We start from the raw sequence: 1153433 nt of genomic DNA on the forward strand, positions 1-1153433 counted from the left end.
CGCAGTATCAGTAGGCTTTGCGACATCAGCCTCTATGAACTCCTTTAACCCGTTATCATTCAACACTGCCTCCATCCTGTCCTTCCATGCAATATAGTTTGAGCTGCCCTGAAGAGCATACTCCAATCGCAATCCGTTGAAAGACATTGCCACGTTGATACCAAGAAAACACTGCTGCAAATTCGAATTCCACCAACTCCAAACTCAACCGCCTCTGATCTAGAATTCTTGAGAACAAAGTATTTCTCTTACAGAGATGGACTGTATGGGCTTTTACCGAATATCTCACCTTCCAAAGGAAGGATGAATCCAGAGGCTACCTGGCCCGATTACAGACTCTGCCTGAAGAAATAAGATGTAAACACTTTCTGAATAGTAGATCTGATGATCAACAGCTCTGATACCATGTAGAAATTTTGAATAATAAACACATATTCAACGGAGATTATCCTAATCATGTACTATTGCGGAATACATACACAATACATAAGCTCCTCTATGTTGATCATCAATTTAGCAGCATCAATAACAATAAAACATCAATAGCATGCACACATTAACACAATATGTAACCCGGGGAAATCTTACAGCTGAAAACCCCACACTATTTGTATATTAATGATTGAGAACATGTAACATTACATAGTACAATACTCCTCACAAGTATCCAGCACTATCTCTACCTGTTACACACAAAACTATCTCAGACCCGAACAAGTCACAGGTTCAAATCTCCACAACTGCTTTGCCTGCCTCCACTGCACAATACCTGCTAAGAATCACTCACACTAGAAATCATGTGAGCATAGGATATTCTACTGGGAAAATACTACACAATAGTCATTGGCATAACTCAATCCATGCTTGTGCAAATCCTCATGCACAACTGATAGTCACAACTCACCCTTTCACTTACCTCTGACACCTGTCTCTGTTGAACTGTCCATGCACTGAGTTAACTGATGTATTCTTTATTTACATTATGAGTTAATAATTAGTGAATTAATTAACAATCAATTCACACAACTCATCACTAGTGTATTCTCCAGTTAGACTGAATACAACTAGTTCAACTGAACACAACTCCATCAACTACACATCCAACTCCACAGAACTCACATGCATGAGTTCTAACTAAAGTCCTCCATGCAATAACTCAACTGACCCACAAAGAAAGTGTATTTCCTTCTGACAGCTGCATGTGCCACATCCGTAGCTCAAACTAAAGTGCTCTAAGAGAATAAGATAAAGTTTATAGTCCAAATATTACTAAGGGCTAATAATATTTGAATTTTCTATTTTTAGCCTGGCAGTCTAAAAATGGACTTTGATCACTCCTGCTGTGAACCAGAAATAGAAGTCCATCTATTTTTCCCAACATGATCAATCATCCATAAACAGCATTCTGCAACTCATAGACATGATCCATATGTCTAAAAATAGACTTTGCGCCATAATTTGCCTACAGGCCCACTTAGTGAAGGCGACTCCTTTCCACTAAGCTCCATCATCTTATTGCATTCTCAACACCATAAAGGAAAACACAAGTTACTTTGATTTGTTTGTTTCTAAGATAGCTACCTGTCTTAGTGGGACTAGAAGATCTGAATAGACACTAGTTTTCCCAGAAACAATGAGTACTTAAAACTACTTACACAAACTATGAAGAATTTACAATAATGACAAGATCTCCCTCAAAATTCTTATGAAAGGGATTTTTTTACAATATAATAATAAAATTTCCCTTAAAAGAGTTTACTGTTAAATCTCTCGTGCATTAGGAGCATATTCTTCCTAAAATTACAAATTCAATAGCCATATATTCAAGTAGAATTAAGGGAAATGCCTTAAAATATTTCTCGCAATATTTTTTAAATTGAACTAAGGTGTCCAAGGTAGATAGGTGATGTGACATGATTAACAATCAACCCCTATTGCCTCATAGAAAAGTATTGTATGACTTATATAGAAGATGAAATCCCTTACAAATTAGTTGTTTATTGATTTGAATGTGGGTATAAAACTTTTAAATGTGGCAATTTTGGCAACAAATCATACATAATATGATGGAAAATATCCATTGATAGGTTAAACTTCAGTATAGTCCAAACTTGATAAACATGAAAATATATATCTAATTTCAAGGATTGGTATTCTCATTATAAGTATAAGCTTCATTGAATAGTGAATGAATCTCATTAGGAATGGAAGTACTAATAATTATTTTAGTCTTATGGGTATGGAGAGTCATGGGAGTAGTTATTAGAGGATTGGAGGCCCTAGCTTGGGTTGAAAATCACATTAATTTTTTATAATGATTTTTTTTATCATCATTGAAAATCAATGTAGTGTAGGATGTGTTTGAATGTTATTCTTGTGCATTCTGACGTGAGAACATTTGTTAAGACATTTTCCCAATTACATTGATTTGTAAAGTGCCATCATTATTCCACTGGGGTAGTTCATCACAATAGATCATGTAACATTCCATCATTCCAACACAATTGTTAGGATATTCTGAAACATAGGAAATAGTTAAATATAAGTTGGTCTAGTGTATATTTAGGTAAAGTGTGTTTCTTTAGTATGTACTTTTTGTAACTTACAATCTGACGGTCATGATATGTTCTAGACATGAAGTGATCTGACTATTCATTCTCTCCTTAGTATTACTGACACTTGATCCATGGCTTGACACCCAATTGGTCCATGATCTCTATTTAAAGAGCATGGAGGGTCATTTGTAAGGTGAATGTTCATGAGAGAATCTTATGTAAAGTTTCTTTCTTTTACATTAATAAATTACCTGTAGTGGTTGCGCTGGCTCACGCCGTGGACTGTTTCCCACTTTGAGGGTTTTAACCATGTCAAGAATACTAGTGTACTGATCTATGATCTATTTGTGAGTGGTGTCCTTTGGTGTTCCATCTGAGGAACTTACCCTATAAATTCCTACATGGTATCAGAGCTATTTGAGGCCCGCATCTGTTGGTGATCCAATTCCGAAGCCAATACAACTGCATCCGATTGTCGTTTCCTAGATCTATTATTTTTTATTTCTTTCGGGCCGATAGGAATACTCTATTGTGTTAGGAGCATATTTTCCAGTGAGGAACCCCTTTCGTTTCACACGAAAAGGTTTCCAATAGCCCTAGCTAAGTCATTTTTAAGATCTTCAGGTATACAGTCTTGGTGATCCTACGTATCAGCGTTGCGAACGTTCTCAGTTTGATAGAGCCTCTTCTTTACTGGCTCAAGATTCAGCGAATTATGATCCTGACACCTTTGTAGAATCTTCAAGCCATCTAGATTGGGATGCAACTATGAATGAAGAATATCGTTAATTATTGGAAAATGATACATGTGATCTTGTTCATCTTCCAAAGGGATTAAAACTTGTTAGATGCAAATGGGTTTATAGAACCAAGTTTGGACTAGATGGAAAAGTTGATAAACATAAAGCTCATCTTGTTGCTAAGGGTTTTTCACAAGTTGAAGGGATTAACTATACTGAAACCTTCTCCCCTATTTCCAAAATGAACTCTATCCACCTTGTTCTTTCCCTTGCTGCCTTTTTCAAATGGGAAGTTCAGCAAATCGATGTTAAATCTACCTTCTTATATGGAGACTTACATGAAGAAATCTATATGGAACAACCTCCTGGATTTATGCAAACAGACTCCAACCTTGTATGTCGGTTTAATAAATCCCTTTATGGTCTCAAGAAAGCCCCTCAGGCTTGGTATGCTAAAATGGATAGCTTTCTTTTACATACTGGTTTTTCTAGGTGTCATTCTTGTTGGCATTATGAGACAAGTGTTGTCCTTGATGGAAAATCACACAAATGATAAATTATAGTGCAGCAAATTTATTTGATAAATTATAGTGCAACAAAGTTTCCTTCATGTAGAGAAAATTTCACGCACTTTTATGCAGAGAAAAGTTTATTCCATGTAGAGAAAAGTTCACGCACTTTTATGCAGAGAAAAGTTTATTCCATGTAGAGAAAAGTTCACGCACTTTTATGTATAGAAAAGTTTATTCCATGTAGAGAAAAGTTCACGCACTTTTATGCAAAGAAAAGTTTATTTCATGTAGAGAAAAGTTCATGCACTTTTATGCAGAGAAGAGTTTATTTCATGTAGAGAAATTTTCACCACTTTTATGCAGAGAAAAGTTTATTTCATGTAGAGAAAAAGTTCACGCACTTTCATGCAGAGAAACGTTCCTTTCATGAAGAGAAAATTTCACGCACTTTCATGGTTGGCTCATGGTATTAGTCCGACAGTTTTTGATCCTATGGTTTTGGCCCGTGGTATTGCATCCAAAAGTGTTGATCTCACGCACTTTCATGGTTGGTTCATGGTATTAGTTCGACAGTTTTTGATCCTATGGTTTTGGCCCGTGGTATTGCATCCAAAAGTGTTGATCTCACACACTTTCATGGTTGGTTCATGGTATTAGTCCAACAGTTTTTTGATCCTATGGTTTTGGACCGTGGTAGTGTGGAAGGCCTAAGACTATAAAAGAGGAAGGAGATCATTTGGCAAAGCATCATCGAATGAATTGAATATCTAATAAGTGCTAGATCTGAAATATTTGTGATTGGGTTATGGTGCAGATCTGGATCTGAATGAAGGAGGAACCTTAGCGCATAAAGAAGGATAAGTTCTATTGATGGGTCATAATCTTTATGCTTGAATAATAGTATCTTTGCATGATTTTGATCTGTTATATGAGGCGCATGCTTGATCTATAAATCTGACAATCTGGGTTAATTAGTGTCTGAAAATTTGAAAGAAGGAATTATCCTTTATAGATCTGCATGCAGGTTTCAGGTTGTTGAAGTAGCGTATATCTTTAAATTATGATCTAGCTGCCTCGGTCTATTGCTGTAGTATTTTGGGTTCAGAATTTGGTGTGTGGTTACTGTTACTGTGTTCTGGGTACAGCTGTCAGAGAAGTGTTTGCTTGATTCAGTACTAATTGGGAAAAGGAGATTGTTTGATGCAGATATACTTGATGATTGATTGATGTTCATGGATCCAGTCTGAAAATTTATGAAACGTGGTCCCTGGAAGAAAGAGAAGGTTGTAGCCTTCAGTAGGCCAGCACCTACATACTAGTATCTTGGCTAGTACAAGAGCTAAGAGGGTTGTAGCTATCTGCAGGTTGTAGCCTGCGTACTAATAAAGGACTGCACCAGTACAAAATCATTGTAAAAGGAGTTTCTTATTAAAAGAAGATAGAGACATATTGCAGCAGGTGGTTTTATCCCACATTGGGTTTCCACCTTATATCATGGTGTTCATGTGTGTGGCTTATGTGTGATGATCTGTTCTATTTTACTGCACCTATTTACTGTGAATATGGTTGATAATGTTCTAATGCACTCATTGAAGATCAATTAATTGAATCATAAGTTTACTGAATATACGTGGGTATTCTTAACTGAAGCAGCGTATATGACTCAGAGTATGGAAATGAAAAAGTCTTATTGATTTGATAATACTGATTCACCCCCCCCCCCCTTCTCAGTATTATTTCCAACAATTGGTATCAGAGCAGGTCCTTTGGTAGAAGCTTGATCGCTTGAAGGAGATCCGTGGAACAATGGGAAAGAAGCTTAAGAAGAAAGCTCATAAGAAGAAGAAGACATCTCAGAAGAACTATGACAGTGGGAGAATCGATTGGGGATTAGGTATAAGAAGCTCTTCAGATTTAGATTCAGATTCGGAATCATTTCAGAATGAAGATGATCTATCAGGTATGAATTTGCTATCCTCTGATGTTCCGGCTATCTATCCATTTGGAAAAGATGGAAGTGATAACGAAACAACTGAATGTGCTCTTATGGGTGAGGAAGAAGGATATCAAATAGAAGCAGAATTTAACAGGCTGAAAAACAAAATTAGTGAACAAGAAAGACTTCTGAACATAAAGAGTAGTGCCCTCAAAGAAGTTGTTACTAGACAAAAGGCTCAACGAGAGTTATTCAAGGAGAAATATCAAAAGTTGCAGGTTGAAGCAACATCTCTAAGAAATGAAGTCAATGAAAAGAACACAACCATCAAGAAACTCAGAGATAGATCCAGTTACTATGAAAGTCTTGAAGCCACGATCCGCTCTCTAAAGGAAGATCTTGAAGAATCAAAGAAGCAGAATAAAGATCTAGTCCAAGATATTGAAAAACAAGGAAATGAAGTTATCAGCTTAAAATCTCAGCTAGAATGTGCCTTCAGAATTCGTCAAATGCAACAGGATCTAAATGAAGAACAAGAAAAGGAGATTCTCAAGCTAAAGCATCAGTTGGAAGAAGAAAGGAAAGCTGAAGAAGACATGAAGAAGCAATATCTAGAAAAAGAAGAACAACTTCAAGTTGAGGTAAATATCTTGAAAAGTAAATTAGAAGAAAAGGATAAGCTCTTACGTTTTCAAGATAGTACTAAAGTCTTGGATGATATTCTTAATAGTCAAAGATCTCCTGCTATCAAAACTGGTCTTGGCTTTCATGAATCTGTTGAAGGTGAATCTAGTTCACAAGGTGAGGCAAGGAACTCTAAAGAGAAATCTAAAATGATCAACAAGGAGATAAGAGAGATGAAAGGTCAATCTCATCATCAACCAAGGAAAGAAATTCTTCAAAGAAAATCTTTTACTCCTCCTATGAATAATGTTGAATGTTATGTATGTCATAACCTTGGACATGTTGCAGCCAGATGTAGAAGAAGAAGGGTTCAAGATCATCAAACAAACAGATCATCTCAGTCAAGGTACTTTAATGGATATTGCTTTGCTTGCAATATGTTTGGTCACAAAGCTGCTGATTGCTACAAAAGGAATATGAAACATGTAAGATGTTATGCATGTAACAAGCTTGGACATATAGAAAAGGAATACAGGAACAAAGCACGGACATCACACCAAAAGGAGAAAACATCATCACACTTGAAGATATGGAAGAAAAAGGAAATTCAGTCAGAAAGTGGCGGCACAACACATTATACAGACATAACAGAGGGAGCCGGAAGTGTAAAACTTCAATCTCCTACGCAAGCTTGATAAAGGGAAGTTGCATATATACGCGAATTTGTTACTGCACAGTCGCGTATATGATTGTTTGAAGAAAGGCAGTAGGGACAGATTCAAGAAAAGGATCAGTTTTGCTCTAATTAATAATGGTTGCATTTTGCTAATGATGTGTGGATATGATGGTTAGAAGTATTTTGGTTCTAACTTGATATTGCTGATGTCTTGATACTTCTTATTAATATGCATGATCAAATCTGACAAATGGCACAGGTTTAGGGGGAGCATATGCTCTTAATGCATTGTTGGCATTATGGTTAATAGTCCTTGGTGATGATGCTTATATGGATAAATGATTCATCTTGCTATGATATGGTTATGAGTTGTTCAGATGATTCTTGGGGTTACATAGTTGATATTTAGATCATATTTGTGGATTGATTCTTAGATGGTGCATTTATATAGTGATCAGGATAAGGAGAAGTACAAAGCTTGAATACAGAACTTCATTACTTGATGATGTGTTTCTCATATGCTGCTGTCGTCATATGCATAAAGATCATGATGCAAGGTTCCTATAGCTCTTAGTGCTCATAGTTGATGATATAAAGAAGTTTTGACAAATGAGGTTGAGCTCAAGATACATAGTGCTGATACATGGATGACTACTCAAAGTTGCTTTGTTGGAGACATGATGATGAGTTCTTATCTATATGATACTTACATATGTTGATTGATGCAGATGTTCCCAAGTAATGATACTTGGATCATGTAGATCTTGATGTTGATGAAATGGCTATGGTGGTTTCACACATGATATAATGTGAATGACTCTGAATTCTGTTCAAACGGATGAATTGATGCAGACATACCTTGTTATAGGTTGATGACTTATACTCTACAGGACATTTACAGGTTGCTGATCTGAAATTGGTTGTACGCGAGTTTCATAAGGACCATCCGCGTATATACGCTTGTTTATGTGCATACAGTCGCGTATATTATAATTTGAAGGAAATCTGATATGGGTCTGACAGAGACCATCTGACACAGGTTCAGGGGGAGCAGATAAACTTCCAATGATGCATTGTTGGCATTATCTTAGAAGCTTTTGGTTCTAGCTCACAGTTGTTGCTGGTTTCAGGTGGAACAAAGATAGAGGGAGAATAGAAGGATCTCTTGGTTGCTGATCTGAATTGTGATTGACAGATGCTGCCGATATCAGTTTTGCTCTAGATATTTCGTCTCTATGTCATGTATCTCTTTTGTGGTATCTCTTTTATGGTGTCAAGGTCATGTAACGACCTATATTGGTTTCCCCACTATGCCTGGGATGAAGATGTAATGTTCTTGTTTTATCATGTGTAAACTTTTGATGTATCCCCACTTGGTTGGGTGGATGAGTCAATTCTAGTATATCCCCACGTGGTTGGGAAATGGATGTATGTATTGAGTCTTTTGGTGATAGGAAGGTCTCTTATGATGTATAGAGTCATGTTCTTGTAGAACACCTTTTTGCAGACCTTGCTTACAGACAGGGGGAGCATGAACAACATAATTCAGCAAGAGCAGAGCTTTCAGCATGTAGCATGGACAGATTGGTACACCTTGGCATATACAAAGGGGGAGCTCATTCAGATATTTCAGCAGGTACTCAGGGGGAGTATGAACAGTGGAATGCCTTTCTAGGAAAGAGAATATCTTGGTTCGCCCTTTGCCCTTGATGTCAAAGGGGGAGAGTGATTTGGTATTGTTGCCATCAAGTCCAAAGGGGGAGATTGTTGGCATTATGAGACAAGTGTTGTCCTTGATGGAAAATCACACAAATGATAAATTATAGTGCAGCAAATTTATTTGATAAATTATAGTGCAACAAAGTTTCCTTCATGTAGAGAAAAGTTCACGCACTTTTATGCAGAGAAAAGTTTATTCCATGTAGAGAAAAGTTCACGCACTTTTATGCAGAGAAAAGTTTATTCCATGTAGAGAAAAGTTCACGCACTTTTATGCAGAGAAACGTGTATTCCATGTAGAGAAAAGTTCACGCACTTTTATGCAGAGAAAAGTTTATTTCATGTAGAGAAAAGTTCACGCACTTTTATGCAGAGAAGAGTTTATTTCATGTAGAGAAATGTTCACGCACTTTTATGCAGAGAAAAGTTTATTTCATGTAGAGAAAAAGTTCACGCACTTTCATGCAGAGAAAAGTTCCTTTCATGAAGAGAAAATTTCACGCACTTTCATGGTTGGCTCATGGTATTAGTCCGACAGTTTTTGATCCTATGGTTTTGGCCCGTGGTATTGCATCCAAAAGTGTTGATCTCATGCACTTTCATGGTTGGTTCATGGTATTAGTTCGACAGTTTTTTATCCTATGGTTTTGGCCTGTGGTATTGCATCCAAAAGTGTTGATCTCACGCACTTTCATGGTTGGTTCATGGTATTAGTCCAACAGTTTTTTGATCCTATGGTTTTGGAACGTGGTATTGTGGAAGGCCTAAGACTATAAAAGAGGAAGGAGATCATTTGGCAAAGCATCATCGAATGAATTGAATATCTAATAAGTGCTAGATCTGAAATATTTGTGATTGGGTTATGGTGCAGATCTGGATCTGAATGAAGGAGGAACCTTAGCGCATAAAGAAGGATAAGTTCTATTGATGGGACATAATCTTTATGCTTGAATAATAGTATCTTTGCATGATTTTGATCTGTTATATGAGGCGCATGCTTGATCTATAAATATGACAATCTGGGTTAATTAGTGTCTGAAAATTTGAAAGAAGGAATTATCCTTTATAGATCTGCACGCAGGTTTCAGGTTGTTGAAATAGCGTATATCTTTAAATTATGATCTAGCTGCCTCGGTCTATTGCTGCAGTATTTTGGGTTCAGAATTTGGTGTGTGGTTACTGTTACTGTGTTTTGGGTACAGTTGTCAGAGAAGTGTTTACTTGATTCAGTACTAATTGGGAAAAGGAGATTGTTTGATGCAGATATACTTGATGATTGATTGATGTTCATGGATCCAATCTGAAAATTTATGAAACGTGGTCCCTGGAAGAAAGAGAAGGTTGTAGCCTTCAGTAGGCCAGCACCTACGTACTAGTATCTTGGCTAGTACAAGAGCTAAGAGGGTTGTAGCTCTCTGCAGGTTGTAGCCTGCGTACTGGTAAAGGACTGCACCAGTACAAAATCATTGTAAAAGGAGTTTCTTATTAAAAGAAGATAGAGACATATTGCAGCAGGTGGTTTTCTCCCACATTGGGTTTCCACCTTATATCATGGTGTTCATGTGTGTGGCTTATGTGTGATGATCTATTCTATTTTACTGCACCTATTTACTGTTAATATGGTTGATAATGTTCTAATGCACTCATTGAAGATCAATTAATTGAATAATAAGTTTACTGAATATACGTGGGTATTCTTAACTGAAGCAGCATATATGACTCAGAGTATGGAAATGAAAAAGTCTTATTGATTTGATAATACTGATTCACCCCCCCCCCTCTCAGTATTATTTCCAACAATTCTGACAATACTATCTACACCAAGAAAGTGGGTAAGTCTCTTATCATTCTTTTTCTTTATGTTGATGACCTTATCCTTACTAGTAGTGATCTTAACCTTATGAACCATGTGAAGTCCAACCTTACAAAGAACTTTTAAATGACAGACTTAAGACACTTGCGTTATTTTATTGGTCTTCAAGTCTTGCAATCCAAGGAAGGTATTTCCCTTTCCCAGTCCAAGTATGCTTGTGATCTTCTATGCCACTTTCACATGGGAGACTGTAAGCTAGCACCTTCTCCCTTTCAGTTTGGAGCCAAACTTTTAGTCACTTGTACTTCCCTTGAAGTTGATGCTACCTTATAGCATCAACTTGTAGGAAAACTTTTGTATCTGACCCATACCCATCCTGAACTTCCTTTGTTGTTGGTCTTATTGCTTGGTTTATGCAAAACCCACATGAAATTCATTGGAAAGTAGCTAAAATAATACTCGTTATGTTCAAGGTACCATTCAGTTTGGGATTCATTACAGTGCAGAAGCATCTCCTCTATTGGTTTGTTTCACTGATTCTGATTGGGCTGGTGACCCTAATGATCAGAATTCTACTGCAGGTTATGTCTTCACTCTTAGTTTTGGACCTATTACATGGGCTTACAAGAAAAAAAGAGCCATTTCTCTTTATTCAGCAGAAGTAGAGTATCATGGCCTCATAGAATATAGTGAGGAAACCGTGTGGCTTCGTCAAATTTTGTCTGAGTTTGGCTTTCAGTGGCATCATCCGGCTGCACTTTGGTGTGATAATAAAAGTTCCATTCATCTATGAAAAGATCTAGTCCAACATCAGCGCAGAAAAAACATTTAGTTACACATGAACTTCATCAAAAATATCATTCATGACCATGTTCTTGAAGTACAATATTGTTCAAACAATGATCAAGTTGCAGACATCTTTACAAAGGCTCTCACAAAGGTGAAGTTTACTAAACTTCGATTTATGGTTGGAGTTCAGGAAGTTGTCACTAAAGGGGGATAGGCTCTAGTGCCTCCTTCCTTCTCCTATTGTGTCATATTTGTACATCCTTCAATCCTATCCCAAGTTGTTCTTAAGGGGGGGTGTTAGGATATTCCGACACATAGGAAATAGTTAAGTATAACTTGGTCTATTGTATAGTTAGGTAAAGTGTGTTTCTTTAGTATATACTTTTTGTAATTTACAATCCAATGGTCATGATATGTTCTAGACATCAAGAGATCTGATGGTTCATTCTCTCCTCAGTATTATCAACATTTGATCCATGGCTTAACACCTGATTGGTCCATGATCTTTGTTTAAAGAGAATGGAGGGTCATTTGTAAGGTGATTGTTCATGAGAGAAGCTTATGCAATTTTTCTTTCTTTTACATTAATAAATTGCCTTTAGTGGCTGCGTTGGCTCAGGCCGTGGACTGTTTCCCTCTTTAAGGGTTTTAACCACGTCAAGAATACTGGTGTACTAATTTGTGATCTTTTTGTGAGCGGTGTCCTTTGGTGTTCTATCTAAGGAACTTACCCTGTAAATTCCTACAACAATATATATTTATTTTTCATCATTCTCCCATAATCTAAGGAATTCTCAAAAAATAAATGTATTATTCATTTTATTGAATTTGTTTTTTACAAGTATCAGAAAGCCCATTAAACATGGCTGAAAAATGGACATTATGCATAGAAGTTTCTTGTTATCCCAATCCAGGAAAAACCATGATTACTTATGTGTTATAAAATATTGCAATGAAAGATGTCCTCCAAAGGAAAAGGAGTTTACCTAGAAGGACAACAAAGAATGAAACATATTATATTGCAGTGATAGAATTCTTAGGAACAACTAGGGTGTATTGGTCCAATGGAATTGTAGTCTTCACCAATTCTGAACTTGTGTGCAACCAAATGAAAGGCATGTACCAAGTCAAAAAGGAGAAGTTAAAACAACTGCATGGAGAAGCAAAAAAATATTGCTAGTCAATTTCAATTATTTAGCATAGGTCATTGTGCAAATATTAATAGGATGTCTAGTGATCTATTGTATGGGGCAATGTCAATTCAATATTTGTGTGTGAAAGATGAATTGGTGTCAAGAATTTCTCCATCAAAATTTATTGATGGACATTGTAAAATATATTTGATATGTTTGTTTTATAGGTATAAATGTGGTGTTTTTAATGAACATGTGTTTCTTTTAATACTATACAAAGTGTGCCCCACTATGTAAGAAAAAATTAGTGAACCTGACATGTTTTAGAAAATTTTGTATCTAATTCTCAAAATGTGAACTTCAACATTTGTGTTTTTAGTCTTGAGTATATTTGAAATGAATAATTTACACCAAATAATCTTGAAGAAACCCTTGGATAGTTACATTTATTTGTCTTATTAATTTTCTGAATTCTTGATCATCTTAAATAGTAATTGTAAAGATTTTTAAATTCATCAAGTAACTTGGGTGTTTTTAAAGATCATATCGCTATATCTATATGTGTGTGTATGTGTGGATCGAGGGCTTAGAATATCACTTGAGCAACCACCACCTAATTCTTCGAGGCATAAATGGGATAGAGAATCCACTGAGTCTCATGGATCAACTAGAGGGCGACTTTCTATGCATTCCAACAAGATTGGTCATGGATCAAGGAGAGTATCAGATTAAGCAAGGTAGGGCCATCATTCATAACATCATCATCATGGTCTATATATGTTTATGTGAAACTTCTTAAATGATATTTGTTGAATCATATGTACTTATATATTGAATTGATTGTTTTTCAATTTAGCTTCATTAATTTATAGTAAATTCCATATTTTTTAGGAGTGTCTCTAATTAGGTCAAAGAGAGTATCAGATCAATCAATGGAGGACCATCGTTCACATCATCGTGGTGTAGTATATATATTTTTATGTGTATTTACTTAAATGATAGATAGGTATAATCATGTGTACATACATATATTAAACATATTTTTGTCTATTTAACTTAATTAATTATTATAATTTCTATTTTTTTAGAAGCATCTCTCACTAGGTCGTCACGTAAGGGTGGTCAACATTCTCCTAGTGGTCAACAAGATCAATCAACTCATGTACTTGGGCATGCTAGTGCTCAACTATCTCCGGGTGGTCATGAATCTCAATCGAATCATCATGATCCTCATCATTTTGGTAAACTATATAATTTAGTTTTTTTTATGTTAAAACAAATTTGTACATGTAAATGAATTGTATGTACATATACGTGTACATGTCTATCTTGCATGTGTATAAATACATTGATATGTTTTAATATTTATGTAATTATATTGAAGCGGTGAGTGAAAATGTTGGTCAAAGTCAATGTAGGCAAAGCAGGGTGATTCAAGAAGAAGACCATACGCCAACTACCACCTATCCATATGATATTTCTGATGAGCTTCCTTGGGAAACAAATGTCCAACAATGTATATTACAGAGGTGCATAGATCATTATTCAAAATTGAAGAAAAATCTTGCGAGTTTGGAGCTCCCTGCAGAGAGTCAAAAAAGCTTAGAAGTATTTGTGCACTCTCTAAGTTCATTTCTTGATATTTACAAGAACCTTGGGCCAACAAATGATTTCCTTTTAGATATGATGAGGCATAGAAAGGAAACATTGATGGGTCTCGATAAATGGGCCGAGGTAAGTAGAAGGGTTACAAAAGCACATCTCAAGTCTATGTTTAATTTCAAAGAAGGGACGAAAAGGATGATGCTCAAGGTGAAATATTGAAGCACCATGAACTAGCCCACCATTTGTATGATAGGTTCCTTGCAACGTATGGCCACATTATTTTGCAAATTTATTTTTGGGTATGAAACCTGATTATACTAACCTTCCATATGAATTTTATGGTACTGGGAAAGGTCAGACATATGAACATAAGGGTGCATTAAGGGATACTAAATTTCCTCATCCTCTGCCACCTTTGGTACCTCAACCTCCATGTCTGGTAACTTTGCAGTCAAAGATGGATGCCACTTCTCATATTTGTCGAGAAGTAAGGGATGCCATTATAGAAAACATATAGACTAATTTTAATGGAATTGATTTCGGTCTAAATTGACAAAGAGCAAGAGCTAATGTGTGTGCTAATTTTGTATATAAATCATGTAACACCCTCTTCCCATATCTACCCAAGTAACTGAACAACTAGGTTAAACATGTGATGAGAGGCTACTATGATATGAATCAACTTCCTAGGTGACCTTAAAGAAGTGGAATGGATGGAAACACATTAAATATACCTTCCACATCAACAACAACACTCCTAGGAGCCATTCCAACCACTCAGGTATCATTCCCCTAGGTCCCACTAAGTTTTTAAGTTATTAAAACTCTGGACGCTCCCATACTATGGCCATGCCAGCATCCAGATAGCTCTAGATGCTCCTACAAGCCTCATGCCTGCATCCAGGGACTATTTTCAGCAAACCTGTGTCAGAGTCCGCGAGATTTAAGGCACCTTTCAAGCCCAAAATTTTGGCCACTACCCAGAACTTATTGTAGCTTCCAGAATCCATTAAACACTTGATAACAAGACTAATAAACCAAAAACTAACTATAGGACTAGGCCTGAAAATCCCCAACTGGGACTGACATTTTGTCAAATACTTGTCATCAATGTAATCTACAGGTCAAGGATATAATACAAATCATGAATGACTGAAAACTCTTATAAGACATGAAAAGAAGGATTTCCACCTTCTCACTTGAATTGCTATGACATCAATTAGGTATTGCATCCATCATTTTAACAATTACAAGTAAATACATGAAATAACCATGACATGAACTAGTTAATTAGCCATGCTTATAACCAGCATAAAACCATGAACATAACAATGAGATAACATCCAATAAATTCACATATAAATAAGTACAAAATAAAGAGAACTTATCTTTTATTAGAAATAGGAAAATATAACCAGGTTTGGGACTTCCATGTACCACCTAACCGTAGACATGGCTGAACCAAATCTTTCTCTTAGCCAGTCACCACTATGCCATATTATAAGCATGAATGTGGGAATCATAACCAACCAAAAAGAACAAAAAAAGCATGAATTCTATCAAAGTTCTTCGCCTACACTGTGAGGAATTTTAGTGCCTCCTAGTCTCTCAGGCTTTACTGTATTCCACAATCCAATACAGGGGTCACTAGGCCCTACACCGAGGTCCGAGACCCACTCTCCAGGCCTTACCATACATCACATCCCAAGACTACTAGGCCCAACAGAGAGAAATCCATCTCTTGGCTTTATTGTATATCCCGCCATTCACTGTCAAGGATTCCTAGGCCCACCAAGGCACACAATCCTCGCTTTACCACAACCCACAGTCTGGGTCAAGGGTTACTATGCCAGCGGATTTACCACAATCCACAGTCTGGTTGATGGACCACTAGGCCATGTGTTTTTCGTTTCGGAGATCCACCTCACTCAGCTTCAAATCCATTCAACAATCCATCTCAACCAAAGTATGAGCACCCATCTCATCAAGGTTATCTGGAAATGGAAAGGCTAGGCTGAAAACGTTATCACACCTAGAAAAACCCATGCCATGAAAAAATTAGCCACATGAAATACCATGTGTTATAGACATTTTTGTGCCTTACAGCATTGAGCGTGAAATGTCCATAATCTAAGGGATCCAAAGTCCCTAAACATGTTGTTCTTACCCCTAAAGGAACAAGGCCAATAAACCACAGCAATTCAGAGAAGTTCTCCACCAAAAACTGATCAAAAACAAGTCAATTCAGGATCATTTCAGTGGCTACACTAGCTGTCTGCGCTGAATGTCAAAGCCAACACTGGCTACCTGCGCTGAATGTCAAAGGCAACACTGGCTACCTGCGCTGAGCGAGATTGGACAAGTGGCAAGTTCATTTCTCAAGGTGTCAGAACCCAGGAAGCTTCCAAAATGACACTTGCCTCAGGGAATTCGACTGGTGATGAGTAAGAGGTTCCAAATCTCCAAGTGGAAGCAAGAACCTCCAAGTGGAATCAAGAACTGACAGAGGGAGAGGACACTAGTCACATCTCAAGCTGACTCATCCTCTCTCCAAACATCTATATATGGATCTCTCCCCCATGAGATCTAGAGGCTAGAATTTTGTGAATGCAAAGAATTGTTGTTGGTTTGAGTTTAGAGCTATTGGGTGATTTGCTTTGAAGGAGGTGAAGAGGAGATTCCTTTCTGCTGGGAAGGTGATGCTGGGTTGGGCCTCATATGGTTGTATCACTTCCTGAACTTTACTTCTTCATCAATAAAGCCATTTGAGTTTCTTCTATATGCATGTATCTCAATGATGTTTTGTTGTATTTGCATATTTAGTTTATTCTAATCCTTAAACTAGTTATGAATGTATGCTTCTTGTAGTTTCCCTCTCTTGCCATTTTGCAGGAACTTGGTGTAGCTGGGCCAGTGAAGGAGCAAGCAGCTGGAAGCAAGCAGCAAGGAGTGAGATTGGATCAACAAACTAGCGGAAGACATCGGTTAGTTACATCCTTCTCCTCTATTTACATTTCATAAAGAAGAACACTTAGATAGTTTTGTCTTGTTTGTTGCTGAGGTACTATCACTCCTTAGAGTGGGATAGGGTCATTCCGTATTGGATACTTTTCCCAACAACAAATTGGCGACTCCGCTGGGGAACGTATCTTGTTGGTTTGTTTGTGTTTTTGCTATTCATTTCATAAACTCAAAGAGTGTCGAATCGAACTGCATTTGTTTTTCAAATGCAAAGTAGAGGGCAGCTACTCTAGTCCAATCACTGGGCCTGTTTATGATCTGAAGAGCTGATCCACAAGTGCTCTAACAGCTCTTAGTGATAGATCTTCATCCTCCTTTGAATCATCCCTTAGATTGTACTTGATTGATAGCTTTGATTTGGCCAAAAACTGTGATTTTAACTGCAAACCGTAGCTCAAAACCCAGAAACAATTCTCGTTTCTGCTTCAGCGCAGACCCAGTGAAGAGGTTCTGCATTTCAACGCAGGTCCCGTGAAGGCTACCTGTGCTGAATGTCAAAACCTCTGTGTTAGACCTGCGCTGAAACAGTCCTTGCCTTGTGCAGCTGTGGTTCCCTGTGTCTTTTGCTCAGTTTTTATCCCTGTTTTTGCAGCCTGTTATCAGTCAATGTACCTATCTGAAACCACCTTTCTTTGCCTCAATTCCGCCTCGGTTGTATAAAGAAACTGTATTTGTTCTTTGTGTATTTCTTACATCATTTGCAGTTTCCCATTACGAAAGTAAACTAGTCTTACTGTGACCCCTTAGATCTAGACCTGTCGTAAGTGTCGTTTTGATCTTAGGAGTAAGTTTGTTTGTTGTTCACAGTTGATTTAGCTTTTACTTTCGTCATATGGTTTGAATTTATGCATTTCTAGTGTCGAAACAAGTAAATCATAAGGTGTCTTTTGATTTTGGACAAAAACTTGTTTGTGTTTTCACTTGAAATCGAATTCAAAGTTATACAACAGCTTTCTTTATATAAACATCAATATTAAGAAAGAGAAAAGAAATACCTGCATTTGTGCATTTTCATTTGGACAGCTTGCATGTTGATTTAGGAAAAAGTGAATTACTCTGTGCTCTATGCTCTATGAGAAAAGATGATGTCTTTCTTTTCCCTTAGTAGTTAGGATTTTCATATGTTGAAAAGATAGAAAAAGCTTGTTTATCATCTTTAGACTGCATTTAGGAGTTGTACCATACATCTCATGGTGATCCAAAAAGGCAAACTTCTAAATAAGATCAACCTAAAATAAATTGAATGAACATAACAACGCTTTGAAACATAACGCACAACATAGAGGTCTAGGCTAGAGACGTGTTCCGACGTCGTTAAGCCTGATATCTTACCGTTGAGTGGTTGGGTGATTCCTCCACGGTGAAGCGATAAGTATCAGTACGGACTGTGCTCCCACGTACCGTCGCGTATATATTGGGAGACCCCTATAGGAATAAAGCCTTTATCCATAGGAAGCCGTGTCGGCCGCCCTACTGATCGCAATGCACTGAACACAGCATTCAGGAAGATCGACCGCCCGTACCCTAAAAAGTATTCTGCGGTTTTGCGAAAAGTTTGGCACACCCTCTACCTAGAACTCCAGAGCAGTTCCTTTTGGCCTTTTTCAGAGTCTATAACAGTAAAATTCCATCCGAGCATTTGTCACTTTGGGCTCGTTAAAACATCGAAGGAGACTAGAGTCATCTTTAGCTTTTTCTCGACTCTTTAAAAGTGAAAAAGCAAGTTGTGTCTAAAGCGTCGTTAAAATTTATTTTAAACGGAACAAAATCACCTCTTATTCCTGCGTTGATCTTTAGGTTGAGAAAATGGAACACACTAGCCAAGGAATTCCCCATGATGGAGATCCTAGTCCCTTCTCCTCTTCGGGAGATGTTGGTGCGCCCCATATGGCCACATTGTCGCTTCCAGGACTAACAATTGGCCTGCCAGTCTGGCTCTTCTCAACCAATGTAGTTCAGAACACCACGGTTCCTGAACAGTCGAGTCAACAGTTAGATCAGTCTAGAGCTACCCACCAGCCTTCTACTTCCTATAACTCTTCCTCTCCTCCTTCCTCCTCGCAAGGTAGAGCTGGCAAAAGCCAAGCTCCCAAAGAGAAGAAGGAGAAGAAGAAGAGAGAGAAGAAGAAGAAGGAGCCAAAGGCGACTGGGGGCAAGCAAAAGGCATCTGAAAAAAATCCACACACAGCACTGACCGGGCCTAAATCGCCATGTGTCATATGTAGAGGAGACCACTTCCATAGAGATTGTCCCTGTATTCCCCGGATACTGAGGGACTGGTCTCCTCGTTTGCACAATCCGGTAGCATCAACCTCTGATAGCCATGTTGAATGCTTACCGTCAACCAGCGAAAGTGAAGGTCCAAGACAAAGAGGGGGAGCTAGATCCCCCTGCAGACTGTGTGAAGGCGATCACGCCATCCACCGTTGTCCCTTCTTAGACGAGGCGAAGAGAGTTTTGGAAGATCGTCCGGTTTCACCGTTACGACTTCCTCCTGGATATAAAAAACTCGTGCCAAGTCCTTCATTAGTTGAAAACCCAGCTGGCCCGCTCAAGTGGTCAGCTGAAGCGTCAGTCATTGAAAATGAACCTACTGAATCCAGACCTGACGAAAGTCCAAAGGTCGAAACGGCAGTTGACCCGGTTTTGCCTTCAGAGGATTCATCTTCAAATGACACCGTCACTGAAGAGAATAAGGATGACACCATCCAGATTCTTTTCATCAACACAGACTCTGACGAGCATGGGGGCAATGTGCCCATTCCTTTATCGCAGGAAGGAACTTCTTCAGAGTCATATCTGGCCGTGTATTCGGTCCCACCACCAAGCAACCTGGTTGTGTCCTTTGACTGGAACCAACTAGGCAGACCCTAGTTGCCAGCCAGTATACCATTCAGAATTATAGTCCAAATATATAGAATGGTAATGGCTGGCACTATCATTGATGAGGGGGCATCTGTGAGTATCCTTTCCTCTATTGCTTGGAAAGCACTGGGTTCCCCAGCGCTTTTGCCTGAGATGAGAAATCTATCAGGCTTTGATAAAGGAACCAGTCGACCTTTAGGGATCCTCCCCAATGTGCCCATAACATTGAAAGGGAAGGTCGTTCAAATGAACGTGATGGTCGTTCAAGGACCCTTGGATTATAACCTACTCCTTGGACGAGACTATATATATTGCATGGGAGCCATCGTCTCCTCACTCTTTAGAGTAATGTGTTTTCCACACGAAGGAAGAATGGTCAAGCTCGTAGACCAACTTTCATTTCCGGGATCACGCATCGCAAATAGTCATATACCAACCCTAAATGGTCTGTTCAATCAAGAAATGTCTCCACCCCCAGTCCTTCTTCCCGATGAGTGCGAGTGATTCGGAAAGATGTGACTGGAACCCAGGGGGCATGCATCCTGGTCTGCTTCGGGCAGAGAAAACCTTGGGTATAAGGTAGGTTTCCGCGGGAGAATATGACTAGTCCGTACCCCGTCCGTCTAGGAAGAGGGGTTGTTCTAGAACAAGATTCTTTTGTCAAAGTTATGTGTTTGATGCAACGTGTCATTCACCTTTGTCTATCTCGGTAGACACCGCCAAGGAATGTTCTATTTAATCTACTAATGGAACAATCTTTGGGTAACCTGAAAGAGGTAGGCCTCCCTCAGTAAAACAAATGTGAGAAGCCGGAGAGGTAACCTTGAAATTGTATTTTATACCTGGGGGCATGCAAACCTTTTGGAGTGCAAGCAAGGGCGGCTATTTATTTTTTAAATTTTTAGGTCCTCCCTTTAAACCTATAGGTCTAACCCTTTAAACTCGTAGGATTAGTCGTAACCAAACTTGCACAAAGAAAGGATATGGAGCAAAGCTTTAAAGATGAAGCTCCAGTAAAAAATAGAATCTTAAGGAAACATTCTTATCTTATGACTGGTATAATCGAGCAGTTTTAGCACAAGTTCATGCTCATTAAAAAATAAACGCAAGAATCGAGCAGTTTTAACGCGGAATTTATGCTCGTTAAAAAATAGAAAAGCGATTGTGAGCAAGCTTTCCCCTAGAGTTCAAGCTCATCCAGAAAAAATGAACCGGTAAATAACCATTGTGATCGTAAATTCATCAGCCATTAAAAGCCTTGGTCGTGTTTGCACCGTCACCTCCACTTTTCATTTGGCCGATCATTCACCTCCATTTGATTGTTTACCTATTTTGAGGAACAGCTGCGAAGAGTGATTTCACCTAGCCATCCTTGTGACACTGCCGTGATTGGAAAATTCCAATCTGTACCTAGAATCAGCTGCTAACCCTGTTCATCACTCGTTCCTCAAAAGACGAGTCTTCTTTGAGCTCTTTTCATCTAACTCATAAAATATGAAAAGTTTGCCGAGTTTTGGCCTTCCAGCTCGTTAAAGAAACCGGAAGAGCTATCCCTCCTCTAGATTTTAATCTTTTTGGACCTGAGGGATTATTTCACAAAAAGATCGAGCGCTTGTTTAGTTCGGCTCGTTAAAACTATCGAAAATTCATCCCTTCTGTATTGTTTTATACTTTTTCGGACTTAAGGGATTAGATGACGAAAAAGGACCTTTGGAGTTAACTTTACGTACCTTTTCAAACTCTCTAAAAATGAAAAGGACCGAGTTGTCTTTGTCGCTAGACTCGTTAAATGCATTAAATAGCGACAAGCTTGTCTTTAGACGAGAACGAGTTTCCCTATCGCTAGGCTCGTTAAAACATAGCGATGGGCTTGCCCGAAGGGCAGGTTATAGAACAAGCATATGTTATCCTCCTCAAGCTTGACAAAAATAAAGAGGTACTGGTCAGCAATGACTGGGGAAAAATTGGGAGAAACTCAGAGAAACTTTGATGGTAACAAGTCGCTCTTGAACATGACACTTTTCATCCGTACCACAATCGGGTTGGGTTGTTTCATTCACCGGTCACATCACCATGGTCTCGCCATACCATCCATATTTGGGGTAATGCTACCGATCCATCGCATCAGTGTCGCCATATGTTCAAGAGATGTTGTTCAGAAAGAGTCAACCGTGTCCCATCCACTGCCATACATTATCCTTCATCCTTTCATGACCGCCACCCTGAATCATATGTCACAGATCGTTTTCACCTCCATCACAATCATTAGCTCCGTTCCGTGTCACTGATGTGGGATTCATTAAGGCCCTCCTTTGACGGATCGCTTCTTGTCGACATCAGCTCATTATCCAAGAAGTTGATCTAGGGACACCCCCCTCAGTACTTTGTGCCTTACAGCATTGAGCATGAAATGTCCATAATCTAAGGGATCCAAAGTCCCTAAACATGTTGTTCTTACCCCTAGAGGAACAAGGCCAATAAACCACAGCAATTCAGAGAAGTTCTCCACCAAAAACTGATCAAAAACAAGTCAATTCAGGATCATTCAGTGGCTACACTAGCTGTCTACGCTGAATGTCAAAGCCAACACTGGCTACCTGCGTTGAATGTCAAAGGCAACACTAGCTACCTGCGCTGAGCGAGATTGGACAAGTGGCAAGTTCATTTCTCAAGGTGTCAGAACCCAGGAAGCTTCCAAAATGACACTTGCCTCAGGGAATTCGACTGGTGATGAGTAAGAGGTTCCAAATCTCCAAGTGGAAGCAAGAACCTCCAAGTGGAATCAAGAACTGACAGAGGGAGAGGACACTAGTCACATCTCAAGCTGACTCATCCTCTCTCCAAACATCTATATATGGATCTCTCCCCCATGAGATCTAGAGGCTGGAATTTTGTGAATGCAAAGAATTGCTGTTGGTTTGAGTTTAGAGCTATTGGGTGATTTGCTTTGAAGGAGGTGAAGAGGAGATTCCTTTCTGCTGGGAAGGTGATGCTGGATTGGGCCTCATATGGTTGTATCACTTCCTGAACTTTACTTCTTCATCAATAAAGCCATTTGAGTTTCTTCTATATGCATGTATCTCAATGATGTTTTGTTGTATTTGCATATTTAGTTTATTCTAATCCTTAAACTAGTTATGAATGTATGCTTCTTGTAGTTTCCCTCTCTTTCCATTTTGCAGGAACTTGGTGTAGCTGGGCCAGTGAAGGAGCAAGCAGCTGGAAGCAAGCAGCAAGGAGTGAGATTGGATCAACAAACTAGCGGAAGACATCGGTTAGTTACATCCTTCTCCTCTATTTACATCTCATAAAGAAGAACACTTAGATAGTTTTGTCTTGTTTGTTGCTGAGGTACTATCACTCCTTAGAGTGGGATAGGGTCATTCCGTATTGGATACTTTTCCCAACAACACCATGTATGTCAAATATAGCAAGGAAATCAAAAATGCAAATCAATGCTTGCAAAGAATCCTACTGGAGTTGCTTGATACCTCTCTTCCTTTCTTGCTCCTTCCTTCTTCTTTCCTTATTTTGCCTTTCTTACTCCAATGCCAAGTGCTCCAAGAAAACTCGAAGTGTCCAAGAGCGATAGAGAGAGAGAGAATAATGAGAGAGCTCCAAAACTGAAATAACAAAAGGTTTGAGCAAAATCTTTCCAACTAATCGTCATAAGCCTTTTTTATCAATGAGGCCTCTTTTTCTTCATTTTCCATTATTTTCCTTCATTTTCCTCCTAACATGAAACTTGTGACCTTTCACCTTCCTTTTCTCCTAATTTCCATTATTTTCATAAATAAATGTGCCAAAAATGCCATTTTTTCTTTCCAATGCCTTTACCATTGCCTTTGCTAATTTCCTTTAGCCATTATAATATAAATGAACACCCACTAGGATGTTTTTCCCAACATTCAACTTGGAATATGTGTCCCATCAACCATGGTCTTATATATGTTTATTTTATTTCTAACCAAGGTTGTTACAGAACCCTCCCCCTTGGGGGAACACCGTCCTCGGTGTTCAATGACACATACAACCAACAAGATTTCTGAAAGGAAAACACACTACCCCTAAGCTTTATAACATAGCTCGTTGCAATATTTACAACGACCATCTACTAAAACATGACAAACATGCCATTTACTAGAGCTTGATAACAAAAATAATTATGGAATTTAAAACAAAAGCCACATATACACACGTACACATTTTCTTCATGCAACAAATAATCATATTGTCTATGGAGCTCTATAAACTAGCTTGATACAATGTTTACAATAATATACACATATGCACATTTTCTCAACCCGCAAATAAATGATATGATGCCTGCATCTAAAACAAGGGAATCCAAAGGCTTACACCTCCACCCTCAAAAGAAATGTCAAGATCACTACCTTCCCAGGAAGTCCAAAATCCACTACCAAAGTCAAAGTTTCATCTAATGTCCAACACTATAGTCCTACACCATTTTTCTTCTCAGTGAACAGTTACCGACTCATTGTTACAGGGCACCCTCCTAATGTGCATAAGGTTCCATCTGGTAATGCTAATGACCAAAACAAATCCATCCCTGGCATTACCTTCTCTACTACAAGCTGACTCGGGCAATCCATTCACCCCCTTCTGTGTAGTCACTCACCTTCTAAGTTCCCCAACATCTTCTATCTCGAGCGACCCATCCCTTGGTAAGGCTTTCTCGCATCGAAAGGTCAAACAACCAAGGCATATACCTACCTAAAAACCATTATATCGATCATAGCATGCTTATGGAAATCAATGGACACTATTGGGTACGAGTATCCCACAATGGCCCTACTCTTGAATGCTTTACCAACATACTGTTGCTTGTTCCAATTCCTTTTATTATTACTACTAATGCTTGCCATCAATTTTGACCACCCAACCAAGCATTGCATGCTTTCCTGTAACAAGCACATAACTTCCATTAGATTAAAAAAATAGAAATAAATTCAAATCATACCTCATTGGTGGCCCGTCAATAAGTTACATTTGCAATTCTATTCGCTTCCTGTCACAACAGGTCAAAATAGCATTTTTAACCAAATCATCATGTATAAACATATCACATTAACTTAGCTCAAAACACAACCATCATAGATAAAAATCATAAATCACATGTAACCATAATAAACCATAATCATAAATCACAAGTAATCATCATATACCATAATCATAAATCACATGCATAATAAAATTGAAATAAAATATTAATACTTATCCTTTAATCAATCTTTAGCTTCTACTTTTGTCCTTATTTTGTACACACACCAAATCAGTTTCCACACCAAAAAAACATCAAGTGCCTTCTCCTAACCCATGTTCACGTACACATAGTGTGCATCACATACATACAAACACACATGACATACAACACCATGCAATACCTACACCTACACTTGACATAACACACATACATCTACACCCAGTGTACAACACAACACAATACATATGCCAACATCCAGTGTACTCCACCACACAATACATACTCCTACATTCGGTGTACACCACAACACAATACATATACATATACTATACAAAGTATAGCACAACGAATACACAAGTCATGATACCATGACTACACAATGAACATACATAATACTGCATGTACACAACACAACATGTATGGCATGCACATAATACCAAATGTACACCAATACCACATGTATAACATGTACACAATACCACCTATACACATCACCACCTGCACAGTGTGTACACAACATCACATGTACATGGCACCACCTGCACAATGTGTACAAATTGCCACATGTACATCGTACCACCTGTAAAACACATACATAATTCCAAATGTACACGACACCACATGCATGGCATGTACACAACACCACATGTACACAACATCATATGCACAATATGTACACAACACCATATGTACAACATGTACACGACACCACATGCTCACAACACCACCTATAAAATCATGCACACAACACCATATGTACATAGCACCACATGTACAACATGCACACAACACCATATGTACATAGCACTGTATATACAACATGTACATGGTACCATCTATACCCAGCACTACATATGAAATATTCGCACAACACTATCTGTACCACCCTATACATAACATTGCATAAACGACATGTACACACACTATATATACACAACATTGCATGAGCACAACATCAAAGATGCAACTTGTAAAACATATACAACATATGCACAACATTAGTACCACACATCCAAAACCACACAGTATCTACTAAGAAACCTTGTTTCTAGTGTCTCTCTGCTATCCATGCTTATCCTAGCATGTCGCAAATCTCACTGCTTTCATTTAGTTGATGTATCCATCAGAGTTACCTATCATAACATAAACATAGGCATAATAAGAGAAAACAATATCAATCCATATCCACATGATACTAACCTCATAGATTTGTCAACACTACTCTTCCCACATGATTCCTCATGAACTAGGAACCTCTTCATTTCATTCACCTGCATAAGAAATCATTCCTCCACAGAATGATCTTTGATAACCCTATGAGTTAGTGACATACATACATACATAAATATATATACATATAAATATTAACATTAAACATGCATGATCCTTTCAAACAACAATATACATACATACATACATATATACATATAAACATTAGCATAAAAACAATCATGATCCATGATGGCCCTGTCTGATATGACACACACACACACATACATACATACATACATATATACATATATGGACATCAACGTAATCATGATCACAACATAATTACCAGATATCATAAGGTCAAGGTTAAGAGAACTCCCTTTATGCTTGTGTGCAACAAATGTGCAACATCGAGAACAACAATTCCCAACATAGCTAACGCATATGACACCTCAAATCCATTCACCCTACCTTTCTTAATTGCCTTTCCCATAATTGTCCTGCCATCATCCATTTACACCAATGGAATCAACCAGTCGAACTGGTTTTCATACTCTTACCTTCAAATTCCCTTACTCATGCACCGAGCTTCATTCAGGTCTTACATTACCTTCTAGGTTTCATTTATCTCTTCCTGAGCTCCATTAAATTTCCTCTTTTCCCCACCAATTCCCAAGACACTCAAAACATAAAAGGCAATACCAAGAAGCAATCAAGAGAAAACCAATAACAATATAACACCACAAACAAAGTGGTATGGCCATACACCAGATATAAACAAACCCACAATCAAGCACAACAAATCACAAAAGACCAAAAGCACAATATTAGCAATAAACACCATGACTCAATCCCATGGTTCCCAAAGCCTCCAAGAGAAATCTCAACCTGAGCCTTCTTCAATATTTCATGGCAACCTCTTTTTCCATGCAATCCCCTACATCATACAGCCTTAAACACATAATTGTCATTGCGTAAATAAACATAACAATACACTAGTTACCTTATCTTACTGTGCCAAGCACATTTCCTTGTACTGAACACATCCAATCCATCTCTCAAGGAACTCCAACTCCTTTGACATATCTAGTTATAACTAGAAACCAATTGTTATACCTGTCAAATACATATTTATGAATATAACACATATCCTCATAATGTCAGACAAAATCAAGGTTAAGAATACTTCCTATATGCAAAGCACTCATTTGTTTGGAATTAGGTTTTCCTGTTAAAGTTTCTAATTTTCCTTAGTTTAGAAACCCTTCATGCACTTTTTCTGATTTATTCCTACATACTTGTTATTTTTCTTTAACAAATTATTTACAAACTAAATACTGAAAATAAACACTAGTGCATGCTCAACATATTACAGATCAGTAACTAAAAGAAACAAGAACAAACACACCACATGACACCATTATTTTTGGACCAATGTCCCCGGAAAAACCCAATGCGGGAAAACCGGTGCAACTATCTGAGGGTTTTCTTATTAAGAAATATCATAATACAATCTGGGTGCCGAAACTAGCCTACCCAATAGAGAATTTCCTTAGTAGCTATACCTCATAGTTTGAGAGATATCTCCTCACTGAAACCCTAGAAAACCCTTCTAGCAGTTCCTTAGCACAAAACTACTCCTGCAACCCCAACGTCTGCCTAATCTGGACTGCGTCAACCCCTCTCTCTCTCTTGTTGGCCATGTGTTAGCCATTCTAGGCCTGCATCAGCCCCAGGAGGCCCTACGTTAGCTCTGGGATCCTTTTCATCAGCTGCGCTAGACCCTCTGGTGCTCTGCACAGCACTTGGCTGCCTCTATGTGGCACTGTGTGATCCCCTGTTGGCTCTGCGTCACCCTCCTTCGTTGTTGCATTGCTCTCCCAGAACAATCTCTATTTTCTCTATTTCTCTATACTTAATGCCCCTCAGCTGCTCTCCCGATCACTGATTCTATCTCTCTTAGCAAACCCCACTCTGGAGAATATAATGACTGATCATCTGGTGTACTCTCCAAGTGAACCTCAAGCCTCCTCTTATACTTTTCTCAACGGTTGAGATTAAGTCCCTAATCAATAGCTAAGATTAGACCTATCTTGATCCATGTCTTTTGGACCACTCTAACACAGATTCATATTAATACGCATTAATATTTTATTTTCCCTAAGTTTAGACTTAGGGACTCTATTAAAAATATTAATTATATTGATATCTCCTGATCTGTTTAGAATCTACCCAAACCCTTTCTGGGTATTGGATATCTCATGCGCCCCAACCTCTCCACCAAATTTCGTGGCTAGAGCACATCCTATGCTACCCAAAATCAACACTCCCTGTTAGCAAGGACTATGCTCTAGTAGTACTCCTTACTGAGTATTACTCTGATCATTCGACATTGGTACTTGTGTTGATGCTAGGCCTTCCTGCCCAACATCCTCTGCACTACTACCTATTTTACGGTTTCTGCCACTACCGCTGCTACATCTGTATGACAACTCCCTCTGCATCCATGTTGTTGCTGGTCCTTTCTCCCAGCACTACATCTGCATTGCACCTCGTCTCATCATGTTGCATCGTTCTTCCCACTGTTGCACTGTAACTCATTTACTAAGAAGTAAGTAACTGATCTCCTTGTTGGGCTAGAAACACCTAATGATGTTGAAGCTCCCTCTGCCACTAACAAGTGCTCCCTCTCTCTGACCTCTGCACTGCTGCAACAACTCCTTGCATATCACACCGTTGCACACCTCTCTGTGCCATCCTGCACTGGTGCAACACTCCTATGCCTCTCGCACTGCTGCAGCCTACTAGCTCTGTGTTGTCTCGGGACTCCTGTATTATAGCTCTCTCTATCTCTCCATCCGCATCTGTCTCTACCCACTCAGCCAGTCCTACTACTCCTTGTCGGAGCTCCCATAGCAAGGTCTAATCCAAGAGGTTGGGTACCTCAAGGATCCTGCCCCTCATCACTTGTAGTCCACCTAACTACAACTCGATGTCTCCCCACTTCTACTCAAGTGGCGCATGTGCACTCATTGCACAATCATCGTTTGTCAAAACTTCCTTCTCTGCCCATGTTGGCGCTGCCTTAGTCTCGAAAGACTCTCCCTTACTCTTCTTCCTTGGGCACTGGGTCGCATAATGACCCATCTCCCAACAGTGGAAGCACTTGATCTTGGAGAGAACTTTCTTCTTCCACTTCTCCTACTTTCCCTCAGATGTTAGGGCCACATGCTCCTCCTCCTGCTTGACCTTGATCCCTTTGCTACTGCTACCTGTATTTGACTATCGTCTAATCTCTTCCTGGCAAAGAGCTACCCACATCTCATCCCAAGGTAGGAGAATCCCTCTGCCCAGGATACTCTGGACAAACACTTCCCAATATTCTAAGACAACATTCAAGGTTGTTCTCACCATAAGCTCCTGATCTAGTGTCGCTCCTATAACAGTCAACTGGTCTCGAATCTCATTCAGTCCTCCAAGGAAGGTGTCAATCGATTGACCCTTCTTCATCTGATATGACCTCATCTGGTTCTCGAGCAGCATTCTTCTCTGCACAGACGTATGCTGGTACAGGTTATTAAGAGCCTCCCACTTCTCAATAGCCATTTCCTTCTCGGCTATATGTGGTACCACAAGATACTTGACCCCGTCAAGGATAATGCACTTGGCCCTTGCCATCGCCTCTTCGTACTTGTCATTATCATTTGGGTCAACTGGGATAGCTATCATCTTCAAGGTGAAGTTCTTGACACGATTCTTGTCAAGCACTGATAAGATTCTAGCCTTCCAGACTGCGAAGTTTGATGCTCTGTCTAGTCTATCCTGGTCTCTTACCCCATGAAGTGCCATGACGCTCCTCTACTTCCCTTCTAGAAGTTATCTGTTCGACTCCTCTAAGTCTCTACTTCCCATCTGGAAGTTCTCTTTTGGACTCCCTCTGGGTCCTGATTTCCCTCGTGGAAATCCTTCTGTCGCTTCTTGAGAACCCCCTACTCTAATCGTCTTGTGCAACTGCACTATTGATCCAGGTTCCTCGGCTAGAAACCCTTAGTAACAACTCCTCTGGCCCTACTCTGTCAAGTACTGTTCTGACTACAGTACCTCACCAACTCCACTCTACAATGTTTCTGTAGCCTTCTAGACTCCATCAACTGCCTCTCTGTGAACTGCGCCAACCCATTTCTACCCCACGTTGGCTCTACGTCACCCCAGATGGGTCTGTGTCAACCCTCTAGCCCTCTGCATCAGCAACACTAGCTTCTCTGAGGCTATGCACAGTTCCCGACTTCCTCTGGCTAGCTCTGCGTCACACTTTCTTAGCTTCTACGCTGCTAGAAACAACTTTTGTCACCTCAAGATAGATGTTTTCTGCTACTATTACTATGCACAGATGATGTCTTTTAGTCCTCCCATGATCTGCAATCATGCTCTGAAACCATGTTGAAGTTTCTAATTTTCCTTAGTTTAGAAACCCTTCATGCACTTTTTCTAATTTATTCCTACCTGTTAGCTCTGCTATACAACGATGATTTTCTAAGGTCAGAGACAGGCTTGCTCTGTTTGGTTGTGCGTAGAAGGATTCTGCATCGGTCACTATCTCCTTTTTACCCCTATCCCGCTTATCCTCCTTTAGCTCTGTTTCCTCTGTTTTTCGTATAAACTCTGCAAAATCACCCTTTCAAACCTTAAGCCCTGGGCTCTTAACCCATGAACCTGCGCCCATACAACCTTCCACCACAATTGCAGCTTTGAGGAGGTATTTTTTAAGTCATGTCTATAACATCGTCGATGGACGATTACCGATTGCCCCTATTGGATGCGATATGATTATAAACTGTTGTTAATGACTCCTTCGGGTCCATAGCTCCATCACAATCGGCGAATTTAACATGTCATCCCTTTCTGAGCTTTTGCGATTCAATCAGATGCGATATTACTATTAAATCATGTTACAATGGTGTAGTCGGGTCCACAACAATATCGCAATCAGCGCTTTCAATGTGGCAAGGCTTTACAACTTGCGATCTGCGATGGATGCGATGACAGGTTAAGTCATATTGTAATGTAGCGGCGAGTCTGCATATGTTCATCGCAATATGGGGTTTCCCTTGGCGGAGGTTCGATGCAACATTGCTAATCGCTATCGGCGATCGCAATGGACCGCTTGAACCATAGTAACTCCACTCTTGAAGTGTCGATGCGATATTCATCGGCAATCGCTAGTCGCAATGGTTCAAGGCTCGACATTAACGCAGACCATTGCTTTATAGTGATGCAATATCAGGTGTCGGACCTGATATGACTCACTACTACTGTGTATAAAGTTTCAAGTCCGCTTTCCGCCTCGGATAGTGTATTTTCCTATACTCAGTCTTTTTGCCTTTTGTGCTCCCGATGGTGTATTCCATTGTCCATCTACGCAATCCAACGGTTGATGTCTATTCCCCGTCTTGCTCATTCATCCGCCATGTAGTCTTCACATCCTCGACCTATCCCATGTATCGAAAGGATGAAGGTAACCTGTTCGCCTATACCTGATGCATTTCCTCTCCATCAACCGCTTTCAAGAGACAGAATGGCCGAGAAGGAACGGACCAACCTCGAGTAGATACACACATTTATCAGTTATGGAATTTCATCCATATCACACTCCACCTACTCGAGAAGGATGATAGAGTAGCAAAAAAGATCAAATTCATTCATTAAAGCAAGCATATTGTAGCAGAGACTCCATCAGAGAGTTAAAGCGGTTGGTGGTCCATTATGACCCCTCCACGCATAGAACAGTAGAACATTTTTGTAATCAAACTCTATATATACCCAAAAACACAATGTAATCAGGGTTGATGGTTGTTGTTTTGATGTAAGGTTCAACTTCTGGAGACTATAACTACTTTGATACTTGCAGTGTTTGGTCTTCATTTTCAGCTAATACAAGCTTCTTTTGCTGTTAATTGCTCACTTTCCACTTCTATTCTATTCTAGGTTGTGCCTGTTATGTAGTTTTCATGTACTCTTGATGTTTAGCATTAGAGGAGCTATCATCCTACCTCTGTGTTGAAGTCTAGTATGTATCATTGAATGTGTTATGTAGGTTTCTGTTAACTTAGTGCCAGAGAGCTGTCATCCTATCTGTGCATTAGGAAATAGATTTGCAGACCTTTTTACTGGTTGCAGCCGGCCATCACATGGTCTTGTGCATCTACTGGTGTGGTCAGTATTCTCCATACTCACCTAATCCTCAAACTATGAGTAATTGGTGGTCTAAAGCCTTGTAGTATGGGGGTGTTCACCCATGTCTGGAGTTAAGCATAGTAGAAGTGGTTATCTAGCTTGAAAAAGCATCATTCCTTCCATTCATCCATTTCCAACATTTAGTTGAGTTTGTAATGTTCCCGAGCATCTCTGAGATACAACCTAGGAGAGTTTCTTGGGCTGATAACACTACCTACTTGTTCTTTTTCTTTAACAAGTTATCTACAAAGTAAATACTGAAAATAAACACAATTGAATGCTCAACTTATTACAGATCTACAACTAAAACAAAAAAAAAACAAACACACCACATGACACCATTATTTTTGGACCAATGTCCCCAGAAAAACCCAATTCGGGAAAACAGGTGCAGCTATCTGAGGGATTTCTTATTAAGCAATATCATAGTACAATCTGGGTGTCAAAACTAGCCTACCCAACAAAAAATTTCCTTAGCAGCTATACCTCACAGTTTTAGAGAAATATCTTGGCTGAAACCGCAGAAAACCCTTTTGGCAGTTCCCCACCACAAAACTATTCTTGCAACCCTAGCGTTTGCCCAATCTGGATTGCATCAGCCCCTCTCTGTCTCACGCTGGCCCTACGTTAGCCTTTCTAGGCCTATGTCAGCCCCAGGAGGCCTTGCGTCAGCTCTAGGAGCCTCTGTGTCAGCTGCACTGGCCCTTCTGGTGCTCTGCGCAACACTTGGCTGCCTCTCTGTGACCTAGCATGAGCCCTTGCTAGATCTGCATCACCCTCCTTGGTGGTTGCGCTGCTCTCCTGGCACAATCGTTGCCTTCTCTATTTCTCTATACTCAGTGCCCCTCAGTTGCTCTCCCAATCACTGATTCTATCTCTCTTAGCAAACCCCGCTCTAGAGAAGAGAATGAATGATCATTTGGTGTACTCTCCAAGTGACCCTCAAGCCTCCTCTTATACTTTTCTTGTTGACATCTCAATGACCGAGATTAAGTACCTAATCAATGGTTAAGATTATATCTAGCTTGATCCATGTCTTTTGGACCACTCTAACACAGATTCATATTAATACACATTAATATTTTATTTTCCCTAAGTTTAGACTTAGGGAAACTTAGGGACTCCATTAAAAATATTAATTATTTTAATATCTCCTTATCTATTTAGCATCTGCCCAAACCCTTTCTGGGTATTGGATATCTCATGTGCCCCAACCTCTCCACCAAATTTCGTGGCTAGATCACATTTGATGCTACCCCAAATCAACATTTCCAAACATAGCCAAAGGAATTATTGCCCAATTCATTTATTTTACCTTTACCTTGTTGCAGCTAATTGTTACTATGTATTTTAACATTACCCAATGGATAGTTATATAAACACATCAATTGTTACCTTGTCACTCTAATACCAATCATGTTACCCTGCAACTGCTCACACATGTTGACCACATCCAAATATCAAGACAATCATATCTATCAATTTGAAATAAACCTTTACCAAGACTAGCAATCATGTCCTAATCCATAGTCAACTCATAGTCATTAGACATAATGCTATAACTATCACCTACTTACACAGAATTACTTTTCTCAACACATATGTGTTAGTACAACCATCTTAAAACAATATCATTTCTTCATGCAATCTTACAGACACATACTCATATCATGCAGTTAATCAAACATTCAAACATATTGTAACGTACCATGTTAGATAATTCAACTAGATGACCTAATTAAACACTTGAAAACCAAATAGACAACATAATCAAATAGTGAAGTACCAGGTATACTACATAAGCAAACACATACCTTAATTTATCTCAGGGGAGGATATCTTGTTTGCACAATCAATCTAGATTAGAATGACACAGCTTCACAACACATCAAATCAAACATAAATAAGGTCATGATATCCATAATAGTCACTAGCTAACATGTTCACATCACAAAGTCATAAACAATTATCAATCAAACATAATAATCACATTTTCACAGTTATTCTATATTAGTATGAAATAATATCACAAGATATTAATTCATACCTTATTTTCATAACCCTAACCATTTGCATAGACCAATCCAAATTAGTACGATACATATAACATCAAGATCTTAATGTAATAACCCTAATAATCAAGTTACTAGCATATAAAAATAATAAATTATATATCATGCTCATCAACAACATATAACCTAATCACCAAGCTAACTATCAGCTAACAACAACAAGCTAAGCTATAACATACTCATCAACAACATATAACATAGTCATCAATTTATCTAACATAAAACAACAATAGCTATGCATACAATCACATGTTACTATCATTCATGACTATCCGAAACATGTGCATATGATTACACTAATCAACTAACATTTATCATTTATGTAACCATAATAATAATAGAATTACAAACATATAAGTAACCCTAATGCTTACAAGAGCCATGAATCACATACCTGCATGCCTGTCAGGCGGAAAGAGTCAATTTTGCAGACAAAACCAACCTCCCTAGAAGCTAAGGCTTTCTAGTGACAAACAAGACAATCAAGCACTATCCTTCCCTAAATATGCATTTAAAATACAAGCAACCAGGTGTTTAAAGCATACCTTTAGTCCAACGTTGTTTGTAGCAGCCAAGCCTCTCCAATCCAGATGAGCTCCTCCTTCTCTTTGAAACCTGCATTCACTAACAAGAAAATGATTACATAGCACCTGAATAACTCATATAATAAAACATACTCATCATAAAGACCAAGGAGTATATGAAACAAATTATATATAACAACTTGTTGAGAAGAATGAACTTAATTGTATTAATTGGAAACAAAAGAAACCTTACAACCAGTGCCTTGGTGTTGTGCAGATCCCTCCCAGGGTCCAGCAAGAGTTCTCCTTTACTTTGATCAGCTCACCCACTTCCAAATGAAGCTAAGAAAGGATAGGAATCTCTCCTCTCAAGCTCTATAAAGGAGTCATAATTTCAGCAGCATCTACCCTTAGGAATGTTCAGCTTTCAACCTCCCTTCCCTCTGGCCCAATGCCTGTATTTATAATGCTTTGGAGGAAGTTAATCAGGTCCACCATGAATGGGATAAGCCCCTCTTTCAATGGGATAGCTCCCCTCTTCATGGGATAAGTTCCTCTTTCTTTGGGATGCATGAACCATCTGGAGGCGCTCAATACACGTCAAACCATCTTCTAGAATGCTCTAGATTTGACCACAAGTAACTTTTTTGAAGTAAAACTCGCGCCTTTTGACCTTTACAGGAGTACACACCCACCCCTTTACAGACAGAGCGTACAAGTACACAGGTATTGTGAACTTGAGGTGCGTACATGCAGGTAAGGCTAAGAGAAACTGCGTAACCAGAGTTAATTGACTTTTTAAGGACTTTCTCTCTTTCTTGGAGTTTAACATGAGGAGCAGAGGTATAAGACTTGCCAAGGAGGATAGTATGACAGTTGATGGAGCCATATTAACTGCAAATAGTCATGGTGACAAATTTTAGTGTAACAGATTGCCCCCTAAAGTGCGAAGCCTGTAGTAGATTAGGGTTTCATATCATCTAGGAAGGGTGAAGCACTTTATCATTTCAAGGATTATCTTGTGGAGAGCCCAGTCAGAACCTGCAAATATTCAACACAAAATACATATATAAGATCATATCATCGCTGAGGTAGGCATTCCCATACTCAGATTGAAAACTTTAACTAACAAACTAGCTACTGCTCTGATACAGGAATGATTTCGTAGTACATCACAATCATAGACTCATGTAGACACAGTATGGACGTAGCCATCTGTTTATGATTAGTCTACTATATAATGAATACAAAACTCCTCGCAGCCTGGATGGTGGAAACTAGATCCAGGATCTTCATTTCCACTTCCCGAAATGGTACGATTCTATCCATGCGAATAAATGAGTTGATGTCGAACATGGTAGAAACCACTTGATTACCAGTCAATGATGTAAACTGTTAACAAGTGTGAGAGAGACCACCAGTGATGTCAATGGTTCTCAAAGTACCCAGTGCAATCCATGAGATGTGAATGAATGTGTTGATGTCGAACATGTCACGGAATCCTTCTATCGAAATTCAATGATGTAAACTGTCGTCAAAGGCGAGAAACCTGCCATTGATGCATGCAGATTTCAAGGTACCAACGATTTCTAGGTCATATTTCTAGATAATGTGCTGATGTCGATAGAAAGCGACCCGTTGCAAGCAAGCCCACAACACGAAATCCTAGTTCAAGTTGAAGAAATTTAGCTGTAAAGACTGACTCAGGGATGGTCAAAATGGATGACAAGTATTTTGCAGATGAACGGTTTATTTGCAACGACCTCTTGAACACATAACGACACGACAAATGGCTTGGTGAAAATTGACCCAAAGTTAATAGCCAGAAACGGCTGAAGACTTTCAATGTGGTTTGATGAACTTTTAGGCAAAGGATTTCCCAACCCAGGTGAATGAAAAGTGTCGTGTTCAAGAGTGGTGATAGGGTTTTTCTGTGACAAAGGATAACAAGTGGGCTCATTCTTCTCTCTTTTCCCCCACCATTTCTGGTAAGTACCTCTTTATTTTTTACAAGCTTGAGGAGGATAACATATGCTTGATTATAAGCTCATCCTTCGGATGAGTCCAACTTAGTTTAGATTTAGACCCTAAGAAGGAGTGGTCCGTTCCTGTTTGTAATCAAACAGGTCCTTTACTGTGAAATTTTAACGAGTCCAGTATAGGAGAAACTCAGCGTTTTTCAATTTTAGAGAGTCTGAAAAAACTTAAGAAGACTCCAGGGTTGAACTTTTTCGTAAATTTGTGTCTCCCAAGCCCGAAAAAGTATAAAATAATACTTGAGAGAACCGCTTGATCTTTACGACCAAGGAGTACTTTCATGATTAGTGCCTCTGACCTGAAAAGTAAAAAGCGATCAAGGACACGTCGTTTTATTTCCAATATCGAATTTGAAACAAAAAAAATCTGGCAATCTTTTCGTGTTTTTATGGTCAGAAAAGGGCTATAAGAGGACCGTCTTTTAATTCCGTTTTAACGAGTGTAAACGAAACGCTCGGCAATCTTTTCATGTTTTAGGAGTCAGAAAAGGGCTTAAAGATGACTCTGATGTTTTGGTTCGTAAAAAATGACAATTTTCCCTGAAAATCCTTTATCCTGCACAAAAACCAACACATTACTCATACATGTTTAAAGATAGATAAAAATACTTCGAAAAATACCTTTTCATGGTGAAAAATAAACAAATTTACATTTATTTACCCAAAAAAACTATAAAAAGGGCTTTTACCAATTCATTTTTACCATTTTACTGTTGAGGAGAGGAAAAGGGCTTTTGGCAAGAAACTTCCCGTGGACATTGCAGAGAATCCGGCCGTCGAAATCGAACGCCGTCTCTTTCAGGTATTCTACAACATCCTCCTCTTCATTTTCATCCGTTTAGAATTTATTTTTAGGCCCTAGATTTCATTTTTTGGAAGCTTTGGGGTTTCAAGATCCACCTTTCGGGGTACGCAGGTGCCACACTAGGGACCCGCGTACCCCGACATTTTCTCAGTTGGGAAAATGTCGGGCGTACGCAGCTTGCCTTAAGAGAACCTGCGTACGCACGCTCTGTTTCTAAAGGCGGGGTGCGTACACCGCAGAAAGGGTTTTCAAACCCCAAATTCTCCAAATTGGACCAATAATGTTTTATTTTATGGATTCTAATGGATGTTTTCTGGTATGTAGATTGCCCACCATGCTTGATTGGCGCGAGAGAGAGCACGAAGATGTTGATTTGGCCGCCATTAATCATCAACCATTAATTGATGCTTTGAAGGCATGCGGCCTTTACAAATACTGGGCCATACCTGGCATGAGGGCCCAGGTGCGCTTTCTAGAGTGGTTGGTTGAAAGGTGGAATGTTCAGGATCAGTGCTTTTACATTGGAGGGCACCAGCTCGAGATAGAGCCCTCAGACATTTATTTTCTCACTGGTTTGCCCAAGAGAGGCGAACACTTGACTCTGTTCGGGACTAGGCCGGGTGGCCAGTCCATCGCTAGTCTCCGACTAGAGTGGTGTAACACTCAGAACCAGGAGAAGGGGATAGAGATCAAAACTATATCCCGAACTGAACTTATGGTGATTGCCTTTACAGTTACCAGACTTTGCGGGGCAGCCGCTTTGCACATTGCCACTAGATCCCAGATGCGGATGGCGATTGATTGCTATCGAGGCACCATTTTCAACTGGTGTGATGCTGTGTTGGCCAATTTAAAGGGCCAACTGACTAGGGCAAAAAACGGGCAACTAAAGACTTTTGGTTATGGGCCTTTAGTTGTGAGTTTTGCTTTAGAGAGGGTTCCGATGCTGATCCCACAACATCTCACTATTGAGGTTGGGCTTCCTCAAGAGCCCAAGTTGATGCGATGGGTTGCGGTTATGGCCCATCATCCTGATGAGGGAACGGGAGTTGTCCGATTTTCTCCAAAGTACTTTTACTGGTTAGAGGACCAGGTCTTTTCGACACAGGATTTTCCTTATGCCGGAGTTGATTTTCGTGGAGATCCGGACATGGTTCTTCCACCGGGAGAACAATGGGATGACACAGGTAATTCATTTTTCACAAGTTTTTAAATTATCTATTTTTTGTTTTTTATATCGTCTCAAAACTGACAGTAATAATTTTCAAAATGTAGATGTAGGCCCACGTCATCCAACCAACCTCCGGCCTTTCAAGAGGAGACTACCAGTTGCACCCGCACCGGCCCCACAGGACGCGACCGCAGAGACCTTAGCTGAGTTGGAACAAGACCTAGAGCGTCTTACGACAGATATACCAGAGACTACTATAGATGACATTCCTATCAGGCTTCAGCGCTATGTAGTCGCAGTCCCAGGACCTTTTAGAAGGTTCTTGTGTAGGGTAGCGCGTGCATTGGTGTCATATAGGGAGCACCACCAGTGATTGGATGGTCGTTTTTGTAGACACATGTGACATTTTGGTTTTTTGTACTTATCATTTTTGCCGATCATAAGGTGTTTTTCAACCTATGATCGAAGACGATGTATTTTTTGACACACTCATATCTATATATATCGTTATTACCGGCTTATCTTGTTAAACATGTGTGATGAAATGTTTGTAAATTTACATGTATCATTACTGCAAATGTCTATTTAACATTCGAGAAGCAATTGCATCTGCTAATGTATTTAAAGACCTTGGAATATGCTGATATTCAATGTAATCAAATTCACGTTCCAAGAGACGCACTCTCAAAAATAACCTTAATAACACTGGATTTCTAATGGCATAGACTCTATTAAGCTGTAATACAACAAGTTCAAAATCTAACCTCACTATCAAACTCCGAATCCCAAATGAAATAGATTCAGACAATAACTCAATCACTGCACTATATTCTGCAATGTTGTTTGTTGTTTGACCGAGGCTCACCCCATGCATAGAAACTAACTTGTCAGAGGGCGAATAGATAACCCAAGCTGCGGAAGAGATATTCTGTGTACTACGACAAGCACCATCACCGAATCCAATGTACGTTTGGAGAGGAATCGACATCTGTAATATCAAGAGTAAAACCAAGATAAGCCAGAATAACGACGAAAAACACACTCTCTAAGCTAAGCACACTGTCTAAACTAACAAACACACCAGCTAGAAAGAAAAACCTAACCTAACTAAAATCTCCATACCCATCATTTAAGCATAATACCTCTTTACGTAAAGTCCATTTTTGGGTTTACCCAAAGAGTCCCCGTCAAAGTCTACCAGCTCATAGGCCCCTTTTTCTAGCTTTCACTTGACAATATAGGGCCCATGACACATAGGAACGAATTTTCCGGCACCTAATTTATCATTAGCTTGATCATATAATAACACTAGGTCTCCTTCCGAAAACTTTCGAGGGGTCACATTTCGATCATACTGAGCTTTCATACGTTTTGCATGAGTCTCGATCGCTAATGCAGCATCACGTCGAGTCTCATCTAATTGAGCTAAGTATAATAAACGATTTTCCTCTTCGGAAGTAGCTGGAAGTAATTCGATGGCCATTTGCAGTGACTGGATTTCACATTCAATGGGCAGCATAACTTCCAAACCATAAACTAGTTGGAAAGGAGTGAACCCTGTTGATGTTTTCACTGAGGTTCGGTATGCCCAAAGCGCTGAAAATAACATGTTGTGCCAATTCGACCGATGAATACCAGTGAGTCGTCGGATCATGATAACTAAAACTTTGTTGATGGACTCAACCAGACCATTCGCTTGTGGATAATAAGGAGTTGAACTATCGTGACGCAAACCAAGCTGGCCTGTAAGTTCTGTCATCATGACGTTTCGAAAATGGTGCCCATGGTCAGTGATTATCACTTGTGGGACACCAAACCTAGAAATAATGTGATTGAATATGAAAATTGCAGCTGTCTTGCTGTCTACCTCGAATGTAGGCATCGCCTCGGCAAACTTAGTAAAATAATCAACCGCAAGGATGATATACACATGCCCCCCAGCCGAGTGAGGGTTACATGTAATAAAATCGATACCCCATTTGGCGAAAGGACCAACAGCAATTATAAGGTGGAGAGGAGTAGGTGGAGCGCGCATCTTTCAATCAAACACTTGACAGTTGTGGCATTTTCGGACCGCAGTAATACAGTCTTTAAACAAGGACGGCCAGAAGTAGCCAGCGCGCAATATCTTTTGGGCTGTGGCATACCCAGACATATGACCGCCACACGCTCCAGAGTGACAGTCATTTAGAACCCTTTCAGCCTCTTCGTGAGTTAAGCAACGTCGAAAAATAGAGTCTGCCCCACGACGATAAAGAGTATCTCCAATAATTTTGTATTGTTGGGACTGGAATCGAATTTTCCGACGTTCCGACTTTGAAACTTCGGGCCGAAAGGATTGGGTCTGGAGATAGACGATTATATCCCCATACCACGGATCTAAAGTGCTGATTAGAAACAAAGATTCGTCCGCAATGGGCTCCTCTGCCACAGTTTCCGTGTCAGCACGCGGGAAGTCACACATTAACTCTGCAAAGACTAAAGATTTCTTAGACTTAGATTTCTCAAACTCCAAGTCGAACTCCTGCAAGATAACTATCCATTTGGAGTACTTGCCCCCTAGCAATTGTTTAGTCAAAATGTAGATCATAGGGTTGCAATCCGAAATGACTGTAGTTTTACGGAGTAAAATGTAGTGACGAAAACGCTGGACAGCTTGAACGGCTGCCAGTGCCAATTTCTCCACATGTGAATATTTTAGCTCAGTTGGGTTTAACGTCCGACTAAGGTAATATATCACATGTTCCGTTCTGAATTCATCTTCCTGAACTAAGACCATTCCAATGGTGGAATGGGAGGCGGCGAGATACAAAAAGTAATCCTGGTTGTAGTTGGGAGGATGCAGCAACGGTGCATGGGTCAACGCGTGCTTGAGTGCATCAAAATATTTCTGAGCTATCTCATCCCAAGAGAATTGAGCGTTCTGTTTCAACAACCGGGTGAAACCCTTTGTAACCTCGGCGTAGTTAGGAATGAATCGACGTAAAAAGTTTTCTTTCCCCTACAAACTTTGGAGTTGGCGAAGACTCGAAGGAGGAGGCAATTTGATGATAGCTTCTACCTTCGAGGGATCGACGCGAATACCGGCTTTTGAAACTACAAATCCTAGCAATCGTCCCACTTCTATACAGAAGACACATTTGTGTGGGTTCAACCGAATTCGATAATGCCTACACCTCATGAAAATTGCTCGTAAATGGACGAGGTGGTCAGCTCGATGTAAAGAATGAGCAGGCAAATCATCGAGATACGGTTGCACAATGTGTTTGATGTCATGAAACGCATAAGACATCGCCCTTTGAAAAGTTGCTCCGGCATTCTTAAGCCCAAAAGGTAATTTGCAGTAAGCAAATGTCCCCCATGGACAAATGAAAGCCGTTTTTGGTTGATCAGCAGGTAGAATATTGATTTGATTGTAACCGGAAAAACCGTCCATAAAGGAAAATATTTCACTGCCGGCACAATCATCAATTATTTGATCGATATAGGGTGTTGGGTAGTTGTCTTTTGGACAAGCTCGATTAATATCCCTATAGTCGATGCATATTCTTATTGTTCCCTGTTTTTTGTTAACCGGAACAATATTCGATACCCAATCCGTTAACGGGATCGGATAAATGAAACCTGCTTTCAACAGCTTCTCTACTTCTGCTTTAATTGCAGCCGCTTTTCGTGGGTGAATCTGACGCAAACGTTGCCGGACGGGTTTAGCATCCGGGTAAGTCTTGATCTCATGGACAACAATCGAGGGATCAATTCCTGGCATTTCCTCATAGGACCAGGCAAACACGTCACGGAATTCTTGAAATAGGGCCTTGTATGTTTGAATTTCATCATCTGTACACGAGGCACCTATATGAATGTTCTCAACAATTCCAGGCTTGACTGAAATGTCAATGGGAATAGTTCGAGAAATGTTTCCCAAATTCAGCTCTGAATCAGGATGTTTCATTGGATTCTGAGCTTCTTTGACAAATTCAGCTGTAAATATTTATGAGAAATCATTTTCAAAACGATCAATCTCAGGTAAAAACGAAGATCTGTGATGGAGATCTTCCCATGGTAAATCGTCTACACATAGGACTTCACGAAGTTGCTCGTCAGATGACACAACTTTGGGAAATGCTATTACCTTCGAGGTTGACGTGAAAAGTGATTCCTCACGGACCACATTCATTTGGTCGATTTTGGTTGAACGCGGGTCGGTAAAAGACTGCATGGCTTCATAGGCAATCTCATATGGACTCAAAGGCATAGCATCACCAAATGAGTCTATCTCAGATTCAGAAGGGACGATCCAAGGATCATCATAAACAATGGTGTCTGATGTAATCATATGAATGGATGCAAATGAATACACTGCGTTGATTGGAGGAAAAGGAAAAGTTCCCAGTAAACCGGAATCTTTAACTAATCGTACTCCAACATCCTTATAAGGGATAGTCGTTTTACCGACATGCTGGATAGTCTCTGAAGAGGCTGGGTCGGACGAAAAGTAAGCCCGCTGGTCTATTGTTACGATCTTGCCATTATGTGGAAACTTTATTACTCGGAAGACCGATGAAACGACCGCTGTCATAGAGTAAGACCAACTGCGCCCCAAGAGAAGGTTGTAGTCTAGAGGGGCATCAACCACCTCCACATCCAGACTAACGGTTTTTCCTTCAACCCCTATAGGCAAATCCTGTAGAATGCCAAACGGATGAAACCCACGGCCATCAAAGGCCTTAAGAATTGTCGGGGATTGATTCAGTGAAGGAGAACCAAGTGATCTCCAACACTGTATCAACATAATACACGTGGAAGCTCCCTCATCAATTACAGTCCGATGAATAGGCCTGTTTTTTACTATCACTGGGATCTGGAAATCCATCTGATGAGGCAAATGCGGTGTACTATTTTCTAGATCAAAGATTATTAGGTTCGGGTCCTGAACATCAACAGCTCCTATAGCCGACAAAAGTAATTTGCGTTGTGCTGGGCATGATAGCAGCACTTCCAAAGCCGACATTGCTGAGGGTGAAACAGCTAAGTCCTCAACAATGTTATAATTCTGGGCCGCTCTCGCATGAGGATTGAAAGCAGACTTTCAAAGTATACCCTTGGCTGGTGGTTTGATTACTAAGTCCGGGTTAGGTTTCTTGATCTGTAGTGGATCGGAACCGGGAGCTGAGGTTGATGGATTAGAATGAGAAGATTCTGCTTCTTTGCCATCAACAGGACTTTTACTACCATAATCTTGCGATCGAGTCGCAATCCTTACATGAGACATCATCAATATGGGTTCTTCACTGGCACTCGAGGAAGAACCTATCATCTTACTCTCCTGCTTTGGAAATGGATCTTTCAAAACAGCAGGAGTTGGGGAACCTTTGACGATTTTCACAACCTCTACCCGATGAGGGAAATCTCTTGTAAAATGATCCTCTTCACAAATAAGACAAGGATAACGAGGTTTGCGCTTTTCGTCATTGGTTTCCGACTTTTCAGTTTTCTCCTTTGGAGTTTTGTCTGCTTTATTCTTCTTCTTGCCTTTCTTTTTCCCACCGTTTTTTGATTTAGCCGTAGATGACTCTACAGCGTGAATATCGGCAGAAACTTCAGCAGAAGATTCTCCTGTCGGGGAGTCTGGTAAGGTTATAATAGGAGAAGAATTCTTTGAGGATTTCTTCTTACTTTTAGTGTTCACCGTACCAATCATGCCATCAGCAGCATGAGATCCCGAAGGAGCAGCAGCAATTTGATTTGACTTAGGAAGATCTGGGATCTTTTCGTGTAACGTACCTGACTGAGTATAAACTAAGTCAAGGTACTGCGCTTGAGCAATCACTTGCTCCTCAGTAACTACTCCGGCCTTAGCTACGTCTTCAGTAATCTTCGGTAATAATGATTTAACAAACCATTCAGCTAAGATTTGGTCCGGGATAAAAACTTTCACTAACCGTCTTCGACGTCTCCATTCATGAATATGATCAGAAATATACGTGGACGTCGATTGTGTTAATGAAGTTAGTAACTCTGTGCCATTATCATATCTGACCGGCAACTGAAAATGAGTTAGGAACGAGGTAGCTAACTGGCTAAAATTATAAAAAGAGACCCGTGGTAACTCAATGTACCACTTGGCCGCGAGATCAATGAGTGTACGCTGGAAAATACGTAAGCGGATCGAATCATCCGAGATGGAATTAGAGGCACACCAGAGGTGGTAAGTCATCACATGATTCGACGGGTCCTCTCCAGACTTACCTTCGAACTTGGGTATGTCACTGGGCAACTTATTTGGCATTGGCGGCCAAAACGGAAGATAATTTATTGGATCATTCGTTAGGCGTGACAAGTCTGGTAAATCCAAAGTTTCGATAAACGGTAATTGCTGATTAGGATCCCTAAAACTCTGGGTCACAAGACCAGTCCCAGGAGGAGGATATCCAGGATAACTAGGAATAGGAATCACGTTCGGGATATTGTATCCTCCTGGAAAACCAGAATTAACCGGACCGTACTGGGGTTGTTGTGGTTGTTGATAAGTGTACCCAGGATACGGTTGATACTGGTAAACTGGTTGTTGGACAGCAGGACCGAATTGGTACTGTCCCTAGTACGGTTGATAAGTGAATTGTGGTTGACTGGTGACAACCGTACTTAAACCAGGTTGTCCTACAGGCATCTGAACCGTAGTTTGAAACGTGGATCCAGACAATGGTAAAGATGTCTGAGGAGTAGTTACAGAGACAGTAGAAACCGGAGCTGTCGTTACTCCAGAAGTACGCGGGGTAGACTGAACAGATGTTGCGGTAGTTGCAGCAGTCGTTTGAGATGGAGTACTAGGTGCAATGGGCGACTGAGAAACTACCGAAGGTACAGAAGTTTGAATATTAGACTGGACTGGTTGCTGGGGTGAACCAGAAACTAAGGGTTGTCCAGTTTGAGATGACAACTGTATACTTGGCTGCAACACCTGTTGAAATTGTGATGGATCCCACACTACGTTCATTCCGGGGTATTGACCCGTAACAGGTTGAGGATATTGAGATCCGTAACCAGGTTGAGGGTAGGATTGATAATTGAAAGGTACATTTCCCATACCTTGAACATAAGATTGACCTTGGGGTGGTTGGTAACCTTGACTCGAGTACTGACCTTGGGGTTGATACCCTTGAGGCACGTACTGATACTGGGGTTGACCTTGAGGTATAAATTGATACTGAGGTTGACCTTGGGGTACATATTGAGGCTGGGGTTGACCTTGAGGAATGTACTGTACCATGGGTACATACTGTCCTTGAGGTTGCCCCCCAGACGCAATTTGTGTACCTTGAGGTTGCCCCCCAGGCGTTAATTGAGGCTGCCCCGCAGGCGGTAACTGGCCACCTTGAGGTTGAGAACTGAGAATTGAACCTGACATCATGTAAATGTCTCCTATGCTCAACGGTTTATTACCATTGTTTCCAGTTAATAACCCATGTTCAATGGGTTGAGGAGATACTCCCGCAAAAGTACCAGAAAGTGACTGATACCCAGAGGGAACAAAAGGACCGCCGTACAAAAAAGATTCAGGTGATTGAGTAAACATGGACGACTGACCTGACATATTTACAGGAGTATTAATACCTCCAGGTGGATAAGGAGCACGAGGTGGAGAAAAACTTAACCCTGAGTTGTCTAAATAATTAGTTAACGAAAGATACCAAGTAGTACTTCTAGGTGGACTGTAAAAAATGGATTCACGCTCCCTTAGATCAATAGTAGGTTGATTTTCGGGGATAGGGATGCCTATTCCTTCTTCTGGAGCAAGTTCTTCAATAGCTATCAAACCAGAAGGAAGATTTCCGGTGATGACTCTTTCTACCCTAGGTGAATCAGGAACACTAGAAGTCGGAGTAACAGGTTCAGATATCTCAGGTTCTTCGCCTATATCACTAGTAGATGAAAAACTACCAGCAAGCTCGGAAACTGCAATAGCTTCAGAATTATAACCTGTTTCTAGACTTTGGTAATCAGGATGAACTACCAACGAAGACTCTCCTTCTTCAGGTGAACCTACTTTACTGCCACTAGGAGTTACAAGGACTTTCAAACCTTTGTAATGACCTGGAACTTCTTCAAGAGGTTGGCCTTGAAGTCTACGAGACCTCCTCAACAAATCAGCCACGGTTACAATCTCAGGAGACTGGCCCCGAATTCTAGGGGACTGTCTCGGTAATTCAGCCACAGTTAAAAACTTTTAACTACTGCACATGCAAACAAAGTAAAATCTCAAAGCAAACCACCTAAAGTATCTAAAGAACCAAACAAATTCAATCACACGCCTAAAGAATCTAGGGTGTCAAACCATGCACAAACAGTAACCTTCCGGACCGAAAACACTAGTTGGTGATGAAGCCCAACATCGCCGAATTCAGTACAGAAGTGGCGGGTGGAACAGTTACCCCGGCAACCTGCTTAATGAATAGACTGGACCAAGTTCCTCCACTTTAACCATCTTGAGTGAAGTGAACCCCCCAAAAAATCCAAGTGAGTCTAGCCGACGTCTGCTCCAGGTACAGTGGGATCTTCCCTCCACCGTCACCTTGGGTAGAACCCTAAAGATAATGGTCACTAAGGTCACCAACAGCAACAAATATACCTGGGGGAACAGTCTACGATCGAATAGCACGCAAGGGAAGAGTAACAAGCTCAATCCCCTTGCCGGCCCCTTGACAATAATCCAAGGTTTACTGACAAGTGACCCCAGGCTCCTCGAAAATGGTCAATCCGAGGTTTACCGTTTGTAGTACGTGCGTATCTGGTGTCGTTCCCAATGAAGGAGGATTGATCCCCTTACTGGTTCGGACACGATCTCGTGCTTCTCCTTTAAGAGGAGCTTTCCCATAACATAAATGTAACTATTGGATTTATCCTACCACAAGATGAGCTACTTGTTTGGTTTTGCTATCTTGGAGAGTTAATTACTCTCCTACTCCAAGACACTAGCCTGATCTATATTGGTGTTTCAGAGCCCTAGTAAATAAAAAGTTACTAAGTTAATTTTACTTTAAGCGTTAATTTTATGGCTTTTCTTTAGGACAAAAGGTAGTGGAGATGAAACTGATGGTGTGTAGACTCGACTCAAATCCACTAAAAAGATGCACCTAAGATGATTTAAACTATTTTTCCTTTTCAATGAATTCCCTAGCTAAGAGAGTTGGAGAATGCAAAATTTATATAAAGACAACTTTCTTGGCAATGAAAATCAAAGAAACAATCTCTTTATCTTTTCCAAAGCATACAACACATGACCACTAATTATTTCACGAAAATTCCTTTCTCTTTTCAAAGACTTCAAATGCTACTAAAGCAAACTTTTTCAAAAGAGTTTTTTGTATTTTTTCCTATATTAACAAAGCATATAAAACTACTTAACAAAAACCAACTTTGACAAATCTATGAAAATCAAATCAATTTTACCTAAAAGCAAATCTAAGAGAAATTTACCTAAAAGAAAATCTAATGAGGAAAAAGCCTACAAAATATAATTCCAGGATGTTTTACTCAGTTACAATTCAACCAAGGACCAGTTCATGCAGAATCATAAACCAGTCAAAAACAAAAATCAAAATCTTTTGTTCTTTTTCTTAAGAATGAAATTCACAGCTTAACCAACAAACTTTCTCGAAATTCCGCAAAGAGACAACACAAAGGTAGGTTTCTCACAAAGGTGGATTTTATGAAAGGTCCGACTCCTAAGAAGACTGAAAAGACCAGGGATATCCAAGGTTTTTACAACTTCTAAAGCCAAAGTCACTACAAGACCAATACAAAAATCAAACCTAGGGCTAGAACTTCTATGAATTTCACTAAAACCCTTGATGCTAACGAAACAAGCTTAGATGAAGATCTCTGACAGGTAACCAGTGGATCTGGGCAGTAAAAACAAATTAAAAACAAAATCTAAGAGGCAAAATGGAAAAAATTGGAATTTTCTCAACTTTTGACAGGGTACGCAGGCGACCTGTTTGCACAGGTGCGGCCACGCTCTGTGTACAAAGCTGCAGTGCGTACAGGTACGCACTGTGCTTAACACAGAGGGTGCGTACGACTCTCAAAACCAAGAAAAATAAAAACTAACTTAACCCTAAGCTATTCCACCCAAATTCACAGTCAAACAGTAAAAAACCAGAAAGAAATCGACTTTTCTCAAATCAAAGTAGCAAACAAAAGAGAAATCAATCAAATCCATGGATTCCCCAGCGGAGTCGCCATTTTGTCAGGCGGAAAGAGTCAATTTTGCAGACAAAATAAACCTCCCTAGAAGCTAAGGCTTTCTATTGACAAACAAGACAATCAAGCACTATCCTTCCCTAAATATGCATTTAAAATACAAGCAACCAGGTGTTTAAAGCATACCTTTCGTCCAACGCTGTTTGTAGCAGCCAAGCCTCTCCGATCCAGATGAGCTCCTCCTTCTCTTTGAAACCTGCATTCCCTAACAAGCAAACGATTACATAGCACCTGAATAACTCATATAATAAAACATACTCATCATAAAGACCAAGGAGTATATGAAACAAATTATATATAACAACTTGTTGAGAAGAATGAACTTAATTGTATTAATTGGAAACAAAAGAAACCTTACAACCAGTGCCTTGGTGTTGTGCAGGTCCCTCCCAGGGTCCAGCAAGAGTTCTCCTTTACTTTGATCAGCTCACCCACTTCCAAATGAAGCTAAGAAAGGATAGGAATCTCTCCTCTCAAGCTCTATAAGGGAGTCCTAATTTCAGCAGCATCTACCCTTAGGAATGTTCAGATTTCAACCTCCCTTCCCTTTGGCCCAATGCCTGTATTTATAATGCTTTGGAGGAAGTTAATCAGGTCCACCATGAATGGGATAAGCCCCTCTTTCAATGGGATAGCTCCCCTCTTCATGGGATAAGTTCCTCTTTCTTTGGGATGCATGAACCATCTGGAGGCGCTCAATACATGTCAAACCATCTTCTAGAATGCTCTAGATTTGACCACAAGTAACTTTTTTGAAGTAAAACTCGCGCCTTTTGACCTTTACAGGAGTACGCACCCACCCCTTTACAGACAGAGCGTACAAGTACGCAGGTATTGTGAACTTGAGGTGCGTACACGCAGGTAAGGCTAAGAGAAACTGCGTAACCAGAGTTAATTGACTTTTTAAGGACTTTCTCTCTTTCTTGGAGTTTGACATGAGGAGCAGAGGTATAAGACTTGCCAAGGAGGATAGTATGATAGTTGATGGAGCCATACTAACTGCAAATAGTCATGGTGACAAATTTTAGTGTAACAATGCCAAACGTACAAACTTATATGACGATTTTCGCTTGCCCCAAAGTCTAGTGTTGCAACCTCACTTTAATGATCTGCATCTCCTGCTCTATCTCATCCAACACATTAGCATCATAACATACCAATAGCATCATGATAACCTAATTGCATACAATGACCTCATGCACAACAACCTTCACCATAAAAATGGATGCATAACAACATATAAACACCAACACTCATAAAAAATGCATATACAACCATACACTCATGACGACACATCCCACAACAACACCATCAACCTTCACATGGTGACATCACTACAACCATGATAAACACCATGAAAATGCAACAAGCACACGGACTATAAGCATAATAAACACATAAGAAACTGACCTGAATGCATGACCAATACACCGTGCATCCAGTCCGAAGGGTGAACCATGCTCTGATATCACTTTGTAACATCCTCCTTCCATATATACCCATGTAACCAGCCAATCGGGGTAAACATGTGATGAGAGGCTACTATCCTATTATTCAACCCCCTAGGTGACCTTAAGGAAGTGGAATCAACAGAAACACATTTAAACGTACCTTTGACATCAGCAACAATACTCCCATGACCCATCCCAACCACTCAGGTATCATGCCCCTGGGTTCCACTGAGTTTTTAAGCTATTAAACCTCTGTACGCTCCCATGCTATGGGAATAGTAGTGTCCAGAGAACTCTGAACACTCCCACAAACCTGCATACCTACATGTAGGGGCTCTTTCCAGCATACCTATGCTAGAGTTGTCAGGATGTAAGGCACCTTTCAAGCCCAGAATTTTAGCCACTACCCAGAACTTGTTTTAACTTCTAGAATCCATTAAACACATGATGACAAGACTAATAAACCAAAAACTAACTCTAGGACTAGGCCACACCATCCCCAACTAGGATTGACATTCTGTCAAACATTTGGCATTAATGCAACCTACAGGTCTAGGGTATAAGACAAAGCATGAATGACTGAAAAATCTTATGAGACATGACAAGAAGGATCACCACCTTCTCCCTTGAACTGTTATGACGTAAATTAGGTCTTTCATCCATGATTTTAAGAATTACAAGCCAATACATGAAATAACCATGATATGAACCAGTCGATTAACCATGCTTATAACCATCATAAAACCATGAAAAGAATAGTGATAAAACATCCATTAAATCCAAATATAAATAATTACAAAAGAAATAGACCTTAGCTTTTATTAGACGTAGGAAAATCCAACCAAGTTCTAGACTTCCACATACCACCCGACCATAGACATGGTTGAACAAAATCTTTCTTTCAGTCATTCACCCCCGTGCCATATTCCAAGGATGAATGTAGGACTCATAACCAACCAAAAATAACCAAACAAGCATGAATGATACTGGAGTTCTCTACCTACAATGTGATTAATTTTAGTGCATCCTAGTCTATTAGGCTTTACCATAATCCACAGTTTAATCTAGGGATCACTAGGACCTACACCGAAACCCACTCTCCAGGCTTTACTATACATCCCATCCGGGGACTACTAGGCCCAACAGAGAGAAATACACCTATTGACTTTACCGTATATCCTTCCATTAACCCATAAGGATTCTTAGGCCCACCGAGGCACACAATCCTAGCTTTACCATAACCCACATTCTGGCTTAGGGGTTACTAGGCCTGTGGTTATACCATGATCCACAATTTGGTTTAGGGACCATTAGGCCATGTGTTTGTCATTTCAGATATCCACCACTCAGATTTCAATCCATCTGGCAATCAAGCTCAACCGAAGTATGAGAACCTATCTCATCAAAGCTATCCAGAAATGGCAAGGCTAGGTTGCAAAAATTGTCACACTTGGTAAAACCCATGCCATGATAGAAAATAAGTACAGGCAATACCATGCATGCCAAATCTAGCAATGAAATCACACATGCAAATCACTACTTGTAAAGAATCTTGTTGTAGATGTTTGATCCTACTCTTCCTTGCTTTCTCCTTCTTTCTTCTTACCTTACTTTTCCTTTCTTCTCCAATTCCAAGTGCTTTAAGAAAATTCTAAGTGTTCAAGAGTGAGATAGAGAGAGAGAATAATGAGAGAGCTCCAAAACTGAACTGACAAAAGGTTGGAGCAAAATCTTGCCAACTGATCCTCAAAAGCTTTTTTATCAATGAGGCCTCTATTTTCTTCTTTCTCCATTATTTCCTTAATTTTCCTCCTCACATGCAACCTATGACCTTTCACCTTCCTTTTCTCCTAATTTCCATTATTTTCATAAATAAGCGTGCCAAAAATGCCATTTTTCCTTTCCAAATCCTTTGCCATTGCCTTTTTCTAATTTCCTTTAGCCATAATAACCGAAATGAACACCCACTAGGATGTTTTTCCCAACATTCATCTTGGAATACATGTCCCATCAACCGTGGTCTTAAATATTTTTACATGGATTTTTATCTAGGGTTGTTGCAAATGAGATGAGGAGATAGATAATACACATATTGAAGAGGTTAAAGCACATGCAAAGGCTTGTCGTGATGGTTGGAAATACCTAATTGGTCATGAAGAAGAGGGCATGGGATCGACATGTGTTAATGTTTAGGGTGGATATTTTAATGTAATGTTGATTCACATATATTTTGTAAATTTTTTTAGATATAATCTAACAAGAATGTTTCATATGTTCACCATCTTCAATTAAGTCATTTGTTGAACGAAAATATAGACAATATCATAGTCCCTGTTTCAGGTTCAAATCAAGATATGTTGAGAGATGTTAGTATTTTTTTTAAGAGTTCATGTTGATACTATTAATTTACTTTTATTATATTAGTATTGTGAAGACATATTTGTAAAATAAATAATTACATATATAATTAAATTTTAACAGATTTCGATTCCATCCGGTGTTTTTGACACAACGCCACTCTCTTCCTCCCTATTAGATGTGTCAAATATTCACTTGTCACAAGAATTGAATATTTCACTTTTGTTTTGTTATAAATTGAAGAAAGTTTATGCATTTTCATGTGAAATTTTAATTTTTTTAATATATACATGTGCATGTATTGTACAGGGAATCTGTGATGATACAATGCAGGGGGGACACCACGAGGTATTGCCTGGAATTTGAAACTTGAGTTGATTACAGGGATTAAATCGTCTAGACAATTTGACAAAGTTGTCACTCGATTTTTTTAATTTTGCGAGTTTATGCATTTTCATGTGCAATTTTAAATTCTTAATATATATACATGTACATGTATTGTATATGGTATCCATGAGGGGAAAATGTAGGGATAACACCACGAGATATTGCATGGAATTTGAAACTTCAGTCAACATCAAGGATTGGATCGTCTACACAATTTTAAAAAGTTGTTATAATTTTTTTAATTTTATGAATTCATGCATTTTCATGTGCAATTTTAAATTTTTAATATATATATATATATGTACATGTGTTATACATGGCTTCCATTAGGGGGCAATGGAGGGGGCAAACCATGGGGTATTACTCAGAATTTGAAACCTTTTGTAATTTTGTTTTTATTATTAAATTCTCAATTAATTTTAAAACATTGAAATTTAATTTTAAAGTACGCAATATTATGTATATATACATATTACACATGTTATGTAGGGCACCCATGATTATGATAAGAGCATCACGATGTTGATAGATCGTATATTTCAGGGAGATTCACTTTGATGCATTTTTTTATTTGACTGTCTTTTTATTATATTTACTTTTATCATGATATAAATTTTGGACATATTTAAATTAAAAATCTTTATTATGAATTGATCTCTTTGATGCACATTTTTATTTGACAACTTTTTATTATATTTACTTTTATAGTTGTATAAATTTTGGACATATTTTAAATAGAACTCTTTATTATGAATTGATCTTTAATATGCTAATTTTGGATTTTATGTACATTTTGCATGATGAATTTCATAATGTTGGTAGAAGATAATATGGAATTGGCTTCAAATTCGTAGGTTTTGTGAAGTTACATTTTTCATGATGCATGGTTTGATGCTTAATGATTTTACGTTTAAGTTCATGAATATGAAGCAATGAAAGTAAATTTTCATTTAGTTGGTACATTTTGCATTATGATTCTTATAATGTTAGTAGATGATTCTTAGGTTTTGTTCAAAGTTGTTTAATGAATAGTAAAATTTCAAATTACAAAACATGGTACATTTTGCATTTGAATGAATCTTATAATGGTGTAGATGTCTAAAACAATCATATAAATATAGATCATTTTTCATTCATGAATAAATCATCATCTTGTATAGAAGGGATACTATGGATGTGGGTTGATACTTAGCTTTTAATATAAGGTTGCAAACCAACTTTTGATACCCTTTATAATAGTTACAATTTCCCCATACCATATTTTCATGTGATGCATGTTTCAAATTAAATTATAAGTAGAATGGATGCCACTTTGGATTTCATTATTACCCACCAAAGTTCTCATGCATCAACCTTTGTCTGGTTGTTCTAGTTAATTTGCAACTTTTTGTTTGATGTAAGGTTTCAAGTTGTAGTTTGTGAGTTTAATCAACAATAAAAATTATTTAAAACATGTTACATTTTTTATGATGCATTATTTGATTCTTAAAGGTTTTAAATTTAAATTCATGAATATGGAGAAATGTTTGTAAATTTGCAAAATTACAAAACATGGTACATTTTTCATTCATGAAACTTATAATGATGTAGATGTCTAAGACACTCATATAACTTAAAATTGCATTATAAAACATCTATTACATGTATACACTTTTCATTCATGAATAGATCATCATCTTGTATAGAAGGGCTATTGATACTTAATGTTTAATATAAAGTTGCTCAAAGAAAACACGCTATAGTAAATTTCCATTTTGTTGGTACTTTGTATGGATCACAAATGTAGAATTTTAAAACCCAACTTTTGATACCCTTTGTAATAGTTACAATTTCCCCATACCAAATTTTCAAGTGATGTATGTTTCAAGTTAAATGATAAGTAGAATGCATGCCATTTTGGATTTCATTATTACCCACAAAAGTTCTCATGGATCAACCTTTGCTTGGTTGTTCTAGTTAACTTCCAACTCTTTGTTTGATGTAAGGTTTCAAGTTATAGTTTTTGATTTTAATAAACAATAAACATTGTTTAAAACATGTTACATTTTGAATGATGCATGGTTTTATGCTTAAAGGTTTTACATATAAATTCATGAATATGAAGCAATGTTTGTAAATTTGCATTTAGTTGGTACATTTTGAATGATGATTCGCATAATGTTAGTAGAAGATAATAAGGATTTGAGTTTATTCCTAGGTTTTATGAAGTTTTTTTATCAAGTTATTTAATGAATAGTAAAATTGCAAATTACAAAACATGGTACATTTTGCATTCATGAATCTTATAATGATTTAAATGTCTAAAACAATCATATAACTTAAAATTACACATTACAAAACATGGTACATGTATATATTGTGCATTCATGAATAGATCATCATCTTGTATAGAAGAGCTATTGTGGATGTGGGTTGATACTTAACTTTTTATATAAATTTGTTCAATGCAAACATACTATAAAATTGCATTATAAAACATACATTCTAAATTACCTTGTTTGTCTTAAAGTCTGCTTTCAGATACTAAATTGTATTTTTCAGGAAATTTGAGAAATCTTAGAGATTGAGAATTAAACATTGCAATTTTGAATCAGCCGAATTTGCATTAATCTCAAAATTTGCATTAAAGTAAATGAGAATTTCAAGTATTAAATACTATGTGTGGAGCATGCATTGTTAGTTTTAATAGGTTTTGCATGAATTGCATGTATAGGACAAACACAATAAAATGCATTTTTTCTATTAATTCATTTTTTATGGTAATGTGATTTCAATAAAGTAAAATGTTACTAAGATAGAAATAAAAATATTTGAAAAGATGAAATGATGACATTAAAAAAGAAAAATTCAGTGCAAACATGATATGTGTATAATCAACAACAAACAAAAAAATTGTCATATGTTATGTCCTTAAATTATAGTAGTATTTGAGATCTTTGAATTTATTTTTAACTTAACAACAAAGCCACCATATTAATGAAAAAAAAATAATACTTAGTACTAGCCATAATGGACAACCTAAGAGTGCACAAAAAGAAAGGCTAACAATCTACTTGAACTCTTTCTCAAAGATGAATACAAGGAGAAGATATTGTTGGGTAGATCAATTAAATAAATTCTAATGGAATGCCATCCTCAATGATCCGTTCATGGTCATCTTTCAACATTCTCCATTTTTTAACTTTCAATTTTTTTCTTGATTGAATTTCTATCAACTTCATGCCCATTGCACGCACCAAGTGACTATATTGACAATTTATGGCATTAGGTTAACAGTCTTGAAAGTAAAAATGATTCTTGGTTTGATGAGTTTCTTGGAAAAAACATCCTTTTAGTATAATAAACACTCTTTCATATGTAAAATTGTTATCAGCATAGTCCTTTTGTTAATGGGTGCAAATATAACAAAAACATCCCCCGCATAATTAAAAAAAGTGTAAATTCATATCATAATTAACAAGAAATTAGTTATCAACATGTCCTTGATTTTATTATCTATTTAGATCTATATTTTAACTATTACCTAGATACATATACACAATGATTTAAAAACATTAAACACACACACACACACACACACATATATCCTTTGAAAGTAATTGAAATGTTACCTTCTCTAACAAGATCAAAAACTCGATCACCTTCATATGACACTATAGTCTCCTCTGATTCCATCTCTTCGAAGCTTGCAAGTGACATTTTCCCCTTTGTATTAAGTTTTGTATGTTGCCAAGATTTCACATACATATTGTTTTCACAAACATCATTGAATTGTGCGTCCTATATGCAAACAGGACAAACAAAAAGATTCTTTTCTTCTATCAAATGAAAACTCATTTTGATACTCTTTTGTTTTAATTGAATGCAATTTTCGAGTCCATTTTACTATTTTAGCTTCATATGTAATTGATTTATCTACACCTTGGACTCCAATATGCCAAAAAAGCCTACAGTAAATTGAAACGAGAATTTAAATATGTTATTTAAAATAAAATTTATATATCAAAGATAATCATCGATCAATTATTTAAACTATATAATTTATAAATGTTTAAATTTACAAAATTAATAAAAATTATCACATATTAAAAATATATACAAGTTAATGTATATGTGCATACATGTGTACCTCCCTTAATGGGTTAGTCTCATGGCTTAATGCAACAATGCACCATTGAATAACATGTTCAGTTGAGACTAGTCATTTTGCATAGTGGTCCATTTGATATCTTCGAAGTGCTCATTTTATACTTGCCCCTGTGCCATCATGTTCTCCTTTTCAATGAATAGTCGGAAAGAAATTCCAGCAGTGTTTAATGTTGGTTTTCATATGAAGAAGACACAACCAAAAGAATGATCATGAAGATTTGAATTGACCTGTGAATCCATCTAGCCATATCCAATGTTTATTTAATTTTATTCCACAACCTTTCAATGAGTCATAAATCTTCTCAAAGAAATGTTGTACAATATGTGTATCATGTGTACGATCATTGCTGATATAAAAATGATATTTTTTAATAACATGTCGATTCTCATTAGTGCTTTCTATATGATCAAAATTTTATTTGGCATGTCTATATAGAACATGGAAAAGCATAGATACTTGGCCAAAATAATAACAATATTCACTCTGTATTTCATTTTTTGCAACAGATGTGTAATTTTATGCAAAATCAACTATCGACAAAATGGTCCCTAGTGGAAAAATTTCACGTGATTTTTTCAATTGCAGGTCTTGCCACCAAGCTCTATGAGAATGCTTGGTGTATTTATAAATTTTTATCTCAAACTTATTCAAAAACTTTATCACAGAATTTTCTTCTTCTTAAAATAAATCATCCTAGCACTTATACTACTACTTGAACCAATTGATGTATGTATATATTCATATCTCTTCCATTTCACTTTTATGTTGGAAAGTAATTGATCATTAATATCAATGGGATATTTGTTTCAAAAGAAAGTCGAATTTCCACAATGATCACATTTTTTACTCCAACATATTTCTTTTGGTAAAACAATTCATGATTTTCTCTTCCAAATAGAATTTTGGATATAAAATCATGGATAGTTGAAGGAGGAGGTGAATTTTTCAAAAACATTTTACCAAAATTCAGGAAGGTGTCATAATATAATCGAAAGTATACATGATAACGACAACAAAAAGTGTCGTGTACGGTGATAGGTTTAACATACCATGGTTTTTGTTGCAAAAAAGTACAGATTGAGACATTAATTCCATGATTGTCTTCTATGAATTTATCTAACAACTCTATCTGAGTGGTGTCAGAGATATGTTTTACATGTTCCTCATACCGATTTCGTGTTATTCTTCGCTGTATCATATCCCTTACTTTCGGTGAAACACGTGAATTTTTCATCCAATATTCATATATTATTTTTCTTAACATCTTCTCCAAGTGTATCTTTCTATGGTTTCCTACAAATAACTATCAACAAAGCAAGCTCATCATTTGCATCTATTTGCAATCGAAATTTCCTATGCTTGTGCAATACTTTTTGTGAGGTCCCTAATGCTTTTACCATAGATTTTAGCAAATCATTTTCTTTTGTACTTAATGAAACCACTGCCTTTTGTATTTCTCTACATGCATATATATCACTTTTCTTTCTAGATCTTCCAATTGATTTTAGAGCACTATTTATATCTTGAATCACACTTTCCTTCACCTTTTTATCTTTCATTGATTTTCAAATTCCCAATACTGTTGTAGCTTCTTTTAATTTCTTTGATGTTAAGAGACCTCTCAAAATTTGAACTTGAACTGTCACATTTTCATCTTTGAAGAATTTATCAATAATGAACTTAACACGATATCATATAACGCAGTCAAATTTTTTATCTCCATGTGTGCCAGTGTCAAAATTTTCTAACATCTCATCATTGATATTGATTTCATCTATACCTATGATAATTTAATGTAAATGAGTATAAATATGTATTAAACAATTAAATTAAAATTAGAGTTCATGAAATTGAAACTGATAAATATGTATAATTTCAATAATACATGACATACATATACATACTTAAGGGTGTTTCAACTTTTTCACTTGAATCTTTTTCAACATATTCAACTCCATCATCAATCATTGGTTCATTATCTTTTTCACTTTGTCTTTCAACATTTTCAATCTCATCATCAATGTTATGAGGAAAACCTCTCTCTGTTTAAATTGCAAAATAATTTTCAAATTAGTTCATCAAATAAAAATTAAATTCCATAATACACTATTAAATTTTAAATATCATTTATGATATCTACATTTACATACTTGGTTCAACTCCTTGTTGAGATTGATTTTTCCTTTCAATATTTAAGCGTTCTTCCTTCTTTCTTTTGTAATAGTTTCTCGAGTATTCTCTACGAGCCTCAATGCCTCTAGTTTGATCATATTTTCTCTTTCAATTTCTTTGATTCCCCATGATAATTCAATCTATGTAGATTTTTAAAATCAAGCCAAAACAAGTCACTTTAGAAATCCAGCCAAAAAAACTCACTTTCAAAATTTAGCCTAAAAAATTCACTCTCAAAATTCAGCCCAAAAAACTCACTTTCATAATTTAGCCCAAAAAAAATTCTTTAAAAATTTTGCCCAAAAAAATGCACTTTAAAAATCTAGCCCAGAACAAAATTCCATCCAAAAATTAGATTCAAAGAAGTTTGGTATTCAAAAGCTACACATGGAGAATGTGAGTATGCAAATGATGTTTCAACCAAGTTTATTTATAACATTCAGATGAAACAATTGTATTAGAGGGTCACATCGTTTCAATTTCATGGTCAACGGAAAATATGGATAGATTTTTCGACCAATTTTTTTAAAATTTTAGGCAGAAAAAGGCTTTCTGTTTACTTTGACATTCGTTTGCGGAAAAAGGTAATTCAGCCAAACATTATTTTTCTTTGGCTGGAAAAAAAATTCAATCGAAAATATGCAACTCTGCAACAACTCGGGTCTGTTCACATTTCTCCAAGTTCAGAATGGTTAAACTCCATCAAATATGGTGAATTTACTTTTGAGCCAATACCAAAATTTGAAAAAATGAATTTACTTTCAATAGATATAAATTTTATGGAATTTTATAGATATTTGCTAATTTTAGCTAAGTTTCTTGTAAAATGCGTGCAAAAAAAATCTAAAGGTCATTATGATCCAGTGAAATCAAAATCCCTTATCTTTCAAAATACACTATGAAAAAATATGGAAAATGTATGGTGCATTACATTGTTTTGTTTTCTTTAATGGGTATTTTTTAGATTTTTAGGTTTCAACTAATATGTTGACAAACATGGTGTTGTGTTAAACATCTTCAAAATCTGTATTTTTTTCATATTGGTTAAATTCAAAAATTTCTAGTAATTTTGTTTTGTGTCTGTTGGTTTTTTCAATATAGTCATATCGAAATAGAGTCTTTCTAGATTGTTGCAACACATATTTTTTTCAAAAGAGCAAGGTTAACAAAGAATACACTAGGGCCAAAGGACATGACATTCTATGAATCCCTTGATTTTTAAAGAACACGCAGTCAAACAATTGTTAAGTTGACATATCGAATGTGAATAAAAAAATTCTAAAATGTAAGCAATAGAAAGCTAATAAAATTTTGACACGTTTTCTTTTTACTATAAAATAAAATTCTAAACAGAAAAATTACTTTGGCTTTCCGAAAGTTGGAAAACTTTTAAAAATGATAATTTTTTTCTAAAAAAATGGCCAAAAGTGTAACCCAATTTCACATGGTTAATCTTCCCTTTAATTCTAATTTGCGAAACAATCAACAAAAAAGGTTTATTTGAGGTTTTTCGTATGATAAAAAATCTTAGAAAGACCTAACTTTGTTCCGCTCAAGAAGTAACTGGGTCTTGTGAATATTTTGGAATAATTTATTGGGGCCACGTCATAAATGTCATTGGCGATGCTTCCAATAGTCAAAAAACCAACCAAGGTATGGAGAGGGTTATAGTGGCCAAACACACTAGGGCTACATCACTTACAGTAGCCTGACCAAGATCACCTCAGATCTAAGTGCTCCCACACCTCAACCTATAGGGAAATATGCCCTAATATTTTACCACTAAGTTACCTATGTCCAGTGGGAATGGATGAATCTCAACTTCTAGTTGTCAGTTTTGGACCTAGAACCCCTACCACAAGTCGAGAGACAACATGAAGATTTGTGATATTTACCACCTAGGTTGTGCCCCCTCCACAGGTTTATTTCCATGTATCATATTTTTCATTGGATGATGCAAGATTTTAAGCTCCCTAAAAGACAACATTCCATGTTTCAATATGAAAAACAACCATGATGACTTATGGGCTACCTATCGCCATGGTCCTAGCCTAAACTATAAAGTATCTTGTGGCCCCTGTGGGGACTTTAGTGTGTTTAGGTTAAGGTTGTTTTTAGAAATACTTTGCTTTAATTAGGGTGTGGAACAAAATATAAGCTCAAATAAATTAGGTACAAGGATTCTGGAAAAATGATACCCTTTATACAAATTTTAAGTGAGCTTAGTGTGTGGGATGAATGTGTGTGCAAGTGAAATTGTGAGCATACAAAGTCTAAATTGATGTGCATATGTGGTGATCCTTTACAATTCCCTTAATTAAATTATGCGATGTTTGTTACTTGCAAGAAAAGAAATGATGTGTGGATGATGGGCCACTTCTTTCCTAATTATACTATGTGAGCATATGTTTGTGTGCAAAATTCCAAAGTAAAATATAAGCAAGTACTATACTTGTAATGGTTATTAAAGAAAATTGGTTAGTAGTGATGGTGTGTGGAAGGTGAATCTAGTGCACATACAAAGAGTTTGAATTGAAAAAATGTGGATATGTGGTTCATGATCCTTTAATACAATCCCCATAATTACACTATGTGATGTTTGTTCCTTGCATGAAAAAAAGATGTGTGGATAATGGGCCAATTACTTGTCCAAATTATGCTATATGTGAGTACAATATAGGGAGATGAAAAATTAGTGCTTTAGGAAACATTATATTTCCATTTCCAATTAAATTGAATTACATAACTTGATTTAGTTAAATAACTAACATTTGTTGTTTATGCTTGAATCATGATTTAACTTCAATCGATGCCACAATTGAGAACAACCAATAGAGGAACCCCCATGTAAAGGATAAGAAATTTGCTAACTAGTTGAAGGTATGCAATTTGTAATATATTTGCACACTTAAAAATTTATATTTTGTGTTTTAAATATGATCCTATGTTAACAATGAAAATTTAATTCATTTATATATAAATTTTATTGATAAAAATAAATTTATATTTTATGATAAATCATGAAGTTATGTTGACAAAAAAAAAATTGTATATAAATTTTAATGATATATTATAATTTAAGTGTTTAAAAATTGTCATTTGAAATATGTATTATATAGTTATAATGTGTGGTTAAATATATTTCTATAAACAGTTAATAAAATACAATATTGCCAATTTTTTTAAAATAATTTATTTTAAACTTATTTTTATAATTTTTATGATTTTTCCAATATCATAATTCAAATTTGTAAATTTATATTTTAATCTTATTGATATAAATTTATTGTATTCAATCAACTATTTCAAGAAAATGTACCATACTACTAAAAAATTGGAATTTATTTATTCATTAAATATTGTAAAAATTTGAAAAATTAAATTCATAAGTACATATCTTTTAATGTAGATAACTCCATTTCTCCAAATTAGTTCTTCTTAGAGACATTTTTCATTTATTCAAGAGACTATATAAATCCTAAACTAAAAGTGATTTCTACATCAAAGATCAAGTTATATTTTTTGTTCATACATCTCATTCATCAAGCATTTGAATTAAAATTCAATGCCAACTAAAAGAGATTGTGAGAACAGAAGGAAAGAGAAAAATAGTTTAAAAAGAATAGGTGTTAAGAATAAAATTAGATAAATTGGAAATTAAATTGTCAATATATACCTATTTCCCAAGTAATCTAGTCCCACAAACAATAATCTCTCTTCACTCTTCCCCCAAACCATGTTTAAGAAATGAAAAAACTTAAAACCATTTGGGCATAAGATTGAAGGGTGTGTGATAAAGGTGGTCTATTGTTAGATATAACCCTAAAAGTTTACTAGCGAATCTCGGTCTGAAGCTTTGTTTGGTTTCACAACAAGTCACATTTACCAATTGAAGCATTTCAAGACCTTTCTCAAAATTACTTCTTCTTCGCAACATTTTTCCATATCTTCAAAAGACTATATAAATCCCACACTAAAACTGATCCCTATTGTAACTGGGATGGTATTATATTTTTTTTCATATATCTCATTTATAAAACATTTCGATGATTCCAATCCAATGTCAAGTAAAAAGATTGTGAGAAGAGAATGAACTAGATTTAAGTGATTAAAAAATAATAGGTGTTAGGAATAAATTATAAGATTTGGAGAGTTTACTAAAGAAGCATGAATCTACATTACACTTTGTATGTCTTTAAAAAACTTGTTCTCCTTAAAAAAAACTCACAACCTTCATGTGAATTGAAAGAAGAAACTTGTGGGGTTTTGAAAGGTAGGGACAATCATTTAGGATTCAAGGAACCATTAAATGTTATATATGATGGTGAATGTTACAAAAACTTAATACTGTTATATATGTTTAACAAACAATGTCTTCTCATTTCATGCACATTGGAGGGAGGGATATTCTCTCTCCTTCTATATCTTGACACATTTTGTCTCTTTTAACTCCTACAAGGATATAAAGTATTAATCAAACTAATGTTTATAGGTTTTGGAGAACCTATGTGACACTCATTTTTGCTAATCCCTCTTGTAAATAAATTGCCATGAATTGTAATTCATGTAAATTATATATGGAAATTATGTTCCAATGGTTTTCTTTAGTTAAATCACATCCCTAGATTTTTTGGGTTATGCTAAACCATTACAATTCGAAGGTGGTTCGTAATTTGCATTAATTGAAGTGGCTTCATAAAATTCCAATAAACCATGGTTTCAACTAGTTTTCAATAAGTTGCATGGTTTCGATTGTTTTTCAATAATTTGCATGGTTTCAAGTGGTTTTTAATAATTTGCATGGTTTCAAGTGGTTTTCAATAATTTTCACATTTCACGTGGTTTTATTTACTTGTTGATACATCTCAATTTTTAACTACATGGCATTACTTTCATTGCTTATTTTATCTTAGTTTTATTATTCATTCTCTATTTGTTTCTAGTTTTCAATCATATTTCCTAATGCATACAATATGGCGCAAGTAATATGAGAAGTGAGACAAATTGAATTACTTGTGTTTGCATGAATTTCTTGAATTGCGTGATCTTCTTTTTCTCTCAATGTCTAACGTATTTTTGTCATCCCTTCTCAATATTTTTCTTGCATTTCCTATGTGAATGGAAATTTCTTCCCTTTTCTAGATCCAAATCTCCAATTTCTCATGTTTGTTGTGAATCCTTGTGTAATTTTCATGCTCTGATATTTATCTATGAATGAATGTTTGTTGTTTTTTTTCTACATTTGAATTTAGACTAATTTCTTTTTTTTGGGTCAATAATAGAGGCTCGATTGAGTTATAGGCTCAATTGAGCCCTTAAGTTGTAGCATTTTACATAAATAACATTAATAAAAGTTGGCAAGTGGTTGGTGGTGGTTAGCCTTCCAATGGCTCGATCAAGTTATTGATTAACCACCCATACGACTTGATTGAGGGTTTCTTTAATGCTCAATCAAGAAATTTAAATTTTGAATTTAGGCATTCAAATGAGTGTTCCTAAAAATTATAGCTTTTGCACCCCTTTTGTAGATTTCTTTGCAACCCCATTTTCTACCCTAGCATATTTATGGTGAATTTGTCCTTAAGTGGTGGAGTTGATCATGTTGAATTCATTAAAGAATCCTCTATGCAATGGAATATGAATTTGACACTTTTTAATTCATATGATATTTTTCATCTAATTTCTCTTAAACATAACACTTGAAATTGTTTAGGATAATTTCAAAGGGGCTAAATAAAAAATCAGTAACATGAAATATACACAATAAAAAAAAAAAAATCAAAAGATACCACTACCTTCGTTTATGAGTCATCTTAAAAAGGGTACTCTTGGTTTTTCAATTTATTTAAAGAGTTGAAAAAAATCTTACGTGAACATGCATGTCTCCAAAATACAATTAAAATGTCACTTTTCCAACTTCGAAAAATACTAAAAATTATAATTTTTCATAAAAATAATATTTTTTTAGTATGAAAAACTTAGTTCTCTCCTTGTAGATCATGCTCATATATATTAAATTACACATTTTAGAATAAATTATGCTACGTGAACACATTCGTATCTCTTAAGATGTGCCAAAAATATCATTAGGACAACAATTTAATTCTCTACATATTGTCTTTTTACTCCAAATTAAAATTCACAATGCTTATATGAATTTTGAGGGTTGCAATTCGATGAGAGGGGAAAAACTTGAAATTTCATCGCCACGTTTGGCACAAAAGTGTAACCCATCTTCATGCATTCACCTACAATATAAAAGGCTAGGAATATTTATAAATCAAGACATCATGCCTAAAGATCAAGCTAAATTAAGCAACGAAATTCAAGAGATAAAGAAAGGAAGAAAGGAAAATGAGCAATAATTAGAAATTGAATTAAGTGTTACAATAAAAATAATAAATTGGCCATAAATGGTATGTAATGTAAACAAGATATCACACCTATCAAAGAATAAATGAATAATATTATAAATTTAGACTATGAGGATAACAAATAAAGTTGAACCTCATAATCTTTGGTTTGAAAGAGGGAAAAAAAGAAGACACACTTTCACCTATTAAGGAAGAAATACTATATAAGCTACAAATTTAAAAAACTTCTCTCATAGAAATAAAGAGGTTGAGAAAAATAATAGATCATAAGAATATGTTAATTCATGAGCCTAAAAAACTCTTGAATGTGATCCCTACTCTCAGCTCAAAACTCCAAATATATTCTCACAAGAAACTAACTCAGTCCCCCTCCAACATTGGTTAATTCATGTTAAAGGTAAGATTCAATGACCATAAATATGGCATGCCCAATTACTCTAGAAAATAATATCAAAGTATGGGTAGAAAGTCCCAAAAAAAATAAATACCATGTCAAACCTAAGAGCCATTATTTCATCATGGATGCCCTTATGATTAGGATCATTATGGAGGAATGTCACAACACTAAAACCAATCCCCTATGTTGTGTTATTGACTTTAGAAAGTGTTTGATACAATGCCTAGAACTAACCTTTGGATATGTCAGAAGAGTTAAAAATTCCTTTGAATTTGAGAGTTTTGGTAGTAAGGTTATAAGAGAACATTATTGCCAAGTTGAAGAACATTGAGTGTTGTTCTAAAGAGACTAATTTTAGTATAGGAGTTAAGAAAAAAATCCCACTATTCCCTACCCTTTTTACCATATACATTAACAAGCTAGAGGGTTGTTCATAAGAAGTAGGATGTGTCCATATGTCTTTAGCTGGAATAGAGATCATCCTTCTTCTTTGCATTGACAACATTGTTCTTATGGTGAGGAGTCCTTATTATCCTAATATGAAATTATAAATTGTCAAGGATTTTTTCTTTACTATAAGTATGATTGTTAACTAACAAAACAAAGGTTATGGAAATCTAATTGAGAAATATCACTTATGCGAACTTCATGTATGATAATAACAACATGGAGGAAATGTCTTCATTCAAATATATTGGAATCAATCTTTATCGCACTTAAAAGGAACTATATCATTAATAAAAGGATAGATGGAGGGTGGAAAGCTTAGTATGGGCTTGGAGACAATTATAAACAAATGGACAATTAACTTTGGGATAATAAGAACCTCCTCTTTAAGATTGTTGTCGCTCTTATTCATTTGCATGGTTTTGAAGTTTGGGGGAATAAAATCTCTAGAGAATCCTAGAGAAAGATAGATAAAATCAAAGAGAAATTTATAATTCATTATCTTAAAATCAAAGGCAATACGCGCTATCCTATCTCTTCATACAAGTGATACTTTCTACCATTGAGAATGTCGTTGTGACTAGGTACTTAATGTACACGAAGAATATATACAACATACAAGAGAAGAGGATTGCTAGAGTTGCTTCAAACTTCGGTCTTAACTCCTTGTGGATTAAGAAAGGTTGACATAAATATGCGAAGTCTTGTCCAAAACCATTGGAGTATGAAGGAAGAGAGAAATTTACAATATATTAAAAAATCATATTATTACATGTAAATTTAAGGAGAAAATGTAGTTTGATATATAATTAGAGGATAAGAGAAAATTAAGATACTATAAAGAGATGATTAACCATAATTTATAAAATTAAAAATATAACTTTGTTTTAAAAATTTAAAGAAGACAGTGAACATTGAAAATGCAAAAACAAACTTTAAAAAGATCTATAGATATTGGACAATTCCTAAAATGTTATGGATCAAAAGAATTTGTTATCCTTATGGCACTACAAAAGATTGGAAGTAAAAATCAATTTTTGTTTGAATGTTTTGTGTATACTCATAACAAATATCAACTTTAAAATATTTGTAACAATATTAACTTTCTCTAAATTCAAGCTTATGTGATTCATATTGTTTAGATAATTCTTCTCGTAAAATCACAATACACTTATTTTGTCGACACATTTCGAACCATCCAATGTGGTTCATCATTAAGACTAAGATGGATAGTGTTATCTAAACATGCAATTAAATAGTGTAGAGATGCAAAGAAAGGAAAAAAAATATTGCAACGATTAAATCCTAACAAAAAAATTAATAATAATACTTTATTTGAATGAACTATTAAAGAAATCATTAATTATTAAATTATATAATAAAAATTATAGAGTGTAAATAAGAAAAATATTAAAAGGATCGAATAAATAACAATGACATTAAAATACTAGAGTTATTAACAAACAAATTTATAAATATATATTAATGAATTAATAATAATATATATTTATTTATATTTACTAATATATATCTATATACTTAGTAAAATAATGAATGAATCTATAATTAAATTATAATAAAATGACAAATATATTTATTTATTAATAATAAATAAATAAATATTTATGTGTATTTTTACTTTTATATATAGAGAGAGTAAAATAAAATCAAAAATATAATAATGGAAGAAAATCATATTTTAAGAAAAATGTGTCTAAGACATATATATTATAATAATAAGAATTAAAGAGAGTGGGAAATATGTATTATAAGAATGTGTTAATAGATATATATTTGTATTTAAACAAATAAATAAATGACATATAACAAACTAGAAAAATACTATAATTAAAAGAATAAATTTTATCTTTTTATATATAATTAAAATTGTTAAGAAAATTAATTATGAATTATAAGAAAGTACCTCAAAAAATGATGAAAGGAAGGGAAAAAATAACTTTCCAAATCTTTAAATTCATTAAAAATTATGATAATTAAAAAAAAAAAAAAAAAAAAAACATTTTCAACTTTTTCCATTGAAAATTTAAAAATAAATTTAGAAATAAAATTCTATAAACAATTGTTGGAAATCTTTAATTTATATTCTTTTATATAAATAGTCAATAACATTGCTATAACGTAGAGGGCCAATAACATGGAAAAGACAAGGCATTAAGAGGGACAAATAATTCTGCGTATTGACACAAGTGGTCGTGGAGTGTTCAAATGGTTGGGAGAGAGTTGTGGTGTTTGAGATAGAATAATTGAGAAAAATTAAGACCAATAAGCATGGACGGTAAGTGAAGATGATGAGAGTAAATTATTGAACATTAGTTGGTGGGGCCAGTTGCATTGTAGGAAGTCTTACAAGTTACTTGACTGTTCTTGAATTATAATTGATTCTAAGTCTTCTAAAGTTGTTCGCTGGTGCGTGGTGTGTAAGTGAAGGTTATGAAAGGGAACATTGGATTGCTAGGGGAGGGATGCCAATTGTTGTGCTCCTTCCCTACCACATTCGCAAAATACCACCAATTCGCCCTATTTCTTGTATGATGCATGGTTGACTCACCCTCCCACCTATCATGGTAGATGGGGAATTAACTCTCGGCTCGATTTGAGTGTTTTGGTATTTGATTAGGGTTTCTCTAGACATTTTCAAGGAAGGTAGCGTTATTTTTCTTGGGCCCGATGTGTGGGAATTTCGCTGCCCCAACTGTTGTTCTCTTGATGCCCTAATGTTAGCCACCTGAAACTCAGTCATTACACTGCACTTGTTTCTTTGTTTCTTTGTTGTGAGAACTAGTTTGTGGGGGGTTTAGGGGATTTCCTATTATGGTTCAAGGTTTAGTTTTTCATGACTTATTGCTCCATTGTCATGGCACACTAGCATTTGGTATAGTTGTATGCTTTCGAGCCTCTACTAAATTTTAGTCGGTTCAATGGTGGACATGGAGGTATCACGCTCGAGTGGGTTTTCATGAGGGTAAGTACTCTTGCTAATGATTTTTTCATGCATTTTCAATTGGGTTGATGGTTTTTTTGCATTTTTTTGACACCTTTGTGATTTTTGTTCCAAGTAAGCTTAGTTAGATTTGCAAGTCAGGTATGGCGAGGTTGTGGGGTCTTCAACAACACTAATGCAACATGGTTTGTGTGACTCAATGGATTCATCAATGGTGGCTTCGTCGATGGTTATCTAGTAGGATTTTCAGTCCTACCAGCTGATAACTTTGTGTTTGTAAACACTTTCAAACCATGGGAAGTATATGCTCTTTGGTGTTTTTATGAGTCTATGCTCTTTCTATTTGTAATTTCCTATTTGTGTACAGTAAAAAATTCAGGTTTTCGTAAATTTGTAGAGGTTTTTGTAAATTAAGTCATGGTTTTAGGAAAATGGTTTTATGGCTAGTAAAAAATTAGGGATTTTGTAATTTTTTCTTACTGTTCACTAAAGATTTTGCTTAGGTATTTTGTAATTTTTTCTTAGGGTTCTTGAAAATTTTGCTTAGGGTTTTTATAAATTTTTCCTAGGGATTTTGCAAATTTTTCTTAGAGTTTTTTGTAAACCAATAAATCATTGAACTTGCACCCCTACCTGTTCATCCTGATTCACTAAAACCACACCCCTATGTGTTCATCCTAACTCACTGAAATCACACCATGCATTACTTGTTGAGGCATAATATTCCAAGACTGATACATGAGTGTAAGATATTGTAGGCTACAAAATAAACTTGTTTACTCAATTCTGAAATTTTAAAATTGGTAGAGGAACTATCCATCCTTAATCCCTTAACCTCCTACGATTATGAGACCATAGGAGGAGTTTGATCCTTTTGTAAATGTATCCATGTATGTCCTTCTACCTTAGGTTCAAGCAGAACAATCTCTTCTTGAAGGTGTTTTGTCATGTTTTAATTCAAGGTCACGATACTCTCAAACCACCTCTAAACCTCTGTAATTTATTCTTATCCCATTACCACCATCATTGGTTCTTTCTTAGTAACTTGGTTGAGATTCCATCCTCTGGATGATAAAAATTCCAATGTCCACCTAGGATAAATCTAGAGTATAGCTATTGCACACCAATTTGTGAACCTATTATCAGTGTTTAGTGCTAATAGTTGAATATACAGTCTTGAATATAGACTCAATAGCACCAATGGAGGCAAGGGGGTTACTTTGAATGAGCTTGAGAATGATTTTAGCCTTTTTTGGGATTCCACTCCATGATACATCATGTAAGCCATAACATATCTTCCATGGCATTAGGACTTTCTAGATTTATTTTATTTTTCTATATAATGTTTGGAGTATTTCAACTATTTCGATGTTTATTGTTTGTGTCTATTTTGAGTATTGATATACATTTCAAGTGACTATTACATATTGACATGAGTTGTGGAGTTAAAAACACCTTGGGATAAACAAATTTACAGAATTTGTAATACTAAGGAACTGGAGGATGAGTTCCATTTTGAGTTTGTGACTTTTCAACATGCCCATATGCTTCTAGGATTCTTAATTCTTGTCATCCACTATGTTTTGCTCACATTTTATTCTTTGGTCATAACAAGACTGTTGTGGGGAAAAGTACCCGATGCGGATGACCCTATCCCTACTCTAAAGGTGACAGTCTTTAGCAACAACTGAAAGTAAAGCTTTGATGTTTTCCTTTATGAAAGTACAGAGAGAAAGAAAAGAAGGTCAACCAACCTGGTGTCTTTCGCTTAGTCGATCCTTGTCCTCTCTCTTTGTCTCTTGTTCCCAGCTCCTTGCTCTCTTTGCCGGTCCAGCTACACACAGATCCTGCACAAAACAAGAGAGCAAACTACAAGATACATGTACTCATAACTGAAGCATGGATTAGGGTGCATCAAATATACATGTAAATACAATACATCAATGCAATACAAGTATATAGGAGAACATGCAAAACTTTATTGATAGAAAGTAACAGGGTTCTGAGAAGGTTACAACCAATGATGGCTCCAATCCAGTAGCACCTCCCCAGCAGCAAGAACTCTCCTCTTCACCTCTAGTAAAACAATCACCCAATAGCTCTAACTGTAATCCAACAGCACCTCCTTGCTTAATACAAAATTCCAGCCTCCTTAGACCTCATAGAAGAGCTCTATATATAGGAGAGAAGAAGAGAGGATGAGTCAGCTTGAGACTGACATGAAGCTGCCTTGTGTCCTCTCCCTCTTCAGTTAATCTTCAGTTCTTGTGTCCACTTGAAGATCCTTGCTTACACATGGTGATCAAGTACCTCTTACTCATCACAGGGCGAATCTCATGAACCAAGTGTCAGTTTGGAAGCTTCCTGGGCAGTTGACACCTTGCAGGATGACTGTGCCACTTGGCCAATCTCGCCCAGCGCAGGTAGCCTTCATTAACTTTGACTTCCAGCGCAGGTACAAGGAGGGACAGTTGCATTCCAGCGCAGAAACTCAGTGAAGCAGCTGACATGATCCAAAATTAGCCTGTTTTGAAGTGTTTTCAGGTGGAGAACTGATTGGAAGTGCTGTTGTTTGATGACCTTGTTCTTTTAAGGGTAAGAACAACATGTTTAGGGACTGAGGATCCCTGTAATTATCGACATTCCATGCTCCATGATGCGAGGCACAAAAATGTCTATAACAGTTGCCCCCTAAAGTATGAGGCCGTTTATCGGGTGAAATGCTTTATCTAGAGGGTCCGAAGTTCGTTCCAGTGCTGAGGAGAGTTCTTGTAATACAATACAATACAATACATTATTTTTCATTCTTTTTCATGATCTAGCTGAGGCGGGCATTCCCATGCTCAGCTTTTATAAATACATTTTGGTACATATGACAGACGATCATCTGAAGATAGACTGATAATTTTCTGCTGAAATTATCATCCTTTGAGTAGGATGATCATCTGCTGCAATGATGTACATGGCCAATGCTTTTATATTTCCTGAATATATATCGCAGCCCGGATGGATGAAACTAGATCCGGGGTCTTCAAACTCGTTCGATCTTCACTCGTACAAGTCGATCCATGTGAGAATTGCGCTGAAGTCGAACATGGAAAGACATCGCTTGATTACCGGTCAATAATGAAAACCGTTAACAAGCGCGAGAGGAATCACCAATAATGACGATGACCCTCAAGGTACTGCAGTACAATTCACGTGGCGTGAATAAAGGACTTGGCGTCGAACGCCACGCAAAATCTTCTGGTCGAAGGTCATTGAGGTATACCTGTCGCCGGAAGTGAGAAACTTGCCATTGAGGCATGCAAGCTTCAAAGTACTGATGGGGGTGTTCCTAGATCAACTTCTTGGATAATGAGCTGAAGTCGACAAGAAGCGATCCGTCAAAGGAGGGCCTTAATGAATCCCACATCAATGACACGGAACGGAGCTAATGATTTAGTGGAGGTGAAAACAGACTGTGACATATGATTCAGGGTGGCGATCATGAATGGATGAAGGATAATGTATGGCAGTGGATGGGACACGGTTGACACTTTCAGAATGACCCCTCTTGAACATATAACGACACTGATGCGATGGATCGGTAGCATTACCCCAAATGTGGATGGTTTGGCGAGGACCATGGCGGTGAGACCGGTGAATGAAACAACCCAACCCGATGTGGTACGGAGGAAAAGTATCATGTTCAAGAGTGACTTGCTACCATTAAACTTTGATGTTCTCCCAATTTTTCCCCAGTCATTTCTGACCAGTACCTCTTTATTTTTGTCAAGCTTGAGGAGGATAACATATGCTTGTTCTATAACCTGCCCTTCGGGCAAGCCCATCGCTACGATTTAACGAGCCTAGCGATAGGGAAACTCGTTCTCGTCTAAAGACAAGTTTGTCGCTATTTAATCATTTTAACGAGTCTAACGACAAGGAAAACTCGGTCCTTTTCATTTTTAGAGAGTCTGAAAAGGTACAGAAAGTTAACTCCATAATTCCTTTTTCGTCATCTAATCCCTTAAGTCCGAAAAAGTATAAAACAATACAGAAGGGATGGCTATTCGGTACTTTTACGAGCCGAACAAGACAAGCGCTCGATCTTTTTGTGTAATAATCCCTCAGGTCCAAAAAGATTAAAATCTAGAGGAGGGATAGCTTTCGGTCGTTTAACGAGCTAGAAGGCCAAAAACTCGGCAAACTTTTCATATTTTACGAGTCAGTGAAAAGAGCTCAAAGAAGACTCGTCTTTCGAGGAACGAGTGATAGACAGGGATAGCAACTGATTCCAGGTACAAATTGGAATTTTCCAATCACGGTAGTGTCACAAGGATGGCTAGGTGAAATCACTCTTCGCAGCTGTTCCTCAAAATAGGTAAACACACATATGGGGGTGAACGATCGGCCAAATGAAATGGAAGTGATGGATGAAAACACAACCAAGGCTTTTAAGGCTTATAAATTTACGATCGCAATGGTTATTTACCGAGATAGGTTCATTTTTTAATGAGCTTAAACTTTGGCGGGAAAAACTTTGCTCACACTTTTCTATTTTTTAACGAGCATAAATTCCGTGGTAAAACTGCTCGATTCATGGTCAAATTTAATTTTTTACTTTTACTGGCTTTTCTCTTTTCAAATGTAGTACTTCATTTTCAATTGCTGCAACAAATTTTGTTAGAAATGGACAATATTTGCATGAAAACGAGATTATAACCCTAATATTTAACTTTAAATTGTGTAAAAAGTCATAAAAAGGGGTTTTTACCTCTCATTTACCATTTCATTTGCATTTTGCTTGTTGGAGCTCTGGAGGTGCCTCTTCTTCCTTGATTTTCACCAGCTGATTCCGGGAGATTCTGTGGACGATTTTCGGCGCCGTTTGGACCAGGTAGGAGCTAAACCCTAGCCCTTCAGTTTCATGGTTTCCTTTTTCAGTTTCATGCATGTTTTTCAGAGTTTCTGGGCCCCAGGGGTTTCATTAGGGCGCCCTGGCATCAGCGCAGGTTCCCCTTTCGAAATCTGCGCTGTATTTCAGGCAGCCCTAAGGCAGACTGAGTTCCAGAGCAGGGGGAACACTCTCTGCCTGCGCTGGGCCTAAAAAAGCTGATTTTGCATGAGTTTTTTGATGATTTTTTCACCAGATTTTCATCAAAACCAGGAACTTACTCTTTCTCTTGTTTGATTGCAGGGAACTTTGTACAAAATGTCCCTTACATGGCGAGAACGAGAACATGAAGCAGAGGACATGGTTGCACTCCATGACCCAGTCACGGTGAACGCGCTTCGGAACTGTGACCTGCTGAAGTTCTTCCGTATCTCTAGCATGAGAGCACAGATTTCTTTACTGCAGTATATGCTTGATGCTTGGGATCCTGTTAACCAAGTATTCCAGATTAGGGGGAAGTCCTTCCCCTTGACCATAGAGGACATGTACTTCTTGACTGGGTTGTCAAGGCGGGGTGCTCCCATTTCTTTGTCAGGTACGGCTCGAGGGACTACTTCCACCAGAGACTATATCCGTCAGTATTGCCGGGAAGGTTCACAGCCGAGCAAAGACGGCAAGATCAATATCCGTGACATCACTGACAGGTCTCTCAGGTCCATTCTGTTTACTATTGGTAGGATGGCCGGTAGCGCAGCTTTACATGTTGCCAACAGATCTTACATGCAGCACGCCTTGGAGTGTCTCCAACCGAAAGTGTTTAACTGGTGTGATGCAGTACTTGTTCAGATGAAAAGTCAATTGACCAAGGTAAAGGACGGGGGGCTGAAGAACTTTGGATTTGGTTCTATTCTCACTGCCTTTGTCTTGGAGAAAATCCCATTGATGCAGCCTCAGTACATCTTGCTTGATGTGCCTTCTCCGACCGAGCCACGCATGCAGAGGTGGGTTGACCATATGTCCCGGCATGCTGGTCAACCTCATATTACTTTCACTGAGTCCTTCTTTAGGTGGTTCGAGCGTCAGGAGATGGCATTTTCTGAGTATCCATACGTGGGTATGGACTACCGAGGTGATCCGGACTTGGTGCTTCCGGATGGCGAGCAATGGGGCACTATTGGTAAAATCTCTGACCATATCACTGTTTAATGTTTTTATTCATGATGTTACTGTTCAAAACTGATCAAACTCTTGGGTGCATGCAGATGTTGGTCTTGCTCATCCAGTAGCTCGTCCACGATCGCCAGTTGTTGCCCCAGCAGCAGAGCCTGCTAGGAGAGTTGTTATTCGCGACCTTGGTGATACTGAGATACTTGCAGCTGTGCAGGAGCAGGTTGAGAGCCTTACTCGTGGTCTTCCGGATGTACAGATTGACGAGTTACCTTTACAGTTGCAGCGACACACCATCGGCGTGCCTAGACGATGGACTCGTCTCTTGCGCATGATCGCACAGACCGTGACGTACTTTCATGAGCACCACTAGGCTAGGGTGCCCCCTAGCATCTTTTTGAGTTCTAGGTCATATGACCAATTTTGTTTTGATTACAGCACATTATGTACAAACTATAAACAGCTTTATATATTTTGATTTTCGGAGTTTATTTCAGTTTATTTATGATCCACTTACATAGCACCGATGCATCTCTTTTATATATGTTGTAAATGTCTATCTAATACATAGTTTGCCAATGAATCTGTTAATGTGTTCAAGTTTCTGGAAATATGCTGGTATTGAATTGAATCAAACTCTCTTTCCAAAATCTTAACTCTTAGAAACATACGATAAATGGCCGGATTGCGGACTGAATATATACCAGTGAGTTGTAGTATCACAAGCTGTGAGTCTAGCCTAACAATTAGTCGGTGTATACCATGAGCGATGGTATCAGAGAGGAGTTCAATCAACGCACTATACTCAGCGATATTGTTTGTTGACCGTCCAATACACACACCTCTGAAACTCACTAACTCGCCGCTTGGATCAAAAATGGCCCAGGCTGCGGAGGACAAATTCCGCGTACTACGACTCGCTCCGTCGGCATATCCCACATATGTATCAGAATCATTCGACATCTGCAACAAACGAGAAGGGTGGATTACTTAACCGAAACAAACATTTTAGCGAAAACAAAATACAACAAAAGCACTCAGGTTACTATTTAGGCATAGTAACGCTTGAGGTACAACCCGTTACGGGGTTGCGCCAGTGGTATTCCGTCATAATCCATTAACTCGTAGGCTCCTTTTGCTAACACCCTTTTAACAATATAGGGACCCATCCATAAGGACTGAAATTTTCCTGCTCCTAATTTGTCGGATTCTTGGTCGTAAAGCAAAACCAAGTCACCCTCAGAGAAGACGCGAGGTTTGACATTTTTTTCGAACTGTGCTTTGACTCGTTTCTTATGAGCCTCGTTCGCCAAAGCGGCATCACGACGGTTTTCATCCAACTGGATCAATTCTAAGAAACGAGCCTCTTCTTCTGAGGTTCCGGGGAGGAGGTCAATTGCGAGTTTAAGAGATGAAATTTCGCACTGGATCGGTAATACTACCTCTAGGCCATACACCAATTGGAATGGTGTGAACCCAGTGGCGTTCTTTACCGAGGTTCGGTAAGCCCACAATGCTGAGTACAGGATTAGATGCCATCTTCTTTTATGAACCCCGATCATCCTTTGCAACATACGCTTCAGGACCTTGTTGATTGCCTCAACTTGTCCGTTGGCTTGTGGATAATATGGGGTAGAGCTGTCGTGAGATAGCCCTAGTTTGGCAGCTAATTCAACCATCATGTGATTGCGAAAATGCGATCCATGATCTGTCACTATAGCTTGCGGAACGCCGAACCTGGCGACTACATGATTGAAAAAGAAAAGGGCAGCTGTTTCACCAGTGTTATCCAATGTAGGCATCGCCTCGGCCCATTTGGTAAAATAGTCAACAGCGACTATAATATACCCATGCCCCCCGGTCGAGGTGGGGTTACATTGCATGAAATCGATGCCCCACTTGGCGAAGGGCCCAACAGCAACTATCGGCTGTAAGGGTGCGGGCGGTCTTCTGGTTTTGCTATCAAAGATCTGACATGCATGGCAACTTCTGACAGCTATTATGCAATCTTTAAACATAGTTGGCCAGAAATATCCTGCTCGTAAGATTCTTTGTGCTGTTGCATATCCAGATTGATGCCCCCCACACGTGCCTGAATGACAATCATTCAGGGCTTTTTCGGCCTCCTCATGGGTAAGGCGCCTCCTCAGAACTGTATCGATGCCACGACGGTAAAGTGTGTCACCGACGATCATGTAGTCTTTAGATTGGTATCGTATACGCTTCCCTTCCGAGTGTGAGGTATTAGGCCTAAATTTTTGGGTTTGGAGATAAACAATGATGTCTCCATACCACTCATCGCTTACTGATATCAGAAACAAATTTTCATCCACGATTGACTCTTCTGATGTTTCATCGTTGGACGACGATGGGAGATCGCACAGTAATTCCGCGAAAACTAGAGCTTTCTTCGATTTGGATTTTACAAAATCTAAATCAAACTCTTGAAGGATGGCTATCCATTTTGAATATTTGCCCCCAAGCAACTGTCGCGACAGTATATATGTCATGGGATTGCAATCTGACAAAACGGTAGTTTTCCTAAAGAGGACATAATGTCGAAACCTTTGAATCGCTTGAACAGCAGCAAGCGCTAGTTTTTCAACATAGGAATTCCATCGACTTCTTGCACTAAGACCATCGCAATGGTCGTATCTGCTGCAGCTAGATACAGGTTAAAATCTCTTTGATAGTCCGGGGCGTACATTAATGATGCTCTTACTAGACAATCTTTCAGAGCGTCAAAGGAAGCTTGCGCAACCTGGTCCCAGACAAAAGGTACATCCTTTTTCAAAAGACGAGTATAACCTTTGGCAAGTTCTGCGTAATTAGGAATGAACCTCCTCAGAAAGTTTGCTTTCCCTTGGAGTTTCTGAATTTGAAGCAAATTTGAAGGTGGAGGCAAATTAATGATTGCCTGAACCTTACAGGGGTCGAGACGAATCCCATCCTTAGAGACCACAAATCCAAGTAAACGACCAGAACCGACGCAAAACACACACTTGTGCGGATTGAGTCTTATCTTGTAATGTCGGCAACGTAGAAATATTGCTCTCAAATGCCGCGGATGATCAGTCCGCTTCCGCGAATGAGCCGGAAGATCGTCGAGGTAGGGTTGAACAATGTTCTTGATGTCATGGAAGGCATAATTCATCGCCCTCTGAAACGTCGCCCCTGCGTTCTTTAAACCAAAGGGTAATTTTCGATAAGCGAATGTGCCCCACGGACAGATGAATGCAGTCTTAGACTGGTCCTGTGGGCGGATATTTATTTGATTATACCCGGAAAATCCATCCATAAAGGAAAAGATTTCACATCCGGCGCATTCATCAATTATCTGGTCGATGAAGGGTGTAGGGTAGTTATCCTTTGGACAAGCTTTGTTTACATCCCTATAGTCGACGCACACTCTTATCGTCCCTTGTTTTTTCATAACAGGGACAATATTCGATACCCAATCGGTTAGAGGAACCGGGTAGATGAATCCAGCATGGAGGAGTTTTTCAACTTCCGCCTTAATGGCAGCGGCTTTCTTCGGATGTACCTGCCGAAGCCGTTGTCTTACTGGTTTGACATCAGGATACATTTTAATTTCATGTTCAACTATGCTCGAGTCAATGCCTGGCATTTCATCATATGACCATGCAAAGACATCTCTAAATTCGCGAAAGAGAGTACTATATATTTCCAGTTCTGAAGGGGAACAACTTTTGCCGACATGAATATTCTCAACAACATCAGATTTTGTCGAGATGTTTATGGCTATGGTTTCTTCAATATTGGATAGGTTTCTCTCTGAATCCACCGTATTTACAGTATTTGTTAGGAATTCAAACACTGAAGGGTGATAAAGGTCGTGATGAGTTTCTTCTTCACACTCTGGAAGAAGGGAACGATGGTGGTGATCATTCCATGGTGCCCCCTCAATCATCATTGATTGCAAGATTCCTTCGTCAGTCCCATGAACTTTTGACCATGGATCTAATGGGGTACCATATTCTTCGGACCTATCTACCCAAACGCTTGATGAGCGTTCATTTGGGCTCGCCTCCCATGCCCGAAACATTGATTGCTACAATATTTCAATAGGGCTAGGTGGCAACACCACTTGATGATCCATGACGACTTTGTCTTCTGCGACCTTCGACGAAGATACCATGTTGCATGTTGCTACAAACGGGATATTCCCTTCATGGAACGGAGGTGGCAACGCGAAAGTTCCCATCATTGTGGGATCTTTTAGCAAGCCTACTCCTATATCTTTTATTGAATGGTCGCTCCCATGGATCAGGGGAATGCTTCCAGTAACTTGTGAACCATTAGGGAGGAAATTCTGTTGGTCGACGATCGTAATCCCTCCTTCAAATGGGAATGCGATCTTCCTAAAATATGTCGACACTACAGCTGCCATGGCATATATCCATGGTCTTCCCAGTAGAATGTTATAGTCAAGATTGCCATCAATGACTTCAACATCAATTTCCACTGTTTTTCCTCCTAGTTCAACCTTAAAGTTATTTAGGATACCGTACGGAGTGTACGTCCTACCGTCAAATGCTTTCAATGTTGTCGAAGATCGCGACAAGGTTGGAGATCCAAGAGTTTTCCAGCAACTCATCGACATGATACATGTCGATGCGCCCTCATCAATAATCGTTCTATGAACGATTTTGTTGAGTGCTTTCACTTGGATAAGGAAAGCTAATTGCGCTGGTAACTGAGGATCATATCCTTTGTGATCAAAGGATACAAGATTGGAATCTTTAGGATCCACTCCACCAATTGCTGATAACAATGCCTGTCTTTGGGATGGGCAATTTTGTAGTACCTCAAGAGTCGACATAGCAGATGGCGATTGGGCCAAATCCTCCACTATATTATAGTGTTGCGCCACTCTGGCGCGAGGATTGAATGTCGACTTGTGAACTACTCCCTTAGGCGGCTTTATTGTTAATTCATGCGTGAGGGGGGGTACAACTTCTGCCGAAGTTGTTGTCGAACTACTGGGTTGATCTTTCCCTTTGTCGTTCGACACCGGCGGATTCCCATAATCTTTATTCCTGGTCGATATCAAAGCATCATTTTGCTTAGAAACCGACAGCATAAGCACTTGAGACGGGGAAGCATTTCCACTATCAACCATATTCTGTCCTGGGGCAGGAAACGGATCAGTCAACACAGCTGAAGTTTGGGAACTTTTAAAGAACCTCTTCAACTCAGCTTTGAACGGACAGTTCTTCGTTGAATGATTTTCATCACATATTTGACATGGAGGAAATTGTTTCTTTTGCCCAGGAGGGTTTGAAGAAGTTTTTTGAGGGGATGATCCACCTTGTTTCTTCTTCTTCCCTTTGTTTTGTTTCTTCTTGCTTCCTAGTTGATTGGAGTTTTTGTCTTTATCCGTAGATACAGCATTTACCTCCGAAGCAAGAATCTCTTGATTTGCTTTTTGATTCGAAGTCTTACAGGCTTTCTTATTCGAATCCCTTGTCGACTTAGCGTTTGCAGTTCCAACCATGCCATCACCGGCATGAGAGTCACTATTCGATCTGAGAGGAGGAGGGATTGAAAATTCCGGTCTGGGGGCATCAGGTATCTTATCATAGAGCGTGCCCGACTGAGTATACACTAAGTCCAAATATTGAGCACGAGCAATAACTTGCTCCTCTGTTACGACGCCCCCCTTGGCCACATCTTCTGTAATTGCCGGCAGAAGCGACTTTATAAACCACTCAGCTAATAGCTGATCTGGAACATAGGTCTTTACCATTCTGCGACGACGACGCCACTCATGTATATGATCAGATATATGTGTGGCCGTTGTCTGCTTGAAATTGGTTAAGATCTCTGTCCCAGTTTCGTACCTTATAGGTAACTGAAAGTGCGTTAAGAAAGTCGTGGCTAGGGAACTAAAATTGTCGAAAGAGGCTCTAGGTAATTCAATATACCATTTGGCCGCCGGACCAGTCAATGTCCTCTGGAAAAGACGAAGCCTTATTGAATCATCATTCAAGGTATTCGATGAACACCATAGATGGAATGTCATCACATGATTCGACGGGTCTTCGCCTGGATTTCCATTGAATTTAGGAATGTCCGAAGGAAGTTTGTGAGGAATCGCTGGCCACCAATGGGCATAGGCGATTGGATCGTTCGTCAATCGATGTAAATCTGGTAATTCTAAGGTCGCCACGAATGGCAACTGCTGATTCAGGTTTGGCGAGGCGTACCCAGGATACGATGGAATCGCCTGAGCAGTAGGTCTTTGCATACCAGCATATTGCAACTGATGTTGATATGACTGATAAGGTTGGTGGGCTTGGCCACTGTAAAGTGGTTGGTTTAACCCGTTCTGAATATAGGGTTGCCCACTATTCGCAAAGATCTGTTGCTCAGATCCCTGGTACACCTGTTGAAACTGAGGTTGTTGGTATTGCACCATCCATGGTTGTGAAGCCATGTTTTGCTGTGCGATACTAACTGACGGACCAAGATGCGGGGTTATGGTTCCCGTTTGTATCTGTGTCGTCCCGGCAGTTGGCGATTGTGGTTGTATTGCAGGGTCAATAGGCTGTTGCATTACAACTTGGGGTTGGCATACAACAGGCATCGATTGAACTTGCGACACGGTTACAATTGCTGGCGTCGTCGGGATACTAGACATAGGTACACATTGTTGCATAGAATATACAACTCTTGGTTGTTGGGGTATCATAGGTACCCAACCACTCGTCGTTACTTCAGCTAAACCTGAATTTGGTTGAAAATTGCCGTATGGGTATCCCCCCGGAAGAGGAAGTGAAAGGGCATATTGCCCCCCATACGGTAACAATCCTGAGCTCAAGGGTGTAGATTGCCTTTGAGGACTGGATGGTCTAAACTGATTCCCAAAGGGATCAATTTGTCTAGTTTCAACATAAGAATTACCGGGTATTATACCGAAAGAACAAACTGGAACAGACCAAGTTGTCATAATAGTCCCTGGGTGGACTCCTTCTAGCTGATGAGAGCTAGTCGGGACGGCTGGTATGCCGGCAAACATCGTTGGAATGATAGCAGGAGCTTCTGCTGTCGCTGTGCCGTTTGGCACAGTTCTAGATGTCGACGGTTGTTCAGACATTTTAAGTCTATCCAATAAACTTCCTAACGATTCTTCAGGAACTTCCTGTGGCGATGGACAAACTTCTGATGCAGAAGGAAAAAAAGTGGTACCTACTCCAAAATGAATTGGAGTATTTGCTTGCTGGTCCTCTACGATTTCCTCTATTGCAATCAGACCAGGAGGAAGAGGCAGACCGTCAGGTCCGTAAAAGATTTCTGGTGCCGAAGAAGGGGTTGCTTCGACAGCGACAGTCGTTTGAACAACAAGACTCTGTGGACCGGTTTCAGATGGAACTGGTTCAGTTACGCAAGTACTTGTTTTCAGACTGGGATCAGTACAACTGTCCCTCTGTTGCTGTTGAACTTCTTCAATGGAGGCAGGGATTCCAGAAATATTGGGAGTGACCAGAACCTCAGATGTTGTCGGAACTGTTGTTCCAACTTTAAAAGGAGATTTTGACCTGGCCAAGCGAGTTCGCTTCGTCCGTACTACTCTCGGTTCCGGAGACAAAGGTGGTTGACTCGCAAGCCTCCCTGAACGACGGGGTTTTAATTGACTTTCCTCCACGGTTGCGGATTACTTGATCAACTAAAATACAAAAAGGGGAATTATGTTTCCGTATTGAATGAATTTTATTAGACGCTTTTAGACACAACTTTGCTTTTTCATGTTTTAAGAGTCGAGAAAAAGCTAAAGATGACTCTAGTCGCCTTCGATGTATTAACGAGCCCGAAGTGACAAATGCTCAGTTGGACCTTTTCAGTTATAGAGTTTGAAAAGGGCCAAAAGAAACTGCTCTGGAGATCTAGGCAGAGGGTGTGCCAAACCTTTCGCGAAACCACAGAATACGTTTTACGGTACAGGTGGTCGATCTTCGTGAATGCTGTGTTCACTGCATTGCGATCAGTAGGGCGGTCGACACGGCTTCCTAAGGATAAAGGATAATTGCCTATAGGGGTCTCCCAATATACGCGACGGTACGCGGGAGCTCAAGTCCGTATTAGTGCTATCGTCCCTCAGGAGGAATCACCCACCTTCGTAGAGATCGACAATCACTACGTTTAACGACGCCGGAACACGTCTCTACCTAGACCTCTATTGTGAGCGTTATGTTACAATGCGTTTTTAGATTCATTCAATATATTTTAAGTTGATCTTTTTATCAGTTTGCCTTTCAGGATCACCACGAGATGTATTGGTACAAATTCCTAAATGCAGCTAAAATGATAAGCAAGCTTTCACAATCTTTTTAGCTTTGAAAATCCTAACTACTGAGGGGAGAGAAAACAATATCTTTCCACACAGAGCACAAAGCACAAACTAATGCACTTTCCCCTAGATCAGACACCCAAACTTTTCAAAATGCAAATGCAAGATGCATGTATTTCTTTTCTTTTCCTTTAATGTTGATGTAGACAAAAGGAAAACTGTTGTATGACTTTCGAATTCAATTTGAAGCGTAAACAAACAAGTATTGTCTAAATGAAAAGACGCTTTACAGGTACTTGTTTCAACACTAAAAATATATGAATTCAAACCATAAAGTAAAAAACAAACAAACTCAAACAGCCATGAACAGTAATAAAACTAGCTCATAAGATCACAAAGATACTTTTACAGTTCAGGATCTAAGAGGCCATAGCTACTAGGTTCGCTTTTCACAATGGGAAACTGTAACTGAAACAAGAAATACTGAAAGAACGTTCACAGTTTCATCACACAACTGAGGCAGAATAATTTCAAGGAGAAGTGGCTTACAGCAAGTACAATAACCAGCAAGCAATCAGCCAAAAACAAGTGCAAACAGGGCTAAGACACAAAGGGAAAGCTGAGCAAGACAATGGCTAACTGGACCAGCGCAGGTTCTAGTCTGCCAGTTTCACTCTCAGCGCAGTTCCCGAAGGGAGCACCTGCGCTGTAATGCAGACTGCCTGTGGACAGCCTGCACTGACACACGAGAGTTTCGTCTACAAAGAATTCCGGGTCATAAAAAGCTCAAAAATGCACTGTTTTTGCTGAAATAAAAAGCTATAGGTTAAGTACAGGCTAAGGGATGATCAAGAGGATGAAGATCTATCACAAAGAGTAAAGAGTCTTTTGTAGATTAGCTCTTTAAATCTTGAATTTGCTCAGCAAATGAGCAAGAGTAACAGGCCCTCTACTTCGCTTTTGATATAGTCAAAAGCTTTTCGATTTGGTACTCTTTTCTTCAAGAAATGAATAGCAAAATACTACAAACACCAACAAGATACTAGGTTCCCCAGCGGAGTCGCCAGTTTGTTGTGGGGAAAAGTACCTGATGCGGATGACCCTATCCCTACTCTAAAGGTGACAGTCTTTAGCAACAACTGAAAGTAAAGCTTTGATGTTTTCCTTTATGAAAGTACAGAGAGAAAGAAAAGAAGGTCAACCAACCTGGTGTCTTTCGCTTAGTCGATCCTTGTCCTCTCTCTTTGTCTCTTGTTCCCAGCTCCTTGCTCTCTTTGCCGGTCCAGCTACACACAGATCCTGCACAAAACAAGAGAGCAAACTACAAGATACATGTACTCATAACTGAAGCATGGATTAGGGTGCATCAAATATACATGTAAATACAATACATCAATGCAATACAAGTATATAGGAGAACATGCAAAACTTTATTGATAGAAAGTAACAGGGTTCTGAGAAGGTTACAACCAATGATGGCTCCAATCCAGCAGCACCTCCCCAGCAGCAAGAACTCTCCTCTTCACCTCTAGTAAAACAATCACCCAATAGCTCTAACTGTAATCCAACAGCACCTCCTTGCTTAATACAAAATTCCAGCCTCCTTAGACCTCATAGAAGAGCTCTATATATAGGAGAGAAGAAGAGAGGATGAGTCAGCTTGAGACTGACATGAAGCTGCCTTGTGTCCTCTCCCTCTTCAGTTAATCTTCAGTTCTTGTGTCCACTTGGAGATCCTTGCTTACACATGGTGATCAAGTACCTCTTACTCATCACAGGGCGAATCTCATGAACCAAGTGTCAGTTTGGAAGCTTCCTGGGCAGTTGACACCTTGCAGGATGACTGTGCCACTTGGCCAATCTCGCCCAGCGCAGGTAGCCTTCATTAACTTTGACTTCCAGCGCAGGTACAAGGAGGGACAGTTGCATTCCAGCGCAGAAACTCAGTGAAGCAGCTGACATGATCCAAAATTGGCCTGTTTTGAAGTGTTTTCAGGTGGAGAACTGATTGGAAGTGCTGTTGTTTGATGACCTTGTTCTTTTAGGGGTAAGAACAACATGTTTAGGGACTGAGGATCCCTGTAATTATCGACATTCCATGCTCCATGATGCGAGGCACAAAAATGTCTATAACAAAGACAATTGTGTATTTATTTGATGAAAAAGTTTTTAATTTGTTTGATTCAATGGAGTCATGATAGATCAACTTTTTAAATTGATTGTGTGGTATTCTTTATTTTCATCCACTGTGTTTTTCTCGCATTTTCTTCTCTAGTCATAACAATAAAGTTGTGAATTTTTTTCATTAAAATTTTTTGTAGTTTACTATTCAATGGGGTCATGATAGATCAACAAAATTGAATTGAATTGTGTGGTATTCTTTCTTTTCATCCATTGTTTTTTCCTCATAGTTTCTTCTTTGGTCATAACAAGAGAACTGTGAATTTGTTTAATTAAAAAGTTTTGAATTTTTTTATTCAACGGAGTCACGATGTTTGCATTGACCGAATACATGTAATATTTAGTTAGCATTGTTGCAATGTTGTGTTTATGACTCAGTATAATAGATCACTTCAACTAGATAAAATATAAACCAGCTAAATCACGAAGCAAATACCAAATTGTGCTCAACTGATGAAAGTTTCTATTATAGAGTGTTCTTTACTCTGATGTAAAATTTTGCTTAGCAATGTAATCTAGACTTGACACACAAATGTAATCCACTTGTTTTTCTTGATTTTGAATATTGATATACATTTCCGTTGGCTATTAAGTACTAACATGAGTTGTGGAGTTAAAAACACCTTGGGATAAATAAATTTGCAGAATTTCCAATACTAAGGAAGTTGAGGATGAGTTCCATTTTGACTTTGTGACTTTTCAACATGCCCATATGCTTCTAGGATTCTTTCTTTTCATCCACTACGTTTTGATCACATTTTCTTCCTTGGTCATAACAAGACAGTTGTGAATTTGCTTAATTAAAAAGTTTGAATTTGTTTGATTTAATGGAGTCATGGCATATCAACATTTTTTATATTTTTGTGTGGTATTCTTTCTTGTCATCCACTGTGTTTTTCTCGCATTTTCTTCTTTGGTCATAACAATAAATTTGTGAATTTGTTTTATTCAATGGAGTCATTATCAATCAACAAAATTGAATTGAAATGTGTAGTATTATTTCTTGTCATCCACTATGTTTTCCTCACATATTCTTCTCTAGTCATAACAAGAGTTTTGTTAATTTGTTTGATTAAAAAGTTTTACTTTTTTTTATTCAATTGAGTCACAATGTTTGCATTAGCCAAATACATGTAGAATTTAGTCAACTCAACATGTATTTTGGCATTGTTGCAATGTTGTGTTTGTGACTTGGTATAGTAGATCCCTTCAATTAGATAAAAGCTAAACCTGTTAAATCACTAATGAAATGCCAAATTTTTCTCAGCTAATGAAAGTTTCCATTGTAGAGTGCACCTTATTGTGATGTAAAATTGTGCTCAGCAATGTAATCTAGATTTTACACGTAGCTTTAATCCATCCTCAGTCATATGGAGTGTCAGTGCTTGACGATTGGGGTAGAAAATTTCTGTTATGGATAAACTACATGCTTTCCATCCTACATTTAATTGATTTTTGTCAATTTATTATTAGCCCTAATCTTCAATCCATAAAATTTAAAGAAAATGGAAAAAAAATTATACTAAATCCCGTAGACCATAATTGCTTTGTTGTGTTTGTTTGCAGAAATGAGGGTTTGTGCTTGGAATATATATGTGCTTGTAATAAGTTCTAATTTATCCAATTGAAATGGAAGCAGAGTTATCCCCTATAAGCATAGTCAATTGGAATTGAATGTATTTTTAATTGCAAGAGAAATTCATAGGTTGAAAATGACCACCAAAATAAATGGAGTAATGATGTTTTCATCCCCCAAAATTGTTTGCTATTACTGTTCATTATTTTATGGAGTTTTCAAATTATAAAAAGTAAGTTGTTTGAGATTTAATTATTCCCTCATTTATCATTTATTTAAAAAATGAAATAAAAATGTGATATTGTAAATCATTTGGTATGTAAATGCAGAAAAAAATTCCATTTTCATTCTCAGCTCGGATTTATCCATTCTAATAAACTATGAATGTTGCTTCTAAAATGGCTTTTGATTACAATGTTACAAACAATATGGAATAAAATGAACTAGACTATAAGTGAAAATCCCCATGTGACAAGAAAAAGAGGAAATCCATCCAAAATCCACATCATAATGTGGTTACAACAAAAAACATATGACACCCTTATTCTTGATGGCCTCCAGAATCTTTAATGCCCAAACTTGTTGAGTTCCCTACTTGAGCCAAGTAGGTTGGCCTACCTAATAATGGTTGATTAGGATGTGTTGGATTGTTGCCATATTATTGAGTCCAATTTTCCCCTTGTAGCCATGGAGGAATTGAGTACCCATAACTCACACTTGCGCTACCAACTGCTGCATTAAGTGGAGGTCTCTAATAAGAATACAAGGATTAACACTTGCACTGGTAGGAATATAGCAAGTGGGTAAACCCCCATTCTAATAGCGAGGGGCTTGAATGCTTATGAGGTCTTGGAATAATGGCTTATTTTCTGCAATATGGTCCAATGTGTTTGACATCATCGAAGTTTTATTAACTGTGCTTGCATAATTTTCAACCATATATGTCATCCCTTGTTCTTTTTGAAGGGGTTGTTGAGCCTTTATTGCTTCCTTTTCCTACCTTGCTAATTGTTTTTATGGTCCTTCTCTTTCCTTACTTTCTCTCTTTCAGTCCTTTCCTCTGCTCGAAGTTGTGTTACAATAGTCCTTGTTGGCTTCTTTTCCTTGGCTAAATCCTTTTTTCTTCTGTTTTAATTCTTGAATTTCAAGTTTCTTTTTTTCAAACTCAAATAATAGGGTTATATATTCTTTTGAGGTGAGAAATTGTGAACTTCGTCCCAAATGAAGATTACCTAGTGTTCCTTTCTTTTTTTTCATTGACACTCTCTCCATTGGTAGCTTTAGGAGACAACTAAGTAAATTTTCCTTCCCTGCCACCTTCATGTCATTTCTTGACATTTTCCTTTCAATATCTGGGATAAATTATTGAACTATATTGTTCTCTTCATATGATTCCTCATTTTGTGCACTATATTCTTCCATGGATCTATTTTCCACAAAAAATGAACAATTTCATTGTTCACTTATGTTGGTTGTGAAGGCATGTTCATGCTTTCTTCATTGGTTCTTGAGACATTATGTTTATTCATATTCATCATGGCTTCTTCCAACCATGATGGTGGGTTTACTTGGCTTGGCAATGTCAATTGGTAATTATTTCTTCCTAGCGCAATACAACAATGTCTTTTTCAACCACATTCTCATTGTTTGTTGCATGATCAACAAAGCCATTAAGAATATCAGCATAAGAAGTCCCATGTGCCTCAATTAGTAGAACAATCTCCATGTTACTGTCAATTGGTTTATGATTATATTGTTTTTCACTTACATGTTCATCATCATCACCATAGAAGTGTCCTTGAGAGAGGGAAATCATATTATCAGCTACAACTGCATCTTCCTATTCATCCACTTCTTCTTGCACTTCAACATTTACTTGGACATTCCCTTCTTCTTGACCATTTACATGAAATGCTTGGCTACAACCAGTATCATGCATAAGAGCATCATAATTTTTTGGCCATATTCCATTCCTCCTAAATCCAACCTTGATATTTGATGGTGTGACAGCCCTTTTAAAGGATTTACTTGCAAACTCTGCTAGCTCAAACCTTTTCACCTCAACCCTTGGATTATTTTCCATCCATGAAGCTCGCTCTGACCTGAAATAGATCTTGAAAGGGCCAAAAAACCTAACATCAAGGGGTTCCAATCTGTGAGTAGTATTAGCAAGAAACGTTAACGGTTGGATGCCCAAATTGTTTGCCTCCTCAATTATTTGCACACTAATTAATAGGTGTCTGTTCTCATGTGAGACACCACCTGGTATAGATGTAGAAAAGTGACAAAGGAAATTAAAAACAAGTTCTTTTTTCATCCATGCATGCACTTGGTTCATAATTTTGTATATAGCTTCTCAGTTGATTTTTTTCTTTGAATAGATAAAATATTGGAATTGAAGCACCAATTGCATTGACACAACATAGAATAGTTATCCACTCCCTTTTCTTAGGCAAAATATTTGGCACGTTTTAGCTCCTTCTCTTGGTAACTACTCGCAAGCCACAATTCCTTCCTATATGTAAACTTGTTTCGTCGTAGTTCCATATATGGTCTATAACATGAGAATACTTATTTTATGCACTAGAAAGAGTGCCATAGAACTTAGACACAATTGCAGGGTGTAGATTTAAAGCTCTCTCTCTGTCAAAACCCTCATCTATATGTAATACAAGGTCTGGATGCCTTTTTTTAAACCTAAACAACCATGATTTACCAGGAAACCCATATTTGAATAGGTTTAGCCTCTTGTGATGGATTTGAGCATTTGTGGATTTTAGTTGTATCAACTCTAGCCCATGTCCACACCACTCAACTACCTCAACCTCCTCCTCTTCAATCATAATTGTAGGAGGCCCTCTACGTTTTTTATGAGTGAGCCCATTTATCCAATAATGTATTGATGAGGAAGCAATATGATGATTTCTTGCAGATTCCTGAACTGAATATCCATTAAAATTTATATCATCAAGTGTAGCTAACATGTCTTCTCTTGTCCAACCTCTTATAATGTTGATCTTCTTAGTTGAACTTTACCCTTAGACTATGGTTGATGGTGGGACAACAACAACTTCTATCGGATGGTCATCCTCAACATCATTACTATGAGCATTGTTGACATTCACATCATCTGTCATGTCCTCATCTGATGAAGGGCATCACAACTTGGCACCCTTGGTCACTCACCTACCACTTCTCCTTGTACGAGAAACATAAATAACTCTTGTCATAGATGTAATTACCTGCAAATTTATTGCATGCATTTAGTTAACAATAATTGAAATTATGTTTTCCTACAAGCTATTATTATTTCTTCATTCCTACATGAAATTAACAACATGTTAGTTTATTCAGAATTTCTAGCAAATTCCAATAAAGATTTTGCAATAACATGGAATATAATAGAGACACAATTCACAATAAAAAAACAGTAATAGATTAACAAATTTTCATACATATGCCCTTTTTACAGTATCCTTGAAAAATCAAATCTACATAAGGAATTTGATGTATATCTTCAAATATATCAATAATTATTTTTTTGATAACTTTTTTTTCCACTTAAAATACTATGATTGTGTTTGCACTAGGAAAATTATTGCGAGTGTGTTGAAATTGACCAAGAATCGGTTGTGTGTCTTCAATTAAATCAATAAATATTTTGGATAAAATGTTTTATGCCTTATAATAAAATGGTGTAGACATTGGAGGAATTTCAAATAAAACAAGTGACACCTGGTTCCTTTTCTGGTTAAGATGTTGATCTGGTCTAGTTCTTTTTTATAAATTGTTTTATAACCTAATTTGTTTAGCCTCATGTCCATGAACACTGAATTTACCAACATAAAAATTGATTAATCAATTGCTTTATAATAGCTAGTGATTCTCTTATTATGGGAATGGTTATGAGTTTCCCAATATTATGAAAACTAAGAAACGTTTCGGTAAAAATCACATCATCAGAGTTTTTTCGACTTGTTTTGAACCATCCAGTGTTGTTCATCGTCACGACAAGATGCAAAACAAGATCTTGGCATCAAGTTTTTTCTTCTTTTTTTTTCACGTGTGGTTCACGGATACCCATGGTCACTGGGTAGCCATTACGTGCACAGGAAGAACTGGGTAGATCGACCCTGAAGGGGATCACACCCCTCAGCCTATATCTAGACTTGACCCCAAGAGCTTTTGGGAATTGACCCTATGACCTCCCAATTGGTGAGGCACTAATTTGACCAGTTGAGCTAACTCTTGGGGCTTTCCTGGCATCAAGTTAAATAGATGAAGAGAAAACAAAATAGTCGTTATAATATAATGGTTAGATTTGACAGAATAAATAATATTCTTAATAAATAATATTTTCATATGAAGAAAATGGCTAGATTTGAGTAAATAAATAATATTTTCATATCTAAAAAACGGTTAGATTTGACTAAATAAATAATATTTTAAAATAAAGAAATAATTATTAGAATATAATTGTTAATATTGAATTAAGGAAAATAATTAATCAAAAGGAAAATTTTAATGAAATGAATATCTAAAAATAAAAATAAAAATAATATTTAGGTCAAACCTAAATAATCAAAGCAATAAAACAATCAATAAAATCAATATAATAAAATAATAAAATAAAAATAATATTTGGGTCAAACTTAAATAATCAAAACAATTAATTCTAAAAACTTAAAAATAATAAATGGTCAAACTTGAAAGAAAAAATAAGTCAATCAATAATAATAAATAAATTGATTAATTAATTAAATAAATAACTAAATAAATCAATCAATATTGAAAAAATAATATTGTTATTCCTATATATAACACTCTCCACGCATGAAGGAAGCTCTAGGCTTGCCTCAGTAAAGGTTTTATTAAGCTACTAATTTCGTTTAAAAGGGTTGAGCATCATGTCCATGAACACTGAATTTACAAACATAAAACACGATCAATTTCTTTCTAATGTTTAGTTATTCTCCTATTGTGGGAATGGTTCTTAGTTTGCCAATATTTTTATTCCTATAGATAACACTATCTAGGCATGACGAAAAATCTAGGCTTTCCTTAGTAAAGGCTCTATTGAGGTTCTAGGATAATTGAGTTGATGTGTCTGTCTATGAGAGCATGAATTTGAGATTTGACACTTTTTTCAAGCCCTAGTCACTCCAACATTATGAATAATATCAAACAGTCCGAAACTGAAATCTCATTGAAAAATTTAGAACCAATTCTCATTGAATTTGCATAACATAGCTAAATTGATGCCAAGGAATGAATTACAAGATCTACCCAACAAACCCATATTTATAAATCAGTCTTCAGAGTAGGTAATGTGAATTTTCAACAACAACTTGAGTATCTAAATATCCACCACTGATCTAACTAAAGTTACCAAGAGGCATGACTAAGTTTGGTCTAGGGTGAGAGTTGCATTAATAATATGGTCAAAATTTGTCACAGTAAATCCTCCTAGAACCCAATAAAAATGCCTCAAATTTGTCTCAGGCACGATCAAAATATAACGCCAAAACAAATCCATTAGGTATCCTTGAATAACTAAATTCTCTTCTGAATAATAGGACTGGAACCATAACTACTGGAAACCTGCAACCTGAAAGGATAAATGTTTTATAGTTCAATGTTGTGTGTGGATTTCATGGTTTCTTATTGTTGTTTGTGCATGAGGTAGCCTACAACCTACAAGGATAAATGTTTTGTACAATTCAATGTTTTGAGTGCATTTCATGGTTTCTTGTGACAGTTTGTGTATGAGTTCATGGTTAATGAGTTTGTGCATTTCAATCGTTTCAAGTATAAACTCATTTCCAGTATTGGTATCCATGAGTTTGTGCATTTCAATTGTTTCAAGTATAAACTCATTTCCAGTATTGGTATCCATGAGTTTATACATGTTTTTGTGGAAAACAAATAGTAAGGTGCTTAGGCTATCCATGGGTGTACACACCTATTAGTTATGACATGATTTGGTAGTGCTTATGGTGGTGAGACTTGACCTACAGTGACTCACTTTGGATCTATTTGCTTTCGCACTAGATATAGGAACAATAAGAACAATTGAATTAGGCAGCCCATGAATGGAACACCTCAGAAAAAATTCTCTGATATGTTGCCCTGATCAAGGGAGTGTTAACTCATTAAGGCCTACATGTTTCATATTTAGTAGTAGTTCATGGGAAGGCAGGCCATTTTTATACCAATTTCGAATGCATGTTGAATAGCTAGAGGGCCTCAACCTTCTTGACTTAGCCTTTTGGCGCATTAGCTAAGATTAAAGCTACAAAAGAATCACACCAAACAAAACGAAAAAAATAAATCCACTTGCAACTTGCAAGGATGAAAATTTTGTACAGTTAAATGTTTTGAGTGCATTTCATGGTTTCCCGTGAGATTTTTTGCATGATCTTATACTCGAAATGAGTTTATACTATATAGGTTGTCTTGGAAAAAAATAGTAAGAATAGTAACAGTAAATGACTTGAAAAAAGATCAAGAAACCTGGGAAAAATGAAATGCATATTGCTCAAAAATTGAAATATATAAAATGAAATACATATTGTGCAAAAAAATGAAATAAATAAAATGAAACACATACTATGCAAAAAATGAAATAAAGAACCTAAATATACTATGAAATGTTCTATGTATGTCTCCATGGCTCATGAATAGTTTGAATGTTAGGAATGCAAATTTATCAAGGGTTGAACTTATATAATTTTTTGCGCTTGAATTTGAATGGTAACCAGGATTGACATGGATTGCAATCTCTCAATTTTGAGTGTGTGTTTTGGATTGATTTGGATGTGATCCAATGGCTGAGAACTTGCTATGGTTGATCCTTATGCTTTGATCTATTTTAATGGGAAATTTAATGGGTTCAGTGTCATTTATTGAATTTAATGGGTTGGGTATCATTTATTGAATTAATGGGTTGTGTGTCATTTATTAAACACAATGGGTTGAATTATTGAATAACACAACAATTATGGATCATATACATCAAATTTTCATTTGTGGAGGTGTAAATGTCCATTTGGGATACATAGCTCCAATTCAATTCAGTGGGGGTTGAAGTGATGGGTACTTTGTACAAATGAAATAGACCATTTTGGAAGGATTTATACTTTTATTAATTTCTAGTTGGGACAAGATGTTTTCTACTCTTGATATTTAAAAGACTCTTTATAGACAGTTGTGGGCCCAATCAATATCTTGGGAAATTTTGGACATAAATTAAAATACATTTGCACTTAACATTACATATTTTTGTTTAGATATTGGTTGCACATCTCTCAATTATGGTGGCTTGGTGGGACCAGTATTGTAACAACAATTGGTCCATATACAACATTAGACATCTCTCCCATAGTGCCATTTCAATTGCAAGAAGCCTTACAATTTACATGATTATTCTTTAATTTTAGTTCATTATAAGTGATATAAAGTCTTAAGCAAAGCCCTTCAATAGAAATCGTATAAGAGAAATTTTTGGCCGACGCGTTTCGAACCAACAAGTGTGGCTCATCATCAGGACCAAATGAAGAGGCAGACCATGGCAAAGGCTTAAATAGAGAGCAATGTAGAGACATAATTTCAAGTAACCGCTATATTTGAACAATAATATTTAAATTATGATATCAATTTATTAATATATTAAAAATAAATATTATTAAATAACGACTGTATTAAACGACTAGTTTTTGAAAATTAATTTTTAAATAATGATATTAATTTATTAATTTATTAAAAATATTAATAGCAAACAACTATATTAAACTGCTAATTTTTGAAAAATAATATTTAAATTAATTTATTAAAACCAAAATAATATTTAAATAATGATATTGGTTTATTAATTTATTAAAAATATTAATAAGTAACAACTATATTAAACGGCTAGTTTTTGAAAAATAACATTTAAATTATGATATTAGTTTATTAATTTATTAATTTATTAAAAACAAATATTAATAAGTATCAACCGCTAGTTTTTGAAAAATAATATTTATATTAATTAAAAAAAAAAGGCAAACAAACAAGGAGGGAAGTGAAAAATTAAAAAAGGAGTCAAGGCCCTAATCCAGACAAGATCATTTAATAAATAAAATAATTAATGGAAATAAAATAAACTAAATTAAAAATAATTAATGGAAAAATAAATAAAATAAAACAAAAATATACACAAGTCAAAAGATATATATATATATATATATATAGGGTCAACAACAAAATATGGGGTTGAGACTCATTAAACAAATAATGAAGAATAAATCAACAACAAATATTATAAAAAGGAGGTCAATACCTACATAAATAAACAAACAAACAAAATAAATCCCAAAAAGAAGCCTAAAAAACTAGGAGGACAGGGACCCAACTTCTAGTGATATTCCAACCAGCATCTCTATTATTTCACAGTGAAATAAATTTAAAAAATTGACATATCGATGAACATTTTGTGTTAAAATAATCAAAATAAACACTAAAATTGCAAAGACTAATGTTTTAGATTTTAAATTCTTACTCTAGGTAACTTAAAAAAGCATTATAAAAGAGAAAAAGAATATTTGAGGTTTGAAATTCCTACCCTAAATAAATAAAACAATAACATTGAAAAAAAAAACAACTAAAAAAATTATTAAATCTCCATATTGACCCAAAAGACAAAGAAGTCACAAATAACGTGTTGAGCCATGGTATTTTTCGTACCACAAACTAATTTTTAATAAATTTATTTTCAAACTATTCCAAATCACACAACAACTTTGGTGTGTTAGGTCAATACCTCCTCATATCCGACCCGGCTCCATACGAAGGCTATCTTTTCCTCCTTAAACTCTTCAAATTTCGTGCTTTATGGCTTTACCACAACCCACTTTCTGTGTATTTAATAAATCATTAGAAAAAAATACACGTCCTCTTACCATTTAATTGAGATTAACAACCATTTTTTCCATAACTCCGTTGAATACACCTTGAATTTGTTTTCTTTTTTTCTTAATTAAAAGAAATATTATCCCGTTGCCGCTCATCTCCAGTCATTAATGACTTCGTTAATTAAAAGAAGTATTATCCCGTTGCCGCCCATCTCCAGTGATTAATGACTTCGTTATCCACAGGACCATCATTTATGTCCCCTTCACCTGCAGTACGGAATTTTAATTTTCTTCTCTACTTTCTTTTTCCATGTCATTACGTCACTCAGAAGTAAACCACGTTATATGGGAGTCGTCTATCGAGGTGGAGGAATTGCCCGGACAGCCAAAAGTGGTCGTATCTGGGCAAAAAAAATTTCAAAAAATCTCATAGAGGCAGTGTTTGAATCATGTTTTTGATGGTGGAAATGGATTCAGCACTGTCAAAAACTTCTAGGGCACCTAAAATTTTGAAGTTTAACAACTATAACGTGGATTTACAAAAATCTTTGCCGGATTTTCTCTAAATATGACTAAATTTCCATAACTTTCTGAACAATTCCTCCTACTAGTTAAACTACGGCCTTTATATGAGTTTTTCGATAAATTTGTTGAATTTTCTTTCTTTGCGTTCAGGTTCATTTACAGGGTGTTGAAATATATTTTTCTAATATGAACATCAAATAAATTTAAATTAAAAATATTTGTTTTTAAAAAATGAAAATAATTAATAATAAATTTCCAAGTGCATTATATTATAATAAATTTATATTTTTATTAAATTTAATTTAGAAAAATGATAATTTATATTTTTGTTAAATTTAATTTAGAAAAATGATTATTTTTATTAGTTAATAATGAATTTTATTTATGGTTGATTATATTGGGAGGTGTGATATAATTTCAAATAGAAATGTTTTCAGGTAACATTTTGTAATAATAAAAAAAATGGATTATCAAAAACCTTAACTGATCTATTTTTCATGTAATTTCTTATTATTTAACAAAACACAATTGATACATAACATATATCATATAATTAAAAGTTAAAATTTACACATTAATTTTTTAAATACTTAATAATTAAAATGAATTAATATTGAAAGCAATTAAAACAGTGAGTAAAGAAACAAGTTGTTAACTTTTTCTTAAAATGAGTATCTATATTCTTTGTCAATTTTTTTCAATAAATCACATAAGTTATATAAAATAATATATCATAACTTTAATACCAATAAAACTTATATAATTTACATATATTTTATAAAATATTATTAAAAAATAATAATAAAATAAAATTTGAATTAATATATCATAACTTTAATATCAATAAAATTTATATAATTTACATATATTTTATAAAATATTAATTAAAAAAAAATATTAATAAAATAAAATTTGATTTTTAAAACTTTAAAATAATATGACTTGATAGCTTAATGGTAAAATGATTATATATATATCTTAAACGTAAAAGACACCATAAATATATGCCATCCAAGATTCCAACATTTAGAAGACACAATAAATATATGTGATTTAAGATTCCAATATATATATATATATATATATATATACAAGATTAGATGAACAATGTATGAGAAAGAAACATTCTAAATCTATAGTTTAACTACAGTGAGATTTGGAGACACTTATCATTCTTTTGGAGGGATTTGATGTTTTTTTTGCACACTGGTTGAACCTTCGACACTTATTTTTATTTTGATGGGAGTAACATATGTATTTAACTTCTTAAGTGAGGTATGATACATTTAGGAAGTGCACTTTTTATTTTACCATATTGTTAAAATTAATTTTTGTTCATGTTATGTTGAAGTTCTAATAAAATAGACAAAAGAAAATATATATTGAATATTTTTGAAGTGCTACTTCTAATAAGCACATTTTTTAATTTTGTTTTTTTTCAAAAGAAAAACTATATTATGGATATTTTAGAAGAAATAAAAAAGTACAATCCATTGGTTGCATAGCAGATTTGATAACTTAAAAAAATTGGGTTGAGAATAAAATCTCAGATATATCTTAAACCTTAAACATATCTTGAAATTTGACTAAATCTTATTTGACATTTTTTAGTTCTCTTCGTTAAGTAGTAGGTGGGCATTGTCTTTCTTTTTTTGCTAAGGCAAGAGACGTTCCTTCCCAATCTATTAACCGAAAAAGAAAAAAGAAAATAATAATAATAATAATAATAATAAATAAATAAATAAAAATAAAAATAAAAATAAAAATAAAAATAAAATAAAAAAATAAAAAAATAAAAAATATAGATATATATATATATATATACAAAAATTACAGATTTCCACCAGACAAAGTGGACCAAAAACAAGGTTGCTCACCACCAGAGGCAAGGTCCCCAACCAGAAACTGAGACCCCCTAAACCAACCGAGAAACCCTGACTAACCAATCACTGTTGGGCCCTCCCGCAGAGGAGAAAATCGCTTTACAAAGATAAGTAAACCTCGATTCCCCCGCCCCACACAACTACACAAACAATCTGGATCGTTGGACTCTGCATCTACATCCAACGGTCTAAAACACATTGCTTGGGCCCGAAAGCTGTGAATTCAAACCGCCAAAACTTAACATTAACGTTCTGCCCCAACCAATCAGCACGATGAAATCTAACCATTGATTAACATCTCTGCATCCAACGGACCAGAACGTTATCGCACCACAGAAATGCCCGAGCTTTACCATGCGATGAGGGCGGTTTACATCCCTCTCCCTCCTCCACGTGTCGTTAGGTTTGTGGAATCGCTTCCGAAAAACAGAAACCACCTTACGCTTGAGAGTGGTGCGATTTGAAGGAAACCACTTAGGAAGCGGTTTTTCCATCGAATGATGAAACTGTGGGAAAAGTAGCTTCCATTAAACTCCCAATCACCTTTCATAACCTCTGGAATGTTGAGCTCACCTTTCCACTCCTTCTTAACATGATTGAAGTGTCTGCAACCAGGATTTTCTCAGATCTTTATGGAACAAAGCCCTCTTCCTGGCCAAAGTCGCTAAATCCTAAAGTTGTAATTTCAATGCTGCTGAAGCCTGCTTTGATTTGCCTTCCACTTACATGAATGATCAGAAAGAGGGGAACCCGTCGAGAATGACTCATTGCGACCTTTCCTTTTCAGTTTTATCCCGAAACACTTTTTTTTCCTCTTCCGCGAGATTGTGACAAAGAGTTTTCAGATTGTCATTACGCATTGCTTGCCACCCTGTCACAACTTTGCCTTCCTTGCAACTAACTCCTTGGTTGGCTAGGAAATCCGCCAGATTGTTAGCCTTTCTGCGCACATGATTGAACCTGACTGAGAAAAGCCCCTAAAGGTGACCTTGAATACACTGAAAAACCCGGATTAACTTCCAATGCTGAGAGACTTTCTCCGGCTCTGAACCATAATTGATCTTTTTAACCAAGTTAATAACTAACTCAGAGTCAGCTTCAATGATTACGTTGTGGTGGTTTTCCTGCTTCAACAAATCTACGCATTGCTCCATGGCCATTAATTCCACCATGTTATTGGTGGCTCTTCCTAAATGACAAAGGAAGAGAGAAAGGATGTTACCTGCTTCATCCCGAAGAACCCCTCCAAAGCCAGCTGTTTCGGGGTTGCCTTTAGAGGCTCCATCTATATTGTACTTCAAAAAACCTCTTGGAGGAGGTTTCCAGTAATCTTTTTTAGACTCCCTATTACTTGCTATTCTGTTCTGACTTAGGGGGATGATCCCCTGCAATCCTAACAGCCTGAGAGTTCTCAAGTCTACTCCTGTGGGAGGATTTTTGGGGAGATTCCTGACTATTGAGCCTACTGTCTCCTTGATCTGTTTTAAGATCTGATCAAATAGGTGAGGAGCAGGTTTCTTTTCATTTTTGAAGATTCTCTTATTCCTTTCCTTCCATATGTTCCAAATAATGAAACTTGGCAAGAGGGTCCAAGCAAGGTTGAGAACTTCGTTATCCGAAAAATTTCTCCTCCATCTGTTGAGGGTGTTAGTAATGCTCTCCTTGTCCCTGTCAGACTGTTGAAAGATGTTGGCGAAAGCCTCCCATAGTCTAGAAGTGAAATTACAGCTGTTGAGAAGATGTTCCATAGTTTCCTCTTGGGCTTCACAGAGCTGGCATATGGAAGGTCCAAGTATGCCTCTCTTTCTAATGTTGTCCCAAGTCAAGATTTTCCTTTGAAGAACCAACCACATGAAGAGTTTGATTTTCATCCACCCTTGATGTCTCCAAAGGTTTATCTAGATTCTATTCGGAGCCTAGGAATTCAGCTCAAGGAGAACAATTTTTGCTTCCTTGATATTAAAGATTCCTTTAGTGTTGTTTCCCCATCTGAGTTGGTCCTGCCCTTCAGTCACCAAGATCATCCTTTGTTCCAGCATTTTTCCAAGAGTCTCTGCTTTTGTATTCAACATTCCATCATTCCTGCAGTCTATATCCTTCCATATCCTCCATTTTCCATTATTGTGGGTATCATCCCAAAAATCTTTCACTCTAGTCAAACCTTGGGTGTCAGTCTCATGTTTAAGGTTCCAAAAATCCTCTGTTAACAGTTTTGGTTCTTGTTGCCATTTGTCCTCCCAGAAAAGAGCAAGGTCACATTCTCTAATTTCCCAGAAGCTGTTTCGTTGAACTAAACCTTTGTTTTCCCATGCTTTATTCCATATGGCCAAGCCTTTTATGTTCCCAGACATCCTTATGAGTTCAGTGTGATTCCAGGAGCTAGCATATTTTTCCTTCCATATGCTTGCCCATTGGGCCTTGGGATTTTTAACCCACCTCCACCATAGTTTGGCCCCTAGAACTTTACTTAGGATCTCTTGGTCATCTAAGCCAAGGCCCCCATGATTCTTGGGTTTACAGATCTTTTCCCAAGAGACTAAGGCCCACTTCTTTCTAGCTTCCTCCCTACCCTAGAGAAAATATCTTTGGATGTTTCTGAATTGCTGCAAAACTCCTTTAGGGGCCGGTAGAGCTGATAGCATGAAAATTGGAATTGATTGGAGCACCGCCTTTGTTAGCACGAGTCTACCTACCAGATTTAAGGATCTGATCGTCCAATTACTGACCTTATCCTGCATTTTGTTGATCAGCGGTTCCCAAATGCTCTTTTGCAAGGGTTTCACTGTGAGAGGAACTCCTAAATACTTTGAAGGGAGAGAATCCCTCTGAAAGCCAAGAATTCTGGAGATATTCCTCTAAATGGCAATATGAGTATTAAAGAAAAAAAAATTGGAGTTGGAGAGGTTAACTTCCATACCTGAAGCCATGGAAAAATCACTCAAAATTTGTTTGTACGCCCGAGCCTCTTTGACTGTGGGGATACCTTGTAACATAGTATCATCCACAAATTGTTGATGAGTTAAAGCCTGACCATTCTCCTTTAGAGGAAGACCTTGAATTTTTCCCATAACTCTGGCATGCTTGATAGACTGGCCAAGACCTTCCATCATAAGTATGAATAGGAAGGGGGAAAGCGGATCCCCCTACCTCAGTCCTCTTGAAGGAAGAAAAATCTCAGAAGGAGAGCCATTAACTAAAATTGAAAAGCTGGAAGAGGTAACCAAGGCCATGACCCATCTCACCCAGTTGTGATCAAAACCAAACGCCATTAGCACTTTCCTGATATAGGTCCAGTTCACTTTGTCATAAGCTTTTGCTATATCCAGTTGCATGATCATACCAGCTCTCCTTGTGTTGTTTAATGAGTGGACCACCTCATGAGCTTGAATAATGTTGTCTAGAATTTGTCTGCCTTCAACATATCCTGATTGCTCCCCCGAAATTAGAGAAGGAAGCAGAGGTTTAAGTCTGTTGGCCACCACCTTGGATATTATCTTGTAAACCACATTGCACAGAGCTATTGGTCTGTATCTGTCTGGAGTTTGAGCATTTTCCTGTTTAGGGATCAGGGAAATGAAGGAGGTGTTCAGAGCTCTCAAGATGGTTTTGTTAATCCTGGAGTCTTCCACAACATTCAAAATATCTTTTTTTACAATATTCCAGCAAGCTTTAAAGAAATCTACATTGAAGCCATCCGGGCCAGGTGCTTTGCCATTCTACATGTCTTTGAGAACTTCATTGACCTCTTCTTCAGTAACTGGTCTGTTGAGGTTGTAGTTGTCCTCTCTAGACACCAGCTTAGGTATATGCTTTATTAAGTCCTTGATGTGATGTTCTCTTTCTGGATTACTTTCCTGGGCTATCTCTTGGAAGTGTTGAACTAACACCGCTTCTATATCTTCATGGGATTGTAGCAGCTGTCCATCCTCCTTTTTTATTAAGGCAATTCTGTTGTGTGATCTATTCGCCATGGTGGCTCTATGGAAAAATCTTGTGTTATGCTCTCCTTCTTTTAGCCATTGAACTCTAGATTTTTGTCTCCAGAATATCTCCTCTTGTTTACACAAGTTTTCCCAATCTTGATGATGTTTCTCCACTAGATTATTTTTGTCTTGATCAAAACCTTCTGTAATCATAGCTTGGTTGAGTTTCTGCATTTTGTTTTCAACTGATGTCTTTTCTGCAAAAATATTGCCAAAATCTTTCTTATTCCATTCTTTGAGCCTCATTTTTATGTGCTTTAATCTTTTATGAAGCAAGAACATTCTAGTTCCCTGGATCTGAAGATCTTCTGCCCACCATTTTCCAATATTACTGATGAAATCTGGGTGTGAAAGCCAAATATTCTCAAATCTGAAAGGTCTGTTCCGGGGGGTACCTATACCCTGGATCTCCATTTGAATTGGCCAGTGATCTGAGCCTCCAACAGGAAGAACACTTGCTATTATTTCCTTATCTAATAGCATTAGATCCTCAGAGATAATGAACCTATCCAACTTGGATGCTACCTGAGACTCCCCTCCTCTCTTGTTATTCCAAGTGAAGAGGCCATTGTTCGTTTCCACATCCACTAATTTCATATTGTCTGTAAAGATTTGAAATGCTAAAGAATATTTACTTAGTGGTCTGGTTCCAACTTTTTTTCCAGAAAGAGATTTTATCATATTGAAATCTCCTCCCAAGATCCAAGGTATTCTTGCCTGTCTCTCCCCGAGATACCTAAGGGAATCTGTCAACCTGAGTTTCTCCTCTATCCTTTGAGGGCCATACACATTCGTGACTAGATAGGTACTCCTGTCCCCTACAGGCTGAATCACTACTGATAAATAATTCCTAGCAGCCTCTGCATCAATTATGTCAATCTTTTGAGGGTTCCAAAGAGTGAGAATACCTCCTGCTGTATTATCTGCTTTAACTTCTAGATATTCAAACTTACTGAGCCATTTGTTATGAAGTTGCCTTAACTTTTGAATGGAACATTTCATTTCCTAGATAAAAATTATATCCGGAGCAGCCTGTTTCATTCTACTGCTAAGCAATCTCTGTTTTCTTTTACTTCCTAGTCCTCTAATATTCCAAGAAATAAACTTCATTATTAAATGTTTGTGAAGGAGTAGCTGGTCAGATCTTTCATCTTACCTGAGTCTATCATGAGCTTTCCACACTCCATCAATAGCTCATTCTACTTTTTCCTGCCTTGCTTTTTTCCTGGGTTTCTAGGTGCTAAACCCGGAGTAGATTTTATTGTTTTCACTCCTTCACTACTCGGCCTACTCCTGTATTTGGCTCCCTCCGTACTATTTTCCTGAATTTTCCATAAATATAATTGTTGTATTCTATTGAGCTCCTCCTGGGGTAACGAATCTACCCCACCAGAAGTACCCTGAATTAAGAATCCTTCCAGATCCAGGTGTTCTCTTTCCAGTATCTCCTGTAGCTCAGTTTCCTCCAGTTCCATCTCACTCTGGGTCATTTCCTGGTCCATCTCTGGTTCTGTGTCACTCCATATTTTCTCTATTTGCTTGTCATTTTCCTGTATTTTTTCACGGTTTCCTTCTTTTTCCTTCTCTCCTGTACTACCTTTATTTGCTTGATTTTCTGTTGTTTTATCATCGTCCTCTTCCAAAACTTGGAACTGGTTCCGCCTAACCTGTGGTCCTTCATTTTGTTGTATTCTTTGCCCTCTCTTGCCGCTCTTTCCTTTATGGACTACCTTGTGAAAGCTGTCCAGATCTTTCATTGTATTAGGTTTGCTTTTATTCTTTGTTTTGCCTAGAGGGCAGTCTCTGAGAAGATGCCCATGTTCATGGCATCTATGACATCTAAACGGAATATGCTCATAGTCCACCGTTTGAACCCATTCTTCATCAAAAACTTCCAAAATCACCTCATCCAGAAGAGCTCCTGATAGATCCATCTCAACACATATCCTAGCAAAGGAAGTGTATCTTCCCCTTCTAGTAGCTTCTGAAGCTTTGACAAATTTACCTATTTTGTTGCCTATAGCAGCTAATGATTCAGGTTGCCAGTAATCAAGAGGTAGAGAATAGAGTCTTACCCAGACTGGGACTGAAATGAACGTTTCTCGTTCCGGGACAAAGTTCATCTTCCAAGGCCTCATATAGAGGCCTGTTGCTGCATAGAAGTAGGGCCCTCCTTCAAACACTCTGTCTTTATCCTCAATATTTGTGAACACCACAGTGAAGAAACCCTTTGACCCAAGGTGTAGATCAATGCTCCCTTTAGGTTTCCAGTGGTATTTGATCCATGTTTGTAGAGATTTTTCTGTGGGCCATAGTCCCATGAATTTGCAGATGATTGCATAGGTTTGCATGTGCTCCCTGTGCGCCTGCAGAGCAGGATCATTTAAAACAATTCTGGGTGTTACTTCAACTTTGGGTTTACAAGGTCCCTTTTTCTTTTTCTCTTTTGTTTCCTGCCTTTTGTCATTTTCCTCCTTGTCTTTAGTGCTACTATTCTCTTTTATTTTAGCCACTTCCTCCTCCTCTTCTGTGTTATTCTCTCCGTCTCCCGTGAACTTTCTGACTTTTTCTGGGGGCTTCTTGCCCTTGTTGGCCACGATCTCCTTGTAGGAGGGAGAAGATCCCCCTCCTCCACATCCCTCCATGGATGTAAACTCCCACTGAAACTCAAACCCTGTTCGCGCGCTTATTTTCCTGCTAGTCTTTCACTCCTGCTCTCCCCACAAACTCGTGCCTAGAACTACCTCCAAATTCCACTATGAGGTGGGCATTGTCTTTCACTTGAACAAGGGAATTGATTTAGCATTTGACCATTCATGTCCAAAAAAAATGGTTGTCCATAGAGGTTAGCTTCTTGCCATTTCATTTTATTCAAAATTCACCATAATGTCATGACAAATTTAACGTATCTGTATACAATTTCACATTACATAATTAATCATATCTTGTAACATTTATTCTTAGGATGAACCTTAAGTCATATACAAATTTTGAAAAAAAAATCAAGCACCCTTGCTTAAAATGAAGGTAGTGAATAACCATGTTTCTTTATTGTTATTACATAGTCTTATCTTGATCTGAATTCTCAAGTAAGGTTTTGCTTTAGGACTGGAAAATAAACACATTTCATTGCACCTAGGACTTGCCTAGTATTCTTTTATATACAACCTCTAAATTCCATACATAATGAGATGATAAGAGGTTCATTTATGGTTTGAATACTCCATTTTGATGTAACTTTCACTCATCAAACTAGGCCTAGACATATTTTTTTATAGGATTCATTCAATGTTGATAGATAGCCCGCGGTAAAAAAGGATCAGATTTACAATGAAGTGTGATGCATTGAAGAGATTATCTAATTGCCAGCTATTCAAATAATTTGATATTGTTATGCAACATGCTCAATGTCTTAGAGAAAACAACATTATGAACATTTGGAAAAGGTTTACATAAAATGTGAATTATATGGTAGATGAAATCCATTATAACCATGAGAGAGAGATAATGGCTTATCTAGCCACTCTTGAGTTATGATCATCGAAATGATTATAGTATCATTAGTATTGGATATTTTTACTTTATGTCCACAAGTTTACAGATTATTACCATTCCTAGAGTGAAAAAATGATAATGAAGTCACATATTAGTATCCTGGGAACAAAAATGTTCATTTCTTGTATGTATCATACATTTATAGAGAAGCCTCTTTATGAATGCAATATGCAAAATTTTTAATTATATGATGTAGCTTTAATAAACCTATTTATTTATTTATTTTGTCCAATTTATTTGATTTAAAATGCATTTTTATGCAGATAGGAGTCTTACTTTGAGGTTCTTCTTAGTGACACCATAGAGATTCATTGTCCCTTACTGTAGAGATTCAAATGACGTTTATTTTTTCAAGTTTCATCACGGTTTTGTCGAGTTGGCCCATACTAATAGTGTTATCTCAAACATTATTACTTATTTCCCCATTTCCCCATATATTTATTGTAAGTTTTTGTTACTGTTAGTTTCGGTTATGAGAGTTATGAGTCATTCCAGTGAGCCTCTTTGCATGAAATCTAAGCTACATCCAAAGAAACAAGTAATCAAATGTTCAAATTGAAAGGCTTTCAACCTCTTTGTCATTCTGGTGAGCCTCTCTACGCAAAAGCTTAGCTACATCCAAAGAAGTAAGTAGCCAACTATTCAAATTGAGAGGCTTTCAGCCTCTATGAGAGGCCACTAACTGTCGTATACCCATACTATAATTCCAAAAATCAAAATTCAATAAACATCATAACACAACTGCCAGAATACAAGTGGCTCACCCACCATAATCCTCACCAACACGAATGTACATGGAAGAAAAAAGGAAACAAAATGAAAAAATCAGCCAAAAGGACCATTTTATTATTATTATTAAGTCGTTACCTATGTGTAAATTGTTCCACAGATGAAAGATCCAATTCCAATTAGGATGAATAAGCCCTCACTATTTCTAGTTGTAATTCAAGCCTTTGATGAGACAAAATCAAATATGACAACCCTCATCAAAATTTTCTTTAATTACAGTTGAGGCGACCTCATTATAGTCCACAAACATTTTGTTGTCACGAAGGAAAGCCTCAAACATCCTTACCTGCAAATGACTTCAAAATGTATTAGAGACAGATAAGAATGCCAAATTCAATTAACTTATAGTGCAATCAGAAAGTAAACGATACTCACTCTCTTATCACTGCAACTTGTTAAACTCAAATACTACAACCTGTTAAACTCAAACACTACAGAGTAACATGATCTACAAGGGAAAATCCCATGGTTTCCCCATCCTATGGAGACATGTGCAACCTGTTAACCTAAAATATTGCAAAGTAACATGATATACAAGGAAAAATCTCATGGTTTCCCCATATTCTAGAGACATGTGTAATAGTTGCATTATCCGTAACTGTTAATTCACCCATACCATTAGCTAGATTAATGCCATGTTAACAATAAGCCTACAACAAAAAGAACTTCCAAAGTTTGTTGTAAAGTAATGCCAAACAATAGTCATAGAGATTTAAATAATTGCAGCCATGGGAACAACAAGAAAAGTGCAAATGTGCCCAATGTGCACATCTAAACTTAACATAGAACTCAACAAATTTTCCATGCCCTTTGCTTTCAAAAAAATTGAGTCACCATTAGAACCAAGTTTGTAGATATCACTCCATTATTGAGATTTCCAGTTAATTTGAAACCGATAACACCATGAAGAACCATACTCATTGGATGCAGATGCATAAACAAATGTTGATAATTACTTTAAATCCATAGTTTACCAACTAAAAAATATTTTTGTGAGTCTTAGACCTATATCTAAATAGAAAAAATAAACTCGAGACCTACAACTAGATAATAAAAACACACTCACGACTAGATAACAAAAACACACTCGGCCAAACTTTAACTTAATAAACATTCAAAAATTGAAATGTATCAGTAATTGCATAATTTTAAATTGAATGACTGGTTATTTCCAATTAGTGAATTGTCTTTGTTCTTGCTGCTCTACATCGAAGAAGAATTCTTTAATTTCATTGGTGGTGGGAACGTGAAATTGGTTGTCTTTCACATTACATTTGTATCCCATTACTTTTGTAGTTGCAAAAAGTAAATCATATATTGTGAATACAAGAGGGTCATCAAAGTGAGCAATCTTTCTTCCTACCTCTCCTCCTTCTACCCCACGAGGGCTTCACTGAATGAAACTCTAACATATCACGTGCATTGGTGGCATATTAAACAATACCCTTAATTTGACTACATATTGGAAAATACCTATAAAAATTACATTGTTTAACCCCCTACCAATATGAACCCAATACACCTTACCAATTTAAAAAACCTCTATGTTCACTAGATATTGTAGGTATCCATTTTTTCATTAACATTTTGTATACCCCTTTATATATTTTCATTAACTTTGAGCTCCATTTTTTATACTTGTCAATATAAAAACCCTTTACCCCCTATATATCCCCCAATATATTATGTCATTTTTTCCTCAATATATACCCCCAATATGAATGCATGTGGTATGGTACTGCTCCCGTAGTGAATCCCCCATGTTCAACCCCTGCATGTGGTATGGTATTGCTCCCATAGTGAAGCCCCCATGTCCAACCCCAGCAGATGGGGTAGCAGTGCCCGTCTCTCTGGCAACTTTTCTATTAGATTTATGACCCAATAAACAGAAAAGGAGAACTAAACAAATGATCATTGTAAAGCCAAGGACATCCCAATAATAATCAAAATGAGTCATATAGTTTTTAATTTTCTTCCCTTTTTTCTTGTTAGCTCACTTGAGATGCTACTAGAGACCCACTTGGTGATAAGAATTGATTACATGGGGTTGTAATATTGTATCCACGCATACCCAAATTCACTAAAATAGAGCTATCATTAAATTTTCTCTCCAAGGAGGATGTAACAAGACCACTAAGCCGATTGTCACATACATTGAACCTCTCGAGATTTCTTAGCCTTACTAGAGTAGATAGGATGACACCATTTAACTTGTTAATTCATAAATCAAGTAATGACAAGTGAGTGATATCTTCAATGAACAAGGGAATCTGTCCATTCATATTATTCTGTCTCAAATTTAGGGTACCACCTATTGAAGATACCCTAATTTGCTAGGAATGGTATAACCAATCATATTGTGACCTAAAGCCAATTAGTTAAGAGAAGTAAGATTGCAGGGTTGTTCACTGAAGCTTCTGTTCAATCTATTATGGGATAGATCAAGGGCTTGAAGCTGTTTAAGTTTCCCAGCTCAATCGGAATGGGTACTTGAAACTCATTGTGACTCAGGTTAAGCAACAAAAGCTTTTTCATATTTCCAAATGAGGATGATGCCATTTAACTTGTTAATTGATAAATCAAGTAATGATGGGTGAGTGATATCTCCAATGGACAAGGGAATTTGTCCAGTCATATTATTCTGTCTCATACTCAGGGCTACCACCTTTTGAAGATTTCCTATTTTTTTGGGAATGGTATCACCAATCATATTGCGACCTAAATCTATTTGGATAAGAAAAGTAAGATTGAAGAGTTATTCATTGAATCTTCCATTCAATCTATTATAGGATAGATCAAGGGCTTGGAATTGTTTAAGATTTCCAAGCTCAATCGGAATGGGTCCTTGAAGCTGGTTGTGACTCAAGTTACACTGCAAAAATTTTCTTGGATTTCCCAATGAGGGGGGACTGTTATGTGCAAATTCCTTTTTCTGAACTTTCAAGTACCGGAGCTGGAACTCCTGCTTTCCTTCACCCCATGTATTAGGCAATGAGCCCTAGAGATTGTTATTTTAGAGGTTTAAAAATTTGAAAGAAGGATTTCAAGCTAGATCTACAGGAAATGATCCAATGAGGTTGAGTAGGTATGCAGGAAATGATCTAGTGAGGTTGTTGAAGCTCAAGTTAACTTTATATAGGTTGCTTCAACATCTAATCCCAAGAGGAATAGGCCCTCTCAATAAATTGTTACTCTAATATAGAGCTTAAATGATAGGAGAATTATCAATCCCTAGAGGAATGGTACTAGAGATCTCATTGTTGAAGAGTGAACACCCCTTAGATTCTTCAGAGAAACCAATGACTTGACACCGAACCGGCTAAGGAATTTTCATGCAGATTTAACTTTCTCAATGTTGTGAGCTAAACCACTTGCTCAATAATATGACCTCCTAGATCCCTCCATGGAATCTATATAGAGATCACTTAGCCCTTAAGACATTTGATTCCAAGCCATCCTCATGGCTCGTTGCTTCATGGGCATTGTGGAAAAAACTCGAAAAATTCTCCAACTTTCTCCTTTGTACCTCAAGATAGCCTCTGTCCATGGAAGCATTTGAGCCCTCATTCTCACGCTGATAAAGTGCCATGAGACCGCCATCACAGCTACCTCACCTATGCCTTTCCCTTTTCTCATGCATTTTCCCATTTTCAAACCATAGTTAAAAGCCAGTGTTGAAACCCAATGTTCTAAGCCCACTGCATTCCAAGCTCAAGATGAAAGTGTTCCCCTCATTCCATTCATAACTTGGCTCTGCCTAGTCTACTGGGTGAACTTCGCCTTGGCACTGAACTACATTGATATATAGCTGAAATGCAAGTATACATTTCCTAAAATCTTTAGGACCATAGAGAGATCGTTACTCATACAACCTAAAGGCTTCATGGCTTCGAGAGCTCTTTTGAATTTCTCATTCCCCACTTTTTTTTCAGCTCAAATATATCGAACTTTAAAATTTCTCAAACTCTACGAAGAGACGGGTAGACAGACATGTGCTACTCTCTCTCGCTAGATCTCCTTGCATGAAGAAAGCAGCGTGGAAGAGCAAGAGGTGATGAGTTTTTATTGTTTTATGCCCTAGTAAAATCAAAAGTGAAAAACAATCAAACACGTGCCCCTCTCTCTCTTCGGATCTCCTTGGATAAAGAACGCAATGCAACGGGAAAGAATAGCATGTCATAAGTATTTATTGTGTTACAGGGCATCCACGCCTAGTTTATTTTCATGATATAATCAGTATATATATGGAGTTGTCTATAATGCGACTTTTTGGAGATTTTGGTAATGGAATCTGGCGGAAGAAATTGAGGTTAAATCTTGATTTGTTGCAGTTAAAATGGTTTTTTAACTGCATATTTGGATTCAGCACCCTCGAAAACCCCTGGGACGCTTTCATTGTGCAGAAACTAGCTATCAAACTTGCGATTCCAATAAATTCCTACCGGATTTCGACCGGAAAAACCCGCCGAAAAGACTTTCAAAAAATCGCGTTATAGACAACTGCCATATATACCACAACTTGGTGCAAAATAAGCGATTAGAACGATTGCATTGAAATACCATTAAACTCAACGCGCCAAATAATTGATTTTTACTACACTAAATTAATGGTAAATTTATATTATGTATTTCTCACTTTTCAATGCTCTAATCCTTAAAAGTAAAAAAGGCACGAGTTTGAGGTGAAGATTTGAATTTTATATTTTCAATGTTTGATTTTTTTTAGATATATAATTGTAAAAGTAAAAGGTAAAAAGAGTAAATATTTAATTAAATTTATATTTATTTATTATAATTTTTAAAAATGAGATTAAATTTTATTGAGGATTAGGTTTAAATCTATATATTTTTAAATATATGATTTTTTATAACAGTTTTAATGATATTAGTTTGGGAGATTGGTTTACTTGATAATACTATTTTTGTTTAAATTGTCTTTTAGTTTTGATTAAATGATTTTTGATGGGTAATTGTCTTTTTTGTTTTGATTAAATGATTTTTTGATGACTAAGAGATTATGTTTTTTAGATTAAAAAGAAAAGTCAATAACTTTATATTTAGAGGTATTTGGTAGGAATGAAAGTCTACATTTATCTTCTTTTAGAAAACCATCCAATCATTTTAAGTGTTGTGTTTTTTTCTTGAATAATGGTGATTAGTGTATTAGTGAGTTACTATAGATTTTTCCACATTCAAATAAAAAAAATAAATTATTTTACTATAATATATATTTAAAGTAGAAAAAAAATTAAATCAAAACATTTCTATTGGCGTGCCTTTTCACCTTTCGGTGCAAATGCTAGTATAATATATGGAGATATTACAATGGAATATATCAAAATATCATCTAGAAACACTTGCATGAACTTGTCAAGATTTTGTGAAACCACTCCATTCATTCAACTCTTACATACACTAAGTTTATTTTTCAGTCATTACAAATTCATAATGACCAAATCATGTCTTAAATGTTTTCTTAGGAATATTATTAATTGGTGATATCCAAATCTTGGGCCTATTTTAGAAAACATTATATCTTGTTTCGTTTGATTGAATAAATCATCAAATCTAGGAAATGGATATTGATTTCCTATTATACCTTTGTTTAATTGTCAATAGTTAAAACAAAATCTCAATGATCCATCCTTATTCTTAACAAATATTATTGGTGCTTCCCATGGTAATATACTTGGTTGAACAAATCCCAAGTCTAAGAGTTCTTGGAGCTACCTTTATAACTCTCCCAATAACGAAGTTAGGGTATCGTTTAGGGGTGAAATTTCATGAATTCAATATTTTTTGGTCATTTAAAAAAATATATATATTCACTATCTCGTTTAAAAATCACATATTATTTACACAAACATAATTAAATTGATAATATTTGTCAAAAATTACGAGTTTCAATAGTAAAGTATTGTTTTTTATTGAATATTTGCCTACATATCAAATGTATCATTTTTCAAATTAAAATAGTGGCCTATAATATTATAGATAGGTATAATATTTGAATCCTTAAAAGATACCATGTATGGAGTGATCATTATCTTTTCTTATAGGTTCCATTCCCAAGTTCAATTGTGAGCACTAACTCACTGTTAGGTGGTAATATAGCTAGTTCTTTTGGAAACACATCCAAGAATTTAAATACCATAAGATACTATTATGTATTTATCACATCCTCCTTCTTATTCATGCGGAAATATTTGTCACATCCTCCTTCTTATTCATGTGGAAATGACATGCAACGTGCATCCTTTCCTAGAACATTTCTTTAATTGAATCACGACAATAAATATTAATGATACTATGTCCTTGTTAGGATTATTTAATGTCTTATATCATCTATATATATATACAATTTAACACTTCCCATGATCTTCTAACCATCCATACATATATCTACATCATAAAGTCCCAATATTGTTGAATATAATTGATGCAGGAGCATCTAGGCCTAGTCAACAATGTGATGGAGTGGTCACATGTTGTGGCTAATGCAGGTTTGGAGGAAGACTTAGTTGTTTAATTTGTATTAATTTCAAAATAAATGTAAGTGGTTAATTATTGCCTAATTCTAAACTGAATTGGGAATAAATGGCAAAGTGATCCTCCCTGTGTGGAGATCAAGCCAAGCAGTTAGAATGATTAGTTAGAGTAGGATTTGATTTCTTAAAATATAGTGAATTCCTTCATTTATGGAAGGAAATTGTTAGACAGAGCATATATGTGTTTCCTTTCTTTTCTAAAAGAGAGGCGAGACATAGAGGGAGAGGATCGAGAGAATTGTAGGCCTATGAGCAGATTAGGAACAGCGGCCACTAATTTGTAGAATCAGGCCAGAGAGGATTGAGGAAAGACTGAATAGAGAGCGAGCACAAGACTGTGTGGATTGTATTTTGAGACAGAGGTCTTCATTTGTGTAATCAGGCCCAAGGCCAAGACTCTGTAATTTTATTATGAATGAAATGATATTGTGTGTATAATTATATATGCAGCCGTGGAGATCCTCGAGTGATAGTTTTCTCTGTGTTTGGTTGATTTTGATGTTTACTCTGATTTCCATGCTTTACATTAGGAGAAAACTCAGTTAAAGAGTAATCAGTGAGTTAAATGTATCGTTTTGGTTCTGCAAGCGGAAAACCCAAAATATACTAAGTATCGGGCGCAAAACAAATTCAGATTGAGAATTCGGACTTCAAATTATTATGGGCGGAAGTTTTAATTCTATCGGTTCCATAGAACCCACATAGCATCACCCCAGTGTATTTACTTGTTGCATCGCCGAATGCCATTTACATAGAGAAATCGCGCTAAACACTTAGCGGATTCGGGGAAGCGGACTTGAAATTTTATGCACGGGAGTTTTGGGTCTTATCGGGTCTGACACATATATTGCATCACGCAATTCGATCGACGCATGTCAAAGGCCTGTCCCCAAACCCTACCGATATGCGATTGCCGACACATCGCATCAGCATTTCACAGTGGAAGCGGTGAAGTGTTTAGTTATGTGATCGCCGATAGTGATTAGCGATAATCACATCAGACCTTTACCAAAGGGAAGCGCCGATAACGCAGATCTTACGACTGCCGATGGCCGATAAGGCAATTTGATCTGGACCGTTAGATCTCGTGTTTCCAGATCGACGACCGTCAGTGCTCGATGAATTGACTTTCATGTACGGTAAGCGCGCCAATACAAAAAGGTAAGAAAATCAATGTTTTTGCGGGATTTTTCAATGTATTTCGGAAAAAGGTAGAACAGTCGGGTTGTAGTGTAAAAGGGGATCCGCTGATATTTATAGAGGCGGACCTATAATATTTGAGATCTGGGTATATGTGTAGAGCGGAGTTTTCCCGTGTATTTCCTGTGTTTTTGTGTATTTCAATAAAAGCTATGGTCCCGGGGTTTAAATGTAATATTCCGATATGCATATGTGTGGGCATGAAGCTTTAAAGGGCCATTAAGGGGAAAATGAGTCCCGATAAGGTATATTGGTTGTGGCAACCTAAGGTTGCGTCATTTTTGGTATTAGAGCAGGAAAAGAGAAGAAACTTTCCTACGAGAAGGGTGTGTTGCTTATGAAGAGTTATGATTACAAAGATACGAAAGTAGCAGTGGTCGAATGAATGGAAATGTTGGGCATAGGACTACAGTAGTAAGACTGTAGAAGAACTTTTGGAAGTTCTTAGAGATTTTAGCAGAACCTCATTCCTGCTGAGGCTTGGAATAGATAGGGACAGAGGAGTCCTTAAGAGTAGTGAGTGGAGCAACCAGAGAGAGAGCAAGATTGCTCAGTGCAAGTTCTAAAGAAAGAGGACTTGGAGACCAGGGAGAGGAGAAGCTTGGTGAGAAGATCAACTTAGAAGGAATTTCATTGGTTGCAGGTGTAGAAGCTCACACTGAAGAGAAGATGGCTATGGAAAGTCACATGGAAGGTTCAGAAGAAGGCTACAAAATGAAGGAGAAGGGTGCTCAAACAATCCATAAGAAACAAATGAGTCAAGCAAAATTGACAAGGAAATAGATGAGATAAGGAAAGAGCTCGAAGTGGTAATAATGCTGCAAGAGGAGAACCAAAGACAAGGTTGGGTATTGAAGAGGAAGCCAGTGAAGTGGCCTAAGTTGCAGAGAAGGCTGCAACAAGAACGGGTAAAGTGGTTGATGAAAAACCTTGGAGAGGCAAAGGCAGAAATGCAAGTTTCCATTTGTAGACCAGAACAAGGTGAAATTTTGGGTGAAGAGGATAATGGGAGATCAGCTGAAGATCTCGTGAACTATTGGCATAGTTCAGAACAATTAGAAGATATGTTGGAAAGGGAAGCAGATGAGGCAATGAAGCCTTGTGTTTTTTATTCTCATAGTTTATATATGTTTGCAAGATATGTAGTGGATGATGGACAGTCTGGTGAAACTGTCACAAATAGGAATGAAGCTCTTGAGGTGAAGTATGATGGAGAATGCTTTTTAGAAGAAGAAGGTGTTGATTTATTGTAGCAAAAATAATTCATAGATGAAATTCTGTTGGGTGTAAGACAATCAGATGAAGTTGATATGGACCAGAATTCTACTGAAAATACCATAGTGGTATTCCAAGAAGGTAAGCAAATGAATTTGTCTGATGGAATGGATGAAAGAACTTTGCAATATGATAGTGCAGGAACTAGGATAACTCAGAAGGATTGCCAGGAAAAGAATGAAGCTGAGGATGGAAGTTGTGATGAACTACTGGAGAGATTTCACATGGAATTAGAATTCTTGGAAAGATTGCTCAAGGAACCTGAAGGAGAAATGAAGCTTTCAGAACCTGATAAAGAGGAGATTATGGTTACTATGCATGATAAGGATGAAATGTATTTAACATTTATAGAGTTAAGTAAATGTTCAGACTCTTCAGTTAATGATGTGACTACAGGTATGGAAGACAACATTAATAAATATGATGTTGAAGTCAGAGAAATTGAGCAGAGGTTATTTGAAGGTGAGATGAAAGATTAGGAACAACAAGGGAGTTATGTCCTCAAAGACATGAAGGAGATAGAAGTATTAATCCAGCATGATGAAGATGGAAGGAACCAACAATTTAAAAGAGATGATCAACAACATGAGAATGAATTTGAGGAAGGCGTTAGATTGCAGAAGTATAGCAACTGACAGCAGAATGAAGAACAAGAGGTTAGTCTGACAGTACAAAGGAAGACAATTGAAGACCGAAGATACAGATGGAGAATGAAGAAAAGGGTCAAGTGGAAGTTATTACAGCAGAGGTGGAATGGCAAGCTGATGAATGAGTTCAGGGAACTTGAACAAATTCATATTAATTTGTTAGAGAAGGAGAGACTCAAAGGAATGGAGTCACAGTAAGAAGGGTCTGCTGAAATCCAGAAGATCTATGATGGAAGATTGGTGCTTGAAGCATCAAAAGAGGATGGGAGGTATTGTGTTTTTAAAATTGATGATTGTTATATGTTTGCAAGTCATGTAAACTTGAGGGAAGACAAGAAGTTATTGGAAATTGTTATATTAACAGGTGAAGAGATGACTACTCATAGCCATATGAAGAATAAAGAGAAAAGTTACAGTCAAGTGAAAGAAGATGTCCAGTTAGATGACATCCAAGGGATAAGTCAAAAAGAGGATGGCAAAGGAATTATTGAGATCAAAGGAATGTTTGGAAAGGAATAGATCCATTCATATGAACATAGAACAAAGGGTTTTCTCAGGAAAACCGATGAAGCTAATACAAACCAAATGGAGAATATTATGGTGTATTCGGGAAGTGGAATTCAACTAGAAGAGTTGATGATGAAATTATTTGAGGAGACCTTGGTGTCTCATAGTTTTGAAACTAATATTTTGTGTGTAAATGCAGGATACACTGAATCAAGACAACTGATTCATGTGTTCATAAGGGAAAAGACAAGCAAAGATATGATTTTTCAGAAGTTAGAAGAAGGAAATTCACATAATCTTGTGATGCAGAGGAAAGGGCAGTTGTTAAACATAACTGTAGTGAATTATGTAGATATTAGACAACTATTGAAGACTGAAGCCAAAGGAGAACAACTTCTGAAGGTTGATATAGAAGACTTTGTAGATGTTAAATAGTTATTAAAGATTATTGACCTTGAAGAAAAACAGAGTAAAGAAGGACTAAAGACAGATGATGTAGACAATGCAGATTGTGTAGAGCTTTTGGGAAAGATTCCAAATGAGATGATAGATTTGTGGCATAATTCAAGTCCTTTGAAGAGGAGGCAAGGAAACCAAGGAATAAGTGATCGGACTGTAAAATCAGAACTGAATAAGAATGAAGAAGTTGTCATGGATGATAAATATGGAGAAGAAGTTGTCAAAAGTGTTGGCATAATGAGGAAGCAAGGTAAAGTATTTGTGTTTAATGAATTGATTAACTTTGATGAAGATTTATATGCAGGAACAAGGCAATGTGAAGTCAATTTGGACCAAGGAGTTGATTCTGAAGATCAGATCGAATTAATGAAGGGGATTTATTGATGAAGAAGCAGCTGAATATGACATTTCAGATGTAGATGAATATAATGCCATAATCCTTAAGAGTGCAAAAATGAAGTTACTAGAAGAAGAAATATTCCAAGTACCTAATCAAGCAGGAAAAATTCTGAGTTTTCAAGAAATTTGTAGAATTGCAGGTATACTGGAATTTGAAGTAAGAAGTAGTGAAGTCATGAATGAGAAACTAGAAGAAGGAACTGGAATTATTGCAGAGGATCAATGGAGAAGGCATTTGTACATTTCAGAAATGTATATGGAAAATTATTGGCACAGGGATTATGATGTTCTTATTCAAGAACACAATCAGTTGCAGGAGAATAGTATTCATCATCTGAGAAATTAAGTGGACAAAGAAATTGATGAGTTGTGGAAACTCATACAACAACATTCCAATAAAATAAATAGAGGACAAAAGAAGGAAGGAAGATTGGCTAGAAAGGATGGAACAGGTGAAGGAAATGGAAAACTACAAATTAAGATGTGGGAGCCTGTCATAAACTGTAATGATGAGCAAACAACAATAAGATACATGAAAAAGACAACAACAGATAGTGAGAGCATAGCTAATGGGGCATTGTAGCATAAAATATGGAGACCCGAAGAACAACAAACAACAACAGCAATAACCGAGGACAGACTACCAAACAAAGTATGGGATCCAGGAGGACACAGATTAGAAGCACATGATCAGGAGATCATGATTATTTTTAACCTTGGAAGTCTGATGTAGGAGCATCTAGGCCTAGCCAGCAATGTGATGGAGTGGTCACATGTTGTGGCTAATGCAAGTTTGGAGGAAGACTTGGTTGTTTAATTTGTATTAATTTCAAAATAAATGTAAGTAGTTAATTATTGCCTAATTCTAAACTGAATTGGGAATAAATGGCAAAGTGATCCTCCCTGTGTGGAGATCAAGGCAAGTAGTTAGAATGATTAGTTAGAGTAGGATTTGATTTCTTAAAATATAGTGAATTCCTTCATTTGTGGAAGGAAATTGTTAGACAAAGCAAATACGTGTTTCTTTTCTTTTCTAAAAGAGAGGAGAGACAGAGAGGGAGAGGATCGAGAGAATTGTAAGCCTATAGGCAGATTAGGAACAGAGGCCACTAATTTATAGAATCAAGCTAGAGAGGATTAAGGAAAGACTGAATAGAGTGCGAGCACAAGACTGTGTGGATTGTATTTTGAGATAGAGGTATTCATTTGTGTAATCAGGCCTAAGGCCGAGACTCTATAAATTTATTATGAATGAAATGATATTGTGTGTATAATTATATATGCAGTCATGGAGATCCTCGAGTGATAGTTTTCTCTGTGTTTGGTTGATTTTGATGTTTACTCTGCTTTCCACGCTTAAATACAGTAGGAGAACACTGAGTTAAAGAGTAATCAGTGAGATAAATGTATCGTTTTGGTTCCGAAAGTGGAAAACCCAAAATATACTAAGTATCGGGCGCAAAACACATTCGGATTGAGAATCCAGACTTCAAATTATTATGGGCGGAAGGTTTAATGCTATCGCGTCCATAGAACCCACATAACATCACCCCGGTGTATTTACTTGTTGTATCACTGAATGACATTTACACAGAGAAATCGGGCTAAACACTTAGCGAATTCAGGGAAGCGGACTTGAAATTTTATGCACGGTAGTTTTGGGTCCTATCAAGTCCGACACATATATCACATTGCGCAGTTGGATCAGCACACGTCAAAGGCCTATCCCCAAACCTTGCCGATATGCGATTGCTGACACATCGCATTAGCATTTCGCAGTGGAAGCAGTGAAGTGTTTAGTTATGTGATCACTGATAGCGATTAGTGATAATTGTATCGGACCTTTACCAAAGGGAAGCGCCAATAACGCAGATCTTGCGACTGCCAATGGCCAATACGGCAATTTGATCTGGACCGTCAGATCACGTGGTTCCAGATCGACAGCCATCAGCGCTCGATGAATTGACTTTCGCGTACGGTAAGCGTGTCGATACAAAAAGGTAAGAAAATCAATGTTTTTGCGGGATTTTTCAATGTATTTTGGAAAAAGGTAGAACAGTCGAGTTGTAGTGTAAAAGGGGATCCACTGATATTTATAGAGGCAGACCTATAATATTTGAGATCCGGTTATATGTGTAAAGCGGAGTTTTCCCGTGTATTTCCCGTGTTTCTGTGTATTTCAATAAAAGGTATGGTCCCAGGGTTTAAACGTAATAAACGCTTCCAATATGCATATGTGTGGGCATGAAGCTTTAAAGGGCCATTAAGGGGAAAATGAGTCCCGATAAGGTATATTGGTTGTGGCAGCCTAAGGTTGCGTCAATAATGATAATTAAGTTACACATATACAAAGATCAACCTTCTAATCTTTGATCAACTATTGTACTGCCCATTTAACTCATCAAACCATTTCCACTTGATTGAAATCCTCTTGAATAATTTTCATCATTTTTTATTTATAATGTGTTATGAGAAATAAAACATTTCTTACTATTGGATCTATTAATAATGAGGATCTCATACCATTACTATCACCCAATGAATCAAGTACTATAAACGAATTCTTAGTTGGTGATTGCTCACCACTACATGGATCATATGGATTTTACTTGAACCACCATAGTAATCTAAGTGTATTATTGGCTAGCTCTTTTTTTTATAGGTAGACTAAAGTAAAGAAGTGTATTTATCAATGAATAGAGGTACTAAGTTAAGGTATTAAAGGAGAAAATGAGTAAGATGTTGGATTGGAGAGTATTAAAAGTAAGGGTGAAGAGTTGGGGTAAATGGTTAGAAAAAGGAGTAAAAAATATAAATAATCACAAAAAAGGAGTATATACCATATGGGAAATGAAGGGTGATAGAGGATAATACTATTAAGAATTTTTATACATAGAAAAAATAAATATTTCTCATTTCCAATCTATATATAAAGATCCTAATAGTGCTAATTTAATGGAAATTTTGAAGTTATCTATGTATTTCCCCAATTTTGGTATTGAATAAGAAAATTTCATAGTGATAGAAAAATATCTCTATAGGGAAACTATAAAATATATTATCTTTTTTTTTAATAAAGATAAAAGTTTGGGGTAAGCTAGGTGGTCAATCAAAATTTTTAATTGTTTACATAAGCTTATTGTTGGGTAAACTTGACTTGGAAAAAGAGTCAAAGTTGATCAGGTCAAATATTAGTGGTTTCAAGCACGTGGTTTAATGTACCCATGATTTTATGCCCGTGGAATTCATGTAATGGATCCTTTAAAAGGCTAGGTTAATACTCTATTGTAATGGGCTAGCGAGGTGAGTGGTGAAGGCTCACTTGGTTGGCTTGGCCAGGTTTTGGCCAAGGGACTAATGAAATTCCTTTAGCTTGGTTCTTCCATATAGTTGGGGTTTTCCTACTGTAATTATTGTGTGCATTGTTTTTATGTATTTTATATTGTATCACTAGTTTTTTTCATGTTTTCTCTCTCAATAAATACTTCTTTTTCTCCTTGGTTAATTTTAACATTTGGCATCAGAGCCTTGGTTTAGGTTTTGGCTTTAGAGGGAGCCTTCGTGGTCAAGGTTAACCTAGACTCTCTAACAAGAGTGGGTGATCCGTAAAATGACATGGATATTCCACTAGATAGTTCATTACAACAAATTTAATAAAAGTATATTTAAAATTCTGGATTCTACACTATTAGGGTTTTATTTCTCTTTATATTTTTGGATGTATATACTACTATTAATTGTGTATGTGTGTAAATTTGAATTATGCAGAAAATAGAGAACAAGGAAATAAAAACTCCCAAACCATTATTTGACACAAGATATAACCTAGGAAACCCTTTCGAGATAAAATTCAGCTGGAAGGTGAGGTCGCTCTACTCTCTTTCTCTAAAAAGAAAATGGTTGTGAGTACAAAGAAATAAGTCTTATGGTCCATCGGCTACTACAATGCACAAATACTCTTTGTGTGATCTATCTCCTATCCCTTTTGGTTATTTTCCTCATCTATGGAACAAATGCACTCCAAAATAATGGAATATGTTTTCCTCCTAGTGGATCGATTATCAAATAGCTTGATAACCTGCTAGTGGCTAGGTTTGACTACCTCAACTCTTAGCCTGGGTTACAGTATGGATCGTTTTAGAGTCTCCTTCATCATAATCACATGGTTAGCCCTTTTTTCATGAGTTATGGGATTAGCATGGCATCCTATCAAGTTATGGTGGTGAAAACAAAAAGTTCAACTCTCAAGTGACATACCTTTTGCATACGAACTTCGATTGAGGCAATTTTTGTGTCATTGGAAATGTATTTGCATGTAGAACATGCAAAAAAGGTGCTTCACTAAAGTGACAATTTTTTAACGCAAACAAATGTCATTTAATAGTTCAAAATGCTCCCATAATGTTTCAAATCCTAATTTTCCAAACTGGGTCTTGCTCGTAAAAATGGTTCTATGAGATTATTCCTCCACTTTTCCCACTCTAAAAAGCATTGATATGGATGGAAAAAATTACAATGATCCAATCTAGATCACACCTCCCCAGTTTGGAAGGATTTTGGTCCCTAAAAGCTTCTACTCAATGATGTGATGAAATTTTTCCTCCGCCTTCTCTCGGGTGTACCATTTAGATTTTCTTGGAAGTTGTCCTTTCAACTTAATATGTCAAAGGTCATGTTATCCATGTCTTGTAGTTTTGTACCTTTTTGAAAAAATTTATCTTTTGTTAACTCTGCCTGAGCATATGGTTCCAAATCTTCTACACAAGGTATAAATTTCTTCTCTTCTTGATCTAGCAAGGGAAGTTCATAGAGCTTTATTTTTTTCACATTTACAACTAAGTCAATGTGCATGAATGGAGGTAGACTAAGTATGTATGCATTATCTCCCACCTTTTCTAGTTACTCAAAGGGACTACATCGCAAAGCCTTGATTTTCTTACTAGGACCCTATAACATCTCCTTGTTGAACTGTAACCATACTCTGTCTCCCACCTGAAATGACTTCTTTGTTTTGTGGTGATCATGCCTACCCTTGTATTATTCATATGACCTATGTGGTATATCATGTACCCGTATATGTATTTGCCTGGTCTTTTCCACAATTTTTTTGACACTCAACGAATCCCTTGTGAGATCCTTTCTCACTCCTCCTTGTTTCCCATATGCAATATCCAAAGGTGAAGATGTAAAATATCCAAAACAAGTTTCAAATGGGTACTTAATAGTAGAAGTGTGGACTACTCTATTATAAGAGTTCCATTTATACACCATATTTTCATCGAAGGTATTTGGATGCTTCGCATTTTAATCCCTCAAAAGTTGCATGAAAGTCTTGTTGACTACTTTTGTCTGCCCATTCGTCTATGGATGGAATGTTGTATACCTCTTAAACTTCATGTGCATATTCTCCCACAATGCGGTCCAAAACACACTGAGAAATCATTTTTTCTTGTTTGAAATGATTCTCATTAGTATACGAAAGTACACCCAGATTTGTCCAAAGGACAAGTTTGTTTGCTTCTTTCTCATTGAATGTCTTCTTACAAGACATAAAAACACACATCTTGTTGAACCTGACAACTATCAAGAATAGGTAGTCATGGCCCTTTCTAGTTGTTGGTAAACCTCCCACAAAGTCCACGGAAATACTTTCCTAGAGATGAATAGGTATATGTAAGCGATGATATATACAATGTTTCATGTTACTAGGCTTGATGGTACAACAAATAATGCATACTTGTGAACCTAGCTACCCATTCTTGTATATTTCACCAATACACACACCTTTTCAAGTTGTCCATTGTCTTCCCTACACCAAATTGTGTTGCAACCTTGGAGGTGTGGGGCTCTCTGATTAGCTGCAAACTCTCACCATTAGGAACATACAATTTATCCAACCTGTAGAGTAACATTTCCTGGAGATGGTAGTAAACGGTTCTATCAACATCATTCACATGATTCTAGTTCTACAACTGTTGAAAGACCTCCTTGGAGTCCTCATCCTCTAAACATACCTCTCTGTATCCATCATGGGTGAATGGCTATATGTTCATCAACGTTGCTAAAGCCAGGGAAAATTTTAAGAACCCCCCCTAAATTTATATATATAATAAATGGGCGAATCTCCATGGTATATAGGAAAAATGGAAGGCGATTTTATCAATAATATAATATGTATATATAATTTTTTGGCGAATCTCTCACCAGGCATGGCGAATATTTTACTCAATTATAAAATCTTGTAAGATCTTGGTATTACCATGGGTTATCATAAACCTGGAGCTTAAAAATTACTATTAGTAATTTATAAAAATTAATAAAATTAATAGTTGATTTTTATTTTAACCAAGCTAAAATGTTTAACATACATTAAATTACAACATCCATTTTTACACTTGATTTACCAAGCCCCGAGAGGGATCAAATATTTTTTCACTCTATGCTAGTTTGCATATCATGATATTTGATACCTCTCGGGGGTTAGTAGATCCAGAGTAAAGATGGATCTATGTTGGTTTAATTCCCCCATTTAAATAGGCTACATTCTATGTGAATACCATGTGCCATTTTGGTGAATACCATGGGTCAATACCATGTGCCATTTTGGTGAATACCATGGGTCAATACCATGTGCCATTTTTATTTTTATTAATACTAATATTAGGGTTAATAATGTTTTTTGGCATGGTATTAATAACAATCTAGTCCATGGTATTTGTCCCATAGTATTTTGCCCATAGGTTTCACCTAAATATAACGCATTTTTTGAGTGTTCTTAACTAGCATTTGCACCTAATGTTGCAAAGAAAACGCTGTAAGGCATAGTGTGTGGAAGACTATTCAAATGTGAATGGGCTTTTATGGGCTTTTTTGGAAGCAAGGGTCGATGTATTTGAGTTTTAATTTGAGGAAGCCATGTCGAAAAGCGTATTTGGGGGTTAAAGTGGCTACGAAAAGGAATGCAAGTAGTCTTAAATGTCCATTGAACTTGTCTAGACCCCTCATATTTGGATTGAAATTGCGTAGTTGAAGGTGAAGGTAAAGGAATAAATTCACGCGAAACGCGAACAAGAACTGGGTTGGGTATCCATATCGATTTGAATAGGGTTATTTAAGAAATCATTAATCAAACAGGAAATTTAATTAATATGAAGACATATTGAAAACATGTATTATATTCATTGAAATAAATTGATTTTGTTAACAAAATATGTTAAAACCCATTGATAATGAATCAGTTGTGAAGACATAAACTATCAAAATGGTATTTGATCTTGAAACATCCTTTTTCAAGTTTCAAATGGAAAATAAAAATAGTGAATATAATATTCTAAAGAACTCTGTGCTTGTCATTCCATATTTGACATTGTATCAAAACTTGTTGGAGGCATCGAAGACCTGAAGTCATGATTGGCCAACCCAAGTATAAATGCCCCAAAACAGCCCTGCCTACAAATGCCCTACTTACATTTTTGCGCTTGCCGAGTTTTTACCAAGCTTCTCCTAAGATGAGTCAAACTATCGACACTCTTCTGCCTCGTCAAGTCTTTCCTAAGCCAAGTCTACTAATCTAAGTCACATCACAAAGGACATTAAACACGTAGAACACGAAAAACAAGAGTCTAATACAAGATACTTTAACCCTAAAAACAAGACACTGTCGAATACAAAACACTTTAACCCTAAAACTAAACATCAAGTACATGTCAAGCGTCCTAGAATGTCAATGTCCCGGGGACTGCCCTATTTAGTTGCTAGTTGTTAACATTGCAGAGATCCATCTTAATCGTAGACTTATTAGCGGTTGAAATGGATCTCACTGCTTAAAAATTCAAAGTTAAAATAGCTTCATGTTAATTCAAATCTACATTTTATCCTTCACCTGCATAATAAGAAAGAACAAGAGACCGTAAGAACTCTTAAGAGTCACAAAACAACAATGCAAAATACTTTTAAAGTCGAACATATAGGACTTTTCTACGGCATGTGTCCTAGAATGTCAATGTCCCGGGGACTATTGCCTATTTATTTACTGGTTGTTAACATTGCCGAGATCCATCTTAATCGTAGACTCATTAACCATTGAAATGGATCTCACTGCTTAAAAATTCAAAGTTAGGATAGCTTTATGTTAATTCATTTCTTCTTTTATGCACGTATCTTTCTGTTTTCCTCTTTCCCATCTTCTTCCTTTTTTTCCTTTTTTATTACATTACAAAACTGAAATCCATTTCCATTTTAGTTTATTATCATTACCCACACGCATTGCATGTGATATCACATCCATCCAACGGTGTAGAGTGCACCTCCAATATTACAAGTGAGATTCGGTGTAGAGTGCACCTACTATATTACATGTGATTCGGTGTAGAGTGCACCTAGCTTCTCTGGGAGCAAAAAGACTAGAAGGCCAACAACTGATCTATATTGAATCTCTGTACAATAATAGCAACTCATTTTGTTTCCCAAAAAAGGGGCTTAAAATCATCCGCATCCGAGACAATCTAGACCTGACCTCAACTGTCGTCCTGGTCACAAAGGTCTTATGAACTTCCCATGTCTGGTAACCGAATCAATAAAAATTCAAACCCTGTACTAACCTCCAAACTGCAAAAACACAAATTTCATAATTTTATAGGAAATTTTCTATGAATTCGCAGCAGGAAGGCTAGATGTCTGCCAAATTTGGCAGGCACCTTGACAGCCAAAATCCAGGTCAAAACATTAATTGGCCTCCTAAATAATTAATTATCGAGTTGCTCCCTTGCAATGCTAGATTTCAAAATCTCAGGCATCAATGCTTTAAATTATGCGCAAGCTTCTCTGCTTTTCGAAGATCAGACCCCACGGATTTCACAATTTTGAAACCTTCAATAGGATTTGTACAAAATCTGTTGAATTAGCAAGAAAAGAAAAGAGGTAGAACACAGTAAATACATACATCTGGAAGCGAGGATTGAAGATGAGCGTGAAAAGCCCAATTTAATGCCCTACCGAGGAATGCATAATCCACAAATTGCAGCGTCCCATTAAAGCCATGATCAGGCAAACCCCAAATCAATGATGGATGAATCAGAAAGATACCTTCTATGGGCATCTCAACGTGGACCATTTATTTTTCACTATTTTATGTTTCCCTACGTAATGAATAATGTTGGTTATTTGTGAGAATGGTTATTATTGATTATGATACGTAACGAATAATGCTGGTTACTTGTGAGAATGGTTATTATTGGAGCTGTTTAAACGAAAAATCATATCATCTTCAATATTTATTCAAAGGAAAATTATATTATTTATAATAATAGGTAAATATAAAATATTAGTGATCCATAAAGACATAAATTTTTACTAATATGCATTTATATGTATATTACATTTTAAATTATGTTTTTCAGATAAACTTTTAAAATTATTATATTAAATTTTATTTTTAATTTATCAGATATAATGTTTATTTCAAGATCATTTTAACTTATAAAATATTGGGAAAAAAATATATTAAAATAATAACCTAAATTTTATGTTAATATTACAAATAATTAATATAAAAATGAAATGCAAACATAAAAATATTTTGTTTTTCAGAATTTAAATCATAATCAAATTCATATGAAAACTCCTTATTATATATCGTATCAAACTGATTTAAACAGATTTAGAAAACACATATTTTTAACTCTCAACCCATTTATTACCATTACCAATCTACATTAAATGCCGCAAATCTCATACATCCCACTGAGTGCAGGGTGCACCAGCAAGGGCTAAAAAGCCGGTGGCTGAGCTCTATTGGTGTCCTTTTTTCACTCAGAGGGAGCTCTATTGATGTCAAATATCTTTCTACGGTAATAACAACCCATTTTATTCAAGATAAAACCGATAAAACTGATCCGTATCCTCCAAAATCGTGATCTGACTTCAGCTGTTATCCTGATCACAAAGGCTTTATGAATTTCCTGGCTGGAAACCTAATCAATACAAAAAATTCAAATCGAAACCCTGTACTAACCTTCCAACTCCATAAACATGAATCTCGTAATTTATACGAAATCTTCTATGAATTCACGGCGGGAAGCCTTCATGTATGCCAAATTTGGCAGGCACTCTGACAGACAAAATCCAGGCCGGAGATAGAGGCGAAAGTGTCAAATATTAACCGGCCCGGAAACTAATTAATTATCGAGACGCTGATTGGAATGCTAAATTTTAAAATATTTGTATCAATTATTTAAATTATACGCGACTTTCTTTGATTTTCGAAAGATCAGACATTCGGATTTCACAATTTTGTAACCTTGAACAGAAATTGTCCAGAATTTGTTGAATCGGGAAGGAAACAAAAGAGGCATAATACAGTACATACAGATCTCTATGAGCGACGATGGAAGACGGGGACCTAGCAATAATTGTTGGCTCCTGCGTGAGAAGCCCAATTTAATGTCCTGCCGAGGAATGCATAATCCACCACTTGCAGCGCCGATTATGAATTCCTGCCTGCGTGAAAAGCCCAGCCCAATCTAATATCCTATCAAGGAATGCATAATCCACCGATTCCAGCGAACCCTTTCCTTGAGAATTCATGCCTTCTGCTACAAGTACTCAGACTCAGAGAAAATAATTAACGGAGAAATTTTTTCAAAACACAGTACGCCTCGTATCCTGTATGCCTATCTCAAACCCCTGATATTTCGAGAAGATGAAACTATTCGATGCCAAATGAAACGCCCAAACCGTTTGGGCAACCCTTTTGAATCAACGATCAACGGCTGAAATTGTTGCAATCGTCTAACATATAATCGTGTGGTAGTTGATGGTCTTTCCAGGATGACTAGAATTGATTCCAGAAACAATCATGATCGTACGAGAGAAGAAGTTAAGAGGGTGAACAATCCCAGAATATCTTATTAGATGGAAGTGTCTACTAGAGGAGGACGCCACGTGGGAAGGAAAATGAATTTTACAGAACCCAAATCTGCAATTGCTTGAGTGCAAGCAATTTTGGGTAGAAGGGACTATAATTTCCTCTTCAAATTGAAGGGATGATGAGGGACAAAATAGCCTATCTGACCCAGTAGGCTATAGCCTTGATAAAGGGGTAAAAAACCCAATTTTTCCCAAATTGGGGCAAAAGTTGGATTGGCCGGAGCAAAAGAACTCAAAATTAGGGGTTGCACCCACAACCCCCACATCTTGAAGCCCGTGGAGAAATCTATAAATAGAGAGAAGTTGAGATCAAATGATCATCATGATTTTGTAGAGCAATTCATTTGTGTTCTTGAGCTTAGCTCTGAGGGTTTTAACTTTTAAGAGTCAAGACCCCTTCTCCTATACTAATTTTGGTGCTGAAAAATTCCACCCTAGTTAGTTCTTTTTTTCATTTTCTCTATTTGTTCTAGAACAGGGTATCTTCTATCTGAGAAGCAGTATAGTATGGTGGCAAAGCAAGCAAAATCTGGGTGGATCTCTCTGTGATTAACCTTTGAACAACATCTAAGTTCTGTGGAAAGCACCTAAACAGTAGGCGTTACTCCTGGAAGTTGAGGCCTGAACAGAAAGAAGGTCCTGAGGCTTGAAAAATCTTGTAAGGGCAGTCTGTAGCAGGTCGAAGTTATATTGAAACATTCAATTTGAGTGGCAAGTTTGGTGAACAGTAAATCATTTTGTGTATTTTTTGAGGATGCCAAAGCAGGAGTAAGCCTGCACAGGTAGACCAAGACCTCCATTCTAAAACAACATCAAGGCCACGGTGGGGTTTGTGTTACCCAAGACTCCTGTGATAGAAGTGATGTGTTCCTGAGGCAACCAAGGTCTTTTCAAACAGAGGTCTGAGGCACCGAAACTTACCTGAGGCAAAGATTCTGAGCGGACCAGAGACATTTGGAGAACAAATTATTTCCTGTTTTGGGTAGATCTGAAGTTCTGGAAAGGAATCAGTACCTGTACACAGCAGAGAGGGTTACGGTTGCAACAGTCTGAGATTTGTGGAAGAGGTCTGAGCTTTCCAAAGACAATACAGAGGCAGGAAATAAGTACGGTTTGGTGACACTTTAGGAATTTTGTCCAGACAAGAGCTCACATAGGGTTTTTGCTGTTAGGAAACTGTACTTGGATAATTTGATGTTTCTGGTTAGGGTACTTCTGTATTGTTGAATTTACTCTGATCTATTGAAACTATATTGTGGAACTTGGATTATACTGTTTGGTGGATTTGTTGAATGATATATTCACTGTTGGGTTTATTGAACTTTTATTGAATACGTATTAATTCTATTGAACTCAGCTATTGTGCAAGAAGAAGAAATATGTTGAAGCCCAAGTGCCCTAAGAAATTCTAGGGAAAAATTACCCTAGACCATTACATCATGGGTTGATGGACCAAAAATCTGGAGGGGAGGGGGAGGGGGGCAGGCATCTCCCTTTTGAAAAAATGTGTCCCCCACACTAGGGAAATGTTTTGCCATGCATTTCCCAGAGTTTCCCCCAAAGGGGGATGTGGGGAAACATTTCCCCAAGCAACCCCCTATCCCTGGAGGGTGGAAAACATGGGAGGTGCAGCCCCCACCCTAAGGAACACGTCCCCATGGAACACTGATTGCTATTAGCAACTCTGTACATGGATAATCTAATTATAACAGGCAATTGCGAGAAGGCAATGAAGCAGAATTTGATGAAGATATTTAACATGATGGACATGGGAGTTCTACATTATTACTTGGGCAAGGAGGTTTAGCAAAATCCTAAAAGAACCTTTTTTATCTCAAACAAGGCATGCATAAAACCCATTGAAAAAGTTTTAGATGACAAAGTGCATGCCTAAGGATATTCTTATTGAAGCTAAACACAGATGAAAAAAAGTAAGCCTGTCAATAGGACACTACACTGATAGCTCGTCAAAAGCCTGATTTAGTTTACAACACAACCTAACATCAATTATGCAGTTAAAAGTAGTTTCAAGATATATGGATGATCCTAAAGTAAGCCATTTGAGGGCAGAAGAGAGAATTCTATGTCACATAAAAGGAACACTGATGCCTGATTCTGAAAAGCTATTTGAGAGCGGAAAAGAAGATTCTACGTCATATATAAGGAACACTGAGATATGGCCTGTGGTATACCTGGAATGAGATAATTGAGCTGGTCAGATTTACATATTCTCACTGGGCCAGATGTGCAGATGGCAGAAGATCATCATCTGGTTTGCATTTTAGGTGGGATCAGTAGGTGGGATCATCGAATAGAAAAAAGGCAGTTGACAACTGCATTGTCCTCTGCAAAAGAAGAATATAAGGGTGAATATAAGAATATAAATGCCAATAGATGGCATCAGCGCATATAGAAGAAGTACCAAAGGTTGAGACTGCCAGCAAGCAGGATATGAATGGTGAAGCCCTAATAATGTTAGGGGCCAAACCAGAAGGTGGGAAATGGTGCTGAATATCCCAGAATCCTGCCCACCTAGAAAGAGAAAAGAAGAACATGGGCAACCACCATAGCACACAATCAAGCTGGAATTTGGAACAGAAACTGAAATCAAGATCTGAAAACTCAAACGACCAAACCCTAGAATAATATGCTCTGAGATTTGACGTAGCATATAAGTGTCTATAAGTGGCCTTACAGGCAAAAATGATTACAGGGTTCTATAAGCCTTACATATTGTAACAGGGATATTAGAGCTGTAAGTTCTGAGTTGGCCTGTGAGCTGTAAATCATTTTGAGGGTCATTAGTGCCATATAGCACAGCATCACACTATTGTACTCTTCCGTATTCTGCATTATTAAATTAAAGCAAGTTCATGTTGTTCTGCTATATGTGAATTCCTGTAAATCAATGGTAACAGTTTTCTCTAAATGGTGACAGAAGATAAAATTCTAAAAGTATAAATTCTTCCGCTGCAAGATATATGCTAATTTCTAACATGGCGTCAGAATCCTTTGATATCTGACCCTGAAATTTCTAACAGTTTTTAGTTTTGAGCTCTAATTTAACTACAAGTTTGACAGATCATAGCTAAGTATTTTAATAGTTAGATCCAAACATTAGTCCATTAATATTGGTCGGTCAAGAGATCCACCAAATAAAGCATCATTTGAAGTTAAGTATACCAATTCTCGTGTAGGCACCCCTTTGAAAACTATATTCAAATCAAAGAATTTCTTGACCTGGACATTTAATGGGTAAGTATTAGACGAAAACCAATAGGGCATGGCCAACTACAAAGATTGCAGAGTTGTCAATCGTAATAGTTGACCTCTAAATATTACTATGGGCATATTTTGAATGTCATTTGTATTCTGCATATCTATGGATGTCTCTCATTTCCTTAATGGTCTACTACTGAATAGTGAATCCTATGGATGAAGGAGTTTATTTTGGTCAGACTGCAGGTTCATGAAGCATAACCCATCTAGTGTTACTCTAAAGTGATATGATAAAACCCGCAACAAACAAAATAATAAACTTTATAAAACAGGTTTTATATGATATATCACACCAATTTCAACAATCAATGGCACTCTGGCATTACCTCCTTGGGTTGTTTAATTTTAGGATAAGTCCATCCACTCATAAGATCAATACTAGGCAACTCTAACCCTTTTGAAGCATCAAGTTGACTTAATATATCTTGAAAAGAGAGCTTCACACTTCTCAAGACCTCTTGCGTCCTCGAAGAATCATGTGCTAAAAGAGAGAGCAAGCAGCCATATTCTTCCTTTAAGTGCTTCAACTGAGCGTGTTGTTTCAACAATTTGGAAATCTGGTCATCTGCCCTTGAATGAGCTTCTCTTAACTCTTCAGTGCGTGCAGCCAGATCATCCTTGATTTTTTGTATCTCATGGTCACTTTCTGTTTCTACTGCCTTTTTTGCATTTGAAAGTGCTGAGATTTTGTTTTCTGCATCTGCTAGCTCACTCTCAAGGGAGTGCACCCTTTCAAAAACCTTATCCAACTTAGTGGCTAGTATGTTAGCTTCTCCTTTGAATTTTGTAGCTTCTTGTTCAGCAAAACCTATCTTTTGCTGTAGTTCATTCACTGATTTACCAAGCCAATCAATTTTCTTGACCGGATCCTGGTATAAAACTTCATCTGTAAAGTCAATAATGTTTAATGTCTTCATTATACTCTGTCTTGTATTGTTGCTATCAAGTAACTTCTTCTCTAGCTCGGCACAATGACTTTTTAAGGAAAATACATCTGTTTCTAGACTTTCAAAGCGCTCCAGCTCACTTGACAACTCGCTGATTCTCTGCTTATGTTCATTAATCACAGAGTCACGTAATTGCAACTCCGTTTTTAGCTGCTCATGTTCTACTATTTTTTCATCCAGAGATTGTTTCAAATTTTCTCGTTGTTGAGCTAACCCTTTTCCTTTTTTCACTGCCATAGTCAGTTTCTCCCTTATTACTGATGATCTCTCTTCTGCCTCCTCAAGCTGTACCTGTAAAGCATCCTTTTGTTTTTTCACTGTCTCTAGCTCTTCAGCCATTATTCTATTTTGTTGTATATGACTTTCTATCTCTACTCTATGTGATGCCACTGCTAAATAGACTTCTTCTTGCTTTTTAGTCATTTCCTCAAGTTCTGTAGTTTTTGTGGTCATTGCAGCCTGAAGACCCTGAAGCTCCATCATCTTTGCATCACCACTTTCCTTGAGCTTTTCAACTTCTTCAGATAATTCATTTAGCTTTTCTATGAGTTTCTTGATACATCCTTCGAGATGCTCCCCATTATTGCAGAATAAAGATAACTCCTGTAGATCTTGATCTTTCAATGTTTCAATAACCATATCCAATAGTCTCTTCATACAGTCTTCTGCAATTAAATTCCTATCAGCAATGCTTGATTCCACAGGGGACTCACTCATAGGTTGATCAACAAGATCATTGCATAAACTCTCTTTCCGGGATGCATCTTGAACTGCTTGCTCGTTTAGAGATTCAAATTTAGAATTAAGCTCCTCGAGGCTTTTCACATATTCCTGTTTTTCATAGTTTACTTTCAAGAGATTTTCCTCTAGGCTTTCTATTCTCCTCTTCGAGTCCTCCACTTCAAAGGCAGATAAGTCAGCAATTCTTTGAGCATTCTCAATTTCATGCTTAAAACAAGTTGCATCTTGTTGGGCCTGCGTTAGTGCTCTGCTGAGCCATTCAATCTGAAATTCTGGATCAGTATTTCGCATAGATGTTGGCATATCAACATTCTCAAGGATTTGTTCCCATCTTTGAATAAGATGGTTCCTTTCCAACAAAGTCTTCTCCAGTATATCTGACTGCTCAACTACACTACGGTATTTATTTTGTAGTTCCTCGTACTCTTCTTTTAGATCTTCAAGATGACTCTTCCCAGTTTTGTCATCATCCACACTTGTTTCAGACATAGTGTTATTTACTCCAAGAGATGATTTTGCAAGCCACTCAACTTTATCAATTATTTCTTTGGAGTGGATTGCCTCTGGCAAATTCATCTCCCCAAAGACATTTTCAATTTTCTGAAGAAGTGAGTCCTTGTTAGAAACTGATTCCCGAAAAGCACTTGCAGAATTCTGAATATCTTCTAGCTCTAATTCCAGTGCTTTAACACGCTTAGAAGCTTTCATTTCAGTTTCATGCAATGTATCATTTTTCTTCTGCAATTCCTGCAAACATTTTTCTAGCTCATTGGACTTGTCCACTAATGATTGTCTTAGTGTATTGCGTTCCTGAACCAATCCTTTTCCTTTAGCGATGGCCAGACTAAGCTTTTCTCTCACTGATGACAATTTGCTTTCTGTCTGCTCAAGCTCAGTTCTCATTTTGCTGTTATCCATGCTCATTTCTTTAAGATTCTCGTCAAATTTACATAAACGGTCCTTCAGTTCCTTAATTTCTTCTTCATGCTGAGTTTTAATTGAATTCATTACGTTTACTTCTTCATTTAACTGGTCTACTTCCTTTTCTTTGTAACTGAAGACTTCTCTGAGGAACACATCCAAAGAAAGTGTCGGTTTTTTTCCAACAAGTTTCCATAATTAGAAGCAAGCTCAAGTAAGCATTTATGAACCAGGTTCACTTGTGAAAAAGCTACCTTATACTCCTCAATAAGAAAAAGGAGGCTTGTCTCTAGATAAGACATTCTCTCCGAGCAAGGAACAGATGCCAAAGTCTCATCTTCAATGACTTCCTCAATGGCAGCTATTAACCTCTATGGTAGTGTCAAACTGGTGTTTCAAGTCAGAATGAAATTCTGAAGAAGCTTTCATTAATGTTTCCTTTTCTGAAAGAGATTTTCTAAGGGCATCTACCTCCAAATGTAAGGAATCTCTTTCATTTGCATTTTGGGCTGCTTGAAAAGCCATTTCAGTGCATTTTTCATCCAGTACTGTGCACTTACCACTAATCTCTTCAAGTTGGGCACATTTCTGAGATAGCTCAACTAACTTAACATTCATATCTTGAATATCTTGGTCCTTTGAAAACAAAACAGACTCAAGTTCTCTTATAGTGGGTTCAAACTGTGATCTTTCATCCAATGCTTTCTGCAAATGTTTCATGAACTTGCTACAGTCAGCGACCAGGATGTCCAATGCCACAAAAGATTGCATGTTTTCTTCTCCAACTTCACTGGACTCTGCATGCCGCAGACGATCAACTAGCTCTTCACTATGCTCAGTCATCCTCTCTTGCTGCTGGACCAACTTTCTAAGCTGATCATGGATAATAGCAAGTTGTTGTATAGCTGAATCTCTCTCCCCCTGCATCACAGAAACTCCTTAGTTTTTCAAATGAATTCTGCATTTCTGAAATCTCTAAACTATGGAATTCAAATATTACCTGCAAGATTGTACATTTTGCAAGCTGTTTTACTGTAAAACTCACAGCAGTAGCAAGCTGCAAATCAATATTTGAAATTTCTGATTCATTAATAGATTTAGATGGTTGAATGGTTTCCTCAATGTTTTCTGCCTTATGAACTGTTGAATTTTGACAATCAGTTTTCTGAACACCCAATGATGTTTCTTGGTCAGTATACTCTCCATGCAATGGTTCTGTTTGACTCTGCAACAAAGCTGAGTCGCATCTTGCCTCAGGGATAGGTAGAAAGCATTCACCCTCTACCTCTGTTAACATATGTCTATGCTTGCACACATTGCTTGCAAAATTCATATTTTCTGATGTAGCTTTATGAAGCTCAAGTACCATATCTCTCAATTGCTTATCACGTTCTGATTTTTCATCTTGCCTCCTTGATAAATATTCCTTGCAATCATATAGCTCTACAGAAAGTTTGGCATTCTCCTCAGAGAATCGATTCCTTTCTTCTTCATGTTTTTGGTGGAAATCAGCTTCTTTTTTCATTTGCTCCAGCTCAGCTCTCACTACATGAAGATCTTCAGATAGCTCTGCTCTCTCATTTTCTAATTTTTTGACCAAGACCTTGAATTCATCAAGATCATTCATCGCTTTAACCTTTTCAGCCTTTATTTCATGCATTTCATCACTAAGTTGAGATATTTGACCATTAAGTTCATCAGTCAGCTGCCTTGTTCTCATAGCTTCTGTCTCAAGTTGTTCTTTTTCAACCATTGTAGAACATGTCTCCAGCTTATAACATTCAAATCTCTTGTAATCTGTTCTTTAGCTTTAATAGCTTCATCTAGAACAGGTCTCATTTCAGCCAATTCATTTCTTACAAGCTGATTTTCTTGTTCTGCCTTTGCCATATTCTTTGCATGCTCATCAAGCTTCGTTAAAAGATTGTGATTTTCATCGTTGAGACTTTGTTCTTGAGTTCTGAGTTTTTCTAACATTTCAATATAATTTTCTTCTCTGTCCTTGGCTCTCTTGATAAATCTTTCAACTTCAACTTCAAGACAAGCCTTACCTTCTTTGATTTCACCCACTGATTCCACTCGTACATTTTGTTCAGCTTCCTTGATTTTAGAAAAAGCGGCTTCTTTCTCTGCTTCAAGATCCTCTAATTTCTGTCGCAGAGTCTTAAAATCAAGTGGACATTGATTCCCATTCTTTGTCAAATGTTCCCCATCTGTTTGAGATATCTGGGGTTTCTCTTCCAACAAACCAGTTGCTTTTTCCAAGTCTTCAATGTAAGTCACTTTTGTCTCAGAATCACTGGCAACTGCAAGTGTACCTTTCTGTTCAATGGAATCATGAAGATTCTGCTGTGTAATTTCCAGGGTTTTGCTTTGCAGCTGGGATCTCAAGTCATCCGAGGTATTTGCCATTTCTAATTTCTCCTGTTCCAAGTCATGAGCCATCTGTCTCAATTGCTCTTGTTCTACAAGTAGTGAAGCGGGTTTTTCAGCTTCTTCACCGCATGCATAAAGTTTTGATAACTGACCTTCCTTCTCAAGAAAATTACCCTTCAGAAGAAAACTAGACTCTTCCAGACTTGCACTTCTACTTTCCGTCAGATGGTCAAGCGCATCCACAAAGGACTCGTCCATGCTCATATTCCTGTTCTTGTCACCTTTGAAGTGATGTAGGGTATCAACATGAGAAGGCTGTGAACTACAATTTTTTAAAAATGCAACAGGTATATCCTCACTACACTGTCCAGCTCCCCGTAGCTCTCCATGTTCATCATTTTTCAAGTCCAGAACTGGAGACCTGACTTCCTGCAAAACCCTAACCAAAACAAGGTGAGCTTATAAATGAATAAAGACATCCTCAGTGCCCAATATATAAGAAAATCAAAACAGCAAACGAGTTTATTTCATCCCCTGCAGCAACTTTGTCCTCCAAATGAGCTTTTTGGCTCTCTTAAGAGCCTTCAGAAAAATTTAGATTTACCTGTTCTAATTCATTTGCATTATCAAACTCAAGAATTGCAAGCTCAACATCGGTGCTCTCCAGAGTGTGTACTTGCTCTTGCAATTTAGGATCTCTGTATGGCATGCTATCTTCATCTTTTCCCAATTCAGAAAGTGAATTCCCTATACCACTGTGTTCAGGTGCAAGATCTCTAACAGCATAAACACTAATTGATTCCCCTTGTAAGGAAGGAGAGTCCATATCATTGGTGAAGCTTGAAGGAGAACTATGTACGGCTACATAAGCTTCCAATCCCTGCTCTACCAGCACTTCTCTACCTTTGGAACCTTCCTCCTCTTCCCATGAAGCAGACACAATTGAACCATCAGGCCTAGAGGGACAACTGTCATCCCTGGAAAGACCATCAACTACCAAATTAATATTCTCTGCTCCCCCAGACTGATCAACCACCAAATTAATATTCTCTGCACCCCCACGCTGATCAACTACCAAATTAATATTCTGTGCACCCCCAGACTGATCAACTACCAAATTATTATTCTCTGCACCCCCAGACTGCTCTCCCATGGCAATTTCTGTCTCCACAGCACTACAGGACTTCAAATTATCACTGGTGTCTGATAACATTGGTAATACTATATCACCTGGCTCAGAATTGGGTGTCTTCCCTGGATCTGAAGCATTTTGCCCAGATAACACATCGTCCCCAATTTAATGTCCTGCCGAGGAATGCATAATCCACCGCTTGCAGCGCCGATTATGAATTCTTGCCTGCGTGAAAAGCCCAGCCCAATCTAATATCCTACCAAGGAATGCATAATCCACCGATTCCAGCGAACCCTTTCCTTGAGAATTCATGCCTTCTGCTACAAGTACTCAGACTCAGAGAAAATAATTAACGGAGAAAATTTTTCAAAACACAGTATGCCTATGCCTATCTCAAACCTCTGATATTTCGAGAAGATGAAACTATTCGATGCCAAATGAAACGCCCAAACCGTTTGGGCAACCCTTTTGAATTAACGATCAACGACTGAAATTGTTGCAATCATCTAACATATAATCGTGTGGCTTACAAGATGACAGGTAAGCAGAGAGGGGAGTTGATTTCAGAGGGAACGCCTTACGGCGTAAATATAAGGTGCCTTATGGAGTAAATATAAAAAATTGTTTTATTTGTTTACCATTTATTTATATTTTTATTAATTTACCATACCTCTTTTACAAATATGGTATTTGGCCCATAGGATTCACTTAAATAAAACCTCTTTCTTAAGCCTTGATAAATAGAATGAGGGTTATGGACTAAATAAGAGGTTTTATTTATTTACCATACGTCTAGTTTATTTATATTTTTATTTATTTACCATACCCTTTGAGTAAGTATAAAAAAACGTTTTATTTATTTACCATACTTCCAGTTTACTTATATTTTCATTTGTTTACACCCTTGCATGTATATAAGGTGACTTATGGAGTAAATATAAAAAATGTTTTTTTTTATTTACCATACCTCTCATTTATTTATATTTTTATTAATTTACCATACCTCTTTTATAAATATGGTATTTGGCCCATAGGATTCACTTAAATAAAACCTATTTTTGAAAATGGGCGAATGGATTCACTTAAATAAAATCTATTCTTGAAAATGGGTGAATGGAAGGTTGTAACTCCTAATTTCAAGGGCTAAATTTACCCTTTTTACCCTCTCCCTTAAAATAAGGTGGGCTATTTGAGGTGATTTGTAAAAATGTACTATGATACAAAATATTCACCCACTAAAAATTTAAAACCCCTTAATTTCGCCAAAGGGCGAACATTCGCCCCTAAAATTTTCTATGGCTAAAGCTATGATACTTCGTATGGGTGGCCTTCAAAACATGTTGGCCAACTTGTTTGTGATGCCATTCTTCTACTTGATCACTAAATGAAACTTTTGTAGAAACCCCATCCACTTGTAATGTCTGGTCTACTATAATATGCTTTGGGCCTATAGTACTATAGTGGTTGGTGATATGTGTGGATTACTATCTCCCTTCCCATCAAATAATGTTTTGACTTCTTCATAGCTTGCACTAGGGAATAGAATTCCTTGGCATAGGTAGTGCAGTTATGAACCTCCCCATCATTAGGGGGATTTTTAGATCTAATATGGGCCTCCTAAGGAAAATAATAAAATAATAGATAAAATAAATAAAATGAGATTTATGATTTTTTAAAGAAAAAGAAAGGAAACTACTTTATTATTGTATTTTCAACTTTTCTCCTTATAGGTTTACTCAAATGTCAAGTGAAGAAGCCCATTGGATGTGTAATTGAATTCCACATCCAAAGAGTACACACTCTACATACTTTGAGTAGACCCACATCGAAACAAATGAAAATACATAAATAAAAAAGTGTGTTCAACATGCTTTTTTCATGTATTTCCAATCTTTTTTTCCGATGCAGGTCTACTCAAAAGTATGCAGAGTGGGTAATTGTTGGACGCAGAATTTAATTTGACATCCATCAGGCGGAAACACTTGGAATTTTAGTGAACCTATAAGAAGATAATCCAAAAATAAAATTAAAAAAGTAGTTTTCTTCTTTTTCCTCCAAAATATTTTCCCTTAGGGATGACATTGTCATCTCGAATCCTATTGGTTCTTTTAAAGTTAATTTTGTTAGTATATTTCTTTTTTAGGCTCATTTATTACATCAAAATTCCCCTAATAGAAATACTTCAAAATGGTAGCATACAAACCTTCCTCCTTACATCAAGACTGCTCTCATAGCATACCCACTCACATATGTCTCCACTTCAAAGGGTTGAAACATGTTTTGTAATGGAAAAATTGGTGCTTAACTAATCTTCTTATTTAGATCCTCAAAGGCCCTCTATTGACCCTTTTCCCACAGGAAACTATTGCCACTTGTTGTTATGGCATGGATTGGTGTTGTTATTGTTAAAATGAAGCTATGAATTACCTCAAGTATTGTGTTGCCCCATTAAAACTCCTAACCTCAAAAAAATTAGTAGGAAATTTCTATTTCATGATGGACTCCATCTTGGCATGATCTATGTTCAACTCTCCTCCACCTATGACATACCCCAGATACACCAAATACTTTTGTGTAAAATCACACTTCTTGAGATTTGGTAGCAACTGATGTTTCTTTAATGTCTCCAGTACCTGGATCAAATGTGAGATGTTCTCATCCCAGGTAGCATTATATACTAGTATATCATCCAAATAGACAATAACAAATGAATCTATAAAAGGTCGCAATATATCACTCCTTAACCTCATAATGTAGTGGGTGCATTACATAGGCCGAATGGCATAACTAGCCACTCATACAAAACTTATCTGGCTTTTAAGGTGGTTTTCTAGGTATCTTATTCTCTTACTCAAATTTAGTGATATCCATACTTTAAGTCCATCTTGGTGAAGTATTTCACTTGTTGAAATTGATCTAATAGATTATCTATTCTGAGTAGGGGGTACCTGTTATTGAGCATGATTTTGTTCAACACTCTGTAATTAATACACATATTCCAAGTCCCATCCTTCTTTAGCACAATGATGATGGGTGACCCACATGGTGATGTACTCGGTCAAATGAAACCTTGTTCCATTCACCTCACTTACTTCTATAATAGACTTCTTGTACAACCCAATGTTTGGAAATAGGGAATCCATAAATAGATGGATCTCATGCTTCACTTCCCTCTTTGGTAGTAATCATTTAGGCTCACAGAACACATCCATATATGGCTGTAGAAACTCTTCTAATTATTGCTTTTTATTGTACAACCCTCCCAGGGATTCCTTGCCTCTTGCAGACTCTTCTACAAACCAATTTTCTCTTAAAAATAGTAGAATATTCTTCTTGTCAGAAATAATCAGTCTCTTAGCATGGTTGGAACTTACTAGTGAAAATTTTGACTTTCCTTTGTGCAATTTGATGGTGAACAATTTTCCATCCTTGAGGAGCCAATACCGGTTGGATCTCCACATGAAATTTGAGTAAATATGAAAGGAGATCAGCCAAAAATACAATTAAAAAAGCAGTTTTTCTTATTTCCCTTCCAAAATATTCACATGTACCTCTTTTTAAATTTAAAATATTTTGATTGGCTTATATATTATGACATGGAAATTACTTGAAAATTTCATGGGCACTTTTAGGCTAAATTTTCCTCTAATGTATGGTTTAAATGCGGGAATTGGAGTAATTTTGAGATAATTTCAATGCATGAGCTCAGAGTAGATAGCAGGGATAGATTATAGGAGGTTTTCCACCTCCTTAACTCCTCAATTAGCCAAGATCACCACTTTATCTCTCATCAACTTGAAGTCATTGGAAACCAAGCAGGAGGAAGTCATTGGAAACCAAGCAGGAGGAAGTCATTGGAAGCCAAGCCAGAGTAGTTCAAGGAAGATCTAGATCCACCTTTCCCGAGTTTTGGGAGACAAACATCTCTATTTTCTAGGGAGTTGTTGGTAGCTACTCTTTTGTATAAATAAACATGCCAAAGAGCTCATTAGGATTCAAAATTTGTTTTATGCTAGGAAGCTATTGAGCTCAAGCACTTGGCACTGGCATTTTTGACTTATTATGTGATGTATTTGATATTTCTACAATGATAATGAGAATTTTCTTATTGATCCATCATTGAGTTAGTTTCAGAGGGCTGAGGCTCTTGGGTTTGGGCTCAACCCCAATATCTTAGGTCCCTCTTGTGTATTGTTATTCCGTGTTAGCTTAGACTGTTTGTTAGTTTGTTGCATTTTATTAGAAATGAATTCCTCAAAAAGCTTGTGATTGTTGCCTCTATCTCATATCTCTCATGGGAGCATGACTTGAGGAATCTACAATCACAGCCCAAAAACACTATGTCGATGATTTCTTGGAAAATGTTCTACATTAGTTATCTTGTTTTGTACATGTTTGTTGTATCTTAAAAGTCAATTCATTGCATAGATCGTATTTTTTGGCATAAGTTAGATAGTTTCTAAATTCAACTCATATTTTCCATGGTTATGATGTTTTTTGAATGATAAGAGGGCATGTCCATGTGATGTTGTAGGATTGTTGGATCTGTAGGCAAGGGGCCTTTTCACCATCTCCATATAGGACTTCTCCACCCTCTTTTGATGAATCTCAAACATTGTTCTTGAGCTCTGTCTCTTAGGTCACCGCGAGTAGCCTTCTTAGTCCAAAACTAGACTTCTTGAAGTGTTGAGCTTGGATAGGGGTGTTCACCTTTCATCCATCTACCATAACCTACATCCACCTTGCCATCCCTTGATCTCATTGTTCTTACCTTCCAAACCCTCTCGGCAACCTTCCTGTAGTAGCTTATTTTTCCCTTGTTTTGAATTGTAATGCAAATTTGTATTATATTATAGGTAGGTTGACCCCCATCTTCGAATCTATGATCAAAGGCAACGCTTAGGTCATTCCAACCATCCTTTTTCCTTCACTACAAGAGAGAATAGTTGTAATAGCCCTCGAGAAAATTCCATGTAATAAAAGTTAATAAAGGAAAAATAATAACCATAGTTGATGAGACACTTATTCCAAGCTGAATGTTGGGAAAAATCCTAGTGATGGGGATCACTTGTGATTGGTTAATGACTAAGGAAATTGGCAAAGGAAATGGCTAAGGCTTTGGAAAGGAAAAATGGTATTTTTGGCAAATTTATTTATGAAAATAATGGAAATTAGGAGAAAAGGGAGGTGCAAGGTCACCGGTTGCATGGGAGAAGTAAACTGAAGGAAAATAATGGAAAATGAAGAAAATAGAGGCCTCATTCATAAAAAGGCTTCCGAGTATCAGTTGGTAATCTTTTGTCAGTTCAATTTTGGAGCTCTCTCATTATTCTCTCTCTCTCTCATACTCTTGGAGACTTAGAGTTTTCTTGGAGCACCCTTGGAGGGTGTGGCATACTTGGATTCTTAGAGAAAGAAGGAAAAGGAAGAGTAGGAAAGCATAAGAGGGCATCAGGATCAACAACTACAATGAGATTTTCTTGTAGGTACCGAGTTGCGTGTATGTTTTCCTCACTAGTTTTGGCATGCATGCCATATGCATGTGGAGTTTTGGTCATGATCTGTCACTGGCATGGAGGATTGTCTGGGTTGATAGTGGATTGCCTAGCCTTGCCGTTTCCTGGATAGCCATGGAGATTGTGGGTTTGTTTCCTTGCTTGTTTTGGTTGGTTCTGATGTTTCCTTAGCTTGGGTTGAGTTATTAGTTCCTGGAAGCCCTAGTTGGATGAATGCTCTAGAAGCCCTTTAACAACCTAGGTTAAGTACTAGTCCTGGAAGCCTTGGTTGGATAAAGGTTGTAGAAGCCCTTGGTGGGTTGAGTTACTAGTCCTGGAAGCCTTGGTTGGACAAACGCTCTAGAAACCTGACGACAATTGTGGGTTGAGTTACTAGTCCTAGAAGCCTTGGGTGGAACAAACTCTCTAGAAGCCCTAGAAGGCTTGCATAGAGACCAATATGATGATGGTTTTGTGATTTCCGACCATTACATGGAATCACTATTTAATGGGTTGAGGTGGATTGCCTTTGGAAGCCCTGGATGGTTTTTGATTGATGTGTTCTATTAGATCCCACATTCATGCTTCGAATATGGCATGGGGGTGAATGGTTGAAGATAGATTTGGCTCAGCCATTTTATAGTTGGGTGGATTGTGGAAGACCCATATCGGGTTTGGATTTTTCATCATCAATATGAGGTCATTTCTACTTGTATTTATATGAGTATTATAATATATTATATGTGGTTTATATGGTTGCGATTTCATGAGTATTTATGTTGCTATTATGCTGATTATTTATGTGTTTTATGGCAGAATATATGTATGCCTCTCATCATGTTTTTACTTGTAAAAAAATAATCAATGTATCTATGACCTAATGGATGAAATGGCAGTTGACGTTTTGAGGCATCAATGTTTCTTAGCTATTCTAAGCTAAGCATGACACCCCTATGCTCATATCTAATATTTACACATGTAGATTTCATATTCATGATATTTTTGACGAAATGCTTGTCATGGCTAGTAGGGGTCCAATCAAGGTCTTATTCAAGTAATTTCATTAGAACTAGTGATTTCATGTTATCTTACTGTTCTGAAGGTGTCATGAAATTCTGGGCAATGACCTGGGCTCTGGGCCTGAAAATGTGTCTTAATTCTCGTTGAAGTTGGCACAAAACTGACAAAAAGAGTCTTTGGACGCTAGTTTGCAGGCCTGTGAGAGTGTCTAGAGGTCCCTAGATGTTGGCATGTCCATAGCATGAGAATGTATAGAGGTCAACTTGTCCAAAAGTTTAGTGGGACCCAGGGGAAAACTGCATGAAGTGATGGATTGGTTCCTAAGGGTCCTATGGATGATGTTGAATGTCTGTATGGTGTGTTTCCATTAGTTCCACTTCCTTAACGTGACTTAGGAGGTAGAATCATATCATAGTGACCTCTTGTCACATGTTTATCCCTGTTAGATGGTTGCTTGGTTAGATGTGGGAGGAGGATGTTATAGAGTGGTATCAGAGCATGGTTCACCCCTCAGACTGGATGGGTTGTGTGTTGGTCATGCATGCATTTCAGTTGCATGTGTGTCTTTTACACTTGAATTCCATGTGCTTGTTGCATTTTCATAATGTTGATCATAGTCATAGTGATGTCATCATATGAAACTTGATGTTGTTATTGTGGAATGTATTGTCGTGAGTGTATAAATGCTTACATGTCGATTTATGTCACTTACATATATCATAATTGCATACTTGGTTACATTCTTGTATACTTGGTTTCATGTATCATTCTTGTAGGTTTGTTTTCAAGTGTTGTTCATTTATGCTTGATCATACATGTTTATGTATGTGTGTGGATGGTTATGAATCGCTTATTCATATTCATGCTTGCATGTGGTCAAGTGTATAGTGATGTAATGGTGGTTATTTTCATGCATGAGGTCATAGTATGCGTTCTTGTTAAGGTCATGCATTGATGACTGGACCCTACCAAGAATGATGGTTTCATGGTCATATGCTTTTGTGTTATGTTTCTATATGTTGTCCTGATTATGTTATACATTTATCACAATGATTTGCTGATATTGCAAACAAGGTCTCCTCCACGAGCTATACTAAGGTATGTTGGTTTATGGTGATTTGGTTTAGCTAACATGATATACCTTGCAGGAAGAAATATCAAATGGGTAGCAAGATGGTAGACTACAAATACTCTCCCTATGAATCATAAGTGCAGTATGGTGTTGGGAACTCTTTTGATTTGGCAGTTACATTGAGAAGCTTAAAGGAAGAAATAAGGAGTTGTGAGGTAGATAATGACATAATCATGCAGGCTTAGAAGAAACAAGCAAAGGTAAATGCAGTGATACTTTAGAGCTTGTCATATTTGCATTGATAGGGACCATGTCAGATCAACTATGATTAGGAGGACCGAACTAATGGGGAATGTGGTAGTAGGTCGCATGGTGGTCATAGGTTAGATAAACATGACATGATTAGATATGGAAGACTATTGGACACTCTGGATAGGAGAGGGGATAGACACATGTATTATTCTAGTTCTGATTCAGATAGGCACTATGATCATCATCGTTATCATCCTTATAGGAGGAGTGATAGGGGATACTTTCTGAATGAGTTTTAGAAAGATAAGTCACCTAATTTTGATGTATAGATGAAGAAACCACAAAATGCAGAGGCATGGTTGCTTGGCATGAGGAATTTCTTCAGGTTGCATGACTATTCATAGAACATGAAAGTTAGAGTGACTACATTCAGTCTCAAAGGTAAAAAATCATTTGGTGGGAAGATGTGAAGATTTTCAGATGTATTCATGAGGAGGACTTCACATGGAGTGATTTTGAGTGACTATTCAAGAATAAGTACCTGTTAGAGAGATACTTTGATGATAGGGAAAAATAATTTTATGAGCTAAAGATGGGATGGATAACAGATGATGAGCGCACTAGCACGTTCTTGGAGCTACTGAGGTATGTTCCTTATCTCACGGGGGAAAGGCCAATATTCAGAGGTTCATTAGTGGATTACCGGTTACATTTAAATATAAGATTCAGTTCAGTGAGCCTAGATCATTGGAGGAAGCCATCTGAAAGCTAAAGCATTGTTATGAACAATCTGTTATGCCCCTATACCAATAGGTGTCATATATCATGATTGACTTGGATTAGTTTTGAAATATGTTCATACCTTTACTTGTTGCAAAGGTTTTCCATATTTATGAAAAATAAAAAGTTAAAAAATGTAAAGAGGGTATGCCCTAGAAAAAGAATAAAAGGGTAAAAAGAAAGAAGAGGTCAAAAAATGAGAAAATGAACCCCAACAAAAAACAAAAGACAATGAAAGTGTGCAAGTCTAAATGCCACTACTATTTACTTTTATGTATAATAAATATTGTGTGCAATTTGTCATCTATGCCATAATCCATGGTAACCAAATAGTTTAATCCTGGTTATTCCATGTTTTCAATTTCATGTGGTAGAAATAGAGAATAAATATCTGACCAAACAGTGTAATCTTGGCAGATAAGTAGATAGGTAGAGTGAATAAAAGGAGCTCAATAGTTTAATCTGAGCCCTTGGATGTAATAAGGTTAGATCTATATAGATTTCTATATGTAAAAGAAAAGAGAGTGTGATAAGGGTTTTCCAGTCTAAGTGCACCCTAATAAAGAAGTGAAAATGCTAGGATAAAGTAGGTAGGCTAAGTATATGATGGTTGCAGAATAAATGTGTGATGAATGGTTAAGTTTAATGCTTAAATCTGTGGATTTCATCATTTGGACAAAGCATAACTCACATTGAGGACACATCAAGAAGCAAATTCAAATTTAATAATTTCCCTATCCATTTTCCCCCTAAGTTTCACTAATTTCCCCTAAGTACTAAAGGCACTTACAAAGTTAGAGGGGTTCAGAGCATTTCTCTGACTTTTGGAGGGACTGGACCCTCGACCCAATAATTGGAAATGCCTAAAGTACTTAAATCCCTTCATCAACATTTATCCCTCCACAAACTCATTCATCCCTTGATAAAGCTTTTCCTAAGTAAAATCCTATTTTACTTAGGGAAATTAACACATTCTCTATATAAAAACCCTCATATTCACTTAGCCTAAGTTTTAAATGTGTATGATGAAAATAATTTCGGAAACATTTTACTTAGCGCGCATTCATATTTTTCAAAATCATATCAACCTAAACCCTCATATTCACTTAGCCTAAGTTTTAAATGTGTATGATGAAAATGCTTTCGAAAACATTTTTACTTGGCGCGCATTCATATTTTTCAAAATCATATTAACCTTTAAATTAGTATTATTATTTAACCCCCGAAAACAACACTACTCGTGCCCGTATTATTATAAAAATCCCAAATATTTACATATCTCGTCCCGCAGTTAAATATAACCTTAATAAAGTCAATAAATGGAATTAATTAACCAATCTGCGGTTAATTAAGAACCCGAACCCCCACCATACTAAATGAGGATTAATTAGTCACCAGGATTAATTAATAACTCAGTGACCAATCAAATTGCCCTCAATATGAGCAACTCCTTTAATTAATATTGGGCCCGCCCTTCGTTATCCATCAGTCACTTCATCACCTCAACCACCGTCCGATCAGATCCCTCAGATCCGACGGCTATCGCTCATATCGCATGGGCCTTTTGGTCGACCTTTAGTGTGTGATGTGAGCGGTTTCCCGAATAGTGCTGATGCTATGTGTCAAAATATGTGTGGAATCGCATGGTCCTTCCTAAAAACCATTTCCCCCCCATAAGCGGTGCAATGAAACCCGCTTATTGCCTCCCACAAATGACAAAAAATGTCAAATCACCCCCGCTAATGCAACTTGTCCATTTCACAAACCTGCCAAAAGATTGACTTTGCATAAAAAACAAGGTGCAATCCATTTTCGTCCTTTATTCTTAAAAACTCATGCATGCAGCCACTACGTAGAAATTGACCAACTTATACGCAAACCATCAACCACCCTGAAAGTTGCTGCCTGACACCACACTAGTCCACGGTGTGCTTCCAGTCAACCAGTACACCATTACTAGTCGCTCCATAATAGGTGTTTACCAATTTTCTTCTAGAAATCTTGTTACATACTAAAATTCCTCTGCAATTACATTGAAACCCCAAAATTCCAGTGTAATTCAGTTGTGAAACTTACAGTAAAAAACTCCTAGGACCCCTATTTCACCTATCTCACTCAAAAAAGCCCCATTTTCATCTCTGAATCCACAAGAACAAAAAATGGAAACCCTTGTGGCCCTCAATGTACCTCCTATCACTACTCATAGTGATTTGGATTACCTCCCCTTAGCAGATAAAGATTTTCAAATAAAGGACCTTGAACCTGATAAAAACCCCTTGAAAATATTTTGTTAATGCTGGGACAATTACATGAATGGCTCTAATACCATAGGAGTTTGGGAATCAAATCTCCCAAGGTACATGCTCCCTTCTGTGCACATTTTCCCTGACATTATCCATCAATGTCATGCCAATTACAACCCCAACCTCAGAGCAGTAATGTCCCCCAATCAAACTGTTCTCTTCACAATTACTACTGATTCAATCAACTATAGTTTCAGCCCGACCAGAACCTCACTCCCATTTCCATTGGAGAATTACTGGAAAAATCCACCAAAATGTCTAATTCTAAACTCAGCCGTCTTTGCCACACTTTCATAGATGAGAGTCACATCCCCAAAGATCCCCCTCCCTATTTGACATGTTTTTTCATTGATATGGGCCAAAACATTGTTAATATGATTGCTAACATAATGGGTTTCAATACTAGTGAGTATGTGGATGAATTGACTCTAGTTCTCATGTCTATCTTCACCCCTAGTTAGCCTCCTACTATCAAATATGACTATGCTGCTTTCATTGCTGAAAAAATCCATGCCCAGTTCATGAGACTAGAAAATGAGAGAGTGTTTAAGTATTCTACAGTCATATATCACCTTTTCCTTTACTATCAATCTGACAAGTTTCCTTTCTCTATGCATAAGCTTGATACAAAAGGTAGCCCTAGGTCAATCATTTTTTGGACCTATATTTTCCACTATTCATCTTCTTCTCCCTATTCATACATTGACTTCATTGATCAGTTTGTCCATCTTGTAACCACCATGCTGACAGGAGTTTCTCCTCCTAGAATCAGTGATGACATCAAAAGAATCCTTCAGTTGTCAAAGCAGTATAGGATAGGTGACTGGTGTTTATACAAGAATCACACAGAGATCATAGCCTATGGGTGTGAATTGACCCCATTCAAGTTGCCCAAGTATGTCCCCATCAGATTATTATCCCTGGAGTACTACAGGCAAATAATCAACTCTAATCAAATCCATTTTATGAAAGCAAAGAAGAAAGCCCAATTAAGGATCAAAGACCACTTAGGCCCATTTGTATGCAACAACAGCAAAGTAGGGCCAGTCTAAGTGATAAGGGTTTGCCAGTCTATGTGCACCCTAATCAAGAAGTGAAAATGCTAGGATAAAGTAGGTAGGGTAAGTAGATGATAGTTGCAGAATAAATGTGTGATGAATGGTTAAGTTTAATGCTTAAATCTGTGGCTTTCATCATTTTGACAAAGCATAACTCACATTGAGGACACATCAAGAAGAAAAGTCAAATTTAATAATTTCCCTATCCATTTTCCCCCTAAGTTTCACTAATTTGCCCTAAGTACTAAAGGCACTTACAAAGTTAGAGGGGCTCAAAGCATTTCTCTGACTTTTGGAGGGACCGGACCCTCGGACCAATAATTGGAAATGCCTAAAGTACTTAAATCCCTTCATCAACATTTATCCCTCCACAAAATCATTCATTCCCTTGATAAAGCTTTTCTTAAGTAAAATCCTATTTTACTTAGGGAAATTAACACATTCTCTATATAAAAACTCTCATATTAACTTAGCCTAAGTTTTAAATGTGTATGATGAAAATGCTTTCGAAAACATTTTACTTAGCGCGCATTCATATTTTTGAAAATATTATTAACCTTTAATTAATATTATTATTTAACCCCCGAAAATAAACTACCCGTGCCCGTATTATTATAAAACTCCCAAATATTTACATATCCCGTCCCGTGGTTAAATATAACCTTAATAAAGTCAATAAACAAAATTAATTAACCAATCTACGGTTAATTAAGAACCTAAACCCCTGCCATACTGAATGAGGATTAATTAGTCACCAGGATTAATTAATAACTCAGTGACCAATCAAATCGCCCTCGATATGAGCAACTCCTTTAATTAATATCGGGCCCGCCCTCCATTATCCATCAGTCACTTCATCACCTCGACCACCGTCTGATCGGATCCCTCAGATCTGATGGCTATCACTCATATCGCACGGGCCTTTTGGTCGACCTTTAGCATGCGATGTGAGTGGTTTCCAAAATAGTTCCGATGCTATGTGCCGAAAGATGTTTAGAATCGGCGGTCCTTCCTAGAAACCATTTCTCTCCCATAAGCGGTGCGATGAAACCCACTTACCGCCTCCCACAAACGACAAAAAATGTCAAATCACCCCCGCTGATGCAACCTGTCCGTTTCACAAACCTGCCAAAAGATTGACTTTGCATAAAAAACAAGGTGTAATCCATTTTCGTCCTTTATTATGAAAAACTCATGCATGCAGCCACTACATAGAAATTGACCAACTCGTACCCAAACCATCAACCACCCTGAAAGTTGTTGCCCGATGCTGCTCCAGTCCACGATGTGCTTCTAGTCGACTAGTAGTCCATTACCAGTCACTCCATAACAGGTATTTACCAATTTTCTTCCAGAAACCCTGTTACATACTAAAATTCCTCTGCAATTATGTTGAAACCCCAAAATTCTAGTGTAATTCAGTTGTGAAACTTACAGTAAAAAACTCCTAGGACCCCTGTTTCCCCTATCTCACTCAAAAAAGCTGAATCCATAAGAACCAGAAAAGGAAACCCCCGTGGTCCTCAATGTACCTCCTATCACTACTCCTCATAGGGATTTGGATTACCTCCCCTTAGTAGATAAAGATTTTCAAATAAAGGACCTTGAACCTAATAAAAACCCCTTGAAAGTATTTTGTCAATGCCGGGACAATTACATGAATGGCTCTGATACCATAGGACTTCGGGAACCAAATCTCCCAAGTTACATGCTCCCTTCTATGCACTTTTTCCATGACATTATCCATTTTCCCACAAACTCATCCGTCTTTGCCACACTTTCATAGATGAGAATCACATCCCCAAAGATCCCCCTCCTTATCTGGCATGTTTTTTCACTGATATGGGCCAAAACATTGTTAATATGATTGCTGCCGTAATGGGTTTCAATACTAGTGAGTATGTGGATGAATTGACCCTAGTTCTCATGTCTATCTTCACCCCTGGTCAGCCTCCTGCTGTCAAATATGACTATGTTGCTTTCATTGCTGAAAAAATCCATGACCAGTTCACGAGACTAGAAAATGAGAGAGTGTTTAAGTATTCTATAGTCATATATCACCTCTTCCTTTATTATCAATCTGACAAGTTTCCTTTCTCTGTGCATAAGCTTGATACAAAAGGTAGCCCTAGGTCAGTCATTTTCTAGACCTCTATTTTCCACTATTCATCTTCTTCTCCCTATTCATACATTGACTTCATTGATCAGTTTGTCCATCCTGTAACCACCATGCTGACAGGAGTTTCTCCTCCTAGAATCAGTGATGACATCAAAAGAGTCTTTCAATTTTCAAATTAGTATAGGATAGGTGATTGGTATTTATACCAGAATCACACAGAGATCAGAGTCTATGGGTGTGAACTTCCCCCATTCAAGTTGCCCAAGCATGTCCCCATGAGATTATTTTCCCTGGAGTACTACAAGCAAATAATCAAATCTGATCAAATCCATTTATGAAAGTAAAGAAGAAAGCCCAATTAAGAATCAAAGACCACTTAGGCCCATTTGTATGCAACAACAGCAAAGCAGGGCAAGAAGCAGAGGAAATCATAGAGAGCAGGATGCATTTAAAGAAGAGATTTGGCTGGAGATATGATCCTCACAGTTTCATGTGTGATAGAAGAACAAAACACAAGTTGTCACCTTATATCCATCACAACATCCCTGAAATAGAACAATATGCTAATATGAATGAATGGAGAGAAGGAACATTGATAGAACCAGAAAGTGACAAAGTTGAAGTTGAAAATGTAATGAAAGATTTGGAGAAGAGACTTGACTTGGACTCCTTTGTACAGGTTCATGAAGAGTCTTCCCAAAGGCTAGCCCAGGAAACCGGTGCTCCCACAGCAGAGCCTTCGGAGAGGGAAGCTCAAAAACCAAGTTCCTCAACAGCAAAACAACCAAATACTACTGAACAACTAGAAAAATCATAACGTCGACCTGAAATATCTGTAGAGTTAGATCCACCACAGCAACATCCAGCTCAAACAGACATGGGTAATCCTCTAGTGTTACAAACTCCTCTAAATGAGGAAAGGAACTTAAAAAGAGACAGGGAAGCATCTACCCCTCCAAGCATACCTACAGATCAACCCTTTTCTAAGAGGCAAAGGATGAATCCATATTCAAAAGAGGAATTCATTGGAGAAACCACAGAGAGCATGAGAAGTGAAGGAGGAGATAGTCTACATACATTCCCAACTAGTGGGACACCTTCAAGCTCACAGAGGCAAGAACTGGAAAGGCAATAGAGCATAGAAGTTTCATCTCTCAGGTCTTCTTCTGAGAAGATTTTAGATATAGAGGGGAAATTTAAAGAAATCAAGACAAAGAATGAGCAACTGAAGGTCCAAGCCTATGCTTAATACTTAAAGATGGCCCCTACAAATCAAATCAGATTGATGTCAGCCTTTGACATCAAAGAGGGAAAAATGAAAATGAGTTTCTTAAAGCCCACAGTGCTGCAACCAAAATCTTTGGCAGATTACCTCAAAATTGATTTTGAGGTCTTAGCCAAAGACATCCACCCCATAGACCAGGTCTTAGCCAAAGACATCCACCCCATAGACCAGATAGAACTACACAAACAGATAGGGGAGATGGTCTATTCTACACTGACTAGCAAGGCAATGATGACACACAGGTTGAAAAATTCACTGAGCAACACTACTGCCCAATTGCAACTAGAAAATGCCTCCTCACAGGCAAAAGACAACATAATCAAATCATTGGAGGAGTTAATTATTGAGTTGGGCCATGACCCAAAGGATGTCAAGGCAGCAGAGAGCCTAATAAAGAAGAAGAATGAAGATATAGTTGCACTTAGAAAACAGTTGAAGTTGCCACCACTCATTCACCCTCAAACTGCTAAAGTGATAGAGAAGAAAAATGAAGAAGAACTTATGGACTTAGTCCTTAAGTTAAATGAGTAGCTAAAAGAAGCAGAGCAGGAATTGGAAAAAGCAGTACAGTCAAGGCAGAGTGAGTTGACCACACAGCCTCAAACTGTAGTGCCTAATAGCAGTCCCTTCCACATTGGCAACTACTTTAGCACCAAATATTCCTTTGGCAACAGCTGCACCCATAGAAGCAACAGGTACATCACAGGCAGAAACATCAAATCAGAGTATAGAGGACTTAATTAAGTCCATGGAGGAGATGAAACTCCAAGTCATAGAACTGCAGAAAGTGAAAGAGAAATTCACTACTTTGGAGCAAAAGTATGATATATCAAAAATGAATTATGCTGAAGAAATAAGAAAAAATAAAGGCTTGGCCCAACAGATTAAAGCACTGGAGAAAGATCTCACATTTGAAAAGCCTTTGGCAGATATTAGAAAGATACTGTGGACCAATATCATTGATTCCATCAATGATATTTGGTCATCAATTCAAATTATTTTTGAACAAATTGATTTAGTGAAAGTTGCTCTTGAAGAAATTGAGAAAACCAAAGAAGAACTAGGTAGGAAACTTGAAGAAACCATCATATTAATTAACTTTCTAAATAGTAAGAACAGGCAACAATTGGAACAATTAGACATTGAGGATAGGACTACTACCATCCTCGAAATAAAGAAAGTATTGACCAAAAGAAATCTGATGCAAGGCTTAGAATGCAGATGTCAGAGCATGCATGAAGACATAGATGACTTCATGAAGAAATTTGACATCTTAAGAATAAAAGGACTCCTTAGTCCTTTAGTCATCAATGATAAATTAATGGTTTAGATTGAGTATATCAACAAATTACATCATCAGGCTAACAGTCAGGCTAGTACATCTGCAGTCAAGGCATTGCCCACAGGGAAAGTTCTCTATGATGGTTTGGAGAACCTTTTTTACATTGAGCATGAAGTGAAGCACTTATTCTTAGTGCAACCCAATTTTGTGAAGTACACAGAGGCAGATGAAATCTACAGAAATTTGACAAGGACAAGAATACCAAAAGATGATTGGTGGACCAACATGACTGACATCCTATAAATTACCATGACTAAAGTGAGGTAAATAGAAATAATTACCACAGTAAAGTTTGGTAAAAAGGGTGAACAATGGTGAACAGGTAAAGAGTATCATATACAGGTGAAAGAGTATCAGTGAAAAGATAAAATCAGATGTCCAGCATAGAATTACTAGCACGACAACAAGATGCACATTCATAGGGCCTGCCTCCAACTCCTTCAACAAAAATAGGGACAACAACAATCAGTTCACATTGCATCTGTCTCTACATTTATGTAAAAGATATTTTGTTTTCCTAGAACAAATCTCCTTTAGTTATGAGATATTTTGATGTAAAATTTTTGTATAAATACTTCCTTATTCAAAGTATTGGGGGTGGATTCTTAGACATTTCTGTATACAATTTAATTTTGGAATTGAAGTGTTGTTGAACAAATTTTGTATGGCTGGTTGGAACAAAGTAATAAAGCAAAGGACTTTTACAGGACACCTGTGTCAAACAAGAAACAAATAAGTATTCTATATCTTTTGTTTTTACAGTTTTTCTGATTTAATAAATATTCATATGTGTTTCATATCTGAATGATAAATGAAAAGTTATATTTCAGAAAGAGATTTACTGCATTCTGTCCTAAAATCATTTATTTTTCTTATTGTTTTCTTCTAGGCTATTATAGGTAGGGAATTATTAATTTCTCCCTGCTTTCATAGTTTATCACTGTGACCATTTAACAAAGAATACTTAATTACTTTTTGTTAATGAGCACCCACTTTCCATCATCTTGGACCCTGTTGAAGGATTCTTAGTTGCCCTTCTTCCCTGATTCAAGACCATTTCACCCATTTGAAGCTATCATTTGTCTTTTGTTTAGCTATCTTGCCCTGTGAAGTTCTCCTTTGTTAAATCAACCTGATCCAATTAAGCCATCCTTTAGTTGACTCCATAGCCCAATGGCCTGAAATACCTTGTTCTATCCATATGCTCCCGAATTCCACCACCAAACAAAATCAAAACCCCCCAAGCTGTCATAACTAGACTAATATCCCATAAAACAAAGGTAAATTATAAAGAGAGAGCCCTCTCTGAGTACAGATTGGCTAGATTCTGTACTTAAAAGATTGGTTTGTGGTTACCTTGGAGTGTCCCTTCTTTGATAACTTCTAAGGGAAAATCTGAGTGATAACATAGTGGCGACCATACTGGGGAAAGACCAATTCCTCAGTCAAAACAAGTCTTTAAGAAATACAAAGTTTAATTACATGCATCTTGAGGATTTTATAGAAGTTATTTTTATGTTTTTATAAGAAATTGCAAAACAAAAAACCTGAAATCTGGCTTTAGAAAGAACTCGATATACTAGGGCTAATCCTAACCCTAATCCACCCCTAGTGTTCGAGAACCCAAATTTGATCCCCAGAATTGTTAGAAGACAAGAAAGTTTTACTAGCCCTTGACCCATATTAAGATCTCAATCTTGTCCGGTTGATTGGCTGTTCCTAGAAGACCTACCTTTTGAAGAGTACTTTGAAACCTCTTTGTTTCGAACTTCATCTGATTTTGAATTAATAGACCTAGTCCAAGACCCTGAGTTCATCAGAGAAATCAAAGTTCAAAGAGCTAATTTTTTGATTGATAGACATTTGCAGAACTCACCTCAATCTGATCTTACCATTGAAGGAACCCCTAATCCTTCTGTAGTCACTTCTTTTTCCGCTAGCCCATCATCTGTCCCTCATATCTCTTAACCTCAAGCCACTCCACATTTGACTTTAACCCCTAGTTCTCCATCTACACTCAAACATCCACTGTTACCCCAACTCCAGTCTTTGTTTCAACACTACTTGCAGCAATGGCTAACAGGTTTACTCCTCTTGTGCTGCCAGCTAATCTAGGTGCCATGCCCCCTAACTACCAGAGTATGATCACATTCTTTGATGGTACTGGAACCTATACAAACCAACAACATACTAAGAGAATGACTGATTATTTCAAAACTTATGAAATAGACACTGCTGATGCACAAATGAGAATTTTTGTGCAAAGCCTTATTGGAGATGTTAGAACTTGGTTCAGAGCATCAGCCCCTCAAAGTATAGACAGTCTAAGAACCCTCTACCAACAATTCATAAACAGATGGGAGAAAAGAAAAGACCCCCTTCAGATCTTATCTAAATACGAGAACCTCAAGATGGGACCACAAGAAATTGTTCAAGACTATTGCACTAGATTTAACAATGTGTATAGTTCCATTCCTCTCGATCTTAGGCCTCCACCTGGTTTAGCCTTAATAAAATTCCCTAATAGATTTGATTTTGACATGGCTTTCCAGCTGAGAGAACGAAACCCTACTACATTGGAAGATATGAAAAGCATAGCAGTAAGTGTTGAAGCCAACCTATTATCCAAAAGATACAAGGCTAGGAGTGAAAGGAAGATACCATTAAAAGAAGAAATCTCACCCTTCGAACAAAAGCTATATGCCATAATTAAAGGAATGGATAAACTAGGAGACAAAGTGGAGATAATTGAAAGGAAATCTCCTTGGGATAGCCAACAAGCTAATATAGGGAGAAATCCTAATTTTAGGAAAAATAAAAATCAGAACACTAGAAAGAATGGCCTTGACTAAAACATTAGACCCCCTTTCCAGGAGAACTATGCAGAAGCTTCACATTTTGAAGAACCTGAAGAGGATACTCAAATTAATTTAATGGGTCTGGATGAGGAAGAAGAAGTTTTCTTAAGCCAGGATGATCAAGAAGCCCACATACTCAAGCAGTTCCAAACCTAATCAGGAGAATCATTCGACTTTAGGCAGGGATATGATTCAACCATCTTTGAGGTGCACAAGAAATACAACCTAAGAGGTAGGAAAATTGATGTTCCTGAAACAAATAAGAAGACAATCACAAATCAGCCCAAAAAAGGTAAGATAATAACCAAACCCCTGCAAATTTTTTCTAGACCAAACACTAATCCTTCTGACCCCATAATTGAAGATGTCTCTGACAATAAGCCAAACAATGAACAACCTTCCACTTCCCTTCCTTCCAAGGAAAGAGTGGAAGAACCTCCAAAAGTTGATTTAGGAGAATCAACAAATCATGACTCTAATCCTGAGAAGGAGAAAGACACAGAAAACATGGCTAATCGAAATCCAAGAGCCCAAACAAAAAAGCCCTTTAATCTGGAAACAGAAGTTGGCAAGCTGAAAATTTATGTTCCATTGTCTGAATTAGCTAAACATGATGTTTACCGAACTCAAATAAACAAATCACTAAAATTATTGGAACTGAAGACTCAGTTAATCTTTTTGATGATCAACCCAAGTTGATGTTTGGCCCAGAAGTGAATGGGAAACCATTGGAAGGAGTAATTCCTCCCTTCTATGTTAGCCTAAACATACATGATAAGATTCTACACAATGCCATGTTTGACTTTGGTGCATCTCATAATCCTATGCCCAAATCTGTTATGGAAAAGCTATACCTAGACATCACTAGACCATACAAAGATTTATTTTCTTTCGATTCCAGCCAAGTGAGATGTTTAGGCTTGATAAAAGACTTGTGCATTTCATTGGTTCAATATCCTGTAAAAACAATATTAATGGACATAGTGGTAGCTGATATACCACCCAAGTATGGCATGTTGTTGTCAAGATCCTGGGGTGCTAAGCTTTAGGAATCTCTTCAACTAGATATGTCATATGCCACTATATCAGTTTTTGGTCAACCCAAGAAACTATACAGAGAAACATTAATGAAATATGTAGTAAGTAGTCAGGAAAAACCCCAAAATTTCCCCATCTACTCAGTACACTCTGATATGGATTATTTCATTATTTACAATGCTAAAACCAGTCCTTCAAATACTTTAGATGTGTTAGCAGCAGAACCAAAAGAAATTGAAAAAGAAAAATCAACTGTCCATATTCAGGAAATATCAAATAACAAAGAAAAATCAGATGACAATGAAAACCCAAATGTCATGGTTAAACAAATTCCCACTACTCCAGATACAAATTATGAACATGAAATCCTTTGGCACTTACAGTTTGATGGTTCGGTAAATAAACTAGGATCAAGAGCAGGAGTTTGGGTGTACAATTTAGAAAATGATCATGCTGATGGCCATGCCTACAGATTAAATTTTAGATGCACCAATAATATGGCAGAATATGAGGCTCTCTTGTTAGGTCTTAAACTTATTAAAATATTAGGAGCTATAATGGTGTCCATCAGGGGAGATTCAGAATTAATTATTAAACAGATTAAAGGAACTTACTTAACCAGGGATTCTAGACTAGGATATTATAGAGGGACAGTCATAGAAATCCTCAACACTTTTTTGGAAACTTAGCTTGCAACTATTCCTATAAAACACAACATGCAAGCCCACAGTCTGGCCATGTTTTCCAGCACTTGCAGATTACCATTTCAACCTAATCATTAGTATACTGCTGAGATTAGGCACAACCCAGCCATCCCTGATAATCTTAAGAATTGGCAGGTTTTTGATAGTGATAAGCAGATCAATAATTTTTTAAGTTTGGATGAGGAATTTTCTAAACTTAACATAGATGTTGATATGGTTACTAGGTCTAATCAAATAAATGAGGTAGATATTAACATTTCAGAAGAGAATTCAATAAATATGCTTCATCCTACAAATTCACACAAAAACAAATTCAAGACCTAAAACAAATAGACCTGGATGAAATAATTGAAGAGGAAACAGAGGTAATCAACTTAAAAGATAATTATTTACCCAAAGGATTGACTCCTTTGGAAGATTTGTTTGACTCTAATGACATTCCAAAGAAACCTATAATGGAGCCATTAAAAGCATATATTGAAGAGTATAACTTAGGAACACGGGATAATCCCAAATTGATAAAATTGATAAAGTCTTTACCTCCTGATCAGAAGCTAAAATATGTTGAACTTATGAGGGAATTCCAGGATGTCTTTGCCTGGAGTTATGAAGATTTGAAATCATATGATACCTCCATCATTCAGCACACTATACCTCTGAAAGAAAATCAAAAGCCCTTTAAACAAAAACTCAGAAGAATTAACCCTGTGCTATTACCATTAATTGAGAAAAAAATCAAACACATGTATGAAGCAGGGATTATTGCCCCTATTAGATTCTCAGAATGGGTATCTAATCTAGTACCTACTAGAAAGAAAATAGGGGAAATAAGATTATGTGTTGACTTGAGAAATTTGAACAAGGTCTCCCTTAAAGATAACTATCCCTTACCCAAAATGGACCATATTGCAAAGGGTAGTTGGTTCTTCCAGAATCTCACTTTTAGATGGGTTTTCAGGTTATAACCAAATCTTAGTTCACCCTGATGACCAAGAGAAAACAACATTTACAACACCATGGGGTACTTTCATGTACATTAAAATGCCCGTTGGAATAAAAAATGCAAGAGAAACTTTTCAAAGAGCAATGGACATTGCCTTTGCGAAATAAATTCATGATTTTCTTGTCATATATCTTGATGATCTCATTGTTTTTTCTAAATCAGATCAGCAGCACTTGGAGCACCTCAGGCAAGTTTTTCTAAAGTGCAGGAAATATGGTATTTCTTTGAATCCAAGGAAGTCTTTGTTCAGTTTGGAGGAAAGAAAACTGTTAGGCCACATCATTTCTAAGGATGGCATCCGAATTGACCCCTCTAGGATCGAAGCTATGTTACAAATTCCCTATCCTAGAAACATTAAAGAGTTACAAGAATTTTTAGGAAAGATTAATTTTTTAAGGAGGTTTATTTCTAACTTAACTCATTAGATCATTAAATAACATGTTAAAAAAGGGTTCAACCATTAATTGGACAATTGAGGCTAAACAATCATTTGAAGATATTAAAATAGCCTTGACAAGAACACCAGTCCTCACCAGCCCACAATTTGATAGAGACTTCAACATTTTTTCTTTTGCATCAGAACACACCATAGCTGCAGTTTTACTATAAAAAGATGATCAAGGATGTGAAAAACCCATAGCATTTTTTAGTAAAGCTCTCAGAGATGCATCATTAAAATACAAAATCATGGAGAAACAAGCTTTTGCATTGGTAAAAGCTCTTAAAGATTTCAGAGTCTATATATTATATTCTCATGTTATAGCTTACATTCCTAATGCAGTAGTCAAAGACATCCTAACTTAGGAGTGAATTGATGGTAAAAGAGGAAAGTGGATAGCTACCATCTTAGAATATGATATAGAGATAAAACCCACCAAACTAATGACAGAAACTAATTACCAAGCCCTAGACATAAACCTCATTGCAGAGCTGGATAACGAGCAGGAGATGGCGACTCCATAGATCAGCCAGGCCTTTTCGGATTCACCTTGGTATGCTGATATTATTTATGTATTACAAAACCTGTAGGCTCCTCCAGGGTTATCCAGAACCAAGAAAAGATTTCTGAAAATGAAGTCTTCAAAATTTGCATCTTAGATAATTCTTTATTTTGGAAAAATCATGAAGGCATTTTGTTAAATTGTTTATTGAAAGAAGAAGCTGACAAGGCTCTCTAAGAATTTCATGCATGGGATTGTGGAGGACACCTCTAGCACGACAACAAGATGCACATTCATAGGGCCTGCCTCCAGCTCCTTCAACAAAAACAGGCACAACAACAATCAGTTCACATTCCATCTGTCTCTACATTTATGTAAAAGATATTTTGTTTTCCTAGAACAAATCTCCCTTAGTTATGAGATATTTTGATGTAAAATTTTTGTATAAATACTTCCTTATTCAAAGTATTGGGGGTGGATTCTTAGACATTTCTGTAGACAAGTTACTTTTGGAATTGAAGTGTTGTTGAACAACTTTTGTATGGTTGGCTGGAACAAAGTAATAAAGCAAAGGACTTTTACAAGATACCTGTGTCAAACGAGAAACAAATAAGTATTCTATATCTTTTGTTTTTACAGTTTTTCTAGTTTAATAAATATTCATATGTGTTTCAGAGCTGAATGATAAACGAAAAGTTATATTTCAGAAAAAGCTTTACTGCATTCTGTCCTAAAATCGTTTATTTTTCTTAATGTTTTCTTCTAGGCTATTATAGGTAGGGAATTCTTAATTGCTCCCTGCTTTCATAGTTTATCATTGTGACCATTTAACAAAGAATACTTAATTGCTTTTTGTTAATGAGCACCCACTTTCTATCATCTTGGACCCTGTTGAAGGATTCTTAGTTGCCCTTCTTCCCTGATTCAAGATCATTTCACCCATTTGAAGCTATCCTTTGTCTTTTGTTTAGCTATCTTGCCCTGTGAAGTTCTCCTTTGTTAAATCAACCTGATCTAGTTTAGCCATCCTTCAGTTCACTCCATAGCCCAATGGCCTGAAATACCTTGTTCTATCCATCTGCTACCGAATTCCACCACCAAACAAAATCAAAACCCCCCAAGCTATCATAACTAGCCTAATATCTCATAAAACAAAGGTAAATTATAAAGAGAGAGCCCTCTCTGAGTACAGATTGGCTAGATTCTATACTTAAAATATTGGTTTGTGGTTACCTCGGAGTGTCCCTTCTTTGATAACTTCTAAGGGAAAATATGAGTGATAACACAATCAAAGCACAAATATGAGATTAAGATAGACTCGAAAGGTAATGCAAAGAATAAGGAAAAATGGGATAGAAAGTGAGAAAGACCTTGGAGTACAGATAATAAATAGAATGCAGTGCCATATAATAAGTTCAATGCATAATATAGAGGACATGGATTCCGATCAGGAGAAAAGAACAAGGACACATATTGGAAGGCTATAGAGTGTTGGAATTGTGGCAAAGATCATCGCAAGAGAGATTGTCCACAGAATCAGGGTGGTAGGCCTTAGATATACAGTGCACATGATGCACATACTTTTGGTGATGTTGGTAAGAGTAATCCTCATATTTATGTAGCATTGGATAACAAGCAAGAAAACCATCAGGCATCTATCATTGATATGTACGATAAGATTTGTAATCAAGTTATTTATATCTTGATTGACCTTGGATCTAATTATAGCTATGTTAGTCCTGAATTGGTGGATAAATGTGGTTTGAGTAAGGAATTGCAAGTAGTGTCTTGGTTAGTGAAATTGGCTATAGGTACAAAAAAGTGAGTTCATCATTGGGTAAGGGCTTATGCATTTGATTTGAATGGTATGCCTACTGCAGGACATTTGAATGTATTATTGTTGGGATCATACAGGATGTTGTTGGGCATGGATTGGTTGTATCTTCATAGAACAAAGGTTGATTTTTATCACAAATCCATTGAGTGTGTTGATTACAATGGAGAACCAAGAGTATTACAAGGTAAGGAGAAAGCCACATCAGTTAGGATGGTGACAGCTATGAAATCAAAGCATAGTCGCAGAAAAGGGTGTATGTTATTTGCAGTGAACATTTATAGTGACAAGGGTAAGGAAGTTGAGGATGAAAATGTTTTGAGTAGGTACCCAGTTTTATAGCACTTCAAAGATGTATTTCCTGAGGATAGTTTAGAGTTTCCACCTCATACGGAGGTAGACTTTTCTATTGAGTTGGTGCCAGGGGAAACTTTGGCATCAAAAGTACCTTACAAGATGAGCACACCTGATTTGGTTGAGTTGAATCTACAGTTGAAGGAAATGTTGGACAAGGGATACATTAGGCCAAGTGTATCACCATGGGGCACACCGGTATTGTTTTTGAAGAAGAAAGATGGTACTCTTAGATTATGTATTAACTACAGGCAGTTAAACAATGTGACCATCAAGAATAGGTATTTGTTGCCAAGGATTGATGACTTATTCGATCAATTGAAGGAAGCAGTAGTGTTCTTGAAGATTGATCTGAGATCTGGATATCACCAGGTACGCATCAAAGAGGAAGATATTTACAACACAACTTTTCAAACCAGGTATGGGAATTATGAGTTTTTTGTAGTTCCATTCAGTTTGACTAATGCTCCAACTACATTTATGTGCTTGATGAATAGTGTGTTGTGTCTATATGTGGATAAGTTTGTTATTATGCTCATTGATGATATATTGGTATATTCTAAAAATGAGGAAGAGCATGTTGATAATTTAGCAGCAATGTTGATATTGTTGAGAGAGCATCACTTCTATGCTAAGCTCCACAAGTGTAGTTTCTTTCAGACTAAGGTACACTACTTGGGACATGTTGTCTCCAAGGAGGGAATTACAGTAGATCCGGGAAAGGTAAGAGCCATCATGGAGTGGGTAGCTCCTAAGAATGTGGATGAGGTGAGATATTTCATGGGGTTGGTGGGATATTATAGGTGTTTCATCAGGAACTTCTCACATATTTCTTATCCTATCATGTCATTGTAGAGAAAAGGCAAGAAGTTCAAATGGATAGAGGAGTGGAAGGCTAGTTTTGAGAAACTTAAGTAGTTGTTGACACATGCACCAGTGTTAAAGATTGCAGATCTAGACAAAGAGTTTGTAGTATGCAAAAATTCTTGCAACAAAGGACTTGGTGGAGTCCTTATGCAGGATGGACAGGTGGTATGCTATGAGTTGCAAAAATTGAACCAGTAGGAGCAGAACTACTCGACACATGATCTTAAGTTGGTAGTGATTATACATGCATTGAGGATGTGAAGACATTATCTTCTGGGCAGGAGGTTTACATTGAGGAGTGATCACAGTGGTCTGCGATATCTATTTAACTAACTGAACCTGAATGGTAGGTAGTCTTGGTTGTTGGCTACGATCAATGAGTTCAATTTTTAGATCAGGTACATCAAAGGAAAAGAGAACAAAGTGGCAGATGTTGTTAGCTGGTGGATATAAGTAAATCACTTAACAGCTATGAGCTCCTATGAGATAGGTCAACAAGATGTCAGGTATATGGAGATTATGCACAGGTTGTAGCAAAGTACTAGTACAGGTACATGTGGTAGTATATGTACAGGTATAGGTGATAATATAGGTGAAGGTGATAGTATAGGTACATGTACAGGTACAGGTAGTTGTACAGGTATAGGTACAAGTGCAGGGGCACAGGATGTGAACTATTTCCTTACAGAAAATGGATTGGTTAGATTTAGAGACATGATATGTATGTCAGACAATGGTGATCTTAAAAAGGTGATCTTGAGGGAATTTCATGCGAAACCATATTTGGGTCACCCAGGTTACTAGAAGACACTGACAACAGTGAAGAGATTTTATTATTGGCCAAACCTGAAGAGGAATGTAGCAGAGTTTGTGGCTAGGTGTTTTGATTGTCAGCATGTGAAGGTAGAATGAAAGTATCCAGGTGGACTACTATAGCCAATTGTGATTCCATAATGGAAATGGGAATTCATTTCCATGGACTTTGTCACAGGTTTTCCAAGGACAGTGAGACAACATGATTTCATCATGGCTATTGTGGATAGGTTGACAAAGGTTGCACACTTCATTCCAGTGAAGTCTACATTCTCAGCTAGCAATGTAGCATAGGTATTAATTAGGGATGTGGTGAGATTGCATGGTGTTCCAAAGACGATTGTGTCAGATAGAGATGCAAAGTTCACTTCCAAGTTTTGGAAGGAGTTATTTACAGGTTTGGAGATAGAGTTGGCCTCCAGTACAACTTATCATCCACAAATAGATGGATAGATAGAGAGGGTCAACAGGATATTAGAGGACATGTTGAGGATGCATGTGATGCATCAACAACAAAAGTGGGAAGAATACCTTCCACTAGTAGAGTTTTCTTACAACAATGGTTATCAGGAATCTTTGAGGATGAGTTCATTTGAGGCATTATATGGGCAGAGATGTAATACTCCCATCAGTTGGAGTGATCTGGTTAACAGACTGTTGATTGGACCAGACATCATGGTAGACATGGAACAGGAAATGCAGGTGATTGAGAAGGATCTAAAGGCATCACAAGATAGGAAGACGAGCTATGCAGATTGGAATAGGTTGTTCAAGGAGTTTGACGTTGGGGAATAGGTGTACTTTCACATCAAAGCAAAGAAGATCTCCTTACAGATTGGATCATGTGCTAAGCTGGCACCACGATTTTGTGGAACCTTTAATATCATTGAGAGGATTGGGCTAGTAACATATCGACTTGCACTGCCTCCGACAGTGAAAGTACATGATTTTTTCCATGTTTCATTGCTTAAGAAGTATGTTAGAGATGTGTATCATGTGATTGACTGGTTCGTATTGCAGGTGGAACCAAATGGACAATTCCAGTTGGAGCGTTAGCTTATATTGAAGAAAACGGTTCTCATGCTTCAGAACGAAGCAATCGAGCAAGTTAAGGTGCAATTGAAGCACTTTGGGCCTAATGAAGCTACATGGGAGATGACAAATCAAATGGGGGCTATGTATTCTTGTTATAGCTCCAAATCTCACTCTTATGGTTTGTGATGCTGCACTCATGGCCTAGGGCAACCCCTCCTTCCAGACCTGGTCTTAAAATTTAAAAAACAATGTTTTATACCTTATACGCGACATTTCCCTAAGTTAAATGCGTGTATACGTGGGTAGGCATATACCCAACCCGCGTATATGTATTAAAACACTTAAAAAAATATAAAACTCCTTATTTTCGGGCGGAGATCGCGGGTTTTACCTGCTGATTACCTGTTAGTGCCCGTGGCCCAACTGTTCCCAACCAACTCCCAACTAAAAAACTACTTTGGGAGAGGTATAAAAAGACCTCAAAGGGAAGGCCTAAGGGAGGAGAGAAGAGAGAGAAAGGTTATTATGCTGAGATTTTTTCCCTGACCAGGTGTGAAGATCCTTGTGCCTTCTGCATTTCCCCCATTTGTACAGGAAACCCTTGTTTCCTTGTGTGTTGATGTTCATCCATTACTTGTGACATCATGGAGAAAGTCATGGAAGGAGTTTGTTAAAGGCTTGAGGCTGGACGAATCCGGAAGGAAGCTTTGCTTGGAGCTAGCGAAAGGTGACTCAGGTGAAAATATTCCATTTTTGTACTTTATTTGTCTATAATAAAATAAACACATGTCTTGGTTCTCAAAATGAATCTTCTTTATGTTATGATATTCATGTTAGAATTCATATGTGAATGGTTGTTTATATTTCATAACTAACTATCTTTCTTTATAACATGAAGATGGTTTCTTTATAAGTTTTTGTCCATATACTGCTGTGTTCTTTGGAATTGGTTGTTTTGCAGGACAAAAGGAGCAAGAGGAACTTGAAGAAGGGTTTGGACCCTTGAGGACCTTCTCAAACGTAGGACCGAAGGTACGTACCCTTATCATAGAATTTGCTTATAATAGCATAATGGCTGTGTGAATGTGTGTTTCTTTGAATAGATAACTTTCAGTCTGCTAGGGTTTCAACCCAAAAAACCCTAGGGGAACATTTCCCTCCAACAGAATTGGCAACTCCGCTGGGGACAACACTCTTGTTGTTCCTAGTTTGGGTGTTTTCAAGCCATTCAGGGCTCAACTGCCTGTTTGCTTGTTGTTGCTGTGTGGTCTGTTTTTGAACTTTAAGTTTTTCCAGTTTCTTCAGTTTGTTTTTTATTTTTCTTGAAACCTTTTATATACGCTGTTTTTCTTAGTTACAGAGGCATATATACGCTTTTTTCATTGAGTGAACCCACATATACGCAGGTTTCCTCAGCTATAGTCGTGTATACACGCAATTTGTACATCAGTACAGTCGCGTATATCTTGCAATTTTCAAGATTTGTAAATCTTTTTACCTTTGAAGGTCTCTCTAGTGGTTTCGTTTGGTCTGAAACAGTCACTGTCCAGTATCAGTTGTTAGTTTTACAGCGAGCATCTTGTTCCAAATTCTCTTTGATTATAAGAACTATTGGTCTTGTTTTTGTTGATTGAAAGCGTCATCGTTTTTTGCTAAAGCACGCAAGATTTCTTGCCAGGAATCTTGGCTGCTCTGATTCATCATGGCAGGAAGATTGATCTCAATCTTTGTGTTAATCTTGCTTTTGGTGACTTTTTGTTTGCTTGACAAAACCGTTTTTTGTGACCATCCACTTCTTTGTTTCATGAAAGTTGTTGATTGACACTTTCTTGAAATTTGTCTTTTTGATCTTTTTGGTTTTCATTGCCAAAGCTTTCATTGCTGCTTTTGATTGTTAAGAGCACTTTTAAACACATTTATTTTTGTTGAGTTTTCATCCATTGAGTGGTGTCAACTTGCAAAAGTGTTTGTTGCCTATTCTTCAATCACAAAGTTTCAGTCTTGTTGAGAGCATTTTTGAAAAGACTCTTTTGTTGTTACTTTTGAAGAAAACTTTTTGAAAAACTTCGTTTTGCTTTCTTGAACTTTGTTTTCATTTGGTTTCCTTTTAGTGAATGAAAGTGCTTTATGTTTGTCTTGAAACTTGTTTTTAGTGTTTAGACGAAATGAATGGTAGCATCTCATATTCCATCTAGACATTTTAAGTGGCAAAATAAAAAGTGATAAGCAAGCAACTTTCATTTCTTGTTTTTAGAGTAGTTTTGAATCTTGCATCAGCATATATTTGTTGCATTAGGATAGATTTGCATATCTTTTTAGGCATACATAGCTTTGTTAACTTTTGTGAGTGTGAAGCGTGAATTAACGAAAAGAAAAGAAAAATTTGTTTCATTTGAAGTTCCTCTGAACCCTGTAGAGATTACTTTTCATCAAAAAACGAAAACAAGTGCATGTGCATGTAGTTAAGTTTTTATTAATTTCTTTTGCGTCAAAAGCACCACTAGTTTCACTTCCGTTATCCCGTGACTTAAAGAACAACCTATTTTAAAATCAAGCACTAATTAAAATTCACTAAAAATTTTTTCTAAGTCAGTTACACCAACAAGTTTTAGGATTTTAGGGCCTTGGATTAGGCGAGTGGAGAGTTAACTCTCCAAGGCCATTTAAACGTCAAACGTAGGAGTCTGATTAACGAGTGAAAATCCAATAGCGTTAGGAAGACCAGGAAAGCTCCGGATCTGGGAGTTAAGAACGAGGGTCTGTGAAGACAGGGAAGAGAGATACCCCCTCTCCTACTTGTCTGAACTTACCTCAGGACTGTTCTGCCTGGCTTCTGCGACGAGTTGGTATCCATAATTGCTACTCCTAGGGATCTACACAGGTGGCTACGGAGGGGAATCCCGTGGCACCTAAGGTCGACGTTGCATCACTCTCGACAGTACTACTGGAGGGCACCCTTGCGAAGATTGGGGGCTTGCACCGGTGCAGGCTGTTGTTAGGAGGTCAGCGTAACTTCCTCTGTTACCTTCGCTGATAGGACTGGGCCGTCATTATCCCAGACTATCTTCGGAAGGCCCCTTACTCCACTTTCTTGAATTTTGGTGTCTGGTCCTCATCACCCGAAGCGGAAATACTTGGAAGTTGTTTGACTGGCTAACTTCTTTTAGGGACTTTTTAGTGAGTGCTCTTTGCTCCTTGTATATAGTTGGCTTTAGGTATTTTTGTCTAGTCACGTTTGGACTTTGTGTTCTGAGTGACTGGCTTACCACTCTACCGATCTTGAAAGGCTTTTTGTCGTTCTTTCAGAAGTTGTGGAGTTGCCTCCTCAAGGGCAAAGGTTTTGATTGCTTATCCATATTCCTTGAAAAGTTGTTTCTACATTCCCATAAGGGAAGGCTCTTTGGATCAGTTTGATATGGCTAATATTCCTGTGGAAACCAACCAAGGTACCCTTCCAAAAGGGGATCCTTGTGCTTTTCCTTTCTTTGGAAACGTTGGTGCTCCCTTGATGGCCACTTTGAATATTCCTGGGTTGAATGTTGGACTACCCGTTTGGCTGTGGTCCACTCCGAATATTCCAAATGCTCTTGAAGCTTCTCAGTTGAATGCTTTATTTCAAGGGCATCACATGGGTGCTAATTGTTCATCTTCTTTCAAAGAGAAATCTAGGATTCCTTCTTCTCCTCCTTATTGTAACAAGAAATCTAAAAAGAGGAGAAAAAGGAAGTCAAAGAAGAAGAATAATTCTATCCATTCATCTTCAACCTCTGCGAGTAATGTTGAAGATGAGCCTTCAGCCACTGCAAGTCATGCTGGGGGCACAAGTCTAGTCACTGCAAGTCACACTAACACTTCATCCTCAACCTCTGCCAGTCATGTTGGAGATGAGCCTTTAGCCGCTGCAAGTCATGCTGGGGGCACAAGTATAGTCACTGCAAGTCACACTAGCACTTCATCTTCAACCTCTGCCAGTCATGTTGGAGACGAGTCTTCAGCCGCTGCAAGTCATGCTGGGGGCATGAGCCTAGTCACTGCAAGTCATACTAGCAAAGAGTCACCAACCTCTGCAAGTCATGTTCAGGACTCTCCGCAAACCACTGCTAGTCATGTTGGCGGATTGGAGGTTGATAAGAAACCTGGACGTAGAAGTTTTAAACCTATGTTCCCTTGTAAGATATGCAAGGGAGACCATCTTACTCATTTATGCCCTGGTATTCCAGAGGCTCAAAGGATATGGTCCGAGTCTGAAAGTACTTCTACTCCTAGATCTGATATGGTTTCTCATCAATCCCATCAACCATTGGTTGGTAATGTGGTTGCACCAGTGCAATCACTTGCTAATTACACTCCTCTTTTGGGGGGTGAAGTGCCTAACAAAAGAGTCTGTTTGATCTCTAGTAGAGAGTCTTTTGGTATAGGGGGCATTCCAGTTTCTTCGAATGTTCCCCCTCCAAGTTTTAAGAGTGTTTCCTTTGATTGGGATAGTCTTGTTGAGCCTCGTCTCCCTTCTGCTACACCTTTCCAAATAAAGGTCAGAGTGAATTCCAAAAATGTCTATCGATGTATGGTGGATGAAGGATCCTCTACAAGTATTATAGCCTCTTTGACTTGGAAAGCTTTGGGTTCCCCAAAGTTGTTGACAGCTCAGAGTCAGTTGTTAGCCTATGATAGAAGACCTGGTGAATCTATGGGTGTTCTTCCTCAATTGCCTATCACTTTAGGTGGGAAGACTGTCTTAATCGATATGATGGTGGTTGATAGCCCTTTAGACTTTAATATGCTACTTGGGCGTGATTATGTCTATGCTATGAATGCTGTGGTGTCTTCACTCTTTCGAGTAATGTGCTTTCCTCATAACGGGAATATTGTCACTATTGATCAACTTGCATTTGATAATCACCACCCTAATTCGACTTTACTGCAGAATGCCCCTTGGTTTGTTCCAAGTGTTCAAGTAGACTCTACCCCGCCACGGGTGAATTATGTGGCATTGAGTCCCCAATGTTCAATCGCTTCTGAGAAGGATCCTTTGACCTATTATTCTCCTTCTTGGGACTTGGTCCCGACAGTTGACCGAGAGATTCTTCCTATAGGGACATGGGACCCCTTAATTCCCTCTTTTGATCCTTGTAGTTCTCATGATTTCTCAAATCTTGATTTGCCTTCATAGGAGGAACTCTTTGAAGCCATGAGTTATGACTACCAAAGGAGCCCTTGGTCCGATCCCTGCGAGGGGTTTGTACAGAAGAGCTATTATACGTAAGCCGAAAGGTTGCATGGTTCCTTGTACCATATTGTATATATGAGGTATGCATTTTCAAGTTTTGTATTCTATAACACAAAGATTTTATATGAAGTTTATATGTGGGATGCATTAAATTATCGTCTAGTGTTCCTATTTATGTTTACAGAACTTGGAATATTTCTCCTTTGGAAGTTTATGGTTGGTCCGTTCTGACAGGTATTGGTTCTCGAAACTGGCATATAGGTTAGGTTTTTTCGCCTGCATTGTGCACTTATCAGTTTCCTTTCCCATTTGGCCTTAAGATCAACCCCACCAAGTTATGATGCGGAACCTTCTCATTGCTTAGAAGTATCATGACTTATGTGGTAGAGCCTACCTTATCATGGGTGCCCTAGTTAGTACCTTGTTGTCGCTTGGCACTCATGCTAATTTTTCGTCCCTAGGCTCGGGAGTCCTCTGTAGTCCCACCATGACTTATGCATTGAAGACTCATTCCTCTTCACTTCTTCGCTTCGTTCTGGCCTTATACCCTAGAGGCTCCTTTGTGTTGAGTTGTATTACTGCATTGCATGTTGACCACTTGCACCTTTTGGCCTGGAGCTGGCTTCACTTGGACTCATGTTTAAGCCAACTTTTGACCATGACGACTGCAAAATAAACCTTGCATACCTTTGACTTCTGCAACTTGACACACCTTGACCCATGGAAGGAACATACCTTTGAGTGTCACTGACCAGTTTTCACCTCCCTGCATTGAGCATAGGAACATTCCTTTCCCAGGAACGTTCCTTTCCTAGGAACGAGATCATCTGTTTCACCGACACTCGTTCTTTCCACTGTACCATAGAATTATTTTATTCTTTTTCCAGCTTAACAGAAAAAGACAAAAAAATTAAATATTCTAAAAAAGAGCGGGAACAGGACAGTATTTCCATTTATTGTTGGCATCTAGAGTCAGCCGTGTCGCCCTTGAACAAAGCACTCAAAACAAAGTCTCCTCCATTTGGGCGGGATTTAGTTTGACTTAGGTATGCCTTAACCTTGTTATTGAGTCAGTTCTCCCCCGATTGGTTATCTCTTCCAATCATATGGAGGGTTCGTTCGTGCCTCCTGCATGGCGAACTTATACAGAGTCATCATATGCTGCCACATAGTCACATTGAGTCGTGCTTTTGTTCAAGGGAAGTTAGCCTGAGTCGGCCTCTCTGCGGTGTCTCTTGACTCATTTTTCAGTCGGCCATCCCTGGTTGTCAGTGTCATGTCTATCATCACATCAGCTTTATTGGTCCTTTACTCGTATCGGTTTGAGAAGGTCTACAATGACTTCTTGCTGGCGGGTCTTGTCCTTATAGACGACGACACCTTGCTCTAAGAACAGGCCTAGAGCTGCACCCTGGCCCTATTTTCATTATTGATAGGTCACCTTGTGCTCAGCATCGATCAGTATCATGGGTCTTTGACTGAGTGGTTTCCCTTGTGTTCGACATCAGCTTACATTATCACACATTGGGATTCGTGCAGTACCTTGGTTTCCATTTGACCCTATTGGTGGATACCTTGCCTCTGTGTCAGCTTTCATTATTGGTTGGTTCAGAGGGTTTCTGTCGTGCGCTAGCCACATCTTGTGTAATGCCGAAAACGTACTTCGATTGGGTTACTACATCTTTTTCGTCTGATTCCTTCCACATTATTGGCCTACGGGTTACACTCGCGCTATATTGATGAAGGATGCCTTAATGCCTTCCTTCTAGCGGATCTTTCCCTATCGACTCCGACTCATTGCTCTGGGACAAAGATCTAGAGTCCATTTGGCAGTACCTTGGGGTTTGCAGTCATTAGTGGCAGATCCTTCGCTATCGACAGTGGGAAACCATAATTGTCTCCTGATCGATAGATTCTTACAAGTGTTCGACTCCAGCTCATCTATTCACACTTGTTAGATTGTATTGGGTACCTTGACGCTCATTATCATTATCGGTGAGTAGTCTCACGTTTGTTAACGGTATACATCAATGACCGGTAATCAAACCATTTCTCACATGGTCGACTTCAGATCATTTATTCCCATGGTGTAGAAATGTACCACGGTGGTCGGTGAAGACCTCAGGTTGTATCAGCATTCATTGGTTCACTTGACAGTTGCTCCTATTGCTGCTAGTTGATACCACTCCACCTTATATGTTGCAGTCAGTCATGACGTCATTCTATATGCTGGCACCTGAGTTTGCAGTGTAGTACCATCCTATTCCATCATGATCAGTTGGTACCTTTTGGGATCATTCTTTGATATCAGTGATCCGTTGCATCTTTCAGCATCATTGACAGTCTTATATGTGATATTCAGACATGTACTTGCTCATCATGATCAGATGATCCATTATGTATCTTTCAGTCATTTATACTTGTATACTTAGTGGATCCGCTTGTACTTGTTATGTGGACATGCTTTACTTTTTCTGAGCATGGGTATGCCAGCCTCAGACAGTGTTTCTTTCTGATCTCCTTTTGTGGCTTGGCAGGCTGAATTCTGGTGAAGTCCTCCTCGGTTTTTGACAAACTTCCTTTCCATGTACTTGCATAATACATTTCGGCCATCATGTACCCCTTCTGACCTCATATATTAGGGGGCATCTGTTATAGCTCCAAATCTCACTCTTATGGTTTGTGATGCTGCACTCATGGCCTAGGGCAACCCCTCCTTCCAGACCTGGTCTTAAAATTTAAAAAACAGTGTTTTATCCCTTATACGTGACATTGCCCTGAGTTAAACGTGTGTATACGCGGGTAGGCATATACCCAACCCGCGTATATGTATTAAAACACTTAAAAAAATATAAAACTCCTTATTTTCGGGCGGAGATCGTGGGTTTTACCTGTTGATTACCTGTTAGTGCCCGTGGCCCAACTATTCCCAACCAACTCCCAACTAAAAAACTACTTTGGGAGAGGTATAAAAAGACCTCAAAGGGAAGGCCTAAGGGAGGAGAGAAGAGAGAGAAAGGTTATTATGCTGAGATTTTTCCCCTGACCAGGTCTGAAGATCCTTGTGCCTTCTGCACTTCCCCCATTTGTACAGGAAACTCTTGTTTCCTTGTGTGTTGATGTTCATCCATTACTTGTGACATCATGGAGAAAGTCATGGAAGGAGTTTGTTAAAGGCCTGAGGCTGGACGAATCCGGAAGGAAGCTTTGCTTGGAGCCAGCGAAAGGTGATTCAGGTGAAAATATTCCATTTTTGTACTTTATTTGTCTATAATAAAATAAACACATGTCTTGGTTCCCGAAATGAATCTTCTTTATGTTAATGATATTCATGTTAGAATTCATATGTCAATGGTTGTTTATATTTCATAACTAACTACCTTTCTTTATAACATTAAGGTGGTTTCTTTATAAGTTTTTGTCCATATACTATTGTGTTCTTTGGAATTGGTTGTTTTGCAGGACAAAAGGAGCAAGAGGAACTTGAAGAAGGGTTTGGACCCTTGAGGACCTTCTCAAACGTAGGACCGAAGGTACGTACCCTTATCATAGAATTTGCTTATAATAGCATAATGGTTGTGTGAGTGTGTGTTTCTTTGAATAGATAACTTTCAGTCTGCTAGGGTTTCAACCCAAAAAACCCTAGGGGAACATTTCCCTCCAACAATTCTTTCGTGTTTGCTAGTTGAGGCAAAGCAATTTTGGTATGGTGTTTTGGTATTTGTCTTTGGTATATGTTTTGGTAACATTTGGTAAATGTACATACGGATATGGATGTAAATACCACCATGATCTATGTTATAAAGCTCCAATAAAAAGTATGGGTGTCATGTAATGATGATGTTATGTTTTCATGTTGGTTTACTTCCCAGTGGGATGATTATTGTAAATACTACAACGAGCTGAGTTATAAAGCTCCATTAGTAGTATATTTTGTTTACAACAATTTTGTGGTGATAGGTGTTGTTAAACACTGAGGACGGTGTTCCCCCAAGGGGGAGGGTTTTGTAACAACCTTGGTGAAAATTCTATGTGATAAAAGTTAATAAAGGAAGAATAATAACCACGGTTGATGGGAAACTTATTCCAAGTTGAATGTTGGGAAAAATCATAGTGATGGGGATCACTTGTGATTGGTTAATGTCCAAGGAAATTGGAAAAAGCAATGGCTAAGGATTTGCAAAGGAAAATGGCATTTTTAACACATTTATTTATGAAAATAATGGAAATTTGGAGAAAAGGGAGGTGGAAGGTCATAGGTTTCATGTGAGGAGGAAATTGAAGGAAAATAATGGAAAATAAAGAAAATAGAGGCCTCATTCATAAAAAGGCTTATGAGGATCAATTTGTAACCTTTTGTCAATCTAGTTTTGGAGCTCTCTCATTATTCTCTCTCCCTCTCATAGTCTTGGAGACTTAGAGTTTTCTTGGATCACTCTTGGAGGGTGAGGCATACTTGGATTCTTGGAGAAAGAAGGCAAAGGGAGAGCAGGAAAATGAAAGAGGGCATCATGATCAACAACTATATTGGGAATTTTCTGGCAAGTACCGAGTTGCATGTATGTTTTCATCACTAGTTTTGGTGTGCATGGCATATCCATGTGGATTTTTTGTCATGATATGCCACTGGCATGGAGGATTCTCTAGATTGATAGTGGATTGCCTAGCCTTGCCATTTCCTGGATACCCATGGAGATTATGGGTTTATTTCCTTGTTTGTTTTGGTTGGTTCTGATGTTTCCTTATCTTGGGTTGATTTATTAGTTGTAATCCTTCGTTGGACAAATGCTTTGGAAGCCCTATAATAGCTTAGGTTGAGTTTCTAGTCTTGGAAGCCTTTGTTGGACAAATGCTCTGGAAGCCCTTGGTGGGTTGAGTTACTAGTTGTGGAAGCCTTGGTTGGACAAAAGCTCTGGAAGCCTGCTCGCAACTATGGGTTGAGTTACTAGTCATGGAATCCTTGGTTGGAACAAATGCTCTGGAAGCCCTGGAAGGCTTGGATGGAGACTAATATGATGATGGTTTTGTGATGTTCGACCATGAGGTGGAATCATTGTTTGATGGGTTAAGTTGGATGGTCTATGGAAGCCCTTTATGGTCTTTTATTGATGTGTTCTATGATATTCCACATTCATGCTTCGAATATGGCATGGGAGTGAATGGTTGAAGAAAGATTTGGCTCAGCCATTCCACGGTCGGGTGGAACATGGAAGTCCCACTTGGGTTTGGATTTTGCATCATTAATATGAGGCCATATCTACTTGTATTTATATGAGTATTGCACTAGATTATAAGTGGCTTATATGGTTGTGAGTTCATGATTATTTCTCTTTCTATTATGCTGGTTATTTATGTGTTTTATGACATAATCTATGTATGGCTCTCATTATATTTTTACTATTAAATGAATGATCAATGTATTTATTACCTAATGGATGAAATGGCAGGTTATGTGTTGAGGCATCAGTGTTTCTTAGCGATTTTTGGCTAAGTATGAGACCCCTATTCTAAGATCTATTATTTACACCTGTAGATTTCATATTCATGAATGTTTGAAAAAATGCCTATCATGCCTAGTAGGGGTCTAGTCAAGGTCTTATTCAAGTAATTGCATTAGAAATGTTGTTTTCATGATATCTTACTGTTATGAAGGTGTCATGAAATTTTGGGCAGTGACCTGGGCTCTCGGCCTGAAAATGTGGCTTAATTCCTAGGAACGTTGGCACAAAACTGACTAAAAGAGTCCCTAGATGATAACTTGCAGGCCAGTGAGAGTGTCCAGAGGTCCTTGAATGATGTCATGCCCATAGAATTAGAGAGTCCAAAGGTCAAGTTGTCCAGAAGTTCAGTGGGACCCAGATGTAAGCTGCCTGAAGTGTTGGATTGGTTCCTTAGGCTCCTAAGGCTGATGTTGAATGTCTGTATGGTGTGTTTTCATCAGTTGCATTTCCTTAACATGACTTAGGAGGATGAATCATATCATAGTGGCCTCTCGTCGCATGTTTACCTCGGCTGGTCAGTTGCTTGGGTAGATGTGGGAGGAGGGTGTTACAATAGAACTAGTTTATTTATCACAGAGTTTGCACAAGTAGAACATTACTTTATATGAAAGTGTGAATTAGATCGATGATGCATGAAATCTTGAGTTATGTGTTGCCAGGATAATTTCCTATTTACAAGTGAATTTGATAGATAGATGGTTGACTGGAAATAGTGTAATTTCCTTTCAGTAGGTAGTATAGATCTTGTGTTCCTTCATGAATTGATTGAGTCGAATTTACAATTTGGTAGCATCTGCAAGTTAGATTTGAAAATAATTTAATTTTTCTACATTAGAGATAGCCTTTGAATTACAATTTCAGTTGTTAATTTCCCCCTAATTCAATAGAAGAATGGTCTTCGAGCATTATTGATAAAATTATCTAGTTAAGGGTGGCATGAGTAGAACTCCATCTATGATGTTGTTGGGACAAGGTCCCCTATGGTCAATTTTGGGGCAAAAGCCCAAGTTTTGGGGTAGAAAGCCCAAGTTTTTGTTATGTAAAATGTAAAGTCTCCGCAAGTTGTGGTCGCGTAGCGCATAGATGGTAAAGTGTCATAAAGGGTTTTACCCTTATTTTATGTAAGTTGTGTTGGCTTGTAAGTTGATGTAATGGGTCAGTAAGAGCTAAGAGCGAAGAGTCTTAGAGTATAAGAGAGGCTCTACAGCTATGTGCGTAGAGGCCTAGAGTAGAGTCCGCAGCTGAGTGCGCAGACCCTTGCAGCTGAGTGCGCAGGGTAGTGTCGAGTCTGTAAGAAGAACTAAAGTATATATAAAGAGATTATTCTGGAATAATCTGTGTTTTATCTATTTACTTATGTTATGAATGAATGTATTTATGTTATAATGAATATTGGGTTTACGATTTAATACTATATTGATGAATGATTCTGCATGGTTTACATTGTTGTATGAATGCAAGTAGTAATATATGTTTACGTGATGAATATCTAAATGCCTACTAGAGATAGCAGAAACTTAAGATGATCTGGGTAATAACCAACTTATGAGTGATTACAAAGGCGCGTAAGCGGTTGATTCGCTAGTTTAGGGTTTGCGAAAGATAGTTGTCGACCTTCACAAAGGTTTAGAAGCTGATAAAGGGAAGTTATATTGATAAGCCTCAAGGGCTTATCGATCTGCACGAAGGAAGGTTTAGGGCATAAAACAACATCATATTCATCTCTGGGTGTGGAAACTTGATTCCATCATCCCCCCATACTTCTTCGGGTGAGACTTCACTCTGCACTTTGCGGGTTGATGTTGATAGGGCCAGTAGTGTAAGGGATTTGTTTGGCAAAACTAAATCTGAACCTGGGTCAGGACCCACTAAGCCAACAAATGGTTCTGTTGACGAGATCAGGATCTACATAAAGAGATGTGTGATGTTGCATCATTGGAATCCAACTAAGAAGGAAACTGATAATTGGTTGGATAAAAAGATCCATGGATTCATGGTGTGAGAAAACAGAAATCTACGATTGACGAAAGAACAATGGTTGGAAAAATATATGTACAAAAAAATACACAAAATCTTCTTTTGTTCCTTCCTGGTTGAATTATATGAGTGGGAAGCAAAATTGGCAGATGGCTAGGGAAGGTGGAGGCTTGACGGTCTAATAGTGTGGACCTCAGAGTTAGTGCGAAGATTGGAAGCCTCTAAAGATAAGATCACACGCGCCATCGATCGCTGGCTTGATCGTGTCCTTGGAGGATTGGTGATAGAATCCGTGGTCAATACCTCGGTCAGCTACAGTGAAGCAAATCAATGCTTCTTTAAAGGACCGTGAGGTAAGTATTTAATATCTTTGAATACTTGGATTAAAATGCTCTTATGTGAAAAGTGGGTTATGTGATTACCTTGATGTTTTGTGCTACACGAAGTGGAAAGATCTTCAAGGATAGAGGAAGAATAGGCCCTGAATATATCCCGATGAATGAACCTCTAATGATGATGAGGGAGTAGCACAGGCTTCACCACAGAGCACTGTCTTGTTAATAAGGCAAGGGTTCCCACGAATACCCCATCCACCCGCATGAGGGCACATACGACATAGATGTCGAGGGGGTAGACCCTATTTCAAAGCTGCCAGAGTACATCCCTTTGCGGCAGGGCAAGGTGAAGGTCCCGAAGGACCCAGATGAGGGACAATTCCTCCTGAACACACCTCTACTACCATAGAACATAACGTTTGCAGGTACGTGCTTGGTGCACATCCCACATCTGAAGCTTGAAGATTGGGATTTGGGAGACGTTGAGTGGTTTCCTCACCTGGCTACTGATACATTCATGAAGCGCATGTTTTACAAGGAGTTTGGTGTCACTGTGTTGGAGTCGATGCAATGGATTCCGGGGGTCAACAAGGCCAGGTTGTTGAGCTTGCTATGGGTGTCACACTACCACTGTGCACCCATCAACTTGACAGTCATCAATTAGTTGCTATGCTTTATGCATGGCGGGTGCTTGTGGTTGAGTGAGATGATACCAATTACTAATATGCTAATCCATAGGGTCACATTACTCCCTTACTCTGGACTGAATCCTGCAAGATCATTTGGTAGCAAGACGGGCGAGCGTGACCTCGCCAAGAAGATGAAGGACAAGTTCAAACTTGTCAAGAAGGTGCGCAATTATTCTATCTCTAATATTACTGACCCCGCAGTAAAGGTGGCCACCCAAATTTTGGCTGGAAAAATGATGAGGAAGTGTCGCGCATATGAGGTGCTGACACCAATGGTCTCATTAGCATCTCATTGTGCAAAGGGCATACAGTTCAACTGGGCACGCTACTTGTGTAGCGAGTTCCTTACGAACTGCAGGGAGGCACAAGACCAGAGTAAAACTTTCCATTACTCGTTGCTCTTATTGTCAATTGCGTTGGTCGCATGGGAGTTGCCAGAGGAAAGCCACTTTCCTCCAATTCAGACAAATTTACTTGAAGCAATGAAGTTTTCTTCACTATGGGCCACAAAGGATGTTGTGTGGGTTCGTGAAAGCAAGATCATTTGGGTGCTGATGGAGGCAAGCGTCTGCGCAACCATCAATAGCAAGCCATGGTTGTCACCAACCATTTTTGAGCAGTTATAGGGGTATGCGGAGTTCAAAGTGGACTTCCACCAAATTTACATCCGAGCGATGAAGGATATGAATAAGAAGTGGTATGATCTTCCTTACTTGGCAACAAATGATGATATTGGCCCTTGAGTGTTGGCCAAAAGATTGGCGCACAACATCAGATTTGTCCACTAGGACTAGTAAGCCCATGGAAAAGCAGAAAAGGAAGTGGCTTGATTGAAGGTTCAACAATTGGCCGAAAAGAGAAAGAAGCAGACTGAGGATAAGGCTCGAGCAGAAGCATAGCGCACTGCAAAAGAACAAGCATAACAGGAAGAGTGTGGCTCTGACAGGATCCAGAAATCCTCTTCACCACAGATGGAGGAAGAAGAGAAATCAGAACAGGGTGGTGGAGACTAGGAAAGTACTCCCTTTCGAGTGAAGTGGAATAGGGAAAAAGAAAAAGAAGGACCGTGGAATAAGACCAAGGCCTCCAAGTCATCGTTAGATCCTATCACCTTGATGGAAGGTGACTTGGATGATATTGGTGACAAGGTAAGGGATACAACTCTGGAACTGCTACAACTGTTTGAGCAACATTAGAATCAAGCACTAGTCGCCATATAGTTAGGTCTGCTCGAGCTGTAGATCCAAACAACTTGAATCCAAGCAAGTGCAGGACAGAGTAGCGCGACTTCAACTAGTTGGGCATCGGGGACCACTCAAGCAGCGGAGTTGGTTCGATCCTTGGATCTCTGGGCAGTTGCACTTCCTGATGGAGCCTTGAGCATGGAGGCAGATGCTGACAAGGCCATTGTCAGCGCGTTGAAGAACATTGGTCTGAACTTGGCCATGCTCCCTATCGAATTCCTTCACACGCTGCAGGCAGGTGTGATTACTGAACTTCAGGCCTGAGAGTAGCGCGTGCTAAGCATGTTCAACGAGAAGAGAGTCAACAATGAATAAATATTCATTGAGAAGATAGTCACACTGGAAGCATTAAAGAAGGTACATGAGAAGAATGAGTGCATTGCAACAGTGGTATCTGAGGCATGCAGAACCGTTCCAGAACTTCCTATCCCAGAAGAAGAGGCCAAGATTAGGAAGTTGGCTGTAGGTGTGCGTGATGCGAAGATAGAGATGGCCAAGGTTCAATTTGAATTGAACCTTAAAATTGTAGAGCTTGAGTTGAAGTCACAGCCTTCAAGTCCATTAGAGGTCAGATAATAGCGCGAGGCAACTATAAAGGATGCAGTCGAGATAGTAGATGCCGCAGTAAATGATTTCACTGCACTCTTTGAGCAGTCTATAGAGCTACTCACAACTCTACAGGAATATCCTAACTTGGAAAGTTTGAACATAGAGGCTCGAGAACTACAACAACAATATGACAAAGCAAGAGCAATGGTGCGCACCATCGCCATCTCACAGCGATTGGCAAAACTGTATGAGGCAAAGCAGTTGTAATAACAAGTGGAGGCAGCACAAAGAAAAGAGGTGGTCCTCAAGGCTAGATTGGGGCCTTGGCTGGATGAGGCCTATGTTCTCTCTACCACCATTGAGGAGAAGGTGTCGAGCCTACCAAGGACACATTAGAAGATAAAGGCAGGCATTGCAGGACCAAAAACCGAGCAGTTGGTCAAGAAAATCAAGCAGGCAGCCACGTAGAGCGTGACTGAGGTAGTTGTATCACAGGTCAAGATAGGAGGTCTCCGTAGCAATATCTCTATTCCTGAAGAGTGACTTGGGGGCGAGTCATGATATTTGTGTTGGGGGCCTGTTGGGACAAGGTCCCCTGCAGTCAATTTTGGGGCAAAAGCCCAAGTTTTGGGGCAAAAAGCCCAAGTTTTTCTTATGTAAAATGTGAAGTCTTCATAAGTTGTAGTCTTAGAGTGCGTAGATGGTAAAGTGTCATAAAGGGTTTTACCCTTCTTTTATGTAAATTGTGTCGGCTTGTATAGACCTACCCATGGTCTGTGGACCATGGGATTGTATAAAAAGGAGAGTCTTGGAGACTCTAAGGCACTTCAGTGAAGTTCATAATTGATGTAATGGGTCAGTAAGAGCTAAGAGAAAACACTCTTAGAGTAGAAGAGAGGCTTTGCAGATGTGTGCGCAGAGGCCTAGAGTAGAGTCTGCAGCTGAGTGCGTAGGGTATTGTCGAGTCTGTAAGAAGAACTAAAGTATCAATAAAGAGATTATTCTGGAATTATCTGTGTTTTATCTATTTACTTATGTTATGAATGAATGAGTTTATGTTATAATGAATATTGGGTTTATGATTTAATACTGTATTGATGCGTGATTCTGCATGGTTTACATTGTTGTATGAATGCAAGCAATAATATCTGTTTACGCGAAGAATATCTTAATGCATACTAGAGATATCAGATACTTAAGCCAATCCAGGTAATAATTGACTTAGGAGTGATTACAGAGGTGCGTAAGTGGTTGATTCACTTGTTTAGGGTCCATGAAAGACAGTCTTCGACCTTTGCGAAGGTCTAGAAGCTAATAAAGGGAAGTTATATCGATAAGCCTCAAGGGCTTATCGATCTACGTGAAGGAAGGTTTAGGGCATAAAATGACATCATATTCATCTCTAGGTGCGGAAACTTGGTTCCAACATCACCCCATACTGCTTTAGGTGAGAGTTCAGTCTACGCTCCGCGGGTTGATGCCAAAAGGGCCAGTAGTGTAGGGATTTGTTTGGAAAAACTAACTCTAAACCTAGGTCAGGACCCATTGAGCCAACATATGTATATAGCACTGTAACCTCAAAGTTTGTACGAACCCTGGGTTGATAAATATATTTGAGGAGCCCCTAGGAGTTGCAACACTCTTGGTGCAGTACCAGGACTCACCACTTTTTGGCGCTGTTATCGAGGATGTGTCTAGGTAGATGTTGTATCTTCTTAGGCATTGCTATCTATTTTGCAGTTAGTTTTGAAAAATCACATAAAATAAGAAAAAAAAATCGTTCCTCGTAGGAATAAAGATACTAAATGAAAATTATTACCAAAGACCCCCAAACCCTCAAACAATCGACCTTCACTCTTCTTCGGTGATTGTTAGCTTCCCTTTCTGACTACAAGGGAGTTAGAAGACCCCTTAGGTGAGAAACCTAGGATTTTTGAAGAAACTATTGGGGAAGAATAAGAATCCATTTCTTCTACCAAAACCATGGTTGAAAACATGAATGAGGAGGTTTTCCCTATCAGATAAACTATTGGAGAGGCTAGAATGAAGAATATAAGCCTTATTTCCCTTCCTCACTTCCATGGCTTAACCTCTGAGGACCCTGATACTTTTATGTTTGAGTTTGATGTTGTATGTAGGACCTATGACTATACCTCTGATGACTAGATGTTGAAGTTATTCCCATATTCCCTTGAGGATGCAGCCTTGCACTGGTTTATGGGTCTGCCTGGGGATAACATCACTACCTGGGGTCAAATTCAACAAGCCTTTAACAACAAGTACAGGGACTATTATAGGTCCAAAGAAACCAAATAATAAATCTTTAAATGACTCTTGGACCTGATGAATCCCTAGAGGACTATGAGGAGAGATTCCAGCTCAGTTATAGGAAAGTTATATGTACCCTTGATCCTGAATCACTTAAGTTAGTTATTCTCCAAGGTATTAGGGAGGACAAGTTGAAAACCCTCAACATGTTGTATGGGGGAGATATCTATTAGTTACCCTATGAATACATCAAAAAAAATTTCAATAACCACTCTAGGGCTGCTAGGAAGAAGGGTAGGGCTAGTTAAGCTTTGGTTAGTTCCTCTTCCTCCACAACATCCATCAAGAATGAAATTGGAAACATGTTGGAGGACTTTAAAAGTGAAATGTTGCATACAATTTCTTTGCAAATGGATACCAAGCAGATCAAGAGGAGACAAGCTGAAGCAGACAGGGCCTTAGCTATTTTTTTTCCCTAAATGTAGTAGAAAGCACCCAAGAAATGAATGTCCATTAAATGTCATAGAGGTATGATCAGTCTGTGAGGAACACCACGCCATAGATAAAAGTCCTTCTTTTCCTAGATTAAAAGTCTTATACCAAGGGGCAGAAGGTGGGGCTGAGGAACTCTTTTTTATAAATCAAAGGAGACCTCAAGGACCTTGGCCATAACAACAGGGTATGCAAGGTGCATCCTACTCTTATGATCATCCCAACCAAAATTCACCCTTGCCTCCTTTGTACTCTTCCACTCATCCATCAATATGGCCCACACATCCTTCTTTGCCTTATGCACCTCAATATCCTCCCTAACCTGTTAATCAACCATTTCATACATATGCTTCTCCACGTCCTTAGTGGAATAACCCATCACAAGTTTGGAGGCCTCAACTCAAAAAAGCTCCTACTTTACTGCCTCCACCTCCATATCAAACACAACTTAGTCATCCTACTCCACCTAAGAAACATCATATGCCTGCTCAACCCAATACGAACTTGAATAACAAGCAAGTACAATAGGTCTACAGTGGAGAGACATATTTCCCTGCCTATGTTGTGGATATTAAAGAAATCAACCTCAGGTATGGAAGAGTGCTCCTAGATAACCAACCTCCAGCTCCACTGGAGGATCTTAAAGAGAAAAAGGAATTATCCCTCAATAAAATCCATCTCCTTTTCCTGAGATATTGATCCATCCTAACCAACACACCCCAAAAGAGACTAAACTTCTAGGAGAATTGAAGAATATGTGTGTTAACATACCCCTCCTCCAAGCTATTACAGATGTTGCCATCTACAATAATCTTATCAAATAGAAATGTTTCAAACACCCTGGGAGTGGAAAAAGAGGCACCCCCACCATCAATGTTATTGGTCAATTATCTTAATTGATGTCGGGGAGAGTGATTTGTCCAAAATATCTAGACCCTCGAAGTCTAGTGGTAGATGTGCACATTGATGGCATCATTGTCCTTCACACCCTAATTGATATTGGGGATTCCGTCAATGTGATGACTAAAGAAACCATGCTAAAACTAAACCTCCTAGGATCCTTTAGAAAGACCACTACATTGCTGCAACTTGCAGATAGATCCACAATGACTCCTTACGGAGTTGTTGAGGATGTAATGGCCTCTATTGACACCTAGGAGTATCCCATTGACTTCATGGTTCTCCAACTCAAAACCAAATTAAATATTTATCCTCTCATCCTGGGAAGGCCATGGTTAGCCACTGCTAATTCAAACATTAGTTGCAGGGTCGGGAACATGACCATTAAGAATGGGCATTTGTCCAAACAGTTGGTATTGTACCCTTCTGCTCAGCCATCCATTGAGAATGACATACCCCTATGGTTAGAACAGGAGGAGGAAGATGAAGTGTATCATACAATATCCCATCCAATATGTACCTTATATTTTGTAATAGGAGGGGGGAAACCTGATGAGGATGACGTCATTGACGAGATCCTCCAGAAACAACCCCCCAATACCTTGCCTCTTGTTGATCTTGTAGCGTAATCTGAGGGTAATCCTTGGACTAAATTATGCTTAGTTGACCCAATTCTTGCCCATGTCAAATTTGTAGAATTTGGTCCATCTAGAACCTTCAATATTAACCCCTCTCTCAGCCAACCAAGAAGAAAAGTTGTGAAAAATGTTGAGAGAGCACTTAGATGTTTTTTCTTGGAAGTATAAATAAATTAAGGGGGTGCATCCTTTGGTTTAAACTCATCACATATACATCAAGGAGGGATGCAAAGTAGTGCACAAACTTCAAAGGAGAATGAACCCATCTCTCAAGAACATATTAAAGGAAGAGTTGAAAAAGTTGTTGGAGGCAGGGTTCATATACCCCATCTAAGATAGTGAGTGGGTGCTGCCTCTAGTTTTGGTCCCAAAGAAGAATGGGAAGTGGAGAATTTGTGTGGATTATAGAGAACTGAAAAAATCCACCAAGAAATAACATTTCCCTTTACCTTTCATTGATCAATTTTTAGATGGTCTTGCAGGGAAGAAGTTATTCTCTTTCCTATATGGATTCAATGGTTACAATCAAATCCAGATCAGCCTTGAGGATCAAGACAAAACTACATTCACATGTCCTTGGGGTACCTTTGCTTATAGGGTCCTTCATTTCAGTGTATGTTATTCCCCTGCCACTTTTCCAAGGGAAGTTCTGAGCATCTTTGTTGAGCTATTCCATGACTTTGTAGAGATCTACAAAGATGATTTCACTCCTTATGGGTGTGACTTCCTGGAGGCTCTCTCTAACAGGGGTAAATTCTTAAATAAGTGCATTGAAATGAACCTCTCGATTAGCCCTAAGAAGTGTGAATTCTTAATGAATGTAGGGACTATCCTTGGCCATTTTATATCTCAGGAGGGAATACAAGTGGAACCAAACAAATTTTCCATCATAAAAAGGGTCCCTACTCCTCAAAAGCATAGGAACATTAGGAGTTTCTTGGGCTTAGCTGGATGTTATAGGAGGTTTATCAAGGTTTTTAGCAAAGTGGCCTCACCATTGTTTGGATTGATCGCCAATGACTCAGAATTCTGCTGGATAGATAACTACTAAGAGGCCCTTGAGATCTTGAAAGAGAAATTAACCACTGCACACATACTTAGGGGCCAAAATTGGGCTCTACCTTTCCATATCCATGATGATGCATTTGACAAAGTTGTGGGGGAAGCCTTGGGACAAATAGATGGTAAGTTACCTTATGCCATTTACTTCATTAGTAAAAATCTATCTAAGGTTGAATTGAACTACACTGTAACTGAGAAAGAACTCCTAGTTATTGTACACTCCTTGAAAAAATTATGACACTACATCAATGGACACCAAACTTCTTTTCATACTGACCATGTGTTTTTGGGAAAACTAGTGTCTTGTCGAACGACTAGCCCTCTAGGTTTGGCAGCTACCCTAGAAACAATGGTTTAAAGCAATTCAGCGATTTCTTATATGTGTAATAGATAAGAGAAATATAATGGAACCAACCTGGAACTTCCGCTTAATCCCTTGCTTGATCTCTCTCCCCCTTGACAGAGCTCGCTACTCCTCTCCATACTTAATCCGCTTGGAGAGTACCTACACAAGTACAACAACGAAGAACCGTCAAACCATCGTGATCTATTACAACATAAACATTACAGAATCAGATATATAATGAACAAATGATAGCATTCACAAATGATAACATTCACAATTGCACAATCATATGGAAGAAAACTTGAAGAACTTTATTAATAGAAGGGAGAATTACAACCCAATTGTTTGATCTAGCATCATCCTCCCAGCTTCAATTCCTCTTCACCTCATGAAACAACAAGATCACACCAACAATACAATGCTCCTACCTCAATTACAAACTATCATCACTTCCTTGCAATTCACAATATTCCAGCCTCCAGATCTCTTAGATGAGGGATCCATTTATAAATGTGTGCAAGGGTGTGAGTCATCTCTGGGGTTTTTATTAGTGTCATTCCACTTGTTACAATTGGTTCCACTTGGAGATTTCTTCGATCTCTTACTCATCCCAGGGTGAATTCAGAGAGGCAAGTGGCATAGGAGAAGTTTCTAGAAGATTCCATGAGCAACCACCTAGAAAACTGTCTCAGACATTTGTCCATCCTCATCCATCACACCCTATAGAAGGCCCAAATAGTATGCATCACACCCTAGCAGTGTAGTAGTGAGTATGCATCGCACTTTGCCATTAGAGCAGTCAGTATGGTTCAGTTTAGACTAATTCTGGATGGTTTCTCAGATGGAACTTTTGGGGAATGATGTATTCAGATGACTATGTTATTTTAGGGTATGAAACAACTCTTTTAGGGGTTGATGACCCCTAGTTTATCAACATATAATTTTGGGGTTGATGTGCCCAAATATGTCTATAACAGTTGCCTCATAAAGCATGAAGTCGTAAATATTGATGTCGGGTGAAATGCTTTATCATGAGGATCCGAGGTTTTGAACTGGATGGTGACCTACATAAGTTACAATACAATACATCATCATAATATAATTTCATGATCTATCTGAGGGAGGCATTCCCATGCTCAGCTTTATAAATTCATTTAATGTACATAGATCAGATAGTCATCTGTAGATGCAGATCGGTGATTCTTCAGATATAGAGTCATCGTCCATGGTTTGGATGACTGTCTATGTAGAGCCTTTGTACATTTGATGTCTTTATATCCCTGAATATATTGTATCCTAGATGGATGAAACTAGATCTTGGGTCTTCAAACTCGTTCAATCTTTGCCCGATGTACAAGTCAATCCATGTGAAGAGATGTTCTAAAGTCAAACATGGAAATACATCGCCTGATTACCAGCCAATAATGTAAGCTGTTAACATATGCGAGAGGAATCACCGATAATGATAATGAACCTCAAGGTACTACAGTACAATTTACATGGTGTGAATATATGATCCGATGTCGAACACCACATAAAATCTTACGGTCGAAGGCCATTGATGTCAACCTTTCGCCGGAAGTGAGAAACTTGCCATTGATGTATGCAAGCTTCAAAGCACTAGAAGGGTTGTTTCTAAGTCAACTTCTTGGATAATGAGCTGATGTCAACAAGAAGTGAATCATCGTAGGAGGGCCTTAATGTATCCCACATCTATGACACGAAACAAAGCAAATGATTTCTGGAGGTGAAAATGAATTGACGACACAAGGTTCAGGAATGGCGGTCATGAAAAAATGAAGGTTGGAGGTATTGCAGTGGATGAGACATTGACTGGATAGTGGTTTCTCAACTAAATGACTTCTCTTGAACATGTTGGTGACACTGAGATGAATTGGTAGTGTTAACCCCAAAAGATGGATGGTATGAAAGACCAATGGTGAGATGACTGGTGAACAAAATAACCCAACCCAACTCAATCACAGAGATGAAGTGAAAGTGTCATGTTCAAGAGTGACCTGCTACCATAAAGTTTTCAAGTTTCTTCCCTTTTTCCCCAGTCATTGCTGACCAATACCTCTTTATTTTTGTCAAGCTTGAGGAGGATAACATATGTTTGTTCTATAATTCACCCTTCGGGCAAACCTGTCGCTATGTTTTAACGAGTCTAGCGACAGTGAAACTCGGTCTCGTCTAGAATGGACAAGTTTGTCGCTATTGTTTTAACGAGTTTAAAAACAAGGATAACTCGGTCCTTTTCATGTTTAGAGAGTTTGAAAAGGGACAAAAGGAAAACTCCATAAGTTATTTTTCATAAAATGGTCCCTTAGGTCCGAAAAAGGATAAAATAATACAAAAGGGATGACTTTTCCAATCACTTTAACGAGCTAAAAAAGACAAGCGCTCGACTTTTTCGTAAGATAATCCCTCGGGTCCGAAAAAGTATAAAATCATACAGGAGGGATGACATTTCCAATCACTTTAACGAGCTGGAAAGGCCAGTGCTCGACAATCTTTTCATATTTAACAAGTCTAAAAAGGGTTTAAAGGAGACTCGATTTTGAGGAATGAGTGGTATCTAGGGTAGCAACTGGTTCCAGTGAATTTGGAACTTCTCAAAACATGTTAATTTATGTGAAGAGGTTGGATAATAAGACCACTCATCGCAACTGTTCCTCAAACAAGGGTAAAACAACCAAGTGAGAGTGTATGATCAGCCAAAGGGATGGTGGTGATGGGAGCTACACAACCAAGGCTCAAAAGGTTGATAGAATGTCAATCACGAGGGTTTAAAAATTGAAAATGGTTTTATTTTTTGGGTTTATTTTTTGACAAGCTTGAACCATGGGGGAACTATGCTTGGAGTCAGTTTCATTTTTACATAAGCTCGAAACGACAAAACTATGCTTGAATTTCCAAGATTTTTGATTCATTGATTAGCACATCAGATTCTTTCATCAGTCGTTCGACCTACTCAAAACTCCATCAACTTGATTAGAAATACATATATATGGGCAAAAAATGAACTAAAACTAACATTTTACTTGAAGTACGTGAATAGTAAATATAAAAAGTAGTTTTACATTTCACTTTCATCATTTCATTTCAATTTTGGGATTTTCGAGCTCTGGAGCTGTTTTCCCCCTCAAATTTCACCAGTTGATTTCGGGAGATCTTGTGGACCATTTTCCACACCATCAGGACCAGGTAGGAGCTATCCCCGAGCTCTTCATTTTCATTCCATCTTTTCTTGATTATGAGGTAGTTTTTCCACTTTTCTGGGGCCCTGGGGTTTGAAGATTTCGTTCCCCAATCATCTCACCTAGCTTATATTGAAAGGTACGATGCATACTGAGCTATAAACTGGCCAGTTAGTATGCATCTCACCTTGCTCAAAGGAAGGGTGCGATGAGCGCAGAATGGCAACTTTATACAGTGTTTTTTCATCAAATTTTTGCCTGTTTTTGCTCAAATTTGGATCCCGACTCATCTTTTGTCTATATTTCAGATATTTGTTGGATCAAGATGGTTGTCACATGGCATGAACGAGAACATGAAGAGGAGGATATGATTGCTTTACATGACCAGGGCACAATGGATGCATTAAGAAACTATGGTTTGCTGAAGTTCTTCTGCATATCTAGCATGAGACAACAGATCAGTTTGTTGCAGTATTTCCTCGATGTTTGGGATCTTATTGACCAGGTATTCCAGATCAGAGGTAAATCTATTCCTTTGACGATCGAGGATATTTATTTTCTAATGGGATTGTCAAGGCATGGTGCCCATCTTTCATTATCAGGATTCACTTGTGGGGGTGAATCTGTGAAAGATTACATTCGTCAGTTCTACAGGGATGGATCTCAGCCCAGTAGAGATGGTAAGATTAATATCCGGGATGTCACTGATCGACCTTTGAGGAAAATTTTATTTACCTTTGCTAGATTAGCTGGCAAAGCAACCTTACACTTGGAAAACAGATCTTACATGCAGTATGCCCTGGAATGTCTGGAACCGAAGGTGTTCAATTGGTGTGAGGCGATACTTCCTGTCATAAAAGAATAACTATCCAAAGTAAAGAATGGAAGAACCAAGAACTTTGGTTATGGATCCATATTGATTGCTTTTGTTTTGGAGAGAATTCCACTGATGCAACCTCAAAACATTTCACTGGGGTTGCCTGCACCGAGGGAACCATGGATGCAGAGATGGGTGGATCTTATGGCCAGACATGCCAACCAGTCACAGATCTCCTTCTCTGATGCCTTTTTTGAGTGGTTCAACCTCCCGACGATGGTATTTTCGAAGTACCCATATGTCGGGATGGATTTTCGAGGCGATCTGGATTTGGCTTTTCCAGCTGCTGAGCAGTGGAGTGCTATAGGTAAAATGATTCTACCACATCTTTGTTTTTTAGTTTTATAATTTTTTTGTGTTTTTGATGTCACCAAGACTAATCAAACTCATATGTGTGTGCAGATATCGTACCAGTGCGACCAGTGGCATGGCCACGAGAAGCAGTTGACACTCCAGTAGGAGAAGCTGTAGGGAGGGTCGTCCTTTGGGATCTGGACATATCGGAGACCCTGGCAGTGTTGCAGGATCAGATCGAGGGCCTCACTCTCAGCATTCAGGATGTCAGGACCGATGATTTACCTTTGAGGTTACAACGCCATACTATTGGCATAACGAGTCGTTGGACTAGGCTCCTTCGCATGATAGCATAGGCGGTGACATGTTATCACCAGCATCACTAGTCTAGGATGTTTTTCTGCATTCATCTTGAGTTTCTTGGTCAGATGACCAATTTTGTCTTAGACACAAAACATTTTGTAAAAACCATAAACAGCTATCTACTTTTGATTTTTGGAGTTTTATTTTGGTTAAGTGCAAATGTTGATGTGAAATGCTTTCTTTACAAATGCTGCAAATGTCTATTTAACACATAGTTTGCTAATGAATCAGTCAATGTGTTTAAGTTTTTGGAAAAGTGTTGATACTGAATGGAATCAAAATGTCTTTCCAAAATCCTAAATCTTAAGAACATGCGATAAATAGCTGGGTTCCGAACGGAATAAACGCGAGTAAGCTGTAGGATGATGAGTTGTGAATCTAGGCTGACAATGAGTTGGTGTATGCGATGTGAAATGGCATCAGAGAGAAGTTCAATCAACGCGCTATACTCAGCGATTTTGTTCGTTGATCGACCAATACATATCCCCCTGAAACTCACTAACTCACTGCTTGGAGAGAAAATGGCCCAGACCACAGAAGATAGGTTTTGTGTACTACGACTAGCTCCGTCGGCATACCCAACAAACGGTTCCAAAAGTCTGACATATGAAACAAATGCGAAGTGGATTACCTAACCAAAATGACAACTCGGAAAGAAAACACTCAAAAATGCAATAAAATCATATGTACAATGAGTTTACTACACTTAATCAAGCATAGTAACGTTTAAGATACAACCCGTTTCGGGGCTGTGATAGTGGAATCCCATCATAATTGACTAGCTCGTAGGCTCCTTTTGTCAATACTTGTTTAACAATGTAAGGGCCCATCCATAATGGCTCGAATTTACCTGCTCCTAATTTGTCAGAATCCTGATCATAAAGCAAGACCAGGTCACCTTTTGAGAAGACATGAGGTTTGACATTTTTGTCATATTGCGCCTTGACCCATTTCTTATGTGCTCCGTTAGCCAACGCAACATTACGACGGGTTTCATCCAGATGGATTAGTTCCAAGAAATGAGCCTCTTCTTCAGAATTTTTGGGAAGCAGATCGATCACAAGGTTGAGGGATGAGATTTCGCACTGAATTGGTAAGATTGCTTCCAGACCATATGTTGAGTCTTGAAAATGTCATTCATTTCCATTACACTTTCACTATTATGTCCATTATATCACCTCCATTTCACCTCCATTTCACTACTATGTCACCACATTCATCCCACTTTCATTATCATTGGGCCACCTTTATGTTTTTCCAATCTTTATTATTTCTAAGCCTTTTTAAGTGAATTTGTGGTTAAACATTAGAAAATAATGTGCATATGCTTATAACTAACAAATGGGTTGAGATTGTTGACATGTGTAGGTTGAAAGGAGGCTTCTAGAAGACCCTTATGTGGCACCCCAAGGCCAAATTCGAATTTGAGTGGAAAGAATCATGGGATCATGAGAATATGTGTCACATCTCCTAATTGTATTGTAACTCTAAAAAGACATGTGTCTTATCAGTTCCTATTTTGATTAGGACTCTAGAGGTAGAGGGAGAGATTCATGGATTCTCATTAATGAGATGGCTCTCATCTTTTTGTATAAATAGGAGATCTCTCTCCTTCATTTGTTAGTCTTTAGTTCCTAGTTCTTAAGTTTGTAGTTCTTCCTTGATGGCTTTTGAAAGCTTTGGAGAACTTTGTTGTACTTTGTACTTTTGAAGAAATTGAATAAAGCTTTGATGTTCTCAACATGGAAGGAGATGTGAAGTAGATTTCATGGAGCATATTAGGATGTAAGGTAGAGTAGATTTCATTTTGTAAATATTGCTTTGTAGAATGTAAGGTAGAGTAGATTTCATTTTGTAAATATTGCTTTGTAGAATGTAAGGTAGATTAGATTTTTCATTCATGCAATTTTAATTCATGCAAGTGTGTTTAATTTTGCTTTGATTTCATAGGTGGTAGAGGGCCCCTGCCTTTTATAGTTGTCATTTAATTTTGCATTTTATTTCACCATGTATATTAGCTGTACATAACAAAGCTTTTTGATTACTGTTGTTTTACATTTTTCTCATGTATATTAGATGAACATAACAAGTTGTTTTGATTATTGTTGTTTTACATTTTTCTCATGTATATTAGCTGTACATAAATTGCTTTCAAGTTGATTGTAGATTAGTGATGCACATAGCCTTTTAATGAACTAATGACGTGATAGAATCATCTTGTCCTTTTGCTGAAGCAGCAGGGATACTGGGTCTCATAGTCATTAGCTCATTATTTGGTTATTGCATTTTATTTTGATTGAACTAGTTGTATATTTACACTTTTGTTTAAATACTAACTCCATCAATAACATGTTTTAAGTTCTTTTGAAGTGCTAAGTTTTGGAAATTACCATTAGGGACATAGGCCTTGTCTTGAAATCTTTATCCATACTTGTCCTTTAAAAGTATTCTTAAGACCTTAGAATAGGATTTCCATTTGCATTAAACACTTTAGAAAACCAACAAGAACAAAACCCCAAAAACAAACATAAACTATAAAACAACGAAGTAAGAGAAAGGTTAACTAAGCACATATAGTGCACCACACTTCATCAGTTTACGATACCCGGATTGATAATTTATGTAGAGCAATTTAAGACATTAAATTGACTAGACATTTTGGCGCCGTTGCCGGGGAAGTGTAATTAGGAGACCTTATTTCTTACATCTAAAAAAAAATTAACAATTCTTGAGTATGCTCTCCTCTTGCACTTTGTGTGATTTGGAGGATCAGAAAAAGAATTATTATGTAAAAAAGAAAAAAAATAGGAGACAAAATAAACTTCATCACTTCAATTGATTCAAGAAAAAAAAAAAAAGAGACAAAATAAACTTCATTTCATTTCCATTTTCACTCCATACCATCCATTTCATCAATAAAAGTTATTTCCCCATGATCATTTCCATTAAGATTGCCTAACTATCTCTATTTAGCTAAGTGGTTTATGTGCCAAGTTTCCGCAGCTGGAATCAGTTTCCGCAGCTGGAATCAGTTTCCGCAGCCAGAAACAGTTTCCGCAGCCACCACTCTGTTTTTCAAATTTACAGTCAAGATGTTAGTGCAATAAAATGAAAATGCAGGTATGACTAAGCATATGCTATGAAGACATGTACATGGAGCATCTACAAACATCAATAAGGAGCAATTGAGTAAGGGTTAATGGACAAACAAAGAAAAGGATTCTAAAGGTATGGGCAAAAATTCTTTCAAATAACTGGCACAATTTTGCATAGTTATTAAACCATTAAAGCTCACCATATGCAATGATTATTTCGACGACCTTACTCCATAAACCTTACATATACTCCTTAAACAGTCTCATGATTATTTTTCAGGTTCAACTTATAGATGTCTGCACTCCCACTTTTCTTTATGAAATGGCTTCACGATTCTTCAAATAATGTATCCTTCATTAGTGTGTGTTTCCTATGGTTGGATTGGAAATTTCTATAGCTACCCTCCCTCTTCAATGAATGCCTTCAAATCAACAACTATATTCATCTCAGAAGGATTTCATTATTCATATACCAATTGTGAGGGTAAGTGATCGGGTGACCTGTGACGGTTGCAGAGATAAAGCTTCTCCCTGCTCCTCCTATCAGTCGCCCCAATTCTTCAACTCTATCCCTCTGTCTAAATATCACAAGCCTAACAGGGTTGATGAACGGGAACGTATTGAGCAAGCCGGGGGCAATGTTATGTGGGCTGGAACATGGAGAGTAGGAGGTGTTCTTGTTGTATCTCGGGCATCTGGCAATCGGTTATTGAAACAATATGTTGTGGCTGAACCTGAGATTCAGGAAGCAATAATTGATGATGATTCTTGTAATTGTTGAACCTGTGTAATACACCTGCAGAATAGTAAATCAAACAAGAAAAATGAATGCAGCAATAAAAACATCAACTCAGAAAGAATGCAGAACAGAGAATTGTTAACTCAGAAAAACGTAAACAGCAAAAAAACGTCAAATTTAAAACGCTCGATTTGCCCAAATGGAAATGAATTTAGAAAAACTAAAACATGGGTTTTTTTGCCAGGTGGGTCAATTAGATAACCCAGAAACCGTTTGAGGAAATTTGTGGCGGTCTGGGAGAAATCTTCGGTTCTTTAGAGCCTCTTTTTTACCGCCGCGTGAAGAAAAACGGAAATTGAGTTAATTAACAGATAGTTTGAATGCGTGATTCAATTCCGTGTGCCTGAGGAAGAGAAATCCAATTGGGAATCAACTGTATGCTGGCATCTGAAATCCGATTACACGCTTTCCATCTTATTAAAATCAACCTGTTTAGAGACGTATTCCAATTGAACACGACTCTCTGTCATTAAATCCCATGAAGTCGCTGCCACCCATCTGTGCATGTTTTGTCACTGCCGGTTAAATGTTGGGAGAAAATGGAATAAAATTAGATGGAAACATAAGTAGAATTGGGAAAGAAACAGAGTTGGATGTTATTGCAAAACACAAAGAGGATTTGATACCAGAAGTGTCAGAATGCATGCATATTTCAGGTGGTAATAGTCCACAAACTTGGAGTTGTGAGAGTAGTCTTGTGGAGTCCAATGATAAATCCTTGGATGAATTGGACAGGATCCTTGGGATTGTTCACAGTGCTCCTTTTACTGAAAAGAGAAGAACTTTCCAAGCTCATTTGTCACCTGTAACTGATGTTGATCAAATAAAAACAATTATGGAGGCTCTCATGCGAAATTGCAAAATTACTGCAGCTGCACATAACATAATGGCTTACCGAATTATCATTCCAGAAAAGGGAACAATAATGGGAAGACAATGTTTATACGTTCTGAAACCATATCTTGTAGACAATGCAGATGTAGAAAATCCTGAAACCAATGTGTCATACAAACCGTAAAAGATCAACGGAAGTTCAGGTCAACTGTTACAACATAAAGCTGCACAAATAGCTCAGGCCAAACAATTATGTTATTATTGAGCACGAACTTAGTATCATTGACTATTTATCAGATTTTATCTGTTGTCTTTTCCATAAACCCTGTAACCCAGCTGTCTTACTTCTGTTAAACCCTCACAGGCAAACAAATTTTAAACAGAGTAAAGGATGGGTCGGTTATTAAGGATAGAAACGAAAGGGCTAAATAGTTATGATCATGGTTATAGCCTATTTGTCAAATTATAAGTCCATCAATAAAACTGTTTTGCTCCATTCACAGAGTTCCTAAATGCAGATAATAGAAAAAAATTCGGTTGACTGTTTTAGCCACTTTCCGCAGCTAGCCCAACTTTCTACAGCTAGCCCAACGTTTCGCAGCTAGCCCAACTTTCCGCAGCTGTTTTGTTAAACTCTAGGTTGCAGGTGTCATCAAGCAAAACAAGTCACATGGGTAGCTGGGGGAATGTTAGTACATGGATGGTGTCCTATTCATTTGGTCAAATTTGATGAAAAAGACCCCGGTCAAAGGGAAGTCAAATTGTGTGTTATCACTAAGTCGCCACACTGAGTCGCTGCATGTCAAGAAAAAATAATAATTTTGAATCAATGAAATGAATAAGTTATTTGCTCACTTTTCTGAAGGTATTGATTAATTTTGGATTGATGATGAAAGATGAATGGCTAACTTTTTATCCAAGATTTTTAGCTACAGAACTGTGCACATTCTGCAGCTAAAGTCCAATTCCGCAGCTATTCTCCAATTCCGCAGCCAGAAAAACCTCATTGTTCAAATCAGCCTATCTTTCTCATACAAAATCAAATTTTGATGATTTAACTATCATTGGAAAGATCTCAACAAGATCTATATAATGAGAAATCTATCATTAGAGTTTGAAATGGCAAATAATGAAATAAATTGCTGAAAAGAAGCAACATTCAACTTGGGCACCAATTTCAAAACAGGTATAAATTCTTTTGATTTTTCCTTTGAGAACTTGTTTCATTAATACAAATTCTTAGTTTTGTGTGTAAATATCATAACTAGAGAGATTGATCACCTCTCTCCTTTGATAATCTTACATTCCATTGCAGAAGAAGTATTAGTTTTTTTGCAGGTTTCAGGAGGAAGGACAAATGACTACAAGAGAATGGTGTCTCTCTAAGAGACCAATTTGTTTCATAAGAGGATGATCAGCAACAAAGAGGAAATATGCTGATGCAAAATCAGATCCAAACACTTGAAAAACTTTCAGATACTATTGTCTCCATCACATCCATCCATCACATCCATACTTCATAATAAACCATTCACCTTATTCCACTCCATACTTTCCACTTACATTCACATACACTTTCCATCTCTTTTTGTCCATCCATAACCCACAAATAAAAGCAAGAGGCTCATTCATATTCTTATTGCCCATTTCCATTGCTACTTTCCATTGCCATCTTCCATTTTCATTTTCCATTCCTTGTCATTTTCATTCCGCAAATAAGCCCTGCTTCAATGCAAATTATTGAGTCCATAGTCCTTTGAGTCTAAGTTCTTTGTAAAAACACCTTGAGGCTTGCATGCCTTAATGGCAAGTCCTCATGCTGACAAACAATGGGAATACATTAATGTCCCTTGTTCGTTAGATCTTCTAGGTGACTCGACATCAGCAAATTCATTCGTACCTAGCAAGATGTGTTTGGGCATCTTGACTCTCATTGTCATCAATGGTGAGAGTTCTCGTGTTGACTAGTGGCATCCATTAATGGCCACTAAGCCAACAATTTCCTACTATGTTCGACATCAGAACATCTTTTCACATAGTAGGAATTGTGCCAGTGAATTTTGAAGACATGAAGACTATTATTTTTAGCATTTTGGAGCAGATTCAGCAAGTTTTAGTAGAAGCAATAAAAAGTCATCCTATCTCTCTATCCATGACTCCTCTTGTTCAGCCACTTGAAGAAGAATATGATCAGAAATTTTCAGCCACTACACATACAACTCATCCATTCCAAAGGGTAAGTGAAGGTACGTCATTTTCTAACTTTTGACCATAGAATTCCATAAAAAGCTAGAATGATAATTGTTGGAAAAACATTTCTCTTCCTCATTTCATAAAATTGCCAATACCATCAGTTGGGGGGGGGGGGAATACATTCATATTCATATCTTGCCATGTCCATATCATATTTAGGAGCTCACATACTTCCAACATATATTAATTATTACATTGCTATTATGAGCATACAATGGCTTTTGAAAAGTGCTTAAAGGATAAATTGGATACAAACGAAATCATGGTTGTCACACAAGAACCAACCATCATGCAATCCAATAAAGATATACTTTGCAACAATAATCAAAATATCATTATGCAAAGTTTAAATATCAAAATAGAAGGCAACAAAAAAAATGGTTGTAACACAAGAACCAACCATGTTGCAATTCAAGTAAAACACTTTGCAGAAATATCAAGTTATCAAATGATATCATGCAAAGTTAAGCTAAAGCTCAAGGATCAAAAGAGTTAATCTAATATATATTGCATGAGGACATGCAATAGCTTCAGTTGGGGGGTTTGTTGAGTCTTGAAAATGTCATTCATTTCCATTACACTTTCACTATTATGTCCATTATATCACCTCTATTTCACCTCCATTTCACTACTATGTCACCACATTCATCCCACTTTCATTATCATTGGGCCACCTTTATGTTTTTCCAATCTTTATTATTTCTAAGCCTTTTTAAGTGAATTTGTGGTTAAACATTAGAAAATAATGCGCATATGCTTATACCTAACAAATGGGTTGAGATTGTTGACATGTGTAGGTTGAAAGGAGGCTTCTAGAAGACCCTTATTTGGCACCCCAAGGCCAAATTCGAATTTGAGTGGAAAGAATCATGGGATCATGAGAATATGTGTCACATCTCCTAATTGTATTGTAACTCTAAAAAGACATGTGTCTTATCAGTTCCTATTTTGATTAGGACTCTAGAGGTAGAGGGAGAGATTCATGGATTCTCATTAATGAGATGGCTCTCATCTTTTTGTATAAATAGGAGATCTCTCTCCTTCATTTGTTAGTCTTTAGTTCCTAGTTCTTAAGTTTGTAGTTCTTCCTTGATGGCTTTTGAAAGCTTTGGAGAACTTTGTTGTACTTTGTACTTTTGAAGAAATTGAATAAAGCTTTGATGTTCTCAACATGGAAGGAAATGTGAAGTAGATGTCATGGAGCATATTAGGATGTAAGGTAGAGTAGATTTCATTTTGTAAATATTGCTTTGTAGAATGTAAGGTAGAGTAGATTTCATTTTGTAAATATTGCTTTGTAGAATGTAAGGTAGATTAGGTTTTTCATTCATGCAATTTTAATTCATGCAAGTGTGTTTAATTTTGCTTTGATTTCATAGGTGGTAGAGGGCCCCTGCCTTGTATAGTTGTCATTTAATTTTGCATTTTATTTCACCATGTATATTAGCTGTACATAACAAAGCTTTTTTATTACTGTTGTTTTACATTTTTCTCATGTATATTAGCTGTACATAACAAGTTGTTTTGATTACTGTTGTTTTACATTTTTTTCATGTATATTAGCTGTACATAAATTGCTTTCAAGTTGATTGTAGATTAGTGATGCACATATCCTTTTAATGAACTAATGACGTGATAGAATCATCTTGTCCTTTTGCTGAAGCAACGGGGACACTGGGTCTCATAGTCATTAGCTCATTATTTGGTTATTGCATTTTATTTTGATTGAACTTGTTGTATATTTACACTTTTGTTTAAATACTAACTCCATCAATAACATGTTTTAAGTTCTTTTGAAGTGCTAAGTTTTGGAAATTACCATTAGGGACATAGGCCTTGTCTTGAAATCTTTATCCATACTTGTCCTTTAAAAGTATTCTTAAGACCTTAGAATAGGATTTCCATTTTCATTAAACACTTTAGAAAACCAACAAGAACAAAACCCCAAAAACAAACATAAACTATAAAACAACGAAGTAAGAGAAATGTTAACTAAGCACATATAGTGCACGACACTTCATCAGTTTAGGATACCCGGATTGATAATTTATGTAGAGCAATTTAAGACATTAAATTGACTAGACATTTTGGCGCCATTGCCGGGGAAGTGTAATTAGGAGACCTTATTTCTTACATCTAAAAAAAAAATAACAATTCTTGAGTATGCTCTCCTCTTGCACTTTGTGTGATCTGGAGGATCAGAAAAAGAATTATTATGTAAAAAAGAAAAAAAATAGGAGACAAAATAAACTTCATCACTTCAATTGATTCAAGAAAAAAAAAAAAAGAGACAAAATAAACTTCATTTCATTTCCATTTTCACTCCATACCATCCATTTCATCAATAAAAGTTATTTCCCCATGATCATTTCCATTAAGATTTCCTAACTATCTCTATTTAGCTAAGTGGTTGTTGTGCCAAGTTTCCGCAGCTGGAATCAGTTTCCGCAGCCAGAAACAGTTTCCGCAGTCACCACTCTGTTTTTCAAATTTACAGTCAAGATGTTAGTGCAATAAAATGAAAATGCAGGTATGACTAAGCATATGCTATGAAGACATGTATATGGAGCATCTACAAACATCAATAAGGAGAAATTGAGTAAGGGCTAATGGACAAACAAAGACAAGGATTCTAAAGGTATGCGCAGAAATTATTTCAAATAACCGGCACAATTTTGCATAGTTATTAAACCATTAAAGCTCACCATATGCAATGATTATTTCGAAGACCTTACTCCATAAACCTTACATCTACTCCTTAAACGGTCTCATGATTATTTTTCAGGTTCAACTTATAGATGTCTGTACTCCCACTTTTCTTTATGAAATGGCTTCACGATTCTTCAAATAATGTATCCTTCATTAGTGTGTGTTTCCTATGGTTGGATTGGAAATTTCTGTAGCTACCCTCCCTCTTCAATGAATTCCTTCAAATCAACAACTACATTCATCTCAGAAGGATTTCATTATTCATATACCAATTGTGAGGGTAAGTGATCGGGTGACCTGTGACGGTTGCAGAGATAAAGCTTGTTCCTGCTCCTCCTATTAGTCGCCCCAATTCTTCAACTCTATCCCTCTGTCTAAAGATCACAAGCCTAATAGGGTTGATGAACGGGAACGTATTGAGCAAGCCGGGGGCAATGTTATGTGGGCTGGAACATGGAGAGTAGGAGGTGTTCTTGCTGTATCTCGGGCATCTGGCAATCGGTTATTGAAACAATATGTTGTGGCTGAACCTGAGATTCAGGAAGCAATAATTGATGATGATTCTTGTAATTGTTGAACCTGTGTAATACACCTGCAGAACAGTAGATCAAACAAGAAAAATGAATGCAGCAATAAAAACATCAACTCAGAAAGAATGCAGAACAGAGAATTGTTAACTTAGAAAAACATAAACAGCAAAAAAACGTCAAATTTAAAACGCTCTATTTGACCAAATGGAGAAGAATTTAGAAAACCTAAAACATGGGTTTTTTTTTCCAGTTGGGTCAATTAGATAACCCAGAAACCGTTTGAGGAAATTTGTGGCGGTCTGGGAGAAATATTCGGTGCTTTAGAGGCTCTTTTTTACCACCGCATGAAGAAAAATGGAAATTGAGTTAATTAACAGATAGTTTGAATGCGTGATTCAATTCCGCGTTCCTGAGGAAGAGAAATCCAATTGGGAATCAACTGTATGCTGGCATTTGAAATCCGATTACACACTTTCCATCTTATTAAACTCAACATGTTTAGAGACGTATTCCAATTGAACACGACTCTCTGTCATTAAATCCCATGAAGTCGCTGCCACCCATCTGTGCATGTTTCGTCACTGCCAGTTAAATGTTGGGAGAAAATGGAATAAAATTAGATGGAAACATAAGTAGAATTGGGAAAGAAACAGAGTTGGATGTTATTGCAAAACACAAAGAGGATTTGATACCAGAAGTGTCAGAATGCATGCATATTTTAGGTGGTAATAGTCCACAAACTTGGAGTTGTGAGAGTAGTCTTATGGAGTCCAATGATAAATCCTTGGATGAATTGGAGAGGATCCTTGGGATTGTTCACGGTGCTCCTTTTATTGAAAAGAGAAGTACTTTCCAAGCTCATTTGTCACCTGTAACTGATGTTGATCAAATAAAAACAATTATGGAGGCTCTCATGCGAAATTGCAAAATTGCTGCAGCTGCACATAACATAATGGCTTATCGGATTATCATTCCAGAAAAGGGAACAATACTGGGAAGACAATGTTTATACGTTCTGAAACCAGATCTTGTAGACAATGCAGATGTAGAAAATCCTGAAATCAATGTGTCATACAAACCGTAGAAGATCAACGGAAGTTCCGGTCAACTGTTACAACATAAAGCTGCACAAATAGCTCAAGCCAAACAATTATGTTATTATTGAGCACCAACTTAGTATCATTGACTATTTATCAAATTTTATCTGTTGTCTTTTCCATAAACCCCGTAACCCAGCTGTCTTACCTCTGTTAAATCCTCACAGGAAAACAAATTTTAAACAGAATAAAGGATGGGTCGGTTATTAAGGATAGAACCGAAAGGGCTAAATAGTTATGATCATGGTTATAGCCTGTTTGTCAAATTATAAGTCCATCAATAAAACTGTTTTGCTCCATTCACAGAGTTCCTAAATGCAGACAATAAAAAAAAATTCGGTTGACTGTTTTAGCCACTTTCCGCAGCTAGCCCAACTTTCTGCAGCTAGCCCAACTTTCCGCAGCTAACCCAACTTTCCGCAGCTGTTTTGTTAAACTCTAGGTTGCAGGTGTCATCAAGCAAAGAAAGTCACATGGGTAGTTGGGGGAATGTTAGTACATGGATGGTGTCCTATTCATTTGGTCAAATTTGATGAAAAAGACCCCGGTCAAAGGGAAGTCAAATTGTGTGTTATCATTGAGTCGCCACACTGAGTCGCTGCATGTCAAGAAAAAATAATAATTTTGAATCAATGAAATGAATAAGTTATTTGCTCACTTTTCTGAAGGTATTGATTAATTTTGGATTGATGATGAAAGATGAATGGCTAAATTTTTATCCAAGATTTTTAGCTACAGAACTGTGCACATTCCGCAGCTAAAGTCCAATTCCGCAACTATTCTCCAATTTCGCAGCCAAAAAAACCTCATTGTTCAAATCAGCCTATCTTTCTCATACAAAATCAGATTTTGATGATTTAAATATCATTGGAAAGATCTCAACAAGATCTATATAATGAGAAATCTATCATTAGAGTTTGAAATGGAAAATAATGAAATAAATTGCTGAAAAGAAGCAACATTCAACTTGGGCACCAATTTCAAAACAGGTATAAATTCTTTTGATTTTTCCTTTGAGAACTTGTTTCATTAATACAAATTCTTAGTTTTGTGTGTAAATATCATAACTAGAGAGATTGATCACCTCTCTCCTTTGATAATCTTACATTCCATTGCAGAAGAAGTATTAGTTTTTTTGCAGGTTTCAGGAGGAAGGACAAATGACTACAAGAGAATGGTGTCTCTCTAAGAGACCAATTTGTTTCATAAGAGGATGATCAGCAACAAAGAGGAAATATGTTGATGCAAAATCAGATCCAAACACTTGAAAAACTTTCAGATACTATTGTCTCCATCACATCCATCCATCACATCCATACTTCATAATAAACCATTCACCTTATTCCACTCCATACTTTCCACTTACATTCACATACACTTTCCATCTCTTTTTGTCCATCCATAACCCACAAATAAAAGCAAGAGGCTCATTCATATGCTTATTGCCCATTGCCATTGCTACTCTCCATTGCCATCTTCCATTTTCATTTTCCATTCCTTGTCATTTTCATTCTGCAAATAAGCCCTGCTTCAATGCAAATTATTGATTCCATAGTCCTTTGAGTCTAAGTTCTTTGTAAAAACACCTTGAGGCTTGCATGCCTTAATGGCAAGTCCTCATGCTAACAAACAATGGGAATACATTAATTTCCCTTGTTCGTTAGATCTTCTAGGTGACTCAACATCAGCAAATTCATTCGTACCTAGCAAGATGTGTTTGGGCATCTTGACTCTCATTATCATCAATGGTGAGAGTTCTCGTGTTGACTAGTGGCATCCATTAATGGCCACTAAGCCAACAATTTCCTACTATGTTCGACATCAGAACATCTTTTCACATAGTAGGAATTGTGCCAGTGAATTTTGAAGACATGAAGACTATTATTTTTAGCATTTTGGAGCAGATTCAGCAAGTTTTAGTAGAAGCAATAAAAAGTCATCCTATCTCTCTATCCATGACTCCTCTTGTTCAGCCACTTGAAGAAGAATATGATCAGAAATTTTCAGCCACTATACAAACAACTCATCCATTCCAAAGGGTAAGTGAAGGTACGTCATTTTCTAACTTTTGACCATAAAATTCCATAAAAAGCTAGAATGATAATTGTTGGAAAAACATTTCTCTTCCTCATTTCATAAAATTTCCAATACCATCAGTTGGGGGGGGGGAATACATTCATATTCATATCTTGCCATGTCCATATTATATTTAGGAGCTCACATACTTCCAACATATATTAATTATTACATTGCTATTATGAGCATACAATGGCTTTTGAAAAGTGCTTAAAGGATAAATTGGATACAAACGAAATCATGGTTGTCACACAAGAACCAACCATCATGCAATCCAATAAAGATATACTTTGCAACAATAATCAAAATATCATTATGCAAAGTTCAAAGATCAAAATAGAAGGCAACAAAAAAAAATGGTTGTAACACAAGAACCAACCATGTTGCAATTCAAGTAAAACACTTTGCAGAAATATGAAGTTATCAAATGATATCATGCAAAGTTAAGCCAAAGCTCAAGGATCAAAAGAGTTAATGCAATATATATTGCATGAGGACATGCAATAGCTTCAGTTGGGGGGTATGTTGAGTCTTGAAAATGTCATTCATTTCCATTACACGTTCACTATTATGTCCATTATATCACCTCTATTTCACCTCCATTTCACTACTATGTCACCACATTCATCCCACTTTCATTATCATTGGGCCACCTTTATGTTTTTCCAATCTTTATTATTTCTAAGCCTTTTTAAGTGAATTTGTGGCTAAACATTAGAAAATAATGTGCATATGCTTATACCTAACAAATGGGTTGAGATTGTTGACATGTGTAGGTTGAAAGGAGGCTTCTAGAAGACCCTTATGTGGCACCCCAAGGCCAAATTCGAATTTGAGTGGAAAGAATCATGGGATCATGAGAATATGTGTCACATCTCCTAATTGTATTGTAACTCTAAAAAGACATGTGTCTTATCAGTCCCTATTTTGATTAGGACTCTAGAGGTAGAGGGAGAGATTCATGGATTCTCATTAATGAGATGGATCTCATCTTTTTGTATAAATAGGAGATCTCTCTCCTTCATTTGTTAGTCTTTAGTTCCTAGTTCTTAAGTTCGTAGTTCTTCCTTGATGGCTTTTGAAAGCTTTGGAGAACTTTGTTGTACTTTGTACTTTTAAAGAAATTGAATAAAGCTTTGATGTTCTCAACATGGAAGGAGATGTGAAGTAGATGTCATGGAGCATATTAGGATGTAAGGTAGAGTAGATTTCATTTTGTAAATATTACTTTGTAGAATGTAAGGTAGAGTAGATTTCATTTTGTAAATATTACTTTGTAGAATGTAAGGTAGATTAGGTTTTTCATTCATGCAATTTTAATTCATGCAAGTGTGTTTAATTTTTCTTTGATTTCATAGGTGGTAGAGGGCCCCTGCCTTGTATAGTTGTCATTTAATTTTGCATTTTATTTCACCATGTATATTAGCTGTACATAACAAAGCTTTTTTATTACTGTTGTTTTACATTTTTCTCATGTATATTAGCTGTACATAACAAGTTGTTTTGATTATTGTTGTTTTACATTTTTCTCATGTATATTAGTTGTACATAAATTGCTTTCAAGTTGACTGTAGATTAGTGATGCACATAGCCTTTTAATGAACTAATGACGTGATAGAATCATCTTGTCCTTTTGCTGAAGCAGCAGGGATACTGGGTCTCATAGTCATTAGACCATTATTTGGTTATTGCATTTTATTTTGATTGAACTAGTTGTATATTTACACTTTTGTTTAAATACTAACTCCATCAATAACATGTTTTAAGTTCTTTTGAAGTGCTAAGTTTTGGAAATTACCATTAGGGACATAGGCCTTGTCTTGAAATCTTTATCCATACTTGTCCTTTAAAAGTATTCTTAAGACCTTAGAATAGGATTTCCATTTTCATTAAACACTTTAGAAAACCAACAAGAACAAAACCCAAAAAACAAACATAAACTATAAAACAACGAAGTAAGAGAAAGGTTAACTAAGCACATATAGTGCACCACACTTCATCAGTTTACGATACCCGGATTGATAATTTATGTAGAGCAATTTAAGACATTAAATTGACTAGACATTTTGGCGCCGTTGCCGGGGAAGTGTAATTAGGAGACCTTATTTCTTACATCTAAAAAAGATTAACAATTCTTGAGTATGCTCTCCTCTTGCACTTTGTGTGATCTGGAGGATCAGAAAAAGAATTATTATGTAAAAAAGAAAAAAAATAAGAGACAAAATAAACTTCATCACTTCAATTGATTCAAGAAAAAAAAAAGAGACAAAATAAACTTCATTTCATTTCCATTTTCACTCCATACCATCCATTTCATCAATAAAAGTTATTTCCCCATGATCATTTCCATTAATATTGCTTAACTATCTCTATTTAGCTAAGTGGTTGTTGTGCCAAGTTTCCGCAGCTGGAATCAGTTTCCGCAGCTGGAATCAGTTTCCGCAGCCAGAAACAGTTTCCGCAGCCACCACTCTGTTTTTCAAATTTACAGTCAAGATGTTAGTGCAATAAAATGAAAATGTAGGTATGACTAAGCATATGCTATGAAGACATGTACATGGAGCATCTACAAACATCAATAAGGAGCAATTGAGTAATGGCTAATGGACAAACAAAGACAAGGATTCTAAAGGTATGGGCATAAATTCTTTCAAATAACTGGCACAATTTTGCATAGTTATTAAACCATTAAAGCTCACCATATGCAATGATTATTTCGACGACCTTACTCCATAAACCTTACATCTACTCCTTAAACGGTCTCATGATTATTTTTCAGGTTCAACTTATAGATGTCTGCACTCCCACTTTTCTTTATGAAATGGCTTCACGATCCTTCAAATAATGTATCCTTCATTAGTGTGTGTTTCCAATGGTTGGATTGGAAATTTCTGTAGCTACCCTCCCTCTTCAATGAATGCCTTCAAATCAACAACTACATTCATCTCAGAAGGATTTCATTATTCATATACCAATTGTGAGGGTAAGTGATCGGGTGACCTGTGACGGTTGCAGAGATAAAGCTTGTTCCTGCTCCTCCTATCAGTCGCCCCAATTCTTCAACTCTATCCCTCTGTCTAAAGATCACAAGTCTAACAGGGTTGATGAACGGGAACGTATTGAGCAAGCCAGGGGCAATGTTATGTGGGCTGGAACATGGAGAGTAGGTGGCGTTCTTGTTGTATCTCGGGCATCTGGCAATCGGTTATTGAAACAATATGTTGTGGCTGAACCTGAGATTCAGAAAGCAATAATTGATGATGATTCTTGTAATTGTTGAACCTGTGTAATACACCTGCGGAACAGTAGATCAAACAAGAAAAACGAATGCAGCAATAAAAACATCAACTCAGAAAGAATGCAGAACAGAGAATTGTTAACTAAGAAAAACGTAAACAGTAAAAAACGTCAAATTTAAAACACTCTATTTGCCCAAATGGAGACGAATTTAGAAAAAATAAAACATGGGTTTTTTTTCCAGTTGGGTCGCTTAGATAACCCAGAAACCGTTTGAGGAAATGTGTGGCGGTCTGGGAGAAATCTTCGGTTCTTTAGAGCCTCTTTTTTACCGCCACGTGAAGAAAAACGGAAATTGAGTTAATTAACAGATAGTTTGAATGCATGATTCAATTCCGCGTGCCTGAGGAAGAGAAATCCAATTGGGAATCAACTGTATGCTGGCATCTGAAATCCGATTACACACTTTCCATCTTATTAAACTCAACCTGTTTAGAGACGTATTCCAATTAAACACGACTCTCTGTCATTAAATCCCATGAAGTCGCTGCCACCCATCTGTGCATGTTTCGTCACTGCCGGTTAAATGTTGGGAGAAAATGGAATAAAATTAGATGGAAACATAAGTAGAATTGAGAAAGAAACAGAGTTGGATGTTATTGCAAAACACAAAGAGGATTTGATACCAGAAGTGTCAGAATGCATGCATATTTCAGGTGGTAATAGTCCACAAACTTGGAGTTGTGAGAGTAGTCTTATGGAGTCCAATGATAAATCCTTGGATGAATTGGAGAGGATCCTTGGGATTGTTCACGGTGCTCCTTTTATTGAAAAGAGAAGTACTTTCCAAGCTCATTTGTCACCTGTAACTGATGTTGATCAAATAAAAACAATTATGGTGGCTCTCATGCGAAATTGCAAAATTGCTGTAGCTACACATAACATAATGGCTTACCGGATTATCATTCCAGAAAAGGGAACAATACTGGGAAGACAATGTTTATACGTTCTGAAACCAGATCTTGTAGACAATGCAGATGTAGAAAATCTTGAAACCAATGTGTCATACAAACCGTAGAAGATCAACGGAAGTTCCGGTCAACTGTTACAACATAAAGCTGCACAAATAGCTCAGGCCAAACAATTATGTTATTATTGAGCACGACCTTAGTATCATTGACTATTTATCAGATTTTATCTGTTGTCTTTTCCATAAACCCTGTAACCCAGCTGTCTTACCTCTGTTAAACCCTCACAGGCAAACAAATTTTAAACAGAGTAAAGGATGGGTCGGTTATTAAGGATAGAACCGAAAGGGCTAAATAGTTATGATCATGGTTATAGCCTGTTTGTCAAATTATAAGTCCATCAATAAAACTGTTTTGCTCCATTCACAGAGTTCCTAAATGCAGACAATAAAAAAAAATTCGGTTGACTGTTTTAGCCACTTTCCGCAGCTAGCCCAACTTTCCGCAGCTGTTTTGTTAAACTCTAGGTTGCAGGTGTCATCAAGCAAAACAAGTCACATGGGTAGCTGGGGGAATGTTAGTACATGGATGGTGTCCTATTCATTTGGTCAAATTTGATGAAAAAGACCCCGGTCAAAGGGAAGTCAAATTGTGTGTTATCACTGAGTCGCCACACTGAGTCGCTGCATGTCAAGAAAAAATAATAATTTTGAATCAATGAAATGAATAAGTTATTTGCTCACTTTTCTGAAGGTATTGATTAATTTTGGATTGATGATGAAAGATGAATGGCTAACTTTTTATCCAAGATTTTTAGCTACAGAACTGTGCACATTCCGCAGCTAAAGTCCAATTCCGCACCCAGAAAAACCTCATTGTTCAAATCAGCCTATCTTTCTCATACAAAATCAGATTTTGATGATTTAACTATCATTGGAAAGATCTCAACAAGATCTGTATAATGAGAAATCTATCATTAGAGTTTGAAATGGCAAATAATGAAATAAATTGCTGAAAAGAAGCAACATTCAACTTGGGCACCAATTTCAAAACAGGTATAAATTCTTTTGATTTTTCCTTTGAGAACTTGTTTCATTAATACAAATTCTTAGTTTTGTGTGTAAATATCATAACTAGAGAGATTGATCACCTCTCTCCTTTGATAATATTACATTCCATTGCAGAAGAAGTATTAGTTTTTTTGCAGGTTTCAGGAGGAAGGACAAATGACTACAAGAGAATGGTGTCTCTCTAAGAGACCAATTTGTTTCATAAGAGGATGATCAGCAACAAAGAGGAAATATGCTGATGCAAAATCAGATCCAAACACTTGAAAAACTTTCAGATACTATTGTCTCCATCACATCCATCCATCACATCCATACTTCATAATAAACCATTCACCTTATTCCACTCCATACTTTCCACTTACATTCACATACACTTTCCATCTCTTTTTGTCCATCCATAACCCACAAATAAAAGCAAGAGGCTCATTCATATGCTTATTGCCCATTGTCATTGCTACTCTCCATTGCCATCTTCCATTTTCATTTTCCATTCCTTGTCATTTTCATTCCGCAAATAAGCTCTGCTTCAATGCAAATTATTGAGTCCATAGTCCTTTGAGTCTAAGTTCTTTGTAAAAACACCTTGAGGCTTGCATGCCTTAATGGCAAGCCCTCAAGCTGACAAACAATGGGAATACATTAATGTCCCTTGTTCGTTAGATCTTCTAGGTGACTCGACATCAGCAAATTCATTCGTACCTAGCAAGATGTGTTTGGGCATCTTGACTCTCATTGTCATCAATGGTGAGAGTTCTCGTGTTGACTAGTGGCATCCATTAATGGCCACTAAGCCAACAATTTCCTACTATGTTCGACATCAGAACATCTTTTCACATAGTAGGAATTGTGCCAATGAATTTTGAAGACATGAAGACTATTATTTTTAGCATTTTGGAGCAGATTCAGCAAGTTTTAGTAGAAGCAATAAAAAGTCATCCTATCTCTCTATCCATGACTCCTCTTGTTCAGCCATTTGAAGAAGAATATGATTAGAAATTTTCAGCCACTACACATACAACTCATCCATTCCAAAGGGTAAGTGAAGGTACGTCATTTTCTAACTTTTGACCATAGAATTCCATAAAAAGCTAGAATGATAATTGTTGGAAAAACATTTCTCTTCCTCATTTCATAAAATTGCCAATACCATCAGTTGGGCGGGGGAATACATTCATATTCATATCTTGCCATGTCCATATCATATTTAGGAGCTCACATACTTCCAACATATATTAATTATTACATTGCTATTATGAGCATACAATGGCTTTTGAAAAGTGCTTAAAGGATAAATTGGATACAAACGAAATCATGGTTGTCACACAAGAACCAACCATCATGCAATCCAATAAAGATATACTTTGCAACAATAATCAAAATATCATTATGCAAAGTTCAAAGATCAAAATAGAAGGCAACAAATAAAAAAATGGTTGTAACACAAGAACCAACCATGTTGCAATTCAAGTAAAACACTTTGCAGAAATATGAAGTTATCAAATGATATCATGCAAAGTTAAGCCAAAGCTCAAGGATCAAAAGAGTTAATGTAATATATATTGCATGAGGACATGCAATAGCTTCAGTTGGGGGGTATGTTGAGTCTTGAAAATGTCATTCATTTCCATTACACTTTCACTATTATGTCCATTATATCACCTCCATTTCACCTCCATTTCACTACTATGTCACCACATTCATCCCACTTTCATTATCATTGGGCCACCTTTATGTTTTTCCAATCTTTATTATTTCTAAGCCTTTTTAAGTGAATTTGTGGTTAAACATTAGAAAACAATGTGCATATGCTTATACCTAACAAATGGGTTGAGATTGTTGACATGTGTAGGTTGAAAGGAGGCTTCTAGAAGACCCTTATGTGGCACCCCAAGGCCAAATTCGAATTTGAGTGGAAAGAATCATGCGATCATGAGAATATGTGTCACATCTCCTAATTGTATTGTAACTCTAAAAAGACATGTGTCTTATCAGTTCCTATTTTGATTAGGACTCTAGAGGTAGAGGGAGAGATTCATGGATTCTCATTAATGAGATGGCTCTCATCCTTTTGTATAAATAGGAGATCTCTCTCCTTCATTTGTTAGTCTTTAGTTCCTAGTTCTTAAGTTCGTAGTTCTTCCTTGATGGCTTTTGAAAGCTTTGGAGAACTTTGTTGTACTTTGTACTTTTGAAGAAATTGAATAAAGCTTTGATGTTCTCAACATGGAAGGAGATGTGAAGTAGAAGTCATGGAGCATATTAGGATGTAAGGTAGAGTAGATTTCATTTTGTAAATATTGCTTTGTAGAATGTAAGGTAGAGTAGATTTCATTTTGTAAATATTGCTTTGTAGAATGTAAGGTAGATTAGGTTTTTCATTCATGCAATTTTAATTCATGCAAGTGTGTTTAATTTTGCTTTGATTTCATAGGTGGTAGAGGGCCCCTGCCTTGTATAGTTGTCATTTAATTTTGCATTTTATTTCACCATGTATATTAGCTGTACATAACAAAGCTTTTTGATTACTGTTGTTTTACATTTTTCTCATGTATATTAGTTGTACATAACAAGTTGTTTTGATTACTGTTGTTTTACATTTTTCTCATGTATATTAGCTGTACATAAATTGCTTTCAAGTTGATTGTAGATTAGTGATGCACATAGCCTTTTAATGAACTAATGACGTGATAGAATCATCTTGTCCTTTTGCTGAAGCAGCAGGGACACTAGGTCTCATAGTCATTAGCTCATTATTTGGTTATTGCATTTTATTTTGATTGAACTAGTTGTATATTTACACTTTTGTTTAAATACTAACTCCATCAATAACATGTTTTAAGTTCTTTTGAAGTGCTAAGTTTTGGAAATTACCATTAGGGACATAGGCCTTGTCATGAAATCTTTATCCATACTTGTCCTTTAAAAGTATTCTTAAGACCTTAGAATAGGATTTCCATTTGCATTAAACACTTTAGAAAACCAACAAGAACAAAACCCCAAAAACAAACATAAACTATAAAACAACGAAGTAAGAGAAAGGTTAACTAAGCACATATAGTGCACCACACTTCATCAGTTTACGATACCCAGATTGATAATTTATGTAGAGCAATTTAAGACATTAAATTGACTAGACACCATACACCAATGGAAATGGCGTAAATCCAGTCGCATTTCTCACTGATGTCCTATATGCCCACAAAGCTGAGTACAGGATTAAATTCCAATTCTGTTTGTGGACTCCAATCATCCTCTGCAACATGCGCTTAAGGACTTTGTTGATTGCCTCAACTTGTCCGTTAGCATGCAGATAATATGGAGTAGAACTATCATGGGACAATCCTGATTTGGCAGTTAATTCGATCATCATGTGATTGTGAAAATGCGACCCATGATCTGTGACTATAGCCTGTGGTACACCAAATCTAGAAACTACATGATTAAAAAAGAAAAGAGTAGCCGTTTTGCCGCTGTTGTTTAATGTAGGCATTGCCTCGGCCCATTTTGTAAAATAGTCGACAGCGACTATAATATACCCATGCCCCCCGGCCGAGGTGGGGTTACATGTCATGAAATCAATGCCCCATTTAGCGAATGGCCCAACAACAACTACTGGATGCAGTGGTGCAGGTGGTAATCTGGTTTTACGATAAAAATTTTGACAAGCATGGCAACTTCTGACTGCAATTATGCAATCTTTGAATATAGTGGGTCAGAAGTAACCAGCTCGTAAGATCTTTTGTGCAGTCATATAACCAGATAGATGCCCCTCACAAGCACTTGAATGACAATCATTCAAAACTTTTTCTGCCTCCTCATGTGTGAGGCACCTTCGTAGAACTATACCGACACCACGACGGTAAAGTGTATCACCAACGATCAGATAGTCTTTGGCTTGGTATCAAGTACGCCGATGTTTAGAGCGAGAGGTGTTAGGCCTAAAAGTTTGGGTCTGGAGATAGATAGACCAGTATATCCCCATACCATAGATCACTAGACAATATTGGAAACAGAGTCTCATCCATGATTGATGCTTGGGATGTTAAATCGTTGGATGACGAGGGAAGGTCACAAAGTAACTCCGCAAACACGAGAGATTTCTTTGATTTGGATTTGGTAAATTCCAGTTCAAACTCCTGCAAAATGGCTATCCGTTTGGAATATTTGCCCCAAAGTAATTGATGCAATAGAATGTAGGTCATTGGGTTTCAATCTGACACAATGGTAGTTTTACGAAAGAGAACATAGTGTCGAAATCTCTGTACTGCTTGAACGGCTGCTAAAGCCAATTTTTCAACATAAGAGTACTTGCTTTCTGTATCATTAAGATTACAACTTAAATAATATATAGGATGTTCAATTCTGCTATCTTCTTGCACTAAAACCATAGCAATGGTTGTATCTGCAGCGGCGAGATACAGGTTGAAGTCTTTTTGATAGTCAGGAGTGTACATTAATGATGCTTTTATCAGGGAATCTTTTAAAGCATCAAAGGAAGCTTGCACAACCTAATCCCAGTGGAAGGGTACTCCTTTTTTCAAAAGATGTGTATAACCTTTAGTGAGCTCAGCATAATGTGGAATGAACCTCCTTAGAAAGTTAGCTTTCCCTTGGAGTCTCTGAATCTGAAGCAAATTTGAAGGTGGAGGCATGTCAAGGATTTCCTGAACCTTAAATGGGTCGAGTTGAATTCCGTCCTTAGAAACTACAAAACCAAGCAATCAACCAGGACCAACATAAAACACACATTTGTGCGGATTGAGTCGGATCTTGTAGTATCGGCAACGTAGAAATATGGCTCTCAAATGATGCGGATGGTTAGTCCGTTTTCGCGAATGAGCAGGCAGATCATCGAGATATGGTTGAACGATATGTTTGATGTCATGGAAAGTGTAATTCATTACCCTCTGAAAAGTTTCCCCTACTTTCTTCAAACCAAAAGGTAATTTATGATATACGAATGTGCCCCATGGACATATAAATGCAGTCTTTGACTGGTCCTTTGGGCGGATATTGATTTGATTGTATCCGGAAAATCCATCCATGAATGAAAAGATTTAGCATCCAGCACATTCATCAATAATCTGGTCGATAAAGGGTGTAGGATAGTTGTCTTTTGGACACGCTTGTTTTACATCCCTATAATCGACGCACACTCTAATTGTTCTGTGTTTTTTCATTACAGGAACAATATTCGATACCCAGTCAGTGAGAGGAACGGGGTAAATGAAGCCGGCATGCAAAAGTTTTTCAACTTCTGCTTTAATGGTAGCGGCTTTCTTCGGATGGACAAGTCGAAGCTGTTGTCGTACTGGTTTGACATCTGGATACATCTTGATTTCATGTTCAACAATTCTCGAGTCAATGCCTGGAATTTCTTCATATGACCATGCAAAGACATCTCTGAATTCGTGAAAAAGAGCACAGTAAATTTCTAGTTTTGATGGAGAACAAGATTTGCCAACGTGAATATTCTCTACAATATTAGGTTTGGTCGAAATATTAATGGCGATAGTTTCTTCAATGTTGGACAGATTTCGCTCGGAATCTATTGTATTTACAGAATTTAATAAAAAATAAAAAATTGAAGGATGATTGAGGTTGTTTGAATAATCTTCATTGTCATCTCGAAGGTGGGAATGATGGTGGTAATCTTCCCATGGAATCTCTCCTATCATCATTGATTGGATGATTCCTTCATCTGTAGAATGTATACGAGACCAAGGATCAGAAGAGGTACCATATTCTAAAGACCTATCTACCCAAACACTCGTTGAGTGCTGATTCGGGTTTGCTGCCCAAGCCCAGAAAATTGATTGCTACAAAGATTCGATGGGGCTTGGTGGCAATGCCTCACAATGATCCTCACTATCATAATGGTCAGAACTCTTCTTAAAGTCAAATGATGTAGAAGAGATCATTTGACAGGTTTCCACTATGGCCACTTCCGCAAAGCCAGATGGAGGTGGGAGGGAAAAAGTTCCCATTAAAGAAGGATATTTTAGGAGACCTTCTCCAATGTTTTGAAGTGATTGTGAACTTCCATGGATCAATGGAATGCTTCCAGTAGCTTGTGAAATGTTAGGAAAAAAGGTTACTGGTCAACGATTTTTATTCCACCTTGGAAGGGAAATGCTATCTTTCTAAAATATGTAGACACAACGGCAGCCATAACATAAATCCAGGGCCTTCCCAGTAAGATAATGTAATCAAGGTTTCCATCAATGACCTCGATTTCAATTTCTATTTTCTTTCCCCCCAGTTCAACTTGCAAGTTACTTAAAATCCCATATGGAGTGTATGTTCTTCCATCAAATGCTTTTAATGTTGTTGATGATCGTGACAAGGATGGTGAACCAAGAGTTCTCCAGCAACTCATTGACATAATATAGGTAGATGCTCCCTCATTAATGTTGGTTCGATGAACATTTTTATTGATGGATTTTACCTGTATAAGGAAAGTGAGTTGGGCCAGTAACTGAGGTGTATATCCTTTATGATTAAAGGCCACAAGATTGGAATCCGTTGGATCGATCCCACCTATTATTGATAAAAAGGCCTGCTTTTGGGAGGGACAATTTTGCAATACCTCAAGTGTTGACATAGCTGATGGCGATTGAGCCAGATCCTCCACTATATTATAATTTTGAGCAGCTCAAGCACGAGGATTAAATGTCTATTTATGTATGACTCCCTTTGGCAGCTTTATAGTTAATTCAGGAATAATGGGTGGAACAACTTCTGGCGAAGTCGTTGTCGAACCACTAGGTTGATCTATAGCCTGGTTATTTGACGATAATGGATTCCCATAATATTTATTCCTTGTTGATATCAAAGCATCATTTTGTTTGTTTGAGATGGATAGCATAAGAACTTGGGATGTGGAGGCATGATCGATAGCAACCAGATTAGTTTCTGGGTTTGGAAATGGATTAGTCAACACCGCTGAGGTATTCGAAGCCTTCAAAATTTTTGCAACCTTAGCTCGATGTGGACATTCCCTTGTATAATGCTCCTCGTTACATATCAAACATGGAAAACGAGGAGGTTTCTTTGGCCTAGTAGGGTTCTCAGATGATTTTTTAGGAGTGGAATTCTCCTGTTTCTTCTTATTATTTTTCCCTTTCTTCTTGCCCCCTAGTTGCTTTGGATTTTTTCCTTTGTTAGATGACAAATCATTAATCTCTGAGGCAAGAGGTTTGTCATTTGTATTTTGACTAGAAACAACAAGAGATTTACCAGATGGACCTCTTGCGGTTTGCGTGCTTGAGGCATCGATCACACCGTCACTGGCATGAGAGTCCCTATTCAATTTAGGAGGAGGTGGAAAGGAAAACTCTGGTCTAGGAGTGTCAGGAATTTTTTCATAGAGTGTGCTAAACTGAGTATAGATCAATTCTAAATAGTGGGCACGAGCAATGACTTTCTCTTCAGTGACAACTCCTCCTTTCGCCACGTCCTCAGTGATAGATGGCAATAAGGACTTAATAAACCACTCAGCTAAAAGCTGATCAGGAACATACGCCTTTACCATTCAACGATGACGCCGCCACTCATGAATATGATTAGATATGTGAGTGGCCGTGGTTTGTTTAAAATTTGTGAGGAGTTCTGTTCCCGTTTCGTACCTGATGGGTAATTGAAAGTGGGTTAGAAAAGTAGTGGAAATGATGCTGAAGTTATCAAACGAAGCTCTAGGCAATTAAATATACCATTTCGCTACTGGACCAGTGAGTATTCTCTAAAAAATGTGAAGCCTAATCGAATCATCATTCAGGGTGTTAGATGAGCACCACAAATGAAAAGTCATTACGTGATTTGATGGGTCTTCTCCTGGATTTCCATTGAATTTAGGAATATCTAAGGGAAGTTTATGAGGAATCGTTGGCCACCAAGGGGCGTATGCAATTGGATCATTCATTAGCTGGTTCAAATTTGGTAATTCTAGAGTTGCTACAAAAGGAAACTATTGATTCAGGTTAGGTGGAGCATACCCAGGATAAGATGGAATCGCCTGAGCAGCAGGTCTTTGCATACTAGCATAATGTATCTGATGCTGGTAACTTCGATAAGGTTGTTGGACATAACCAATATAGTGTGGTTGTTTATAACCATTTTGAAAATGCGGCTGCCCATAACCTACAAAGCCTTGTTGCTCAGGTCCTCGGTAGGCTTGGTACTGACCAAGCCCAGTTTGAGCCTGTAAACCGAGCCCAACTGAGGTTAGGTTTGTTGGAATTGTACCAGCCATGGTTGTTGGACAATTTGCTGTTGCCCAATACTAGAAGATTGACCAAGATGTGGATTGACAATACCCGTTTGTGCCTGAGTCGTCCCAGATAAGGAAACACTAACCTAAGGTTGTGATTGAGCCGTAGAGACAAGTGGCTGTTGTATCGCAACCTAAGAGACTTGAGGTTGAGACACAATAGGTTGTGCCTGTGCTTGTGACACAGTCATAATAGCAGGTGTAGTGGGAATATTCGACACAGGTTGGATCGATTGTGTTGGATACACAAACCTTGGTTGTTGTGGTAGTATTGGTACCCAACGACTGGATGTAATTCTAGTTTGACTTGAATTTTTTTGGAAACTCTCATATGGTTGTTCCCCAGGAGGGAACAATGAAAAAGCATACTTCCCTCCATATTGCGGTAGTCCAGTGTTTAAAGGATATATCGGTCTTTGAAGACTAGTTTGCCCAAATTGATACTGGCATGCAGGATAAAATTGTTGAGTTTCAACATAAGAAATACTAGATGGGACTTTGGATGAATAAATAGGAGCAGACCATGTTGCTGAAGCAGCCCCTGAGTGGACTCCAGCTAGTGACTGATAACTAGCTGGAACAAATGGTATACCAACAAACATTGTAGGAATGGCAGTAGGAAATTTTGCCGCAGCTGCATCAGATGACACATTCATAGATGTTGATGGTTGCTCATACATGTTTAATCTATCCAAAAGATTTCCTAGCGATTCGACAAGAACTTGCGATGAAGGAGGATTAAAAGAACTAAACTCAGGAGTAGAAGGACACAAATGAATCCCAGTTCCAAAATGAAACGGAGTACTAGATGGGGAATCCTCTACTATCTCCTCTATAGCAATCAAACTAGGTGGAAGGGTAGACTTTCAGGTCCGTAAAATATTTTTGGAGATGAAGAAGGTATAGTTTCTGCAGTGACAGATGCTGGAGGGGTGACACCTTCTGAATACTAAAACTCAACTTCCAGATGTTTAGGTAAATGAACTTCAGTCTCAAAGGGAGGTTCTTGAACAACTACTGGTTCAAATGTAGCCTCGGTTTGAACTGAGATGGGTTCTGGATCAACTCTAGATGGAGTTGTTTCAGGTATAGAAGTGTCTACTGTTACACTAGGATCAGTTCCAATGTCCTCTTGTAATAATTGCGGAACTTATTCTCTAAAGGCAGATGTACCAAAAATTATCAGAGTAACTGGAGTCTCTGATGATGTCGAAACACAAGTTTCAAATAAACCAGATGAACTAGACTCAGTTAAACGAGACTGCTTTGTCCGGATTGGCTTCGCATCAAAGACAATTGACTCGCTAGTCTCTGCGAACGATGGGTTTTTGATTGAATTTCTTCCACAATTGTGGATTACTTGATCAACTCAAAATTAAGGGGAAAATAGATGTTATTCCGAATTCAATTAATTTTAAAGACGCTTTGACACAACTTTGCTTTTTCAGTTTTTAAGAGTCGAGAAAAAGCTAAAGATGACTCTAGTCTCCTTCGATTTTTAATGAGCTTGAAGTGACAAGTGCTCAGATGGACCTTTTCTTTTAAAGAGTCGAAAAGGAACGAAAGTGACTACTCTGGAAATATAGATAGAGGGATTACCAAACCAATCACAAAACTGCAATATACACCTTGGTGATAAATTAAAGAGAAATTACCAAGGACTTATGTACGACAGTCAATCTTCCCGAATGCTGTGTTCAGTGCATTGCGATCAATAAGGTGGTAGACTCAGCTTCCTATGGATAAAGGATATAAGCCTATTGTGGTCTCCCAATATATACACGATGGTACGGGGAGCACAAGTCCGTGCTAGCACTTGTCGTATCAAGGAAGAGGAATCATCCAACCATCAATGAAATAACGATGCCGGAACATGTCTATAGCCTAAACCTCTAGATATGTTGCGTTAAGTTCCAAAGCGTTGTTAGATTCATTGAAATTTATTTTAGAGTTGATCTTGCTTAGAGTTTTCCTTTCAATGGTTCACCGCATGATGATGATTATGAAATTCCTAAAATGCAACCTACAATGATAAACAATCTTTGTTTATTTTGATTAATGAAAATCCTAGCTACTAGGGAAAGAAGATTACGATTCTTTCAAACAAAGAGCAAAGAGCACACACTAGTGCATTTTCCTAAATCATATTTTCACAAGCAAACCAAAAATTCTAAATGCAAATGCATGTATTTGTTTTCGTTCTCCTTAATGTGAAAAATGCCAAAAAGGAAAACTAAATGTAGCAAAGATCTTAAATATTTAACTCAAAATGACATTTTCGACAATTTCTTCTTCAAAAGAGTAAGGAAGACTCCACGACACTTTTCAATTTTGAATAAAAATGCTTTCGACACTTCGAATATAAACTAATCAAACCAAATACATGAAGAAAAATTCAATCGACTGTCAAAGGAAGGAAGAATCCACGACACTTCTCTTTTCGACACAAAACGACAATTACGACACTTTTTGTACCAAAGCGATAGATTGATTTAAACAAATTTTCGACAAGGATTGTAAATGATGAACAAATACACAAAAAACATTCGCTAATCCTAATCTAATGGAGTTTGGTCTATGTGATGCAAGTAGGATTCAGTAAGGAGGCACTATTCATAAGCAACAAAATAACTAAACAAAATTGAAAACAAGGTCAAAAACCCTCAATTTCTAGAATGGAAAAAGAGTTCAGTCAGTCATCGCACCCGGGCTTTACAAAAACAGGGATGCATCACACTTACTATACTCAAGAGGTGTGATGCATACTAGGTTACAGTGACAGATAGTGTGATGGGCTAGGGAGCGCAACTGAGATGGGTTTTGGCTCAGATGTGCAGTTGTTTTCAATGAGTTAGGCTAGGTTTTGATGAACAGTAAAGAGAAAAGTATGAAGGAATGTCTTGAGAGATTACTGAGCTACTAAAAGGGCATCTAGATGTGCTTGTAAGTCAAATGTTTAATTCATAAACTAAACCAGAGATTGACTGAAAAAACATTCATCTACTATGCAATTGCAGAGCAAGAGCAGTTCGAAGGCTACCTAGCTAACTTCAGGCTCTGTCTATAGTTTATAAAACAAACAATAACAACAAAAAAACATATGTTCGTCCCTAGTGGAGTCGCCAATTTGTTTTTGGGAAAACTAGTGTCTTGTTGAACGACTAGCCCTCTAGGTTTGGCAGCTACCCTAGAAACAATGGTTTAAAGAAATTCAACGATTTCTTCTATGTTTAATAGATACGAGAAAGATAATGGAACCAACCTGGAACTTCTACTTAATCCCTTGCTTGATCTCTCTCCCCCTTGACAGAGCTCGCAACTCCTCTCCGTACTTAACTCGCTTGGAGAGTACCTGCATAAGTACAGCAACAAAGAACCGTCAAAGCATCGTGATCTATTACAACATAAAAATTACAGAATCAGATATATAATGAACAAATGATAGCATTCACAAATTATAACATTCACAATTACACAATCATATGGAAGAAAACTTGAAGAACTTTATTAATACAAGGGAGAATTACAACCCAGTTGTCTGATCCAGCATCATCGTCCCAGCTTCAATCCCTCTTCACCTCATGAAATAGAAAGATCACACCAACAATACAATGCTCCTACCTCAATTACAAACTATCAACACTTCCTTGCAATTCACAATATTCTAGCCTCTAGATCTCTTAGATGAGGGATCCATTTATAAATGTGTGCAAGGGTGTGAGTCATCTATGGGGTTTTGATTAGTGTCATTCCACTTGTTACAATTGGTTACAATTGGTTCCACTTGGAGATTTCTTGGATCTCTTACTCATCCCAGGGCGAATTTAGAGAGGCAAGTGGCATAGGAGAAGTTTCTAGAAGATTCCATGAGCAACCACCTAGCAAACTGTCTTGGACATTTGTCCATCCTTGCCCATCACACCCTATAGAAGGCCCAAACAGTATGCATCATACCCTGACAGTGTAGTAGTGAGTATGCATCACACTTTTCCAGTAGAGCAGTCAGTATGGTTCAGTTTAGGCCAATTCTGGATGGTTTCTCAGATGGAACTTTTGGGGAATGATGTATTCAGATGACTATGTTCTTTTAGGGTATGAAACAACTCTTTTAGGGGTTGATGAACCCTAGTTTATCGACATATAAGTTTTGGGTTGATATGCCAAAATATGTTTGTAACACCATGCAGCTGTCAAATACTTGATGAATAAGCCTGATGTGTATGGTAGAATCATCAGATGGTTTTTATTGTTACAATAGTTAGATTTAACTATCATTGACAAATTAGGAAAAGAAAATGTAGTTGCATATTTTCTATCTAGACTTGCTTTGCCTATAGGTGATGAAGGGATGGTCTATTATCAGCTTCTAGATGAGCACTTATTTTCTATCTCAATGATCTCCCCATGGTTTGCTGACATAGCCAAATACCTGGTTGCAACAAGATTTCCTCCAAATATGTCATTTAGTGAGAAGAGCATAATTTTAAGGAAGGGCACCCCTTTCACTTGGATTGGGGGAAATCTCTTCAAGCTGGGACAAAATCATATCTTTAAAAGATGTGTCAGGGAATAGGAAGTCTTTGACATCCTCTCACCTTGTCATGATGGGCCCTGTGGAGGTCATTTTTCTACCAAGATTTTTTTTTTTCAAATCTCTACAAGATGGTTATTATTGGTGCACTCTCCACCAAAATGCAAGAAGCTATACCAGCAAATGTGATTAGTGCCAGAGGATGGGGAAATCCACACCAAATGATGAAACACATATACAACCCCAGGTGGCCTTGGAGCCATTTGAAAAGTGGGGCATGGATTTCATTGGGCCAATTGATCCACCATCAGGGCATAAAAAGTACATCATTATGTGCACTAACTATTTAACAAAGTGGGTTGCGACAAAGGATGTCAAGGAAACAAAGAAGGAGAAAGTGGTTGATTTCTTAAGGGAGAATGTCTTATACAAATTTGGGTACCCCAAAGAGATAGTCACCGATCAGGGAGCTCAATTCACATCACATCTGATTGAGAATATGTTAAGGCAACATCATATCAAACACAAAAAATCTACCGCCTATCACCCTCAGGAAAATGGACAAGTAGAGGTTACAAATAAGGTATTGGAGAGCATCCTCACCAAGGTTCTTAGAAGCATGAGGAGGGATTGGGTAGACAAAATAGTGGAGGCCACTTAGGCCTATTACACAACTTGGAAAAAAACTACTTGTTTCACTCCATATGATCTAGTTTCTGGAAATAAATATCTACTCTCTATTGAGTTTGAGATAATACTTTGATAATGGTAGCCCAATTGGACTTAGATGTCAGCAAATCGCAACAGGAGAGGTTTCTCCAGTTGAATGGCTTGGATGAGTTAACAATGCAGGCCTTCCTACACACTAAATTCATACAATTGTAGAGGAAGGTTTGGCATGATAAGCATATCAAGGAAAAAGTTTTTCAAGAAGGGGATTGTGCATTATTATGTGACTCTAGGTTAAAGGATTTCAAAGGAAAATTGATGACAAGATGGTTAGGCCCATACCTGATAGAGAAATGTCATGACAATGGAGTTGTTCAAATTAGCATAGGGGTCAATGTGATTGGAATTTTCATAGCCTCCAGTCCACATCATTTCTAGATAATTTGTTGGAAAAAAAAAAGAAAAAAGAAAATAAAAGACCTAGATGAAAACCTTCATGAGGCATCTAAGACCAATTATTGGGTTGGAAACCTCTCTAAGGTGGCCCAGGAGTAAAGAAAGAAAAGAAAAATAAATATCCTTGTGTGAAAACCTCTCTTGAGGTGCCCAGGGTAGGAATACAGATTGAAAACATCTCCTAAATTAGCCTGTGTGTCTCAAAAAAAAAAAAATTAACAAAGAAAAAATAAAGAGAAGGAAGAAAACAAAGGAAAAATCCCAAGACATGGATCCACAACATGTTTCTTAATTTTTTTTTCATTTCGCGGGTTTGAAGACAGTGGAATATTTCATAGATACGGGGCCAACATCGTCAATATTCTCTCCACTCCTCCCTCCATCCACTGCATATCCACTATAAAAACTCATGTTCTCACTACTCCCCATCATCCCAGTAGCTCAAAATTCAAATTTCACCCCCTCTCTGGATTTCTACAAGAAGGACCTGTAATTTCTATAGGAAGGTCCTGTAGTGCTACAAGAGGGCTCTGAAAAGATACATGAGGGAAATCTGAATGAAAGGACCACCAAGCATGACCTTTCCAAGGATAAATAAGGTTCTCCCACCATGGTCCACCATCTATCCATCACTCATCCATCCCAGTTCATAGAAAAATTTATATTTTTCATTAAAATCCCTCCACTTTGTCTTACCCTGTAAAAATTTCTTTAGAAACACACATAGCACATCCTCTCCATTTTCAAAAATCTACACCACTCCCTCAAAGTCATAGCATCATCCTCCAGACCCTTTACATCCTTTCTCATCACCCCCATGCAGTTTGAAGACCCTAGAAGAGAAGAAAAGGATTGTTACAGGAAGAGAACCTCCTCTTGTAGTAGCTTGTGCAAACCTCATATAAAGCCATCATCTTATTTTTTTCATTAGTAGGGGGGGTGATACCAAATCATGAGGCACTATGCAGTAGTCATAACACTCCCAACAAGATTCTCTGCCAACATTGACAACTTGGACATCAACAAGGTATCTGCACACATGGCAACAACAACAGTCACATACCATAAGAAGCAAAAAAGATATATTCAAGAAAGAAAAGAACACAACAAGTTAACACCCTTCATGAAAATAAAAAGGTCCAACTCCATCATGCACATCCCTTCATCAATCGATCATGAGGTAGGCATAGGTATAGAAAACTCTCATCTCCTCCCTATTTGTAAATAACAAAAAATGCGTAAATGTTGAGAGGAGGTATTTGAATTTAATAAGTTGGAGGTGGCCAGTTAACTTGGCCATCCTCGATCAGTAAACAAAAAGTGATTTTGAGCACACATTAAACATGGAGGTGTCACATCAGTCAAGTTAGGATCACAGAGAGTCAATGTTGATTACAAGGGACGAGGGAAAGATTACTCCAAGTGGGGACAACGATCCAAAAGAGGAAACCTTGTGTATCTGCCAGGTCATCACCGAGCTCCAAGCCTAAGCCAAAAATGGAATATTATGTATTGTGGCTCAAACTATTTTATTTTTACACTCATTTCAAAAACATTTAAGGTGAGGACGAGCTCGAGGTTCCATTGAGGGGATTCGAACCCTGATGTTCCATTTCTATGGGGGGAGTTACAGGAAGCCTACAAATGCTACATGAAGCCCGAGAGATGACTACAGGAAGACTGAAGAGGTGAAGGAATGCTACCAAGAGTCGAATTGGTCTCTAATTTATTATCTTTATCCCAGGCCATGTGGTAAAAAAAAGTTCACCCTCTCCTTCATCTATCCATAACTTGTATGCTGGTGCACCCTAAATTCTACAGGAAATATTAGTCAAACTGTGAATTGAAAGAAATTTTATGGTTGTAGATTAGAGGGAATATAGGAAATTATCATCAACTAGAGATTTCAACCCTCTACTTCCACTGAATTACACATCAGAGCTATTGTAGGAAGCATCTCTCCTTCACTTAGTTGAAAACATAGAAAAGAGATGGGGGGAGGATTTAATAGAAGGGAGTCCCGAGACACTAAAAGAATCCGTATTCACCCTCTTGTGTTATGCATTTTTAGAGGACACTAGTGGCTAGGATTCTTTGAACTATCGAAGGGATATGATGATGATATTGCATATGAATTTTCCATGGCCTTGAACTCATAGAGAGAAGTCAGTGCCACCACTGTGGTGAGGGGATTAGCTATTACACTTTGTCCTGAACTAATTCATAGGGTGACAACCCTACCCCTAGGGATCAAATGGGGTAGAGAACACAAAACCACCAGTACCACTACCAAAAATAACTTATTCACTGCTAATGAAAAACCTATCAAATACAGGAATGGAGTTAAGAGGGAAAGCCTACCCTATCCCTGGAATGAGGTGGCCTAGCATATCCTGAAATACATCTCCTATGAAGGAAGGTTGAGTGTGGTCTATGGATACCAATTTAGATTACTTTATGAACTCAAGTTTCAAGTAGAATTACCCTTGCATCAAAAACTCAGTGTCCCATATTTCCTCCTACAATCCATCAGGGACATAAGTCAAAAATTGAGAGAGGGAAAAAACTAAGGATCCCTATCCTTTGGTCCAATATTTAGTGTTGGAGGAAGAGAGGTGAAGGAACAAGAAGAAGAGGGGGAAAAGACCAAAGAGGAAATATAGACAAATGCAAAGAGGATAGAGGAAGAACCAGAGGAAAAGGAAGAAAAAGAGGAAGAGGGGGAGCTTCAAGAAAAACCAAGCCCTGAGAAAACTACCAAATCTAGAGAAGTAGGGGTATCCCCAAAGCAAATGAGTTTTTCTCCATGACCCAATGAAAAAGAGGTGGTTGCAACCTTAGCTACCTTGAGCACCCATTTAAACCCAAAAAGAAGAGGCAAAGACAAGATCCCCTCTACTTTAAGACCACGAAAATCACTAGGATCAAGAAAGGAAGGCCTCAAACTCCCAAAAAATGCCCCTATCACAATTGAGGAGTCACCAAGTAATAAAAAGGACGTGGGGCCCACTAAAAGACAAGTTGAAGAGATCACCTCTCCAAAATCCATATCAAATAATCTTATAGCATATGTAAAGATGACCATCACTATATCAACCTCCTTTAAACAACCCAAGACATCTACCACCCTCGAACAAAGAGGAAAGGGGAAGCTACAGGAAGAAGAGAGCATGCTACAAGAAAAATAGAGTGTGTTATAGGAAGAACAGAGGGTTCTACAAGAGGAGAAAAATGAGAAACAAGAAGGGAAGAAGGTAACATAACAAATACAGGAGGGGTAAACTTCCCCAAAAATAATTAGAAGGACTTCCCGAAGCTTCAGGAGCCTAGTCCATAACCTAGTTTGAACTCCTATTATAAATTCACTGAAGGAGGGAGAGTTATTCCCCAAAAATTTGCAATTCCACTTTCCTTTGAAATAGAAGCAGAAAGAGGAAGAACCCACAGATGGATGCAAATTGCTAAATCTAAAAAGGTGGAAGATGTCGGCCTCATCGAAGAAAAGGTCCTTGAAATGGCAAAATAATTAAGTGAGCTAAGAGAGAAAGAGTCCACAATAAGGGAACAACTACACACATAAAATAGATGGTTGAGGGAGAAGCTGTAGGAGAAGGAAACCCAATTGGCCATAATGGAAAGCCTCTCCATGGAGACATTAAAATGTAGAAAACCATCATAGTCTTATGCACTCTTTTTCGATCCAGACCCTAGCACAAAATGGATATATTCCCTTTCAAGACTACAAACAATTCATTGAATTATGTGACCAAAGTAACATAGGAGACAAAGAAAAATTGGCTGAGTTCTACATGCATAACCTCACCTTGACTGATATGAATATTTTGGATCCTAATGCAAAGTTGGGGGACATGCAACTGATGGCCCTAGAATCTTGGATGACTAATGAAGAGGCTAAAGTTGAGGAGGTAAAGAAAGTAATGGAAAAGGAAGAAAAATAACCACTAGATATTAGGGCAGAACATATAAGCCCAATGGTTGTCATTAGAAATCATAGCATCATATCCAATGATGTTGATCTAGCACCCATATACCTTGACACCCAGGAGCAATCCATCTCACATTTTTAAGACACACTCAGGTTGTTAGGGATAGAAATCTAGAAAGTCTACCAGAGAAGATCAAATTCCTTATCCCACAGTCTCTAGATTAGGAAGTATCACTTGTTGGGTTGTGTTATATTCTTTCCATGACTAGCCCACGTAGTTAACCGGGGGGTTAGAAGGGGGGCAGAGCCCCCCCTTCGTTGCGCCGATTGCGTAGTGGGGTGAGTCATAGGGGGGTTTGAGCGGTGCAAATAACCCCACTCTATGGGGTCCAGGGTAGCACCTCGGAAAATTTTTGTTTTGGACCATATATTAGGTTGGGCAGACCTACCTATGGTTTTGTTCATGTTTTTTGCACATGGTTTTGGACACGATGGTTTTTGGTCCATGGTTTTGGACACGATGGTTTTTGGTCCATGGTATTGGATGCTTCGGCATGTATAAATATGTATTGTAACATTGAAAGGAACATAATAAAAAATCAAGCTAGTAGTCCTGATTTTGGGATCCAAGGGAAAATCTTTGTGTATATGTGTTATGCTCTCGCATTGTTTATTGTCTATCTTTTAGAATTTATATGCAGGTAATTTTTGTACGGGGTTAAAACCTACATTTTGGTATCAGATTTTTTTTGGCTTTAAGGGGATGCCTTTGTTGATGAGGGGTTTTTCTCAAGCCTGTGGTAGACCCTGTTCAGTGGGAGATCTGCGAGATCAATTCTGGTGGTGAAAGAAGATGGCGAGTAGTGGAAAGATAAAACTCGAGAAATTTAATGGTAATATTTTTGAGTTGTGGAAACTCAAGATGGAGGATTTGTTGGTGGATAAAGATCAGTGGATCGCGGTAGATCTGGGTACTAAACCAACGGGAGTGTCTGATAAACAATGGAAGAAGTTAGATCAGAAGGTAAAGAGCACAATACAATTGTGTGTCTCAGATTCAGTATTGTTGAATATATCACGGGAATCTATGGTGAAGGCTTTGTGGGAAAAGTTAGGGACTTTGTACTAATCTAAGTCTCTGGTGAATAAACTATTACTATGGAAAAAGCTGTATAACCCGAGGATAAAAGATGGAGACTCATTGATAGAGCATATGAATGCATTTAATACCGTGGTAAGTCAGTTATCATCTATTGATATTAAAATTTCAGATGAAGATAAGTGCATCAGTTTGTTGTGTTCTCTACCAGATTCGTGGGATAGTCTGGTTATTACAATACGTAGCAATGCAACTACCTTGCAGTTTGATGAAATAGTCTCATCCTTGCTGATGGAGGAAACGAGAAGGAAAAATATGGAGATCCAGAATGGTGTTGCCTTGTCTGTACGAGGAGGGTCCCAAAACAGAAACAAAAATAATTCATCGAGTGGGAGATCTAAATCTAGAGGGAGATCTAAATCTCCAGGAAAACTTGTAAAGGTGGTGTGTTGAAAATGTGGAAAGGAATGGCACTACAAAAGGGACTGTAAATCTAAAGCTCCTGAAAAAGGAAAGGGATCTGATGAGGCTCCTTCTGCAGAGGCGAAAACCACCTCAGATGAAGGCGGGGATGTGTACTTGGCTTCTTCAAGTACACATGTAGATCATGAGGCATGGTTGATTGACTCAGGTGCATCCTTTCACTTCACTCCCCATAGAGAGTGGTTCTGCGAGTATGAGAAATACTATAGTGGTGGTGTCTTCTTAAGGGATGATAGGAAGGCTAGAATCGTTGGTCGCGGAAAAGTAAAGTTGAAGTTGCAAGGTGGAAGGGTTAGAACACTTCCGGGTGTTCTACATATTCTTGCATTGGCCAGGAATCTGATTTCTGTAAGCTAGCTGGATGATGCAGGTGTAAAAATAGTGTTTGAGAAGGATACCTGCAAGATGGTTCGGGGAGCACTGGTATTGATGCAGGGAGTTCATATTGGAACTCTCTACAAGCTGCAAGGTAGCACTGTTGTTGATGGGTGCAACAGTTCTATGGTTCCTGAAAGTGGAGCAGAAAATCTAGTGGTCTATGGAGAGAAGACCATGTTGTGGCATCAAAGGCTTGGACATATTGGAGAGAAGGGCCTTCGAATACTTCATGGTAAAGGTATGGTAGAAGATATGAGTAATAGCTCTCTGGATTTTGATTTCTGTGAAAATTGTGCATATGGGAAGCAGAATCGGGTGAGTTTCCCTTTTGGTGGTAAGAGGGCGAAACATATATTAGAGCTTGCGCATAGTGATGTGTTTCGACCTGTGAAGGTTCCATCACTGGGTAAGTATGTGTATTATGTATCATTTATATATGAATTCTCAAGGAATACATGGATATATTTCCTTAAGAAGAAATCTGAAGTCTTTGATAGGTTTAAAGAATTCAAGGCTCTGGTGGAAAACCAGACAGAGAAGAAGATAAAGGTGCTGAGGACAGATAACGGTGGAGAGTTTTGCAGTAAGGAATTTGAAGAACCCTGTAAGAAGTGTGGTATAGCATGGCAGAAGAAGACTCCATATACACCTCAGCAAAATGAAGTTGCAGAAAGAATGAATAAGACGTTGATGGAAAGGGCAAGAAGCATGCTCAATGGTGCCAGGTTAGGACAGGAATTCTGGGCAGAGATGGTGGAGACAGCATGTTACCTGGTCAACAGATCACCTTCATCAGCGTTGGAGGATAAGACTCCACAAGAGGTATGGATTGGTAAGAAACCCTCTCTTTCACATCTGAGGGTATTTGGATGTGATGCATATGTACATGTTACAAAGGAGAAGTGAACCAAGTTGGATAGTAAATCTGAAAAGTGCATCTTTATTGGGTATAAGGATGGTTTAAAGGGTTATAAGCTTTGAAACCCAGTAACAAGGAAGGTTGTGTACAGCTAAGATGTGGTGTTCAGAGAGGTGAAAGATGTTATTAACATGAAGTCCAACGAAAGGAACCTGAGAAGATAGAGTTTGAGCTAAAGGAGGAAGAATCAGACTCTACGACAGAGGAGGAATTAGAAGATGAAGAGCCACAAAATCCAGGTGTGAGAAGATCAGCTCGAGAAAGAAGGTAGCTAGAAAGGTATAGTCCATCTGCTTTCTATTCAAATTTTGCTTTATATATTACTGATGATGATCCCAGAACTATGAAGGAAGCAATAGATTCAGTGGATGGAAAACTCTGGAAAGAGGCCATGGTTGATGAAATGACATCTTTGCACAAAAATGAGGCTTGGGATTTGGTGGAGCTGCTGGCTGGAAGGAAACCCATTGGAAGAAAATGGGTGTTCAAGAAGAAGACAAATGCAGAAGGAAAGGTGGAGAAATACAAAGCTCGGTTGGTAGCAAAAGGTTATTCCCAGGTGACGGGAATTGATTTTAGTGATATTTTTTCTCCTGTTGCCAAGGTAGCTTCTATTAGATTACTTTTATCTGTTGCTACTGCTTTTGATTTTGAGGTAGAATAGATGGCTGTGAAGACAAAATTTCTTCATGGGGATCTAGAAGAGGAGATCTACATGAAGCAATCTGAAGGCTTTGCATGAAGGGTAAGAAAGCACTAGTATGCAAGTTAAAGAAGTCTCTGTATGGGTTAAAACAGTCACCAAGGATGTGGTATCAGAAATTTGATACATTTATACGGGGACTTGGCTTCACCAGAAGCAATGCAGATCACTGTGTATATTTTAAATTAATTGGTGATCGTGTTATTTATCTAGTCTTGTATGTGGATGATATGTTGCTAGTTGGAAATGACAAAGAAATTATCCAGGATTTGAAGACCCAATTGTCCTCCAAATTCGACATGAAAGATCTTGGTGCTGCAAACTATATTTTGGACATGGAAATTAAAAGAGATCGGGAAAAGAGGAAGCTCTGGTTAAACCAGAGGAAGTATGTTGAGACAATATTGCAGAGGTTTAATATGCAGGATAGTAAACCGGTGAAGGTTCCTATTCCTGTAGGTGTAAATTTATCTGTTGAACAATGTCCCAAGACACAAGAAGAGGAAGAGGATATGTCCTGTGTTCCATATGCAAGTGCAGTAGGTAGCCTGATGTATGTGATGGTCTGTACTAGACCAGGCATTACACATGCAGTGGGGGTATTGAGCAGGTTTATGTCAAAACAAGGGAAGGAGCATTGGATAGCAGTGAAGTGGGTTTTTAGGTATTTGCGTGGCACTAGTGATATGGTTTGTGCTACCAAGGAAGACTAGGATTGGACAAATTTTTGGATATCCGTAGCTTTGTTGATGTAGACTGGACTAGAGATATGGATCAGAGAAGATCTAAAAGTGGGTATGTGTTTAACCTATTTGGAGGTGCAGTCAGTTGGATGAGTAAGAAACAATATGTAGTGGCACTATCAACTACAGAGGAAGAATACATGGTAGCCACTCATGCAAGCAAGGAAGCAGTTTGGTTGCAGAGATTGTGTTGAAGTATGGGGTCAGTATAGGGAGCTATAAGGATAGACTGTGACAGCCAAAGTGAAATTTTCTTGGCAAAGATCCTTGCTTACCATTCAAGGACAAAGCACATTGATGTTCAGTATCACTTTGTGAGGGATATGATAGAAGACAAAAAGGTGTTGCTGGTAAAGGTGGACACTTTGAAGAATACTGCAGATGCATTGACAAAATATATGAGCTTTGAGAAGTTCTCTTGGTGTAGAGAAAAAATGGGCATTGCAGGGTTGAATAAATGACTAAGCTCTCTTGTGGCACCCTATGGAAAGAAAACAACAAGTGGGAGAATGTTGGGTTGTGTTATATTCTTTCCACGACTAGACCACGTAGTTAACCGGGGGTTTAGAAGGGGGCCCTTCATTGCACCGATTGCATAGCGGGGGGAGTCACAAGGGCTTTGAGGGGTGCAGATAACCCCACTCTATGGGGTCCGGGGCAACACCCCAGAAAATTTTGGTTTTGGACCCTATATTAGGTTGGGGGGACCTACCTATGGTTTTGTGCATGTTTTTCGCACATGATTTTGGACGCTATGGTTTTTGGTCCATGGTTTTGGACACGATGGTTTTCTGTCCATGGTATTGGATGCTTTGGCATGTATAAATATGTATTGTAACATTGAAAGGAACATGATGAAAAATCAAGTTGGTAGTCCCGGTTTTGGGATCCAGGGGAAAATCTTTGTGTAAATGTGTTTTATGTGTTATGGTCTCGCATTGTTTATTATCTGTGTTTTAGAATTCGTATGCAGGTAATTTCTGTATGGGTTGAAAACCTACATCACTCTCCTGAAAGGTTTAGAAATGCATTGGAAAGGAAAAACCTATACAAAATACTCATGCAAATATTAAAAGTCAACTAGATTGGAGTCAAGCTCAATCCACCCTTGCTGTTAGGCCTAGAAGAAGGAAGAAATGAAGAAGAGGAGAGGAAGGAGTGGACAAAAATAGAAAATAATGCAAGCTTCTATCTTCAAGAACGTGCAACATATGAGGGGCCTTGGGATTTCTGAGAGGCCACCAAAACCATGAAAGATATGGACATACATCACTGAGTTGCTCAGAGGATGAGAAACAACTTCAGTAGGGGGTGATGATGAGTCTCATCAATAGGTATATCATAAGGGTCATAATGACATCCTCTAGCTTTAAAATTATCTCTTTCTCACATTTATTTACACTTTTTTCTATATAATGCTTAGTGAGAGGGGTGAAATATGTGTTTCTATGTCATGTGGCCTAATATGGTTTAAATGCAAGAATTAGAGAAATTTTGAGATAATTTCAATGCAGGAGCTCAGAGTAAGAAATAGGGAGAGATTATAGGAGGTTTTCCACCTGCTTAACTCCTTCAATCAGCCAAGATCACCACTTTACTCTCATCAACCCGAAGTCATTGGCAGCCAAGCAAGATGAGGTCATTGGCATCCAAGCCAGTGCAATTTAAGGAAGATCTAGATCCACCTTTCTCGAGTTTTGGGAGAAAAACATCTCTATTTTCTAGGGAGTTTTTGGTAGCTACTCTTTTGTATAAATAAACATGCCAAAGAGATCATTAGGATTCAAAATTTGTTTTCACCTAAGAATCTATTGATCTCAAGCACTTTTCACTGCTATTTTTGACTTATTATGTGATGTATTTGACATTTATACAATGATAATGAGAAGTTTCTTATTGATCCATCACTGAGTTAGTTTTAGAGGGCTGAGGCTCTTGGATTTGTACCCAACCCTAGTAGCTTAGGTCCATCTTGTGTATTGGTAATCATTGTTATCTTAGAATGTTTGTTAGTTTGTTGGATTTTATTAGAATATAATTCCTCAAAAGCTTGTGACTATTGCCTCTATCTCATCTCTCTCATGAGAACATGACTAGAGGAATCTACAATCATAGCCCAAAAATAATATGTTGATGATTTCTTGGAAAAGGGTCTACATTACTTATCTTGTTTTGCATATATTTGTTGTAGCTTAGAATTTGATTCATTGCATAGATCAAAGTTTTTGGCATAAGTTTGATAGTTTCTAAACTCAACTCATATTTTCCACCATTAGTTATGATATTTTGTGAATCATAAGAGAGCATGTGCATGCCATGTTGCAAGAAAGGGGCCTTTTCACCATCTCCATCTATGACTTCTCCATTCTCTTTTGATGAATCTCAAACATTGTTCTTGAGCTCTGTCTCTTAGGTTACTGTGAGCAACCCTCTTAGTCCAAAACTGGCCTTCTTGAAGTGTTGGGCTTGTTTAGGGGTGTTGGCCACATTTCATCCATCTACCAAAACCTCCATGCACCTTTCCATCCCTTTATCTCATCGTTATTACCTTTCAAACCCTCTTAGCAACCTTCCTGTAGCATTACAAGCCTTCCTGTAGCAATACAGGGATCTTGTAGTGGCTTCATGTAGCATGCCTGTAGCAGCTTTTTTTGCCCTTGTTTTGACTTGTAATGCAAGTTTGACTTAGCTTAGAAGTAGGTTGACCCACAAGCTTGGACTCCACAATCAAAGGCAACACTTAGGCAATTCCAACCATCCTCTTTCCTTCACTACAAGAGAGAATAACATTAGTTTCTTTATCACAAATTTGGCACAAGTAGAACATTACTTTATATGTAAGTGTGAATTAGATATGATGCATGAAATCTTGAGTTATGTGTTGGTAGGATAATTTCCTGTTTACAAGTGAATTTGATAGCTATATGGTTGGTTAAAAATAGTGTATTTTCGTTTCTACAGGTAGTGTAGCTTTTTTGTTCCTTCATGAATTGATTCAGTAGCATTTACAAGTTGGTAGCATCTAAAACTTAGATTTGAAAATCATTTACTTTTTCTATATTATAGCTAGCCTTTCATTAGAATTCCATCTACTGTGTATATAGCACTGTCACCTCAAAATATTTATGAACCTCAGGTTGATAAATAGAGTTGAGAAGCCCCTAAGAGTTGCAACACTCTTGGTCTGATACCAGGACTCACCATAGACAAGGATGCAAACTCCAGGAAGAGAGTTTGTGAGGAATTTATGAATTAGGTATATGTGGGGGGGAAGGATGGGGGATATGTTGCAATATTTCATTGTTGCAAATTTGCTTGTTCTCTTTTGTTGATATTGAGCATGGCCATATGTTCATTATTTTTTCCTTTGTGTTGATATGGTGGATTTTGTTGTCTTTCTCCCTTGTGGTTTGGTTGTGATGGTTTGTTGGGTGTGAGGAAGGAAAATGAAGAAGAAAATATCAAGAAGAAGATTTGAGTGAAAAACCCAAACCGATATGAAAAACCCTGATCAAAACTTATGAATGTAGTAAATGGGAGAAAGAGAACAAAAGGAAATAATTACATAACTAAAGCACACATGAGTGGGTCCACTTAAACAAAAACAAAGGCAAGATGTTCCTGCATCAATATATATATATCTATATATATATATATATATATATATATATATATATATATATATATATATCTATATCTATCTCTCTCTCTCTCTCTCTCTCTCTCTCTCTATATATATATATATATATATGGCAATCCGACAAGATGTTCCTACATCAAAATAGTTAGAAGACATGAAACTAAAAATATTAATAATATTTATATAAAAGTGAGGATAGTATTACATCTACCCAAAATATTTAGAATAGGGTTGCGGAGTAAATTATAAAAAAAGAAGATTATAATACAAGTAATGGAAGAGAGCTCTAAGGGTTATCTCCATTGGTCAAGTCTCGTCGTTAAATAACCTTGCCTATTGAAAGATCATGGGTTCAATTATCTTGACGCCCTTGAGGTTAGGCTTTGTGGTTGAACCAACAGGAAGTGACCCATTTTGGAGGATTATCTTGGTACAAATATTATGTGAACGTAGCAATCACCGATCTTCGGTACCCATGAACCACATAGAAGAAAAAATAGAGAAAGAAAGAAAGAATTGGAAGAGAAAAGAAAAAAAATGAAACAATTAACCCAAGGACATGAAGTCAATGATCTAAAAAATATTAAAATGAAGAACAATATTAAAAATCTAGAGTAAAAGTGTGATAACAATTCATCCCTAAAAATTCTAGAAGTAAAACTAGATATCAAACATGTTAAAATGGAAATGAATAAGCTTATAAAGTTAGACCATTAGTGTAACAAAATAAACTTGAGCCTTGTAATTTTTAGTTTGAAAGAGGAGAAGGAAGAGGAAACACTAGCTCTTATCAAGGAAGAACTATAAAATAAATTACAAATTGAAAAAACTTGTCTCATACATTCCTACTTGTCTATGGGGGATCAACCGATTGGGAAAGGAGAAGCCAAAATATAGGCTTTAGATTATGAGGGAGTACGTTTTTGATGTAGAAGGCCCCACAAGTATGGGAACTTGGTGGATTGTTCTGTCTTCTAATGGGGAATAAGAAACATAAAGGTGTTTGTTGAGGTATCAATACTGAAGGGCCTCCTTCTCCATATTCTACTAAGGAGACCCATGGTTCTTTTGATACTTTTTCTCCTCTAGAGTTTGGCTTCTTAGATTACTCTTGTGGTGACTCCAGCTAGTCCAATTCTAGCCATGCATCCTTTTGCTGACATAGGACGATCTTTATCTACATTGACTACATCAATAAACCCCTCTTCGGGTACATCTCTTCTGCCTCTCTTTGTTTCTACGATTATCAACTCATTTTATAATATTGGAAACGATTTGGAGTTGGTTTTGTTTGGTTCGAGATCTGGTATTGTGCTCACATCCCTCCCCTCAGCTTTGGCCTCTGTCTCTTGTACTCTTAAGACATCCTCCAACTCTCCCATAGTGGTTTCAGTAACAAAAGAAAATTCTCCTATATCTAAAGAGAAATCCTATCTTTATCATATTCAATCCAGAATGGTACCCCTTCCTTTTGTTGGCGCGTTGGGTGGTTTGAGGAAGTTATCAACCCTTTCAAGAGGGAATATGGGAAGGGGGCGAAAGGTACACGTCTCTCTTGCTAAGGAATGAGCACATGACAATCTTGCTACTGGAAGGAAATAATTTATTATTGGGGAACTTAAAGCATCGAACCCATTTGACAGGTTCTCCTATGACAAGTCTCTTATTCAATTGCATAGGATTAGCAAGTACCTCTAAAACAATTTCTCTAAAGTGACTAGTAGAAGTGAATGAGCCTGAGATCATTTTTCTTCAAGAAACCCTCCTTGACAATGTGGTTATTTACTCCCTTATGGAAGCTCTATTACCCAAATGGATATTTGTGGGCTCTGATGCAAGGGGATGATCTAGAGGACTAGCTCTAGCTTGGAATACTCAAATTCTTCAGGTTGTCAATTTGTGGAGCATTGATTCCGAGTTCAGGATGGAAGCTTTCTTATCATAGTTAGATTTTATATTCATCTTATCAATATTTAGGGACCATACTTGGAGAGGTTTGGGAAAAACTCGTCGATAACCCAATTTTAAAGCAAAACCCCTCATCCTTAGGGGGGATTTAAATATCTCCTTGGGGTCTTTTGAGATTTCATGCCCTAAGGCTCGGGTCGACTTCCTCACATCTTTTTTCACTTACAAGTTTCGTGAAGCTAATTTGGTAGATGTTTCTCCATTTAAATTGAAACCTATTTAGAGGAATAGATGAATAGCAATGGAGTTGGTTGCTAAAAGGCTTTATCATTTATTGGTTTATCAACACCTTCTGGATAGATTCAATCTACTTATACAATGGATCAACTCAAGGGGTGAATTTTATCACTCCTCCATTTTATTTAGATTAAAATTTCATATGAAGAAACCTTCAATTCGATTCAAAATGAAATCTAGATGATTAAAGAATGGGTAATTTGGGGCCTTATTCAAACTTCATTAGAGACCATTTGATGATAGGAGGGGCTTGGCTATGACCCAGTTTGAAGATAACTTAAAAAGAGTTGAAAAGGTGACTAAGGATTGGGCTTACAACAAATATATATGTGATGATATGTAGCTTATTGTGGTTGAACATGATCTCGAGGCTCTTTGTTCCTCTCATTGTGGTGAGTTTGATACCATTGATCGAGGATAGGGATGAGCTTAACTTACTAGAGAATAAATTCAAGGAATTTCTCATTGAAAAGGAAGCAACATGAGGACTAAAGAGTCACGCTCTTTGGCTTGAATGGAGGGATGAAAATACGAAACTTTTCCAAGCTTATGAAAAAGGTAAAAAATGGTCATGCAAATCATCAAAGAACATAGCTTTGACCTATTCGATAAAGGTTCTTTATTCTATTTCTCATTCTTCACAAAAACCGTCTATAATCAAATGGACCCACTTGTGTAGATTTGTTTGACCATCATTTGATAACTTAAACAAAAGTCATACATGAGTTTCATTTTGAGGTTTTTTCATGAGAAATTTGGTCGAGAAATTTCTTGATCTTTGTCGGGGCACCTTTGATAAACCATTCGTGCACTTCAGTGAAAAAATTAGCTTTGGCTTCTGCTAACGGTAATTTGTTTCTTCACGCATAGTTCTTCAGGGAGTTATTATTTTTTTTCTCCCACCAAAATTGTATCTATTCCAGGGTTAACATTTACGCTTGCATATTACTGTAACTTAAGTCCAAAACTACCGACAACAAAACCAATGTTTTAATACAGGGAAAATTGTACATGGTTACTAGTAGCATAGGTGTCAGGAATTCACATAGAAAAGAACACAAGTAAAGGGAAAGAGAAGAAATACAAGTAGTGGAGAACCAAAAAAAGCACATTTTATATTATATATCTTAAAATCCAATCAGAAACAATACATTGATGCATATGTAGATATTTATATCATGTCAGGATAGTTACAATATTCTAATTGTCCCACCAAACTCTAACTTAATAGAACTTCAGTTATCATCTTAAATTTCTTAAGAACTCCTTATTAGAATTATAAGTTCTTGAGCACTCCTTGTTGCATGATGATGTTTATGATGACTACATATCATTGCAAATGTATAATTGTTGCTTCTATTACTACTAAAGATACATTTGTTGGAATTACTGGGGGGGGTGTGAATCAATATTCCTTTTCAATTGTTAATTATACTAGTTAAATCAATTATATTTAGAAGACAAAATAAACAATAGGAATAGACGATTTATTAATACAATCTTTATAATGAATCAAGTACAATATATATAGGGCTCCAACCCTTTGATGAAGACATTGATCTTCAATCTCCCAGGCTCCAACCTGTTTCCAAGCACCAACCTGGTCTTTTGTGAGGCTCCAACCTCTAGGGCACTGACCCTATCTTCTCATGGCATCGACCTTGCATTTAGAGGATCCAATGCCTAGGGCACCAACCCTTCTCTGGTACAAGCTCCGACCTAGTTTCTTAAAGGCACTGATCCTCTAGGGATCCAACCCTATCCTTCAAGGCACCTACCTTGTTTGTTCGAGGCTCCAACCTTCAGGGCACCATGATGAGCCTCGGTATTGCAACAAGAATGCTGCAAATCCCAAGGCTACCAACTTTAATTATCAACCCGAGGTTCGTACAAGCTTAAAAGGTGTCGGCACTATTTGTGTGGCATACAATGTGTCCTTCCTTTGCTGTCATGATGTAATGGAGTGCATGTACTAAAATTCAAATCCTAAACTAATTGCAGAAAATGAAATATTCGAAATGGAACCTTAACCCATTGCAAGAAAGAAAGTACAAGGAAAGAGACGGAAATTCAATGCTAAATCACACCATTCCCTAATTAACTATTTAAGAAGCTATGCTAGGTAGAAATGCTAAATCAACATGAAAAAAATGCTACTATCTAAGCTGTTGGAGTAAGAAGCATCAAACAACACTAATGTGCAAGTAAAGAGACTAAACTAAATATGTTTTTTCTTTTTTTGTCTTTTTATGCAAAATCAAGTATGCAACTAATTGCTTTTGTGGATGTGGCAGGTGAATTAAGGATATTTGAGGATGGCTGGAAGGGCTATGAGATGGTTGGATGGTGTGGAGGACCCCTAGGAGGATTTTGGTGACTTCCTAGAGGTTTTCCATCAATTTGGCCTCAAAACAGGTCATTTCAGGAAAACCTACAAGATGTACTAGAAACCTACAAGATGATCTTGTAGGAATTACAAGAAACCTACAGGATATAGCAGAGAGAAAAATGTGAGGTTTCGAAGGTGATGGGTGGCCTAGGAAAGGTGTGTGATGGGTGGAATGGAGTGGGAAAATTCCTAGGATCACTCAAAACTCAAAACCAAAGTCGGGAGATGGATGGATTCAGTCAAAAATCTTTTGAAATGATGAAATTGGTGAGGGTTTAATGACCAAGGAAATCAAATCCAAATTGGATGGGACAAATTTTTTTATTAACTAGGATGTCTTAGGTACCTATTTCAAGTGGAATCACTCAAAAATACCTATGTTAATCCATTCGGAAAAAATAGAAAACATTACTAGTAGAAAATCTAGAAATTCGAGAACTAGTGAGCTTGTAAATCTAAGAAATGCCTAACCAAATCAAGTGAAAATGAAATGGGGTAACTTTTTTTATCAACTAGAATGTTTTTGTGATCTAATTCAAGTGGAATCAATTCGATTGAAGCTCGTTAGCATGCTCTAAAAATAGCAGAAATTCACTGTTCTTCGCCAAAATGGAGGTCCAACAATCTAGATTTGGGAATAAGAAGACTAATCCAAGCAACTCAATAATTCATATGAACTTCCAAATATTTTCCAAGGATGAAATAATGCTTTTGATCCTACAAAAGAACTTACATAAACCAATTAACTCAATCCTACAACAAGAAATCATTAACTCTAAATGCAAAAATAGAAAGGAATGAAAACAAGAGATGCATGTGAATAAACAATGAAAAGAAGGAAAGAAGATGATACAAAAGGGCTCTGAGGTTCCTGGGATGGCAAAGCCCAAGGAAACTCAGAGACCTATGGAGAAGAACAAGATTTAGAATCTGAACCTGACACCAATCTTCATTATTTTCATCAATAGAATTACATCCCTGCAAGAAAATACAATGGAGCTACAAGAATACAAGCTCTCTCCATAATAAATCTAATGAAAATATCTCCCCTAGAGGAAAATTCGACTTGGTACTTATAAAAAATGATTATGAATCATTCTCCATGAATGGAGGAAGCTTTCCCCACCAAAATCCCTTGATTAGTGGATCTAGTCCCCAATACTAGGAATTTGCATTAAATGGTAGGGAACACATTCCTAGATTTTCTCAATCATTCCCTAGAGGCAAATTCGACTTGGTTCTTAATAAAAATGATTAATAATCATTCCCCATGGATGGAGGAATATTTCCCCACCGAAATCCCTTGATTAGTGGATCTGCTCCCTTGATTGGTGGATATGCTCCGTTGATTAGTGGAACACATTCCTAGATTTTCTCAATCATTGGAGTTCCAAAATTTGTGCCATAATTCCATAATATCTTATTGACTTATTATTTATTATTGATCCACCAATAGTAGGGAACAAGTCCCTAAATTATCTCCTCCTCCAACTCTTCATAATCCGCCCAATATTTTCATAATATTCCACAAAAATAAATAATATTAGGCACAAATATTCAATTATTCATAAACCTTCCTAAAGAATATATTAAACTTAAAAATAATTATCTAATGCAAAAATAGAGGTTTAATGTGTTGAAGGATGGTCATAGGCCTTAATTTATGTTTTAAATTAGAGGCATGGGTTTTAATTTATGTCTAATTTAGAGGCCCATCATACCCACTGCTAAAAGTGTTGCTCATCCATGGCCTTGGTGGCCTCTCTCTTGTGCATTAAGAATCTTTGTTGTAAGCTCTACAAGGACAAGCCCAAAAACATGTTTGTTCAAAGAAAAATCATTGTTTCTTGAGACCATCAACTTACTTTCTTACCCTTATTCAAGATGATTTCTTGAATATTTTTTTGTTGAGCAAGGTCTTTCATACCCTTATCAACCTTTTTCTACCTTGTTCCACCATTTGGACACCTCTAAAACCTTCAAACTTCCTTTAGACGAGAACTAGGACTGCCTCATGTAGGATTTCTGGGTCAATGTAATTCCTACATGATCATCTTGTAGAAAACACAGTCCCTTTGTAAACCGAAGTAAAGGAGTGGAAAAAATGAAAGAAATGGTGGAGGAATGAATGGTAATGAGTGGTAAAATAAAAATGTGGGTGACAGGGGTCTCTTTTTGATCCTCCTTTGCTCTTTGACCATCCTTCTTGCTGACCTGCAAATGGAAATTTCATGAAAATGGAGAGGATGCTCTCTTTGTTTTTTTTTCAAGAATGAAATGGGATGGATGAATAATGAATAAATAGTGAATATGAAGTGGATGGAGGGCTTGAAGTGCTGTGGTGACCTTGGCCTTTGCAAAAATTTATTCTTTTAACTGTTGTCCTCATTCCTTGAAATCATCACCCTTCATAATTTGACTTTCCAATCATTGCATGAGTAAAGGAGTGAGTTGCAATCAACTAGTTGAAGGAAGATGAGATGGCTGATCCATCCTTAGCTTATAAAACCTCATCTCTCATGCATTGACAAAAAATTTCTAACTATAATATGCTCAAGAGAAGAGGTCAATAATATTGCATACCTTTACCTACATGATGGTTGTTGGAGAGACATGCATGCTGCTACTGAGTTGATTTGTATGTGCATGTGTTGGATGGTGATGTTGATGATCCTGATGGTGTTGCTAAGCTATGGAGGAGCTTCTTTGACCTCTGGATCTCCTTTAAATTGCTCACTACCAATCCTGTAGGTGTTGTTATGTATCCTATAGGTTTACATGATAACGACTTGTTTTGTTCATATATCCCAAACGGTAGATTGGATTGAGATTAAACCTTTTGAGCATGTTGCCATCATCATTATGTACCTCCCCATAGAAAAAATTTGGTCAATGGATGCACGGATCTCGAGAAAAACTAAAAATGACTGAAGGTGATGGAGGTCGATTTATTGGAAACTGTGCACTGGAATTTGTTGAAATTGCTTGGGCATGTTACTATCATCCATATGCATCTCCCCATGAAAAAACTTTTTAAATGGAAACACAGATATTAAGAAAATACAAAAATGGTTGAGGTGATGGAGGCCAATTTCTTGGAAACCATGCACTAGAATTTGCTGAAATTGCTTGAGCATGTTATCATCATCAATATGCATCTCCCCGTGAAACATATTGGAAAATGGATGCTTGGTTTACAAGTTATGGAGAAAAAAAAAATCTGCTCTATGTACTTTTGTATTCTGTAGTAAAATAGAGCATCCTGTAGGCTTTAGGACAACAAGCAAACTGAATGGTAGAAGCTTGAGAATGATGGGTGGATGGTGAAAATAAATGAGGGTGATGGATTGGCATGGCCTTGGCCTTGTTGGAGCATTTGAGCGAAGTAGGAGAAAGTCAAAATTTGACTTCTTTTGACTAGGCTTGACCAATTTTCCTTTTGGTACCAACTTGTTCTTGTTGCTTGCAGATGTTGGAGGGTACATGCGTGCACGGAGCAAAGATTATTTTATTTTTTCTCTCTTCTTTTTATCTTCTTCTAGGCCTACTAGCCGCCTCAATGAGGTTTTCAACTAGTAGGTCTGCTTAGGTGCCTCAAAGGAGGTTTTCTCCTAGGATCTTCTTTTTTTTTCTTTTTTCCAACCCATTAACCGCCCCATGCAGGTTTTCAATCAATGAGCCAATCTGAGGCACCTCCAAGGAGGTTTTCACCTTAGATTTTTTTTTTTTCTCTCTTATTTTTCGTTTTGCTTTTTTTTCTCTTCTACCCTACCCTACTTGAAAAACAAAATCACTTTCAAGTATAAGAATACTTCTAATAGAGCCATGTGCACATCAAGATGGCAAACAAAATGACGTGGAGGCTTGAAATGTATGTTTTGACATGTACCTAGATTTCAAAGACCAGACTTTGAAAGGATCAAGCATAGTTGAGGAAGAGAGTGATGCTGCAATTTAGTGACTATCTGGAACCAAACCTCAATATAACTTTCATGCCCTTGGTTTGATTTCTTATCTAGATCATTCTTCATGTCTTCTTCTGCCATGACCTTCAAATATTCATCTTTTTTCTGATTGTTCTCTTGAATACATGGAGGATTTTATGGTAAGCATGAGGGAGATTTCTCGATCTCTGATTTTGATGTTTGATCTTCATCAAGTGCAACCCATGATTCTTTGATCTTCTCTTTCAAATCTTCTTCTTCTGGATGTATTCCTTCAATGATATCAAGAGAATATCTTTTTGGCAATACTCTTCCTAGTCTATGGTGAATAACATTGAGCTCAAGAGGAGATGTTTGGAAATGTTGTACCTCGGCATTGTAAGTGGGCTGAGCTACTTCAATGTGTGGGTTTGGAAATGGTGGTACAGGTAGTTAAGTGGGAGTGTATATTTGAGATGGATGTGGATGGGGTTGTGGTTGTGGTGGAGGTGAATGGTAGGGATAACATGGAGTTGGGTATGGAGGATATTGAGGATATTGTGGATGGCTCCCATAAGTTCCTTGCCAACCTTGTTGCCAAGATTGGTTTTGGGGTTGAGATGGCCAATGTTGCCAAGGAAAAGGTGTGTTCCAATTACTTTGAGGTGGATATGCATAACCTTGAAATTGGGAATTAGGCTCTTGCACCATATCAGGCTGAATAGGTTGCCATGGTCCTCTTGGAGGTACATAACATTGCCGCATTGGCAATTGACTTGCTCCATTGTTCTCTTGGTGAAATTCCTTCAACCTTGGTAATGATGGACAATGTTTAACATCCTGTGATTCTGCAACACAAATATCAACATTTTCTTTTCCTTCATCTTGCATTCTTAACATTTCTACTTGTTTTGTTAGATTTCTAAGAATTTTTGTTTTAAAATCATCCAACAAATTTCCAAGTTTAGCTTGACTTACCGATCTTGATGTTGATTTACCTACTCTTGCTTTTCCTCTTGATATGTGTTTGCATGTTTCACAAATTTCATCAGATGATAATTGATATGCATCACCTCTACTCATGAGATTAAGGAGATCAATCCATTCATCCCTAATTGTTCTAAGTAAGAGGGTTTTTAGTGTGTCAGATCCTAAATGGTGTAGCTTTGCCCTCTTAACATTATACATGAACCTCTCTATTAGATCCTCAAGGCTCTCATCTTCTCTTTGATTCATTCTAAATATTTCTTCTTTAAGATCATGATCTTTATATTTTTCTATAAATATCTTTTTCATATCATTCCATGATCTTATTGAATTAGTCCCTAAACTCATGAACCATCTAAGAGCTCTATCCTTCAAAGTTGCCGGAAACAATCTCAGTTTTTGAGTTTTTAATAAGTAACCATAAGATCTACAAACAATCTCAAATTCAAAGAGAAAGGTTTCCAAATCCTTTGACCTTAGACCATGAAATTTTGGAAGAAAAGAGGGAGGGATGTTCTTCATGTGCACACTACCATCAATATCTTGAATGGGAAATCTGAGAGGATTTGCCTCATTGTCATCATCTCCATCCATTTCTTCTACATTCTTTTTCATCTTCTTCTTTTACCTACAAAAGTGAATGGTGATGTGGCTCTTACTGCACCACGTGATCAATTGGGGGGGTGGGTTGGTGTTGGAGATCTTTTGTTTTTTTTATGATTGAATGAAAACTATAATGTAATGCACTTTTCTACTTTTGAAATTAAATATGCCTAATGCAAATATATATATATTTTTTTTTTGCAAAAAGTAAAAAGAAATGAATTAACTAGGGAAGAAAACAATGCATACTTTGACACCTCCCCGACAATGGTGCCAAAAATTGATGAGCCTTGATATTGCAACAAGAATGATGCAACTCCCAAGGCTATCGACTTTAATTATCAACCTGGGGTTCATACAAACTTAAGAGGTGTTGGCACTATATGTGCGACATACAATGTGTCATACCTTTGCTGTCATGATGTAATGGAGTGCATGTACTAAAATCAAATCCTAAACTAATTGAAGAAAATGAAATATTCGAAATGGAACCTTAACCTATTACAAGAAAGAAAGTACAAGGAAAGAGACAGAAATTCAATGCTAAATCACACCGTTCCCTAATTAACCATTTAAGAATCTATGCTAGGTAGAAATGCTAAATCAACATGAAACAAATGCTACTATATAATTTCTAGGAGTAAGAGGCATCAAACAACACTAATGTGCAAGTAAAGAGACTGAACTAAATACGTTTTTTTTCTTTTTTTGTCTTTTTATGCAAAATCAAGTATGCAACTAATTACTTTTGTGGATGTGGCAGGTGAATTAAGGATGTTTGAGGATGGATGGAAGGGCTATGAGATGGTTGGATGGTGTGGAGGACCCCTGGGAGGCTTTTGGTGACTTCCCTAGAGGCTTTCCATCTATTGGGCCTCAAAACAGGCCATTTCAAGAAAACCTACGTGATGTACTAGAAACCTACAGGATGATCTTGTAGGAATTACATGAAACCTACAGGATACAACCGAGAGAAAAATGTGAGGTGTTGGAGGTGATGGGAGGCCTAGGAAAGGTGTGTTATGGGTGGAATGGAGTGGGAAAATTCCTAGGATCACTTAGAACTCAAAACCAAAGTCAGGAGATGGATGGATTCTCCCAAAAAGCTTGTGAAATGATGAAATTGGTGAGGGTTTAATGAAAAAGCAAATCAAATCCAAATTTGATGGGAAAAATTTTGTTATTAAATTGGGTGTCTTAGGTACCTATTTCAAGTGGAATCACTCAAAAATACCTATGCTAATCCATTCTAAAAAAATAAAAAACATTACTAGTAGAAAATCTAGAAATTCGAGAACTAGTGAGCTTGTAACCTCTGAGAAATGCCTAACAAAATCAAGTGAAAATGAAATGGGGTAATTTTTGTTATGAACTAGAATATTTTTGTGATCTAATGCAATTGGAATCAATTCAATTGAAGCTCGTTAGCATGCTCTAAAAAATAGCATAAATTTATTGTTCTTTGCTAAAAAGGCGGCCCAACAATCTAGATTTGGGAATAATAAGACTAATCCAAGCAACTCAATGATTCATATGAACTTCCAAAGCTTTTCCAAGGATGAAATAATGTTTTTGATCCTACAAAATAACTTACATCTGTAGGAATTTACAGGGTAAGTTCCTCAGATAGAACACCAAAGGACACCGCTCACGAACAGATCACATATCAATACACCAATATTGTTAACATGGTTAAAACCCTCAAAGAGGGAAACAGTCCATGGCTTGAGCCAATGCAGCCACTTCAGGAAATTTATTAATAAAAGAATGAAAATTTACATAATCTTCTCTCATGAACGGTTACCCTACAAAAGACCCTCCATGCTCTTTAAATAGAGATCATGGACCAATCGGGTGTTAAGCCACGGATCCAATGTCAGTAATACCGAGGAGAGAATGAACCGTCAAATCACTACATATCATGACTGTCGGATTGTAAGTTACAAAACTACATAGTAAAGAAACACACTTTACCTAACTCTACACTAGAACAAGTTATACTTAACTATTTCCTATGTGTCGTAATATCCTAACATCCCCCCTTAAGAACAACTTGGGATAGGATTGAAGGATGTACAAATATGACACAATAGGAGAAGGAAGGAGGCATTAGATCCTATCCCCCCTTAGTGACAACTTCTTGAACTCCAACCATAAATCGAAGTTTAGTAAACTTCGCCTTTGTGAGAGCCTTTGTAAAGATGTTTGCAACTTGATCATCTGTTGAAAAATATTGAACTTCAAGAACATGGTCATGAATGAGCTTTCTGATGAAGTGCATGTGTAATTCAATGTGTTTGCTACACTGATGTTGGACTAGATATTTGCATAGTTGAATGGCACTTTGATTATCACACCAAAGTGTAGTTGGATGCTGTTGCTGAAAGCCAAACTCTGATAGGATCTGACGAAGCCACAGGGATTCCTTACTAGCTTCTACAACACGACAATACTTTGTTTCTACTGAAGAAAGGGAAATGGCACTTTTTTTCTTGCAAGCCCATGTAATAGGTCCTGAACCAAGAGTGAACACATAACCTGCAGTAGACTTCCGATCATCAGGGTCACCAGCTCAATCAGAATCAGTGAAACCAACCAATAGAGGAGATTCTTGTGCACTGTCATGGATCCCAAAATGGATTGTACCTCGAACATAACGAAGTATTCTTTTAGCTACTTTCCAATGAATTTCATGTGGGTTTTTCATAAACTGAGCAATAAGGCAAACAACAAAGGAAAGGTCAGGACAAGTATGGGTCAAATACAAAAATTTTCCTACAAGTTGATGGTATAAGGTAGCATCAAATTTAGGGGAAGTACAAGTGACTGAAAGTTTGGCTCCAGACTGAAAGGGAGAAGGGGCTGGCTTACAATCTTCCATTTGAAAATGGCGTAGAAGATCACATGCATACTTGGACTGGAAAAGGGAAATACCTTCCTTGGATTACAAGACATGAAGACCAAGAAAATAATGCAAGTGTCCTAAGTCTGTCATTTCAAACTTCTTTTTAAGGCTGGACTTCACATGGTTTATAAGGTTGGGATCACTACCAGTGAGGATAAGATCATCAACATAAAGAAAAATAATGATAAGAGACTTTCCCACTTTCTTGGTGTAGACAATATTGTCAGAATGACACCTAGAAAAGCCAGTTTCTAAAAGAAAGCTATCCATTTTGGCATACCAAGCCTGAGGAGCTTTCTTGAGACCATAAAGTGATTTCTTAGGCTGACATATAAGGCTGGAGTTTTTTTTTATAAAGCTAGTAGGTTGTTCCATATAGATTTCTTCATGCAAGTCCCCATGCAAGAAGGCAGATTTAACATCCATCTGATGGACATCCCATTTGAAAGAGGCGGCAAGGGAAAGAACAAGGTGGATAGAGTTCATTTTGGCAACAAGGGAGAAGGTTTCAGTATAGTCAATGCCTTCAACTTGTGAAAAACCCTTAGCAACAAGACGAGTTTTATGTTTATCAACTTTCCCATCTGGTCCATACTTGGTTCTGTAAACCCATTTGATGTTTTCCGAATACACATCTGAAACAAACACCATCTCTGCAAGATACCATTGGAAGACCTATCACCATATTTTCTTTACATAGATTCTGAAGGGAGCGATATTTTAAGTGACCAAATTGCTCATGCCAAAGTTTTCTCACTTCATCATTATGAGCAACAAATACTGAGGGAAGATTTGATGACCCAAAGTTGTTAAACTTATACAACCTTGTAGAATCATCAGCAATGCCAGTAGCTAAAATCTGTCTAGGATCTCTTAGGTCCTTAATTACAACATTGTGAGGTGAAATTCAATGATTTTACCTTCACCTGAATGAGTTATCAGATATACAGATAGAAGGTTGCAGGATAAGGTTGGAACACATAATACATCATTAAATTGACCATTGTCTAGATGAACAGTTCCAGTTCCTACAACACTAATAGATCTATCATCACCAACATATATATTTTTGGTGTTACAATAATTTAAAGAAGAAAACATGGCTTTGTTTTTGTTCATGTGATAAGAAACACCAGAATCAATGACCCACTCATGAGAATTAGAAGAAGAATATACATTTAGTGCATATCCAGACCGAGATGTTTGACAAGAACATGCAGAAAGTGTTATTCCTGAAGATGAAGTTGAAGTTGAAGAGTGCTCCAAATGGATGTTATGCTTCTTCATTGTTGCTTCCAAGGCTTCCATCTTCTTAAAGCATTTGGATTCTAAGTGGCCATCTCGATTACAAAAGTGGCAATGTCTATCAGTATTCTTCCCTTTGTTTTTATTTGCCTTATCATTTTGTTGAAATTGCTTAGGACCCTTGTTCGGTTTAGGACCATTCTTTTTAGGAAATGGATTCTTAGGATTCTTTGAATTTGGTTGCTGCTAGGTAGCTCAGGCTTTCTTTGAAGAGTTTCCAAGATTAAGAAGACCAAGGTGTAAGATTTTTTCTTGTTCTCTTATTAAAGAATCACAAAAGGAATCAAATGAAGGGGACTTGTAGGCTTGTCCTTGAGAAATGAAGGCTTCTCTTGTAGAATGGAAGGTGGAAACAAACATAAAGTAGGCTGGTCCCAACTTAGTAAGAATGGAATAGAGAAGGTTACCATCTTCTTTCTTAACCTTAACACCTTCCAAGAGAAGTCTAAGGGTCTTGAACTTGGACAGAAAATCTTCAATGGAAGAAAAATTATTGGGGTCCAATGTAAGAAACTCGTTTTCAAGTTGATGGGCTCTAAGTTCATTTTTAATTCCAAAAACTTTAGTGATCTATTTCATTGCTTCATTAGGAGTATCAATTTCTGCGATATGGAATCTAAGGTCTAGAGAAATAGACATCCCTATCAACCCACATGCTTGATCTTGCCTATTTTCCCATTTGGCTACCTTATCTTCATCTTTCAGTTTGGTTTCTTGGCCTGAGGCTATTCTGTAAAGACCTTTACTTCTAAGTAAATACACAATGTAGGACCACCATTGGAAGTAGTTGGTGCTCTCAAGAATAACTTGGCATGGACTTTCAATTTTAATAGAAACTGAAGCTATAGATGATGAAACTAAGTGTTCTAATGGAAAGATCTCAAAAAATTAGGCTGGTTAAAAAAAAACGGCTCTAAAAACGACTTCCAGATGAAGAAGTTATGGCTTTTTTAAGAAAAGTTGATGAAGGTGCCGACGAAGTGCGGGAATGTGTGGAAATGAATGATAATGTTATATTAAAAAAAATCCACCCCCTTTCCAAACTTAATCTAATTATCTCAACAAAAAGAAGAATTGAACTCAAGACCTCTACTCTCATAAAGTAGCTTTGGACCAAGTGAGCTAGATTAAAAGTTTAGTAATTTTTGGAAAAGAGGACGGGTTTTTTTTTTTTTTTTTTTAGTCACTGAAGCTTTGGGCTATGTGCTTACTTGAGAAAGCTCTTCTTTCCCTACAAAACAAAAAACATAGAACCCAACACGAACATACAAAAAACCAAACCTTACGGCTTGAAGTTAGCTTTAGTTGGAAACTAAATATTTTCCTCAATGTTTCTGATTTTTCGAGATCACACTAAGGCGTGGCAGAAAAGAGCATACGCATGAGAAAAATCCTTCCTTTATGTTTCTGATTTGCCCAGATCACATAGAGTTGTGGGACAAAGAGCATACACAAAAATGAAAGGTATAAATCCAGTAATAAAAATAACAAAGAACTAAATAAACTGAAATATACAGAGAGAAAATAAATAGAAATTGCAAATAAGCATTGTATACCTCCAGATGTTAAAAATGACATAGCTAGGGATACCAAAAACCTTTTTGCATGAAACGAAAGGGGTTCCTTCTTGGAACAGATGCTCCTAACAAAATAGAGCAGACCCCTCAGCCCGAAAGCAATCAGAAACAGTAGATCTAGGAAACCAGAGTCAGATGCAGTTCTACCGGCTTCAGATTTGGATCACCAATGGATGCGGCCCTCAAATAACTCTGATACCATGTAGGAATTTACAGGGTAATTTCCTCAGATAGAACATCATAGGACACCGCTCAAAAACAAATCACAGATCAATACACCAGTATTGTTGACGTGGTTAAAACCTTCAAAGAGGGAAACAGTCCATGGCCTGAGCCAACGCGACCACTTTAGGCAATTTATTAATAAAAAATGAAAATTTACATAAGCTTCTGTCATGAATGGTTACCCTACAAATGACCCTCCATGCTCTTTAAATATAGATCATGGACCAATCGGGTGTTAAGCCACGAATCAAGTGTCGGCAATACCGAGGAGAGAATGAACCGTCGGATCACTACATATCATGACCGTCGGATTGTAAGTTACAAAAGTACATAGTAAAGAAACACCCTTTACCTAACTCTACGTTAGACCAAGTTATACTTAACTATTTCCTATGTGTCGTAATATCCTAACAACATCAACCAGTTAACTCAATCCTACAACAAGAAATAATTAACTCTAAATGCAGAAATAGAAAGAAATAAAAACAAGAGATGCATGTGAATAAGAAATGAAAAGAAGTAAAGAAGATGATACAAAAGGGCTTTGAGGTTCCTAGGATGGCCAAGACCAAGGAAACTCAAAAACCTATGGAGGAGAACAAGATTTAGAAGATGAACATGACACCAATCTTCATTATTTTCATCAATAAATTTACATCCCTGCAAGAAAATACAATGGAGCTACAAGAATACAAGCTCTCTCCATAATAACACTAATGAAAATCTCTCCCCTAGAGGAAAATTCAACTTGGTACTTATACAAAATTATTATGAATCATTCCCCATGAATGGAGGAAGTTTTCCCCACCAAAATCCCTTGATTAGTGGATCTAGTCCCCAATACTAGGAATTTGCATTAAATGGCAGGGAACACATTCCTAGATTTTCTCAATTATTCCCTAGAGGAAAATTCGACTTGGTACTTATACAAAATGATTAAGAATCATTCCCCATGGATGGAGGAAGCTTTCGCCACCGAAATCCCTTGATTAGCGTATATGATCCCTTGATTGGTGGATCTACTCCCTTGATTAGTGGAACACATTCCTAGATTTTCTCAATCATTGGAGTTCCGCAATTTGTGCGATAATTCCATAATATCTTGTTGAATTATTATTTATTATTGATCCTCCAGTAGTAGGGAACAAGTCCCTAAATTATCTCCTCCTCCAACTCTTCATAATTTTCCCAATATTCTCATAATATTCCACAAAAATAAATAATATTAGGCCCAAATATTCAATTATTCATAAACCTTCCTAATGAATGTATTAAACTTAAAATGAATTATCTAATGCAAAAAGAGAGGTTTAATGTGTGAAGGATGGTCAAAGGCCTTAATTTATGTTTTAAATTAGAGGCATGGACCTTAATTTATGTCTAATTTAGAGGCCCATCACACCAATCCTCTAGGCTCCAACCCACTATTTATGCTTTGTCTAGATATGTTTGATCATAATTCACTGCTCCCAAAATCCTCTTCATTGAGCTCTATCAACCTATAGCTTCACTGTAGTTTCCATGCTACATCATAAATGACAACTTGTCTTAATATGAAGGAGTCTTCACAACTCTTCATACTGTTCAATAGAGTCTGCAAAGTTTACCTCATGATGATCGCAAAAATGCATCATGATCTTCAATAAAGTCTCCAGGATCTACTCATGTTTTTCAACAAGATATCTACGCTAGGCCTCAATGTCTTTACAAAATAGCTCTTTGTTTCGATCCTCTATTCTTACTGTTGTGGTAACTCCATCAGGAGTGGTGCTTCAGAAGTAATTCCTTCAAAGGAGTGATTGTTGTGGCTTCAGGTTGTGTATTTAATTAAACCAACCCTTTCTATATAGTCTTTTTAACAGATTGCAGGTTGCGCTTCTATAGATTTATTATAGGTCTAAGCCTTTCAATAAACAACCCAGTCAATAGAATCCTCGACCTTCGGTTTCCTTCTTCTTTCGCTGGACCTTTGGCTTCCTTCTTCTATTTCTTCAAGTTCACAAGTTGTAATCTGTCCTCCTTCTCTGTAATCGATGCTCCGAGATCCTTGCTTGGAGTGAAGCGTTTTAACTCATTTTTTTACGAGTTTCACCAATGACCGAAAGACATGTTTATTGGAGGGAGGCTGATTTGTATATTAAAATATATTGGAGGGACCTTCATGTTACTTTTATCATAAACTTATTTATTTTACGAAAATCACATATCAACATAGCTAAAAGCATATAATGGGTGGTCCCACCTACCACATCATCACCTTAATTGCAATCAAAACTTCCCAGAGGTCTGCTCGTAACATAGTCGATTCCCCTACTGCCAACAGAGTAGATGCGGTATATAATAAATTGTTTTTGTTTAGCCCGTAGGGTCCACAACTCTATCGCAATCGCCGGTCCTTTGGGTCTATCACAATCGGCAGTCTGTTGGGTCCACACCCTTATCGCAATCGGTGGTTTGACATTTCTTTGAAACGTGTGATTCAATGGATGCGATATCATATTGAGTCATATTATAGTGGAGCAGTCGGGTCTACAGTAATATTGCAATTGGTATTTTAACGGGACATCCTTTAAGACTTGTGATATGAAAATTCCAATACAGCAGATGTGATATTTCATAAAGGTGTATTATAATGGTCCAGAGGGTCCATAACTCATATCGTAGTTAGGGGTTTTGAGCGGTGGCAAGGCTTTAAAGTTTGTGATGCAACGGATGCAATATATTTCAATAGATTTGTTACTATAAATAATTCGGGTCCATATTATATATCTCAATTGACGTGTTTTGAGCAGTGGCATATAATAGAAAATGTCGATATTATATACTGTCGATATGATTTCTCTGATAACTCTATTTATGCTCCTATGCCACAATGCTCCTCCGTTGTTTTCTTCCTTTCAGTTCTTCTTGGGCATATGTGATATGTTACATGTGATATTTCCAATATGATTCATTCGTTGTTTTCTTCTACTCTTTGGCTTTCATGTGGCTTCTCTGTGATTTTCAATGGCTGCTCTTGCTTTGACATGTTTCTCTTGCTTCGATATGCTTCTCTTGCTCCGATTCTGACTTCCAATGGCATCCACTATCTTTTCGATGGCTTCTGATGTCTTTCCTCAAATGTCAATACCTTTCCTCCTTGGGATGTTCCTTGGGTTCACTGCTTCTACTCTGTCTGTATATATATATATATATATTCAATTCATATGTTGTATTCAATACTTGGGTCCTTCATGGGCAACATTATGATCAATGGGCATCAATGGGAAACATCATGTATCACAATAATTTTCCATCACAAACACTGCCATATTGACATCAATGAAAACCTTGATTAACAATCTCCCCCTTTGTCATTTCCCTTTAAACATTCTCTCCCCCTTTGACATCAATGGAAAACAGGGTGTCCAAGTACTCCCCTTGTCAAGCTACTTCTCTTCTACATGAATAGTAGATCTTCATGGGTATGTTACTCCCCCTGTCATGGTGCTCTTATTTTTGTTCAGGATAGAAATATTGTTGCCTTATCATCAGCTAGCACATTATCCCCTCTTCATGTCTCAGAACTTCCTCATCATGGTTTCAACAATGCTTAAATATGCTCCCCTTCAATGCTTCCAAATAGACTCCAAATAGCCATACACCAAATTTCCAAGTCCAAATTTTTACGATTCTACATGGTATTCTGTTGTCTCCACAGTCATAATTAAGACGCTTTCATAGTCTAAATCAAGAGAAAATGCCACTGAAATTGTCTTTCTCACTATCTTTCTTCAAATCAGAGTTCCTCTGTATCTCTGTGATTCTCCTTAAGTTAGTAATCTATATTCGACTGCACAACATTCTCCTTTTTTACAGTTCTTTTAATGAGCCATCTTTTCCTTGTGTTCTTGCAAGTTATCTCCACTAGCAGTTTTTTAAATCCAATCTGTGACTATCTTTTAAATTCTTTCTATTGGTTGACAACTGTTTGCAATACTTCAATTATGTTAGATGTTGCCTGTTATCACTCAGGTTGTCCTTAAGCTCCTGAAAGGATACGGCCGAGGTAACCACAGACCAACTTTGGACTGCAGGTTCTAGCCCACCTGCAATCAGAGAGGTCTCTCTCTTTCTGATTTAGCTTTGTTGATGATGATTTTAGGCTAGCTATTGAGTTCAGGGTTTTGTTTAAGTTTGGTGGGAAGGATGATGCTTGCAAGTAGAGAGGCTATGCATAGTGTGATAAATCTCAAACCATTGGGCATGGAGTCGTGGAGTAAAACTGCTGGTGCGTTTTCTTGCTCACAAGAGGAATGAGGAGCAAGGTAGCTGCTCATGAAACAACATTTAAGATTAAAGGGATGGAAAGAGGTCTAAGGAATGAGAGGCAACAAAGAATCTCTCAAACAGTTTAGCAGAAAGAAGATGAATGAGTTCTGTCTAAGAGCAGTTAAGAATTCTTAGATAACAATCATTCATATGTGAAATAGATCAAACATGAGCCATAACAGAATTCATATTTATGCCTAGATCAAGAGGAAAACATTAACAAACCACAAAAACTGGGCATAGAGTGCAGCTAAGCAAATTCTAAACCAATCCTTCGTTCTGTGTTTTGAGCATATATGAAATGGAAATAACAGAGATAAGGAACACTTATTGATTCATACAGCAGCGCAAGAATTACACATTCACATCTTCAAACCATTAAACACAGTGCAGACAGTCATTCCTCCAAGCTTTTCAGCAGTCTTTGATTATAGAAAATATTCAGGCATACAGTGCGAGTCCCTTATGTGTACATTAACCAACCAACCCTTTTTACAATGCGGAGGGTGGTATATATACAAAAATTGGATACAAAAATATCTAGATGAGAAGTTAATAGCTCATAACTTCTTCACCAACTCCTAAGGAGCGGTTTATGAGAAAGTAAATGCTGAAATAAATACAAATGCAACAGTTGTTCTTTTCTGCCAGTAAATGTTGACTTTTGAGTTCATTTGAGTTGGCTAGGGCCATGCTCTCAAAATCCGCGCTTTTTGGGCTCGCTATCCCAGCGCATTGTTTCGTGACTACTCCCATCTGTTCTGCGTGCTCCTTGACTGTTTTGACCGGTGCTTGCTGCTGACCTGTAGAGCTGACCGAGATTTTAAAATAAACAAAAAGGGGCCATTACTGAAATTACCTGGGCAAAATGGCCAGCATTGCCTGCCACCAATCCTGGGGAGGTAACTGATGCTGTTGTATTTTGATAAGTGTCTCATCAGCCTCCGTATACTTGTAATAGTTGGGCGACATTTCAAACAAGTGATTGATTTCATGTTCCATGTAAAATAGGTTTTCCAGCTTATCATAAAGAGTCTATCCTGAAGGCGGCCCTGCTTCTGATGTAGAACTTGATGCGGCAGTAAGCTGATTTGTGACATAATTGTTAAGCCTGGTTGCGTATTGGTCACGTGTCAACAATTTTCCAGCGCTGGTCAGTAGGCTTGGCAATCCTTTAGTCTGCAGTGCTGCAAGCTTTATTTCAAAATTGTCCACGTCCCTTTATATTTCTCGGCATCTCGCCTCCAGAGTTTGTACAAAACTTCTCAATGTGAGCACTCTCTTTACTGTCAATATGGCCTCTGTTTTGTTCATGATATGCAGCGCTGCCAGATCTTCCTTGGTCTGATGATTTAGAAAATTGATCATTCTATTGGCCTGCTCGGGCATGTTTCCCAATGCTACCTTGGCTCTCTGAGTTTCAAACTGAGCACGACCAAGTAGTTCTACCTGTTCATACATTGCCTGGATTGACCTCCATTGGCTGGTAATTGACTGATTAATTTTGGCCCACAAAATTTTCTTTATTTCAGCCAAGGTCTTGTCCAATGACAGCTCTTTCTCCAATGTTTTAACTTTGTCCTTCAGGGCCTTAATTTCTCTTTTCTGCTCAGCCACTGTCATTTTGGACTTGTCATATTTTTCTTCCAGTTTGGCCAACTTTTCTTTGGCCTCCTTTATTTCTATTGCCTGAAGCTTCATCTCATTGACTGCTTTAGTCAATTCATCCATGCTCATGCTTGCTTCAGGTACTGCTGTTGTTGCCGCTGTAGCATCTGTAGCTGTTGTAGTCGCTGGAATAATTGGAGGGGTCACTGTTGCTTGTGTTGGAGGAACAACAACAACAGTTGGAACTGTTTGAGGTGGCTGGGAGGCCGACTCTCCCTGCCTGCTTTGTAGTGCTCTCTCCAATTTGGTAAGGCAGCTTGAAATTTACCTGGTCAGCGGAATCCAAGTCAAGAGTCTTTTCAAGATCTTTGGCAGTTTGCTCCAAAATTTCCTCTTGAGTGAATTCCTCAACTAAAGTTCCTTGTGCCCATGCATCTTGATTAGCATATTTTTTGATGTGTGGGTTTTTGCAGTGGTCATATGGTGTCAATCTATATTTGACCCTTCTGGCGTTAATAAAGCCAAGCGGGTCATAAGGGATCCACCAGAAACTTCTTTTCAACTTAAGTTGATCCTTCAATATTAGGTCAGCATCTTTCCAACCTTCCTTTTTGTTCATGATGAAGGGGCCTAAGTGGTCTTTGAATTTCAGTTCAGTCCTCTTCTTAGTGCTGTGGAAATGAGTCAGATCTGAATTTATAAGCTGCCTGTAGTATTCCAAGGCAAATAGCGTCATTGGCACATATCTTGGGAGCCTGTAAGGACAAAGCTCGCAGCCATAGATTCTAATCACAGTGTGGTCCTGATATAGGTACCAGTCACCTACTTTGTAGATCTTAGAAAGCTGTAATAACTTCTGCATTTCATAAGTTATTCTGGGAGGGGGAGCTTTCATTAATGGGTAGGAGGCTGGATATACAAACTGGTCAATGAACTCACAATATGAGTAAGGAGAATGCTGGACTTGATGGAAAATAGATGACCAGAAGACAACAGATCTTCTTTCTCCCTTTGAATCTAACTTTTTTATGGGACATTGGAAGATTTCAGATTGATAATACATGAGCAGATGATAGATGTATGAAGAATATTTGAAAACTCCCTGCCTATCTAGGTTAAGGAGCTAGTCATGGATTTTATTTGCTATGAACCTGGCATAATCATACTTGACAGCAGGAGGCTGTCCTTGGCTAAATGAAGACAATATAACCAGCACTGTCTCATCCACATGCTCACTTGTTGTGAAACCCAACACATAAGATATCATGTCTATAAGTAACTTGCCCACCTCATTGAAATGGTCATATGGCAATGGAGGTGGCTCCTTAGGTTGGAAATCTGCCCTCATAAATGTCTTAACAATTTTTTCAAACCTGGGGCCAGGGATCCAAGAGGCTTCTTCTAGCAAGTTATTCATGGAGAAGGGCAATAGTATCTGAGTCTGCTTGAAATTTATCATCTGGTTGATGGAGTCAGTAGTGATGTAGAAAAGTATGCTCTCAAATGGAGACTTAACAGCTCTCTGATTTGTCTCATAATTTGCAGCACACAGGTGAATAATCTCAGGAAAAGTGTTGACAGAGGGGAGGAAATAATGAGGTAGATTGGACTCCCATATGCCATACCTGTCAGATTTGTTTATGAAACTGTTTCTCAGCTGGAAATAGGTATGCAAATGATTTCTGTTTCCAACTAGGTCCTGAATTAGATAGTCTGTATCAGCCAGAGCCATTGTTTCAAGCTCTTTTCTTGGTAGATTTATGGGAGTGATGTTTAGAGCAGAAGGAGTGGCCATTATGTAATTTTTTGAATGATTGAGCTGAAAACTTCCCTTTTTTAGTGAATTCTCTGGGGCTATATACTGTGAAGAACAATGCAAAGGGGCAGAGGACAATTACAGTGTCAGTGGATGGATTTAAACAACGGGATAGAGTAAAATAGGGCAATGCAGAGCTGCCGCAAGATTTTTCCTGGAGGCCGAACTCTTAAACAGAACTAGCCAGTGAAATTGTAAATGGGTACAAGGTTTACGAGGCTTTTTCTGAAATGAAGGGTTTGCAGTGGTTTTGCATGAAGGTTCAAGTGCGGTAGAGCTGCCAATTGGGGAATCTTTGCAGGCTTATAGTATGTGCAGTGGGTAAAATGAAGAACAGAAGCGAAAAAAGGGGGAGATTTGACAAATACCTGGTTTAAACAGCGCCGAGAGTGGACGAACTGGTGGAAAGGTAGGCTATGAAGTCGAATTGCAAGCCGCAGCAGCTCAACTAGACGTTTCAAGCTTTGGGAATGTGAAAATGAATAAAACAGTGAGCCGGAGCCTTCAAATAAACCAATAGAAATGAACTACAATGGTCATTCGCGTTCTTCTTTAAGCAAAAAATTGACATTTGGGCGCTTTTGGCGCTTTTCCGGGATGACGTCAACATGACGTCATTGGCGGGTCCCGGGGTATGGATAGATGACATGGAAGTTGACGGGACGCTAACGTGGCGGTGACACGGTGGCAGGGCGCGGGCACAAAAGGGATGAGGTGGCGGAAACGTGGCACAGCAGCAGAGGCGAGGAGGTGACGTCACAGGGCGGACGTGGCGCTTACGTCACCAAGGGAGAGCGATAAGCGGTTTCATGGCGCAACGCTTTAGCGCCTGGGCGGTTTGGGAGGAGGGGGCTCCGCCACACCCGGGAGGGTGACACGTGGCGGGAGTACGACGACGAAACCGCCGAAGTCCCGGACGCTAACCCTCGGGCTGTTGGCGCGAGAAAAGACCTGCCCACCGTAGATCTTGGGCGGGCCAGATCTAACGGCTGGTGGGATTGTTAATACGGTGGATCGTCAATGACGGGGCCCGCGGCGCCCTTTTCAATTAATTTGGTTCGGCGGGGGTTTAAACATTGGAAATGTGGGTTTGTATGCACGCGGGGACTAAATGTTTAGCTTAATGTTCAACAGAACATTTAACATTAACTTTGGAACAGTGAGTGCGGAGGGGAAATACGAGATTTTGATGAGCGAGGGATTAGGTAAAGGTTATTAACCCAACGAGAGGTTAAGTTAATTCCAAGGTTAGGAGATATGAGGGTTAATAGGAGCCCCAAATGGACTGCTATTTCCCGGACTAGAAGACATATGGCTATAGTTCCAGGGGGGGTTATTTAATATTTTTGGGGATTTTATATAGTTTTAGTACTGAATAGGGATAGGGAAGTAGTTAGGGGGCTATATAGTACAATTAGAAGTTAATATGACTTTATGAGGTGAAAGAAGAGCAGAAGGCTAAGTTTCAACAGTAAAACTTAGACATAGGGGTAAATGAAAGTGAAAAGTGATTTTAGACAAGAAATGTGGCTTCTTTTCATTTAAGAAAGCCAACATTTACCTTGATGCTTCACAGAAATGAAGTGGAATCAGGACTTTTTGGGCAGATCCCAAGGTCTGTCAAGGGGATGTTAGTAAGGGACTTTGAGGGGGAGTGAAGGGAAATTAGACATGCATCCAGAATTCTGCCATTAAAACACTGCTTTGGTACCTCTGCCACTGATGAGATGTTCTTGCTTCTGCAACCCCAAACTACCTACCCAACCTAATACATCTAGCATTTTTTGTTACTTTAGGAAGGGTGCACTTAGACTTGCAAACCCTGATTTCTTTTTCTGTTAAACTGCCTTCCTATCAAAAACAACCCTTATTGCTTCCAAGGGCCCAGATTAAGCTGTTGGGCTCCTTCATTCTCTACCTAGCTACTAATCTGCCAAGATTAAACTGTTTGGACAGATTTTCCTTCTCTATTCTACAACAGCAATTTAAACCTAGGGAAACCAAGCTTAGGCTGTTTGGCTTTCCCTTAACTGAGAAAACTTCAAAAATGGAACTTTTGCAGCAAGAAAAAGATGAACATTTTTGGTACTTCCACTGTCAATCATGAAATATGAAACCTGTTGCAACAGGAGGCTAACAGTGGCTCCACTTGGGGATGACTTTTCCTTGTGAAAAGCCAAGAACAGCAGGTCAGACTACCTTAATCTTCAATTATTTCTGTACTCTGAAAACTTTCTCTTTGCTGGCTGTTTTATTTATATATGACAACATACCTGAAGAGCTTAGGGCCTTCACTTCGGGCTTCAACTACAACAAGTTGCTATCCAAACAAAAAACTGAAATTCTACCTACCTACCCTAGTTAGCATCTGTTTGCTGGTTAGGTAAAATGAAACAACCAGTGCAACCACTTAAGCACTTGTAGAAAGAAACAAACTGTTTGACTGACAGTTGGTGAAATCAGAAACATGACTGGGTCCCATGCTCCCATAATCAAATTTGTGACATGTAAAGACCACTGCTGATATACTTGGTCCTCATAGAGAAGATATGCTAAAGACTGTGAATTGAGAGGATCCTCCATGTACTCAGCTACAGGATCGACAAAAGCATGATGTGGGAGAGTTTCTTCTAAGCTTTCTTGGTCTAATGAAACAGCTGCATCGTCAGTGACAAACTCTGTAGCCAAAACTTCAATCTTTCCCTTGACAACATGTTTATCCTCAATCTGTGAGTCAGAAGGTAGTACAATTTCCCCATGACTTGGAGAAGGAAGATTTTGAAAAAAAAAATTGGATCATGAAAATCATATGACTGGATTTGAGAATGCCAAAGTTCAATCTCATTTTCATGTTCTCCCACAACTAAATCGAGAAGGCACATTTTGATTTGAGGCTGTTGTATTGCTTTTATCTTACTCAACAACAGTCTAACAAAATTTTCATCAAGCTCATATTCTGATAACAACTTTCTGAATTCATTTACAGCTTGTTCAACTTCATCTTCAACACACCCGGTCATCCTGTCTGACTATTATCAGTTTGAAGTGGGATTGATTAGCTGTAGAACTACTCAATAACTTTGAATATTTCTCTTTCAGGTTCGCTCCTCCAGTGGAGTCTTGATTGTGAAGATGATGTGGAGTCGCCAGGTGGATGATCAACTTTGGAGTGCCTGATCTCTGTCCACCATCAAAGATCAGAACTAAACTTGTAACAATGGTTCTGAAGGAATCTGATGTCCCTCTCTAGAAACCAAGAAAGGAACTTTTTAAAGGTCTGGTTCCTTCTCAGCAGAGATTTCCAACTTGATTTATGAAATTATCTGAGGATGGTCCCCAGCGGAGTCACCATTATGTTATCACTCAGGTTGTCCTTAAGCTCCTGAAAGGATACGGCTGAGGTAACCACAGACCAACTTTGGACTGCAGGTTCTAGCCCACCTGCAATCAGAGAGGGCTCTCTCTTTCTGATTTAGCTTTGTTGATGATGATTTTAGGCTAGCTATTGAGTTCAGGGTTTTGTTTAAGTTTGGTGGGAAGGATGATGCTTGCAAGTAGAGAGGCTATGCATAGTGTGATAAATCTCAAACCATTGGGCATGGAGTCGTGGAGTAAAACTGCTGGTGCGTTTTCTTGGTCACAAGAGGAATGAGGAGCAAGGTAGCTGCTCATGAAACAACATTTAAGCTTAAAGGGATGGAAAGAGGGCTAAGGAATGAGAGGCAACAAAGAATCTCTCAAACAGTTTAGCAGAAAGAAGATGAATGAGTTCTGTCTAAGAGCAGTTAAGAATTCTTAGATAACAATCATTCATATGTGAAATAGATCAAACATGAGCCATAACAGAATTCATATTTATGCCTAGATCAAGAGGAAAACATTAACAAACCACAGAAACTGGGCATAGAGTGCAGCTAAGCAAATTCTAAACCAATCCTTCGTTCTGTGTTTTGAGCATATATCAAATGGAAATAACAGAGATAAGGAACACTTATTGATTCATACAGCAGCGCAAGAATTCCACATTCACGTCTTCAAACCATTAAACACAGTGTAGACAGTCATTCCTCCAAGCTTTTCAGCAGTCTTTGATTATAGAAAATATTGAGGCATACAGTGCGAGTCTCTTATGTGTACATTAACCAACCAACCCTTTTTACAATGCGGAGGGTGGTATATATACAAAAATTGGATACAAAAATATCTAGATGAGAAGTTAATAGCTCATAACTTCTTCACCAACTCCTAAGGAGCGGTTGATGAGAAAGTAAATGCTGAAATAAATACAAATGTAACAGTTGTTCTTTTCTGCCAGTAAATGTTGACTTTTGAGTTCATTTGAGTCGGCCGGGGCCATGCTCTCAAAATCTGTGTTTTTTAGGCTCGCTGTCCCAGCGCATTGTTTCATGACTACTCCCATCTGTTCTGCGTGCTCCTTGACTATTCTGACCGGTGCTTGCTGCTGACCTGTAGAGCTGACCGAGATTTTAAAATAAACAAAAAGGGGCCATTACTGAAATTACCTGGGCAAAACGGCCAGCATTGCCTGCCACCAATCCTGGGGAGGTAACTGATGCTGTTGTATTTTGATAAGTGTCTCATTGGCCTCCGTATACTTGTAATAGTTGGGTGGCATTTCAAACAAGTGATTGATTTCATGTTCCATGTAAAATAGGTTTTCCAGCTTATCATAAAGAGTCTGTCCTGAAGGCGTCCCTGCTTCTGATGTAGAACTTGATGTGGCAGTAAGTTGATTTGTGACATAATTGTTAAGCCTGGTTGTGTATTGGTCACGTGTCAACAATTTTCCAGTGCTGGTCAGTAGGCTGGGAAATCCTTTAGTCTGCAGTGTTGCAAGCTTTATTTCAAAATTGTCCACGTCCCTTTATATTTCCCGGCATCTCGCCTCCAGAGTTTGTACAAAGCTTCTCAATGTGAGCACCCTCTTTACTGTCAATATGGCCTCTGTTCTGTTCATGATATGCAGCACTGCCAGCTCTTCCTTGGTCTGATGATTTAGAAAATTGATCATTCTATTGGCCTGCTCGGGCATGTTTCCCAATGCTGCCTTGGCTCTCTGAGTTTCAAACTGAGCACGGCCAAGTAGTTCTACCTGTTCATACATTGCCTGGATTGACCTCCATTGGCTGGTAATTGACTGATTAATTTTGGCCCACAGAATTTTCTTTATTTCAGCCAAGGTCTTGTCCAATGACAGCTCTTTCTCCAATGTTTTAACTTTGTCCTTCAGGGCCTTAATTTCTCTTGTCTGCTCAGCCACTGTCATTTTGGACTTGTCATATTTTTCTTCCAGTTTGGCCAGCTTTTCTTTGGCCTCCTTTATTTTTGTTGCCTGAAGCTTCATCTCATTGACTGCTTTAGTCAATTCATCCATGCTCATGCTTGCTTCAGGTACTGTTGTTGTTGCCGTTGTAGCATCTGTAGCTGTTGTAGTTGCTGGAATAATTGGAGGGGTCACTGTTGCTTGTGTTGGAGGAACAACAACAACAGTTGGAACTGTCTGAGGTGGCTGGGAGGCCGACTCTCCCTGCCTGCTTTATAGTGCTCTCTCCAATTTGGTAAGGCAGCTTGAAATTTACCTGGTCAGCAGAATCCAAGTCAAGATTCTTTTCAAGATCTTTGGCAGTTTGCTCCAAAATTTCCTCTTGAGTGAATTCCTCAACTAAAGTTCCTTGTGCCCATGCATCTTGATTAGCATATTTTTCGATGTGTGGGTTTTTGCAGTGGTCATATGGTGTCAATCTATATTTGACCCTTCTAGCGTTAATAAAGCCAAGCGGGTCATAAGGGACCCACCAGAAACTTCTTTTCAACTTAAGTTGATCCTTCAATATTAGGTCAGCATCTTGCCAACCTTCCTTTTTGTTCATGATGAAGGGGCCTAAGTGGTCTTTGAATTTCAGTTGAGCCCTCTTCTTAGTGATGTGGAAATGAGTCAGATCTGAATTTATAAGCTGCCTGTAGTATTGCAAGGCAAACAGCGTCATTGGCACATATCTTGGGAGCCTGTAAGGACAAAGCTCATAGCCATAGATTCTAATCACAGTGTGGTCCTGATATAGGTACCAGTCACCTACTTTGTAGCTCTTAGAAAGCTGTAATAACTTCTGCATTTCATAAGTTATTCTGGGAGGGGGAGCTTTCATTAATAGGCAGGAGGTTGGATATACAAACTGGTCAATGAACTCACAGTACAAGTAAGGAGAATGCTGGACTTGATGGAAAACAGATGACCAGAAGACAACAGATCTTCTTTGTCCCTTTGAATCTAACTTTTTTATGGGACATTGGAAGATTTCAGATTGATAATACATGAGAAGATGATAGATGTATGAAGAATATTTGAAAACTCCCTGCCTATCTAGGTTAAGGAGCTGGTCATGGATTTTATTTGCTATGAACCTGGCATAATCATACTTGACAGCAGGAGGTTGTCCTTGGCTAAATGAAGACAATATAACCAGCACTGTCTCATCCACATGCTCACTTGTTGTGAAACCCAACACATAACATATCATGTCTATAAGTAACTTTCCCACCTCATTGAAATGGTCGTATGGCAATGGAGGTGGCTCCTTAGGTTGGCAATCTGCCCTCATAAATGTCTTAACAATTTTTTCAAACCTGGGGCCAGGGAGCCAAGAGGCTTCTTCCAGCAAGTTATTCATGGAGAAGGGCAATAGTATCTGAGTCTGCTTGAAATTTATCATTTGGTTGATGGAGTCAGCAGTGATGTAGAAAAGTATGCTCCCAGATGGAGACTTAACAGCTCTCTGATTTGGCTCATAATTTGCAGCACACAGGTGAATAATCTCAGGAAAAGTGTTGATAGAGGGGAGGAAATAATGTAGCAGATTGGACTCCCTTATGCCATACCTGTCAGATTTGTTTATGAAACTGTTTCTCAGCTGGCAATATGTATGCAAATGATTTTTGTTTCCAACTAGGTCCTGAATTAGATAGTTTGTATCAGCTAGAGCCATTGTTTCAAGCTCTTTGCTTGGTAGATTTATGGGAGTGATGTTCAGAGCAGAAGGAGTGGCCATTATGTAATTTTTTGAATGATTGAGCTGAAAACTTCCCTTTTTTAGTGAATTCTCTGGGGCTATATACTGTGAAGAACAATGCAAAGGGGCAGAGGACAATTACAGTGTCAGTGGATGGATTTAAACAGCGAGATAGAGTAAAATAGGGCAATGCAGAACTGCCGCAAGATTTTTCCTGGAGGCCGAGCTCTTAAACAGAACTAGCCAGTGAAATTGTAAATGGGTACAAGGTTTACGAGGCTTTTTCCGAAATGAAGGGTTTGCAGTGGTTTTGCATGAAGGTTTAAGTGCGGCAGAGCTGCCAATTGGGGAATCTTTGCAGGCTTATAGTATGTGCAGTGGGTAAAATGAAGAACAGAAGCGAAAAAAGGGGGAGATTTGACAAATACCTGGTTTAAACAGCGCCGAGAGTGGATGAACTGCTGCAAAGGTAGGCTATGAAGTCGAATTGCAAGCCGCAGCAGCTCAACTGGACGTTTCAAGCTTTGGGAATGCGAAAATGAATAAAAAAGTGAGCTGGAGCCTTCAAATAAACCAATAGAAATGAACTACAACGATCGTTCGCGTGCTTCTTTAAGCAAAAAATTGACATTTGGGCGCTTTTGGCGCTTTTCCGGGATGACGTTAGCATGACGTCATCGGCGGGTCCCGGGGTACGGATAGATGACATGGAAGTTGACAGGATGCTGACGTGGTGGTGACACAGTGGCAGGGCGCGGGCACAAAAGGGATGAGGTGGCGGCAACGTGGCACAGCAGCGGAGGCGAGGAGGTGACGTCACAGGGCGGATGTGGAGCTTACGTCACCAAGGGAGAGCGGTAAGCGGTTTCATGGCGCACCGCTTTAGCGCCTGGGCGGTTTGGGAGGAGGGGGCTCTGCCACACCCGGGAGGGCGACGCGTGGCGGGAGTACGACGGCAAAACCGCCGAAGTCCCGGACGCTAACCCTCGGGCTGTTGGCGCGAGAAAAGACCCACCCACCGTAGATCTTGGGCGGGCCAGATCTAACGGCTGGCGGGATTGTTAATATGGCGGATCGTTAATGACGGGGCCCGCGGCGCCCTTTTCAATTAATTTGGTTCGGCGGGGGTTTAAACATTGGAAATGTGGGTTTGTATGCGCGCGGGGACTAAATGTTTAGCTTAATGTTCAACAGAACATTTAACATTAACTTTGGAACAGTGAGTGCGGAGGGGAAATACGAGATTTTGATGAGCGAGGGATTAGGTAAAGGTTATTAACCCAACGAGAGGTTAAGTTAATTCCAAGGTTAGGAGATATGAGGGTTAATAGGAGCCCCAAATGGACTGCTATTTCCCGGACTAGAAGACATATGGCTATAGTGCCAAGGGGGGGGGTTATTTAATATTTTTGGGGATTTTATATAGTTTTAGTACTGAATAGGGATAGGGAAGTAGTTAGGGGGCTATATAGTACAATTAGAAGTTAATATGACTTTATGAGGTGAAAGAAGAGCAGAAGGCTAAGTTTCAACAGTAAAACTTAGACATAGGGGTAAATGAAAGTGAAAAGTTATTTTAGACAAGAAATGTGGCTTCTTTTCATTTAAGAAAGCCAACATTTACCTTGATGCTTCACAGAAATGAAGTGGAATCAGGACTTTTTGGGCAGATCCCAAGGTCCGTCAAGGGGATGTTAGTAAGGGACTTTGAGGGGGAGTGAAGGGAAATTAGACATGCATCCAGAATTCTGCCATTAAAACACTGCTTTGGTACCTCTGCCACTGATGAGATGTTCTTGCTTCTGCAACCCCAAACTACCTACCCAACCTAATACATCTAGCATTTTTTGTTACTTTAGGAAGGGTGCACTTAGACTTGCAAACCCTGATTGCTTTTTCTGTTAAACTGCCTTCCTATCTAAAACAACCCTTATTGCTTCCAAGGGCCCAGATTAAGCTGTTGGGCTCCTTCATTCTCTACCTAGCTACTAATCTGCCAAGCTTAAACTGTTTGGACAAATTTTCCTTCTCTATTCTACAACAACAATTTAAACCTAGGGAAACCAAGCTTAGGCTGTTTGGCTTTCCCTTAACTGAGAAAACTTCAAAAATGGAACTTTTGCAGCAAGAAAAAGATGAACATTTTTGGTACTTCCACTGTCAATCATGAAATATGAAACCTGTTGCAACAGGAGGCTAACATTGCCAACTACTCTTGCTTCAAGCTCCATTCCCATATGTATATGTTTTTCTGAAGGTTGCCTCTATTTGTGTCCATAAGTCTCACATCATATCCCCGAGTCTCGATATTCAACTTCTGTAATAACAATAATATAGTTATTTGCCCCATTTCTTTAGCATTAGATTGCCTTCTCTACTGCTCCAATTTCTACTTAGTAATCAAGTAGAAAAAATATCTTCAACAACAGTCCATTGGATAGATAAGAGATCATGTTCTTCAATGGAGTGTTCCTGAGAAATGATCTATTAAAGAATGCTTGTTAATATAGCTCATCAAGGATTTCATAAGGACCCTTTCACGAATAGCTTCTACAATAATGATCAAGAATCACAAGCTCCCCCTAATTATATCCATGTTCTTTTTGGTAGAATCCCATTATCAAACACACTCGGACTATTAAGGATATCTTCATCAAGTCAACAACAATGTGTTGTTGGCTAGAGAGTTCAGGAGATTTTCGGATTGTATTTGATTTCTTCTCCATACTTGTGTAACTTTCTTCTCTGGCATGGTTCTATCCTGTGTAGGAGCCCAAGTCAAGTTACAATCACATGCCATATGACCAATGTATGACACTTGAAGTGCTCTATTTTGTTCATGAATAAGAGTTCATGACTTATTCTTACAAAATTCCTTCTCGGAGATTAATGGCGACCATTATAATTATTTTTGTGATATGCCCTACAATCTTTTGCCATGTGCCCAAAGTTGTATAAGAATAGAAATAACTAAGAAATATAATTTAGTACTTGGGTGATGGAGATTTCCTTGATGTACTTCTAAAGTCTTTCGACCTTGAGATCCTTTGATGATAACCATTTCTTCTTGCATCCTTGACACCATCTACATTTCTTCTTGGAGTATGATTTCTTCCAATGTCAATATCACTCTTGCCTTTGCTGGGGGCATCAACATTTCTTCTAGGATTCCTCACATCCTTGTTGTTTGAAGCATTATCATTCTTTCTTGAGGATTCACCTGCACAACCAAGACCTGATTTATCAAGGGGAGACCTTTCATGACTTAGGATGTCATCCTAGGGTTTGAGAACTTTTCAAGTTCTTATTCAGCAAGTCAACTTCGTCTTGGAGAAAGACAATTTATTCCTTCATTTTCTTGCATTCTTCATCCTTATTTGATAGAATGATCTCCATTTCCTCCTTCATCTTGGTTGCTTCACATGATTGGGCCTTAAGCGAAGTGATTTCTAATTTTAACTTGGTGATGTCATCATCCTTTTCTTCTAGTTGGGATATCATGGTGTTTCTCTCTTTTTCTGCTTCATCAACTTGTACTTCTATGAATGTCAAAGCTTACATCACCTTCTTAGCTCCTTGTGCTTGTTTCCTTGCTTCTTCTAGTTGAGAGCTAAGGGAGGATACCTCTTCCTTGTATTGACCAATCTTTACTTCAAGTTTGTTCAAGCTCTTGTTCCTTTGTTCAAGGTGGCTTGACAAGGTATCTTCCTATTTCTTTACCATATCCAATTAATTTTTCATAGATATGACTTCTTCATGATGATTTCTCTTGTTTTGATGAAATTCTTCGTTAATCTTGGCGAGCACCTCATCTCTTTCTTGTATTTGAAGCTTGATAAGGTCAACTCCCTTCCTTGTCTTGTCCTGGTCACCAACTTGTGCTTTCTTCTTAAGTTCCTCATTTGCGTTTTTCCAATTGTTAATCTCCTCTATGGTAGCCATAAGTCTAGTGAGGAGGTTTTCTTCAAAATCTTCTTCATTTTATTCATCTTCTAGATCTTATTTACCCTTGATGTTATCACTCTTATCTTTAGCTTCCTTGATGGGCTCCGGATTTCCTTCTTGTTTTCCATCATTTTCTTGACTAGAGATCATTTCAATGCTCCTTTTGAGTGAATATCATAAAGTTTATCCCATATGCCTTTTGCCGACGAACATTTTTCAAAATTGGCCTTCATAGAATCAAGTATCCCATTCAAGATTTCTTTCATTTCTCTTGTATTGTGTTCCTTGGATTCTCCATCCATCATGCTATCAACAATCACCAATTTCCAGACTTCAATGCCTTGAGTCTTTAAGAAATTCCTCATTCTTGCTTCCCATATATCAAAGTTTCCATTGAACAAAGGAGCCTTCACAAATTGATTGACTTCAATTTCGGTGGTTGAGGGAGACACATTTTTAGGAGGATTGGAGACTTTCTTCTTTGGCTTCGCCATTTGTGTTCTAATAATCAACCTTCAAGATGTTAGGCTTTGAGTGAAGGTAATATCTTTAATATCAATTGTTGGAAGTACTGAGAGGGTGGTGAATCAGTATTCCTTTTCAATTTTTACTTTTACGAGTTAAATCAATTATATTTAGAACACAAAATAATCAATAGGAATAAATGATTTATTAATATAATTTTTATAATGAATCAAGTAAAATATATATAGGACTCCAACCCTTTGATGAAGACAACGATCTTCAATCTCCCAAGCTCCAACCTATTGCCAAGCACCAACTTGGTCTTTTGTAAGGCTTCGACCTCTAGGGCACCGACCCTATCTTTTCAAGGCACCAACCTTACATTTAGAGGCTCCAGCCCCTAGGGCACCAACCCTTCTCTAGTATAGGCTCGGACCTGGTTTCTTGAGGACACCGATCCTCTAGGGTTCCAACCCTATCCTTTAAGGCACCTACCTTTTTTTTTTAGGCTCCAACCTTCAGGGCACCAATCCTCTGGGCTCCAACTCACTGTTTATGCTTTGTCTAGATATGTTTGATAGTAATTCACTTCTCCTAAAATCCTCTTCAATGAGTTCTGTCAACCTTCATCTTCACTGTATTTTCCATGCTACATTATCAATGACAACATGTCTTCATATGAAGGAGTCTTCACAACCCTTCATACTATTCAATAGAGTCTGCAAAGTTTACCTCATGATGATCTCAACAATGCATCATGATCTTCAATAAATTCTCCAAGATCTGCTGATGTTTTTCAACAAGATATCTGTGCTAGGCCTCAATGTCTTTACAGAATAGCTCTTTGTTTTGACCCTATGTTCTTACTGTTGTGGTAGTTTCATCAAGAGTGGCGCTTCAGAAGTAATTCCTTTAGAGGAGTGACTGTTGCAACTTCAGGTTTTGTATTCAATTAAACTGACCTTGTCTGTACAGTCTTTTTAATAGATCGTTGGTTGTGCTTCTATAGATTTATTATAGGCCTAAGCATTTCAATAAACAACTGATTCAACAAAATCCTTGACCTTCAGCTTCCTTCTTCTTCTTTTTCTTCAAGTTCATGAGTTGTGAACTATCCTCCTTCTCTGTATTCGATGCCCCGATTCCTTTCTTGAAATGAAGCTTTTTAACTCGTTTTTATATGAGCTTCACCAATGATCGAAATACAAATTTATTGGAGGGAGGCCGACTTGTATATTAAAATATATTGGAGGGGCCTTTATGTTACTTTTATCATAAACTTGTTTATTTTCCGAAAATCACATATCAACTTAGCTAAAACCATAAAATGGGTGGTCCCACGTTCCACATCATCACCTTAATTGCAATCAAAACTTCCCAAGGTCTTCTCATAACATAGTCGATTCCCCTACTATCGATGGAGTGGATGCGATATACAATAAGATGTTTTTGATAAGCTCGTAGGGTCCACAACTCTATCGCAATCGGTGGTCCATTGGGTCCACACCCTTATCACAATCGGTGGTTTGAAATTTCTTTGAAACATGCGATTCAATGGATGTGATATCATATTGAGTCATATTATAGTGGTGTAGTCAGGTCCACAGTAATATCACAATCGATGTTTTAACATGACATCCTTTAAGACTTTTGATATGACAATTCCAATATAGCAGATGCAATATTTCATAAAGGTGTATTATAATGGTCCAACGGGTTCGTAACTCATATCACAGTCAGGGATTTTGAGCGGTGGCAAGGCTTTAAAGTTCACGATACAACATATGTGATATATTTCAATAGAGCTGCTACCATAAATAGTTCGAGTCCATATTATACATCACAATCGACGGGTTTTGAGTAGTGGCATATAATAGAAAACATCGATATTATATAATGTTGATACAATTTCTCTGATAACTATGTTTATGATCCTCCGCCGCAATGCTCCTTTGTTGTTTTCTTCCTTTCCGTTCTTCTTTGGCATATGTGCTATGTTACATGCCATATTTCTGATATGGATCCTCCGTTGTTTTCTTCGACTCTTTGGCTTTCCTGTGGTTTCTTTGTGATTTTCAATAGTTTCTCTTGATTTGATATGTTTCTCTTACTCTAATATGCTTCTCTTGCTTCGATTATGACTTCCAATGGCTTCCAATTTATTTCTGATGGCTTCCCATGTCTTTCCGATGGCTTCTGATGGCTTTCCTCGACTTCCGATAGCTTTCCTCCTTGGGACACTCCTTGGGTCCACTGATTCTACTCTTTCTGTATATATATATATATATATATATATATATATATATATATATATATATATATATATATATATATATATATATATATATATAGATATGTTGTATTCAGTCCTTGGGTTCTTCATGGGAAACATTATGATCAATGGGCATCAATGGGCAACATCACGTATCACAATAATTTTCCATCACAAACACTTCCATATTGACATCAATGAAAACCTTGATTAACAATGTTGTTGTCACTATGTCATGAGTTATAAAAAATGCATAGATTGCATAAGGTAAAATCATGGATGTTGCGTGAGTTGCAGTTTGTGAAGTTGATAATAATGTGTGTATCCTACTTGATACGCTCAACGAAGAGTATGTGTATGTTGTGGTCATTATTGATGTTGGTTGATGGCATATGTTCCTAGAGGTTCTCTTTTTTTTATTGATGTATGGGTTGCATGGTTGATACCTATGTGTTTCTTGAGCTACATTTGGAAACGTTGTTGTTGTCGAACATTGATAAGAAAGATACATATTTTCATTGAAGATGTTGGTTGAGGATTGTGGAACTTACTATATGCGGAGAGAGCATGTTGACCTTGATGACATGAGGTTAAGGAGATGAGTTGCTGATAGAGATTTATTGCACAATCTAATGCTTAAGATACAGTTTATTTGTGGTGCTTTGAAGTATTTCATGTTTGGTCACATCATGATGATATTGGAAAGAATTATACTACATTGTCTTATCTTACACATTGATGATGATGATGTTCATGATACTGACATGTATGTTGTTTCTATTAAATGATTATGTTGTAGACTCCTATAAGGTGAATGACGGTTGTTGATGAGTCTCGTGGTCTTAATACCTCATTGTTGAGGTTCTTGTTTTTGGTTATAAGTGTCAAATATGTTTCTTGACGTAAAAGGTCATGTAAAGACCCATGTTCTAGTCATTGTAATATTCAGTCATGTATGGGCTATTGGGATCAAGTCATGTCATGTATGTAATCCCATTATTTTGGGACATTGATGTAAAATTTGGGTCTAATATGTAAACCCAATATGTTGGGTGTCTAATGTAATCATGAGTCATTCGTGATAGGAAAGGTCATTTTTGGTTAAGTCATATAGTATTGTACTCTATTGAATATCTTTAAAAGGTCTAGCATATGCTCAGGGGAGCATGGTCAATATGCATATTTCATGTTCAGTAGATCAAATTTACAACAATTAGCACTACAAAGGAAGCACTTCATTCAGCCTAGATCAACCCTTCGCAATTGATGTTAAAGGGGGAGAGAAGCTCAGTGCGTGGAGAAGAATGCTTGGAGAAAATCTTGGTGTGATTGGAGAGAAGACTTGGTGTTTGCAGGTGTGTTTGCAGATGGTGTCCAAATACCAAAATGGTTTTCATCAAGTCCAAAGGGTGAGCTTGTTGGAATTATGTCTAATGTGTTGTCCTTGATGGAAGCATACTTGATAAAGACACACTTCATTCCAACACATGCAAATGGTGGAACTCGTGCAGTTTGGTACAGATGTTATAGATGATATGGACAAAGAATTGACAAGTCAATGATAATTGGATGAAAAAAATAAGTTTAAGAAAGCATATGTGGTTTCTGTGAATAAGGGTCGGGTACATATGCAGGTCTTATGAGTAAAATTTTTGTATAGAATCTGAACCATGGAAATCTAGATATCATGGGTATTTACCATGGTATTGGCCCGTAGTAATGGTTGCAGTAACAATTATTTAATCTCGTCAAAGAATACTTACAACATTACTAAGGTATTTACCTGAGGTATTGGCTAAGGAAAAGGATATATAATAATATGGATATGAGGGTGTTGAGGATGAAAGAAAATGATTTTTCTCATGTGTAATCTAATCTAAAACAGGGATGCACCAGGAAGCAAGGAGATAACTCAGATTTGAAATATCTGAAGATATGTTGAAATATGGTGGATTGATTTACTTGTTGCAAATGTCTAAGTAGATAATAATAATAGATCTATGTTGATAGTATGATCTACATATAACGATGTATGACTGAAATAGTATGTGTTGTGAGATTTGGGTTTTACAAATGATGTGATTTGCATTGAAAGTTTTTCATATATGTATGTTGGTTTGCTTTTGAATAGTTATGTACATACACAAATATGTTTATGTTAAGTATCTATAAATTCTGTGAATTTATTCAGTATGTTAATATTTATACACATTTCTGCACATAATAAGTACGTACATATGCTAACATGCTCTATGAAGGTTGCTTATACATATTAAGGTTTGCAATGTGGTTTGATGATGACATTTGATGAGTTCTACTTTGCTTACTGATGTCTCTCAATGATATCTTATCCATGATGATCTATGTATGGAAGTATTGATCGGGTTGATTAGATTATTGGTTAATGATGATCTATGATTGGTTCAGTGATCTATGATTGATTCAGTGATTTGAGATTGGTTCAATACTTGATTCAGCGGATGGTTTAATATTACAATGTTTGAGTTCAATGTTCAATAATATGATATTTGTATGCAGGTGTTATATAAAGGAAGTGTGTATATATGCAGGTATGCTTGAGAACAGTAGCATATACATTTTGAAGTAAATCTAATCAGTTTTTGTAGTGACAACACTTTTTTTCTATGATGGTTAAGAGTGTATGGCTTATTTATGAGTGGTTGGTATGATATGGTGGTGATGGTTTATATCTATTACAAATTGGTTTGATCTAGTTCTAATGGTTGGTTGAGATTCAGTGATTGGTTTGATAATGATATAGTGATTCAATTGGTTCTTTGATTGAATTTCAAATTCAGTATTCAATGTTGTATTGAGCATAATGTTTGGTGTGGGTCTAGTATGAAAATATGATGAAAGGTGGCCTACAAGTTTTATGTTTTGAGTCGGGTGGATCCAATATGAAATATAATTAAATGTGGTCCACAAGAGGTGGTGAGGGTTAGAGAATTTAGTGAGGGATTCATATCTTCCTTCTAGTGGTAGCTGGTAAATTTGTGTAGGGATGTAGGTGCTCCTTTTTGGTAGGAGCCAGTAAACAAGATCAGGGGATTAGAGCTCCCTTCTAGTGGGTGCAGGAGAACGAGTGGAGGTTGCAGCATCCTGCAGGTGGGTGCCTGTGTTCTGGTAAGAGGTTGTACCAACACAATGACAAAGACTGGAGTATGAAGTAGCATCACTGATAAATAAAATTGGAAAGAAGGTAAATGAAGAGGATACAACAAACAAAGAGTGTAAAGAAATAACCAATTACCGTGAAGTACAAATCATCTCTCTCAAACTAGGCCTTGAAAAGTCAAACAAATGATATGAGGAGACTCTTCAAGTATTTGAAGAACATGAAAATGGGCTTAAGAAGGAGACCACTGAGTTGAGAACTCAATTAGAAAAGACTAGAGGTGAAAAACAAGTTGAGGTAAGTATTCTAGAAGGTAAGCTAGCAGAAAAGGATAAAAAATTGAGATTTCAAGATAGCTCAAAGATATTGGAAAATATTCTTAGTAGTCAAAGGTCTCCCTCCATTAAAATAGGTCTTGGTTTTCATCAAACTATAAAAGTAGAATCTACCTCACAAGATTGTGCAAGGAACTTAAAGGATAAAAATGAAAAATATGAAATTCTTAATAAAGAGATAAGAAGTCAACCAAACCAACAACTAAAGAAAGAAAAATTTGAAAGGAAATGATGTGTTCATAACTATAGAAGTATCAAACAATTTTCTCCTCTGAACAATGATTTTGAATGTTTCACATGTCATAAATATGGACACATTGCAACAAATTGCAGAAGAAGACTAATAGGAAGATCATAAGCTCTCAAGTACTCAAGTTTCTTTAAGGGATATTGTTTTTCTTGCAACATATTTTGTCACAAAGCTATTGATTTCAAAAGGAGGAATATGAAACAAAAATATTATGATTCCTCTTCTCCCTTTTCTGGTCATGTAAGATGTTATACTTGTAACAAGTTCGAGCATGTAGAAAAAATAATGCAGGAACAAGTCAATGGATCTCCACAGACAACATGGCAAGCAACTAGACAAATAATATTGTTACCAAAAGACTGCAGAAAGATGAATCTACCATCACTTCTCATATTAAGCAAAAGGAAGAAGAAAAAATTAAGTGTGGCCTTGCTATGTTCTCATTTGAAGATGAATATTAATGGCACACAGACATCGGATGCCCTCATCACATGTCTGGGGATAAGAGCAAGTTTGAATCTCTCAAGAAAAACAAAGGTGGTAAGGTTGTTCTTGGAAATAGTGCTCCAGGAAAGGTTCTAGGAAAATTTAGAGCCAAACTTGATAAGCATACAAAAGTATTTGATGCATTATTAGTTCAAGGGCTAAAGCAAAATATTCTAAGTGTCAGTCAATTAGCTGAAAAAGGATGGATAATTGTGTTTACATCAACTAAATGAAAAGTTATAAATGAAGAAACCAGAAAATTTATAGCAAGAGGATACTAAAACCCATAAAAATTATATGTGCTAGTAAAGAAGGATTCAGGGAGAAAGAAGAGGTATAGTTCCTCTTCTTCAGATTAAAAGTAAAAGAAGATGGTCCCTACTACAGTCTATTGTACTTAAAAGAATACTTCTAACAATGACTAAATGTGAGGTACATAACCTCATGAAGAGAAGGTGATGATGATCAGGTCCACAAGATCAGTAGTGTATGATCTCAGGGGGAGATATACATGAGTATCTTGGTGATGGTTCTCTATTTTTCCTTGATATTATTTTGATGATGTTTTGGTATTACTTACATTACATCTGATTAACTGACAATGAACATGAAAAGACAATACATGTTCAGGGGGAGCTATGATTATGAAAATTCAACATTTTACATTATGTACGTGCCTCTCATAAAGGAAAATCATGTATATATGCAAATTTTGATATATAAAGTTGTGCATGACTATTGGTAATGAAAATGAAGTGGCATAAATTCAGGCGGAGCTTCTCATATGCTTCCATCAATTTATTATTGGCATTTTGGTTCTGGCATTAATTTGTTACAGTCTTTTGATGATGTTCACATGATGCTTAGGAATGATGTTGATTCATGATGGTTCATGAGTTTTTTCAAAATGTTATTGTTGTTGTGTATTCTTTGATGAATTTTCTGATTGAGGAGATGGATATTATCGGATTTGACAATGAAAAATTGGCACAGGTTTAGGGGGAGCATCTACTATGCTTCTAATAGTTCATTGTTGGAAATATGAGTTCTTGAGAACTCCTTATAGAATGATGATGTTTAATATGAGTAAATATCATTGCAAATGTATGATTATTTCTATTATTACTACTGAAGATACATATGTTTTTGTCAGTATGTCATGAGTTATCAATGATGCATAGATTGCATAAGGTAAAGTCATGGATGTTGTGTGAGTTTCACTTAGTGAAGTTGATAATAGTGTGTTAATCCTAATTGATACAATTAATGAGGAGGATGTGTATGTGTGGTCATTATTGATGTTGGTTGATGGCTTATGTGGTTAGAGGTTCTCTTTGTTTTATTGATCCATGGGTTGCATGGATGATACCTATATGTTGATTGAGCTACATTTGGAAAATATTGTGTTGTCAGACATTGATAAGAAAGATGATTACGTTCATTGAAGATGTTGGTTGAGTATTGTGGCTCTTCCTATATGTGGAGAGAGAATGTTTACCTTGATCACATTAGGTCAAGGAGATGAGATGCTAATAGAGCTTTATTGCACAATCTTATGCTTCAGCTACAACTTCTTGAGGATGCTTGGAAGCATTGCGTGTTTGGTCACATGATGATGATATTGGAAATATTGATACTAAATTGTATGATGTTACATGTTGATGATGAGGATTTTCATGCTATTGACATTTATGTTGCTTCTATAAGATGATTATGTTGCAGACTTTTATATGGTGAATGACAGTTGCTAATGACTCTCATGGTCTTGCTACTTCATTGTCGAGGTTCTTGTTTTTGTCTATAAGTTTCATCTATGTCTCTTGATGTAAAAGGTAATGTAAATACCAATGTTGTAGTCATTGTAATATTTATTAATGTATGGTCTATTGGGATCAAGTCATGTCATCTATGTGATTCCATTATTTTGGGACATTGATGTAAAATTTGGGTCCAATATGTAAATCCAATATTTTAGGTGTCTAATGTAATCATGAGTCATTGGTGATAGGAAAGGTCATTTTTGGTTGAGTCATAAAGTATTGTACTATATTCAATATCTTTAGAAGGTCCAACATATGCTCAAGGCAACATGGTCAATATGAAAATTTCATGTTCAACAGATCAGACCTACAATAATCAACACTACAAAGGAAGCACTTCATTCAACCTGGATCAATCCTTTGCCCTTGATGTCAAATGGGGAGAGAAGCTTGGTGTTTGGATAAGAATTCCTAGAGAAAAGCTTGGTTTGATTGGAGAGAAGACTTGGTGTTGGTAGGTGTGTTTGCTGATGGTTTGTAGGTGTGTTTGTAGATGGTGTCCAAACACCAAAATGGTTGTCATTAATTAGAAATGGGGAGCTTGTTGGAATTATGGCTAATGTGTTGTCCTTGATGATAAATTACTTTATAAATATGCAATCGATGTCAACATATGATGATGGTGGAACTCATGCAGTTTGGTACATATGCTATAGATGATATGGACATAGAATTGACAAGTCAGTGAAAGTTGGAAGACAAAAGTAGAAGTTTAAGAAAGTATAAGCAAGTTCCTGTGAAGAAGGGTTGCATACATACATAGGTCTTGTGATTAAAATTCACATACAGATTATGAACCATGGAAATCTAGATACCAGGGGTCTTTACCATGGTATTGGCCCATCAAAGACCTACAATGATTATTTGATCCCGTCAAAGAATACTTACAACATTACCAAGGTATTTACCTGAGGTATTGGCTAAGGAAAAGGCTATATAATAAGATGGATATCAAGGTGTTGAGGGTGAAAGAAAATGTTTTTATTCATGTGTAATCTGATCTGAAACAAGGATGCACCAAGAAACAAGTAAATAATTCAAATATGAAATATATGAAGATATGTTGAAATATGGTTTATTGATTTACTTGTTTCATATGTCTAAGTAGATGATAATGATAGATATATGATGATAGTATGATATGTATATAATGATGTATGAATGTAACAATATGTGTGTTGATATTTGGATTTGAAAGATGATGTGATTTGTAGTGATTTTTTTTCATATCAGTATGCTAGTTTGCTTTTGAATAGTCGTGTACATACATGAATATGTTTCTGTTAAGTTGTGTATCAATTCTGTGAATTTATTTAGTACATTGAGATTTATATGTGGGTTCTAAACATAATAAGCGTGTACATACACTTATCTACTTCATGAAGGTCGTGTATACATATTAGGGTTTGCAGTGCAATTTGATGATGACATTTGATGAGTTATGCTTTGCTTATTGTTGTCTATCAATGATGTCTTAGTCACGATGATCTTTGTCTAGAAGTGTTGATTGGGTTGATTAGATTATTGGTTAATGATGATTCTATAATATGATGATCTATGATTGGTTCAATGATTTGTGATTGATTCATATATTTCATCTTGGTTCAGTACTTGATTTAGTGTTACAAAGTTTCAGTTCAATGTTTAGTAATATTAGATCTGTGCGTAGTTGTTATATATAGGAAGCATGTATATACACAGGTATGCTGTAGAAAAATAACGCATACATTTTGAAGTAAATCTGATCAGCATGGAAAATTTTAGGGGCTAATGTTCGCCCAGTGGGCTAATTTTCCATGATTTTTCCACAAAAAAGATTCGCCAATTTCCAATTTTATAAAAGACGATTCGCCCAAATTTTAGAATATAAAATTATTTTACCTTAAAAATCGCCAACATTATATAGAAACTATATATAAAATAATTATAAATTTGATTAATTTTACAAATATATCAATAAACATTTATAATTTGCATATTAGGGATTAGTGAGATTCGCCAATGTTTTAAACTTCAAGAAAATTTTCCATCCTTAAAATTTTCCTTGCTGATCAGGGTTTTCAGTGACAACACTTTGTTTCTGTGATGGTTAACAATGTATGCCTTATTTATGAGTGGTTAGTATGATACAGTTGTGATTGTTTATATATGTTATGGATTGTTTTGAGCTAGATGTAATGGTTGGTTGAGATTCACTCATTGGTTTTGTAATGATACAATGATTCATTTGGTTGTGTGCTTGATATTTATATTCAATATTCCATTTGGTATTGAGCATAATGTTGGGTGTGGGTCCAGTGTAAAAATATGATGAAAGGTGGGCTACAGGTTTGATTTTTTGAGTTAGGTGGCTCCAGTATGAAATATTATGAAACATGGTCCATAAGAGGTGGTGAGGGTTGGAGCCTTCAGTGAGGGAGTCAGAGCTTCCTTCCAGTGGCAGCTGGTAATTTTGTTTAGGGGGATAGGTTCTTCCTTCTAGTAGGAGTTGGTAAACAAGATTAGGGGGATGGAGCTCCTTTCCAATGGGTTCTAGATAATGAGTGGAGGTTTTAGCCTCCTATAGGTGGGTGCTTGTGTGTTGATAATATTCAGCGCCAATAAAAAATTGTAAGAATATTTTCTTTCTATAATAAGAAAGAAGACAAAGATGACAACAATGGTGGTTTTCTCCCACATTGGGTTTCCACCAAAAAAATCTTGGTGTTCTCATGTGTTGTTGTGTTTCTTATGTGTGATGGTTTATTATACTCTTATTGTTCATAGTTACTGTTTAATTAATGAATAATGAAATAATGAAGTGTTGGTTGAATATGAATATATGATGAAACATATAAACATTAGTTATCTGGTTATACATGGTTTTCATTTACCATAATCGTCTACATGCATGGGTTTCATGAATGAAAGTAGTGTACAAAAATCATAATATGAAATGAAAAGTAAAAGTGAGTTTAAAATACAAATTCACCCCAAACCCTCTGAGTATTTTTCCTAACACATAATTGTATTTGAGTCATAACGAAATGTATTTGTCAAAAGAAAGAAAGAAAAATTATTTATTAACGAAAAAATATTTTTTAGCATGGGTTTCATGCTTTATTATTTTATTTCTAGGTCAAGTCCTCCATTGTAGGATTTTAGAGTTTATGTCTTGAGTCCTAGCCCTTTCCATCATGTAATAGACCCTTCTTGGGCTTTATCTATCAAGAAAGAAATGTATTTTTATTTAAATTAAGTCATTTAGGCCTCCTCCACCAAGTCAACCTCAAGGAATGCAAGTCGGCCTTTTTCGGAGCCAAAAACCACTATATAAAGACAACAAATTGACCTCATTTGAAGAAGATGACAACAAGTTCAATTGTAATTTCTAGATGAGAAAAAGTGGAGTGAAATTTCTAGGAAGAAGAAGAAAACCCTAGCGAAGAAGAAGGAGACACTTTTCAAGAAATAAGAAGTAAAATTCTCTATATTTTGACTCTTAGGTGTGAAATTTTGAATTTGTTGGGTGGCAAAACTTCAGATCTGTAGTAGGGCCAAAATTATGGAACCTTGGGGCTGAAAATTTTGTGTTGTAGTTGGGTTGAATCTAGATGACAAGAAAATACACTAAAATTTTCATAATCATCTTGTAAGGGTGACTTAGTGGAGTGAGGAAGGTCTTTTGGCCTAATAAAAGGTCTTGGTTTGTCTAAATTTGATTTCAATCTACTAGTGGAAGAGTTTGACTAGTTTTTCCCCTTCATAGGGGTTTTAGCACTGACTGAGTGCCTACTTCCATTGTTATTGATCTTCATGATTTTGATTTGATGCTTTATTAATGAAAAGAAGATAAAGAAGAACATAAATGAAGTTAATAAGAATACAATAATATCACAAGTAATTATCAACATAAGAAAATTTTTCTGCCTTTCTAATTTTCTAACATGGTATCAGAGCTAAGGTAAAAGAAGAGAAAAAAGAAAACTTGAAGATCTATTGAAAGAAGGAAGGATCAAAACAAAGGATTCAATATCCAACATAGATACCACACAAGGGATGTATGAAGATCTCTCCAAATTATTCACCATCAAGAACATTGGACAAATAGCTAGTCTCAAGAGTGAACTAAGAACAATAAATATGAAAAAAGATGATACTGTATATTCATATTTTGTGAGGATCTCCCAAATAAGAGATGAGCTCAGCACCATTAATGAAGCTATACCAAAAAAAAAACTTGTGATTTTTGCATTATTAGGTCTACCTAATTCATGGAGATATTTTACATTAGGTATTAGCAGTTGGAAAGACACACCATCCTTTGAACAAAAATGGAATGCATGTAGTCAAGAATAAGATCACATCTCTTTAGTAAGTAAAAAGAAGGAAGAAGAAGAGGACACCACTTCAAATTCATACTCTACTCATCACAAGAAGAACGGAGTTTTCAAGACGTTTAAAGGACCAAAGAAGAAGGTTGACCTATCCAAAATTGAATGTTACAATTGTCATAAGATGGGGCAACACAAGAACCAACGTCCAGAAAATCCTAGGAACTAGAATAAGAAAATAGAAATGGATATTGATGAAGCTCCACCTAAGAAGAACAAGGACAAAGAATATAAAGCCAAAGACTTATAGTATTAAGTATTTCCTTGCATATCCTTCTATATTACTATTTTAAGTTTTGTAAATTTTGTCTTTTCTGTTTTGATGTAATATGTATTATTAGAAGTTCTTGAATTGTTTTGATAAGTTATAGGTATCCCTCAGAAAGAATGGATTAAGAGGGATCCTTCACCATTTTACCAAAATATAAGTATATTGTTCTTTGTTTCCTCTCGATTTCCTCCACACACCTAGATCTATTTGTATTATATACTCATAATCCTATCTTTTTATTTTCCTTAGAAGGAAATATTGCGGGTATACATAAGGATTATGGAGAAAACTTCAAATAAAGACTTGTATCATAAAAGTAAGCATGTTTCTAAAGAAACTCTACAATTTTTGTTAAAGAACAACTCAAGGTATAGGCTTAGACTACAATATTTGTTGCAAGATTTTCTTCATGCAAAAATGTATGCTCATTCTCATTTGAAATTTGTTTTATACTACTAACTCTCTTATGTCTAGGGTTTTGAATAAAAAATATTCTTGTTAGCGTGATTAATATTTATATTGAATCTATCCTTATCATACTATCTCTTGTTAACTTGGTAAAACCCTAACCTTATGGTTCGCTAAAAACCCTAATCTTTCAATGCTTAGGGTATGCTAATGATGAAACCCTAATCTTCTTAGGGTTTATTGATAAAGTTTATATCTCTTGTCGAAATCCTACTCTCTTGATGTTTAATTTTTTGGCAATGTTATGGTAAAACCCTAGCCTTTTAGGGTTTGTTGTTCATGTCTAGAGACCTTAGTTTTCTTAGGGTTTGGTAAATTTAGGTTTATGACAAAATCCTTTTAATAATCAATATAAAAGCCTAGAAATGGATATTTGGGTGTATGTTCTTTTGTATAATTGAAAAGTTGGCCTGGTAAAAATTTGTTGTATATCTAATTTTGAAGTTTGATTTTTTGGGTTTATGCTAAAACCCTAGTATGAGACTGATATTGATTTCTAGGAAATAACAATGGAAGCCTAGAGATGAAATGCTAGTATGCTAACTTGATTGTTCATGATTTAACTTTTGAAATCTAGGGATTGATATTCTAGGGCATGATAATGCCACCCTAGAAGTATAATATTTTTTATTATTGATATGATTTAGTTTTTATGATGAAATCTAGGGTTTGCAATGAAACCCTAGTAAATGTTGTTGCAAGAATTTTAATCTATGAAACTCTTGATTGATTATAAAACCTAACTAGATTTACATCTTAAATGTCTAAAATCTGATTTATTATGTTCCTATTATAATTACATGATAACCCTATATTGATAAAGTCGACTTCATTCTCTTTTACATATATATTTGTGTTTGGTTGTACTTGTTGTTGCAGATTTATATTACATAGTCTTCGAGATGATGAATATGATTACCTCATATTTGATAATTTAATGATGATGTTGAGCATGATGGAAAGAGGGAGTTGTGATAACCTTGATGACATTAAAGTTAAATAGATGACCTTATTTCCATGTGAAACAATGATGAAGTTTTGGAAGGTATAAATTATCCAATGTATTGTTGATAAGAAGAACATGTGTGACTGGAAGAATAAGATAGTTGATGGACTTGTCCCCTAGTTACTTGGATAAAGGAAAGTGTATATCTCCCTAGTTGAGAGGGAGATTGAAGAGAAGTAAATGACTTGATGAAAATACCAAATGGATGTTTGAAATCGGAAAACAACTGAAGCAACACCAATGGTTATTTGTGATTGATAAAGTTCTGAACAAGACTTGGATGTTTTTGGAAGAAGTGTTGAGGCTGAGTTTGGTGTTGTTGGAAAAATATCAATAAGAAAATCTTACCACTAGATGTGTTTGATATGATTATTACCTAAGCAACATTAATATATTTGAAGATTTGAAAGGTTTATATTAACTTATATATATATTTGAAATTTTATTGCTAATTGGGATTGTGATTATATAGGGTAATATGTCCATAAAAGATTGAACATTCACAAGAATGTTGGAAATGATGGACATATCTTGTTTATCTTATAGGGAAAGTTGAAGCTTCTTGAGGCAATAAGACACTTGGGAGGACATCTATTCGACCTGTGATGATGTCCATATCCCAAAGTAGGGAGGGTGGTGTTGGTCTTGGAGTTTTGAACTTGGATACACACCTAGATCCCTGGGTTGGTGTTAGAGTTAAATCTTGATGGTACCTAGAGTGGCTAAAACTTGGAACACAACTTAGACCCGCCTGATTAGATACCTTGGTCAAGTATTTAGTCTGTGGCATTGTGTGTGTTATTACTCTTCATAGAGCACATCATTTTGAGATCTTTTATGTACCTATGCATATATATAATTATTAATACCTCCCTATTTAAGAGGGAGTGTTGAAGAATGTAACTAGTGTCGATCGTCATAATTGTATGAGTCATAATGAAATGCATTTTTCAAAAAAAAGAAAAGAAAAAATTATTTATAAAAGAAAAACTATTTATTAGCATGGGTTTCATACTTTATTAGTTTATTTGTAGGTCAAAGCCTATGTTGTGGGCTTCTAGGGTTTATGTCTTCAGTCCTAGTCTTTTTCATAATGTAATAGACCCTTCTTGGGCCTTATCTATCAAGAAAGAAATTTATTTTTATGTAAATTAAGTCATTTAGGCCTCCTCCACCAAGTCGGCCTATTTGGGAGCCAAATTACACTATATAAAGACAACAACAACAACTCAACCTCATTTTAAGCATATGACAAGAAGTTTGATCTGCAATAGCTGTAGGAGAAAACGAAGAGAGAAATTTACAACAAGAAGAAGAAAACCCTAGAAAATAATATGGAGACACTTGTAAAGCAAGAATAATTCGTAATTCTCTGTCTTTTGACTCACACGTGTGAAATTCTGAAGTTGCTACAAGCACAACATTTCAGATCTGTAGTAGGGTTGAATGTCTGTGGTGTAGCTTGGTTGAATTTGGTTGACAAGAAAAGACTAGTGAAACTTTCATAATCGTCTTAGAAGGCTGACTTGATGGAATTAGGAAGGTATTTTAGTCTAGTCAAAGGTCTTGGTTTGTCTTAATTTGATTTGAATCTACTAGTAGAAGAGTTTGATTGGGGTTTCCCCTTCATAGGGGTTTTAGCCCTGGCTGAGTTCCTACTTCAGGTGTCAATGATATTCATTATTTTGATTTGATGATTTCTTGATGAAAAGAAGATAAAGAAGAAAATAAAGGAAGTTAATAAGAATACAAGAATATCACAAGTAATTATCAACATAAGAAAATATTTTTGATTTTCTAATAGAAATATATTTCTCTCTCCACATCTGGCCATCACTCATTTACTTTTTGCAAATGGTATACTCATTTTATACAATGGAGATGCTTGTGACTTAATAAACTTTCATACATCTCATCTCTTTCTCCATGGAAATGGGTATGTTTATTAACACTCAGAAATCCAATCTCTCTGTACAAAATCTCTTTGAAGAAGAGATCATATTTTGAGAGATCACTTTTAGTTTGATATTCAATTGTTTGATGAAGGTCTTAGATACCTTAGTTTTCATCTAAAGGAAAATAACTATGGGAAGGCATATTGCATATGGTTGATTAAAAATATGGATAAAATGCTTAATATTTATATCATTGTTAGCTCTCTCGAGTTGGTAGCTTGGTTATTGTAAAGACTATGCTGGAGGAAATTCATGTTTACTGGTTGTCTTTGGTTTGAATCCCCAAAGGCAGACTTGGAAAAGGCCACATAATTTGTTTAAATTGCCATGGCAAGGAACTAAAGATAATTTTGTTCTTCCAAGGGTAAAATGGAAAAAACTTGTTATTCCAAAGATGCTTGGAGGATGGGGTTTAAAAAATATCTTCTTATTTGGAAAAGAGTTAGCAACAAAAGATGGTTGGAGACTCATCTCTACAAACAATGTTTGGATAGAGATACTTTACAATAGATACATTTCCCCTATTTTGATGAAATAATGGATCAAAAGTCCTATTAAATATCGAACAAATATTTCCTTAATATGTTGGGCTGTCCTAAATACCTTTGATATTATCAATTCTAGGTTTTCCTGGAAAATTGAGGATGGGAAAATGCTTCAAATTGGTGTAGACTCATGGTCGAGGTGTGGTGTACAAAATATTATTGCTCATCCTTTGATTGAGCATCTACAAGACAAAGGGCTAAATTATACTACTTTAAATTGCAAACCTGACTATATCTTCTTTATGAAAACAAGGGTGGCTCTTAGCTAGGGTTCTTGGTTTACCTATGGATTTTCATTAAGTTTTGAATATATTTCTAGAGCCCCTCTCTCTCATGAATACGACTCATTGATAGAAGGGATGAATTGGTGTGGATTTTTCCCTGCTTTGGATATTACTCTCCAAAAATTGGTTATATACAACTTATTAGGGAAGGTCAGGACATTCCACAAAAATGGTGGTCGAAAGTGTTATGGAAAACTAGATTCCCTTCAAAGGCCAGCGTGTTTATGTGGTGCATTTTGGAACAAAAGGTATCGACTTGGGAAATGAAGGTAAAGAAGAAGAAAATTGGTTTAGGATAGTGTGCTTTGTGTGAAATTAATGATGAAACCATTAATAACTTATTTACCAGTTATCACTTTTCTTCTCTTCTATGGGATGTTTGTAGAAAAGCTTTGAATCATCACTGTTTATGGAATGTTGAAAATGTCAAACTTTTTGGAGAGAGTGGTTCTTCTCAACTGAAACTCTTCATTATAAATACCTTCCTTTAATCCTTTGCTGGGTATTTTGGTTGGCTTGTAACAACACCATATTTCAAGGAAAAAATTCTTCTCCATACAAATTTGCAGTAAAAGGTTTACATATGTTAGGTTATTTTCCTCAAACATTCCATGCATCATCTTGGAAGACCCTGTCATATCTAAGCTCTAGGAAAATTTTTTATGGGGCCTCACAAGAAGAGGGTACACGGGGTGGTGGTGGAGTTATCCATCCTATTTCTTTATAGCTCAAATTTCTTTCATATCAAGATGGGTTATGGTTATGGTTCCAATAACTTTCCAAACAAGGTTTGTGAAGAATGTATTTAGATTGTTAACATGTAAGTTGCTTGGATCAAGCTTACAATTAGTTGACATTGTTCAAGCTCAAGGAAAGGAATACATTAGCATTAGATAACCAAATGACTTATCATTTTTGTGTCATGTCTTCTATCAATTGAAAAGGATAATGTTGGTGACATGATAGAAGGCCATATTTATTGCTATATATTCATTTTTGGACTTCACTAGCATTATCGTTTTCAATACATATGTCATGACTTCTATCATCAACAATTTTATCAATAGAAACATCATTTAGAACAAACCAATTGATTTTTTCTTGGATAGAACAAGTTTCTTCTCATTTTTTATTAGTATTGTAAATAAGGGGAGAGAGGTAAACACTTAAACGTACAAGGAAATAACACTATTTTTTTTAGGTGAGAATGCAGTTTATTTTTTTATGTCATTAACATTGTTTGGAAGCCTAATTTGTTGCAAAAAATCAAGCTTCCAAAGGAAATATTGTGTTAACCCACCTATGGTTGTGATTTCTCCTATCCAAAGGAATATTCTTATTATACTTATTAATTTTGTCACTTTTATCAAGCCAAAAGTATCCCCCTTGGGATATCCTCACATCAATTAATGCCTAAAAGTGAAGCTTTTTTGGTTAAGGGTTCAAATTAAATATCCTTATTGACCGAGACTTAAAGACGAATAAGTCACAAATGACCTGTTGAGCCACAATATTTTTCATACCATGAACTAATTTCCAATAAATTTGTTTCAAAACTATTCCAACTCACTCAACAACTTCGATGAGTTGGGTCAATACCTCCTCATATCTAATTTCCCTCCACACCCCACCCCATAAGGAGACTATATTTTCCTCCTTTTATTGTCGGCACCATAGAGAGAGTGCCTTTTATTGCGCTATTTCCTCACTATGGCCTACTTTATGTTGTTTTAATAAATCATATGAAAAATGCACAAACTCTTGCAATTCAATTGACCTTAACAACCATTTTTCCATAAGTCTGTTGAATACACCTTGAATTTGATTTATTGTTTCTTCTCAATTATTGCTCCACAACCACAATGACAATGGAGCAATGGAGACTAAATTCATATTCGGTCAGAGACTATGAAGAAAAAGTATGGTCTTGTCACCCATCTTGATTCTCAAGTCCTTGATGACTTCTTTATCCACCATCATTATTATTTAATGTCCCCTTCAACAGAGAGGTTTTTCTTTCCTCTTGTACTTTCTTTTTCAATGCCATTGCCTCGCTCACAAGTAAGCCACTTTATATGAGCTTCTTCAATAAATTGATTGAATTTTCTTTCTTCACCTTCACTTACATGCATTTAGGCGTTGGTATGGAATTCAAATATATTTTCCTAGTTTGAACACCAAATAAATGTAAATTGAAAATATTTGTTTTTCGAAAAACTAATAACAAAATTTCAATAAATTTGTAATGCATTTTATCATAAATAAACAACACTGCATTATTTGTTATATTATACTAGTTATTAAATGTCAATTATTTTTATTTTTATTAATTTTGTTTGGTAGTTAATGTAAATTTGAGAAGGTAAAGTTACCATTTATTTTTGAGCTTCACATTTATAATAACCTATAGCATTGACCTATTTAATCCTTCCCAGACTTGATAGATCGAAAGTTAAAAATATATTTAAATTAATATTTTTAAAATTATTTTTAATTTCTAAATATAATTTTAAAATGTTTTATTTAATTTTGTTAATTATATTATTTTAAATTTTAAAATTAAATTTATCAGTATCCATTATTGAAACTATATACTTTAAATATAATAACTATTCTGAACAAAACTTTTAAGAACAATTAGATTAGCGTTGATTAAATAATTTATTAAAAAAATAAATTAGATGCTTATCTTCACCCGCTTTGAGGATTGCATTAAAGGAAATTCATTTCAAATATACATGCTGATAGAGAGGAAAAGATTTGGCCGACAGGTCCCATGCGTGGCAATAAGGCCTGACCCCATACAAAATTCATTAGCCATAGATTCCTCCAATTGCGTCACTATGTAGGTATCAAAATTTGACAAAGGTTGTTAAACATCATTATTTTCAATGGCCACTTCCATTGAACAAAAACTACGTACTATAGCCAACATAAAATCCTGTGGGATTCACTTCCCGTTACCTGGCTGGTAATGGTAAAGATTTTTACAGGGATATATTGCATTGTTACATTTAATGTTCTGTATTCACAAAGGGAGTTTACTCAGTACGTTGTTGTTTTAATAAAAAAAAATCATATTTCTTAAATGCAATAAATGCTTAACATGTAACTTTCCACTGGTGTCAATACTTGTATGTCAACTATGATAATAATGGTACATTGCATTAATAAAAAAATTGGAAAATAAGATCATACCCAATGAAATGGAAGCAAAAACATATTTTTTTATAATGTTCACTTTAGATTTTTTTTATTTAATTTTAAGTCAAATAGCCCATTAATGAGTAGTCAAAGTATTTACCCAATACCTTATTTTAGGATAGTAATAAATTTATATTTCCTTTATATTCAATTTTAAAAATGATCGTTTTTTATTAGTTGATAATGAATTTTATTTATAGTTGATTGTATTAGGATGGTTCATAATTTTAAGAGAGAGATGGTGTAACCTAACATTAGGTTATAAGGAAAAAAAATCATATAATTTTTTATCATTTAATATAAAAAATTAATACATAACATGAAATTAAATGTTAAAATTTACATTTTAATCTTTTTATATATTTGAAATTAAAATGAATTAACATTTATTTAACAAAATTAAAATAGTAAATAATAAAATAAGTTATTAACTTTTTTTCAAAATGCTCGTCAAATTTATTTTCTAAAATATTATAAGTTATATAAAATAACATGTCATAACTTTAATATCAATAAAACTTATATTTTTTATATATAATTTTATAAAACATTGCTAAAAAAAATTAAAATTTGATTTTTAAACTACTATGTGGTTAAGGTTTTAAAATAAAATAAGGTGGCATAGCTAGTATTCCATGGCTCTTAGTTTAATTATTGAATTTTGAAAGACATGAACCAACTACTATATTTCAACAAGGGTTGCATTGTAGATACTCTCGCTTAGTTTAAATATAGTTAAATTAGACACAAAAAACAATAAAAACATAAATAAATGAACCAACAATGTGTTTTTTTAATAGTCATCCAATATTATTAATGACCTTGGACTTATAATATGTAGACATTGAAATCAAAATCCTAAAATCATATTTCCACACCAAAAAATATTTCTGCTTTATTAAAAAAAATATTAAAACACTCATTAAAATTTAAATTATTTATTATAAATTTAAATTATTTATATTTATAATGAAAATATAATTTTTGAAAGACACTAATTTTTTATTATAAATTCACATATTAATTTGAAAGGAAAATATTTTCGACGACAGGCCTTTAGAATGGAAATAAAAAAACTTCTAAACTAGAAGCTAGAAAGGAAATTACAATCATAAATGCAAATTCTCCACCTCATGATCATAGTTAGTAAAGTGAAGTGAAAATGGTAATGTGAGACATTTGCTACTTTGGAGATGGGACATCAAAATTTGAATGTTATTGTATATTACTAATATATCAATATCAATTATTTTGATATTTTAGATTTTTGATGGATTGGTTAGGACATGAAAAACTTCAAGTAGATGATAGAAATTTTAGTGAATTTCAATAATTTTTAAAATATCTATTATTAAATATTGTGTGACATTTTTATAAAAATATTTAAATGTGATAGGATTTCTATTATCAAATATTTTGTGATATTTTTATAAAAATGTTAAAGGATTTTGAATAATTTTCAAAAATGATATTTTAGAAATAAAAGAAATTTGGTAAATTATTTTTGGAAATAAACAAAAAAAACTAAAAAAATTAATCTATAACTTTTCTTTGCAAAATCATGTTCTAAAATAGAATTAACCATAATTCTAATTATAATCATGTAAAACTTCATTCTTCACATAACTCTCTTGGGAAAATCCCTTCTACACCTACCATGCTTCATGACATATAGGTCCCATTATTATAGTTGATATGCAAATCAACCCACCGTGGATAATTTGTTCAATGCAATTAGGAGGGCACATCATGAGGGGAGTCACATTGCTCATGATAGTGAGGAGTAATATAGCACTTCTAAAGATAGATATATTGAGCATATACAAGCATATTATGCCTTGATTTCCACAAATATTCCTGGGATATGACATTTAATAGATTATCTAATTTGTGATTCTAACTATATTTGGTTTTTATTTGTATATTTATTTATTGTAAACATTCATTTGAAATTTGTATTTTTTACTATCCTTTTAACAATTTTTATCATTTCCAATTTTTGATAGGAAATTGAGATGTAAATATAAATATTGCATCTTCTCTAGGATTATGATTGACACAAGGTATTGAATTTGTTTTTAATCAAATAATTCATTATATTTTTAAATGTGTGGGCCTAATAGTTAAGAGCATGTGTTTCCTCCTAAGAGGTCACAGGTTCAAAACCAGAGGGGGGTAGAGTATGTATGCCTTCATATATTTAGAAATTTGTCAAGCGAGGAGGTAACTCCACAATGCGAATTATGATTTTTCATTAAGAGAAGTCATGGATATATACATGGAGGGAGAGACTCTTGGGCTTCACCTCCCAGTGTCCCTTCATATTCCTAGTCTCCTTATTTTCTATTTACACTATTTTACATCAATTCCCTAATCCCAAAGATTAGGTGTCAACATTCCCCCTCTTAATCTGAAGCAATGTTGGTGAGTCCAAGCATCATTCTGAATCTTTTGACCTTTTCTCTTCCAAGGTCTTTGGAGTATGTCTACAATTTTCTTATTTCTAGAACAATGACGTAGATGGATTGTCTTGGCCTCAACATCATGTCGAATCAAATGGTATTTTGTATTGACATGCTTCATTCGATCATGGAACTTTCGTTTCTTGGCCAACTTTATCACAAAAGTGCTATCAATCATGAGCAGGAGTTGAATGCATTTGTTTCTCCTACAAATCTTCCATAATTTTCCTGAGCCACACAATTTCCTTTGTTGCTTCAACTACTGCCACATATTCTGCCTCAGTTATGGAATCTGTTGGAACTGATTTTTTGTGTGATCTCCAGGAGACATCTCCTGATCCAAGACTCATAACATAACCCGAAGTAGATACCCAGTTTCTTTGTCTCCGTCAAAGTTTGAATCAGAGTATCCAATCAAACTTAAGTCACCCACCTATGTAAACTTGAGTCCAAAGTCTTGAGTTCCCTTCAAGTACTTTAGAACTCTTTTTGAAAAATTCTAATCTCCCTCACAAAGATTTTGCATAAACCTGGAGAGGATTCCAACATCAAATGAAATTTCTAGTCTGGTAATAGTTAGGTAGTTGAGACTTCCTACAAGTTGTATATACTTTGTTGCATCCTCAAATTTTTTTCCTTCAATGGATGTGAGCTTTTAATTCTATTCCATTGGAGTAGTCAAAGGATTTTAGTCATCCGTGCCAAACCTATTCAACAGATCTCCAATGCACTTTTTTTTAGAGAGGAATATAAACTTCAGATGTTGAGTTACTTCAATACCAAGATAGTAGTGAACATAGCCCAAGTCAGTCATTTTAAAACCTTTCCTCAATTCCTTCTTTATGGATGCAATGTAGCTCTCATTATTCCATGTCATCAAAAGTTCATCTACATACACCACAAGATATACAATTATTTTCCCAACTTTCTTAACAAACAAAGTTGCATCATCAAGATCATAATGTTTGAAGTTGAGTTTTAGAAGATGCTTTGTTAACTTATCATACGAGGCTCGCGGTGCTTGCCTGAGGCCATACAAGTATTTCACAGGATTGCATACTTTGTTTTCTTGGCCCTTCTCAAAAAATCCTTCTACCTGGGACATAAAAACATTATCTTTTAGATCTCCATTCAAGAATGCATTGTTTACATCTGTTTGATGGAATTTCCAACCGTTCTGAGGTGTCAAGGTAAAGAGTGTCTAGATGGAAGTCCATTTTGCTCTTTGGGTGGGGGGGGGGGGGGAGATTTTCCTCATAATCGACCCCTTCCTTCTCTAAAAAACCCTTTCCACAAGTTTGGCTTTGTGCTTATCAAGTGAGCCATCAAATTTATACTTTTTCTTGTGGACCCACTTGCAGCCAATTGGTTTGGTTCAATGGAGGATCAGCCAGCTTCCAAGTGCCATTCTTTATCAAGGCATTATACTCTTTTTGCATCGCTTCTTTCCATTCATCATGAGAAGAGACTTCTTTGAAGGAATTCGGTTCAAAATATGTAGATACATTCAATTCGCAATCATAAGAAACATCCATAACAACAGGTGAATCAAAATCGTCTACATCACTTCCATTTTTCCTAGTTAAATTTCTTGTTCTTGTGTTTCTAGCCTCATCAGGATGAACACTTTCAAGTGTATTTGTCAACCATTTTGGTGGATCTTTCTTATATAGCCTAGGATTCTCAGTTAACTAAGTTGGGTCTGAATCAAGATTGAGTCTCCCAATTTTGTCAATCACATCACTCAAATTGTCATTAGTGGCTAGAGCTTCATGTGGGTGAGAGAGAGCTTCAGAAGAAGATTCCACATATTGATCTAGTATAGGAATCCCCCATTCAAGATGTGGAATATGATTATCAAATTATTGAAACTACTTTGCATGTATGAATCTATCTAAGCGATCAATTTGTCACTCAACAACATTGTCAGCCTTGGAAGATTCAAGAAATATCACATCTCTAGATACAAAAAACTTTGTATTAACTTCCTCATAGAGACAGTATGCTTTGGAGGTATTTGAATACCCCAAGAAAATACACTTACGACTCCTTGCACCAAGTTTGTTTATTTATTCCTTAGGTATCAAGGAATAACAGGTGGAACCAAAGACTGTGAGATGTTTTACCGAAGGAATGTGGCCATACCACACTTCATAAGGAGTCTTCTTTCTAATAACATTAGATGGAAACCTATTATTTACATATACAACACATAGAACTACATCAACCCAAAACATCAATTTTACATTCTTAAAAAACATCATGGAAAGTACCATATTTAAGATATTCTATTGTGGATTATAAGGTGCAATTGTTTCATGTTTGATCCCGTAGTGGCAAAGATAGTAAGTTTATTCTTTTCCATTATCAGTGCGAATAAAGCCAATATGAGATTGTTCATCATTTTCAATCCATGCATGAAAGTTCTTGAATGTTTGAAGATCATCAGATTTTTTCTTCAATAAATAAACCCAACACATTTTGGTGTAGTCATCAATAAATGCCATCATATATTTATTTCAATTTGCAGAAGGAATGGGCATTGGGCCACATAAGTCTCAATGAATAAGTTCATTTTTTCTATGTTCTTGGGAAAGAGAAGCATGAAAATATTGTTTTCTATGCTTTCCTAGAATGCAAGCATCACATTGCTTAAGTTTCCTAGGAATTGTAGGCAAACTAGTAACACCACTTTTCTTCAAGATACGAAGACTGGCATAATTCAAGTGTCCAAATCTAGCATGCCATAAAAGACTTGATGGAAATGTACCTTAATAATAATGAGAACTGTATGCAAAGTTTTGTGCACGAGCAGAGGTACCTTGTAGCTTCAAAAGTCTTTCTTCTTCTATCCCCGTCATGACAAGTGAGTGATCTGATGCTTTTCTAACCTCAACCTTGCCATAAAACATATGAATGGAGTATCCTTTCATGTGGATATGGACCAAAGACAATAATTTTTTCTTACACTCCAGGAGATATAAAACAACATGCAGAAGAAAGTCCAGAAGACCAAGTAGTATGAGTTTGATGGTGGCAAGCCTTGATGGCTTGAGCTTTGATTTGTCTAGAAAGTATACTCCATCAAAATTTTCAATAAATTCTTCAAAATATCTCTTCTAAAAATCATGTGGCAAATTACTCCTGAATCAAGAAACCAATCATTTGTCAAAGAAGCAAGTGAAGCATTAAACAAGTCTTCAATTACTCCAATATTACAATGTGCCACAACATAGTCAGTGGATTTGGGTGCCTTACCTTTCTCTGTCATGATTTTTACATTTCACTTCATTTATTTCTTGCTCAATTCTATCCCAAGGAGACTTACATCTGGATGCATCATGTCCATATCTATTGCAACAAATTCAATGCATATCATACTTTTCTCCTTGAAACTATCTTCCCTCCCTGCCTCTAAAATTTCTTTTTTCTCTTCCTCTCCGGCCACCTCTTCCTATAGAAGAATCTTAAGTGTGATTCTTATCTCTATGTGCAAGGCACACAACTTCTTCAGTTGACACAGGAGTTGTCTTCTTCCCAAAATCCTTCTCTCTCTCAGCAAACTTCTTCTAAAGGGAGTCAAAGGTAATCTCGTTGAGGTTTCCACTTTATTTCAATGACTCAAGATAATTTGAATAAGTGGAATATAGTTCCTTGACATAATATATGAGAGGAATGTCTATTTGAAAACCAGTGGTTTTGATATCATGCATAATAGATCTTACTTTTGATGCTAAAGAAAGAGGGTCGTCATTTTTCAATTCAAGGTTGAATAATTTAATCATCAATTGGACAATTTCAAGTTCAAAGTGTGAGTCATAGAGTTCATTCAACTTCTTTAAGGCTTCAAAAGAATTTGAAAATGGTGAAATGTGGTGAATCACCTCTTCATTTACAAATGTTGAAATAAAGGCATAGGCCTTGCTATTCTTGTTTTTCCAAATGGAGATCTCCTTATCTAAGGTGGGCTTTGTAGGTTCATTATCTCCTTCTCCTACACAAACTCCTTTCCACAACTCATTGAAAATGAGAGTGTGTTTTATTTTCTGCAACCATTCAGGATAGTTCTCTTTGCCATAGATAACTACGCCAACAATAGATATTAATGAATGCATTTAAAAATGTATATTGTAAAAACAAATGTATTTTTGGTGGCAGAAAAATGCAGTTTTGGTGGCAAAAAATGCACTTTTGGTGTAAAAAATCCAATCTGATATTTGAGGATAGAGGTATTATATGGGGTATTTGTTATATGGGAGAGGGAGTGTGTGGGGGAGGGAGTATTTAGGGTAGGGAGTATATGGGCATAGGTATTAACCTGTAGGGATACGACAGTGTAGACAATGTATATGAGAACCGGACAAATTCAATACCAATGAGAATTGTATTGAATATGGTATATGGTTTTAATGTGTATGGTATAGTAGAGTGTTTTATGGTATATTGCATTAAGGTATGGACCAGGGAGACTAGGGAGTCAAGGAGTGTAACTGGTGGTATGGTGGAGTGGTGCAATGGTATATGCTATGGCATCATTCAACATAGTTGAATAACCACACAAAAAATGTGGTATAGCAACATGCAAGTCAAACGAAACATTCAACAGAAGGAAGAAGGCAACGTTCAACAAAGACAACATTTAACAGAGGAGAGGCGGGTTCCACTGTGCAGTGGGAAGAGCGAGGAGTCAGGTGACCGGTGTGATAGGAGTCAGAATGTGAGTGGTGAGAAACGGGAGTGGTGATACAAGTCGATAGTTTAAAACCAGTCACCCCAATAGGGAATAAAGATAAATCAATACACAGTCGATTTAAAAATTCATAAAATGCACCACATACCATTTCAATCAACGCACACAATTTTCAGTAATTTCAACATATAGATTTCAGACGAAACCATCATCCAACGATGCACCAGTTCAATTCTGCGTGGATGCACCAACTCACATTCATAAATTGACATAACCAAGGAGAGTGATGGAGATATGCAGGGAGGAGAACCAGAAATGTCATGGGTGTATTGTATTAAACAAAACTAATGCAAAAGCAAAAGGACGAAGAATATGACAGACTGCAGAAATGGCAGAAGGGAGTTACAAGGGTAGAAAATCTAAAATGGAGTTGGCTCTAACACCATGGTAGGCTAGGATGTAACTCCACAATGTGAATTGTGATTTTCCATTAAGATTGCTCATGGATATATACATGGAGTGAGAGACTCTTGGTCTTCACCTCAGAGTGTCTCTTCATATTCCTAATCTCCTTATTTTCTATTTACAATATTTTACATGAATTTCCTAATCCAAAAAATTAGGTTTCAACATAGTCAAATCGTTGCACGGAGTTGGGTCACCTTGTCCCACAAACAAGGGGGTCTCATACACCAATTAAATGTTTGACTTGGTCGTGACCTTAAAATTGGATAATAATAATAATAATAATAATAATATGAAAAATAAAATACTACTATATTTAAATGTTGTCTATGTAACTAAATGCTTAATCTATTCCACTTTCACTTCACTTTCTATTCACTTGTAACCTAAGTTTTGTGAACTACTTCATTTTCACTTATAGTTAACTTAAGTATAATAGAATTCTTAAAATTTAAATGAGTATGAAATTCCAAATATAAACTTATAAATTTAAGATTCAACTAATAATTATAGAGTAAATAAAATATATATTTAAAATTAAATAGGTAAATAAAGATTTCACTTTATTCATGTCACACAAACATTTCAGTATTAACCAAATGGAAATACAATCACCTCTTAAATCAATTAACAATATGATTATTTCTTTTTAATATAAATAAACTTACAATGTGTATGGAATTTGATTTTTTTAATAGGCCTCTTTGATCTTCAACTTTAAATTTGCTCAGTGAGACCTCGACTCCAACCTCGAGTCAAGGTCTACAACTACCCCGTCCTTTCCTGATAACAGAATAACAGGAATGAATATTACCAGTCCATGGAAAAAGTGTCATTCGTTAAAAACATATTCTAATAATACTTGTACAATTAAAATATCATATGTTACAATAACAATTTTTACAATATTTTAAAATACTCATTTTTAATTAAAAAGTTGTAACACAATTTGACAATGTTATAATATACGTTTTGTCAAATAATTTGATAATGGATTTCAGAGATCTGTGGCTTGAATATTTTGAATTATTGATCGGAGAGTCCACAGTTTTTGTATTTTTTACCAACGTTTCGAATCCCAAATGGAATCCATCTTCAGGATGAGAGAATGATGATTGACAAAAACGCAGCAAAGAAATCATAATAAATAGTAAAGAGGCCTATTACCTAGTAAAATAATTATTTTATTTTAAATTAAAATAAAATTTTAAAATTTATTTTATTTAAAAAAATAAAAATATTCAAGTAAATATAATTATTTTACAAAATAACTTCTCAAAAAATCTCACATAAGGACAATTTCATATTTTCAATTTCATATTAAATAAAATATAATTGAATTAATTAAATATTAAAATTTATTAACTAATATTAAAATACAATGCAATGCAATTGTTTGCAACTTTCTATCACATTAGGGAAATATAATAATACAATCTATCTTGTTTATAACAATTTATAAATGTAACATATATACAACATAAAAAATTCGCATATACTACCATGGATAGTAAGCCAATTTATGAATATTACAAGACAATACACAAGTGAAAGAAGATTTGAAACATGCATTTGGTTTATAATACTTTTAAAAAAATCACTTTAATTTTATATTTATTTAAAAATACTATATATATATATAATTTAAAAATAATTTAGAAATTGTAAAGTATAGTGTATTAGCTTTGACTTTCCAAGTTCAAACTGGATTACAAATCTCTTAGTAGCAGAATCAACATTGTGACTAGTGTATAAACAAGTGTACATGAAGGTTCAGGATGTGTAACCGCATGCCTTGGTACTCGGTAGAATTAATAATAATCGGTCATAACATATTTCTTTCCACTTGGAAGGTTGCAACTACCAACATACATTTCCATAAATATCATCTAATGTGAAATTCTCAGAAATGTTTAATATATTTGGTTAATAATGGAATGATATTTCTAAAAGGTTTGAGGGATAGTTAGGATAGTCAGGTTCCACAGAAGTTGGTGTGTGCAAGACGAAGTCTCAAAATGGAAAAAAGCCCGATCCCTAACTTCATAGTTAGGTCCAACTCCGATTGGTTTCACTGGGCCAGAATGGTATGCTGAGGATAAAAGGGCGTTTAAACATTTATCATTTCTCATCTCAATAGCTAACTTTTGTTTTTATTCATGTTGTTAGATATGCATCCACTATTGTTTTTCATGTTAATTTTTGCAACAATATTTCAATTCCACTTTGGACAACTCAACTAACTGAGATGATGATTTCATTAGATTCCTCTTTTTGAGAGGACCAAAATCGACCTAAATATCACCCAATTTGGTCAAGTGGAAGTTGAGTTTTGAATTATTTTTATTGACACATGCATTATGGAATGTGTCGGCCCTAACCACATGGTTAATTGCTTAGGTCGGCCTTAACCCCAAGTGGACCCTCATGAAAGCCTATAAATAGAAGATACCTCAACCTCATTTTGACACATTCGATCAAGATATCTTCTCTTCTCTTTTTGTCTTGGTTCGCATAGGTTTAACAAAAGGAGTTCATGCAAGGGTATAAAATAAAAGGCGTAAGGTTCGCTCTGACATAGGGTTTTCTGATCCCAGAATGTTGGCAAAGAACTGGGCATTTTAATCCCTAAATGCTGGCACACAGGCTTATGGGAGCCTCCACAGAACCTTGGACACTAGCACAGCGAGTTATCAGAGCTTCTAGGGCTTAAGGGTCAGATTGGGTTGTATTATTCCCCAAACGCTCGCACAGGGTTGTCCTAAGAGTTTGTGGGATGCCATAGGTGCTTGCAAAATAGCCTTATGAGAGCGTCCAATGCTTGAAGCAGGTTTTGGTATGTTAGACCCTGGGCGCCCTCATCTAGTTCACTTCGAAGCGTCCAGATTTGTTCTGGACGCAGTCATTTAGTTATGCAGAGAGCGTCCAGATCTGCTATAGATTCTTGCACCGCTCCTCCACCCTACGTATGGGACTCATGGATGATATTTCTTTATTAATAAGTTTCCACTCAATGTTCAACAATTTCTGACATAGTGACAATTTTTCCCAACAGTAGTCTACATTCAGTGACAACATATTACATTCTGTTAAAATTGGCAACTAGTGCCAAACTCCATGTGGGTCATCTTATTTATGGCAGCTGATATTTTTCCTTGGATCCCTCTCATCGAGAGGTGTAGGATTGATCTAAAGATCATCTAATTTTAATAAGTATTATGGAGTTATGAATTTATTTGTGTTATAAGACAATTCGTCAAGGTCGGCCAGCAACTAAATAAATCCCACATGTGCTCAACGTTTTAGTATAAAAGGAGATGACTTAATAGCCATTTATACACACACTTCTATCTTGATTTCTCTCCACTTGTCTTGGGTTTTAGTGAAAGAGAAATCTAGGAGTGGAAGCCCTAGACATTGGAGGAATGAGGCTACCCTAGCCGCACTCAAGAAGATGAAATACATTGCCCTAATCTAGAGGACGCAGTCATGAAGAGAAGCCTTAATGCTATCAAGAAATAGCCCTAACCTATACATTGGTCTCTACGCAGTCTAGAAGGAGGTCTACAACCCAATAAGCTAGTCCCTACTAAAACCCAGTTAAGGAAGACAATACCATTCCCTAGTCGTAGCATTAGCAGGTTACCTTAGACAGCGTGGAAGGGTTGTATCGACAACGTATTGAGCAGGAGTCTTAGCCGCTGTTTGGAGGGTATTTCTGGGGTTTGAAGTGCTAGAGAAGGGATCGAGTTACCTTGTTATCATGCTGCAACAATAAGGACTATTTTAGGATCATTTGGAAGAGTGCAGGGCTGTCGCAGTAAAGAGGAGACTTGATACAGCAAGCCGCAACAAAGAAAGGAAGGTCGGAGTTGTTGATGAGGGATAGACTACCCAGAAAATGTAGTATAAGGTCTCCTCCTCTATTAGAAGGGAAGCCGTAGTAAAGGAGGGCACTTCTCGGCAGATTGAAGGGTTGTTGGAAGTACCCTAACCAATCCAAGATTGCTGCAGTCAAGGACCCTATACTGAGAACAACATTGTTTTGGGCATGACCGTTAGGTACAACAATTACAACAGTACGGGTAGGACAGCTAGGCAATGGTACATACATATTTAAACAAGTGTAAGTATGTTGGGATAGTAGTAATGTTGGGTTGCTGTAAGTATAACAAGCCGTGATGGGACAACAGTACTAGCAACAATGATATTGTGCCACAATGTTCAATGGGGCAGCACAATGATGAGGCAGTGGCACAATGGGACAACAAGCATGGTGCAGCATGGACAACATGGGAAGCATGGAAAACATGGACAACATGGACAACATGGCAGCATGGCAAGCATGGTGTAGCATGGAAAGCTTGGACAACATGGATAGTTGTGGCAAGCACATGAGACAAGTTGTATGACAACATGGTTCAACAATGGCACATGGGACAACAGTGCAGCATGGTGCAGCATGATGACAAGATGCAGCACAATGATAGGTGAAGGAGTCACCTTAGAGAATCATTTGAAGCAATATGTCTTCAACTGATCTCATGTATCATCTTCTTAGAGATGATCTATGCTCTTATCTAGATAAATCAAAGTGTTGCCTTCTGTTGTAAATGTACTATCTCTCTCTCTCTCTCTCTGTTGAACTACTGAAGAACATATAAGAAGAATTGATCAAGGGTTTCCCCACATTGGGTTTTGTCCCTGCCTAGCACCACATCTTATGTCCTCTTGTCTTGGATTGTCTTCTGCGATTTATATTTATTTTCTATCTACAGTTTACTTTAATGCTAATGTGATTTCTAATCTGGAAAAGGTATTGAGCTAACTATGAAAATTGAAATAAATTTCTCTAAGTATAGAACATACCTAAAATTAACATGGTATCAGAGCTGAGGTGAAGACAATTCCCAAGCAAGAGTGAAAGAGCAACCACTGAAGACAAATGGGAAAGGACAAAAGGATCAATGGATTCCTCATCCCTCTTCAAATTCGCCAAGGGTGAAGTCAAAGCAGAGAACATTATCATAATGGTGCAACGGAAGCTTCTAATGGCCTACCTAAAGACCACTTCATTGGGAAGTCCAGATCTAAGGGTGGAAAGAAAGACATATGCCTTGTTTGTAATAAGTACGACCATTATGCGAAGGAGTGTCTGAATGGCAGGGACACATCTCTTGATGAAGATAACAATCATTCCATGGACATCTTCAATGGTCGAGGGAATGGCAGGTAATGCATGTCAACAAGGAAACGACTGACTCTTCAAGAAAGCAAGGAACCCCATGTATGAAGAATCAAATGTTGTTTCTGATAATATAAAGAAGCATTATCTTGTATTAGCCCTCTCCTTCAGATTCTTTGGGAATCTGTCTTATTGATTGTAGTGCTTCAAGGCACTTCATCAGATAGAAGGGTGATCTCTCTAATTTAGTAGAGATGGAAACAATTGTGGGATTATACTTGGAGTCAATGCCACCTATCCCGGAAATGGTGTAGGGAATGTTACCCCTAAATTGAATGAGCGTAACTCGATTCATTTACGAGAATCTCTTTATGTACCTGACCGCAACAAGAAATTGGTGTCCATTTTAGTAATGGAAGTCAAAGGTTTCAAGGTGGAATTCATCGATGGAAAGGTACGTGTTTGAAAATGAAATTTTTAAAGATGCTCTTACTCATGGATTCAAGGTTGGCAATTTATATCAAGTTGTAGGAAGTCCATTGGGGACCATGCCAGTTGGCATGTCTCATTTATAGTACCGGAGATCTACTTTATGGGGCCTTACCTGATGTGAGTCAGATGGTGACAAGGATGCCTGAATTCAAAAAGAGCATGAAGGTACATGTCTGAGATGTACCGAAGGAAAATCTGACAAGGGGACCATTCCCCTCATATAGCACGTCCACAAGTTTGAAAAAACCCAAGAAGTTTGAGATTCATGATTAGGAATCTCATGTATGCAAGTGGAAGAAAGCCCTCTATGGCTTGAAGAAAAACACCCCGGTCGTAGTATGAGAGTATTGATAGTTGTCTGATGAAGCTAAGATTCACTAGGAGTGAAGCTGATCTTAACCATTGCTTGAAGGTTGTGGATGATAAACCTCTCATACCGACACCTTTTGAGGATGACGTATTTTTGACAGGTGCAAACCCTCTCATTTGCAGAAGTAAGAGGGAGTTGGATTCTGGATGTGGAACGGTAAACTGCAAGACCGTGACTACCTCGAGGATATTAACTTTCATAAGTTATATGGTAGTGATGACGAACTAGATTTGGGAAATGCCTCTGAATTTCATAAACTCGTTCACATTGATGTTCTTGGTGAAATTCCGTCTGGACATATGATTTGCAGTTAGTATGATGAGCTCATATATGGTTGAGCCACACTGGATTGGTCCTAAAAATCTTCTGAGATATCTTCACAGCAAAATCTCTCATGGATTGACATACACTGCTGGAAATATGAAGCTACATGATTATTCAAATGCTGACTAGGCAGGCAGTGTGGAGGATCGCAAGAGCACTTTTGAGTGTTGGTTCTCTTTGGATTCTGCTTCGATACCCTGGATGAGCAGGAAGCAGAAGTTGGTTTCTATAAGCACTGCTGAGACCAAATACATAGCTACGAGTATGATCTCGTGTGAAGTTGCTTAGTTGTGGAAGCTCTTCAGTGAGATGTTTGTACACATGATGGATACCACTGTAATCCTCTGTGTCAACCGGGGGGGATTTGATTGTTGAGGAATCCCCTATTTTATAATTGCTCCAGCATATAGACATCATATACTACCTTATCTGAGATATGGTACGTCAATGAGCGAGGAGGCTCCATCGCATTGAGACTGATGTACAGGTCGTAGACATTTTGTCTCAGCCCCAGGGAAATGTCAAATTTGTTACTTTCTCGAATGACTTGGAGTCGTTGAGAGACCTTATTTTGAGGGTCCTGCATGATGCATGCATTGATCTCTGGGAGCTTCGGGGGGCTTGGGGTACTACTGGAGTAACACACGATCATAGGGTGACTCACCCTCCCATATTGGTGTGGTGTGTACAGGGTGAATGGCTCAGCCTTCCCCTTTGATACCCCGTGCTAACTTAGGGACAGGATGAGTGGTTCTCGTGTTGAGGCATCCTACCCATGCACTCTGGGACTCATGGGAAGTACCTCTCATCTGGTCAATGAGCAGGGAAATGGGGTTAGGGACCATAGTATTACTACCGATGGACACATCGTTGTATCTATCGTAATCCCTATGCTAGGATCCCCTCCATTGATTTGGGATTAATGAAATTGATCTGGGATTAGTATGAGTGGTTTGAGACACTTTCTTGTGATGTTGATCTGGGATCAATAAAACTAACTTCGGGTCAGTAAGAGTGTTATGACACACTCTCTTCATATGGAACTGACTTCGGGTCAGTAAGAGTGGTATGACACACTCTCTTCATATGGAATTGACTTCTGGTCAGTAGATAATGGTATGAGACATTCGCGGTCAATTCTTCTTCTTCATGGTTCAGCAAAGTAGAGTAGAGCTCAATAGAGCAGAGTAGAGCAGAGCAGAGTAGTGGAGGGCACTGATGACAGAGATAGTAAAATTAGACAGATGGATCAGCGGATGGAGTTCTCCCTAGTTGATAGGGAGTGCTAAAATTGGCAACTAGTGCCAAACTCCATGTGGGTCATCTTATTTATGGCAGTTGGTATTTTTTCTTGGATCCCTCTCATCGAGAGGTGTAGGATTGATCTAAATATCATCTGATTTCGATAAGTATTATGGAGTTATGAATTTATTTGTGTTATATGACAATTCATCAAGGTCAACAAGAAACCAAATAAATCCCACATGTGCTCAACGTTTTAGTAGAAAAGGAGATGACTTGATAGTAATTTGTACACACATTTTTGTCTTGATTTCTCTCCACTTGTCTTGGGTTTTAGTGAAAAATAAATCTAGGAGTGGAAGCCCTAGACATTGGAGGAATGAGGCTACCCTAGTCGTAGTCAAGAAGAAGAAATATTCTACCCTAATCTAGAGAATGCAGTAATGAAGAGAAGCCCTAACGCTATCAAGAAAGAGCCCTAACCTATACACTGGTCTCTACGCAGTCTAGAAGGAGGTCTACAACCCAATATGTTGGTCCGTACTAAAATCCAGTCAAGGAGGACAATACCATTCCCTAGCCGCAGCATTAGGAAGCTGCCCTAGACAGCGTGGAAGGGCTGTATGGATAGCATATTGAGAAGGAGCCTTAGCCGTTGTTTGGAGGATATTTCCGGGGTCCGAAGTGCTGGAGAAGGGGCCGAGTTCCCTTGTTGTCATGCCACAACAATAATGACTATTTTAGGATCATTTGGAAGAGTGCAGGGCTATCGTAGTCAAGAGGAGACTTGATATAGAAAGTCACCACAAAGAGAGGAAGGCCGAAGTTGTTGATGAGGGATAGACTGCCCAAAAAATTTAGTATAGGGTCTCCTCCTCTCTTAGAAGGGAAGCCTCAGTGAAGGAGGGCACTTATGGGCAGATTGAAGGGTTGTTGGAAGTACCCTAACCAGTCCAAGACTATTGCAGTCAAGGACCCTAGAACTTTAAGCTAAAGGAAGTGTTAAGGGTTGCCATATGCCGAGAACAACATTGTTTTGGGCATGACTGTTAGGTACAGTAGTTATAGCAGTACAACTAGGACAATTAGGCAATGGTACATACATATTTAGAGTAGCGTAAGTATGTTGGGACAACAATAATGTTGGGTTGTTGTAAGTTTACTGGGATAATAATCCATGATGGGACAACAGCAGTAGCAACAATGATATTGTGCAAATGTTCAATGGGACAACAAAATGATGAGGCAATGTCACAATGGGACAACAAGCATGGTGCAACATGGACAACATGGAAGGCATGGTAGCATGTCAGGCATGGTTCAACATGGCAAGCATGGACAACATGGATAGTTGTGGCAAGCACATGAGACGTGTTGTATGAAAACATGGTTCAACAATGGCAAATGGGACAGTAGTGTAGCATAGGGTGCAGCATGGTGCAACACGGTTAGGTGCAACATGATGACAAGATGCAACACAATGATAGGTGAAGGAGTCACCTTGGAGAATTAGTTGAAGCAGCATGTCTTCAACTGATCTCATGTATCATCTTCTTAGAGATGATCTATGCTCCTATCTAGATAATTCAAAGTGTTGCCTTCTGTTGTAAATGTACTATCTCTCTCTCTCTCTCTCTCTCTCTCTCTCTCTCTCTCTCTCTGCTGAATTATTGAAAAACATATAAGAAGAATTGATTAAGGGTTTCCCCACATTGGGATTTGTCCTTGGCTAGTGCCACATCTTGTGTCCTCTTGTCTTGGCTTGCCTTCTACAATTTATGTTTATGTTATATCTGCAGTTTACTTTAATGCTGATGTGATTGCTAATCTGAAAAACATATTGAGCTAACTGTGAAAATTGAAATAAATTTCTCTAAGCATAGAACATACCTAAAATTAACACATTCATTAGAATCAGGGTTTTATTTTCAAACATGATTAGATCTGATTCATGGATATTATATTTGTTTAGCTACATAGATAAAGTTATGGATCATTGTACTCCCTTTGTTGTATCATTTTATGACGATCCAAGAAGAATAATATTTGCAAGGGTTTTTCCGATAGTGGGGTTTGCCTTGGTCTCGCACCAATCCTAGTGTCTCTATGTGTGTGCATGCTCTTCTAATGTTCCTTTATGTTTCGCCACATTGATGATGATGATGATATTGTTCTTTCTATATAATTTCATATGCTAATGGATAATGGTGTAGATCTAAATAATGTAATGATGATGTGGGGTGAACTTAACATATTATTGAAGAAATGCAATTATTAAAGAAAAGAACAATGTAGCCCTATGAAAAATTAACATGGTATCAGAGGTGGGTTGAATAATAGCCATGGAGATCACCCCGATGATAACACCTTTGATGGAAGCAATAAGAGGATGGTGGAGACCTAAAATAATTCTAGGGTTTGAAGAAAACCCCACGCAACTTGATTATCAGGGTTTGATGGATTCTACGAGGTTAGGGTTTGAGAGAAACCATAGATTATGGAACAATATGAGATATGAAACATAGATGGTAAATGTGAAGATGCTCAAGCACTTGTGGGAGATTTTATGAATCCCTATATGGGATAATCCCTAGCAGACCTGGTTGGATACTTGAACGCAACATTGGTATATGGACCATGGACATTGATGGCTCTTGAAGATTGGTTCAAGAGGGAGATGATGCCTTTGACTTTTGTTTAGATTCATGGATCTGATTGTTATGATTATTTTTTGTACTTAATGCATATGTATTTGAGTATATGGATGTTCCTAACCTCCTTTATGAGATGTGATGAGTAGATCCTTCTTGAGGACCATTTTGAGATGTAGATCTGGAAATAGAAGAAGATGTACTTGATGAAAAGATGAAAAAGTGCTTCAAGCAGCCTATGTCTAATGAGAATGTGCATATGTATTTGAATACCAAAAGGTATGAATGGTATGTTGTGTTTCAGCCATTGGCTCGGTAAGCCCTAAGGTATGATAAGAATGTATCTTTGTTTGATGGCTCATACATGCATATGAAAGCGACTTGGATCTATGTTTTCTATCATGAAATGATGCACCTAGTGTTGAACATTTTGATCTTCTTGAATTCTATGAGGCTATCTAATGTTGATATATTGATACACTTGATGATTTGTTGACATCCATCTGTGGAAATATTTAAGGAGAACACCTTGATTCTAGTAAATGATACTCTTGATACTTGATATATTTCATAAAGAAGGATAGCTCATTGACTCTTATACATTATACTACTATGCTTGTGATAAGCATGAAGAAATCATATGGAAAGCGAGATTGACACTCTTGCTGCTTTGGTAAATTTTATTGAATGACCTAATTTATCATGAATAGCATGGTAACCTTGATGTTAGAAGTATATGTGTAATATTGATATCTAGATCTATTACTAACTATGGCGATGCATTGATGAGATGAGTAATTATGGTTTCCCTAACTTGATAGAAAGTGTTATTGTGTTCATAATCTCTGAGATATGATGTTTCATCTATCTGCATCTTTGAGTCTAACCTTTAATGAAATATTGATTTCATGATTTTGATAGCCATGATAGATATATGTTTATGATCTAACAGACTTGTTATTGCTTGACTCTAGTAGAGAAAGGTTGATGAGATCAATGAAGTAGATCCCTAGTCAGAGGGAGAATCCCTTCTCATACCACTATTTGAATTATGTACAGTTGAAATATGATTTATGTACATCTAAAATTATTGAACTATAGCAGAGTCTTAGATCTGAAGCCCGTATAGAAATTAGGGTTTCTACTCCAGACCCAGTCACAGATCTAGGAGATCTTGTCCCTCGACGTTCGCATGCTAAGGCCCAGATAGCGTCCAGGAGCTAAAGACGCTCCCATGCTAACTTGAAGGGAGTGTCGATGGGTTTGGCTACAGTAGACCATCATCTGAAGTTTTCTAAAGCTATCTAAACTCTGAATCAAGGTGTCTCTAACATATTCTGCCTCTGTAATATGATTTTTGAAGTTGTTGAGTTAAATGTTTTATCATAAAAAATGTAGTATTTTGCATGATATCAGATGTTCGCCTGGGAGATGTTAGTCTTTCATATGTGTGGAAGATAATAGCTAGATGTGCGAGCTGGAAAAGGTTGAATGTTTGTCATAATATGAACATGCAGATTGAAATTTTTTTTGCAGGTGACCGGGACATACATATAGATATGTCACTATGTTTGTAATACTAGAAGTTGGCATGATTTGGTTGATTGATATAAATGAGAAGTGTTCAATGTTATGCCATGATGATTGACAATAAATTAGAATTGATGATTGAGATATGAATTGAATATAGATCTCTATATGATTGAAAATTTTGACTTGACCTGATGTTTAATGATCTGACTTGACGATTGATGATTTTCCCTGATGTCAATGCTATGTGGGCACAATGACTTATGTTCAGAAAAATGATTTTGTTTTGGCCTCCTCGTTCTTAGCACAATGATTGAGATGTTGATAGTTGTGATTCAGCATGAAAATGGAACCTACATGACTCATCCTTGGTGTATGCAATTTCACCTAGCGAAATCTTGTTGGCATAACAATTAAATAAAGTCAAGACTTGGTATGAGATCTCCTTGTCACTCGATTGAAAGTTGATACTATGATAATGATGAATTTCATGATGGTCTATATTTGATTTATGTAAGACTAATTATGTTGGCTTAGCAAGGCATTATGTTTAGACCATTGCATGAAACAATCTCCCCAATCCTGATATGTCTATATTTGATAGTTATCTGATGAATTCAAGTTGATGATTTCCAAGGTATGGCTTTGATATTGATTATGGTTTTGGTTTTATAACCTGATGGTCTAATCTTGACAGGTGACGAGCCTCTGATGATGTAAATCAGAGGGAGATAGCTTATGAAGCTTGAAATGATGTATCATGACTCGATTGATCGATTTCAGGAATTTTTAAAAGAAATTCTATATTGTATAGGTATTGAAAATGTTTTTGAATAATAAAAGTTCAAATCCTTGGATACTCCGATTTGAAATTCTAAATGTTGTTTAATAATGAAAATGAAAATCCTTGGATACTCTGATTTGAAGTTCTAAATGTTTTTGAACTTTACAATGCCATCCGAATTTTGATTGAAGCAATGATGTTCTATTTTGAACACACACACACACATATATGATGTGCATATAACCTGAATAAATTCATGAGTGAGTTGCTTCACTCACATAGAGTTGTCACCAAGCATCCTTTGAGATATCTGCATGAGGTGTTCTATTTTTGAATGAGATATTTCTCCTATGGTATGTGACTGCATAGATGTATTTCCTACATTTGAGATTATTGTTGATAAGCAAATTTGGATGATTATTTGTAGCTATTTGAAACAAGCTCAGGCTTGTCGTTGGCACCTCCTTGAGAGGAAACATGATTATGGTATCCTTTTATAATTTATATGATTATTTATGTTTTGACATGATATTTAATTTGATGTTTTGTATGAACAAGGAAACAATTGTTATTGAGACAAGAAGATACCAAATTCGAGTATGATGATAGAAGCACTTATCGAGAATATTGAGTCAACTCTTCCTCCTTGTTTGAGATCCAAGGGTGCGGAATTGAGATGGATGGATCCTGAGGTTAAGGGAACTCGGGACAATAGGGCGTTACCCCTATATGTTACCCAAAGGGTTGAGGATGAGGATCCCCTATCTTTGTAGGGTCAGAGAATGTTTCTCCCCTATCTGGTTTTTTCACAGTATACCCTGATTGGCATTGTACCCCCAAGCAGGGCTTGTAGGGAATACCACTCCTCATTTGGCCAACACGTTGAGAGTGTACTTAGGGGTGTACAACCCAAGGCGATTATGATGCAGGTGTTCTACCACATGACTAATGAGATTCATTGTTTGGAATATTGGTAGGAAATCAAATTGGGTTGAGATTTACTCCCCTTTTGAGATTCTAAGTTAAGTATAAGCCCCCTGATGAGATCCCAGGGTCGAGATATGATCCCCCGTGTTTTTGGATATCCTATTACTAGATATGGGGTTGTAGATGTATAGCTCCAACATGAGATTCTGGGTTGATATGTGCTCCCTGATGTGGTTCCAAGTTGATATGTCCTCCCTAATGATATTCTCTCTGATGACAATCAATGATGATATTCTGGTTTGCAGCCCATTGACAGAGATTCCATGTGGTAATTTGATGGATAGAAGGAGGTAGCTTGAGCTCCCCTCTGGTAACAATTTCTTCTTCTTCTAGATCTGACAATGTTAAACATATTAGTAGGAACAATCAAGAGATAACCAAGAATAAGAAAAGGATATATTGAGATGTAAAATGATGATTTTTGATGATGAGAAACTTGATATTGACATGGAATGATGACTAAATGTTAGAGATGATTAATGATGAAACATGATGACACTTGAAGATTTCCAAATGGCATATTGATCAATGGACACATATTAGTAGGTAGAATTCTTCCTAGTTGAGAGGGAGTGTTAATTTTTGCAACTGTGTTCAAATTCCATCTTGGACAGCTAAAATCACAGAGACAATGATTTCATTAGATTCCTCTTTTAGAGAGGACCAAAATTGACCTAAAGATCACCCAATTTGGTCAAGAGGAAGTTGATTTTTGAATTATTTTTATTCATACATGTATTACAGAATAGGTCAACCGTAACCACATGGGTAATTTCTTAGGTCGGACTTAACCCCAAGTGGACCCTCATGAAACCCTATAAATAGAAGATACCTCAAGCTCATTTGGACACATTCGACCAAGATATCTTCTCTTCCCTTTTTGTTTGGTTAGCACATGTTTGATGGAAGGAGTTCGCGCAAGGGTCCAAAATCACAAGCGTAAGGTTCACTTTAACTTAGGGTTTTTTGATCCCCAGACATTGGCATTATAGTCCTTGAACACTGACACACAAGATTATGGGAGTGTCCAGGGAGGCTTAGATGCTGGTACAATGAGTTATGGGAGCATCTAGGGCTTGAGTGTTAGATTGGGTTGTATTAGTCCCTGAACGCTCACACAGAGTGGTCCTGAGAGCATCCGGGATGCCATAGACATTCACACAATAGCCTTATGAGAGCATCCAGGGATTGAAATAGTTCTGGGTATGTTTGACCCAAACACCCTCATCTAGTTCACCTAGGAGCATCTAGATATGTTCCGGATGCAATCGTTCAGTTATGCAGAGAGCATCCAGATCTGTTATAGGCACTCACACAACTCCTCCTTCATGCATCTGGGACTCATGGACGTAATTTTTGTATTTCGAAGTTTCCACTCAATGTTCTGCTGTGTCTGTCAAAGTGACAATAGTTCCCAGCAGTTGTCTACAGTCAATGACAACATATTATAGTCATTAAAATTAGGGTTTTGTTTTCAAACATGATTAGATCTTATTCATGGATATTATAGTTGTTTAGCTACATAGATAAAGTTATGCATCATTTTACTCTCTTTTGTTGTATCATTTGATGATGATCTAAGAAGAAGAATATTTGTAAGGGTTTTCCCCATAGTGGGTTTTTCCTTGGTCTTGGACCAATGTTGGTGTCTCTATGTGTGTGCATGCTTTTCTTCTATTGTTCCTTTATGTTCCATTGCATTGATGATGATGATGATCATATTTTTCTTTTAATGTAATTGCATATGCTAATGGATAATGGTGTAGATATGAATAATGTAATCATGATATGGGGTGAACTTAATGTATTGTTAAAGAAATGAAATTATCAAAGCAAGAACAATGTAGCCCTATGAAAAATTAACACGACATACACATCACCTTCAACCAAGTAGAAATTTTAAAACCGATTTTGACAACTCCATAGTCTGTCTCAACAATTTGAAACACAAAAACTTAGCAGGCTAAAAAAATTTGCAATTGTATTGCCTATCAATTTCTATCACTGCTTTCAATTAATTTCATTTAAATAAAAGCCAACATTATCATTTTCCAGCGACAAATCTACTTTTAGGGAATGTAAAGGTGAAGTATCATGCATATCACTTACAAGTCAAAGGGATTAAATAAATCCATCGTACTTCATTTTTGAGTGACAAATTTATTTTTAATAAACTTAATTGTTATATACACTGGCGTTGCATGCATTCAGGTATCATGATTTGGGTCACTCTAATGTGGGAGGAGGTTGCATCAAGAAATATGTGTTTTGACCTCCGTCCTCCAAGTTGGCGCATCAAGATGTATAGACTATGCTTCACACTTCCTTATTTCTTTTATCACTTTGCCTTCAAAGTGTGAGATTGGTGTATGTATCAACGCTGATACGAAAATGAGAGCTGACAGGTGAGTCAGATCCTTAGTCGGCAGTCAAAGTGAACCATTTCACAAATAACACATAGAAGAGAAACAGACCCCGACCTCGATGGGACCCATCGATCTAGTCGGTCTTGTTGAGAAGTCGGGTGTGCAGCCAATTTGTATTTGCCCAGAAGGGAAAGGAGGCCCGACCTCTAACTAGGGCACAAGAGAAATATGCGAAATTGTTTTCCTTCCATGTCTAAAGTAACGCTAAAAGATATCACAATAATTAAATAAATAAAAAATGTAAAATTGTACGTAATTGATATTTGCAGAAATGTGAACCATTATAATTTTCTGAGGTATGTGTTTTATGTTGTTTCGTTACATGAAGAGGTGTGGGCCCATGGTATGGATCTTTAATTAAAATGAGTGAGGAAAGAGGTTTATTTTAGTTCGGTGGAAAGAAAATGTTATCTCAAAATCAAGCCCTGGAACGCTGCAGACCAGGAAGACTTCAAGTAACTGTTTCAGACCAATCTTTTAGCTAAGGCTTAGCCTCCTTAGCCTGAGAGGGCTCTCTCAAAGGGTTTAAGATTTGTGATAATGATTGAGATGGCTAATTCTTCTATTAAACAAATAGGAATGACGCTGGTAAAATCTAAATTAACAGGCATCCATTGGGCTCATGGAGTCATACGTCATTTAGCATCAACAGTGAATTGGTTTTGCAATGAAATCAAGGCATTCAGGCTTCAGTATATATAAAGTACAGCAGACACAAAGGGACAACATATGAGTACATGAAAGAAATTAGAACACAACATGTGATTTCCAAGTAATCAAGTACTCATCAACTATAAATAACATTGAAGAGAATAAGAGGAATGCATATACTGAAGTCACTATGATTCTTGAGCAGCAAATACCATTACTGTATTACCAAAAGAAACAGAGTCTATACATAAGCTTAGCAACAAAGCTTTTTTACATAAACTTCCAACCCTTAATTACATTTCCCATTCTCTTATATATAGACCTGACTGAGATTCCTCTTTAAACATTTAGGGGAACTCAAAATCTATTTCTAATGACACCTGTTTAACTTTAACCACTTATTTAATGCAACAAACTTCAACTAAACTTTCTAGATGTCTAAATCAAATAGGATTCTAACACTATGTTATGCCAATAATAATAGCCTTGATTACAATGGTTTTCGTCCTTTGACATCTGGTTCCTTTCTACTTTGGCTGTGATGAATGTTCATAATTCCATGCTGGTCTTCAATGCCACACCTTCTTCATTTTCCTGAAACATAGGAAACTACCCTTGCTCATCGGTCTTTAGTTTGCCTTACAATTTTCGAATCCAAAGAAGCATGTCCCTTATCTTTGATTATCTAAAATGTAATAGATGGCCACGTCCTTGATGTGCTGTCCACCTCCTTTATGTGTAAAGGCAAAAACTCTTTTAAGCTTGTTTTGATATATTTTGAGCGGTGGTACATATGCCCACTTTAAGACAAAAATTTAAAGTTGGATTCGAATCCATACTTTCTCCACCTGTCTTGACCTGGTTGAATGTAGCAGCTTCCAATGATGCCTTGTATATATTACCCTTTCAAAATTTCCCACTTATGTTTCAAAACTGGTTGATTGATATTGGATTGTTTAGCTTCAGCAGTTTCGTAGCGCGCTACGAAACTGCTGAGCTCTATTCATCACCTTCAGCAGTTTCGTACCGCGCTATGAAACTGCTGAGTTGTTTCAAAAATCATAGTTTCAACCCAAAACTTTTCTATTTGAGCACTTTGTTGTTAAAACATCCTTTGAACTGTTTCAAGACCTTCCAAAAATGAATGGGAATGTTTGAAAAGATTATTCCAAGCAAAATTATCAAAACTTTGAAGCATATCCTTGAAGTGAGATTTCTTTATGGAGATCCTTTTTGCTGGTTCAATTGTATCTTTAAGTCTTCAACCTGTTTCTTCATTACTTTGATCCCAGACCTGAGGTTTGTATTTACTTTCCTGATGAATTGAGCTTCTTTTATTGCAAGAGTATTCCAGCTACGGAATTGATCATTGAAATCAACCACTTCAGGAATTTGAAACGTTTGGTCCTCCCATCTAGCCTGCATTTGGTTGAAGTAAGCTTCCTTAGCTGCAAATTTCCTAGCAGCTGTCTTCAATCTAGAAATCTCAAAATTGGCAGATTCCAATCTCCTTTTTAGATCTTCCACATTATCTTCTTTATGAGTGGCTGTTTTGCCTCTGTCCTTTCTTTCTTGAGGCTGAGTCTCCTCCCCTGTTTCATCTTCTCTTGGTGGCACCTCCTGAACTTGTTTGAACTTCCTTTTTATGGGTCTCCTGGGCTTGAAAACAAATTTTTCAACTTTCTCATCAAATTTGAGTTTCTTTGAGGCTTTAGCTATCTTAGTTTTCTCTTTACTTGCCTCTACCAAATTAGCTTGAACTAGTGGGGATTCTTCAATGTCGATGGCTTGCAATAAGTCATTTAAATCTCCCTTTGAAACAGGACTTTCTTCAATAGCCAATGACTTACCTTTTTCTTTTGCCACCTGACTCCTAGTCCTTCTTCTTTGAATTCCTTTTCCTGTGCTTGATTCATGTGTAGTATCTTTAACCTGAGTTTTTTCCTTAATTGACTGCTGAGGTGTATCCTGAATTGTCAGTGGCTTGATAGACTCTCCAACTTGTTTCCTTGCTTTTAACTTTGAAACTCTCTTGGCTCTTGTTTCTGCTTGAGGACTGGTTGTTATTGAAGGTTCTTTTGCTGCCTGAGGGCTGAGACCTGTCTTGCTCTTAAAACCGGACATGAATATAAATGTGTCCCAATCTCTGCCTACCTTCTGAAGTTCATGCAAAAACATTAACTTAACCAAGCCATGATGGAAAAGTGAAGTCTCACAAGCCTCTTTTCTCAGTTGTACCTTATCACACATTTTACTTAAGATGCGGAATAAGTAAAAAGGTAAATCAATAGATGTTTTCCCTGTGAAATGCAACAGCAGTTTGAAATGGTATGAGTACACTTTGTTATATCTCCCTTCACAGGTCAGATACTTCTGTATACAGGTGAGTAAATGGGCATAAGATTCTTTGACATAACTTCTAGGAATAGATTTGCTTAGATCTGAATTGATGAATTCCTGCTTTAGAAATTCTTTGCATGGGTTCATGTCAAATTTTAAATTTTTGAACCAATTTTCCTGCCCTCTTGGAATCTCCGTCACTGTGGATATCATATCTGGTGAGTCCTGCAATTCCAACATACCTACCTTTGAATTTAATCCTGTAAAATTAAGTGCAAATTCCTTAGTCACCTGTGCATGACCTCCCTGGAGCTTCTTGCAAAAATTCCAACATCCAGCTCTTTTGAATGCCTACTCGACCTCTCTATTCTTCAAGGTTATATACAAACCTTCAGGCTCATTTCTAAGACATTTGCCTGATCTGTGGTCCTTCTTTTCTGCCGATTCCTCCATGAAGATTGAGTGACCTGTAGGCTTGAAGTGCTAGCGCTGCTCAAACTCCAAACTCTGCCTCGCTTGAATGGCTGCCTTGCTTGATAGCTGCCTCTCTTGATGATGATATTTTCAAATTGAAATCTAGTAGATTTATTTCTCATGCAAGGCCTACAAACATCATTAAAACCAAGCATACTTGGCCTTTCTTGGAACTTGTATTTCGTGCTTATCAATGTATCTAGTGATTGCAATGATGGAGATAAGCGGTTGGAGATGATGTATGGAGTGCATAAACTGACAAGGAATGACGTAGCCATAGGTTAATTTGACAGATTTGACAACTGGGAAAGATTCACTGCGAAATGCATGAATCTCCGATTTCGCAGCGCGGTCAGTGTAAATTTTGAATAATGCGTTGCGAAATCACCTAAAACCTATCGCGCTACGGAAACACCTAATAGACCTTTGCGCTGCAAAAACACTTAAAGGGCTTTTGCGCTGCGAAACTGTTAAAAGGATTAATGCGCTGCGAAAATTCTTCAGAATGGTTACATGCACTGCGCAATCACCTAAAAGGCTGTTTGGCACATAATGATTTTGAAATCAAACTGACACATGGCTATGAGATCGGTGATGAGTGAGGGTGGCCAGTGATAGGTAAGAATGCATGCTTGACTCAAGACCTCCTAACACTGAGACTCTAAGGAAAAACGAACTCAAACTTAAACTAACACTGACCTTTATCATCAGGCTAATATGAGAAATTTTGGCATTAGAATTCTTAAGTGATAACAAATGATAAGGAAAAAAACGCAATTACACCACAAGGGAGAAGTCATATCGCTTTTCAAACAATTATTAAACTTGCACATGTTGTACAATGTACATGTTATGACAACAATGATCCAAAACCATCTAGCGGCGCAAATAATCATTACAAAACAAGGGAGCCACTGCCGTGGCGGTAGTCCCTGCCGGGGTCTGCCATAACAACAGAATACAAAGGCTCTGTGCAACATGTCTATACACTCAATATAATTATCATATGTCCAATTATTAACGTTATTCATCAAAATTAGATTACCAACAATATTTCCTATGTAGAAATTCTAGTAATTCATGCTCATAAGTTCACTCTATTACTGAGCATATTAAGAGATTCAGAATTTTGACAATCTCTCCTCAAAAATGTGAGCTGTAACTCAAATATACTCCATAATCATTGCGCAATACCCATCCAGTTACTGAGACTTATTGATTTTTATACAATAATGAACTGACAAGGAGGGACGTTGGCGTTGGAACCGAGAAAGAAAGAAATGGCAGGGCAGGGGACTTTTATTGCTAAGATTAATGGCGTGCATCGCTGGCTTGCATTACTCACTTGGGATTGCTCGCTGGTGCGAATCTATTGCTAGCTGGTAGGCTGGCTGCTTGAGTTTCTATTCCATATCTAGTTGAGCCAGCATCTTGCGCAGTAGTATCCCTTCCATTTGGTAACCTTTTCAAATGAGCTGCATAGGAAGATTTATATTCCGCGTTGCATTCCTTCTATTTCGAGCATTTACCCGTAAGGAACCAAATTACCTACAATGGCAGCTCCCTTCAAATTAAAGAAGCATAACCTCGTATTAAATCTAAATTAAGTCATTATTTTTAAATCTATGAAATCAAAAAATAAAACAAAATTCCTTAAAGTTTTGTAATCCAAGCAAGTAAATACGAACAAATGTGAAGATGATAATATCACATTTCTTATATCTGTCAAAAGGACTCTGCCACGTTTCATATATTTTTCATGCAGTTCGACGTAAAAGAGCATGTTGTTCACTTTTATTCGAGACTGGTTCATAAATCTCTCTGCTTATGCGTAAGCATTGTCGTTTGCTGCACTTCGTCCCTGCTTTATTGTTATCTGTCTGTAAATGGACTCCATCAACGCCCCTCACCTTCCCGAGGTCAGCTTATGGTGGCTACAGAGGCCGAAGTTAGAGAGGTTGCATATCCAGTTTACCGAGTGAAGGAAGAAGGCATAAGGAGGGGCGTGACGGTTAACCCACCACCGCAGAGAATTGCTTAAACCTGGTAAACGATGAATTCTTGGTCTATCCTATACCTATAGTGTGTGGTCTGGTTGATGCCAGTAAACTGATAATTCCCATCCCCTATTTTTGAAAAACTTGTTGTCACAACAGGTTTCTGGGTCATCGAGTGCAGGGAATTTTTCTTTGTGATAAACTCGGGCTATCCATGAATTCTCGTTTGTGAGAGCCGTGTTATTAAACTGACCCTGTTCCGTATCATGCAGAAAATTGCACCTCTCTCTGTAAGGACAATTGCCCCCCAAAAAGAACTTACATGGCCTGGTCTTGTGAAATCTCTGCAAATTCACCAATCCGACAATGTTTGACCCCCAACCCCCAAACGCAGTCGGCCTTCGGAGCTCCTCCGCACCGTGTGCAAAGCTACAATTGTCATTGAAGGTGCACGTCCCGGCCTCGAACGTCGCGCAGAGCTTGGTCTTCTGTAGGGAACTCGTGGCAGAGGGGCGGGGCTTGGGAATACATCCCGCCTGCGGATTCGGAGAGCCGAATGGGAAAGCAGGCTGGAGAGGCGGGGCTTCGAAGGTTTTCACTCTTTTCTGCAGCAGTTCTGAGGGTAAATTGAGCTGGTGAGCTCTGGGCTTGGCGGAATTGTTGACATTGTCCCACACATGGTCAGGGGTGGGATTAGACCCCTGCGCCGGCGGAGAAACGGGCTCGTACTCTGGCTCTTCCAATGGTCACCCATCAAGGTTCATTTCTGCGAGAGACACAACTTTTAAAAAGAGCGGTTATTGCGAGAGCTTTGTGGCAGATTACGATGGAAACGCTGATGATATTTTGATGTGGAGAAGCTCATTCGACCAGATTTCCCCTCATATACGACGACGAAAAGTATAATGAGAATCAGAAAGAAGTGTGTGCAGCATGGCGGTATCAGCTTCTTCGATTTTCAAGGGCCATTTACGCGCAGGTGTGTACTACTTCCCTGGTTTTAATGGTAGCCCATCACTACATATTGTTTACCCTGCCTTTCGTTTCTGCATAGAATACAATTCATTTCATTAACAATAAGGTTGTAGATTAACGAATATAAAGCTGCTACACTCTGCATCCCAAAACGTTGTTTCATGCATTCTTTTCTTTAGCATTTGAAATTACAAATAAATCTTAGCCGACAAAAAACTGATATGATATGACTTTTTAGGAGAACGAGAGCTTGCGAAGATGGAAAGAGCAACTCCTGGGCAGGTCAGTCTGAAAGTCTGGTATAGGACTCTTGTCCAAATTATGTATATTGATAAAGATTCTAGCTTATTCACTGAAACAAGAAATGTTGTATCAAATAATTTTCATATTTGTACCGGTTCTCATGTTGCTTACCTTGTTTGCCTTGTCTTCTGTGGTGCAGGCGCAGATGAAAGGAGTCTCCATTTCTGCCACTCCTCCATTGCTGCCACTCCTGCCATTGCAGACTTCGGCTGACAACGAAAACATTTACTGGCTCTGAAGCCTATCCAACAACAGTCTCACCGGAAACCTTCCTCCGCAGATGGTAAAGACTAATTTCATATTGTGTTTGGTGGCAAGAAGTTGAGAGGCGGTGGTAGCCAGCTACTTGAGAGGTGGCAGACGGTGGTAGCCAGCTGCCTGAGAGGTGAGAGGTGGCAGCTATATAATAAACTTTGCATAAAACGCCAACAGAGATGTTCCCAGTGCCTAAGTTTCATGTTTGTCACCACAATTTTCCAGACTTTGGATAAAATATAACTTGTCACCACATTTTTACATTGGTATAAGCGAAGCCTGCAATAAGAGGTCCTTTCCTGCCCAGCCAAAAACCTTCGTTAAAATTTTGATAGACGAAAATTGTCATTCTAAAACATCGGTCAAACGATGATAACACGAAAAAAAACATGGTCAACGAATGAATTAATGCGGGGTCAACGATCTATCGATCGCTATAGTCCCTGCTCTGCCGTAGGCAGGGACTAATAAGGCTCAAGCCCTCTCCACCAATCAAAATGTCATTATATATATATAATGTCATTATCTATATCTATATATATATATATATATATATATATATATATAGATATAGATATAATTTTCACTTTAGAAATTATCTCTTTAATTTTTAGTCAACAAGCGATAAATTGAAGGGTCAATGCAAATCATTGCGATATATCTTGCTAGCAACATGGATAATAATATTGTTTGAGGGTAAAATGATGAAATCAATATACTAAGGAATTTTTAACAACATTTTCCTAACTTATGTACATAATAAATATATGTCATATGAGATTTCAATGAAAATAATTAAACTACATATTATATATATATATATATATATATATATATATATATATATATATATATATATTTAGGATTAAATGAACAATGTATGACATAGAAACATTCTAAATGTCTCATTTTATCACATTTTATTGGGTTGAGAGGAGCTCTCCAACCCACTGTAATAGAGATGCTCTAACATAATGTTTAACATTTTGACTAAGTCAAATTAAATAAAAAGATTAATGTAATGTAAACATTTTGACTAAGTTAAATTAAATAAAAAGATTAATGTAATGTAAAATAAAAATAAAAATAATTCTATAAAAATAAAATTATAATAAAAATAAAAATAATCCATGATATTCATGTGGAATATAGTTTATTTAAAGGGGGAGATTAAACTAGCCTAGATCCATCTTAACTCCGGATCTACCAATGACCGATAGTGATAAGATCTCTTAAGATGCAAATATTTTTTAGATGAAAAGAGCTTTGATCCCTCTTGACTTAGTAGATCTAAAGTTAATATGAATATTGGCTAGTTTTTAAAATAATAAAATAATTATTTTTAAAAGCTTTATAATACACTGTAAGAGAAAATATAAAAAAATTAGGCCTAAGTATGCCCTAAAACCATTTATGGTTGGCTAGGAACTTGTTCCTCTTATAGTTTAATGGTAAGAGTGGAAGTATGCCCAGTGTTTGGAGAAACATTTATAAAAGACACATTTTTTATATGTCTCTCTTACTATTTGTTGAGGAGTTTTAAAAAAAAATATTTTTATTTATTCAGGACTGCTATAGGTATTTGAATTGAAGTTTTTTTCTTTTGAGACTGGGTGGATGGGACCACCCACCAGTGATTTGTACTGATAATCTATCACAATGCATACCTTAACAGTGCCACTGATCCAAAGCCCCTTGGCCTATTTGAATAAAATATTAAAACTAAGACTATAACTTTAGATGAAACACAAAATTTATAACAATAAGGATATTAAATTGGAATAAAAAAGCTCTATTCTCATACAATAAGAAAAATTCTATAGATAAAATAAAACTATGAAATAAAAATTAATAATCATCTTTATTGTGAAATCTAGAAGAGGCTTTTTAGACTCGTACTCCTCATTCTCATTGAATGATTAATTAACCACTTCCTGACACTCTTATACCATGGAACTCGATAGCTCTTTGAAAAATGTGTGCAGGTAGTTAGATCAAGTTTTTGTTGAGCTAGATATCAATGAAGGCCTAGAAGAAAGGATCAATATAATATTTGGTATATTAGTGTTCATACAAACCCTGGAATATAAAAATATCCCTTATAGTTTCATATATATAAGGAAACATAGCTCAAGAGAATTATCTACCTTTTCAAGGAAAGATTTGAAAGGAAAAAGTGGAAAGTAAGGAATAGGTTGAGGAAGATATGATAAAAAAAGTAGGAGAAGGAAGGTTGAGAGTTTCCTCAAAAATTAATAATTCCTACCATGATTTAGAGAGGAGGAAATTATATGGCACATCTCTTTGGAGGGAGAATGTCAAGTTGGAGGTAGCAGAGAAAGAATAGGAGACACACTTAACATTTTGAAAAACTTGAAAGGGAGAGAAATAGAAGATCAAGTGACAACTTGTTTAGAGGATTTGAAGGCAAATGAACATTATTTTTCTTTTGATAAGTCTATTGTTTTCTTTTTTGAGATTTGTCCTCCATCAATGAAATTAGTGTTGGGATTTAGGGTTAAATATGTGTGGCTTACCCCTTGGAAATGCTTTATATCCCAATGGATAAATAGTGGGGCATCCCAAGTGAGAAGAAATGGGGTAGGAAGGGTTCTAAAATATTTGGTTTATATCATGAATTTTCTCATTATCTTCCTTGTAAAGAAAATGTACACCATTCTATAGTTTCTAGGAATTGTTTTAATGAAGGATCTTTTTATAAGGGATTGATTTTGGGTATAGGTCAATGTAGGGAGGTTTGGAGGTTAGAGTAACTATTAAGTACATGTTGAGATAAAGAAAGGGAGAAAATGTCTAGGGTGATAAGGAAATTTGGGGGTTTCTTGGTATGGTTCTAGCAAAGGATCCAGACCCGTCTTTGAAAGGACATAAGAAACCCACTCTACACCATCCTAAAGATACAAAATTAAAAGAGCTTCAACAAGGAAAACAAACAATAAATATTAGGATCCTTAGAGTAGGAGAAACCCCAAGGGATGATTTGAAATGATCATTCTATATATTAATATAAAGGGTCTTGTCAACCCTTCCAAAATACTAGCATTAGCAGAATTCATCAAACTTCACAAACTAGATATAAAACTAGTGTTAGAAATAATGGGGAAAGGTAGAAAGGTGATTAGGTGTTTGAGTTATATTTTGGGATTTTGAGCTTCATATATAACAATTTTATTTTGTGGGGTTATTACTAGGTGGAGGAGGCCCATCTAATTGATTAACTCATCTATTCTTATCTTAGATATATGGATAAAGTTTATCTTTAAAGAATTGGGTTAGATCTACTGTTATGGCCCAAATCATGCAAGGTGAGATTTATAAGAAGTTTTCATTTCCTTGAATTATTTATAAATGGATAGATTGATTATAGGTGGTGATACAAACTTTACCTTGAGTTGATCAAAGATGTGGGGTGATGTTACTAGATAATATATACTATAAAATTACTTCTAACACAAAATTGAAGGGTGGATCCTAAGAATTTTTCTCCAATTGAGCTTAAGAATATTTGGAAGAATAATATGCTCAATGGTGAAGCATAGTCAAAGAGACTGGAAAGGTTATTTTTTCCAAAGAACACTCTAGTTTAAGTTCACAAGATTAAGTCTCATGCTGAAACAAGGGGCTTCCCATATCACTCACAAATGAAGACTAAACCGAACAAGCTAGCAAGTCCTTTAAATTTAAGCCAAATTTGTTTGGATGAGGAAGAGCTTATAGAGTTGGTCAAAAAATAATGGCAAGGTTAATGTTTGCAAATTTGTGTGGTGATGGTCTTTAAACTGTGATGTCGGATATTATTCCACAGTAGACATTTTTATCGCCAACGTTTTTAAGTCTAAACCAAGACCCATCGTCAGTACAATGGGTCTTCGTTTAGACTCGAAACGTCGAAAATAAAAATGTCTAATGTGAAGAAATTTCTAACATCACAGTTTTAATGGAAAGGTTTTGATGTAAACTCTAGAGAATCTTCTAATCATGAATTTGAAGCATCCTTGAAGAAAGTTTGGAAAGTGGTTGTAATTGGGCAAAAAAAACTATAGGAATTGAAATAAGTTTAATCAGAGTGAAAGGGAGATATATGAGATATTTGAAAATAATGAAGAACGTGTATTTATTGATGAAGATAGGAAACAAGTTAAAGTACTAGAGGAGAAATACAATAAGTTATCATATTTGAGAGAATCAAATTGGAGGATGAGGAATTGTGCTATATGGTTGGAAAAATGAATCAAAATTACAAAAATGTTTCCATCAATATGCTAATTATAGAAAAATAGTGATTACTATATGGAAAATGAAGAATGATAGAGGTAATTATATTACCATATGCGAATTGAACAATGATAGAGGTAATTGTATTAGTATTCTTTTAGAGATATTACGAGGTTGTTCTTTCCAATCTACGTAGAAAGAGACAGATAGGGATAATATAGTGAAAATTTTAAAATTATTCATGTATTTCCATAATTTTATCATTGAATAAGAGAATCCAATAATGACTGGGAATTTCTGTAAGGGAAAACTCTCAATTGTATTGGCTTCCTTTAAAAATAATAAAATTTTGAGGTTGAACATGTGATTAGTTAAAATTTTCATTTGGTTCTATGAGCTTGTAGAGGAGGATTTCTTAAGAGTGGTAGAAGACACTCAAATAAATAGGAAAGTTTTAGAAGCCTTAAATTCTACTTTCTTACCTTTAGTTCCTAATAAAGATAAACTATATTCAATTGATGACTTCAGGACAATTTCTTTATGCAATTGTATATATAAGATCATTTTTAAGACCTTGGTAATTAAACTTAAAAAAAAAAATCAATTATCTTTTTTATTTTATTTGCTAGGTAATGTGAGTCCTAAGATCACTAACACACCTAACCTATGCCTTGAATAGCTGCAACCTGTTGAGGCCCCAGAATTCCGTTGCAACAACATGGGCGATAACCACTCGGTCCGGACCTTGGAAGCAACTCCTTTTCCATTTGGTATGGTGACTCCGACTGGGGATAATGGGACCAGTTTCCCAGCAACAATTGATATGATGATGATGTTGGTTTGGTATAAGGTATTATGGGTAATGATTTAACTAAAATGATCTATTTAAACAATAAAACACATGCATCTATCTATTCTAACATTATCTTACTATATACACGAGAATAACTCAAATCATGCGATCTACAAAGATATCTTAAAGCAGAAGGTAATAAAGATCATTAAATTTCTATAAGATAATAAATCATTAATGATAATTATTTTGACTAAATAGTTAGGCAAAATAATTGTGGAAAATATATCGCATATATCACTTGATCATGTATTCAATAAGGAATTACAACTGAAAAATTTATACAAAAGTGCTTTGATATCAAACTATAACTCAGATTTCATACATAACACAATATAAGAAATATCACTGCTAATTCATAAACAAAACACAATCATAAAGATAGAAGTACCAGATATGAAACTTCCTACTCATGAGGTCAACAATATTGATCTGATTATTTTCAACTAAATATACTCTAAGAGTACAAAAGTGCAAATTCAGTAGAGTATCCTTCAATCTCTAATAAAATCAAGATCTTGTTCCAATTATCTCATCAAAACAGTCACAAAAGTGCAGAAGTGCAAGCTCTTGCAAATTGTTTTAGATAAAATTCTGGACCCTTCTCTAAATGCATGAGAGAGTTTTAAATGATACAAATTATGTATCAAAAAATAGATTATTACATAAAAAGCTGAGGAGGTTTCAAACAACCTTCTTCGGAATAAGTAAAATAAAAATAAAATGGAAAATAAAATGATGACAAGCTTCTTCAAATTGAATGGTCCTATTCAGTCATTCAATCCTTGAGTTTGCAAATGTCTATCATTGGCTTCACCTGGGTTGGCTGGCCAATTCTAGATCTTAATTGTCACATCAATACAATATCAGTGAAAGGTGGCACCATCTTTTGAGCAGAATTGGTTAAACAACGTAGAGTCATCCAATGACTGTGTGGTTTTACCAGACACTGGCAGTAGGTTTCTCAGTCAAGCTTAGACAATTGTTTGATTGCCTCTGCATTTGTTTTGGCACTCTCTTTCCACTACTTTTCAAATTGTTTGATGCCTGGGAGAGATTTTGGCCTACATTCTTTGATAACATTGGCAGTGTGAAGGTTTTCATTCACTGCCTCAATTATATTGTTAGTTGTACAAGTTGATTTTGTTGTTGCCCTTTCTACTTGCTTTAACTCTATGTCCCAATCTGCAAATAAGATATCCTTGTGGGATTCCTCGATATTTGGCAAATCGACTTTTCTTCCTTCTTCAAATTCCTGCAAAGAAATAAAATCTGGAATCCTCTTATTGATCTCTTCATATTCTAATCTTTGATCAACCATTTGATTGGTTAATTTATCACTTGTTTCACAATAGGTATTGATTGATGAGATTCTTTGGTAGAACATTTCTTGCTGTTGTGACAACAAAGAATTTAATTCAAGTGCCTCTTTAATGAATTCATCTGTTTGAGGGTTGTCTTTGAATTTATCCATTATAGCCTACATTTGGTGAATATGTGAGTTCTTCTCTGCAATGTCTATTTGATGTTGCACTCTCATTTTCTCAAAATCTTGTTGAAGTTGTGCCATCTGCATTTCCACTTGCCTGTTGGTGCTCTATCTTTCCTGCTCAAGTTGTTATTCAAGCAGCTGAAATATTTCTTCTTTTTCTTTAAGCAAAAGTCAAACTTCTGCTACCTTATCAATTATTGGAGTTGCATATGCGCCTACAAATTGTGATAGCTTTGTAAGATTTTCTGATGGATCAATGAGGGTGTCTTTCCATACTACCTCCATTGATTCAATTCCAAGAGTTGTTGCTGCCGATACATCCTATTTTATTTTCTTCCTTTAACTTTTTACTATAGGCTTATGTGTTGGGTTGTAGAATATGTCCAGTGGTGGTATTTCCTCAGGATGACTTCAATATCTTGAGTAGTTATAATTTCTTGTATTGTTGTTTCTGGATTTATAACTTGCTGAGTGTGTTGTGGAGTCTGGAATCTAGAAGTCCCTTCAAGACTGGTCTCTGTTTGGAGCTTTTTATTAAATTTCTCCCACTCCTGATCCAGATCAACAACTGTGATCTTTTTTGTTTGAACCTGTGTGGAACCAGTCTCCATGTGCTCCTTAGTTGAGACCTTTTCGGTCGTTTCTTCAACATTTTCCTCTATGTCCTGTTCAGGGTCTTCCTTGAGGCTTCCTTCCTTATTCTCAGATTGGTGTTCAGAGTCTTCTGAACCTTGAACTGACTTCTATTGAGATTCCTCATCAAAATTGTGCTTGGAACCTTCCTCCAGGCTTACAATGGGAGTATGTTCTCTTACTTCTTCAATTTGTAATAGGTCCGAAGCGACCTTTGTTAGCCTTCTATTTTTGTAGAGGTGGAAATGGTTGAGATCTGTTGGGTCCAGTTTTATTGATGCTAAATGTAAAACCTGTGAAAATGTCTCAGCTTTCTCAAAGAGATCATCCAACTCACCATCCTCATGAATAAATTATCTGATTTTGGCCATTGCAGTGAAACTCTTGGAGACCTTGTTAGGGTCATACGGTCTGCCCCACGTGGTAGCCAGATTTAGAGATGTGATGTTCTGTATTTCTTTTGTCGTGTGCCCAATGTCATGTAACACGAAAGCACCACATTGCAACAGGAAGGTTGGCCAGATGGATTTCTTCTTCTCTTTGAGGGTTTTGGTTATACCATCACCCATTGTTTGATAAGCAATCTAGCTTGCCAATAATTTATCCGAAACATAATATGGAAGAACATGGGGAGTTTTAATACTCCTAAAAACTCTTATATAAGTAAATAATTCCTCACCAAACCATCTTGCCACCGACAAGATGTCTATCTTTGCTTCTTCTGAAACCCTGAGGGCTTTCTTATAAAAAATGGTCTAATAAATTGACAAATTTTATAAAAATGGGAACTAAACTGTGATTCCCATAAAATTTTATGATAAACATGGATGGGTTCAGGATCCTTTAAAGTCGATTTCCATCCCATGTTTGGAAAATTTGAAAAAAAACATATAGCATACATGACATAAGAACTCATGTAAAAGGGAGGGATAACTCGAGTGGAGACAATTTTATTGCGTCTGTATTCTCTAATGGCCATAGCTAGATTGTCTGACAAAATATTACTCCATTTCATAATCATAGCATTTAGAACCACATCAATCAATGGAACCTATTCAATAGAAAACTTGGTGGTATCAGATTTTCCAAATATCCTACACAACATTGCGGCTACAAAATTGTGCAAGGATGACAGAGGTGCAATTGGGTACATACCAGTTTTCTCCCACCCAAGCTTGCTGGAGCTGGACCTCCAATTCTGCATAATGTCCATCGGGTATTCATTTTCTTTGGAAAAATACTCAATAAAGGCTTTATCATAGATCTTATGTGGCTATGGCAAGTCGTACATTTGGCTTAAATTGTCTGGTTTGAAAGACCCCATGACTTCATGCCTGGAATTTCTGAATGTTCTATATGAAATGTCCACATTATCAATAATCCATCTTACCATATCCGTGTATGGTAATATTTTCAGCCTTGCAGCTATCCTGTGTGGGAAAGAACATGTTGCTTCGAAATAGGAAGCATCAGAACTTGCATCGGCATTTGCTGTTTCTTTGGTTTCCGACCTTTGGGTCTTCTTCCTCCAGTAAATTATACATGGCCTCCCATTTTGTAGTCCCACCATCCTTATTGCATGTGGTATCGGAGAAAAGTGGAAGCATGTCTAAATCCTCTGACAAAGTAGCCTCTACATTCTTTTTTCCTTTCTTATCCATTTTTGCGAGTGTTTTCTTGTTTGGAATTTTTCTGAAATTTGGGAAATGGAGAAATAGGATAAAAACGCATAGCAGAAAATACAAGCGGAAACACAATAGCATAGTAAATTCTGAAAGAACATAAGGATGGAACTTTTATTTCAAACAAGGATAAAAATATACCTATCTTCTCGATCCGTTAAAAGAGTAAATGTAATTTAAACCTCATTAACGATGCATTAAGGCCTACATGTGATTTCCTTCACGACTCATCAAAATATTGCATAGCAAGTTTCAAAATGATATTTCAAATTGGTTTGTGTTATGCACAATACCGATCATGCAATTGCGATGAATCACAATATCGCAAAACGCAAATATTGGAAATATCACAAATCGGAATATCGGAAGGATCACAAATCAAAATATTAGAAAAATCGCAAATTGTAAATCAAGAGTAGACCAATTTAAAGATGCTTTGATATTTTGCGATTTGTGATGAGCGGCATACTTTTTACTTTATCGAGTGTGTTTTCTTAAATGAATGATTGTTCAACTGAAATGGAAATTTTGCGATTGGTCGGAGTTTATTTAAATTATAACAATCTTTATTGTTCCATTAGGTCCGGACCTCATCGCATTTCACATTTTTTTATGGTTTGCATGTTTGCGCCCTTTTTAAAAGTCGCGATGCTATTGCGATGAATACTTTATTATATAAGGAATATATTAAGCCTTAAGTTTTATAAAAATCTCAATGTTTCCTTTAGCATTTTAAGGGGGTCTTTAATTGCGTCTCGCAGATTCTGACTGATGACTAATCCTTGTCACTTCAGATCATGCGATTTGTGATGAAGCAAGAATGCCTAGTCATAAAGGGACTTGGCTTGATATCTTAAGTTTCTTTAAGGTTTTATTCTGAATGCTTTCAAAAAGGAAGCTTTTATTTCCTAAGTTTTTTGAAAAAAAATTAAAGGGTCCCCATTTATTAATACAAATACTAACTATTTATATAAGTAAATGGGGGGTTGTTGAATCAGTACAACAATTGGCGATTCACTGGAAGAACTAGTTATATCTGATGATTTTGAAATTTCTAAAACTTTCAAAATAAAGATAGTTCAGGAAATAAGAATTATATGAAATTTAAGATAAGTAACATTTCTCTCAATAAAGAAAACAAACTCACCTAATTACAGTTCACTTGATATCCTCTTCAAAATGAAAATTCCTTTGTCTATATCAGTCTTTACTTAGTTTAAAGATAAAGTAGGGGGCTTTTGCAGATCAACTTTTAAATGTACTCATTTGTCATAGGTAGAGCCTTTGTTGTCAGCGAGCATCCATAGCCTCGACGGGGTTACCTTTTAACAAGCAATGATTCAGTGTTCCATCCAGATAAGAGTGCAGTTTTTAGAGATAAATTCAAAATCATATACTTATTCTCCTCTTTCTTTCTTTTTTAAACAATTTATTTTTTTGCAAAAATTTTCTTTTTATTACTTAAAAGTCATTGTCTTGGTTTGGTGGCCAAATAGTGACAATGCCATTCACTGGTTGTAATTCAACTAAACAAGATGGCTCGTGATGAGACCCTTGTCTTTTGATTTGAATAATCTCGAGCCATTACCCTATTTTGGTATGCAATATTGGTAATGTCAGTCTATTATTTCCCTATGAACATGGTAAGCATGCTCTTGATGAGACCTATTATCTTTTAAGTTTCAGTATATTTTAGAATTACACTCTAAAAAGAGAAAAGTTTACTGGATGGGGAGAATCATTGACTCCTTAAGAGTTCTGGATGACAATTATAGAGTTGAAGATGCTTATCTGCGAAGAGTCTTTACTTTGTTAAAGATACCTTTCTTTATTGATATTAGAACAAAAGTTTCTTTATAAAGTTGGAGGTTTCTCAAAGAATAAATAATTTTGGTGGAAACAAGCAAATTTCAGAGAGATAGAACCTAGTTAATGATGCAGGAGCATTCAGGCCTAGTCAGCAATGTGATAGCATGGTCACATTTTGTGACTAACAAGGAGTTGGAAGACAATAGCTTAATTAATTTTATTTATTTAAATATATGAGAGTGTCTATTTATTGGAAAATATGAGAAAAGGGTATATGTGGCTGATTTATCCTTCCTGTGTGGAGATCAGGCCAAACAATTAGATTTATTTGGCTAGAATAGAATATGAGGAATTTTAAAAGCTTGATTTAGCATTGGTTTAGAAAAGAGTGGGTTTGAAGAGACTTTTTAGGAGAGGTTGAGAGATTTTTGGTTCTGAACCAGAAAAGGTTCATGGACCATTTTTGTATAAAGTGTGACCTCTTTGTATAATTCTGGGGTTAGAGGAGAGCGAGTGTTATGAAACCAGCTCACAAAAGATAGAAAAGAGAGATCCACGCCTTAGAATTCAGCCTCTTCGAGGGGGCAACCTCCTTTACATTACATAAATGAACAATTCTTGGATGATACAAATGAAAAAACCTCCTTTCTATATATAGGAGTCTAAGGAGTCACAATATAATCCAGCCGACCTAACAATAATAATATAAAGCCACAAAAATAATAATAGAGGGATTCTAAGGGGCACAGAAATAACAATATGTGGGTAATAGGGGCACAACAATATAGATAAGGGGTATAACTACAATAGTAATGGGGTAATCACTAGTATTATAAGGACCCAACATGCCCCTCTCCTTCAAAAAAGTGTTGTCCTCAATGCTTGAGCAGTTCTGGATACTTCTGCATCAAATTTTCATCCTCCCATGTGGAATCTTCAGCGGATAAGTTCTTCCACTTGATAAGATACTCTGAAATTGATCGATTTCGTAGCTGTCGAGTTCTTGTTTCTGTGACTGCTTCTGGTTCCAATACAATTTTTCCTTCCTCGTCAAGTTCTGGCAATATTGTTTGAACTGGGAGCTTGTCGCCTATAACCTTCTTTAATCATGAAACATGGAAAACTGGGTGCAATCGAGAAGCTGCAGGAAGCTCCAATTTGTATGCCATAGTACCAATCTTTTCCAACACCTTGTACGGACTGTCACACGGAATTGGTCAAGGGTGCGGACACGACTGACCTTCCTAGAAGTCTAAGACATTCTAATGACAAACAAGACAAAATGGAGTGATCTTTCTCTAAATACACCTTTTAGAACATGAAGACTACAAGTGTTTAGGCTTACCTTATTCCAAAACGTTGTTGTTGTAGTTTGTCTTTGCCAATCCGGATGAGCTCCTCCTTCAAGTCAATTCCTGCAACCACAAACAATCAAACAATTACCAAGCACTTGTATTTCATATAATAAAACATATATTCAACATGCAGACCAAGGAACACATGAAATAACTCATTAACACAAGCTATTGAGAAAAATAAACCAGTTTGTATTAATAACGAAACAAAGAAACTCTTACAACCTGGCCTTGGTGTTGTGCAAGTTCCTCCCAGGGTCCATCAAGGGTTTTCCTCTACTTTGACAAAGCTCACCCTCTTCCAAGTAGAATCAAGTAAAGACAATCTCTCCTCACAAAGGCTCTAATGGAAGACCTAAATCCTGCAGCATTTACCCAAAGAAAATGTATAGCTCCAACCTCTCCTCCCTCTGGCTCAATGTCTTTATTTATAGTGCTGTAAAGAGGTTATTCATGTCCACTATCAATGGGATCATCCCCCTCTATGGGTGGGATAGCTCCCTTATTGATGGGATAAGTTCCCTCTTAATAGAGATACATGAACCAACTGGAGGCGCATCCATTTCATCAAACCGACCTCTAGAATGTTCTAGAAGTAACCACAAGTAACTTTTTTAAGATGAAACTCGCGCATTTTGCCTTTTACAGAAGGACGCACCTGTCCCTTAACATACAGAGCGTCCATGGACGCAGCTTTTGTGAACATGGTCAGCGTCCCCGCAGGTAAGGCTAGAGAGAACCTGCGACCCCAGAGATAAACATAGTTTTTACAAGACTTTCTCTCTTCTTTGAGTTTGAGATGGATAACAGAGGCATGAGACTTGCCTAAAAGGGTAGCATGACTGTTGATTTGAGCCATACTAACTGTAAGTAGTCAAGGTGACATTTTTTAGTGTAACAGATTGCCCCCTAAAGTGCGAAGCCTGGAATAGATTAGGGTTTTGTAATTCTAGGAAGTGTGAAGCGCTTTATCATTTCAAGGATTGTCTTGTGGATGACCTGGTTGGAACCTGCAATTTTCAACACAAAATACATGTATAAGATTATATCATCACTGAGGTAGGCATTCCCATACTCAGATTCAAAACTTTAACTAATGGACTAACTATTCTGATACAGGAATGATCTTGCAGTACATCATTTTTATAGACTTTTGTAGACACAGTATGGACGCAGCCATCTGTTTATGATTAGTCTACATAGATAATGAATACAAAACTCCTCGCAGCCTGGATGGTAAAAATTAGATCCAGGGTCTTCACTTCTACTTCCCGAATTGGTACGATTCTAAGCATGTGATTAAATGATTTGATGTCGAACATGTTAGAAACCACTTGATTACCAGTCGATGATGTGAACTGTTAACAAGCGTGAGAGAGACCACCAGTAATGTCAATGGTTCTCAAAGTACCAAGCACAACCTGTGAAATGTGAATAGATGTTTTGATGTCGAACACTTCACGGAATCCTTTGATCGAAAGTCAATGATGTAAACTGTCGTCAAAGGCGAGAAACCTGCCATTGATGCATGCAGACTTCAAGGTATTGTCGATTCCTAAGTCATCTTTCTAGATAATGTGTCGATGTCGATAGAAAGCGACTCGTTGCAGGCAAGCCTGCAACACGAAATCATTGTTCAAGTTGAAGAAATGTTGCTGTAAGGACTGACTCAGGGATGGTCAAATGGATGACAAGTATTTTGCAGATGAAAGTTTTGCTCGCAGACCTCTTGAACACATAACGACACGACAGATGGCTTGGTAACAAATAACTCAAAGTTAATTCCCGGAACCCGGTTAAAGACTTTCAAAGTGATTTGGTCAACTGTGAGGTAAAAGATTTCCCAACCCAGGTGAATGAAAAAGTGTCGTGTTCAAGAGTGGTAATAAAGTTTCTTTTGAAATAAAGGTAGCAAATAGGCTCATTCTTCTCTCTTTTCCCCCACCATTTCTGGCAAGTACCTCTTTATTTTTAACAAGCTTGAGGAGGATAACATATGCTTGATTATAAGCTCATCCTTCGGACGAGTCCAACCTAGTTTAAATTCGAACCCTAGGAAGGAGTGGTTCGTTCCTGTTTGTAATTGAACAGGTCCTTTACTGTAAAAGTTTAACGAGCCCAGTATAGGAACAACTCGGCGTTTTTCAATTTTAGAGAGTCTGAAAAAACTTAAGGAAACTCCACGTTGAACTTTTTCGTAAATTTGTGTCCCTCAAGCCCGAAAAAGTATAAAATAATACCTGGGGGAACCGCTTGATCTTGCGACCAAGGAGTACTTTCATGATAGTGTCGTCGACCTGAAAAGTAAAAAGCGATCAAGGACACGTCGTTTTATTTCCTTATCGAGTTTGAAACGACAAAAACCCGGCAATCTTTTCTTGATTTTACAGCCAGAAAAGAGCTAAAAGGGGACCGTCTTTTAATTCCGTTTTAACGAGTGAAAAAGAAACACTCGGCGATCTTTTCATATTTTAGGAGTCAGAAAAGGGCTTAAAAGATGACTCTGATATTTTTATTTGTGAAAAATGACAATTTCCCTCGAAGTCCTTTTGTCCTGTACAAAAGCAACACATTACTCATACCTATTTAAAATAGGCAAAAATACGTCGAAAAACATCTTTTCATGGTAAAAAATGAACTAATTCACCCAAAAAACCTATAAAAAGACCTTTTACCATGTCATTTTTACCGTTTGACTTTGGAGGTTGAAAAAGGAGCTTTTGACAAGAAACTTCCCGTGGTCGCTGCGGAAAATCTGACCGTCGGAATCGAACGCCGCTTCATCCAGGTATTTTACACATCCTACTCTGCATTTCTATCCGTTTAGAATTAAGTTTTAGGTCTTAGTTTCATTTTTTGGGGGGGTTTTGGTTTTATAATGCGCCTCTCGGCGGACGCAGGTGCCCTTCGGGTGACCTGCGTCCCCCGACTTTTTCTCATACGGGAAAACGGTCGGGGACGCAGCCCGCCTTCAGGCCAGCTGCGTCCGGACGCCCTGTGCTACAAAGCTGGGGTGCGTCTTCCGAGAAGTGCGCATTTCAAAACCCCAACTCCCTCAAAAAACCACCAAAAATCCTCAAATCAATTTCTAATTGCCTTTTTTGATATGCAGGGTATTAATCATGTTAGACTGGAGAGAGAGAGAGCATGTAGAGGAAGATGAAGCTGCAATAAATCACCAACCTTCTCTGGATGCCCTAAGAGCATGCGGGTTATACAAATATTGGACCATACCGGGCATGAGGGGCCAGGTAAGATTCTTGGAATGGCTGGTTGAGCGATGGAACGTTCAAGAACAATGCTTTTACATAGGAGGGCACCAGCTCGAGATAGAGCCCTCGGATGTATACTTTCTCACTGGCTTGCCAAACAGAGGCGAGCAACTCAATCTTGCGGGGACTAGGCCGGGTGGCCAATCCCTTGATAGTCTCCGCGAGGATTGGTGCACACGTGGGGCTCACCATTCAAAAGGCATAGAGATAAAACACATCACTCTGCCTGAACTCAAAGTCATTGCGTTCACGGTCACTAGAATTTGCGGCGCGGCCGCTTTGCACATTGCTTCCGGATCCCAAATGCGGATGGCAATTGACTGTTACCAAGGCACCATCTTCAACTGGTGTGAAGCTGTGTCGGCTCATATGAAGAGCCAACTGACCAAGGCAAAGAACGGACGACTAAAGACTTTTGGATATGGGCCTATAGTCGTGAGCTTTGCCTTGGAGAGAGTTCCAATGCTGATCCCTCAGCAACTCACTGTTGATGACTTGGGTCCTCGGGAGCCAAAGCTGATACGATGGGTTGCGGTGATGGCCCGGCATCCTGACGAGGGTGCGGCAGTGGTTCGATTCTCAGACAGTTACTTTGACTGGTTAGAGGGCCAGCTTTTTGTGATACAGGACTTTCCGTATGCTGGAATGGATTTCAGAGGTGATCCGGACATGGTTCTTCCACAGGGAGAACAATGGGACGACAGAGGTACTTTTATTTTCACAAGTTTCCTAATTATGTATTTTTTGTATTTTTTATATATATCGTCTCAAAACTAATAGTAAAACTTTTTCAAAATGCAGATGTTGGTCCACAGCGTCCAGCCAACCTCCGGCCTTATGATAGACTACATCCAGCTGCACCGGTACCGGCCCCACAGGACGCGGCTGCAGACGTACTAGCTGAGTTGGAGCATGATCTAGAGCGTCTCACGGCAGATATACCTGAGACTACTATGGATGACATTCCTATCAGGCTTCAGCGTTTCGTAGTCGCGGTCCCTGGACCGTTTAGGAGATTTTTGCGTAAGGTAGCCCGCGCAGTGGTGTCGTACAGAGAGCACCACCAGTGATTGACTAGTCACTTTTTGTAGTCACATGTGACATTTTTGACTTTTTGTACTATCATTTTGCCGATCATAAGGTGTTTTCAACCTATGATCGAAGACGATGTATATATTTTTTGACACACTTCTATCTATATATATCACTATTACCGGCTTATCTTGTTTAACATGTATGATGAAATGTTTTTAAATTTACTTGCATGATTATTATAAATGTCTGTCCAACACTTGAGAAGCAATTGCATCTGCTAATGTATTCAAAGACCTTGGAATATGTTGATATTCAATGTAATCAAATTCACGTTCCAAGAGACGCACTCTCAAAAACAACCTTAATAACACAGGATTTCTAATGGCATAAACTCTATTAAGCTGTAATACAACAAGTTCAGAATCTAACCTCACTATCAAACGTCGAATTCCAAATGAAATAGATTCGGATAATAATTCAACCACTGCACTGTATTCTGCAATGTTATTCGTTGTTTGACCGAGGCTTACCCCATGCATAGAAACTAACTCGTCAGAGGGCGAATAGATAACCCAAGCTGCGGAAGAGATATTCCGTGTATTACGACAAGCACCATCAGCAAATCCAATGTATGTTTGGAGAGGCGTCGACATCTACAATATCAAGAGTAAAACCAAGATAAGCCAGAATAATGACGAAAAACCACACTCGCTAAGCTAAGCACACTGACTAAACTAACACACTTGCTAGCTAGAAAGGAAATCTAACCTATCTAAAAATTTCTCCATACCCATCATTTTAAGCATAATACCTCTTTAGGTAAAGTCCATTTCTGGGTTTACCCAAAGAGTCCCCATCAAAATCAACTAACTCATAAGCCCCTTTTGCTAGCTTTCGCTTTACAATGTAGGGCCCATGCCACATGGGAACGAATTTTCCGGCACCTAGCTTATCGTTAGCTTGATCATATAATAGTACTAGGTCTCCTTCCGAAAAACTTCGAGGGGTTACATTTTTATCGTACTGAGCTTTCATTCGTTTCGCGTGAGTCTCGATAGCTAAAGTAGCGTCACGTCGAGTCTCATCTAATTTAGCCAAGTATAATAACCGTTTCTCCTCTTCGGAAGTAGCTGGAAGTAATTCGACAGCCATTTGAAGTGATGGGATTTCGCATTCAATAGGTAACACAGCTTCTAAGCCATAAACTAGCTGGAAAGGGGTGAAACCTGTTGAATTTTTCACTGAAGTTCGATATGCCCATAGCGCCGAAAATAACATGTTATGCCAATTCGTTCGATGGATACCAATGATCCGTCGAATCATGATGACTAGAACTTTGTTGATTGACTCAACCAAACCGTTGGCTTGCGGATAATAAGGAGTAGAGCTATCGTGGCGCAAACCAAGCTGGCTTGTAAGCTCAGTCATCATGACGTTTCGAAAATGGCTCCCATGGTCAGTAATGATTGCTTGTGGGACACCAAACCTAGTTATGATATGATTGAATACGAAAACTGCAGCTGTCTTGCCGCTTGCGTCGAATGTAGGCATCGCCTCGGCCCATTTAGTAAAATAATCAACCGCGAGGATGATATACGCATGCCCCCCGGCCGAGTGAGGGTTACAAGTAATAAAGTCAATACCCCATTTGGCGAATGGACCAGCGGCAATTATAGGGTGGAGAGGAGCAGGTGGAGCGCGCATCTTTCGATCAAACACTTGACAGTTGTGGCATGTTCTGACGGCAAGGATACAATCTTTAAACATAGACGGCCAGAAATAGCCAGCGCGCAACACCTTCTGAGCTGTGGCATACCCAGACATATGACCGCCACATGCTCCAGAGTGACAATCATTCAAAACTCTCTCAGCCTCTTCGTGAGTTAAACAACGTCGAAAAACTAAGTCTGCCCCCCGGCGATAAAGTGTATCTCCAATAATTCTGTATTGCTGGGATCGAAACCGAATTTTTCGACGGTCTTCCTTGGAAGCTTCAGGCCGAAAGGTTTGGGTTTGGAGATAGATGATTATATCCCCATACCACGGATCTAAAGTGCTAATAAGAAACAAAGATTCGTCCGCAATGGACTCCTCTGCCACAGTCTCTGTGTCAGCACTCGGGAAATCACACATCAATTCCGCAAAAACTAAAGATTTCTTAGACTTGGACTTCTCGAACTCCAAGTCGAACTCTTGCAGGATGACAATCCATTTAGAGTACTTGCCCCCTAGCAGTTGTTTTGTCAAAATATAAATCATAGGGTTGCAATCCGAAATAACTGTAGTTTTGCGGAGAAGAATGTAGTGACGAAAACGCTGGACAGCTTGAACGGCTGCCAGGGCCAATTTCTCCACATGCGAATATTTTAACTCAGTGGGATTTAAGGTTCTACTAAGATAATATATCACATGCTCTGCTTTGAATTCATCTTCTTGAACTAACACCATTCCAATGGTGGAATGCGAAGCTGCGAGGTATAAGAAGTAGTCCTGGTTGTAGTTGGGAGGATGCAATAACGGTGCATGGGTCAACGCGTGTTTTAATGCATCAAAAGATTGTTGGGCAATCTCGTCCCAAAAGAATTGTGCGTTCTGTTTCAACAACCGTGTAAAACCTTTAGTGACCTCGGCGTAGTTTGGGATGAATCGGCGTAAAAAGTTTGCTTTCCCTTGCAAACTTTGGAGTTGGCGCAAACTCGAAGGAGGAGGCAATTTGATGATAGCCTCGACTTTCGAGGGATCGACGCGAATGCCGGCTTTTGAAACAACAAATCCCAGCAATCGACCTGTTTCTATACAGAAAACACACTTGTGGGGATTCAACCGAATTCGATAATGCCTACACCTCATAAAGATTGCTCGTAAATGGACAAGGTGATCAGCTCGATGTAAAGAATGAGCAGGCAAATCATCGAGATAGGGTTGCACAATGTGCTTGATGTCATGAAATGCATAAGACATCGCCCGTTGAAAAGTAGCGCCGGCATTCTTAAGCCCAAAAGGTAATTTGCAATAAGCAAATGTCCCCCATGGACAAATGAATGCCGTTTTTGGTTGGTCGGCAGGTAGAATATTGATTTGATTATAGCCTGAGAAACCATCCATGAAGGAAAACATCTCACTTCCGGCACAATCATCAATTATTTGATCGATATAAGGCGTAGGATAGTTGTCTTTTGGACAAGCTCGATTGATATCCCTATAGTCGATACAGATTCTTATTGTTCCTTGTTTTTTATTGACGGGAACAATATTCGATACCCAATCCGTTAACGGGATCGGATAAATGAAACCTGCTTTCAACAGCTTTTCGACTTCTGCTTTAATCGCAGCCGCTTTTCGAGGGTGAATCTGACGCAACCGTTGCCGAATGGGTTTAGCATCCGGGTAGGTTTTGATTTCATGAACAACAATGGCAGGATCGATTCCTGGCATTTCCTCGTAAGACCAGGCAAACACGTCGCGGAATTCTTGGAATAGGGCCTTGTAAGTTTGGATTTCTTCTTCAGTACATGCGGCACCTATATGAATGTTTTCCTCGATTCCGGGCTTCACTGAAATATCAATGGGAATAGTACGAGAAATATTCCCTAAATTCAACTCTGAATCAGAATGTTTCGTTGGATCCTGAGCGTCTTTGACATATTCAGCGGTAAAGATAGATGAAAAATCATTTTCAAATGCATCGCCCTTAGGTAAAAACGAAGATCTGTGATGGAGATCTTCCCATGGTAGATCATCTACACTTAGGATTTCGCGAAGTTGTTCGTCAGATGACACTTCTTCGGGAAACGTTATCCGTTCTAAGGGTGAGGTGAAAAGTGACTCTTCACTGACCACATTCATTTGGTCGGTTTCGGTTGAATGAAAATCGGTAAAAGACATAAGAGCTTCATAAGCAATCTCATACGGACTCAACGGCATAACATCACCGAGTGAGTCTAGCTCAGAGTCAGATGGAACATACCAAGGATCATCATAAATAATGTTTTCTGACGTGATCATATGAATCGTTGCAAACGAAGGGTCTACGTTGAGTGGAGGGAGAGGAAAAGTTCCCAGTAAACCGGAATCCTTAACTAAACCTACACCAATGTCCCTATAAGGGATTGTCGTTTTACCAACATGTTGAATACTCTCTGAAGAGGCTGGGTCGGATGAAAAGTATGTCAGCTGATCAATAGTCACGATCTTACCGTTATGTGGAAACTTAATTACTCTGAAGACCGATGAAACGACCGCTGTCATAGCATATGACCAACTTCGACCCAAAAGAAGGTTGTAGTCTAGAGGGGCATCAACCACTTCCACATCCAGACTAACGGTTTTACCTTCGACCCCTATAGGCAATTCTTGTAGAATACCAAACGGACGGAACCCACGGCCATCAAAGGCCTTAAGGATGGTGGGGGATTGGTTCAACGAAGGAGAACCAAGCGATCTCCAACATTGAATCGACATAATACACGTAGAAGCTCCCTCATCAATCACAGTCCGATGAATAGGCCTGTTTTTTACTATCACTGGGATTTGGAAAGCCATTTGATGGGGGAGACGTGGTGTACTATTTTCTAGATCAAAGATCATTAGGTTCGGGTCCTGAACATCGACAGCTCCGATAGCCGACAAAAGCAATTTTCGTTGCGCTGGACATGATTGCAGCACTTCGAGTGCCGACATTGCTGAAGGTGAAACAGCTAAGTCTTCAACAATGTTGTAATTCTGGGCTGCTCTCGCATGTGGATTGAAAGCAGACCTTCGAAGTACACCCTTGGCGGGCGGCTTAATCACTAAGTCTGGGTTAGGTTTTTCGATCTGTAGTGGATCGGAACCAGGAGCTGAGGTTGATGGGTTAGAGTGAGAAGATTCTGCTTCCTTACCATCAACAGGAGCCTTACTACCATAATCTTGCGATCGAGTCGCAATCCTGACATGAGACATCATCAAAATGGGTTCTTCACTGGCATTCGAAGAAGAACCTATCATCTTATTCTCCTGCTCTGGAAATGGATTTTTTAACACAGCAGGAGTGGGAGAACCTTTGACTATTTTCACTACCTCGGCCCGATGAGGGCAGTCTCTCGTAAAATGATCTTCTTCACAAATGAGACAAGGATATCGAGGTTTGCGCTTTTCGTCATTGGTTTCCGACTTTTCTGTTTTCTCCTTTGGAGCCTTGTCTGCTTTAGCCTTCTTCTTTCCTTTCTTCTTTCCACCGTTTTTTGGTTTGGCCGTAGATGACTCTACAGCGTGAATGTCGGCGGTGAGTTCAGGAGAAGACTCTCCTGTCGGAGAATCAGGCAAAGTGATAATTGGAGTAGTTGAAGCCTTGGAAGACTTCTTCTTGCTCTTCGTAGTCACGATACCAATCATACCATCAGCGGCATGAGATCCCGAAGGAGCAGCAGCGATTTGGTTTGACTTTGGAAGATCCGGAATTTTCTCGTGTAACGTACCCGACTGAGTGTAAACTAAGTCAAGGTATTGTGCCTGAGCAATGACTTGCTCCTCAGTAACTACTCCGGCCTTAGCTACATCTTCAGTAATTCTTGGTAATAATGATTTGACAAACCATTCAGCTAAGATTTGGTCCGGGATAAAAACTTTCACTAATCTTCTTCGACGTCTCCACTCATGGATGTGATCAGAAATGTACGTGGACGTCGATTGTTTTAGCGAAGTTAATAATTCTGTACCATTATCGTATCTGACTGGTAACTGAAAATGAGTTAAGAACGAGGTAGCTAACTGGCTAAAGTTGTAAAAAGAGGCCCGTGGTAACTCAATGTACCACTTGGCTGCGAGACCAATGAGTGTACGCTGGAAAAGACGTAAGCGGATGGAATCATCTGAGATGGAATTTGATGCACACCAGAGGTGGTAAGTCATCACGTGATTAGACGGATCCTCTCCAGACTTACCTTCGAACTTGGGTATATCGCTGGGCAACTTATTTGGCATTGGCGGCCAGAACTGAAGATATTGAATTGGATCGTTCGTTAGGCGCGTCAAGTCGGGTAAATCTAAAGTCGCAATAAACGGTAACTGCCGGTTAGGATCTCTAAAACTCTGAGTCACAATACCAGCCCCAGGAGGAGGATATCCAGGATAACTAGGAACAGGAGTCGCATTTGGGATATTATATCCTCCTGGAAAACCAGGATTAACCGGACCGTACTGGGGTTGTTGAGGTTGTTGATAAGTGTACCCAGGATACGGTTGATACTGGTAAACCGGTTGTTGGGCAGCTTGCCCAGGTTGATACTGTCCCTGGTACGGAGGTTGAACAAATTGAGGTTGAGTAGTAACAACCGTACTTGTACCAGGTTGGCCTGCAGGCATCTGGACTGTGGTTTGAACCGTAGGTCCAGACAACGGTACAGATGTCTGAGGAGTGGTTACAGGGACAGTAGAAACCGGAGCTGCCGATACTCCAGAAGTAAGCATGGTAGATGTAGCGGTAGTTGCTGCAGCCGTGTGAGGTGGAGTACCAGGTGCAATTGGCGGCTGAGTAACTACGGAAGTTACAGGGGTTTGAACACTTGACTGGACAGGTTGCGGTTGCTGGGGTGGACCAGGAACTACAGGTTGTCCTGCTTGAGGTACCGACTGTATACTTGGTTGCGACATCTGTTGACCCTGTGACGGATCCCATGTTAACATTCCAGGGTATTGACTCGTAACAGGTTGAGGATACTGAGATCCATAGCCGTATTGAGGATAGGGTTGATAACTGTAAGGTGTAGTCCCATATGATTGCCCTTGAGGTGGTTGATAACTTTGACCAGGGTATTGACCCGTAGGTTGATAACCTTGAGGTAAATACGAGTACTGGGGTTGACCTTGACCTTGGGGTTGGTATCCTTGAGGTTGATACCCTTGGGGTTGATACCCTTGGGGTTGCCATCCTTGAGGTTGCCATCCTTGAGGTTGATATTGATACTGAGGTTGACTTTGGGGTACATATTGAGGCTGGGGTTGATACCCTTGAGGTTGCCCCCCAGGCATTAACGAAGGTTGCCCCCCAGGCGGTAATTGGCCACCTTGAGGTTGGTTAATGGGAGTTGAACCTGACATCATATAAACATCACCTATACTCAATGGTACATTACCACTGTTTCCAACTAATAACCCATGATCAATGGGTTGAGGAGATGCTCCCGCAAAGGTACCAGAAAGTGATTGATACCCAGTAGGAACAGAAGGACCGCCATGTAAAAATGATTCAGGACTTTGCGTAAACACAGATGACTGACCAGACATATTTACAGGAGTATGAATTCCTCTAGGTGAAAAAGGAGTACGAGGTGTAGAAAAACCTACTGAGTTGTCTAAAAAATTGGTTAATGCAAGGTACCAAGATTCACTTCTAGGAGGACTGTAAAAGATGGATTCACGCTCCCTTAGATCAAGGGTAATTAGATCTTCATAATCAGAAACGCCTATTTCTTCCTCTGGAACAAGTTCTTCTATAGCAATTAATCCAACAGGAAGATTTTCGGTGATAATTCTTTCTATTCTTGGTGAATCAGGAACACTAGGAGTTGGAGTAACAGGTTCGGAAATTTCAGGTTCTTCGCCTGTTTCACTGGCAGATGAAAAACTACCAGCAAGCTCGGAAACTGTAACAGCTTCGGGATTGTAACCTGTCTCTAAACTTTGGTAATCTGGATGGACTACCAAGGAAGATTCTCCTTCTTCAGGTGAACCTACTCTACTGTCCCTAGGAGGAGTTACAAGGACCTTTAAACCTTCTAAATTACTGGGGTCGTCTCGAGGAGGTGAACCCCTAAGTTCACGGGATCTTCTCAACAATTCGGCCACAGAAACAACTTCAGGAGATTGGCCCGCAATTCGACAAGACCGTCTCGGTAATTCCGCCACAATTAATGATTTTTAACTACAACACACGAAAACAAAGTAAAAAATTTCAAATCAAACCACCTAAAGTCTTCTAAAGAACCAAACAAATTTGAAGCACACGCCTAAAGAATCTAGAGTGTCAAAGCACACACAAACAGTATCTTCCGGACCAAAAGCGCTAGTTGGTGATTAGGTCCAACCTCGCAGGATTCAGTACAGAAATGGCGGGTGGAACAGTTACCCGACAACCTGCTTAATGAATAGACTGGACCAAGTTCCTCCACTTTAACCGTCTCGAAGTGAAGCGAACCCCCCAGAAAATCCAAGTGAGTATAGCCGACGTCTGCTCCAGGTACAGTGGGACCTTCCCTCCACCGTCACCTTGGGTAGAATCCTAGATATTATGGCCACTAAGGTTACCAATCACAACAATTACACCTGGGGGAACAGTCTAAACTCCGACAGCATGCAAGGGCAGAGTAACAAGCTCAATCCCCTTACCGACTCCTTGACAGTAATCCAAGGTTTACCGATAAGTGACCCCTGGCTCCTCGACAATGGTTAATCCGAGGTTTACCGTTTGTAATACGTACTGTCTGGCGTCGTTCCCAACGAGGGAGGAATGATCCCCTCACTGGTTCGGACACGAGCTCGTGCTTCTCCTTTAAGAGGAGCTTTCCCAGAATGTAACTGAAACAATTGGATTTGTTCTACTCAAGATAGACTATCTGTTTGGTTTTGTAGTCTTGGAGAGTTAAGTACTCACCTACTCCAAGACCCTAGCTTAAGCTATGTTGGTGCTTTAGAGCCCTAGAAAATAAAAATTACTAGATTGATTTTAATTTAAGCGTTACTTTTAAGGTTGTTTCTTAAGTCAAAAGGTGATGGAAGTGAAACCAGTGGTGTGTTGACTCGACTCGAATCCACTACAAAATGCACCTAGGATACATCCTATTTTATTTTCTTCCTTTAACTTTTTACTATAGGCTTATGTGTTGGGTTGTAGAATATGTCCAGTGGTGGTATTTCCTCAGGATGACTTCAATATCTTGAGTAGTTATAATTTCTTGTATTGTTGTTTCTGGATTTATAACTTGCTGAGTGTGTTGTGGAGTCTGGAATCTAGAAGTCCCTTCAATACTGGTCTCTATTTGGAGCTTTTTATTAAATTTCTCCCACTCCTGATCCATATCAACAACTGTGATCATTTTCGTTTGAACCTGTGTGGAACCAGTCTCCATGTGCTCCTTAGTTGAGACCTTTTCGGTCGTTTCTTCAACATTTTCCTCTATGTCATGTTCAGGGTCTTCCTTGAGGCTTCCTTCCTTATTCTCAAATTGGTGTTCAGAGTCTTCTGAACCTTGAACTGACTTCTATTGAGATTCCTCATCAAAATTGTGCTTGGAACCTTCCTCCAGGCTTACAATGGGAGTATGTTCTCTTACTTCTTCAATTTGTAATAGGTCCAAAGCGACCTTTGTTAGCCTTCTATTTTTGTAGAGGTGGAAATGGTTGAGATCCGTTGGGTCCAGTTTTATTGATGCTAAATGTAAAACCTGTGAAAATGTCTCAGCTTTCTCAAAGAGATCATCCAACTCACCATCCTCATGAATAAATTATCTGATTTTGGCCATTGCAGTGAAACTCTTGGAGACCTTGTTAGGGTCATACGGTCTGCCCCACGTGGTAGCCAGATTTAGAGATGTGATGTTCTTTATTTCTTTTGTCGTGTGCCCAATGTCATGTAACACGAAAGCACCACATTGCAACAGGAAGGTTGGCCAGATGGATTTCTTCTTCTCTTTGAGGGTTTTGGTTATACCATCACCCATTGTTTGATAAGCAATCTAGCTTGCCAATAATTTATCCGAAACATAATATGGAAGAACATGGGGAGTTTTAATACTCCTAAAAACTCTTATATAAGTAAATAATTCCTCACCAAACCATCTTGCCACCGACAAGATGTCTATCTTTGCTTCTTCTGAAACCCTGAGGGCTTTCTTATAAAAAATGGTCTAATAAATTGACAAATTTTATAAAAATGGGAACTAAACTGTGATTCCCATAAAATTTTATGATAAACATGGATGGGTTCAGGATCCTTTAAAGTCGATTTCCATCCCATGTTTGGAAAATTTGAAAAAAACATATAGCATACATGACATAAGAACTCATGTAAAAGGGAGGGATAACTCGAGTGGAGACAATTTTATTGCGTCTGTATTCTCTAATGGCCATAGCTAGATTGTCTGACAAAATATTACTCCATTTCATAATCATAGCATTTAGAACCACATCAATCAATGGAACCTATTCAATAGAAAACTTGGTGGTATCAGCTTTTCCAAATATCCTACACAACATTGCGGCTACAAAATTGTGCAAGGATGACAGAGGTGAAATTGGGTACATACCAGTTTTCTCCCACCCAAGCTTGCTGGAGCTAGACCTCCAATTCTACATAATGTCCATCGGGTATTCATTTTCTTTGGAAAAATACTCAATAAAGGCTTTATCATAGATCTTATGTGGCTATGGCAAGTCGTACATTTGGCTTAAATTGTCTGGTTTGAAAGACCCCATGACTTCATGCCTGGAATTTCTGAATGTTCTATACGAAATGTCCACATTATCAATAATCCATCTTACCATATCCGTGTATGGTAATATTTTCAGCCTTGCAGCTATCCTGTGTGGGAAAGAACATGTTGCTTCGAAATAGGAAGCATCAGAACTTGCATCGGCATTTGCTGTTTCTTTGGTTTCCGACCTTTGGGTCTTCTTCCTCCAGTAAATTATACATGGCCTCCCATTTTGTAGTCCCACCATCCTTATTGCATGTGGTATCGGAGAAAAGTGGAAGCATGTCTAAATCCTCTGACAAAGTAGCCTCTACATTCTTTTTTCCTTTCTTATCCATTTTTGCGAGTGTTGTCTTGTTCGGAATTTTTCTGAAATTTGGGAAATGGAGAAATAGGATAAAAACGCATAGCAGAAAATACAAGCGGAAATACAATAGCATAGTAAATTCTGAAAGAACATAAGGATGGAACTTTTATTTCAAACAAGGATAAAAATATACCTATCTTCTCGATCCGTTAAAAGAGTAAATGTAATTTAAACCTCATTAACGATGCATTAAGGCCTACATGTGATTTCCTTCACGACTCATCAAAATATTGCATAGCAAGTTTCAAAATGATATTTCAAATTGGTTTGTGTTATGCACAATACCGATCATGCAATTGCGATGAATCACAATATCGCAAAACGCAAATATTGGAAATATCACAAATCGGAATATCGGAAGGATCACAAATCAAAATATTAGAAAAATCGCAAATTGTAAATCAAGAGTAGACCAATTTAAAGATGCTTTGATATTTTGCAATTTGTGATGAGCGGCATACTTTTTACTTTATCGAGTGTGTTTTCTTAAATGAATGATTGTTCAACTGAAATGGAAATTTTGCGATTGGTCGGAGTTTATTTAAATTATAACAATCTTTATTGTTCCATTAGGTCCGGACCTCATCGCATTTCACATTTTTTTATGGTTTGCATGTTTGCGCCCTTTGTAAAAGTCGCGATGCAATTGCGATGAATACTTTATTATATAAGGAATATCTTAAGCCTTAAGTTTTATAAAAATTTCAATGTTTCCTTTAGCATTTTAAGGGGGTCTTTAATTGCGTCTCGCAGATTCTGACTGATGACTAATCCTTGTTACTTCAGATCATGCGATTTGTGATGAAGCAAGAATGCCTAGTCATAAAGGGACTTGGCTTGATATCTTAAGTTTATTTAAGGTTTTATTCTGAATGTTTTCAAAAGGGAAGCTTTTATTTGCTAAGTTTTTTGAAAAAAAATTAAAGGGTCCCCATTTATTAATACAAATACTAACTATTTATATAACTAAATGGGGGGTTGTTGAATCAGTACAACAATTGGCGATTCACTGGAAGAACTAGTTATCTCTGATGATTTTGAAATTTCTAAAACTTTCAAAATAAAGATAGTTCAGGAAATAAGAATTATATGAAATTTAAGATAAGTAACATTTCTCTCAATAAAAAAACAAACTCACCTAATTACAATTCATTTGATATCCTCTTCAAAATGAAAATTCCTTTGTCTATATCAGTCTTTACTTAGTTTAAAGATAAAGTAGGGGGCTTTTGCAGATCAACTTTTAAATGTACTCATTTTTCATAGGTAGAGCCTTTGTTGTCAGCGAGCATCCATAGCCTCGACAGGGTTACCTTTTAACAAGCAATGATTCAATGTTCCATCCAGATAAGAGTGCAGTTTTTAGAGATAAATTCAAAATCATATACTTATTCTCCTCTTTCTTTCTTTTTTAAACAATTTATTTTTTTGCAAAAATTTTCTTTTTATTACTTAAAAGTCATTGTCTTGGTTTGGTGGCCAAATAGTGACAATGCCATTCACTGGTTGTAATTCAACTAAACAAGATGGCTCGTGATGAGACCCTTGTCTTTTGATTTGAATAATCTCGAGCCATTACCCTATTTTGGTATGCAATATTGGTAATCTCAGTCTATTATTTCCCTATCAACATGGTAAGCATGCTCTTGATGAGACCTATTATCTTTTAATTTTCAGTATATTTTAGAATTATACTCTAAAAAGAGAAAAGTTTAATGGATGGGGAGAATCATTGACTCCTTAAGAGTTCTGGATGACAATTACAAAGTTGAAGATGCTTATCTGCGGAGAGTCTTTACTTTGTTAAAGATACCTTTCTTTATTGATATTAGAACAAAAGTTTCTTTATAAAGTTGGAGGTTTCTCAAAGAATAAATAATTTTGGTGGAAACAAGCAAATTTCAGAGAGATAGAACCTAGTTAATGATGCAGGAGCATTCAGGCCTAGTCAGCAATGTGATAGCATGGTCACATTTTGTGACTAACAAGGAGTTGGAAGACAATAGCTTAATTAATTTTATTTATTTAAATATATGAGAGTGTCTATTTATTGGAAAATATGAGAAAAGGGTATATGTGGCTGATTTATCCTTCCTGTGTGGAGATCAGGCCAAACAATTAGATTTATTTGGCTAGAATAGAATATGAGGAATTTTAAAAGCTTGATTTAGCATTGGTTTAGAAAAGAGTGGGTTTGAAGAGACTTTTTAGGAGAGGTTGAGAGATTTTTGGTTCTGAACCAGAAAAGGTTCATGGATCCATTTTTGTATAAAGTGTGACCTCTTTGTATAATTCTGGGGTTAGAGGAGAGAGAGTGTTATGAAACCAGCTCACAAAAGATAGAAAAGAGAGATCCACGCCTTAGAATTCAGCCTCTTCGAGGGGGCAACCTCCTTTACATTACATAAATGAACAATTCTTGGATGATACAAATGAAAAAACCTCCTTTCTATATATAGGAGTCTAAGGAGTCACAATATAATCCAGCCGACCTAACAATAATAATATAAAGCCACAAAAATAATAATAGAGGGATTCTAAGGGGCACAGAAATAACAATATGTGGGTAATAGGGGCACAACAATATAGATAAGGGGTATAACTACAATAGTAATGGGGTAATCACTAGTATTATAAGGACCCAACATGCCCCTCTCCTTCAAAAAAGTGTTGTCCTCAATGCTTGAGCAGTTCTGGATACTTCTGCATCAAAGTCTCATCCTCCCATGTGGAATCTTCAGCGGATAAGTTCTTCCACTTGATAAGATACTCTGAAATTGATCGATTTCGTAGCTGTCGAGTTCTTGTTTCTGTGACTGCTTCTGGTTCCAATACAATTTTTCCTTCCTCGTCAAGTTCTGGCAATATTGTTTGAACTGGGAGCTTGTCGCCTATAACCTTCTTTAATCATGAAACATGGAAAACTGGGTGCAATTGAGAAGCTGCAGGAAGCTCCAATTTGTATGCCATAGTACCAATCTTTTCCAACACCTTGTACGGACTGTCACACGGAATTGGTCAAGGGTGCGGACACGACTGACCTTCCTAGAAGTCTAAGACATTCTAATGAAAAACAAGACAAAATGGAGTGATCTTTCTCTAAATACACCTTTTAGAACATGAAGACTACAAGTGTTTAGGCTTACCTTATTCCAAAACGCTGTTGTTGTAGTTTGTCTTTGCCAATCCGGATGAGTTCCTCCTTCAAGTCAATTCCTGCAACCACAAACAATCAAACAATTACCAAGCACTTGTATTTCATATAATAAAACATATATTCAACATGCAGACCAAGGAACACATGAAATAACTCATTAACACAAGCTATTGAGAAAAATAAACCAGTTTGTATTAATAACGAAACAAAGAAACTCTTACAACCTGGCCTTGGTGTTGTGCAAGTTCCTCCCAGGGTCCATCAAGGGTTTTCCTCTACTTTGACAAAGCTCACCCTCTTCCAAGTAGAATCAAGTAAAGACAATCTCTCCTCACAAAGGCTCTAATGGAAGACCTAAATCTTGCAGCATTTACCCAAAGAAAATGTATAGCTCCAACCTCTCCTCCCTCTGGCTCAATGTCTTTATTTATAGTGCTGTAAAGAGGTTATTCAGGTCCACTATCAATGGGATCATCCCCCTCTATGGGTGGGATAGCTCCCTTATTGATGGGATAAGTTCCCTCTTAATAGAGATACATGAACCAACTGGAGGCGCATCCATTTCATCAAACCGACCTCTAGAATGTTCTAGAAGTAACCACAAGTAACTTTTTTAAGATGAAACTCGCGCATTTTGCCTTTTACAGAAGGACGCACCTGTCCCTTAACATACAGAGCGTCCATGGACGCAGCTTTTGTGAACATGGTCAGCGTCCCCGCAGGTAAGGCTAGAGAGAACCTGCGACCCCAGAGATAAACATAGTTTTTACAAGACTTTCTCTCTTCTTTGAGTTTGAGATGGATAACAGAGGCATGAGACTTGCCTAAAAGGGGTAGCATGACTGTTGATTTGAGCCATACTAACTGTAAGTAGTCAAGGTACATTTTTTAGTGTAACACGGACCATAATACTTTGGTGATAATTTATTATCCTTCTTAGCTTGCTTTAGGGACATTTTCTTATATGGTTGTAGTCGTAGGAATACCCAATCACCTACATCAAAACTTCTTTCACTGCGATGTTGATCTGCCTGTTGTTTCATTCTATTTTGTGCCAACACGAGGTTATCCTTTAAGAGTTGGAGGACTTGTTGTTGATGTTCGATGTGATGTTCCACTGCCTGAACCTTAGAATTTTCTCTTAAATATGATGTGATTGATGGTGGTTGATACCCATAAAGTGCCATAAATGGGGTCATTTTTGTTGCTGTATGGAAGGAAGTGTTATACCACCATTCAGCCAGAGGCAACCATTTGACCCATTGTGTCTGTTTATCAGATACAAAGCAACGAAGATATCCTTCCAAACATTTGTTTACTATCTCAGTTTGCCCATCAGATTGAGGATGATAAGATGAGCTATGAGCTAACTGAGTACCAAGACAAGAAAATAATTCTGTCCAAAAATTTCCAGTGAAAATGGGATCTCTGTCACTTACAATAATCTTTGGGTTTCCATGTAGCTTTTGAACTGTTTCCATAAATGCAGTAGAAACTGTACTGGCTTTAAATGGATGTGATAATGCACAAAAGTGTGCATACTTGGTAAGTCTGTCAACTACCACCATGATGACACTCTTTCCCTCAGACTTGGGTAAACCTGTGATAAAATCCATTGAAACCTCCTCCCAACGTTGGCTTGGAATGGATAAAGGTTGTAATAGACCTGGTGTCTTAATTGTTTCAACTTTATTTTGTTGGCAAACCAAACATTCCGCCACAAACTTTTGAATATCTGATTTAAGGCCATCCCAAAAAAATTCCTTCTTAACCCTGTGGTAAGTTTTTAAAAATCCTGAGTGCCCTCCTAAGGGAGAAGTGTGCAATTCCATAAGAATCTTTTGTTTTAGCTGGGAATTCTTACAGAGGTATAAGCGATCTTTGTACCATAACGAATCATTTTTCCAGCTAAATGTATCAGAAGTACTGGAATCTTGTTGTAGCTTTCGAATAAGTGCCCACACTTCTTCGTCATTCTTCCATTCCTCCTTTGCTTCATTTATCCAATCTGGTTGGATAATAGAAATGGCACACAACAATGCTTCCACATCCTCATCCTTTCTTGAGAGTGCATCTGCCACCACATTTTGCTTCCCTTTTTTGTAGATGATTTCAAAGTCATAACCCAACATCTTTGTGACCCACTTTTGTTGCTCTTCAGAGGATAATCTTTGTTCTAAAAAGTATTTAAGGCTATCATGATCCGTTTTTACCTTGAAGTGTCTTCCCATTAGGTAGGGTCGCCATTTCTTAAGTGCATGGAGTATTGCCAACATTTCCTTCTCATAAATAGCTTTGCTTAAAAACTTTCCCTTGATTGGACGACTTTCAAAAGCAATGGGTCTTTCATCTTGCATTAGAACAGCACCAATTCCATTTCCTGAAGCATCACATTCCACAATAAAGGTTTTTGTGAAGTCCGGTGTAGCTAAGACCGGTGCTTGGCACATTGCCTCTTTAAGATGTTCAAAGGCCTTTGTTGCTTCCGGAGTCCATGAAAATGAATCTTTCTTCAATAATGTTGTTAGAGGTGCTGCTATTCTCCCATAATTCTTAACAAACTTGCGATAATACCCTGTCAACCCAAGAAATCCTCGCAGATGCTTTATGGATGTGGGGATTTTCCATTCCTTAATGGCTTTAATTTTGCTAGGGTCTACCTTAACTCCTTCATGAGATACAATATGACCCAAATATTCCACCTCCTGGACTCCAAAGAAACATTTGGATCTTTTTGCATATAATTGTTTCTCCTCCAATAGTTGTAGCACCTTGTCAACATGTTCAACATGATCCTTCCAAGACTTGCTGTAGATTAGTATATCATCAAAAAATACTAACACAAATTTTCTAAGGAATGGTTTGAAAATTGAATTCATCAAACCTTGAAATGTTGAAGGTGCATTGGTAAGGCCAAAAGGCATGACCAAAAATTCATAATGACCCTCATGAGTTCTAAATGCCGTTTTCGGAATGTCTTCAATCTTCATTCTGATTTGATGATATCCCGAACGAAGATCCAACTTGGTGAAGTAAATTGATCCATGCAATTCATCCAGTAATTCATCAATGACAGGAATGGGGAACTTATCTTTAATAGTGAGCTTGTTGAGCTCCCTATAATCTGGACACATGCGCCATGATCCATCCTTCTTGTGCACCAATACTACTGGAGCTGAGAAAGAACTTTGACTCGGTTGAATTATACCAGCCTCTAGCATTTCTGCAACCATACGTTCAATTTCACTTTTTTGGACATATGGATATCTGTACGGCCTGATGTTTGGAGGAACACTTCCTGGAATCAGATGAATAGCATGATCATGATCACGCATAGGTGGGAGACCTTTGGGAGTCTCAAATACCTTGGAATGATTGTCCAGGACTTTTTGGAGATCTGGAGAAATAGATGATTCCAATGTGGAAACATCTAGCGAACATAATTGTGCAATTACACCTCTTTGCTCCTTTTTTAGAAGCTTTGTCATGCCATTAGAGCTGATTATCTTTCCTGGTTTCCCTGCAATACCCCTTAATTCAACTTCCTTTCCTTCCACAGAAAATTTCATGAAAAGTTCTTGAAAATTAAAAGCTATTGTACCCAAGGATTGTAGCCATTGGACTCCTAGTACAACATCAGCACCTCCCATTGGAATGGAAAGCATTGGGCTAGTCAATACATATTCTCCCATGGATAGCTTGATATTATGGCACTTTCCAGAACAATTTATTGTTCCTCCATTTGCAATCATCACTTGACACTCTGGTGCTGGATATAGGAAGCAATTCAATTCTTTTGCTACCCTACAATGAATAAAATTGTGGGTGCTTCCTGAATCAATCAACACTATTACCTTTTTCTTCTTGATTTGTCCTTCTATCTTGATGGTTTGAGGAGTGGTAATTCCCGCCAATGCATTACAAGATATGGTCGGATTTATTTGTTCTTCATCTAGGCTTTGTTCCTGGAATATATCCTCTTCTTTTGACCTTTCTTGCTCCTTTTCTTCTTCCTCTTCACAATCTATGTAGAATAATTTCTTCTCAGCACACTTATGACCTTTTGTGTATTTGCTATCACAATTGTAACAAAGCCCTTTTGCTCTTTTTTCTTCCAATTGTTGTGGTGTCAACCTTGTAGGTTGTGGAAGACTATGGGCAACAACACTTCCGTCTTTATAGTTGTGAATGGTATGCTTCCTAGTTGCCATAATTTTGCTTTCCATTTTTCTTGCTAACCTGAATGCCTTCTCTAATGAATCAGGTTCCCAAAGGCGCACATCATGTTGGATATTATCCTTTAAAGACCCTATGAACACATCAATCCTATGCTCCTCTGGAATATCTTTTACCCTTATGTTCAATTTTTGGAACTCCTCAATGTGCTCCATTATTGAACCCTTTTGTTTGAGACTTATCAATTGGCTAAAAAAAGTGTTGCTTTTTGTATCCTCATAATGTGCTATCAATTCTTCCGTAAAAATTGCCCAAGTGATAAATTGTTTACGAGAACAAAGCCATTGATACCATACAAACTGATTTGGTTCCAAATATAAAGTTGCCATACGTACCTTTTGTGTGTTTTGCACATTATTGAGATCGAAGAATTGCTCCATCTGTAATATCCATGTGGCGGGATCCTTGCCATCAAACTTCCTCATATCGATTTTTGGAACATGGTGAGTCTTCGATCCAACATTAGAGTCTATGGAATCATGATTAACATTTCTTTTGTTCTCATCATGAGTTTCCTTTAGTACTCTTTCACCCTTAGTGACTATTTCTTGTAGCAACTTATCCATCTTATCATCCCTGCCATCAATTTTAGCGTCCATGCCATTCACCTTAGCTTCCATGCCATCCATCTTAGCTTCTACACCTTTCTTTAAACCATCCATCTTAGCTTCTACATCTTTCCTTAAACCATCCATTTTAGATTCTGTTGCTTTTTGTGCAAGTGACACTTGTTGCACTTGTTCTTGTAATTTTGATATATCATGTAGCATTTCTTCTTCTTCTTCATGAGTCATGCTAGAGCTTTCAGGTTCCTTACTAGGTGTTTGCATTTTCTTTCCTCGGGGCATCAGTTACCGATAATAATTCTTTACTATGCCCTTTGAATTCCTTCAAAATAAATTTTCAAACCAAGCTTAAGCAAAAATTAAAGAAAATCTACACACCTTTTTTCACTTTGTAGGAGCTCGATATTGCCTCCGATGTATCTCTGTACTTTCTGATTATCTAGTTCTGAATTTGTGACCTGTAGTAGCCCTCTGTGTCCTCTTTCCAATGCCACAAGTCTGACCCAAATTGGATTCTCCAAGGAAGAGTTATGCGAAATCTCCCACAGTGACTTGATTATAGACTAGTTCAGTAGATCGAACTTGTACTACGTGCCACGTGTCACTGTTTCAACCTTTGACTATGAAAAGTATATAAACGAAAACTACAGTCCGTCCTCTTTCTGTACCTTCTTACGAAATTTCAATCCGATGCTCAGAAAGAAAGTTATGACGATTTTCCCCAGGTCACCTGTTTTGAGTGTAATTCAGGAGTCTGCAAAAAGACCAACTCCCTCAGATCATATCTCCGAAAATATCGTGCGAAAATCTCTGAAATTCGGACCCAAGGTTCAGCAGGATTTCTTCTCAAATGGGTTTTTTTTAAGACTTCCGAAAAGTCACAGAAACAAAGTTATAGCGAAAATTCCATGATGACCTGTTTGGAGCAGCGAAACCCTAGAATCCAAAGCTCTGATACCAAATGTTATGAAACTAGCTCACAAAAGATAGAAAAGAGAGATCCACACCTTAGAATTCAGCCTCTTCGAGGGGGAAACCTCCTTTACATTACATAAATGAACAATTCTTGGATGATACAAATGACAAAACCTCCTTTCTATATATAGGAGTCTAAGGAGTCATAATATAATCTAGCCGACCTAACAACAATAATATAAAGCCACAAAAATAATAATAGAGGGATTCTAAGGGGCACAGAAATAACAATATGTGGGTAATAGGGGCACAACAATATAAATAAGGGGTATAACTACAATAGTAATGGGGTAATCACTAGTATTATAAGGACCCAACAGCGAGACAGGGAGAGGATTCAGGAGCATCTGGAAGCCTACAACAACGTAGGAGAAGAAGGCCACAAACTGGAATAATCAGGCAGAGAGGGGTAGAGAGCCTCAAAATTGTATTTATGTGTTTCTGTGTGTACATACAAAGAAAGGAATGACTTTGTATTGTTTATTGGAAATAAAAACAATGTTGCATGCTTAGTGTATAAACAGCTTGTGAAGGCCTTCAATGCTTGCTTTTCTATGTATCAGATGTTAGTGATGTTATCACTATGTTTTTTATGCTTTTTCAATGGAATAATTATCTTAAAGGATTAGTTAGTGGCCGCATTCCTTCGTTCTGGTTTCACAGGCAAGAAACCCAAAATACACCAAGTGTTGGCAAAAAACACATTAGACTGAAGAATCCGGACTTCAAATTGTTATAGGGCAAAGTTTTATTACCATCGGGTCGTAGAACCCAGTCGCATCGACCTCTGTGTGTATGTCCTCGTCGCATCGCCGAAAGTCATTTCCAAATGGAATCGCACTAAAACACTTAGTGGATTCATTGACATGGACTTGAAATTCTATGTAATGGAGTAATGAGTGCTATCGGGTCCACCATGTGTTACCGCATCGCTTAAGTGGAGTGGCACGATAAAGATTTGACCCAACCCTTGCGACTTGCGATCGCCGACTTATATCGCATCGGCATATCGGAGCGGCGTTTATATATATATATTAAAACGGCCATTGCAAATTGTGGATAGCGATAGAAATATCGCATCAGACCACCATAGCGCCGATAGTTGGGAGCCGATAGAAACCCGATCGCCGATATTGTGATCAGATCCTGACCGTCCGATCGGTCAGATCTAGTTCTGCAGCGCTAATGCATATGATTGGTTGAAGAGGCATTAAAAGAGTTGTTTTAATGTTTTGAAGGATGTTTCGGATTCTAAAGGGAAACCATTGTTTTTAAGTGATATATATATATATATATATATATATATATATATATATATATATATATATATGTGGGCATGGAGCGTTAAAGGTCTGTTAAAGGGGAAAATTAAGTCCCAATAAGGTTTTAGCATGTGGCAGCCTTAGGGTTGCATCATTTTTGGTATCAGAGCTAGCTTAACGCTCTGAAAAGATTGTTTTGGGAAACTGAATTTTAATTTCAGTAGATGTATAATTGCCTTGAAGTGAATTTGATGAAGATGAGGATCAGACTACAAAGAATGCTGAGATCAAAATGGAGAAGCAGTGAATACCTGAGGAAGGTCTGGTAAGAATGTTTAATTTGATAATTTTGCAGAGATGTATTTGAATGTCTAAAGAATAGCAGGAGATTGAAATTTCAAAGGAGGAAGTGTTTTCCTTTCAGGAAAAGTTGATTGCATGACTGATTTGATTGAGGTAAAAGGTTTAGAAGTTAAAGCTGAACAGAAGAGTGGTTTGTTGTAGCATTGAATTCATTTAAATAGTTTGAAGAATCTTGTGAAACTGAGAATGATTGAAGATTGTTTAAATATTGTTGAAGGCAATGATATTGATGATTGAAAGAACAAAGATTGGGTTTAATAGGGCTGAAAGAAGAACCACTACAGGGAATGAATTTTGGAAATTGTAGAGGCAAAACAGGATTTTCTTACAAATAGGTTATCAGAAGGAATTGATAGTATCTGTCATAAATTGGCAAATATAATTGAAACTCAGATCTAATCTTAATTGGTCTTGAAAACTAAAGAGTCCATTATGAAAAATAGAATGGGAAATAGTTGTTGGCTGTATGGAGTCCTTTGAATGGAAAGTCTAAATGAAATAGTGAACAGGTGAGTCCTTTGACTGATGGAATGGGAATTAGTTTTAAGACATCTTTGAAGGAAATATTGCAGGTTTGAAAGATACTTTGATGTGTCTTGAGATAAGATTGTGCAGGTTAGTGGAAGCAGTGGATTTGCTGAAAGGTGGAATGAGTGGTACCAGCATCATAGCATATGAGCTATGTAAAGAAGATAAGGCAAGAATAATTCTCAGATAAGTAAACATGATAGTACCCGATAGTAAACAAATTTACTGAATGAAGAAGGAAGTGAGCAATTGAAGATGTAGAGCCTAAAGCAAGGAGTATTCAAGAGGAGATGAGAACAACCTCCAACTAAGGTTGGGTAGAAGTTGTTTAGGCAGCTCCATTATTGTGATTGTGGATAGGAGATAACAATTCCAGCAAGAAGAGTACTGGGTAGAATTGTTAGTCAGTGAAAGGTTCGAGGAAAGAACCAATAGGTGCCAAAAGGCTAAACTCAGAAAAGTTTGGTGAGGCATGAGGGAGACTTGTTACAGGTGAAATGGAAAAAGTTAGTTGCAGCTCACTAGTGAACAGGGAAGGTTCACTAGAGGTAGGAAAGGAATTGATTATTGATAGTTATGACAGGGGTACAGAGGAAGGTCACAGACATAGGGAAAAGAGTGCTGAAGCAGTTGGACTCAAAGGAATGAGTAAAGAAGAAAGGTACATAGAGTTGGATGGGATGAAGGCAGAACTCAGTCATTTGGAGAAGTTGGTATTGAAAGGAATTAAAGCAAAATGGAAACAAGGATTTTATGTGGGAAGAAGAGTTAAATGGCCTGTTAGAGGATTGTTTGCTGAGAAATTATTACTTTGAACAGTTGAGAATGAAGAAATAGAATACATCTGTGAACCAGAGAAAGGATCTCTCCTTGGGGAAGGAGACAGTGATGACAATAGAGAAGAACTGATCTATATAGATTAGAATGAGAGGAATGTGTTGACAACATCCTCACAGACAAGAGGATCTCATATTTTGGGATTAATTATTTCTATGAAAGTAAAATTGCAGGTATGCAACCTAAGGAATTTGAACTTGTGTATGAAAAAGTGAAAGGATCAAAGGCAAGACAAGCAAGAAAGGAGATGCATAAGGACTTTCAAGACTTCAATTGGTGGAGGAAATTAAAAGGTATGGCTGAATGGTTGTATCTTCTTTTAGTGAAAACTTATTGGATCATATTTGAAGGAATTTTAGTATGGATAGAAGACCAATGGGAAATGGAAACATGAAAGGAAGCAAATGCATTGCAAATTTGTGAAGTGAAGATAAGGAAAGCTGACACAAAGAACTTAGCTGAAGAAGGTAAGCCAAGGAAATCTTTGAAAGATCAAAATCTTATCAGAGAAGAGGAGGAGGCATTGTTGTCTTATTTGGACAAACTGAGTGTTGGAAGAAATTGTGTAGAACAGGAAGGTATTTTACAAACTTATGATGAAGTTGCCAAGCATAGTCAAGAAGTTGCAGTCCCAGAAGTTTTCTTTGATGAGGAAGAAATTAGAGATGTTGAGAAGGAATTTCTCAATAATTTAGTGAACTATCAGAGTAGTTCAAGGAAGCATGAGGAGTTGATCATTGAGGCTTCGAATGAAGAGCCTTGTATTTTTGAAACTGACATGTTGTGTATGTTTTCAGGTTTGACAGGTGATGAACAACAATTGGACAATGTGCTTATGCATGTTGATGAAGAAGTGAGATTACTGGAAGAGATGGTTGAAACAGAAAGATATTTTGAGCATGTATTTAATAATCTCGAGAATGATGGTATTGACAGGGAATTTGTCATGACTAAAGGAGCTGAAGATAAACAAATGAAAGTTTGTGATGATAACCATAATGAAGTATTTTCAGTAGAAAACCAAAATGAAAATATTATGGAAATTGTGGAGGAATGCATGATGATGTTGATAGATGCAGAAGTTCAGGAATTCTGTGATTTTAAAGTGAATTATTTTATTGAATCTGTAAACCATGAAGAAGCTTTAGAAAACCATAATTTTGTTTCTGTTGTAGGAGAAGATACCATAACATCATTTTGTTACAATAGTATAAGTATAGAGGATGAAAAGATACTTCATAATGATATGCTCCAAGAAATCCTAGCTATTGAACCGTTGAATGATAGGCTTGTGTTGGAACAAGAAATACTGTATAGTGCAGAGGAAAGTTTTGGAAAGAGAATTGATGATAGTTTCATAGCTTTTGCAGAAGGACAATATAAAGAGTTGATGGCAGAATCACCTGTGAAGATGGAAAACCATAGTTATTTTGAATTTGACAATTGTAATGGAAAATCTGTCATATATAGGAAAGAGGAGTCATATACAAACGACATGCTCATTGAATATGAAGGAATTGACATTTTGTTGGAAAAGTTATTAGATAAATCTGATAACATAGGGGAAAAGATTATCTTTGATGATAATGGAAGGGGAGCTGTAGAATACAAACAATAGTTTGTAAATGGCAGAGGCAAGGAAGATTTGGACAGAAATTTTATAATTTATATGGTAAAGGAGAATGTACAACATACAGATGTCAGTGGAATTCAGTTAAAAACAAATTGTAAAGAGAAAGTTGAGAAATCGTGGAAGGTGAAATCAAGGGATAGCAAGAAGGAGAAATTAACCACAGGAATTTGTATCAGCGAGAACAGAGGACAGCAGCAAATTAAGATTTGGAAATCTGGGAGAACAGAAGTGACAGTGGTAGAAGAATTGAATCAGCAGCATAATGAAAGTGATGACCAGTTACAAAGTAAAGTTTGGGATACTGGATGGACAGCAGAAGAAACACATGACCAGGAGGTCATGGAAACTTTCAACTTTGGGAGTCTGATGCAGGAGCATTTAGGCCTAGTCAACAATGTGATAGCATGGTCACATGTTGTGACTAACAAGGGGTTGGAAGACAATAGTTTAATTAATTTTATTTATTTAAATATATGAGAGTGTCTATTTATTGGAAAATATGAGAAAAGGGTATATGTGGCTGATTGATCCTCCCTGTGTGGAGATCAGGCTAAACAGTTAGATTTATTTGGCTAGAATAGAATATGAGGAATTTTAAAAGCTTGATTTAGCATTGGTTTAGAAAAGGGTGGGTTTGAAGAGAATTTTTAGGAGAGGTTGAGAGATTTCTGGTTCTGAACTAGAAATGGTTCATGAATCCATTTTTGTATAAAGTGTGAACTCTTTGTATAATTCTGGGGGTTAGAGAGTGAGACAGAGAGAGGATTCGGGAGCATCTGGAAGCCTACGGTAGCGTAGGAGAAGAAGGCCACAAACTAGAATAATCAGGCCGAGAGGGGCAGAGAGCCTCAAAATTGTATTTATGTGTTTCTGTGTGTACATACAAAGAAAGGAATGACTCTGTATTGTTTATTGGAAATAAAAACAGTGTTGCGTGCATAGTGTATAAACAGCCCATGGAGGCCTTCAATGCTTGCTTTTCTATGTATCGGATGTTAGTGATTTTATCACTGTGTTTTTCATTCTTTTTCAATCGAATAATTTTCTTAAAGGATCAGTTAGTGGCTGCATTCCTTCATTCTTGTTTCGCAGGCAAGAAACCCGAAATACACTAAGTGTTGGCGAAAAACACATTAGACTGAAGAATTCGGACTTCAAATTGTTATAGGATGGAGTTTTATTACCATCGGGTCCGTAGAACCCAGTCGCATCAGCCTCTGTGTGTATGTCCTTGTCGCATCGCCGAAAGTCATTTCCAAAGGAATCGTGCTAAAACACTTAGCAGATTCATTGAAATGGACATGAAATTTTATGTAATGGAGTGTTGAGTGCTATCGGGTCCGGCATGTGTTATCGCATCGCTTAAGTGGAGTGGCACGATAAATATTCGACCCAACCCTTGCGACTTGTGATCGCCGACTTATATCGCATCGGCATATCAGAGCGGGGTTTATATATATATATATATATATATATATATATATATATATATATATATATATATATATATATATATATATATATATATATATATATATATATATATATATATATATATATATATATATATATATATATATTAAAGCGGCCATTGCAAATCACCGATAGCGATAGCGATATCGCATCAGACCACCATAGCACCGATAGTTGGGAGCTGATAGAAACCTGATCATCGATATTACGATTGGATCCTGACCATCCGATCGGTCAAATCTAGATCTGCAACACTAATGCATATGATTGGTTGAAGAGGTGTTAAAAGCATTGTTTTGACATTTTGAAAGATGTTTCATCTTATAAAGGGAAACCATTGTTTTTAAGTGATATATATATGTGGGCATGGAGTGTTAAAGGTCCGTTAAAGGGGAAAATTAAGTCCCAATAAGGTTTTAGCATGTGGCAGCCTTAGGGATGCGTCAGTTAATTTTCAAATGTTATAATTATTTCCTTAACAATCTCTACTTATACAAGTGACAAATCAAACTATTTCAAGAGATTTTTTATTGTAAGGCCAAAAGTAAATACTATTTAAATTTTTATTTTCCTAGGAAAAGTAAAGGCAAGAGGTTATCTCCTATGAAAAATATTTTTTCAAAATCTTCCCATTCACAGTTAGAGAATCTCTCTTGCTTGATAAATCTTGCAATAGGAATGTTGATGGGCCGATTTGTTTTGTAATCTAAAATGGTCCAAGCCACATTCTTTGGAATTTGGTATGCTTACCCTTTTCCTCGTGTTCTTTATCCCACTTCAATACAAGGTATCCAAGTTGAAATGATTTTGGACTTATAGAGTTTGCATCAAAGGAAGATTCAACTAACTGTTCATGATGGGCATGTACGATTTTGGCTTTCTCTCTTTCTTCTTTAAGCTTGAAGATTTGTGATTTCCTTAATTGCAAAGAAGAAGGAGTTTCTTCAATAAATTGAACTAGGGCTAGAGAGGGCATAGCTACATTTGTAGGAAGGAAAACTTCTTTCCCATAAAACAGATTAAATGGAGAAGTGCCCATTGAGGCCTTCTCTGTTATTCGATCTACCCATACAGCAAATCTTAAATATTTATGCCAGTTTCTTCGACTCTAATCAATAGTAATTCGTTTAATGATACTAATGAGGTTTTTGTTGGTTGATTCGGCTAAACCATTTCCCTGAGGATAATAGTTAGAAAAATACTTTAGTTTGAAACCTCTTTTATGAGAAAATTTTGTCATAGTGTTGCTTGTGAAATAAGATGCATTGTCAAACATCAGGGCAGTTGGTAGGCCAAATTTGGTAATGATAAATTAATCAATGAATTATATGATGTTCTCAGAATTGGATACCTTTAGTGGAATTTCTTCCACCCATTTAGTAAAGTAATCAGTTTCTATAAGGATGTATCTATGTTGCTTTGAAGAGTGAGGAATAATCTCACCTATTGTGTCCAGTCCCCATTGCTCAAATGGTTTTTCAATGTTGACCAACTGCAATGGAAATGCAAGTTTCCTTTGTCTCTCAATAGTAGTTTGACAGGTTTTTCACTTCCTTACGTATTCGTGTGCAACTTTGAACAAGATTGACTAGTAATAGCCAGCATGCAAGATTTTATGTGATGTTGTGTCTCCTCCAAAATGTCAACCAGCTAGTCCATCATGGATTTCTTGCAAAACCTTTTATGCCCCAAAATTTTCAAGGCACCTTAGTAAAACAGAATTATAATTCTTTCTAAAAAAACATCATTGACGATTTCTTATTGCTTTTCTTTTAACCTCAAAGCCCTTTTTATTTTGTAACTGGGCTACATAGGGGCATATCCATGTTTTAAATAAAAGATGAGATCAACATATTGAGATTCAGTATCATTGAGGATTACCTCATATATGTGTATATCATCACCTAAACCTTCTTCTACTAATAAGTTGGATGATCTAGCTAACATTCTGCAAAAATCTTAACCCCTAACAATTTTAGTTGGTCTAATTTCGACATCATATTCTTGTAGTGCATTTACCCAGTTGGCCCTTTTTTCTCCTACTTTCCTTTGCACCAGTAATTTCCTTACTATTGGGAATGGAACTATGATTTCGATGTGACCTTTAAGGAGAAATGGTCTGAAATGCTTTATTGGATTAAAAACAGAAAAGGCCTATTTTTCCACAGCAAAGTAATTTAATTCGACACCTTGTAGATTTGAACTAAAAAACAAGACTGGTGCTTCTATCTGTTGATCATTCAGTTGTGTCAAAACAAAAGCATCTGATGTATCTGATGCAAATGTGTATAAAACAAAATGATTAGAAAAATTGGGAGTTGTCACGGAGGGAGCGTTGATAATAGCTTGTTTGATTAGATCAAATGCTTCTCTTTCATTGTGACCCCACTTGAAAAATGAATTTTTCTTAATCATGGAATGTAAAGGTAAAACTATCTGTGAAAAGTCAGGGACAAATCTTTTTACAAAATTTATTTGACCAAAGAAATACTGCATTGATTTCTTATTATGGGGTAAGGGGATTTTCTCAATTTCCTTAATCCTTTCTGTATCAATATAAATACCCTTTTGATACGACAAACCCTAAAAGCTTACCCTCACTTAAGGCAAAATATAACTTCTTTGGATTGAGAAAGATCCCATATTTTTTACATCGTTCAAAGATCTGCTTGAGGTTGTTTAAATGGCTGCTTCTTTTCCTGGAATAGACAGCAATATCGTCCAGGTAAATAACAACTGATTTGTTAATGAGTCCTTTAAAAACAATATCCATAGCTCTTTGAATTGTGGCACCTGCATTAATCAAAACAAAAGGCATTTTTTGATAAGCATATGTTACCCATTTAGTTCTGAACGTGTTTTTTAATATATCATCTGGATGAACCACGATTTGGTTATATCTTGAAAACCCATCAAGGAAAAACATCATGAGCTCAGAACCAGTTACTGACTGCAGCACTTGTTCCATGTTTGGTAGTGGAAAGTTGTCTTTCTGACATGCTTTATTCAAATTTCTGAAATCTATGCATATCTGAATGTCACCTTTCTTTTTTCTAACAGGCATTAAATTGGACACCCGTTTCGAATTCCTAACAAGAAATATGATTTTGGCCTTAAGAAGTTTATTCAACTCTGATTTGATTTGACTTTCGAGGTTTGGGTTAATTTTACTTAGTTTCTGCTGCACTAGTTTATCATTAGAGATCATAGGAATGGTGTGTTGTATGACAGAGATATCATAAGTTTTAAGATCAGAATAATCCCAGGAAAAGATATCTTTGTATTTCTTCAACAATCGAATGAATGATGATCTTTCATCAAAGGATAGACCGAGACCTAGATTAATGTTCTGAAGCTTGTCATCAATTCCAAGGTTCACTAATTCAAATCTCAGGGTTGAGCATTGGATTTTGGCATTAGTTAACCTTCTTAAATCTATCTTTGAGATCATTAAGATCTCCTAATTTGACTATAGATTTAGGTATTGGATTTTCATCAGCCTTCTTCTTTAATTGAAGGTCATGCTCATTTTCATCTATGATTTAGTCATTGTATGACCCTTTTGATGTTAGAAAATTTACAATATCATAATCATCGTTGAAGACTTGCCAATTAGTGACATTGTCAAGAATAGATGGTCTAAAAATTAACTCAATGGAAAACCTATCAGGACTATAATCCTTAGATGTATGATTTTTGATGCAACATTAGCTAACAAATTGGCATTGGCATTTTTCATTCTAGGTACAGGAGAAATATTGAATGCCAAAAAATGTGATGTAAGATCCTGGACTAATGATTGATAATGCTTAAGATGTCTAAAGAGGCAGTGAATAGTATTTCTTACCTGTTTAATGATAATTTTTGAATCTCCAAAAACCTGCAGATATTTGATGTCGAGGCCAATTTCTTTGTATAATCCTTGAACCAATGGCTCGTATTCTACAATATTATTTGTACATTCGAATTCTAATCTGCAAGTTAACATGGTATTTTATCCTTCTGGGATGATTAAAATGCAACCAACTCCTGCATCATTGTTAGATTTGTAACCATCAAAGTATAAAGTACAAAATAAAGTATTAACTACAGGTTTATTTACAATTTTTTTACACTTGGAAGCATCTGTCTGTGAGAAATTTTCAATCTATGAGGTGACATCATTATCTAGAAAGGGATATTCATGTGCTTTAAAGTTCCCTAAAAATGACTTAGCTGAATAGTTTCCAATAATGTTATTATTGAATGCTACTGACTCATTATCACCTTCAAATTTAGTCATTGTGTGTTTCATATGTTTTTCTCGGTCAACTCGAATTTGATTTGGCTTTCCATTATATGGCAGCCACATGTGAGACCAATCTGTAGCAAAGTATCCATGGAGTTTTTCAGACCAGTCTCTACTTAGAATTAGACCATAGAATTTAGGAATGTCAGCGACCAATATATCAATTATTTGATAGACTTTGGGATTTGAGGAAAGTCGAATGCTAACTGAATTTATTTCCCCTAAGACCTTTACCTTGGTTCTGTCAAGTTGTACTATATGAACAACAAAATTTTGAGGAGTGACGTTCAACTTAGCACAGAATGTTGTCGGCATTATATTAGAAGAGGCTCTTGAGTCAATCAAACAATTGTGAAGATTCCTATTGAAAATTTCACAAGTTAAGAGGAAAGGAGGCGTATGTCTGAGAGATCTATCACCAATAAGAATAGAATTTGTAGGGTTGACTTTGTTTGAAGGAGTGGGGGGTTTACCCATGCCTTTAACATCTTGAGATACAACAACAACAGGTAGGGGCGAAGTAGGAACTGCATTTACTTCTCTAAGTAGTATTTTATGTTGTTGTTTTAGCTTGCTATGTTCATGTAGAAAAATATTGGCCCTAGTCTTCTTCATATCTTCCACAATGTTATACTCCATGGTATCAGTAACTACCGGGTATTTGATGTAGATGGAAGATTTGATGAAGATGGATTTGGCTATGAGGCCTTAGGAGAAGAAGTTTTCAGTCGATCCTGTAAGAGTATATGGAAATAATCTAACTACATAGTCTTCTTCATCGACTCAATTTAAATTGATGGCCAACATATAGTTATGAAGATGTTCCTCAGTTGGTAGTCCATCATCAAGATTAAATTTGGGCAACCATCTTTCAGGATGCTTGGGGAGAGGGTGAACAGGAGCTGCCATCGCTACAACATTGGGATTATTCCATAGTTTCACTTGTGTTTGTTGTCCTGCCATTAGATTTTGAGTGAATGAGATGATAAGAGGGGTTTGAGTGGAGGAGGATATGGATGGAGTTTGAGTTGAAGAACAGGAAGGTTGGGAGCATGGACTAGAAGAACTAGCACCAATGATTGGAATGTAAGTTGTTGGAATCGGTGGAGGGAATGAAGGGGTTTGAGGTGGAGAATGAGATAAAACCTCGCTAGCAGATGTCTATGATTCAGACTTCTTGGTTTTCTTTCAGAAAGATATGGTAAATTCAAAAGGAGGAATTCCAGTATTCTCGCTTTGAGAATGAGTCAAGGTTCATCTTGGTTGTAGAACAGAGGAAACACTTCCTTCGGATGACTGAGATTTTGTAGGATTTTCAGCTTAAATAGATATTTTCTCTAACTTCTCTATCAAAGTCTGAACTTTTGGAGATCCACATTGTATTCTAAAGAAGTTATTCTCAAATATTCACTAGTAGATTTTGGAGAGGTTTTCTCAAATTCTGATCTTGGAATTGTAGTTCTAGATGGGGATCTAGAAGTTGGAGGAGATCTAGAAGGGGAGCAACTCTTAAGATGGATTTTTTCTTTATAATCAGTTCTCTTTTCCATTCACAGTCATGGCCCTCCTTCTAGTGCCAAAATGTTGAGGCCCTGAAATTCCATTGCAACAACATGGGGGATAACCACTCGGTCCGGACCTTGGAAGCAGCTCCTTTTCTGTTTGGTATGGTGGCTCCGACTGGGGATAATGGGACTAGTTTCCCAGCAAGAATTGATATGATGATGATGTTGGTTTGATATAAGGTATGATGGGTAATGATTTAACTAAAATGATCTATTTAAATAGTAAAACACATGCATCTATCTATTCTAACATTATCTTACCATATACTCAGGAATAACTCAAATCATGTGATCTACAAAGATATCTTAAAGAAAAAGGTAATAAAGATCATTCAATTGCTATAAGATAAGAAATCGTTAATGATAATTATTTTGACTAAATAGTTAGGAAAAATAATTGTGGAAAATATATTGCATATATCACTTGATCATGTATTCAATAAGGAATTACAGTTGAAACATTTATACAAAAGTGCTTTGATGTCAAACTATAACTGAGATTTCATACATAACACAATATAAGAAAGATTATTGCTAATTCATAAACAAAACATAATCATAAAGATAGAAGTACTAGATATGAAAGGTCCTACCCATGAGGTTAGCAATATTGATCTACTTCTTTTCAACTAAATATACTCTAAGAGTACAGAAGCGCAAATTCCGTGGAGTATGCTTCAATCTCTAAGAAAATCAAGATCTTGTTCCAATTATCTCATCAAAAAATTCACAAAAGTATAGAAGTGCAAGCTCTTGCAAAGTCTTTTTGATAAAATTATGGACCCTTCTCTAAATGTAAGAGAGGGGTTTAAATAATACAAATTATGTATCAAAAAATAGATTATTACATAAAAACGTTGAGGAGGTTTCAAAAAATCTTCCTCATAATAAGTAAAATAAAACTAAAATGGAAACTGAAATGATGACAAGCTTCTTCAAATTGAATGGTCCTATTCAACCATTTGGTCCTTGAGTTCACAAATGTCTATCATTGGCTTCACTTGGGGTGGCTGACCAATTCTAGATCTCAATTGTCCCATGAATACAACATCAGTGAGAGGTGGCACCATCTTTTTAGCAGAATTGGTTAAACAACGTAGAGTCATCCAATGACTGTGTGGTTTTACCAGAAACCGCCAGTAGGTTTCCCAATCAAGCTTAGACAGTTGTTTGATTGCCTTTGCATTTGTTTTGGCAGTCTCTTTCCACTGTTTTTCTAATTGTTTGATGTCTAGGAGAGCTTATGGCCTGCATTCTTTGATAATATTGGCAGTGTGAAGGTTTTCGTTCACCACCTCAATTATATTGTTAGCTATACCAGCTTCTCTTGGTGCTTCCATTTCTTCTTTCTTTAATTGTATGTCTTAAGCTGTGAATAATATATCCTTGTGGGATTCCTTGATATTTAGCAGATCAACTTTTCTTCCTTCTTCAAATTCCTTCCAAGAAATAAAATCTGAAATCCTCTTATTGATCTCTTCATATTATAATCTTTGATCAACCATTTGATTGGTTAATTTATCACTTGTTTCACAATAGGGATTGATTGATGAGATTCTTTGGCAGAACATTTCTTGCTGCTGTGACAACAGAGAATTTAATTCAAGTGCCTCTTTAATGAATTCATCTATTTGAGGGTTGTCTTTGAATTTATCCATTATAGCCTACATTTGGTGAATCTATGAGTTCTTCTCTGCAATGTTTGTTTGATGTTGTACTCTCATTTTCTCAAAATCTTGTTGAAGTTGTGCCATCTGCATTTCCACTTGCCTGTTGGTGCTCTGTCTTTCTTGCTCAAGTTGTTGTTCAAGTAGCTGAACTCTTTCTTCTTTTTATTTAAGCAAAACTCGAACTTTTTCTGCCTTATCAATTGTTGCAGTTGCATAGGCACCTACAAATTGTGATAGCTTTGTAATATTTTCTAATGGATCAATGGGGGTGTCTTTCCATACTACCTCCATTGATTCACTTCCAAGAGTTGATGTTGTCGTTACATCCAATTTTCTTTTCTTCCTTTGCCTTTTTACTACAGCCTTATGTTTTGGGCTATAGAATATGTCTAGTGGTAGTATTTCCTCAATCTTTAAAACAATTTCTGAAGTTTGGTGTGTCGGGATGACTTCAATATCTTGAGTAGTTATAATTTCTTGTATTGTTGTTTCTAGATTTATAACTTGCTGAGTGTGTTATGGGGTCTAGAATCCATAAGTCCCTTCAAGACTGGTTTCTGTTAGGAGCTTTTTATTAAATTTCTCCCACTCCTGACCTAGATCAACAATTGTGATCTTTTCTGTTTGAACCTGTGTGGAACTAGTCTCCATGCCCTCCTCAATTGAGACCTTTTCAGTCGTTTCTTCAACATTTTCCTCTATGTCTTGTTTAGGGTCTTCCTCAGGGCTTCCTTCCTTATTCTCATATTGGTGTTCAGAGTCTTCTGAACCTTGAACTGACTTCTCTTGATATTCCTCATCAGAATTGTGCTTGGAACCTTCCTCTAGGCTTACGATGGGAGTAGGTTCTCTTATTTCTTCAATCTGTAATAGGTCGAAAGGGACCTTTGTTAGCCTTCTATTTCTGTAGAGGTGGAAGTGGTTGAGGTCTGTTGGGTCTAGTTTTATTGATGCTAAATGTAAAACATGTGAAAATGTCTCAACTTGCTCAAAGAGATCATCAAACTCATCATCCTCGTGAATAAATTATCTGATTTTGACCATCACAATGAAACTCTTGGTGACCTTGTTAGGGTCATACTGTCTGCTCGGCATGGTAGCTAGATTTAGAGATGTGATGTTCTGTATTTCTTTTGTCGCATGCCTAATGTCATGTAATGTGAAAGCACCACATTGCAACAGGAAGGTCAGCCAAATATATTTCTTCTGTTCTTTGAGGGTTTTGGTTATACCATCACCCACTATTTAATAAGCAATCTCTCTTTCCAGTAATTTATCTGGAACATAATATGGAAGAACATGGGGAGCTGTAATACTCCCAAAAACTCTGATATAAGTAAATAATTCCTCACCAAACCATATTTCCACTGATAATATGTCTATATTTGTTTCCTCTGAAAGCCTGGGGGCTTTCTTATAAAAAATGGTCTGATAAATTGACAACCTAACACCATGACAAATTTTATAAAAATGGGAGCTAAACTTTGATTCCCACAAAATTTTATGATAAACATGGATGGGTGTAGGATCCTTTTTAGTCCATTTCCAGCCCATGTTTGGAAAATGTGAACAAAAAAATATAGCATCCATGACATAAGCACTCATGAAAAGGGAGGGATAGCCCAAGTGGAGACAATTATATTGCGCCTGTATTCTCTAATGGCCATAGCTATATTTTCTGACAAAATATTACTCCAATTAATAATAATATCATGTACAACTGCATCAATCATTGGAACCCATTCAATAGAAAAATTGGTGGTATCATCTTTTCCAAATAGCCTACACAACATTGTGGCTACAAAATTGTGTGGGGCTGACAGAGGTGCAATGGGGTGCATACCAATTTTCTCCCGCCTGAACTTGTTGGAGCCAGACCTCAAATTCTGCATAACTTCCATCAGCTCTTCATTTTCTTTGGAAAAATGCTCAATAAAGGCTTTATCATAGATTTTTTGTCGTTGTGGCACGTGGTACATTTGTATTAAATTTTATGGTTTGAATGACCCCATGAGTTCATGGTTGGTATTTCTTAACATTCTATCTGAAATGTCCACATTATCAATAATACATCTTACCATATCCATGTATGGTAATATTTTTGACCTTGCAGCTATCCTGTGGAGGAAAGAACATGCTTCTTTGAAATAGGAAGCTTCAAAATTTTCCTCGGCATCTATTGTTGCTTTGGTTTCCAAGACCTTTGGGTCTTATTCCTCCAGTAAATTATACATGGCCTCCCATGTTGTAATCCCACCATCCTTATTGCATTTGGTATCGGAGAAGAGTGGAAGCATGTTTGAATCCTCAGATAAAGTAGCCTCCATAGTATTTTTTCCTTTCTTAGCCTTTTTTGTGAGCGTTGTCTTCTTTGGAATTTCCCTCAAATTTGGGCAATGGAGAAAATAGGATAAAAGCACGGAGCGACAAATACAAGGGGAAACACAATAGCACAGTAAATTATGAAAGAACGTAAGGATGGAGCTTTTACTTCAAACAGGGATAAAAATTATGTGTATCTTCTTGACTCTTGAGTTGTTAAAACAATAAATGCAATTTAAACCTCATTAACTATGCATTAAGGCCTACGTGTGATTCCCTTCATGACTCATCAAAATATTTCATTGCAAGTTTCAAAATGATATTTCAAATTGGTTTGTGTTATGCACGATACCAATCATGCGATTGCAATGAATCGCAATATCATGAATCGTAAATCACAAATATCAGAAAGATCGTAAATCATAATATCGAAAAGATCGCAAATCGAAATATCGGAAAGATTGCAAATCACAAATCGCAAATTGGGAGTAGACTAATTTAAATTTGCTTTGATATTTTTCGATTTGCTATGAGCGGCATACTTTTTAATTTATCGAGCATGTTTTCTTAAACGAATGATTATTCAACTGAAATGGCTATTTTGGGGCAGGCTGGACTTTATTTAAATTATAACAATATTTATTGTTCCGTCAGGTCCAGACCTCATCACATTTTGCAGTTTTTTATGGTTTGCATGTTTGCACCCTTTGTAAAAGTCGCGATGCAATTGTGATGAATACTTTATTATATAAGGAATATCTTAAGCCTTAAGTTTTATAAAAAGTTCAATGCTGCCTTTGGTCTTTTAAGGGGGTCTTTTATCGCGTCTCGCAGATTTTGACTTATGACTAATCCTTGTTACTTCGGATCATGTGATTTGTGATGAAGCGAGAATGCCTAGTCATAAAGGGACTTGGCTTGATATCTTAGGTTTATTTAAGGTTTTATTCTGAATGTTTTCAAAAGGGAAGCTTTTATTTGCTAAGTTTTTTGAAATTTTTTTAAAGGGTCCCCATTTATTAATACAAATACTAACTATTTATATAAGTAAATGGGAGGTTGTTGAATCAGTACAACACAACCCAAGGGAATCTAAGCCATCGAAATCACTTGGGGATCACACCCAGCTTGGGCCACTCTAGCCCTTAACATGGCTAGATATTTTCCCATTGGGTTTTGAACCAGTGACCTTTTCAGCATAGAACACCCTGCAACCATCTATTCTACGCCCCATGGACTAAAATCTTTTTCATCTATGATCTCACATAAGCAATATAATATTCAAGTAGGAAGGCATAGTCATAAAGAAATATCATTGGTAGTTTAGAAATGTATTCATATGATAAGAAATAAAAATTCAAACAACCATGGTTTTGTAATTAGATTTATCAAAGATGTATGCTAGACCAAGATGGTTATATCTAAGATTAATCCTACTACAAATTGATTTCAATTTACTAATGGTTAAATGGATAATAGGGTGTATTAGTCTAGTGTCATTTGTAATCCTTATTAATGGAGAAACCTCAACATTTATTTAGCCTAAGAAAGGGTGAAGGTAAGAGCAGGTAAGAGTTCTCATTCTCTCCTATATTGTTCTTATTAGTGTCTAAATATTCGAGTAGAGCCTTATGAGAAGCTAGAAGAAATGAGTGGATCGTTATTATCATGATTGAAAGAAAAAATTGTATAACTCATTTGTTATTTGTTGATGATATTTTACATTGTAAGAATGGTACTATAGGGCATGTGAAGAAGCTTAAGGATGAAAAATAAATATCTAGAAGTTAGTTGTTTGTTACAATAGAACGTTGAAGAAGAGAGTAACTTGTTGCGGTTCTTTGATTACATCATATTAGTTTTCAATAGGGGTTCAAATATCTTGAATATAATATAAACTAAATGTATATGGATGAAAGGATTGAGGTTTGTTATTTGGATATAGTTGAGAGAATAATCCACCATTCATATGGTAATTGGCTTTCTAGAGTGGGAAACATAGAATAGATAAAACCTCTATTCTCGTATAAGAATAACAAAGTATGACTATGGATTCTATCATCATCAAATCACAATACACACATTGTAATCATCCATGTTGTAATATTCATAAATACATACTTTATAAGCCACGGTCCATTTACTCTTATCATACTCTCGAACCATAGTACATTTAGCCTTATCGTACTCTCCCTTGTTCTTGACATTATTAAAGGGAATACTTACTCCAAAATATCAATCTTCATGGATAGAAAATTATTTATAAATTATGATTTTGTTATATATATATATATATATAGAGAGAGAGAGAGAGAGAGAGATAGATATATATATCTATATATATATATATATATATATATATATATATATATATATATATATATATATATATATATATATATATATATATATATATATATATATATATATATAGATATCATTTAATTTATCTATTCAATATTTTTTTAATCTAAAGGAATCAATGAATGGGTGAGTCTCGAACTCGAATAACACGGGATTGATTTCAACTACTATCTCTATAATCTTTAGGTGCCTACATATTTTCCTTCCACAAACATAGGTGAATTGGGGGGGTGTGAACCTCAAACCTTTGCAGACATAAACTTAATTTTCATGGCCATCTTCAATTTATATCTAATAATATTATATTAGAAATCTGAAAATTCTACACTATTACAGTTATATTAAACCTCTAGATCTGTAAATTTAACTGTAATTAGTTCATGCATGTGAATGGAATTTATGTAGAAAATTAATCCAGGTGGATATTGGTGGCCACCCACCAATTCCACTTGGACCCCCACCATTGTTTCTTTCAGTTTTTTGGTTTCCTTAATTGTAGCATAGTTTACTATTTTTAGCAGTTTTTCGGATCCTAAACTTCTGGAGTCGTTTTGAGGCCCTAAACGACATTTTTTTGGAAATATACGCCAGTTTTTTTTATAAAATCATATTTTCCATCGCAGTCCTTAGAGAGATCTTTCCAACGGGGTATCATGCGTGTCTAACGGAGATAATATGACCAACTCATGACCCCGGGAAGTTGGTTGTCCAACTAACACCAATAGGGCCCATAAACTCTCGGTTTTACATCTCCTCGGGTTAGGATTTTGGTTGTTTATGGTTTTCTCTTATTGTTCAATAATAAAAAGGCCCTTGAGCCTCATTATAATGCAGTTAAGAGGCATGTAGTTGCCACATCTCTTCTCAGAGATAAGCTACCATCGCCCGAGCTAGTTTATTTCCTTTTTTGTTTGTAAGCATATTTCAATATCACACATTAAAAATGAAGTATTATTTTTGTTGCATCTCTGTATTTATGGTTATCTCTGTAATTTGTTGCATTCCTGTTTAAATCTAGATCAATGGTATCAGAGCAGACTGCTCTTTCTCTGTTTTTCTTTGCATGTCCCCAACGAAGTCGGGATATACTAAGTTAGGGCTTGAACTGGTTGAACATTTGCAAGACCAACCTCGCAAATCTCAATGACCTCCCATGACAGATGAAAAGAAAGACGAGGGGGAAGGAGATCCTATCAAAATATTTCTCGAGGAAGCCCTCAAGTGACAAAGGAATGCGATGATGGACAACTTTTCCCAGATCCTTTAGCAGCTACCCAGGGGTGACGCATCTGCTTCCAACAGTTACTCTGGAAATGGCACACCCTTTAAGGTACAAGTTAACTTTGAAATCCCGATATTCGATGGTCAAATAGATGCAGTCGCCATAGATAAATGGTTGAATCTGCTAGAAGGATATTTTTCTGTTCATGATTTTTTGAGTTGAGAAAATATTACTTTTGCTCTTCTCAAAGCCACCCCCCACGTCAAGGACTGGTGGGAAACCTATTGTGAGCAGAAGGATGAAAGTAAGAACTCATTGTTTTCAAGCGCTCCCACTTGGAATTCATTATGGGATTCCATCAAGGAGCAGTACTACCCTATCGAGATCTATGAGGACAAATACATAAAGTGGACCACGCTGCAGTAAGGAAGGGACAAAGATGTGCCAGATTTTACCAATTTTTTTCATACCCTGCGCACGAAGTTGGGCATCAAGGATTCTGAGAAACATTTGGTACTCAAGTACCGTGGTTGCCTACATAGATACATCTAGGATGAGATGGAGTTCCTAGACATCTCCTCACTCAGCACGGCATACCGTTACGCTGTCAAGATCAAGTAGAAGTTTAAATAGAAGAAGTGACACTTTGGATCTGTGAATCAGAAGCAAGGGAAAGGTGCCCCCAAACTGCAGAACAAAGGACAAAGTCAAGGCAGAATGGCCCAGGACAACTCACCAAGGCCACAAGCAAAGGAAAACACTGCAAAGCTGAAGAAGGACATGGGAAAGTGGTGTGAGTTCCATAAGAGCTCCACCCACAACACAAGTGAGTGTTGGGCCAAGCAGTCGCTGATGGCCGAGTTGAAGGATTCATAATCAGATGCATGTTTCGATCCCAAGTTAGAATCCGATAAAAGGAATGGAAAAGGGAAGCAGATCATTGATGTGGACCCGAGTGCCACTATTTCCAATGCCAAGATGCATAAGAATGAGCCCGAAGATCCACAGGAGGGATAACGTCTTTTCCACTCACAAATGTGGGTGAAGGGTTCACCGCTGCAATTCATTGTTGATAGTGGGAGCCAAAAGAACCTCATTTCAGTAGAGGTAGTGAAGCGGCTGAGACTACGGACCATACCACACTCGAAACCTTACAACATTAGGTGGCTTCACCAAGGATGAGATATTCGAGTCCGCCAGCAGTGTCACCTTCCCTACAACATCAAACCCTTCACAGATGCAGTATTTTGTGATGTTGCACCTCTTGATGTTTGTGATGTATTATTAGGCCAACCATACTTGTGGAAGCAACATGTTGTGTATGATTCAATGCCTCATGTGTTGTTGGGAAAAGTATCCAATACGGAATGACCCTATCCCACTCTAAGGGTGATAGTACCTCAGCAACAACCGAAGAAAAGCTATCTAAGATTTCTTCTTTATGAAAGTAAAATAGGGGAGAAAGGGATCCACTAACCGATGCCTTTCGCTAATGATTGATCCAATCTTCTCTCCTTGCTGCTTGCTCTTTCACTGGCCAGCTACACCAAGATCCTGCAAAATGGAAAGAAGGAGAAACTACGAGAAGCATACATTCATAATTGATTCAAGGATTAGAATAAATCAAATACACAAGTATAACAATACATCATTGAGACACATGCATATAGAAGAACCTCAAATGCTTTATTAATGGAAGAAGTAAAGTTCAGGAAGTGTTACAACCATAAGAGGCCCAATCCAGCAACACCTCCCAGCAGAAATAAATCTCCTCTTCACCTCCTTCAAAGCAATCACCCAATAGCTCTAAACTCAAACCAACAACACTTCCTTACATTCACAAGATTCCAGCCCCCCTAGACCTCATGAGAGAGCTCTATATATAGGAGTTTTGGAGAAAGGATGAGTCAGCTTGAGGCTAGAATGAAGCTGACTAGTGTCCTCTCCCACTTCAGTTATTCTTCAGTTCTTGAGTCCACTTGGAGATCCTTGCTTCCACTTGGAGTTTAAGAACCTCTTACTCATCACTAGGCGAATTCCCTGATCCAAGTGTCATTTTGGAAGCTTCCTGGGCATTGACACCTTGAGGAATGACTGTGCCACTTGTCCAAGTACGCTCAGCGCAGGTGGCCTTCTTTGCAGTTGACATTCAGCGCAGGTACAGAGAGAAGCAGTTGACATTCAGCGCAGATGCTCAGTGGAGCAGTTGACATGATCCAGAATTTGCTTGTTTTTGAGTGTTTTCAGGTGGAGAACTGATATTCAGTGCTGTGGTTTGCTGACCTTGTTCCTCTAGGGGTAGGAACAACATGTTTAGGGACTTTGGATCCCTCAGATTATGGACATTTCATGCTTCATGCTGTAAGCCACAAAAATGTCTATAACAGTTGCCCCCTAAAGTATGAGGTCGTTTATCGGGTGAAATGCTTTATCCGGAGGATCCGAAGTTCATTCAATCGCTGAGAGGTGACCTGTAATAAAATACAATACAATACATTATTTTTCATTCTGCTTTCATGATCTAGCTGAGGCGGGCATTCCCATGCTCAGCTTTATAAATTCATTTTGGTACATAGAACAGACGATCATCTGATGGAAGACTGATAATTCTCTGCTGAAATTATCATCCTTTGAGTAGGATGACCATCTGCTGCAATGATGTACATGCCAAATGTCTTTATATTTCCTGAATATATATCGCAGCCCGGATGGATGAAACTAGATCCGAGGTCTTCAAACTCGTTCGATCTTCACTCTAAGTACAAGTCGATCCATGTGAGAATTGCACTGAAGTCGAACATGGAAAGACATCGCTTGATTACCGGTCAATGATGTGAACCGTTAACAAGCGCGAGAGGAATCACCGATAATGATAATGACCCTCAAGGTACTGCAGTACAATTCACGTGGTGTGAATAAAGGACTTGGCGTCGAACACCACGTAAAATCTTTCGGTCGAAGGTCATTGGTGTATACCTATCGCCGGAAGTGAGAAACTTGCCATTGAGGCATGCAAGCTTCAAAGTACTGAGGGGGTTGTTCCTAGATCGACTTCTTGGATAATGAGCTGAAGTCGACAAGAAGCGATCCGTCAAAGGAGGGCCTTAATGAATCCCACATCAGTGACACGGAACGGAGCTAATTATTTTAGTGGAGGTGAAAACAATCTGTGACATATGATTCAGGGTGGCGGTCATGAATGGATGAAGGATAATGTATGGCAGTGGATGGGACACGGTTGACTCTTTCTGAACGACATCTCTTGAACATATAACGACACTGATGCGATGGATCGGTAGCATTACCCCAAATGTGGATGGTTTGGTGAGACCATGGTGATGAGACCGGTGAATGAAACAACCCAACCCGATGTGGTACGGAGGAAAAGTGTCATGTTCAAGAGCGACTTGCTACCATTAAAGCTTTGAGGTTCTCCCAATTTTTCCCCAGTGGAGTCGCCAATTTGTTGTTGGGAAAAGTATCCAATACGGAATGACCCTATCCCACTCTAAGGGTGATAGTACCTCAGCAACAACCGAAGCAAAGCTATCTAAGATTTCTTCTTTATGAAAGTAAAATAGGGGAGAAAGGGATCCACTAACCGATGCCTTTCGCTAATGATTGATCCAATCTTCTCTCCTTGTTGCTTGCTCCCAGCTCCTTTCTCTTTCACTGGCCCAGCTACACCAAGATCCTGTAAAATGGAAAGAAGGAGAAACTACAAGAAGCATACATTCATAATTGATTCAAGGATTAGAATAAATCAAATACACAAGTATAACAATACATCATTGAGACACATGCATATAGAAGAACCTCAAATGCTTTATTAATGGAAGAAGTAAAGTTCAGGAAGTGTTACAACCATAAGAGGCCCAATCCAGCAACACCTCCTAGCAGAAAGAAATCTCCTCTTCACCTCCTTCAAAGCAATCACCCAATAGCTCTAAACTCAAACCAACAACACTTCCTTACATTCACAAGATTCCAGCCCCCCTAGACCTCATGAGAGAGCTCTATATATAGGAGTTTTGGAGAAAGGATGAGTCAGCTTGAGGCTGGCATGAAGCTGACTAGTGTCCTCTCCCACTTCAGTTATTCTTCAGTTCTTGAGTCCACTTGGAGATCCTTGCTTCCACTTGGAGTTTAAGAACCTCTTACTCATCACTAGGCGAATTCCATGATCCAAGTGTCATTTTGAAAGCTTCCTGGGCATTGACACCTTGAGGAATGACTGTGCCACTTGTCCAAGTACGCTCAGCGCAGGTGACCTTCTTTGCAGTTGACATTCAGCGCAGGTATAGAGAGGAGCAGTTGACATTCAGCGCAGATGCTCAGTGGAGCAGTTGACATGATCCAGAATTTGCTTGTTTTTGAGTGTTTTCAGGTGGAGAACTGATATTCAGTGTTGTGGTTTGCTGACCTTGTTCCTCTAGGGGGAGGAACAACATGTTTAGGGACTTTGGATCCCTTAGATTATGGACATTTCATGCTTCATGCTGTAAGGCACAAAAATGTCTATAACATCATGTTGTTATTATTTCTTTGTGTAATACATTATACAGGATACCGGAGGTAGCCCCGCCTACCGCCACCTCTTTGATCTCTGCTAAGAAATGCAGTAAGATCATCTCCCAGACTAGGAAATTTATTTTCTTTCTAGTTCACTCTCAAAGTAAGGGGAAGATCGTAGCCACATCCATGGCCCCTGGGAAGGGTTCCTCCACGCAGCAGAAGCAGGTGGATACGATCATGAAATGATACAGGGACATCTTCTCCTCACCGACAGGGGTACCGTTACACTGTCAAGTCAAGAATTCATTTGATCTGACTCCCAGCGCACCTCTACCCAATGGACCCATATATCATTGCTCCATTCTCGAAAATTCCAAGTACAAGTAGTGACATGATCAACATCAGGTGTCACACATGTTTCAGGTGGGCGATAAAGTTTGGCTACATTTGCAGAAGGAGCGCCTTGCTGGGCCCCACAGCAAGATTCGCCCACTTTGATATGGGCCATACACCATCACCAAGGTTGTGTGAGATAATTCTTTTTAGCTCAACATTCCCTCATTCCTTGGCTTGCACCCAATGTTTAATGTGGATTTCCTTCTCCCATACTTTCCACCATTAAGACACATTAGACATTGCAGAACATCTCACACCAACAGAGTTAAATCTAGATTGCATGGAACAAGTTGAAATTGATTAGATCATCGACACACAGATCAAGCACACTCTCCAACAGAAGATCCAACTGTATCAAGTTGTCAAAGCAGGCCAACTCCTTCACTAGGGAAAGTGGCTCACCAGGGACCAAGTTCAACAGAAGTTTCTTCATCTCATGGATGAACTCAACAAAATGGGGACCATTGCTTCCTAAGGGGGGAGGAATGATCTAAGTGGATATTGGTGGCCACCCACCAATTCCACTTGGACCCCCACCATTGTTTCTTTCAATTTTTCAGTTTCCTTAATTGTATCACAGTGTACTATTTTTAGCATTTTTTCGAGTCCGAAACTTTTGGAGCCATTTTGAGGCCCTAAACGACGTTTTTTTGGCAATCCACTACCAGCAATGTTTTCATAAAATCATCTTTTTTGTCGTAGTCCTCGAAGAGATATTTCCAACGGGGTATCTTGTGTGTCTAATAGAGATAATATGACCAAGTCATGACCCCGGGAAGTTGGTTGTCCAACTAACCCCAACAAGGCCCATAAACTCTTAGTGTTACATCTCCTCGGGTTAGGGTTTTGGTTTTTAGGGTTTGCTCTTATTGTTCAATAATAAAAAGGCCCTTGAGCCTCATTGTAATGCAGTTTAGAGGCATGTAGCCACCACATCTCTTCTCAGAGATAAGATACCATAGCCCGAGCTAGTTTATTTCCATTTATGTTTGTAAGCATATTTCAGTATTTTACTTTAATGAAATGAAGTATTATTTTTGCTGCATCTCTGTATTTATGGTTATCTCTGTAATTTTTTGTGCTCCTGTTTAAATCTGGATAAAAAGTAGGGAACAAAAAAATAATCACACATACACACACAAGATACAAAATATGCTTTGGGAAATCTTTTTGGGAGAAAACATGAATAGAAGGTGAGGTTTCTTCGCTCTCTTTCTCTGTCTGGAAAATATGGTTGCAGGTACAAAGAAATAATACATGTGGCCCATGGGATGCTATAATGCACATATACTCTCTATGTGCTCTACCCCCTATCTCTCTTGGCTATCTTTGCTCAGCTATGGAACAAAATGCTCTTGAAATAATGGAATGCCTCTTCTTCCTAGTCGCATAGTTCTAACACAGCCCAATAGCCTACTAGTGGTTAATTTTGACTACATCAACTCTTAACTGGAGTTTCAATATAGAATCTTCTAGAGAATTTTACATCAAAAACATGTGGCTAGCCCATTTTCCATGAATAATGGGAGCTGACACGGTATCCTCCTGAATTATAGGCGAGAAAATAGGAAGGGCAACCCTCAGTGGCATAACTTTTGTATACGGAATCCGATTGACACGCTTTTTGTGATGTTAGAAATATCTCTATGTGTTTAAACACATGAAGTGGTGCAAGATAAAGAAGCAAAGTTTTACACCCCAAAAATGGCTTTGGATGCCTCAAAATTCTCTCGAAAGGTTTCAAACCCCATTTTTCCAAAGAGGGTCCTTTCAGTAAAAATGATCCCATGAGCTCATTCCTCCACTTTTTCCACTCTTGATGCATTAATATGGATCACAAATAATATAATGATCCAATCTAGATCACACCTCCAAATTTTCTGAGGCTTTGGTCCCCAAAATCGTTTACTAAATGAGGTGAGGAAATTTTTCCTCCACCTTCTCTCTAGTGTACCATTTAGCTTTTCCTCAAAGTTGTCCCTTCAATCCAATCTACCAAAGGTCATGTTTCCCCTATCTTCTAGTTTTGGACCTCTTCTACAAAATTGTATCTTCTGTCAACTATGTGTGACCATATGGTGACAAATAGTCTACAAAAGATAGGACATGTTCCTCTTCTTGATCTATCATGGAAGGCTCATAGGTTTCAAATTCTCTACATTCACAACTGAGTAAATGTGCATATATGGTGGTAAATTGATTTTATAGGCATTATCACCCACCTTTTCTAGTATCTCAAAGGGACCGTACCTTAGAGCCTTGATTTTATTACCAGGCCCATTTAGCCTCTCCTTCTTCAACTATAGCCATACCTTATCTCCCATCTTGAATGATTTCTCTGTTCTATGTTGATCATGCCTAGCCTTATACTTTTGTTGTGACTTATGCAACATTTCTTGTACCTATAAATGGATCTACCTAATCTTCTCTATAAAATTTTCAACCCTCAAAGAATCTCCTGTAAGATATTTCCTTATTCCTCCTTGCTTCCCATATGCAATAGCCAAAGGTGAAGGTGGAAAATATCCAAAACAAGTTTTAAATGGGGACTTTCCTATAGAAGTGTGGACTACTATGTTTTAAGAATGTTGTATATATACTAGATCTTCATCCCGGGTCTTTGGATGCTTCTAGTTGTATCCCCTAAGAAGCTGCACCAAATTCATGTTGACTACTTCTATTTTCCCATCTTTCTATGGGTGGAATGCTATATATCTCTTGAACTTTGTTTCAATCTTCTCCCACAATGTAGTCCAAAATACACTAAGAAATCTTGTATCCCTCTCTAAAATAATGCTCCTTGGTATCCCAAAGTGCACCCAGACCTTTCCAAAGAACAATTTTGATGCTTCTTGCCCATTGATGGTCTTTTTATAGGGCATCAGAACAAACATCTTGCTGAACCTATCAACTACTACAAATAGGTAGGCATTTCCCTTATTGGTCTTTGGTAAACCTCCCACAAAGTCAATGGAAATGATTTCCCAAGGATGAGTAAGTATAGGTAAGGGATGATATATAACATGTTTCATGTTACTAGGCTTGATGGTACAAAAAACCGTGCATCCTTTTATGAACCTAGCTACCTGCATTTTCATCTTGGGATAATACACATAACTCTGCATGTTAGCCATAGTCTTACCTACACCAAAGTGCTCTGCAACCTTGGAGGTGTGAGTGTCTCTAATCAGTTGCAATCGATCACCTTTAGGAACACATAAATTATCCATCCTATAGAGTAACTCATATCAGAGATGGTAGTCAACAATGTTGTCACCGTCGTGCACATGAGTCTGACTCTACAACTATTGATACACCTCTTTGAATTCCTCATCCTCTTAATATGCCTTTCTATATGAATCATGAGTGAATGGCTCCATGTGCATAATATTCCCCGAATATGTAATATTTGATGTGGGTGGCCTTGAAAGCATGCCGACCAACTCATTTGTGTTTCCCTTCTTATATTTGATTACCAAATGAAACTATTGTAAATAGCCAATCCACTTGTAATGCCTAGTCTATTGTAGCTTACTTTGGGCTTGCAATTACTGTAACGACTGGTGACCTGTATGGATTAATGTCTCATTTCCCATCAAATAGTGCTTCCACTTCTTCGCAAATTGCACCATGGCATAGAGATCCTTGTCATGAGTAGGGTAGTTAATAACTTCCCCGTGAAATACTTCATAATGGCATCATACAACCTTCCTACTTGCATCAAGACAACTCCCATAGCATACCTACTCACATCAATTTTAACTTCAAAGGGTCGCTGCAAGTTTGGTAATTCCAGAACTGGTGCTTGGATGATCTTCTTATTTAGCTCTTCAAAATCCATTTGCGTACCTTTTCCACACTAGAACCTCTTGCCAGTTGATGTTATGACATGTAGTGGTGCTGCTACTGCTGAAAACAAGGCTATGAATTTCCTTAGGTATTGTGCTACCCTAATGAAACTCGTAACCTTAGAAAAATTAATAGGCACTCGCCATTTCATGATGACATCCATATTGCAAGGATCTATATTCAACTCTCCTCCACCTATCACATAACCCATATACACCAAATACTTCTGTGAAGACTGTCACTTCTTGAGTTGTTCTAACATCTGCAGGTGCTCCTTCAATGTTTCTAGCACCCGTGATAAATGCGATATATGCTCTTCCCGGGTAGAACTATATACTAGTATGTCATCCAAATAGAAAATAACCAGTGAATCTATAAAATGATGCATTACATCATTCATTAATCTCATAAATGTAGATGATGCATTACATAGGCCAAATGGTATGACTAACCATTTATACAAAACTTTCCTGGTTTCTAAGGCATTTTTCTAGGTATCTTCTTCTCTAACTCGAACTTCATGATATCCAGACTTCAAGTCCAACTTGGTGAAGTATTTTTCATGCTGCAACTGATCCAAAAAAATATCTATCTTAGGTAGGGAGTATTTATTCTTAAGAATGATTTTGTTCAACGCCCTGTAATCTATACACATCTTCCAAGTCACATACTTCCTCAGCACAATGATGATGGGTGACCCACATGGTGATGTACTTGGTCAAATGACACCCTATTTCAACAACTCATACACATGTTTCTTCACCTCACTTTCTTCTATAGTAGACTTCCCATAAAACCAAATATTTTGAAATGGGGAGTCTGGAAATAGTTCTATCTCGTGCTCCACTTCTCTCTTAGGTGGTAACCCTTTAGGATCTTGGAACACATCCCTATATACCTATAAAAAATCCTTCAATTCTTGTTTTTGTTTCGTAGTTCACCCCTCCAGGGATGCCTTGCCACTTATTGACTCCTCTACAAACTGAATTTCTCTGAAAACAATAAAACGTACTTCTTCCTGGAACTAATCAATTTCTTGGCTTGGTTAGCACTTACTAGGAAAAAAATTTACTTTCCTTTGTGTGCGTTGATGATGAATGATTTTTCATCCTTGACAAGGTGGTACTAGTTAGCTCTCCTCATGAATATTTCATCACAAATGTACATGTATGGAATCTCAAAAATGATTCCACATACATAAAGGGGGCCCACATCTAGATGTACTTCATCAATAAAATCATCACTGTTAGAAAATCTAATTTTACATTGTTTTGTTACCTTCAACTCTACATCCTTATTTAACCATCCTAATAGATGGGTTTGGATGATCATGAACTTCCATACCCAAATTCTTGACTATCTCTTCTCCAATGAGATTCATCTATGATCATGAGTCACATAGAGCATCAATCTTTGTCTACTTGACTTGTATCTTTATATGGAAGAGTGTGGTCATTAACCTCCTTCTACACTGATGTAAATATTATATTCTCATCCACATCCAAGCTACTTTCAACTTGGTTTATCAAATCCGTGGCCATGATATTCTTCTTCTTGTTATTTTTCTTCTTGTTCTTTGGGTTTAGCTCTGGATGGCCATCAATGTTGTAGTGGTTGCTAGGATATTTACACTGGTGTATTGTGGTTGTCGTCTTTTTATCTTTTCCCCCTTTTTTCTTCTTCTTCCCCTCCTTGGAAGCATCTCGCTTCTCCTTCTTCTTTGATCCACTTGATTGTGCTCTCTTTAAGCCTATATTTTCTAGGTATTGTGCCCGTACACAAGCCTCATCCACCAATTTGGAATTGAATAACATCACTTGCTCGTGTAGATGACAATGCAGACCCTCCAAATAATTAAGGAGTACTTCTAGGTTATTTGGATATATACTTAACATTGTATTCATCTTTCTAAATTATGTGATGTAATCCTACACGCTTTAGCTCGACCCTTTCCTAAAGTAATGCCATCGGATCCACTGGTCCTCCACATATCCAATGGGATAAAACTGTGACTTAATAATGGTTTTGAAATCCTCACACTTAGTTACTAGAGGTTCTCCCTCTAACCTTAGGGTTTTATTTTGTCTCTCCCACTAATTCAGTGCATGGCCTTCTAATTTCAACTTCGCGAATGAGATATTTTTCCCTCCCTCGATCTGATGGACACTAGAATAAAATTCTAGTTGTTGCAACCAGTCGTTCAGCTTGAGAGCTTTGATATCACCATGGTATGACTTGATATCGACTTTTGCTTCCATTTTAAATGGGGACTATGATTGGTTCACAACACTCAAACTCGATTGATCTTTTTTTGGTCCTTTCTTTGACTGGTTCTCCATTTCTCCCTGATATTTTGATCCTCGTTTTGATTTTCCCTCTGCACTCAATCCCCCATCTTCTCCAAATATCCCCAAATTTCTATTCAAGGCCACTATAAGGACGCTTACATTGTGGTTGATATCTGTGACTTGTTTTTCCAACCGTGTAAGCCTCACCTCTGCAGGATCATGAGGTTTGTTTACAAATTCGTCGTCCATGATTATGGTTTTACAATTTTCAGTCTCACCAATATAGATCTTTGTAATCTCCACAAAATACCAAAAGAAACCTTCTCTGACACTATAACATCCCAGGTGAAAATATCATGTAAGAAAAGTTAATAAACGTAAAATAAGACCACAGGAAAGGGACACTTATTCCATGATGAATGTTAGGAAAAATATCCTAGTGGTTATCACTTGCTGTGTTTATGGCTAAGGGAAATTGGAAAAGGAAATGGCTAAAGCTTTGGAAAGGAAAAAAGTTATTTTTAGCACATTTTTATGAAAATAATGGAAATTAGGAGAAAAGGAAGGTGAAAGGTCACAGGTTGCAAGTGACGAGGAAAATGAATGAAAATAATGGAAAATTGAAGAAATTAGAGGCCTCATTAATAAAAACACCTCCAAACATCAATTTCCAGGCTTTTGACAACTTTTTTTTAATTTAGAGTTAGAATTAGTCTCAGAGAGGAGAAAGCACCAAGAGGAGAAAGAAAGAAAGCAAGCAAGAAAAGGAAAGGAAAATCAATGAAAGGAAAGGAAAAGAAAAGAAGGACAAGGATCAAGTAGTTTCAGTAGGAAACCTTGCAAGTAACAGATTTCCTGTGTGATTTCCTTGCTAGTTTTTACATGCATGGTATTTGAATGTTGGTATATGGTTCTGTTGTTTTCATTGGCATGGATTTTTCCAAGATTTGACAGTGGATTTTAGCATAGCCTTTCCATTTCTAGATAACCATGGTGTGATGGGATTGTTCTCGGTTTTAAGTTTTGGATTGTTGGATGGTTTTGGAATCCAGGGTGAGGTAGTCTCAGGAAAATTCCCAAAGGCCTAGGAATCCCTTGACTGGTATTGGAGGGATATAAGATAAATATTGATGATGGAGACAGGAAAATTCCTCAAGGATGGTGAATAAATTCTAAAGCATCCAAGCTCAATTCGCTTTTATGATCTCTGCACTAGTTTAGGTGTGATCACGATATGGAGAGGGTGGAGGTTATTTAACCTCTTGATTCCATTGGTTGTCCTTGGAATAGTTTATCCCATGAGATCCCAAATTCATGCTTACAATATGGCATGGGGGTGATATGCTGAACAGAGATTTGGCTCAACAAATCTATGGTCAAGTGGAACGTGGAAGTCCCGAACCCGATTGGTATTTGCCTATGTTTAATAAAGATAAGTTTCTCTTTCTTTTGGTAAGAAAATGTACTAGTTATTATGTGGATTTAATGTTTATTCTCTCATTGTTATTCATATGGTTATATGCTGGTTATAAGCATGGTTTTATGACAATTCTTAGACATGGCTCTATTTATGTTTTCACTCATAACTGAATAAGTAATAAATGCAAGACCTAATTTATGTGAAGAAAAATAACAAGAGAAGGTAAGGACGCTTCTTGTTAAACCTCGGATGGTTTTCTAGTCCCTCATGTTTAGACTTGCATTCATGACCTTTAGGTTTCATATATACCAAGTGTTTGACAGAATGCCAGTCCTAGTTGGGGAGGATCAGGTCAAGTCCTGGTTCCAGTTTTTGGTTTACAAACATTGTCTTCATGCATTTTATGAGTTCTAGAAGTTTCATAGCTTTCTGGGTAGAGGCCTAGTCCCAACCTTGTAAAATAGCCTTAATTCTCGTAGTCGCTGGCACAACACCGGAATATAAAGTCCACAATCGCATTGATGTAGGCCTATGGGAGCGATTGGGAACCCATAATTGCTTGGAGGCATTGGCAAGGGAGCGATTGGGGCTCTAAGTCATGAAAAAGGTGAGTTTTCACAAGGGTTGGATACCTAGAGGGGTTGGGTTACTCTTGGAGGTCCTGTGGTACTTAAAGAAATTTAGTAAGGCCTTGTTGTGTCAACTCCATTTCCTTAAAATCATCTAGGAGTTTGAGTCATATCATAGTGACCCTTACCTCATGTTTACCCCGGGCAAGCCGATGAAAGTGGGTAAATGTGCGAGGAGGCATTTTAGACAATAGATGATCCATAAAATACCCTAGATATTCCACTAGAAAGTTCATCACAACAGATATGATAATATTATATTAGAAATATGAAAATTATACACTATTACAGTTATATTAAGCCTCTAGATTTGTAAATTTAACTGTAATTAGTGCATGGATTTGAATCAAAATTATGCAGAAAAGTAGAGAACAGAAAAATAAGCTCACACACACATTAGACACAAAATATGCTCTGGGAAACCCTTTCTGGAGGAAACACAATTGGAAGGTGAGGTCAATTCATCTCTTTCTGTGTCTGAAAAATATGGTTGTACGTACAAAGAAGTTATGTCTGTGGCTCGCGGGGTGATAAAGTGCATAGATCCTCTGTGTGTGCTCTACCTCATATCTTCCCTAGCTATATTTTCTCAGCTATGGAATAAAATTGTCTCAAAAGAATGGAATGCCTCTTCCTCCTCATGGCCTAGTCATAACACACCCAAATAGCCTACCAGTGGTTAATTTTGACTACATTAACTCTTAACTAGAGTTACAATATAGAATATTCTAAAGTATTTTATATAAAAAACATGTGGCTAGCCCCTTTTCCATGAATAATGGGGGCTGACACAACATCCTCTCAAATTATAGGTGTGAAAACATGAATGTCAACTTATCAGTGGCATAACATTTGCATACGAACTCTAATTAATGTGCTTCTTGCATTGTTGGAAAAATTTTGTGTGTAGAATAAGATGAACTGTTGCGGCGCTAAAGCGGTAAAGTTTTACCCCAAAAAAATGTCGTTTGATGCCTCAAATTATCTCGGAAGGTTTCAAACCCCATTTAGCCAAACTGGGTCCTACCGTTAAAAACGGTCCCATGAGTTGATTCCTCCACTTTTTCCACTCTGAATGCATCAAGATGGATGACAAACAGTATAATGATCCAATCCATATCACAATTAGGGTTATCTTGGTTGTTTTATCAAAATGGTTGTTATCTTCCCCACCCAGGTTCAAATCCTTGCTAGTGACATGATGAACTATAATGCCTTGATGCACTCTTAAGTAAGTATACTTGTGGGATGGTCTAGTACCAACAACCTCACCCTAGCCCTCAAATGTAGGGAGAGGATGATTTATTTATTTGAAAAAAAATGAAATTAAAAAATAAAAATTTTAAATTTTAAAAATAATAAAATTATTATCAATATAAAACTAGATTTTATTATAAGAATATGTTATTATAATGACATCATTTTATAAATCAACACAAATGGGTCTATATTGAATTATAGACCCTTTTTCCAGGAAAGAAAAATTGAACATTTTTCATTAAGAATGTTATTTTTACATAACATTTGATAAGCATATGTATATATTACATGTAATACTGAAACCCTAGGGGTTGAAAACCTCAGCCTATAGAACTGTAAAAACAAATATATGGGCATGCAAACCCACCAATGATTTCAAACTGAAACTATAGGGGATTAAAACCCTAGGACAAAGAACTATAAACACAAAGATATGGGCACGTAGGCCCACCAGTGAAGACCCTGAAGGGAAACATATAAAAAGCCCAAAAATTTGTCGTCATAACCCAAAAACAGACGGCACAAATGGGACAAAACACCGAAATGGTGCCAGTCCTAGAAGAAAAAACTCCAAGGGGCGTAGACATACCCAAAGAAAAAGTCCAAGGCTACAAAACTTCTAAGAAAGCCAGGAAGGCCACAACAACCCTTGACAATCTTCAATAAAAAATGGTAACCACAGATGCAACTCAGAAACTAGAGACCACGAAAAGCAAGGAACTGGTGGTTGCAAATATGCTGAGCAAATGAAACCTCACACAGAAGAACACACGACAACATTGAGCAATGAACGACAAAATCCCACACGCAACAGAACCCCCACGTGGTAGCAAGTCCAACGCACCAACATCCATATTCGCACCTATAAGGAGAAGCCTCAGTGGAAAGGAGAACCAGGGGAGGTATGAAAAGAGAGGAGGAAACTAGGTTTTAGCCATCCCACCCCACATTAGATTAGAGACCTTGCCTAGTTAATATCTTCAAAATTGTGATTAGTATCCTTGTAAGATAGTCATTCCTAAATTGTCGAGATTTGAGTTATCATACTTATTGTGAAATGATAATATTATTATGTACCATTCCTTTTTGATAAGTGGTGGATATCACTATTAAAATTTGATGAGAAAAGAAAAGTAATTAGTATGAAGAATTTTGTCTATTAAAAATGATTCATTTTTTGTTATACATTTTCATGAAGAGAAAAATATTCATTTAAATGTTTATTATTATTATTATATTATGAATACAACGTTTTCTAAAATATATTTATACTATAAGTAAATATACACCTCATATAACATTACACTATGCGTCTATATTATATTTTTTATATAATAATATGAAGTTATTATGTAGTTATCAACAACTATTCCATTAAAAAAAATCAAAATAATGAAGTTCTCATGGGTGCCATTTATTTTTAAATAAGAAAATAATTTGAATTAATGATTTTTCCATACTTATAGGTAAATTATTCTTTAATATTCATCATAACCTTATTTCAATGGAAAGTGTGCATTGTTTAATATTCATTGTAACCTTTTGCATCAAGGATATATGAATTTCAATTGAAAGTGTGTTCTCTAGCTTGTTGCGAGAGGTAAATCATTTGGACAATCAGAAAATGGAGGTGTGAAAGGGAGTAAAATACATATTATGTTTAACTTTATTCATAATTCTCAGTGGCTCAAGCAAAGATGATATCAAGATGCGAAGTATGGTTTAAGGTATTGCAGAATAGAGGAAAATGTTATTTTGTTGGATATTGATAATATTAAAAGTATTATTACATCTAAATTTAAATAGATTTAGTGGTGCAAGAAAGACTTAGAAAATGAAATGAGTCTAAGATACTACAAATAGGTGGTCATACTTAATTTAGAAAATCAAGAGTATTTCTTAATTCTACATAACACAAATAAGAAAGTCAGCATTGCTAAGACATGAACCAACTGGTGAACACAAAATATATCTAAAACATGAAACACATTCACACATAGAACAAAAACTATATTTGGGGAACCCAACTTGGAAAACCCCCTATCTTGCATTAAATCAACTGAGCAATCTGATCTATTACATAGAATCTGCTTCAAGCCTAGAGCTCTGGGCAATATGAACGATTCTCTCTCAAGGCTTACCCAACACCTAGGGAAATAAGGCTTGCTAGGAGCTCTTATTTCTTAGCACAAATCTGCCTCTAAAAATGGGAATTTCTCCTATTTCCTTGCACAATTCCCAAGATAAATGCTCTACCTTTATCCTTAAGCCTCTACACAAAAACTTGTGTACAATAAATTAATACAATTTTTCCTTCATACAATCTCAATAGGAAATTGCATGACCTACTAGGGATAAATTTAGTAGTTGTTATTGTTAATTGAGAGTTAGTTGAGTTAGCACAAATTCAAACTACTCAACTAAACTCATGTCTATCTCTATTCTAGAACTAGAGATCAATTAACTAACATACACTAGAGTAAACTCCACTATATAGCTAATTTTAGCCATCAACTAGTCCACAATTCACTGAAAGCCATCTAACTTGAATTAAATGAAAATAAATCAGTGATAGGCCACATCACACATGTTAACTGAAAAATAACTCAAGAAACTATGATACTAAATTTGAATTTGCATCTTTGACTGAGGCACATGTCAAAGAATTCATTCATTGCTACATTTTCAAAACTCCCTCTTAGCAAGGAAGGGATTCTTGGAAGAACCTTGTCCACCTAGATCTATCTCCAACTCTACCAAATTCTCTGCTATTGTAGTTGCTCCCTCTGAACTATAATATTTATTTTCTTCCTTCTTGGGAACCTACTTTGAAGACCCATTCTTTCCAACCATGCTCCATGAGTTTACAACTTTAGTCATAAGTGCCATGTACCTTGTGTACTTTGGTGTCTTCTTCTTAATGTTGGGAGACTCAACTCTCTTCTGAGTTCCCTTAACCAAATCCTCTACCTACTTAGCTTGAGCTCTCATTATAATGGAAGTCTTTGATTGAGTGGATGCCTCTACTCACCCTGGGTTATGGTCCTCATCATCATCCTGCTGGTCAACCCAACTTCCAACTAGCTTATACTGAAACTGAGATGCTGGTTGAGGCTCCATCTTGAGAGCTCTATCCTTCTCTCACTCAACCACTACATATCTACTCTAAGAACTATCTCCCTTTATGCTCAAGGATGCACATGCATCAACCTGCAATTTTTAGAGGTTCTCGATCCTGATACCAATCTACTTGACTTGTTGTGAAGCAAAGTGCTTAAGGTAGGTCTTCCCTTTGTTGAATACTACATCATACCATTTGTCTTCAAGGAATACTATTGAGAGAAGGTTTCTCTTCAATCCTAAGACATACATTACATTCCCAAGATGGAGAATGGAACCATAATCCCTATTAAAGCTTACTGTACCAACTTCTTTGGTCATGTATCAACCATCATCTCCAAGATTGATATGGAATTGCATGTCTTTTTCCTCCAAAATGCTGAAGAAATAATTATTCTCTTTCATGTCGAATGAAGCCCATGATTCAATGTACCACTCACTACATCAAACTGAGCTTACCATGCAATCTAACAAAGAGAAATATAATTCGAATTGAGAATAGAGTCATTTTCCTCTTGCTGCTACTGCAATATGATTATTGCATTTCTTGTTTGGACATTTTGTAGCATAATTTCAAAACTCATGACAATGAAACACTTAATCTTGCTAAGTTCCTTCTTTTTCTTTCCTCTGTTATGAATAGACTTAGTTTTTCATGGGCCTTCTTTCCCTTTTCTTTCTTCCCTTTTCAAGATAAGTAAAATTATTATCATATTTTGTGTCAGATGAGACTCCATCCCTTGTGCTCCTCCTTATCTCTTCTTGCATAAGATCTAACCACAGTCTCTCCCAATCAGGGAGTTTATCTCTCTCGTTCACTGCATCTTGGAAACTACACCAATATTTTTGAAGCCCAACAAGAGCAAGGCTCACAATATCTATGAGTGGAACTGTCTCTCCAACACCTCCAAGTTCATCCCTCACCTTAGAAAACCTAGATAGATATGTAAAACTGTGATCATTTTTTTCCATTCGAGTGTTCCTCAATTTTTCCCTCAAAGCAAATTTTATGGCAACATTACTACTTTCAAATAGATTAGTAAGGGACCCTTCCACATAAGGAATCATGTATCCTTCCCATGCAAATTTGGAACAATATGATCTCTGACTCCTTCTAGTATCATCATCTTATCTTTGGAGATGCCATTCTTCCATTGAGACAATTGTTCTGCATATGATGCAGAAGGTTTAGGAATACCAGTCTTGATGTATTCCAAAACCCCATTATCATCTAGCACAACCTCCATTTTTTCCTTCCATGTACATACATTCGAAGTCCCTTTTAGGACATGCTTTATCCTCAAACCATAGACTGACATGATTCTTGCACCTCTAGAATTCCGGTACTAATTGATCTTATCTTCAATGTGCTTTAAATCTGTTCAAGGAACTTGGTATCTATCTGGTTTTCATCTCTAATACCATGTAGAAATACTTGAAACCTTGCCACTGCTAATGAGAGAAAACTTATCACAAAGGACACAAAATTTCTTGACCAATAATTTGTAGAAAGAAAATAATGAATATAAACTCAATCACACATAGAACACATAATATATGTAGGGAACCAAACTATGAGAAACCCCTCTTGCTTGTATTAAATCAGCCAATATATCTAATCTATTACATAGATTTTTCTGTAAGCCTAAATCTCTCTGCAATACTAATCAATTCTCTCTCAAGGCTTTCCCAACGCTTAGGCAAATAAGTCCTGCTATGAGCTCATTTTTCCAGGCACAAATATGCCCCTAAAAATATGAATTTCTCTTATTTCCTTACACAATTCGCAAGAGAAATGTTATGCCTTGATCCTTAAGCCTGTACACAAAAAATGTATACGATAAATAAATGCAATGTGCCTTTGTAACGTACTCGACCCCTTCATTTCACATTCGAGGAATGGGGTAATTTTTTTATTTTACTAACTCCGAGACCCCAACACACCTTGAGATTGTAATTTGGAGTCTGCTCTGAAATCCTGATCTTTCGGCTACTATGTCAGTACTCTAGGACCCTAAAATCATCCAATACTCTTAAGTTGAGGTCCCCCCTAGAATCAATCCTTCTGACTAATGTGTCATGACTCTGGGACACTTAGCACATATCAAAGTCTCAATTTTAGGTCCCCCAAAATCTGACCTTTCGGTTGAAGTGTCACAACTCTGAGACCCTCAGAACATATTAAACTCTCGAATGGATGTTCCCCCTAGAATTCGACCCTCCGGGTGACATGTCACGACTCCGTGGTGATGGCCAGATCTCCCACCGATGGCCGACCGCATTGGTGTGGGTCTAGCCACCCATCCTCTATCCACCTTATTACCCTGGCTCTTCCGATATTTCTTTCCACAATATTTATGGGTTTTAGGTATCTAGGGATTCCACGTAATGCTTCACACACTATCCTTTGATGTCCCTGTAGGCCCCACAACCCCGAAGCGTATATAACAATACCTTCAATTTAACGACCCCAAGTGACAGAGAAGTTTTCCATCAACTAGTGCACCATCAACCAACGATCCCTGGTACTTTCAGTTCCCTATGACATTTAGCCATTTTCATTTATGAGTTTTCTGACCTCTATGGTCTAACCATCGCCCAACTAATTCCATGTAAACATCATCCACAACATGTATCGAACTACGATAGGTCCATGCGTCACCGGTAGATGGCTCCTTTTGGTACCCAAAACTCCCAAACTTCTTGCCACATGTCCTTCAAGACGTCATGCTAACGTCATATCTACCTGACGATAAGTCGCCATCTTTCCAGTTGAAGGAGAGTGAGGAATCACTCGATGACTTGGTTCGCATATGTTTTTACTTAATAAATGGGAACCATCGAACCCGGATCCCTTTAATAAATCATTCTCACAACACTTTAGGGTTCTGACCTGTTAAGCCCCTATAATACTAGTGACTCCCCCATTACTATTGTCATTGTATCCCTTATTGTTATTATTATTCCCCTATTGTCCCCATATTGTTATTTTTGTGCCCTTATGTTATTACTGTTATGTCGGCTTGATTATATTGTGACCCCTTAGACTCCTATATATAGAAGGGAGGTTTAGTCATTTGTATCATCCAAGAATTGTTCATTTTTGTAATGTAAATGATGTTGCCCCCTTGAAGAGGCTGAATTCAAAGGTGTTCATCTATCTTTTCTATCTTTTTGTGAGTTGGTTTCCTAACATTTGGTATCAGAGCTTTGGATTCTAGGGTTTCGCTGCTCCAAACAGGTCATCGTGGTATTTTCGCTATAACTTTTTTTTTGCAATGTTTCAGAAGTTACAAAAAAACCAATTTGATCTGAAATCGTTCTGAACTTCGGGTCTGAATTTTAGAGCTTTTATTGCTATATGTGCGGAGATATGATCTGAGGAAGTTATGGTTTTTGCAGACTCCCGAATTACATTCCAAACAGGTGACCTAGGGAAAATCGTCATAACTTTTGTTTTGAGAATCAGATTGAAATTTCATAAGAATTTTCAGAAGGAGGACGACCAGTACTTTTCAGTATATTTGTTTTAGGTACTAAGGCAAAAACAATGACACGTGGGACATCGTACAAGTTGGTTCTACTGAACTAGTCTATAATCAGGTCACCGTGGGAGATTTGTCATAACTCTTCCTTGGAGAATCCAATCTTGATTAGACTTGTGGGGCTAGAAAGAGGACTGAAACGGATATCGTAGGATGCAATTTTAGATATTCAAGATCTACAGTTGCAGAGATACAACAGATTCAATATCAAGCTCTTACAAATTGAAAAAAAAGTGTGTATTTTTTTTTTTAAATTTTGCATAAGATTGGTTTGAAAAATTAGTTTGAAGGAATTCAGAGGGAATAGTGAATAATTACTAGCATTAATTAATGCTCCGAAGAAAGAAAATGGAAACACCTAGTAAGCAACCTGAAAGCTCTGGCATGACTCGTGAAGAAGAGGAAGAAATGGAACATGATATATCAAAATTACAAGACCAAGTACAACAAATTTCACTCTCACTAAAGGTAAATGAAGCCAAGATGAATGGCGTGGAACCTAATATGAATGGCATGCAAGTTAAGATGGACGGCATGAAAGCTAATACGAATGGCATGCAAGTTAAGATGGATGGTGTGGAAGCTAATATGGATGGCGTGGAAGCTAAGATGAATGGCATGGACGCTAAGATGAATGGCATGGAAGCTAATCTTATCGTCCATGCCATTCATCTTAGCTAATTATTATCAATATAAAACTAGATTTTATTATAAAAATATGTTATTATAATGACATCATTTTATAAATCAACATAAATGGGTCTATATTGAATTATAGACCCTTTTTCTAGGAAAGAAAAATTGAACATTTTTCGTTAGGAATGTTATTTTTACATAACATTTGATAAGCATATGTATATATTACATGTAATACGAAAACCATAGGGGTTGAAAACCATAGCCTATAGAACTATAAAAACAAATATATGGGCATGCAAACCCACCAATGATTTCAAACTGAAACTATAGGGGATTAAAACCCTAGGACAAAGAACTATAAACACAAAGATATGGGCACATAGGCCCACCAGTGAAGACCCTGAAGGGAAACATATAAAAAGCCCAAAAATTTGTCGTGATAACCCAAAAACAGACGACGCAAATGGGACAAAACACCGAAATGGTGCCAGTCCTAGAAAAAAAACTCCAAGGGGCGTAGACATACCCGAAGAAAAAGTCCAAGGCTACAAAACTTCTAAGAAAGCCAGGAAGGCCACAACAACCCTTGACAATCTTCAATAAAAAATGGTAACCACAGATGCAGCTCAGAAACTAGAGACCACGAAAAACAAGGAACTGGTGGTGGCAAATATTCTGAGCAAATGAAACCTCACACAAAAGAACACACGACAACATTGAGCAATGAACGACAAAATCCCACACGCAACAGAACCCCCACGTGGTAGCAAGTCCTACGCACCAACATCCATGTTCGCACCTATAAGGAGAAGCCTCAGTGGAAAGGAGAACCAGGGGAGGTATGAAAAGAGAGGAGGAAACTAGGCTTTAGCCATCCCACCCCACATTAAATTAGAGACCTTGCCTAGTTAATATCTTCAAAATTGTGATCAGTATCCTTGTAAGATAGTCGTTCCTAAATTGTTGAGATTTGAGTTATCATACTTATTGTGAAATGATAATATTATTATGTACCATTCCTTTTTAATAAGTGGTGGATATCACTATTAAATTTTTATGAGAAAAGAAAAGTAATTAGTATGAAGAATTTTGTCTATTAAAAATGATTCATTTTTTGTTATACATTTTCATGAAGAGAAAAATATTCATTTAAATGTTTATTATTATTATTATTATATTATGAATTCCCCGGATGCGGGTGCCACGACTGCAGAAAACGAGGAGACACATGACAGGCATGTGTTGCCTCAGGCGTGAGGACATTCCCCTCTGTCAGTACGCCGCCATGGGATATATGGCAAGGCTCATTGCAAGTCGACATTCATTGTCGCATTTAAGTTACTGGGATGATAGCAGAGAGCAGTTATGGCGCTCAAGGAATGAGATTTGGTTGCAGGGCCTAGAAAAGGCGATGAGGGGGGCCAGCACAAGATGCTTCAGGCTTGGCGTTCGGCACTCTTCGCTCAGACGCTTGTATGGTCTCCGGCCCTCCGGGAGATATCATCCTCTGCTCCACTGTTTACCGTATGCAATTCTGGGCCTGAAAGGCCTCTGTGTGTATTCCGCCTCTGTTTCATCTCTAGCCTCCCGCTTGCCTCTCCGCCAATTCCGCCTTCCCTCCCCGAACTGCTCTTTAGCCTCAGTGCTCCGACAACAATGGTCCAGCCTCGAGAGCGATTGCTCAGCAGACGAGGCACTTCTTGAGGAAGCTCATCCCGGAGACCAGCTGAGGATTCTCAGCCCAGATGTTGTCGCTGGCCCTGCCATAGCCCTCTTGCAGCTCGTCCTATCCAACCCAGGCAATTCGTGGACTCCTATAGCTCTGACCCGGACTCAATTCCTTCGTCGGCATTTGGCTCAGCCATTTTTTCTTTCAACAGTTCGATGGTTAGGCCTCATATCAATGCCCATGTCTCAGTTCTATTTCTGGAGGAGGAACAATCTGTCAATGTTGAGAACCGTGATCAGGGCGAATTGCCAGAATTGGTCCAGGCCTCGCTGGGGAAGGAAGCGAATTTGGTCCAGGCCTCATCTGGGAAGGTAGTGGACCCGGCCCCCAGCCTTCCTCAGCCCCAGGAAGCATCTTCGTCTAAGAAGGTCGACATCAACTCTGACCCCATCCCTTCTGAGGAGGAATTTGGAGGATTTGGATGGACACCGATCGTCGAAGAGGAACCGGAGGAGTAGCAGGTCTCCCGCGCAGCTTCACCAGCCTCAGCGACTCTCGGGTTTTGACTCGGTGTTCGATTTATATTATTAGTTTTTAATGCCTGTTAGTGTCAAGTTTTTTGAAGCCTCTGTGTGGGATAATGCTGTTGATATTGTGTTGCCCCTGCGTGGGCTTTCTAGACTAATAGGGATAATATTAATGGAAGAACAAGGAACCCCGGCATGGAAGGTCGTAACTAGTATGGGCACCTCTGCGAAGGTAGCCATTTTTGATCTCAAACATACCAGAGTGCCAAGACCAGGCCTCTGAGGATGCATCTCTGTGACTGTAATGTATTTTTGTTCTGTATATAATAGATTAGTATTTTAACGAGAAAAAATATATATTATGAATACAACATTTTCTAAAATATATTTATACTGTAAGTAAATATATACCTCATATAACATTACACTATGCGTCTATATTATATTTTTTGTATAATAATATGAAGTTATTATGTAGTTATCAACAACTATTCCATTAAAAAAAATCAAAATAATGAAGTTTTCATGGGTGCTATTTATTTTTAAATAAGAAAATAATTTCAATTAATTATTTTTCCATACTTATAGGTAATTTATTGTTTAATATTCATCATAACCTTATTCCAGTGGAAAGTGTGCATTGTTTAATATTCATTGTAACCTTTTGCATCAAGGATATATGAATTTCAATTGAAAGTGTGTTCTCTAGCTTGTTGCGAGAGGTAAATCATTTGGACAATCAGAAAATGGAGGTGTGAAAGAGAGTAAAATACATATTATGTTTAACTTTAGTCATAATTCTCAGTGGCTCAAGCAAGGATGATATCAAGATGGGAAGTATGGTTTAAGGTATTGCGGAATAGAGGAAAATGTTATTTTGTTGGATATTGATAATATTAACAGTATTATTACATCTAAATTTAAATAAATTTAGTGGTGCAAGAAAGATTTAGAAAATGAAATGAGTCTAAGATACTACAAATAGGTGGTCATACTTAATTTAGAAAATAAAAAGTATTTCTTAATTATACATAACACAAATAAGAAAGTCAGCATTGCTAAGACATGAACCAACTGGTGAACACAAAATATATCTAAAGCATGAAACACATTCACACATAGAACACAAACTATATTTGGGGAACCCAACTTGGAAAACCCCCTATCTTGCATTAAATCAACTGAGCAATCTGATCTATTACATAGAATCTATTTCAAGCCTAGAGCTCAGTGCAATATGAACGATTCTCTCTCAAGGCTTACCCAACACCTAGGGAAATAAGTCCTGCTAGGAGCTCCTATTTCTTAGCACAAATCTGCCTCTAAAAATGGGAATTTCTCCTATTTCCTTGCACAATTCCCAAGATAAATGCTCTTCCTTTATCCTTAAGCCTCTACACAAAAACCTGTGTACAATAAATTAATACAATTTTTCCTTCATACAATCTCAATAGGAAATTGCATGACCTACTAGGGATAAATTTAGTAGTTGTTATTGTTAATTGAGAGTTAGTTGAGTTAGAACAAAGTCAAACTACTCAACTAGACTCATGTCTATCTCTATTCTAGAACTAGATATCAATTAACTAACATACACTAGAGTAAACTCCACTATATAGCTAATTTTAGCCATCAACTAGTCCACAATTCACTGAAAGCCATCTAACTTGAATTAACTGAAAATAAATCAGTGATAGGCCACATCACACATGTTAACTGAAAAATAACTCAAGTAACTATGATACTAAATTCGAATTTGCATCTTTGAATGAGGCACATGTCAAAGAATTCATTCCTTGCTACATTTTCAAAACTCCCTCTTAGCATGGAAGGGATTCTTGGAAGAACCTTGTCCACCTAGATCTGTCTCCAACTCTACCAAATTCTCTGCTATTGTAGTTTCTCCCTCTGAACTATAATATTTATTTTCTTCCTTCTTGGTAACTTGCTTTGAAGACCCATTCTTTCCAACCATGCTCCATGAGTTTACGACTTTAGTCATAAGTGCCATGTACCTTGTGTACTTTGGTGTCTTCTTCTTAATGTTGGGAGACTCAACTCTCTTCTGAGCTCCCTTAACCAAATCCTCTACCTACTTGGCTTGAACTCTCATTATAATGGAAGTCTTTGATTGAGTGGATGTCTCTACTCACCCTGGGTTATGGTCCTCATCATCATCCTGATGGTCAGCCCAACTTCCAACTAGCTTAGACTGAAACTGAGATACTAGTTGAGGCTCCATCTTGAGAGCTCTATCCTTCTCCCGCTCAACCACTACATATCTACTCTAAGAACTATCTCCCTTTATGCTCAAGGATGCACATGTATCAACCTCCAAGTTTTAGAGGTTCTCGATCCTGATACCAATCTACTTGAGTTGTCGTGAAGCAAAGTGCTTAAGGTAGGTCTTCCCTTTGTTGAATACTACATCATACCATTTGTCTTCAAGGAATACTATTGAGAGAAGGTTTCTCTTCAATCCTAAGACATACATTACATTCCCGAGATGGAGAATGGAACCATAATCCCTATTAAATCTTACTGTAGCAACTCCTTTGGTCATGTGTCGGCCATCATCTCCAAGATTGATATGGAATTGCATGTCTTTTTCCTCCAAAATGTTGAAGAAATAATTATTCTCTTTCATGTCGAATGAAGCCCATGATTCAATGTACCACTCACTACCTCAAACCGAGCTTACCATGCAATCTAACAAAGAGAAATCCAATTCGAATTGAGAATAGAGTTATTTTCCTCTTGTTGTTGCTGCAATATGCTTATTGCATTTCGTGTTTGGACATTTTGTAGCATAATTTAAAAACTCATGACAATGAAACCCTTAATCTTGCTAATGTCCTTCTTTTTCTTTCCTCCGTTATGAATAGACTCAGTTTTTCATGGGCCTTCTTTCCCTTGTCTTTCTTCCCTTTTCAAGACAAGTAAAATTATTATCATCTTTTGTCTCAGATGAGACTCCATCCCTTCTGCTCCTCCTTATCTCTTCCTGCATAAGATCTAACCACAGTCTCTCCCAATCAGGGAGTTTATCTCTCTTGTTCCCTGCATCTTGGAAACTACACCAATATTTTTGAAGCCCAACAAGAGCAGGGCTCACAATCACTATGAGTGGATCTGTCTCTCCAACACCTCCAAGTTCATCCCTCACTTTAGAAAACCTAGATAGATATGTAAAAATTGGATCATTTTTTTCCATTCGAGTGTTCCTCAATTTTTCCTTCAAAGCAAATTTTATGGCAACATTACTACTTTCAAATGGATTAGTAAGGGCCCCTTCCACATAAGGAATCATGTATCCTTCCCATGCAAATTTGGAACAATATGATCTCTGACTCCTTCTAGTATCATCATCTTATCTTTGGAGATTCCATTCTTCCATTGAGACAATTGTTGTGCATATGATGCAGGAGGTTTAGGAATACCAGTCTTGATGTATTCCAAAACCCCATTATCATCTAGCACAACCTCCATTTTTTCCTTCCATGTACATACATTCGAAGTCCCTTTTAGGACATGCTCTATCCTCAAACCATAGACTGACATGATTCCTGCACCTGTAGAATTCCGATACTAATTGATCTTATCTTCAATGTGCTTTAAATCCGATCAAGGAACTTGGTATCTATCTGGTTTTCATCTCTAATACCATGTAGAAATACTTGAAACCTTGCCACTGCTAATGAGAGAAAACTGATCACAAAAGACACAAAATTTCTTGACCAATAATTTGTAGAAAGAAAATAATGAATATAAACTCAATCACACATAGAACACATAATACATGTTGGGAACCAAACTATGAAAAACTCCTCTTGCTTGTTACATCAGCTGATATATCTTTCTGTAATCCTAAATCTCTCTGCAATACTGATCAATTCTCTCTCAAGGCTTTCCCAATGCTTAGGCAAATAAGTCCCGCTATGAGCTCATTTTTCCAAGCACAAATATGCCCCTAAAAAATATGAATTTCTCTTATTTCCTTACACAATTCGCAAGAGAAATGTTATGCCTTGATCCTTAAGCCTGTACACAAAAAATTGTATACGATAAATAAATGCAATGTGCCTTTGTAACGTACTCGACCCCTTCATTTCACATTCGAGGAATGGGGTAATTTTTTTATTTTACTAACTCCGGGACCCCAACACACCTTGAGATTGCAATTTGGAGTCCGCTCTGAAATCCCGATCTTTCGGCTACTATGTCAGTACTCTAGGACCCTAAAATCATCCAAAACTCTTAAGTTGAGGCCCCCCCTAGAATCAATCCTTCTGACTAATGTGTCATGACTCTGGGACACTTAGCACATATCAAAATCTCAATTTTAGGTCCCCCAAAATCCGACCTTTCGGTTGAAGTGTCACAACTCCGAGACCCTCAGAACATATTAAACTCTCGAATGGATGTTCCCCCTAGAATTTGACCCTCTAGGTGACATGTCACGACTCTGTGGTGATGGCCAGCTCTCCCCCCAATGGCTGACCGCATTGTTGTGGGTCTAGCCACCCATCCTCTATCCACCTCATTACCCCGGCTCTTCCGATATTTCTTTCCACAATATTTATGGGTTTCAGGTATCTAGGGATTCCACCTAACCCTTCATGCACTATCCTTTGATGTCCCTGTAAGCCCCACAACCCCGAAGCCTATATAAAAATACCTTCGATTTAACGACCCCAAGTGATAGAGAAGTTTTCCATCAACTAGTGCACCATCAACTAACGATCCCTGGTACTTTTAGTTCCCTATGACATTTAGCCATTTTCATTTATGAGTTTTCTGACCTCTATGGTCTAACCATCGCCCAACTGATGCCATGTAGACATCATCCACAGCATGTATCGAACTACGATAGGTCCATGCGTCACCCGTATATGGCTCCTTTTGGTACCCAAAACTCCCAAACTTCTTGCCACATGTCCTTCAAGACGTCATGCTAACGTCATATCTACTTGATGATAAGTCGCCATATTTCCAGTTTAAGGAGAGCAAGGAATCACTCGACGACTTGGTTCGCATATGTTTTTACTTAATAAATGGGAACCATCGAACTCGGAGCCTTTTAATAAATCATTCTCACAACACTTTAGGGTTCTGACCTATTAGGCCCCTATAATACTAGTGACTCCCCCATTACTATTGTCATTGTATCCCTTATTGTTATTATTGTGCCCCTATTGTCCCCATATTGTTATTAATATGCCACAAAGAAACCCACTATTGTTATTTTTGTGCCCTTATGTTATTACTGTTATGTCGGCTTGATTATATTGTGACCCCTTAGACTCCTATATATAGAAGGGAGGTTTAGTCATTTGTATCATCCAAGAATTGTTCATTTGTGTAATGTAAATGACATTTCCCCCTCGAAGAGGCTGAATTTAAATGTGTTCATATATCTTTTCTATCTTTTTGTGAGTTGGTTTCCTAACATTTGGTATCAAAGCTTTGGATTCTAGGGTTTCGCTGCTCCAAACAGGTCATCGTGGTATTTTCGCTATAACATTTTTTCTATGATGTTTCAAAAGTTACAAAAAAAACCAATTTGATCTGAAATCGTTCTAAACTTCGGGTCTGAATTTCAGAGCTTGTATCGCTATATGCGCGGAGATATGATCTGAGGAAGTTATGGTTTTTGCAGACTCCCGAATTACATTCCAAACAGGTGACCTGGGGAAAATCGTCATAACTTTTGTTTTGAGCATCAGATTGAAATTTTGTAAGAAGTTTCAGAAGGAGGACGGCCTGTATTTTTCAGTATATCAGTTTTAGGTACTAAAATAAAAACAATGACATGTGGCACATCGTACAATTTTGTTCTACTGAACTAGTCTATAATCAGGTCACCATGGGAGATTTGGCATAAATCTTCCTTGGAGAATCCAATCTTGATTAGACTTGTGGGGCTAGAAAGAGGACTCAAAGGGATATTGTAGGATGCGATTTCGGATATTCAAGATCCACAGTTGCAGAGATACAACAGATTCAATATCAAGCTCTTACAAATTGAAAAAAATGTGTGTATGTTTTTTTTAAATTTTGCATAAGATTGGTTTGAAAAATTAGTTTGAAGGAATTCAAAGGGAATAGTGAATAATTACTAGCATTAATTAATGCTCCGAAGAAAGAAAATGGAAACACCTAGTAAGCAACCTGAAAGCTCTAGCATGATTCGTGAAGAAGAGGAAGAAATGCAACATGATATATCAAAATTACAAGACCAAGTACAACAAATTTCACTCTCACTAAAGGTAAATGAAGCCAAGATGAATGGCGTGGAAGCTAATATGAATGGCATGCAAGTTAATATGGACGGCATGAAAGCTAATATGAATGGCATGCAAGTTAAGATGGATGGCGTGGAAGCTAATATGGATGGTGTGGAAGCTAAGATGAATGGCATGGACGCTAAGATGAATGGCCTGGACGATAAGATTAGCTTCCATGCCATGCATGGACTCTAATTTTGGTTTGAAGACCCACCATGTTCCAAAAATCGATATGAGGAAATTTGATGGCAAGGATCCTGGAACATGGATACTACAGATGGAGCAATTTTTCGATCTCCATAATGTGAAAAACACACAAAAGGTACACATGAAACTTTATATTTGGAACCAAATTAGTTTGTATGGTATCAATGGCTTTGCTCTCGTAAAAAAATTGTCACTTGGGCAATTCTTACGGAAGAAATGATAGCACATTATGAGGATACAAAAAGCAACACCTTTTTTAGCCAATTGATCAATCTCAAACAAAAGGGTTCAATGATGGAGCACATTCAGGACTTCCAAAAATTGAACATAAGGGTAAAATATATTCCATAGGAGCATAGGATTGATGTGTTCATAGGGACTTTAAAGGATAATATCAAACATGAGGTTCGCCTTTGGGAACCTGATTCATTGGAGAAGGCATTCAGGTTAGCAAGAAAAATGGAAAGCAAAATTATGGCAACCAGGAAGCCTACCACTCACAACTATAAAGATGGAAGTGTTGTTTCTCGTAGCCTTCCACAACCTATAAGGTCTATACCACAACAATTGGAAGAAAAAAGACCAAAAGGGCTTTGTTACAATTGTGATAGCAAATACACTAAAGGTCATAAGTGTGCCGAGAAGAAATTATTCTACATAGATTGTGAAGAGGGGGAAAATGAACAAGAAATGTCAAAAGAAGAGGATATACTCCAGGAACAAACCCTAGATAAAGAAGAAATGAATCCAACCATATATTGTAATGCATTGGCTGGAATTACCACTCCTCAAACTATCAATATAGAAGGACATATCAAGAAGAAAAAGGTAATAATGTTGATTGATTCAGGAAGTACCCTTAATGTTTTCGGGAAAACTAGTGTCTATTCAGAGATGCTAGTCCCACTGAGACGGATAGCTATATTAGAAACAAACAAACCAAAGTTACTTGTGTTTTCCTTTATGAGAGATAGATGAGAGAGAAGCAGAGAGTACCAACCTCAGTCTTTCTCTAGTCTCCTTGCTTGTTTCCTCTCTCCTTTGATAGAGATTTTTCCACTCCTTTCTCACTTGTCCCACTTCAAAGAACACATGTAGAGTCAAAGCAGCAAAATACCATCAAAGCATAGAGATATATAACCATAAACAATATAGGATCAGATGTACATTAACCATACAAATACATATATCAATACAAGATTCAAAGATATACAAGTATATGGAGGAAAACTCAAATAGCTTTATTGATAGAAGTAGTAGAAGAGATGATTACAACCAAGCTATCTGATCCAGCATCATCCTCCTAGCATGAAAGCCCTCTTCACCTCATAAAAAGCAAGATCACCCAACAATACAATGCCTCAAAGAGAAACCAACAACACTTCCTTACAAATTACAAAATTCTAGCCTCTTGGATCTCTAGGATGAGGGATCCATACATAGATGTTTGTAGGAGAGTGAGTCAGCTTCTGGGATTTTGATTAGTGTCATTTCACTGATAGTTCTTGGTTCCACTTGGATATTTCATGATCTCTTACTCATCCCTGAGCGAATTCAGAGAGGCAAGTGTCATATGAGCAGTTTCTAGAAGATTCTTTGAGTTTCCACCTAGCAAACTGCCTCTGCCATTTGTCTGCTCTTGCTCATCGCACCCTACAGAAGGGCTTTTCAGTATGCATCGCACCCTTTGTGTGTAGCAGGTGAGATGCATCGCACCCTCAGCATGGAGCAGTCTGTATGGTCCAATTTTGACCAGTTCTGAGCAGTTTTTCAGGGAGAACTTCTAGGAAATGATGTAATCAGTTGACCTTGATCTTTTAGGGTATGAAACAACACTTTTAGGGGTTTGAGAGCCCTTGGTTTATTGACATATGTGATTGGGGTGCAGTGCCCAGATATATCTATAACATTTAATTTTATTCATTGTAAGATAGCAAAAGAATTGAATTTCTTCCTATATCCAGCACCAGAGTGTCAAGTGATGGTTGCAAGTGAAGGAACCATAAATTGCTCTAGAAAGTGCCATAATATCAAGCTATCCATGGGAGAATATGTATTAAATAGCCCGATGCTTTCCGTTCCAATGGGTGGTGTTGATGTTGTACAAGGAGTCCAATGGCTACAATCCTTGGGTACAATAGCTTTTAATTTTCAAGAAATTTTCATGAAGTTTTGTGTGGAAGGAAAGGAAGTTGAATTAAGGGGTATTGCAGGGAAACCAGGAAAGATAATCAGCTCTAATGGTATGACAAAGCTTCTAAAGAAGGAACAATGAGTTGTAATTGCACAATTATGTTCGCTAGAGGTTCCCACATTGAAATCATCTATTTCTCCAGATCTACAAAAATTCTTGGACAATCATTCCAAGGTATTTGAGACTTCCAAACGCCTTCCACCTATTTGTGATCATGATCATGCTATTCATTTGATTCCAGGAATTGTTCCTCCAAACATCAGGCCGTACAGATGTCCCTATGCCCAAAAGAGTGAAATTGAACGTATGGTTGCAGAAATGCTAGAGGTTTGTATAATTAAACATAGTCAAAGCTCTTTCTCTGCTCCAGTAGTATTGGTGCACAAGAAGGATGGATCATGATGCATGTGTCCAGATTATAGGGAGCTCAACAAGCTCACTGTTAAAGATAAATTTCCCATTCCTGTCATTGATGAATTATTGGATGAATTGCATGGATCAATTTACTTCACCAAGTTGGATCTTCATTTAGGATATCATCAAATCATAATGAAGATTGAAGACATTCCGAAAAAAGCATTTAGAACTCATGAGGGTCATTATGAATTTTTGGTCATGCCTTTTGGCCTTACCAATGCACCTTCTACATTTTAAGGTTTGATGAATTCCATTGTCAAACCCTTCCTTAGAAAATTTGTTTTAGTATTTTTTGATGATATACTAATCTACAGCAACTCTTGGAAGAATCATGTTGAACATGTTGACAGGGTGCTCAAACTATTGGAAGAGAAACAATTATATGCAAAAAGCTTCAAATTTTTCTTTGGAGTGCAAGAGGTGGAATATCTGGGTCATATTGTATCTCATGAAGGTGTTAAGGTAGACCCTAATAAAATTAAAGCCATTAAGGAATGGAAAATCCCCACATTCATAAAGCATCTGCGAGGATTTATCGAGTTGACAGGGTATTATCGCAAGTTTGTTAAGAATTATGGGAGAATAGCAGCACCTCTAACAAAATTATTGAATAAAGATGCATTTTCATGGACTCCAGAAGCAACAAAGGCCTTCGAACATCTTAAAGAGGCAATGTGCCAAGCACTAGTCTTAGCTATGTCGGATTTCACAAAAATCTTTATTGTGTAATGTGATGCTTCAGGAAACGGAATTGGTGTTTTTTTAATGCAAGATGAAAGACCCATTGCTTTCGAAATTCGTCCAATCAAGGGAAAGCATTTACAAAAAGCTATTTACGAGAAGGAAATGTTGGCAATACTACATGCACTTAAGAAATGGCGACCCTACCTAATGGGAAGACACTTCAAGGTAAAAACGAATCATGATAGTCTTAAATACTTTTTAGAACAAAGATTATCCTCTGAAGAGCAACAAAAATGGGTCACAAAGATGTTGGGTTATGAATTTGAAATCATCTACAAAAAAGGGAAGCAAAATGTTGTGGCAGATGCAATCTTAAGAAATGATGAGGATGTGGAAGCATTGTTGTGCGCCATTTCTATTATCCAACCGGATTCGATAAATGAAGCAAGGGAGGAATGGAAGAATGATGAAGAAGTGTGGGCACTCATTCGAAAATTAAAACAAGATCCCAGTACATCTGATACATTTAGCTGGAAAAATGATTCGTTATGGTACAAAGATCACTTATACCTATGTAAGAATTCCCAACTCAAACAAAAGTTTCTTATGGAATTGCACTCTTCTCCCTTAGGAGGGCACTCGGGATTTTTAAAAACTTACCACAGGGTTAAGAAGGAATTCTTTTTGGATGGCCTTAAATCGGATATTCAAAATTTTGTGGTGGAATGTTTGGTTTGCCAACAAAATAAAGTTGAAACAATTAAGACCCCAAGTCTATTACAACCTTTATCCATTCCAAGCCAACGTTGGGAGGAGGTTTCAATGGATTTTACCACAGGTTTACCCAAGTCCAAATGAAATAGTGTCATCATGGTGGTAGTTGAAGGACTTACCAAGTATGCACACTTTTGTGCATTATCAAATCCATTTAAATCCATCACAATTTCTACTGCATTTATGGAAACAATTCAAAATCTACATGGAAACCCAAAGATTATTGTAAGCAACAGAGATCCCATTTTCACTGGAAAATTTTGAATAGAATTATTTTCTTGTCTCGGTACTCAGTTATCTCATAGCTCATCTTATCATCCTCAATTTGATGGGCAAACTAAGATAGTAAACAAATGGTTGGAAGGATATCTTCGTTGCTTTGTATCTGATAAACATACACAATGGTTCAAATGGTTGCCTCTGGTTGAACGGTGGTATAACACTTCCTTCCATACTGTAGCAAAAATGACCCCATTTATGGCACTTATGGATATCAGCCACCATCCATCACATCATATTTAAGAGAAAATTCTAAGGTTCAAGTAGTGGAACATCACATCGAGCATCAACAATAAGTTCTCCAACTCTTAAAGGATAACCTCACGTTGGCACGAAATAGAATGAAACAACAGGAAGATCAACATCGCAGTGAAAGAGCCCCACGGGGGTAGGCGAGTTGGTAATCACATCGCGGTGAAGTCGTTAGAAAGGCGGCTCTGCACTGAAGGTCACGAGTTCAAATCCCCCGGACTAACCCGGAGCTGTGGAGAGGGGCGGGCGCATGCTCCCAGTGGTTATATAGGTAGCGGTTAGAATCGACCCCGTGTAACGCGAGTCGCGAGGCTGCCCCTGTTGCCGATTCCACTGTATAAAAAAAAAAAAAAAAAAAAAAAAAAAAAAATCGCAGTGAAAGACGTTTTGATGTAGGTGACTAGGTATTCCTATAGCTACAACCATATAAACAAATGTCCCTCAAGAAAGCTAATAAGGATAATAAATTATCACCAAAGTATTATGGTCTGTACAAAGTGTTGCAAAACATTGGTACTATGGCATACAAATTGGAGCTTCCTGCAGCTTCCTGAGTGCACCCAGTTTTCCATGTTTCATGTTTAAAGAAGGTTATAGGTGACAAGCTCCCAGTTCAAACAATCTTTCTAGAACTTGACGAGGAAGGAAAAATCATATTGGAACCAGAAGAAGTCACAGAAACAAGGAGTCGACAGCTACGATATCAATCAATTTCAGAGTATCTCATCAAGTGGAAGAACTTATCCGCTGAAGATTCCACATGGGAGGATGAGAATTTTATACAGAAGCATCCAAACCTACTCAAGTGTTGAGGACAACACTTTTTGGAAGGAGAGGGGCATGATAGGCCCCTATAATACTAGTGACTCCCCCATTACTATTGTCATTGTATCCCTTATTGTTATTATTGTGCCCCTATTGTCCCCATATTGTTATTTGTATGCCCCAAAGAAACCCACTATTGTTATTTTTGTACCCTTATGTTATTGCGGTTATGTTGGCTTGATTATATTGTGACCCCTTAGACTCCTATATATAGAAGGGAGGTTTAGTCATTTGTATAATCCAATAATTGTTCAATTGTGTAATGTAAAGGAGGTTTCCCCCTCGAAGAGGCTGAATTCTAAGGCGTTCTTCTATCTTTTCTATCTTTTTGTGAGTTGGTTTCCTAACATGATCTTTTGGGATTTTGGGGTGGCCACCTCCAGTAGCTTCCTCCCCTGACAGATATGAGTGATGGAAGAGTTTTCCATCGTCGTCTCTCAATAGAACCCCGACACCCTTTACCATTGAGTCTTTGACTCTAAATTAAATTTCTTCTTAGCTTCATTCTCTATGGATTTTCTATGCCATCGTTCCGGCCAATCATGTGAGGTGGGATCTAGTTCCATGGATTGGAAGCCTCCCTTGACTATGGTTTTGACTGTCCAAATGATAAGGTTATCCCAGAATTTCCTATACTTTCATGGCCTCACTCCTCTACACCACAACAAGACCTTCCTCCTCATCCCACACGAATCGATAAAGGAACCTCAACTCTGCATCGCATAGTGTCTTAGTTGAAGAGCTCTGTAACCTCCCCGTCTACAAGATTTTTCATCCCATAGGATTCTTTAAGCTAGTCTTTCCGACTATGGATTTATCTCATGGATTTGGTAGACTCCCAGACATGCTTCACGGTTTAATGATGATTTTCTTGGTTTCTTAATATGACATTATCACGGGCTTGGTGTGGACTCCTGGGAGGTTCCTACCTCTCCTGCCACACACTGATAGTACCAAACCCTATGTTGGGCCTGTAAGCAGCTCCATGGTGCTACAGAGATCATTTGGGAACCTTGGAAGCCACTTTAGGACACGAAAAATTAGTATCCATCCTGCTGAGAATGCCAAGCTGAGGGTTATTTAGGTAAAGCTGGTAGATCGATTGGTCCCAAGAAAAATTCCAATGACATTAATGAATTTGTTTCCATGAAACAAAACTATTTGTAACTTGGAAAACAAATGACATGTAAGTGAATACAGAGCCTACTGCGCAAAGGGTGTTCCATGTAATATTCATATTAATAAAAGGGTCTCAGAACCCACTATTTTTCAAGTTTTAATCAAAGATCTCATGGCCTGACCATGACATGTAATGAGTTTTATATCTTCCTTAATAATTTATTTATGTGATGCTTGTCACATTGTTAAACAAGTATGTAGATCCACACTCAACATGAGATTGTGGCTTAGTCTTTGTTATCTTGCGATTTTTTATGCCTCTTATGCATGAGATGTTTTATGTCTACCATTAGCAATCATTACACACATTTTTTCTTTCATATTTCATACACATGCATCTACATATTCAACACATGAAAACACACACACACACATATATAACACATCCCCATAGAGATGCACCACATATGAAAGCATAATCAACACAATTCAATCCCTGAATCTAGAACCAGTGTCTACAAAACAATGACATGAGTCATTAAAAGATGAACAACATATATAGATACTTATATTTGAACTTATAGGGAAATTGATTCTGGGACAAAGAATTGCCACCCAACCCTAGACAGTTTCATCCAAACTTGTAGTTATCACCTCGAGCTAGATTCTAGAGTCTAGGGGGGTTGCTTGCTTCTGGGACAAGCACACCAATTGCCACTGAATCAGTGACTCCAAAGGACTTGCTTCCTAAATCCCACTAACATATAGCTACTTGATTGTTCAAGAAAGGTAGTCCACAGGCACATAACCTCATTTCTAAGTCAAATCCAGAATCCAGTCCAGAATCCACTGCACCATCAGGGAGGTAACCATAAGTATTCATTATTGTCTTGCTCTTCTTCTACTCCAGGATGGTCTCTTCCCAATTTATTACAGGACTCCAGAGTCTACTATCTAAATTCACATATTCTAAGGGACCCAAGTTTTTACAGGGCTCTAAAGATTCCATCCCAACCTACAACCTCTAGGGACATAAGTTGTTACAGGGCACCAAAGACCTTTGTCTCAATCCACAACCTTTAGGGACCCAAGCTGTTACGGGGCTCCAGGGATCCTATCTCAACCCATAGCCTCCAAGGATCCTAATATGTTACAGGGCTCCAGTGATTATCAACTCAACCCATAGCCCCTAGGGATCGAGAGGCAATCCCCTTATTTTCTCTTCTCTTCAACATTGCCTGCTGGAAGCTCTTACTGAATCTTCCCCTCCATACCACTCTTTTTCTGTCTCTGTATATCCTCCTCCTTTATGAATATTTATCCCCCCTATCTCCTCCTACCTATATATTTTCTTGGCCTCTTCCTTGGCCACAATTACTGTAGCATCCTTGCTAGCCTGTAGTGCATAGTCCCTCCATAAAATTCCTACCCTTTTTCTTGTGGTTGCTTCTCAAGTAACATGGGCTTGCATAATTCCTCTCGCAACTCATTTAATTTCAAGGGCTCCTTTATCAATTCATGCACCATCCAACCTTTAATCATTGTCCTGTTTTTCAGGCTTCTTCTCTGCACAATAAACCATGACATCCCAAGCAAGTGACCTCCTCCCCAGCTCTAGAAACTATGTTCCTTGTCTCAATCCTCTTTTTCTTGATTTCAAATGTTGCAAAATATTTACAATGCAATTACAATGCACCTTATACGAGGACTTGGGTGGGGTTTTAATAGTACCCTCCCCCTTGATGGAACATCGCCCTTGGTGTTCAATTTCCCATATCCAAAATAGAATCAAAATGAAACACATATTTTTTTATGGATCTTTATACACACAACTCTATACAATATTTACAATTATACATGCTTTCTCTAACCATCAAACAAGAAGGGATAATCAACTTTCATGGCATTATCCATTTCCCACATGGACTCCTCTAGCCCAAAGTAGTTCCATTGTATCTTGACTTACTATATGGCTTGGTTCTAGAGCATGAGACTCCTCCAGTCTAGAATGCGTATTGGCTATCATTGGAACTCTACTTATGTTTCCACTTGTAGCACAAACCAATCAATCACATTCTTAGAATCATGTATATACGGTTTAAGTAAAGAAAAAAGAAAACATCATGAACTCTAACTGATGGAGGTAAAGCTAGCCTATATTCTATCAATCCTATACTTTCAAGGATTTCAAATGGCCCACAATATCGTGATTCTAGCTTGGCACATGTCCCCATCCTTAAGGAACTCTTCTTAGGTTTAATTCTCAGATAAACGTGTTCTCCAACTTGGAACTCTGTTTTAACCCTATGATTATCTGCATATAATTTATGTCTATCCTGTGCCACGTTCAAACTTTGCCTTATGATATGAACTTGTTGTTCCATATCTTTAATCATATTAGGTCGTACATGGACCCTATTAATTAGATCACTCTAGCTAATAGGAGTACTGCATCTCCAACCATATAATGCTTCAAAGGGGCTCATGTTTATGGTTTCTTGGTGTTGTATGAAACTTCCACAAGTGGAATATACTCCTCCCATTTCTTCGGCTGCTTTATCACATACATCCTCAACATATCCTCAAGGATCAGGTTGGTCCTCTCTATTTTCCCATCTATTTATGGATCAAAGGTGGTACTAAAAGCTAATTTAGTTCCCAAACCTATAAATAGTTCCTTCCAAAACCTAGAAGTAAATCTAGTGTATATTTCTGACACACTCTTCCTGGGGATGCCATGTAGCTTAGCAATCTATTTTATGAATTTTTTTGCTATATCACTAACATAATTGGTGGATTTGACTACCAAGAAATGAGATACCTTGCTAAGATTATCCACCACTACCATGATTGCATCATGCTACTTGGCTATTTTGGGAAATCTTGTAATGAAATCCCTAGAGATTACCTCCCACTTCCATTCTAGAATAGAGATAGTTTGTAATAATCCATCCGGGTTCTTGCATTCGACCTTTACCTGCTGGAATTCCATGCATTTTTCCATGAAATCTGCCGCTTCCTTCATTAAATTTGGATATTTGTAGTATGTTTTAATGTCTATAAGGGTCTTTTGATACCCTAAGAGGCCTAAGTAGGTATTAACAGGGAATTATCTCATTTTCAATCTTTTTACTTAATCATTGTTAGGCACATAGATTCTACCTTTGAATCTGAGTAAGTTGTCCTCAGTGAGGTGGTATTCTCCATCTTCATTGCCTTACTGAAACCTTTCCTTTACTTTTTGGTATGTTTCATCCTTCTATCTGACACTTTCGATCCTTCCTTCCATATTTGTTACAAACGAGATTACAATTTCCAAGTGATTCACTTGGATTCTCCTGCTCAAGGCATGAACACCTTTGTTTTCCTTTCCCTTTATATACTTAATCTTGAAGTCAAACTCATTGAGCATGGCCATCCATCTGAATTGCCTAGAATTCAACTTCAGTTGTACAAAAAAATATGTGAGACCACTATGTTCTTACATGAGTGTGAACTTCCAACCAAGGAGGTAGTGTCTCCACATTTTTAAAGCATGAATAGTGGCAGCCAATTATAAATCATTTGTGACGTAATTTTCCTCGTGTTTATTTAATTTTCTAGACTGATAGTGTTATCGGGAAAAGTGTCTATGCAGAGCTGCTAGTCCCACTAAGGCTGGTAGCTACCTTAGAAACAAACAAACTAAAACTACTTTCATTTTCCTTTATGAGAAATAGATAAGAGGGGAATAAAGGGAACCAACCTTTGTCTTGCGCTTGGTTCCTAGCTTGAATCCTCTCCCTTCTGATAGATCTTCGCCACTCGCTTCCTCGTCTACCCAGCTTCAAAGAGCACCTATAGAATCAAAGCAGCATAACACTATCCAAGAACATAGATCTATTATCATAAACAATATAGGACCAGATATATATTGACCACACAAATGCATATATCATCAATCATACAAGAATGTGGAGGAAAGCTTGAATAGATTTATTGATAATCAAGAAAGAGCAAAGAGGATTACAACCAATTGTTCTGACCCAGTGTCATCCTCTCAGCAAGAAAGCCCTTCTTCACCTCATGAAATGCTTAGATCACCCAACACTATGATGTTACACCAAGATACTAGCAGCACTTCCTTACAAGATACAAAATTCCAGCCTCTGGATCTCTGGGATGAGGGATCCATATATAGATGTTTGCAAGGGGGGTGAGTCAGCTTTTGAGATTTGATTAGTGTCCTCTCTCTGGTAGTTCTTGAATCCACTTGGAGATTGATGATCTCTTACTCATCCCTGGGCGAATGTAGAGAGGCAAGTGTCACAGGAGAAGTTTCTGGAAGATTCCATGATTCTCCACCTTGCGGATTGACCCTGCTATTTGTCCAATCTCGCCCATCGCACCCCATAGAAGGGTTTTCCAACATGCATCGCACCTACTGTGTGTATTTAGGTGGGATGAAACGCACTTTGACCATGGAGCAGGTGAAATGGTCCAGTTTTGACCAGTTCTGAGTAGTTTTTCATGGAGAACTTCTGGGAGAAGATGTAATCAGTTGATCTTGTTCTTTTAGAGGTTGGAACAACAATTTTAGGGACTTAAGAGCCGTTGGTTTATGGACATTTATGATTGGGGTTGCAGTGCCCAAAAAAGTCTATAACAGTTGCCCCCTAAAGCATGAGGTCGTTAATCTGTTTTGATGTCGGGTGAAATGCTTTATCATGAGGATCTAAAGTTTTTTCAAGCTGAAAGGCGACCTGTAATAAGATACAATAAAATACATTATATTCATAATATTTTCATGATCTAGCTGAGGCAGGCATTCCCATGCTCAGCTTTATAAATTCATTTTCATGTACATAAGACAAACAATCATCTGAGTGTAGACTGATGATTCTGGTAGAGCCATCATCCCTTAGATTGGATGATTATCTGTGCAACAATGATGTACATTTGATGTCTTTATTTTCCTGAATATATATATCACAGCCCAGATGGATAAAACTAGATCCGAGGTCTTCAGTCTCGTTCGATCTTCACTCAAAGTACAAGTCGATCCATGTGAGAGATGTTCTGGAGTCGAACATGGAAAGACATCGTCTGATTACCAGCCAATGATGTAAGCTGTTAATAGGCGAGAGAGGAATCACCGATAATGATGATGACCCTCAAGGTACTACAGTACAATTCACGTGGTGTGAATAAGGGACTTGGCATCGAACACCACGCAAAATCTTTCGGTCGAAGGCCATTGATGTAAACCTGTCGTCGGAAGTGAGAAACTTGCCATTGAGGCATGCAAGCTTCAAAGTACTGAAAGGGTTGTTCCTAGATCGACTTCTCGGATAATGAGCTGATGTCGACAAGAAGTGATCTGTCATAGGAGGGCCTTAGTGAATCCCACATCAATGACACGGAACGGAGAAAATGATTTTAATGGAGGTGAAAACGATCTGGTGATATAAGGTTCAGGGTGGCGGTCATGAAAGAATGGAGCGTAAATGTATTGCAGTGGGTGAGACACAGGTGAATTCTCTGAGCGACTTCTCTTGAACATATCGGCGACACTGACATGATGGATCGGTAGCATTAACCCCAAATATGGATGGTGTGACGGAACCATGGTGATGTGACCAGTGAATGGAACAACCCAACCCGACTCGGATGTGGAGTGAAAGTGTCATGTTCAAGGGCGACTTGCTACCAATAAAGTTTCTTCAAGTTTTCTTCCCAATTTTTCCCAGTCATTGCTGACCAGTACCTCTTTATTTTTTTCAAGCTTGAGGAGGATAACATATGCTTGTTCTATAATTTTCCCTTCGGGCAAACCCATCGCTATGTTTTAACGAGCCTAGCGATAATGAAACTCGTTCCTGTCTGTATGGACAAGTTTGTCGCTATTCCGTTTTAACGAGTTTAAAGACAAGGATCACTCGGTCCTTTTCAATTTTAGAGAGTCTGAAAAAGGGACGTAAAGAAAACTCCAATAATCCTTTTTCGTCACATAATCCCTTGAGTCCGAAAAAGTATAAAACAATACAAAAAGGATGAATTTTTGGTACTTTTAACGAGTCGAACAAAACAAGCGCTCGATCTTTTTGTGTAATAATCCCTCAAGTCCAAAAAGCTTAAAATCTAAAGGAGGGATAGCACTTCCGGTCATTTTAACGAGCTGGAGAGGCCAATGGCTCGGCAATCTTTTCATATTTTACGAGTCAGTTGAAAAGAGCTTAAAGGAGACTCGTTTTTTGAGGAACGAGTGATAAATTCGGGTAGCAGCTGATTCCAGGTAAGGTTTGGAATTTTTCCAGTCACGGCAGTGTCACAAGGATGGCTAGTAGGATCACTCTTCGCAGTTGTTCCTCAAAAGGGGTAAACAATCAAATGGAGGTGAATGTCGGCCAATACAGAGTGGAGGTGATGATGAGAACACGACCAAGGCTTCAAAGGCTGATGATAATACATTCACGATGGTTATTTACCGGAAATTGGTTCATTTTTTAATGAGCTTAAACTCTGGACAAACATTTGCTCATTGCTTATGTTTATTTTTTAACGAGCTTGAATTCCGCGTTAAAACTGCTCGATATAATGGTCATTGATTTTCTTGATTTTACCATTAATAACTTTTCTCCTTCAAATATTGTACTGCCTGCTCAATTGCTTCATCAAACTAGTTAGAAATGAACAATATATGTTTGAAAAATGAGTCAAAACACTAATATTTTACTTGAATTACGTGAAAAGTAATTTAAAAGTGGTTTTTTACCTCTCATTTTACCATTTCATTTGAACTTTGGTTTGTTGGAGCTTTGGAGGTGCTTTCCCCCTTGATTTTCACTAGCTGATTCCGGGAGATTCTGTGGACGATTCTTGGCGCCGTCTGGACCAGGTAGGAGCTAAACCTGAGCTCTTCAGTTTCATTCTTTCCTTTTTGAATTCTGAGCATGTTTTCTAGTTTTTCTGAGCCTCTGGGGTTTGAAAAACTCGCCCTGGCTCCATCACACCCTTTCTATATCGAAAGGTGCGTTGCATGTTGACCTGGCCATTGGCCAGTTAGCATGCAACGCACCCAGAACACTGCTGGGGGAGCGATGGGCACAAGGAGGGAATTTTGTGCACAATTTTTCATGGAAATTTTTGCCTGTTTTTCACCAAATCAGGATCTGACTCTTCTCTTGTTTGTTTTCAGAGATTTATTGGAGCAAAATGCCTGTTACATGGCGAGAACATGAGCATGAAGAAGAGGACATGCTTGCTTTACATGATCCGGTTACGATAAATGCACTGCGGAATTGTGGCATGTTCAAGTTTTTCCGCATCTCTTGCATGAGGCAACAAATCAACTTGTTGCAATATTTGCTCGATGCATGGGATCCTACCAGCCAGGTGTTCCAAATTAGGGGTAAATCTATCCCCTTGACTGTCGTGGACATCTATTTTTTGACCGGCTAATCGAGGCGGGGTGCCCCTATCTCATTATCAGGTTCGGCCCATGGGGGTGAATCTGTGAGAGATTATGTTCACAGGTATTACAGAGAGGGATCTCAGCCGAGTAAGGACGGCAAGATAAATATTCGAGATGTCACTGACAGGCCATTGAGGACCATTCTATTCACTTTTTCTCTAATGGCTGGTAGTGCAGCTCTTCATGTGGCCAACTGGTCTTATATGCAGTATGCCTTAGAATGCCTTGAACCAAAGGTGTTCAACTGGTGTGATGCAGTACTCTTTGTGATGAAAGAACAATTGATCAAGGTGAAAAATGAAAGATTGAAGAACTTTGGATATGGTTCTATTTTGACTGCTTTTTCCTTGGAAAAGATCTCACTGATGCAGCCGTAGTATGTTTCACTTGGTTTGCCTCCTCTGACTGAGCCACGGATGCAGAGATGGGTCGACCATATGTCCAGACATGCTGGTCAGTCTCAGGTTTCCTTTTCTAACACCTTCTTCAGGTGGTTTGATCGTCAGGAGATGGTTTTTTCCGAGTATCCGTATGCTGGTATGGATTTCCGGGGTGACCCGGATTTGGTATTGCCGGCTGGTGAGCAGTGGAGCGTCATTGGTAAATTCTTTGACCATATTTCTATTTATTGTTTCTCTTTATACTGTTCTTGTGCTTTCTTCTATTAGGACTAGTCAAAACTCATGTGTTCATGCAGATGTTGGACCAGTTTGGCCAGTAGTACGCCTGAGAGTACCATCTGCCGCTCCAGCAGGAGAGGATGTGGGAAGTGATGAGCCCCACATTTGGTAAGATTTTGGGCTCATTAGGCCTAATTATCCTTGTTCAATCCTTCATTTTTCATAACTTATGCATTATTTTTCAGTATGTTTATGTCATTTGTACGAATAAGGGTAGTCACTCTTCCTAGGTGGCTAACACGTGCTCATTTTAGGTTTTTTGACACATGTTGGAGCAAAACCAAGCAATCATGGGCTAGAAGACAACCAAGCTTGGATTGAGGATTTGTAGGGGGGTTGTCTATGGCATTAAATAGCCTTCCTCGGGATCCTCACCCCCAACTCCGAGCTCCAAAGGCCACCAAACCCGGATCTAGAAGGAAACCAAACAGATTTTGGAAGGAGCTATTCACTCACAGTTTGGGCAACCAAGTCCCATAGATTTAGGAGGCCAGCTAGGGCCTCGTGGTGTATAAATGTTAAGGCTTCAGCCTTCGTGAGGGACTTTTGGAAACTCTTGCATACTTTGCACTACAGTGCTACTAGCTTTATTTTGTTCTCTTGTAGCCATTTTTGGCATAACTCTTGACTTATGATTATTTTTTGATAATGAGAAGCAGTCTGATTTGATATCAGCTCTGAGTTTTCTATAGGAGCCACAGCTCTCGGGGTTGGGCCCAACCTGAGAGTCTAGGGCCTCCTTCTTTGTACTATTATCTTTTCTTTATGCATCGTGATTTTCCTTTTATGCATTTGAAACGTGTTTCTGTTAAGCCGATTTAGCTGTGTTGGTTAAATAGGTCACTGGTTACGAATAGAATTGCTTCAGATGATTATAATAGATTGGTAGGATAATAAAAGTTAAAGCTCCAAGAAAAGGGTTGACAACACTCTCAGTTTCACCTCATCCTTATTGGATCAGGGGCTGGAATTGCAGAAACAGTGCTGCCCCAACAAAAACACTAGTTTGCTTGACCATGCAATCCTTGGTGTAGTGTTTTCATTTATAGAAGTTAGTTATGCATTCAGACCTCTGAAATGTTTCTTTTCTTGAGTGATGTACATGGTTCTCTTTATGAATAAATCTGTTGTTCATTTGTTTCATTGACAGTTAGAGTAGATTAGCTAAGACTTTGATTGTGTGCAGGACTTTGTTGATTCGGTTAAGTGTACACCATGCAGGGCATCTCTACCACTCTCTCATCCGCCTAAGCTTCGTCCAGGCCAGCTGCTCCATCTCCTAGTTAGGTTCCTCGTCTCACAACTGTTCTTTTGCCCACGTACCCCTACCTTCTTGCTCCTCCATTGTCTTAGCCTTCTTTAAGCCAAGACAGCCTTCTACACCCTCTCACCACTCCATCCATCAGCCCCTGGGTCATTTCAGGCCCCTATCCTACCTCCTTATCCATCCATGCAACTTCCTTCACTCACCCATCCTCCAAAATCCAATTCTTAAACATCCTGTAGAAATTCCTGAAACATCTTGTAGAACCCCTGCAGACTTCCTGTAGAAGCTCACAAATGAGGTTTCTTGATAGCCAAACTTTGTGAAACTCTTCGAGAAGAGTGCTAGGGACTCCTTAGACCCTCTCTGAACCTTCCCAACCTTTCCCAAGCATTTCTCCTCCTTGATCCACCCCTGCACAGCAAAAAGCCAGTTAAAAACACATGCATGATAATTCTGAGAACTTATTCAAAAATACAAAAAGATGTTTTCTTCAGATAGAGGTAGTCTAGACACATGCATTTTACCTTCATAGAAGTAATGGCATCTCTTTTAATAGTTTGCATCCTCTCCTTTGCATCAGTAGGACTAGCTGGTAGAATTAGGGTTTGCTAGGGTTTGCGTTACTTTTTGGCTTTCAGTTTCTTTCTGCAAGTAGATTAGCTTCCTTTGAGTTAGCTTTCGTCCATCAGTTAAAAAGCTTATTCTAAGAGCTCATAGAAGTTGGTTTAAGCCCCTAGCGGACTTGTGCTAGCTGACCAAGTGACAGTTGCGGCAAGAGCTAGTACTTGTGCATACAGCACCGTCACTTCCAAGTTTGTTATGAACTACCGGGTTGATAAAAGTAAAGACGGGAATCCCAGGAGTTGCAGCATTATTGCTACAATACTGGAGCCCACCATCTTTTTGGCGCCGTTGCCAGGGAAGCGTCAGAGTATTGGTGATTGCTGCTTTTCTTCTATTTTCCACTACAACCTTCTGCTAAATAGTATATTTCATTTCCATTCTGCAATTTCATTTCCACAAAAGTAGAGTAGATATTTCTTTCTTTCATAGATTAGCATTTCAATTCTGCAATTTCAATTCTGCAAGCGTAGATTAACGTTTCAATTCCGAAATTTCAATTCTGCAAGCGTAGACTAGCATTTCATTCCTGCAATTTCATTTGAGCAACATAGATTAGTCCTTTCCTGCTTTCATTTCAATTCCGCATTTTCATTTTAGCAAGATAGATTAGTTCCAGTTCAACCTATTTTAGTTTTGCAGGTACCAGAAGAAAAAAAAAAAACAAAAGCAATCAAAAGCCTTTCCATTTCATGCCTTGTAGGAACAGAGATAAAACCGGAAAATTCTTACCCAACACCCCCACCACTTCACTGAGTCACCCTTCTCTCTTCTTTGGTGACAGTGATCCAAAAGAACCTATAGGTGAGCCTCCTGAGATATACGAAGATCCTATAATAGAAGAAGAGTTAGAGAACACTCCATCTGAAGCCATGGCTAAAAACCGGAATGGTAGAAGAGAAGATGAAAGAATAGAGGGTGCCTTTCCCATCCGAGAGACCAATGGAGACATGAAAATGAAAAATATAATCCCCTCCGCTTTACCTCACTTCCATGGACTGACTACTGAAGAACCTGATACCTTCCTATTTGAGTTTTCTGTCCTTTGTCGAACCTATGACTATACAGAAGATGAGAAAAAAATGAAACTCTTTCCCTCTACCCTCAAGGATGTAGCATTACGCTGGTTCATGGGGTTACCTGGAAATAGTATCACCACTTGGGCGCAGATGCAACAAGCTTTCAATACCAAATACCGGGACTACTATAGGTCTAAGGAAGCCAAGGGATAAATCTTTCGGATGACCATGGGAAACGATGAGTCTTTAGAAGATTAGGAGGAAAGGTTCCAGCTTAGCTATAAACGGGCCAGGTGCACACTTGACCCTGAATCTCTAAAGTTGGTCCTGCTCCGAGGAGTCCCTGAAGACCTTTTAGATACCCTTCACATGCTAGCTAGAGGAGATATTTACCAACTACCTTATGAGGATATAAAGACTTTGTTTAGAAACCACTCTAGGGCAGCCCGAAAAAGAGGTAGGGGAAACCCACTTTCAGCTAGTACTACTTTCTCCAAGCATGAGTTTGCTAATCAGCTGGAGGATCTCAAAAGTGAGGTGAGACAGACCATTGCCATGCAACTTGATACATTCCGAATCCAGCAAAAGAAAGACGAAGCTGAGAGGGCTTTGGCCATCTTCTGTCCTAGGTGTACGAGGAAGCACCCTAAGAACGAGTGTCCATTACACTCGATAGAGGTATGTTTCGTTTGTGAGGAGGACCACCCCACAAACCAATGCCCAAACTTACCTAGATTTAAAGCCATATACCAAGGGACTGAGGCACCCACTGAACCTCTCTACTTCCTCAACCAAAGGAGGCCGCATGGACCTAGACCTTACCAGCAGGGGATGCAAGGGACATCCCAAGATTATTATAGCCCCAACCAATCTGCTCCCATGCCTTCTTGGGGTCCCCCCACTCATCCTTCCTGGTTTGTACCTCCTCCATGGTCTTACCCACCTCAATACCATACTCAACCCACTACTCATTCATTTCACTCACATGTCCAGCCACAGCCTCAGTGGAATGCACCTCAACCGGAGTGGAGGCCCCAGTACAACACTCCTCCCGCCAATTTGCCTCCACCACCAGCTCAACCACAACCATTACCTCCTGCTCCTCCAAGACAACCCCAAATGCCTGCTCAACTGAAGCCGAATTCCAACAACAGACAGGCCCAGCAGGTATATACTGGGGAAACAACATGCCCTACCTATGATGTGGAAATCTAGGAGATCAACCTGCGATCCGGGAAGACTCTTCTAGATCGCCAACCTCCTCCCCCAGAGGACGAGGAAGATAAACATGAAAGTGAACCCAAAGCCATTCCACCCTTTCCTGAGAGACTAACAGTAACCACACAACTCGACCCAGAAGAGAATGAGCTTCTAGGAGAAGTCAAACAGTTGTGTGTGAAAATACCACTTCTCCAAGCCATCAAAGATGTACCAATATACAACAAATTGGTTAAGGAAAAGTGTTTCAGGCACCCAGGCAGGCGAAAAAGAGATGCCTCAACTATCAATGTCATAGGACAACTGTCTGATCTTATGTTGGGGCAAGTAATCTGTCCAAAGTATTTGGATCCTAGGAGTCCTGTAGTTGATGTCCACATCAATGGCACCATCATACCCCACACCTTGATTGATTTAGGGGCTGCCATTAATGTGATGACCAGGGATACCATGCTCAAACTCAACCTTCATGGTTCCTTAAGGAAGACCTCGACAGTCCTGCAGTTGGCAGATCGCTCCATCGTGACTCCCGAAGGGATTGTGGAGGATGTCTTGGTCTCTGTTGACTCTTGGGAGTATCCTGCGGACTTCTTGGTTCTTCAACCAAAGGCAAAGCTTACTGGATACCCCCTTATTTTGGGAAGTCCTTGGTTAGCCACTGCGGATGCTTACATAAGCTGCCCAGCAGGAAACATGACCATCAAAAATGGTCCTATGTCCAAGCAGCGAGTCCTATACCCTCCTGCCCAACCTCTGCTAGAGCATGACTTACCACTTTGGTTGGAAGAAGGAGAAGAGGATGAGGTATACTCTGCACCCTTGTGTGCCTTAGAAACCCCCAGTGGAGGTCCTCAAACCGAGGATTATTTGATTGAGACCTTGATTTAGAATCCGCCTCCCAGTGCATTGTCCTTAGAGGAATTGGTGGAGGATACTCAAGCCAGTACCTTAGTGGACCTCTGTGTGACTGATCCAACCTCTCCCAGAGTTAAGAATGTGGAGTTTGGCCCCGAGAGAACTTTAAAGATGAGCTCCTCCCTATCTCCTTCCCAAGAAAAGGAGCTGTGTAGCTTGTTGTCCAGTCATCTAGATGCTTTTTCTTGGAGCTATAAGGAGATGAAAGGAGTCCATCCTTCGATCTGTACCCATCACATCTACATTAAAGAAGATTGTAAACCAGTCAAGCAACCTCAGAGGAGAATGAATCCAGCCCTTAAGGACATTGTCAAAGAAGAATTGCAAAAATTGTTGGATGCAGGATTCATCTACCCCATCTCGGACAGCGAATGGGTCTCCCCTCTGGTGTTGGTTCCCAAGAAAAATGGGAAGTGGAGAATCTGTGTGGACTACAGAGAACTGAACAAAGCCACCAAGAAAGACCACTTCCCTCTGCCTTTCATAGATCAAGTGTTGGATGGACTAGCGGGAAAGAAGTTTTTCTCTTTCCTAGATGGGTTCAGCGGGTATAATCAGATCCAAATCAGCCCAGAATACCAAGATAAGACCACCTTCACTTGTCCTTGGGGTACCTTTGCTTACCGAGTCCTTCCCTTTGGGCTATGCAACGCTCCTGCCACTTTCCAGAGAGCAGTATTGAGCATCTTTTCTGAGCTGGTCCATGATTCGGTGGAAATTTATATGGATGACTTCACTCCTTATGGGTCCAACTTCCAGGAAGGATTGTCCAATCTGGGAAAATTTCTAACCAAGTGCATTGAGATGAACCTATCCCTTAGTCTTGAAAAATGTGAATTCCTGATGACTAAAGGGACCGTTCTAGGACATACCATTTCTCGCCAAGGATTACAGGTGGATCCTAACAAAATTGCTCTCATCAAAAAGGTTCCACCTCCTCAGAAGGTAAGAGATGTTCGGAGTTTCTTAGGCTTAGAAGGATATTATAGAAGATTCATTAAAGACTTTAGTAAGCTAGCCTCGCCATTGTTTGGCCTCTTAGCAAAAGACGTTGAGTTCAAATGGACGGACGACTGTCAAAGGGCTCTGAATGAATTAAAAGATAAGTTGGTGTCTGCCCCGATCTTGAGAGGTCCAAACTGGGCCCTACCTTTCCACATCCACACTGATGCCTCGAACAAAGCCATAGGGGCAGCCTTAGGACAAGTTGAACAAAAACTTCCATATGCCATATACTTTGTCAGCAAAAGCTTATCCAACGCAGAAATGAATTATACTATAACTGAGAAAGAGTTCTTCGCCGTGGTCCATGCCTTGAACAAGTTCCGACACTACATCACTGGCTATCAAACATTTGTACATACTGATCATGCTGAAATTAGATATTTAATGAATAAACCTGATGTGAATGCTCGTATTATTAGATGGTTACTTTTGTTGCAGCAGTTTGATTTGACTATCGTTGACAAACCAGGTAAAGAAAATGTTGTTGCTGACTTCTTGTCTAGACTGGATTTACCTGCAGGTGAAGATGGAACAGTGGATGACCAGATGCCAGATGAACATCTGTTTGCTATCTCAATACTCTCTCTATGGTTTGCTGACATAGCAAACTACCTGGTCTCAGCACAGTTCCCTCCGCATCTATCCTCAAAAGAGAAGAGCAGAATCGTGAGGAAAAGTGCCTCATTCACTTGGATCGGGGGTAACCTGTTCAAACTTGGCCCCGATCAGATCTTAAGGCATTGTGTAAGGGAGGAGGAAGTCTTTGACATCCTCCTAACCTGTCACGATGGACCTTGTGGAGGACATTTTGCAGCCAAGAGGACTGCCTTCAAAATTCTACAGGCAGGCTACTATTGGCCCACGCTTCATCAGGATGTCAAAAGATATATTAGCCAATGTGATCGATGCCAAAGGATGGGGAAACCGACTCCAAGGGACGAAATGCCTCTCCAACCCCAAGTGACTCTTGAACCATTTGAGAAGTGGGGTATGGATTTTGTGGGTCCTATCAATCCTCCTTCAAGGCAAAGGTCTTACATCATTGTGTGCATAGACTATCTGACAAAGTGGGCGGAAACCAAGGAAATCAAAGCAGCGACAGAAGAAAAGGTGGCTAAGTTTTTCAGAGAAAACATCTTCTACAAATTTGGCTACCCAAGAGAGTTAGTCACCGATCAAGGAAGCCAGTTCACCTCCAACTTAATTGAAGACTTGCTCGCTCATCACAAGATCAAGCATAGGACTTCCACCCCCTATCATCCTCAAGCAAATGGGCAGGTGGAAGTCACTAATAGAGCATTAGAAGGGATTTTGACTAAGGTGGTGAGTAGCAGCAGAAAGGATTGGGCAGATCGCCTGGTTGAGGCCACTTGGGCTTACAACACCACCTGGAAGACCACAACCGGTTTCACACCTTATGAGTTGGTCTATGGGAAGAAAGCTTTGTTGTTAATCGAGTTCGAGTACAACACATTGAGGATGGCAGCTCAGCTGGACCTGGACCTCAGCCATGCTCAACAAGAAAGGTTATTGCAGCTGAATGGGTTAGATGAACACCGAATGTAGGCCCTCCTTCACTCAGAAGTGGTTCAACTTCAGAGAAAGATATGGCACGACCGGCACCTCAGTGACAAACAATTCCAGCCGGGAGATTGGGCGCTACTATATGATTCCAGACATAAGGATTTCAAGGGGAAGCTGAGGACAAGATGGCTAGGACCATATGCAGTGGAGAAGTGCAATGACAATGGTTATGTCCTTATCAGGACTATTGATGAAGAAGCCATCCCCATGCTCGTCAATGGGCATCGACTAAAGATCTACAGGAAACCTCTTTCGAGGCAAGAGTTCATCAAAACTGTGGAAAAATCAGTGCTGGTCATAGAGAAGGGTTCTGCCTCCATTTTGGGCATACCCTGAGCATCATAAAAAAATAAAAAATAAAAAATAAATGCAAATAAAAAAGATCCTTGGGTGAAAACCTTTCTGAGGCACCCAAGGCAGATGGTAGGGGTGAAAACCTCATTGAGGCGCCCCTACTGTCTCTCTGAAAAAAGAATTGGAATAAAAAGACCCTTGGGTGAAAACCTCTCTGAGGTGCCCAAGGCAGATAGTAGGGGTGAAAACCTCATTGAGGCACCCCTGTTGTCTCTTAAAAAAAAAAAAAAAAAAGAGAGAGAGAGAAAAAAGAAAAAAGAAAGAGGCAGAAACAGAAAAACAGGCTTAATCTTTGGAAATTGTTGCAGGCTGCAGGTATTCAATGCAAAAAGGTGGCCTCTCAACTCAAGGACAAGGGTCCCTACCATGCTACCAGGCAACCTCACAAACACTCCCTCCATAAACACTCATCTCTTCCAAGGTTTGGACGCAATCTGGTCATAGTTTAGCCTTCTACATGAAGCTACAGGACTTTCTACAGGAAGTTCTGTATTTCTACAGGAAACATCCTGTAGAGCCTTTGGACGGGCCAGGACCGATTATGAAGAAGAATTTGAAGCTCGAAGTCTGATGAGGAGGCATGCAACCACTCTCTTCTTCCATCCTCCACTTGTTTCACCTCCTTTCACCACCATTGCTGCCATACGGTCAAAATATACCTGCACAGTCATACCAGAACTTTGTTTTCTCAGATAAAGGAATTTCTTTGGGAAATAAACGCATGCAGAGGCTCGCATACTTACCTTTCAAGGCAATCTCAGGACCCTGCACCTGTGAACGTGACTCAATTATTTCGGCATGCACCCTAGAAGGAGAAATAGCTACAGGATGTCCTACAGGAATCCTGTAGCAGCTGATCCGGCTAGAGCACATACCATGAAGACACCCACAGCTCATGAAGCCGGTTCATGCAAAATTTACAGCCAGGAAACCGTGTCTCAAGGTCTCGTAACCAGCAGCAGCCAATGAAGAGGAGCTCCAGTGCCTGTGCCCGAAGCAGCAGCAAGCAGATCCATCATTCCTCGTCCTGAAGCCTGAGAAAAATCACATCCACGGCCACACAGGTAAGTGCCTAACCTTATTTCGTCGAATTACATAAGCTATACTCTAAAATGTGCGTAACTTTGAAAATGAACGGGTTGAACAAGTCGGGTAGCCATTCAACTGGCCACCACAACCAGTCTGATGGCCTCGTCGGACCCGAAAGGCTTTGGTTATGTCGAAAAGACAGGAAATGGACACGTGGGAAGCGTCCAGTCGGAGAGAAGCGGCAGTCTAACAAGAATGGCGACGGTAGATACAAAGGGAAGGATTCGGCGGTCAAGAATACATGCAGTGGAATGATAGCGGTGACGTCGACCAACGGGTCGACGGGGACAGCTCACCCCCGCGCCATGAATTCCGCAGCAATTCAAATCGACCGGCTAAATCACTTATGATGTACTGCAGTCATTTATTCACAACTGTTTTGCAGCCGAGTACGCGTCCTCAATTCTCTGAAGGCTATTAGCCCGAGTTCTCGGCCTGTTCCAATGTCCTGTTGTTGCACAGAGAGTCCAGAGCCACTGAAGCGTTCCCCAGAATACGTGCACGACTCCTATAGGAAGCTGCGCTACAGGAAGCCCAGCATTACGAAGCGATTTGGACTGTTCACGTCAAAGGTTGCAATTCTGGAATAAGGTAAGACTGAACATAATTCTCCCATGCAATTGATTCAAAAGGTGGTGAAGTCGACGTGTTGAAGGGGTATGAAAGTGTGAATAAAAGTCTGTTCATGAATTTACAAGCCGTTTTCTTATCGCTGCATGAGAATTGTCGTCGTAGTATGTATGTGGGATTTTCTCCGGGGTTTTGAATTAAAATTGAGCCACTAGCAAGGCTCACTAGTAGAAAGTTGTGGATTTTATATAACTGTGTGCATAACAGAGACATAGCTCTACGCTATGTCTAGAAAACCCCAAAGTTCTCCTTCTGTACACGAGCAAGCAAGCTCAGAACAACCAAAAACAATTTTTTACCATGCCGGGAGGGTTCATTAGAAAAGAGCCTTCATACTCCAAGAAATTACGGGAAACCCCTGAGGTGGTGGACTTGTTTTCCCGTGCACAATGGATTTCATTTTGTGACAAGCTTCAAGGTCACGACGACGAAATCAAAGAAGAATTCCTAAGGTCGTTGAAGCCGAAGTCAAGGACATTGGCTGTTGTCAACTTCAGAGGATTGACCCTCAGACTCACCCCACAGCTCATTAGCAGAGTAACTGATCTACCGATGGGGGTACCCTGGGATAAGGAGGAGAGAAAATTGGGTCAAAAAGCTAAAAAAGAGTTCTTCTTGCCAGAGGAACAATTTTTAGAGGACAAGAATGGAGTTCAAAGAACTAGCCTACAGCCGCTCTGGAGTGAAGTTAGCCTCCAGATTATGAAGTATATTACGTGTGAGGGGCGATTTAGCATCGTGTATGGCTATGATTTCCGGTTGCTCACAGAACTCAAGCACCAAATAGACCTACCCTTAGAGCAAAAGTTGAGCATTCCTTACTTCCTCCTGCAATCCATGATTGAATGTTCCACCAAACTGAGAGAGGGGACGCCAGACCAGCTAGCCCATCATGGGCTTATCAAGCTCCTTGTGGAAGATGTACTCCACACTTACACCGTCCCCATCTCCTTGGAAACTTTTCGGAATCTGTCTAAGGATGATGACATCCAAATTTTGGCAGAGGATCTCACTTCCTCCAGCAGCGAGGAGAAGGAGCACACTCAAGCAGAGAAGAAAGTTAAAGGATAAGAAACCCCGGGCAAAACACCAAAGAAAGAATAGAAGGGAACACAAGAGAAAAACCAAGCTGCCAAAACAGGGGCTGATAAAACCACACCAACACCCAGGGAGAAAAGACTACAGAGCAGGGTGGAAAGGACTGAAAAAATCCACGTCAGTGAGGGCACCTCTAAGGCAGCCTCAGCCAAGTTAAAAGAAAAAGTACCCTCAGCCAAGCAGGCTAAAATGCTGCCGTCTGTTTCTACAGGAACTTTAAAAACGGCTTCTACAGGAAGCCAGAAATCAGCCACTACAGGAATTTCTACAGGAAGTCCTCAAAAAGGGAAGCAGAAGAAGAAATCGACCGAAATTCTTGCTAGAGAGGCAGCAGCTGTGCTGGCTGCCCTAAGTACCTCTCCCAAGCCAAAGGAAAAACGAAAGAGGGAGACTCCTCTGTATTTCAAAGCAAGAAGAAGTGTAAGAATTAAAACCGGCAGGCCCCAACCTCCATCCAAAGACCCAATTACCATTGAAGACACCCCTACCTCGCCAAAGGAGAAGTCCCCCTCCAAAGTATCAGTCACTTATGAGCGGGGGAGCCCGAAGACATCTACCTGGAGGGAGAGAATGGAAAGATTGGGTTCACAAGCCTCTCTACAGGATGCTGAAGCCGTCCTACAGGAAACATTATCCAGGCTCAAGGAGACCGAAAGAATGGAAGGGGAGGCAGCCAAATCACCACAAAAGGAAGAAGAGGTAGAGCACATTATGGAACCTAGCCGCTAGCCCAGCTTGGGCTCTTATTATAACCTTTTGGAGGCCGGAAAAATCATTCCACAGAAATTCACAGTGTCGCTTTTCATTGCACTAGAGGAAGAAAGGGTGAGGACACACACATGGATGAGAATAGCCAAGTCTAAAGGAGTAGCAGATATAGGCCCTTTGGAGGAACAACTCAAGGAGGTAAGAAGAGAATTGGCTATGGCAAAATATGTGCGAAACTGCCAGCGAGTATTTTTACAGGAAGAAAATGAGAAGCTCAAACTACAGCTACTAGGACAGAGGAAAGAAGGGGACACAGCACCAGAGGACACCACAGCAGAACCCCAAGGAAAAGAAGGAATGCAAGCTGATCTTGAGGTACTAATCCAGCAACTACAGGAAAGAGAATTGCAGGCAAGCATAGAGATACAAGCTCTAAAACAGCAGGTGCAAGAAAAGGAGCCGCAAATGGCCTGCATGGCCAGTTGGGCAATGAACACTCTCCAATGTAGGCAGCCAGCCAAATCTTATGGCCTATACCTACGGGACCAGTGGCTACAATTCCAAATTAATGCATTGGCATAGAGGGGTATCTCCCAAATCCAAAACCCCCAGCAGTTCACAAATTTATGTAACAGTAGTTCAACAGAGGACAAGGCCAAGCTATCAGAGTTCTACCTTCATAATTTGGCCCTTCCAAATGTAACCTCATGGGACCCCAACACAGTCATGGGAGATATGAAGCTGATGGCAATGACCTCATGGTTAAACCACGAAGAAAAGAGAGCGACAGAGGTCAAAGATGTCATGAACCGAGAGCTACATGAACCACTGCTGATTAGAGCAGAGCTAGGGGACCCCACCGCATTGATATCAGCCCACTAGCACCTAGAAACCAACTCTCAGGCTTTATTAAAATACATGGATCAGCAGGCTCAGGCTATAGCACACTTCGAGGATATGGAGCGATTATTAGGGGACAATTGTGTTCATGCTTGAACCCATAGGTGGAACACATTGTCCCACAGCCTCAAAATCAGGGAATATCACACTCCAACTAGAATGAGGGAGGCCCTGGCATGGGTGCCTCTCTACAAGAAGTCCATGCAGAACCTCCAGGCCAGCTGGATCAGCCTCAAGCTAAGCCCACCTTTGCTTTTGGGATTGGTAGAAGGAAGTACAGAAAAAGAAGAGCATAAGCAGTGGGAAGAGGTGGAAAGGAAGGCCGGGTTCCATGACAGTGAGGAGGATACTACTTCAGAAGCCTGGGATGTGAGGGTGGCGATTAAAGCAATGAAAAACGAGGAGCTGGACTAGTTGCTCAGGGATGAGTAATCATTTTAGCAGGGGGTGATGATGAGCCCCACATTTGGTAACATTTTGGGCTCATTTGGCCTAATTATCCTTGTTCAATCATTCATTTTTCATAACTTATGCATTATTTTTCAGTATGTTTATGTCATTTGTACGAATAAGGGTAGTCACTCTTCCTAGGTGGTTAACACGTGCTCATTTCAGGTTTTTTGACACATGTTGGAGCAAAACCGAGCAATCATGGTCTAGAAGACAGCCAAGCTTGGGTTGAGGATTCGTAGGGGGGTTGTCTATGGCATTAAATAGCCTTCCTCGGGATCCTCACCCCCAATTCCGAGCTCCAAAGGCCACCAAACCCAGATCTAGAAGGCAGCCAAACAGATTTTGGAAGGAGTTGTTCACTCACAGTTTGGGCAGCCAAGTCCCATAGATTTAGGAGGCCAGCTAGGGCCTCGTGGTGTATAAATGTTAAGGCTTCAGCCTTCATGAGGGACTTTTGGAAACTCTTGCATACTTTGCACTACAGTGCTGCTAGCTTTATTTTGTTCTCTTGTAGCCATTTTTGGCATAACTCTTGACTTATGATTATTTTTTGATAATGAGAAGCAGTCTGATTTGATATCAGCTCTGAGTTTTCTATAGGAGCCATAGCTCTCGAGGTTGGGCCCAACCTGAGAGCATAGGGCCTCCTTCTTTGTACTGTTATCTTTTCTTTATGCATCATGATTTTCCTTTTATGCATTTGAAACGTGTTTCTGTTAAGCAGATTTAGTTGTGTTGGTTAAATAGGTCACTGGTTACGAATAGAATTGCTTCAGATGATTAGAATAGATTGGTAGGATAATAACAGTAAAAGATCCAAGAAAATGGTTGACAACACTCTCAGTTTCACCTCATCCTTATTGGATCAGGGGCTGGAATTGCAGAAACAGTGCCGCCCCAACAAAAACACTAGTTTGCTTGACCATGCAATCCTTGGTGTAGTGTTTTCATTTGTAGAAGTTAGTTATGCGTTCATACCTCTGAAATGTTTCTTTTCTTGAGTGATGTACATGGTTCTCTTTATGAATAAAGCTGTTGTTCATTTGTTTCATTGACAGTTAGAGTAGATTAGCTAAGACTTTGATTGTGTGTAGGACTTTGTTGATTTGGTTAAGTGTACACCGTGCAGGGCATCTCTACCACTCTCTCATCCACCTAAGCTTTGTCCAGGCCAGCTGCTCCATCTCCTAGTTAGGTTCCTCATCTCACAACTGTTCTTTTTCCCATGTACCCCTAGCTTCTTGCTCCTCCATTGTCTTAGCCTTCTTTAAGCCAAGACAGCCTTCTACACCCTCTCACCACTCCATCCATCAACCCCTGGGTCATTTCAGGCCCCTATCCTACCTCCTTATCCATCCATGCAACTTCCTTCACTCACCCATCCTCCAAAATACAATTCTTAAACATCCTGTAGAAATTTCTGAACATCCTGTAGAAATTCCTGAAACATCCTGTAGAACCCCTGCAGACTTCCTGTAGAAGCTCACAAATGAGGTTTCTTGATAGCCAAACTTTGTGAAACTCTCCGGAAGAGTGTTAGGGACTCCTTAGACCCTCTCTGAACCTTCCCAACCTTTCCCAAGCATTTCTCCTCCTTGATCCACCCCTGCACAGCAAAAAGCCAGTTAAAAACACATGCATGATAATTCTGATAACTTATTCAAAAATACAAAAAGATGTTTTCTTCAGATAGAGGTAGTCTAGACACATGCATTTTACCTTCATAGAAGTAATGGCATATCTTTTAATAGTTTGCATCCTCTCCTTTGCATCAGTAGGACTAGCTGGTAGAATTAGGGTTTGCTAGGGTTTGCGTTACTTTTTGGCTTTCAGTTTCTTTCCGCAAGTAGATTAGCTTCCTTTGAGTTAGCTTTCATCCATCAGTTAAAAAGCTTCTTCTAAGAGCTCATAGAAGTTGGCTTAAGCCCCTAGCGGACTTGTGCCAGCTGACCAAGTGACAGCTGCGGCAAGAGCTAGTACTTGTGCATACAACACCGTCACTTCCAAGTTTGTTACGAACTACCGGGTTGATAAAAGTAAATACGGGAGTCCCAAGAGTTGCAGCATTATTGCTGCAATACTAGAGCCCACCAGGAAGGGCTATCCTTCGCGACCTTGATGTGGCCGAGACTCTTTTAGCATTACAGGATCAGGTCAAGGGCCTCACTCTTGGTATTCCAGATGTGAGGACTGACGAGCTGCCTTTGAGGTTGTAGCGACATACTACCGGCGTGCCGAGTCGATGGACTAGGCTTTTACGCATGATTGCACAGGCGGTGACTTGTTATCACCAGCATCATTAGACTAGGGTGCCCCCTAACATTTTGAGTTTTGGGTCATTTGACCAATTTTGTCTTGGTTACAGAACATTATGTGTAAACCATAAACAATCATATATATATTTTTTATTTTTGGAGTTTTATTTTGGTTAAGTTACATGATCCTGATGCAAATATTGATGAAATGCTTCTTTTTATAAATGTTGCAAATGTATATCTAACACATAATTTTCCAATGAGTCTGTTAATGTGTTTAAGTTTCTGGAAATATGCTGATATTGAATAAAATCAAATTGCCTTTCCAAAATCTTGACCCTTAGGAACATGCGATAGATAGCTGGATTTCGAACGGAGTAGATACCAGTGAGTTGTAGTATGACGAGTTGTGAGTCTAGCCTGACGACAAGTCGGCATACGCCATGTGTGATGGCATCAGAGACAAGTTCTATCAACGTGTTATATTCAGCGATATTATTTGTTGACCGACCAATACATACCCCTCTAAAACTTACTAACTCGCCATTTGGATCAAAAATGGCCCAGGCCGCAGAAGATAGGTTCCGTGTACTACGACTCGCTCCGTCGGCATATCCAACAAAAGATTCCAATAGGTTCGACATCTGCGACAAGTGTAAAAATTGGATTACTTGACCAAAACAATTACCCTTAGCGAAAACAAAAATGTAACAAAAGCATATGGGTTACTACACTGAATTATGCGTAGTAACACTTAAGGTACAACCCGTTACGGGGTTGTGCCAGTGGAATCCCGTCATAATCCATTAACTCGTAGGCTCCTTTTGCTAATACATGTTTAACAATGTAGGGGCCCATCCACAAAGACTTGAATTTACCTGCTCCCAATTTATCGGATTCTTGGTCGTAAAGTAAGACCAAGTCACCTTCTGAGAAGACACGGGGTTTGACATTCTTGTCGAACTACGCCTTGACTCGTTTCTTATGGGCTTCGTTAGCCAAAGCGGCATCACAACGAGTTTCATCCAATTGGATTAGTTCCAAGAAACGAGCCTCCTCTTCTAAAGTTCCGGGGAGAAGGTCGACTGCGAGTTTGAGGGACGAGATTTCACACTGAACTGGTAAGATTGCTTCTAGACCATACACCAGTTGAAAAGGTGTAAACCCGGTCACATTCCTTACCAATGTTCAGTATGCCCACAAGGCTGAGTATAGGATCAGGTGCTAACTCCTTTTGTGCACTCCAATCATCCTTTGCAGCATTCGCTTCAGGACCTTGTTGATTGCTTCAACTTGTCCGTTGGCTTGCGGGTAATATGGAGTGGAGCTGTCGTGGGACAACCCTAATTTGGCAGCCAATTCAACCATCATGTGATTGCGAAAATGTGATCCATGATCTGTGACTATGGCATGTGGAACGCCGAATCTGGCGACTACATGATTGAAAAAGAAAATGGCAGCCATTTCGCCGGTGTTGTTTAATGTAGGCATCGCCTCGGCCCATTTGGTAAAATAGTCTACCGCAACTATGATATACCCATGCCCCCCGATCGAGGTGGGGTTACATGTCATGAAATCTATGCCCCATTTGGCGAATGGCCCAACAACAACTATTGGCTGCAGGTGTGCGGGTGGTCTTCTAGTTTTGCTATCGAAAATTTGACATGCATGGCAACTTCTGACTACGGTTATGCAATCTTTGAACATTATTGGCCAGAAGTATCCTGCTCGTAAAAAATTTTGCGCCGTAGCATAACCAGACGGATGCCCCCCACACGCGCCTGAATGGCAATCATTCAAGACTTTTTCAGCCTCCTCAAGGGTGAGGCACCTCCTCAGAACTGTATCGACACCACGACGGTAAAGCGTATCATCGACGATCATGTAGTCTTTTGATTGGTATCGAATATGTTTTTGTTCTGAGCGAGAGGTATTAGACCTATATTTTTTGGTTTGGAGATAAATTATTATGTCTCCATACCACGGATTGCTTGAAGATATCATAAACAATGATTCATCCACGATGGTTTCTTCAGATGTTTCATCGTTGGACAACGATGGGAGATCGCATAGTAATTCCGCGAATATCAGGGATTTCTTTGATTTGGATTTTATGAATTCCAAATCAAACTCTTGAAGAATTGCTATCCATTTTGAATATTTGCCCCCCAGCGACTGTTGTGACAATATATAAGTCATGGGGTTGCAATCTGACAAAATGGTAGTCTTTCAAAAGAGGACGTAGTGTCGAAATCTTTGTATCACTTGAACAGCCGTGAGAGCCAACTTTTCTACGTAGGAATACTTGCTTTCTGTATCATTTAAGTTTCTACTTAAATAATATATAGGATGTTCAATTCCGTTGTCTTCTTGAACTAAAACCATTGCAATGGTTGTATCCGCTGCAGCCAGATACAGGTTAAAGTCTTTTTTATAATCAAGAGCATACATTAATGATGCTTTCATTAGGGATTCTTTTAAAGCACCAAAGAAAGCTTACGCGACCTGATCCCAGACGAAGGGCACTTCCTTTTTCAATAGATGAGTATAACCTTTAGCAAGTTCGACATAATTTGGAATGAACCTCCTCAGAAAGTTTGCTTTCCCTTCGAGTTTCTAAATCTGAAGCAAATTTGAAGGTGGAGGCAAATTTATGATTGCCTGAACCTGACATGGGTCGAGACGAATCCCATCCTTTGAGACTACAAAGCCAAGTAAACGACCAGAACTGACACAGAACACACATTTGTGTGGATTAAGTCGTATCTTGTAGTGTCGGCAACATAGAAATATCGCTCTCAAATGCTGTGGATGATCGGTCCGCTTTCGCGAATGAGCCGGAAGGTCATCGAGATATGGTTGAACGATGTTTTTGATGTCATGGAAGGCATAATTCATTGCCCTCTGAAATGTTGCCCCTACGTTCTTTAAACCAAAGGGTAATTTGCGGTATGCAAATGTGCCCCGCGGACAAATAAATGCAATCTTTGACTGGTCCTGTGGGCAGATATTTATTTGATTATACCCGGAGAATCCATCCATAAATGAAAAGATTTCACATTCGGCGCATTCGTCAATTATCTGGTCAATAAAGGGTGTAGGGTAGTTGTCTTTCGGACAAGCTTGATTTACATCCCTATAATCGACGCACACTCTAATTGTTCCTTGTTTTTTCATTACAGGAACAATGTTCGATACCCAATCGGTTAGAGGAACCAGGTAAATAAAACCAGCATGGAGAAGTTTCTCAACTTCTGCCTTGATGGCAGCGGCTTTCTTGGGGTGCACCTGCCGTAGCCGTTGTCGTACCGGTTTGACATCTGGATACATCTTGATTTCGTGTTCAACTATACTCGAGTCAATGCCTGGCATTTCATCATATGACCAAGCAAAGACATCTTTGAATTCGCGAAAAAGAGCGTTATATATTTCCAGTTCTGAAGGAGAACAACATTTTCCAACATAAATATTCTCTACAACCTCCGTTTTGGTTGAGATATTTATGACGATAGTCTCTTCAATATTGGACAAGTTTCGCTCGGAATCCACCGTGTTTACATTATTTGATAAGAAATAAAAAACTGAAGGATGATGAAGGTCATCAGGAGTATCTTCTTGACAATCCGGAAGATGGGAACGATGGTGGTAATGTTCCCATGGCGCCCCGTCAGTTATCATTGACTGAACAATTCCTTCGTCGGTGTAATGCACTCGCGACCAAGGATCTAAAGGGGTGTCATATTCCTTAGACCTATCTATCCAAACATTTGATGAGCGCTGATTTGGGTTTGCCTCCCATGCTAGAAACATTGATTGCTACAATATTTCTATTTGGCTTGGAGGCAATACCTGCAGATGATCCATGCTAACATCGTTTTCTGAGATCTTTTGAATAGAAGATATCATATTGCAGGTTCCTACCATCGCCACTTCCGCCAAATTGATTGGAGGCAGGAGGGCAAAAGTTCCCATTAATATAGGGTCTTTTATTAGGCCTACTCCGATATTTTGAAGCGAATGGGGGCTTCCATGGATCATCGGAATGCTTCCCGTAACTTGGGAACTATTGGGGAGAAATGTTTGTTGGTCGACGATTGTAATTCCTCCTTGAAAAGGAAATGCAATCTTCCTAAAGTAGGTCGACACAACTGTAGCCATAGCATATATCCATGGTCTTCCCAGTAGGATGTTGTAATCGAGGTTTCCGTCGATTACTTCGACATCTATTTCTACTGTTTTCCCCCCTAGTTCAACTTGCAAGTTACTTAGAATACCATATGGGGTATATGTTCGTCTGTCAAATTCTTTTAATGTCGTCGAAGATTGTGACAAGGTTGGAGATCCTAAAGTTTTCCAGCAACTCATTGACATAATACATGTAGATGCCCCCTCATCAATAATTATTCTATGAACAGTCTTGTTGAGGGCTTTCACTTGAATTAGGAAAGCTAGTTGAGCTGGTAACTGAGGATCATATCCTTTGTGATTAAAGGACACAATATTAGAATCCTTTGGGTCAATCCCACCTATCGCTGATAATAAAGCCTGCTTTTGGGAGGGGCAATTTTGCAGTACCTCAAGTGTCGACATAGCGGATGGCGATTGGGCCAGATCTTCCACTATATTATAATGTTGTGCTGCTCTGGCACGAGGATTAAATGTCGACTTGTGTACTACTCCCTTTGGCGGTTTTATTGTCAATTCTGGAATGATGGGCGACGCAACTTCTGTCGAAGTTGTTGTCAAACTACTAGGTTGATCTTTATCCTTGTTGTTCGACAGCTATGGATTCCCATAATCTTTATTCCTTGTTGTTATCAAAGCATCATTTTGCTGTTTCTAAACTGATAACATCAGCACTTGGGACGGGGAAGCATTTTCACTAGCAACCGGATTTGTCCCTAGATTTGGAAACGGATCAGTCAATACCACCGAGGTTTTTGAATTCTTGAAGAATTTTCTAAGCTCAGCTTTATATGGACATTCTCTTGTCCAATGATCCTCATCACATATAAAACATGGATGATTTGGTTTCCTATCTCAGGAGGGTTTGCAGAAGATTTTTCAGGCGATGATTCCTCCTGTTTCTTCTTCTTCCCTTTGTTTTTCTTCTTGCCTCCTGGTTGCTTGGTTTCTTTGCCTTTATCAGTCGAGACGACATTTACTTCTGAGGCGAGAAGTTCTTCTTTCGCATTTTGACTAGAAATCTTACGGGCCTTTTTAGATGTAGCCTTTGTCGATTTCGTGTCTGTCGTACCAATCACGCCATCGCCGGCATGAGAGTCATTGTTTGATTTAGGAGGGGGAGGGACGAAAAATTCCGGTCTGGGAGCGTTAGGGATTTTATCGTAGAGAGTGCCAGACTGAGTATAAATCAAGTCTAAATATTGCGCACGAGCAATAACTTGCTCTTCAGTGACGACTCCTCCTTTTGCCACATCTTCTGTAATGGAAGGTAATAATGACTTAATAAACCATTCAGCTAAAAGATGATCAAGAAAATACGTTTTTACCATTCTACGACGACGCCGCCACTCATGAATATGATCGGATATGTGAGTGGCTGTTGTTTGCCTGAAATTGGTAAGAAGTTCTGTTCTTGTTTCGTACCTTATCGGTAACTGAAAATGGGTTAAAAAGGTTGTGGCTAGGGTACTGAAGTTGTCAAACGAAGCTCTGGGTAACTCGATATACCACTTTGCTGCCAGACCAGTTAACGTCCTTTGAAAGAGGCGAAGCCTAATCGAATCATCGTTCAGGGTGTTTGATGAACACCACAGATGAAAGGTCATCACATGATTTGACGGATCTTCACCCTGATTTCCATTAAATTTGGGAATATCTGACGGAAGTTTATGTGGAATCGCTGGCCACCAAGGGGCGTAAGCAATTGGATTGTTCATTAGCCGATTTAGATCCGATAACTCTAAAGTCGCCACGAAGGGTAACTGTTGATTCAGGTTTGGCAAAGCATATCCAAGGTAAGATGGAATCGCCTGAGCGGTTGGTCTTTGCATACCAGCATAATGCATTTGATGTTGGTAAATTTGGTAAGGTTGATGGGCATAACCATTGTAGAATGGTTGATTCTGACCGTTTTGAATATACGGCTGCCCACTATTTGCAAAGATTTGTTGCTCAGATCCTTGGTATACTTGTTGGAATTGCGGTTGTTGGTATTGCACCAGCCATGGTTGCGAGGCCATGTGCTGTTGTCCAATACTGACCAATTGACCAAGATGAGGGGTAATTGTACCTGTTTGGGCCTGTGTCATTCCACTAGTTGGCGATTGTGGTTGAGTCGCAGGGACAAGAGGCTGTTGCATTACAACCTGAGAAACCTGAGGTTGACATACAACAAGCAACGCTTGTACTTGCGACATCGTCACAATAGCTGGCGTAGTTGGTATATTTGACATAGGTAAACATTGTTGCATCGAATATACAACTCTTGGTTGTTAAGGCTGTATTGGCACCCAACCGCTAGATGTAATTCTAGCATAACCTGAATTTTGTTGTGAACTCACGTATGGTTGTCCTCCGAGAGGAGAAAATGAAAGGCTATATTGCCCCCCATATCGCGGTAATCCATTGCTCAAAGGAATTGTTTTTCCTTGAGAACCGAACTACACAAATTGACACCCTGAAGGATCAATTTGTTGAGACTCAACATAAGAGTTCCTGGATACTATTCCGGATGAACAAACAGGAACGGACCATACTGTCGAAATAGCCCCTGAGTGGGCCACCCCTAGCGATTGAGAGCTAGTTGGGACAGATGGTATGTCGGCAAACATTGTTGGAGTGACAGCAGGAAGTTCTGCTGTCACTGTGTTGGACGACACAGTCCTAGATGTCGACGGTTGTTTAGACATTTCTAGTCTATCCAAAATATTGCCTAGCGATTCTACAGGAGCTTCCGATGACGGTAGACTAATTTCTGATGAAGAAGGATATAGGGTGATCCCGACTCCAAATCGCGATGGAGTACTAGATGGAGGATCTTCCACAATCTCTTCTATAGCAATCAGACCAGGTGGAAGTGGTAGACCGTCAGGTCCTTAAAATATTTCCGGTGCCGAAGAAGGTATAAAATCCGCAGCGACAGATGTTTGGGGAATAACACCTTCCGATTCAGCTGTAGATGGAGCTGGTTCAGTAATACAAGTGTTTACCTTCACACTAGGATCAGTTCTACTGTCCTTTTTGTGGCTGCTGAACTTCTTCTGTAAAGGCAGGGATACCAGAAAAGTTTGGAGTAACCGGAGCCTCCGAAGGTGTTGGAACACTTGTTCTAACTTTACCAGGGGATTTGGAACCAGTTAAACGAGTTCGCTTTGTTTGCAACAATTTCGATTATGGAGACAAAGACGGTTGACTTGTAAGCCTCCGTGAACGACGGGGTTTCAATTGACTTTCTTCCACGTGTTATCACTTAAGAATTCTAATTCCCAAACTACTCACATTAGTTTGATGGTAAAGATTCGGTGCTAGTCTAGGTTTGAGTTTTTGTTTGCCTTAGAGTTTGAGTCGAAGAAAGTCCAGTGTCCAAGGGAAGTTTAAATGACTTATTACAGGTTATTGACTTTGAGCAGTCTCTACCAGTTCAAATTGAGTTGATACAGTCAGAACAAGAAAGCACCAAGAAAACCAAGGCCTCAAAAAGGCTTAAATTTGATGAGCCAGATGAAGAGTTTGTTTTTAAACCTAGAAGACCTATGACAAGGAGATTCCAGCAAGTACAGGAAGCACTGCCAAGAACAGAGGAAACAGGGGAAGGGACACAACGTTGGCAAAAGGAAAACACAGGCAAAATAGTCAATACATCTAAAGAAGATAATATAGCAGACCTGAAGAGCCAATTAGAATCAGCCAAGCATGAGATTGCCAAATTGAAGAAAGCTGCTAGAAGACATGCAGTCATACAAGCAAACTATTATAACACCTGGATAGTACCAGCAATCAAAGAAGCAAAGTACATCAGAATGATCAATATGCAACTGAGAGCTGGGAATAAGGTTATGAAGAAACAAATTGAAGACTTAAAGATACAGTTGAGCCAGCAAAAAGAATCTCCATAAAGAAATCTCACTTCAAGTAAGGTTATGTTTCAAAGTTTTGATGGTTTTGCTTGGTATAATATTTATTGAAGAATCAAACATTCCCATTCAGTTTTGAAAGGTCTTGGAGCTGTTGAAAGAATGCTTAAATAGTAAAAGGCTCAAAATGGCAAAATTTTGGTTGAAACTATGTTTTTTTGGAATAACACAGCAGTTTCGTAGCGCGCTACGAAACTGCTGTAGCTGCACATTATGCTTTCATGGACCAATGTTGAAAGACAAAGGAAAATATTTTTGAAGGAGAATCTCTACAAAGGATCATGTACAAAGTGTCAACATTCAGCAAGAGCAAAACAAGTAGAAGAATGATATTTTTTTTAACTTCAAACTTTATCAGTCAACTTATCAGTCAAACTGTCTTCTTGTTTTTACCAGTCAACTTCTAGAAGAAGTTTTGAGCAGTTGAAAACCCATCTCTGAAAAGTGAAAGAGGTTTTCATTCCTAAGATACTGAAGTACAAAAACCTCTTCCACTTTATTCAAATCAATTATGATCTTGGAGAAATGAAAGACTAAACTTGCGCTACGAAACTGCTGTAGGTGCAGTTTTTCAAAAAATCAAAATTTCCTGTTTTACACATCTTCTTCAAGGATCGATTCTGGGCAGCTGGAGTAGTATTTCAAAAAACCAAAAGAGGTTTTTGTTCATCATGGATTGGTTCACAAAAGCCTCCTTCAGTTTTTCCAAATACATTTTTTACGAGAAGTTATGAGCTCTGTCCCAAGACCTATTTTTCAGCCAGAACAGAGCAAGGGACAGTCTCCTAGTTTCTAGGAACACCAAAAGGATGAGTCATCAAGGGCCAGCTGGAAGGTTATGGGATTCATAAAATTCTAATTCATGGAGTTTTGTGTGTCAAAAGGAGTGTTTAATGCTTAGATAAGGTTGTTGTAATCATGATAAGGAGATACACTCCTAGTTGTATTAGGTCTCTAGGACTGCTAGTTAGGTGTCATTTGCATTTAATAGTTAGTTTTGAGTGTCATTAGGTGTCAGGTCAGGTAGAATTCGAATTTTCCTCATCCTAGAAGAGGAATCTAAGTTGTGTAAAGAGCTCTATATATAGCAGAAGAGCTGATGTACAAAGGGTGGGGAAAATTTATGGAAAAGCTGGTATTTGGCCTATGTAAGACTCATTTTCAGTAATACATGCTTGACTTTACTTCTCAGGATTCATGAAGGATTTTTTATGTTCAGAATATGTGATGTTGTCCTTTTCTTAATTCTTACAGTGGTATGGATGTATAATCACTCAGAATTCACTGAATGTGCTCTGAGTTCCTGTATACATTTATAAACTGTGCGGTCCCATATGAGTTTATGTTCTGAATGTTTAAATGCTGAATGCCCTGACTTCCATGTAGGGTTGAGTTCATTGTTGTATTGAGGTATTGTTGACTCCATAAGCCCAATGGATAGTTTTGTTTAATGTGTTTCCACCATTCATATTTTTCACAGTTGTTCTATAAGAGTTAGCCATCTTATCTTTAATCAAAATCATTAATCCATCAAGAGAGAGCCCTCTCAGGTTGAGGAGGCTAAGCCTCAGCCTAAAGTAGGTTGAAATAGTTACTTGAAGTCTTCCTGGTCTGCATTCTTCCAGGGCCTGATTTTGAGATAACACCATGATTGTGGATTACTCGATCAACTAAAAATAAAGGGGAAATATGTTTCCGAATTAAATGAATTTTAGATGCTTTAACACAACTTGTTTTTTCAATTTTTAAGATTCGAGAAAAAACAAAAGATGACTCTAGTCGCCTTCGATTTTTAATGAGCCTGAAGTGACAAGCGCTCAGATGGACCTTTTCCTTTAAGGAGTCTGAAAAGGAGCGAAAGAGACTGCTCTGGAATTCTAGACAGAGGGATTACCAAACCAATCGCAAAACTGCAGAATACTTTTTATGGTATGATAGTCAATCTTCCCGAATGCTGTGTTCAATCCATTGCGATCGATAGGGCGGCAGACACGACTTCCTATGGATAAAGGATAAAGCCTATTGTGGTCTCCCAATATATACTCGACAGTATGTGGGAGCACAAGTCCGTACTGGCACTTATCATCTCAAAGTGGAGGAATCACCCAACCAACAATGAAAACAACAGTTACCAGGCTTTATGACGCCGGAATACGTCTCTAGCCTAGACTTCTAGATGCTGTGAGTTAGGTTCCAAAGCGTTTTTAGATTCATTAAATTTATTTTATAGTTGATCTTGCTTAAGAAATTTGCCTTTCAGGTTCACCGTGTGATGTAGATGTACAATTCCTAAAATGCAATCTAAGATGATAAACAATCGTTTAATCTTCTTTTTGCAATGAAAATCCTAGCTACTAAGGAAAGAGAGATGATTTTCTTTCAATGTAGAGCAGAGAGCACACACTATATGCACTGTCCTAAATCAAACCAACAAACAGTATAAATGCAAATGCACATGCATGTATTTGTTTTCAGCCTTCTTAATGCGTGAATGATAAAAAGAAAGCTAAGCACAAATCTGAATTATTTTTCAAAGCGACAATTACTAACAAGTTTCTTTTCAAAACAAAAATGAAGACAATGACGACACTTTGCGATTTGGAATTGAAAACTTGATTTCGACACTTGAAAAACTACTAATTCAAATCAAATACAAGAGTAACAGTGTAATTGACTATCAAGAGCAATCGGATTCTCTTCTATGACTGAAAACGACACTTGCGACACTTTCAAATCAAGAAACGATAGTTCAATTACGCTACTTCTTTGTAAAAGAGAACTAAAAATGGCTCCAAAATACATAAAAACATTTACAGTTCTTTGCACAATGGAGGCGGAATAATGGCAAGGAAGTGGGTTTCAACAGAGGTATACTGACTACAAGTAGCAAAGCCCCTGAATAGAGCTGAAAGGAGTGAACACAGAAACCACAATCTAGGAGTAGAAGAGGTCTGATCAGCACACCTGTAACACAGAGAAAATGAAATGCAACGCACCTACTACACTCGGGAAGTGCGATGCATTCAGGTTCCAAACAAGAGACAGTGCGATGGACCAGGGACGAGACTTCAGTTGGGTTTTGGGTCATAGTTTGCAGCTCAGTTCAGGGATTTAGGCCGAGCAAGTGGTAATCAGTAAATCAATCACAGGGGTAGATCTAAAGAGGTTACTAGAGCTACCACAAGGGAAATTAGAGAGCTTGTAAATCAATTGTTCAATTCATAAACAAAACCCAGAGATAGACTGAAGTAGCATCGATCTACTTTGCACTTATATAGCAAATGCAGTTCGAAGGCTAGCTGGCTTGACTTCAGGCTCCGTCTGTAAGTTTATAAAGTAAACAAATGTAGATAAAAAAACAATCTACTCGCTCCCCAGTGGAGTCGCCATTTTGTTATCGGGAAAAGTGTCTATGCAGAGCTGCTAGTCCCACTAAGGCTGGTAGCTACCTTAGAAACAAACAAACTAAAACTACTTTCGTTTTCCTTTATGAGAAATAGATAAGAGGGGAATAAAGGGAACCAACCTCTGTCTTGCGCTTGGTTCCTAGCTTGATTCCTCTCCCTTCTGATAGATCTTTGCCACTCGCTTCCTCATCTACCCAGCTTCAAAGAGCACCTGTAGAATCAAAGCAGCATAACACTATCCAAGAACATAGATCTATTATCATAAACAATATAGGACCAGATATATATTGACCACACAAATGCATATATCATCAATCATACAAGAATGTGGAGGAAATCTTGAATAGCTTTATTGATAATCAAGAAAGAGCAAAGAGGATTACAACCAATTGTTCTGACCCAGCTTCATCCTCTTAGCAAGAAAGCCCTTCTTCACCTCATGAAAAGCTTAGATCACCCAACACTATGATGTTACACCAAGATACCAGCAGCACTTCCTTACAAGATACAAAATTCCAGCCTCTGGATCTCTGGGATGAGGGATCCATATATAGATGTTTGCAAGGGGGTTGAGTCAGATTTTGAGATTTGATTAGTGTCCTCTCTCTGATAGTTCTTGAATGCACTTGGAGATTGATGATCTCTTACTCATCCCTGGGTGAATGCAGAGAGGAAAGTGTCACAGGAGAAGTTTCTGGAAGATTCCATGATTCTCCACCTTGCGGGTTGACCCTTCCATTTGTCCACTCTCGCCCATCGCACCCCATAGAAGGGTTTTCCAACATGCATCGCACCTACTGTGTATATTTAGGTGGGATGCAACGCACTTTGACCATGGAGCAGGTGAAATGGTCTAGTTTTGACCAGTTCTGAGTAGTTTTTCATGGAGAACTTCTGGGAGAAGATGTAATCAGTTGACCTTGTTCTTTTAGAGGTTGGAACAACACTTTTAGGGACTTAAGATCCCTTTGTTTATGGACATTTATGATTGGGGTTGCAGTGCCCAAAAATGTCTATAACAGATAGCACATTACTCGCCCTTCCTACATTAAGACTCCACTCAGTCCCTCTTTGCAGACAACAGTACATATTACGAAATCCTTGCCAGGATCTATGATTCTCAGCACGGGTGCACTCGTGAGAATTTGCTTTAACTACTCAAAGATTTATGCACATTGTGCAATCCACTCAAATATTTTCCCTTTTCTATGTAAGGTTGTAATGGGATGTCCTATTTTGGATAAATTCCAAATATATCTCCTGTAATATCCTACAAATCCCATGAATGATATGATCTCATCCACATTCTTTGGAGTTGTCCACTCCCTTATGGATTTATCTTATCGGGATCAACTGATAAGCCCTCCTTGGAGACGATGTGCCCTAAGTAGTGTACCTATGACTAGAAAAAGTCACACTTACCAACATTTTCATAGATATTATGTTCTCTCAATAATTGTAACATGGCGGGCAAGTGTCATTCATGTTCTTCTTCCTTTTTTGAATAAACCAATATTTCATCAACGAATACAATGACAAACTTGTCCAAGTACGATCACAACACTCCATTCATTGGGCACATGAACGTGGTAGGGGAATTCATAAGCCCAAAGGGTACCACTATGAATTCATAGTTCCCATACCTTGTTTTGAAAGCTTATGAATGTCCTCTTCCTTGATTCTTACTTAATGATAGCCTGATCTCAAGTCAATTTTGGAGAAGATTGTTGCACCCCTTAACTGGTCAAAGAGATCATCAATTCTTGGTAATGGGTACCTATTCTTGATGGTTACCTTGTTCAATTATCTGTAATCAATTCATAATCTCACGGTTCTATCTTTCTTCTTCACAAACAATATTGGTGCTCCCCAAGGAGACACACTTGGCCTTATGTATCTTTTATCTAGCATTTCGTTCAGCTCTATTTTTAGCTCAGCCAACGCAGGGATGCTCATTCTATATGGAGCCTTAGATGTTGGTGTTTCTGTAAGTACCATCTCAATTGAAAAATATCTCTCTCTATGAGGAGGCAATCTAGGAACATTTGTTGGAAATACATCTACATATTTTTGCAAAACAAGGTACCTTTGAAGCAATTCATCTTCCTCATCCATTGTTGCTCTATCGACTCCCTCATTATTGGAAACATGTACTACAAAAAACGCATATCCTTTCTTACTACTACATTTGGCTTGCATAGCAGTGATCAACCTCACTGATATGGGATTTGTCTTCCCTTGCAACTCTCTTTTCATTCGTTTCTCATTCAAGCATGCTATTTCCTTTTCATACAAATCTACCTTGGTCGGGTTTACGTATGTCAATTCCATGCCCAGTAATATGCCATACCCACCTAATGGTATCACATTCAAGTGGGATGTTGTAGGCATGCCACTGAGTTCAAATGCACATGAATTCACCCAATGGTTGATTCTTCTACTTGTCCCTATTGACAATTGAACCAACCAAGGCTCTTTATGTAATTCCTTATCCAATTGGCACTTTTTTACAATCTTTGGGATGGCATAGCTATAATTAGAACTTGGATTGGTCAAAATAGAAACAACTTGTTCTTGTAGCTTACCTTCCATCTCAATGATGGATGCCTAGTGGTCTACTTTGTGGTTATCCAATGTTGTGTAAACCCTTGGCATACTCCGGGCTACTTATCCCACCATGCTTGCCTCCTGAGCATTGTATATCTTGGGTCTGACATGCTGTCGATGTGGTGTTAGATCCCTATAATACTAGTGATTCCCCCATTACTATTGTCATTTTAGCCCTTATTGTTATTGTTGTGCCCCTATTGTCCCCATTTTTTATTATTGTGCCCCATAGAATCCAACTATTGTTATTGTTGTGCCCTTATATCATTATTGCTATGTCGGCTTTGATTATATTGTGACCCCTTAGACTCCTATATATAGAAAGGAGGTTTTTTCATTTGTATCATCAAAGAATTATTCATTTGTGCAATGTAAAGGAGGTTTCCCCCTCGAAGAGGCTAGTTTTGAAGTCATTTCTCTATATTTTCTTCTATTTTGTGAGTTGGTTGCATAACAATTGGTATCAGAGCTTTGGATTCTAGGGTTTCGTTGCTTCAAACAGGTCATTGTGGAATTTTCGCTATAACTTGTTTTCTAAGACATTTCAGAAGCTAAAATTAAAACCTATTTGTACCGAAATCTTGATGAACCTTGGGTATGAAGTTTAGATCTTGTCTCGCTAAATTTTCAAATATATGATCCAATGAAGTTAGGGTTTTTGCAGGCTCCCGAATTATATCTCAAACCAGTGGCCTGGGGAAAATTGTTATAACTTTCTCTCTGAGAATCAAATTTAAATTTCGTAAATAGTTACAGAACAAAGATGACATGTAGTTTTCTGTGTATCGGTTTCAGGTTCGAAAGTCAGAAAAATGACACATGGCACTTCATACATGTTCGCTCTACTGAACCAGTCTATAATTCGACCACCCTGGGAGATTTGACATAACATTTCCTTGGAGAATCCATTCTTGATTAGACTTGCGGGGTTGGAAAGAGGACTCAGCGGGCTACCTCAAGACTAAGTTTTAGACCTTGGAAATCTGAAATTACAAAGATACAACAGATTCCATATCGAGCTCCTACAAAGTGAAAAAAGGTGTGTAGTATTTTTGAAATTTCGCATAAGTTTGGTTTGAAAAAATAGTTTAGGAATTCAAAGGGAATATTGAAGCATAATTATCATTAATTGATGCCCCAAAGAAAGAAAATGGAAACACCTAGTAAGCAACCTAAAAGCTCTAACATGACTTATGAAGAAGAGGAAGAAATGCAACATGATATATCAAAATTATGAGACCAAGTGCAACAAAATTCACTCTCACAAAAAGTAACAGAAGCTAAGATGGATGGCGTGGAAGCTAAGATGGATGGTTTAAATAAAGACGTGGAAGCTAAGATGGATGGTTTAAAGAAAGACGTGGAAGCTAAGATGGATGGTATAGAAGAAAAACTTAAAGGCAACTTGCAAGATTTGAAGACAAATTTGATAAAGTTGCCACAAGAAATTATTACTAATGATGAAAGGGTAGTAAAGGAAACTCATGATGAGAAAAAAAAAAAAAAAAAATTTAATCATGATTTCATAGACTCTAATGTTGATTGAAGACCCACCATGTTCCAAAAATAAATATGAGGAAGTTTGATGGCAAGGATCCCGTAACATGGATACTACATATGGAGCAATATTTTGATCTCCATAATGTGCAAAACACTCAAAAGGTACACATTGCAACTTTATATTTGGAACCAAATCAGTTTGTATGGTATCGATGGATTTGCTGTCGTAAACAAATTGTCACTTGGGCTATTTTACATAAGAAATGATAGCACATTATGAGGATACAAAAAACAACTCCTTTTTTAGCCAATTGATAAATCTCAAACAAAATGATGGATCACATTGAGGACTTCCAAAAATTGAATGTAAGGGTAAAAGATATTTCATGGGAGAATAGGATTGATGTGTTCATAGGGACTTTAAAGGATAACATCCAATATGATGTTCGCCTTTGGGAACCTAATTCATTGGACAAGGCATTCAGGTTGGCAAGAAAAATGAAACACAGAATTATGGCAAGAAGGAAGCCTACCCCTCACAACTATAAAGATGGAAGTGTTGTTTCCCCGAGCCTTCCACAACCTACAAGGTTGACATCACAACAATTGGAAGAAAAAAGGGCAAAAGGGCTTTGTTACAATTGTGATATAAAATACACTAAAGGTCATAAGTGTGCTGAGAATAAACTATTTTACATAGATTGTGAAGATGAGGAAGAAAAGGAACAAGAAACATCAAAAGAAGAGGATATACACCAGGAACAAACCCTAGAGAAAGAAGAAATGAATCCAACCATATCTTGTAATGCATTGGCCATAATTACACTCCTCAAACTATCAAGATAGAAGGACATATCAAGAAGAAAAATGTAATAGTGTTAACTGATTCAGGCAGTACCCATAATTTTATTCATTGTAAGATAGCCAAGGAATTGAATTGGTTCCTATATCCAACACCAGAGTGTCAAGTGATGTTTTCTAATGGAGGAACCATAAATTTCTTTGGAAAGTGCCATAATATCAAGCTATCCATCGGAGAATATGTATTAAATAGCCCAATGCTTTCCATTCCAATGGTTGGTTCTGATGTTGTACTAGGAGTCCAATGGCTACAATCTTTGGGTACAATAGCTTTTAATTTTCAAGAACATTTCATGAAATTTTTTCGGAAGGAAAGGAAGATGAATTAAGGGGTATTGCAGGGAAACCGGGAAAGATAATCAGATCTAACGGAATGAAAAACTTCTAAAGAAAGAAAAACAAGGCGTAATTGCACAATTATGTTCGCTAGAGGTTCCCACATTGAAATCATCTATTTCACTAGATCTCGAAAAAGTCTTGGACAATCATTCCAAGGTATTTGAGACTCCCAAAGGACTCCCACTTATTCATGATCATGTTCATGCTATTCATTTGATTTTAGGAAGTGTTCATCCAAACATGAGGCCTTACAGATACCCCTATGCCCCAAAGAGTGAAATTGAACATATGGTTGCAGAAATGCTAGAGGTTAGTATAATTAAACATAGTCAAATTTCTTTCTCTGCTCCAATAGTATTGGTGCACAATAAGGATGGATCATGGTGCATGTGTCCGGATTATAAGGAGCTCAACAAGATCACTATTAAAGATAAATTTCCCATTCCTGTCACTGATGAATTATTGGATCAATTGCATGGATCAATTTACTTCACCAAGTTGGATCTTCGTTCAGGATATCATCAAATGAGAATGAAGATTGAAGACATTCCGAAAAAATCATTTAGAACTCATGAGGGTCATTATGAATTTTTGGGCATGCCTTTTGGCCTTACAAATGCACCTTCTACATTTCAAGGTTTGATGAATTCCATTTTCAAACCCTTCCTTAGAAACTTTTTGTTATTATTTTTTGATGATAGATTGATCTACAACAAGTCTTGGAAGGATCATGTTCAACATGTTGACAGGGTGATCAAACTATTGGAGGAGAAACAATTATATGCAGAAAGCTCCAAATGTTTCTTTGGAGTAAAAGAGGTGGAATATCTGGGTCATATTGTATCTCATGAAGGTGTTAAGGTATACCCCATAAAAATTAAAGGCATTAAGGAATGGAAAATCCCAACATCCATAAAGCATATGCGAGGATTTCTCGGGTTGACAGGGTATTATCACAATTTTGTTAAGAATTATGGGAGAATAGCAACACCTCTAACAACATTATTGAAGAAAGATGCATTTTCATGAACTCGAGAAGCAACGAAGGCCTTTGAACATCTTAAAGAGGAAATGTGCCAAGCACCCGTCTTAGCTAGGCTTGACTTTGCAAAAACCTTTATTGTGGATTGTGATGCCTTAGGAAATGGAATTTGTATTGTTTTAATGCAAGAAGAAAGACCCATTGCTTTCGAAATTCATCCAATCAAAGGAAAGTATTTACACAAAGCTATTTATGAGAATGAAATGTTGGCAATACTACATGCAATTAACAAATGACAACCCTATCTTTTGGGAAGACACTTCAAGGTAAAAACGGATCATGATAGCCTTAAATACTTTTTAAAACAAAGATTATCTTCAGAAGAGAAACAAAAATGGGTCACAAAGATGTTGGGTTATGAATTTGAAATCATCTACAATAAAGGGAAGCAAAATTTTGTGGCAGATGCACTCTCAAGAAAGGATGAGGATGTGGAATCATTGCTTTGCGCCATTTCTATTCTCCAACCAGATTGGATAAATGAAGCATGTGATGAATGGAAGAATGACGAAGAAGTGTGGGCACACATTTAAAAGTGACAACAAGATCCCAATACATCTGATACATTTAGATGGAAAAAAGATGCGTTATGTTACAAAGATCACTTATACCTATGTAAAAATCCCCAACTCAAATAAAATATTCTTATGGAATTGCACACCTCTCCCTTAGGAGGGCACTCAAGATTTTTAAAAACTTACTAGAGGGTTAAGAAGGAATTTTTTTGGGATGGTCGTAAATATGAGATTCAAAAGTTTGTGGTGGAATTTTTGTTTTGCCAACAAAATACAGTTGAAACAATTAAGACCCAAGGTCTATTACAACCTTTATCCATTCCAAGTCAATGTTGGGAGGAGGTTTCAATGGATTTTATCACATGTTTACCCAAGTCCAAAGGAAAGAGTGTCATCATGGTGGTAGTTGATAGACTTACCAAGTATGAACACTTTTGTGCATTATCTCATCCATTTAAATCCAACACAGTTTCCACTGCATTTATGGAAACAATGAAAAATCTACATGGAAACCCAAAGATTATTATAAGAGACAAAGATCCCATTTTCACTGGAAATTTTTGGACATAATTATTTTATTGTCTTGGTAATCAATTTGCTCATAGCTCATCTTATGATCCTCAATCTGATGGGAAAAATGAGAGAGTAAACAAATGTTTGGAAGGATATCTTTGTTTCTTTGTATCTGAAAAACAGACACAATGGGTCAAATGGTTGCCTCTGGCTGAATGGTGGTATAACACTTCCTTCCATATTGCAGCAAAAATGACCCCATTTATGACACTTTATGGATATCATCCACCGTCCATCACATCATATTTAAGAGAAAATTATAATTTTCAAGCAGTGGAAGATCACATCGAGCATCAACAACAATTTCTCCAACTCTTAAAGGATAACCTCACTTTGGCGTAGAATAGAATGAAACAACAAGCAGATCAACATCGCAACGAAAAAAGTTTTGATGTATGTGAATGGGTATTTCTACGGCTACACCCATATAAACAAATGTCCCTCAAGCAAGCTATGAAGGATGATAAATTATCACCAAAGTATTATGGTCCGTACAATGTGTTGCAAAAGATTGGTACTATGGCATACAAATTGGAGCTTCTTGTAGTTTCCCGAGTGCACCCAGTTTTCCGTGTTTCATGCTTAAAGAAGGTTATAGGTGATAAGCTCCCAGTTCAAACAATATTGCCAGAACTTGACAAGGAAGTAAAAATCATATTGGAACCTAAAGTAGTCACTGAAACAAGAACTCAACAGCTACGAAATCGATTAATTTTGGAGTATCTCATCATGTGGAAGAACTTACCTGCTGAAGATTCCACATGGGAGGATGATAATTTTATACAGAAGCATCCATAACTACTCAAGCGTTGAGGAGAACACGTTTTTGAAGGAGAGGGGCATGTTAGGTCCCTATAATACTATTGATTCCCCCATTACTATTTTCATTGTAGCACTTATTGTTATTGTTGTGCCCCTATTGTCCCCATACTGTTATTATTGTGCCCCATAAAGGCCCACTAATTTTATTGTTGTGCCCTTATATTATTATTGTTATGCCGGCTTTGTTAGAATCCTATATATTGAAAGGAGGTTTTATCATTTGTATCATCGAAGAATTGTTCATTTGTGTAATGTAAAGGAGGTTTCCCCCTCAAAGAGGCTGATTTTGAATTCGTTCCTCTATATTTTCTTCTATTTTGTGAGCTGGTTGCATAACATGTGGACAATCACTTTTCCTATGGTTCCCACCACAGGTCTAGCACTAGAGTGGTTCTGGGCCTTCAATCTTGTGTTCTGTTGATGGTGGTTTCTGCACATTTCCCTTAACGACAACTTTGGCCTTTTGCTAAGATTGTATTGTCTAATTTGGATGTTTCCCCTCTTTTCTTTCTGGGTTCCTCCTAGAACAATTCCTATTTCATCTAGTGGTGTTTTTGGCTGACCAATTAATTTTAATCTCAGGCCTACACTTTTCTTGCTCATATTAATGTTCTAACTTCTTAATCACGTCCTTCAAGTTCTAAGGTTCCAACAATTCAATTTTAAATCCGAATACCATATGCAGCCCATTGATGAACCTATGAATTTTAAATTTCTCATCCTTGAGATATGGTACATACCTCAGTAGTTCCAAAAAATTGGTGATGTATTCATCATTGGTCATCTGACCCATTTTTAATTCATATAACCCTTTTGCCTTACTGTCATAGTAGTGTTTAGACAGGTATTTCTCTTCGAATAACTTCTCAAAGTCCTCTCATGTCAACTCCTCAGTAATGGCTCTAGTATTCTTCAAGTCCTCCCACTGATGTCAACTTTTCCTTTTAAGTTGTAAGAGGCGACTTTGACTTTCATATTCTTGAAATAATCATGTATCCTAAAGAACTTCTTCATCCCTAGAATCCATGCTTTAGCATCCTCTTCCTTCTTCACATCCCCATCAAATGTGGTCGACTTTTCCTTTTTAAAATCTTTAGGCATATGCTCCATTTCCTAGCTCTCTGAGTGATGGTGATGGTGAGAGTGTGGTATCTCTGAGTACCAGAACTAGACGGTTTTGTCGAGAAAGGAACCTACATTCTAGCCCTTTCTCCTGGAGTACTCAAAGGTTCTCCCCATAGTTTATTGTCCTCATTTCCCTACCTAAGCCTCTTTCTAGGTTTTCTTCCATATGCTTTGTTGGTGTTTTCTTCTAACTCACGAAGGCTTTTTTTGTCTCTATGACTAGTCCTCATTTAATATTCTCCTTGCCTCTGCTAGTTTGAGAGACTTTGCAGGATGACTGCATTGATCTCAAACTAACTTTCTAGGGCCCTTCCCAACCTCTCATTATCAACCTTAAAGCTCCTAACCTCATCCTAAAGGATTCTCAAGGTGTCCATCCAATACATGGAGTGATTCCCTCCCCCTTTCCAAACTGATCTCTCCTCTTCATTAGTTCTGACTCCATCATTGTCATGCTAGGACTAATCAGAACTATATTCATTCATTTTGGTCCTCAGAACTATATTTTCTATGTTATGTTTTTTTTTTTTTAAACACGGTCGGTTACTTTTTATATATTGCAAAAAAGGGGAAAGGAAGCTAGTTCCTTGTACAGTCCGAGGAGGGTTGGATCAAAGTAGTGCACAATAGGGAGCACAGTCCCCACAGCTACCTTGACAACCCTGTTTCTTAAAAACTTCAAAAAATACAAAAACCCACACTTAACATTGAAACAACGAACTTAACCAAAGAACCCGCACTTAACTTTGGAAAAGGCAGGCAATAAAACAAACACACGGGACTATAGTTCCGCTTTTCCACTAACTTGGCGCAAATATCAAAACTGGCCTTTAATAGACTCAATCTCCACTGTAGGTTTCCTCCATCAAATCTGACGGACACCACCTAACGCCGATCAATTCAAACTACACGTCTCTCCACAGCTATCAATCCCCACGCAATAGATCCAACGTCGGGCATTGATATCGGGTGGGTGAACCACGTAGAGAATACTCACCCGATAAAGCGGTATTATTGCCCCACCTGCTTGCTACGTGTCCAACGATGAGTGGGATCGGGGGGATCCCTCCAAAAACCACTTACTGCTTAATCTCTTCCCGATAAATCGCTCCTGCGAATTCCCGCCTTTTTGCTTTGACTAAGTCTTGCACAAGTTGGCACTCGATGACCCTTGATCTACCTCCATCGAATTCCTCTCCCGATACCTTTGCTAGCACTCCTTATCCTTTGATCTCCAGATCCAACATTTCCTATGCAGGGATTCTTGATCTATCTCCTCACGCTTGCTTTGAGGCAAATCTTCAAATTTTTTGTGGTTTCTTGTCCTAATGTATTGGTCTCGGATGAGGGAAGACTTGCTGCTGTTGAATGCCTTGCTGTCTCAGGTCGCCTAGGAGATTGCATAGGTGACCATGGAGATCTGACTATTGCTTGCAATATCGTTACTGTCCAGGTGTTCGTGGGTGACACGACTAAAGCCGACCTCGCCAAGGAGAGGAGGACAATTGGAATCTTGTTTCATCATATAGTGTAGCAAGTTGGGATTTTGAGAGTCGAGTGCTCTATGCAATGCTAATTACAATCGAGAACCTCTGTTGACTTATATTCTCTGCTTTCTTCATGTAATCTCCAACTTGAGTTGGTATTTTGATTCTTCTTTTATATTTTTTTCCCCTGCAAAATTTCTTGTGAGATTTTTCAGATCTTTATCCTCATTCTCGGTCCTCATACTGGTTCTGGGATCATGATATACTTTCTTCATAAACTTCATTATTCTCTTTGACAATCCCAATTGGTCTGTCAATTTCTTTGTTGGCATCACTATCAGCATCCTTATTTTGATTTCTCAGGACATGCTTTATGGTTATTTTTCCCAAGGTTTCAAATCTTTTTCTAATCCTTTGATAGATTTTGTTGATGGCTATGCTTTTGAATTCCCTTTTGGCATCCAAAGATGCTATTATGATAGCCGAGTCCCCTATTATTATAGGGTCCTTGATAGCATTTTTTTTTTAAAGCCTTGTGCCTAGGAGAAGGTTGTATGCTTCAGCGCTGTTGTTTGTCATTTCTCCAAGGCTCCATTCATAGTTTATTATTTTTTTCCCATTTGGACCTAGAATGACTCCTCCTGCCCCTGCTTTACCTGGGTTATTTTTTGCAGCTCCATCAAAAAAGAGAATGTGTCTCTTCTGCTCTTTTATCCAATCTGCAAATTCTTTATCATCCAGTCTTAATTTTCAATTATTGTTTGTGTGAAATTCTTTATTTTTTGTTGTAACTGCTACTTTTGCTTTGTTTTCTAGCATTACTTTGTTGTACTAGTCTTTCTCTTCTTGTTGTAAGTCATTCTGGTCCATTTTTGAGATTCCATTTGTACTTATTATCTCTGCAACTTGGCTCCAAGTTTTTGCTAGGATCTTGCCTAGATTTGGTTTTTGATCTTTGAAAATGCATTTGTTTTGGGCTAACCAAATTTGCCAACACAAGATTGAAGGGAGGCATTTCCATATCCTGTTTATTGTTGCCTTTTTTTTCTTTGTATATGGGTAGCTTTTATCCCAATTTTTATGAAGAGTTGTCAACTGAGTTGTTGGATTTATGTTTATTTCCAAAGGACTTATTGCCTGTTTCCAGCACTCTCTCGCCACCATACAGTTAATGAAGAGGTGTTGGATTGATTCTTCCTCATTTTGACACATGACACATTTTGAGGGCCCTTATATTTCTTCTTCTTCTCTTCTTCTTCCTTTTTTTTTTTTTTTTTTTTTTTTTTTTTCAGAGGTAATAATTTTACCTTTGAGAAGTGTCCATGTGAAGACTTTAATTTTGGGAAAACTCTCTAAATTCCAGGCTGCCTTCCAAAGGCTCCAGTCATTTTGGTTCTTGTGATGTGTTTTTAATCACACACATTATTAGACATTTTAAAAGATTAATTAAACACAAAATCAGGATCATGAGCTTGCATTCATGGATATTTCATGGGGGTTCCTACAGTAACAAACCAACCATGTTAACGTACATGACATTTACAAATATACATATAAAACATTTACAAATATATTCAACATTCATTTGATTGTGAAATTGGTACATAATTAATGATAATAACATATTCACAACCATAATAATGATCCCATCAAGCTTTTAGCCATCCACTAACTTACCTTAGCACAATTTCATTAACAAATAATAAGCACAGTCCAGACTGACTCAGTACCGTATAATTACTTGATAAAATTTACTCACTTTCCCATGAAAAACCCATCCAATCCAAGTATTGAACCTGGATGCTATGATACCACTCTGTAATGCACTTGACCCATTCGTTTCATATTCAAGGAATGGGTTAGTTTTTCTTTCTAACTAACTCGGTGCAACTCTAGGACCCAAACAAACCTTTAAATTGAAATTCAATGTCCCCTTAGGAATCGCATTCTCCCGACTAGTGTTGCATAACTATGGGACCATTAGATCATCCTAAACTCTCAAGCTGACATTGCCCCAGGAATTCTACCTTCCGGGTGACCTGTCATGCCTTCGAGACCCTCATCACATCCCAAACTCTCAAGTTGAGGTCCCCACTGGAAATCGACCTTCTAGTTGGCATGTCATGACTCTGAGACCCTCAGAATGTCTCAAACTCTCGAGTGGAGGTTCCCCCCAGAATCTGACCCTCTGGCCGACGTGTCACGACTCCACGACGATGGCCGACTCTCCCTCCAATCGTTTACTGCATGGGTATGGGTCTAACCACCCATCTTCTATCCATCCCATTACCTCGGCTCTTCCAATATTGTTTTTCGCAATAGTTATGGGATTTTAGTATCCCAGGATGCCACATAACCCTCCATGCATTATCCGTCAACTAGTGTGTCATCAACTGACAAAAAAGTTCTCCGTCAACTAGTGTGTCGTCAACTGACAATCCATGGTACCCTCAGTTCCCCGAGACATTCAACCATCTGCATTTATGAGATTTCTGGCCTCCAAGGTCTAACCATCTCCTGGGTGATGTCATGTTGATGTCATCCACACCATGTGTCGACTTGCAAGAGGTCCACATGTCACTTATATATGACTCCTTTGGGTACCCAAAACTCCCAAACTACTTGTCACATGTCCTTCAAGAATTCATGCTGGCATCATCTCTGCTTGGTGATAAGTCGCCATCTGTCTAGTTTAAGGAGAGAGAGGAATCCCTTGGCGACTGGGTTCGTATTTGGTTTTACTTAGTAAACGAGAACCCTCAAACTTGGAACCCTTTAAGAAATCATTCTCACAAAACTCCGGGGTTCCGACCTTCTAGGTTTCCATTGTGGCCACCTCCGACAGCTTCCCCACCTTATGGATCTGAGTGATGAAATAAGCTTTCGTTGCCTTATCTCAACATATCCCCAACACCATTTATTGTTGAGCCTATGGCTCTAAATTAAATTATCTTTCGAGCTTGAGGCTCTACGAAATTTTTTCCCCATTGTTCCAACCAATCACGTGAGGGGCAATATGGTTACACCAATCACAATCCTCCCTTGACTAGGGTTTTGACCATCCAGAGGATAAGTTTATCCCAATCTTTCCTATAAGTTCATTCCCTCACTCCTCTGCACCGCAACAAGGACTTCCTCCTCATCCCTCCATGACTCAGTCAAGGAACCTTGAATATGCATCATGTAGTGTCTTAGATGGAGAAATATACCACCTCCTTGACTGCAAGCTTTTCCACCATATAAGCTTCTTCAAGTCAGTCGTGCCGACTTTGGCTCTATCTTAGGAATCTAGTAGACTCTGAGATGTGCTTTACGGTTTCATGACGATGTCCTTGGTTTCTTAGGGCGATCTACGACATTATCCCTCTCGAGCTTGGGTGATAGATTCTCCATTGGGTTCTTGGCTCGTGAGTCTTCCCTTTCCACTAAGAGGGAATGTCGCCCAAAATGGCATAAGCAATCTTAGATCGCTTACCTACCACGGGATTGGTGTGGACTTACCTACCACATATGTAAGCATAATTAACACAATGTTGTCCCTAAATCTAAAACCATTACCTACAACACAATGACATGATTCATTAGAAGATGAATGACATACACAAATACTTATCTTTGAACTTACAAGGAAATTGCTTCCCTCTGGGTGGTAGCCACAAGTCTTCATTCCAGTCTTCATCTACTTTTGATCTAGGATGGTCTCTTCCCAAGATGTTATAGGGTTCCAAAGTCTGTTATCTCAACCCACAACCTCCAGGGGACCCATGTTGTTATAAGGCTCTAGAGATTCCATCCTAACCCACAACCTCTAGGGACCCAAGCTGTTATAGGGTTATAAAGACCTCTGTCTCAACCCACAGCCTCTAGGAACCCAAGTTGTGATAGGGCTCTTAAGACCTTTGTATCAACCCACAACCTCCAAAGACTCCAAGTTGTTATAGGGATCCAAAGGCTAACAACTCAACCCACATCCTCCAGAGATCGGGAGCCAATTCTCTTTTCTTCTCTTCTCTTTAGCGTTGCCTGCTAGAGGCTCTTGCTAAATCTCCCCCTCCATACCACTCTTCATTCATCTATGTATCTTCTCCTCCTGTATGAATGTTTCTCCCCCCTATCTCCTCCTACCTCTATATTTTATTGGCCTCTTCCTCGACCACAATTACTATTGCGTCTTTGTTGGCATGTAGTGTGGATTCCCTCCATAAAATTCTTGTCTATTTTCTTATGGTTGATTATCAAGCAACATGAGCTTGCATACTTCCTCTTGCAACTTATTTAATTTCAATGGTTGTTTCATCAATTCATGCACTAATTAACCTTTAATGGTTGTCCTGCATTTCAAGCTTCTTCTCTACACAAGAAACCATAACGTCCCAAGCAAGCAACCTCCTCCCTAACTCTGGAATCTGTGTTCCTTGACTTAGTCCCCTTTTTCTTGATTTCAAATGTTGTAAAAGATTTACAATACGTTTACAATGCAGCTTATACGAGGACTTGGGTGTGGCTGGCACAACCTTCATCCAATCCCAATAGGAAATTCAAATTGCATGATTTACTAGGGCTAAATTTAGTACCTTCTACTGTTAACCAAGAGTTAGTTAGGTTAAAACAAAGTCAAACTACTTAACTAAACTCAAGTCTATCTCTAAACTAGAACTAGGGATCAGTTAACTAACATACACTAGAGCTAACTCCACTTGATAGTTAATTTTAGCCATCAATTAGTCCACAATTCCCTAAAATCTATCTAACTCGAATTAACTAACAATAACTCAGTGATAGGCCACATCACACAAGTTAACTGACAGCTAACACAAGTAACTATGACACTAAATTTGAATTAACATCTTTGACGAAGGCACAAGTCAAAGAAGCCATTCATTTCTACATTTTCAACAGAACCTTCTATAGAGTGCCCCACATACACCCAAAATAAAACTCAAATTCAAAATATTTGTTAGAACATTCCTAACCTCTCAAGTCATCAAAAATATAGTAATATTGGAACTCTTCTCTTATTTCTTTTTGAATACAAATACAAGATTTTAAAAGTATCTAAGTTATCTCTTCCCTTTTTTAAGGCTATAAATCAATTATTAATCCATTGATTATTAATCATCATCATCATCAATAATATCAAAGGTATTGATTTATAGCATTAAATAAATTAGAAAATGAAAGAATAAATGACTTACATACACATTATAATTATTTGACAAAAACAATAATTAAAAACAATTAATTGCAAATTAAAACCAATTTAGAAAACATGAAATTAAAAATATTAATAATATTAATATAAAACTGCAATTATTAAGAGTCTAATTTTTTTAATAAATTTTGAGATCAGTAACCTACATACCAATCATTTTAAAATCCACTTATATATAAGTATAAATGATTAGTAAAGGAAATCATTTTGAAATAACATTTATATACATATATAAATGATTAGTAAAGGAAAGATATATATAGAAGAAGAATATTCTAAGTTTATAATATATAATAATTATTAGTAAAACAGTTATCCTTGTATTATTTTTAATAAATAATAAATCACTTGGGCATGCCATAGACATGCCCACTTTAATGATGGTTTTGTAAATGGTTGTTTGAATTAAGTGTTAAATAATGAGGAGACGTCAATTAAATATACTGATGTGGGACATCCTTTTCCATGTTTAAACGACGACTTTATGTGAAGTAAATAAATTATTTAAAAACAATTTTAAATAAATTTGTTGAATCTACTTTGTTGAGTGCACATTTTTCCTGGGCTTTTATGAATTATTGCTCCGCAAAGACCGCAGCAAAGCATAGAGTGAATTGACATGCACTCACGATGTTTCAGAGTTTCAGTGATAAACTATACTCTAGCACGCTATTTTTGTAGGCAATTCTTATTTTATAGACTATTGAATAGTTAATGCAGTCTGACATGCAGGCATTTAACTTTCACTCTCCCTCTTGAGGCTGCTATTTCGATGGACGTGTTTTCACTGAAAAGGCGAAAGTTAAATACCTACATGTCAGGCCGCATTAACTATTCAATAGTCTATGAAATAGGAATTGCCATTTTTGTCGACTTGTTTCATTTACAGTACGAAGATTTATTTGTAAACGTATGACATGACATGACTACGATCAAAGTGCTCCTTGCAATTGAAGTGACACCACCCACGGACTCCAATAATAAATTAATTTGTTGAATTTACTTTCAACATCTTCACTGACAGGCCCATTAGGTTTGTAATGTTTATCTCTTTTGTTTATGAACTTGTTGGTAATAGTCATATGCGTTTATTGATTTTTTGGATTTAAAATATTAATTCCTAGGCTTTATTAAACCTTTTTGTTTTTAATATTTATCTCTTGTGTTTTTTTATCCTTAGGTTTATAATATTTTTCTCCTGGGTTTACTAATTCCTTGAGATAATAATATTAAATGCTTGGATTTACTTGTTACTTAAGTTTATAATATTAATAATTCTTTTGGTTTATCATTTAATCCCTTGAGTTTAAAATATTAGTTCCTAGGGTTTATTAAATCTTTTGGGTTTTTAATATTAGTTTTTTGGGTTTATTGATTCCTTGGGTTTATTGATCATTTGTACTTATAATATTAATGCCTTGGGTTTATTGATCCCTTGTGTTTATAATATTAATAATCCCTCAAGTTTATAATAATAATAATCCCTTGGGTTTTTAATATTAATAATCGGTTGGGTTTATTCGACCCTAATATTAAGGGTTAAATATTAGTCTTAGGGTTTAATTTTTATTTTTTTCTTTGTGTGGTTCACGAATACCCATGGTCACTGGGTAGCCGCTACGTCCACGGTAAGAACTGGGTAGATCGACCCCGAAGGGGATCACACCCCTCGGCCTATATCTAGACCTGATCCCAAGAGCTTTCGGGAATTGACCCTGTGACCTCCCGATTGGCGAGGCACTAATTTGACCGGTTGAGCTAACTCTTGGGGCTATCTTAGGGTTTAATATTAATCTATTAGATCTATAATATTTATCCCTTTAGTTTATTAATTCATTGAGTTTATAATATTAATAATCCCTAAGGTTATTGATCGCTTGACTTTATAATATTAATAATCATGTAAGTTTATCAATCCTTTGTCTTTAAAATATTAATTTCTAGGATTTATTAATCTCTTGTGTTTTTAATATTGATCCGTTGGTCTTGGGTTTATAATATTAAACCCTTGGGTTTATTAGTTTCTTGGGTTTAAAATATTAATAATCCATTGGGGTTATTAATCCCTTGAGTTTAAATTATTAATTCTTAGGTTTTATCAATCTTTTGGGTTTTTAATATTAGTTTGTTGGGTTTATTGATTTTGGGGTTTATTATTCGCTTAGGTTTATCAATCATTTGTGTTTATAATATTAATCTGTTGTGTTTATAATATTCATAATCCCTTGGGTTTATTGATGCTTTGAGTTTATAATATTAACAATTCCTTGCGTTTCATGATCTATTGGGTTTATAAGATTGATCCCTTGAGCTTTCTAATTCTTTGGTTTGGTAATATTGATCCGTTCGGTTTTTATTAAATCCCAATATTAAGTGTTAAATTTTAGTCCTATAGTTTAATATTAATCCCTTAGGTTTATAATGTCTATCCCTTCAGTTTATTAACTTGTTGGGTTTATAATATTAACAATCCCTAGGGTTTATTGATCTCTTGGATTGATAATATTAATAGTTATGTGGGTTTATCAATCTTTTCTGTTTACAAAAATTAATTCCTAAGCTTTATTAATCCATTATGTTCTTAATATTGATCCCTTGTGTTTTCTAAGCCACTAGATTTATAATATTTTCCCCTTGGGTTTATAATTTAATCCCTTGGGTTTATTTATCTCTTGAGTTTAAAATATTAATTCTTAGGGTTTATTAATTTCTTGGGTTTTTTATATTAGTTTGTTCGGTTCATTGATTTCTAGGGTTTATTAATCACTTGGGTTTATCAACCACTTGTGTTTATAATATTAATATGTTGGGTTTATAGTATTAATAATTCCTTAGGTTGATTGATGCTTTGTGTTTATAATTTTAATAATTCCTTGGGTTTCATAATCCATTAGGTTTATAATATTGATCCATTGAGCTTTCTAATTCTTTGGGTTGGTAATATTAATCCATTCGGTTTATTAAATCCCAATATTAAGGGTTAAATTTTAGTCCTGCAGTTTAATATTAATCCCTTAGGCTTATAATGTCTATTCCTTTAGTTTATTAATTTGTTGGATTTATAATATTAATAGTTATGTGGGTTTATCAATCTTTTGGGTTTAAAAAAATTAATTCCTAGGCTTTATTAATCCATTATGTTCTTAATATTGATCCCTTGTGTTTTTCTTCATCCCCTAGATTTATAATATTTTCCCCTTGTGTTTACTAATTCCTTGGGTTTATAATTTAATCCCTTGGGTTTATTTATCCCTTGAGTTTAAAATATTAATTCTTAGGGTTTATTAATCCGTTCTATTTTTTATATTGGTCCTTGAGTTTATTGATTCCTTACATTTATAATAGTTATCCCTTGGGTTTGTTAATTTGTTGGGTTTATAATATAAATAATCCCTTGGATTTAAAATGATAATTCCTAGGTTTTATTAATCCCATGTGTTTTTAATTTGATTTTTTGGGTTTGTTGATCCTTTATGTTTATAATACCCTTCAGTTTACTAATTGATTGGATTTGTAATATTAAACTCTCGAGTTTATTAGTCGTTTCAGTTTATAATATTAATAACCATGTGTTCCTATTAATCCCTTGGGTTTAGTTGATATTTTTAATTTACTTAAGGTAAATAGATGAAAGATATTAACAATTATATTAATAAATATATAAAAATTATTGATGATATTGGTAAGAGATATATACTTATTATAAATAATAAGAAAATACTATTATCATGTTATATTTGAAATATATTATAGTTTGAGTTATAATTATTAATGTATTAAAAAAATTAACAATATATTATTATTACATATTTTATTATGAAATAGTGTGTGTAGTTTAATTTATAGACAAAATGGCTTTTTCCACAACCATTTTTCTTGTTAATTTTAATCAAAACCTAAAAGAGATTTTTAAAAATTTTAGTTTAAATTGCTTAATCTGCATAATTGGAGTGCCCTAGGGGTTTTTTAGGGTGTTGAATCCATTTATGCATTAAAAAATGTATTTTAAACAACAAAAAATCTTGATTTTGTATTGTATTTTGGTGAATTCCAGTGAAAAAAACTATTTCATATATATATATATATATATATATATATATATATATATCATATTTTAGTCTAATATGTAGTATGCATATTGTTAATATTATTAATATACTCCAATTAAATATATAAAATATATTGGAAATTATATTCATAAATATATAATAATTATTATGGTAAAAAAACATATTATTAATAAGAATTAAATGTTATTATTTTGTTATATGTGAATTATATTAAAGTTTTAAATATGACTATTAATATATTAGCAAAATTTTATGTAACCACTAATATTATATTAATATACAAAATAATGTTAACATAATAAGTATAATTATATAAATATAAAACGTTATGGCTATTATTATTTTTTTTGCTAAGCTTGGCAGGTCCATTCCATTTTCTATTATATAGTAAGCAATTTTACACCACACAAATTAACCAGGTGGCCTCAACTTGCCTCGAGGGGAAACCAAGTTTGTTGGCCACTGGTCAGCGTTATAAGTCATCCAAAAACAGAATTGTTTCAGTTTTTCTAGCCAGGCTAGATATGTCTCTATCTCATGTCCAAACACTACATAACTGTAAATACTAACATATGCAACAAAAAAATTAAAAGCTAACCGTATAAACCAAAATTATGCATGGGGGAGTCTAGTTCTTCTAATCCTCTGAGGCAGATGCAACGGGGGAAGGATCTTCAGTAGTAGCCCCTGACATACCATACAACTCGAGAATGCAAGGGATGTGGTGGTCAATTATGTCCATCCTAACGTCCTGTTCGTGCAGCTAGAATAGAATTTTCTCCATGTCTTTCTTGTAATTCAGTAGTCCCTAGACTGTCACTGCCATCCCCACAGAAATTTTCTCCATCGCCTTACTGAGTAGACTCTTCATTAACCCGTACATGAAAAGGTTTTGTTTAAATTGTGTGATTCTCCCTCAAGTATTACCTAGATCTAGAACAAGAGTCTTCCAATTGCCCATCTCTTCCTCAGTCTCGCTTTCTTGCTTTGCCTCCTCTTCCCATTCTTCCATCAACTTCTGAATTCCAACATTTATCCCTTCACAGTATGCCACTGCTGCTTCAACGATGAGGTGCTCTACAGATTTATGAACCTTGAGAGTTTCCGACGTGCTCGGCCCCTTGTCTATCTGGAGGGGTGGGCATCTCCTACCACGCCGGCGTCCTCTCATTGCTTGGGCCATGACCTGTTTGGCAGAGTCGTGATGACACCCAACATAAGTTAGATTCATCAATTTTTTCTTAACATACCACCTTTCCCATGCATGAATTTCGTCTCCTCCATACCTCTCCGCATGTGTACAGGCGTAGCCCATAGCCCACAGATACCAAAGGGGGGGTCTCAGACTCTTATCCCAAGGCCCATCATTATTCCCTTCCCCCTTACTATGAATTATATGTTGGTTGTCCCACTGCGTCTCAAGCTGAGCCCACATGCCCTTCCTGAATCTGGCAGGACGGCTGCAGTGATTTCATCTTCTTTCTTCCTTAGCCCATAAAGAAATGGCTTGGCCTCTCGTGTCCCTCCGGCAGGTTCTCCACATAGGGTTCCTGGCTTTCCCTTCAATTCCATACGAGTTCCAACTATCCCAGTGGTTTCTCTGTAAATTACTGAGATGGTTGCAGCCCCAGCCCCCTACCCTTAGCTTTTCCCTGCCTCTCTCTACAACCCCTAGCCCCTCTAGAATTGCAGTGCCTCTATCCTGTGTCCCCTTGGCCATAAATACAAAGCATAGACCCTCATAGCCCCGCAACCCGCTTTTTCTCCCCCCCGCAGTCATGGTTTTGATCCAATTGGGAGAAAATATATATTCAAAACCAGGCCATGGCATGCAATTTTCGTCCCCATTGCCACCAACAACATTTTATTCCCCATTGCTTCGAGCGCTTACCCCTCCCTTCCCCCCAATAGAACCCAAACCAGAACATAGATTCAATGCTGAGGCAAGGCCAAATTACATACCCGGTTTCTACTAGCGTCTTTCTGCAACCAAGGTTCCTCTCTTACCGTCGACCTTCCCTTGCTCTGTATCGCCACCTTTCTCCACAGCCTTTCCCACCTGCACTGCACGTCGAATGGCCTCGCTTACTCCACCAACCTACCTTATTCCCTTCCCCGCCACCTTGCCCACTTACCAAATAGGCATTCATGCCGAAGGACACCGCACCCCCTGCCTTGAGCATGTGAGGGGCAACGGTGATTATTGCTCGAGTACTACGCATATCTGCACCCAGCCTGGGCTGAATGACAATGACCCGCATCTCGATCAGGGGAAATGTTATGGCTATTATTATTTATATAGTTATTCATAATTAAAAATACTTATCCTTTTATAAAATACACCTAACAGTTATTAATCTGGTGGGTGGTGGATATAAGTCTATTGGCATATATCAACCACATTGGTAAATGTGGTTGTGCTAGTGTATATATATATATATATATATTGTGGGACATTTGATATCTCTCCATACATCATTAGTGACTTTTGTTATATACCACAATGACAATACCTCTCGCCCAACACACAAATTTCCCTTCCTCTCTTGATGTCTTTTCATCATATATATATATGTTTATGTACAACATCATAACTTAAATTTGAGTGAATGGATCATAAAACAGTGGAATAGTCGGGTGGACACCAATATCCACCTGGATCATTCCTCCCCCCTTAGGAAGCAATGGTCTCCATTGCATTGAGTTCCTCCATGAGCTGAGGAAACTTCTGCTGAACTTGGTCCCTAGTGATCCATTTAATTTGGTGCAGGAGTTGGCCGACTTTGACAACTCGATACAGTTGGATCTTCTGCTGGCGAGTGTTCTTGATCTTCATGTCCATGATCCGATTAGTTGTAGCTTGTTCCATGCATTCTAGATTTAACTCTGTTGGTGTGAGCTATTCTGCAATGTCAGATGTGTCCAGTAATGGTGGAAAGTATGGCCGAAGGCGATCCACATTGAACATTGGGTGAAAGCCAAGGAATGGGGGAATGCTAAGCTCAAAAGCATTATCTCCCACAACCTTGGTGATGGTTTATGACCCATATTGAAGTGAGCGAATATTGTGGTGGGCCCAGCGAGGTGCTTCTTCTACAAATGTAACCAAACATTTTTGCCCACCTAGAACTTGTGTGGCACCCGATGTTGATCATGCCACCACTTGTACTTAGCATTGGCTTTGTCCAAAATGTCATAGACCTATTGGCGGATGTGTTGAATGTGCTCAATTAAGAAATTTTCCTTGTCAACTTCGAATTGAACATGAGTCGAATCTGACTGAGTCGCTGCAAATGGCATGGCCACATCAATAGGACATAGTTGCTAGAATCTCAAGCCCACCTAAAAAGGAATGTGGCCAGTCGAGCTATGGAGAGCTCGGTTGTTGTTGTGTTGGACATATGGGAGGCTCTCATCCCATGTTCATGGATGCTTTGAGTTGTACATACGTAGAATGTGTATGATCATCATGTTGACGACCTTTGTCTGACCATTAGTTTTGAGATGGAAAGATGTGGACTTAGTGAGCTTGGTGTCGAGCATCAACCAGATACTGGACCAAAATGTACTGAGAAACTTGTCGTTCCGATCTAAGATGATAGACTGTGGGATCGCAAAGTGTACTCACACTCATTCAAAGAAGAGTTTAGCAGTGGCTTTTGTTGTGATACTCTTCTTGTAGGCTGCCATAATGGCCATCTTCGAGAATCTGTCGATGACCATAAAAACACAATCATTGCCCTGCTTAGTAGAAGAAAGACTTGACATGTAATCCACGGAGATGGATTCCCAATGTCGACTAGGGGTAGGAAACTGTGTATAGAGACCTTGCTTCTTGATGGTCGGTTTGGCAATGGCACAGGCAATGCAGGATCTGATGTACTTCTCGACATCCTATCGAAGATTCGGCCAATAAAAATACTTTTGCAATACTACCACCATTTTTTCGACCTCGAAATTCCCAGTGGTCTAACTTTAGTGTGCTTCCCAAATCATCTTCGCACGCTCACTTGACGGAACACAAAGGTGTCCCAAGTGGCATAACAGAGCATCCTGGAGGTGAAAATCTGGAACTTGTTGACCCTCCAAGAGCGTATGATATGTGTGGTCGAATTCTGGGTCGCTTTTGTAGAGAAGTGGCTAATCAGAAGTCTCGTGCCTACAAGAGTTTAGCACGGTGGTTAACGCCATGATTGGTGGTCGGCTGAGGTAGTTTACAACATTATTTGTGCTTTCCTTCTTGTACTTGATATTCAAATGGAACTGTTGTATGTATGTGGACTGCTTCTGATGGTGATCATTCTGTAACTCCCCTTGTGTCTGTATGAACTGCAGGGGTCGGTGGTCTGTGTGGATGACCGTTTCCTTCCCCAAAATGTAATGCTTCCATTGTCGGCAGGCCTGCACAATGGAATAAATCTCTTTTTCATAAGTGGGATACTTTCAGACTGTGTCTAAAAGTGTCTCACTCTGATATGCCATTGGATGCCCTTGTTGAGTAAGGACTACCCCAATAGCATATTCAGAGGCATCTATCTCGATCTCAAATGGTTGTTGCAAGTCTGGTAATGTGAGCACTGGTGCACAACAGAGGCGATGTTTCAACTCTGTGAATGCCTTCTTTTGAGATTCAGACCAAAATAATTTTTCTTTTGCTCCTACTTTGGTGACTTGACTCAAGGGCCAATTGATATGAGAGAACCCCAACACGAACTTACAGTAGAAATTGGAAAGACCAGAAAGTTGCGGAGCTCCGTTAGAGTGGTTGGGGCTGACCAATCCCAAATGACTTGGATCTTGGCTGGATCCACATTCACCCCCCATTCATCAATAATGTATCCCAAATACTAAACCTGGGTCATGCCAAAAGTGCTTTTCTCCAAATTGGCACAGAGCTTGTGTTGCCACAGTGTTTGGAGAACCTGTCGGATGTGGTGAAGGTGCTCTTCCCAACTCTGGTTGAAGATCAAGATGTCATCCAAGTATACCACTACAAATGAGTTGGTGAATGGCCACAAGATGTCATCCATAAGCCTCATGAAGGTTGTTGGAGCATTCATCAACTTGAAAGGCATAACCAACCATTCGAAAAGGCCCTCCTTGGCTTTGAAGGCAATCTTCCACACATCAGAGGGTTCGATTGGTACCTGGTGATATCTGGACTTCAAGTCAATCTTGCTGAAATATTTTTCTCCCTTGAGTTGGTCCAGAAAGTCATCAATCCACGAGATTGCGTACCTATTTCGAACAGTGATCTTGTTCAGTGTCGGATAGTCAATACATAGTCTCAAAGTCCCATCCTTCTTTTGTACCAACATGATCGGGCTCCCACGGGGTGATGAACTCGACCGAATGTGACCTTTCTGCAGAAGCTCCTGAATTTGCCTCTTGATTTCATCATTCCCTAGAATGGAGCATCTATAGATTGGTCCATTGGGTATCGGTGCACCTGGGGTCATATTGATGGAGTGCTTGACCTCACAGTGCAGAGGCACCCCTGCGAGGGAGGTGAAGATGTCCTCGTACTCCTCCACGACCTTTTCCATCTACTGCTGTCGTGCGGAGGGGACCTATCTGGAAGTTGTGGCCACCATCTTCTTCTTTCCTTAAGGGCATATCATCAGGAAAACAAATTTCCCATTTTTTGAAATGAGCTTACTGCATCATTTTGCAGTAACCAGAGAGATGGCGGTAGGTGGTGCTATCTTAGGTATCCTGTAAAACATATTTCCCAATGTAAAAATAACAATGCAAGGCCTTGACTCATACACAACATGTTGCTTCCACAAGTATGGTTGGCATAACAATACATCACAAACATCAAGGGGAGCAATGTCACATAATACCTCATCCGTGAAGGGCTTGATGGTGTATGGAAGGCAACATTGTTGGCTCACGTGCAGATCTTGTCCTTAGTGAAGCCACCCGATGGTGTACGATTGTGGGTATGTCATGGTCGGTAAGCCCAGCCGCTTCATGACCTCTGTTGCAATGAGGTTCTTTTGGCTCTCGCTGTCAACAATGACCTATAGCGGGGAACCCTTTACCCACATCTAGGAGTGGAAGAGACGCTCCTCCTCCTCTGGATCTTCGGGTTCCTCCTTCTGGATCTTTGTCGTGACAAAAGTGGTGTTGGGCTCTGCATCAATAATCTTCTTCCCTTTCTCATTCCCCTTGTCAGGTTCTGACTCAAAGTCAGAACATGCATTTGATTCTGAAGCCTTTAGTTCTGCCACCAGTAACTGCTTGGCCCGACACTCACTTGTGTTGTGGGTGGAGCTCGTATGGAACTCACACCACTTTCCCATGTCCTTCTTCGGCTTTGTAGCATTGTCCTTTGTTTGTGGCCTTGGCGGGTTGTCCTGGTCTGTCCCATCTTGGCTTTGTCCTTTGTTCTATGGTTTGGGGGCACCTTTCCCTTGCTTCAGATTCGTAGATCCAAAGTCTCGTTTCTTTTGTTTAAACTTCTACTTGATCTTGATGGCGTATCGGTACGTCGTGCCGAGCGAGTAGATGTCCAAAAACTCCATCTCATCCTGGATGTATATATGTAGGCAGCCCCGGTACTTGAGTACCAAATGTTTCTCAGAATCCTTGATACCTAACTTCATGTGAAGGGTGTGAAAAACATTGGTAAACTCTAACACATCTTGGTCCTTTCCTTGACTCAACATGGTCCACTTTATGTATTTGTCCTCATAGCTCCTGACAGGGTAGTACTACTCCTTGATGGCATCCTAGGATGAATTCCAAGTGGGAGCGACAGAAAATAGTGAGGTTTTACTTTCATCCTTCTGCTCACAATAGGTTTCCCACCAGTCCTTGACATGGGGGGTGGCTTTGAAAATAGCAAAAGTAATCTTTTCTTAGCTGGAAAAATCATGAACAGAAAAATATCCTTGCAGTAGATTCAACCATTTATCTACTACGTCTACATCGACTTGGTCCTCAAATATGGGAATGTCAAATTTTACTTGTACCTTAAAAGATGTAGAGCCTCGAGAGTGGCTGTTGGATTTGGATGCACCGCCGGTGGGCAATTGTTGAAGAATCTGGGAAAAATTATCCATCATAATGTTTCTTTATTTCTCGAGGGCCTCCTCAAGCAATATTTTGATAGGATGTCCAACTCCCTCATCTTTCTTTTCTTCCCCCATGGGAGGTCGTCGGGATTTTTGAGGCAGGTCTTGCAAAGGTTTGACCAATTCGAGCCCTAACTCCTTATATCCCAACCTTGTTGGGGACATGCAAAGAAAAACAAAGAAATAGTAGACCCCTCTGATACCACTGATCCGAATTTAAACAGGAACACAACAAATTATAGATATAACCATAAATACAAAGATGTAGCAAGAATAACACTATCTTTCATTAATACCAAATAATGAAATATGCTTACAAACAGACTGGAAATGAGACTAGCTCAGGCGATGGTAGCTTTTCTCTAAGAAGAGATGTGGCGACTACATGCCTATGAACTCTGTTACAATGAGGCTCAAGGACCTTTTTATTATTGAACAATAAGAGAAAACCCTAAACAACCAAAATCATAACCCAAGGAGATGTAACGCCAAGAGTTTATGGACCCCGTTGGGGTTAGTTGGGCAACCAACTTCCTGGGGTCGTAACTTGGTCATATTATCTCTGTTTGACGTGCATGATACCTCGTTGGAAAGATCTCTCTGAGGTATACGGCTAAAAATGTGATTTCAAAAGCATTTCTTGTAGGAATATTGCCAAAAAAATGTCGTTTAGGGCCTCAAAACGGCTCCAGAAGATGAGGACACAAAAAAACTGCCAAAAATAGTAAATTGTGCTACAATTAAGGAAACTAAAAATTTAAAAGAAACAATGGTGGGGGTCCACGTGGAAAAGGTAGGTGGCCACCAATATCCACCTGGATCACACTGATAGTACCAGACCCTAGGTTGGGCTTGCAAGCAGCTCCGTGGTGCTACAAAGTGAATTTTTGCACCTTGGTAGCTACTTTAGGACACAAACAACAGGTATCTAGCCTACTAAGAATGCCAAGCTGAGAGTTATTTATGTAAAGTTGTAAGCTTGACTGGTCTCAAGGAAAAATTCCCCTAACATGAATGCATTTCTTTCCATGCAACACAACAACTTGTAACTTGGAAAAAAATGGCATGCAAGTGAACATAGACCCTACTACGCAGAGGGTGTTCCATGTAATATTCATATTACTAAAAGGGTCTCAGAACCATCTATTTTTCAAGTTTTAATAAAATATCTCATGGCTTGACCATGACATGTAATTAGTTTTGTCTCTTCCTTCATAAATTATTTATGTGACGCTTGTCATGTTGTTAAACATGTATGTAGATCTAGGCTTAGCACAATGTTGTGGCTTAGTCTTTGTTATCTTAGGATTTTTTATGCCTCTTATGCATGATATTTTCTATGTCTACCATTAGCAATCATTACACACATTTTTTATTTTAGCTTTCACAGGCAAGCATCTATATATTCAACACACACAAACACACACACACATATAACACATCCCCATAGAGATGCACCACATATGCAAGCATAATCAACACAATTCAATATGTGAATTGAGAACCATTATATACAACACAACAACATGATTCATTAGAATATGAACAACATATATAGATACTTATGTTTGAACTTATAGGGAAATTGATTCTAGGACAAAGACTCTTCACCCAACTGTAGACAGTTACATCCACACTTACTTGTAGCTATCACCCCCAAGCTAGATTCCAGAGTCTAGGGGGCTTTCTTGCTTCTAGGACTAGCACACTAGATGTCACTGAATCAGGGACTCCAAAGGACTTACTTCCTAAGCCTGACTAACATATATTTACTTTCCTTTTCAACAAAGGTATTCCACAAACACATAACCTTACCCCAAAGTGCACACACAGTGACTCACACCCTTTTAAGGAGTCCAGAATCCACCGCACCATCAAGGAGGTAACCACAAGTATTCATTATTGTTTTCCTCTTCTTCTACTCCAGGATGGTCTCTTCCCAAGTTGTTACAGGACTCCAAAGTCTGCTATCTCAACCCACATCCTACAAGGGACACAAGTTGTTATAGGGCTACAGATATTCCATCCCAAGCCATAGCCTCTAGGGACCTAAGTTGTTACAGGGCTCCAAAGACCTTTTGTTGGGTTGTGTTATATTCTTTCCACGACTAACCCACGTAGTGAACCGGGGGGTTAGAGGGGGGGCAGAGCCCCCCCTTCGTTGCGCTGATTGCACAGCGGGGGGGCGGCAACCCCCCTTATCCGAGGGGTTTGAGGGGTCAGGTAGCCCCCCTCTACGGGGTCTGGGGCAGCGCCCCGAGAAATTTTTTTTTGGACCCTATATTAGGTTGGGTGAACCTACCTATGGTTTTCGGTCCATGGTTTTGGACGCGATGGTTTTCGGTCCATGGTATTGGATGCTTCGACATGTATAAATATGTATTGTAACATTGAAAGGAATATAATGAAAAATCAAGCTGGTAGTCCCGGTTTTGGGATCCAGGGGAAAATCTCTGTGTATATGTGTTTTATGTGTTATGCTCTCGCATTGTTTATTTTATGTGTTTTAGAATTCGTATGCAGGTAATTTCTGTACGGGGTTAAAACCTACATTTGGTATCAGAGCTGTTTTGGCTTCAAGGGGACGCCTTTGTTGCTGAGGGGTTTCGCTCGGGCCTGTGGTAGACCCTGTTCAGTGGGAGATCTGCGAGATCGATTCTGGTGGTGAAAGAAGATGGCGAGCAGCGGAAAGATAGAGATTGAGAAGTTCAATGGTCAGAGTTTTGAGTTGTGGAAACTCAAGATGGAGGATCTGTTGGTGGATAAAGATCAGTGGATCGCGGTAGATCCAGGTACTAAACCAACGGGAGTGACCGATGAAGAATGGAAGAAGTTGGATCGGAAGGCAAAGAGCACAATACGATTGTGTGTCTCAGATTCAGTATTGCTGAATGTATCAGGGGAAGCTACGGCGAAGGCTTTGTGGGACAAGATAGCGACTTTGTACCAATCTGAGTCTCTGGTGAATAAACTGTTCCTGCGGAAAAAGCTGTATAACCTGAGGATGAAAGATGGAGACTCGGTGACAGAGCATTTGAACGCATTTAATACTGTGGTAAGTCAGTTAGCATCTTTTGATATTAAAATTTCAGATGAATATAAGTGCATCAGTTTGTTGTGTTCTCTACCAGATTCGTGGGATAGTCTGGTTATTACAATAGGTAGCAATGCAACTGCTTTGCAGTTTGATGAAATAGTCTCAGCCTTGCTGACGGAGGAGATGAGATGGAAAAATATGGAGAGCCAGAATGGTGATGCCTTTTCTGTACGAGGACGGTCCCAGAATAGAAACAAAAATAAGTCATTGAGTGGGAGATCTAAATCTAGAGGGAGATCTAAATCTCCAAGAAAACCTGTAAAGGTGGTGTGCTGGAAATGCGGAAAGGAAGGAAACTTCAAAAGGGATTGTAAATCTAAAGCTCCTGATAAAGGAAAGGGATCTGATGATGCTTTTTCTGCAGAGGCGAAAACCACCTCAGATGAAGGTGGGGATGTGTACTTGGCTTCTTCAAGTACACATGTAGATCACGAGGCATGGTTGATTGACTCAGGTGCATCCTTTCACTTCACTCCCCATAGAGAGTGGTTCTGCGAGTATGAGAAATACGATGGTGGTGATGTCTTCTTAGGAGATGATAGGAAGGCTAGAATCATTGGTAGTGGAAAAGTAAAGTTAAAGTTGCAAGGTGGAAGGGTTAGAGCACTTCCGGGTGTTCTGCATATTCCTGCATTGGCCAGAAATCTGATTTCTGTAAGCAAGTTGGATGATGCAGGTGTAAAAACAGTGTTCGAGAAGGATACCTGCAAGATGGTTCGGGGAGCACTGGTATTGATGCGGGGAGTTCGGACTGGAACTCTGTACAAGCTGCAAGGTAGCACTATTGTTGATGGGTGCAATAGTTCTGTGGTTCTTGAAAGTGGAGCTGAAAAGCTAGTGGTCTTTGGAGAGAAGACCATGCTATGGCATCAAAGGCTTGGACATATTGGAGAGAAGGGCCTTCGAATACTTCATGGTAAAGGTATGGTAGAAGGTATGAGTAATAGCTCTCTCGATTTTGATTTCTGTGAAAATTGTGTATATGGGAAGAAGAATCGGGTGAGTTTCCCCTCTGGTGCTAAGAGGGCGAAACAGATATTAGAGCTTGTGCACAGTGATGTGTTTGGACCTGTGAAGGTTCCATCACTGGGTAAGTCTGTGTACTATGTATCATTTATAGATGACTTCTCAAATGGATATATTTCCTTAAGAAGAAATCTGAAGTCTTTGACAGGTTTAAAGAATTTAAGGCTCTGGTGGAAAATCAGACAGAGAAGAAGATAAAGGTGCTGAGGACAGATAATGGTGGAGAGTTTTGCAGCAAGGAATTTGAAGAATTCTGTAAGAAGTGTGGTATAGCACGGCAGAAGACTACTCCATATACACCTCAGCAAAATGGAGTCGCAGAAAGAATGAACAAGACGTTGATGGAAAGGGCAAGAAGCATGCTCAGTGGTGCCGGGTTAGGACAGGAATTCTGGGCAGAGGCGGTGGATACTGCATGTTACTTGGTCAACAGGTCACCTTCATCAGCGTTGGAGGATAAGACTCCACAAGAAGTATGGACTTGTAACAAACCCTCTCTTTCACATCTGAGGGTATTTGGATGTGATGCATATGTACATGTTCCAAAGGAGAAACGAACCAAGTTGGATAGTAAATCTGAAAAGTGCATCTTTATTGGGTATAAGGATGGTTTAAAGGGTTATAAGCTTTGGAACCCAGTCACACGGAAGGTTGTGTACAGCCGAGATGTGGTGTTCAGAGAGGTAAAAGATGTTATTAAACATGAAGTCCAACCAAAGGAACCTGAGAAGATAGAGTTTGAGCTAAAGGAGGAAGAATCAGACTCTGCAGCAGAGGAGGAATCAGAAGATGAAGAGCCACAAACTCCGGCTGTGAGAAGATCAGTTTGAGAAAGAAGGCAGCCAGAAAGGTATAGTCCTTCTGCTTTCTGTTCAAATTTTGCTTTGTCTATTACTGATGATGATCCCAGAACTGTGAAGGAAGCAGTAGATTCAGAGGATGGAAAACTCTAGAAATAGGCCATGGTTGATGAAATGGCATCTTTGCACAAAAATGAGGCTTGGGATCTGGTGGAGTTGCCGGCTGGAAGGAAACCCATTGGCAGCAAATGGGTGTTCAAAAAGAAGACAAATGCAGAAGGGAAGGTGGAGAAATACAAAGCTCGGTTGGTAGCAAAAGGTTATTCCCAGGTGCCGGGAATTGATTTTGGTGATATTTTTTCTCCTGTTGCCAAGGTAACTTCTATTAGGTTACTTTTATCTATTGCTGCTGCTTTTGATTTTGAGGTAGAACAGATGGATGTGAAGACAACATTTCTTCATGGGGATTTGGAAGAGGAAATCTACATGAAGCAACCTGAAGGCTTTGCGGTGAAGGGTAAGAAAGAACTGGTATGCAAGATAAAGAAGTCTCTGTATGGGTTAAAACAGTCACCAAGGATGTGGCATCAAAAATTTGATACATTTATACGGGGACTTGGCTTCACCAGAAGCAAAGCAGATTACTGTGTGTATTTTAAATTAATTGGTGACTGTGTTATTTATTTGGTCTTGTATGTGGATGATATGTTGCTGGTTGGAAATGACAAAGAAATTATCCAAGATTTGAAGACCCAATTGTTCTCCAAATTCGACATGAAAGATCTTGGTGCTGCAAACTATATTTTGGGCATGGAAATTAAAAGAGATCGGGCAAAGAGGAAGCTCTGGTTAAACCAGAGGAAGTATGTCGAGACAATACTGCAGAGGTTTAATATGCAGGATAGTAAACCGGTGAAGGTTCCTATTCCTGTAGGTGTGAGGTTATCTGCTGAACAGTGTCCCAACACACAAGAAGAGGAAGAGGACATGTCCCGTGTTCCATATGCGAGTGCAATCGATAGCCTGATGTATGCAATGGTCTGTACTAGACCAGACGTTGCACATGCAGTGGGAGTATTGAGCAGGTTTATGTCAAAACCAGGGAAGGAGCACTGGACAGCAGTGAAGCAGGTTTTCAGGTATTTGCATGGCACTAGTGATCATGGTTTGTGCTACCAAGGAAGACCAAGATTGGACAGAGTGTTGGATATTCATGGCTTTGTTGTTGCAGACTGGGCTGGAGATCTGGATCAGAGAAGATCTACAAGTGGCTATGTGTTTAACCTATTTGGAGGTGTAGTCAGTTGGATGAGTAAGAAACAATCTGTAGTGGCACTATCAACTATAGAGGCAGAATACATGGCAGCCACTCATGCAAGCAAGGAAGCAGTTTGGTTGCAGAGATTGTGTTCAAGTATGGGGTTAGTACAGGGAGCTATAAGAATAGACTGTGACAGCCAAAGTGCAATTTTCTTGGCAAAGAACCCTGCTTATCATTCAAAGACAAAGCACATTGATGTTCAGTATCACTTTGTGAGGGATATGATAGAAGACAAAAAGGTGTTGCTGGTGAAGGTGGACACTCTGAAGAATATTGCAGATGCATTGACAAAATCTGTGAGCTCTGAGAAGTTCTCTTGCTGTAGAGAAACAATGGGCATTTCAGGGTTGGAAAAATGACTAAGCTTTCCTGTGGCCCCCTGTGGAAAGAAAACAACAAGTGGGAGATTGTTGGGTTGTGTTATATTCTTTCCATGACTAACCCACGTAGTGAACCGGGGGGTTAGAGGGGGGGCAAAGCCCCCCCTTCGTTGCACCGATTGCACAGCAGGGGGGTCACAGGGGGCGCGGCAACCCCCCTTGTCCGGGGGGTTTGAGGGGGTCGGGTAGCCCCCCTCTACGGGGTCCGAGGCAGCGCCTCGGGAAAATTTTTTTTGGACCCTATATTAGGTTGGGTGAACCTACCTATGGTTTTCGGTCCATGGTTTTGGACGCGATGGTTTTCGGTCCATGGTATTGGATGCTTCGGCATGTATAAATATGTATTGTAACATTGAAAGGAATATAATGAAAAATCAAGCTGGTAGTCCCGGTTTTGGGATCCAAGGGAAAATCTATGTGTATATTTGTTTTATGTGTTATGCTCTCGCATTATTTATTTTCTGTGTTTTAGAATTCGTATGCAGGTAATTTCTGTACAGGGTTAAAACCTACACCTTTGTCTCAACCCACAGCCTCCAGGGACCCAAGCTATTATAGGGCTCTAGGGATCCTATCTCAACCCATAGCCTCTAGGGATCCCAAGATGTTACATGGCTCCATTGATTAGCAACTCAACCCATAACCTCTAGCGATCGAGAGGCAATCCCCTTCTTTTTTCTGCTCTTCAACGCTGCCTACTAGAAGCTCTTACTGAATCTTCCCATCCATACCACTCTTTTTTTATCACTGTATATCCTCCTCGTTTATGAATATGTCTCGCCCCTATCTCCTCCTTCCTCTATCTTTCCTTGGCCTCTTCCATGGCCACAATTACTGCAGCGTCCTTGCTGACCTGTAGTGCATTGTCCCTCCATAAAATCCATGTCCTTTTTCTTGTGGTTGCTTCTCAAGTAACATGGGCTTGCATAATTCCTCTCGCAACTCATTTAATTTCAAGGGATCCTTTAGCAATTCATGCACCAGCCAACCTTTAATGGTTTTCATGTATTTTAGGCTTCTTCTCTGCACAATAAACCATGACATCCCAAGCAAGCGACCTCCTCCCCAGCTCTAGAAACTATGTTCCTTGACTGAGTCCTCTTTTTCTTGATTTCAAATGTTGGAAAATATTTGCAATACATTTACAATGTGCCTTATACGAGGACTTGGGTGGGGTTTTCACAATCCCCTTCCCCTCGATGGAACATTGCCCTTGGTGTTCAATTTCCCATATGCAACATAGAATCAAAATGAAACACATATTTTTTTATGGATCTTTATACACACAACTATATACAATATTTACAATTATACATGCTTTCTCTAACCATCAAATAAGAAGGGATAATCAAATTTCATGGCATTATCTATTTCCCACATGGACTCCTCTAGCCCAAAGTACTTCCACTGTATCTTGACTTGCTATATGGCTTGGTTCTAGAGCATGAGACTCCTCCAGTCTAGATGGCACATTGGCCCTGGTTGGAACTCTCCTTATCTTTCCACCTGTAGCATAGACCAATCAATCACATTATTAGAATCTTGTACATACTTTTCAAGTAAAGACGCATGGAAAACATCATGAACTCTAACTGATGGAGGTAAAGCTAGCCTATATGTTATCAGTCCTATACTTTCAAGGATTTTAAATGGCCTACAATACCGTGGTTCTATCTTGGCACATGTCCCCATCCTTAGGGAACTCTTCTTAGGCTTAATTCTCAGATAAATGTGTTCTCCAACTTGGAACTCTTTTTGAACCTTATTATTATCTGCATAGAATTTATGTCTATCTTGTGCCACTTTCAAACTTCGCCTTATGATCTAAACTTGTTGTTCCATGTCTTTAAGCATATTAGGTCCTACATGGACCCTGTTAACTGAATCACTACAGCTAATAGGGGTACTATATCTCTTGACATATAATGCTTCAAAGGGGCTCATCTTTATTGTTTCTTGGTGCCCATTATTGTATGAAAAATCCACAAGTGGAAGATACTCTTCCCATTTCTTCGGCTGATGCATCACATACATCCTCAACATATCCTCAAGGATCAGGCTGGTCCTCTCTTTTTCCCCATCTATTTGTGGATGAAAGGCGGTACTGAAAGCTAATTTTGTTCCCAAACCTGTAAACGATTCCTTCCAAATCCTAGAAGTAAATCTAGCATATCTTTATGACACACTCTTCTTGGGGATGCCATGTAGCTTAACAATCTATTTTATGAATTTTTTTTTCTATATCACTAACATCATTGGTAGATTTGACTACCATGAAAGGAGATACCTTGCTAAGATTATCCACCACTACCATGATTGCATCATGCTTCTTAGCTATTTTGGGATATCCTGTAATTAAATCCATAGAGATTACCTCCCACTTCCATTCCGGAATAGAGATAGTTTGTAATAATCCTACTAGGTGCTTGCATTCAACCTTTACCTGCTGGAATTCCATCCATTTTTCCATGAATTCTGCCATTTCCTTCTTTAGATTTGGATATTGGTAGTATCTTTTAATGTATGTAAGGATCATTTGATACCCCAGGTGGTCTAAGTAGGTATTAACATGGAATTATCTCATTTTCAATCTTTTTACTTAATCACTATTAGGCACATAGATTCTACCTTTGAATCTAAGTAAGTCATCCTTAGTGAGGTGGTATCCTCCATCCTCATCGCCTCGCTGAAATTTTTTCGTTACTTACTAGTATGTTTCATCCTGCTATCTAACGCTTTCGATCCTTTCTTCCATATTTGTTACATATGAGCTTACAAATTCCAAGTGATTCACTTGGATTCTCCTGCTCAAGGCATCAACACATTTTTTTCCTTTCCATTTATATACTTAATCTCGAAGTCAAACTCACTAAGCATGGCCATCCATCTGACTTGCCTAGAATTCAACTTTGGTTGTACAAAAAAATATTTGGGCCCACTATGGTCTGACATGAGTGTGAACTTCCAGCCAAGGAGGTAGTGTCTCCACATTTTTAAAGCATGAATGATGGCGACCAATTATAATTCATGCGTCACGTAATTTTCCTCGTGTTTATTTAATTTTCTATACTCATAGCACATTACTCGCCCTTCCTACATTAAGACTCCACCAAGTCCCTCTTTGCATACATCGGTACATATTATGAAATCCTTGCTACAATTCGCTATTCTCAATACTGGTGCACTAGTGAAAAATTTCTTTATTTACTCAAAGGTTTCTGCACATTGTGTAGTCCACTCAAATATTTTCCCTTTTTTCTGTAAGGTTGTAATGGGATGTCCTATTTTGGAGAAATTCTGAATGTCTCTTGTAATATCCTATGAATCCAATGAATGATATGATCTCATCCACATTCTTTAGATTTTTCCACTCCCTTATGGATTTGATCTTATTGGGATCAACTGATACACCCTCGTTGGAGATGATGTGCCCTAAGTAGTTTACTTATGACTAGAAGAATTCATGCTTACAAACCTTTGCATAGAGCTTATGTTGTCTCAATAATTGTAACATGGCTGAAAAGTGATGTTCATGTTCTTCTTCCTTTCTTGAATAAACCAATATTTCATCGACAAATACAATGAAAAACTAGTCCAAGTACGCTTGTAACACTCCATTCATCAGGCACATGAATGTGGTAGGGACATTCATAAGCCCAAAATATAAGACTATGAATTCATAGTGCCCATACCTTGTTCTGGAAGAAGTCTTATGAATGTCCTCTTCGTTGATTCTTACTTGATGGTAGCCTGACCTCAAGTCAATTTTGGAGAAGATTGTTGCCCCCCTTAACTGGTCAAAGAGATCATCAATTCTTGGTAATGGGTACCTGTTGTTGATGGTTACCTTGTTCAATTATTTATAATCAATTCATAATATCAAGGTTCCACCTTTCTTATTTAGAAACAATATTGGTGCTCCCCAAGGAGACACCCTTGGCCTTATGTATCTTTTGCTGATCATTTCCTTCAGCTGTAGTTTTAGCTCAACCAACCCATGGGTGCTCATTCTATATGGAGCCTTAGATGTTGGTGTTCCTCCAGGTACCATCTCAATAGAAAAATCTTTCTCTATATGAGGAGGCAATCTAGGAACCTCCACTAGAAATACATCTACATATTGTTACAAAACAAGGTACCTTTGAAGTAATTCATCTTCCTCATCTGTTGTTGTTCTATCGACTCCCTCATTCTTGGAAACTTGTACTGCAAACAACATGCATCCCTTCTTATTGCTGCGTTTGGCTTGCATAGCAGTGATCAACCTCACTGATATGGGATTTTCTTCCCTTTCAACTCTCTTTTCATTCATTTGTCATCCAAGCATGTTATTTCATGTCATTTTTCATTCATTTCTCATACAAATCTAACTTGGTCAGGTATACGTATATCAAGTCCATGCTTAGTAATATGCCATAACCACCTAATGGTAGCACATTCAAGTGGGATGTTATAGGCATGCCACTGAGTTCAAATGCACATGAATTTAGCTAATGGTTGATTCTTCTACCTGTCCCTATTGACAATTGAACTAACTAAGGCTCTTTATGTAATTCCTTATCCAATCTGCACTTTTTTTTTACAATCTTTGGGATGGAATAGCTATAATTAGAGCTTGGATCAGTCAAAATAGAAACAACTTGTTCTTGTAGATTACCTTCCATCTCAATGATGGATGCTTGGTGGTCTACTTGGTGGTTATCCAATGCTGCATAAACCCTTGGAATAATCAGGGCTACTTCTCCCACCATTCTTACCTCCTGAGCATTGTAGATCTCGGGTTTGACATCTTGCTGACGTGGACAATCACTTCTCTTGTGGTTCCCACCATAGGTCCAAGACTTGAGTGGTTTTGAGCCTTTGATCTTGGATTGTGTTAAAACTGGTTGCTCCACATTTCCCTTAACAACAATAATGGCCTTCTATTAAGACTGTCTTGTCTGATTTGGGTGTTTCCTTCCATATGGGTTCTTCCTAGAACAATTCATGTTTCGTCCAGTGGTGTTTTTGGCTGGCCAATTAATTTTAATCTCATGCTTACACTTTGATTTCTCATATTAATGTTCTAACTTGTTAATCAGGTCCTTCAGGGTCTGGGGTTCCAACAATTCAATTTTAAATTTGAATACCATAGGCAACCCACTGATGAGCCTATGAATTTAACTTTCTCATCCTTGAGATATGGTACATACCTCAGTAGTCCCTAGAACTTGGTGATGTATTCACCATTGGTCATTTGACCCATTTTGAATTCATAGAAACCTTTTGCCTTATTGTCATAATAGCGTTCAGGCAGGTATTTCTCTTTGAATAACTTCTCAAAGTCCTGTCATGTCAACTCCTCGGTAATGGCTCTATTATTCTTCAAGTCCTCCCACCGATGTCAGTTTTTCCTTTTACATTGTAAGAGGAGACTTTGGCTTTCATATTCTCGTAATAATCAGGTATCCTAAAGAACTTCTTCATACCTAGTAGCCATGCTTTAGTGTCCTCTTCCTTCTTCACATCCTCATCAAATGTGGTCGACTTTGCCTTTTCAAATTCTTTAGGCATATGCTCATTTTCCTAGCTCTCTGAGCGATGGTGATGGTGAGAGTGGTTGTATCTCTGAGTAGCAGAACTAGACGGTTTTCTTGAGCAAGGCGCCTGTATTCTAGCCCTTCCTATAGGAGTACTCAAAGGTTATCCCCCTAGTTTAGTGTCCTCACTTCCCTACCTGGGCCTCTTTTTGGGTTCACCACCATATGCTCTGTTTGTGATTTCTTCTAACTCATGAAGGATTTTTTGTCTCTATGATTGGTCCTCATTTTAGATTTCCTTTATCTCTGCTAGTTTGATAGGCTTCACAGGATGACTACATTGATCTCAACCTACCTTTATTGGGCTCTTCCCAGCCTCTCATTATCGACCTTAAAGCTCCTCACCTCATCCCAAAGAATTCTCAAGGTGTCCATCCAATCCAGGGAGTGATTCCCCCTCCCTTGTCAAACTGATCTCTCTTTTTCATTGGTTATGACTCCATCACTGTCATGCTAGGACTGATTGGAACTATATTCATCCATTTTTGTCCTCATCACTGTATCTTGTATATGTTATGATGCTTGTGATGTGTTGTTAATCACACACATTATTAGACATTTTAAAACATTAATTAAACACAAAATCAGGATCATGAGCTTGCATTCATGGATTTGTCATGGGGGTTCCTACAGTGACAAACCAACCATGTTAATGTACAAGACATTTACAAATATACGCAACAATCATTTGATTGTGCAATTGGTGCATAATTAATGATAATAATGTATTGACAACCATAATCATGATCCCATCAAGCTTTTAGCCATCAACTAACTTACCGTAGCACAATTTCATTAACAAACAACAAGCACAGTTCAAATTGACTCCGTACCCTATAATTACTTAATAAAATTTACTCACTTTCCCATGACAAAACCCATCCAATCCAAGTATTGAACCTGGATGCTCTGATACCACTCTGTAATGCACCTGACCCCTTTGTTTCACATTCAAGGAATGGGTTAGTTTTTTTTTATAACTAACTTGGTGTGGCTCCAGGACCCCAACAAACCTTGAAATTTCAATTCAGAGTCCCCTCCAAAATATCGATCTTTTGGCTAGCATGTCATGACTATGGGACCATTAGAACACCCTGAAATCTCAAGTTGACATTGCTCTCGGATGTTTACCTTCCGACTGACCTCTCATGCCTCTGGGACCCTTAGCACATCCCAAAATCTCAAGTTGAGGTCCCTGCTAGAAATCGACCTTCCAGTTGGCATGTCATGACTCCGGGACCCTCAGAATGTCTCAAAGTATCAAGTGGAGGTTCGCCCGAGAATCTAACCCTCTAGATGATGTGTCACGACTCCACGATGATGGCTAACTCTCCCTCCAATCGCTTGCCGCATGGGTGTGGGTTCGACCATCCATCCTCTATCCATCCCATTACCTCGGCTCTTACAATATTATTTTCCTCAATGGTTATGGGATTCCCATATCCCAAGATGTCACGTAACCCTCCATGCATTATCCATTGGTGTCCCTATGGGCCCCACAACCCCGAGGCCTATATCAAAATACCTCCAATTTAATGGCTCCAAGTGATAGAGAAGTTCTTCGTCAACCAGTGTACCATCAACTGATGATCCCTGGTACCCACATTTCCCCGCAACATTCAACCATTCACATTTATGAGGTTTCTGACCTCCAAGGTCTAACCATCTCCCCTATGATGTCATGTCAACGTCATTCACACCACCTGTCAACATTCAAGAGGTCCATTTGTCACCTATATATGGCTCCTTTAGGTACCCAAAACTCCCAAACGACTTGTCATATGTCCTTCAAGACTTCGTGCTCATGTCATCTCTACTTGACGATAAGTCACCATCTCTATAGTTTAAGGAGAGAGAGGAATCCCTTGGCGATTGGGTTAATATTTGGTTTTACTTAGTGAATGGGATACCTCAAAATTGGAACCGTTTAAGAAATCATTCTCACAACACTTTGGGTTTCCAACCTTCTAGGTTTCCATTGTGGCCACCTCCGACAACTTCCCCACCTTACAGATCCAAGTGATGAAAGAAGTTTCATCGCCTTATCTTGACATATCCCCAACACCATTTACTGTTGATCCCCTGACTCTAAATTAAACTATCTTTTGGGCTTTAGGATCTACGAATTTTCTTCCCCGTTGTTCTAACCAATCACTTGAGGGGGGAATCTCGTTCCACCAATCAGAATCCTCTCTTGACTAGGGTTTTTATCGTCCAAAGGTGTTATGCAACCAACTCACAAAATAGAAGAAAAGATAGATAAATGACTTCAAAATTATCTTCTTCAAGGGGGAAACCTCCTTTACATTACACAAATGAACAATTCTTTGATGATACAAATGACAAGACCTCACAATATAGTCAAAGTTGACATAACAATAGTAATGTAAGGGCACAACAATAACAACTGTGGGCTTCTCTGGGGCACAATAATAACAATATGGGGACAACATGGGCAAAACAATAACAATAAAGGCTACATTGACAATAATAATAAGGGAATACACTAGTATTATAGGGGCCTAACATGCCCCTCTCCTTCAGAAAAGAGTTGTCCTCAACGCTTGAGTAGTTCTGGATGCTTATGTATAAAATTCTCATCCTCCCATGTGGAATCTTCAACGGGTAAGCTTTTCCACTTGATGAGATACTCTGAAATTAATCGATATCATAGATGTCGAGTTCTTATTTCTATGACTCCTTCAGGTTCCAATATGATTTTTCCTTCCTCGTCAAGTTATAGAAATATTGTTTGAACTAGGAGCTTGTCACCTAAAACCTTCTTTAAGCATGAAACATGGAAAACTGGGTGCACTCGGGAAGTTGTAGGAAGCTCCAATTTCTATGCCATAGTACCAATCTTTTGCAACACCTTGTACAGACCATATTACTTTGGTAATAGTTTATTATGAGGGACATTGTTTGTATGTTTGTAGTCGTAGAAATACCTAGTCACCTACATCAAAACTTATTTCATTGTGATGTTGATTTGCCTGTTGTTTCATTCTATTTTGTGCCAAAATGAGGTTATCCTTTAAGAGTTGGAGAACTTGTTGTTGATTCTTGATGTGATCTTCCATTGCTTGAACCTTAGAATTTTCTCTTAAATATGATGTGATGGATGGTGGATTATATTCATAAAGTTCCATAAATGGAGTCATTTTTGCTGCAGTATGGAAGGAAGTGTTATACCACCATTTAGCCAGAGGAAACCATTTGACCCATTGTTTCTATTTATTAGATACAAAGAAACGAATATATCATTCCAAAAATTTGTTCACTATCTCATTTTTCCCATCAAATTGAGACTGATACAATGAGTTATGAGCTAACTGAGTACCCAGACAAGAAAATTATTATGTCCAAATATTTCTAGTGAAAATGGGATCTTTGTCGCTTACAATAATGTTTGGGTTTCCATGTAGATTTTCAATTGCTTCCATAAATGGAATAGCAACTGTATTGGCTTTGAAGGGATGAGATAATGCACAAAAGTGTGCATACTTGGTAAGTCTATCAATTACCACCATGATGACACTCTTTGCTTCTGAATTGGGTAAACCTGTTATAAAATCCATTGAAATCCCCTCCCAATGTTGACTTGGAATGGATAAAGGTTGTAATAGACTTGGGGTCTTAATTGTTTCAACTTTATTTTGTTGGCAAACCAAACATTCCACCACAAACTTTTGAATATCATATTTAAGGCCATCCCAAAGAAATTCCTTATTAACCCTGTGGTAAGTTTTAAAAAATCTTGAGTGCCCTCCTAAGGGAGAGGTGTGCAATTCCATAAGAATCTTTTGTTTGAGTTGGGAATTCTTACAGAGGCATAAGTGATCTTTCTACTATAATGAATCCTTTTTCTAGCTAAATGTATCTGATGTACAAGGGTCGTGTTGTAACATTTGAATGAGTGCCCACACTTCTTCACCATTCTTCCATTCATCCCTTACTTTGTTTATCCAATCTGGTTGGATAATAGAAATGGCGCAAAGCAATGCTTCCACATCCTCATCCTTTCTTGAGAGTGAATTTGCAACAAAATATTTCTTCTCTTTTCTGTAGATGATCTCAAATTCATAACCCAACATCTTTGTGACACATTTTTGCTGCTCCTTGGAAGATAATCTTTGTTCTAAAAAGTATTTAAGACTATCATGATATGTTTTTATCTTGAAGTGTCTTCCCATTAGGTAAGGTCGCCATTTCTTAAGTGTGTGTAGTATTGCCAACATTTCCTTCTCATAAATAACTTTGTGTAAATACTTTCCTTTGATTGGGTGACTTTCTAAAGCAATGGGTCTTTCTTCTTGCATTAAAACAACACCAATTCCATTTCCTAAGGCATCACATTCCACAATAATGGTTTTTGTGAAGTCTGGCATAGCTAAGACCAGTGCTTGGCACATTATCTCTTTAAGATGTTCAAAGGCTTTCGCTGCTTATGGAGTCCAAGAAAATGCATCTTTCTTCAGTAATTTTGTTAGAGGTGCTTCTATTATCCCATAATTATTAACAAACTTGTGATAATACCTTGTCAACTTGGGAAATCCTCGCAAATGATTTATGGATGTGGGTATTTTCCATTCCTTAATGGATTTAATTTTTCTAAGGTCTACCTTAACACCTTCATGAGATAAAATATGACCCAAATATTCCACCTCTTGTACTCTAAAGGAACATTTGGAGGTTTTTGCATATAATTGTTTCTCCTCCAATAGTTTTAGCACTCTATCAACATGTTGAACATGATCCTTCCAAGACTTGTTGTAGATTAGTATATCATCAAAAAATACTAACACAAATTTTCTAAGGAAGGGTTTGAAAATGGAATTCATCAAACCTTGAAATGTAGAAGGTGCATTGGTAAGGCCAAAAGGCATGACAAAAAGTTCATAATGACCCTCATGAGTTCTAAATGTTGTTTTTTGAATGTCTTCAATCTTCATTCTTATTTGATGATATTCTAAATGAAGGTCCAACTTGGCGAAGTAAATTTTTCCATGAAATTCATCCAATAATTCATCAATGACAGGAATGGGAAATTTATCTTTGATAGTGAGCTTGTTGAGCTCCCTATAATCCGGACACATGCGCCATGATCCATCCTTTTTAAGCACCAATACTACTGGAGCAGAGAAATAACTTTGACTAGGTTGAATTATACCAACCTCTAGCATTTCTACAACCATACGTTCAATTTCAATCTTTTGGGCATAGGGATATTTGTAAGGCCTGATGTTTGGAGGAATACTTCCTGGAATTAAATGAATAGCATGATCATGATCACGAATAGGTGGGAGGCCTTTAGGAGTCTCAAATACCTTGGAATTATTGTCCAAGATGTTTTGGAGATCTAGAGAAATAGATGATTTCGACGTGGGAACCTCTAACGAACATAATTGTGCAATTACACCACATTTTTCTTTGTTTAGAAGCTTTGTCATGTTGTTAGAGTTGATTATCTTTCCCAGTTTCCCCGCGATACCCCTTAATTCAGCTTCCTTTCCTTCTGAAAAAAAATCAATAAAAGTTCTTGAAAATTAAAAGCTATCGTACCCAAAGATTGTAGCCATTGGACTCCTAGTACAACATCAACACCACCCATTGGAATGAAAAGCATTAGACTATTCAACACATATTATCCCATGGATAGCTTGATATTATGGCACTTTTTAGAGAAATTTATGGTTCTTCCATTTGCAACCATTACTTGACCCTCTTGTGCTGGATATAGGAAGCAATTCAATTCCTTCGCTATCTTACAATGAATAAAATTATGGGTACTTCCCAAATAAATCAACATTATTACCTTTTTCTTCTTGATATGCCCTTCTATCTTGATAGTTTTAGGAGTCGTTATTTCAGCCAATGCATTACAATATATAGTCGGATTCATTTATTCTTTCTCCAAGCTTTATTCCTAGTGTGTATCCTCTTCTTTTGATTTTTCTTGTTCCTCTTCACAATCTATGTAAAATAATTTCTTCTCAACACACTTATGACCTTTAGTGTATTTTCTATCACAACTGTAACAAAGCCATTTTTCTCTTTATTCTTCCAATTTTTGTTGTGTCAACCTTGTAGGTTGTGGAAGGCTAGGGGCAACAACACTTCCATCGTTATAGTTGTGATTGGTAGGCTTCCTTGTTTCCATAATTTTGCTTTCAATTTTTCTTGCCAACCTGAATGCCTTCTCCAATTAATCAGGTTCCCAAAATGTGAACCTCATGTTGGATGTTATCCTTTAATGTCCTTATGAACACATCAATATTATGCTCCTATGGAATATATTTTACCCTTATATTCGATTTTTGGAATTCCTCAATGTGCTCCACCATTGAACCTTTTTGTTTGAGATTTATCAATTGGCTTTAAAAAGTGTTGCTTTTTGTATCCTCATAATGTGTTATTAGTTCTTCCGTAAAAATTGCCCAAGTGACAATTTGTTTAGGAGAGAAAAGCCATTGATACCATACAAACTGATTTGGTTCCAAATATAAAGTTGCAATGCGTACCTTTTGTGTGTTTTGTACATTATGGAGATTGAAATATTGCTCCATCTGTAGTATCCATGTTATTGGATCCTTGTTATCAAACCTCCTCATATCGATATTTGGAACATGGTGGGTATTAATTCCAATGTTAGAGTCTATGAAATCATGATTAACATTTATTTTTTTCTCATCATGAGTTCCCTTTACTACCTTTTCGCCATTAGTAATCATTTCTTTTAACAACTTTGTGAAATCTATCTTCAAATCTTCTATGTTGCCTTTAAGTTTTGTTTCTATACCATCCATCTTAGCTTCCATGCCATCCATATTAGATTCCACGCCATCCATCTTAGCTTACATGCCATTCATCTTAGCTTCCATGCTTTTCTTTAAACCATCCATATTAGCTTCTATTACTTTTTGTGAGAGTGAAATTTGTTGCACTTGGTCACGTAATTTTGATATATCATGTTGTATTTCTTCCTCTTCTTCATATTGAATCAATTGTATCTCTGTAATTGCGAATCTCCAAGATCTGAACATTCATCCTATGGTATCCCTCTAAGTCCTCATTCCAACCCCATAAGTCTGATCAATATTGGATTCTCCAAGAAGGAGTTATTCCAAATCTCCCACGATGACCTGATTATAGACTGGTTTAGTAAAGAGAACTTGTACGAAATTCCACGTGTCACGGTTTCAACCTTAGGACCTGAAACCAATACAAGGAAAACTGCAGTCCTTCCTCTTTCTATACCTTTTTACAAAATGTCAATCGGATGCTCAGAGAGAAAGTTATTTTGATTTTCCCCAGGTCACCTATTTGAGATATAATTCGGTAACCTGCAAAAACCCTAACTTACTTGGATCATACCTATGAAACTATAGCGAGACAAGATCTAAAATTTGTACCCAAGGTTCATCAAGATTGTGACTTAAATGAGTTTTAATTTTAGCTTCTGAAACATCATAGAAAATAATTATAGTGAAAATTCCACGATGACCTATCTGAAGTAGCGAAACCATAGAATCCAAAGCTCTAATACCAATTGTTATGCAACCAACTCAGAAAATAGAAGAAAATATAGAGAAATGACTTCAAAATTAGCCTCTTCGAGGGGGAAACCTCTTGTACATTACACAAATGAACATTTCTTCGATGATACAAATGACAAGACCTCCTTTCTATATATAGGAGTCTAAGGGGTCACAATATAGTCAAAGCTGACATAACAATAATAATGACAGGGCACAACAATAACAATAGTGGAATTCTATGGGCCACAATAATAACAATATGGGGACAACATGGGCACAACAATAACAATAAGGGATATAATGCAATAATAATAAGGGAATACAATAGTATTATAGGGGCCTAACAAAAGGATAAGGTTATCCCAAACTTTCCTATAAGTTCATGACCTTACTTCTCTGCATTGCAACAAGGCCTTCCTCCTCATCCCGCCATGTCTTAGTCAAGGAACCTTGACTCTACATCACGTAGTGTCTTAGACAGAGATATCTACAACCTCCTCGAATACAAGCTTTGTTGCCACATAGGCTTCTTCAAGTCAGTCGTACCAACTATGGCTCTATCGCAGGAATCTAGTAGACTCCGAGACGTGCTTCACAATTTCATGATGATGTCCTTGGTTGCTTAGGGCGATCTACGACATTATCCCTCCTGAGCTTGGGTGATAGATTCTTAATTGGGTTCTTGGCCCGTGAGTCTTCCCTTCCCACTAGGAGGGAATGCCACCCAATGTGGCATTGGCGATCCTATCGCTTACCTACCACGGGATTGGTGTGGACTTACCTACCACATATGGAAGCATAATTAACACAATGTTATCCCCGAATCCGAAACCATTACCTACAAGACAATGACATGATTCATTAAAAGATGAGTGACATACACAAATACTTATCTTTGAACTTACAAGGAAACTTCTTCCTAGAAAAGTAATATCCACCCAACTGTAGATAGTTGCAACCATAGTTACTTGCAACCATCACCCCCGAGCCAGATTCCAAAGTCCAGGGGGTTGCTTTCTTGTGGGACTAGCACACCAACTACCACTGAATTAGGAATTCCTTCCTCAATCCCACTAACAGGAGACTACTTTCTTGGTCAACATCAAGAGTGCAAAGGCGACCAACCTCACCCCCAAGTGCACACATAGTGATTCACCCCATTGTAGAGAGTCCAAAATTCATTGAACCATCAAGGTGGTAACCACAAGTCTTCATTTTGGTCTTCATCTGCTTTTGATCTAGGATGGTCTCTTCCCAGGATGTTATAGGGTTCAAGAGTTTGTTATCTCAACCCACAACCTCCAGGGGACCCAAGTTGTTATAGGGCTCCAGAGATTCCATCCCAACCCACAACCTCTAGGAACCCAAGCTGTTACAGGGCTCTAGATAACTTTGTCTCAACCCACAGCCTCCAAAAACCCAAGTTGTCACAAGGCTCCTAAGACCTTTGTATCAACCCACAACCTCTAGGGACCTACGTTATAGAGGGCTCCAAAGATCCTATCTCAACCCACAACCTCCAGGGACCCCAAGTTGTTATAGGGATCTAGATGCTAGCAACTCAACCCACATCCTCAAGGGATCGAGAGCCAATCCCATTCTCTTCTCTTCTCTTCTCTTCAGCATTGCCTATTAGAATCTCTTGCTAAGTCTTCCCCTCCATACCACTCTTTGTTTGTCTCTGTATCGCCTCATCCTATATGAATGTTTCTCCCCTCTATCTCCTCCTACCTCTCATTAGGGGAATTTTGAGGTCCAAAATGGGTCTCCTAAGAAAAATGTACAACCAAAATAAACTTTTAAAGAACCAATAGGATTCAAGATGATGATGTTAACCATGGGGGATGATTCACCATTTTTGGAGTAAAAAGGTACAAATATTAAAAAATAATAAAATAATAAAATTACTTTTTCAACTCATATTTTCAACTTATCTCCCTAAGTTTTTGCTCAAAATTTGAGTGGGAGTACTCGTTGGATGCAAAATTTAATTCCTCATCCAAAGAGTACCCATGTTGCATACTTTTGATGGACCCTCCTACACAAACAATGAGAAATACATGAAAAAATGTGATCACAATCACGTTTTTAATGTATTTCTTATTTTTAATGTAGTAGGGTCCATCGAAAGTATGAAACATGGATACTCCTTCAATGAGGAATCAAATTTTTCATCCAACAAGTGTTTTCGTTTGAAATTTGAGTAAACCCATAGAGAGATAAGTTGAAAATACGAGTTGAAAAAATGGTTTTTTCTTCCGCCCGACCCCCCCGGCCGAATTTGATGATGTAATGTAATCTTATTTTATTATTTCAACTATTATTTTATAATTTCCTTAGGGGGCCCATTTTAGACCTCAAAATTCCCCTAATGATCTTTTCTTGGACTCTTCCTCGACCACAATTACTGTTGCGTCCTTGTTGGCCTGTAGTGTGGAGTCTCTCCATAAAATTCCTCTCTGTTTTCTTATGGTTTCTTCTTAAGCAACATGAGCTTGCATACTTCCTCTTGCAACTCATTAATTTCCATGGCTGCTTCATCAATTCATGCACAAACCAACCTTTAATGGTTGTCCTGCATTTCAGGTTTCTTCTCTGCACAAGAAACCATAACGTCCCAAGCAATCAACCTCCTCCACAACTCTGGAATCTGTGTTCCTTGACTTAGTCCCCTTTTTCTTGATTTCAAATGTTGCAAAAGATTTACAATATGTTTACAATGCAGCTTATATGAGGACTTGGGTGGGGCTAGCACAACCTTCATCCAATAAGAAATTCGAATTGCGTGACTTACTAGGGCTAAATTTAGTAGATGCTACTGTTAACTAAAAGTTAGTTAGGTTAAAACAAAGTCAAACTACTGAACCAAACTCAAGTCTGTCTCTATTCTAGAACTAGGGATCCATTAACTAACATACACTAGAGCTAACTCCACTAGATAGCTAATTTTAGCCATCAATTAGTCCACAATTCACTGAAAGTTATCTAACTTGAATTAACTTACAATAACTCAGTGTTAGGCCACATCACACATAAGGTTAATATAAATCTTTTGTGTTTATAATCATGGTCAACCATGGTCCAACATCACATTGTGATAAATATTTGGTCAATGTGAAAATCAACCATGGTGGAACATCACATTATGACAAACATTGTCTCAATATGAAAATGGATCATAGTCAACTATGTTTATTTTAGGGTTTATTAGTTCCTTGCGTTTATAATATTAATAATCCCTAGGCTTTATTAATCCCTTGAGTTCAAATATTAATTCTTAGGGTTTATTAATCGCTTGGGTTTTTAATATTAGTTTGTTGGGCTTATTGATTCCTAGGGTTTATTAATTGCTTCGGTTTATTAATCATTTGTATTTATAATATTGATGAGTTGTGTTTATAATATTAATAATCCCTTGCGTTTATTGATCGTTTGTGTTTATAATACTCATAATTCCCTAAGTTTGTTGATACATTGGGCTTATAACATTAATCCCTTGAGTTTTCTAATTTTTCCAGTTGGTAATATTAATCCATTGGGTTTATTAAACCCCAATATTAAGGGTTAAATATTAGTTATAAGGTTTAATACTAATCCCTTCGGTTTGTAATGTTTATCCCTTCGGTTTATTAACTTGTTGGGTTTATAATATTAACAATCACTTGTGTTTATAATATTAATAGTCATGTGGGTTTATCAATCCTTTGGGTTTAAAATATTAATTCTTAGGCTTTATTTTTTTTGTTGACTAGCAAAATCGGCAACGACAATGGTATCGTACTCGCGTTACACGGGGTCGAATCCCATCGACTGCCACTATAACCTCTAGGAGGAACTGCCAGCCCGCAAGAACGACCCTCGGGTAAGATGAGACTCGAACTCGTGACCTGCACAATGGCACAGACGACTTAACAGATCGTTCACTGGCCACGAAACCAAACCTCTACGGGCAATTCCTAGGCTTTATTAATCTCTTTTGTTTTTAATATTTATCCCTTGCGTTTTTTGATCCTTAGATTTATAATATTTTTCCCTTGGGTTTACTAATTCCTTGGGTTAATAATATTAAATGCTTGGGTTTATTTGTTCCTTAAGATTATAATATTAATAATTCCTTTGGTTTATCATTTAATCCCTTGAATTTAAAATATTAGTTCTTAGGGTTTATTAATGCTTGGGTTTTTAATATTAGTTTTTTGGGTTTATTGATTCCTTGGATTTATTGATCATTTGTACTTATAATATTAATGTCTTGGGTTTATTGATCCCTTGTGTTTATAATATTAATAATCCCTCGGGTTTATAATAATAATAATCCCTTGGGTTTTTAATATTAATAATCGGTTGGGTTTATTAGACCCTAATATTAAGGGTTAAATATTAGGCTTAGGGTTTAATATTAATCTGTTAGATTTATAATGTTGATCCCTTTAGTTTATTAATTCATTGAATTTATAATATTAACAATCCCTAAGGTTTATTGATCACTTGAGTTTATAATATTAATAATCATGTGAGTTTCTCAATCATTTGTGTTTAAAATATTAATTCCTAGGATTTATTAATCTCTTTTGTTTTTAATATTGATCCCTTGGGCTTGGGCTTATAAAATTAAACCCTCGGGTTTATTAGTTTCTTGGATTTATAATATTAATAATCCCTTGGGTTTATTAATCCCTTGAGTTTAAAATATTAATTCTTAGGGTTTATCAATCTCTTGGGTTTTTTATTTTAGTTTGTTGGATTTATTGATTTCTGGGGTTTATTAATCTCTTGGGTTTATCAACCATTTGTGTTTATAATATTAATATGTTGAGTCTATAATATTAATAATGGCTCCGATTTATTGATGATTTGTGTTTATAATATTAATAATTCCTTGGGTTTCATGATCTATTGGGTTTATAAGATTGATCCCTTGAGCTTTCTAATTCTTTGGGTTGGTAATATTAATCCTTTCAATTTATTAAATCCCAATATTAAGGGTTAAATTTTGGTCCTATAGTTTAATATTAATCCCTTAGGTTTATAATGTCTATCCTTTCAATTTATTAACTTGTTGGGTTTATAATATTAACAATCCCTAGGGTTTATTGATCTTTTGGATTTATAATATTAATAGTTATGTGGGTTTATCAATCTTTTGGGTTTAAAAAAGTTAATTCATAGGCTTTATTAATCCATTATGTTCTTAATATTGATCCCTTGTGTTTTTTGATCCACTAGATTTATAATATTTTCCCCTTGGGTATACTAATTCCTTGGGTTTATAATTTAATCCTTTGGGTTTATTTATCCCTTGAGTTTAAAATATTGTTTCTTAGGGTTTATTAATCCCTTCTATTTTTTATATTGGTCCTTGGGTTTCTTGATTCCTTACGTTTATAATAGTTATCCCTTGGGTTTTCTAATTCGTTGGGTTTATAATATAAATAATCCCTTGAGTTTAAAATAATAATTCCTAGGGTTTATTAATCACATGTGTTTTTAATTTGATTCCTTGGGTTTGTTGATCCTTTATTATCCTTTGAGTTTACTAATTGATTGGATTTATAATATTAAACTCTTAGATTTATTAATCGTTTCGGTTTATAATATTAATAATCATGTCTGTCTATTAATCCCTTGGGTTTAGTTGATATTTTTAATTTATAGAAAGTAAATATATGAAAGATATTAACAATTATATTAATACATATATAAAATTATTGACGATATTGATAAGAGATATATACTTATTATAAATAATAATAAAATACTATGTTGTAGATGCTTGTGGCATATGCTATATGTGTGATCGTAGTCATCAAATAGTATAAGTCTCTACATATTACCCATGTAGGGTGGACCTTCAGAGATCAGTAAGTGTTTTACAAGAAATATTACAAAATTTCAAAAATAAAATCCTTTGATGTGAATTTTCTATTTGTTGGTGCATCAAAGTCTATGATAAATTAGGGCCTATTGGCCCTTTGTTGAATATGTTCTATATAAGGCCTATGATAGTACTGGTAGGCCTGTCCCTGTCTTTGCTCATGTATCAGCCATTCACCCCTAGGTTGATGCGCTACCTCTTTTGAAAGCTAATGTGCAGATTTGTTGCACTCCCTATAAATATGTATACATGAAATTTGATTAAATTGTGGTTTTAAAAACAAAGCATCATCCAAAATGTTCCTGAGTGAATGAACATGGCATGCAGATGTGAAATTGAACCAATTTATGACAATCTTAGAGTCCCCAAAGATGTGTAAGTTTCTACAGTTTTGGTTTAGTGAAAAATATAGTAGATGACGAAACGAGATGAGCTCAGCGTAATTGTTTGTGCCTGCACCCAGCCCCATACAGATGTGGAATAAATGTGAATCTTATAGGTGGAGTAGGAGTCCCCCTCCACACCCCCGGTCTTGTGTTAAACCATTAAAATAGGCCCAGGGACGAGCATGATCTATAACTTTAGGGGTGATATTTCAGGTCGAGGTGGGTTGGTCCTCCTTCGAGATTTCATTAAAGTTGTGGCAGATTCTCGAGATAATTAGTGGCCACCTGATTAGCTTATTTTTAAAAATAATATTGTTCCTTCATAACCAGGTATTCCAGCAAAGGATCAAAGGGAGATTACGTATTTTCATAGTGGGGGATGCATTCCACCAACTATTCCACACTTCCTTAATGCAGTTCCCTTCCCATCTCTGATTGATGTTGAACATGGACAGAGTCTGCACCCATATTAGTTGTTTGATATTGGAGGACATAAATAAATGATCATTTGTTTCCTCCTCCTAGCGACATAAAACACACCAAGATGGACCCGGAAAAGATATTTTCATGAGATTAGTGCCAATGGGTGTCTTATTCATGATCATATTCCACATGAATAGGCGCGTGCGGGGCGGTGCCTTGAGTTTCCAGATCATACGCCACCAGCTTTCCAGAATAGGGGGCTTATGAGTAGCGTGGATGATGGGGTATCCTTCTTTAGGTGTGTATGCCCCATGTACTATCGAAGCCCAAATCAAAACATCCTCATCATCCCTTATTCACAAATGTGATTATGATAATGCATTTGTATATTGCCTCCACTCCTAAATCCACAGATCGGGGATGCCGAGGTTAGCTGCAGACATCCAAGATTGTTGATAAATAGTAGTATTCAACTGATCCACGATATGAGCTATGGTGACGATGCCTATGTTGTTAAGAAATGCAATCAGGTCCGGGTGGAGTTGGTACAGATTTCCACATCCAATCCATGGTAAACCCTAATGCGAATTGTTGTACCATTGCCAATTCGCGATGTTGGCCCACTCTTGATGGTCGGGAGAGTTTGTAAGACTACTTTCTAGATAACAGATATTCCATGTTTGTTCCAAGATGGTAGACGAATCCAATCCATGATATTCTGAGGCCAAATATATTTATAAGTGACGACTTCAGTCCATAAACTTTTGGTCTTCAGGAGGAGCCAACCCAATTTGGCCGCCAATGCATGAGCGAAAGCTGGGAGGTCCTTGAGGCCCCATCCTCCCCATTTTTTTGGCACAACAATTCGGCTCCATTTGATCCAGGAAAATGGTTTACCTTCCTTATGCCCCTTCCATAAGAAATTACAACAAATCCTTTGTATTCTAGATAGAATGCCTTGAGGAATCCAGCAAGTGACATCCAATAAACTGAGGTGGCTTCAAGAATAGATTTAATAAGCACCAGATGCCCTGCCCTAGACAAGAGATGATGGCTCCAGTTGTTTAACCTTTTTTCTACCTTAGCTACCAACTAGTTCTAATCAGAAATTTTGTATCCATGTAATTTTATTAGGAAGCCCAGGTATTTCAATCCTTCCTGCAACTATAGACGCTAGAAGGGGAACTTTTGATGTGCATGACGATGTTCCTGTGGAGATCATGCCGAAAGGGTAATGGTGGATTTTGGTTGGTTGATTTCCATCCCCGTGGTTGTACAAAATAATCACAGAACCTCAAAAAGAGTGTTGTAGTCATGTATGTCTCCATTGAGGAATATAAGTACATCATCCACGAAGAGGAGGTGTGTAAGTATGCATTGGTCTGCGATCTTGAGTCCCTGTAGTCTCCCTACCCTTTTTTTCATATGAAATAAGCCTGCTTAAACCTTCAATGCCTATCAGGAAGAGAAGAGGGGAGAGTGGGCATCCCTGTCTGAGTCCCCTCTCTGCATGGAAGAAGTAGGAAATAGATCCGTTAATGAGGACACTAAATGAGACAGATGTTAGATAGCACATAATCCATCACATGAAGGGAGTAGGGAAGCCAAGGTGAGTTAATATCATCCTAATGTAGAGCCAACTAACATGGTCAAAAGCCTTTGAGAGATCAATTTTGAGTATGACTCCTTTCAGATTCTTCAGCTTGATGGAGTGGAGGGCTTCCTGGGTAGTACCAATGGCTTCATGGATCTGTCAATTGTGGAGAAAAGCAAATTGTTTAGAGGATATGTTATCAGAGAGGATCGGCTTGATACAATTTGCAATGATCTTAGCAATAATCTTGTACAGATAGTTGCAAAGGGATATGGGGCAAAAATCACTAAAGGATTGAGGGGAGTCCACCTTAGGAATAAGGGCAATGAATGTAGTGTTAATGGCTTCATACAATATCCTAGTAGTTCTGCATTCCTTGATTACCTTGAGAAGATCTGGACTAATGGTTTCGAAGAAGGATAGATAAAATTCCACAACCAACCATCTGACCCCAGACTTTTATCCTTCTTGAACCATTTCAATGTGCTCTCAAGTTCTCCCATAGTGATAGGTTTGATAAGATCTTCCACTGAGTATGGATCCACAAATCTAGGGAAATGTCCAACAATTCAAATAATTTCTCTAGTGTTGCTCTAGGGGGCGCTTTGAAGAGCTGCTTGAAGTGAGTGTTCCCCAAATGTGCTAGCTGATGAAAAGTATTAGATGAGTGCCCCTATTCAGTTGGCATCTTCCATACAATATTGCTGACCCTCCTCCCCTTAGCAAAGTTATGAAATAATTTTGTGTTGTCATCCCCTGCTTGAAGCCAGATAGCTCTACTCCTGAGTCTCCATGTCTCTTCCCGATCCAGCAGAAACTTGGATCTCTGGGCCTCTAGCTCCATCAATTTGGCCTTTGCTTCAATAGTGGTGTACCCTCTACCTTGGTCATTAGTCAGATCATCAATCTGGCACTCAATGTCACAGAGAGTCTGTTCATCCCTGACTCTTTTGTCTTTAGCCTAGTTTATGGGGATTCTTTTAAGATTCACTAGGTTACGATAGAAACCCTCTACCACATAGTGATAATTTGATAGTGGATGGTCTCTCCAATAATTTGTAACTAATCTGTGATAATCGGGGTCCTTTAACCAGGTCGCATTGAATTGAAAGGAGACCTGGTCTTTTGTGATGGGCCAGCCAGTTCTAAATAGATGGGGGAGTGATTTGAGATCCCACCAAAACCCACCCACTGCCTGTAATATGTGAAGGAGACTGACAACTCTTCATTAATGATAAAACGGTCCAGTCTTCTACCTAATTCCGCATCTCCAATCCTTATGTTATGCCAGGTAGGAATCTTTTTGTTCATAAGGATATTGATAAGGTGATGTTGCTCCAATAGTAGTTCTAGTTGGTTAGAGAGGGGATCCAACTGTGAGTGATGACCCCAAGATTCTTCATGGCGAATGGTGAAGTTTAAGTCTCCTCCTAAAATGGTAATGTTGTTGATCAGAGAGAGACCTAATAGTTTATTCCAGAATTCCAGTCTATAAAGATTAGGAGCATATATATTGATAATGTAGAGATTCCTTCCCAGCTCCGAGGAGAAAATGTCCATTCCCAAGAAGGCATGGCCACCCCAAGCAGAGATAGATTTAATGGTAGGGGAATTAATTCCCAGAGCGATACCCCCCCAATCACCCCATGACATCCAAAGCTTGAAAGCTCCAACCAGGATTCAAAGAGTGTAGAATCCAGGTAATCTACTCTACCATACCTAGGGTCTCTTGTAGAAAAATAAAGTCACAAGGCTTAGAGTCCAAAAGCCTCTTCAAAGCTAGTTTTTGGGAGGGACTAGCTAAACCCCTGCAGTTAAAATATAGCCACTTCATGGGGGAACCATAGCTAGGGTTTATTTTTCTCTAAGTACCCTGTCAATGGTGACCTATCTGCCAAGGGCCACATCGACCCCTAAAATCCTAATGGCTTTAGAAACATTAGAGGGACACCCCCGAGAGGGTTTGGTCTCCATAGTCAAAGATGAGATACCTAATCCAATCGATTCTGGAAGTGTAGGGGTTCAGGAGTGGAGGTTATATGAATGAGATCGAGAGGAAGAGGATGGCCCAGATGGATTGGACTAGCCCGAAGTATACACAGCAGGGGGAGTGGTGGAATAGATAGTCGATGGGGGGACAAGTGAATAGTTGATAGGAGTGGAGATCATATAAGGGATGGATGCAAATGCTGACATTGAATGCATGAAATTACTAAAATGAAAAACAGAGGAACAGAGAGGAGGAGATGTACTCATGGATGGAGCAGTCGCCGCACCAGTTCGGGATCTTATCATGGGTAGGGATATAGGCAGAACTTGGATAGTGAAAGTTGGCCGAGAAGTGTCCCCATCTGCATCCATCAGACTGGCAGAGAAAGAAGGTTGATCTTCCACTTGTGGTTCATCTAGATGCATTTTCTTTTTTCCCTTTGCAGATCGAGGAGATGATGGTGAAACTAGAGGGCATTCCTTGTATAGGTGCCCTACTTTGTGACATCTCCAACATCAGAAGGGAACCCCTTCGTAATCAAGGATTTTCTTGCACGAAAAATGTCTCCAGTGGAGGGTGATCTTCTCCTCCAATCCTTCCCTTGTATCCAGATGGACCAGGATTCGTGCCATGGACATGTTGCCTGAAGATTTGTAAGTCTTGTCATGATCTAGATAAGTTCCCAGGGCATTGCCTATGTGGATGAACACATCCTTTAACCAAAAATGCAGTGGTAGCCCTGGAAGTCATACCCAAATCGGCCCTGCACCAAGTTGTTCCCTTTCTAGATCAAAAAGGGGGCTTCATCATTTCAATAGCACCAGGGCAAGTTCAATGTGCCAATATCACGAGAGGATCCAATCTGTATATTCCTCTTTGTGGAATCTGAGAGAAAACCACCCGCGAGTGAGAACTGTAATTGAGGGCAGCTCTTTAAGAAGGGAACCCCATATCTCCATAGTCCAGAGACGAAGACACTCCGTAGTGTAGGTTCGCCCTCTGACTCGACCCACCAAAACACTGTTGGCCATGTCCATCACCTCTCCCATCATAAGATCTTCTCCCAGTGTGAGGTTGATGTCCTTGTCAGTCGCCTTGATGCACTTCCCTTTCTTTACTTTGTTGGACCTTGGAGCCATTGGGTGGTCCTGGAAGGGGCCCCTGCTACCTTGATATGCCGCCTGCGGGGAGTGAGGGGTGCTCTTAGGGTTAGGTACAGGTATACTGAAGCAACTCGAGGGAATGGGGAAATTGAGTAGTGGACAGTTAGGGTTAAGGTTAGAAATGCTAGCCGGTGTGGTGAAGTGGGGGGAGGAAAGTCGAGGTTGAGTGATGCCGGTAGATGAGGGGGTGTTGGGGGGAGTGGTGAGTGGAAAGAGGGAGAGGGAGGGATGCAAGACGTGATGAGATTGAGGGTTGTAAGGGAAAGCAGAGGACAATCCAGACCAGAAGATGCATCAAGAGCGACTGAATTTGAGAGGTGGGGCACAGATGGCCTACGGCGGTCCGTGACAGGTATCGGCGCAGACTGCAAGCAAACAGTGAACAACAGGAACCAAAACCCGATACGGTGCATGGGCACATCCAAATATCCTTGTAGGGATTTGGGTCGGCTAAAAAGTCGACAACTTTTGAGTCCATTCCGGCAGCAGCGATGGAGTCAATGGAGTAGTAACTGTCGAGCGAAAGGGAAGGATCCTGACCACACACCGTAACAGAGAGGAATTATGCAGGTAAGAGATGGATGTGGAATGATAGCAGCTGCAAAAAGTCCACGAGGGCTTACCCTAGACCCTGAGGCGCTGCATCATGGAGGATCGGAGACATTCCTCCTCAATCCTCAATAGAACAATATATACATATATATATATGTGTGTGTGTGTGTGTAGTCTAATTTATAGATGAAATGGATTTTTTCATAATCATTTTTCTGGTCAATTTTAATCAAAATCTAATAGACATTTTTAAAATCTTTAGTTTAAATTGCTTACTCTGTGTAGTTCGAGTGCCCTAGGGGTGTTTTAGGGTACTTAATCCATTTATGCATTAAAAATTGTATTTTAGACAACAAAAAATCTTGAAATTGTATTGCCAGATTTTGGTGAATTTTGGTGAAAAAAGTTATTTCGTCTATAAGTTAGACTATATATATATATATATATATATATATATATATATATATATATATATATATATCAAAGTATTAGTATAAAATATTTTAGTTTAATATGTAGTATGCATATAGTTAATATTATTAATATACTCCAAGTAAATATATAAAATATATTGGAAATTATATTCATAAATATATAATAATTATTATAGTAAAAAACATATTTTTAATAATAACTAAATTTTATTATTATGTTATATGTGAATTATATTAAAGTTTGAAATATAATTATTACTATATTAGCAAAAATTTATGTAACATCTAATATTATATTAATGTACAAAATAATGTTAACGTAACAAGTATAATTATATAAATATAAAATGTTATGACTATTATTATTTATATAGTTATTAATAATTAGAAATAGTTAGCCTTTAACAAAATACACCTAACAGTTATTAATTTGGCGGGTGGTAGATATACGCGTATAAGCGTGTATCAACCACATTGGTAAATGTGGTAACTGTGAATCTATTTCATATACCCCTATCAACATATATTAACCACATTGGTAAATGTGGTTGTGCTAGTATGTATATATATATATATATATATATATATATATATATATATATATATATATATATATATATATATATATATATATATATATATATACGGTCTAGTCGGCCATTTAATATCACTCAATAAATCATCATAGCTTCTGTTATCTACCATAATGACAATACCTCCCCTTCCTCTCTTGATGTCTTTTCATCTTATATATGTGTGTGTGTGTGTGTGTGTGTACAACATCATAACTCAAATTTGAGTGAATAGATCATAAAATAGTTTCTCCCATGATCATGATGCTCCCATGCTTTGTTATATTTGTAGCCTCTCTTGTTGATGTGAAAAATACTAATCATTCAAGCTGGAGCCCATTGAAGGAGGGTTTATATGATCATCTCCATCCCGAATCTCAATCTCAATATTTTGTTTGGAATGGATGTTATGAGCTGGAGGAAGGTCACCATGAAAGCAACTTTGATGCTCTTTTGTCCTTTAAAATTCATATCAAAAATGATCCAATGGGAAATATGCACAACTAGATAGCTTAGAATTCAAAGCAGCTATGCTCCTCATGGTATGGTATTCATTGCAGTCAACACACTCGAAGAGTTATTTACATAATACTTCATGTTGCCATAAATGATAGTTTATTGGGGGATCCTAAATTACAATTGGGAGGTACCCTCTCACCCTCTCTTGACAACCTTTCTTCATTGTGGGCGTTGAAACTTTGTGGCAATAATTTTATAGGATTTATTCCACCTGAAATCAGGCATCTTAAAGCCTTGAGATTACTTAACCTCAACTTTAATATGCTTGAAGTATCTATTCCATCTTCATTGTCTAATTGCATAGGCCTTCGATGGATCGACCTTTTAATGAACTCCTTGAATGGGTCATTCAACTTGAAACATCTCAACTTCTAGATGAATGGTCTTCGTGGAAGTATTCCAGCTTCATTATCTAATTGCACAGGACTTTGATGGATGGACCTTTCATGGAACTTCTTGAACGGGACCTTTCCATCTGATTTTGGTCATCTAATTAGCTTGAAATATATTATCTTGGCGGTCAATTATATTCTGAGTGGAAGTATTCCAAATTCTCTAATCAACTGCACATCGCTCCAAGAGTTGTGGCTAGGAGTGAATCAATTCAGCGGTTCAATCCCTCCCACTTTCATTTGGTGTTTGATGATAAGTCTATTGCAACTTGACTTATCCTTCAACAAGTTAAGTGGTCACATCCTCTAACTCTAGGGAATCACAATCAGCTATCGTCCATCGACTTCAGTCATATCCGATTAAGTGGAGGAATTACAACTCTTTCCAATTAGTCCCAACTATTGCACATCGACCTAAGTGGAAATTACTTGAGAGAAATAATTATAGGGCTCCACAATTTCACTGGGTTATTGCACATTGGCATTTCAGTTAACAACATCAGTGGAAGAATTTCAGTGGAATTGGGGTTGCTACACAAGCTAGAGACCCTGCATCTATGTTACAACAACATCAGTGGAAGAATTCCATTGAAATTAGGATCATTGCACAACCTATAGATGTTGCATTTAAGTTCTAACAAATTGCAGAGCATTAGTCCTTCGGCTCTAGGAAATTGCTCATCCCTCAAGTCTTTATATTTGAGGAACAAACGATTGTTCGACAGTGTACCAAGTGAGTTGGGTAATTTGAAGGAGCTTACTAAACTTTCAATCCATTGCCTATGTGATACTCTGGGATATGATGACCTTGATTATAATTGTGCTCATGGAATTTTTCCAGGTTCTATCCCTTCCGAAATAGGAAATTGCAGTAATCTCTCTTTCCTAGATCTTCATTCAAATATGCTCATATGGCCCATACGTGAAACCATTACAAGATTGAATAAGCTTACACTTCTTTCCCTCAATACCAATAAGATCACTGGTACAATTCCTTAGGACATAGGAAAACTTCAATCCCTTGAATTCTTGTATTTATTTTCAAACAACTTAAGCGGACATGTTCCAAATAGCATAGGTCACTTAAAATTTCTTAATTACCTAAATTTGATTAGGAATAATATTTCAGGCAACATCCCTTCTCATATTAGTGGATTTTCCTCACTAGAATATTTGATTTTTCACAAAACAACTTTACTGGGAACATTCTTAAATCCATATGAAATCTCAAAGATTTAACGACCATAGATATTCCAATAATAATATTTGTGGCAGAATTCCTAAAATTATAGAAAAACTCAAATCTCTATTCCTTATAAATATATCAAAAAAATCATTTAGTCAAGTTTTGGGTAATATAAACTTTCCAAATTCTTTAAGGTATTTTTCAGCTCACTCTAACAAATTTTCTAGAACTTTGCCAATGTCTTTGGCCATGTGCGAATTGTTGGATTTAAGGAAAAATCAGTTAAAGGGTGAGCTGCCTCAACATATTGGAAATTTTCAAAACTTAAGAGTGATAAGTATTAGTTATAATAATTTCCATGGTGGCCTTCCCCAATCTATTACAAATATTACCAAGTTACAACTGTTGGATTTATCCAACAATAAATTCAATGGAGGAATGCCTTTTCATCTTAAGAGACTCTAGGGATTTACAATCAATGCTATATCTTCAAATATTTAAGATGAGATTACAGTACCATTTTCCATTATAATTAAAAGAACTAAATGTACTCTCACATATGTGCTTTCTACAAATACAATAATTGACTTGTCAAGAAATAATTTTACAAGAGGGATCCCTACAAGCATAGGGAGCCTAAGTGGCTTGGGATTGTTGAATTTCTCTGCGAATCAATTGGAAGGACAAATGCCTACATCACTTAGTAATATATCTACTTTGGAGGAGTTGGACTTGTCCAAAAACAGGTTGACTCAAGGGATTCCTCAAGAGCTCTCTAAATTGTCAATGTTGGCAGTTTTTTATGTTTCAAGTAATAGCTTATGTGGCTAAATCCCAATAAGCAAACAATTTTCTACTTTCAATGTAGCATCATTTCAAAATAATAAGTGCTTACGAGGATGTCCTTTAAATACATGCAATGCAAAGAGAGTGCCAATGGGAGAAGGCAATAGTAGTAAGAGTAACCATATCAAAGTGGGATGACTAAGTCATTTAGATGAAAAAATGCCATTAGCTATGAGAGTTGGGATTCGATTTGGGAGAGTGATTGCTATGTTTATATTGTGGGAAAGATATTGGATTTACTTCCCAATAAATCACAATCTTTCTATGGAGAATATCAACTTCGTGCATAAAAAGAATGTAAAGATGTTTTAGTTTGTATTTCATTGTTTTGAAATAAAGATGTTATGATTTGTATCTAATGCTTTCAAAATAAAAATTCTTTCTTTACCATTTCAATGTTTCAAAATAATCAACATATTGTAAATAAAATAATTTATAAAAATATCTATAATAATAATAAATGTTTCAAAATAATCAACATATTGTAAATAAAATAATTTATAAAAATATCTAAAATAATAATACAAAAAATATCTTGTTAGTATGAATGGTTGGAAGAATTAATAACTACACATAACAACCCAAATGCTTTTAATTACCACTATAATTCTCAATTTTCATGATAAAACCATGCTGATCATGTTACCCAATTTCAATTTAATAAATATAAACATGCTAATAAAATGATTATTTTAATAAACGTTAATATAGCCATCACTATCATAATAACATTTTTTTAATTTTCAAAATAATATATATATGAAAATTCATAATGTATTTTATTATTTATATAAAAAAATATAATATCATATTAATATAATATTTTATCATTATTATCTTAACATTCAACTTTCCCATATTTAATTATTTTATATTTGTTTTATCATTACTATCGACCCTCTACTACACCAATAAAATTTGATACACAAAACACAAAAAGGGGAAACATGAGATTTGACCATTTCTTAGTAAACATTGAACTACTTCACATGTATCATCTTTAAATTTAGTTTATGCAATTGCCCAGCATATGCTTTGTTGCATTCAAACTTTATATATGTGAAGTTTTTCGTAGAATTTTTTTTAATTTAGTGAATTATTATTTATAATTTATATGTATGAGAGAAAGATTATATTTTTTAATATTACATAAGTTTTATATAAATGGTAGATTTAAAATTTATATGACTTTTTAAAATGAGATGAAATAGTTTTTAATTATATCCAAACAAATAAATGAATGTATTTTTGTGTCTATGAAATTTAAAATAATAAATACATGTAATATATACATTTACCTATATATTTAATATAATATTAAAAAAAAACTAAAAATAATTAAAATTCAATATAAATAATAAATTATTTGGTATAGTTTACTAATATATACAAAATACTTAAATAATAAAATTACGAAAGAATACTTAAGGTTAATTATTCAAATGTAATGAGTTTGTTTTAATTTCTTTTTGATTCATTTTAGTGTCTAATGAATTTGAAGTTAAAATAAATCTATATTAATTTAATTTTTAATAATAATATATTAAAATAAAAAATAAAAATAAAAAATTATTTTTTCCTTGTAAAACATAGAATAAGGAGATACTAATTCTAGATATAAAGAAGATCATTTTTTACATCTTGTTTGGCAACTAAATTACAAAGTAGTGATAATCAAAGTCTCATAATATTTGTGAACTAAACATCTATCCTCTAAAACTATATAGTCCAGCCTAGATCCATTTGAAATTTGGATCTACCAAGCATCAAGAAGGATAAAGTCTGGAGTTAAGTTGGATCTAAGCTAATGCTCTTGCATTCCATAATGAATTTCCTCAAGTCTTTAAATAGGCTTCATCATAAGAAATACCATGGGCTTGTAAACCACCATATGATTAATTTTATTACTATTCATATTTTTTTTTGTAATTCGATTTATATTACCTCAAAATAGAAAATCACATCATGCCATATTTCACTGATCACCCATTACAAGGCAATACATTTACGACAATCCTCATCCCAGAGTCCAAAAATTAATCATAATTTTTTCCTCTTTTCCCCTTGCCTTACAGATATTAATCCATGTCGAGGAGTTACCAAAAATAGATGAATGGTGTACAATGATTGCATTTCTTTGCAACACTTCCATGAATATGAGTTCTTTAATACTTGTTGCTTCCTTATCACTATCTAAGTGATTGGATTCATGGGAACACTTGTGCCTTCTCTTCAAAAAATCCATGATTACATCTGAGTCTCTTTTGTTTTCAGTCAAGGTGAGGACTCCCTCAGCTGAGAGATGGGCTAGATCTATATGTGGCTGAGTTGAGAAAGTGGGAGTTGACTTGGTAGTAGGAGCCTTCTGATGCTCCATGTTGTCTTTTTCAGAAGCCAAAGGATTCTTGGGTCCCTTTGCTTCTTTTGGTTCTTTCCAACCACAATTATTTCTCTCATGATCTAAGTGGGAGAAGTTCCTTGAGGAAAAGGGCAGAAACTTTAAAGGTGACTGGGCTATTGATATCTCCTGCATTAAAATGAGATTTTCTTGTAGTCTACCAACTGTGAATAAACCTTTGTCCCTTCAGTTAAGGAGGATTTTATTTGACAACTCTTTACTGATAACTAGTTCCATACATATGCGTGCAAATGTGACAGTTCCCTTCTCAAGTCTTCAATGTATATTTTAAGGAATTGACCTAGTAAATCCTTGATGTTTGCTAAGATGTGTGATATAATAAAATGAATGGCTGGGTTTGGTATCCTTACCTAGAATGGAGTGGCCATATCTCTCATAGAGAGAAGATTGAAATCTGGAAACCATGGTTGAATTAAAAGTCCAACTTGTCCCCAAAACAAGGTACCCCGATCAAACACTTTATAATGATCCACTACATTTCTGAAAAATACCATAAAGAATCCTTTCAAGAAAAAATATGTGAACCCTAACCTGTATGAAAAATAATTTATCTTCCATACATCAAAAGTGTGACACATAGAATTGCCAAAATTCTAAGAAAGAAATACTTTTCCATTTCTTTCAAACCAATGAAAACTATCCATCAAGAAATGAGGTCCGTCAAGGATCACATTGACTCGCATCAACACACACAAATATATAGAATAACTTGTTCATGTGGAAAATGCTACATTGGAGGGACTGGTAGATCCTTTAGAATTAGGATGAAAGAACATGTTGCTAATATTAAACATGAACGTATTCGATCTTCCACCCTTACAGAGCACTCCAACAATACCAATCACCACATAAACCTTTAGAACACCAAAATCTTTGCCAGTGAAAACCATTATTTAAAAATATGCTTTAGAGAAACCCCGGAGATAATTAAAAACCCTAATAATCTAAACAGAGACAATGGTCTTGAAACCTTCCTTACCTTTTCCTTGTAATATCCTTACCCCATCCTCTCTCTTCTTTCCATCCCTCCCCTTCATAATTCTAAAATGACACTTGATTTAATTAAGTTAATGAAATTGGTAAATTTATTAATAAATTATAATATTAGGGTTAATTAAATATAAATAGTATAAATTATTAAATTTTATTTATATGCATTACAACTATTTTTATTTACTTCCAGTATTAAGGGATATTAATAATTAATATATATTATTCTTACCTTGAATAATAATATCATTGTAATATTATGCTTTTATAATTAAGATTATAATATTTTATCCTTTAAATTGATAATAGTACATTAATTTATGATAATTTTATAAGATATAATTTTTAATATATGATTACTAGTATTAATATATTTAGTCATTATATTATTAATATTATATTTAATAATCATATAAGATATAATTTTCAATATATTAATATGTGAATAAATTCCTTTACAAATTTTTAGAAATTAGTTAGGTTATAATTAAGATCTTTATTATTTATTGAGGCGACAATTCTCTATTTCTCCTTTTTAGCTTCTCATTTCTTTGATCAATATGTTGTTCTCTCGACACTATTTCCTTAGGAATTTTTTGTCCTAATGATGGATCCACTTATGGACCCAAAACATAGACATTCCTACAAATTGATTGTGGTAAATCTAAGTTTCAAAAAAAATACAATTTCATAAGTAGAACCAATTCCAATTCACCCTCTCTCGAAGAAAAGATGCTAAAGGCGAAAATCCATAAAATTGGAAAATAATCACCGATCGTGTATAATCTGTAGGAGCCAAGTTTGCTACAAGATATATCCACTTCAAGAGGAGTGTATTCCACCTGATCTACAACAAATGATAGCCCTAAGATATCTTTGGGGTTCTGAGGTGAAAACCCTAGCTTTAAGGTACCTTGGTGGGAGCACTTAGGCATGGGTTGAGTTGATGAGACTTACATTAGAGGAAATTTCAGCCTAAAAGTGGCCATGAAATTTTCACGTAATTTCCATGTCATAATATGTAAACCAATCAAAATCATTTAAATTTAAAAAGAGGTACATGTAAATATTTTGGAAGGAAAGGAAGAAAAACTAAGTTTTTTAATTGTATTTTTAGCTTATCTCCTTATAGATTTACTCAAATTTCAAGTGTAAGCACTTGTTGGATGCAGAATTAAATTCCACATCTAATGAGTACCCATTATGCATACTTCTGAGAAGACCCACATTGATAAAAATTGAAGATAACACACTTTTTTAATGTATCTTCAATTTTTATCAATGTGGGTCTTCTCATAAGTATGCATAATTGGTACTCGTTTGATGCAGAATTTAATTTCGCATCCAATGAGTGTTTGAACTTGAAAATTGAGTAAACTTATAAGGATATAAGCCAAAAATAGAATTAAAAAAAAAAAGTAATTTTCTTCTTTTCCCTCCAAAATTCATAACTGTTCTTTTATTATTTTAACTATTATTTTATTATTTTTCCTTAGGAGGCCACTTTTAGGCTATAATTTCCTCTAATGGCCATTTTTTATGGGCATGGAGGTTATTGGTCTATGACCATGGGAAACACATGGACAAGATGATGTGGTAGGTGTAGACTTTGCCCCCGACAAAATTGATGAGTAGAATATCATAGATGAGATGGAGATTTCTTTATGGACCTGGATATGGCACATTGAGCATTGGATTGTTGGGAAGAGTTCTTGATCAAGTTGAAGATGTGACAGAATGTTGGAGAAACGACTGACAAAGGCATGAGGAGGTGCATTCTCATGGATTTGGATGATGGTTGGACTGGACATCCAACTAGTTCGATTCATGAGGGTCAACAGTGCATGGATGCATAGTGGAGTTGAGTTGGCGTATTATAGCAGTAGCTCACATAATGATGATACACAACGGATTAGCATGATATGAGTTGCGACCGTAGCATACAAACGAGTTCGAGGGAGAAACCTTCCACGAGATGAGGTAGTATGTGTAGAAAATCATGTAGATTCACAAGCTCATGCAATGTACTAAAGCACGGGACAATAATCTACTTCTACTTTCAACCAACGAAATGCAATAGATCAATGAAAACAATATGAACAAGAAGAAGATAAATCAATGACAGATAACTCAATATGTATATGGGGAAAGCCACTTCTCAAAATCCCGCTATCTGTATTGCATATATTAGAAATATGAGTGAAGAGACAAAGTTGTTCTCACTAGAACAATTCCACACAAGTATGCTCAACTCTCTCAGCTCACAAGCAAGCTCTTGGCGAACACTTAGCCAATTCTGTAGCTCTCCAAGCCCCTAATCTCTTGCATAATTCCTAGGATGAATAACTTGTATTTAAATGGTTTTCATGCTTCCAAAACCGTGCAATTCAAACATAGGATCGGTCTCTGATGAATGCATGATATTTACACTCTAGTAAATAATACAATGAATAATACAGTGTCCCTGCACTCTAGTCTCAACTGGGTCTTTCTCAGAATCGACATGCATGAGTTTCTGATGAGGGGATCTTCAGTTAACTAGAGTGACACTTGTGGATGCACTAGTGCACCAACTGACTGTTAACTCTTATTAGTTCCACAAACAGTTTGGAACTAATTTAACTTAACTTAACTCCGTAAACTGAGTGATCTAATTTCCAACTCAATTTAAACTCATACTGGACCCCTAAAACTTAGGGAGAACATATACATGACTTTAGAAAGACTTCCAACTCTAAATTCCTAAGCTAATTAAGTTAATTAAACTTAATTAACTATTTACACGTTGCTATAAGAATAGAATTCAATTTAAATTCTCAGTTTAATTCAACGACAAATTAAACTGGAATTTCTTGTTGCCATTTCTCAACAGTATGGAGGATTGTGACAAGTTGTGGATGATGACCATGGATTGAGGAGTCTTACCCACATATAGTCATGAGCCTTGATGGAGTTTCATGCGATGGAGGTAGATAGTTCATGCAACAGGGACAGTTGACATTGGAGCTGATGACACTTTGCGACATTTAGTCTTGGCAATGGAGTTTTCCAGGATGGTGTTGTCGAGGGTGATAACATTTTTAAAGTGGGGGAGGATTTCAGGGCCTTGAGTTGGAAAGTGCCCGTGACCACCCACCAACACAGACGAGAGAGTTGAAAAATTGAATGCACATAATCAAGGGCGAGTTGGACTGACGGGCGATGGGCACGTTTAATTGAATGTGTGGGTGAGTCGGGAGGATGCATGTCCAAGCTAAGCAGGGGCACTCGAACATGTCTAATTGACAAGTGTACGATGGGGCATAGTGGTGGTTGCTCGCCCAAATCGTGGAGCGCGTGTGATGTGTAGCGAGTAGGTGAGCGATGGGCAAGTAGAGAACGTGGGCGCGACGTGCGACGAAGGGGCGAGCGACCAAGGAAAGGTGCGGATGGGAGGGCGTGTGCGAAACTAGCAAGGAGTGCCCACTCGAACACAAAACAGGTTGGATCGTGGTGAAGGGGTGCGTTCAACACAACACAAGTCGGCTGAGCAAGTCAGCCAAGTAGCTGAACGGGTCGGCTTGAAGGTGAACGGACACATTGCTTGGGAAAGCACTTGGATGAAAGGTGTATAAGTAAACAGAGGATGGAATTCATTCAAGGCATCACCAAGCAACTCACACAAGTTCATAAGATAAGTGCGAAGGAAAAGTGTGGATGAACAATTCGGATGAGTTCAGGGAATGTGCAGGGAAGTGCTACTTGGGAAGAACAATCTGGCAATCCATGAGCCCGCCCAGGGTGGGCTAGGAAGGCAAGTGTCTAGTTAAGGGAAACTTCTGAAATTTCACTAGCACAAAACTTGGGGTTTCCTGTAAGCCCACAGGCCTCTTGCATGACAAGAAGAGCCATAGACCACAGGCAAGGAATTTGGGCAGAACTGCAAGTGCCACATTTAGGTAGGGGTGACTGTTGGACGTGCAGGTAGAGTGTGGGCTACACGAACCAACAAAACAATGTTCAGGGAAGAATCACGTTCAGGCATAAGTCATATTGGGTTGCAAAAACAGGATGCATGAGTGGGCAGAAGTTTGGGTACGTTGCACGATTTGTAAAGATGAACATTGTAAATTGTAACTTTGTAAAATATTTGTAGAAGTTAATATTATAGTGGGCGAACTATTGGGATTTTCCCCTCCCTTCATAACTTGTGTGTACACTGTTGTTATTGTTGTTTATTGATACCACGAGATTTATGAAGTAAATTGTAAAGAAGATAAATAAACTAAATTTATGATAATTTTGCTGCATAACTCAAGTAGAAGAACACTTGAATAATAATTTGGCTAAGTGTTGGTAGTAGGCATAGTCTGAACACTCTAGTAGTGGTGAAACGAAAAGGTGAGTCGGTCACACACAACCCTCACAAGTGAACTTAGAGTTGCCACTAGCGTGGAGGCTTGACACTTTCCATCCTAGTATGGAAGAGATGTTGTAATGTCTAGTTATATTATGTTATCTAAACATTTTGACCTGGTCAAATTACATAAAATTAAAAATGAAAATAAATATAAAATTATTAATTAAAACATTTTGACTCAGTGAAATTAGATAAAAATAGAAATTAACCTAAAAAATAAAATTAATAATTAGACGAGCCTAGATTCATCTTAACTTCGAACCTATCAAACTCCCAGAGGGATCAAACCTTTCTTAAAGTTTTGCACTCAGAAAATAAGTTTACACCTATAGAGATTTGATCCCTCTTGACACTTCATAGATTCGAAGTTAAGATATATCTAGGCTGATTATATTAACATTTTACTATGTAAATAATACTTTTAAAAACATAATATTTTTAATATTATAATACAATTTTTTATATTGTAATATAATATTAAAAATATTATATTAACATTTTTAGCATGTGTGTGTATATATATATTAAAATTAAATAAACATATTAATAACCACGTTTTAAAAGTTATTGGATATGGCTATTAAATAAAATAATAGGAGAAGAGATTAAATTTTGATTATATGTAAATGTATTGAATGTAAAATTAATAATTTATTTAGAACAAGTGTTGCAGGGTAGCTTAATATCTTCTGCTCAAGTTAGAAATTATGTTAAAAAAAAAATTGTATAAAACATTATAACTTGTATTAGTCTTTTGGTAGGAACTAATAAATTTAGATGTCTACACATTCACACTTTTCCCCCTACATAAATAATGGTGGGAAGTAACTCTTGGTGAGTATATTTATTTACATCTTATTCCTATTCTTTTTTTAATACAAAGGCTTGCTTAAATTATAGTGTGAAGTAACTAATGGTAAATATGTTATTCACTTAAGTATGAACTATTTTTAAATATTTTAATTTTGTATAGTTTTCTTGCAAATCTTAAGAATAAAAAATCCCTATACATTATTTAAACAACATGCATGAATATTACAACAATATCTAGAAATTATGGGATAAAATATGTGATGTAGTTATCCACATGGCATTATATTGTGCAAAGTGTCCAATCAAATAAGGTCATTAAGACACTCTCATTTCTCTCCAAGGAGTTGAACAATGCTGGTAGTGGGCTCAAATCTAGAGATTACTGAAGCTCCCCAATGTTAGATGCCTTGGACGGGGTATTCAAATGCAATAATTATTGGTTGGATGGTAGGGATTTAACCTCCATAGAAGATTCTAGAATATTCTTAATAGTTACATAAATCAAAGGTTGTGATTTATTTCCAAAGTAGTTATGTCTTTTTTTTTTGCTCTTTTAATTACATTGATTAACTTTAAAAAATGATATAAGAGGTGTCATATGAAACGAGTTATCATTTTTGGGCATATGGTATTGATAAGCCATGGTGCCCATGGTATTATGACAAAATCTATTTACAAAAAATGTCATATAACAAAACCTATTTACAGGTTAAGAATCTCCATGATAAAGTGAGGATGAATTTCCATGATTAAGAATATTGTTACATGTTTTTAGAAAATGTATATTTGTGTTTAATTTATATATTAATTCTATAATTAGATTGATTAATTAAAAAAATGTCATATGAACATGTGTCATATTGACATGTGTTATGGTCTTTTGGGCATGTGGTATTAATAAGCCATGGTATTGGCTCATGGTATTGTAATAAACATCCATATAAATTAAATGGCTCATGAAAACACTTATTCATGATACATTTCACTTTGCTAAAATTAAAAAGCTAATTGATGATTTTTATTATTAATATTATTATAAAAAATTAATATATGAGTTAGAGACACAAATATAAAAACATGTAACATGATTTTAACCATAAAAATTCTTAACATATAAATAAACTTTATTATAATATATGGGTCAATACACAATCCAAAAAAATCTATATCTCTAAATTCATATAGTTTTTTATTTATTAATTAATTTAATTAAAAAAACAAAAAAATTATAATTATTTTTTAGATAAATTTCAATTTTTAATTTGTGAACATTATTAAAATTATTCTAAAATATTTTATAAAAATTAAATCCATATCATAATTTAATAATTAAATTAAAATTATAAAAACTGTAGTATAAAATAATCTAATTTTTATAATTAATAAAAATGAAAATTTCTTGCCATCATTATTTATTTATTCAGTAACGCTTTTACTCAATCCATGTGCGTTTGATGCAAAATTGGAATAGCTTTATCAACCTGCGTTAAGATTGTGATGATCGAACAAGCTGAGGTTGGGAAGTATGTGAGACTCTAGCTTAATTTGTCGAGGGGTATCGTAGTTACAACACAACTCAATTGCGTACCCTAGAATTTTGCCCATAGAGCACTGACTCCTTGTTACATTAGTGAGTAGCTTATCTAAAAAATCTGACGTCTCGAATTTATTTTACATTTTTATTTGACTTTTTATTTTTATTTTAATATAATTCACTTTCATATATTATTATTGGTTCATTAATAAATAGAGAGAATTGAAGTGAATATCTATTTATCAATTTTGCTCAAGTAGAGTCACTTTAGCTTCTAAAAGTACAAGTTTTGGTGTTTGTTCACGTAAAAGTTTGCTTTTTATCTTAAAAATAGTAAAAAATACCAAGTTAGTTTACCAGAAGATGATGATCTTGAAATAATGGTGAGGATAACTTTTCTCAATACCACTCTCGCTCATAAAAGGTACAAGTTTTGGTATTTGTCTATGCAGATGTTTATTTATTTATTATTATTATTATTATTTTTATCTTAATCATAGCAAAAAAAAACAAGTTAGCCTACCAGAATGTCCATGAAACAATGGTGATGATGATCTTGAAACAATGGTGAGGATGATCTCTTTTAGAATTCTTCTATAATGGGATAGATAAATTGTGAAATGAGTTTACCCAAACGTGGGATAGATTAAATTGTCAAATGACCTTAGCCAAACATAGTATTTTAATAAGCAGTGGCAAACAACAAAATATCAGTAAAAGACCATATGGATCCAAATAAAATTGATTACTAGTCCTAAGATTCCACACTATGAACAAAAGATGAGATAAGGCACCACACAATCCAGTTGAATATGATTACAAGCTTATTATACTTTGCCCAACATTTGTTGCTCATGGAATACAATTATCTATTATCACTATCTACCTCTAAATTAGATGAATATGATTACAAGCTTATTATACTTTGCCCAATGTTTGTTGCTCATGGAATACAATTATCGATTATCACTATCTACCTCTAAATTAGAAAAAAATTCAAATGAAGGAATAATAAAATGTGCACATTACAGTGAATCCAGTGATATAAAATCTATTATTCCATGGATGTAAGTTATTTTATTATGTTCGAGGTTTTGAAACTTGCATTGATGTGATTCGTTGTCAACTTATGATGTGAAATTGTGAATCTGTTTTGATGTGCAACAATTTGTAGTATATCTACAATATATAATTTTTACTATTTGATGCTTTCAGTTTTATATATATATATAATTTTTTTTTTAATATAATAAAGTGATAATATTTTAAATTTAAAATTAAAATATAAATATTTAACCACACTATGGAAATTTTGTTGGGCTAAAAAAGCATTAATGAGGTATGTCTATTTCACCAAAATTGTCTATACTAGCATCATTCGTTTTAAGAAACCATAGGTGCCCCCCACACAAAAGCATGTGATTGTATAGACTTGAAATCATAGGGGATAACAACACCCAACTTACACCAACCCAACAAACGATAATTAAATCCGATGTATATTTTGAGTAATTAAATGGCCCTACAGGTGATACTTAAATCCGATGTATATTTTGAGTAATAAAATGACCCTACAAGTGATAACAACACTCAACGTTACACCAAGCCTTGCCCAACCTTGGTGATAGAGCTCATTTCTCTAACTCAGACATTGGAGGTAGTAGCTTAAAATGGATTCTGAATCCAGGAAAGTTTTTTATGACAAGGATCCACTTCCTACACTATATCTCTCATCCCCACCCAATGGAAACTCTTCTTAGCATGGTCATCAGAGAAGAATATAGACAACTACAAGCTTTTTGCAGGTCAGGAAGACATCAAGTGCATTCTTAGAGATATCATATATAACTTGGATGACATAGTTGCTCAGTTTTCTATCATTGAGTGCTATATTGTCCCAAACTAAGACACTAAATCAAACTAGAACCAAGAAGGACCTAGAGTCATCAATGCACCAGCGCAACATTCTCCCCAAGCTAACTCAACTGCTTCACCAGTCATCATTTTGGACTAAGGAGTCCAATCAGATTTTGACATGCTGGATTATCTAAAGGAAATATTACTCTTGGTTTTGTTCATTTTTTTTTGTATCTCAAACCATGTTTATGTGTATATGGTTATTAGTCTACAATGATTGTCTAGTTGTTAGTAGTAGACTAGTCTACGTTGTTTATAGTATGATTGTCTAAATGTCAAAGCTAACCTCTTTTTTCCTATATCCAACTAGCTTTTTTCCATACTCTCAGTCAAGTAAATCCATAAAATTGTTATGGCACGTAAGAAGCAAATTTTGAAAATGTAATTTTTGGAAAAGTTGTAAACATTTTTTTATATTAATAGAAATCCATTGTTGAATTTACAAAAAAAACACATAGCCTTACGCCAAACCAACAAACATAATTAAATGCGGTGTATATTTTGAGTAATAAAAGATATTCACTAAATCATACAATATTTAGAATAAAGCATTATGTGTGATGAGATGGAGGAGGGAGATATATTTGGCACTATTTCTCATTCGGTTTCCCATTTTTGGTGTTGTAAGAGTTTCATAATTTAAGATCTTGAAATGTGTAAGAATGAGATTGAAATAATTAAGTAATCCATCAACCAATTGGTTTTGAATGGATTACAGAATGATAAACTTTGAATAATTAAGCTAATATTTTCAGAAATTATTGAATTGACGATTTCTCTTAGAGTTGCAGTCAAGCAACTTTGATGATAAATAACAATTTTTATTAGATGTCTAGTAAAGTAATCATACCCTTTGGTGTTTTTGTAGGATAGTCATCTTGAACTAGAAGACACCTTCCCCTTAAAAAAGAGTTGTCTTTTGTGTGACCTTTTGTACTTTCTGGTGCTGGAATCCGATGGAAAACTTTGAGGTGAAATCTTAATTTGTGTTATTTAAATTGGTTTTCTGACTGTATATGGATTCAGCACCTCGAAAAACCCATTGGGCACTTCGATTGTGTAGGGGTTACCCATCAAGCTTGTGATTTCAATAAATTCCTGATGAATTTTAGAGAAATTAGACCCGAAAAACCCACCGGAAAAGCTTCTAAAAAGTCTCACTAAAGACATCTCGCTTAAAAAAATTCAGTGTAATTATAAATTCCTAGCAAGCAAGATGTTAATTTGTGAGGGCCTAAGTTTAAAAACAGAACATTTATATGGTGAGGGTTATTTCCACATAAAGTCACATATATGTATTTGTATATTTGTTAGATATTTTTCTAGTGTTTTTGTTTTGTTTCTTTAATTAAGTGTTCAATAATTTTCAAAATACTAAATCCATTTATATCTTAAAAAGTATTTTAAAAATTACAAAAAAAAATAGAAATGAAAATTTATGATCCCTTTGAAATTTTTTTTATATTATATTAGGTCCCTATACTACTAGTGTAACCCCTTATTGTTATTAGTACAACCCCCTTATTATATTGTTGTGCCCATATAGTCCCCATATTTACTATTATTGTGCCCCACAGAAGCCCACTATTGTTATTATTGTGCCCTTACATTATTATTGTTATGTCGGCTCTGATTATATTATGACCCCTTAGACTCCTATATATAGAAAGGAGGTCTTGTCATTTGTATCATCTAACAATTGTTAATTTGTGTAATATAAAGGAGGTTTCCCCCTCGAGGAGGCTTATTTCTAAGGCATTGATCTATCTTCTCTATCTTTTTGTGATCTGGTTTCATAACATTTGATATCAGAGTTGTGGATTTTAGGGTTTTTCTACCCCAAACAGGTCACCGTGGAATTTTCACTATAACGTTTTTGCTACAAAGTTTCAAAATCTACAAAAATAACCCATTTGAGATGAAATCAATCTAAACCTTGTGTCCAAATTTCAAATATTGTTACTCCATATTTTCAGAGATATGATCTGAGGAAGTTAGGGTCTTTGCAAGCTCCAAAATTTCATCTAAAATAGGTCATCGTGGAAATTTCGCTATACCTCTTTTGCTACCAAGTTTCAGAAGCTACAACAAAAACCCATTTGAGACGAAATCGGTTTGAACCTTGAATCTGAATTTTAGATCTTGTCTCACCATATTTTCATAGATATAATATGAGGAAGTTAGGGTTTTTGCACACCCCTGAATTACGTTCCAAAAAGGTCACCTTGGGAAAATCATCATAACTTTTGTTCTGAGCATCAGATTGAAATTTCATATGAAGTTTCAGAAAGAGGACTGTACGTAGCTTTCTGTATATCAATTTCAAATACTAAGGTAAAAATAGTGAGACGTGGCACGTTGTACAAGTTCTCTCTACTGAACTAGTCTATAATCAGGCCACCGTGGGAGATTTGGAATAACTCTTTCTTGGATAATCAAATTCTAATCAGACTTGCGGGGTTAGAAGGAGAACTCACAAAGCTACTACAAGAAGAAATTTTAGAACTTGGAGATCTGAAATTACATAGTTACAATCGTTGCAACATCGAGCTCCTAAAATCAAGAAAAATTGAGATGAGGAAGTTTGATGGCAAGGATCCGGTAAATTGGATACTACAATTGGAAGAAAAAAGGGCTTTGTTACAAAGTGGAAAGAAAAATTATGGCAACCAAGAAGTCCACCCCTTACAACTATAAAGATGGAAATGTTGTCTCTCCTAGCCTTCCACAACCTACAAGGGTTACACCACAACAATTGGAAGAAAAAAAGAGAAAAAGGGCTTTGTTACAATTGTGATAAAAATACATTAAAGGTCATAAGTGTGCTGAGAAGAAATTATTTTACATAGATTGTGAAGAGAGGGAAGAAAAGTATCAAGAAACATCAAAAGAAGAGGATATACTCCAGGAAAGAACCCCAAAGAAAGAATAAATGAATTCAAACATATCTTGTAAAGCATTGGAAAGAATTATAACTCCTCAAATGCTCAAGATAGAAGGACATATCAAGAAGAAAAAGGTTCAAGAAGTGAAAGATCACATCGAGAAAAAAGAAATGAAGCCAACCATATCTTTTAATGCATTGGCCGGAATTACCCCTCCTCAAACTATCAAGATAGAAGGACATATCAAGAAGAAAAATGTTCAAGAAGTGAAAGATCACATCGAGCATCAAGAAATGAATCTGACCATATCTTGTAATGCATTGGAAGAAGTTACCACTCCTCAAACTCTCAATATAGAAGGACATATGAAGAATAAAAATGTTCAAGAAGTGAAACATCACATCGAGCATCAAGAAATGAATCTAGCCATATCTTGTAATGCATTGGAAGAAATTACCACTCCTCAAACTCTCAATATAGAAGGACATATCAAGAAGAAAATGATTCAAGCAGTGAAATATCACATCGAGCATCAACAACAAGTTCTCCAACTTTTAAAGGATAATGCCACTTTGGTGCATAATCGAATGAAACAACAGGAATATCAACATTGCAGTGAAAGAAGTTTTGATGTAGGTGATTGGTTATTTTTACGACTACATCTCAAGCAAGCTATTTATGAGAAGGAAATGTTGGCAATACTACATGAACTTAAGAAATGGCGACCTTACCTAATGGGAAGACACCCAAGATAAAAATGGATCATGATAGTCTTAAATACTTTTTAGAACAAAGATTATCTTTAGAAGAACAAAAAAAATGGGTCACAAATATGTTTGGTTATGACTTTGAAATCATCTACAAAGAAGGCAAGAAAAATGTTGTTGCAGATGCATTCTCAAGAAAGGATGAGGGTGTGGAAGCATTGTTTTATGATATTTCTATTATCAAACCAAATTGGATAAATGAAGCAAGGGATGAAGAAGTGTGGCCACTCATTCAAAAGTTGCAGAAGATCCCAATTCAAACAATATTTCCAGAACTTGACGAGGAAGGAAAAATCATATTGGAACCTAGAGCAGTCATAGAAACAAGAACCCAACAATGACAAAATTGATCAATTTTAGAATATCTCATCAAGTGGAAGAACTTACCCGCAGAAGATTCCACATGGGAGGACAAGAATTTTATACAAAAGCATAAATAACTACTCAAGCATTGAGGATAACACCTTTTGAAGGAGAGGGGCATGTTAGGTCCCTATACTACTAGTGTAACCCGTTATTGTTATTAGTACAACCCCCTTATTATATTGTAATGCTCGTGTAGTCCCCATATTGTTATTATTGTGCCCCATAGAAGCCACTATTGTTATTATTGTGCCCTTACATTATTATTGTTATGTCGGCTCTGATTATATTATGACTCCTTAGACTCCTATATATAGAAAGGAGGTCTTGTCATTTGTATCATCCAAGAATTGTTCATTTTTGTAATGTAAAGGAGGTTGCCCTCTAGAATATATATATATATATATATTATATATATATATATATATATATATAAATAATTAAATACTCCTTTGCTACCAAACTTCTCTAATATAGAATCATTATATAGCACAATTTCTTTGGTGTGAGATGATATAGCATCCTTATTTGGGTGTGATTATAGCAAAAATATTTTGTTGTGAGATGATATATCATCTTTATTTTGGTGTGAGATGGTGTATAGGGATTCTTATGAAACATTTAATAAAAAAATATAACTTGAGTTATTAATGACTATTTGAGTCGTTAAATCTTTAAGTTAATATTGATTTTTAAGATCAAATCAGGAATTAGAAAAGTAAAGATCAGTCAAAGATTTTTATGTTTGGTTTATTTATTTATTTATTTCATGCAAATGTGTATAGTGATTTTATAAAATATTAATAAATATTTAATATTATATAGTAAAATGGCTATTGATGATTAGAAGTTTAAGATGACTCAAGGTGTTTAATTTAAACATATTTAATGATTATAAGGTTTTTGAAACAGTGATAAGTAAACTAAAATAATATAAGAGGTTAAAACTCAAAGAAATTTCAAACCATAAATTTGCAGTTCAAGTATTTGAGTTTACTATTATATTTAAAGATATCTAGTTTATAGACATTGGAGGCACTGATATAGTATATGGTATGTTTAAAATTGTTTATGAAAAGATATTGTCTTAAATTATTATTATACATATATATATATATATATATATATATATATATATATATATATATATATATATATATATATATATATATATATATATATATATATATATATATATATATATATATATATATATAAACAAGAAAAAAAATTGTAATTTTTATTAATAGAAATAAAAATTACATTTTGTAGACACAGAGAGTGTGTATGTTGTGAGATTTAGGACTGGAGAATGTTAATACAATTGTGAGCAGAACAATGCATGACAGAAGCTGATATGAAGATGTACAATCAAGCATAGATAAGAAAAAAAGAAATAAAAAGGTAATTTTAAGAATCATTTTGAGCTAGATTTTTCTTTTTTTCCCTCTCTTCTTTGGACTTGTTGCCACCCATGAGGATTTGGGTCAACCAAAACCAAATCTATCTATCTTTTCCTGCCTCCAAATGATGGGGGTCTTTATCAGAGTGTGAACCCTCTAAGAAATGAGCTCATTTGGTGCCCCCCGAACCAGTTGTGGCTTGTTGTTCATGAATATCTAGTCTCAACTATGTAGGAGGAGTAGAATCAACCTGAGCCACATTCTCCCCCTCTCCAATCCCTTCGGTTTTATCTAGTTGTATCTCTGTATTTTTCATCCTCCTCTTCCTTCGAGATAGTAAGATCACTAAAATACCATCTTTTGGATCTGTTTGTCCGCTACTTTTTTATTTTTGGGATATTTTTCGCCATATGACATGAGTTCTGGAGATGTCTTGTTTGGAAGCAACATCTAAAGGTTATGTTCTCATAGTCAATAATTTTAGATCACTAAAAAATCTTATGATTTAGAGTGATATGATCTAGTAATCCTTTACTTAGATCTATCTCCACATAGATCCTAGCAAAAGTAAATATTCCTTTTTTTGTTCTTTCCAGGTCCATTTTTTTAAATTTGTCTAGTTTGTTCCCAATATCTTCAATGACTTGATGGTGCCAGAATGGAAGAGGAATATTTGGGAGCTTAACCCAAACTGGGATGGAAGTGACCACCATGGAGGTCGCATCGAAACCAGGGAACGACAGAGTAACAGATAATCCAGCTTTGCCTCATTACCATGGCCTATCATTTAGAACAATATTCAATTCTTTTTGTGTATCAAATAGGACCATAAAGAATCGCTTAGAGAAAAGCTAAATGCCAAAATTAGGTGACCATGATGAGAACACCCATTGATGTCATGTTTCTAGTTTTGGCCAGAAGCCATTAAACCTACAAATAATGGCTTTCAAATCTAGAGTTATGAATAGGGAGGATACTTGAGGGATGTTTACCTCCATGGATGGAGCTTGCTCCATTTGATCCATAATGTATGGTCCTGGGATGTTTTGGTTTTATTTTTAGGGTTTTGTGCCTTCACCTGAACTGTATCCTTAAAGGAGCTTGATGAACCAACTATTGGTCTTGAACCAAGTGCACCCTGTCAAAACCTAGTGCAAAGACTAATTGTTGAGTCTTTTGTGACTTTTATATTCTTGAAGCAAGTTTAAATCTTGAATTATTTTCCCTTCAACTTGTAAACGCTAGAATAATACAAGCAAGCTCTAATCTTGTACAATTTTTTTTTTAAGGATATTATTGTTTTTGAGATCTTGATCCAGAAGGAAGTTGAAACCCCATTGATTTTTTTATTTTATTTTTATTTTTAAATTGAAAGGGTTTGTTCTATGTCACCATAGAAAGTAGGGGAGAAGAGTTCCACTAGTAGATAATGAACCCATAAAGGCATGCCACTTAAAATTTGAAAACCCCAGGAAAATAGGGATTGTTGGTTCAAGACAGAACCCTGATGTGATGCAACTTACATAGGGTAAAATATTATAAATTATCAAGAGAAACAGAACACCTATGAAATGTATCAATGAGATTTTTGCTCCATAGTATTTTCCTCTGTGAATGTGGAGTGTAAACCTTAAAATCGTGCTAATTCATCTATAGGTGAGGCCCATTGGGGGAATATAGTCTAAGCCCTGTTGTAATTCTCCATGCATCTCAGAGTATTTGAGTGGACCGTGACTTAGGTTTTGAGAGTTCACATATGATTCGTAAGCCCCACCTGCATGGACAATATCTCCTAAAAATTCCAACGCTAGATGTAAAGAGTTGACGCAAACCGGAGAGTCGAGCCAATATGAGATAAACCTCAGTTGGAAAACAAAATAAGTTCCATGAAATATGAAGGTGTTCGCAATGTTCATAGAACCCAAAGATATTGAAACCCTAGATTCCATTTCACCTACTCCCCGATTCTCCTCCCTCTAATCTCTTAATCCAAATTTTCCCTCATTGTTACACACACACACACACACACTTATAATTTTTACTGCTACTTTTTTGAGTGTGAAGTATTATTTGTATTAATATTATAAATAAGTATAAATAGAAATTGCTTTAGCCATTTTTTTTTGTAATGTTGTTAATATATATATATATATATATATATATATATATATATATATATATATATATATATATATATATATATATATATATATATATATATATATATATATATATATATATATATATATATATATATATAATTTTGACTACTACTTTTTGAGTGTGAAGGATTATTTATTGCATTGTTATTTAATAATTATCAATATATATCTTATTTATTGCATTGGTGTTTAACACTCTTTTCTTTCAATATATACAATATTAATTACATTGATATTATGTTATATATGCAATATTTATTGAAATTTTACTTATAATTATTCAAAAAATTCTCGCATTATAGTTATAAAGATTTATTATATGGACATTCAATGCTTTACATGTTTCTTTTATCATTAAACATTCACAAACCTCTCACCAAATAAATTAGAATTTTTCTATCTATTTGATTATGGCAGTCCAGTTACAGGGTAAGCCTTTAAGGGTAAGTTGTTAAAACTCTTTAAAGAAATTTAACCTTTCTATAAACATTTTATCTTACTCCATAGCACAATTTTAACAAACCCCTTAGTGGTGACTCCAAAATATCCCAACAATACTCTATTTGTTTATTTGCAATAGCTATATTTTACAGTCTTTTTATAAGCAACTATATATACTATAAATTATTAAAAAAAGACTGATATATATATATATATATATATATAGATATATATATATATATATATATATATATATATATATATATATATATATATATATATATATATATATATATATATATATATATATATATATATATATATATATATATATATATATATATATATATATATAGATTCTTTGTTCACACAAGTACTAACATTTATCATGATGATAATGTAACGCAGTAACCCAAAAGATGGCATGCTTATTTCAACAAACCTCACCACTAGTGATGAGGCTCATCGATAGGTATATCATAAGGGTCACAATGAAATCCTTCATCTTATTAAATTATCTTTCTCTCACATTTATCTACAAATTTTGTTATATTATTCTTAGTGTGAGGAGTAAAAGATGTGTTGATATGTCATGTGTCCTAATGTGTGTTAAATGTAGGAATGAGAGAAATTTTGAGATAATTTGAGTCTAGGAGCTCGAAGTAAACATCAAAGAGAGATTCTAGGATGTTTTCCACCTCCTTAAATCCTCAAATCAGCAACATATGACCACTCTATCTCTCGTCAACTCAAGGTCATTGGCAGCCAAGCAGGACGAGATCATTGGCAACCAAGCTAGTGCAGTTCAATGGAGATCTAGATCCACCTATTCTCGAGTTAGGGAGGCAAACATCTCTATTTTCTAGGGAGTTGTTGGTAGCTACCCTTTTGTATAAATAAACATGTTAAGGAACTAATTAGGATTCGAAGTTTTATTGTAGCTAAGAGGCCATTGAGATGAAGCACTTGCGACTGTTATTTTGATGATGTATTTGGCATTTTTGGAATGATAATGAGAATTTTTATCTTGATCCATCACTGAGTTAGTTCAGAGGGTTGAAGCTCTTAGGTTTTGGCCCTGTTATCACTCCAAAATTTCTTTTGAGTTGTTAGAGAAAGAAATCATAGAGGTAACCACAAACCTACTTTGGAGATTAGGATCTAGCCTTCCTAATGCTCAGAGAGGGCTCTCTCTTTATGATTTAACCTTGTTTAGTTAATTGATTTTAGGCTAGTTATGATTATACTTGGGTTTTGGTTTTGATTTGGTGGTGGGATCACTTACTTAGATGGACAGAGGGATGTATTTTACCATTGGGCTATGGGGTCAAATGTCAAGCAAACAGGACTAGATCAAGTTCTAAAAATAGTGTCTAATCTCAAGGCTAGATGGTGAAGTGGTTTTCAATTGGATCCAAGGAACAATTAAGGGTTCCTTAGACCAGATTTTGAATGAAGTGAAGGAGGTCAACTGGGATGGGAGAGAAATTAAGGATTCTCAGATTTGAATATTAGAAGAAAACATAAAAATGATTAATTGTTCAAGATAGAGTGTACTTAAACAAATTCTAAAATAAATTTCCAGTTAATTCATTCACTTTAGATAACATTTAAGTTTGTGAGATACATAAGAAAATAAAAAATTTGACAAAGAAAATACTTCACTGTAATAGCTCAATACATGAATCTTGTAATGCAATCTCTTTATTACTTAGTCTAGTCCACTGACTTGAAAAAAATTGGTACAATAACCCTTAGGTTTCTGATCAATACAAATCTACAAATGTATAGCAATCCACACTCAATACTTTGAATTATGAAGTATTTATACAAAAATAGTTTACAAAATATTCCAAACTTTCTTGGGAATTAATCTAGGAGAAAGAAATATCTTCAAGCAAGAAGATAGAGACAGATGTTCAACTGTTGTATGATGTCCCTGTTTATTAGGTTGTGTTATCTTTATGCTCTGATATTTTGTTGTTTATTCTCTGCCTTGTTGTTGGTCTTCACGCTGGTTGTTCTTTGTACTTTGACCTTTCAACTGATACACTTTCACTTGATACACTTTCATCTGGCTGACCTGTCACTTTTCTTCTACTATGTTGTTTTCACTTTTATTGTTAACTTTTACATTTTGACTATGCATTTTACAACAAGTCATTTAACTTCTCCCATGTGGCTGCATCTGGTAACTAAATATTTACCATCTCCCTGTAGATTTCATCTGTGTCAGTGTATTTGGAAAAAGTGGGTTTATTTACAAAAATGTATTTTACCTCATGATGGAGTTAAAATAGGTTCTCAAAGGTCTGATATAGAACCTTTCCAGTAGGCATCCCCTTCATATAGGAAGTATTTACTTGATCCTTTGCCACCTCTCTTATTGTCTTGTTGTAGTCCTCCTGTGGCATTAATTTATCATGTATCACCAAGGGATTTGGTAGACCCTTCTACCTCAAAACATCAAACTTTACCATGAACCTGTCTATAGCCAGTTGCATGGTTTGGCATTTGTCCTCAAGGTTTAACATCAAAATCCTCTTGGTGAGGACCTTTTTCACCTCTAGTATTGTGTTTGTCCTGTAAACTATGTCCAATTCCTTCAATTCATATTTGTTACTGGAGTTCAGGAAATTGATTATTCTAGTGGCTTCTTCTGGCATGTCTCCTAGTTCCGTCTTAACTCTCTGTATGGCTTCTGTAGATTCTTTGACTAAGTCACTTTGTTCAAAAATTACTTGAATGGATGGCCAAATATCATTGACAGAGTCAATGATATTGGCCCATAATTGTTCCTTAGCTTGGCCAAGTGGCTCCTTTAATGTTAGCTCTTTCTCTAAGATTTTTATCCTCTCATTCATCCTGGTTGATTTTTGTACTTCCTCTTTGTGCATAATCTGTGCAAGCTTACTGTCATTTTCTAGACTTGTTATTTTTTCCTTAAGCTTGTTTATTTTTGTGGTCTGAATGGACATGTCTTCCATTGCCTTGACCAACTTACTTGCCTCATCACCTGGCTGAGCTGCTGCTGTTGTCGAACCTGTTGCTGATGTAGATGTTGTGGCAGCTGGTAGTGTTGTAGCCAGTGGAGCTGTAGGAGCCAATGAAGCTGCCAAAGTGGATGGTACTGCTGTGGTGACTGTTGGAATGACAGTGGCAGGGGCAGTCTCAAGGCTAGCCTGTTTCAGCTGTATCAAGCTGTCCAACTCCTTCTCCATCTCTTTCAACTGATCTTTCAATTGTAAAATGAGGTCCATCATTTCCTCCTAATGTGTTTGGATTTCAAGGACCTCTTTTGTCTATGGGCGCTCTGAATGAGGAAATTTTAGTTGTTTTTTGAGAGTAGAAATGTCCTCATAATTTTTCCTTATCAACTTCTCAGCAGCCTTGATATCATTGGGATCATGTCCTAGCTAAATCACCAAGTCTTCCAGTGACTTGATTCTATTGTCCTTGGCCTGTGAGGAGGCCTTTTCCAGCTTGTACTGTGCAGTGATGTTATCTAATGAACTTTGCAGTTTGTGTGCAGTCATAGCTTTACCCGTCAAGGTGGAATAGATCATCTCACCTGCCTTCTTGTGAAACTCAATTTGGTCAATGGGATGAACATCCTGGCCAAAACCTCAAAATATGTTTTCCTATAGTCTACTTATGTTTTTGGCTGTTGAACTATAGGTTGCATAAATGTCATCTGCATTTTCCCTATTTTGATGTCAAAGGCTGACATCAACTTGTTTTGATTTGCAGGTGTCTGCTTGAAGTATTGGGCATAAGTCTCAGCCTTCAACTTCTCATTCCTCAACTTAATTTCCTTATATCTATCTTTGATATCCTTCTCTTTATCCATAGGCCTGGTGAATGAAGAGACCTCCATGCTGAGCTATCTCTCAATAAGTTGAGTGTTTGATGTTGAGGGCTGGTGTGTTTCTCCTAAAGCTACTGTGCCTTTTCTTCTTTCCACCATTGTATCAGTGTCGGTGTTTTCCACTGAGTCAATGGTGTCTCCCTGTTTAGTTACATGATTAAGCTTGGGCCTCTTCCTGTAACTCATCTCAAACTATTCATTCGTGGTTTCCATAACTGAACTAGAACCTTATTCCCTGGTTCTCTTTAAATTTCTATCTTCATTGGCTGGAGTTTGTAAAATAGGAGGAATATTCATTAGTTCTCCTAATTCTGGAACCAACAGGAAGGAACTTCTATCAATCTATTTTTCTACAACAATTAATGTACTCTCTACATCAACTACAGTGATGTACATGTCTATCAAAGCATTTTCCAACCATTCTTATTGGTTGGAAAATCTCTCTATGTCTGACCTGGGATGATGAATGAAAGGGCCCAATTTGACCTTGAGCCTTAGCTTATTTATGACTCCATGAGGGTCATATTTCCACATAAAACTATTTTTCAATTTCATCTCCTGTAGAATTTTATCGGCCTCTGGTCCAACTTCCCTATTGTTACAAATAAAGGGGCCCAATTGGTTTTTCATTTTGAATTGGGTCATCTTCTTGGTTGTTAGGAAATTAACCTCATCAGAGTGTATAATTTTTCTATAGTACTCTAATGCAAATAACCTCATGGGGAGGTATTTGGGTAGTTTATAAGGGGCTAGTTGGCATCCATATATTCTTATCTATGTGTGGTGCTAGTACAGATACCAGTCTCCCACTTTACTGTTCTTGGCCAACTGTAAAACGCTTTTGATCTCTTGACTGATTCTGGGTTGAGGGCTACTGGTTAGCATATTCATAACTGGATGGAAAAATGAATCAATGAAGTCCTTGTAAGTAAATACAGTGGAGTACTTTTGGATCAATGGTGTCCAATATATGACTGATCTTGGATTGCCTTTGGTGTCCAATTTCTGAATGTTGACAGGGAATTTGTCTGATTGGTAGTACAAGAACATATGGAATAAAACTGAAGAATACTTGAAAACTCTCTTATTCGGTAGTCTAATGAATTTTTCATGCATTCTATCTGCTACGAACTAAGCATAGTTTTAAATTACAGCAGGAGGCTTTCCTGGGCAAAAAATAGAAAGGAAAGCCAGGACAATCTCATACACATGCTCATATATGGTGTACCCTAAAATGCAAGAGAGCATGGTAATAATTTGTCTGCCTCTCTAAAAAAATGGTGGCAACATATGGAGGACTATCTGTTGAGGTGTGAGACTTTTTAATGATGAAAGTTTGGATAATTTGAGCCTTCTTGGGTATGTCTAACTTGGTATAGAGGTCAAGTAAGCCCATAATAGAAAGTGGGGTCTCATTTGGGCTTGGCTGGACTTGCAAAATTTGATTAATGGATTCCGCTATGAGGGTGAACAAAGCTTGTTGGTCAGGGGTGACAATGGCTCTTTGACTGGGAATGTAGCAACCTTGGCAGAAGTGGATGATTTCTGGGAATGGGTGTCCCTATGGGAAATAGTACTTTGGCAAGTTGGACTCCCAAAGGTGAATGTCATCATTTTGGTTTAAAAATTTGTCCTTACTCCAGCTATGGAGCTTTAAAAGGTAGGCAGGGGAAGCAATGTCCTTAATTTGAAAGTCTCGGTCTACTAAGGCAAGGTGGTTAATGTCCAGGTGACGGGCTTTCATAGGTCTCATGTCCAAAGAGGTTTGGGAAGCCATGATTGGGTTTACAGATTTGAATTAGGCTTTCAGTGGTTTCAGGAGTGAGGTACAGAAGTTCTGGTACAGTGGGAGGGTAATTATAGTTTGTAAAAGGGTTTGGGATGTAGAAATAAGTTTCTCTTCAATTTCAGGAAGGTTTCTTTAATTAATTCAATTAATTAACCATTCAATTACACTGTATGTTTTCAAATTCAAGGGTCATTCTAGTTTTTTCCAAGAATACTTGGAAATTTCCTATTTGGTGTGCAAACTGGGTTCTGTGGTAATTACAGAAGGTATTGAGGCTTCAACTGTCAACTAGCTGCTTCAATTAGGTATCTGTAGCGTCTTCAGGCAGCAGAAAGTGGTCAAATTGGTCGTAGATGTTCAGGGTGTCGTAAATGGCTAAGCAACAGCTTGCAGTGAAAAACGAGCGAAAAGAGCAATTTGGGGCTTTTTCGGCCTTTTAACGGGTAACTGTCACATTTTGGCATGGAAATAATTAAATGAATAGTGGGAAGTTTTTGGTTTAGGGGGGCAGGTGGTTTTCTGGGCCATCGCACCACTTTTGGAGGGAAGGCAATACTTTTCACGAGCACATGATCTAACTTGGTGCTGCCACGTAGCAGAATAGTGCCCATGCAAAACCGTGAATCTCGCGTGCTCTCGGGCTATTATCGGTTAGACGATGAATCCGCTCAATATGGTTGTACACTGTCAGATATGGGGGTAGGAGATTAGAGGGCTATCGTGCAATTGAGTTGCATAGATGGAATCAGGAAAGTGGTTGGCGGGGCCCAGGATTTAATTACAGCAAATTGTAATTAATTAACAGACAATGTGGAGATTTTTAATATAGCCTGCGGGCTAATAAAGGTGGGACCATGGGTTATATGGCGGGGTTTTCTTTAACTACTCCAAGGGTTGGTGGGTTAAAAAGGGTTTTAGGGAAATATGAATTGAGGGATGTTAATTAGATAATGCGGGGGTATAGAAAAAACTTAGGATAAAGGGTTTTTTGTGGATTTTTAGGGGGGAAAGAGAAATTAATAAGGGGGGAAGTGATATTTGTAATGGGGAATGGGTTTCACACTAGGGAAAGGGGTTTTTTGGGAAGGAGGATGATTTTTTGAAGGGAAATTTATAGGGGAATGTGTGAAACCAAGGGGTAAAGGTAAAAATGAGGGGAAAAGAGTATTTATAAGTAATGAGGGGATAATGGGGAAATTAGCAAATAAGTATGTGGGGGTGTAGTGAAATGAGGGGAAATTAGCAAACAAGCTTGGTGAATATCCTTTCTTTCTCACAATTCATCCTGCACATGAAACATAGGATTAAGCATGATAAAAGTGCTTTTGACTTAGAAACCTTATGCACTTGCAATACTTATTCTACCTACCCTTTATTTACCCTAACATTTTTTCTTCATTTCGATGGGTGCATTTGAGCTTGTTGACCCTTTATTTCCTTTTCTTTTGATAAGCAAACTATCTAATTCTAACCTTATAGCTTCCAATGGCTCAGGTTAAACTGATGAGCTCATTTTTATTCTCTACCTAACTACTGATCTGCCAAGGTTAAATAGTTTGGCTAGATCTTTATTCTCTAACTATCAACATGAAATTTAAAGCATGACTGAGTCAGGATTAAGCTATTTGACCATCATGGATTGTGGCATTTCTGACAAGTTGCACACAATATTATTTTGCATAGTAAAGTAAAAAGTAGTGGCATCTGAATTTGCACACTTTCATGATCTATTTTTATTTCTTTTTGGGGTTCATATTTTTCACTTTTTTTTTTAATCTTTCCTCTTTCTTACGTTTTGTCCTTTGATTATTCTTTTAGGACATGCCCTATTTACATTTTTTAAATTTTTAATATGGAAAACATTTTGCAGGAAGCAAAAGTATGTATAATATTACAAGACTGACCATAACCAATTCAAAATTATGAATCCTATTATTATAGGACCTTAACAGGCCCAACCCTAGCATCCTAGGTACCTCTTATGTACTTATATTTCTCTTAGCCTAGAATGTTGATTAGTTGTTGCAGTTCAGTAGGGTTTATTCATATTTCTTTTAGCTTAGAATCTTGATTACTTGTTGCAGTTCGGTAGAGTATAATCCTTCAAAAATTCTGTGATTGTGATCCCTATCTCATCTCTCTCATGGGAGTGTGATTAGAGGACCCCACCATCCCAACCCAAAAATAGTGTGTGATTTCCTGTTTATGATTTCTAGGAAAGGTTTACATTTGGTATCTTGCTTCACATATGATTGTTGTAGCTTAGAAGGTAGTTCATTACATAGATCAAGTTCTTAGCATTTGTTAGATAGTTTTAAATTCAATTCATCTTTTCCACCCTTAATTGTAATATTTTGCAAATGAAAAGAGGAATAGGTGCATATGATGTTGCTGGGTTTTTGGTTTTGAAGGTAAGGAATCCTTCCACCAACTCCATTTAGGAATTCTCCACCTTCTTTTGATGCATGCCAACCCATGTTCTTGATCTATGTTTTTGGTCACAGCGAGCAGCTCTCTTAGCCCAAATTCGGCCTTCCTAAAGTGTCGGGATTGGCTATGATTGTTGGTCACCTTCCCTACATTCCTCACAACCTTAATTTAACTTTCCATCACTTCATACCATTATCCTTACCCTCTAAACCCTCTTGGAAAACTTCTTGTAGCATTTTAGGACTTCTTGTAGCACTACAAGAATCCTACATCACTCCTGTAGCAGCCTCTTTTAACCCTGTTTTGACCGGAAATGATAGATATCTTATTTGAGGAGTAATTTGACCCATAAGCTTGGATTCCATGACTAGAAGTACCACCTAGGCCATTCACTTCATTCCTTTCTCTACACTACAAGAGTGAATATCATTAGTTCTTTCATTCTGAATTTATCAATTGGGACCTTATTAAATATGCAAGTGTGAATTAGATAAACAATGCATGCATTATTGAATTGTGAATTGGTAGGATGATCTTTAATTTTCAATCAAACCTGATAGCTAGATGATTGATTGCAAATTATAGTAGCTTCCTTTCTGGAGTTAGCAAAATTCTTTTGTTTTTCATGAATGGAGTTAGTAGCATTTACAAGTTGACAAGAATTACAATTTAAGTTGAAAATAATTTACTTTATCTGCACTAGGAATAGCTTTTACATTATGCTTTCAATAGTTAATCTCCTTTAAGTTCAGTAGAGGAATGGTCTTGGAGCCCTAATGATCAAGTGACATAGTTGAGGGTGGCATGAGTAGAATTCATATATTGTGTATATAGCACTGTCACCTCGAATTTTGTATGAACCCCGGGTTGATAAGTAAAGTTGAAGAGCCTCTAGAAGTTGCAACATTCTTGGTGAAATACCAGGGCTCACCACATTTTGGCATCGTTACTAGGGAGGTGTCTAAGTAGATGTTATTTATGCCTTTCTTTCTGTTTTGCATTTAGTTTTGAAAAAATCACATAAAAGGAAAATAATTTCTTTCATGCCTCATACGATTAGAGACACTCTAGGAAAATTCTTGCCAAATACCCACACACCATCAAATAGTCAACCTTCACTCTTCTTTGGTGACTGTCAACTTCCTTCTCTGACTACAAGGGAGTTAGTAGACCCCTTAGGTGAACAACCTAAGATTTTTGAAGAACCTATTGGGGAAGAAGAAGAAGAAGAACCCATTCCACATAACCACACCACGAATGAAAACAAGAATGAAGAGGTTTTTCCCATCATAAAAACTAATGGAGATGCAAGGATGAAGAATATAAGCCCTTCTGTCCTTCCTGACTTCCATGGCTTGACTTCTGAGGACCCTGATACTTTCATGTTTGAGTTTTTTGTTGTATGTATGACTTATGACTATACCTCTGAGCTGGTTCATGGGTCTACCTCAGGATAACATCATTACTTGGGCTCAAATGCAACAATCCTTTAACAAAAAGTACAAGAACTATGTAGGTCCAAAGACACCAAAGAGTAAATCTTTAAAATGACTCTTAGACCCAATGAATCCCTGGCAAACTATGAGTAAAGATTCCAACTCAGTGATAGGAGTGCCATATGAACCCTTGATCCTAAATCACTCAAGTTAGTCCTTCTTAGAGGAATCAGGGAGGACATACTAGAAACCCTCAACATGTTGTCTAGGGTAGACATCTATCAGCTACCCTATCGAAAAATCAAGACAATATTCAAAAACCATTCTAGGGCTTCTAGTAAGAAGGGTAGGGCTAGTCAAGATTTGGTCAGTTCCTCTCCCTCCACAACATCCATCAAGAATGAAATTTGGAACATTTTGGAGGAGTTTAAAAGTGAAATTATGCATACATTTTCCCTACAAATGGACACCATGCATATGAAGAGGAGACAAGAGGAAGTAGAGAGGGCCTTAACTATCTTTTGCCCTAAATGCACTAGAAGGCACCCTATAAATGAATGTCCACTAAATGTTATAGAGGTCTACTTAGTCTATGAAGAAACCATGCCACAGATAAATGTCCTTCTTTTCCTGGATTGAAAGTTGTATACCAAGGGGCAGAAGGTGGGGCTTAAAAACCCTATTTCATCAATCAAAGGAGGCCTCAAAGCCCTTATCCATACTAGCAAGGCATGCAAGGTGCATCCTACTCTTATTACCATCCCAACCAAAATGCACCCCTTCCACCTTGGTACTCTTCCACTCATCCATCATGGTCCACACCTTATCCTTGGCCTTATGCACCTCATTATCCTCCCCAAACTGTCAATCAAACATTTCAGCCATATGCTTCTACACATCCTCAATGGAATAACCCATCACAAGGGTGGAGGCCTCAACTCAACCAACCTCCTGCTTTACTGTCTCCACCTCCATCTCAGTGACAACCCATTCATCCTGCTCCACCCAAGAAACCTCAGATGTCTTCTCAACCCAATCTGAACCCGAACAACAAGCAAGCACAATAGGTCTATAGTGGAGAGACATCTCACCCTGCATATGCTATGGAGATTGAAGAAATCAACCTCAGGTCTGGAAGAGTGCTCCAAGATAACCAGACTCCATCTCCACCTGAGGAGATTGAAGAGGAAAAAGAGAGTAACTCTCAAGTAAATGTACCTCCTTTTCCTAAGAGATTGATCCCTCCTAACCAGCACACCCTAGAGGAGACTCAACTTTGGGAGAATTGGAGAACTTGTGTGTTAAAATTCCACTCCTCCAAGATATTATGGATGTTCCCATCTACAATAAGATTATAAAAGAGAAATTGTTCAAACATCCTAGGAGGAGAAACAAAGACACCCTTATCATCAATGTTATTGGTCAATTATCTGATCTAATGTCGGGGAGAGTGATTTGCCCAAAATATCTAGATCCTGGAAGTCCTATGGTAGATGTGCACATTGATGGCATCATTTTCCCTCACACCTTGATTGATATTGGGGCTCTCATCAATGTGATGACTAAAGAAACCATGCTCAAGCTAAACCTCCAAGGATCCTTGAGAAATACCACCACAGTGATGCAACTTGCAAATAGGTCCACAGTGGCTCCCGAGGGAGTTGTTGAGGATGTAATGGTCTCTATTGACTCTTGGGAGTATCCTACTGACTTCCTAGTTCTCCAGCCCAAGACCAAATTCAATGGTTATCCTCTCATCCTTGGAAGACCATGGCTAGCCACTATTGATGCTTACATAAGTTGCAGGGTTGGGAACATGACCATTAAGAATGGGCATTTGTCCAAACAGTTGGTATTGTACCCTCCTGCTCAGCCATCCATTGAGCATGACTTACCCCTATGATTGGAGGATGAGGAGGAGGAAGATGAAGTGTATCATACAACATCCCATCCAATCTGTAACCTAGATGTTGTTATAGGAGGGGGGAAACCTAATGAAGATGACCTCATTGACCAAATCCTCCAGAACCAACCCCCCAACACCATGCCTCTTGATGAGCTTGTGAAGGAATATGAGGGTAATCCTTGGAATGAGTTATGCCTAGTGGAACCAAGTCCTGCACATGTCAAAATGGTAGAATTTGGTCCATTTAAAACCTTGAAGCATAACCCCTCTCTCTCATCCCACCAAGAAGAGAAGTTGTGCAACATGTTGAGAGAGCACTTAGATGCCTTTGCTTGGAGCTATAAATAAATGAAAGGGGTGCATCCTTCGATGTGTACTCATCACATCTACATCAAGGATGGATGAAAACCTGTGCACTAACCTTAGAGGAGAATGAACCCAACCCTCAAAGACATGGTAAAGGAAGAGTTTCAAAAGTTGTTGGATGTAGGGTTCATATACCCCATCTCAGATAGTGAGTGGGTATCCCCTCTAGTTTTGGTCCCAAAGAAGAATGGGAAGTGGAGGATCTGTGTGGATTACATGGAGCTGAACAAATCCACTAAGAAATACCATTTCCCTTTACCTTTCATTGATCAATTTTTAGATGGGCTTGCATGGAAGAATCTCTTCTATTTCCTTGATGGATTCAGGGGTTACAATTAGATCCAAATCAGCCCTGAGGAACAAGACAAAACTACATTCACTTATCCTTGGGTTACCTTTTCTTATAGGGTCCTTCCTTTCAGATTATGTTTTTCCCCTGCCAATTTTCAAAGGGTAGTTTTGAGCATCTTTGTTGAGTTGGTCCATGACTCTGTAGAGATCTACATTGAAGATTTCACTCCCTATGGGTGTGACTTCTTGGAGGTTCTCTCTAAAATGGGGAAAGTTATGAGCAAGTGCATTGAAATGAACCTATCGTTTAGTCCTAATAAGTGTGAATTATTGATGAATGCAGAGACTGTTCTTAGCCATACAATATCTCAGGAGGGAATACAAGTGGACCTGAACAAAATTTCCATCATAAAAAGGGTCACTACTCCTCAAAAGCAGAGGGATTTTAGGAGCTTCTTAGGCTTAGCTGGATATTATAGGAGGCTTATCAAACACTTCAGCAAAGTAGCTGCACCATTGTTTAGATTGTTGGCCAAGGATCAGAATTATACTGGTCAGATAGCTTCCAAAAGGCCCTAGAGGTCTTGAAAGACAAATTAACCACTACATCCATACTTAGAGGCCCAAATTGGGATCTTCCCTTTCATATCCATGATGATACATCCAAAAAGGTTGTAGGAGAAAATTTAGGCCAGATAGATGATAAGTTACTTTATGTCATTATTTCAGGAATAAGTACCCTAGGGCTTTGGGTTAGAATCCCAACAAAGCAGAAGCAAACTACAATAAGAAAAACTCATACAACTCAAGAAAAATTCTATATAATCAAACTACGTAAGAGCAACTGTACCTCGATTTCCTTCGTTTGAGTAGGTCCTGTAGGGTTCAGACCCTCTGCAACTCTTGATGTTCTTCAAACTTGAAAATCATTCAATTTGAACACACATAGTAGTATAGAAGTAAAGCATATTCACGAAATTGACTTTATATCATATAAACAAATGATTGATCATATATCAAAATAGCATTCACATATGAATTACAACACAATTTGATACATAAACATAGTTAATTTCAGAAACAAGATGGAGAGAATTCACCTGAGTCTTCTTCTTCTGGCTCCAAGCAGAACTGTCCTCCGGATTCGTCCTATCCCACCCTTCAACAATTTTTTTCCATAACCAAGACCATGATATCTCAAGCAAGAGGGAGAATATCTATAATCAAGGGAACAAGGGTTTCTTTAAGCTTGGGGAAGTGTATGATGCACAGGGATTCATCTGACTCGGTCAGGGATAATCTCAGTATAATAACTCTATCTCTTCTCCCTTAAGGCCTTCCCACAGAGGTGTATTTATACCTCACCCAATTAGTTTTTTAGTTGGGAAATAGTTGGGCCACGGGAAATAGGAGGTAATCAACAGGCAAAACCCGTGAAATCTGCCCATAATCAAGGAAATTTAATTTTTTAAAGTCTTTTAACACACATACGTGGATTGGGTATTTATTAACCCGTGTGTACACGCTTTTATGTTAGGGAAAATTAGCGTACATGGAATAAAACACTGTTTTGAATATATTTGGCCCCAATTCTGGAAGGAGGGGTTTCCCTAGGCCATAAACCAAGCATCACAAATACCAAGAGTGGTAAATGGTGCTATAACAGTCATTTATTTCATTAGTAAAAATTTTCCTAAGGTCGAATTGAAATACACTGTAACTGAGAAAGAACTCCTAGTTGTTGTACACTCTTGGAAAATGTTTAGATGCTAAATCATTGGATATCAAACGTTTTTGCATACTGACCATGTAGCTATCAAGTACTTGATGAAAAAGCCTAATGTGAATACTAGAATTATTGGAGGGTTGCTACTATTACAATAATTTGATTTAACTATCATTGATAAGCTAGGTAAAAAAAATGTAGTTGTAGATTTTTTGTCTAAACTTGGTTTTACTATAGGTGATGAAGGGATGGTTGATAATCAACTTCCATATGAGAACTTATTTTCTATCTTAGTTCTCTCTCCATGGTTTGTTGGCATATCCAACTACCTAGTTGCTGCGAAATTCTGTCCAAATCTATCATCCAGAGAGGAGCATAATTGTAAGGAAGAGTGCCCCTTTCACTTGGATTGGGGGCAATATCTTAAAGCTGGGACTAGATCAAATCTTGAGGAGATGTGTCAAGGAAGAGGAAGTCTTTGACATCCTCTCAGCCTATTATGATGGGCCCTGTGGAGGTCACTTTGCTACCAAGAGGACAACTTTCAAGGCTTTACAAGTTGGCTACTACTGGCCCACTCTCCACCAAGATGCAAGAAGATACACCATTCGATGTGATTAGTGCCAGAGGATGGCGAAACATACTGCCAAGAATGAAATTTCATTACAACCTAAGGTGGATTTGGAGCCATTTGACAAGCAGCACATGGATTTCATTGGGCCAATTAATCCACCATCACGATAGAAAAAGTACATCATTGTGTACACTGATTATTTGACAAAGTGGACTGAGATAAAAGTTGTCAAGGTAGAAACAAAGGAGAAAGTGGTTGAGTTCTTAAGGGAGAATGTGTTATACAAATTTGGGTACCCCAGAGAGATAGTCACCAGTCAAGGAGCTCAATTCACATCACATCTGATCGCAAATTTGTTAAGGCAACATAATATCAAGCACAAAAATTCTATTTCATATCATCCTCAAGCCAATGGACAAGTAGGGGTCACAAACAGGGCATTAGAAGGAATCCTCACCAAGGTTGTGAGTAGCAACAGAAAGGATTGGGTAGAAAGATTAGTGGAGGTAACTTCAGCATATAACACAACTTGGAAAAAAACTACTGGTTTTACCCCTTATGATTTGGTCTATGGAAATAAGGCTCTGCACTATATTGAGTTTGAGTACAATACTTTGATAATGGTAGCCCAATTAGATTTAGATGTCACCAAAGCACAACAGGAGAGGTTGCTCCAATTAAATGGCTTGGATGAATTCAAAATATATGCCCTCCTACACACCGAAGTTATCCAATTGTAGAGGAAGTTTTGGCATGATAGGAATATCAAGGACAAAGTCTTTCAAGAAGGGGATTGGGCATTGCTATATGACTCTAGGTTCAAGGACTTCAAAGGAAAATTGATGACAATATGGTTAGACCCATACCTGATACAGAAATTCCATGACAATGGAGCTTTTCAAATTAGTAACATTGATGAGGAAGGGATTCCCTTGCTTCCCAATGGCTACAGATTGAAGGTATATAGAAAGCCTATGTCCAAGGAAGAATTCATCAACACCATCAACAGAGAGGTGAATGTGATTAGAAGTGTCATAGGTTCCAAGTCACAACATTCTGAGATATTATTTTTGTTTGTGAAATAATAATAATAATAATAATAATAATAAAAGGCCTAGATGAAGACCTTTATGAGGCTTCTGGGGCCAACTCTTGGGTTGAAAACCTCCCTGAGGCAGCCCAGGAGTAAAAATAAAAAAGAAAAAATAAAAGATCCCTGGGTGAAACCTCCCTTGAGGTGCTCAGGGCAGGAATATAGGTTTAAAAACTCTCCTGAGGCAACATGTGTGTCCCTAAAAAAATAGAGAAAGAAGAAAAAATAGAAAAAAAAGGGAAATTTCTTGACAGGGAGCCACAACATGTCTGTTAATAATTGTTGTCATTTTGAAAGTTTTGAGGACAATGGCGAATTTCAGGGCTACAGGGCCAACATCCTCAAGTCTCCATCCACTTATCCCTCCATCCACTCCATATCCTCCATGCAACCCATTTCCTCACCACTCTCCACCATCCTAGTGGCTTAAAAATGCAATTCCAGGCCCTCTCTGGATTGTTACAGGAAGATTGTAATTTCTACAGGAAGATCATGTAGCACTACAGGAAGGGGATATAAATGATAAAATTTCCAAGCATGATATTGCCAAAGTTAAACGAGGTTTTCCCACCTTGATCCACCACTCATCGATCCTTCATACATCCTTGTTCAAAAATAAATCAATATATTTCAAAACTAACCCTAAATTATGTCTCAAATCCTGAGAATTTCTGAAAAAACACAGAGTACATTCCCTCCATTTCCACAACCCTACACTACTCAATGAGGGCCCTAACATCATCCTCCAAGCCCTATACACTCTTTATCATCACTACCTTGAAGTTAAAATACCTTGGAAGAGAAGAAAAGGGTTGCTATAGGATTCCCTTGTAGCAGCCTGTGCAACCATTATAGAGAAGCTAGAAGCCTAGTTTTTTCCTTCCCATCAAGTTGAGGCGATGATACCATCTCATGATGCACTCTGCCACTCCAAGCATGAATCTACAACAACAACAACAACATCTGGGATATCAACAAAGGACCTACACACATAGCAAAAACAACAGTCAAACACACAGGAGCAAAGAAAATATATGCAGGAGTAGAAAAATACAACAAGACAACTCCTTGGGTAATAGTAAAAAGGTCTAGCACTCGAGCATGTATCAATTAAACATAAATTAGGAATAAGTATGGAAACCTCTGAGCTCCTACCTATGTGTAAAATAATGAAAAATGTATGAATGTCGAGGTAAGGTATTTTTATTAGTTGGAGGTGGCTAGTTAACTTGGCCATGCTTGGTCACTGAACAAAAAGTGATTTATAAGTCATCATGCAACATGGGAGTGTCACATCAGTCAATATTAGATAATAGAGAGTGGGAGTTGATTACGAGGGACGAGGGAATGATCACTCGAAGTGGGACAAAGGTCCAAATGAGGAAAATGTGTACCTCTGCCAAGTCATCACAACACTCTGAACCCTAGCCCAAAATAGAATATAATGTACTGAGGCTCAAATTCTCTTGCATCTACTCTCATTTCAAAACATTTAAGGTAAGGACGAGCTTGGGGATACATCAAGGAGAGTCAAACCTTACTTTTTCATTTTTATAGGAGGAAGCTATAGGAAGCTACATGAAGCTACATGAAGCCTGGAAAAATGCTACAAGAAGCCTCCAAGGGTGAAAGAATGATGCCAAGGGTCGATTTGGTCTCTAATTATCCTCATCCCTAGCCATGTGGTGAAAATTAAGTGACCCTTGTCATTCATCTGTCCGTAATTTACATGTTGGTGCACCCGGAATTCTACAAGTAATATTAGTCATCTTGTGAATTAAAATAATTGTTCTAGCTATAGATTAGAGGGAATATACATAATGGTCATCAACTAGAGATTCCAACCCTATGTTCCCATTGAATTACACAATAGATCTATTAAAGGAAGGAACCCTCCTACACTTAATTGAAAAAAAAGGAAATAGTGGGAGGGGGGTTCAATAGAAGGGAGCTTACTGACATTAAAACAATTCACCTTCACCCTTATGTATTAGACATTTTCAGAAGGCATTACTGGTTAGGTTTCTTTGAGCTACTGAAAGGATATGATGATGCCATTACCTATGAATTTTCCATTGCCCTAAACTCTCATAAAAGAGTTAGTGCCACCATTGTGGTAAGGGGATTAGCCATTTCCATCAGTCCCGAGCTAATTAGTAGGGTGACAACCCTTCCCCTAGGGATCCAATTGAAGAGAGAAGACAAGAGCAGTAGTGTCATTGCCAAAAATTTCTTGTTCACTGTTGATGGAAAACCTATTGAAGATAAAAATGGAGTGTTGGGACAAGGTCCCCTAGGGTCAATTTTGGGGCTAAAAGCGTAAGTTTTGGGGTAGAAAGCCCAAGTGTCATAAAGGGTTTCGCCCTTCTTTTATGTAAGTTATGTTGGCTTTAGAAGATCTACCCATAGTCTGCGGACCATGGGATTATATAAAAAGGAAAGTCTTATAAGAGTCTAAGGAAGATCTGAGTTTTGAAGAAATTTGTAATGGGTTAGTAAGAGCTAAAAGAGAAGAGTCTTAGAGTAGAAGAGAGGCTCTGTAGCTACGTGCACAGAGGCCTAGAGTAAAATTCCACAGCCGAGTGCGCAGACCCCTTCACATGAGTGTGCATGGCAATTTGAGTCTGTAAGAAGATCTGAAGCATTAATAAAGAAGATTATTTGTTAGGTCCCTATAATAATAGTGATTACCCCATTAATATTGTAGTTGTATCCCTTATTAGTATTTTTGTGTCCCTATTGTCCCCATATTGTTATTACTGTGCCCCATAGAATCCATCTATTGTTATTGTTGTGTCTTTATATTATTATTGTTAGGTCGACTGGGTTATATTGTGACTCCTTAGACTCCCATATATAGAAAGGAGGTTTTGTCATTTGAAACATCCAAGAATTGTTCATTTATGTAATGCAAAGGAGGTTGCCCCCTTGAAAAGGCTGAATTCTAAGGCGTTTATCTATCTTATCTATATTTTTGTGAGCTGGTTTCATAACATTTGGTATTAGAGCTTTGGATTCTAGGGTTTCGCTGCTCCAAATAGGTCATCGTGGAATTTTCACTATAACTTTTTTTTCTGTGATGTTTCAGAAGCTAAAAAAACACCCATTTGAGACAAAATCACACTGAACCTCGGGTCTGAATTTCAGAGCTTTTTGAACTATATTTGTGGAGATATGATTTGAGGAAGTTGGTCTTTTTGTAGATTCTTGAATTACATTCCAAACAGGTGACTTGGGGAAAATCGTCATAAATTTCGCTCTAAGCATCAGATTGAAATTTTGTAAGAAGTTACAGAAAGAAGACGGACTGTAGTTTCTTGTATATATTTTTTAGAGCCAAAGGTCGAAACAGTGACTCGTGGCACGTCGTACAAGTTCGCTCTACTGAAATAGTCTATAATCAGGTCACTGTGGGAGATTTGGCATAACTCTTCCCTGGAGAATCCAATTTGGATCAGACTGGTGGAATTGGAAAGAGGCTGCAGAGGGCTATCGCAGATCTCAATTTTAGAACTGGATGATCCGAAATTATAGAGATACATCAGATTCAATATCAAGCTCCTACAAAGTGAAAAAAGGTGTGTAGTTTTTTTTTATTTTTTTGCATAAGCTTGGTTTGAAAAATTAGTTTGAAGGAATTCAAAGGGCATAGTAAAGCATTATTATCGGTAATTGATGCCCCAAGGAAAGAAAATGCAAACACCTAGTAAGAAACCTGAAAGCTCTAGCATGACTCATGAAGAAGAGGAAGAAATGCAACATGATATATCAAAATTATGAGACCAAGTGCAACAAGTGTCACTTGCACAAAAAGTAACAAAATCTAAGATGGATTTTTTAAAGAAAGGTGTAGAAACTAAGATGAATGATGTGGAAGCTAAGATGGACGATTTGAAGATAGATTTGAAGACAGATTTGACAAAGTTTCTACAAGAAATGCTTACTAATGGTGAAAGGGTAGTAAAGGAAACTCATGATGAGAACAAAATAAATGTTAATCATGATTTCATAGACTCTAATGTTGGATCGAAGACCCACCATATTTCAAAAATCGATATGAGGAAGTTTGATGGTAAGGATCCTGCAACATGGATATTACAGATGGAGCAATTTTTCGATCTCAATAATGTGCAAAACACACAAAAGGTACGTATTGCAACTTTATATTTGGAACCAAATCAATTTGTATGGTATCAATGGATTTGTTCTCATAAACAAATTATCACTTGGACAATTTTTACGGAAGAATTGACAACACATTATGAGGATACAAAAAGCAACACTTTTTTTAGCCAATTGATAAGTCTCAAACAAAAGGGCTCGATAATGGAGCACATTGAGGAGTCCCAAAAATTGAACATAAGGGTAAAAAATATTCCAGAGGAGCATAGGATTTATGTGTTCATAGGGACTTTAAAGGATAATATCCAACATGACGTTCGCCTTTGGGTACCTGATTCATTAGAGAAGGCATTCAAGTTAGCAAGAAAAATGGAAAGCAAAATTATGGCAACCAGAAAGCATACCACTCACAACTATAAAGATGGAAGTGTTGTTGCCCCTAGTCTTCCACAACCTATAAAGTTGACACCACAACAATTGGAAGAAAAAAGAGAAAAAGGGCTTTGTTACATTTGTGATAGAAAATACACTAAAGGTCATAAGTGTGCTAAGAAGAAATTATTCTACATAGATTGTGAAGAGGAAGAAGAAAAGGAACAAGAAAGGTCAAAAGAAGAGGATATACTCCAGGAACAAAGCCTAGATAAAGAAGAAATGAATCCGACCATATCTTGTAATGCATTGGCTGGAATTACCACTCCTCAAACCATCAAGATAGAAGGACAAATCAAGAAGAAAAAGGTAATAGTGTTGATTGATTCAGGAAGTACCCACAATTTTATTCATTGTAAGATAGCAAAATAATTGAATTGCTTCCTATATCCAGCACCAAAGTGTCAAGTGATGGTTTCAAATGGAGGAATGATAAATTGCTCTGGAAAGTGCCATAATATCAAGCTATCCATGGGAGAATATGTATTGACTAGCCCAATGCTTTCCATTCCAATGGGAGGTGTTGATGTTGTACTAGGAGTCAAATGGCTACAATCCTTGGGTACAATAGCTTTTTATTTTCAAGAACTTTTCATGAAATTTTCTATGGAAGGAAAGGAAGTTGAAATAAGGGGTATTACAAGGAAACCGGGAAAGATAATAAGCTCTAACAGTATGACAAAGCTTCTAAAAAAGGAAAAAAGAGGTGTAATTGCACAATTATGTTCTCTAGATGTTTCCACATCTGAATCATATATTTCTCCAGATCTCCAAAAAGTCTTGGACAATCATTCCAAGGTATTTGAGACTCCCAAAGGTCTCCCACCTATTCGTGATCATGATCATGCTATTCATTTGATTCCAGGAACTGTTCCTCCAAACATCAGGCTGTACAGATATCCCTATGCCCAAAAGAGTGAAATTGAACGTATGGTTGCAGAAATGCTAGAGGTTGGTATAATTCAACCTAGTCAAAGTTCTTTCTCTGCTCCAGCAGTATTGGTGCACAAGAAGGATGGATCATGGCGCATGTGTCTGGATTATAGGGAGTTCAACAAGCTCACTATTAAAGATAAGTTTCCGATTCATGTCATTGATGAATTACTGGATGAATTACATGGATCAATTTACTTCACCAAGTTGGATCTTCGTTCAGTATATCATCAAATCATAATGAAGACTAAAGACATTCCGAAAACAACATTTAGAACTCATGAGGGTCATTATGAATTTTTGGTCATGCCTTTTGGCCTTACCAATGCACCTTCTACATTTCAAGGTTTGATGAATTCCATTTTCAAACCCTTCATTAGAAAATTTGTGTTAGTATTTTTTGATGATATACTAATCTACAACAAGCCTTGGAAGGATCATGTTGAACATGTTGACAGGGTGCTACAACTATTGGAGGAGAAACAATTATATGCAAAAAGATCCAAATGTTTCTTTGGAGTATAAGAGGTGGAATATTTCGGTCATATTGTATCTCATGAAGGAGTTAAGGTAGACTGTTTAGTCAATTTAGTGTTGTCTAAATTGCTAGTATTAATTGTCAACCCGGGGCTCGTAAGCTGATGAAGTGAAGGTGTACTATATGTACTTAAGTAACCTCTTAGAGTTTTTTTTATCGTTGGGGTGTTGTTGCGGTTAATTATGTTCCTAAGATGGAATGATAATTTATAAACAAGTGAGTGATGGTGTGTGTGTAGTGTGAATCCTAAATGAGTGAGAGTGTGTGATTAGTGATTTCTAACTACTTGCTTGAAAGGAAATGCTTGAAAGGAATAAATGACTTGAAAGATCTTGAAATAACTTTGAAAGCAAATGACCACTTCCAATGGCACTAGACACCATTCATGCAGCTGCAAATAAAAGAAAAGAAAGTCACTTTTAAAACCAAAGATAAAGATTATCTCTCTCTAACTCGCTGCTTCAAACACATGTACTGTGTAAAGCACGGAAAGAAAGTAGCTTAAGTTGAATTAGAAAAGTGATTAAAAATGGGAAAAATCTGCTTTAAAGACTAGTGATAACGTTTTTCTCTTTCTAACTCTCTACTTCAGCCATATGTACTATGCAAAGTATGATTAGAAAGTAGTGAAAGAATAGTCTAGAAAGCTCTTAAAACCAAAAATCTACTTTAAAGACTAGTGATAACGTTTTGCTCTTTCTAACTCTCTACTTCAGCCATATGTACTATGCAAAGTATGATTAGAAAGTAGTGAAAGAATAGTCTAAAAAGCACTCAAAACCAGCTGCAAGTTAGTGGTATTCTGATCTTAAAAGATAACAATTTATGATAGAAGATCATTCATGTGTTAGCAGCTCCTTGAGAAATAAGATTAAAAATCAGCTATAAAAATAAAGGCAGCAACTTGAATTTGTCAACTTCAAATACCATTAGTTTGTAAAGCAAACACACACACACACAAAAACAAATCCCGGGCTAAAAGAAACCTGCAAAGAAGTAATACTGATCAGCGTGAAAGAAAAGAAAGCAAATAAATGAAACTATACATGCTTAAAGGAATGCTGAGAAAATAAGTAAATACTGAACATAAAATACTTTACAGAGGCTAAGATGAACAGGGGCCCTCTATTCATTCAGCCACAAGAAAACTCAGAGATCTGAAAGCTTCAAAACAGCACTATGTCTATTCCTCCATTTGCAAAAGTGTACAAAACAGAGTGCTAGAATAGCACTAAAAAACAGAGTTCACAACGCTCTTAAAATTAACACAAGTTCAGAAATTACAACTGATAAAAAGTCTATTGAGCGTACGCAGACGCAGCTATTTATAGACATTTCTATGATAGCCTAACACGTACAGCTACTAACTGAAAAACAACTAACTGTAATGCGTAATTATGGTTCCTGGACACATCATACGGCTGCGTGGATGAGCTGGTGCTTCTGTCGTCATGGGCAATGAATCCCATGTTGGATCATGTCACCTACCATCTGCAAACCGTGGACAAGTCACCGTTTAAGCTGACGTGACCTAGCAGCTCACAATCACCGTTAAACAGCCTTTAGTTGACCGTATCTTGACCAGCTTTGACCAGGGGTAAAGACGACGTGGATGGCTGGAAAAATGGGACAGGAACCTCGAGCACGTTGATACCTAAGTGCCCATGTGGCTCATCTGGCAAACTGACACGTGGAACATTGCGTTTAACAAAAAGGCTGCAGGATCATCAGATAGTTGCAGGATCATCAGATAGCTGCGGGATTCCTGCAAGTAAGTCAAAATCTAAACAAACGGTCATCCATTAGCAAAACTTGCTTGATCATGCTTAATGACACCTAATGTAATGATCTGGGTGGTTTTATAGTGAAAATGAGGCAAAAGTGAAGAAAAGACGAGGAAAAACTGAGGAAAATGGTAGACAAGTAGGTGTAGAGTAGAGGCTCTACATACCCCCACTACGAGGGTATTGCATGTCCTCATGCAATGAAAACACAACTCAATCCACCTGCTGGGATGCCTCTGCTAAGACATCCAATCTCCTCTTCTTCCTTTGTGTCGAAACATTAACTTTTGGTTTCTTGAACATGCATCTGAATTTTAAATTAAGGCTCTGTTTAGCCTTCTACATTTCTTCTTGAGTCTGCTGTTTTTCTTTTGCCACATGCCCATGTGAAGCAAGGTGTTATCTTGGATTGCTTTGGCAATATCAGCTTGCTGCTTCATTTCTTCATTTCTCTGCTTAATGTGGCGGTTTAGCACCTCAAGTTCATAGATCTCTTGTTTGAGTAGGTCTATTTGCTGCTCATGAGGTATGACATTACTTGGGCCAGCAGTGTTCTGCTCCAATGTTTCAAAATAGTTGTACACCTCTTGTTGAACTGGGTCAACAATTGGTGACTTCCTTGGACTGTATTCATGCTCAATTTCAGTTTCAAACTCCGGCTGAAATGGACTGTCCTCCCTTGGAGGAGTAGCTGCCTCACGTTGTGGACTATCCTCAAGGTCTGTTTTTATAGCACCCTTCTCAGGTGTGCTTAGATCAATGAAAAGTGTCCTTGTGGCTTTCCCTTTATTCTGCAATCTGCTACTCCTTCTTACAGTGGCAACACTCTGTGTTTCTTTTTGTGCCTTTTTCCTTGGTTTTTGTACTTTTACTTTCTTGGAGAGGGCAATTTTCTCATGGAGTTTAGCTAACCTTTGTGCTAAGGGCTGGCTATCTCTTTCTTCATCACTAGAATGCTCTGGAGTCTGATAAGTTTCTTGAATTATGGATTTTCCCTTGTCTTGCTTTTGTTTCTTTTTATCTTCTCTTCTCTTTTTGGCAGCTTCTTTGGCAAGTTCAGAGAGGGTTTCTGAGATAATCTCTTGAGCACTGTCCTCAGTAGGTTCAAGCTCAATCTCAGGTTCAGGATGATGTACTTCTATTTCCTCTACAGTTTGTCCTTGAACAGTTCCCTCTAAGATATCAGTTTCAGAGGTACTTTCTTTTCTTTTCCTTCTGCTTTTCCTAGGTATAGAAGTTTCTCCAGGTTCCTCAAAATGATTCCTTACAAGAAATTTCTCCCATGTGTCTTGTTTTGCTTTTAATTGTTCCTCCACTAACAACTTAACAAGACTATGATGACAGAGGTATGCTTCAATGTTTCGTGGATTCCGCTGGGCCATGGAACACATTTTCCTAAGGCTTTGGAATAGAAAGTAGGGAAGATTTATATCATGTTCTCCTTGAAATTGCAGCATAATTTTACCATGATAAACGTATAATACCCCAAATCTCCCTTCACACGTGAAAATTTTTTGCACTAACAACAATAGAATTTTCCATTCTTCCTTAACATGAGAGATAGGAATTCCTTTTGTGAAAACACTTGTATCCATACCTGGGTTTTTAAAAATCTGCTTCCATTGTTGATCCTGGACTGCCCATTTTTAAACCAACGTTCCCCGGTTTGTGGAAGAGATGTAGCCTTTGCTATGCTTCCCTCACTGACTGCAAATGTTAAATCACCCACCTCTACTTGACTGTCTTTATCTTTGAATGACCTTGCAAAGGCTTTTGTTACTTCTTTGTGGTAGCCTTTAAACTTCTTGATGCACTGTAGCCAATTGACTTTTTGCAATGCCTCCTCAACTTGAGGGTATGCCTCCAAGAATTTCGAACCTTCTGGTTCAGCCCTTAAAAGTTTTCCCATTGACTCCTCAGCTCTGTTTAAAACACGACTTTGATGGTGGCTTTACACAGTAAATCCTCGGTTCTTGTTCAGACTTTGTGGAACAGAGGATATATGGGTTTAGCAACAGCCTTAGACACAAAGAATTCACGGTTTGAACAGAGTTAAATGGTGGATAAACAACGTTAACACAGTGAAACGGTGGCTAGCGGTCGTAATACAACCGTAACATACGTTTACTGGCTATACGTGTTCACTGTTTCTCAGAATGGGCAGAGAGGAAAAACAGAGTATGGTTTATGGAGGCAATCGTAGTGAGTGAAACGGAATGAGGGAGATGGGAGAATGGAACAGCGTGAAAATGAGCGTAGAGGGTTTTGAAATAATGAGTGAAATGGCTAGATTCTCAGACTTTGGTTGTCGGTTAACACATGGCTGCGGGATGAGGACTGAGAGAGTCGTAATACGGTAGGTTACGTCATTAGGGTACAAAAACCTTAATGACAAAAACAACCATATGTGATTTCAAAAATCGTGGGTATCATGAACTGATAGACGTGGAGGATTCGTGGATATGTGGTCGCGTGGTAGAGAAAATGGGTAATCATTACAATTAGTGGCCAAAAAGACATAACCCAGAAAATTCTGCGTAATGAAATAACTATAGGTTTAAGATTTTAAAACATACCTCAGATCCGCTTTTGATTTGCCTTCTAATAATTTGCCACTAACCCTTTGTCAACTTTATTCATGACTCTTTCCTCCTTGTTATTGGTGGTTTCTGAACTGTGAAAAATTTCTCAAACAGACTGTATTTCTTTGTGCAGGTGCAGAGGGGCTGCAGAAAGGCTAAACGGCTGCAGAATTGCCAAATAGCTGCGGGAACTGCAATAGTGTCCTCAGCTGCATAAAATAACCTTAGTTGTCTGAAAAAACTTTTATTAATGAAATAAGATGGAATGAATGAATGGATGAATGGGTGGAAAACAGTGAGGTGAAGTGAGGATGGTGAGATGGAATGAGATGGTGAGATGGAATGGCGAAGTGGGATGAAAGAGAGAGAGAGAGAGAGAGATTTTTTTTTTTTTGGAAAACATGAGGTGTCAGGTGACCCTGATTTTCACCTCATGTTTTCTGCATGAGACTGCCAATCAGAGATTGGTTTTCAGGCTCATACATTTATTATTATTATTATTATTATTTTTTTTCTCTTTTTTTTTTTTTTTTTTTTTTTTTTTTTTTTTATTTTATTGAACTGAAATTGAAAGAAACAGAGATTAGGCTAATGGAGGAGAAGAATTCTTCTCCACCAGCCTCATTTCAGAATCGCCTTGGAACAACTTAACAAACTCCTCTTTTGAAAGTGGCTTGTGGTAGACTTTCAACCGGTGGCCATTCACAATAAAGGGAGTTTGAAGTTCGTCAATAGTCTTCACTCTAACTGCTCCATTATTAAAGATTTCATCAATCTCATATGGCCCAAGCCAATGAGTTTGAAATTTTCCTTTGAAGTCCTTAAATTTTGAATCAAACAAGAGTGCCCAATCACCCTTTTGAAACTTCTTTTCTTTGATATGTCGATCATGCCATTTGATTCTTTGGTGCTGAACTAGATCGGTCCTTAGAATTGCATCTTGTCTCATTTCATCTAGTTCATTTAACTGGTCCATTCTGTGCTTCTGGGCTTCTGATAAGCTCATCCCCAATTGGACTGCTGTCTTGAAGGTCTTGATTTGGAACTCAATGGGGAACAGGACTTCCTTCCCATAAACAAGTTCATAGGGAGAATGTCCTGTGGTGTTCCTCCACGTAGTTCTATAGGCCCATAAGGCTTCAGGAAGCCTTTCTGCCCAATCTCTTCTATGAAGATGAACAGTCTTTGTGATGATGCTTTCAAGAACTTTATTTGTAGATTCTACTTGACCATTCGCTTGCGGATGGTATGGAGTAGATGTTCTATGCTTGATCTTATACTCCTCCATCAGCTTCTCCATCATCCTTGATGTAAATTGGCTCCCCTGATCTGTTACAATTTCTCTTGGGACACCAAAACGAGTGAAAATATCCTTAAAAAGAAATTGAACAACTGAATTTTCAGTAGCAGAAGTCAATGCTATAGCTTCTACCCACTTAGTAACATAATCAGTACAAACCAATATATATCTGTTTTGCTTGGATGGTGGATTAATTGGTCCAACAAAATCTAGAGCCCATTTCTCGAAGGGTTCGATGCATACCTGTGGCTGTAGTGGCATTTCATTTGAAAGAGTTGGTCTCCCAACTCTCTGACAACTGTCACACCTTTTAACATATTGCTTTGCATCCTTAAAGAGAGAAGGCCAATAATATCCTAATGAAAGGATTTTATAAGCAGTCCTCTTATCAGCAAAGTGTCCGCCACAAGGTTCGTCATGACATGCCTTAAGGATGTCAGGCATTTCATCCTCCCGTACACATCTTCTGATCATCAAATCTGGTCCTGTTCTGAACAATTCATTAGAAATCCAAGAATAATGTGAACTATCCTGAATGATTTTCCTTTTCTCATTAGGAAATAAATGTAAAGGTAACTTTCCAGTAACTAAATAATTAGCAATATCAGCATACCAAGGGGTTTTGGTAGTTACTGCAAACAAATACTCATCTGGAAATTTATCCTCTACAGGAGAGTCCTCATTAGTGTTTTGGATTCTAGACAAGAAATCAGCTACTGTGTTCTGTTTACCTGGTCGATCTAACACAGTTATGTTGAATTCTTGTAAAAGCAAAAGCCATCTTGTAACTCTACCATTAGTGACTGGTTTGTTCATGAGGTATCTAATGGCAGAGTGATCAGTGTGGACAAAGGTTTCATAGCCGGTTATATAGTGTCTAAACTTGTTTATAGCATGAACAACGGCTAGAAATTCCTTTTCAGTAACAGTGTAATTTAACTCAGTAGGAGTCAAATTCTTACTTGTGTAATAAATGGCATAAGGGATCAAATCTTTTTGTCCCAAAACAGCTCCTAAAGCTGTATCTGAAGCATCAGTAGAAATGTGGAAAGGGAGTTTCCAATTTGGACCCCTTAGAATGGGTGCTTCAGATATTCTAGTCTTTAAAGCTTCAAAGGCAGATTGACATTCAGGATCCCACTTAAATTCACAATCTTTAGTAAGTAGTTTGAAAAGAGGGGATGCTATCTTAGTGAAGTTTTCAATAAATCTTCTGTAATAACCAGTAAACCCAAGAAAACTTCTAACATCTCTTTGGCAATTTGGAACAGGTAGCTTAGAGATGACTTCGACTTTAGATCTATCAACTTTGATTCCATCTCCTGAAATATGATGTCCTAAAACAATCCCTTCAGTAAACATCATAAAACACTTTTCATGACTTAAAGAAAGATTTGTTTCCTTACATCTTACCAGTACTTTTTCCAAATTTTCCAAAGCTTCTTCAAATGTATTACCATAAACTGTGAAATCGTCCATGTATACCTCTACACAATCATGAATCAGATCTGAGAAGATTCCTAGTACAACCCTTTGAAATGTAGCGGGTGCATTGCACAATCCAAAAGGGAGTACTCGGTAGGCAAAAGTTCCCCAAGGACAAGTAAAGGTGGTTTTGTCTTGATCTTCAGGTGCTACCTGAATCTGATTGTAACCACTAAAACCATCCAGGAATGAGAAATACTTTTTACCTGCTAAAGTGTCTAGTACCTGATCAATAAAAGGTAGAGGAAAATGATCCTTTAAGGTTGCCTTTTTCAATTCTCGATAGTCAATGCAAACTCTCCATTTACCATTCTTTTTGGGCACTATAACCAAGGGAGAAACCCATTGGCTATCTGAAATGGGGTAAATGAAGTTTACCTTGAGCAATTTCTGAAGTTCTTCTTTCACAATTTCCCTAAGATTTGGATTCATCCGTCTTTGTGGCTGCCTAATAGGTCTGCTGTTTTCTTCAATATAAATGTGATGAATACAAGTCTTAGGGTCGATTCCTTTCATGTCAGTATATTCCCATGCAAAGGCAGTGGAATGTTTTTGCAACAGTTTAGTTAATCCTTCTTGTTGTAGTCTTTCCAAGTTCTTGTTAATGTTTAATGTTTTTCCTGGAAAGATTTCAACTGTAGAACTACCAAACTCTTCCATTGAAAAGAGAGACATCTGTCTAGAGGAGAGATATTCAATGTCTGCATCTAACTGAAACTGTGAAGAGTCATATTCTAAAGGTATCTCAAAATTTTCTAATGTATTTAGAATTTGACTGTCCTCACTAATCTCAGAGATGGTTAGAACAGGTTGAAGAGTATCCTCATCATCCATCCACTCATCTTCTCCTATTTCTGTTATTGCCTTTGCGGGAGGATACAAGTTGAATTTCTTGGTAGAATTACCATCTGATATATACATGTCTCCAGACCTACAACTTATGAAAGCATCAGCTGTGGCCAACCAAGGTCTTCCTAAAATAAGAGGATGTCCTCCTAGATTGTTCTTGGGAGTTAAAATCATAAAATCAACTGGATATTCCCAAGAGTCTAGTGAGACTGGAATATCTTCCAATACACCATCAGGTTTGATGATTGATCTATCTGCAAGTTGCAACAAAGTAGGTGTAAAGAGAAGGTTAGGAAGTTTTAACTGATCCATGGTCTATCTACTCATGATGTTGATAGCGGCTCCTAAGTCAATCAAGGTATTTGGGATTTCAACCCCATTAATATGAGTTTTAACAATAGGGCTACCGGGATCCACATATTTTTGCATGGTAATCTTACCCATCATAATGTCTGCAATTTTTCCAACTAGATGTATCCTTTTGGTATCTCTGGTTCTTTTTATTGTTTTTTTCAAACTCAACTCCTTTATCGTCTTTGCTAGAATGGGAATTTCCTTAATGGCTGTTAACAAGGGAATCTTGATACAAACATTTTTCAATTCATCTAGAAAGCTATAGTCAGGCAACCAAATCTGCTTCTCCACTCCTTTGTCAATTTGCAATCTTTCAGGAAAAGGAGGAGTAGCTGAAGATGTGGGTTGCTCAACTAAGGGAGTTGATTCTTTTTCTTTTTCTTGAATGCTTGGGTTTTGAAGGGATGCTTCAGAACCCTTATTGACTTTGAGAGATTCTTCCTCGGAAATGCTTGGTTGTTGAGCACTTGTAGAAGGTTGGTCTAGGATTCTACCTGATCTGAGTTGTACCTCATTGAGAGGAACAACCATATAGGTAGGGAATGGTTGACCTTCCATGAGTGGTTGACCTTCCATCACATAAGCACTTTGAGGATTCCTATTATTGGGGTTTGGTTGAGGTTGAGAAGGAAGTTGATTTGGCCTCTGTTGAGATTGTAGCAAGAGTTGAGAATTTTGATTTTGTGGAGGAGGTTGTTGTTGTTGAGGGAATGGCAATGACAATTGTTGACCTTGATTTGGAAGTTGGGGAGCTTGCTGATTTTGAAAGGATTGAGGATATTGATAGAATTGGGCAAATCTCCCATAAGGATTTTGCATTTGCATGCTTTGCAAACATGCTTGGAAAGGATTTTGTGGTTGTGACCAAGGTTGTTGCCAAGGATTCCAATTTGGTGGGGGTTGGAAATTCATAGAGTTGTTAAACCCTTGATTTTGCTGCCCCTGCCAAGGTCTTCTTGCAACAAAACAAAGAGATTCAAGCGTACTTGGATCTTCTTGAAAGACTGCTTTGAGGCCAGGGATTGAAGGACATTCCTTGGTCTCATGGGTTTCTGAGCAAATTACACAGGTTTCCACAACTTGTGCTTCCGAGGGACATTCCCTTAAAGCATGCTTCTTTCTACACTTCGGGCAAAAGATAGTCATAGCCTCGACTTCTGCTTTTTGTTTATTTTGAATCTTAAGGGTATCAATTTGTTCACTAAGACTCCCTAAGATGTCAGTTTTAAATTCATCTAGCATATTACCGATTTCAGCCCTACTCACTGATCCTGTTGCAGATTTATTTGCCCTAAGGAGAGAAGGATCTCTAGGCCCTTTTTGAGTTTTTGATTTGCCCCTTGAGAGATGGATACAAAGTTCTGCTATATCATTGAGAGAAATTTGAGAAATATCCCCCTTCCCCATCATGTTTAAGATATCTATCCATTCATCCCTAATGGCTTTTAATAAGAGGGCTTTTAAGGTCTCTTCATCCAAGGTACTCATTTTTGCTCTTTTTAAATTATATTGAAATCTCTCAAGTAAATCTTCTAAGCTCTCATCTTCTTTTTGCATCATTTTAAAAACCTCGTCCTTGTGATTAGTAGGCATACAATAGTCCAAATACCTATCCAAAAAGGTTTGTTTCATTTCATCCCAGGTCCTAATGGATTGAGTAAGTAACCCCATGAACCATTTCAAAGCTTGATCTTTTAGTGTTGATGGGAACAGTTTGAGTTTCTGAGTATCATCCAGATAGTCATAGGTTCGACACACAACTTCAAATTCAAACAAAAATGTTTCAGGGTCCTCAGTTCTTAACCCATGAAAATTTGGGAGGACGGATGGTGATATGTTTTTCATGGTGGCTCGGGAATCCTCATTAACAATGGGAAACCCAAATGAGTTATCCCCATCTCTATTTCCTCCAATGGGACCTCTACCTCCTCCATTGTTATTGTTATTTCCTCCTCCTCCTCTACCTCTACCTCTACCACCTCCTTCTTCCTCTGCCATGATGATTCTCCTAGGGATTTCAAAATCTTCTGGTTCTTCTACAAAGGGTGAATGAGAAGAGATTTCTCCTTCTTCTTCAGGTGAGTCTATTTCCTCAATTACAATTGGTTTTCTTGTAGGAGAAAGAGAAGAGTCTCTTCCTAGTTCAAACTCAATAGAAGGTGTAGGAGAGTCAACTCTTGGCTCTTGAATTTCAGGAATTCTGGGACTAGGAGTTTCGGTTGGAGATAAGGGAGGTGTCTCTTGTCTATCTCTTGAAGCAGATGGACTTGTAAAAATTGAACTTCGAGCTCTAGCTAAAAACCTTCCCCTAGAATCTCTAGCTCTATGCATGTCATTTTTTATTTTATTTTCAAGTCAAGTTAAATAGTTCTTTTTCTGATCTTCCAGTTCACTCTAGGTGCAAGAAGAGAGCATACTCAAGAAACTATTAAATCAATAACTTTCTCCTTTCTGATCCTCCAGATCACTTCAAAGTGCAAGAGGAGAGCATACTTAGATAGGCTATTAACTTCTTTTCTTGAAATTTTATGTTTTTTTTTTCTTCTAAGAATATGGCTACTTAATTTCACTTCCCCGGCAACGGCGCCAAAATGTTTAGTCAATTTAGTGTTGTCTAAATTGCTAGTATTAATTGTCAACCCGGGGCTCGTAAGCTGATGAAGTGAAGGTGTACTTAAGTAACCTCTTAGAGTTTTTTTTATCGTTGGGGTGTTGTTGCGGTTAATTATGTTCCTAAGATGGAATGATGATTTATAAACAAGTGAGTGATGGTGTGTGTGTAGTGTGAATCCTAAATGAGTGAGAGTGTGTGATTAGTGATTTCTAACTACTTGCTTGAAAGGAAATGCTTGAAAGGAATAAATGACTTGAAAGATCTTGAAATAACTTTGAAAGAAAATGACCACTTCCAATGGCACTAGACACCATTCATGCAGCTGCAAATAAAAGAAAAGAAAGTCACTTTTAAAACCAAAGATAAAGATTATCTCTCTCTAACTCGCTGCTTCAAACACATGTACTGTGTAAAGCACGGAAAGAAAGTAGCTTAAGTTGAATTAGAAAAGTGATTAAAAATGGGAAAAATCTGCTTTAAAGACTAGTGATAACGTTTTGCTCTTTCTAACTCTCTACTTCAGCCATATGTACTATGCAAAGTATGATTAGAAAGTAGTGAAAGAATAGTCTAGAAAGCTCTTAAAACCAAAAATCTACTTTAAAGACTAGTGATAACGTTTTGCTCTTTCTAACTCTCTACTTCAGCCATATGTACTATGCAAAGTATGATTAGAAAGTAGTGAAAGAATAGTCTAAAAAGCACTCAAAACCAGCTGCAAGTTAGTGGTATTCTGATCTTAAAAGATAACAATTTATGATAGAAGATCATTCATGTGTTAGCAGCTCCTTGAGAAATAAGATTAAAAATCAGCTATAAAAATAAAGGCAACAACTTGAATTTGTCAACTTCAAATACCATTAGTTTGTAAAGCAAACACACACACATAAAAACAAATCTCGGGCTAAAAGAAACCTGCAAAGAAGTAATACTGATCAGCGTGAAAGAAAAGAAAGCAAATAAATGAAACTATACATGCTTAAAGGAATGCTGAGAAAATAAGTAAATACTGAACATAAAATACTTTACAGAGGCTAAGATGAACAGGGGCCCTCTATTCATTCAGCCACAAGAAAACTCAGAGATCTGAAAGCTTCAAAACAGCACTATGTCTATTCCTCCATTTGCAAAAGTGTACAAAACAGAGTGCTAGAATAGCACTAAAAAACAGAGTTCACAACGCTCTTAAAATTAACACAAGTTCAGAAATTACAACTGATAAAAATTCTATTGAGCGTACGCAGACGCAACTATTTATAGACATTTCTATGATAGCCTAACACGTACAGCTACTAACTGAAAAACAACTAACTGTAATGCGTAATTATGGTTCCTGGACACATCATACGGCTGCGTGGATGAGCTGGTGCTTCTGTCGTCATGGGCAATGAATCCCATGTTGGATCATGTCCCCTACCATCTGCAAACCGTGGACAAGTCACCGTTTAAGCTGACATGACCTAGCCAGCTCACAATCATCGTTAAACAATGGCTTTAGTGGACAAGTCACCGTTTAAGCTGACGTGACCTAGCAGCTCACAATGTTAAACAGCTTTAGTTGACCGTATCTTGACCGGCTTTGACTAGGGGTAAAGACGACGTGGATGGTTGGAAAAATGGGACAGGAACCTCGAGCACGTTGATACCTAAGTGCCCATGTGGCTCATCTGGCAAACTGACACGTGGAACATTGCGTTTAACAAAAAGGCTACAGGATCATTAGATAGCTGCAGGATCATCAGATAGCTGCGGGATTCCTGCAAGTAAGTCAAAATCTAAACAAAAGGTCATCCATTAGCAAAACTTGCTTGATCATGCTTAATGACACCTAATGTAATGATCTGGGTGGTTTTATAGTGAAAATGAGGCAAAAGTGAAGAAAAGATGAGGAAAAACTGAGGAAAATGGTAGACAAGTAGGTGTAGAGTAGAGGCTCTACATAGACCCTAGAAAAATTAAAGCCATTAGGGAATGGAAAATCCCCACATCCATAGAGCATTTGCAAGGATTTCTCGGGTTGACAGGGTATTATCGCAAGTTTGTTAAGAATTATGGGAGATACCAGCACCTTTAACAATATTATTGAAGAAAGATGCATTTTCATGGACTCCAGAAGCAACAAAGGTCTTTGAACATCTTAAAGAGGCAATGTGCCAAGCACTGGTCTTAGCTACACCGGACTTCACAAAAACCTTTATTGGGGAATGTGATGCTTCAGGAAATGGAATTGGTGCTATTTTGATGTAAGATGAAAGACCCATTGCTTTTGAAAGTCGTCCAATCAAGGGAAAGTTTTTACACAAAGCTATTTACGAGAAGGAAATGTTGGCAATACTGCATGCACTTAAGAAATGGCGACCCTACTTAATGGGAAGACACTTCAAGGTAAAAACGGATCATGATAGCCTTAAATACTTTTTAGAACAAATATTATCCTCTGAAGAGCAGAAAAAGTGGGTCACAAAGATGTTGGGTTATGACTTTGAAATCATCTACAAAAAAGGGAAGCAAAATGTGGTGGCAGATGCACTCTCAAGAAAGGATGAGGATGTGGAAGCATTGTTGTGCGCCATTTCTATTATCCAACCAGATTGGATAAATGAAGCAAGGGAGGAATGGAAGAATGATGAAGAAGTGTGGGCACTTATTCGAAAGTTACAACAAGATTCCAGTACATCTGATACATTTAGCTGGCAAAATGATTCGTTATGGTACAAATATCACTTATACCTCTGTAAGAATTCCCAACTCAAACAAAAGATTCTTATGAAATTGCACACTTCTCCCTTAGGAGGGCACTTAGGATTTTTAAAAACTTACCACAGGGTTAAGAAGGAATTTTTTTGGGATGGCCTTAAATTAGATATTCAAAATTTTGTGGTGGAATTTTTGGTTTTCCAACAAAATAAAGTTGAAACAATTAAGACCCTGGACCTATTACAACCTTTATCCATTCCAAGCCAACGTTGGGAGGACGTTTCAATGGATTTTATCACAGGTTTACCCAAGTCTGAGGGGAATAGTGTCATCATGGTGGTAGTTGATAGACTTACCAAGTATGCACACTTTTGTGCATTATCACATCCATTTAAAGCTAGTACAATTTCTACTGCATTTATGAAACAATTCAAAAGCTACATGGAAACCCAAAGATTATTGTAAGTGACAGAGATCCCATTTTCACTGGAAATTTTTGGATAGAATTATTTTCTTGTCTTGGTACTCAGTTAGCTCATAGCTCATCTTATCATCCTCAATTTGATTGGAATACTGAGATAGTAAACAAATGTTTGGAAGGATATCTTCGTTGCTTTGTATCTGACAAAAAGACACAATGGGTCAAATGGTTGCCTCTGGCTGAATGGTGGTATAACACTTCCTTCCATACAGCAACAAAAATTACCCCATTTATGGCACTTTATGGATATCAACCACCATCCATCACATCATATTTAAGAGAAAATTCTAAGGTTCAAGCGGTGGAACATCACATCGAACATCAACAACAAGTCCTCCAACTCTTAAAGGATAACTTCGTGTTGGCACAAAATAGAATGAAACAACAGGCAGATCAACATCGCAGCGAAATAAGTTTTGATGTAGGTGATTGGGTATTCCTATGGCTACAACCATATAAACAAATGTCCCTCAAGCAAGCTAAGAAGAATAATAAATTATCACCAAAGTATTATGGTCCGTACAAGGTGTTGTAAAAGATTGGTACTATGGCATACAAATTGGAGCTTCATGTAGCTTCTCGAGTGCACCTAGTTTTCCATGTTTCATGTTTAAAGAAGGTTATAGGTGAAAAACTCCTAGTTCAAAAAATATTGCTAGAACTTGACGAGGAAGGAAAAATTATATTGGAACCAGAAGCAGTCACAGAAACAAGAACTCGACAACTACGAAATTGATCAATTTCGGAGTATCTCATTAAGTGGAAGAACTTATCCACTGAAGATTCCACATGGGAGGATGAGAATTTTATATAGAAGCATCCAGAACTACTCAAGCGTTGAGGACAACACTTTTTTGAAGGAGAGGGGCATGTTAGGTCCCTATAATACTAGTGATTACCCCATTACTATTGTAGTTGTATCCCTCATTAATATTGTTGTGCCCCTATTGTCCCCATATTGTTATTACTGTGCCCCATAGAATCCCTCTATTGTTATTTTTGTGGCTTTATATTATTATTGTTAGCTCAGTTGGGTTATATTGTGACTCCTTAGAATCCTATATATAGAAAGGAGGTTTTGTCATTTGAAACATCCAAGAATTGTTCATTTATGTAATGTAAAGGAGTTTGCCCCCTTAAAGAGGCTGAATTCTAAGGCGTTGATCTATCTTTTCTATCTTTTTGTGAGCTGGTTTCATAACATTATTCTAGAAATACCTGTGTTGATCTATTTACTTATGTTATGAATGCATGAGATTATGTTATGATGAATACTGGGTTTATGCTTTAATGCTATAGTTATGAGAGAATATTTTATTTTTACATTGTTATCTAAACGCACATAATAATATCCGTTTACCCAAAGAACATCTTAATACATGTTGAAGTTATCAGATACTAAAGCCGATTTGGGCATATACAAGATTAGGAGTAATTACAGAGGTACGTAAGTGATTGGTTCACCTATTTAGGGTACGCGAAGGACAGTTGTAGACCTTCACAAAGGTCTAAAGGCTGAATAAGAGAAGTATATCGATAAGCCCTAAAATGCTTATCAATCTACGTGAAGGCATGTATGTTTAGGGTATAAAATGACATCATTACCATCTCTGGGTGTGGAAACTTGGTTCCTACATTCCCCCATAATGCTTCGGGTGATACTTTAGTCTGCGTGCCACGGATTGATGCCAAAAGGTCTAGTAGTGTAGGGATTTGTTTGGCTAATTAACACTGAACCTGGGTCAGGGCCCACTATGACAACAAATGGTTCCGTTATCAGGACCGAGATGTGCATAAAGAGATGTGTAATTTTGACATCACTGGAATCCAACTAAGAAGGAAATTAAATATTGGTTGGATAGAAAGATCCATGAATTCATGATGCAAGAAAATAGAAATCCATGATTGACAAAAGAATAATGGTTGGACATATATCTGTACACTGAGATACACGAAATATTTTTTTTTTCCTTCTTGGTTGGATTGTACGATTGGATCGCTAAATTGGCAGACGACCAAGGAAGGTGGAGGCTTGATGGTCCGATAGTGTGGACGCCAGAGTTAGTGTAGAGATTTTAAGCCTCTGAAGATAAGATCGTACATACTGTCAATCACTGGCTCGGTCGTATCATAGGAGGATTTGTGACAGAGTTCGTGGTTGACACTTTGTTAGTTACATCGAAGTAGAGTGACGCTTCTTGAAGGGACCTCGAGGTAAGTATTTAAGGTCTTTAAATACTTGGACTAAGATGCTCTTATGTGAAAAGAGGGTTATGAAGCTAAGTTAATTTTTGGAGCTACGCGAAGTGGAACGATCTTCAGGGATAGAGGGAAAACATGCCCTGAATATAGCTCATTGATGGAACATCCTCTGAGTGACAATGAGGAAGCAGCACAAGATGCACCGCACAACGTTGTTCAGTTAATAAGGTGAGGGTTCCTGCGAATACCCCATCCATCTGTTAGAAAATTATATATTACGGAGCAATGGAACACATAAAATATTGCAGAAATATAAACACAGAAAATGCACAAAACAAGAGAGACACAGATATACGTGGTTCACCCAATTTGGGCTACATCCACCCCGAATAGCCAGTCCTTCCTTTCTATTATCCAGCAAAATGAAGAGACACAACCTACAACAAATCCGCTGTAATATCCTCTGTTTTCTCTCACAGTATCACCTCTCTATTTCTCGCTCACAGAATACACATCTATATCTCAGCCTCCAATACAATGCCCTCATACAAAGAGAGGGGTTGCCTTCTAGGACAAAAAACCCTAAACTAAACATGAGTTCTACCGTCAGATCATTTGCCTAATGAACGACTCAGATTGACTATAAATTACTATACTTTTACAAGGCAATTTTGCATTTGTTTTTAGCTTCGCCCCCGAGCCCCCGCCAGGGGACCGCTGGCCCCTGGAGCCCCCAGCCAGGGGGGACAAGTCCCCCCCGCACCCCCCCACGTGGAGGGGTGTACAAATTCCTGGGGTATACATCCGGCTGAAACAAAGACCTCTGAACAATCATGCTCCACACAAAACACCATCCACACCACCTTGTTATCGGGAAAACTAGTGTCTATTCAGAACTGCTAGTCCCACTAAGACAAGTAGTTATCTTAGAAACAAAAAAACTAAAGTCACTTGTGTTTTCCTTTACGAGAGATAGATGAGAAAGAAGAAGAGAGTACCAACCTCAGTCTTTCGCTTGATCCCTTGCTTGTTTCCTTTCCCCTTTGACAGAATCTCGCCACTCCTTCCTTACTTGTCCCACTTTAAAGAGCACCTGTAGAGTCACAACAGCATAATACCATCAAAGCATAGAGATCTATCACTGTAAACAATATAGGATCAGATATATATTGACCATACAAATGCATATATCAAAACAATATTCAGAGATACACAAGAATATGGAGGAAAACTCAAATAGATTTATTGATAGAAGTAATAGAAGAGAGGATTACAACCACTTGGTCTGACCCAGCGCCATCCTCCTAGCTTGAAAGCCCTCTTCACCTCATACAAAGCAAGATCACCCAACAATGTCTTCAAAGAGAAACCAACAACACTTCTTTGCAAGTTACCAAATTCCAACCTCTGGATCTCTGGAATGAGGGATCCATATATAGATGTTTGTAGGGGGTGAGTCGGCTTCTGGGATTTTGATTAGTGTCATCTCTCTGATAGTTCTTGGTTCCACTTGGAGATTTCATGATCTCTTACTCATCCTTGGGCGAATTTAGAGAGGCAAGTGTCAAATGAGCAGCTTCTAGAAGATTCTCAGGGTCTCCACCTAGAAAAATGATTGCGCCATTTGTCTGCACTCGTTCATCGCACCCTATAGAAGGGCTTTTTAGTATGCATCGCACTTTTTTCATGTGGCAGGTGAGATGCATCGCACCCTTAGCACTAGGCAGTTTGTATCATCCTGCTTTGACCAGTTTTGAGTAGTTTTTCATGGAGAACTTCTGGGAGATGATGTAATCAGCTGACCTTGCTCCTTTAGGGTATGAAACAACACTTTTAGGGACTTAGAATCCCTTGTTTTATGGACATATGTGGTTGGGGTTGTAGTGCCCAAATATGTCTATAACAGTTGCCCCCTAAAGCATGAGGTCGTAAATCTTTTTGATGTCGGGTGAAATTCTTTATAATGAGGATCCGAGGTTTTTCGAACTAGAAGGTGACCTGTAATAAGATACAATACAACACATTATCTTCATAATATTTTCATGATCTAGCTAAGGCGGGTATTCCCATGCTCAGTTTAATAAATTCATTTTCATGTACATAGGATAGACAATCGTCTGTGTGCAGACTGATGATTCTGGTAGAGTCATCATCCCTTAGTTTGGATGATTATCTGTCTAGCAATGATGTACATTTTATGTCTTTATTTTCCTGAATATATCGCAGTCTGGATGGATGAAACTAGATCCGGGGTCTTCAAAACTCATTCAATCTTCTCCCGAAAGTACAAGTCAATCCATGTGAAAAGATGTTCTGATGTTGAACATGGAAAGACATCGCCTGATTACCAGCCAATGATGTAAGTTGTTAACGGGCACGAGAGGAATCACCGATGATGATGACTCTCAAGGTATTATAGTACAACTCATGTGGTGCGAATACATGAGTCGATGTCGAACACCATGCAAAATATTTCGGTCAAAGGCCATTAATGTGAACCTGTCGCCGGAAGTGAGAAACTTGCCATTGAGGCATGCAAGCTTCAAAGTATTGAAAGGGTTGTTCCTAGGTCAACTTCTTGGATAATGAGCTGATGTCGACAAGAAGTGACCCGTTGTAGGAGGGAATTAATGAATCCCACATCTACGACATGGAATGGAGCAAATGATTTTGTGGAGGTGGAAACGATCTGATGATACAAGGTTCAGGGTGGCAGCCATGAAAGAATGAAGCGTGAAGGTATTGCAGTGGATGAGACACAAGCTAGGTAGGTGAATTCTCTGAGCGACTTCTCTTGAACATATCAGCGACACTGAAATGGATTGGTAGTGTTAACCCAAAAAGTGGATGGTATGGTGGACCAATGGTGATATGATCGGTGAATGGAATAACCCAACCCGACTCAATCATGGTGATGGAGTGAAAGTGTCATGTTCAAGAGCGACCTGCTACCAATAAAGTTTCTTCAAGTTTTCTTCCCAATTTTCCCCAGTCATTTCTAACCAGTACCTCTTTATTTTTGTCAAGCTTGAGGAGGATAACATATGCTTGTTCTATAATTTTCCCTTCGGGCAAACCCATCGCTATGTTTTAACGAGCCTAGCGACAATGAGACTCGCTCTTGTCTGAATGGACAAGTTTGTCGCTATTGTTTTAATGAGTTTAACGACAAGGATAACTCGGTTCTTTTCAATTTTAGAGAGTCTGAAAAGAGACGGAAAGGAAACTCCAATATTCATTTTTCGTAGTATAATCCCTTAAGTCTGAAAAAGTATAAAACAATGCGAAAGGGATGACTTTTCGATAGTTTTAATGAGCCGAACAAGAAAAATGCTCGATCTTTTTGTTTAATAATCTCTTAGGTCCAAAAATATTAAAATCTAGAGGAGGGATGGCACTTCCAATCACTTTAACGAGCTGGAGAGGCCAATTGCTTGGCAATATTTTCATATTTTACGAGTTAGATGAAAAGATCTTAAAGGAGACTCATTTTTTGACAAATGAGTGATATATTCAGGTAGCCACTGGTTCCAGGTAATGGTTGGAACTTTTCAATCATGGTAGTGTAAAGAAGGTGGCTAATAGGATCACTCATCGCAAGTGTTCCTCAAAAGGGGTAAACAATCAAATGGAGGCATATGATCGGCTAAAACAGAGTGGAGGTGATTGTAAGAACACGACCAAGGCTCAAAAGCTGATGATAATGCATTCACAATGGTTATTTACCGGAGGTGGGTTCATTTTTTAATGAGATTAAACTCTAGTGGAACACATGCTCATTGCTAGGTTTAGTTTTTAACGAGCTTGAGCTTTGCATAAAATTGCTCGTGCCAGTTGTATAATAAAGATGTCTCATCGATAGGTTTATTTTTAGGGAGTTTGCACCATTCGAAATTTTTCTCCGACTCCCTTTATTATGTAAGCTAGGAACGACCAATCCTACGAGTTTAAAGGGTTAAGAATCTACAAACTAGGAAAATAAATGGTCGCTTTTCACTTTCATGCAAAAAGGTTTGCATGCCCCCAGGTATAGCGAAGTAGAGTTTCCAGGTTACCCTTCAATTTGTAGACAAAACATTTGTTATGTCGGGAAAGGCATACCTTCTGACGGAGGTATCTTATTCCGGTCTAATCACATTTTCCTAAATGAACGAGTGTGTCAAACCAGTCATATATCCTCTGTGGAAACCTACCCTATACCTGAAGTTTTCATGCCGAAGTAGACCAGGGTGCATGCCCCTTGGGTTTCAGTCACAACCACCGAATCACTCGTGCTCATCAGGTGGACAGACTGGAGATTTATGAGACATTCCTTGCGAAAAAAGACCTATTAGGGATGGCATTTGACTATTAGCTATGTGTGAACCGGGGAATGAAAGCTGGTCTACAAGCTGGACCACTCTGCCTTCATGCGGAAAACACATCACTCGGAAGAGTGAGGAAACAATAGCTCCCATGCTATAAATGTAGTCACGTCCAAGGAGTAGATTGAAATCTAAAGGTCCTTGGACTACCATTACGTTCAGATAAACGGTTTTCCTTCTCAAAGTTATAGGCAAATTTGGAAGGATCCCTAATAGTCGACTGGTTCCTTTGTCAAAGCCTGTCAGATTTTGAATCTCAGGCAAAAGCGATGGCGAACCAAGTGCTTTCCAGGCAGTTGAGGAAAGGATACTCACAGAAGCCCCTTCATCTATGATGGTACCAACCATGACCATTTTGTAAGTTTGCACTATGATTCAGAATGGTACATTAGATGGTAGTTGGGGTTTGCCTAGTAGATTCCAATCGAAGGAGATGACTAGGTTGCTTGGAGGTGGGATCGAACAAATGACCAGATACATCTCTGATGAACTTCCTTCCTATGGTAAAGGAATGGGTAGATTGCCCCCATGTTCATCGGAGTCTGTGTTTACGAAAATAATTTGAATGGTGTCGTTCTCATTCTCTTTGGTGACTGTATCATCTGAAGGTGAATCCCCTAAAGACAAGATGGGGTCAACTGCCATCTCGACTTGTTGACTTTGGTCCGATGCAGACTCAGAGGGTTTATCTTCAATGATAGGTGCTTCGACCGACAACAAAGGTGTGTCAGTCAGATTTTCAACTAACAATGGACTTGGCAAGAGTTTCTTGTATCCAGGAGGAAGTCGCTGTGGTGATGCAGGACGGTTATCCAAGACTCTTTTAGCTTCGTCCAGGAAGGGACAACCATGGAGGGCATGATCGCCTTCACACAGTTTGCAAGGAAATTTAGATTTTCCTTTCTGTTCGGTGACTTCGTTTTCACTAGTTGACGGTGTACTCTCAACATGATCGTCAAAGGTTGACGACACCGGATTGTGCAAGCGGGGAGACCAGTCCCTTAAGATCCGTGGGATGCAAGGAAAATCTTGATGATAATGGTCCCCTTTGTAGATGACACATGGAGATTTAGGTTTGGATGGTGGAGTGTGTGGATTTCCGCTAGATGATGTATGGTTGCCCCTTTTTTCCGTTGGCTCCTTCTTCTTCTTCTCCTTCCCTTTCTTCTTCTTCTCAGTTACTTGGTTTTTAGTCTTACTAGCTTCACCAAGTAAAGAGGAAGAAGGAGAGGGAGAAACAAATGAAGTAGAAGGTTGGGGGGTAACTCTAGTATCATCTAGTTTCTGATTTGATTGCTCAGGAATCACGGTGCTTTGAATGACAGAATTCGAGAAGAGCCATACTAGCAAGCCAATTGTCAGTCCCGGAAGGGATAATGTGGCCATATGAGGTGCACCAACATCTCCCCAAGAGGAGAAAGGACTAGGATTTCCCCCAAGGGGAAATCCTTGGTTGGTGGACTCCATTTTCTCAACCTAAGATCAATGAGGGAATAGTGACATTATTCTGATTAAAATAAATTTTAGACGCTTTGACACAACTTGCTTTTTCAATTTTTAAGAGTCGAGAAAAAGCGAAAGATGACTCTAGTCACCTTCGATTTTTAATGAGCCTGAAGTGACAAGTGCTCAGATGGACCTTTTCCTTTAAGGAGTCTAAAATGGAATGAAAGAGACTACTCTGGAAATCTAGACAGAGGGATTACCAAACCAATCGCAAAACTGCAGAATACTTTTTACGGTATGACAGTCAATCTTCCCGAATGCTGTGTTTAGTGCATTGTGATCGATAGGGTGGCAGACACGACTTCCTAATGATAACGGATATAGCCTATTATTGTCTCCCAATATATACTCGATGGTACGTGGGAGCACAAGTCCGTACTGGCACTTGTCGTCTCAAAGAGGAGGAATCACCCAACCTACGATTAAAGCGACAGTTACCAGGCTTTACGACGCTAGAATACGTCTCTAGCCTAGACTTCTAGATGTTGTGCGTTAGGTTCCAAAACGTTTTTATGTTCATTGAATTTATTTTACAGTTGATCTTTCTTAAGAAGTTTTCCTTTAAGGTTCACCGTGTGATGTAGATATACAACTCCTAAATATGCAATCTAAGATGATAAATAGTCGTTTACTCTTCTTTTTGCAATGAAAATCCTAGCTACTAAGGAAAGAGAAACGAAATCCTTTCAACATAGAGCAGAGAGCACACATTAGATGCACTATCCTGAATCAAAATCAACAAGCAGTCTAAATGCACATGCATGTATTTGTTTTCCGCTTTCTTAATGTGTGAATGACAAAAAGAATGCTAAGTAAAAATCTAAATATATCTTCTTTCAAAGCGACAATACTAATGATTTTCTTTTCAAAAAATGAAAGGGAGACAAGACGACACTTTGTGATTTTGAATTGAAAATTGCTTTCGACACTTGAAATACTATTAATTCAGATCAAATACAAGAGTAATAGTGTAATCGACTATCAAAAAGAGGAGGATTCTTTTCTTTGACTGAAAACGACACTTGCAACACTTTATAATCAAAAGATGACAGTTCAATTAAGCTACTATTTTGTAAACGAGAATTGTAAATGGCGAAAAATACATAAAAACATTCACAATTCTTTGTACAATGGAGGCTGGATAATGCAAAGGAAGGGCGTTTCAGCAGTGGTCTACTGATCATAAACAACAAAACTCCTAAATAAAGTGAAGACAGTGAAGAAAAAACCAAAATCTGGAGGCAGATACAGTCTTACCTGATCATTGCACCTGTAACACAGGGAAACACGGATGCATCCCACCTACTGCACATGGGAGGTGCGATGCATCCAGTCTGCCAAAAGGAGACAGTGCGATGGTCCAGGAACGAGACTTTAACTTGGTTTTTGGTCACAGTTAGCAGCTTAGTTTAGGTATTTAGGCTGAGCTAATGATAGTCAGTAACTACAAAGTATAGGGGCTGATCTAATGAGGTTACTTGAGCTACTTCTAGGGCACTTAGAATGTTTTCAAGTCAATTGTTCAGTTCATAAACAAACCCGAAGATTGACTGAAGCAACGTTGATCTACTTTGCACTTGCATAGCAAATGCAGTTCGAAGGCTAGCTATCTTAACTTCAAGCTCCATTTGTGGTTTATGAATGAAACAAAATAGAGACAAGCAATCAAACTATTCGCTCCCCAGTGGAGTCGCCATTTTATTATCGTGAAAACTAGTGTCCATTCAGAACTGCTAGTCCCACTAAGACGGGTAGCTATCTTAGAAACAAACAAACTAAAGTCACTTGTGTTTTCCTTTACGAGAGATAGATGAGAAAGAAGCAGAGAATACCAACCTCAGTCTTTCGATTGGTTCCTTGCTTGTTTTCTTTCCCCTTTGACAGAATCTCGCCACTCCTTCCTTACTTGTCTCGCTTTAAAGAGCACCTGTAGAGTCACAATAGCATAATACCATCAAAGCATAGAGATCTATCACTGTAAACAATATAGGATTAGATATATATTGACCATACAAATGCATATATCAACACAAAATTCAGAGATACCCAAGAATATGGAGGAAAAATCAAATAACTTTATTGATAGAAGTAGTAGAAGAGAGGATTACAACCACTTGGTCTGACCCAGTTCCATCCTCCTAGCTTGAAAGCCCTCTTCACCTCATGCAAAGCAAGATCACCCAACAATGTCTTCAAAGAGAAACCAACATCAATTCTTTGCAAATTACAAAATTCCAACCTCTGGATCTCTGGGATGAGGGATCCATATATAGATGTTTGCAGGGGGGTGAGTCAGCTTCTGGGATTTGGATTAGTGTCATATCTCTAATAGTTCTTGGTTCCACTTGGAGATTTCATGATCTCTTACTCATCCTTGGGCGAATTCAGAGAGGCAAGTGTCAAATGAGCAACTTCTAGAAGATTCTCAGGGTCTCCACCTAGCAAATTGCTTGTGCCATTTGTCTGCTCTCGCTCACCGCACCCTATAGAAGGGCTTTTTAGTATGCATCACACTTTTTGCATGTGGCAGGTGAGATGCATCGCACCCTTAGCACTGGGCAGTCTGTATGGTCCTACTTTGACCAGTTCTGAGTAGTTTTTCATGGAGAACTTCTGGGAGATGATGTAATCAACTGACTTGCTCCTTTAGGGTATGAAACAACACTTTTAGGGACTTAGAAGCCCTTGGTTTATGGACATATGTGATTGGGGTTGTAGTGCCCAAATATGTCTATAACACACCTCCATCTTCATCTCTGCTGCATACACCTTCACCCACACTGCCACCACCTCTGCCACCATTCAATATGGCGAATTCAGTAAAATTGCCTGTCTTCAAGGGCTTGGGAAATGAGGACCCAGACCAGTTTTGGTTTGTCATGAAAGTTGTATGGGAAGCTCAAGGTATTACAGATGATCAGATGAAGAAAGAAACATTGGTTACTGCTTTACATCAACGCGCGCTAACGTGATACATTAAGTATTGCACTGATAACTTGATGGCTATGTTGGTAGAGATTCATACCACGTTGAATAAGGAATTCAGTAGGCCCAATTCTGAAGCACAATCAATTGTTGGATTCAAGGAGATCCTGATGAAGCCTGGAAGGACACCCTAGGACCTGGATCAAATATTGAAGTGCATGATCCATGAAGCTAACATGAATCTTATGGATGGGCAGCACCGCGAATGGTTCATGGCTTTTCTCTTGCCTCATATAAGGGTTTCTTTATCACAACAAAATATTGGGACCCAAGAAGAAGCCCTGGAGATTTCGATAAGATTGAATGAGACACTGATGCAAGATGCTAACATGGGAGTTCAGAAAATTCACGTGTAGTTGCAGAACCTTTTCCTAGAATTTCAAAGTCTGAAGAAAGATAGAGTAGTTCAGCCAGAGGTGTGCGAAGAAGTTTGTTGCCTAAAATGCAAAAGTCTTCGCGAATTATGTTGGAGTAGGAGGGTCGATGCCTATAAGGCCAGAAGCTCAAGCATCACCAAGTACAGGCCCGAGCTATGGTGTGCTATCTGTCAGGTAGCTGGAAAACATGTGACAAGCAATTTCCACTTGCTCCAAAACTTTGTACAAACACCACAACAAATCTTCTGCAACTTCTAACAATCGGTGGGTCATGATGAGCATAACCATCATAGCTATAAACTAATGATGGATAGAACTCCTGCATATAGAGTGTAGGCAGAAGCTCGGCCACCAGACCAAGGCGCCGGGGGAGCGCGAGGAGGATATCAAGGGCATAGATGAGGTCAAGGTGGAGGAGAACCTAGTAGAGGCCGAGGAAAAGTGATTTTCTACAAATGTGGGGGATTAGGACATTATGCATGAGAATGCACGAACCCGACACGTCTGTCATGTCGATATTGTACTCAGTTTGACCACACGACAGAAGACTGCCCATGTATTACTAGCTAAGATATGCGAAAAAGGGGCACAACCTTAGTAGCCTACCCGGAACCTGTAGATGATGAGGGCTAAGCCTCGCGAAGAGGATCCTAATGTGAATATTGTACTACGAAGCGGAATGACAACCGATGAAGATAAAGGAAAGCAACCTGAAGAAAGTGAGTGGGTCCACAAAGCTCTAGAAAAGGAGGTTGGGTTTGATCTGGAGTGTGCGATGGAAACATTTATGGAAGCAAAGAAAATCTTCGCTGAGGCCTCTACCTTAGGAAGTCATGATAAGCCAACTAAACAAATGCACCTTTCTATGTTTACTACTTTCTTGGAGACTAGTATGAAGCTGTTGAGCGATAGCAAGGCTGTAAAAGGATTACAAGAGCTGATAAATAAATGTGCCAGAAAAGAAAATGCTCCTGATGGACCACACATTGTCAGGAAGATTAGTAAGCATAAGGAAAGAACAAGACGAGAGATGAGGCGCACTGCGTATATAGGGGAGTATGAGATGGATCAAGTTATTTTGGATCTAGGGTCCAATCCGAATGTTTTTCCTAAACAGACATGGGAGAGAATGGGGAGACCTGTGCTGCAGTGGTCTCCGATTCAGTTAAGGATGATAAATCAACAAAAGATCATCCCCATGGGAAGATTGTAGGAAGTGACAGTAGATATTGAAGGTGCGAGCATGTTGGCTAATTTTGAAGTGATTGAAATTATGGATGACAGCAACCCTTACCCTCTCGTCGTTGGGATCGATTGGGCCATTGACATGAATGCGGTAATCAATTTGAAGAAGTGGAAGATGATATTTGAGAAGAAATATCTCTGCATAGTAGTACCCCTAGACCCTACAAAAGGACCACGCTATACTGAACTGGTCCGCGATTATGAAAGCGACGATGATTTGGACCAGATTTATAAGATAACGGTGTGAGACCAAGATTGGGTGAATCTGACAACTGATGGACGTATTGCATGGGACCATGAAATTTCCTGCACATCAAATTTAGATGAGAAGCTAGAACACTGGCAGAATCATTTGCATGAAGTATCTATGTTGTTTTGTAATATGATGTCTAAATCATTGCATTGTGTATCGTTGGAGGTAAGATGTCTACCCTATCATGATGGTTTAACCGATGTTGATAATTTTTTGGATGCATTTGAAATGAAAGTGCCAGAAAAACATCGCTTCAAGGCCTTGGATTTGGCATTGCGCGCTACGCTTGCAAGATGGTGGGGTACACATAAACATAGTTTTGATGATTGGCTCGTTTACAGAAAAATGATGAGATTACGGTTTGGTCACCTGAAAGTTCGATTAACAGAGAAATATGATGGGAAGAATGATCCATGAAATCACTTGGCTAAGTGGACTAAAGTTTATGGATTGGAGCCTCAACCTGAGTGGGTGCATTTGTTCTGCCTTACTTTGGATGTAATACTGATGAATTGGTACTTGGAGACAGAGCTCCACCATGGCACTGAAGACTGGGATGTTTTGCGACAGGGATTCTTGATGACATTCAGATTTGAGGATGGATTTGAATGTATTGATGAGCCATTGTAGTCAGTCAAGGCAACGATCTTCAAAATACCGCAGGATCCTTTGGATTTGATTCAACCAGATTGAACCATGTAGTTGCGCCACACACTGGAGTGCTACAATGTTACTGTTGAAGAAGAAGTTAAAGATCCGAGGAGCATTAATATCCCAGAGACTAAAGGTCACTGCAAAGTTGAGGGAGCGAAAATTGAGAATCCAGATATCATTGCACCATTGAAAATGAGACAGGTAAACATTGGCATAGATGCAGCGCTGAAATTTGCAAATATTGGAGACTATTGGGATGATTCCACAATAGATAAGGTCACTGAGCTGCTATGTGAATATCAGGATTTGTTCCCTGCGAAGTTTTTAGATTTGAAAGGGATAATACAGGACTTGGGTGTTATTAAGATTACTTTAAAGCCAGATGCGAAGCTAGTCAAGCAAAGGCCTTACCATCTCAACCCAAAATATAAAGAAAAGGTCCACTTAGAGTTGGATAAAGTGCTTGCAATAGGTATTATTGAACTGGTGGAAGAATCTGATTGGGTGAGCTTAATGGTAGTTCAAGAAAAGAAGCAGAAGGATGAAATAAGGATATGCGTAGATCTCAGAAAGTTGAATGATGCCTGCGTGCATGATCCCTTTCCAACTCCATTCATCGATGAAGTGATGGATAATGTAGGAGGATAGGAAGCATATTCATTCATTGATGGGTTCTCTGGGTACCATTAGATCAAGATCGCACCTGGAGATAGGAGTAAGACAACTTTCGCGACTGAGTGGGGATGTTTTCAGTATATTATGATGCCTTTTGGACTAAAGAACGTGCTGGTGATCTTTCTACGTGTAGTCATCGTGGTGTTTAAAGACTTCATTCACAAGTTCTTGGAGGTTTACTTTGATGATTGGACGATGTTTGGGCTGGTGAAGTGCCATGTAGCTTGTCTACGCTTGATGTTGGATACATGCAAGAGGTATTAGATTGTGCTCAATTTGAAGAAGTGTTTGTTCTGTGTTCCTTTCACATTCTTGTTAGGTCATGTGGTATGCAGACAAGGCTTAATGGTAGACCCTGCTAAGATTGCAGTCATAATCAATTTGGAGGCACCATGAAGTGTGAAACAGTTGCGTGCAACACTGGGGCATACGAGATACTATAGAAAGTTCATCAAGGGTTATGCCCGGATTACCACATAGATGGAAAAGCTGCTAAAGAAGGATGCTACATTCTATTGGGACAAAGAATGTCAGTGGAGCCTAGATATATTAAAGGAGAAAATGGTCAACGTGTCGATCCTCATCTTCCCAGATTAGAAGAAGGAATTCCATGTGCATGTGGATGTGTCTTGTATTATGCTGGGAGTAGTACTGACACAAGTCGGTGAGTGAAAATTGGATCACCCTATCAGTTTGCACGTAGGAAGTTGTCTAAAGCTGAGAAGAATTATTCGACGATAGAGTGTGAAGGTTTGGCTATGGTGTACGTGCTCTAGAAGTTCAGACACTACTTACTAGGAGGACACTTTAAGATCTATATAGACCATTCTGCATTGATGAAAGTACTTGGTTAACAAGCCTGTGTTGGGGGGAAGATATGCAAATGGTTGTTGTTGTTTCAAGAGTATGATTTTGAAGTCATTGTGACGCTAGGACGATTGAATGTAGGGCCAGATCATCTATTGCGCATTGAAACATGAGAGGAGCTTACTAATTTGGAGGAAGACATGCCTGACGTGCAACTTTTTCTGGTGTGCATCACAAACAATCAATTTGCAGATATCATACACTTCTTGACTACAGGAACGACTCCAGAAGGGTACTCTAGTCAACAAAAGAAGGAATTGGTGGTGTGCGTGGCAAACTTTTCTGTCATTGCAATACACTTGTATAAAATGGGATCGGACGAAATATTGCAATGCTATGTGTCTGATTTTGAATGGAACAACATCCTCACTGAAGCTCATGGAGGAGCCAGAGGAGGGCATTATGTAGGAAAAGGAACAACGCAGAAGATTTTATGTGCTAGGTTGTGGTGGCCAACACTACATAAGGATTCCAAAGCTTATTGTAGGGCATGCGATACATGTCAGAGAACCGGCAGGCCATCGTGGAGGGATGAGCTACCTTTAAATATGAAGATGTCGCTACGAAAAATTGAGAAATGGGAGATTGATTTTGTAGGACCAATTCAGCCTCGAGGAAAGAAGGCAAGTGTGTGGTATATCATCCCCGTGATTGAGTATTTGACCAGATAGGCAAAGACGTATCCCGTGAAGGACTGTAAAGGGGCAACAACGACAAAATTCCTCTTTGAGTATGTGCTGACTAGGTTCGTTTTACCAAAGATTTTGATGGGCGATCGTGGTATGCATTTCATTAATGAAACAATTAGCACGTTGACGAAGGAATTCCAATTTTATCATCAGAAGAGTACGATGTATCACCTGCAAGCTAATGGGATAGTTGAAGAATTTAATAAGATATTGGATAACATGCTGAAAAATATTTTCCATACACAAAGAAATGATTGGGATGTGCGCATACCTGTAGTGCTATGGGCTTATAGAACTAATTGTAAGAAACTGAATGGACAGACACCTTTCAGGTTTGTCTATGGCATAGAAGCTGTGATGCCAATGGAGTATATTATACCTAGTCTATGCATAGCAGTGTTCATAGGAATGGCGGATCGCGGAGCCTTGGAGGAGTGGCTCTGCAGCTGACAGAGCTTGAAGAAGATAGATTTTTTGCTGGATTCCGTCAGCAAGTTCAAAAGGAGCACGAAAAGGCATGGCACGATTGATACATCAAAATGTGCACCTTCAAGGTAAATGATTTAGTTTTATTGCATGACATCAAGTTTGATAAATTTCTAGGAAAATTTTGGATGCATTGGTTGGGACCATATATCATCAAAGAGATTACCGATGATGCAGCAGTTCACCTCGTGAAATTGAATGGAGATCCATTTCCGGGGAAGGTAAATGGTAGTCGATTGAAGACATACACCGGGGATCCGTCCAGATGACTATATGATGGAAGCACAGTCTTAGCACTCTAGGCAGCTAAAAGGAGGCACAGGACTATAAACTACACTGCCCAAGTTGTAGAGCTTCCTGACTGGGGGAATAGGCGGAATGGAATAATGTCATAGCATCAAAAAAAGTGTGAGAGGAGCTACACTATAGGAGGAGAGATCGTTACGCTAGAAAGTGAACACTATAGTCATTGTTTATGATTTGACAATGAGAAAATGACTAAGAGGAGTGGGGGAGCGGCATTTAAGGCTGAATTTAAGAGGGAAACCTTTGAAAATCTGCCACCAATCTAGAATTTATGAGCAAATTTTGGGGGGAATGGTTGGATTTGAATTTGAATTTTCCTATAAATTACAGATGGTCGCCCATAGAAAAACACTTTTTATTTTGATATTTTATGTGTCATGCTATTGGTTGCCCATGAACCTTGCATTTTTTGAGGATTTGGTGGCCAGTTCAATGTTTGACAGGTTGCCTAAGGAAACCCAGGAACTCCTTAATAACCTCATGTCAGCACCCATAGAAATTGCAAGTGCTGGAGGATCCATTGCCTCTGAGGGAGCTTCCCCTAAGGTTGTAAGTGTGGAGGTTCTCGCATCGGTGCCAAAATCGCCAAGGTCGCTTAGGCTGAAGCCTATGTCAGCACGAGAGGGTCCCAAGATGAAGAAAGATAAATAGAAGCAAACCATACCGGTGCATGAGTCACCAAGAAAGCACCCGAGAAAAGAGAAGCCCATCACATAGGAGAAAGGCAAGGTGGTAGACCTAGAGGCTAATGAGGGCGCCAAAGATATTGATATTGAGGGAGTATAATATCAAAGATACTAGAATACATCCCTCCGTGCTGGGGCAAGGTGAAGGTTTTGAAGGACCCAGAAGAGGGAAAAATTCTGCTTAATACACCTCTGCTACCAGAACAGATCACATTTGAAGGTCTACACTTGGTGTGCATCCCACATATGAAGTTAGAGGATTGGGACTTGGAAGATACAGAGCAATTCCCCCACTTAGCGACTGATACTTTTATGAAGCACGTGTTCTACGAAGATTCTAGTGTCACCACGCTCGGGCTAGTGAAGTGGGTTCGGGGGGTAGAGAAGGTAGGATTGTTAAATCTTCTATGGGTGCTACATTACAATCGAGCTCCCATAAATTTTATTATGATCAAAACATTAGTGTTCCTAGTGCACGACGGGTGCCTATGGTTGGAGAGTCGGTCCCTGTAAATGACATGCTGATCCACATGATCACCTTATTGCCACATTCAAGGTTGAATCCGGCCATGGAATTTGCAAGAAATGTGGGTGAGCACGACCTTGCCGAAAGGATGAAGGACAAGTTTAATCTTGTCAAAAATCCATGTAGATATTCTATTTCCAGCATAACCGACCCTATGGTGAAGGTGGCCACCCAGATCTTGGCTAGGAAGGTAATTAGGAAGTGTCATGTAGATGAGGTTCTGGCACTAGTGGTTTCATTATCATCCCAGTGCATAAAGGGCATACAATTCAATTGGGCACGCTACTTGTGTAGTGAGTTCCTCGCGGACTGTAGGGAGGCATAGGACCATAGTAAAACTTTCCATTACTCATGGTTGTTTTTGTCCATTGTGTTAGTCGCATGGGAGTTACCGAAGGACAGCGAATTTCCTCCGATCACGTCATATTTACCAGAAGAAACAAAATTTGCTTCACTAAGTGCCACAAAGGATGCTGAGCGCGTCAAGAAGACTAAAATATTTTGGGTTCCAATGGAGGCAAGCATCTGCATGGCCATCAACCGCAAGCCATGACTTTTACCAACTATCTTTGAGAAATTGTGGAGATACACAGAGTTCAAAGCGGACTTCCATTGTATCTCCATTCGGGCATGAAATGAACTAGAATAGAAGTGGTATGATCTACCATACATCGCGACGGATGATGCCATTACAATGGTCCTCGATTGTTGGCCAGCTGAGTGGCACACAACATCGGATTTGTCTGCCGGGTATAGTAAGTCTGTAGGAAAGCAGAAGAAGGAAGAGGCATGGTCGAAGATTTAATAGTTGGCTGAAAAATGGAAGAATTAGATTGAGGCAAAAGCCATAGCAAAAGCAGAGCGCGTCGCGAAGGAATGGGAGGAAGAGTGTAACTCTGATAGAAGTTAGAAATATTCATTGCCATAGACAGAGGAAGAAGAGCGATTTGAATAGGGTGGTGCAGATCTGGAAAGCACTCCCTTCTGGGTGAAGAGGAATAAGGACCAAGAGAAGGAAGGGCCGCGCAAAAATACCAAGGCCACTAAGTCGTCCCTAGACCCGATCACATTGATAGAGGTTGACTTAGATGAAAATAGGGATAAGGTAAGGGACGTGACAACAGAACTGCTGCTGCAACAATTTGAGTAGCAGCAGAAGCAAGCTTTGGTTACCATCTACATGGTCCACGCGAGATGCAGATCCAAACTACTCAACTGTAGGTATGTGTAGGGCAGAGCAGCGCAACATCGAATAGTTTGGCATTGAGGACCACTGGAGCAGCAGAGATGGTTCGCTCTTTGGACACCTAGGCTGCCGCGCTGCCAAATGGAGCTATGAGTGCAGAGGCGAAAGTTGACAAGGCTACTGTCAGTTCTCTAAAGAATATTGGTTTGAACTTGGCCGTGCTCCCAAGTGAATTCCTTCACACGCTACAAGCAGGTGTGATCGTAGGACTTAGGGCTCAAGAGTAGCGAGTGCTAAATGCGATCAAGGAGTAGAAGGTTAACAACAGACAGATGTTCATTGAGAAATCAACAGTAATAGACTCCCGAAAGAAGGTCCAGGAGAAGAATTAGCACACCGCAGCAGTGGTCGCAGAAGCATGTAGAACCATTCCAGAACTGCATATCCCAGAAGAAGCATCGGTGGAGGCCAAGATTTGGAAGTTGGATGCAGGTGTGCGCAATGCACGGACAAAGATGGCCAAGGTTCAGTTTCCACTGAACCTAAAGATTACAGAACTCAAGCTAAGGGTCCAGCCTTCAACTCCACCGTAGGTTGAAGAACAGTGCGAGGCAGCTGTCAAGGATGTGGTCGCTACAGTAGATGCCACAGTGACAGAATGCACTGCGCTCTTTGAGAAATCGCTCGAAGTACTCATGGTTCTGCAGGAGGATCCCAACCTAGATAGGCTAAACACCGAGGCAAGGGAATTGCAGCAGTGGTATGATCAGGTAAGAGTGACGATGTGCACCGTCTCTATCATGTAGAGATTGGCAAAGATGTAGGAGGCAAAGGAATTGAAAGAATAGGAGGAAGAAACGCAGTGGAAAGAGGCAATACTCAAGGCTAGATTGGGGCCTTGGTTAGATGAGGCATATGTTCTCTCTGCCACCATTGCGTAGAAGTTGGCCAGCTTACAGACAACACAACAGAAGATCTAGGTAGGTAGCACAGGACTAGCAACAGAGTAGCTGGTAGAGCAAGTCAAGCAGGCAGCTACGCAGAGCGCAACCAAAGTTCCAGTAGTGCAAGTGGAGTTGGGAAATATTCACAACAAGATATTCACACTAGTAGAGTAACTCGGGGGTGAGAAACCATATTTTTGTTGGGGGCCTGTTGGGATAGGGTCCCCTAGGGCCAATTTTGGGGCTAAAAGCCCAACTTTTGGGGTAGAAAGCCAAAGTTTTTGTATGTAAAGTGTCATAAACGGTTTCCACCCTTCTTTTATGTAAGTTGTGTCGGCTTTAGAAGATCTATCCATGGTCCACAGACAATGGGATTGTATAAAAAGGAGAGCCTTAGAAGATTCTAAGGTAGATTTGAGTTTTGAAGAAGTTCATAATCGGTCCGTAAGAGCTAAGAGAGAAGAGTCTTAGAGTAGAAGAGAGGTTCTGCAGCTGCGTGCGGAGAGGCCTAGGGTAGAATTCCGCAGCTGAGTGCATGGACCCCTACAGCTGAGTGCACAAGGTAGTTTGAGTCTGTAAGAAAATATGAAGCATTAATAAAGAAGATTATTCTGGAAATACCTGTGTTGATCTATTTACTTTTGTTATGAATGCATGTGATTATATTATGGTGAATACTAGGTTTATGATTTAATGCTATAGTGATGAGAGAAGCTATGACTTTTACATTGTTATCTAAATGCTTGTAATAATATCTGTTTACGCAAAGAACATCTTAATGCCTGTTGAAGTTATTAGATACTTAAGTCGATTTGGGAAAATACAGGATTAGGAGTAATTACAGAGGTGCGTAATTGATTGATTCACCTATCTAGGGTATGCGAAGGACAATCGTAGAACTTTGCGAAGGTCTAGAGGCCGAATAAGAGAAGTATATCGATAAGCCCTAAAATTATTATTGATCTGCGCAAAGGCAGGTTTAGGGTAGAAAACGACATCACTACCATCTCTGGGTGTGGAAACTTGGTTCCTACATACCCCCATACTACTTCGGGTGAGACCTTAGTCCACGCACCATGAATTGATGTTGAAAGGTCAAGTAGTGTAGGGATGTTCTTAGCTAATTAACTTTGAACCTTGGTCAGGGCGCACTAAGCCAACATGGAGTCAGGAGGGAAATCCTAACCTATCCTTGGGATGAGGTGGCCTACCATATCCTCAAGTTCATCTCATGTGAAGGAAGACTATGTGTAGTCTATGGCTACCATTTCATATTGCTCCATGAACTAAGGTTTCAAGCATAATTATCCCAAGCCCAACGACTCAATGTACCTTATTTCCTCCTACATTCCATCAAGAAATTGAAACAAAAGGTGAGAGAGGGAAAGCACCAACACCTAGGCCATCATAGCCTCATTAAAATGATAGTGGAATATGCTTTGAATAAAATAAGGATCCATTTCCTCTAGTCCAAATTCAAGGATATGGATAGAGAAGACTTCATTGACACTCAAACCCTCACACTAGGTGAAACCCTAGACTATAATGCTGGAGGAAGAGAAGAGAAAGAAGAGGCAAAGGAAGAAGAGGCAAAGGTGAAGAAAACAAAGGAAGAATAAAGAAAGAAGACGAAGTAGAGAAAGAGAAAGATGAAGAAGAAGAGGAGGAGCAGTAGGAAGAACCAAGCCTTGAGAAAACCACTGCATCTAGAGAAGAAGAGGTATCCTTAGAAGAAAACAAGTTTGTCTCCAGGGTCTAGTGAAAAAGAGGTAGATGCCACCTTAGCTACCTTGAGCACACGAGTCAAACCTAAAAATAAAATGCAAAGGAAAAATCCCCTCTACTTCAAAACCATGATTAAATAGGGGAGGCCTCAAACTCCCACAGAGGCCCCTATTACAATTCAGAAATCCCCAAGTAAAAAAGAGGAGCTAGGACCCATTGAAAGGAAAGTTGAGGAGGTCACCTCTCCTGCAGCCACATCAAAGACTCCCATAGCAGATGGAAGGAAGCCTACCACTAGATCAACCTCCTCTAAACAACCCAAGGTACCTACCACACTCCAATAAAAAGGAATAGGGAAGCTACATGAAAAATAAAACATGCTACAAGAAAGACAAAGCATGCTACAGGAAGAGCAGGAGGAGCAACGGGAAGGGAAAAAGGTAACACAATAGCTACAGGAGGGGGAAAATTCCCTAAGCAAATTTGAAAATGATTTCCTAGAGATACAAGATCCTAGTCCACAACCTAGTTTGAGCTCCTATTATAAGTTCATTGAAGGAGGCATAGTGATCCCACAAAAATTTGTAGTCCCACTTTTCTTTGAACTTGAAGTAGAAAGAGGAAGGACCCAGAGATGGATGCAGATTGCTAAATCCAAGAAGGTGGAAGACGTGGGCCTTATGGAAGAGAAGGTCCTCAAAATTGGGAAAGGAGTTAAGTGAGTTAAGGGAAAATAAATCCAAAATGAGAGAATAGTTGCAGGAAAACAATAGTTCGTTGAAGAAGAAATTGCAAGAAAAGGAAACCCAATTGGCCACAACGGAAAGCCTCTCCATGGAGGCAGTACTGTGTATATTTCCATCCATCTCTTATGCATTATTCCTTAAAGAACAATGGATGCAGTTCCAAATCAAGACATTAGCACAACATGGATCCATGCCATTTCAGGATTACAAGTAATTCATTGAGTTGTGTGACCAAAGTAGAATAGAAGATAGAGCCAAATTAGTTGAGTTCTACATGCACAACCTCACCTTAACTGATATGAATGTTTGGGATACTAATGCTAAGTTGTGAGACCTACAGCTGATGGCCCTTACATCTTGGATGACTCATGAGGAGGCTAGAGATGAGGAGGTGAAGAAAGTAATGGAAAAGGAAGAAAAACAACCCCTCAATATCAGGGTAGAGCAGATAAGTCCCATGGTTGTAATTAATACTCATAGCATCATCTCTAATGATGCCAAGCTAGCACCTAGATAACTTGCCACTCAAGAGAAGGCCATCCCCCATTTTGAGGACACTCTCATACTGTTAGGGACAAAGAGCCAACAAGTATGTCAGATAAGATGGAATGCCTTGCCACACAGTCTCCAAATCAGGGAGAATCACTCTCTTGAAAGGTTGAGGAGTGCATTAGAAAGAACACCCCTATACAAAAGGGTCATGCAAATATTAGATATAAACTGAATTGGACTCAAGCTCAGTCCACCTTTGTTGTTGGGTTTACAAGAAGGAAGGAATGAAGAAGAGGAAAGGAAGAAGTGGGCAGAAATAGAGAAAAATGCAGGATTCTATCCTCAGGAGGGTACGCCATCTGCAAAACCTTGAGATGTCAGAGAGAACAGTAGGGCCATGAAAGACATGGGCATGGATGACTAAGTTGGTCAAAGGATGAGCAACAATTTCAGTAAGGGATGATGATGAGGCTCATCAATAGGTATATCATAAGGATCAAAATTCCAACCTCAAACTTATTAAATTATCCTTTTCTCACATTTATCTACAAATTTTGTTATATTATGCTTAGTGTGAGGATTAAAAGATTTGTTTCTATGTCATGTGGCCTAATGTGTGTTAAATGAAGGAATTGAAGCAATTTTGAGATAACTTGAGTGCAGGAGCTCAGAGTAAACAAAAAAGACATATTCTAAGAGGTTGTCCACCTCCTTAACTCCTCAAATCGACAAAAGATCACCACTCTATCTCTCATCAACTCAAGGTCATTGGCAACCAAGCAAGACTAGATCATTACCAGCCAAGCCAGTGCAGTTCAAGGGAGATCCAGATCCACCTGTTCTCGAGTTAGGGAGATAAACATCCTACTTTTAAGGATTTATTGGTAGCTACCCTTTTGTATAAATAAGCATGCTAAGGAGCTCATTAGGATTCAAAGTTTTATTATAGCTAAGAGACCATTGAGATAAAATCACTTGTGACTATTATTTTGATGATGCATTTGACATTTATGGAATGATAATGAGAAGTTTTATCTTGATCGATCACTCAATTAATTTAGAGGGCCGAAGCTCTTGGGTTTGGGCCCAACCATAACAACCTAAGTTCCTCTTTTGTACTTATATTTCTCTTAGGATAGAATGTTGATTAGTTTTTGCAGTTCAGTAGAGTCTATTCATATTTATTTTAGATTAGAATATGGATTACTTGTTCCATTTCAGTAGAGTTTATTCATATTTATTTTAGCCTAGAATGTTGATTAGTTGTTGTATTTCAATAGAGGATAATCATTCAAAACTTTTGGGACTTTGATCCATATATCATCTCTCTCATGGGAGCGTGATTAGAGGATACCACCATCACAGTCCAAAAATAATGTGTGATTTCCTATTTATGATTTCTTGTAAAGGTTTACATTTGGTGTCTTGCTTCACATATGATTGTTGCAGCTTAGAAGGTAGTTCATTGCATAGATCAAGTTCGTAGCATTTGTTAGATAGTTTCTAAATTCAATTCATCTTTTGCACCCTTAATTGTAATATTTTGCAAATGAAAAGAGGATCAGGTGCATGTGATGTTGTAGGGTTATTGGATCTACAGGCAAGTAATCCTTCCACGCACTCCATCTAGGAATTCTCCACCTTCTTTTGATGCATGCCAACCGATGTTCTTGATCTCTTTTTTTGGTCACCGTGAGAATCTCTCTTAGCCCAAATCCAGCCTTCATGAAGTGTTGGGCTTGGCTAGGGGTGTTAATCACCTTTCCTACATTCCTCACAACCTTAATTCCACTTGCCATCACTTCATCCCATCATCCTTATCCTCCAAACCCTCTCGACCAACTTCATGTAGCACTACAGGAATCCTATAGTAACATCTTATAACACACCTATAGCAACCTGTTTTGACCCTGTTTTGACCTGCAATGATAGAATAACATAATTTAGGAGTAGGTTGACCCCTCAGCTTGGATTCCATGACCAGAAGTACCACCTAGGCCATTCCCTTCATTCATTTTTCTTCCCTGCAAGAGTGAATAACATTAGATCTTTCGTTCCGAATTTGGTAATTAGAACCTTACTTAATCTACAAGTTTGAATTAGATAAACAATGTATGCATTCTTGAGTTGTGAATTGGTAGGTTGATCTTCTGTTTTCAAGAAAATTTTGTAGATAGATGATTGATTGAAAATTAGAGTAGTTTTCTTTCTAAAGTTAGCATAATTCTTATGTTTTTCATGAATGGAATCAATAGAATTTACAAGTTGACAACATTTACAAGTTAGAGTTGAAAAGCATTTACTTTCTCTGCACTAGGACTAGGTTTTGAATTATGCTTTCAGTAGTTAATCTCCTTTAAGTTCAGTAGAGGAATGGTCTTGGAGCCATAATGATTAAGTGATCTGGTTGAGGGTGGCATGAGTAGAATTCATCTACTGTGTATATAGCACTTTCAACTCGAAGTTTGTACGAACACCAGGTTGATAAGTAAAGTTGAAAAGCGTTTAGAAGTTGCAACATTCTTGGTGCAATACCAGGGCTCACCAACTAGAATAATTAATTTAGTTCATCTCTTGGGTTTGTATAATTTAGTAAAGCATGAGCATGGGGTTTGTGAGAAGACCCAATAATTAAAAATTTAAAGAATGAGCCACTGTATGAGGAGAAGACAATGAGAAGAAGGAATGGTAGTGGAGTTATTGCATGAGGAGCAAACATTGAGACGAATACCTATCATAGTAGCCAAGGTCGGGCCCTTCAAGTGGATATGGATAGTTGTTGGGAGCGGGATCCCCCAAGGGCAGTTTTGGGGCTAAAAGCCCATGTTTAAGTCAATTTTTGTAATATAATTGTAAAGACTTCACATTTTGTGGTCGCGGAGCGCGAAGGTATTATGTGTCAAAAAGGGTAGTTCGCCCTTAGCTTTTTAAAGTAAATTCAGCTGTAAGAGACCCACCCATGGTCCGCAGACCATGAGATTGTATAAAAAGAGCTAAGCTCTAAGTAGTTAGAGACAATGGAGAGAATGACAGATCATGTAATAGAGTGATAGCTCTGAAGAAGAAATCTTAGTATTGGGTCGTAGCATACTTAGACGCTCTAGAGCTGAGTGCACAGAGGCCTAGGGTAGAAGTCCATAGCTGAGTGCGCGTACCCCTGCAGCTGTGTGCACAGGGTGGACAGAAGTTGTAACACTTGGAAGATATAAATAAAAGGAGATATTCTACAATTTTTGTGTCTTTGTTTTTTTGATGTGTTTGGATATTTTATGTATGAATTTCCTTTATTATGCTTATATGATGCGTGAATGAATGCAATTACATTGAATAATTGAACGCAATTATGAATATATGCTTATGCGGTGTTAACTTTAAGTATTTGATGAGATAAGTGAATCACTTGCACTAATTGGGGAATATGCATAGCACGCTGCCATAGCAGAGCGAAAGTACTTGAGCAACTGGTTAGGGTTGCACAAAGGTCGATTGTACCCTTTCATGGTGATACGGAAGGATAGAATAGAGGGCTAGTCTTGCAATCCCTAGAGCAAAGTGACTTGTGCGAAGGCAGGGATAGAAGGAATCAAATGACATCACAACCATATCAAGGTGTGGAAACTTGTTTATAGCATCCCCCCATACTGCTTCGAGTGAGACTTCGGTCCGTGCTCTGTGGGCTGATGCCGAAAGGGCCAATAGTGTAGGGATTTGTTTGCATAATTAACATTGAACCTAGGTTAGGCCCCCTCAAGCCAACAAATGGTTCCGTTGATGGGACCAGAATCTGCATAAGAGAAGTGTGATTTCGTAGCACTGGAATCCAACTAAGAAAGAGATCAAAGATTGGTTGGATAGGAAGATCCATGAATTCATGGTAGAGGAGAACAAAAACCCGTGACTGACAAAGGAACAGTGGTTGGACATGTTATCACTCAAAATTTTTCCCTAGAAGTTATCAGAAGAAGGAAAAAACTGAGGTAACCACAAACCAATCTTTCAAGTATAGGCTCTAACCAACCTATGACTCAGAGAGGGCTCTCTTTATATGTTTTAGCTTTGTTTGTTGGGATTTTAGGCTGGTTCTTAAAGTTTAGGGGGTTTTGGATTTGTATAGGAAGTTGGATGGTGGAATCCTTAAACAGAAGGATAGAATGATGTCTGTGGCTATTGGGCTATGGAGTCAAAGAAGGGCAGCAGAATTGGGATTAAATCATTAAAGGGAGTGCTTAATGGGCAAGATAGCAGAGTGAAGCATAGGGTTTTAGGTCAAATGGATGAAATGATCTTAACCAGGGTGGGATAGCACTTAGGAACTCTCAAACCAGGATCAAAAGGAGGAACAAGTCATGATCATGAGCAAAGGAACCTTTTCCCTTAACCTATTCATTTCAGTAGCCTGGATAGACATCTCTTCCATGGCTTTGACTAGTTCTGCTACATTTTCTTCTTGTGCGCCTGTTTTTGTTGTAGGTTCTGTTGTGACTAGCAATGTTGTGGTAGCTGGAGCAGTGGGTGCCAATGATGTTGCCATTGTAAAAGGAACTATTGTGGATACTGTTGGGATGACATCCTTGGAAGTTGTGGCCATGTCCCTTTGCTTCAGTTGAATTAAAGTGTCCAACTCCTTTTTTGTCTCATTGAGTTGATCATTCAGCTTCAATACCAAGTCCATCAACTCCTCATGTCTAGTTTGATTCTCTATGACTTCTAGAGTTTGGGGATGTTGCAGCTAGGGTATTTTTAATTGCCTCTTAAGTGCAACAATATCATCATTTTTCTTCTTAATAAGCTGCTCTGTATCTTTTATATCCTTGGGATCTTGTCCCAATTCAATCACTAAGTCCTCTAAGGACTTGATCCTTGTATCCTTGGCCTGTGAGGAGGCCTTCCCTAACTGGAATTGTTCTGAGATGTTGTTCAGAGAGTTCTGTAGCTGATGGGAAGCTATAGCTTTACCTGTCAGGGTGGAGTATATCATCTCTACAGCCTGTTTGTGTAGGTAAATCTGGTCTATGGGATCAATATCCCTTGTCAACACTTCAAAATCTACCCTTTTGAATCTAATGTTGTCTTTGGCTTCTAGACTGTAGGCTTAACAAAGGTCATCTACAACTTTCCCTTTTTAATGTCAAAGGGTGACATTAGCCTTGTTTGGTTGGTAGTAGTTAGCTTTAGGTATTGTGCATATGTTTGGGCCTTAAGCCTCTCATTTCTGGCTTTGATTTCTTTGTATCTCTCCTTGAGATCTTGATCTTTGTTAGTAGGCATTCTAAAGGATGACACTTCAATACTAAGTTGCCTTTCCAACACCTGAGTCTAAGATGTTGAAGGCTCTTGCATGCCTCTAGATGGAGTGGTAGGCCTACTTCTCTCTGCATTTTTATTTGTGACCTCAGTTAAGTCTTCATTATATTCCTGCTCAGAGGCTGGATTTAGCCTTTGCCTCTTGTTTGATTCCTCCTGCAAATCAGAGGTGGCCATTCCTAAAGTGGAAGCCCCTTCGTTGTTTCTTTTTGGGATCTTCTCCACATTCTGAGGAGTTTGCATAATTGGAGGGGTACTCATGGTTCTTTCTGGTTCTTCTGGTACCTGTAGAAAAGAGCTATCATCAAGCTTCTTTTCTAAATCAATTAGAGCATTCTCTACGCCTACTCTAGTGCTATCTTGGTCTACTAGGGTACCCTCCACCCATTCTGTCTGATTTGCATATGCTTCTATTTCAGGTATGGGATGGTGAATGAAACGTCCTAGCTTGACCTTTTGTCTCTTCTTTGTGATGAATTCCAAAGGATCATATCTCCAAACAAAACTTCTTTCGAACTTCATTCTATGTAGAATTAGGTCTACTTCTTTGCCTGCCTCCCTAGAGTTGCATATGAAGGGGCCTAGTTGGTCTTTTATTTTGAAATTGGCCTTCTTCTTGGCATTGACAAAGTTTACTTCATCTGCATTGATGATTTGTCTATAGTATTCTAATGCAAACAACCTCATTGGGAGGTATCTTGGTAGCTTGTATGGCACTAGCATGCAAACATAGATTCTGATTTCTGTATGGTTTTGGTAAAGGTAACAGTCACCCACTTTGGTCTATTTAGACAATTGAAGGACTCTCTTTATTTCTAGATTGATTCTAGGAGGAGGGCTTCCAGTCAACATTGTCATGACTGGGTGTACAAATAAATCAACAAAATTAGAATAAGAGTATGGAGACTGAGATTGGTGGATCAATGGGGTCCAAAAAATGACTAACCTGGGATGACCTTTGGTGTCCAGCTTCTAAAGGGTGAATGGGAACTTATCAGGTTGGTAATATAAGAACATATGGTATAAAACTGAGGAGTACTTAAAAACCCTTTCATTATTCATTTTACGGAATTGCTCATGCACCCTATCAGCTATAAATTGGGCATAGTCATAAATGATAGCAGGAGGTTGTCCTGGTGTGTAGATGAACATGAAGGCAAGGATTAACTCATCAATGTATTCACTAGTGGTGTACCCCAAAATGCAAGATATCATGGCTACAATATTTTGGCCCCATGGGGAAAAATAGCAGCTACATATGGGGGGGAGTCCTTACGGATGTGTCTCTCTTCTCTAATGAAGGTTTGGAATAGTTGGGCCAATTTTGCAGAGCTAAGTTTAGGATACAGGTCCAACAAGTCTCCAATTGAAAGTGGGGTTAGGTTTGGCCCTGGCTGGAGCTGCAACATTTCATTAATTGACTTAGCAATGATGGTGAACAGGACCTTCTAGTCATGAGACATGATAGTTCTGTGACTGGGGACGTAGCAAGCATAACACATGTGAACAATCTTAGGAAAAATGTGGACTTGGGGGAACTGGTACTTGGGCAAATTTGACTCCCAAAGGCCAATTTCATCAGCATGGTTCAGGAACCTGTCCCCGCTTTGGCAATGTACTTTGAGTGGGGACTCTTGGGTAGAGGTATCTTTTATTTGGAAATCTTTATTAGCTAAAGGAAGGTGGTCCAGGTCTAAATGAGGTGTAGTGATGGGGCTTACATCCATAGCAATTGGGGCAACCATACTCAGTTCTTGTGGATTTGAGTGTGGGGGGTGATTCAGAGTTTCAGGGAAATGGAGGTTTTGCGGTTGTTTATGGCTCACCATGTTAAAATTTAAGTAAATTTGATCTTTTTTACTTAACTAACATTGTCACAAGGGTGAATTGACTTGGAATTTGACAATGGAGTTGGAATTCCAGGGTTAAATACTTGAAATTTGGGCGAAATTGATTGTAAACGGGTGGTTGATGGCGGCTACAGAGGTTCACACAGTATTGGTATGAAATGCTAAACAAGCTAGGCTATTTGTAGCGTCTGTAGAGTAATTGCAGAGGTTTGTGAGCAATTTCGATGTTTGCAGGGGTTGCAATGGCTATTCTGAATTCTCAATAACAATTGCGCGAAAAGACTGAAAAGAGGGGTAAATGGGATTTTATAGGAAAAATGGTTAATTTTGGTGGGTTCACTAATTGATGAATAGTGACAGTTTTCAGTTGAAAGGGGGAAGTGGTTTGGGAGGTCCATCGCATAGATTTTGTGGTGCGAGCGGTACTCGGGAGGGGTCGCCCGATTCCATTCAGCATTTGCCACGTAGCATCAGGGGACGGGAGGAAAACCACCTTATCGGGCGGGTAAAGGGCGGTCGGGTCAACCGGATATGGATGCGAACCATCAGATGAGGGGGAGGGAGATTGTATGGTGATCGGGAAGTGAACCTGCATAGGGATTTACCCATAAAGTTTTTCGTGGGGCCCATGGGTCTAATCATTGGCAATATGAGATTAACTTGGAGCTTAATCTCATCAGAAACTCTTTAACACAGGATTAAGGACTGAGGGTGGGATTTAAAATATTTGTGGGATATGGGGTAGTAATATAGTTTATAAATAAACTAAGGGGTGGGGTTAATTTATATAAAGAAGTTAAATATATATGGGAGAATGGGTTTATCGAGAATTTTATATATTTAATTAAAAATTTAATATGAAGTAAGATGAGCGGAAGGGGTATTGTGCTTAGCTATATGAAATGTTTTGTGCTTTCCATATACTTAGCACTTTAGGATAAATGTATTTGGTGGGTTTTGTACATAAAACATGTTTATAAAGGGGTTTTCCTAGGCAAGAGAACTTGACCTTAAGAAAAGGGGTTTTGTGAGGGGGATGAATGAATTATAAGGGAATTTCACACCTTTCCTTCTTGAGTCATAAAGACGAGGGTCCGGTCCCACCAGAAGTCAGAGAAATTCTCTGAACCTTTTTGACTTAAAAACTATAGGTATTAATATTTTTATTATGAAAGGGAAGTTAGTGAGTGTCATAGGTGTTAAGATGAATGAGGGGATGTTAAGTGAACCAAATTGTGAGTGATTACTGTTGTTTTGTTTGCCACTTATGCATATTTAAATGATGCATTTGGAATAATGACATAAGTGCTTTTTGTATCAAATGACATGATATTTCAACAACCTTTCTACTACTTACCCACTTACTCATCCTACCATTTTTTCTTCACTTTATTTGGGTGCATTTAGGCTAGCAAACCCTTATCAATCTTTTTGTTTTCCTTACAAAATAAAATATCTAATTCTAACCTTATATCCTCCAAGGGCTTAGATTACGCTGATGAGCTCCTTTTATTCACTCTACCTATCTAATGATCTGCCAAGATTACACTATTTGGTCAGATTTATTCACTACCTATATACATAAAATTCAAAGTATGAAATAGCCAAGTTTAAACATTTTGACTATCATGGATTTGTGGCATAAGTAACAAGCTGCACATAATCATTTATTATGCATAAAAAGTAAATAGTAGTGGCATTTTGACTTGCACACTTTCATGGTCTCTTTTTGTCTTTCGGGGTTCATATATTTCATTTTTTGACCTTTTCATTCTTTTTGTCCTTTAATTATTCTTTTAGGACATACCCTCTTTACATTTTTTAATTTTTTAATATGGAAAACATTTGCGGAAAGAAAAGGTATGTACAATATTGCAAGGCTTAACCTTATTCATTCAAAATTTGGACTCCTATTGGTATAGGAACCTGACAGTGGCTCCACTTGGGGATGGCATTTCCTAGTGAAATGTTAAGAACTTTGTAGATCAGTGGCCTTTGAATTTCCATTGATGTTACCTTGAAAAATTATCCTCTATGCCTCTGCATTATTGATACTTATGACAGTGAATTGTTAAAGCTTAGGGCCTTCTCTTTGGGCTTCAACTTCAAAAGTCACCATCCAATCCAGATTACACTTTTTGCAAAAAAATGAAATATGTACATTGGGAAGTGAAAATCAGTAGTTAGGTTCAAAATAGTGTTTGAGCATTCGACCATTCATTGGTCCACCTTCTGCTTCTGTATCATCCATTTCTCTTAGGAAGAAAGAATTATTACCTCTGAAAGCATAAATGACATATGGGCCTTTGCATAGGAAATCAAATTTCCCATGTTTACCTTTATTTTCCCTCCTTGAATTCCATTTTAGGACTTTATCACCAAGGTAGAAATCTTCAGCCTTGGTTCACTTATCAAAATATTTTTAATCCTTTCCTGCACAACCTGAGACCTGATATATACTTCCTCCTTGGTTTGTTGAAGATGTATTGTTTGGTTGATTCTTCTTTGGATACTATTTGGTTCAACATGCAACTCTTGAAGCAATTTCATCACTGGTGTTCCCAAGGAGGATGGAAAAACAACTTCCATCCCATAAACTAGTTTTTAGGGAGAGGTACCAATTGATTTCTTAGTGGTTAGTCTGTCTGCCCATAAGGCATTGACTAAATTTTTATTCCATGTTTTCTTATTGTCCTTTAATAATTTTTTTATGATGTTCACCAGAATTTTGTTTGAGGATTCTGCCAGTCCATTTCCTTGAGGATAATAGCTGTGGAATGGCCCAGGGTTATATGATACTCGTTGCGTAAATCTATCATTCTCTTGGATTTAAAGGATAATGCATTATCAGTAATGCCCTTAGTTGGACATCCAAATCTTGATAGAATGTTGGTTTCAAGGAAGGTTATGATAATAGTGTCAGTAGCTTTCCTTGAAGGTATGGCCTCTATCCATTTTGTGAAATAGTCCGTGGCAGTGATGATCCATTTGTGTTGGGTAGAGGAAGGTGGGTGAATTTCACCAATGAAGTCTAAACCCCATTGTTGAAAATGTGTTTCAGTAAAGATTGGCTTGAGGGGTAAATGTAGAAGCTTTTGCTTTCCCTCAAAAATTTGACATTTGTAACAAGAGGTCACATGTTTCTTTACATCAGAAAACAAGGCAGGCCAGTAAAAACCGGCTCTAAGAATCTTATCAACAATGGTTTTCCAAAAAATCCTCCACAGTCACCTGCATGAAACTCTTGTAATAATTTGTCAGATTCATATTTTAATAAGTAGTTGAGAAGAATTCCTTCATGATTTCTCCAAAACAAAGCATTGTCTAATATACAAAATTTTAAGGATTTCATCTTTAAAAATCTTCTTTTGGTCTTAGATAATTCAGGAGGAGCTTGTAAATTCAGTAAAACATAAATGATATCAGCATACCATGGTGATTCAATAAAGTCCTGGCTGATTAGTGGAGTCGCCATCTCCTCTTCATTATCTATTTGTGTAATAAAGTTTATATCCAAGGCCTGACAGTTTGATTCAGCCATGAGCTTGGCTAAATCTTGGCCCTTGATTAACTTAGTTGGTTTGATTTCTATGTCATATTCTAGAATAGTAGCAATCCATTTTCCCCTCTTTCCATCTGGACCACCCTGAGTTAAGATGCCTTTGACTACTAAATAGGAACATAGGCTACTATATGAGAATATAAAATGTATACCCTAAACTCCTTGATAGCTTTGACCAAATCAAAGGCTTGTTTTTCCATTATGTTATATTTTAAGGGGGCATCTCTCAGGGCTTTGCTAAAGAAAGCAATAGGTTGTTCATAGCCCTGGTCATTTTTTTGTAGTAAAACTGCAACAATAGCGTGCTCATAAGAAATGAAAATAAGATGAAATCTCTGTCAAATTTTGGACTAATCAAAACTGGTGTTCTATTTAAGGCTAGTTTAATGTCTTGAAAGGATTTCTTAGCCTCAACAATCCATTTTATGGTCGAATCTTTTTTCAACATATTGTTTAGTGATCTAATTAATTATGCTAGATTAGAAATAAATCTTCTAAGAAAGTTAATTTTCCCTAAGAAAGCTTGTAATTCCCTAATGTTCCTTGGATGTTGTATCTGTAAGATGGCTTCTATTCTTGCAGGGTCTATTCGGATACCATCTTTTGAAATTATATGACCTAGTAAATTTCCTTCTTCTAACCCAAACAAAGACTTCTTGGGGTTTAAAGAAATTCCATATTTCCTGCATTTAATAAAAACCTGCCTTAGATGATCCAAATGTTGGTTGTCAGATTTTGAAAATACAATAATGTCATCTAGGTATATCACAAGGAAGTCATGAATTTCTTTGGCAAAGGCTATATCCATAGCCCTTTGGAAAGTGGCTCCTGCATTCATTAGTCCAAAAGGAATTTTCACATACATGAATGTGCCCCAAGGAGTAGTGAAGGCAGTCTTGGCTTGGTCATTAGGATGAACTAATATCTAATTGTAACCAGAAAACCCATCCAATAATGAGATTCTAGTTGATCCAACTACCCTTTGCAAAATATGGTCCATTTTGGGGAGAGGGTAATTGTCTTTAACTGATACTTTTTTGAGCTTCCTAAGGTCCACACAGAGTCTGATCTCACCAATTTTCTTCCTAGTTGGCACCAAGTTTGAAACCCAATCAGAAAATCTGATTGGTGCAATTATCATGGCACCATACATTCTCTGGATTTCCTTTTCAATTGAAGTTAATAGGATAGGATTAATCCTTCCAAGTTTTTGTTTGAAAGGTTTTTTATTTTCTTTTATAGGGATTGTACGTTGTATGATGCTAGTGTCATAGGATTTGAGGTCCTCATAACTCCAGGCAAAGACATCCTGAAATTCTTTTAATAACTCAATGTATTTCACCTTTTCAGTTGGAGGTAGTGATTTCGAAAGTTTGATCAATTTTGGATTTTCATTAGTGCTTATATTACACTCCTCTATATTAGATTTCAAAGGTTCCATTTTAGGCTTTCTAGGAACATCATTTGAATCAAACAAGTCTTCCAAAGGGGTTAATCCCTTAGGTAAGAAATTGTCTTTGAGATTGATTATTTCGGTGTCTTCGTTAATTATTTCATCATTCTCAACTTGTTTTAGGTTTTCTACACCTAATTTTGTAAATTTAGTGGGATGAAATCTATCAATCTCTTCACCTTCTATCTCATTTATTTCTATTTTATCCTTAATGTTAGGATCTATTGGTGTGCCAGTATTTATATTGCTATTTACAAATTCTTCTTTTGAGATTAAAAAGTTTTTTATTTGCTTGTCATCAGCAAATATTTGCCAGTACTTCAAATTATATGGAATTTCAGGTTTATGCATAACTTCAGCAATGTACTGATGGTTAGGTTGAAAGGGTAACTTGCAAGTGCTGGCAAACATTGCTAAACTATGAGCCTGCATATTATGTTTTCAAGGAATTACAACAAGCTTGGTTTCTAAGAAAGTGTTTAGTATTTATACAATGGTTCCTCTATAACAACTTAATCTAGGGTCTTTTGTCATATATACAACATCAATTTGTTTTATAACCAGTTCAGAGTCTCCCATGACATAAACTCTTTTAGCTCCTATATTTCTAACTAATTTAAGACCTAAAATTAATGCCTCATACTCAGCCATATTGTTAGTACATTTAAAACTTAGTCTGTATGCATGGCCTTCTGAGTGATTATTCTCCAGATTGTATGTCCACACTCCTACTCCTGCTCCAAACTTATTGGATGACCCATCAAACTCAAGAAGCTACAATATTTCATGTTCATAATTTTCATCATCTAGTGCCACAAACTGTTCCTCATTTTGACTACCTTGTTTAGTGGAAAGTTCTAAAGTTTGGATAGTTTCCTCTTGTTTTGAAACTGCAATTACTTTTGGTTCTGTATCAACAATGTCTAAAATCATTTCTTGTGTTTGATCAACATTATACAGGATAAAAGAATCAATGTTTGAATGTACGGAGTAGATAGGAAAGTTTTGAGGCCGATCCTAGCTACTCACCATGTATTTCATTAAAGTTTCTCGGTACAACTTCTTGGGTTGTCCAAAAACAGAAATTGTCGCATATGACATATTAAGTTGTAAATATCCCTAAAGTTTGGCTCCCCATGATCTGGATAACAACATGCCATACTTCGGTGGGATGTCAACAACCACAATATCCATAAGGATGCTCTTGGCAGGATATTGAACTAAGGTAACACACAGGTCTTTAATCAACCCCAGACACTTTACTTGACTTGAGTCAAATGAAAATAAGTCCTTTTAAGGCCTTGTAATGTCTAGGTTTAATTTCTCCATTACTAATTTGGGCATTAAGTTGTGGGAGACCACAGAATCCAACATTGCATTATGAATAATTTTGTCATGGATGCTAAGGCTAATGTAGAAGGGTGGTATTCATCATTCTAGTGGTTTTCCATTAACATCTAGACCAAATATAAGTTCTGGTTGGTCATCAAACTGGTTAACGAAATCCTCATTTTCAGCAATGTTCAGGGTCTGGTTTATTTGTGTTTTGTAGGTTTCATTCTTGATTAACTCTGTTAAAGGAACCGAAATATTTAGTTTGCCTACCTCTGCTCCTAGATTAAAAGGTAAAGGGGCTTTCTCTATTTGAGGGCTTAGACATTTGATAGTAGGATTCTGAGTGGGATGGTCTCCTTTTCCTTTATTGGGGACCTCTTTATGTAGGCTTACAAATTTTTTGTTTTGAGGTTTGTTCACTGGTTCTTTAGGGGGAATTGAAATAGAGGGTTGGTCATCAAAAGGTTGATTAGGGGTTATATCTACAGTGGTGGGGCCAAAACGATTCTGGTTTTATCTGGGGAGAAAATGGTGGATTTTAGAAACCGGGGCTTCTTTGATATTTTTAGGTTGATTTGGCACTATTTTCTTAGTTTAGTTAGGGATATCAGAATTATTTTTACTTATTAGGTTATACTGTTTGTTCACTTCAAATATGGTAGAAGCATAACCTTGTTTATAATCAAATGACTCTCCAGACTGGATTTGTAGTTGCTGCAACTATGCAATTCTTGATCATCTTGGGTCAGAAAAACAACACCTTCATCATCTAATCCCATCAGGTTAATCTATGTGTCTTGCTCTAGGTCTTCAGGATGGGATGTTTCTGCATAATTTTCTTGGAAAGGAGGCCTAATATTCTGATCAGGTCCATTTTTTCTAGTGTTTTGGTTTTGGTTTTTCCTAAAGTTTGGGTTTCTAACTAGAGGTGCCTATTGATTATCCCACTGGGGTTTCCTCTCTATATTCTCTATTATATCCATTAACTTTTCCATGCCTTTCACGAAGCTATCTATTCTAATGCCAGAGGGTGAAGGCTCATCTTTAGTTGTTCCTCTTCTCTCATTCCTAACTATGGCTCTTTTAGCTAATAAATTAGCCTTTACACTTTGCATATCTTCTAGGGTTGGGGGGTTTCTTTCGCTGAGCTCGAATTCCATGTCTATGTCAAAACCATCAGGGAACTTTATTAATGTTAAGTCAGGTGGGGGTTTAAGATTAACTAGAATTGCATTGTATATATTGTTAAATCTGGTGCAGTAATCTTGAACAGTTTCATTGGGTCCTCTCCTAATATTTTCATATTCTAAAAGGATCTGCAGAGGATTCTTTTTCTTTTCCCATCCATTCAAAAATTGTTGATGAAATACTTCTAAACTATCAATACTATTATCAGGTAGTGATCTAAACCATTTCATAACATCACCAGCTAAAGTCTGAGCAAATAATCTCATTTGGACATCCATAATATCAATTTCATGAAGTTCAAAGTAGTTTGTCATCTTATTAACATGGTGCTATGCAGTGTGGTGTCCTATGCCATAAAATTGGATGATTTTACTTTGGTAGTCTTCTAGCATGGCACCAAGTGGAGCAGGTAAGACAAGGGGAGCATATCTATTTGCCATGGCTATAAGCTAGGAAGGGCTAAGATGTGGGGTTGAGGTACTAGAAGATGATAAAGTAGTGGAGGATGAACTAGGACTAGTAGGTGGTACCGGGGATATGATAGGTTGGTGAGGGAGTGAAGGTATAAATGGGGGTGGAGAATGGACTTCAGAAGTTGATGGGAATAGTGGTGAACCAAGAGTAGTGGATAATTTTTCAGAAAACACAATGATCTTGGGAATATAAGGGATGATTGTGGTGAATTTAGAATATACTCATCAATTGATTTGTTGGCTTTTTGGACTTCAAGGTCTACAATAAACTTAGGATCTAGGACAATATCATGAATTTCACTTTCAAACTTTGACTTAAATAATGACAAATCAAATTTCTCATTAAAGGGAAGATATTCTAAAAACAACCACTCATCAGGGAATGAATTAGCTTTAACTAAGGGTGTGTGACTAGCTGAACTTTCTTCTTTTTTGGTTTTTCTTGAAATCAGGTTGGGATTATCAACTACTGGGGGAGGGTTTGGATCTAGGTTAGCCCTAGTATAATGAGTTCTACTCGAAGCCAGAATTTTGGAATTTTTTTAATTGTTTTTCTTTTTGTGAGAAATAACTTCTAATAAATTACTTTAAGAGGCTCAAAATACATAATTAAAAATTTATTAAAGATTTATTAGGACTGAGGGTTATTCCCCAATGGAGTTGCCACTATGTTATCACTTAGAATTTTTCCCTAGAAGTTATCAGAAGAAGGAAAAGACCGAGGTAACCACAAACTAATCTTTTAAGTATAGGCTCTAGCCAACCTATGACTCAGAGAGGGCTCTCTCTATATGTTTTAGCTTTGTTTGCTGGGATTTTAGGCTAGTTCTTAAAGTTCAGGGGGTTTTGGATTTGTATTGGAAGTTGGATGGTGGAATCCTTAAATAGATGGATAAAATGATGTCTCTGGCTATTGGGTTGTGGAGTCAAAGAAGGGCAGCAGAAATGGGATTAAATCATTAAAGGGAGTGCTCAATGGGCAAGCTAGTAGAGTGAAGCACAGGTTTTTAGGTCGAATGGGTGAAATAATCTTAACTAGGGTGAGATAGCACTTAAGAATTCTCAAACCAAGATCAAAAGGAGGAACAAAGGATGATCATGAGAAAAGGGCAGTTAAGAATCCTTTACTATAGACCAGAGGGAAACTACCTAAACTAAGGAGCAATCAAGAATTCCTTAACTTAGATAATTTAGCATAATACATAAAAAATGCATAATAGTTAAAACAGAGTGCAGTGAAGCAAGCTTTGAGATATCATTCCATATTTTAGATTTTAGATACATTTAAGATTATGGAAAAAGCTTTTAAAGAAAAATGACAACACAAAAGAAGATACTTGTCTGTATTTCACACTACACATGAATCCAGTGAAATGTCCTTGTTTTATTCAATAATCCAGCTTGCTGGTCTAAACAGTGATACACTAGCTTATAGTCTTCAATCAAAAAAACTATAGAAATGTCTAAGAATCCACTCTAAATACTTCAAATTGTGAAGTATTTATACAAAAAAGTATTACAAAATATCTCAAAACAACTTGAGATGTAATCTAGGAAATATAAATATCTTCTTGCAAGAAGATGGAGAGAGCTAATGAACTGTTTCATGATGTCCCTCTTGTTATGGTTGTGCTGGCCTTTATTTTTGAAGTGTAGCCCTTTATGTTGGCTTGTTGTTGTAGAGTTTCACGCTAAAGTCTTCTTTACTTTCATCTTTCAATTGATACTCTTTAACCCTAATACTCTTTGACCCAGATGTGCTGTTTTTACATGTTTTACCTGGCTGTTCCGTTTTTACTGTGTAGTAAATTTATCCTAGTAAATTTGTCATTGTCTCCCACCACACTGCATCAGGTAACTTTACATTCACCATTCTCTTGTAGATTTCATCAACTTTAGTATACTTGGAAAAATTGGGCTTGGTGAGGAATAAATGTTTGATCTCATGCTCTAGGAAAAACAAGTTCTCAAATGTGTTATACAGCACTTTGCCTGTTGGCAATGATTTTATGGATGAAGAGCTAGCTTGCTCCTTTGCCAACTGTCTGAGCCTGGTATCATAGTCTAACTATGTCATGAGTTTATCATTGATAACCATAGGACTGGGCAGACATTTCTCTTTTAAAATCTAGAATTTAGCCATTAACCTATCAATGGCCACCTACATATTGTGACATTTTTCTTCTAAGTTAAGCATAAGCTTCCTTTTGGAGAAGATCTTTCTTATTTCTAAAATGGTTGCAGTCCTATCTTCTATATTTAGCTCATGGAGCTCATATCTATTCTTGTTGTTGATGAAGTGGATGAGTCTATTGGCATCCTTTGGCTTATCTCCCAACTCCTCCTTCACTTTCTGGATAGCTTCTGTAGCTATCTTCACTAACTCTGTTTTTTCAAAAATAACTTGAATTGAGGGCCAAATATCCTTGAAGGAGTCAATGATATTGGTCCACAACATTTCCTTGGTTTTCCTAAGTGGTTTCTCCAATGTTAATTCTTTCTTTAAGACTTTGATCCTCTCACCCATTCTCTAGGCTTTTTGTGCTTCTTCTTTCTGCTTCGGTTGAGCAAGTTTGCAGTTTGCTTCCAAACTTGCAACCGTTTCTCTTAACATGTTCATTTCAGTAGCCTGGATAGACATCTCTTCCATGGCTTTGACTAGTTTTGCTGTTTTTTCTCCTTGTGCACCTGTTGTTGTTGTAGGTTCTGTTGTGACTGGCAATGTTGTTGCAAGTGGAGAAGTGGGCGCCAATTATGCTGCTAGTGTAGAAGGAACTATTGTGGATACTATTGGGATGTGTTGGCCATATAAATTTATCTTGCGGACAAGGCCGATCTCCCTAGTATCAAAAGATATCTAGCAACAAGTAGGACAAGCAAATCTACCTTTCTATAAACATATTGTGATTCATTAATAAAAACTATAGAGGTGTTTAGACCCTAACTTAATTCAAACGCTAGTTTGTAGCAGCCATCCTTCAACCATTCGAAAGAGTTTCCTTTTGAGAACTTGCACTCACAAACAAGCACACATCAAATAACACCTGTATAGCTAATATCATAAATCATGTTCATTATGGTGATCAAGGAATCCATAAAATAAGCCATAAAACACAGCTTATTGAGAAAAATAAACTTATTTGTATTAACTTTGAAATAGAAGAACCTTACAACCTTCGGTGCCTTGATGTTGTACAAGCTCTTCCCAGGGTCCGAAACAGGAATCTCCTTTACTTTGACAAGCCTCACACTCTTCCAAATGAGATCAAAGAGGTATGTAATATCTCCTCATAAAAGCTCAATTAGGAAGACTAAGTTCCAATGGCATTTCACCTCAAAAATATTCATCTTTCAACCTCTCTAGTAACCAGCCTAATGCTTCATTTTATAGTGCAAAGGAAGGAGGTCACAGGTCCACCTATGAAGGGATAGAGTCCTCCTTCAAAGGGATAAGCTCCTCACATCAAGGGGTTATCTCCTTAAGGTATGGGATGCATGAACCTTCAAGGAGCGAACTTGCCACCTCAAGATTCCTTCCAGAAGCTTCTAGAAATGACTCAAAGTGAGTTTTTAAGAATATACTTGTGCCTTTTTTACTTTTACAGGGGTACGCACCCATAACACAGAGACAAAGCGGTCAGCTGCATAGGAGACATAAGCTTCAGGTGCATGACCACAGGTAATGCTAAGAGAAAGTGCGGAACTAGAGTTTTATAGACTTTTGAGGACTTTCTCTTATTTTCAAGGCTTGATATGAAGAACTGAGGCTTAAGACTTGCAAAGGAGGAAAGTATGAGTGGTAATGGACTCACACAGATTGTAGAATGTCAAGGTGACAATTTTTGTGCAACAGGATGACATCCTTGGAAGTTGTGGCCATGTCACTTTGCTTCAGTTGAATTAAAGCGTCCAACTACTTTTCTATCTCCTTGAGTTGATCATTCAACTTCAAGACCAAGTCCATCAACTCCTCATGTTTGGTTTGATTCTCTATGACTTCTATAGTTTGAGGATGTTGTAGCTAGGGTATTTTCAATTTCCTCGTAAGTGCAGCAATATCATCATTTTTCTTCTTAATAAGCTGCTCTATAGCTTTTGTATCCTTGGGATCATTTCCCAATTCAATCACTAAGTCCTCTAAGGACTTGATCCTTGTATCCTTGGCCTGTGAGGAGGTCTTCTCTAACTGGAATTATGCTGAGATGTTGTTCAAAGAGTTATGTAGCTGATGGGCAGGTATGGCCTTACCTGTCAAGGTGGAGTATATCATCTCTCCATCCTATTTGTGTAGTTCAATCTAGTCTATGGGATGAATATCCCTTGCCAACATTGGAAAATCTACCCTTTTAAAATCTGATGTTATCTTTGGCTACTATGTTGTAGGCCTAACAAAGGTCATCTGTAGCTTTCCCTCTTTAATGTCAAAGGCTGAAATTAGCCTTGTTTGATTGGTAGGAGTCAACTTTAGGTATTGTGCATATGTTTGGACCTTAAGCCTCTCATTTCTGGTTTTGATTTCTTTGTATCTCTCCTTGATATGTTGATCTTTGCCAGCAAGCATTCTAAATGATGACACTTCAACACTAAGTTGCCTTTCCAACATCTGAGTTTGAGATGTGGAAGCCTCTTGCATGCCTCCAGTTGGAGTGGTAGGCCTACTTCTCTCCGCTCTTGTATTTGTGACCTCAGCTGAGTCTTCAGTATATTCCTGCTCAGAGGCTGGATTTAGCCTTTGCCTCTTTTTTGATTCCTGCTACAAATCAGAGGTGGCTATTCCTGAAGTGGAAGCCCCTTCTCTATTTCTTTTTGGGATCTTCTCCTCATTATGAGGAGTCTGCATACCTGGATGGGTACTCATGGTTCTTTCTGGTTCTTCTGGTACCTGTAGAAAAGAGCTATCATCAAGCTACTTTTCTAAACCAATTAGAGCACTCTATACATCTACTCTGGTGTTATCTTGGTCTACTAGGGTACCCTCCATCCATTTTGTCTTATTTGCATATTCTTTTATTTCAGGTATGGGATGGTGAATGAAAGGTCCTAGCTTGACCTTTTGTGTCTTCTTTGTGATGAATTCCAAAGGATCATATCTCCAAACAAAACTTCTTTGGAACTTCATTCTATGTAGAATTAGGTATGCTTCTTTGCCTGCCTCCCTATAGTTGCATATGAAGGGCCCTAGTTGGTCTTTTATTTTGAAACTGGCCTTCTTCTTGGCATTGATGATTTGTCTATAGTATTCTAATGCAAACAACCTCATTGGGAGGTATCTTGGTAGCTTGTATGGTGCCAACATGCAACCATAAATTCTGATTTTGTATGGTTCTGGTAAAGGTACCAGCCACCTACTTTGGTCTGTTTAGACAATTGAAGGACTCTCTGTATTCCTGGACTGATTCTAGGAGGAGGGCTTCCAGTCAACATTGTCATGACTGGGTGTACAAATAAATCAAAAAAATCAAAATAAGAGTATGGAGACTGAGATTGGTGGATCAATGAGGTCCAAAAATTGACTGACTTGGGCTAACCTTTGGTGTCTAGCTTCTGAAGGGAGAATGGGAACTTATCAGGTTGGTAATATAGGAATATATGGTATAAAACTGAGGAGTACTTAAAAACCATTTCATTGTTCATTCTAAGGAATTGTTCATGCATCTTATCAACTATAAATTGGGCTTAGTCATAAATGACAGCAGGAGGCTATCCTGGAGTGTAGATGGACATGAAGGCAAGGATTAACTCATCAATGTACTCACTAGTGGTGTACCCCAAAATGCAAGATATCATGGCTACAATATTCTAGCCCCATGGAGAAAAAATAGCAGCTACATATGGGGGGGAGTCCTTACGGATGTGTCTCTCTTCTCCGATGAAGGTTTGGAATATTTGGGAAAATTTTGTAGAGCTAAGTTTAGGGCATAGGTCCAACAAGTCCCCAATTGAAAGTGGGGTCAGGTTTGGCCCTGGCTGGAGCTGCAACATTTCATTAATTGACTCATTAGTGATGGTGAAAAGGACCTTCTAGTCATGAGACATGATAGTTCTGTGACTGGGGACGTAGCAAGCATAGCACATGTGAACAATCTCAGGAAAAATGTGGACTTGGGGGAACTAGTACTTGGGAAAATTTGACTCCCAAAGGCCAATTTCATTAGCATGGTTCAGGAACCTGTCCTTGCTTTGGCAATGTACTTTGAGTGGGGCTCTTGGGTAGAGGTATCTTTTATTTGGAAATCTTTATCAGCTAAAGGATGGTGGTCCAGGTCTAAATGAGGTGTAGTGATGGGCCTTACATCCATCGCAATTGGGGCAACCATACTCAATTCTTGTGGATTTGAGTGTGGGGGGTGATTCAAAGTTTCAAGGTAATGGAGGTTTTGCAGTTGTTTATGGCTCACAGTGTTAAAATTTAAGTAAATTTGATCTTTTTTACTTAAATAATGGCGTCACGAGTGTGAATTGACTTGGAATTTGACAATGGAGTTGAAACTCCACGGTTAATTACCTGGAATTTGGGCGAAATTGATCGTAAATGGGTGGTTGATGGCGATTGCAGAGGTTTGTACGGTACTGGTACACACTGATGAACAAGTTGGGTGTCTGCAGTGTCTATGGAGCAATGGTGGAGGTTTGTGAGAAATTTTGCTATTTGAAGGGGTTGCAATGGCTATTCTAAATTCTCAATAACAATTGCGTGAAAAGACTAAAAAGAGGGGTAAACAAGCTTTTATAGGAAAACAGTTAATTTTGGCAGGTTCACTAATTGATGAATAGTGACAGTTTTCAGTTGAAAGGGGGAAGTGGTTTGGGAGGTCCATCGCACCTCTTTTGTGGTGTGGGCAATATTCGAGAGGGGTCGCCTGATTCCATTTAGCGTGTGCCATGTAGCATTGGGGGTCGGGAGGAAAACCACCTTATCGGGGAGGGCGAATGTCTGGTCAGCCTGATATGGATGTGAATCGTTGGATGAAGGCGAGGGAGATCGTATGGTGATCAACAAGTGAAGCTGCAAGAATATTTACCCATAAAGTTTTTCGGGGGGCCCATGGGTCTAATCATCGGCGGTATGAGATTAACTTGGAGCTTAATCTCATCGGGAACTCTTTAACATGGGATTAAGGACTGAGGGCAGGATTTAAAATATTTGTGGGATATGGGGTAGTAATATAGTCTATAAATAAACAAAGGGGTGGGGTTAATTTATATAAAGAAGTTAAATATATATGGCACAATGGGTTTATCAGAAATTTTATATATTTAATTAAAATGTTAATACGAAGTGAAATGAGTGGAAGGGGTATTGTGCTTAGGTATATGAAATGTTGTGTGCTTTCTATATACTTAGCACTTTAGGATAAATGTATTTGGTGGGTTTTGTACATAAAACATGTTTATAAAGGGGTTTTCCTAGGCAAGAGAACTTGACCTTAGGAAAAAGGGTTTTGTGAGGGGGATGAATGAATTCTAAGGGAATTTAACACCTTTCCTTCTTAAGTCATCAATCTGAGGGTCCGGTCCCACCAGAAGTCAGAGAAATGCTGTGAGCCTTTTTGACTTCAAAACTATAGGTATTAATATTTTTATTATGAAAGGGAAGTCAGTGAGTGTCATAGGGGTTAAGATGAATAAGGGGATGTTAAGTAAAACAAATTGTGAGCCATTGCTTTTGTTTTATTTACCAGTTATGCATATTTAAATTATGCATTTGGAATAGTGACATAAGTGCCTTTTGTATCAAATGACATGATATTTCTGCAACCTTTCTACCACTTACCCACTTACTCATCCTACCATTTTTTCTTCACTTTATTTGGGTGCATTTAGGCTAGCAAACCCTTATCAATCTTTTTCTTTTCTTTACAAAATAAACTATCTAATTCTAACCTTATATCCTCCAAGGGATCAAATTAAGTTAATGAGCTCCTTTTATTCACTCTACCTATCTAATGATCTGCCAAGATTACACTGTTTGGTCATATTTATTCACTACCTATAAACATAAAATTCAAAGTATGAAATAGCCAAGTTTAAACATTTTGACTATCATGGATTTGTGGCATAAGTAACAAGCTGCACACAATCATTTATTATGCATAAAAAGTAAATAGTAGTGGAATTTTGACTTGCATACTTTAATTGTCTCTTTTTGTCTTTTAGGGTTCATATATTTCATTTTTTTGATATTTTCATTCTTTTTGTCCTTTGATTATTCTTTTAGGACATACCCTCTTTACATTTTTTAATTTTTTAATATGGAAAACATTTGCAAAAAGCAAAGGTATGTACAATATTACAAGGATTAACCTTAGTCATTCAAAATTATGACTCCTGTTGGTATAGGAACCTAACAGGACAGATACCTATATATAGAGATCCACAAGATCTTTTTTTTCTCTTTTCCTATTGAGCTATACGAGTGGATTGTGAAGCTAGCACATAGCCAAGAAAGGTGGAAACTTGATGGTCCTATTGTGTGGACCCTGGAGCTAGTGCGAAGGTTGGAAGCATCCGAGGATAAGATCACTCATGCTGTCGATCATTGGCTCGATCGCATCATAGGAGGATTTGTGACTGAATTCGAGGTCGACACCTCAATCAACTACAATGAGGTGGAGCGATGCTTTTTGAAAGGACTGTGAGCTAAGGATGTAAAATCTCTTGAATACTTGGATTAAAATGATATTGTGCAAAAAATAGGTTATGAAATTACCTTGATGTTTGGGACTATGCGATGTGGATAAACTTACAGGAATGGTGGAAAAAAGGGTCCAGAGTATAGTCACTTGATTTCACCTCCACAAGGTGACGAAAAAGGGATAGCGAAGGTTTCTTCGCTAAGTGCTATTTAGTTAAGAAGACAAGGATTCCCGCGAATACCACCTCCACCCACACCACCTCCAAGTTCACCACCATCACCTGCAACTTCACCCGTACCACCTCCACCTCCATCGCAGTTCAGTATGGCAAATACAGTGAAGCTGCCTTTGTTCAAAGGCTTGGGAAATGAAGACCCGGACCAATTCTAATTCATTGTGAGGGTTGTATGGGAAGCTCAAGGTGTTACAGATGACCATATAAATAAGGAGATGCTGGTTAGTGCTCTACAATATCGCAAGGTAACTTCGTATATTAAGTACTCTAATGATAACCTGAATGTTGGAGTGGCAGACATCCAGGTAGCATTGAATAGATAATTTAGTAGGCCTAAATCTGAGGTGCAGTCGATTGTGGGATTCAAAGAAATCGCGATGAAACCAGGTGAGACACCTTGGGAATTACATCAGAGTTTGAAGTGTACAATCCTCAAAGCCAACATGAATTTGACAGATGGACAACATCGCGAGTGGTTTGTAGCTTCGATACTACCACACTTAAGGATTGCGTTATTGCAGTAGAAGATAACAACTCAGGTAGAGGCCTTGGAGATTGCCATGAGGCTACATGAAACCCCGATGCAAGATCCAAATCTAGGAATTCAGCAAATCCATGTGCAGCTGAAGAATCTATGCCTCGAGATGCAAAGTCTGAAGCTGGACAGGACGGTTCGACTAGAGGTGCGTGAAGAGGTATGGTGCTTGAAATGCAAGAGTCAGGGTCATAATAAAGACCATTGCCTAGTCTTTGAAAACTATATTGCAGGAGGAGGGCTGATGCCTTTGAGGCCATAAGCTCAAGAAGGACCTAGTGTGGGGCCTGCGTTATGGTGCGCTATCTGTCAAGTAGTCGGAAAACATGCCATAGATAACTATCACCCCCTACAAAAGTTTGTACATGCACCGCAACAGTTGTTCTACAACTTTTGTAGGTCAGTAGGAGATGATGAGCGTACTTGCAGGAGCTATAAATTGATGATGGATAGAACTCTGCCTATAGGGTTCAGGTCGAAACACAGCCCCTTGACTAGAGTGCAGGGATGGCGTGGGTAGGATTTTAGGGGCACGAACGAGGCCAAGGTGGAGGAGGACCTGGCAGAGGTCGAGGAGAGTTGATTTGCTACAATTATGGAGGACCAAGACACTATGCTCGTGATTGCACTAATCCAACGCGTCCGTCGTGAAAATATTGCACAATGTTTGATCATGAAATGGAATACTGTCCTACGCTAATAGCTAGGATATGTGACAAAGGGGCGCTACCACCTCTGCTGACTCAGAACTTGTAGATGATGAGGTCTGAGCCGCGAGGAAGATCCAAACGTAAATATAGTGCTTAGAAGTGGAATCACAATAGGAGATAACAAGGGGAAACATCCAGAAGATAGTACATGGGTTCACAAAGCTCTAATGAAGGAGGCTGAGTTCGATTTGGAGTGCACATGCAAAACCTTCATGGAAGCTAAGAAGCGCTTCGTTGAGGCCTCCACCTCAAGAAGCAAGGATAAGCCTTATCTGGAGATGGACCCCTCTATGCTCACAACTTCCCTGGAGACCTATATGAAGTTACTACATGATACTAAGGCTGTGAAAGGGCTACAAGAGCTCATCAATAGATGTGCTAGAATCGCGCCAGGTGATCCGCGCATAGTACGAAAGATTGGCAAGCATAAAACAAGGATGGGATGGGATATGAGACTGACCACGCAGATAGGAGAGTATGAAATGGATTAGGTTATTTTGGACCTGGGTTCAGACACGAATATCCTAGCAAAGCAGACTTGGAAACAAATGGGGAGACCTGCGCTGCAACAGTCTCTGATTTAACTAAGGATGGTGAATCAGCAGAAGATCATCCCCATGGGGCAGCTACAGGGGGTGACCGTGGATATTGAGGGAGTGAGTGCGATGGCTGATTTTGAAGTAATAGAGATAGTGGATGACAACAATCCCTATCCTGCACTCCTAGGAATTCACTGGGCTACTGATATGAACGAGGTAATCAATCTGAAGAAGCAAAAGATGATCTTTGAGAAGAAATCACTACGCATAATATTACCCCTCAATCCTGCTGAAGGATCGTGCTATACTGAATGATTGTGCGCTTATGAGAGTGATGAAAACCTGGACTGTATCTATAAGATAACAATGTGAAACCAAGATTGGGTGAATCCTACTATGGATGGAAGGATTACATGGGGTTGCAAGAGTTCCTGCACTTCAAACTCCGATGAAGAAATAGAATGTGGCAGAAACGGTTACATGAAGTAACTATGTTTAATTGCAACATGATGACCCAATCGATGCATTGTGTGTGAACAGAGGTAAGAAATCTACCTACTTATGATGGTCTGAATGAGGTAGATATCTTTTTGGATGCATTTGAAAGGGAGGTACCAGAAAAGCAGCGCTTCTAGGCATTGGACTGGGCACTGCGTGCTATGTGCAGAAGATGGGGTACACATAAGGGAAGCTTTGATGATTGGCACGAATGTAGAAGAATGATGAGAACTTGCCTCGGGAAGGCTAAGATGAAAATGATAGACAAGTATGATGGGCAGGATGATCCGCGCGCGCATTTGGCCAAATGGACCCAGGCTTATGGAGAAAAGACCCAACTTGAGTGGGTGCACTTGTTCTGTCATACCCTGGATGTGGTCCCGATGAATTGGTACGTAGAAATAGAGCTCCACCATGGGGCAGGTGAATGGGATATCCTGCGTGAAGGATTCATGATGACATTCAGTTTTGAGGACGGGTTTGACAGTATTGATGAAGCACTACAAGAGGTGAAAGCAACAATATTTAGGATACCGCAGGATCCTTTAGACCTGATTCAGCCTAAATGGGCTACTCAACTGAGTCACACACTAGAATGTTATAATGTAACTGTTGAAGAAGAGGATGAGGATCTGCAGAAGATTAACATTCCAGAAACAAAAGGTCATTGCAAGGTTGAAGGGCCACAGGTTGAGAACCCTGATATAACCACGTCGTTGAAAACAAAACAAGTAAACATTGGTACTGAGGCAGAACCCAAATTCATGAAGATTGGAGATTACTGGGACGACGCGACAGTGGATAAGGTCACTGAATTGCTCTACGAATACCAAGATTTATTCCCTACCAAGTTTATGGACCTGAAAGGGATAATCAGGGACCTAGGTATGATGAAGATTACATTGCAACTCGACGCGAAGCCGGTTAAGAAAATACCTTACCGTCTCAATCTGAAATATAAGGAAAAGGTCTACTTAGAGCTGGATAAGATGCTCACGGCAGGCATCATTGAGCCTGTGGAAGAATCTGATTGGGTAAGTCCAATGGTGGTATAGGAAAAGAAGTAGAAGGATGAAATAAGGATATGCATGGATATCAGGAAGCTGAATGACACTTGTGTACATGATCCTTTCCTGACTCCGTTCACTAATGAAGTGTTGGACAATGTAGGTGGCTAGGAAGCATATTCCTTCATTGATGGGTTCTCTGGGTACCACCAAATCAAAATCGCGTTGGAGGATAGGAGAAAGACAACCTTCATGACTGGGTGGGGTTGTTTTCAATACATTGTAATGTCGTTTGGATTGAAGAATGCGCTTGTGATCTTCTTGCGTGTAGTTGTTGTTCCATTCAAGGAATTTATTCATAAGTTCCTAGAGGTATATTTTGATGAATGGACTGTATTTGGGCTAGTTAAACACCATGTAGCGAGCTTGCGTGTGATGTTGGATACCTGTCGGAGATACTAGATCGCGCTCAATCTCAAGAAGTGTCTGTTTTGTGTTCCTTTTGGGAACCTGTTGGGGCATGTGGTTTGCAAACATGGATTGATGGTAGAACCTGCGAAGATCGCAGTGATACTAAAATTGGAAGCACCAAGGAGCGCGAAGCAGTTGCACGCTACCCTGGGACATACAAGATATTACAGAAAGTTTATCAAAGGCTATGCCCAGATTTCATGTGTATGCCAACGCATCATGTATAGCGCTAGGAGTAGTACTAACACAGGCTAGTGAAGAAGGGCTGGACCATCCTATCGCATTTGCAAGTTGAAGATTATCCAAAGCAGAGAAGAATTATTCCATGACTGAGTGTGAGGGACTAGCTATGGTGTATGTGCTCCAGAAGTATAGGCACTACTTGCTGGGAGGCCATTTTAAGATGTATACAGATCACTCCATGCTAAAGTACCTAGTCAATAAGCCTATGTTGGGGGGGAGAATCTGTAGATGGCTCTTATTGTTCCACGAGTATGATTTTGAACTGGTTGTGAAGCGTGGACGATTCAACACGGGACCAGATCATCTGTTGCGCATCGAAACAGAGGAGGAACCTACTAACTTGGAATAAGCATTACCTGACACGTAGCTATTTGCAGTGCGTGTTATGGATGGTCATTCGAAGATATTATACACTTCCTAACAACAGGAATTTCTCCAAAAGGATACATTGTCTAGCGAAAGAAGGATTTAGTGGTGTGTGCAGCATATTTCTCTGTCATTGCTGAGCATCTATACAAGATGGGGACTGATGAGATATTGCGATGGTATGTACCTGAGTTTGAAAGAAGCAACATCCTTGTGAATGCTCATAGGGGTTCCACAGGAGGCCATTATGTAAGGAGAGAAATTGCGCAAAATATTCTATGCACCGGGTTATGGTGGCCAACCCTTCATCAAGACTCAAAAGCATATTTCAAGGTGTGCGATGTGTATCAAAGGACTGGCAGGCCATCGTGGAGGGATGAGATGCCCTTGAATACACAAATGACGTTGCAACCCTTTGAGATGTGGGTGATAGATTTTGTGGACCTATTCAGCCACAAGGAAAGATGGGAGCAAGGTATATTATCACTGTGAAAGAGTATTTGACACATTGGGCAGAGGCATAGCCTGTGAAGGATTTTATAGGCTTGATCACTGCAAAGTTCCTCTTTGAGCATGTACTGACGTGATTTGGCCATCTAAAGATCTTGATGAGTGACCGCTGTACGCACTTCTTGAATGAGACGATCTGCATGCTAACGGAGGAATTTCAGGTATACCACTAGAAGAGTATGCCTTATCATCCACAGGCTAATGGAATGGTGGAAGAATTCAACAAAGTGCTCGAAAACGCACTGACCAAGGTCTGTAATGCTCAACGAAGTGAATGGGACCTATGCGTACCTGTAGTACTATGGGCTTATCAAACAACATGCAATAAGTTGACTGGACAAACCCCTTTCCAGCTTGTCTATGGTGTTGAAGTGGTAATGCCTATGGAATACATCGTGCCTAGTCTACGCATAGCAGCACTCACAATTACGACAAATTGCAGAGCCCTGGAGGAGAGGCTCGCGTAGTTGGATGAACTGGAGGAAGAAATATTTTTGGTTGGATTTCACCAGCAGGTCCAAAAGCAGCGCGAAAAGGCATGTGCACATTTAAGGTAAATGACTGGTTTTGCTATATGATAGTAAGTTTGATAATTTTCTATGGAAATTTAGGATATACTGGTTAGGGCCCTACGACATTAAGGAAATTACCGATGGAGGAGTGGTACAGTTGCTCAAATTAAATGGAGAACCCTTCCCAGGAAAGGTGAATGGAAGTTGCTTGAAGCCATACATCGGCGATCTGTCCATGTGACTAAATGAAGGTAGCATAGTCTTAGTGCTCTAGGCAGCTGAAAGGAGCACGGGACTATAAACTACACTGCCCAGGTTGGGGAGCTGTGTGGTTGGAAGATGGTGTGAAGCAAGGATGTGCCACTGGGTCTGCAATAGTGTGGAGGGAGCTGTGCTACCCAAGAAGAAATCACGTAGGTTAGCCGAAAAGTGACCGTTAAAGTCACTTCTCATGAAAAGATGGCAGAAGTGAGGCCAAATGGAGCGGGCGACCAGCATTTAAGACAAAATGTATGGCTTAGATCCTTGAAAATCTACTACCAATCCGACATTAATGAACCAATTTTGGGGGGAATGATTGGATTTGAATTTGAAATTCCCTATTACAAGTGGCTATCTAGTGAAAAACACTTGGCATTTTGAGAATTGGGTTGTTGCACTCTCAGGTGCACATGATCTATGAATTATTTCAAGATCTGGTAGTGAGTCTGGCATTTGAACAATTGTCAAAGGAGACACAGGAACTAGTGAATAATGTCATGTCAACACGTGCAGAAGCTAGGAATACCAAAGAAGTGGCAGCCGAGGAGAATGTGCAGGAAATCGATATGGAGGCAGAAATATCTTCTCTGGAAGTGGCCGAAGTATTGGTGGAGGTCCCTAAATCACCGAGAACACCGAGATTGAAGCCAATCCCAACCAAGGAGACGTGAAGGACGAGAAGGGAAAGCAGCCTGCCATACCAGTGCATGCATTGCCAAGAAGAAACCCACCAAAGCCCACTGCATAGGGGAAGGGAAATGCCATAAACCTAGAGGTAGAGGAGGAGGACATCAAAGACATCTCAATGGATGATGAGGATGTCAGGGTTGAAGTAGACAAGGTTGAAACCCAAGGTGCAGACCCTATTACACGGTTGTTGGAGTATGTCCCTCCATGCAATCCTAAGTCCAAGGTCTGCAAGGACATTGATTAGAGTAAGACTCCACTACGAACCCCTCTAGTACGAGATGAAATTACTTTCGACGGTTCGCACTTAGCTCGAGTGTCGATACTGAAGCTTGAGGACTAGGACTTGGCGAACCATGAGAAGTTCCTGCACTAGCAACCATGCAGATGATGCACCACATCATAGACACAAATAAGGGAATGACCACACTGGAGCCGTAGAGGTGGTTCAAGGGGGTAGAGAAGGCAGGATTGTTGAACCTGCTCTAGGTGTCGCACTACAACCGCACCCCAGTGACAGTTTTGGTCATCAAACAACTGCTATGCTTGGTGCATGGTGGGTGTCTGTGGTTGTAGGAGTCGATACCCATCACAGATATGTTGATTCATAGCATAATGCACCTGCCATATACAAGCTAAAATCTAGCTATGATCTTTGGCGGCAAGGGTGGCGAGCAGGTGCTCGCAAAATCAATGAAGGATAAATTCAAGTTGGTAAAGAAGCTACACGGGTATGCTATCTCCAGAATCTGTGACCTCGCTATGAAGGTAGCAATGCAGATCCTTGTAGGGAAGGTGATGTGGAAGTGTCACACTTACGAGGTGTCGGCGCTTGTCGTCACGCTCGCACAGCAATGTAAGGAAGGAGTCTAGTTTAACTGGTCGGACTACCTTCGCGGAGAGTTCCTGGTGAACTGTCGCGAAGTGCAAGAGCAAAGAAAGACCTTCCACTATGCATGGATCTTTCTATCGATTGTGTTGGTAGCATGGGTGTTACAGGGAAAAGTGTCTATTTAGAACTGCTCTATCCCACTAAGGTGTGACAATTGCCTTAGAAACAAACAGAGAAAAACTACTTTTGTTTTTCCTTTTTGAATTATAGATAGAGAGGAACAGAAAGACCAACCTTTGTCTTGCGCTAATCCTTCGATTCGATCCCTCTCTTCTTTGATAGTCCTCAGCTACCTGCTCCCTTGCACGCCCAACTTCACAAAGTACCTGTAAGATCACAGAAGCATAGCACTATACAAAGACATGAATCTATACTCATAAACAATCTAGGATCAGATGTAAATTGACCATACAAATGTAAAAAGCATCAATGATACAAAAGCATGGAGGAAAACTCAAATAGCTTTTATTGATAAACAAGAAAAGATCCAGGAGGAGTTACAACCAGTTGTTCCGACCCAACATCAACCTCCCAGCAAAGAAGCCCCTCTTCACCTCAAACAAAGCTTAGATCACCCAACAATCTGATGTTTGTCTCTAGAAACCAACAACAATTCCTTACAATATGCAAAATTCCAGCCTCTGGATCTCTGGGATGAGGGATCCATATATAGATATTTGTAAGGGGGATGAGTCAGCTTGTGATTTGATTAGTGTCTTCTCTCTGACAGTTCTTGCTTCCACTTGGAGACTGAGGGCCTCTTACTCATCCTTGGTCGAATTCAGTGAGGCAAGTGTCACAGGAGAAGATTCTGGAAGCTTCCATTGCCTCTCCACCTCGCGGAATGACACTGCCATTTGTCATTTCTCATCCATTGCACCCCACAGAAGGGAATTTTGAAATGCAACGCACCCTCACAGTGTATTTAGGTGAGATGCAACGCACTTAGCCAGTGGAGCAGCTGCAATGATCCTGTTTTGACCAATTCTGAGTAGTTTCTCATGGAGAACTTCTGGGAGAAGTTGTAATCTGTTGACCTTGTTCCTTTAGGGGTTAGAACAACACTTTTAGGGACTTAGGAGCCCTTGGTTTATGGACATTTCATGCTTTGGGTTGTAGGGCACAAAAATGTCTATAACAGTTGCCCCCTAAAGTATGAGGCCGTTATCCTTTTGGTGTCGGGTGAAATGCTTTATTATGAGGATCCGAAGTTCTTTCAATGCTCGGAGGAGACCTGTAATAAGATACAATACAATACATTATCTTCATAATATTTTCATAATCTAGCTGAGGCGGGCATTCCCATGCTCAGCTTTATAAATTCATTTTGTGTACATAGGACAGACAATCGTCTGAGTGTAGACTGATGATTCTGATAGAGCCATCATCCTTTTGAGTGGATGATTATCTGTGCAGCAATGATGTACATTTAAGGTCTTTATTTCCCTGAATATATATCGCAGCCCGGATGGATGAAACTAGATCCAGGGTCTTCAATCTCGTCCGATCTTCACTCGAAGTACAAGTCGATCCATGTGAGAAATGTTTTGAAGTTGAACATGGAAAGACATCGCTTGATTACCAGTCAATGATGTAAACTGTTAACAAGCGCGAGAGGAATCACCGATAATGATAATGACCCTCAAGGTACTGCAGTACAATTCACGTGGTGTGAATAAAGGACTTTCCATCGAACACCATGCAAAATCTTTCGGTCGAAGGCCATTGATGTAAACCTGTCGACGGAAGTGAGAAACTTGCCATTGAGGCATGCAAGCTTCAAAGTACTAAATGGGGTGTTCCTAGATCAACTTCTTGGATAATGAGCTGATGTTGACAAGAAGTGATCCGTCACAGGAGGGCCTTAATGAATCCCACATCAATGACATGGAACGGAGCAAATGATTTTAATGGAGGTGAAAATGATCTGGTGATATAAGGTTCAAGGTGGCGGTCATGAAAGAATGGAGTATAATGTATGGTAGAGGGTGAGACACAGGTGAATTCACTGAATGACTTCTCTTGAACATATCGGCGACACTGATGTGATGGATTGGTAGCATTAACCCCAAATGTGGATGGTATGGCGTGACCATGGTGATGTGACCGGTGAATGAAACAACCCAACCCAACTCGGACACAGAGTGGAAGTGTCATGTTCAAGAGCGACTTGCTACCAACAAAGTTTCTTCAAGTTTTCTTCCCAATTTTTCCCCAGTCATTGCTGACCAGTACCTCTTTATTTTTTTCAAGCTTGAGGAGGATAACATATGCTTGTTCTATAATTTTCCCTTCGGGCAAACCCATCGCTATGTTTTAACGAGCCTAGCGATAATGAAACTCGTTCTCGTCTATAAACAAGTTTGTTGCTATTAATATTTTTAACGAGTTTAACGACAAAGATAACTCGGTCCTTTTCAATTTTAGAGAGTCTGAAAAGGAATGTAAAGGTAACTCCAAAATTCATTTTTCGTCATCTAATCCCTTAAGTCCGAAAAAGTATAAAACAATACAGAAGGGATGAATTTTCGATACTTTTAACGAGTCGAAAAAACAAGCGCTCGATCTTTTTGTGTAATAATCTCTCAGGTCCAAAAAGATTAAAATATAGAGGAGGGATAGAACTTCCTGTCCCTTTAACGAGCTGGAGAGGCCAATGGCTCGGCAATCTTTTCATATTTTACGAGTCAGTTGAAAAGAGCTTAAAGGAGACTCGTCTTTTGAGGAACGAGTGATAAAACGGGTAGCAGCTGATTCCAGGTAAGGTTTGGAATTTTCCAATCATGGCAGTGTCACAAGGATGGCTAGTGAAATCACTCTTCGCAGTTGTTCCTCAAAATGGGTAAACAATCAAATGGAGGTGAATGATCAGCCAATGAAAAAGTGGAGGTGACGGTGCAAACACGACCAAGGCTTTAACGGCTGAAGTACTACATTCACGATGGTTATTTACCAGGGAATAGTTGTTAGCCTCTCTCATAAAACAATAATAAATCCAAAAATAAATAAATAAATTAAATATTCCAAGTTAGGAATTTGTGCCTAACTCTTGGGTTGTTCCTCTAAGATAGGAGTTAGTTTAGGTGACTCCTATATTGGTGTGTGTCTGGTGAGAAATTATCTCAACCAAAGGAGAAATTATCTCAACCAAAAGTGTCTAAGATAGCACGCACTATCTTGAAAACACTATCTCTCATCTATTTATTTGTAACACTGTATTCAATTATTGTAATGAGTGAGAATGAGAGAGAGAATAAATGAGGCTTCAAGATTTTTCCGCCAATATTTTGTGTGTAGTTTTTATGTGTGCTTAATCTTTTGTCTGAGTTAATTTCTTTTTTCAATATGTGGTATCAGAGCACAGAGATGTGAGGATTGTGAGTAATTGAGCTTATAGAGCCAAATATTGAATTGACGTGTATATGAATCAGGCTTCCCTTGTTGCAATGGCATTCGGGCTTTGCGCAAAATGCGGATGAATGGAGTGCAATAGTGTTCCTTTTCTCTGTATCCCAACTGGTTCTTTTTTTCTTCCACCATTGGAAAACTTGCAAAACCTCCGCTGCCTGGTCACCAACCTTGAGATAACCAACCTTGTAAGTCAGCTTGATAGAAAAATCCCATCGTTGCTTGGTGTTGCCATCAAGAAATTCGTTGTCATCATTTTTCCTTCGAAATCATTCAAACGGTCGCTTTGAGAGAAGTCCAAATTCATCATTAATGGTCGAGGCTCGAGGTTTCCATTGCTAACGAGAAGGATAGGAAACAATTCTATTTGTTTTTTTCCTTGCAGATTTGACTGCGAATATTCTAACAGTGTTTTTTCGATGATCGCATCAAGGCTGAGGAGTAGCACCCCAAACAAGTGCAGTTGAACTCCCATTGCTTAAATATTCGACATCTCTGAGTAAAAGACCCATGATTTATTTGTTTCAGTTTGATCATGTACCTACAACAAACAAATATGTTTTTGACACAGATCAATCATTTGAAGGAAGCTCAGCCGAAGCATGGTGGATCTGCTATGCTCAGAAAGTTCGAGATTCTTTTTCATCTAGCTTGCCAGAAGGATATTAGCCATACTATGCTTCTCTTATAACCTTAAATTGTGCTATCTCGATTGGCGATTGGTGATCTGGCAACTCAACACTTTTCCAATATAGATATTTCTGTGCAGAAACACGAAGGCACACCCAATGCATGAAGCATGTGGAGTCAACTAGCGAAACAGAATTCCAAAAATATCGACCATCATTTTGCACAAAGTTTTTTATAGCCTGAGAATCACATGAGGACTAGCCAAGGTGTGAAAGCATGAAGCCGAGTTCTGCTCTTGGTGTGGCTACTGTAGTGTCCTGAGAGTTTGTTTGTGCATTGAGCCAGCTCAGAGGTTTTCAGTGCGTTGAGCCAGGTTAAAGGGCAGTCTTCACTTACAATTTCGAATTGGTAATTTTTTTCTCTACGCAAAATGACCAAAATGATGTGCGTTGAATTTTTTTTATGTTGTTCTACATAACTTCACATGAAATTAAAAAAAAAAAATGCAATTTGACTTTGTTAAAGGAGATCTTTCATTTTTAAAGTGAATCCATAAAGTTCACTTTTTAATTCACTTCATTCAAAAAGGAAGTTCATGAAATTCGTTCACTTTCTAATTCACTTATTTAAAAGGGAATTCTTGAAATTCTTCTAAGGGATGTTTTCATAATGGAGTGATAAGGTGTGACTTTAAATTTGTAAAACCTTTTTGGAGTGATAAGTGGTGGATAATTTTGGGAGATATAAGGAGTGAATAGGAAAGAGGATTATTGCATAAGGTTGCTTTAATTTTTGAAATCTTTGAAGTGATAGATTTTTCAAAGGAGAGCTCATTGATATAGGAGGTTGAGTCAGGTTTTTGAACGCATTTTCTTCCAAATTTGTGAGTGTCAAATTCTCATTGTTTGAGAAAGCTTTCATGGCAATGTTGTAAAAGATGAAAGGTTGATGATCTCAATACTCAATAAAGACATATTATTTGTGGTGATTGTGTCCTAGATCCGCCCGAAATTGAATAAGGGGATCTAAGGTACACTGTGTGTGTTTGATGGCGCATGTGTTTTATGGCTTCATGTTTTTTCTTTTTGATTTGTGTCTAGTTTTGACACATAAATGATCTCATTTAACACACATAAAGTTCAATGCAAGCAAGCACAACACTTGTAACAGAATAGCATCAAGGAAGGATAATTAAGCTCAACACATGCATTTGCGTCACTACAACAAATAATCAAAGTTTTCAACATCGACATTCTACCTCAACAAACAAATTCACTCAATACAATTAAGTTCATGAATCTGCAGACTCCAGCATTTCAAAGCAAAGTATACATCACTAGAATCAAGTTAATGAATCTGTAAACTTCAACGTTTCAAAGCACAGTCTACATCAACATTATTGAACTTGTAATCAAACTCAAATTACATTGAATTGTAAGGGTGCATTCTCGGTTGAAACCGACACCCAAGTCTTGAATTGAGTCAAATTGAATTCATTGTAGTGAATCATTGAAATCATTGTAAGCCTTTTTGGGTGCATTTTCGACAGTGTTCGACACCCTTCCTTTAAAGCACAATTAAGTGAGTCCATGATCTTTAACTCCAAATGAAACAAACAACAAGTTCACATCTCCTGCAAGCGAGCGTGAGTATTCATTCAAGAAATTTGTGTCAAAACTGTACAAGGTTCAAACCTTCAAGTGAGCCAGAGTGAAGATCATTGAAACAACCATCAAAGCAACCAAACAAGTTCAACTCTAAGTGAGCGTGAAGTCATCAAGTAAGGCAAGTGAGCATTCACACAAACACAATCGTCATCAAGTGAGCGTGAATTCCAGAGTTTAAGCAAGAAAGTTCTACAACTCTAGCAAGTGTTCTCAGCAAGTACAATAAGCAACAAATCAAGCGAGCGTGCCATTCAAGTCCCATAGCAAGCAAGCCTGTCAAGTGAAACAGTTCAAAGCACGACAACTACGACAAGAGAGCCTGATTTCAAGTGAGCAAGTTTAGATGGCGCAACATATTCAGTGGTTACACATTCTTCATAGTTTGATCATCTCCAGTGATGAAGACATGGTGCACATCAGCAAAGAAACTCTTGCTGATCTTTCACGGCATCTACAACAAACACATGAAACCATTGAGTTTCTTCAACTAGAGTCGCAACTACAAAGAGATGAGCTGCAACAAAAGAGTGCTTCTTCCAAGTCATTCAACCATACAGATGAAGATAAAGATGTTGATTCCAAATCACTCATCCAAACAACTTCAAGTGTCGAAGTTGTTCATGGTCAAATTCAAATTTCTTCCAAACCCATCATCAAGCTCTGGGAAGAGATTCAAAATAACAAGAATCGACGAGGCTTAGGATATGTCACTGATGACACCAACTTACATATCCCAGATTATTCCAAGCCAATTAAGTTTGTGAGTGCAAGATTTCTTGACCAACTCATCTCAAAAGGTTCTGAGAAAATTGCAGACAAATAAAATTGCATGCAACCTGAAGTTCATGTTCAACCGAAATGATCTCATTGTCAAAGAGCCGGTCATATGGAAGATCAATGTTTTGATCTCCATCCGTGTTGCCATTGTGGCAAGCCCAATCATTCCTCAAAAAAATGTCGCAACCAACAAAAATCAGCCAGATTGAAGATACATTATGAATGGATCGATCCTTGGGAATGGTCATCCACAGTCAAAAGATTGTCTCAGTTCTACAACCGACTACAATCACACATAGTGCAGCCAGCAGTGAACAGATGATGGTACTCTCATGCAGTTGAATGAGGGAGTACAACAGTGAAACTCTCCTACACCTGAAGGGGGGGGAGTTCAAATATATTTTGGAGAATATTGTCTCTCATTTTAGTTGACAAAGGGGGGAAAATGTCAATGAAATTGACAAGTGATTGTCAGACTGAAAGTCTCGACAACATCAACGAAGCAGCCAGTGGGCATCTTCATCAGCCAGTGGGCATTTGTCATCAGCAGTGAGCATCAGCAAATTCGCTAGTGGGCGATCGACAGCCAAAGCAACAATGAGCATATTTCATCATAGCAAAAGCAACATTGAGTTGCTTTTCGACATCTTCAGCCAGTGGGCGATCATCATCAGCAAATACGCCAGTGGGCATTCATCAAATTGTGTCAATGGACACCGGATGTTGTTTTCAAGCAAAGGACAGTTGGATCCTTTTGCGGCTTGGCACATGATGGAGTTGTCAAGCAAGATTCAGAGATGAATCAGGCATGCATCTGATTCATGTTCTCTTCAGATTTGAGTTTTTTCCAGCATCCAGTTTTGGCGGTTTTTTCAGGCAATGCTTTTGAGGATCATTATGAGAACTTGGAAGATGGTTCCTCATTCTTATTTTGGATTTATCATTGAAGGGGGGAATGTTAGCCTCTCTAATAAAACAATAATAAATCCAAAAATAAATAAATTAATTAAATATTCCAAGTTAGGAATTTGTGCCTAACTCTTGGGTTGTTCCTCTAAGATAGGAGTTAGTTTAGGTAACTCCTATATTGGTGTGTGTCTGGTGAGAAATTATCTCAACCAAAGGAGAAATTATCTCAACCAAAAGTGTCTAAGATAGCACGCAATATCTTGAGAACACTATCTCTCATCTATTTATTTGTAACACTATATTCAATTATTGTAATGAGTGAGAATGAGAGAGAGAATAATTGAGGCTTCAACCTTTTTTCGCCAATATTTTGTGTGTAGTTTTTATGTGTGCTTAATGTTTTGTCCGAGTTAATTTCTTTTTCCAATAATAGTTCATTTTTTAACGAGCTTAAACGCGGGGGGAAACATTTGCTCATGTCTTATGTTTATTTTTTAACGAGCTTGAACTATGTGCTAAAACTGCTCGATGCAGGTTTATTTGTTAACGAGCTTGAACCTTGCGGTAACATTGCTCGAGGTGGGTTTATTTTTTAACAAGCTTGAACCCTGCAGTAACATTGCTCGTGATAAGTTTGCATGCCCCCAGAATAATAATGCAAATCAAGGTGCATTCCCCCCAAGCATCATTGCATTCAACTCGGTGGTTGGAATGAAGGTTTACCTTTGAGATTTTTAAAGGGGATTTGTTTCATTTTTTAATGAGGTTGACACAGTAAAAGAACCATCCTTAAGACTCCTTGTTTCATTTTTTAACGAGGTTGACACGAGATAAGAACCATCCTCGAAATCAACTGTATTTACAGTATTTGATAGAAAATCAAAAATTGATGGATGATTAAGGTTGCTGGAATAATCTTCATGGTAATCCGGAAGATGGGAGCGATGGTGGTAATCTTCCCATGGTGCCTCTCCTAACATCATTGACTGAATGATCCCTTCGTCTGTAGAATGTACATGCGACCAAGGATCTGAAGAGGTGCCATATTCCTTAGACCTATCTATCCAAACACTCGATGAGCGTTGATTTGGGTTTGCCCCCCAAGCCAAGAAAATTGATCGCTACAATATTTCTAAAATGGTGATGATCCATGCTAACAAAATGTTTAGGAATCTTCCGAATCCATTAGATATAGAAGATTTCATATTGTAGGTTTCCACTGTGGCCACTTCCACCAAATTGCTCGGAGGCGGTAGGGCAAAAGAACCCATTAAGGCAGGGTCTTTTAGGAGGCCTACTCCAATATTTTGAAGCGAATGATCGCTTCCATGGATCATTGGAATTCTTCCCGTAACTTGTGAATTGTCGGGGAGAAATGTTTGTTGGTCGATGACTGTAATTCCTCCTTGAAAGGGAAATGCAATCTTCCTGAAGTAGGTCGACACAACTGCGGCCATGGCATATATCCAGGGCCTTCCCAGTAGGATGTTGTAATTGAGGTTTCCGCCAATTACTTCAAAATCAATTGCTAATGTTTTTCCCCCTAGTTCAACTTGCAAGTTACTTAGAATCCTGTATGGAGTGTATGATCATCCATCGAATTCTTTTAACATCGTTGACAATCTCGACAAGGGTGGTGAGCCTAAATTTTTCCAGCAACTCATCGACATAATACATGTAGATGCCCCCTCATCAATAATTGTTCGATGAACAGTTTTGTTGAGGGCTTTCACTTGAATAAGGAAAGCTAGTTGAGCTGGTAACTGAGGGTCATATCCTTTATGACCAAAGGCCACAAGATTGGAATCCATTGGGTCAATCCCACCTATTGTTGATAATAGATCCTGCTTTTGGGAGGGGAAATTTTGTGGTACCTCAAGTGTCGACATAGCGGACGACGATTGGGCCAGGTCCTCTACTATATTATAATTCTGTGCTACTTTGGCACGAGTATTAAATGTTGATTTTTGTACTACTCCCTTTGGTGGATTTATCATTGGCTCAGGAATGATGGGTGGCACAACTTCGGTCAAAGTTGTTGTCGAACTACTAGGTTGTTCATTAGCCTTGTTATTCGACAGCTGTGGATTCTCGTAATCTTTATTCCTTGTCAAAGCATCATTTTGCGGCTTTGAGATAGACAACATAAGCACTTGGGATCGGGAAGCATTTTGATTAGCAACAAGTTTGGTTCCCGGGTTTGGAAACGGATCAGTCAATACTGTTGAGGTTTTTGAACTCTTAAAGAGTTTCTTAACTTCAGCTTTATGTGGACAATCTCTCGTCCGGTGATCCTCATCGCATATGTGACACCACGCAGGGGGTTTCCTTTGCCCAGAAGGGTTTGCAGAAGGTTTTTCAGGAGATGACTCATCCTGCTTCTTTTTTCTCCCTTTCTTTTTCTTCTTGCCCCCTGGTTGCTTCAGTTGTTTGCCCTTGTCGGTCGACACGGAATTTACTTCCGAGGCAAGAAGTTCCTCATTTTCATTTTGATCAGAAATCTTACGGGCTTTCTTAGATGTAGCCTTTGTCGATTTTGTGTCTGCTGCGCCAATCACGCCATCACCGGCATGAGAGTCATTGTTTGATTTAGGAGGAGGGGGGACCGAAAATTCCGGTCTGGGCGCGTCAGGTATTTTATCGTAGAGCGTGCCAGACTGAGTGTAAATCAAGTCCAAATATTGTGCACGAGCAATAACTTGCTCTTCAGTTACGACTCCTCCCTTTGCCACATCTTCTGTGATAGAAGGTAATAATGACTTAATAAACCATTCAGCTAGCAGCTGATTAGGAACATATGTTTTTACCATTCTGTGACGACGTTGACACTCATGGATATGATCAGATATGTGAGTGGCCGTTGTTTGCTTGAAGTTGGTAAGAAGTTCTGTTCTCGTTTCGTACCTTATCGGTAATTGAAAATGGGTTAAAAAGGTTGTGGCTAGGGTACTGAAGTTGTCAGACGAAGCTCTCGATAATTCGATATACCATTTTGCTGCCGGACCAGTTAACGTCCTCTGGAAAAGGCGAAGCCTAATCGAATCATCGTTTAGGGTGTTTGATGAACACCATAGATGAAATGTCATCACATGATTCGATGGGTCTTCACCCGGATTTCCATTAAATTTAGGAATATCTGACGGAAGTTTATGCGGAATCGCTGGCCACCAAGGGGCATAAGCAATTGGATCATTCGTCAGCTGGTTTAGATCTGGTAATTCTAGAGTTTCTACAAAGGGCAACTGTTGATTCAGGTTAGGCGAAGCATACACAGGATAAGATGGAATTGCCTGAGCAGTGGGTCTTTGCATACCAGCATAATGTATTTGATGCTGGAAACTTTGACAAGGTTTATGGGCATAACCATTATAATATGGTTGTTGATAACCGCTTTGGAAATGCGGTTGCCCATTACTTACAAAGACTTGTTGCTCAGGTCCTTGATATGATTGCTGGAATGGCGGTTATTGAGATTGAATCAGTCATGGTTGTTTGACCATTTGCTGTTGCCCAATACTGGATGATTGACCAAGATGAGGAGTCATAGTACTTGTTTGAGCCTGAGTCACTCCAGATAAGGAGGCACTAACCTAAGGTTGTGTCTGAGTCGTTGAGACAAGAGGCTGTTGTATTGCAACCTGAGAAACTTGGGGTTGACCTACAATAGGTAGCGCTCGTACTTGCGGAGCAGTCACCATAACAGGTATAGTGGGAATATTCGACACAGGGTGGACTGGTTGCATTGAATATACAACCCTTGGTTGTTGAGGCAGTATTGGTACCCAACCACTGGATGTAATTCTAGTTTGACCTGAACTTTGTTGTAAACTTCCATATGGTTTTTCTCTGGGAGGGAACAATGAAAAGGCATACTGCACTCCATATGGTGGAAATCCAGTATTTAAAGGGTAGATTGGCCTTTGAAGACACATTGGATCAATTTGTTGAGTTTCAACATAAGAAATACCAGATGATAATCCGGATGAAGAAATAGGAACTGACCATGTCGTCGAAACAGTCCCTGATTGGACTTCATCTTGTTGTTGATAACTTGCTGGGACAGATGGTATACCATCGAACATCGTTGGAGTAGCAGCAGGAGGCTCTGCTGTTGCTGCGTCGGATGACATAGTCCTGGATGTCGACGGTTGTTCAGACATGTCTAGTCTATCCAAAAGATTTTCTAGCGATTCTACAAGAAGGGAGACTAACTTCTAAGATCAACGAGGGAACAATGATGTTATTCCAATTAAAATAAATTTTAGACGCTTCGACACAACTTGTTTTTTCAATTTTTAAGAGTCGAAAAAAAACAAAAGATGACTCTAGTCACCTTCGATTTTTAATGAGCCTGAAGTGACAAGTGCTCAGATGGACCTTTTCTGTTAAGGAGTCTGAAAAGGAATGAAAGGGACTGCTCTGGAAATCTAGGTAGAGGGATTACCAAACCAATCGCAAAACTGCAGAATACTTTTTACGGTACGACAGTCAATCTTCCCGAACGTTGTGTTCAGTGCATTGCGATCGATAGGGCGGCAGACACGGCTTCCTATGGATAAAGGATTAAGCCTATTGGGGTCTCCCAAAATATACTCGACGGTACGTGGGAGCACAAGTCCGTACTGGCACTTATCGTCTCAAAGTGGAGGAATCACCCAACCATCAGTGGGAACAACAGTTACCAGGCTTTACGATGCCGGAATATGTCTCTAGCCTAGACTTCTAAATGTTGTGCGTTAAGTTCCAAAGCATTGTTAGATTCATTGAATTTATTTTAAGTTGATCTTGTTTATGAAGTTTGCCTTTCAGGTTCACCGCGAGATGTAGATGTAATTCCTAAAATGCAATCTAAGATGATAAACAAAATTTTCATCTTCTTTGCGCAATGAAAATCCTAGCTACTAAGGAAAAGAAAGACAAAATATTTTCACAAAGAGCAAAGAGCACACTCTAAATGCACTTTCCTAAATCAAGCCAATAAGACTGTCTATATGCAAATGCACATGCATGTATTTGTTTTTCGACTTTCTTAGTATATGAATGCTAAAAAGAAAGTTGATGCACAAATCTGAATTTCTTTTCAAGCGACAAATATCAACAAGTTTCCTTTCGAAATCAAAAATGGAGACGATCACAACACCTTACAATTTTGAAATGAATACTTGTTTTTGACTCTAGAAAATTACAAATTCAGACCAAAAGCAATAGTAACAGGATAATCAACCATCAACAACAATCAAACTCTTTCCTACGATTGAAATCGACACTTGCGACAGTTTCAAATCAAAGGACGACAGTACGATTATGGTACTTTTGCAAAGGAGAATTGAAAATGACTCAACAAACACACAAAAAAATCTACAGTTCTTTTGTAAAAAGGAGGCGGAATAACAGCAAGGAAAAGGGGTTTCAAATAGACATATACTGATCACACGCAGCAAAATTTAGGAATATAACTGGAAAGAATGAATCACAGAAACCAAAACTGCACAGAGCTAGTCTGATCAGCGCACCTGTAACACAGAGAATCTGAAATGCAGCGCAGGTTGTCCACTCAGTAAGTGCGCTGAAGTTCAGAATCTCTGAACAATACCTGCGTTGGGCCGGAAACAAGACTCTGTTCGGGTTCCGGGTCACAGTTTGCAGTTCAGTTCTTGGGTTTTGGCCAAGTAAAAAGCAATCAGTAATGCAACAATCAGGGGTAGATCTAAGGAGGATCTAAGAGCTATCACAAGGGCAATCAGATAGTTTGTGAATCAGTTGTTTAAATCATAAACAGATCCGGTAGATGGATTGAAGTAGCAGTTATCTACTTTGCATTTGTTATGGCAAATGCAGTTCGAATGCTACTTGTAAGTTTATGAAACAAACAACAAAGAATGATAAACAAACAAACTAATTAGTTCCCCAGCAGAGTCGCCATTTTGTTACATGGAAAAGTGTCTATTTAGAACTGCTCTATCCCACTAAGGTGTGACAGCTGCCTTAGAAACAAACAGAGAAAAACTACTTTTGTTTTTCCTTTATGAATTATAGATAGAGAGGAACAGAAAGACCAACCTCTATCTTGCGCTAATCCTTCGATTCGATCCCTCTCTTCTTTGATAGTCCTCAACTACCTGATCCCTTGCATGCCCAGCTTCACAAAGTACCTGTAATATCACAGAAGCATAGCACTATACAAAGACATGGATCTATAATCATAAACAATCTAGGATCAGATGTAAATTGACCATACAAATGTAACAAGCATCAATGATACAAAAGCATGGAGGAAAAATCAAATAGCTTTTATTGATAAACAAGAAAAGATCTAGGAGGAGTTACAACCAGTTGTTCCGACCCAGCATCAACCTACCAACAAAGAAGCCCCTCTTCACCTCAAACAAAGCTTAGATCACCCAACAATCTGATGTTTGTCTCTAGAAACCAACAACAATTCCTTACAATATGCAAAATTCCAGCCTCTGGATCTCTGGGATGAGGGATCCATATATAGATATTTGTAAGGGGGATGAGTCAGCTTGTGATTTGATTAGTGTCTTCTCTCTGACAATTCTTGCTTCCACTTGGAGACTGGGGGCCTCTTACTCATCCTTGGTCGAATTCAGTGAGGCAAGTGTCACAAGAGAAGATTCTGGAAGCTTCCATTGCCTCTCCACCTCGCAGAATGACACTGCCATTTGTCATTTCTCGCCCATCGCACCCCACAGAAGGGACTTTTGAAATGCAACGCACCCTCACAGTGTATTTAGGTGAGATGCAATGCACTTAGCCAGTGGAGCAGCTACAATGATCCTGTTTTGACCAATTCTGAGTAGTTTCTCATGGAGAACTTCTGGGAGAAGCTGTAATCTGTTGACCTTGTTCCTTTAGGGGTTAGAACAACACTTTTAGGGACTTAGGAGCCCTTGGTTTATCGACATTTCATGCTTGGGGTTGTAGGGCACAAAAATGTCTATAACAATGGGAGCTACCAGAGGAGAGCTAGTTCCCTTCAGTCACTCTAGACCTTCTTGAAGCATCGAAGTACACTTTGTTGTGGGTGACAAAGGATGCAGAGCAAGTTCGAGACGACAAGATATTCTAGATCTTGATGGAAATGAATATCAGGATAGCCATCAATCGCAAGCCAAAATTGTAGCCCATGGTATATGCTAACATGCAGCAATATGCCGAGTTTAAAGCTAATTTCCATCGCTTATCTATCAGGGCGCAAAAAGACGCTGCGCAGAAGTGGTACGACTTGTAGTAACTAACCACAGATGATGCCATCGATGTGGTGCTTGATAAATGGTTGGAGGAGTGGTGCACCACCACGGACTTGGCTGTGGGTGGAAGCAAGTCTGCTGCATAGAAGAAGGAGGAGGCCAAGCTAAAGATGGTGTAGCTAGTAGAAAAGAGGGTAAAGGAGGCCTTTGAGAAGGCCCAGGTGGAACAGACAGGAAAGGATGTAGGAAAACAAACAAGTGGCACAGAGCAGGGCTCTTACAAAGGTGCGTGATCGCCTTCACCTGAGACCAAAGAGGAGGATATAAAGTAGCATGGCATGGACCCTCAGGAGACATCTGCCCACATTAAGCACTCGAGAGAGCTGGAGAAGGGAGGGTCTGGAAAGAAATCGAAAGAAACCAAGACCTCACTAGACCCTATCACATTGACGGAGGGCGACTTATATGACATCCGTGACACAGTCTGAGATGTTACTGTGGAGGCCCTGCATCAATTTGAAAAGCAGCAAAAAATCATACTAGGGCTATCCAGACTGGGTTTCAAGAGTTGCAAACTCGTGCATCACAAGCTGGTACGGTATCTACCATCTTGGCTATCGGCACATCAAAGGTTGTCGATATACTATGCACGAAGGCTTCCAGTGCGATGGTGCTGCTAGATGGAGCACTGACCATGGAAAATGAGGCTAACAGGCCCATTGTCAGTGCCTTGAAGGGAGATGGACTGAACCTGGCAGTGCTTCCATGTGAAGCACTCCACCTCTTGCAAGATGGAGTAATTGTAGAGGTAAGGGCCCGTGAGCACCTTTCCCTCTAGGTGATCAATGAACAGAGGATAAACAATGAACAGATGGCCCTGCAGGGAAATGTTTCCATCGCTGTTGAGGCCGAGGTGACCAAACAGAGTAAGAATATCATGCAAGTCGTGGATGAGGCATCCAAAATGGTCCCAGAGTTGGCCATTACAGAGGAGGAGCCAGTCGAGGTCCACATCCATAAATTGGCCACAAGGGTGCATGACACTCGAACAAATATGGCACGGATTCAGTTGGAGCTGAACCTACAAATTACAGAGCTCCAGTTGAGGGCCCAGCCTTCAACACCGACAGAGGTAAAGGAATAGTGGACGACCGTTGCCATAGAAGCATTTGCGGCAATGGAGAGTGCAATAGCAGACTGCACATAGTTGTTTGAGCAATCGTTTGAAGTCTTGACTAGCTTGTAGGAGGACCCAAACATCCAAAGGCTAGAGATGGAAGCATGTGAACTCCAACAACACTATGACAAAGTTAAGGGCACAGCGTGAATCATCATGCTGGCACAGGGGTTAGCTAAGCTGCAGGAAGCCAAGCAGTTGAAGGAACAGGTGGATGCAGTGATGTACAAGGAAGTAGTGTTGAAGGCATGACTAAAGCCCTGGTTGGAGGAAGTTTACGTAGTCATAGGGAAAATCAAAGGCAAGCTTGTGACCCTACAAGCGATGCACCAAAAGCTTTAGGTTGACAATGCAGGAGCAGTAACTGAGAAGACAGTTGAAGATGTGAAGCAGGCAGCAGCTCAGTGCACGGCCAAAGTTACGGTCATCCGAGTAGAGCTGGATGGGCTTCACGTAAAGATCTATGTGCCTACCGAGTGACTCGAGGGTGAGTCACGATGTTTGTGTTGGGGGCATGTTGGGAGTGGGATCCCCCAAGCGCAGTTTTGGGGCTAAAAGCCCATGTTCAAGTCAATTTTTGTAATATAATTGTAAAAACTCCGCATTTTGTGGTCGCAGAGCATGAAGGTATTATGTGTCAAAAAGGGTAGTCTGCCCTTAGTTTTGTAAGGTAAATTTGGCTGTAAGAGACCTACCCATGGTCCATGACCATGGGATTGTATAAAAAGAGCTAATCTCTAAGTAGTTAGAGATGATGGAGAGAATGACAGATCATGTAATAGAGTGATAGATCTAAAGAGGAAGTCTTAGTCTTGGGCCGAAGTGTAGGTAGAGGCTTTGCAGCTGAGTGCGCAAAGGCCTAGGGTAGAAATCCATAGCTAAGTGCGCGGACCCCTACAGTTGTGTGCGCAGGGCAAACAGAAGTTGTAACATTTGGAAGATATTAATTAAAGGAGATATTCTGCAATTTCTGTGTCTTTGTTATGTTGATGTGTTTGGATATTTTATGTATGAATTTTCTTTATTATGCTTATATGATGCGCAAATGAATGCAATTACATTGAATAATTGAACGCGATTACGAAAATCTGCTTACGCAGTGTTAAATTTAAGTATTTGATCTGATAAGTGAATGACATAGACTAATTGGGGAATCTACATGACACACTACCATAGCAATGTGAAAGTACCTAAGCAGACGGCTAGGGCTACGCAAAGGTCGATCATACCCTTTCGCGATGGTACAGAAGGTTGGAATAGATGGCTAGTCTTGCAAGCCCTAGAGCGAAGTGACTTGCACATAGGTAGGAATAGAAGGAATCAAACGACATCACAACCATCTCAAGGTGCGGAAACTTGGTTCCAGCATCCCCCCATATTGCTTCAAGTGAGACTTCAGTCCGCGCTCCATGCGTTGATGCCGAAAGGGCCAGTAGTGTAGGGATTTGTTTAACGTTGAACCTGGGTCAAGCCCCCTCAAGCCAACAAAAGTAGATATGCAATATCCCTCAACACATTCAATTGACGGATAGTAAAAGGGTGTGTGGATAATTACCAAATATTAGTAGCTCTCAACATATTCAAATTTGTGATAGGAGGTTGAAAAATTATCTATGATATCAACCTTAGACGTCAAGTAGTTACACTAAAATGTGTGTTCAAGTATAGGTAGATAACAATAGTTATATGCTTGATATGACTAAGAAACAAATCCTTTAAACTCCTATCAATAATTCAATCAATGTATTTATAATAGACCAAGGTTCAAAGGATCACAAACCTAAATAAATGATACATTTTGTTTCTTTAAAGAAATATAAATCTTTATGCTTTTTTATATGTCAACCGACATAATTCATGCAAGTTCCAATCCTGAAAAATCTAGGTTGTTACACAATTTCTCATCTTTTAGGAGGATTATTAAATTACACTTCATCCTCATGCATAGGTCAACCAAACTTTGATCACATTCACATAGTTACAAATATTTATTACAAACAATTTCAACACAGCTATCACCAATGATCAATATTCTCCTTTGTCATCTTTTCTTTGCATACGTGGCAACGATCTCACATCGTGTTCCACCATAAATCAATCAACATTCAACTAACAAATAAAGCCCCATCAATTCTCTATATTTACACATACATAGTTTGGAAAGGCACACCCCAAGAATTCCTTAAAGAAATTTGACAACCTTTATGAAATTGGAATGCATATATTCAAGGTCATAAATTATTTAACTTGGCACGAAGTCATTCTTTGGCACTCATGCAAATTATAATCCGTCCAACTTAGGCTTGAATTTGATTCTTGGAGGTATCAATTCCCTTTTGTGCAGCTTGCCAATGATCTAGATCAATTAGTTTGTTGTGCATTCAATGCCATCAACTAATACGCTCTCATTCCTACAAGTAAATGATGTTGTACCAAATTGGTGTTATTTATCATTTTTGATCATCCATAAATTGACCACGTTCTTCCATTTCTGAAGATAAGTGCTTCCACTTCTCCCAGTGCTAGGCGATTTCATCTTATAATGGCACCAAGTTCAACTCAGAATTTGACCCCACTTTCCATTCAAACTCATACTCTTGTCAACGCACCATCAACGGTGACTTGCCTTCTTCACTTGATCATTTCATGTTCAGTGCATTCAACAACTTGTCTACTCATTCCAATGGTGATTTTGAACCCCATGCATGCTGATGATATAAACAATTTTCCAAATCAATAATGTTCAAATTTGATGTTCATTATATATAACATTGTTTCCTTCAATAACCTATAGCTAAGGTTCACCTCCAACACACAAAATTCCAATGAACTTTATTCTTGTACTTCTGCAATTTCAAACCATGATCACGCTTTAGATAATAATTTCAATGCTAAGGACTTCTATTGCAAAAATCATTCTTAGAGAATTAACAATTAAAATTTCCATATGTACATATTGAAGTCATCATTATTAATTATGAATTCCATTTCTTTACATGCACTTCTTCTAAGAAAATTCTTTGTCTTCTCTTGTGGCCCAATTTTCATTTCTTTTACCTTCTTGGCATTAAAGTTGATCTGGGCTTCCATGTGCTCTTGCTTGTTTATTCTCTAGCACACTCACTCTCTTATCTCCCAAATAATTTACATAAAATAATTTTATACATGGAGGATTGAAAAAAAAATAGTTTTAGATCCAAGAATCTCTCTTAGATCCACAAAAACCTCAACTAGACCCTCTAACTTAGGACTTTTTAGCTCCTCAATCTATCACTAATCTAGCGGTCCTTCATTATCTCTAACCCACTCAATACTCTAAAAAAAATATTAAGGAGAATATTTCATTACAATATTCCTCACATTCATAAAATTCTCATAAAAACATAGGTTTATACAAAATAAAGAATGAAATCAGTGTTAGGGAACCAACCCCCTTGGTAAATGGTTTGACCCTCTCGGTCAAATGACACAGTAAAAATGAAGAGCTTATTCTCCTGCCTCAAAATCCCCAAGTTGAAAGGTTTCATGGTCTACTAACCAAGAGTTGATGAAGAAAGTATGCTTGGGTCCCAAATCTTATTTTTAATTGATCGTGTTCCTCATTATGCCGTTGTTGATCCTATATATTTTTCTTCATTCTTCCTAGCTTCCATACCTTATGTTGCAACTCTCCCTTCTCCTTGCTAATGTATACTCGCTCTATCCCTATAACCAAGCCTTTGCCATCTTCCTTCCTTCCTACAAAATGTCTCTTTTGAGACACTTTCATCATCAAAGTTCTAACATTCTCAATATCTTAGTCTAACTTGTATTATGGCTATTAACAACCATTCATTCCTTGCTGGAACATACTGTTTCCCTCTACCAAATCATCAAGATGCCAATTATCTAGAATGGCTTCCCTCTTGGTCTGCATTTGCATCTAGAATGCATCATCACCACTGCCTCTTTTCTATTGCATTTTCTCCATGGGAACCTCATCCTTATCCTCTACAAAATTGTTGCAACCTACCATCATTTCATTTTCTTCGCAATTGGTCTTTAGATTGTCCAACCAATCCTCTAAAAAATTCAATTCTAGTACAACAATTTCATGGCCATGCCTTTTCTAACATGCATGGGTTTCTACAATTTTTCATGTGCTTCTTTGTTTTCCTACCAACTCTTTGGTTCCCACAAATATTCATCACCTACAAAAACAAAATACTTGTTAGTTTAAAAAACATGAGACCTTGATGTCTCTTTTGTGGTTGGCAAACATTCTTTCCTCATGCAAGATTGACTCCTCCAAGTTGTCCATCAACACTTCTTTAATTTGCTTCTTGGTGTCTACTTGCATACATTCATCATCCTTAGGTTGTTCTAGCCTCTTTTCATCTTGCATAACAGTCCTCAATGACTTTTATTCCTCTTATACTTCATTACTACTATCCTCCCCAAGGATGGGTCCCTCTTTTGGTGCACAAATGCACTCCATCTTTGCTTTTGTCTCTTGTTTAGACTCAGTCTTTCTAAGCATCCTCAACCATTTATGGATCATACTTATCATCCACCTCTTTTGGTTTCTTTCATGCAATCTCTTCACTGACCAAAGATTTATTTTCCATACATACACTCCACTCTTCAACTCTTCCATTAATGCTTCATGTAGCTACTATGTTTTCCTTTGCAACTGCTCTCTCACCTTGCTGAGTTCATCTTTCAATTGAGCCATTTCTTCCTCCCTCTCTTCATGACCCATCTTCATGCCAACTTCTTTGGCATCTCTTCCTCTTTTCTTGTGTCCTTTTGTTGAACCCTTCTCAAGACTGTTTGTATTCATCTTCACCTTTTTGTCTTCTCATTTTTGTGAACTCTTCCTCGTTCACCTGTGAGCTACAACTACGCTTATTATCTATCTTATAGCAAGTTTGTGGCTTCTAGAAACACCTCCCCAAGCTTCCTCTAAGCTTATACTTTTGGTATTCCTTGTTCCTTCTCTTGAACTCTTTTTGATAGTTCTCACCACACTCATTGTGGAACTGCCCCTCTCTTTGAAACTTCTACCCAACTACTAATGTTGGAAGTTTTCCACCTCCTTGTTCCTTTACAAAATAACCCTTCCACTCTCTTTCTGGACTGTACCTGCTTCTCGGCTTTTAAAAATTGTCTTATTATTGCAATATTTTTCTCGCTTATCCTTCCACTATCTTCACTTCCTTCTCTTTTTGGAGCACCAAATTCTGTTTTTTGGTTCTTTGTCACAATTCCTTCCAATATCTTAATCCTATTCAACTGATAACACCTATTCCTTATAACATTTTCTTCATCTTTCAATCACAAATTTTTGACTTTTGTTCCCTTTGATGGTTTCTTCCACCTTACCATCATAACTATCACCTCACTTATGGCTAGTACAAACATAATATTAATCTTTCTTTTTGTCTACTCCTATTGGAATTTTTTTTTGAAACTACATGACATCCTCCATAAAGATAATACAATCTTCTCCAATTTTCATATGAAAATAAATTCCTACTTACTACCAAACTTTTCAAAAAATATTCTTCTACATCTACAATTACTCAAAGAAAAAATGCATTAACCTATTCTTTCTTCTCCAGCAGATTAGATTTCTACTTTGGTTCAAGTCTACTTCTTTGTTTCTTAACTGGGTTTGATCTTCAATCAAACTGGTTCCTCTTTCCAATAGTTGATCTTCAAACTGCTTCTCTACTCCTTCCTCGCAGTCAATCCTCAAGCTCTCTCTTCTTCGTTGCTTGCCTTTCAATGCAGGTTTCCAATTGTATTTTCTCCCTTACTTGTTGCATTCAATTCAAACTTGTGTACCAATGCATCTTCCTCATATGGCAGTGTTGGAAGGCAATCTTCCATGATATGATCTTTAGTAATTCCATGAACAGCTCCAATACTTTCTATCGGCCATGGTTATTCCTCAATGACTTTGCTTTTTGTTTCATGACTTCTCACTATCTAATTTCTTCTACATAAATTTTACCTTGGGATCTGATACCAAATGATGCAGGCCATCATTGTACCAACATAATTCACTCAGATTCCAACCATGGCAAACCCACGTTGTTACACAATTTCTCATATTGTAGGTGGATTATTAAATTACACTTTGTCCTCAGGCAGAGGTCGACAAAACGCTTATCACGTTCACACAGTTACAGATATTTATTGCAAACAATTCCAACACAGCTATCACTAATGATCAATATTCTCCTTTATCGTATTTTCTTCGCATATGTGGAAATGATCTCAGATCATGTTGCACCAGAAATCAATAAATATTAAACCAACAAATAAAGCCCCATCAATTCTTTCTATTTACACATACACAGTGTTGAAAGTCATACCCAATAATTCCTTAAAGAAATCTGCCACCCTTTATGAAATTGGAATGCATATTCAAGCTCATAAATGATTTACCTTGGCATGAAGTCATTTTATGGCACTTATATACATTCTAATCTATCCATCTTAGGCTTGAATTTGATTCTTGGAGGTACCCCTACTAGAATGGAAAAGCTACATTACTAATCTTGAATTGTCTCAGATAGTCCTCCTTCCAAAAGATGATAGGCTTCTCTAGTTTGGTGGCAACCAGCAGGGGAGGCTCATTGTCAAGGAAGCATATAATTTAATCTCTTTTCCCACAAGACAAATTTTAGATTACTCTTGGATGTTGAGGGCTTGGAAATGGAGTTTTCCCCTGAAATTGAAATGCTTCTTTTGGTTTGTTGTTCATAATCACATTATCACATGGGAAATTTTATGTAAGAAGGGGTTCCATGGTATGGGCTGATGAAATCATTTCCTTTCATCCAGAGAGAACACATTTCACCTCTTCATCCTTTTTCCCTTTGCCTCTTTAGTATGAAATTTGGTGCTCCATATGATGAACTACCCTGTTGCTTGGGAAGGTCTGGACATTATCCCTTGTCTTGGTCGGTGGTATTTGGATCATAAATCTCATCGTATTCTAGAATTTTTCATTATATGGAGCATCTGGAAGTCTGGAAATGATTTCATCTTTGATCATGTTTTGTTGAACATTTGGAGAACTCGTTGTAGAATCCTTTCATATTACTTTGAATTTTTTGTCCCCTTGTCTTCCAATGACTCTCATCCTCCCCCTCCTAGAGACCTTTGGTCATCTTATCCTGTGGGATTCTTTGATGGAGTATCCTATTTAAACTCCTTTGGATGTAGAATGGCCATTCATATAAGCTTGAACTCTCTTATAGGTTTTATTGGCACTGTGACAAGGGATCTAATAGTCGAGTTGAACTTCTTTCTCTTTGGGGGGTCCTCCATTATGCCCTCTGGCTCAACATCCAGTCTCTCTCTGTCTTTGGAAATTCTAAATCTGTTAGTGACTGGGCTAACTACAGGGGCTCCTTAAACTCCCAATCTCTTGAAAATTGGAAACTCTCTATCAGGGATGTTTCAGTTGATTTTCAAAATATCCCCATCTTGCATATCTATCATATTAAAAATAGTGAAGCAGATCACCTTTCTAAATCGGGTTGTTGTTCTATCTTGGATTAGATCATCTTCCAATAATTCTTCTTCGGATCTCTGACAAGGGAAAGTTCCATCCATTTATAACATGGGCCATTATCTATAGAGGACCCCTTTCCTTCTCTTATAGAGCGACTTTTGTTTTTTATGGATGATTTTCCATTTTGACATAATACTTTTCAGCTGTTGTCAACGTTGATCTAAATATTTTGATAGCATGGGAATGTTCTTTTGTGTCTATAGAATCATGATGGTTGGTCTGACCATATGTTTATTCTCTATGGTGATTGAGATTTACTCTCTCTGATATATGTATTTTCTTATCCATAATAGAAAGCGATTTTTATTTGTTGACAAAAAAAATTGACCACATTCCTCCTTTTTTGAATATGGGTGCTTCCACTTCTCAAAGTGCTAGGTGATTTCATCTTACAATGGCACCAAGTTCAACACAGAATTTGACCCCACTTTCAAGCCAAACTCATACTCTTCTCAACGCACCATGAACGACTACTTGCCTTCATCACTTGATAATTTCATGGTCAGTGCGTTCAACAACTTGTCTGCTTGTTCCAATGTCAATTTTAAACAGTATGTAGGATGACGATCTCAACAATTTTCAAATTCAATATTATTCACCTATAAATTTGATGTTCATTATAGATAATGATCATTCCTTCCAGAATTTTTGGTCGAGCTTCGCCTTCAACACGCAGAGTTCCAATGTACTGTGTTCCTATACTTCTGTGAAAACCATGAGAATGCTTTGGCTAATAATTTTGACACTAAGGATTTTTATTGCCAAAATCATTCTTAGTGAATTACCAATTAAAATTTAGATACATACATATTGAAGTCATCATAATACAAAGACAACTAATAACATAATGAATTCAATTCCTTAATAATTTTGTACATACACTTCTCCTAATAAAAAGTAAATTCGTTGTCTTCTCCTATGGCTCGATTTTCATTTCTTTGACCTTTTTTTACATTGAAGCCGATCTAGGATTCCACAACCTTTGGCTTGTCTATTCTCAAGAATACTCGCTCTCTTCTTTCCCTCATTATTTACATAAAAGAATTTGATACATGATTGAAACCAAATTAGTTTCAGATCCAAGAATCTCTCTTATATCCACAAAAGCCTCAACAAGACCCTCTAACTTAGGACTTTTTAGCTTCTCAATCTATCACTAATCGAACAATCCTTCATTCTCTCTAACCCACTGAATATTCTCAAAATATTTCTTAAGGAGAAGATTTCACTACATTATTCCTCACATTCATATAATACTCATAAAAGCATTGCTTATACAAAATAAAGAATGAAATCAATCTTAGGAAACCAACTCCCTTGGTAAATGGTTTGACCCTTTTGGTCAAATGAAACAGTAAAAATGAAGAGCTTATGATTCTACACCAATTTCATTTAATGGAAAATTGTCAAATTATAAGACACTAATTTTTTTTGCAAAAAAAAAAAAGCATTAGGAAAACAACATAATTCTCCACAAATAGTCTTTTTACTCTGAATCAAAATTCACAACCCTTACATGAATTTTGAGAGCTTCAATTTGATAAAATAGTAAAAGTTTGAAATTTCATCACCACATTTGGCCCAAAAGTGTAACTCATCTTCATGCATTCACCTGATAGACAACAGAAAGAGAAGATCCTTCCTAAGGTTGCTTCAAACTCCAGCCAAAAATCCTCGTGGCTTAAGCAAGGCTAGTGTAAAGATGCCAAGTCTTGTCTGAAATCATTGGGGCATGGAGGAAGAGATAAATTTACAACACATTAAAAAATAATATATGTAATAATATTAAAAAATATTATTACATATAAATTTAAGGAGAAAAATGTAATTTGATATAGAATTAGAAGATAAGAGAAAATTAAGATACCATAAAGCGATGATCAACCATAATTTAGAAAATAAAAAATATATCTTTGTTTTAACAAGTTTAAAGAAGAAAATCGACATTGTTAAACTAAAATCAAACTTTAATAAGTCTATAGCGAAACGAGATATTAGACAATTCCTAAAATGTTAGAAGTCAAAACAAATTGTTATCTTTATGACACTATAAAGAGTTGAAAATTGAAATTACTTTCTTTTAAATATTTTTTGTGCACTTACAATAAATCTCAACTTTAAAATATTTGTAACAATATTAACTAGTTATGACTAAAGATTTCTTTTCTCTTGCATACTTTGTGTTTGTTTTGGCTGAGTTTTCACAAATCCAAACTTGGTGTAGAGTTCAATAGTCTATCCTCACTATATGGGTTTATGGGATGGGAGTTGCAATGCTTCTTTGAGCGACAAAGAGTTTGGATTTATTTCTCTTTGAATGATCGACACTTTTTGTTGGATTTTATTGTTAATACCTTTATATCATCCCTTTTGGAGATTCAAAGAAAGAAACTAGGGGTTTTTCATTTTCTAGATGCGTAAGTATGCAAAGATGGTTTTCTCAACTAAAGAAGTGATTCTAGTGAAAAGTCTTGGTAGGTGATGAATAGATAATCCATGAAAGGTCTACAACGTTCAGAGAAATGAAGGCATAATGGTTAGTATGCAATTGTTCTTCAAGTTTCCTTTTTTGAAAGGGAGTTACTCCATGATAGGTGATTTTAGTTGTTCAGTTGTGCATTGCATTGATTGGATTCAGGACCTCTTACATGGAAAGGTGAATTTGACAAAGAAACTATTAGGTGAACTATTATGGTTTCTATTTAGAAGTTCTCTTGGTCATTCTATTGAGAAGCAGTGTTATGGATAAGCATTTTTGGGAGGTTTATTTTCTTATATCATATGGATCATTCTGGTTCCCAATATTGGCTCTGAAAGAACATCATTCTATAGAATTTTCGTTCTTATTTTTATAATTGCCTCCACTTGTCAAAGGCACAAGTAGCTAAAAATTCATCTTTCAACTCTGAAGATTATTTATTGGGATTTTTGGTTGTAAGCTATTTTTGTCTCATATGTAGTTCCCTTGTTATTAAACCTGTTTTGGGGATCAAACAAGTTCAAGAATTTCCATCAATGAACTCTTTATGCTGCTTGAATTTTGTTGGGACAAAGTGTTGTACTAGTTTCAAAAGAAAAAACAGTTTGATCTGCCAAATTTTTATTTTTTGAAATTCTTTTTCCATAGGGTGAGCCAAATATGATTGTAATGATATGGTGCATGATTGAGATTTGCAATTTTGTACTAGAGTTGTGTTAACATTCCCAAAATTTAGGTTACCAACAATTGTTGCTCAAATGACTCGCCTGTTCTACATAATCTAACATTGTTTACCATTTCCAGCTCCTAGATATGGAAAGAACAAAAATGATGATACAGAGTTATCAACCAAGGTTTGATTTATTCCAAATCCTAAGGCTAAAAATTCTTTATTTCTTGATAATTTATGAAAATAATTTTCCGATAGTGTACCCGATTCGGGTAATTTGAAGGAGCTTACTCTCCTTTCGATCCATGGCCTATGTGATATTTCACACAACGATTATCCTTATCCTCAATATAATTGTGCTTGTGGCAATATTTCAGGTTCTATCCCTTCCAAAATAGGAAATTGTAGTAATCTCTCTTATCTAGATATTCATTCAAATACGCTCAAAGGGCCCATACCTAAAACCATTATAAGATTGAAGAAGCTTACAATTCTTTCCCTCAATACCAACCAAATCATGGGTACAATTCCTCAAGAAATAGGAAAGCTCCAATCCCTTGAATTCTTGTATTTATTCTCAAACAACTTAATTGGACATATTCCAGATAACATCTTAAAATTTCTTGATTACTTATATTTGAGTAGGAATAATATGTCTAGCAATATCCCTCTCATATTAGTGGATTGGCTTGACTAGAATCTTTGACTTTATCAAAAAACAAATTCACTGGTAACATTATGGATGCCATTGGAAATATAAAATATTTGAAGATCATAGATTTGTCTAATAATAATATGAGTGGGAGTCTTCTTAAAATTGTAAAAAAATCAAGTTTCTTTCCATTATAGATATATCAAAAATTTCATTTAGTAGAGTTTTTGGTAATATAAACTTTCGAAATTATTTACAACATTTTTCAGCTCATTCTAATAATTTTTCTAGAACTTTGCCAATGTCTTTGGTCATGTGTGAATTGCTTGATTTAAGGAAAATCAATTAAAGGGTGAGTTGTCTCAATATATTGGAAATTTTCAAAACTTAAGAGTGTTAAGTATTAGTTACAATAATTTCCATGGTGGCATTCCCCAATTTATTACCAATCTTACCAAGTTACAAGTGTTGGATTTATCCAACAACAAATTCAATTGAGGAATACCTTTTCACCTTAAGAGATTGTAGGGATTTATAATCAATGTTATATTTTCAAACATTAAAGATGAGATTAAAGTACCATTTTCCATTATCATTCAAAGAATTGAACATACTCTCACATATGTGCTTGCTACAAATACAATAATTAACTTGTCAAGCAATAATTTTACAGGAGGAATGTCGGCAAGCATAGGGAGCCTAAGTAGCTTGAAATTGTTGAATTTATCTGGAAATCAATTGAAGGGACAAATACCTGCATCATTTCGTGAGATATCTACCTTATAACAGTTGAACTTGTCAAAATATAAGTTGACTAGAGAGATTCCTCAAGAGCTCTCTAAATTGTTAATGTTGCCAGTTTTTGATGTTTCATTTAATAGCTTATGTGGCCCAATCCCAATAGGGAGACAATTTTCTACACTAAATGTAACAACATTTCAAAAGAATAAATGCTTAAGAGGGTGTCCTTAAATCCATGCAATGTAAAAGGGCCACCAATAAGAGAAGACAATGGTGGTAAGAGTAATAATGTCAAAGTGGGATGGCGAAGCCATTTGGATGAAAAAATGTCATTATTAACATTACGTATGGGATTTGGGATTGGATTTGGGGGACTGGTTGCTATGTTCATATTATGCGAAAGAGTTAGACATTGGGTGTTTGTTTTAACGCCCAATAGATCACAAGCTTTCTATGGAGAGTATCAATTCCCTACATAAAAGGAATGTAAATATGTTTTGGTTAGTATTTGAATGTTTCAGAATAAAGATTATTTGTTTTCTATGGAGAATATACATTCCCTACATAAAAATAATGTAAATATGACTTCTTTTCTATGGAGAATATATATTCCCTACATAAAAAGAATGTAAAAATGTTTTAGTTTGTATTTGAATGTTTCAAAACAAAGTGATTTTTTTTTCTTTTCTATTTGAGTATTTCAAAATAATAAATATATGATAAATAAAATAATCTATAACATTTCTAAAATATTATAAGAGAGACTATATTTTTTTAGAGAATCAATAGCTACACATAAGTGCACCAAATTCTTTTAAATACCACCATAATCCCCAATTTTCATGCAAAGACCATCATCACAAATTATCCACTTAATATATTAAAAAAAAAAAAACATAAAAAAACATGATTATCTTAAAATATATATATGGTAATAACTTTTAATATCATAATAACTATTTTATTAATTTTCAAAATAAATTTAAAAAATATATGTAATATGAAAATTAATAACTTGAAATTTATAATAATATTTCATTATTTATATAAATTTATTTATTTATTTCATTATTTAAATTGAAGTCATCATAATACAAAAACAGCTAATAACATAATGAATTCCATTCCTTAATAACTTTATATGTACATTTGTCTGATTTTCATTTCTTTGACCTTTTGGGCATTGAAGTCGATTTAGACTTCCACAACCTCTGGCTTGTCTATTCTCAAGCACGCTCACTCTCTTCTTTCCCTCATAATTTACATAAAATAATTTTATACGTGATTGAAACCAAATTAATTTCAGATCCAAGAATCTCTCTTAGATCCACATCCTGAAGATGAACGGCCGTTGTTGGTTCGAAACGTTGATAAAAAATAAACTTTATGCGATGTATCTGAAAGATAATCTAAATAATAGGCCCTTTAACTTAGGACTTTTTAGCTCCTCAATCTATCACTAGTCAAACGGTCCTTCATTCTCTCTCACTCACTCAAATATTCTCGAAATCTCTCTTAAGGAGAAGATTTCATTACAATATTCCTCACATCCATATAATTCTAATAAAATCATTGGTTTATACAAAATAAAGAATTAAATCAATCTTAGGAAACCAACTTCCTTGGTAAATTGTTTGACTCTCTCGGTTAAATGACACAATAAAAATGAATAGCTTATGCTCTTCCATCAATTTCATTTAATGGAAAATTGACAGACTATATGGCACTATTTTTTTTGCAAAAATAATCATTAGGAAAACAACATAATTCTCCACAAATTGTTTTTTACTCTGAATCAAAATTCACAACCCTTATATGAATTTTGAGAGCTTCAATGCCATAAAAAAGTAAAAGTTTGGAATTTCATGGCCACATTTGGCCCAAAAGTGTAACCCATCTTCATGCATTCACTTGATAGACAACACGGAAGAGGGGTATTCCTAAAGTTGCTTCAAAATCCAACCAAAACTCCTTGTGGCCTAAACAAGGCTCGCGTAAAGATGTCAAGTCTTGTCTGAAATCATTGGGGTATGAAGGAAGAGATAAATTACAATATTTCGATAATATTAAAAAATATTATTACATGTAAATTTAAAGAGAAAAATGTAATTTGATATAGAATTAGAGGACAAGAGAAAATTAAGATACCATGAAAAGATGATCAATCATAATTTAATAAATAAAAAATATATCTTTGCTTTAACAAATTTAACTAAAAAAATCAACATTGTTAAACTAAAATCAAATTTTAATAAAATCTATAGTGTAAAAGTCAAAACAAATTGTTATCTTTATCACACTCTAAAATATTGAAAGTGAATTTTTTTTGGATGCATTTACAATAAATCTTAACTTTAAAATATTTATAACAATATTAACTGTCGTAGATTAAAATTATGATAATTGAAAAAAAAAATTATCTTAAACTTTTCCACGAACAAAAAACTAAAAATAAAATTCTATAAACAAATTCTCCCATTTTTTTTTAATTTGTATACTTTAATATAAATACAGTCAACAACATTCCTATTAAGTAGAGGGGTAATAACCTTGAAAAAACATTAATAAGAAATAGAAATCTGCATATTAACCCTCAAATCGCCGGGTGGGAGCCGTGGTGAAATCATTGAGAAAAAGCAAGACCAATGGGCGTGGCGTGTAAGTGAAGGTAATGAGAGTAAAAACGGTATGAATGATCAAGATATTGTCACTTTACATTATATGAAAAATAAATAAAAAAACGGTAATAAAAACATAGAATTAACTGTTAAAATTTTGATTTTAATCTCTTTAGATACCTGATAATTAAAATGAATTAACATCGATTTAACACCATTAAGATAATTAAAACTATGAGTAAAAAAATAAATTATAAACTGCTCTTAAAATTATCTATATTCGTTGCCAATTTTATTTAATAAAATATTATAAACTATATAAAATAATATTTCATAATTTTAATATAGATAAAATTTATATATTTTATATATAATTTTATAAAACATTAAATAAAAAAATTTGAAATTAATTTTTTAAACCATCACTTAGTTAAAGTTTTAAAACAAAATAATATGGTTTGAGGATAAAAATGATGAAATTAATATACAAAAGAATTTTTACAACATTTCTCTAAGTTATGGACAAAATATGTATATATATATATATATATATATATATATATATATATATATCATCCTAGATGTCAAATTGGATAATTAAAATATTTTTTTATATATTTTTTAGAATTAGATGAATAATTTATGATAAAGAAACATTATAAATGTGTCATTTTATCACATTTTATTTTTAAATTAATTATTAAAAAAATTATAATAAAGAATAAGAGAAAATATAAGTATATAAAAAAAAATAGGTCTAGGAATTATTTTAGTGAAGGATCTTTCCATAAGTGATTTGGTCAATGTAGGGGAGGCTTGGAGGTTAGAGAAATTATCAAGTGCATGTTGAGATACAGAAAGGGAAAAAATGTCTAAGGTGATAAGGAACTTTGGGGGTTTCTTGGTATGGATCTAACAAAGGATCTAGGCCAATCTTTGATAGGCCATAAGAAACCCTTTCTACACCACCCTCAAGATACAACATTAAAAGAGCTTCAACAAGGAAAACAAAAAATAAATATTAAGATCTTGCGAGTAAGAAACCCCAAGGGACGGTATGAAATGATCATTCTATATATTAATATAAGGGGTCTTATAAACCTGCCCAAAATACTAGCATTAGCATAATCAATCAAACTTCACAAACTAGATGTAATATTAGTGTTGGAAACAATGGGGAAAGGTGAAAAAGTGACTAGGTGTTTGGGCTATATTCTAAAATATTACAACTTTGAGCTTCGTGTATAATAGACTTATCTAGTGGGGTGTTTATTGGGTGGAGGAAGCCCATCTCATTGATTAACTCATCTATTCTTGTCTTAGGTATATGGATCAAGTTTATGTTTAAATAATTGGGTTAGATCAACTGTTATGGCCCAAATGATGAGAGGCAATATTTTGATGAAGTTTTCCTTTCCTTGAATTGTTTAGAAATGGATAGATTGATTATAGAAGGTGATACAAACATTGCCTTGAGTTGATCAGGTAGTGTTACTAGATAAGATAAACTAGGAAATTACTTCCAACACATAATTGAAGGGTGAATCCTAGTGGATTATGCTCCAATCAAGATTAAGCATATTTAGAGGAATAATAGGCTCGATGGTGAAGAAAAATATAAGATATTACACAAGTGCTTTTTGTCAAATAATACTCTAGTTGAACTTCACATGATTCAGTCTTAGGTTAAAACAAGGGGTTGCCCATATCACTCTCCCATTCTTCTTCAAATGAAGAATAAGCAGAAGAAGCTAGTAAGTCCATTTAAATTTAAGCTCAAGTTGTTTGGAGCAAGGGTTTATAGACTTGGTCAAAAAATAATGGCAAGGTTTTTACGTAAACTCTAGAGAGTCTTCTAATCATTAATTTGAAGCCTCCTTGAAGAAGGTTTCAAAAGTGGTCATAATTGGGTTGGGCAACAAAAAGACTTAGGAATTTAAATAAGAAATTTAATGATAATGAAAGAGAGGTATATGAGATATTTGAAAATAATGAATAAATTGTATTTATTGATGAAACAGATAATGAGTTAAAGTACTAGAGGAGAAATACAATAAGTTACCAAAATTGAGAGAATCAAAATGGAGGATGAGGAGTTGCAGCTATATGGCCAGAAAAATGAGTCAAAGTTACAAAACATTTCCATCAATATGCTAATTATAAAAAAAAAAAAGATTACTATATGGGAAATGAAGAATGATAGAGGTAATTTTATTGCCATATGGGGAAATGAATAATGATAGAGGTAATTATATTAGGATTTTTTTTTAGTGATAGTAAAAGAGTTTGATTTCCAATCATTGTATAAACTGATAGATAGGGATAATATAATGGAAATTTTAATGTTATTCATGTATTTCCCTAGTTTTATCATTAATAAGACAAACCAATAATGATCGAGAATTTATCGAAGGGGAAACTATCAATTGTATTGGCTTCTTTTAAGAATGATAAAATTGTGTGGTTGAACATGTGAGTAGTTGAAATTTCATTTGGTTCTACAAGCTTGTAGAGGAGGAGTTCTTAAGGGTGGCAGAAGACATTCAAAGAAATAAAAATGCTTTAGAAGTCTTAAATTCTGCGTTCTTACCTTTAATTCCTAAGAAAGAGAAGCCAAAGTGAATTGATGACTTCAGGACCATTTCTTTATGCAATTGTGTATATAAGATTATTGCTAAGACCTTAGTAATTAAACTTAAAAATAAAAATAAAAAAATCATTCTTTTGTTTGTTAGGTAATGTGAGTCCTAAGAGGACCAGCATGCCTAACCTGTGGCTTGCGTAATCGCAACCCAGGGGCATCTAAGCCATCAAAATCACCCGAGGATTACACTCGAATTGGGCCACACCAACCCTTAACATTTCTTGAGTTTTTCCCATGGGATTTCAAACCATTGGCCTTTTCACCATGGAGTGCCTTAACAAAACAGCCTGTCACTATCTATTCTATGCCTCATCGATTAAAAAAAAAAATCAACTATTATCTCACATAAGCAATTTAATTTTCAAGTAGGAAGGCATATTCATAAAGCAATATTGGTATTTTAGAAATGTATTCATACTATAAAAAATAAAAGGTCAAAAACCATGGTTTTATAATTGGATTTATCAAAGATGTATGGTAGACCAAGTTGGTTATACCTAAGATTAATGCTATTGTAAATTGATTTCAATTTACTAATGATTAAATGGATAATAAGGTGTATTAGTATAGTGTCATTTGTAATCCTTATTAATGGATAAACCTCAACATTCATTAAGCGTAATAAAGGGTTAAGATAAGAGTGTTATTTCTCTCCTCTATTGTTCTAATTAGTGGCTAAATATTTGAGTAGAGGGCCTATTAGAAGCTAGAGGAAATGAGTGAATTGTTTTTATCGTGATTTAAAGAACAAATTTTCTAACTCATTTGTTATTTGTTGATGATAATTTATCATATAGTAATGGTTCTACAAGGCAAGTGAAGAAGCTTAAGGATGAAAAATAAATATTTACAAGTAAGCTCTTTATTAAAATAGACCATAAAGAAGAGAGTAACTTGTTGGGGTTCTTTGCTTATAATCATATTGGTTTTCAAGAGGGGTTCAAATATCATCTAAACTAAATGTATATGGAAGAAAGCATTGAGGTTAGTTATTGGATATAGTTGAGAGAAGAATACACCATTGTTATTGTAATTATCTTTGTAGAGTGGGAAACTTATAAAAAGAAAACATTTATTCTCATATAAGAAAAAGAAGGTATAATGATGGATTCCATCATCATTGAATCACAAAATACACATTACAACAATCTATGATGTAATGTTCCCAAATACATATTTTAGAAACCATAGTCCATTTACTGTTATCATACTCTCGAACCATAGTACATTTAGTCTTATCATTCTCTACCTTGTTCTTGACATCATTAAAGGGATTACTTCACAATCTCAATCTTTATGGATAGAGAATTCTTTCTATATATATATATATATATATATATATATATATATATATATATATATATATATATATATATATATATATATATATATATATATATATATATTTATCTTATTCAAAAAGGAATTGATAATTGGGTGGGTCTCGAACTTGCTTGACACGGGATCAATTCCAACAATTACCACTATAACCCCTAGGTGCCTACATATGCCTTTTCCATAGGAATAGGTGAATCAGGGGAATTTTAACCTAAAACCTTCTTACAAATAACACTTCATTTTCATAGCCATCACCAATTAAGTTGCCCCTTAGGCTCATTATTTATTCAATAAATAAAAATTACACTTTTTATATTAAATACTTATTTATTATTATTATATAAAATTGGAAAATAAAATTCAATTCGGGTTATCTCGAGTGGTTGAGAAGAATGTTTGTTATCTTTCCCACCCAAGTTCAAATCCTTGCTAGTGACATGATGAACTATCATGCCTTGACGAAATTTTAAATGAGTAAATACTTCTAGGCTAGCCTAATACTAACAACCTGACTCTAGCCATGATTCTAGCCCTCAAAATTAGAGAGATGTTGATTTCTTTGAAAAAGATATTAAAATTGAAAAATAAAAATCATAAATTTAAAATTATTTTTAACATAAAACTAAAGTTTATTATAAAAGTATGTTATTATAATAACATCAGTTTATAAATCACATACTCATGAGAAAACAAATGGGTCATATATTAAATTATAGACCTTCCTAGGTTAATATCTTCAAAATTTTGGTTAGTATCCTCATAAGATAGTCATTCCTAAGTTGTCGAGATTCAAGTTAATATATATGTGTGTGTGTGTGTGTGTGTGTGTGTGTGTGTGTGTGTGTGTGTGTGTGGATGTTACTATTAAAATTTAATGAGAAAAGTAATTATTATGGAGCATTTTGTCTATTAATTAGAAGTGAAAATTAATCATTTAATTGTATTTTTATTAATACAACATTTTCTAAAATATCCTTATACTATAAGTAAAACATAACTTATATATAACATTATTCTATGCGTTTATATTATATCTTTTACATAATTATGTCGATAGGCATTCCTCTTCAGGGTTGGCTTGGGCAGATTCAACCAATCACAAAGGCTTATTTTCGTCATCCTCCTTCAAATAAAAAAATGACACGTGGGCCCAATCAAGTAATTTTTGTTTGTTTATCACCACGTTCACTTTGTTGTTCGCGGAGGCTTTGAAGGCTATACACCCTTGCCCTAATTCCTAGAACCTTAGCTCCTCCTCCACTAACCATTGGCATTCAAATGGCGGTAGGGTTTGGATTTTTGTGAATCTTTTTCACTCTACGAATTGGGTTTCTGTTTTATTTCTATTTTCCATAGTTTCAAAGAAACAATATATACATTTTTAGCAAGTAAACTTCGGGAAACCATCAATGAGTGCATGGCAAGGGGGTTTAAACTTTGAAGCTTAGGAAGCATCTGTTAGAAAGAAGAGGTCAATTTTGTTGTGCATTTTTCTTTTTCTGGCTACCCTCAATGACGACCTTCAAAACTACTTAGTGCTCAATTGTTGAAAAATTTGTACCTGCATACCCTAATTTTGCATGTTGAAGTTTTATATATGAGGGAAATTTAGGAGAAATATCAATCATAAAGGGCTGAGTTGTTGTTAGTTTAATATGCTAAAAGACTTTTACTGGGAGTTTTCTGGGGAAATTCATACACTATTTTTTATTGAAGATTGTTTTTCTCTTGCATATTTTGCGCTACTTTTGGTTGAGTTTTCAAAAATCCCAACTTGGTGTAGAGTTCAATAGTCTACCCTCGTTATATGGGTTTATGAGATGAGAGCTATGATGTTGCTTTGAGCAACAAAGATTTTGGATTTATTTCTCTTTGAAGGATAGACACTCTTTGCTAGATTTTATTTGTTAATACCTTTAGATCATTTCTTTTGGGGATTCAAAGAAAGAAACTAGGGATTTTAATTTTCTAGATGAGTAAGTATGGAGAGACGGTTTTCTGAACCGAAGAAGTGATTCTAGTGAGAAATCTTGGTAGGTGACCTCTGACATGGAAATGTGAATCCGAGAAAGAAATTATCATGTGAACTATTGTGGTTTCTATTTAGAAGTTCACTTGGGCATTCTATTGAGAAGCAATGTTATGGTTGAGAACTTTTGGGAAGATTATTTTCTTATCTGATATGGATCATTCCAATTCTTGATATTGGCTCCAGAATAAAAACATTCTATATAATTGTTATGTAGTGTTCTTATCGAGAGTGTACGAAAATAAACCATTTTAGATTGTGGATGGAAAACAACCTTAACAGTAAAAATGGTTGTAAAACAATGTGGATGTGCAGCAAATGATAGAAACAAAACCTACCAAAGTCCTTATCTATGCAACAGAAATAGTTAAACAACAAAATGGAATAAGAAAATAAGCACAAATAACTCCAACAATCCAATGGAAACCAGATATAAAGAATAGATTCTATTATATGACACCTGTGAAGGGAACAAATAATATTACCAGTCCCCCAGTGTGGGATAGGTTCTTGGCTATCCTCGATGTCTTTAGCTTTGTATAGTCTCTCTCCTTTGTAATGTGTAAACCCAGCGAACAAAATGTTTGAGCTCAATGGGAACTCAAATGAAAAAGGAAAATGGTGAGCAACAATGATTATAATCAAAGTTACAATAGTGAGTGCAACAATGAAAATGATCCAAAGTGAAGTTTGGATGTAAAACCCTCCAATTTATAACAAAATATTGGGTTATTCTCGAATAATGGAAAATAATATAATATTATTAACCAAAATCTAAAATTAACCATTTGGAATATTTTATTATATTTGGTTGGAGGGAAAAAGTATTTAAATTGGTTAAATACTTTTATTTATAAATAATAAATAAATAAATGATTTATTTGTCATCTCAAGGAATGTGGTTAAGGAATAATAAACAAATAATGCTTTGTTTAAGTATTCCTAGAGGATTTAGTCAAACTTGACAAGGAATAATAACTAAATAATGATTAATTAAATATTCCTAGAGAAAAATAAGAAAAACAATGATTTATCTAATTATTTCTCATGATTGGATCAAATATGCCAAGAAATATTAGTTAAACCATGGTTTAATTAATTATTCCTAGAAGATAATTAAATAAATAATGATTTATTTAATTATTCCTCATGGGTTTATTAAGAAATAACTAAACAAATGTGGTTTATTAAGTAACTTCTTATAGTGAAAGGAATTTTACTATGGTAAAATTGGCCCTACATGGTGTACTTTGATCCATCTAGTAAGTTATGGCTAGATGATCAATTTTTGGTGATAACAGATTGCCCCTCAATGTATGAGTGTTAGGAGCAAAACGTATGACTGAAGTACATTGTAAGGACATAATCACTACACACCGAAGGGGAGCGAGAGAGAGAGAGTGAGAGAGAGAGAGAGACCAATGGAGCTAAATCCAAAGAGGATAATGACTGAGGGGGTGAGAGAAACTAATTGATATAGGTCTCCTTTTATGATGTGGTACCTAATATCAAACGAGGTAGGGGAGGCATACCCATACCCGCCGAGATAACTGAGTACAAATAATAAGGGTGCATCCAGAAAAATGAAATTGAGCACTAAAGTACATGTTGAATGGTACATGGCATACTGGCATAAATGATCCATAAAGTAATACAATATATCTCATATACATAATGCGCCTGGAAAATAATGAGTCAAGACTAAATACAATAACATCTAAGTACGTGAGACATAATGACCCTTCCCTAAAAAAGTAGGTGGGAGGGAGGGTATAACAACCAAAGAAGCCCTGTTGAATAGGAAAGGGCTTTGCAAAACTGAATGGATCGCAAGCGGTAGGAATTGAACCCATCAAATCTGTGGAACTGCGTATGAGGTTGTAGCATAATATGAAGTCATCTGGGCATGTTGGGGGCTATGTGAAGGGCCACCCCCTCATGAGGTCTGGAACATCTCACACACACCCGAGAATCATTGGTACAATCTGTTGCATCACTGGACCATCAAGTGTATGAATCGCGAGCATGAAACAATCAAGTCAAAGGGAAATGATGGTGCCCTTTTTTTGATCCAAGGCACCGAACAAGAGTGGAAGTTGGAACCAAGATACACCACCCTCTAGGTCATTCTTCTAGAATAGATGTGTTGATGTCAACATAATAGGGCCCGTCATAAGTGAGTCAATGAGGATCCTCAACTAAGACACGAGGGAAAAAAATAATGTGACTGATGGGATGACACCAGGAAAAATGGGGAAAATGGGATTGAGTGACAAACATACTACTTCCATTTTCAGAGCATAAAGTGCATGGTTGACCTGGCAATGACTGACTCAAATCCGGAGGGGATGATGGACAGCATGACTAAAGGCCAAAATGGGAAACAAGAGATGAATGGTATGAAAATATGGATGGAAGACTATGACATGATACAATGGGACACAAAACGGTCTCCATGGATGCAAAGGTGACTCATCACGGATGTTTTGAACAAGGGTGACTCGATGATTCTGCCACACAGAATAGGCATAGTGGGGACCATCAAAACATGATAAAATGATGGTTTCTCATGACAAAAATCGACAACTGAGATTTCAAGTGTCAAGGGAAGGTGTTCCCCAAAGTATAAGCGCCGCATACGAAGAAATTTTATTCTGAGAGGTGACAAAGTGACCCTTTGTGGAAAAATGGCTTTCGGGTGAAGTGTCAGATCATAAAAAATGAAGAGATACTCATTATAGTGATCGATGAGAAATTTACAATGACATTGACGATTCGTCAAACTGAGCTACAGTTGGTTGCAATGGGCAACATAAAAACTAGGGGTTTTCCTATAAAAGGGCGTTTTCGTTCCAATTTAATTCATTTTCACATTGAGCTTTGGTGAATTTGGAGAGTAGGAAAAGGACCTAAATCTTGCGGAGATCGTTGTAGAAAAAACAAACATTTGAATTAGGATCTGTGGCTTTTAGGCAAGTGACCTTACTTGTCTAAAATGGCCTTAATGCTTCTTGGAACTATTGTTCCTAGTGAAGAATTAACGAAAGAGGAAAATGAGAATGAACTACTACAAGAGGCATGGAATCATCCTCACCCACTAATTCAAACATGGGGACTATGTGGTAAAGGTGGTACGACATAGACTAGAATATTTGAAGATATGGTATCAAACGTCTACGATATGCGATGTGAATATGGCTCATCGGAGAGGCCGGTAGGAAAAACTATCTAATGAATGGGAGGATAATCAACCATACCTAGATCCGATGGGATCTAGGCCGAGACTTATGTTAATCAATTGAGAAGACAGTCAGGGGAAAACCATCATGCCCCCAAGCATAGGATACTGCCCGTAAGCATATGTGATGGAGGGGACTGATCTGGTATGCAAAGGTGGGAATGATGCCCCCTAGTAGGAGTAGTTCGTGGAGTGCCATTGTGTTCTGAGTGCTCAAAAAAGGGATTCAAGCATCTCAGCCCAACATGGGACAAGATCCTCCAAAGGATGATAAGGAGATGTAGGGTCCTATGTTCCGCCCAGTATTCTATGGGTGTACCGGATGTATTTAGAGTGGTGGACTTCAAACACATTTATTTTTATATGTCGATACATAATGTGGTTATTCATCTTTTATATGATGATTGTGGTTCGCCATTTGTTTTGGTTATGGTTGTCTTTTGTGGTATACATGTGATAAATTCCAATATAGAATATCATTTGCAATGGTATCTACATAGCTATTTTTTGCTCTAGGAACATGATTTAATGTAATGGAATCAAATTCACGTACCAAAATCTTAACTCATAGATATTTTCTAAAAAGGACTTGGTTATGCACATGATACACACCATTCAATTGCATGACAAGCAACAAGGAATCTAAATGAACATGAAGATGAAGGATGTGATGAGCAAGGGCATCGACTAACAAACCTATCACTGCATCATATTCAACCTAGTTATTGGTGGCAGATCCAATGCACATGCCGTTAGAATGGACTAACGTATGCAAGGGGGTGAAAATGGCCCATGCTGCTGAGGCTAGATTCCTAGAGAAGCAACTCACACTGTCGGCATAATCGATATACAGTGTGGATGATGGATCCATATGAAAGGTGCAAAAGACAACAAATGAGATGATGCAACCTACCTAAATGCATGACATAAATAAATACACACAAATCAATGGGATATGCTATGGGTAAAATTTCTTGAGGTAGAGTGCATTGTGAGGATTAGAAAGAAGTTGGTCTTCGGAATACTCTACAAGATAAGCCCCCTTACCCATGTCCTTACGAATGATGTAAGGTCCTAACCATAATGATGAGTGAGACAACAACGAAGGATACAATCAACACCGCGATGATAAAGGTCATTGTCAATGAGAAGATAGCGAGGGGCCTAGTATCAAACGCGTCATTGATCATCACGAGTAAGATAGGGGGAAACTTCTGGGTTCAAAAATATGGAAGGAATTACACATGATGGTGCATATCATCCCATGGGTAATCAGGGTTATTCATGATGTCCTCATCAAAATGAAAGATGGGTAGACGGGAGGAATATTGACTACATGGTGCGGTGGCAGTACCTGGTGCATCATCCTGAGAAAGAAGGTTCACATATGCATCATCTGATATGGTAGACAATGAGCTAGTAGATGGAATATCTACCGATGTTGAGACCCGGGTTTCCGACGAGGAAGGTTCGACATAAGTGTGCATGGGAACCTTAGATAGGTTTTCATATGAGGATCTCAAGGATGACGACAAGTAAAGGATATGGACTGTGGAGTCTATCATCTCGACAATGGGGGGAGGGATCACGATGGTGGGACTAGAGCCCCTCTGTTCTGGTGTAGTAGTGGTACCAGAATCCACAGGTAGCGGAGTAGATGATCCACTACGAGTGGCCTCAAAGTCATGAAGCACATTAAGGCAATCACAAAATTCGTCGAGACGAGGTCAACAACGGGAATAGTGGTCGTAATGATTGCACAAAGGACACAGGTGATTTGTACGCAATGATTTAAGTTTCTTGGCTGAATTAGGTAAGGTAAATTGGACCTCGAATATCTTAGATTCTGGAAACGTATCATTGACCAAGGGTTTGAGATGGGGAAGTTTGGGACAATTATTGGTGGCATGCCCAACCACATTACACAAAGAACACAGAGGTGTCGGCTTTGGAGGCTTGGGAGATGGAGGTGCTTAGGGAGCCTTATCCTTAGGTTTCTTCTTCTTGGCTTTGCCCCCCTGTCCAGATGCTTTTGCAACATGAGTGGGTTCCTATTGAGGTTGCAGTGGAACTGGAGCAGTAGCAAGGGTCGTAGGGATTGTTTGAACTGGGTCAAAGAATGATATGGTCTGAGATGACCAGGCAGGGTGCTTGCTGGAGGTTCAGTGTACCAGACTGGGATCCCAAAATTCATATTAGGGAGACTCAATGAAGCCATGATAAGGAAAGAAAATATTCTAGGAGGAGGAAACAAGAAAGGTATATGTCATGTAGGGTAATGTCCCGGCGGAACGGTTCTAGGATGGTTAAGGCGTGGAGGAAGAGTTCTTGGTGGGAACAAAAGAGAGACACCCACAAAAGGAGGAGGTCTTGGACGGGTGGATCCAGATGGCTCGACTGAAGTCGCAACAACAGGATGTTGTGGAGTTGACAGTTAACCACAGGTACCAGACTACTTTTGAGTAGCTCATGATGCTTGTAACATGCAAACACTCGATGAGCCAGGCTCAAATATGGGATGGGGAGGACCAGGGTAAAGCACCCAACAAGGTGGAACCTTTGTAGACTCAGGCTGAAATACTGCTGAGAGGGGTGGCATTGGAGGTACTGACTCCATCAGAATTCATCATGAGAATCTAGTAGTCACCAGGACCAGAAAGTTGGGCAGGGTAGGTTGCTTGACCTTGTTGAGGTTGAGCAGCATCAAATCCTTGTTGAGGGAAAGGATTCATAAGCACGGGCAGTTGAGATGGTGCAGGATTCTTCCATTCTTATTTTTATAATTGCCTCCACTTGCCAAAGGAAAAGGTAGCTAAAAGGTTATCTTTCAACTTTGAAGATTATTTATTGGGATTTTTGGTTGTAAGCTATTTTTACCTCATATGCAGTTCCCTTATTATTCAACCTATTTTGTGGATCAAACAAGTTCAAGCACTTCCATCAGTGAACTATTTGTGTTGCATGAGTTTTGTTGGGACAAAGTGTTGTAGTAGTTTAAGAAGAAAGAATAGTTTGATATGCACATTTTTATTTTTTTCAATTCTTGTTACATAGGGTGACCCAGAGATTATTACAATGATATGGTGCATGGTTGGCACCAAAGTTTTAGTTATGTACTAGAGTTGTGTCAAAATTCCCAAAATTTAGGTTAGCAATGATTGTTGCTGAAAGGATTCACCTGTTCTGTACAATCTAACGTTGTTAACCATTCCCATATCCTAGATACAAAAAGAAAAAAAATGATGATACAAAGTTATCAAACACGGTTTGATTTATTCCAAAGCCCAAGGCTGAAAATTGTTTATTTTCTTGATAATTTATGAAAACATGTTCTTTCTTCTTGATCATCACAACATTGGCCCACATATATGCATATTTTTGTTTCTTTTTTCTTGTATAGTTAGGATTACATGCACAATTGTGACTATTTTCCATATAGTGTGAAGGCCCATACAATGATCTATTTTTCTCTCATTTCTTGGTAGACTTTATAATTTGAGATTTTATTTGTTTTGTTGAGCCAATCTCATACGATTTTACAACATTCCTAAAATTTATTATATCCTTTCTCTTGTATGCTTAGAATTAGTGTACTACACTTTTTATTGTTTTGATGTCTTAGCAGTAGTCATTGGCCTTTGTATTTTAATGATTTTATTGTTACTGCCATAGTAATCATGTGTTTAATGGCATTCAATTTTTGTTATAGGATATTATAAAAATCATATATTTGATATCTCAAGGTGAATATTATAGGATCTTTCTGTGTTTGTTTTCAAACTTATTTGCAAGGTCTTTAGTGTTTTCATCATGTTATTGATTGGATAAACACAACTAAGATCAGTTTCTATGTTGCAACCTATTCACTAGAGTAGCTAAGGAAAAACTTAAGATTTCCCAATACATGAGATATATTAAAGCTAGAACACAGGAAACCAAACATTTCAAAAATTTTGAAAACTGAAATTTGATTAATCTATTTTTTTTTTTTATTTGTAGATTTGATGGAGGCTAAAAATCGTTAGGGTGGATCACGTAAACTTAACTCAGTCAAGTTACCCATGGTTTTTGGATCCATATTTATGGGCACCCATGGTTTTTCCCACAAAATTCATCTCCATATGCAGCCTATTTAAAGGATGATCAAAATCATGTTAAATGGATTCAGTGGCCACTGGAAACACGACAATGGCGTCTTTGGACACCCCCCATCTCTCTCGGTGCTTTGTTATTCTAGCATCTGATATTAGAGCTAGAGTGGTAAATATGAGAACCTGATGAATATTAGAGCCAAAGGTAATGAAAACATCCTGAGATTAGTAATGTGATGGTATGTCGAGTTGTTTGTGGAAAAAGTAGATCTGGTGCAATGGTGATTTGACATAATTCATGGTGTTGTAGTGGTACGATGAGAATATTTTGCAAAGATGTGATGAGGAGGTTTGGTTGTGAGATGACGATGAGAAAAATGAAGGCACAAAGGTGGAGGAAAATGAAAAAAAGTTGAGTTGCTCCAAGAAAAAGTAGAAGTGAGAACGATCGTTACTCTTTTCAAATAGGCATATGATGAAGCAAGAAAAAGGTTGAAGAGGAATGGGTTTTTTCCCATGTTGAAATTAAAGTTTCCAGATTAGTTGTGGTTAGATTTGCCATCAAAGAGGAAAATGATGGCGTGAGAGGCAACACAAATTTTAGAAAAATAAAACACCTCTCACCAGACAAGTTTGAAATAGTTGGCCATTGCAACAAAATTATCATATGAAGAAAGGTTCAGGAACACAACTCTATTGGACTAGAAAGAAGTGCATTGGAATACTAAGTGCGTTGATTGTGTGATGAGAACTTATTTTGTTGTGGTTGTGATGTAGTAGCATCCCACTTCTGAGTCAAAATGTAGTTTGACTAGACCTAGGGGTTTTCATTTACCAAGGGATTTGGTTCCCTAATTGATTGTAATTATTTGATTATTTGTATTTTCCTATGTTTGTAAGGAAAATTATATAAATTATGAATATTGTAGCTGGATCTACTCTTAGAAGAGAGATATCAAGAAAAATTGAAGTGATTTGGAGATATTGTAGGTAGTCAGATTTCTAGAAATATTTATGGATCTATAGAATCTAGAATAGGGGACTTTTGAGTAATTAGTGGATCTAGATAACAATTGAGTAAATAGAGAATCGAAACCTAAATCCGTATCAGATTCCTATTTGTATAAAAACATATAATCAAAGTAGAATGATATGATGAAGAATAGAGGTGTGTAGTGTGGGTAAGAGGAGAGTTTCGAGAGGATTTGAGGGTCGAATAAGGCCTTAAGGCTGAGTAGGGATTTTATTGTAAATCATGCCACGAGGGTCATTGCAAATTGCATGAATAGAGGAAATTATTGGTTTCGATAATTTTGTAATGTGTCCTATTAAACCATGTTTATGATGCTGAGTTGAATGTGATACGAGTGTGTTTTAGGCCTAGGTTAAACTCATGAATGATTAGTGTAGTGGAAGAATAACCTTAAGAAGCATAAAGAAGACTTGATTAGTCTTGTATCAGAGTCGCAACAGAAGCATAAGAACTCAATATTCATGATGAATATCAAGAGATTATCATTACATGGAGAATTGCAGCTAGGATAGAGTGAGTTGGAAGAATAATCTAAGGAGAGATAGGCGTTGATCATTGACCAATGAAGGATCAATGATCCATTAACCAGAGGACATAAGATTCTTTTTAGAGTACCGAACATAGAGTATAATCATAAGGGAAGCTTGAAGACAAAGGATTGAGATTAGAACAGAAGGGTGAGTGGAGAGTATAAAGAGAAAAACTAAGCCGAGTTTGAACTAGAGGAGCCAGAAGCCACATAAAAAAGCCAGAGGAGTAGAGCATAGAGGAGTGGTGTAATACTTAGTTTTTTTAGAGTCACGACATAAGTCTGTCACTTGACAACTCCAAGAGACATAACCTGAGAAGGATTCATCATTTAATAGCACCAGGTTGGAAGTCCGGAAGCCTGAGTGGAATTTTAATTTACAAGTGGGCATACATAAATTTGGGTGTCGGGCTCTGGGATCTAACAATTAGAATAGAGTTGGAAAAAAATGGATGGGAAATTGTTTGTTGACTAGATTTGTTAAAGATGGGAGACATTTGAATTGCGAGCAGGAATTTACAAGAGTCAAGAGCTAGGTGGAATCTGCCATGAGACAAATGACGGTTAACAACAATTATTTCCATTACCCGAAATAGAGATAGCCCAAAATTTTTTCTATTAGAATTTATTTATAAGCTAGGACTAGGAATAAATGGGGCCGATAGGTGGAGTATATGTGGCACAGTTTAAGACATGGAATAGTGGGGCATACTTGGAAGGTTGAATCCCAAAACTTTTATTAATTTCCAAAATTAAAAGGGAATGGGAAAGAATGAATGGGCTAAATGGCAAGGCCAAGGTGAAGGTTAATAACTATCAAAGGCATATGGAGCAAGTGTCCTAGCCAGGGTGATAATTAAATTTGTAAGTGGGTATCGAAAAGGTCAGACTTTGACTTATGTGTTAGGTGGGTTAGCCTGAAGGTTTAAAGTTGGCTGTAGTTCTTATTGTGAATTAGTTTGGACATGGTGGTTATGTTATGGGTTGGGATATTAATTTATATGCATATCTTGGCTTTGGTGGCTATGTTTAAAAATGATACTTAAATATGGTGGTTTTCTACCCCCCTTGTAGATCCTTCCACTATGTTATACAATCTTTTAAAAGGGATTTATCCACTTAAAATTGGAGTCGAAGGAAGAAGGATTTGGAATAGATCCGGGCACTGTGGGTTTAATCGAACTAGATATTTGGCAAGTCTATAATTTGGGCTTGCATCATTTGGAATCAAAGCAGGAGTGCTCTTAAAACCTTAGAATAGATAATTTGAAGGGAGAAAGCAATGGAGATAGCAGTAAAAATACTATTTCGATAGTGGGATGAGATATGATAGCAGAATCAATTAAAGGAGCTGAAGGAGGTAAAATTTGTTTATGTTTTGCACTTTATTTTTCATTTGAAGATTGATACCCATAGGCAAAGCATTGGATATTTTGGAAGGATAGTGAGCAAAATGGTGTAAGGAAAGAGAACAATGAGCAACAACAAATTCTAATAAGAGGACTAGAGCTAATTAGAGAAACAAAAAAAAATGGTTGAAAAGAGGCGATGTGCTCTTGAGGAGGATTATTTTGAAGAAATAAAGTAGAAGTTCTTTTGACCTAAAGGAAAGATTGTAAAATCTTATATGATGTTTTTATAATTAAATTTAGTTGTGAAGAATTATATATGCATATAATGGAGGGAAGAAGAGTGGTAGAAACTATGACAATTGAAACTGTGACAGAGAAAGGAGAGCATGCATAGCTCTCAAAATAGATTCTAACAAGAGCCAACAACAAAATGAAATTGTTGAAGGACAATAAAGGAGAGTGGAGAAGTGAGCAAATGAAGATGCAACAACCTAACAGCTTTGAAAGATGAGGAAAAGATGTGCTCAAGGAAAGAAGGAGAAGAGGTTGTAGTGTAGAGGACTAGAAAAAGACAACTTTCAACAAGCAGAAATTGGGTAGAAGTTGACATGGGCAGTTCCATAGTGATTGTGGGTAGAACTTCCAGACAAAGATAGAAAGAGAAGAAGAGGACACCTAGAGGAGAACTTGGTATTGTGACAAGTGGCAGACTTTTTATAGTTTGAGAAGGCTTGTTGCATCTCACGAGTGGACAAATATTGTTCACTAAAGAAAGAAGGAATGACTACTGATGGTAATTTGAAGGATTTTGAGAGGAGAAGTCACAATTGAATAAAGAAAAATTCCAAATCAACTTGCACAAAAGGAGAATGAGTAAAGAGGAATTTGAGAGAGAAATGATTGAGTTGAAAGCTGAATTCAATCATTTGAAGTAGGTTCTACAGGAAAGTCAAGAGGACCAGGGGTATGGTTGGACAATGAAAAGGAAGGTGAAATGGCATCAATTATAGAGGAAGTAGAGATAGAATATGTATGACTAGTTGAAGGAAGAACTCATAGTAGTTGAGTATGAGCTTATTGTTTTTAAAAAAAAATATTCCTTGATGAGAAAGAAGCAAGGAATGTTGAGGAGGAATTCATAGATAGTCTGATGGATTGTGAAATTAGTTCATATCAGCATGAAGAAGAAGAAATAAGGCATTGAAAGAAAAACCTTACGTATTTGAATCATACATTTTATATATGTATGCAAGATTGGTAAGTGATGATCAACTTTTAATTGATGTGTTTATGCAGGTTGATGAAGAAACACAACTTTTAGAAGAGATGGTTGAGATAGAGAAATATTGTGTGCGTGTGTTTGTTCACTATGTAAATGGTGAATTTGACAGGGAAGATACTATGATTAAGGAAATTTTTGTTATAAAGGAGGATGAAACAACATGATCTAAAGGAGATTATGCAAATATGGGAGATGAGGAATTACTAAATGAAGACATGCTCGAAGAGATTTCAATATTAATTGAAAGTCTCGTGCTAGAAAAAGAAAGCATAGACAACGATATGGTTTTTTTGGAATAGTGGCAGATAGAAAAACCAAGTGAGGGATTTTGCACAGAGGACATAGGTACAATTCAAGAAGATTTTGTTAAATTGTATGAATAATTAAATTTCTTGGAAGAGAGAAAAGAGAGCCAAAGGTTGTATATTCGTCTTGTGAAGAAAGAGTTGGAGGAATTGGTATTAAAAAAAAGGAGGAGAGAACTACAAAGCATGACCAATGGATTGACAAGAGATTTATAACTCTTATGTCAGAAGATGAGGACAAAGACAACAAAAAAGATCAACCGATGATAGAGGTTGATGAAATAATTTAAGAAATGTGGATGTTGATGAGACAAACATCCAAGAGGAGATATAGAAGATAGAGGAGGAAAACAACCAAAAAAGAATTGCAATTCAATGAAGTAATGTGTATCAACAGAGCAAGTGGAAAACAACAACTCAAAACATGGAAACCTAGAGAATTGAAGACAATAGTACAAGAACAACATGCCAAAAAAAAGGATCAATTACAAGCTAATGTTTTTGATCGAGGAGGACTTCATCAACATACACATGGTCAAGAGACCATGATATTTTTCTATCTTAGGAGTCTGATGCAAGAGCATCCTACTTTTGAGGCAAAATTTATTTTGACTAGACCTAGGGGTTTTCATTTACCAAGGGAGTTGGTTCCTTAATTGATTATAATTATTTGATTATTTGTATTTTTCTATTTTTGTAAGGAAAATTAGAGAAATTGTGAATATTTTAGTTAGATCTACTCTTAAAAGAGATACATCGAGAATATTTGAAGTGATTTGGACAAATTGTAGGTAGTTAAATTTCTAGAAAGATTTGTGGATATAGAGAATCCTAGAATAGGGGATTGTTGAGTAAATAGTGGATCTAGATGATAATTGTTTAGTAATTAGAGGATTTGATCCTAAATCCATTTCAAAATCCTATTTTATAAAAACATGTAATCAAAGTTGAACGATACAATGAAGAATATAGGTGTGTAGTGTGGTTAAGAGGGGTGTTTCGAGAGGATTTGAGTGACGAATAAGACCTTGAGGCTGAGAAGGGATTTTATTGTAAATCAGGCCATGAGGGTCTTTGTAAAATATCTATGCATTAACAAAGGAAGTTACTAGTTTTGAGTATTTTGTAATGTGTTCTATTAAACATTGTTTATGATGTTGACTCAAATGTGATACGGGTGTGTTTCAGGCCTAGGTCAAACTCATGAATGATTAGTGCAGTGGAAGAATAACCTAAGGGGCACATAGAAGACTGGATCAGCCTTGTATTAGAGTCACAACAAAAGCAGAAGAACTCAACATTCGTGAGGAATAACGAGAAATTTTCATTGCATGGAGCATTGCAACTATGAAAGAGTGGGTTGGAAGAATAAGCACAAGAGAGATTGGTGTTGATCATTGACCAATTAAGGAGAACGGCCCATTAACCAAAGGACACAAGATTTTTTTAGTGTACTAAACATTGAGTACATGTACAAGGGAAGCTTGAAGACAAAGGATTAAGATCAAAATAGAAGGGTGAGTAGAGAGTATAAAGGGTGAAACAAAGTTTAGTTTTTCCGAGAGGAGTCGAAAGCCAAAAAGCAAAGCCATAGGAGGAGTCAAGCACAGAGAAGCGACGTAATAATTAATTTGTTTAGAGTCCCGACATAAATACATCACTTGACAACTTTGGGAGATAGAAATTAAGAAGGATCTGTCATTTAAAAGTGTCGAGCCAGAAGCCTGAAAGCCTGGGTGGAATTTTAATTTACGAGTGGGCATACATAAAGGTGGCCACGGGCTCTAGGATCTAATAGTTGGCAGAGAGTTGGAAAAAAAATGGATGGGAAATTGTCTGCTTTCCAAATACATTAAATCCAAGAGTCATTTGAATTGTGAGTAGGAATTAAAAATAGTCAAGAGTCAGGTGGAATGCATCATGTTGGGCCTAACAATGGTCCCTATTTTCACTCCATTATTCACCAATATCTTCACATTTTACCTTCATGTCACCTCCATTCCACCTCCACAACATTCCATTTACCTCATTATTGGGTTATAACTATGCTTTTCCAAACTTTATTAATTCTTAACATTTTAAAGTGAATTTATGGCTAAACTTTAGAAAATAATATGCTTATACTTATACCTGTCACACGGAATCAGTCAAGGGTGCGGACACAACTGACCTTCCTAGAAGTCTAAGACATTCTAATGACAAACAAAACAAACTGGAGCTATCCTTCTCTAAACATACATTATGATATGAGAAATCAAGTGTTTCGTTCTTACCTTTGTCCAAACGCTGTTGTAGAAGTCCAAGCTTTGTTGATCTGGATGAGCTCCTCCTTTTCTCCAAAACCTGCAATCACCAACAGTCAAACAATTAAATAGCACCTGATTATAACATAAAACAAAGCATATTCAACACATAGACCAAGGAGTACATGAAATAACCCATAAACAACAAGTTATTGAGAAGAATGGACCAATTTGCATTAAAGGTAATCAAAAGGAACCATTACAACCTGAGCCTTGGTGTTGTGCAAGATCCTTCCAGGGTCCACAAGAGTCTTCCTCTACTTTGACAAAGCTCACCCACTTCCAAATAGAACAAGTAAAGATGACAATCTCTCCTCACAAGCTTCTAAATGGGAGTCCTAATTCCTGCAGCATTTACCCTTAGAAATCTATAGCTTTCAACCTTCTCTCCTTCTGGCCCAATGCCTGTATTTATAGTGCTCAAGAGGAAGTTAATCAGGTCCACCATCAATGGGATAGTCCCCTCTTTGGATGGGATCACTCCCTTATTGATGGGATAAGTTCCTCTTTGGTAGGAGTGCATGAACCATCTGGAGGCGCTCAATACACATCAAACAACCTTCTAGAATGCTCTAGAAATGACCACAAGTAAGTTTTTGAAGATAAAACTTGCGCATTTTAACCTTTTCAGAGGGACGCACCTGCCCCTTTAGATACAGAGCGTCCTTGGACGCAGATCTTATGAACAATAGGTGCGTACCCGCAGGCAAGGTTTGAGAGAACCTGCGTACCCAGAGATAAACATATTTATAAAGACTTTCTCTCTTTCTTGGAGTTTGACATGAATAGCAGAGGCATAAGACTTGCTCAAGAGGGTAGTATGACTGTTGATAGAGCCATACCAACTGTAAATAGCCATGGTGACATTTTTTAGTGTAACAGATTGCCCCCTAAAGTGCGAAGCCTGGAATAGATTAGGGTTTTGTATTATCTAGGAAGGGTGAAGCGCTTTATCATTTCAAGGATTATCTCGTGGAGAACCTGGTCGGAACCTGCAATTTTCAACACAAAATACATGTATAAGATTATATCATCACTGAGGTAGGCATTCCCATACTCAGATTAAAATTTTAACTAACAGACTAACTACTCTGATACAGAAATGATTTTGCAGTACATCATAATCATAGACTTTTGTAGACACAGTATGGGCGCAGCCATCTGTTTATGGTTAGTCTACTTAGATAATGAATACAAAATTCCTCGCAGCCTGGATGGTAAAGATTTGATCCAGGGTCTTCATTCCTACTTCTCGAATTGGTACGATTCTAGCCATGCGAATAAATGAGTCGATGTCGAACATGGTAGAAACCACTTGATTACCAGTCGATGATGTGAACTGTTAACAAGCGTGAGAGAGACCACCAGTAATGTCAATGGTTCTCAAAGTACCCAGTACAATCCATGAGATGTGAATGAATGAGTTGATGTCGAACATTTCACGGAATCCTTTGATCGAAAGTCAATGATGTAAACTGACGTCAAAGGCGAGAAACCTGCCATTGATGCATGCAGACTTCAAGGTACTGACGATTTCTAAGTCATCTCTCTAGATAATGTGCTGATGTCGATAGAAAGTGACCCGTTGCAGGCAAGCCCACAACACGAAATCATTGTTCAAGTTGAAGAAATGTTGCTGTAAGGACTGACTCAGGGATGGTCAAATGGATGATAAGTATTTTGCAGATGAAAGTTTTGTTTGCAGACCTCTTGGACACATAACGACACGACAGATGGTTTGGTGCTAAATAACTCAAAGTTAATCCCTGGAACCCGGTTGAAGACTTTCAAAAGTGGTTTGATCAACTGTGAGGTAAAGGATTTCCCAACCCAGGTGAATGAAAAGTGTCGTGTCCAAGAGTGGTAATAAAGTTTCTTCTGAGACAAAAGGTAACAAATAGGCTCATTCTTCTCTCTTTTCCCCCACCATTTCTGGCAAGTACCTCTTTATTTTTAACAAGCTTGAGGAGGATAACATATGCTTGATTATAAGCTCATCCTTCGGATGAGTCCAACCCAGTTTTGATTCGAACCCTAGGAAGGAGTGGTTCGTTCCTATTTGTAATTGAACAGGTCCTTTACTGTGAAATGTTTAACGAGCCCAGTATAGGAGAAACTCGGCGTTTTTCAATTTTAGAGAGTCTGAAAAACTTAAGAAAACTCCAAGTTGAACTTTTTCGTAAATTTTTGTCCCTCAAGCCCGAAAAAGTATAAAATAATACCTGGGGGAACCGCTTGATCTTGCGACCAAGGAGTACTTTCATAATTAGTGTCACTGACCTGAAAAGTAAAAAGCGATCAAGGACACGTCGTTTTATTTCCGTATCGAGTTTGAAACGACAAAAACACGGTAATCTTTTCCTGATTTTACGGTCAGAAAAGAGCTATAAGGGGACCGTCTTTTAATTCTGTTTTAACGAGTGTAAAAGAAACGCTCGGCAATCTTTTCATGTTTTAGGAGTCAGAAAAGGGCTTAAAAGATGACTCTGATATTTTGTTTGTGAAAAAATGACAATTTTCCCTCTAAGTCCCTTTGTCCTGCACAAAAGCGACACATTACTCATACCTGTTTAAGATAGGCAAAAATTCATCGAAAAACATCTTTCCATGGTGAAAAATGAACAAATTCATCCAAAAAACCTATAAAAAGACTTTTTACCATGTCATTTTTACCGTTTGACTGTTGAGGTTGAAAAAGGAGCTTTTGACAAGAAACTTCCCGTGGTCGTTGCGGAAAATCCGACCGTTAGAATCGAACGCCGTCTCTTCCAGGTATTTCACAACATCCTCCTTGTCAATTTCATCCATTTAGAATTTTATTTTAGGTTTCATTTTTTATTTTTGGGGGGTTTTGGGTTTTGGAAACCGCTCTGCGGGGGACGCAGGTTTCCTAAAGGCTGGCCTGCGTCCCCCGACTTTTTCCTACACAGGGAAAAGGTCGGGGGACGCAGGTTACCTTCAGGCCACCTGCGTCCCGGCGCACTGTGCGCCAAACGCAGGGTGCGTCCTCCGCAAAACGCGGATTTTGAAACCCCAAGCTCCCAAATTAACCATTGAAATTACCCAAAATTTATTTTAATGCCTGTTTGTTCATGTGTAGGGCATTTATCATGCTGGATTGGAGAGAAAGAGAGCATGAGGAGGTTGATGAAGCTGCAATCAATCATCAACCTTCCCTCGATGCCCTAAGAGGATGTGGATTATACAAATACTGGGCCATACCCGGCATGAGAGCTCAGGTAAGATTCTTGGAGTGGCTGGTCGAGAGATGGAATGTTCAAGAGCAATGCTTTTATATCGGCGGGCAACAACTCGAGATAGAGCCTGCTGATATTTACTTTCTCACTGGCTTGCCGAACAGAGGTGAGCAACTCAATCTGGCTGGGACTAGGCCGGGTGGCCAATCCCTTGATAGTCTCCGAGCAGATTGGTGCCTACCTGATCGAGACCATAAGAAAGGCATAGAGATCAAATATGTCTCTCGGCGTGAACTCATGGTCTTAGCTTTCACTGTGACCAGGATTTGTGGCTCAGCCACTTTACATATTGCTACTGGGTCTCAATTTCGGATGGCAATTGACTGTCTCCAAGGCACCATCTTCAACTGGTGTGATGCGTTGTCGGCTAACTTGAAAGCCCAACTGACCAGGGCAAAGACCGGGAGACTAAAGACCTTTGGATATGGGCCTATAGTCGTGAGCTTTGCCCTAGAGAGGATTCCAATGCTGATCCCTCAGCATCTCACTGTTGATATTTCGGGTCCTCAGGAGCCAAAGCTGGTACGATGGGTTGCGGTGATGGCCCGGCATCCGGACGAGGGTGCGGCAGTTGTTCGATTCACTGACAGTTATTTTCACTGGTTAGAGGACCAGGTGTTTGCGATTCAGGACTTTCCGTATGCCGGAATAGATTTTCGAGGTGATCCGGACATGGTTCTTCCACAGGGAGAACAATGGGATGACAGAGGTACTTTATTTTTCACGAATTTTCAAATTATGTATATTTTTTTTGTTTTTTATATATATCGTCTCAAAACTGACAATAAAATTTTCAAAATGCAGATGTTGGTCCACAGCGTCCAGCCAACCTCCGGCCTTTCGAGAGGAGACATCCAGTTGCACCGGTACCGGCCCCACAGGACGCGGCGGCTGCAGAGGTACTAGCTGAGTTGGAGCATGATCTACAGCGTCTGACGACGGATATACCTGAGACTACTATGGATGATATTCCTATCAGACTTCAGCGCTACGTAGTCGCGGTCCCTGGACCGTTGAGGAGATTTTTGCGCAAGGTAGCCCGTGCAGTGGTGTCGTATAGGGAGCACCACCAGTGATTGGCTAGTCACTTTGTAGACACATGTGACATTTTTGACTTTTTGTACTCTATCATTTTTGCCGATCATAAGGTGTTTTTCAACCTATGATCGAAGACGATGTATATTTTTTGACACACTTCTATCTATATATATATCACTATTACCGGCTCATCTTGTTTAACATGTATGATGAAATGTTTTTTAAATTTACTTGCATGATTATCGTAAATGTCTGTCCAACACTCGAGAAGCAATTGCATATGCTAATGTATTTAAGGACCTTGGAATATGCTGATATTCAATGTAATCAAATTCACGTTCCAAGAGACGCACTCTCAAAAACAACCTTAATAACACAGGATTTCTAATGGCATGAACTCTATTAAGCTGTAATACAACAAGTTCAGAATCTAACCTCACTATCAAACGTCGAATTCCAAATGAAATAGATTCGGATAATAATTCAACCACTGCACTGTATTCTGCAATGTTATTCGTTGTTTGACCGAGGCTTACCCCATGCATAGAAACTAACTCGTCAGAGGGTGAATAGATAACCCAAGCTGCGGAAGAGATATTCCGTGTACTACGACAAGCACCATCAGCAAATCCAATATATGTTTGGAGGGGCGTCGACATCTACAATATCAAGAGCAAAACCAAGATAAGCCAGAATAACGACGAAAAACACACTCACTAAGCTAAGCACACTGACTAACTAACAATCATACTAGCTAGAAAGAAAACCTAACCTAACTAAAAATTCTCCATACCCATCATTTAAGCATAATACCTCTTTAGGTAAAGTCCATTTCTGGGTTTACCTAAAGAGTCCCCATCAAAATCTACTAGCTCATAAGCCCCTTTTGCTAGCTTTCGCTTTACAATATAGGGTCCATGCCACATAGGAACGAATTTTCCAGCACCTAGCTTATCGTTAGCTTGATCATATAAGAGCACTAGGTCTCCCTCCGAAAAACTTCGAGGGGTCACATTTCTATCATACTGAGCTTTCATTCGCTTCGCGTGAGTCTCGATTGCCAATGCAGCGTCACGTCGAGTCTCATCTAATTTAGCTAAGTACAATAAACGTTTCTCCTCTTCGGAAGTAGCTGGAAGTAATTCGACAACCATTTGAAGTGATGGGATTTCACATTCAATGGGTAACACTGCTTCCAAGCCATAAAATAGCTGGAAAGGAGTGAACCCTGTTGAGGTTTTTACTGAGGTTCGGTATGCCCATAGCGCCGAAAATAACATGTTGTGCCAATTCGACTGATGAATACCAATGGTTCGTCGGATCATGATAACCAGAACTTTGTTGATAGACTCAACCAAACCGTTGGCTTGCGGATAATAAGGAGTAGAGCTGTCATGGCGCAAACCAAGCTGGCTTGTAAGTTCAGTCATCATGGTGTTTCGAAAATGGCTCCCATGGTCAGTAATAATTGCTTGTGGGACACCAAACCTAGTTATTATATGATTGAATATGAAAACTGCAGCTGTTTTGCCGCTTGCGTCGAATGTAGGCATCGCCTCGGCCCATTTAGTGAAATAATCAACCGCGAGGATGATATACGCATGCCCCCCGGCCGAGTGAGGGTTACAAGTAATAAAGTCGATACCCCATTTGGCGAATGGACCAACGGCAATTATAGGGTGGAGAGGAGCAGGTGGTGCGCGCATCTTTCGATCAAACACTTGGCAGTTGTGGCACTTCCGGACTGCAATGATACAATCTTTAAACATAGATGGCCAGAAGTAACCAGCGCGCAACACCTTCTGAGCTGTGGCATACCCAGACATATGACCGCCACATGCTCCAGAGTGACAATCATTCAAAACTCTCTCAGCCTCTTCGTGAGTTAGACAACGTCGAAAAACTAAGTCTGCCCCCCGGCGATAAAGTGTATCTCCAATAATTTTGTATTGCTGGGATTGAAACCTAATTTTTCGACGTTCCGCTTTTGAAGCTTTAGGCCGAAAGGTTTAGGTTTGGAGATAGATGATTATATCCCCGAACCACGGATCTAAAGTACTAATAAGAAACAAAGATTCGTCCGCAATGGACTCTTCTGCCACAGTCTCTGTGTCAGTACGCGGGAAATCACACATCAATTCCGCAAAAACTAAGGATTTCTTAGACTTGGACTTCTCGAACTCCAAGTCGAACTCTTGCAGGATAACAATCCATTTAGAGTACTTGCCCCCTAGCAATTTTTTTGTCAAAATGTAAATCATAGGGTTGCAATCCGAAATAACTGTAGTTTTACGGAGAAGAATGTAGTGACGAAAACGCTGAACAGCTTGAACGGCTGCCAGGGCCAATTTCTCCACATGCGAATATTTTAGCTCAGTGGGATTTAAGGTCCGACTGAGATAATATATCACATGTTCCGCTCCGAATTCATCTTCTTGAACTAACACCATTCCAATGGTGGAATGTGAAGCTGCGAGGTATAAGAAGTAGTCCTGGTTGTAGTTGGGAGGATGCAACAACGGTGCATGGGTCAACGCGTGTTTAAGTGCATCAAAAGATTGTTGGGCAATCTCGTCCCAAAAGAATTGAACGTTCTGTTTCAACAACCGTGTAAAACCTTTAGTGACCTCGGCGTAGTTTGGGATGAATCGACGTAAAAAGTTTGCTTTCCCCTGCAAACTTTGGAGTTGGCGCAAACTCGAAGGAGGAGGCAATTTGATGATCGCCTCGACTTTCGAGGGATCGACGCGAATGTCGGCTTTTGAAACAACAAATCCCAGCAATCGACCTGTTTCTATACAGAAAACACATTTGTGGGGATTCAACCGAATTCGATAATGCCTACACCTCATAAAGATTGCTCGTAGGTGGTCAAGGTGATCGGCTCGTCGTAAAGAATGAGCAGGCAAATCATCGAGATACGGTTGCACAATGTGCTTGATGTCGTGAAATGCGTAAGACATCGCCCGTTGAAAAGTGGCCCCGGCATTCTTAAGCCCAAAAGGTAATTTGCAATAAGCAAATGTCCCCCATGGACAAATGAATGTCGTTTTTGGTTGGTCGGCAGGTAGAATATTGATTTGATTATAACCCGAAAAACCATCCATGAAGGAAAACATTTCACTCCTGGCACAATCATCAATAATTTGATCGATATAAGGCGTAGGATAGTTGTCTTTTGGACAAGCTCGATTGATATCCCTATAATCGATACAGATTCTTATTGTTCCTTGTTTCTTATTGACCGAAACAATATTCGATACCCAATCTGTTAACGGGATCGGATAAATGAAACCTGCTTTCAACAGCTTTTCGACTTCTGCTTTAATTGCAGCCGCTTTTCGAGGATGAATCTGACGCAACCGTTGCCGGATGGGTTTAGCATCCGGGTAGGTTTTGATTTCATGAAAAACAATGGCAGGATCGATTCCCGGCATTTCCTCGTAAGACCAGGCAAACACATCGCGGAATTCTTGGAATAGGGCCTTGTAAGTTTGGATTTCTTCTTCTGTACATGCGGCACCTATATGAATGTTCTCCTCAATTCCAGGCTTCACTGAAATATCAATGGGAATAGTACGAGAAATATTCCCTAAATTCAACTCTGAATCAGAATGTTTCGTTGGATCCTGAGCGTCTTTGACATATTCAGCGGTAAAAATAGATGAAAAATCATTTTCAAATGCATCATCCTTAGGTAAAAACGAAGATCTGTGATGGAGATCTTCCCATGGTAGATCGTCTACACTTAGGATTTCGCGAAGTTGTTCGTCAGATGACACGACTTCGGGAAACGCTATCCGTTCTAAGGTTGAGGTGAAAAGTGATTCTTCACTGACCACATTCATTTGGTCGACCTCGGTTGAATGAAAATCGGTAAAAGACATAAGAGCTTCATAAGCAATTTCATATGGACTCAAGGGCATAGCATTACCGAATGAGTCTATCTCAGAGTCAGATGGGACATACCAAGGATCATCATAAATAATGTTTTCTGATGTAATCATATGAATTGTTGCAAACGAAGGTTCTACGCTGAGTGGAGGGAGAGGAAAAGTTCCCAGTAAACCGGAATCCTTAACTAAACCTACACCAACGTCCCTATAAGGGATTGTCGTTTTACCGACATGCTGGATACTCTCTGAAGAGGCTGGGTCGGATGAAAAGTATGTCAGCTGATCAATAGTCACGATCTTACCGTTATGTGGAAACTTAATTACTCTGAAGACCGATGAAACGACCGCTGTCATAGCATATGACCAACTTCGACCCAAAAGAAGGTTGTAGTCTAGAGGGGCATCAACCACTTCCACATCCAGACTAACGGTTTTACCTTCTACCCCTATAGGCAATTCCTGTAGAATACCAAACGGACGGAACCCACGGCCATCAAAGGCCTTAAGGATGGTGGGGGATTGGTTCAACGAAGGAGAACCAAGGGATCTCCAACATTGAATTGACATAATACACGTAGAAGCTCCCTCATCAATCACAGTTCGATGAATAGGCCTGTTTTTTACTATCACTGGGATTTGGAAAGCCATTTGATGGGGGAGTCGTGGTGTACTATTTTCTAGATCGAAGATCATTAGATTCGGATCCTGAACATCAACAGCTCCTATAGCCGACAAAAGCAATTTTCGTTGTGCTGGGCATGATTGTAGCACTTCTAACGCCGACATTGCTGAGGGTGAAACAGCTAAGTCCTCAATAATGTTGTAATTCTGGGCCGCTCTCGCATGTGGATTGAAAGCAGACCTTCGAAGTACACCCTTGGCGGGCGGTTTAATTACTAAGTCTGGGTTAGGTTTCTCGATCTGTAGTGGATCGGAACCAGGAGCTGAGGTTGATGGGTTAGAGTGAGAAGATTCTGCTTCCTTACCATCAACAGGATTCTTACTACCATAATCTTGCGATCGAGTCGCAATCCTCACATGAGACATCATCAAAATGGGTTCTTCACTGGCATTCGAGGAAGAACCTATCATCTTATTCTCCTGCTCCGGAAATGGATTTTTTAACACAGCAGGAGTGGGAGAACCTTTGACTATTTTCACTACCTCGGCCCGATGAGGGCAATCTCTCGTAAAATGATCCTCTTCACAAATAATACAAGGATATCAAGGTTTGCGCTTTTCGTCATTGGTTTCCGTCTTTTCAGTTTTCTCCTTCGGAGCCTTGTCTGCTTTAGCCTTCTTCTTTCCTTTCTTTTTTCCACCGTTTTTTGATTTGGTCGTGGATGACTCTACAACGTGAATATCGGCGGTAAGTTCAGGAGAAGACTCTCCTGTCGGGGAATCGGGCAAAGTGATAATAGGAGTAGTTGAAGCCTTGGAAGACTTCTTCTTGCTCTTTGTATTCACGATACCAATCATACCATCAGCGGCATGAGATCCCGAAGGAGCAGCAGCGATTTGGTTCGACTTTGGAAGATCCGGAATCTTCTCGTGTAATGTACCCGACTGCGTGTAAACTAAGTCAAGGTATTGTGCCTGAGCAATGACTTGCTCCTCAGTAACTACTCCGGCCTTAGCTACATCTTCAGTAATCCTTGGTAATAATGATTTAACAAACCATTCAGCTAAGATTTGGTCCGGGATAAAAACTTTCACTAGCCTTCTTCGACGTCTCCACTCATGAATGTGATCTGAAATATACGTGGAGGTTGATTGTTTTAGTGAAGTTAATAATTCCGTACCGTTATCGTATCTGACCGGTAACTGAAAGTGAGTTAAGAACGAGGTAGCTAACTGGCTAAAATTGTAAAAAGAGGCCCGTGGTAACTCAATGTACCACTTGGCCGCGAGACCAATGAGTGTACGCTGGAAAAGACGTAAGCGGATCGAATCATCCGAGATGGAATTTGAAGCACACCAGAGGTGGTAAGTCATCACGTGATTGGACGGATCCTCTCCAGACTTACCTTCGAACTTGGGTATATCGTTGGGCAACTTATTTGGCATTGGCAGCCAGAACGGAAGATATTGAATTGGATCGTTCGTTAGACGCGTCAAGTCTGGTAAATCCAAAGTTGCGATAAACGGTAACTGTCGGTTAGGATCTTTAAAACTCTGGGTCACAATACCGGCCCCAGGAGGAGGATATCCAGGATAACTAGGAACAGGAGTCGCATTTGGGATATTATATCCTCCTGGAAAACCAGGATTAACCGGACCATACTGGGGTTGCTGAGGTTGTTGATAAGTGTACCCAGGATACGGTTGATACTGGTAAACCGGTTGTTGGACAGCTTGCCCAGGTTGATATTGTCCCTGGTACGGAGGTTGAACAAATTGAGGTTGATTAGTAACAACCGTACTTATACCAGGTTGGCCTACAGGCATCTGGACTGTGGTTTGAATCGTAGATCCAGACAACGGTACAGATGTCTGAGGAGTGGTTACAGAGACAGTAGAAACCGGAGCCGTCGATACTCTAGAAGTAAGTATGGTAGATGTGGCGGTAGTTGCAGCAGCCGTTTGAGATGGAGTACTAGGTGCAATTGGCGGCTGAGTAACTACCGAAGTTACAGAGGTCTGAACACTTGACTGGACAGGTTGCGGTTGCTGGGGTGGACCAGAAACTACAGGTTGTCCCGCTTGAGGTACCGACTGTATACTTGGCTGCAACATCTGTTGACCCTGTGACGGGTCCCACACTAACATGCCAGGGTATTGACCCATAACAGGTTGAGGGTACTGAGATCCATAGCCGGATTGAGGATAGGATTGATAATTGTAAGGTGCAGTTCCCATACCTTGACCATATGATTGACCTTGAGGTGGTTGATAATCTTGACCTGAGTATTGACCTTGAGGTTGATAACCTTGAGGTAAATACGGGTACTGGGGTTGACCTTGACCTTGAGGTTGGTAGCCTTGAGGTTGATACCCTTGGGATTGATACCCTTGGGGTTGCCATCCTTGAGGTTGCCATCCTTGAGGTTGATATTGATACTGAGGTTGACCTTGGGGTACATATTGAGGCTGGGGTTGACCTTGAGGTATGTATTGCCCCATAGGAGCGTACTGACCTTGAGGTTGCCCCCAAGACACGAATGAAGTACCTTGAGGTTGCCCCCCAGGAATTAACGGAGGCTGCCCCCCAGGTGGTAATTGGCCACCTTGAGGTTGGGTAACGGGAACTGAACCTGACATCATGTAAATGTCTCCTACACCCAATGGTACATTACCACTGTTTCCAACTAATAACCCATGATCAATGGGTTGAGGAGATGCTCCTGCAAAGGTACCAGAAAGAGATTGATACCCAGTAGGAACAGAAGGACCGCCATGTAAAAAAGATTCAGGACTTTGTGTAAACACAGATGACTGACCAGACATATTTACAGGAGTATGAATACCTCCAGGTGGAAAAGGAGTACGAGGTGTGGAAAAACCTAGCCCAAAGTTGTCTAAATAATTGGTTAACGAAAGGTACCAAGTAGTACTTCTAGGAGGACTGTAAAAGATAGATTCACGCTCCCTTAGATCAAGGGTAATTTGATCTTCAGGATCAGAGACGCCTATTTCTTCCTCTGGAACAAGTTCCTCAATAGCAATCAAACCAACAGGAAGATTTTCGGTGATAATTCTTTCTATTCTCGGTGAATCGGGAACACTAGGAGTCGGAGTAACAGGTTCGGATATTTCTGGTTCTTCGCCTGTATCACTAGCAGACGAAAAACTACCAACAAGCTCAGAAACTGTAACAGCTTCGGGATTATAACCTGTCTCTAAACTTTGGTAATCTGGATGGACTACCAAGGAAGATTCTCCTTCTTCAGGTGAACCTACTCTACTGCCACTAGGAGGAGTTACAAGGACCTTTAAACCTTCTAAATGACTGGACTCGTCTTGAGGAGGTTCACCCCTAAGTTTACGGGATCTTCTCAACAATTCGGCCACAGAAACAACTTCAGGAGACTGGCCCCGAATTCTACGGGACTGTCTCGGTAATTCCGCCACAGCTAAAATATTTTAACTACTACACACGAAAACAAAATAAAATTTCAAATCAAACCACCTAAAGTCTCTAAAGAACCAAACAAATTTGAATCACACGCTTAAAGAATCTAGGGCGTCAAACCAAACACAAACAGTATTCTTCCGGACCAAAAGCACTAGTTGGTGATGAAGCCCAACCTCGCTGGATTCAGTACAGAAATGGCGGGTGGAACAGTTACGCCGACAACCTGCTTAATGAATAGACTGGACCAAGTTCCTCCACTTTAACCGTCTCGAGTGAAGTGAACCCCCCAGAAAATCCAAGTGAGTATAGCCGACGTCTGCTCCAGGTACAGTGGGACCTTCCCTCCACCGTCACCTTGGGTAGAATCCTAAAGATTATGGTCACTAAGGTTACCAACGGCCACAAGTACACCTGGGGGAACAGTCTAAACTCCGACAACACGCAAGGGCAGAGTAGCAAGCTCAATCCCCTTACCGGCTCCTTGACAGTAATCCAAGGTTTACCGATAAGTGACCCCTGGCTCCTCGACAATGGTTAATCCGAGGTTTACCGTTTGTAATACGTACTGTCTGGCGTCATTCCCAACGAGGGGGGAATGATCCCCTCACTGGTTCGGACACGAGCTCGTGCTTCTCCTTTAAGAGGAGCTTTCCCAGAGTGTAAATGTAACAATTGGATTTGATTCTATCACAAGATCGACTACTTGTTTGGTTTTACTGTCTTGGAGAGTTAATTACTCACCTACTCCAAGACACTAGCCTGATCTAAATTGATGCTTCAGAGCCCTAGTAAATAAAAGTTACTATTTCAATTTTACTTTAAGCGTTACTTTTACGGTTGTTCTTTAAAGTCACAAGGTAATGGAAGTGAAACCAATGGTGTGTAGACTCGACTCCAACCACTACAAAGATGCACCTAAGATGATTTATGCTACTTTGCTTTTTCAATGAAATTCTTTAACTAAGAGAGTTGAGAGAATGCAATTTTTAGAGAAAACAACTTCCTTAGAAAAGACAATCAAAGAAACAATTCTCTTTTTCTTTTCAAGCACACAAACATAACCACTCTTTACTTGCACGAAAAACTCTTTTTCTTTCAAAACTTTCAAAGCTACTTGAAACAAAACTTTTCAAAGGAGATGTTTTTGTATTTTCTCTTTTTAATAAAGCATGTAAACCTACCTTTAACAAAAAACAATCTCAAAAGCTACAAAACTATGAAAACTTGACTCACAAGCAAATCAAAAGAGAGATTACTCTAAGCAAACCTAACAAGGCAAAAGCTCACAAAGATGATTCTAGGTTGTTTTACTTGATCAAAATCAAATCAAGGACCAGCTAATGCAGAATCAAAAGACTAGTCAAAACAAAACTCAAATCTTTTTGTTCTTTTCGTAAAATGGAATTCAAGACTTAAACAACAAGCACTTCGAAATTGGCCCAAAAGACAACTTGATGGTAAGTTGCTCCGACAGGTAGACTTTATGACAGGTCTGACTTCTTAGAATGTTGACAAAACCAGAGAGATCTAAGGCTTGACAACTCCTACCGCTAAAGTCACTACAAGACCTACTCAAAAATCAAACCCTAGGGCTTACACTTCGATGAAATCCACTAAAACACTCAATGCTATTGAAACCAGTTCAGGTGAAGATTCTAGGCAAGGGACTAATGAATCTGGGCAGAAAAAACAAAATCTAAGAGCAAAAAGGGCAAAAAATGGAATTTTCTCAAATTTTGGCAGGGGACGCAGGCAACCCGTTAGCACAGGTGCGGACCCGCTCTGTGCACACAGCAAAAGTGCGTCCAGGGACGCACTGTGCAGCACTCAGAGGGTGCGTCCTACTGAAAAACTCAAGAAAACCCAAAATAAAACTAATCCTAAGCTAACCCACCCAGAGACAAGGTCACAGAGCCACAACCAGAAAAATAAACCAATTTTCTCAAAGCAAAGTTCACACAAAAGAAAAACTCTTCTCATCAATGGAATCTATCCTCAGCGGAGTCGCCAATTTGTCACACGGAATCAGTCAAGGGTGCGGACACAACTGACCTTCCTAGAAGTCTAAGACATTCTAATGACAAACAAAACAAACTGGAGCTATCCTTCTCTAAACATACATTATGATATGAGAAATCAAGTGTTTCGTTCTTACCTTTGTCCAAACGCTGTTGTAGAAGTCCAAGCTTTGTTGATCTGGATGAGCTCCTCCTTTTCTCCAAAACCTGCAATCACCAACAGTCAAACAATTAAATAGCACCTGATTATAACATAAAACAAAGCATATTCAACACATAGACCAAGGAGTACATGAAATAACCCATAAACAACAAGTTATTGAGAAGAATGGACCAATTTGCATTAAAGGTAATCAAAAGGAACCATTACAACCTGAGCCTTGGTGTTGTGCAAGCTCCTTCCAGGGTCCACAAGAGTCTTCCTCTACTTTGACAAAGCTCACCCACTTCCAAATAGAACAAGTAAAGATGACAATCTCTCCTCACAAGCTTCTAAATGGGAGTCCTAATTCCTGCAGCATTTACCCTTAGAAATCTATAGCTTTCAACCTTCTCTCCTTCTGGCCCAATGCCTGTATTTATAGTGCTCAAGAGGAAGTTAATCAGGTCCACCATCAATGGGATAGTCCCCTCTTTGGATGGGATCACTCCCTTATTGATGGGATAAGTTCCTCTTTGGTAGGAGTGCATGAACCATCTGGAGGCGCTCAATACACATCAAACAACCTTCTAGAATGCTCTAGAAATGACCACAAGTAAGTTTTTGAAGATAAAACTTGCTCATTTTAACCTTTTCAGAGGGACGCACCTGCCCCTTTAGATACAGAGCGTCCTTGGACGCAGATCTTATGAACAATAGGTGCGTACCCGCAGGCAAGGTTTGAGAGAACCTGCGTACCCAGAGATAAACATATTTATAAAGACTTTCTCTCTTTCTTGGAGTTTGACATGAATAGCAGAGGCATAAGACTTGCTCAAGAGGGTAGTATGACTGTTGATAGAGCCATACCAACTGTAAATAGCCATGGTGACATTTTTTAGTGTAACAATACCTAACAATTAGAATGCGTTTGTTGACATGTGTAGGTACAAAGGAAGCTTCCAGGGCATCTTTATGTGGCCTTGAATGATCAAATTCGAATTGGATAAGATAAGCCTCATGGAAAAGATCATGGAGAAAATCATGGACCTCATGGAGGAGATCATGGAGGATAGGGTTATGTGTCTAGATGGTTGAGAAATGTATGGAACTAAAAGAGAGATTAGTGGATCATCATTATGAGTTTGTTATCTCATCTTATTGTATAAATAGGAGTACCTCCTCCATTCCAAAAGGAGGACTCTTAGAGCATTGTATCCAACTTATGATGGAATAGAATAAAGCTTCATTTTACATATATTTCCATTATGTAGTTTTTAGATATAATTTTCCTTAATGTAGTATATGGAATAATTTGTCTTGTTCTTAAGAGAATTGAGCTCACTCTAAAAGGATGAGAGAAAACATGTTATTTCATATTAGATCTTATTTCATTTAAATTGCTTAGATGTTTGAGGATTTGTTTGAGATTGATGAATGAGTTTTAAATTAGAATCTTATCAGCATATGAGAGAACAACCAAGGGTCTAAGTTAGGCTCTCTCTCTATTTGATTTGCATGATAATTGAAATTCATTCTTTTGCTTTTATGTTTCAAGTATCATATGAGGAGATAATAAATAGTCTAAGTTAGGCTCTCTCTCCATTGATTTATATGGTAATTGAAATTCATTCTTTTGTGCTTTTATGTTTCAAGTCATTTCATTTCTTATGCTTGTGAATGAATCTTAGTTTAGTTTGGATTAGTACATGAGAGGACAATCAAGAGACTAAGTTAGTCTCTCTCTCTACTTGAATCTGAACAATAATTAAGTTCATTCTCTTGTCTTCATTTCAAGTTTTTTTAGTTTTATGTAATCAATGATTTCTCTATGATACTGTAGGGAAGGACAACCAGGACCTCCTTAGTTAGGAGCCTCTTCCCTTGCATATTATATTGAATCGTAAATAATTTAGCTAGACATAGAGTTAGTTGCCTACTCTTGCATATATTTTGCTGGCACCATCACAAGCTTACGAGTTTCCCTGGTTGATAATTTAATGCAGCAATTTAAGCCCAATAAATTGCCCAACACATCACAATATGGATGACCGTTAACAATAATTTTTTTCGTTACTCGAAACAGAGATAGCCCATGCATTTTTATATTATAATTCGGGACCAGGGCATAAGTGGGGATGACAGGTGGAGTATATATTGTGTAGTAGAAGACATGGAACAATGGGCCATACTCGAAAGGTTGAATCCCAAAATGGTTATTAATTTCCAAAAGGAAAAGGGAACGTGCACGAATGAATTGGCTCATGTGGAAAGGCCAAGGCCAAGGCCAATAAGTATCAAAGGTGTGTTGAGTAAGTGGCCCAACCCGAAATAGCTCTATCTCTGGTTTTAATTAAATCTGCAAGTGAGCATCGAAAAGTTCAGGCTTCAGCTTAAGTGTTAGGTCGGCTAGCCCAAAGGTTAAAAGCTAGGTGTTGTTCTTATTATGAATGGGTTCCGCCATAACGGTTATGCTATGGTTTAAGCTATGCATTTATATGAAAATATTGGCTATGGTGGTTATGTTTAAAAATGATACTTAAATATGGTGGTTTGGTATCCCCTCACGGATCATTCCACTAATTTATACAATCTTTTAAAAGGGATTTATCTCCCTAAATTTGGGTTTGGATGAAGCGCGATTTGGAATAGATCTGGGCATTGTGGCTTCGATCGAAATAGATATTTGATAGGTCTATAATTTGGGCTTGCATCAAGTTGACTTACATGTGAAATATTTAGTGATGTGAAGCTCCGTAATTTCATGCAGCAATGGCTAGAAATTGAATTTTTGCATGGTACAAATGGATGATTTGCTGGTCAAAGATGGAGATGATGCTAGGAATAACATTTACATGATAAATGCTAGCCAATTAAGCTAAAAAAACTTATTGTTGTGGTGTCAAGGTATAAGTATCTACACTTACGAAGAACAATGTTGGTAAAGAAGAAAGAGTAACGTGGTTGTAGCATGTAGTATACAATGTAATTTCTTGGTGATCATTAAAAGAAAGTATGTGAATGTCTAGCCCACTCTTCATACGAAAAATATGTAAAAAAAAATGATCACTGGAATATATTTCCCATGATTACATAGTCTAACCTTGGTCATAGCTAAATAGACCTCATTTCATGATGTTATGATGCATGGCACATGTTTTTTTTAAATTTTCCATTTAGGTAGATGATGTGTTTATGGAGTTACATGCTAGTAGAAAAAGGGATAAAAGAGGCATAGAAGCAAAATAAGACACAGTGGATTGATTTCCCAATGTGGAGGCACAATATGAAACAATTGTGGGGCTAGGGGATGGTCAAATTTTATGTAGCAAAGGCTTTGTGGAGTGTGTGAAAGTTTAGGTCGAGAAGAGACAAAGGTGATTTCCCTGTAGTGATAGCTGGTTAGAAATGAGTGTGGTGCAAATGTAAGTAACCTAGGAGGTGTTTCAAGTCCCCGTGTATGCATTTTGAGGTTGTGAAATGGAGCAATGAAATGGCACACGTGTGCACCAATTTTCAGAAAAGTAAGAAAATTTTAGGTCACGGTATGAATCAAACAAGATAAATAATCCAAGTGAGTAGTTGTGTGGAGTAAAGAATGAAGATGGAGTAAATGGTAATAATATTTAGTGAAGGAGATAGTGTGTGAAGTGTGAACACGTTAAGGGTTTTGGTCGAAGTTGTGTAATCCTATTATAGGTAGGTGTATTTCCCTAGGAAGTTGTAAGACCTATGTCCTGGCAGACATGTTGCACAGGAGCACGCATAATTGTAAGGCCTTAAGAGGTTTCTTAGGCATGCATCCTGTGCAAGTGGTGAATGGAGTCATCAAGCTATGGAATGAATCACTTGGAGAGGTAAAAATGTGGTAGGTTTACTGGTATCTTGGCTTGAAGGGGGGATGTGAAAACTCAGATGAGATGGTTGATGAATGGGATCAGGTCAATCTTGCTGGGTTGTGTTATATTCTTTCCACGACTAGCCCACATAGTTAACCGAGGGGTTAGAGGGGGGGTAGAGCACCCCCTTCGTTGCACCGATTGTGTAGCCGGGGGGGTCACAAGGGGTTTGAGGTGTACCCGTAACCCCACTTTATGGGGTTCAGGGCAGCGCCCCGGAAAATTTTGGTTTTGGACCATATGTTAGGTTGGGTGGACCCACCTATGGTTTTGTGCATGATTTTCACACATGTTTTTTGGACACGATGGTTTTCGGTCCATGGTATTGGATGCGATGGTTTTTCGGTCCATGGTATTGGATGCTTCAGCATTTATAAATATGTATTATAACATTGAAAGGAATATAATTAAAAATCAAGCTAGTAGTCCCGGTTTTTGGATCTAGGGGAAAATCTCTGTGTATATGTGTTTTATGTGTTATGCTCTCGCATTGTTTATTTTATGTGTTTTAGAATCCGTATGCAGGTAATTTCTGTATGGGGTTACAACCTACATTTGGTATCGGAGTTGTTTTGGCTTCAAGGGGACACCTTTGTTTCTGAGGGGCTTCGCTCGGGCCTGTGGTAGACCCTGTTCAGTGGGATATCTACGAGATCGATTCTGGTGGTAAAAGAAGATGGTGAGCAGTGGAAAGATAGAGATCGATAAATTTAATGGTCAGAGTTTTGAGTTGTGGAAACTCAAGATGGAGGATCTATTGGTGGATAAAGATTAGTGGATTGTGGTAGATCCGGGTACTAAACCAACGAGAGTGTCCGATGAAGAATGGAAGAAGTTGGATCGGAAGGCAAAGAGCACAATACGATTTTGTGTCTCAGATTCAGTATTGCTGAATGTATTAGGGGAAGCAATGACGAAGGATTTGTTGGACAAGTTAGGGACTTTGTACCAATCTAAGTCTCTGGTGAATAAACTGTTCCTACGGAAAAAGCTGTATAACCTGAGGATGAAAGATGGAGACTCGGTGATAGAGCATCTGAATGCATTTAATACTGTGGTAAGTTAGTTAGCATCTGTTGATATTAAAATTTCAGATGAAGATAAGTGCATTAGTTTGTTGTGTTCTCTACCAGATTCGTGGGATAGTCTGGTTATTGCAATAGGTAGCAATGCAACTGCCTTGTCGTTTGATGAAATAATCTCATCCTTGCTAATGGAGGAGATGAGACAGAAAAATATGGAGAGCCAGAATGGTGATGCCTTGTTTGTACGAGGATGGTCCCAGAACATAAACAAAAATAAGTCATCGAGTGGGAGATCTAAATCTAGAGGGAGATCTAAATCTCCAGGAAAACCTGTAAAGGTGGTGTGCTGGAAATGCAGAAAGGAAGGGCACTACAAAAGGGACTGTAAATCTAAAGCTCCTGATAAAGGAAAGGGATCTGATGATGCTCCTTCTACAAAGGCAAAAACCACCTCAGATGAAGGTGGGGATGTGTACTTGGCTTCTTCAAGTACACATGTAGATCATGAGGCATGGTTGATTGACTCAAGTGCATCCTTTCACTTCACTCCCCATAGAGAGTGGTTCTACGAGTATGAGAAATCTTGGTTGTGATGTCTTCTTAGGGGATGATAAGAAGGCTAGAATCATTGGTCGCAGAAAAGTAAAGTTGAAGTTGCAAGGTGCAAGGGTTAGAACACTTTCGGGGGTTCTGCATATTCCTGCATTGGCCAGAAATTTGATTTTTGTAAGCAAGTTGGATGATGCAGGTGTAAAAATAGTGTTCGAGAAGGATACTTGCAAAATGGTTTGGGGAGCATTGGTATTGATGCGAGGAGTTCAAATTGGAACTCTGTACAAGCTGCAAGGTAGCACTGTTATTGATGGGTGCAACAGTTCTGTGGTTCCTGAAAGTGGAGCAGAAAATCTAGTGGTCTTTGGAGAGAAGACCATGTTGTGGCATCAAAGGCTTGGACATATTGGAGAGAAGGGCTTTCGAATACTTCATGGTAAAGGTATGAGTAATAGCTCTCCGGATTTTGATTTCTGTGAAAATTGTGTATATGGGAAGTAGAATCGGGTGAGTTTCCCCTTTGGTAGTAAGAGGGCGAAACAAATATTAGAACTTGTGCACAGTGATATGTTTGGACCTGTGAAGGTTCTATCACTGGGTAAGTCTGTGTACTATGTATCATTTATAGATGACTTCTCAAGGAATACATGGATATATTTCCTTAAGAAGAAATCTTAAGCCTTTGACAAGTTTAAAGAATTTAAGGCTCTCATGGAAAACCAGACAGAGAAGAAGATAAAGGTGCTGAGGACAGATAATGGTGGAGAGTTTTGCAGTAAGGAATTTGAAGAATTCTGTAAGAAGTGTGATATAGAATGACAGAAGACTACTCCATATACACTTTAGCAAAATGGAGTTGTAGAAAGAATGAATAAGACGTTGATGGAAAGGGAAAGAAGCATGCTTAGTGGTGCTAGGTTAGGATAGGAAATCTGGGCAGAGGCGATGGATACTGCATGTTACCTGGTCAACAGGTCACCTTCATCAACATTGGAGGATAAGACTCCACAAGAGGTATGGACTGGTAAGAAACCCTCTCTTTCACATCTGAGGGTATTTGGATGTGATGCATATGTACATGTTCCAAAGGAGAAATGAACCAAGTTGGATAGTAAATCTAAAAAGTGCATCTTTATTGGGTATAAGGATGGTTTAAAGGGTTATAAGCTTTGGAACCCAGTAACAAGAAAGGTTGTGTACAGCGAGATGTGATGTTCAGAGAGGCAAAAGATGTTATTAAACATGAAGTCCAACCAAAGGAACCTGAGAAGATAGAGTTTGAGCTAAAGGAGGAAGAATCAGACTCTACAGCAGAGGAGGAATCAGAAGATGAAGAGCCAAAAACTATGACTGTGAGAAGATCAGTTCGAGAAAGAAGGCAATCTGAAAGGTATAGTCCATCTGCTTTCTGTTCAAATTTTTCTTTCTCTGTTACTGATGATGATCCCAGAACTGTGAAGGAAGTAGTGGATTTAGAGGATGGAAAACTCTGGAAAGAGGCCATGGTTGATGAAATGGCATCTTTGCACAAAAATGAGGCTTGGGATCTGGTGGAGTTGCTGGCTAGAAGGAAACCCATTGGCAGCAAATGGGTGTTCAAAAAGAAGACAAATGCGAAGGAAAAGTGGAGAAATAAAAAGCTCGGTTGGTAGCAAAAGGTTACTCCCAGGTGCCGGGAATTGATTTTGGTGATATTTTTTCTCTTGTTGCCAAGGTAACTTCTATTAGATTACTTTTATCTATTGCTGCTGCTTTTGATTTTGAGGTAGAACAGATGGATGTGAAGACATCATTTCTTCATGGGGATCTGGAAGAGGAAATATACATGAAGCAGCTTGAAGGCTTTGCGGTGAAGGGTAAGAAAGAACTGGTATGCAAGTTAAAGAAGTCTTTGTATGGGTTAAAATAGTCACCAAGGATGTGGTATTAGAAATTTGATACATTTATATGGGGACTTGGCTTCATCAGAAGAAAAGCAGATCATTGTGTGTATTTTAAATTAATTGGTGATCGTGTTATTTATCTGGTCTTGTATGTGGATGATATGTTGCTGGTTGGAAATGACAAAGAAATTATCCAGGATTTGAAGACCCAATTGTCCTCCAAATTCCACATGAAATATCTTGGTGCTGCAAACTATATCTTGGGCATGGAAATTAAAAGAGATCGTACAAAGAGGAATCTCTGGTTAAACCAGAGGAAGTATGTTGAGACAATATTGCAGAGGTTTAATATGCAGGATAGTAAACCGGTGAAGGTTCATATTCTTGTAGGTGTGAGGTTATCTGTTGAACAGTGTCCCAAGACACAAGAAGAGGAAGAGGACATGTCACGTGTTCCATATGTAAGTGCAGTCGGTAGCCTGATGTATGTAATGGTCTGTACTAGACCATACATTGCACATGCAGTGTGAGTATTGAGCAGGTTTATGTCAAAACCAGGGAAGGAGCACTAGACAACAGTGAAGCGGGTTTTCAAGTATTTGCGTGGCACTAGTGATTATGGTTTGTGCTACCAAGGAAGATTAGGATTGGACAGAATGTTGGATATTCATGGCTTTGTTGATGCAGATTGGGCTGGAGATCTGGATTAGAGAAGATCTAGAAGTGGGTATGTGTTTAACCTATTTGGAGGTGCAGTCAGTTGGATGAGTAAGAAACAATCTGTAGTGGTACTATCAACTACAGAGGCAGAATACATGGCAGCCACTCATGCAAGCAAGGAAGCAGTTTGGTTGCAAAGATTTTGTTCAAGTATGGGGTTAGTACAGGGAGCTATAAGGATAGATTGTGACAACCAAAGTGCAATTTTCTTGGCAAAGAACCCCACATATCATTCAAAGACAAAGCACATTGATGTTCAGTATCACTTTGTGAGGAATATGATAGAAGACAAAAAGGTGTTGCTGGTAAAGGTGGGCACTTTGAAGAATACTACAAAACCATTGACAAAATCTATGAGCTCTAAGAAGTTCTCTTGGTGTAGAGAGACAATGGGATTTTAGGGCTGGAAAAATGACTAAGCTCTCTTGTGGCCTCCTATGGAAAGGAAAAAACAAGTGGGAGAATGTTGGGTTGTGTTATATTATTTCCATGACTAGCCCACATAGTTAACTGGGGGGTTAGAGGGGGGGCGGAGCACCCCCTTCGATGCGCCGATTGTGTAGCGGGGGTCGGGGGTCACAGGGGGTTTGAGGTGTACCCGTAACCGCACTTTATGGGGTCCGGGGCAGCGTCCTGAAAAATTTTGGTTTTGGACCCTATGTTAGGTTGGGCGGACCCACCTATCATTTTGTGCATGATTTTCGCACATGTTTTTTGGACGCGATGGTTTTCGGTCCATGGTATTGGACGCGACGGTTTTTCAATCCATGGTATTGGATGCTTCGGCATGTATAAATATGTATTATAACATTGAAAGGAATATAATGAAAAATCAAGCTGGGAGTCCCTGTTTTGGGATCCAAGGGAAAGTATCTGTGTATATGTGTTTTATGTGTTATGCTCTCGTATTGTTTATTTTCTGTGTTTTAGAATTCGTATGCAGGGAATTTCTGTACGGGGTTAAAACCTACAAATCTCCCACAGTCAAGTTCCGGGAGGGGATTGTTAGAGTGTATCTCAAAAAGTTGAATCGATCAAGTTACCCATGGCTTTTGGCTTCTTGTTTATGAGCACCCATGGTATTCATCTCCATATGTAGCCTATTTAAAGGTCGATAAAACCCATGTTAAATGGTCTCAGTGGCCAATGAAAACACAACAATGATGTCTTTAGACACTATTATCTTTCTTTATGCTCTTTGATCCTTGCAACAACCCTGGTGAAAATTCCATGTAATAAAAGTTAATAATGACAAAAATAATAACCACAGTTGATGGGACACTTATTCCAAGCTAAATTTTGGGCAAGACATCCTAGTGTGGGTGTTCATTTGGTTTTTAATAGTTAAGGAAATGGCTAAGGATTTGGAAAGGAAAATGGCATTTTTGGCACATTTATTTATGAAAATAATGAAAATTAAGAGAAAAAGAAAGTGAAAGGCCACAGATTTCATGTGAGGAGGAAAATGAAGGAAAATAATGGAAAATGAAGAAAATAGAGGCCTCGTTCACAAAAAGGATTCTGAGGATCAGTACACAGACTTTTGTCATTTTAGTGTTGGAGCTGTCTCATTATTCTCTCTCTCTCTCTCATACTCTTGGAGGCTTAGAGTTTTCTTGGAGAACTCTTGGAGGGTGTGGCATTCTTGGATTTTTGGAGAAAGAAGGCAAAGGAAGAGTAGGAAAGTGAAAGAAGGCATCGATATCAACAACTACAATAGGATTTTCTTGTAGGTACCGAGTTGCATGTATGTTTTCCTCACTAGTTTTGGCATGCATGACATATGCATGTTGATTTTTGGTCATGATCAATCATTGGCATGAAGGAATTCCTGGATTGAAAGTGGATTTCCTAGCCTTTACATTTCCTGGATAGCCATGGAGATTGTGGGTTTATTTCCTTGTTTTGTTTTGGTTGGTTCTCATGTTTTCGTAGCTTGGGTTGAGTTATTAGTTTCTGGAAGCCCTAGTTGGAAAAACGCTCTGGAACCCTGTAACAACTTGGGTTGAGTTACTAGTCCTAGAAGCCTTGGTTGGACAATGATCTAGAAGCCCTTGGTGGGTTGAGTTACTAGTCTTGGAAGTCTTGGTTGGAAAGACGCTTTATAAGCCCGGCGCTAGCTGTGGGTTGAGTTACTAGTCCTAGAAGCCTTGGTTGGAACAAAATCTCTGGAAGCCCTAGAAGGCTTGGATGGAGACCAATCTAATGATGGTTTTGTGATATCCAACCATGGGTTAGAATCGTTATTTGATGGGTTGAGGTGGATGGCCTCTGGAAGCCCTGGATGTTTTTGGATTGATGTGTTCTATGAGATCCCACATTCATGCTTGGAATATGGCATGAGGGTGAACGACTGAAGACAGATTTGGCTCATCCATTCTACGGTCGTGTGGAACATGGAAGTACCATCCTGGGTTTGGATTTTGAATCATCAATATGAGGTTATTTCTACTTGTATTTATATGATGTGGTTTATATGCTTGTGATTTAATGAGTATTTTTGTTGATATTATGATGTTTATTTATGTGTTTTATGACAGAAGCTATGTAGGGCTCTCATCATGTTTTTACTTGTAAATGAATGATCAATGTGTCTATGACCTAATGGATTAAATGGAAGTTTATTTTTTGAGGCATCAATGTTTCTTAGCGATTCTCAACTAAGCACGAGAGATACTTTGATGATAGGGAAAGATAATGCTATGAGCTAAAGATGGGATCAATGACAGATGTGAGTACACTAGCAAGTTCATGGAGTTATTGAGGTATGTGCCTTATCTCACAGAGGAGAAGGATAAGATTTAGAGGTTCATTAGTGGATTACCAGTTGCATTCAAATACATGAGTGAGTTCGATGAGCCTAGATCATTGGAGGAGGCCATCCAAAATCTAAGGAATTGCTATGAACAATCGAAGTGCAAGTCTGAGACTAAGCCGGATTGGAAAGGTAATGCAAAGAATAAGGAAAATGGGACAAGAAATGAGCAAGACCTGAGGGTACAGATAATAAGGAGAATGCAACACCATCTAAGAGTTCAATGCATCAGATAGAGGACAAGGATTTCGATCAAGAGAACAGAACAAGGAGACAGGATGGAAGCATATAAAATGTTGGACTTGTGGCAAAGATCATCGCAGGAGATATTGTTGAAAAAATCAAGGTGGTAGGCCTCAGATATACATTTCACATTATGTAAAGACTATTGGGGATGTTGGTTAGAGTGTTCCTCATATTTATGTAACATTGGATAACAAACATGTAGACCATCAGGTGTCTATCATTGAGATGGATGGTAAGCTTTTTGATCAAGTTATTTCTATTTTGATTTACCTTGGATCTAATTATATCTATGTTAGTCTTGACTTGGTGGATAAGTGTGGTTTGAATAAGCAACTGCATGCAAAATCTTGGTTAGTGCAGTTGGCTATAGGTACAAAAAAGCAAGTTCATCATTAGATAAGAGCTTGTACATTTGATTTGAATGGTATGCCTACCACAACACATTTGAATGTATTACTGTTAGGATCATACAACATGTTGGTGGGCATGGATTGGCTATATATTCATAGAACCAAGGTGGATTATTATGACAAAATCTATTGAGTGCTTGGATGACAATGGGGAACCAAGAGTCTTATATGGTAAGAAGAAAGCCACATCAATTAGGATGGTGATAGCTATGCAAGCAAAGCATAGCCACAGGAAAGGGTGCAAGCTATTCACAATGCACATTTCCAGTGATAAGGTTAAGGAAGTTGAGGATGTAGATGTCTTGAGCAGGTACCCAGTTCTACAACAGTTCAAGGATTTATTTCCCAAGAATATTTTAGAGTTTCCACCTCACAGGGAGGTAGAATTTTCTATTGAGTTAGTGTCAAGGGCAACTCCAACATCAAAAGCACCTTATAGGATGAGCACACCTGAGTTGGTAGAGTTAAAGTTGTAGTTGAAGGAAATGCTGGACAAGGGATACATTAGGCCAAGTGTATCACCATGGGGCACAGGGGTATTGTTTGTGAAGAAGAAAGATGGTACTCTCAGATTATGCATTGAATATAGGCAGTTGAACAAAGTGACCATTAAGAATAGGTATCCATTATCGAGGATTGATGACTTGTTCGATCAGTTGAATGGAGAACCAGTGTTCTTGAATATTGATATGAGATCTGGATATCACCAGGTACACATCAAAGAGAAAGACATCTACAAGAAAACTTTCTGGACTAGATATGGGCATTATGAGTTTGTTGTAGTTCCATTCGGTTTGAATAGTTCTCCAGCTACATTTATGTGTTTGATCAATAATGTGTTTCTTCTATATTTGGATAAGTTTGTTACTGTGTTCATTGATAACATATTGGTATATTCTAAAAATGAGGAAGATCGTGCAAGGAATTTAGCAGCAATGTTGAGGTCGTTCAGAGAGCATCAATTGCATGCTAAGCTCAGCAAGTGTAGTTTCTTTCAGATTGAAGTACACTACTTGGGACATGTTGTCTCCAAGGAGGGCATTGCAGTAGATCCAGAAAAGATAAGGGCCATCATGGAGTGGGTAGCTCCTAAGAATGTAGATAAGGTGAGATCTTTTATGGGGTTGTCGGGCTATTATAGGAGGTTCATTAGGAACTTCTCACAGATTACTTATCCTAACATATCATTGCAGAGGAAAGGTAAGAAGTTTGAATGGACAGAGGAGTGTGAGGCTAGTTTTGAGCAGCTTAAGTAGTTGTTGACACATACACCGGTGTTAAAGATTGTAGATCTAGACAAAGAGTTTGTAGTATGCACATATGCTTGCAAGAAAGGACTTGGTGGAGTCTTTATGCATCATGGAAAGGTGGTATTCTATGAGTCGTGAAAACTGAATGAGCATGAGAAGAACTACCTAACACATGATCTTGAGTTGGCATAAATTATACATTCGTTGAAGATGTGGAGACAATGTCATCTGGGTAGGAGATTTACATTGATGAGTGATCACAATGGTTTGCAATATCTATTTGACCAACTGAATCTGAATGGTAGGTAGGTTCGGTGGTTGGCTACGATCAGTGAGTTCGATTTCAAGATTAGATATATCAAAGGTAAAGAGAACAGAGTGGAAGATGCTCTTAGTAGGCAGATACAAATAAATCACTTAACAGTTATGAGATCCTATGGTACAGACTTACACGGTAGGACCTTGCGGGAAAGTCAACAGGATGTGAGATATATGGAGATTGTGCACATGTTGCAACAAAGTATAGGTATAGTTAAATTTTATAGTACATGTACATGTACAGGTGATGGTACAGGTACAGGTCATGGTACATATACAAGTACAAGTGCAGGTGCACAAGATGTGGACTATTCCTTATAACAGATGGATTGGTTAGGTTCAAAGACGAGATATATGTGCCAGATAGTAGTGAGCTCAAGAAGGTGATCTTGAGGATGTTTCATGCGAAACCATATTCAGGTCACCTAGGTTATCAGAAGACACTCACAGTGGTGAAGAGATTTTATTATTGGTCAAACCTGGAGAGGGATGTAGTCGAGTTTGTGGCTGGGTGTTTTGATTGTCAGCATGTGAAGGTAGAGTGTAAGCATCCGAGTGGGTTGCTACAGCCGATTGCGATTCCAAAGTGGAAATGGGAAGTCATTTCCATGAAATTCATTATAGGTTTGTCGAGGATAGTGAGACAACATGATTCCATCATGGATGTTGTGGACAAATTGACAAAGGTTGCACACTTCATTCTAGTGAAGTCTACATTCTCACCTAACAATGTAGCATGGGTATTCATCAGAGATGTGGTCATATTACATGGTGTTCCAAAGACGATTGTGTCAGACAGGGATGCAAAGTTCACTTCTAATTATGGAAGAATTTGTTTGTAGGTTTAGGCACAAAGTTGGCCTTCAATACAAATTATCATCTACAGACAGATGGATAGACAAAGAGGGTCAACAAGATATTGGAGGATATGTTGATGATGTATGTGATGCATCAACAATGGAAGAGGGAAGAGTATCTTCCATTGGTAGATTTCTCATATAACAATGGGTATCAAGAATCTTTGAAGATGATTATGCTTGAGGCATTTTATGGGAGGAGTTGTAATACTCCCATCAGTTGGAGTGATCCGATTAACAAGGTGTTGATTGGACCAAACATGTTGGCAGACATGGAACAGGAAATGCTAGCAATCAAGAAGAATATAAAGGCAACACATGATAGGTAGAAGAGATATGCACATAGGAACAGGTTGTTCAAGGAGTTCCAGGTTGGGGAACAAGTGTACTTACACTTCAATCCAAAGAAGATCTCTTTGCGGATTGGATCATGTGCCAATTTGGCACCACATTTTTATGGACCCTTCAGTATCATTGAGAGGATTGAGAAAGTATCCCATCGACTTGTACTGCCTCCAAAAATGAAAGTCCATGATGCTTTACATGTGTCATTGTTTAAGAAGTATGTTAAAGTTCCTGATCATGTGATTGACTGGTCTGTATTGCAGGTGGAACCAGATGGAGAATTCCAACTAGAGCCTCAGTGTATATTGCAGAAAAAGGTGCTCATTCTATGGAACCGAGAAATCGAGCAAGTTAAGGTGCAATGGAAACACTTTGGGCCCAGTGAAGCTACATTGGAAATGGAGGATCAGATGCGGATATGTATCCTTCCTTGTTTGCCGGTTGAGGCAAAGCAGTTTTGGTGTGGTGTTTTGGTATATATCTTGGTATATATCTTGGTATATGTCTTGGTATATGTTTTGTTGATGTTTGGTATAATAACATATGTATATGGATGAAGACCACCATGATCTATGTTATAAAGCTCCAATAAGTGGTATGGGTGTCATGTCATTATGATGTTATGTTGTTATGTTGGTTTGCTTCTCAGCAGGTTGATCATTGTAAATACCGCAATGATCTAAGTTATAAAGATCCATCAATATTATATTTTTCTTACAATATTGTGGTTATAGGTGTTGTTAAACACCAAGGACGATGTTCCCCTAAGGGAGAGGGTTTTGTAACAACCCTGGAGAAAATTCCATGTAATAAAAGTTAATAAAGGAAAAAATAATAACCACGATTTATGGGACACTTATTCAAAGCTGAATGTTGGGCATGACATCCTAGTGTGGGTGTTCATTTGGTTATTAATGGCTAAGGAATTTGGCAAAGGAAATGGCTAAGGATTTGGAAAGGAAAATGGCATTTTTGGCACATTTATTTATAAAATAATGGGAATTAGGAGAAAAAGGAGGTGAAAGGTCACAGGTTGCATGTGACGATAAAAACGAGGGAAAATAATGGAAAATGAATAGAATAGAGGCCTCATTCATAAAAAGGCTTTTGAGGAACAATACATACTTTTTTCAATTTAATTTTGGATCTCTCTCATTATTCTCTCTCTCTATCATACTCTTAGAGACTTAGGGTTTTCTTGGATCACTTTTGGAGGGTGTGGCATTCTAAGATTTTTGGAGCAAGAAGGAAAAGGAAGTCTATTAGGAAAGCGCAAGAAGGTGTCTTGATCAACACCTAAAACTAGATTTGCTTGCAGGTATCGAGTTGCATGTATGTTTTCCTCACTAGTTTTGACATCCATCGCATATGCATGTGGATTTTTGGTCATGATATGTCACTAGCATGGAGGATTGCCTAGATTGACAGTGGATTTCCTAGCCTTTCCATTTCCTGGATAGGCATGGATATTGTGAGTTTATTTCCTTGTTTTCTTTTGGTTGGTTCTCATGTTTCCATATCTTGGGTTGATTTATTAGTTCCTGAAAGCCCTTGTCAAAGAAATGCTCTGGAAGCCCTATAACAACTTGGGTTGAGTTACTAGTCCTGGAAGCCTTGGTTGGACAAATGCTCTGGAAGCCCTTGTTGGGTTGAGTTACTAGTCCTAGAAGCCTTGGTTGGTCAAATTCTCTAGAAGCCCTTGGTGGGTTGAGTTACTAGTCCTGGAAGCCTTGGTTGGAGAAATTCTCTGGAAGCCCTTGGTTGGAAAAACACTCTGGAAGCTTGACGACAACTGTGGGTTGAGTTACTCGTCTTGGAATCCTTAGTTGGAACAAACACTCTAGAATCCATGGAAGGCTTGGATGGAGACCAATATTATATTGGTTTTGTGATGTCCGACCATGAGGTGGAATCACTGTTTGATGGGTTGAGGTGGATGGCCTCTAGAAGCCCTAGATGGTTTTGGATTGACGTGATCTATGAGATTCGACATTCATGCTTGGAATATAGCATGAGGGTGAATGGATAAAGAGAGATTTGGCTCCGCCATTCTATGGTCAGGTGGAACGTGGAAGTCCCATCCCAGGTTTGGATTTTGCATCATCAATATGAGGCTATTTCTACTTGTATTTATATGCATATTATATTGGATTATATGTGGTTTATATGGCTATGATTTCATGAGTATTTTTGCTGCTATTATGCTGGTTATTTATGTGTTTTATGAAAGAATCTATGTATGGATCTCATCATGCTTTTACTTGTAAATGAATGATTAATATATTTATGACCTAATGGATGAAATGACAGTTGATGTGTTGAGGCATTAATGTTTCTCAACGATTCTCATCTAAGTACGAGACCCCTATGCTCAGATATGTTATTTACACTTTTATATTACATATTCGTGATATGGTTGACAAAATGTCTGTCATGGCTATTAGGGGTCTAGTTAAGGTCTCATTCAAGTCATTGCTTTCATACTATCATTTGCTTGTTATATTAATGTTCTGAAGATGTGATTCAATTTTGGGTAGTGACATGGGCTCTGGACCTAAAAAAGTGGCTCAAATCCCGAGGACGCTAACACAACACTTAGCAAAAGAGTACCTGGGCACTGGCTTGCAGGCATGTGAGAGCGTCCAGAGGTCCCCGAACGTTGGCATGCCCATAGCATGAGAACGTCTAGAGGTCAAGTTGTCCAAAAGTTCAGTGGGACCTAGGGGCTGGTTGGAAGAAAGGTTAGATTGGTTTCAGAAGGTCCTAATGTTGACATTGAATATCTGTATGGAGTGTTTCTATCAGTTCCACTTCCTTAATGTGACTTAGGAGGTCGAATCATATCATAGTAGCCTCTAATTGCATGTTTAACCCGGCTTGTCGGTTGCTTGGGTAGATGTGTGAGGAGGGTGGCTACAATCCTAAAAAAAATGAACAACATTAAACCATCTGTGGAAAAACATCAAAATACAACATTTATTGATATGATGATTCATACATTATATATTTAAAAAATAGTTTACCTGAGACTGTCAATAGAAGCCTGGAACTTGGAAACTAATGATTTGTGAAACTAATAGGGCAATATAAATAGTCAATAATAGAAAAATTTCAACTAAACAAAAATTAATATAGCACTAACAATGCTAAGCTCGGTAACAACACAAGAAATTCTACCAATAATAAATAGTATACAATTATATCTAATAGCAAATTGAGTACCAATAGAAGAAAATGTGTAGCACTAGAACAACACCTGAATAATCGAAAACGAAACATTTAACCAAATACTTTATTAAGGATGTATGGACACCTACTCAACTCAAATTAAATTTCTCTATGAATGTTTCCCTTCGTCAAGAACAATATCTCAGAGACTATCTGCAATAACACATTCCTTAAGAAGGATCCCCACTATGAGATGTAAGAACTTTTTGTATGCTTATGTTCCCAACTTAGTTTCTTTTCCTTTTGTGTGTTGCATAACTATACTTTACATATAACTTTGTTTAAATAATAGAAAAGTATAATTATTTGTAATAAATTTTATCTTAGCACAAAATTGGTAACTGACAGAAATTATAAATGACTATTAAAATTTCTAATAACCCACATAAATTTCAAAATGGCAATAATGAACACTAAAGAAGGTTATGATTGGAAATGCCAACAGTTACACCTTCTCAAACACTCTTGCTCCATAACAATAATAACACTTAATGTTGTGTTTTAGGGCCCACCCATGTAGCATACCCTAATGGTAAAATATTCCACTCAATGAGATATTTTGGCAGTACCTTAGTATTCAACTTCTTCTCTAGAGTTTCCAAATGTACTATAGAATTAAAATAAGTTGGCCATCATCTGGAGGAGGCACGAATTTATTTTCTGAGGTGTAACATGTCTTAAAAGGACCAATGTGACCAATAATAGGGAAGGAATTGCTTTTCACTGAGAACTCCTTATATTTAATACGAGGTTGGTACAATATATATGTGATTATTGTAGAAAACCAGATCATCTAATAATATGTACCTGCTATGTTCTTGTTGCACCTTACTTGGTTCTTATAACATAGTAATGGCCTTCTCATCATAGGCATGTTCAACTAATATGTCTCTTCTTTTCACCTAGGTTTCACCATAAATATTACTTGTAATTTGGGAATTGAGATAACGAATATACAATCACATAATTAGTTAAATCTTAATTAAGAGGTGGAAAGAGATGCCCATAGGATTGCTAAATTGAAAAAGTTGCATCTTGATTTATATAATCAAACAAATAATAATTGACATATTAAATTTAAAGTTTTTAGTATATTTTTTATATATATATATATATATATATATATATATATATATAGGTACTAAATATAGTGTGCATTGTAACAAATATGTTGTACTTTTATTGACATCTCTATAAGAAATGATCAAACGTAAATGAGAAATTGAACTCCTCCGCTAGGTACCTTATGCCTGCAAAGATTTTCATTGTAGTGTAACTTTCTTGTTAAATTTAACCTCTTGCAACATTTTTTAGACGATATATAGAAACTCTAATTTGGATTGTATTTCAATGTCCATTTTGATTGTGTTTCATTGTCCTTAAATTTCACTTAATTATTTCCTTCCACATCCCCCCAATCCTATCCGCATTCTTTTACACCTCTCGGTGCAATTGATAGTAGTATGATTTTATTATGTAATATATTATATAGCTATCAACAACTATTCCATTAAAAAAGAAAAAATTCAAAATTATGAATTTTTCGTGGGTGGCATTTATTTTTAATTAAAAAAAAAACATTTGAATTAATGATTTTTCCATACTTCTTGTAATTTATTGTTTAATATTCATTATAACTTTTTGCATCAAGGATATATGAAGTTTAATAAAAAGTGTTTTCATTAACATGTTGCTAGAGGTAAATCCCTTGGACAATGAGAAAATGGAGGTGTGAAAGAGAGTAGAATACACATTATGTTTAACTTTAGCCATAATCACCAGTGGCTCAAGCAAGGATGACCTAAAGATGTGAAGTTTTAGTTAAAGAATTGGGGAATAGAGGAAAATGTCATCTTGTTGGATATAGACAATATTAAAAGTATTATTACATCTAAATTGAAATAGATTTTGTGGTGCAATATAGATTTAGAAAATGAAAGGAAGCTAACCTACTACAAAGAAGTGGTCATCCTTAATTTAGAAAATAAAAAATATCTTTTAATTCTAAATAGCACAAGGAAGAAAATCAACATTGCTAAAACAAGAACCAACTTCTACGAGTTTCATAGTGAAATTTGACATTGGACAACTCTCTAAACATTGTGGGATGCAAGAATATCTCATCTTTGTGACACTAAGAGGGTTGAAAGTGAAATGAACTTTCCCTAAAGTGCCTCACATGTTTCCAAATTAAAATTTAATATCAAAATATTTGTTACAACTTTCTTAACCTCTCAAATCATAAAAAATAGTAATTTTGTAACTCTTCTTTTAATGTTTATTTTAATACAAAATAAGATTAATCCAAAAGAATTTATCAAAATCACTATAAATCACAAAAATCTAAAATCAAGAATAAATAATCTCATACCATTTTTTAATACCATAAATCAATTATAATTTCAATGGATGTAATCATTAATACCAAAAATTTTGTTAATAAATAAATTAGAAAGTAAAAAAATAAATATCTTACATGCACATTATAATTATAGTTATTTAACCTAAACAACAACAATTAATAAATAATAAAACACTTTACTATGCAATAGAAATGCACACTTTAATGGTAATGGTAGTTTCAATATAAATATTATCGTTGTTTGAAGTTAAATAACGAGGAGACGCCAATTAAATAAATGGATCCATTAAAGAGTTCAGGCTTTTGTGATCCATATCAAGATTGTGAGAGATTTTTCAGCGAAAATCACATGGAGTACCATTTGTCGATGCGTTTCGAACCAACTAGTGTGGTTCATCATCAGGACAAGATGAAGAAACAGATCCAGCTTAGCATGCTAAATAGTCTGAGCGGAGCCTCCAACAGCTAACTAGACCAACGGCTAGTTTGACATTAGGACCGGGGTCAAAATTATTATATTAGTTTAATTAGTAAGATTAAGAACCAGTATCTATAAAAATAAATAAAATATTATCGAGGGTATTCAAGAAATATTAATAAAAATATAAGTTAGTTAGAATTTAGATAAATACATGACCTTATAATATATGAAAAAATTAAATGGCTAAATAAAAATATATAAAGCAATTATATTTAAAAGTATTATTAAAAATTAAAAATTAATTAATAATTAAAAGGAAAATTAGATGCATAAAGGACCTTATAATAACAGAATATAATAAAGAATATCAAAAGATGTTACGTTAGCTAGAAAAATTAGTTAAAAATAATTAGATGAGAATTTAAATGGAAGATTAGTTATATAAAGGACCTTAAGGTAATATAAGATATATATAAAATTAATTGAAATGAGAGCTAATTTCTAAGTATTATCAAAGTTAAAAGCTAATTGGTAAAAAGTAATAAACTAATAAAAAACACAATAAAAGGGAAAAATTAATTAAATAAAATAAAATAAATAATATTAAATAAATAAAAATCAATCAAAAATAATGTCAGTTAAAAAAAAATAATAATAATAATAATAATAATAACATAAAATAATAAATAAATAAAGAAATAAAAATAATAAATAAATAAGTAAAAATAAAAATAAAATAACAATAATTAAAAATAAAGATAAAAGAAAAAACTTAAAGAGGAGGGCGGAAGAACGACTAGGACGAGAGTGCAGGGACCCAACACCTACTGACTTTCCAGCCATCCTCTCTATTGAGATTGCTTGTTCTCTTTTCAATCTCAAGCGCTTCCCTAAATTTTCGATGATGGAAATGCGAGACCTTAGCAATAACACTAGCCTCCTCAATACAAACATGATGATTGGTTTTCTCAGCATGTTCAGCTAAAGCGGAAGACTTAGCTCTCCTATGCCTAAGATCCGCTGCGTGCTCGCTAATCCTTTGATTAATGGAGCGACCAGTCTCCCCAATATAGGGGGTCCCACAAGAACAAGGGATCAGATAAACGACCTTCATATCCTTAGGGTCGATCAGATCCTTCACTGATCTGAGGGACATACGAATGGTGTTCAGGGGCCTAAAGGTTACAGGGATACTATGCTTCCTGAGAATCCTTCCAATTCTATCGGTGGTCCCCTGATGATCTTTATTGCCACAAACCCCTTTATATCAAGCGAATAAATTATTAAACCAGAAACAATAAAAAAATTGCTTCGCAAAGACCGCAACAAAGCTTAGGACTGAATTGACTTCTTTCATTTTCAAGTTGGCTGTATATCCCGCTCCATACGAAATTTCCTTTTACCCCTTAATGCCCTTTTCCACCACCGGATTTCTCACAGTTGAAGTGATTTCCACGACGACCGGGGTCAATACCTGTTAACGCCCTTTTCCACCACAAAGGACAAACCACTTTATACGAGATTCTCGCAATTAATTGAAGTGACACCACCAACGGATTTCCATAAATAAATTAATTGCCTTTACGACGACCTGGATTGTCAATACCTCCCGCTCAATGTATTATATATCTTAAATAAATTAATGCAATTGAAGTGACACCACCAAGGGATTCAATAAATAAATAAATAAATTGCCTTGCATTGCTTTTTAGGCATTTTAGGCAGTTCCTATTTCCAACCCTATTGAATTATAAATGCAGTTCGACATGCAGGGGAATAGGAGTTGCCTTGCATTTATATTTCCCTCAAAGTTGACTTTGGCATGTTAGTAGCAAGGCAACTCCTATTCCCCCTGCATGTCAGACGCATTTATATTTCAATAGGGTTGGAAATAGGAACTGCCACCCGGGAGCATGGCATGGAAAGCTACGACAAGTTATCGGTTGAATGACCATCATCATGATTGTTATTCCAACGAGAAACATGTTGATACGTCTAGCTTTTTACAAACAACTTTCTAACTTGTTGATATGTGTCAAAAAAGTGCAGTAGATAAAGTGAAATCTTCCTCAATTTTTATATTAAAATTAATTTCTTTTAACCCATGGTTATTATCTCTAAAATTGGTGATAATGTTTTCGTAAAATCTTAGTGCAATAATTCTCAACCTAAAAATAATTTTTAGTTCTTCTAATCTATTCCAATGGTTAGTTCTAGGCACCATGCTAAATCTTTTTCTAATGTCAATTATGCAACACAAGATATTGGTCTTAGTATTGTGATAGTCTTATATAATATTCCTAAGCATACCAAGGCATTCATAGTAGAATGATAGCTTTTAAATCAACATGGTATTTAATTTTTCTTTTGCAATTTTCTATCCCTACATTGATCTTCTTTTCCAGAATAATTCCATATATTTTGGCTAAAGCAAGGCTAATCATAATAGTCCTATAATTAGAGGGATTTCTTTTACCCTCTCGTTTAAAATATGAACAATGATACTTTCGGTTTAGGTTTTAAGAAAACCCTATTAAACCGTTATATTGAGGAGCTTGTGAATGTAAGAGGAGGATGGGTCTTTCATTTTTTAGGATTCCCACTTGGTAGAGCATTTTAAACACCTTGGCCACTAGAGCATTTAGGATATGTGACTCAGAACATTTATAAAAAGAATTTGATCACCTAGCGAAGGTTTTTAAAAATATAGGATATAAAGAAAGAGACATTAAGAAGGCCTTTACCATAGTTAAAAGAAGAATTCCAAGCCAAACAAAATCTATTGATAACAACATTGTTAAAAAGGCATACATTCCCTACATTCACTAATAAGATTGCCAGAATGCCAAAAACAATGAACATTATCACATCCTTTTAACCCTGAATCACACTAAAATAGAAGATGAGGTATGTGAAGGATGATATTGGCAATCACTAGCAGAGAGTGGTTTGCAAGGTTTATTGTTCTCACATGAAATGATACATTGGTGAAATTGGGGGTTCATTCAAGACCAGAATGAAGGAACACATTGCAGGCATCATGAATGTATCAGATCTTCGTCCTTATATGAACATTCGATCAAAATAAAACATCATTTTTGTATTAAAGACACCCAAATTCCTACTAGAGAAAATCATTATTTTAAGAGGCACACTAGAGAGGCCCTAGAAATTTCCAAAAATCCAAGCAACCTAAATAGAGATAAAGGCTTGGAGATTAGTAAAAGTTGGCTTCCACTAATTGACCATTCATAATCCCCCTATTGTTGAACTTAATCTCTGTTTCCCTCTTCATCTCCCTTGTATTTTTTCATTTTCTTTTCTTTGCTCCCTCTTCTCTCCTTTCCCTCCTAACCTACTTTACATTTTTCCTCTTTACTCCTCTCCTCCATCCCCCTCCCTATACCTCCCTTTTTCTTATACCCCCTCTCCTCTCTTTCGACTTCTTATTTTCTAGTTCCTTCTTCCCTCCTTCCCTTTTTCCTCTAAGATATTCATCCTCGTATTTAATAATAATAATAATAATAAAATAGTTAATATTAAATATAACTATTTAATTAATTGAATTTAATAATTTATTATACTATTGAATTTTATATTATTATTAATTTATAGAATACTAAATTATATAATAATACATTAATTTATATATTGTTATTAATTTTACATATTATTTTATTATTTATATATAATTTTATATATTAATTAATTTATTAACTTTTACTTATTACGATAATCTATTATTCTAATAAAAAAATTACATTAACTTTCTTTTATTTTTCCTTCACCTAATAATTCAAGGTTTTAGCTATTTGGATTTTTTCTTGTGAAATTATTGAACCAACGCTTCTCCTCCACTTCTCTTCTCTTCTCTATCCCTTCTCTATCTTGCATTTCTAACTTTCCTTCCTTCCTTTTTCTCCTTGACTTTTATGTAATGATGATAAATCCGGTTAATAGATTCTAAACATTTACCTATCAAAATGTCTAATGTGGAGCTTACTTCGAAAAAATCACGTACCAAATCACAAGCCCACGGGAATCTAAAAAAACATATTTCTATTTCTTTAGCTTTCCTGTTTGTGAACGTTAAACCCCAAATTCTGTGTATTCTAAAGAAGAAAAGTAGTTCTTTGTAGAAACGGTTTAAATGTTGTTTACAACATTAGATGATTCATAAAAAATCTAATGTATCAATTCCAATCCCTCAAAGAAATCATATTGTTTTCTTTAATTTTTCAAATTAGAATTTTTCCTCTTAGGATCTAGCTTAGAGAGGTGTAAAAGTTTATATTGCTATATATTTTCTTCTATTTATTTGGCCTTTGTACCAATTTATCTGTCAAATTTTAGGGACTCTTTAGAGGCATCCCTAGTGGATTTTCTAACATTCTTACACCTCATTCTATTTTGTTTTTACTCAACACCTTCATAGAGAACTTATTGATGAAAGTGGAGAGGGTTATCATAAAATCATGATAGAAATCTTCAATATTGTTCTTAGTTGATAGGATACCTAATTCATTATTTAAATCCTTTAGAAAATATTAATGTTAATTTTTCAAAGATCAAATACTTTTGGCTATCATAATTCTCTTAGATGGGGTTTTGTGTGTGACAAAGTTTAGAGTTGGGGTTAAATTTCATGATTTGAATCACTCATGGTCATTTAAGATGTCAATATCTAATTTTTGTTGCCTTTGGTGATATCAGATCTGGGATATTCCCTACAATACTACTGCCAAGCCCATGGATGCAAGTCATCCTAAATGATTTTGGACATTTTTTTAAACTACTAATAAATTATCATATATTAAGAACTATAGAACATGATTGGCTAAGACCTAAACATTTTCTCAACCAAGTCTTTAAAGTTTCCTTTGTATCTACTAATTAAGCCAAAGTTCTCATCTAGTCATATAGGACTAGAGTTGGAATCATTGCTTAATGTAATACCTTTATTAGTTCTTATTCTAGTATTAAAGTCTACAAGCAATAAGATATTGCCTTCATTTCTCAATTTTTCAATATCTTATTATAATACATTATAAGGGCAATTATTATCTAGATTGTTTTTCTTATAAAAAGCAGAATTAGTAGGTGCAAAATAACATATCACTATGTAAATATTTTTGGCATTAATATGTGAAATATTCATTGCACATGTACTAATTGAGATAGTCTTTATATGAAGCCTAAAATGAGGAAAAATGTTCCTCTTTATCTCATAATATTTTCCTCCAACCATATGTGGTAGGACCTATTGTTATATATCAACCACAATACAAAACCTCCCATTTTAGGGACCTAGGCTTCTTCATGCTCCCAAGCTTCAATAAGCACTATAATATCAAATTTTCTCATGATCCAACATCATGACATGGGACCTACACTCCATGGAAAGCCACAATAGTTCCAAGAGTGGATACAAAGTGTCCTAAAGTCCAATTTTAATTGTCTTCTCTTAGCTTATCTTAACCTGAATTACTAATTCTTATGCTCAATTATTTTTCTCAATCTCTTTACTTCTATGAGACTAGTTGTTTCAATTGATAGTTTACGATGTATTTCTTACTTGACAAGAGTTAGTGTGTCCTCTCTTTTCCTCCTCTTTCAAGCCAAAAATTATGAGATTCGAGTTTCTTTTGTTGTGTTCATGGTTTAACTCTATAAGCTTATTCATTTCCTCTTTGTTAGGTTTGAGATCGTGTTTACTTTCTAGACCATTTAATTATTATTTACCTTTTCTTTTAGTTCATAAATTCGAGTTCTAATTTGATTCGTAAACTACCATGGATATTCCACTAGAAAATTCATCGCAATAGATCTGATAAATCTATAATTAAAAATCCAAAATATATACAATTAGGGTTTATTCCTCATAAGTTCATGGATATTTAGACTATTGTTTATTGTTTATGCAAAAAATAAATAACATCGAAATAACAAATCATGAAACCACATTTGACACAAAATAGATCTTGGGAAACCCTTTCAAGAGAAAATGCAGTTGGAAGGTGTGGTTACTCTAGTCTCTTTCTATGAATAGAAAATAGTTGCAAGTAAATAAAAGTAAGGCACGTGACCCATGGGCTACTAAAGTGCACAAATCCTCTCTGTGTGCTCTCTCCTTATCCTTCTCGGATACTCTAATTGTCTATGGAACAAATGGAATAAAAAAGAATGGAACTCCTTTTCCGCGTAGTGGCCCAGTTATAACACAACCCAATAGCCTACTAATGATTAGGTTTGACAATCTCAACTCTTGAACAGAGTTATAATATGAACTCTTGTAGAGCATCCTTCATCATAATCATGTGAATAACCCCTTTTCCATGAATTATGGGGATGACATGGCAACGTCTCAAATTATGGTAGTGAAAATAGGAAGGTCAACTTCAAAGTGACATAACTTTTGTATACAAAGTCTCATTGAGGTTATTCTTGCATTGTTGGAAAGTTCTTTGTGTGTGGAATAGGGTAAAAATATTTTCACTAAATTAAAATAAATTTACCACCAAAAAACATCATTTTATGCCTCAAAATTCTCTCAAAAGGTTTCAGACCCTAATTTTCCAAACTACCTCATGCCAATCAAACTAGTTTTGCAAGTTGATTCCTCCACTCTTTCCACTCTGAAAACATCAATATGGATGAAAAAAAATATAATGATCTAATTTGGATCACACCTCCTTATTTTGGGAGTATTTTGGTCCCCAAAATCATCTACTAAATGAGGCGAGGAAAATGTTTCCTACACATTCTCTTAGATGTACCAATGGGCCTTGCCTAGAAGTTGTCCTTTCAACTTGATCTATTGAAGATCATGTTTTCACTGCCTTGTAGTTCTCAACCTCTTCTACAAAATTGTGTCATCTATGAACTCTGCATGAGCATATAGTGCGAAATCCTCTAGAAAATATAGGACATGTTCCTCTTCCTGATCTAGCATGGAAGGCTCATTGAGCTTCAAATTCTCCACATTCACAACTATGTAAATGTGCATGTATGGGGGTAGACCTATCCAAATAAAAATTGTATTGCTTCTTACCCATTGGTGGTCCTTTTAAAGAGCATCAAAACATACATCTTGCTAAACCTATCGACCACCACAAACATGTAGTCAATGTCCCTTCCTGTTTGTTGGTAAACCTCCCACAAATTCCATGGAAATGCTTTCTAGGGACAAGTGGGTATAGGTAAGGGATGAAATAGACCTTGTTTCCTGTTACTAGACTTGCTAGTGCAATAAAGCATGAATATTCTTATGGACCTAACTATCTGTTCTTGCATATTGGGTGAATACACATGCCTCTGCAAGTTGGCCACTATCTTCCCTACACCAAAGTGCCTTGCAACCTTGTAGGTCTGAGCCACTCTAATCAATTTACAATCACTCACCTTTAGGAACACAAAGTGTATCCATCCTATAGAGTAACCCATGCTACATATAGTAGTGAATGGTGTTGACACAATTGTTCACATGACTTTGAATCTACAACTACTGAAACATCTCCTTGACGTCATCATTCTCTGAATATGCCTCTCTATATGCATTATGGTGAAATTTGAATGGTTCCATATGCATAAGAGTTCCCAAAGTTGCGATCTTTGATGTTACTGGGATTGAAAGTATTTCGTCCAACTTGTTTGTGCTACCCTTCTCATACTTAATCACTAAATGAAACTATTGTAGAAACCCCATACACTTAAAATGCCTAGTCTGTTGTAGCTTACTTTAGGCCTACAGGTACTGTAGTGGCCAGTGATATACACTAGTACAAATGGGGCCAAAATCTGACGGTTATTCTGATCCGAACTTAAACAGGAACGCAACAAATTATAGATATAACCATAAATACAGAGATGCAACAGAAATAACACTTCATTTCATTAATATCAAAATATTGAAATATGCTTACAAAGAGAATGGAAATAAACTAGCTCAGGTGATGGTAGCTTATCTCTCAGAAGAGATGTGGTGGCTACATGCCTATGAACTATTTTAAAATGAGGCTCAAGGGCCTATTTATTATTAAACAACAAGATAAAACCCTAAAAAACCAAAACCCTAACCCCAAGAGATGTAACGTCAAGGGTTTGTGGGCCTCATTGGGGTTACTTGGGCAGCCAACTTCTCGGGGTCGTAACTTGGTCATATTATATTTTTTTGGCACATATGATACCTTGTTGGAAAGGTCTGTCTAAGTACTATAGGATTTGTGGTATACACCATGCTGGCCTGCAGCAGACCTCAAAAAATGTTGTTTAGGGGGTCAAAACTGCTCCAGAAGTTTAGGACCTGAAAAACTGCTAAAAATAGTAAATGCTGAAATAAACAAGGAAACAGATAAAACTCAGTGGAGGTCTAGTTGGAATAGGTGGGTGGCCACCAATATCCACCTAGATCAGACATCCCCCCTTAGAAATCAATGGTCCCCATTGCGTGCAGATCCTCCATGATGTGAGTAAATTTTTGTTGAACCTAGTCCCTGGTTAACCACTTTCCCTAGTGAAGGAGTTTGCCTGTTTTGACAACTCAATATAGATGGATCTTCTATTGGCAAGTGTTCTTGATCTGCATGTCCATGATCTAATTAGTTGTGGCTTGTTCCATGCAGTTTGGGTTGAGCTCTTTTGGTGTGAGTTGTTCTGCAATGTCAGATGTGTCCAATAATGGTGGAAAGTGTGGTCGAAGGCGGTCTACATTGAACATTAGGTGCAGACCAAGGAATATTGGGATGTTGAGCTCAAAGGAATTGTCACAAACAACCTTGGTGATGGTGTATGGCCGATATCGGAGCAAGTGAAGCTTGCGGCGGGGTCCAGCGAGGCGCTCCTGCAAATGTAGCCAAACTTTGTTGCCCACCTGGAACTTGTGCGACACTCGATGTTGATCATGCCACTTCTTGTACTTAGCATTGGAATTGTCCAATACATCATGGACCTGCTGGCAGATATGTTGAATGTGCTCAATGAAGTTGTTAACCCTGTCAGCTTTGGACTGAACGTGAGTTGAATCCGCCTGAGTTGCTACAAATGGTATGGCCACATCAATGGGACATAATGGCTGAAATCTCAGCCCTACCTAAAAGGGGTTGCGGCCTGTTAAGTTGTGGAAATTCTATTGTAGCTATGTTGAACATAAGGGAGACTTGCATCCCATGTGCGTGGATGCTTTGAGGTGTACATGCATAGAATGTGTACGATCATCTTGTTGACGACCTATGTTTGGCCATCAGCTTGGGAATGGAAAGTTGTGTACTTAGTAAGTTTTGTATCCAAGATTGACCAGAGACTTGACCAAAATGCACTCAGTAATCTGTTGTCCTAATCTGATACAATGGACTGCAAGATCCCAAAGTGTACCCACACTCGCTCAAAGAAGATCTTAGCAGTGGCCTCTATTGTGATACTCTTCTTGTAGGCCGCCATGATGGCCATCCTAGAGAATCTATCGACGACCACAAAAACGTAGTCAATGTCGTGCTTAATAGAAGGACATCCTGACACGTAATCCATGGAGATAGATTCCCAAGGTCGACTAGTAGTAAGTAGAGGAGTATGCAGTGCTTGCTTCTTTATGGCTTTTTTGGAAATGGCGTAGGCGGTGCAGGATCTAATGTACTTCCCAACATCCTGACGAAGTTTCGTCCATTAAAAATATTTATGAAATACTGCCACTATTTTATCTACTCTGAAATTTCTAGCGACCTGACTGTAGTGTGCCTCCCAAATCATCTTGGCACGCTCGCCTGAAGGAACATATATGTGTCCCAGGTAGCATAACAGTGGATCCTGAAGTTGAAAATTTGGAACTTGCTTCCCTTCAAGGAGTGTCTGGTATGTGCTGTCGAATTATGGATCCTTATGGTAAAGATGTGGCCACCTTGAAGTCTCATGCCCACAGAAGTCGAGCACAACGATCAGCACCATGACTAGTGGTTGGTTGAGGAAGTCTGCAACATTATTGGTGTTGCCCTTCTTGTCCTTAATGTTCAAATCGAACTATTGCAGGTAGGTGGACCATTTCTGATGGTGATCTTTCTGCAACTTCCCTTGTGTATGTATGAACTGTAGGGGTCGGTGGTCTATGTGGATAATTGTTTCCTTCCCCATAATGTAATGCTTCCATTGACGGCAGGCCTACACAATGGAATACATTTCTTTGTCGTAAGTGGGATACTTACAGACTGTGTCTGAAAGTGTCTCACTATGGTAAGCCACTAGATGACCCTGCTGAGTAAGAACTGCACAAATAGCATAGTCGAAGGTGTCTGTCTCAATCCCAAATGGTTGTTGCAGGTCTAGTAATGTGAGCACTTGTGCAGAGCAGAGGCGATGCTTCAACTTGGAAAACACCTTCTGTTGGGTTTCGGACCCAAAAAAAAATCTTTGGCTCCGCCCTTGGTCACTTGACTTAAAAGCCAAGTGATATGTGATAACCCTAACAAAAAGTTGCAGTATAAATTGGCAAGACCCAAAAAGTTGTGAAGCTATGTAAGAGTGGTTGGGGTTGGCCAATAATGAATTATTTGTATCTTGGCTGGGTCGACATGCACACCCTTCTCATCAATGATGCACCCTAGATATTGAATCTGGGTCATGCCAAAAGTACATTTCTCCAAATTGACACATAGCTTGTGTTGTCACAGGGTTTGAAGGACTTGTCAAATATGGTGGAGGTTCTCTTCCCAACTCTTGTTGAAGATCAATATTTCATATATATACACCACCACGAATGCATTAGTGAAGGGTCGAAAGATGTCGTCCATCAATCTCATGAAATTTGTGGGGGCATTTGTCAACCTAAAAGGCATGACCAATCATTCGAAAAGGCCCTCCTTGGATTTGAAGGCAGTCTTCCACACATCGGAGGGTTCGATAGGCACCTAGTGATAACCAAACATCAAGTCAATCTTGCTAAAATATTTGGCACCCTTGAGCTAGTCTAGAAGGTCGAGCTAGTCCAAAAGGTCAAGCTAGTCCAAAAGGTCATCAATTCATGGGATTGGGTACCTATTCCAGATAATGATCTTGTTCAATACCTGATAGTCAACATTGAGTCTCCATGTCCTATCCTTCTTTTGTACCAATATAATCAAGCTCCCATAGGGTGATGAGCTTGGCCTAATGTGCCCTTCTTGCAATAGTTCCTAAATCTTCCTCTTGATCTCATCATTCTCCCGAACAGAGCATCAAAATATCGGTCCATTGGGTAGTGGCTTGCACGGTGTCATATCGATGGAGTGCTTGACCTGATAGTGTAGAGGTACCCATGTAGTCGAGGAAAAAATGTCTCTGTACTCCTCCACGACCTTGCCCATTTATTGTTGTTGTGTAGAGGAGCCCTGCCTGGAAGTCGTGGCCACAACCCTCTTCTTTCCCTGAGGGAGAATCATAAGGAAAATAAATTTCCTAGTATGGGAAATGATCTTACTACATTACTTTCAAGTGATCAAAGAGATGGCAGTAGATGGGGCTACCTCTGGTATCATGTACAAATCATAGAGTGAGGTCTAGACTCATATACAACATTTCACTTCCACAAGTATGGTTGTCATAATAATACATCACAAACTTCAAGAGGAGCAACATCACACAATACCTCATACATGAAGGGATTGATGCAGTAAGGAAGGCAACAATGTTGGCTAATGTGGATATCTCGTCCTTGGTGAAGATACTCGATGGTGTATGGCTGCAGATGTGTTATTGTCAATAGGCCTAGTCGCTTCATGACCTCTACTGAAATGAGGTTCTTTTGGCTTCTATTGTTGACAATGAACTGCAATGGAGAACCCTCCACCCACATCTATGAGTGGAAGAGGTGTTCCCCCTCCTCTAGATCTTCAAGCTCATTATTTTAGATCTTGGTGGTAACCACAGTGGCATTGGCCTCTGCATCAATGATCTGCTACCCTTTGTCATTCCCCTTGTCAGGTTCTTACTCAGAGTCGGAACATGCATCTGAATCAGAAGCCTTAAGCTTGGCCACCAGTGACTGCTTAGCCCGACACTCACTTTTGTTGTGAGTGGAGCTCTTATGGAACTCACACGATTTTCCTGTGTCCTTCTTTGTCTTCATGGTGTTGTTCTTTGCTTGCAGGTTCAGTTGGTTGTCCTGGGTTGCCTCACCTTGGCTTTGGCTTTGGCCCTATGGTTTGGGGATGTATTTTCCTTGCTTCAGATTCACATATCCAAAGTCTCGCTTTTTCTATTTAAACCTTTTCTCAATCTTGAAAGTGTATCAATATGTCGTGCTGAGCGAGGAGATGTCTAGGAACTCCATCTCATCCTAGATGTACTTGTGTAAACAATCACAATACTTGAGTACCAAATGGCGCTCAGAATCCTTGATACCCAACTTCATGCGGAGGGTATGGAAAACATTTGTGAAATCCGACACATCTTCGTTCCTTCCCTGTCATAGCATGGTCCACTTGATGTATTTATCTTCATAGCTCCCAACGGGTTAATATTGTTCCTTGATGGCATCTTGGAAAGAATCCCAAGTGAGTTCAGCTGAAAACAGTGAGGATTCCCTCCCATCCTTTTGTTCACAATAGGTTTCCCACCAGTCCTTGACATGTAGGGCGGCTTTGAGAAGTAAAAGGGTAAATTTTCCCGATTGGAAAAGTCATGAACTGAAAATATCCTTCCAACAGATTCAACCATTTATCTATTGTGCCTGCATCTATCTGGCCCTCAAATATGGGAATATCAAAGTTAACTTGTACCTTAAAAGGAGTGGCAACTCCAAAGTGGCTGATGGATGAAGATGTGTCACCTCTGGGTAGTCGTTGGAGGATCTGGGAAAATTTATCCATCATCGTGTTCCTTTGTGGCTCGAGAGCTTCCTCGAGCAATATCTTGAAATGAATTCCCACCCCCTCATCTTTCTTTTCTTCCGCCATGGGAGGTTGTCGAGGTTTGTGAGGTTGGTCGTGCAAAGGTTCAACCAGTTCAAGCCCTAACTCCTTATACCTTGACCTCGTTGGGAACATGCAAAGAAAAATAGAGAAAGAGAAGACCGCCCTAATACCGCTGATCTAAACTTAAACAGGAGTGCAATAAATTACAAATATAACCACAAATACATAGATGAAATAGAAATAACACTTCATTTCATTAATATCAAAATATTGAAATATTATTACAAACAGAATGTAAATAAACCAACTCAGGCGATGGTAGCTTATCTCTGAGAAGAGATTTGGCGACTAAATGCCTCTGAACTGTGTTATAATGAGGCTCAAGGGCCTATTTATTATTGAACAATAAGAGAAAACCCTAACCCCAGGAAATGTAGCGCCAAGAGTTTATGGGCCCCGTTGGGGTTAGTTGGGTAGCCAACTCCCCAAAGTCATAACTTGGTCATATTATATTTTTTGGTGGTGGGCTCCAGTATTGTAGCAATAATGCTACAACTCCTAGAACTCCCTTCTTTAATTTTATCAACCAGGTAGTTCGTAACAAACTTGGAAGCGACGGTGCTGTATGCACAAGTACTAGCTCTTGCCGCAGCTGTCACTTGGTCAGCTGACACAAGTCCGCTAGGAGCTTAAGCCAACTTCTATGAGCTCTTAGAAGAAGCTTTTTAATTGATGGATGAAAGCTAACTCAAAGGAAGCTAATCTAATTTCAAAAAGAAACTGAAAGCCAAAAAGAAACGCAAACCCTAGCAAACCCTAATTCTACCAGCTAGTCCTACTGACGCAAAGGAGAGCATGAAAACTACTGAAAGAGATGCCATTACTTCTATGAAGGTAAAATACATGTGTATAGACTACCTCTATCTAAAGAAAACATCTTTTTGTATTTTTGATTAAGTTGTTGGAATTATCATGCATGTGCTTTTAACTATTTTTTACTGTGCAGAGGTAGATCAAGGAGGATAAATGCTTGGAAGAGGTCGGGAAGGTTCAAAGAGGGTCTAAGGAGTCCCTAACACCCTTCCAGAGAGTTTCACAGAGTTTGGCTATCAAGAAACCTCATTCGTGAGCTTCTACAGGAAGTCTGCAGGGGTTCTACAGGATGTTTAGGATTTCTACAGGATGTTCTGTAATTTTTCTACAGGATGTTCAGAAATGGGGTTTTGAAGCATGGATGGAGGGAAAAAGGTGGAGGAATGAGTATGGAGGTGAAATAAGGGTGTAGGGGAGTTCAAGACTTGGAGGATGGAGTTGAGGAGTGGCGTAGATGCTGAGATCTGTTCAAGGAGGGATGAAACGATGTTGCACAAGAATATGAGAATCATGGCAAAGTAAGCGAATGAGGCAAATGTAAGGTAAGGGCTCTAAGTGAAGGGTGAAGCAGGTAGTTTGGATGGAGTATGGGCAGGTAAGGAAGGATAACAGATACTTTACAAGTGGTTTTTCAAACTAAGCAAACAAACACTTATAAAACCTATGACCTAGTTACTTCACTCTAATCTGACCTAACAGCAAAAGGAAATGAACATAAGTTTATTTGCAAGGAAACCATGTGAAACAACTATGAAACTAAGCAATCATAAACCTAAACATGCATCCAAAACTGATATCAAGTTCTGCAAATGAGATTCGAACACTAATAATTGCATGGTGAAGCAAAGAATGTGTTCTTGTGGGCAGCAAGGTTACATTGGTCCCAGCTCATGATTCCACTGAAGGGGAGGTGAGATCCAAAGTACTTGGTAGCCTTTTTCTGAATATATTCCATGTGATTAACCTATCAAGTAAATCTGACCATGAAGAACCTTTTTAATCATCGAAAGCAACCTAAATAACAACACAATATTTAAATCTAAATAGCAGATTTTATTCTAAGAATGCAGCAAAAACACATAAATATAAACAAAGGAGGTACTGGGCACTTGAGATGGGCCCAACCCCAGGAGCTACAGCCTCCTAAGAGAGATTTAGAGCTGGTGAAAAGTTGGATTCATCTTTATTGAGCAAGAAAAGAAGAGTTACATCAAAACTGTCCACAAGGAGAACTTGAAAATGAGCTGAAAGCAAAGCTAATCTATTGCCTAAAAATCGAAATACAAACTAGCTAACTTCTGCCTACAAAATGACTAACCATTGGCCAACTACTAGCTACAAAATGACTAACCACTAGCTAACCAAAATGACTAACTGAAATGAGGCCCTAAGCCCTCTTATTTATACAAATTGAGGACCCCAACAGTCCTCCTAAACTTTAGGGACTCGGCTGCCCAAGACTTGTAGTTAACAGCAATCCTACTTGACTTGCATGGTTGCCCTTGTGCTAATTGATTTGTTGGCCCTTGAACTCTGAGCTGATGGTGGAGAATTTGAGGTAAGGGCCCATAAATGAAGGGGACACCTTCCTACAAATCCTCTCCCTTGTTCTCCCACGAATTTGGCTGCCAAGTGCTCATTAAAACCTTCAATTTTGTCTCCAAATTGACCAAAAAGGCTACACAAAGCACCCATTAGACTTGTTGGCATAATGACTAACCCAATTCACTCTATTAGCATAAATATAATCAAAAACATGCAATAAACTAATGAGAATGGTGGATTAAGTCGAATTAGTAGGTTGAATGAGCCCAAATAATTATCCATTTTTGGGGCTCATCATTTGGCGTGTATGATACCTTGTTGGAAAGGTATCTCCGAGTACTATAGGATTTGTGGCATAAGCTTGTAGCGAACCTCAAAAATACACTATTTAGGGGTTCAAAACTGCTCTAGAAGTTCAGGACATGAAAAACTGCTGAAAATAGTAAATGTTGAAATAAAGAAGGAAACAAATGAAACCAACTGGAGGTCTGGGTGGAATAAATGGGTGGCCACAAATATCCACCTAGATCATATTCATCAGATATGTGACTTATTGGAATCGACTATCCAACACATTAGAGCTTAGCAACTCATCGCCGAAATTATGTAGAATAATCGACACTTCAGTAAACGTTGGATATTCGACAGTGCATACATTGATTATATGACACAAAAAATGACCAAAATTTCCATTACAAAATTGACACTTTGAATTTAGTTTTGAAATGCTAAAATGCGTTGGATATCCAAAGGTGGAAATTTCAGTAGAGAGGCACACATGTGTCAAATATCAGACGAGACATGTGTTTCCTTCCATCACACCAAACACAGAAATTGTGATAGTTTTCCATCATATATTTGAAATTTTGTTAGTTCAATCCAATAATAAGGATTGTCGTTGTATAATCAACGATAGACCTAGATTATGTGATGGGAGTTATATCTCTCTGGCACTTCCTTCCATTGGTATGGATTAGGTAGTATGACACTGTAGCGTTGGATAGTTAATGGGTAACATTTTTTTTTCCGGAAAGAGTGTCATATGTCTGATGCTTCGTTCTGTAAATCTTGTGTTGAAAATTTGACGATTATATTTCTTTCTAACGAGAGTGTCATATGTCTGACGCTTCGTTCCGTTGGTTGTGCATCAAATATCTAACGAGTGTCTTCACTGATAAGAGTCGAATATCTGATGGCTTGCATGTTCCGTCGCATATCCGATGGATGTCTGTGAATATATATATAATTTGATGACTTTACATGAGTATAGTCATTAAACTCAAAGTTTCAAGTGATTAAGTGATCTCGGAAATTTTCATGAATGCCTTCAAACAAAAATCCCCATTATACAAGACCTTTTACTGACACTTATTTGCAAGTGAAATCATGAGCAATGTGACTTATTAAAAAACACTTCAGAGAATCATCAACTTGAAAACAAGAAGTGATAATCAAGGAGCACAACGATAACTCAACAATATGATAACGGAGTTCGTCCAATGTGGACTATGTCTCCGGGCCCGGTGTGAAGAGTGGGGAGGTCGCCTCTTAAAACGTTGCAAGATGATGATGAGTACATGATGTATTCTTTGTAAATACAAAGATGAACCTGTTTTACTAGAGTAGCATGTCTCTCTACGAGATGTTATTCTATAAGAACTCTCACTCATAAAATCTCTCCTTTAGCATGAAAAATAATTGTCTCTCACATAAAGTGGCATACAAGGGTCCTCTCACAAAGTGGCATACATGGATCACAAAATCAAATCATCATCTCAATAAAAATCAAAATGAAGACATGGAAACAATTCATATTATACCTCCAAGTCTGGGGACGACCTGAAAATTGGCTACTTAAATGAAGGAACTTCTTGTGCCATCGCGTTCCTTGTAAAAAACCATGAAATCTAACTGTAAATGTGAGTCCTTTTTTACTCAGTCAAATCTAGGCTCCCGGAGAATCTCAAATATTCCTCAAAGATACTCTTATGTGGGTTGACTGAAATTCAGTTGCTCGGATGGAGAAACTAATCATGCCATTGCGTTCTTTACGAAAAATCAAGACAAATGAGTATAAATTTGGCTTAGTTCTGAAACTGTCTTTTTTTGGTCTCCAAGGAATCTTTCAGATTCTATGCAGATTCATGTGTCAAGGTTCCACACTCAACATTATGCTTTTGAAAAATCCACTTCGTAGATCAAAAAATCGATTTCGCCAGCAAACTCTTGGCGAAATTATGGTTCAGATGAGTATAATCTTGATATAATTCTGACTCTCTAAAAAATCAGCTCCAAGGAATCTAAAATATTCTTCAAAGATTCCATAATATGGTTCCACCACTCTAGGTTCCATCATTAATCAAGGTTTTTCCCTTGGTCTACATGTCGACATCATGATTTTGTGTGTCCACCTGGTGCTGGATTCCGCTTAATGGGAAAATCTTGATTTAAATACGTATGTGGTGGCGTTGTTTACAAAGCCCACCTTGTTGGTTGGGCTGTTATGATGTGAGTATTAAGATCACATGTTGGCAGGGAGGTTGGTGGTTCCAACCCTTGCCCAACCATACATAGTGTGAAACAGTTTTGGTGTTTGATTAAAATGGTGGAGTGTTAATTTTTGGCACGTTGTATTGTCATATGGGTGGTTGTTTAACTATTGGGTGGTATATTATATTTGGAGGTTGATCGTTGGGTAGGTTGACCTATCTGGATGTGCAGATTTGATCCCCTCCAGCCCCATTTAAATGTGTTGTGACATATATATATGGTATTTAACCATGTGGCCCATTGGGCTATTTATATTATACATTAAGTTGGGGGTTAGCAAGGTTGGTGCCCGCCACCCCATATTATTTTTATTTTGTTTTATTTTACTTATAAACACCAACCATTAAATACTCGTCGAACGGATTGTGGGGGTCATAGGAAAAATTAAAGAGGCAACAAATTCATCAATTCCATTCGCCGCAAAGTGAAAAATTTCACCCCGTTAGTGGGCACCAAATTTGGCGACTTCCACCAAATTTAATTAGACCTCCAAATTTATTTAGTGACTTGCTAAATTTAGCTAGTGGGGCCAAGTTTGTTTGCTGACTGGGCTGCCACATTAACTCTGTGGGTCCCATTAGGCCTGCTAACTTTGTTGCACATATCATCTGTACATCCTACCATGTGGCAGAAGGTTGACTTTGACTTTGAATCTTTTGTTGTTTAGTACAAACTTCAAATTACAATAAATTTCTCATATGGACTCATATTAAGGCGTCATTTGCGTGGTTGGAAATATATCACCGAGATCTATGAGTTCGTTCTAGTTTCACTACATTTTAAAGACTTTGATTTTTGAGCCTCTCTAAAGCCACCTAGATCATTCCTCCCCACTGAGGAGATTTTGGTCCTCCAAAAGCATGAACACAATTTGTAATCTGATGTACTCCCTTATCTGCACAACAAGTTCCCTAACAGAACACACTTCCTTCTCCTTCACCTTTGTATTTTGGAGCCATAAGTGATGAACCGACACCTATACTCTATGCAAACTTGTAGTAAAACTTGCAAAATACATGTTCTTACAAGACTAAACATAGCCCAAGCAACCCCATATTTGCCAAGATTTTATATCACACCCATTGTTCAAGTTTATGTTAGAATCGTAACAAAAACCATATCCAAAACCATCAACTAAAAGAACCAAAAATATCACCATGTTTCTTTCATAAGCGATGGTAAACACTTCATCACTTTTACAATTATTTCACAACATGTGATTTACAAAAATGTGCCCATGTTAAACTACTTAAAAATTCTACCCATCTCTTACCCAACCAAGTGAATGGGCTCTCTTCATGTAGTGGGCTTTCTCATTGATCAAGTTCATTAACTAGTTCCTTCGCACGTGCTTTTTCCTTCCTGAGATGTTACTTTGGATGGAGCCTCCAACATGTGTCTCTCTAATCTCCACCTATGTCACAATGGTTGCAAAAGTTCTTCTTCTACCATACTTTTCTATTCTTCTCCATTATTTAATGTGGAGAAGGGTCTTCGTGTCCTATCCTCTTTGTTTCTGCCATTCCTTTCCAACACTCAGCAACAACATGGTTATAGAAGCCACAAAAACTACATGGTTTTATATGCCATGATTTTTGCTCATCATTAACAATCTACCTATAATGAAAAAGAAATATTGAGACTTTTATACCTCGCTTGGTTGTCTCTGGTGCAATCCTAGCAATGAGAACTTGCCTTAGCTCTTCCTCTATAATGTGCATTGTCATGGGAAGATTGTGATGTGTTCCCATCATCCTCTTTCCTTTATGGTTTCAACAATGGATTGGATTCTTCGTCTGAAGAACCCCTTGCTTCTGCTACCTTCGAACACTCTCCTTAAGTGTACCCCAATCCTGCAAATCGAGGCCTTTGGACAACCTCCAATGGTTGAGTCATTCCTTTGCCATTAACACCAAATCCTCCTCCTTTATACCCCATCTTGGTAAGGAGTCTCATACCAATTCTTGTAAGAGGTATCTCAATGCTCCCAACATAAATAACATCATGAGGAGAAGTTTTTTTTACCTTCGATCCAGTTAGTGATGCATGATCATCGAATTTGGTCGGATTTCCTTTGTTGGTGGAACATTCTCCCATATGTTCCTCCACATCCTACTCTAACATAAGCCACAATTTAAGCTTCTCTCCTTTTGCATCTTGGAGGAGTCTTTGAAGCTCTACGTTCTCTACTTGAATGTAATGAATGATTTCCTCCAACATTTCAATTTTGGATCTCTTCAATCCTTTGCAAATGATGTCATTCACAATTCCTGGCAATAAGGTCAGACCACTCTGATACCACTTGATCCAAGAAATTTTCATGAATGCTTTCAAAACAAAATCCCCATTATATAAGACCTTTTACCGACACTTATTTGCATGTGAAATCATGATAAATTTGACTTATTAAACAACACTTATGAAAATCATAAACATGAGAAAAAAAGTGATAATCAGGAGGCACAACCATAACTCAAAGATATTATAACAAAGTTCGTACAATGTGGACTACGGCTCTGGGCCCGATGTCGAGAGTGAGGAAGCCACTTCATTAATTGTTACAAGATGATGATGAGTACATGATGTATTCTTTGTCAATACAAGGATGAACCAATTTTACTAGAGTGGCATGTCTCTCCACGAAATGTTCTTCTACAAGAACTCTCACTCATTAAAACTCTCCTTCAGCATGACAAAATAACAATCTCTCACATAAAGTGGCATACAAGGATCCTCTCACAAAGTGGCATACATGGATCAAAGAATTGAATCATTATCTCAGCAAAAATCAAATGAGACATGGGAAAAATGCATCTTATACCTCCAAGTCTAGGGAAGGCCTGAAAATTGGGTACTCAGATGAAGAAAATGTTTGTGCCATCACATTCCTTCCGAAAATCCATGAAATTTGACTATAAACTCAACCCCTTTCTGATTCAGTCAAATCTAGGCTCCCTAGGAATCTTAAAGATTCCTAAAAGATTCTCTTTTGTGGGTTGACTGAAATTTGGCTACTCAAACGGAGAAATTGATCGCGCCATTACATTCCTTATGGAAAATTGAGAAAAATGAGTATAAATTTGGCCTATTTCTGCAACTGTCATTTTTGGGATTCCAAGGAATCTTTCAAATTCCATGTAGATCCCTATGTCAAGGTTCCAACTTCATGGTTCCACCCTCAACATTCTATTTTTGAAAAATCTGCTACTCATATCAGAAAACTGATCATGCCATCAAACTTCTAGCATAATTCTCATTAAGATGAGTATAAACTTGGTATAATTCTGACTTTATCAAAAACCAGTTCCAAGGAATTCGAAAGATTCTTCAAATATTCCAAATCATGGCTCCATCACTGCATAATCCATTACTAATGAAGGTTTTTTTATTGATCTACGTGTTAGCATCACGGTTATGCACGTCCTCCTAGTATTGGGTTCCGCTCTTGGTTCCCCATGACTCCGCTTGGTAGTTGAATACAAAAATATCGGCTTAAATATGTATGTGGTGGCATTGCTTACAAAACCCACCTTACTATATGGGTGGTTATGGAGTGAGTATTAAGATCACATGTCAATGGGGAGGTCGGTGGTTCCAACCCCCACCCGATCATACATATTGTGAAATAATTTTTTCATTTGATAAAATGATAGAGTTTTAATTTTTGGCACGTTGTATTGTTATATGGGCAATTTTTTAACTGTTTGGTGGTATATTATATTTCAATGTTTCTTGTTGGGTGGGTCGATCTATCCAATCGGGAAGGTTTGATCCCCACCGACCCATTTAAATGTGGTGTGCCATATATATATGGTCGTTAATCGTGTGGCCCATTTGGCCTTTTATATAATACATTTGGTTGGGGGTTAGTGTTGAAGAAAATGTAACTAGGTTTAGTCTTCATAATGACATGATCTTTGTAAATGATGTCATAAAGAGAATAAACTATTTTTGTATATCTTGCCTCATGGGTTTCATGAGCAAGAAAGTAATTAGGTCAAAGACTTCTTCTTAATGTCTTTAGGATTTTATTGCTATGTCAAAGAGTCATGTCATGTATGGAGAAGCTCTTTAAGAGCCTATGTAAAAGTATTGGTGTCAAATCAGCCCTCCAAGACGAAGAAGAATCCTCCAAGATCAGTGGAGACAGGTGTTAGAGGTGGAGACTACTATCAGTTGTGACTATAGCTGTGCATGAGATTTGCACAATCAGTGATTGAGATTGCCAATGAGGATTGCGTAGTACAAGCCAAGGAAAACGAGCTTGGATCATTCCTATTCTCACATTGGATTGCACAGTAGAGGCAGGCAGACAGCGGAGGAGATTTGAACCTGTGACTTGACTCAGATCTGAGCTAGTTTGTGTGTAGCATGTGGAGATAGTATTGAGTACTTGTGAGGAGTATTGTGCTATGTATTGTTACATGTTCTCTATCATTATAATATACAGATAGTTGGGGGTTTTCAGCTGTATGCTTTCCCCAGTACATATTGTGTTGATATGTGTGATTGATGTTTCAATGTGTGCATGTGATTGTTTTTTATTCTACAAATTGATGATCAACGTAGAGGAGGTTATCTATTATGAATGCATTCCTCAAATAGTGTATAATCGGGATAATCTCTGTGAATAAGTGTTATATTATTCAAAATTTCTACACTTTTGTGAGGGACCAGAGAGAGAGAAAATTCATGGGCAATTTCATCATCAAACCCTTTAAACTTCTCAAAGGAATTCATCCAGTTTGCCCTTGTAAATATTTCCACCACTTGAGGATGTGCATGGAGTCTAGTGGAGTTAGTGGGCTCTTTTCTCATAAACCCCCCTATCATACTTCCTGTACTTCTTTTGAAAAACTAGATATGGAGGTGTAGACAAAGAATTTTGAGTGAAATAGAAAAAACAGAGGGGATTGTGTTTTTTTTTTTTTTAAACAGATTTTTTTTTTTTTATGTATTTATACCCTCTTAAAGACTCATTTTATCTTCAATTTGAGACCAACTCTTTCACATTTTGATATTCAACAGAGGGAATTCATGAACCCTACCTCTGCAAAGTAAAATTTGTCCCAAAAATCACGTTTTCTCCCTTCAAAATGACTCACTGCCCCTCCTGTAGAAGCCCGTTGTCCCTCCTATAGATTTCCTATAGGTTCTCCTATAGAAAACCTGTAGGGCTCCTGTAGAAGATGCCAAGAGAAAAAATATGGAGGAAATCGATGGAGGATGGTGGATACGAGGCTATGGGGGCATAAGGAGACTACTGTGTGGCTGAGTTACGAAGAGAAATTGAAGAAACGGTGGTGAGAATGCATAGGGAGGAGTGCTCATTACCTTTTATAGCTGTTTTCGGTTATGAGTGCTGAGCTGGCAAGGTGTATGTTGCCCAAATTAGGACCGTTGGTCCCCACCTGCTTGGTCATCATGACCCACCTTGTAATCATCCTCTCATTACTGCATCAGAGTTAACTCTTCCTCCCAGTACCTGTCCTTCGCATCTTTTGCTTGAGTTGATTGTGCGCACGTGTGGGTGATATCTCGGTTAAGTGGAGTCAACTAAATGAAGGTGGCCAAGTTAACTGGCCACCTTTCCCTCTTTCGATTTCAACCATCTTGTTGCCTTTGTATGATTCCTAATTACACAAATGCAGATAGAGGAGTGACCTAGCTACTTACCTGTAATCCAAGTGTATTTGCTACCATCGACTGTGAGGTGTTGTGGCTTTCTTTGCTACATGCCTTCATTTTCCTTCATGCATGTTGTCTCTGCTTTTTGATGTGTTGTTGTGTGTTTTTACAGGTTCTTCTTTTGTTGGAGCTGAGGTGCATGTGCCTTTTCAACCTTTAGATGTGTTGTCCCTTGCTACCAGTGCTGGACTTCCATGGGATCAGCTGCTACAGGAATTCCTACAAGAGCTCCTGTAGCTGCTTCTCCCCTTGAAACTTTAGCTATTTCACTGTGCTTGGAGCTCAAGAATGATGCCAGAGGTGGAGATGAATGATGGAGGGATAGTAGGTAAGCTTCAGGTAAAGTTAATGGTGCTTTTCCCTCTTATTTTTGTTTTTTTTTTCAAAACTGAAACACTGTTTTTTTATGTTTTTTCTTGGAAAGGAAAAAAAAATAATGATACTTGGAGTGTGATGCAGGCTTGGAAATGATGGCAAGGAGTTTTGAAGATGGTAAGAGGGATTATAGGTTCCTCATTAAGCTTTTCTTGTCCCTCAAACTGCCTCCTGTAGACACTTTTGGCTCTCTGTAATTCCTACAGGAGCCTCCTGTAGAAAAAACAGAGCCTCCTATAGAAAACACAGTTTTGGAAGAAGAGGTATAGTGGGGTGAAAGAGATGCCAAAAATGATGGAGGAAGGTGTGGAGAAGATGAGATGGATGCTAGTATGAATGTCAGGGTCCCCCTGGCACCTTCTTCTGCTCCTTATAGTCCTCCTGCAAACCTGCAATGCAATAATATTCATTTTTTTCTTTCTCTTTTTTTTTTTTTTTGAAAATAACTAGGGTGCCCCAAAGAGGTTTTCACCTTAATTACCTACCCTAGGTGCCTCTAAGGGAGGTTTTCACCCAGGGATATTATTCTTTTCCCTTTTTTTTACATCACTGGGCTGTCTCAGAAGAGGTTTTCAACCCAATGATGGGACTCAAGTGCCTCATGGAGGTTTTCACTTGAGTCCTAATTTTTTCTCTTTTTTCTTCAGTGAGTGGGTGAAGTGGAAGCTAAGACATGTTCCACTACCATCATTGTTTTATTCAAATCTTCAATAAACTCTTGCTTGGAGAGGGGTTTCTTGTAGACTTTCAACCAATGTCCATTGACAAGCATGGGGATGGCTTCATCATCAATGGTTCTGATCAGAACTGAACCATTGTCATTGCATTTCTCCACAGTGTAGCATCCCAGCCATCTTGTCCTCAGCTTGCCTCTGAAATCCTTTTATCTTGAATCATAGAGTAGTGCCCAATCTCCCTCTTGGAATTGCTTCTCCCTGAAATTTCTGTCATGCCATACCTTTCTCTGAAGTTGAACTACCTCTGTATGGAGAAGGGCTTGCAATCTATATTCATCTAATCCATTGAGCTGAAGTAATCTCTCCTTCTGTGCATGGTTGAGGTCTAGGTCCAGCTGAGCTACCATCCTTAGGGTATTGAATTCAAACTCTATTGACAACAAAGCCTTCTTCCCATAGACCAGTTCATAGGGTGGGAACCTGGTGGTGGTCTTCCATGTTGTGTTATAGGCCCAAGTGGCCTCAACTAATTTGTCTGCCCACTCTTTTTTGCTGCTACTCACTACCTTGGTTAGGATCCCTTCCAATGCTCTGTTAGTGACCTCCACTTGCCCATTGGCTTGTGGATGGTAAGGGGTGGAAATCATGTGCTGGATCTTATGATGTGTGAGCAGGTCTTCAATCAGGTTAGAAGTGAACTAACTGCCTTGGTCTGTGACCAACTCTCTCAGATACCTGAACTTGTAGAATATGTTTTCCCTCAAAAATCAGCTACTTTTTCCTCTGTCGCTACTTTGATTGCTTTTGTCTCTGCTCACTTTGTCAAGTAGTCGGTGGACACAATGATGTACTACTTCTGTTTTGAAGGAGGGTTGATAGGCCCCACAAAGTCCATGCCCCACTTCTCAAATGGCTCAAAGGTCACTTGAGTTTTCATGGGAATTTCATCCTTCGGAGTGGGTTTCCCCATCCTCTGACACCGATCACATTGGCTTGTGTATCTCCTCACATCCTGATGAAGAGTGGGCCAGTAGTAGCTTGCTTGCAATATCTTGAAGGTGGTTCTTTTTGCTGCAAAATGACCTCCACAAGGCCCGTCATGACAGGTCAAGAGGATGTCAAAGACTTCCTCCTCCCTAACACATCTTCTCAAGATATGATCTGGGCCAAGTTTGAAGAGATTGCCTCCAATCCAGGTGAAAGGGTGATTCCCCTTACTATCTTTCTCTTCTCTTTTGATGATAGGTGTGGTGGGAACTGTGTTGAAACCAAGTAGTTTGCTATATAAGAAAACCATGGAGAGAGTACTGATATAGCAAATAGGTGTTCATCTGGCATTTGGTCATCCACCATTCCTTCTTCACTTGCAGGCAAATTTTCTCTAGACAAAAAGTTAGCAACAACATTCTCTTTACCAGGCTTATCAATAATGGTCAGATCAAACTGTTGCAGTAAAAGCAACCATCTAATAATGCGAGCATTTACATCTGGTTTGTTCATTAAATATCTAATATGTTCATTAAATATCTAATTGTAGCATGATCAGTGTGCACAAAGGTTTGATAGCCTGTGATATAATGTCTGAATTTGTTTAAGGAATGCACGACAGCTAGGAGTTCCTTCTCAGTCACTGTATAGCTTAACTCTGCCTTTGACAAGTTTTTGCTTATAAAGTATATGGCATAAGGTAAATTTTCATCAATTTGTTCTAAGGCTGCAACTATTGCTTTGTTCGAGGCATCTGTGTGAATGTGAAAGGGTAGGGTCCAGTTTGGGCCTCTGAGAATTGGGGTAGTCACTAGGTTTCTCTTCAAGGTATCTAAGGCTTCTTGACAGTTTTTTGACCATATGAACTCAACATCTTTACCTAGGAGGCCAAATAAAGGAGAGGCTAACTTGCTGAAGTCTTTAGTGAATCTCCTGTAATATCTAGCTAAGCCTGGGAAGCTTCTGACATCTCTCACCTTTTGAGGAGGTGGGACCCTTTGGATGATGGGAATTTTGTTGGGGTGCACCTACAGTCCTTGTTGAGATATTGCATGACCTAGCACGGTCCTTTCAGTCATCAAAAATTCACTTTTTTCCAGACTGAGGGATAGGTTCGTCTCAATACACTTATCTAGAACTTTTCCTAGGTTAGATAAAGCTTCTTGAAAGTCAGAGCCATAAGGAGTAAAATCATCCATGTATATTTCTACTGCATCATGAACCAGTTCAGAAGATATACTCAATACCACTCTTTGGAAAGTGGTTGGAGCATTGCACAAACCAAAAGGAAGGACCTGATATGCAAAGGTACCCAAATGACAAGTGAAAGTGGTCTTATCTTAGTCTTCCAGGCTGATTTGAATATGATTGTACCCGCTAAACCCATCTAGGAAGGAGAAAAACTTTTTCCCTGCTAGACCATCTAACACTTGATCTATGAAAGGTAAAAGAAAATGGTCCTTTTTAGTGGCTTTGTCCAATTCTCGATAGTCGACACAGATTCTCCACTTACCATTTTTCTTTGGCACTAGCACCAAAGGAAAGACCCATTCACTGTCAGAGATGGGATAGATGAATCCTGCATCAAGCAATTTCTGCAGTTCTTCCTTAACAATATCTTTAATTGTTGGGTTCATCCTCCTTTGAGGCTACCTGACTGGCTTAAAATCTTCCTTGATGTGTATATGATGAGTACATACTGAAGGGTGCACTCCCTTCATATCCTTATAACTCTAGGCGAAGGCATATAGATGTTTTCTCAGTATGCTGCATAGCTCCTTCTCCTGGGAAGTAGATAGGGATGGATTGATTTTCAATGTTCTTTCTGGGCTGAACTCTATATTTTTAACACGCAGAGAAGTGGGGTTAGCCGCACAGAGATCAATTGAGGGGTTGTTTTGGGTTTCTCTTACTATGTCTTCTAATGGTGACACATTGGGAGGTGGATTCTGAATCAAATTTTCAATCATGTCATCCTCATCTTGAGGTTTTCCCCCCATGGTGATTTCTAATGTACAAAGTGGTGCAAAATAAACTTCATCCTCATCCTCCTCCTCCAACCAGAGAGGTAGATCATGTTCTAGCAAGGGTTGAGTAGGAGGAAATAGGATTAACTGCTTGGACATGTGTCCATTTTTTATGGTCATGTTCCTAGCTCGGAAGCTAATGTAGGCATCGGTTGTAGCCAACCAAGGTCTTCCCAGAATGAGAGGATACCCAGTGAGCTTTGCCTTTGGCTGGAGAACTAAGAAATCAACAGGGTACTCCCAAGAATCAATGGAGACCATCACATCTTCCACAATCCTCTCAGGGGTCACTGTGGAGCAGTCTTCTAGCTGTATCACTGTTGTGGTCTTCCTCAAGGAGCCTTGGAGGTTAAGTTTGAGCATTGTGTCCTTTGTCATCACATTAATGGCAACTCCCAGATCAATCAAGGTATGTGGGACCATTGTGCCATTGATTTGGAAATCAACTACTGGGCTTCCAGGGTCCAGATATTTTGGACAGATTATCTGCTCCAACATTAGGTCAGACAGTTGTCCTATGACATTGATGGTTGGGGCGTCTCTCTTGCGCCTTCTTGGATGCCTAAATCATTTCTCCTTGATCAACATATTGTAGATAGTCACATCTTTTATGGCTTGGAGAAATGGTATCTTCACACATAAATGCTTCAATTCTCCCAGGAGTTCAGTCTCTTCTGGGGTAGGCTGGATTGTCATGGATAGTCTCTCAGGAAAGGGTGGATTTTCTTTAGGTTCACTTTTCTCTTTATCTTCCTCAACCTCCCTGGGTGGAGGCTGGCTATTTGGGAGAGCTTTCCTGGATCGCAAGTTAACTTCTTGAATATCCACAACATAGGTTGGGCATGATGGTTCCCCAATATACACTTGTTGAGCCTGTCTATTGTTCGAATTCAGATTTCACTGGGCAGGCATTTGGGGTTGCCTTGGTGGAGCAGAAGGTAACGGTTATGGTTGGGCAAGTGGTGAAGGCAGAAGAGTGGGAAGAGAGTTGTATTGGGGCCTCCACCCCTGATGAGATGCATTCCACTGAGGTTGTGGCTGAGCATAGGATTGAAATGAATGGGTGGCTAGTTGGGCATGATATTGAGATGTGAAGGACCAAGGAGGAGGCGTGGACCAGGAAGGATGAGCAGGGGGGCCCCAAGAAGGTATGGAGGTGACTTGGTTGGGGTTGTGGTATGCTTGAGATGTCCCTTGTATCCCTTGCTGGTATGGTCTAGGTCCATGCGGCCTCCTTTGGTATATGTAATAGATTTGTTCAATGACTCCTTCGAGACCTTGATATATAGCTTTAAGTCCGGGCAAGGAAGGGCACTTATCTGTAAAATGATCTTCTTCATAGACTGAACAAACCTCTATAAAGTTCAATGGGCATTCATTCCTAGGATGCCTCCTGGTGCATCTAGGGCAAAAAATGGTCAAAGCCCTCTCTGCTTCCTCTTGTTTTCTTTTGATATGTAAGTTATCCATTTGCATGGCAAGAGTCTACAACATCTCACTCTTGAAGTCTTCCAACATGTTTCCAATTTCACCTTTAATGGACGAATTGGAAGAAGAGGTATTTGCTATGGGTTGACTCCCCCTACCTTTCTTTCTAGCTGCTCAAGAATGGTTTCTAAAAACAGTCTTTATGTCCTCATAGGATAGTTGGTAGATGTCTCCCCCGGCCAGTAGATAGAGGGTGTCTAAAAAGTCTTCCTGAATTCCCTTGAGCAGGACAAACTTCAGAGACTCAGGGTCAAGTGTACACCTGGCCCTTTTGTAACTGAGCTGGAACCTCTCTTCATAGTCTTTCAGGGACTCATCACTTCCTATGGTCATTCGGAAGATTTCTTCTTTAGTATATTTTGACCTACAATAGTCTCGATACTTGTTGTTAAAAGCATGCTACATCTAAGCCCAAGTTGTGATGCTATTGCCAGGTAATCCCATGAACCAACGTAGTGTTGCGTCCTTGAGAGTAGAAGGGAACAATTTCAACTTTTGCTCATCTTCTGCATAGTCATAAGTTCGACAGATGACAACAAACTCGAACAAGAAGGTGTCAGGATCTTCTGTAGTCAAACCATGGAAGTGAGGTAGGGTTGAAGGACTTATATTCTTCATTTTGGTGTCCCCATTGGTCTCCCGAATGGGGAATGTACCCTCTATTCTCTCTCCATTTCCCCTAGCATTTTTGTTTTCATCCATTGGCTCTAGAAGAATGTTTTCTTCTTCTTCTTCCCCTATAGGTTCTTCAAATCTGTCTAGATGTTCACCTAAGGGTTCTTCTTGATTGCGGCCACCGAAGAAGAGAGAAGGTTGGATGTGTGAAGCAGCGGATGTGTTGGGAAAAAAATTTCCTAAGTTATCTCTACTCCTACGAGGCATGAAAGGAAACATTTTTGGTTGGTTTTTTGTTTCTTTTTCCCTGCACTGAAAGAACCTGCAGAAACTAAAATTGTGATTGAATAAAACAAATTGCAACTAGCTGAAATGAACTTGTTGAATGGAAATTTGCAGAATTGAAAAGGAAAGCAAGGAAATGCAGAACTGAAAGAAAAGAAATGACTAGTCTACTTTTTCCGAAATAAACTATTAGTAGATTGTTGCAATAGGAAATAGAAGAAAGCAGTAATCACAGAATACTCCGAAACTTCCCCGGCAACAGTGTAAAAAAGTGGTGAGTGCCAGTATTGCAACAAGAATGTTGCAACTCCTAGGCTACCAACTTTACTTTTATCAACCCGGTATTTCGTAACAAACTTGGAAGCGTCAGTGCTATATGCATAAGTATTAGTTCTCACTACAGGTTGTCACTTGGTCAGCTGGCGCGAGATCACTAGGAGCTCAAACAAACTTCTATAGATTTCAGAAGAAGATCTATGTGTGATAAAAGGAAAGAAAGATTACTCTACAGATGCTATTCTAACTGCAGAAAGGAGAAAGACTGGAATGTAAAGCAAAACCTAGTAAACCCTAATTAACAAGATAATTCTACTTTTTCCAAAAACACTATGAAAACCATGAAAGAAATGCAATTACCTACTCAAGGAAGTAAACAACATCTAACCATACTATTTCTGGAAGTAAATAAGCAAAAACATATTTTTGGATTTTTATGTGTTTTTATGTGAATTTAACATGCATCTAATTTGTTGTGTGTGAGTGTGGTAGCGAACAGGTGGCGTTAGAGGGTGGTTTTGGAGCTTGGGAGGATGTAGGATGGTGTGGATGGGTCCTAGGAGGTATTAGGTGGCCTTCTGGAGGCTTTTCCCACACTCGGCCTTCAAAAGAAAGCCTACAAGAAAAACTACAGGAGGACACAGGAAAACTACATGAGGAAAATAGGGAAGTTACAGGAGGAGGCCGAGAGCAATTTTCGTTGTTTTGAGGGTGTGAGAGTGGGTGGAAAAGGTGAAGGTTGGAATGAAGTGTTAAGGCCTAAGGTCTACCATGAATCACTAGGAAAGAGAAAGATGATTGAGTTTGTTCAAGGAGAGAGGAAGAAGTTCTATGAAAAATGAAGGAAACTAGGGCAAAATTGAGGTGAGGATTGGGAGACCTATATGACATGGATCAGATGGAGGGTGTGATTGATGGTAAGCTGTCATACTGCTGGAAGAGATCTGCTACATAGAAACTGACAGTCAACCAAGAAAATCAAGCAACCAATGAAATGAGTGCATCCTAGGAAAAACAGAGTTTTGCATTAAAATGACCTAAATTATGATGTATAGAAGGAAATGCTGTAAGAAAGGAAAGCATGCAAAATGAATATTTCAAATCAGGAAGTGAACATGATAAAGAATATTTAAAACAAAGCAAAACTGGACTATCAACCTACTAGAGAGCTACAAACACTAGAAGTCCTAGGAATGAGGAAAATCTATGGTTTTGGGGCAGCAAGTGAGTCTTTGCCTCAAATCATGGTCCCAGAGGGAGGAAGAGAGGCCAAGGCACTATTTCTAGCCTTTTTAATCTTCTCTGATCACTGCTTAACCTGCTATAGAAAGCACAAATGGAAGCAAGCTACTAAATCATCAAAAGCAACCTATTCTTAACCATAAGAGAAATACATCTAACATCAAACTAATCTACAAACTGAAGTAAAGAATACAAATACAGTAAAGAGAAGCTTGGCTGCTTGAATTGGGCCCTAACCCAAGAGCTTCAACCCTCTGAGGTAACTCAGTGCTAGCTCAAAAATGATTCCATCTTCATTACCAAAAAATAGCAAGATTACATAAAACTGTCATAAAATAGTAAGCTCGAAATTTGAGCAGAGTTTACACAAGCAAAAAAAAAATCGACCCTAGTAAGGCCCTAGGCCTCTCTATTTATACATCTGAAGCTACCAACAACTTCCTTAAAATCAGGGAGGCTTGGCTACCAAAACTCGAGATAACTATCAATCATCTTCCACTTGCTCCGTTGCCTTCTAGTGCATGATTCAACTGCTTGTACTCCGAGATGAATGAAGGGGAATTCGAAGTGAAGAGCAATAAATGAGAGGGATTCCCCCCTATAAGTCCTCTCCTCTCTCTACTTCGAGTTATTGGTGCAGCTTGACCACTAGATCCTTGACTTTGACCTCGAAATCCATCAATAATCTGCTTTAAATATATGTTAGACCACATGGCATAATAACTAACTCAACTCACCCTATAAGCATAAATATAATCAGAAAATCATACAATAAGCTAAGAGAATGGTTGATTTGACTAGGTTAGGAGGTAAAACAAGCCCATATAATTACCCATTAATGAGGCTCATCAATATGATCACTGACTACCTACGGTTTTTGGTATGGAAATCGTGATTCCCAACAAGGGGTTATGGGCCCACTACGCTTCCGTTGCACCAACCTGATTGATTTGTTCAACGTTATTCTCTTCATATTAGCAGCCACAAATTTTATTTATATATTTCCAATGTTTTTTGAAACTTGGGAGAGAGTGTTATTTCTCATGAAAAATATTAACAACCATCAAAGCATGCTTATAAAAATGTGTGAGGTTGCAAGGCTTAATTTTTAGAGTTAGAGAATGTGTGATAGTTGATTGAGGTGTTCTTGATTAATTACCTGACACATAAAAGAGTTGAAGTGAAGCAGAATTGAGGAGGAGAAACAAAGGAAAAGATGCTTTAGACATTGTTAATTAATTTGAGTTTCATTACAAACCAACCCCCTTTCCATTGATTTCAAAGGGGGAGGTAAGCAGAAATAAGAAGAAATGCTTCTCAAGAAAAAAAGGGGAGGATCATAGTGGTATCAAAGCATAGGTCACGAGTTCGATACACACCCAACTTACGTTGGGGGGAAGATTGTTAGACATTGGATAAACCAATGCTCCCCATGTGTTTCGAGACATGGACTAACACCTCTCATGGATCCTTATCTTTGGAGATATGATTGTTGACTAATACCTGTGGGTTTTGGTATAACTACAATCGTGATTCCCAACAGTCCATTACACATTCTTCTCACAACCATCCTGGGTTGAATCTAAAAGGAATTGGTTCTAGGTCCTCTCCCATTTACATTATGATTTTAATTGGCCAATCGTTGGATTTGTCTTGAGGCATAATGGAGGAGGATGCATCTTGACCTGATAAAATCCAAGAGCCATGTATTAAAAACTGATCTAACCTCGCAATGATATTCGTTGCCCCACATCTTCTATTTGACCAAGTGTATTTTCCTTTTGTTGGTTTGAAGTCTAGAAGATCCCATTCCACCATAAGAACCTCCATTCGCTCTTTGAAATGATCCCTATCTAGCGAGGCTCCCTTTTTTTCCGGATGCAAACAAAGTTGTGTTAGAATCACTGCCTACTATGGATTTTTGATGCCATAATGTTTCCTTTAGGGAGATGAGATTATCTCAGAATTGAATTTTCTCATTGTAAGTTACCAAGGAATAGATGTTCAACAATTTGACTCTATCCATGGTTCCTTTATTTTCCATATATGCTGCTACCTAGTACGTAGTTGACTAGGATTCTATTAAGGAGAAGACAACATTGTCCTAGAATATGCCTAGGCCTCCTGAGGCTCCCCTTGAACTTTACGCAACACCACTGCTTTCTTTCCAAAATACCTTTGAGGCTTTCACGAGCTCAAAATCTATTAATTTTGATTCTTGTAAAAGCAAAATTGAGGCCTTCTCTAATTTAACCAGATCCTTTATATAGAGGGCCTTTTTTGGGTCACCCATTCCCCTTATATTCCAAGAGATTATCTTCATCAATTTTTGGTAAGAGAATTGGATTTCTAGCCTCCTTCCTAACTTGTTCCTCCTTTGAATCTTGATTCTTTCAAAATGTCTAAAATTTTAGACTGACTAGCCAGTTTTTTGTTGAGCTTAGCCATTTTCTCCCTTGGTCCTTTTTTGGAGTGCCTACCACTTCTTTTTCCAGTGCTCTTTGTTTCATGGTTGCTCGAGCCCTCATTTCCACTTGGAGGGAGAGATGTATTCCTAGTGATGATCTTTCTAGGGTTATCGGCTAACTGTGTTGGTCCAGATGGGGTAAAGTCCATAGGGAAAACTTGGAAAAACACTGGGCTTGATTCATCATCTTTGGACTTCAAGGGTTCTTGGACTTTAAGGTTGAGATTTGTAACTTGATCTTGAGGAGTTGGGGCTTCCTTTTATTCCACTTCCTTTGGCCACTCCAGTATCTCCCCTTCTTCTTTCATTTCATCTTCTGTATCCTCTTCCTTTGACGACTCTTGGGGAACATCCAGGTCCTCTAATTTTTTTTCACCATTCAATTGAAGCACCCCAAAGGGGTTTGCAGAAGTTGAGGGAGTAACATTGTGCGGGGAAGATGCCTTTTTTGGGGCCTATCTCCTTCTATTGCCACTTTCCTTTGGGTTTTCCCCCTGCTCATATTGTTGGGGCTGAGATACTTCTCCCTAATTTTCCTTCTTGCAACCCCTAGCAAAGTGTTTGTAGTCATGATAGACTCAACACTTGAAGGGAAGTTGCTCGTAGTCTAGGGTTTGGCAGTGCTTCCATTCTCGAATGTGAGAAATATTTCCACTTAGAGTCCCTTTTCTAAGTCTGCCTCAATGCATATCCTGACAGAGATGAACTATCCACCTTTGGGTTTTTCTCTATCGATATAAATGTCCCTACTCCATTTCTGATCGCGTTGAGACAATCATCTCCCCAATAGGAGAGAGGAAGCCTCGACAATTTCACCTAGACTAGAACAATTGTGGTGATGTCTTCTGCAAGATCAAAATCAATTGACCATTTGTTTAAGTACATTCCCCTTCTCTCAAGGAAGTAGGGGTTGTTTCGGAAGATGATCTCCTTGTCCTCCCTTGACTTGAAAAGAAATGTGAAGTATCCATTATCGATTGCATATATTCCCAATTTGCCTTTCATCTTCGCTCTCCATTTTTTCTCCACCCATTGCTCGATGGGCTTGGGAGATGGCCACATGTCGGTGAATTTTCTAACCAACACACAATATGTGTAGGCTATTGTTGCTCGACAAAATGTGGGAGGGAGTGGAACAATGAAGATGTTCTTTACCATCATGACGAAGTTCAAATTGTTGTCTTTGGTTTTTTGCTTCTTGGGAGGGATGTGATCAACACTTTGAAAGCTACTACAGTCACATTAGGCCAGGGAGGAGCCCCCCATTGCTGGCCATTGGTCACAAGGGATTGAGGTCCTAGAATGTAGGGTAAAGGTTTGCAAAGCAAAGTAGAGCGACTGTAAATTAGTCATTCATTCTTTTACTCTCCAATCTATTCACTTAGCAGAATTTACTAAACACCTTTAGCATTAATGATGATTATAATGATTAACATCCATTCTATTAAGATCATAATCAATATATGAAATTAAACAATAATAAGCTCAAAAATATTAAAAAAGAGTTCGAAAATCACCCACTTTTGATGACTTAAGAGATTAAGATGCTTTTAATGACTTAAGAAATTACGACGCTGAAGGAGGAAAATTCAACAAATTTACTCGAAAAACTCATACAAAATGGTTTACTTGTGATAAAATAGTTTGCTTGTGAACGAGGCAATGACGTTGAAAAATAAATTACAAGAGGAAAGCAAAACCCCCGTGTTGAACGGGACATAAATAATGGTGGTGGATAAAAAGAAAATATCAACAAATTTACTGAAGAAACTCATAAAAAGTGGTTTACTCGTGAGCTAGGCAATGAAGAGGAAAGCAAAGAAAGTACAAGTAGGAAAGCAAAACCTCCGTGTTGAAGGGGGCATAAATAATAATGGCGGTGGACAAAAGAAGTCATCAAAGACTTGAGATGGGCCGACAGGACCATGCTTTTTCTTCAAATTCTGTGACTGCATGTCAATTCAGTCTCCATTGCTCCATTGTGGTGATAGTTGTGGAGCAATAATTGAGATTGACTTATGAAAATGGTAGGTAATGTGAATTGAATTGCAAGAGGTTGTGAGGCAATAACCAACATAAAGTTGGCTGTGGTGAGGCAATCACGCACGAAAAGACATTCTCCGTATGGTGCACGCAACAACACTGTAGAACGTTAAATTCCAGGTTTGAATGCCATACAAATGCGTAAATGCGTGTAAGTGAAAGTGAAGAAAGAAAATTCAACAAATTTACTGAAGAAACTCATAATATATGGAAAAAGAAAGGAAAACGAAATCTCCGTGTTGAAGGGGACACAAATAATAATGGTGGTGGATAAAGAAGTCATCAAAGACTTGAGACTGCAGGGACCATACTTTTTCTTCAAATTCTGTGACTGCATATCAATTTCGTCTCCATTGCTCCAACTGCCGTAGTAATTGTGGAGCAATAATTGAGAAGAAACCAGAAATCAAATTCAACAAACTTATGGGTCACGGCCCACGGGCGTTCTAGAAAGACCCGCGCTTTGGCGTGGTTATCACGGATGGATAAAAAGACGACAGTCGGGTCACGGACGTTCCAGGAAGACCTGCGCTTTGGCGTGGTTATCACGATAGACGGCCGTTCCAGCGATAAATTACTGAAATTACGGGAAAAGGACCGCACCATAGAAATAGAAATAGAAATCTCTGTTATCATCGGGACATGGGACTTTCCTCCGTTTCCAATTGGATAAATTTGTATGGATATATGACTTCCTCCATGCTATTATTGTCATGCAGGACGTAAGCGTAAGTGATATGTTTGAATTTGATTGCCATAACCGTAAGTGATATGTTTGAATTTGATTGCCATAACCTTAAAGTTGTGTTTTGATTAACAATGACAAAAATCTGGGATGACTTTTAATGATGATTGTTATTCCAATTACTCGACTATCCCGATGGGATTTATTGGCAGCCCAGGCCCCTGCATGTCAGACGCATTTATATTTCAATAAGATTGCTTTTTATCCTCTCAATCAGTACTCCACAGAGACCTGGGATTGTCAATACCTCCCGCTCAATCCGCACATTCATTCCCCTTAGTCCTCTCTTATGAATTATTGATCCGCGAAGACTGCAACAAAGCATATCACTGAATTGACATGCATTCACGGGAGCATAGGCCGGCCGCCTTTGGTGACTTCTTTCATTTTCAAATTTCCCGTATATCCCGCTCGATACGGCCCTCGCCTTAATGCCTTTTTCCATGTTATTGCCACGGCCCTCGCCCACCACAAACGACAAATGACTTTATACGATTTTCTCGCAATTGAAGTGACGCCACCAAGGGATTTCGATAAATAAATTAATTGCATTGCTTTTTATCCTCTCAGTCAGTGCTCCACAAAGACCTGTCGGCCATTTCAAGTCAATATTTTTTCAAGTCACTTCTTTACCCACCACCACGACCTGGGTCAATACCTCCCGCTCAATACGCACATTCATTCCCCTTAGTCCTCTCTCAATGTCTTTTCATCTTCTATATATCTATCTTTGTGTTACCAAACATCATAACTGTGAGTGACGTTTGCGTTTCAATTAAAAGCGCAGAAATGGATCATAAAACACTTGCTCTCTGCAACATCATCATGCTCTCTCTTATATTCGCACCCTCTCTTCTTGCTGCTGCAACATACAATAATACGCTGGAGCAGGAGGGTAGTGCGCTGGAGGAAGGTCACCATGAAATGGACTTGGACGCCCTTCTATCCTTTAAAAAGCATATCAAAAGCGACCCAGCGGGAAAGCTGCGCAACTGGACAGTCCAGAATTCAAAGCAGCTATGCTCCAACTGGTATGGTATTCGCTGCACTCAACACTCTCTAAGAGTTATTGCCATAATACTTCCTGTTCCCATGATTGATATTGGGATTGATATTGGAGAAGAGTATATCCCTGATTATGTGGGGGATCCTAAATACCAACTGGGAGGTACCCTCTCCCCCTCTCTTGGCAGCCTGCCTTCATTACAGACGTTGAATCTTTGTGGCAATAATTTCGCAGGAGTGATTCCACCTGAACTCGGGCAGCTTCAAGCCCTCAGATTACTTAACCTCACCTATAATATGCTTGAAGGATCTATTCCACCTTCATTGTCTAATTGCACAGCCCTTCGATGGATCGACCTTTCATATAACCACATGTTGAATGGTACGATGCCATCAGAGTTTGGTCGTCTAGTCAACTTGGAACATCTCGACTTCTCTTGGAATACGCTGAGTGGAAGTATTCCAGCTTCATTGTCTAATTGCACAGCCCTTCGATGGATCGACCTTTCATATAACCTCTTATTGAATGGGGCGATGCCATCTGAGTTTGGTCGTCTAGTCAACTTGGAACATCTCGACTTCTCTTGGAATAGTCTGAGTGCAAGTATTCCAGCTTCATTGTCTAATTGCACAGCCCTTCGATGGATCGGCCTCTTTTCTACCCGCTTGAATGGGACGATACCAACTGAGTTTGGTCGTCTAGTCAACTTGGAACATCTCGACTTAAAGGGCAATGGTCTGAGTGGAAGTATTCCAACTTCTCTAAGCAACTGCACATCGCTTCAAGAGTTGTTGCTTGCAGGAAACTGTTTCAATGGTTCAATCCCTTCCGCTTCCGTTTGGGGTTTGATGAGAAGTCTATCTGTTCTTGACTTATCCGGGAATTATTTAAGTGGTCACATCCCTCCGGCTCTGGGCAATCATAATCAGCTGTCGTCCATCGACCTTAGTGGTAACCAATTAAGTGGGGGAATTCCAGCGCTCCGCAATTGTACCCGGCTATTGTACATGGACCTTTCAGTGAACAGCATCAGTGGGAGAATTCCAGTGGAATTGGGGTTGCCGCCCAAGCTAGAGACGCTGTATTTAAGTTCTAACAAATTGGAGAACATTATCCCTCCGGCGCTGGGAAACTGCTCGTCCCTCAAGTCTTTAGCTTTGGGGAACAATCGATTGTCCGGCAGCCTACCACCTGAGTTGGGTAAATTGAGGCAGCTCACTCACCTTTCAATCCATGGACAATGTGATACTCCTAATGGTGATGATCCTTATCCTAATTATAATTGTACTCGTGGCAATATTTCAGGTTCTATCCCTTTTGAAATTGGAAATTGCAGTGATCTCTCTTTTCTATCTCTTTATTCAAATATGCTCACAGGGCCCATACCTGAAACCATTACAAGATTGACGAAGCTTAGAGTTCTTGACCTCAGTACCAACCAGATCACGGGTACAATTCCTCAGGAAATAGGAAAGCTCCAATCCCTTGAATCCTTGCTTTTATTTTCAAACAACTTAACCGGACATATTCCAGATAACATAGGTCACTTAAAATTTCTTCATTACCTAGAATTGAGTAGGAATAATATGTCAGGCAATATCTCCTTTCCTATTAGTGGATTGACTTCACTCGAATATTTGATTTTATCACACAACAACTTCACTGGGAACATTCCTGAAGCAATAGGAAATCTCAAAGCTTTAAAGACCATAGATATGTCCAATAATAATATTAGTGGGTGGATTCCTAAAACTATAGAAAAGCTCCAATCTCTTTTCCTTATAGATATATCAAAAAATTCATTTAGTGGAGTTTTGGCTACTATAAATTTTCCAAATTCTTTACAGTTTTTTTCAGCTCACTCTAACAATTTTTCTGGAACTTTTCCAATGTCTTTGGCCATGTGTAAATTGTTGGATTTAAGGAAAAATCAATTAGAGGGTGAGCTGCCTCAACACATTGGAAATTTTGGAAACTTAAAAGTGCTAAGTATCAGTTATAATAATTTCCATGGTGGTATTCCTAAATCAATCACAAATTTCACCAACCTACAAGTGTTGGATTTATCCAACAACAAATTCAATGGAGAAATACCCTTTCATCTTGAGAGACTCAAGGGATTTACAATCAATGTTACGTCTTCAAGGATTGAAGATAAGATTGAAGTACCATTTTCCATTATCATTAAAAGAAGTGAATATACTCTCACATATGTGCTTGCTACAAATACAATTATTGACTTGTCAAGCAATAATTTTACAGGAGGAATCCCTGTAAGCATAGGGAGCCTAAGTAGCTTGAGACTATTGAATTTCTCTGGAAATCAATTGGAAGGACAAATTCCTGCATCAATTAGTAAGATATCTACTTTGGAGCAATTGGACTTGTCCAAAAACAGGTTGACAGGAAAGATTCCTCAAGAGCTCTCTAATTTGTCAATGTTGGCAGTTTTTGATGTTTCATTTAATAACTTATGTGGCCCAATCCCAACAGGGACACAATTTTCTACATTCAATGTAGAATCATTTCAAAAGAATAAGTGCTTACGAGGGTGTCCTTTAAATCCATGCAATGTAAAGAGAGTGCCAATGGCACAAGGCAATAATGGTAAGAGTAAGCATATCAAAGTGGGATGGCTAAGTCATTTGGATGAAAAAATGTCATTATTGGCATTAGCTATGGGAGTTGGGATTGGATTTGGGGGAGTGGTTGCTATGTTTATATTGTGGGAAAGAGCTAGACATTGGGTGTTGGGTTTACCTCCCAGAAAATCACAAGCTTTCTATGGAGAATATCGACTCCCTACATAGAAAGAATGTAAAGATGTTCTGGTTTGTATTTCAATGTTTTGAAATAAAGATGCTATAGTTTGTATCGGACTCTTTCAAAATAAAGATACTTTTTTTACTATTTGAATCTTTCAAAATAGTCAATATATTATAAATAAAATAATTTATAAGATATCTAAAATAATAAGAAAGAATATATTTTGTTACTCTGAATTGTTTAAAGAGTTAATAACTACAAATAACAATACAATTTTTTTTAATTTCCACAATAATTTTCAATTTTCATAATAAATCCACTATCATAATAATATTTAATAAATATGATAATAAAATAATTATTTAAAAAAAAAATTCATATAGCCATTACTATTATAATAACATTTTATTAATTTTCAAAATTATATATATATATATATATAGAATTATCTTTATAAATAAAAAATATAATATTTTATCATTATTATTTTATTGTTCAATTTTCTCATATTTAATTAATTTATATTTACTTTATAAATACCATAAACTCTCTACTTTTACTATCAGCTCTCTACTTCGTTTACTTTTACCATCAACTCTCTACTTCGTTGCTTACTACACTAATCAAATTGACACAGGGAAAAAAAAAAAGGAAAGGAAAAAATTGAGATTTGACAATTTCTTAGTGTACATTGAACTACTTCACGTGTACCATCTTTAAATTTAGTCGATGCCATTGCTCGACATATACTTTGGTGCATTCAAACTTTATATATGTAAAGTTTTTCTTAAAAAAATGTGATTCTTCTCACTAGTTGTCATTGAAAATGCAATTTTAAAAATATTTCTTATTTGACTTAAATTTTAATTTTAATAATTTTTAATTTTTTAATTTTTTTGTTTTTTTTATCATAAATATTTATTTGTTTAATTTTAAAATTTATTTATTTATATTTATAATTTAATGAATTATTTTATATATGAAAGATTATATTTTTAATATTATATAAATTTTATATAAATTATATATTTAATATTTATATGAAAATTTTTAAATAAAATAAAATAACTTTTTATTGTATCTAAAGTTTTTGAATTAATAAAGTGAAATGTATCAATCTATATATATATATATATATTAAAAATAGTTAACAAACTAAAATTCAATATAAATGATTTTCCATTTCAAAACATGTAAACAATAGAATTAATAAAGAATACTGAATACTAATTATTCAGGTGTAATGAGCCGGTTTTAATTTCTTTTTTATTTATCTGGGTGTCTAATAAATTAGTTAAAACAAATAGATATTAATTTAATTTTTAATAATAATATATATATATTTTTAAATTTAGAACAAGGGATTAGTAATTCTAAATGCAAAGAAGATATTTCAAATTATAACTTTTTACATCTTGTTTGACAATTAAATTACAAAGTCATGATAATCAAAGACTCACTATTTGTGAACTAAACATCTATCCTCTAACACTCTATAGTCCAGCCTAAATCTATCTTAAATTTGGATCTACCAAGCACTAAGAAGAATCAAGTTTGTAGTTATGTAGTTAAGTTGGATCTAAGCTAGTGCTCTTGCATTCCATAATGAATTTCCTTAAATCTTTAAATAGGCTTCATCATAACAAATATCATGAGATTGTAAACCAATATATATATATATATATATATATATATATATATATATATATAGTAAGCTGATTTTTATTACCTCAAAATAACAAATTTCATGGTACCATCTTTCACGGATCACCCACTACAAGTCAATACATTTACTACAATCTTGGTTCAGAGTCCACGATTTATCATAAGTTTTTCCTCTTTTCCCCTTGTCTTACAGATATCAATCCATTTCGAGGAGTTACCAAAAATAGATGAATGGTGTATAATGATTGCATTTCTTATCGACACTTCCACGACTATAAGTTCCTTAATATTTGTTACTTATCACTATCCAAGTGATTGGATTCATGGGAACACTTGTGCCAGCCTTCAAGAAATCCATGATTACATTTGAGTCTCTTTTGTTTTCAGTAAAGTTGAGGACTCCCTCAGCTGAGAGATGGGTTAGCTCTATATGTCACTGAGCTGAGACAATGGGAGTTGACTTGCTAGTAGGAGTCTTATGATGCTCCATGTTGTCTTGGTTAGAAGCTGAAGGATTCTTGGGTCCTTTTGTTTCTTTTGGTTCTTGCCAACCACAGTTCTTTTTCTCAGGATCTAAGTGGGAGAAGGCCCTTGAGGAAAAGGGCATGAACTCTAAAGGTGACTAGGCTATTGACATCTCATGCTTTGAAAGGAAATGTTCTTGTAGTCTACCAGCTAAGAATAAACCTTTTTCCTTTTAGTTTGGAGAATTTTATCTGGCAACTCTTTACTGATATCTATTTCCACAAATATGCGTGAAAATGTGACAATTCCTTCTCAAGACTCTCAATGTCTATTTTAATGAATTCAACTAGTAAATCCTTAATGTCAACTAAGATGTCATTGAAGAAAATGAATGCGTGGGTTCGGTAGCCTTAGCTAGACTGGAGTGGCCATATCTTCCATATAGAGAAGATTGAAATTTGGAAATCATGGTTGAATTAAAATTCCAACTTGTCCCTAAAATGAGGGATCTTGTTCAAACACTTTATAACAATCCACTACATTTATGAAAAATACCATAAAGAACCCTTCAAGAAAAAATAAAATAAAATATGTGAACCCTAACTTTTATGCAAAATAATATATGTTCCATACGTAATAGGTGTGACTGATAGAATTGCCAAAATTCTAAGAAAGAAAGACTTCTCTATTTCTTTCAAACCTATGAAAACTATCCATCAACAAATGAGGTTCGTCAATGATCATATAGACCCACATCAACACCAACAGATATATAGAATAACCTGTTCATGTCACAAATGCTACATTGGAGGGATTGGAAGATTGTTTAGAATTAGGATGAAAGAACATGATGTTGATATTAAACATGAATGTATTCATTCTTCCTCCCTCATAGAGAACTCCAGCAATACCAAACACCACATAAACCTTTAGAAAACTGAAATCATTGCCAGGGAAAAAATATTCCTTATAATATCCTTACTGCATCCTCTCTCTTCTTTCCATCCCTCCCCTTCATAATTCTAAAACCCCTTCATAATTCTAAAATAACACTTTATTTAAATTACTAATTGAAATTATAATTAATTAGATTAATTAAATAAATAAAATTATTAATAAATTATAATATTAGGATTAATTAAATATAAATAATATAAATGATTAACTTTGATTTATATGCATTACAACTATTTTAATTTGCTTTTAATATTAAAGGATATTAATAATTAATATATATTATTATTACCTTGAATAATAATATCATTATAATATTATACTTTTATAATATTATATTTTTATAATATTATAATATTTTATTCTTTAAATTAATAATAATATAATTAATTTATAATAACCTTATAATATATATTTTTAATATATCATATATTTACTCATTATCCTATTAATATTATATTTAATAATCATATAAGTTATAATTTTCAATATATTAATATACAAATAACTCTCTTTACAAATTATTACAAATTAATTAGGTTGAAATTAGGGTTTTTATTATTTATTGAGCTGAGAGTTCTTCATTTCTCTTTTTTAACTTCTCATTTATTTTATCAATATGTTGTTTTCTAGATACTATTTATTTAGGAATTTTTTGTCTTGATGATGGATCCACTTATGGACCCAAAACATAAACATTCCTACAAATTGACTATGGTAAATTTGACCTTCCATAAAAAAATACAATTTCGTAAACAAGACTACAAAATCCATAAAATCATAAAATAATCACCCATCGTGTATAATCTGTAGAAGCCAAGTTTACTACAAGATATATCCACTTTAAGAGAAGTATTGTCTTCCACCTGATCTACAATAAATTCCATCCCTGAGAGATATTTGGGGTTCTAAGGCGAGAACCCTAGCTTTAAGGTGTCCTAAAAGGATTTGGGTTGGGAAGAGGTGGAGGCATCCTTACCTTTGGCTCCCCCTTGTAATCTTGAGACTAGATAAACTGATTCATCCTTGGCTATGCCATATTCATGGAGTTATTTTTTTATCTTGAAGCCGCCTAACTCCATGAAAGAGCAAAAAATAACTAGTAGGGATTCCTAGCCAATATCTTATTCTAGCAACGAATGGAGATACCAGATTTGTGCCTTTGACCTGCAAGCATAAAGATCTCCTTGAGAATGGTCTCACAAAGACCATAAAATTCATCTGATCTGAGGCAAAAACCTCATCATGGCTGTAAGGAGAATCCTAAAGTGGAAACCCCATCTCTTCTCACACCAGGTCACAACGTAAGGCAGAAGGGTATTTGATACCCACGTGGTTTGTAGCATTTGGGTTTTGGAAAACCGAAAACCTGGTTGGCTTGAAAATCTGTATGACATCAACACAGGTATCTACTATACACTCGAGGTGCTTGAAGAATAAAAAGATTGTTCTGGTAGTTAAACCCCAGTATTTCAAACCTGTAACATCATATGGGTTGGCACCCTACATTTTCCAGGTGTAATCCCATATATCACTCCTTTTTCTCTGATGTTAGCCCTAGAGGTTTTGAACAATCGATTGTATGATTTCTATTGAACTTACATAATTCATATTCTCGTATCTAGATTAATATCCCATGAATTTTCCATCATAGGGCTAAGATTTGAATCCCAAGGGGGAAATCACTCCACCATCTATACTAAATCTGCATTCTTTCTTGTTGAATCCCTAACTTCTATAGAGCCCCAACTCTCACTATATTCTCATTTTCAAATAGCTTTTTTTTTTTTCTTGTTTATTTTTAATATGATTATTAACTATTAATTATTTTAATTAATTTTATTTTTAATTTGATTAAGTCAATATAAAATTATGTTACATCACATAACATTTTGCAACATTATTATGATACTACATTGTTGAATGCTTCTTCATGCAATAATAAGTAATGATATAAAAATATTTTTAATAATTTTGCAAACAATAATTAATAACACAAGGCAAGAAAGATTATAATGGAAAGAACTAATACCAAACAAACATATTATAGAAAATCCTAATACATATTTATATAGAACCTATACAGATCTTGAATGAGCTATAACTCCTTTTCTTGTTTAAATCATCAAGTGGTTGGATGTAAGAGGTGTGGTTGGAAGCCTAAACAACTTGAAATGGATATTATTAGAGTATTGACACAATTTTTGATTGAAAACATCAAGAGGAGATGATACTTAGGTCTACAATGCAAATAGATAAGTCTTCGTGAGCATTTTGTTAGAAGCGAATATTTCATGATGGAATAGGTTGATATAAATCAATTCCACATACCTTATAAGATCCTTAGTGAACCATGAAAGCCTCTCAATAAGAAATTAAAATGCAATAGATTTAATAAAGAGATATAAAAATACAATAGTATTTTGATTCCTAAAAAACATCCTTATTGATCTCAACTCAAACCTCAAGTAACATATGATGAATACCATTTTCTAAAGTATATGTTAGTTATATATGCCAAATACTAGGATGACCATAACATGGGTAGTACAAATAATAAGTGAAAAATGTTATGAAAAAATATTACTTATAATATTTGATGAAAATAAAGAGTTACTCTATTTGAAAAACTGTATTAGATGAAGCTATTATTAATAAAATTTTAGGAGGTAGAAATGAAATTAGAGTATTCATTAATATGTTGTAAATATAAATGCTATATAATAAGTTTACTACTACTATGAACTCCTCGTCTGATTAATTTAATTTATTGTTAAGATTTCAATGCATATTATTCAAACAACGATGCACTATACACATATAACAAATCCATAATAAACATTAATCACTAGATGTAAAAACTATATTTTAACCATGTAAGGTAGTTTTCTTAGTTCACATATATTATTGACAACTTAATATTATAAGGTCCATACTAATGTGGCACAATTGTGTGACGAGAGCCTTCAAAACTCTCCTTTGAAATGTGAATCCAAACTCTGTGACTAATCTGAAAGTTGAGAGGAATGTAATTTTCATCATGCCCAAACGTATTTTCGATGTTAGTATCATGAAATTATCTCTAAATAGAGTGAATATTTTTCTTTGAAAACTAATTTCCTTTTGAATTTCTTTCTATGTTATTAATCTAGTATTTACTGATTTCGAAGGCTCATTGGTTACGGTAAATAGGTAAGGTCAATCAATTAGCATTTTTGGTTGGAATCCTAGTAACACTTCAATGACTTACATGTATGTGTTGGGTTCTACTAAGGTTAAATGTAGTATGAGAGTGAGACATCCTATGTATATTAGGTAAAATAATTATACATGTACACTAATATCATTCGCTATTTTTTTTTTTTTTGCTATTTTTGTCTATCCATTATTTAAGGGTTAAAAATATTATAGATTGTTAAGATATTATAGATGGTTATTTTTTTTTTTTTTTGCTATTTTTGTCTATCCATTATTTAAGGGTTAAAAATATTATAGATTGTTAAGATATTATAGATGGTTAAGTCTAATATCCATAATGTTCTAAATAAATCTACAACATGTGTTGTGGATATTAAAATATTGTTTATCATAATTAATGTAGGGAGTCTATTACAAACTCAAACATGCACAAAGGATGAAAAACTAATATTTGAATTAGCGCTTGAATTACAATATGGTGATAAGAGAGTCATATTCAAAATCCATTCCTCTTCTACACAAAAAGGTTTCATGATATAATTTAGTGGCAAGAACTCCTATTATGAAGAACATGGAGATTAGTTCCCAGGACATGCTAGGAATGAACAAGCATACATGCAACTACTATTTTTACTTTGGAGGTTTATTGATGATGCATAACTATATATCAAAGAATGTAATGTTCCACGTCACACCTAAAGTTTGATGGATTGAGAATTTATCTAGAAAAAATTTATACTGACATGTTGATTTAGAGAATTGTTCATTTGAAACTAGTTTTTAAATACAATTAATTAATTAAATATATGAGGTATACACACACAATTTTGGATATTTCTTTTTGAATAGTTATATTTCCCAACCATCATTGTTAAAATGGATTTGTTCTATAAAATTGAATTGACACCACTCAACTAATTTCTCAATTATTGATAAAAAAAGAAAATAATAGTTATGGTAAAGACAATTATTTTTAAACCAATCTAGATCCATCTTAACACTGGATCTATCAAGCGCCGAGAGGGATCAAATATCTTGAGGTGAAAACATCTTTTTTGAGTGCAAAACTTGAGAGGAAAGGTTTGCACCTCTAGAGATTTTATCCTTCTCAGCCCTTGATAGATCCGGGGTTAAGATGGATTTAGACTGGTTGTATAATACTATATAATATCTATATTTGTATCTATGTGTCTCTTTCTTATTCCCTCTCTTTATCTAACCCCCAAAACATACACACACACTCTCCATATCTATCCATATGTCTCTCCCTCTCTCTTCCTCTCCCTCTCTCTCTCTCCCCCTTCTCTCTCACTCTCTTCCCCTTCTCTCCCTCTCTCTCTTCATTCCTCTCTTTCCCTTTCTCTCCCACCCCACTCTATCTCTCCTCCCCATCTCTCTTACTCTCTCTGGTCCTCTCTTTCCATTTCTCTCCCACCCCACTCTATATCTCCCCCCATCGCTCTCACTCTCTCTCTTCCCTCCAAGTCTGTCACTATATCCCTCCCTCTCTCATTCTCTCTCTCCCTTCTATCTCTACATCTCCATCTCTCTCTGTTCCCCTTCCCTCCCTATCTCTCTCCTCTTCTCTCTCTTCCCTCCTCTACTCTCTCCCTCACTCTCTCTCCATCTTTCCCTTATCAATCTGTCTCTCTCCCTCTCTCCTTCTCTATCTCCACTCCTCTCTCTCCCTTTACCATTCTCCCTTTTAAATTTGATCCCATTGTATTGTGTTCAAGAAAGTATCTAAATTAAAAAAAATCAATTGGTTGTAAATCATGTAAAAAAAAATACAATCATGAAAAACTTAAAAGAATCATGCACTATATTTCCCATATTATTGTTAGTCAGTTTTCTTGGTCTAATCACTTGGATCCTTAGTTAAGATGGATCTATGCTTGTTCTTAATAATATTATTTATATTATATGAATTTCACTTTATTATATATAAAAGTATTCTCACTTTTAATTTTATTAAAACATTGATTTAATTTCTATGGGAATATTTTTAGCACTAGCGAGAATAGATGGTTTAGACATATCTCAAACTAATTATAACCTTTCCCTTTTATATTTAATTAAAAAATATTATAAAATTTAATTAAAATAAAATATTTATAAAATGTTTTGATTGTGAAATAAGTTATGTTTTTTGGGCATGTGGTATTATAACACTGTCTATTTGCAAGTTAGTAACATCCATGGTAAAATGTGGGTGAATATCCATGGTTAAGAATATTGTCATATTGTTAAAAAATATTTTGATTTGTGAAATAGGTTATGATTTTTTGGGCATGTGGCATTGATAAGACATGGTATTGGTCCATGGTATTGTAACAATTCTTATTCACAAGTTCATAATATCAATGACAAAGTGGGGGTGAATATCCATGGTTAAGAATCTTTTCATATTATTATAAAATATTTTGATTGTAAAATAAGTTATGTTTTTTGGGCATGTGGTATTGACAAACCATGGTATTGGCCCATGGTATTGTAACAAATCCTATTTACACGTTAATATTATCCATGGTAAATTGAGGTTGAATATCTATGGTTAAGAATACTATCACATTGTTATAAAATATTTTTATTGTGAAATAAGTTATGATTTTTGGGCATGTGGTATTGATAAGCCATGGTATTGGCCCATGGTATTGTAACAAATCCTATTCACAAGTTAATAACAAAATCAAAATATAGCAAATTGAATTTTATTATTTTATTCACAAGTTAATAACAAAATCAAAATATAGAAAATTGAATTTTATTATTTTATTACTTTAGCGTTTTATACAGGTTAGATGTGTAGATGTAATGTAAGTATGTAAACAATTTTAAATGACAACTCAATTAAAAAAAATAAATTAAAAGTGATATCGGCATGAGTGTAAACATTTAAATGTTGACTCAAATAATAATAATAAGCTAAAAGTAATAAACAAAAGTTAAAAGTAATAAAAAAAATTAAAAGTAATATGTAAACATTTAAATGTTGGCTCAATTAATAATAAAAAGTTAAAGTAATAAAAATAATAAAATTCAATTTTTTATATTTTGATTTTGTTATTAACTTTTCAATAAGCTTTGTTACAATACCATGGGCCAATACTATAACTTATCAATACCACATGCCCAAAAATCATAACCTATTTCACAACCAAAATATTTTATAACAATACCATATTCTTAACCATATTCATCCCCACTTTACCACATATATTATTAACATATGCTTTGTTACAATAACATGGGCCAATACCATGGCTTATCAATACCACATGCTCAAAACACATAACTTATTTCACAATCAAAATATTTTATATCAGTATGAAAACATTCTTAATCATGGATATTCACTTCCACTTTACCATGGATATTATTAACTTGAAAATACGCTTTGTTACAGTACCATGGGCCAATATCATGGGTTATCAATACCACATGCCCTAAAAACATAACTTATTTCACAATCAAAATATTTTATAACAATATGAAAATATTGTTAACCATGGATATTCACCCCCACCTTACCATGGATATTAATAACTTGTAAATATGATTTGTTACAATACTATGACTTATTAATACCACATATCCAAAAGACATAACCTATTTCACAATCAAAATATGTTATAATAATATGGCAAGATTCTTATATGTAGATATTGACCCCCACTTTTTCCATTAATACTTGTGAGTAGTCTTTGTTACAATACCATGGGTTATTATTAACTTGCAAATACGCTTTGTTACAATACAATGGGCCAATATCATGGATTATTATTAACTTGAAAATACGCTTTGTTACAATACCATGGGCCAATATCATGGATTATCAATACCACATGCCCAAAAAACATAACTTATTTCACAATCAAAATATTTTATAACAATATGACAAGATTCTTAACCATGGATATTATTAACTTGTAAATAGGTTTTGTTACAATACCATGGACCAATACCGTGACTTATCAATACCACATGCCCAACAAACATAACTTATTTCACAATAAAAATATTTTATTTAAATTTTATTTTATAGTATTTTTTAATTGAATCTAAAAGGAAAAATTTATAATTACTTTTGAGATATATCCTCACGACTACTAAAAATATTCCCATAGAAATTAAATTAAGGTTTTAATAAAGTTAAAAATGAGAATACTTTTATATATAAAGACATGAAATTTATATAATATAAATAATATTATTAAAAACTAGTATAGATCCATCCTAACTAAGGATCTAAGCGATGAGACCAAGCAAAGTGACTAACTATAACCAAAGTGACTAACTATAATAGAGAAAAGAGAGTGTATGGTTTTTAAAAGCGTTTCATTATTGTATTTTAGTTGACATGATTGATCCAAATCATAGGTTTAATATTTTGAAACCATTTTTTTTTTAAATTTATATACAGTCCTAAACACAATACAATGGATCAAATTTAAGAGGGTGGGATCAAATTTAAGAGGGGAGGGGGTGAGAGAGAGAGGAGGAAAGAACAAATACATAGATACATAGAGCTGGAGAGAGAGAGTGACAAGGGAGAGATGGAGAGAGAGTGAGGGAGAGGGGAGAGGGGGGAAGACAAATAAGAGGAGGCACAAAGATGGAGGGGAGAGAGAGATGGAGACAGGGACAAAGATATTGACAAAGTTGGAGAGAGAGAGAGAGAGAGAGAGAGAAAGAGAGACAAATATGGAGGGGAGAGAGCGAAGGAAAGAGGGAGGGAGATAATGAAAGAGTTGAAGGGAAGAGAGAGAGAGAGAGAGAGAGAGAGAGATGGGGGGGAGACAGAGTGAGGTGAGAGAGTACTCAAGAGAGATAAGGAGAGGGAGTTGGAGTTAGAGGGGGAGAGAGGGAGGGAAGAAGAAATACATAGACGGAGAAAGGTGGAGAGAGAGAGGGAGAGATAGATAGATATAACGAGAGAATGTGTATGTTTGGGGGGTGAGATAGAGAGAGGGAATAAGAAAGAGACACATAGATACAAATATAGATATTATATAGTATTATATAACTAACTTAGATCCATCTCAACCATGAATCTATCAAGCATAAAGAGGGATAAAATATCTCAAGGTGCAATCCTTTCAACAAGTTTCGTACTCAAAAAATAGGTTTTCACCTCAAGAGATTAGATCCCTCTCGATGCTTGATAGATCCGAGGTTAAGATAGATCTAGGTTGGTTATTGATTGAGCCAGCATTTAAATGTTTACACTCATTGGACACTAGGGTTTATATTATTTGAACTTGTTTTATTATTAGTTTTTAATTTTTTGTTTATTACTTTTAACTTTTTATTATTAATCGAGCGAACATTTGATGGTCTACACTCATCCCCCATATCACTTTTTACTTTTTATTATTTTTTAGTTGAGTCAACATTTAAAATTGTTCACATACTTACATTACAACTACATATCTACCCTATACTGGGCTGTAGAGTGCCTCTAGGCGCAATAAAAATATGGTTTGGCTAGCCATTTGAATTCACTAAATATATCTTTCATGACCTCTTTGTCCATGATGACTTCGGTCAATTCCTCCCAATCAATACACATATTCCTCTTTCTTTTTTATTGCCTTTTCCATGTTATTGCTTCAGAACTTTACTTCAATATTGTTTGTAATATCTCCTAAGAGCATAAAGCATAATGAGTTAGCATGTTGTAAGTTGGTGAGTATAGTACCAATTCATTATATTTAATTAATAATGTAATAAATTAATTAATAAAAAAGTTCAATTGGGGTGATAACTATGTTGGATTACATGCCAATAACCTACCCTTACCCACCCTAAATTTCCTACCCTTTAGGAGGTCATGCGATTTTTAGCAATTCTATTTTTAGCATGTATATTTTTAGCTAGAGTTGCCATGTAAGATGACATGTGTTAGTGATTCGGCATTGACTAGGTAGTGACATGGATATATCTTGTCCATTTCAATGAAATACCTTATCCTTATCCTCTCTTATTGCAAGTTTGCATTTCCTTTCCTATTTTAAGAGAAAACATCATCCATAACCTTTTCCACCTATCTTATTCTTGGAAACATTATCTCTTGAGACTTAGTCCTATTTTGGGGTTTATCTATATTTCTAGTGTTAGGAATTGTATGAATGAGTTCTTTCTTCAATTATCACTTATTTTTGGTTCATATTATCCTTATTCAAGTATAATATTGGCACTAACTCCATTTTTTTACTAGAAAACTTCATTTTTATTCTAGTTAGCTAAAACTAAGGGGGAGTTGTTTTTTTTCTTCTTTTGTTAATGCATTAAAGAATCACACCTAGTGTGCATTGTTCCTCTATAAAGTGAGTGATCTTTAATTGTAATTAATTCAAGCAATGGAATATAAGTGAATTTGAATTGGTATTTTTAGTTTCTTATTCTATTGAGTGATGTCTCATTTTCTATTCTCTCTTTTTTTCTTGCTATTGCTAGTGTATTATTTTGTCATAAATAGATTATTATACTTGTGCTTGATATATTACATGGTATTAGAGCTTTTATGATATGAAACATTAAAAAATCTAACATGGTATCTATTGGGATGCAAAATTGACATCTTTTTATACCTACCTTCCCTACCTTTTCTTATCATTTTGACACTTACAAACATACCTTATAACCCTAATAGTAATCATTAACTAAAGTATGTTTCCTTTCTATTTTTCATCCTTATTATCTATTTTTTCTTGTAATTCGACATATAAGCTAACTACTTCAGAAAATTTTATGAATAAATTGACAAAGGGTTGTTATAGGGTGTGTGGCTTGCTCAAGTGATGTTACAGGACCATATATCCATGTTTTTCCTCACAAAAAATGGAGAAAATACCTTGTTGACATTTTTGATACACGTCGAACTCATTTTTGACATGTTGTTCTCCTATGTTTAGCAATGAAGATAAATTTGGATATATACTTGACTAGATCCAGTTCAACCATCGAAGGCGACTTTTGTGGACAACACAACTGGCCTAGTTGAAAAAACTAGGATTCTTAATTGACAAATCATTGTAATATTAGACAATATGTTGCAACTTGGTTTCAACTAGGGTTATTTGTTAAAAGGTAATTATCATATATTCTTGATTTAGATGACATGAGAATCAAGATATTCTCATGATGATCTTAGTCTTTCGAAAATAGGAATGTGTTTTATAATTCTAAACCAATGTACTCTATGCCTACAAGGCACACATAGAAGACAATAGAGGAGGAAGTACCACACTGTAATTTTGTACTTCAACTTTTCATTAATTGCAAATCTTTACCATTTACGGCTTCATACATTTATTTTGAGTAGTTTTTGTTGTTGTGTAATTTACTAGCCCCTGCTAGGAACAAAGGGACCTCCTTCTTAGCATGTGTTAACAATGTTAGAAATATATTAACCAAGGGGTCTCCCCAATGAAAAATCCCAATTATACTTCACACAATTTCGTGTGGGATCCCTTATGGAAATAAGGCTCGACTACCATATGTTCTCAAATATTTTCCTTGGCTACAATGTTCAACACAAGAGAGTAATGTATAGGTACTTTCAGATTAAAAAATGACTATTCCATGTGGAATTTTCAAATGAATAATGTATCAAGGTTCTTCTATTGAGAGGGAGAGAAAAAATGAGCCTTTAAAAGAAGAGTAATAATACTAATCTAGTAAAGACGTGCGAACATATACATATGAATGAATCGTTGGACAACTAGGGAAATAATTCACATAGAAGCAATGATTGTTAAAACACATACAATACACCTTCAATAAGATAAGTACAAAATTCACCGAAATATTTCAATTTCCTTAGTACAAATGAAAACAACATACATCACAAACATTCAAAGAATAATCTTACAATATTTACGAGATACACATGAAAGTGTGTTGGCTCAACGAGCTTATGAATTAAGTAAAATTTCCAAGATACATCAAAACAATGAACACCACTGGTTCCAATAGTGGAGCATTAGAGCAACCACTTTATCCTCCAAAAAAGGAATTGTTTTCATCTCTAATTCCTGGCAGGAGGAGCCAAGGTGAAAAGTCCTTTACATGACCTATGATGGTGTATATATAACAAATGAGGTGACCATTCACCTCCCTTGTGAATCTTGGACTACCCTCATGATTGTTTGACTTCCCTATGACTCTTTGACACCTTCATGAATTTTCACATTCTATCGATGACTCTTGGACTTCCACTTTACATTACATTTCTCCAATATTGAATTTACATAATCCACAAATGTGTGGAAAATGATGACTCATGACATGAGATGACATGACACTGATGATATGGACTGCATGATGATATGGAAGTGTCAATCCACTCTTATTGCTGCTATCTTTATGTCTTGTTGAAAGATGGAACATGTTATTATTCCTCCTCCTCCATAAGGCTTGAATGTAGGGAGCATTCAATGTGATCTTGATATTCATTTGTTGCCGCAATCTGGAGTCCCTTTGTATTTTCTTGATTGATCAACTTTTATTTGTAGCTATAAAGGTGTCTTATAGAAGGGTATCCTTCTTCATCTCCTTCATCATCATCCTATCCTAATATACTATAATACTTGTAATTGAAATCCACTCATGACAAGACGACATAATTCTCATAAACCCCTAGTCTAACATGCTTCATGACAACTGCTAACTAAGTTAGAACCGGGTGATAGGTTGGGATTTAGGCTAAAGGATTGTGCAGTTATGTATCTCAGGAGGCCAGGGACAAGGACTGAGCCTTGATACTACACAATGCGCATTTAGGTAGGTCAGGGATAGACATATGTATAGTTAAGGGGCTCCAGAGGTCAAGTTGAGGACTTGAGGCTTTAGGTTCCCCACTATGTAGTTCTAGAAGGAAACAGGTCGAGGGATTATGAAGTTGTGCAGTTCAGGAGGTTAAGGTCGAGGCTTGAACCTTGAGACTAAGTAGTGTGCATTCTAGACAGGACAGGGCAAGACAACTGTGAAATTGAGGGGCTCAAGGAGGAAGACTTAAGGCTTTATCCTTGAGGTTTCCCAATCTACATTTATGGAGGGAAAGAAGCCTAAGGATTGCACAATTACATATTTAAATAAGTCAATCTAGAGGCTTGTTTCTTGAGATTGACAAATGTGTAGAAGAAGGTGACTGGAAGGCAGGGGCTGCGTAGATTTGGAGCTCAAGGGTTGAGGCTGAGTATTGAGAATATAGAGTGCACAGAAGAGGGTGAATCAAAATTACGAACTGTGCATTGCATAGTTCCAAGAGGTAAGGTTGAAGCTTGAGGACTGAGACTGCGTAGTGCACTGTTTAGGAAGGCTGACTGAGGTCAAGTTGCTTGGGAAATAACTTTTCTAGATTTGGCTAAGTGTGAGATCAATGAGGTAAAAGTGAATAATGACAAAACTTGAGCATGATCACACACTTAGAACAATTTAAAACACAACATTGATCACTCATAACACATGAACAACATAATACCCCCAATATGATGACATTGCGACATCTTTCCCTAGTGCAACACTAAAGGTACACTTTGAAACAACATCGATGACACTTGTGTGACAATGCTTGAAAATTTGGGAATGAGTGCAATGTGCGACACTTTCCAAGCTAAAATAAAACACTTGCGACAGTAAGAGGAAAGTGCAAATGACACTTGAAAAATGTGAACGACATTGAAAGTGACACATGCGAGAATGAAGATAGCATGAAGATGGCACTCATTAAAGCGAAAACAAGCAAAAGCAATAGTTGCAAAGCTAAAATCAACACTTGTGAGAGCAAAGGTGTGCAAAAGCGGTAGTTGGAAAAAATCACTGAAAATAGAAGAACAATAGCAACCAAAAGTGAGAAATTTTCAATGAAAGTGCACACTAACTATTGACAAAGGATGAACATTGCACATGAAATGTTTTGATGGACTTGTGGTGTGCCTGTTGAAGCTTGCATAAAAGAGTGCACTCATGAAATTGTTGTGAAATGAGCATGTGTGAGCAAGTTACTTTGAAAATTACAAAGCATCTATCGACCATAAAGTGACTATGGAATGAACGATCACAAGATCCATAGTAGGATCCAAATTTCAAGTGTAGACAAAATTTTGGAGGATGTTTCTCACAACGAAAACCTTAGGGATCATTGGTTAGAGAGGTATGGTAGTAGTGAGATAATTTCCTTTCGATTATGATTCATGTGTGATTTACTGTTACTATTACAACCTTGTTCATGTATCAGATAATTACAAAATTCTAATCTCTATCATTCTGTAAAAATGTAGGTCTTGGACTAGTCCCTTCATTGGCGTGGTGTTTATTTTTTATTTTTTACAACTATTTTGTTTGTTTATTTATTGAATGAGTGTTTCAATAATTTCTTAAGTGTTGGTGGTTTCCAAGGCTGTTGTTTTAAGAGAGATTGTGTGACAAAGTGAGTTTTATTCTGCAACGTGTGTCTTTCTTTTCTTAAAGCGTGAATGAGAGTTGGAGTGTAACATCAAGTGTGTTCTAATTGTTGAGATTGACATTACAATGATTGGTTTAAGGTTTAATGAGTTCTAGTTTCTATATGTTCATGCATATACTTTGTGTAATAGCTTTGAAAAATAAAGCCTACCCAAATTGACAGTTATTGCGAGAGTTGGATCCAATATTCTAAATTAAAAGGGAAATTGACTTGCCCAACATTTTGGCATCATTGCCGGGGGGGCTATAAAGGTGCATATGTGTGATTGGTTTACATGCATTGATTGAAATTTTGGTAGAAGTGTTTGTAACTTTGAGGTTTTTAGGAAGTAAGACGAGAGGTAATAACCTGGGATTTGCTTCAACATACTGAAGTGGGTTCGACCTTGCGAGTAGTTAGGACAAATAGGATTCCATTGCATGAATAATGAAGAATAAAAATGTGATTCGATTGTAGAACCTAACTATGCAGGTAGGAGAGGAAGAGGAAGAAAGAAAAACAATCAAGATCTAGGAAGAGTAAGGTTTATAGAAGAGATAATCTCAAAAGCTAAAGTAGAATCATTTACTTAGGGAGTAACATCTAAGAATAAAGGATCAGGTAAATCTGCTCAACAAAGGCCAACATCACCCAAGTCTTTTGTGATCGTTGCACATGTTAGCGAAGCATAATTTTATGAACCTTCAATATCAGAGATAAGCCCTAGAGTTTCTATTCCATGTGTATCGATAGGGGACAAATATCAAAATTTTATAGAAGGAGGAGGGGGTAAAAATGAGAAAGACCTAGAATCAAGTCTTGAAGAATGACCATTTAATCATTACATTTTGGATTTAGACACTGTGGTGCAACAAATTACTGAGAATTCTATTGCAGAGGGTGTTGTGAAGTCATTAGTACCACATGGACATTTGAACAATTTGAGCAACCAGAATAACTTGAACAACCTGAGGAATCCCCATCACTGAGAAGGGAGAAATCTCCTCCATTAGGAGGGCCACCTATAAAAATTGTATAAAACCCTTAAGATTTTAGGCAGAACCAAGTGGTAGGTAGCTCGATTACTACTTTCGAGTTCCCTATTGGAAATATTCAAGGACATGCCCCAATTAAAAACATCTCTTTGTCTACACTTCCTAATTTCCAATGTAAAAATACAAAAATTCCAAATACATTTCTTTTTGAACTTGATGTCCTTTGTAGAATTTATGACTACACCATTGAAGAAAAAAATTAAAATTATTTGTAGCCACATTAAAAGGGGCTTCACTAAGATGGTTTATTGGACTCAATGGAGAATCCATTACTACCTGGGATGGAATGAAGAATATATTTTTAGAAAAGTATCAGGATTATTGTTGTTCTAGGGATTAGAAGGATGAGATATTTAGAATCACTTAGATGCCAGCTGAAAAATTGGAAGGGCATGTTGAGCACCTTTAGTATAATTTGTAGATATCTCAACTTAGTGATATGGACAAGGAAATAGTTTAAACAATTTTGATCAAGGGAATGCGAGATGGCTACCTTAATATGATAAATAATTTAGGGAAATGAGATATCTCTAAGGAAACATATGATGACATTGTTTAGCTTTGTCGAAGGAGTTATAGAGTACCAACGAGAGGTATGCCTATGACACATGTGCTTCTACCAGGATTCTAAAATCATCCAATGGTGGGGAAACACAAGTAGGAATTGGAAATTTGTTGGAGAATTTTAAAAATGATATCATGGGCTTGTTGTCTTCTTAGCTTGATGTATTTTAAGTGTTGGCCCCTGTAATATTTATATTTTCTTCCATTTAATCTCTAAGTCTTTATAACAATTCATTGTTCTTGATGACTTATATTCATGTTCTTTGCCTAATATGTTGCAAACTTTGGTAAAAATCTATTTGATCATATAATTGTGCTTTAACAAGATAAGCCATGGATGTTTTCTTTATAATTGGGCTAATAATTTGTTGGACGAGATCACTTTGAAAACATGCATTGTTAAGATCTATCGCGAACGACCACGTTGAATGAGTTCATGGAAGCTGTTCTCAATTGGAGAATCAATTATGAGTCAAAATTCTTGGTCTATTCATTGAAGATAGGAGAGTCAACCTAATTTAAGAGGAAACTTTTGAGAATGTTAAATTCTTAGGAATATTTCTTATTTTGCATATTTTTGTTATAGATCTCCATTTGGTAATATAAAATCAGAGGAATTTACCTCTGATGGTGGTTGTACTTTTGTAAGAAGACAAAACTAAAGATAGAGCTTTCGATCGTAATAATTTATCTTTAAAGGATTATAATGAAAGTATTTCTTATTTGATTTTAGCATTATCAATCATTCTTTAATTTGAATATTTGTAGAGGTAGTCTGATTCCAGGTAGTTCAAGCTCGTTTCCTAAATAAATCGATATATTGTTTGTGTAAAGTAAATTATATTAACATTTATTGTTTCCTTTTTCTGAATAGTTCTTTCCAATAATTGGTTATTAAATAGCTTTTTTATGTTTTCAATAGTAATAAAGTTCACAAGTATCATTTCACTTTGTTGTTTCTCGGATAAATGATTACTATCTCTTTGATTTCCCATTGTTGTTTCTTTAATTTGGTATTGTCGTTTCTTCATTACTGTTTCCTGATGCACTGCTATTAAAATAGATCATTTCTGATAGTCTTATGAATGATTAAATAGTTGATAAGTCTAAAATCGAAGTTCTTTATGGTGTTTCATAGTTAGAATGTTTTATTTAGTAATTAGTTGTGCATTCAAATTTCCTTTCCCTAGTTAGATTTGATTTTGCTAGAATTTCTTTGTTGCTAATTAGAATTAGACTACTTGTGTAAGAAGGACTTAGACTTTATATCAACTCATATAGCACCAACATTGGTGATTAAAATCCTCTTGCATAGATTTTTCCGACTTATTTGAGATAGAAATACAAATCCCTGGGTAGATAAATTAATGTTCAATACTTGGCTGTTTTTAAAGCAATAAATAGTCTTGACATTTTGGCATCGTTGTTGGGTAGGATGTTAAAAGAATGCTATAATACTAATGACTAGTTGTAGATGCATACATGATTCCTTGGGGGTTGGATATTGAAGATGGAAGGTAAGATCCTACACACATACCCTTGAATAAAATTGTGGTGGTGTCTACCCTCAGTAAAAAACTCCAGGTCATTTAGAGTGCATGACTAGGAAAGAAAATAAAGAAAAAAATAAAAAAGAGATAAATCCAAAACCATTTTTGTGAGTAAAAAAACCCAAGTTTTAGTTACCCTTGGGAGGTCGGCCTTTATAGATGATATCATATGAAAATAAAAGTCTCGAGGTTTAGTAGGACCCAAATCATGAAGATCCATTAAAGGATCTGTTTCTATCATTACTCTTGTGGAAAAATATTCTACTGCAACATTAGTTAAGATTCTTGAACTAATCTCGGGATTAGCAAAAAAAAAGAAAGGAGTTTTCAATCTCCATTGATCTTACATCTCAACATTCAAACTAAGAGTGAGGGGTACTCCTGCAACTTAAGATAAAGAGGAGGAGAAATAGGTAACTCAAATGTCCAACCTCCATAACAAGGGCTTCCTCTAACACCAATATTGAGGGAATGATTGTGGTTCCTAACAAAGGTAGTATTGTAAGGCCTAAACAAAGCCCATTGTGATATAGGTGGATATTGGTGGCCACCCTCCTATTCCACCTAGATCCCCAAGTTAGTTTCATCTGTTTCCTTGTTCATTTCAACATTTAATATTTTTAGCAATTTTTCTGGCCTTGAACTTCTAGAGCGGTTTTGACCCCCAAAACGACATTTTTTTGGGGTCCGCGATAGGCCCATAGCCTTAGGAATTCTCATGTAGTGAAATCTATAGTACTCAGATATACCTTTCCAACAAGGTATTGTTACACAAAAATATCGTCACCATGATTATTTGCAGTCAGTATGGGTTTATCATCACTTGTATTGTCCTCCTAATCAAGTCTCAGACCTCAGCTCTTCAAGTCAAGCTTTGAAATGAGAGAAAGACATTGAAAATCAATGAAACTCTGGTTCCGCACTTTCTCTCACTGTTACCTGCGGTCCCGCACCTTCTGTTTACAAAAACTGTGGACCTGCCCGCTCTGTCCCTAAAGGTGTGGGTGCGGACCCCTGTGAAAGTAAAAAAGGCACAAGTTTATTCTAAAAAACTCACTTTGGGTTAATTCTAGATGATTCTAGAAAGAATTTTGACGTGGATTTGCCGCTCTTAGGTGGTTCATGCATCCCAAAAGAGAAGGAGCTAATCCCTTGATGAGAGGAGCTATCCCTTTGAAGAAGGGCTTTATCCCTTTGAAGGAGGACCTAGTAACTTCCCTCCATTGCACTATAAATTCAGGCATTGGGCTGGTTGCTAGAGAGGTTAGAAGCTGAACATTTTTTAGGGTAAATGCTGGTGAAATTAATACTTCCTAGTTGAGCTTGAGAGGAGAGATCACATACCTTTTTGGCTTCATTGGGAAGAGAGTGAAACTTGTCAAAGTAGAGGAGACTTCTTGCTGGACCCTGGGGGGAGCTTGTACAACGTCAAGGCACAGGTTGTAAAGTTCTTCTTCTTTTGAATTAATACTATCAAACTCATTTTTCTCAACAAGTGTCTCATGTTATTTGTTTCATGAATTCCTTGACTTTCATGTTAAATATGTTTTATGATATTGGTTTTTTAGGTGCTATTTAATTTGTTTGCTTGTTTGTGTTTACAGATTCACGACAAAGGAGCTCATTTGGATCGAAGGAGCGAGGCTTCCACAAACTTGCGTTGGACCTAAGGTAGGCCTAAAACACTTGTTTGCCTTTGTTTATAAAAGCATATTTAGAGAAAGATAGTGTCTGATTGGTTTGCTTGTCATTAGGTCTTCTTTAGATTCTAGGAAGGTCTATCTTGTCCGCAAGATCGACTCATTCTGTGTGACAAAATGGCGACCATACTGGGGACTTGATTTTTTCCTTGTTTTTACTTTGACCTCAGAAACTGTGTTTTTTGTTTTGTTTTTGGCTTGTTGTGTGTGGAATTGGGTAGAGTTTGTAGATCCAAGGTTATTTTTCGTTTTTCATAGCTTTGGGAGAGGACCGCACCCTAGCCTTTTGACACAGTGCGTACCTATTTGCACCTTTGCTTTTAGCACAGAGAGGTACCGCACCTGTGTTAACTGTGGGCCTTCGGACCCTGTCAAAATTTTGAAAAACCTAAGATTTCCTCTGTTAGTTAGCTTAGTTTTTGTTTAGAAGTTATTATCCATTGCCCAAACCTGCATATAACTTGTCAGAAGATTTCCTTAGGTTGATTTCATTGGTGTTAGGGTTTTAGGTGAAATTCCTAGGAGTTTTGCTTGTTGGGCTTGTTTTTCATTTTGGTCTTGTAGTAGCTCTGAGCTTAGAAGCTGTAGGGACCTCATATCACCTTGGTGTCTACCAGCCTTCTTATGAGTCTGACCATTTATGAAATCTCCCCTTGTTGAGGAATCCGCTTTGTGTTTTCTCTTTACAAAATTTCGAAAAGCTTGTGTTTAAAATTTTGGATTTTCATTTTTAAAATGAAAACAAAATTGGTTGTTCTTGACTGATTTGTGATTCTGCATAAATTGGTCCTTAGCTTACATCTACCTAAGTAAAACATCCTTAAAAAAGACATCTTGTAGGCTTTGACTTCAAATAGGTTTTTATAATTTATAGATCTCAAAGTTAGTCATTTCCATAGTTTTGAGTGTTTTATAAAAATAAAAAAATATCTTTTGGGAAAAAAGTTTGTTTTTGTAGTGGTTGAGTGCTTTGAAACGAAAAGGGAAATTTTTGTGAAATAACTAGTTGTCTCGTTTTGAGTGCATTGGAAAGGACAAAAGCTCTTCTTTTAATTTGTTTGTTAAGAAAGATTTGTGTTTACAAAGCATTTGCATTCTCAAACTCTTTCTTAGTTAGAAGTTCATCGAAGAGAAAAGGTTGTTTAAATCATCTTAGGTGCATTTTTAGTGATTTTGAGTCGAGTCTTCGTACCCCGAGTTTCATCTCCACACCTTTTGACTTAAAAAAAAACCAATAAAAGTAACGCTTAAAGCAAATTTCATCTAGCAACATTTTTATTTCTAGGGCTCTGATACACCAACTTAGCTTAGGCTAGTGTCTTGGAGTAGGAGAGTAATTAACTCTCCAAGACAGTAAAAACAAACAAGTAGCTGTATCTTGTGGTAGGGAAGAAATCCAATTGTTGCATTTATGCTCTGGGAAAGCTCCTCTTAAAGGAGAAGCACGAGATCGTGTCCGAACCAGTGTGGGAATCAATCCTTCCTCATTGGGAAAGACGCCAGATATTCACGTATTAAAAACGGTAAACCTCGGATTAACCATTGTCGAGGAGCCTGGGGTCACTTGTTGGTAAACCTTGGATTATGTCAAGGAGCCTTCAAGGGGATTGAGCTTGGTACTCTACCCTTGCGTGCGTATCAGATCGTAGATTGTTCCCCAAGGTATATTTGTTTCAGTTGGTAACCTTAGTGGCCATATTCTTTAGGATTCTTCCTGAGGTGACAGTGGTGGGAAGATCCCACTATACCTGGAGGAGACGTCGGCTAGACTCACTTGGATTTTTTGGGGGGTTCTCTTCACTCGAGACGGTTAAGTGGAGGAACTTGTGCCAATCTATTCATTAAGCAGGTTGTCGGGGTAACTGTTCCAACCGCCATTTCTGTATTAAACTCTGCGACGTTGGATTTCATCACCAACTAGTATTTTCAGTATGGAAAGTTACTGTTTGTGTGTGTTTGATCTCCTAGATTCTTTAGGCGTGTGATTCAAATTTGTTTGGTTCTTTAGAAGCTTTAGGTGGTTTTCATTGAGATTTTACTTTGTTTGCGTGTGAAGTAGTTAAAAGTTTTTAACCGTGGCTAAATTATTGAGGAAGTCCCGTAGACTTCAGGGCCAACCTCCTGAGTTTTCACCGAGCCAGCTTGAAGGCTTGAAAGTCCTCGTAACTCCTAGAGATAGTAGATTTGGGTCACCTGAAGAAGGAGAGTCTTCTTTGGTAGTACATCCTAATTTTCAAGCTCTAGTAGCAGATTATAATCCACAATCAGTGTCTGTTTCCGAAGTTACTGGTAGCTTTTCATCTACTAGTGATATAGGTGAGGAACCTAAAATATCTGAACCTGAAAGTGAATTTGCTGCTACTCCGACATCGGGGTTTGCTTCTCCAGCTTCTAGTGGTCCTGGTTCACCTAGGGTAGAAAGAGTAATCACCCAAGATCTTCCCTCTGGACTTATAGCTATTGAAGAACTTGCTACTCTGGAAGAAGAAGTAGGCATCCCTATCCCTGAAAATCAACCTGTTATTGAGCTAAGGGAGCGTGAATCAATTTTTTGCAGTCCACCTAGGAGCAGTACTTGGTATCTTTCTTTAACTAATTTCTTAGAAAACCTAGGGTTAAGTTTTTCACCACCTCATGTTCCTTATCACCCAACACCTAGAGGTTATTATCCTCTGTTAAATATGTCAAGACATTCGTTCATGTTTACTCAATCACCTGAATCCTTTTTGTATGGCGGTCCTTCTGTTCCCTCTGGGTATCAGTCACTTTCTGGTACTTTTTCGGGAGCATCTCCTCAACCCATTGAGCAAGGGTTATTAACTAGGAGCAATGGTACTAAGCCGTTGAGCGTAGAAGATATTCTCATGATGTCAGGTTCTATTCCCAATCCTCAACCTCAAGGTGGCCAGTTATCGCCTGGGGGGCAACCTCAAGGTACCCAATTTGCATCTGGGGGGAAACCTCAAGGACAGTACATACCTACGGGACAATATGTTCCTCAAGGTCAACCCCAGACTCAATATGTACCCCAAGGTCAACCCCAGTATCAATTTATACCTCAAGGTCAACCCCAGTATCAGTACGTGCCTCAAGGGTATCAACCCCAAGGTTAGTACTCGAACCAAGGTTTCCAACCACCCTCCGGTCAATCATATGTTCAAGGAACAGGAAATGTACCTTTGAATTATCAATCTTACCCTCAACCCGGTTATGGTCCTCAATATTCTCAACCTGTTATGGGTTCGTACCCTGGAATGAATTTAGTGTGGGATCCATCGCAAACTCAACAGGTGTTGCAACCAAATGTACAGTTGTCATCTCAAACTGGACAACCCTTAGTTTCTGGTACACCCCAGCAACCAGTCCAGTCTAACATTCAAACTTCTGTACCTTCGGTAGTTTCTCAGCCTGGGCCTAGTACGCCTCGTACTCCGCCTCAAATGACTGCTGCAATTATCGCAACATCTGTTTAATCTACCCCACCTACTTCTGGAGTATCGACAGCTCCGGTTTCTATTGTTCCTGTATCTACTCATCAGACATCTTTACCACCGTCTAGATCCATGATTCAAACTTCGGTTCAGATGCCTGTAGGACAACCTGGTTCAAGTACGATTGTCACAAGTCAACTACAATTTACTTACCAATCGTACCAGGGACAGTACCAATTCAGTCCTGCTATGCAACATCCAGTCTATCAGTATCAACCGTACCCTGGGTACACTTATCAACAACCTCAGCAACCCCAGTACGGTCCGGTTAATCCTGGTTTTCCGGGAGGATACAATATCCAAAATGCAATTCCTATTCCTAGTTATCCTGGATATCCTCCTCCTGGGGTTGGTCTCATGACCCAGAGTTTTAGGGACCCTAATTATCAGTTAGCGTTTATCGCAACTTTGGATTTGCGTGACTTGTCGCGCCTAACGAACGATCCCATTAATTATCTTCCGTTTTGGCCGCCAATGCCGAATAAGTTGCCTAGTGACATTCCTAAGTTCGAAGGTAAATCAAGAGAGGACCCCTTGAACCATGTGATGACTTATCACCTCTGGTGTGCATCTAACTCCATTTCAGATGATTCAATCCGTCTAAGACTTTTCCAGCGCACTCTAATTGGTCTTGCGACCAAGTGGTACATTGAGTTATCGCGAGGCACTTTTTATAATTTTAGTCAGTTAGCTACCTCGTTTTTAACTCAATTTCAGTTTCCAGTCTTATATGACAATGGCATGGAATTGTTAACTTCGTTAAGCAATCGACGTCCACTTACATTTCAGATCATATTCATGAATGGAGACGTCGGCGGCGCTTAGTGAAGGTTTTTATTCCGGATCATATTTTGGCTGAATGGTTTGTGAAGTCTTTGTTGCCAAAGATCACTGAAGATGTAGCTAAATCCAGAGTTGTTACTGAGGAGTAAGTAATTGCTCAAGCACAGTACCTTGACTTGGTTTATACTCAGTCAGGTACGTTACATGAGAAAATCCCCGATCTTCCCAAGCAAAATCAAATCGTTGCAGCTCCTTTGGGATCTCATGCCGCTGATGGTATGATTGGTATGGTTAACACTAAAAGTAAGAAGAAGTCTTCCAAGAATTCTTCTCCTATCATAACCTTGCTTGATTCCCTGACACGAGATTCTTCTGCGGAGATTTCCGCCGATATTCATGTTGTAGAGTCATCTACAGCCAAATCAAAATCCGGTGGGAAGAAGAAAGGAAAGAAGAAGAATAAAACGAACAAAAATTCAAAGGAGAAACCTGAAAAATTGGAATCCAATGATGAAAAACGCAAACCTCGTTATCCTTGTCTCATTTGTGACGATGAACATTCTACAAGAGACTGCCCTCATCGTGCAGAGGTTGCGAAGATTGTCAAAGGTTCCCAAACTCCTGCTGTTTTGAAGGATCCTTTTCCAAGTCAAGACAGTAAGATGATAGGTTCTTCCTCGAGTGCCAATGAAGAACCCATCCTGATGATGTCCCATGTTAGGATTGCGACTCGATCGCATGATTATGGTAGTAAAAGTCCTGTTGATGGTAAAGAAGCAGAATCTTCTCATTCTAGTCCATCAACCTTAGCTCCCGGTTTCGATCCACTACAGATCGAGAAACCTAATCCAGACTTGGTAATCAAACTACCCGCCAAGGGTATACTTCGAAGGTCAGCTTTCAATCCACATGCGAGAGCAGCCCAGAACTATAACATTATTGAGGATTTAGCTGTTTCACCCTCAGCAATGTCGGCTTTGGAAGTGCTGCAATCATGTCCAGAACAACGTTAATTACTTTTGTCGGCTATAGGAGCTGTTGACGTTCAGGACTCGAACCTAATAATTTTCGATCTAGAAAATAGTACACCACGCTTACCTCATCAAATGGCTTTCCAGATTCTAGTGATAGTAAAAAACAGGCCTATTCATCAGACTGTGATTGATGATGGAGCCTCAACGTGTATTATGTCGATACAGTGTTGGAGATCGCTTGGTTCTCCTTCGCTAAATCAATCCCCGACGATTCTAAAGGCCTTTGATGGCCGTGGGTTTCATCCTTTTGGCATTCTACAGGATTTGCCTATAGGGGTTGAAGGAAAAACCGTTAATCTATATGTGGAGGTGGTTGATGCCCCTCTAGATTACAACCTTCTCTTGGGTCGAAGTTGGTCTTACGCTATGACAGCGGTCGTTTCATCGGTCTTTCGGGTTATAAAGTTTCCTCATAATGGAAAGATCGTAACAATAGACCAGCTGGCTTACTTTTCATCCGACCCAGCCTCTTCTGAAAGTATTCAGCATGTCGGTAAAACGACTATCCCGTATAAGGATGTTGGAGTAGGACTAGTTAAAGATGCCGGTTTACTGGGAACTTTTCCTTTTCCTCCGATCAACGCATCGTCTTCATTTGCAACCATTCATATGATTACGTCAGACACCATTGTTTATGATGATCCTTGGATCATTCCTTCTGAATCTGAGATAGACTCATTTGGTGATGTCATGCCTTTGAGTCCATATGAAATTGCGTATGAGGCCATGCAATCGTTTACCGACCCATCTTCAACTGAAATTGACTTCAAGAATGTGGTCCGTGAGGAATCACTTTTCACATCAAGCTCGGATTTAATCACGTTTTCTGAACTTGTTCACTCTGATGAGCAAATTCGTGAAATCCTATGTGTAGATGATTTACCATGGGAAGATCTCCATCACAGATATTCGTTTTTACCCGAGAATGATCGTTTTGAAAATGATTTTTCATCAATTTTTACGACTGAATATGTCAAGGAACCTCAAAATCCAATGAAACATCTTGATTCCGAGTTAAATTTGGGAAACATCTCTCGAACTATTCCTATTGACATTTCGGTTAAGCCTGGAATTGTTGAGAACATTCATATAGGTGCCTCGTGTACAGATGACGAAATTCAAATATATAAGGCCCTATTTCAAGAATTCTGCGACGTGTTTGCCTGGTCCTATGAGGAAATTCCAGGAATTGATCCCGCGATTGTTGTTCATGAAATCAAGACTTACCCGGACGCTAAACCCGTCTGGCAACATTTGCGTCAGATTCACCCAAGAAAAGCTGTTGCGATTAAAGCAGAAGTTGAAAAATTACTCAAAGCAGGTTTCATTTATCCAATCCCGTTAACGGATTGGGTATCGAATATTGTTCCGGTTAACAAAAAGCAAGGAACAATAAGAATATGCATCGATTATAGGGATATTAATCGAGCCTGTCCAAAGGACAATTACCCAACTCCCTATATCGATCAAATCATTGATGATTGTGCCGGCAGTGAAATATTTTCCTTCATGGATGGTTTTTCCGGATACAATCAAATCAATATTCTACCTGCCGATCAACCAAAAACGGCTTTCATTTGTCCATGGGGGACATTTGCTTATTGCAAACTACCCTTCGGGCTCAAGAATGCCAGAGCAACTTTTCAAAGGGCCATGTCTTATGCGTTTCATGACATCAAGCACATTGTGCAACCCTATCTCGATGATTTTCCTGCTCATTCATTACATCGAGCTGATCACCTTGTCCATTTACGAGCAATCTTTATGAGGTGTAGGCATTATCGGATTCGGTTGAATCCACACAAGTGCGTTTTCTGTATAGAAACAGGTCGATTGCTGGGGTTTGTAGTTTCAAAAGCCGGCATTCGTGTCGATCCCTCCAAGGTCGAAGCTATCGTCAAATTGCCTCCTCCTTCGAGTCTTCGCCAACTCCAAAGTTTGCAAGGGAAAGCAAACTTTTTACGACGGTTCATTCCTAACTACGCCGAGGTCACAAAGGGTTTTACCCGGTTGTTGAAACAGAATACTCCATTCTATTGGGATGAGATAGCTCAGAAATATTTTGATGCACTGAAACAGGCGTTGACCCATGCATCGTTATTGCATTCTCCCAACTACAACCAGGATTACTTCTTGTATCTCGCCGCCTCTCATTCCACCATTGGAATGGTCTTAGTTCAGGAAGATGAATTCGGAACTGAACATGTGATATATTACCTTAGTCAAACTTTAAATCCAACTGAGTTAAAATACTCACATGTGGAGAAATTGGCATTGGCAACTGTTCAAGCTGTCCAACGTTTTCGTCACTACATTTTACTACGTAAAACTACAGTAATTTCGGATTGCAACCCTACGATCTACATTTTGACCGAGCAATTGCTAGGGGGAAAGTACTCTAAATGGATTGTTATCCTGCAGGAGTTCGACTTGGAATTTGAAAAATCTAAGTCTAAGAAATCTTTAGTTTTTATGGAATTAATGTGTGATTTCCCGCGTGCTGACACGGAAACTGTGGCGGAGGAACCCATTGCAGACGAATCCTTGTTTCTAATCAGCACTTTAGATCCATGGTATGGGGATATCATCGTTTACCTCCAGACCCAATCCTTTCGGCCAGAAATTTCAAGGTCAGAACGTCGGAAAATACGATTCCAGTCCCAACAATTCAGGATTATTGGAGATACTCTTTATCGCCATGGGGCGGACTTTGTTTTTCGACGTTTCTTAACTCACGAGGAAGCTGAAAGGGTTCTAAATGACTGTCACTATGGAGCGTGTGGCGGTCATATGTTTGGATATGCCACAGCCCAAAAGATATTGTGCACTGGCTACTTCTAGCCGTCTTTGTTTAAAGATTGTATTACTGCGGTCCGAAAATGCCACAACTGCCAAATTTTTGATCGAAAGATGCGTGCTCCACCTGCTCCTCTCCACCCTATAATTGTCGTTGGTCCTTTTTCCAAATGGGGTATCGATTTTATTACATGTAACCCTCACTCGGCCAGGGGGCATGTGTATATCATCCTTGCGGTAGATTATTTTACCAAGTGGGCCGAGGCGATGCCTACATTTGAGGCAGACGGCAAGACAGCTGCAATTTTCGTGTTCAATCATATAATTGCTAGGTTTGGTGTCCTACAAGCGATAATCACTGATCATGGGCGTCATTTTCGAAACATTATGATGACCGAACTTACAGGCCAGCTTGGTTTGCGTCACGATAGTTCAACCCCTTATTATCCACAAGCTAATGGTCTGGTTGAATCCATCAACAAAGTTTTAGTCATCATGATCCGACGAATCATTGGGATTCATCGGTCGAATTGGAATAACATGCTATTTTCAGCGCTTTGGGCGTACCGAACTTCAGTAAAAACATCAACAGGGTTCACTCCTTTTCAACTAGTCTATGGTCTGGAAGCTTTGTTACCCATTGAATGCGAAATCCCGTCACTGCAAATGGCCATCGAGTTACTTCCAGCCACTTTTGAAGAGGAAAAGCGTTTCTTATACTTGGCTCAATTAGATGAGAATCAACGTGATACTGCATTGGCGATCGAAACTCACGCAAAACGTATGAAAGCTCAGTATGATCGAAATGTGACCCCTCGAAATTTTTCAAAAGGAGATCTAGTCTTAGTTTACGATCAAGATAATGATAAATTAGGCGCTGGAAAATTCGTTCCTATGTGGCATGGTCCCTATGTTGTCAAGCGAAAGCTAGCAAAAGGGGCCTATGAATTGGTAGACTTTGACGGGGACTCTTTAGGTAAACCCAGAAATGGTCTTTACTTGAAGAGGTATTATGCTTAAAGAATGGGTATGGAGAGTTTTAGTTAGGGTAACTTTTCTTTCTAGCTGGTGTGTTTTAGTTTAAACAGTGTGCTTAGCTTAGAGAGTATTTTTCGTCATTATTCCTGCTTATCTTGGTTTACTCTTGATATTGCAGATGTCGATGCCTCTCCAAACATACATTGGTTTCGCTGATGGTGCTTGTCGTAATACACAGAACATTTCTTCCACAACTTGGGTTATCTATTCGCCCTCTGACGAGTTAGTATCTATGCATGGGGTAAGCCTCGGTCAAACAACGAACAACATTGCCAAGTATAGTGCAGTGATTGAGTTATTATCTGAATCTATTTCATTTGGGATTCGGAGTTTGATAGTGAGGTTAGATTCTGAACTTGTTGTCTTACAGCTTAATAGAGTGTATGCCATTATAAATCCAGTGTTATTAAGATTATTTTTGAGAGTGCGTCTCTTGGAACGTGAATTTGATTATATTGAGTATCAGCATATTCCAAGATCTTTAAATACATTAGCAGATGCAATTGCTTCTTGAATGTTAAGTAGACATTTGCAATAATCATACATGTAAATTTAAAACCATTCCATAACATGATTTACAAGATAAGCCGGTAATAGTGATATATATATATATATATATATATATATATATATATATATATATATATATATATAGGAGTGTGTCAAAAAATACATCGTCATCGATCATAGGTTGAAAAACACCTTATGATCCGCAAAAATGATAAGTACAAAAAACAAAAATGTCATATGTGCCCACAATAAGCGATCATCCTATCACTGGTGATGATCTCGATAAGAAACCACTGCATGGGCCACCTTGCAAAGGAACCTCCCAGAAGGTCCTGGGACCCCAATCACATAGCGCTGAATTCGACGAGGAATGTCATCTATAGTGGTCTCTGGAATATCTCCTGTCAAGCGCTCGAGATGACCCTCCAACTCGGCCAAAACCTCTGCTGATTCGTCCTGTGGGGCTGGTGCGGCTGCAACTGGTTGTTTCCTCTCGTAAGGCTGGAGAGCGGCTGGTCGCTGTGGACCCACATCTGCATTTGAAACTTTTGCTATCAGTTTTGGGACGATGGAAAAATAATAAAAATTAAAATAAGGAAAATGTTGAAAATGATTTTACCTGAGTCATCCCACTGCTCTCCTGGTGGAAGAGCCATGTCTAGGTCACCACGAAAATCTACCCCAGTGTAAGGGAAGTCCTGAATAGAAAAAACCTGGTTTTCCAACCATTGGAAATACTCAGGTTTGAATTGAGCAACCTCTGTCCTCTCGTCCGGATGATGGGCCATAACTACGACCCATCGCATCAGTTTGGGCTCTCGAGGAAGCCCAGATCCAACAGTAAGGTGCTGCGGGATGAACATGGGAACCCTCTCCAGACCAAAACTCACAAGCAAAACCCCATAACCAAAGTTCTTTAGTTGTCCGTTCTTGGCCATGGTCAGTTGCCCTTTCACATTGGCCAACACAACATCGCACCAGTTGAAGATGGTGCCTCGAAAGCAATCAACTGCCATACGCATCTGGGATCCGGTGGTAATATGTAATGCGGCACTCCTGCAAAGTCTGGTGACAGTAAACGCGATCACCATGAGTTCAGGAAGGGATATGGTTTTTATTCTATCCCTTTGTCTCTAGCCTGGTTGTTGCAGAACTCTAGCCGGAGGCTATCGACAGACTGGCCACCTGGCCTAGCCCCGAATAGAGTCAAGTCTTCGCCTCTCTTAGGAAAACCAGTCAAGAAATATATGTTTGTTGGCTCGATTTCGAGCTGGTGGCCACCAATGAAGAAGCACTGGTCCTGTATGCTCCATCTGTCAACCAGCCACTGTAAGAAATCCACCTGAGCCCTCATTCCAGGAATGGCCCAGAATTTGTACAAGCCGCATGCCTTCAAAGCATCAAGCGAAGGTTGATGATTCCATGTGGTAGCATCCACGTCCTCATGCTCTCGTTCATGCCAATCTAGCATGAGGTACTCTCTGCATCAAGTAAAAAGATAAATTAGGATGCTAGAAATTATTTTGTTTGTGCCAATTTTGAGAAATTTTGGGTTAAAAACCCTTGCGGCGGGGACCGCACCCTCCGGGTTAGACACAGTGCGTGGGTCCACACCTTGTCTACATGGAAGGTGCAGACCCCTGACTTTTTCCCAATGGAGAAAAAGTCGGGGTCCACAGGCCAGCAGTGGTACACCTGCGGGCCCTCGTGCGCAGGTTTTAAGCCCAAAAACCCTCCCAAAAAATGAAATGAAAGCCTAAAACAAGAAATGAAATGGTTAAAAATGAAGAGTAGGATGATGTGGATTACCTCGAGAAGACGTCGTTCGATTCCGACGGTTGGATGTTCTGCAATCTTCACGGGAAGTTTTTTGAACAAAAGCACTATTTTCTCACCCAAAACTCAAACGGTAAAAATGAATTGATGAAGGCCCTTTTTATAAGTTTTTTGAGTAAATAAATTGCAAATTTGTTTATGTTTCACTTTGGAAAGGTATTTTTGCAACATTTTTATCCATTTCAAACAGGTATGAGTAATGTTTGCGTTTTTGTTCAGGATAACGGATTATTCAGGCGAAATCTATCATTTTCGACGAAAAAACATTTAGAGTCACCTTTAAGCTCTTTTCTGACTCCTAAAACATGAAAAGATCGCCGAGTTTTTCTTTTAAACTCGTTAAAACGGAATTAAAAGACGGTCCACTTACAACTCTTTTCTGACCGTAAAAACATGAAAAGATTTCCAGATTTTTGTCGTTTCAAATTCGATATTGGTTATAAAACGACGTGTTGTTGATCTCTTTTTTACTTTTTCGGAACAAGGGCTCTAATTACGAAAAGTACTCCTTGGTCGTAAAAGATCAAGCGATTCTCTCAAGTATTATTTTATACTTTTTTCGGGCTTGGGAGACACAAATTTACAAAAAAGGTCAACCCTGGAGTTTTCTTAAGTTTTTTCAAACTCTCTAAAATTGAAAAACGCCGAGTTTCTCCTATACTGGACTCATTAAAATTTCACAGTAAAGGACCTATTCAATTATAAACAAGAATGAACCACTCCTTCTTAGGGTTCGAATTTAAACTAAGTTGGACTCATCCGAAGGATGAGCTATAATCAAGCAAATGTTATCCTCCTCAAGCTTGTCAAAAATAAAGAGGTGCTTGCCATAAATGGTGGGGGAAAAGAGAGAAAAATGAGCCTGTTTATCATACTTTGTAACCACTCTTGAACATGACAATTTTTCACCTGGGTTGGGAAATCCTTTGCCTAATAGTTGATCAAACCACATTGAAAGTCTTCAGCCGGTTTCTGGGTATTAACTTTGGGTCAAGTGTCACCAAACCATCTGTCGTGTCGTTATGTGTTCAAGAGGTCACTGCCAATAAGCCATTCATCTGCAAAATATCTGTCGTCCATCTTGACCATCCCTGAGTCAGTCCTTGCAACTAAATTTCTTCAACTTGATCTAAGATTTCGTGTTGTGGGTTTGCCTGCGACGGATCGCTTTCTATCGTCTTCAGCTCATTATCTAGAAAGATGATCTAGAAATCGTCAGTACCTTGGGATCTGCATGCCTCAATGGCAGGTTTCTCGCCTTTGACAACAGGTTGCATCATAGACCTTCGATCAAAGGATTCCGTGACATGTTCGACATCAACACATTTATTCACATCTCATGGATTGTACTGGGTACTTTGAGAGCTATTGACATCACTGGTGGTTTCTCTCACACTTGTTAACAGTTTACATCATTGACTGGTAATCAAGTGGTTTCTACCATGTTCGACATCAACACATTCATTCGCATGGATAGAATTGTACTGTTTCGGGAAGTAGAAATGAAGACCCTAGATCTAGTTTACACAATCCAGGCTGCGAGGAATTTTGTATTCATTATATAATGGACTATTCATAAACAGATGGTTGTGTCCATAATGTGTCCACATGAGTCTATACTTGTGATGTATTACAAGATCATTCCTGTATCAGAGCAGTAGTTAGTTTTCTAAGTCAGTTTTGATCTGAGCATGGGAATGCCTACCTCAGCGATGATATGATCTCATATATATATCTTGCATTGAATGTTTTTACAGGTTCCAACCGGGCTCTCCACAAGATGATCCTCGAAATGATAAATTACTTCACTCTTCCTAAATGATAAATGAAATCCTCATCTACTACAGACTTCGCACTTTAGGGGGCAATCTTTTACACAAAAATATCGTCACCATGATTATTTGCAGTTAGTATGGGTTTATCATCACTTGTAATGTCCTCCTAAGCAAGTCTCAAACCTCAGCTCTTCAAGTCAAGCTTTGAAATGAGAGAAAGACATTGAAAATCAATGAAACTCTGGTTCTGCACTTTCTCTCACTATTACCTGCGGTCTCGCACCTTCTGTTTACAAAAACTGCAGACCTGCCCACTCTATCCCTAAAGGTGTGGGTGCGGACCCCTGTGAAAGTAAAAAAGGCACAAGTTTATTCTAAAAAACTCACTTTGGGTTAATTCTAGATGACTCTAGAAGGAATTTTGACGTGGATTTGCAGCTCTTAGGTGGTTCATGCATCCCAAAAGAGAAGGAGCTAATCCCTTGATGAGAGGAGCTATCCCTTTGAAGGAGGACCTAGTAACTTCCCTCCATTGCACTATAAATTCAGGCATTGGGCTGGTTGCTAGAGAGGTTAGAAGCTGAACATTTTTGAGGGTAAATGCTGGTGAAATTAATACTTCGTAGTTGAGCTTGAGAGGAGAGATCACATACCTTTTTGGCTTCATTGGGAAGAGAGTGAAACTTGTCAAAGTAGAGGAGACTTCTTGCTGGACCCTGGGGGGAGCTTGTACAACATCAAGGCACAAGTTGTAAAGTTCTTCTTCTTTTGAATTAATACAATAAAACTCATTTTTCTCAACAAGTGTCTCATGTTATTTGTTTCATGAATTCCTTGACTTTCATGTTAAATATGTTTTATGATATTGGCTTTTCAGGTGCTATTTAATTTGTTTGCTTGTTTGTGTTTGCAGATTCGCGACAAAGGAGCTCATTTGGATCGAAGGAGCAAGGCTTCCACAAACTTGCATTGGACCTAAGGTAGGCTTAAAACACTTGTTTGCCTTTGTTTATAAAAGCATATTTAGAGAAAGATAGTGTCTGATTGGTTTGCTTGTCATTAAGTCTTCTTTAGATTCTAGGAAGGTCTATCTTGTCCGCAAGATCGACTTATTCCTTGTGACATGTATCATACGTGTGAAACAAAGATAATATGACCAAGTTACGACCCTGGGAAGTTGGCTGCCCAACTAACCCCAACGGGGCCCACAAACTCTTGGTGTTACATATCCTAGGATTAGGAGTTTGGTCATTTAGGGTGTAATAATGTTTTACAATAATCAATAGACCCTTGAGCCTCATTGTAACATAGTTCAGAGGCATGTAACCACCACATCTCTTCTCAAAGATAAGCTACCATCAACTGAGTTCTCTTATTTCCATTCTGTTTGTAAGCATAGTTAAGTATTTTTCTATTAATGAAATGAAGTGTTTTTCTGCTGCATCTCTGTGTTTATGATTATATATGTAAGTTTTTGCATTCGTATTTAATTTTAGATCACATTGCCTCAACACCGTACTGGTCTAGTTAAATTAATGCCTCCTGAATTTGAAATCCTAGGCATATATTGCAGAATTTTTGACCAGATGGCAGGACAAGTAAATATATCAACCACACCTATGTTGACAATAGAATTTCCTATTTATGATCCACAATAAAATGAACCCATGAATGTTATACCACTTTAGGGTCTCCCACACTTTCATGGAATTTCTTGGGAAGACCTTGAAGCATTCTTGTTTGAATTTTATGATACAATTGCACCACTGATCCCCAAAAATTGAATTTTTTCTACTCAAATTTAAAGGGAGAAAAATTATGATGGTTCATGGGATTAGGAGGTGGTACCATCAATTCCTAGGATGAGATGAAGGAATTATTTCTTACAAAATATTAAGACTATTGTCGATCTAGGGATTTAAAAGAAGAAATATTTAAAATGACTTATAAAGAGGGAAAAACTCTAGAAGAGTATATAGAATGATTTTAGTATAATCTCCAAGGGTAACCATACAATACCATTCCTAAAGAAGTATTAAGAACTACCCTTATCAGAGGACTGAAAGATGAATGGTTGGAAACACTCAATTTAATATGGAAGTGAGATATTTATAAAGAATAATATGATGACATTATTAAATTGTGTATCAAGTGCTCCCGAGGAAGCGCAAGGAATAAGCATGGGATACAAGATCCCTTGATCAAAACCAACATGAATATTGGTGGAGTTTTTTTTTTTTTTGTATCCCAGAGGAACCCAATAGTTTGCAGGACACGTACCTACTAGTAAACCTTTGGGGTCTACGACATGTCCTCCTCTCCGTAAACTAGGTCACAACTTGGGGATTTGGACCTTGGATCTCTTAATTTTCATAGATTTCACATTACTTCGATCACCAATTGAGCTTCCCTGTGTGATGACTATTGGTGGAGGAGTTACTGAGGCAGAAATCGGTAATTTGTTACAAAATTTGAAGACTGATATCCTAAGTACTTTGACCACGTAGTTGGATCTTCTAAGGTAAAACAAGAATGGCCAGATACAAAACAAGCATTAGTAATCCTATATTCCCCTTGTCATAAAAAACATGCCCATAAGGAATGTCCTCTGGATGCGATTGAGTTCTATCCTATCTGTGCAAAGGAACATGCAACTAATTTTTACCCATCCATGTCAGGATTAAAAGTAGTATATAAGGAAGTTGAGGAAGATCTTGAACTAACATACTTAGTGGATAAGTGACGAAAATAACAATTTCGTCCCCCACGTATGAATAATGGCTCTCCTATGTTATTTTCTAGTCAATATAATCAACAAAGATATCGTGGACCAGCTTGGCAAAGTTAACAGTATCATGGAGAATCATGGAAAAATCAACAATACCCAACACCATCCTAGCCAAATCAACCATACCCTAGGTCTACATGGAAGAACCAACAATGCTGCAGACACCCTTGGAAAAACATGCAATACCCTTCCCAATGGACGGATCAGGGTGCTGAGGGACCAATATGGCCTCAAAACTAGAAATGCCCTTTTGGGAAAACTAATCAATCTATATAGGTGTTACCTCAGTTGCAACCACCATCATAGTTACAATCATCCCAACCACAACTTCAATTACCTTCGAACACTTTTCCATCACTATGCCCTCAACTGTCCACACAACGAAACCCCAATCTGAGTAATCGACTAGTTCAAATTTTAGAAATATTAGAACAACTTGATTCTTGTTTTACCCCTATAGAACGTAACAGAATAAAATCACAATTTGGGTGAACAATTGTCACATAAATTTCCTCAAAAGATTATGACAATTTAGAAAATGAAAAACATAATAAGGAGCATGATCAAGTTCAAATCGAAAAAATTTCAACAACAGTGACCTATGTTGGATCAGAATCACCTTTACCATCGACATTAGTACCATTTCTTGAACCTAGTAGAAGATAGACAATAACTAAGGTTATAGCTACCGGTCTTTCATTTTCAGAAAGATTGACTATACTTAAACAACTAACATACCCATAATTTGATTTAATCGGAGAATTACAAAATATGTGTTAAATTCCCCATTACAAAATATATTTGTTAAATTCCCCGTCATGCATGATATTAGAGAAATGACTATATATGCGAAGACTATATAGGAATTGTGCATTAATAAGCCTTGAAGGAAGCCTAAGGATCCTCCCACTATTTTTGTGATTGAAAAATTGTCTGATTTGATCATAGGAAGACAAATTCCTATGAAGTATGAAGATCCTAGAAATCTCGTAGTCACTGTCCAAATCAAAGGTATCAATTTTCCAAATATCTTGGTAGATATAGGAGCTATTGTTCACATTATGACAATAAAGGTTTGTGCTTTTATCAAAATTCATGAGTTAAGACCGACTCCCACTATGCTGGAATTAACTGATAAATTTATGGTCAAACCCGAAGGGATCATAGAGGATATAATTTCCTTGGTGGATTCTTGGGAGTATCTTGCTGATTTCTTGGATCTTCATCTCAAATATAAATTAGAAGGACATTCTCTTAAATTGGGAAAGCCTTGGCTTGCCTTTGTTGACACATATATTGGGTCTCAAACTAGGAATATGGCAACTTCTCATGGAACAACCATTAAGAGTCTTATGATTTGTCCACTTGGTAAACCCATCATGGAATTAGGAAACCCAATATGGTTTTCTCAAAATTATGAGGAATGGAAGCTGCCTCTTATTCTTATAATTGAAAAAACACTTACATTCAAAAAACAAGTTGAAGATGATACCATTAGTAGCTTTATTACCCAACCATCTACAATAAAATATCTAACCTGTCGAATGTTGGAAGTTGTGTTGGATAATGAATCCCAGGGTAATCACATGGAAGATTCCACTAGTGATTATATCCCTACAACAATAGCGAATAAAACATTGTCAGTCGAAATTGAACTAGGAAAATAATTAAATATTAATGCTAACCTTACAAGTTCCCAACAAGAACGATTGTTGCAAGTACTCCAAAAGCATAAACAAAATTTTTCCTGGGATTATATAGAAACGAAAGGTATTGAACCTAGATTATGTACACATCATATTTATATAGAGAAAGATGTTTATCCTATCTGGCAACCTCAACAAATAATAAACCTACATCTCAAGGATATAGTGAAATAAGAACTTTAGGAATTGCTTGATGTGTTGCACTGAAAATTGTCACCTTGACATTCTGCAATCTGTGTGAGTCCATTACCACTCATACTTTCCTCCTTTGCAAGTCTTAAGCCTCAGTTCCTCATATCAAGCCTTGGAAATAAGAGAAAGCCCTCAAAAGTCTTTAAAACTCTGGTTCCGCACTTTCTCTTTGTATTACCTACGGTCCCACACCTAATGGTCATGTCTCCTGCGTACTTGACCGTACTATCTCTGTGTTAAAGATGCGGACCCCTGTAAAAGTTAAGAAGGTGCTAGTACATTCTGAAAAACTCACTTTCAGTCATTTCTAGAAGTTTCTGGAAGGAACCTTGAGGTGGCAAGTTCGCTCTCTTAAGGTTCATGCATCCCATACCTTAAGGAGCTACCTCCTTGATGTGAGGAGCTTATCCCTTTGAAGGAGGATTCTATCCCTTCATAGGTGGACCTATAACCTCCTCCTCTGCACTATAAAATGAAGCATTGGGCTAGTTACTTGGGAGGTTAGAAGCTGAATATTTTTGAGGTGAAATGTTGCTGGAACTTAGTCTTCTTTAGTTGAGTTTTTATGAGGAGAGATTACATACCTCTAAGATCTCATTTGGAGGAGTGCAAGGCTTGTCAAAGTAAAGGAAATTCTTGTTTTAGACCCCAGGAAGAGCTTGTTCAACATCAAGGCTGAAAAGGTTGTAAGGTTCTTCTACTTCAAAGTTAATACAAATAAGTTTGTTTTTCTCAATAAACTGTTCATTCATGGTTTATTTTATGGATTCCTTGATCACCATAATAGGCATTATTTGTAATATTTACTATGCAGGTGCTATTTAATATTTGTTTGTTTGTAATTGTAGGTCTTTAAAGGTAACTCTTTCGAACGATTGGAGGTTAAATCTTTCAAACGATTGAAGGATCACTACTACGAACAAGCATTGGATCTAAGGTAGGATCTTAACACCTTTAAAGTATTTACTTATAAATCACATATGTCTAGAGAAAGATAGGTTTGTTTGTCCATTTGTTGCTAGGCTATCTACTGATACTAGGGAGATCGGCCTTGTCCGCAAGATCGATTTATCCGGCCAACAAATTGGCGACTCTACTGGGGATGCATTTGGTTTTTGGTTTGTTTTGACTTGAGAAAATTGTTTTCGTTTTTGGTTTTTGATTGATGTATACTGGCTTGGGTAGTTTTTAGAATCTGGAGTATTTTTTTTTTTCGAAGTTTTTAGGGGACTGCACTTTCTCTTTATAGACAGTGCGGGCATCTCTGCACTTTTCCTTTAGTAAACAGAGTGGAACCGCACTTGTTTCTTCTGGAGCCTGTGGACCCTGTAATTTTTTTTGAAAAACCTAAAATATCTTCTTCCAGTTAAGTTTAGGTTTCATTTAGGATTTTTAGTGTCTACCCAGATCTGTATTTTTCCTGTCAAAAATCTCTTGTGAGTGAGTTCCGATAGTATTTTTGTTTTGGATGATTTTCTAGAAGTTTTGCATGCTTGGAGTGGTTTTCACTTTGTCTCTGTAGTGACTCAAATATTAGAAGCTTGAGAAACCTTAGATCACCCTGGTGTCTTTTTGTCTTCTTGATGAGTCTGACTTGGTTGTGAAATCTATCCTTTGTGAGAAATAGATTTAGTTTTCTCCTTGCAAATCTTTGAACAAACTTTGTTATAAGTTTTGAATTTCATTTTTACAAAAGAAAACATATCTGGATGTTTTTTGATTAATTTTTTATTCTGAACAAAGGGTTCCTTAGTTTACTGAACAACTAAGTAAAACGTCCTCAAAAATAATTGAAGCTTTTATTCAATTAGATTTTTAAAAGTTTTTAGATCTCAAAATTATTTTTTTGTAGTTTTGAGTGTTTTTCTAGAACTTGTAGATATCTTTTGAAGCAAATTGTTTTTGTAGTTTCGAGTTTTGAAAAGGGAAAGGGATTTATTGTGAGCATTAATTATTAGTCTCGTTTTGAGTTCTTATTGAAAAAGACAAAAATATTTTCTTTCCATTTCCATGTTGAAAGAAAGAATTGTTTCTTAAAGAATTGCATTCTCGAACTCTTTCTTTTAGCTAGAATTTCATTGAAAGAAAAACGAATTGCTTATCATTTTAGGTGCATTTTTTTAGTGTGTTTGGAGTCGAGTCTTCACACCATCAAAGTTTCATTTCCATACCTATCGACTTAAAGAACAACCCATAAAAGCAACGCTTAATTAAAATTGATCTAGTAATCTTTTCTATTTCTAGGGCTCTTATCACCAATATAGCTTAGGCTAGTATCTTGGAGTAGGGAGTAATTAACTCTCCAAGATAGTTAAAAAAAACAAGTAGATACATTTTACTGTAGAAATAAATCCAATTGTAATTGATACATTCTGGGAAGCTTCTCTTAAAGGAGTCAATCATGAGATCATGTCCGAACCTTTGAGACAATCAATTATGTTTCATTGGGAAAGATAGAAGATTTGCGCATATTATAAACGGTAAACCTCGGATTAACCATTGTCGAGGAGCCTGGGGTCACTTGTTGGTAAACCTTGGATTGACCATATTAAGGAGCCTTCAAGGGGATTGAGCCTTGTTACTCTACCCTTGCACGTAGATCAGATCGTAGACTGTTCCCCCAGTTGTATTTGTTGCTGTTGGTAGCCTTAGTGTCCATAAAATTAAGATTATTTCCTAAGGTGACGATGAATGAAGGATCTCACTGTACCTTAAGCAGAAATCGAATAGACTCACTTGGACTCTCTGGGGGGTTCTCTTCACTCGAGATGGTTTTGTGAAGAAACTTGTGCCAGTCTGTTTCATTAAGCAGGTTGTCGGGGTAACTGTTCCAACCGCCCTTTCTGTATTAAACTTCTACTAAGTTGGATTTCATCACCAACTAGTGTTTTTAGTACGGGAAGTTACTGTTTGTGTGTGGTTTGAACTCTTAGATTTTTAGGCGTGTGATTCAACTGTTTGTTTCTTTAGAGACTTTAGGTGGTTTTATTGAAATTTTCTTTGTTTGCGTGTGATTAATTAATATTTAATTGTGGCCAAATTACTGAGACACAGGTCTTAGTTTTTCACCACCTCGAATTCCTTTTGACCCTACACCAAGAGGCTATTATCCTTCATTTATCATGTCAAAACAGTCATCTATGTTTTTCCCAATCACTAGAAACATTTTTATACGGCGGTCCTTCTGTTCCTTAGGGGTACTAGTCACTCTCTGGTATTTTTTCAGGAGCAACTCCTTGACCAACTGAACATCAGTTATCACTTGGTAGTAATGGAACTCAAATGTTGAATGCAGAGAAAATTCTTATGATGTCTGGTAGTATTCCAAATCCTCAACCTCAAGGTAGTCAGTTACCGCCTAGGGGGAAATCTCAAGGTAGTCAGTTACCGCCTGGGGGGAAACCCCAAGGTAGTCAGTTTCCTCTTGGAGGGCTACCTCATGGTTATCAACCTTCAGGACAGTACATACCCCAAGGTCAAACCCAGACTCAGTATATTCCTCAAGATGCTTATCAACCCCAGATTCAGTACGTGCCTCAGGGTTATCAACCTCAAGGTCAGTACCCAACTCAAGGTTTCCAACCGCCTTCTGGTAAATCATTTTTACAAGGAGCTAGAAATGTACCACCTAATTATTAGCCCTATGTTCAACCAGGTTATGGTCCTCCATATGTACAACCTTCTATGAGTCCATAACCCGAAATGAACATGGTGTGGAATCCACCTCAAACTCAACAGACTTTGCAGCCTAATGTGCAGTTACCTTATAAAGCTGGACAACCTTTGGTTTCTGGTCCAACCCAGCAACCTGTCCAACCTACTGTTCAAACCCCTGCACCTGGTTTAGTTCAATAGCCTGGGCCTAACTCACCTCAGACTCCGCCTCAAACTGCTGCAACTACTGCAACTTCTGTTCAACCTACCACACATGTTTCTAGAGTCTGTAGCTCTGGTTTCTACTATCCCTGCATCAATGCAAACTCCTCAAATCTCTATGCCATAGTTAGGACCTATAGTTCAGACTTTGGTCCAGATGCCTGCAGGACAAGCTGGTCCAAGTACGATTGCCACAAGTCAACCGCAATTCACTTATCAACTGTACCAGGGACAGTATCAATTCAGTCCTACTGTACAAAACCCAATTTATTAGTATCAAATGTATCTTGGCTATACTTATCAACAGCCTTAACAACCTCAGTTTGGTCCGGTTAATCATAACATTCCTAATGCAAATCCGATTCCAGGTTATCCTGGATATCCTCCTCCTAGAGCTGGTCTCATTACTCAAGGTTTTTACGACCCTAACCGTTAGTTACCATTTATTGCAACTTTAGATTTACCTGATTTGTCACTCCTTACGAACGATCTAATTTACTATCTTCCGTATTGGCTGCCAATACCTAGTAAGTTTCCCAGTGATATCCCAAAATTCGAGGGTAAGTTAGGAGAAGATCCGTCAAATCATGTTATGAATTATCACCTCTGCTATGCATCTAATTTAATCCTTGATGATTCAATTCGTTTGCGTCTTTTTCAACGAACTCTCATTCGTCTTGTCACCAAATGGTACATTGAGTTACTACAAGCCTCTTTTAATAATTTCAATCAGTTAGCCACTGCTTTCTTAACTCATTTTTAGTTGCCTGTCAGATACGACAATAGCACGAAGCTGTTAACTTCATTGAAACAATCCATGTCCACATATATTTCTGATCATATTCATGAATGGCGACGTAGAAGGCATTTAATGAAAGTTTTCATTCCAGATCAAATTTTAGTGGAATGGTTCATTAAATCATTGTTACCTAAAATCACTGAAGATGTTGCTAAGGGAGGAGTTGTTATTGAAGAGCAAGTCATTGCTCAGGCTCAGTAACTTGACCTCATCTATAAGCAGTTAGGTACTTTACATGAAAAAATCCCTGATCTTCCAAAACACAGTCAAATAACTGTAGCTCCTTTAGGGTCTCATGCCGCTGATGGTATGATTGGTTTAGTTAGTACTAAAAGTAAGAAAAATCTTCAAAGAATTCTTCTCCTACAATAACTTTTCCATGATTCCCCGAAAGGAGATTCTTCCGCTGAAGTTTCTGCCGACGTCCATGTCGTAGAATCATCTATGACCAAATCAAAATCCGGTAGTAAAGAGAAGGGGAAGAAGGAAAACAAACAAAATTAAAAAGATAAAACGGATAAAATTGAATCTACTGTTGAAAAACGGAAACCTCGCTATCCTTGTTTCATTTGTGATGAGGATCATTTTACTAAAGAATGCCCACATCGAGCAGAGTTTTCGAAATTCGTTAAAGGTTCTCAAACTCCTGCTGTCTTGAAGGATCCTTTTCCTACTCAAGATAGTAAGATCGTTGCTTCTTCCTCAAATGCCTCAAAAGAACCCGTTATGATGATGTCTCATGTCAGGATTGTAACGCGATCGCAAGATTATGGTAGTAAAAATCATGTTGATGGTAAAGAAGCAGAATCTTCTAATTCAAACACATCAACTACATCTCCTCCTGGTTCTAATCTGCTACAGATCGAGAAACCCAACCCTGACTTAGTAATCAAACCGCCTGATAAAGGTATACTTCGGAAATCAGCTTTCAATCCACATGCGAGAGCTGCTCATAATTATAACATTGTTGAAGACTTAGCTATTTCCCCTTCAGCAATGTCGGCTTTGGAAGTGCTGCGATCATGCCCAACACAGCGTAAATTACTATTGTCTGCTATAGGAGCTGTCAATATTCAGGATCCAAACCTTATAATCTTCAATTTAGAGGATAGTACACCCCGCCTACCTCATCAAATGGCTTTCCAGATTCCAGTTTTAGTCAAAAACAGACCTTGCTTTCAGACTGTGATTGATGAAGGGGCTTCTACGTGTATTATGTCGATCTAGTTTTGGAGATCGCTTAGTTCGCCTACACTCAACCAGTCTCTGACAATTCTAAAGGCTTTTGATGGCTGAGGGTTCCATCCTTTTGGTATTTTGTAGGATTTACCTATAGGGGTCGAAGGCAAAACCGTAAATCTAGATGTGGAAGTGGTTGATGCCCCTCTAGATTACAACCTTCTCCTAGGTCGCAGTTGGTCTTATGCTATGACTGCTATTATTTCATCGATCTTTCGGCTTATCAAATTTCCTCATAACGGAAAGATCGTTACGATGGACCAACTGACCTATTTCTCATCCAACCCAGCCTCTACATATAGTGTTCAGCACGTCGGTAAAATGACTATCCCTTACAAGGATGTTGGCGTAGGTTTGATAAAAGATTCTGGTTTACTAAGAACTTTTTCCTTCCCTCCTCCTAATGTATCGCCTTCTATTGCAAATATTCATATGATTTCATCGAATATTGTTACTTTTGATGATCCTCGAATCATACCTTCCGATTATGAGGTGGATTCATTTAATGGCGCGATGCCTTTGAGTCCCTTTGAAATTGCATATCAGGCTGTACAGTCATTTTCTGATTCCTGATCAAGCTCGAGGATAGTTTGTTCCTGTATCAACCTCGTTAAAAAATGAAACAGGGTGTCTTGAGGATAGTTTGTTCCTGTGTCAACCTCGTTAAAAAATGAAACCAGGTGTCTCGAGGATAGTTTTTTCTTGTGTCAACCTCGTTAAAAAATGAAACGGATGTTTGTGAGCATAGTTCCTTGTCTTGTGTCAAGCTCGTTAAAAAATGAAACAAGGATCATGGAGCATAGGTCCTTGTCTTGTGTCAAGCTCGTTAAAAAATGAAACAAGGGTTATGAGGATAGTTTGTTCCTGTGTCAACCTCATTAAAAAATGAAACAACTCCCTTTCCAAATCGAGTCTTTGATTAAGATCTCGTAAAATCAAAGTCGAGTCTTTCCAAGATCTCGAAAGTGAACTTTCATTCCATCCACCTCATTGAATGCAATGAAGCTTGGGGGGCATGTACCTTGATTTGAGTCATTATGCTGGGGGCATGCGGACTTATAACAAGCATAGTTTTTCATTTCAAGCTTGTGTAAACATGAAACCAAATCCAAGCAGAGTTCTCCATGGTTCAAGCTTGTGTAAAAATGAACTCATACCCGATTTACATCTCATGATAAGTTGATCATATGCTTTCACTTGGTTGTTTTTCCTTTCCTGAGGGACCACAACGATGAGTGGTTTTATTAGCTAGCCTCTTAACCATTACATGTTTTGAGCAGTTCCACCATTGCTGGAACCAGTTGCTACCCTTTATACCACTCGTTCCTCTAGAATGAGTCTTCTTTAAGCTCTTTTTTAACTCGTAAAATATGAAAAGATTGCCGAGTTTTTCCCCTTTTAACTTGTTAAACAGAATTAAAAAGGCGGTCCACTTTTAGCTCTTTTCTAATCATATAAACATGAAAAGATCGCCAGACTTTTGTCATTTTAGGTTCGATACTGGTTACGAAACGACGTGTCTTCAATCACTTTTCTACTTTTTCGGATCGAGGCCACTAATTATGAAAAGTACTCCTTGATCGTAATGGTCAAGCGGTTCTCTCAAGTATTATTTTATACTTTTTTGGGCTCGAGGGACACAAGTTTATGAAAAAGTGAAATATTGGAGTCCTCTTTAAGCCCTTTTCAGACTCTCGAAAATTGAAAAGATTGTCGAGCACTTGATTGTTCGAACTCGTTAAAATAAATGAATAATCGTCCCTTCAGTATAAGTTTACCCCTTTTATTCACTGAAATGGACTATTTATGAAAAAGGTACATGTTGACTAATTACGGTCAATAGAGTCATTTTTAAACCCTTTTCAGACTCGTTAAATATGGAAAGATTGTCGAGCGCTTGTCTTTTCTAGCTCGTTAAAGTATTGGAAATCTCATCCCTCTTGTATTATTTTATCCTTTTTCGGACCTGAGGGATTATTTTACGAAAAAGTACCCCCATGGAGTTTTCTTAAGTTTTTCTTCTGACTCCCTAAAATTGAAAAACACTGAGTTTTTCCTATACTGGACTCGTTAAAATTTAACAGTAAAGGACCTGTTCAATTTTAAACAGGAAAGAGCCACTCCTTCTTAGGGTTCGAATTTTAAACTAAGTTGGACTCATCTGAAGGATGAGCTTATAAACAAGCAAATGTTATCCTCCTCAAGCTTGTCAAAAATAAAGAGGTACTTGCAGAAATGGTGGGGGAAAAGAGAGAAAAATGAACCTGTTTGTTACACTTTGTTTTTTAGAAAAGCCGTTAACCACTCTTGAACATGACACTTTTTGTTCACCTGGGTTGGGAAAATCCTTTGCCTAACAGTTAATCAAACCCCATTGAAAGTCTTCAACTGGTTTCTCGGTATTAGCTTTGGGTCAATTGTCACCAAGCCATTTGCAGTGTCATTATGTGTTCAAGAGAACAGTTCAAACAAACCATTCATCTGCAAGATATTTGTCATCCATTTTGACCATCCCCGAGTCATTCCTTGCCAACATATTTCTTCAAAGCTTGATCTATGATTTCGTGTTGTGGGCTTGCCTACAACGGATCGCTTTCTATCAACTTTAGCTTATTATCTAGGAAGTTGAGCTAGAAATCATCAGTACCTTGAAATCTGCATGCCCTAATGGCAAGTTTCTCATCATGATAGGTTGCATCATTGACCTTCGATCGAATGATTCTATGATATGTTCGACTTCAGCTCATTTATTCACATTTCATGGATTGTACTGAGTACTTTGAGATCCATTGACATTACTGGTGGTTTCTCTCACACTTGTTAACAATCCATATCATTGACTAGTAGTCAAGTGGTTTCTACCATGTTCGACTTCGACACATTCATTCACATGGATAGAATCGTACTAGTTCGGGAAGCGGAAAGCAAGACCGTGGATCTAGTTTCTACCATCCAGGCTGCGAGGAATTTTGTTATTCATTATACAATGGAATATTCATAAATAGATGGCTACGTCCATACTGTGTGTACACATGTCTATACTCTTGATGTATTACAAAATCATTCCTGTATCAAAACAGTTTAGTCAGTATTGATCTGAGTATGGGAATGCCTACCTCAGTGATGATATGTCTACATATATATATTTTGCATTGAATGTTTTTACAGGTTCCAACTGGGGTGTCCACAAGATGATCCTTGAAATGATAAAGTACTTCACTCTTCATACATGATAGACTCTATCTTCATCTCTTACAGACTTCGCACTTTAGGGGGCAATCTGTTGCATTGAAAATTGTCACCTTGACATTCTGCAATTTGTGTGAGTCCATAACCACTCATACTTTCCTCCTTTGCAAGTCTTAAGCCTTAGTTCCTCATATCAAGCCTTGAAAATAAGAGAAATCCCTCAAAAGTCTTTAAAACTCTAGTTCTGCACTTTCTCTTTGTATTACCTGCGGTCCCACACCTAGTGGTCATGTCTCTTGTGTACCTGACTACACTGTCTCTGTGTTAAAGGTGCGGATCCCTGTAAAAGTTAAAAAGGTGCGAGTATATTCTAAAAAACTCACTTTCAGTCATTTCTAGAAGTTTCTGGAAGGAATCTTGAGGTGGCAAGTTCTCTCTCTTAAGGTTCATGCATCCCATACCTTAAGGAGCTACCCCCTTGATGTGAGGAGCTTATCCCTTTGAAGGAGGATTCTATCCCTTCATAGGTGGACCTATAACCTCCTCCTCTGCACTATAAAATGAAGCATTGGGTTGGTTACTTGGGAGGTTAGAAGCTAAATATTTTTGAGGTGAAATGCTACTGGAAATTAGTCTTCTTTAGTTGAGTTTTTATGAGGAGAGATTACATACCTCTAAGATCTCATTTGGAGGAGTGCAAGGCTTGTCAAAGTAAAGGAAATTCTTGTTTCGGACCCCAGGAAGAGCTTGTTCAACATCAAGGCTAAAAAGGTTGTAAGGTTCTTCTACTTCAAAGTTAATACAAATAAGATTGTTTTTCTCAATAAGCTGTTCATTCATGGATTATTTTATGGATTCCTTGATCACCATAATAGGCATGATTTGTAATATTTACTATGCAAGTGCTATTTAAGGTTTGCTTGTTTGTGATTTCAAATCTTTAAAGGTAACTCTTTCAAACGATTGGAGGTTAACTCTTTCAAACGATTGAAGGATCACTACTACGAACAAGCATTGGATCTAAGGTAGGATCTTAACACCTTTATAGTATTTACTTATAAATCGCATATGTCTAGAGAAAGATAGGTTTGTTTGTCCGTTTGTTGCTAGACTATCTTCTCATACTAGGGAGATCGGCCTTGTCTGCAAGATAGATTTATCTGGCCAACATGATGCTAATTCTATATATCCTATATCGAATTGCCAATGGGTTTCACCATTAGTTTTCATCCCTAAAAAGAACAAGAATGTTGGGTTGTGTCATATTCTTTCCACTACTAGCCCATGTAGTTAACCAGGGGGTTAGAAAGAGGGCGGAGCCCCCCCTTCATTGCGCCGATTGCGTAGTGGGGTGGGGGGGGGGGGGGTCACAGGGGTTTTGAGGGGTGCAGGTAACCCCACTCTTCCTTATATTAGGTTGGGCGGACCTACCTATGATTTTGTGCATGACTTTCGCACATGGTTTTGGACGCGATGGTTTTCGGTCCATGGTTTTGGACACGATGGTTTTTGGTCCATGGTATTGGATGCTTTGGCATGTATAAATATGTATTGTAGCATTGAAAAGAATATAATGAAAAATCAAGCTAGTAGTCCCGGTTTTGGGATCCAGGGGAAAATCTCTGTGTATATGTGTTTTTTATGTTATGCTCTCCCATTGTTTATTTATTGTGTTTTAGAATTCGTGTGCAGGTAATTTCTGTATAGGGTTAAAACCTACATTTTGTATTAGAGTTGTTTTGGCTTCAAGGGGATTCCTTTATTGCTGAGGGGTTTCGCTCGGGCCTGTGATAGACCCTGTTCAGTGGGAGATCTGCGAGATGGATTCTAATGGTAAAAGAAGATGGTGAGCAGTGGAAAGATAGAGATCAAGAAATTTAATGGTCAGAGTTTTGAGTTGTAGAAACTCAATATGGAGAATTTGTTGGTGGATAAAGATCAATGGATCACGGTAAATCCAGGTACTAAACCAACGGGAGTGTTCGATGAAGAATGAAAGAAGTTGGATCGGAAGGCAGAGAGCACAATATGATTGTGTGTCTCAGATTCAGTATCGCTAAATGTATCAGGGGAAGCTACGACGAAGGCTTCGTGGGATAAGTTAGGGACTTTGTACCAATCTAAGTCTTTGGTGAATAAAATGTTCCTATGAAAAAACTATATAACCTGAGGATGAAAGATGGAGACTCGGTGACAGAGCATCTGAATGCATTTAATACTATGGTAAGTCAGTTATTGTCTGTTGATATTAAAATTTTATATGAAGATAGGTGCATCAGTTTGTTGTCTTCTCTACCAGATTCGTGGGATAGTCTGGTTATTGCAATAGGTAGCAATGCAACTGCCTTGCAGTTTGATGAAATAGTCTCATCCTTGCTGACGGAGGAGATGAGATGGAAAAATAAGGAGAGCCAGAATGGTGATGCCTTGTCTGTACGAGGACGGTCCCAGAACATAAACAAAAATAAGTCATCGAGTGGGAGATCTAAATCTAGAGGGATATCTAAATCTCTAGGAAAACCTTTAAAGGTGGTTTGCTAGAAATGCGGAAAGGAAGGGCACTACAAAAGGGACTATAAATCTAAAGCTCTTGACAAAGGAAAGGGATCTGATGATGCTTCTTCTACAGAGGCGAAAACCACCTCTGATGAAGGTGGGGATGTGTACTTGGCTTCTTCAAGTACACATGTAGATCATGAGGCATGGTTGATTGACTCAGGTGCATCCATTCACTTCACTCCCCATAGAGAGTGGTTCTGCGAATATGAGAAATACGATGGTGGTGATGTCTTATTAGGGGATGATAGGAAGGCCAGAATCATTGGTCGCAGAAAAGTAAAGTTTAAGTTGCAAGGTGGAAGGGTTAGAACACTTCCGGGTGTTCTGCATATTCATGCATTGGCCATAAATCTGATTTCTGTAAGCAAGCTAGATGATGCAGGTGTAAAAACAGTGTTTGAGAAGGATACCTACAAGATGGTTCGGGGAGCACTAGTATTGATGCGGGGAGTTTGGATTGGAAATTTGTACAAGCTGCAAGGTAGCATTGTTGTTGATGGGTGCAACAACTCTGTGGTTCCTGAAAGTGGAGCAAAAAATCTAGTCGTCTTTGGAGAGAAGACAATGTTGTGGCATCAAAGGCTTGGACATATTGGAGAGAAGGGCCTTCGAATACTTCATGGTAAAGGTATGGTAGAAGGTATGAGTAATAGCTCTCTGGATTTTGATTTATGTGGAAATTGTGTATATGGGAAGTATAATTGGAGGAGTTTCCCCTCTGGTGGTAAGAGGGTGAAACAAATATTAGAGCTTGTGCACAGTGATGTGTTTGGACCTATGAAGGTTCCATCACTGGGTAAGTCTGTGTACTATGTATCATTTATAGATGACTTCTCAAGGAATACATGGATATATTTCCTTAAGAAGATGTTGGGCAACGGATCCCCCCCATAAGTGGAGTTTTGGGGCTTAGAGTCTGAGTTTGGTCAATGTAATGTAAAGATCCCGTAAAATGCGAGCGCGGAGCACGAGACTCTAGGGTTGTTCGCTGTAAAATATTGTAATTTAATTTAGAATGTGTCGGCCTACCCATGGTCCGCGGACCATGGGAATGTATAAATAGAGCAAGCCTCTAAGGGTAGAAGGGAGTTCAGTTTTTGAGTTTGATCTAGATGATTATGAGTTTTCGAATACAGTATTCGCTCTGAGTCTGTAAGTTCGAGTCTTGGGTTGTAGGAGTAGAAAGAGGCTCTGCAGCTGTGTGCGCAGAGGCCTGGTAGAGTCCACAGTTGTGTGCACGGACCCCTGCAGCTGAGTGCCCAGGGAAGAGTTGGGTTTGTAACGGGACAAAAGTTAATAAAAGCTAAGTTGATTTTGAAATATTGTGCATCTATTCGCAAATCTGTATGTTTATGCTTTTGGTTATATGTTTATGCATCTTTTTATAGTCTATGGTTGCGTGCACTGGTTCTAAATAGTGAATGACTAATAAAGATTACTAGGCCGACAGAGCTACGCGAAGGTCAGATAGTTGCGTGGAGTAGCGCAAGCACGTAGGATTGGTTCGCGACCTATCCAGACCTCATCAAGACATCCCTAGGGTGCAGAAACCTGGTTCCAACACCCTCCCATACTACCTCGGATGAGATCTCAGTCCGCACTCTACAGACTGTTGCCGAAAGGGCCAGTAGTTTCAGGATTTGTTTGGCTAAAACACTTCTGAACCTGGGTTAGGCCCCAACAAGCCAACAAATGGTTCTGTTGCCGAGACGGGGATATGCCTATGGGATGTCTGATGTCGGAACACGGGAACCTTTATGAAGAAGGAAATTGAAGAGTGGTTAGATCAAAATCTTCACGAATTTGTGGTACAAGAAAACAAAACTCCGTCGATATCCGAGAAGAGGTGGTTGGATCGATACGTATATACGGAAGTCCACGAGATCTTTTTTGTGTCCTTCTCTTCTGAACTATACGAGTGGATCGTGAGGCTAGTCGATAGCTAGGGAAGGTACAAGCTCGATCAGCTGATAGTGTGGACTCCAAAGTTAGTGTGCAAACTAGAGGCATCAGAAGATAAGATTGCGCGAGTTGTGGACCATTGGCTTGATCGGATAATAGGGGGATTCATCACTGAGTTCGTGATAGACACAACCGTGAGCTACAACGAAGCAGAATGACAGTTTCTCGAAGGATTGCGAGGTAAGTACATTAAATCCTTGAATACCTGGATGAAGATGCTGTTATGTGAAAAGAGGGTTATGCGAATACATTGATATTTGGGACAATGCGGAGCGGAAAGCTCTACGAAGGTTGCGAGGGGTTAGGGAACAATCCCTGATTTCACCTTCGTGAGAAAGCGAGGAGGAGCTCGCTCGGTTCTCCCCGAGAAGTGAAGTCTGGTTGATAAAGCAACAGATTTCGCAGTTACCACCCCCATCCATGCCATCACCCACTTCACCTCTCTCACCTCCATCTTCACCCACTCCACCTCCACTAACCCCGCAGTTTAGCATGGCGAGCACGATCAAGCTACCCGTATTCAGAGGAGTAGGAAATGAGGACCCAGATCAGTTCTGGTTCGTGGTAAGGGCAGTATGGGAAGCACAAGGGGTTACGGATGATAACACCAAGAAGGCTACATTAGTGAGCGAACTACAGGATCACGCGTTGACGTGATGTATCAAGCACTCTAGTGATCACCCAAATGCAGGAATAACAGAGATCTAAGATGCGTTGAACAAAGAATTTAGCTAACCGAAATCAGAGACACAGTTAATCATCAGATTTAAGGATATCATGATGCTTCCAAGTGAGACCCCCTGGGATCTGGATCGGCGATTGAATAGTATGATCTGTGAGGCTAATATGATGCTCTCAGATGCGCAACACCGTGCATGGTTTGTGGCATCCCTGACACCGCACCTAAGGACGACACTGTCACAATAGAAGCTTTCAACCCAGGCTGAAGCATTGGAGATGGCGATGAGGTTGCATGAGACTCCGATACAAGATCCTGGGTTGGGAGTTCAACAAATCCACGTGCAACTACAGAACCTATGCTTGGAGATTCGTGAACTATTTGGAAGGAGAGGGACCAATGCCGTTGAGACCAGAAGCCCAGGCAAGGCCAAGTGCGGTACCGTCGCTCTGGTGCACGATTTGTAAGGTAGGAGGAAAGCACACGACGGACAACTGGCATTTGTTGCAGAAGTATACACAAAGTCCCCAGCAGTTGTTTTATAATTTTTGTAGATCAGTGGGCCACGATGAGCGTACTTGTCGCAACTACGAGTTAATGATGGAGCAGACCCTAGCATATAGAATGCAGGCAGAAACATGAGGCCTTGACCTAGCCATGGGGATGGTGCGTGGTGGATTTCAAGGGCGAGGCCGAGGATGAGGATGAATGGGGCCAGGAAGGGGTCGAGGACAATTAATATGTTACAATTACGGTGGACGAGGGCACTATGCTCGCGATTGCACCAACCCGACGAGACGATCTTGTTCATACTGTGCTCAATTCGATCATGAAGCAATAGACTGTCCCACGTTGATTGCGCAGATGCACGAGAAAGGGGTGCTTCAGTCTAATCCAACACATAATATTCAAATGATGAGGTCTGAACTGCGTGAAGAAGACCCCAATGTGAGCATGGTGCTCAGAAGCGGTGCAACCATGAGGGAAGAGAAGGGGAAGGAGCTTGAGGAAGATACATGGGTTCGCAAGGTCGCTACAAAGGAACCTAAGTTTGACTTGGAATGCGTAAAGGAGACGTTTATGGAATCTAAGAAGAGCTTCACGGAAGCCTCCACTTCAGGTATTAAGGACCAACCAGAGCCGAGGATGGATCCTTCCATGCTTACTACCTTTCTGCAGACCTGCATGAAATTTTTGCGCGATAATAAGGCAGTTAAAGGATTACAAGAGTTGATTACGCGATGCACGAGATCGAGTGAACCGTGTGTAGTCCGGAAGTTAACAATGTAAACTTTGAAATGAGAACTATAAACTCAAAACAGGGACTCTGGCAAAAAAACCCCGTAAAAACATAAAAAACAGTGCTAAAAATGAAAAGTGTTGGTGCTGGAATAACACCTTTTTTTTTCTAGGGTAAATTTTCAACATGTTTTAAAAATGGCGGTGAAAACCAATTTTTTGTGCAAAAATTGTCCAGAAAACACCCTCAAAACGAAGTGTTGATATTCGAATAACATTTTTTTTCAATGGTAAATTTTGTGCAAAAAACACCCTCAAAAGGAAAATTGTTGATGCTGGGATAACAAAAAAATTTCAAGGGTAAAATTTCAACATTTTGAAATAACGGCGTAAAATATTTTATCATGACCCCGGAAAACATTAAAATTTCAAAAAAATAATGAAAACATAAAATTAAAATTAAAATTAAAACAATGAAACAACACAAAAAAAAGATAGCAAAACATAAATTAAAATATACTAAAAACAAAACATAAAAAAAAAAAAAAAAACAAAAATAATCAAATGTAAAAAAAAAAAAAAATCAATCATAAAAATGTTAAAAAAAAAAAACTAAATTAACCTATAAAACATAAGAATTAAAAAGCTAAAAAAAAATTACAAATTATAAACAAATAAATAGTAAAAAAAACATATTTAAAAAAAAATGAAAAAAAAAAAAAACAAATATGTAAACCATAAAAAGATTTTGGAAAAGAAAAAAAAAACATTAAAAAAAACTATAAAATTGAGTAGGTAAAAATAGAAAAATGAAAAAAACATTAACAAAAAACTAAAAAAAAAAATGAAAATTAAAAACAAACTAGATTTGAAAAAGATACGGAAAATTAACAAAAAAATTAAAAATTAGTGAAATTAAGATTAAAATGTTGATTACTTAAAAAAACAAATATAAAAAAGATGAAAAAAAAATGTTAAAAAAAAAAAAATATCTCATAAACCATAAAAGAATTTGGAAAAAATAATAAAAAAAAAAATTATATATATATATATATATATAAAGTTAAGTAAGTAAAAATAGTAAAATTAAAAAAACATTAACAAAAACTAGGAAAAAAAATAAAATAAATTTAAAAACAAACTAGATTAAACAAAAATAGAGAATTAACCCAAAAAAATAAAAAAATAGTAAAATTAATATTAAAAACATTTTAAAAAAACTTGAAAAACAAAAATAAACTCAGATTATTAAAAAAAAAACTAAAAAAACAAGAAAATTTTAAAATTATGTCTTTTCAAATTAGAAACAAAAAAAAATTAAAAAACATTCTAAACTTATAAAAAAAAATGTGTTTTTGATTAAAAAAATAAAAATAAAAAAATTTATTAAATTTTCATTATTAATTTAAAAACAAACAAACAAAAACATTTAAATTTTTTTTTTTTTTTTTAAACAAAAGTTGGTGGTTTTTATTTAAAAACAAATATTAAAAACTTATAATTTTTTTTTTTTTTTCAAATTTTGATTCTATTTTATATAATAAAAAAAAAATATTAACTCACTTGCCCGCCACTAGGTGGGGATGCGGCCGTGGCAGAGGGGCTGCACGGAATCGGCCCAATTTTTTTTTTTTTTTTTTTATAATTTAAATTAAAAAAAAAAATTGAAATTTCTTTAATAATTTTTTTTTTTTTAAATAAAAAACACAAATTTTTGTTTAAAAAAATAAAAATAAATTTTAAATGTTTTTATTTGTTTGCTTTTAAATTAAAAACCAAAATTTAATAATAAAAAAATTATATATATATAGATATATATATATATATATATATATATATATATATATATATATATATCAAAAACACATTTTGTTATACGTTTAAAATGTTTTTTATTTTTAATTTGAAAACATATATTTTTAAAATTTTCATATTTTTTTAGTTCTTTTTTTTTTAATAATTTGAGTTTATTTTTGTTTTTTTGGTTTTTTTAAAATGTTTTTAATATTAATTTTACTAGTTTTTAATTTTTTTTTAGGATAGTTCTCTATTTTTGTTTAATCTAGTTTGTTTTCAATTTTTTTTATTTTTTTTCTAGTTTTTTCATTTTTTATTTTTAGTTAGTTAATGTTAATATATATATTTTTATTTATATATATATTTTGTTTTCAATTCTTTTTTTTTGAATAATTTTTTTTTTAACATTTTTTTTGTTTGTTTGTCTTTTTTTATATTTGTTTTTTTTAACTAATCAACATTTAAAAAAAGAAAAATAAAACAACTTGAAAATTCGTTAAGTAATCATAAGTTAAAAAAAATTGGACATAATAAATTTTAAAGTGTGAAAAATAAGTCCTCTAAAAAAAAGGTATGGTGCATCAACATGTTGCATCTACATGTTTCAAAATCATTATTGTTACACAAAAATATCGTCACCATGATTATTTTCAGTCAGTATGGGTCTATCATCACTTGTACTGACCTTCTAAGCAAGTCTCAGACCTTAGCTCTTCAAGTCAAGCTTTGAAAATGAGAGAAAGACATTAAAAATCAACAAAGCTTTGGTTCCGCACTTTCTCTCACTATTGCCTGCGGTCCTGCACCTCCTTTTCATAAAAACTGCGGACCTGCCCGCTCTGTCCCTAAAGGAGTGGGTGCGGACCCCTGTGAAAGTAAAAAATGCACAAGTTTATTCTAAAAAGCTCACTTTGGGTTAATTCTATATGATTCTAGAAGGAATTTTGACGTGGATTGGCCGCTCTTAGGTGGTTCATGCATCCCAAAAGAGAAGGAGCTAATCCCTTGATGAGAGGAGCTATCCCTTTGAAGGAGGGCTTTATCCCTTTGAAGGAGGACCTAGTAACTTCCCTCCATTGCACTATAAATTCAGGCATTGGGCTGGTTGCTAGGGAGGTTAGAAGCTGAATATTTTTTAGGGTAAATGCTGGTGAAATTAAGACTTCCTAGTTGAGCTTGAGAGGAGAGATCACATACCTTTTTGGCTTCATTGGGAAGATAGTGAAACTTGTCAAAGTAGAGGAGACTTCTTGCTGGACCCTGGGAGGAGCTTGTACAGCGTCAAGGCACAGGTTGTAAAGTTCTTCTTTGATTTGAATTAATAAAATCAGATTCATTTTTCTCAACAAATTGTCTCATGTCATTTGTTTCATGAATTCCTTGACTTTCATGTTAAATATGTTTTATGATATTGGCTTTTCAGTGCTATTCATAGAAAATTTTAGGGGCGAATGTTCGCCCTTTGGCGAAATTAAGGGGTTTTAAATTTTTAGTGGGCGAATATTTTGTATCATAGTACATTTTTACAAATCACCTCAAATAGCCCACCTTATTTTAAGGGAGAGGGTAAAAAAGGTAAATTTAGCCCTTGAAATTAGGAGTTACAACCTTCCATTCACCCATTTTCAAGAATAGATTTTATTTAAGTGAATCCATTCGCCCATTTTCAAGAATAGGTTTTATTTAAGTGAATCGTATGGGCCAAATACCATATTTATAAAGGAGGTATGGTAAATTAATAAAAATATAAATAAATGAGAGGTATGGTAAATAAATAAAACATTTTTTATATTTACTCCATAAGTCACCTTATATACATGCAAGGGTGTAAACAAATAAAAATATAAGTAAACTGGAGGTATGGTAAATAAATAAAACGTATTTTTATACTTACTCAAAGGGTATGGTAAATAAATAAAAATATAAATAAACTAGACGTATGGTAAATAAATAAAACCTCTTTTTATATTTAGTCCATAACCCTCATTCTATTTATCAAGGCTTTATTTAAGTGAATCCTATGGGCCAAATACCATATTTGTAAAAGAGGTATGGTAAATTAATAAAAATATAAATAAATGGTAAACAAATAAAACAATTTTTTATATTTACTCCATAAGTCACCTTATATTTAAGAACACTCAAAAAATGTGTTATATTTAGGTGAAACCTATGGGCAAAATACTATGGGACAAATACCATGGACTAGATTGTTATTAATACCATGCCAAAAAACATTATTAACCCTAATATTAGTATTAATAAAAATAAAAATGGCACATGTTATTGACCCATGGTATTCACCAAAATGGCACGTGCTATTCACATAGAATGTAGCCTATTTAAATGGGAGAATTAAACCAACATAGATCCATCTTTACTCTGGATCTACTAACCCCCGAGAGGTATCAAATATCATGATATACAAACTAGCATAGAGTGAAAAAATAGTTGATCCCTCTCGGGGCTTGGTAAATCAAGTGTAAAAATGGATGTTGTAATTTAATGTATGTTAAACATTTTAGCTTGGTTAAAATAAAAATCAACTATTAATTTTTATAAATAAATTACTAATAGTAATTTTTAAGCTCCAGGTTTATGATAACCCATGGTAATACCAAGATCTTACAAGATTTTATAATTGAGTAAAATATTCGCCATGCCTGGTGAGAGATTCGCCAAAAAATTATATATACATATTATATTATTGATAAAATCGCCTTCCATTTTTCCTATATACCATGGAGATTCGCCCATTTATTATATATATAAATTTAGGGGGGGTTCCTAAAATTTTCCCTGGTGCTATTTAATTTGTTTGCTTGTTTGTGTTTGCAGATTCGCGACAAGGGAGCTCATTTGGATCGAAGGAGCGAGGCTTCCACAAACTTGTGTTGGACCCAAGGTAGGCCTAAAGCACTTGTTTGCCTTTGTTTATAAATGCATATTTAGAGAAAGATAGTTTGAGATTGGTTTGCTTGTCATTAGGTCTTCATTAGATTCTAGGAAGGTCTATCTTGTCCGCAAGATCGACTCATTCCGTGTGACAAAATGGCGACCATACTGGGGACTTGATTTTTTCCTTGTTTTTACTTTGACCTGAGAAACTGTGTTTTTGTTTCTGTTTTTGGCCTGTTGTGTGTGGAATTGGGTGGAAATTGTAGATCCAGGGTTATTTTTTGTTTTTCATAGCTTTGGGAGAGGACCGCACCCTAGCCTTTTGACACAGTGCGTACTTATCCGCACTTTTGCTTTTAGCACAGAGCGGTACTACACCTGTATTAACTATGGGCCTGCGGACCCTGTCAAAATTTTGAAAAACCTAAGAATTCCTCTGTTAGTCAGCTTAGTTTTTGTTTAGAAGTTATTATCCACTACCCAGGCCTGCATATAACCTGTCAGAAGCTTTCCTTAGGTTGATTTCATTGGTGTTAGGTTTTCAGGTGAATTTCCTAGGAGTTTTGCTTGTTGGGCTTGTTTTTCATTTTGGTCTTGTAGTAGCTCTGAGCTTAGAAGCTGTAGGGACCTCAGATCACCCTGGTTTCTACCAGTCTTCTTATGAGTCTGACCATTTATGAAATCTACCCTTGTTGAGGAATCCACTTTGTGTTTTCTCTTTACAAAACTTTGAAAAGCTTGTGTTTAAAAGTTTGGATTTTTATTTTTAAAAAGAAAACAAAATTGGTTGTTTTTTACTGATTTGTGATTCTGCATAAATTAGTCCTAAGTTTACATCTATCTAAGTAAAACATCCTTAAAAAAGACATCTTGTAGGCTTTGACTTCAAATAGGTTTTTATAGTTTATAGATCTCAAAGTTAGTCGTTTGCATGGTTTTCAGTGTTTTATAAAATAAAAAAAATCTCTTTTGGAAAAAGTTTGTTTTTGTAGTGGTTGAGTGCTTTGAAAAGAAAAGGGAAATTTTTGTGAAATAACTAGTTGTCTCGTTTTGAGTGCATTGGAAAGGACAAAAGCTCTTCTTTTAATTCGTTTGTTAAGAAATTTGTGTTTACAAAGTATTTGCATTCTCAAACTCTTTCCTAGCTAGAAGTTCATCGAAGGGAAAAGATTGTTTAAATCATCTTAGGTGCATTTTTAGTGATTTTGAGTTGAGTCTTCATACCACGAGTTTCATCTCCGCACCTTTTGACTTAAAAAAATCCAATAAAAATAACGCTTAAAGTAAAATTCATCTAGTAACATTTTTATTTCTAGGGCTCTGATACACCAACATAGCTTAGGCTAGTGTCTTGGAGTAGGAGAGTAATTAACTCTCCAAGACAGTAAAAACAAACAAGTAGTTGTATCTTGTGGTAGGGAAGAAATCCAATTGTTGCATTTATGCTCTGGGAAAGCTCCTCTTAAAGGAGAAGCACGAGATAGTATCCGAACCAGTGTGGGAATCAATCCTTCCTCATTGGAAACGACGCCAGATATTCACGTATTAAAAACGGTAAACCTCGGATTAACTATTGTCGAGGAGCCTGGGGTCACTTGTTGGTAAACCTTGGATTATGTCAAGGAGCCTTCAAGGGGATTGAGCTTGCTACTCTGCCCTTGCGTGCGTATCGGATCGTAGACTATTCCCCCAGGTATATTTGTTTCAGTTGGTAACCTTAGTAGCCATATTCTTTAGGATTCTTCTTAAGGTGACAGTGGTGGGAAGATCCCACTGTACCTCGAGCAGACGTCGGCTAGACTCACTTGGATTTTCTGGGGGGTTCTCTTCACTCGAGACGGTTAAGTGGAGGAACTTGTGCCAGTCTATTCATTAAGCAGGTTGCCGGGGTAACTGTTCCAACTGCCATTTCTGTATTGAACTCTGCGACGTTGGATTTCATCACCAACTAGTGTTTTCAGTACGGAAAGTTACTATTTGTGTGTGTTTGATCTCCTAGATTCTTTAGGCGTGTGATTCAAATTTGTTTGGTTCTTTAGAGACTTTAGGTGGTTTTCATTGAGATCTTACTTTGTTTGCGTGTGAAGTAGTTAAAAGTTTTTAATCGTGGCTGAATTACGAGGAAGTCCCATAGACTTCGGGGCCAACCTCCTGAGTTTTCACCAAGCCATCCTGAAGGGTTGAAAGTCCTCGTAACTCCTAGAGACAGTAGAGTTGGGTCACCTGAAGAAGGAGAGTCTTATTTGGTGGTACATCCTGATTTTCAAGCTTTAGTAGCAAATTATAATCCACAATCAGTGTCTATTTCTGAAGTTACTGGTAGCTTTTCGTCTACTAGTGATATAGGTGAGGAACCTCAAATATCCGAACCTGAAAGTGAATTTGCTGCTACTCCGACATCGGGGTTTGCTTCTCTAGCTTCTAGTGGTCCTGGTTCACCTAGGGTAGAAAGAGTAATCACCCAAGATCTTCCTTCTGGACTCATAGCTATCAAAGAACTTGCTACTCTGGAAGAAGAAGTAGGCATCCCTATCCCTGAAAATCAACCTGTTATTGAGCTAAGGGAGCATGAATCAATTTTTTACAGTCCACCTAGGAGCAGTATTTGGTATCTTTCTTTGACTAATTTCTTAGAAAACCCAGGGTTAAGTTTTTCACCACCTCGTGTTCCTTATCACCCAACACCTAGAGGTTATTATCCTCCGTTGAATATGTCAAGACAATAGTCCATGTTTACTCAATCGCCAGAATCCTTTTTGTACGACGGTCCTTCTGTTCCCTCTGGGTATCATTCACTTTCTGGTACTTTTTCGGGAGCATCTCCTCAACCCATTGAACAAGGGTTATTAACTGGAAGCAATGGTACTAAGCCATTGAGCGTAGAAGATATTCTTATGATGACAGGTTCTATTCCCAATCCTCAACCTCAAGGTGGCCAGTTACCGCCTGGGGGGCAGCCTCAATTATCGCCTGGGGGGCAACCTCAAGGTACCCAATTTGCGTCTGGGGGGCAACCTCAAGGACAGTACATACCTACGGGACAGTACGTTCCTCAAGGTCAACCCCAGACTCAATATGTACCCCAAGGTCAACCCCAGTATCAGTACGTGCCTCAAGGGTATCAACCCCAAGGTCATACTCGAACCAAGGTTTCCAACCACCCTCCAGTTAATCATATGTTCAAGGAACGGGAAATGTACCTTTGAATTATCAATCCTACCCTCAACCTGGTTATGGTCCTCAATATTCTCAACCTGTTATGGGTCCATACCCCGGAATGAATTTAGTGTGGGATCCATCGCAAACTCAACAGGTGTTGCAGCCAAGTGTACAGTTGTCATCTCAAACTAGACAACCCTTAGTTTTTGGTACACCCCAGCAACCTGTCCAGTCTAATATTCAAACTTCTGTACCTTCGGTAGTTTCTCAGCCTGGGCCTAGTACGCCTCATACTCCGCCTCAAACAACTGCTGCAACTGCCGCAACATCTGTTCAATCTACCCCACCTACTTCCGGAGTATCAACAACTCTGGTTTCTACTGTTCCTGTATCTACTCCTCAGACATCTTTACCACCGTCTGGATCTACGATTCAAACTTCGGTTCAGATGCCTGTAGGACAACCTGGTTCAAGTACGGTTGTCACAAGTCAACCACAATTTACTTATCAACCAAACTAGGGACAGTACCAATTCGGTCCTGCTGTACAACAGCCAGGTTATCAGTATCAACCGCACCCTGGGTACACATATCAACAACCTCAACAACCCCAGTATGGTCCTGTTAATCTTGGTTTTCCGGGAGGATACAATATCCCAAATGCAATTCCTATTCCTAGTTATCCTGGATATCCTCCTCCTGGGGCTGGTCTCATGACCCAGAGTTTTAGGGACCCTAATCGTCAGTTACCGTTTATCGCAACTTTGGACTTACCTGACTTGTCGCGCCTAATGAACGATCCCATTAATTATCTTCCGTTTTGGCCGCCAATGCCGAATAAGTTGCCTAGTGATATTCCTAAGTTCGAAGGCAAATCAGGAGAGGACCCGTCGAACCATGTGATGACTTATCACCTCTGGTGTCCGTCTAACTCCATTTCAGATGATTCAATCCATCTAAGGCTTTTCCAGCGCACTCTAATTGGTCTTGCGGCCAAGTGGTACATTGAGTTACCGCGAGGCATTTTTTATAATTTTAGTCAGTTAGCTACCTCGTTTTTAACTCATTTTCAGTTGCCAGTCAGATATGACAATGGCACAGAATTACTAACTTCGTTAAAGCAATCGACGTCCACTTACATTTCAGTGCATATTCATGAATGGAGGCGTCGACGGTGTTTAGTGAAGGTTTTTATTCCGGATCAGATCTTGGCTGAATGGTTTGTAAAGTCTTTGTTGCCAAAGATCACTGAAGATGTAGCTAAAGCCTGAGTTGTTACTGAGGAGCAAGTAATTGCTCAAGCACAGTACCTTGACTTGGTCTATACTCAGTCAGGTACGTTACACGAGAAAATCCCTGATCTTCCCAAGTAAAATCAAATCACTGCAGCTCCTTCGGGATCTCATGCCGCCGATGGTATGATTGGTACAGTTAACACTAAGAGTAAGAAGAAGTCTTCCAAGAATTCTTCTCCTATCATAACCTTGCCTGATTCCCCGACATGAGATTCTTCCGCGGAGATTTCCGCCGATATTCACATTGTAGAGTCATCTACAACCAAATCAAAGCCGGTGGGAAGAAGAAGAATAAAACAGACAAAAATTCAAAGGAGAAACCTAAAAAATCGGAAACCAATGATGAAAAATGCAAACCTCGTTATCCTTGTCTCATTTGTGACGATGAAAATTTTACAAGAGACTGCCCTCATCATGTAGAGGTTGTGAAAATTGTCAAAGGTTTCCAAACGCCTGTTGTTTTGAAGGATCCTTTTCCAAGTCAAGACAGTAAGATGATAGGTTCTTCCTCGAGTGCCAATGAAGAACCCATACTGATGATGTCCCATGTTAGGATTGCGACTCGATCGCATGATTATAGTAGTAAAAGTCCTGTTGATGGTAAAGAAGCAGAATCTTCTCATTCTAATCCATCAACCTCAGCTCCCGGTTCCGATCCACTACAGATCGAGAAACCTAATCCAGACTTGGTAATCAAACCGCCCGGCAAGGGTATACTTCGAAAGTCAGCTTTCAATCCACATGCGAGAGCGGCTCAGAACTATAACATTGTTGAGGATTTAGATGTTTCACCCTCAGTAATGTCGGCTTTGGAAGTGCTGCAATCATGTCCAGCATAGCGTAAATTACTTTTGTCGGCTATAGGAGCTGTTGACGTTCAGGACTCGAACCTAATAATTTTCGATCTAGAAAATATTACACCACGCTTACCTCATCAAATGGCTTTCCAGATTCCAGTGATAGTAAAAAACAGGCCTATTCATCGGACTGTGATTGATGAGGGAGCCTCAACGTGTATTATGTCGATACAGTGTTGGAGATCGCTTGGTTCTCCTTCGCTAAATCAATCCCCGACAATTCTAAAGGCCTTTGATGGCCATGGGTTTCATCCTTTTGGCATTCTACAGGATTTGCCTATAGGTGTTGAAGGAAAAACCGTTAATCTAGATGTGGAGGTGGTTGATGCCCCTCTAGATTACAACCTTCTCTTGGGTCGAAGTTGGTCTTACGCTATGATAGCGGTCGTTTCATCGGTCTTTCGGGTTATAAAGTTTCCTCATAATGGAAAGATCGTAATAATAGACCAGCTGGCTTGCTTTTCATCCGACCCAGCCTCTTCTGAAAGTATTCAGCATGTCAGCAAAACGACTATCCCGTATAAGGATGTTGGAGTAGGACTAGTTAAAGATGTCGGTTTACTGGGAACTTTTCCTTTTCCTCCGATCAACGCATCGTCTTCATTTGCAACCATTCATATGATTACGTTAGACACCTTTGTTTATGATGATCCTTGGATCATTCCTTCTGAATCTGAGATAGACTCATTTGGTGATGTCATGCCTTTGAGTCCATATGAAATTGCATATGAAGCTATGCAATCGTTTACTGACCCATCTTCAACTGAAATTGACTTAATGAATGTGGTCCGTGAAGAATCACTTTTCACATCAAGCTCGGATTCAATCACGTTTTCTGAACTTGTTCACTCTGATGAGAAAATTAGTGAAATCCTATGTGTAGATGATTTACCATGGGAAGATCTCCATCACAGATCTTCGTTTTTACCCGAGAATGATCGTTTTGAAAATGATTTTTCATCAATTTTTACGACTAAATATGTCAAGGAACCTCAGAATCCAATGAAACATCCTGATTCAGAGTTAAATTTGGGAAACATCTCTCGAACTATTCCTATTGACATTTCGGTTAAACCTGGAATTGTTGAAAACATTCATATAGGTGCCTCGTGTACAGATGACGAAATTCAAATATATAAGGCCCTATTTCAAGAATTCCGCGACGTGTTTGCTTGGTCCTATGAGGAAATGCTAGGAATTTATCTCACAATTGTTGTTCATGAAATAAAGACTTACCCAGATGCTAAACCCGTCCGGCAACATTTGCGTCAGATTCACCCAAGAAAAGCTGCAACAATTAAAGCAGAAGTTGAAAAATTACTCAAAGCAGGTTTCATTTATCCGATCCCGTTAACGGATTGGGTATCGAATATTTTTCCGGTTAACAAAAAGCAAGGGACAATAAGAATATGTATCGATTATAGGGACATTAATCGAGCTTGTCCAAAGGACAATTACCCAACTCCCTATATCGATCAAATCATTGATGATTGTGCCGACAGCGAAATATTCTCCTTCATGGATGGTTTTTCCGGATACAATCAAATCAATATTCTACCTGCAGATCAACCAAAAACGGCTTTCATTTGTCCATGGGGGACATTTGCTTATTTCAAATTACCTTTTGGACTCAAGAATGCCGGAGCAAATTTTCAAAGGGCCATGTCTTATGCGTTTCATGACATCAAGCACATTGTGAAACCCTATCTCGATGACTTGCCTGCTCATTCATTACATCGAGCTGATCACCTCGTCCATTTACGAGCAATCTTTATGAGGTGTAGGCATTATCAAATTCGGTTGAATCCACCCAAATGTGTTTTCTGTATAGAAATGGGTCGATTTCTGGGGTTTGTAGTTTCGAAAGCCGGCATTCACGTCGATCCCTCGAAGGTTGAAGCTATTGTCAAATTGCCTCCTCCTTCGAGTCTTCGCCAACTCCAAAGTTTGCAAGGGAAAGCAAACTTTTTACGACGATTCATTCCTAACTACGCCGAGGTTACAAAGGGTTTTACCCGGTTGTTGAAACAGAATACTCCATTCTATTGGGATGAGATAGCTCAGAAATCTTTTGATGCACTAAAACACGCGTTGACCCATGCACCGTTATTGCATCCTCCAACTACAACGAGGATTACTTCTTGTATCTCGCCGCCTCTCATTCCACCATTGAAATGGTTTTAGTTCAGGAAGATGAATTTGGAACTGAACATGTGATATATTACCTTAGTCGAACTTTAAATCCAACTGAGCTAAAATACTCACATGTGGAGAAATTGACATTGGTAGCTGTTCAAGTTGTCCAACGTTTTCGTTACTACATTTTACTACGTAAAACTACAGTATTTCGGATTGCAACCCTATGATCTATATTTTGACCAAGAAATTGCTAGGGGGCAAGTACTCTAAATGGATTCTTATCCTGCAGGAGTTCGACTTGGAATTTGAAAAATCTAAGTCTAAGAAATCTTTAGTTTTTGCGGAGTTAATGTGCGATTTCCCACGCGCTGACACAGAAACTGTGGAAGAGCCCATTGCGAACGAATCCTTGCTTCTAATCAGCACTTTAGATCCATGGTATGGGGATATCATCGTTTATCTCAAGACCCAATCCTTTCGGCCAGAAATTTCAAGGTCGAAACGTCAGAAAATACGATTCGAGTCCCAACAATTCAGGATTATTGGAGATACTCTTTATCGTCGTGGGGCGGACTTTGTTTTTCGACGTTGTTTAACTCACGAGGAAGCTCAAAGGGTTCTCAATGACTGTCACTCTAGAGCGTGTGGCGGTCATATGTTTGAGTATGCCACAGCCCAAAAGATATTGCGCGCTGGCCACTTCTGGCCATCTTTGTTTAAAGATTGTATTATCGCGGTCCGAAAATGCCACAACTGCCAAATTTTTGATCGAAAGATGCGCGCTCCACCTGCTCCTCTCCACCCTATAATTGTCGTTGGTCCTTTTGCCAAATGGGGTATCGATTTTATTACATGTAACCCTCACTCGGCTGGGGGGCATGCGTATATCATCCTTGCGGTAGATTATTTTACCAAGTGGGCCGAGGCGATGCCTACATTTGAGGCAGACGACAAGACAGCTGCAATTTTCGTATTCAATCATATAATTGCTAGGTTTGGTGTCCCACAAGCGATAATCACTGATCATGGGCATCATTTTCGAAATGTTATGATGACCGAACTTACAGGCCAGCTTGGTTTGCGTCACAATAGTTCAACCCCTTATTATCCACAAGCTAATGGTCTGGTTGAATCCATCAACAAAGTCTTAGTCATCATGATCCGACGAATCATTGGGATTCATCGGTTGAATTGGCATAACATGCTATTTTCAGCGCTTTGGGCGTATCGAACTTCAGTAAAAACATCAACAGGGTTCACTCCTTTCCAACTAGTTTATGGTCTGGAAGCTGTGTTACCCATTGAATGCGAAATCCCGTCATTGCAAATGGCCATCGAGTTACTTCCAGCCACTTCCGAAGAGGAAAAGCGTTTGTTATACTTGGCTCAATTAAATGAGAATCGATGTGATGCTGCATTGGTGATCGAGACTCACGCAAAACGTATGAAAGCTCAGTATGATCGAAATGTGACCCCTCGAAATTTTTCGGAAGGAGATCTAGTCTTAGTTTACGATCAAGCTAATGATAAATTAGGTGTTGGAAAATTCATTCCTATGTGGCATGGTCCCTATGTTGTCAAACAAAAGCTAGCAAAAGGGGCCTATGAATTGGTAGACTTTGACGGGGACTCTTTGGGTAAACCCAGAAATGGTCTTTACCTGAAGAGGTATTATGCTTAAAGAATGGGTATGGAGATTTTTAGTTAGGATAGTTTTTTCTTTGTAGCTGGTGTGTTTTAGTTTAAATAGTGTGCTTAGCTTAGAGAGTGCTTTTTTGTCATTATTCCTATTTATCTTGGTTTTACTCTTGATATTGCAGATGTTGATGCCTCTCCAAACATACATTGGTTTCGCTGATGGTGCTTGTCGTAATACACGAACATTTCTTCCGCAACTTGGGTTATCTATTCGCCCTCTGACAAGTTGGTATCTATGCATGGGGTAAGCCTCAGTCAAACAAAAAAAAACATTGCCGAGTATAGTGCAGTGATTGGGTTATTATCTGAATCTATTTCATTTGGGATTCGAAGTTTGATAGTGAGGTTAGATTTTGAACTCGTTGTATTACAGCTTAATAGAGTGTATGCCATTAGAATTTTAGTGTTATTGAGATTATTTTTGAGAGTGCGTCTCTTGGAACGTGAATTTGATTATATTGAATATCAGCATATTCCAAGATCTTTAAATACATTAGCAGATGCAATTGCTTCTCGAATGTTAAGTAGACATTTGCAATAATCATACATGTAAATTTAAAACCATTCCATAACATGATTTACAAGATAAGCCGGTAATAGTGATATATATATATATATATATATATAGGAGTGTGTCAAAAAATACATCGTCCTCGATCATAGGTTGAAAAACACCTTATGATCAGCAAAAATGATAAGTACAAAAAACAAAAATGTCATATGTGCCCACAATAGGCGATCATCCTATCACTGGTGATGATCTCGATAAGAAACCACTGCACAGGCCACCTTGCAAAGGAACCTCCTAAAAGGTCCTGGGACCCCAATCACATAGCGTTGAAGTCGACGAGGAATGTCATCTATGGTGGTGTCCGGAATATCACCTATCAAGCGCTCTAGATGACTCTCCAACTCGGCCAAAACCTCTGCTGATTCGCCCTATGGGGCTGGTGCGGCTACAACTGGTTGTTTCCTCCTGTAAGGCCAGAGAGTGGCGGGTCATTGTGGACCCACATCTGCATTTGAAACTTTTACTATCAGTTTTGGGACGATAGAAAAATAATAAAGAAGGTAAAATAGGAAAAATGTTGAAAATGATTTTACCTGAGTCATCCCATTGCTCTCCTGGAGGAAGAGCCATGTCTGGGTCACCACGAAAATCTACCCCAGCTTAAGGGAAGTCCTGAATAGAAAAAACCTGGTTTTCCAACCACTGGAAATACTCAGGCTTGAATCGAACAACCTCTGTCCCCTCGTCTAGATGACGGGCCATAACTGCGACCCATCGCATCAGTTTGGGCTCTCGAGGAAGCCCAGCGCCAACAGTAAGGTGCTGCGGGATCAACATGGGAACCCTCTCCAGACCAAAGCTCAAAACCAAAGCCCCATAACCAAAGGTCTTTAGTTGTCCGTTCTTGGCTCTGGTCAGTTTGCCTTTCACATTGGCCAACACAACATCGCACCAGTTAAAGATGGTGCCTCAAAAGCAGTCAACTGCCATCTGCATCTGGGATCCAGTGGCAATATGTAATGCGACACTCCAACAAAGTCTGGTGACAGTAAACGCGATCACCATGAGTTCAAGAAGGGATATGGTTTTTATGTCTATCCCTTTGTCTCTAGCCTTGCTGTTGCAGAACTCTAACCAGAGGCTATCGACAGACTGGCCACCTGGCCTAGCCTCGAATAGAGTCAAGTCTTCGCCTCTCTTAGGCAAACCGGTCAAGAAATATATGTCTGCCAGCTCGATTTCAAGCTGGTGGCCACCAATGAAGAAGCACTGGTCCTGTATGCTCCATCTGTCAACCAGCCACTATAAGAAATCCACCTGGGCCCTCATGCCAGGTATGGCCCAGAATTTGTACAAGTCGCAGGCCTTCAATGCATCGATCGAAGGTTGGTGATTCAACGCGGCTAGATCCACGTCCTCATGCTCTCGTTCACGCCAATCTAGCATGATGTACTCTCTGCATCAAGTAAAAAGATAAATTAGAATGCTAGAAATTAATTTGTTTGGGCCAAATTTGAGAATTTTTGGGTTAAAAACCCTTGCAGCGGGGACCGCACCCTCTGGGTTAGACACAGTGCGTGGGTCCGCACCTTGCCTACATGGAAGGTGCGGACCCCTGACTTTTTCCCCATTCAGAAAAAGTCGGGGTCCACGGGCTGGCAGTGTTACACCTACGGGCCCCCGCGCGCGGGTTTCAAGCCTAAAAACCCTCCAAAAAATGAAATAAAAACCCAAAACAAAAAATGAAACGGTTAAAAATGAAGAGTGGGACGATGTGGATTACCTGGAGAAGACGACGTTCGATTCCAACGGTTGGATTTTCCGCAATCTTCCCGAGAAGTTTTCTGAACAAAAGCACTACTTTCTCACCCAAAACTCAAACGATAAAAATGAATTGACGAAAGCCCTTTTTATAAGTTTTTTGAGTAAATAAATTGCAAATTTGTTTATGTTTCACTTTGGAAAGGTGTTTTTGCAACATTTTTATTCATTTCAAACAGGTATGAGTAATGTTTGCGTTTTTGTTCAGGATAATGGATTATTCAGGCGAAATCTATCATTTTCAATGAAAAAACATTTAGAGTCACCTTTAAGCTCTTTTCTGACTCCTGAAACATGAAAAGATTGCTGAGTTTTTCTTTTAAACTCGTTAAAACAGAACTAAAAGACGGTCCACTTACAACTTTTTTCTGACCGTAAAAACATGAAAAGATTGCCGGATTTTTGTCGTTTCAAATTCGATATTGGTTATAAAACGACGTGTCGTTGATCATTTTTTTACTTTTTCGGATCAGGGGCACTAATTACGAAAAGTACCCCTTGGTCGTAAAGGTCAAGCGGTTCTCTCAAGTATTATTTTAAACTTTTTCGGGCTTGGGAGACATAAATTTATGAAAAAGGTCAACCCTGGAGTCTTCTTAAGTTTTTTCAGACTCTCTAAAATTGAAAAACGTCGAGTTTCTCCTATACTGGACTCGTTAAAATTTCACAGTAAAGGACTTGTTCAATTACAAATAGGAACGAAACACTCCTTCTTAGGGTTCGAATTTAAACTAAGTTGGACTCCTCCGAAGGATAAGCTTATAATCAAGCAAATGTTATCCTCCTCAAGCTTGTCAAAAATAAAGATGTACTTGCCAGAAATGGTGGGGAATAGAGAGAAAAATGAGCCTGTTTGTCATACTTTGTAACCACTCTTGAACATGACACTTTTATTCACCTGGGTTGGGAAATCCTTTGCCTAACAGTTGATCAAACCACATTGAAAGTCTTCAACTAGTTTCTGGGTATTAACTTTGGGTCTATCTTCACCAAGCCGTCTGTCGTATCGTTATGTGTTGAAGAGGTCACTGCCAATAAACCATTCATCTGCAAAATATCTGTCCTCCATATTGACCATCCCTGAGTCAGTCCTTGCAACTAAATTTCTTCAACTTGATCTATGATTTTGTGTTGTGGGCTTGCCCGCAACGGATCGCTTTCTATCGACTTCAGCTCATTATCTAGAAAGATGATCTAGAAATCGTCAGTACCTTGGGATCTACATGCCTCAATGGTAGGTTTCTCGCCTTTGATGACAGGTTGCATCATTGACCTTCGATCAAAGGATTCCATGACATGTTCGACATCAACACATTTATTCACATCTCATGGATTGTATTGGGTACTTTGAGAGCCATTGAAATCACTGGTGGTTTCTCTCACACTTGTTAACAGTTTACATCATTGACTGGTAATCAAGTGGTTTCTACCATGTTCGACTCCAACACATTCATTCGCATGGATAGAATCGTACTGTTTCGGGAAGTAGAAATGAAGACTCTAGATCTAGTTTCCACAATCTAGGCTGCGAAGAATTTTGTATTCATTATATAATGGACTATTCATAAACAGATGGTTGTGCCCATACTATGTCCACATGAGTCTATACTTGTGATGTATTACGAGATCATTCCTGTATCAGAGCAGTAGTTAGTTTTCTAAGTCAAGTTTTGATCTGAGTATGGGAATGCCTACCTCAACGATGATATGATCTCATATATATATCTTGCATTGAATGTTTTTACAGGTTCCAACCGGGCTCTCCACAATATGATCCTTGAAATGATAAAGTACTTCACTCTTCCTAAATGATAAATGAAATCCTCATCTAATACAAACTTCGCACTTTAGGGGGCAATCTGTTACACAAAAATATTGTCACCATGATTATTTGCAGTCAATATGGGTCTATCATCACTTGTACTGACCTCCTAAGAAATTCTCAGGCCTCAGCTCTTCAAGTCAAGCTTTGAAAATGAGAGAAAGACATTAAAAATCAACAAATCTCTGGTTCCGCACTTTCTCTCACTATTGCCTGCGGTCCCGCACCCCATGTTCAAAAAAACTGCGGACCTGCATGCTATGTCCCTAAAGGAGTGGGTGCGAACCCCTGTGAAAGTGCTAAAAGGTGCAAGTTTATTCTAAAAAAATCACTTTGGGTTAATTCTAGATGATTCTAGAAGGAATTTTGATGTGGATTGGCTGCTCTTAGGTGGTTCATGCATCCCAAAAGAGAAGGAGCTAATCCCTTGATGAGAGGAGCTATCCCTTTGAAGGAGGGCTTATCCCTTTGAAGGAGGACCTAGTAACTTCCCTCCATTGCACTATAAATTCAGGCATTGGGCTGGTTGCTAGGGAGGTTAGACGCTGAACATTTTTGAGGGTAAATGCTGGTGAAATTAAGACTTCCTAGTTGAGCTTGAGAGGAGAGATCACATACCTTTTTGGCTTCATTGGGAAGAGAGTGAAACTTGTCAAATTAGAGGAAAATTCTTGCTGGACCCTGGGAGGAGCTTGTACAGCGTCAAGGCACAGGTTGTAAAGTTCTTCTTTGATTTGAATTAATACAATCAGATTCATTTTTCTCAACAAATTGTCTCATGTCATTTGTTTCATGAATTCCTTGACTTTCATGTTAAATATGTTTTATGATATTGGATTTTCAGGTGCTATTTAATTTGTTTGCTTGTTTGTGTTTGCATATTCACGACAAGGGAGCTCACTTGGATCGAAGGAGCGAGTCTTTCACAAACTTGTGTTGAACCCAAGGTAGGCCTAAAGCACTTGTTTGCCTTTGTTTATAAATGCATATTTAGAGAAAGATAGTTTGTGATTGGTTTTCTTTTCATTAGGTCTTCTTTAGATTCTAGGAAGGTTTATCTTGTCCGCAAGATCGACTCATTCCGTGTGACAATTATGAAAATCACTAATATTTAAAAACAAATATTTATATTTGATACATAAGAAAATTTAAAATGTCAAAAATATGCTCCCAACAAAAACAAGTGTATTCTGCTTAACCACTTTTGAAAATCTGGTCACGTTTTTACTACCCCTAAGAAACGGGTAATCGTATCAGTTTTTTAAAGTGCCAAAAACTATGCTCTAAAAAAAATATGTGTGTTCTGCATCGCCCATTTTCAAAATCGGGTCAATTTTTTGCTATCTCTACGAAACGGGTAACATTATCAGTTCCCGTTTCAAAGTTTACGTTGTTAGTTGGGAAAGCATACATTGCACATGGGGATAGAGATGAGATTGACAACACAGATTGGTGAATACGAAATGGATCAGGTTATCCTGGACCTGGGGTCGGATACAAATGTGTTACCTAAGAAAACTTGGGAACGCATGGGCAGGCCCATGTTGTAGTGGTCCTCGATTCAATTATGGATGGCAAACCAACAAAATATTGTGCCCATGGGAATATTGCAAATAGTGATAGTTGATATCGAAGGCGGGAGCACACAGACGGATTTTGAAGTGATATAAATTGTCGATGACAACAACCCTTATCTTGCGTTGTTAGGAGTCGACTAGGTGACAGATATGAATGGGGTCATCAATTTGAAGAAGAGGAAGATGATATTCGAGAAAAAATCCCTTCTCGTAGTAGTTCCGTTAGATCCGGCCGAAGGTGCATGCTACATCGAACCTATACATGACGATGATAGCAACGATGAGCTAGATTGCATTTATCGGATAACGGTGCAAGACCAGGATCGGATGAACTCGACAGCAGATGGGAGAATCTCATGGGAGCACGACAGTTCCTGTACTTCAGATTCAGATGAGGAGATAGAATGCTTGCAGAATCAGTTGCACGAAGTAACAACTCTAACATACGATGAGGTAACATGAGTGGATGAATTCTTAGACAAATTTGAAAGGGTGATACCGAAACAACAGCGTTACGAGGTAATGGAATGGGTGTTGCGCGTGACACCCGCATGATGGTGAAATACACATAAGAAGACTATGGGGAACTGGCGAAGATAGATGTGCTTAGAGTTTGGAAGTCCCCAGCATCGAACATGAGCCGGGCATCCAGGACGAAACAGTCTGTGTGCCCACTTGGGTCAATGGGTGTAGTCGTGTGCTGTGTAAGCACGTCCTAGACTGAAGATCAAAAACTAGAACCTAACATGGCAGCAGGAAGAGTGACCAACATTCCATGTCAGAGCCATCCCAAAGCTATGCGGAGTCATGAACAGAGTTCACGGGTGAGACAAACTGACTGGGACCTGTGCGTTCCAATGGTTCGATGGGCCTATAGGACCACAAGAAAACATTGGAGCGCGGTAATGACCCCAACACTGACAAGAAGAGAGGAAACTAGGAGAGAAACAAAGCATCCACAGACCATAGCTCTCGTAGTTGGGGCAAAACGCGAGGACGTGGGTAAAGGAATTAGGCAGTTACAGGAAGCCATTCGATAAGGAAGATTGTAACTTCGCAAACTCGACGAAGATTGGGCACTGTTGAGGAAGAAAAGTGTGACATTGGATGAAGAAATCAACAAACTAGACATTGAAGTTGTGAAAGTGGGCCATGAGAAACTAAGCATGATGGGGCCCAGTCTAACCAACCCTACTAACATGGCCGCGACCACACCTTACTAAACAGGGGAACATACCATACAAAGATGAATGTGATGCAAAAACAGAAGCAAGGGTATTTGAAGGGCGCCCATGGCTCGGGCTAGTAGGCAAATTGAAGCTTCGCACTGGGGTGCGAACACCTGACTATCTGCAGGAAGCACGGTCTCAATGCTCCAAGCAGTTGAAAGGAGGCACGAGACTATAAACGAGTCTGCAGGAGAGCTGCATGGGAAGGTGGTTCTGCACAGTGCCAGTATGTCACAGGGATCGCAGTTGCGCATAAGGGGCTGCGCTGTTATAGCTCCAAATCTCACTCTTATGGTTTATGATGCTGCACTCATGGCCTAGGGCAACCCCTCCTTCCAGACCTGGTCCTAAAATTAAAAAAAAAAACAGTTTTTTATCCCTTATACGCGACATTTACCTGAGTTAAACGCGTGTACACGCGGGTCTATGTATACCCAACCAGCGTGTATGTATTAAAACACTTAAAAAAATAAATAATTCCTTATTTTCAGGCGGAGATCGCGGGTTTTACCTGCTGATCACCTATTAGTGCCCGTGGCCCAACTGTTCCCAACCAACTCCTAACTAAAAAACTACTTTGGAGATGGTATAAAAAGACATCAAAGGGAAGGCCTAAGGGAGAGAGAAAAGAGAGCAAGATTATTATGCTGAGATTTTCCCCTTAGACCAGGTCTGAAGTCCTTGGTGCCTTCTGCACTTCCCCCATTTTGCATAGGAAACCCTTGTTTCCATGTGTATTGGTGATCATTCATCCTTTATATCACCATTGAGTAAGACTTGGAAGGAGCTCTTGTTGGAGGCTTGAGGCTGGAACGAATCAGGGAGGAAGCTTTGCTTGGAGCCTGCTGAAGGTGTTTTAGGTGAAATCTTTCCGTTATATGTACTTTACTTTCCTTTATATAAAGAAACACGTCTTGGTTCCCGAAACAATCTTTCTTTGTGCTTATGAGATTCTTGTTTTGAATTCTTATGCAAGTAGTTACTTAAAGATTTTTATAATTAACTTTATAGCATGAAGATGGTTTATGTATAAGTATTTGTCCATGTACTGCTGTGCTCTTTGATTTGTTTGTTTTATAAGTCAAAAGAGAAGAAGGGAACTCCAAGAAGGGTTTGGACCCTAAAGGCCTTCTCGAACGTAGGACATTAGGTACGTACCCTCAACATTAGGATTTGCTTACAGTAAAGATAATGGCTGTGTGTGTGTTTCTTTGAATAAGAAATTTTCAGTCTGGTAGAGTCTTAACCCAAAGGACCCTCGGGGTACTTTCCCCTCAACCAGAATTGGTGACTCCGCTGGGGAACAACACTCTTGTTGTTCCTAGTTTGGGTAGTCTTCAAGCCAATCGAGGCTCAGCCCCTCTGTTTGTTGGCTCTGACTGTCTGATCTGTTCTTGAACTCTAAGCTTTTCCAGTTTTTTCAGTCTGTATTTTTTATTTTTCTTGAAAATCTTCAGATACGCTGTTTTGTTGGATTACAGAAGCGTATATACGCAAGTTTAACTAAGTGAACCCGCGTATACGCAGGTTTCCTCAGTTACAGTCGCGTGTACACGCACTCTGCACATCACTGCAGGCGCGTATATTATATAATTTTCAAGATTTATAAATTTTCTTTTTGCTGAATGTTTGTCTGGTGGTTTGGGTCAGTTTGAAGCAGTCATTTTCCAGTAACAGTCCTCTGTTTAACAGGGGGCATCTTGTTCTGAACTCTCTCTAATTATAAGGAGTATTAGTCTTGTTTTCGTTGATTGCAAGCGTCATTGTTTTTTGACACACAAGATTTCTGGTTAAGAATCTTGACTGCTCTGTTTTGGCAGAGTAGGAAGATTGGATTCAATCTTTGTGTTCATTTTGTTTTGATGACCCTTTTGTTTGCTTAACGAAACCATTTTTGTGACCATTTTCTTGAAACTTGTCTTTTGATCTTTTGGACTTTCATTGCTGCTTTTGATTGTCAAGAGCGATTTCAAACGCATTTATTTTTGTTGGGTTTTCATCATTTGAAAGGTGTCAATTCACAAAAGTGTTTGGTTGCCTATTCATCAATCATTGGTGTCAGTATTTTTGAGAGCATTCTTTGAAAAAGACTTCTTGGCTTGATTGAAAGAAAATCTTTTGAAAGTTTTGAGTTTCGCTTTCTTAAACTTGCTTTTCATTTGATTTCCTTTTTTGCGAAGTGAAAGTGCTTTGTGTTTATCTTAGAACTTGTTTTTATTGTTTAGACGAAATGATTGGTAACACATCATCTTCTATCTAAGCATTTTAGTGGCAAGACAAATTTGATAAGGCAACAACTTTCCTTCTTTGTTTTTAGAGTAGTCTTTAAATCTTGCATCCACATATAGTTCTTGCATTAGGATAGATTTGCATCTCTTTTTAGGCATATATAGTTTTGTTAGTTTTTGTGAGTGTGGAGTCTGAAAAGAAAAGGAAAATTTGTTTATATTAGAAGTACCTCTGAACCTCATAGAAATTGCTCTTCATCGAAAACAAAAAGTGCATGTGCATGTAGCTAAGTTTTATTAATTTCTTTTGTGTCCATAAAAACACCACAAGTTTCATCTCCATTACCTTGTGACTTAAAGAACAGCCTAATAAAATCAAGCGCTAATTAAAATCCACTAGAACTTTTTGTTTTCGTCAGTTACACCAACAAGTTTAGGATTTTAGGGCCTTGGATTAGGCGAGTGGAGAGTTAACTCTCCAAGGCCACATAAAACGTCAAACATAAGAGTCTGAATAATGAGAGAAAATCCAATAGCATTAGGAAGACCAGGAAAGCTCCGGATCTGGGAGTTAAGCACGAGGGTCTGTGAAGACAGGGAAGAGAGATACCCCCTCTCCTACTTGTCCGAACTTACCTCACGACTGTTCCGCCTGGCTTCTGCGACGAGTTGGTACTCGTAGTTGCCTCTCCTAGGGATCTACACAGGTGGATGCAGAGGGGAATCCCGTGGCACCTGAGGTTGACATTGTATCACTCTCGACAGTACTACTGGAGGGCACCCTTGCGAAGCTTGGGGGCTTGCACCGGCGCTGGCTGTTGTTAGGAGGTCAGCGTAACTTCCTCTGATACCTTCGCTGATAGGACTGGGCCCTCATCATCCCAGACTATCTTCGGAAGGCCCCTTGATTCACTTTCTCATATTTTGGTGTCCGGTCCTAATCACCCAAAGCAAAAATACGTGGAAGTTGTTTGACTGGCTGTATCTTTAGGGACTTTATAGTGTGTGCTCTGTGCTCTTAGTTGGCCTAGCTTTCAATTTTTTTGAGTCTTTAGTTAGATCATAACAAAAAATTCAAAGTGGCTGACCGATCTCCAAGACAGTCTCGAAGACTTCGTGGTCTCTGCCACCAAGTTTAGAGCCTTCTCCTAGAAGGCGCAGAGGCAATACTACCGGTGGGTTACGTCCCACGCCGGTTGACGCATCGGGATTGATCCTCCTCTCGGAGACATTAGCAGCCAAGCAAGGCCTATCACTTTTGAGCAAGAGAGGGACACTCCAGTCCTTTCTCGAGTTCGCTTTCAAGCGGAGGATAACATAGAGGTAGAAGAACTTTCAGAGTCATTAGTGGCTCCAAATTCTCCACTACCATCTAGTCATCGAGACGTATTACAATACGTCGGGACTCCGACGCATAGACCGTCAAGTCCAGGTTACGCTACGCGCTTACCATTCATGAACACTACTGGAAGCATGGCTTCTACAAGTGCTACGACTATGCAAACCCCAACATTAGTGCAAGGGGGAGGAACTATTTCCATCCCCTCCACTTCCTTGTTTGGATCTTTTGCGAGCACATCTTTAGTTGGGTCTACCTCCATTCCATCTACGAGTGGAAATGCCCAAACCAATGCTTTTCATACTGGACTCTTCCCATTTGGCACCCATTCACAGGGTATTCCATCAGTTCCGTCTAGTGCCGCTACATCCATGGCGGGTGGATCGGCTTCGTTCCAGGGGTTTCCTTTCGGAAGTGGTCATATACCACATTCCAACCCGACGGTAGGATCCATGCCTTTTCCTTCAGTAGGACAAAGCAACAATCCTTTCCAAGGTTGGAATAACCCTGGGGTTAGTAGCGCGGGAACTGGGAATCCGTTTATCAGCCAACAAGGGAATAGGTCGTACACCACGGTTAGTTCGTTTCAAAGTATTCCTCCCCTTGCTTCGGCTTGGAACCCATATCAGGGGTTATCAACTCCTTACCATTCTTTAGGAGGAAACTTTGCGGGTTATGGAGATTATACGGCCAGAGTTGGTAAAACTCTGAATTTTGCTGGATCTCAAGGCTTGTCTTTTGGTTCAGCCGGTTCTACTGGTTACTTCGAGTAGCCTGGTGCCTCACAAATTCCAGGACAATATTTTCAGAACTTTGGGAGTTCCACCCAGTCTAGGTGGAATCCCCAAGGTCCTCCCAGACTTCCATTTCTGGCAACGTTAAACTTGCCAGATCTCACAAAGTTAACAAACGACCCAATCAAATACAATCCGGCCTGGCCTCCGGTCCCAACCAAACTCCCTTCGGACATTCCAAAATTCGAAGGGAAGAGTGGTGAGGACCCAGGCGACCATGTAACCACATTCCATCTGTGGTGCTCATCCAACTCCCTCATCGATGATTCGATTAGGTTGAGACTCTTTCAGCACACCTTGACTGGTAATGCAGCCAAGTGGTATATAGAGTTGCCAGGGGGCAGCTTCACATCCTTCGCCGACTTAGCCAACATCTTCTTAAATCACTTTCAGTTGCCTGTTCGCTATGACACCGGAACTGAACTTCTGGCCACCTTTCGACAGGATAAGGCTACTCACATTTCCGATCACATTCAGGAATGGAGACGGAGAAAGAGGCTCATTAAAGCCGAAATTCCTCCGGAATACCGTCTCGAGTGGTTTTTGAAATCTTTACAACCTGAGATCTCCAAAGATGTCTCCATGTCTGGGGTCTATTCTGAGGAGCAAGCTATTTTTAGGGCCCAGCAATTAGAATTGATTTACTCTCAGTCTGGGATCCTACAAAAGTACTTGCCAGATGCTCCTGGATCTAAGGTTGATTTAGCTAAGCCGAAGCCAGGTCCGCACGCGGATGGTATCATTGGGTCAGTAGACACAACTGCAGTGAACTTGTTGAATCAATTGCAGCAGTTGTCTTTGCAAACTGCTTCTAACAACCAAGTCACATTGTCTAATCCTCCCGCTTCCCAAACTTCTTCAATTAATGTCGTCCAATCCGATAACCCCAAAGGAAATCAAAGTTCCAATGGGAAAAAGAAAGGACGAGGTAAGAAAAAGAACCAGGATGGGAAGCCTGATGCAAATAAATCCGGCAACAATGCTGGTGGTGGTAGAAATGAGTCGAGAAATAAAGTCAAGTTTCCATGCAAGTTGTGCAGTTGAGACCATCTAACTCATCTCTGCCCTAAGATTGAAGACGCTCAGCGCTTGTTAGGACAGCAAGGGACTTCTAGTTCTCAAGCTGTGTTAACCAACCCGTTTCCCCAAGGGCAGCAACTTTTTGCTGGCGCGAATTTAAATCCTGGTACCTCCGCAGGGGGCAACCAGGAAGGGGACAAGTCATCAAATGTGTTCATGATGGGTGCTCATGCTAATGTGACCACACGGTCACGCGATTATGGTGAAGGTGAAACTTCCAAGGGTAAATCAGTTCCCGAAACTAACAACCCGCTTCATATTGAGCGACCTTCTGTCGAGACTATACCTCGAGTACCGAAAGGTTCCGCAAAACGCGCGACTATCAACCCTAATATTAGGGCAGCCCAGAATTACTCCATTGTTGAGGATCTGGCTCAGAGTCCATGTGCTATGTCCACGTTAGAGGTTCTCCAGTTGTGTCCTGCTCAACGAAGTGCCTTGCTATCGGCAATGGGGGCAGTGGATCCAAGTAATTCCCTAGCTCTCACTTTTGATATGAATAATGTCAAAAAGTGAATTCCTCATCATATGGCTTTCCAGATAAAGTCTACCTACCAGAAAACGAATATTTTTCGAACGGTTGTAGATGAGGGAGCTTCCACGTGTGTCGTGTCTATTTCATGCTGGAAGGCCATTGGATCACCGTCGATTGTTCCTTCACCCACCCTATTGACAGCATTTGATGGTCATTCTCATAGGCCATACGGGATTATCGCGGCTTTTCCTGTATGTGTTGGAGGAAAGGTCGTTAATATTGAAGTAGAGGTCATAGACGCTAACCTAGATTATAATATCCTATTAGGAAGGAACTGGGTGTACAAGATGGATGCCGTGGTTTCGACTCTGTTTCGTGTCATTTGCTTTCCTCATGAGGGGAAAATCATTAAGGTTGACCAATTGGACTATTGTCCAGTTGATCCTCAAGCAAACTCTGACTCTACTATTCCTTTAGTGGGTAACCCCCGTCCGCCTATCGAGAGTCTAGGAGTCGGGATGTACTCTTCATTGATGGGTACGTTTAATCTTTCCCCTCCTACAGCTGGTATAGATACAATTTCATCCTCCAGGGATCCTTTGCGGAGAGAGTTTGTTCAAACTCCTTATTCTTCGAATCCTGGAACCTTAGCTTCATCTGTGACCACATCAGGTGACGACGAGGTGGGTGGAATAGAATCTCTTATATCTACAGTAGAGCTTAGATGTGAATCTATAGATAACTCTGCAGATAACCATTCTACTTCTTCCTCTGGGAAGGAGATAAATGGTGATGTGGATCATTTTCGGACCCTTGATTCCACCTCTGCATGGATTGCTCGGATATTGTTTTTCCATCGAACGAAGCAATATTCGAAGCAATGACGGCTGTAGATCGACCGTTGGAAGATTTACATCGTCGGTTACACTTTTGTTCCCCTGTGCATGAAGTCGAATCTCGGTCCTCTAGTTCGACTAGTGATGTTTGTACGGTCCCTTTGGCTCCAACACATTCATTGTACGAAGAGAGTATATTGATTGGTTCGATCATCGTACCTATAAACATCCCTAGGAACAAGCTGGCGGAGCCCCGAAATGAGCTCTACCTAAAGAAGTACTTTGCTTAGTTCAGGCTGGGCAATGACTTCTTTGTACTTTATGTATATTTATACATATATCGTCGAGCGTTTTCTGATATCAGTGATTTTTGGTCTGCTGTGGCAGGTGCTGATGGATGATTTGGTCTATTTTGGGTTCGCCGATGGTGCTAGTCGACACACTCGGAATCTTGCTTCCGCAGCTTGGGTACTTTATTATCCAACTGGTCAATTGATGGTATCGAGAGGTGTGTGTATCGGTCCTGCTTCAAACAGTATGGCTGAGTATACAGCTGTTATCAATTTATTATCCGAGGCAATCTCTTATGGGATCGACTCGTTGGTAGTATATCTTGATTCTCAATTGATAGTGTCTCAATTAAATAACATTTATCGGGTTAGGGATCCATTATTATATCGCCAATATTTAAGGGTGAGGTTGTTGCAAAGATCATTTATTTACATTAATTATTTGCACATTCCAAGATCTCAAAATTGGTTAGCTGATTCTATCGCTAATCAAGCATTAGACTGGCATATCAATCATTCATCATCATAAAATCATGCATCAAAAAGTCAAACTGTGTATATATATATATATATATATATATATATATATATATATATATATATATCATAAAGCGCCTCGAGTGTACATATGTGTGTCCAAAAATATACAAAATTGGGACTCAAATGCCCATAATCATGTCAGGCATATCTAATGCCTCGGCTCAGGATGAGCATCTAAGTATGTCACTATAGCATTGGCCACGCGCCGAAAGACGCGAACCCAGTCATGTGGCATGCCAACCACATGACGCTGCATATCCGGAGGAAGGTCCTCTATGGCGGCCATCGGTACTCGGCAGCTCAGTCTCGCCAAGTGTCGCTGGACGTTGTTTAGGGTCCGTTCCGTATCGGCAGCCGCCTCTTCGGCTCCTCGGCCACGCCGTCCATGCCGCGGGAATCCATCTGGTCATACAGGCCCAATGTCTGGAACATGATCATCATATTAGTCATTTGAATCTCATCAAAAAAATATTTTTCAAAATTCATCATTATATTTGAAAAATCCAAAAAATCATAAAATCAGGAAAAAATTCTCACCAATCTCGCCCCATGCTGCATCTGGTGGTAACACTAGATCAAGATCTCTTCGGAAATCCAGCCTAGCATAGGGGTAGTCATCCACGGCGATGATTTGCTGCTCCCACCAGGTAAAGAAGTCATCGTCAAATGCATTCCTTGGGACTTCCCCACCCCCTAGACGTTTCATCAGGTCAGCCCACCGGCCCATGCGTGGATCACGTGGGCTACTGATGGAAACAACTACTCTGGGGCGGAGTGCGGGAACCTTCTCAAAGAAGAAAGTGCACAAGATGGTTCTGAACCCAAAGTTCTTGGTACATCCCCTCCTGATAGAAGTGAGTTGTTCCTTCATGTTGGCCAGAAGAGGAGTACACCAGTCAAACACAGTAGTGAGATAGTCCACTGCCACGCTCATGGTTACCCGTGAGGCCTGATGTAGTGAGGATGATCCGTTCACTCGAGCTATGGTGAACAAGATTATCCTGAGTGACAAACTCGCCACATGTGGGATAGAGATCTGGCTCCTGATCTTCTGATGACCCGGGTAGTAAATCTGTACATAGTCATCTACACTGAGGCTATTCCGTGTCCTGCCTCGGGAATGTACTACCTCTCCCCTTCGGGAAAGGCCCGTGATAAAATATATGTCTTCCACTTCTATCCTGAGTGGCATCTGATCAATCATGAATGCTTCCTCATCGACATTCCAATAATCAATGAGCCTCTCGAGCAGACGCGTGTTCACTTTCATATTTGGCAATTTGAAGAATTTAAGAAACCCGCATCCCCGTAGAGCATCTAATGCTTCATCATTGCCCATGACTTCATTATCCACGGCTGCGTGCTCTCTTTCACGCCATGTGATAGTCACCCTGGAAGAAAAAAATCATTTTCATCCGTTAATTTTGTTTATAAAAATAGTTCGCTGCGCACATGCGGGTTCCTATATACACAGTCGCGTGTAGGGCCGTCGTATACGCGAGTTCAATATTGGCAACCCACGTGTACGCCGCGAAGGAATTTTTTGCAAAAATCCAATGGTAAAACATCAACTAAAATTCCTAAAAACTATCACAATTAATTGCAAGACAAGTTTAAAGCTTACCTGGAAGTTTTCGGCAAGTTTGAACGGTTGAATTGGTCACAGGGAAGTTTGCTCCTTTTGCTCCACAATTTTTTCTCTCCAAGTCAAATGGTGAAAATGGTGAGTCCAAAATGCCTTTTATAAGTTTTGAAAATGCAAAATTTTTTCAAAATTTTATTTTGTTTGGCCTCATGTGACTTTTAACTTGGGTGCTTGGAATGCCGAGTTTGGTTTGTTTTTTCAGGACATTTTGGACATTTTTCGATAGTTCGAGACGGTTCCATGACCGCTGACCCGTCATGGCAGGTATCGTGTTTTCACTGGCATATAGGTTAGGGACACCATTTTTCCGTTGCATTATGCATACTAGCCTCCATGTGACCGATACATCTGCCGTAAGGTCCACCCCATCGTGTTATGGTTCGTAAGCCATTTTCACTCGCCGATTCTTTAAATCATGACACGATGGTAGAGCCATCCCTTTACATGGGCATCGTAGTTAGCACCTCACTGACATTTGTTGCCCATGCTGCTTCGTTTTGAGTAGGCTCGGGAGTCCTTTGTAGTCCCACCATGACTTATGCGTTGAAGACTCATTCCTCTTTGCTTCTTCGCTTCGTTCTGGCCTTATACCCTAGAGGCTCCTATGTGTGTCGAGTTGTACTTCTGCATTGCATGTTGACCATTTGCACCTTTTGGCCTAGAGCCGGCTTCACTTGGACTCGTGTTTAAGCCAACTTTTGACCATGATGTCTGCAAAGTCAACCTTACATACCTTTGACTTCTGCAACTTGACATACCCTGATCCATGGAAGGAACATACCTCTGAGTGTCACTGACCAATTTTCACCTCCCTGCATTGAGCATAGGAACGTTCCTTTCCCAGGAACTAGATCATCTGTTTCATCGACACTCGTTCTTTCCACTGTACCATAGCATTCTTTTATTCTTTTTCCGGCTTAACAGAAAAAGACAAAAAAATTAAATATTCCAAAAAAAGAGCGGGAACAGGGACATTATTTCCACTTATTGTTGGCAGCTAGAATCAGTCGTGTCGCCCTTAAACAAAGCACTCAAAACAAAGTCTCCTCCGCATGGGTGGGATTTAGTTTGACTTAGGTATGCCATAACCTTGTTATTGAGTCAGTTCTCCCCCGATTGGTTATCTCTTCCAATCATATGGAGGGTTCGTTCGTGCCTCCTGCATGGCGAACTTATACAGAGTCATCATATGCTGCCACATAGTCACATTGAGTCGTGCTTTTGTTCAAGGGAAGTTAGCCTGAGTCGGCCTCTCTGCGGTGTCTCTTGACTCATTTTTCAGTCGGCCATCCCTAGTTGTCAGTATCATGTCTATCATCACATCAGCTATATTGGTCCTTTACTTGTGCCGGTTTGAGAAGGTCCCCATTGACTTCTTGCTGGCGGGTCTTGTCCTTATCGACGACAACACCTTGCTCTGAGGACAGGCCTAGAGCCGCACCCTGGCCCTATTTTCATTATTGATAGGTCACCTTGTGCTCAGCATCGATCAGTATCATGGGTCTTTGACTGAGTGGTTTCCCTTGTGTTCGACATCAGCATACATTATCACACATTGGGATTCGTGCAGTTACTTGGTTTGCATTTGACCCTATTGGTGGATACCTCGCCTCTGTGTCAGCTTTCATTATTGGTTGGTTCAGAGGGTTTCTGCCGTGCGCTAGCCACATCTTGTGTATGCCGGAAACGTACTTCGGTTGGGTTACTACATTTTTTTCGTCCGATTCCTTCCACATTATTGGCCTACGGGTTACACTCGTGCTAGATTGATGGAGGATGCCTTAATGCCTTCCTTCTAGTGGATCTTTCCCTATCGACTCCGACTCATTGCTCTGGGGCAAAGATCTAGAGTCCATTTGGCAGTACCTTGGGGTTTGCAGTCATTAGTGGCAGGTCCTTCGCTATCGACAGTGGGAAACCATCATTGTCTCCTGATCGATAGATTCTTACAGGTGTTCGACTTCAGCTCATCTATTCACACTTGTTAGATTGTACTGGGTACCTTGACGCTCATTATCATTATCGGTGAGTAGTCTCACGTTTGTTAACGGTATACATCAATGACCGGTAATCAAATGATTTCTCACATGGTCGACTTCAGATCATTTATTCCCATGGTGTAGAAATGTACCACGGCGGTCGGTGAAGACCTCAGGTTGTATCAGCATTCATTGGTTCACTTGACAGTTGCTCCTGTTGCTGCTAGTTGATACCACTTCACCTTATATGTTGCAGTCAGTCATGGCGCCATTCTATATGTTGGCACCTGAGTTTGCAGTGTAGTACCATCCTATTCCATCATGTTCAGTTGGTACCTTTTGGGATCAGTCTTTGATATCAGTGATCCGTTGCACCTTTCAGCATCATTGACAGTCTTATATGTGATATTCAGACATGTACTTGCTCATTATGATCAGATGATCCATTATGTATCTTCCAGTCATTTATACTTGTATACTTAGTGGATCCGCTTGTACTTGATATGCGGACATGCTTTACTTTTTCTGAGCATGGGTATGCCCGCTTCAGACTGTGTTTCTTTCTGATCTCCTTTTGTTGGCTTGGCAGGCTAAATTCTGGTGAAGTCCTCCTCGGTTTCTCGACAGAATTCCTTTCCATGTACTTATATAATATATTTCGGCCATCATGTTCCCCTTCTGACCTCATATATTAGGGGGCATCTGTTATAGCTCCAAATCTCACTCTTATGGTTTGTGATGCTGCACTCATGGCCTAGGGCAACCCCTCCTTCCAGACCTGGTCCTAAAATTAAAAAAAAACAGTGTTTTATCCCTTATACGCGACATTGCCCTGAGTTAAACGCGTGTACACGCGGGTCTGTGTATACCCAACCAGTGTGTATGTATTAAAAAACTTAAAAAAATAAATAATTCCTTATTTTCGGGCGGAGATCGCGGGTTTTACCTGCTGATCACCTGTTAGTGCCCGTGGCCCAACTGTTCCCAACCAACTCCTAACTAAAAAACTACTTTGGAGATGGTATAAAAAGACATCAAAGGGAAGGCCTAAGGGAGAGAGAAAAGAGAGCAAGATTATTATGCTGAGATTTTCCCCTTAGACCAGGTCTGAAGTCCTTGGTGCCTTCTGCACTTCCCCCATTTTGCATAGGAAACCCTTGTTTCCATGTGTATTGGTGATCATTCATCCTTTATATCACCATTGAGTAAGACTTGGAAGGAGCTCTTGTTGGAGGCTTGAGGCTGGAACAAATCCGGGAGGAAGCTTTGCTTGGAGCCTGCTGAAGGTGTTTCAGGTGAAATCTTTCCGTTATATGTACTTTACTTGCCTTTATATAAAGAAACACATCTTGGTTCCCGAAACAATCTTTCTTTGTGCTTATGAGATTCTTGTTTTGAATTCTTATGTAAGTAGTTACTTAAAGATTTTTATAATTAACTTTATAGCATGAAGATGGTTTATGTATAAGTATTTGTCCATGTACTACTGTGCTCTTTGATTTGTTTGTTTTACAGGTCAAAAGAGAAGAAGGGAACTCCAAGAAGGGTTTGGACCCTAAAGGCCTTCTCGAACGTAGGACCTTAGGTACGTACCCTCAACATTAGAATTTGCTTACAGTAAAGATAATGGCTGTGTGTGTGTTTCTTTGAATAAGCAATTTTCAGCCTGGTAGTGTCTTAACCCAAAGGACCCTCGGGGTACTTTCCCCTCAACCAGTGATGCAAAAATGGAAGCAAGGGTATTTGAAGGGCGCCCCCGGCTCGGGCTAGTAGGAAAATTGAAGCTTCACACTGGGGTGCGAACACCTGACTATCTGCAGGAAGCACGGTCTCAGTGCTCCAAGCAGTTGAAAGGAGGCACGAGACTATAAACGAGTCTGCAGGAGAGCTGCATGGGAAGGTGGTTCTGCGCAGGGCCAGTATGTCACAGGGATCGCAGTTGCGCATAAGGGGCTGCGCTGCTATGCGGGTAGGCTGGGAAGTGACCGTTGATGTCATTGTTCATGACAAGAGGTCCAATTTAAGTCAGAAAGGAGCGGGCGGCGGGCCATTGAGACAGGAATTAAGAGCTAGATTCGAGACGATCTGCTGCAAAAAAGGTATTAATGACTCAGAAGTGGAGGGAATGGTCGAATTCGAAATCAAATGTTACTATAAAATCCCTTGGGGTAGCCTCGAGGCAACACTTGGTTGTTTGAGATTTAAGCCAATACAGAGCATTGAGCACAAAGCTACCCTACCACTGGTGAATACATGACTGAACCAATCGAGTGTAGAAATAATGACGGTTGCGAGAACCTGAGTGCAATTCACGGAAGTTACCCCAGATCCCCGGGTGACCCAGGAGGAACTTAGAGAGGAAACATATGCACCAGAGGTTCCAAAGTCCCCACGCATGCCGTGACCACAGAAAAAAAATCAACCAATGGGTCCCATCCGGGTATCACCACGGAACCCACGCGTTAGTAAATTGTCAATGATAGAGAAGGGAAAACCTGTCACCATTGAAACAGAAGAGGAGGAGGAAGATTTACAAGCCCTGATCGTGCAACTTGAAGCGTAGGATGATGAGGCAGAGAATGTTTCCCAAGTACCTTCAGCAATAACGTTACCCCCCTACATCCCCCCATGGAAAGGGATAGCCAAGATACTGAAGGACCTAGAGGCCACGAAGAGTGCGCTCCAGACCCTGCTTCTCCCAGATGAACTAAGGTTTGAAGGTCTGCCATTGGGACAGGTACCTAATATAAAGTTCAAAGACTGGGACCTTGCGGACAACGAGAAGTTCCCATAGCTAGCCGCAGAGCAATTATTGCAGTAGAAATGGTTACGCGGTGTGGAGAAGGCCGGGTTACTACATCTATGGTGGACACCCTACTACCACTGCATGTTCGTCACGATCTTTGTCATTCGCTAGCCACTGTGTCTAGTACATGATGGGTATCTCTGGCTGGAGGAGCCGATTCCCATCACAACCGACTTAATTCACCAGATTTCTCGACTACCCATCAAAGGAAACAATCCCACAACCATAGCAGGAGAGAGCGGTGACTTGGCCCTCGCAAAAGCGATGAAGGTCAAATATAACCTGGAGAAGAGGAAGCGAGGGTATGTAATAACAAGCATCAAGGACAAAGAGGTGTGCATCGCCACCCAGCTGTTGGTTGGAAAGCTCATGAGGAAATGCCATGAAGATGAGGTGCCAACATCTGTGATTGCGTTGGCGGAGTAGTGTGCAGAGGGGTCCAGTTCAACTGGGCACAATTTCTTTGCGATGAATTTTTGACAAATTGTTGGGAGGCCCAGGAGCAGGGTAAGACCTTCCACTATGCGTGGTTTCTCTTATCCATCGTTTTGGTTGTAGAAGAGCTGCTGAAGGATAACCAATTTCCCACCATTGAGAGGAACCTACCCAAAGCCGTGAGGTACACCTCGCTCTGGGCAACGAAAGATGCGACGAGAGTTTGCGAGATCAAGGTGTTTTGGAAATTCATGGAGGCGAGCATTCGAATTTCGATCAACCGCAGGCCGCAGTTGTCCCTGACGGTATACAACAGTTTTCAAAGCGCAACAGAATTCAAGGCGGATATGCATAATCTGTATATCCAGGTGAGAAAGGATCCAGCCCGAACGTGGGTGAAGCTTCCATTCATTGCAACAGATGATGCAATTTTTTAGGTAATGGCGGCATGGTCTCCGGAGTGGTGCACTACAGACTTGGTGGAACTGGAGAATATCGCAAAACAGCAGCAGAAAAGGGAGACCAAGCAACGCATCACGAAGCTAGCAGAGAGAAAACACCAGGAACAGGCAGCAGCTGTGCAGCGGAAGGCGGATGAGGCAGCAGTGACAACACAGATGGTAGAACCCACAACCGCGCCCATCACAGAGACTGAGGAAGGTCAAGATATGTCCATGGAGAAGGACATATAGGGGGAGGATGAGGCAGAGGAACGTACAACAATATCGACCCAACTTAAGAGGGCGCGTGTCCAAGAAATGCCAACCACACGAAAGAAGACAAAGACAACAAAGACCTCTGACGGAGCCCTTCTTGATAGTGGCGAACGAATGTGCGATGTCACTAAGGATGCTATGGAAGAGTTGATGATGGAGCAGATCACTATGTTGGTGGCACTCGAGTGCAGTTGTAGGCACTACAGGTGCAACCCCCAGGAGTGATGACACCGCACCTCACGGAAGGTGCAGCCAAAGCTGAGCAGAGGTTGTGTGCCCATACAATGAACACTTTGGTGTTACCAGAAGGCGTTGTCTCAGTAGAAGCCGACGATGACATGAGGGGCTGGGGGTTGAATTTTTCCGCCCTTCCCAGAGAAAGCCTATACTAGCTGTAGGATGGGGTAACTTCTGAGCTTCGTGGTGAGCTCTAGTATTGCAGCAATAATGCTACAACTCCTGGGGCTTCCTTCTTTACTTTTATCAACCCGGTTGTTCGTAACAAACTTGGAAGAGATGGTGTTGTATGCACAAGTATTAGCTCTTATTGCAGGCTGTCACTTGATCAGCTGGTGCAAGTTCGCTAGGAGCTTAAGACAACTTCTATGAGTTCTCAGAAGAAGATTTACTGTGATGGAAGAAAGTTAACTCTATAGAGGCTATTCTACCTGCAGAACGAGAAGGAAAACTGAAATGAAACGCAAACCCTAGCAAACCCTAGTTGTGCAATAAAAGAGATGGAAACTACTGAAGTGGGTGCCATTGATTAATGAAAAGGAAAATTGCATTTATTCAGGCTACTTCTAAAAAGAAATGAGAAGAAATCATCTTTTTCTATTTTTGAGTATTTTTATGTGGAATTATTATGCTTATGCTTTGACTGGTTGTGACTGTGCAGAGGTTTGGTGGCCAAGTAAGATGGAGTTGGCTTTTGCAGATGGTGAGGAAGGTGTGGAGAGGTCCTAAGAAGTCCCCAGTACCATTCTAGAGACTTCCATTGCAATCAGACTTCGGAAAATCACTCGCATGAACTTCTACAGGAGGTTGCAGGGGATCTACAGGAGGTTCTACAAGAGGATCTACATGAGGAGGCCGAAAGTGGTTTTTGGAGGTTTGAAGGTGGAAAAATGATGGGAAAAGGGAAATGAAGGCTGGATGAAGGTGTTGAGGGGTCTAGGACTTTGTTAATGAAGATCATGAATGAAGGAGATGGTTGGATTTGTTCAAAGGGCAAGAAAGAAACTTTATGGAAAAATGCAGGAATTAGGGCAGATTGGCGAAATATGGCGAAAGAGTGGGGAAATATTTGAAAGATGAACTGGTATAGGCTATGCTATGGAGGAATGATGAGCTGGAATGTTCTACCAGTGAGTTGCACACTTACTTCTCAAAACTGACCCAAGCAAAAACCGAAAAACAGAGTTTTGTCTATTTTAACCTAAAATCTGACCTAAAACCAGAGAAATGCTGAACAGAACTTTATGAACAGAAAATGATGTGAGAAAGCCATGATAAATGAACATGAAAGGATCTAAGCATGTGAATCTAATGTAATATCAACTTCTCCAACTCGAAATATCACACTAGCAATTGCATGAAGGTCAAAAACTGTGTTTTTGGTGGCAGCAGTAATGCCTTGACCTCAAATCATGGTCCCAAGGAGGGAGAAAGGAGATCCAGACCTGTTGGTAGCCTTTTTGGATCTTTTCCTGTTACTACAACAAACTACTTAAGCAACCTGAAGCAAGAACAACTATTCTAATCATAAAAAACAACCTAATTTAACAAAGTAATATTTAACCTAAACATTAGAAATTATCCTATGAATGCAAGAAAAAACATGTAAATACACAAAGGAGGTGTTGGGAAACTTGGGTTGGGCCCTAACCCAAGAGCTTCAATCCTCTAGAAAAGATCAGTGCTGGTTCAAAACTGGATTCATCTTCATTGATAAAAAAATAGCAGTTACATCACAAAATTGTCTCCAAAAAGAGCTCGAAAATGAGCTGAGTACAAGGCTGCACAAAAGTGTGAAAATATACTATGAAATGGCTAACCTACTGAGGCTTGAAGCCTTCTTATTTATACAAGTGGAGACTCCCAACAGTCCTCCTAAACTTAAGGAACTCGACTGCCTAAAACTAAAGATAACAATAGCCCTACTAGACTTGCTCGGTTGCCCCTTGGAATCATCATTGTGGGCCTTTGTACTCCGAGCTGTTGATGGAGAACTCGAGGAAGGGGTAATTAATGAAGGAGACACCCCTCCTATAAGTCCTCAGCCCTGTTTCCTCGAGTTTGGCTACCGTTCTGATCATAAATGCCTGGTCCTTATCCAAAATGGTCCAAAAAATCTGCAATAAACACTCATTAGACTATGTGGCAAAGTGACTATCCCCATTCACTCTATTGACATAAATATATTCAAAAACATGCACAAAACTATTGAGAATGGTGGATGAAATGAAAATAATATGCAGAATGAGCCCATATAGTTACCCATTTCTGAGGCTCATCACACCCCCCTGCTGAATGGGTTACTCATCCTCTGAGCAACTAATCCAGTTCTTCATATTTAATAGCTTTAACAACTTCCCTAACATCCCAAGCCTTTGATGTGATGTCTTCTTCTGTGTCTTACCATGCCCAAATCCCTTCTCAACTCTCTCAACTTGTCTTCCATGTGCCCTATATCTTCAACTCCTTTAGATTTAGCAATCTGCATCCAGGTATGGGTTCTGACCCTTTCTTGTTCTAGTTCAAAGAAAAGAGGTACAATGAATTTTTGTGGGATGATCTTCCCACCTTCTAGAAGATTGTAATAGGAGCCTAAATTAGGCTGAGGGCTTGGCTCAGGTATTTCCTTTTCCTTTCCTTCCTTTTGTGATTGTTCTTCTACCTTCTTTTCCAATTTTTCAGTTTCTTTCAGCTTGGCCAGTGTCTCCTGTAGAGAGGTTTGTGCCTCCTGTAGGACTGCTTTGGAGTCCATCAATTTGATTCTTTCCTTCCAGGTGGAGGTTTTGGGACTCCCTCTTTCGTAGGTGATAGAGATTTTGGAGGGAGATTCCTAATTTTTCTCAGTAGGTGCATCCTCAATGATTATGGGTTCTTTTGATGGTGGCTAGGGCTTGCCCACCTTAATCCTGGTGCTCCTCTTAGATTTGAAATACATAGATGTTTGTCTTTTCATTTTTCCCTTTTGTTTTGCTGGAGTGCTTAATGCAGCAAGCACAACTGCTGCTTCCCTTGCCAGTGTTTCAGGGGATATTTCCTCCTGTTGTTTTTCTTCTTTACCCTCTGCAATTTTTCTTGAGTCTGCTATTTCTGCTTTTGTCTTTGCTGTCTCTGGTGGTGTCTTTTCTTTTTCTTGCTGAGTCTCTGCCTCTCCTGTGGCAGTCTTTTTCTGAGCCTTCTTAGGCTTCTTTTTCTCAGCTTCTGTTCTCTTCCTTTTCTCTGCTTTTGATGCTGTTTTCCTTCCTGCCTTAGGTGCAACTGTGGTTTTGTCCGACTTCTCCTCTTCTTCCTGTTTTTCCTGTTTTTCCTCTTCTATTTGAATATTTTGTTGCTCCTCATGAATTTCTTTTTCAAGTTCCTCTATCCGCTCCTCTTGTTCATTGTCGGATGGACTAAGTTCATCAGTAAGAGTTTTGATGTTGTCTCCTCTAGAAATGTTTTGGAAAATTTCCCAAGCTATGGGGATGGTGTAGGTGTGTAGGGCATCTTCTACCAATAATTTGATGAGCCCATGGTGGTCTAGTTGTTCTGGAACCCCTACATTCAACTTGGTGCCACATTCTATCAAAGATTGAAGGAGGAAATATGGGAGACTGAGTTTCCTAGTTGCTGTAGATCCATCCCATACCTCAATTCATGCAATAACGTGAAGTGATACCCATAAAATATACTAAATCTCCCTTCACAAGAGATTTACTTCATGATCTGGTAGCTGACTACACTCCATGGAGGAGGTAAGCTTGTCCTTCTGACACCATTCTTATCCTCTACAGGGTGCTCATCAGGCTAAAAAAATGTCTTTTTAGCAACCTGTCCCAATTATTTTTCCTCTTTGCTCCAAGGGAGCCCCAGTGGAAGACCTATGATTCTGCTAATAAAATCTGGTGTAAGCTCTAGGGTCAGACCCCTGAAATTGACTGTAGCATGTGTTTTCGAATGGGGTCTTAAGGACATCAAAAATTCTTCAGTCATCTCCTCATCATATCCATGAATTCTCTCAAAGAAAGACATCCAGTTTGCCCTGGTGAAGAGGACCACCAGCTCAGGGTGCTCATGCAATTTGTTAGAGTTCAAAGGCTCATTTCTCATAAAACCTCCTGGCATGGTGTCTAGTGGTTTCTGAAAATGCTCAGGTGATGAAGAAGGCAATAACTTCCAAAACCAGAAATAGAGGGATAGCTGAGTTTTGTTTTTTTTTTTTTTTTTTTTTTTTTTTTTTTTTTTTTTTTTCTGAAACTGGAGAGGGAATTTCCTTCACAACATCATTTTGCAATCTTTCCCTTTCTTCAAACTATTTTCAACCTGAATTTTCTTCTCTGTTTTTGGAAAAAATCAATACTTTGACAGAACAGAGAATATATAAAACAATGTTTTTTCTTCTCACAGAGTAAACAGACTTGCAATTTTGTTTCCTTCCCAGGCTTGATTTCTATGGTTGCAGCTCTTTTTTAGGAGAATACAAGAAATGAAAGAAAAAACAGATTTTTGAATGCAGAGAAGAAAATGGAGAGACTGTGTAGAACGCAGAAAAACACAGGCAGAATTTTGAGCTTCTCTTTTCCTTTCTTTTTCAACATAATACTTTACTTTTGATCCACCACCTTATATAGATATCATATGCAGAACAGGTTTCCGAGCCTACCTCATTCGAAGATCGAATTTGACAAAAATTCTGACTTTTTCTACTGTAGAGATGCTCTCTGGCCTTCCTGTAGAAAGCCTCCTATAGACGGTGTTCCTGCTCCTGTAGAATGCAGTAGTTCTCCTGTAGAGCCCGATAGGTGGGAGGGTTTTGAAAACTAGCAGAAAATGATTGGTTCACTGTTCTGAAGGTGGTAGATGAGTACTGCAGTCGAGAACTCGTCGATGCAAATGCAAACAAAAGGTGGTGGAGGCTTAGACTGCACTGTACTTAAACTGATGGCATAATCTGTGGTGAGGAGTTTTGGTGTTCGGATGGGTAAGTTATCCCCATCCAGACCATTTGTCCTACGCCAATGTCATTATGGTTCTTCATGTTGCCTGACCGCCATCACCTCCCTCATTCCCATTATACGCCGCCACCACTACCGGTTCTGAGTTTTTCTTCCTGAGTTGACGGGCCACACGTGCTGACTACGTATCTGATCTGCAGTTTGAATTAGACGAGGCTCATTTGAACTCCATGAGTGTGAGTTGAACTGAATGAGGGTGGCCAGTTAGCTGGCCACTGATTCCATTTAATCGTGACCATTCCCATAGTTCATGTAGTTTCAAAATATTCATGTAATCGAGGAATAGGTTTAGCCACTTACCTGCTAGTCGCTGTTGTGCTCTGCATGCTTCGAACTTTGGCACTTAATTTCCTCACTGCTGTTGTTGCTGGTGCTCTACATGCTCTGCCTTTGGCTTATACTAATGATATTTCGATCAAGCTCTACTCCTTGCATGTTGCATACATCCTCGCTGCGCTGACCCTGTCTCTGGAGTTTTCTTTTCAAAGGGATCAGCTACTACAGGAATCTTGTAGGATTTCCTGTAGCTGTTTCTCCTTCTGAAATTGCAAGCTGATGCTTGAGCAAGGGCTAAAAAGACTGTTGAAGAAGGTTCTGAATGAAAGGAATAACATCTGGAAGGCATCAGGTAAGAATAAGTAAAGAATGATGTTGCTTTATTGATCATCATTTTTTGTGTTTACAAAATGAAAGAAACATAATTTCTGTATTTGTCTGTGCAGGGAAAGAAAAAGCGAGTGGAAATGTGGGTGTGCAGGGATGGAATGGAGAGTTAGGTAGATGGATGGTGGCAGGGAGGTTCACAGGTCTCTTAGACAAATTTCCAGCCCTTGGGTTCTTCTCTGATCTTGATTTTGGGCTTTTTGTAGTTTCTACAGGAGCCTCCTGTAGAATACACAGAGTTTCCTGTTAGATGCGAATTTTTTAGAAAAAATGAGACCAAGGCTTGGGAAATGATAAAAATGATGGAGGGATGGACTATGAAGGGTGTATGTAGCCTGGACATGTCTTTTTCTCTTGTGTGACCCTCCTGCAACCTGCAATTCATTCAAAAGAAATTAGGTTTTTTTTTTTTTTGAGACAGCTGGGGCGCCTCCAAGAGGCTTTCAACCAGGGATCTTTTATTCCTTTTTTCTCTATTTTTTTTTTTTTTTAATTTTAAGCTCAAGGTGTGGTTGGAGTGGAGACAGGAACTTGCTCCACTACCAACACTATTTTACTCAGATTCTCGATGAACTTTTGCTTGGAAGGGGCTTCCTGTAGATCTTCAATCTATGCCCATTGATGAGCATGGGGATGACTTCTTCATCAATGGTCTGAATAAGGACTGAGCCATTTTCATTGCATTTTTCTACTATGTATGGTCCCAGCCATCTTGTCCTTAGTTTGCCCTTGAAATCTTTATATCTCGAATCATATAGCAGCACCCAATCTCCTTGCTAGAATTGTTTTTCTTTGAGGTGTCTGTCATGCCATATTTTTCTTTGAAGTTGGACTACCTCTAAATGGAGAAGTGCCTGCAATCTCTATTCATCCAATCCATTTAGCTGAAGCAATCTTTCCTTTTGTGCATGACTGAGGTCTAGGTCCAGCTGAGCTGCAATCCTTAATGTGTTATATTCAAATTCTATTGACAGTAGAGCCTTCTTCCTGTAGACTAGCTCATAGGGTGTAAACCATGTGGTGGTTTTCTAGGTGGTGTTATAGGCCTAGGTGGCCTTAACTAATCGATCTGCCGAATCTTTCCTACTACTGCTCACTACCTTAGTCAAAATCCCTTCCAAAGCTCTGTTAGTGACTTCCACCTGCCCATTTGCTTGCGGATGATAAGGGGTGGAAATCCTGTGCTTAATCTTGTGGTGTGTCAGCAGGTCTTCAACCAAATTGGAGGTACACTGACTTCCTTGATCCGTGACTAACTCTCTCGGATAACCAAACTTGTATAAGATATTTTTCCTCAAAAACTCAGCTACTTTTTCTTCTGTTGCCACCTTGATCGCCTTGGTTTCTGCCCATTTTGTTAGATAATTAGTACACACAATGATGTAAGATTTCTGTTTTGAAGGAGGGTTGATCGAACCCACAAAGTCCATGCCCCACTTCTCAAATGGCTCAAAAGTCACTTGAGGTTGTAGGGGAATCTCATCCCTTGGAGTAGGTTTCCCCATCCTTTGACATCAGTCACATTGGCTGAGATATCTCCTGACATCTTGATGAAGAGTGGGCCCATAGTAACCTGCTTGCAAAATTTTGAAGGCAGTCCTTTTTGCTGCAAAGTGGCCCCCACAGGGCCCATCATGACAGGTTAGGAGGATGTCAAAAACTTCCTCCTCCCTGACACATCGCCTCAAAATATGATCCGGGCCAAGCTTAAAAAGATTTCCCCTAATCCAGGTGAATGGGGCACTTTTCTTTACGATCTTGCTCTTCTATTTTGAGGATAGGTGTGGCGGAAATTGTGTTGAAACCAAATAATTTGCTATATCAACAAACCATGGAGAGAGTATTGAAAGAGAAAATAGTTTTTCATTTGGCATTTGGTCATCCACCATTCCTTCTTCACCTGCAGACAGATCTAGTCTAGACAGAAAATCGGCAACAACGTTTTCCTTACCTGGCTTATCAACAATGGTCAAATCAAATTGCTGCAATAAAAGTAACCATCTAATGATACGAGCATTTACATCTGGTTTAATCAAATACCTAATTGCAGCATGATCACTGTGTACGAATGTTTGATAGTCGGTGATGTAGTGTTTGAACTTGTTTAGGGAATGGAATATAGCTAGGAGCTCCTTTTCAGTTACAGTGTAGTTTAATTCTGCCTTGGATAGGTTTTTACTGATAAAGTATATGGCATAAGGAAACTTCTCATCAACTTGCCCCAAGGCTGCTCCTTTCACTTTTTTCGAGGCATCTGTCTGAATGTGGAAAGGTAGGGCCCAGTTTGGACCTCTCAAGATTAGGGCAGTTACCAGCTTACCTTTCAAGGCATTCAAAGACTCTTGTCAGTTGTCAGTCCATATGAACTTAGCATCTTTTCCCAAAAAAACCAAATAATAGAGAGGCTAGCTTACTAAAATCCTTAATGAATATTCTATAATACCCTGCCAAGCCTAGAAAACTCCAAACATCTCTTACCTTTTGAGGAGGTGGGACCCTTTGAATGATAGCAATCTTGTTGGGATCCACCTGTAATCCTTGCTGAGAAATTGTATGACCTAGCACAGTCCCTTCAGTCATTAGGAATTCACATTTTTCAGGACTGAGGGACAGGTTCATTTCAATACACTTGGCTAAAACCTTTCCCAGGTTAGTCAAAGCTTCCTGGAAGTTAGAACTGTAAGGGGTAAAGTCATCCATATAGATTTCATTGAATCATGAACCAGTTCAGTGAATATGCTCAGTACTTCTCTTTGGAAAGTGGCGGGAGCATTGCACAACCCAAAAGGAAGGACCCGGTAGGCAAAAGTACCCCAAGGACAAGTGAAAGTGGTCTTATCTTGGTATTCCGTGTTGATTTGGATTTGGTTGTACCCGCTAAACCCATCTAGGAAGGAGAAGAACTTCTTCCCTACCAAGCCATTTAACACTTGATCTATGAAAGGCAAAGGGAAATGGTCCTTCTTGGTGGCCTTGTTTAGTTCCTGATAATCTACACAGATTCTCCACTTCCCATTTTTCTTTGGCACTAGCACCAAAGGAGAAACCCATTCACTGTCAAAGATGGGATAGATGAATCCTGCATCCAACAACTTTTGCAATTCTTCTTTGACAATGTCCTTAAGGGTTGGATTCATCCTCCTTTGAGGCTGCCTGACTGGTTTACAATCTTCTTTAATGTAAATGTGATGGGTACAGACTGAAGGGTGGACTCCCTTCATCTCCTTATAGCTCCAAGCAAAAGCATCCAAGTGATTTTTCAATAAGCTACATAGTTCTTTCTCCTGAGAGGTGGATAGGGATGAGTTGATCTTCAAAGTTTTTTCTGGGCCGAATTCCACATTCTTAACTCGGAGAGAGGTCGGATCAGCCACACAGAGATCAACTAAAGGATTGGCTTGGGTTTCTTCCACCAGCTCTTTTAAGGGCAACACACTGGGGGGTGGATTCTGAATCAAGTTCTCAATAAGATCATCCTCAGTTTGTGGACCCCCCATGGTAGCTTCTAATGTACACAATGGTGCAGAATAAACTTCATCCTCATCTTCCTCCTCCAACCAGAGAGGTAAATCATGTTCTAGTAGAGGTTGGGTAGGAGGATAGAGGACTAGCTATTTGGACATATGCCCATTCTTGATTGTCATGTTCCCAGCTCGACAACTAATGTAGGCATCTGCAGTAGCCAACCAAGGTCTTCCCAGAATGAGAGGATACCTGGTGAGCTTTGCCTTTGGTTGGAGAACTAGGAAATCAGCAGGGTACTCCCAGGAATCAATAGAGACCAGTACATCTTCCACAATCCCCTCAAGGGTCACGGTGGAGCTGTTTGCTAACTGCAGTACTGTTGAGGTCTTTCTCAGGGGACCCTGAAGGTTGAGTTTGAGCATAGTGTCCCTGGTCATCACATTAATGGCAGCCCCTAGATCAATCAAGGTGTGGGGGATTATGGTGCCATTGGTATGGACATCGACTGCAGGACTCCCAGGGTCTAGATATTTTGGACAGATCACCTGCCCCAACATCAGGTTGGATAGTTGTCCTATGACATTGATAGTTGTGGCATCCCTCTTGTGCATGCCTGGGTTCCTGAAGCACTTCTTCTTAATCATCTTGTTGTATATAGGCACATCCTTTATGGCTCGGAGAAGTGGTATTTTTACACATAATTGTTTCAGTTCTCCCAGAAGTTCAGTTTCTTCTAGGGTTAGTTGTGTGGTTCCAGTTAGTCTCTCAGGAAAGGGTGGATTGACTTTTGGTTCACTTTCCTGTTTTTCTTCCTCATCCTCCTTAGGAGGAGGTTGGCTATCTGGGAGAACCTTCCCAGATCGTAGGTTAATATCCTGAATCTCCATAGCATAGGTTGGGCATGATGTTTCTCCACTAAATGCCTGCTAGGCCTGTCTGTTGTTAGGGTTCGGGTTTGGTTGAGTAGGTATTTGGGGTTGTCTTGGAGGAGTAGGAGGTAATGGTTGTGGTTGAGCAGATGGTGGAGGCAAAAGAGTGGGAGGAGAGTTGTACTCGGGCCTCCACCCCTAGTGAGGTGAATTCCACTGAGGCTGTGGCTAAGCATAAGGGTGAAACGAATGAGCAACTATAGGAGCCTTGTTTTGAGGAGGATACGACCAAGGAGGGGGTGTGGACTAGGAAGGATGAGCAGGGGGACCCCAAGAAGGCATGGAAGTGGCTTGATTGGGGATATAATAGATCTCGGATGTCCCTTGCATTCCATGTTGGTAAGGTCTGGGTAAATGTGGCCTCCTTCGGTTCATGAAATAGAGTGGTTCAGTGGCTCCTTCAGCCCCCTGATATGCAACTTTGATTCCGGGAAAGGAAGGGCACTAATTCTTAGGATGGTCTTCTTCACAGACTAAACACACTTCTATAGAGTGTAATGGACATTCGTTCCTAGGATGATTTCTCGTGCACCTGGGACAGAAGATGGCCAAAGCCCTCTTGTCTTCCTCTTGTTTCCTTTTGATATGCAGGGTAACCATTTGCATGGCAAGAGTCTGCCTCACCTCACTCTTGAAATCTTCCAGCCGATTCTCAAGTTCATTTCTAAGGGATGAACTAGATGAGGATGTACTGGCTAAAGGCTGACTTCCCTGAACTCTCTTTCTAGCTGACCTGGAATGGTTTCTAAACACAATTTTTATGTCATCATAAGGTTGTTGGTAGATGTCTCCCCCAGCCAGCAAATGTAGGGTATCTAGAAGGTCTTCAGGGACTCCACTGAGCAGAACCAACTTCAGAGATTCAGGGTCAAGTGTGCACTTGGCCCTTTTATAACTGAGTTGAAAGCTCTCTTCATAGTCTTCTAAAGATTCATCACTATCCATGGTCATTCAAAAGATCTCTTCCTTAGTATCCTTTGACCTACAGTAGTCCCGGTATTTGTTGTTAAAGACTTGCTGCATTTGAGCCCAAGTTGTGATACTGTTTCCAGGTAACCCCATGAACCAGCGCAATTTTGCATCCTTGAGGGTAGAAGGAAACAATTTCAACTTCTTCTCGTCTTCTGCATAGTCATAGGTTGGACAAAGAAAAACAAATTCAAACAAGAAAGTATCAGGATCTTCGGTAGTCAGTCCATGTAAGTGAGGTAAGGCTGAAGGACTTATGTTTTTCATTTTTGTGTCCCCATTGGTCCCTTAGATAGGAAAGACATCTTCTATTCTTTCCCCATTTCTTCTAACGTTTCTATTTTCAGCCATGGTCTCTCGCTCTTCTTCTATTATAGGATCTTCGTATATCTCTGGAGGTTCACTTATAGGCTTTTCTGGATCACTGCCACCAAAGAAGAGAGAAGGGTGACTCAGTGATGTGGTGGGGGTGTTGGGAAGGAATTTTCCTGAATTGTCTCTGTTCCTACGAGGCATGAAAGGAAATCTCTTCTTTTTTTTGGGTGATTTTTTGTTTCTTTTTCTGCTTGTACCTGCAAAACCTGAAATGGATTGAACGACAAATTGCAACATACTAGAATACCTTGCTGAAATGAAAATTGCAGAATTGAAATGAAAGCAGGGAAATGTTTAATTTACGCTTGCTGAAATGAAATTGCAGAATTGAAATGAAAGCAGGAAATGTCTAATTTACGCTTGCTAAAATGAAATTGCAAAATTGAAATGAAAGCAGGAAATGTCTAATTTACGCTTGCTGAAATGAAATTGCAAAATTGAAATGAAAGCAGGAAATGTCTAATCTATGCTTATTGAAATGAAATTACTTAGCAGAATGTTGTAGGAGAAAAGAGAAGAAAAGCAGTAATAAAAAAATACTCTGACGCTTCCCCAGCAACGGTGCCAAAAAGAGAGGTGAGCTCCAATATTGCAGCAATAATGCTGCAACTCCTAGGGCTTCCTTCTTTACTTTTATCAACCCGGTAGTTCGTAACAAACTTGGAAGCGATGCTGCTGTATGCACAAGTATTAGTTCTTACTGCAGGCTGTCACTTGATTAGCTGGCACAAGTTTGCTAGGAGCTTAAGCCAACTTCTATGAGTTCTCAAAAGAAGCTTTACTGTGATGGAAGAAAGCTAACTCTATAGAGGCTATTCTACTCGTAGAAAGAGAAGGAAATCTGAAATGAAACACAAACCCTAGCAAACCCTAGAAAACCCTAGTTGTGCAAGAAAAGAGATGGAAACTACTGAAGTGGGTGACATTGATTACTGAAAAGGAAAATTGCATTTATTCAAGCTACTTCTGAAAAGAATCGAGAAGAAATCATCTTTTTGTATGTTTGAGTATTTTTATGTGGAATTATTATGCTTATGGTTTGACTGGTTGTGATTGTGCAGAGGTTTGGTGGCCAAGGAAGATGGATTTGGCTTTTACAGATAGTGAGGAAGGTGTGGATAGGTCCTAAGAAGTCCCTAGTACCCTTCTAGAGACTTCCATTGCGATTAGACTTCGAAAAATCACTCGCATCAACTTCTATAGGAGGCTGCAGGGGATCTACAGGAGGTTTTACACGAGGATCTACATGAGGAGGCCGAAAGTGGTTTTTGGAGGTTTGAAGGTGGAAAAATGATGGGAAAAGGGAAATGAATGCTGAATGAAGGTGTTGAGAGGTCTAAGACTCTGTTAATGAAGATTAGGAATGAAGGAGATGGTTGGATTTGTTCAAAGGGCAAGGAAGCAACTGTATGGAAGAATGCAAGAATTAGGGCAGATTGGCGAAATATGGCAAAAGAGTGGGAAAATATTTGAAAGATGAACTAGTACAGGCTGTGCTATGGAGGAATGATGAGCTGGAATCTTCTACCATTGAGCTGCATGCTTACTTCTCAAAACTGACCCAAGCAAAAACCGAAAAACAGAGTTTTATCTATTTTAACCTGCAATCTGACCTAAAACCATAGAAATGTTGAACATAACTTTATGAACAGAAAATGATGCAAGAAATCCATGATAAATGAACATGAAATGATCTAAGCATGTGAATCTAATCTAATATCAACTTCTCCAATTTGAAATATCACACTAGCAATTGCATGAAGGGCAAAAACTATGTTTTTGGTGGCAACAGTAATGCCTTGACCTCAAATCATGGTCCAATGAGGGAGAAAGGAGATCAAGACCTGCTGGTAGCCTTTTTGGATCTTTTCCTGTTACTGCAACAAACTACTTAATCAACCTGAAGCAAGAACAACTATTCTAATAATCAAAAGCAACCTAATTTAACAAAGCAAGATTTAACCTAAACAACAGAAATTATCATGTGAATGCAAGAAAAAACATATAAATAGACAAAGGAGGTGCTGAGAAACTTGGGTTGGGCCCTAACCCAAGAGCTTCAGCCCTCTAGAAAAGATCAGTGCTGGTTCAAAACTGGATTCATCTTCATTGATAAAAAAACAGCAGTTACATCACAAAACTATCTCCAAAAAGAGCTCGAAAATGAGCTGAGTACAAGGCTGCACAAAAGTGAAAAAATATACTATGAAATGGCTAACCTACTGAGGCTTGAAGCCTTTTTATTTATACAAGTGGGGACTCCCAACAATCCTCCTAAACTTAAGGAAATCAGCTGCCTAAAACTGAAGATAACAACAACCCTACTAGACTTCCTCGGCTACCCCTTGGAATCATCATTGTGGGCCTTTGTACTCCGAGTTGCTGATGGAGAACTCAAGGAAGGGGTCATTAATGAAGGAGACACCCCTCCTATAAGTCCTCAGCCCTGTTTCCTTGAGTTTGGCTGCCATTCTGCTCATAAATTCCTGGTCCTTGTCCAAAATGGTTCGCAAAATCGGCAATAAACACTCATTAGACTATGTGGCAAAGTGACTATCCCCATTCACTCTATTGACATAAATATATTAAAAAACATGCACAAAAATATTGAGAATGGTGGAGTAAATGAAAATAATAGGCAGAATGAGCCCACATAGTTACCAATTTCTGGGGCTCATCACTTCGCGCCAGGGAGGGCCACACTCTCCAAGTCTTGAGCGAGCAGAAGGAAAATTTAGACCAGCTCAACCTGCAGCATGACAACTTGGTCGCCCAAACCCAGGGATTAGAATAGGTAGTGGAGGAGGCTTGTAGCAACATTCCGGAGTTGGTTGTGCTGGTGGCACTCCCCACCGTAGAAAAAATTCACCAACTGGCAGCTGGAGTCTGCAGGACTCAGGAGGATGCCACGAAGGTCCAGTTGGAGCTGAACTTGTAGATCGTAGAGCTGCAACTGAAGGCACAAACCTCTTCACCCTCAGAAGTCAGAGAGGAACACCACCACGCCATTCAATCAGGGTTTCAAGATATAGAGCACGTTGTACAGGACTGCACGGGATTGTTGGACTAGTCCCTCTTCACGCTCACTTCACTGCAGGAGGACCCAATGCTACAACAGTTGGAGACAGAAGTGCGGGAATTGTAGCAGGCCTATGACAATGTCCGGGGAACTGCACTGGTGGTCACCTTTACTCATCGGCTAGCCAAGATGACGGAGGCCCAGGCTCTAAGGGCATAGGTGGACGCTGCATGTCAGAAAGAAGCAATTCTTAAAGAATGCATCTAGCCTTGGTTTGAGGAAGCATTCACGGTTACCACCACGATAAAGGGGACACTGGCCCAGATGTAGGATACCTATGCACAAAGGTAAAAGGGTGCCTATGACAACAATGCATCAGAGAGTCGCGCACAATTGATACAGCGGACAATGGAGGAATGTGTGGCAGACATCCATGAAGCGCAGAAGTTACTAGATGGACTCCGAGCAAAGATCACTGCACCAACCGAATGACTCGGGACGAGTCATGTTGATTGTGTTGGGGGCCTATTGGGTAGCAGATCCCCCCCATAAGCAGATTTTTGGGGCTTAAAGTCTGATTTTGGTCAATGTAATGTAAAGATCCTGCAAAATGCGGGCGGGAAGCACGAGAGTCTAGGGTTGTCCACCCTAAAATATTGTAATTTAATCTAGAATGTGTCGGCCTACCCATGGTCCGTAGACCATGGGAATGTATAAATAGAGCAAGGCTCTAAGGGTAGAAGGGAATTCAATTTTTGAGTTTGATCTGGTTGATTATGCATTTTCAAATACGGTATTCGCTCTGAGTTTGTAAGTCTGAGTCTTAGGTTGTAGGAGTAGAAAGAGGGTCTGAAGCTATGTGCGTAGAGGCCTGGTAGAGTCCGCAACTGTGTACGCGGACCCCTACAGCTGAGTGCGCAGGGCGGAGTTAGGATTGTAGTGGGAAAAAAGTTAATAAAAGCCAAGTTGATTTTGAAATATTGTGCATTTATTCGCAGATCTGTATGTTTATGCTTTTGGTTATATGTTTATGCATCTTTTTATAGTCTATGGTTGCACGCACTGGTTCTAAATAGTGAATGATTAATAAATATTACTGGGCCCACAAAATTAAGTCAGATCTATTATAAGAGCACAATAGGGTTAGAGGATTTAGGCTACGCCTCTTCGCGCTTGGTACAAAGCTACACAAAGGTCAGAAAACTACACGGAGCAACACAAGCACACAAGTTTGGTTCGCGACCGGTCCAGACCTCATCAAGACATCCCTAGGGTGCAGAAACCTGGTTCTAGCACCCTCCCATACTACCTTGGGTGAGACCTCAATCCGCGTTCTGTGGACTATTGCCGAAATGGCCAGTAGTTTCGGGATTTGTTTGGCTAAAACACTTATTAACCTGGGTCAGGCCCCAACAAGCCAACAGAAGAAACCTAAATTCTTTGACAGGTTTAAATAATTTAAGGCTCTGGTGGAAAATCAGACAGACAAGAAGATAAAGGTGCTAAGGACAGATAACGGTGGAGAGTTTTGCAGTAAGGAATTTGAATAATTTTGTAAGAAGTGTGGTATAGCATGACAGAAGACTACTCCATATACACCTCAAAAAAATGGAGTTGCAGAAAGAACGAACAGGATGTTGATGGAAAGGGCAAGAAGCATGCTTAGTGGTGCCGGGTTAGGACACGAATTCTGGGTAGAGGCGGTGGAGATTGCATGTTACCTGGTCAACAGATCACCTTCATTAGCATTGGAAGATAAGACTCCACAAAAGGTATGGACCGGTAAGAAACCTTCTCTTTCACATCTGAGGGTATTTGGATGTGATGCATATGTACATGTTCCAAAGGAGGAAAGAACCAAGTTGGATAGTAAATCTGAAAAGTGCATCTTTATTGGGTATAAGGATGGTTTAAAGGGTTATAAGCTTTGGAACCCAGTAACAAGGAAGGTTGTGTATAACCGAGATGTGGTGTTAAAAGAGGTGAAAGATGTTATTAAACATGAAGTCCAACCAAAGGAACCAGAGAAGATAGAGTTTGAGCTAAAGGAGGAAGAATCAGACTCTACAATAGAGGAGGAATCAGAAGATGAAGAGCCACAAACTCAAGGTGTGAGAAGATTAGTTCGAGAAAGAAGGCATCCAGAAAGGTATAGTCCATCTGCTTTTTGTTCAAATTTTTCTTTATCTATTACTGACAATGATCCCAAAACTATGAAGGAAGTAGTAGATTTAGAGGATGGAAAACTTTGGAAAGAGGCCATGGTTGATGAAATGGCATCTTTGCACAAAAATGAGGCTTTGGGATCTGGTGGAGTTGCTGGCTGGAAGGAAACTGATTGGCAGCAAATGGGTGTTCAAGAAGAAGAAAAATACAGAAGGAAAGGTGGAGAAACACAAAGCTTGGTTGGTAGCATAAGGTTATTCCCAGGTGCTAGAAATTGATTTTGGTGATATTTTTTCTCTTGTTGCCAAGGTAACTTCTATTAGATTACTTTTATCTGTTGCTACTACTTTTTATTTTGAGGTAGAACAGATGGATGTGAAGACAACGTTTCTTCACGGGGATCTGGAAGAGGAGATCTACATGAAGCAACTTGAAGGTTTTGTGGTGAAGGGTAGGAAAGAAATGGTATGCAAGTTACAGAAGTCTCTGTATGGGTTAAAGCAGTCTCTGTATGGGTTAAAGCAGTCACGAAGGATGTGGTATCATAAATTTGATACATTTATACAGGGACTTGGCTTCGCCAGAAGAAAAGCATATCACTGTGTGTATTTTAAATTAATTGGTGACCGTGTATCATAAATTTGATACATTTATACAGGGACTTGGCTTCGCCTGAAGAAAAGCATATCACTGTGTGTATTTTAAATTAACTGGTGACCGTGTTATTTATTTGGTCTTGTATGTGGATGATATGTTGTTGGTTGGAAATGACAAAGAAATTATCCAGGATTTGAAGACCCAATTTTCCTCCAAATTCGACATGAAACATCTTGGTGCTGCAAACTGTATTTTGGGCATGGAAATTAACAGAGACTAGGAAAAGAGGAAGCTCTAGTTAAACTAGAGGAAGTATGTTGAGATAATACTGTAGAGGTTTAATATGCAGGATAGTAAACCAATGAAGGTTCCTATTCCTGTAGGTGTAAAGTAATCTGTTGAACAGTGTCCCAAGACATAAGAAGAGGAAGAGGACATGTCTAGTGTTCCATATGCAAGTGCAGTCGGTAACCTGATGTATGTGATGGTCTATACTAGACCAGACATTGCACATGCAGTGGGAGTATTGAGCAAGTTTATGTCAAAACGAGGGAATGAGCATTGGACAATAATGAAGAGGGTTTTCAGGTATTTTCTACTAAGGAAGACTAGGATTGGACAGAGTGTTGGATATTCATGGCTTTGTTGATGCAAAATGGGTTTGAGATCTGGATCAGAGAAGATCTACAAGTGGGTATGTGTTTAATCTATTTGGAGGTGCAGTCAGTTGGATGAGTAAGAAACAATCTATAGCAACACTATCAACTACAGAGGCAGAATACATGGTAGCCACTCATGCAAGCAAGGAAGCAGTTTGGTTGTAGAGATTGTGTTCAAGTATGGGGTTAGTACAGGGAGCTATAAGGGTAGACTTTGACAGCCAAAGTGCAATTTTCTTGGCAAAGAACCCTGCATATCATTCAAAGACAAAGCACATTGATGTTCAGTATCACTTTGTGAGGGATATGATAGAAGACAAAAAGGTGTTGCTGGTAAAGGTGGTCACTTTGAAGAATACTGTAGATGCATTGACAAAATCTGTGAGCTTTGAGAAGTCTCTTGGTGTAGAGAAACAATGGGCGTTGTAGGGCTCGATAAATGACTAAGCTCTCTTTTGGCCCCTTGTGGAAAGAAAACAAAAAGTGGGAGAATGTTGGGTTGTGTTATATTCTTTCTAATACTAGCCCACGTAGTTAACTAGGGGGTTAGAAGGGGGCAAAGCCCCCCCTTCGTTGCACCGATTGCGTAGTCGGGGGGGTCACAAGGGTTTTGAGGGGTGAAGGTAACCCCACTATATGGGGTTACCTAGATTATGTATGAAAGGTATTGAGCCTATATTATGTACACATCATAATATTTATATAGAGAAAGATGTTTATCTTATCTGGCAACCTCAACAAATAATAAACCAACACCTCAGGGATATAGTGAAATAAGAACTATAGGAATTTCTTGATGCTAATTCTATATATCCTATATCGAATTTCCAATGGGTTTCACCATTAGTTTTTATCCCTAAAAAGAACAAGAAGTGGCGTATTTGTGTCGACTATAAGGAATTAAACAAATTTCCAGTAAAAAATCACTTTCATCTTCCATTCATAGATCAAGTTCTCAATACCCTTACTAAAAACAAATATTTTTCTTTTCTAGACAGGTTTAGTAGATATAACTAGATTCATATCACTTTGGAAGTGTCGAGCAGTAAAAAGGGTCTTTTCACCTCTATTTACCCTACATTAATTATCAATCTAGGTACGATTTGTTATCTCAAAGAGTGTACTCAGTCTGAGGTGGTCACTTGTCAAGAGTAATGCTAGTAGTATAGTGCTTTTGCAAAAGTAACTAAATGCTGGAAACAAACTCTAAATGTAATGACAAGAAGTTGAAATTCTTGTAACTAAATCATTCATTTAAGAAACTACAACACTTCATCAGTCAAGGGTGCAGTAATGATAACTCTTCCCTTTGTAAACTGATGCAATTGAAAAGCAATCAAGGAGAAGATCATTAATCTGGGAACTGGACAACAATAGTCAATGTTCACTACAGTTTCAGATCATTCTGTTCACACCAAAGCAATTACTTGAAATGATAATTCAAATAACAGGAAAGGGAACAACAACTAATCTACTTAAAAAGATTGAACAACAAAGCTTTAACCTATAGAAATGAATGAAGCAGTAATTGTAATCTACAAGAATTAAGCAACAATCTTTATCTCAGAAATGATTTGAACAACAAACCGAAAATGGAACAACAAACTAAAGTGAGTTATGAAATATAGAACAACAACCTGAATCAAATGTAAACGCACAACAAACTAAATCAAATATTACACACAACGCATCTATACTGAAGGAAGCAGTAATCTGAGTTTCGGCATAACAAATATTAATCACGGTTATGAAGAAACAACAATTGCGGTCACCATGGAACAACAATCCCAATGAACAACAATCACACTTGGAGGTAAACCATAGATAAATAGACAATAGTACTGATTTATAAATACACAGCACTGTTACTCTGTAAACGAACAATAATGGTAATCTGTAAGGAACAACAATGTTATACAATAATATCAATCTGTAAAGGAATGACAATGTGATATAAATTCAAAATGAGTAGCATAATGTTCCAGTTGCAGAGGATAACCTTACTATTCAAATATGAGTGAAATATAACAGAGAAAATACATGAAATAATAAGGAACAACAGATTAATGAACAAAGCAAATAAAAGAAATCAAACCACACATGACTTGGAATTGGAAAATAATGGTACAGGAAGCAAGTGATCCACCAGGGCTGGGCCCTTAGCCTCCAGGGACACACTGCTGTGATTACTCCAGAATCAAAGATGGAACAACAACAAATTTTATGTATTAATCATCAAAACAGAGTTACTGTAATCGCTCTTTAAAGAGAATCAATGATCAAAGTTTAAGTTACAACAATGAATTTTTATAAAACAAAAATAATCTACCCTTGGTCTAGCAACGTTGTCCCTCTTTATAGCAGCCAGGTGGAAATATCGAAGATACAGATATTCTTTAAGGTAGCAACCCCTTAGGATCAAAGGATCCCGAGGGATTCGCCATATCGTTATTTCTTAGTTATCTCTTCGTTCTCTTGCGCCGATTTGGTATCTTCTCTTCCTTTTCCTGGCTTATGCGCTTCAATCTGGATTGCCTCGTTCTGATGTAGTTCCCTGTCAAAGGGACAACAGTTGATTTTGTCTTGTCTTTTCCTTTAGAATGGCGATCTTCCATTTTCTTCCTTTTCTGCATAGGAAAAAGTAATAATTAGTCATTTTACGTTACTCACAAATTCTTCTAAAATTTATCATAATCTTTCACCATATGCCCATTTCATAATGTAAATAAGTTATGAATTAAAGGAAAAGATAACGTAATAAGTGGCAATTACATACCTTCTCTAATGCTCAACACACCCCCTTGCTTACCCTTTTTCATGCCGTCATGAAAACATTGTAATTGACATGCAAGGCAGTTAGGGAATAGGCTGGAGAAGGGTTCTCAATAGGTGGTCTACAACCATGATGCCTAGCTAAGAATTCAAAAAGATGCCCTGTCTAACCTTCAAACATTTCATATAAGGCTCTATATCCTGGTGTAGGATGCCAAATCACTGGACTTCGGAACCTACAGCCTAACCAAGACGGGCCTTCTCTCAAAATGAGGTCACCATAGATACCCAAGAGGTCAGTAGCAAGCTTAAAATTCTCATAATTGAATGGTTCTCTGTTTTGGATATTCCGATTAGAAGTCTGGTATCAGAATTTGGTTGTTGCTATGGCAAGGTCTTTGATGGTAAAGAAGTATTCTCCCCCTTGCTGGATGACTGCTATGTGAATAGGTCCCAATGCCTCGATCACTACATGAGTTCTCATTAGGCTCCTATGTTTATTCCATATTTGCAGTGGGTCTCTAGGTTCACCCCTTACCCATAGATCTAATCCATTCTCCTGTCTTTGAAAGACATTGTAGGATTTAAGCCATTTTATTTGATTAACACCAAAAGAAATAAATGCTTGCAGTTGGACATCACCCACAAAAGGGCTAGGGTTCTGCTCTATTTCTCCATCTAATACAATATTGTGCAAATAAAATTCACATAACAATCGTTGAACTTTCACCCCGTAATGCTTACAACAATTTATGAAGTCATCAATGGTTTTTATCTCTATAGGTACTTCTTCCTTGATAGCTTTAGTTTTCAATTGTAAATATCTTTCCATTAAAAACAAAGCGTAGTCTCTGGCAGGTGCGCTACACGTTAGAATGTCGGTATACAGAGAACATAAGGTATCCATTTGTTTTATGACTATGTCTAGTTTATGGGTTACCTTTTTGACTCTATCTTCTGCCTTTTTCCATCCTTCAAAGGCCTGGCTTTCTGATGCATTAATGTTCTTCAGTTTCTGTTGTAACTTATGGTATTTTTCTTAAGGAACAATTTTCTCTGTAAGTTTCTCTATTGTTTGTTGGGCTTGTGCCAAGTCTTTTCACAGAGTTACTATCCTTGGGTCATTATCCAACATGATAATTTTGGGCTGGAGATCTACTTGGATCTCCTTATTACGACATCTTGTCTTTATGGTATGAGTTTCCTTCTCGCTAGAGGACAATGCCTCTATCTGGATTTCCTTATCATAGGCCGGTGTGTCGTCTGTTTGTACTTCTACATTTGAAACAACCAAATGTTGTTCCTTTCGATTCTGAATGACAGGTTGGACTTGAGTCCTCTTGGTATTTTTCTTAAGGGGTTTTGCCTGGGTGGTTGCATGCTTTACTGCAGAGGTTCCTTTTGATTTCTTCCCCATTTTCAAGACTCTTATCTGTGTCGAAGTTGCTTAATTACGTTAAGCAATTTCTGCTGTTCCTTTCACAATCTTTTAATTTCCTCTGTTTTCTTGGAAGGAACAGCCATTCATTTACTCAGGCCTGGGCTTTGTACCTCAAGTATTGTACCTTTTTCTTGGTAAATTTCCTTATTTTCTTCTTGGGGTGCTTCTTCGGTGTTCTGCTGATAAGGTTTTTCAGGGGTAGAAACCCTAGTTTGTTTTGTTGTCTCCTGGGCAGCTTCTTCTTCTACCTCCTCTTCATCATGGAATTCTTTGGGTGTATTCTAACTAGGAACAGATTGTTCCTCTCCCTCATCCTCGTCACTCTTCTCCCCAGATACACCCTCATCATGAGCAGAGTGATCCTCTTCTTCTTCCTCCTCATCACACAGTTCCTTAGATGCACTTTTATCATGAGCAAAGTGCTCCTGCGGTCCTTCTTCGGTATGGGGGTTGAGTGGGCTGTGAGGTTGGACATATTCACCCATATTGGCCATAATTTGGGCCAATTCATCTTCTTGCAGCGGGTTTTGCAGTGGACTTTCGCTGCATTGCTCGGTTTCCTCTCCTTCTTCATGACCGGATTGCTCAGTCTCATCCTCTGGTTCTCCTTCATAATTTTCCTCCAATTATTTTTCGTTCTCCCCACCTTCCAATTGTGGGGGTTTCTCGTCTCCTAAATCATGTATTTCCACCGGTTGACTAATGTTTCCCTGGGAATTTCACAACATTTCTCTGATTCTTGCCAATCTAAAAAATTTTCTTTGTTTCAGTGGTCTGCGCGATGTACCGTCTATCGTGAAAATCAGTTCTTCCCAACTGCTCTGCTGTTGGGCAAGAATGTAGCTGACTACCATTCGTATTAACCAATGGTGGCTTACTACTGACTCTACATGGCGAGATTTCTTCATGCTTCGGGCAATATCGTGTAATAAAAAATTTAAAAACGCAGGCAAATTCATAGCACATTTTTGCTTTAACACAGCTAAAAGTTTGAGACAACGTGGTCTTACCACGTCTTTCTTGCCATCGCAAGTGATAGAGCTCTGGATAATTCTTGCCAATTCTGCCCACAGCTCTCCCAAAGTTGCCGCAGAACTCCTTTCCCTTTTACAATATGGTTTTACCCTTCATCCTGGAAGATGGTCATGGCGTCTCGCAGTCTCACATTTTTCAGAGTCCACACAGGTCCAGTGGATGGCAGTCCTGAAACTTTTGTAATTATGTCATCAGTGACTTCTATCTGTCTCCCTCTCACCATGCAATGATGTTCTTGCAAGTTCTGCAGAAACACAATTGCCATCGTCTCATTGGATTGTTGTAGACGATTAAGATAAGCTATCCATCCTGCCCTTGCTAGGATTTCTCATGCAGCATCGGAGACCATCAACACCTGTGGCTCACTGTGAATTGATCTTCCTCCCATCTTATTCATGCTTAGCACACTGTAAAAAACACAGAGACGACAATGGAACAACAGGCTGTTCAAATTTTTAGCTCACTGTTAGGAAAGCATAAAGAAGGTGATGGAACAACAAGCTATTCAAATTTCTAACTTACTGCTAATTTTTGCAGAGAAAAACATGGAAATGGCTTTGGAACAACAAGCCATGCATATTGGGAAACAAAATACCATTAAGCTTGCTATTCCTAAGTCATAATTTTTCCGAATGATGAGCTGACACGTATGCCAGTGAATTATGGGGATCACCCACGCCCCCCTGTAATGTGATAGGCTATCCTTGACTGTCAAATGAAGGAGCAGCGTGTTGAACTACCATAGTACAGAGTCATAAAGGAACAACGTATAGAGATATGCCATGTTTACAAAAATGAGCGGATTACCGAAATCGAGGCATATGATAGAATCATTAATAAATATGGAAATGCTGTGATATGATGCAAGAAATGGAGGATAGGACAGCTGACGTGAATAAAATTTATTATGCGCTCATTATCGACTTTTACCATCATAATTGATTTGTAAATGATTTTCATGTATCAAAGGTTCGAAATGGTTATATACATAATCTCATTTGAACCACTTATAAAGATATAAGAAGAAGGGTTTTATAGTTACTATTGGTGAATAAGAAATATGACTTCAATACCATCAACAGAGCTCTATTGCCCACACGTGTCCATAACCTTGGTAGAGTTGTTTATTTCACCCTTGGAACCATAATCCTTTGTGTATGCCTAGGAAAGTGCCTTGCAATGTCAGAATGGAGGCCATTGTGCTAGCTTGGTAACCAGATGAATCACAATGCCAATCATCAGGAAGGAGTGAAAGGTGGGTAGGCCGGCTTGTGATGAGACCTCTTGTTCCAAGGACTTTTTATCTTTCTAATGTGCCTCTTGGATCATATCCCTGGTGTGGTGGCCATAGTGGGAATGCCACTTCACTTTCTTCCTTATGATCATGGTAGGTTGGCTCTTGATGAGACCCCCTATCCTTCAATTGACAAATCATGTTAGTAATAATATAGATAAACATTTATTCTTTTCCTTCTTTTGTTTTATATAGCACCTTTCCTATTTATGTACATAGGGTGGTTCAACACTCCTTAAGAGTAGCGATGGTGGATGATGTCTAAACATCTCAATAGATAAAAATATGCCCTTATTCTTATTCAATAATAATGATCAAAGAGAATTATGGGGATTTAGAAAGAACCATGATTGTTGGACACCTAATCCTCAATGGGTTAGTGTGGAAGCGGAATAGACAAAAGGAAGTCCAAGAGACCTTGGGATGTGAAACCCAACGGTCAAACCATGTACTATAAATGTATATCTCTTGTTAATAAAAATATATTCTCATGTTTTATCTTTCAGATTCCTTTGCTGCCCATGTGTGTTTAACATGGTATCAGAGCAGGCGATTGCTGGTCTTGCTCCAATTTGAGCCATTTGTTTTGTGGCCTCTATGTGCATAATAGTTATGACATTTCCGTTCACTATCTATAACACTCCATTAATTCACTGACAGTCAGAAATTTGATGCTTTTACTCTGTCGATTCCTTGGATTATATCTCTATTGTGCCTAATCGAAATTCATGCACATCTAATATAATGTATTCTTCTTCCACTACCTTTGACCGTTTCTTTGTCAAGTCTGCGCCTTCTGTGGCAGTGTCATATATGCATACTGTGCCTTCTGTCTAGACTGCAACCTCCGACATATGAGTTTTTTAAGTAAACGCTGAATGTTGTGGTATTGAATGCAGAATGTTGTGGTATTGAACGCTGAACACTGTGGTATTGAACGCTGGTATCACTGGCAATAAAGTCTTGAAAATTCTGAAGGCTCACGACCTTGCACAGTAAATACCTGAGTCTACACAATCGAAGAAAAAGGTATTTGTGTTAAACACGATGGCCTCCACACTGCATTAAACATGGTGGTGCCGCAGTAACCCTGTTTTGATATATATAAAAATGCTGGTGTGTTTCATATACATTGGTGTGAGAAAACATTGTTGTGTTTCATATATAAACAATGTTTCATATATATATATATATATATATATATATATATATATATAGATATATAGATAGATATATATAACGCCATTGTTTTCTTTGGTATATATATATATAACACTGATATATAAAGGATTTCTCTAGAATGTAGTGTTTCATTGAGTGTGGTTCCAAAATCAGAGAGCAAGAACAAAGTTGAAATGAAAGGAAGTGCGATAATATCAAACGTTGTTGCGAGAGCCTGAGGAAGGAGAACATAAGACTACTGGGATCGAACCTGATAGTCCCGCAATTGTTCTGCGAGGTTTGATCGAGTTATCATCTCTGCTTTCTTTTAAATAACTCCCCTGCAGTTTATGTCACAAACAGGAACCTTCAGACCGCATAGATTCAGCCGGATGCCCAATTGGATCCCCTATGTACGCTTGACAAATCTCGCCCTTGATCTCTGAAGTGGGTTCTTGATCAGTCATATCACATTCACATCCCAAGAGTTTACGATTTCCCATCGAGCCTATAGTGCTAAGAAGTTACATCTTCCTCGTCCAACGTTTCATATTTATATTATGTGTTTGCAACATTTCTAATAATTGTTGTTGATTCTGCGTGAAACCTAGTAATTTGGTATCAAAGTTCTTCGGCTTGTCTTCTGGCTTACTTAAGACAAACTCCAGCAACACCCATAAAAGAAATATGAAGGATAACGTGATATTGGGCATCCTAGGAGCCAAAACAAACTCGTTAAATTGATCTTCGTGGAAGAGTTGTAATTTTCAGAAGACGCCCACCATATACGTATTTATTTTGATGGCATTGATGTTTTCGAATTGGTGAGACATCCCACAGCCAAGATTATGCCAACACCTCCTATCACTAGAACACCTTTGTTGAAGCCTTGAGTGCAACGTTGAGTTATGGAGTGATTATTCTTTGTCCATTGAAGTAGTAAGTGCATTAAAGCTCCTTGCATTATTCAAGTAAATTCAAGGTCGATCGGTTTCTTTGTGCGTTTATTGAAGATTAAAGTATATGTGTGTTGAGCATATGACATATATCTATGTGCATTGAACACATGGTTGTGAGTTCTATATTGAATGTCGTGAAGGTTTCCATTTAAGGCTGAATTAAAAAGTATTGTGTGTTGGACCAACCTGCGTTGGTTCATTGATTATGTTGTCATATGTGTTGGCTAAATGTTGTATGTACATTGGTGAGTTGTGATAACCAATTTCGTGCTAGATATATTCATTTTCACTGGTTCATGATTGGTTTGAATATATTAACATTGTTTCATATATACATTGGCAATTGAGCGTTGGTGTAGTGGTGTTGTTCGCAAAAATAGCAAGCAATTTGCAGTTTATGAGATTATGTACAACTCTTTCTCTGGCAATCTGTAATCCCACAATTGCAGCTGTTCCACATGCTATCATCAATGTTTACAAGAATGTATTAGCAGTCACTATTCAACTTGACTATTCTTTTCCATTGGCCGAGAAAGTGAAGGAGTATTTGAAGGATCCAAGAAAGTTTGCAGTTGTTGTTGCCCTAGTTGTGGCATTGTATTTAAAACTTATTATAGTTTTTATCTACATATATATGCATTGATTCCTTGATTTGACTACTGCATAAGAGTTTGGTGGGCTGTATAGAGGCAATGATTGTTTTGACAAATAAAAATAATATTTTGTGGAGAAAAGTTTAGTCGGTTGTATTGTCAGAACATAGTGCTGATCATGAGTAAACTCTTATTTTTATGTAATGGATTGTAATTGGTGCTTGTTGGTTGCACACTGATCATTTGCTGCACATTTATAAAGGATATTGCTGTGTACTGTGAGTGGGTATTACTTTTCTGCATTGAGTAGTAGTTGTGATCAATTTTTTAAGGTGTAAATCTGACATTGAAGAAAAAATGGCTAGAATCAATGAAGTATTAGAGTTCCTCAAAACTCTGATATTGTCTACCAATCATGATACATTAAAATTCAGCAAAGTTTCTCTCACATACATTCAGGCCTGTCTACAAAATGCATAAGAGAAAATTGATTTTTTATAGCTCGAATCTCAGGTACAGCAAGAAGAATTGAAACAAAGGAGTCATTCTAAACAGGTCTCTGTTTAGAACATTGAGACTGCAACCCATCAGAAGCAAGTCAATAATGTTACAGTTGGTTCATATTTAGTACCCAATAAAGCAGCAGTTGTACATGTAGATGTAGAAGCTCAGTCTGCACTTCCCAAGCCCATCAATAGACCTTGGGAATAGCTTGTCCATAACAAGCACAAAACTGGTCTTGGATATGACAAGGGCTTGTCCTTTCATATTCCAGACTACTCCAAACCAATTCAGTTTTAGAGTGCTGGATTCATTCATGACAGTTCACCTCTAGCTGTTCCAGAATCTGCCCCTCTTCCACAACAGCCACAACAGATTGTGAAATGCCAACGCTGTGATCGAGTTAGCCATATGAAAGATCAATATTTTGATCTTCATCCATGTAAGCACTGTCATAAAACAAGCCATTCTTCACACAGATGCTTCAGAAACAAATGTCCTGCAAGAACAAAGATTCATCTTGGATGGATCGCTTCTTGGCAATGGGCATCAACAGCCAAGAAGATATTCCAATCACATATCAGAACTTGTTCCAGAGTATTGAACAGTCTTGTAGTTGAGTTTTCTCCATCATCTCACCTTGTATCTGACAGGGGAGGAAATGATAGTCATCTACAAGCTTCAAAGCCACATCAAGCGAGCCTGAGCCACAACCTGCCACACCAGATTTAGAGTTGTAGCTAGAGACAAAGATGCCCCTGAGCATGACTTCAGTTGGTAATTTGGGACAATTCCACTAGTATAAGACTTCAACTTCTTGCCAGTTTTAGAATAATTCCAAGAACAAAATTGGGGACACTTCCTCTAGTAGAAGACTTCAGCTTCTTGCCAATTTTGGAAGAGTTTCAGGAATTGCATTAAGCATTCTAGAGTTGTTGGTCATCCTTAAACCATCGCAGGTTGACACTTCCCTTTTTAGGTTGAAGTTCTCCCTTTTATGCGGGGTGAGACCTCCCTTTCATGGTTGAAGGTTTCCCTCTTCGAAACAATAGGAGCACTTCCTCTAGCAGAAGCCTTCAGCTTCTTGCCAGTTTTGGAAGAGTTCCGGGAACTGCACTAAGCATTCCATTTTTGGTGGTCATCCTTAAACCATTTCCCTTTTATACCAACATTTCAGAGAGCACATTTAGCTTAGTGCTGCCATGCATTTGTGCACATTTTGTATTACAGATCTCTTCTTGGACTCATACATAACCCTTCGGATTAAGGGGGGGAATGTTGGACACCTAATCCTCAATGGCTTAGTGTGGAAGTGGAATAGACAAAAGGAAGTCCAAGAGACCTTGGGATGTGAAACCCAACGGTCAAACCATGTACTATAAATGTATATCTCTTGTTAATAAAAATATATCCTCATGTTTTATCTTTCAGATTCCTTTGTTGCCCATGTGTGTTTAACAATCATGATAAAAATAATCAATCATATTGGTATTAGTAAAATAATGATAGCAAGGTGATAGATAGTTGTGTCCTTTCCTCTTTTCTCTTATCAATTCAAAGCAATTTCTTCTAAAGATGACGAATTTTTTGTGATTTGTTGATTTCAGTAACCTCTAGTTTTTTTGTTGTTGCATAAATGTATAGATGTGCCTTAAATGACCATTACTCACAAAAAATCCTCTAAATGGTAAAACACATATAAACAAAAATAAGAAAAATGCACTCCAAAAATGTTGTTCTCAAGATGGAACAACTGTTGTTACAGCAAAATAATATTTTCACACAAAAACCGCAAGCAAAAAGGAAAAAAACATGCTTGGAACTATTGTTCCTTGAGAGGAACAACAACTATTCCTTAATTGGAACAACAAAGAAAGCAAGCGCAAACAAAAAAATGCGAAAATGTTGTTCCTTCGGAAATGAACAACAAAAATAATGAAAGTGTTGTTCCTTCGGAAAGGAACAACAAAAATGAAAGTGTTGTCCCTTCGAAAAGGAACAACAGAAAACGAAAGTGTTGTTCCTTCGGAAAGGAACAACAGAAAAAAAAAAAGTGATGTTCCTTCGGAAAGGAACAACAGAAAAATGAAAGTGTTGTTCCTTCGGAAAGGAACAAAAAGAATGTGGATATGCTATTCCTTCGGAAAGGAACAACAAAAATGTAGAAGTGTTGTTCCTTCGGAAAGGAACAACAACACGTGAAAGTGTTTTTCCTTCGGAAAGGAACAACAAAAATCTGGAAAGTGTTGTTCCTTCGGAAAGGAACAACAAAAATGTAGAAATGTTGTTCCTTCGGAAAGGAACAACAAAACGTGAAGGTGTTGTTCCTTCGGAAAGGAACAACAAAACGACGGAAACGTTGTTCCTTTAGAAAGGAACAACAGAATGCAAAAGTGTTGTTCCTTCGGAAAGGAACAACAAAATGGTGGAAATGTTGTTTCCTCAGAAAGGAACAACAGAATGCGAGAATGTTGTTCCTTCGAAAAGGAACAAAAAAATGGTGGAAATGTTGTTCCTTCGAAAGGAACAAAAAAATGTAGAATCGTTGTTCCTTCGAAAAGGAACAACAATAATGCAAAAATTGCAAAATTGCAGAAATCTGTACAGAAAGTAATTTACACAAACAAAACAAAAGAATTATGTACAAAATTTAAAAGCAATCAAATCACTTAGTGAACCAACGGTGAGGAAGAGTGTTACACTAAAAAATGTCACCTTGACTACTTACAGTTAGTATGGCTCAAATCAACAGTCATGCTACCCTCTTAGGCAAGTCTTATGCCTCTGTTATCCATCTCAAACTCAAAGAAGAGAGAAAGTCTTGTAAAAACTATGTTTATCTCTGGGGTCGCAGGTTCTCTCTAGCCTTACCTGCGGGGACGCTGACCATGTTCACAAAAACTGCGTCCATGGACGCTCTGTATGTTAAAGGACAGGTGCGTCCTTCTGTAAAAGGCAAAATGCGCAAGTTTTATCTTGAAAAAGTTACTTGTGGTTACTTCTAGAACATTCTAGAGGTCGGTTTGATGAAATGGATGCGCCTCCAGTTGGTTCATGTATCTCTATTAAGAGGGAACTTATCCCATCAATAAGGGAGCTATCCCACCCATAGAAGGGGATGATCCCATTGATAGTGGACCTGAATAACCTCTTTACAGCACTATAAATAAAGGCATTGAGCCAGAAGGAGAGGAGGTTGGAGCTATACATTTTCTTTGGGTAAATGCTGCAGGATTTAGGTCTTCCATTAGAACCTTTGTGAGGAGAGATTGTCTTTACATGATTCTACTTGGAAGAGGGTGAGCTTTGTCAAAGTAGAGGAAAACACTTGATGGACCCTGGGAGGAACTTGCACAACACCAAGGCCAGGTTGTAAGAGTTTCTTTGTTTCGTTATTAATACAAACTGGTTTATTTTTCTCAATAGCTTGTGTTAATGAGTTATTTCATGTGTTCCTTGGTCTGCATGTTGAATGTATGTTTTATTATATGAAATACAAGTGCTTGGTAATTGTTTGATTGTTTGTGGTTGCAAGAATTGACTTGAAGGAGGAGCTCATCCGGATTGGCAAGGACGGACAACAACAACAGCGTTTTGGAATAAGGTAAGCCTAAACACTTGTACTTTTCATGTTGTAAAAGGTACATTTAGAGAAAGATTACTCCATTTTGTCTTGTTTGTCGCTAGAGAGTTTAGACTCCTAGGGAGGTCAGTTGTGTCCGCCCAAATGACTTTTTCCGCCACGACAAATTGGCGACTCCGCTGGGGAATCCATTAATGAGAGAGTCTTTTCCTTTATATGAACTTTGCTTTGAGAAAATCATTTTTATTTTCTGGTTTTTGACTGTGAGAAGTAGTATTTGGGTGGCTTAGCTTTAGATTTAGTTAGATTTGGTTTTTCTTTCTTTTTCCAGAAGGACGCACCCTCTGAGTACTGCACAGTGCGTCCTTGGACGCGCTGTTGCCGTCTGCACAGAGCGGGCCCGCACCTGTGACAACGGGTGGCCTGCGTCTTCCTGTAAAAGTTAAGAAAATTCCATTTTTGCTTTAAATTGCTTTTAGATTTTGATTTTTCTTAGTGTTTTCTGCCCAGATCCTTTAGTACCCTGTCAAGAATTCTCACCTGAACTTGTTTTGTGAGCTTTGAGTGTTTTAGTGGATTTCAACGAAGTTTAGACCTAGGGTTTGATTTTTGGATAGGTTCTGTAGTGACTTTGAGCGTAGAAAGTTGTCCAGCCTTAGATCTCTCTGGTTAGTCAACCTTCTTAGAAGTCGGGCCTGTCGTAAAGTATCCTTGTTTGAGCAGCTTTCCATTTAAGTTGTTTTGGGTCAAATTTCGAATTGCTTGTTTATAAAGTGTTGATTTCCATTTTACAAAAAGAACAAAAAGATTAGAGTTTTGTTTTGGCTAGTTTTTGGTTCTGCAATAAGCTAGTCCTTGATTTGATTGTGATCAAGTAAAACACCTTAGAATAATCATTGTTAGTTTTGGACTCATTAGAATTGATTAGAATAAATTTGCCTTTAGTTTGCTTATGAGTGGATTTTCATAGATTTTGATAGTTGTTAAAGATTGCTTTTTGGTTATATTAGTTTTATTTGCTTTATTAAAAGAAAAATACAAAAACATCTTCTTTAAAAGTCTTGTTTCAAGTAGCTTTTTGTTTTTCAAAGAAGAAAAGAGTTTTTCGTGCATGTAAAGAGAAGTTATGTTTTTATGCTTGGAAAAGAAAATCGAATTGTTTCTTTGATTGTCTTCAATTAAGAAGTTGCTTTTATAAAGATTGCATTCTCTCGACTTTTTAGTTAAAACAATTCATCGAAAAAGCAAAAGTAGTGGGTAAATCATCCTAGGTGCATTTTGTAGTGGCTTTGAGTCGAGTCAACACACCACTAGTTTCACTTCCATCACCTTTTGACTTAAGAAACAACCTTAAAAGTAACGCTTAAATTAAAATTGAACTAGTAACTTTTATTTTCTAGGGCTCTGAAGCACCAACATAGCTTAGGCTAGGGTCTTGGAGTAGGTGAGTACTTAACTCTCCAAGACTACAAAACCAAACAGTTAGTCTATCTTGAGTAGAACAAATCCAATTGTTTCAGTTACATTCTGGGAAAGCTCCTCTTAAAGGAGAAGCACGAGCTCGTTGGGAACGACGCCAGACAGTACGTATTACAAACGGTAAACCTCGGATTAACCATTGTCGAGGAGCCAGGGGTCACTTATCGGTAAACCTTGGATTACTGTCAAGGAGCCGGTAAGGGGATTGAGCTTGTTACTCTGCCCTTGCGTGCTGTCGGAGTTTAGACTGTTCCCCCAGGTGTAATTGTTGTGATTGGTAACCTTAGTGGCCATAATATCTAGGATTCTACCCAAGGTGACGGTGGAGGGAAGGTCCCACTGTACCTGGAGTAGACGTCGGCTATACTCACTTGGATTTTCTGGGGGGTACGCTTCACTTCGAGACGGTTAAAGTGGAGGTACTTGGTCCAGTCTATTCATTAAGCAGGTTGTCGGCGTAACTGTTCCACCCGCCATTTCTGTACTGAATCCTGCGAGGTTGGACCTAATCACCAACTAGCGCTTTTGGTCCGGAAGATACTGTTTGTGTGTGCTTTGACACTCTAGATTCTTTAGGCGTGTGCTTCAAATTTGTTTGGTTCTTTAGAAGACTTAGGTGGTTTGATTTGAAATTTTTTACTTTGTTTTCGTGTGTTGTAGTTAAAATCATTAATTGTGGCGGAATTACCGAGACGGTCCCGTCGCATTGCGGGCCAGTCTCCTGAAGTTGTTTCTGTGGCCGAATTGTTGAGAAGATCCCGTGAACTTAGGGGTTCACCTCCTCGAGACGACCCCAGTAATTTAGAAGGTTTAAAGGTCCTTGTAACTCCTCCTAGTGGCAGTAGAGTAGGTTCACCTGAAGAAGGAGAGTCTTCCTTGGTAGTCCATCCAGATTACCAAAGTTTAGAAACAGGTTACAATCCCGAAGCTGTTACAGTTTCCGAGCTTACTGGTAGTTTTTCATCTGCCAGTGAAACAGGCGAAGAACCTGAAATTTCCGAACCTGTTACTCCAACTCCTAGTGTTCCTGATTCACCAAGAATAGAAAGAATTATCACCGAAAATCTTCCTGTTGGATTAATTGCTATAGAAGAACTTGTTCCAGAGGAAGAAATAGGCGTTTCTGATTCTGAAGATATAATTACCCTTGATCTAAGGGAGCGTGAATCCATCTTTTACAGTCCTCCTAGAAGTGAACCTTGGTACCTTGCTTTAACCAATTTTTTAGACAACTCAGTAGGTTTTTCTACACCTCGTACTCCTTTTCCACCCGGAGGAATTCATACTCCTGTAAATATGTCTGGTCAGTCATCTGTGTTTACGCAAAGTCCTGAATCATTTTTACATGGTGGTCCTTCTGTTCCTACTGGGTATCAATCACTTTCTGGTACCTTTGCGGGAGCATCTCCTCGACCCATTGATCATGGGTTATTAGTTGGAAACAGTGGTAATGTACCATTGAGTATAGGTGATGTTTATATGATGTCAGGTTCAACTCCCGTTAACCAACCTCAAGGTGGCCAATTACCGCCTGGGGGGCAACCTTCGTTAATGCCTGGGGGGCAACCTCAAGGTACTTCATTCGTGTCTGGGGGGCAACCTCAAGGGTATCAACCCCAAGGGTATCAACCCCAGCCTCAATATGTACCCCAAAGTCAACCTCAGTATCAATATCAACCTCAAGGATGGCAGCCTCAAGGATGGCAACCTCAAGGGTATCAACCCCAAGGGTATCAACCCCAAGGGTATCAACCCCAAGAGTATCAACCTCAAGGATACCAACCTCAAGGTCAAGGTCAACCCCAGTACTCGTATTTACCTCAAGGTTATCAACCTACGGGTCAATACCCTGGTCAAAGTTATCAACCACCTCAAGGGCAATCATATGGGACTGCACCTTACAGTTATCAACCCTATCCTCAATACGGCTATGGATCTCAGTATCCTCAACCTGTTACGAGTCAGTACCCTGGATTGTTAACATGGGATCCGTCACAGGGTCAACAGATGTTGCAGCCAAGTATACAGTCGGCACCTCAAGCAGGACAACCTGTAGTTCCTGGTCCACCCCAGCAACCGCAACTTGTCCAGTCAAGTGTTCAGACCCCTGTAACTTCGGTAGTTACTCAGCCGCCAATTGCACCTGGTACTCCACCTCACACGGCTGCAGCAACTACCGCTACATCTACCATGCTTACTTCTGGAGTATCGGCAGCTCCGGTTTCTACTGTCCCTGTAACCACTCCTCAGACATCTGTACCGTTGTCTGGATCTACGGTCCAAACCACAGTCCAGATGCCTGTAGGCCAACCTGGTACAAGTACGGTTGTTACTACTCAACCTCAATTTGTTCAACCTCCGTACCAGGGACCGTATCAACCTGCGCAAGCTGCCCAACAACCGGTTTACCAGTATCAACCGTATCCTGGGTACACTTATCAACAACCTCAGCAACCCCAGTACGGTCCGGTTAATCCTGGTTTTCCAGGAGGATATAATATCCCAAATGCGACTCCTGTTCCTAGTTATCCTGGATATCCTCCTCCTGGGGCTGGTATTGTGACTCAGAGTTTTAGAGATCCTAACCGGCAGTTACCGTTTATTGCGACTTTAGATTTACCCGACTTGACGCGCCTAACGAACGATCCAATTCAATATCTTCAGTTCTGGCCGCCAATGCCAAATAAGTTGCCCAGCGATATACCCAAGTTCGAAGGTAAGTCTGGAGAGGATCCGTCCAATCACGTGATGACTTACCACCTCTGGTGTGCATCAAATTCCATCTCAGATGATTCCATCCGCTTACGTCTTTTCCAGCGTACACTCATTGGTCTCGCGGCCAAGTGGTACATTGAGTTGCCACGGGCCTCTTTTTACAACTTTAGCCAGTTAGCTACCTCGTTCTTAACTCATTTTCAGTTACCAGTCAGATACGATAATGGTACAGAATTATTAACTTCGCTAAAACAATCGACATCCACGTACATTTCTGATCACATCCATGAGTGGAGACGTCGAAGAAGATTAGTGAAAGTTTTTATCCCGGACCAAATCTTAGCTGAATGGTTTGTCAAATCATTATTACCAAGAATTACTGAAGATGTAGCTAAGGCCGGAGTAGTTACTGAGGAGCAAGTCATTGCTCAAGCACAATACCTTGACTTAGTTTACACTCAGTCGGGTACGTTACACGAAAAAATACCGGATCTTCCCAAGTCAAACCAAATCGCTGCTGCTCCTTCGGGATCTCATGCCGCTGATGGTATGATTGGTATCGTGACTACGAAGAGCAAGAAGAAGTCTTCCAAGGCTTCAACTACTCCAATTATCACTTTGCCTGATTCTCCGACAGGAGAGTCTTCTCCTGAACTCACCGCCGACATTCACGCCGTAGAGTCATCTACGGCCAAACCAAAAAACGGTGGAAAGAAGAAAGGAAAGAAGAAGGCCAAAGTAGACAAGGCTCCAAAGGAGAAAACAAAAAAATCGGAAACCAATGACGAAAAGCGCAAACCTCGCTATCCTTGTCTCATTTGTGAAGAAGATCATTTTACGAGAGACTGCCCTCATCGGGCCGAGGTAGTGAAAATAGTCAAAGGTTCTCCCACTCCTGCTGTGTTAAAAAATCCATTTCCAGAGCAGGAGAATAAGATGATAGGTTCTTCTTCGAATGCCAGTGAAGAACCCATTTTGATGATGTCTCATGTCAGGATTGCGACTCGATCGCAAGATTATGGTAGTAAGGCTCCTGTTGATGGTAAAGAAGCAGAATCTTCTCACTCTAACCCATCAACCTCAACTCCTGGTTCCGATCCACTACAGATCGAAAAACCTAACCCAGACTTAGTGATTAAGCCGCCCGCCAAGGGTGTACTTCGAAGGTCTGCTTTCAATCCACATGCGAGAGCAGCCCAGAATTACAACATTGTTGAAGACTTAGCTGTTTCACCTTCAGCAATGTCGGCACTCGAAGTGCTGCAATCATGTCCAGCGCAACGAAAATTGCTTTTGTCGGCTATCGGAGCTGTCGATGTTCAGGACCCGAACCTAATGATCTTTGATCTAGAAAATAGTACACCACGTCTCCCCCATCAAATGGCTTTCCAAATCCCAGTGATAGTCAAAAACAGGCCTATTCATCGGACTGTGATTGATGAGGGAGCTTCTACGTGTATTATGTCAATTCAATGTTGGAGATCGCTTGGTTCTCCTTCGTTGAACCAATCCCCCACCATCCTTAAGGCCTTTGATGGCCGTGGGTTCCGTCCGTTTGGTATTCTACAAGAATTGCCTATAGGGGTCGAAGGTAAAACCGTTAGTCTGGATGTGGAAGTGGTTGATGCCCCTCTAGACTACAACCTTCTTTTGGGTCGAAGTTGGTCATATGCTATGACAGCGGTCGTTTCATCGGTCTTCAGAGTCATTAAGTTTCCACATAACGGTAAGATCGTGACTATTGATCAGCTGACATACTTTTCATCCGACCCATCCTCTTCAGAAACTATCCAACATGTTGGTAAAACGACAATCCCTTATAAGGACATTGGTGTAGGTTTAGTTAAGGATTCCGGTTTACTGGGAACTTTTCCTCTCCCTCCACTCAATGTAGACCCTTCGTTTGCAACGATTCATATGATCACGTCAGAAAACATTATTCATGATGATCCTTGGTATGTTCCCTCTGACTCTGAGCTAGATTCACTCGGTGATGTTATGCCGTTGAGTCCATATGAAATTGCTTATGAAGCTCTTATGTCTTTTACCGATTTTCATTCAACCGAAACCGACCAAATGAATGTGGTCAGTGAAGAGTCACTTTTCACCTCACCTTTAGAACGGATAACGTTTCCCGAAGACGTGTCATCTGACGAACGACTTCGCGAAATCCTAAGTGTAGATGATCTACCATGGGAAGATCTCCATCACAGATCTTCGTTTTTACCTAAGGGCGATGCATTTGAAAATGATTTTTCATCTATCTTTACCGCTGAATATGTCAAAGACGCTCAGGATCCAACGAAACATTCTGATTCAGAGTTGAATTTAGGGAATATTTCTCGTACTATTCCCATTGATATTTCAGTGAAGCCCGGAATCGAGGAGAACATTCATATAGGTGCCGCATGTACTGAAGAAGAAATCCAAACTTACAAGGCCCTATTCCAAGAATTCCGCGACGTGTTTGCCTGGTCTTACGAGGAAATGCCAGGAATCGATCCTGCCATTTTTTTTCATGAAATCAAAACCTACCCGGATGCTAAACCCATTCGGCAACGGTTGCGTCAGATTCACCCTCGAAAAGCAGCTGCAATTAAAGCAGAAGTCGAAAAGCTGTTGAAAGCAGGTTTCATTTATCCGATCCCGTTAACGGATTGGGTATCGAATATTGTTCCCGTCAATAAAAAACAAGGAACAATAAGAATCTGTATCGACTATAGGGATATCAATCGAGCTTGTCCAAAAGACAACTATCCTACGCCTTATATCGATCAAATAATTGATGATTGTGCCGGAAGTGAGATGTTTTCCTTCATGGATGGTTTCTCAGGCTATAATCAAATCAATATTCTACCTGCCGACCAACCAAAAACGGCATTCATTTGTCCATGGGGGACATTTGCTTATTGCAAATTACCTTTTGGGCTTAAAAATGCCGGCGCTACTTTTCAACGGGCGATGTCTTATGCATTTCATGACATCAAGCACATTGTGCAACCCTATCTCGATGATTTGCCTGCTCATTCTTTACACCGAGCTGATCACCTTGTCCATCTACGCGCAATCTTTATGAGGTGTAGGCATTATCGAATTCGGTTGAATCCTCACAAGTGTGTTTTCTGTATAGAAACAGGTCGATTGCTGGGATTTTTTGTTTCCAAAGCCGGCATTCGCGTCGATCCCTCGAAAGTCGAGGCTATCATCCAATTGCCTCCTCCTTCGAGTTTGCGCCAACTCCAAAGTTTGCAAGGGAAAGCGAACTTTTTACGCCGATTCATCCCTAACTACGCCGAGGTCACTAAAGGTTTTACACGGTTGTTGAAACAGAACGTACAATTCTTTTGGGACGAGATTGCCCAACAATCTTTTGATGCACTCAAACACGCGTTGACCCATGCACCGTTATTGCATCCTCCCAACTACAACCAGGACTACTTCTTATACCTCGCAGCTTCGCATTCCACCATTGGAATGGTGTTAGTTCAAGAAGATGAATTCAAGGCAGAGCATGTGATATATTATCTTAGCAGAACCTTAAATCCCACTGAGTTAAAATATTCGCATGTGGAGAAATTGGCCCTGGCAGCCGTTCAAGCTGTCCAGCGTTTTCGTCACTACATTCTTCTTCGCAAAACTACCGTTATTTCGGATTGCAACCCTATGATTTATATCTTGACAAAACAACTGCTAGGGGGCAAGTACTCTAAATGGATCGTCATCCTGCAAGAGTTCGACTTGGAGTTTGAGAAGTCCAAGTCTAAGAAATCTTTAGTCTTCGCGGAATTGATGTGTGATTTCCCGAGTGCTGACACAGAGACTGTGGCAGAGGAGTCCATTGCGGACGAATCTTTGTTTCTTATTAGCACTGTAGATCCGTGGTATGGGGATATAATCATCTATCTCCAAACCCAAACCTTTCGGCCTGAAGCTTCCAAGGAAGACCGTCGAAAAATTCGGTTTCAATCCCAGCAATACAGAATTATTGGAGATACACTTTATCGCCTGGGGGCAGACTTAGTTTTTCGACGTTGTTTAACTCACGATGAGGCTGAGAGAGTTTTGAATGATTGTCACTCTGGAGCATGTGGCGGTCATATGTCTGGGTATGCCACAGCTCAGAAGGTGTTGCGCGCTGGCTATTTCTGGCCGTCTATGTTTAAAGATTGTATCCTTGCCGTCAGAAAATGCCACAACTGTCAAGTGTTTGATCGAAAGATGCGCGCTCCACCTGCTCCTCTCCACCCTATAATTGTCGCTGGTCCATTCGCCAAATGGGGTATTGACTTTATTACTTGTAACCCTCACTTGGCCGGGGGCATGCGTATATCATCCTTGCGGTTGATTATTTTACTAAGTGGGCCGAGGCGATGCCTACATTCGACGCAAGCGGCAAGACAGCTGCAGTTTTCGTATTCAATCATATCATAACTAGGTTTGGTGTCCCACAAGCAATCATTACTGACCATGGGAGCCATTTTCGAAACGTCATGATGACTGAGCTTACAAGCCAGCTTGGTTTGCGCCACGATAGCTCTACTCCTTATTATCCGCAAGCCAACGGTTTGGTTGAGTCAATCAACAAAGTTCTAGTCATCATGATTCGACGGATCATTGGTATCCATCGAACGAATTGGCATAACATGTTATTTTCGGCGCTATGGGCATATCGAACTTCAGTGAAAAATTCAACAGGTTTCACCCCTTTCCAGCTAGTTTATGGCTTAGAAGCTGTGTTACCTATTGAATGCGAAATCCCATCACTTCAAATGGCTGTCGAATTACTTCCAGCTACTTCCGAAGAGGAGAAACGGTTGTTATACTTGGCTAAATTAGATGAGACTCGACGTGACGCTACTTTAGCTATCGAGACTCACGCAAAACGAATGAAAGCTCAGTACGATAAAAATGTAACTCCTCGAAGTTTTTCGGAAGGAGACCTAGTACTATTATATGATCAAGCTAACGATAAGCTAGGTGCCGGAAAATTCGTTCCCATGTGGCATGGGCCCTACATTGTAAAGCGAAAGCTAGCAAAAGGGGCTTATGAGCTAGTTGATTTTGATGGGGACTCTTTGGGCAAACCCAGAAATGGACTTTACCTAAAGAGGTATTATGCTTAAAATGATGGGTGTGGAGAAATTTTTAGATAGGTTAGATTTTCTTTCTAGCTAGCAAGTGTGTTAGTTTAGTCAGTGTGCTTAGTTTAGCGAGTGTGGTTTTCGTCATTATTCTGGCTTATCTTGGTTTTACTCTTGATATTGTAGATGTCGACGCCTCTCCAAACATACATTGGATTTGCTGATGGTGCTTGTCGTAGTACACGGAATATCTCTTCCGCAGCTTGGGTTATCTATTCACCCTCTGACGAGTTAGTTTCTATGCATGGGGTAAGCCTCGGTCAAACAACGAATAACATTGCAGAATACAGTGCAGTGGTTGAATTATTATCCGAATCTATTTCATTTGGAATTCGACGTTTGATAGTGAGGTTAGATTCTGAACTTGTTGTATTACAGCTTAATAGAGTTTATGCCATTAGAAATCCTGTGTTATTAAGGTTGTTTTTGAGAGTGCGTCTCTTGGAACGTGAATTTGATTACATTGAATATCAACATATTCCAAGGTCCCTGAATACATTAGCAGATGCAATTGCTTCTCGAGTGTTGGACAGACATTTATAATAATCATGCAAGTAAATTTAAAAACATTTCATCATACATGTTAAACAAGATAAGCCGGTAATAGTGATATATATAGATAGAAGTGTGTCCAAAAAATATATACATCGTCTTCGATCATAGGTTGAAAACACCTTATGATCGGCAAAATGATAGTACAAAAAGTCAAAAATGTCACATGTGACTACAAAAGTGACTAGTCAATCACTGGTGGTGCTCTCTGTACGACACCACTGCGCGGGCTACCTTACGCAAAAATCTCCTAAACGGTCCAGGGACCGCGACTACAAAACGCTGAAGCCTGATAGGAATGTCGTCCATAGTAGTCTCAGGTATGTCTGCCGTGAGACGCTCTAGATCATGCTCCAACTCAGCTAGTACGTCTGCAGCCGCGTCCTGTGGGGCCGGTACCGGTGCAGCTGGATGTCGTCTATCATAAGGCCGGAGATTGGCTGGACGTTGTGGACCAACATCTGCATTTTGAAAATTTTACTATTAGTTTGAGACGATATATATATGAAAAATAAAAAATACATAATTAGAAAACTTGTGAAAATAAAAGTACCTCTGTCATCCCATTGTTCTCCCTGTGGAAGAACCATGTCCGGATCACCTCTGAAATCCATTCCGGCATACGGAAAGTCTTGTATCACAAAAAGCTGGCCCTCTAACCAGTCAAAGTAACTGTCTGAGAATCGAACCACTGCCATGCCCTCGTCAGGATGCCGGGCCATCACCGTAACCCATCGTATCAGCTTTGGCTCCCGAGGACCCAAGTCATCAACAGTGAGTTGCTGAGGGATCAGCATTGGAACTCTCTCCAAGGCAAAGCTCACGACTATAGGCCCATATCCAAAAGTCTTTAGTCGTCCGTTCTTTGCCTTGGTCAGTTGGCTCTTCATATGAGCCGACACAGCTTCACACCAGTTGAAGATGGTGCCTTGGTAACAGTCAACTGCCATCCGCATTTGGGATCCGGAAGCAATGTGTAAAGCGGCCGCGCCGCAAATTCTGGTAACCGTGAACGCAATGACTTTGAGTTCCGGCAGAGTGATGTGTTTTATCTCTACGCCTTTTTTATGGTGAGTCCCAGGTCTGCACCATTCCTCGCGGAGATCATCAAGGGATTGGCCACCCGGCCTGGTCCCCGCAAGGTTGAGTTGCTCACCTCTGTTTGGCAAGCCAGTGAGAAAGTATACATCCGAGGGCTCTATCTCGAGCTGGTGCCCTCCTATGTAAAAGCATTGATCTTGAACGTTCCATCGCTCAACCAGCCATTCCAAGAATCTTACCTGGCCCCTCATGCCCGGTATGGTCCAATATTTGTATAACCCGCATGTTCTTAAGGCATCCAGAGAAGGTTGGTGGTTTATTGCAGCTTCATCTTCCTCTACATGCTCTCTCTCTCTCCAGTCTAACATGATTAATGCCCTGCATATCAAAAAAGACAATTAGAAATTGATTTGAAGAGTTTTGGTGGTTTTTTGAGGGAGTTGGGGTTTTGAAATGCGCTCTTCTCGGAAGACGCACCCCAGCTTTGCAGCACAGGGCGTCCGGACGCAGCTGGCCTGAAGGCGGGCTGCGTCCCCCGACCATTTTCCCGTGTGAGAAAAAGTCGGGGGACGCAGGTCACCCGAAGGGCACCTGCGTCCGCCGAGAGGCGCATTATAAAACAAAAACTCTCTCAAAAAATGAAACTAAGACCTAAAACTTAATTCTAAACGGATAGAAATGCAGAGTAGGATGTGTAAAATACCTGGATGAAGCGGCGTTCGATTCCGACGGCCAGATTTTCCGCAGCAACCACGGGAAGTTTCTTGTCAAAAGCTCCTTTTTCAACCTCCAAAGTCAAACGGTAAAAATGACATGGTAAAAGGTCTTTTTATAGGTTTTTTGGGTGAATGAGTTCATTTTTTACCATGAAAAGATGTTTTTCGACGTATTTTTGCCTATTTTAAACAGGTATGAGTAATGTGTCGCTTTTGTGCAGGACAAAGGGATTTCGAGGGAAATTGTAATTTTCACAAATAAAAATATCAGAGTCATCTTTTAAGCCCTTTTCTGACTCCTAAAACATGAAAAGATCGCCGAGTGTTTCTTTTACACTCGTTAAAACGGAATTAAAAGACGGTCCCCTTTTAGCTCTTTTCTGACCGTAAAATCAGGAAAAGATTGTCGGGTTTTTGTCGTTTCAAACTCGATAAGGAAATAAAACGACGTGTCTTTGATCGCTTTTTACTTTTCAGGTCAACGACACTATCATGAAAGTACTCCTTGGTCGCAAGATCAAGCAGTTCCCCCAGGTATTATTTTATACTTTTTCGGGCTTGAGGGACACAAATTTACGAAAAAGTTCAACGTGGAGTTTCCTTAAGTTTTTCAGACTCTCTAAAATTGAAAAACGCCGAGTTTCTCCTATACTGGGCTCGTTAAACTTTTACAGTAAAGGACTTGTTCAATTACAAACGGGAATGAACCACTCCTTCCTAGGGTTCGAACTTAAACTAGGTTGGACTCGTCCGAAGGATGAGCTTATAACCAAGCATATGTTATCCTCCTCAAGCTTGTTAAAAATAAAGAGGTACTTGCCAGAAATGGTGGGGGAAAAGAGAGAAGAATGAACCTATTTGTCACCTTTTGTCTCAAACGAAACTTTATTACCACTCTTGAACACGACACTTTTGCATTTCACCTGGGTTGGGAAATCTTTCACCTCACAGTTGACCAAATCACTTTGAAAATCTTTAACCGGGTTCAGGGATTAACTTTGAGTTATTCGTCACCAAACCATCTGTTGTGTCGTTATGTGTTCAAGAGGTCTGCAAGCAAAACTTTCATCTGCAAAATACTTATCATCCATTTGACCATCCCTGAGTCAGTCCTTACAGCAACATTTCTTCAACTTGAACAATGATTTCATGTTGCAGGCTTGCCTGCAAGGAGTCGCTTTCTATCGACATCGACACATTATCTAGAAAGATGACTTAGGAATCGACAGTACCTTGAAGTCTGCATACATCAATGGCAGGTTTCTCGCCTTTGACGACAGTTTACATCATTGACTTTTGATCAAAGGATTCCGTGAAGTGTTCGACATCAAAACATCTATTCACATTTCACGGGTTGTGCTTGGTACTTTGAGAACCATTGACATTACTGGTGGTCTCTCTCACGCTTGTTAACAGTTCACATCATCGACTGGTAATCAAGTGGTTTCTAACATGTTCGACATCAAATCATTTAATCGCATGTTTAGAATCGTACCAATTCGGGAAGTAGAAGTGAAGACCCTGGATCTAGTTTCTACCATCCAGTCTGCGAGGAGTTTTGTATTCATTATCTATGTAGACTAATCATAAACAGATGGCTGCGCCCATACTGTATCTACAAAAGTCTATAAAAATGATGTATTGCAAGATCATTCCTGTATCAGAGTAGTTAGTCCATTAGTTAAAGTTTTGAATCTGAGTATGGGAATGCCTACCTCAGTCATGATATAATCTTATACATGTATTTTGTGTTGAAAATTGCAGGTTCCAACCAGGTCATCCACAAGTCAATCCTTGAAATGATAAAGCGCTTCACCCTTCCTAGAATTACAAAACCCCAATCTATTCAGGCTTCGCACTTTAGGGGGCAATCTGTTACTCTAAAAAATGTCACCTTGACTACTTACAGTTAGTATGGATCAAATCAACAGTCATGCTACCCTCTTAGGCAAGTCTTATGCCTCTGTTATCCATCTCAAACTCAAAGAAGAGAGAAAGTCTTGTAAAAACTATGTTTATCTCTTGGGTCGCAGGTTCTCTCTAGCCTTACCTGCAGGGACGCTGACCATGTTCACAAAAACTGCGTCCATGGACGCTCTGTATGTTAAAGGACAGGTGTGTCCTTCTGTAAAAGGCAAAATGCGCAAGTTTTATCTTGAAAAATTTACTTGTGGTTACTTCTAGAACATTCTAGAGGTCGGTTTGATGAAATGGATGTGCCTCCAGTTGGTTCATGTATCTCTATTAAGAGGGAACTTATCCCATCAATAAGGGAGCTATCCCACCCATAGAGGGGGATGATCCCATTGATAGTGGACCTGAATAACCTCTTTACAGCACTATAAATAAAGGCATTGAGCCAGAAGGAGAGGAGGTTGGAGCTATACATTTTCTTTGGGTAAATGCTGCAGGATTTAGGTCTTCCATTAGAACCTTTGTGAGGAGAGATTGTCTTTACATGATTCTACTTGGAAGAGGGTGAGCTTTGTCAAAGTAGAGGAAAACACTTGATGGACCCTAGGAGGAACTTGCACAACACCAAGGCCAGGTTGTAAGAGTTTCTTTGTTTCGTTATTAATACAAACTGGTTTATTTTTCTCAATAGCTTGTGTTAATGAGTTATTTCATGTGTTCCTTGGTCTGCATGTTGAATGTATGTTTTATTATATGAAATACAAGTGCTTGGTAATTGTTTGATTGTTTGTGGTTGCAAGAATTGACTTGAAGGAGGAGCTCATCCGAATTGGCAAGGACGGACTACAACAACAGCGTTTTGGAATAAGGTAAGCCTAAACACTTGTACTTTTCATGTTGTAAAAGGTACATTTAGAGAAAGATTACTCCATTTTGTCTTGTTTGTCGCTAGAGAGTTTAGACTCCTAGGGAGGTCAGTTGTGTCTGCCCAAATGACTTTTTCCGCCACGACAAAGAGTTCTCTTCCTCAGCTAGAATCTACATGTCGGAGTCTTCCTGGAGTTGCTGGTAGAAGGATTCCCGAGTAAGTGGTTTGCGGTACAATCGAACTCGGTGGCCATTTTCCTTAAAGGTATGTCTAGATTTTTCAATGGTGGTTAAAGTAATGGTGCCATTATCATGCACCTTCTAGATTTCATATGGTCCCAGCCAGCCAGTCTGAAGCTTCCCCGAAAAATCCTGAAACCTGGAATCGTATAGGAGGGCCCAATCTCCTTTACGGAAGACTTTCTTTTTGATGAGGGCGTTGTGCCATTTTTCTCTCTATTGTTGGATTAATGCAGTATGTTGAAGAGCGAAGAGCCGGATTTCATCCAGCTCGTTGATTTGCTGGAGTCTATTAATCTGGGCCTCATTTAAATCTAGACCAATTTCTTGTGCTATTCTCAAGGTTTGTATTTCGAATTCTATTGGAAACATGGGTTCCTTTCCAAATACTAGCTGATATGGTGAAGAATTGATAGTGTTTCTCCATGTTGTTTTGTATGCCCAAAAGGCTTCCGGCAATCTTGTAGCCCAATCGCGTCAGTGTGACGCAATGGTTTTTATTAGTATTGCTTCTATTACTTTATTTGTGCTCTCTACTTGGCCATTTGCTTGTGGGTGGTATGGAGTGGTAATTTTATGTTGAATATGATAGTTTTTTAGTGTTGCAGCAATTTTATTACCAGAAAAATGTGTTCCCCCATCCGTGATTATGTCTCTTGGGAGGCCATATCACACAAATATCTAGAACATGAAATGAATGACGGAACCCTCTGTAGCTCTTGGCAGTGCCTCTGCTTCAACCCATTTGGTCACATATTCCATTGCTACCAAAATATATGTTTTCTGGTTTGATGATGGGTTGATCGAACCAACAAAATCAAGTGACCAACGCTCAAATGGTTCAATGACAAGCTGTGGGTTCAAAGGCATTTCGTCGGACTATCCAGTGCGTCCTTCTCTTTGGCAACTGTCACAAGCTTGAACAAATTTCTTTGCATCTTTGAAGATTGTGAGCCAGTAATACCCTGTTTGCAGAACTTTGTGACTAGTTCTTCAATCTGCTAAATGTCTGCCACACGGTCTGTCGTGACAGGCTTTCAGAATGTCAAATATTTCATCTTCACGGATGCATCTTCTAATGCTCATATTTTCCCCTATATGAAATAGGTAGCCCCCAATCTAAGAAAATTGGGTACTACGCTGCCCAATCTGCTTTCTTTCATTGGGGGTTAGATGTTTTGGTAATTTTCCTACTACTAAATAATTCGCAACATCATCATACCAGGGTGTTTTGACAGTAACAACGAATAAATGTTCATATGGAAATTGACCTTCAACTGCTATTGCATCCACTGGCTTTGGCATTCGTTAGAGAAAGTCAGCTAAAGGATTTTCTTTCCCAGGTCGATCTTTTATTGTGATTTCAAATTCCTACAATAAAATCAACCATCTTGTTACTCTACCATTTGTAATTGGTTTATTTGCTAAATATTTTATGGCAGAGTGATATGTATATAAAACAACAGGATATCCAGTGATATAATGCCTAAATTTATTTACAACATGTATTACAGCTAAAAATTCCTTTTCAGTAACAATATAGTTTAACTCAACATGGCACAAATTCTTGCTAATATAATAAATTGCATATGGTTTTTTGTCTTCTTCTTGCCCAAGGACTGCTCCAATAGCTGTGTCTGAAGTATCTGATGGTAGGACCTAATTTGGACCTCTAAGCACTGGGGCTGTTGACACAAGCTTTTTCAGATCCTCAAAAGCATGGTCACATTTATCTGTCCAAACAAAATCAACATTCCCCATTAGTGGGTATAGAGGTGCAGCTATTTGAGAAAAATGTTCTATAAATCTCCTATAATAACCAGAAAATCTAAGAAACCTGCGTACCTCTGTTTGTGTGGTAGGAGTAGGTATTAACAAAATTATTTGAATTTTGGCCGGATCTACCTATATTCCAGCTACTGAGATATAATGACCTAGAATGAGTCCTTCAGTCATCATCATATAACATTTTTCATGGCTCAAACAGAGCTTAGTGGCGATACATCGTTGCAACACCTTTTCCAATGTGTCTAGTGCTGGGTCGAAATAATCTCTGTATGGTGTGAAATCATCCATGTATACTTCGAGCCCTTCATTTATTAAATCTAAAAAGATGCAGAGGATAACCCTTTGAAATGTGGCAAGGGCATTGCATAGGACAAAGGGTAAAATCTGTAGGCAAACGTTCCCCAAGGACAGGTAGAAGTAGTTTTGTCTTGGTCTTCAGGGGCAATCTGAATCTGATTATATCCACTGAAGCCATCCAAGAAAGAAAAGAATTTCTTTCTTGGTCTTTCTGGGTTGCTTTATTTAATTCTCTATAATCTACACAAATACTCCACTTTCCATTCTTCTTTGGTTCCAATACAAGTGGAGAGACCCATTTACTATCGGAGATAGGACAAATAAAGTTTACATCTAAAAGTTTTTGTAGTTTAGTTTTCACAATGTCTTTTAGATGAGGTTTAAGTCTTCTTTGGGATTGGCGAACAGGTCTTGCATCCTTTTCTATATAAATGTGGTGTGTACATAACTGGGGATCGATTCCCTTCATGTCCGGATAATCCCATGCAAATTCTTTCTTGTATTTTATCAGTAGTTGGATTAGCTTCTCTTCTTGTTCAGAAGTCAGGTTATTATTGATGTTTAAAGTTTTTCCTGGCTCAATCTCTATAGTTTTTCTATTTGAAACAGAGGTAGTAGGTATTGTTTGATCATGAGTGTCTTTAAGAGGATCTTCTTCTAATTCATTATCAAATGTTGCCTCTATCATGTGACTTTGTACGTAGGATCTGGGTTTAGCTTGGTTAATAAAGTTTCTAATAACTTCATCCTCTGTTTGATCTTTGAAATCGAGGGCATCTTCTATAGTTAATGGGGATCTAATATTTTCGGTAAGGTATGATACAGGATGTTTGTTAGTTTTTATTATTGTTACACTTGGCTAAGCTAGAGGATATAGGGCTAGATTCTTGATGTTACTCCCTCTAGTTATGGTCATATTTCCTTGTCAGCAGCCAATGTAAGCATCAGTGGTTGCAAGCCAAGGTCTGCCTAAATTAACGGATGTCCATCAAGTCGGTTTTCGATTTTTGGGATTTATTATCAGATGTTGGCAGGATATTCCTAGGAATCAACGGATACCATGACATCATTTAGTGTGCCTTTCGGCCTAAACACTGGTTGGTCAACTAGTTCTAATAAAGTGGAAGTTGGTTTTGCTGATGTAATGCCCAGTTTTTGGCATGTGGTGGTTGTTAAGATATTAATTACAGCCCCTAAATCAACTAAGGAATTTGAAAAGGTTTGTCCATTGATTTTCACTATTACTATTGGATTTCCTGGGTCTTCATATTTGACAGGTGCTTCTCTTCCTGATAACAGGTCAGATAAGGGGCCAACTACTTGGAGTGTTGGGTTATTTGTTATTCTCCTCCTTGGTTCTTTTATACATAGCTCTTTGATGGTCTTTGCATATATTGGGATATCTTGGATGGCTTAGAGGAGGGGATTTTTATGTACAAATTCTTAAGTTCTCCTAGAATATCAAAGTCACGATGTTCTATATGATGCAGTATAATTAATCGTTCTGGGAATGGGGGAGGAGATGTAGTTTCTTGGTCATGAGTCTATTTTTTGACCACATCTTCTCCTTGTAATGGTTGTTCTACGGTAACTAATTTTCAACTTGAACATTTTTATTTCCCTCGGTATCTATAATGCGCCCAGACCTTAATTGAAGGTTGTTTCACTCCCTTAGATCGGTCTCTGGTGTTTCAATTATTTGAATAGATTGGACCAGTCTATTATTTGGGTTCGGGTTGGGTTGGGCTAGGAGTTGCGATCTGAAATTGGACTGGGGATTTTGTTGTAATGCTGGCAGTGTAGGTTGAGGGAGTGGAATGGTTCCTACTGGCTAATTCATTGGTGTTTGTTAGTTTGTCTTCCAGGCTTGACTTTACGAAGTGGGAGGGGACCATTGTGCTGGATACACATTATTTTGCCAATATGGTGGGGCATAGGGAAAATTTGGCCAATTTGATTGGCTTGCTTGATTCGGCCATGGTGATGATGAAGGAAATGGTTGTTGTGACCATTTTGAGAAGGAAGGTTGATTTTGCCACATTGTATTATATTGTTGAGCTTGATATTGTGCAGGCTAGAAAGAAGAAGATGCATCGGGGAACATACCTGATTGTCGCGGCTGCCATTAATGGCGCTGATTAAGTAGGTACACCGGTTCTGGTTCTTCTTCCACTTCTTTTTATACTGATTTCAAACCAGGAAGTGAGGGACAACTCTCTGTAGAGTGTTCTTTTGTACAAATGGCACAAACTTGAACTGCATCTAATGGGCACTCTTTGTGGCTATGTTTCTTTCTACATCTGGGACAGAATATTGCTAGATTCTTCTCTGCCTCTACTTGTTTATGTTTGGCTTGCATAATATCGAGTTGTGTTGTCAGAGTCCCCAATATATTAGTTTTGAAATTTTCTAATAAATTTTCGATTTCCGTGCAAGTTACTCCTCTAGAGATCTTTTTGTCCCTTGTATACCTGTCATGTTCTTCTGTTTTTAGCCTTGTGCTTCCTCGTGAGCTCCTAATACATAAATCAATGATGTTAGCAAAATCTTCTTGACAGATGTCTCCTTTTCCCATAATATTCAGTGTTTCAATCCATTGTTCCTTCATACCTTTAATTAATTTTGTTTTTAATACATTGTCAGGTAAGGGAAATGATGCATAAGGAGATCTTTGAAGATTATACTGAAGTGTTTCATTAGGTATAGCTACCATCTGAAATATTTCATCTTTTAACTCTCTGGATCTACAATAATCCTAATATTTCTTCAGGAAAGCACCTTTCATCTGATCCCAGTAATTTATAACACCTCCACCCAACCCCATAAACCATCGTAAAGCGGCTCCTTTTAATGTAGAGGGAAATAGTTTCAGCTTTTGGGGGTCAGTGGTATAGTCATATCCTCTACATAGCACATCAAATTTAAACAAAAATGCATTTGGGTCTTCCGATGTTAGGCCATGAAATGTAGGGATATGCTGGAGAGGAATTGCCCTCATAGGTGCATTGACTGCAGTATCTACAATGGGATATTGTAGTGTGGAGGTTTGGCTGGTTCTGGGCCATTTGGTCAAATATGTGCCAATAACCTTCCGGGATTTCTAGGAGGGTATTCCTAGGTTGGTTAGATGGAGCAGGGATGGCCTTAACAGGAATGGCCTTAACAACACTTCCTTTGTATGGGATGATGAGAGTTCCTAATGTCTGGGGGGATTTTAGCTCTTAAGGTTCTTCAACTTCGTTCTGAATGATTTTTGCAGCACTTCCCTTATCTGGGCTGCTTAATGGCTAAATTATTCCAAGGGGCGATCTTGGTTCTTCAGTTTCCCCTATTTCTCCTTTCCCTTCACAAAGATTACTAAGGTTCCCTTCTTGCAATGATTTTGGGCTAGAATTATAAATTTCTTGAAAATCTTGCTCCTTAGTTTGGATGTGCACCTCAGCAAAGGCTACAAATGGTGATCTTGTGGCCTGAAGGGAACTAGTAGGTTGTCTAGAAGCAACTTTTCTAGGTCCTACTGAAGGCTGAGATTCTGCTTTTTTGAGGATTTCGTTTATAAAGGTTGATTGGCCAAGGGTCACTGGCCCCTTAGCTTTATCAGGCTTGGGTAATGGTTTAGGATTATTTTCAGGCTTTTTCTGCTTAGTCATGCACACAAATCAAATGCTTATTTCTACCCAAAACAATAGAAAATTTGCAGGAAAGCGGGCAGGGGAGCAGGGCTATTACATGCTCCGTATGCAGGTTCTTACCTTTCGTTTTTAAAACCCAATTCTCTCCTAGCAGGTACTTACACTACTCTAGAAAGAAACAAATGGCTACACTCTTTCCTGGAAATGACGCCAAAATATCGAGCAGTAAAAAGGGTCTTTTTCACCTATATCTACCCTACATTAATTATCAATCTAGGTATGATTTGTTATCTAAAAGAGCGTACTCAGTCTGAGGCGGTCACTTGTTGAGAGTAATGCTAGTAGTATAGTGCTTTTGCAAAAGTAACTAAATGCTGGAAAAAAACTCTAAATGTAATGACAAGAAGTTGAAATGCTTGTAACTAAATCATTCATTTAAGAAACTACAGCACTTCATCAGTCAAGGGTGCAGTAATGATAACTCTTCCCTTTGTAAATTGATGCAATTGAAAAGCAATCAAGGAGAAGATCATCAATCTGGGAACTGGACAACAATAGTCAATGTTCACTACAATTTCAGATCGTTCTGTTCACACCAAAGCAATTACTTGAAATGATAATTCAAATAATAGGAAAGGGAACAACAACTAATCTACTTAAAAAGATTGAACAACAAAGCTTTAACCTATAGAAATGAATGAAGCATTAATTGTAATCTACAAGAATTAAGCAACAATATTTATCTTAGAAATGATTTGAACAACAAACTAAAATGGAACAACAAACTAAAGTGAGTTATGAAATATAGAACAACAACCTGAATCAAATGTAAATGCACAACAAACTAAATCGAATATTACACACAACGCATCTATACTGAAGTAAGCAGTAATAAGATTTTCGGCATAACAAGTATTAATCAGGGTTCTGAAGAAACAACAATTGTGGTTACCATGGAACATCAATCCCAATGAATAGCAATCACACTTGGAGGTAAACCATAGATAAATAGACAATAGTACTGATTTATAAATACACAACACTATTACTAAGTAAACGAACAGTAATGGTAATCTGTAAGGGACAACAATGTTATACAATAATATCAATTTGTAAAGGAACAACAATGCGATATAAATTCAGAATGAACATCATAAAGTTCTAGTTGTAGAGGATAACCTTACTATTCAAATATGAGTGAAATATAACAGAGCCAATACATGAAATAATAAGGAACAACATATTACTCAACAAAGCAAATAAAAGAAATCAAACCACACACAACTGGGAATTGAAAAATAATGGTACAGGAAGTGATCCACCAAGGTCGGGCCCTTGGCCTCCAGGGATGCACTGCTGTGATTACTCTAGAATCAAAGATGGAACAACAACAAAGTTTATGTATTAATCATCAAAACAGAGTTACAGTAATCGCTCTTTAAAGAGAGTTGATGATCAAAGTTTAAGTTACAATAGTGAATTTCATAAAACAATAATAATCCGCCCTTGGGCTAGCAACGTTGTCCCTCTTTATAGCAGCCGGGCGTAAATACCAAAGATACAGATATTCTTTAAGGTAGCGATCCATTAGGATCAAAGGATCCTGAGGGATTCACCATATCCTTATTTCTCAGTTATCTCTTTGTTCTCTTGCGCCGATTTGGTATCTCATCTTCCTTTTCCTGGCTTATGTGCTCCGATCTGGATTGCCTCATTTGGATGCGGTTCCCTGTCAAAGGGACAGCAGTTGATTTCTTCTTGTCTTTTCCTTTGGAATGGAAATCCTCCATTTTCTTCCTTTTCTGCATAGGAAAAAGTAATAATTAGTCATTTTACATTACTCAGAAATTCTTCTGAACTTTATCATAATCTTTCACCATATGCCCATTTCATAATGTAAAGAAGTTATGAATTAAAGGAAAAGATAACGAAATAAGTGGCAATTACATACCTTCTCTAATGCTCAACAGGAATATCAAGATAAGACCACATTTGTGTGTGGGTAAAATTTTCATATCGAGTTCTCCCATTCAGTCTCTAATATGTACCCACTGCGTTTCAAAGATTAGTTCTGATTATATTCTCTGATTTAATTAGTGATGGAATTGAAGTTTATATGGATGACTTCACACCTTATGGTGAAAAATTCGAAGAGGCTTTGGATAATATGGAAAAGGTTCTCATCAGATGTATAGCGACAAGGATATGCCTCAGTCATGAAAAATGCCACATGTTGATGATAGGTGAGCCTTGGGAAACTTTACTTATTCTGCAGGCATCTAGGTAGACAATGCAAGGATTGAAGTAAATTTTAGACTTCTTGTCCCTTGGACACAAAAATAGGTACGTAGTTTTCTTGGTTTATATGGTTATTATCAACAATTTATAACACATTTCTCAAAGATTGCAACACCTTTATATGTATTAACATGGAATGTGGAATTTGTTTGGACTGATAAATGTGACAATGCTTTTTCAGAGTTAAAGAAATTACTTTCAATAGTGACGAGTACCATCAAAAGGTATATTATAAGGCCATTTTCCACCCTCCCCATAATTTATCCTTCTCTCGCATTAATTAACATCTTTTTGGCCATAATATGTTTAATAGGAAGATTAAAGGGTTGTTTTTCATGCTTCATTGCCAAATGTGGTTAATGTGTAGGAAAAAGAGCATTTTTTAGTACATTTATGATGTAGAGGCACATTGGAGGAAGCTAGAGGAAGTGTAGGAGGCTTGTCCCCTTCATTTACTCTCCTTTGACTTGAAGTGATCCCTATAATCACTCATCTACACTTATCTACAACTCAAGGTCTAATCGCAGCTAATGAATTAAAGTGAATGCGAGAATCTAAGGGAGACAGATCCACTTTTTTTCAAAGTTTCGGAGGGAGGCAGTCCTATTTTCAAGGAGGCTACCCCTCAATAGGCCTAAAGTCTCATTAGGATTCAAATTTGTTTAGCAGTGAAGTACTATCAAGAGGTAGGAGCTTGAGTTTTTCATTGTATGATATATCTGAACTCTATTTTATGCTAATGAAAAGTCTATTATTGCCTCACATATGAGTTTGCTACAGAGGGCTGAGTGCCCTTGGGTTAAGGCCCAACCTATAGGCTACAACCCCAATCAAAATTTCTCTAATAAAATATGCTCCAATAACGGTGGTTGTGTGATGTCTTGTATGTCGAAATGGCGAGAGACATGGTGCACCTCCCAGTAATGGGGAGAGGTTTTGGAAGCGCCTAGAGTGACGAGGCACCATGGGGTCCCCTAAAGTGTCAAATGGAGTGTGTGCTACTTTTGTGGTGAGGGGGGACATGTATCAAGGCAAGTAAATCACATACACAAAAAAAGGAGAAACAAGTAAATGGTTAATTTCCCTTTAAGTTATCCTATGCGATCAATCAAACAAGAAATGGTCTTTGTTTGTTTTGTGTGTGATAAAAAATCCTAACAAGACATATTATCCATTTCCACTCTCAAAGTAACTAGGCCTTACGAAGATATCTTTTCGACCAGTAATGGGGTTATTTCCTAAAATAACTGGAGACGTTTCCGGCAACCAAAGAATCAACCAAGTTAATTATTGAAAAATGTAGCAAGAAAATTCCCTATTCGATTTTGCCTTAATTAAATTGGGAAATTTTGAAATTCCACGTCAATAGAAAGCTTGGATGACATAACTAAGGTGACATGGTTGTTATAATTTAGTTAGATTAGTTAATTCAAGTTAGGGGCATGAACTCCCGTTGTGTGCAATGATTCCTAAGTTTTAGGAGCTTGGGTTGAGTTAAGTTTAGTTGTAGTAGTTTACTTCAGTTAATGTAACCACCCCTCCCACATTTACCCACTTCCATTAGCTTTTTTCAGGTAAAAATGAGATGAGGAGCATTGTGATAAGACTCAACTTCCTATATGACCTTAAGGAAATTGAGTCAACAACTTAGGACCTTAATGACTTCCCTCAGGTGCCATAGTACCTCTAGGAGCAACCCAACCCCTCTAGGTTTCCAACCCCTGAGATAATCTTCTTTTTCCCTGATCTAGAGGTCCAATCACTCCCTTTGCAAGCCGTCCATGTGAATATGGTTCCCCAGTCACTCCCATAATCCTGCTTCCTAGTGACTATGGAATTTTATACTCAAATCTATTGCAGAGACTCTGTTATAGCTCCAAATCTCACTCTTGAGGTTTGTGAAGCTCCACTTATGGCCTAGGGCAACCCCTCCTTCCAGACCTGGTCCCAAAATTTAAAAAACAGTGTTTTATTCCTTATACGCGACATTGACCTGAGATAAACACGTGTATACGCGGGTCTGTGTATACCCAACCCGCGTATACGTACTAAAACACTTAAAAAAATATAAATCTCCTTAATTTTAGGCGGAGATCATGGGTTTCACCTGTTGATTACCTGTTAGTGCCCGTGGCCCAACTGTTCCCAATGAATTCCCAACTAAAAAACTACTTTGGGAGAAGTATATAATGCTTCAATGGGAAGGCCTAAGGAGAGAAGAGAGAGAAAGATTATTATGTTGAGATTTCCCTGACCAGGTCTGAAGATCCTAGTGCCTCCTGTACCTCCCCCATTTTTACAGGAAACCCTTGTTTCTCTGTATAGATAACCTCCAGTCTGCTAGGGTATCAACCCAAGACCCTAGGGGAATTTATCCCATAACAGAATTGGCGACTCCACTAGGGACAACAACATTGTTGTTCCTAGTTTGGGTGTGTTCAAGACAATCAGGGCTCAACTATCTGTTTGCTTCCGGTTACTGTGTGGTCTGTTCCTGAATTGCAAGTTTGATCAGTTTTTTGCCAGACTGTTTTTTTTATTTTTTCTTGAAAGCTTTTATATACGCAGTTTTTTTTGTTTACAGAGGCGTATATACGCATTATTCCTCAAGTGGACCCATGTATACGTAGGTTTCCTTAGGCACAGTCGCGTATACACGCAACTATATATCAATAAAGTCATGTATATCTTGCAATTTTCAAGATTTATTAAATCCTTTTCTTTCTAGAAGTCTGTCTATTAGTCTGATTCAATCCTGAACAATTACTTTTCTGTCACAGTCTTTACTTTTACAGCAAGCATCTGATCTCAATTTCTCTCTGATTCTTGGTAGGAATCTTGGATGCTCTGTGTTTTCAGGGCAGGAAGGTTGATTTCAATCTTTGTGTTAAGTTTTGTTTTGGTGACCCTTTTTGTTTGCTTGACAAAACTACTTTTTGTGACCATCCACTTTTCTTGTTTCATCAAAGTTGTTGATTGACACTTTCTTGAAAATTGTCTTTTTGATCTTTTGGTCTTTGTTGCCAAAGCTTTCATTCCTGCTTTTGATTGTTAAGAGCATCTTTAAACACATTTCTTTTTGTTGAGTTTTCATCCATTGTGTGTTGTCAACTTGCAAAAGTGTTTGTTGCCTATTCTTCAATCATAAAGTTTCAGTCTTGTTGAGAGCATTTTTGAAAAGACATTTGTGTTTTGCTTTTGAAGGAAACTTCTTGAAACTTTGTTTTTCTTTCTTGAACTTTGTTTTGATTTAGTTTTCCTTTTAGTGAGTGAAAGTTCATTTTTGATTGTCTTCATCTTGCTTTTAGTGGTTAGACGAAATAAGAAACAAAATCTTATATTCCATCTAAACATTTTATGTGGCAAATTAAAAAATTGATAAACAAGCAACTTTCATTTCTTGATTTAAGAGTAGTTTTGAGTTTTGCATCAGCATGTATTTGTTGCATTAGGATAATTTGTGCATATTTTTAGGCATTCCTAGTTTTGTTAATGTTTGTGAGTGTGAAGTTTGAAGTAAAAGAAAAGAAAAAGAAAATTTGTTGCTTTATTTGAAGTTCCTCTGAACTTAGTAGAAATTTCTTTCATTGAAAAACGAAAACAAGTGCATCTACATGTAGTTTGGTTTTTATTAATTTCTTTTGCGTCAAAACACCACTAGTTTCACTTCCGTTTATCCCTTGACTTAAAGAACAACCTATTTAAAATCAAGCGCTAAATTAAAATACACTAGAACTTTTTATAATTGTCAAGTTAGACACACCAACAAGTTTTAGGATATTTTAGGGCCTTGGATTAGGTGAGTGGAGAGACAACCCTCCAAGGCCATTTAAACTGTCAAACATAGGAGTCTGAATAGTGAGTGGAAATCCAAAGCGTTAGGAAGACTAGGAAAGCTCCGGATCTTGGAGTTAAGCATGAGGGTCTGTGAATACAGGGAAGAGAGATACCCCCTCTCCTACCTGTCCGAACTTACCTCACGACTGTTCCGCCTGGCTTCTGCGACAATTTGTTAACCTTATTTGCTACTCCTAGGGATCTACACAGGTGGCTATGGAGGGGAATCCCGTGGCACCTGAGGTCGATGTTGCATCATTCTCAACGATACTATTGGAGGGCACCCTTACGAAGCTTGGGAGCTTGCACTGGCGCAGGCTGTTGTTAGGAGGTCAGCGTAACTTCCTCCATTACCTTTGCTGATAGGATTGGGCCGTCATTACCCCATACTATCTTTGGAAGGCCCCTTACTTCACTTTCCTATATTTTGGTGTCTGGTCCTAATCACCCGGAGCGGAAATACTTGGAAGTTTTTTGATTGGCTCATATCTTTCAGGGACTTTATAGTGTGTGCTTTGTGCTCTTAGTTGGCCTAGCTTTCAATTTTTTTTGAGTCTTTAGTTAGATCTTAATAAAAAAATTCAAAGTGGCTGATCGATCACCTAGACGGTCTCGAAGACTTCATGGTTTTTCACCACCAAGTTTAGACCCTTCTTCTAGAAGGCGCGGAGGGAATACTACCAGTGGGTTTCATCCCGTGGCAGCTGACGCATCGGGGATTGATCCTCCTCTTGGGGGCATTAGTGTTCAAAATAGGCCTGGTACTTCCACAGAACAAGAGAGGAACACTCTAGTTCTTTCTCGAGTTCTCTTTCAGACTGAAGATAACATAGAGGTAGAAGAAGTCTCAGAGTCGTTAACGGCTCCGAATTCTCCCCTACCCTCTAGTCATCCGGAAGTATTACAATACATTGGGTCTCTGACGCATAGACCATCGAGTCCAGGTCACGTTACGCACTTACCATCGATGACCACTACTGGAAGCATGGCTTCTACTACAAGTGCTACAACTATGCAGACTCCCATATCAGTACAAGGGGGAGGAACTATTTCCATCCCCTCTGTTTCTTTATTTGGGTCTTTTTCTAGCACATCTTTAGTTGGGTCTACCTCCATTCCTTCTACGAGTGGAAATTCTGAAACCAATGCTTTTAGTTCTGGATTTTTCCCGTTTGGCACCCAATCACAGGGTATTCCGTCAGTTCCGTTTAGTGCCGCCACATCCATGATGGGTGGATCAACTTCATTTCAGGGTTTTCCTTTTGGAAGTGGTCATATACCACATTCCAACCCAACAATTGGATCTATGCCTTTTTCTTCTATAGGTCAAAGCAGCAACCCTTTTCAAGGTTGGACTAACCCTGCGGTCAATGGCATAGGAACTGGGAATCCATTTTTCGGCCAACAAGGGAATGGGCCGTACTCCTCGGCCAACAAGGGAATGGGTCGTACTCCACAGTTAGTTCATTTCGAAGTGTTCCTCCCTTAGCTTTTGCTTGGAATCCTTATAAGGGGTTATCAACTCCTTATAATCCTTTAGGAGGGAACTTCGCCGGTTTTGGAGGTTTTGCAGCTGGAGTTGGTCAAACTCCGAATTTTGCTGGGCCACAAGGTTCGCCTTTTGGTTCAGTTGGTTCTGCCGATTATTTTGGGCAGCCTGGTGGCCCCCAAAATCCAGGCCAATCTTTTCAGAACCTTGGGAACTCCGCCCAGTTTGGGTGGAATCCCCAAGGTCCTCCTAGGCTTCCGTTTTTGGCAACTTTAAATTTGCCAGATCTCACGAAATTAAAAAATGATCCAATCAAATACAATCCGCCCTGGCCTCTGGTCCCAACCAAACTCCCTTTTGACATTCCAAAATTCAAAGGGAAAAGCGGTGAATACCCAAGCGACCATGTAATCACATTCCATTTGTGGTGCTCATCGAACTCCCTCATTGATGATTCAATTAGGTTGAGACTTTTTCAACGCACCTTGACTGGTAATGTGGCCAGGTGGTATATAGAGTTGCCAGGGGGAAACTTTACATCTTTTTCCGACTTAGCTAATATTTTCTTAAATCATTTCCAATTGCCTGTCCGTTATGATTCCAGAACTGAACTTTTGGCCAATTTTCGTCAGGACACGGCAACTCACATTTCTGATCATATTCAGGAATGGAGATGGAGAAAGAGGCTCATTAAAGCCAAAATACCTCTGGAGTACCGTCTCGAATGGTTTTTGAAATATTTACAACCTGAGATCTCTAAGGATGTCTCCATGTCCGGAGTCTATTCTGAGGAGCAAGCCATTTTTAGGGCCCAACAATTAGAATTGATCTACTCTTAGTCTGGGATCCTACAAAAATACTTGCCAAACGCTCCTGGGTCCAAGGTTGATATAGCCAAGTCGAAGCCAATTCCCCATGTAGATGGTATCGTTGGATCGGTAGACACAAATGCGGTGAACTTTTTGAGTCAATTGCAGCAGTTGTCTTTGCAAACTGCTCCCAACAACCAAGTCACATCGTCTAACACTTCGTCTTCCCAACCCTCTTCGATTAATGTCGTTCAATCTGAGAAACCCAAAGGAAATCAAAATTCCAATGGGAAAAATAAAGGACAAGGTAAGAAAAAGAATCAGGATGGGAAGGTTGACACAAATAAATCCGGCAATAATGTTGGTTGTGGTAGAAATGAGTCTAGAAAGAAATTCAAGTTTCCATGCAAGTTATGCAGTGGAGACCATTTAACTCATCTCTGCCCAAAGGTTCAGGACACTCAATGCTTGTTAGGGCAGCAAGGGGCTTCTAGTTCTCAAGCTGTGTTAACCAACCCGTTTCCCCAAAGACAACAATTGCTTGCTGGTGCGAGTTTGAACCCTGGTACCTCCGCAAGGGGCAGCTAGGAAGGTGAGAAATCATCAAATGTTTTCATGATGGGTTCTAATGTCCATGTGGCCACCCGGTCATGTGATTATGGTGAAGCCGAAAATTCCAAGGACAAAATTGCTCCCGGAAACACCGACCTTCATATTGAGCGACCCCCTGTTGATACTATACCATGGATACCGAAAGGTTCCACTAAACACAGGACTATTAATCCTAACGCTAGGGCCACCCAGAACTACTCCATTATTGAGGATCTAACTCAGAGTCTGTGTGCCATGTCCGCTTTAGAGGTTCTCCAGACGTGTCTGGCTCAACGAAGTGCTTTACTCTCGGCAATTGGGGCAGGTGATCCAACTAACTCTTTAGTGCTCACTTTCGACATGTTAAATGTCAAAAAGTGACTCCCTCATCATATGGCTTTTCAGATAAAGTCTACATACCGAAAGATTAACATTTTTCGCACTGTTATTGATCAAGGAGCTTCCACGTGCATCATGTCGATGTCATGCTGGAAGGCCATTGGATCACCTTCGGCTGTTCCTTCACCCACCCTGCTGACTGCATTTGATGGGCATTCTCACAAGCCGCATGGGATTATCCCGGCCTTTCCTATATGTGTTGGGGGAAAGGTCGTCAATATTGAAGTAGAAGTCATAGATGCTAACCTAGACTACAATCTCCTCTTAGGAAGGAACTGGGTATACGAAATGGATGCCATAGTTTCGACTCTGTTTCGTGTCATTTTCTTTCCTCATGAAGGGAAAATCGTTAAGGTTGATCAATTGGATTATTGTCCCGTTGATCCTCAAGCAAATTTTGACTCTACTGTTCCTTTAGTGGATAACCCTCACCTGCCTACTGAGAATCTAGGAGTTGGGATGTATTCCTCATTGATGGGTACCTTTGATTTTCCCTCTCCTATCGCAAGAATCAATGTCATTTCATCATCTAAGGAGTCTCCTCGAGAAGAGTTCTTCCGAACTCATTATTTTTCGGACCCTTGGACCTTGCCTTCACCTACGACCATATCAGCTGAAGGAGAAGTTAATGGGATGGAATTTCCTATGTCTGCAGCTGAGCTTAGATATCAGTCCATCGTTAACTCTGCAGACGATCACTCCACTCCTTTTTCCGAAGAGGAGCTAGATGGTCATGTGACGCTGGCCTGGGCCCTTGATTCTACCTCTGCTTTGGACTGCTTAGATTCAGTTTTGCCTTCTGAAGAAGCAATCCTCAAAGTAATGATGGGTACATATTGACCTTGGGAATTCTTACACCATCGTTCATATTTTCTTCCTCCATTGCAGGAAGTGGAATCTAGGCTCTCCCAGCTCTTTTCTAGTGATGTTTGTATGATATCGAACCCTTTGGCTCCAATACACTTTCGTGCCGAAGGTAATATGTCGGTGATTTCAAAAACGATATCTATAGACATCTCTAGGGACCCTAACATGATTGAGAATCTCTTCATTGGAATCCAATGTTCCCCTGAAGAAATTCAAATATACACCGACCGTTTCAAGGAATTTCGGGATGTATTTGCTTGGTCTTATGAGGAAATGCCTGGCATTGATCCTTCTATAGTTCAACATGAGATCAAGACATATGAAAATTCCAAGCCAATTCACCAAAGGCTTTGACCGGTTAATCCTAGGAAAGCAGCAGCCATTAAAGCTGAAGTTGAGAAGCTGCTCAAGGCGGGTTTTATATACCCTGTTCCTCTTACCGATTGGGTTTCTAATCCAGTCCTTGTAGATAAAAAGCAAGGAACAATCCGAGTGTGCATCGATTTTAGGGACCTAAACAAGGCTTTTCCTAAAGATAATTACCCTACGCCATTCATTGATCAGATAATTGACGAGTGTGCAGGTAATGAGATTTTTTCCTTCATGGACGGTTTTTTCGGTTATAATCAAATTTCTATCCATCCTGAAGATCAACATAAGATGTCTTTTATATGTCCTTGGGGCACCTTTGTATACAGAAAGATGCCTTTTGGTCTTAAGAATGTTGGAGCCACTTTCCAATGGGCCATGTCATATGCTTTCCACGAAATTAAATATATCATCGAAGCATACTTGTATGATCTCGTTGCTCATTCTCAGAAGAGAACAGATCACCCTAGTCATCTTCGGTTGGTTTTTGAGCGATGTCATTTTTATAAAATCCGATTGAATCCCAACAAGTGCGTTTTCGCAGTTACATCCGGTCAGTTATTAGGGTTCATAGTGTCAAATGAAGGGATTCGGGTTGATCCCTTCAAGGTAGAGGCAATAGTTCAGTTGCCTTCCCTGTCCTCAATTCGACAACTTCAAAGTCTTCAAGGGAAGGTTAATTTCCTAAGACGGTTTATAGCGAACTATGCCGAGATCACTAAAGGGTTTATGCGTTTGCTCCGCAAAGGGGTTCCATTCGTATGGGATGACTTTTCCCAGTGTTCGTTTGATGCTTTGAAAAAGGTGTTAGTCTCTGCCCTGCTTTTGAGTCCACCGGATTATGGTAGGGAGTTCCTTTTATATCTCTTTGCAGCAGAATCAACCATTGGTATGGTTCTCGTTCAGGAAGACGATGTTCTCACAGAGCATGTGATTTATTATTTGAGCCGAGGCTTGATAGGTCCTGAACTTCGCTATTCTTCGGTTGAGAAATTGGCCTTGGCAGCTGTCCATGATGTTCAACGGCTCCATCATTATATCTTGCTACGCAAAACTTTTGTCTTAGCAGCGGTCAATCCATTCCAGTTTTTCCTCAGTAGGCAAGTGATTGGAGGCAAATATAACCGTTGGATAGTAATTCTACAAGAATTTGATCTCGAGTTCTTATCCGCTAAATCTAAGAAATACAAGGTTTTTGTTGAGCTAATCTCTGAGGTACCTTGTGGAGGGGATACCATTTATGAGGAAAGTTTTCCTGACGAACATTTATTCCTCATCTCTTCACTCGACGCTTGGTACGGAGACATCATTGTTTATCTCCAGACTTCGAAGTTTCCCTCTACTTTTTCTAAGGATGAACGTCGAAAATTACGTCACCTAGCTAAAAATTATGTTATCATTGGTGATACTTTATATCGTCGAGGGGTTGATTCGATCCTCCGGTGCTGTTTAACCTTAGAAGAAGCAGAGTCAGTGCTTAATGACTGCAACAATGGAGCTTGTGGTGGTCATCTATCAGGGCTTGCTACAACTCAGCGTATCTTGCGTTCAGGCTATTTTTGGCCTTCGCTCTATAAAGATTGTGCTGAAGTGGTCAAACACTACCACCCGTGCCAATTTTATACTCGGAAGATATGTGCACATCCAGCTCCTCTTTTTCCCATTGTCACTGTCAAGCCCTTTACTAAGTGGGGTATTGATTTTACAACTTGTAATCCACCTTTAGCAGCGAATCACAAGTACATTATCATGGCTGTCGACTACTTCACCAAGTGGGCTGAGGCCATGCCCACTTATAAAAACGATAGTGAAACAACGGCATTCTTCCTTTTTAATCAGATTATTGTAAGGTTCGGTATCCCGAGGGAGATTGTCATTGACCATGGCAGTCATTTCCAAAATCAACTAATGTCCGAATTGGCTCTTAAATTGGGTTTTCGGCAGGAACACTCGTCTCCTTATTATCCTCAAGCCAATGGACAGGTCGAGGCTGTAAACAAATCTCTAAAGAAAATCCTGCAAAGGACAATCGACAAAAATAGATCCAATTGGCATCTTATGTTATATCCGGCTCTTTGGGCATACCAGACCTCCATGAAGACTGCTACTAGTTTTACACCTTTTCAGTTAGTTTATGGGATGGAATCTATCTTTCCTATTGAATGTGAAATTCCATCTCTTAAGTTAGTTATTGAGCTCCTTCCAGAGACTTCTAGTCTCGAAGAGCCCCTCCTTCACTTGGAGCATCTCGATGAGCAGCGTCGAGATGCTTCCACAGTAAATGAGGCTCATAAGAAAAGGGTTAAAACTCAGTATGATAAAGTTGTCCGTCCTCGTGTCTTTTCTTAAGGCGACCTTGTCTTGGTCTATGATCAAGATAAGGACACCTTGGGGGCAGGCAAATTCAAACCTATGTGGTATGGTCCCTTCATTATTAAATGAGTTTTAGAGAAAGGGTCCTATGAGTTAATTGATTTTGAGGGAAACAAGTTGGCGGAGCCTCGAAACAGGCTCTACCTCAAGAAGTACTTTGCTTAAGTAGTAGCTAGGCGATGGCTTCTTTGTAAATTATCTATATTTTTACATATCTCATCGAGGGTTTTTGATATCCACACTTTTTTATATATTGTGGCAGGTGTTGATGGATGACTTGGTCTATTTTGGATTCGCCGATGGTGCTAGTTGACACACTCGAAATCTTGCTTCCGCAGCTTGGGTACTCTACTACCCAACTGGTCAGTTGATGGTATCAAGGGGAGTATGCATTAGTCCCACTTCAAATAATATGTCTGAGTATATTTCCATCATTAATTTACTATTCGAGGTAATTTCACGTGAAATCGACTCGTTGGTAGTTTATCTTGATTCACAATTGATAGTGTCACAATTAAATAACATTTATCGGGTAAGGGATCCATGTTTATATCGCCAGTATTTAAGAGTGAGGTTTTTGCAAAGATCATTTACTTATATTAATTATTTGCACATTCCAAGATCTCATAATTGGTTAGCTGATTCTATCATTAATCAAGCATTAGACTGGCACATCAATCATTCATCACAATAAAATCAAGCATCAAAAAGTCGAACTGTATATATATATATATATATATATATATATATATATATATATATATATATATATATATATATATATATATATATATATATATATATATATGTGTGTGTGTGTGTGTGTGTGTGTGTGTCATAAAACATCTCGAGTGTACATAAGTCTGTCCAAAAAATATATACAAAATTGGGACTCAAATGCCCATAATCATGTCTAGTATATCTATTGCCCCAGCTCAGGATGAGCGGCTAAGTAGGCAACTACTGCATTGGCTACACGCCTAAAAGTGTGAACCCAGTCACGTGGCATGCCAACCACATGACGCTACATATCCTCAGGAAGGTCCTCTACTACAGCCATCGGTACTCGGTGAGTTAGTCTCACCAAGTGTCACTGAACTGTATGTAGAAGTCGTTCTGTATCAGTAGCTGCCTCTTCGGCTCCTCGGTCGCGCCGTCCATGCCGTGGGAACCCATTTGGTCATACTGACCCAATATCTGGAACATGATCATCGTATTAGTCATTTGAATCCCGTCAAAAATATTTTTCAAAATTCATTATTATATTTGAAAAATCCAAAAAAATCATAAAATCAAAAATCACTTACCAATGTCGCCCCATGCTGCGGTCGGTGGTAATACTAGATCGGGATCTCCTCGGAAATCCAACCCAGCATAAGGGTAGTCATCTATGTCAATGACTTGCTCCTCCCACCAAGAGAAGAAGTCATCGTCAAAAGTGGTCCGTGGGACGTTCCCACCTCCTAGGCATTTCATCAAGTCAGCCCACCTGCCCAAGCGTGGATCTCGTGGGGTGTTGATCGAAACTGCTACCCTAGGGTGGAGTGCTGGGACCCTCTCAAAAAAGAAAGAACACAGAATAGTCCCATATCCAAAGTTTTTTGTCTGCCCTCTCTTGATATAAGTGAGCTCGCTTTTTAGGCTGGCCAGAAGAGGAGTACACCAGTCGAACATAGTGTTGAGACAGTCCACCGCCAAGCTCATGGTTAGCCATGATGCCTGGTGCAGAGAAGCTAATCCGTTCACTCTAGCTACGGAGAACATGATTATCGTCAGCGGTAAACTCGCCACATGTGTGATTATAATTTGACTTCCAACCTTTGTTGGATGTCCCGGGCAATATATGTGTACGTAGTCCTCGACTGACAAACTGCTCCAGGTTCTGCCCCAAGAATGTACTACCTCTCCCCTTCGGGAAAGGCCCGTTATGAGATAAATATCTTCCACTTCTATCCTGAGTGGCATCTGATCAATAATAAAAGCATCCTCCTCGATATTGTAGTAATCAATGAGCATCTCAAGCAGACATGTGTTTGATTTCATATTCGGCAATTTGAAGAATTTAAGCAAACCACATCCCCGTAGGGCATCTAAAGCAACAGGATTGTTCATGACCTCATCATCCACTGTGGTATGCTCTCTTTCTCACCATGTGACAGGCATCCTGAAAGAAAAATGAATTTGAATCGTTAGTTTTTGTGTTTGAAAAGTTCGCGGCGTATACGCGGGTCCCTTAACACACAGTCGCGTGTAGGGCCCGTGTGTACGCGGGTTTCATATTGCAAACCCGCGTATACGCCGCGGAGAAATTTTTGGCCAAAAATTCAACGGTAAAACATTAATTAAAATTTCTAAAACTAGTCACAATCAATTGCAAGATAAGTATAAGAGTTACCTGGGAATTTTGGAGGAATCTGAATGGTTGAATCTGGCGTATGGGAAGTTTGCTCCTTTTGCTCCACTTCTTTGCTCTCAAACTCAAATGATGAAAATGGTGAGTCCAAAAAATATTTTATAGGCTTTGAAAATGAAATTTTTTTTCAAAACTTGATTTTGTTTGGTCTCATGTAACTTTTAACTTGGGAGCTTGGAATATCGAGAATGGTTTGATTATCAGGACATTTTGGACGCTTTTTCGACAGTTTCGGGACGGTTCCATGACTGTTGACCCGTCATGGCAGGTATCATTTTTTCATTGGCATATAGGTTAGGGAAGCCATTTTTCCGTTGCATTATGCATACTAGCCTCCATTTGTCGATACATTTTCCATAGGGTCAATCCCATCGTGTTATGGTTCGTAAACCATTTTCACTCGCCGATTCTTTAAATCATGACACGATGGTAGAAGCCATCCTTTACATGGGCATCGTAGTTAGCACATCACTGACATTTTTTGCCCATGCTGCTCTGACTTGAGTAGGCTCGGGAGTCCTTTGTAGTCCCGTCATGACTTATGCGTTGAAGACTCATTCCTCTTTGCTTCTTCGCTTCGTTGTGGCCTTATACCTTAGAGGCTCCTTTGTGTTGAGTTGTACTACTGCATTGCATGTTGACCATTTGCGCCTTTTGGCCTTGAGCCGGCTTCACTTGGACTCGTGTTTAAGCCAACTTTTGACCATGACGACTGTAAAATCAACCTTGCATACCTTTAACTTCTGCAACTTGACACACCTTGACCCGTGGAAGGAACACAACCTTGAGTGTCCTTGGCCAGTTTTCCATCTCCCTGCATTGAGCATAGGATTGTTCCAATCCCCAGAACTAGATCATCTGCTTCACTGACACTCGTTATTTCCACTGTACTATAGCATTCTTTTATTCTTTTTCCAGCTTAAAAGAATATATATATATATATATATATATATATATATCCAAAAAGAGCGGGAACGGGACATTATTTCCATTTATTGTTGGCAGCTAGAGTCAGTCGTGTCACCCTTGAACAAAGCACTAAAAACAAAGTCTCCTCCATTTGGGCGGGATTTAGTTTGACTTAGGTATGCCTTAACCTTGTTATTGAGTCAGTTCTCCCCCAATTGGTTATCTCTTCCAATCACATGGAGGGTTCGTTTCTGCCTCTTGCACAACGAGCTTATACAGAGTCATCATATGCTGCCACATAGTCTCATTGAGTCGTGCTTTTGTTCAAGGGAAGTTAGCCTAAGTCGGCCTCTCTGCGGTGTCTCTTGACTCATTTTTCAGTCGGCCATCCCTGGTTGTCAGTATCATGTCTATCATCACATCAGTTATATTGGTCCTTTACTCGTGCCGGTTTGAGAAGGTCTCCATTGACTTCTTGCTGGCAAGTCTTGTCCTTATCGACGACGACATCTTTCTCTGAAGACAGGCCTAGAGCTGCACCCTGGCCCTATTTTCATTATTGATAGGTCACCTTGTGCTCAGCATCGATCAGGATCATGGGTCTTTGACTGAGTGGTTTCCCTTGTGTTCGACATCAGCTTACATTATCACACATTGGGATTCGTGCAGTACCTTGGTTTCCATTTGACCCTATTAGTGGATACCTCGCCTCTGTGTCAGCTTTCATTACTGGTTGGTTCAAAGGGTTTCTGTCGTGTGCTAGCCACATCTTGTGTACGTCGGAAACATACTTCGGTTGGGTTACTACATCTTTTTCGTCCGATTCCTTCCACATTATTGGCCTACGGGTTACACTCGCACTAGATTGATGAAGGACGCCTTAATGCCTTCCTTATAGCGAATCTTTCCCTATCGACTTCGACTCATTGCTCTGGGGTAAAGATCTAGAGTCCATTTATCAGTACCTTGGGGTTCACAGTCATTAATGGAAGATCCTTCGCTATCGACAGTGGGAAACCATCATCGTATCCTGATTGATAGATTCTTACAGGTGTTTGACTCCAGCTCATCTATTCACACTTGTTAGATTGTACTGGGTACCTTGATGCTCATTATCATTATTGGTGAGTGGTCTTGCGTTTGTTAATGGTATACATCAATGACCGGTAATCAAATGATTTCTCACATGGTCTACTTCAGATCATTTATTCCCATGATGTAGAAATGTACCACGGTGGTCGGTAAAGACCTCAGGTTGTATCAGCATTCATTGGTTCACTTGACAATTGCTCCTGTTGCTGCTAGTTGATACCACTCCACCTTATATGTTGCAGTCATTCATGGCGACATTTTATATGCTGGCACCTGAGTTTGCAATGTAGTACCATCTTATTCCATCATGTTCATTTGGTACTTTTCAAGATCAGTCTTTGATATCAGTGATCCGCTTCATTCTTCAGCATCATTGACAGTCTTATATGTGATATTCTGACATGTACTTGTTCATTTATGATCAGATGATTCATTATGTATTTTCCAGTCATTTATACTTATATACTTAGTGGATCCACTTGTACGTGATATGCAGACATGCTGTACTTTTTCTGAGCATGGGTATGCCCGCCTCACATAGTGTTTCTTTCCGATCTCCTTTTGTGGCTTGGCAGGCTGAACTCTAGGGAAGTCCTTCTCAGTTTTCCATAGATTTCCTTTCCATGAACTTGCTTAATACATTTCGGCCATCATGTACCCCTTCTGACCTCATATATTAGGGGACATCTGTTATAGCTCCAAATCTCACTCTTGAGGTTTGTGAAGCTCCACTTATGGCCTAGGTAAACCCCTCCTTCTAGACCTGGTCCCAAAATTTAAAAAATTGTGTTTTATTCCTTATACGCGACATTGCCCTGAGATAAATGTGTGTATACACGGGTCTGTGTATACCCAACCCGCGTATACGTACTAAAACACTTAAAAAAATATAAATCTCCTTAATTTCGGGTGGAGATCATGGGTTTCACCTCTTGATTACCCGTTAGTTCCCGTGTCCCAACTGTTCCCAACGAATTCCCAACTAAAAAACTACTTCGGGAGAAGTATATAATGCTTCAATGGGAAGGCCTAAGGAGAGAAGAGAGAGAAAGATTATTATGCTAAAATTTCCCTGACCAGGTCTGAAGATCCTAGTGCCTCCTGCACTTCCCCCATTTTTACAGGAAACCCTTGTTTCCTTGTGTGTATTGATGTCTTCATACTACTTGAGATATCATGGAGTAAGTCATGGAAGGAGTTTGTTAATGGCTTGAGATAGGACGAATCCGGAGGATGGTTCCACTTGGAGCCTGTGAAAGGACAAATCAGGTGAAATTATTCCTTTCTGTACTTTATTTTTTTATAATAAAATAAACACATGTCTTTGTTCTCGATATAAATCCTCTTCATGTTTATGGTGTTCATGTCATGATTCATATATGAATGGTAGTTTAATTTCATAACTAAATACCTTTCTTTACAATAAGAAGATGGTTTCTTTATGATGTTTAGTCCATATACTGCTGTACTTTCTGGAATTGATTGTTTTGTAGGTTGAAGGAGCAAAGGAACTCCAAGAAGGGTTTGGACCCTGGACGGCTCTTCTCAAACATAGGACCTTAGGTATGCCCCTATCATAGAGTTTGTTTATATTAGCATTATGGCTGTATGGAATGCGTGTTTCTCTGTATAGATAACCTCCAGTCTGCTAGGGTATCAACCCAAGACCCTAGGGGAATTTATCCCATAACAGACTCTGAATTCTGAGTTTTTCAGGACCAGGACTTAGGCCTCTACCCTAAACATAACGAAACATCCAAAGATGCTAAATGACATAGAAACAAGGCTTTTAAACCAAAATATAAAACCAAGACTTGACCTAACCTTCCCTAACCGAGACTGACATTCCATCAATCACTTGGTAAATATGCAACCTACATGTCATGAATGAGAGTCTGATCATAAGGGATTGGAAACTTATCTAAAGTTTAACAAGAAGGGTGATTACATTCTCACATTAGTTGTCATAACTCCATTTAGGTGTTGCATTCATTATTCATTCAGTTACAATTAAAAACATGAAAAGAGCCATGATTGAGAACTGTCATATAACCATGCTTATAACTAGTATATAAAAGAATAAATAACAATAAGAGAACAACCATTAAATCAATATAATAACAAGTACATTTCTTCATCAAAGTAGGAGAAACGTAGCTCTTATTAACATAGGAAAAAGCCAACCAGGTTCGAGACTTTCACTTACCACATGACCATAGATTGGTTGAATCAAATATTTCTTTCAGCCAATCACCCCCGTGCCATATTCCAAACATGAATGTGGGATATCATGGTATAAACCAAATCAATAAAAACTGAGGGAATGAAGATTTTAAACCACCTCCACCCTCACCATACCATGATCTCACCTAAGTCACTGTCAAGATCACAAAATCAAACCGAGCTTGGATGCCTCAGAATTTGTTCTCCAATAACTTGAGGAATTTTCCCATCTCCACCCTCAGGTTTACCATGTATCCTGCCAATATCGGTCAAGGGATTCCTAGGTCTTTGGAAATTTTCTCGAGACCACCTCACCTAGATCCAAAATCTTATGGAAATCCAAAGCTCAAATCAAGAACAATCCCATCACGACATAGCTATTCATAAATGGAAATGCTAGGCTAAAATCCACTATTGAAACCCGAAAAAACCATGCCAATGATAAGAAAAGAACCAAATACCAACATGCACATACCATACATGTGAAAACCAGCTAGGAAATCATACATGCAACCTGTTACCTGCAAGTATTGTTGCTAAAGCTAAAGGTTGATCCAACTTTTCCTTACTTGATCCTTGCTTTCCTTCTCATTCCCTTGCTTTCATTTTCTTTCCTTTCTTTCTTGCATTCCTTCTCTTCTTGGTTCTCTTCTTCTCTCTGAGACTAATTCCAAAACTAAAATGAAAAAAGGTTACCAACTAATGCTTTGATGTATTTTTCTCATTCATGCCTATAATTTCTTCAAATTTTCCTTTATTTTCCTTCATTTTCCTCCTTACATGCAACCTATGACCTTTCACCTTCCTTTTTCTCTTAATTTCCATTATTTTATAAATAATGTGCCAAAAATACGTTCTTGCCTTTTCAAAGGCTTAGCCATTTCTGTTTCCAATTTCCCCTTAGCCATAAAACACAACAAGTGATGCCCAATAGGATATTTTGCCCAACATTCATCTTGGAATAAGTGTGCCTTTCCCATGGTATTATTTTACCTTTATTAACTTTTATTACATGAAATTTTAACCCCAGCCTATTACAAACCCCTGCCCCTTAGGAGAACACCATCCTCAGTTTTATATGACACCTACAACCATCAAAACCATTGAAAACCAAAAACATACTTCCTCTAGAGCTTTATAACCCAACAAAAGTTTAGTCTTTACAATAAAAACCTTCTTAAAACTAAAACCTTCATGAAAAACATGATAATATGACCATCATACAACTTATTGAAGCTTTATAACATAGCTCATTGCAGTATTTACAATAACAACCATACATAAATATGTACAAATACCAAAACTCATATGCCTCCACCGATAAATAATGAAGGATACATAGCCTACATATAATAAACCATCTCCCATGTATCTTCATCGGGCCCAAAGTGCTTCCATTTCACTTTAACTTTCTCGAGTGCTCTATTCCAGAGAACGCGATATTTCCTCTGTAATATACACTGAGGTTCCTACTGGAATTCTCCTTCCTACTCCACCTACAATTCATACTAATGAATAACATGATAAACATCCTTTACATATATTTTAAGAAATGAAACATGAAAAACATCAGGGATTTCACTGTCAGAGGCAGTGAAAGTTTGTACTGGTCCAATCCTCTCCAGGATCTCAAAAGGTCCACGATATCATGGTCCAACTTGGCACATAATGCAATTCTCAAGGAGATCTTCTTGGGATTGATGCGCAAATACATGTTCCCAAACCCAAAACTTCTTAAATTACTTGTGATGTTTTGCATAAATTTTCCATCTACCTTTAGATTCTTCTTTATAACCTACATTTCCTCTTCCATATCTGCCAAAATGTTTGATCCAATAAGTACCCTGTTCACTGGATCACTCTAGCTGATGGGAGTATTACAACTCTGCCCATACAGTGCCTTAAACAGACTCATTGTTAGGTCCTTATAATACTAATGTAGCCCCTTATTATTATTAGTGCAACCCTTTTATTGTTATTATTGTGCCATCGAGAAACCCACTATTATTATTATTGTGCCCTTAGAGTATTATTGTTATGTAGGCTCTGATTATATTGTGACCCCTCACACTCCTATTTATTGGAAGGATGTATTGTCATTTGTATCATCCAAGAATTGTTCATTTGTGTAATATAAAGGAAGTTTCCCCCTCGAAGAGGATAATTTTGAATTCATTGATCTATCTCTTCTATTTTGTGAGCTGGTTGCATAACATTTGATATCAAAGCTTTGGATTCTAGGTTTTTGCTGCTTCAAGAAGGTCATCATGAAATTTTTGCTATAAATTTTTTCTACGAAGCGTCAGAACCTAAAACTAAAACTTGTTGGAGCCACAATTATGGTGAACATTGTGTACAAATTTCATATCTCGTCTCACTATATTTTTAGAGATATGATTTGAGGAAGTTAGGGTTTTGCAGGCTCCATAATTCCATCTCAAACAGGTGATCTTGGGAAAATCATCATAACTTTCTCTCATAGAATTGGAGTTAAATTTCGTAAAAATTGACAGAAAGAGGACAAAATGTATTGTTTTGGATATCATGTTCAAGGATGAAGGCTGAAACAGGGACACGTGGCACTCCATACAAGTTCACTGCACTGAACGAGTCTATAATCAAGTCATCATGGGATATTGGGCATAACTCTTTCTTGACGAATCCAATATCGATCAGACCTATGGGGTTGGAAAGAGAAATCAGAGGGCTACTGTAAGACGAAATTTCTGAACTTGGAGATGTGAAAGTACATAGTTAGAACCATTTCAAGATCGAGCTCCTAAAAGCAAGAAAAATGTGTGTATTTAGAAAAAAATAAAAATCACATAAATTTTGTTTGAAAAATAAGTTTGAAGTGATTCAAAGGGAATATTGAAGTGTAGATATTATTGTTTGATTTCAAAATGAATTGAAGCAAGAAAATAGAAACACCTAGTAAGAAATCTGAAATCTCTACCATGACACATGAAGAAGAGGAAGAAATGAAACGTGATATGTCAAAGATATTGATATATAGAATCGAAGCTAAGATCAATGGCTTTAAGAATAACATGGAAGCTAATATTGATAGCTTCCAAGAAAAATTGAAAGGCAACATGGAATATTTGAAGAAAGACATGGAAGCTTTGAAGGAAGGTGGGACCAAGGTTCTATAAGAAAAGTTTCCTAATGGTGAAAAGGTAGTATAGGAAAATCATGATGAGAACAAAAGAAATGTTAATCATGATTTCATAGAACCTAACATTAGATTGAAGGCCCACCATATTCCAAAGATTGATATGAGGAATTTTTATGGCAAGGATCTCGTAACATGGATACTAAATATGGAGCAATATTTTGATCTCCATAATGTGCAAAACACACAAAAGGTACATATTGCAACTTTATATTTAGAACCCAATCAGTTTAAATGGTATCTATGGCTTTTCTCTCGTAAAAAAGTTGTCACTTGGTCCATTTTTATGGAGGAAATGATAGCACATTATGAGGATACAAAGAGAAACACCTTCTTTAGCCAATTGATAAATCTCAAACAAAAGGGTTCAATGGCTAAGAACATTGAGGACTTCCAAAAACTAAATATGAGGGTAAAAGATATTCCAATGGAGCATATGATTGATGTCTTCATAGGGACTTTAAATGATAAAATCCAACAAGAGGTTCGACTTTGGGAACTTGATTCATTGGAGAAGGCATTCATGGTGGCCAAAAAAGTGGAAAGCAAAATTATGGCAACCTCCTTTATGGAAAAATTCTAGTAATATGGCAAAGGAAGTCTACCACTTACATGTTGGAAATACTGGGGGGGGGTTGAATCAGTTTTCCTTAGCAATTAACACTTTTAAATATTTTCAGAGCATTAGTTAATCTTCAATTATTATTAATGTTTATGCAGTAATAACAGTAAATAAAAGAACACAGTATACACAAGAATTTTAGGTGGAAAACCCCCTCCGGGTCAAAAACCCCCGAACGATTTTCTAAGAAATTCTTTAATCTTCAACCCCAACTGAAATGAAAGTAAAAACTTCCTAGAATTCTAGAAAAGAATTCTTCTCCAGCTCCCACTGGAAGGATGCCCCAACGCCTTGGTTACTTCATTAGTCAACTGAATGGATGCCCCAACATCCTAGACCAATCTACCACCCTGAAATTTTCACGGGCTCCAACCTATAGGAAACTTCATGCACTAGCCTAGCACCTCCCTGCCACCCTATAATGATTGAAATGAGACAAGAGTTTGGATTCCCATACTAGGGACAACGATCCACGATGCAATATTATTTACAATGATTTTGACAGAACACCCAATCACACTATGACCTACAACCCAACCACGACATCATCCCAACAGAGACTCCTATACCTCCCAATAATGCCTTTTCGACTCTAGCTAGATTGACTCTTTTACAATAATGATTCTTACAATGATGACACTTTTACAAATGACTTGTTTACAAATTTACAATTATGACTCTTGGCATTGACACTTTTACAAATGACTCTTTTACAGATTTACAATGATGATTCTTGGCCTTGACACTTCTTCACAATATATGAATTGTTGCCATGTCTTCAAAGGATGTCCCGCTGCAATTCTTCCTTTGATTTGATACTTCTACTCTTGAATTCTTGCTTAAAGTTGTACTTGAATCTTCTTCTACCTACATGAAAAATTTTCCTGGAGAAACCAATCCCAAAACAAAACAAAATACCCTTCAACTTACCTCTGCCTGCAAAACACATGTAAGTGCATAATAATGAATAAATACAAATTAAAAATTACAATGTGTACGTGACGTGTGCTTGCGATTTTTGTTGTTGACTTGCTACAGAAGAATACAAAGACTCCCACTCTTGATATAGGCCTAGGCTCTATGCAAGACTATATCCAAAACTGACCCTTGACTATTGGTGTGTGGTCCTTACTGCAATGATCCTTGAATGCATGCTTTTTCTTTCCTTCTAGGAGATCGATATTGAATATGTTGTATCTATGTAATTTCGTATCTCCAGGGTTTGACATTTCATCCTGTGGTAGCCCTCTAAGTCCTGTTTTGAACTCCACATGTCTTATCAAGATCAGATTATTTAAGAAATATTTATTCCCATTCTACCACGATGACCTATTTGACATGGAATTCGAGAGCCTGCAAAAACCCTAAATTCCTCAGATTATATATCCGAAAATATAGCGAACCAAGATTTGAAAATCTCTCACGATGTTCATCACGATTTCAGCTCAAATGGGTTTTAATTTCAGCTTCTGAAGCTTCATAGAATCAAATATATAGAGAAAATTCCATGATGACCCATTTGAAGCGATAAAATCCCTACTAGAGGAGGATATGAGGGTCAATATTTATATGAATGTCTTGAGTTGAGAGGGTACTCAACAAGTGAACGTTGGAGGGATTTTATGAGATTATTATTATTATTATTATTATTATTATTATTATTATTATTATTATTATTATTATTATTATTATTGACTATTCGATGACCACAACCAATTATGAGTGTCATGCCACAACCCCATAGGGTTTTAGCCCACTAACTGGGGTTACTAATGTCAAACATGAATATCTCTCAAACCGTGAAGAATTACTTGGCATGCCATATATCAAAGGAAACATATCAATGCATAGAATCCATCTAGAGGATCCTTGACTCAGAATAGAGTAAGTTTTCAAGTCAAAATTCCCATGCAATTTTTGGGTAGTCCCTAGCGCTGCTTGGATTGACATCAATGACAACCACTAATCAACATTACAACTATAAAGATGGAAGTGTTGCTACTCTTAGCCTTCCATAACCTACAAGGTTGACACCACTATAGTTGGAGGAAAAAAGAGAAAAAGGACTTTGTTACAGTTGTGATAGCAAATACACTAAAGATAATAAGTGTGCTAAGAAGAATTTATTTTACATAGATTGTGAAGAGGAGGAAGAAAAGGATCTAGAAATGTCAAAAGAAGAGGACATAGAACATGAAACAACCCCAGAGAAAGAAAAAATTTAATCCGACCATATATTGTAATGCATTTCCACTTGATGGACATCATGCACCATCCATCACATCATCTTTAAGATAACATTCTAAGGTTCAAGTAGTGGAAGATCACATCAAGAATCAACAACAATTTCTCCAACTCTTAAAGGATAACCTCAGTTTGGCGCAGAATCAAATGACACAACATGTAGATAAACATCGTAGTGAAATAAGTTTTTATATAGGCAACTGGGTATTTTTACAGCTACAACCATACAAATAGATGTCCCTCAAGAAATCTAAGAAGGATAATAAATTATCACCAAGGTACTATGGTCCTTACAAGGTGTTGCAAAAGATTAGCACTATGGCATACAAATTGGAGCTTCCTGCATCTTCCGAGTGCACCTAGTTTTCCATGTTTCAGGCTTAAATAAGGTTATAGGTGACAAGCTCCCAGTTCAAACAATATTTATGGAACTTGACGAGGAAGGTAAAATCATATTGGAACCTGAAACAATCACAAAATAAAGAACCCTCCAGCTATGAAATTGATCAATTTTATAGTAACTGATCAAGTGGAAGAACTTACCCACTGAATATTCTACATGGGAGGATGAGAATTTTATACAAAAGCATCCAAACTTACTTAAGCATTGAGGAAAGCACCTTTTTCAAGGAGAGGGGCATGTTAGGTCCCTATAATACTAGTGTAGCCCCTTATTGTTATTAGTGAAACCCCCTTATTATTATTATTGTGCCCCATAGAAGCCCACTATTGTTATTGTTGTGTCCTTACAATATTATTGTTACATAGGCTCTGATTATATTGTGACCCCTTAGACTCCTATATATAGAAAGGACGTCCTTCATTTGTATCATCCAATAATTGTTCATTTGTGTAATGTAAAGGAGGTTTCCCCTTCAAAGAGGATAATTTTGAAGTCATTGATCTATCTCTTCTTGTATTTTCTAAGATGGTTGCATAACACTCATCCTCAGTGAATCTTGATAACCATTTTTGTAGGTGAACTCAACCAATGGAAGGTACACCTACCATCTCCTCCGTTGATGCATGAAATACTTCCTCATCATATCCTTTAGTATCCTGTTGACTCTCTATGTCTATCCATCTATTTGTGGATGATAGGTTGTACTGAAGGAAAACTTTGTTCCCAAACCTGCAAACAAATCCTTCAGAAACTTAGAAGTGAACTTGGCATCCCTGTCTGACACAATATTCTTTAGATAACCATGAAATCTCATGATCTCCGTGATGAAGACCTGTGCTACCTCACTAGCTAAATAAGTAGTCTTTGCTGGAATGAAGTGGGATACCTTGCTCAACCTGTCGCCCACAACCATGATAGAATCATGTTTCCTCGATGTCCTCAAAAGACCTGTAATGAAATCCATGGAAATAACCTAAGATTTCCAATTTGGAATTGGAATAGGATGAAGCAACCCACTTGAATTCTTACACTTTACTTTGACCTATTGATAGTCCGAACATCTCACCACAAACTGTGCCACTTCCTTTTTCAGATTTAACCAATAGTAGAAAATATTCACTGTTGTCAACATCTTATGATATCCTGGGTGACCTGAATATGGTTTTTCATGAAACTCCCTCAAGATAAGCTTTTTGAGTTCATTGTCATCCGACACATAGATTCTGTCCCTAAATCTCACCAAGCCATCTACTGTAAGATGATTGTCCACATCCTGATCACTTGTGCCATGTTGTAACCTATGCATAAGCTCCTTGTACCTGTCATCCTATTGTCTTGCTTGTAAGATATGATCCTGTAGATCTCTCCAGTATGAGCTCACTGCTGCAACATGGTTCAACTGCACCTACTTGCTGAGATAATCTGCAACCCTATTCTCCTTACCCTTGATGTATCTAATCTCTAAGTCAAACTCACTAAGGGTTTCCAACCATCTAGCTCACGCATTCAAATTTTGTTGTTCAAACATATATCTCAAACCATTTTGATCGCTCATTAATACAAACCACCTACCAAGAAGATAATGTATCCACATCTTGAAGGCATGAATAATAGTTGCCAAACCATGATCACTGGGCATGTAGTTCTACTCATTCTCATTCAATTTCGTGGACTCATAACATATCACCTATCCCTCCTGCATAAGGACTGCACCAAGCCCTCTCTTGCAACCATATTTATGTACTATGAATTATTTATCCAGATATGAAATCTTTAATGCTTGAACATTCTTCAACAACTGCTTCAACTGCTCAAAATTGGGTGCACACTTCTCTGTGCATTCTAACTTCTTGACTTTCCTATGCAATGACATAATAGGATATGAAATATGTGAGAAATTCCCAATGAACCTCCTGTAATATCCTGATAATCCCATGAATGATTTGACTTCATCCATATTTCTAGGAGCTGCCCAATCCATGATAGCCTTTATCTTCTCTGGATCTACTTTTATGCCATCTTTGGAAACAACATGTCCCAACTAGTGTATAACCTAACCTCTATCTAAAAGAAATTTCACTTTCTAAGCTTAGAATACAATTGATGCTCTCTTAGAAATCTTAACACTGCTGCTAAATGCTCGACATGATCTTCCTCATTCGTAGAATATATCAATATATCATCAATTAATACAATAAAAAAACTTGTCGAGATAAGGACGCAACACACTATTCATCAAACACTTAAAAGTAGCTGGAGCATTAGTCAAACTGAATGGAACTACAACAAACTCATAATGCCCATACATGGTCCTAAAGGCCATCTGTAGATGTCCTCTTCTTTGATGTGTACCTGATGGTATCTTGATCTTAAGTCAATCTTTGAGAACAATGTTGCTCCCTTCAACTGATCAAGCAAGTCATCATTCCTTGGTAATGGGTACTTGTTCTTGATCCTCACCTTTTTCAGCTATCTGTAATCAATGCAAAACCTGAGAGTACCATCCTTTTTCATGAGCAATACTGGTGCACCCTAAGGTGATACACTTGGCCTAATTTATCCCTTATAAAGCATTTCCTTTTACTGCAACTTCAGTTTCACTAACTCTGGTGTGCTCATCCTGTAAGGTGCCTTTAATGTTGGTGCTACCCCTGGTATGAAACCAATAGAAAATTCTACTTATCTGCAAGGAGGAAACTTTAGAATATCTGCTAGAAACACATCCTGAAGCTGCTTCAATACAGGGTACCTCTCGAAGATTTCAGCATCCTCAACATCCTTACTCTTTTTACTAGAAATATGAACTGTAAGCATCACACACCCTTTCCTGCAACCGCGCTTAGTCTGCATAGTTGTGACCATCCTCACTGATGTAGGCTTCTTCTTTCCCTACAATATCCTCTTCTCCCCATTATCATCTAGACACTCAATATCCTTGTCATAGAAATCTACTTTGGTCCTGTGAAGATACAACCAATCCATACCCAAAAGCATACCTTTTTAAGATCCCAATGGAAATACATTCAAATGGGTTTTTGTAGGCCATTTTCCTTTTACTTTATCATTCTCCTTCAAGTCACATCTAGGCTCAAAATTTTTCTTTGAATGCTCATACGAATGCTTCATTTTCTATATGAATTCCTCTAACAATCTACACTCCTCAAACTCAATCTAGTCTCTATATGCTACTAGAAATCCATTGATGAATCTCTGAACTTTAGCCTTCCATTCCTTGAGATAAGGAACATATCTCAACAACTCCAAGAATCTGCTAGTATACTCATCATTTGTCATAGAACCCATCTGTAGCTCACAAAACGCATTAGCTTTTTCATCATAATACCTCTCTGTTAGTTACTTCTTCTCGAAGATCCTCTCAAATCATCCCAAATCAAGTCTTACTCCAAAATTTCCTTAACATTATTCACATCTTCCCATTAGATATCTTCTTTCCCTTTTAGACTCAAGGTGGCTATATTTTATTTTTTGTTCTCTGAGTAGCTATGCAATCTAAATAATTTCTTCATCCCAAGAAACCATGCTTCTGCATCTTCTGACTTCTTCATCTCTCTATCAAATGTAAGAGGATTCACTTTCTTGAACTCCTCAAGTAAGTACTCCCTCCTCCAATAAGGATAATGATAGTGATGGCTATGATGATGTCTCTTGGATGAGGAACCATAATGATTCACATACATACCAGTCCTCCTGTTAAGTGTATCCAATAATATACCACCTCTAACTATGTTCCCTATATCCAATATCTATCCAATCCTAGATTTTCTATCATAGGCTCCATTAGTTTCTCTTCCTTCTCTTGACTAATCTCAACTGTCCCTGTTTCTTCGAATATGACAAGCTTTGAAGGATCACTATATTAACCTCTACCTTCTTCTCTTGAACCCTTGCTAGTCTTTCCTGAGCCTCAACCAACCTATCATTCTCTACTTTGTAACTTATGATCTCTGCCCTCAAGTTCCTCAATGTATCTTCTATACCAGGAGAATAATCTTCTCCTTGATGTCCAACTGATGTGTAGGAAGATCCACAGTATCCGTAGTCTACCATTTTTCTTGTCATATTGAATTCTCTTCTTCCTGTAAGTGTACCATGTTATATAAACCAAATGTATACCAAAATCAAATCTATACCTCAGTGATGTTCAGGGGATGCTTATTTCATCTGCAAGATCAATCCACATCAACATGTACATGTATAATCATAATCATATCCATATAACAACATAACAACATAACAACAACATGCATGAACATAAAAACTCTATACCATGACCCCATGAATGACAACCATAACCTTGAAAACATCATACTTTACCCAAAGAGAGGGTAAATTTCCTTGATACCACTCCGTGGTATCATATATTACCTAAAGTGAGTGAAACCACGCTCTCATACCACCCTGTAACCACCGCTCCCACATTTACTCACTTTCATCAAATTTTCCAGGGTAAACATGAGTTGAGGGTCACTATGATAAGACTCAACCTCCTATATGACCTTAAGGAAATGGAGTCAACAAATTAAGACCTTACTCACTTCCCTCAGGTGTGACAGGATCTTCAGGAGCAACCCAACCCCTCCAGGTGTCTAATCCCTAAGATAATATTTTTTTCCCTAACTGAGAGCCCTAGTCGCTCCCTTTCCAAGGCTTACATGTGACTATGGGTCCCCAGTCACTCCCATAATCCTGCTTCTCAATGAATATGAAATTTTTTCCTCAGTTCTATGCTAGTGACTCTAAATTCTGAGCCACATTTTCAGGGCCAAGACTCAGACCTCTACCCAAAACTCTGTGAAACTTCTAAAGATGATAAATGACATTGAAACAAGGCCTTTAAACCAAAATCTGAAACTAGGACTTGACTTGACCTTCCCCAACCAAGATTGGAATTCTATCAAAACACTTGGTAAATATAAAACCTACAAGTCATGAATGCAAGTATGATGATAAGGGACTAAAAACTCATTCGATTTTTAACAAGAATGGTCAATACATTCTCAAATTAGCTGTCATAACAACAACTAGGCCTTGAATTCATTATTCGTTCAGTTACAAGTAAAAACATAAAAAGATCCCTGATTGAGAACTATCATATAACCATGATTATAACCAACATATAACCAGATAAATAAAAATAAGAGAATAACCATTAAAGCGATATAATAACAATTACATTTCCTCATCAAAGCATGAGAAACTTAACTCTTATTAATATAGGCAAAAGCTGACCATGTTCAAGACTTCCACATACCACTCGACCATAGATTGGCTGAACCAAATATTTCTTTCAATCAATCACCCCTGTGCCATATTCCAAGCATGAATGTCAGATCTCATGGGATAAACCAATCCAATAACAACCAATGAAATCTAGAGGTTAAACCACCTCCACCCTCACCATACCATGATCTCACCTAAACTGGTGTCGAGATCACAAAACCAAACCAAGCTTGGATGCCTTAGAATTTCTTCTCTAATTCCTTGAAGAATTTTCTTCTCTCCACCCTCAGGATTTTCCATGTATCCCACCATTACCAGTCAATGAATTCCTAGGACTTTGGGAATTTTCCTGAGATCACCTCACCTTGATCCAAAATATTTCGACAATCCAAAGATAAAACCGAGAACAATCCCATCACACCATGGATATCCAACAATGGCAAGGCTAGGCTAAAATCCATCATCGAAACTCGAGAAAACCCATGCTAATGATAACAAAAGAACCAAATACAAACATGCACATACCATGCATGTCAAAAACAGCTAGGAAATCATACATGCAACTTGTTACCTACAACTATTCCTATTTAAGCTTCTCAATCCAACATTTCCTTTCTTTATCCTCACCTTCCTTGTCCTTCCTTTGCCTTCCTTTCATTTGATTTCTTTCTTGCCTTCTCTTCTTGGTGCTCTTCTCCTCTCTAAGACTAATTTGAAAACTAAACTGACAAAAGGTTGCCAATTGATTTTCTGAGGTCTTTTTATCATTCATGCCACTAATTTCTTCAATTTTCTATTATTCTCCTTCATTTTCCTCCTCACATGAAATCTGTGACCTTTCACCTTCCTTTTCTCTTAATTTCCATTATTTTCATAAATAATGTGCCAAAAATAAATTTTTCCCCCTTAAAAGCCTTAGCCATAAAACACAACAAGTGATTCCCACCAAGATATTTTTCCCATTATTTAGCTTGGAATAAGTGTCCTTTTCCCATGGTATTATTTTAACTTTATTAATTTTTATTACATGAAATTTTAACAGAGGGCTGTTACAATTAAATTGAGTTATGACTAGTTAAACTCATTCTAATTGTTAGAAGAACTAGTGGAAGGTCAAGTTGTGAAAGTGTAACATCAGCTCACTCAGTGATCTACCAATTAACTAATTGATCAACCTAAATTAGCTCATGCATGCAGATAATTTGAGTTACCCAGTTGATATGGAGATTCCAAGGCAGTGCACTCTCAATTGTAGACTATTCTGAAGTGTACAAGTGGTGCATATAGTTAGAGGAAGAGCTTAAAGGAACAACACAATCCAATTGAGGGAAATTCATATTCAATAGGGGCCTAATTACTCAAGGAATAAATTAAGGAAATAGGAGCTTATAGGGTTTGAAAATTGGCTAAGTATTGGCTAGAGTCAGTTAGTCAGGCAGAGGGATAGAATATATAGTTGCAGGTTTTGCTCAGGCTTGAGAAAGCATTGTATTTATTCTCTATTATTTGATTAATGCAATACATATAGGAAGGGTTTTTGAGCAGTTGATATCCCCTAAATAAATATCTAAGTATGTTTGATAAATCTTGATGCATGTTTATGATTTGTCTTCTCGATCGTAAATTGAATTCTGCAAATGAGTAGAGTAGATTTCAGTCTCGTGTTTTAGTAAATTACATGAGCAGTTTAAGATCTACACATTAAATTTGTACATGGTATCAGAGTAAGATTCGCAATAGAGAAGATATTTCAAACTTGTTATTGCAGGAGGATCGAATTTGTAGGATCAATTCTTCAGAGCTAGCAGGAAGGATTTCTATGGACTAAGGCTCAAGTATTCCCTTAAGGGAAGATCGAATTATGTTTCTTGGAAGGACCACATGGAGACAATTCTGGAAGATAATGAGTTGAAGAAATTCATTGATAACGATATCCAGAAAATGGCAACAACTGATACTCATAATATAACAGATTGGAGGAAGTGTGTAGCTAAGGTGAGGAGGATCATATTGGAGGGAGTACGAGACCATATTGTCTCAAATATCCATGGGAAAAATACTCCTTATGAAATGTGGCATGCATTGATAGATATATTCTAGAATGTTAGTGACCACAGGAAGTTGGCACTCAAGGCCAAGCTTTAAAATATCAAGATACAAAATAATGATGCAATTCCGTAGTACTTGAGCAGGTTCACACAATGTCGTGATGAAATTGGTCAAGTTGGTGTTACTATAGCATAGGATGATTTGGTAAGTCTATCCCTTCTAGGCCTTCCCAAGAGCTAGTACAACTACCAAGATTCAGTGAATGGGAGGGATAAACAACCATATTGGGAATGCTTATGGTATGATTTGGTACAGGAGGAGATAAGGTAGAATACCATAAATGGGATCTCATCCAAAGAAGAGGAAGAGGTGTTTGCATTAGTCAACCATTGACTGTGCTAGACCCGCCAACATGTCAAGGGATCTCCCCGATAAGAAGTCGCAATTAGACCTCAAACCATTTGGTGTAGGAGTACCAGTAGTGGGTCATACAGTAATGCCTTGACCACGGTTTCACAAAAAGGCATGTAAGATGTCCCCATTCGTAGAAAGGGTGTGACATATGCAGTAAGTCAAGGAAGGTGCATGAGAGTTTGTAACACACGGAGGGTGAGGTGAGTGCACCCCTTGGAAACTTGTGATAACACAAAGTTAATAAGGGAACACACGAGCAAAGATGCATCACAACATGGAAGGCAAGTTAGATAGCAATCCAAAGTGATGGTTAAACCGACAACAAATTTCAGAAAACAATCATACATACATATACATAAATATCTACACATGCATGGATAAGCAAATAGATACATATATCATTTAGAGTACTCAAGATAGCTGAAATAGAATACAAAATATGCATGAAACGTGTTGGCTCTATTATATTAAGAAGTGTAAGTTCTAGTCATACAATACATCCATGTCCAACCACTAGTTCTGACAGTGAAACATTACAGCCACAACCCCCTGCTCCTCTAAAGAGATATACTAGTTTTGCTTAGGGGAGAAGCCAAGGCTCGATACAATACTGTCCAAGCTTTCTCTAAGATACTCCTATCGGAAGCTTGGCTGACCAAAATCCTTTACAATGACTTATGAGGGACTATTTATAATAAAGGGTGGGGTGACCCTTGACATTCCCCTTTGTGACCATTCATCTACCCTCATGACTCTTCAAATACTCTATGACTGTTACATTCAACTATCGACACATAAACTTCCACTTGATAAGACATTACATTACAATGCACATGTGCTCATGTGAGACAAAATGGATTGAGAAAGCCATGCAAGACATCACTGACACTCAGACCGTTGTGGTGAGACAAACTCTTTGACATCCTTGTGATGGTTGAAGGTGGTGAGATGATGCCAAGCTTCGTCATCAGTGATGGTGTCCGTGCACTCAATGGTGACATATTGTTGAAGCAAACTCTTGCCTTTGTTGCATCCGGGTGCACTGATATGGCTCCTCCGTCGAACTCGTCTAATAGAATGCGAATGGTCGTCCTGGGTGAGACCAAACCGACAACATGTTGATGCATAGTGTCTACGATGATCTCCAAGCATGTGTTGGTGGCCGTGTGCATCAACTTGTCAAAATACACGTACAAATCAAATCAGACTTACTTCTTGTCTTCGCCTCGGTGAGTGTGCCGAATGGGTGGGATCGCATGTGTGCGCACAATGACATGCATGCTGCTAAATTCCCTTGCATGCAATCAACAACACTGCTCACCTTGTTTGATCCATACCAGCTGCTAGGATGGATCTATAACTTGTACGGGCGTAGTTTCATCCATCTATGCATGTTGTGCCCCTTGTTGTACCTGTTCCTGCTGCAAATCATTCTCTCGTCTATGTATCTCCTATTCTTCCTTGAGTTGTTGCTTCAACACATGCAACTACTTCTCTATTCCATTCTCTAACTATGCGCGATCTTCCTGTTGTGCTGTCACCTCATGGCCCGTGTCTCCAAAGTTTCTTTCATCACAAGTGGATCTACTTGACATTGCAACTTTGTTCCGCCTTTGTGTTGTCAACAACCTTCCTCTTGCATTCATTGCATGTAGGTGTGCTTCCTTATGCTACCGCTGATGGTGCCACTTGTTGTAATGTTGCTGCCATATTATCTTGATGTTCTTGTCTACGAACAACTTGATGTATTCATAGGTAGGCGAGCTCATAGACATTTTCTTGGTTGAAAACCTCGTTGTGGTCTCAATGGTGTCCTTAACTCTACTCTCCTGAAGGCCATTGTACTTGTGTTGCTGAGAGATAGACGAACACCTGTGATTCCTGGAGACATAGCAACACTCATGGAAAGAAATTTGTTAGTCAAAAACCAAAAAAAACTTGAGGACTGACTTGCAACATAACTGTGTGATTGATCTTGAAGGTTGTGCAATTTTTTCTAGGAGGTTAGGAGACTGACTGCCAAAATTACACAAGGCACAGTCTGGGCTGTTAGGAGGTTGACTAACTACTGGAACTATAGAATGCACAGTCCAGCCTGGCCTGCTGATGACTGAAATTGCATAATGTGCAATTTCAGTCAGGAGTGACATGCAACCAACAAATTGCATTGCGCATTTTCTGGGGCCATCGGAAACTGCCTCCAAGAATTTCGCAATGCAAGTCTAGAGGCTAGTGATGGGCCAGACTTGCCTAATTTTTGGAGGGAAGGAAGGGCCTTCACTTCCAGAAATGCATAGTGCTAGCCAGGCAAGGCACAATCCACGTCAAGGTAGCCTAGATCGGTCGACGGGCGACAGAAAACATGAGAAGTCTGGATGAATGGTGAGATGAGTGCAAACAAGAGTGAATGATCATTCATGCAAACAAGAAGTGTAGGATTCAAAAAATGGGAAATCATGCATGTGTATGAAGCGAATCACCACAACGATGACCATTCATGAAAAAAAGATGTCATGCATGCGACAACAATGAGATGCAAACAAGAACTAAAATGGTTTTTCTATAAGCTAACATACATCAAAACGACATCAAGCACTCACTGAAATCAAGCAGACAACACTCACATGAAGCGGAACAAAAAATGCGACAGAAACACAACGCAAGACATGAAAAATGGGCTTACCTCGAAACAATTGAGCTGAATGTGCCGACAGCTGCTAGATGCAATGTGGGATGTCAGAGTTGCAAGGCTGACACGAGGAATGAGCTCTATAGCATCCGATGAATGAGTTTCGATAAAATCGAGGTTATGACACGCATGCCACAAATCTAGGAAAGTGACATTTGGCGGGAGGTTTCTGTGATCCTTGCATGTAACCTCCAGCTACTAAAAATCGATCCCTGAATCAAGGGATGCCTTTGCATACTGCCTTGGGAGAAGCAGTCCATACACGCAAATCAGTTTTTCTCGTTCCTAGAGGGAACTGGTGAACCTTAAGGCACACACAACAACCTACTTGAATAATGGGAAAATTTGCGCATTTATGGGAGGGAGATGGGCTAGCTTCCTAGAGGGATTGCACAATTTCTGGGCTAAGCAGCTGATTGCTGCTCATAATTGCGCAATTTCTGGGCTGAGTAGTCCTGCTGGGATAGATTTCTCAATTTTTCTAGTGAAGCTTGATAGGTAGAATTGCACAATTCTGGAGCCCAACAGGGTGTCATTAAGGATTGCACAATTTATGGAGGCAAGGCTGGTTCCACTCTAGAGTTGCGCAATTTCTTGAGGAAGCTGCTTAGCCTGCACCTGGACCAAGTTCATAGAAATAACCTATGAGGGGTTTGCGACAAGCTATCATGCACAGGCTGGAAATCTGCTAGAAAACCACTGAAGCTCATGTACTTGACAGTTCAAGACATGCTGTTGAGGATAGTTGGTAGGGAGGCTCCAAAACAAAGCTAAGGAAAACTTTTGGAGCGTGGTTGTAGTCGCTACAACATCAACAATGGAATGAAGGCCAAGGGGAAGAAGTCCCAAGGTGAGGTTGATTCTAGCCAAGAGGGAAAGAAGAAAGAATTTTGCAAAATCAAGTGCTTTCACTATCATGAATTCATGCAATATGCCATGAAGTGTCCACACAAGAAAGAAAGCAAGGAGCCTACAGTAGCAGAAATAGGTGAATCTTTGGATTCACAGTTCAATATTGATTTCACTCTCATTACATGCATGGAAAACACAATGATGGGGAGTGTGTGGAATCTGGATAGTGATGCCTTATTCCATATGATGGGGAATAGTGATTTTTTTAGTGACTTGGAGGAGAAAGACCTCAAGAAGAACATTGAGCTTGGAGACAACAAAAAGTAAAATGCTACCGAGATCAGTAGCATAACCTTTAAGAGGGAATCAAGATCCCCTCTTCGAATAAAAGATGTTATGTTCATGTTGGGTTTGAAGAAGAATCTCATCTCCATAGCAGTGTTGGAAGACCGTGGTTATGATGTGATCTTCAACAATGGGAAATAATTCCTCAAACACATAGCCACGAGGCAGGTGAAATAGATTAGTTCTTGAGTCAAAAACCTGTATTCACTTGAGGTAGAAGATGCATGCAAAGACTTGTGGAGAAAGGAAAGGGTTAGAGACATGGTGGTTTAGAGGGAGAATGATTTACCTCTTAAAATGGAGGCGCAAAAGCAGCCTTAGGAATTTGTGGAGTAGCCAAAAATGAAGAAGCAAAGAGGAGATAGACTTGAGACATCCATTCAAGTAGATATCTCCAATAGGGGGAAATTTCGAGCTAAGTGGGAAGAAGGATCACATTCAACCATACCTCCAGGTGTGAGGTGGGGTGATGTGAAGCTGTAGTCTCAGATTTTCAGAAAATTGGGCAAGGTCCATTGAGGTGTATTTTTTCTCATGGATCATTACCCTTGCTATAGGGGCCCACAATTGTTGTGTAGGGGTCTCCCTGGTCTAAGTTTTGTCTGAGACATGCAATGAATCCATTTTGAGGAGAATAACATGATTAACATAGGGTTATAAGAGTCAAAGGGGATTTAGAGTGGGTAAAATCCCCTTATTTTGTAAATTGTTGGGATTATGTAGAGTAGAAGTGGAAATCAGAGACAAGCAACTACAATTCAATGAGCTTAAAGTAAAGACACAGACCTTAGAACCTATGCAACGATTCACCCATATTCAGGAAGGAACACTTTTGCAGGGACAGGTTGATGAGATGCGAAGGAAGGCATAGATCATCTCCACGTGGACACAACCTTGAGAAGACAAGGCCTACCAGCTCTCACAGGCTGTAGAGGGAAAATTGAATAGCATACAACAAAAATAGAGGACAATCGACCTCGTAGTCAAAGGGCTGACAATAGAGAAGCTTGTGGACAAAGTTCGAGAGGTCGTAGAGCAATGCGCAACAACACTTCATCCATTTAAGTATATTTACAGAGGCCTGAAAGAAAATATTATGGGCATACCAGCCGAGTGACTTGAGGATGAGTGGCATCTTCATGTTGGGAACCCGTTGGGTAGGGGTCCCTGAGGTCTAAGTTTTATTTGGGTCTTGTAAAGACTTCGCATTTTGAGGAGCAGAGTGCTATTTGCACAGGGTTATAAGAGTCAAAGGGGATTTAGAGCGGGTCAAAGCCCCTTCTTTTGTAAGGGGATGGGATTATCTAGAGTATTTTGAGCTTCGCCCATGGTTTGGGGAATATGGTATTGTAAGGGTAAGAGAATATATAAAGGGATGTCTTAGCAAGTATAAGGAAATCAATTCATGAGCTGATATGTTTTTGAGTCTGTAATTATGAGATCTTTCTCTATTCAGAAAAAGGGGAAGGCTCCTGTGGTTGTGTACATAGTCCCTTGGAGTAGTGTGCGCAGGGTCAGAAAGATTGCGTCTATGAAGACTTGAACTATTAAAGAAGAATTTGAGACAAATCTGTGTATTTACTCATGTTCACGTAGTTTATGTGCTTTAGCCTATTTATGGTTCTTTTTTGTACATTTATTTTGCAATTTCATCGCAAAGGTTCAAATACTATTTTATATGATGAATGATACATGTTAGAATAGTTACACGTAACTCACAAGTCTATTAACTAGGAAAACACTTTATGACTGTAACAATAAGGTTAACAGTTCGCGAAGGTTGGATTAATCCCTAAACTAATAGAAACCTTACAACCACACTGTATAACCCCTATGGATGCAAAAAATTGGTTCTAACATCCCCCAATATTGCCTAGGGTGAGACTGTGGTCTGCGCTATGCAGTTCATTGCTGAAAGGGTCGGTAGTATAGGGTTTTGCTGGTTAGCGCAACTAACTTTGAACCCGAGTCTAATCCCCTAAAGCCAACAACAGTATTAAATAGTAGGAGGATAAATTTTAGTCAAACATTGAGGAGTACAAAGAGTGTTGAAAACAGAGGAGGAGGTTCAGTAGTAGAGTCAACAACAACACAAATTTTCCCAGCAGACAGTTGTAGATTGATTCAATGATTATTTTTATTATTTTTTATTTTTTTGGATGCTTCTTAGTTGTAGATGTTGTAGTAGAAACATCAAGGCATCGCATGTAGTACATTCCACAGGTTCATGATAGGGGTGGTCTATAATCCCTTTCTTATTGAGAGAGAGTGTTGAAAAATGTAGTAAGAACATTCCTAATTTGATTTTTCCTTAATTAAATTAGGAAAATTCGAAATTCCACATCAATAGAAATTTTGGATATTTAATTGAGGTGAAATGGTTATTATAACTCAGGTATCTTAATTAATTCAAGTTAGGGGCATTAAATTCAGTTGTGTGTAGTGTTTCCTAGATTTTAGGAGCCCAATTTGATTTAATTTTAGTTGTAGCAATTTAATTCAGTAAATTGAGTTATGATCAGTTAAATTGGTTCTAACTATTAGAAGAACTACTGGAAGGTCAAGTTGTAGAAGTGTAACTTTAGCTCACTCAGTGATCAACCAATTAACTAGTAAATTAACAGAAATTAGCTCATGCATTTAGATAATTCAAGTTACCCATTTGAGATGGAGATTCCAAGGTAGTGTACTATCAATTGTAGATTATTCCGAAGTGTACAGGTCGTGCATGCAGTCAGAGGAAGAGCCTAAATGAACTGTGCAATCCAATTGAGGGAAATTCCTATTTAATAGGGGCTTAATTCCTCAAGGAACAATGGAAGGAAATAGGAGCTTGGAGGGCTTGAAAATTGGATAAGTATTGGCCATAGTCAGTCAGTCGGGCAGAGGGATAGACTATACAGTTGCAGGTTGTGCTCAAGATTGAAAAGGCATTGTATTTATTATTTATTCGAAATACAGATAGGAAGGGGTTTTGAGCAATTTCTTTCCTCTAGATAAATCTCTATGTATGCATGATAAATCTTGATGCATGTTTATTCTTTGTCTTCTTGATTGTGAATTGAATTTCACAGATGAGTAGAGTAGATTTGAGTCTTGTGTTTTAGTAAATTAGTAAATTAGATGATCAGGTTGAGTCTTTAGATTCTTGGTAATATGTCATCAATATCAAGCACTATGCAGGTCGGGTAGCCCCACATAGTACCACACACACTGAGACCTAAGCCGAACCCCCTTTGAATTACGTTTCTGATGTTTTCGGGTAGTATTTTTTGTGAGATGGTGAAGGATTTTTGTTGGGCGCAACCCAATTTGGCCTAGATTTTGATAAATACTTTGCATTTAGGGGAGTGGAGTGTGAGGTAAAGGATGCAGTGGAGTGCGAAGTGGACTGTGCAGTGGGCTAGCGGAGCACCAAAGAGGACCGCACAGTAGATATACCGTGCGGTATATGGGCTTCGGAGCAGATCAAAGCCCCTCAATTTTGTTAAAAGAATGTAATTTTGTATATGATGAATGGTTTTCGGATCATAATAGCTTGTATTAGGGGAGTCCATGGTATGTGGACCATGGTATTGTAATGATAGACACTTGATGTAATAGTATATAATAGGGTCACATAATAAAGAGAAGAATCATAAACCATCTAATGATCCAGATATTTGTTATGGTTGTATATTGTTGATCTGTAATTTGGAAGGAAGGAGAGGCTCTGCATCTCATTGCACAAAGGCCTGAGTTCGTAGTTGATTGCGCAGACTGCCTATAGCTGAGTGTGTAGGATAAGAACATTTTTTTGTATAAATTATCTATTGTAAGCAATAATTCTTGTGGACGTAGTTCCACATTGCGATGAACGATGGTAAAGTATGTGCCTTCATGTGTTTATTTGCTTAATATTTGTTGTAGAGTAGAAGTTTATTACAGTTGCATATTTTTTCAGTACAACGAAGTTTATGGATGTATATGATATGTTTTAAGTGATGAATGTAATGTGGTGAAGTAATGTATGAATGCAAAGTACTCTATGGATGTTAAGTATCAGAAAACACAAAAATATTGTTGAAAATAGCAACAAGAAATGCTAAAAATAGAAGTGCTAAAAATAACACTGCTATAAATAGCATTTCGGGATACTGTTAGGCCCCTATACTACTAGTGTAACCCCTTATTGTTATTAGTACAACCCCCTTATTATATTGTTGTACCCATGTAGTCCCCATATTTTTATTATTGTGTCCCATATAATCCCTCTATTGTTATTTTTGTGCCTTTATATTATTATTGTTAGGTCGGCTGGGTTATATTGTGACTCCTTAGACTCCTATATATAGAAAGGAGGTTTTTTCATTTGAATCGTCAAGGAATCATTCATTTGTGTAATGTAAAGGAGGTTGCCCCCTCGAAGAGGCTGAATTCTAAGACGTTAATATATCTTTTCTATCTTTTTGTGAGCTGGTTTCATAACATTTGGTATCAGAGCTTTTGGATTCTAGGGTTTTGCTGCTCCAAATAGGTCATCGTGGCATTTTCGCTATAACTTTGTTTCTACGACGTTTCAGAAGTGAAAAAGAACCCATTTGAGAAGAAATCGCGTTGAACGTTTGGTCCGAATTGCAGAGCTTTTGATGCTATATTTTCGGAGATAGGATCTGAGGAAGTTGGTATTTTTGCAGACTCCTGAATTACATTCCAAACAGGTGACTTAGGGAAAATCGTCATAACCTTCTCTCAGAGCATCGGATTTACATTTTGTAAGAAGGTACAAAAAGAGGACGGACTGTAGTTTCTTGTGTATATTTTTGAGAGCCAAAGATCGAAACAGGGACACGTGGCACGTCATACAAGTTCGCTCTATTGAACTAGTCTATAATCAGATCACTGTGGGAGACTTGGCATAACGCTTCCTTGGAGAATCCAATTTGGTTCAGACTGGTGGCATTGGAAAGAGGACACAAAGTGCTACTGCAGGTCGCAATTTCAGAACTTAAAGATCCGAAAGTACAAAGTTACAATTGTTTCAAGATCAAGCTCCTAAAATCAAGAAAACGCGAGATGAGGAAGTTTGATGGCAAGGATTCGGTAAATTGGATACTCTAGATGGAGCAATATTTTGATCTACATGGTGTACCACTATTACAAAAGGTATGTATTGCATCTTCATATTTAGAACCAGTTCAATTTCTATGGTATAAAGGGATTTGTTCTCATAAACAACTTGTTACATGGTCCATTTTCGCGTAGGAAATGATAACACATTATGAGGATACAAAGAGCAACACCTTCTTTAGAGCAACATCACAACAATTGGAAAGAGTAAAAGGGTTTTGTTACATAGTGGAAAGTAAAACTATGGCAACAAGGAAGTCTACCCCTCAAAACTATAGTAATGGAAGTGTTGTTTCTCCTAGCCTTCCACAACCTACAAGGGTTACACCACAACAATTGGAAGAGAAAAGAAAAAAAGGGCTTTGTTACAATTATGATAGCAAATGCACTAAAGGTCATAAGTGTGCTGAGAAGAAATTTTTTTACATAGAGTATGAAGAGGAGGAAGAAAAGGATCAAGAAACATCAAAAGAAGAGGATATACTCCAAGACCCAACCCCAGAGAAAGAAGAAGTGAATCCGACCATATCTTATAATGCATTGGCCGAAATTACTACTCCTCAAACTATCAAGATAGAAGGACATATCAAGAAGAAAAATGTTCAAGAAGTGAAATATCACATCAAGCATCAAGAAATTAATCCAACCATATCTTGTAAAGAATTGGAAGAAATTACCACTCCTAAAACTCTCAAGATAGAAGGAATTATCAAGAAGAAAAAGGTTCAAGCAGTGAAAGATCACATTGAGCATCAACAACAAGTTCTCCAACTTTTAAAGGATAATGCCACTTTGGTGCAGAATCAGATGAAACAATAGGTAGATCAACATCACAATGAAAAAAGTTTTGATGTAGGCGATTGGGTATTTTTATGGCTACATCTCAAGCAAGCTATTTATGAGAAGGAAATGTTGGCAATATTACATGCACTTAAGAAATGGCGACCTTACCCAATGGGAAGACACTTCAAGGTAAAAATGGATCATGATAGTCTTAAATACATTTTAGAACAAATATTATCTTTAGAAGAACATAAAAAATGGGTCACAAATATGTTGGGTTATGACTTTGACATCATCTACAGAAAAGGGAAGAAATTGTTTGTTGTAGATGCACTCTCAAGAAAGGATGAGGATGTGGAAGCATTGTTTTGTGCTATTTCTATTATCCAACTAGATTGGATCAAAAAAGTAAGGGATGAATGGAAGAAGGACGAAGAAGTACGGCCGCTCATTCAAAAGTTGCAGAAGATCCCATTCCAAACAATATTGCTAGAACTTGAAGAGGAAGGAAAAATCATATTGGAACCTGGAGCAGTCATAGAAACAAGAACCCGACAGCTACAAAATTGATCAATTTCAGATTATCTCATCAAGTGGAAGAACTTACCTGCTGAAGATTCCACATGGGAGGACAAGAATTTTATACAGAAGCATCAAGAACTACTCAAGCGTTGAGGACAACACTTTTTGAAGGAGAGGGGCATGTTAGGCTCCTATACTACTAGTGTAACCCCTTATTGTTATTAGTACAACCCCCTTATTATATTGTTGTACCCATGTAGTCCCCATATTGTTATTACTGTGCCCCATAGAATCCCTCTATTGTTATTTTTGTGCCTTTATATTATTATTGTTAGGTCGGCTGGGTTATATTGTGACTCCTTAGACTCCTATATATAGAAAGGAGGTTTTGTCATTTGAATCATCAAGGAATCATTCATTTGTGTAATGTAAAGGAAGTTGCCCCCTCGAAGAGTATGAATTCTAAGACGTTGATCTATGTTTTCTATCTTTTTGTGAGCTGGTTTCATAATAGATACATTCCTATTTTAGTTAGTCCCTAAACTAAAATAGAGAAGTAAAATTTGAATTTTATATTAGCAGTTGTTTGTAAAATAATTAATTAATTCATCTTGAGTTAATTAGTTTTAGGAAATCAAACATGAAGTCTATGTGAAGACATGCAACAGTTTCTACATTGATTAAGGAAGTTATCCCTTGATTAAAGGAGATCAGGATGAGTTGTACTTTGAGTTGTAATTAGTTAGCTCAGTTATATGAGTTAAGTCCAGTTAGATTAGTTCAAATAGTTTGTTGAACTTATTGTGAGTTCAGTTAGTTAATGCATGCATGCATGTAACTGCTGCACTTTAGATAACTGAATATTCTCTCATAAATAACTCATGCATGTCAGTTGAGTCAGAGACCCAGTTGAGATTAGGTGATGGGATAGTGTACTATCAGTTGCAGGAATATTCCTTGGAGTATATCTCTTGCATGCAAAAGGAATTCATTCCTTGAAGATTGCGTAGTTACTGTTGAGGTTGATGGTTGTGTGATGAGGCCAATTCACACAGGTGACAACATTGGACCCCAAGAGAAACTGTGCAAGGAAATAGGAGGCTTGGAGGGTTGGAGGAAGACATATGTTGTGTCTATTCAGTCTGTGAACTGTATTGTTCGATTACAGAGAGAGCAGGATAGCTTGTGAGATGATTCTTGTGTAATCTGAACATGTTTCTACTTGTATGATATTACAGAGATTGGGGTTTTAGGTTGAGGCTTTCCCCTAAGTATTTTACTGTGTTCATGTGTTGATTGCTTTCTCATTCTTAGTTATATGTATTCTATTTGATCTTGCTCATATTCAATTAAGCTTCTGCAAAGTTTGTTGTAGAAGTAGATCTTGTATTTTTCTTTAGTATATTTCATAATCTGTTGATCTACAGTGAGAAATTCTACGTGGTATCATAGAAAAGGTGATCAAAGGAGAGAACAATATATAAGAAGTTCAAAGTTCAAAGTTTGAGGTTCCTGAATATAGAAATCGAGTTCTTATCACATCTCATTTTCACTAATGGTGTTCAACAGTTTAAGACTCGAGTATGCCCTTGATGGAAACTCGAATTATATAGCCTGGAAGGATCGCATGGAAGTAGTATTAGAGGATAATGGTCTAAAGGACTTCATTGATCAAGAAGTCCCCAAGCCCGTAGCAGCTAATGCTACTGAATTGGCGGAATGGAAGAAATGCGTGGCTAGAGGAAGGAGAATCCTTCTGGAGGGAGTTCGAGACCACATAGTCTCGAGTCTCTATGGGAATGAGACACTGTTTTCGATGTGGAAAAAATTGAAAGATCTATATCAGAATAGCAGTGATCAGAGGAAGCTGGTGTTGAAAGAAAAACTTCGGAAAATAAAGTGTGAAAGGGCGACACGATCTCTACATATCTGAACAAGATCATCACCTGCAAGGATGAGCTTGGAAGTGTACGGATCACAACAACTGATGATGACATGGTGAGTCTTGTGCTCCTTGATCTTCCTAAGAGCTAGCATAGCTACCAAGACTCGGTTAATGGAAGGGAAAAACTACCAGATTGGGAACGACTTTGATCGGATCTAATGTAGGAGGAGATAAGAAGAAGCACTAGAGATGGATCCTCATCAAAGTAAGATGATGAGGAAAATATAGCCTTAGCAAGTAAGGCGAGGAAGGAGAAAGGGAAGGCATCCCATTCCAAATCCATTTCTTCCCATGGTGGGAAGAAGTTTGACAAATAGAATGTGCGATGCTTTAATTGTCATGAAGTGGGCCATTATGCTACGAATTGTCCACAGAAGAAATCCAAGAAGGGATCCTCGAAGGGATCTGATGGTGAGGCACTAGCCTCACAGTTTGAGTTGGATTTCTCTCTTATCGCATGCATGGTTTCATCCATGGTGGGATGTGTTTGGTACCTGGATAGTGGAGCTTCATTCCACATGTCAGGTGACAAGAATATTTTCAGTACCTTGGAGGAGAAGGATCTCCAGATACAGATCAATATGGGCGATGATGGAAAGTACCTTGTTTCAGGTGAAGGTACGGTTGTGTTTTAGAGGGAGCATGGAGCTCCCCTCACCCTGACTGATGTAAAGTATGTACCAAGTCTAAAGAAGAATCTTGTGTCTATTGCTATGCTAGAAGATAAAGGCTATGATGTAGTCTTTAGTAAAGGAAAAGTATTTTTGAGGCATATCGGCGCTGGATAGACCAAGAGAATCAGGATTCGAGTAAAGAATCTCTACAAGTTGGAGGCAGACGACTGTGCTGCATTGAGTTCCAAAGTTGAGATGGTGCAGAGCCAAGATGTTGGCGAGCTATGGCATAGAAGATTTGGCCACTTGCACCATGGATCCCTGAAGATCATGCAGCAGATTTCTACCGGACTCCCCAAGGGAAAACTGGAGCAGATGAATACATGCAAAGGTTGTACCTTGGGTAAGTATGCGAAATCTTCCTTTCCGGATCGTGAAAGTAGAGCTAGAGCGTTATAGACATTTTTGGGCACTGCAACCCCAATCATATATGTCCATAAACTAAGGGCTCCTAAGTCCCTAAAAGTGTTGCTTCGCACCCTAAAGGAACAAGGTTAGCTAATTACATCATCTCCCAGAAGTTCTCCACAGAAAACTACTCAGAACTGGTCAAATCTGGACCATACAGACTGCCTAGTGCAGAAGGTGCGATGCATCCCACCTGCCCAGAGTAAAAGGTGCGATGCATACTAGATAGCTCTTCTGCAGGGTGCGATGAGCGAGAGTGGACAAATGGCAGAGATAGTTTGCAAGGTGGTTCGACATGGAATCTTCCAGAAACTTCTCCTATGACACTTGCCTCTCTGAATTGGCCCAGGGATGAGTAAGAGATCATCAATCTCCAAGTGGAATCAAGAACTATCAGAAAGAGGACACTAATCAAATCTCAAAAGCTAACTCACCTCCCTGCAATCATCTATATATGGATCCCTCATCCCAGAGATCCAAGAGGCTGGAATTTTGTATCTTGTAAGGAAGTGCTGTTGGTTTCTTGGTGTAACATCATAGTGTTGGGTGATCTAAGCTTTTCATTAGGTGAAAGAAGGGCTTCTTGCTGAGAGGATGACGCTGGGTCAGAACAATTGGTTGTAATCCTCTTTGCTATTCTTAATATTAATAAAGCTATTCAAGTTTTCCTCCACATTCTTGCATGATTAATGATATATGAATTTGTGTGGTCAATATATATCTGGTCCTATATTGTTTGTGATAGTAGATCTCTATTCTTGGATAGTGTTATGCTGCTTTGATTCCACATGTGCTCTTTGAAGCTGGGTAGACGAGGAAGTGAGTGGAAAAGATCTATCAGAAGGGAGAGGAATCAAGCAAGGAACCAAGCACATGATTGAGGTTGGTGTCCTTTGTTCCCCTCTTATCTACTTGTCATAAAGGAAAACGAAAGTAGTTTTAGTTTGTTTGTTTCTAAGATAGCTACCAGTCTTAGTGGGACTAGCAGCTCTGCATAGACACTAGATTTCCCGATAAAAAATGGTGACTCCACTGGGGAGCGAATAGCTTGTTTAGTTTTCTATATTTTTTCGTTTTATAAACTTACAGACGGAGCCTGAAGTCAAGCCAGCAAGCCTTCGAACTACATTTGCTATACAAGTGCAAAGTAGATCAATGCTGCTTCAGTCTATCTCTGGGTTTTGTTTATAAACTGAACAATTGATTTGTAAACATCCTAATTGCCCTTGTGGTGGCCCTAGTAACCTCCTTAGATCTACCCCTGTGATTTATTTACTGATTATCACTTGCTCGGCCTAAATCCCTGAACTATGCTGCAAACTGTGATCAAGAACTGGATCAAAAGTCTCGCACTGTACCATCGCACCTCTCTTCAAGGATATCAGTATGCATCGCACTTCCCATGTGCAGTAGGTGGGATGCATACTGGAATCCCTGTGTAATAGGTGCGATGGTCAGAGAAGGCTAATTTTTCCTCCAGACTTTGGTTTTTCTTCACTCTTTTCAGCTCTATTCAGGAGTTTTGTTGTCTGTAGTTAGTATACCTCTGTGTAAACCCCCTTCCTTTCCATTATTCCACCTCCATTGTGCAAGGAACTGTAAATGTTTTTATGTATTTTGAGCCATTTTCAGTTCTCTTTTACAAAGAAGTAGCGTAATTGAATTGTCGTTTCTTGATTTGGAAGTGTAGCAAGTGTCATTTTCAGTCATAAAAGAGAATCCAATTGTTCTTGATAGTCTATTACACTGTTACTCTTGTATTTGATTTGAATTAGTAGTTTTTCAAGTGTCGAAAGCAAGTTTTCAATTCCAAATCGCAAAGTGTCGCCATTGTCTTCATTTTGTCTTGAAAAGAAGCTTGTTAGTAATGTTGCTTTGAAAAATAAATCAGATTTGCGCTTAGCTTTCTTTTTATCATTCGCACATTAAGAAGGCTGAAAACAAATACATGCATGTGCATTTGCATTTAGACTGTTTGTTGGTTTGATTTAGGACAGTGCATATAGTGTGTGCTCTCTGCTCTATGTTGAAAGAATATCATCTCTCTTTCTTTAGTAGCTAGGATTTTCATTGAAAAAGAAGATTAAACGATTGTTTATCATCTTAGACTTCATTTTAGGAATTGTATATATACATCATGTGGTGAACCTGAAAGGCAAATTTCTTAAGCAAGATCAATTGTAAAATAAATTTAATGAATCTAAAAATTCTTTGGAACCTAACACACAACACTTAGAAGTCTAGGCTAGAGACGTATTCCAGCGTCGTAAAGCCTGGTAACTGTTGTTTTCATTGTTGGTTGGGTGATTCCTCCACTTTTAGACGACAAATGCCAGTACGGACTTGTGCTCCCATGTACCATCGAGTATATATTGGGAGACCACAATAGGCTATATCCTTTATCCATAGGAAGTCGTTTCTGCCGCCCTATTGATCGCAATGCACTGAACACAGCATTCGGGAAGATTGACTGCCGTACCGTAAAACGTATTCTGCAGTTTTGTGATTGGTTTGATAATCCCTCTATCTAGACTTCCAGAGTAGTCTTTTTCGTTCCTTTTCATACTCCTTAAAGGAAAAGGTCCATTTGAGCACTTGTCACTTCAAGCTCATTAAAAATCGAAGGCGACTAGAGTCATCTTTTGTTTTTTCTCGACTCTTAAAAAATGAAAAAACAAGTTGTGTCAAAGCGTCCAAAATTTATTTTAATCGGAATAAATATCACCTTTCCTACATTGGCCTTAGGTTGAGAAAAATGGAGTCCACCAACCAAGGATTTCCCCTTGGAGGAAATCCTAGTCCTTTCTCCTCTTGGGGAGATGTTGGTGCACCCCCCAACCTTCTACTTCATCCGATTCTCCCTCTCCTCCTTCCTCTTCGCTTGATGAAGCTGGTAAAGCCAAAAATTAAGTAACTAAGAAGGAGAAGAAAGGGAAGGAGAAGAAAGAGAAGAAGAAGAAGGAGCCAAAGGCGAAAAGGGGCGACCAGGCATCATCTAGTGAAAATCCACACACTACACTGTCGAAGCCTAAATCTCCATGTGTCATTTGCAAAGGAGATCACTATCATCGAGATTTTCCTTGCATCCCTCAGATCTTAAGGGACTGGTCTCCTCATTTTCACAATCTAGTGTCAACAACCTCTGATGATCATGTTGAAAGTACACCGTCAACTAGTGAAAGCGAAGTGTCGGGACAGAAAAGGAAAAGTAAATTCCTTTGTAAACTGTGTGAAGGCGGTCATGCCGTCCACCATTGTCCCTTCCTAGATGAGGATAAAAGAGTTTTAGATTACCGTCTAGTTTCACTGTTACAGCTTCCTCCTGGATATAAGAAACTCTTGCCAAGTCCATCACTAGTTGTGTAGGTTTTAACCCTGTACAGAAATTACCTGCATACGAATTCTTAAACAAAGAAAATAAAGAATGCGAGAGCATAACCCATAAAACACATATGCACAGAGATTTTTCCCTGGATCCCAAAACCGGGACTACCAGCTTGATTTTTCATTATGTTCCTTTCAATGTTACAATACATATTTATACATGTCGAAGCATCCAATACCATGGACCAAAAACCATCGCGTCCAATACCATGGACCGAAAACCATCGCGTCCAAAAAACATGTGCGAAAATCATGCACAAAACCATAGGTGGGTCCGCCCAACCTAACATATGGTCCAAAACCAAAATTTTCCGGTGCGCTGCCCCAGACCCCACAAAGTGGGGTTACGGGTGCCCTTCAAACCCCCTATTAACTACATGGAAAGAATATAACACAACCCAACAATCTCCCACTTGTTGTTTTCTTTCCACAGGGGGCCACAGGAGAGCTTAGTCATTTTTTCAGCCCTGAGATTCCCATTGCTTCTCTACACCAAGAGAACTTCTCAGAGCTCACAGATTTTGTCAATGCATCTGCAATATTCTTCAAAGTGTCCACCTTTACTAGCAACACCTTTCTGTCTTCTATCATATCCCTCACAAAGTGATACTGAACATCAATGTGCTTTGTCTTTGAATGATAAGCAGGGTTCTTTGCCAAGAAAATTGCACTTTGTCTGTCACAGTCTATTCTTATAGCTCCTTGTACTAACCCCATACTTGAACACAATCTCTGCAACCAAACTGCTTCCTTGCTTGCATGAGTGGCTGCCATGTATTATGCCTTGTAGTTGATAGTGCCACTACAGATTGTTTCTTACTCATCCAACTGAGCAGGGAAAATTTTAAGAACCCCCCCTAAATTTATAAATATAATAAATGGGCGAATCTCCATGGTATATAGGAAAAATGGAAGGCGATTTTATCAATAATATAATATGTATATATAATTTTTTGGCGAATCTCTCACCAGGCATGGCGAATATTTTACTCAATTGTAAAATCTTGTAAGATCTTGGCGAGTCTTTCACTAAATAATAAAACTTTGTAAAGTCCTAGTGAATCTTAGCATAGGCTACATGATGGTTTAATTCCCCCATTTAAATAGGCTACATTCCAGGTGAATACCATGGGTCAATACCATGTGCCATTTTGGTGAATACCATGGGTCAATACCATGTGCCATTTTTATTTTTATTAATCCTAATATTAGGGTTAATAATGGTTTTTTGCATGGTATTAATAACAATCTAGTCCATGGTATTTGTCCCATAGTATTTTGCCCATAGGTTTCACCTAAATATAACCCATTTTTTGAGTGTTCGTAAATATAAGGTGACTTATGGAGTAAATATAAAAAATGTTTTATTTGTTTACCATACCTCTCGTTTATTTGTATTTTTATTAATTTACCATACCTCTTTTACAAATATGGTATTTGGCCCATAGGATTCACTTAAATAAAACCTCTTTCTTGAGCCTTCATAAATAGAATGGGGGTTATGGACTAAATATAAAAAGAGGTTTTATTTATTTACGATATGTCTAGTTTATTTTTATTTTTATTTATTTACCATACCTTTTGATTAAGTATAAAAAGACGTTTTATTTATTTACCATACCTCCACTTTACTTATATTTTTATTTCTTTACACCCTTGCATGTATATAAGGTGACTTATGGAGTAAATATAAAAAATGTTTTATTTATTTACCATACCTCACATTTATTTATATTTTTATTAATTTACCATACCTCTTTTATAAATATGGTATATGGCCCATAGGATTCACTTAAATAAAACTTATTCTTGAAAATGGGCGAATGGATTCACTTAAATAAAACCTATTCTTGAAAATGGGCGAATGGAAGGTTGTAAGTCCTAATTTCAAGGGCTAAATTTACCTTTTTTACCCTCTCCCTTAAAATAAGGTGGGCTATTTGAGGTGATTTGTAAAAATGTACTATGATACAAAATATTCGCCCACTAAAAATTTAAAACCCCTTAATTTCGCCAAAGTGCGAACATTCGCCCCTAAAATTATCCTTGCAACTGACTGCAACTCCAAATAGGTTAAACACATACCCACTTGTAGATCTTCTCTGATCCAGATCTCCAGCCCAATCTGCATTAACAAAGCCATGAATATCCAACACTCTGTCCAATCTTGGTCTTCCTTGGTAGCACAAACCATAATCAATAGTGCCACGCAAATACCTGAAAACCCGCTTCACTGCTGTCCAGTGCTCCTTCCCAGGTTTTTACATAAACCTGCTCAATACTCCCACTGCATGTGCAATGTCTGGTCTAGTACAGACCATTCATACATCAGGCTACCCACTTCACTTGCATATGGAGCACGGGACATGTCCTCTTCCTCTTCTTGTGTCTTGGGACACTGTTCAGCAGATAACCTCACACCTACAGGAATAGGAACCTTCACCGGTTTACTATCCTGCATATTAAACCTCTGGAGTATTGCCTCGACATACTTCCTCTGGTTTAACCAGAGCTTCCTCTTTGACTGATCTCTTTTAATTTCCATGCCCAAAATATAGTTTGCAGCACCAAGATCTTTCATGTCGAATTTGGAGGACAATTGGGTCTTCAAATCCTGGATAATTTCTTTGTCATTTCCAGCCAGCAACATATCATCCACATACAAGACCAGATAAATAATACGGTCACCAATTAATTTAAAATAGACACAATGATCTGCTTTGCTTCTGGTGAAGCCAAGTCCCTGTATAAATGTATCAAATTTCTGATACCACATCCTTAATGACTGTTTTAACCCATACAAAGACTTCTTTAACTTGCATACCAGTTCTTTCTTACCCTTCACCGCAAACCCTTCAGGTTGCTTCATGTAGATTTCGTCTTCCAAATCCCTGTGAAGAAATGATGTCTTCACATCCATCTGTTCTACCTCAAAATCAAAAGCAGCAGGAACATATAAAAGTAATCTAATAGAAGTTACCTTGGCAACAGGAGAAAAAATATCACCAAAATCAATTCTCGGCACCTGGGAATAGCCTTTTGCTACCAACCAAGCTTTGTATTTCTCCACCTTTCCTTCTGCATTTGTCTTCTTCTTGAACACCCATTTGCTGCCAATGGGTTTCCTTCCAGCCGGAAACTCCACCAGATCCCAAGCCTCATTTTTGTGCAAAGATGTCATTTCATCGACCATGGCCTCTTTCCAGAGTTTTCCATCCTCTGAATCCACTGCTTCCTTCACAGTTCTGGGATAATTATCAGTAACAGACAAAGCAAAATTTGAACTGAAAGCGGATGGACTATACCTTTCTGGCTGCCTTCTTTCTCGAACTGATCTTCTCACAGCCGGAGTTTGTGGCTCTTCATCTTCTGATTCCTCCTCTACTGCAGAGTCTGATTCCTCCTCCTTTGGCTCAAACTCTATCTTCTCAGGTTCCTTTGGTTGGACTTCAAGTTGAATAACATCTTTTACTTTCTTAGCCACCGGAGATTCCACAGTAAGAATATTTTTCTGCCAACGTTTCAAATCCCAACCGGGATCCATCATCAGGACAACTTGAATGCTTTGATAGAAGAAGAGCAGATTTTAGGGTTTAAATAGAAATGAGGAGAGAAAAGAGGGGAAGGTCAGCTCTCAATTTTTGAGAAGTCGGCTGCCTCTTGATTTAATGATTCATTTAATTAATTAATTAATTAATTTTTTTTTTAATAATTGAAATGAATATAATTATTTTAATTATAATTATTAATATAATAATTAATTATTATTAATATAATAATTAATTATTAATATAATAATAATTATATTAATATAATAATTAATTCTATTAATATAATAATTAATTATTTTAATTATTATTAGTTTAAAAATTAATTACTAATTAATAATAATTTATAATTATTAATTAATTAGATATTAGTTAATTATTAATTATTATTATTATTAATACAAATTAATTATTATTAATTAATATATTTATATTAAAATTAATAGAAAAGATTATAATTACATTAATTATTGCAATAATATAGTAATTAGTGATTAGTAATACCTATAATACCAAAACAGTAATATATATTTTTAAAATAATGGATATGATTATAATTATTATAATAACTATTATTAATGTAATAATTAATTCTATTAATTATTATTAATATACTAAATAATATAATAATTAATTATTAAAATAATAATTAATATAATACTTAATTAATTATATTAATATAAATATGATAATTAATTATATTAATTAATATTAATTATTATTGATTATTATTAAAAAAAATTATAATTATTTGAGAATAGATATTTAAGATTATTATTATTATATAATAATAATAATAATAATCCGCTCTCTGCAGACCAGACTCAAAGAACATGGAGCTGATATTAAAAGTGAAAGGTCTCGTTCTTCCACCCTCGCAGAACATTCGTCAAAAACTAAGCACCATGTCTTCTTGGAAAACGCCTCCATTATCGCTAAGGAAGAGCAACACCATAAGCGAAAAATCAGAGAAGCTCTTGAAATTTTCAAACACCCGCATAATCTCAACAGAGACAATGGCATGGAGATTAGTGGAAGTTGGTTTCCCCTAATCAGAAAAATTAACCCGATATAATAATAATAACAACAACAACAACAAACAACAACAACAACAACAACAACAACAACAACAACAATAATAATAATTCTACATTTAACTTTACAATATTAATTAATTAGGTATTTAATTTAATCACCTTATTAATTTCTTATTATAAAATTTTATATCTATTTTAATATAATAATAATAATCTTAAATATCTATTCTCAAATAATTATAAAAAAATTTAATAATAATTAATATAATTAATTATCATATTTATATTAATATAATTAATTAAGTATTATTTTAATAATTAATTATTATATTATTTATTATATTAATAATAATTAATAAAATTAATTATTACATTAATAATAGTTATTATAATAATTATAATCATATCCATTATTTTAAAAATATATATTACTGTTTTGGTATTATAGGTATTACTAGTCACTAATTATTATATTATTGCAATAATTAATGTAATTATAATCTTTTTGTTAATTTTAATATAAATATATTAATTAATAATAATTAATTTGTATTAATAATAATAATAATTAATAATTAACTAATATCTAATTAATTAATAATTATAATTATTAATAATTAATTCTAATTAGTAATTAATTTTTAAACTAATAATAATTAAAATAATTAATTATTATATTAATAGAATTAATTATTATATTAATAATTAATTATTATATTAATAATAATTAATTATTATATTAATAATTATAATTAAAATAATTACATTCATTTCAATTATTAAAAAAAAAAAAAAATTAATTAATTAAATGAATCATTAAATCAAGAGGCAGCCGACTTCTCAAAAATTGAGAGCCGACCTTCCCCTCTTTTCTCTCCTCATTTCTATTTAAACACTAAAATATGCTCTTCTTCTATCAAAGCATTCAAGTTGTCCTGATGATGGATCCCGGTTGGGATTTGAAACGTTGGCAGAAAAATGTTCTTACTGTGGAATCTCCGGTGACTAAGAAAATAATGAACCACAGAGGTCTTAAATCCAGAAACATCTGTTACCTCTCTGAACAACACATCTCGGCTGTACACAACCTTCCGTGTGACTAGGTTCCAAAGCTTATAACCCTTTAAACCATCCTTATACCCAATAAAGATGCACTTTTCAGATTTACTATCCAACTTGGTTCGTTTCTCCTTTGGAACATGTACATATGCATCACATCCAAATACCCTTATATGTGAAAGAGAGTTTTTCTTACCAGTCCGTACTCTTGTGGAGTCTTATCCTCCAACGCTGATGAAGGTGATCTGTTGATCAGGTAACATGCAGTATCCACCGCCTCTGCCCAGAATTCCTGTCGTAACCCGGCACCATTGAGCATGCTTCTTGCCCTTTCCATCAACGTCTTGTTCATTCTTTCTGTGACTCCATTTTGCTGAGGTGTATATGGAGTAGTCTTCTGCCGTGCTATACCACACTTCTTATAAAATTCTTCAAATTCCTTGCTGCAAAATTCTCCACCATTATCTGTCCTCAGCACCTTTATCTTCTTCTCTGTCTGATTTTCCACCAGAGCCTTAAATTCTTTAAACCTGTCAAAGACTTCAGATTTCTTCTTAAGAAAATATATCCATGTATTCCTTGAGAAGTCATCTATGAATGATACATAGTACACAGACTTACCCAGTGATGGAACCTTCACAGGTCCAAACACATCACTGTGCAGAAGCTCTAATATTTGTTTCGTCCTCTTACCACCAGAGGGGAAACTCACCCGATTCTGCTTCCCATATACACAATTTTCACAAAAATCAAAATCCAGAGAGCTATTATTCATACCTTCTACCATACCTTTACCATGAAGTATTCGAAGGCCCTTCTCTCCAATATGTCCAAGCCTTTGATGCCACAACATGGTCTTCTCTCTAGAGACCACTAGATTCTCTACTCCATTTTCAGGAACCATAGAACTATTGCACCCATCAACAACAGTGCTACCTTGCAGCTTGTACAGAGTTCCAATCCGAACTCCCCGCATTAATATCAGTGCTCCTCGAACCATCTTGCAGGTATCTTTCTCGAACACCATCTTTACACCTGCATCATCCAAATTGCTTACAGAAATCAGATTTCTGGCCAATGCAAGAATATGTAGAACCCCCGGAAGTGTTCTAACCCTTCCACCTTGCAACTTCAACTTTAATTTTCCCCGACTAATGATTCTAGCCTTCCTATCATCTCCTAAGAAGACATCACCACCATCGTATTTCTCATACTCGCAGAACCACTCTCTATGGGGAGTGAAGTGAAAGGATGCACCTGAGTCAATCAACCATGCCTCATGATCTACATGTGTACTTGAAGAAGCCAAGTACACATCCCCACCTTCATCTGAGGTGGTTTTCGCCTCTGCAGAAGGAGCAGCATCAGATCCCTTTCCTTTATCAGGAGCTTTAGATTTACAATCCCTTCTGAAGTGCCCTTCCTTTCCGCATTTCCAGCACACCACCTTTGTAGGTTTTCCTGGAGATTTAGATCTCCCTCTAAATTTAGATCTCCCACTCGATGACTTGTTTTTGTTTATGTTCTGGGACCGTCCTCGTACAGACAAGGCATCACCATTCTAGTTGTCCATATTTTTCCGTCTCATCTCCTCCGTCAGCAAGGCTGAGACTATTTCATCAAACTACAAAGCAGTTGCATTGCTACCTATTGCAATAACCAGACTATCCCACGAATCTGGTAGAGAACACAACAGACTGATGCACTTATCTTCATCTGAAATTTTAATATCAACAGATAATAACTGACTTACCACAGTATTAAACGTATTCAGATGCTCTGTCACCGAGTCTCCATCTTTCATCCTCAGGTTATATAGCTTTTTCCACAGGAACAGTTTATTCACCAGAGACTTAGATTGGTACAAAGTCCCTAACTTGACCCACAAAGCCTTTGTGGTAGCTTCCCCTGATACATTCAGCAATACTGAATCTGAGACACACAATCGTATTGTGCTCTTTGCCTTCCGATCCAACTTCTTCCATTCTTCATCGGTCACTCCCGATGGTTTAGTACCCGGATCTACCGCGATCCACTGATCTTTATCCACCAACAGATCAACCATCTTGAGTTTCCACAACTCAAAATTCTGACCATTGAACTTCTCAATCTCTATCTTTCCACTGCTCGCCATCTTCTTTCACCACCAGAATCGATCCCACAGATCTCCCACTGAACAGGGTGTACCACAGGCCCGAGCGAAACCCCTCAGCAACAAAGGCGTCCCCTTGAAGCCAAAACAGCTCTGATACCAAATGTAGGTTTTAACCTTGTACAGAAATTACCTGCATACGAATTCTTAAACAAAGAAAATAAACAATGCGAGAGCATAACCCATAAAACACATATGCACAGAGATTTTTCCGTGGATCCCAAAAACGGGACTACCAGCTTGATTTTTCATTATGTTCCTTTCAATGTTACAATACATATTTATACATGCCGAAGCATCCAATACCATGGACCGAAAACCATCGCGTCCAAAAAAAATGTGTGAAAATCATGCACAAAACCATAGGTGGGTTCGCGCAACCTAACATATGGTCCAAAACCAAAAATTTTCGGGGCACTGCCCCGGACCCCATAAAGTGGGGTTACGGGTGCCCTTCAAACCCCCTATTAACTACGTGGAAAGAATATAACACAACCCAACAAGTTGAAAATCTGACTGACACGCCCTTGTGGTCGGTCGAAGCGGCTGTCATTGAAGATAAACCATCTGAATCCACACCAGACGAAAGTCAAAAGGTCGAGGCGGTAGTTGACCCGGTCTTGCCTTCAGAAGGTCCATCTTTGGATGATACAGTCATCGGAGAGAACAAGAACGACACCGTTCAAATTCTCTTCGTAAACACAGACTCCGATGAACATGGGGGCAGTCTACCTGTTCCTTTACCGCAGGAAGGAAGTTCGTCAGAGTCATATCCGGCCGTATATTCGGTCCCACCTCCAAGCAACCTAGTTTTTTCCTTCGATTGGAATCTACTAGGCAGACCCCATTTACCGGCTAGTGTACCATTTCGAATCATTGCACAAATATACAGAATGGTCATGACCGGTACCATCATAGATGAAGGGGCTTCTGTGAGTATCCTTTCCTCAACTACTTGGAAAGCGCTTGGTTCGCCATTTCTTTTTCCTGAGGTGAGAAATCTAAAAGGCTTTGACAAAGGAACCAAGCGCAAGATTGAGGTTGGTGTCATTTGTTCCCCTCTTATATACTTATCATAAAGGAAAACGAAAGTAGTTTTAGTTTGTTTGTTTCTAAGATAGCTACCAGTCTTAGTGGGGCTAGCAGCTCTACATAGACACTAGATTTCCCGATAACATAGAGCAATCCTGGAGCGAGTTCACTTATATGTTTGTGGACCATCTCTACAACCTCCACTGCTAAACAAAGGTACTATGCTATTTTTATTGATGATTTTTCTCATAGATGTTGGATCTACTTTATGCAAAAGAAGGATCAGACCTTCTTGAGGTTTTGTGAGTTTAAAGCCTTGGTAGAGAAAGAATCTGGAAAGAAAATAAAAGCCTTGTGTAGTGACAATGGTGGAGAGTATGTCTCCCAACAGTTTAAGGAATTCTGTGCTACAAAAGGAATTAAATGGGAGTTGACGGCACCTCATAACCCACATCAATTGTCGGAGCATCTTGAGCGATGTTGCATGACCAAAGTCTACCACTACATTTGTGGGCTGAGGCATGCAATACATCAATATACTTGCAGAACAAAAGCCCACACTGTATACTGGGAATGAAGACACTTATGGAGGCCTTTTCCGGGAAGCGACTAGATGTGAGTCACTTCCAAATATTTGGATCATCGATTTACTACCATGTGACCAAAGATGCTCGGAAGAATTTAGATCCAACAGCTGAGTTGGGAATACTTGTGGGGTACACGGATACACCCCACAACTATCGGGTGTACCTGCCTACCAGTCAGGGGACAATGGTAAACAGGGATCTGAAGTTCGATGAGCAGAAAGCCATGCAAGTATCACTTGAGAGGGAGCTCAAGTTGCATGCAGATGAGGAACTTTCAGTTCCTAAGGAGGATGAGTCTCAGATTGCTGCGGAGCAGACACATGCAGAGGATCCAAGAGTGGAGACATCCAATCATGCTGAGACTTTTAGAGATGGGCGGAAACGCTCAGGGGAAGTTGACACGTTGATGCTGGATGCGGGAGAGAATGTGGGACAACCATCTTCTCAGCACAGACAGAGGAGGTCACTCGAGCGGCACACTGGTTACATGACCCTGGTTGGGGAGTGTGTAGAGTCCGAGCCTTCTTCATTCGAGGAGGTAGTACAACAACCAGTCTGGGTTGATGTAATGGTGGAGGAGTGACTCCATCATTCAGAACTGTGTTTGGGATGTTGTCCTAAGACCTCAGGACAGGTCAGTGGTTAGTTCCATATGGCTTTACAAGGTAAAGTAGGCAGCTGATGACAGCATTGAGAAACATAAGACAAGGTTTCTTGCCCGCGGTTTCTCACAAGTTGAGAGGATCGACTATGATGAGACCTTTTCTCCTGTAGCAAGGTACTCATCCATCAGATCGATTTTGGCACTGTCAGCTCATATGGGTTGGAAGATCCATCAAATGGATGTGAAGACAACATTCCTCAATGGGAATATTAAGGAGGAGGTGTACATTGAGCAACCAGAAGATTTTGAGACCTTCGATTGTGAGTCGCATGTGTGCCAACTCAAGAGGGATATGTATGGGTTGAAGCAAGCACCCCGTGCTTGGTACAATAGGATCGACAACTATTTCATTGGGTTATGCTTCACCAAGAGTGAAGCAGATGCAAACCTTTACCCTCATGGTAGAAGGTAAGACATTGATCATAGTTCTTTATGTCGATGATTTGATTTTGACAGGTGATGATCAACTGATCCAATCTTGCAAGGAGGACCTTGCAAGAGAGTTCGAAATGAAAGACATGGGTCTTATGCACTACTTTCTAGGCATGAAAGTGTGGCAGAGAGAAGGAGAAGTTTTTGTGTCTCAGGAAAGTATGCCAATGAGATCCTCAGGTGGTTCCATATGGAGAAGTGCAAACCCATGCAGACTCCTCTCGCTGGGAACTAGAGGAAGGAGGATGCTACTTCAGGTGAGGTAGTAGCTACTACTGTTTATTGGCAGCTGGTGGGTTCACTTATGTATCTGGTGAACACATGACCTGACTTATGCTTTGCGGTGAACTAGCTGAGTCAAGCTATGGTTCAAACTACCAAGCTATTTTGGAAGGCAGCGAAGCATGTGCTGAGATACCTCAGAGGCACATCTCAGTTTGGATTGTGGTACAAACAGACAGAGGGAGTGAACCTTCAGGGCTTCACAGATGCAGATTGGGCAGGGAGTCCATCAAACTGGAAGAGAACTTCTGGAGGAATCTTCGAACTTGGTTTAGCTGCAGTTTCTTGGTACAGTAGGAAACAAAGATCAGTTGCACTTATATCAGTAGAGGTTGAATACATGGTTGCTAGTCAGGCTGCATATGAGGCCATTTGGATGTAGAAGATTCTAGTGGGATTGTTTGGTTAGAGGATGGATCCTACAGTGATCTACTGCAATAATCAGAGTTGTATCAAACTCTCCGAGAATCCTGTTTTTCATGACAGGTCCAAGCACATTGATATTCGGTATCACCATCTTCGAGACTGTGTGGTCAAGAGGATCATGTTGTTGTTGTATGTTTCAATCAAGGAACATGATGCAGATATTTTGACGAAGGAATTATCAAAATAAAAGTTTGAGTTCCATAGAGACAGGATTGGGGTTACTGATAATCCCTTTCTTGTTGAGAGGGAGTGCTAAAAATAGCAACAAGAAATGCTAAAAATAGAAGTGCTAAAAATAGCACTGCTATAAATAACATATTGGGATACCTTCCTATTTTAGTTAGTCCCTAAATTAAAATATAGAAGTAAAATTCGAATTTGATCTTAGCAGCTATTGTAAAATAATTAATTAATTCATCTTGAGTTAATTATTTGTAGGAAATCAAACATGAAGTCTATGTGAATACATGCAAAAATTTCTCCATTGATTGAGGAAGTTATCCCCTGATTAAAGGAGATCAGGATGAGTTATACTTTGAGTTGTAATTAGTTAGCTTAGTTATCTGAGTTAAGTCTAGTTAGATTAGTTCAAATAGTTTTTTGAACTAATTGTGAGTTCAATTAGTTAATGCATGCATGCATATAACTGTTGCACTTCAATTAATTAAATATTCTCCCATAAATAACTCATGCATGTCAGTTTAGTCAGAGACCCAGTTGAGATCAGGTGATGGCATATTGTACTATCAGTTGCAGGAATATTCCATGGAGGATATCTCTTGCATGCAGAAGGAATTCATTCCTTGAAGATTGCACAGTTACTATTGAGGTTGAGAGTTGTGTGATGAGGTCAATTCACACAGGTGACAACATTGGACCCCAAGAGAGAATGCGCAAGGAAATAGGAGTCTTGGAGGGTTGGAGGAAGACATATGTTGTCTATTCAGTTTGTGAGCTATATTGTTTGATTGCAAAGAGATTAGGATAGCTTGTGAGTTGATTCTTTGTGTATTTGAACATATTTCCACTTGTATGATATTACAGAGATCAGGGTTTTAGGCTGAGGCTTTCCCTAGAGTATTCTTCTGTGTTCATGTGTGATTGTTTTCTCATTCTCAGTTATATGTATTCTATTTGGTCTTGCTCATATTTGATTAAGCTTCTGCAAAGTTTGTTGTAGAAGTAGATCTTGTATTTTGCTTTAGTATATTGCATAATCTGTTGATCTATAGTGAGAAATTCTACAAATAACACATCACATAATCACTAAAGGTTGTAGAAACCTGGTTTTTCATCCTCCCATAGTCACTTCGGGTGAGACTGTGATCTGCTTGCAGGTCGTTGATGAAAGGGCCAGTGATTAGGGTTTTTTTTGGTTCACAGTAAAAGAATCGAACTTGGGTCAGACCAACCTAAAGCCAAGAAATGATTTCATTGCAAGGACTAGGATTTGTTTGAGGGATATGTTTATATGGCATCCGTTGAAGAAATAAATTCAAGATTGGGTAAAACAGAAGGAACGAGAATTTGCAGATCAAGAGAATATAAGTCCTCATCTTTCATATGAAAGGTGGTTACAAAATTATAGTTTCAAAGATCAATACATAATTTTCTTCAATTCATTTCATGTTGAGCTAAATCAGTGGATATCAATCTTAATCGAAAGAAAGGATTGTTTTAGAGGAGAAAAACCTAAGGAGTGGACCCCTAAACTGATACAATGACTCATGAACACCGACAATAGGATTTCAAGAGCTTTTGATTTCTAGATTGATAACATCTTGGTAGGATTCATTACTGAGTTCATTGTAGAATTGACTGTCCTACAACGAAGCAGAATGACAATTATTCAAAGGATCGTGAGGTAAGTACTTGAGATCTATGAAGCTATGGATTAAGATGTTTTTATGTGAAAAGGGAGTTTTACGAATGCAATCATATTATTAATTTACTTACGTTTGGGAGAAGATTTGAAGAAGAGAGTGGAACAACATGAAGTGGAAATATATATAAAATAGACACTAGAAATAGATCTTGTGGCCAAGATCCGAATACTTTCATAGAAACTAACTATAGCCCTTTTTTTGTGTGAATATGAAAGTGAATAAAACCTTCCTAAGAACCCTGAAGTCACTCCGTAGTATTCACCCTTCCAGCCTGAAAGTTCTCTGAAGCCTGAATCGAGTAAAAATCAGGGTGCTTTTGTTTTTCCCTACCACCCTACCCCCCATCCCCCTCCCCCTCCCCATACGAGAACAAATATGGTTGATGATATTAAGCTACTTGTTTTTAAAGAAATTGGATTAGAGAATCCAGAACAATCCTGGTTTTTATGCGAAGCAATATGAACAACAAAGCAAGTCGATGATGAAATTATAAAGAAGGCACAACTTGTCATGACATTCCAAGATAGAGAATTGACATGGTACATGAAGTATTCAAGAAATTAGATCAAATCATTCACAAATATTAAGACAACACTGGTAAAAGAATTCAAGAAAACGAAGTCTGAATCGTAGTGCATCACAAAGTTAAAAGAAATCAAACAAAGGCTTACAAAGCCTGTTTTGGAATTTGACCATAGATTCAAAGTATTATTGGATAAGGTGAGCTTCGAAATAACTCTACAACAACATAAGGAATGGTTCATAGTTGTTCTACTACCACATATCAGATTACCTTTGACACAAAAAGATAGAAACTGAAGTCGAAGCTCTGGAGATGGCGATGAAATTAGAAGCTTCGCCTATAGGAAATACCAATGAAGGTATGCAACAAATTTAAAGTTAGCGGGAAAATTTGACTCTACAGTTACAAGATATGAAGAAAAGTAAAGAAGTCAGAGAAGAAGTGTGGTGTACGAAGTGAAAATAAGAAGGCCACTCTAAAGAACAATGCCCACTCTTTAGAGATTATATGGTTAGTGGAGCATCGAATCCTTTGAATGCTAGATCTAGCCTATGGTGCAAGATATGAAAAACTAGAGGTGAAAATAGATTAGAAGATTGCCATTTGTTGAAAAAATATGTGCTGACTGCCATGAACTTGTATTGCAAGTTCTGTAATCAGTAGGACATGATAAGAACCATTGTCGAGCTTATGAGCTAATGATGGAGCGCGGTGCTGACACTTATAAAATGAAAGCAGAAGAACATGATCATGAGGATAATTGGCAATACAGTAGTCAAAGTGGTTATTGAGGAAGAGGACAAGGTGGCAGAGCTGAGATGTGGATATATTATTTTCTATAACTGTGATCAGCTAGGACACTTCGTTAGATACTGTGTGAATCCTACTACATGTAAATATTGTAAATTTTTTGATAATGTAATTGAATAATGTCCAATAATTATGGAAAATATGCAAGAAAATAGAAACAAATAGTCGACACAAAATATACAGATGATGACTGTCGAAAGAAAAAATGATGATCTTCGAATCAATATTGTTACTAGAAGTGAAGCTACGACCGATTATGACAAAGTAAATGAAAAAAAGGAATTTGAAAACTGCTAAAAAAGCTCCTATATTTGATATTTGGAAGGAAAAAGAGGTGTTTATGGAAGTAAAACGAAGCTTTATGGATGATGGAGCCTTAACAACTAGTGCACAACCGGAATAGAAATGTAACTACGACATAACATTAGCTTCGACACAAAAACAAGCTTTGAAACAAGATCAAGAGTCAACGAACCAAGAAGGCATTGTAAAGTATTTTATGCAAACTTGTATGAAGTCATTAAGAGATCAAAAGGCTATAGAAGGACTTTAGGAATTGATAGATTCATGTGCATCTAAAGAAATACCATGAAGTGAGTTACGTGCAGTTAACAATTTGCATCAGCAGAAGAGAATAGGTAGAGAAATGAGGCTTAGTGCGCAAATATGAGACTATGAGATGGATCACATTATTTTAAATCCAGGATCTGAAGCTAATGTTGTGATGAAGAAGATATGGGAGTTAATGGGTAAGCCGAAGTTACAGTGGTCAACTATTCAACTAAGGATGGCAAATCAATAAAATATGTTCCCCTTAGGAATACTATCAGGTGTAACAGTAGATATTGAAGGAGTTCGCGCTACATATGAATTTGAAGTAATAGAAATTGTGGATGATAGTAACCCCTATCCTGTAATTCTTGGAATTGATTGGTTATTTGATAACATGGTTATAATTAATCTAAAGAAGAGACAAATGATATTTGAACAAAATAATATGAGGGTAATCATTCCCTTGGATCCATCAGAAGGAGAAAGGTATACAAAGCCAGTTAGAGAAGAGTACTGATATAGATAATATCTATCAGTTGACAACAAAGGAACAAGATTTTTTTAACCCTACTTCATAAGGAAAGTTAACTTGGGAGCATGATAGTTCTTGTGCATCAGACTGAGAAGAAGAATTGGAGAATTGGCAGAACATGATACATGAAGTATCTACAAGGTGTTGTGCAAGAGTTACTAAATCGGTTCATCGCATGACATCTGAGGTATGTAATCTACCTTCTTATGATGGCCTGGGTGATTTTAATATTTTTCTTGATGAATATGAGGAACAAGTTCTAGAAAATAAAAGATTGTTAGCTTTGGATATAGCCCTAAAAGCTATTCCTGCTAGATGGTGGGGTACACATAAGAAGAATATAGAAGGTTGGCAGGAATTTCAAAGGTTGATGTGGATAATATTTGGTCAGTTAAACACAAAAATGGAGTTGAAATATGATGGTGAAACGAGTCCCAGGGAGAATATCTAGTTATGTGCTACAACAGGGAAGGAGATTCCACAACAAGAATGCGTACATGGGTTCATTCATACATTGGGGACAATTCCTCAGAATTGGTACTTAGGAACAAAGTTGTGACATGGTACTGTGAGCTGGGAAGATATGGTTGATGGGTTTATATTGACATTTAGCTTTGAAGATGATTGTCTATATATAGATTCAACCCTTTAGATAGTTAAGAGGAATATATTTGAAAATACATCTCCAAGGACATGGAAACAACCTCATTAGGCTGCACAAATAGAACATTCACTAGAATGCTACAACCTTATTACAGAAGAAGAATATGATCCTCACAAGATTGACAAAGAAGAATCAGAATGACACCACAAAGTAAATGGACCTGAGCCAAATTTACCATATATAACAAAGCCAGTAAAGACAAAGAAGGTACATATAGGATCTCAAGTAGAATTGAAGTTTTCAACTATAGGAGATTATTGGGATGAAGAGACAGTCAACAAAGTGACATAATTTCTTCATGAATATCAAGATTTTTTTCCCACTAAGTTTTCATAAATAAGGGTTATATTAGGAGATTTAGGAGTTATGAAGATCCTACTTAAGCCCGATGCAAAGCTAGTCAAGAAAAGACCTTACATATTGAATCCGAAGTATAAGGAGAAATTAAAATTTGAGTTGGATAAGATGATAGCAGCAGGAGTCATTGAAACTGTGGATGAATCAGAATGGGTAAGTCCTATGGTGGTACACGAAAATAAAAATCAAGGAGAAATCAAGATCTCTGTTGATTTGAGGAATTTAAATGATGCATGCTTACATGATCCTTTCCCTACACCTTTCAAAGATGAATTATTAGACAATGTAGGAGGTTATGAATTTTATTCATTTACAGATGGATTTTCAAGATATCATCATATTATAATTGCATCTGAATATCGACATAAGACCACCTTTGCTACAGAATGGGGTTCATATCAATACACAATGATGCCTTTTGGACTAAATAATTCCCTTGCTATAGTTTCAAGAGTGGTGGTCCCAACTTTCAAAGAATATATCCACAAGTTTCTAGAGGTATACTTTGATGATTAGATAATATTTGGGTTGTTAAACAAACATACTAGAAGTTTAAGACTTATGCTTGATACATGTAGACAATATCAGATCTCCTTGAAATTAAGGAAATTCATATTTTTTCTACCTTTTGGTATATTGTTGGAACATATTGTTTTCAAGCAAGGATTGAGGGTAGACCATGTTAAAATTTCTATCATTGTGAACGTACCTCCACCAAAGACAGTAAGACAACTTCGCACTATGTTGGGACATACATGATATTATAGAAAGTTTATCAAAGGATATGATCAGATTACTGCACCTATGGAAAAAATGTTGAAGAAATATGTCACTTTTCAATGGGATGAAGAATGTTAAAATAGTCTTGACATATTGAAGGAAAATATGGTAGCTGCTCCTGTTATCACTTAGAATTTTCTCTAGAAGTTATTAGAAGAAAGAAAATGATCGAGGTAACCACAAACCAAATTTTAATCATAGGATCTAGCCAACCTATGGCTTAGAGAGGATTCTCTCTATATGATTTAGCTTTGTTTGCTAGGATTTCAGGCTAGTTCTGAAGGTTCAGGGGGATTTTTATTTGTATTGAAAATTGGATGGTGGAATCCTTAAAAAAGACGGATAGAATGATGTTTTTGGACCATTGGGCTATGGAGTCAGCAGAAGGGTAGCAAAGTTGGAATTAACTCACTAAAGGGAATGTTCAAAGGGAAAGATAGCAGAGCAAAGTGCAGGTCTTTGGGCTAGAGGGGTAAAATGGTTTGAATCAGGGTGAGAGAGAAATCAAGAATTCTCAGACTGGGACTTAAATGAGGAACAAAGGGTAATTAGAAACAAAGGGAAATTAAGAATCCTTTGCTATAGATTACAGAGAGATAACCTAAACTAAGGAGAAATCAAGAATTCCTTAACTTAGATAATTAGTGCAAAAAATTTAAATGCATAATAGTTAAAACAGAGTGCAATGAAGCAAATTCTGAAATATCATTCCATATTATAGCATTCAGATACAAAAACACATTAAAGATTGTGGAAAAACTCTTAAGAAAGATAACAACCAACAAGAGAAAATAATTGTTTGCACTTCGCTCTACACAAGAATCCTGTGAAATATCTTGTCTTTATTCATCAATCCATCTTGCTGGTCCAATCAGTGTTACAATAACTTTACAGTCTTTTGATAAAAAAGTCTAAAGAAATGTCTAAGAATCCACCCTACATACTTCTAATTATGAAGTATTTATACATAAATTATTACAAAATATCTCAAAATAAACTTGAGATTTAATCTAAGAAATACAAAATATCTTCTTGCAAGAAGATAGAGACAACTATTGAACTGTTTCATGTTGTCCCTTTTATTGTGGTGCTTCTGGCTTTTATGGTTGGATTTAATCCCTTTATGTTGGGCTTGTTGTTGTGGTCTTCTACATCAAAATCTTCTTTAACTTTTACCTTTCACCTGATACTCTTTGGCACTAATACTCTCTAACCATGCTAACTTGTTTTCATCTGTTTACCTGGTTCTTCTACTTTTACTGTGCAGTAACCTTTTCACTGTAAATTTCTCATAGTAAATTAGTCATCTTTTCCCACCATTCAGCATCAGGTAACTTAACATTCATCATTCACTTATATATCTCATCAGTCTCAGTATACTTGGAAAAATTGGGCTTGGTGATGAACAAGTGTTTTACCTTGTGCTGGAGGAAAAACAAGTTCTCAAATGTATTATATAAAGATTTGCTTGTTGGTAGTGCTTTTATTCCTGAAGTGCTAGCTTGTTCTTTAGCCAACTCCCTTAGTCTTCTATCATAGTCCTACTATGTCATAAGTTTGTCATTAATGACCAATGGACTGGGCAATCCTTTCTCCCTCAAAATTTGGAATTTAGCCATGAATCTATCAATGACTACCTACATGTTTTGGCACTTTTCTTCTAAGTTTAGCATTAGGTTCCTCTTGGAAAGGACCTTCCTTATTTCCAAAATGGTTTCAGTTCTGTCTTCTATATCCAGCTGTTATAGAAATTTTTGTGCCTTACAGCATTGAGCATGAAATGTCAATAATCCAAGGGATCCAAAGTCCCTAAATGAGTTGTTCCTACCCCTGAAGGAACAAGGTCAAGCAATGACAGCTTCTCCCAGAAGTTCTCCACCAAAAACAACTCAGAAATGGTCAAATCAGGATCAATTCAGTAGCTCCACTAGCTGTCTGCACTGAAATGCAAAGTCTGCACTGGCTACCTCCACTGCAATGCAGGTAGAAGCACTACCAGGGTGCGCTAAGTGGGAATTGACAAATGGCAAGTTCATTCAACGAGGTGTAAAGACCCTGGAAGCTTCCAGAATCTTCCTCAATGACACTTGCCTCAATGAATTCGACTAGTGATGAGTAAGAGGTTCTCAACCTCCAAGTGGAAGCAAGAACCTCCAAGTGGAAACAAGAACTGACAGAGAGAAGCCACAAGTCAAAACATGAGCTGACTCATCCTCTCTGCTCACATCTATATATGGATCTCTCACCCAGAGGTTCAGGAGGCTAGAATTTTGTATTTGCAGAGAATTGTTGTTGGTTTGAGATTGAGATTAGTACATTGGGTGATTTATGCTTTGTTGGAGGAGAGGAAGGGATTCTTTTGCCGGGAGGTAGATGCTGGATCGGGACTCACTTGGTTGTATCTCCTCTTGAACCTTGTTTATCATATCAATAAAGCTAATTGAGTTTCTCCTATATGCTTGTATTTCAATGATGTTTTGTTATATTTGCATATTTAGTTTATATCTGATCCTAAACTAGTTATGAATGTGAATCTATATCTAGGAACCGTGTGATGCTGGACCAGTGAAAGAGCAGGCAGCGGGAAGCAAACGAAAGAGAGAGAGAGATTGGATCAACAAACTAGCGGAAGACATCGGTTAGTTACATCCCTCTTTCTCTATTTGCATCTCATAAAGAAGAATACTCAGATAGCTTTCCTTGTTTGTTGCTAAGGCACTATCACCTCTTAGAGTGGGATAGGGGCATTCCGTATTGGATACTTTTCCCAACAACAAATTGGCGACTCCACTAGGGAAAGTATCTTGTTGGTTTACTTGTGTTTCTATTGCTATTCATTTCATAAACTCAAGAGTGCCGAATCGAACTGCATTTGCTTGCAAATGCAAAGTAGAGATCAGCTACTCTAGCCCTCTCACTGGGCTTGGTTATGATCTGAGAAGCTGATCCACAAGTGCTCTAACAGCCCTTTGTGATAGATCTTAGTCCTCCTATAAATCATCCTCCTAATTGTACCTAATTGATAGCTTTTATCCGGCCAAAAACTGTAGAAAAAATTGCAAACCGAAACCCAGAACCCAGAAACAACTCTCGTTTCTGCTTCAGCGCAGACCCTGTGAAGAGGTTCTGCATTTCAACACAGGTCCCGTGAAGGCTACCTGCGCTGAATGTCAAAACCTCTGTGTTAGGAGTGCGTTGATCAGTCTTTGCCTTGTGCAGCTGTGGTTCCCTGCTTCCTTTTGCTCAGTTTTCATCTCTGTTTTTGCAGCCTGTTATCAGTCAGTGTACCTATCTGAAACCCCATTTCTTTGCCTCAATTCCGCCTCAGTTATATAAAGAAACTGTATTTTTTCTTTGTGTATTTGTTACATCATTTACAGTTTCCCATTACAAAAGTAAGCTAGTCATACTGTCGACCCTAGATCTAGACCTGTCGTAAGTGTCGTTTTGATCTTAGGAGTGAGTTTGTTTGCTGTTCACAGTTGATTTAGCTTTTACTTTTGTATTTTGGTTTGAATTTATACATTTCAAAGTGTCGAAACAAGTAAATCATAAAGTGTCGTAATCATCTTTTTGATTTTGAAAAAGGAACTTGTTTGTGTTTTCACTTGGAATCAAATTCAAATTTATATAACAGCTTTCTTTTTAGGCATCAATATTAAGAAAGCAAAAACAAATACATGCATATGTGCATTTGCATTTGACAGTTTGTATGTTGATTTAGGGAAATGTGCATTACTGTGTGCTCTATGCTCTTTGAGAAAAGATGGTGTCTTTCTTTTCCCCTTGTAGCTATGATTTTCATTGTTGAAAAGATATAAAGCTTGCTTATCATCTTTAGACTGCATTTAGGAATTGTATCATACATCTCGTGGTGATCCTGATCCAGGTGGATGTTGGTGGCCACCCACCAACCCATTTGGACCCCCACAACTGTCTCTTTCAGTCTTTTCAGTTTCCTAAATTACAGCACAGTTTACTATTTTTAGCAGTTTTTCGGGTCCTGAACTTCCGGAGCCGTTTTGAGGCCCTAAACGACGTTTTTTTGGGATTCTGGGGCAACATAAGACCATGGACCGATGTTGCCTCCCAAAGTGGTAGTACTCGGATAGATCTTTCTAACGAGCTATCATACGCGTCAAACGGAGATCGTATGCCAAAGTTACGACCCCAGGAAATTGATGTACCAATTTACCCAAACGGGGCCCACAATTTGGCGTTTCATCTTCTAGGGTTAGGTTTCGGGATGTGAAGGGTTTTCCATTGTTTCTCAACAATAAATAGGCCTTCGAGCCTCATTGTAATACAGTTGGGAACAGTTCAAAGGCATGTAGCCGCCACATCTCTTCTCAGAGATAAGCTACCATCGCCCTAGCTGGTTTCTTTCCATTTCTGTTTGTAAGCATATTTCAGTATTTTCCATTAATGAAATGAAGTATTATTTCCGCTACATCTTTGTATTTATGGTTATCGCATCTCTGTGTTTATGGTTATCTCTGTAATCTATTGCGTTCCTGTTTAAATCCGGATCAGTGGTATCAGAGCGGTCTATTTTTTCTCTGTTTTTCTTTGCATGTCCCCAACGAGGTCGGGATATAAGGAGTTAGGGCTTGAACTGGTCGAACCTTTGCAAGACCAGCCTCGCAAATCCCGACGGCCTCCCATGGTGGATGAGAAGAAAGATGAGGGGGCAGGAGATCCTATCAAAATCTTGCTCGAAGAAGCCCTCGAGCGACAATGGAACGCGATGATGGATAGCTTTGCGCAGATCCTTCAATGGCTACCCAGAGGCGACGCATCGGCTTCCAACAGCGACTCTGTAAATGCCACACCCTTCAAGGTACAAGTTAATTTTGAAATCCCCATCTTCGAGGGTCAAATAGACGCAGATGCTGTAGATAAATGGTTAAATCTGCTAGATGGGTATTTTTTGTTCATGAATTTTCAAGTCGGGAAAAGATTGTTTTCGCTCTTCTCAAAGCAGCCCCCCACGTCAAGGACTGGTGGGAAACCTACTGCGAGCAGAAGGATGAAAGTACAGGCTCACTATTTTCAGCCACACCCACTTGGAATGACTTCCGGGATGCCATGAAGGAGCAGTACTACCCTGTCGGAAGCTATGAGGACAAATACATCAAATGGACCACACTGCGGCAGGGACGAGACCAAGATGTGCCGGAGTTCACAAACATTTTTCATACCCTTCGCACACAACTGGGTATCAAAGATTCTGAGCTGCATCTGGTACTCAAATACCGCGGCTGCCTACACAGATACATCCAGGAAGAGATGGTGTTCTTGAACATCCCCTCACTTGGCACAGCATACCGATACGCTGTCAAAATTGAGCAAAAGTTCAAACAGAAGAAGCGAGACTTTGGATCTGCAAATCCGAAGCCCAAAGGACAAATCCAAGGCAGGGTAACCCAAGACAACCCGTCGAAGCTGCAAGAAAAGAACAACACCACGAAGCCGAAGAAGGACACAGGAAAGTGGTGTGAGTTCCACAAGAGTCCCACTCATAACACAAGTGAGTGTCGGACCAAGCAGTCGTTGGTGGCCGAGTTGAAGGCTTCCGAATCAGATGCATGTTCCGACCCTGAGCCAGAACTCGACAAGGGGACTGGCAGAGGGAAGCAGATCATTGATGCGAATCTGAGCGCCACTGTTGCCACCGCCAAGATCCAGAAAGATGAGCCTGAAAATCCAGAGGAAGGGGAGCGTCTTTTCCACTCACAGATGTGGGTGAAGGGTTCGCCGCTGCAATTCATTTTCGACAGTGGCAGCCAAAAGAACCTCATTTCAGCAGAGGTCGTGAAGCGGTTGGGCCTATCGACTACACCTCACCCACAGCCGTACAGTATCGGGTGGCTTCATGAAGGACGAGATCTCAAAGTTCGCCAGCAGTGCCGCCTTTCCTTCAGCATCAAACCCTTCACAGACGAGGTATTGTGTGATGTTACACCTCTGGATGTTTGTGATGTATTGTTAGGCCAGCCATACTTGTGGAGGCGACATGCTGTGTATGAGTCAAGGCCTCGTGCTGTCATTATTTCTTTGTATAATTCATTATACAGGATACCGGAGGTAGCCCTATCTACCGCCACATCTTTGATCACTACCAAAAAAGGCAGCAAGCTCATATCACAGACCAGGAAATTCATCTACCTGGTTCACTCCCAAAGTAAGGGGAAGATCGTTGCTACATCCATGACCCCTGCAAAGGGTTCCTCCATGCAGCAGCAGCAGAAAAGGGATACGGTCATGATAAAACACAGGAACAACTTCTCCTCACCCACATGGGTACCACACAAGTTTCAGGTGGGCAACAAATTCTGGTTACATATGCAGAAAGAACGCCTTACAAGAGCCCATCAGAAGCTCCGACCACTCCGACATGGTCCTCACAATAGTACCAAGGCTATGGGAAACAATGCTTTGAAGCACAACATTCCTCCATTCCTTCGCTTGCACCGAGTATTCAATGTGGACCATCATCGACCATGCTTCCCACCATCACTGGACACATCAGAGATTGCAGGACAAGTTCAGCAGATGGAGGAACTCAACGCAATGGGGACCATTGCTTCCTAAGGGGGGAGGAATGATCCAGGTGGATGTTGGTGGCCACCCACCAACCCATTTGGACCCCCACAACTGTCTCTTTCAGTCTTTTCAGTTTCCTAAATTACAGCACAGTTTACTATTTTTAGCAGTTTTTCGGGTCCTGAACTTCCGGAGCCGTTTTGAGGCCCTAAACGACGTTTTTTTGGGATTCTGGGGCAACATGGGTCCATGGATCGATGCTGCCTCCCAAAGTGGTAGTACTCAGATAGATCTTTCTAACGAGCTATCATACGCGTCAAATGGAGATCGTATGCCAAAGTTACGACCCCGGGAAATTGATGTACCAATTTACCCAAACGGGGCCTACAATTTGGCGTTTCATCTTCTAGGGTTAGGTTTCGGGATGTGAAGGGTTTTCCATTGTTTCTCAACAATAAATAGGCCTTCGAGCCTCATTGTAATACAGTTGGGAACAGTTCAGAGGCATGTAGCCGCCACATCTCTTCTCAGAGATAAGCTACCATCACCCTAGCTGGTTTCTTTCCATTTCTGTTTGTAAGCATATTTCAGTATTTTCCATTAATGAAATGAAGTATTGTTTCCACTGCATCTCTGTATTTATGGTTATCGCATCTCTGTGTTTATGGTTATCTCTGTAATCTATTGCGTTCCTGTTTAAATCCGGATCAGATCCAGAAAGGCAAACTTCTAAAAAAGATCAACCTAAAATAAATTGAATGGACTTAACAACGCTTTGCAACATCACGCACAACATAGAGGTCTAGGCTAGAGACGTGTTCCGACGTCGTAAAACCTGGTCACTGGTCGCCTCACTGATGGTTGGGTGATTCCTCCTGAGGGACGATTAGTACCAGTACGGATTGTGCTCCCACGTACCGTCGCGTATATATTGGGAGACCCCTATAGGAATAATACCTTTATCCATAGGAAGCCGTGTCGGCCGCCCTACTGATCGCAATGCACTGAACACAACATTCAGGAAGATCGACCGCCCGTACCCTAAAAAGTATTCTGCGGTTTTGCGAAAATTTTGGCACACCGTCTACCTAGAACTCCAGAGCAGTTCCTTTTGGCCTTTTTCAGACTCTATAACGGAAAAAGTCCATCCGAGCATTTGTCACTTCGGGCTCGTTAAAACATCGAAGGATACTAGAGTCATCTTTAGCTTTTTCTCGACTCTTTAAAAGTGAAAAAGCAAGTTGTGTCTAAGCGTCGTTAAAAATTTATTTTAAACGAAACAATCACCCCTTTGTCCTGCGTTGATCTTTAAGTTGAGAAGATGGAGCCCACCAACCAAGGAATCCCCTTGGTGGAAATCCTAGTCCCTTCTCCTCTTGGGGAGATGTTGGTGCGCCCCATATGGCCACATTGTCGCTTCCAGGACTAAAAATTGGTCTACCGGTCTGGCTCTTCTCAACCAATGTCATTCAGAACACCACTATTCCTGAACAGTCGAATCAACAAATAGACGAGTCTCGAATTTCCCACCAACCTTCTACTTCTTATAATTCTTCCTCTCTTCCTTCCTCTTCGCGTAACGGAACTGGTAAAACTAAAAACCAAGTTCCTAAGGAGAAGAAGGAAAAGAAGAAGAAAGAGAAAAAGAAGAAGGAGCCAAAGGCAAATAAGGGAAAACAAGTGTCGTCTGATGAAAATCCACACACAGCACTGACCAGGCCTAAATCGCCATGTGTCATCTGCAAGGGAGACCACTTTCACCGAGATTGTCCCTGCATCCCTCGGATACTAAGGGACTGGTCTCCCCGTTTGCACAATCCGGTGTCGTCAACCTCTGATAGCCATGCTAAAAGTACACTATCAACTAGCAAAAGTGAAGTCCCTGGACAAAAAGGGAGGGCTAGACCTCCCTGTAGACTGTGTGAAGGCAACCATGCCCTCCACCGTTGTCCCTTCTTAAACGAGGCCAAAAGAGTCTTGGAAGATCGTTCGGTTTCACCGTTACGACTTCCTCCTGGATATCAAAGACTCCTGCCAAGTCCTTCGTTAGTTGAGAATCCAGCTAGCTCGCTCAAGTGGTCAGCTGAAGCGTCTATCATTGAGGACAAACCGACTGAATCCATACCAGACGTAAGTCAAAAGGTCGAGGCGGCAGTTGACCCGGTATTGCCTTCAAAGGATTTATCTTCGAATGATACAGTCACTGAAGAGGATAAGGATGACACCATCCAGATTCTTTTCATCAACACAGACTCCGACGAGCATGGGGGCAATGCACCCATTCCTTTATCGCAGGAAGGAAGTTCGTCAGAGCGATATCCAGTCGTCTATTCGGTCCCACCACCAAACAACCTAGTTGTGTCCTTCGACTGGAACCAACTAGGCAGACCCCGGTTGCCAGCCAACATACCATTCAAAATTATCGTTCAAATATACAGAATGGTAATGGCTGGCACCATCGTTGATGAGGGGGCATCTGTGAGTATCCTTTCCTCTATTGCTTGGAAAGCGCTTGGTTCGCCAGCGCTTTTGCCTGAAATGAGAAATCTATCAGGCTTCGATAAAGGAACCAGTCGACCTTTAGGGATCCTCCCCAATGTGCCCATAACATTGAAAGGGAAGACCGTTCAAATGAACGTGATGGTCGTTCAAGGACCCTTGGATTATAACCTACTCCTTGGACGAGACTATATATATTGCATGGGAGGCATCGTCTCCTCACTCTTTAAGGTAATGTGTTTTCCGCACGAAGGAAGAGTGGTCAAGCTCGTGGACCAACTTTCATTTCCCGGATCACGCATCGCAAATAGTCATATACCATCCCTAAATGGTCTCTTCACACAAGAAATGTCTCATCCCACGGTCCGTCCTCCCGATGAGCACGAGTGATTCGGAAGGATATGACTGGAACCCAGGGGGCATGCGTCCTGGTCTGCTTCGGCAGGAAAACTTTGGGTATAGGGTAGGTTTCCGCGAGAGAATATGACTAGTCCGTACCCCGTCCGTCTTGGAAGAGGGGTTGTTCTAGAATAAGATTCTTTTGTCAAAGTTATGTGTTTGACAGAACAGAGTCACTCACCTTTGTCTATCTCGGTAGACATCGCCAAAGAAGTGTTTTGTTTGCTCTGTGAATAGGACAATCTTTGGGTAACCTGAAAGAGGTAGGCCTCTCTCGGTAAAACAAATGTTTTGGCGGAAGTGAAGTAGGGGTAACCTTGAAATCGTACTTTATACCTGGGGGCATGCAAACCTTTTGGAGTGCAAGTAAAGAGCGGTTATTTATCCGTTTTTTGGGATTAGTCGTTTCCTAACTTGCATAAAGAAAGGATGTGGGGCAAAAATCTAAAAGTTGCCGTTTTTATATGAGACATTCTTATCATATGACTGGATAATCGAGCAGTTTTATCGTATAGTTCATGCTCGTTAAAAAATAAACATAAAATCGAGCAGTTTTAGCACATAGTTCATGCTCGTTAAAAAATAAACATAAGATTGAGCAAGTGTTTCAATCCGTGTTTAAGCTCGTTAAAAAATGAACTACCCGGTAAATAGCCACTGCGAACGTAAATTATCAGCCATTAAAGCCTTAGTCGTGTTTTCACCATCACCTCCACTTTTCCTTTGGCCGATCATTCACCTCCATTTGATTGTTTACCCATTTTGAGGAACAGCTGCGAAGAGTGATTTCACTAGCCATCCTTGTGACACTGCCGTGATTGGAAAATTCCAAGCCTTACCTGGAATCAGCTGCTAACCCGTTTCATCACTCGTTCCTCAAAAGACGAGTCTTCTTTAAGCTCTTTTCATATGACTCGTAAAATATGAAAAGATTGCCAAGTTTTGGTCTTCCAGCTCGTTAAACCGACCGGAAGTGCTATCCCTCCTCTAGATTTTAATCTTTTTGGACCTGAGGGATTATTGCACAAAAATATCGAGCCTTGTTTTATTCGACTCGTTAAAACTATCGAAAACTCATCCCTTCTGTATTGTTTTATAATTTTTCGGACTTAAGGGATTAGATGACGAAAAAGGAACTTTGGAGTTACCTTTACGTACCTTTTCAGACTCTCTAAAATTGAAAAGGACCTAGTTATCTTTGTCGTTAGACTCCTTAAAAAGCACTAATAGCGACAAACTTGTCTTTAGACGAGAACGAGTTTCATTATCGCTAGGCTCATTAAAACATAGCGATGGGTTTGCCCGAAGGGAAAATTATAGAACAAGCATATGTTATCCTCCTCAAGCTTGACAAAAATAAAGAGGTACTGGTCAGAAATGACTGGGGAAAAATTGGGAAGAAACTCAAGGAACTTTTATTGGTAGCAAGTCGCTCTTGAACATGACACTTCCACTCCGTGCCTGAGTCGGGTTGGGTTGTTTCATTCACCGGTCACATCGCCATGGTCTCGCCATACCATCCATCTTTGGGGTAAATGCTACCAATCCATCACACAAGTGTCGCCGATATGTTCAAGAGAAGTCATCCAGAAGAGTCAACCGTGTCCCATCCACTACCATACATTATCCTTCATCCTTTCATGACTGCCACCCTGAACCATATATCATCAGATCGTTTTCACCTCCATCAAAATCATTTGCTCTGTTCCGTGTCACTGATGTGGGATACATTAAGGCCCCCTTTGACGGATCACTTCTTGTCGACATCAACTCATTATCCGAGAAGTTGATCTAGGAACACACCCTTCAGTACTTTGAAGCTTGCATGCCTCAATGGCAAGTTTCTCACTTCCGGCGACAGGTATACATCAATGACCTTCGACCGAAAGATTTTGCATGGTGTTCGACGCCAAGTCCTTTATTCACACCACGTGAATTGTACTGCAGTACCTTGAGGATCATTATCATTATCGGTGATTCCTCTCGCGCTTGTTAACAGTTTACATCATTGACTGGTAATCAAGCGATGTCTTTCCATGTTCGACTTCAGAACATTTCTCACATGGATCGACTTGTACTTAGAGTGAAGATCGGACGAGATTGAAGACCCTGGATCTAGTTTCATCCATCCGGGATGCGATATATATTCAGGAAAGATAAAGACATTGACATGTACATCATTGCAGCAGATAATCATCCTACCAAAAAGGATGATGATTTCATCAAAATCATCAGTCTACCATCAGACGATTGTCTGTTCTATGTACAGAAAAATGAATTTATAAGGCTGAGCATGGGAATGCCCGCCTCAGCTAGATCATGAAAGCAGTATGAAAAATAATGTATTGTATTGTATCTTATTACAGGTCTCCTCTCGGCATCAGAAGAACTTCGGATCCTCCTAATAAAGCATTTCACCCGATAAACGGCCTCATACTTTAGGGGGCAACTGTTATAGACATTTTTGTGCCTTACAGCATTGAGCATGAAATGTCAATAATCCAAGGGATCCAAAGTCCCTAAATGAGTTTTTCCTACCCCTAAAGGAACAAGGTCAACCAATGACAGCTTCTCCCAGAAGTTCTCCACCAAAAACAACTCAGAAATGGTCAAATCAGGATCAATTCAGTAGCTCCACTAGCTGTCTGCGCTGAAATGCAAAGTCTGCACTGCAACGCAGGTAGAAACACTACCAGGGTGCGCTGAGCGGGAATTGACAAATGGCAAGTTCATTCAACGAGGTGTAAATACCCTGGAAGCTTCCAGAATCTTCCTCAATGACACTTGCCTCAATGAATTCGACTAGTGATGAGTAAGAGGTTCTCAACCTCCAAGTGGAAGCAAGAACCTCCAAGTAGAAACAAGAACTGACAGAGAGAAGCCACAAGTCAAAACATGAGCTGACTCATCCTCTCTGCTCACATCTATATATGGATCTCTCACCCAGAGGTTCAGGAGGCTGGAATTTTGTATTTGCAGAGAATTGTTGTTGGTTTGAGATTGAGATTAGTACATTGGGTGATTTATGCTTTGTTGGAGGAGAGGAAGGGATTCTTTTGCCGGGAGGTAGATGCTGGATCGGGACTCACTTGGTTGTATCTCCTCTTGAACCTTGTTTATCATATCAATAAAGCTAATTGAGTTTCTCCTATATGCTTGTATTTCAATGATGTTTTGTTATATTTGCATATTTAGTTTATATTTGATCCTAAACTAGTTATGAATGTGAATCTATATCTTTCGTGTAGTCTTCTGCTCTTGTAATCTTGCAGGAACCGTGTGAAGCTGGACCAGTGAAAGAGCAAGCAGCGGGAAGCAAACGAAAGAGAGAGAGAGATTGGATCGACAAACTAGCGGAAGACATTTGTTAGCTACATCCCTCTTTCTCTATTTGCATCTCATAAAGAAGAATACTCAGATAGCTTTCCTTGTTTGTTGCTAAGGCACTATCACCTCTTAGAGTGGGATAGGGGCATTCCATATTGGATACTTTTCCCAACAACACCATCTCATGTAGTTCATATCGGTTTTTGTTGTTGAGGAAGTGTATGAGTCTATTGGCATCCTATTCCTCCTTGACCTTCTGAATAGCTACTATAGCTACCTTTATCAATCATGTCTGCTAAAAAATAACTTGAATATATGGCCAAATATCATTGACAGAGTCAATGATATTGCCCGTAACACTTCCTTGTCTTGTCCAAGGGGTTTCTCCGATGTTAGGTTTTTCTCCATAGTTTGACTCTTTCACTCATTCTATTGGCATTTTGTGCTTCTTCCTTTTGCATAATCTCGGCAAGTTTGTAGTCAGTTTCTAGACTTGCCACCTTTTCTCTTATTTTGTTCATTTCTATAGCCTGGATTGACATTTCATTCATGGATTTGATTAATCTGTCTACGTCTTTTCCTAATGTACCTGTGTTTGTAGACACTGCTATGACTGGAAATGATGTGGCAGGTGGAGTTACGGGTGCTAGTGAAGCTGCCAGTGCGGAACGGACTACTGTAGATACTATAGGGATGACATTTTTAGAAGTTGTGGCAACAACAGTTTGTTTTAATTGGATCAAGTTATCCAATTCTTTCTCTATCTCCCTTAGTTGATCATTGAGTCTTAGGACTAAGTCCATCAAATCCTCATGCTTGTATTGGGTCTCCAAAACTTCCAGTGTTTGAGGATGTCGCAGCTGAGGTATCTTTAATTGCTTCTTGAGTGCAGCAATATCATCATTCTTCTTCTTTATCAGCTACTCTGTGGCTTTTATATCTTTTGGATCATGTCCCAACTCAATAATTAAGTCTTCCAAAGACTTAATCCTTGTATCCTTGGCCTGTGAGGAGGCCTTCTCTAACTAAAAATGTCCCAAGATATTATTCAATGAGTTTTGTAGCTAATGGGCAGCTATGGCTTTACCTATAAGGGTGGAGTATATCATCTCTCTAGCCTATTTAGGCAGTTATATTTGGTCTATGGGATGAATATCCCTTGCCTATACTTCAAAGTCGACCCTCTTAAAGTCTGATGATGTCTTGGGCTGTTGTGCTGTTGGTTTGATAATGGACATTTGAAGTTTTCCTCCTTGATGTAAAAGGATGACATTAGTGTTGTTTGATTTGTGGGAGTGAGTTTCAAATATTGTGCATATGTCTAAACTTTGAGCTTCTCATTCCTCATTTTAATGTCTTTATACCTGTCCTTTATGTCTTGGCCTTTGTCAGAAGGTTTACTGAATGAAGACACTTCCACACTTAGCTGCCTTTCCAACATCTAAGTCTGTGATGTGGATGGCTCTTGTATGCCTTTGGATGGGGTTGTGGCCCTTCTTCTGAATCCTTCTATGTTGGTCACCTTCGTTGATCCTTCTATATCTTCCTGTTCAGAAATTGGATTGAGCCTTTTCCTCTTGTTGTGACTGGTTTCACACTGAACATTAGATGTATCCATGTCTAAAGTAGAAGCTCCCTCTCTGTTTCTCTTGGGATTTTTTTCTTCATTTTGGGGAGTCTGCATGATAAGAGGGGTGCTTATGGTGGCTTCTTGCTATTTTGGTACCTGGAGAAATGAGCTCTCATCAAGCTGCCTCTCTAAATCAATCAAGGTATTTTCAATGTCTACCTTTGTACTATCTCTATCTATAAGAGTGTTCTCCAACCACTCAGATTGATTGGCATATGCTTCTATCTCAGGTATGGGGTGATGAATGTAAGGCCCCAATTTGACCTTTTGCCTAAGTCTGGTTAAGAATCCTTGAGGGTCATATCTCCATATGAAACTCTTTTGGAATTTCATTTCTTGCAATATGTGATCTGCTTCCTCCCCTGCCTCTCTGGATTTACAGATGAAAGGGCCCAATTGATTTTTGACTCTAAACTGGGTTTTCTTCTTGGCTGAAACAAAATTTACTTCATCTGAGTTCATTATTTTCCTATAATACTCCAAAGCAAATAACCTCATGGGGAGGTATTTTGGTAGTTTATATGGTGCAAGATAGCACCCATAGATCCTTATCTCTGTGTGGTTTTGGTACAGATACCAATCTCCCACATTGGTTTGTTTGGATAGCTGGAGGACCCTTTTTATCTTTGGATGTATCCTAGGTGGAGGATTTCCTGTAAGCATAGTCATGACTGGATGTACAAAAGAATCTATAAAATCTGAATAAGTGTATGGTGATCTAAATTTGTGGAATAATGGGGTCCAAAAAATGACAGACCTGGGCTAGCCTTTGGTCTCAAGCTTCTGGAGAGTGAAAGGAAATCTGTCTGGTTGGTAGTACAGAAACATATGATAGAGGACAGATGATTATTTAAACACTCTTTAATTGCTCATTCTAGTAAACTTCTCATGCATCCTATCAGCTATAAACTCAGCGTAATTATACAAAACAACAGGAGGCTGTCCTGGGGTATAAATAGACATGAAGGCAAGTATAAGCTCATCAATGTATTTACTAGTAGTGTAGCCCAAAATACATGACATCATGGTCACAATATGCTTGCCCCTTATAGAGAAAATGGCTAACATATATGGAGGGGGATATTTAGGAAGGTGTTTTTCTTCTACAATGAAAGTTTGGAGTAACTGGGCCAATCTGGATGGATTTAACTTGGTGTACTGGTCTATCAGATCCCCAATTGAGAGTGGGGTTAGATTGGGTCCTGGTTGAAAATGTAACATTTCATTTATGGATTCAGTTGTGATGGTAAATAAAACCTTTTGGTCATGAGTCATGATAGTTCTATGGCTAGGGACATAACATGCATGGCACATGTGAAAAATTTCTAGGAAGACATGTACTTGGGGGAACTGATATCTTGGTAAATTGGACTCCCAAAGGCCAATGTCATCTGAATGGTTCAGGTAGTTGTCTCTACTCAAGCAATGAATTTTGAGCAGGAGCTCTGATGCACTGGTATCTTTTATTTGGAAATCCTTGTCAGCCAGGGGAAGGTGGTCCAGGTCCAAATGTGGAGTTGTCACAGGTTTGACGTCCATGGAGACAGGGGTGGTAGCCATTATTCAGTTCTTGTGGATTTGAATTAGGTGATAGAGGTTTTGAATGGAAATTGGGAACTTTCAAAGGGTTTAGGCTGTAGGTGTTTTTAAATTTAAGGTAATTTTCAATTATTTTGACTTAATGAAAATACTTAACAGGCTGAATGTTTCCAAATGTGAACAGGGAGTGGTATTCTATGGTGAAATACCTAGAATTGGACGAATTTGATTCATGTTGCTGATTCACAATAGTTTCATAGGTTTGTACAGTTCTAGCATGGACTGGGAGGTCAGTTGGGTTGTATGCAACGTCTTTTGGAGCGAATTTGGAGGTCTGTTGGTCAATTCAGTGTCTGCAGCAGTCATAAAGGTTTTCACAGTTTTACAGAGAAAAATGAGTGAAAAGGGTGAAAAGAGGGCTTTTCGGTCTTTTATAAAAAAACTATTTATTTTGGCAGGTTCATCTACAAATGAATAGTTGGTGGCTTTTTCGGTTAAGTGGGGAAGCGGTATTGGAGGGCCGTTGCACCGCTTTTATGGTGTGGGCGATATTCGGGAGGGGTCACCCAATGCGCTACAACGTTTGACATGTAGCACTAAGGGGGTTGGAGAAAACCACTTTATCATGTGGGTAATTATGATAGAAATCCACCATCTTTTTTTATTTGAAAGCTGCAGCATTATCAGTGATCAATTTCCTAGGACAACCAAATCTAGAAAGGATATTGATTTCAAGGAATTTTATAATAAAAAAATTAGTAGCAACTCTGGAAGGGATGGCTTCTATCCATTTAGTGAAGTAGTCTGTGGCTGTTAGGATCCATTTATGTTGGGCAAAGGATGGGGGGTGAATTTCACCAATGAAATCCAATCCCCATTGTTGGAAAGGGCTTTCAACAGAGTTAGGTTTTAGGGGCAAAGGTAGCAATTTTCTCTTCCCTTTGAATATTTGGAATTTATTGCAAGAAGTCACCATCTTATGGATGTCTGGGAAAAGTGTAGTTCAATAGTAACCTGCTCTAAGGATTTTATTAGCAGTTGTTTTCCAATAAAGATGGCCTCCACAGTCACCTTCATGAAATTCCTGCATAACTTTTTTAGCATCATCTTTTAACAAACATCTAAGCAAGACACCTCCAACATCTTTCCAATATAATGTATTATCAACAATGCAAAACTTGACTTCTTTTAATTTAAGAAATCTAGCCTTTGTTTTGGATAATCCAGGAGGAGCATTTAAATTGAACAAAACATATAAAAGGTCTGCATACCAGGGGAAATTTATATATGCCTCGTCTATTTGTGGAGTCACCAGTTCCTTAAGAACATCCAAAGAAAATACCATGTTGATGTCTAATGCATTGAAATTTGATTCATCCATCAATTTGGCTAATCCATGTCCTTTGATCAACTTGGTGGGATTGATTTCTATATGATATTCTAGAATCACAACTATCCATTTGCCTCTCTTCCCATCAGGTCCATTTTGTGTGAGAATATCTTTGACAATTACATTAGGCACATAAGCAATGATATGAGAATGTAAAATGTAAACCCTGAAATCTTTTATTGCTTTAACTAGAGAAAATGCCTATTTTTCCATGATATTGTATTTTAAAGAAGCATCTCTCAGAGCTTTGCTAAAGAAAGTTATTGGTTGTTCGTGTCCTTCATTGTTTTTCTATAATAGCACAACAACAATAGTATGTTCAGATGCAAAAGAAAAGATAACAAAATCTTTAGTGAAATCTGCGTTGATTAAAACTAGAGCTTCTGTTAATGCATGCTTTACTAGATCAAAAGATTGTTTGGCTTCAACATTCCATTTAATTTTTGTGTCTTTATTGAGCATGTTTGTTATATTTATGAGTAGTTCAGCAATATAAATCTTCTCAAAAAAAAAAAAATTCCAATAAAAGATTCAATTTATTTCATGTTTCTTGGATGACTGATTTTAAGGATACCTTCAATCCTACTGGGGTCAATTCTGATTCCTTCTTTAGAGATGATATGGCCTAAAATTTTTCCTTGTTCAAGACTAAACAATGTTTTCTTGGGATTAAGGGAGATACCAAACTTTCTACATTTTTCAAATACTTTTCTTAGATGTGCTAGGTGTTCTTCATCGGTCTTTGAAAATACGGTGATGTCATGAAGGTAAATCACAATGAAATGTCCAATTTCATCTGAAAAAGCAATGTACATTGCTCTTTGGAAAGTAGCACCTGCATTCATTAATGAAAAAGGCATTTTTACATACATCAACATTCCCCAAGGAGTAGTAAAAACAGTTTTATCTTGATCATCAGGATGTACCAAAACTTGATTATACCTTGAAAAATCATCTAACAAGGAAATCCTACTAGAACCCACTACCCTTTGTAGTATGTGATCCATCTTTGGTAAGGGATAGTTTTCTTTCAGGGAAACCTTATTTAAATTCCTAAAGTCAATGCACAATCTTATTTCACTAGTTTTCGTCCTTGTAGGCACAATATTCGATACTCATTCATATATATAATTGGGACTATGATCTTAGCCTCATACATTTTCTTGATTTCCTTTTCCACTGAAGGGATTAGGACATGGTTTATCCTACGCAATTTCTGTTTGAATGGTTTTTTACCTTCTCTGATCGGAATTTTGTGTTGTATAATACTAGTGTCATAAGCTTTTAAATCCTCATAGCTCCAGGAAAACACATCTACAAATTCTTTGAACAGAGCTATATACTTTTGTTTAGCCATGAGAGGCTGTGAATTTGAAAATTTTATGATTTTTGGGTTTAGTTCACTTCCTATGTTGCATTCTTCAATGTTTGTTCTTGTTGGTTCCATTTTGGGCTTCCTAGCAACGTCGTTAAAGTCGAATAATTCTTCCAAATGGGCAAGACCTCTAGGTAAGACATTATCTTTGAGTTGCGGTACTTTGAATTTGTTCTTTTCTGGATCTTTATGTATTTTAGTTTTATGTATAGTATTATTTACAGAAAATTTTCATCGCAAAATCTAGTTCATCCTACAGATCTATGCTACTATCCTCAAATTCATACTTTGATTGCAAAAAACTCTCAATCTGTTTATCACTTCCAAAAACTTGCCAGTATCTCATGTTATTAGGCACTGCAGGACGATGCTTCAGTTCAACTGTGTATTGTTTATTTGGATGAGGTAATTTGCAGGTGCTAGCTGAAAAATCTAATCCATTTGGCAAGGCATTCTGGAGCCTAGGGATCACATCAAGGTCATTCTCCTCAAAGGTTTTAAGAAAATAAATCACAACATTTCAGCATTCTCTCAATCTAGGATGTTTTGTAGAGTATTGACCTTTGATTTGTTTGATGATGAGTTAAGAGTCTCCCTTGACAGAAACTCTTTTAGCACCTACCCTTTTAAGAAATTTCAAGCCTAAGGGTAATGCCTCGTATTCTGCTATGTTGTTTGTACATAGAAAATTCAATTTTTAAGAATGACCTTCAGCCTGATTATTTTTTGAATTATACAGCCAGACTCCTGCTCTTGCCCCTGTGTTACCACATGAGCCATCAAAGGTCATATTCCAGAGGGGTTCTGTTTCAAGATCATGTTGGATAATGGGTCTTTGACTGTCAAGTCCTTCACTGAGATCATTTTCTACCTGCTTGACCTATGTATCTATGTCTCCATCATTGTCATTGTACAGTATGAAAGAATCAAGATTAGTATGGACAGAGTAAAGGGGATAGTTGTCTACCATTTCTTGGCTACTCACCTGTTGAAGCCCCGAAAATCGGGTCGACAACAAGGGGGATACCCACCTGGTCCAGACCTTGGTTGGCAGCTCCTTATCCGTTTGGTATAGCGGGTCCGACTAGGGATAATGGGACCAGTTTCTCAATCTAAGGGTGTATGTGTGTGTGTGCAGAGTTGGATGTTGCTGTTCTAAGAATACTTAAAGCTAATTTAATTCAAACTTTTAAACTAACTCTATGCTATTGTAGTCTAATGAGAAACAACACATCTAATCTACGCTAACCCGGGGTGAATTTCTTCTATTATGCGATCTAAAGAGATTTCAAACAATAACTGGTAATAAAGATCATTCAACTATCATAAGAATAGAAATCAATTAAGATAAACCACTTTGCATAAGAAGTTAGGCAAAACAGTTGTGAACAGCATATCGCATAATAAGTTATTCATATATCAGACATAAATAAATGGCTCCACCGTACAGAAGTGCCAAATGGTAACTCATACATTCATGCAATAACATATAAACAACTGAAAACTGTATATCACTTTAAGAATATAAGCAGAAATGGCCAAGAGATAAAAGTACCATTTATGACTAATCCTACTCATAAGCTTCAAGCAAAAAATGATTTATCTCTACTTGTTCTAACATCTACTAAGAGTACAAAAGTGCAACATCAGTTGCAGACATCAAATGCAAACATTAATAAATCTCGATCCATCCATTCATCAAAACCTCCTCTGAGGGTGCAGAAGTGCATGTTCCAAGGACACGTTTTTGACAAATTTCTGGACCCTTCTCTAAATGCATGAGAAGGGTTAAAATACTACTTCCTAATTCTAATAATAGTGTTTTTACAAAATTTAGGATGCGGTTTTCAAATGACCGTCCTTTTTCTAATCTAATTTAAAAGAAAAAACAACATTCTAAAATAAGGCTACTTCTGAATTTGGTCTTTAAAGCTGCAAGTGTTCATCATGGGCTTGAGGAGAGTCGGCTGGCTGACTTTCGCGTTGAGCTGGGTTGCGAAAACAGAATCTATGAGAGCTGGCACTACTTTTTCAGCCGTTTTTATGATGCATTTCACAGTCATCCATTGACTATGCGGCTTGACCAAGTATGCCCAGTAACAATCCCAATTCAACCTTTTTAATGCTTGGATCACTTTTCCCTTTTCCTGTGCCTTCTGATTCCATTCTGCTTCTAGTTGTAGCTTATTTGGTAGTTACCCCGGGGTGGTCTGTTCGATTAAATTGGCCCTGTGTAAATTCTCATTTACACAGTCGATAAGAATGTTTGCTTGCGTGGCCACTGTCTCCGCTGCTTGTTCCGCCTGCCTGATTTGATCGTCCCATTTATTAAAGAGCAGTTCTTTGTGATTCTCGTTTATTCTGGGTGCACTTGCTCTTTTCCCTTCATCTTCATCCTGCCAAGCTAAGTATTCTGTCACTCGTCTGTTACTCTGATCATAGTCACTCCGCAAGTCTACCACTTGATTGGTGATTTTATCGCTGAGCTCGCAATAGTGACTCCACTGTGATATCTTACGTCCCAACTCTTCCTGTTGTTGTAGTAGTTGCTCATTTAAAACAATAGATTCTGAAATAAATTTCGCAAGCTTAGGCTCATCTTTATGCATTTCTTGTAAAATTTGCAATTGCTTTCCTTTCTCGTCTAGACTTCTTTGATAGCCTATCTGCATCTGCTGAAAGTCTTCCTGCAGCTTCTTGAGCTGTTTGGAAGCTTCAATATTAGCATTGGCTTGTTGCAACTGTCATTGTAGTAGCTGTATTTGATCTTCTTGTTCTTTCAACAGTTACTGAACTTCCGATGCCTTGTCAATAGTTGCAGAAGCATATGCTCCTGCGATCTGAGACAACTTAGTGAGATTTTCAATTGGGTTATTATTGGGCTCTTTCCATAAGACGTCCAAATGTTCAGCATCTTGTGACAGTGTATTTTCTAGTTTTCTTTTCTTCCTCTGTCTCCTTACAACTGCTTTATGTTGGGGACTATAGAATAACATCCAGCGGGGGAATTTCTTCTACACTAAGTAGAAGCTCAGAAGGTGGAGCGATAGGAATGTGCTCCGTTTCTGTGACACAGCTGACTATGGTCGAAACCACTTCTTGCGCTACCTGTGTATTGTTCACAGGTGTTCTTGGGGCTTTCCCTTCAAGATTGATCAGCTCATTGAAGGTTTCCCATTCTTTGTCCAGTTCTGTTGTGACGAGTGGCGCTTCAATGACAGGAGGGGGGACATCTCTTGGCGGGGAGTCGATAACCTGCTGTTGCGACATTGCACTTGACCGAGCCGTATCTTTAGTTGTTTCTTCGTTTTTTCCTTGGTCGCTTCCAGACCCTTTAGAATGTTCAGGCACTCCTTGCGCAGTGTTAGATTTAGATCTGGAAATGCTAGAGTTTCCACTGAGGCTAACGCTTAGAGTTGGTTTTCTGGCAGGCAGTTGCAGCTTCTCTAGAGGAACACTGGCCAGCCTTCTTTCCCTGTATAACGTGAATCTTTGGAGGTCATCTGGAGACAAATTCGACCGAGCTTCCCGTAAAATTTCCTGGAGTGAGATTCTACTCTGAAACACATCATCAAACAAATCTTTCTTTCCAACGAACACTTTTATTTTGATGTTCGTTGTGAAATCTTGGGCAACATCATTTGGGTCAAATGGCCTCGCTGGGAATTTAAATAATTGTAGACATGTCACATTCTCCACTTCGGTGAAAGCATGTCCTACATCGAACAATGAAAAGGCCCCACAAGCTACAGGAAACTGAGGCCATATGGCCTTCTTTTTGTCTTTTAGGTCTTTGGTCAGGCCGCCTTCTGAACAGGTTTGATATGCAATTTCCCGAGCCAAAAGTTTATCGGGGATATATAGAGGTAGGACATGTGGAGGTACAGTGCTTCCAAACACTCTAATATAGGTGAACCATTCTTCCCCGAACCATCTTGCGATGGGGATGATGTCTATCTGTGCCTCAGGTGAGCACCTCGGGGGGTCTTCATCATACATCATTCTATACAAGGGTAATATAAGCTCGTGACAAATCTGGTAGAAGTGTGGGACGAACTGAGAATCCCATAACACCTTATGATAAACATGGATAGGTAATGGGTCCTGGGTAGTCCATTTCCAACCCATAGTGGGAAATTTAGACACATAACAAATAGAATCCATAACATATGCGGACAGGTAAAAACGAGGATAGATCCTTTGAGACAAGGATCTTTTAGACCGGTAATTGATAACATCCGTGTATAGATTATCAGAAAAGATCTCGTCCCAATCCATAATATCGGCATTTGTGGCAGCATCTATTAATGGTAGCCATTCAGACGAAAACCTATTGATATCCAGCATCCCAAATAATCTACAAAGCATGGCCACAGCAAAACAATACAGAGAGGTGAGGGAACCAGTGTTGTACATACTGTTTTTGTCCTTTTTGAGCGGCTCCTCTTTTCTGGACCAATCTTTGGTGGTCTCTGCTAGGTTTAGGTTCTCTGCCACAAATTTCTTAACAAATTGTGCATTGTAAGTCGCCTGTGGTTCAAGAAGATGATAAATAAGCTTTAAATCTTGCGCAGCGAATGATCCGATGAGCCCATGTCCTTGAACCTTGAATTGTTTGTTGTTCATCTCTGCATTGTCAAGTATCCACTTGATCATATCCGTATATGGTAGAATTTTGGGCCTTGCTGCTATCAGGTGAAGAAATGAACATGATAGCTCCTCTAAGGACGCCTCGGAAGAGCGTTGTGAGCCCGCGACAGCAACAACCTTCATTATTCTAGGATTTTCTTCTTCAAGCAGCCTGTACATGCTTTCCCATGTCGATATCCCTGCATCTCTATTAGAGGCTGTGTCTGTATACAAAGGCGCCATCTCCTTCGTCTTTTCCTTCGCCTCGGAGCCTTGAGCTTTACTTTTCTTTCCCATTTCTTCCTGCGTTTGGCTTTGAATCGTCTTAGCTCTTCGTTCCTGCAGATTACGAGTGAAATGGAAATTTTTGATCAAGAAAGGTGATGGGAGAGTTTTAAATGCAACAGATATATCAAATATGCCACCTTACGTGAAGTAATTCTTTACAAAAGCACGTGTTTTCATTTCATTTAATCACTGACAACTAATTCATTTACTATCATTAAAAGCACATGATCTTGTGTCAGATTATGGTAAGTGGCTTTTCTTTGAATGGCGTGCCCGAAGGATTCGTGATGAAGTGATTTATGATTTTCTTACGTAACATCGCAGATCGCGCCATCGCAAATCGCACTATCGCAGATCACGAGAATATAATATCACAGCGATCGCAACATCGCAGGTCGCAGAAGTTTGATGTTTGCCAAATCTTTCCAGCTCATTTCTGCGATATGCGATCTTGCGATCGGTGTTATTGCAGATCGGTAAATCTTGAAGTTCTTTTCCTTATGAGTATTACTTTATTACGATGCGATGTTATGCTTAACATGAGGGTCTTGCACATACTGATATTATAGAGAAATGGAGGCATTTCCTATCTTTTTTGCAACGTGGTTTTAAAGATATTTCCCTTATCGTAGACTTAGGTTAAAAAATATTCAAAGGACCTTTCTAAGCTTACGATGGTAACCTTATTTTGAAGAAAGGAAACTCTTGCTTTTTTCTTTAAAATTTAACTAAGGGTCCCCATTCATTTAGTATTTTGGACAACACTTAAATGAACAAGGGGGGGTGTTGTTGGCCACAACAATTGGCGATTCACTTGGGAGAACCAATTATCTCTGATCTTCTATTGACGTTTTCAAACTTCTGAAACAAAAAAAAAAATTCTCAGAAAACTTAAACTTTATTATAAAAAGATAAAGAATATTATACTTCAAACTGTCAATGATATTTTGTTTCAACCTCTTTCCATTTTAATTACTTGCATCCTCAGCTTGTACTTGCATTTACGTCAGCCATTACTTGGTCTTGTAAAACTTAAAATAAAGTCTTCCCTGTGTAGCAGCCTTTTAAATATGCTTCTTTGTCGTAGGTAGAGCCTCTGCTGCCAGTAGGCATCCATAGCCTCGACAGGGTTACCTATTATCCAGTAATGATCCTTTATCCTGCTTAAGGTTATTTACAACTTTTCAGAGAAAAAACCATTTTGACACTTTTTTCCTTTTTTTATTCTCTAAAGAACGATATCTTGGTTTGGTGGCCAAATTATGACACAGTCATTCACTTGATTTACACTTTTGCTGAACAAGCTGGCTCGTGATGAGACCCCTTGTCTTTTGATTGAAACAATCTTGAGTCGTTGCCCTGTTTTGGTGGACAGTATTGGCAAAGTCAACAAGTTATAATATTTGTGATCATGATAAGCCGGCTCGTGATGAGACCTCTTATTCTTTGAGATATAGTGTTTTCTCGGATTGTTCCTCTGAATGCTGCGATTTCTTTTAGCAGGGAGGAAGTCAATTTTTTCCTTAAGAAAGTTCTAGATGACAATAATAGAGATTTTTTGGAAATGGTTGTTTCTAAAGGGAATCCTTATTTTGTTATTGATGCCTTTCATTGTACTGACATAAAACAATTTCTTCACTAAGATTGCTTTCTTCAAATTTCTTGGAGTTGAAACTAGTATCATATCTGGGTTAAAGTTCTATTGATAATAAAGATCAAGTTTCCAAAAGATTTGCTATTTATAGAAGTAGAAGTCCAAAATCTTGATAGAGAAAAGGTGTATTTAGTAAATGTCAAATGTTGTTAACCATAGCAAATTTTATTATGGAAAAAATTATTTAACGAAATGAGAGGTACACATTCCCTAGGATTATGTACAGAATAGGGATAATCTCTTCTCTTATTTTACCTACCAACTATTAAAAGTAAACCTAATAACCTAGCTAAATTACTCCTACTCCTATTCTAACTATATACATAAAATTAACTAGGTGAAATGATATTTCCAGTGGAACCATCGTTTCATTTTTATTCCTACACGTATGTAACTTTCAAACATCAGCGTTAAGAACAAAACTTTTCTTGGACTGTTAATGTTGGATGTGGAATAAGAATGTGTAACTTTAGTTGGAATTCTGTCTAATATTTCTTTCTCATGAAAACTTCTTTCCAACTGGATACCTATTGGATCATAAACATCAGGATGAATTTCTGTTATGGATTGATGATCTCGTAATAGGAAAGATGACAAGCCAGGTTGCGAATATGATTTTTTAGTTTTAATGACCTGTAACCTACTGTGCATTAAATTCAAGCTTTTAGTGATTTCTTGTAAAAGGAAAGTTTCCATATATAAATCACTAAATAAATCAATGCAGAATAGATGGAAATTCCTGGGAAGATATTTATCAATTGGCACGAATTTCCGACAAGTTTCGAAAGGTACTTTCCTTCGTTGATGATGTTTTGGATGCCAAAGAAGTTTTTTAAGGAAGTCTGATATTGATTGATCTTGAAATTGAAAAAGTTCTATAATTCCTTGACACAGTTTGGCTTTCCAAAATGGTAGCACGTCTTTCGAATGTTCTTTGATAAGGTGCTTAGCATACCATAGTAATCTATCAAAAGTCTGAAAATTTAAAACACAATCCGATTTTGTACAAAATGAGTGAAAGTGAGAAAGAAAGAAATGATTATCTGTACAAATAATGTTACAGCACAACTGGGATTGACTTGGAATATCTTGTTTTTCACAAGAACTGGCCAGAATTATGGGATCCGAGGAATTTCGAATTCCATCTTGTGAATCAGAAGACAAGTTATGATTGTGAACAAGCATGGGGGTTTCCTCATGATATGAATCATAGATCGGGGTATTGTCTTGGATAGTAAAATCATTCAAATGATCTTTTACTTTGAAATGAGGATTGAATTATATGATTTATGAATTAGAACATCTCTCATTATCTGAGATTTGTTGAGTTACTTGGGATAAATCAACAACATCATCGTTGTCAAAGTAGCTATCATAAATGATTTTATAGGTTTCCCTAGATTTCTAATTTTCGTCATATATTTTCAGACAAGGAAGGTCAAGTGGTTATTGTTTGAAAATGATCAAAGGATGTTCTATAGCTGTCTTTTTATCTTGAAAACCTAATGATGACTCATTTGAATAATCCTCTATACTTTTTGAGATATCTTTAATATTGAGAGGGGAAAAATTATCATCACTAAAAACATCAGGATAAAGAGAAAAATGCGATTATGGAACAATGCATTTGAAAATATCATCATGGAAAAATCTTTGTTCATCAGATTCATCATATACATCGGGCTTTAGATCATACCTTTGTGTACTGATACTTTTTGAAAGAGAAATAGTTTGTTGTTCTAACCTTGGCATCTGCATTTGTTGATTTGCAACGATATTATCTGACCTTGTATCAAAGTCATCTCCTGGTTCCAAGGCAGGCTTTCCTCCAGCATTCTCGCTTTTGTCTTCTTGCATTAGAGCATGCATGACTCCTAGGCTTTGGGGACTTTCTTCATCATGGCTGATTTGTATATTCAAATTGGAATTCTCATTCACATTAGAAGAAAATGAGACAAAGCTTGAACTAATTTCTGCTTGATCAGACATAGGAGGCAGGGAATACTCAGCATAATCCAAAGATTCTTCATCCATGAGTTCACTTTCAAGATCATACTTTAGACAATTAAGATGAAATCGCATATTAAAATCCCTAACAGATTCATCTTGTTTCCGTAGATAATCAATTTCATCATATACCTGGTCATAGTCATAACAATCAAATTCAAAAATGAAAATCTTGACGAATTGGTCCCAACTGTGAATTGATGCAACTGGGAGGGTTCTGCACCATTTTCTAGCTTCCGCCGTGAATGTAAGAGTAATAATTCTGCATAAAACGCCTTCATCAATTCTTTGAACATCAGAACTTGAAACTCTTTGAATAAATTGAAGAGCATGATTAAAAGCAGAAGAATTATTCTTACCATTGAATTTTACCTGAGACAAGAGTCTTACCACTTCAGGTGGAGTGTTGGAAGAGGTAGGAACATGGATGCAACTCCAAATGGGAAGTTTGTGAGCAGCCATCCTGATTCAAATGTTACAATTGAAAAGCATTCCAACAGACACTATGTTCAGGCCCTCCTTCTAGCGCCAAATATGTTGAAGCCCCGAAAATCGGGTCGACAACATGGGGGATACCCACCCGGTCCAGACCTTGGTTGGCAGCTCCTTATCCGTTTGGTATAGCGGGTCCGACTGGGGATAACGGGACCGATTTCCCAATCTAAGGGTGTATGTGTGTGTGTGCAGAGTTGGATGTTGATGTTCTAAGAATACTTAAAGCTAATTTAATTCAAACTTTTTAAACTAACTCTATGCTATTGTAGTCTAATGAGAAACAACACATCTAATCTATGCTAACCCGGGGTGAATTTCTTCTATTATGCGATCTAAAGAGATTTCAAACAATAACTGGTAATAAAGATCATTCAGCTATCATAAGAATAGAAATCAATTAAGATAAACCACTTTACATAAGAAGTTAGGCAAAACAGTTGTGAACAGCATATCGCATAATAAGTTATCCATATATCAGACATAAATAAATGGCTCCACTATACAGAAGTGCCAAATGGTAACTCATGCATTCATGCAATAACATATAAACAACTAAAAACTGTATATCACTTTAAGAATATAAGCAGAAATGGCCAAGAGATAAAAGTACCATTTATGACTAATCCTACTCATAAGCTTCAAGAAAAAAATGATTTATCTCTACTTGTTCTAACATCTACTAAGAGTACAAAAGTGCAACATCAGTAGCAGACATCAAATGCAAACATTAATAAATCTCGATCCATCCATTCATCAAAACCTCCTCTGAGGGTGCAGAAGTGCATGTTCCGAGGACAAGTTTTTGACAAATTTCTGGACCCTTCTCTAAATGCATGAGAAGGGTTAAAATACTACTTCCTAATTCTAATAATAGTGTTTTTACAAAATTTAGGATGTGGTTTTCAAATGACCGTCCTTTTTCTAATCTAATTTAAAAGAAAAAAAAACATTCTAAAATAAGGCTACTTCTGAATTTGGTATTTAAAGCTGCAAGTGTTCATCATGGGCTTGAGGAGAGTCGGCTGGCTGACTTCTGCGCTGAGTTGGGCTGCGAAAACAGAATCTATGAGAGCTGGCACTACTTTTTCGGCCATGTTTATGATGCATTTCACATTCATCCATTGACTATGCGGCTTGACCAAGTATGCCCAGTAACACTCCCAATTCAACCTGTTTAATGCTTGGATCGCTTTTCCCTTTTCCTGTGCCTTCTGCTTCCATTCTGCTTCCAGTCGTAGCTTATTTGGTAGGTACCTCGGGGAGGTCTCTTCGATTAAATTGGCCCTGTGTAAATTCTCATTTACACAATCGATAAGAATGTTTGCTTGCGTGGCCGCTATCTCCGCTGCTTGTTCCGCCTGCCTAATTTGATCGTCCCATTTATTAAAGAGCAGTTCTTTGTGATTCTCGTTTTTTCTGGGTGCACTTGCTCTTTTCCCTTCATCTTCATCCTGCCAAGCTAAGTATTCCGTCACTCGTCTGTCACTCTGACCATAGTCACTCCGCAAGTCTACCACTTGATTGGTGATTTTATCGCTCAGCTCGCAATAGTGACTCCACTGTGATATCTTACATCCCAACTCTTCCTGTTGCTGCAGTAGTTGCTCATTTAAGCCAATAGATTCTGAAATAAATTCGGCAAGCTTAGGCTCATCTTTATGCATTTCTTGTAAAATTTGCAATTACTTTCCTTTCTCGTCTAGACTTCTTTGATAGCCTATCTGCATCTGCTGAAAGTCTTCCTATAGCTTCTCGAGCTGTTTGGAAGCTTCAATATTAGCATTGGCTTGTTGCAACTATCGTTGTAGTAGCTGTATTTGATCTTCTTGTTCTTTCAACAGTTGCTGAACTTCCGATGCCTTGTCAATAGTTGTAGAAGCATATGCTCCTGCGATCTAAGAAAACTTAGTGAGATTTTCAGTTGGGTTATTATTGGGGTCTTTCAATAAGACGTCCAAATGTTCAGCATCTTGTGACAGTTTATTTTCTAGTTTTCTTTTCTTCCTCTGTCTCCTTACAACTGCTTTATGTTGGGGACTATAGAATACATCCAGTGGGGGAATTTCTTCTACATTAAGTAGAAGCTCAGAAGGTTGAGCGATAGGAATGTGCTCCGTTTCTGTGACACTGCTAACTATGGTCGAAACCACTTCTTGTGCTACTTGTGTATTGTTCACAGGTGTTCTTGGGGCTTTCCCTTCAAGATTGATCATCTCATTGAAGGTTTTCCATTCTTTCTCCAGTTCTATTGTGACGAGTGGCGCTTCAATGACAGGAGGGGGGACATCTCTTGGCGGGGAGGCGATAACCTGCTGTTGCGACATTGCACTTGACTGAGCCGTATCTTTAGTTGTTTCTTCGTTTTTTCCTTGGTCACTTCCAGACCCTTTAGAATGTTCAGGCACTCCTTGCGTAGTGTTAGATTTAGATCTGGAAGTGCTAGAGTTTCCATTGAGGCTAATGCTTGGAGTTGGTTCTCTGGCAGGCAGTCGCAGCTTCTCTAGAGGAACACTGGCCAGCCTTCTTTCCCTGTATAACATGAATCTTTGGAGGTCATCTGGACACAACTTCGACCGAGCTTCCCGCAAAATTTCCTGGAGTGAGCTTCTACTCTGAAACACATCATCAAACAAATCTTTCTTTCCAAGAAACACTTTTATTCTGACGTTCGTTGTGAAATCTTGGGCAACATCATTTGGGTCAAATGGCCTTGCTGGGAATTTAAATAATTGTAGACACGTCACATTCTCCACTTCGGTGAAAGCGTGTCCTACATCGAACAATGAAAAGGCCCCACAAGCTACAGGAAACTGAGGCCATATGGCCTTCTTTTTGTCTTTTAGGTCTTTGGTCAGGCCGCCTTATGAACAGGTTTGATATGCAATTTCCCGAGCCAAAAGTTTATCGGGGATATATAGAGGTAGGACATGTGGAGGTACAGTGCTTCCAAAAACTCTAATATAGGTGAACCATTCTTCCCCGAACCATCTTGCAATGGGGATGATGTCTATTTGTGCCTCGGGTAAGCACCTCGGGGGGTCTTCATCATACATCATTCTATACAAGGGTAAGATAAGCCCGTGACAAATCTAGTAGAAGTGTGGGACGAACTGAGAATCCCATAACACCTTATGATAAACATGGATAGGTAATGGGTCCTGGGTAGTCCATTTCCAACCCATAGTGGGGAATTTAGACACATAACAAATAGAATCCATAACATATGCGAACAGGTAAAAAGGAGGATAGATCCTTTGAGACAAGGATCTTTTAGACCGGTAATTGATAACAGTCGTGTATAGATTATCAGAAAAGATCTCGGCCCAATCCATAATATCGGCATTTGTGGCAGCATCTATTAATGGTAACCATTCAGACGAAAACTTATTGATATCCGGCATCCCAAATAATCTACAAAGCATGGCCGCAGCAAAACAATACGGAGAGGTGAGAGAACCAGTGTTGTACATACCGTTTTTGTCCTTTTTGAGCGGCTCCTCTTTTCTGGACCAATCTTTGGTGGTCCCTGCTAGGTTTATGTTCTCTGCCACAAATTTCTTAATGAATTGTGCATTGTAAGTCGCCTGCGGTTCAGGAAGATGATGCATAAGCTTTAAATCTTGCGCAGCGAATGATCCGATGAGCCCATGTCCTTGAACCTTGAATTGTTTGTTGTTCATCTCTGCATTGTCAAGTATCCACTTGATCATATCCATATATGGTATAATTTTGGGCCTTGCTGCTATCCGGTGAAGAAATGAACATGCTAGCTCCTCTAAGGACGCCTCGGAAGAGCGTTGTGAGCCCGCGACAGCAACAACCTTCATTATTCTAGGATTTTCTTCTTCAATCAGCCTGTACATGCTTTCCCATGTCGATATCCTTGTGCCTCTGTTACAGGCTGTGTCTATATACAAAGGCGCCATCTCCTTCGTCTTTTCCTTTGCCTCAGAGCCTTGAGCTTTATTTTTCTTTCCCATTTCTTCCTGCATTTGGCTTTGAATCGTCTTAGCTCTTCGTTCCTGCAGATTACGAGTGAAATGGAAATGACTGATCAAGAAAGGTGATGGGAGAGTTTTAAATGCAATAGATATATCAAATATGCCACCTTACATGAAGTAATTCTTTACAAAAGCACGCATCTTCATTTCATTTAATAACTGACAACTAATTCATTTACTATCATTAAAAGTGCATGATCTTGAGTCAGATTATGGTAAGTGGCATTTCTTTGAATGGCGTGCCCGAAGGATTCTTGATGAAGTGATTTATGATTTGCTTACGTAACATCACAGATCGCGCCATCGTAAATCACACCATCGCAGATCACGAGAATATAATATCGCAGCGATCGCAACATGGCAGGTCGCAGAAGTTTGATGTTTTCCAAATCTTGCCAGCTCATTTTTGCGATATGCGATCTTGCGATCGGTGTTATCGTAGATCGGTAAATCTTGAAGTTTTTTCCTTATGAGTATTACTTTATTGCGATGCGATGTTATGCTTAACACGAGGGTCTTGCACATACTGATATTATAGAGAAATGGAGGCATTTCCTATCTTTTTTGCAACGTGGTTTTAAAGATATTTCCCTTATCGTAGACTGAGGTTAAAAAATATTCAAAGGACCTTTCTATGCTTACGATGGTAACCTTATTTTGAAGAAAGGAAACTCTTGCTTTTTTCTTTAAAATTTAACTAAGGGTCCCCATTCATTTAGTATTTTGGACAACACTTAAATGAACAAGGGGGGGTGTTACTGGCCACAACATCACCATGTATTTCATTAAGGTTTCTCTATACATTCTCCTCGGTTAGCCAAATACTGGTATTGTTGCATATGGCATATCCATTTGAATTGTCCCTTGTAACTTAGCTCCCCAAGATCTTGATAATAGCATACCATACTTAGGAGGAATGTCATCTACTACTATATCCATCACTAAACGTTTTGCTGGTATCTGAGCTAGTGTGACACAAAGGTCCTTAATGAGACCTAAACATCTAACCTTGCTAGAATCAAATGAATATAGATCTTTGTATGGTCTAGTGATTTCAAGTCCAAGTTTCTCCATAACAATCTTTGGAATGAGATTATGTGATGCACCTAAATCCAACATTGCATTATGAAGGATCTTGTCATGAATATTAAGGCTGACATAAAATAGAGGAACACCCCCTTCTTGAGGCTTGCCATCAAATTCTGGTCCAAACAAAAGTTCAGGATGGTCATCATTCAAATTCATGGTATCAGTGTTTTCTCCTATGTTGAGTACCTTTAGAACCTGGGACCTATACATATTTTTTTTTACCAGTTCAGTAAGAAGAATAGAGATCTTGAGTTTAGCAATTTCGTTCTCAATACTAAAGGGTGCTTGATTTTTAAGAAAAAATGTGAAATCATTCCTTTCAGCCACAACCTTTGTTATGAGTTCTACTTGCTGACGTGTATTAGGCATTCCAGATTAGACAGATATTGTTGAGACATCAACTATTTTCTTAGCAATATTTTCTTTGTTTCTCCTTTTTGGATTATTTTCATTTTTCTTAGAGCTTTCAGAGGTCTTCTTGGGATTAGGCTCTAAATTTTTCTTGGTAGAGTTATTAGAATCCTTTTTATTTGAGTTATCATTATTTTTCTTGCTCCTGAGATTATATTGTCTGTGGAATTCTAAGATAGCATTCTCAAACCCATGTTTATAGTCATCAGATTCTTCAGATTCCAGTTCTATTTGAGTTAATAAAAACAATTCTTATTCTTCTCGTGTAAGAAAAACATAACTCTCTTCATTGGTTCCCATTAAATTACTCTAATTTTCCTCAACTTCTTCAACTACACTTATACCTTCATCAGCATAATTTTCTTGAAATGGTGGCCTAATTTGTTGATCTAGGCCTCTTTGATCTCTTTGTCTGATTTGTGGAGTGCTTCTCCTAGGGTTTGGATTTCGGTTCTGTTGTACAGGTGGATTCTCCCTAGGAACATTCCTATCATTTATACTTATTCTATCCATCATTATTTCCATCGTCCTTACTAAGGAATCAATTTTGGATTCTGCTACAAAAGTTGAAGCTTCTCCCTTAAAATTCACTTGTCTTTCAGTTCTCATCCTGGCTCTTTTAACTTGTAAATTGGCCTCTACACTCACAGCATCTCTTTGCATTGCTTCTAGTGTTGGAGAATTTCTTTCCCTAAGCTAGTAATACATATCTGTATGAAAACCATCTAGGAACTTTATCAAGGCTAAATCCTGGGGTGGTTTAAGATTTACAAGTATTTCATTATAGGTATTGTTGAATCTAGCACAATAATCTTGTACACTTTCACCTACCTCCCTTTTAATATTTTCGTATTCTGATAGAATCTGTAAATGATCCTTCTTGACTTCCCATATATTAAGAAAGGTTTGGTGGAATGTAGGGAGATCATTTATACTATTTGGAGGCAAGGTATTAAACCATTTTCTGACTTCTCCTCCTAAACTTTGAGCAAACATTCTGAGCTTAATACTTTCGTCATATACCTCTTGCAGGTCAAAACAATCATTCATTTTATCCACGTGTTGTTGGGTTGTTAAAGGACCTATCCCATCAAATAGTGTGATCTTGGACTGATATTCTTGTGGCATATTAGCCAAGGGGGTTGGTAACACCAAAGGAGCATACCTGGCAGCCGTGATTGGTGGTGGTGGTAGAGGACCACTTGGAGGAAGTTGAACGGTGGATGAGGTTGGACTAGTACTAGGTGGAAATGAGAGTAAAGAAATTTGAGAAACTTTGTGTTGAAGGATGAAAGAAGGGGTATGAATTATGGAGGCAATAGGACTTGGTGACTGAATATATGCTGGTTGATATGTGAAGGAGGAAGCTTCTAGGTTTAAAGAAGTTAATTCTACTAAATGTTGAAGGTAAACACCATCAATTTCTGAGGTGATATCTGTCACTAGATCTTGAAGAGTTTCAAAATGCTGTAAAATTTGAAGGTCTGATCCAGTTTGTGAAGAAAGTTCTCTCACTGGGCTTTTTGGTAAGATTGATGGATCAAAGATAATATGATATTTCCAATTCTCTGATTTAGTCCTGAATAAGCCTTGTTCAAAGTGTAAATCAAACTGAATATCTTGGAAGGTAACAAAGTTTTCAGGAAGTGAGTTGGCTCTGTGAAGAAATCTGTTGCTTCTCTAACTCTCAGTTCTAGGAGTTTTCCTTAAGATCTGTTCAGGATTATCCACTATGGTAGGAGGACTTGGATCTAGATGGGATCTAGTAGAGATTCTTTTGGGAGCTAGTGTTCAGATCTAAAACAAAGACAAACTAAATATACAAAAATAGAAAAGAAACCAATCTTAGGAATAAACTTATAATACAAATCTATTTAATTGGGTACTCTAAATTCAAATGAAAGGATAAATTTTCAATAGTTCCCCAGTATGGTCACCACTATGTTATCGTTCTATGATTTTGAAGATCGGTAAGAAAAAATTCACAAAAGATACATCAAACCACTTAGGAGTCTAGGATCTAGTCGTCCTAGACTCAGAGAGGGCTCTGTATATATTTTTAGGATTTGACTCTATTTTCAGAGTTCTAATGTGTTAGGCTAGATGTAAAAAAGAAGGGGATTTATTAATTAATTGCTTGGTTGTTTGTTTGTTTGGTTGGGATAGATTGTATATGAATCCTTTCCATTGGGCTATGGAGTCAAAGGCTCGGTGGTAACATTAATTTTCCAAAGAATTTACAAGACAAGCTAACTGTTTATAATGGATCTAAAACCAGAATGAGAAATGAGATGATAGAAAAGTGACATCAGTAATGATTAAAAAGAAATTAAATATTTATTAATCATACATCAAAAGAAAACATTTAGATTGTAAACACAGATAGAAATAAGGTGCTCCAACAACATATCTTAATCTATAATTTCTGCTTTACAATAAGACTTAATAATGCATAAATGAATAAAACATAGATATATTCAGCACAGAAGGGAAAACATCACAAGGTAAAAACATATGAAGTATCTTGCAAATGGTCCTTTTTTATTGATGCTCCAGCTCAAGATTACAATACTCCAATGAAAACAAATAGTTCAAATGACTTGGGTCCAACTCCTAATACTTCCAATGCATGAAGTATTTAACTCGAAATCTACAATGATTTTCCTTATACGCTTGGCAATCTGTTATTAATTACAACAAAAGAAAATTGACTAGTGTAACCACGAAGTGGCCTAAGAAAACTAGGACACCTGGTCCTCTTTTTTAGGGATGTTGTTGCTGAGAAATTAATTTTGATGTAGTCGCTCTGCTGACATGGCTGGTACTAACTCAGATTTGCGTTGTCACTTCAATCATCTTTGTCTCATTCCTCCTGATAATCACACAGGTCACTCCACGCTTCTTCATCTGGAATCTTTATCTTCATTAGACTTATGTATATTTCATCAACTTTAATGTATTTTGCAAAAGTGGGTTTAACAACAAAAACATGTTTAAGCTCATGCTCAATGTAGATTTGATTGCTCATAGTTTCCAACAATTCCTTTCTTGTTATGATGCCTTTGATGTTGGAAATATTTGTGGAATCCGTGGCTATACCTTGGAGTTTCTTGACATAATCCTCTCTGGCCATGAGCTTTTCATTTATGACAAAAAAAGAGGGGATACCTTTCTGATTTAAAGGCTGAATTCTATTGAATAACATGTTCACTGTTCGCTCCAGATTTTGACACTTTTCTTCCAGATACACATTCAAGCTCTTCTTAGTCAACATCTTCTTCACTTGAAGTATAGTCTTTGTCCTGTCTGCTACTCCCAACTCTTCCAGCTCATACCCGTTTCTTGAGTTTAAAATTTTGATTGTCCTGTTATTTGTTGCTGGCATGTCTCCCAGCTCTTCATTAGTAGCTGAAATAGCTTCTCTAACCTTCTCCACTACTTCTTTCTACTCAAAGATAATTTAGATGCTAGGCATAATTTCATTCATACCATTGATTATTTTGTTCCAAATAATCTCTTTAACTCTTCCTAGAGTGTTCCCAATGGATGATTCTTTCTCTGACTTTTGTAGCCTTTCAAACAATGTCCTTGCCCTCTACATCTTTATTGAGTGGTCACTTTCGGCCCTTTTGATTTGATCTTGCAACACATTAACTTGACTTTCTAGTGTTTTAATCTCCTCGGTCTGCAAATTCACGCCTTCCATTGATCTAGACAGTTGTTCTATGCTGCTTCCTACTCCTGTGGTGGCACTTGCTGGATTGGTTATGGGAAGAGATGTTAGAGGAAGGGCCTCTATTGTTGTGCTGGCCATCTATGTTGCCTTTTATTTCTCTTGCACCATCTTCTCCATCCATGTTTCCATTTTTTTGATCCGGAGAGACTGCTCCACTATTAATTTCATCATATCAGCCTTTTGGCTCTCTGTTTCCTCTATCTCCTTGGTCAATGGGTCATGTGTAGCAGGCATCTTGAGCTGCTTCTTCAAAGCTACTATATCCATCTCTTTTTTCTTTATTATTTCTTCAGCTGCTTTCACATCTAAGGGATCATACCCAATCTTCACTACTAAGTCTTCTAAAGACTTAATTTTAGTGTCCTTTGATTGTGATGAAATCCTTTCCATCTTTAACTCGAATTGAGAATTTGATAGGGATACCTACATTTTAAACAAATTCATGGAAGTGTTGGTTAGAGTAGATGAAATCATTTCACCTATTTTTTTGTGCATTTCCAGCTGATTAATTGGATGAATACTTCTTTCATCAAACTCAAAAGAATTTTTCTTGTAATCTGCTGGAGTTTTAGGCTCTGTTGTCTGTGCTTCTAAAAATGCCATATGCATTTTTCCCTTTTCTGAATCAAAGGAAGAGAGAAGTTTTCCATGTGTAGTTGCACTCTGTTTCCAAAATTGAGCATAAGTGCTCTTTTTCAATAATTCATTCCTGATTTTGATCTCCCTGAACGTGTTAAAGACTATCTCTTCCTTTTCTCCAGACACATTTGTAGATGATGACACTTGAAGAGACTGCTACCTTTCTGAAATTGGAGTGGCAAGAAAGGATTTCCCCTCAGTTGGGGATGAATCTGGAATATTGATTATATTGGTGATTGTTTGTTGTGGTGATCCTTTGTCTATGTCCATGTGCTTTCTTAGATTTTTCTTGTATTTCAACTTGAATTCCCTCATAGAAGTATCAGTCCCTGGTGACTGATATTCTCTAGGCATTTTCCCTATTACTCCCTATTCTTGTTCTTTTCCCTTTTCTGTTATGTCTTCAGTGGTTTTCTTTTCCTACTGTCTTGGAGTTTGTGCATTGGAAGAAGAAATCACTTGTTCCTCAACCTCCTGCAATGTGTCAGGCATCCAATCAATGTGATTCATGTATTTTTCAATTTCAGGCCTTTGAGTGTGAATATAGGTTATTGACTTGTTCTCCACCCTCTTCTTGGAGATGATACCCCATGGGTGATAGGACCATGTAAAACTATGGGTTAAATTCATTTCTTTCAGTCTTTTATCTGCCTCCTCACCTGCTACTCTGTTATTACAAATGAAGGGACCAATCTGAGATTTGATCCTGAACTGGGACATTTTCTTAGCTATTATAAAATGCACCTCATCTGCATTAATCATTTTTCTGATGTATTCAAGTGCAAATATCCTCATGGGGAGGAACTTTGGTAGCTTATAAGGGACCAACTCACAACCATATACTCTCAATTTAGGGTAATTTTGGTACAAGTACTAATCACCTACTCTTACTTGGTCTGTCAAATGCATAATTCTTCTTATTTCTTTAGTGATCATGGATTCTATAGTCCCACTGAGGAGGTTCATTGCAGGGTGAACAAATATTTCTACAAATTTTTTGTAGCTGAATTATTTTGAGTCCTTCATCACTAATGTTGTTCAGAAAATAACAGATTGGGTTCACCTTCCTCATTCGACTTTCTCATTGAAAACTGGAACCTATTTGCCTAAAAATAAACAAGCATATAAACCAAAACTAAGGAGTATTGAAACACCTCCTCTGTGAAGAAATTGAAAAACTACTCATGAATGGAATCTGCTAAAAATTGGTTGAAATTGAAGAGGACAAAGGGCTTGGATTTTGTTGACAGAAGAGATAGGAAAGCTATGATAACTTCATCAAGACATTGACCTGAATAATATCCAAGTAAATAAGAAAGAACAATGACAATGTGTCTAGTTCTATCAGGGAAAACAGAGGATGAATAGGGAGGATTATTGTTTGGCAAAGGTGTGTGCTCAGTCATGAAAATTTATAAGGTTTTGGCTCTCTTAGAAAAATCAAGTTTCTGATACATTTAAGTGAGAATCTCATGGGAAAATGGAGTAGTTCCTTCAATAATAGGGACCTGCATCATTTGCATAATGAACTTGGCAGCAATGGTAAACAATATATGTCATGTTGGGGCCATCACTGCCCTTTTTTGTAGATTGTAGCATGAGTGGCATTTCCTGATCATTTCTGGGCAACTATGTGTTTTAGGAAAAATGTAAAGAGGTGGACTAATGTCCTAGAGGCCTATGTCAACCATCTCCTCTACAAATTTATCTTCCCACAAGCAATATATGTCGAATAAATCGAACTCTGAGAGGGTTTCATGTATCTTAAAATCCCTATCTACAAGTGGTATGTGATTCAAATCCAATGGTGGGTGCACCATTTGATTAAATACTTCTTGTTCCTTTTTCTTTGGTGCCATGTTTGTCTTCTGCAGAAACCTCTAAAAACTGACTTGTGTTGAAATTATAACAGAAGGGGATACGAAGAAATGGGAATCTAGATAGGGAGAAAGAAAAGGGATAAACCAAAAGTGGGATTCAAGAAAGGGAATATGTGATCACTGTAGAAAAATAAATTCTCCTGCAATTGTACTATTGTTGGAGTTAATTTACTGCACTTTCTGCATATGTCTGAATGGAATTGAATTGCGCATGATAGTAGAGATAGCAAGTTAAAATTTGAAAATGGCATGAAATGGTTCTTTTATGGATTTGGAATGTTCCCGTTGGGTTGATATGACTTGGTGCAGGTCTGTTGGCTAACGATCCATCCAATTGAATGCACAACATCAGAATGGAGGTGATAAGCAGATGGGACAGGTTGGCATTGTGAGGTGGCAGGAGCGATAAATGGTCACAGCAGAAAAGCAGTTTGACAAATGGCATAAACCATTTTTCGGGGGGCTGGGGAGTGGTAAGCAGTATTAGAGGGGGGAGGGTGTGAAATCATGAGAGAACGACAAGTCAGAGGTTTGAAACCACTAATTTTGGATGACCCCACCCCCTCGGATTAACTTTTGAAGGGTGAGGGGGGGCCGAAAAAGCACACGGGCCATCGAATCATATGGGATGAGCGGGAATTTGATGAGATATGGGGGATAGGTAAGATGGGATGTGATGGGCAAGTGAGTGGTGGGGTAGGGAAATAAATAGGGGGCAAACTATAGGAAAATAGGGGTATAGAGTAAGGTTAGGGGAAATAATATTGAAAAATAATATAAGACCCCTTCCGCTTTTAATTTCCTCTCCTGACCTTAGGAAAACAATAGGATATGTCTTCCAACCTTAAAAGAACATTAATGTCTTTCTTTCTTTGAATTTTCCTCAATCTACCTACCCTTATTTTTCTAATCTAGCATTTTTTTCCTTTTCATTTGCAAGGTGCACTTGGACTGGTAGAACTTTTGATTTTTTCCTTTTATTTCTATCCTACTCTATCACTTATTTCTCCCATTGGTATAGATTAAAAAGTTGAACCAATTTTATTTATAACTAGTTACTCATTTGACAAGATTAAACTGTTTGGCAGATCTTTATTTTCTACCCTATCGACAAAAATTGAAAATTTTTCATTCATGCTTAGACTGTATGATTTGAACAACATTTGGGGTTTTCTTTTTCTTCTTATTTTTTCTCTTTTGTTCTTTTTCTTCTTTTTATATACCCTCTTTTCATTTCTTCTCTTTTCTCTTTTTTTTTTTGGTGAAATCAATTGAATATTGGAATCTATGAACAATTTGAAATGTGCAAACTTTGAAATACTCAATCACCTTGATATCCTATAAATTATAGGACCTTAACACATCAATCGAACACAAGGTAGGCACATGTATGGTAACCCCTAAGATCCTTGCTATGTGTAAACTAATGAAAAATGTATTGTTGGTTGCGTCGGGTGTGACCCAGGTTCAGCGTTAGTTAGTCAAACAAATCCCTACACTACTGGCCCTTCCAGCATCAGCCCGCAGAGCACGAACCGAAGTCTCACCTAAAGCAGTATGGGCGGATGCTGGAACCATGTTTCCGCACCCTGAGATGGTCGTGATGTCAGTTTATACCCTATGTTCCTACTTTCACGAATGCCATTAAGTTCTAGGGCTCTATTAGTCTAGCCCCTTGTTTCACCCTTCAATACCTCAGCAAAGGAGTACGGTTGACCTTCACACAGCCCTAACCTGTGATCCAAGTAATTTCATGCTGCTATGACAGCGTATTGTATAGGTTCCCAAGTTATCTTAAGTTTTTTACTTATATTACTAAACAATCGCAATTAGTGTCACATAATCTGATAATCTTACTTGCGTTCATTTACCCAATATAATCACATATATTTTCACATTACATAAACATTGTAACTTAAACCCAAAACGCAATATAACCAGATGCATTAACAAGAAATAGATACACAAAATTTGTAGAATACTTCTCTTTATTGATATCTTCATATTATTACAGACTCTCTCCGCCCTACACACATAGTTGCAGGGGTCCGTGCACTCAACTGCAGACTTCTACCTTAGGCCTTTGCACACTCAGTTGCAGAGCCTCTACCTACGCTAAGACCCAAAACTCTTAGACATCACTATCAAGACTCTTTACTCCATTCTTCACTAAAGACATAACTACTTAGAGCTTACTTACTTAGCTCTTTTTATACAATCCCATGGTCCGCGGACCATGGGTGGATCTTTACAGCTGACTTTAAACTTTACAAAATATGGGCAGACAACCCTTTATGACTCATGACACCTTCCCACTCCGTGACCACCAAATGCAGAGACTTTATAGCTTTATTACAAAATTGACCCAAAACATGGGCTTTTAGCCCTAAAACTGTCCTTGGGGGATCTCGTTCCCAACAGGCCCCCAACACAAACATCGTGACTCGCCCTCAAGTCACTATGCAGGTGCGAAGATCGTAGCGTGAAGTCCTCCCAGCTCAGCCTGTATGACTGCAACCTCGGCAGTGCACTGCATGGTCGCCTGCTTCGCTTCTTTGCCCATTGGCTCAGTGATTGATCCTGAATTGTCGGCCTGAAGCTCTTGATAAGTTTCTTGCATAGTTGCAAGCTTTCCTTCAATATAGGCCATAACCTCATAAGCCTCATCCAACCAAGGATTCAGTCTTGCCTTCAACACTTCCTCCTTGTGCTGTGTTGCATCTACATGTTCTTTCAACTTCTTGGCCTCCTGCAGCTTTTCCAGTCTTTGTGTGAGCGTGATGGTTTGTGCTATTCCTTTTACCTTGTCATAGTGCTACTGCAGTTCTTGTGCTTTTGTCTCCAACTGCTATACATTAGGGTCCTCCTGCAGGCTTTTCAGGACCTAGAACGACTGTTTAAAAAGTTGTGTGCAGTCTGCTACTGCATTGTCGACTGCTGTTATCGCCTCTGTGACATCGGTTGCACGCTTCTCCTTTACTTCTGGCAGAGTGGAAGGTTGGGACTTCAAATGTTATTTGGTAATCTATAGGTTCAACTCCAGCTGAACCGAGCCATTTCGATGCGAGCTTCACACACCCCTGTAGCAAGCTTGTGGACGTGCACCTCGATTGGTTCTTCCTCAGGAATGGCCAACTCCAAGACAATTCAGCATTCCTCCTCCATGACCTGAATTATATTCTTATTTTGGTCAGTTACCTTGGTCATGGTAGCGATGGCAGAGTCTTGATGTAGTTCCATCTGCTCATTGTTAATCCTCTACTCGTTGATCACCTGTAGAGCGTGGTGCTCATGGGCCCTTAGCTCCATGATCACTCCATCCTGCAATAGGTGGAGCACCTCGCCAGGGAGTGCTGCCAAGTTCAACCCCACTCCCTTGAGGGTGCTGACAATGGGCACGTTAGCTTCATTTTCCATGGTTAGTGCTCCATCTGGTAGCATTATCACGTTGGAGACCTTCGCATGTAACATCTCGACAGCTTCTGAAGTGCCGATAGCGAGTCCGATGGACACTGTGCTAGCTTGTGACGCGCGGGTCTGCAGCTCCTGCAAACCTGTCTAGATGGCCCCTAATATTTCGTTGTTGCTACTGCTCAAACTATTGTAGGGTCTCCATGGTGACATCCCGCACCATGTCTCTAATGTCATGCAAATCTTCCTCGACCCTCCTTTCTCTTGTTCCCATGGACTCTTGATGCGGGCGTACGTCGCTTGCGGGTCCACGCTGTGATGCTATGTTTTCTTGTTCATTTCTTCCTCTGTCTTGGGTGAAGGTGACCTCATGCCTTTGTCAGAGCCCCGCTCTATTCCACCTGTCTTTTGGGCAGCATCGTGCTCCACCTGGGCCTTGTCAGCAGTCTCCTTCTTCCTCTTTTCAGCTAGCTGTGCCATCTTGAGCTTGGTCTCCTCCTTGCATTGTGTGGTAGAATTGCTTGCCCCCACTACCAAGTCTAATGTAGTGTGCCACTCTGCCAGCCAATGATCAAGTACTACATCAATGGCGTCATCCGTTGCCAAGTAAGGCAAGTCATACCATGTCTGTGCAGGGTCCTTCAATGCCCTGATCGACACATGGTGAAAATCTGCCTTGAACTCCGCGTAGCCCTACAGGTTGGAAAACACAGTAGGCGACAATCATGGTTTACGATTGATAGCCATGTGGATGTTCATATCCATAAAGATACAGAAGATCTTGTTATCTTTGATGCGTTTTGCATCCTTGGTCACCCACAGTGAAGTGTACTTCATGAATTTTGGTGTCCAGCGATAGCAAAGGGAATTGACTATCTTCCGACATCTCCCATGCTACCAACACAATAGATAACAAGAGCCACATGTAGTGGAAAGTCTTGTTGAGCTCCTGTGCCTTGTGGCAGTTCGCAAGGAACTCATTGCAGAAATAGTGCACCCAATTGAACTGGACTCCTTCAGCGCATTGGGCTACTAGTGCGATGATAGATATCAAAACCTCATCTCCGTGACACTTCCTCATCACCTTTCCTACCAAAATCTGTGTGGCCACCTTTACGGCAGGGTCACTGATACTTGAGATGGCATATCCACGTGCCTTCTTCACAAGCTTAAATTTCTCCTTCATGGCCTCCGCGAGGGCCTGCTCGCCACCTTTTCTACCAAACATCATGGCTGGATTTTCACCTATGTAGGGAAATTGTGTGATCCTATGGATCAATCTGTCGATGATGGGTATTGGATCCTCCAGCCACAGACACCCATCATGTACCAAGTATAGTAGTTGTTTGATGACCAATACTGTAATCGGGGTGTGGTTGTAGTGCGTCACCCATATCAGGTTGAGCAGACCTGCCTTGTCTACTTCTCTGAGCCACTTCTACGGCTCCAATGCAGTCATCCCAGTGGTTGTGTCAATAATGCGACACATTAGTTGCTCGGTCGCCAAATGCGGGAACTTCTCATGGTCAACTAAGTCCTAGTCTTTGAGCTTTAACCGAGGAACCCGCCCCAAGTGCGGTCCTTCAAAGACAATCTCATCTGGTAGCAAAGGGGTTTATAAGGGGACCTTGCTCTCGTCAATGTCTTTTGGCACCTTAGTCTTGCCCTCGCACGAAGGGACATACTTAGGTAATCGAGTGATAGGGTCAGCACCCTGGACTTCAACTTCCTCTACATCTATCCCCAATTCCTCATCATCCATCGAGATGTCTTCAATTTCTTCCTCCTCCGACTCTAGGTTAATGGCTTTGCCCTTTTCTTGTGTGGTGGGCTTGTCCTTTGGTGGGTTTCTTCTCGATGACATGCGCACTGGTATTGCAGGCTACTTGCCCTTTTTATCCTTCGCACTCTCCTTGGTTAGGGTCAACTTCGGTCTAGGTGTCCATGGTGATTTGGGAACTTCAGCTAATACTTCGAAAACCTTTGGAGCAACTTCCTTTGCCTCCATAACAACTTCCGGCATAGCCTCCTCAGTTTCCACTACTTTAGTGTCCATATCTTTTACGGGTGTTAACATGATGTTATGCAATAACTGTTGTGTCGCCTTCGGCAATGTCTCAAATATTAAACTGGCTATCAAAGCTTTGAATTCCTCGAATTCATGTGAACCTGAAAGCTCAACAACTCAATTCTCAAAATGCCAAGTTTTCTTCGTTGGGAAGCCACCTATAATTTATAGGGCATTTTGAATTCAAATCTGACCATTCCCCCCACATTCGGTTCAATAATGCCGAATTGGCAATAGATTTTAAAGGATCTTACCCATAAAGTTCATCTTAAATGCCGACCGCCCACTCCATTTGGCCGCATTTCTACTGTCAAATCATGAACAGTGACTTTAATGGTCACTTTCCGGCTGACCTGCGCGATTTCTCCTTGGATAGCGCAACTCCCTTCGTGATGTCGCAAACCCTGTGACACTTCCTTGCTTTGCACAATCCTCCAATCACGCAGCTCCCCAACCCGGGCAGTGTAGTTTATAGTCCTGCACCTCCTTTCAACTGCCTAGAGTGCTAAGACTATGCTACCCTCATATAGTCACATGGGCAGACCACCGGTGTATGGCTTCAATCGGTTGCCATTCACCTTTCCTAGGAAGGGATCTCCATTCAATTTGACCAACTGAACTACTCCACCATCGGTAATCTCCTTAATGACATAGGGCCCTCACCAGTGCATTCTGAACTTCCCTGGAAATTTATCAAACCTACTGTCATATAACAAAACCAGGTCATTTACCTTAAAGGTACGCAGCTTAATATGCCGATCATGCCATGGTCTTTCGTGCTGCTTTTAGACATGTTGGTGAAATCCAGCTAGAAATCTCTCTTCCTTAAGCTCAGCCAGTTGTGAAAGCCTCTCTTCCAAGGTTCCACGATCCATCATACCCATGAGTGCCACTATGCACAAACTAGGCACTAATCTGCATGATTCCTTTGTCAGCACACTGATAGTTTCATTTAGAAAGTGTGTATCGCGATCACTCATCAAAATCTTTGGACACCCAAATCGTGTCAGTACATACTCAAAGAGGAACTTCGCATCAGTCATGCATATGCAATCCTTCATAGGCTATGCCTCTGCCCATTGAGTCAAATACTCTGTCACAGTGATAATTTACTGTGCTCTTGTCTTTTCCCCTTGGGGCGAAATGGGTCCCACAAAATATATCGCCCATTTCTCAAAGGGTTGTAACGTCATCTGCAGATTCAGAGGCAGCTCATCCCTTCGTGATGGCCTGCCCATCCTTTGACACACATCACACGCCTTGCAGTAAGATTTTGAATGCTGATGGAGGGTTGGCCACCACAACCCTGCGTGTAGGATCTTCTGCACGGTTGCTCTCCCTGCATAATGACCTCCCGCGGCACCCCCATGAGCGTCTGCGAGGATTATTCTCCTTTCAAACTCTGGTACATATCGTCGCAATATTTCATTAGACCCCATTTTGTATAAATGCCCGAAAATGACAGAAACGTATGTCCTGTGCACCACTAACTCCTTCTTCTGCTGGACAATGTAACCTTCTGGGCAGTTCTTGTCATTATGAAGTGTATGATATCTTCAAACTGACTATCTGTGACATGCACTACAAAAGGCTGCACATCAGGCAATTCTTCCTCCAAATTAGTGGGTTCTTCCCCTATTTAGATGCGTGACAGATGGTCTGGTTCCACGTTTAGTCATTCAGGCTTCACAATAACCTAAGAATCATATTCCTGGAACAATAACAACCACCTGCATATTCTTCCCCCCAACACAGGCTTATTGATCAGGTATTTCAATGTAGAATGATCCATATACATCTTAAAATGTCCACCTAGAAAATAGTGTCTAAACTTCTAGAGTGCGTATACCATGGCTAACCCTTCACACTTGGTGGTGGAATAGTTCTTCTCAGCCTTGGATAACCTTCTTCTTGTGAATGTTATAGGATGGTCCAATTCTCCTCCACCAGCCTGTGTCAGTACTGCTCCTAGCGCTATACATGGCGTGTCGACATGTACATGAAACTCCTTCTTCCAATCTAGGAAGACTAAAATCAACGTGGTGACCATCTTTTCTTTCAATACATCCAAGCTTTTCTTATAGTCCTCATTCCAATATAACATGACATCCCTTTTCAACAACTTTTCCATATGCGCGGTGATCTAGGCATAGCCCTTGATAAACTTCTTGTAATACCCAGTATGTCCTAAGGTTGCGTGCAGCTGTTTCACACTCCTCGACTCCTTTAAATTAAGTATCACTACGATCTTTGCGGGATCTACCATCAATCCCTGTCAAAAAACCACATGACCCAGCACGGTCCCAAAAGGAACACAAAACAGGCATTTCTTCAAATTGAGCGCAATTTGGTACCTTCAACAAGTATCTAACATTAGGCACAAACTTGCCACATGGCATTTTACCAGCCCAAACATAGTCCAGTCATCAAATTACACCTCCATAAACTTGTGAATAAATTCCTTGAATGCAGAAATGACTATGCGCGAAAAAATCGCAGGCGCATTCTTCAATCTGAAAGGCATTACAGTGTACTGAAAACATCCCCACTGAGTCACGAAGGTCATCTTTCTTCTATCCTCCATTGTAATTTTGATCTGATGGCACCCAAAGAACCCAACAGTGGAGGAGTACGCTTCCTGGCCACCTACATTATCCAATACCTCATCAGTGAATGGACTCAGGAAAGGATCATGTACGCAAGCATCATTCAACTTCTTGAGATCTACACATATCCTTATTTCATCCTTCTACTTCTTTTCCCGTACCACCATGTGGCTTACCCAATTATATTCTCCTATGTTCTCAATGATGCCTTCCATGAGCATATTGTCTAGCTCTCAACAGACCTTCTCCTTATACTTCGGATTGAGGCGGTAAGGTCTTTCCTTAACCAGCTTCGCGTCGAGTTTTAATGTGATCTTCATAACACCCAGGTCTCCTATTATCTCTTTTAACTCCACAAACTTGGTAGGGAACAAATCCTGGTATTCGCGGAGTAATTCAGTGACATTATCCACCGTCGTGTCATCCCAGTAATCTCTAATCTTTGTGAATTTAGGCTTTGCCTCCATACCAATATTTACCTGTTTTGTTTTCAGTGGCATAGTTATATCAGGATTCTAAATCTACAGTCCCTCAACCTCACGATGACCCTATGTTTCAAGGATGTTAATCTTTCATGGATCCTCATCTTCTACTTCATCAGTCACGTTATAGCATTCCAGCGCATGGCTCAGCTGAGTAGCCCAATCGGGTTGAATCAAATCCAAAGGATCCTGCGGTATCCTAAATATTATTGCTTTCACTTCTTGTAGCACTTTGTCAATACAGTCAAACTCATCTTCAAAGCTCAACGCCATTATGAATCCTTCATGTAGAATATCCCATTCACTTGTACCATGGTAGAGCTTGGCTTCCAAGTACCAGTTCATCGGGATGACATCCAAGGTATGACAGAACAAGTGCACCCATTCCAGTTGGGGCTTCGCTCCATAAGCCTGAGCCCATTTGGCCAAGTGTGCACGTGGATCATCCTTCCCATCATATTTGTCTGTCATTCGTACCTTCGGCTTCCCAAAGCATGTGCACATCCTCCTCCTACACTCGTGCCAATCATCAAAGCTACCCTTGTGCATACCCCACCATCTCGCGGTCGTAGCTCCCACTGCCTAGTCCAAAGCCTGGAAGCGCTGCTTCTCTGGTACTTACTTGTCAGATCCATCCAAAAATACATCTACATCATTCAATCCATCATAAGTGGGCAAAATTCTTACCTCCGACGACATAGCGCAGCGACCGGGTCATCATTTTACAGCTTAGCATGGTTACTTCATGTAATCAATTCTTCTAGCGCTCTAATTCTTCATCAAAGTCCGAGGTGCAGGAACTCTCACGATCCCATGTAATTTGTCCATCCGCTGTCAGATTCATCCAATCTTGTTCTTGTGCTATTATCTTATATATACATTCCAAATCATCATCGCTCTCATAATCGTGGACTGGTTTAGTATAGTGTGATCCTTCAATGGGATCTAGGGGTACTATTACACGAAGTGATTTATTCTCAAATATCATCTTTCACTTCTTTAGGTTGATTACCCCGTTCATGTCAGTAGCTCAATCAATGCCAAGGAGTGCAGGGTAGGGGTTGCTATCATCCAAAATTTATATTACTTCAGAGTTAGCCAACAAGCCCGTGCCTTCAATATCTACAGTCACTCCTTGCAGCCGTCCCATGGGGATGATCTTTTGCTGATTTTCCATTCTTCTGTTGATTTTCCATTCTTAACTGAATCGGAGAGCACTACAGTGTGGGTCTTCCAATCTACTTTGTTGCACTGAAAATTGTCACCTTGACATTCTGCGATTTGTATGAGTCCATTACCACTCATACTTCCCTCCTTTGCAATTATTAAGCCTTAGTTCCTCATATCAAGCCTTGAAAATAAGAGAAAGCCCTTAAAGTCTCTAAAACTCTGGTTCCACACTTTCTCTTTGTCTTACATGCGGTCCCGCACCTAATGGTCATGTTAGCTACATATCTGACTGCTCTGTATCTGTGTTATGGGTGCGGACCCCTGTAAAAGTTAAAAAGGCACGAGTACATTCTAAAAAACTCACTTCCAATCATTTCTAGAAGCTTCTGGAAGGAATCTTGAGGTGGCGAGTTCGCTCTCTTAAGGTTCATGCATCCCATACCTTAAGGAGCTAATCCCTTGATGTGAGGAGCATATCCCTTTGAAGAAGGATTCTATCACTTCATAGGTGGACCTATAACCTCCTCCTCTGCATTATAAAATGAAGCATTGGGCTGGTTACTTGGGAGGTTGAATGTAGAATATTTTTGAGGTGAAATGCTGCTAGAACTTAGTCTTCTTTAGTTGAGTTTTTATGAGGAGAGATTACATACCTCTAAGATCTCATTTGGAGGAGTGCAAGGCTTGTCAAAGTAAAGGAAATTCCTGTTTCGGACCCCAAGAAGAGCTTGTTCAACATGAAGGCTGAAAAGGTTGTAAAGTTCTTCTTCTTCAAAGTTAATACAAATAAGTTTGTTTTTCTCAATAAGCTGTTCATTTATGGTTTATTTTATGGATTCCTTGATCACCATAATAGGCATGATTTATAATATTTACTATGCAGGTGCTATTTAATGTTTGCTTGTTTGTGATTGCAGGTCTTTAGAAGTAACTCTTTCGAACGATTGAAGGATGATTACTACGAACAAGCATTGGATCTAAGGTAGGATCTTAACACCTTTGTAGTATTTATTTATAAATCGCATATGTATAGAGAAAGATAGGTTTGTTTGTCTATTTGTTGCTAGACAATCTTCTGATACTAGGGAGATCGGCCTTGTCTGCAAGATCGATTTATCCGACCAACAAATTGGCGACTCCGCTGGGGAATGAAGTTGGTTTTTGGTTTTTCTTTGTTTTGACTTGAGAAAGTTGTTTTCGTTTCTGGTTTTTGACTGATGTATACTGGCTTGGGTAGTTTTTTTAGATCTGGATTATTTTTTATTTTTTTCGAAGTTTTCAGGGGACCACACTTTATCTTAACAGACAGTGCGGGCATCTCCACACTTTTCCTTTAGATTACAGAGCGGAACTGCACCTGTTTCTTCTGGAGCTTGCGGACCCTATAAAATTTTTGAAAAGCCTAAAATATCTTCTTCCAGTTAAGTTTAGGTTTTATTTAGGCTTTTTAGTGTCTACCCAGATCTATATTTTTCCTGTCAAAAATCTCTTGTGAGTGAGTTCCGATAGTATTTTTGTTTTGGATGATTTTCTAGAAGTTTTGCATGCTTGGAATGGTTTTCACTTTGTCTCTGTAGTGACTCAAAGATCAGAAGCTTGAGAAACCTTAGATCACCCTGGTGTCTTTTCGTCTTCTTGATGAGTCTAACTTGGTTGTAAAATCTATCCTTTGTGAGAAATAGATTTAATTTTCTCCTTGCAAATCTTTGAACAAACTTTGTTATAAGTTCTGAATTTCATTTTTACAAAAGAAAACATATCTGGATGTTTTTTGATTGATTTGCTATTCTGAACAAATGAATCCTTAGTTTACTCAATAACTAAGCAAAACATCCTCAAAAGAATTGAAGCTTTTATTCAATTAGATTTTTAAAGTTTTAGATCTCAAAATTATTTTAGTAGTTTTGAGTGTTTTTCTAGAACTTGTAGATCTCTTTTGAAGCAAATTGTTTTTTGTAGTTTCGAGTTTTGAAAAAGGAAAGGGATTTATTATGAGCATTAATTATTAGTCTCATTTTGAGTTCTTATTGAAAAAGACAAAAAGATTTTCTTTCCATTTCCATGTTGAAAGGAAGAATTGTTTCTTAAAGAATTGCATTCTTGAACTCTTTCTTTTAGCTAGAATTTCATTGAAATAAAAACGAATTGCTTATCATTTTAGGTGAAATTTTTTAGTGTATTTGGAGTCGAGTCCTTACACCATCAAAGTTTCATTTCCATACCTATTGACTTAAAGAACAACCCATAAAAGCAACGCTTAATTAAAATTGATCTAGTTATCTTTTCTATTTCTTGGGCTCTTATCACCAATATGGCTTAGGCTAGTATCTTGGAGTAGGGAGTAATTAACTCTCCAAGATAGTTAAAACAAACAAGTAGATATATCTTGCAGTAGGAAATAAATCCAATTGTAATTGATACATTCTGGGAAGCTTCTCTTAAAGGAGTCAATCACGAGATCATGTCCGAACCTTTGAGACAATCAATTCTGTTTCATTGGGAAAGATATAAGATTTGCGCGTATTATAAACGGTAAACCTCAGATTAACCATTGTCGAGGAGCCTGCGATCACTTTTTGGTAAACCTCAGATTGACCATGTCGAGGAGCCTTCAAGGGGATTGAGCTTTATTACTCTACCCTTGCGCGTAGATCGGATCGTAGACTGTTCCCTCAGTTGTATTTATTGTTGTTGGTAACCTTTAGTGTCCATAAACTTAAGATTATTTCCTAAGGTGACGGTGAAGGAAATATCTCACTATACCTAGAGCAGACGTCGACTAGACTAACTTGGACTCTTTGGGGGGTTCTCTTCACTCGAGATGGTTTTGTGGAGAAACTTGTGCTAGTCTGTTTCATTAAGCAGGTTGTCGGGGTAACTGTTCCAACCGCCCTTTCTGTATTAAACTTCTACTAAGTTGGATTTCATCACCAACTAGTGTTTTTAGTACGGGAAGTTACTCTTTGTGTGTGGTTTGAACTCTTAGATTTTTTAGGTGTGTGATTCAGCTTTTTGTTTCTTTAGAGACTTTAGGTGGTTTTATTTCTTTGTTTGTGTGTGATTAATTAATCTTTAATTGTGGCCAAATTACCGAGACACGGGTCTTAGTTTTTCACCACCTCGAATTCCTTTTCACATCATATTCGGTTGAACCCACACAAATGTGTCTTCTGTATAGAAGTGGGACGATTGCTAGGATTTGTAGTTTCAAAGGCCGGCATTCGCATCGATCCCTCGAAGGTAGAAGCTATCATCAAATTGCCTCCTCCTTCGAGTCTTCGCCAACTCCAAAGTTTGTAGGGGAAAGCAAACTTTTTACGACGATTCATTCCTAACTACGCCGAGGTTACAAAGGGTTTTACCCGGTTGTTGAAATAGAACACTCAATTCTCTTGGGATGAGATAGCTCAGAAATATTTTGATGCACTCAAACATGCGTTAACCAATGCACCGTTGTTGCATCCTCCCAACTACAACCAGGATTACTTTTTGTACCTCGTTGCCGCTCATTCCACCATTGGGATGGTCTTAGTTCGGGAAGAAGAATTCGGGACGAAGCATGTGATATATTACCTTAGTCGGACGCTAAATCCGACTGAGCTAAAATACTCACATGTGGAGAAATTGGCATTGGCAGCCGTTCAAGCTATCCAGCATTTTCGTCACTACATTTTACTTCGTAAAACTACAGTCATTTCGGATTGCAACCCTATGATCTACATTTTGACTAAACAATTGCTAGGGGGCAAGCACTCTAAATGGATTGTTATCCTTCAGGAGTTCGACTTGGAGTTTGAGAAATCTAAGTCTAAGAAATCTTTAGTTTTTGCAGAGTTAATGTGTGACTTCCCGCGTGCTGACACGGAAACTGTGGCAGAGGAGCCCATTGCGGACGAATCTCTGTTTCTCATCAGCACTTTAGATCCGTGGTATGGGGATATCATCATCTATCTCCAGACCCAATCCTTTCGGCCCAAAGCTTCAAAGTCGGAACGTCGGAAAATTCGATTCCAATCCCAACAATACAAAATTATTGGAGATACTCTTTATCGCCGTGGGGCGGACTCTATTTTTCGACGTTGCTTAACTCATGAAGAGGCTGAAAGGGTTCTAAATGACTGTCACTCTGGAGCGTGTGGCGGTCATATGTCTGGGTATGCCACAACCCAAAAGATATTGCGCGCTGGCTACTTATGGCCGTCCTTGTTTAAAGATTGTATTATTGCAGTCCAAAAATGCCATAACTGTCAAGTGTTTGATTGAAAGATGCGCACTCCACCTGCTCCTCTCCACCTTATAATTGCCGTTGGTCCTTTTGCCAAATGGGGTATCGATTTTATTACATGTAACCCTCACTCGGCCGGGGGGCATGCGTATATCATCCTTTCGGTAGATTATTTTACTAAGTGGGCCGAGGCGATGCCTACATTCGAGGCAGATGGCAAGACAGCTGCAATTTTCGAATTCAATCACATAATTGCTAGGTTTGGTGTCCCACAAGCGATAATCACTGACCATGGGCGCCATTTTCGAAACGTTATGATGACCGAACTCACAGGCCAGCTTGGTTTGTGTCACGATAGTTCAACTCCTTATTATCCACAAGCAAATGGTTTGGTTGAGTCCATCAACAAATTTTTAGTTATCATGATCCGACGAATCATTGGTATTCATCGGTCGAATTGGAACAACATGTTATTTTCAGCGCTTTGGGCGTACCGAACCTCAGTGAAAACATCAACAGGGTTCACTCCTTTCCAACTAGTTTATGGTTTGGAAGCTGTGCTACCATTGAATGCGAAATCCCGTCACTGCAAATGGCCATCGAGTTACTTCCAGCTACTTCCGAAGAGGAGAAGCGTTTATTATACTTAGCTCAATTAGATGAGAATCGACGTGATGCCGCATTGGCGATCGAGACTCACGCAAAACGGATGAAATCTCAGTATGATCGAAATGTGACCCCTCGAAATTTTTCGGAAGGAGACCTAGTGTTATTATATGATCAAGCTAATGATAAATTAGGTGCTGGAAAATTTGTTCCTATGTGGCATGGGCCCTATATTGTCAAGCGAAAGCTAGCAAAAGGGGCCTATGAGCTGGTAGACTTTGATGGGGACTCTTTGGGTAAACCCAGAAATGGACTTTACCTAAAGAGGTATTATGCTTAAAAGAATGGGTATGGAGATTTTAGTTAGGTTAGTTTTTCTTTCTAGTTGGTGTGTTTGTTAGTTTAGACAGTGTGCTTAGCTTAGAAAGTGTGTTTTCGTCATTATTCTAGCTTATCTTGGTTTTACTCTTGATGATGCAGATGTCGATGCCTCTCCGAACATACATTGGTTTCGCTAATGGTGCTTGTCGTGGTACACGGAATATCTCTTCCGCAGCTTGGGTTATCTATTTGCCCTCTGACGAGTTAGTTTCTATGCATGGGGTGAGCCTCAGTCAAACAACAAACAACATTGCAGAATACAGTGCAGTGATTGAGTTATTGTTTGAATCTATTTCATTTGGGATTCGGAGTTTGATAGTGAGGTTAGATTCTGAACTCGTTGTATTACAGCTTAATAGAGTGTATGCCATTAGAAATCCAGTGTTATTAAGGTTATTTTTGAGAGTGCGTCTCTTGGAACGTGAGTTTGATTACATTGAATATCAACATATTCCAAGGTCTTTAAATACACTAGCAGATGCGATTGCTTCTCGAATGTTAATAGACATTTGCAATAATCATACATGTACATTTAAAACCATTCCATAACATGATTTACAAGATAAGCCTGTAATAATGATATATATATAGATAGGAGTGTGTCAAAAAATACATCGTCTTCGATCATAGGTTGAAAAACACCTTATGATCGGCAAAAATGATAAGTACAAAAAACCAAAATGTCACATGTGTCTACAAAAAACGACCATCCAATCACTGGTGATGATCTCTATATGACACCACTACACGGGCTACCCTACACAAGAACCTCCTAAAAGGTCCTGGGACCCCGACTACATAGCGTTGAAGCCTGATAGGAATATCATCGATGGTAGTCTCCGGTATATCTGCTGTAAGACACTCTAGATCATGTTCCAACTCAGCTAAAGTCTCTGTGGCCTCGTCCTGTGGGGCCGGTGCCACTGCAACTGGTAGTCTCCTCTCGAAAGGCCGGAGATTGGCTGGACGACGTGGGCCTACATCTACATTTTGAAAATTATTACTATCAGTTTTGAGACGATATAAAAACAAACAAAAAAATAGATAGTTTAAAAACTTGTGGAAAATGAATTACCTGTATCATCCCATTGTTCTCCCGGTGGAAGAACCATGTCCGGATCTCCACGAAAATCAACGCTGGCATAAGGAAAATACTGTATAGAAAAGACCTGGTCCTCTAACCAGTGAAAGTACTCCGCAGTAAATCGAACAACCTTCGTTCCCTCATCAGGATGACGGGCCATAATCGCAACCCATCGCATCAATTTGGGCTCTCAAGGAAGCCCAACACCAACAATGAGCTGTTGTGGGATCAGCATCAAAACCCTCTCTAAGCCAAAACTCACAATTAAATGCCCATAACCAAAAGTCTTCAGCTGTCCGTTTTTGGCTCTAGTCAGTTGGCCTTTTAGATTGGCCAACACGGCATCACACCAGTTGAAAATGGTACCTCGATAGCAATCAATCGCCATCCGCATCTGGGATCCAGAGGCAATGTGTAAAGTGGCAGCCCCGCAAATTCTGGTAATTGTGAAAGCAATCACCATAAGTTCAGGTCGGGATATAGTTTTGATCTCTATCCCCTTCTCCTGAGCCTGAGTGTTACACCACTCTAGTCGGAGACTAGCGATGGACTGGCCACCCGGCCTAGTCCCGAATAGAGTCAAGTGTTCGCCTCTCTTGGGCAAACCAGTGAGAAAGTAAATGTATGTGGGCTCTATCTCGACCTGGTGCCCTCCAATATAAAAACACTGGTCCTGAACGTTCCACCTTTCTACCAGCCACTCTAGAAATCTCACTTGGGCCCTCATGCCAGGTATGGCCCAGTATTTATAAAGGTCGCTTGCCTTCAAAGCATCAATTGACGGTTGATGATTAATGGCGGCCAAGTCAACATCTTCGTGCTCTCTCTCGTGCCAATCAAGCATGGTGAGCAATCTACACACCAGAAAACATCCATTAGAATCCATAAAATCAAAAACATTTGGTCCATTTTGGAGCAATTGGGGTTTGAAAACTCGTTTTGCGGGGTACGCACCCCGCCTTTAGGAATAGAGCGTGGGTACGCGGGTTCCCTTAAGGCAAGGTGCGTACGCCCGACATTTTCCCAACTGAGAAAATGTCGGGGTACGTAGGTCCCTAGTGTGACACCTGCGTACCCCGAGGAGCGGTTCTTGAAACCCCAAAACCTCCAAAAAATGAAATTAGGGCCTAAAACAGAATTCTAAACGGATGAAAATGAAGAGGAGGATGTTGTAGAATACCTAAAAGAGACGGCGTTCAGTTTCGACGGTCGAATTCTCCGCAATGTCCATGGAAGTTTCTTGCCAAAAGCCCTTTTTCTCTCCTCAACAGTAAAATGGTAAAAATGAATTGGTAAAAACCCTTTTTATAGGTTTTTTGGGTAAATAAATGGTAAATTTGTTTATTTTTCACCATGAAAAGGTATTTTTCAAAGTATTTTTATCTATCATCAACAGGTATGAGTAATGTGTTGGTTTTTGTGCAGGATAAAGGATTTTCAGGGAAAATTGTAATTTTCTACAAACAAAAACATCAGAGTCATATTTAAGCCCTTTTCTGACTCCTAAAACATGAAAAGATTGTCGAGCGTTTCTTTTACACTCGTTAAAACGGAATTAAAAGACGGTCCTCTTATAGCCCTTTTCTGACAGTAAAAACATGAAAAGATTGTCGGATTTTTGTCGTTTCAAATTCGATATTGGAAATAAAACGACGTGTCTTAGATCGCTTTTTACTTTTCAGGTCAGAGACACTAATCATGAAAGTACTCCTTGGTCGTAAAGATCAAGCGGTTCTCTCAAGTATTATTTTATACTTTTTTGGGCTTGGGAGACACAAATTTACGATAAAGGTCAACCCTGGAGTCTTCTTAAGTTTTTCAGACTCTCTAAAATTGAAAAACGTCGAGTTTCTCCTATACTGGACTCGTTAAAATTTCATAGTAAAGGACCTGTTCGATTACAAACAGGAACGGACCACTCCTTCTTAGGGTTAGAATCTAAACTAAGTTGGACTCATCCGAAGGATGAGCTTATAATCAAGCAAATGTTATCCTCCTCAAGCTTGTAAAAAAATAAAGAGGTACTTGCCAGAAATGGTGGGGGAAAAGAGAGAAAAATGAGCCTATTTGTTATCCTTTGTCTTAGAGAAACCTTATCACCACTCTTGAACACGACACTTTTCATTCACCTGGGTTGGGAAATCCTTTGCCTAACAGTTGATAAAACCACATTGAAAATCTTCAGCCAGTTTCTGGGTATTTACTTTGGGTCAATTGTCACCAAGCCATCTGTTGTGTCGTTATGCGTTCAAGAGGTTACTGCAAATAAAACATTCATCTGCAAAATACTTGTCATTCATCTTGACCATACCTGAGTCAGTCCTTACAGCTACATTTCTTCAACTTGATCTATGATTTCGTGTTGTGGGCATGCTCGCAACGGATCGCTTTCTATCGACATCAGCACATTATCTAGAAAGATGATCTAGGAATCGTCAGTACCTTGAAATCTGCATGCATCAATGGAAGGTTTCTCGCCTTTGACGACAGTTTACATCATTGACTTTCGATCGAAGGATTCCGTGACATGTTCGACATCAACACATTCATTCACATCTCATGGATTGTGCTGAGTACTTTGAGAACCATTGACATCACTAGTGGTCTCTCTCACACTTGTTAACAGTTTACATCATTGACTGGTAATCAAGTGGTTTCTACCATGTTCGACATCAACTCATTTATTCACATGGATAGAATCGTACCATTTCGGGAAGTAGAAATGAAGACCCTGGATCTAGTTTCCGCCATCCAGGCTGCGAGGAGTTTTATATTCATTATATAGTAGACTAATTATAAACAGATGGCTGCGCCCATACTGTGTCTACATGAGTCTATGATTATGATGTACTGCGAAATCATTCCTGTATCAGAGCAGTAGTTAGTTTGTTAGTTAAAGTTTTTGATCTGAGTATGGGAATGCCTACCTCAGCGATGATATGATCTCATATATGTATTTTGTGTTGAATATTTGCAGGTTCCAACTAGGCTCTCCACAAGATAATCCTTGAAATGATAAAGTACTTCACCCTTCCTAGATGATATGAAACCCTAATCTACTACAGGCTTCGTACTTTAGGGGGCAATCTGTTACACTAAAATTTGTCACCATGACTATTTGCAGTCAGTATGGCTCCATCAGTAGTTATACTATCCTCCTTGGCAAGTCTTATACCTCTGCTCCTCATGTCAAACTCCAAGAAAGAGAGAAAGTCTTTAAAAATCAATATAACTCTGGTTACGCAGTTTCTCTTACCCTTACCTGCGTGTATGCACCTCAAGTTCACAATACTTGCGTACTTGTATGCTCTGTCTGTAAAGGGGTGGGTGCGTACTCGTGTAAAGGTCAAAAGGCGCAAGTTTTACTTCAAAAAACTTACTTGTGGTCGATTCTAGAGCATTCTAGAAGATGGTTTGATGTGGATTGAGCGCCTCCAGATGGTTCATGCATCCCAATGAAAGAGGAACTTATCCCATCAAGAGGGGAGCTATCCCATTGAAAGAGGGGCTTATCCCATTGATGGTGGACCTGATTAACTTCCTCCAAAGCACTATAAATACAGGCATTGGGCCAGAGGGAGGGGAGGTTGAAAGCTGAACATTCCTAAGGGTAGATGCTGCTGAAATTAGGACTCCCTTTTAGAGATTGAGAGGAGAGATTCCAATCCTTTCTTAGCTTCATTTGGAAGTGGGTGAGCTGATCAAAGTAAAGGAGAACTCTTGCTGGACCCTGGGAGGGACCTGCACAACACCAAGGCACTGGTTGTAATGGTTTCTTTTGTTTCCAATTAATACAATTAAGTTCATTTTTCTCAACAAGTTGTTATATATAATTTGTTTCATAAACTCCTTGGTCTTTATGATGAATATGTTTTATTATATGAGTTATTCAGGTGCTATGTAATCGTTTGCTTGTTAGTGAATGCAGACTTAAAGGAGAAGGAGCTCATCTGTATCGAAGAGGCTTGGATGCTACAAACAAGCGTTGGACTAGAGGTAAGCCTTAAACACCTGGTTGCTTTTATTTTAAATGCATATTTAGGGAAAGATAGTGCTTTATTGTTTTGTTTGTCACTAGAAAGCCTTAGCTTCTAGGGAGGTCGGTTTTGTCCGCAAAATTGACTCTTTCCGCATGACACTACGCGAGGTCACACACATAAGGATTCAATAAGCCATTCAGTAAGGGAACCTTAGACTTCGTGAACTCGAAAAAGACCGAGTACGACTAAGGAAGAAAAGAATTTTGATGGACGCAGAGGTCAAGAGGCTGGAAATCGAGATCAAGCAAGCATGACTTGTCATTAAACCAAGGATGACAAGGCAAGGTGCAGATGATCATACCACTAAATTAGAAGATTGTTGCTGAGAATTTATGACTCTACTGCCATGGCTACAACTGCATCTCACCAAATGCAATAACCAGGGGAGCACACTACATATGATAGAACACGCAGCACCAGCTGTCACAAGGGAAATTGAGGATTTTCCACAGACTATACTGGAAGGCAAGTTGAAGCCTCGCATAGGTGGTGCAACAACCTGACTAGCCATAAGAAGCACAGTCTCAGCACTCCAGGTATTTGAAAGAGAGTGTGGGACTATAAAAGAGTTTGTTTGGGAGCTGCGTGATAAGGGAGGTGCGCACAGAATTAGCGTATCACAAGGTTTGTGCTTGCGCACGGGGGGTTGTGCTGTCATGCAGGTAAGCTGGGAAGTGATAGTTGGTGTCACTGTTCATGATGAGATTCTCGATTTAAGGCCAAATGGAGCAGGCGGAAAGCATTTAAGACGTGAATTAAGGGCAAGATTTGGGACAATTTGCCACCAAGAAAGCATTGATGGCTCAGAATTGGGGGAACGGTCGAATTTGAATTCAAAAGGCGCTATAAAACTGCAGGGGCTAGCCACGAGACAACACTTATTCACTTGAGATTTGAGCAGTTGATTAGAGCATAGAGTTTTGAGCGCCGAGCGATATTTGAACCACGAAGTTCGCGAATGACCATAGACAGTTTAAACAAGTTGGCGGCTACTAGGAGAGGTTTGGGATTTGCAGAAGTAACCATCGACGAGGCCGTGCAAAACCCCATGGTACATGGTGTTCCCAAAGGTACTGAGGTTGCACCTGAAATCGCGAAATCAACTCGAACGCCGAGACTGAAAAAAGATAAGCAGGCAGCGGGCCCAGTCTGCATGTCCCCGAGCAATCCACGATTCTGTAAGATCTAAATGGAAGAAAAGGGAAAGGCTATCACCATTGAGTCAGATGATGAGGAGGAGGACCTACAGGCTTTCATTGCTAAGGTAGAGGAAGCAGAAGACATGGAAGAGGATATCCAACCGATGCGCTCTGCAGCAAAATTACCCGAGTACGTCCCTCTACGAAAAGGGAAAACCAAGATACCAAAGGATCTGGATACCACAAAGAGAGCACTCCAGACCCCGCTCCTCCCTGATGGAATTTTGTTTGAGGGCTCGCACATGGGCCGCATGCCTACAATGAAGTTCGAAGATTGGGACCTCACGCATAGCGAGAAGTTTCCACACTTACAAATGGAGAGCCTTATGAAGCAGAGCACAAAGGGGCTAGTCATAACATTGGAGCCGTGAAAATGGTTGCGTGGTGTGGATAAGGTTGGATTGCTTCATCTGCTTTGGATACCACACTTTCACCATACGCCCATCACTATTTTCGTCATCAGGAAACTACTTTGCTTGGTGCATGATGGGTACTTATGGCTGGAGGAGCCTATTCCCATCATGATAGATCTCATACACAAAATTTCTCGGCTTCCTTGTAAGGGAAAGGACCCTGCGACGATAGCAGGAAAAAGCGGCGATTTGGCTCTCGCGGAAGCCATGAGGAAGAAATATAAGCTCGAGAAGAAAAAGAGGGGTTATGCCATCAGTAGTATCAAGGATAAAGGGGTGCGTGTAGCTGCCCAACACCTGGCCAGGAAGGTAATGAGAAAATTCTGCGGCGATGAAGTAACAACACCGATAGTTGTGTTGGCCAAAGAATGCACAGAGGGGGTCCAATTCAACTGGGTTGAGTTCCTCTGCGAGGAATTCTTGATTAACTGCAAGGAAGCATAGGATCAGGGTAAGACCTTCCACTATGCGTGGTTGATCTTGTCCATTTTGCTGGTAGTGGGAGAAGCACTAGAGGACAACCAGTTCTGAGCATTAATCATGACTTACTAGAGGCCACAAAGTACATGTTGCTCTGGGCTACCAAGGACGCGAAGCAGATTCACGATACGAAGATCTTCTGAGTGCTCATGGAGGTGAGTATCTGGATGTGGATTAATAGGAGGTCACGCCTGTCCCCCACAATGCACAATAGTCTATGGAGCTTTGTAAACCTCAAGGCAGACATGCACAATATTTACATCAAGGTGCGAAAGGATCTGGTGCAGAAATGGACCAAGCTCCCCTTCATCGCCACTGATGATGTGATTTTTATAGTGTTAGAATCATGGCCTCCCAAGTGGCATGCCCTGGATTTGGCGAAGTTGGATAGGACAGCAGCAGAGAAAAGAAAGGATGAGGCCAAGCTACATGTCACACAACTGGCCGAGAAGAGGCGCAATGAAAAAGTGGTAGCAAAGGTAAGGGAAGTCCACGAGGTAGCATAGGCAATCGCGGAGCAGGCAAAGGCCGCCGAAGTAGTAGCAACAGCGTAGACAATAGGGGCCACAACAACGTAGGGAGAGGAGGGCCAGGAATTTTCTACAAGACAGCAGGCAGAGGACATAGACCTTGTCAAAGAAGACGCGGACCTGGGCACAATATTCAAACAACTCAAAAGGTCACGCGTCACAAAGAGATCGCGTCCACGAAAAAAGGTCAAGGCCTCCAAATTGGCCATTGACCCGATCATGTTAACGGAAGGTGACCTCTATGACATCAGTGACATGGTTCACGAGATCACCAAGGAAGCACTCCAAGAATTCATGTCAAAGTAGTTGACTGTGTTAGGGGCCCTAAGGGCGCAGCTGTAGGAACTACAGGTGTGGCTCCCAGTAGAGCAGATGCTACGTGCAAGGATGGACAATACCATAATGTTACTGGAAGGGGCGTTAGCAGCAGAGAATGAGATCGACAGAGCCATGGTTGGTAGGATCAAGGTACTTGGCCTTAATTTGGCTACCCTTCCGTGAGACACATTATACCAACTGCAGGATGGAATAACAACAGAGCTCCGCGCCAGGGAGGGTTGCACGATTCAGGTGATGAGTGAGCAAAAGATCAACATTGAACAACTCAACCTGCAACATGATGAACTAGTGTCACAAAACTAGCAGTTAGTGCAGACATTTGAAGAAGCATGCTGACGATTCCTAGAGTTGTCCATCACCGTGGACCTACCAACAGAAATGCGGATCCACTATTTGGCAAGTGGAGTCCGAAATGCGCACAAGGAAACAACGCGTGTACAACTGGAGCTGAATCTCCATATTTTCAAGTTGCGGCTGAAGGTGCAACCTTATACTCCCTTGGAAGTTAGAAAGTAGCTTGTCAACGCTATCCAAACAATTTTGAAAGAAATTGAACGGGCAGTGCAGGACTGTACCGATATGTTGGACCAAGCCTTTGGAGTCCTCACATCCTTGCAGGAGGACCCCAACATACAATGCCTGGAAACAGAGGTGTGTGAGCTTCAGGAGTAGTACAACAATGTAAGGGGAACTGTACAGATAGTCGTCCTCACTCAACAGCTAGAAAAGATGTAGCAAGTAAGGGCACTAAAAGAGCAGGTGGATGCCGCAAGACAAAAAGAGGCACTTCTCAATCACGTCCAGCCATGGATTGATGAGGCCTTCACCATTACGACAGATATCGAGGGCAAGCTCATACAGATGTAGGGGCTCTATGCACTAAGGTAGGGATTCAATCCTCACAAAGAAGCATCGAAAGAGCGCATGCAATAGATCCATCAAACCGCAAAACAGTGTGTTGCAGATCTCCGAGCAGTGCGGGACCTCTTGGAGGGACTCTGTGCCAAGATCGCCGCACCAACTGAGTGACTCAAGGATGAGTCATGGTGATTTTTTTGGGGGCCTGTAGGGCATGGAATCCCCCCACAACATGTTTTGGGGTTGAAAGCCCAAGTTTTGGTCAGATGTATTGTAAAACTCCACGAATTGAGGGCATGGAGCACAAAGTATAGGTTGATTCATAGGGTCTTATGCCCTAAGTTTTGTAATGTCATGTCGGCCTACCCATGGTTCGCGGACCATCGGATTGTATAAATAGAGCGAGGCTCTAAGTTGTAAAGATAGTGAAGAGGAGAGATAGATGAATACAAATGGTTCGAGCATAGAGTAAGAGTCTAAGGGTATTGGGTTGTAAGAGTAGGAAGAGGCTCTGCAGCTGAGTGCGCATAGGCCTAGTAAAGTCCGTAGTTGAGTGTGCAGACCCCTACAGCTGAGTGTGTAGGGTGGTGTCGAGTATGTAACCTTGAATGAAGAATAATAAAGAGAATTTGATTCCAATTTATGTGCATCTACTTATGTATTGCATTCTTTACGTTCATACTATTTTGTTTATTGCGCGAACTTATATGGTTGTTGGATATACTGTTAATTATCACTAGTCTTACACAGATAAGTTAAGTAATCGGGTAATAATAGGTTAAATAGTAAGGAACTTGGGTATAATACAAATTACACCCGAGTAGGGCTGCGCGAAGGCAGCATCACAGGTTGCGAGGGACTAATAGATGCGTGTAATGACGTGTGCGCAGGATCAAGCCACAGACCACCAGAAGATCATTAGACATCCCTAGGGTGCATAAACCTGGTTCTAGCACCCTCCCATACTACTTCGGGTGAGACCTCAGTCCGCGCTCCACGGACTATTGCTGAAAGGGGTAGTAGTACCGAGATTTGTTTGGCTAAATCACCTCTGAACATGGGTTAGGCCTATACAAGCCAATAGTTCCAAATCAAGACATTAGCACAACATGGATCCATGTCATTTTAGGATTACAAGAAGTTCATTAAGTTGTGTGACCAAAGTAGCATAGAAAACACATCTAAATTAGTTGATGTCTGCGTTCATAACTCACCTTAAGTGATATCAATCTTTCAGATCATAATTCTAAGTTGGGAGACCTACATCTGACGACCCTTGCATCTTGGATGACTCATGAGGAGGCTAGAGCTGATGAGGTGGAGAAAGTAATTGCAAAGGAAGAAAAATAACCCCTCAATATCAAGGCAGAGTAGCTAAGTCCCATGGCTGTAATCAATACCCACAACATCATTGTTATGTCCCTATAATACTAGTGATTCCCCCATTACTTTTGTCATTTTAGCCCCTTATTGTTATTGTTTTTCCTCTGTTGTCCCCACATTTTATTATTGTGCCCCATAGAAGCCCACTATTTTTATTGTTGTGCCCTTATGTTGTTATTGTTATGTCGGCTTTGATTATATTGTGACCCCTTAGACTCCTATTTATAGAAAGAAGGTTTTGTCATTTGAGTCATCCAAGAATTGTTCATTTGTGTAATTTAAATGAGGTTTCCCCCTCAAAGAGGCTTATTGTGAAGTCGTTGATCTATATGTTTTTCTATTTTGTGAGCTGGTTGCATAACATTTAGTATCAGAGGTTTGGATTCTAGGGTTTCGCTGCTCCAAAAAGTTCATTATGGAATTTTCGCTATAAATATTTATATGAAGTTTCAAAAGCTAAAATAAAACCCATTTGATTCAAAATTGTGATGACCCTTAGGTTCGACTTTCAGAGCTTCTATCACTATATTTTCGGATATATGATCCAAGGAAGTTAGGGTTTTTGCAGGATCTCGAATTACATACCAAACAAGCGACCATGGGAAAATAATCATAACTTTTTCTCTGAGTATCAGTTTGAAATTTCGTAAGAAATTATAGAAAGAGGAAATATTGTAGTTTTTTGTGCATTGCTTTCAGGTCCGAAGGTTGAAACAGTGACATTTGGCACTTCGTACAAGTTCACTCTATTGAAAAAGTGTATAATCAAGTCATCTTGGGAGATTCGACATAACTCTTTCTTGGAGAATCCAATTTAGATTAGACTGGTGGCGTTGGAAAGAGGACTCAGAGAGATACCACAGTTCGCAATTTAAAACCTTGGAGATTTGAAATTTCAGAGATATATCATATTCAATGTCAATGTCCTAAAAAAAAAAGGGTGTGTAGTCTTTTTAAATATTTGCATAAGTTTTGTTTGAAAAATTAGTTTGAAGTGATTAAAATGGAATAGTGAAGAAAATTATCATTAGTTTATGCCCTAAAGAAATAAAATGGAAACACCTAGTAAGCAACCTGAAAGCTCTACTATGACACATGAAGAAGAGGAAGAAATGCAACATGATATATCAAAATTACGAGACCAAGTGCAACAAATTTCTCTCACACAAAAAGTAACAGAAGCTAAGATGGATGATTTGAAGAATGGCATCAATGGTATGAAAAACAACATTGAAGATTGGAAGAAACACATGGAAGGGTTGAAGGAAGGTTTGACAAAGTTATTACAAGAAAGGCTTCCTAATGGCGAAAAGGTAGTAGAGAAAACTCATAATGAGAACACAGGAAATGTTAATCATGATTTGAAGAATGACAACATTGAAGATTTAAAGAAAGACGTGGAAGGCTTGAAGGAAGGTTTGACAAAGTTGCTACAAGAATGGCTTCCTAATGGCAAAAAGGTAGTAGAGGAAACTCATGATGAGAAGAAAAGAAATGTTAATCATGATTTCATAGACTCTAAAGTTGGAATAAAGACCCACCATGTTCCAAAGATTGATATGAGAAAGTTTGATGGCAAGGATCCCGTAACATGGATACTACAAATGGAACAATATTTCGATCTCCATAATGTGCAAAACACACAAAAGGTACGCATTGCAACTTTATATTTGGAACCCAATTAGTTTGTATGGTATAAATGGATTTTCTCTCGTAAACAAATTGTCACTTGGTCAGTTTTTACGGATGAAACGATATAACATTATGAGGATACAAATAGCAACACCTTCTTTAGCCAATTGAAAAAGGGTTGAATGGTGGAGCACATTGATGACTTCCATAAATTGAATATAAGGGTAAATGATATTCCAGAGGAGCATAGGATTGATGTTTTCATAGGCAATTTAAAAGATAACATCCAACATGAGGTTCATTTTTTGGAACCTAACTCATTGGAGAAGGCATTTAGGTTGGCAAGAAAAATTGAAAGAAAAATTATGGCAACAAGGAAGCCTACCACTCACAACTATAAAGATGGAAGCGTTGTTTCCCCTAGCCTTCCACAACCTACAAGGTTTACACCACAACAATTGGAAGAAAAAAGAGGAAAGGGGATTTGTTACAGTTGTGATGGAAAATACACTAAAGGTCATAAGTGTGCTGAGAAAAATTTGTTTTACATAGACTGTGAAGAGGAGGAAGAAAAGGAAAAACAAATGTCAAAAGAAGAGGATATACATCAAGAATCAACCATGGAGAAAGAAGAAATGAATCCAACCATATCTTGTAATGCATTGGCAAGATTTACTACTCCTCAAATTTTGAAGATGGAAGGACATATCAAGAAGAAAAAGGTAATAGTGTTGATTGATTTGGGTAGTACCCATAATTTTATCCATTATAAGATAGACAAGGAATTGAATTGCTTCCAATATCTAGCACCAGAGTTTCAAGGGATGGTTACAAATGGAGGAACCATAAATTTCTCTGGAAAGTGCCATAATATCAAGATATCCATTGGAAAATATGCATTTAATAGTCCTATGCTTTCTATTCCAATAGGTGGTGTTGATGTTGTACTAGGAGTCCAATGGCTACAATATTTGGGTACGATAGCTTTTAATTTTCAAAATCTTTTTATAAAATTTTGTTGAGGAAAGGAAGTTGAATTAAGGGGTATCGCAAGGAAATCGGGAAAGATAATCAGATATAATGGCATGGTAAAGCTTTTGAAGAAATAACAATGGGGCGTAATTGCACAATTACGTTCACTAGAATTTCCCACATTGAAATCATCTATTTCTCCAGATCTCCAAAAAGTCTTGGACGATCATTCCAAGGTGTTTGGGACTCCCAAAGGCCTCCCACCTATTGTGGATCATGATCATGCTATTCAGTTGATCCCAGGAAGTGTTCCTCCAAACATCAAGCCTTACAGATATCCCTATGCCCAAAAGAGTGAAATTGAATGTATGGTTGCAGAAATGATAGAGGATGGAATAATTAAACCTAGTCAAAGTTCTTTCTTTGCTCCATTAGTATTGGTGCATAAGAATGATGGATCATGGCACATGTATCTAGATTATAGGGATCTCAACAAGCTTACTATTAAAGATAAATTTTCCATTCCCATCATTGATGAATTATTGGATGAATTAAATGGAGCAATTTACTTCACCAAGTTGGATCTTCGTTCAGGATATCATCAAATCAGAATGAAGACTAAAGGCATTTTGAAAACAAAATTTAGAACTCATGAGGGTCATTATGATTTTTTGGTCATGCCTTTTGGCCTTACCAATGCACCTTCAACATTTCAAGGTTTGATGAATTCCATTTTCAATTCTTCCTTAGAAAATTTGTGTTGAGAATGCAACAAGATGATGGAGCTTAGTGGAAAGGAGTCATCTTCACTAAGTGGGCCCATAGGAAAATTATGGCGCAAAGTCTATTTTTAGACATATGGATCATGGTCTATGAGTTGCAGTATGTTATTTGTGGATAATTGGTCATGTTGGTAAAAATAGATGGACTTCTATTTTTAGACATATGGGCAGGTTTCTATTTTTAGACTTCTAGGCTAAAAATAGAAACAGTCGGATATTATTACCTCATAATAATATTCGGACTCTAAACATTATCTTATCCTCTTGGAGCACTTCAGTTTGAGCTACAGATGTGGCACATGTAGCTGTCAGAAGGAAATACACTTTTCTTATGAGTCAGTTGAGCTATTGCATGCATGACTTTAGTTAGAACTCAAGCAATTGAGTTTGGTGGAGTTGGATGTGGAGTTGATGGAGTTGTGTTCAGTTTGAACTAGATGTATTTAGTCTAACTGCAGAATAAACTAGTGATGAGTTGTGTGAATTAATTATTAATTAATTCACTCATTATTAACTCATAAAGAAACTAAAGAATACATCAGTTAACTCAGTGCATGTACAGTTCAGTGGAGACAGGTGTTAGAGGTTGAGATTGCTATCAGTTGTGACTATAGTTGTGCATGAGATCTTGCACAATCAATGGGATTGAGTTATGCCAATGAGAAATGTGTAGTTGTGGCCAATACCAAGCATTATAGCTTGTGCTCACGTGATTTCCAGTGTGAGTGATTTCTTGCAGCATTGTGCATTGGAGGCAGGCAAAGCAGCGGAGGAGATTTGAACCTGTGACTTGTTCGGATCTGAGCTAGTTTTTTGTGTAATAGGTGGAGATAGTACTGAGTACTTGTGAGGAGTATTGTACTATTTATTGTTACATGTTCTCAATCATTATAATATACATATAGTGTGGGGTTTTCAGCTGTATGCTTTCCCCGGGGTACATATTGTGTTAATGTGTGCATGCGATTGATGTTTCATTGTTTTTTATGCTGCTAAATTGATGATCAACGTAGAGGAGCTTATGTATTATGCATGTATTCCGCAATAGTGTATAATCAGGATAATCTCTATTGAATAAGTGTTTATTATTCAAAATTTCTACATGGTATCAGAGCAGTTGATCATCAGATCTATTATTCAGGAAGTTATTACATTTTATTTCTTCAGACAGAGTCTGTAATCAGGCTAGGTAGCCTCTGGATTCATCCTTATTTTGGAAGGTGAGGTATCCGGTGAATGCCCATACAGTCAATCTCTGTACGAGAAATATTTTGTTCTCACGAATTTTAGATCATAAGCAGTTGAGTTTTGAGCTGGTGGAATTCGAATTTGCAACAGTGTTTTCTTGGTGTCAAAGTTGCAATGTCTTTCAACGGATTGCGATTGGAGTATGCTCTTGAGCGCAGCTCAAATTGTATTGCATGGAAAGACAAGATGGAGGCAGTGTTAGATGATAATGGGCTGAAGGAGTTCATCGATGCTGATGTCCCAAAGCCTACTGATGCTGCTCAAGTTGATGCTTGGCAAAATAAGACAGCAAAGTGTCGAAGGATTCTGTTGGAGGGTGTGAAGGATCACATTGTGTCCAGCCTTCATGGAAAGGCTTCTCCATTCTTGATGTGGAAAGTGTTGACAGAATTATTCCAAAGCAAGAGCGACCAGAGGAAGTTGGCGCTCAAGGATAAACTCAGAAACATCAAATGTGAGGAAGGCGACAGTATACCCAAGTATCTCACGAAGTTCACCCAATGCAGGGATGAGTTGGGAAGTGTGGGGGTGACTGTCAATGATGAGGACTTGGTGAGCTTGGCTCTACTTGGTCTTCCGAAGAGTTGGCATTCCTATCAGGACTCTGTCAATGGTCGGGAGAAATTTCCACGATGGGAGAGACTTTGGTCAGATCTTGTGCAAGAGGAGATCAGGTGGAATACTAGGGACGAATCTTCATTAAAGGGAACTGATGAAAAAAATTGCCCTTTGGCTACCAAAGAAAAGAAGGGGAAGAACAAGAAAGCTTCTCATTCTGGTGCGAAAGGCAAGAAGTAGGACATGTCCAAGATGAAGTGCTTTCACTGTCACCAGCACAGACACTATGCCACTAATTGTCCACAGAAGAAGAAGAACAAGCAAGCTGTTGGATCTGCAGCAGGAGAGGCTCTAGCCTCGCAGTTTGAGCTTGATTTTTCATTGATCGCATGCTTGGTTTCAAATGTGATGGTATCGGTGGTTCTTGGACAGTGGTGCGTCTTTTCACATGACAGGAGATCGAGATTTGTTTTCTGATCTGGAGGAAAAAGATCTTGGAGTGCACATCGAGATGGGCGATGATGGTAGATACAGTGCGACCGGTATCGGTACCATTTCCTTTGAGAGGGAGTCTGGTAAACCATTCGTATTGAAGGAAGTGATGCATGTTCCAGGATTGAAGAAGAATCTTATCTCTGTGGCGATGTTAGAAGACAAGGGATATGATGTTGTTTTCAACGAGGGAAAGCTTTCCTGTGTAATAAGACAACTGGAGAAACCCGGAAGATAGGGGTTCGAGTGAGGAACCTTAATCATGTTCCATGTAGATGGTTGTGCAACAATGGCATGCAAGGTAGAAGGATTGGTGAGCCGGGATGATGGCGAGCTGTGGCATAGGAGATTGGGTCACCTTCACCATGGAGCCTTGAAGATACTGCAGCAGATCACTACAGGGCTTCCTAAAGGCACTCTTGCACAGTCAGATCAGTGCAAGGGGTGTACTTTAGGAAAGTTTGTGAAAGCCACCTTTCACAACAAGGATAGTCATGCCACGACGATCCTTGAGAGAATTTACACAGACGTGTGTGGACCTTTCTCAATAGCTTCGACAGCAAAACACAGGTATTATGTGATTTTTGTTGATGATTTCTCTAGAAAGTGTTGGATCTTCTTCATGCAGAAGAAGAGTGAGACATACTCAAAGTTCTGTGAGTTCAAAGCACTGATCGAAAAGGAGTCGGGGAAGAAGATGAAGGCTCTTAGGAGCGACAATGGTGGTGAATACATCTCTGGTGAATTCAAGGATTTCTGCAGTGCAGAAGGGCTTTGAAGAGAGCTCATATCTCTCCATAACCCACAGCAGAATGAGGTTGCTGAGCGGAAGAACAGAACGATCGTGGGTGCTGCACGGGCAATGTTGCATGATCAAGGCCTACCCCTTCACTTGTGGGTGGAAGCATGCAATACTGCAGTATATGTGCAGAACCGTTGTCCTCACAGGATACTTGGCATGAGTACACTCGAGGAGGCTTATTCTGGTAAGAGGCCTGATCTTTCTCATTTGAGGATTTTTGGTTCTAATGTTTACATGCATGTAACGAAGGATGCCAGGAAGAAGCTAGAGCCGACCGCAGAGGTTGGGATATTTGTCGGGTACACTGATACGCCCCACAACTATCGTTTGTATTTTCCAGATAGTCGCAAGACTGTTGTGCGACGGGATATAAAATTTCAGGAGGAGAAAGCCATGAAGTGTTCGCTTGAGAGGGAGCCACACTTGCATGTAGATGAGGAGATATTAGTTCCTAAAGATGAGCTTCAGGACGTGGATGAGCCACAGCACAAAGTTCATGGAGTGGAAGAGACCACTCATGCAGCGCCAACCATCAGAGGGCGAAAGCACTTGACAGAAGCTGAGCGACTGGCTCAAGATGCAGAGAAGGTTGTAGGACCACCTACAGCTCAACGCAGGAAGAGACAGTCACCTGCTTAGTACACTGGATACATGGCTCTTATGAGAAAATGTGTTGTGACTAAGCCATCCTCTTTCGAGGAAGTTGTGGAGGATCCCGCATGGGTAGATGCCATGGTGGAAGAGTATGATTCGATTGTCAGAAACAGTGCATGGGAGATTGTCCCAAGACCAGAGGGGAAATCAGTGGTGGGTTCGAGATGGATCTACAAAGTGATACAGATGTGGTGGCACATCCATCAGATGGATGTGAAGACTGCGTTCCTTCCTGGAGGTTGGAGGAAGGGGGATACTACTTCAGCGAAGGTAGTGGATGCCACTGTATATCGATAGTTGGTGGAGTCGCATGTGTGCAGGCTCAAGAGAGGCACATCGGGATATGGATCTTGGTACAAATAGGAGGATGCAGATTGGGCAGGGAGCTCAACGGATGACATCAGGTACCATCATATCAGAGATTGTGTGCAGCGGAGAATCATGTTACTTTCATACATTCCAACGGAGGATCAGGACGCTGATATCTTGAAGAAGGCGCTCACTGGGAGAAAATTTGAATACCACCGAGGTAGGATAGGGGTTGCTGATAATCCATATCTTGTTGAGAGGGAGTGTTGAGAATGCAACAAGATGATGGAGCTTAGTGGAAAGGAGTCGCCTTCACTAAGTGGGCCCGCAGGCAAATTATGGCGCAAAGTCTATTTTTAGACATATGGATCATGGTCTATGAGTTGTAGTATGTTATTTGTGGATGATTGGTCATGTTGGTAAAAATATATGGACTTCTATTTTTAGACATATGGGCAGGTTTCTATTTTTAGACTGCCAGGCTAAAAATAGAAACAGTCGGATATTATTATCTCATAATAATATTTGGACTCTAAACATTATCTTATCCTCTTGGAGCACTTCAGTTTGAGCTACAGATGTGGCACATGTAGCTGTCAGAAGGAAATACACTTTTCTTATGATTCAGTTGAGCTATTGCATGCATGACTTCAGTTAGAACTCAAGCAGTTGAGTTTGGTGGAGTTGGATGTGGAGTTGATGGAGTTGTTTTCAGTTTGAACTAGTTGTATTTAGTCTAACTGCAAAATACACTAGTGATGAGTTGTGTGAATTAAGTATTAATTAATTCACTCATTATTAACTCATAAAGAGACTAAATAATACATTAGTTAACTCCTTGCATGTACAGTTCAGTGGAGACAGGTGTTAGAGGTTGAGATTGCTATCAGTTGTGACTATAGTTGTGCATGAGATCTTGCACAATCAATGGGATTGAGTTATGCCAATGAGAAATGCGCAGTTGTGGCCAATACCAAGCATTATAGCTTGTGCTCATGTGATTTCCAGTGTGAGTGATTTCTTGCAGCATTGTGCATTGGAGGCAGGCAAAGCGGCGGAGGAGATTTGAACCTGTGACTTGTTCGGATCTGAGCTAGTTTTGTGTGTAACAAGTGGATATAGTACTGATTACTTGTGAGGACTATTGTACTATGTATTGTTACATGTTCTCAATCATTATAATATACAAATAGTGTGGGGTTTTCAGCTGTATGCTTTCCCCGAGATACACACTATGTTAATGTGTGCATGCGATTGATGTTTCATTGTTTTTTATGCTGCTAAATTGATGATCAATGTAGAGGAGCTTATGTATTATGCATGTATTCTGCAATAGTGTATAATCAGGATAATCTTTGTTGAATAAGTGTTTATTATTCAAAATTTCTACAATTTGTGTTAGTATTTTTTGATGATATACTAATCTACATCAAAGTCTTGGAAGGATCATGTTCATTGTGTTGATAGGGTGCTCAAACTATTGGAGGAGAAACAATTATATGAAAAACCTCCAAATGTTTCTTTAGAGTACAGGAGGTGGAATATCTGGGTCATATTGTATCTCATGAAGGTGTTAAGGTAGACCATAGTAAAACTAAATCCATTAAGGAATGGGAAATTCTCACATCCATAAAGCATCTGCGGGGACTTCTCAAGTTGACAGGGCATTATCGCAAGTTTGTTAAGAATTATGGGAAAATAACAACACCTCTAACAACATTATTGAAGAAATATCAATTTTATTATACTTCAGAATCAATGAAGGCCTTTGAATATCTTAAAGATGCAATGTTCCAAGCACCGGTCTTAGCTATGCCAGATTTCACAAAAACATTTATTGTGGAATGTGATGCCTCAAGGAATTGAAATGGTGTTGTTTTAATGCAAGAAGGAAGACCCATTACTTTTGAAAGCCGTTGAATCAAAGGAAAGTACTTACACAAAGCTATTTATGATAAAGAAATACTGGCAATACTAGATACACTTAAGAAATGGAAACCTTACCTAATGGGAAGACACTTCAAGGTAAAAATAGATCATGATAGTCTTAAATACTTTTTAGAACAAAGATTATCTTTAGAAGAGCAGCAAAAATGAGTCTCAAAGATGTTGGGTTATGACTTTGAAATCATCTACAAAAAATGGAATCAAAATGTTGTTGCAGATGCACTCTCAAGAAAGGATGATTATGTGAAAGCATTGCTTTGTTCCATCTCTATCATCCAACCAGATTGGATAAACGAAGAAAGGGATGATTGTAAGAATGATGAAGAAGTGTGGGAAGTCATTCAAAAGTTGCAGCAAGATCCTAGTACATCTAATACATTTAGTTGAAAATAGGATTCATTATGGTACAAAGATGGCTTATACCTCTGTAAGAATTCCCAAGTCAAACAAAATATTCTTCTAGAATTGCACAGCTCTCCATTACAAGGGCACTCAGGATTTTTAAAAACTTACCATAGGGTTAAGAAGGAATTTTTTTGGATGGCCTTAAATTTGATATTCAAAGGTTTAAGGCAAAATGTTTGGTTTTCGAACCAAATAAAGTTGAGACAATTAAGACCCCAGGTCTATTACAACCTTTATCCATTCCAAATCAATGTTTGGAGGAGGTTTCAATGGATTTTATCATAGGTTTACCCAAGTCCGAAGGAAAGAGTGTCATCATGGTGGTAGTTGACAAACTTACCAAGTATGCACACTTTTGTGCATTATCTCATCCATTTAAATCTCGTATAGTTGCTACTACATTTATGGAAACAATTCAAAAGCTACATGGAAACCCAAAGATTATTGTAAGTGACAGAGATCTCATTTTCACGAGAAGTTTTTGGACTGAATTATTTTCCTGTCTGGGTACTCAGTTAACTCATAGTTCATCTTATCATCCTCAATCTGATGGGCAAACTAAAATAGTGAACACACTTTTGGAAGGATATATTTGTTTCTTTGCATCTAATAAACAAAGACAATGGGTCAAGTGGTTTCCTCTGGCTGAATGGTGGTATAACACTTCCTTCCGTACTGCAGCAAAAATGACCCATTTATGTCACTTTATGGATATCATCCACCATCCATCACAACATCTTTAAGAGAAAATTCTAAGGTTCAAGCAGTGGAAGATCAAATCAAGCATCAACAACAGGTTCTCCAACTCTTAAAGGATAACCTCACTTTGGCGTAGAATAGAATGAAACAACAGGAAGATCAACATCGCAGCAAAAGAAGTTTTGATGTAGGTGACTAGGTATTTCTACGGATACAACCAGACAAACAAATGTACCTCAAGCAAGCTAAGAAGGATAATAAATTATCACCAAAAATATTATGGTCCATACAAGGTGTTCCAAAGTATTGGTACTATGGCATACAAATTGGAGCTTCCTGTATCTTCCCGAGTTCACCCAGTTTTCCATGTTTCATGCTTAATGAAGGTTATAGGTGACAAGCTCCCAGTTCAAACAATATTGCTAGAACTTGATGAGGAAGGAAAAATCATATTGGAACCTGAAGCAGTCATAGAAACAAGAACTCGACATCTACAAAACCAATCAATTTCAGAGTATCTCATCAAGTGGAAGAACTTATCCGCTGAATATTACACATGGGAGGATGAGAATTTTATACAAAAGCATCCAGAACTACTCAAGTGTTGAGGACAACACTTTTTTGAAGGAGAGGGGCATGTTAGGTCCCTATAATACTAGTGATTCCCCCATTACTATTTTCATTGTAACCCCTTATTGTTATTGTTGTGCCCTTGTTGTCCCCACATTGCTATTATTGTGCCCCATAGAAGCCCACTATTGTTGTCGTTGTGCTCTTATGTTATTATTTTTATTTCAGCTTTGATTATAGTGTGACTCCTTAGACTCCTATATATAGAAAGGTGGTTTTGTCATTTGAATCATCCAATAATTTTTCATTTGTGTAATGTAGAGGAGGTTCCCCCCTCGAAGAGGCTTATTTTGAAGTCATTGATCTATATGTTCTTCTATTTTGTGAGCTAGTTACATAAAAATCATCTCCAATGATGCCAAGCTAGCACCTAGATACCTTGACACTCAAGAGTAGGCCATATCCCATTTTGAGGACACTCTCAGGTTGTTAGGGACAAAGAACCAACAAACATGTTAGAGAAGATGAAATGCCTTGCCACATAGTCTCCAAATTAGGGAGTATCACTCTCTTGAAAGGTTGAGGAATGCATTAGAAAGAACACCCCTATACAAAAGGGCCATGCAAATATTAGAGATCAACTGGATTGGACTCAAGCTCATTCCACCTTTACTGTTGGGTTAAAAAGAAGGAACTAATGAAGAAGAGGAAAGGAAGAAGTGGGCAGATATAGAGAAGGATACCTTTTTGAATTGGGCCTTTTGTCGAGCCTTTCATCTTTGAATTTGGACCTTGAAAGATGGCTTTCAAGCGATTTGCAAAGCTTGTACAAATTGGTCAATTTCAGAGTTATAAGTTGGCCTTGTATAGACTGGTAATTAAGAATTGATGAATGACTACCCTCAGGAGGGCACACCATTTGCAGAAACTTGAGATGTCAAAGAGGACACCAAGGCCATGAAAGACATGGGCATAAATGATTGAGTATCTCAGAGGATGAGAAACAATTTCAGTAGGGGGTGATGATGAGGCTCATCAATAGGTATATCATAAGGGTCACAATGCCATCCTACAACTTATTAAATTTTCTTTTTCTCACATTTATCTACATATTTTGAAATATTATGCTCAGCGTAAGGAGTAAAAGATGTGTTGTTATGTCATGTGGCCTAATGTGTGTTAAATGCAGGAATTGGAGCAATTTTGAGACAATTTGAGTTCAGGAGCTCAAATTAAACAAAAAAGAGATTCTAGGAGGTTTTCCACCTCCTTAACTCCTCAAATCAGCAAAAGATCACCACTCTATCTCTCGCCAACTCGAGGTCATTGGCATCCAAGAAGGTCAAGATCATTGCTAGCCAAGCCATTGCAGTTGAAGGGAGATCTAGATCCACCTATTCTCGAGCCAGGGAGAAAAACATCCCATTTTCTAGGGATCTATTGGTACTGTTGTAGCAACTATAACCACCCTCCAATATTTTGCCTTAGATTCGTTTGGGAGCTTATCTACCAACCATCCTCAGCAACATGTCTTGCACTGTCAAGTACACGAGCTTCAATGGTTTTCTAGCAGATTTCTAGCCTGTGCATGATAGCTTGTTGCATCCCCCTCACAAGTCATTTCTCCGGACTTGGTATAGTTGCAGGCTCAGCAGCTCCCTCAAGAAATTGCACAATTTTGGAAGGGAACCATCCTTCCCTCCAGAAATTGTGCAATCCTAACTAGTAGCTTGTTGGGCTCCAGAATTGTGTAATTCTACTTATCAAGCTTCACTGGAAAAACTACAAAATTTGTCCCAGCAGGACTACTTAGCCCAGAAATTGCACAATTATGGGCAGCAGTCAGCTGCTCAGCCTAGAAATTGCATAATCCCTCTGGGCAGCCAGCTCATCTCCCTCCCAGAAATGCACAAATTTTCCCATCAGTCAAGCACGTTGTTGCATGTGCCTTCAGGTTGACCGGTTCCCACCGGGACTGAGAAAAATTGATGTGCATGCATGGACTACTTCTCCTAAGGCATCCCTTGATTTAGGGATCTATTTTTAGTAGTTGGACATTACATGCAAGGATCATTTCAGAAACCTCCCACCAAGTGTCACTTTTCCTAGATTTGTGGCATGCATGTCACAACCTTGATTTTATCGAACCTCATCAACTGGACACTGCAAATCTCATTCCTCACATCGACCTTGCATCTCTGACATCTCACATTACATCTAGGAGTCGTCAGCACATTTAGCTCAACTTATTTGGGGTAAGCCATCTTTGCATGTCTTACACTACGTTTCTGTCGCTTTTTGTGTTTCACTTTGTGTGAGTGTTGTCTACTTGATTTCAATGAATGCCTGCTATCATTTTGATGCATTTTAGCTTGTAGAAGCATTGTTTCAGTTTTCGTTCGCATTTCACTGTTGTCGTATGCATGACACTATTTCGCACAAACAATCACTGTTGCGATAGCTTGCTTCACACACATGCATGCTATCTCGTTTTTTGAATCCTACACTTGTTGTTTGCATATATGATCATTCACTCTTGTTTGCACTCATCTCACCATGCATTTAGACCTCTCATGTTTTCAGTCACCCATTGTTCGCACTAGGCTACCTTGGCCCAGACTTTGCCTTGCCTGGCTAGCACTGCACATTTCTAGAAGTGAAGGCTCTGCATTCCCTCCAGAAATTACACAAATCTAGCCCAGCACTGACCTCCAGGCTTCCATTACACAATTCTTGGAGGCAGTGTCCTGCTGGCCCTAGAAACTGCGCAATTCATTTTGATGGTTTCATGTCACTGCTGACTGAAATTGCTCATTTCACAGTTTCAGTCCTTGACAGGCCAGGTTGGACTGTGCATTGCCCAGTTCCAATAGTCAGTCATCCTCCTGACGACCCAGACTGTGCCTTGTGTAATTTTGGCAGTAATTCCCCAACCTTCCGGTGGAAATTGCACAACCTTCACGATCAATCACATAGGTATGTTGCAAGTCAGTCCTAAAGTTTGTTTTGGTTTTCGACTAACATATTTCTTGCCATGAGTGTTGCTATTTCTCTAGGCGTCACAATTGTTCATCTGTCTCTCAGCAGCACAAGTACAATGGCCTTTAGAAGAGCAGAGTCAAAGGACATCATTGAGAGCCCAATGGGGTTTGCAGCTGAGCAAGTGTCTATGAGCTCGCCTACCTATGAAGACATCAACATTGTTCGTAGATAAGGACATCAAGATAATATGGTAGTAGAATTATAGCAAGTAGCACCATCAACAACACACCTGCACACAATGAATGCAAGAGGAAGGTTGTTGACAATAGAGAGGTGGAACAAAGTTTCAAGCTCAAGCAAATCCACTTGTGATGAAAGCAACTTTGCAGACTTAGGCTATGAGGTCATGGCGTGACATGAAAATCGCACGAAGGCAAAGAACAGAACAGAGAAGGAGTTGCATGTGCTGAAGCGGAAAATGAAGGAAGAATAGCAGTTGCATAGATGAGAGAATGAGTTGTAGCAGGAATATGTACAAGAGGGGGCACAACATGCATAAACAGATGAAACTATGCTTGTACAAGTTATAGATCCATCCCAGCAGCTGGCACAGAGCAGAACAGTGTTGTTGATCACATGAAAGGGAATTTAGTGGCATGCATGCCATTGTGCGCACACATGCGATCCCACCCATTTGGCACACTCACTGAGGCGAAGACAAGAAGCAAGTCCAATTGGAGCTAAATATGTATGTTGACAAGTTTATGCGCACCGCCACCAACACATGCATGGGGAGAAACATAGACACTATGCATCAACATGTTTTCAGTCCAGTAACACCCAGGACGACCATGCACATATTATCATATGAGTTGGACAGAGGAGCCATATTAGTGCAACTGGATGAGCGAAGACAAGAGTTCGCTTCAGCAAGATGTCACCATTGAGCACATGGACACCATCATGGACGACCAAGCTTGGCATAAGCTCACCACCTTCGACCATCAAAATGATGTCAAAGAGTTGGTCTCACCACAACGGTCTGAGTGTCAGTGATGTCTTTCTTGGCTTGCTCAAGCCATTTTGTCTCACATGGGCACATGTGCATTGTAATGTAACATCTTGTCAAGTGGAATTTCAAGTGTCGATAATTGAATGTAACAGTCATAGAGTAGTTGAAGAGTCATGAGGACAGATGAATGGTCTCAAAGGGGAATGTCAAGGGTCATCCCACCCTTTGCTATAAATAGTCCTTCATAACTCATTGTATAGGCTTTTGGTTAGCCAAGCTTCTGATAAGAATATCTTAGAGAGAGCTTGGACAATATCGTAACGAGCCTTAGCTTCTCCACTACACAGAGCTAGTATATCTCTTTGGAAGAGAAGGAAATTGTGGCTGTAATGTTCCACTATCGAAACTAGTGGTTGGACATGGATGTATTGTATGACTGGAGCTTACACTTCTTAATATAACAAAGCCAATGCATTTCATGCATATGTTGTATTGTATTTAAGCTAACTTGAGTACTCTAAATGATAGATGTATCTGTTTTCTTACGCATGCATGTGTAGCTATTTATGTATATGTATGTATGAATCTTTCTGAAATGTGTTGTTGGTTTAACCATCAATTTGGATTGCTAGCTAACTTGCCTTCCATGTTGTGATGCATCTTTTCTCATGTGTTCCCTTCTTAACTCCATGCTATCACAGGTTTCCAAGGGGTGCACTCACCTCACCCTCTATGTGTTAGAACCGCTCATGCACCATCCTTGACTTATTGCATATGTCACACCCTTGCTACCAACAGGGACATCTTACTTGCCTCTGTGCAAAACTGCGATCAAGGCATTACCGTACAACCCACTGTTGGGACTCCTACACCAAATGGTTTGATGTCTAATTGGGACTTCTTACCAGGGAGATCCCCTGACATGTTGGCAGGTGCAGCACCATCAACATTTTGGTGCTAGAAGGAGGGCCAGGTGATAAGCTGATTCCTCACATCTGTTTTGAATTTCTACATATCTATCATGACTAACTACAAAGTTTCTCTTCCAGAGTGTATGTCTTATGGAAACAACTTCATTACCTTGGAAAATCTCTTAGATAACTTTTCACATAATACATACGATGGTGGAGGCCATGTAGCCTTGGTTAGGAACGCAGTTGACGTTGTAGGCTCAAGCAAAAGACATGGAATCTTTGAAGAATACATGACCCGCGCATTGTTCATCTACACGCTTCGAGGGCACCCAATGCACTGGTGTGCCATGCTGCTCGAAAAATCTACTCATTCTCTTGATCAGCTGGTCACAGAGATACACTATGCTTTCAATCACTTTAACTATAAATCACTCGATCAAGAAATTATGAAATTACGAAAAGCACCCAATGAATCCGTTGAACAGTTTCACACAAGCTTTTTTAATATTGCATACTGATTCCCCGAAGATGAAATTGATTTGGAATTTCTTTATGTAATATTTGAGTATCTTCTTCATATATCCGAAAATGTGCAATCCTTGAAATCATTTGAATCTTGCTCAACACACTTCAGTGATGGAGCTGCGCAATCACAAGCAGGCATAGTTGCTGTCACAAGTGACTGTCCGCCTTCACCTCATAAAACATCTCCACCATCGCAGAGTGATGTGGGAGATTATGCACACACATCTGTTGAACTATCACATCTTCTCACCCCACCCGCTCTTGATATCTTTGCAGATTTGGCTTGCAAGCCTGTTGGTTGTCAAGTGGATTTTTTCCCTCAACCTCTGTCCCCATGTTCTGTTGATCCTCCAGGTTGTACAGTCTTATGTTCTTCCATCCGGACTCCTCACCTACTGTGAACGAGGATCAAGTTGTCGACAGAGTTGGTGTTATGAAGCCAACCTATGCCATCATTCATGATGAGTGTGTGCGAGAATCTAAAGAAGAACCCGTGGTGAAGATGACTCCCTTCCAATTGAGCCTCATCCACTTTATCTTAACATCCCTTGTGATTCTGCCACTGCTAATTTCCCCTGTGAATACTCATTTCCGGATGTTTCTACTTCTGATCGTTCACGGGACATGTTGGATGTCAGTATGTCATTACATTGTGGAGAGGACACATCTTCCTCCAAAAATTTGTCCAATCTGTCATCTGTTATTTTTGAAAACACAGAGGGTGAACATCCTTTCTTCTCATCTACCCCTCTACATGATTCATCAAATCATGAGGATGTTGAAAAACATCTCATATTTTCTGATCTTAGTTGTCGTGATCTCTCTACTTCTTCATCCGATCATGATGTTGATTTAATCATTGTTAATATATATAAGACTCTATTCTATGATAATCTATTTGTCGACGAAGTCGAAACCCCCAAGACTGTTGAGGCACTTTAGCCCGAGCTAATGGTTATGTTAGGCCCTCGCTGTCCTGAGGGTGGTTTCACTTCCGATCAGGAAATTGTTGAAACACGTAAGATTCTTCATCACTCTCTAATTTGCATTGAAGATCAACCAAATACTCAGATTTCACTTCCTCCACTCGAACTAGACAGTCCCATCGCTCACACATTTGAGGAATCTTACACAACAAGCACATGTGCACAACGTAAGTAGTCTTCCTTTATCACACTTGCTTGCATGTCACAGTCAAGAGAATGCATACACTCGAAATTTGTACGCAGTGTATCACAACACCATGGCAAGTCCACAGAGTGCATGTCATGCACTTTCACTCCTTTTTGTTCCGTGGATGCTTGTAAACTCGGAGTGTGTTTGTCTTCACTGTTATATATTTCTTGTTTGCTGGTTCACATAGCTGTCTTGTTTTCGAACCATGCCTTCACCAACATGAGTCACCCAATGTATCGGTGGCTACATTGGAAATATCACTTCACGTGATCAATCCCATGCACTATTAGCTTAGGAGTAGGAGTAGTGTTTGCTTTTGAGTTGTTTGCTTGCATGCATGTTCGCTTCTTTCTTTATGCATTTGTTTGCTTTCTTGTTTGTTGTCTTACCCACTTCGCTTTCATATTTGCTTCTACTTCTTGCTTTTTTTTTTGGTTTGTTTGCGTGTTTATGTCCGTAGGTTAGTTTCACATGAAACCATGCGTGACCCTTGAAACAACCTGGGTAAAGTACAAGAGGCCTTGTGCAGCTACCACTACTTGGTTATTCGTCATCCTACCTCCGTATGAAGAACTTGTTAGTTTTGGTCCATGATAAGTTGATTGAAAATACGTACTGTTTGAAGTGAACCTTGGTGAAAACACAACTCTTGCGTGCTTAGTATCACCTACTCTAGTCAGTTGTTTTTGGGTTAATCCTTGTCAGCTCAGTCAAGCAGAGTTAGGTGAGGGGTGAAAACCTTAACAAGCATGTCAAATGTATACATAAACTACTTCTCTGAAGGAACAACCTCTTCTGCTCTCAATAAGTCGAGATCCCTCTTCCACCTCTGAAATGAATAAGTGCTATGCACCGTTATGAAAATGAAAAATGAAAAAATGAAAAAGTGAAAAATTTCCAAAGAAATGAAAAATGAATAAGGCGAAAGAAGAGAAAGGCTTCCTACATAGAGAGGTGATGCAAGTAACTCTGCCAGGGTACTGACCAGGCTCGCTGGTATTGGAGTGATGCTTGTGTTCATGTGTGACTCCACCAAGGTACTATCCAGGTCTGCTGGCAGCGGAGCAACACTAGAGATAAAACTAAAACTCTGACGACTATACCGATTGTGCACCAATATAACCCTCATCCCTAATCGAAATAATTGTGTTGGCTTGGCTTGGAATGTGTGTCGACCAACTAAGGACTTGGCAGATGCTACATCCTACAATCAAGTAAGTGTGGAAACCAAGATGAACAGAGAACTGAACAATACTTCCAGAGGTGTTAGACTTGCTTTTCACGAACAAGGTCCATTCAGAGAGCTGGAGTTCTACCAATGTGTCTCCAAGTGTTGTAGAACCTACAACCACCCTAAACGTTTTTGCCTTAGCTTCATTTTGGAGCCTCCCTACTAACAGCATGTCTTGCACTGACAAGTACACGAGCTTCAGTGGTTTTCTAGAAGATTGCCAGCCTGTGCATGATAGCTTGTTGCATCCCCCTCACATCCTATTTCTCCGGACTTGGTCCAGCTGTAGGCTGAGCAGCTCCCTCAATAAATTGGACAATTCTGGAAGGGAATCAACCTTCCCTCCATAAATTACACAATCCTGACTGGAAACCTCCTGGGCTCCAGAATTGCGCAATTCTACCTGTTAAGCTTCGCTGGAAAAACTATGCTATTTATCCCAGCAGGACTGCTCAGCCCAGAAATTGCACAATTATAAGAAGCAGTCATCTGCTTAGGCCATAAATTTCACAATCCCTCTTGGCAGCTAGCCTAGCTCCCTCCCAGAAATGTAAAATATTTCCCATCAGTCAAGTAGGTTGTTGCATGTGCCTTCAGGTTGTCGGTTCCAACCAAGATTGAGAAAAACTGATGTGCATCGATGGACTGCTTCTCCCAAGGCAGCATGCAAAGGAATCCCTTGATTCAGGGATCTATTTTTAGCAGCTAGAGGTTACATGCAAGGATCATTTCAGAAACCTCCTGCCAAGTGTCACTTTTCCTAGATTTGTGGCATACACGTCACAACATTGATTTTATCGAAACTCATCAACCAGATGCTTCAGAGATCATTCCTCACATCGACCTTGCAGCTTTGACATCCCATATTGCATCTAGGAGTCGTTGGCATATTCAACTCAGCTGTTTTGGGGTAAGCCCGCTTTTCATGTCTTACATTATGTTTCTGTCACTTTTGTGTTTCGCTTTGTGTGAGTGTTGTCTAGTTGATTTCAGTGAATGCCTACTGTCATTTTGATGTATGTTATCTTGTAGAATAATCGTTTCAGTTTTCATTTACATCTCACTGTTGTCCCATGCATGACATTGTTTTGCACAAATGATCCTTGTTGTGGCGACTCGCTTTACACACATGCATGATTTCCTATTTTCTGAATCCTGCACTTTCTTTTTGCATATATGATCATTCACTATTGTTTTCACTCATCTCACCATGCGTTCATAATTCTCATGTTTTCAGTTTCCCGTCATTCGGACTGGGCTGCCTTGGCCTAGACCATGCCTTGCCCGGCTAGCACTGCACATTTCCGGAAGTGAAGGCTTTGCCTTCCCTCCAAAAATTGTTCAATTCTGGCTCAACACTGACCTCCAGGCTTGCAATCCACAATTCTTAGAGGCAATGTCCTGTTGGCCCCAGAAACTACACAATGCAGTTTGATGGTTACATGTCATTACTGACTAAAATTGTGCATTGCACAGTTTCATTCCTTAGCAAGCCAGGTTAGACTGTGCATTGTGCAGTTCCAGTAGTTTGTCAACCTCCTGGCAGCCTGAACTATCCCTTGCACAGTTTTGGTAGTTAGTCCCCCGACCTCCCAATGGAAATTGTGCAACCTTCACGATCAACCACACAGGTATGTTGCAAGTCAGTCCTTAAGTTTGTTTTGGTTTTTGACTGGTAGATTGCTTTCAATGAGTGTTGCTATGTCTCCAGGCATCACAAGTGTTCATCTGTCTCTCAGCAGCACAAGTACAATGGCCTTCAGGAGAGCAGAGTCAAAGGACATCGTTGAGAGCCCAACGGGGTTTGCAGCTAAGAAGTGTCAATGATCTTGCCTACCTATGAAGACATCAAGATTGTTCATAGGAAAGGACGTCAAGATAATATGCAACAACATTACAACAAGCAGCACCATTAGCAACAATAGGAGGCAACACACCTGCACGCAATGAATGCAAGAGGAATGTTTTTGACAACACAGAGGTGGAACAAAGTTGCAAGCTCAGGCAGGTCCACTTGTGATGAAAGAAACTTTGGAGACTGAGGCTATGAGGTCATAGCGCAACATGAAGATCGTGCAAAGGCAGAGAACGAAATAGAGAAGGAGTTGCATGTGTTGAAGCAGCAACTCAAGGAAGAACAGGAGTTGCATAGATGACATAATGAGTTGCAGTAGGAACAGGTATATAGCAGACAAGGTGAGCAGTGTTGTTGATCACATGTAAGGGAATTCAGTAGCATGCATGTCATTGTGCGCACGCATGTGATCCCACCCATTTGGCACACTCACCGAGGCAAAGACAAGAAGCAAGTCCAACTGGAGCTGAATATGTATTTTTACAAGTTGATGCGCACAACCACCAACACATGCTTGGAGAGAAGTTTAGACACTATGAATCAACATGTTGTCGGTCCAGTTGCACCTAGGACAACCATGCACATGCTATCAGACGAGTTGGACAGAGGGGTCATATCAGTGCACCCAGATGCAACAGAGGCAAGATTTCGCTTTTGCAAGATGTCACCACTGAGCGTACAGACACCATCACAGATGACCAAGCTTGGCATCATCTCACCACCTTGGACCATCACATGGATTTCAAAGAGTTGGTCTCACCATAACGGTTTGAGTGTCAGTGATGTCTTGCATGGCTTGTTCAAGCCATTTTGTCTCACATGGGCACATGTGCATTATAATGTAATGCCTTGTCAAGTGGAAGTTCAAGTGTCGATAGTTGAATGTAATAGTCATAGAGTACTTGAAGATTCATGAGGACAGATGAGCAATCTTAAAGGGGAATGTCAAGGGTCACCCCACCCTTTTCTATAAATAGTCCCTCATATCTCATTGTATAGGATTTTGGTCAAGCAAGCTTCCGATAAGACTATCTTAGATAGAACTTGGACAGTATTGTAACGAGCCTTGGCTTCTCCACTATGCAAAGCTAGTATATCTCCTTGGAGGAGCAGACGGTTGTGGTTGTAATGTTCCGCTGTTGGAACTAGTGGTTGGACATGGATGTATTGTATGACTGGAGATTACACTTCTTAATATAAAGAGCCAGCACATTTCATGCATATGTTGTATTGTATTTCAACTATGTTGAGTACTCTAAATGATATATGTATCTGTTTTCTTACGCATGCATGTGTAGATATTTCTATATATGTATGTATGAATCTTTTTAAAATTTGTTGTTACTTTAACCATCAATTTGGATTGCTAGCTAACTTTCCTTCCATGTTGTGATGCATCTTTGCTTGTGTGTTACCTTCTTAACTCCGTGTTATCATAGGTTTCGAAGGGGCGCACTCACCTCTTTTAAAATTTGTTGTTACTTTAACCATCACTTTGGATTGCTAGCTAACTTTCCTTCCATGTTGTGATGCATCTTTGCTTGTGTGTTACCTTCTTAACTCCATGTTATCATAGGTTTCGAAGGGGCGCACTCACCTCATCCTCCATGTGTTATAACCTCTCATGCACCATCCTTGACTTACTGCATATGTCACACTCTTTCTACCAGCGGGGACATCTTACTTGACTCTGTGCGAAACCGCAACCAAGGCATTACCGTATTACCCACTTTTGGGACTCCTACACCAAACGGTCTAAGGTCTAATTGGGACTTCTTACCAGGGAGATCCCCTAACATGTTGGTGGGTCCAACAATGTCAACAGGTAGCTACCTTTTGTATAAATAAACATGCTAAAGAACTCATTAAGATTCAAAGTTTTATTATAGTTAAGAGGCCCTTGAGCTAAAACACTTGTGACTATTATTTTGATGATGTATTTGACTTTTCTGGAATGATAATAAGAAGTTTTATCTTGATCGATCACTGAATTAGTTTAGAGGGCCAAAGCTCTTGGGTTTGGGCCCAACCCTAGCAGTGTAGGTCCCTCTTGTATACTTATATTTATCTTAGCCTAGAATGTTGATTAGTTGTTGCAGTGCATTAGAGTTTATTCATATGTCTTTTAGCTTGGAATGTTTATTAGTTGTTGCAATTCAGTAGAGTTTATTCATCTTTCTTTCAACTTAGAATGTTGATTAGTTTTTGTAGTTCAATAGAGGATAATCCTTCAAAAAGTATGTGAGTGTGATCCCTATCTCATCTCTCTCATGGGAGTGTGATTAGAGGACCCCACCATCACAACCCAAAAAAAGTGTGTGATTTCCTTTTTATGATTTCTTGGAAAGGTTTACATTTGGTATCTTTCTACACATATGATTGTTGTAGCTTAGAAGGTAGTTCATTACATATATCTAGTTCTTAGCATTTGTTAGATAGTTTCTAAACTCAATTCATCTTTTCCACCCTTAGTTATAATATTTTGCAAATGAAAATAGGAAAAGGTGCATGTGATGTTGTAGGGTTGTTGGATCTGTAGGCAAGGAATCCTTCCACGAAATCCATCTAGGACTTCTCCACCCTCTTTTGATGCATGCCAACCCATGTTCTCGATCTCTTTTTTTTTCACCATGAGAAACTCTCGTAGCCCAAATCCATCCTTCCTGAAGTGTTGGGCTTAGCTAGGGGTGTTATTCACCTTCCCTACATTCCTCACAACCTTCATTAAGATTTCCATCACTTCATCCCATCATCCTTACCCTCCAAACCTTGTCGGCCAACTTCCTGTAGCATTTCAGGACTCCTTGTAGCACTAGCGGAATCCTGTAGCAAGATCTTGCAGCACACTTGTAGCATCATGTTTTGACCTTTTTTTGACCCACAATGATAGAATAACTTAGTTAAGGAGTAGGTTGACCCCTCATCTTGGATTCCGTGACCATAAGTACCACCTAGGCCATTCCCTTCATTCCTTTTTCTTCCTCGTAAGAGTGAATAGGCTTAGTTCTTTCATTCCGAATTTGGCAATTAGGACCTTACTTAATCTGCAAGTTTGAATTAGATAAAAAATGCATGCATTATTGAGTTATGAATTGGTAGGATGATCTTTTATTTTCAAGAAAACTTGATAGCTAGATGATTGATTGCAAATTAGAGTAGTTTCCTTTCTGCAGTTAATATAATTCTTGTGTTTCTCATGAATGGAATCAATAACATTTACAAGTTGACAACATTTACAAGTTAGAGTCGAAAAAAATTTACTTTCTCTGCACTAGGGCTAGCTTTTAAATTATGCCTTCAGTAGTTAATCTCCTTTAAGTTTAGTAGAAGAATGGTCTTGGAGTCCTAATGATCAAGTGACCTGGTTGAGGGTGGCATGAGTAGATTTCATCTACTATGTATATAGCACTGTCACCTCGAAGTTTGTACGAACCCCGGGTTGATAAGTAAAGTTGAAGAGCCTTTGGAAGCTGCGACACTCTTGGTGAAATACCAAGGCTCGCCAGCTGGCACAATCAATTTATTTCATCTCCTGGGCTTGTATAATTTAACAAAGCATGAGCATGGGGTTTGTGAGAAGACCCAATAATTAAAAATTTAAAAAATGAGCTACTGTATGAGGAGAAAACAATGAGAAGAAGGCATGGTAGTCGAGTTATTGCATGAGAAGAAAACATTGAGAAGAATTCCTATCATAGTAGCCAAGGTCAGGCCCTTCAAGTGGTTATAGCTAGTAGATATGAAATATCCCTCAACACATTCAATTGAGAGATATTACAAAGGTATGTGGATAATTACCAAATATCAATAGCCCTCAACACATTCAAAGTTGTGATAAGAGGTTGAAACATTATCTATGTTGTCAACATTAGAGGTCAAGTAGTTCCACTAAAATGTGGGTTCAAGTATAGGTGTTGGCTTATGGGGCCTGACCCAGGTTTAGAGTTATTTAGCCAAACAAATCCCTACACTACTGGCCCTTTCGGCATTAACCCGTGGAGTGCAAAATGAAGTCTCACCCAAAGCAGTATGGGGGTATGCTGGAACCAAGTTTCTGCACCTTGAGATGTCTGTGATGTCGATTTAGTCCAACTAGATTGGCCTTCATGTAGGTCACTTTGTGCACTGTTATAACCTTCAATACCTTCGCGATCTATTATAATCATCTTTCAACCCTAACCAGGGGCTGAGATGCTTTCGCATTGTTATGGCAGTGAACTACGCTATTTCCGCAATCTATACGACGTACCTTACTTATCTTCTTAACAGATCTTACTTATCTTCATGTAAATAGTTATTATAACTTATGTTCACTCAATTGACACAGTTATACACATTCGCACATCATATAAGCATTAAAAGTGCAATTTATATCCAATGTAACAGATGCATAGAACAGGAAATAAATACACATAAATGGTAAAAAACTTCTCTTTATTATTACTTCCAACTGTTACAGACTCGACTCACCCTATGCACTCAGCTGCAGGGGTCCGTACACTCAGTTTTAGACTACTAGGCCTCTACGCACTCAGCTGCAGATCCTTCTCCTACTCTACGACCCAAAACTAGACTTTACTCCACATATATGACTCAATTCCTCATCCTTACTGCGATGTCTTAAAACTTAGAGCCTCGCTCTATTTATACAATCCCATGGTCCGTAGACCATGGGTAGATCTTTACAACCAACATTAAATTAAAAAAATTAAGGGCGGAAAACCCTATGACTCTCTTATAAACTACGCACTCTGCGCCCACAAAATGCAGAGTTTTTACATCGGAATTACAATTTTTTATCAAAATTTTAGCTCTAAGCCCCAAAACTTCCCTTAGGGGATCCTTCACCCAATAGGCCCCCAACACAAACATCATGACTCGCCCTCGAGTCACTCTATCGGTGTGGAGATATTTGCACGAAAACCTCCCAACTCTGACTAGATCGCTGCAAGTTCGGCAGTGCACTGCGTGACTGCCTGCTGAACTTCCTTGACGCACTATTTAGTGCCCGTTGTGGCTGAACTATTGCCCTGGATCCTTTCCTGTGTTTCTTGCAGCTGCATAAGCGTAGCTTCAATGGAGGCTATAATGGTGTACACCTTATCGATCCATTGATGTAGGTGCACCTTCAAAACAACTTTCTTATGTCGAGCAGCATCCTCCTGCTCCTTGAGTGCTTTAGCCTGCTACATCCTTGTGATCATATGTGTAAGGGAAATCATCTACGCGGTCCCTTTTACTTTGTCGTATCTCTGCTACAGCTCGGGCGCCTTTGTCTCTAGGCGCTGTATGTTTGGGTCCTCCTGTAGGGTGGTGAGGACCTCGAACGACTGCTCAGACAGCTTTGTGCAGTGTGTCACTGCATTGTTGACCGCCGCTATTGTTGTTGTGATCGCAGTGGCACACTGTTCCTTAACCTCTGGAAGAGTTGAAGGTTGCACCCTCAATTGCAATTCTGCTATCTGAAGGTTTAGCTCCAGCTCAACCTTGGCCATTTCTTCGTTTGCCTCATGTACCCCTACTTCTAACTTCCGAACGTGCACCTCCACCCGTTCCTCTGCTTGGATGGCCAACTCCGGGACCATCTGGCAAGCTTCCTCCACCAACTGTACTAGCTGTCTATTCTGGGCCACTACCTCATCGTGTTGCAGGCTCAATTGTTCACTGTTGATGCACTGCTCACTCATTACCTGGAGCGTGTGACCCTCCCCGGCTCGTAGTTCTGTAGTGACTCCATCCTGCAAAATATAGAGTGTCTCCCGAGGGAGCGTAGCCATGTTTAATCCAATTCCCTTCAACCCGCTGACCATAGGCATGTCGGCCTCATTTTTTGTAATGAGTGCACCATCTGGTAGCACTATTGTGTTAGTCATCCAGGCACAAGAAATATATTCAGCCGCGGACATGCCTACTGCAAGGCTGGTTGAAACAGTGCCAGCCTATGGAGTGCACACCTACAACTCCTGTATCTATGCCCATAAAGCCCCCAACACCAACTGTTGTTCTTCCTCAAACTGCTGGAGGGCCTCTGTAGTGACGTCCCTCACCGTTTTGCCAATATCATGTAGATACCCCTTAGTGAGGGTGATCGGGTCAAACGAAGTCTTTGAAGCCTTTGAATTCTTTCGTGGCCCTACCTACTCTCTTGGGTGCGGATGTTTTAGCTAGTTGAATGATTTCTGTGCATTTGTGCCACCTTGTTCTGTGTCAGTCTCTCACTCAGGCGAAGGCCACTTTTTTCCTTCGCGCTCTTCTTCTGCTACCTTCTGCTATTCTTCTACCAACTTCGCAGCATCACATGCCGCCTGAGACTTGGCCATTATCGCTTCGTTTCCACACTTTTCTGCCAACTATGCCATCCACAGTTTCTTCTCTTCCTTTTTCTGCTACGCAACAAACTTCTCTGCTTCCACCACAGAGCCAGCTGGGGTGCGCCACTCCAGCGACCATGATTCAAGGACCACGAAGATGACATCGTATGTCACTAGATAGGGTAGCTCGTGCCCCATATTCGCGGGGTCCTTTCGTGCCCTAATGTAGACATGGTGGAAATCTACCTTGAACTCTATGAAGCTCTGCAAACTTTTGTAGACAGTGGGTGATAACCATGGCTTGCGATTAATCCCCATTTTGATGTTCATCTCCATGAAAACCCAGAATATTTTGTTGTCCCTTATCCTTTGTGCATCCCTGGTTTCCCATAGTGAAGCGTACTTCGCTGCCTCCAGAAGGTCCTGCGCGATCATCATGAACTGGCTATCTTCAGGCGATTCACATGCCACTAGTACTCTGGACAATAGAAGCCATGCATAGTGAAAATTTTTTCCCTGTTCATGTGCCTCGTGGCAGTTCTTAAGAAACTCTCCACATAAATAGTTTTCCCAGTTGAATTGGACCCCTTCTACGCACTGCGCTGCTAGTGCAACCACCGGCACGGGCACCCCATCTGCGTGGCACTTCCGCATCACCTTCCTAGCCAAAATCTATGTCACGACATTGACCGCAGGGTTGTTGAGGTTGGAAATGGTGTACCCTCTCTTCTTCTTCTCCAACTTAAACTTCTTCTTCATGGCCTTTGCAATGGAAAAATCATCACTCTTTCCCTCCTTGATGTTTTTTGGGTCCTCCCCTTTGCAAGGGAGCCAGGTAATTTTGTGGATCAAATGGTCTGTGATGGGGATGGGCTCCTCCAGCCGCAAGAACCCATCATGCACCAAGCAGAGCAGCTGCCTGATGACAAAAACGGTCACTGGGGCATGGTGGTAGTGCGGCACCCAGAGCAAGTTTAGCAACCCTACTTTCTCAACTCCTCTTAGCCATTTACACAGCTCCAACTCTATGATTCTAGTCGGCGCATCTTCCTTCTGGCACATAGCTACGTGGTCATGAGATGTGGGAACTTCCCGTGTTCCGCGAGATCCCAATCCTCAAACTTCAGCAGGGGCACCTGTCCCAAGTGCGCCCCTTCAAAAATAATATTGTCACGGAGTAGCGGAGTCTACAGAGAGCTCTTTCTCTCATCTGTATCTTTGGGGACCTTTGCTTTACCCTTTTGCGAAGGAACATATACGAGCAGCCTAGTGAGAGGGTCCACACCATAGGTTTCGACCTCCATTTCTACATCCTCCTCCTCAACTAGGATTTCTTTGAACTCTTCCTCCTCATCAGCCTCCAAATTGATAGCCTTCCCCTTTTCTTCCATGGTGAGCCTAGTTCTCATCAGATTTCTAGGTGATACGCACACTGGTACCATGGCTTGCTTGTCTTTCTTCTCAGTGTGCGTCGATATTTAGGCATTTCTGCAACTATCCCGACACTTTTTGGGGCTTCCACTTCCGTAATGGCCTGCACGGCTTCCTCAGCAGTCATTACTCCAGTATCCATGGATTCTTCGGGTGCTGCTATAGTGTGATTCCACAATTCTCTCAGGGTCTCTGGTAACTGCTCAAGCAATGAATCTGCTTTCAAAATATCGAACAAATCTTGGTTCATGAATATCTGGGCATGAAACCACTCAATTCTCAAATTTCCAAGTGTTATTTGATAAACAACCCTTTGTAATTTATAGCACCTTTTGAATTTGAATTTGACTGTTCCCCCCACATTTGGTCCATTCCATTAATGCTCGATTGGCAGCAGATTTTCAACAATCTAGCCCATAAAGTTTGCCTTAAATTCCTGTCACCCACTCCATTTAGTCTCAAACCAAGCATCACATCATGAATAGTGACTACAACGGTCACTTTCCAACTAACCCGCATGGCAGCGCAACTACCCTCGCATTGTCGCAGACCTTGTGACACTTCGCTATTGTGTGTAGTCCTGACATCGTGTAGCTCCCGAGTAGAGTATTTTATAGTCTCGCACCTGCTTTCAACTACCTAGAGCACTAAGACTGTGACTTCATTAGTTAGTTAGATGGCCGAGCCACCTATGTATGGCTTCAGATGACTACCATTTACTCTTCTTGGGAAAGGTTCTCCATTTAACTTTACCAACTACACCGTGCCACCATATGTGATCTCCTTAATAACATATGGTCCCAACCAACGTATTCTAAGCTTCCCTAGGAATTTATCAAACTTACTATCATACAACAATACCAAATCATTCACCTTGAAGGTTCGCAACTTAATATGTCGATAGTGCTAAGATTTTTTGCGCTACTTTTGGCCTTGCTGGTGAAATCCAACCAAAAATCATTCTTTCTCGAGCTCCTCCAAATGCGGAAGCCTCTTCTTTAGGGCTCTGTGATCTATCATACCTGTGAGCACTGTTACACGTAGACTAGGCACGATGTATTCCATAGGAATTATGGTTTTCACTCCATAGACAAGCCTAAAAGGTGTTTGTCCCGTTAGTTTCTTGCATGTCATCCTATAAGCCCATAATATTACAGGTATGCACAGGTCCCAATCACTTCGCTACACATTGCATATATTGTTCAACGCATTGCATACCTTGTTGAACGATTCTACGTGTAGAATCTTTTGTGCAATTACTCTTCCAGCATAATGTTTTCCCAACATTAAGAGCCATCTACGCGCTCCCCCCCCCCCAACACATGCTTATTGACCATGTATTTCAGTGCAGAGTAAATGGGCATCCACATAGGTTGGGGCTATTTTCTGTATGCCTGCATCCTCTTGGCTAGATGTGCACATGAATCATCGCACCTATTGTACTTATCTATCAGTCACACCCTAGGCTTCCCAAATCGTGTGCGCATCATTCTCCTACATTTGCGCCAGTTGTCAAAGCTCCTTTTGTGCATACCCCACCATCTCACGGGCGTAGCACGCAATATGCAGTCCAAGGCCTGGAATCATTGCTTTTCTAGCACTTCCCTTTAAAATTTATCCAAGAAGGTATCTACCTCACTTAAACCATCATAACTAGGTAGGTATCTTACTTCTATTGATACACAATGCAACAACCTTTTCATCATATTACAATTTAGTGTAGTTACCTCATGTAACTGATTCTGCCATAGCTTTGTTTCTTCATCAGAATCTGAAGTACAGGAGCTCTCGCACTCCCATGAAATCCGCCCATCCATGGTCCGATTCACCTAGTCCTGCTCTCACACTGTTATCTTGTAGATGCAGTCCAAATCATCACCACTTTCATATTCGTGCACTGGTGTCGTATAGCACGATCCTTCAGTAGGGTCTAGGAGTATAATTACGCGTAGTGATTTCTTCTCAAAAATCATCTTGTGCTTCTTTAGATTGATTACCCCGTCCATCTTAGTGGCCCAGTCAATTCCTAAGAGTGCGGAGTAGGGATTGATATCATCAAAAATCTCTATCACTTCAAAATCCGGCAGTGCGCTCGCTCCCTCAATATCCACAGTTATTCCCTGCAATCACCCCATGGGTATAATTTTCTACTAGTTCACCATTTGTAGCTGAATTGGAGACCACTGCAGTGTGGGCCACCCCATTCGCTCCCATGTCTTTTTTAGCAGAACATTTGCATTTGATCCCAAATCCATAATCAATTGGTCCATCTCCTATCTCTGATCTGCACGGTTAGTCTCATCTCTCTTCCCATTCTTGTCTTATGCTTTCTGATCTTCTAGACTACGTGTGGTTCTTTGGTTCGGTCCCAACGCATTTGTTGATGAGTTCATGTAACCCTTTCACCACCTTAATGTCACACAGTAACTTCATACATGTTTCTAGGAATGTTGTGAGCATAGATGGGTCCATCTCTAGCTCCGGTTTATCTTTGCTTCCTGAAGTGGAGGCATTAGAAAAGCTCTTCTTAGCTTCCATGAAGGTTTCCTGAGTGTGCTCCAAATCAAACTTCGCTTCTTTCGCCAGAGCTTTGTGAACCCAAGCACTATCTTTTAGCTATTTTCCTTTGTCATCTCCCATCGTGATTCCACTTTGGAGCACAATGTTCACATTCAGATCTTCCTCACACAGCTCAGACCTCATCATCTACAAGTTCTGAGTTGAGGGAGGTAGTAGCGGTCCTTCGTCACGTATCCTAGCTATTAGCGTAGGACAATCTTCTGTCTCATGATCAAAGAAGGTGAAATACAAAAAAACGAGCGCGTTGGATTCATGCAATCGTGGGCATAATGTCCTAGTCCTCCAAAATTGTATCATATCAACTGTTCGTGACCTCTTCCAGGTCCTCCTCCACCTCGGACTCGTCCGCGCCCCTGAAATCATGTTCGCGCCATTCCTGCATTCTAGTCAAGGGGTGACGTTTCGGCTTGAACTATGTAGGTGGGAGTTCTATCCATCATTAACTCATAACTTCTACAAGTGTGCTCGTCATGTCCCACCGACCTACAAAAGTTACAAAACAACTGTTATGACTTTTGCGTATACTTCTGTAACAAGTGGCAGTTGTCCGTGGCATGTTTTCCAGCTATTTGACAAATTTCGCATCAGAAAGCAGGCACCGCACTAGGTCCTACTTTTGCTTTCAGCCTTAAAGGCATCAGTCCTCCTCCTGTGAGGTAATTTTTGAAAATTGAGCAGTGGTCCTTGTCATGACCCTCACCCTTGCATTTTACGCACCATACCTCTTCGCCCACTTCTAGTCGAGTTGTCCTATCCTGTTTCAAACTCTGCATCTTAAGGCATAAATTCTTCAGTTGCGCATGGATCCATTGAAATCCTAGGTTAGGATCCTTCATCAGGGCCTCATGTAGCCTCATCACGATCCCTAAGGCCTCTGCGATAGTGCACTCCTTAAATGTGGCATTAGCGAAGCTACAAACCAATTACGATGATGTCCATCTATCAGATTCGTATTAGCTTCGGGAATCGTACATTTCAGCCTCTGATCTAGCTCCCAAGGAGTCTCACCTGGTAGCATCATGATCTCTTTGAATCCAATGATCAACTTCTTTATTTATCGTTTTTTGTATATCCATGACTCTCACATTTGGATTATCATTGGAGTACTTAATATACCAGGTCAGCATGTGATCCTGCAGAGTGCTAACTAGTGTCGCTTTCTTTATATTGTCATCTATAACTCTTTGCGCTTCCCATACAGCCCTTACAACGAACTAGAATTGTTCTGGATCATCATTTCCCAAACATTTGAACACAAGCAACTTCACTGTGCTTTCCATATTGAATCGTGGCGGTGGTGGAGGTGGTACGGGTGAAGATGCAGGTGATGGTGGTGAAGTTGGTGGCGATGTGGGTGGAGGTGGTGTCCACATAATTCTTTTCCTTATCAGATGGATCGCATTTCATGGAGAGACCTTCACAAGCTCTTCCTCATCCCCTCGCAGAGGTGAAATCAAGATGCTATTTTCTGGTCCCTTATTTCCTTTGTTCATGTAAGCTTTTCCACTTCACGTAGCCCTGAACATTAAGGTAACTAAATAACCTTGTTTTCACACAATAGCATTTTAATCCAAGTATTCAAAAAATTTACGTACTTACCTTGCGATCCTTTGAGAAAATGTCACTCCACCTCGCTATAACCGAAGTGTCAACTGCGAACTCAGTAATTAATCCTCCTATAATCTGATCAAGTGAATGATCAAAGGCACACATGATCTTATCCTCTGATGCTTCCAACCTTTGCACCAACTCTGGGGTCCACACAATAGGACCGTCAAGCTTCCACCTTCCTTGGCTATTTGCTAGCCTCGCGATCCACTCGTATATCTCAGTAAGGAAGGATGCAAAGAAGATTTCGTGGATCTTTGTGTATAGGTAGCATTCTAACCGCTCCTATTTTGACAGTCGCGGGTTTTTGTTCCCCTGCACCGTGAACTTGTGAATTCTTTTGTCCAACCAGCCTTCAATTTCTTTCTTAGTTGGATTCCAATGATACAACATCAAACATCTCTATGTAGATTCTGGTCCCGGAAACAGGACCATTTGTTGGCTTATGGGGGCCTGACCCAGGTTTGGAGTTATTTATCCAAACAAATCCCTACATAACTGGCCCTATCGGCATTAGCCCACAGAGCGCGAACTGAAGTCTCACTCGAAGAAGTATGGGGGGATGCTGGAACCAAGTTTCCGAACCCTTGAGATGTCTGTGATGTCGATTTAGTCCAACTAGATCGACCTTCACCCAGGTTGCTTTGCACACTGTTATAACCTTCAATACCTTCGCGATCTATTATAATTATCTTTCGCGTAGCCCTAACCAGGGGTTGAGATGCTTTCGCGCTGCTGTGGCAATAAACTACACTATTTACCTAAAGTACACCGTGTACCTTACTTATCTTCTTAACAGATCTTACTTATCTTCATGTAAATAGTTATACTAACCTGCATTCACTCAATTAACATAGTTATACACATTCACGCATCATATAAGCATTAAAAGTGCAATTTATATCTAGTGTAACAGATGCATAAAATAGGAAATAAATACACATAAATGGTAGAAAACTTTTCTTTATTATTACTTCCAACTATTACAGACTCAGCTCGCCCTATGCACTCAGTTGTAGGGTTTGCGCACTCAGCAGTGGACTACTAGGCCTCTATGCACTCAGCTACAGAGCCTTCTCCTACTCTACGACCCAAAACTAGACTTTACTCCACATATATGACTCAATTCTTCATCCTTAACATGATGTCTTAACTACTTAGAGCCTCGCTCTATTTATACAGTCCCATGGTCCACGAACCATTGGTAGATCTCTACAACCAACATTACATTAACAAAATTAAGGGCGGACAACCCTATGACTCTTTTACAAACTACGCGCTCCATGCCCACAAAATGCAGAGTCTTTACATCGGAATTATAATCTTTGATCAAAATCTGGGCTCCTAGCCGCAAAACCTCCCTCGGGGGATCCTGCGCCCAACAATAGGTAGATAATAGTAGTTATATGTCTGATATGACTAAGAAACAAATGATTTAAACTCCTATCACTAATTCAATTAATGTATTTATAACAGATTAAGGTTCAAAGGATCACACACCTAAATAAATTATACATTTGGTTTCTTTCAAGAAATATAATTCTTGTTGTTTTTGTATATGTCAACTAATATAATTCACTGAGGTTCCAATCATGGGAAACCAAGGTTGTTACAAAATTTCTCATATTTTACATGGATTATTAAATTACACTTCATCCTCATGCATAGGTCAACCAAACTTTGATCATGTTCACATATTTACAAATATTTATTGCAAATAATTTCAACACAACTATCACTAATGATCAATATTCTCCTTTGTCTACTTTTCTTCACATAAGTGGCAACGACCCAAGTTCATGTTTCACCATAAATCAATCAACATTCAACTAACAAATAAAGCCCATCAATTCTCTATATTTACACATACATAGTTTGGAAAGGCATACACCAACAATTCCTTAAAGAAAATCGACAACCTTTATGAAATTGGAATGCTTATTCAAGCTCATAAATTATTTACTTGGGCACGAAGTCATTCTTTGACACTCATACAAATTCTAATCCGTCCAACTTAGGCTTGAATTTGATTCTTGGAGGTATCAATTCCCTTTTGTGTAGCTTGCCAACGATCTAGATAAATTAGTTTGTTGTGCACTCAATGCCATCAACTAATACGTTCTCATTCCTATAAGTAAATGATGTTGTACCAAATTGGTGCTATTTTCCATTGTTGATCATCCATAAATTGACCATGTTCCTCTATTTTTGAAGATAAGTGCTTCCACTTCTCCCAGTGCTAGAAGATTTCATCTTATAATGGCACCAAGTTCAACTCAGAATTTGACCCCACTTTCCATCCATAATCATACTCTTGTCAACGCATCATCAATGGTGACTTTCCTTCATCACTAGATCATTTCATGGTGAACACATTGAACAAGTTGTCTACTCCTTCCAATGGTGATTTTAAACCCTATGTAGGCTGATGATCTAAACAATTTTCCAAATCAATGATATTCAAATTTGATGTTCATTATAGATAACAGTCTTTCCTTCCATAACCTATAGCTGAGGTTCACCTCCAACACATAGAGTTCCAATGAAATTTTTTCATGTACTTCTGTGATTTCAAACCATGATCACAATGTGGCTAATAATTTCAACACTAAGGATTTCTATTGCAAAAACAATTCTTAGAGAATTACCAATTAAAATTTCCAAATGTTCATATTGAAGTCATCATTATTAATTATCAATTTCATTCTTTTACATACACTTCTGCTAAGAAAATTCTTTGTCTTCTCTTGTGGCTCGATTTTCATTTCTTTGACCTTCTTTGCATCAAATTCGATCTGGGCTTCCACATACTCTCACTTATTTATTCTCTAGCACACTCACTCTATTCTCTCCCTCATAATCTACATAAAATAATTTTATACATGGAGGATTGAAACCAAATTAGTTTCAAATCCAAGAATCTCTCTTAGATCCACAAAAACCTCAACTAGACCCTCTAGCTTAGGAATTTTTAGCTCCTCAATCTATCACTAATCTAATGATCCTTCAGTCTCTCTAACCCACTCAATATTCTCAAAATTTCTCTTAAGGAGAATATTTCATTACAATATTCCTCACATTCATAAAATTCTCATAAAAACATAGGTTTATAAAAAATAAAGAATGAGATTAGTCTTAGGGAACCAACTGTTGGCATTATGATGCATGTGTTGTACTTGATGGCAACCCTCTCATAGAAGAATATCTCACTTATGTCTAACTGGATGAATCTTCAGAAGAGATATCAGATGTGACTGATGAAGGACAACTCAAAGGATAGTTCTAAGTGTGACAAGTTAGCTTTGCCATCAAGTCCAAAGGGGGAGATTGTTGGCATTATGAGATAAGTGTTGTCCTTGATGGCAAACCACACTGATAACAAATCATAGTGCAGAAGGTCAGCAGCAAGGAATTGATGATCAGACTATAAGAGGAAGAGAAAGTTCATACACGCAGGTTCATTAAGCCCAAGTCGCGTATACAAGCAGGTTCTCTATATACCAAGTCGCGTATACGCAGGTTCGCTATATACCAAGTCGCGTGTACACGCAGGTTGGCTTCAGTAAAAGCGCGTGTATGTGGAAAACTTATCTTTGGTCCATGGCGGTTATTCCTTGGAAGTTGTGCCTATGGTTTTGGACCTTGGCGTCTCGGCGGACGTGTTGATCCCTAGTTTTGAAGTTGATGGTATTGGATTTCTATGGTTTTGGCTCTTGGTATTGAACAAGGCCTAAGGCTATATAAGGAGAAAGAAATCATTAGGCATGTGTATCTGAAATGTCTTGAATATCTGAAGAAGTATGAGATCCAGTATGCAGGTTATGGGTTGATGATGCAGTGCTTGATTTGAGCTAAGGAGGGATCTCACCGGCTGATTGAGAACAAGATCTAAGGAGAGATCGGGATCAAATGGTTTGAAATGAACTATCTTTATGATGCTTATTCTAGATCTACATACTGACGCATGTATTGTTCTATAAGTATTATGAGTATGATTGATGTCTGGTACAGCTGCAAGTTATGAGAAATTATTTTTAGATCTGTACGCGGGTTGTCTTTGGCAAAAGCGCGTATACACGCGGGTTTGATTCATCAAAGTAGCGTATACATTGTAAAGCTTGATATTTGAAGTTGCAGATGGGTCTGATGGTTATTACAGAGTTCTGTGTCTGCTCTGTGTTCTGGTGACGGTGTTGTTAACAGGGTTTCAGTGATTCAGAGTTTGATGATTGTTTTGAGCTTCAATGATAGTTACGGGTCTAGTATGAAAATTGGATGAAAAGTGGCCTTTTCAGATTATGTGTTGTGCTTCAGTGTATCCAGTCTGAAAATTGATGAAATGTGGTACCTGGAGGAGAGAAGACTGTAGGCAAGCACCTACGTACTAGTATCTAAGCTAGTACAAAAGCTAAGGAAGATCTTTGGAGCACTGTAGCAGGTAGCAGCCTGTGTACTAGTAAATGGATCGGCTAGTACAAGAGCAAAGGGGGTTGTAGCTCCCGTACTGGTATAAGACTGCACCAGTACAAATATTGTAAAAGGATTTTCTTATTAAGAAAAAGATTGAGATGACTTGCAGCAGGTGGTTTTCACCCACATTGGGTTTCCACCTTATATCTTTGTGTTCATGTGTGTGGCTTTTGTGTGATGATCTGTTCTGTTATACTGCACCTGTTTACTGTTAATATGGTTAATAATGTTCTGATGCATTTACTGAAGATAAGCTAACTGAATCATAAGATCTCTGGATATACGCTAGTTGCATTAGACACAGTAGCGTGTACACGCGGGTTCACTTAACTGAAGTAGCGTATATGTTTCTGAGTATGAAATTGAAAAATTTTAGTGATCTGATAATACTGATTCACCCCCCCCCCCCCCCCTCAGTATTATTTCCAACAATTGGTATCAGAGCAGGTCCTTTGGTAGAAGCTTGATCGCTTGAAAGAGATCCGTGGAACAATGGGAAAGAAGCTTAAGAAGAAAGCTCATAAGAAGAAGAAGACATCTCAGAAGATCTATGACAGTGGGAGAGTCGATTGGGGATTAGGCATAAGAAGTTCTTCAGATTCAGAATCATTATCAGGTATGAATGTGTTATCCTCTGATGTTCCTGCTATATTTCCTTGTGAAAGTGATGGAAGTGATAGTGAAACTACTGAACATGCTTTTATGGGTGAGCAAGAAAAGTATCAAATAGAAGCAGTATTTAGAAGGCTTACAGACAAAGTTAAAGATCAACAAGATCTATTGAACAAAAGGGAATGTGCTTTCAAAGAAGAAGTTACCAAACTAAAGGCCCAACTAGAAGAAGGAAACAAGGTAAGAAAGCTACTCAAGGACAAGGAAGACCAATGTCAAAAATTGCAACATGAAGTGACATCATTAAGAAAAGAAGTCAACGAAAGAAGCACAACCATCAAGAAACTCAAAGATAGATCCAGCTACTATGAAAATCTTGAAGCTACAATCCTCTCACTAAAAGGAGATCTTGAAGAATCAAAGAAGCAGAATACAGATCTACTCCAAGCTATTGCAAAACAAGAAAACGAAGCCACCAGCTTAAAATCTCAACTAGAATGTGCCTTCCGAGTTCGTCAAATGCAGCAGGATCTGAATGAAGAACAAGAAAAGGAGATTCTCAAACTAAGGGAACAAATGGAAGAAGGAAGGAAAGGTGAAGAAGATTTGAAAAAGCAATCTCTTGAAAAGGAAGAACAGCTTCAGGTTGAGGTAAATATCTTGAAAGGTAAACTAGAAGAAAAGGATAAGCTTTTACGATTTCAAGATAGTTCTAAAGTCTTGGATGATATTCTTAGTAGTCAAAGGTCTCCTGCTATCAAGACTGGTCTTGGTTTTCATGAATCTGTTGAAGGTGAATCTAGTTCACAAGGTGAGGCAAGGAACTCTAAAGAGAAATCTAAAATGATCAACAAGGAGATGAAAGATCAACCCCATCAACAATCAAGGAAAGAGACTCCTCAAAGAAAATCTTTTACTCCTCCTATGAATAATGTTGAATGTTATGTATGTCATAATCTTGGACATGTTGCAGCTAGATGTAGAAGAAGAAGGGTTCAAGACCATCATGCAGAAAGATCATCACACTCAAGGTACTTTAATGGATATTGCTTTGCTTGCAATATGTTTGGTCACAAAGCTGCTGATTGCTACAGGAGGAATATGAAACATGTAAGATGTTATGCATGTAACAAGCTTGGACATATAGCAAAGGAATGTAGGAACAAAGGATGGAAATCACTCCAAAAGGAGAAAACCTCATCACACTTGAAGATATGGAGGAAGAAGGAAGTACAGTCAGCACAATGTACTGAGACACAGCACAGCACGGACATATCAGACTCAGGGGGAGCTGAAAGTGTAAAATTTCAGGGTTCTGAATCTCATACGCAAGTTCCTTAAAGGGAAGTTGCGTACATACGCGAGTTAGACACTACAAAGTCGCGTATATGTCAGTCTGAGGAAAAGCAGTGGGGACAGGATCAGAAAAAGGATCTGATATGATTCAGTCTATTATTTGCTCTATTGGTTACAGTCTGCTGAGGATGTGTGGAAATGTTTTGTTACTTGTATGATGTCTAGAAGTGTTTTGATCCTAACTTGAGGATGATGATGTTTTGATGCTTATTGCTGATATATGCATGATCAGATCTAACAGATGGCACTGGTTGAGGGGGAGCATATGCCTTTAGTAATTCATTGTTGGCATTATGGTTAATAATCCTTGGTGATGATTCCTATATGGCTAAATGATATATCTTGCTATGATATGATGTTGTGAGTTGTCTATGATAAACTCTCATATGATTCTTGAAGTTACATAGTAGATGTTCAGATCAGATTTATGGTTGATCCTTTGATGATGCTTACATGGTGATCTTCATAAGGATAAGGAGAAGTACAAATCTTGAATACACATCTTCCTCACTTGATGATGAGTCACTCATATACTGCTATTGTCATATGCATAAAGATCATACAGTTATGATGCAGGCACTCTTGTGGATAAGGATTGTTGTTGTTGATGATATCAAGAAGTTTTGTCAAATGAGCTTGAGCTCAAGATACATAGTGCTGATACATGGATGACTACTCAAAGTTGCTTTGTTGGAGACATGGTGATGAGTTCTTATCTATATGATGATAGGTTGATACTTACATATGTTGATTGATGCATATGTTCCCAAGTAATGATACTTGGATCATGAAGATCTTGATGTTGATGTAATGGCTATGGTGGTTTCACATGTAATGTGAATGAGTTCATGATGATGTTTAAAAGGAGGAGTTGACATCTATGTTCAGGCATACCTTGCTGCAGGACATTTACAGGTTTCTGATATGAAAATGGTTGTACGCGAGTTTCATAAGGCCTATCAGCGTATATACGCTTGTTTATATGGATGCAGACGCGTATATTGATTTTTGAAGGAAATCAGCAGGGACAGATGTTGGTTGCAGAAAGTCTGATATGGGTCTGACAGAGATCATCTGGCACAGGTTCAGGGGGAGCAGATAATCTTCCAATGATGCATTGTTGGCATTATCTTAAAGCTTTTGGTTCTGGTTCACATTCGTTGTTGGTTTCAGGTGGAACAAAGGCGAAAGGAGAACAGAAGGATCTCTTGGTTGCTGATCTGAATGGTGATTATCAGATGCTGCTGGTGACTTTCATAAGTCTTGGTCTAGTTCTTTCGTCTCTATGTCATATATCTCTTTTGGGGTATCTCTTTCATGGTGTCAAGGTCATGTAACGGCCTATTTTGGTTTCCCCACTATGCCTGGGATGATTGATGCAATATGATTGGTTGTCATATGTAAACTTTTGATGTATCCCCACTTGTTTGGGTGGATGAGTCAATTTTTGTATATCCTCACTTAGTTGAGAGATGGATGTATGTATGAGTCTTTGGTGATAGGAAGGTCTTTTATGATGTATAGAGTCATGTTCTTCTTGAAGAACATCTTTTGCAGATCTTGCCTACAGTCAGGAAGAGCATGAACAACACACTTCAGCAGTACAGAGACTTGGCATGTACTCAGGGGGAGCATTGACAGATTGGTACACTTTGGCATATACAAAGGGGGAGATCATTTAGAGATTTTAACAGATACTCAGGGGGAGTATGGACAGCGAAATTTTCAGCAAAAGAAGAGAACATCTTGGTCCACCCTTTGCCCTTGATGTCAAAGGGGGAGAGTGATTTGGTGTTGTTGCCATCAAGTCCAAAGGGGGAGATTGTTGGCATTATGATGCATGTGTTGTACTTGATGGCAACCCTCTCATAGAAGAATATCTCACTTATGTCTAACTGGATGAATCTTCAGAAGAGATATCAGATGTGACTGATGAAGGACAACTCAAAGGATAGTTCTAAGTGTGACAAGTTAGCTTTGCCATCAAGTCCAAAGGGGGAGATTGTTGGCATTATGAGATAAGTGTTGTCCTTGATGGAAAACCACACTGATAACAAATCATAGTGCAGAAGGTCAGCAGCAAGGAATTGATGATCAGACTATAAGAGGAACAGAAAGTTCATACACGCAGGTTCATTAAGCCCAAGTCGTGTATACAAGCAGGTTCTCTATATACCAAGTCTCGTATACGTAGGTTCGCTATATACCAAGTCGCGTGTACACGCAGGTTGGCTTCAGTAAAAGCGCGTGTATGTGGAAAACTTATCTTTGGTCCATGGCGGTTATTCCTTGGAAGTTGTGCCTATGGTTTTGGACCTTGGCGTCTCGGCGGACGTGTTGATCCCTAGTTTTGAAGTTGATGGTATTGGATTTCTATGGTTTTGGCTCTTGGTATTGAACAAGGCCTAAGGCTATATAAGGAGAAAGAAATCATTAGGCATGTGTATCTGAAATGTCTTGAATATCTGAAGAAGTATGAGATCCAGTATGTAGGTTATGGGTTGATGATGCAGTGCTTGATTTGAGCTAAGGAGGGATCTCACCGGCTGATTGAGAACAAGATCTAAGGAGAGATCGGGATCAAATGGTTTGAAATGAACTATCTTTATGATGCTTATTCTAGATCTACATACTGACGCATGTATTGTTCTATAAGTATTATGAGTATGATTGATGTCTGGTACAGCTGCAAGTTATGAGAAATTATTTTTAGATCTGTACGCGGGTTGTCTTTGGCAAAAGCGCGTATACACGCGGGTTTGATTCATCAAAGTAGCGTATACATTGTAAAGCTTGATATTTGAAGTTGCAGATGGGTCTGATGTTTATTACAGAGTTCTGTGTCTGCTCTGTGTTCTGGTGACGGTGTTGTTAACAGGGTTTCAGTGATTCAGAGTTTGATGATTGTTTTGAGCTTCAATGATAGTTACGGGTCCAGTATGAAAATTGGATGAAAAGTGGCCTTTTCAGATTATGTGTTGTGCTTCAGTGTATCCAGTCTGAAAATTGATGAAATGTGGTACCTGGAGGAGAGAAGACTGTAGGCAAGCACCTACGTACTAGTATCTAAGCTAGTACAAAAGCTAAGGAAGATCTTTGGAGCATTGTAGCAGGTAGCAGCCTGTGTACTAGTAAATGGATCGGCTAGTACAAGAGCAAAGGGGGTTGTAGCTCCCGTACTGGTATAAGACTGCACCAGTACAAATATTGTAAAAGGATTTTCTTATTAAGAAAAAGATTGAGATGACTTGCAGCAGGTGGTTTTCACCCACATTGGGTTTCCACCTTATATCTTTGTGTTCATGTGTGTGGCTTTTGTGTGATGATCTGTTCTGTTATACTGCACCTGTTTACTGTTAATATGGTTAATAATGTTCTGATGCATTTACTGAAGATAAGCTAACTGAATCATAAGATCTCTGGATATACGCTAGTTGCATTAGACACAGTAGCGTGTACACGCGGGTTCACTTAACTGAAGTAGTGTATATGTTTCTGAGTATGAAATTGAAAAAGTTTTAGTGATCTGATAATACTGATTCACCCCCCCCCCCCCCTCTCAGTATTATTTCCAACACCAACCCCATTGGTGAATGGTTTGACCCTCTCGGTCAAATGACACAGTGAAAATGAAGAGCTTATTCTCCAACATCAAACTCCCCAAGTTGAAAGGTTTCATGGTCTACTAACCATGAGTTGATGAAGAAAGTACGCCTATGTCCCAAATCTTATTTTGTAATTGACTGCATTCCTCATTATGTCATTGTTGATCCATTATCTTCTTCTTCATTTATCCTAACTTCCAGACCTTATGCTGCAACTCTCCCTTCTTCTTGCTAATGTATACTCACTCTATCCATATCAACAAGCCTTTTCCATCTTCCTTCCTTCCTGCAAGATGTCTCTTTTGAGACACTTTCATCATCAAATTTCTAACATTCTCAATGTCTTAGTCTAACTTGTATTCTGGCTATCGATAACCATTCATTCCTTTCTGGAACATACTACTGCTCTCTACTAAATCATCAACATTCCAATTGTCTAGAATGGTTTTCCTCTTGGTCTGCATTTGCATCTGGAATGCATCATCACTACTGCCTCTTTTTTGTTGCATTTTCTCCATGGCAACCTTATCCTTATCCTCTACAAAATTGTTGCGACCCACCATCATTTCATTTTCTTCGCAACTAGTCTTTGGATTGTCCAACCAATCCTCTAAAAACTTTAATTCTACTACAACAAATTTCATGTCCATGACTTTTCCAACTTGCATGGGTTTCTCCAATAGTTCTTGCGCTTCTTTGGTTTCCAACCAACTCTTTGGTTCCTACAAATATTCATCACCTAGAAAAATAAAACACTCGTTAGTTTAAAAAACATGAGACATTTAGGTCTCTTTTGTGGCTGCCAACATTATTTCCTCATGCAACATTCACTCCTCCAAGTTGTCCATCAACTCTTCTTCAATTTGATTCTTAGTGTCTACATCCATACATTCATCTTCCTTATATTGTTCTGGCCTCTTTTAATCTTGCATAAGAGTCCTCAATGACTTTTCTTCCTCTTATAATTCATTACTACCATCCTCCCCAAGGATGGGTCCCTCTTTTGGTGCACAAATGCACTCCATCTTTGTTTTGTCTCTAGTTCAGAATCAACATTTTTGAGGATCCTGAACCATTTATGTATCATACCTATCATCCACCTCTTCTGGTTTGTTTTGTGTGGTCCCTTCACCAACCAGTGAATCTTTTTCCCGACATACACTCCACTCTTTAACTCTTGTGTTATCGCTTCATGTAGCTACTTTGTTTGCCTTTGCAGTAACTCTCTCACCTTGCTAAGTTCGTCTTTCAATTGTGTCATTTATGCCTCTCTCTCTTCATGAATCATCTTCACGCCAACTTCTTTGGCATCTCTTCCTCTTTCCTTTTGACCTTTTGTTGAACCCTTCACATGATTGTTTGTATTCATCTTCACCTTTTTGTCTTCTCATTTTTTTGAACTCTTTCTCGTTCACCTATGAGCTACAACTAAGCTTATTCTCTATCTTATAGCAAGTTTGTGGCTTCTAGAAACACCTCCCCAAGCTTCCTCTAAACTTATTCTCCTGGTGTTCCTTGTTCCTTCTCTTGAACTACTTTTGATAGTTCTCCCCACACTCATTGTGGAATTTCCCCTCTCTTGGAAACTTCTACTCAACTGCTTATGTTGGAAGTTGTCCACCTCCTTGGTCCTTTACAACAAAACCCTTCCACTCTCTTTTTGGAGTGTACCTGCTTCTCAGATTTCAAAAGCTGTCTAACTGTTGCAATATTTTTCTCACTCATCCTTCCACTATCTTCACTTCCTTCTCTGTTTGGAGCACTGAATTCTATTGTTGGGTTCTTTTTCACAATTCCTTCCAATATCTTAATCCTATTCAACTAATAACACCTATTCCTTATAACATTTTCTTCATCTTCCAATCACAAATGTATGAATTTTTTTCCCTTTGATGGTTTCTTCCTCCTTTCCATCACTATTATCACCTCACTTATGGCTAGTACAAACATAATATTAATATTTATTTTTGTCCACTACTGTTGGAATTTTTTTTGCAACTAAATGCAGTCCTCCATAAATACAATCTGATCCAATTTTTACAGGAAAATAAATTCCTACTTACTGCCAAACTTTTCAAACAATATTCTTCTACATTTACAATTATTCAAAGAAAAAATGCATTAACCTGTTCTTTCTTCTCCAACAGATTCAATTTCTCCTTTGTTTGAAGTCTACTTCTATGTTTCTTAAATGAGTTTGATCTTCAATCAAACTAGTTCCTATTTCCAATAGTTGATCTTCGAATTTCTTCTTTACCCCTTCCTCACTGTCAATCCTCAAGCTTTCTCTTCTTCCATGCTCCCCTTTCAATGCAGGTTTCCAATTGTATTTTCTCCCTTACTTGTTGCATTCAATTCAAGCTTGTGTAGCAATGCATCTTCCTCATATGGCAGTGATGGAAGGAAATCTTCCATGATATGATATTTATTAATTCCATGAACAACTCCAATGATTTCTATCAGCCTTGGTTCCTCCTCAAAGAATTTTAGTTTTCTTTCATGACTTCTCATTGTCTAATTTCTTCTACGTAAAAGTTTATTCTGAGCTCTGATCCCAAATTATGCAAGCCATCTTTGTACTGACATAATTCACTCAAGTTCCAATCATGGCCAACCAGGTTGTTACACAATTTCTCATCCTTTAGGTGGATTACTAAATTACACTTCGTCCTCATGCAGAGGTCAACCAAACAATGATAACGTTCACACAGTTACAAATATTTATTGCAAACACTTCCAACACAACTATCACTAATGATCAATCTTCTCCTTTGTTGTCTTTTCTTCGCATATGTGGCAAGGATCTCAGATCATGTTTCATCATAAAGCAATCAATATTCAACCAACAAATAAAGCCCCATCAATTCTTTGTATTTACACATACACAATCTGGAAAGTCATACCCAGTAATTCCTTAAAGAAATATGACACCCTTTATGAAATTGGAATGCATATTCAATATCATAAATGATTTACCTTGGCACAAAGTCGTTGTATGGCACTCATATAAATTCTTATATGTCCTTCTTAGGCTTGAATTTGATTCTTGGAGGGACTGCTACTAGAATGGAAAAACTATATTACTAATCTTAAATTGTTTGGGATAGTTCTCCTTCCAAAAGATGATAGGCTTATTTGGTTTGGTGGCTCCCAACAAGGGATGGTCATTGTCAAGGAAGCATATAATTTAATCTCTTTTCCCACAAGATAGATTCTAGCTTACTCTTGGATGTTGAGGGCTTCGTAATGGAATTTTCCACTGAAATTGAAATGCTTCTTCTGGCTTGTTGTTCATAATCACATTCTCACATTGGAAATTTTATGTAAGAAGGGTTTCCATGGTCCGGACCAATGAAATCATTTCCTTTCATCCAGAGAGGACACATTTCACCTCTTTGTCCCTTTGCCTCTTCCATATGGAATGGGGTGCTCCATATGATGAACTACCCTGCTGCTTGGGAAGGTATGGACATTATTTCTTGCCTTGGTCGATGGTATTTGGATCATAAATCTCATCGTATTCTGGTGTTTTTCATTATATGGGGAATTTGGAAGTCTAGAAATGCTTTCATCTTTCATTATGTTGGGAATTTGGAAGTCTAGAAATGCTTTCATCTTTCATCATGTTTTGTTGAAAATTTGGAGAACCTGTTGTAGAATCCTTTCATATTGCTTTAAATTTGTTGTCCCCTTATCTTTCAATGACTCTCATCCTCCCCCTCCTAGAGACATTTGGTCATCTTAACCCGTGGGAGTTTTTGATGGAGCATCCTCTTTTAACTCCTGTGCATGTGGAATGACCATTCATATAAACTTTGAACTCTCTTATAGGTTTTATTGGCACTATGACTAGGGATCTAATAGTCAAGTTGAACTTCTTGCTCTTTGGGGGGTCCTCCATTGTGCCCTCTGGCTTAATATCCAGTCTCTCTCTCTCTTCGTCAATTCTAAATATGTTATTGACTAGGCTAACTACATGGGCTCCTTAAACTCTCTGTCTCTTGAGAATTGGAAACTCTATATTAGGGATATGTCAGCTGATTTTCATCATCTCCTTATCTTTCATATCTATCATATTGAAAATAGTGAAGCAGATCACCTTTCCAAATCAGGTTGTTTTTATATCCTCGATCATATCATCTTCCAACAGTTCTACTCTACATATCTGACAGGGGAATGTTCCATCCCTTTATAACATGGGTCATTGTCTGCAGGGGACCCTTTTTCTTCTCTGGATGCTCTCCTCTCTAGAGCGAATTTTGGTTTTTATGGTTGTTTTGGCGTTTTGACAAACTATTTTTCAGTTGTGGTCAATGTTAATCTAAATATTTTGATAGCATGCGAATGTGATTTTGTGTTTGTATACTCATGATGGTTGGTCTAACCATATGTATATTCTCTGTGGTGATTGAGATTTACTCTCTCTGATATATGGATTTTCATATACTTAATAGAAAAAAAAAATATTTGTTGAAAAACAATTGACCACATTCCTCCTTTTTTGAAGATGGGTGCTTCCACTTCTCACGGTGTTGGGCGATTTCATCTTTCAATGGCACCAAGTTCAACTCATAATTTGACCCCACTTTCCAGCCAAACTCATATTCTTCTTAACACGCCATGAATGATGACTTTCCTTCATCACTTGATCATTTCATGGTCAACGCGTTCAACAACTTCTCTACTTGTTCCAATGGCAATTTTAAACCCTATGAAGGATGACGATCTCAACAATTTTCCAAATCAATAGTATTTACCTAGAAATTTGATGTTTGTTATTGATAATGATCTTTCCTTATATAATATCTAGTCAAGCTTCACCTTCAACATGGAGAGTTCTAATTTACTTTGTTCCTATACTTCCATGATTTTAAACCATGATCACGCTTTGGCTAATAATTTTGACACTAAGGATTTCTATTATCAAAATCATTCTTAGTGAAGTACCAATTAACATTTCCATACATACATATTGAATTCATCATAATACAAAGACAATTAACAACATAATGAATTCCATTCCTTAATAATTATGTACATACACTTCTACTGAGAAAAAGTAAATTCTATGTCTTCTCCTGTGGTCCAATTTTCATTTCTTTAACCTTTTTAGCATTGAATCCGATCTAGGCTTCCACAACCTCTCGCTTTTCTATTCTCAAGCACACTCACTCTCTTCTTTCCCTCATAATTTACATTATACATGATTGAAACCAAATTAGTTTCAGATCCAAGAATCTCTCTTATATCCACAAAAGCCTCAACTAGACCCTCTAACTTAGGACTTTTTAGCTACTCAATCTATCACTAATCGAATGGTCCTTCATTCTCTCTAACCCACTCAATATTCTCGAAATATATCTTAAGGATAAGATTTAATTACAATATTCTTCACATTCATATAATTGTCATAAAAGAATTAGCTTATACAAAATAAAGAATGAAATCAACCTTAGGAAACTAACTCCCTTGGTAAATGGTTTGACACTCTCAGTCAAATGAGACAGTAAAATGGAAGAGCTTATGCTCCTACATCAATTTCATTTAATGGAAAATTGACAAATTATAAGACACTATTTTTTTTTGCAAAAACAAAACATTAGGGAAACAACATAATTCTCCACAAATAGTATTTTTACTCCGAATCAAAATTCACAACCCTTATATGAATTTTGAAATTTCATTGCCATATTTGGCCCAAAAGTGTAACTCATCTTCATGCATTCACTCGATAGACAACATGAAAGAGAAGAGTATACCTAAGGTTGCTTCAAACTCTAGCCAAAGCTCCTTGTGGCTTAAATAATGTTCACATAAAGATGCCAAGTCTTGTCTGAAATCATTGGGGTATAGAGGAAGAGATAAATTCACGACACATTAATTATATTAAAAAATATTATTACATATAAATATAAGGAGAAAAATGAAAGGTTGTCACCGAGAAAGGATGAGCGCCGAAGATAGCGAACAACACTAGGGTTTTGACAGAACCCTGCAGGCGGCAGGTCTGTCGAACCAGGTACCTGCGGCAGCTTCTGGTGAGGCAGGGTGCAGGCGGACGTGACCATACGGGCAGGAACAAATGGTTCCCCCCAGGGGGAGGGCCAGGAGCCTCCCCCGTCTCCGGGTAACAGCGCACGGCAAACGGCGGATTGGGAGAACGCAAACAGGGTTAGCGGCAGCACAAGGGACAACATACAGCAAAAGGGTAAGGACATTGATACAGAGAACAGAAATAAAGCAAGCTCCTCAACTTGCAAACCTATTGCTACCAATAGACCACGGGTGTACTTCCCAAGTGAGCGAATCAATGCCCGAATACAGTACATGCGAGATCATGCACTGATCGGCAAGTTTATATGGATTTGGCCAACAAAAAGAGCTCTGAGAACTTGGATTAGCACCACATGGCGTCCAAAAGGGGATATATCTCTGCATTTGGGAGCCAAGGGCTTCTTCACTGCCGTATTTAATTGTCTAGAAGATCGAACTAGAATTTTGGAGGGAGGTCCATACTTTTTTAACTCTGCAGGTCTATTTCTCAAGGGCTGGGTGGAAAGATTCAACCCTGATAAGGAGGATCTGAGTTGTGCGCCAGTGTGGATAAGGCTTTACTCACTGACATGGGAATATTGGGAGGAAAAGTCTCTACAGGAGATCAGAAATGCCATTGGTGAATTTGTAAGGGTGGCAGAGGAAACAAAACTCTACAAACACACTTCATATGCTCGGATCTATGTATACATGGATCTCAAACAACCACTGCTAGACACGGTAAGTTTCTTTCATGAAGACTCTGAATGGGTTCAAGTCATTGATTATGAACAGGTGCCATTTAGATGCAGGAAATGCCATGATATAGGACATATCTATAGAGACTGCCCTCTAAATAAGATACACTCCTTTCCAGACAATTCTGACAATCATACCCCAGATGGATTCACAAAGGTAGTCAATAGAAGAAGAGGAAACAAAAAAGCCACCAGCAACCCCAAAGCAAATCCTAGCAACAAAGAAACAACAAGCAATAGATTCGAAGCTCTAAACAAAACCGATGAGAAGGGTTCGGACGAGGAACAGGAGAAAGACGAAGCAGTCCAACAAAAGCAACTGGGCGAAACATCAATGCAAGGAGGACAGAAAATCACAAGGCAAGAGCACTTGATATCGCAGAACAAAAATGTGTCAAAGAAAATTGAAGGAATGGATATGGAGTACTCTCAGCCAAGCGAAAAAGCCTCAATCGAAACTGAGGAAATTTTTCAATCGCCCCAAGTCATGGAGGAAGACCAGGAGACCCTAGATATAGGGGAGCTGGACATTTTAGGCTTGGAATATGCTTGTCGCACAAAGAACTTTGAAAAAATCCCGGAACAGCAAGTCGACAACCTAGTAGAAGTGTTACACAGAGCACAGAAGAAATACTCTCTAGGGGTCCAGATCGGTAGTCCATGGGATGGAAAATTTATCACCAAGGATAGCAAGAAGAGGGGAAGGAAAACAACCCTAGAAAGAACAATCAAGATAGGAGAAATACTGGTGGAAGGTATGCCAAACTGACTAAGTACTTCACTGCAAACCCCCACCCTTCTCAATGAAGTTAATATCTTGGAATATCAGAGGGCTCAATGGCCCTAGGAAAGGAAGAATCTTAAAAAATATGCTGAAGCAAGAAAAACCCAGTATTCTCCTTTTGCAGGAGACGAAGTGTAGCTCCACAATTTTGGAAAGAATAGCTGCGAAGGCTTGGCCAGGAGGGCTAGTCACAGCGGTGGATGCACAAGGTGCCTCGGGAGGCCTAGAAATACTTTGGGACGCCCGGATCATCCATCTCAACAATATTCAAGCTAACAAAAACTTCATCCAAGCCACATTCCACCTCTCAGGTACGAATGCTCATGGACTGCTAACTAATGTCTATTTCCCTCAGCACACAGCTCAGAAAATCCAACTGCTGAATACATTGTCAGAGCTCAATAGAGATAGACCATTTCCACTATGGATATCTAGAGGGGATTACAATATGATCACCAGCATGGAAGAAAAGAAAGGAGGCAGAAGCAACACAAACAATGATGACTGCCTTCTAAAGGAGTTCATCAACAGTAACTAGTTAATGGACATCCCAACAAGCAACGGTATCTTCACCTGGACAAACAAGAGAGTAGGAGCGCAAAAAATTGCATCGCGCCTTGATCGTTTCCTAATCTCAGACAATGCAACTCATATCGGAGGGGAATTTACAGCTTCCATTCTCCCTTTCTCCGGATCGGATCATTGGCCCATCGAGCTCCAATGGAACAGGCCAGGTAACAACCTTAGACGCCCTTTTCATTTTGAAGAATTTTGGTTCTCCCATCCAGAATTTGAAAAGATGGACAAATTTCAATCCGACCGAGGGGACAAGAATGTCCAGGTTCCAACAAAAACTCAAGTATCTAAAAAGGGCCATCAAACAATGGAACCACAAGATATTTGGTAACATCTTTGCCGACCAAGCTCTGCTCAATACTGAAATGAAGAAAATACAACAATCCATTATCAATGAGGGGCGAACAGAGGAACTCTCCAAACAGGAACAAGCCATAGAATCAAAAATTCTAGAAAGAGCCAAGCAGGAGGAAATACTATGGAGGCAGAAATCCCGAATTCGATGGCTGAAAAGCGGAGAAAAAAACACAAAATTCTTTCATAAAACCATTGTCCAGAGAAGAATGATAAACCAAATTACTCATATTAACAATGAGCAGGGAGAGAAGATTGAAACGCATGAGGGCATTGAAAAGGAATTTATAAACTACTTCAAAAAAGCCCACCAGGAGCCCGACTTCAACAGAATGCCAGCCATCAATCAACTTCTCCAGAACATACCCAAGGTCATAACGGAGGAGCATAACAGCTTACTGATCAAACCCATCAATCTGCAGGAAGTTGAAGAGGTCGTGCAACAAATGAAAGAAGGAAAAGCGCCAGGTCCAGACGGCTTCACAACAAACTTCTTTCACAGATTCTGGGACCTGATAAAAAATGAAGTTTGGCTGGTTGTGGAGGAATCCAGAGAGCTCAGATGGATGTACCCGGGATTAAATGCTACTTTCATTGCCCTAGTGCCTAAAGGAGAAGATTCCAACACCCCTGACAAATACAGGCCAATAGCCCTATGCAACATGATATATAAAATAATTTCAAAGGTCATTGCTACCAGGCTTAAAACGCTTCTTCCACTCATCATCTCGCCTGAGAAATCGGGCTATGTCGAAGGGCGCCAAATAATGGATGGAATTATTCTCACGCATGAACTAATTCACTCCCTAAAGATGACCAAAAAGCCAGGTATGCTGCTTAAACTAGATCTTTCTAAAGCATTTGACAGCCTCAGTTGGGTCTACATACAAAAAATTCTTATTGCTTTTGGCTTTGCTCACTCGTGGGTAAGATGGATCTACAGTCTAATATCCTCAGCATTCTTCTCAGTGTTAATCAATGGCACCCCTTCAACCATATTTCGACCTTCTAGAGGCATTAGGCAGGGTGATCCCTTATCTCCCTTTCTTTTCGTAATTATGGTTGAGGGTTTGGGTAGAAGCATCACGGCTGCTAAGATTAATAGGCGGTTAAAAGGGCTCTCATTTCACAATTCCCCGATCCACACCCACCAGCAATTTGTAGATGATAATATGCTTTTTGCTCACCCTTCGGTCCAGGAAGCTCGTCTTGTAAAATCCATTCTATCCACTTTCTCTGACGCTTCTGGTGCCCTCATCAATCGAGTCAAATCACAAATTTTTTTCTTCAATACACCTGTTTCTACACAAAGAGCTATTGAGCGTATTCTGGGCTTCACCTCTGCCTCTCTACCTTCCAAATATTTAGGTGCCCCGCTTATGAGCTCAGCTCTCAAGCATTCCTCCTGGAAGCAGCTGTTAGAAAAATTAAAAGCACGTCTGTTCCTATGGACTAATCGAACTCTGAACATGGCCAGCAGAATAGTTCTCATCAAAGTTGTTCTTCACTCCATGCCTCTGTATCTCTTCTCCATTCTAGCTGCCCCAAAATGAGTCCTTAAAGAAATCAAGAATCTACAACGTAAATTTCTGTGGGGAGGCTCAGGATGTAATCGAAAATGGGCTCTACTTAAATGGGAGAAAGTGTGTCTTCCCAAGCATGCAGGAGGCATAGGCCTTAGAGATCCTGAGCATAGTAACAAAGCGATGGGAGCTAAAATCTGGTGGCGGTGGTTGGCCCATCCTAATACTCCATGGGCTTCCCTTTGGACGGCCAAGTATGCAAGTAACTATCCAATGGAAGAAAGATTGCGTATGACTGAGACTAGTTCGGGATCCGCAATTTGGAACGCAGCAATACAACACAGATCTCTCATTCAAGAACACTGCTTCTGGGAGATCAAAAATGGGAACACAACACGGTTCTGGGAAGATTCATGGCAGCAGTTGCCAAAAATCAAAGACATTCTCCAGGAACTTCCAGCCGATGAGAGAGGGATACACCATCTGGCCAAAGTTAACCATTGCTGGACTTCCACTGCTGCTCAGGAACACCAGAAGTGGAAATAAATTCATCAGCTCCTACTGAATAGCTCAGGACAAACTCAACATCTACTAGAAACAGAGTTACAAAAGAGGCAAATAAGAGTCTTAGAAGAACCGGACATTTTAAGATGGGGCTATGGAGAAAAAGGAATTTTCACAACCAAGGAGGCTTACAATATAATCATACAAGGGCAGATAAACAAAGACAGCTTATGGGAAAAAGTATGGCATAAATCTAATTGGCCGAAAGTTTCCACATTTCTATGGCTTCTAGTCACAACAGAATCCTAACGTGGGATAATCTCAGAAAGAGGAGTTTCTCGGGACCATCCATATGTCACATGTGTCGACAGGAGGAAGAAACAACACTTCATCTTATGCAGAATTGCTCAGTTGGAAAGAAATTATGGGAGAAGATTGCTTTCCGCTGTCAAATTGAAAGAAGAGAGAAAGACGACCTCAAAGGAACCATTAGCAAAGGAAGTCAAACCCCATTTCAAATTACTCTTCTCAATGCATTGTGGCAACTCCTTCCTGGTTTACTGATGTGGACTCTATGGAAAGAGCGCAATCGAAGAATATTAAAAGATCAATCGATGCCGCTGGACAAACTGTGGAATAATTTTCATCAAAACTTAATCGAGACTCTTTCACTCAAAGACTGGCATCCTGAAGACTTTCCAACTCTACCACAGGAAAAAGCTGTTTGGGATAACTGGAAAATGCGGATAAACCACAATTCAACTAACGGCAGAAATCCCAACAACCACAGACAGGAAGCAAGTTCTTGGAATCCACCTCCCGTTGACATGATCCAACTCAACTTTGATGGGGCCTCTAAAGGAAACCCAGGACAAGAAGGTTATGGAGGAGTCTTCAGGGATCACAATGGCAATCCTCTAGGTATCTACATGGGTTCGATAGGTTGGGACACTAACAACTCAGTGGAATTGGAAGGTCTATGGCGAGGTCTCAAAATAGCACACAGAAAAAACTTCTTTCCCCTCATCATAGAAGGAGACTCGCAGATCATAATCAGAATGGCCACAAAGCTTCAACAAGGCTCTCCAATTCATAAGGTAAGCAGCAGCTAGAGAATGGCCCAGAGGCTTGAGCTGATCAATCACTGGCTCTCTCAGCACCAAGCAATCACTTTCAAGCATACCAGAAGAGAAGGGAATAAGCTGGCTGATCTTCTAGCCAACCTTGGAGTGGAGGCAAAAGAAAACCACTTTGAAGGAGCTATAGACAGCCTGCCTCCCAGAGACCAGATGGATAAGCTGAGGGAAATGGTCTCTCAGGACAAATCTCTGATAGAGAATTCGCACCCGGATGCGGGTGCTTTTACTTGCCATTAATCATGGCACTCGCCACGACACCTGGGATGAGGACGGAAGGACAACACCTGTACGCAGAGGCCTGCAGCGGAGGATATCAGTTAATGCAGAAGGCAATTGAATCCAATTTGAAACAGAGCCGAGGGGACGGTGCATTCAAGTCGAGCATGGTAGCTCTGGACTCGATGCAAACCAGGATTATGGCTCAACGCTCTCCTCCTGCGGAGATATCGGTCGCTACTCCTTATATTGGGACCGCCATGCCAATTTATGACCAGAATTTTCCCATTGCTGCTGGTGTTCTGAGAGGGGATACTCTGGCTTTCAGAATTCAAGGGGTCGAAAAGCGTTTGGGGTCTCTGGCCTTAGGCACCATGCCGCAAAGCAGAGGTGTGCCAAGACGGGGAGGGAGGTCCAGTATCCGAGTTGGCCCTGAACTTGAAGAATTGCATCCAATTTCTCCCATGGCCTCTGTTCCCCCCTCGTCCCCTAGCTGAGAGCAGGAAAGCCTTGTTCCGCAAGGCACTTACCAGACTTTTCGTCTCAGGTTTCCTAGCCGGCTCGTCAGACCAGAGGTGGTAGTTAATCTCACGATGTACATTTCTGAGGAAGAGCCTGGAGATCCCACATCGACCTCTCCTGCCTCTGCAAGTATTCAGGACAGTGACATACTCCTGGGGGATATGAATGGCCTGGTGTATAGAGCTCACCGCAACGAGGAAGCCCCGGCTCAGGACACCCTGGTTCAGCATGCCCCGGCTCAGGAGGTCTCGGTTCATGCTGCTTCGGTTCAAGAGGTTCTGCCGCCACCTAATTCTGCTATGGAAAGGGAAGTGCTCAACGACCACACTCAGCCTGGATTGGGAGAGCTGTTTCAGGACGGGGAAGGGCTTGTCATCTGGCTTGACTCGCCCAGTCCGGAGAAGGGAAAGCAGCCAGCGTCACCCAGCCAGCCAACCTAAGCTTCAACGGGTGCTTTTGTCTAGTTTTTTGCAATTATGTCTATGATTATGTTGTTTTTTCCTTCTGTTCATTTCAGTCCAAGGTCTCAGTTTATCTACTGTTGTAAGTCACAGGTTATTACAGTATGCTTTCTATGTATTAGAGTCAATGGTGTAAACTGGTTCTGTCCTGCCAGTATCAATGGTGTTTTTGTCAGTTCAAGCCCAGGTTATCTGAAGTCCAGGAAAAATCATTATGGACTGTGTTTTGTAAATCAGTTTAAGCAGATAGATAGTATGGTCCAGCTTCTACTGTTTGAGGACTGGCCTCGGCCTCCTCGGAAGGTCTAATCCATGTACATATTTTTACTTTCTTTAATATAGATTTAGCCTTTACTTAGAAAAAAAAAATATAAGGAGAAAAATGTAATTTGATAAAGAATTAGAGGATAAGAGAAAATTAAGATACCATAAAGAGAGGATCAACCACAATTTAGAAAATAAAAAATATATCTTTGTTTTAACAAGTATAAAGAAGAAAATCAACATTGTTAAACTAAAATCAAACTTTAATAAGATCTATATTGAAACAGGATATTGGACAATTCCTAAAATGTTAGGAGTCTAATTAATATTTTTTTTTATCTTTATGACACTATAAAGAGTTGAAAATGAAAACTACTTTCTTTTAAACATTTTTGTGCACTTACAATAAATCTCAACTTGAAAATGTTTGTAACAATATTAACTAGTTATGGCTGAAGATTGTTTTTCTCTTGCATATTTTGGGTTTCTTTTGGTTGAGTTTTCACAAATCCAAACTTGGTGTAGATTTCAAATGTCTATCCTCATTATATGGGTTTACGGGATGGGAGTTGTGATGCTTCTTTGAGCGAAAAAGAGTTTGGATTTATTTCTATTTGAAGGATCGATGCTCTTTGTTGGATTTTACTATTAATACCTTTAGATCATCACTTTTGGGGATTCAAAGAAAGAAACTAGGGATTTTTCATTTTCTATATGAGTAAGTATGCAGAGACGGTTTTCCCAACTAAAGAAGTGATTTTAGTGAAAAATATTGGTAGGTGATGAATAGATAATCCATGAAAGGTCTACAACATTCAAAGAAATGGAGGCATAATGGTTAGTATGCAATTGTTCTTCAAGTTTCCTTTTTTGGAATGGAGTTACTCCATAGTAAGTGATTTTAGTTATTCAGTTGTGCATTGCATTGCATCGGCTTCAAGGCCTCTCACATGGAAAGGTGAATCTGAAAAAGAAACTATTAGGTGAATTATTGTGGTTTCTATTTAGAAGTTCCCTTGGGCATTTTGTTAAGAAGCAGTGTTATGGCTAAGCATTTTTTGGAGTTTTATTTTCTTATATCATATGGATCATTCCAATTCCCAATATTGTCTCTAGAAGAACATCATTATATAGAATTTTCATTCTTATTTTTATAATTTCCTCCACTCGTCAAAGGCACAAGTAGCTAAAAATTCATCTTTCAACTCTAAAGATTATTTATTGGGATTTTTGGTTGTAAGCTATTTTCCTCTCATATTTAGTTCCGTTGTTATTAAACTTGTTTTGGGGATCAAACAAGTTCAAGAACTTCCATCAGTGAACTCTTTGTGCTACTTGAATTTTGTTGGGTCCGAAGAAAGAATAGTTTGATCTGCCACATTTTTAATTTTTTCAATTCTTAGGGTGAGCCAAATATGATTGCAATGATATGGTGCATGATTGGGAGCAAAGTTGCAGTTTTGTACTAGAGTTGTGTTAACATTCCCAAAATTTAGGTTACCAACGATTGTTGCTAAAAGGATTCACATGTTATGTACAATCTAACACTATTTACCATTTCCACCTCCTAGATACGAAAATAACAAAAATGATGGTACAAAGTTATAACCAAGTTTTGATTTATTCCAAATCCTAAGGCTAAAAACTATTTATCTTCTTGATAATTTATGAAAAAAATTGACATTGTACCACCCGAGTTGGGTATTTTGAAGGAGCTTACTTTCCTTTCGATCCATGGCCTTTGTGATATTCCTCACAACGATTATCCTTATCCTTAGTATAATTGTGCCCATGGCAATATTTCAGGTTTTATCCCTTCCGAAATAGGAAATTGTAGTAATCTCTCTTATCTATATCTTCATTCAAATACGCTCAAAGCGCCCATACCTGAAACCATTACAATATTGAAGAAGCTTATAGTTCTTGCCCATAATACCAACCAGATCACAAGTACCATTCCTCAAGAAATAGGAAAGCGCCAATCTGTTGAATTCTTGTATTTATTTTCAAACAACTTAACTGGACATATTCCATATAGCATCATAAAATTTCTTGATTGCCTAGATTTGAGTAGGAATAATATGCCTAGAAATGTCCCTTCTCATATTAGTGGATTGGCTTCACTAGAATCTTTGATTTTATCAAAAAACAACTTCATTGGGAACATCCCTGAAGCCATCAAAAATATAAAATATTTGAAGACCATAGATCTATCCAATAATAATATGAGTGAGAGTCTTCTTAAAATTATAAAAAAACTCAAGTTTATTTCCATTATAGATATATCAAAAAAATTATTTAGTAGAGTTTTGGGTAATATAAACTTTCAAAATTCTTTACAGCATTTTTCAGCTCATTCCAATATTTTTTCTAAAACTTTGCCACTGTCTTTTGCCATGTGTGAGTTGTTCAATTTAAGGAAATATAAATTAAAGGGTGAGATGCCTCAATATATTGGAATTTTTCAAAACTTAAGAGTGCTCAGTATTAGTTATAATAATTTCCATGGTGACCTTCCCCAATCTATTACCAATCTTACCAAGTTACAAGTGTTGGATTTATCCAATAATAAATTCAATGGAGGAATACCTTTTCACCTTGAGAGATTCCAGGGATTTATAATCAATGTCATATTTTCAAACATTAAAGATGAGATTAAAGTACGATTTTCATTTATCAATTAAAGAACTGAATACACTCTCACACAATATGTGCTTGCTACAAATACAATAATTGACTTGTCAAGAAATAATTTTACAGGAGGAATGTCTGCAAGAATAGGGAGCCTAAGTAGCTTGAGATTGTTGAAGTTATCTGGAAATCAATTGAAGGGACAAATATCTATATCATTTTGTGACATATCTACCTTAGAATAGTTGGACTTGTCAAAATATAAGTTGATTGGAGAGATTCCTTAAGAGCTCTCTAAATTGTCAATGTTGGTAGTTTTTGATGTTTCATTTAATAGCTTATGTGGCCCAATCCCAATAGGGACACAATTTTCTACATTCAATGTAACATCATTTCAAAAGAATAAATGCTTAAGAGGGTGTCCTTTAAATCCATGCAATGTAAACAAGCCACCAATAAGAGAAGGCAATGGTGGTAAGAGTAATAATGTCAAAGTGGGATGGAAAAGCCATTTGGATGAAAAAATGTCATTATTAACATTACGTATGGGATTTGGGGGACTGGTTGCTATGTTCATATTATGGTAAAGTGCTAGGCATTGGGTGTTTGTTTTACCACCCAATAGATCACAAGATTTCTATGGAGAGTATGGATTCCCTCCATAAAAAGAATGTAAAGATGTTTTGGTTAGTATTTGAATGTTTCAGAATAAAGATGATTTGTTTTCTATGGAGAATATACATTCCCTACATAAAAAGAATATAAAGATCATTTCTTTTCTATGGACAATATAGATTCCCTACATAAAAAGAATGTAAAAATGTTTTAATTTGTATTTGAATGTTTCAAAATAAAGTAGTTTTTTTTCTATTTGAGTGTTTCAAAATAATAAATATATAATAAATAAAATAATCTATAACATTTCTAAAATATTATAAGAGAGACTATACTTTTTTACTCTGAATTATTTGGAGAATCAATAGCTACACGTAAGTGCACCAAATTTCTTTTAAATACTACTACAATCCCTAATTTTCATGCAAATACCATCATCACAAATTATCCACTTAATATAAACTTAACAAACACAAACATTAAAAAAAACATGATTATATATATATATATATATATATATATATATATATATATATATATATATATATATATATATATATATATATATATATATATATAAACTTTTAATATCTTAGATTTTAAGCTTATGTGGTTGTTTTTTGGAGTAGCATGATCCGGATTATGCACAGTATCATGTTCATTCTGTCGACGTTTGAAACCCCAAAGGGGGTCCATCATCAGGACTAATTTTTAGAATATGATTGATAGTTCCTTTAATATCATAATAACTATTTTATTTATTCTCAAAATAAATTTAAAAATATATATATTATATGAAAATTAACAACTTAAATTTATAATAATATTTCATTATTCATATGAATTTATTTTTTATTTCATTATTTAAATTGAAGTCATCATAATACAAAGACAATTAATAACATAATGAATTCCATTCCTTAATAATTTTGTACATACATTTCTATTAAAAAAATTAAAATTATTTTTCTTCTCTTGTGGCCCAATTTTCATTTCTTTGACCTGATGAGCCCCAATTTTGGTACAATTTGGGCTCATTTTGGCCTATTCTACTTGCTCAAACCATTCATTTTTTATTGCTTATGCATGCATTTCTTAGTTTATTCATGTTGTTTGTAGGAAGAAGGGTAGGCACTCTCTCTACGTGACTAATGCATTATGATTCCAGGTTTTGGCATTAAAAGGGAGCAAAAGACAACGAAAAAGGAGATAAGGAGACAACGAGGTGGCACTGCGGGTTTTGGGAGAGGATGTCCACGGTTCTAGGGACATCCCTCGTGATTCCCATCAAGAACTCCGAGCTCTAATCCATCTCCCCTCCGAGCTTAGAAAGCAGCCAGCTGTTCTACAGGAACAGCAGTTATAAACTGCTCTACAGGAACAACAATTATGACCACCCTACAGGATCAGCAGTTAGACTCTAGTTGGACAGCCGAGCTCCTAAAATGAAGGACACTTGTTGGATCATCGTTTTTGTATAAGTATGGAGGCCTTAGCCTTAGATAGGTTGTTGAAACTCTCGTATTGCTATTGTAATTTTGGAGCACAGCTCAGTTTTCGTTCCTTTTTGTAAGCCAATTTGGCATGATATCAGTTATGAATAAAGAAGGCAGTTTGTGATCTAGTTCTGAGTTTTTCTTAAGGAGACTATAGCTCTCAGGTTAGGGCCCAACCTGAGAGCCATAGATCCCCTCTGTTGTAGTGTTGTTTCCACTTCATTTCAGCACTTTAAGCTTTTCATTTACACATGCAATTCGAATTACAGGTTGCTGAGTTGGTTTTTTTTTTCATGAGTTAGATAGGAGATTGCTTACGGTGAATTTGTTTCCACTTGCTTAGTGTAGCAGAGGATAGATATAATCGATTGGAGCTCCAACAAAAAGGTTGTTAAGGCTCACGGCCGTCTCATCTAGGATTGGAGTGAAGTCCATGATTAACCACCAAAAATACACATTTCTTTATTCCATGGTTGCTGCAAACACAACCACGTTATGTTAGATGCTTCCACATGATTCACACCTGCACCACACTCCCTTATCACAGCTTCATGCACATTCTCCTTCACGTTTAGATTGCTGCTCATTGAATTTACAAGCATAGATAGTTTAGGTTGATGCATTTTTGGTTGAGTGACAGTCATAAGCATTTGTTTCACTTACACTGCTCTCTCTCGTTCCATCACTTTTCCCTCCATCTTGATCACGCATGCAGACATCTCTTTGACCCCTGCTCCGCTCTGTTACCTCACAAAGTCTTTCACTCCTCGTTGACATAGCCCTTTACCTTTCAACCTACTCCCTACACTCACTTCCCATCCTATTCTTCCACTTCTAAAGCCATCACCAGCCTCATTCCTACCTTACACATCTCCCTCTACCATTTCATCGTCCCTCCATCACTCCAAACACTCACGGTAGGTCATCCTGTAGCCATTTGTAGACATCATGTAGAAAACAGAGTATCCTGTAGGATTCTCCACAGCCATCCTGTAGGAGGCCACTCTCTCGGTTGCTGAGCATCTGAATGCGAGGAACCTCTGTGGATGGGTGCTAAGGATCCCTAGGGACCTCTCCTAGCCTCCCCAACCTATCCCACGCTTTCCTTCCTTCTCCATCCCATCTGCACACCCAAACCCTAGTTAACACAAGATCACCATCACTCCACACACTTAAAAGAAAAATACAAAAACATAACTTTCATGATGCAAGTAGTTTAGATCCATGCATTTTCAGTTATTAGAGGTAGTGACAGCATTGGTAGAAGTTGCATTTACATTCCTTGCGTTGTAGAGGTCAGACTAGTTAAATTAGGGTTTCCTAGGTTTACATGCTTTGATTTGCTTTCAGTTCATTTTTGTCAAGTAAAGTAGCTTTCCTTTGAGATTAGCTTTCGTCCATCAATTAGCAAGCTTCTTCTGAGAGCCTATAGAAGTTGGCTTGAGCCCTAGCGGACTTGTGCCAGCTGACCAAGTGACAGCTGCGACAAGAGCTAGTACTTGTGCATATAGCATCGTCGCTTCCAAGTTTGTATGAACTACCGGGTTGATAAAATGAGAGACAGGAAACCCCAGGAGTTGTAGCATTGTTGCTACAATACTGGAGCTCACCATCTTTTTGGCGCCGTTGCCGGGGAAGCGTCAGAGTATTAGTAATTGTTGCTTTTCTTCTACTTCCATACTCTTACTTCTGCTCAGTAGTTTACTTCATTTCCATTTTGCAAAAGTAGCTTAGCATTTCTTGCTTTCCTAGATTAGCATTTCCTGCTTTCCTAGATTAGCATTTCCTGCTTTCCTAGATTAATATTTCTTGCTTTCCTAGATTAATTTTTCTTGCTTTCCTAGATTAGCTTTCCAATTTTGCAATTTCATTTGAGCAATATAATTAGTTGTAGATCACTTTGTTTCAGTTTTGCAGGTACCAAAGAAAAAGCAAAAGCACTCAAAACAAAAGAAAGAAAAGTCCTTTCCATTTCATGCCTCGTAGGAACCGAGATAGATCAGGAAAATTCCTACCAAACACCCCCACCACATCACTGAGTCACCCTTCTCTCTTCTTTGGTGACAATGACCCAGAGGAACCTATATGTGAACATCCGGAGATATACCAAGACCCTATAGAAGAAGAAGAGTTAGAGACCACTCCATCTGTAGCCATGGCTGATAATAGGAGAGAAGATGAGAGAATAGAAGGAGCTTTCCCCATCCGAGAGACCAATGGAGATATGAAAATGAAAAACATTAGCCCCTCCGCCTTGCCTCACTTCCATGGACTGACCACTGAGGATCCTGATACCTTCTTGTTTGAGTTTGCTGTCCTTTGTAGAACCTATGACTATACTGAAGATGAGCAAAAGCTGAAGCTTTTCCCTTCTACTCTTAAGGATGCAGCCCTACACTGGTTCATGGGATTACCTGGGAATAGCATAGCTACTTGGGCTCAGATGTAGCAAGCCTTCAATACCAAGTATAGGGATTATTGTAGGTCCAAGGAAACTAAGGGAGAGATCTTTCGAATGACCATGGGGAATGATGAGTCTTTAGAGGATTACGAGGAGAGGTTCCAACTTAGCTATAAACGGGCCAGGTGCACACTTGACCCTGAATCCCTCAAGTTGGTTCTACTCCGAAGAGTCCCTGAAGATCTCTTAGACACCCTTCACATGTTAGCTGGGGGGGACATTTACCAACTGCCTTATGAGGACATCAAGACTGTGTTTCGAAATCATTCCAGGGCAGCTAGAAAACGAGGTAGAGGAAATCTCCTCTCCACTGGTGTCCCTTTCTCCAAACATGAGTTTACAAACCAATTAGAAGATCTTAAGAGTGAGGTGAGACATACCATCGCCATGCAGCTGGACACATTCAGGATCCAGCAGAAGAAAGAAGAAGCTGAGAGAGCCTTGGCTGTCTTCTGTCCTAGGTGCACCAGAAGACACCCTAAGAACGAATGTCCATTGCATTCGGTTGAAGTGTGTTTCGTTTGTGAGGAGGACCACCCAACAAATCAGTGTCCGACCTTACCTGGGTTTAAAGCCATGTACCAAGGAACCGAAGCCCCCACTGAACCTCTCTACTTCATCAACCAAAGGAGGCCTCAAGGATCTAGACCTTATCAGCAGGGGATGCAAGGGGCATCTCAAGCTTATTACAAACCCCAACCAGTCAACTCTTATGCCTTCCTGGGGTCCCCCTGCTCATCCTTCATGGTCCATGCCTCCTCCATGGTCTTATCCACCTCAGTATCCTACTCAACCTCCTTCTCATCCATATCACTCACATACCCAGTCGCAGCCTCAATGGAGTGCTCCTCAGTCGGGGTGGAGGCCCCAATACAACACTCCTCCTACCATTTTGCCTCCACCACCAGTTCAACCTTAGCCTTTACCTCCTACTCCTCCAAGGCAACCTCAGATGCCTGCTCAACCGAACCCGAACCCCAACAATAGACAGGATCAGCAGGTATATACTGGGGAGACCTCATGCCCTACCTATGCTGTGGAGATCCAGGAGATCAATCTTAGATCTGGAAAGACTCTTCCAGATCGCCAACCTCCTCCCCCAGAGGATGAGGAAAACCATCAGGAGAGTGAACCAGAGCCTATTCCACCCTTTCCTGAGAGACTAACAACCACCACACAACCTAACCCCGAAGAAGATGAGCTTTTGGGTGAGCTCAAGCAGTTGTGTGTAAAAATCCCACTTCTCCAAGCCATCAAGGATGTGCCAATATATAACAAGCTGGTTAAGGAGAAGTGTTTCAAACACCCAGGCAGACGGAAGAAAGATGCCTCAACTATCAATGTCATAGGACAACTGTCTGACCTTATGCTAGGACAAGTCATCTGCCCAAAGTACCTAGATCCTGGAAGCCCTGTAGTAGATGTTCACATCAATGGCACCATTATCCCCCACACCTTGATTGATCTGGGGGCAGCCATCAATGTGATGACCAGAGATACCATGCTTAAACTCAACCTTCAGGGTTCCTTGAGGAAGACCTCGACAGTACTGCAATTAGCAGATCGCTCCACCGTGACTCCCGAAGGGATTGTGGAGGATGTCTTGGTCTCTATTGATTCTTGGGAATACCCTGCTGACTTTCTGGTTCTGCAACCAAAGGCCAAGCTTACTGGATATCCTCTCATCTTGGGAAGGCCTTGGTTAGCTACTGCAGATGCTTACATAAGTTGTCGGGCAGGAAACATGACCATCAAGAATGGTCCCATGTCCAAGCAGCTAGTCCTATACCCTCCTGCCCAACCTTCTTTAGAGCATGATTTACCACTCTGGTTGGAGGAAGGAGAGGAAGACGAGTTGTACTCAACACCTCTGTGCACCCTAGATACCAATAGAAGAGACCCTCCTACCGAGGATGATTTGATTGAGACCCTGATCCAGAATCCACCTTCCAGTGCACTATCTTTAGAGAAGTTGGTGGAGGATGCCCAAGCTAGCACCTTAGTGGACCTTTGTACAACCGGCCCAGTCACTCCCAGAGTCAAAAGTGTGGAGTTCGGCCCTGAGAGAGCATTAAAGATCAGCTCCTCCCTATCTCCTTCCCAGGAGAAGGAGTTGTGTAGCCTATTGGCCAGCCACTTAGATGCCTTTGCTTGGAGCTATAAGGAGATGAAAGGAGTCCATCCCTCGGTCTGTACCCATCATATATACATCAAAGAGGATTGTAAACCAGTTAGGCAACCCCAGAGGAGAATGAATCCAGCCCTTAAGGACATTGTCAAGGAAGAGTTGCAAAAACTGTTGGATGCCGGATTCATCTACCCCATCTCAGATAGTGAATGGGTGTCCCCTCTAGTGTTGGTTCCCAAGAAGAATGGGAAGTGGAGGATCTGTGTAGATTACCGTGAGCTGAACAAAGCTACCAAGAAAGACCATTTCCCCCTACCCTTCATAGATCAAGTGTTGGATGGACTGGCAGGAAAGAAGTTCTTCTCTTTCTTGGATGGGTTTAGCGGGTACAATCAAATCCAAATCAGCCCGGAAGACCAAGATAAGACCACCTTCACTTGTCCTTGGGGTACCTTTGCCTACAGAGTCCTTCCCTTTGGGCTATGCAATGCTCCTGCTACTTTTCAGAGAGCTGTCTTGAGCATCTTCTCGGAGTTGGTCCATGATGCAGTGGAAATATACATGGATGACTTTACCCCTTATGGGGCCAACTTCCAGGAAGCATTGACCAACTTGGGAAAGGTCCTAACCAAGTGCACCGAGATGAACTTGTCCCTTAGTCCTGAAAAATGTGAATTCCTAATGACTGAGGGGACCGTGCTAGGCCATACTATTTCTTCCCAAGGATTGCAGGTGGATCCTAACAAAATTGCTCTCATCAAGAGGGTTCCACCTCCTCAAAAAGTAAGGGATGTCCGAAGTTTCTTGGGATTAGCAGGATACTACCGGAGATTCATTAAGGACTTCAGCAAGTTAGCCTCACCATTGTTTGGTCTGTTGGCAAAAGATGTGGAGTTCAAGTGGACTGACGATTGTCAGAGGAGTTTGAATGAGTTAAAGGACAAGTTGGTGTCTGCACCAATCTTGAGAGGTCCAAACTGGGCCCTACCTTTCCACATCCACACTGATGCCTCGAACAAAGCCATAGGTGCTGCCTTAGGACAAGTTGAGCAAAAACTTCCATATGCCATTTACTTCGTTAGCAAAAACTTGTCCAAAGCAGAGCTGAACTACACTGTAACCGAGAAGGAATTCTTAGCTGTGGTCCATGCACTGAACAAGTTCTGACATTATATTACTGGTTACCAGACTTTTGTACATACTGACCATGCTGCTATTAGATATTTGATGAATAAACCAGATGTGAATGCTCGTATTATTAGATGGTTACTTTTATTGCAGCAGTTTGATCTAACCATTGTTGATAAACCAGGGAGAGAAAATGTTGTTGCTGACTTCTTGTCTAGATTGGATTTGTCTGCAGATGAAGATGGGACGGTGGATGACCAGATGCCTGATGAGCATCTGTTTGCTATATCAGTACTCTCTCCATGGTTTGCTGATATAGCAAACTACCTTGTTTCAGCTCAGTTCCCTCCGCACCTCTCTTCAAAAGAGAAGAGCAAAATCATCAGAAAGAGTGCCTCATTTACATGGATTGGGGGCAATCTGTTCAAGCTTGGCCCCGATCAGATCTTAAGGCGTTGTGTAAGGGAAGAGGAAGTCTTTGACATCCTCCTCACCTGTCATGATGGGCCTTGTGGAGGACATTTTGCAGCAAAGAGAACTGCCTTCAAGATCCTGCAGGCAGGCTACTATTGGCCCACACTGCATCAAGATGTCAGAAGATATGTCAGCCAGTGCGACCAATGCCAAAGAATGGGGAAACCGACCCAAAGGGATGAGATGCCTCTCCAACCTCAAGTGACTCTTGAGCCATTTGAGAAGTGGGGCATGGACTTTGTGGGTCCAATCAATCCCTCTTCGAGGCAAAGATCCTACATCATTGTGTGCACTGACTACCTGACGAAGTGGGCAGAGACCAAAGCCATCAAAGCAGCAACAGAAGAAAAAGTGGTCGAGTTCTTGAGAGAGAACATCTTCTATAAGTTTGGCTATCCAAGAGAGCTGGTCACCGATCAAGGGAGCCAGTTCACCTCCCACTTGCTTGAAGATCTCCTAGCTCATCACAAGATCAAGCATAGAACCTCCACTCCCTATCATCCTCAAGCAAATGGGCAGGTGGAGGTCACCAATAGAGCATTAGAGGGGATCTTTACCAAAGTGGTGAGCAGCAGCAGAAAGGACTGGGCAGATCGCCTGGTTGAAGCCACCTGGGCTTACAACACCACTTGGAAGACCACCACCGGCTTCACACCTTATGAGCTGGTCTATGGGAAGAAAGCTTTGCTATCCATTGATTTTGAGTATAACACTTTGAGGATGGCAGCTCAGCTGGACCTAGATCTCAGCCATGCACAGCAAGAAAGGTTGTTGCAGCTGAATGGACTGGATGAGCACCGCATGCAGGACCTCCTTCACTCAGAAGTGGTTCAACTTCAGAGGAAGGTGTGGCATGACCAACATCTCCATGACAAGCAATTTCAGCCGGGAGATTGGGCTTTGTTGTATGACTCCAGATTCAAAGATTTCAAGGGGAAGTTGAGAACCAGATGGCTAGGACCATATGTAGTGGAGCAGTGCCATGACAATGGATCTGTCCTCATTCGAACCATTGATGAGGAAGCCATTCCCATGCTTGTCAATGGGCACCGATTGAAGATCTACAGAAGACCTCTCTCAAGGCAAGAGTTTATCAGCACTATAGAGAAATCCGTTTTGGTCATAGAGAAGGGTTCTGCCTCCACTTTGGGCATACCCTAAAGAGAAAAAAAAAAAAAAAAAATAAAGATCCTTGGGCAAAAACCTCTCTGAGGCGCCCAAGGCAGGCAGTAGGGGTGAAAACCTCATTGAGACGCTGCTATTGTCTTTCAAAAAAAAAAAAAAAAGAAAGTTTAAAAAAGATCCTTGAGTGAAAACCTCTTTGAGGCGCTCAGGGCAGGTAGCAAGGGTGAAAACCTCTTTGGGGCGCCCTTGCTATCTTTCCAAAAAAAAAAGAGAGAAAAAAAAAGAAAAAACAATAAGCACAATAAAAGCTTTGCATGCAGATGTTCTATGGAGGAGAAGAAGCCTCTCCACTCCAAGCCAGGGGCCTTCATCATGCTATCAAAGGATGTCATCAACACCTCCTCCAAGAATAACAATGTTTTTCAAGGTATGTGCAATTTTTATCATGATTTGGATCTTCTACAGGAAGATACAATTTTCTACAGGAACAGACAGTCTTCCTACAAGAAGACACGGATCTTCTACAGGAAAGTGCAAAATTTCTACAGGAAGCTCTGTGTTCTACAGGAAACTTCCTGTAGAAGGTTGCAACGGCCGAAATGTGTTTCAAATGAAGATCTAGCGACTGAGGAGTGGATTGAATGCATGCATGCCACTGATGGCACCCGTGAACATTGCTATTATCTTGCTCCACCATCCTCGTCGCCATGCAACCAAGATCCCTGCAGCAGCACAACAAAGCAATGAGTTCTCGTGAAAAAACATTTGTCAAAGAAAAACCAAGCACCGAGAGCCATACCACATCCACGTTATGCATCAGAAGCGCTGGGATCGTGATCGAGAAGCCAGAACCGCCAGCATGCAGCATGCACCCAAGGAGAAAGGACTGTGACAAGACCCCTCGCGGGGATCCTGTAACAGTTCAACCTGCTCGAGTGAATACCGTCCACCACAGCGCCAACATTCTGTAACCACGAGCCTCTGGACTGTGTAAGCCACATGCAGCAGGTAGATCCGTCGTCCAAAAACCTGAAAATCATATGCAGACGCGCGCAGGTAAGTGTTCTAATCCTTCTCTCCATCAAATCGCATGGATATTACTTTGATTTGTTTTGCATGGCATAAAGGTAAATGGTTGAGCGGCCGTAAGGCCAGTTGACTGGCCACATCGGCTAGTGAAGGGATAGTCAGATGATGAGGTGGCAGCCACGACAAAACACACACGTAGCACGCACGTGAAGATTAGTCCCGTCAACCGTGAAACGAGTTTAACCGAAAAGGGCGGCGGCAGATCTGTGGGAATGAATGCGGCAGCAAGCGAATGTGCAGGTGGATGATGGGTGACGTCACCCAATGGTCCGGCAGGGACATCTCACCCCCCGCGCCACGAGTTGCGCCGATTCAAAATATAATCGGCTCGATTAAGCGTGTATATCCATCAACCTCACTTCAAAACTCGAGTAGCTCCTCTGATTACCTCTGCATGTTGATACGCCAAGCTCTCGGCTACCTGAACGCTGGTAAGGCACCTCTCGACCGCTGTCCAACTATAGCTCCCCCCGAAGTCTGCGCACTGCTCCTACAGGAACAGTTTCTACAGGAACGCAGTCCTACAGGAAGTAGTATCTACAGGAACGCAGTCCTACAGGAAGTAGTATCTACAGGAAAGCAGTCGCTACAAGAAGGTGAAGTCTTCACGTAAAAAAAAAGGTGGCGGAAAAGAGGTAACCCTCAAACTCCTTCCGCAATTGGTTTTCAAAGGTGGCAAGGTCATTATTCACAGTCTGGTCATAAAAGATATTGGATTGTCGTGCCCATACTATCGCTTCTACAGGATAGAGGTATAATTAGACTGTGGTTTTGTGAATTCATTGCATGCTCTGTCTATAAGACCGAATTCCCTTTGTATTTACCACCTGTGGTCAAAACCACCGTGTTCGTCATGCCTGGTGGGTTTATCAGGCGAGAGCCCACTGATTCAAATACATTAAGGAGAAACCCGGCAGTGGTTGAGCTCTTCACTAGAGCACAATGGATGCCTTTTTGTGATAAGCTACAGGGCTACGATGATGAAGTAGCCGAGGAATTCTTGCAGGCCTTGAAGCCTAAATCCCTGACACTGGCCACGGTAAGCTTCAGAGGTCTCAGCCTCCAACTCACCCCAGAGCATATAAGTCGAATCACGGAACTGCCCATGGGTCTGCCGTGGGATAAAGAAGAGCGGAAGTGGAGCCAGCAAGCAAAGAAGGAGTTTTTCACACCTGAGGAAGAATTCTCTGAGGACAAAAATGGGGTGAGGAGGACCAGCCTGTCACCACCATGGAACGAAGTCAGTCTGCAAATTATGAAATATATTACTTGTGAAGGCCGGTTCAGTATCGTGTATGCGTATCACTTCCGCCTCCTCACTGAGTTAAGGCACGGAATTGACCTTCCTGTAGAGAAAAAACTAAGCATCCCTTATTATCTCCTGCAGTCCCTAATGGAGTGTGCTACAAAGCTAAGACAGGGCATCCCTGATCAGATAGCCCATCATGGGTTAATAAAATTGCTTGTGGAGGATGCACTGCACTCATATAAAGTTCCCCTCTCCTGGGAGTCATTTAGGAATCTAACACGAGATGGGGACATTAAAATGTTGATCGAAGATAGTGGCTCCTCCAGCAGTGAAGACAAGGAAGCGGTGGCTGAAGAAAAGGAGGCTGAAGAAAAAGCTGACTCCCCCATCCCGTCAGCAAGAGAAATACGGTCAAAAAGCAGAAGAGACAAAGTTGGGGCAGGCCATGTCAGCCCAATTACCCCTTCAGCACCCACAAGCAAACAAAAGGATCAAACCCCTACAGCAAAGCAAGTAGATGTAAAGACGCCTGCCACGACAGGAAAGAAGACCAAGGCTTCTACAGGAAGCCCAAAAGCAAAGACCAAGGCTTCTACAGGAAGCCCGATAACAGCTTCTATAGGAAGCACAAAAGTGCAAAAACAGGCTTCTACAGGAAGCCATGCAAAACCAAAATCTGAGAAGCAGAAGGTGGATGTTTTAGTCCGAGAGGCAACGACTGTATTAGCTGGCCTCAGTACGCCACCTAAGCCAAAAGGAAAGAGGAAGAGGGACCCCCCTCTCTACTTCAAAGCACGGAGAAGTGTTCGGATAAAAACAGGGAAGCCACAGAAGCAGTCCAGCAGCCCAATTGTCATTAAGGACACCCCTGATTCTCCCAAAGAAAAATCCCCCTCAAAGGTCACAGTTACCTACGAAAAGGGAAGTCCGAAGAAGAGCACATGGCAAGACCGAGTGGACCTGTTGGACGAGAAAACCAGGCTACAGGAAGCTGAAAACGTCCTACAGGATACCTTGGCTCGACTACAGGAAACCGAACAAAGAGAAGAAGGAGGACCCTCATCACCAGGGGCGGATGAGGCAGAACTACCTGAAGAAACAGCAAGAGAACATATACCCGAACCTAGCCCTTCGCCCAATCTGAATTCATATTATACCTTCTTGGAGGCGGGCAAGATCATCCCACAAAAATTTACTGTACCCCTATTCTTTGAATTAGATAAAGAAAGAGTTCGCTCCCATACATGGATGCAAATTGCCAAATCAAAGGGGGTGGGGGACATAGGCCCTCTACAAGATCAGCTCAGGCAAGTCAGGAGCGAGTTCACCATGGCCAAACATGTGGCTAGTTGCCAGCAGGCACTTCTACAGGAAGAAAACCAGAAGTTAAGGTTGCAGCTACAAGAACTCAAGGCAGGGGCAAAAAAATCCTCCAAGGGCATCACAAATGAACAAGAAGGCAAGAAGGAGCTGACCACCAATCTTGAAGAGCCAAAGACACTTCTACAGGAAGAAGAACAGCAGATAAGAATTGAAGTGCAGGCCTTAAAGGAACAACTGCAACAAAAGGAAACACAATTGGCTTGCATGGCCAGTTGGGCCATGGAGGCCCTGCAGTGCAGACATCCTGCAAAGTCTTATGGGTTGTACTTAAAGGATCAGTGGCTACAGTTCCAGATAAACACACTAGCACAAAGAGGTATTGAGCAGATCCATAACCCACAGCAATTCGCTGAAATATGCAGTACTAGCTCAGCAGAGGACAAAGCCAAGCTAGCAGAATTCTACATCCACAATCTGGTTTTGCCCAATGAAGTCTCTTGGGATCCCAATATCGCCTTGGGCGATCTACAGTTGATGGCGTTTGCTTCGTGGCTGAATCATGAGGATCAGAGGGCCACTGAAGAAAAATCGGTCATGAGCCGAGAAGTGAGGGAGCCACTGTACATTCAGGCAGAACTAGAGGATCTGGTTGCCCTCATCTCAGCCCGCCAGCAGTTATCCAATGATCCCACAGCTTCCTTGAAATTTATGGACCAGCAAGCCCAAGCAATAACCCACTTTGAGGACATGGACAGATTATTGGGGGAAACTGTTGCCCAGGCTTGTGCACGTAGGTGGCATGCCTTGGCACATAGTTTGAAGATCCGGGAGTACCATACCCCGACCAGAATGAGGGAAGCATTAGCAAGAGTAGACCTTTACAAGAGATCCATGCAAATACTTCAGGCCAGCTGGATTGGCCTTAAACTCAGCCCTCCATTGCTGCTAGGATTGGTCGAAGGAAGTACAGAAAAGGATGACCAAGCACAATGGGAAAAAGTAGAAAACACAGCAGGGTTTCATACCGACCAAGAAGACATCACCACAGAAGCTTGGGATGTAAGGGGAGCAGTGCAAGCCATGAAGGATGAGGATCTTGACTAAGTTGCTCAAGGATGAGCGAATGGTTCAGCTGGGGGGTGATGATGAGGCCCAATTTTGGTACAATTTGGGCTCATTTTGGCCTATTCTACTTGCTCAAACCATTCATTTTTTATTGCTTATGCATGCATTTCTTAGTTTATTCATGTTGTTTGTAGGAAGAAGGGTAGGCACTCTCTCTACGTGACTAATGCATTATGATTCCAGGTTTTGGCATTAAAAGGGAGCAAAAGACAACAAAAAAGGAGATAAGGAGACAACGAGGTGGCACTGCGGGTTTTGGGAGAGGATGTCCACGGTTCTAGGGACATCCCTCGTGATTCCCATCAAGAACTCCGAGCTCTAATCCATCTCCCCTCCGAGCTTAGAAAGCAGCCAACTGTTCTATAGGAACAGCAGTTATAAACTGCTCTACAGGAACAACAATTATGACCACCCTATAGGATCAGCAGTTAGACTCTAGTTGGACATCCGAGCTCCTAAAATGAAGGACACTTGTTGGATCATCGTTTTTGTATAAGTATGGAGGCCTTAGCCTTAGATAGGTTGTTGAAACTCTCGTATTGTTATTGTAATTTTGGAGCACAGCTCAGTTTTCGTTCCTTTTTGTAAGCCAATTTGGCATGATATCAGTTATGAATAAAGAAGGTAGTTTGTGATCTAGTTCTGAGTTTTTCTTAAGGAGACTATAGCTCTCAGGTTAGGGACCAACCTGAGAGCCATAGATCCCCTCTGCTGTAGTGTTGTTTCCACTTCATTTCAGCACTTTAAGCTTTTCATTTACACATGCAATTCGAATTACAGGTTGCTGAGTTGGTTTTTTTTTTCATGAGTTAGATAGGAGATTTCTTACGGTGAATTTGTTTCCACTTGCTTAGTGTAGCAGAGGATAGATATAATCGATTGGAGCTCCAACAAAAAGGTTGTTAAGGCTCACGGCCGTCTCATCTGGGATTGGAGTGAAGTCCATGATTAACCACCAAAAATACGCATTTCTTTATTCCATGGTTGCTGCAAACACAGTCACGTTATGTTAGATGCTTCCACATGATTCACACATGCACCAAACTCCCTTATCACAGCTTCATGCACAATCTCCTTCACGTTTAGATTGCTGCTCATTGAATTTACAAGCATAGATAGTTTAGGTTGATGCATTTTTGGTTGAGTGACAGTCATAAGCATTTGTTTCACTTACACTGCTCTCTCTCGTTCCATCACTTTTCCCTCCATCTTGATCACGCATGCAGACATCTCTTTGACCCCTGCTCCACTCTGTTACCTCACAAAGTCTTTCACTCCTCGTTGACATAGCCCTTTACCTTTCAACCTACTCCCTACACTCACTTCCCATCCTATTCTTCCACTTCTAAAGCCATCACCAGCCTCATTCCTACCTTACACATCTCCCTCTACCATTTCATCATCCCTCCATCACTCCAAACACTCACAGTAGGTCATCCTGTAGCCATTTGTAGACATCCTGTAGAAAACAGAGTATCCTGTAGGATTCTCCACAGCCATCCTGTAGGAGGCCACTCTCTCGGTTGCTGAGCATCTGAATGCGAGGAACCTCTGTGGATGGGTGCTAAGGATCCCTAGGGACCTCTCCTAGCCTCCCCAACCTATCCCACGCTTTCCTTCCTTCTCCATCCCATCTGCACACCCAAACCCTAGTTAACACAAGATCACCATCACTCCACACACTTAAAAGAAAAATACAAAAACATAACTTTCATGATGCAAGTAGTTTAGATCCATGCATTTTCAGTTATTAGAGGTAGTGACAGCATTGGTAGAAGTTGCATTTACATTCCTTGCGTTGTAGAGGTCAGACTAGTTAAAATAGGGTTTCCTAGGTTTACATGCTTTGATTTGCTTTCAGTTCATTTTTATCAAGTAAAGTAGTTTTCCTTTGAGATTAGCTTTCGTCCATCAATTAGCAAGCTTCTTCTGAGAGCCTATAGAAGTTGGCTTGAGCCCTAGCGGACTTGTGCCAGCTGACCAAGTGACAGCTGCGACAAGAGCTAGTACTTGTGCATATAGCACTGTCGCTTCCAAGTTTGTACGAACTACCGGGTTGATAAAATGAGAGACAGGAAGCCCCAGGAGTTGTAGCATTATTGCTACAATACTGGAGCTCACCATGACCTTCCTGGTATTGAATCCCATATAGACTTCCACAACTTTTGGCTTGTCTATTTTCAAACACACCCACTCTCTTCTTTCCCTCATAATTTACATAAAATATTTTTATACATGATTGAAATCAAATTAGTTTCAGAGCCAAGAATCTCTAAGATCCAAAAAATTCAACTAGACCCTATAGCTTAGGACTTTTTATCTCCTCAATCTATCACTAATCAAATGGTCCTTCATTCTCTCTAACCCACTCAATATTCTCGAAATCTCTTTTAAGGAGAAGATTTCATTACAATATTCCTCATAGCCATATAATTCTCATAAAAAACATTGGTTTATACAAAATCATGGATGAAATCAATCTTAGGAAACCAACTCCCTTGGTAAATGGTTTGACTCTCTCAGTTAAATGACACAATAAAAATGAAGAGCTCATGCTCCTACATCAATTTCATTTAATGGAAAATTGACAGATTATAGGACACTAAATTTTTTTGCAAAAACAATCATTGGGAAAACAACATAATTCTCCACAAATTGATTTTTACTTTGAATCAAAATTCACAACCCTTATATGAATTTTGAGAGCTTTAATTTGATAAAAGAGTAAAAGTTTGAAATTTCATGGCCATATTTTGGCCCAAAAATGTAACTCGTCTTCATGCATTCACCTGATAGACAACATGGAAAAGAAGAGTATTCCTAAAGTTGCTTCAAACTCCAACCAAAACTCCTTGTGGCTTAAACAAGGCTCGTGTAAAGATGGCAAGTGTTGTCTGAAATCATTGGGGTATGAGGAAAAGAAAAATTTACAATATTTTAATAATATTAAAAAATAATATTACATGTAAATTTAAGGAGAAAAATGTAATTTGATATAGAATTAGAGGATAAGAGAAAATTAAGATACCATGAAGAGATGATCAACCATAATTTAGTAAATAAAAAATATATCTTTGTTTTAACAAGTTTAACGAAGAAAAACAACGTTATTAAACTAAAATCAAACTTTAATAAAATCTATAGTGAAACAAGATATTGGACAATTCATAAAATGTTAAGAGTCAAAACAAATTGTTATCTTTATGACACTATAAAAAATTAAAAAGTAAAAATTACTTTCTTTTTTTTAATATTTTATATACACTTACAATAAATCTCAACTTTAAAATATTTATAACAATATTAACTTTCTTAAATTAAAATTATGATAATTTAGGAAAAAATTATCCTAGACTTTCCACTAACAAAAAAAACTAAAAATAAAATTCTATAAAGAAATTCTCCCATTTTTTAAATTTATATACTTTAATATATATACAGTCAACAACATTCCTATAAAGTAGAGGGGTTCAAATGGTCAGGTGGGAGCCGTGGTGAAATCATTGAGAAAAAGCAAGACCAATGGGCGTGGCGTGTAAGTGAAGGTATGTTACTTGAATTATAAGTTACTTGATTGTTCTTTAATTGGAATTCATTATAAAGTGGTTTATAGTTGGGCGAAGAAATAACATGGAAAAAAGGAATTAGGAATTTAGGGAATCTCTGTATTGACCGGGATGAAGAAGTCGCAAATGACGTGTTGGGCCATGGTCTTTGCCGTACCACCAACTAAATTTCAATCAATTTGTTTCCCAGCACTTTTGTGAGTTGCAACTTGCGATACCCACCCCACCCAATATGGAGACTATATTTTCCCGCTTTATTGCCAGCAAATTATGTGGCCTTTAATAAATCATACGAAAAAAGGAACAAATTAGGACCAATGGAAATCACCAATCATTTTTCCATTCTTTTTTCTTCTCAATTATTGTGTCACTCGCCCACCTTCAATTTTTCCAGTCTTTGATGACTTCTTTCTTTATCCACCGCCATTATTATTATTTATGTCCCCTTCAACACAGAGGTTTTATTTTCCTCTTACTTCTTTTCCATGTCATTGCATCGCTCACAAGTAACCGCTTTTTATGAGTTTATTTCGTGAATTTGTTGAATTTTCTTTCTTCGCCTTCATTTACACGCATTTGTATGGTGCTCAAATATATTTTCCTGGTTTGAAAATAAAATAAATTTAAATTGAAAATATTAGTTTGCAAAAAATTAATAAACAATTTTCAATAAATTTGTAATGCATTTCATCATAAAATAATAAATTTATATTTTTTTTACTTAGAAATGAAATCTTCTTGCAAATATTGCCTTTCATCATTTGGGCACGGCAAGGTTTTATGTAAACTTTAGAGAGTCTTCTAATCATTAATTTGAAGCTTCATTGAAGAAGGTTTCAAAAGTAGTCATCATTGGGCAACAAAAAGCGGTAGGAATTTAAATAAAAAATTTAATGATAATAAAAGGGAGGTATATGAGATATTTGAAAATAATGAACAAATTGTATTTATTGATGAAACACGTAATGAGTTAAAGTACTAAAGGAGAAATATAATAAGTTACCATATTTGAGAGAATCCAAATCGAGGATGAGGAGTTGTGGCTATATGTCCAGAAAAATGAGTCAAAGTTATAAAACATTTCCATCAATATGCTAATTATAGAAAACAAGTGATTACTATATAGGAAACGAAAAATGATAAGGTAATTTTATTTCCATATGGGAAATGAATAATGATAGAGGTAATTATATTACAATTTTTTTTTACGGATAATATAGTGGAAATTTTAAAGTTATCCATGTATTTCTCTAGTTTTATCATTAATAAGACAATCCAAGAATCGAGAATTTCTTTAAGGGGAAACTCTCAATTGTATTGGCTTCTTTTAAGAATGATAAAATTGTGTGGTTGAACATGTGAGTAGTTGAAATTTCATTTGGTTCTACAAGCTTGTAGAGGAGGAATTTTTAAGGGTGGCATAAGACATTCAAAGAAATAGGAATGCTTTAGAAGCCTTAAATTCTACTTTCTTAACTTTAATTCCTAAGAAAGAGAAGCTAAAGTGAATTGATGACTTTAGGACCATTTCTTTATGCAATTGTGTATATAATATTATTGTTAAAACCTTGGTAATTAAACTTTAAATAAAATCAACTATTTTGTTCTTTTGTTTGCTAGGTAATGTGAGACCTAAGAGAACTAGCACGACTAACCTGTGGCTTGAGTAGTCGCAACCTAGGGGCATCTAAGCTGTCAAAATCACCCAAGGATTACACCCTAGGGGCATCTAAGCTGTCAAAATCACCCAAGGATTACACCTAACCTAGGCCACACCAACCCTTAACATGTCTTGATTTTTTCCCATGGGATTTCGAACCAGTGGCATTTTCACCACAAAGAGCCTTAATAGAACACCCCGTCACTATCTATTATATGCCTCATGGGTTAAAAGTTTTTTCAACTATTATCTCACGTAAACAATTTAATTTCAACTAGGAAGGAAAATTCATAAAGAAATACGGTTATTTTAGAAATGTATTCATACTATAAAAATAAAAGGTCAAACAACCATGGTTTTGTAATTGGATTTATCAAAGATGTATGGTAGACCAAGTTGGTTATACCTAAGATTAATTCTATTGTAATTTGCTTTCAATTTACTAATGGTTAAATGGATAATAGGGTCTATTAGTATAGTGTCATTTGTAATCCTTATTAATGGATAAACCTCAACATTCATTAAGCCTAATAAAGGGTTAAGATAACAGTGCTCTTTCTTTCCTCAATTGTTCTTATTAGTGGCTAAATATTTGAGTAGAGGGCCTATAAGAAGCTAGAAGAAATGAGTGAATTGTTGTTATCGCAATTGAAAGAACAATTTTTCTAGCTCATTTGTTATTTGTTTATGATAGTTTACCATATAGCAATGGTTCTATAAGGCAAGTGAAGAATTTTAAGGATGAAAAATAAATATTTAGAAGTAAGTTCTTTGTTACATGTTGTAGCGGCTACAACCACCCTCCAAAATTTTGGCTCGCATGCAAATTTTCGAGCCTACCTTAGATACGGTGCTCAATCATCCTTGGTCACTTACTGGTAAGCTGATGATTTCAAGCTCCCATCCTTGATCCTAAGAGTTGTCCGTGTTCTCATCTTTATGCAGCATGTGTAATTTTTGGGCATAGGGGTTGTTGTTTTTCATGCAAAGGGAATGTTGTTCTCCTTCAAGGGAATTGTGTGCGTATGAGTGGTTGTTGTCACATAAACAGGTTGCATTCTCACTTCACACATTCTTGTCATGAAGGTTGTTGCATCAAGCAAAGTATGTCTTATGCATTCTGGATGGTCTACATCGTGTCACTAAGTGTCCGTGTGTGATCACAGTCAAGTCCTATCAATGTTTACATATGTTTCACTGATCTCACACTTATCCATTTTCCCAAGCAACCTAGCCTCATCTAGCTTCTGGGAATAGTGTACTTTGCTTCTGCAACCTTCAAGATTCCTCCCTTTCCTGATGAAACCCTACAATGCGCAGAGACCCAACTTCCCTTGCCTGCTGAAACCTCGTAGCCCACAGAGAGTCCAACGAGCACTGCTCTCCAAAAATGCACAGAGCAGTCAAGCAGCCAACACTTCTCTCCACAAATGCGTAGAGCAGTCCAATTGCACTGCAATAAAAAATTTCACAGAGTTGTCCTCCCAGGACCCCCATCCCATAACAGTGTCTTGTGCCTCAAAACTGCGCAGTGTTGTCCAAGCTGCCTATCTGTCTTGCATGCATAAACTATGCAGACGAGCCTCCCAAGGCCTCTTTTCGGTAGCATTCACCTTCCACTAAAATTGCGCAGATCTACCTCTCAGTGACTACAAGAAAAGTTGAGATGTTGAAATCATTTCCAAGGACTTGAGGAGAAGGACAATGGAACCAAGTAATGGAAAACATTAGGGCCTCATGAAAACTTCGTCAAATGCATGATCATCTTGAGGGTAAGTATGGTAAGTAAAGAACAACTTTCAAAGTACACCTATTAGTTGAGTTTGCAGGAATACTTGTCATTGTCATATCATCTTGTCCTCAGTAACATGCATGTGCGCAAACACGAAAAGTCATTTTATGTGTTTCTTCTATATGTCTTGCTTCTTTTTCACTTGTTTCACCAATTATCATCTTCGGCATGTGGATTGCTATGTCATGCTTGCGACCTCATTCTAGTGATGTTGAAAGTTGTGTTTGAGTTGTGCTCGCTCTGTAAACATATATCACACTCACACACGATGTTGTAAGCACTGCCGCACAAGTGTCTTTACGGTCATTCGAATGTCTATCTCAAGTGTCGCGCTTGTTGCTCACACCCGTTGGTTAGTCACACTGAGTGTTTGTTTTTTTGATGGTTTGAGTGTCTTGTCATCGAGTCATGTTGAGTGTGTGTTCACAAGGTCATGCATGCACAAGTTCACTTGCTCACACACTTAGTCATTTTTCTAAAACTTTGTCAACCAGACCACTCCCCAACAACCAGACCTCCATTGAAAAACACTGCACAGTCTCAACCCTCAGTGATCATGTACTGCTACCCAGAATTACGCAGATCTTGAGGCTGCCTCCCAGGCAATTTGCACTATGCAATATTGGAGTCAACCTGACTAACTGTCACCTAGAATAGTGAAGAATTTTGTCAGTATGCCATCTCAATATGCACTTCTTGCAAGAAAACTATCAAGTCTCCATCTGATCAACCAGAGAGTTTGACTAGGCAGTGACCCTGGGCCTCACTCCTCCAAAAAATTGCATAGAAGCTACCAAGCATGGCCACCTATGTTGATTGAAAAAATTGCGAAGATATGCTAGATAGACACCCGTTGCCTGTCACTGCACTGTCCTCAAAATTTGTTCAGTTCTGTCAGCCCATCACCCTGTCGGCCAACTTACTGCTCCTCCTGGAAACTGCATACTTTTCATGGGTTCTCTCCAAGCTGCCCAACATTCCTCTCAGCCCAGAAATGCATAGGGATGTCCTGTAGGCTAGCCTCCCATCTCTGTGTAGTTTTGGCCAGTGAGCTCCTGCAGCCCGCTGTTAGACTCCCTGGATAATCTACATAGTTTTCACTGCTAGTGTCCCCCTGCTGCCTGCACTGTCTCCCTGGAAAAATTGTGCAGATCTTCCCTCCATATGAACCAGATCCCGCAGACATTCACTGCTGATTCGGACTGCCCATCCCAGCCTCTTAGTGACCTCTATGCAATTTTCATTGAGAGTGCCCGAAGGCCACATCCCAACTTGAAATGTGCTCTGTGCAGTTTTAAAGCCTTGTCCTCTCTCCTGATCACCTGCATCCGAAAATGAAAGATAATGCATCATGGTAGACTAGGAGATTTCTGTATTTAATGTCATCTCGTCATGAGCGATTGTAGATACAAGTACACGGATGAGACATGGTGTGACGACGAACAGGATGAACAAGGAGCACATGCTACGAGAATTGTTTGCAAACAGAAAAACACATGGAGCATGCCAGGTACACACAGAGGAGAGACATGCACGTGCAACATCAAGCGAACACGAAGACCATCGATGACTCTGCACACCTTGCCATGCGGAGGTGAAGCTATGATACATCAAGAGCACATTCATAACTCAACAACATTGCATCTTGACATGTACACTATCAATAGCATGAACATACCAGCTCTGTCGTGTCGAGTCATGTCATGAGTCATCTCGGCCACATCACTATTGTGGGCCATACTGTTGTAATCAATGTAATGTAATGTGGAAGTCCAAGAGACCCACATGTAAAGTTGAAGAGTCATGTAAGTCAAATAGTCATGAGGGAAGTTGAACAGTCACAAGGGTCAATTTCACCCTTGGCTATATATACCCCTCATTTGTACATGCAAAAGACTTTTCACCTTAGCTCCTCCCACATAGTCTTGAGAGTCTGTAATCTTTTCTTTAAGGAGCGAGCAATGGCTCCAATGCCCCACTATCGGGGTTAGTGATGTAATGGTGTATGGATGTGTCTTGGAAATTTCGCTTAATTCAGAATACCGTTAACATGCCATAACGTTTTCACACATTTATTGTATTCGTTTGTAAGACTATTCTTTAGACGCTTGTAATGCATGTTTCTTTAAACTGCATTAAGACAGTTGAACTATTTCAGTTGTTTCAATACGTATGCTATTGGAAATTTGTTGCATTAGTTGTTAATGTTGTCTCACCCATGTGGGATATCCCACTGGACACTCGACAGATTCATTCTTGTAAACTTGTTATAACACCTGTCACACTCATGTGGACTATTCCGCTGGGTGTTCTATGTGTTATATGTTCACCTTGTGTTTGTCATTGCCGCATCCGTGTGGACTACTCCTCCGTAAGTTGCACATGTCTTGTTGTGTTGTGTGTCTCTAGTAGAGTTGGGACTATTCGCTTTCAACCTGAGACTCACTTCAACCCTCTGCCTCTACAGTGAAAGAAATTTGACACAAGCGACACTAAGCACTCACTAGGCACGCGAACCTCGTTGTTCGAAGACAAAGTAAACACCTCTCATGTGCTGACAAGCAAGAGCTAAGGAAAATATTTATGATAATGGAAACCGGGCCATCGTACCAGATGGGACTCCTACACCAAATGGTGTGAGGTATATTTGGGACTTCATATCGGGGAGATCCCCTAAATGTTGACGGTTACAACACCGTCAAAATTTCTGGCGCTAGAAGGAGGGACGGATGACAAGCTGAGTCCTCACATCCTATTTTGAATCTTCACACATCTATCATGGATATCCTTGTAGTCCACCCTCCGCGATGTATGTCTGATGCACATTCCTTTGAAATCACAAAGGAGTTTTTTTATCACTTATCTGAACTCATGTATGATGGTGAAGGTGAAGTGGCCTGGCCTGAGCACTTACATGACTTCCTTGCATTATTGGAGGATGCAGAAGAGTTTGATGAAGTTGAGGTCAGCATGTTGCTTGCAACCACACTTCGTGAATCCCCACAACAGTGGTGCCGCAACTGGTCTCACAATTGCATGCACTCATTTATGTAGTTTTGTGATCTAATCAAATCTATTTTCCATCATTTTGACAAGAAAATGTTAAAACCACGGAAGGCCCTGCATGAATAGCCTATGGATTTTTGGCAGCGCTTCTGTTTACTCCATTTTGAAGCTTCGAAAAACCAGATGAAATTCCAATATCTCATGGACATATTTGAATATTACCTTACCAAATCACTCTATCCCAAAATGAAAATAAATTTCAAACCTCGATCAACATACTTCGGTGAGGGAGTTACGCAAACACAAGCAGGTATAGTTGTTGTCACAGGTCACTTTCTGCCTCCCCCTCATCAAACATCTCCACCCACGTAGAGTGATGTGGGAGAATATGCACACACGTCTATTCAACTGTCACATCCTCCCACCCTCACTACTCTTAATTTCTCCGCAGATTTGGTTGGGAAGCCCATGGGTTGTCACATGCATTTTTTACCTTAACCTCTGTCTTTTCGTTTTTTTGATCCTTCAGATTTCACTGTCTTGTGTTCTTCTGTTCCAGACTCTACACTCTTTGTGAACGAGCATCAAGATATTGACAAAGTTAATGTTGCACAACCAACCTACGCTATCATTTATGAAGAGTATGACTGAGCATCTGGGCATGAACCCGCAGTGAAGAATAAACTCCTTCTATCTGCACCTCCTCCGCTTTTTATTGACATCTTTGATGATTTTGGTATTTATGATTTTCCTTGTGTAAATCCATCCACAGATGCATCTACTTGGGATCATTCGCAGAACACACCTGATGTCAGTCCATTAGTTAATAGGAAAGAGGAAAAATCATTCATTGAGAATCCACTTGACTTTTCATCTACTTTTTCCATAAATGCATAGGGTGAACATTCTTGCTTCTCATCTACCCCTCTGTATGATTCATCAAATCATGAGGATGGTGACAAACATCCTGAATTTTCTGATCATGATTGTCGTGATCTTTGTACTTCTTCATTTGATCACGATGTTGATTCACTCGTTGTTAATCTTTCTAAGCCACTGGTCTTCGATGATCTACCTATTGACAAAGTGGAAACCCCGTAGGCTGTCGAGGCACTTTAGTGTGAGCTGATGGTTATGTTAAACCCTCGTTGTCCCGAGGTTAGTTCCACTTCTAATCAGAAAATTTTCGAAACACCCAAGGATCCTCATCACTCATCTATATGCACTGAAGATCAATCCAACACATAGATTTCACTTCCTCCACCGGAATCACATGATCCCATCGCTTATGCACTGGAGGAATCATTCACAGCAAGCACACTTGCAAGGCGTAAGTTGTCTCTTTTTCTCATGTTTTCTTTTCTATCATAGTTAAGAGAATGCATATGCTTATCATCTATACGAAGTGTGTCACAACACCATGGTAAGTCCACAGAGTGTTTGTCTTCTGCTTCTACTCTTTTCTTTTCTATGGATGCGTTTAAACTCGGAGTGTGTTGGTCTTCATTGTTATATCTTTCATGTTTTTTGGTTCGCTTGATTGCGGTTTTCGTGAACCATGCCTTCACCAACATGGGCCAGCCAATGCACCAGTGGCTGCATTGGAAATATCACTTCATGTGAGTAGGCCCATGCACTGCTTAGCGTAGGAGTAGGAATAACCTTTTCTTCTTGCTTTGCTTTGCTTTCTAGTTTGTATGTTTGTTTTCTTGCTTACATGGTTTGGTTTGCTTTCTTGCTTTCTTTGCTTACTTGTTTTGCTCTCGCTTTACTTCTACCATTTTTCTTTGCTTTCTTGTACCCATAAGCTAGCCTCTCATGAAACCGTGTTTGGCTCTCGAGACAAGCTGGGAAAATCTAAGAGGACTTGTACAAATATAAACCTTTGGTTATATGTTGTCCTCTCTCTTTATGAAGAACTTGTTGTCTTCAGTCAATGATGCCTTGATGGAGAATATGTTTTGTTCAGAGTGAGTCTTGGTGAAAACACAACGCTTGTGCTCTAACTAGTACCACCTATTCTAGTCAGTTGTTTTGGGTTAACCCTTTTCAACTAAATCAAGTAGAGTAAGGTGAGGGGGAAAAACTTAACGAGTATGTTAGAGGTAGACATAACATACTTCTCTAAAGGAACAACCTCTTCTGCTCTCAATAAGTCAGGATCCCTCTTTCACCTCTTTAATAAATAAGTTCCTATGCATAGTCCTTGAAAAAAAATTGAAAACAAAAATGAAAAAAGGAATACCGCGAATGAAGAGAAAGGCTTCCTCCATAGAGAGGTGATTCAAGTAGCTCCGTCGGGGTACTGACCAGGCTCGCTGGAACTAGAGCGATGCTTGTGTTCCTGCGTGACTCTGCTGGGGTACTTTCGAGGCCTGTTGGCAGCAGAGCAACACTATAGATGAACTTAAACTCTGACAATCATATTACTTGTGCATCAATATACCCCTCATCCCCAATCGAAATAACTAAGTTGACTTGGCTTGGAATGTGTGCTGATCGATCAAGAGAATGGTAGGGACTACATCTTTCACACAAGCTAGTGCAGAAGCCATCATGATCAAAGAATCGAGCAATACTTCTGGAAGGGTTAGACTTGCTTTTCACGAAACAAGGTCCATTCAGAGAGCTAGAGTTCTACCAGTGTGTCGCCAAGTGTTGTATCGGCTACAACCACCCTCCAAAATTTTGGCTCGCATGAAAATTTCAGAGCCTACCTTGGATCCTGTGATCAATCATCCTTGGTCACTTATTGGTAAGCTGACTATTTCAAGCTCCCATCCTTGATCCTAAGAGTTGTCTGCGTTCTCATCTTTATGCAGCATGTGTCATTTTCGGGCATAGCGGTTGTTGTTTGTCATGTAAAGGGAATGTTGTTTTGCTACAAGGGAATTGTGTGCATATGAGTGGTCATCATCACGTAAACATGTTTCATTCTCACTTCACTCACTCTTGTCATGAAGTTTGTTGCATCAAGAAAAGTATGTCTTATGCATTATGGATGGTCTACATCGTGTCACTAAGTGTCCGTGTGCGATCACAATAAATTCCTATCAATGTTTACATATGTTTCACTGATCTCACACTTATCCATTTTCCCGGGAATCCTAACCTCATCCAACTTCCCAGAGATGTGCGCTTTGCTTCTGAAACCTTCAAGCTTCCTCCCTTGCCTGCTGAAACCCGGCGGTGTGTAGAGACACCAACCTCCCTTGCCTGCTGAAACCCCGCAGCTCACAGAGACCCCATCCAACACTGCTCTCCAAAAATGCATAGAGAAGTCAGAAAACCATCACTTCTCACCAGAAATGTGCAGAGAAATCCGGCTGCACTGCACTCAAAAAATGCGCAAAGGTGTCCTCCTAGGACCCCCATCCAGAAATAGTGTCCTGTGCCTAAAAATTGCACAATGTTGTCCAATTTTCCCTCACTGTCTTGCATGCAAAAATTCCATAGATGAGCCTCCCAAGGCCTCATTCCATGAGTAGTCACTGTCAGCTGAAATTGCACAGATCTACCTCTCCATGACTGTAGGAAAATTTGACATGTTGAAATCGTTTCCAAGGAGTTTAGGAGAAGGAAAATGGAACCAAGTAGTGGAAAAGATCAGGACCGCATGAAAACTCCACTGGATGCATGATCATCTTGAGGGTAAGTATGGTAAGTAAAGAACACCTTTGAAGTACACCTCTTAGTTGAGTTTGCGAGACTGCTTCTCATTGTCATATCATCCCGTCCTCAGTAACATGCATGTGCGCAAACACGAAAAGTCATTTTATGTGTTTCTTCTACATGTCTTGCTTCCTTTTCACTTGTTCGACCAATTGTCGTCTTCAGCATGTTGATTTCTATGTCATGCTTGCGACCTTGTTCTGGTGATGTTGAAGGTTGTGTTTGAGTTGTGTTCGCTATGTAAATATTTATCGCACTCACACGTGATGTTGTAAGCACTTTCGCACAAGTGTTGTCACGGTCGTCCGAATGTCTATATCAATTGTCACGCTTGTCGCTCACACCCATCGATCAATCACACTAAGAGTAAGTTGTCTTGATGGTTCAAGGTGTCTTTTTGTTGAGTCATGTTGAGTGTGTGTTCGCAAGATCATGCATGCAAAATTTCACTCGCTCACACACTTAGTCATTTTGTTGAAACTTTGTCGACCAGACCACCCCCTAATAGCTAGACCTTCGCTGAGCCACACTGCGCAGTCTTAGCCCTTCGTGATCATGTATTACTGCCCAGAATTGTGCAGAGCTTGAGGCTGCTTCCTAGGAATTCATCACTGCGCAATCCTGGAGTCAACCCAACTGATTCTCACCCATAACAGCGCAAACGTTTCTCAGTAAGACATCTCAATCGGCGTTGCTAGCAAGAAAATCTATCAAGTCTCGAGTTGGTCAACCAGAGAGTTTGACCAAGTAGTGACCCCGGGCCTCACTCATCCAAAAAATTTCATAGAAGCTGCCAAGCATGCCCGCCTCTGTTTACTAAAGAAATTGCACAGACATGCCAGACAAACACCCACTGCCTATCACTGCATTGTCCTCGAAATTTGCATAGTTTTGTCAGCCAATCACCCTGTCAGCTGGCATGTTGCTCCTTCTGAAAAATGCGCAGTTTTCATGGGCTGTCTCTCAGATGCCCAACATCCCGCTCAGCCCAAAAACTACGCAATGATGTCCTACAGGCCAACCTGCCAGCTCTATGCAGTTTTGGCTAGCAAGCTCCCACAACCCACTACCAGCCTCCCCGAAGAAACTACACATTTTTCACTGCGAGTATCCCCCTATTACCTATACTCGCTCCCTGGAAAAATTGCGCAGATCATACCTCCAGTAAAGCTAGATCACAGAGACAGTCACTACTGATCCGGAATTCCCATCCCAGCCTCCCAGTGACCTCTGCGCAATTTTCATTGACAGTGCCCAGAGCACGCATCCCTGCTTGAAATGTGCTCTGTGCAGTTTCAGAGCCTTGTCCTCTATCCCGGTCACCTGCATTTGAAAACAAAAGATAATGCATCATGGCAGAATAGGATATTTCTGGATTTGATGTTGTCTCATCATTAGTGATTGCAGATACAACTACACAGATGAGACATGGTGCGACGACGAATGGGACGAACAAGGAGCGAATGCTAGGAGACTTGTTCGCGAACATATAAACACATGGAGCATGCCAAGTACAAGCGAAGGAGAGACATGCACATGCAACCTCAAGTGAACACCAAGACCATTGAAGACTTCGTACACCTTGCCATGCGGAGCTTGAGCTATGATACACCAAGAGCATATTCATCACTCAACGACACTATAGCTAGAAATGGACACCACCAACAACTTGAACATACCAGCTCTGTCGTGTTGAGTCATGTCATGAGTCATCTCGGCCACATCACTAATGTAGGCCATATCATTGTATTCAATGCAATGTAATGTGGAAGTCCAAGAGACCCACATGTAAAGTTGAATAGTCATGTACGCCAAACAGTCATGAGGGAAGTCGAACAGTCACAAGGGTTAGTTTCGCCCTTAGATATATATACACCTCTCATTTTTACATGAAAAAGAATTTTCACCTGGGCTCCTTCCACATAGCCTTGAGAGTCTGTAATATTTTCTTTGAGGAGTGAGCAGTGGCTCCAACGCCCCACTATCAGGGTTAGTGATGTAATGGTGTACGAATGTGTCTTGGAACTTTCACTTGATTCAAAATCCTATTAGCAGGCTAGCATGTTTTCACACATGTATTGTATTTGTTTGTAAGACTATTCTTGGGATGCTTGTAATGCATGTTTCTTTAACCTGTATTAATACAATTGAACTATTTCGGTTGTTTTAGTACATATGCTATTGGAAATGTGTTGTATCAGTTGTTAACGTTGTCTCACCCGTGTGGGCTATCCCGTTAGACACTTGACAGATTCATTGTTGTAAACTTGTTATAACACCCGTCACACTCATGTGGACTATTCCATTGCATGTTGTAAGTGCTATTTTATCACCTTGTGTTTGTGACTTCCGCATCCATGTGGACTACTTCGCCGGAAGCTATGCATGTCCTATTGTGTTGTGTGTCTCTAGCAGAGTTGGGACTATTCCCTTTCAACTTGAGACTCACTTCCACCCTCTTGCTCTCCAGTGAAATAAATTTGACTCAAGCAGCACTAAGCACTCACCAGGCACGCGAACCTCGTTGTTCAAAGACAAAGTAAACCACTCTCATGTGCTGACAAGCAAGAGCTAAGGAAAATCTTTAAGATAATGGAAACCGAACCATCATACCATATGTGACTCCTACACCAAACAGTGTGAGGTCTAGTTGGGACTTCATATCGTGGAGATCCCCTGAATGTTGGTGGGTTCAACACGGTCAACATTACAATAGACCATAAAGAAGAGAGTAACTTGTTGGGGTTGTTTTCTTACAATCATATTGGTTTTTAGGAGGGGTTCAAATATCATATAAACTAAATGTATATGGAAGAAAACATTGAGGTTGGTTATTGGAAATAGTTGAGAGAAGAATACACCATTTTTATTGTAATTGGATTTGTAGAGTGGAAAACTTAGAAAGAGAAAACCTCTATTTTCATATAAAAAAAATGAAGTATGATGATGGATTCCATCACCATTGAATCACAAAACACACACTACAATAATCCATGTTGTAATATTCCTAAATACATATTTTTTAAGCCATAGTCCATTTACTCTTATCATACTCTCGAACCATAGTACATTTAGTCTTATCATACTCTACCTTGTTATTAACATCATTAAAGGGAGTACTTACTCCACAATCTCAATCTTTATGGATAGAGAACTCTTTGTAAATTATATATATATATATATATATACATAGGTCTGATAGACCAATTTGGTCTCAGTAGACGTTAACCACCACCACCACCATCATCATCATCATCATCATCATTATATCTATCTATCTATCTATCTATCTATATATATATCTTCTTTATCTTATTCAATATAATTTTTTTTCTAAAGGAATTGTAAAATGGGTGGGTCTCGAACTTGCTTGGCACGAGATCAATTCCAACAAATACCACTATAACCTCTAGGTGCCTACATATGCCTTTTCCATAGGCATAGGTGAATCAGGGGGCTTTGAACCTAAAACCTTTGTACACATAACACTTCATTTTCATAGCCATCACCAATTAAGTTGCCCCAGAGGGTAAATATTTATTCAATAAATAAAAAAAATAAATCTTTGTATATTAAATACTTATTCATTACTATTTATATAAAATTGAAAAATAAAATTCAATTAGGGCTATCTCGAGTAGTTGAGCAGATTGGTTGTTATCTTTCGCACCCAAGTTCAAATCCTTGCTAGTGACATGATGAACTATAATTCCTTGATGAACTCTTAAATGAGTATATACTTGTGGGCTAGCCTTGTACTAACAACCTTACTCTAGCCATGATTCTAGCCCTCAAAGTTAGAGAGACGGATTTATTTCTTTGAGAAAATTATTAAAATTGAAAAATAAAAATCATAAATTTAAAATTATTATTAACATAAAAATAAAATTTAATATAAAATTATGTTATTATATTAACATCATTTTATAAATCACATACTCATGAGAACACAAATGGGTCATATATTAAATTATAGACCTTTCCAGGGTAGTATCTTCAAAAAATTTGTTAGCATCCTCATAAGATAGTCATTCCTAAGTTGTCGAGATTCGAGTTTATATATATATATATATATATATATATATATATAGATATATATATATATATATATATATATATATATATATATATATATATATATATATATATATATATATATATATATATATATATATATATATATATATATATATATATATATATATATATATATAAGTGGTGGATATTACTATTAAAATTTAATGAGAAAGTTATTGTGGAGCATTTTGTCTATTAATTAGAAGGGAAAATTAATCATTTAATTGTATTTTTGATGAATACAACATCTTCTAAAATCTTTGCAAATGTTGGAATGAATCTGTCTCACATTTATTTTTGGAATGTTCTACGGCAAAGAATCTCTGGAATACTATTATACCTTTGGCTTCTCCTCACAATAATTGGGAGGGCGCATCTATCCTTGAGGCATGGACGAACTGGTGCACCTCTGCCTCCCCTACCAGGCTACATAATATCACTCTTCTTGTTTGTTGGGCCCTTTGGATCGCCTGGAACAAACTCACCTTCTGGAATGACTCTCCTCACTGGCCCTCCATTACTGCCCGTGTGCTGGCTAATTACTCCGTCATCCTCGAAGATGCACCACCCCCTCGACCGCGCAACATTATACCTGAGATGATTGATTATCAGAGGCTGTGGGCTTACTTTGACAGAACTGCACAGGAGAATGGGTGTGGTGGGGGTGCCATCCTTCATATTAATGCACATCACTCATATAGTATTATTATGGGATTCAACAAAGGAACTAATAACTATGCCAAATTATCCACAGCAAAATTCCTGATTCAATTTGCATTGGAGAAAAACTGTAGAGACCTACAAATATTTGGGGATTCAAAAGTTTTTTGTGATTGGCTAAATAAATCTTCTAGATGCAATGCTTATACTTTGAGTCATATTCTGGACGAGGCACTGAGATTGATTACATCATTTGACTCTTTTACAAGCCATCATATTTATAGGGAGCGGAACACAACTGCTGACACGCTATCCAAAGAGGCTGCGAATAGGGATCCAGACAACTGATTAATCTGGGAACAGCGTGATGGTGCACATTACCAATTTTACCATCGGCCATTTATGGATATTGCTGTATAATTTTAATTTATGTTGATCTCACAGGAAGAATAGACTTCATATATATGTCATCTGTAAATATTCATAGTTTCTTTTTTGACATTTTATCTACACTCACAAAGTGCCAAATTAATATATAGAAATCATATTCAATATATTTACAGCCATTGATACCTCCCTGCATTAACACAAGGTATCAATGTTTTGATCACATATGTCCCTTAACATAATTTTTTTGAAGATAGGCAGTGCCTCTCTATTTGAATATGCTTAAATGCATTTACAAAATGTAATTTCCTTTTAATAGAAATTACAATTTTTCCTATGGGGCAAAAAAAAAACATCTTCTAAAATATCCTTATACTATAAATAAAATATAACTTATATAACATTATTCTATGCATTTATATTATATTTTTTACATAATTATGTCGATAGGCATTCCTTTACAAGGATGGCTTGGGCAGATTCAACAAATCACAAAGGCTTATTTTCGTCATCCTCCTTCAAATAAAATATTGACATGTGGGCCCAATGAAGTCATTGTTGCTCGTTTATCACCACGTTAAAATAATTGTTCACGTAGGCTTCGAAGGCTATACACCCTTGCCCTACTTCCTAGAACCTTAATTCCTCCTCCACTAACCATTGGCACTCAAATGGTGGCAGGGTTTGTGTTTTTTTGAATCTTTTCACTCCGCAAATTGGGTTTCCATTTTATTTCTATTTTCCATAGTTTCAACGAAAAAATATATATATTTTTAGTTAGTAAAATTCGAGCAACCATCAATGAGTACATGGAAGGGGGGTTAGAGGTCAGGAAGTGTCTGTTAGAAGGAGGAGGTCAATTTTGTTGTGCATTTGTTTATATAGCTACCCTTAATGACGACCTTCAAAAACTACTTAGTGCTCAGCCGCTGAAAAATTTGTACCTGCATACCCTAATTTTGCATGTTGAAGTTTTATATATGAGGGAAATTTAGGAGAAATATCAATCATAAAGGGTTGAACTATTGTTAGTTTATGCTTAAAGGATTTTACTAAGAGTTTTCTGAGGCAATTCATACAATAGTTCTCATTGAAGATTTATTTTCTCTTGCATACTTTGTGCTACTTTTGGCCGAGTTTTCACAAATACCAACTTGGTGTAGATTTCAATAGTCTACCCTCATTATATGGGTTTATGAGATGGGAGTTGTGATGCTGCTTTGAGGAACAAAGAGTTTGGATTTATTTCTCTTTGAAGGATTGACACTCTTTGTTGAATTTTGTTGTTAATACCTTTAGATCATTGCTTTTGGGGATTCAAAAAATGAAGCTAGGGATTTTAATTTTCTAGATAAGTAAGTATGCAAAGATGATTTTCTCAACCGAAGAAGTGATTCTAGTGAGAAATCTTGGTAGGTGATGAATAAGTAATCCCTGGAAGGTCTACAACGTTTGGAGAAATTCATACATAATTGTTAGTATGCAATTGTTCTTTAAGTTTATTTTTTTGGAATGGAGTTACTCCACAGTAGGTGATTTTAGTTATTCAGTTGTGCATTTCATTGCATCGGCTTTAGGACCTAGCACATGGAAAGGTGAATCTGTCAAAGAGATTATCAAGTGAACTATTGTGGTTTCTACTTATAAGTTCCCTTGGGAATTTTGTTGAGAAGTAGTGTTATGGATGAGCACTTTTGGGAGGTTTATTTTCTTATCTAATATGGATCATTCCAATTCCCGATATTGGCTCCAGAAGAACAACATCTTATATATTTTTTGTTGGTGCACAAATTGTCCTGGTAACTAAGAACAACCTAAGACCACATCACTGAGGATCCTAGATCCTCCTGCTCTAGGTATAAGGGTTGGCCTCCCTTTCACGACAGGGGGTAGTCCATGGGGGTAATGTAAATTAAATAATTATTCAATTTAGGCAAATAAATAAGGCCAGTTTATAGATATGATGCAAAGAGGTATAAAGTGCGAAGGTCTAAGTGGGAGAGATCTATACATCATCTGGTGGATGATATCAAAACGTAACCTTCATTATACAACATGGAACAACATTCCACCAGAACTAAAATAAAGGAAAAGAAATGATTAGAGATAAAAGAAAAACAATTAAAAGTTAGTTATGCTTATCTCCCATTTATGGTAACCCATCGTAGTGCTAAATTTGATGCAATATAATATCATGTATTCTTATTGATCATTCAATCGGCCAAAGAACGGTATCAAGGATAAGATCATTGTCTAATAGTGAATATATTGGTCAACAAACCAACCCTACATAGGTTGCAAATAGACAACCATGGTCAATTCGCTACATAATCTAGCTCACGTATTTTGAGATATAAGCATATGAAAAGAGAATTAAGAAGAAGAAGGGAATAGACAAAACATACAACTGATAAACAATATTCGCGCCAACTGCTGCAAAAAAAATAACAATGATGTGCATTAGGAAATTCTATTAACAACAAAAATGTAAATAACTTAATCATCCAGCCTCTAATAGTATGTATATCAAAGAGGAGGTAAGATTAAAAATTGAGAACAACTAAAATATCGATCATGTCAATAATCTAAACAACAATATTAATCAATATATATTACATAGGAAATCAAAAGAAAAATGTTGGAATGTCATACTTAAAATGCATAAGTAAAAGTTATGTATTATCGTATCTTGGCATGTGCATCCGGTGCAATGCGTTAAAATATGAAATTTTTTTCTCTCCTAATCACCCCCTCTCGAATGAGAAAACAAGGGTTTTATATAATGTTTTGATAATTGTTTTACTTAACTATCTATTAAACAAATATATATTTTGAAAATATTTATTTGAAAATAGTTTCGGGTCTCTCGTAAATGGTCTCTATTTTCTTCCTTTAACTTTGGACTTGGGACTCCATGCACATTAGTCTTCCATGAAGTAGTTTATCCAGATTGTAACCCTTCCTTAATGAATAATCTATATAACATAAAACATGAGTTAGTTTCTTAAATAATGAAACAAATCGTAAATGAAATAAACATATTTCTCTTATCTTATTTTCAAAATTTCTTCCCATAATAATGGAGAAAAAATCTATTGAAAAGCATGATTAAGTTTCTTCAAAATATAACTAAACCCTACATAAATTTTGATAAATATTGTAAAATTTATTTAGAACAATTGACAACTAAAAGTAATTGATTAATTTTAACATTCAAATAATATGTGTGTATCTATTTTGATTCAATTCTTCATAACAAAATTCTAAAATTAATTTCTCATGAATGTATGGGTGGCTTTCACAGTAACACTGGTAAATTCTTCAAAAATTTCAACACAATCATAAATTGTGGAGTACATTCTTTCCTCCATGGTAAAACACTGTAAATACCTTCAAATTATAATAACACATCAAGTTCTGGAGTGGATTAGTCATAGGAGAAAATGAACAGGTCAAGGTAGGTTAAATTCAAAAACCCTTAATGTTTTAAGCGGCTTCATAAACCTCTTACAATGTTTTTATGCGGCAAACATGTACTTGTCTAGAGATGAGAGCCATTTTTAATAGATGGTTGATACTTCCTATCCCGTGGAGAGTTGGAGGGAGGTTAACTTTAGTCATAGAACTAATTCTGATGGAGGGTTCTCACTTCACATCGGGAGGATAATTAATAGGGGATTAACTTCCTTCTTTGACCCGATGGCATCACACAAGTTGAGTGGGGCATCGTATGTCAATTCAATATTTAATGTGATAATGTTTAATAAATATTTAATATGGGTCTTATGCAACACTTGATATATTGTTTTCGAATTCTTTGTTCATTTTAATAAATATTTTAATATTAATATATTTATGTGATACTCTATTGCATAAAGAAAAACTCAATATCATTCAATATTTAATGTGATAATGTTTAATAAATATTTAATATGGGTCTTATGCAACACTTGATATATTGTTTTCGAATTCTTTGTTCATTTTAATAAATATTTTAATATTAATATATTTATGTGATACTCTATTGCATAAAGAAAAACTCAATATCAATAAAAATCATAAGGTGAATTTGGTTGTTGTTTTACGATGCCTAAAACTTATTTTTTTTTAATATTTATGCCTTAAAACAATAAGATCTACCCAAATGGCCTCATATAATATTTCACAAGACAACATAGTTAAATTTCAAAGGTTTTTGTTTTACACCTAAGGTTTATATATCTCGAAGTAAAGATAAAAGTTAAAATTGGCCAGTAATTCATGATGAGGTCAATGGTAATATTATGTGGAGTAAAAATAGATATTTAACATTCATAAAAATTTATTTTCAATATTTATTACATACGTTCATTAGGAAATTCAATCCTCCCAAATATATAGGCATTAAGGGATTAATAATTGGTTTGTATATCTAATTCCCCCATTTTGTGGACAATGTTTCCTTATTTCGCACACTGATCCATAATGTAGAGAGATAAGTCTTTTGGATTAATCACATAGACTTTTGTGATCCATAATGTAGAGAGATAAGTCTTTCAGATTAATCACATAGTTAGGATTTGGTTGACGTTTCGAACCAACTAATGTTGTTCATCCTTAGGACAAGGTGAGAAATCCATTGATCAGAAGGAATAAATAATAAGGATGCAACATTGCCAAGAGTTAGCTAGTTGTTGGTGAATTAGTTAGTAGGTCAAGAAATTAATTACCTTGGAATTAGGGATGAGGAAAAATAATTTAAATTTAGTTAAAAATAGATGTTAAGGAATAATTAAAAGTAAAAATAGTATTTTAATATTATTTTTAAGGGTTGACTTATTCATCATAGAAAACTAGCTCTTAGGAAAATATAAAATAAATGATTATAAATAACAATAAATTTTATATTAAGATAATATTATATATATATATATATATATATATATATATATATATATATATATATATATATGGGGAATCCAAGATAAATTAAACAAATCAGAGTCAAAGGATAACTGGAAAATATTTAAAGTGAAAAAGAAGACTAAATGAAAATAGATAATTTTGGATAATGAAAAATAAACAAATAATAATAATAATAATAATAAAAATAAAGTAAAATAGGGGAACCAAGAGGACACGAAAAAAGAGAGGATGACGAGACAGGATCAAAAAAGGAATGAAGGGTTATGAAGAGAGAGCTAGAATCCAACTCTTACTCAATTTCCAACCATCATCCCTATTAAGATTTTTGGCGTGCATTTCGATCTCAATCGCCTCCCTAAGCTTCCTGTGGTGGAAATGATCAATATTAGTGATAACTTTGGATTCTTCAATGCAGACACGGTGCTTCGATTTTTCTATATGCTCATCTAAGGCTAATGAGCGGGAGCGATTGCGTCTGATGTCTGCTGCATGCTCATTGATCCTTTGTTTAATAGATCTACCTGTTTCTCCAATGCAGGGGATACCACATGAGTAGGGAACAAGGTAGACCCCTTTCAAGTCCTTAGGGTCAATAGGGTTTAACAGATCTAAGACAATTATTTATTCTTTTAGTTATTTGTATTTTGATTTTTTATGTCATATATAGAATCAAAATAATAATTAAGTATTTCATATGCATATTTATAGTATGACATTTCTTTAACGTCTCTTAGCTACAAGCCCTACTTATTTTTTTCTAATTGCTTTTATTGATTTCCCTTTTGTATTTTAGGGAGTGATTTGAACCATAGGAGCACGATAAGGAGTCAAATGCCAAGGAAGCATAAAGAAACACCCTAAGAGGAGACCTAGTTCTAAGGAGGGTCATTTTGGTGACAACAATTTCCATTCTTATTTTTATAATTGTCTCCACTTGCCAAAGGCACAAGTAGCTAAAACACCATCTTTCAACTCTGAAGATTATTTATTGGGATTTTTTATTGTAAGCTATTTTCAGCTGATATGAAATTCCCTTCTTATTAAACCTATTCTTGGTATCAAACAAGTTCAAGCACTGCCATCAATGAGCTCTTTGTGTTGCCTAAGTTTTTTTGGGACAAAGTGTTGTAGTAGTTTTAGAAGAAAGATTAGTTTGATCTGCACATTTTTATTTTTTTCAATTCTTGTTACATAGGGTGAGCCAGAGATGATTGCAATGATATCGTGCATGGTTCACACCAAGGCTTCAATTTTATACTGGAGTTGTGTCAACATTCCCAAAATTAAGGTTACCAACGATTGTTGCTGAAAGGGTTCACATGTTCTGCACAATCTAACGTTGTTTACCATTCCCAACTCCTAGATATGAAAAGAACAAAAATGATGATATAAAGTTCTCAAACAAGGTTTGATTTCTTTCAAAGCCCAAGGTTGAAAATTGTTTATTTTATTGATAATTTATGAAAACATGTTCTTTTTTCTTGATCATCACAACTATGGCCCACATATATGCATTTTTTGTTTCTTTTTTCTTGTATAGTTAGGATTACTTGCACAATTGTGGTTATATTCCATATAGTGTGAAGGCCCATACAATGATCTATTTTTCGCTCATTTCTTAGTAGACTCTAGAATTTGAGATTTTATTTGTTTTTTTGAGCCAGTTTCATACTATTGCACAACATTCCTAAAATTTATTATATTGTTTCTCTTGTATTCATAGAACTAGTGTACTACACTTTTCACTGTTTTGATGTCTTAGTAGTAGTCATTGGCCTTTTTATTTCAATGATTTTCTTGTTACTGTCATAGTAATCGCGTGTTTAATGGAATTGAATTTCTATTATAGGATCTTTTAAAAATCATGTATTTGATATCTCAAGGTGAATATTATAGGATATTTTGGTGTTTTCTTTCAAACTTATATGCAAGGCCTCCATTGTTTTCATCATGTTATTGATTGAATAAAAACAACTGAGATCAATTGTTATGCCGCAACCTATTTGCTAGAGTAGCTAAGGAAAAATTCAAGCTTTCCCAATACATGAGATAGATTGAAGCTAGAACACAGGAAACCAAACATTTCAAAAAAATTGAAAATTGAAATTTGATTAATCTATTTTTTTTTTTAAATTTGTAGATTTGAAAGAGGCTAAAAAATTGTGAGGGTGGATCTAGTAAACTTGACTCGGTCAATTTAATCATTATTTTTGGATCCATATATACGAGCACCCTCACAATTTAGCCTATTTAAAGGATGATCAAACACATGTTAAGTGGTTGCATTGGCCACTGAAAACACAACAATGGTGTATTTAGACACCACCATCTCTCTCGTTGTTTTATGATTCTAACATATGATATTAGAGCTATTGTGGTAAATACGAGAGGCCGATGAATATCAGAGCCAAAGGTAATGACATCATCCCAATATTAGTAATGTGATGGTATGTCTAGTTGTTTGTGGAAACAGTAGTTCTGGTGCAATGGTGATTTGGCATAATTCATGGTGTTGCAGTGGTATGATGAGAATATATTACAAATATGTGATGAGGAGGTCTGGTTGTGCAATGACGATGAGATAAACGAAGGAGCAGAGGTGGAGGAAAATGGAAAAAAAATAGTTTCTCCAAGAAAAAGTAGAAGTGAGAATGCTCGTTACTCTTTTCAAATAGGCATATGATGAAGAAAGAACAAAGGTTGGAGAGGCAAGGATTGTTTCCCATGTTTAAATTAAAGTTGCTAGATTAGTTGTCATTAGAGTTGTCGTCAAAGAGGAAAATGGTGGTGTGGGAGGCTACACAAATTTTAGAACAACAAAATAGCTCTCGCCAGACAAGTTTGAAATGGTTGGCCACTGCAATAAAATGATCAGATGAAGAAAGGTTCAGAGACAGAACTGTATTGGACCAACAATTGCATTGTCATACTAAGTGCGTTGAATGTGTGATGAAGACTTGTTTTTTTGTGGTTGTGATGCAAGATCATCCCACTTCTGAGTCAAAATGTATTTTGACTAGACTTAGGGGTTTTCATTTACCAAGGGAGTTGGTTCCCTAATAGATTGTAATTATTTGATTATTTGTATTTTCCTATGTTTATAAGGAAAATTAGAGAAATTGTGAATATTGTAGCTAGTTCTACTCTTAAAAGAGAGATCTCGAGAATATTTGAAGTGATTTGAGATATTGTAGGTAGTTAGATTTCTAGAAATATTTATGGATTTAGAGAATCCTAGAATAGGGGATTGTTGGGTAATTAGTGGATCTAGATAGGAATAGTTGAGTAAATAGAGGATCTGAACTTGAATTTGTTTCAAAGTCCTATTTGTATAAAAACATGTAATCAAAGTAGAATCAGATGATGAAGAATGAAGGTGTGTAGTGTGGGTAAGAGGAGAGATTCAAGAGGATTTGAGGGCCAAATAAGGCCTTAAGGCTGAGAAGGGCTTTTATTGTAAATCATGTCACGAGGGTCGTTGTAAATTATTTCTACATTAATAGAGGAAGTTATTGGTTTCAAGTATTTTGTAATGTGTCCTATTAAACCATGTTTATGATGATGAGTCGAATGTGATATGGGTGTGTTTCAAGCCTAGGTCAAACCCATGAATGATTAGTGCAGTGGAAGAATAACCTTAAGAAGCACAAAGAATAATGGATTATTCTTGTATCAGAGTCACAGTAGAAGTAGAAGAACTCAACATTCATGAGGAACAACGAGAGGTTATCATTACATGGAGCATTGCAGCTATGATAGAGTGAGTTGGAAGAATAATCTCAGGAGAGATAGGTGTTGATCATTGACCAATGAAGGATCAACGATCCATTAACTAGAGGATACATGAGTATTTTTAGAGTACCGAATAGTGAGTATAAGCATAAGGGAAGCTTGAAGACAAAGGATTGTTATTAGAACAGAAGGGTGAATGGAGATTATAAAGGGCGAAACTAAGTTGAATTTGAACCAGAGGAGCTAGAAGCCACAAAACAAAGCCAGAGGAGTTGAGCACAGAGGATTGGTGTAACACTTAGTTTTTTTTAGATTCCTGACATAAGTCTATCACTTGATAACTCTAGGAGATAGAACCTGAGAAGGAGTCATCATTTAATAGCACTGGGTCAGAAGTCTCAAAGCTCAAGTGGAATTTTAATTTACAAGTGGGCATACTTAAAGGTGGGAATCAAGCTCGAGGATCTAATAATTGGAAGGGAGTTGGAAAACAATGGATGGGAAATTATCTGTCACCCGGATATGTTAAAGCTGGGAGTTATTTGAATTGTGAACAAGCATTTAGAAGAGCTGAGAGCTAGGTGGAATTTGTCACGAGACAGATGATAGTTAACTACAATTATTTCCATTACCCAAAACAGAGATAGCCCGGGCATTTTTCTATTAGAATGTATTTATAAGCTGGGATGAGGGCATAAATGGGGTCGATAGGTGGAGTATATGTGGCACAATTTAAGACATGAAACAGTGGGTCATAAATGAAAAGGGAATAGGCAATAACGAACGGGCTCACATGGAAAGGCCAAGGTGAAGGACAATAATTATCAAAGGCATGTGGAGCAAGTGGCCTAGTCTGGGTCTAATTAAATTTTCAAGTGGGTATCGAAAAGGTCAAGCTTCGATTTATGTGTTAGGTGGGCTAGTCTGAAGGTTAAAAGTTGGGTGCAGTTCTTATTGTGGATGAGTTCGGCCATGGTGGTTCTGTTATGGGTTGGGCTATGCATTTATATGCATATCTTGGCTCTAGTGGCTATGTTTAAAAATGATACTTAAATCTGGTGGTTTGGTACCCCCCTTGCAGATCCTTCCACTAAGTTATACAATATTTTAAAAGGGATTTATCTCCCTAAATTTGGGGTTGAAGGAAGCACAATTTGGAATAGATCTGGGCATTGTGGGTTTGATTGAACCAGATATTTGGAAGGCCTATAATTTGGGCTTGCATCATTTGGCATCAAAGAAGGAGTGATCTGAAAACCTTGTAATATAGAGTTTGAAAGGAGAAATCAAGGGGGATAACAACCAAAATACTATTTCGACATTGGGATGAGATATGATAGCAAAATCAATTAAAGGAGTTGAAGGAGGTAAAATTTGTTTATGTTGTACACTTTATTTTGCAGTTGAAGATTGATACCCACAAGAAAAGTGTTGGAATTTTGGAAGGATAGTGAGCAGAATGTTCTGAGGAAAGAGAACAATGAAGAACAACAAAGACTAATAAGAGGACTAGAGAATATTAGAGAAACATAGAATTTGGTTGAAAAGAGGAAATGTGCTCTTGAGGAAGATTATTTTGAAGAAATAGAGTAGAAGTTCTTTTGAGCGAAAGGAAAGATTGTAAAATCTTGTATGTTGTTTTTATAATTAACATTAGTTATGAAGAATTATATATGAAGATAATTGAGAGAAGGAGAGTGGTGGCAACTATGACAATTGAAAATGTGACAGAGGAAGGAGAGCATGCAGAGCTCTTAAAATAGATTTTGGAAAGACCCAACAACCCAATGACTTTGTTGAAGTAAGGACAATAAAGGAGAGTGGAGAAGTTCGAAAATGACGATGCAACAACCTAAAAAATTTCAAATATGAGGAGAAGATGTGCTCAAGGAAAGAAGTGGAAGAGGTTGTACTGTAAAGGCCTAGAAAAATACCACTTCCAACAAACAAAAATTGGCTAGAAGTTGACAGAGGCAGTTCCATAGTGATTGTGGGTAGAATTTCTAGACAAAGATAGAAAGAGAAGAAGAGTGTTTTGGATAGAATCACCCTAGGGTCTTGGGTTGAGAACCCCAACAGAGTAGAGGACATACAATAGAAAGAGACATACAAATAGGCAGTCCTAATACTTAAACAATTAAAGTTGGTATAGAAGGTCTTACTTATAGGTCCTACATTTGAGGTTGTTCCTGTAGAGTCCAAACCCTCTACTTCTTCCTTTCACTTTAGGACCTGCAATTCATTCAAGGAAAAGAATATACACCAAAAATAACTGAAAGCATGTTCATGATATCAAGGTTAGGTCATATAAGCATATAAGTAAATACGCATTAACATAATATTTTATAAGAAAATCATGACATAAATTAATGCATAAAGACCATAATCATCAAGAACAAGACAATGCCTCTTTATTAATGTAAGCTAGAGAAAATACGGAGTCGCCCACCGACTCCAAGAAAAACCGTCCTCCCGATCCGTCTTGCCCAGGCCTTAGCAATCCTCCTTCATAGGTATACACAAGGATGTCATGAATGGATGAATGACATCTCAAGAAGGAAACAGGGGTTTCCTATGACTTGGGAGTGCAGAAGGCACATGGATATCTTCAGACTTGATCAGGGATGTAATCAACTATAATATCAATATATAATATTTTCTCCTCCCTTAGGCCTTCCCATGGAGGTTTATGTATACTTCTCCAAATTATATTTTTCAGTTGGGAAACAGTTGGGCCACGAGCTATAATAAGTGAGTATCAGGTCAAACCCATAAACGTCACCCGAATTAAGGGATATTATATATTTTTTAATGTTTTAACACATATACGTGGGTTGGGTATAGATTGACCCGCATGTACATGCGCTTTAGATAGGGAAAAATCGTGTATGGGATTTAAAAATTTATTTTTTAGAAAATGGACCAAGTTTGGTAGGGAAGAGTTGCCCTAGGCCATATCACAGAGCATAAAATCTACCAAGGGTGGTAAATAGTTCTATAACAGATGCCCCCTAATATATGAGGTTAGAAGGGGTACATGATAGCCGAAATGTATTAAGTGTGTAGAAAGAATCATGCAAGGACTTGAGAGGAGTTCACCGAATTTTGGCCTGCCAAGCCAGTGGAAGAGATCAGAAAAAAATTTGTTGTCTGAGGCGGGCATACCCATGCTTAGAGATAATAAGGCATGTCCACATATCAAATACAAAAGTGGACTTAATATGCATACAAGTATAAAAGAACTAAAAATACATATTGGATCATCTGATCATATCCATAGAAGTACATGTCACAATATCACGTATAAAAAACTAATCAATGATGTTGAAGTAGAACGCTGATCACTGAAGTCATAAAGTTGATCCAAAAAGTACCAAGTCAAATAGTGGAACAAATGGTACTACATGCAACTTGGGTTCCAACATATAGGATGTCGTTGTAATGAATTGCAACATATAAGGTAGATGGTATCACTAACAGAAATGCAGGCGTGGAGCACAAAATGTATGTTAGAGTCATAGGGTTGTCCACCCTAGTTTTGAATGTAATGTCGGCCTACCCATGGTCCGCAGACCATGGGATTGTATAAATAGAGCGAGGCTCTAAGTTGTAAAGAGACATCAAATGGAACCTAATAGATAGCGAAGTAGAGGGAAAGAACAAGGGTCTAGGTGTGTTTTGGGTCATAGAGTAGGAGAAGGCTCTGCAGCTGAGTGCACAGAGGCCTAGTAGAGTCCGTAGCTGAGTGCACAGACCCCTGCAACTAAGTGCGCAGGGCGGAGTCGAGTCTGTAACCAGGGAAGATATCAATAAAGAGAAGTTTTACCTTAATTTTGTGTATTTGTTTTTGAGTTAATACATGTTTGATATCATTTGTGAATATATTGTTTCTTTATGCGCACACTTGTATGAATGGTGAATAGTGTTAAGTATAACTAAAAGCATACAAATAAGCTAAGTTAATCAACTAATATTGTGTTAAGGGATAAATTCCCCTAGTGTCTTGGGTTGATACCCTAGCAGATCAGAGGTTATTTACAAAGAGAAACACACAAACAAGCTATTCGAAGAGGGGTGCACCTGGGGGTCCTTCATTTGAGAAGATCCAGTTAGGGTCCAAACCCTCTTGGAGTTCCTTTTAGTCCTTCAACCTGCAAAACAAACAATTCCAGAAAGTACAACAGTATATTGACCAAGCATCATAAAGAAATCATCTTCATAACATAAAGAAAGGTAGTTAATTATACAATTAAAAACAACCATTCATATGTGAATCATAACATTGATATCATAAACATGAAGAAGATTTATATCAGGAACAAGACAAGTGTTTCTTTTATTATAAATAACTAAAGTACAAAAAGGAATGATTTCACCTGATTCATCCTTTCGCAGGCTCCAAGTGGAACCATCCTCCGGATTCGTCCAGTCTCAAGCCTTCAACAAACTCCTTCCATGACTTACTCCATGATCTCTCAAGTAGTAGAAAGACATCATCACACAAGGAAATAAGGGTTTCCTATAAATGGGGGAAGTGCTGGAAGCACAAGGATCTTCAGACTTGGTCAGGGAAAATCTCAGTAGAGTGATATTTTTCTCTATTCTCTCCTCCCTTAGGCATTCCCATTGAAGCCTTTTTATACTTCTCCCAAAGTAGTTTTTTAGTTAGGAATTCATTGGGAAGAGTTGGGCCACGGGCACTAATAGGTAATTAGCAGGTAAAACCCGCGATCTCCACCCGAAATTAAGGACTTTTAATTTTTTAAAGTGTTTTAAGACATATATGCGGGTTGGGTATACACAGACCCGCGTACACACGCGTTTAGCTCAGGGAAATGTCACATATAGGGAGTAAAACATTGTTTTTTGAATATTTGGACCAAGTCTGGAAGGACGGGTTGCCCTAGGCCATGAGCGCAACATCGCAAACATCAAGAGTGAGGTTTGGAGCTATAACAGATGCCCCCTAATATATGAGGTCAGAAGGGGTACATGATGGCCGAAATGTATTAAGCAAGTTCATGGAAAGGAAATCTGCCAAAAACTGAGAAGGACTTCACTAGAGTTCAGCCTGCCAAGCCACAAAAGGAGATCAGAAAGAAACACTGTCTGAGGCGGGCATACCCATGCTCAGAGAAAGTAAAGCATGTCCGCATATCAAGTACAAGCAGATCCACTAAGTATACAAGTATAAAAAACTGGAAAATACATAATGGATCATCTGATCATGATCGAACAAGTACATGTCTAAATATCACATATAAGAATGTCAATGATGCTGAAGAATGAACCGGATCACTGATATCAAAGACTGATCACAAAAGGTACCAAATGGACATGATGGAGTAGGATGGTACTACACTGCAAACTCAGGTGCCAACATATAGAATGTCGCCATGAATGACTGCAACATATAAGGTAGAGTGGTATCAACTAGCAGCAACAGGAACAATTGTCAAGTGACCCAATGAATGCTAATGCAACCTGAGGTCTTCACCGACTGCCGTGGTACATTTCTACACTATGGGAATAAATTATCTGGAGTCGACCATGTGAGAAATAATTTGATTATCGGTCATTGATGTATACCATTAACAAACGCAAGACTACTCACCGATAATGATAATGAGCATCAAGGTACCCAGTATAATCTACAAGTGTGAATAGATGAGCTGGAGTTGAACACTAGTAAGAATATATCAATCAGGAGACAATGATGGTTTCCCACTGTCGATAGCAAAGGATCTGCCAGTAATGACTGCAAACCCCAAGGTACTGCCAAATGGACTCTAGATCTTTGCCCCAGAGCAATGAGTCATAGTCGATGGGGAAAGATTCGCTAGAAGGAAGGCATTAAGGCATCCTTCATCAATCTAGCGTGAGTGTAACCCGTAGACCAATAATGTGGAAGGAATCAGATGAAAAAGATGTAGTAACCCGACCGAAGCACGTTTCCAGTGTACACAAGATGTAGCTAGCGCATGACAGAAACCCTCTGAACCAACCATAATGAAAGTTGACACAGAGGCGAGGTATCCACCAATAGGGTCAAATGGAAACCAAAGCACTACACGAATCCCAATGTGTGATAATGTAAGTTGATGTCGAACACAAGGGAAACCACTCAGTCAAAGACCCATGATACTGATCGATGTTGAGCACAAGGTGACCTATCAATAATGAAAATAGGGCCAGGGTGCAGCTCTAGGTCTGTCCTCAGAGCAAGATGTTGCCATCGATAAGGACAAGATTCGCTAGCAAGAAGTCAATGGGGACCTTCTCAAACCGACACGAGTAAAGGACCAATATAGCTGATGTGATGATAGACATGATACTGACAACCAGGGATGGCCGACTGAAAAATGAGTCAAGAGACACCGCAGAGAGGCCGACTCAGGCTAACTTCCCTTGAACAAAAGCACGACTCAATGTGACTATGTGGTAGCATATGATGACTCTGTATAAGTTCGTCATGTAGGAGGCACAAATGAACGCTCCATATGATTGGAAGAGATAACCAATCAGGGGAGAACTGACTCAATAACAAGGTTAAGGTGTGCCTAGGTCAAACTAAATCCCACCCAAATGGAGGAGACTTTGCTTTGAGTGCTTTGTTCAAGGGCGACACGACTGACTCTAGCTGCCAACAATAAGTGGAAATATTGTCCCGTTCCCGCTCTTTTTTGGAATATATAATTTTTTTGTCTTTTTCTTTAAGCTGGAAAAAGAATAAAAGAATGCTATAGTACAGTGGAAAGAATGAGCATCGGTGAAACAAATGATCTAGTTCCTGGGATTGGAACATTGCTATGTTCAATGCAGGGAGGTGAAAATTGGTCAAAGACACACAAAGGTGTGTTCCTTCCATGGATCAAGGTGTGTCAAGTTGCAGAAGGCAAGGGCATGCAAGTTTGAATTCGCAGTAGTCATGGTGAAAGTTGGCTTAAACACGAGTCCAAGTGAACCCGGCTTAAGGCCAAAAGGGTGCAAATAGTCAAAATGCAATGTAGTAGTACAACTCAACACAAAGGAGCCTCTAGGGTATAAGGCCAGAATGAAGCAAAGAAGAAAAGAGGAATGAGTCTTCATCGCATAAGTCATGGCGGGACTACAGAGGACTCCCGAGCCTACTCAGATCAGAGTAGCATGGGCAACAAATGTCAGTGAGGTGCTAACTACGATGCCCATGAAAAGGATGGCTCTACCATCGTGTCATGATTAAAAAATCGGTGAGTGAAAGTGGTTTACGAACCATAACACGATGGGATAAACCCTATGGCAAGTGTATCGACAAATGGAGGCTAGTATGCCTAATGCAACGGAAAAATGGCTTCCCTAACGTATATGCCAGTGAGAAAACGATACCTTCAATGACGGGTCAGTAGTCATGGAACCGACTCGAAACTATCAAAAAATGTCCAAAATGTCCTGAAAATCAAACCATTCTCGACATTCCAAGCTCCCAAGTTAAAATTTACATGAGACCAAAAAAAATCAAGTTTTGAAAAAATTTTGCATTGCCAAAGCCTATAAATAGTTTTTGGACTCACCATTTTCACCATTTGAGTTTGAGAGCAGAGGAGTGGAGCAAAAGGAGCAAACTTTTCCATACGCCAAATTCAATCGTTCAGATCGTTCCAAAATCACCAGGTAACCTTTATACTTGTCTTTCATTCAATTGTGACTAGTTTTAGAATTTTTAATTTAAGTTTTACCGTTGAATTTTTTGTCAAAAATTTCACCGCGGCATATACGTGGGTTGGATATATGAAACCCATGTACAAGCAGACCCTGCACATGACTGTGTGTAAATGGCCCGCGTATACGCCGCGAACATTTCAAACAAAAAAAGTAACGATCTAAAATCATTTTTTTCTTCAAGATGCCAGTCACTTGGCGTGAAAGAGAGCATACCTCAGTGGATGATGAGGTTATGAACGATCCCAATTCTTTGGATGCCTTACGGGGATGTGGTTTTCTAAAATTCTTAAAAATTCCAAATATGAAAGCAAACACACGAATGCTTGAGATGCTCATTCACTACTAGAGCCTCGAGGATGATTCATTTATGATTGACCAGATGCCACTCAGGATAGAAGTGGAAGACATTTATTTCATCACAGGCCTTTCCCGAAGGGGAGAAGTAGTACATTCCAGGGGCAGGACACGAGGCAGTCTCTCGATCGAGGACTTCATACATATATATTGCCTGGGACATCCAGAGAATATTGGAAGTCAAATTCCAATCAAACATGTGGAGAGTCTATCGCTGATGATAATTTTGTTCACTATAGCTAGAGTGAACGGATCAGCTTCTCTGCACCAGGCATCATGGCCAGCCATGACCTTGGCAGTAGATTATCTCACCGCCATATTTGACTGGTGTACTCCTCTTCTGGCCAGCCTGAAAAGTCATCTTACTTCCATCAAGAGAGGGCAGACCAAAAAATTCAGATATGGGACTATTTTGTGTTCTTTCTTTTAGGAGAGGGTCCCCGCACTTCGACCTAGAGTACTGGTTTCAATCAGTACCCCAGGAGATCCAAGAATGTGTAGGTGGGTTGACTTGATGAAACGTCTAGGAGGTGGGGACGTCCCATAGACTGCATTTGACGATGACCTCTTCTCCTGGTGGGAGCAGCAGATCATTTCCACAGATGGCTACCCTTATGCTGGGTTGGACTTCCGAGGAGATCCCGATCTAGTATTACCATCGATCGCAGCATGGGGCGACATAGGTAAGTGTTTTTATTTTTTATAATTTTTTTGTGATTTTTACGAATTAATGAATTTTGAAAAAATATTTTTGAGAGGATTCAAATGATTAATATGATGATCATGTTCCAAATATTGGGTCAATACAACCAGATGAGTTCCCACGGCATAGATGTCGTGGCCAAGGGGCCGAAGAGGCAATTGTAGACACAGAGCGACTACTACACACCTTTCAGAGGCACTTGGTGAGACTTACTCACAGAATACCGATGGCGGCCATAGAGGATCTTCTTGTAGATATGTAGCGTCATGTGGTTGGCATGCCACGGGACTGGCTTCGCACTCTTAGGCATGTGGCCAATGCGATAGTTACCTACTTAGCCGCTCATCCTGAGCCGGGGCAATAAATGTACTGGACATGATTATGGGCATTTGAGTCCCAATTTTTGTATATTATTTTGGACACACTTATGTACACTCGAGATGTTTTATACAGTTGACTTTTTGATGTTTACATTTATTGTGATGAATGATTGATGTGCCAGTCTAATGCTTGATTAGCAATAGAATCAGCTAACCAATTATGAGATCTTGGAATATGCAAATAATTAATGTAAGTAAATTATATTTGCAACAACCTCACCCTTAAAGACTGGCGATATAAACATGGATCCATTACCCGATAAATGTTATTCAATTGTGACACTATCAATTTTGAATCAAGATAGACTACCAACGAATCGATTTCATAAGAAATGGCTTCGGATAGTAAATTAATGACGGTAGTATACTCAGCCATATTATTTGAAGCAGGACCAATGCATACTCCCCTTGACACCATCAATTGACCAGTTGGATAGTAGAGTACCCAAGCTGCGGAAGCGAGGTTCTGAGTGTGCCGACTAGCACCATCGGCGAATCCAAAATAGACCAAGTCATCCATCAACACCTACCACAGCAGACCAAAAAGTGTCGATATCAAAAACTCTCGATGAGATATGTACAAATATACAAAATGTACAAAGAAGCCATTGCCTAGTTACTACTTAAGCAAAGTACTTCTTGAGGTAGAGCCCATTTCGGGGCTCTGCCAACTTGTTTCCCTCAAAATCGATTAACTCATACGACCCTTTTTCTAAAACTCATTTAATTATGAAGGGACCGTACCACATAGGCTTGAACTTGCCTGGCCCAAGGTGTCCTTATCTTGGTCGTAGACCAATACAAGGTCGCCTTTAGAAAAGACTCGAGGATGGACATCTTTACCATACTATGTTTTAACCCTTTTTTTATGAGCCTCATTGATTGTGGCGACATTTCGATGCTGCTCATCGAGATGTTCCAAATGAAGGAGGCGCTCTTCGAGACTAGAAGTCTCTGGAAGGAGCTCAACAGCTAATGTAAGAGATGGAATTTCACATTCGATAGGAAAGATAGATTCCATCCCATAAACTAACTGAAAAGGTGTAAAACCAGTAGCAGTCTTTACGGAGGTTCGGTATGCCCAAAGAGCCGGATACAACATAAGATGCCAATTGGACCGATTTTTGTTGATTGTCCTTTGCAAGATCGTCTTAAGAGTTTTGTTGACTGCCTCGACCTGTCCATTGGCCTGAGGATAATAAGGAGACGAATGTTCCTGCTGGAAACCCAATTTAAGAGCTAATTCAGACATTAGTTGATTTTGGAAATGACTGCCATGGTCAGTGACAATCTCTCTCAGGATACTGAATCTTGAGATAATCTGATTAAAAAGGAACAATGCTGCCGTTTCACTATCGTTTTTATAAGTGGGCATGGCCTTGGCCCACTTCGTAAAGTAGTCTATAGCCACGATAATGTACTTGTGATTTGCTGCTGAAGGTGGATTACAAGTTGTAAAATCAATACCCCACTTAGTAAAAGGACCAACAGTGACAACGGGAAAAAGAGGAGCTGGATGTGTGCGCATCTTCTGAGTATAGATTTGACAGGGGTGACAACGTTTGACCACTTCAACACAATCTTTGAAGAGCGAAGGCCAAAAATAGCCGGCACATAAGATACATTGGGTTGTAGCAAGCCCTGAAAGATGACCACCACAAGCTCCACTGTGGCAATCATTGAGCACTGACTCTGCTTCCTCTAGGGTTAAACAACGCCGAAGGATTGAATCAACCCCTCGACAGTATAATGTATCACCAATGATAACATAATTCTTGGCCAGGTGACATAATTTCCGGCATTCATCCTTAGAGAAAGTAGAGGGAAACTTCGAAGTCTGGAGATAGACAATGATATCTCCATATGAAGGGTCGAGTGAAGAGATGAGGAATAAATGTTTGTCGGGAAAACTTTCCTCATAAATAGTATCCTCTCCACAAGGTAACTTGAAAATTAGCTCAGAAAAAACCATGGATTTCTTAGACTTGGCAGACAAGAACTCGAGATCAAATTCTTGTAGAATGACTGTCCATTAATTATATTTGCCCCAAATCACTCACCTACTAAGGAAAAACTGAAATGGATTGATCGCTGCTAAGACAAAAGTTTTTCATAGCAAGATATAATGATGGAGCCGCTGGACATCATGGACAGCTGCCAAAGCCAACTTCTCAACTGGAGAATAGCGAAGTTCAGGACCTATCAAGCCTTGGCTCAAATAATAAATCACATGCTCTGTGAGAGCATCATCTTCTTGAACAAGAACCATACGAATGGTTGATTCTGCTGCAGCGAGATATAAATGGAAGTCCCTACCATAATCCGGTGGACTCAAAAGCAGGGCAGAGACTAATGCCTTTTTCAAAGCATTGAATGACCGTTGTGGAAAGTTGTCCCACACGAATGGAACTCCTTTGCATAGCAAACACATAAACCCTTTAGTGATCTCGACATAATTCACTATAAACTGTCTTAAGAAATTAGCCTTCCCTTGAAGACTTTGAAGTTGCCGAATTGAGGATGGGGGAGGCAACTGAATTATTGCCTCAACCTTGAAGGGATCAACCCAAATCCCTTCATTTGACATGATGAACCCTAATAGCCGACTAGATGTAACTGCGAAAACGCACTTATTGGGATTCAACCGGATCTTATAAAAATGACATCGCTCAAAAACCAATCGAAGATGACTAGGATGATCAGTTCTCTTTCGAGAACGAGCAGCTAGATCATCCAAGTATGCTTCGATGATATGTTTAATGTCATGGAAATCATATGACATGGCCCACTGGAAAGTAGCTCTAGCATTTTTAAGACCAAAAGGCATCTTTCTGTATGTGAAGGTACCCCAAGGACATATAAAAGTTGTCTTATGTTGATCTTCAGGACGGATAGAGATTTGATTATAACCAGAAAAACTATCCATGAAGGAAAAAATCTCATTACCTGCACACTCGTCAATAATGTGATCAATGAATGGCATGGGGTAATTATCTTTCGGACAAGCCTTGTTTAGGTCTCTAAAGTCGATGCATACTCGGATTGTTCCTTGCTTTTTATCTACAGGGACTGGATTAGAAACCCAATCAGTAAGAGGAAAAGGGTATATAAAACCCGCCTTGAGCAACTTCTCTACTTCAGCTTTAATTGTTGTTGCTTTCCTAGGATTAACCGGCTAAAGCATTTGACGAACTGGTTTGATGTTTTCATATGTCTTGATATCATGTTGAACTATAGATGGATCAATGCTAGGCATTTCTTCATAAGACCAAGTGAATACATCTCGAAATTCCTTGAAAAGGTCGGTGTAAACTTGAATTTCTTCAGGGGAACATTCGACTCCGATGAAGAGATTCTCGATCACGTTAGGGTTCCTAGAGATGTTTATAGATATCATTTTTGAAATTACTGACATATTACCTTCGGCACGAAAGTGTGCTGGAGCCAAAGGATTTGATACCGTACAAACATCATTAGTAAATAGCTCTGAGAACCTAGATTCTACTTCCTGCAATGGAGGAAGAAAATATGAACGATGGTGTAAGTCTTCCCAAGGTCGATCTACACCCATCATTACTTCTAGGATTGCTTCTTTAGAAGGTAAAACCGTATCTAAGCAGTCCAAGGCGGAGGTAGAATCAAGGGTCCAGGTCGGGGCCACATCACCATCTAGCTCCTCCTCAGAAAAAGGAGTAGAGTGGTCGTCTGCAGAGTTAACGATAGACTGGTATCTAAGCTCAGTTGCAGACATAGGGAATGCCATTCCATTAACTTGTCCTTCAGCTAATGTGGTTGTAGGTGAAGGCAAGGTCCAAGGGTCTGAAAAATAATGAGTTCGGAAGAACTCTTTTTGAGGAGACTCCTTAGATGATGAAACGACATTGATTCTAGCGATAGGAGAGGGAAGATCAAAGGTACCCATCAATGAAGAATACATCCCAACTCCTAGATTCTTAGTAGGCGGATGAGGGTTATCCACTAAAGGAACAGTAGAGTCAGAAGTTGCTTGAGGATCGACTGGAAAATAATCCAATTGATCAACCTTAACGATTTTCCCTTCATGAGGAAAGCAAATGACACGAAATAGAGTCGAAACAACAGCGTCCATTTCGTATACCTAGTTCCTTCCTAAGAGGAGATTGTAGTCTAGGTTAGCATCAATGAATTCTACTTCAATATTAACGACCTTCCCCCCAACAAATATGGGAAGGGCCGGGATAATCCCATGTGGCCTATGAGAATGTCCATCAAATACAGTCAGGAGGGTAGGTGAAGGAACAGCTAAAGGTGATCCAATAGCCTTCCAGCATGACATCGACATGATGCACGTGGAAGCTCCTTCATCAATAACGGTACGAAAAATGTTAATTTTCCGGTATGTAGACTTTATTTGGAAAGCCATATGATGAGGGAGTCGCTTTTTGACATTTAACATGTCGAAAGTGAGCACTAAAGAGTTAGTTGGATCAATTGCCCCAATCGCCGAAAGTAAAGCACTTCGTTGAGATGGACACGACTGGAGAACCTCTAAAGTGGACATGGTGCATGGACTCTGAGCCAGATCCTCAATAATGGAGTAATTTTAGGCGGCCCTAGCATTAGGATTAATAGTCACGTGTTTAGTGGAACCTTTCGGTATCCATGGTATAGTCTCGACAGGCGGTCGCTCAATATGAAGGTTAGTATTTCTGGGAGCAGTTTTGTCCTTGGAAGTTTCTGCTTCGCCATAATCACGTGACCGAGTGGCCACATGGACATTAGAACCCATCATGAAAACATTTGATGATTTTTCCCCTTCCTGGTTGCCCCCTACAGAGGTACCAGAGTTTGAATTCGCGCCAGAAAGAAGTTGTTTCCCTTGGGGAAAAGGGTTGGTTAACACAGCTTGAGAGCTAAAAGTCCCTTGCTACCCTAACAAGCACTGGGCATCTTGAATCTTTGGGCAGAGATGAGTTAAATGGTCTCCACTGCATAACTTGACTTTCTTTTTAGACTCATTTCTACCACCACCAACATTATTGCCGGATTTATTTGCATCAGCCTTCTCATCTTGACTCTTTTTCTTACCTCGTCCTTTCTTCTTCCCATTGGAATTTTGATTTCCTTTGGGTTTGGAAGATTGGATGGCATTAACTGAAGAGGGTTGAGAAGATGAAGGGTTAGATGATGTGACCTAGTGGTTAGAAGATGTTTGTAAAGACAACTGCTGCAATTGGCTCAAAAAGGTTCACCGCATTTGTGTCTATCGATCCAACGATACCATTTGCGTGGGGACCTGGATTCGACTTGGCTATATCAACCTTAGTCCTGGGAGCATCAGGCAAGATTTTTTGTAGAATCCTAGACTGAGAATAAATCAACTCTAATTGCTGGGCTCTAAAAATAGCTTGCTCCTCAGAATAGACTCCGGACAGGGAGACATCCTTAGAGATTTCAGGTTGTAAAGATTTCAAAAACCATTCGAGACGGTATTCCGGGGGAATTTCAACTTTAATAAGCCTCTTTCTCTGTCTCCATTCTTGAATGTGGTCAGAAATGTGAGTTGCCGTGTCCTGACAAAAATTGGCCAGAAGTTCAGTTCCGGCATCATAACGGATGGGCAACTAGAAATGATTTAAGAAAATATTAGCTAAGTCGGCGAAAGATGTAAAGTTGCCCCTTGGCAACTCTATATACCACTTGGCCGCATTACTAGTCAAGGTGCGTTGAAAAAGTCTCAACCTAATCGAGTCATCAATAAGGGAGTTTGATGAGCACCACAAATGGAATGTGGTTACGTGGTCGCCCGGGTCTTCACTGCCCTTCAAGGGAAGCCTAGGAGGACCTTGGGGATTCCACCCAGACTGGGTGGAGTTCCCAAAGTTCTGAAAATATTGGCCTGGATTTTGGAAGGCACCAGGCTGCCCGAAGTAACCCGCAGAACCAGCTGAACCAAAAGGCAGACCTTGTGATCCAGTAAAACTTGGAGTTTGACCGACTACGGTCGAAAAACCTCCATAACCGGAGAAGCTCGCTCCTAAAGGATTATAAGGAGTCGATAACCCCTGATAAGGATTCCAAGCAAAAGCTAAGGGAGGAATACTTCGAAACGAACTAACTGTGGAGTACGGCCTATTCCCTTGTTGGCCGAAAAACGGATTCCCAGTTCCCATGCCACTAACCACAGGGTTAGTCCAACCTTGAAAGGGATTACTACTTTGTCCTGTAGTGGAAAAAGGCATAGATCCTATCGTTGAGTTGGAATGTGGTATATGACCACTTCCAAAAGGAAAACCCTGAAATGAAGCCGATCCAACCATCATGGATGTGGAGGCATTAAATGGAACTGACTGAATACCCTATGAATGGGTGCCAAACGGGAAGAATCCAGTACTAAAAGCATTGCCTTGGGAATTTCCACTCGTAGAAGGAATGGAGGTAGACCCAACTAAAGAAGTGTTAGCAAAAGACCCAAATAAAGATGCAGAGGGGATGGAGATAGTTCCCCCCCCCCTTGTACAGATGTTGGAGTCTGCATAGTTGTAGCACTTGTGGTAGAAGCCATGTTTCCAGTAGTAGCCATCGATGGTAAGTGCGTAATATGACCTGGACTTGACGGTCTATGCGTCGGAGACCCAACGTATTGTAATACTTCTGGATAACTAGAAGGTAAGGGAGAATTTAGAGCCGCTAACGACTCTTGAAATTCTTCTACTTCTATGTTATCTTCCGATTGAAAGAGAACTTGAGAAAGAACTGGAGTGTTCCTCTCTTGTTCCACGGAAGTACCAGGCCTGTTTTGAACACTAATGTCCCTGTGAGGAGGATCAATCCCCGATGCGTCAGCTGCCACGGGATGAAACCCACTGGCAGTATTACCTCTGCGCCTTCTAGGAGAAGGCTCTAAACTTGGTGGTGAAAGACCACGAAGTCTTCGAGACCATCTAGGTGATCGGTCAACCACTTTGAATTTTTTATTAAGTTCTAGCTAAAGACTCAAGAAAAAATGAAAGCTAGGCCAACTAAGAGCACATAGCACACACTAAAAAGTCCCTAAAAGATATCAGCCAGTCAAACAACCTTTGAGTATTTCTGCTCCGGGTGATGAGGACCGGACACCAAAATACAAGAAAGTGAAGTAAGGGGCCTTCCAAAGATAGTTTGGGATAATGACGGCCCAGTCCTACTGCAGCCACCTATGTAGATCCCTAGGAGTAGCAACTAAGGTTACCAACTCGTATCAGAAGCCAGGAAGAACAGTCTTGAGGTTAGATTCGACAAGTAAGAGAGGGGGTATCTCTCTTCCTTATCTTCAAAAACCCTCGTGCTTAACTCCCAGATCTGGAGCTTTCTTGGTCTTCCTAACGCTATTGGATTTTCACTCACTATTCAGACTCCTATGTTTGACAGTTTAAATGGCCTTGGAGAGTTTTCTCTCCACTCGCCTAATCCAAGGCCCTAAAATATCCTAAAACTTGTTGGTGTGTCTAACTTGACAATTATGAAAAGTTCTAGTATATTTTAATTAGCGCTTGTTTTTAAATGGGTTGTTCTTAAGTCAAGGGATAAGCGGAAATGAAACTTGTGGTGTTTTGACGCAAAAGAAATTAATAAAAACCAAACTACATGCAAATGCACTCATTTTGTTCTTCGATGAAAGAAATTTCTACTAGGTTCAGAGGAACTTCAAAGAAAGCAACAATTTTTTTTTTCTTTTCTTTTACTCAAGCTTCACACTCACAAAAGTTAACAAAACTATGGATGTCCTAAAAGGATGTGAAAATTTATCCTAATGCAATGAGTACATGTTGATGCAAGACTTAAGACTACTCTAAATCAAGAAATGAAAGTAACTTGTTTATCAATATGATTTGCCACTTAAAATGTTTAGATGGAATATGAGTTGCTAATGCTCATTTTCATCTCTACACTAAAAGCAAGTTTCAAGACAAACAAAAATGCACTTTCATTCACTAAAAGAAACTAAATCAAAACAAAGTTCAAGAAAGCAAAACCAAGTTTTTCAAGAAGTTTTCTTCAAAAACAAAAACAAAAACGTCTTTTCAAAAGTGCTCTCAACAAGACTGAAACTTTATGATTGAAAAATCGGCAACAAAACACTTTGCAAGCTGACAACACAAAATGGATGAAAACTCAACAAAAAAATGTGTTTCAAGATGCTCTTAACAATCAAAAGCAGAAATAAGAGCTTGGCAACAAAGACCAAAAGATCAAAAAGACAATTTTCAAGAAAGTGTCAATCAACAATTTTCGGAAAGCAAGAAAAGTAGATGGTCACAAAAATGTAGTTTTGACAAGCAAACAAAAAGGTCACCAAAACAATATTTGACACAAATATTGAGATCAATCTTCCTTCCCCGAGGAATCAGAGCAGCCATGATTCCCAGCAAGAAATCTTGCGTGCTTAAACAAAAATGACGACGCTCGCAAAAACAAATAAGACCAACACTTTCCACAATTAGAGAGAATTTGAAATCAGATACTTGCTGTGAAACTAAAGACTGACACAGAAAAGTAACTGTTCAGGATTGAATCAGACTAGCAGACAGACCTTAAAAAACAAAAAGATTTGAAAAATCTTGAAAATTACAAGATATACACAACTGTGTTAGTGCATGGCTGTGTGTATACGCGAATCAGCCTAAGGAAACATGCGTATACGCAGGTTTACTTAAGGAAACATGCGTATATACGCTTATGTAAACTAGAAAAACAACGTATATAAAAAATTTCAAGAAAAAACAAAAAAAAGTCTGAAGAGACTGATCAAACTTACAATTCAAGTTCCTACAGGAACAGTCTACACAATAACAGCAAGCAAATAGACAGTTGAGCCTTGATTGGCTTGAATAAACCCAAACTAGGAACAACAATACTGTTGTCTCTAGCGGAGTTGCCAATTCTATTAAGGGATAAATTCCTCTAGGGTCTCTTGTTGATACCCTAGAAGATCAGAGGTTATTTACAAAGAGAAACACACATTCCATACAGCCATGATGCTAATATAAACAAGCTATTCGAAGAGGGGTGCACCTGGGGGTCTTTCGTTTGAGAAGATCCAGTTAGGGTCCAAACCCTCTTGGAGTTCCTTTTAGTCCTTCAACCTGCAAAACAAACAATTCCAAAAAGTACAGTAGTATATTGACCAAGCATCATAAAGAAATCTTCATAACATAAGGAAAGGTAGTTAATTAGACAATTAAAAACAACCATTCATATGTGAATCATAACATTGATATCATAAACATGAAGAAGATTTATATCAGGAACAAGACAAGTGTTTCTTTTATTATAATAACTAAAGTACAGAAAGGAATGATTTAACCTGATTCGTCCTTTCGTAGGCTCCAAGCGGAACCGTCCTCCAGATTCGTCCAGTATCAAGCCTCCAACAAACTCCTTCCATGACTTACTCCATGATCTCTCAAGTAGTAGAAAGACATCATCACACAAGGAAACAAGGGTTTCCTGTAAATGGGGGAAGTGCTGGAAGCACAAGGATCTTCAGACCTGGTCAGGGAAAATCTCAGCAGAGTGATCTTTTTCTCTATTCTCTCTTCCCTTAGGCCTTCCCATTGAAGCCTTTTTATACTTCTCTCAAAGTAGTTTTTTAGTTGGGAATTCGTTGGGAACAGTTGGGCCACGGGCACTAATAGGTAATCAATAGGTAAAACCCGCAATCTCCGCCCGAAATTAAGGAGTTTTAATTTTTTTAAGTGTTTTAAGTCATATATGCGGGTTGGGTATACACAGACCCACGTACTCACGCGTTTAGCTCAGGGAAATGTCGCGTATAGGGAGTAAAACACTGTTTTTTGAATATTTGGACTAGGTCTGGAAAGAGGAGTTGCCCTAGGCCATGAGTGCAGCATCACAAACATCAAGAGTGAGGTTTGGAGCTATAAAATATTGGATTACTAGTAATGATTTGGGTATTAACAGCATTCGGCCCCCGATTAGAGTTGTACGAAGGCAACATCTCAAGTTGCGAGGTACGGGAAAGTGCGCGTAGCGACATGCGTGCCAGGCCAAACTGGGGACTACTTGAACTCATCAGACATCTCTAGGGTGTGAAAGCATGGTTCTAGCACCCTCCCATACTACTTCGGGTGAGACCTCAGTCCGCGCTTTGTGAACTGTTGTCGAAAGGGCCAGTAGTACCGAGATTTGTTTGGCTAAATCACCTCTAAACCTGGGTTAGGCCCCAACAAGCCAACAAACCATCTCCAACTTCAAGGACAAAGGGGTATGCATAGCAATCCAAATCCTGGCTGGCAAAGTCATGAGGAAGTGCCACACCGACGAGGTATCAACACCGGTGATTGCACTGGCTGAGTAGTGCATGGAGGGGGTCTAGTTCAACTGGTCTGAGTTCCTCTGTGAGGAATTTTTGAAAAACTATCGCGAAGCTCAAGAGCAGGGTAAAAACTTCCACTATTCGTGGTTATTGTTATCCATATTGCTCGTAGTAGGAGAACTGCTGGAGGATAGTCAACTCCCTAACATTGATAGAGAATTACCGGAGGCCACAAAGTATGCTTCACTCTGGGCCACAAAGGATGCGAAATGGATACGCGACACTGTTATAGGGAAAAGTGTCTATTTAGAATTGCTCTATCCCACTAAGGTGTGACAGCTGCCTTAGAAACAAACAGAGAAAAACTACTTTTGTTTTTCCTTTATGGATTATAGATAGAGAGGAACAGAAAGACCAACCTTTGTCTTGCGCTAATCCTTCAATTCGATCCCTCTCTTCTTTGATAGTCCTCAACTACCTACTCCCTTGCACGCCCAGCTTTACAAAGTACCTGTAAGATCACAGAAGCATAGCACTATACAAAGACATGGATCTATAATCATAAACAATCTAGGATCAGATATAAATTGACCATACAAATGTAACCAACATCAATGATACAAAAGCATGGAGGAAAACTCAAATAGCTTTTATTGATAAACAAGAAAAGAGCCAGGAGGAGTTACAACCAGTTGTTCCAACCCAACATCAACCTCCCAGCAAAGAAGCCCCTCTTCACCTCAAACAAAGCTTAGATCACCCAACAATCTGATGTTTGTCTCAGAAAACCAACAGCAATTCCTTACCATATACAAAATTCCAGCCTCTGGATCTCTGGGATGAGGGATCCATATATAGATATCTTTAAGGGGGACGAGTCAGCTTGTGATTTGATTAGTGTCTTCTCTCTGATAGTTCTTACTTCCACTTGGAGACTGAGGGCCTCTTACTCATCCTTGGTCGAATTCAGTGAGGCAAGTATCACAGGAGAAGATTCTGGAAGCTTCCATTGCCTCTCCACCTCGCGGAATGACACTGCCATTTGTCATTTCTCGCCCATCGCACCCCACAAAAGGGACTTTTGAAATGAAACACACCCTCACAGTGTATTTGGGTGAGATGCAACGCACCTAGCCAGTGGAGCAGCTACAATGATCCTGTTTTGACCAATTCTGAGCAGTTTCTCATGGAGAACTTCTGGGAGAAGCTATAATCTGTTGACCTTGTTCCTTTAGGGGTTAGAACAACACTTTTAGGGACTCAGGAGCCCTTTGTTTATGGACATTTCATGCTTGGGGTTGTAGGGCCCAAAAATGTCTATAACAGTTTCCCCCTAAAGCATGAGGCCGTTAATCTTTTGGTGTCGGGTGAAATGCTTTATTATGAGGATCCGAAGTTCTTTCAATGCTGGGAGGAGACCTGTAATAAGATACAATACAATACATTATTTTCATACTGTTTTCATGATCTAGCTGAGGCGGGCATTCCCATGCTCAGCTTTATAAATTCATTTTCATGTACATAGGACAGAAAATCGTCTGAGTGTAGACTGATGATTATGGTAGAGACATCATCCTTTTGATAGGATGATTATCTGTGCTGCAATGATGTACATTTAATGTCTTTATTTCCCTGAATATATATCGCATCCCGGATGGATGAAACTAGATCCGGGGTCTTCAATTTCGTCCGATCTTCACTCAAAGTACAAGTCGATCCATGTGAGAAATGTTCTGAAGTCGAACATGGAAAGACATCGCTTGATTACCAGTCAATGATGTAAACTATTAACACGCGCGAGAGGAATCACCGATAATGATAATGACCCTCAATGTACTGCAGTACAATTCACGTGGTGTGAATAAAGGACTTGGCGTCGAACACCATGCAAAATCTTTCTGTCGAAGGCCATTGATGTAAACCTATCGCCGGAAGTGAGAAACTTGCCATTGAGGCATGCAAGCTTCAAAGTACTGAATGGGGTGTTCCTAGATCAATTTCTTAGATAATGAGCTGATGTCGACAAGAAGTGATCCGTCACAGGAGGGCCTTAATGAATCCCACATCAATGACACGGAACGGAGCAAACGATTTTAATGGAGGTGAAAACGATCTGGTGATATAAGGTTCAGGGTGGCGGTCATGAAATAATGGAGTATAATGTATGGTAGTGGGTGAGACACAGGTGAATTCTCTGAATGACTTCTCTTGAACATATTGGCGACACTGATGTGATGGATTGGTAGCATTAACCCCAAATGTGGATGGTATGGCGTAGCCATGGTGATGTGACCGGTGAATGAAAAAACCCAACCCGACTCGAACACGGAGCGGAAGTGTCATGTTCAAGAGCGACTTGCTACCAACAAAGTTTCTTTGAGTTTTCTTCCCAATTTTCCCCAGTCATTGCTGACCAGTACCTCTTTATTTTTGTCAAGCTTGAGGAGGATAACATATGCTTGTTCTATAATTTTCCCTTCGGGCAAACCCATCGCTATGTTTTAACGAGCCTAGCGATAGTGAAACTCGTTCTCTTCTATAGACAAGTTTGTCTCTATTAATCTTTTTAACGAGTTTAACGACAAAGATAACTCGGTCCTTTTCAATTTTAGAGAGTCTGAAAAGGAATGTAAAGGTAACTCCAAAATTTATTTCTCGTCATCTAATCCCTTAAGTTCGAAAAAGTATAAAACAATACAGAAGGGATGGATTTTCGATACTTTTAACGAGCCGAACAAATCAAGCGCTCGATCTTTTTGTGTAATAATCCCTCAAGTCCAAAAAGATTAAAATCTAGAGGAGGGATAGCACTTCCTGTCCCTTTAACAAGCTGGAGAGGCCAATGGCTCGACAATATTTTCATTTTTTATGAGTCAGTTGAAAAGAGCTTAAAGGAGACTCGTCTTTTGAGGAACGAGTGATAAAACGGGTAGCAGCTGATTCCAGGTAAGGTTTGGAATTTTCCAATCACGGCAGTGTCACAAGGATGGCTAGTGAAATCACTCTTCGCAGCTGTTCCTCAAAATGGGTAAACAATCAAATGGAGGTGAATGATCAGCCAATGAAAAAGTGGAGGTGACGGTGCAAACACGACCAAGGCTTTAACGGCTGAAGTACTACATTCACGATGGTTATTTACAGGGGAATAGTTCATTTTTTAATGAGCTTAAACGCGGGTGGAAACATTTGCTCATGTCTTATGTTTATTTTTTAACGAGCTTGAACTATGTGCTAAAACTGCTCGATTAATCCAGTCGTGTGATAAGAATGTCTCATATAAAATGACAACTTTTATAGTTTTGCCCCACATCCTTTCTTTATGCAAGTTAGGAGACGACCAATCCTACGAGTTTAAAGGGTTAGAGGTCCTAAAAGTTTAAAAAAATAAATAGTCGCCCTTCGCTTGCATGCCCCCAGGTATAAAACAGAGTTTCAAGGTTACCCCTTCTTTAGTCCGTTAAAACATTTGTTCTACCGAGAGAGGCCTACCTCTTACAGGTTACCAAACATTGTTCTATTTACAACGTAAACAAAACAGTTCCTCGGCAATGTCTACCAAAATAGACAAAGGTGAGTGAAGGAGGCTACTCCACTCACATAACTTTGACAAGAGAATCTTGTTCTAGAATAACCCCCTCTTCCAATCACAGACAAGGGTACAGACTAGTCATATTCTCTCGCGGAAACCTACCCTATACCCGAAGTTTTCCTGCCGAAGTAGACCAGGGTGCATGCCCCCTGGGTTTCAGTCATGTCCCCCCAAATCACTCGCGCTCATCGGGAGGACGGACTGGAGATTGAGACATTTCTTGCGTGAAAAGACCATTTAGGGATGGTATATGACTATTTGCTATGCGTGATCCGGGAAATGAAAGCTGGTCTACGAGCTTGACCACTCTTCCTTCGTGCGGAAAACACATTACTCTAAAGAGTGAGGAGACAATTGCCCCCATGCAATAAATATAGTCTCGTCCAAGGAGTAGATTGTAATCCAGGGGTCCTTGAACTACCATTACATTCATGTGAACGGTTTTCCCTCTCAATGTTATGGGCACATTGGGAAGGATCCCTAACGGTCGACTGGTTCCTTTATCAAAGCCTGTTAGATTTCTCATCTCAGGCAAAAGCGATGGTGAACCAAGCGCTTTCCAAGCAGTTGAGGAAAGGATACTCACAGAAGCCCCTTCATCTATGATGGTACCAGCCATAACCATTCTATATATTTGAACAATAATTCAGAATGGTATACTAGCTGGTAAACGGGGTCTGCCTAGTTGATTCCAGTCGAAGGAGACAACTAGGTTGCTTGGAGGTGGGACCGAATAGACGGCCGGGTATGACTCTGACGAACTTCCTTCCTGCGGTAAAGGAACAGGTAAATTGACCCCATGTTCGTTGGAATCTGTGCTTATGAAAAGAATTTGGACGGTGTCATCCTTGTTCTCTTCAGTGACTGTATCATCTGAAGATGGAACCTCTGAAGGCAAGACCGGGTCAACTGTCGCCTCGACCTTTTGACTTTCGTCTGGTATGGGTTCAGATGTTTTATCTTCAATGATAGATGCTTCGGCCGACCACCTGAGCGGGCCAGCCGGATTTTCAACTAGTGACGGACTCGACAAGAGTTTTTTATACCCAGGAGGAAGTCGTAACGGTGAAACTGGACGATCGTCCAAAACTCTTTTAGCTTCGTCTAAGAAGGGACAATGGTGGACGGCATGATCGCCTTCACACAGTTTACAAGGAAATCTATACTTTCCTTTTTGTCCTGGGGCTTCACTTTCACTAGTTGACGGTTTTTTTTTTTAACATGATCATCAGAGGTTGACGACACCGGGTTGTGCAAACGAGGAGACCAGTCCCTTAAGATCCGAGGGATACAAGGACAATCTTTGTGATAGTGGTCTCCCTTGCAAATGACACATGGCGATTTAGGCCTGGTTGGTGTAGTGTGTGGATTTTCGCTAGACGACACTCGTTTTCCCCCATTCGCCTTTGGCTCCTTCTTCTTCTTCTCTTTCTTCTTCTTTTCCTTCTTCTCCTTAGGTACTTGATTTTTGGCTTTACCAGCCCCATCAAGCGAAGAGGAAGGAGGAGAGGAAGAATTAGAGGAAGTAGAAGGTTGGTGGGTAACTCTGGACTTGTCTAATTGCTGATTCGATTGTTCAGGAATTGTGGTGTTTTGAACGATAGAGGTTGAGTAGAGCCATACAGGCAAACCAATTGTCAGTCCTGGAAGCGACAATGTGGCCATATGGGGTGCACCAACATCTCCCCAAGAGGAGAAGGGACTAGGATTTCCTCCAAGGGGAATCCCTTGGTTGGTGGATTCCATTTTCTCAACCCAAAATCAACGTAGGAAAAGGGTAATGAATATTCCGTTTAAAATAAATTTTAGACGCTTTGACACAACTTGTTTTTTCAGTTTTTAAGAGTCGAGAAAAAAAAAAGATGACTCTAGTTTCCTTCGATTTTTAATGAGCCTGAAGTGACAAGTGCTCAGATGGACCTTTTCTGTTAAGGAGTCTGAAAAGGAACGAAAGGGACTGCTCTGGAAATCTAGGTAGAGGGAGTACCAAACCAATCACAAAACTGCAGAATAATTTTTATGGTACGGCAGTCAATCTTCTCGAATGCTGTGTTCAGTGCATTGCGATCGATAGGGCGGCAGACACGACTTCCTATGGATAAAGGATTAAGCCTATTGGGGTCTCCCAAAATATACTCGACGGTACGTGGGAGCACAAGTCTGTACTGACACTTATCGTCTCAAAGTGGAGGGATCACCCAACCATCAGTGAGAACAACAGTTACCAGGCTTTACGACGCCAGCATACGTCTCTAGCCTAGACTTCTAAATGTTGTGCGTTAAGTCCCAAAGCGTTGTTAAATTCATTGAATTTATTTTAAGTTGATCTTGTTTATGAAGTTTGCCTTTCGGGTTCACCACGAGATGTAGATGTAATTCCTAAAATGCAATCTAAGATGATAAACAAACTTTTTATCTCCTTTATGCAATGAAAATCCTAGCTACTAGGGAAAAGAAAGACAGAATCTTTTCACAAAGAGCAAAGAGCACACTCTAAATGCACTTTCCTAAATCAAGCCAATCAGACTGTCTATATACAAATGCACATGCATGTATTTGTTTTTCGACTTTCTTAGTTTATGAATGCTAAAAAGAAAGTTGATGCACAAATCTGAATTTCTTTTCAAGCGACAAATATAAACAAGTTTCTTTTCGAAATAAAAAAAATGGAGATGATTACGACACCTTACGATTTTGAAATGGATACTTGTTTTTGACACTAGAAAATTACAAATTTAGACCAAAAGCAATAGTAACAGGATAATCGACCATCAACAGCAATCAAAATCTTTCCTAGGACTGAAATCGACACTTGCAACAATTTCAAATCAAAGGGCGACAATATGATTATGCTACTTTTGCAAAGGAGAACTGTAAACGACTCAACAAACACACAAAAACATCTACAGTTCTTTTGTACAAAGGAGGCGGAATAACAGTAAGGAAAAGGGGTTTCAAACAGACATATATTGATCACAGGCAGCAAAATTCAGGAATAGAACTGGAAAGAATGAATCACAGAAGCCACAACTGCATAGAGGTAGTCTGATCAGCGCACCTGTAACACAGAGAATCTGAAATGCAGCGCAGGTTGTCCACTCGGGAAGTGCACTAAAATTCAGAATCTCTGAATAGTACCTGTGCTGGGCCAGAAACAAGACTCTGTTTGGGTTCCGGGTCACAGTTTGCAGTTCAGTTCTTGGGTTTTGGCCGAGTAAAAAACAATCAGTAATGCAACAATCAGGGGTAGATCTAAGGAGGATCTAAGAGCTATCACAAGGGCAATCAGATAGTTTGTGAATCAGTTGTTTAAATCATAAACAGATCCAGTAGACGGATTGAAGTAGCAGTTGTCTACTTTTCATTTGTTATGGCAAATGCAGTTTGAACGCTACTTGTAAGTTTATGAAACAAACAACAAAGAATGATAAACAAACAAACTAATTAGCTCCCCAGCGGGGTCGCCATTTTGTTACAGGGAAAAGTGTCTATTTAGAACTGCTCTATCCCACTAAGGTGTGACAGCTGCCTTAGAAACAAACAGAGAAAAACTACTTTTGTTTTCTTTATGGATTATAGATAGAGAGGAACAAAAAGACCAACCTCTGTCTTGCGCTAATCCTTCAATTCGATCCCTCTCTTCTTTGATAGTCCTCAACTACCTGCTCCCTTGCACGCCCAGCTTTACAAAGTACCTGTAAGATCATAGAAGCATAGCACTATACAAAGACATGGATCTATAATCATAAACAATCTAGGATCAGATATAAATTGACCATACAAATGTAACCAGCATCAATGATACAAAAGCATGGAGGAAAACTCAAATAGATTTTATTGATAAACAAGAAAAGAGCCAGGAGGAGTTACAACCAGTTGTTCCGACCCAGCATCAACCTCCCAGCAAAGAAGCCCCTCTTCACCTCAAACAAAGCTTAGATCACCCAACAATCTGATGTTTGTCTCAGAAAACCAACAACAATTCCTTACCATATAAAAAATTACAGCCTCTGGATCTCTGGGATGAGGGATCCATATATAGATATCTGTAAGGGGGATGAGTCAGCTTGTGATTTGATTAGTGTCTTCTCTCTGATAGTTCTTACTTCCACTTGGAGACTGAGGGCCTCTTACTCATCCTTGGTCGAATTCAGTGAGGCAAGTGTCACAGGAGAAGATTCTGGAAGCTTCCATTGCCTCTCCACCTCGCGGAATGACACTGCCATTTGTCATTTATCGCCCATCACACCCCACAGAAGGGACTTTTGAAATGCAACGCACCCTCACAGTGTATTTCGGTGAGATGCAATGCACCTAGCCAGTGGAGCAGCTGCGATGATCCTGTTTTGACCAATTCTAAGTAGTTTCTCATGGAGAACTTCTGGGAGAAGCTGTAATCT

The 1153433-nt window shown here is 38.4% G+C and overlaps 2 protein-coding genes and 1 pseudogene across 2 annotated transcripts; 1 reads left to right on the forward strand and 2 right to left on the reverse strand.

The window, feature by feature from the left end:
• Positions 1-110479: 110479 nt before the first annotated feature.
• LOC149194160 (uncharacterized) lies at positions 110480-111556 on the reverse strand (annotated as a pseudogene).
• A 25840-nt stretch (positions 111557-137396) lies between these two features.
• LOC149194161 (uncharacterized) lies at positions 137397-139689 on the reverse strand. Its single transcript, XM_089405052.1, has 2 exons — positions 138797-139689; positions 137397-138621 (listed from the first exon to the last, which is right to left on the reverse strand). The coding sequence occupies exons 1-2, from the start codon at positions 139403-139405 to the stop codon at positions 137533-137535; spliced, it is 1698 nt and encodes a 565-aa protein (XP_089261178.1). The 5' UTR covers positions 139406-139689; the 3' UTR covers positions 137397-137532.
• Positions 139690-747263: 607574 nt separating this feature from the next.
• On the forward strand, positions 747264-750438 carry LOC149194162 (uncharacterized). The gene has a single exon (XM_089405053.1). The coding sequence runs from the start codon at positions 747346-747348 to the stop codon at positions 750370-750372; it is 3027 nt and encodes a 1008-aa protein (XP_089261179.1). The 5' UTR covers positions 747264-747345; the 3' UTR covers positions 750373-750438.
• The last annotated feature ends 402995 nt before the right edge of the window (positions 750439-1153433 follow it).

The sequence above is a fragment of the Pinus tabuliformis genome, chromosome 2_2 (assembly GCF_031772625.1).
Source record: "Pinus tabuliformis cultivar Carrire ecotype Pingquan chromosome 2_2, CPIR1, whole genome shotgun sequence".
Taxonomy (NCBI): domain Eukaryota; kingdom Viridiplantae; phylum Streptophyta; class Pinopsida; order Pinales; family Pinaceae; genus Pinus; species Pinus tabuliformis.

Excerpts from the sequence above, each read along its gene's own strand:
- LOC149194161 (XM_089405052.1), bottom strand. The coding sequence starts at position 139,405 with ATGTTATCAGACACCAGTGATAATTTGAAGTCCTGTAGTGCTGTGGAG. Across the intron at positions 138,622-138,796 it reads ATGCAAATGAATTAGAACAG|GAAGTCAGGTCTCCAGTTCT; the intron begins GTAAATCTAAAT and ends AGGGTTTTGCAG.
- LOC149194162 (XM_089405053.1), top strand. The coding sequence starts at position 747,346 with ATGGATCATAAAACACTTGCTCTCTGCAACATCATCATGCTCTCTCTT.